The sequence below is a fragment of the Sinohyriopsis cumingii genome, unplaced genomic scaffold (genome assembly GCF_028554795.1).
Source record: "Sinohyriopsis cumingii isolate HCF-2022 unplaced genomic scaffold, ASM2855479v2 utg000837l, whole genome shotgun sequence".
Classification (NCBI taxonomy): Eukaryota; Metazoa; Mollusca; class Bivalvia; order Unionida; family Unionidae; genus Sinohyriopsis; species Sinohyriopsis cumingii.
In genome coordinates, this window is record NW_028315936.1 from 48,617 (window position 1) to 1,202,049 (window position 1,153,433).

A 1,153,433-nucleotide genomic window follows, 5' to 3' on the forward strand; every position below is an offset into this window, starting at 1 on the left:
GTAATTCTGCCTAGGCCAGAGCTAATTAGGGTCCCCAAACCATAATCCTCACTCTAAAACCAAACCCTAACCCTAACCATAACCCTAACCGCTTTTCTATCTGACAACAGTACTAAAAGTTAAATTCTAACAAAATGTCTGTATAAACATATATATGCTCTTAGTTTATTTCCATTTTTAAGTAAAGTTACATGTGCTTTTTCATTTGACTAGAATACTAAATAATACAATTCTGATAAAATATCATTAGCATTTAATACTTAAGTGCGGTTACTCTATTTTCACCGTATACACCGACGACAGAAGTAGATATATTTTTGTACCTTTAACAAATAATGTAAAATCCTTCGATATATCGATATACATGATAAATGGCGTCAGCTTGGTAAAAAAATTCCTCTGTCACATAATTCGAAATTGGAAAAATATAAATATAAAAATATTACTCCCTGCTACATTCCATACTTTGCATTGTCTTACTGAATCACTTTGTCTAAAGACCTTAACTTAAGTTTTATCAAAATTAATATTTAGATTCCATTTATTACAGTAAATTATCAAAGGTATTTTGTAAACACTCGATGTGTCCTGCAAATAAAACTAAATAGTCTGCAGGCATAGTCAAAAATAAAGACAACTCTTCTAACTTCAATAAATAATGAAAAAAAATATCGGTGGTGATAATACTTAACCTTGTATCAAACCTACTCCATACTCAAAACTGGCACTACTAATACCCCAATGTGAAACACGGGATTTAAGTACACTCTAGAAAGATGAACATTTAACATTTTGCCAGTTACATCTTGTCTAAATTACTTCAAACACAAACCATTTATACAAAAACACTATCAAATGTCCTTTTAAAATAAAACTAAATGCATAAAATCTTTCATTATGACTTAAATATATATTAATCAAACAATGTAAAACAAAAATAGCGTCAGTAGTTCCAACATCTTTCTTGAAACCAAGTTGTGCTTCCAATATTTTGTCATTTTTATCAACCCATTATAACAGTCTTTCATTTAAAATGCTGGTAGATTCCCTTTTAAATGCGGAATTAAAAGTAAAAAGTTAAATAATCCTCTATAATTTCCAGTACTACAAGCATCATCAAACTTGAATATAGGTCACCAGAGCCAATGTGAACATGACAACTATCACATACTGCATTAAATATATATGGTCGATGTATCTCCACCCCGTTTCTGAAATACTCATTCAAAATATCTTCCCAGCTATCTTGTTTCGAGACTTCGCATCGCTTTTATAATTTCATTTTCTGTTATTTGTTTTCCTAGTTCATCAAAGATTGTTTCTTTATCCTCCAGATTGTTTTCATATACATCTCGTATAACATAATTTGATTCTTTCTTATTTTCATATATCTCTCTCGTACAACATCATTTCATTCTTCATTCGAAAATGATTGCAAAGTACTGAAATGGAATTATTATTCAAGCGAAATAAACATAAGTAACATATCTGTTTCTTTTAAAATTTCTGATAGATTGATAATATGTCCACACAACGCTTATAACTACCCCCAGATGCTGCAATTAACCATACTTTATTCCATAACTCTAGCACAACTATACTTATGCTATCGTGAACAGAAATATGTTCTAGAGTTGTCACATTTTGACTGGTTACGGTCTAAATCTTAAAAAATGCAGCAGCATGTTGCGGATCCCATTTGCAATTAATTTTAATATATCTGGCGTTTACATAACGAGGAATACAAATGCTGAGTATAAAAGCAAACACTAATGGGGAATTGTCAAAATGGGTTGTTTTATTGTGGATATAAAAGCCAGAGAGTAATGGAGCAGTGCTATTGAAAGTAATATACCCGTTTCTTCATCAACTAATTGTAAGCAATCTCGATTTATGTACTCATCTTAACCTTTTTGTCATGTTTTGTTTATTGTTCATGATCAAAATGCCAATATGTCACTATATCACTAATTGCTCCAAGATATCACTAATTGTTCTCAGATATGAGTAATTGTTCGAAGTTATCACTAATTGCTAGCTCGACAGTCCCAATTCAATTGCTTAGTGCCTTATTGCTTAACCTAGTCTATTCAAGTTGTAATTATAAAATTAAAATGGCACACATTTATTTCAGATTCAGTGGTTAGAGCGTCCGTCTCGAATGCGGAGGTTGCCGGTTCGATCCCCGGCCGAGTCATACCAAAGACTTACAAAAATGGTACTTACAGCTGCCTCGCTTCTCGCTCAGCATTAAGATGTTAGTGATAGAACTGGTCGGCCTGGTGTCAGGATAATGTGTCTGGGTGGGACATAACGCTACATGTCTGCGGCATGACGCACCAGTGCCCCAGTGCTAGACATTACTATAAACTGCTACATTGCAGACATTGTAGCGATATGACTGAAAAATGCTTATACACAAACATTTAACATTTTGGATGTTTCGCATAATCACATTCTCTTACACAGGAACCCTCGGCTTCACAGACAAATTACATTACTGTTTATATGCAACCGTTTTTGTATTGTATAACAGCAGTGACATAGACAAACTGATTCCAGGACTGAACTCTCACGTCTCTCGAAACGCCACTGTCACTACAAGTTCATATCCGAAACAGTCCTGCCGAAACGCCCGCTGTGCTTTTTTCGTATTTGCCAAAGGAATAATGAGATATGAAACTTTCATTGTTTTGCTCACGTACGCCAGTATTGCTATTGTATACTTTTCATATTTATTTTGCGCCAAATTTCAATGTAGAAAATGACTGTAGTGACGACAAGAGGCCTTCTCCGTTTTCATCAGGTATGTACAAGCAGCGGCGTTGTTGGTGTCACATGAGAAGAATTTTATACAGATGCTCTACCACTTGAACTAAATAATCCGAGCTGTTCATTCGACAGACTCCACCTGAAAATTTGAAGACACTTACTAGAGTTTCCATTGTTCATTCCTCGCAGAACCACGTACTTGGTTTACAATTCTAACTCATGTACGGCAGGTTTTTAAATGAGTTATGGAGTTATCGTACATTGTGAGATTCGTGTGGTGGCAGTGTACACTTGTAATAACCTGTTTGATCACACACTATGTTGTAAAGATGTCAGATTTTTTTATATCCTTGATGCTGTAACAAATAGCTTCTGGTAGATGTTATGAAAGTTAGACTGTTAAAAGTCCAAGTTAAAAAGCAGATATTTCCAATCAAAGCCCAACACCTCAATGAGTATTTTCAGTGTCAAAAAAAGAACCCATTTATTCAGGTAAGAAGCTCTATTTTGTACTCCTCGTGAAATAAGCGGTAGCTAAAAGTAGCATAACCAAATCATTTTGTAAAATCAACAAGTTAATTCGCTAAGTTATTAAGGTTTAAAAGGAACTTACAGGACTGTGAATTAAATCCCAAATAATCCTAAAAGTTCTATTAGAAGTTTAATAGTATAGAGGTTCCAAATGACTTCAAATATTGAATGTGCTGATGTGCTAACACTCTTGACATTTTACACTGATAAAAACCAAATGCCTTTGAATGAATTCACAAAACTCCCAAAGACAGCATTAGTCCAATAAGTGAACACTTAAGAAATTCCAGTGCATAATTTAAATAATGATTCATCTCAAATTATATCTGAACAAAACTAAAAGTGATTCAACAGAGACTGATATTGCACTTTGGTGTCATTGGGAATTGACTAAGCCTACTAAATGTCACCTGGGGATCAATGGGAATTAAACATTGGTGACGTCATATGTTTATAGGGTCAAAACCTTTTATAGGGTGAAATGTATTTGTAGGGACAAAGGGTTGATAGGGATAAACATAGACATACAGAAAAAAAAACAAATACACATCCAAACACACAGAAAAGAGGACATAAATATTCTAAAGAAAGACTCACAGATAGAATAGACACTCGAAAAAGAAAAGTCTGTTGTATGGGTTCAAAACAGTTATTCAAGTATATACATGGGTTCTCTGGCCTGTGCTTTGGTCTAAGCAATATCCATTTAATACATAAACATTTGTACATAAAACAAACCTATTTACGAGTTGTTTAGTTATTAGTAGTGAAGTGGGGCTGTTTAGGCTCAATGGGAATTAGCATTAAAACACCCCTGGGCCTGTTTAGCCTCAATGGAAATTTAACATGGGAGAAACAGCTGGACCTGTTTAGCCTCAAGTGAATTTAACATTGGACAAAAATTTGGACCTGTTTAGCCTCAAGGGGAATTTAACATGGGAAAAAAAATAATATTGGGCCTGCTTAGCCTCAAGGGGAATTTAACATAGGGAATAAATCGTGGGACTGTCTAGGGACAAGGGAAATTAACATGGGAAATTGAAACAGGGAGGGGTCTCCATTTTAAAAAAAAAAATGGGGTAGGCAATTGAAAGCCTATTTCTTTTCGAGAGATTGGAGTGGCCCTGAAAAGGGCCTTTGGGTTTTATGTTAATATACCCTTAACATAAAGGGCACCGCATTGGTCTTCTTCTTGTCCTTACGCTGCGCCTGATTGCAGGACCGTAAATCAGGACTCTTTTGAGGCATCCTTGACGCTCCACATATACTCTTCGCATCCACAGACTGGTGTCTGTCCTGTAGACAACTGTCCACTTGGATCGGACATACATGTGTATGTCCGTCCTGAACATCATCGAAGATACAAGGGTTGAAGATTCAACGTCGGTCCACATGTTATGGCGCCGAGAACAGGTGAATCAATGCAGTGAACTGATCTTATTTATAGGTAGAGGAAGGATTGAAACGGATTGAGTTCATTGACCAATCCAAACACGCGTTACAAAATTCAGTCAGCCCGCATCCAATCCGAAGAGATCAGTCTGTGACGTCACTTAGTCTATATAGATTCGCTATCGCCTGTGCACAATCAATTCATGCGACAGTTATTCAACATGACGAAACTCAGAAAACGATCAATTTGGGTGCACCAGCAGTGGAGACCACCCAAGGGAACCCGGACTTACTTTCATAAGAGGTAAATTGGGATTTTGTGGATTTTCTTACCTCGCAAGAATTTGTTCCTGAACCTTCATCACCTTCTTCATTACCGCACGTGGAAAATTTTAGACAAAGACAGAAAGAAGAATTGGAGAAATTTTAGCGGAGTTAAGAAGTCTGAAACAAATGTATCAGACTTCTTGATCACGACCGAAGAGAATACGACCTTCCCGAGCTAAACACTCCAACCCTTTGACTAAGCCTACCGTACCACCCTTAGTGATTTCAACCAAATCATCATCATCATCAACAGTACGCTGTCCAGAAGTAGGCCTTGGCCGTGGCAAAGGCTTAAGGCAGTTAAAGTTGATTGCTTAAACTCACCCCTACACCAAGAAAAAGGCCTTTTTCAGAGCCACCCACGTCTCTCGAAAAGAGATAGACTTTCAATTGCCAAAAGCTAAAAAAAAACAAACAAAGATTTGACCCCTATAGTACGTCTCTATGAGTATGTGAGTGTACTTTCTTATTTTAAAATCAAAACTCACAAACACTTACCTTTTATACCTAATTTATTCTTTTATAAATATTTACAATCCAATTCACAATTCACAATTCTCAACAGAACACTTTAAAAAGTTCATACACCTCTTCTGTCTCATTGTTTAGTCTCTCTGTTTTTTAAATTTCTTCACCGTCACAGTATTTTCCTCCTCTTCCTCCTCACTTTCTTCCCTTCTTCTTTTCTTCTCCTGTTTCTTTATCTTTACCTGGCTGCTTTCTTCCTCTGAAGAATCCCTCTCTTCTTCTGAAGAATCCCTCTCTTTTTCTCGCTCCTCTTCTTTCTTTTTTGGGCAATCTGGAGACCAATGTCCTTTTTCTTGACAATAATAACAGGTATCTTGATTTTTGTCTTTTCTAACCCCTTTTTTCTGTTTTGACGGTCTGGACACTCTGAAGACCAATGCCCTTTCTTCTGACAGATATAGCAAGTATCTTCACTTTTATCTCGCAAGGAAGGAGAGTAGTCCGAAGGCTGGTCTGAAGAAAATTTTATAATGACCCCACGCAAAGCTCTGATGAAACGTTCGATTTGGGTAGTCTCTTCCATCGTTGTGCTCGGTTAGAGAGTGAATGAATAGTAAAAGGACAAGACACATACCCGTTATATACGCTGGTCTGCCATGACTATAAAGTAGCCCATGGTGTTTAAACTTTAGTCATTTGACGTCTTTCACTGAAGATGGAACGAATCATTTGCGAAGAAAGAAGAAGAAAGCAAGAGGCAGAAACGTGATCTATCGCCTCGTACCAGAGCTGAAATCTTGGCACAAATTCATGCCAGTGAATTTGAAGAGGACATGAGTGAACCAGAATCCAAACCCTCTAAACAAAGTTCATCACCCTTAGTCAACCCTGAAAAGTACTATCACATTCAAGAGACGGAAAAGCGCTCCTGTAGAAAATTTAGAACCACGGCTTACAAATACAGGGTGAAGTTTAAAGATTTCAAGTCCGACATACCATTGGAGAAAGCAGAAGGGTTCATCACCGAGATGTGGGATTCTTTGCTCACCACACTCAAGCGACAATGTCAACCCAAATAAGACGATCACTTGAGACTTTCCATACAACACGACGGCTTGAAATCCCCTGTTTGGATCGAGTTTAGTAGCCCTGCAGAATTGACCGCTTCCAAAGTCATGGACAAGATTCAACACGTGCAACAATCTAATGACCAGTTTGACATCACCGATGGAAAAGCCACACTGGACATGACCCACGTCTCTCCTCCTCAAGGGACCGGACAACGCAATAAGGTGTTATTGGTGATCGGTCTTCACAGCACCAAAAAGAGTCTCGTCCAAATTCACAATTCTCAAGACCAGATGTGTTTAGCCAGGGCCATCGTGGTGGGACGAACCTATGCCAACAAGAACGACACGGCAGAATGTAAAAGAGCCTGGAAAACTATTCGACAATCGGACAAAGCCAAACAACGAAAGGAAGCGGAACTCCTGTAACAAAAAGCAGGCTTGCCCAAAGACACACCCTGTGGCATTCCTGAAATGCAAACATTGCAAGATGTCCTAGCTCCACGCTACACCTTAAAAGCGCACCCTCAAGAAGTGCTGTTTCGAGGGAAAGACTTTAAGGATGGAAAATACATTCACCTCTATCATCACGATGAACATTTCGATACCATTGCCAGTATCACCCCATTCCTGGGATACATTTATTACTGTGAGAAATGTGACTATGGCTATAACAATCGAGAGCAACACAAGCATTACGGATCGAAATGCTCATGATGTTTGGCCTCTCCACCCTGTCTGAATGAAGGGCAAGAACTGGTGCATTGTGCAGCTTGTCTGCGCACGTTTGTCAGCCGTGCCTGTTACCAACAACATCTGAAGACGCAACGTTCACAGCAGAAATGTGCTTGTCAACTGCTGAGATTGTGCCCCACGTGTGGACAAGGCATACGTACCAATAATACCAAGGCACACGTATGTCGAGGAAAGAAACGATGTCACATTTGTCACAACATTGGGGACTTGGAACACCAATGCTACGTGCAAAAGTATCATCCCCAACCAGAGAAAGAGGATGGACACAAGAAGAAAGGCAATTTCATCTTTTTCGATTTTGAATGCATGCATGAGACCGGCATTCACATTCCTAATTTCTGCGTGGCTCATCGAGCGTGCGAGAAGTGCATTCAAGAATCTATTTTCAGTCATTGTCCTCACTGCAGTAAGATTCCTGGAGGGTGTAAAAAAAAATTTCGAGGACTGAACACGCTAGCCGATTTCGCCCGATGGGTTTTAGACCCCATCGACAAGACGTGGAGCCAAGAGGACATCGAACGTTACGGAGATTGTCATCGTGAAGCCACGGTGATGGCTCACAATTTCTCCGGATACGATGGACAGTTTCTTTTGAGATACTATACGGAACATGGCACCGAGCGCCCTAAAGTCACTTTGAACGGAACCATAATCATTTTCATGCAAGTGGGACAAGTGCATTTTAAAGATTCGATGAGTTACTTGGCCATGCCTTTGAGTCGAATGCCTAAAACGTTTGGAATGGCAGAAATGGCTAAAGGGTACTTTCCACACTTTTTCAATACGGAAGCCAGTCAACATGCCGTTCTACCCCATTTGCCTGAGGCTCACTATTACGACCCCGACAACATGCGTACCGAACAACGAGAAACTTTCTACTCTTGGTACCAGGCTCATGCCTCCGACCCTTTCGACTTTCAGGAAGAAATGTTAAAGTATTGTCGTTCCGACGTGGACATTTTACGACGTTGCTGTGGAACATTTCGAGAACTGTTCATGGAACACGGAGGAGTCGATCCTTTGAAAGAAGCTTGCACCATTGCCAAGGCGTGTTCCTTCGTGTACCGCCAACGATTCATGCCTGAAAACACCGTGGCTGTCATCAGTCCTCAAACGACCAACTATGTCAAACGTCAATACTCGGTCAAAGCCCTACGCTGGTTACATTTCTCGTGCGACAAGGAGGACAAATGGATTCAGCATGCCCGCAACGGAGGAGGCGAAAAGACCATCGGAACCAGGGCAAACTTGAATGAACTGGTTTGAACCAGATGTAACCGGTTTCATCGGATGGAACCGGTTTAAGCCGGTTCTAACCGGTCAAAACAAGTCTAAAGTGGACTAAAACCATAAATTCTACTTGAATAAAACCGGTTTGAACTGGTTTTGAAGCATGAAAAACTGGAATGAACTCGTTTGAACCAATTGGGACCGGTTGGAACCGGGTTAAACCGAAGCTAACCAGTCAAAACCGGTCTAAAGATTGCTAAAACCATGCAAACCGGTTCTAACCTGTTAAAACTAGACCATTTTATAATAAAACCATTAAATCGACTTGGATTAAACCGGTATGAACCGGGTTTGAACCCGGATAAACTGAAATAAACTGGTTTGAACCAGATGGAACCAGTTTGATCCGGATGGAACCGGTTTAAAGCGTTTGTAACCAGTCAAAACATATCCAAAGTGTATTAAAACCGTCATATCTACTTGGATTAAACTGGTTTGAACCGGCTTTTGAACCAGGATGAACTGAAACGAACTGTTTTCAACCAGATGGAACATGTTTGATCAGGATGGAACGGTGTAAACCGGTTGTAACATGTCACAACCAGTCCAAGGTGTACTAAAGCCATGAAATCGACTTGGATTAAACCGGTTTTAAAGATTTTTGAACCCTGATAAACTGGAATGATCTTTTTTCAATCAGATGGAACCGGTTTGATCCGGATGGAACCGGTTTAGACCGCTTGTAACCAGTCAAAACCAGTCCACATTATACTAAAACCATGAATTCGACTTGGATTAAACCGATTTGAACCGGTTTTGAACCATTATGAACCGGAATGAACTGGGTTCAACCAGATGAGGCCTGTTTGTTCTGGATGGAACCTGTTAAAATCGGTTGTAACCTGTCAAAACAGTCAAGAATGTAAAAAAAAACATGAAAGTGACAGGGATTAAACCGGTTTGAACGGGTTTTCAACCAGAATGAACTGGAATGCACTGGTTTCAAGAAGATTGAACCTGTTTGATCCGGATGGAACTGATTTAAATCGTTTCTAATCTGTCAAAACCAGTCAAAGGTGTATTTAAGCCATAAACTCGACTTATATTTATCCGGTTTGAAATGTTTTCGAAACATGATAACATTGAATGAACTGGTTTCAGCCGGTTTTAAACCATTATGAACTGGAATGAACTGGTTTCAACCAAATGGATCCTGCTTGATCCGGATGGAACCGTTATAACAGGTTGTAACCTATGAAAACCAGTCCAAAGTGTACAAGACTCATGAGATCGAATTGGATTAAACCTGGTTTGAACCCAGATGAACTGGACTCTACTGGTTTCAACCAGATGGAACCGGTCTGATCCACATGGAAAAGGTTTTAACCTGTTCTAACCGGTCAAAACTAGACCAATGTTTAATAAAACCATTAAATCGACTTGGATTAAACCGGTTTGAACCAGTTTTGAACTAGGATGAACTGGAAAGCAATGGTTTCAAGCAGACTGAACCTGTTTGATCCGGATTGAACCGGTTTAAACCGGTTCTAACCTGACAAAACCAGTAAAACCATGAAATCGACTTGGATTAAACTGGTTTGAGCCGGTTTTGAACCAGCATAAACTGGACTGAAATGGTTTGAACCAGTTGGAACCGGTTTGATCGGATGCAACCGGAAAAAATCGGTTGTAACCAGTCTAAACCAGTCCATAGTGGACTAAAACGATGACATCTATTTGAATTAATCCGGTTTGGACCGGTTTTGAACTTGGAATAAAGGGAATTTACTGGTTTGAACCATATGTAACCGGTTTGATCCTAATGAAGCCGGTTTAAGCACGTTCTAACTTGTCAAAACCATTCCAAAGTGGACTAAAACCATGAAATGTTCTTGGATTAATCCGGTTTGAACCTGTTTTGAACAAGAATATACTGGAATGAACTGATTTCAACCAAATGGAACAGGTTTATTTTGGATGGAACCGGCTTAAACCGGTTCAAACCTGTCAAAACTATTCCAAAGTGCACTAAAACCATGAAATCTACTTGGATTAAACCGGTTTGAACGGATTTTGAACCAGGATAATTTGGAATGAACTGGTTTGAACCATATGGAACCAGTTCTATCTGGATGGAACCAGTTTAAGCAGGTTCAAACTAGTCAAAACCAGTAAAATGTGGACTTAAACATTATAACTAACTTGGACTAAACCGGTTCGAACCGGTTTTAACCAAGATAAACTGGAATTAACTGGTTTGAACAGATGTAACCGGTTTAATCTGGATGTAACTGGATTACACCGGTTCTATCCAGTCAAAACCATTCCAAAGTGAACTAAAACCGTGAAATCTAGTAGGAAAAAAACCGGTTTGAATCGGGTTTTTACCGGGATATACTGGAATAAACAGGTTTGAACCAGATGCAACTGGTCTGATCTGGATGGAACCGGTTTAAGCCGGTTCTAACCGGTCAAAACCAGTCGAAAGTTGACTATAACCATGAAATCTACTTTTTTTAAAACCCGGTTTGCACCATACAATGGTAACAACGCATGAGCGTAGGAATTATTTAGCCACATTAATTTCGAACAAAACAATGCATCACTCATCGTAAACGATTTCATTGGCTAGACTTATTTTCTTACCGCGTTTACTTCGAATTAACTTCAGTAGCTCTTCACACATTGTCGAGATAGGTCGTTTCTCACTGCTAGGCGACTTATAAAATAATTAAAAGAAGCAAAACTAACGCAATAACAATCGTCCCATGGGCGATCCCACGATAATTGTGTCAGTTTTATAGTCAAATGCATCACTGCATATTTGGATGAACTATTCTGTGAAAACTTTACATCGACGTTATCAAACATGGAGGAATTGTTAGCTTCCATAATCTTCATTTCAATCTGGTGATATTTAATAATGGTGACTTTTTTATATGGCTGTGATTATCTAGGTGGAATGTATTTCTTTGAATCTTTCTTAAGGAAAATATACTGTAAAAACAAACGTTAAGTGTCGTGATATGTTCTACAGTAGGAATAACACTCTCTCTCCGTCATAGTAGTTTTGATTGAAATCCTAATGTTATCTGTGGCTGCTTGAAGATACCTCTCCAAAATTGTGATCAGTACTCACCATATTTCTGTGAACTGTTCCTTTGGTCATGTAATTTATTTTTGAAACACTAACATCCTTACAAATTGTAAATCAGTAAATCGTTGGATAAAAACATATCTTGAGTTGACGAGTTTGTACAATTCAGGTATCGTAGCTTTCTCTTTATTTTGGCACTGCAATGTGTCACGGAAAAATAATTCTAACATTAGATCTACCGTTTTTCAGGAAAGGAAACAAAGGCTTTTTCTAGAATGACGCGAGTGGCATTGTACTGTATAACCCTGCCTATTGTTAAGTCTGAATTTTAAAACCAAAACACACGTTCAGAAAATATGTAACATCATTCGACCTATTTTCTCTCAGTTTAGACTGTAAAGAGAACAAGGAGCGTTATGGTGCTGTTTTTTTTTCTCTCTTTCTTCTCCGCCCTTAGATTTGTGAAAAATTGTTTGTACCGCGTGCTGCGAAACACATGACATATCTTAAATCTGAGATATGTTAAGAAAATGCTAAACAGTCAGTCGACAATAAATATCACATTACCTTTTTATGAAATTGATGAATGAATGAAAACAAGGAACATATTTCACATAGACTGTATGGTTGTCTCAATAATCTTTGTCCTATAATACCGCAAGAATAATGGAACTAAAAATGGTGTCCTACGTTTGTTTTTTCTTTACCATTCTTTCTTTCTCTCTCCACTGTAATGTTAAGTCTATCTGTCCATTTCTCAAAACACTCCCGACTAAAGTACTGCCCGTTCTACTGTCACCCAATGCAGTAACACTTGTATGCGTGTGCGTGCGTGTGTGTTAGCTTTAGCTTACACACATATCGTTTGTACGAACATTTAATAACAAAGAATAGCAACCATTGACGTAAACCATTTAATGAAACCGAGTAGATGTATGTCATCGTTCTAAATTTTTCTACAAGTCACTTTTGGGTCTACTAGTTTGTAAAAAATAATCTTCGTGAGGTATCAAACAAATATATTTCTTCACCGGTCTTGTTGGTTCTGTATTCCTCCTGGATTTACCACTGTTGTTCTCTCAGTCTCTCGATTTCTTTGATTGATGCATTGTTTTTGTTTCTAAGGTAGTGTGGCAAAATAATGTCAACGCAAGAGCGTTGTTACCATTGCAGTGCAGACAGAATGGAGTGTAAATTTACAATCCCTTTGTTGCGTATTGTACCATTTCTTCTTGCCACATCAAATATTAAACGGCTACATTACAGTTCGCGTTTTGAAACTGACAAACATTTTTAATCTTACTCAAACATTTTGACAAGCACAATCACATCAATAGAGACAGAAGTGTAAAATATCGGTTAGCCAATGAAGTCACTTACAATGTGTAACACATTGTTTGGTTGTAAATTCAGGGCAGTAAATTATATTAAACGGATAGTAAATGTGAGTTTAGTTGTTTGCTTCTCAGCGTGTGTGGATAGTAGAATTTGGGTTTAATTTGGCTTCTTCCCGTGTGTGGATAGTAGATTATGGTTATAAGTTTGCTTCTTCGCGTGTGTGGATAGTAGATTATTGGGTTTTGTAAGCGCTCACGTACGTTTGTGTGGATAGTAGAGTGTCTGGTTATTTAACCTTCCATTCTGTGTGGATGGTAGATTTTGGGTTTGATTTGGCTTCTTCCCGTGTGTGGATAGTAGATTATTGGGTTTTGTAAGCGCTCGCGTTCGTTTGTGTGGATAGTAGATTATTGGGTTTTGTAAGCGCTCACGTACGTTTGTGTGGATAGTAGAGCGTGTGGTTATTTAACCTTCCCCTCTGTGTGGATGGTAGATTTTGCGCTTGATTTGGCTTCTTCGAGCGTGTCGATAGTATATTATCGTTATGATTTGGCTTCTCCGCGTTTCTGGATAGTATAATAAGGGTTCGGTTTTGCTTCCCCGAGTGTGTGGATAGTAGATTGTGACTATGTTTTGCTATGTTAGTAGATTGGTGTTTAGTTTTGGCTCCGTCGCGTGTGTGGATAGTAAATTATTGGGTTTGATATTTGGCTTCTTCGCGTGTGTTGATAGTAGATTATGGTTAGGTTTCTGCTTCTCCAGTGTGTGGATAGTATAGTTTGGGTTTGATTTGGCTTATTCGCGTGTGTGGATAGTAGATTTAGGGTTTGACTTGGCTTTCCCGCGTTTGTGGATAGTAGATGAGTGTTTAGTTTTGGCTCATTCGCGTGTGTGGATAGTATATAATGGGGTTTGTGGATAGTAAAGTAAGAGGTTTTTTTTGCTTCTTCATGTGTGTGGACAGTATATTGGTGGTTATGTTTTGGCTTTTTCGCGTGGGTGGATGGTAGATGAGTGTTTAGTTTTGGCTCATTCGCGTGTGTGGATAGTATATAACGGGGCTTGTGGATAGTAAAGTTAGAGTTTGTTTTGCTTCTTCGCGTGTGTGGATAGCATATTGGTGGTTATTTATTGACTTTGATCATGTTCTTGCTTCTCCGCGTGTGTGGATTGTAGATTATTGGGTTCGATTTTTGGCTTCTTCGTGTGTGTGAATAGTAGATTATGGTTATGTTATGGTTATGTTTCTGCTTCTCCAGTGTGTGAATAGTATAGTTTGGAGATTGATTTGGCTTCTCTGCGTGTGTGGATAATATATTTTGTTATGTTTTTCTTGTTGCTTTGCGTGTGTGGATAGTATATTTTGGGTTTAATATTGCGTCTTCGTGTGTGTGTGGATAGTAGAGAAAGGGTTAGTTTATCTCCATCCCGTGTGTGGATATTATATAATGTGGTTAGTTATTTGTCTCCTCATCACTGTGTGGATAGTAAATAATATATGAAGAGAAACGTAGGGGACGTTTTCCTTCACGTCCGTGCTTTGGATATAAAAGTCAAAGTGTTCATCATTCGCGCCATTCTACGGAATAAACAAGGAAGACGATGACAGGAGTAAGAGACTTGCTTAACCAGTTGAAGGACATTTGGTATTGGAATGGAGCCTATGTAGTGGAAAGGCTTGAACATGAATGGAGGTATCCAGTTACCAAGGATTTTGTCAGAAGGCAAGTAACTAGCTTGAAATTAGCTATGGATCTTGTGAAAGACATGATAGAGGAAGAAGTGAAGAGACTAAGAGGCTTTATTCACCCTGAGCATGTGAAAGTGGTTCATTTGAAGGAAGCCATAAATATTTTGTGATGAAAGTGAGGTGTTGTTTAGAAGATATGCTGAAATTGACAGAGTGGTCGTTTATAAAATGGGGGTTGGACCAGCTGAAGAAAGCCGAAGAACTAATGAGAAGTGTGCTGACCCAAGAAGTGAAAAAGATTAAAGAAAGGTGGTCAAATGAGAGAAAAGAAAGAGAAAACAACAAGAAAAAGAAAGAGTTTGAGAGGCTCGATAACAACTGAATCAAAGTCCAGGAGAAGTTCAGAGAATTGCTCCTTCCTGACTGGATGCCAGAAAATGAAGAAAAGAAAAAGAAGAAAGGAATATTAGGAAGAAGAAAAAAATATTATGAAAACTTAGAAGATGGTGGAACAACTGGAGAAAGTAGAAGAAGAAGCAGAAGAAAACAAAGGCCCTTTTCAGGGACACTCCAATACCTCGAAAAGAAATTGACTTTATTGCTTATCCCCTTCAAAAATTTTTACAAACCCAGTAATCCCCATTTTCCATTTCCCTTGACACTATACAGGCCCAGCGGGTATATTTAAAGTACTTGACGCTATTTAGGACCAATGGGTCTTGTAATGCTAATTCCCATTGACGCTATAAATTTTGACGCCACAGTGCCGAGACACCTTTTACACTGGATTTTCCCTTGACTCCAGGTTCCCCCACTACACTACTAATTAGAGTAAAATTTAGGTATAGCATGGACACGTCAGGCTTTCTAATTTACAAATGAAGTTGTATGGAAGTCTTTGGAAAGTTGGGGTAAACTTGTGAATTCTAGCGAGAATCGCGCCAGAGTTTGACAATCATTCGGTCAAGTAAGGATCCTTGGCTTGTAACAATCTATTTTTCCTCACGGATATTATCTAAATAAAACATTCAATAGTCTGCAGACCGGATGTTAAAACAAGAACACATAAAACTAAAAAAGCAAGAAATCTGCCGGGCCCTTTGCTACTACTACCTACCTGACAAATCGAACATTTCCAACATCGTGGATGAACTTGCATAATTTAACTTGTCCAGACAGCCGATTTGCAAGGCGAACGAGGCAACCGCCTTGGGCCCCGCACTTTTAGGGGCCCCTCGTATTGGTATGGAATCAACTCCACAATGATATGTTTTGCTTGGGGCCTCGCTCATCCTTTGTTACCTTGGGCCCCGCACATCCTAGGTCCAATGAGAATTAACTTAATTCTTCTAACATACCACCTGACCGACTTGTCCGATGGAAAAATGTTCCATTCTCGTAAACATAGTTACTAATTATTTTATTATGTATCTATCCACACAAATATAAGCATCTATTTATAGATCATATGCAATATTACTTTCTTTAATATCATAAAATAGAACCCATGCGCGTACGCCAAATCCAGTTATAGATAATCACAACAATTTACAGTTGTGAATACAAATTACTGAAAATGCACACAATCATGTACCAGGAGCTACACAAAATATGGATATCCATAACACACGAATAATCATACAGAATTATATAAAACTAAAGGGTTTCTCGTTGTTTGCTATATTAAACATACGTAATTGAAACAGATTAGTCAATTCATATGTCCAGAATGTTCATATGTAAAAGAAGCAATATGACTGTGACCTGAAATAGATATTCAATCTAACAGCATTATGCTGTGTGAAATTTGTCTTGCCTGATGAAACTTTACGGTAAATTAGAATTAAATAACGTAGCAAACACTATTTAAAAACATAGATGATTAAAAGAAATTATGTAGCATGATGTCCCACCCAGTCACATTATCCTGACACCAGGCCAACCAGTCCTAACACTAACCTCTTAATGCTGAGCGCCTAGCTAGGCAACTGTTATTGCCATTGTTATAAGTCTTTGGTATAACTCGGCCGGGGATCGAACACACGACCTTCCGCTTCCGAAGCAGACGCTCTAACCACTAGGCCACCTGAGCGGTGAGAAAGGTATATGTAACTATATAGAGTCACATCAGAACATCAGAGTTCTATAGTTTTATACGCTGTAACATGGCAGGGACCATGCACGAAATTTAAAAAAAAAGCACACAAAAAAACAATACTGCTTTGTAGTTTGCACGTGTGCTAGTTAGTCGGTTGACCAAAAGAGTGAAACTTAGGATACCTCAATCGTTTGTAAAAACTAAAAATACACCTTGGGTAATGATGTACACCGCAAGAGGTTCCATATTATATTTACCTTAACGTACAATACTTTTGCAAGTTTGTGAACATAATTCCTTAAGAAATCTACCGATGGCGCCGACTGCGCGAAAAGCAAATCTTAACAAGGGAATCAACAGTGGGAAGCAAGTGAAATGTATACATCCAAGACAGGTTTGTACTTGTACCATCCAATATGGATTTCGTGTCGTCCGTTTATCAATAAGTACACCTAACAAGCACCGAGACTAGGTCATACTATATTGTTCGTTTGAACCGTCAATAAAAAGTACAACTTGCTGGAAGTGGAAACGATAACTCCCCCTAACACGACACGCGGCATCTTATCTGAGAGTGATAGGTTCTATTAGAATAAGTGGTCATGCAATTCCAAGGCCACCAGAAATTAAACAGTTATCAATGTGTGTCGGATCATCTTACTGCAAAGCAGCTCTCGATCTTGACGACCATAACGGGCCATGCGCATGAGTCACATTCAAATACAATAATTAATTATAATGCAGTATGCAATTAAAAAAGTCATATGGTGTAAATGGTGTAAATTACTTGCTTATTCTTTTTCTCCCTCCATTCACCAACACGCCGCCCCACACCCTCTCTCTCTCTTGCCCACTCTCTCTCTCTCTCCACATCAGATTGTACAAATCTTAAAAGGTGTCAGCTGTATACATACATACACACGCACACACACAAAAAATACATACATACATACATACATACATACATACATACATACATACATACATACATACATACATACATATATACATACATACATATATACATACATGCATGCATGCATACAAGTGTTTGCGGAATTGGAACATTTGGCGATCGTGTTGCTGATTGAATGGTGTTAACGACACATCAACACATCAAAGGTTATAGCGTACAGAAAAAAGTAGAAGTAACATATCTTGCCCACGGATGCACCATGTCTACCAATCGGGAATGGTGTAAGCAGGATTGGAACTCATACGCTTCTGGTCGCGAGTCCATCACGCTAACTGCTAATCCACCTAAACTCCACTTGGCAATCCAGCTGTCTACAAAATTAAAATTCAACTGGAAGTCAAGATATGACGATGAATAAGAGCCATCGGTGAAAAATGACCACTGGTCACTTATATATGTTCCTCTATTAGTTTACATTTATCAGAGGCTAAAATAGTGTAGGTGATGTAAATGCATGGTATATCTCATCTTATAACATTTTGTAACAACGACGCAAAATGCCATTTTTTTTTTTGTTTGTTAGTTTTTAGAATTATGTTTGTGTGTCATGCCAGCAGTTCCCAGGCACTAAAGAACGCATACATTATGTAAACCTTAGCATGCTGGAAAAGGAAACAGCGCACACCCTTTTTCATAAAACCCTTAGCATCAGATTAAATTTTCAAACCTTTCCTACATGTGTAAAACTTACATCGAAAAATTATGTATAGTTTTTTAATAAAAAAAATTAATAACCAAACGAATTTCTAAATCCTTGTTTTCCTAAATCTTTCCCTCTCAGTTTTGGAGGTAGGTGTCGGATATCATGGTTTATGCATGATAATACGATAGAAAGACCTGTTCTATCGGATGAATAAAAAAAACTAGAACAAACCAATCAAAATGCAGCATTGAGATCAAAGTTATACATGTGGACAAAAGCTAAGTGACTGTTCTATACTTTCCAAATCAGGGACCTGAGAAACATCGATACATAGATGTAATTGTAGATAATTACTCAAACAGGATCAACAATATGTGGCTGTATTTAACTTACACAAGGCACATACTGCACTATACCGAAATAATTCAAAATTGTTTATGACAAGTCACACTCGTCTGACTATAATTGGTCGACAGACATGCTGAGAAAGTGATGAAGCCAACACCTTCAAATAATATGAGTGATCTTGAACAAAGTTTTTTTTTTTTTTATCGTACTAATACTAATATGAGTGATTTTGGACAGAGTTTGTTTTTATCTTAGTAATAATAATATGAGTGATTTTGGACAGAGCATATTTTCATGGTACTATTAATAATATCTGCGATTTTGAACAGTGTCTGTTTTCATCGTATTAAAACAAAATGAATGATTTTGCACAAAGTTTGTTTGCATCGTACTATTAAACATATGAGTGACCATGGACAGAGTTTGTTTTCATCGTACTAATAATAATATGTTCGATTTTGGACAGAGTTTGGTTTTTCATCGTGCTAATAATAATATGTGACTTTGGACATGCCATTTCAATTTTAATCTAGGTTGTGATTTAGTACACATGTATCTACGCTGTGTATTCTGTAAAGTGTCGAGTTTTGATAGTATTGATAGTATTCAGCCTTAACGTTTTAATTATGGCCTGTCGCTGTGAAGCGAGGGTGATGTTCTATCTGGTTAAGTCAGAATTTATGCAATGTGGATAGCTAGTACGCTTCTGAGTAGCGTAAGTGAGGGAATTTTATGTACGTGTAGAAAGTGGTACATATAGAGAGTTAGGGGTATTTTTTTTCCTTTAAGGAACAGCTTTCTGGGGAGAGATGGGACAGTCCGAAGACGGAAGTCGTAAAAAGAAGCAGTGACGAGTACAGAATAAGGGACTAAGAAGTCCAGAAAGGGATGAAACTTTAAGAATAGGAACAATCGATGAAATAGGAAGACTTGATAATGGTCAAGGGATGAAGGTGATGCAATCAGTCATGGACATTGCGCCCTTTTCACCACTCGTTATTATAATGAAATAAATCCAAATCAGTCACTACCATTAAATTATGTTAACAAAACTAAGATTGAATTGGAGTTACTATATTAATTATTATTGATTAAATGTTGTTATTTTTCTTGTCTAAGTGAGATCGTATTGCATTATTTCTTCCCAATAGTCTTGCTCAATTCTCTGTTGATATTCTATCTTTCCACTCCCACCGGGCTATAAAATCGAGGGAGGTCATTCCCTAGATAACGCCAGCCAAATCCAATTAACTACTCCTCTAACTAAGAGGGTGACTTTACATATCCCCTACATGTGTTTGTCAGTACGGACATTTCTGTGTCCAAATCCTACTAAATCGTAGGTTATCAATACGTGTTGAGATGCTGACCTGTATACAATACAGCGTACCATGTTTCAGCTGGGAATCGTCATCAAGGTCTGAGTACACATTGTGATCTGTCGCCAAAATACACAGACACAACTTCAGCAGAAAGTTCATATTCTTAAAAAATCAGTTTTCATTATATCTAAATCATATCAAGAATCGCCACCAAATAAGTGACAACAAAATACCTTTAAAACCCCGATTGGAGCTACATTATTAGGTAATGACCGGGAAATAGTAATTGTACTCTGTGTTTAATGTCCTGGAGGATATGCAATGTCCTGGCATGATTAACAAGTATAATTTCCATTCGAAAAGCTTACCACCAGGAAATTGCATTTGCTAAATGTTAATGTATATGCCCTCCGTTTGTATATGTGTTATTATTGTTTTTGCTTGCATCCATTATTACTAAATACAAAATAATTATTTTGTGCATTATCGGACTTCGTTGAAAGTATATTTGCACCATATAACATTAATTTCCGGCGGAAACCTAGCCATCAATCTAGCGTGGCAACCACAAACAAGCATAGACATCCTCAAGAAACCTACATTTACAAGGACACCCTCAAGGCTTCGCTGAAGAACCTAGGCATTGATCCTGACAGCTGGGAGAGTGTCGCTGCTAACAGATCTGCTTGGCGCAGTCAAGTCAACGCTGGTGCGGAAGTTTTGAGCAAAAAAGACTGGTGGACGCAGCTGAAAAACGTGATCTGCGCAAATCCAGGAACAGAAGTTTTGCAACTCCCGGTCAGCAACCTTCACACCCATGTCGTCACTGCAACATACTCTTCTGGGCCCGGATCGGACTGATCTGCATCTCTGGACCCACCCCCCAGTGAATTGATGACATTAAATGGTCCTCATTGACACCGATGGACCAACATCAGCATCACATTTTCATAGCTTTTATGAAATCGCTTATGATCTATCGCGAAGCTACGTTTTTATGGTTGTTTTTTTACAAATCGTTTATGACTTACAGCGAAGCTTTATTTTCAATTTGTAAAACAAAATCTTTAATGCTCCGTTTGAAATGTTCAACCATATTACAGGCAGTATATTATCTGCTACATTCATTTGATATAATATACCATATATGTTAGGCCATTATTGTGTCCAGCCAGTAGATTCTTCTTTGTCAAATAATTAATTTCGTCCGCTTTTAATGCGTTCATTACACACCAGTACCTGACATATAGTTGTGATTATATATGTAAGCAAGGAACACAACATTTTGTGTAGGTTCCACCAAAACTTTGTTGAACATTTCATCTGGCACATTATCGATCATGTCCTTATTTTCCCTTTCGAATATCTCCAGTAATATCGTGGTAGAATTTAAAACATGTTAAGAATAAAATTGTTTAAAGTCAATATTACCGATGGAAGAGAAAAATAGAAAAGCATATGTCACGGAATGGTATAAATCCTTTTATTTATGAAAAACATATACACGAGTTTTTTTTTTCTTGTTTATAATGATACCCGAGGGTGATTTATGTTTATTGTACAATATTTCGAAACAGTGAGTTCGGTTCATCCTATGCTGCACTTGGGAATAGGTTTCGATGGGAAAAACCAAATGCTTCTGGCGCACAGGTCATATATGGCTACATTTTCTTTGTATAAATGCCTCACCGTAAGACTAAATCTACACATTATGGAACGTCTTGCCAGTGAGCGGTCTACTTTAAGGACTTGCACATCTTCAGCTGTAGAGGTATGTGAGTTGTTTATTAATACTTTTGTATAGAAGTTATAACTAATGTACTACCACGTTTATTTTTGTATATTTTCTATATAGCTTCGGCTTATGTAGTATAATGCAAATGTTTCATATTTGTGTTTGTGACTTAGCAAGTGTTTTATATAAGCAATATAAAATTGCATTTTTAAGAAACTTTTAATACCGTAGGATTCTTATCTGGCACAGGTATATTCACTTCTGAACATGTGTATTGTTTTGTAACTATTTTGCCGATAATGTAATCTGTATAGCTTACCGTATATAACGTCATTACGTTTTATCGTATATGCCTGTGTCATACATAGTACACGGTGTTAGATGTATTCTCAGCTGATTGGAGTCGACGTGGTACCACTTGTAGAACTAACCATAGAAGTTGACCATAACAGCTGTAAAGCTGAACCATAGCAGCTGTAGAACCGAGTGAACAGTGTTGCTGGTCGAATAGTAGGTGATCGGGCGTTGCTTACCGATTGGTGGCGCTGATTACTTGATTAGCCAAGGAAGTAATTAAATGGTGGTCTGTGACTGCCTATAATACTGACTGCCTGATTGACCAGTGTGACTGGTAGCAAAGTGTGCTGGCGACGGAGTGTGTAACTTCATACATGTAATCGTTAGCCGTGGGCTAATTTTGGGGCTTTCTAATGACCAGTGTTTTTGGGATTTTAAAGATATTTTGTATATCTGTCACTTTGTTTTCATCATTTTACTACTTAAGTAACATACCTCATTTTTCACTATTTGAGTGAATACATTTAACTATATGATTAAAGTATCACATTTATCTACTATTTTAGTAAAACACATTATATTGGTCGCGTGAAATTACTGTGAATCATTCACCTTTGTCCTTGTACTGTGTAAGGTCATGTATTTGTTTTTTTTTTTTTGTTGCATTATTAGGTTCGTGAGGATTATATTATTTTGTCCAATATTTGGATCTTATACACGCACATATTAATCATAATTTAATTTCTCATTTAAGTCATTCATCATTAAACATTGTATTGGTATCAACATCGAAAGTGTTCTATTATAAATCCGAAATCCACCCCGGTTATTTGTTACAGCATCAAGGATATAAAAAAATCCACTACACTTAGTCATTTCATTCGTCAGTTTCTAATTTCTAGCCAGATTGTCCAAATTTATTTACATCATCATAGGCGCTGAACTACATCGCGTATGTTACCTGAAAACATTGAATCGTCCATGTAGATATGGCGCCCGTGTTACTAAAGAAACTACAGTTTGATTCGCAATGTCAAGTTTACAGTATTTGAAACGATTGACAACAATCAATCAGGTTAAAAATGATGAATTAATCAATGTACTAACGAACGTTTGCGAATTAATAATACCCCCACCCCATCCCATTTAACTCCTTGTGACTCCAAAGCTTCTCATTTGTGTATACGTAATTCTGTTTGGTATACAGGGACAACTCTTGCTCTTACGACGTGTCCGCTTTAACATTTCCTTCTAAATCTTCAATTTGATAAACACCAAATCACCAAATATTACTTGCCTGATTTTTTAAGGTAGACTTGCAAATATTTCTTGTATTTTGATATTTTGCGTGTTTTACCAATTTCGAAGTTTGGAGTTCACTATGGATAATTTTGTTACTTGATCCAACATATTCATTTACACATTTTGATCCGTTATTTTTTTCCTCTCTTGCTTCAAAGTAAGTAATGTTTATTGATATATGATGAGTGTTATTTTAACACTAATTTAGCTCTGGTAAATCGTCAGCCTATTTCCTGTTTCGGTTTGAATTAAATACTTCCACACTCGAGTTCTGTTAAACCTGTCAACTATTCATGCTTTTTAGGTTGAGAAGTACTTGATGTTTTCCTTGTTAAACAAACCCAATTACACTTTTACTGTAAATGTCTTTCGTCAGTTGTATTTTAAGTTTGATAATGTTGTCGTTATTGTTGTTGTAGAGTATTTTAGCATCCAAATGACTCAGACAGCGACCTCGAGAAAATTTAGAACGACAACTTACAACTACACGGTGAAATTTAAAGACTTTGCGTCTGATGTTCCAACCGATGAAGTATCAGGTTTCATTATGGATCTCTTGACTCACTGTTAGAGGAACTCAAATGTCATTGCCAAGTCAAAGATCTAGGTCGTTTGAGCCTATATATGTATCACGACAGTTTGAACTCGACTGTATGTCTCGGATTTAGCACACCTGCAGAAATAACGTCTTCCAAATTTGTGGGGGCTGTTGAAGACGTGCAGTCGATGAGAGAAAAATTTGACAGCACCGATGGAAAAGTGACTATTCATATGGCATATGTTGTACCTCCATGGGAAGAAGACGATGACTACTCTTGATCTGCTTACCGGCAAGTATACCTATTACATTGGATCTAACAGCAGATTCATGACTGAAAGGGAGTACGTGATGGGAAACATCTATGCTGGGACACAAGTGGTACGTGACCAGATTTTAAACAATGTGTGTGACGGATAGAGAGACAAACATGAATTTTCTCTTATCGGATTGTTTGTTACTTGTTTTGCTTTAGTTTTTTCTTATAAACGAACATTTAATGCAAATTCGTTGCATATGAAGTGATTTTAGAAAGGAGTGAACGTTAATTGTAAACATTAGTTTACTAGAGTCAATAACAGTAGTGAAGTGGGGCTGTTTAGGCTCAATGGGAATTAGCATTAAAAACACCCCTGGGCCTGTTTAGCCTCAGTGGAAATTTAACATGGGATAAACAGCTGGGCCTGTTTAGCCTCAAGGGAATTTAACATGGGAAAAATTTTGGGCCTGTTTAGCCTCAAGGGGAATTTAACATGGGAAAAAAAAAATAATCTTGGGCCTGTTTAGCCTCAAGGGGAATTTAACATAAGGAATATATCGTGGGACTGTCTAGGGACAAGGGGAAATTAACATGGGAAATTGAAACAGGGTCGGGACCCTATTTTAATAAGGTCCCGACCTTATGGGTCTATGGAAATGGAACAGGCAACAAAATTAAAACAGGGAGGGGTCTCTATTTTTTTAAAAATGAAAAAATATAAAAAGGGGTAGGCAATTGAAAGTAGATCTCTTTTCGAGAGATGTGGGTGGCCCTGAAAAGGGCCTTTGGGTTTCTTCTTCTTCTTTAACTAACTCCTTAACTTCTTTATCCATCCCTTTATTTTTTCCATCATTCCTTTCTTCTTCTTCTTCTTTTCTGTTTCCGGTATCCAGTCCGGGTGACCCATGGCTCGGAACTTCTGTTGGATGTTCATCCAGTTAGCGTTCAGGTTCTCTAGTTCTTCCTTTCTCTCTCTATTTTCTTCTTCTTTTCTATCTTTTGCCCACCTGTCCTTTTTTTTTTCTCCACTTATTCATCTATCACCTTTCTCATCTTTTCTTCCCCTTTTTTCAATTGTTCAACACTCCTTTTGACAAAGGGCCACTCTGATCTTTTTTCTATCTCTTCCAGAAACCTTCTTACTTCTTCTACCTTCTCCATAGCCTCTTTTAATGTCCCCACTCTGACATAAGGGGGATTTATTAGCCCTCTCAATCTCTTCACTTCTTCTTCAATTAATCCCTCTATCATCTCCCTGGCTAATTTTAGTTCGTTCACGTAGTGCACACTTGTTCTTAACTTCCAATCTCTTTCAATCCTTTCAACTCCATATTTACCATCCACCATCCAAAAATAGACATGCCATAAATCATTAAACAGTTGGGACACTTCCATCTTCTTTTTTATTCCTTAGAATGGTGCGAACGACGAACTTTGTGGGTTCTTATAGTTAAAGTGCGGACGTGAAGAAAATATCCCCCTAAGATATAAAATTGATATTACCTAGATCATTACTTAAAACGCGCGGACGTGAAGGAAAACATCCCCTACTTTTCTCATTTCATATTATCTACTATCCACATACGTGAAGCAGCAATAAACAAATCCCAAATCTACTATCCACACATACAAAGCATTAAAATGAAACCCAAATCTACTATCCACACACGCAAAGCATTAAAATTAAACCCAAATCTACTATCCACACAAACGAACGTGAGCGCTTGCAAACACACACACACACACACACACACACAAGAAAAAAGAGTCAGTGTTTATATTCACACTACTCAACATACACACATTGGCAAATCGATTACTATTTCTTTTCTAGAGTATTGGGTAGCCCTGAAAAGGGCTGTTTGTTTTAAACTCCATGACACCTGGTTAATGATGGCACCTTCCAGGCCTGGCACCACACACACATCTTCTTCCCCAGTCTCCTTTCACTCTTTTTAGGGGGAGAGCAGAGGCGGGATAAGTGGCTTCAGAATCCCAATCTTCTGTCTCTGGGATTCTGAAATTTCCTCTCTCTTTTTCTTCTTCTTCTTTGTTTCTTCTCTCCTCCTCTTCTTTGTTTCTTCTCTCCTCCTCTTTCATCCTTCCCTCTTCTACTATGGCCTCTGCAGCCAGCTCATTCACTATATGCCTGGCATATTCCAGGTGTACATGGTCAAGCAATTTTGCCAGTCTGGTGTTCATTCTCTTAAAGCGCGGACGTAAAGGAAAACATCCCCCTAAAACAAAATTGATATTACCTAGATCATGATCAAACAATGCGCGGACCTAAAAGAAACACTCACTCACTTTTTTATACTACCCATCACTATTCTAAAAAAATTTATTAAACCAATAATATACTATCCACATACGTAAAGCAGTTAAATGAAACTCAAATTTACTATTCCCACACTTCAAACAACAAAAAACATTATCACAACCTACTCTCCACACTAACGTACGTGAGCGCTTACAATCACACACACACACTTTCTAAGCAAGATAAACATTTCATGTGCTTATAACGCACTTTCTATTTTTTTAACTTATTATAGGCAACGATTGTTATTTCTTTTCTAGAGTATTGGGTAGCCCTGAAAAGGGCTGTTTTTGTGTGCGAAGTTGAAGCTAGGGCAATCTTTTAGTTTCTAAGAATGCGATGTCCTCTGACGAGAGACTTTCTGACGATAGGTCTGCTTCTTCGGAAAGAGAAGAAGAACTCTTTGGTGTCGATACGACAGTCGACAAAGCCTCTGTCAGGTTCAGGTTTCTGTTGCTGCTGTTGTTGCTGCTGTTGCTGCTCTCTCTGCTGTTTCTGAAGTCTGTACTTCTCTGTCCATTCTTCTTTCTCCCTGTTCACGTCTTCTCTGAAGAGCTCTTCTATCAGGTCTTCAGTGACCTTTAACATTCTCACATTCTCTGTCTCTTCAGGCTTCGGTATTAGACTGTGCCTGACCCTATGCAAATTCACGCAGGCTTCGTTTAGCTTAGCTAGTTTGGAGCACATCTTCGTAGGAGGATGAGTCGGCAATGGATGGTTAGACTGGAAACTGCCCCGGTTTTTTAAGTCAAAGCGCGGACGTGAAGGAAAACATGCCTACACGGTTTTAGAGTCGGAACGTTCAATGAGTGTCATGAGAGGGATAGTAAGAAGTCAAAGAGCATGAATCAAAATTCTTATAGCCAAACAAAAAGACAAAGGCATTTTTTTCAAAACAACATTTTTTATTCAAAATCACTTAACACTAACAAACAACTCTAACATTTTTTAACAATAATCCAACAAAATAACATCAAACATTTTTTCAAATGACAAATATTTTTTCCAACTAATACATTATTTTGGACAAGGCTGACAACGTTGTGAATGAAATTGTGATTTCCACTGTTGGAAGTCACTAGGCCATTGATGGACACTACATTTCCTAGCTTGAGACAAAAGGTAAGCATAATGGTCACAAAACCATTGATCTACTTTCACATCGTTTCTAGAAGAAGAACGAGGATCAAAATGAGTCACTAAATGTTCTAAGGAATAACCCAGGCTGCGATGACGCAGAAAATACACACAATATTGTCCACACACCAAGGAATCTGTGCCTTGTAATTTCACATCATTGAATCGGGTGGTCTGAGCATTACTTCTCATAAAGTCAATGATATCGTCTTCCAAAGGAGGCAATCCATACGAATCGAAATATTCCACACATCCTTCTTGAGGAAAGTAGACGGCTACCCAGTGGGTTCCTGGGAGATGACTGTCGTCCGTATTGATCACATAAGTTAGATGGTCTTGAGGTTTACGATGAGGGAGTTCATCTTTAGCACAGACGACAGGATTCCAAGAAGCCGTATAAGGACTGTGGTTCAAAAGGTAATAAAGTTCCCAGGTATCCATTGATTTGTGTGTTTTTTTCTTCACATATAATGATAAGTGATCAATTCGATCCTGACCTTTTGCTTGAAAATGTCTGACAAGTAAAAAGCGTTTAGCTCCGACTTCTTACTCTGGTCCAAGAGAGATTCGATGCGACGGCACTCCAGAGACGTTAATGGAGGAGAAGAATGTTTATCCAGGCCTTTATACCACTCGTTCAACACGAATTCTATTTCGATGTGATCCCAAGCTTTGTCCAGATATTCGTCCAACTTTTCTTCTTGACTCAACATCAGGCATTTATCGTGTTGAATTTGACTGGGATGATCGTTGTGACATCCATAGCACTCTTCCTTGATCAATTCTTTCATTATATCTGCCAGGAATGTAGCAAAACAGGAGACTAAATGGGCTTCTCGTTCTGGCCATCTTGACTTCATCATGATAACTTCTACGTCTTGAGATTCTTCTTCTTCCCCGGTCTCCTCACATTTCATGTCTAAAGTTTCTCCACTAGGTAAAGAGGGATAACAGTCTTCCATAGTTTCTAATAATCTAGAATGACTTCTCTTAAACTGTTGATTTCTATGGTATTGTCAAATTGTGCGTGTCAGGTAGAGGATTAGTAAACTGAAGTTCCACACGAATCTGACCCGATTTTATAGGGTGGAAATGTTCCTCGTCGCTGCCTTGGTCTGGAGTGAAATCAAACGCCCACAAACCGTAACCTCCTGTATAATCCTCGTACGATATGCCGTGACTGGTGTTGGTTCCTAACTGTCTGGTGGCTTCGTACAGGGACAAGTACGACCTCAAGTAATTCCTGTCACCAAACTTAGGCTCAAAGGGTCGGGTACACAGTGTCTTGCCATCGCGACCGACTTCAATCTTGGCTACGTTGTAATGATGAAACGGGAAAGGATTTTCGTTGTGGACTCCGTTGAAGGCTGAATTCTTGACGACACCAAGGATCAAACGTTTGGGTAACTGGCCTTGGAACAGATGATCTTCGATCATGGATCGCTGTCCAGCAGGAATATTGAACGTTTTTACTTCCACGCGTCGTATCGGATACTTGGCGGTCGTTCTGCTCAACGTTTGACTGATGTCGTTACCCACTTTAGGTAACACTTCCACGCGTCGCACGTAGAGCCTGGCTTCTTGGATGATGGTTTTGTACTTGTTAGGATGGGCCATCAAATGGAAAGCGGTACTGCTACGATTCAGTCTCAGACGGATATCCACTCCGTTGAGCAAATACTTTTCTTGTAACCACATGTCCAAGTGCAAACGATCCATCAATTCTAAACTACGTCCTTGCAGAATTTTATTTATACGTGTGTTAAATCCCACATTGTGATCATTGTCATCTGCTGTGAGGGCTGTATCGTTAAACGTGTTATCACCCGCTGTGTCAGGTTTCCATACCACGCAAACATCCAGATGAGTATTCTTGGCTTCTTTTCCGTACGTCAAGAGATTTTCCAGGTAGGCACGATACGGGTAAGTATTCATGCTGCTGCTGACCAGTTTGTTATTCAAGTACAAGTCCACTTCGCTGAACAAGGAATGCATGAAATTGTTGACAGGAGCTACTCTAGCATCGCCTCCTGGATTGGTGTTGTCCGTTTTGATTACTTTGACTTTCAAATACAGGTAACTGCTATTCAGATCGATGTAATCTTCGGGCTGACCTTTGATATCAAACTCAATGGGAGCTGAATCGGTCAAAGAGGAGACGGGATGAAATTCCACCCATTGGGATTCTTGCATCGTCATCATGGTGGGGGCATGGCAAACAGTTCCAGTTCTGACTTGGAACAAGCGCAAGAATCTCGGTGCATCATTTTTCTCTGTGTCTCAATAATCGAAAACGTCTAGGTCTCGAACGGTTCTTCTTTTCTTTGCCTTTCTAGCTTTAGACGTGTGAAGTCCGGTGAAAGGGTGTTTTCTTCGTCGTCTCTTTCTGCCTTGTCCTTGCTGAATGCCTGACTCGGTAGCATGCAGGGCATTTATAGGTGTTTCTCGTCGGCCCAAAAGGTCTTTACCTGTTTGCAGCAAGACATTTTTACCTGCCCTCAAGAAAGCTTCTTTCGGGTTTTGTTTGTCGATGATGACATTTTGGAGAAATTCTTTGCCGTGTGTCAATGCCGCATCTTTCAAGGCGTGCAATCCGGGTGTCACCATCTGTTTCAACTCAGGGGCCACCGAACGAAAGGCCGATTTCAACATATCTCCTAAACCGTGTCCTCACTGTCGAGCAACCCCTCGGTACACTGGATACATGACTTACAACTCGTGAGACAACCGTTTTCGAAAATGGAGTTTCACCGTGACTTTTCCTTTGGTGAATGGAATATTTTGTCCCAAATCTCCTTTTATAACAATGGTGGCCGTGTCCAAATACGACTTGCTGACAGGCAAATAGTGAGGATGTACAAATTCGCGGTGGACGTGATAAGTGTTTCCACCTTCCTCGTCAGCGAGCGTGGCAGAATCCACTTTGAAAGGAATGACACGCAGTAACGGTACGGAGGTGTGTCCCACCACGTTATACTCCACCACATCGGAGTACACAAAGATCAAATTCAGTCCTTGGTTCAATTCTACCGGGGTACCAAAGAACTTGCTGAAAGAATCGTTGTCGGAAATGACTGGCAATTCGTTTTTCCTGATCATGGCCATCCTCATTTCCATGTCTCCGCCCAACATGTCAAACAATTCAGGACAAAATAAGAAAGACATGATTTTACCACCCAGAGGAAATTTCATCAGAAAGCGAAGAGCTATTTTGTGGTACTCCAGGGTGACACTTTTTTTTGACACTCTCCAAAGCTTTCATAAACACGACATTAAACCTGGAATCTATGGTGCAGACCAAATGTTGACCACTAAAATAATAGCCTGGGGGAATGAACAAGTGATAGGTGGTCCACTTTTGATTTTTTGTGCCAGGGGTTTTCTTGTCATACTTGACATGTGTATCCAAGTACTGTTGCAATTGTTCGTCATGAACTTCCACCTCAAAAAAATATTGATTGGGAAGGACATTGAAGACTTTGGTCGGGTGAATGATTTCCACTAAAGCCACTTCCCACTGGGCTTCGTGGTCTAACTGCATAGGCTGAGGTAATTTGGCCGTGTAACAGCACAACGTGTTGTGGGGAAACACCTCCATGGAACTGTCACTGGGTAAGGTTAAGTAAAATTGGTTTTGGTAACTCATAATTCCAGAGTTCTGTGGCTGTCGGACGGGTTACTGGACGTCAGAGGAGTGTCTCCGCCCAAAATGGGGTTGTTATTGTTATTGGAGTGGTGACTGACACTGGCACTGGACACAAGGTTCCCGTTGTTCCCGTTCGAGGTGAATTTCAGGAAGGGATTGGGAAGCAGGTAACCGATGCAACTGCTCAATAAAATGGTCCACAATTGTTTGTCTCCTTGTTGCAAACTCAAATTGGCGATGGCTGCCCCGATGACACAATACACCACTAACATTTGGCAGAAAAAGACGATTTGCGTTTTAGGCACACGTTCTCCACACCACACCCACAAGGGTTGTTTCTGTAAATCTTGCAGAGAAGAACTGGGTGAAGGACTGGTCGACGTAGCTGCGTCTGTGTGAAAGGGCATGATGGTCACTTCTTTTTATAGTCGATGACTTGCGAAGCGTCGATCCAAGAATCAAAACTGGGTGGATATCCTTTCCAACGTACTTTGACTTCTTTGACACGTCGTTTACCCACTTTACGGGTTCTGCGTTCGAGAATGCTTTCGATGTCGTACACGTCGTCTTCTTTTTTGGTGACACGTTGTAACTCGGGCAAATAAAACGTTCCTTTGAGCACTTCTCCGTTCATGTCTTCCAATTTATAGACGGCAGGATGACGGCCATGCACTCGTCCAGTGACACGAAACAATTCGGTAGTCCAGTTAGGTAAGTAACCTTTGTCGAAAGTGAGTTTAGTTTTGCCAATGCGCACCCAATCTCCGACGGTCAACACTCCACTTTTCTTGGGGACAGCCCTCGTCGGGGACGTACCAAACAAGCGCTCAAACACCAACACTTCGTTCTCGGGAGTCACTTCTTGCGGGGCACGTCCGATGCTTCGATGGTAGGATTGGTTGTACGCTTGCACCAGGTGCGGTAAGATATCGTTGTACTTCAGAGTGTGGTGATGCGTAAAATATTTCCACATGCGTTCTTTCAAAATGCGTTGAAAACGTTCCACGATGCTGGCTTTGGTTTCAGGATTCTCCATGGTAAAAAAGTGAATGTCACGTTTCTTTAATTCTTTTTGGAAAGCTTGGTTCAGAAATTCGGTGCCTTTGTCCGTTTACCTTCGAAGAATGTGACGACCGCTTTGTTTCAACACCCGTTGCAGGTCTCGCACTAACTTGCTGCTCGATTTGGAAGTCAAGGGTACGACCCAGGCAAATTTGGAAAAGACGTCGATGACACAAAACAAATATTTGTAGCCATGATTGTAGCTGGCCAAATGAGAGACATCGGCTAAATCGGCTTGCCATTGATGATCGATACCTTCCACTCGGGTGTGACTTCTGGAAAACTTGCGTCGAATGGGTTTGTGTAAAGTGTAAGTAGCTTGTTCTTTAACCATCGTTGCACTTGCGGTAAACGGAGACTTTTCAGTCTAGTTTTGGCAGCACGATACAATTTTTGAACTCCTGCGTAACCTGCAGGATGCGAGGGATCGTAGTAAATGCTGGCTAAGACTTTTTCCATTTGTTGGTTTGCGTGTTAATAAGGCACCCACTCTTGGAAGATGCTACTCTTTTTCTCTTGGGTTATTTTCTTGGATTGTAATGCTTTGCGTGTGCGGCCGGCAATAGGTGTCGAGGAGGATGTCTGAACAGGGGATATCGGTCCTTGTTCCACTTCTGTCTTCACCTTCTTTTTCTCATCTGATGAAGAAGGGGTGGTCATCTTCTTTTTAATCCATCCAATTCTGGAGGTAGATGGTGTTGTTAACTTACGTACTTTTTCTGGTGGAGTTTCAAACCCTTCTTCTTCTTCTCCTTTTTCTGTCTTGGTCACTGGTAGTGGTGATGGTGCTGGACTTTTCATCAAGGTCTTAAAATCTTTCAGAGTGAGAAGAGCTGTTTCGTCTGAGGCTTTCTGGTGAAAGAGTTGCAGTCGTTGCAAGAGTTGACCGTACTTTTGCGATTTTTCTGTTTCGGACAAATCTTGGCGATCCATTAAGGACTGCAATTCGTTTTGTAACTGGGACATTTCGCTCAAATGGGGATTGGGAGGTAAATGCGGGGTGCGTTGTTCTTGCCAACGATGGTATTCCATCCATCATTTGTAAGGCACTAAAGCTAGTTTTCGTCCTTCCATGCGATGTCAGGGGTCAATTCTGAGATCTTGGGACTAAAGAGGGCCTTTTTATCTTGCTCACATCAGTCCTCCCAACATGGTTCCCAAGACTCCTTTCAGTAAGGGGCCCAACAAGAGGGGTAAAATTCCTCCACGTTGGACCAACATCTTCTTCTTTTGTCCGATGGGAATTTTCTTTTGAACCATTTGGCGAAGAACGTGACGATGTTTGCCTAAGCATTATTTCTGGTGTTTGGACAAAGGGATCGTGCCTTTCCAAACGTTCAAACAACATTCGCACACGGTATCGATGACCTCTTTGGAGGCTGATTGAATGAGTTTTTTTCGTAGGGGTGGAGAAGCTTTGGACAGGACAGATAACATGTCCCCATGTTTGACTAAACGAGGAGGCAGTCCTTTCCTTTTTTTTCCTTGGGGTTGTTTAGAAGAGGGATGTTTTCTGGAGGGTGACATCTTCAGGAGCACCAAAACACTGATGCCCTACTTGGTCACACACCTTTTTTTATACTGGAACGCGTCGCCACTGATTGTCTTTACGTCGTATTAACTTCAGGACAGGCATGACACGTCGTGCAGGGGTATGCAACGGACTAAATCGAGCCAGTTCTTGCTTGGACAAATCCAGCAAACTTTGTAACATGCCCGATCTTTCTTGAACTTTGATTTTGGGAGCAGGCACTTTGTGAGCAGCGGCCACTGCCACTAAATTGGAGGGTCCTGCCACTGGGGAAGTTCTTGGAGCTATCAACGGAGAAGTTCTTGGTGTGATCAACGTCTCCAAGTACTCTTCAGTTCTTGGTGACATCAACGGGGAAGTGAATGAACCTGAGGCTACCGGAGACGCGGTCACCGCCTTTGCAGGTCGTGCTTTGCGAGTGTAAGGTTGCGTCCTGGCCGAAGTGCCTCTCTTGCGACTAGTTTTCTGTGGACTTTTCTTTTTCTGGGGACTTTTTCTCTGCTTCTTTTTCTGCGGGCTTCTTTTCTTTTTCCGGGGTGGTGTCTGGTAAGAGGAGGGTCCCGCCACTGGAGAAGTTCTTGGAGACACGGGCCTCCTTGGGGACGTGGTCTTGACACTGTGGCTCTTTTTCTTCTTCTTGGAGCTTTTTTCTTGGGGAGAACGTTGGGGGCATTAGGATCCCATCTTAAGGGAGAGCGAATGATGACCCCTTCGAGAGTACCGCTCCCTCCAGGTTTCAAAATGATTTGTTTTTTGGTTTGAGTGTCAATGCGGGAATCGGCCAGTTGGGTCAAACCGACTTTGTTTCGATCAAAAAAGCGTTTGGTTTGATGAGGAATCTGAATGATCCCTTGCAGTAATTGACGTGCAGTCACCCTGAACCATGGTAAAACTTCTTTGAGACTAGCTTCTAAGACACGAGCTCGTGTTTGTGGATTTTTTTCTCGACTGATGCCATACAAGGCACGAATCAATTTGACGGGGAGATGTGATTGAAGGGACGTCATGTTGACGCTGTGTGAGACAGACGAAAAGTGTTTGAGGTTTTCATAGATTTTTTTTGTGCGGTTAAGTCGAGGACGGAGACGTGTACAGGACAGCCCCTCCGTCTTGGCCCCATTTGTGAAACAAGTGGGTACGAAATCGCAAATCATCGGGGGTCGTAGGTTTCAAATCGACGAGTAAATAGGCGTGTGGAGTTTGAGTGGCATCGTCGTACGCCTGAGTCAGCCAAGGCGTCCCTAACTATTTGGCTAAGACTCGCACTTGCGATTTATCCAGACGGCTTTTAAACAAGACAACGTAATGCGCATTGAGACTGATGGTGCGATGGGCTTTACTTTGTTGAAACAAATTTTGAGTGATGTAAACGACACTGGCATTACGATGATGCCCTTTGCGCGTGAACCACAGCTTAATTTCTTCTTCGTCTTCTCCTAACATATCGTCGAAAATGACCAAATGGGTTTGACAGAGTCAGAGACGATGCCGTCGTCTTCTTTAGGAATGCCTTCCACAAACACGATGGAATCGCCTTGACTTTCTCGCAAGAGGCTGTACGCCGATTGCCACCCTTTGTAACACCACACGATGCACTGAGGTGGTCGATCGATCAAATGATGTTTATGTTCGATCAAACGTTTGACGAATTCAGTTTTGCCTGAACCGCTAGGTCCAGCAATGAGCATGTTAAAGGGATGGCGAAGATACAAAGCCTCCCAACTGGCACGATCTAAGCGTTCGTCGATGACTTTGACAGTGGAGGAAGAGGGAGCAGAGACAGCAGAAGTAGCCATAGTGTCAGGAATGTCACTTGTGACACGAAAACAAACAAGACGAGAGTTTATATTCTTTGTTTCAGAACACGTTTATTGAATGTTTTAAACATGAATACGAAAGACAAAAATACATAAAAGCCAAAGGCTTAAGTACAACGATAAAAGGCACATGATAACCATCAACGTGGAATAAAAACAAGTGTCTGTACAACATGTTTTGGGTAAAGTTCTGACCAGTTCTATAGGGGGTAAAGTCACACAAGTGTCCTCCCGAAAGGGTCTTTCAGGTATGTTCACGGCAGTCCTGTCCTGGGTGACGGGTTCTTCTGGCACCGTCACTAACACAGGTTGAAAAGTGACTTTTTTTCTTGAACAACTCTCATGCATACTGGGTCACTTCTTGGGTCCAAGCCTCAAAACCCCTTTTTTCCAGTCTCGTACATCTGTCCAGTGGGGGTGTAAGTCACAACCTACACACACATCGTCATACACGTCTTCGGTAGCTAAAAGTTGACGAATCTTTTTTTCCGGTTGAGGTCTAGAAGTATCAAGATGAAAACGCAAGGCTTTGAGCAAAAGGAGTGTTTCGTGACCATTTAAGGACATTGCGGTGGTAAGTACTGTTCGTAAAGAGTCCACAAGGAATCGGCTGCTAAACGAAATCCCAGAAAACAAGTCACTAAGACACACACTATGCGTCGTCCCAAATTGATTGGATACAGATCTTGTAATAATTGATGGTAATGATCCACGGTTTGAATATGGTCATTCAGTTCCTTCCACAGAATCTGTTCAATCACATGTGATAAAAGTCGTGGCATGGATTCCTGTTTTTATAGTCTCTTTGTTTCTGAAGCAATACACGTACTTTCTGGCCAGAGATCTTCGTTCTCCAGTGGGGAATCTAAATCTTGCATACTGTAACCTAAACTTCAAAGTTTGTTTAGAAGTTTCCTCTTCCTCTAAGTAGATTCCACGTAAAATATGTTGGTAATCCTTTAACTTGTCTTCCTCAATGCGTTGCACTAGGTGAATCTCGAAGTAACCAAAATGATCAACGCGTGGATCATCGGTGGCCTGGAAGTATTGAACAAGATCTGACCACTAAAACAATTTCTGACGAATCAGTTCTTTTATACCATTCAGGTACCAGTGGTTAAAGATCTGGTGACGTAACGGATGCAGCTGTTCTTTACGTTTGACTTGTATTTTGACCAGCTCTCGGTAAATGCGTTCTCTCAACTCCACAGGCAAAGCACGAATGTTCTCTTGTAAAGTATCCATGAATAGGTCATACTAAATCCTCTTTCTGACACAAGAAATGTACCGTTTGCACAGACATGGTTTTACTTCAGTGCCGAATTTAAATCGTTTAATTACTAACTTGCACATTACAATTCGTTCAGAAGTTTCCTCTTTCACTAAGTTGACATTGTGTAAAAGATGTTGGTAATTCGTTAACTCTTCCTCTGGAATTCGATGCAGTAAGTTTACAATGTAGTAGATAGAATCATCAATAGCAAACCAATCCTTTTTAAAACTAGGGGGTCGTTGATCAATGTCTGTCCAATGGAACACTTTCAGCTGAATCAGTCCTTGTATAGCATTCAGGTATCAGTGGTTCAAACACCGGTGACGTAACGGATGCAACTGTTCTTTACGTTTGACTTGTATTTTGACCAGCTCTCGGTAAATGCGTTCTCTCAACTCCACAGGCAAAGCACGAATGTTCTCTTGTAAAGTATCCATGAATAGGTCAGTTCGTACAATTCACAATCTTCTCCTAGAGTAAAAGTAATCCACATAGTGAGTAATTTCTGACCACTGCCATTCAGGGTAACGTCCAAGAATCTCATTGAACTCTTTTGATGTAAACGGCCCAGAGTGATATAATATGATGAATGCACACTTGACCCAGAGAAATCTAACACATTGGTTGACTTTTTTCACTTTCCTCTTGTGAATTTCTTGGCACAAAAGTTCTACAGTTACCCATTGAGATTTCACTCTGGCAAGTCCCTGCCAAACTTCCTTGTAAATCTTTTCTTGCAGTTCTTTAGGTAATGATTCAATATCGTTTTTGAAATGGAGTTTAAATACTGGTCTCGGTGATGTCCAACATTTGATTCCTAACCAATCTGGTTTCTTCTTCAACGACATGGTAAGTTACTTCAATGTCTCGGTCCCACTAAGGGTAAGCAATGACAATTCGGTGACCATCGAGCATGTTCTACGTAGGCCGAATCTTGCGGTTCCCAGTGCTGAAGTGACACACCGCAACTGAAGCACTTGACTTTATCCCCTTCGCCCAAGTATAAAAATCCGGCTCTGGCTAATTCTTCGGGGGTCGGTCCTCCCAGATACTTAGGCCATTTTCCTTTGAACGATTGAAGACGATTTTCAAAGTCGCAGTATTCTGACAAACGTACAGGGAACGAATATTCGTCTTTCACAGGTTCGTTTCGATGAGGGCAGGGTGACATGGACAGAAGTTTGCTCAGGTCTGGATGACATCCGTAGGGGGGTAGACGTGAAGGTGGACATTCACCTTTAAAAAGAAACCCAGTAAAGTGTCCAAGAGGACGAGCGGCATCGCTTTCGCATCCCTCAGGTTTGACACACACAGCATCACTTTCCATGATAGCGGAAGTGAGAACAAAGTTCCCATGATGCTTTACGGCATCGCTAAGGTCACAGCGTACAGCATCGTTCCCATCGCAAGGCTCACAATCGCATTCCACTTCAGAAGCCCCAAACTTGAATTGTGCCTGTCTGAACTTGTTTTGTGTTTCTCTGAAAGTATTCATCTTGTTCGCTTGGTCTTGGTAGTCACAATGAACTATCGATCTTGCCTAGGGTTCCTTTTTATATACAGACAAATACCGACGTGTCCATAAGGTAAGGTGAAATGATTGGGAAGTTGCACTCGCTTCTGGTACACGATTTGATAGACTTTTTCCAAGGGTCGACTGACGATGTGGTGAGTGGGTAAAAGTACAATCTTGTTGGGTTGATAGGTGATCACTTTAAAGTGTTCATCTTTTCTAGACTGCATGGCTTCTTTCAATACCCCAAAGTTGACCACACGACTGGTACGATAATTCAGAGTCAGTCCTTTCACTTTACACGTCGTGTGCACTTCTCCTTGTTTGTCGCGGTATTCGTAGCCGTAATTGTTTGGACCACCACTGACGAAACTTAGAATCTTGTTGTCGGGATGCTCGTCTGTCCACGCTCCTAAACTGTCTCCTTCGATGTCATGGTGATGTTGACTCGGGTGATGGATGTAAATGTAACTGTCCGTGTCAAAGTACAGGACGCGTTCCCCTAACATTTCTAAAGCTTCGTACAATTTTAAGCGAGCATGAGCTGTCACGTAAGCCGCAATGATGACATTTCCAAAGGGGTCGTCTTGTACAAAGTCCAGATCTTCTTCGTAATTCACCAAGATCAAATTCTCGCAAACGACGTCCACGTGTTTCATGAATTTGGTTTTGTCGTGAATCATCTGGAAATAGCGGGAAGGTTCGGTCAAATATTCGGTCTTGGGTAAACACGGTAGTTGTGCCATTTTACCAAACAAGCAATTTAACATCACTTTGGCAAATGATCGCCTGCCTTCGTTTTTCTCGATGTGGTCTAAAGTGATGCCTTCTTGTGCCCTGTATTTCTCTTTGAATGTGTTTTGGTCTTCGGGAGTGTGACACCAGGACGAATAGCCACTGGCTTCTTGCTTCAGTTTCAAAAAGTCATCCACGTAGTCTGCGAAAATGCCTTTCTGTGTGGGGTCACCCTTGTGATATTGTTGTGTCTTGGGAAAGTGGCAAATTTCGTACACTTCTAACAGTTGGTATCCCATGTCCAGAGCTTTGAACAATTCTACGCTGACCCACGTCCCCGTCAAGGCCGGTTCTTCTTGGGTGTGCTGACAAGGTTGATCTTAGTTGCACGTTTCGGCACAAGTACGGCACAAAGGAAACATCAGTTTGCCTTGACAATGGTGAGGTAACACGGGATGGTACAAGTCCGTGGGAGGCAAAACTTTGCACTTGATCAAGCCTTCGTATTGTCGAATGTTTTTCAGGTCGATGTGTTCCGTGAACAATTGCGGGTGCCCTGCAGGAAAGCGACAACATTTGCACACGTAGGGATACAGCGAACACACGTCCAAGTATTTGATTTCTTCTCCTTTCTCTTCATCGGCTTGGTACAGCAAACAGGTGGCATTGGTCCTTCCTCCGTACAAACTTTCCCTCGGGTTCAGTGGGTCCATGAACTGGTAACTTTCCACGAGGCGTTTAAACTCGGGATCGGTTTTCAAACGGTGATGATATTCGTGTTCCCACATTTCCACCACTTGGTATCCTTCCTGTTCTAACTTTAGGCGTCGCTGACAAGTGGTCTAGTACAAGTCTTCCATGGTTCGTTGTAAAAACTGATTTTTATTGCCGCGGTCAGGGTAGCAGACGGGACATCCGTGAAATAAGCAACCGTTAAACTCGTACACGCTCTTGGGGTTTTCTAAGTCCCAGCCATCGACCGAATGCGTTCCGATGGTCTTTTCGCCTCCTCCGTTGCGGGCATGCTGAATCCATTTGTCTTCCTTGTCGCACGAGTAATGTAACCAGCGTAGGGCTTTGACCGAGTATTGACGTTTGACATAGTTGGTCGTTTGAGGACTGATGACAGCCACGGTGTTTTCAGGCATGAATCGTTGGCGGTAGACTAAGGAACACGCCTTGGCAATGGTGCAAGATTCTTTCAAAGGATCGACCCCTCCGTGTTCCATGAACAGTTCTCGAAATTTTCCACAGCAACGTCGTAAACTGTCCACGTCGGAACGACAATACTTTAACATTTCTTCCTGAAAGTCGAAAGGGTCGGAGGCATGAGCCTGGTACCAAGCGTAGAAAGCTTCTCGTTGTTCGGTACGCATGTTGTCGGGGTCGTAATAGTGAGCCTCAGGCAAATGGGGTAGAACGGCATGTTGATTGGCTTCCGTATTGAACAAGTGTGGAAAGTACCCTTTAGCCATTTCTGTCATTCCAAACGTTTTAGGCATTCGACTCAAAGGCATGGCCAAGTGACTCATCGAATCTTTAAACTGCACTTGTCCCACTTGCATGAAAATGACTTTGGCTCCGTTCAAAGTGACTTTAGGACGCTCGGTGCCATGTTCCGTATAGTATCCCAAAGAAACTGTCCATCGTATCCGGAGAAATTGTGAGCCATCACCGTGACATGACGATGACAATCTCCGTAACGTTCGATGTCCTTTGGCTCCACGTCTTGTCGATGGGATCTAAGACCCATCGGGCGAAATCGGCTAGCGTGTTCAGTCCTCGAAAGATTTTTTCACGCCCTCCAGGAATCTTACTGCAGTGAGGACAATGACTGAAAATAGGTTCTTGAATGCACTTCTTGCACGCTCGATGAGCCACATAGAAATTAGGAATGTGAATGCCGGTCTCGTGCATGCATTCAAAATCGAAAAAGATGAAATTGCCTTTCTTTTTGTCTCCATCCTCTTTCTCTGGTTGGGGATGGTACTTTTGCACGTAGCATTGGTGTTCCAAGTCCGCAATGTTGTGACAAATGTGACATCGTTTCTTTCCGCGACATACGTGTGCCTTGGTATTATTGGTACGTATGCCTTGTCCACACGTGGGGCACAATCTCAGCAGTTGACAAGCACATTTATGCTGTGAACCTTGCGTCTTCAGATGTTGTTGGTAACAGGCACGGCTGACAAACGTACGCAGACAAGCTGGACAATGCACCAGTTCTTGCCCTTCATTCAGACAGGGTGGAGAGGCCAAACATCCTGAGCATTTCGATCCGTAATGCTTCTGTTGCTCTCGATTGTTATAGCCATAGTCACATTTCTCACAGTAATAACTGTATCCCAGGAATGGGGTGATACTGGTAATGGTATCGAAATGTTCATCGTGATGATAGAGGTGAATGTATTTTCCACCCTTAAAGTCTTTCCCTAGAAGCAACATAGGTCCGCTCACTTCTTGAGGGTGCACTTTCAAGGTGTAGCGTGGAGCTAGGACATCTTGCAATGTTTGCATTTCAGGAATGCCACAGGGTGTGTCTTTGGGCAAGCCGGCTTGTTGTAACAGGAGTTCTGCTTCGTTTCGTTGTTTGGCTCTGCCCGATTGTCGAATAGTTTTCCAGGCTCTTTTCCATTCTGTAGTGTCAGTCTTGTTGGCATAGGTTCGTCCCATCACGATGGCCCTGGCTAAACAGGTCTGGTCTTGAGAATTGTGAATTTGGACGAGACTCTTTTTGGTGCTGCGAAGACCGATCACCAATAACACCCTATTGCGTTGTCCGGTCCCTTGAGGAGGAGAGACGTGGGTCATGTCCAGTGTGGCTTTTCCATCGGTGATGTCAAGCTGGTCATTAGATTGTTGCACGTGTTGAATCTTGTCCATGACTTTGGAAGCGGTCAATTCTACTAAATTCGATCCAAACAGGGGATTTCAAGCCGTCGTGTTGTATGGAAAGTCTCAAGCGATCGCCTTCTTTGGGTTGACATTGTCGCTTGAGTGTGGTGAGCAAAGAATCCCACATCTCGGTGATGAACCCTTCGGCTTTCTCCAGTGGTTCGTCGGACTTGAAATCTTTAAACTTCACCCTGTATTTGTAAGCCGTGGTTCTAAATTTTCTACAGGAGCGCTTTTCCGTCTCTTGAATGTGATAGTACTTTTCAGGGTTGACTAAGGGTGATGAACTTTGTTTAGAGGGTTTGGATTCTGGTTCACTCATGTCCTCTTCAAATTCACTGGCATGAATTTGTGCCAAAACTTCAGCTCTGGTACGAGGCGATAGATCACGTTTCTGCCTCTTACTTTCTTCTTCTTTCTTCTCAAATAAATTGGATCGTTTCATCTTGAGTGAAAAACGTCAAATGACTAAAGTTTAAACACCATGGGCTACTTTATAGTCATGGCAGACCAGCGTATATAAAGGGTATGTGTCTTGTCCTTTTACTATTCATTCACTCTCTAACCGAGCACAACGATGGAAGAGACTACCCAAATCGAACGTTTCATCAGAGTTTTGCGTGGGGTCATTAGAAAATTTTCTTCAGACCAGCCTTCGGACTACTCTCCTTCCTTGCGAGATAAAAGTCAAGATACTTGCTATATCTGTCAGAAGAAAGGGCATTGGTCTTCAGAGTGTCCAGACCGTCAAAAAAAAAAAGGGGGGGTTAGAAAAGACAAAAGTCAAGATACCTGTTATTATTGTCAAGAAAAAGGACATTGGTCTCCAGATTGCCCAAAAAAGAAAGAAGAGGAGCCAGAAGAAGAGAGGGATTCTTCAGAAGAAGAGAGGGATTCTTCAGAAGAAGAGAGGGATTCTTCAGAGGAAGAAAGCAGCCAGGTAAAGATAAAGAAACAGGAGAAGAAAAGAAGAAGGGAAGAAAGTGAGGAGGAAGAGGAGGAAAAGACTGTGACGGTGAAGAAATTTAAAAAACAGAGAGACTAAACAATGAGACAGAAGAAGTGTATGAACTTTTTAAAGTGTTCTGTTGAGAATTGTGAATTGTGAATTGGATTGTAAATATTTATAAAAGAATAAATTAGGTATAAAAGGTAAGTGTTTGTGAGTTTTGATTTTAAAATAAGAACGTAACACTCACACACTCATACACACGTACTATAGTGGTAAAATGTTTTTGGTTTTTTTTGAGTTATTGGCAACGGAAAGTCTCTTTTCGAGAGACGTGGGTGGCCCTGAAAAGGGCCTTTTTCGTGGTGTAGGGGTGAGTTTAAGCAATCAACTTTAACTGCCTTAAGCCTTTGCCACGGCCAAGGCCTACTTCTGGACTGCGTACTGTTGATGATGATGATGATTTGGTTGAAATAACTAAGGGTGGTACGGTAGGCTTAGTCACAGGGTTGGAGTGTTTAGCTCGGGAAGGTCGTATTCTCTTCGGTCGTGATAAAGAAGTCTGATACATTTGTTTCAGACTTCTGAACTCCGCTAAAATGTCTAACAGTACCGTGACCGTTTGATTTTCACCCTCTTGTTTCTTTGCTGCTTCTTCTTGTTGTTGTTTTTTCCTTACCTCTTCTTGCTGTAGGCGAAAAGCTTGTTCTGCTTCCTTTTGCTGCTGTATAAATTTCTCCAATTCTTCTTTCTGTCTCTGTCTAAAATTCTCTACTTGCGGTAATGAAGAAGGTAACGAAGGTTCCGGAACAAATTCTTGCGAGGAGAGAAAATCCACAAAATCCCAATTCACCTCTTCTGAAAGTAAGTCCGGGTTCCCTTGGGTGGTCTCCATTGCTGGTGCACCCCAATTGATCGTTTTCTGAGTTTCCGTCATGTTGAATAACTGTCGCATGAATTGAGTGTGCACAGGCGATAGCGAATCTATATAGACTAAGTGACGTCACAGACTGATCTCTTCGGATTGGATGCGGGCTGACTGAATTTTGTAACGCGTGTTTGGATTGGTCAATGAACTCAATCCGTTTCAATCCACCTCTACCTATAAATAAGATCAGTTCACTGCATTGATTCACCTGTTCTCGGCGCCATAACATGTGGACCGACGTTGAATCTTCAACCCTTGTATCTTCGATGATGTTCAGGACGGACATACAAATGTATGTCCGATCCAAGTGGACAGTTGTCCACAGGACAGACACCAGTCTGTGGATGCGAAGAGTATATGTGGAGCGTCAAGGATGCCTCAAAAGAGTCCTGATTTACGGTCCTGCAATCAGGCGCAGCCTAAGGACAAGAAGAAGACCAATGTGGTGCCCTTTATGTTAAGGGCATATTAACATATAACCAAAAGGCCCTTTTCAGGGCCACTCCAATCTCTCGAAAAGAGATAGGCTTTCAATTGCCTACCACATTTTTTATTTTTTTTTTTAAAAATAGAGACCCTCCCTGTTTCAATTTCCCATGTTAATTTCCCCTTGTCCCTAGACAGTCCCACGATTTATTCCCTATGTTAAATTCCCCTTGAGGCTAAACAGGCCCAAGATTATTTTTTTCCCATGTTAAATTCCCCTTGAGGCTAAACAGGCCCAATATTTTTTCCCATGTTAAATTCCCTTGAGGCTAAACAGGCCCAGCTGTTTCTCCCATGTTAAATTTCCATTGAGGCTTAACAGGCCCAGGGATGTTTCTAATGCTAATTCCCATTGAGCCTAAACAGCCCCACTTCACTACTAATAACTAAACAACTCGTAAATAGGTTTGTTTTATGTACAAATGTTTATGTATTAAACGGATAGTGCTTAGACCAAAGCACGGGCCAGAGAACCCATGTATATACTTGAATAACTGTTTTGAACCCATACAACAGACTTTTCTTTTTCGAGTCTCTATTCTATCTGTGATTCTTTTTTAAGAATATTTATGTCCTCTTTTCTGTGTGTTTGGATGTGTATTTGTTTTTTTCTCTGTATGTCTATGTTTGTCCCTATCAACCCTTTGTCCCTACAAATACATTTCACCCTATAAAAGGTTTTGACCCTATAAACATATGACGTCACCAATGTTTAATTCCCATTGATCCCCAGGTGACATTCCCATGTTCAATTCCAATTGACACCAAAGTGCAATATAAGTCTATGTTGAATCACTTTTAGTTTTGTGCAGATATAATTTGAGATGAATCATTATTTAAATTATGCACTGGAGTTACTCAAGTGTTCACTTACTGAACTAATGCTGTCATTGGGATTTTTGTGAATTCATTCAAAGGCATTGTGGTTTTTATCAGTGTAAAATGTCAAGAGTGTTAGCACATCAGCACATTCAATATTTGAAGTCATTTGGAACCTCTATACTATTAAACTTGTAATAGAACTTTTAGGATTATTTGGGATTTAATTCACAGTCCTGTAAGTTCCTTTTAAACCTGAATAACTTAGCGAATTAACTTGTTGATTTTACAAAATGATTTGGTTATGCTACTTTTAGCTACCGCTTATTTCACGAGGAGTACAAAATAGAGCTTCTTACCTGAATAAGTGGGTTCTTTTTTCGACACGGAAAATACTCATTGAGGTGTTGGGCTTTGATTGGAAACATCTGCTTTTTAACTTGGACTTTTAACAGTCTACCTTTCATAACATCTACCAGAAGCTATTTGTTTCAGCATCAAGGATATAAAAAAATCTGACGTCTTTACAGCATAGTGTGTGATCAAACAGGTTATTACAAGTGTACACTGCCACCACACGAATCTCACAATGTACGATAACTCCATAACTCATTTAAAAACCTGCCGTACATGAGTTAGAATTGTAAACCAAGTACGTGGTTCTGCGAGGAATGAACAATGGAAACTCTAGTAAGTGTCTTCAAATTTTCAGGTGGAGTCTGTCGAATGAACAGCTCGGATTATTTAGTTCAAGTGGTAGAGCATCTGTATAAAATTCTTCTCATGTGACACCAACAACGCTGCTGCTTGTACATACCTGATGAAAACGGAGAAGGCCTCTTGTCGTCACTACAGTCATTTTCTACATTGAAATTTGGCGCAAAATAAATATGAAAAGTATACAATAGCAATACTGGCGTACGTGAGCAAAACAATGAAAGTTTCATATTTCATTATTCCTTTGGCAAATACGAAAAAAGCACAGCGGGCGTTTCGGCAAGACTGTTTCGGATATGAACTTGCAGTGACAGTGGCGTTTCGAGAGACGCGAGAGTTCAACCCTGGAATCAGTTTGTCTATGTCACTGCTGTTATACAATACAAAAACAGTAATGCAATTTGTCTGTGAAGCCGAGGGTTCCTGTGTAAGAGAATGTGATTATGCGAAACATCCAAAATGTTAAATGTTTGTGTATAACCATTTTTCAGTCATATCGCTACAATGTCTGCAATGTAGCAGTTTATAGTGATGTCTAGCACTGGGGCACTGGGGCACTGGGGCATCATGCCGCAGACATGTAGCGTGATGTCCCACCCAGACACATTATCCTGACACCAGGCCGACCAGTTCTATCACTAACATCTTAATGCTGAGCGAGAAGCGAGGCAGCTGTAAGTACCATTTTTGTAAGTCTTTGGTATGACTCGGCCGGGGATCGAACCGGCAACCTCCCGCATCCGAGACGGACGCTCTAACCACTGAATCTGAAATAAATGTGTGCCATTTTAATTTTATAATTACAACTTGAATAGACTAGTTTAAGCAATAAGGCACTAAGCAATTGAATTGGGACTAACGAGCTAGCAATTAGTGATAACTTCGAACAATTACTCATATCTGAGAGCAATTAGTGATATCTTGAAGCAATTAGTGATATAGTGACATATTGGCATTTTGATCATGAACAATAAACAAAACATGACAAAAAATTTAAGATGAGTACATAAATCGAGTTTGCTTTCAATTAGTTGATGAAGAAACGGGTATTTTACTTTCAATAGCACTGCTCCATTACTCTCTGGCTTTTATATCCACAATAAAACAACCCATTTTGACAATTCCCCATTAGTATTTGCTTTTATATTCAGCATTTTGATTCCTCGTTATGTAAACGCCAGATATATTAAAATTAATTTCAAATGGGATCCGTAACATGCTGCTGCATTTTTTAAGGTTTAGACCGTAACCAGTCAAAATGTGACAACTCTAGAAAATATTTCTGTTCACGATAGCATAAGTATAGTTGTGCTAGAGTTATGGAATAAAGTATGGTTAATTGCAGCATCTGGGGGTAGTTATAAGCGTTGTGTGGACCAATTATCAATCTATCAGAAATTTTAAAAGAAACAGATATGTTACTTATGTTTTTTTCGCTTGAATAATAATTTAATTTCAGTACTTTGCAATCATTTTCGAATGAAGAATGAAATGATGTTGTACGAGAGAGATATATGAAAATAAGAAAGAATAAAATTATGTTATACGAGATGTATATGAAAACAATCTGGAGGATAAAGGAACAATCTTTGAGGAACTAGGAAAACAAATAACAGAAAATGAAATTATAAAAGCGATGCGAAGTCTCGAAACAAGATAGCTGGGAAGATATTTTGAATGAGTATTTTAGAAACGGGGTGGAGATACATCGACTATATATATTTAATGCAATATGTGATAGTTGTCATGTTCCTACACATTGGGTCTGGTGACCTATATTCAAGTCTGATGATGCTTGTAGTACTGGAAATTATAGAGGATTATTTAACTTTTTACTTTTAATTCCGCATTTAAAAGGGAATCTACCAGCATTTTAAATGAAAGACTGTTATAATGGGTTGATAAAAATGACAAAATATTGGAAGCACAACTTGGTTTCAAGAAAGATGTTGGAACTACTGACGCTAGTTTTGTTTTACATTGTTTGATTAATATATATTTAAGTCAAAATGAAAGATTTTATGCATTTAGTTTTATTTTAAAAGGACATTTGATAGTGTTTTTGTATAAATGGTTTGTGTTTGAAGTAATTTAGACAAGATGTAACTGGCAAAATGTTAAATGTTCATTTTCATATGTACAGTGTACTTAAATCCCGTGGTTCACATTGGGGTATTAGTAGTGCCAGTTTTGAGTATGGAGTAGGTTTGATCCAAGGTTAAGTATTATCACCACCGATATTTTTTTCATTATTTATTGAAGTTAGAAGAGTTGTCTTTATTTTTGACTATGCCTGCAGACTATTTAGTTTTATTTGCAGGACACATCGAGTGTTTACAAAATACCATTGATAATTTACTGTAATAAATGGAATCTAAATATTAATTTTGATAAAACTTAAGTTAAGGTCTTTAGACAAAGTGATTCAGTAAGACAATGCGAAGTATGGAATGTAGCAGGGAGTAATATTTTTATATTTATATTGTTCCAATTTCGAATTATGCGACAGAGGTATTTTTTTACCAAACTGACGCCATTGAATCGATATATCGAAGGATTTTACAATATTTGTTAAAGGTACAAAAATATATCTACTTCTGTCGTCGGTGTATACGGTGAACATAGAGTAACCCCACTTAAGTATTTAATGCTCATTAACTTAGTTTAAGATAGGTTTAGAATGAAAAATTCTGCAAATATTATGATCACTGCATGTAAGCAGTCATACATTAAAAATGAATCAATACTATCAATTGGGTTACATCCCTAAAGGATACTTGAAACAGATTTGGTGAAATCTGAATGATTCCTGATTCTGTAAATTGCTCTTAGTTTATTCCCATTTTAAAATAAAGTTACATGCGCTTTCTATCTGACTACAATACTAAAAGCTAAATTCTAACAAAATGTCTGTATAAACATATATATGCTCTTAGTTTATTTCCATTTTTAAATAAAGTTACATGTGCTTTTTCATTTGACTAGAATACTAAATAATACAATTCTAACAAAATATTAGTAAAAACAAATAAAAACATACTTAAGCCTCGAATATTATTTCAAATTCCTGTGTAACAATAAAGATCCATCAGCTTTGTCCGAGTGTCTTCCCTTAATCTGATACACAAAACTTGGAGATAACGAAGCAATATAATAGATAGGCTTGCAAGATGTTGTACGTTCTATGATAAGTATGATAATACAATGAATATCATTTTCATTTAGTATGTTCTATGATAAGTATGATAATAAAATGAATATCATTTTTATTTAGTATGTTCTATGATAAGTATGATAATAAAATGAATATCATTTTCATTTAGTATGTTCTGTGTATACCATCTTGCGCGTAAACCTAATTCAGATGTACTTCTGGAACCAACCATCCATTCACAAGTGACATGAATTGTAAACTTCTAATATTAAGATAATACTATGATCAATAGCTAATTTTGTTTATGAAGCATTTGAAACAAGAGATTATTATTTCTAGAGTAAATTATTGCTAAGACTGTACATTTGTTCCTTTCTAGATATTGACGATTACCGCTTTGAGTTTCTGTTTAAAGCTGTACATAGAGCATTTTGTAACCACACAATATTTGTAGTATGGACCCTATAAGCATGTAAATGTTTATGATAAGAAGCTATTGAATTTAAGTGAGTACTAAGAGATGGTTAGCATGTGTACATAAATTGTTTATTAGGATATGGTTAACATGTTTATCTGAGTACTAGACGATTAACATGATTAATTTACTACTAGGATATGGTTAACATGTTTAAATGAGTACTAGAGGATTAACATGATTTTTTGAGTATTTGGATATGGTTAACATGTTTAACTGAGTATGAGAGGATTTACTTGATCAATTGAGTATTAGGATATGGTTAACATGTTTAAATGAGTACTAGATGACTAATATGATTAACTGAGTATTAGGATATGGTTAGCATGTTTAACTGAGCACTAGTTGATTAACATGATTGATTGAGTATTAGGATATGGTTAACATGTTTAACTGGGTACTAGAGGATTAACACGATTAATTGAGTATTAGGATACGGTTAACATGTTTAACTGATTATTAGATGACTAACACGATTACTTGAGTATTAGGATATGGTTAATAAGTTTAACTAAGTACTAGGTGATTAACACGATTAATTGAGCACTAGGATATGGTTAACATGTTTAACTGAGTACTAGATGAGTAACATGATTAATTGAGTATTAGGATAAGGTTAACATGTTTAATTGAGTACTAGATGATTAACATTATTGATTGAGTATTCAGAGACGATAAACATGTTTAACTAAGTACTAGATGATTAACATGATTTATTGAGCATTAGGATATGGTTAACATGTTTAACTGAGTACTAGATGATTAACATGATTAGTTGAGTATTAGGACATGGTTAACATGTTTAACTGAGTACTAGATGATTAACATGATCAGTTGAGTATTAGGACATGGGTAACCTGTTTATCTGAGTACTAGATGATTAACATGACTGGTTGAGCATTAGGATATGGTTAACATGTTTAATTGAGTACTAGATGACTAACATGATTAGCTGAGTACTAGGACATGGTTAACATGTTTAACTGAGTACTAGATGATTAACATGATTAGTTGAGTATTAGGACATGGTTAACATGTTTAACTGAGTACTAGATGACTAACATTATTAGTTGAGTATTAGGATATGGATAACATGTTTAATTGACTACTAGATGATTAACATGGTTGAATGAGTATTAGGATATGGTTAACATGTTTAACTGAGTGCTAGATGATTAACATGATTAATTGAGTATTAAGATAAGATAAACATGTTTAACTGAGTGCTAGATGATTAGCATGATTGATTGAGTATTAGGATATGGTTAACATGTTTAATTGACTACTAGATGATTAACATGGTTGAATGAGTATTAGGATATGGTTAACATGTTTAACTGAGTACTAGATGATTAACATGATTGATTGAGCATTAGGATATGGTTAACATGTTTAACTGAGTACTAGATGACTAACATTATTAGTTGAGTATTAGGATATGGATAACATGTTTAATTGACTACTAGATGATTAACATGATTGATTGAGTATTAGGATATGGTTAACATGTTTAACTGGGTACTAGATGATTAACATGATTAATTGAGTATTAAGATAAGATAAACATGTTTAACTGAGTGCTAAATGATTAGCATGATTGATTGAGTATTAGGATATGGATAACATGTTTAATTGACTACTAGATGATTAACATGGTTGAATGAGTATTAGGATATGGTTAACATGTTTAACTGAGTACTAGATGATTAACATGATTGATTGAGCATTAGGATATGGTTAACATGTTTAACTGAGTACTAGATGACTAACATTATTAGTTGAGTATTAGGATATGGATAACATGTTTAATTGACTACTAGATGATTAACATGATTGATTGAGTATTAGGATATGGTTAACATGTTTAACTGGGTACTAGATGATTAACATGATTAATTGAGTATTAAGATAAGATAAACATGTTTAACTGAGTGCTAGATGATTAGCATGATTGATTGAGTATTAGGATATGGTTAACATGTTTAACTGAGTAATAGATGATTAGCATGATTAATTGAGTATTAGGATATGGTTAACATGTTTAATTGAGTACTAGATGATTTACATTATTGATTGAGTATTAGGTTATGATTAACATGTTTAACTGAGTACTGGATGACTGATGTGATTAACTGAGTATTAGGATATGGATAACATGTTTAACTGAGTACCAGATTATTCACATGATTGATTATTAGGATATGGTTAACATGTTTAATGGGGTACTATATGATTAACATGATTAATTATTAAGAGATGGTAAACATGTCTAACTGAGTACTAGATGATTAACATTATTACTTGAATATTAAGATATGGTTAACATGTTTAACTGAGTACTAGATGATTAACATGATTAATTGTTTATTAGGGTATGGTTAGCATGTTTAATTGAGTACTAGATGATTAACTTGATTCATTTAGAATTATGATATGGTTAACATGTTTAACTGAGTACTAGATGATTAACTTGATTTATTGAGTATAAGGTTATGGTTAACATGTTTACCTGCGTATTATATAATTAACATGATTGACTGAGTATTAGGATATGGTTAACACGTTTAATTGAGTACTAGATGATTAGCATGATTACTTGAGTATTAGAATATGGTTAACATGTTTACCTGAGTATTAGATAATTAACATGATTGATTGAGTATTAGGATATGGTTAACACGTTTAATTGAGTACTAGATAATTAACATGATTTCTTGAGTATTATGACATGGTTAACCTTTTTAACTGTGTACTAGATGATTAACATGATTAATTGAGTATTAGGATATGGTCAACATGTTTATCTGAGTACTATATGATTATCATGATTAATTGACCATTTGGATAAGGTTAAGATATTTAACTGCGTACTAGATGATTAACATGATTGATTGAGTATTGGGATATGGTTAACATGTTTAACTGAGTACTAGATGATTAACATGATTACTTGACCATTAGGACATGGTTAACATATTTAACTGAGTACTAGATGATTAACATGGTTAATTGAGTTTTAGGATATGGTTAACATGTTTAGTTTAACTGATTATTAAGAGTTTAATTGAGTACGTTAACAAGTTTGATTGTTGTTTAACGGCACATCAACACAGGAGAAGTAATATTTAGAGAATACGCTTCACAAACCACTCAGCTGAATTGGCCTTGGGCTGGACGGATTAGAACATGCATTCATCATGAGTCCAGCACTGTAGATGGTGAGCCGCCGTGTTGAATATATAGCAAATAAAAGTAGAATTTGTCTGGAACGAGAAGGGAAGAAGCAGTGCACATAGTCCGACGAGTTGATGATTGAATGTGGATAACTACGATTGCACTTATCTTTTTGCCATAGCAATACCGGCTGGAATGTTTTACGCAGCCTCTCCTTGCTGTTAAATTTGACCCAGATAAACAATTAAAGGAAAATAAGCCCTTCCAGGAAAAATTCGTGTCTCGTAAAAGCTAAATCTGTATAAAAGCCACAGCTGCCAGAGACGAAATTGTTTGAAGCACAGAGTCGAGTTATCAAGATGGCAACGAAGAATTTTGCAGTCTGCGTGGGACTGATCCTGTATTCTTTGTTGACTCTGGCAAAGTAAGTTGATCGTCTATCTCTCTGTCTGTACTCATGTCCCATATACATTTCATATGTACCTCCATCTGGGACTGGTCCTGTTCATATTATAGCACCTTAAGTTAAAGACCTATCTGTCTGTCTGTCTGTCTGTCCAGGTGGACACATTCTTCTCAAATTTGATTTCAACATTTTGAGACAGTTATAAGTTCTTTTATGCAACTTTAGAAACGTTTTGATGACGTACAACCAGAGAATATCTTCGACTGGGGGTATGTAGTTTATAAAGCTAATTTTGGCTCTATATTTTAAGTATTGTGTATTTTCTATATTTAATATTTTCTATTTTAAAACCATCTACAAAGTTTTAACATCTTTGCTTGTTGCTATTTATCTTTGCTTAAATTCATGTTTATTTTAATACAGAAGCGTCTATCTTTCTTACGTGTTACTCTTTGCAATATCACTGCATATTTAGAACCTACTCCGTATAGTCAGTAGTGAGCTTACGTGTTATATATTAAACTGACTACGAACAGTGCAAAAATAGCATCTAGCTAGCCTAAGCGCTTTCTTTTTTTTAAGGCAAATACAAAAAAACAGTTTAACAAGACAAACAAATAAAACAGACAAACCGTTGTCTTTGTGAAATTTTACATGACTATGACTTGTTGCGGATGCGGAAATATATTTTTATATTGACATAGAAATCGATGAGCCATAGCGTCAGCTGTTATTTTATGTAAATATATGTACGCGCAAAAAATATCCCGGATATTTCCTTGTATAGTTGTAATTATAGGTTATTGGGTGACTAATAAGCAAATTTATAGAATTATTGAAAAGAGAACATGTCGGCTGCAAAAAGATTATTTTATTTGTGAATATCTTCTTGTTCTAGTCTTCTTGGTTTAAACCGCTTGGTTTTAATGTTATAAGGCGGCGTAACTAGTAAAATTCCTTTCCTTTCCTGGTTTCGGAACTCCATTTGGGGTTGTGAGCAATTGATAAAAGTGTTATATCACTGAAAGTGTGGCCATGGGAGGAGAAGTGTTCTGCTACTGGGCTTCTGAACAGCTTCTTTGTCATCCAAGAAAAGGAATCTTACGGGATACGCCGCCTTAGAACATTGAAAATATATACCATCTTTGAATACCTGCCTGAATTTCACTTTTTCCGAGTCCTTCGAACTGTCTTCGGATTTTGACATTTTCACATATATGCTGGTATTTAACAAAAACGAGGTTTGGGAAAATTCATTTCGAAAAGATTATCTCCCAAGAATGAAAAAAATGCTTCATGTAGTACAATGCTGCATGAATGTTATTTGATGATTGTTGCTTATTGTCTCTAAACTGTATGAAGTGTTAATATTATCAAATAATATTCTTAAACTAATTTTGAAATTTATTTGAATATAGCGATTATTGATGTTTGTAAAGTCAGTAGTTATATATTAAAATTTATTTACGGTGTCAAGACTGTACAGCATCGTTTAGTTTGATTAATATGTGATATATATAGATTAACAATATATTTTTTAAATTCTAAGCAAAAATGGGGAGTGTGGGGGTATTATATATGTGCGTTAATAATAAGGTAATATAGGTCCACTTTTGCCATATGTTCACAAGTTGTAGATTTATGGAATATGCACACAGTAATAATGGACACAAGTTGTACATTGTGTGGAATATGCACACAACAATAACGGACACAATTTATAGATTCATGGATTATGCATACAGTGATAACTGACACAATTTGTAAATGTATGGAATATGAACACAGTAATAACGGACACAAGCTGTAGATTTATGGAAAATACACACAGTAATAACGGACATAACTTGTAGACTGGATGGAAAATGCACACAATAATAACGAACACAAGTTATAGATTTATGGAATATGCACACAACAAAAACGGACACAAGTTGTAGATTGCATGGCATATGCACACAGTAATAACGGACACAATTTGTAAATGTATGGAATATGAACACAGTAATAACGGACACAAGTTAAAGATTTGTTGAATATACACACAGTAATAATGGACAGAAGTTGTTGATTTATGGAATATGAACACAATAATAACGAACGCAAATGGTAGATTGTATGGAGTATGCACACATTAATATTGTACATAAGTTTTAGATTTATGGAATATGCACACAGTAATGTCGGATCTAAAGTGTAGACTTGATGGCAAGGAAATGCAACTTTCTCCAGAGCCCGGACCATTTAGTGATTTAGGAATTAACACCGTATAATGTCAATGTAAACGGATACAAACATGTCGCGGGTCAGATGACGTCACCGAGCTATAGTTGCACGTGCCTGTTGTATGGAATATGCACATAGTAATAATATACATAAAGTGTAGATTTGGTAGAATATGCACAAAAAATAACGGAAATAAGTCATATGAACAGCATTCTTTTCCATACCAGGGCCCAGCAACGTGACATGAATTGCCCACTGAACTTAGACACAAAGACTCAGTGATCCCATTCAAGAGTGCTCTCAAAACTCGCTTATTTCGACTGCAAGAACAAACTTAAAGACTTAATACTTTTTCCTACCTTAAATACTTTCAGCATGTTTTTTATGTTTTCTAATTTCATGGTGTTTGTTTTTGTAATCATATAGTTATATATGGTTTTTCTGTTATCTTATAGTTGTTGTCTAATGTTGTAAAGCGCTTAGAGCTTCTAAAGATTAGGCGAAATTTACATCTTTACATGAGCTCCCTCCCCAATTAAAATCAGGGATTTTTACTCTCCTAATTTCGGAGATCTAACCTGATTCATGTACACGTCCCTAGTATACTTAATCAGTCAACCCATACATTCTCGTTGCCCTCAATATACCGTACCTTGACTTGATACTGTTGCAGAAATAATGACCATCACATTAATCGTCCATTTGTTAACTTAGCGTGAGCTAAATAGGCGAGTGGTTGGTGGTCAGTTTCTTAAATAAATTTTCGTCCATACAGGAAACGTTGGAATTTGGATATCCCAATGATAATTATCAAGATTCTTACTCAGATGCTGAATAATTGCGTTCTGCAGTTGACAAATTCCTGGTACTGTATACAACTGGGAATAGGTTACAGTTTTGCTCTTGTAATAACACTGCCCCTTAACCTCTATAACAAGCGTAAGTAGTTAAGGCATAATCTCGTGTCAGATCAGGCAATTTCACTACTGCGTCTGATGTCAATCTGTCTTTAAACGACTGAAATGCTCGTTCACATGCGTCTGTCCAGGCCCATGAAAGATCGAACTTCCGTCTTAGTGGTTGGTAGTACTGCGTCCCTAAGTTAGTCGACCTTTGAACTATCTGGGGTTAACGTGTCTTCAATGAGGGTATGATCTAGGTAGGTTAGTTTCCTAAACCGTACATGGCACTTGTATGGTCGTACTGTTAGTCCCGTTTGTCGATGTCGCTCTAAAACGGTTTAAAGCAAAATGATATGATCGTCCAAACTAGCTGTCGCTAAGAGTTAATCGTCCATAAAGTCTGAAACTCCAGTACTCCTTAACGCTTCAAGTAATTTTCGCATCATAAGCGTGGAGACACTCAACGCATTCTGGACCCCCGAATGGCATGACTACCCACTGGTAGGTCCCATCTGCAGCTGCGAAGGCAAGTTTCGCTCTGTCTTCATTTCGGACTGGAATTTGCCAGTATCCCTTAGAAGATCGATTTTCGAAAAATAATTCGCGTCGATCACCCCGACAAACATGGACTCTAACAGTTCTACCTGGAATTCCGTGATTCTGTTCAACTTCCTGTAATTGACGCAAAATATGTGTGTACCGTCTTTCTTGTGTGACAGTACAACAGGAGAGCTATACGCCGACTCAGTTGGTTATATGACTCCCAAGTCTATCATAGCTTGCATTTCATTTCGAACAGTTTCTAATTTCGCATAGGGTAGCGGATAGCGGATATGGTTTCAAATTCACTGGCTTCTCATCCAGTAACTTCAGAGTGAACTCCTCCAACTCGTCTTGCCAGGTCATTCTGTCAAGACGTTTGAATAGTCCTGGAGTAAAGACTCCAGTTCCTAATGTTGGTCTGACGTTAACGTCTGTCAATGACAACGTCGGCGTAGGTTTCTTCCCTCGTCAAAGAACAACTAGGGAGTACTTCCGTCTCTCGTCCGTTGTCGTCGGGTTCTTCAGTCACAACTGTAACAACCCCATGAACTATGTGGGTGTCTCTCTTTCGTGGTAACATTTCGGGATATTTACGTGGTACAGCTTCTCCTTGATTCCTACCCGGATACGGTAGTTCTGCCCACCCTTCTTCTCCATTACCACGAATGGTCCCCTCCATGAGACTTGAAGTGTGTTCTGCTCTAACGGCAGTAACAACACCTTGTCACCCACATCAAAGTGACGTTCCTTCGTCCTGTTTATGCCGCCGACTTTATCGGACCTACTAGATCCATCGCCCCAAACGAGAAAGCTTTGTCAATCAGTGGGGTGGTTGCTAGTGGCACTGGGCGACGTGAGGTCTTAGGTGTCACCCTTTGACACGTGTCACACGACAAATAAAACCTCCGAACATCCTCGTACACACCTGGCCAGTAGAACTTCCTCACCAACCTATCTCTGGTCATCGCCACGCCCATGTGTCTTCCAAGTAGACCATCATGTGCCAGCCTAAGCACTTGTCCTTGCTTAGTTATGGGCACAACAACTTGTTTAAACGTAGCGACCTCTTTCCTGGCGTACCGGTACAAAATACCGCGTTTCGTCGCGAATTTCACCTCACCATTTGGCCATTTCCGTATGGACCCATCTTTTGCGTACCGGCGTACCGTGCGGAGAGACAAATCTACCTCTTGAAGTTTCTTCAACTCGCCAGATAGAAAATTGTCTATGGGCGAAGTCGTGGGTCTTCGCGGCATTGACCCTGACCTTCGCTTCATAGACCTCGTCTCAAAAGACCCCACGAGTACAGGTGTACACGTCATAAGGTTAGACTGTTGAAACACATACCTACACCCTACTATTACGTCATGAGACAGTCCCGACAAACACGCTTCGTTGAATTCTTCCCTTTACGTACGGCGAATCAAGATGAATGGTAAGGACCGGGAGAGAATCTTTCGTCCGGTTAGCATGCTGGACTTCAACCGTCTCGCCTGTGTAATCTCCAGGCTTGACATATATATTATCTACAGCTGGTATCAAACAGCATGGTTGCCATCTCAAAATTACCCTTAGCTACAGCTGTGTTAGCCAACTCCACTGTTTTCTGTTTCTTAACAGCATTCGGAGTTACCGAATAAATCGTTGTCGGACGATACTTTTACAATCCTTAACGACATGGCCTGGTCTTTTTTCAGCCGTTACACACTGGCTCACTTTTCCTCCCTGTGGTATCCTTCTCTGCCCCCTGAGTCCAGACCCACTGAAATGTTCTCGGCTGAGATTTCCGGCCCCTAGCCTCCCACCATTTTGACCATTTCGTCTTTGGGGTGATACCTCAGTGGTCTTTCTATGCTCACCGATGCCAGGTCGGTCCCTGCCATCCCAGGTGGTCGGACGCGAGTGCACGCTCTTATAACGCTCGGCCATCACGCTTATATCATCCAAGGTTGAGAATTCGCGCTCAGCTAAGAACACTTATAACTCTTTTCTGTATGTACTTAAGACGTACTCTTTCTAAATTTCCTCACGTATGCCTTCATACGTTAGCGCGGTACCAGACATGTTCATCCATTTATCACAAATTACGCGTACGCGGCTATGGAATTGCGAGTGCGTTTCGGTAGCTCTCTTCGACAATTCTCTGAAGAGTTTCCGAAACGTTTCCACCGACAGCGCATCGTGCCGTAGTAGCGTTTTCGTCAGAGCGTCGTAGTCGTGTGCCTCGTTCGGTGTCATATTATGGTAGACGTCTTTCGCGGATCCTTGTAAGAATGCCGAAACATTGATAGCCCACTGGTCTTTGGGCAGCTGATTGTTGTTGTTGTTGTTGGGTTTAACGCCATTTTTCAGCACAAGATAGGCTATACATTGCGGCCAGTATAACTGGTGGAGGAAGAACCCTGGAAAACCCCAAGGAGAACCACCGACCCACGATAAGCTACTGACAAGCTTTCTCACGTACCATCGTTAGCCGAGACTGAAACTCGAACCCACGCAGACAGCGGTGAGATGGCAGTGATCCGGAATGGTGAGCGCTTTAGAAAACTCGGCCACTCGGGGCCCCTTTTCAGTAGCTCATCAACCAGCAACAACTTGTTGAACTGCCTCAAAAAGTTGTCAATGAATTTTTTCTTGTCGTTGAACATAAACATGATGTTATATATTGGTCGTCTGTCTTCAGATCGCCTACTTATTGGTCCTGAGCGTTCATTCAGGTCTTCACCCCTTCTGGACTCTGCTTCGATCCTAAGCCTCTCCATGGCTAGCATATATTCGCGTTCTCGAGATTATTTTTCGGCCTGCAATCTGGCTATCTCGAGCTCTCGCTCAGCTACTTGCTCAGCTGTTTGTGTGCCTTTTTCTCGTTCCGCTGCTTGTCTGTCTTTCTCTCGTTCGCGCTCATCTGCGCATCTGTCTTTCTCTCGTTTTGTGGCTAGTTGTTCCATGTGTTGTCTAACACTTCGCTCAACAAATTCAGCTAACTGGGCTCCTTCATACCTAACTCGTCCTTACCAATCCACTTAAATTCTCTAATTGTCTGTCTGTCGCCATTCTGGTCTACTTATACGGTGACACAAGAAATAAGTCCTTTACCTACACTTAAGTTTTACTGCCCTACTCGAAAGTAGCCTCACACGCATTTATCCTACTTCTAGTATGGCCTTACTCAATTACAAAAGACTATCATTGTACCAACAACATAAACTGACAGTAGACAACTGCAATGTTCTCCCAAATTAAGCGTAACGCTTACACACTAAACAAGCCGTAAATACAACTGCGGGGTTGGCACAAATATCTCTTCTCCCAAGAGAATACAAAGATAATTCTTCACTTTACTTCCAAACTTTAGAATACGACCCGAACTGCAAGGAATTTGCCTCAGTCTCTTACAATATTGTCATCTCATTATGAAAAGAAATGGCAAGGAAATTGCATGCGCATAATAGAAAAGTAAATAAGCAGACAATGAATCGATTCACTCTGATAGCTATTTCTTGATAAGTACTATTACAAATTATCAATGTTTAGGTTATTATTATATTCTGTATTTGCTCAGACTCTTTACTCAAATAAAAATGTTCTGATGACTAGCGTCCACTTGTAGACCACCTTGTGGGAGCGGGTTAATTGGCGAATTGTACCTTCTTAAAAGATGTCCGCTTTATTCGGATTTCGTTATCTAGGAGATGGTCGCCCTCGGTGTTATTGTCCTGTTTGAGGCAGTTATATATAACAGAATGACACGAACCCCGGTATACGAAAACAGTAATTTAATCAATTACATAAACAATTGTGATAACACATTACACTAGGAAGATACACATCTTTTTTAAATAAACTTTTCACCGAATTTCAAGAACAAATATATTTATATAAATAGCCTATCTGTTTAAATGATAGAATTGGTTCATCATAGAATTGAGTGAACAATCGAAGCCATTAGTAGTTAAGGGGGATCTTATAGCGTCAATGGGAATTAGCATTACAGACCCCCTTGGGAACATATAGCGTCAAGGGAAATTTAACATGGAGAAAAATCGTGGGAACATATAGCGTCAAGGGAAATTAACATGGAGAAAAATCGTGGGACTGTTGAGCGTCAAGGGGATTTGAACATGGGAATAGGGGACTGTATAGCGTCAAAGGAATTTAAACAGGGTGGGACTGTATAGCGTCAAGGGAAATGGAACATGGGATTTTTTTTTTTAAAAAATAAAAAAGGGGTAGGCAATTCAAAGACTATCTCTTTTCGAGAAATATGGCTGGCCCTGAAAAGGGCCTTTGGGTTTTCTTCTTCTTCTTCTTCTAATTTCTTCTTTTCCTCCACCAAGTTCTTATTTTATCTCCTACACTCTTCTTCTCTTTCTTTTTTTTCTTCTCCTCCTCTTCTTTCTTCTTCTCTTCCTCCTCTTCTTTCTTCCTCTTTTCATTTTCTTCTTCTTTTTCAATTTTTTCATTCCATTCTCTCATCCTTATCCTTTCCTCTTCATCCTCCTTTTCCTCCTTTATTTCTTTTAACAGATCACTGATGATTACCTTCATTTTTCGTAAATTGTTTATCTCCATCTTCACTCTATGGGGACTATATGAGTAGTGATCCTCGTTTAGGTTAACCAACATTTGCTCAAACATTCCTAAATTGTCCATGACGTTTTGCAATTTTTCCATTTTGTTAAGGTGGTTTGAAGCCATCTTCTTTTTTATTCTTTGCAGAATGGTTTGAACCACGAATACTGTGGGTTCTTATACAAAAAGCGCGGACGTGATGGAAAACATCCCCTAAAACATAAAATGGATCTTACCTAGATCATAACCTAACAACGTGCGGACGTGAAGGAAAACATCCCCACTTTTCTCATTTCATATAATATAACCCAAACTGTACTCTCCACATACTCTAAGAAACAATAAAGAAACCCATAATCTAATATTCACACCAACCTAATTCATCATTTACAAACACAAACTCACAAACACATACACTTCCACTATTAATAAAGAGTTAGTGTTTATTTTCACACTACTCTACCTACTCACATTGGCAAATTAATAGTTATTTCTTTTCTAGACTATTGGGTAGCCCTGAAAAGGGCTGTTTTTTTTAAACTCCAGATGCACCTATCTAATGGTTGCACCTTCCTGGCCTGGCGCCGCACACGCATCTTCTTCCCCAGTCTTCTTTCACCTTTCTTCTGGGGAGCGCAGAGGGAGGATGATTCGCTTCAGCACCCCAATCCTCTGTTTCAGGAATATTAAACGACATCATCTCTTCTCTTTTCTTTTCCTCCTCTTCCCTCTGTCTTCTCTCCTCTTCTTCCTTCTTTATTCTTGCTTCTTCTACGATAGCCTCCGCTGATAGTTCGTTTACTATCCGCCTGGCATATTCCAGGTGCATCTGGAGTTCTAACAGTTTCACTATTCTGCTAGTCATTCTTCTGGCTGTGTTGATCAATCAACAAGGGTAGCTGGACTGCCGAACGAGTTTCAATTTATACTGAAAGCGCGTACGTGAAGGAAAACATCCCCCTAAAAACATAAAATTCATCTTACCTAGATCATGACCAAAAAAAACAACAACAACGCGCGGACCTAAAAGAAACACTTGCTCACTTTTTTATGCTACCCATCACTTCAATAGACTATCCACATACTCAAAGCAATCCAATCTAACCCCAAATATACACCTCAAGCAGCCCAAAAAAAAACAAACAAACATCATTTTAATCTACTATCCACACCAACCTACTTTATCACTTACAAACACAAACACACCAACACATACCCTCAAAATTTTTAAGAAAGAGTTAGTGTTTATTTTCACACTACTCTACCTACACACATTGGCAAATGGATCATTACTTCTTTTCTAGAGTATTGGGGTAGCCCTGAAAAGGGCTGTTTTTTGTTTTGCTATGGCATTCTTTTTTAGTTTCTAAGAATGCGATGTCCTCTGAGGATAGACTTTCTGGCAATAGGTCTGCTTCTTCGGAAAGAGAAGAAGAACTCTTTGGTGTCGATACGGCAATCGACAAAGCCTCTGTCAGGTTCAGGTTGCTGCTGCTGCTGCTGCTGCTGCTGCTGCTGTTCTTGTTGTTGCTGTTGCTGCTGTTTTTGAAGTCTGTACTTCTCTGTCCATTCTTCTTTTTCCCTGTTCACTTCTTCTCTGAAGAGCTCTTCTATTAGGTCTTCAGTGATTTTTAACATTCTCACATTCTCTATTTCTTCTGGCTTCGGTATCAGACTGTGTCTGACCCTATGCAAATTCACGTAGGCTTCGTTGAGCTTAGCTAGTTTGGAGCACATCTTCTTAGGAGGATGAGTCGACAATGGATGGTTAGACTGGAAACAACCCCGGTTATTATAGTGAAAGCGCGGACGTGAAGGAAAACATCCCCCACACGGTTTTTTCGAGCCGCAACGTTCATGAGAGGGATAGTAAGAAATGAAAGAGCATCAATTCAACATTCTTATAGCTAAACAAAAGACAAAGGCATTTTTTCAAAACACAACATTTTTTATTCAAAAATCACTTAACACTAAACAACAACTCTAACATTTTTTAACAATAATATAACACTATAACATCTAACATTTTTTTCTCAATTAACAATCTACTTAGAACAGGGCTGACAACGTTGTGAATGAAATTGTGATTTCCACTGTTGGAAATCATTAGGCCATTGATGGACACTACGTTTCCTAGCTTGAGACAAAAGATAAGCATAATGGTCACAAAACCATCGATCTACTTTCACATCGTTTCTAGCAGAAGAACGAGGATCGAAATGAGTCACTAAATGTTCTAAGGAATAGCCCAGGCTGCGATGATGCAGAAAATACACACAATATTGTCCACACACCAAGGAATCTGTGCCTTGTAATTTCACATTATTGAATCGGGTGGTTTGAGCATTTCTTCTCATAAAGTCAATGATATCGTCTTCCAAAGGGGGCAATCCGTACGAATCGAAATATTCCACACATCCTTCTTGAGGAAAGTAGACGGCTACCCAGTGGGTTCCTGGGAGATGACTGTCGTCCGTGTTGATCACGTAAGCTTGATGGTCTTTAGGTTTGCGATGAGGGAGTTCATCTTTAGCACAGACGACAGGATTCCAAGAAGCTGTATACGAACTGTGGTTCAAAAGGTAATAAAGTTCCCAGGTATCCATTGATTTCTGTGTTGTTTTTTTCTTCTTCTTCACAGGTAATAATAAGTTGTCAATTCGATCCTGACTTTTTGCTTGAAAATGTCTGACGAATAAACGGTTATTCGTTCTGTTTCCTCACTCTGATTTAGGAGAGCTTCGATACGATGGATCTCTTGAGTGGTTAATGGTGGACAAGAATGTTCACGCAAGTCTTTATACCACTGGTGCAACACGTCTTTGTTCGAGATGAGACTCCAAGCTTCGTCCAGATACTCGTCCAATTTTTCTTCTTGACTCAACATCAGGCATTTATCGTGTTGAATTTGACTGGGATGATCGTTTTGACATCCATAACAATTTTTCTTGATCAATTCCGTCATTTTGTCGACCAAGTGTTTGGCAAAACAGGAGACTAAATGGGCTTCTTGTTCTGGCCATCGGGACTTCATCATGATCACTTCTTCTTCTTTTTCCACGGTCTCCTTACATTCCATCTCCAAAGTTTCTCCACTAGGTAAAGAGGGATAACAGTCTTCCATGGTTTCTAGTAATCTAGAATGACTTCTCTCAAACTGTTGATTTCTATGGTATTATCGAATTCTGCATACAGGATGACGTTCACTGTCTGTTTCAGTGTTTCTGCAAACTGAAGTTCCACACGAATCTGGCCAGATTTTATAGGGTGGAAATGTCCTTCGTCGCTGCCTTGGTCTGGAGTGAAATCGAAAGCCCACAAAGCATAGCCTTTGTCATAATCTTCGTACTCAATGCCGTGACTGGTGTTGGTTCCTAACTGACCGGTGGCTTCGTACAGGGACAAGTACGATCTCAAGTAATTGTTGTTGGCAAAGTCAGGTTCGAAAGGTCGGGTACACAAGGTCTTGCCATCCCTACTGACTTCGATTTTCTTCACTAAAAAGTGTTGAAAGTTGAAAGGATTTTCTTTGATGGCTCCGTTGAAGGCTGAATTCGAGACCATACCAAGGATTAAACGCTTGGGTAGCTGTCCTTGAAACAGATGATCTTCGGTTATGGATTGCAGTCCAGCAGAAATGGTGAAGGTTTTCACTTCCACACGTCGGATCGGATACTTGGCGGTCGTTCTGCTCAACGTTTGACTGATGTCGTTACCTACTTTGGGTAACACTTCCACGCGTCGTACGTAGAGTTTGGCCTCCTGGATTATGCTTTTAGGAGCCTTAGCAGGATCAGCAGCCTGCAAATGGAAAGCGGCACTGCTGCGATTCAGTCTCAAGCGGACATTCACCCCGTTCAGCAAATATTTCTCTTGTAACCACATGTCCAAATGCAAACGATCCATCAGTTCTAAACTTTTCTTGTTTAAGATTTTTTCTTCTCTTGCCTCAAAGCCGGAATTGCTTCCATCTATTGTGTCGAACTTGCCCGCTACGTCAGGTACCCACAGCACGCAGGCATTGAGATGACTATCCTTGGCATCTGTTCCGTACGTCAAGAGATTTTCCAAGTAGGCACGGTAAGGGTATGTATCCATGCTGCTGCTGACTAGTTTGTTATTCAAGTACAAATCCACTGAGCTGAACAAGGAATGCATGAAATTGTTGACGGGAGCTATTTCGTCAGCGTCATCTACTCCACCATTATCTTTTTCTAGAACTTGGACTTTCAAGTACAAGTAACTGCTATTCAGATCGATGTAATCTTCGGGCTGTCCCTTGATTTCGAACTCGATGGGAGCGGAATCGGTCAGTGAGGAGACGGGATGAAATTCCACCCATTGAGATTCTTGCATCGTCATCATGGTGGGGGGCATGGCAAACAGATCCAGTTCCGTCTTGGAACAGGCGCAAGACTCTCGGTGCATCATTTTTTGTTGTTGCTGTGTCTCAATAATCGAAAACGTCTAAGTCTCGAACGGTTCTTCTTTTCTTGGCCTTTCTCGCTTGAAGTCTGGTGAAAGGGTGTTTTCTTCTTCGTCGTCTCTTTCTGCCTTGTCCTTGCTGAATGCTTGACTCGGTAGCGTGCAGGGCATTTATAGGTGTCTCTCGTCGGCCCAAAATGTCTTTGCCCGTTTGCAGCAAGACATTTTTGCCTGCCCTCATGAAGGCTTCTTTAGGGTTTTGTTTGTCGATGATGACATTTTGGAGAAATTCTTTGCCTTGTGTCAGTGCCGCATCTTTCAAGGCGTGCAATCCTCGTGTCACCATCGGTTTCAACACCGGGGCCACCGAACGAAAGGCCGATTTTAACATGTCTCCTAAACCGTGTCCTCGCTGTCGAGCCACCCCTTGGTACACTGGATACATGACTTACTTACGAGTCGTGAGAGAACCGTTTTCGAAAATGGAGTTTCACCGTGACTTTTCCTTTGGTGAATGGAATATTTTGTCCCAAATCTCCTTTTATAGTAATGTTGACCGTGTCCAAATACGACTTGCTGACAGGCAAATAGTGAGGATGGACAAATTCGCGGTGGACGTGATAAGTGTTTCCACCTTCCTCGTCAGCGTTTGTGGCAGAATCCACTTTGAAAGGAATGACACGCAGTAACGGCACGGAGGTGTGTCCCACCACGTTGTATTCCACCACATCGGAGTACACGAAGATCAAATTCAGTCCTTGGTTCAGTTCTACCGGGAAACGAAAATACTTGGCAAAAGAGTCGTTGTCATAAATGACTGGTAATTCGGGGCTTTTTTTTTGTTCTCCTATCTTCCTCATCTCCGTGTCACCACCCAATATGTCAAACAATTCAGGACAAAATATGAAAGACATGAATTTTTTGGACCCCTCAGAAAATTTCATCAGAAAGCGACGAGCTATTTTGTGGTATTCCAGGGTGACACTTTTTTGGACATTCCCCAAAGCTTTATGGAACACGCCATTAAACCTGGAGGCTATGGCGCTGACCAAATGATGACCACTGAAATAATAGCCTGGGAGAATGGACAAGTCGTAGGTCCACGTTTTAGTTTTGTCATCATAGGTTTTATTGGTATATGTGCCAATCTTATCCAACTCCTCTTGCAATGGTTTGTCATGAACTTCCACCTTAAACCAATTTTGCTGGGCAATGATATTTTGGACTTGGGTTGGGTGAATCATTTCCACTAAAGCCACTTCCCAATGGGCTTCGTGATCTAAGGGGATGGCTTGAGGTAATTTGGCCGTGTAACAGCACAACGTGTTGTTGGGAAACACCTCCATGGAACTGTCACTGGGTAAAGTTAAGTAAAATTGGTTTTGGTGACTCATAATTCCAGAGTTCTGTGGCTGTCCGAGGGGTTAGTGGACGTCAGAGGCGTGTCTCCGCCCAAAATGGGGTTCTGGTTGTGGTTGCTGGAGTGGTGACTGGCACTGACACTGGACACAACGTTCCCGTTCGAGGAGAATTTCAGGGAGGGATTAGGAAGCAGGTAACCGATGCAACTGCTCAATAAAATGGTCCACAATTGTTTGTCTCCTTGTTGCAAACTCAAATTGGCGATGGCTGCCCCGATGACACAATACACCACGAAGATTTGGCAGAAAAAGACGATTTGCGTTTTAGGCACACGTTCTCCACACCACACCCACAAGGGTTGTTTTTGTAAATCTTGCACAGAAGAACTAGGGGAAGAAGGACTGGTCGACGTAGCTGCGTCTGCTGTGTGAAAGGGCATGATGGTCACTTCTTCTTTTTATAGTCGATGACTTGCGAAGCGTCGATCCAAGAATCGAAACTGGGTGTATATCCTTTCCAACGTACTTTGACTTCTTTGACACGTCGTTTGCCCACTTTACGGGTTCTGCGTTCGAGAATGCTTTCGATGTCGTACACGTCGTCTTCTTTTTTGGTGACACGTTGTAACTCGGGCAAATAAAACGTTCCTTTGAGCACTTCTCCGTTCATGTCTTCCAATTTATAGACGGCAGGATGACGGCCATGCACTCGTCCAGTGACGCGAAACAATTCGGTCGTCCAGTTAGGTAAGTAACCTTTGTCGAAAGTGCGTTTGGTTTTGCCAATGCGCACCCAATCTCCTACGGCCAACTCTCCACTTTTCTTGGGGACAGCCCTCGTCGGGGACGTACCGAACAGGCGCTCGAACACCAGCACTTCGTTCTCGGGAGTCACGTCTTGCGGGGCACGTCCGATGCTTCGATGGTAAGATTGGTTGTACGCTTGCACCAGGTGCGGTAAGATGTCGATGTACTTCAGAGTGTGGTGATGCGTAAAATATTTCCACATGCGTTCTTTCAAAGTACGTTGAAAACGTTCCACGATGCTGGCTTTGGTTTCTGGATTCTCGGTGGTAAAAAAATGAATGTCACGTTTCTTTAATTCTTTTTGGAAAGCTTGGTTCAGAAATTCGGTGCCTTTGTCCGTTTGCCATCGAAGAGGGCGACGACCGCTTTGTTTCAACACCCGTTGCAGGGCTCGCACTAACTCGCTGCTCGATTTGGAAGTCAAGGGTACGACCCAGGCAAATTTGGAAAAGACGTCGATGACACAAAACAAATATTTGTAGCCGCGATTGTAGCTGGCCAAATGAGAGACATCGGCTAAATCGGCTTGCCATTGATGATCGATGCCTTCCACTCGGGTGCGACTTCTGGCAAACTTGCGTCGAATGGGTTTGTGTAAAGTGTAGGTAGCTTGTTCTTGTAACCATCGTTGCACTTGAGGTAAACGGAGACTTTTCAGTCGAGTTTTGGCAGAACGATACAATTTTTGAACTCCTGCGTAACCTGCAGGATGCGAGGGATCGTAGTAAATGCTGGCTAAGACTTTTTCCATTTTTTTTGTGTGTTTGTGTGTTAATAAGGCACCCACTCTTGGAAGAGGCTACTCTTTTTCTCTTGGGGTATTTTCTTGGATTGCAAGGCTTTGCGTGTGCGACCGGCAATAGGTGTCGAAGAGGAGGATGTCTGAGCAGGGGATATCGGTTCTTGTTTCACTTCTGTCTTCACTTTCTTTTTCTCTTGTGATGAAGAAGGGGTGGCCATCATCTTTTTAATCCATCCAATTCTGGAGGTAGGTGGTGTTGTTAACTTGCGTACTTTTTCTGGTGGAGTTTGAAACCCTTCTTCTTCTTCTTCTTTTCCTTTTTCTTTCTTGACCACTGGTACCGGTACTGGTACTGGTACTGGTGATGGTGCTGGACTTTTCATCAAGGTCTTAAAATCTTTTAGAGTGGGTAAAGCTGTTTCGTCTAAAGCTTTCTGGTGAAAGAGTTGCAGTCGTTGCAAGAGTTGACCGTACTTTTGCGATTTTTCTGTTTCGGACAAATCTTGGCGATCCATCAAGGACTGCAATTCGTGTTGTAACTGGGACATCTCGCTCAAATTGGGATTGGGAGGTAAATGCGGGGTGCGTTGTTCTTGCCACCGATGGTATTCCATCCATCGTTTGTAAGGCACTAAAGCTAGTTTTCGTCCTTCCATGGGGTTGTCAGGGGTCGATTCTGAGATCTTGGGACTTTCGAAGGCCTTTTTATCTTGCTCCCATCAGTCCTCCCAACATGGTTCCCAAGACTCCTTTCAGTATGGGGCCTAACAAGAGAGGCAAAATGCCTCCACGTTGAACCAACATCTTCTTTTTTTGACGAATGGGAATTTTCTTTTGAACCATTTGGCGAAGAACGTGACGATGTTTGCCTAAGCATTGTTTCTGGTGTTTGGACAAAGGGATCGTGCCTTTCAAAACGTTCAAACAACATTCGCAGACGGTATCGATGACCTCTTTGGAGGCCGTTTGAATGAGTTTTTTTCGTAGGGGTGGAGAAGCTTTGGACAGGACAGATAACAGGTCCCCATGTTTAGCTAAACGTGGTGGCAGTCCTTTCCTTTTCTTTCCTTGGGGTTTTCTGGAGGGTGACATTTTTGCTTGTGGGTTCCGGGACATTCACCGAACAGACACTAACGTCGATGACTTAACGCACACCCTTTTATCTTTTTTTGGGACTATCGCTTTGTCATAAAGGTGACAATGTTTTTCCCAAAATCGCCAAGGAATCCTCCCCTTTGTTGACGCCTCTTTTTCTTGGAACGACTGTGTCTTTTCTTAGGGTAATGTCGATGCTTGGCTAAGCGCTTTGTCGGATGACGCGTCTGCCTTTGTCTCTTTCTTTTGTGGCTTCTTGGAGGTGACATCTTTTACAAGTTCACTGATACCCCGACTTGGTCACAGGCTCTTTTTATACTGGAACGCGTCGCCATTGATTGTCTTTACGTTTTATCAGTTTGAGGACAGGCATGACACGTCGTGCAGGGGTACGCAACGGACTAAATCGAGCCAGTTCTTGCTTGGACAAATCCAGTAAACTTTGTAACATGCCCGATCTTTCTTGGACTTTGATTTTGGGAGAAGGTACTTTGTGAGCAGCAGCCACTGCCACTAAATTGGAGGGTCCTGCCACTGGGGAAGTTCTTTTGGGGGTCATCAGCGGAGATGTTCTTGGTGTGATCAACGTCTCCAAGTACTTTTCAGTTCTGGGTGTCATCAACGGAGAAGTGGATGAACGTGAGGATGCCGGAGACGCAGTCACTGCTGTGGCAGGTCGTGGTTTGCGAGTGTAAGGTTGCGTCCTGGCCGAAGTGCCTCTCTTGCGACTAGTTTTCTTCTGTGGACTTTTCTTTTTCTGGGGACTTTTTCTCTGTTTCTTTTTCTGGGGGCTTCTTTTCTTTTTTCGGGGTGGTGTCTGGTAAGAGGAGGGTCCCGCCACTGGAGAAGTTATTCTTCTTGGGGACCTGGTCTTTTTCTTTTTCTTCTTGAGGCTTCGTTGGACTTTTGTCTTGGGGATAACTTTGGGGGCATTAGGATCCCATCTTAAGAGTGAGCGAATGATGACCCCTCCTAGAGTACCGCTCCCTCCAGGTTTCAAAATGATTTGTTTTTTGGTTTGAGTGTCGATGCGGGGATCGGCCAGTTGGACCAAAGCGACTTTGTTTCGATCGAAAAAGCGTTGGGTTTGATGAGGAATCTGAATGATTCCTTGGAGTAATTGACGTGCCGTCACCGTGAACCATCGTAAGACTTCTTTGAGACTAGCTTCTAAGACACGAGCTCGTGTTTGTGGATCTTTTTCTCGACTGATGCCATACAAGGCACGAATCAATTTGACGGGAAGATGCGACTGAAGGGACGTCATGTTCGCACTGAGAGTGAGACAGACGAAAAAGGGTCTGAGGTTTTTATAGATTTTTTGATGGGGAGTGAAATGAAGTCGAGGACGGAGACGTGTACAGGACAGGCCCTCCGTCTTGGCACCAGTGGTGAAACAAGTGGGTACGAAATCGCAAATCCTCAGGAGTCGTAGGTTTCAAATCGACGAGTAAATAGGCGTGTGGCGTTTGAGTGGCATCGTCGTACGCCTGAGTCAGCCAAGGCGTTCCTAACTGTTTGGCTAAGACTTGCACTTGCGATTTATCTCGAGGGCTTTTAAACAAGACCACGTAATGCGCATTGAGACTGATGGTGCGATGGGCTTTACTTTGTTGAAACAAATTTTGGGTGATGTAAACGACACTGGCATTACGGTGATGCCCTTTGCGCGTGAACCACAATTTAATTTCTTCTTCGTCTTCTCCTAACATGTCGTCGAAAATGACCAAATGGGTTAGACGGGAGTCAGAGACGATGCCGTCGTCTTCTTTAGGAATGCCTTCCACAAACACGATGGAATCGCCTTGACTTTCTCGCAAGAGGCTGTACGCCGATTGCCACTCTTTGTAACACCACACGATCCGTTGAGGGGGCCGATCGATCAAATGATGTTTATGCTCGATCAAACGTTTGACGAATTCGGTTTTGCCTGAACCGCTAGGTCCAGCAATGAGCATGTTAAAGGGATGGCGAAGATACAAAGCCTCCCAACTGGCACGATCTAAGTGTTCGTCGATGACTTTGACAGTAGAGGAAGAGGGAGCAGAGACAGTAGAGGTAGCCATGGTGTCAGAAATGTCACTTGTGACACGAAAACAAACAAGACAAGAGTTTATATACTTTTTCAGAACACGTTTATTGAATGTTTTTTATCAAACATGAATACGAAAGACAAAAATACATAAAAGCCAAAGGCTTAAGTACAAGAATAAGAGGAACATGATAACGATGAACGTGGAATAAACACAAGTGTCTGTACAACAATCACATGTTTTGGGTAATGTTCTAACTAGTTCAACAAGGGGTAAAGTCACACAAGTGTCCTCCCGAAAAGGTCTTTCAGGTCTGTCCACGACAGTCCTGTCTTGGGTGACGGGTTCTTCTGGCACCGTCACTAACACGGGTTGAAAAGTAACTTTTTTCCTTGAACAACTCTCGTGCATACTGGGCCACTTCTTGGGTCCAAGCCTCAAAATCCCATTCTTTCCAGGCACGGACATCTGTCCAATGGGGATGTAAGTCACAAGCTACACACACATCGTCATACACGTCTTGGGTAGCTAAAAGTTGACGAATCTTTTTTTCCTGTTGAGGTCGAGAAGTATCCAGATGAAAACGCAAGGCTTTGAGCAAAAGGAGTTTTTCGTGACCATTTAAGGCCATGGAGGTGGTAAGTACTGATCGTAAAGAGTCCACAAAGAATCGGCTGGTAAACGAAATCCCAAAAAACAAGTCACTAAGACACACACCACTTGTCGTCCCAAATTGAATGGATACAGTTCTTGCAATAATCGATGGTAATGATCCACGGTTTGAATATGGTCATTGAGTTCCTTCCACGGAATCTGTTGGATGACATGTGACATAAGTCGTGGCATGGCAGCCTGTTTTTATAGTCTCTTTGTTTCGGAAACAATACACGTACTTTCTAGCCAGAGATCTTCGTTCTCCAGTAGGGAATCTAAATCTTGCATACTGTAACCGAAACTTCAGAGTTCGTTTAGAAGTTTCCTCTTCCTCTAAGTAGATTCCACGTAAAATATGTTGATAATCCTTTAACTTGTCTTCCTCAATGTATTGCTGTAGGTGAATCTCGAAGTAACCAAAATAATGAACATTTCGATCATTCACTAACTCAAAGTGTTGAACAAGGTCTGACCACTGAAACAATTTCTGACGAAACAGTTCTCTTATACCATTCAGGTACCAGTGGTTAAAGATCTGGTGACGTAACGGATGCAATTGTTCTTTACGTTTGACTTGTATTTTCACCAGCTCTCGGTAAATGCGTTCTCTCAACTCCACAGGCAAAACACGAATGTTCTCTAGCAAAGTATCCATGAATAGGTCATACTAAATCCTCTTTGGTCTGACACAAGAAATGTACTCTTTGCACAAACATGGTTTCACTTCAGTGTCGAATTTAAATCGTTGAGTCACTAATCTACACATTACAATTCGTTCAGAAGTTTCCTCTTTCACTAAGTTGACATTGCGTTCAAGATGTTGGTAATTCGTTAACTCTTCCTCTGGAATTCGATGCAGTACGTTTACAATGATGTAGGTAGAATCGTCCATAACAAACCAATCCTTTTGAAAACTAGAGGATCGTTGATCAATGTCTGTCCGATGGAACACTTTCAATTGAATCAGTCCTTGTATAGCCTTCAGGTACCAGTGGTTCAAACACCGGTGACGTGACGGATGCAATTGTTCTTTACGTTTCACTTGTATTTTGACCAGCTCTCGGTAAATGCGTTCTCTCAACTCCACAGGCAAAGCACGAATGTTCTCTTGTAAAGTATCCATGAACAGATTATTATGGTAAGAAGTTACTTCAATGTCTCGGTCCCACTAAAGGTAAGTAATGACAATTCGGTGACCATCGAGCATGTTCTACGTAGGCCGAATCTTGCGGTTCCCAGTGGTGAAGTGTCACATCGCAACTGAAGCACCTGACTTTATCTCCTTCGCCCAAGTAGAAAAATCCGGCTCTGGCTAATTCTTCGGGGGTCGGTCCTCCCAGATACTTTGGCCATTTTCCTTTGAACGATTGAAGACGATTTTCAAAGTCGCAGTATTCCGACAAACGCACAGGAAACGAATATTCGTTTTTCACAGGTTCGTTTCGATGAGGGTTGAGTGACATGGGTAGGAGTTTGCTCAAGGCTGGATGACATCCGTAGGGGGGTAGACGTGAAGGTGAACATTCCCCTTTAAAACGAAACCCAGTAAAATGTCCAAGAGGACGAGCGGCATCACTTTCGCATCCGACAGGTTTGACACGCACAGCATCACTTTCCATGATAGGGGTAGGGGCACTAAAGTTCCCATGATGCTTTACGGCATCGCTCAGGTCACAACGTACAGCATCGTATCCATCGCAAGGCTCACAATCGCACTCGTCTGCAAACTCCGTTACGCAATTACAATGGTAACCACATGGACAATCGCAGTTTCCTTCCGGACATTTTCCATCGCAATGCCTGGGTCTTATCCATCCAATATTAGTCACACTAGAAGAAGATACAACTTTTTTACAATCCCCAAACTGGAACGATGTCTCTTTCAAAGTATTCATCTTGTTTGCTCGGTCTTGGTAGTCACAATGAACTATCGATCTTGTCTAGGGTTCCTTTTTATATACAGACCAATACCGACGTGACCGTACGGTAAGGTGAAATGATTGGGAAGTCGAACTCGCTTCTGGTACACGATTTGATAGACTTTTTCCAAGGGTCGACTGACGATGTGGTGAGTGGGTAAACGTACAATCTTGTTCGGTTGATAGGTGGTCACTTTAAAGTTTCCATCCTCTTCCGATTTCAAGGCTTCTTTCAATACCCCAAAGTTGACCACTCGACTGGTACGATGATTCAGAGTCAGTCCTTTCACTTTGCACGTCGTGTGCACTTCTCCTTGTTTGTCCCGGTATTCGTAGCCGTAATTTTTGGGACCGCCACTGACGAAACTTAGAATCTTGTCGTCGGGATGCTCGTCTGTCCAGGCTCCTAAACGGTCTCCTTCGATGTCAGGGTGATGTTGAATCGGGTGATGGATGTAAATGCAACTGTCCGTGTCAAAGTACAGGACGCGTTCTTCTAACAGTTCTAAAGCTTCGTACAATTTTAAGCGAGCATGGGCTGTCACGTAAGCCGCAATGATGACATTTCCAAAGGGGTCGTCTTGTACAAAGTCCAGATCTTCTTCGTAATTGACTAAGATCAAATCCTCGCGAACGACGTCCACGTGTTTCATGAATTTGGTTTTGTCGTGAATCATCTGGAAGTAGCGGGAAGGTTCTGTCAAATATTCCGTCTTGGGTAAACACGGTCGTTGTGCCATTTTACCCCACAAGCAATTTAACATCACTTTGGCAAACGATCGCCTGCCTTCGTTTTTCTCGATGTGGTCTAAAGTGATGCCTTCTTGTTCGTAGTATTTCTCTTTGAATTGTATTTGGTCTTCGGGAGTGTGACACCAGGAAGGATAGCCACTGGCTTCTTGCTTCAGTTTCAAAAAGGCATCCACGTAGTCTGCGAAAATGCCTTTCTGAGTAGGGTCACCCTTGTGGTATTGTTGTGTCTTGGGAAAGTGGCAAATTTCGTACACTTCTAACAGCTGGTATCCCATGTCCAGAGCTTTGAACAATTCTACGCTGACCCAGGTTTCCGTCAAGGCCCGTTCTTCCTGGCTGTGATGGCAAGGTTGGTCTTGGTTGCACGTTTCGGCACAAGTACGGCACAAGGGAAACATCAATTTGCCTTGACAATGGTAAGGTAAGACGGGATGGTAGAGGTTCGTGGGAGGCAAAACTTTACACTTGATCAAGCCTTCGTATTGTCGAATGTTGACCAGGTCGATGTGTTCCGTCAGCAATTGCGGGTGCCCTACAGGAAAGCGACAATATTTGCACACGTAGGGATACAGCGAACACACGTCCAAGTATTTGATTTCTTCTCCTTTCTCTTCGTCGGCTTGGTACAGCAAACAGGTGGCATTGGTCCTTCCTCCGTACAAACTATCCCTCGGGTTCAGCGGGTCCATGAACTGGTAACTTTCCACGAGGCGTTTAAACTCGGGATCGGTTTTCAAACGGTGATCGTACTCGTGTTCCCACATTTCCACCACTTGGTATCCTTGCTGTTCTAACTTTAGGCGTCGCTGACAAGTGTCCTGGTACAAGTCTTCCATGGTTCGTTGTAAAAACTGATTTTTAGTGCCACGGTCAGGGTAACAAACGGGACATCCGTGAAATAAGCAACCGTTAAACTCGTACACGATCTTGGGGTTTTCTAAGTCCCAGCCATCGACCGAATACGTTCCGATGGTCTTTTCACCCCCTCCGTTGCGAGCATGCTGAATCCACTTGTCTTCCTTGTCGCACAAGTAATGTAACCAGCGTAGGGCTTTGACCGAGTATTGACGCTTGACAAAGTGGGTCGTTTGAGGACTGATGACAGCCACGGTGTTTTCAGGCATGAATCGTTGTCGATACACTAAGGAACACGCTTTGGCAATGGTGCAAGCTTCTTTCAAAGGATCGACCCCTCCGTGTTCCATGAACAGTTCTCGAAATTTTCCACAGCAACGCCGTAAAATGTCCACGTCGGAACGACAATACTTTAACATTTCTTCCTGAAAGTCGAAAGGGTCCGAGGCGTGAGCCTGGTACCAAGCGTAGAAAGCTTCTCGTTGTTCGGTACGCATGTTGTCGGGGTCGTAATAGTGAGCCTCGGGCAAATGGGGTAGAACGGCGTGTTGATTGGCTTCCGTATTGAAAAAGTGTGGAAAGTACCCTTTAGCCATTTCTGTCATTCCAAACGTTTTAGGCATTCGACTCAAAGGCATGGCCAAATAGCTCATCGAATCTTTAAACTGTACTTGTCCCACTTGCATGAAAATGATTTTGGCTCCGTTCAAAGTCACTTTAGGACGTTCGGTGCCTTGTTCCGCATAGTACCTCAAAAGAAACTGTCCATCGTATCCGGAGAAATTGTGAGCCATCACCGTGGCATGGCGATGACAATCTCCGTAAAGTTCGATGTCCTCTTGGCTCCACGTCTTGTCGACGGGGTCTAAGACCCATTGGGCAAAATCGGCTAACGTGTTTGGTCCCCGAAATATTTTTTCACGCCCTCCAGGAATCTTGCTGCAGTGAGGGCAATGACTGAAGATAGGTTCTTGAATGCACTTCTCGCACGCTCGATGAGCCACGCAGAAATTAGGAATGTGAATGCCAGTCTCTTGCATGCATTCGAAATCGAAAAAGATGAAATTGCCTTTCTTCTTGTGACCGTCCTGTTTCTCTGGTGGGGGTTGGTATTTTTGCACGTAACATTCGTGTTCCAAGTCCACGATGTGGTGACAAATGTGACATTTTTTCTTTCCTGAACATACGTGTGCCTTGGTATTATTGGTACGTATGACTTGTTCACACGTAGGGCACAATCTCAGGAGTTGACAAGCACATTTCTTCTGTGAACCTTGCGTTTTCAGATGTTGTTGGTAACAGGTAGGGCTGACAAACGTACGCAGACAAGTTGAACAAGGCACTGGTTCTTCGCTCAGACAGGGTTGAGCGGCCAAACATCCTGAGCATTTCCATCCACAATGCTTGTGTTGCTCTCGATTATTATAACCATGGTCACATTTCTCACAGTAATAACCGTATCCCAGGAATCCAGTGATACTGGTAATGGTATCGAAATGGTCATCGTGATGATAAACATGAATGTATTTTCCGTCCTTAAAATCTTGCCCTCGAAACAACATAGGCCCTCGCACTTCTTGAGGGTGCACTTTCAAGGTGTATCGTGGAGCTAGGGCATCTTGCAATTTTTGCATCTCAGGAATGCCACAGGGTGTGTCTTTGGACAGGCCAGCTTGTTGCAACAGGAGTTCTGCTTCGTTTCGTTGTTTGGCTCGGTCGGATTGTTGAATAGTTTTCCAGGTTCTTTTCCATTCTACCGTGTCGTTCTTGTTGGCATAGGTTCGTCCCACCACGATGGCACGGGCTAAACACATCTGGTCATGAGGGTTGTGAATTTGGACAAGGCTACGCTTAATGCTGCGAAGGTCGTTCACCAATAACATCTTTTTGCGTCCGGTCCCTTGAGGAGGAGAGACGTGGGTCATGTCCAATGTGGCTTTTCCATCGGTGATGTCAAACTGGTCATTAGATTGTTGCACGTGTTGAATCTTGTCCATGACTTTGGAAGCGGTCAATTCTGCAGGGGTGCTAAACTCGATCCAAACAGGGGATTTCAAACCGTCGTGTTGTATGGAAAGTCTCAAGCGATCGTCTTCTTTGGGTTGACATTGTTGCTTGAGTGAAGTGAGCAAAGAATCCCACACTCCGGTGATAAACACTTCTGCTTTCTCTAACGGCACTTCAGCCTTGAAATCTTTAAACTTCACTGTGTATTTGTAAGCCGTACTTCTAAATTTTCTAGAGGAGCGCTTTTCCGTCTCTCGAATGGAATAGTACTTTTCAGGGTTAACTAAGGGTGGTGAACTTGGTTTAGAGGGTTCTGATTCTGGTTCACTCATGTCCTCTTCAAAATCACTGGCATGAATTTGTGCCAAGATTTCAGCCCTGGTACGAGGCGATAGATCACGTTTCTGCCTCTTACTTCTTTCTTCTTCTTCTTTCTTCTCGAATGAATTAGATCGTTTCATCTTGAAAGCAAAAAGTCAAATGACTCAAGTTCAAACACCATGAGCTACTTTATAATCATAGCATACCAGCGTATATAAAAGGGTGTGTGTCTTGTCCTTTCACTATTCATTTCACTCTCAAGCCGAGCACAACGATGGAAGAGACTAACCAGATGGAACGTTTCGTCAGAGCTTTGCGAGGGGTCATTAGAAAATTCTCTTCAGACCAGCCTACGGACTACTCTCCTTCCTTTAGAGATAAAAGTCAAGATACTTGCTATATCTGTCAGAAGAAAGGGCATTGGTCTTCAGAGTGTCCAGACCGTCAAAAAAGAACAAAAACAGGGACTAAAAAAGACAAAAGTCAAGATACCTGTTATTATTGTAAAGAAAAAGGACATTGGTCTCCAGATTGCCCAAAAAAGAAACAAGAGGAGTCAGAAGAAAAGAAGGATTCTTCAGAAGAAGAGAGGGATTCTTCAGAAGAAGAGAGGAATTCTTCAGAGGAAGAAAGCAGACAGGTGAAGAAAAAGAAACAGGAGAAGAAAAGAAGAAGGGAAGAAAGTGAGGAGGAAGAAGAGGAAAAGAGTGTGACAGTGAAGAAATTCAAAAAACAGAGAGACTAAACAAGGAAAAAGAAGAAGTCAATGAACTTTAAATTAAAGTGTTATGATGTGAATTGTGAATTGGATTGTAAAAAATGGAGAAAAGAATAAATGAATGATATAAGGTAAGAGTCTTTGAGTTTTGATTTTAAAATAAGAAGCTACACTCACGCACTCATACAAAGACACGTACTATAGGGTAAAATGGGTGGGTTATTTTTTTTTTTTGAGTTATTGGCAAATTGAAATTGTATTTCTTTTCGAGATATGTGGGTGGCCCTGAAAAGGGCCTTTTTTCTTTATGATGTAGGGGTGAGTTTAAGCAATCAACTTTAACTGCCTTATGCCTTTGCCACGGCCAAGGCCTACATCTGGACTGCGTAATGTTGATGATGATGATAATGATTGGGTTGAAATCACTAAGGGTGGTACGGTAGGCTTAGTCACAGGGTTGACGTGTTTAGCTCGGGAAGGTCGTATTCTCTTCGGTCGTGATAAAGAAGTCTGATACATTTGTTTCAGACTTCTTAACTCCGCTAAAATGTCCAACAGTACCGTGACCGTTTGATTTTCACCCTCTTGTTTCTTTGCTGCTACTTCTTCTTGCTGTTGTTTTTTTCTTACCTCTTCTTCTTGTTGCTGTTGCTGTAGGAGAAAAGCCTGTTCCGCTTCCTTTTGTCGTTGTATAAATTTCTCCAATTCTTCTTTCTGTCTCTGTCTAAAATTCTCCACTTGCGGTAATGAAGAAGGTAACGAAGGTTCCGGAACAAATTCTTGCGAGGAGAGAAAATCGACAAAATCCCAATTCACCTCTTCTGAAAGTAAGTCCGGGTTCCCTTGGGCGGTCTCCCCTGCTGGTGCACCCCATTGGATCGTTTTCTGAGTTTCCGTCATGTTGAATCACTGTCGCATAGATTGACTGCACACAAGCGCTAGCGAATCTATATAGACTACGTGACGTCACAGACTGCTCTCTTCGGATTGGATGCGGGCTGACTGAATTCTGTAACGCGTGTTAGGATTGGTGAATGAACTCAATCCGTTTCAATCCTTTCTGTCCCTATAAATAAGCGCAGTTCACTGCATTGATTCACCTATTGTCGGAGCCTCAACATGTGGACAGACGTTGAATCTTCAACCCTTGTGTCAACAATGATGTTCAGGACGGACATGCTCATGTATGTCCGATCCAAGTGGACCGTTGTCCACAGGACCAGCAGCAGCCTGTGGATAAGAAGAGTCTATATAGAGAGACAAGGTTGCCTCAAGAGGACTCTGATGTATGGCCCTGCTGTAAGACGAAGTTTGAGGACAAGAAGATGTCGCAAATGCCCTTTATGTTAAGGGCATATTAACAGAAACCAAAGGCCCTTTTCAGGGCCAGCCATATTTCTCGAAAAGAGATAGTCTTTGAATTGCCTACCCCTTTTTTATTTTTAAAAAAAAAAAATCCCATGTTCCATTTCCCTTGACGCTATACAGTCCCACCCTGTTTAAATTCCTTTGACGCTATACAGTCCCCTATTCCCATGTTCAAATCCCCTTGACGCTCAACAGTCCCACGATTTTTCTCCATGTTAATTTCCCTTGACGCTATATGTTCCCACGATTTTTCTCCATGTTAAATTTCCCTTGACGCTATATGTTCCCAAGGGGGTCTGTAATGCTAATTCCCATTGACGCTATAAGATCCCCCTTAACTACTGCCATTGCCTTGTACAACTTCATAACCTGTGCATTCCGGTTCCCTCAAACGTCACGGTAGTTGTTCCTCTCGGTCCTTCCACTCTTTTGTTTTTCTCATCCAACCTCCATACTGTCTCGCCTCTTTCCGGCCCTCAAACGTGGTGTGCGTAGTTGGATACGTAAGCATGTAAATACGTGGCAGGCAGCCCCCACAACCTAAACAACATAAATCAATTACAGCAACGCCTGAACGCCATCGGCAAATGGGCAGACAACTGGCGATTTCAAATATCAGATACTTGTATCAGTAGGTATGTGGATATGTCAGTGGATACGTCACTGTATACGTCAGTGGAGCTTATTACCCCTTTTAAAACAAACAGAGAAGCAGCCTAAATTTCTGTCAGTTATTCTACTGGGAATCGATCGTTAATCCTCTTTCATTATGGTCAGATATCGTTCTATCGGAATTCAGACAGATACCAAGGCTATCTGGTAAGCTAAACATAACAGACCATAAACAAACCTAGGTTCATAAGATAAATGTGCTTCCTAGTGGCTATTCGATCCTGACTCACATCAACAGCACACGAGACATAACAGTTCCATTCTCGTCTTGATTACACCAATGAATGATTGATATTCATTACATGCCTTATCTACGCTATTTTCAGCGAATGCACACATTCAAGTCTTTATCATACGTGAAATCATATAAGATCGGTGAATACAAACGGAATATCATAACTCATATCAACTAAAGTAATGCATGAAATCGTAGAATGCCCAATTCCTATACAAACAAGACGACAACTTCAACAAATTCGTCAAACTTTTATAAAGAAGATGATTGTACGAATTCAGATGAACTCAAAGACAGTTGTGTTCATATCAAGAAAACTGATATATTAATTTAAACAAATAAATTCATGCAAGTTATAATATTGTGATCAACAAATTACATGAAACTGACGCAAATACCTCGTGCTTCAAGCTTTTTTCGCTTATACCGCCAGAATTGTGTGCGTTGACTTTCCAGACATCCGGCCCCTTTGATAAATATTTTACGAGAGCATTTCTTCAAAATTTTCTCTCGGGGTCTCTTACAATTTCACCCTTGCATGAAAAATGCAGACTAATTAGATTTTTCGATAGTGACAATATTTAAAGCCCACGGAATTTCGTGTGGGAAACACGCCCGTTATTTAGCGTAACCAATCAGGGTTAAATATTTTTACTGTCTTTTAGGCGCCAATATTGGGATCAGCCTGACCCCTACTTTCCTGAATAACTGTTCTGGAGAATTTCAATTCTGACAATTCCGATATGAAATAGACATTAACCGTCCCTTTTTATAGTCGTCTAATCCCAAGCTAATGGGCTTTTCATAGATCGACATAAATTTGCATCCTTACATCATCATTCCATTTTCTTCTTTAAATCCTTTTATTTAATATCACGTCATTTGGAATCGGAATTCTTCATTCCATTATTGGTTTAAATCAATTTAATTTATGCTATTTAAATTCAATTATACAAATCTTCATTTGGGATCAGAATTCATTATTCGGTTTTGTTGTTTCAATCATTTTAATTAATACCAGATCATTTGGAATTTAAATTAATGATTTAATTTGTTGAGTTAAATCATTTCATCTTAGACTGCAACAGTTTATTTATTACCACGTCATTTGATAGCAGATATCGTCATTTTGTTCTGTTCTTTAAATTGTATAATTCATACTAAATCATTTCATTGAATACCACGCCATTTGAAATCATCTGTTTTCATTATTTCATTTTTTGGGGTTCAATTATTTAATTTCATGCTACATCATTTCATATCACACAACATAACTGGTAACCTGAATTCATCATTCTATTTGTTGGGTTAAATCATTTCATTTCAAATTACATCATTTCATTTAAGACCACGTCATTTGGAATCTAGATTTATCATTCGGTTCTGTTCGTTAGATCATTTCATGTGACACCATATCATTTAGAATCTGGATTGATCGTTTCATTTGGTCGGTTAAATCATTTGCTTTCATACTACATCATTTGAGTAATATAATTTTGGCGGTGACGGCTGCCCATAGTGTAGGTGTGTAGGGTAGGCGGCAGCCACATTGGGGAATTAGCTGATAAAGCAAACAAACAAATGCCTAGGCCACATTTTTCTTAAATGGTTTCTTTTCATCGTACCAAATTCAAATTCAAAAGCTCTCTCACTGAACTGAACTGAAAAGAAATAAGGTCGCCTATGCATCTGGTGATTTCGCGACCGGTTAAGTCCTGAATTAGTACCATATGCAAAGCCATGGAAACAATGATCAACAACCAAGACACCACCTGGAACACAACCACCTACTCTCCGAAAACCAAAGTGGATGTAGAACCAAACGATCCACCATTTTCCAGCTAATTAGGCTTGAAGCCGGCATCAAACTTGCCTTACATTCCAAACGGAAAAGAAATAGGCACATAATAGCGACATTTCTAGACCTCGATAAAGCATTTGATATGGTCTGGACTAAAGGCCTAATCTTCAATTCAGCCAATACGGCATAACAGGACACATGCACCGATGCATTTCAAACTTCCTAACGGGGAGATAAATCAAAACCAGAGTAGGTGAAGCACTCTCCGAGACCTATACTCTGGACAACAGAACTCCCCAGGGAAGCATGATAAGTCCCACGCTATTCAATCTCATGATCAATAACCTCGGCAATAATATTACCAACAAAACAGTAGATCTGTCCCAATTTGCAGATGATAGCGGAATTTGCAAAGCAGGCAACCCCCACAACCTAAACAACATAAATCAATTACAGCAACGCCTGAACGCCATCGGCAAATGGGCAGACAACTGGCGATTTCAAATATCAGATACCAAAACCGAAGGAATGCTTTTCTCCCCACCGAATAAAAGACATACCACATACCTCAAACTTTACCCACAAAACACAGAAATCCAATTTGTTAAAGAAACATACTTCTTGGGAATGCTCCTGAACGAAACTCTCAACAGGAAACCACACATAACTCCCCTAATCAGAAAATGCCAACAAGACATCAACCATCTAAAAATCAGTAAGGAGACAACATGGGGATCGGATCAAATCATTAACCAGGGCTAAACTGGACTACGTATGCCAGGTGTATTCTTATGCAAACAATGCTGGGCTCCAAAAATTAAACAACATACAATATAAAGTACTCAGACTATGCACGGGGACTCTACCTATCACCTCGCGTGAGGAACTACAAATACTAACGGGAGATTTACCATTGCACCTGAGACGAGAATAAGAAATATTCAGATATGCCACTAGAAACTCAATACACAAAGACATCTGCTAAAATAACGATCAAAAAGTGCAACATGCCGTTCGGTCAAAAACTAGTTCCAAATCCCCCATCAAGTAAAAGAATACATACACTCTGTGAAGAAATTGAACTACCAGGGATTCAAGGTGAACAACACAAAATCAATGATCTTAATCCTTGAAGAAAAAAACACTCCCAAAATAAACCCGAAAGCCCATAATCTCCTCGGATCCAAAGCCACTTAAAACGTTAACAGAAATAAAAAATAGTAGGTAGAAAATGGGAACCAGTCTCGAAATGGGCGGAAAAATAGGAACCAGTCTGGGGTCGGACAATGGGAACCAGTCTGGAAACGGGTGGAAAATGGGAACCAGTCTGGAAATGGGTGGAAAAATGGAAAGCAGTCTGAGTGGAAAAATGGGAACCAGTCTGCTAATGGGTGGGAAAATGGGAACCAGTCTGGAAATGCGTGAAGATAAAATAAAGTATCTATGGGTTAGGCTGACCAGGATTGATTGAAAATGAAAAACATTTTGTAGAAAAGGAAACTTTTGAAAGCTTATCCTAGTTGTAACTGAAAAAAGAGACATTGTCTTATTGATGTAATTTCAATCCTTTATCAGTCGTGAGTTTGAATCACTTATTACTGAAATTAGCACCTAACTCTTTGATGCGGATTTGAAAGCAGATGTTTCAAACACCTGTATGTCTAGAAAATGCCGAGGCTCATATCTGGTTTCATCTATACTGATAAATATAGGTTTGATCATGATCACTCATAAATTTAAAGTTATTGAATTGTTAATATCATAGTGTTTGTATATGTTTACTTTGGGAACTAAATTAGTACCATGAGTCCTATGGAGACATATGATTAGAAAAGACACACAAACTGGCATAAAATGAACAATAACACCGTAGAATATGATCTGCTAAAAACCTTTGATAAAAGGCCAAAATAAATATTTCAGCACCGTGCAAACGGAGGCTAAGCAAAGATCTGATAAAGGAAGCAATACGAAAGGATACGTTGCAGCTAACCTCTTAAAATAGACATAAAAAGAAACTCTTCAACACTGGACGCTAATATTATTCTTTAACTGTTGTGAATTATTCAGATTCCTGGCGTGTAAGTACATTTCCGCTTTTGAAATTAATACTGAACATTTAATTTCTTTACTTTCAAGGAACTTTTCCAAGAGTTTTTGGATTCATTTCATAATACTCTTAGTTCCTCTCACGTTTTCATGTACAGCATTGATCATTAAACCGTTTGCTACGTTTTACAAAACGTGTTGGTTGTGCTTCGCTGTATTTCTTAGTTTATGACCATACAGTCCTAACAATATGGCATGCAACATGTTGGACAAATGCAGTTGTATGTGGCACGTATTATGTAGAGGCAATGCAGTGTATGTGGCACGCAGTGTGTTGAACAAACGCGGTGTATGTGGCACGTAGTATGCTGAAAAAATGCAGTGCATGTGGCACGTATTATGTTGGACAAATGCCGTGTATGTGGCATAAGGTATGTTGGCAAAATATAATAATTTAGTAGAAGGATCGGACTCCACAGATCCGAATGAATGACCAAGTTGTTGAAAATATAAGTCTGGTCGATGAACATTTTCTATTCACTAGTCACATTTTTAACGATATCGTCGGTATCGGAAATTGCCCTCAGTCTTTACTGGAATCCAGAACTAGGGCAGAAAAGGAGACATCTTTGATTCCAGGATCTAATTAAAATTTTACGTAAATGGGAAATCAAGAAATACCTACCACAGTGAAATTGTATACGTATTGACACGTAGTCCAATCGTTATTCACACATGGCATTATCGTTTGCTCCTCACTGTCCTTTTTCAGTTATAGTTGTCTATAAATAATTTCGTAAAATAGATGATGTTGTTGTTGTTATGGGTTTAACCCTATTTTCAGGACATGATAGGCTATACATAGCGGCCAGTATATCTGGCAGACTTTCTCATATACCCACGTAAGTAGTGAAGGGGGATACCCTAGCGACAATGGGAATTAGCATTACAGACCCCCCTGGGACAATCTGTCGACAATGGAAAATTAACATGGAGAAAAATCGTGGGACAATCTGGCGACAAGGGAAATTAACATGGAGAAAATTTGTGGGACTGTTGAGCGACAAGGGAAATTAACATGGAGAAAAATCGTGGGACTGTTTAGCGACAAGGGAAATTAACATGGGATTTTTTTTTTAAAAATAAAAAATAAAAAAGGGGTAGGCAATTGAAAAGTCATTCTCTTTTCGAGAAATATGTCTGGCCCTGAAAAGGGCCTTTGGTTTTTCTTCTTCTTCTGCTTCTAATTTCTTCTTTTTCTCAACCAACTTCTTATTTTCTCTCCTACACTATTTCTCTTCTTTTTTTTCTCCTCTTCTTTCTTCTCTTCCTCCTCTTCTTTCTTCTTCTCTTCCTCCTCTTCTTTCTTCCTCTTCTCATTTTCTTCTTCTTTTTCAAATTTGTTCGTTCCATTTGCGTATTCTTATCCTTTCCTCTTCATCCTCCTTCTCCTCCTTTATCTCTTTCATGACACCACTTATCATATCCTTTACCTTTCTTAAGTTATTAATTTCCATCTTTACACAATGGGGACTATAGGAATAGTGGTCTTCAACGAGTCTTATTAACATCTGCTCCATCATTCCTAAATTGTCCAAAACGTCTTGCAATCTTTGCATTTTGTCAATCTGGTTAGAAGCCATCTTCTTTGTAGAATGGTTTGAACGACGAATACTGTGGGTTCTTATAGTGAAAGCGCGTACGTGAAGGAAAACATCCCCCTAAAACATAAAATTGATCTTACCTAGATCATGACCCAACAACGCGCGGACGTGAAGGAAAACATCCCCTACTTTCTCATTTCATATAATACAAACCAAAACTATACTCTCCACATACGCTAAGAAACAATCAATAAACCCATAATCTACTATTCACACAAACATACCTGAGCTCTTACAATCACAAACACACAAACACATACCCTCACACAATTAAAAAAAGAGTTAGTGTTTATTTTGACACTACTATACCTACACACATTGGCAAATGGATCGTTATTTCTTTTCTAGAGTATTGGGTAGTCCTGAAAAGGGCTGTTTTTTTGGAACTTCATGGACACCTGGTTAATGGTGGCACCTTCCAGGCCTGGCGCCACATACACATCTTATCCCCCAGTTACTTTTTACCTTTTGGGGGGAGAGAGCAGAGGCAGGATATGTGGCTTCAGAATCCCAATTTTCGGTTTCTGGGATTCTGAAATTTCTTCTTCTCTCCTTTTCCTCCTCCTCCTCTTCTTTGTATCTTCTCTCCTCCTCTTTGTATCTTCTTTCCTCTTCTTCTTTATATCTTCTCTCCTCCTCTTCTTTGTTTCTTCTTTCCTCCTCCTCTCTTATCCTTCCCTCCTCCACAATGGCTTCCGCGGCCAGTTCATTTAATATGCGCCTGGCATATTCCAGATGCACATGAAGTTCCAACAGTTTCTCCAGTCTCGTGTTCATTTTTGGTGTTGATCAATCAACAAGGGTAGCTGGACTGCCGAACGAGTTTCAATTTATAGTGAAAGCGCGGACGTGAAGGAAAACATCCCCCTAAAAAACATAAAATTGATCTTACGCGCGGACCTAAAAGAAACACTCACTCACTTTTTATGCTACCCATTCCTATTCTAAATTTTTTTTATAAATCACTTCAATAGACTATCCACATACGCAAAGCAATCCAATCTAACCCAAATATACACCTCAAACACCAAAAAAGACATCATTTTAATCTACTATCCTTACCAACGTACTTGAGCACTTACTAACACAAACACACAATTACATACCCTCACATTTTTTAAGAAAGAGTTAGTGTTTATATTCACACTACTCTACCTATACACATTGGCAAATGGATCGTTATTTCTTTTCTAGAGTATTGGGTAGCCCTGAAAAGGGCTGTTTTTTTGTTTGCTATGGCATTCTTTTTTAGTTTCTAAGAATGCGATGTCCTCTGAGGATTGACTTTCTGACGATAGGTCTGCTTCTTCGGAAAGAGAAGAAGAACTCTTTGGTGTCGATACGACAATCGACAAAGCCTCTGTCATGTTCAGGTTGTTGCTGCTGTTGTTGCTGCTGTTGCTGCTGTTGTTGCTGTCTCTGAAGTCTGTACTTCTCTGTCCATTCTTCTTTCTCCCTGTTCACTTCTTCTCTGAAGAGCTCTTCTATCAGGTCTTCAGTGACTTTTAGCATTCTCACATTCTCTATTTCTTCTGGCTTCGGTATCAGACTGTGTCTGACCCTATGCAAATTCACGTAGGCTTCGTTGAGTTTAGCTAGTTTGGAGCACATCTTCGTAGGAGGATGAGTCGACAATGGATGGTTAGACTGGAAACAACCCGGTTCTTAAAGTCAAAGCGCGGACGTGAAGGAAAACATCCCCACACGGTTTTCGAGTTGCAATGTTCAGTGAGTGTCATGAGAGGGATAGTAAGAAATGAAAGAGCATGAATCCAGCATTCTTATAGCTAAACAAACCACAAAGGCATTTTTTTCAAAACACAACATTTTTTATTATAAAATCACTCAACACTAAACAACAACTCTAACATTTTTAACAATAATTCAACAATATAACAGCAAACATTTTTTTCAAATCACAAACATTTTTTTCTCAATTGACATTCTACTTTAAACAGGGCTGACAACGTTGTGAATGAAATTGTGATTTCCACTGTTGGAAATCATTAGGCCATTGATGGACACTACGTTTCCTAGTTTGAGACAAAAGATAAGCATAATGGTCACAAAACCATCGATCTACTTTCACATCATTTCTAGAAGAAGAACGAGGATCAAAATGAGTCACTAAATGTTCTAAGGAATAACCCATGCTGCGATGATGCAGAAAATACACACAGTACTGTCCACACACCAAGGAATCTGTACCTTGTAATTTCACATTATTGAATCGGGTGGTTTGAGCATTTCTTCTCATAAAGTCGATGATATCGTCTTCCAAAGGGGGCAATCCGTACGAATCGAAATATTCCACACATCCTTCTTGAGGAAAGTAGACGGCTACCCAGTGGGTTCCTGGGAGATGACTGTCGTCCGTGTTGATCACGTAAGCTTGATGGTCTTTAGGTTTGCGATGAGGGAGTTCATCTTTAGCACAGACGACAGGATTCCAAGAAGCCGTATACGAACTGTGGTTCAAAAGGTAATAAAGTTCCCAGGTATCCATTGATTTGTGTGTGCTTTTTTCTTCTTCTTCACAGGTAATAATAAGTCGTCAATTCGATCCTGACTTTTTGCTTGAAAATGTCTGACAAATAACCGTTTCTTCGTTTCGTCTCCTCACTTTGATTCAGGAGAGCTTCGATACGATGGATCTCTTGAGTGGTTGCAACACGTCTTTGTCCGAGATGAGACTCCAAGCTTCGTCCAGATACTCGTACAATTTTTCTTCTTGACTCAACATCAGGCATTTATCGTGCTGAATTTGACTGGGATGATCGTTTTGACATCCATAGCAATTTTTATTGATTAATTCCGTCATTTTTTCGACAAAGTGTTTGGCAAAACAGGAGACTAAATGGGCTTCTTGTTCTGGCCATCTTGACTTCATCATGACAACTTCTTCGTCTTTGTCTTGGGATTCTTCTTTTTCCACGGTCTCTTCACATTCCATCTCCAAAGTTTCTCCACTAGGTAAAGAGGGATAACAGTATTCCATGGCTTTTAGTAATCTAGAATGACTTCTCTCAAACTGTTAATTTCTATAGTATTGTCGAATTCTGCATACAGGATGACGTTCACTGTGTGCCCTGCTTCCAGTGCACTCGCAAACTGAATTTCCACACGAATTTGGCCGGACTTTATAGGGTGGAAATGTCCCTCGTCGCTGCCTTGGTCAGGAGTGAAATCGAAAGCCCACAAAGCATAGCCTCCTTCATAATCCTCGTACGTAATACCGTGACTGGTGTTGGTTCCTAACTGTCCGGTGGCTTCGTACAGGGACAAGTACGATCTCAAGTAATTCTTCTGGGCAAAGTTAGGCTCGAAAGGTCGGGTACACAAGGTCTTGCCATCGCGACTGACCTCGATCTTGGACACATTGTAATGCTTAAACTCAAAAGGATTTTCGTTGTAGGCTCCTTTGAAGGCTGAATTCTTAACGATACCAACAATCAAACGCTTGGGTAACTGTCCTTGGAACAGATGATCTTCGATCATGGATCGCTGTCCAGCAGGAATAGTGAAGGTTTTCACTTCCACGCGACGTATCGGATACTTGGCGGTCGTTCTGCTCAACGTCTGACTGACGTCGTTTCCCACTTTACGTAACACTTCCACACGACGCACGTAGAGTTTGGCTTCTTGGATGATGGTTTGTAAGTGGAACCATCAGCAGCCATCAAATGGAAAGCGGCAGTGCTACGATTCAGTCTCAGGCGGACATCCACCCCGTTCAGCAAATACTTTTCTTGTAACCACATGTCCAAATGCAAACGATCCATCAGTTCTAAACTTCGCCCTTGCAGAATTTTAGTTCTACGTGTGTTAAACCCCACAATGTGAGGATTGTCATCTTCTGTCAGGACTGTGTCGTTAAACTTGTCTACACCTGCCGTGTCAGGTATCCATACCACGCAAGCATCCAGATGAGTATTCTTGGCTTCTTTTCCATCCGCCAAGAGATTTTCCACGTAGGCGCGATAAGGGTAAGTATCCATGCTGCTGCTGACTAGTTTGTTATTCAAGTACAGGTCCACTTCGCTGAACAAGGAATGCATGAAATTGTTAACAGGAGCTACCCTATCATTGGCTCCAGGATTGCTGTTGTCCGTTTTGCTCACTTTGACTTTCAAATACAGGTAACTGCTATTCAGATCGATGTAATCTTCGGGCTGTCCTTTGATTTCGAACTCGATGGGAGCTGAATCGGTCAATGAGGAGACCGGGTGAAATTCCACCCACTGGGATTCTTGCATCGTCATCATGGTGGGGGGCAAGGGAAACAGATCCAGTTCCGTCTTGGAACAAGCGCAAGACTCTCGGTGCATCATTTTTCTCTGTGTTTCATTAATCGAAAACGTCTAAGTCTCGAACGGTTCTTCTTTTCTTGGCCTTTCTAGCTTGAAGTCTGGTGAAAGGGTGTTTTCTTCGTCGTCTCTTTCTGCCTTGTCCTTGCTGAATGCCTGACTCGGTAGCGTGCAGGGCATTTATAGGTGTGTCTCGTCTACCTAAAATGTCTTTGCCCGTTTGCAGCAGGACATTTTTGCCTGCCCTCATGAAGGCTTCTTTAGGGTTTTGTTTGTCGATGATGACATTTTGGAGAAATTCTTTGCCTTGCGTCAGTGCCGCATCTTTCAAGGCGTGCAATCCGCGTGTCACCATCGGTTTCAACACTGGGGCCACCGAACGAAAGGCCGATTTTAACTTGTCTCCTAAGCCGTGTCCTCGCTGTCGAGCAACCCCTCGGTACACTGGATACATGACTTACTTACGAGTCGTGAGAGAACCGTTTTCGAAAATGGAGTTTCACCGTGACTTTTCCTTTGGTGAATGGAATATTTTGTCCCAAATCTCCTTTTATAGTAATGTTGACCGTGACCAAATATGACTTGCTGACCGGCAAATAGTGAGGATGGACAAATTCGCGGTGGACGTGGTAAGTGTTTCCACCTTCTTCGTCAGCGTTCGTGGCAGAATCCACTTTGAAAGGAATGACACGCAGTAACGGCACGGAGGTGTGTCCCACCACGTTGTACTCCACCACATCGGAGTACACAAAGATCAAATTCAGTCCTTGGTTTAGTTCTACTGGGGTACGAAAATACTTGGCAAAAGTCTCGTTGTCGTAAATGTCTGATGATTCGGGGTGTCCTTTTTGTTCTGCTTTCTTCCTCAGCTCCATGTCTCCGCCCAACATGTCAAACAATTCAGGACAAAATGAAATGGACACGATTTTACTCCGCTCAAATTTCATCAAGAAGCGACGAGCTACTTTGTGGTACTCCATGGTGACACTTTTGTTGTTGACCTGCTCAAAAGCTTTCCCAAACACGCCATTAAACCTGGAGGCTATGGCGCTGACCAAATGATGACCACTAAAATAATAGCCTGCGGGAATGAACAAGTGGTAGGTCCACGTTTTAGTGCTTTCATCATAGGTTTTCTTGTCAGGTATGGTTCTCTTATTCAATTCCTGTTGCACTTGTGGGTCATGAACTTCCAACTTAAAAAAATTTTGATTGGGAAGGACATTGAGAACTTGGGCCGGGTGAATCATTTCTACTAAAGCCACTTCCCAATGGGCTTCGTGATCTAAGGGGATGGCCTGAGGTAATTTGGCCGTGTAACAGCACAACGTGTTGTTGGGAAACACCTCCATGGAACTGTCACTGGGTAAGGTTAAGTAAAATTGGTTTTGGTGACTCATGATTCCAGAGTTCTGTGGCTGTCTGAGGGGTTACTGGACGTCAGAGGCGTGTCTCCGCTCAAAATAGGGTTCTGGTTGTGGTTGGAGTGGTGACTGACACTGGCACTGGACACAAGGTTCCCGTTGGAAGAGAATTTCAGGGAGGGATTAGGAAGCAGGTAACCGATGCAACAGCTCAATAAAATGGTCCACAATTGTTTGTCTCCTTGTTGCAAACTCAAATTGGCGATGGCTGCCCCGATAACACAATACACCACGAAGATTTGGCAGAAAAAGACAATTTGCGTTTTAGGCACACGTTCTCCACACCACACCCACAAGGGTTGTTTTTGTAAATCTTGCACAGAAGAACTAGGTGAAGGAGGAGTGGTCGACGTAGCTGCGTCTGCTGTTTGAAAAGGCATGATGGTCACTTCTTTTTATAGTCGATGACTTGCGAAGCGTCGATCCAAGAATCAAAACTGGGTGGATATCCTTTCCAACGTACTTTGACTTCCTTGACACGTCGTTTGCCCACTTTACGGGTTCAGCGTTCGAGAATGCTTTCGATGTCGTACACGTCGTCTTATTTTTTGGTGACACGTTGTAACTCGGGCAAATAAAACGTTCCTTTGAGCACTTCTCCGTTCATGTCTTCCAATTTATAGACGGCAGGATGACGGCCATGCACTCGTCCAGTCACGCGAAACAGTTCGGTCGTCCAGTTAGGTAAGTAACCTTTGTCGAAAGTGTGTTTGGTTTTGCCAATGCGCACCCAATCTCCTACGGTCAACTCTCCACTTTTCTTGGGGACAGCCCTCGTCGGGGACATACCAAACAGGCGCTCAAACACCAGCACTTCGTTGTCGGGAGTCACGTCTTGCGGGGCACGTCCGATGCTTCGATGGTAAGATTGGTTGTACGCTTGCACCAGGTGCGGTAAGATGTCGATGTACTTCAGAGTGTGGTGATGCGTAAAATATTTCCACATGCGTTCTTTCAAAGTGCGTTGAAAACGTTCCACGATGCTGGCTTTGGTTTCGGGATTCTCGGTGGTAAAAAAATGAATGTCACGTTCCTTTAATTCTTTTTGGAAAGCTTGGTTCAGAAATTCGGTGCCTTTGTCCGTTTGCCATCGAAGAGGGTGACGACCGCTTTGTTTCAACACCCATTGCAGGGCTCGCACTAACTCGCTGCTGGATTTGGAAGTCAAGGGCACGACCCAGGCAAATTTGGAGAAGACGTCGATGACACAAAACAAATATTTGTAGCCACGATTGTAGCTGGCCAAATGAGAGACATCGGCTAAATCGGCTTGCCATTGATGATCGATGCCTTCCACTCGGGTGCGACTTCTGGCAAACTTGCGTCGAATGGGTTTGTGTAAAGTGTAGGTAGCTTGTTCTTGTAACCATCGTTGCACTTGAGGTAAACGGAGACTTTTCAGTCGCGTTTTGGCAGCACGATACAATTTTTGAACTCCTGCGTAACCTGATCGTAGTAAATGCTGGCTAAGACTTTTTCCATTTTTTTGTGTTGGTTGGTGAGTTAATAAGGCACCCACTCTTGGAGGATGCTACTCTTTTTCTCTTGGGGTATTTTCTTGGATTGCAATGCTTTGCGTGTGCGACCAGCAATAGGTGCTGAAGAGGAGGAGGATGTCTGAGCGGGGGATATCGGTTCTTGTTTCACTTCTGTCTTCACTTCTGTCTTCACTTTCTTTTTCTCTTGTGATGAAGAAGGGGTGGCCATCATCTTTTTAATCCATCCAATTCTGGAGGTAGGTGGTGTTGTTAACTTGCGTACTTTTTCTGGTTGAGTTTGAAACCCTTCTTCTTCTTCTTCTCCTTTTTCTGTTTTGGTCACTGGTACTGGTGGTATTGGTACTGGTGATGGTGCTGGACTTTTCATCAAGGTCTTAAAATCTTTTAGAGTGGGTAGAGCTGTTTCGTCTAAAGCTTTCTGGTGAAAGAGTTGCAGTCGTTGCAAGAGTTGACCGTACTTTTGCGATTTTTCTGTTTTGGACAAATCTTGGCGATCCATCAAGGACTGCAATTCGTGTTGTAACTGGGACATCTCGCTCAAATTGGGATTGGGAGGTAAATGCGGGGTGCGTTGTTCTTGCCACCGATGGTATTCCATCCATCGTTTGTAAGGCACTAAAGCTAGTTTTCGTCCTTCCATGGGGTTGTCAGCGGTCGATTCTGAGATCTTGGGACTTTCGAGGGCCTATTTATCTTGCTTCCACCAGTCCTCCCAACATGGTTCCCAAGACTCCTTTCAGTATGGGGCCTAACAAGAGAGGTAAAATACCTCCACGTTGCACTAACATCTTCTTTTTTTGACGAATGGGAATTTTCTTTTGAACCATTTTCCGATGAACGTGACGATGTTTGCCTAAGCATTGTTTCTGGTGTTTGGACAAAGGAATCGTGCCTTTCAAAACGTTCAAACAACATTCGCACACGGTATCGATGACCTCTTTGGAGGCCGATTGAATGAGTTTTTTTCGTAGGGGTGGAGAAGCTTTGGACAGGACAGATAACATGTCGCCATGTTTGACTAATCGTGGAGGCAATCCTTTCCTTTTCTTTCCTTGGGGTTTTCTGGAGGGTTACATCTTTGCTTGTGGGTTCCGGGACATTCACCAAACAGACACTAACGTCGACGACTTAACACACACCATTTTATCTTTTTTGGGACTATCGTTTTGTCATAAAGGTGACAATGTTTTTCCCAAAATCGCCAAGGAATCCTCCCCTTTGTTGACGCCTCTTTTTCTTGGAACGACTGCGTCTTTTCTTAGGGTAATGTCGATGCTTGGCTAAGCGCTTTGTCGGATGACGCGTCTGCCTTTGTCTCTTTCTTTTTTGGCTTCTTGGAGGTGACATCTTTTACAAGTTCACTGATGCCCCTACTTGGTCACAGGCCTTTTTTATACTGAAACGCGTCGCCACTGATTGTCTTTAAATCGTATTAGTTTGAGGACAGGCATGACACGTCGTGCAGGGGTACGTAACGGACTAAATCGAGCCAGTTCTTGCTTGGACAAATCCAGTAAACTTTGTAACATGCCCGATCTTTCATGGACTTTGATTTTGGGAGAAGGTACTTTGTGAGCAGCAGCCACTGCCGCTAAATTGGAGGGTCCTGCCACTGGGGAAGTTCTTTTGGGGGTCATCAACGGAGAAGTTCTTGGTGTGATCAACGTCTCCAAGTACTCTTCAGTTCTGGGTGTCATTAACGGAGAAGTGGACAAACGTGAGGCTGCCGGAGACGCAGTCACCGCTGTGGCAGGTCGTGGTTTGCGAGTGTAAGGTTGCGTCCTGGCCGAAGTGCCTCTCTTGCGACTAGTTTTCTTCTGTGGACTTTTCTTTTTCTGGGGACTTTTTTTCTGTTTCTTTTTCTGGTGGCTTCTTTTCTTTTTCCGGGGTGGTGGTGTCTGATCAGAGTAGGGTCCTGCCACTGGAGAAGTTCTCCTTGGGTACCTAGTCTTTTTCTTTTTCTTCTTGGAGCTTCGTTGGACTTTTGTCTTGGGGATACCTTTGGGGGCATTAGGATCCCATCTTAAGAGAGAACGAATGATGACCCCTCCTAGAGTACCGCTCCCTCAAGGTTTCAAAATGATTTGTTTTTTGGTTTGAGTGTCGATGCGGGGATCGGCCAGTTGGACCAAAGCGACTTTGTTTCGATCGAAAAAGCGTTTGGTTTGATGAGGAATCTGAATGATTCCTTGGAGTAATTGACGTGCCGTCACCGTGAACCATCGTAAGACTTCTTTGAGACTAGCTTCTAAGACACGAGCTCGTGTTTGTGGATTTTTTTCTCGACTGATGCCATACAAGGCACGAATCAATTTGACGGGAAGATGCGACTGAAGGGGCGTCATGTTCACACTGTGTGAGACAGACGAAAAAGGGTCTGAGGTTTTTATAGATTTTTTTTATGGGGAGTGAAATGAAGTCGAGGACGGAGACGTTTACAGGACAGGCCCTCCGTCTTGGCAGCAGTGGTGAAACAAGTGGGTACGAAATCGCAAATCCTCGGGGGTCGTAGGTTTCAAATCGACGAGTAAATAGGCGTGTGGAGTTTGAGTGGCATCGTCGTACGCCTGAGTCAGCCAAGGCGTTCCTAACTGTTTGGCTAAGACTTGCACTTGCGATTTATCTCGAGGGCTTTTAAACAAGACCACGTAATGCGCATTGAGACTGATGGTGCGATGGGCTTTACTTTGTTGAAACAAATTTTGGGTGATGTAAACGACACTGGCATTACGGTGATGCCCTTTGCGCGTGAACCACAATTTAATTTCTTCTTCGTCTTCTCCTAACATGTCGTCGAAAATGACCAAATGGGTTTGACGGGAGTCAGAGACGATGCTGTCGTCTTCTTTAGGAATGCCTTCCACAAACACGATGGAATCGCCTTGACTTTCTCGCAAGAGGTTGTACTCCGATTGCCACTCTTTGTAACACCACACGATCCGTTGAGCTGGCCGATCGATCAAATGATGTTTATGTTCGATCAAACGTTTAACGAATTCGGTTTTGCCTGAACCGCTAGATCCAGCAATGAGCATGTTAAAGGGATGGCGAAGATACAAAGCCTCCCAACTGGCACGATCTAAGTGTTCGTCGATGACTTTGACAGTAAAGGAAGAGGAAGCAGAGACAGCAGAGGTAGCCATTGTGTGACAAATGTCACTTGTGACACGAAAACAAAAAAGACGAGAGTTTATATACTTTTTCAGAACACGTTTATTGAATGTTTCAAATATGAACAACACGAAAGACAAAAATACATAAAACCCAAATAGTTATGTACAGGAATAATAAACACATCAAAACGATCAAAGTGGAATATAAACAAGTCTCTGTACAACATGTTTTGGGTAACCAAGATGTCCTAGGGACAGTGTGTAATGTTCTTACAGTCTCTACATGAGGTATTGTCACACAAGTGTCCTCCCGGAATGACCTTTCAGGAATGTCCATGACAGTCCTGTCCTGAAGCGAGTGGTTGTTCTCGGTGACGGGTTCTTCTGGCACCGTCACTAACACAGGTTGAAAAGTAACTTTTTTCCTTGAACAACTCTTGTGCATACTGGGCCACTTCTTGGGTCCAAGCCTCAAAACCCCCCTTTTTCCAGTCATGAACATCTGTCCAGTGAGGGTGTAAGTCACAAGCTACACACACATCGTCATACACGTCTTCGGTAGCTAAATGTTGACGAATCTTTTTTTCCTGTTGAGGTCGAGAAGTATCCAGATGAAAACGCAAGGCTTTGAGCAAAAGGAGTTTTTCGTGACCATTTAAGACCATTGAGGTGGTAAGTACAGATCGTAAAGAGTCCACAAAGAATCGGCTGGTAAACGAAATCCCAGAAAACAAGTCACTAAGACACACACCACTTGTCGTCCCAAATTGAATGGATACAGTTCTTGTAATAATCGATGGTAATGATCCACGGTTTGAATATGGACATTGAGTTCCTTCCACGGAATCTGTTCAATGATATGTGACATAATCCGTGGCATGGCAACTTGATTTTATAGTGTCTTTGTTTCGGAAGCAATAAAGGTAATTTCTAACCAAACATGCTCGTTCTCCAGTAGGGAATTTAAATGTTACATACTGTAACTGAAACGTCAGAGTTTGTCTAGATGTTTCGTCTTTTTCTAAGCAGATTCCATGTAACAAATGTTGGTAATCCTTTAACTCGTCTTCCTCAATACGTTGCAGTAAGTGAATCTCGAAGTAACCAAAATTACGAACGTCTGGTCCATCATCATTCACAAACTGAAAGTGTTCAACAAGGTCTGACCACTGAAAATATTTCTGACGAATCAGTCCTCTTATACCATTCAGGTACCAGTGGTTAAAGATCTGGTGACGTAACGGATGCAATTGTTCTTTACGTTTGACTTGTATTTTCACCAGCTCTCGGTAAATCCTTTCTCTCAACTCCTCAGGCAAGCCCAACATGTTCTCTTGTAAAGTATCCATAAGTATATACACTGTTTTTCGAATCGTTGGGTGGTGGCCAATAGCCTCGTTTAACTTTGTGCCTAATGTAATATCCACTCATAATCAGTCTTCTTGTACTTTGGAACAGAGCATAATTTAAAAACGGACGAATCACTTTGAGTTTGCGTTTCACTTGTATTTTGATCAGTTCTCAGTAAATGCGTTCTCTCAACTCCACAGGCAAAGCACGAATGTTCTCTAGCAAAGTATTCATGAATAGGTCATACTAAATCCTCTTTGGTCTGACACAAGAAATGTACTGTTTGCACAAACATGGTTTTACTTCAGTGTCGAATTTAAATCGTTTAGTCACTAATCTACACATTACAATTCGTTCAGAAGTTTCCTCTTTCACCAAGTTGACATTGTGTTCAAGATGTTGGTAATTCGTTAACTCTTCCTCTGGAATTCGATGCAGTACGTTTACAATGATGCAGGTAGAATCGTCCATACCAAACCAATCCTTTTTAAAACTAGAGGATCGTTGATCAATGTCTGTCCGATGAAACACTTTCAATTGAATCAATCCTTGTATAGCCTTCAGGTACCAGTGGTTCAAACACCGGTGACGTAACGGATGCAATTGTTCTTTACGTTTCACTTGTATTTTGACCAGCTCTCGGTAAATGCGTTCTCTCAACTCCACAGGCAAAGCACGAATGTTCTCTTGTAAAGTATCCATGAACAGATTATGGTAAGAAGTTACTTCAATGTCTCGATCCCACTAAGGGTAAGTAATGACAATTCGGTGACCATCGAGCATGTTCTACGTAGGCCGAATCTTGCGGTTCCCAGTGGTGAAGTGACACACCGCAACTGAAGCACTTGACTTTATCTCCTTCACCCAAGTAGAAAAATCCGGCTCTGGCTAATTCTTCGGGGGTCGGTCCTCCCAGATACTTAGGCCATCTTCCTTTGAACGATTGAAGACGATTTTCAAAGTCGCAGTATTTCGACAAACGCACAGGAAACGAATATTCGTCTTTCACAGGTTCGTTTCGATGAGGGTTGAGTGACATGGGCAGGAGTTTGCTCAGGGCTGGATGACATCCGTAGGGAGGTAGACGTGAAGGTGAACATTCCCCTTTGAAACGAAACTCAGTAAAATGTCCAAGAGGACGAGCGGCATCACTTTCGCATCCCTCAGGTTTGACACGCACAGCATCCCTTTCCATGATAGGGGTAGGGACACTAAAGTTCCCATGATGCTTTACGGCATCGCTCAGGTAACAAGGTACAGCATCGTACACATCGCAAGGCTCACAATCGCACTCGTCTGCAAACTCCGTTACGCAATTACAATGGTAACCACATGGACAATCGCAGTTTATTTCCGGACATTTTCCGTCGCAATGCCTGGGTCTTATCCATCCAGTATTAGTCACACTAGAGGAAGATACAACTTTTTTACAATCCCCAAACTGGAACGATGTCTCTTTCAAAGTATTCATCTTGTTCGCTCGGTCTTGGTAGTCACAATGAACTATCGATCTTGCCTAGAGTTCCTTTTTATATACAGACCAATACCGACGTGTCAATACGGTAAGGTGAAATGATTGGGAAGTCGCACTCGCTTCTGGTACAAGATTTGATAGACTTTTTCCAAGGGCCGACTGACGATGTTGTGAGTGGGTAAACGTACGATCTTGTTCGGTTGGTGAGTGGTCACTTTAAAGTGTCCATCCTCTCCCGATTGTAAGGCTTCTTTCAATACCCCAAAATTGACCACTCGACTGGTACGATAATTCAGAGTCAGTCCTTTCACTTTGCGCGTCGTGTGCACTTCTCCTTGTTTGTCACGGTATTCGTAGCCGTAATTTTTGGGACCGCCACTGACGAAACTTAGAATCTTGTCGTCGGGATGCTCGTCTGTCCGGGCTCCTAAACGGTCTCCTTCGATGTTAGGGTGATGTTGAATCGGGTGATGGATGTAAATGCAACTGTCCGTGTCAAAGTACAGGACGCGTTCTTCTAACAGTTCTAAAGCTTCGTACAATTTTAAGCGAGCATGAGCTGTCACGTAAGCCGCAATGATGACATTTTCAAAAGGGTCGTCTTGTACAAAGTCCAGATCTTCTTCGTAATTGACCAAGATCAAATCCTCGCGAACGACGTCCACGTGTTTCATGTACTTGGTTATGTCGTGAATCATCTGGAAGTAACAGGAAGGTTCTGTCAAATATTCCGTCTTGGGTAAACACGGTCGTTGTGCCATTTTACCCCACAAGCAATTTAACATCACTTTGGCAAACGATCGCCTGCCTTCGTTTTTCTCGATGTGGTCTAAAGAGATGCCTTCTTGTTCGTAGGATTTCTCTTTGAATTGTATTTGGTCTTCGGGAGTGTGACACCAGGAAGGATAGCCGCTGGCTTCTTGTTTCAGTTTCAAAAAGGCATCCACGTAGTCTGCGAAAATGCCTTTTTGAGTAGGGTCACTCTTGTGGTATTGTTGTGTCTTGGGAAAGTGGCAAATTTCGTACACTTCTAACAGTTGGTATCCCATGTCCAGAGCTTTGAAGAATTCTACGCTGACCCAGGTTCCCGTCAAGGCCCGTTCTTCCTGGGTTTGCTGACAAGGTTGGTCTTGGTTGCACGTTTCGGCACAAGTACGGCACAAGGGAAACATCAGTTTGCCTTGACAATGGTGAAGTAAGACGGGATGGTACAGGTTCGTGGGAGGCAAAACTTTACACTTGATCAAGCCTTCGTATTGTCGAATGCTTTTCAGGTCGATGTGTTCCGTCAGCAATTGCGGGTGACCTACAGGAAAGCGACAATATTTGCACACGTAGGGATACAGCGAACACACGTCCAAGTATTTGATTTCTTCTCCTTTCTCTTCGTCGGCTTGGTACAGCAAACAGGTGGCATTGGTCCTTCCTCCGTACAAACTATCCATCGGGTTCAGCGGGTCCATGAACTGGTAACTTTCCACGAGGCGTTTAAACTCGGGATCGGTTTTCATACGGTGATCGTACTCGTGTTCCCACATTTCCACCACTTGGTATCCTTGCTGTTCTAACTTTAGGCGCCGCTGACAAGTGTCCTGGTACAAGTCTTCCATGGTTCGTTGCAAAAACTGATTTTTAGTGCCACGGTTAGGGTAACAGACGGGACACCCGTGAAATAAGCAGCCGTTAAACTCGTACACGATCTTGGGGTTTTCTAAGTCCCAGCCATCGACCGAATACGTTCCGATGGTCTTTTCGCCCCCTCCGTTGCGGGCATGCTGAATCCACTTGTCTTCCTTGTCGCACAAGTAATGTAACCAACGTAGGGCTTTGACTGAGTATTGACGTTTGACAAAGTGGGTCGTTTGAGGACTGATGACAGCCACAGTGTTTTCAGGCATGAATCGTTGTCGATACACTAAGGAACACGCTTCGGCAATGGTGCAAGCTTCTTTCAAAGGATCGACCCCTCCGTGTTCCATGAACAGTTCTCGAAATTTTCCACAGCAACGCCGTAAGATGTCCACGTCGGAACGACAATACTTTAGCATTTCTTTCTGAAAGTCGAAAGGGTCCGAGGCGTGAGCCTGGTACCAAGCGTAGAAAGCTTCTCGTTGTTCGGTACGCATGTTGTCGGGGTCGTAATAGTGAGCCTCAGGTAAATGGGGTAGAACGGCGTGTTGATTGGCTTCCGTATTGAAAAAGTGTGGAAAGTACCCTTTAGCTATTTCTGTCATTCCAAACGTTTTAGGCGTTCGACTCAAAGGCATGGCCAAATAGCTCATCGAATCTTTAAACTGTACTTGTCTCACTTGCATGAAAATGATTTTGGCTCCGTTCAAAGTCACTTTAGGACGTTCGGTGCCTTGTTCTGTATAGTACCTCAAAAGAAACTGTCCATCGTATCCGGAGAAATTGTGAGCCATCACCGTGGCATGACGATGACAATCTCCGTAACGTTCGATGTCCTCTTGGCTCCACGTCTTGTCGACGGGGTCTAAGACCCATTGGGCAAAATCGGCTAACGTGTTCGGCCCCCGAAAGATTTTATCATGCCCTCCAGGAATCTTGCTACAGAGAGGGCAATGACTGAAGATAGGTTCTTGAATGCACTTCTCGCACGCTCGATGAGCCACGCAGAAATTAGGAATGTGAATGCCGGTCTCTTGCATGCATTCGAAATCGAAAAAGATGAAATTGCCTTTCTTCTTGTGACCGTCCTCTTTCTCTGGTGGGGGTTGGTATTTTTGCACGTAACATTGGTGTTCCAAGTCCACGATGTGGTGACAAATGTGACATTTTTTCTTTCCTGAACATACGTGTGCCTTGGTATTATTGGTACGTATGACTTGTTCACACGTAGGGAACAATCTCAGGAGTTGACAAGCACATTTCTTCTGTGAACCTTGCGTTTTCAAATGTTGTTGGTAACAGGTAGGGCTGACAAACGTGCGCAGACAAGTTGAACAAGGCACTGGTTCATCGCTCAGACAGGGTGAAGAGGCCAAACATCCTGATCATTTCAATCCACAATGCTTGTGTTGCTCTCGATTATTATAACCATGGTCACACTTCTCACAGTAATTACCGTATCCCAGGAATCCGGTGATACTGGTAATGGTATCGAAATGGTCATCGTGATAATAAACATGAATGTATTTTCCGTCCTTAAAATCTTGCCCTCGAAACAACAGAGGCCCGCGCATTTCTTGAGGGTGCACTTTCAAGGTGTATCGTGGAGCTAGGGCATCTTGCAATTTTTGCATCTCAGGAATGCCACAGGGTGTGTCTTTGGACAGGCCAGCTTGTTGAAACAGGAGTTCTGCTTCGTTTCGTTGTTTGGCTCGATCGCATCGTTGAATAGTTTTCCAGGTTCTTTTCCATTCTACCGTGTCGTTCTTGTTGGTATAGGTTCGTCCCACCACGAAGGCACGGGCTAAACACATCTGGTCTTGAGGGTTGTCCGTCTCTCGAATGGAATAGTATTTTTCAGGGTTGACTAAGGGTGGTGAACTTGGTTCAGAGGTTTCAAATTCTGGTTCACTCATGTCCTCTTCAAAATCACTGGCATGAATTTGTGCCAAGATTTCAGCCCTGGTACGAGGCGATAGATCACGTTTCTGCCTCTTACTTTTTTCTTCTTCTTCTTCTTTCTTCTCGAATGCATGGGATCCTTTCATCTTGAGTGCAAAACGTCAAATGACTCAAGTTTAAACACCATAGACTAATTTATAGTCATAGCAGACCAGCGTATATAAAAGGGTGTGTGTCTTGTCGTTTCACTATTCATTTCACTCTCAAGCCGAACACAACGATGGAAGAGACTAACCAAATCGAACGTTTCGTCAGAGCTTTGCGAGGGGTCATTAGAAAATTCTCTTCAGACCAGCCTACGGACTACTCTCCTTCCTTTCGAGATAAAAGTCAGGATACTTGCTATATCTGTCAGAAGAAAGGGCATTGGTCTTCAGAGTGTCCAGACCGTCAAAAAAGAACAAAAACAGGGGCTAAAAAAGACAAAAGTCAAGATACCTGTTATTATTGTAAAGAAAATGGACATTGGTCTCCAGATTGCCCAAAAAAGAAACAAGAGGAGTCAGAAGAAAAGAAAGATTTTTCAGAAGAAGAGAGGGATTCTTCAGAGGAAGAAGAGATGGATTCTTCAGAGGAAGAAGAGGAAGAAAGAAGACAATTCTATTTACAAGAGGCAAAGAAACAGGAGAAGAAAAGAAGAATGGAAGAAAATGAGGAAAAGACGGTGAAGAAATTTAAAAAACAGAGAGACTAAACAAGGAGAAAGAAGAAGTCAATGAACTTTTTTAAAATGTGTTATGTTGTGAATTGTGAATTGGATTGTAAAAAAAATGGAGAAAAGAATAAATTAATGATACAAGGTAAGTGTCTTTGAGTTATGATTTTAAAATAAGAACGTACACTCACGCACTCATACACAGACACGTACTATAAGGGTAAAATGGGCTGTTTAATATTTTTTGAGTTATTGGCAAATTGAAAGGCTATCTCTTTTCGAGAAATGTGGGTGGCCCTGAAAAGGGCCTTTTTTTCTTTATGGTGAAGGGGTGAGTTTAAGCAATCAACTTTAACTGCCTTAAGCCTTTGCCACGGCCAAGGCCTACATCTGGACTGCGTAATGTTGATGATGATTGGGTTGAAATCACTAAGGGTGGTACGGTAGGCTTAGTCACAGGGTTAACGTGTTCAGCTCGGGAAGGTCGTATTCTCTTCGGTCGTAATAAAGAAGTCTGATACATTTGTTTCAGACTTCTCAACTCCGCTAAAATGTCCAACAGTACCGTGACCGTTTGATTTTCACCCTCTTGTTTCTTTGCTGCTACTTCTTCTTGCTGTTGTTTTTTTCTTACCTCTTCTTCTTGCTGCTGTTGCTGTAGGAGAAAAGCTTGTTCCGCTTCCTTTTGTCGTTGTATAAATTTCTCCAATTCTTCTTTCTGTCTCTGTCTAAAATTCTCCACTTGCGGTAATGAAGAAGGTAACGAAGGTTCCGGAACAAATTCTTGCGAGGAGAGAAAATCCACAAAATCCCAATTCACCTCTTCTGAAAGTAAGTCCGGGTTCCCTTGGGCGGTCTCCCCTGTTTGGTGCACCCCAATGGATCGTTTTCTGAGTTTCCGTCATGTTGAATCACTGTCGCATAGATTGACTGCACACAAGCTCTAGCGAATCTATATAGACCACGTGACGTCACAGACTGCTCTCTTCAGATTGGATGCGAGCTGACTGAATTTTGTAACGCGTGCTCGGATTGGTGAATGAACTCAATCCGTTTCAATCCTTCCTCTACCTATAAATAAGCGCAGTTCACTGCATTGATTCACCTGTTCTCATCGCTTCAAGATGTGGACCACAGTTGAGTCATCCACCCTTGTGTCTTCCATGATGTTTAGGACGGACATGCTCATGCATGTCCGATCCAAGTGGACCGTTGTCCACAGGACAAACACCAGCCTGTGGATACGTAGGATCTACGTTGAAAGACAAGGATGCCTGAAAAGAGTGCTGATTTACGGACCAACAGTAAGACGCAGCCTAAGGACAAGAAGAAGACCAATGCGGTGCCCTTTATGTTAATGAATACATTAACATAAACCCAAAGGCCCTTTTCAGAGCCAGCCATATTTCTCGAAAAGAGAATGACTTTTCAATTGCCTACCCCTTTTTATTTTTTATTTAAAAAAAAAAAATCCCATGTTAATTTCCCTTGTCGCTAAACAGTCCCGCGATTTTTCTCCATGTTAATTTCCCTTGTCGCTCAACAGTCCCACAAATTTTCTCCATGTTAATTTTCCATTGTCGCCAGATTGTCCCGGGGGGTCTGTAATGCTAATTCCCATTGTCACTAGGGTATCCCCCTTCACTACTCACGTAGGCCGAGCCCGACATTCTAACCCACGTCGACGAAGATGAGATGTCAATGATCTCAAAAGGTGGGTTTCTTAGAAAACTCAGCCACCGTGAACCACTGTAAATAGATGTAAAACATTTAGTATAAGATGATGAATTCTTTATAATTGCGCAATTTATGTCTTAATTGTATCGTGTGTGTTTGTTTTTGTGTGTATCTGTGTGCTTTCGTAAGTCGTAGCTAATAACTTGATAGGTTGTTGTGTGCCGTATGACTTGTAATTAAATTAAAAAGCTTTTTTGTATTGATACAATCACCATACTCTTTGATCGTTGCGGAACCTGTGTCAGATTGTAGTACGATCTAATTGATTGACCCATATTAAAGAATAAATCACAGATAGCTCTTATTAGAGGGTAAATGTTTGTTTTGATCACCACTATGGCAGTCCAGCATTTACGTGTGTAACACATGTAATAATTAATAATAATAATAATAAAATGTTCACCCATTTTTATAATGTAAAGCATTGTCATTTTCACTTATTGTTTACAATGTTGACCTGTTATTACAACGTACAAACATTGTGTGCATATATAGATATATTAGACCATATATGTTTAATTTTTCTCAAGTCACTGTGCTAGAAAATGCTAGAAAATGTCCTGGTCTCTATCGTATGTGACTAGATAAAAATTAAGCATATATAGTCCAAACAAAACGTGCAAAACAGAGAATGTCATTTATCTGATACATGTAAGTTTTGTAGCATTCGGTATGTCGGATAAACTAAAAAGCTACACAAAAAGGATCAACCTTCATATATCTGATTGGATGACAAAGAAGCTGTACATAAGGCAGGTCGCAGAGCACTTTTCCTCCCCTGGTCACATCCCAGTGATGTAACACTTATTTCAATTACAACCCAACTGGAGTCCACAAACTAGGAAAGAAAAGGAATATTACTGGATACGCCGCCTTAGAACATTTAAACCAAGCGGTTTAAACCAAGAAGACTAGAAAAAGACATTCATACACAAATACAATTATCTTTTGCAGCCGACAAATTTTCTTTTAAATAATTCTCAAAATTTGCTTAAATAACCTATGACTACTATAACAACGAAATATCCGGGATATAATTTGCACTTACATAAATTTACATACAATAACAGATGTCGTTATTGCTCATCAATTTTTAGGTCAATACAAATATTTCCCAGTATCAGCAACAAGCTGAAATAAACTAGATGACACATAATATATTTAAAAGGTTCAATTCCTGTAAAAACAGTAATGCAAAGTTTCGCAAACATAACTTTTATCTGTTTTATTTGTTTGTCTTGTCTATGTTTTGTATTTGTCTTTGAAAAGGACTCATTAAAGAGTCGAAAGCGCGCAGACCATCCAGATACTAGTTACGCATTTTTTATTGTCAGTTTATTGCATTTATCTTAATCAATCCCTGACACACGTGATCCCTTGCTGGATCCAGTGCACCTGAACAGAGTGTTATTAGCACACACAAAGATACGCCATGGAGTTACACAAGCCTGATTTGTTGTTTATAATTTGTATCTATTAATTAATGCATTTTTGGGTTCTGTATGGATACAATCTCAACCTTTGATTGCAAAGTTAATCAGCAGATAGCATTGTAAAGACATTCTACGATGTTGACATGTTATTACACAATCATTGTGTGCATATATATATAAAACTTTTGCTCGAAAATAACTTTTTTCAATTTGGTAATACAAACTATCTCCAAAAAATGGGAACAGCAATGGGTAGTCCTATGGCACCTGCTTATGCATCTTTATTTATGGGAAAATTAGAAAATGATTTTCTAAATAAATGCCTCTTAAAACCGGATGTATGGTTAAGGTTTTTAGACGATATTTTTATGATTTGGAGTTATTCATTAGAAGACCTTTATTACTTTATAGACAGTTTAAACAAATTACATCCAACAATAAAATTTACATTCAATGTCTCTAAAACTAAAGTTTCATTCTTGGACGTTGATGTCATGAAAAATGAAAATAATGAAATTACTACCATGGTTCATGTTAAAAACACGAATATTCATCAATATGTTGAATATTCTTCATGCCATCCTAAATCATGTAAAAATGGGATACCATATAGTCAAGCAAAAAGATACAGAAGCATTATTTCGGATGATGCTGTTTTTAAATCATCTTTGACAGAGCTAGGTCAGCATTTTTTAAATAGAAATTACCCTATTGACATCATTAATACTGCTTTCCAAAAGGTATCTTCTCTTACACAGCTTGAATCTTTACAATATAAAATCAAAAATAGAAATGAAGATATCATTCATTTTGTTATTGAATATAATCCAAGTTTGCCTAATATAGGTAAGATTATCAATAAATATTGGGATTTATTAAACTTATCATGTAAACCAGGTGTTAAATCGCTACACGAAAGCAAACCCACACTTGCTTATAAAAGGACTAAAAATCTGAAAAATTTCCTAACTAATTCCAAATTAGAAAAACCATCATATAAAATAGGATCATCAACTAAATGTAATAGACCTAGATGTTCACACTGTTCATTTATTAATGAAAATACTTCTTTCAATAGTAATAATACGAAAGAAATTTTTAATATGCGTTGTGACATTAATTGTGCAACATCAAATGTTATTTATTTGATAACGTGCAAAAAATGTGGCATCCAATATGTTGGACAAACCAGTCAACACATATCTAAACGTATGAACCAACATAGATCAGATATAAAAAATTATATCGATCAATCATTTTCATCTCATGTTGCCGCACATTTTAACAAAAATTCCCATACATTGCAAGATTTCTCCTTCCAACCTATTGTTAAAGCTGATTCTGAAATGGAACGTCTACTAAAGGAAACCTATTGGATTCACCGTCTTAATACGGTATATCCAAAAGGTCTAAATTCAAAAACACTATATGACATTTAGTAATTTTTTATTAATTTTTAATTTTTTTTCTGAATTATGTCCCCTGTTTACAATTAGATATGAATATTTCATATTATTTTACTTTGCAGAAAATCTTAATTGGTAAAAGTATAATCTAATAACATAAAAATAAGTTTACTAACTCTTTAAAAATGAAATTGAATTTGTAATTAATTATCAATATAACTTGATTAATTATTTATAAAATACTTGATAGTAACCGTAATGCACACCATATTTTTATTATATTTGTATTAAATAAATTGAGTTCTGATAACCACTTTGACAGCTATAAATTATACGAGTATATATGTTGATTACATTTATCTTTGTAATTTTTTTTTTTTTTTTTGTAATTTATTTTCTTTTCTTCTAATAAGCGTGTATTATACATGTAGTAAAGTGGGGCACCCTAGCGACAATGGGAATTAGCATTACAGAGACCCCTGGGTCACTCTAGCGACAATGGAAATTTAACATGGAGAAAAATCGTGGGTCACTCTGGCGACAAGGGAAATTTAACATGGGGAATAGACTTTGGGCTTGTCTAGCGACAAGGGAAATTTAACATGGGATTTTTTGTTTGCTTTTTTTTTTTTTTTTAAAAAAAATTTTAAAAAAAATTTTAAAAAGGGTAGGCAATGGAAAGGCTATCTCTTTTCGAGATATATGGCTGGCCCTGAAAAGGGCCTTTGGGTTTTTCTTCTTCTTCTTTTAACTTCTTAACTTCTTCCACCATCCTCTTATTTTGTCCATCATTCCTTTCTTCTTTTTCTTTTCTGTTTCCGGCAGCCAGTCCGGGTGGCCCATAGCCCGGAACTTCTCTTGGATTTTCATCCAGTTTGTGTTCAGTTTTTCGAATTCATCCTTTTTTTTTTCTATTTTCTTCTTCTTTTCCTTCCTTTGACCACTTTTCTTTGATCTTCTTGACCTCTTCGGTCAGCACATTCCTCATTAGTTCTTCAGCTTTCTTAAGTTTTTCTAACCCCCACTTCGCGAAACACCAATCTGTCCATTCTACAATGTCTTCTAGAAAGCACCTTGCACTCGTCACATGATCTATCGCTTCTTTTAACTTACCCACTTTGACATACGGTGGGTTAATTAAACCTCTGATTCTCTTCTCCTCATCCTCTATCATTTCTTTTACAATATTTACGGATAAGTGGAGGCTGGTTACTTGTCTTGAGACGAAGTCTTTTGTCACTGCATACCTCCATTCCTGTTCAACCCTTTCTACTACACTCAATCCATCTACCATCCAATACCAACTTCCCATAAGATCGTTGTATAAAGCTGAAGCTGCTGGCATCTTCTTGTTTGCTTATTCCGTAGAATGGGTTCCAATGGCCAACACTGTTAGTTTTATACTGAAAGCGCGTACGTGAAGGAAAACATCCCCCTAAAACATAAAATTGATCTTACCTAGATCATGACCCAACAACGCGCGGACGTGAAGGAAAACATCCCCTACTTTCTCATTTCATATAATATAACCCTAACTATACTCTCTACATACGCTAAGAATCAATAAAGAAACCCATAATCTACTATTCTCACAAACATACCTTTACTCTTACAAACACACAAACACACAAACACATACTCTCACATTTTTTATAAAAGAGTTAGTGTTTATATACACACTACTCTACCTACACACATTGGCAAATCGATGGTTATTTCTTTTCTAGAGTATTGGGTAGCCCTGAAAAGGGCTGTTTTGTTTGGAACTTCATGGACACCTGGTTAATGGTGGCACCTTCCAGGCCTGGCGCCACATACACATCTTATCCCCCAATTACTTTTTACCTTTTGGGGGGAGAGAGCAGAGGCAGGATATGTCGCTTCAGAATCCCAATTTTCGCTCTCTGGGATTCTGAAATTTTTTCTTCTCTCCTTTTCCTCCTCCTCTTCTTTGTATCTTCTCTCCTCCTCTTTGTATCTTCTTTCCTCTTCTTCTTTATATCTTCTCTCCTCCTCTTCTTTGTTTCTTCTTTCCTCCTCTCTTATCCTTCCCTCCTCGACAATGGCTTCCGCGGCCAGTTCATTTAATATGCGCCTGGCATATTCCAGATGCACATGAAGTTCCAACAGTTTCTCCAGTCTCGTGTTCATTTTTGGTGTTGATCAATCAACAAGGGTAGCTGGACTGCCGAACGAGTTTCAATTTATAGTGAAAGCGCGGACGTGAAGGAAAACATCCCCCTAATAACATAAAATTGATCTTACCTAGATCATGACCAAAAACAACAACAACGCGAGGACCTAAAAGAAACACTCACTCACTTTTTATGCTCCCCATCACTATTTTAAAATTTTTTCATAAATCACTTCAATAGACTATCCACATACGCAAAGCAATCCAATCTAACCCCAAATATACACCTCAGACACCAAAAAAGACATCATTTTAATCTACTATCCACACCAACTTACGTGAGCTCTTACAAACACACAAACACACAAACACATACTCTCACATTTTTTATAAAAGAGTTAGTGTTTATATACACACTACTCTACCTACACACATTGGCAAATCGATGGTTATTTCTTTTCTAGAGTATTGGGTAGCCCTGAAAAGGGCTGTTTTTTTGTTTTGCTATGGCATTCTCTTTTTAGTTTCTAAGAATGCGATGTCCTCTGAGGATAGACTTTCTGGCGATAGGTCTGCTTCTTCGGAAAGAGAAGAAGAACTCTTTGGTGTCGATACGACAATCGACAAAGCCTCTGTCAGGTTCAGGTTGCTGCTGCTGCTGCTGCTGTTGCTGTTGTTGCTGTTGTTGCTGCTGTTTCTGAAGTCTGTACTTCTCTGTCCATTCTTCTTTTTCCCTGTTCATTTCTTCTCTGAAGAGCTCTTCTATCAGGTCTTCAGTGATTTTTAACATTCTCACATTCTCTATTTCTTCTGGCTTCGGTATCAGACTGTGTCTGACCCTATGCAAATTCACGTAGGCTTCGTTGAGCTTAGCTAGTTTGGAGCACATCTTCGTAGGAGGATGAGTCGACAATGGATGGTTAGACTGGAAACAACCCCGGTTCTTAAAGTCAAAGCGCGGACGTGAAGGAAAACATCCCCCACACGGTTTTCGAGTCGCAACGTTCAGTGAGTGTCATGAGAGGGATAGTAAGAAATGAAAGAGCATCAATCCAACATTCTTATAGCTAAACAAAAGACAAAGGCATTTTTTCAAAACACATCATTTTTTATTCAAAAATCACTTAACACTAACCAACAACAACTCTAACATTTTTTAACAATAATCCAACACTATAACATCAAACAATTTTTTTCAAATCACAAACATTTTTTTTCTCAATAGACAATCTACTTTGAACAGGGCTGACAACGTTGTGAATGAAATTGTGATTTCCACTGTTGGAAATCATTAGGCCATTGATGGACACTACGTTTCCTAGCTTGAGACAAAAGATAAGCATAATGGTCACAAAACCATCGATCTACTTTCACATCGTTTCTAGCAGAAGAACGAGGATCGAAATGAGTCACTAAATGTTCTAAGGAATAGCCGAGGCTGCGATGATGCAGAAAATACACACAGTACTGTCCACACACCAAGGAATCTGTGCCTTGTAATTTCACGTTATTGAATCGGGTGGTTTGAGCATTTCTTCTCATAAAGTCGATGATATCGTCTTCCAAAGGGGGCAATCCGTACGAATCGAAATATTCCACACATCCTTCTTGAGGAAAGTAGACGGCTACCCAGTGGGTTCCTGGGAGATGACTGTCGTCCGTGTTGATCACGTAAGCTTGATGGTCTTTAGGTTTGCGATGAGGGAGTTCATCTTTAGCACAGACGACAGGATTCCAAGAAGCCGTATACGAACTGTGGTTCAAAAGGTAATAAAGTTCCCAGGTATCCATTGATTTGTGTTTTTTTCTTCTTCACAGGTAATAATACGTCGTCAATTCGATCCTGACTTTTTGCTTGAAAATGTCTGACGAATAAACGGTTATTCGTTCTGTTTCCTCACTCTGATTCAGGAGAGTTTCGATACGATGGATCTCTTGAGTGGTTAATGGTGGACAAGAATGTTCACGCAAGTCTTTATACCACTGGTGCAACACGTCTTTGTTCGAGATGAGACTCCAAGCTTCGTCCAGATACTCGTCCAATTTTTCTTCTTGACTCAACATCAGGCATTTATCGTGTTGAATTTGACTGGGATGATCGTTTTGACATCCATAGCAATTTTTCTTAATCAGTTCTGTTATTTTGTCGACCAAGTGTTTGGCAAAACAGGAGACTAAATGGGCTTCTTGTTCTGGCCATCTCGACTTCATCATGATATCTTCTTCTCCTTCCACGGTCTCCTTACATTCCATCTCCAAAGTTTCTTCACTAGGTAAAGAGGGATAACAGTCTTCCATGGCTTTCTAATAATCTAGAATGACTTCTCTCAAACTGTTGATTTCTATGGTATTATCGAATTCTGCATACAGGATGACGTTCACTGTTGCTGGCAGAGGATTTGCAAACTGAAGTTCCACACGAATCTGGCCAGATTTTATAGGGTGGAAATGTCCCTCGTCGCTGCCTTGGTCTGGAGTGAAATCGAAAGCCCACAAAGCATAGCCTCCGTCATATTCGTTGTAATCAATGCCGTGACTGGTGTTGGTTCCTAACTGGCCGGTGGCTTCGTACAGGGACAAGTACGATCTCAAGTAATTGTTGTTGGCAAAATCAGGTTCGAAAGGTCGGGTACACAAGGTCTTGCCATCACGACTGACTTCGATTTTCTTCACGTTGAAGTGTTGAAAGTTGAAAGGATTTTCTTTGATGGCTCCGTTGAAGGCTGAATTCAGGACCATACCAAGGATTAAACGCTTGGCTAGCTGTCCTTGAAACAGATGATCTTCGATCATGGAATGCTGTCCAGCAGGAATGGTGAACGTTTTCACTTCCACGTCGTCGTATGGGATACTTGGCGGTCGTTCTGCTCAACGTTTGACTGATGTCGTTACCCACTTTGGGTAACACTTCTACGCGTCGTACGTAGAGTTTGGCTTCTTGGATTATGCTTTTAGGAGCCTTAGCAAGATCAGCAGCCTGCAAATGGAAAGTGGCACTGCTGTGATTCAGTCTCAAGCGAACATTGACCCCGTTCAGCAAATATTTCTCTTGCAACCACATGTCCAAATGCAAACGATCCATCAGTTCTAAACTTTTCTTGTTTAAGATTTTATTTTCTCTTGCCTCAAAGCCTTCATTGCTTGGATCTATTTCGTCGAACTTCCCCGCTGTGTCATCTACCCACAACACACAGGCATTGAGATGACTTGTCTTGGCATCTATTCCGTACGTCAAGAGATTTTCCAGGTAGGCACGGTAAGGGTAAGTATCCATGCTGCTGCTGACCAGTTTGTTATTCAAGTACAAATCCACTGAGCTGAACAAGGAATGCATGAAATTGTTGACGGGAGCTATATTATCATCGTCTTCTACTCCTTTATCATCTTTTTTTAGAACTTGGACTTTCAAGTACAAGTAACTGCTATTCAGATCGATGTAATCTTCGGGCTGTCCTTTGATTTCAAACTCGATGGGAGCGGAATCGGTCAATGAGGAGACGGGATGAAATTCCACCCATTGGGATTCTTGCATGGTCATCATGGTGGGGGGCATGGCAAACAGATCCAGTTCCGTCTTGGAACAAGCGCAAGACTCTGGGTGCATCATTTTGTTCTGTGTTTCAATAATCGAAAACGTCTAAGTCTCGAACGGTTCTTCTTTTCTTGGCCTTTCTCGCTTGAAGTCTGGTGAAAGGGTGTTTTCTTCTTCGTCGTCTCTTTCTGCCTTGTCCTTGCTGAATGCCTGACTCGGTAGCGTGCAGGGCATTTATAGGTGTGTCTCGTCGGCCTAAAATGTCTTTGCCCGTTTGCAGCAAGACATTTTTGCCTGCCCTCATGAAGGCTTCTTTAGGGTTTTGTTTGTCGATGATGACATTTTGGAGAAATTCTTTGCCTTGTGTCAGTGCCGCATCTTTCAAGGCGTGCAATCCGCGTGTCACCATCGGTTTCAACACCGGGGCCACCGAACGAAAGGCCGATTTTAACATGTCTCCTAAACCGTGTCCTCGCTGTCGAGCCACCCCTTGGTACACTGGATACATGACTTACTTACGAATCGTGAGAGAACCGTTTTCGAAAATGGAGTTTCACCGTGACTTTTCCTTTGGTGAATGGAATATTTTGTCCCAAATCTCCTTTTATAGTAATGTTGACCGTGTCCAAATATGAGTTGCTGACCGGCAAATAGTGAGGATGGACAAATTCGCGGTGGACGTGATAAGTGTTTCCACCTTCCTCGTCAGCGTTTGTGGCAGAATCCACTTTGAAAGGAATGACACGCAGTAACGGCACGGAGGTGTGTCCCACCACGTTGTATTCCACCACATCGGAGTACACGAAGATCAAATTCAGTCCCTGGTTCAGTTCTACAGGGAAACGTTAATACCTTGCAAAAGAGTCGTTGTCATGAATGACTGGTAATTCGGGGCTTTTTTTTGTTCTCCTATCTTCCTCAGCTCCGTGTCACCGCCCAATATGTCAAACAATTCAGGACAAAATAAGAAAGACATGAATTTTTTGGACCCCTCAGAAAATTTCATCAGAAAGCGACGAGCTATTTTGTGGTATTCCAGGGTGACACTTTTTTGGACATTCCCCAAAGCTTTATGGAACACGCCATTAAACTTGGAGGCTATGGCGCTGACCAAATGATGACCACTGAAATAATAGCCTGGGGGAATCAACAAGTTGTAGGTGGTCGTTTTAGTTTTCTCATCATAGGTTTTATTGGTATATGTGCCAATCTTATCCAACTCCTCTTGCAATTGTTTGTCATGAACTTCCACCTTAAACCAATTTTGCTGAGCAATGACATTGTGGACTTGGGTTGGGTGAATTATTTCTACTAAAGCCACTTCCCAATGGGCTTCGTGATCTAAGGGGATGGCTTGAGGTAATTTGGCTGTGTAACAGCACAACGTGTTGTGGGGAAACACCTCCATGGAACTGTCACTGGGTAAGGTTAAGTAAAATTGGTTTTGGTGACTCATAATTCCAGAGTTCTGTGGCTGTCCGAGGGGATATTACTGGATGTCAGAGGCGTGTCTCCGCCCAAAATGGGGTTCTGGTTGTGGTTGTTGGAGTGGTGACTGGCACTGGCACTGGACACAACGTTCCCGTTCGAGGAGAATTTCAGGGAGGGATTGGGAAGCAGGTAACCGATGCAACTGCTCAATAAAATGGTCCACAATTGTTTGTCTCCTTGTTGCAAATTCAAATTGGCGATGGCTGCCCCGATGACACAATACACCACGAAGATTTGGCAGAAAAAGACGATTTGCGTTTTAGGCACACGTTCTCCACACCACACCCACAAGGGTTGTTTTTGTAAATCTTGCACAGAAGAACTAGGGGAAGAAGGAGTGGTCGACGTAGCTGCGTCTGCTGCTGTGTGAAAGGGCATGATGGTCACTTCTTCTTTTTATAGTCGATGACTTGCGAAGCGTCGATCCAAGAATCGAAACCGGGTGGATATCCTTTCCAACGTACTTTGACTTCTTTGACACGTCGTTTGCCCACTTTACGGGTTCTGCGTTCGAGAATGCTTTCGATGTCGTACACGTCGTCTTCTTTTTTGGTGACACGTTGTAACTCGGGCAAATAAAACGTTCCTTTGAGTACTTCTCCGTTCATGTCTTCCAATTTATAAACGGCAGGATGACGGCCATGTACTCGTCCAGTGACGCGAAACAGTTCGGTCGTCCAATTAGGTAAGTAACCTTTGTCGAAAGTGCGTTTGGTTTTGCCAATGCGCACCCAATCTCCTACGGCCAACTCTCCACTTTTCTTGGGGACAGCCCTCGTCGGGGACGTACCAAACAGACGCTCGAACACCAGCACTTCGTTGTCGGGAGTCACGTCTTGCGGGGCACGTCCGATGCTTCGATGGTAAGATTGGTTGTACGCTTGCACCAGGTGCGATAAGATGTCGATGTACTTCAGAGTGTGGTGATGCGTAAAATATTTCCACATGCGTTCTTTCAAAGTGCGTTGAAAACGTTCCACGATGCTGGCTTTGGTTTCGGGATTCTCGGTGGTAAAAAAATGAATGTCACGTTTCTTTAATTCTTTTTGGAAAGCTTGGTTCAGAAATTCGGTGCCTTTGTCCGTTTGCCATCGAAGAGGGTGACGACCGCTTTGTTTCAACACCCGTTGCAGGGCTCGCACTAACTCGCTGCTCGATTTGAAAGTCAAAGGCACGACCCAGGCAAATTTGGAAAAGACGTCGATGACACAAAACAAATATTTGTAGCCACGATTGTAGCTGGCCAAATGAGAGACATCGGCTAAATCGGCTTGCCGTTGATGATCGATGCCTTCGACTCGGGTGCGACTTCTGGCAAACTTGCGTCGAATGGGTTTGTGTAAAGTGTAGGTAGCTTGTTCTTGTAACCATCGTTGCACTTGAGGTAAACGGAGACTTTTCAGTCGCGTTTTGGCAGCACGATACAATTTTTGAACTCCTGCGTAACCTGCAGGATGCGAGGGATCGTAGTAAATGCTAGCTAAGACTTTTTCCATTTTTTGTGTTGATTGGTGTCTTAATAAGGCACCCACTCTTGGAAGAGGCTACACTTTTTCTCTTGGGGTATTTTCTTGGATTGCAATGCTTTGCGTGTGCGGCCAGCAATAGGTGTTGAAGAGGAGGAGGAGGAGGATGTCTGAGCGGGGGATATCGGTTCTTGTTTCACTTCTGTCTTCACTTCTGTCTTCACTTTCTTTTTCTCATGTGAGGAAGAAGGGGTGGCCATCATCTTTTTAATCCATCCAATTCTGGAGGTAGGTGGTGTTGTTAACTTGCGTACTTTTTCTGGTGAAGTTTGAAACCCTTCTTCTTCTTCTTCTTTTCCTTTTTCTGTCTTGGTCACTGGTACTGGTGGTACTGGTACTGGTGATGGTGCTGGACTTTTCATCAAGGTCTTAAAATCTTTTAGAGTGGGTAAAGCTGTTTCGTCTAAAGCTTTCTGGTGAAAGAGTTGCAGTCTTTGCAAGAGTTGACCGTACTTTTGCGATTTTTCTGTTTCGGACAAATCTTGGCGATCCATCAAGGATTGCAATTCGTGTTGTAACTGGGACATCTCGCTCAAATTGGGATTGGGAGGTAAATGCGGGGTGCGTTGTTCTTGCCACCGATGGTATTCCATCCATCGTTTGTAAGGCACTAAAGCTAGTTTCCGTCCTTCCATGGGGTTGTCAGGGGTCGATTCTGAGATCTTGGGACTTCCGAGGGCCTTTTTATCTTGCTCCCACCAGTCCTCCCAACATGGTTCCCAAGACTCCTTTCAGTATGGGGCCTAACAAGAGAGGTAAAATACCTCCACGTTGGACTAACATCTTCTTTTTTTGACGAATGGGTATTTTCTTTTGAACCATTTTCCGAAGAACGTGACGATGTTTGCCTAAGCATTGTTTCTGGTGTTTGGACAAAGGGATCGTGCCTTTCAAAACGTTCAAACAACATTCGCACACGGTATCGATGACCTCTTTGGAGGCCGTTTGAAAGAGTTTTTTTCGTAGAGGTGGAGAAGCTTTGGACAGGACAGATAACAGGTCCCCATGTTTGGCTAAACGTGGTGGCAGTCCTTTCCTTTTCTTTCCTTGGGGTTTTCTGGAGGGTGACATCTTTGAGTCTTTAGGAGCACCAAAAAACACTGATACCCTACTCGGTCACAGGCCTTTTTTATACTGGAACGCGTCGCCATTGATTGTCTTTACGGCGTATCAGTTTGAGGACAGGCATGACACGTCGTGCAGGGGTACGTAACGGACTAAATCGAGCCAGTTCTTGCTTGGACAAATCCAGTAAACTTTGTAACATGCCCGATCTTTCATGGACTTTGATTTTGGGAGAAGGTACTTTGTGAGCAGCAGCCACTGCCGCTAAATGGGAGGGTCCTGCCACTGGGGAAGTTCTTTTGGGGGTCATCAACGGAGAAGTTCTTGGTGTGATCAACGTCTCCAAGTACTCTTCAGTTCCTGGTGACATCAACGGAGAAGTGGATAAACGTGAGGCTGCCGGAGACACAGTCACCGTTGTGGCAGGTCGTGGTTTGCGAGTGTAAGGTTGCGTCCTGGCCGAAGTGCCTCTCTTGCGACTAGTTTTCTTCTGTGGACTTTTCTTTTTCTGGGGACTTTTTCTCTGTTTCTTTTTCTGGGGGCTTCTTTTCTTTTTCCGGGGTGGTGTCTGGTAAGAGGAGGGTCCTGCCACTGGAGAAGTTATTCTTCTTGGGGACATGGTCTTTTTCTTTTTCTTCTTGGGGCTTCGTTGGACTTTTGTCTTGGGGTTAACTTTGGGGGCATTAGGATCCCATCTTAAGAGTGAGCGAATGATGACCCCTCCTAGAGTACCGCTCCCTCCAGGTTTCAAAATGATTTGTTTTTTGGTTTGAGTGTCGATGCGGGGATCGGCCAGTTGGACCAAAGCGACTTTGTTTCGATCGAAAAAGCGTTGGGTTTGATGAGGAATCTGAATGATTCCTTGGAGTATTTGACGTGCCGTCACCGTGAACCATCGTAAGACTTCTTTGAGACTAGCTTCTAAGACACGAGCTCGTGTTTGTGGATCTTTTTCTCGACTGATGCCATACAAGGCACGAATCAATTTGACGGGAAGATGCGACTGAAGGGACGTCATGTTCACACTGTGTGAGACAGACGAAAAAGGGTCTGAGGTTTTTATAGATTTTTTTCATGGGGAGTGAAATGAAGTCGAGGACGGAGACGTGTACAGGACAGGCCCTCCGTCTTGGCACCAGTGGTGAAAAAAGTGGGTACGAAATCGCAAATCCTCGGGGGTCGTAGGTTTCAAATCGACGAGTAAATAGGCGTGTGGCGTTTGAGTGGCATCGTCGTACGCCTGAGTCAGCCAAGGCGTTCCTAACTGTTTGGCTAAGACTTGCACTTGCGATTTATCTCGAGGGCTTTTAAACAAGACCACGTAATGCGCATTGAGACTGATGGTGCGATGGGCTTTACTTTGTTGAAACAAATTTTGGGTGATGTAAACGACACTGGCATTACGGTGATGCCCTTTGCGCGTGAACCACAGTTTAATTTCTTCTTCGTCTTCTCCTAACATGTCGTCGAAAATGACCAAATGGGTTAGACGGGAGTCAGAGACGATGCCATCGTCTTCTTTAGGAATGCCTTCCACAAACATGATGGAATCGCCTTGACTTTCTTGCAAGAGGCTGTACGCCGATTGCCACTCTTTGTAACACCACACGATCCGTTGAGGGGGTCGATCGATCAAATAATGTTTATGTTCGATCAAACGTTTGACGAATTCGGTTTTGCCTGAACCGCTAGGTCCAGCAATGAGCATGTTAAAGGGATGGCGAAGATACAAAGCCTCCCAACTGGCACGATCTAAGTGTTCGTCGATGACTTTGACAGTAGAGGAAGAGGGAGCAGAGACAGCAGAGGTAGCCATGGTGTGAGAAATGTCACTTGTGACACGAAAACAAACAAGACAAGAGTTTATATACTTTTTCAGAACACGTTTATTGAATGTTTTTTTATCAAACATGAATATGAAAGACAAAAATACATAAAAGCCAAAGGCTTAAGTACAAGAATAAGAGGCACATGATAACGATGAACGTGGAATAAACACAAGTGTCTGTACAACATGTTTTGGGTAATGTTCTAACCAGTTCTATAGTAGGGGGTAAGGTCACACAAGTGTCCTCCCGAAAGGGTCTTTCAGGTCTGTCCACGACAGTCCTGTCCTGAGTGACGGGTTCTTCTGGCACCGTCACTAACACGGGTTGAAAAGTAACTTTTTTCCTTGAACAACTCTCGTGCATACTGGGCCACTTCTTGGGTCCAAGCCTCAAAACCCCATTCTTTCCAGGCACGGACATCTGTCCAATGGGGATGTAAGTCACAAGCTACACACACATCGTCATACACGTCTTGGGTAGCTAAAAGTTGACGAATCTTTTTTTCCTGTTGAGGTCGAGAAGTATCCAGATGAAAACGCAAGGCTTTGAGCAAAAGAAGTTTTTCGTGACCATTTAAGGCCATGGAGGTGGTAAGTACTGATCGTAAAGAGTCCACAAAGAATCGGCTGGTAAACGAAATCCCAGAAAACAAGTCACTAAGACACACACCACTTGTCGTCCCAAATTGAACGGATACAGTTCTTGTAATAATTGATGGTAATGATCCACGGTTTGAATATGGTCATTGAGTTCCTTCCACGGAATCTGTTGGATGACATGTGACATAAACCGTGGCATGGCAGCCTGTTTTTATATTCTCTTTTTTTCGGATGCAATAGACGTACTTTCTAGCCAGAGATCTTCGTTCTCCAGTAGGGAATCTAAATCTTGCATACTGTAACCGAAACGTCAGAGTTCGTTTAGGTGTTTCCTCTTCCTCTAAGTAGATTCCACGTAACAAATGTTGGTAATCCTTTACCTTGTCTTCCTCAATGCGTTGCACTAGGTGAATCTCGAAGTAACCATAATCATGAACATGTCGATCATTAGCGACCTCAAAGTTTTGAACAATGTCTGACCATTGAAAGAATTTCTGACGAATCAGTTCTCTTATACCATTCAGGTACCAGTGGTTAAAGATCTGGTGGCGTATCGGATGCAATTGTTCTTTACGTTTGACTTGTATTTTGACCAGCTCTCGGTAAATGCATTCTCTCAATTCCACAGGCAATGCACGAATGTTCTCTAGCAAAGTATCCATGAATAGGTCATACTAAATCCTCTTTGGTCTGACACAAGAAATGTACTGTTTGCACAAACATGGTTTTAATTCATTGTCGAATCTAAATCGTTTCGCCACTAATCTACACGTTACAATTCGTTCAGAAGTTTCCTCTTTCACCAAGTTGACATTGCGTGAAAGATGTTGATAATTCGTTAACTCTTCCTCTGGAATTCGATGCAGTACGTTTACAATGTAGTAGATAGAATCGTCAATACCAAACCAATCCTTGTTATAACCAGGAGGTCGTTGATCAATGTCTGTCCAATGGAACAGTTTCAACTCAATCAGTCCTTGTATAGCATTCAGGTACCAGTGGTTCAAACACCGGTGACGTAACGGATGCAATTGTTCTTTACGTTTCACTTGTATTTTGACCAGCTCTCGGTAAATCCTTTCTCTCAACTCCACAGGCAAAGCACGAATGTTCTCTTGTAAAGTATTCATGAATAGGTCAGTCCGTACAATTCACAAAAGTAATCCACATAGTGAGTAATTTCTGACCACTGCCATTCAGGGTAACGTCCAAGAATGTCACTGAACTCTTTTGATGTAAACGGTCTAAAGCGATACAATAGGAGGAATGCACCCTTGACCCAAAGAAATCTAACACACTGGTTGACTTTTTTCACTTTCATCTTATGAATTTCTCGACACAAAAGTTCTACAGTGACCCATTGAGATTTCACTCTGGCAAACCCCTGCCAAACTTCTTTGTAAATCTTCTCTTGTAGTTCTTTAGGTAATGATTCAATATCGTTTTTGAAATGAAGTTTAAATACTGGTCTCGGTGATGTCCAACATTTGACTCCTAACCAATCTGGTTTCTTCTTCGTCAACGACATGGTAAGTTACTTCAATGTCTCGGTCCCACTAAGGGTAAGTAATGACAATTCGGTGACCATCGAGCATGTTCAACGTAGGCCGAATCTTGCGGTTCCCAGTGGTGAAGTGACACACCGCAACTGAAGCACTTGACTTTATCTCCTTCGCCCAAGTAGAAAAATCCGGCTCTGGCTAATTCTTCAGGGGTCGGTCCTCCCAGATACTTTGGCCATTTTCCTTTGAACGATTGAAGACGATTTTCAAAGTCGCAGTATTCCGACAAACGCACAGGAAACGAATATTCGTTTTTCACAGGTTCGTTTCGATGAGGGTTGGGTGACAGGAACAGGAGTTTCCTCAGGGCTGGATGACATCCGTAGGGGGGTAGACGTGAAGGTGAACATTCCCCTTTAAAACGAAACCCAGTAAAATGTCCAAGAGGACGAGCGGCATCGCTTTCGCATCCCACAGGTTTGACACGCACAGCATCACTTTCCATGATAGGGGTAGGGGCACTAAAGTTCCCATGATGCTTTACGGCATCGCTCAGGTCACAAGGTACAGCATCGTATCCATCGCAAGGCTCACAATCGCACTCGTCTGCAAACTCCGTTACGCAATTACAATGGTAACCACATGGACAATCGCAGTTTCCTTCCGGACATTTTCCGTCGCAATGCATGGGTCTTATCCATCCAGTATTAGTCACACTAGAGGAAGATACAACTTTTTTACAATCCCCAAACTGGAACGATGCCTCTTTCAAAGTATTCATCTTGTTCGCTCGGTCTTGGTAGTCACAATGAACTATCGATCTTCCCTAGGGTTCCTTTTTTATATACAGACCAATACCGACGTGACCGTACGGCAACGTAAAGTGATTGGGAAGTCGAACTCGTTTCTGGTATACAATTTGATAAACTTTTTCCAAGGGTCGACTGACGATGTGGTGAGTGGGTAAACGTACAATCTTGTTCGGTTGATAAGTGGTCACTTTAAAGTTTCCATCCTCTCCCGATTGCAAGGCTTCTTTCAATACCCCAAAGTTGACCACTCGACTGGTACGATGATTCAGAGTCAGTCCTTTCACTTTGCACGTTGTGTGCACTTCTCCTTGTTTGTCCCGGTATTCGTAGCCGTAATTTTTGGGACCGCCACTGACGAAACTTAGAATCTTGTCGTCGGGATGCTCGTCTGTCCAGGCTCCTAAACGGTCTCCTTCGATGTTAGGGTGATGTCGAATCGGGTGATGGATGTAAATGCAACTGTCCGTGTCAAAGTACAGGACGCGTTCTTCTAACAGTTCTAAAGCTTCGTACAATTTTAAGCGAGCATGAGCTGTCACGTAAGCCGCAATGATGACATTTCCAAAAGGGTCGTCTTGTACAAAGTCCAGATCTTCTTCGTAATTGACCAAGATCAAATCATCTCGAACGACGTCCACGTGTTTCATGTATTTAGTTTTGTCGTGAATCATCTGGAAGTAGCGGAAAGGTTCTGTCAAATATTCCGTCTTGGGTAAACACGGTCGTTGCGCCATTTTACCCCACAAGCAATTTAACATCACTTTGGCAAACGATCGCCTGCCTTCGTTTTTTTCGATGTGGTCTAAAGAGATGCCTTCTTGTTCATAGTATTTCTCTTTGAATTTTATTTGGTCTTCGGGAGTGTGACACCAGGAAGGATAGCCGCTGACTTCTTGCTTCAGTTTCAAAAAGGCATCCACGTAGTCGGCGAAAATGCCTTTCTGCGTGGGGTCACCCTTGTGGTATTGTTGTGTCTTGGGAAAGTGGCAAATTTCGTACACTTCTAACAGTTGGTATCCCATGTCCAGAGCTTTGAACAATTCTACGCTGACCCAGGTTCCCGTCAAGGCCCGTTCTTCCTGGGTGTGATGGCAAGGCTGGTCTTGGTTGCACGTTTCGGCACAAGGGAAACATCAGTTTGCCTTGACAATGGTGAGGTAAGACGGGATGGTATAGGTTCGTGGGAGGCAAAACTTTACACTTGATCAAGCCTTCGTATTGTCGAATTTTTTTCAGGTCGATGTGTTCCGTCAGCAATTGCGGGTGCCCTACGGGAAAGCGACAATATTTGCACACGTAGGGATACAGCGAACACACGTCCAAGTATTTGATTTCTTCTCCTTTCTCTTCGTCGGCTTGGTACAGCAAACAGGTGGCATTGGTCCTTCCTCCGTACAAACTATCCCTCGGGTTCAGCGGGTCCATGAACTGGTAACTTTCCACGAGGCGTTTAAACTCGGGATCGGTTTTCATACGGTGATCGTACTCGTGTTCCCACATTTCCACCACTTGGTATCCTTCCTGTTCTAACTTTAGGCGCCGCTGACAAGTGTCCTGGTACAAGTCTTCCATGGTCCGTTGTAAAAACTGATTTTTAGTGTCACGGTCAGGGTAACAGACGGGACATCCGTGAAATAAGCAGCCGTTAAACTCGTACACAATCTTGGGGTTTTCTAAGTCCCAGCCATCGACCGAATACGTTCCGATGGTCTTTTCACCCCCTCCGTTGCGGGCATGCTGAATCCATTTATCTTCCTTGTCGCACAAGTAATGTAACCAGCGTAGGGCTTTGACCGAGTATTGACGCTTGACATAGTGGGTCGTTTGAGGGCTGATGACAGCTACGGTGTTTTCAGGAATGAATCGTTGGCGGTACACTAAGGAACACGCTTTGGCAATGGTGCAAGCTTCTTTCAAAGGATCGACCCCTCCGTGTTCCATGAACAGTTCTCGAAATTTTCCACAGCAACGCCGTAAAATGTCCACGTCGGAACGACAATACTTTAGCATTTCTTCCTGAAAGTCGAAAGGGTCCGAGGCGTGAGCCTGGTACCAAGCGTAGAAAGCTTCTCGTTGTTCGGTACGCATGTTGTCGGGGTCGTAATAGTGAGCCTCAGGCAAATGGGGTAGAACGGCGTGTTGATTGGCTTCCGTATTGAAAAAGTGTGGAAAGTACCCTTTAGCTATTTCTGTCATTCCAAACGTTTTAGGCATTCGACTCAAAGGCATGGCCAAATAGCTCATCGAATCTTTAAACTGCACTTGTCCCACTTGCATGAAAATGATTTTGGCTCCGTTCAAAGCCACTTTAGGACGCTCGGTGCCTTGTTCCGTATAGTACCTCAAAAGAAACTGTCCATCGTATCCGGAGAAATTGTGAGCCATCACCGTGGCATGACGATGACAATCTCCGTAACGTTCGATGTCCTCTTGGCTCCACGTCTTGTCGACGGGGTCTAAGACCCATTGGGCAAAATCGGCTAACGTGTTTGGTCCCCGAAAGATATTTTCACGCCCTCCTGGAATCTTGCTGCAGTGAGGGCAATGACTGAAGATAGGTTCTTGAATGCACTTCTCGCACGCTCGATGAGCCACGCAGAAATTAGGAATGTGAATGCCAGTCTCTTGCATGCATTCGAAATCGAAAAAGATGAAATTGCTTTTCTTCTTGTGACCGTCCTCTTTCTCTGTTGGGGGTTGGTATTTTTGCACGTAGCATTGGTGTTCCAAGTCCACGATGTGGTGACAAATGTGACATTTTTTCTTTCCTCGACATACGTGTGCCTTGGCATTATTGGTAAGTATGCCTTGTCCACAGGTAGGGCACAATCTCAGGAGTTGACAAGCACATTTCTTCTGTGAATCTTGCGTCTTCAAATGTTGTTGGTAACAGGTAGGGCTGACAAACGTGCGCAGACAAGTTGAACAAGGCACTGGTTCTTCGCTCAGACAGGGTGGAGAGGCCAAACATCCTGGGCATTTCCATCCACAATGTTTGTGTTGCTCTCGATTATTATAACCATAGTCACATTTCTCACAATAATAAACATATCGCAGGAATCCAGTGATACTGGTAATGGTATCGAAATGTTCATCGTGATGATAAAGGTGAATGTATTTTCCGTCCTTAAAATGTTGGCCTCGAAACAACAGAGGCCCGCGCATTTCTTGAGGGTGCACTTTCAAGGTGTAGCGTGGAGCTAGGGCATCTTGCAATTTTTGCATCTCAGGAATGCCACAGGGTGTGTCTTTGGACAGGCCGGCTTGTTGCAACAGGAGTTCTGCTTCGTTTCGTTGTTTGGCTCGATCGGATCGTTGAATAGCTTTCCAGGTTCTTTTCCATTCTACCGTGTCGTTCTTGTTGGCATAGGTTCGTCCCACCACGATGGCTCGGGCTAAACACATCTGGTCTTGAGGGTTGTTAATTCGGACGAGACTTGTTTTGGTGTTGCGAAGGTCGTCCACCAATAACATCTTTTTGCGTCCTGTCCCTTGAGGACGAGAGACGTGGGCCATTTTCAGTGTGGCTTTACCATCGGTGATGTCAAACTGGTCATTAGATTGTTGTACGTGTTGAATCTTGTCCATGATTTTGGAAGGGGTTAGTTCTGCGGGTCTGCTAAACTCGATCCAAACAGGGGATTTCAAACCGTCGTGATCTATGGATAGTGTCAAGCGATCGTCTTCTTTGGGTTGACATTGTCGCTTGAGTGAGGTGAGCAAAGAATCCCACATCTCGGTGATGAACCCTTCTGCTTTCTCCAACGGTACGTCGGCCTTGAAATCTTTAAACTTCACCGTGTATTTGTAAGCCGTGGTTCTAAATTTTCTAGAGGAGCGCTTTTCCGTCTCTCGAATGGAATAGTACTTTTCAGGGTTGACTAAGGGTGGTGAACTTGGTTTAGAGGTTTCAAATTCTGGTTCACTCATGTCCTCTTCAAAATCACTGGCATGAATTTGTGCCAAGATTTCAGCTCTGGTACGAGGTGATAGATCACGTTTCTGCCTCTTGCTTTCTTCTTCTTTCTTCTCGAATGAATTAGATCGTTTCATCTTGAAAGAAAAAAGTCAAATGACTCAAGTTCAAACACCATGAGCTACTTTATAGTCATGGCAGACCAGCGTATATAAAAGGGTGTGTGTCTTGTCCTTTCACTATTCATTTCACTCTCAAGCCGAGCACAACGATGGAAGAGACTAACCAGATGGAGCGTTTCGTCAGAGCTTTGCGAGGGGTCATTAGAAAATTCTCTTCAGACCAGCCTACGGACTACTCTCCTTCCTTTCGAGATAAAAGTCAAGATACTTGCTATATCTGTCAGAAGAAAGGGCATTGGTCTTCAGAGTGTCCAGACCGTCAAAAAAGAACAAAAACAGGGACTAAAAAAGACAAAAGTCAAGATACCTGTTATTATTGTAAAGAAAAAGGACATCGGTCTCCAGATTGCCCAAAAGAGAAACAAGAGGAGTCAGAAGAAAAGAGGATTCTTCAGAAGAAGAGAGGGATTCTTCGGAAGAAGAGAGGAATTCTTCAGAGGAAGAAGAGGAAGAAAGAAGACAATTCTATTTACAAGAGGCAAAGAAACAGGAGAAGAAGAAAAGAAGAAGGGAAGATAATGAGGAAAAGACAGTGAAGAAATTTAAAAAACAGAGAGACTAAACAAGGAGAAAGAAGAAGTCAATGAACTTTTTATTAAAGTGTTGTGTTGTGAATTGTGAATTGGATTGTAAAAAATGGAGAAAAGAATAAATGAATGATATAAGGTAAGTGTCTTTGAGTTTTGATTTTAAAATAAGAACGTACACTCACGCACTCATACACAGACACGTACTATAAGGGTAAAATGGGTGGGGTTTTTTTGAGTTATTGGCAAATTGAAATTGTATTTCTTTTCGAGAAATGTGGGTGGCCCTGAAAAGGGCCTTTTTCTTCATGGTGAAGGGGTGAGTTTAAGCAATCAACTTTAACTGCCTTAAGCCTTTGCCACGGCCAAGGCCTACTTCTGGACTGCGTACTGTTGATGATGATGATAATGATTGGGTTGAAATCACTAAGGGTGGTACGGTAGGCTTAGTCACAGGGTTGACGTGTTTAGCTCGGGAAGGTCGTATTCTCTTCGGTCGTAATAAAGAAGTCTGATACATTTGTTTCAGACTTCTTAACTCCGCTAAAATGTCCAACAGTACCGTGACCGTTTGATTTTCACCCTCTTGTTTCTTTGCTGCTACTTCTTCTTGCTGTTGCTGCTGTTGTTTTTTTCTTACCTCTTCTTCTTGCTGTTGCTGTAGGAGAAAAGCTTGTTCCGCTTCCTTTTGTCGTTGTATAAATTTCTCCAATTCTTCTTTCTGTCTCTGTCTAAAATTCTCCACTTGCGGTAATAAAGAAGGTAACGAAGGTTCCGGAACAAATTCTTGCGAGGAGAGAAAATCCACAAAATCCCAATTCACCTCTTCTGAAAGTAAGTCCGGGTTCCCTTGGGCGGTCTCCCCTGCTGGTGCAGCCCAATGGATCGTTTTCTGAGTTTCCGTCATGTTGAATCACTGTCGCATAGATTGACTGCACACAAGCGCTAGCGAATCTATATAGGCCACGTGACGTCACAGACTGCTCTCTTCGGATTGGATGCGGGCTGACTGAATTTTGTAACGCGTGTTAGGATTGGTGAATGAACTCAATCCGTTTCAATCCTTTCTGTCCCTATAAATAAGCGCACTTCACTGCATTGATTCACCTGTTCTCGGAGCCTCAAGATGTGGACCGACGTTCAATCTTCAACCCTTGTGTCAACAATGATGTTCAGGACGGACATGCTCATGTATGTCCGGTCCAAGTGGACTGTTGTTGATAGGACAGATACTAGTCTATGGATGAGGAGAGTTTATATAGAAAGACAAGGATGTCTCAAGAGGGTACTTGTGTATGGACCGGCAGTTAGTAGGAGTTTAAGAAGAAGAAGATGTGACTGATGCCATCTATGTTAATATTAATATCAACATAAACCCAAAGGCCCTTTTCAGGGCCAGCCATATATCTCGAAAAGAGATAGCCTTTCCATTGCCTACCCTTTTTAAAATTTTTTTTAAAATTTTTTTTTTAAAAAAAAAAAAAAGCAAACAAAAAATCCCATGTTAAATTTCCCTTGTCGCTAGACAAGCCCAAAGTCTATTCCCATGTTAAATTTCCCTTGTCGCCAGAGTGACCCACGATTTTTCTCCATGTTAAATTTCCATTGTCGCTAGAGTGACCCAGGGGTCTCTGTAATGCTAATTCCCATTGTCCCTAGGGTGCCCCACTTTACTACTTATACATAATACTAATATTACTAAAACTGTTTATCTCTATTTGTTAATAAATCGTATATATATATATATATATATTCACTTGTTGCAGGCATGTGCAACCAAACGTCTGCGAATAAGTTTAATCCGATTATTTACATCATAGGTTGTGGTTTTGAAAATAACTTGTCCAAAATACGCCATGGAGGGAGTTACACACGCCTGATTTGTTGTTTATCATTTTGATATGTTATTACAATGTAAAGACATTGCTAAATTCACTTTTTCAGAACAAATCCTATTTCATTTCAGGGCAAATGAATATTACCTTGTAGCGGCCCCAAAGTATCTGAGATTTGGCGTGGTTGAAACATTGTCAGTGAGCTACCATGGAAATGGACAACTGTATATGAGGATTCTCCTTCGTAACTGGTTTAAAGAATTCTCAGATCGTTATGTTACCCTTCAACAAGGTGAATACATTATTATACTTCACTGTGTTACGGCATAGCAGGCCTGCCTTAAAAACATTGCATGTGTATAATCGTCAGTAAAAGAAACAAATTTGACCTTGATCTGCGGGGCATCGCGCAATTGCAAATCTACACTGCTTGTTATATCGTTTGCATGACACACACGAATACGTTACTAAATCTACCCCTTGAACTCTCTTTCAACTATTGGAGTTTGTTGTTAACGGTATTTTTGATGCCCATAACACACGAATACACGTTAGCTCTATCGAACATACTTCTTTGATAGTAGGTCAACATTAGCAGCAGAGGGGGCGAATCGGACATTTTGTCCAATCGTTATTTTGCTTAATTATTACTTTCTGCACTCAACGATCTAGTGTCGTCAGCGCCTGGTAAAAAAAAAACGACGACGTCGTTGTGGGATCGTCCAATCGTCATTTGGTTTAATTAACACCTTCTGCGCGTCGATCCCCAGCGTCGTCAGCGTCCGGTAAGCACATCGACGACCGCGTCGATGTCATCGCCCCCTCTGCTGCTATGATCTTACAAACAGAGTGATCACTAACTCCTCCTCTTGCAGATCAATTAGGTTATTTGACTGATCGGTAAGTCTGAAATTAATTCTCGTTAAAAACCGATCATGGCATCGCATATAGACCGGATTAATCGGACTCTCAATGATTAAAAATCCCGGAGGGGCTGTTGGTGAAAACGAATAAAGGATATACCCCTGTTGAGCTTGATTTGATTGCTTGGTATCCACCTGATAACTCCCTTCGATAACATCACACACTAGATTGATCGCTATCACTGATGCGATATTTACGTTGTATGCAGCAATATGCCTACCACCATCTCCGTTATCGTGTCTGAGGATAGTTGATGGGGGGGTGTCCGCGGGTGGATTCTCAGGCCATCCTAGTATGGTTCTTATTGAACTGTTATAAATATCAACCATATACCCCGGTGTGCTTATTTCAATCGTCGACGATAACGTCGGTTCATGAACCGTAATAGCGATTTTTGATTCCTTTCCTGTGATCGATTTTATCCTGCGTTGAAATTCTTTATTGATTTGCTCTATTTGGTATGACCCAGTTGGTATTGTAACCTCCTCCCAGTCTGGGGTCCCATCGGGTTTATTTGTCCGTGCAAAAACCAGCGAGTTATTAGGTTGTTGTCCGTTAAATGCGTCCGCTCGCATATTAGGCCAACTGTGATATACTCGCAATTTTGCCAGCGCTATTTCCTTTACTGGAACCGGTGATGGAAAGTTTACACTGAATTCGGGTTTCGTTGATGTTATCGATATCATATTTGTTTGTACCGGAGTGGTATTCTCCGCGATCCGCTGAAGTAATTGAGACCCTTCGGGGTTCAGCGACATTATTATTATTCGTTGTTTTTAGTGTCTAATTTTAACAACCAGGTGGTTTCGGCTTCCAGTTGAAAATCCTCAATTTTTGACATCGCGGAGCTATATAACTGGACCATCGTGGAGAATTCAACATCGGATACGAACAAATTATCAATCGATAACGAGATCAACCCGGATAATTTCGAGTATGCGTCGGATACTATTTGATGTTTTACTGTATACTCGTTGAGTTTTTTTCTGAAAACACGATGATATCTTCCTAGTGATTGCGTTGGCAACTCCAGCAACTGTTGTCATTGCGGAGACAGCGATTGGAACAGCGATCGGGGCTATCGTGGTCACCGTGGATAAAATAACACCGGCGCCAGCTACTATACCCGACACCGAGTACACGACCGCGTCGATGGCGGTTATTTTTCGGCGGTATTTTTTTATTTTTGCACGGTATTGTTCGGAAAGCGTTTTCAAGTTCGCGGAAAATTCTTTTGCGGTATCGAATCGATATTGATGTGACGTCGGTGATACCTCTGATTCAATTTCCTTGGTGGTCATTTTTATTTTAAAAGAGCTAGTGTTTTTAATTACTTAGATTCGCTGCAAATTCCACATACCATGTAATGTTTGCCCGGGCTAGATTTCTATCAACGGCATAAATTGTAAACTGTTCAGTTGCGTTCCTGTCTATAATTGTTGATATTGTATTGTTAAACCCGGATGAACTCGACGATAATATATTAAACTGCATCATTGAAACCAGTGTCAATCGATAAATACCCTTGACAGTTGCGGTAATATTTACTGTATTCTGTGTAGGAGTCCAATCGAATGATCCATGCCGAATTGTGTATACTGTGTTGATGATGTTCTCATGAGGGATTTTTATTTTTCGAATTGCTCTGCTACTCTCGGTAGTCCGTCTTTAATCGCTTCAACATCAGTTTTAATCGTTCCTATTTCCTGTATATGCGTGTCCACATCTTTTTTGTTCGCTGCAACCCTAGTAATGAGTGTATTTATTTCCTGTATATGCGTGTCTATACTTTTTTTGTTCGCTATAACATTAATTTTGAGTACTTCTATTTCCCCTTCATGCACGTCTATACTTTTTTTGCTCGCTATAGCATTAGTGTTAATTGTTTCTATTCTCTGTCCATGCGCGTCTACATTATTTATGATCGTTACAACATTAGTTTTGATTGTTTCTATTTCCCGTGTATTCTCGGTCATACTTTTTTTGTTCGCCGCAACATCAAGTTTGATTGTTTCTATTTCATATGTATGCACGTCTATACCTTTTTTGTTCGCTGCAACATCAGTTTTGATTAATCCTATTCCCCGCCAATACGCGTCTACATTTTTTTTGTTCGCTTCAATATCAATTTTGATTGTTCCTATTTCCTGTGTATGCGCGTCCACACTCTTTTTGTTCGCTTCAATATCAGTTTTGATTGTTACTATTTCCTGTGTATGTGCGTCCATATTATTTATGATCGTTGTAACATCAGTTTTGATTGTTTCTATTTTCCGTCCATGCGAGTCTACATTATTTATGATCGTTGCAACATTAGCGCCGATTGTTTCTATTTCCCGTTCATGCGAGTCTACACTCTTTTTGTTCGTTGCAACATTAGTTTTGATTGTTTCTATTTCCTGTCTATACGCAGTGATATCATTTATAGTTATTGTGATCTCACCCGGCTTGGTATTTTTTTTACCAAAGAATTTATCAAAGTTGTCATCGATCCTGTTAACATTTTTTCGTAACGAGGTAAATTGGCCCGGCAGCGTCATAAGATCCGAAATAGCATTTTTTATCATTACAAAATTCGGTTCGGTTGCCGTCGGGGGTCCCCGAAAAAAACTATTGATAATGTCTTGCACATCGGCGAAATGCGTTAGCGTCAACCTGAGCCGTTCTTCATGCAAGTTAATTTCACTACGTAAACCTTTTAACAAATTTGACATGGTTATATAATTGTCGCCAAGTGTACTTATTTTTCCATTTATCGTCAAGATGGATTCACCCGGTTTGAGTCGTCCGTCGCTGGTATACAGCGCGATAGTGTCCTCGGCGGCATCACGCTGTCGTATTAAAACGTCATTCAGTGACACATTACCGGATTTCAATTTACCCTGGCGGTCTTGAAATACAACTATTTCGCCCGGGTCAACACTTGTTAGATTCAACATATCAGCGATTTCATCCTCAAATAGTTTTTTTATGTCGGCGGCGGTCGTTTCCGTGGATTGTTTCAGCGCCGAAACCGGTCGCCCCCAGATATCAATCATTATTATTGTAAATGTTATTCTCTAAAATCCGTTGAGCTTCTACAACCCCACTAGTGTATTCGTTTACAACCACATGAGGTGGTTTCCGCGATGATGAAATCGCCGCGAGTACGTTCAATACCTCACGGCCACATATCGGTGGGTCACTTAATCGCTGTGTTGGCAGCGTGGAATAAAAAACCCGGGCTGAACACGCCGGGGCTGAACACGCCCGGACATACCGCATGAACTCTTTCGGCGGGGCTAACCCGTATGAATCAAAATAGACGATTGCACGCGGATCAATCGCGTACGCAACCCAATGAGTTCCCGCTCCGGAGGACCCATCGAGGTTAATTATGCCTGTTTCAGTATTCCTTGGGGCCGCCGGTAATTGATCCCTCATAAAAACACCTCTGAAGTTTTTTTATCGCTAGCGCGTTTGCGGCGTCTATTAAATCAAAATTAGACATGGGAGTCATTGACTCCTGCGTTAATAAACGGTTCCCGGTAGTCTTAGACCCTTTCCCGAGTACCATGAATACGGGGTTCCCGGTAGTCTTAGACCCTTTCCGGCCACGGGTCGTTTTTTTTTGTAGCCTTTCCCGGTTGCCTTCTTCAATGCCATCCCCGCCGCGGTACCAACGGCTCCTAACGCCGCCGCCTTAGCCACTGCTGGTGCGGCCGCGGCAATCAACGCTGGAATCGCAGCTAACAGCGGAAATATCCCACCGGTCTTTTCCATGTTTTTAATTGCTGCGGCTGAAAAATCTATTTGAACACCCTTTTTATTCTTCATCGCATCATTGAAATGTTTTATTTGACGCGCCGTCAACGATATCTTATGATTACCACCTGCCATCTGTGACGGCTTCAGCGTTATTGTGGTTCCGCATTGTTTAGCCGACTTTGATCGTAATTTCTTGACTTGACCATCAGTCAACTCTACACTGACGACACTATACGACATTTATTGTAAACGCGTTTTGTGCTTTCAATTACATGTTTTCCACTGGCGCATCAACGATTCTCATTCGTCCACCAACGCCTTCTAGCAGCATTGATTTATCGCTGAGAATGACAGCAACCGCTCTATAATTAATACCACCCGGGGCTATACGAGCTCGGAAGTGTATATCAACGACGGATTGTCTCGTTAAATCAAGATGTTCCAGCGAAAAATAATAAATCGGATACAGGTTTTTAAAATCAAGTTGTGATATTTGCAAACCAGTGTCGACGTTTTGATCACGACCCATATACGACAGCAATCGATGATACACACGTGCGATATGGTTGTCGCCGTAATTAAGCTGTATATCCTCGGATGGTTCCTGTTGTCCGTTTATTCTCAGCGAAACATCCCTGACTCCTAATTGATCAAATATCATATGGCTGCGTTCTTGACTGCCCAATCGTTCCCTATTCTGTAGCGCTATGAATATATGACGCGGGGCTGAAACACCCTGTTTTGACGCCAGGTGCCATGTAAACGTATCGGCGACGTTATCCTCTTTAGCATCAGTTGTTACCGCTAGCCAACTCAACAACGATTTCCCTCCCTGTTCCATAAATGCTAACAATCGTGCTTCCGTGGTAACTGATGGAGTCAGCACCGGCATCCACAATGCCATTTTAGTTAAAATGACTTTACCGGCAGCGACGCCAGCAGCACGCCATATTGCATTGTTATCATCGCCCCTTCGCGTCAGCGCGATTGTATGCTTAGCCCCATAGATAACCTTCCTGACATTTCTGCAGAATCCAAATATATGATGGAGTGGAATCGCGCATGAAAACTGTCGGCGTGGTCCTTGCAACATTCCTACTCGTGTTGCGAATCCCGTATTGTAATTATCGTTAAGACTTTTTATAATATTGAAATTAGCGCCCGGTCTTACCCTGCGGTCTGGATTGGCTGCTTCAGCCTGTGGGTCAGTTGCGGTATCTCTTTCCACCAGCACGTTGATGTACTGAAGATTATCAGCGTTATTAGTGGTGTCCTTTGCGAACATTATAGATGGGCCCGCCGATCTTGTATAATCATCCGAGTATCTCGCCAACCCAATTATCGTCGTTGCAACATCAACCTCGCGTTCTATTGATTCAATTTCTCGCCCGTCAATAAGATATCTGGCGCTCTCAAATAACGCCATGATACCGTTGTTGACGAAGCCAACTCGAACACGATGGTCATCTGCGTATGGTGCATTATCGGCGGCATTTGTCACGAGTTCTCCCTCAATTTCGATAAACGCTTCACACGGCAGAAAGTATTTACTGGTATCTTGGACTTGAAGTTCAATTCGCGATCGTAGGTCAGGTTGCGCTGCATAATAAGAATAAAATTGATAATCACGGACAGAATCATCCCTGCGCACTGGGGCGTCCATATCAAACGCGGGGTCAGCGGTTCGCGCAAACATTTTATTATTATTCATGTCGGTGTTTTCAATTGCGATTTTTTCGTCGTAGACCACTCCCCGCTATCTCGTTCATGAGCGCGTTGGTTGCCGCATCGGCTGATGGCGAAGTCGCCAACGACGGAGTCGTCGCCAACGACTGAGTCGTCGCCATCGACTCTAATTTTTCTTCCACGGCGTTATTTATTACTTTACTGACATTTGCAGGCATCACTGTCGTTGATGGCATTACCGGTGGTTTCTGTTTTCTTTTTGAAAATCTCTTGGATTTCACCAACGACATTAGTTTGTCCCGCGCGGCTGAAAGCGCCTTTCCGGCAACATCTCCAATAGCGCTGATTCCCTTATCACGAATAACATCAATAGCCTTCATTCCTAATTGTTTGGCTAACGGCGCTACTTTTGGAGCCATTCTTGTAAATAACCCCGCAATGGTGCTACCGAGACCATCTCCATAGTACGCACGGTAAACAGGCAATCGCGAGTTTACCACGTAGACGAGTACTGGTTTATCATGGTTGTAGTGTATGATCATCCTTATTAAAAACACCAGTTTTCCAATTAGTGATTAACCCCCCCCCCCACCGCCGTGTGGAAAACCGGAATAAATTTTATCAAAATTTCCTTGGGTTTTTGCCCTCGATAAAAATCCGGTTTTTTTTCTGTTTTTTTTTCTTGATTTCTAGTCATTTTTGGTCGTTTTTTGTTGCCTATAGTCGTTTTTTTTCGATTTTTCAGCAAAAACATCGATTTTCTCTAAATGATTTCCTTGGGTTTTTGCCCTCAAAAAATGGCAAAAAACAGTCAAAAAATGGCCAAAAACAGTCAAAAAACGGTCAAAAACAGTCAAAATTAACAAAAACGATAATTATAAAATTTTATAATTTTATAATTTTAATCATCCACTAACTCGTCTATGAGCGTTCGATATGCATTAATGTCCATAATACCGCCTGTAAATAACCGCTTGCAAATATCAGCGGCCTCATTGATTATTTCCGTAGAGTTATTTCCGGCTCGTTTTCCTCCGATTAGTACTTCCAGCCGTGATATATCACTGAGAACACTACCAGGACAGGTAACGCCGTAGGATTCTTTACCAACAGAGTATCCTTTTCCTTTTTTTGGTGTTATACTCTTAACTTCCTTGTGGAATGCGTCGTAATCGGATTTACTACGATGTGGTAATGCATCTTTATGTTTACTTGCTAAATACACTATTCTTGCCCAGTCCTTTAACGACTTTATATTTTTCTCGTAACCGCTATTGATATGCTTCTTATCTCGTATGCTCTTAGCAAAATTGTTGGCAGTAAAATTAATTAATTCTTCCCTGTTGCTGAAGCCTCTAATTTGATCTATTGTGCTCTTCTTGAGTACAATACGGGGTATATTCCCCTCTTTTTCTTCCGGTATTTCTTCTTCTGGTATTTCTTCTTCTGGTATTTCTTCTTCTGGTTCTTTCGCAGTAGCGCCTAGTTCTTCCTCGTCGGCCATTGTAACATAAGGTTCTTGTGGTTCGGTTATAGCGAGTGGTGGTGGCCTCCGTGTTGTAGCAGCCGCTACTTTTGCAGGGAGTGTTTCTAAAGACCTTTTTGTTTGTTTTGTCTCTGCCGCTATCTTTTCAAGCGCACCAAGAACGGGTACAGTTACCGCCGTAACATCCTTAGTCGCTTTAGTTACCGGGGCAAATAACTGTTCACTTCCAACAGCAAAATCAGTTTGCATTTGTTGTCGCGTTTGAAGTTTCTCTCTCACTCTGTCTCGTAACGGTATAAACTTTATAAGCGCTGCTAGCCGCTCTCTGGCTAGCCGAGTAGTAAGTGATTCACCTACCATTATTGTAAATTGATCTGCAATTTCAAATAAAATTTTCCGCCGGGTCTTTCCATGGTGGCAGAAATATATCGTGTCATTGTGTACATCACATATATATAATGTTACATTTGTATGCCGACTTCGTCACGCGACGTGGGCACAGGTAACTTCAAGCTGAGGCTCCCCACAGGGGTTTCGTCTATGATCCTCCTAATGTTTTTAATCTTACTAGAGATCTCGCGGCGTTTTTCATAAAGCTGCCCGAGTTTTTTTCGTATTGTTTCAACGGCAGTGAATAACCCAATGAATACGCTTACGTCATTGCCATATAGGTTCTCATTAATTGTATGTTGTAATCGTTTTATAAAAGAATACTCGCGGGCTAGCGTAAAACGCCCTCGCTTCGATTGTTCGTTTATAGCCTCATAATCGGATAATATTTCCTCGCTGTTGAGCCTATCAGATAATACAATTCCTTGATTTTTTAATTTTGAAATCTCAGTTAATATATTATTGATGTCTTGGGAATCCATATTCTTATAAACATCTTATTTCTAATATCAAAAATTTTATTAAAATTTAAGTTTAAAGTTTAATAAAATTATTGGGGGTCATTTTTGACCCCGTTTTTTGTATGGACAGTACAATGCCGTAAATCTCCACTCGAGTGTTGTGGCAGATTGCAGGCATATACATATACTTAATTATGGACAGTACAAACAATGACGGGGGCGTGGTTTGCACTCAACCGAACCAAAACGCAACCCATGAAAATCAATCATGGTTGCGTAGTTGGAAAAAACCAACCGCGCACACTATGAATGATAGTGTGGGCTGCGTTTTGGTTCGTTTTGAACTTCAACGAAGGGGGTTTTATCCCCTCCCCCCCAATTATATAGAAAAAAAAAACATCTGACCGTTTCCCGCCAGGCAATTGCCCGCTGCGAGGCGCGAACCCGTAAATTGTTGACTCGAGTTTCATAGTCAAACATGTTTGCATTGGACTACGGACCGCACCTAACAAATAACGAGTTTTTAAAAAATATAAGCACGTAATGCGTTCCAGGTGAACGCGCATAGGTAACTTATTTACATTGAAACAGACGACTATTTGCAAATCACGTGACAGCATAACTCTATCATGGTGACTTCGTCATACCCTCACGAGTTATCCCCCTTCAAATATGAAAATCGAATTCTATGTCCGTTTTTACTTGAGAAAGCTGTTTGATATACTCGTTCTGCAACAAATCGTACTGAGGCGCTACAAATGTCAAAATATTTTCCTGCCTCATTCATTGACTGAAATATTTTTTCCTCGTGCGTTGACGTATCAAATGATTTGACGCCCCTTGCTGCTTTTGAGTACTTACCAGTCTGGCCTTTTTTAATATTTTCACTCTGAGAGATAGCTTGCCGATTACACAGTCTGTTATTTTGATAATTAGAATCAATGTGTTCAATAACGAGACTATCTTTGATCAATCCGTGGAAACATTCATAGATGATTCTGTGACAGAGATATTTTTTCCCTCCAGCAGTAAACATTAAATACCCGTGATTGTTTTTCCATCCAACCGGCTTCTTCAGTCTGCGGTTTCTAACAATACCGTCGCGAGATGCCTCGTAATTGACGAGCAGGGGATGCGGCTGAAATTCTTGGTCCATTTATATAATAATACTACTTGTCTAATTTATTATTTGGTTTAATTATAAACCTTTCAATGTAGTCTTGGGGGGTTTTGATGACGAAGTCGGCGGTGGGGTCAATGACGGCGTTTTTTATTCGTTTATCGTAATAGCGTTTTAGTTCCCTGTATCGCTTTCCGCCACAATTAATACACAACTGCGATTTTCCTCTTACACCAACGTGACAAACCAAGCACGGGAGGGGGCCAAGAGAACCATTACGAACGCTTTGTAAATGATACCCGCAGAATTCACCTCTACATGATTTATTGCACGGGGTTATCGACCCAATCATCAACCATTTGCATTTATTCATTATACTATATTCTTTTATTTAAATACTTGTTTTAATTATATGGATGAGTTTGAGAGATTAGCAGTAATTAAGCCCTGGAAAAATATTAGGTTTAATCTCGATAGAGTCCTCAAGGACGTACCAAAAGCGTTAATAAACGATAAAACCCTGTTGAATAAAATACGCGATTGTATCAATGAATTCAAACGTGATGGTGCATCTCATAGTTGGTCAACATTTCGAATTGATGGTGTTGTTGATGCTACCATGAACGACAACCGCGCAGCAATGATAATATCACAACTTGACGGTAAAAGGTATTTCTTCAGAGTAAAATTTATTGTCCGGGTGGAATCAGGCGATTGGATCATGCGTGATAAATTTGAACCAGTTCTCAGCGACAAGAAAACAGTCACTGTCAGCCGCGACTCCAAGCCGGGGTTGTTAACCGGAATTGATAGACCATACTATGAACGAGCGTATCCTGAAACAGCAGTTGTTTATGGAATATACCCGTTAAATAAGAAACCTGATATCGGAAAACTGAAACCGATGAAACAGTCAACTGGGATAAATTGTGTAGCAGAACGAATAATAGAGCATTTTACAAATGCATGTCGAGGAAACAAATTGACTGATTTACGACGTAGCAAAATCAACCAGTGGGAACTAACCGTAAAAGAGCGTGGAGCGACCATCAGCGACATAGCGAGATTAGAAACATCGCTGAGATTTCCAATAACCGTTACAACGATCACCGGTGAAGTATTATATGAATCGAAGTATAAATCGAAGGGAGCCCCAATCAAAATTATTGATCATAACGAACACGCATGGACGCCCGCGATCACAATATTTCCACGGGATAGAACAGTAAAGTATATACCCGAAGAATTCCTGGGAGAACAATTCTCCAAGGACGGTTTTCTCGCGGAGAGGAAACTATTTGATGCTATTGCCTACTTGTGTAAAAACGACCCTGTATCAGTGTGGTTACTTCGCAGCGCTGAAAACGATGCGGATACCTTTGATCAGTTTGTAAGACCAAACGGCGAATTATATCGCACTGAAGCATTTCACAACAGGATGAAAAAAACCGCCATGGAATTTGAAGAGCATGATGAACAACTGCTAACAAATTGTTTTACGATTCCATCGGTTGTAGCTCATGTTGCAGCAAGGAAAAATGCGTGGAGACCAACGCGCAAGGAATTTCTGCCGGATGTACAATCCAGTTGTTTGGAATACTATCACGGTGGACTATGGAACACTGAATACAACCGCGACGCTATGATCTCGGTTGATATGGTTGCCTGTTATCCAGCGAGTTTTCTCGGGTATGGATCCGCCGCTGAGTACTTTAGACGATTTGGACACCCCAGTCATGAAATGACTCGTGTTGCTATTAATGGACCACTGCCTGATTTTGATTTAACCGGATTCGCTCGCATAGTATCATTTGAATTCGCGGCAGGACTCCATCGCTGTTGCTATATTTGGATCGGTAGACACATGGCTGAAAAGAAGTGGCTGCCAATAGCGCTGCTACGGTATATGATTGATTGTAGCATGCTAGTTTCGTTGATTGTCAGTGACGCGATTATATCATATCGGGCGCAGACTGAAGTCTGGTTACCAGAACCGGAGCGTCTAGATAGCATAATTGACGAGTCCAGAAAAAACATTGATGCCGACGAGGAATATATCATCGAATGGTCCAGGAGGATATTTAACCAACGAAACCGCGAGGCAAAAGATCTCGGTAGAAGAATAATTGGTAAGTTCACACAAGGTGGAAAAAACCACGACTACAAACGATATTGCTCACGGCTGATTATAGATGACGCAGAATATGATTTCGTAATCAAGGACGCAGTGGCAAAAAATAGATACGTGAACTGCAAAACAGCTTTCTTGTCCAATGGAACGAGGTTGGGTACAGTTGTTACCTACAGCGATGGAGACAGCCCGGCGTATCCACATTTGAGGGCGTCTATGCTGGGTTATGCCGCTATCAATTTATTCTCGATGATAAATAGATTCCCCGATACCGCGGTTAGAGTAGCCGTTGATTCATTTTATGTTGACGTAGCGTATAAGGAAAACGTAGCCGGGTTTACTAGTCCGGACGAGAGTTGGGGTACATGGAGAATTAAAAATGAAATACGACGCGATTATTCCCCGTCAGCAGATGTCACCTTTGAGAACAACTACTTACGCGGTGATAAATTGTCAGAATGGTCTAATGCACCATCGTGTTCTGATCCAATTTGTAGACACAAGACGGTTTATTTAAGCGGCTGTGGCGGGTCAGGAAAGACGACTCGGGCAATTGAATTATTTCGAACGCGGGCAAGTATAATCGTGCTTACACCGACCCATAGACTAGCGCGAGAGATAAAACAACGAAATGTTGACGCCGTTACTTATCACAGCTTTTTTCGATACAGCGGCGGTGAGTGGACTCCTGATCGAACGGGTGAAAAATTTATTCCCGACATTTTCATCTGGGATGAGATATGTACTGTTTCGTTAGATACCTTACAAATGTTTCTTGAGTGGTTGCTGCGCGCGAATACAGCGGTGATAATGTGTGGGGATCATGGCCAACCACCACCATTTGTCGGCGAGGGTCCACATGATTGGTTAAGGGGTTTTGTGGACTATTATGAAGAAACCGATACTGATTACCGAGCACTTGATGAACAACTGCGCGAGGTTAAAAAACTAATCAGATTACAGCCGGATAGAATTCAATGTGAAATAATTCGCGAGGTGATTCCGGAAACGCCGTTAAATGAATTCTGGGAAACATGGAGACCAAACGATTTGATTGTAGCGAGTAGAAAGATAGTCAGAGACACACTTCAGCGGAAGTTGTTTACGTTGCATAAGGAAAAGTTTCCAACGCGCCCAGTGCCGTTATGTTATAGACCCGCGGACACACGGCGGCAGAACATTGAAGCTGAAATTCCAGGCCGGACAGAAAAACAAATTCTCGTGCTGAATGATATCGTGCTCGTTGATATCGGTGTCGTCGAGGACGCGCTACGTGCTGATAAATCCCCGTGGACGCTAGGATACGCAACAACAATACATTCCTCGCAGGGACTAACCATCACGGACACAATTGTTTGGATAGTTGATAATCGCATCGAATGGTCGAATCTAGTCTATCTTGCAGTGTCCAGAGTACGAAGGATAAATCAGCTTCGAAGAATTGTTATTGACGAAGCCACCGACGAAGCCGGCGACAAAGTCACCATCGATGCAAGCGTCATTGATAGAAAACTCTCGGGTTACCGCCAACAGGATAAAAAAAAACAGCGGCGTTTTGATATTGATGCCGAATTAATAATCTCGCTACGACAACAACAGAATAATCACTGCGCGAGTTGCAATTGTATAATGAGTTGGCGTTATTCGGATAAAGACACTCGCCAATTTACCGTGGATAGGATCGATAACAGTCTCGGTCATGTCAAAAACAATGTGAGGTTGACCTGTCTTGAGTGCAATAGACGCAACGGCGCTAGTTAAGACCACGTGGGGGTAATTGAGTATCGTTAGGTATCACTTGTAGTTGCTCGCGTGTAAATCCGCGCTGAGAAGCAGTTGAATCCAGTCTATAGATCGGTGGTCTACCAGTTGATCGTGTTATCGTTGATATGTTATGTGTGGTAACACTCCAAATAGGATCGGTAGCCCTTTTTTTACCGCCTTCAAGCTCTCCTGGTTCATATAGATATCTAACAGTGACATCGCCAAGAATCGGCTTGGAAACGCTATTTATTTTTGATCTTTTGGGTATATACTCGTATTTAATCGCGTCGCTGGGCTTCATGTTGATTGCTCGGGTAATCTCGTTATTTAACGCTGCAATTACACCTGGCAACCTTTTAACCCATTCACGAGATCGTTTTTCTTGGATGAATTCCTTCGCGTATTGATATCCAAATAACCGTTCAGCGAGAGTCCGATTGAATCGTTCAACAATTGCCTGATCACGATGTAGCGCAGTATGACCTCGTCGTATCGCGACGCTATGATGTTTCAGCGTTGATAAAACAGCGCCGCGAAATTCACTACCGGGATCAACTTGTAATAGATTTGGCCAGCGCAGAGGGCCTCTTCGATAAATTCTTTCAAACGCAGCGGCTACTTCAGTTGCCGACTTTGTTTTTAACGGCTCCGCTTGTTTGTATCGACTCGCAACATCAACTACGGTTAGCGCGTATTTGTAACCGTTGTCATGCGGCAAAAATAGTATATCAGCCTGATGAACTTCATTAGGTACGCTGACATCAAAGCGCGAGAAGTTGATTTGTTTAGGCGGTGGTAGATAGATTTGCCATATAGCCTGTTTGGATAACCAATTAGCCGCAGTGGCCTTTGTTACCTTTGCAGCGCTTGCAAGCTTACCAATTGCGGCCTTCCCCTTCCAGTATCCTCTCGGAGAATAATAGATGGATTCCATGTTGTTATTATAAACGCTATCGTTTTCAATTACCAGCGCCAGAAGCTCCGCTTCCAATCATTAATTTACCTTTCATAGCCGATTTTACCAACCATGAGGCCAATTTTTCTTTGACGGATTTATCAGGAATAGCATTTAATGCGTAAATTAATTTTACATCCGCGATATGACGCTGTTGCAGATCGCTACTTTTGTAAGCAACATCATGAGCATGACACGCCTTATCGATAGCGTTTATTGGATACTCACCGGGTTTGGGCTGATTTTGATCATCGAGTCTAATATCTAATCGTGTTCCGGGGCCACAGTAGTTATATCCTGGGAGGTGTTTTTCTCCTGGATACTTTGCCCACGGTGTTCCGGGGAGTTTTGCCAATTTGGCTGCGATGTCACCTCCTCGCTTTTTTTTAAAACATCTCCGGGTCTAATAGAAATAAATCTAAATTTCTTTGTACCGCATTGTACACACTTACCAGTAAGGGCCGATCTGTTATTTCTTGTTGTAGCGGTTGTCATATCATTTGTGCCAGTACGTACTCTACACTTCACACAATATAGATCCATAATTTATGTATAGAGATATGAATATAATTGATTTTTCGGCGACTAAAACAAGAGAACCAGTTAAGCATGTTGCAGCGTTACCAAACTCGATCCGGATGATTATCATCGGACCATCTGGATCCGGCAAGACGCAATTGTTACTCAATTTAATAATGAGATGGATGAAGTGGGATAAGTTGTATTTGGTTGCTCCTAGCGTAGATGATCAACGATGCTACGAGGTGTTGAAAGATTTCAACGAGAATGCATCAGCGATCGCTAAAAAAAATGTTATTGAGTTTATTACGGATATCAATGATGCACCGGGTATTGATGATATTGATGGCGACGTTAACAATCTAGTCGTGTACGATGATGTTATGTTAGACAATCAAAAAAACCCAGCTAGGATATTTTCCAGAGGCAGGCATAAAAACACTGACGTGATATATGTCACTCAACGATACACTCAGATTCCAAAAGTAATTAGAGACAACTGTAATATTCTTGCTGTGTTCAACGGCGTTGATACACACACGCTACGAAATATTTGGCAGACATGGTGCGGCGGTGACATGGACTTTAATGTTTTTCGAAACTTTTTTAGTCATGCTCAGTCGACCCCACATGGATTCGTAACGATAAATTTACATGATCCTCGGACACGATATCGTATCGGACTTGACCAAATATTCGGTTAGTTGTAAATAATTTTCATTGTAAATAACTACTTAGCAGCAGAGGGGGCGATGACATCGACGCGGTCGTCGATGTGCTTACCGGACGCTGACGACGCTGGGGATCAGCGCGCAGAAGGTGTTAATTAAACCAAATGACGATTGGACGATCCCCCAACGACGTCGTCGTTTTTTTTTTACCAGGCGCTGACGACACTAGATCGTTGAGTGCAGAAAGTAATAATTAAGCAAAATAACGATTGGACAAAATGTCCGATTCGCCCCCTCTGCTGCTACATTTATAGTGTTGAAACACAACAGCAAAACAAAAAGAGCAGCACCAGCAGTAACAACAACACTAACGTAATAATAATAATAATAATACGAGACATAGCAAATTTGCTGTTTTCATTACTGTATGACATATTCACTGTCAACATTTATGTTAATGTTAACTTTTAGAAAGAATCTTGTGTTCGTGAAACTTGTATCGTCTTTTATTCGGAGACTTATTTATTTTTATACTTGCTTAAGCAATGTTACCGCTCGGGGTTACTAGATGGCAGATCAAAGTTCACACTCCTTTCCCAAGTGGGTCATATGTATGCATGCAGTCAAACTGAAATAAAGCCCTGTATATCGTGAAACCTATTTTATTTACACTGACTAATATTGGTGTGCAGTTGCATCTCCTCAAAAGTAACTCAGCCATATGAAAGGTAGATTGGTTTGACATTATTTTCACGTTACAGTGAAGTTTGTATTTTCAACTAAGAGTCTCTTACACCTCAGTAATACTGGAGCCCATTTCACCTCACTCGCTTGGAAGCATCTCATTAATACTGGAGCCCATTTCACCCCAGTCGCTTGGAGGCATCTCAGTAATACTGAAGCCCATTGCACCTCAGTCGCTTGGAATTATCTCAGTAATACTGAAGCCCATTGCACCTCAGTCGCTTGGAATTATCTCAGTAATACTGAAGCCCATTGCACCTCAGTCGCTTGGAATTATCTCAGTAATAGAAGTTCAAACATCATAAGAGAATGAGAATGTGGCCTACTTTTTATAACTGGGTGACTTTGGTAATTCCAGCTATTCTTTCATCATGCCATCACTCAGTTTTGGTTTCTACAGTCTAGAATATATATATATATATATATATATATATATATATATATATATATATATATCATACCCTTGAGAAATGGCGTTAAATCCAAAACTGTAACAATTAGTTTCTATTGCAACTTTTGCAACTTCTACAGTTTCCTTGTGTTGATCGAATTAAACTTACAAAAGCACAAATAGATGAGATGGTGCGTTCTTGTTTCTCAGTTGTTTGTAAAGCAAAAGCCAATTAGTTAAATGAACACGTGTTATGGCTATATTTTCATTTGTTGCCATACTGTTATATTTATCAAGAATGAAAGTTGTCTAATAGCGTGAAAACAGCTCAGCTAGGACATGTGTCCATCTATCTTCTCTCGCATTATCTGTGAATTTTACAACTTCCTGAGCGACCAGCAGACCAGACTATCTCTTCGTATAAAACTTCAGGGGTGCAAACGCCTTAAAATTGTATCCTCTGAAAGAAAAAGATAACACTATTAATAGAAATAATGTGCTTAAATTAATGCTTGGTTCATGACATCAAGGTGGAATTTGCCCCATTGTGCCCTTCTCCAACCACACTATGATATCCATTTACCCATCAAAAACATTCAATATGTTTCAACATGCGCTTTCAGGATTTGCCACTGGGGTAAGGCTTGGGGACAGAGGTGTCGGTGCGGCTTTTGCCAATGGAAGTATGAGTGTTTGAATGAGTCTTGACTTTATAATATTAATAATGTCAATAATAATGATAATAATAATAATAATAATAATAATAATAATAATAATAATAATCGAACAGTAGTGAATGGGGCCACCCTAGCGTCAATGGGACTTACCATGCACAAAACGGTCCATGCACTCTGGCGTCAAGGGGAATTTAAATTAGGGATCACATGATAACCACTATAGGGACAAGGGGAATTTAACATGGAAGTACAGGATATCCATTATGGGGACAATGGAAATTTAACATGGGGGTTTGTCTAGGGACAATGGAAATTTAACATGGGAAATTTTAACATGGATGAGATTGTATAGGGACAATGGAAATTGAACATGGGAGATGGATAGAACACAGACAATAGACAACATACTATTTTTACAAAACAAAATTTGGGGAGGCAAGAAAGTCAATTCTTTTCGAGGCCTATGAGTGACCCTTACTTTCAATTCACTTATTATATACTATCCACATACGGGAAGGTGCCATAACTAACCCCATTATACTCTCCACACGCTGAGAAGCTAAATCAAACTCAAAATGTATTATCCACACACGGGGAGAAGCCATAACAAATCCCATATTTTTCTAATTCCCTTATCTCTTTGTTCGCTCTGTGTCGCCATTTTTCCTCGTGCGTCTTGTGCTTGTAAAGATATTTCCATTGTATATGTTCAGTTTGTTTCTTCTCAATTTGTAAAGTTTTTCATCAATGTGATTCTTGACTCTTATATTGAAGCATTTGTGCAATGATTTGCAGTAGTGTCTTAAAGCAGTAGACCGTTCAACTTCAGCTTTCTCAGTTACAGCGAGCTTCAAGTAGCATGTTGATTTCCAAGTGAGAAAATAGGTCTAATATTGTTACATATTTTCTGAACGTGTGTTTTGGTTTTAAAATTCAGAGTTAACCTAGGCAGAGTTATATAGTGCAATCTTACTCGCGTCATTCTTGAAAAAGCCTTCTGTTTGTTTCCTTTCTTAAAAACGGTAGATCTAATGTTAGAATTTTTTCCGTGACACGTTGCAGTGCCAAAAAAAGAGAAAGCTACGTTCACTGAATTATACAAGCTCGTCAACTGAAGATTTTATTTCATCCATCTATTTACTGATTTACAATTTGTAAGGATGTATGTGTTTAAAAAAAATTACATGACAAACGGAACAGTTCACAGAAATAGGGTGACTACTGATCACAATTTTGGAGAGGTATCTTCAAACAGGCACATATGCTATTAGGATTTCAATCAAAACTATTATGACGGAGAGGGAGTGTTATTCCTACTGTAGAATATATCACGACCCTTACGTTTGTTTTTACAGTATATTTTCCTTAAGAAAGATTCAAAGTTACACATATTCCACTTAGCCATAGAAAAAATTCACCATTATTAAATATTACCAGAGTGAACTGAAGATTATTGAAACTAAAAATTCCTCCTTTTTTGATAACGTGGATGTAATGTTCTCACAGAATAGTTCATCCAAATATGCTGTGATGTATTTGACTATAAAACTGACTCAATTTATGTGGGATCGCCCAGGGTACGATTGTTCTTGCGTTAGTTTTACTTTTTTTAATTATTTTATAAATCGCCTAGCAGTGAGACACGACCTATCTCGACACTGTGCGAAAAGGTACTGAAGTCAATTCGTAGTAAACGCGGTCAGAAAATAAATCTAGTCAATGAAATCGTTTATGATGAGTGATGCATTGTTTTGTTAGAAAGTTAGTGTGGCAAAATAATGTCTACGCTCTTGCGTTGTTACCATTGCAGTGCAGACTGACTGGAGTGTGAACTTGCAATCCTGTGTTGTGTATTGTACCATTTCTTCTTACCACATCAACTACTGAAAGGTCACAGTACTGGTTTACGTTCTGAAACTGTCAATTTCTTTGTACCTCACTTAAATATTTTGACACACACACTCTCATCGGTAGAGTCAGAAGTGTTACAGTATTGAGTGGCATGGTTTTTCGTTTGTTTTTGTTTTTAAAAATTGTGACACTGGGATTTTTATGAAGTAAAGAAATTAAAGTACAGTGAACCTCAAAGATGATGACCCAAACTGACTGTCTATTGATTCGTGTATTTACTTAAGAAGAAATATGACCTCTGAAACCCAAAGATATACGGCAAGCATGATTAGAATGAACACATCGGCAGCTAACTATATTAACAAAGGGTGTGTTTTCCTTCCCGTCCGTGTAACTTCGAGTTTCAATCCTCTTTCAAGATAAACTTATATCCTTATGTAGGGCTTGAAATAAAAACTGAACAAACTTAAACACTTTGGTCTAGATATTTCCTTTTGCAGCAAAAGACTATATACAGCATAAATACTGTTACAACAATAGAAAGCCTTAAATCTTCTTGCATAAAAGAAATCTTCACTTTCACACATTGGCAAATTGAATACTGTTTCTTTTCTAGAGTTTTGGTTAGCCCATATGTTCTTATTCGACAACCAAGAGACACTTACGTTTTATGTCAGGTCTATTCTGATCCAATGAGAGTGAAATGAATAGTGGAAGGCAAGTCACAAACCCTTTATATACGCTGGTCTGCCATGGATATATGACCAATGATGTTTCACATGTAGTCATTTGACTTTTTGCAGTCAAGATGAAACGATCGAATCCACTCGTGAAGAAAGGAGAAGACAGTAAGAGGCAGAAACGTGATCTATCGCCTCGTGCCATCGCTGTGGTCTTGGCATAAATTCATGCCAGTGATTTTGAAGATGCCATGAGTAAACCAGAACCCAGACCCAGAGAGTCTACACCTAGGCAAAGTTCACCAGTAAACCCTGCAAAGTACTGTCACATTCGAGAGACGGAAAAGCGCTCCTCTAGAAAATTTAGAACCACGACTTACACATACACGGTGAAGCTTAAAGATTTCAAGTCCGACGTACCATTGGAGAAAGCAGAAGGCTTCATCACGGAGGTGTGGGATTCTTTGCTGACCACACTAAAGCGACAATGTCAACCCGAAGAACACGATCGCTTGAGACTTTCCATACAACACGACAGCTTGAAATCCCCTGTTTGGATCGAATTTAGCAGCCGAGCATTCATGAGATGCAAATATTGCAAGATGTTCTAACTCCACGCTACACCTTAAAGGTGCACCCTCAACAAGTGTGCGAGCCTCTGTTGTTTCGTGGCCGAGATTTTAAAGATGGAAAATACATTCACGTCTATCATCACATTTCGATACATTACCACCATCACCGGATTCCTGGGATACAGATATTACTGTGAGAAATGTGACTATGGCTATAACAATCGAGAGCAACACAGACATTGTGGAGCGACATGCTGAGGATGTTTGGCCTCTCAACCCTGTCTGGACGAAGGGCAAGAACGAGTACATTGTCCTGCTTGTCTGCGCACGTTTGTCAGCCCTGCCTGTTACCAACAACATATAAAGACGCAAGGTTCACAGAACAAATGTGCTTGCCATCTCCTGAGAGTGTGCCTTACGTGTGGACAAGGCATACGTACCAATAGTGCCAAGACACACGTATGTTCAGGAAAGAAAAAATGTCACATTTGTCATCAAATCGTGGACTTGGAACATCAATGCCACATGCAAAAGTACCAACCCCAACTAGAGGAGAACGAGGACCACAAGAAGAAGAAAGGCAATTTCATCTTTTTCGATTTCGAATGCATGCAAAAGACTGGCATTCACATTCATAATTTCTGCGTGGCTCATCGAGCGTGCAAAAAGTGCATTCAAGACCCCATCTTGAGTCATTGCCCTCACTGCAGCAAGATTCCAGGCGGACGTGACAAAATCTTTCCAGGACCGAACACGTTAGCTGAATTCGCCCGATGGGTCTTAGACCCCATCGACAAGACGTGGAGCCGAGAGGACATCGAACGTTACGGAGATTGTCATCGCCATGCCACAGTGATGGCTCACAATTTCTCAGGATACGATGAACAGTTTCGTCTCAGATACTATACGGAGCAAGGCACCGGACGTCCTAAAGTGACTTTGAACGGAACCAAAATCATTTCCATGCAAGTGGGACAAGTACAGTTTAAAGATTCAATGAGTTACTTGGCAATGCCTTTGAGTCGAATGCCTAAAACGTTTGGAATGACAGAAATGGCTAAAGGGTACTTTCCTCACTTTTTCAATACAGAAGCAAATCAACATGCTGTTCTACCCCATTTGTCTGAGGCTAAGGACTACGACCCCGACAACATGCGTACCGAACAACGAGAAGCTTTCTACGCTTGGTACCAGGCCCATGCATCTGACCCTTTCGACTTTCAGGAAGAAATGCTAAAGTATTTTCGTTCCGACGTGGACATTTTACGACGTTGCTGTGGAAAATTTCGAGAACTGTTCATGGAACACGGAGGGGTCGATCCTTTGAAAGAAGCTTGCACCATTGCCAAAGCGTGTTCTTTAGTGTACCGCCAACGATTCATGCCTGAAAATACCATAGCTGTCATCAGCCCTCAAACGATCAACTAACTATGTCAAACGTCAATACTCAGTCAAAGCCCTACGTTGGTTACAATACTTGTGCGACAAGGAAGACAAATGGATTCAGCATGCCCGCAACGGAGGGGGCGAAAAGACCATTGGAACGCATTCGGTGGATGACTGGGACTTAGAAAACCCCAAGAGTGTGTACGAGTTTAACGGTTGCTTATTTCACGGGTGTCCCGTCTGCTACCCTGATCGTAGCACTAAAAATCAGTTTTTATAATGAACCATGGAAGACTTGTACCAGGAAACTTGTCAGCGGCGCCTAAAGTTAGAACAGCAAGGATACCAAGTGGTGGAAATGTGGGAACACGAGTACGATCACCGTTTGAAAATCGATCCCGAGTTTAAACGTATCGTGGAAAGTTACCAGTGGGTGGACCCCCTGAAACCGAGGGATAGTTTGTACGGAGGAAGGACTAATGCCACCTGTTTGTTGTACCAAGCCGACGAAGAGAAAGGAGAAGAAATCAAATACTTGTTTTCGCTGTATCCTTATGTGTGCAAATATTGTCGCTTTCCTGCAGGGCACCCGCAATTGCTGACGCAACACATCGACCTAAAAACATTCGACAATACGAAGGCTTGATTAAATGTAAAGTCTTGCTTCCCGCGGACTTGTACCATCCTGTGTTACCTCACCATTGCCAAGGCAAGCTATGTTTCCCTAGTGCCGCACATGTGGCGAAACGTGCAACCAGGATGAACCTTATCAACACACCCAGGAAGAACGTGCCTTGACGGGGACATGGGTTAGCGTGGAATTGTTCAAAGCTCTGGACATGGGATACCAACTGTTAGAAGTGTACGAAATTTGTCACTTTCCCAAGACACAACAATACCACAAGGGTGACCCCACACAGAAAGGCATTTTCGCAGCCTACGTGTATGCCTTTTTGAAACTTAAGCAAGAGGCAAGTGGCTATCCTTCCTGGTGTCACACTCCCGAAGACCAAAATAAATTCAAAGAGAAATGCTGGGAGCATGAAGGCATCACTTTAGACCACATCGAAAAAAACGAAGGTAGGCGATCGTTTGCCAAAGTGATGTTAAATTGCTTGTGGGGTAAAATGGCACAACGACCGTGTTTACCCAAGACGGAGCATTTGACAGAACCTTCCATCTACTTCCAGATGATTCACGACAAAACCAAATACATTAAATGCATAGACGTCGTTCGTGAGGATTTGATCTTAGTCAATTACGAAGCAGATCTGGACTTTGTAGAAACCGACAAATTTGGAAATGTCATCATTGCGGCTTACGTGACAGCCCATGCTCGCGTAAAATTGTACTAAGCTTTAGAACTGTTAAGGGATCGTGTCCTGTACTTTGACACGGACAGTTGCATCTACATCGATGACCCGGGTCAACGTCATCCTGACATCGAATGAGACCGTTCAGGAGCCTGGACAGACGAACACCAAGACAACAAGATTCTAAGTTTCGCGTCTGGCGGTCCCAAACATTACGGCTACGAATACCGGGACAAACAAGGAGAAGTGTACACCGAATGTAAAGTGAAAGGACTGACTCTGAATTATCGTACCAGTCGAGTGGTCAACTTTGGGGTATTGAAAGAAGCCTTGCAGTCTGGAGAGGATGGAAACTTTAAAGTGACCACTCACCAACCGAACAAGATTGTATGTTTACCCACTCACCAAATCATCAGTCGACCTTTGGAAAAATCTGTATCAAATCGTTTACCATAAGCGAGTGCGACTTCCCAATTACTTCACTTTCCCGTATGGACATGTCGTATTGGTCAGCATATAAAAAGGGACCATGTGCAAGATCGATAGTGTATTGTGACTACTAAGACCAAGCGAACAAGATCAATCCTTTCAGAGAAACACAAAACAAGTTCAAACAGGCGCAATTCAAGTTTGGGGCCTCTGAAGTCGAGTGCAATGCTGAGCCTTGCGATGTGAGCGATGCTATACGTTGTGACATTAGTGATGCAGTAAAGCTTCGTGGGAACTTTAGATCACTACCCTCATCATGGAAAGTGACGCTGTACGTGCCAGAACTGATGGATGCGAAAGATATGTCACTGGTCGTCGTGGACACTTTACTGGATATCATTTTAAATGTGAATGTCAACTTTCACGTATACCACCCTACGGAAGTCATTCAGCCCTGAGCAAACTCCTGTCGATGTCACCCTACCATGATCGAGAACCTGTTAAAGACGAATATTCGTTCCCTGCGCATTCCTTTGCTTGAATACGGTAACTTTGAAAATCGTTTTCAATTGTTCAAAGGAAAATGGCCTAAATATCCGGGAGGACCAGCCCCCAAAGAATTAGCCAGAGCCGGATTTTTCTACTTGGGCGAAGGGGATAAAGTCAAGTGCTTCAGTTGCGGTGTGTCACTTCACCAATGGGAACCACACAATTCAGACTACCTGGAACATGCTTGATGGTCTCCCAGTTGTCACTATTTACCTTAAGTGGGACGATATCAGTAACCCTGAACGGATACTTTACAAGAGAACATTCGCTGTCATGGACATTCCTGAAAGACCCTTTCGGGAGGACACTTGTGTGACATTACCCCCTGTAGAACATGTCAGAGCATTAACCAAAACATGTACAAAAACTTGTTTCTATTCCACGTTGATCGTTTTCATATGCATTGTATCGTTATACATAAGCCTTTGGCTTTTATGTATTTTTGTCTTTCGTGTTCATTTTTTAAAATATCAATAAACGTGTCCTGAAAAAAGTATGAAAAAATCCTGTCTTGTCTGATTTCGTGTCACAAGTGACATTCCTGACACTATGGCTACCTCTGCTGTCTCTGCTCCCTCATCCTCCACTTTCAAAGTCATCGACGAACACTTAGATCGTGCCAGTTGGGAGGCTTTGTATCTTCGCCATCCCTTTAACATGCTCATTGCTGGACCTAGCGGTTCAGGCAAAACCGAATTTGTCAAACGTTTGATCGAACATAAACATCATTTGATCGATCGTCCACCTTAACGAATCGTGTGGTGTTACAAAAAGTGTCAATCAGCGTACAACCTCTTGCGAGAAAGTCAAGGCGATTACGTCGTGTTTGTGGAAAGCATTCCTAACGAAGACGATATAATCGTGTCTGACTCCTGTCAGACCCGTTTGGTCATTTTCGACGACATGTTAGGAGAAGACGAAGAGCAAATTAAACTGTGGTTTACGCGCAAAGGGCATCACCGTAATTCCAGTGTCATTTACATCACACAAGAGGTGACTCACGACAACGAAGTACTGGTGCGCATTGGCAAAACCAAACGCACTTTCGACAAAGGTTACTTACCTAACTGGACGACCGAATTGTTTCGTGTCACTGGACGCGTGAATGGTCGTCATCCTGCCGTCTATAAACTGGAAGACATGAACGGAGAAGTGTTAATAGGAACGTTTTATTTGCCCGAGTTACAACGTGTCACCAAAAAGGAAGAGGACGTGTACGACATCGAAAGCATTCTCGAACGCAGAACCCGTAAAGTGGGCAAACGACGTGTCAAAGAAGTCAAAGTACGTTGGAAAGGACATCCACACAGTTTTGATTCTTGGATCGACGCTTCGCAATTCATAGACTATTAAACAGAATTGACCATCATGCCCTTTCTCACAGACTCAGCTACTGTGACCACTCCTTCACCCAGTTCTTCTCTGCAAAATTTACAGAAACAACCTTTGTGGGTGTGGTGTGGAGAACGTGTGCCTAAAACGCAATTCGTCTTTTTCTGTCCAATCTTTGTGGTGTGTTGTGTCAACGGTGCATCCATTGCTAATTTGAGTTTGCAACAAGGAGACAAACAGTTGTGGACCATTTTATTGAGTAGTTGCATCGGTTACCTTCTTCCCAATCCCTCCCTGAAATTCACCTCGGGAACCTTGTGTCCAGTGCCAGTGTCAGTCACCACTCCAGCAACAACAACAAACCTATTTTGGGCAGAGACACTCCTCTGACTTCCAGTAACTCATCGGACAGTCACATAACTCTGGAATTATGAGTCAGCATAACCAATTTTACTTAACCTTACCCAGTAACAGTTCCATGGAGGTGTTTCCCAATAACACTTTGTGCTGTTACAAGGCCAAATTACCTCAGGCCATCCAATTAGATCACGAAGCCCATTGGGAAGTGGCTTTAGTGGAAATGATTTACCCAACACAAATCAAAAACATCACTGTAACTCAAAACACTTTTGACGTCGAAATTCTAGACGAAAAAGTGAAACAAAACATGATTACCACTAATCAACATAAATCACTTCCGAAGGACACAGTACCCCGAAGCAAAAGTGACATTTCTTCTCCATTGTACACTTATCACTTTATAATTAACCCAGGCCATTAGTTTAGTGGTCAACATCTGGTGGAGGCAATCGCTGACAAATTCCATGCAGCATTTGACAACGTTCTGACCACACTAAAACAACATGTCACCATCGAGTACCATAAAGTGTCTCATCGTCTACTGATCAAATTTGAATTTGAAGGAAAAAGTATGGTTATTACATATTGCCCTGAATTGTATGACATTTTGGGTGGAGACCTCAATATGGTCAGGGATAAGCAGACCAAAAGGAGTAACATAGCAGACATTGACAACAACGGGCACTTTGCGAAGTATTTTCGTTTACCGGTAGAACCAAGGACAGAATTTGATCTTTGTGTACTCCGATGTGGTGGAGTATAACGTGGTGGACACACCTCCCTACCGTTACTGCATGTCATTCCTTTCAAAGTGGATTCTGCTACGACCAATGACCAGGAAGGTGGAAACACTTATCACGTTCAGCGCGAATTTGTACATCCTCACTATTTGCCTCTCAGCAAGTCTTATTTGGACACTGTCAACATTGAGGAGATCTGGGACAAAATATTCTATTCACCAAAGGAAAGTCACGGTGAAACTCCATTTTCGAAAACAGTTCTCTAACGATTCGTAAGTCATGTATCCAGTGTACCGATGCGTTGCTCGACAGCGAGGACACGGTTTAGGAGATATGTTGAAATCAGCCTTTCGTTCGGTGGCCCCAGTGTTGAAACCGATGGTGACACGCGGATTGCATGCCTTGAAAGATGCCGCGTTGACGCACGGCAAAGAATTTCTTCAAAATGTCATCATTGACAAACAAAACCCCAAAGAAGCCTTCTTGAGAGCAGGCAATAATATCTTGCAGCAAACGGGAAAAGACCTTTTGGGCCGACGAGAAACGCGTATAAATGCCCTGAATGCTACCGAGTCAGGCATTCCTGCTTCCCTGAAGGCACAGCAAGGACAAGGCAGAAAGAGACGGCGAAGAAAACACCCCTTCACAAGACTTCACACTCCTAAAACTAGAAAGATCTGTTTGCCATCCCACCCACCATGATGACGATGCAAGAATCCCAATGGATCGAATTTCATCCCGTCTCCTCTTTAATGGATTCTTCTCCCATTGAGTTTGAAATCAAAGGACAGCCCGAAGAATACATCGATCTGAATAGCAGTTACTTGTACTTGAAAGTCAAAATTGTACATAAGGGAGGCGGTTACTTGTACTTGAACGTCAAAATTGTAGATAAGGTAGAAGCTAATATTGTAGACGAGAAAGTAGCTCCCGTCAACAATTTCTTGTTCAGCTCAGTGGTATTATAACAAACTGGTCAGCAGCATTATGGATACGTACATTTATCGTGCCTACCTGGAAAATCCCTTGACGTATGGAATAGACACCAAGAGCACCCATCTCAATGCTATGGGAACCTGGTGATGCGGGCGAGTTTAACGAAACCGAAACGGATTCAACCGCAAAACACGATGCGAAATTTGTAGAACGAAGAGAGAAAATATTAAATGGACAGAGTCTAGAACTGATGGATCGTTTGCATTTGGACATGTGGTTCAAGAGAAATATTTGCTGAACGGTGTAAATGTCCGCTTGAGACTGAATCGCAGCAGTACCGTTTTCCATTGGTTGGTTGATAGTGTTGCCGTCAATCCCAAAAGAAAAATCGAGGAGGCCAAACTCTACGTACGAAGCGTGGAAGTGTTACCTAAAGTTGGAAATGACATCAGTCACACGTTGAGCAGAACGACCGCCAAGTATCCAATACAACGAGTGTAAGTGAAAACGTTCACCATTCCCTGCTAGCCATCATTCCATGATCGAAGATCATCTGTTCCAAGGACAGTTACCCAAGCGTTTAATCCTTGGTATGGCCGAGATTCAGCCTTCAACGGAGCCTTCACTGAAAATCCTTTCAACCTTCAACACCTCAAGATGAAGAAAATCGAAGTCCGTCGCGATGGTAAGACCTTGTGTACCAGACCTTTCGAGCCTGACTCTGAAAAGATGAATTACTTGAGATCGCGCTTGTCCCTGTACAAAGCCACCGGACAGTTAGGAACCAACACCAGTCACGGTATTACATATGAAGATTATACTGGAGGCTATGCTTTGTGGGCTTTTGATTTCACTGCAGACCAAGGCAGTGACGAGAAACATTTCCACCCTATAAAATCCGGCCAGATTCGGGTGGAACTTCAGTTTGCAAAAGAGCTGCCAGAGAAGTAAACGTCATCCTGTATGCATAATTCGATAATACCATATAAATCAACAGTTTGAGAGAAGTCATTCTAGACCATTAGAAGCCATGGAAGACTGTTGTATCTCTTTACCTAGTAGAGAAAGTTTGGACATGGAATGTGAGGAGACTGTGGAAAGAGAATCCCAAGACAAAGACGAAAAGGACATCGTGATAAAGTCGACATGGCCAGAACAAGAACAGCAATTATTCTCCTGCTGTGCTACATACCTGGCAGAAACAATTACGGTATGGATGAATAAAGATTACTATGGATGTCAAAACATCAGTCAAGAAGAAAAATTGAACGAATATCTGGACGAAGTTTGGAGTCTCATGTTTGAAGAAGACGTGTTACATCGGTGGTATAAAGATTGTGTGACCATTCCTGTCCTCCATTAACGACTCAAGAGATTCATTACATCGAAGCCCTCTTGGATCAGAGTGAGAAGACAAAACGAGGAAACGGTTACTTGTCAGACAAATTCAAGGAGAAAGTCCGGATCGAATTGATCACCTTTTATCACCAAAAGAACATTTAGTGACTTATTTTGATCGTCATTCTTCTAGAAACGATGACAAAGTAGATCAATGGTTTTGTGACCATTATACTTATCTATTGTCTTTAAGCTAGGAAATGTAGTGTCCATCAATGACTCAATGACTTGCAACAGTGGAAATCTCAATTTCATTCATGTTGTTGTCAACCTTGTCCAAAATAGAGTGTTAGTTAAAAAAATGTTTGTTAGTTAAATTGAATGTGTTAATGTTGAAAAGAAATTTTGTTACTTGTTAGCGTTAAGTGATTGGAATAAATATGTGCTTTGAAAACAAATGCCTTTGTCGTTTGTTTTTGCCATGAGTATCATGAAGCATGCTCTTTGACTTCTCTCTATCCCTCACATCACACTAATTTAGTGTTCCGACTCGAAAACCGTGTAGGAATGTTCTCCTTTGCGTCCGCGCTTTGACCATAAAAACGGGATAGTCTGCAGTCTGACCATCCATTGTCGACGAGACATCAGTGAAGAATGAGTAGCATAATAAGCAAATTATTGGAACTCAAGATACACCTGGAATATGTTAGGCGCCTCCTGAATGAGCTGGCAGCGGATACCATTGTAGAAGAAGGAAGAATGAAACAGGAGAAGCAGAGAAGAAAGAAAGAAGAGGTCGAAAAGAAGAGAGGGATCAGGTTTCACCCTATGATGATACCTAGACAGCGGTATACAAAAAGAAGACGACAGAGGGAAGTTTTCATTATCCCAGAAACTGCAGATTTGGGTGCTGAGGCTACTCATCAAGCCTCTGCACACCCAACCACAAGGGTAAATTGGGAAGGGGATTGGAGCAGACGACGCGTGTGCGGTGCCAGACATGGGAGATGCCAGCATTAGCCAGGTGATTCTGAAGTTTAAAATAAGCCCTTTTCAGGGCTAACCAAAGCTCTAGAAAAATAAATATTATTCAAATTGACAATTGGTGTGATTGTGGAGTAGTGTGATTATAAACACTTACTCCTTTATTAATGTGATTATCTGTGTGTGTTTGTATGAGCTCATGTACGTTTATGTGGATAGTAGAGTGTGTGGATAGTTCACATTCCCTTCCGTGTGGATGGTAGATTGTGGTTATGTTTTTGCTGCTTAGCGTGTGTGGATGGTAGATTTTTGGGTTTGTTTCGGCTTCTTCCCGTGTCTGGATGGTAGATTATGGGTTTAAGTTTGCTGCTTAGCGTGTGTGAATGGTATATTTTGAGGTTTGATTTGACATCTCTGCGTGTGTGGATAGTAGATTATGGGTTTAAGTTTGCTGCTTAGCGTGTGTCAATGGTAGATTATGGGGTTTGATTTGATATCTCTTCGTGTGTGGATAGTAGATTTTGGGTTTACGTTTGCTGCTTAGCGTGTGTGGATGGTATATTTTGAGTTTGGTTTTGCTTCTCGGCGTGTGGATAGTATAATGGAGTTAGTTAGGGCACCTTTCCGTGTGTGGATAGTATATAATAAGTGAAGTGAATGTAAGGGTCACTCATAGGTCTCGAAAAGAATTGACTTTCTTGCCTCCCAAAATTTTGTTTTTATAAAAAATGTCTGTTGTCTATTGTCTGTGTTCTATCCATCTCCCATGTTCAATTTCCATTGTCCCTAGACAGACCCACCATGTTCAATTTCCATTGTCCCCATAGTGGATATCCTGTGCTCTCATGTCAAATTCCCTTTGTCCCTATATTGGATATCATGTACTCCCCATGTTAATTTACCCCTTGACGCCAGAGTACATGGACCGTCTTTTGCATGGTAAGTCCCATTGACGCTAGGGTGGGCCCATTCACTACTTCGAACCCCCCAAAAATGCTACCTTGTGCAACAATTAACATCAATTTTGTATGTATTCTAAAGCTGTTCAGGAAGGTTGTATGTATCCTAAAGCCGTCAGGAAAAGCTGTATTCTTCAGAAAGATCTTCAGAAAGGCTATATGCTTCCTAACGCTGTTCGGAAAGGCTGTATTGATCTAAAGCTCCTCATAGAGGTTGTATGTATCCTAAAGCGTCCAGAAAGGCTGAATTCATCCTAACGTTGTTTGGAAAGGCTGTATGGATCCAAAAAGACGTTAATAAAAGATGCAAACATTCTAAAGGTCATCGGTCCAAGTTCTCCATTTGGGGCAGGCAAAGTGAATAATAATTCTTACGAAGGAAACCCAAAGAAAGGAACAACAAACAAAAATACGTAACGGCTAACTTGTTTTGAAGACACTCTCCAGCGTAGACATCCACGAGAAATAAAGCTACATCATGGAGAATCGAAGCTAACTCTGGGTTCAAATGTTCAAAGGAGAATTAACGTTCTGGACGAGTTTTTAAAATATTGCTCAGAGGTGGACTGTCGTAGGATTTTCTTTTTCACAACGTTTCTCAGCAATATGAATTTACCGTAGAGGACATTTCTTTCCGTCTCTTTCTGTAAGCACGCTGCTTCTTCAATGTGAAAAAATACACACACTCTACCCTCCAAAATCAGCATTAGAATGGAGCCTAGTACAGCTTGAGAAAAGAAATATGTTTGGATATCAGATACAAATTAGATAATGGAAAACTTTTCCTTTTATACATGGACCAACAAAAATTGTGATTTTCATAAACTGCAGTCCAAATCTAACTTTGATTTTACAATGAAGTAAATATTTGCAACATGCTTGGTAGAAATATCGAAATTAACAAACAGGTGAAACCTGGCCTTGTATTCTTTTTTTGTTGTTGTTGTTGTTTACAACTGGTGCATATCATACGTTGCATGCTGATATACTGTTATTAACTGCTGATATTGCGAAAGTGTGTGTGTGTGTGTGTGTGTAATATAAAGTTTACAGTAGGAAATACACCCTTACCGAGCACTCGTTTGGAGTGTATTTCCACGGTAATTTTGACTGTATTCTACGGTAATTTTAGTGTATTTCGCGCTTTGTTTTAGCATCGTCGATGATTTAGTTATCCTTAGTGTCAAGCAGATGACTGTACTTTTCTTTTTACGCTTCAGTACTGTACCAGACACTGCTTCTGTGACTTAGGTTTTCAACCCAAAGCAGTCATGATGATTCTTCCTGAAGATTTGTTAAACCGTACAGAACAGTGCTGAGAAAATTTGTTATCATCATAAACTCCAATTCTGCCATATTTGAATGTTCGGTGGCAAATTCAATTAACTGTGTTGCCCTTGGGGTAACCATCGGCAGAAAGGGTGTTATCTTTGACTCCCTCCCCTATTTGAAGGGGTGAGAGTGGGGGCAAAGGTTAAATATAAAAATATTTCAATTGGAATGGCATTTTAAAATATGTTTGGGCAAAACTTTTCATATGCATTCATATATAATACAAATAATACTATCACACAGGTTTGATCATTTTTTTAAATTCTCTAACCAGTATGATAGTATTACTTGTATTAAATATTAATTCTGCCTAGTATTATCAAGCAATCTCAATGGATAGCACTTTTGACTCCCTAGGCCACTGTCTTGGAGTGAGGTTGTCGATTCTGCTCATTCACTGTCATCTTAGTATTCTGCAAATTGCAACACAAATTTATGTTTGCCTGAACTCTATATTTTCATGAGTCAGTATACAAATCAAATGTTTCCTTCGTATTTTATTTACGTTCTGGGCAAGCGACATACACATTAACGTGCTCAACAAATTTGTTCACTGATCTTGGACTGGTAGGTAACGGATATATTTAGTCTTGACAACATGAATCATTATATTCAACATGACCTATATGCATATGTTTTACTAACTTACACAAACACGGTATGACATCGATTTTAACTGTCCGGCAGCAACGGCGGCACAGGCGACGTCAACTAGGTTTAGATTTTGTGCTATATATTTTGCAAGTTGGATAGGTGGAGTACATCAACCCATGCACACAGGTAAGACATCAGGTGCACGAAGACACTATAAGACATCTCGTTCCACAAAACACACTTGATGTGAAAAGAACTGAGGGATAAATACAATCGGATTTTGAAGCTTAAATGCATATACTGGCATCGTTATTTTCATTTTGAATTAGAAAGCTCTTCAATCCATCTTTATTTTTAATTCCAGGAATCCCACAACTTGTGAATATGCAGGTCACAAGAGAAGACTTGGGACTGGATTATGAAAATACAATTAAACCCAGATTTGTTGACTTGGTGGTCAAATCACGACTTGCAAGGTCCAGTGGAGAGGACACGATCAAAATGTTGATCAGTTACAATACTGGATATCTCTTCATCCAGACGGACAAACCCATCTACTCGCCGGGATTTGACAGACCGACAAAAGGTCTGCCTTTACCAGTCTCGACTTTTTCTAAATTACTGTTGAGACACACTGTATGTTAATAATGTGTCCAAGACTACCATTATCATCCACTAAATTTTTAGATTATCTTATGGCCCTGCGTCTGTTGCTATTAAGTACATGCATGCTATTTATAATTTCAAAAGTTGTATCTGGACCAATAAATATAAACATGGCAGAGAGCACTCTGACATACAGTTAGTTTGTTTTCTAAAACATTTGAGGGTCCGTCATCAAACGAGAGTGTCAAAAATAGAATAATTAAAAATAAAGTAGCTATTAGCAACTTCATTAATGCCTCTCATGAAAATTTGACCTAATTTGAGCGAAATGATCAAAGGCCTTTCACCGCAGGTTGATGCCTCTTGGCTTGAGGTCTTGGTAAATGCAAGTTATGATACATAAATCTCTTCTACAACTCTGAAAATAACCTTTGTCTTTAAACAAGGTGATAGAAAAGTATCGCCCCAAATCAATTTTGCCAGCCTTATATAACATTTAAAAAAAAAAACACATTGCCGTTCATCTTCGCCGATGTTGAAAAAAAAATAACTCACAGTCAGGTTTCAGAGATAAGCATTCATGCTAGAATGCCCGCACAAAAGACATATGATAAGTGTCTTGCAGCTATAGATGTTGGAAACATAATCGCAGCAATGTAGTTAGATTCTTGAATGGCCTTTGATTTAGTAGGCCATACAATATTGATGACGAAACTCAAGGCAAACAAAATATATGATAATTGGCTCGTTTGGGTGTCTATGTCCAATATTAGATTATTTCAATACGTTGAAATTGGATTTCTTCAAGGCTTTATTATTGGTCCTTTGCTCTTCACCATATCGTCAGACCATTCAACAGACTTCTGCTTTCTATCCGCTTAATGCATCGTATCACACAGCCATATTAGCACAACTAGTCCCGCAGTTTGTTTTGCAGTTTTTAATGGATTATTGCGAATTTGGTGCATATTATAGTCACTTTGTTGATACATTTTTCTTTCTCGTGACTTTTAAAGGAGCTATTGCCCATTTTGACTTGCAGCTGGAAGCAGTGTATGATACAATTTTGTGAATTCAACTTCTGTTACAATTTGTACTTGATTGCTGTGAAACTAATTACATATTGTGGTCATCATGGACAGTAACACGTCAATGTAGTGACATTGTTTTCAAAAGAAATATGCGTTATATTTTATGGTAGATTCATGTCCAAATTGCTGAATGTACGGGAGTTTTGAGAGGGGGGGAGGTATATTTACGTACGTTCCCCATTATTCTAGCCTTTTGGGAGGGATGGGAAAATAAAGTGCTTTTTTGGGCGAAATTTTGACCCTTTTCAAAATTTAACTATTATTTATTTGGTGATATGTCAAAAGCAGTGGAATACATACATATAAGTGATTAGTATATCTGTAGCCTCATGATTCGTGGAGATAATGCGACTGCCTAATTTATTAATTTTCATTATTTAGTCCACATATTTAATGATAACAGTCTGACCGTGTACTTAGTCTTTGCCCCTCCCCCAATCTTGAGGTTAAACCGGCCCTTGTTGGATGATAAATTTAGAATTTTCTGGGACTGAGATCTTATTATCGGGAACATGCCTGGACCGATTAGTCCTTATTCAACCACAGTGGATAAAACAAATTATATCGAGTTGTCAATCAAGGTGTCATAGGACTCACGGTACTAATTCAGTTCACATAGTAAACCTATTAAAATTCAAAAACTGTGAATTTCAGATTGTTCATGTATCAGTACAGATGCATCCTGGATGACAGCATCTGTGTAGAGAAATGGATATAAGCCGCGGAATTTTCTGAACATTCATATGTTTAAAACGTGACTCCATTTCCACACCAAAGAGTCTGATGCTAATTTCAGTAATGAGTGCTCCGATTTCAAGACTATAAGAACTGAAATTCCATTAAAAAAAACAATGTATATATGTTACAGCTACAACTTGGAGGAGCTCTTAAAAGATGAATTTTATTTCAATCTATCTTTCATTATCAACCAATCCTGACCAGCCAAACCCATATATACTTTTATTTTGTTTTCACCCATTTCCAGACTTGTTCCTATTTTTCCATACCATTAGTAAATGTAAAAGGTGATTGGAATGCCAAGATAGCCGACGACGCTTGCATGAACTAGAAAGGAACATGTGTGCACTGCTGCAATGCACAGACAAATGAGACAAGACTGAGACTCCTGTAATTCGCTAGTTACAACGACATTATGCTGGCAAACACCTTCGGCCATCACAAAGTATCCAGAAGACGGACACGGCACAGCCCAAGCGGAGACCATCACAGTCAGATCGACTACATCATGGTAAAGAGGTGCATACAGTCAAGTATAAACATCGCCAAAACTAAAAGCTTTCCTGGAGCGGACATAGGAAGTGACCATGGTCTGGTGATGATTACTTTCAGGCTCTATCTAAAGAAGGTCAAGAAAGAGAACCACACCAGAATACAATTTTATCTCGAGAAATTGAAGGATCCCGAAGTAGCAAAAGCCTTCCAAGCAATGATTGGTGGGTAATTTGCCCCGTTCACTATCCTCGATGCTAACAATAGCGATATGGACAAGTTGATCACCACCTTCAATACAGCAACGACCAAGCCAGCCAGCGGTATGATCGGTAGACATCGCCCAGTCACCCTCGGTCCCAGCTGAGGTTATGAACCTGTGTGACAAGAGGAGGGAACTGAAGAAGAAAAAGAACGATAAAAAAGTGGCAGTGCAGTACAAGGCAGTCAACTGGGAAATCAAGAAACGCTTGAAAAAAGCAAAAAAGAACTGGATAGAAGAAATCTCCAAAGACATTGAGGGAAACTTAAAAAGGTACAACATCAAGAAAGCATACCAACTGGTCCATGTTCTAACAAGCACGAAACAAAGGCGGGTTACCAACTTACAGGACAAAGCCAGAAATTGCCTCACAGAAGGAAAATAATTTCTTAAAAGATGGACAGAGTACTGCGCAGAACTTTACAACCACCAAATCACAATAGATCCAGAGGTACTGAACATCCCTCCAGCAACTAACAACGACAACCACCCTATCATACGCGAAGAAGTAGAACCTGAAGTGAGATCACTGAAAAAGTGTAAGTCAGTAGGAGTGGACAACATCCCAGCAGAACTAATTCAAGCTGGGGGGAGAAGCAATGATTAGCGCCATCACAAACATCTGCAACAAGATCTGGCAAAACAGGAGTATTACCATCGCCATGGACCCAATCACTAATCATCACCCTCCCCAAGAAAGGCAACTTGCAACAGTGTCAAAAGCACCGTTCAACCAGTCTTATAAGCCATCCAAGCAAAGTCATGTTAAGGATACTGCTGGACAGACTAAATCTACAGGCTGAAAAGATCATTGCCGAGGAGCAGGCGGGGTTTATAGCAGGTCGAAGCACAAAAGAGCAGATCTTCACCCTCAGGATATTGTGTGAGAAGTACCTTCAAGATCAGTAACACGTCTTCGTGGATGTCAAGAAGGAATTTGACAAGGTAGGTCATGAAACCTTGTGGGCAATCATGAGACTGAACAAAATCAATGCTAACCTCACGACAGTAATAGAGCACCTATATGACAAGGCCACCAGTGCAGTATACTTCAACTGTAGCATAGGGGACTCGTTCATAACGACAGTCGGAGACAGACAAGGCTGTCTGCTCTCTCCCACACTATTCAACATCTTTCTGGGGAGAATCACGGCAGACGCGCTTGATACGCAAGTAGTGAAGGGGGATATTTTAGGGTCTATGGGACTTATCATTAAAAATACCCTTGGGACAATATAGGGTCTATGTAAATTTAACATGGAGGAAAATCGTGGGACAACATAGGGTCTATGGTAATTAACATGGACAAAAACCCTGGGACAATATAGGGTCTATGTAAATTTAACATGGTCAAAAACCCCTGGGACTGTATAGGGTCTATGTAAAATTGAAACAGGGAGGGTCTCTATTTTTTTTTTTTTTTTAAAAAAAATAAAAAACAAAATAAAAAAGGGGTAGGCAATGGAAAGGCTATCTCTTTTCGAGAAATATGGCTGGCCCTGAAAAGGGCCTTTGGGTCTTCTTCTTCTTCTAATTTCTTCTTTTCCTCCACCAAGTTCTTATTTTATCTCCTACACTCTTCTTCTCTTTCTTTTTTTCTTCTCCTCCTCTTCTTTCTTCTTCTCTTCCTCCTCTTCTTTCTTCCTCTTTTCATTTTCTTCTTCTTTTTCAATTTTTTCGTTCCATTTGCGTATTCTTATTCTTTCCTCTTCATCCTCCTTCTCCTCCTTTATCTCTTTCAATACACCACTAATCTTGTCCTTTGCTTTTCTTAAGTTATTAATTTCCATCTTTACACGATGGGGACTATAGGAATAATGGTCTTCAACCAGTCTTATTAGCATCTGTTCCATTATTCCTAAATTGTCTAAAACCTCTAGCAAGGTTTGCATCTTGTCCATTTGGTTACAAGCCATCTTCTTTGCAGAATGGTTCCAACGAAGAAAGTGGTGGGTTCTTATACTGAAAGCGCGGACGTGATGGAAAACATCTCCCTAAAAAAAACATAAAATTGATCTTACCTAGATCATGACCCAACAACGCGCGGACGTGAAGGAAAACATCCCCACTTTTCTCATTTTATATAATATAACCCAAACTATACTCTTCACATACGCTAAAAAACAATAAGGAAACCCATAATCTACTATTCACACTAACTTACTTTATTAGTTACAAACACAAACACACAATCACATACACTTCCACTATTAATAAAGAGTTAGTGTTTATATTCACACTACTCTACCTACACATTGGCTAATCGATCGTTATTTCTTTTCTAGAGTATTGGGTAGCCCTGAAAAGGGCTGTTTTTTGTTTGGAACTTCATGGACACCTGGTTAATGGTGGCACCTTCCAGGCCTGGCGCCACATACACATCTTATCCCCCAGTTACTTTTTACCTTTTGGGGGGAGAAAGCAGAGGCAGGATATGTCGCTTCAGAATCCCAATTTTCGCTCTCTGGGATTTTGAAATTTCTTCTCTCCCTTTCCTCCTCCTCTTCTTTGTTTCTTCTTTCCTCTTTATATCTTCTTTCTTCTTCTTCTTTATATCTTCTCTCCTCCTCTTCTTTGTTTCTTCTTTCCTCCTCTCTTATCCTTCCCTCCTCGACAATGGCTTCCGCGGCCAGTTCATTTAATATGCGCCTGGCATATTCCAGATGCACATGAAGCTCCAACAGTTTCTCAAGTCTCGTGTTCATTTTTTGGTGTTGATCAATCAACAAGGGTAGCTGGACTGCCGAACGAGTTTCAATTTATAGTGAAAGCGCGGACGTGAAGGAAAACATCCCCCTAATAACATAAAATTCATCTTACCTAGATCATGACCAAAAAAAACAACAACGCGCGGACCTAAAAGAAACACTCACTCAATTTTTTATGCTACCCATCACTATTTTAAAATTTTTTCATAAATCACTTCAATAGACTATCCACATACACAAATCAATCCAATCTAACCCCTAATATACACCTCAAACACTAAGAAAATATATCATTTTAATCTACTATCCACACCAATTTACTTTAGCTCTTACTAACACTAACACACCAATACATACCCTCACATTTTTAAAAGCAAGAGTTAGTGTTTATTTTCACACTACTCTACCTACACACATTGGCAAATCGATCGTTATTTCTTTTCTAGAGTATTGGGGTAGCCCTGAAAAGGGCTGTTTTTTTGTTTGCTATGGCATTCTTTTTTAGTTTCTAAGAATGCGATGTCCTCTGAGGATAGACTTTCTGGCGATAGGTCTGCTTCTTCGGAAAGAGAAGAAGAACTCTTTGGTGTCGATACGACAATCGACAAAGCCTCTGTCAGCTTCAGGTTGCTGCTTCTGTTGTTGCTGTTGTTGCTGCTGTTGCTGCTGTTGCTGCTGTCTCTGAAGTCTGTACTTCTCTGTCCATTCTTCTTTCTCCCTGTTCATTTCTTCTCTGAAGAGTTCTTCTATCAGGTCTTCAGTGATTTTTAACATTCTCACATTCTCTATTTCTTCTGGCTTTGGTATCAGACTGTGTCTGACCCTATGCAAATTCACGTAGGCTTCGTTGAGCTTAGCTAGTTTGGAGCACATCTTCGTAGGAGGATGAGGCGACAATGGATGGTTAGACTGGGAACAAACCGGTTCTTAAAGTCAAAGCGCGGACGTAAAGGAAAACATCCCCACACATTTTTTTTCGAGCCGCAACGTTCATGAGAGGGATAGTAAGAAATGAAAGAGCATCAATCCAACATTCTTATAGCTGAACAAAAGACAAAAGCATTTTTTCAAAACACAACATTTTTTTTATTCAAAAATCACTTAACACTAAACAACAACTCTAACATTTTTAACAATATAACATCAAACAATTTTTTTTCAAATCACAAACAATTTTTCTCAATTTACAACCTACTTTAAACAGGGCTGACAACGTTGTTAATGAAATTGTGATTTCCACTGTTGGAAATCATTAGGCCATTGATGGACACTACGTTTCCTAGCTTGAGACAAAAGATAAGCATAATGGTCACAAAACCATTGATCTACTTTCACATCATTTCTAGCAGAAGAACGAGGATCAAAATGAGTCACTAAATGTTCTAAGGAATAGCCCAGGCTGCGATGATGCAGAAAATACACACAGTACTGTCCACACACCAAGGAATCTGTGCCTTGTAATTTCACGTTATTGAATCGGGTGGTTTGAGCATTTCTTCTCATAAAGTCAATGATATCGTCTTCCAAAGGGGGCAATCCGTACGAATCGAAATATTCCACACATCCTTCTTGAGGAAAGTAGACGGCTACCCAGTGGGTTCCTGGGAGATGACTGTCGTCCGTGTTGATCACGTAAGCTTGATGGTCTTTAGGTTTGCGATGAGGGAGTTCATCTTTAGCATAGACGACGGGATTCCAAGAAGCCGTATACGAACTGTGGTTCAAAAGGTAATAAAGTTCCCAGGTATCCATTGTTTTGTGTTTTTTTCTTCACAGGTAATAATAAGTCGTCAATTCGATGCTGACTTTTTGCTTGAAAATGTCTGACGAATAAACGGTTATTCGTTCTGTTTCCTCACTCTGATTCAGGAGAGCTTCGATACGATAGATCTCTTGAGTGGTTAATGTTGGACAAGAATGTTCACGCAAGTCTTTATATCACTGGTGCAACACGTCTTTGTTCGAGATGAGACTCCAAGCTTCGTCCAGATACTCGTCCAATTTTTCTTCTTCACTTAACATTAGGCATTTATCGTGTTGAATTTGACTGGGATGATCGTTTTGACATCCATAACAATTTTTCTTGATTAATTCTGTTATTTTGTCGACCAAGTGTTTGGCAAAACAGGAGACTAAATGGGCTTCTTGTTCTGGCCATCTCGATTTCATCATGATTACTTCTTCTTTTTCCAGGGTCTCCTCACATTCCATGTCCAAAGTTTCTCCACTAGGTAAAGAGGGATAACAGTCTTCCATGGCTTCTAATAATCTAGAATGACTTCTCTCAAACTGTTGATTTCTATGGTATTATCGAATTCTGCATACAGGATGACGTTCACTGTCTCGTCCAGTGGCTTTGCAAACTGAAGTTCCACACGAATCTGGCCGGATTTTATAGGGTGGAAATGTCCTTCGTCGCTGCCTTGGTCTGGAGTGAAATCGAAAGCCCATAAAGCATAGCCTACGTCATAATCGTCGTACGTAATACCGTGACTGGTGTTGGTTCCTAACTGTCCGGTGGCTTCGTACAGGGACAAGTACGATCTCAAGTAATTCTTCTGTTTAAAGTCAGGTTCGAAAGGTCGGGTACACAAGGTTTTGCCATCGCGACTGACTTCGATTTTCTTCACGTTGAAGTGTTGAAAGTTGAAAGGACTTTTTTTGAATGCTCCGTTGAAGGCTTCATTCTCGACCATACCAAGGATTAAACGTTTGGGTAACTGTCCTTGAAACAGATGATCTTCGATCATGGAATGATGTTGAGCGGGAATGGTGAACGTTTTCACTTCCACGCGACGTATGGGATACTTGGCGGTAGTTCTGCTCAACGTTCGACTGATTTCGTTACCTACTTTAGGTAACACTTCCACGCGTCGTACGTAGAGTTTGGCCTCCTCGATTTTGCTTTTGGGATTGCCACCAGTAGTAGCATCACTATCAGCCAACAAATGGAAAGCGGTACTGCTACGATTCAGTCTCAAGCGAACATTGACCCCGTTCAGCAAATATTTCTCTTGCAACCACATGTCCAAATGCAAACGATCCATCAGTTCTAAACTCTTTCCACCTACGATTTTCTTTTGTCTTTCCCCGAAGACGTTATTGTCTTTATCTGGGTCGTCAAACTCCTTCGCTTCGTCAGGTTCCCACAGCACACAAGCATTGAGATGAGTATCCTTGGCATCTATTCCGTACGTCAAGAGATTTTCCAGGTAGGCACGGTAAGGGTAAGTATCCATGCTGCTGCTGACCAGTTTGTTATTCAAGTACAAGTCCACTGAGCTGAACAAGGAATGCATGAAATTGTTGACGGGAGCAACTGCTTCATCGTCTATAGCACCTCCAGTCTTATCTAGAATTTTGACTTTCAGGTACAAGTAACTGCTATTCAGATCGATGTACTCTTCGGGCTGTCCTTTGATTTCAAACTCGATGGGAGCGGAATCGGCCAATGAGGAGACGGGATGAAATTCCACCCACTGGGATTCTTGCATGGTGATCATCGTGGGGGGCATGGCAAACAGATCCAGTTCCGTCTTGGAACAAGCGCAAGACTCTCGGTGCATCATTTTTTGTTCTTTCTCAATAATCGAAAACGTCTAAGTCTCGAACGGTTCTTCTTTTCTTGGCCTTTCTGGCTTGAAGTCTGGTGAAAGGGTGTTTTCTTCGTCGTCATCTCTTTCTGCCTTGTCCTTGCTGAATGCCTGACTCGGTAGCGTGCAGGGCATTTATAGGTGTGTCTCGTCGGCCTAAAATGTCTTTGCCCGTTTGCAGCAAGACATTTTTGCCAGCCCTCATGAAGGCTTCTTTAGGGTTTTGTTTGTCGATGATGACATTTTGGAGAAATTCTTTGCCTTGCGTCAGTGCCGCATCTTTCAAGGCGTGCAATCCGCGTGTCACCATCGGTTTCAACACCGGGGCCACCGAACGAAAGGCCGATTTTAACATGTCTCCTAAACCGTGTCCTCGCTGTCGAGCAACCCCTCGGTACACTGGATACATGACTTACTTACGAGTCGTGAGAGAACCGTTTTCGAAAATGGAGTTTCACCGTGACTTTTCCTTTGGTGAATGGAATATTTTGTCCCAAATCTCCTTTTATAGTAATGTTGACCGTGTCCAAATACAACTTGCTGACAGGCAAATAGTGAGGATGGACAAATTCGCGGTGGACGTGGTAAGTGTTTCCACCTTCCTCGTTAGCGAGCGTGGCCGAATCCACTTTGAAAGGAATGACACGCAGTAACGGCACGGAGGTGTGTCCCACTACGTTATACTCCACCACATCGGAATACACAAAGATCAAATTCAGTCCTTGGTTCAGTTCTACCGGGGTACGAAAATACTTGGCAAAAGTCTCGTTGTCGAAAATGCCTGATAAATCGGGTTTTTGTTCTACTTTCTTCCTCAGCTCCATGTCACCGCCCAACATGTCAAACAATTCAGGACAAAATAAAATGGTCACGATTTTACTCTGCTCAAATTTCGTCAAGAAGCGACGAGCTACTTTGTGGTACTCCATGGTGACACTTTTGTTCTTGACCTGCTCAAAAGCTTTCCCAAACACGCCATTAAACCTGGAGGCTACGGCGCTGACCAAATGATGACCACTAAAATAATAGCCTGCGGGAATGAACAAGTGGTAGGTCCACGTTTTAGTGATGTCATTATAGATTTTCTTGTCAGGTATGGTTCTCTTATTCAATTCCTGTTGCAATGGCACGTCATGAACTTCCACCGTAAAAAAATTTTGATTGGGAAGGACATTGAGGACTTGGGTCGGGTGAATCATTTCCACTAAAGCCACTTCCCAATGGGCTTCGTGATCTAAGGAGATGGCCTGAGGTAATTTAGCCGTGTAACAGCACAACGTGTTGTTGGGAAACACCTCCATGGAACTGTCACTGGGTAAGGTTAAGTGAAATTGGTTTTCGTGACTCATAATTCCAGAGTTCTGTGGCTGTCCGAGGGGTTATTACTGGACGTCAGAGGCGTGTCTCCGCCCAAAATGGGGTTCTGGTTGTGGTTGGACTGGTGACTGACACTGGCACTGGACACAAGGTTCCCGGGGTTCCCGTTCGAGGAGAATTTCAGGGAAGGATTAGGAAGCAGGTAACCGATGCAACTGCTCAATAAAATGGTCCACAATTGTTTGTCTCCTTGTTGCAAACTCAAATTGGCAATGGCTACCCCGATGACACAATACACCACGAAGATTTGGCAGAAAAAGACGATTTGCGTTTTAGGCACACGTTCTCCACACCACACCCACAAGGGTTGTTTTTGTAAATCTTGCGCAGAAGAACTAGGTGAAGAAGGAGTGGTCGACGTAGCTGCGTCTGCTGAGTGAAAGGGCATGATGGTCACTTCTTCTTTTTATAGTCGATGACTTGCGAAGCGTCGATCCAAGAATCGAAACTGGGTGGATATCCTTTCCAACGTACTTTGACTTCTTTGACACGTCGTTTGCCCACTTTACGGGTTCTGCGTTCGAGAATGCTTTCGATGTCGTACACGTCGTCTTCTTTTTTGGTGACACGTTGTAACTCGGGCAAATAAAACGTTCCTTTGAGTACTTCTCCGTTCATGTCTTCCAATTTATAGACTGCAGGATGACGGCCATGCACTCGTCCAGTGACGCGAAACAATTCGGTCGTCCAGTTAGGTAAGTAACCTTTGTCAAAAGTGCATTTGGTTTTGCCAATGCGCACCCAATCTCCTACGGCCAACTCTCCACTTTTCTCGGGGACAGAGATGTCTGAGCGGGGGATATCGGTTCTTCTTTCACTTCTGTCTTCACTTCTGTCTTCACTTTCTTTTTCTTGTGATGAAGAAGGGGTGGCCATCATCTTTTTAATCCATCCAATTCTGGAGGTAGGTGGTGTTGTTAACTTGCGTACTTTTTCTGGTGGAGTTTGAAACCCTTCTTCTTCTTATTCTTCTCCTTTTTCTGTCTTGGTCACTGGTACTGGTACTGGTACTGGTGATGGTGCTGGACTTTTCATCAAGGTCTTAAAATCTTTCAGAGTGGGTAGAGCTGTTTCGTCTAAAGCTTTCTGGTGAAAGAGTTGCAGTCGTTGCAAGAGTTGACCGTACTTTTGCGATTTTTCTGTTTCGGACAAATCTTGGCGATCCATCAAGGATTGCAATTCGTTTTGTAACTGGGACATTTCGCTCAAATTGGGATTGGGAGGTAAATGCGGGGTGCGTTGTTCTTGCCACCGATGGTATTCCATCCATCGTTTGTAAGGCACTAAAGCTCGTTTTCGTCCTTCCATGGGGTTGTCAGGGGTCGATTCTGAGATCTTGGGACTTCCGAAGGCCTTTTTATCTTGCTCCCACCAGTCCTCCCAACATGGTTCCCAAGACTCCTTTCAGTATGGGGCCTAACAAGAGAGGCAAAATGCCTCCACGTTGGACCAACATCTTCTTTTTTTGACGAATGGGAATTTTCTTTTGAACCATTTGGCGAAGAACGTGACGATGTTTGCCTAAGCATTGTTTCTGGTGTTTGGACAAAAGGATCGTGCCTTTCAAAACGTTCAAACAACATTCGCACACGGTATCGATGACCTCTTTGGTGGCCGTTTGAATGAGTTTTTTTCGTAGGGGTGGAGAAGCTTTGGACAGGACAGATAACAGGTCCCCATGTTTGGCTAAACGTGGTGGCAGTCCTTTCCTTTTCTTTCCTTGGGGTTTTTTGGAGGGTGACATCTTTGAGTCTTTAGGAGCACCAAAAAACACTGATACCCTACTCGGTCACAGGCCTTTTTTATACTGGAACGCGTCGCCACTGATTGTCTTTACGGCGTATCAGTTTGAGGACAGGCATGACACGTCGTGCAGGGGTACGTAACGGACTAAATCGAGCCAGTTCTTGCTTGGACAAATCCAGTAAACTTTGTAGCATGCCCTATCTTTCATGGACTTTGATTTTGGGAGAAGGTAATTTGTGAGCAGCAGCCACTGCCGCTAAATTGGAAGGTCCTGCCACTGGGGAAGTTCTTTTGGGGGTCATCAACGGAGAAGTTCTTGGTGTGATCAACGTCTCCAAGTACTCTTCAGTTCCTGGTGACATCAACGGAGAAGTGGATAAACGTGAGGCTGCCGGAGACGCAGTCACCGCCGTGGCAGATCGTGGTTTGCGAGTGTAAGGTTGCGTCCTGGCCGAAGTGCCTCTTTTGCGACTAGTTTTCTTCTGTGGACTTTTCTTTTTCTGAGGACTCTTTCTCTGTTTCTTTTTCTGGGGGGCTTCTTTTCTTTTTTCGGGGTGGTGTCTGGTAAGAGGAGGGTCCTGCCACTGGAGAAGTTCTCCTTGGGGACCTGGTCTTTTTCTTTTTCTTCTTGGGGCTTCGTTGAACTTTTGTCTTGGGGATAACTTTGGGGGCATTAGGATCCCATCTTAAGAGTGAGCGAATGATGACCCCTCCTAGAGTACCGCTCCCTCCAGGTTTCAAAATGATTTGTTTTTTGGTTTGAGTGTCGATGCGGGGATCGGCCAGTTGGACCAAAGCGACTTTGTTTCGATCGAAAAAGCGTTTGGTTTGATGAGGAATCTGAATGATTCCTTGGAGTAATTGACGTGCTGTCACCGTGAACCATCGTAAGACTTCTTTGAGACTAGCTTCTAAGACACGAGCTCGTGTTTGTGGATCTTTTTCTCGACTGATGCCATACAAGGCACGAATCAATTTGACGGGAAGATGCGACTGAAGGGACGTCATGTTCACACTGTGTGAGACAGACGAAAAAGGGTCTGAGGTTTTTATAGATTTTTTGATGGGGAGTGAAATGAAGTCGAGGACGGAGACGTGTACAGGACAGGCCCTCCGTCTTGGCACCAGTGGTGAAACAAGTGGGTACGAAATCGCAAATCCTCAGGAGTCATAGGTTTCAAATCGACGAGTAAATAGGCGTGTGGCGTTTGAGTGGCGTCGTCGTACGCCTGAGTCAACCAAGGCGTTCCTAACTGTTTGGCTAAGACTTGCACTTGCGATTTATCTCGAGGGCTTTTAAACAAGACCACGTAATGTGCATTGAGACTGATGGTGCGATGGGCTTTACTTTGTTGAAACAAATTTTGGGTGATGTAAACGACACTGGCATTACGGTGATGCCCTTTGCGCGTGAACCACAATTTAATTTCTTCTTCGTCTTCTCCTAACATGTCGTCGAAAATGACCAAATGGGTTTGACGGGAGTCAGAGACGATGCCATCGTCTTCTTTAGGAATGCCTTCCACAAACACGATGGAATCGCCTTGACTTTCTCGCAAGAGGCTGTACGCCGGTTGCCACTCTTTGTAACACCACACGATCCGCTGAGGTGGTCGATCGATCAAATGACGTTTATGTTCGATCAAACGTTTGACGAATTCGGTTTTGCCTGAACCGCTAGGTCCGGCAATGAGCATGTTAAAGGGATGGCGAAGATACAAAGCCTCCCAACTGGCACGATCTAAGTGTTCGTCGATGACTTTGACAGTGGAGGAAGAGGGAGCAGAGACAGCAGAGGTAGTCATGGTGTGAGAAATGTCACTTGTGACACGAAAAAACAAACAAGACAAGAGTTTATATACTTTTTCAGAACACGTTTATTGAATGTTTTTTTCAAACATGAATACGAAAGACAAAAATACATAAAAGCCAAAGGCTTAAGTACAAGGATAAAAGGCACATGATAACTATGAACGTGGAATAAACACAAGTGTCTGTACAACAACATGTTTTGGGTAATGTTCTAACCAGTTATATAGTAGGTGGTAAGGTCACACAAGTGTCCTCCCGAAAGGGTCTTTCAGGTCTGTCCACGACAGTCCTGTCCTGGGTGACGGGTTCTTCTGGCACCGTCACTAACACGGGTTGAAAAGTAACTTTTTTCCTTGAACAACTCTCGTGCATATTGGGCCACTTCTTGGGTCCAAGCCTCAAAACCCCATTCTTTCCAGGCAGGGACATCTGCCCAATGGGGATGTAAGTCACAAGCTACACACACATCGTCATACACGTCTTGGGTAGCTAAAAGTTGACGAATCTTTTTTTCCTGTTGAGGTTGAGAAGTATCCAGATGAAACCGCAATGCTTTGAGCAAAAGGAGTTTTTCGTGACCATTTAAGGCCATTGAGGTGGTAAGTACTGATCGTAAAGAGTCCACAAAGAATCGGCTGGTAAACGAAATCCCAGAAAACAAGTCACTAAGACACAAACCACTTGTCGTCCCAAATTGAATGGATACAGTTCTTGTAATAATCGATGGTAATGATCCACAGTTTGAATATGGTCATTGAGTTCCTTCCACGGAATCTGTTGAATGACATGTGACATAAACCGTGGCATGGCAGCCTGTTTTTATATTCTCTTTTTTTCGGATGCAATACACGTATTTTCTAGCCAGAGATCTTCGTTCTCCAGTAGGGAATCTAAATCTTGCATACTGTAACCGAAACGTCAGAGTTCGTTTAGAAGTTTCTTCTTCCGCTAAGTAGATTCCACGTAACAAATGTTGGTAATCCTTTAACTTGTCTTCCTCAATACGTTGCACTAGGTGAATCTCGAAGTAACCATAATTATGAACATGTCGATCATTAGCGACCTCAAAGTTTTGAACAATGTCTGACCATTGAAAGAATTTCTGACGAATCAGTTCTCTTATACCATTCAGGTACCAGTGGTTAAAGATCTGGTGACGTATCGGATGCAATTGTTGTTTACGTTTCACTTGTATTTTGACCAGCTCTCGGTAAATCCTTTCTCTCAACTCCACAGGCAATGCACGAATGTTCTCTTGTAAAGTATTCATGAATAGGTCAGTCCGTACAATTCACAAAAGTAATCCACATAGTGAGTAATTTCTGACCACTGCCATTCAGGGTAACGTCCAAGAATGTCACTGAACTCTTTTGATGTAAACGGTCTAAAGCGATACAATAGGAGGAATGCACCCTTGACCCAAAGAAATCTAACACACTGGTTGACTTTTTTCACTTTCCTCTTATGAATTTCTCGACACAAAAGTTATACAGTGACCCATTGAGATTTCACTCTGGCAAACCCCTGCCAAACTTCCTTGAAAATCTTCTCTTGTAGTTCTTTAGGTAATGATTCAATATCGTTTTTGAAATGAAGTTTAAATACTGGTCTCGGTGATGTCCAACATTTGACTCTTAGCCAATCTGGTTTCTTCTTCGTCAACGACATGGTAAGAAGTTACTTCAATGTCTCGGTCCCACTAAGGGTAAGTAATGACAATTCGGTGACCATCGAGCATGTTCTCCGTAGGCCGAATTTTGCGGTTCCCAGTGGTGAAGTGACACACCGCAACTGAAGCACTTGACTTTATCTCCTTCGCCCAAGTAGAAAAATCCGGCTCTGGCTAATTCTTCGGGGGTCGGTCCTCCCAGATACTTAGGCCATTTTCCTTTGAACGATTGAAGACGATTTTCAAAGTCGCAGTATTCCGACAAACGCACAGGGAACGAATATTCGTCTTTCACAGGTTCGTTTCGATGAGGGTTGAGTGACATGGGTAGGAGTTTGCTCAGGGCTGGATGACATCCGTAGGGGGGTAAACGTGAAGGTCGACATTCCCCTTTAAACCCGGTAAAATGTCTAAGAGGACGAGCGGCATCGCTTTCGCATCCCTCAGGTTTGACACGCACAGCATCACTTTCCATGATAGGGGCAGTGAGAACAAAGTTCCCATGATGCTTTACGGCATCGCTCAGGTCACAAGGTACAGCATCGTATCCATCGCAAGGCTCACAATCGCACTCGTCTGCAAACTCCGTTACGCAATTACAATGGTAACCACATGGACAATCGCAGTTTCCTTCCGGACATTTTCCGTCGCAATGCATGGGTCTTATCCATCCAATATTAGTCACACTAGAGGAAGATACAACTTTTTTACAATCCCCAAACTGGAACGATGTCTCTTTCAAAGTATTCATCTTGTTCGCTCGGTCTTGGTAGTCACAATGAACTATCGATCTTGCCTAGTGTTCCTTTTTATATACAGACCAATACCGACGTGACCGTACGGTAAGGTGAAGTGATTGGGAAGTCGCACTCGCTTCTGGTATACAATTTGATAGACTTTTTCCAAGGGTCGACTGACGATGTGGTGAGTGGGTAAACGTACAATCTTGTTCGGTTGATAGGTGGTCACTTTAAAGTTTCCATCCTCTCCCGATTGCAAGGCTTCTTTCATTACCCCAAAGTTGACCACTCGACTGGTACGATAATTCAGAGTCAGTCCTTTCACTTTGCACGTCGTGTGCACTTCTCCTTGTTTGTCCCGGTATTCGTAGCCGTAATTTTTGGGACCGCCACTGACGAAACTTAGAATCTTGTCGTCGGGATGCTCGTCTGTCCAGGCTCCTAAACGGTCTCCTTCGATGTTAGGGTGATGTTGAATCGGGTGATGGATGTAAATGCAACTGTCAGTGTCAAAGTACAGGACGCGTTCTTCTAACAGTTCTAAAGCTTCGTACAATTTTAAGCGAGCAGGGCTGTCACGTAAGCCGCAATGATGACATTTCCAAAAGGGTCGTCTTGTACAAAGTCCAGATCTTCTTCGTAATTGACCAAGATCAAATTCTCTCGAACGACGTCCACGTGTTTCATGTATTTGGTTGTGTCGTGAATCATCTGGAAGTAGCGGGAAGGTTCTGTCAAATATTCCGTCTTGGGTAAACACGGTCGTTGTGCCATTTTACCCCACAAGCAATTTAACATCACTTTGGCAAACGATCGCCTGCCTTCGTTTTTCTCGATGTGGTCTAAAGAGATGCCTTCTTGTTCGTAGTATTTCTCTTTGAATTTTATTTGGTCTTCGGGAGTGTGACATCAGGAAGGATAGCCGCTGGCTTCTTGCTTCAGTTTCAAAAAGGCATCCACGTAGTCGGCGAAAATGCCTTTCTGAGTAGTGTCACCCTTGTGGTATTGTTGTGTCTTGGGAAAGTGGCAAATTTCGTGCACTTCTAACAGTTGGTATCCCATGTCCAGAGCTTTGAACAATTCTACGCTGACCCAGGTTCCCGTCAAGGCCCGTTCTTCTTGGCTGTGATGGCAAGGTTGGTCTTGGTTGCACGTTTCGGCACAAGTACGGCACAAGGGAAACATCAGTTTGCCTTGACAATGGTGAGGCAAGACGGGATGGTATAGGTTCGTGGGAGGCAAAACTTTGCACTTGATCAAGCCTTCGTATTGTCGAATGTTTTTCAGGTCGATGTGTTCCGTCAGCAATTGCGGATGCCCTACAGGAAAGCGACAATATTTGCACACGTAGGGATACAGCGAACACACGTTCAAGTATTTGATTTCTTCTCCTTTCTCTTCGTCGGCTTGGTACAACAAACAGGTGGCATTGGTCCTTCCTCCATACAAACTATCCCTCGGGTTCAGCGGGTCCATGAACTGGTAACTTTCCACGAGGCGTTTAAACTCGGGATCGGTTTTCATACGGTGATCGTACTCGTGTTCCCACATTTCCACCACTTGGTATCCTTGCTGTTCTAACTTTAGGCGCCGCTGACAAGTGTCCTGGTACAAGTCTTCCATGGTTCGTTGCAAAAACTGATTTTTAGTGCCACGGTCAGGGTAACAGACGGGACATCCGTGAAATAAGCAACCGTCAAACTCGTACACGATCTTGGGGTTTTCTAAGTCCCAGCCATCGACCGAATACGTTCCGATGGTCTTTTCGCCCCCTCCGTTGCGGGCATGTTGAATCCACTTGTCTTCCTTGTCGCACAAGTAATGTAACCAACGTAGGGCTTTGACCGAGTATTGACGCTTGACATAGTGGGTCGTTTGAGGACTGATGACAGCCACGGTCTTTTCAGGCATGAATCGTTGTCGATACACTAAGGAACACGCTTTGGCAATGGTGCAAGCTTCTTTCAAAGGATCGACCCCTCCGTGTTCCATGAACAGTTCTCGAAATTTTCCACAGCAACGTCGTAAAATGTCACGTCGGAACGACAATACTTTAGCATTTCTTCCTGAAAGTCGAAAGGGTCTGAGGCATGAGCCTAGTACCAAGCGTAGAAAGCTTCTCGTTGTTCGGTACGCATGTTGTCGGGGTCGTAATAGTGAGCCTCAGGTAAATGGGGTAGAACGGCGTGTTGATTGGCTTCCGTATTGAAAAAGTGTGGAAAGTACCCTTTAGCCATTTCTGTCATTCCAAACGTTTTAGGCATTCGACTCAAAGGCATGGCCAAGTAACTCATAGAATCTTTAAACTGTACTTGTCCCACTTGCATGAAAATGATTTTGGCTCCGTTCAAAGTCACTTTAGGGCGCTCGGTGCCTTGTTCCGTATAGTGCCTCAAAAGAAACTGTCCATCGTATCCGGAGAAATTGTGAGCCATCACTGTGGCATGGCGATGACAATCTCGGTAACGTTCGATGTCCTCTTGGCTCCACGTCTTGTCGACGGGGTCTAAGACCCATTGGGCAAAATCGGCTAACGTGTTCGGTCCTCGAAAGATTTTTTCACGCCCTCCGGGAATCTTGCTGCAGTGAGGGCAATGACTGAAGATAGGTTCTTGAATGCACTTCTCGCACGCTCGATGAGCCACGCAGAAATTAGGACTGTGAATGTCAGTCTCTTGCATGCATTCGAAATCGAAAAAGATGAAATTGCCTTTCTTCTTGTGACCGTCCTCTTTCTCTGGTGGGGGTTGGTATTTTTGCACGTAGCATTGGTGTTCCAAGTCCACGATGTGGTGACAAATGTGACATTTTTTCTTTCCTGAACATACGTGTGCCTTGGTATTATTGGTACGTATGACTTGTTCACACGTAGGGCACAATCTCAGCAGTTGACAAGCACATTTCTTCTGTGAACCTTGCGTTTTCAGATGTTGTTGGTAACAGGTAGGGCTGACAAACGTGCGCAGACAAGTCGAACAAGGCACTGGTTCTTCGCTCAGACAGGGTGAAGAGGCCAAACATCCTGAGCATTTCGATCCACAATGCTTGTGTTGCTCTCGATTATTATAACCATGGTCACATTTCTCACAGTAATAACCGTATCCCAGGAATCCGGTGATACTGGTAATGGTATCGAAATGGTCATCGTGATGATAAACATGAATGTATTTTCCGTCCTTAAAATCTTGCCCTCGAAACAACAGAGACCCGCGCACTTCTTGAGGGTGCACTTTCAAAGTGTATCGTGGAGCTAGGGCATCTTGCAATTTTTGCATCTCAGGAATGCCACAGGGTGTGTCTTTGGATATGCCAGTTTGTCGTAACAGGAGTTATGCTTCACTTCGTTGTTTGGCTCGGTCCGATTGTCGAATGTTCTACCAGTCTCTTTTCCATTCTGCCGTGTCGTTCTTGTTGGCATAGGTTCGTCCCACCACGATGGCACGGGCTAAACACATCTGGTCATGAGGATTGTGAATTTGGACAAGGCTACGCTTAATGCTGCGAAGGTCGTTCACCAATAACATCTTTTTGCGTCCGGTCCCTTGAGGAGGAGAGACGTGGGTCATGTCCAATGTGGCTTTTCCATCGGTGATATCAAACTGGTCATTAGATTGTTGCACGTGTTGAATCTTGTCCATGACTTTGGAAGCGGTCAATTCTGCAGGGGTGCTAAACTCGATCCAAACAGGGGATTTCAAACCGTCGTGTTGTATGGAAAGTCTCAAGCGATCGTCTTCTTTGGGTTGACATTTTCGCTTGAGTGCAGTGAGCAGAGAATCCCACACTCCGGTGGTGAACCCTTCTGCTTTCTCTAACGGTACTTCGGACTTGAAATCTTTAAACTTCACCGTGTATTTGTAAGCCGTGGTTCTAAATTTTCTAGAGGAACGCTTTTCCGTCTCTCGAATGGAATAGTATTTTTCAGGGTTGACTAAGGGTGGTGAAATTGGTTTAGAGGTTTCAAATTCTGGTTCACTCATGTCCTCTTCAAAATCACTGGCATGAATTTGTGCCAAGATTTCAGCCCTGGTTCGAGGCGATAGATCACGTTTCTGCCTCTTACTTTCTTCTTCTTTCTTCTCGAATGAATTAGATCGTTTCATCTTGAAAGCAAAAAGTCAAATGGCTCAAGTTCAAACACCATGAGCTTCTTTATAGTCATAGCAGACCAGCGTATATAAAAGGGTGTGTGTCTTATCCTTTCACTATTCATTTCACTCTCAAGCCGACCACAACGATGGAAGAGACTAACCAGATGGAACGTTTCGTCAGAGCTTTGCGAGGGGTCATTAGAAAATTCTCTTCAGACCAGCCTACGGACTACTCTCCTTCCTTTAGAGATAAAAGTCAAGATACTTGCTATATCTGTCAGAAGAAAGGGCATTGGTCTTCAGAGTGTCCAGACCGTCAAAAAAGAACAAAAACAGGGACTAAAAAAGACAAAAGTCAAGATACCTGTTATTATTGTAAAGAAAAAGGACATTGGTCTCCAGATTGCCCAAAAAAGAAACAAGAGGAGTCAGAAGAAAAGAGGGATTCTTCAGAAGAAGAGAGGGATTCTTCGAAAGAAGAGAGGGATTCTTCGAAAGAAGAGAGGGATTCTTTAGAGGAAGAAGAGGAAGAAAAAAGACAATTCTATTTACAAGAGGCAAAGAAACAGGAGAAGAAGAAAAGAAGAAGGGAAGAAAATGAGGAAAAGACGGTGAAGAAATTCAAAAAACAGAGAGACTAAACAAGGAGAAAGAAGAAGTCAATGAACTTTTTATTAAAGTGTTGTGAATTGTGAATTGGATTGTAAAAAATGGATAAAAGAATAAATTAATGATATAAGGTTAGTGTCTTTGAGTTGTGATTTTAAAATAAGAACGTACACTCACGCACTCATACACAGACACGTACTATAAGGTAAAATGGGTGGGGGTTTTTTTGAGTTATTGGCAAATTGAAATTGTATTTCTTTTCGAGAAATGTGGGCGGCCCTGAAAAGGGCCTTTTTCTCTTTATGATGTAGGGGTAAGTTTAAGCAATCAACTTTAACTGCCTTATGCCTTTGCCACGGCCAAGACCTACTTCTGGACTGCGTAATGTTGATGATGATAATGATTGGGTTGAAATCACTAAGGGTGGTACGGTAGGCTTAGTCACAGGGTTGACGTGTTTAGCTCGGGAAGGTCGTATTCTCTTCGGTCGTGATAAAGAAGACTGATACATTTGTTTCAGACTTCTTAACTCCGCTAAAATGTCCAACAGTACCGTGACCGTTTGATTCTCACCCTCTTGTTTCTTTGCTGCTACTTCTTCTTGCTGTTGCTGCTGTTGTTTTTTTCTTACCTCTTCTTCTTGTTGCTGTTGCTGTAGGAGAAAAGCCTGTTCCGCTTCCTTTTGTCGTTGTATAAATTTCTCCAATTCTTCTTTCTGTCTCTGTCTAAAATTCTCCACTTGCGGTAATGAAGAAGGTAACGAAGGTTCCGGAACAAATTCTTGCGAGGAGAGAAAATCCACAAAATCCCAATTCACCTCTTCTGAAAGTAAGTCCGGGTTCCCTTGGGCGGTCTCTGCTGCTGGTGCACCCCATTGGATCGCTTTCTGAGTTTCCGTCATGTTGAATCACTGTCGCATAGATTGACTGCACACAAGCGCTAGCAGATCTATATTGACTACGTGACGTCACAGACTGCTCTCTTCGGATTGGATGCGGCTGGCTGAATTTTGTAACGCGTGTTCGGATTGGTGAATGAACTCAATCCGTTTCAATCCTACCTGTACCTATAAATAAGCGCAGTTCAGTGCATTGATTCACCTGTTTCTAGTAGCCTCAAGATGTGGACCGACGTTCAATCTTCAACCCTTGTGTCAACAATGATGTTCAGGACGGACATGCTCATGTATGTCCGGTCCAAGTGGACTGTTGTTGATAGGACAGATACAAGTCTATGGATGAGGAGAGTTTATATAGAAAGACGAGGATGTCTCAAGAGGGTACTTGTGTATGGACCGGCAGTTAGAAAGAGTTTAAGAAGAAGAATAAGATGTAACAGATGCCATCTATGTTAATATTAATATTAACATAAACCCAAAGGCCCTTTTCAGGGCCAGCCATATTTCTCGAAAAGAGATAGCCTTTCCATTGCCTACCCCTTTTTTTATTTTGTTTTTTATTTTTTTTTTTTAAAAAAAAAAAATAGAGACCCTCCCTGTTTCAATTTTTCATAGACCCTATACAGTCCCAGGGGTTTTTGACCATGTTAAATTTACATAGACTCTATATTGTCCCAGGGTTTTTGTCCATGTTAATTACCATAGACCCTATATTGTCCCACGATTTTTCTCCATGTTAAATTTACATAGACCCTATATTGTCCCAAGGGTATTTTTAATGATAAGTCCCATAGACCCTATAATATCCCCCTTCACTACTTACGCATACAGGGGCGGTCAGTATCGGAGGCAGAACAATCATCAACTTACGTTTTGCTGATGACATTGGTGGACTAGCAGGAAATGAATAAGAATTAGCTAGCTTAGTAGAGAGCCTTGACAGAGCCTCTGCAGCATATGACATTCACATTAGTGCAGAGAAGACCACAATGATGACCAACAACATCAAGTGCATCAGCACTGACATCAGGGTCCAAGGTACAAAGCTAAAAACAGTCCGCAACTTCAAGTATTCGGGGCCAAGTGTAACAGATGAATGATCAAAGCCTGAAATACTCTCCAGGATTGCACAGACAACAGCAGCGCTGAAAAACTGAAGCCCATATGTAAGGACAAGAACTCAGCTCAAAAGTCAGACTGATTTACTTGCTGGTGATCTCCATATTTCTCTACGCCTGCGAATCAGGACCATAACAGTGGACTTTGAGAAAATGATACATTCTATAGAGATGAGATGTTTCCGAAAGATCCTCAGGGTCACATACAAAGACCATATCACCAGTGAAGAAATACGGCAAAGGATAAGACAAGCCAATGGGCCTCACAATGACCTCCTGATCATAGTGAAAAAATGGAAAATGCGGTGGTATGGTCATGTCTCACGATCATCAGGACTTGCCAAGACAACCCTACAATGCACTGTACAAGGCAAAGAAAGAGGTGGGAAGATAACATTCTAGAGTGGACAGGCTTGACACTAACCGACTCATTGAGAAAGATGGAAAATTTAGAGGAATGGAGGAGGCTAGTTGTTAGGTCTTGTGCGGAGTCCCAACAGTCTTCCAGAATACGGGTCTGATGATGATGATGATGATGATGATGATGATGATGATGATTAGTAACTTGAGTCCCCCCCCCCCCCTCCGGTTACGAATCTGACCAACAGAGTTCGATTCTGACACTGCTGTTTAAGAAAGGCCGCTTTCCAGGGACAGGGGACGGGGAGGTTTCTAAGTCGAAGCTTATATATATATATATATATATATATATATATATATATATATATATATATATATATATATATATATATATATATACTGTCGTTGTCCCTTACTGTATATTTGAATTTTCTTTACATTCACAGAACTGTAAAAGGCAATAGCATTTACATGAGGTCCAGAAAAGGTTGCATTGCTAATAACATCATGTATACACAATCTGGACCAACAGCAAAACATGCTCCGACTAGAACATCTGAAGTAGCCAGTTAAAACTATCAACCTTTTGCTCTCTGATTGTTGTAAGGGTCGTACTATGGGAATCAAATAGTTGCATAAACACCTTCTGATTATAAGTCTATACCAGGATTTACGCTTAAAGCAATTGGCAGACACCTTTGTTCAGTTGAGAGACTGTCAATTCAGATATTTAGTCGCCATTTTCAGGTGTACCTAATTTCTGTAGTGGATACTGAGTCAAATCAAACAGAACTGAATTACAATATTCAAGTCTTGAAAGTACCAAGGAAGACAGGTTTTATTGGCATCAACCGAAAATTGGCGATAGGAGCCTCAGTTTCAGATATGCATCCTTGCCTGTGTTCATTACATGTTTGTGTAAAAAGAGTGCACTCTCGAGAGCGACCTCTAGGTTTCGTACTGATTGTGTAAATTTAATGTTCGCATTTGTGCTATTTATTGTTGGAGGCGCTTGCATTACGACTTCGGATTCTCTTCAAGAGCATTAGCCTGGTTTCCGACCACTGTTTAGCTGTTGCCAATATGTATACGTTTGACTGGAGCCAGCCTAGATTGATATATGCATCATGACACTGCACCTTGTGAACAATTAGCTAATTGTGTCTCCAAAATATTGCACATTGCAAACATTTGCGTGGACGCACGAATGTATGGTTTGAAATGTATTAAGTCTTTTAGAGAGTACGCCATTCTGAGCCATATGTATGTCGATGTGGCCTTGTTGTTGTTGTGGGGTTTAACGCCATTTTTCAGCACACGATAGGCTATACATGGCGGCCAGTATTAATGGTGGAGGAAGAACCCGGGAAAACCCCGGAAAGAACCACCGACCCACGAGAAGCTACTGGCAAGCTTTCTCACATACCCACATTGGCTGACTCCGAGACTCGAACCCACGCAGACAGAGGTGAGATGGCAGTGATCCGTAACGGAGAGCGCTTTAGACAACTAGCCACTCGGGGCCCTCGATGTGGCCTTGTAAATAACCGTACAATATCTATGCAAATGTTAGAGGGTGGGGAGGGTTAGTCCGATAAATCAACCCCACATATCTGTGTTGATACTGATTGGACGAAATCATCACGGGTGAGGAGCTGATTTATCGGGCTAGAGGAGGTAACTGTCACCCCAAGCAACTTTTGAAAATTAACATTAGACCAGGTCTTTGTTTTTGTTTTCTATTGTTTGGATTTTTTTAGCACCATACATTTTACTCGCGTGATAACGTTTTGCATGGTATAATTGTTTTGTTTTTTTTTGTGTAAAGAAAAACCCTCAGTATTGTCTATCAGGCCTTATTATAAATTTAGCTCACATTTTAAGGTGAATAAAGTCTTGCAAAAATGCACCCATTCGTATTATTGAGGAGTGTTGTTAGGTATTATGTTGACTTTAATAAACTGCTCAATTTTCAGGTAAAAGGACACGTGCAATAGAAACAATTGATAATAATACACGTTTCAACCTTTTTTTCCTCACATTTATTCACCGTAATAAGAACAATCTGTTCTGCCCTCATTTCAAGACTTTGAAAGTTTTATAAAACAAGGGGCATCTTTCAAGTTAATATTGTTGACTACCCCCTATGACGGCCATTTCTGTGCATCGGGTAATTCTGCGCAGCGATATGTCATTTCTATAAACATTAGATCACATGTTTCTTTGGTCAAACATCCATTTTTTATCAAGAAAAAACTATCATAATTTGAAGTGTACAAGATCACTTAACTGGTTTGAAGCAGCTGTTCTGTTTTTGTGCCGTTTTTCATGATATATGTGTTAATTGCCTGTCTTCGTCTACTTTATTGTATTCTTCATGCATTGGATGTTTCTTCATCTCCTTGTTTTGGAAACGAGAGCAATTAGACTTTTTCTCAGCTGTCTTGCTCCACCGCTACAACTTTCTTTGTTGTTGAACAAACCGCCATCACGTGATACTCGCCAGTCAATCCGTTTATGCTATGATGTGCCCTCATTAATTGATTATTCTTGGAGATTTCAACTTTCACTTTGACTGTCTCGGAAACCCAAACACATAAAACCTCCTAGATTCCATTAATGTTTCCAACCTCAAACAGTCAGTTAACCAACCAGCCCATAAACAAGGTCACATGTTAGACTGGATTCTTTATAGACCTGATGATAATATTATACGTTCCTCCCTGGTATCCCACGAACTTGCATCAGATCACCTATGCATTATTTGCCATCTTGACGTATCAGTCCCTAACCCTCCACCATTACTTGCTACTATGAGAAACCTCCGTATGATAAATAGAACAAAACTAATGCATGACACCCAAGCAAACATATGAACTTGCCTACCTCCAACAGCAGAACAACTCGATAACTGCTGCTTTCATTGCTCGACAAACATACCCCCGCTACCAAGTGCGTTTTATTCAATTCACAAGTGTTCTCCATGGTATAGAAGTGTTAGGGACCAGATTTGCACTTCTAAAAGAGATCGCCGTAAAGCTGAGAGGCTTTGGCTTTCCACCAGACACAATATTCATAAACAAATATATGAAGCCGCTAAAAAAAGTCACATAGTCCATGCAGCAAAATCATCCCACTACAGTACTAAGATCGGGGCCCGAGTGGCCGAGTGGTCTAAAGCGCTCTATGTTACGGATCACTGCCATCTCACATCTGTCTGCGCCGGTTCGAGTCTCAGAGTCAGCCAATGTGGGTATGTGAGAAAGCTTTCAGTAGCTTCTCATGGGTCGGTGGTTCTTTCCGGGGTTTTCCGGGTTCATCCTCCACCATTATTATTTGACGCCATATATAGCCTATCGTGTGCTGAAAATGGCATTAAACCCCACAACAACAACAACAACAACAGTACTAAGATCATGGAAAGTTTCAGCTGCAAAGAGCTCTTCCAGATTACTAACAAGCTAATGTCAAGGAACAAATCTATACCACTTCCACCAACTACCTTCTCTCTAGTTGACATTCTAGACCTGTTTGCAAATTTCGTCTGTGACAAAGTACAAACCATTAGAGTTAAGCATAACAACACAATTTCAATTGGCTCGTCGTCACCATACAGTTGGGATACAAAATTTCAGCGGCAACCATTACGAACATTTGAACTTGTCTCTATTTAGTTAGTAAGTACAGTGTTGATGAAGAGTATATCAAAGTCATGTGAACTTGATCCAATTCCAACATCACTGCTGCTTGAGTGCTTAGATACAGTATTGCCTTCACTAACTGATGTTATTAATACCTCGCTCTCATCGAGGGAATTCACATCATTTTTCAAAACTGCCATTGTAAAGCCTCTGCTGAAGAAACCATCACTTGACTATACAATTTAAAGAACTACGGCCCAGTTTCTAATCTCCCATTCATATCAAAGAATCTTAAAAAAGGTTAATCTATCCCAACTTGTATCTCACCTGAATTTAAACAGTATTTTTAGCAATGTACAATCTGCATATCGCCCTTGCCACAGTACTGAAACTACTCTTCTAAAAGTAGTTAATGACATTCTCTCTGCTTTGGTTAGCGGAAAGATTACAGTCCTCACTCTCCTTGATTTGTCTGCAGCATTTGACAAAATATACCATGAAATTGCCCACTGAACTTATACATAAAGACACAGTGATCACATTCAAGAGGGCTCTCAAAACTCTCTTATTTCGACTGCAAGACCAAACACCCAAACATACAAATCTAGCCACTCAGCTGAAGTTGATGCTACCATCCAAGGTGTAGAGAGGTGTAGTTCTGATGTGAAATCTTGGATGACAAGTAACAAGCTACAGATGAATGATGATAAAACTGAGACCATTCTGGTCGCAACAAAAAGACTTTCTCAGTCACATCCTTTACCTCAAACAATAAATATGAATAACACCAACATTACATTCACACAGTCATAAAGAAACCTAGGTGTCACTCTCACGGTGCACCAACATGTCATAAACATATGTAAGGCTGCATATCTTGTGCTGAAATCAGCTCCATTCGTAAATATCTTTCAGTTGATGCCACTAAAACACTTGTATGTTCATTAGTACTTTCTTGACTGGTCTATTGTAACTCAGTTTTGTTTGGTTCATCTCAATATCTACTTCAAACTTTAAAAAGTTCAAAACACAGCTGCGCGGATCATATTCATAGTACCACGATAAGAGCACACCTCCCCACTGTTCTGTACCCTACAATGGATATCCATTCGATCCAGAATCAATCACAACATTTGCTATCTGTACTATGTTTCAATGACAGACTCCAGTCCAACATACCTCTCCCACCTCACCCATGTGTACACACCAGCAAGATACTTACGCTCCTCTTCTGACAATCGTATACTCATTATTCCCACTATGAAAACGAAGTCATACGGACAATGTTCTTTTGCATACCAGAGCCCAGCAACGTGGAATGAAGTGCCAACTGAACTTAGACACAAAGACACAATAATCCCATTCAAGAGTGCTCTTGAAACCAACTTATTTCGACTGCAAGAACAAACCTAAAGACCTAATAACTTTCCCTGCCTTAAATATTTACCTCATGTTTTTATGTTTTCTAATGTAATGGTGTTTGTTTTCTGTAATAATATCATTACATATGTGTTTCATGCTATAGGTGTTGTCTAATGTTTTAAAGCGCTTAGAGTTTCTAAAGATGAGGCGCTATACAAAGTCCTCATTATTATTATTATTATTATTATTATTATTATTACTATTATTATCAATAATACATATTATTTAATTAAGGAAAGTTATAGTCATAAAATGTACAAAAGTATCCCACATTTCAACTTGAAATGCATATCAAAATGTTTTTTTCTAAATGTCAACATGAATACCCACTCCATGACCTTCTTGAACCTGTAATACAGAAAATCATATTTACTATTTAAAAAAAAAATTACAATCAAACAAATATATACATTATATAAAAGATGGAAATGTACACCTTTAAACAATTCTGCATCTTAATCCGAATTTCAAATTTTGCAACAAGTTGTCCCGCACATACAAAATCGTCTGCTACCCAACGTGTCAACGGGATTCTCAAGACATTTTGAGGCATATAGTCTGTTTCTAAATTCTTTAGTGTGTTTTCCCCATAAACAAGACGTACACACGTTATATCCTATTCATTGATATTTCTCTTCCACATAATAGCTTATTTTTGTTATAAAATATTGAACCTTACTATATTTTGTTTCATAAGATCGGTCAAGTTTGCCTAAAATCTCTTTACATATACAGTATTGGAATTGTTACGTGGCATTTTGTAGAACTAGCTATAAACCTGACCTCATTACTCGACTGAGCAGCTGACAAAAACGTATTTCATGTATATTGCCTGATGAATAAATATTACATATTTTCAAAGCTGAGCGCAGCATAGGCTGATATAACGCGAAACATGAAAATACAGGGGTGATCCAAAATTAATATAATTTTGAGCAGAGTATTCTGGTGAAAATTGTCTCTTTGCAAATGACAAGCATTGCAATATTTTATTTTTGTAAATCGGTCAAATTCAGTGTGCGTTACACTTCAATATTGGAGACGGAAATCTTAGGTGCACGGAAATGCCCGACAGCATTGTAATTATGAATCCCCAGCTATCAGTCAGTCACTTATGCTAGCATTCAGTCAGTGGACAAGCCTAATTTGATTGGGGCTTTCCAGTAATGGTCAGAAAGGCCTTGATAGTTTTGGCTTGCTTACTTATTAAAATATGCTTTGTGGTTCTCTGCATATGTTTGTTGCAGGAACATAATGAAATCTGGCAACCAAAGGAACATCATTGCTTAAATATCTATTGTTCTGATTACGCATCTTTAATTGTATAATTTATATTTGTGTAAAAAGGCTCATGTTGCTTTTTCTAAATTTGTTAAATCTGCTATTTTCAGTTTTGTTCCGAGTTAGCAGTTATTCTTTCATGCATGTTCAACATCTATGAGATAATGTTTAGGTGTATATTTCACATTTGGGTACATTTGGCATGTATGCACCCATATATTTCAAATTCTGTCATTGTGACATGCGTGTCAACTTAGTTCATGAATATTAAGTAAATGCAGTCTCTTCCTTCTGTCCATGTTATGTTACTGAAGTAACAGTTTCGTTTCAGCAATTATCAATGTAATGAAATAATTGTATGACCCTCCATTTTCAGCTTACATCAGGGTAATGCCATTAGATGAGAATTTCAGACCTGCAGAAGGAAAAAATGTTACAGTGGAGATCATTGTGAGTACTGGTATCTGCAATAAATCTGTGATGTAGTGTGTTTGTGTGTATGCATTTGTGTGTGTCTTTGGTGTACTGTTTTGAAAGTTTTCTGAAACATCTTAAATACATCTAAGTCAAGTAGTCATCTTGGGGAAGGAGACTAATTGATTGATGTATACTGGCATATCAGCACAGGAAGGGCTATTGACTACAGAGACAGTAAAGAGATGTCCCTTACTCAGAGACACACCACAGCATTTGAATTGACATGATCTGGGATGGACTTGAACCAGTATCTCAGTGAGAGTCTGGCACACTTAAAACACTCAGTATCATACAAAAGACATAACTTCTGTACTTTCAAACTGTTGGATGCATTTAACATTATTTCTAAAATCGATAATAAGACCCTTTGGTGATGTTGCTGTGTAAAATTAACAGTTAATTGATGGGAGAACTAAACTTGGGCATGATTGACTCAATGTAAGCAATTTAAGCATTTTTGCCACAATGACAATTTGAAACTATTATATAAAATAATAGATGTAAGGTATTTATATTTTAGCCATTTTAAAAAACTCAGGGAAAGTATATAGAAAATGAAACTCCACTCAGAAGCTTTCCACTGCTCATGATTCCACCAACTTGTACCTAAGAAGTAGTTCATTTTTTGATACTGGTTAAACTTAATGAAATCTTTACTAATGCATAGCTGGAAATAAGGATTTCCCCTCCCCACTAACCTGAGTGATAACTAAAATAAGAATTTTACTGGTCCTGTCTAAATTTCAATGATCCTGCTAAACTCAAACAGAAACTAGTTCAGTTTCTAATTGGACATTTGCTATTCATTTACATCAGCTCAAAACAATAACAAATGTTATTTCACCGAGACTCATGAGAAGTTGAAAGTTCATTTAAATTATTTTGTATCTGATTCATCATCAGATATAGACGCCCAAATTTGGGGAACCAACTTATTTTATTTTCACCTATTCCTCTGCCATTATATATATAGGGAGCTTGAATTGTGTGATTCCAGGAATGGTTCATGAACATGCATATACCCATCAACGAATTAAATACACAGCACACTTTCCCATTTCTCATGATACTTGGAGCATTACGTTCACAACATCACAGCATTTCTTGGGTCACTCTGCAGCCATTTGTGTTCATTTTCCCAGCATTCTTGGTACTTTTATAGTCACTTCTTTAGATCATATTTACTTTCTCTTTCTGTGTCTGTCTCTCTTTTTGACATTTGATTTATTTCCATTTTGGTGGTGGCTGCACATCTTGCAAATACTTCCAATGCATTGAATGTTTATTGGCAACGAGATACATTTTCCAAGAGTACACCAGCTTAGTTCATGTGCATGAAGACTGTTGTGACAATAATCACACTAATTTACATGATTAGTGGATGGGTGGTTTAACACTTGCCCATCCAAGATTTTCAATCTAGCGTGTTGAATTTCTTTCATAAGCTAATACAAAAATAGTGAAGGTCCTTACGGAAAATGATTTTGTTTCCGAAAATACCCATTTGTTGAAATTACATAAGGGTTCGCACAATCTTGAAAAGTGCTTGAATTTTGGTGCATACTTTGAAAAGAGGTTGAATTAGTTTTGTTTACAATAGAAATGGAAATTGATATTGCCAAAACATGTGAAAGTGCTAGGAACTCTTATGACAAGAGTGAAAAGTACAAAATAATAAAATATAGATGAAAGAAATGAATTTAGAATACATTTTGCTTGAGCATGAGAAAGTTGAGATATCAGAAATTGGGACAAATTTCTTAGTACTGTACTGCAGTAAAACCTGTCTTGAGAGACCACTGCTATGAGAGACCGCCTGTCTTGAGAGACCAGGTTCTCCATGTACAGATTTAGAGATTATATAGTGTTATAACCTGTTATGAGAGACCACCTGTCATAAGAGACCATTATGTTTTGGCAGAAGGGGTGGTCTTTCAAGACAGGTTCCACTGTAGTTGGAACAAAATACTCAAATGAGGTCTAAAATTGTATGTTTAGTACGTGGCCCAGAATGCTTTACTGCTACCATTTCACCATAGTTACTATAGATTATTTTACAAAAATATGCGGTATGGCAGTGAATTTATTTAGGGCCAGGAATCATCAAATCACCTTTAAAAGTCTTATTTAGCTTTGACAACATTTGTGTCCATACTGCTTAGAAATAAAATATGCTTCATCCTGAACGTAATATTTATTAAATTGTCTTTAAATAAATATAGCAGCTGAAGCAAGCCATCATTAATGAAATATATGACTTTGTATATTCATGTATGTATGTGATGTTTATAGATGCTTACAATGACTAAATTGGTGTTACCTACCTTCATGCTTTGTCTTTATTGATACATGTATCATGCATTGAGTGTTGAATATCCATATGCATTAAGAGACCTTAAGAAGGCGTTTAAAATTTAAATAAATTGTCAAATTTTGAGAAATGACAATAGAAAATTCAAAATGGAAAGATACTGTATCATTGTGATCAAATTTATCTGTCATCAGAGCAAGTAAGATGTCTTAAGGATAAACGTAATCAGACCAAACTTGCTATTTTCTCATGCCTAATACTTTTTATAATGATCTTCTGATGTGAGTTGTGCAGAATGAAACTACTGTGCTGAGCAGTATGCTTATTATTCATTTTTAAGTATGGACTTGCCTTCCTCATGTGTGGAATATTGAAAATAGAATTTATTAAATGTATTGCTCTTAAAATTAGAATTTCCTATTATGATGACATACCAATTTTTAAAGCAATATCTAGATTAAACAGATATTCCATACTCATATAGCAAACTGATATAGCAAATGGCATTTATACACTTAGACAGTTACCACCTTTGCTGTCTGTGAGACAGTGTGATTGGGACTTATCAGAAAGTGTTATATTTCTTCCTCTTCATCTCTGGAACATCCATGTGTTCCAAGCAGGAGGCTACAGCACTGCTCAGTGTACAGAAGTTGCCTAGAGAGGTGTATTATAGTTACTTCAAACATTTGCACTAAAGGTGTGATCTCTGAGGAACTTCCCTGAGTAGGAATGTTGAAAGGTCCAGATAGTAAGCTCCTTCTGCCTGATGAAAGGGAAGTACAGTTATCATCTCCTGCTAGTAGACCTTGAATTAAAGCAAGATCCTTTTTGTCTGCATCAAGTTCCCAGAACATAGACTCTTATGTAAGGTATACATCATCTGACTCATTAGGTCAGGATGATCTGTCGCAGGAGACCAAACACAAGGGGCTGAGTACAGGGCAGGGATCACTGGGAAATGTATATAGTGACAGGCATATAAGGTCTGTAATCTGTCACTGGTCCTCATGTACTATAGGCAACATGTTACCAGGTATTGGAGACTTATCAGTGGCTGATGTTCCATGTGATATGCACTGTTCTTCTGTCTCCGGGAACTGTACAGTCAGCATTGGGAGTCACTGGGCACATGCTAACCTCTCTTACCGAGGGACCTCCAACAATGAAAATAATCCACTTAGACATAGAGAAAACCGCGGGGTGGAGTAGAGTAGGGTACTGGGTTGTTTAATAACTGAATCTTCATTTCACAATCACATCGATAATGTTTATTAATACTGCACTTTTTCTAATGAAATTGTTCATTATAAATAACATTTATTTTCAAAATGTTCAACATGTGAAAGATCATCCATATCAATACAATCAGTACACTTTGAGATGTGATTACTGTGGTGAGATCAGCACATAAATACAGGAACAGACAACCAATACAATGCCATCAGTTTGGTAGCTTTGGACACAAAGCCAAAACCAACACTAGATTTATGGAATAGGAAAATGTCAATGAGGCCATCTCAACTCCACGGAAAGGCTCTGTTCAGGAGGAGGACCAATATATCTATCAAGGATGAAACTGCACTTGTATGTTTGATTGCTAAATGGCTGAAAGCATTAGATCAGGGAGAAATCGTAGGCACTATTATGGTTGAGTTTTGTAAAGCTTTTGATCTTGTAGACCATTAAATTTTGCTTAAATAAACTAAAAATCTATCAATGCAGTGAAAAGTCCCGAAATTTGTTTACTTCTTATTTATCCGATAGAGTTGAAACAGTATCTTTAAATGGTCAACTTTCGGAAACTAAACATATTAATTGTGGAGTACCAGCGGGTTCTATTCTTGAACTTCTGTTATTCATTCTATTTATCAACAATTTGCCTCTCAAGATTGGAACTTCAATTTCTTCCACTACCTCTATACAGATGATACTACACTGTCTGAGATGGGCAAAACCAAAACGGTACTTGAAACTAACTTACAAGATGCTCTCAACAGGCTTCAAGTATTGTACAAGGAAAACAGTATGATCATAAATATAGAAAAAATGAAAGCCCTTCTATTTACAACACAACAAAAGAAAACAAGGCTAGATAGCGACAAACTCCAGGCTCTGTTTGACAATGTGACCTTAATATGACCTCTCAAGATAGAATTATTGGTGTCTTTGTAGATGACAAGCTTATTTAGTCTATTCGCATTAAAACTGTTTCAAAAAAGGTTAATTCTTATTTTTGGCTACTTAGAAAAACCAAAACTTACATTCCTCTTCAGAATAGGGTCATATTTTGTAATTTGGGGTAATACCTCTAATTCAAACATCACAACACTCCAAAAGAGGGCTTGCCGTTTAATTATAGATCAATGTATAGACAACATTCAGGGTGCAATGAATAATATAAAGTTTTAACAATTAATGATACAAGTTTTTTTAGAAAGACCAAATTGATATATAATGTATCCAGAAAAGCCATTCTTGTCTATCTAAGCAATATCTTTCACCAAAGAGATGATGGTACTCCAAATTTAAGGTCCATATGAAGTAAAAATTACATTATACCAAGGCCAAAGAAGGAAGTGTTTAAAAAAACAATGTTTTCAATACACTGGTCCACTTGAATGGAACAACATTCACAATGACACAGGGCAGGCTCCTAGCATTTCTTCTTTTCATAATCAATGTCTCAAATCGATGAAATCTTTAGAAACTTGAACAGTTCTAGTACAAAAAATACAGCCTGCTTTTCTGTAATTGTGCATCATTTTCAATGTTGAATTTTTCAATGCAGGATGATATTTTATGTTTCATATATGTTTATGTGTTCACAGATGCCTGAGCATGTATTCCAGGCTTGATAATTTGAATTTTAAAATTACTAAATTATGTAGTGTCATGTTGTATATACTGTATATACTGTAATAACAGATAGCAAACCTCAAGGTAGATTATTATTATATTATTATTATTATTATTATTATTATTATTCCAACTAGTTTCAGCAACCATCATGTAACATGAAAACATTATAAGTATTCTTTGTATTATGTCACTGCTTTTTGTTTTATTGATTAGTATGGTTCCCAGAGTGGTATTAAATAGTATGCTGCCAGGTCGGAGTCAAGGTGTGGGGGGACTATACTAACTGTTGATACACCTCCAAAGAAGATTCCTTTTATTTAAAAACTAGCAGCATTTATTTCGTAAGACAATTCTTTATGTCGAAACTCAATTTTGTATTGTTCACTTAGTACACGTATGATGTGATTTCATTGGAAGTAATAGTGAAACTTCTTAACATACTTGAGGATATCTCTAAGTGCCAGTTCAGGATTTCTCTGAAACTCTTTTGCCCATGATGGACCGTATCTGTGAAAGCAAGTTCTTTATTCGTGTTGCTCGGTTTCCTTGGTATCTTTGATCACAGTTATGAATGAGTCGGTTAATGTAAGGTAGTTTATGCTACATACACAATAGCATTTATAAGTGATTGATTGATCAACTGAAGTGAGTTCACCCGACATATGACCGGGGCCGCTAAATTTTAAGTATGTTGGATTTGCGTGCGTTTTAACTTTTCTTTTATAACGACCTCCTTTCTTTGATTCAAAAGACATAATGTGATTTTACAAAGGAAGCCAGCTTTTAATTCAGTGTAACAATACAAGAAACACTTCTGCAAATCAGATACCAAACAACGTGGTCGGAACCTAATTAGGTTCTCAGATAAACTCTTGCAGTCTGCCCATCAATAATTGCTTAGTACCATTCTGAAATTCATATTTTCAGTTTGATTTCAGTCAAACTTGAATTTGTATTGATATTATCAAAACATTGGATTAGCTGATAATGAATGAGATCCATGCATGTTAATGAGGTGATTAATTGATTAACCTTTTTAACACTCTGGAGAAAATATTTCTGATTCAATTTTGATAAAATGTGTAATATATGCTAACATAATTAGCTTCTCAGATGAGTCCGATAATAAATGAAATCCACACATACTAATTAGATGATCTTGCATCAGGTTGGCTGAATGTGTTACCCCATCTGGAAGCCATATTTCTAATCTAATTGTGATCAAAATTAAAATATGGGCTTATGTCATGGAAATCTTAGATGGGTGAGATTCAGACATATTAATGTGGTGATCTTGCATCTGATTGGCTGATCTTGCTGCCACTGTTGAGGCCAATATACAGTAGCAGTTTGCATATGAAAGCATTTTTTCTTTTGGAGGAGTGGGTGTAAACTAATTTTAATTATGTACTATTTAATTGCCATGACATAATTTTAATTATGTAATGTTTAATTGCTATTACATAATTTTAATTATGTAATATTTAATAGCTAGTATTGCCAATTCCATCCTTTGTCCTGATCTGATGTCGTTTCAATCTTGGTTAAATTTTACTAAGTCTAATGTAATGTTTTTGAGATACTATATCCCACTGCGGTGGTGTGAACAAATCTTTGAAACGTTACAGAAGTAAATTGGACATGTGTCATGATGAGACCTATGTATCACCACCTGACTACTTCATTGGAGCATAATATTTATTTGAACTCTTCTGACTTGTATCGTACCAGGCCTGAAAAGAGAGTCCAGTGTGTTTCTTTAATCTTATAGATCACTAAACTGCATGTAAAGTAAGCAAAATATACAATGGAGATTTTAGAATAAACTGAAATTTGTGAGCACAAGAAAACAATTGGAAATTATATGTGTCATTTGAACCAGTGAACATGTATTCAAGTTAATATTCATCTTCAAAATATATGACGTTTTGAGAAATATATTTGCTAGAGTACCTTTAACCATTGATAGGTCTGATAACTAATTGGGAACACCGGCTGTCATAACGGTAATAAAGTTTGGATGTTAGGTTTGATCATTTGCAAAGCATTTAGTACATAAATAGCTTGCAAGGAGGTTGAGTGCCAAGCAAAATGAAAGATATTACCAAAATGGAGCTACGTAAATATTTTGTAGTGGAAATAAACAATTATTAAGTAAAAGAGTTAATGTTAATGCATCAGCTTCTGATACAATACTGCATTTTGGCAATCAGTGTCTCTGAGAACTTGGCAATACATGTACAGTATATATCTTATCTTAACATTTTGGCAGTGTCTTAACCAAAATCTTAACAGTGAAAGTAAATATATAATGTATCTTTTTAGCAAATAAGAAAGAAATATATTATGCATTTTATCTTAACTTCGTTTACTGGTTTGCAACATCTGAGTTAATAATAATAATAATAATAATAATAATAATAATAATAATAATAATAATAATAATAAGAAGAAGAAGAAGAAGAAGAATGTATAGCGCCTAATCTTTAGAACTCTAATTGCTTTACAACATTAGACAGCACCTATAACATAAAAAACATACAATAATGATATGATTACAAAAAGAAACATCATAAAATTAGAAAACATTTTTAAAAAAAACATGATGAGAATATTTAAGGTAGGAAACATTATTAGGTCTTTAAGTTTGTTCTTGCAGTCGAAATAAGTGAGATTTGAGAGCTCTTTTGAATGTGTTTACTGTGTCTTTGTGTCTAAGTTCAGTGTGCAATTCATTTCACGTTGCTGGGCCCTGGTATGCAAAAGAACGCTGTCCATATGATTTTGTTTTCATAGTGGGAATAATGAGTATACGATTGTCAGAAGAGGAGCGTAAGTATATTGCTTGTGTGTACACATGGGTGAGGTAGGTATGTTGCACTAGAGTCCGACAGTGAAATGTAGCACAGAGAACAAATTTAGTGTTTTATTCTGGATTGAATGGATAGCCAGTGTAGGGTACAGAGCAGCAGTGAGCTGTGCTGTGATCGAGGTACTCTAAGTATGATCTGAGCAGCTGTGTTTTGAACTTTTTGAAGTTTCTGGAGCAGATATTGAGATGAACCAGACAGAATTGAGTTACAATAATCCATTTTTGAAAGGACTAATGAACACAAAAGTGTTTTAGTGGCATCAATTGAAAGATATTTGCGAATTGAGCTGATGCGTCTCAGCTCAAGATATACAGCCATGCATATGTTCATGACATGTTGGTGCAATGTGAGAGTACTGTCCAAAGTAACACCTAGGTTTCGTACTGATTGTGTAAATTTAATGTTGGTGTTGCTGATATGTATTGCTTGAGGTAAAGGATGTGAATGAGAAAGTCTTTGTCTTGTGATCAGAATGGCCTCAGTGTACATAATGAAGAGAACAGGTCCAACAACAGGCCCCTGTGGAACACCACAACATAGATCAACTGGGCTGGAGTGTAGTCCATTTGCAGATACAATTTGTGTCCTGTTGACCAAGTAGGACTTGAACCACAGTAAGGTTGTATCATAAATGCCAAATACATGCTGGAGACGGTGAAGTAATATATCATGGTATATTGTGTCAAATGCTGCAGACAAATCAAGGAGGGTTTGGAGTGTAATCTCTCCGCAATCCAACTCAGAGAGAATGTCATGAACTACTTTTAGAAGAGTAGTTTCAGTACTGTGGCAAGGGCGATATGCAGATTGTATATTGCTAAAAAGACTGTTTGAATTTAGATGAGATACAAGCTGGGATAGAACAACTTTTTCTAAGATTTTTTATATCAGTGGGAGATTAGAAACTTGGCGGAAGTTCTTTAAATCGTTATGGTCAAGTGTTGGTTTCTTCAGCAGAAGCCTTACAATGGCAGCTTTTAAAAATGATGGGAATTCCCCAGATGAGAGTGAGGTATTAATAACATCAGTTAATGAAGGCAATGCTGGATCTAAGCACTCAAGCAGCAGTGATGTTGGAATTGGATCAAGTTCACATAACGTTGATGTACTCTTCATCAAGACTGTTCGTACTAACTACATACAGACAGGTTCAAATGTTCGTAATGGTTGCCGCTGAAATTTTGTATCCCAACTGTATGGTGAAGACAAGTCAATTGAAATTGTGGTGTCAAGCTTATCTCTAATGGTTTGTACTTTGTCACAGAAGAAATTTGCAAACATATCCGGAAGGCCGACTGGAGAGAAGGTAGTTGGAAGTGGTGTAGATTTGTTCCTTGACATTAGCTTGTTAGTAATCTTCATGAGCTCTTTGCAGTTGCAACATTTCATGATCTTAGTAGTGTAGTGGGCTGATTTCACTGCATGGACTATATTTGTGATATTCTTCGTAGAGGCTTCATAGATTTGTTTATGAATAGTGAGTCAGGTGGAAAGCCAAAGCCTCTCAGCTTTACGGCGGTCTCTTTTAGCAGCGCGAAGCTGGTCCCTAAGGCTGCTATACCGTGGAGAACACTTTTGAATTGATACTCTGCACTTGGTAGCTGGTGCATGTTTGTCAAGCAATGAACGCAGGCAGTTATCGAGTTGTTCTGCGGTAGGAGGTAACCAAGTTGTTAAGTTAGCTTGGATGTCGTGCATTAGTTTGGTTCTATTTATCATACGTGGGTTTCTCTTGGTAGCAGATAATGGTGGAGGGTTAGGGACTGATACGTCAAGATGGCAGTATAATGCATAGGTGATCTGATGCAAGGTCATGGGATACCAGGGAGGTCCGTAGAATGTTATCATCATTTCTATGAAGAATCCAGTCTAAAATGTGACATGTTTATGGATGGGTTGGTTAACTGACTGTTTGAGGTTGAAAACATTAATGGAATCTATGAGTTTTGATGTATTTGGGTTTCCGGGACAGTCAAAGTGAAAGTTGAAATCTCCAAGAATAACCAGGTTGCCACCTATTGAATTTCCATAGTACAGGAGATTCGGAAACTGCTCCAAAAAGAGATAGTCACCCAGGTTATTTTTTTTTCTACTAGGAGGAGGCCTGTATAGGCAGAAAAGAATGGACTCACCTTGACTCCAGTGTGAGTGTGGTTTGGACTAGTTCAAACGATGTGTGGTCGAAATTGAATGTTGTTGTGTGGTTAAGACGTTTGATCATGGTGTTCTTTGTGATGACAGCAATTCCACCTCCGCGAGAATTACAGGGGAACGACTTGATGGAGTAACCAGTGGGTGTTAGATCCGCACACATTGCCTGATGTTTTTAGCCATGTTTCTGTCAGTGAAAAGACGTAAATATTCTGGTCGTTGATAAAATAAACTATTTCTGTGCGCTTTTCCGGTGGTCCTACTGACTGGGCATTGAATAGTGCAATACGCAGAGGTATCTCCTGGATAGTTGACACAAAGGTTGACGAATTAATAGGGATTTGATTAGGTTATCTAAATTAACGGTCGATTTTTTTAAATTGATGAGCCTAAATAAGGGAAATAACTGGAATTCTTCTTCCTGTTCTATGCCGGCCAGCTTTGAAACAACGTTTCTTTTATTGCTTCTATTTACATTTAGGTAATGATGAATGTAGTCCCAGTTCGTTTAGTCTAGAGCACAATGTAGTGTGGAGAGCCAAAGAGTGATCATTTAAAGCAATTAATGAGAGTCCATAGTAGCATAAACGGGTTGACTGGCGAGTATCACGTGATGGCGGTTTGTTCAAAAACAGTGGATCAAGACAGCTGAGAAAGAGTCTAATTACTCTCATTTCCAAAACAAGGAGATGAAGAAACACATACGAATTTGACAGTCAATACATAATGAACACAATAAAGTAGATGAAAACAGGCAACATGCACAAATATCATGAAAACGGCAATGAAAAAACGGAACAGCTGCTTCAAGCCGGTTAAGCGATAGCAGCCATCTTGTTTTCAATAAGATGGTTAATGTTGTCTGCGGTCTGTCATGCATCATTTGTCAGAGTTATGTCCCTTGAGTTGACACTAAGTGCAGGGTAGATGTAATTGCAATGACGAAATGTTATTAATTTTGTATTTTTGATTAGTATTGTAGACATTAAATATTTCTCACAAAACACTGTGCAGCCTAATTCGTTGAACTTACCACCTGCAAAAAGATTTAAATAAGAATCAACTATTTTGTGTTTATATACCAAGTTTATTTGGTTCCATTGTTACATAAATCACTGAAATGTAATGTTTTTAGGCAGTAGTTACTCATAAAGGCAACATGTAGATAAACCCTTAGCACTAGTTTCACATGTATTAAAATGAATGTGCCATTTTTGCAGGATCCACGTGAGGTGATAATGTCAAGGATATCTACCAAGTTTGACCATAATGACAAATTCATCAGAGACGATATGATTTTGGACAGTCTTGCAGCGAAAGGAATCTGGACTGTCAGGGCTAGGTTTGGAGATGAGGTGAGAATAATCTTGGAACTAAAATGAATCCAGATTGATTAGGCAAACAGAAAAAATCCCAAAGCCCCACGATAGCCATGGTTACTTTAACCTGTTCAACCCTATTTTTTTAATTTTTATTGCCGACAAATCATTGAAATGGTTTTAACTTGACCATGCCTGTTGGTCAAGTTTGCAAATTATACAGGATTAAATTTACGACAGCTAGTAACCAAATTATACAGGACGAAATTTGTGACAGCCAGTAACCAATATGTCTTGTATTTTGGTGAACTCAGGAGCTTAAGCTAATCTTGACTTTCCTCTGATTATTTCCAACTAACCTTTGTATCATTTGATTATTTAATCTTTGACTTCTGACCTAAAGAGATGAAACAATATGTTTTAACTGTTATGAATGAGAAGTTAATCATCTGGTTATTGATATCAGTATGATACCGTCTGATTCGGGGTCTTTTAATTTAGATATATCTTGTGTAAGATGACTACCGTGTGCCTCTAGCACATGATTTAAGCTAATTTCAGTATTTGGAATTTGCAGATGCATTCCAAAGTTAACTATCTTAATATCTAACACGGGGTGAGAAAGGTAAGAGAATACAACTCCAGAGAATGTGCTAGCCATCACATTTATTGAAAAAGAAGTTAAAATCAATTACTAATACAGAACAATTTTTTTATTACTGATGTATGATAAAATTGTGATATAACCAACTGATCATGCTTTGAACTTTTAATTTCTAAACAAGTCTTAGGTTTGGGCTGTTGGAATAGACTTGCATTGTATGCACTGCAATGAATGATGAAAGGGGACAATACAGATTGTATATGGGTTTGTTTTATATACCACTAGAAACCAAGTTTTGTAAAAATATTGAATGACGAAAGGGACAATGCAAATTGTATATAAGTTTGTTTTGTATACCACTAGAAACCAAGTTCTTGTACAAATATTGAATAATGAATAAGACAATAAAAATTGTATATGGGTTTGTTTTATATACGCTAGACCCAAGTTTTTGTAAAATATTGAATGATGAAAGGAACAATACAAATTTTATATGGGTTTGTTTTATATACCACTAGAAACCTAGATTTGTAAAAATATTGAATGATGAATAAGACAATTCAAATTGTATATGGGTTTGCTTTATATACTGCTAGAAACTAGGTTTTTGTGAAAATATTGAATGATGAAAGTGACAATACAAATTGTGTATGGGTTCGTTTTATATCCTGCTAGAAACCACGTTTTTGTGAAAATATTGAATGATCAAAGGGACAACACAAATTGTACATGCATTTGTTTTATATACTGCTAGAAACCAAGTTTTTGTGAAAATAATGCAGCTTAACAACATTAAGTTTCTCAGTCAATATTACAAGTCAAAACTTCTTTTTCCACAAACAACAAAAACATTATCATTCAGAAGTTATAGTTCTTTTGAAAAATCAGTGCTAAAACATAATATTGAAGCTCAATACCATCCCTGCTGGCCATTGTTAATAAGTGTATCCATTGACTTTCAGAGTAAAAATGTTACTCCTTGGCTGGTGCTTGAACATAGATTCACAAAAAGTGACGAAGAAAGTAATATTTTTCAAACAAATCAGCTTGGTTTAAGGCATGAACAAGCACTGAGAGCACGGTCTTGAATACGGTATAAATGACAATTTTGCAATTACAAACTTACAGTGTTTCTATTTTTAGGTATCTAAGGAAAACTCAGGTCAAACTGAATTTTCTGGAAAATATCAAATTCCTAGTAAACAAAATTACATTACATTGAAATGTAAAGAAAAAAAAGATTTGAAAAGCCACAAACAATCAAATCAAATCTAATACAACTTAAATCAAATAAAAATTAAATCAAATATATGTAACAAATATCTCCTTTGTTTTAACGCACTTATTTTGTGACAAGGCAAAATATTTTCATTCAGCAGTTTACTTTGAAACATTGAAGCGCGACATTGACTACTAGCCATTAGGAACTGCAAAATTCAAGTCATTGAAGATTCTAATCTATCTGCATATTATGCAAAGGTGTTGGGTGGAGTTGTAAGCTGAGAGTGGGATTATGCTAAGGTGTGGGGTGGGGTTGTAGGCTGGGAGTGGGGGTTTTCTAAGGTGTGAGTGGGGTTGTAAGCTGGGAGTGGGGTTATGTTAAAGTGTGGGGTGAGGTTGTAGGCTGAGAGTTGGGTTATGCTAAGGTGTGGGATGGGGTTGTAGGCAGGAGACAAAGAGAAACATACAGGATAGAATATAGCTTGAATAAATACACTTGTTCCAATTGTTAGAAATGAAAGAGAAAAGTCTGGATGTGCATCATTAACATTGTACTTTTTTCTAAATTGAAGTCAAACGCTAGAGTTCGGTTCTACACAACTTTGAGAACTTAACATCAAATGCATTTCTTGGTCCATTTTTGTTTTTTTACAAACTAATATAATTATAGTTCAAAGGTGTGTGGTGTTGCTATATTTTTATTCAGCAGTTAATGTTCAGTTTTGAACATCAAGCATGAAATTACACAGTAGTTGGTACATATATAAACTGTCCTGACTGACTGGAGATTCAAACCCAGGTAATTTTCTATATTCTATATACCTGATTTCTGTCTTAGGAATCCAGAATGACTGTACTTAGAATTGCTAAGTTAACATGCAGGCTTATCTGATGTGTCTGTTACACACATATGATCATACCACCAACTTTGCAGACTTATGTTTTGTCATTTGGTGATTTATGCATGGTCAAGATGGTATAGGGGTTGGTACATGCATCAAAGGTGATAGGTGCTGTTTACCCCTGGACCTAGATTGGAATTTGTATAGGATAAATGAAAATTCTGTAACTTGTATGATAATGTTATTTAATCATTCTGTCAATATTATCAACCATTTTCTTGTAGAATTCAGAGATAGCATTTCCAGTTCTGTTTGATGCATATTTGTAACTTTATATAATTAATTATATGTCTTGATTTCTGTCTTAGGAATCTGGAATCGCTGCATTTAGATGAAACTTAATTACTAGGTTGACAAGCAGGCGTGGCTGTTATGAATGAATGCCTACACTAGAGACTTTTTAGCATCATTTTTGGTGATGTGTGCATAGTTGAGATGGTATAGGGGTTGGTGTGTACAGGTAAGGCAATAGGTACCATTTATTTTTGGACCTGGGTTCAAATCTCTATAGAGTATGAATAAACATTTTCTACCCTGTATGATAATGTCATTTATCCTTGCTATTTCAAAGGCATAAAGCCATGTAGGGCAAATTTATTTTGGGGTGGCATTTGGGGTCAGGGCAAGTGGTTTGGCAGTGAAAATATGTACAGTAAATATGCTGTGTATTTTTTTCCAGCTAGAGACAGAAACCAGTGCTTTCTTTGAAGTGAAGGAATATGGTAAATATGCTAATTTTAGTGTATTAATACTATACCTGTGCATGATTCTCTCTACTCCATTGCTGCCAAATAAGTGTCTCTGCTGTCCAATTTTGAATATTTTCCCTAATCCAACCAACTTGGTGGACATGTAAGTGTCAAACAAAATAGTTCTTAACACTTCGCCCCATTACTTTGTATTGTTGTATTGACTTTCTAAGTTCAATCTAATATTTGTCTTCATTGTAATTTGAACTAAGTAAAATTCTTCATAAATTGTGCTAACATATGCTTTTGCAAAAATGTAACGTTGCCAATGCTGATTGGGGCACTATGGATGTCTTATCTTCAGTGTTGGATGTGAGTAGTTATTGCACAATCCCATAATGCCTAAATGGAAGTGATTGGTTTTTAAAATCTCCTGAACGTATGATGCTTTTTTCATAATTTATATTGAATAATTTGCTTGACATGACATGATGGTGATCCTGTATGTAGTACAGAAGAGTAATTTGCCTAATTCTGGTTGATTCGTTTGACACACCATCTTGTACTTATATCCGTGAACTGCACTGCCTTTAAATAAGTGACAGAATGAACTTTACAAAGAAATATTTATTTACAGATGAATACATTTTAATATGTTAAATACATGAGACAACAATTTGATGAAAACCGTGGACCCGAATTGTTACAGTCAACCTCATATGGTCATTTGAAGCTTGTAAAACCCATTGCTTAACAATTCAGATGTAGTTTCAAATATTAAAAGGCAAGTTTATTGAATTTTTTTGACCACATCAGTTAGATCAACCCCTTTATTGAATGTTTTAAGGAAATATACCTGATATATTTAAAGTGTGATTTTCATTGATTTCTTCATGTTATTATATCTTTGTAAAATCCTCTTTTTGTTGTATCTGATTACGGGAAATCTTTTTTTAAAATATACACCGGCAATTCATTCCTAACCCCCATATGTCACATGTAACCTTCATTGATATCGAGTCAGAATTGGCAGGTAATATTATAGGTTGGTAACTAGTCAAGTATGAGTCTTCTGGTTGGTTAGAAAGTCACGTTGTTCTCACAACAGGTATCATTAGGTGACGGCTAGTCGGATTAAGTTTGGAACCTTTCCCCCAAACTGCAGTAATTAGTATGTATTTTTCACATCGACATAGTGTTTGATGGGTAATTAGTGTGGGCTTTTTGTTCAAACATGGTGGGTGAGAGCTATCTGTAGTCTTACAATCACCAGAAGTGTGATGCGGTAGTCAACAAACTTGTGTTACGTTATGCATATATTTTTTTTATATGGCCAATCAAAAATCCCATTCCTTTTGGAAAGAGCCTTGTTGTAGCGCAATGTTGTTAGCTTTGCTGCACCCACCTTTACATTTCCAGATTGTTAATTGATGACACTAAATGGCAGCCTGCCATATACAATGCTGAATCAAAATTACTTCGCATTAATTGGATGATATTGTTTAGGGAAGAAGCATATATTAGTTTGGAAATAGTTGTTTATGAAAGAATCAAGTACTTTGTTTCATTTCTATGAGGAAACTTTGCAGATGGATTTGTTATTTTCACTTATATTTGAATCAACAGTTATTTTAACTCATTAACTCCTGAGCCAAACAGCTAGGCATTCCCCTACATCATACGTGCAGAGATATCACCTACAGCAGTGTTAATCTTACCAGTGTCTGTATCCCAGAGACTTGCTGTGAGAGTACTCGGCTTGCATATTTTTACAAATGGAGCTACTTGCAATAAATGATCTTTTAATTAAGCTAAAATGTGGCACAGCAGTTCTCAATAACACTGCTTACAAAACTGTATAAATATCATGCTGCATGCAGAAACAAAACTCATGCATAAAGATAAAATAAATGATTTTCGTACCAATTCGTTTCTCTTGCCAGGAACAATCCATTCAATCCATTATAGATTCAGACTTAATACACCACTCCTCAGATAACTTGCGCCCTGATAACTCGCGAAACCGCTTATAAAGTGGAGGCAGGCGTGGGTCATATTTTTTAAACCAGAAAATATCTCAAACATTGATCCCTATTTGTTAAACTTGAAGAAAATTGCGATCAAAATTAGTAACGGAAACTGTGATTTATCACTCGTTTTGAGGTTGAAAATGGTAGATAGGACCTGGAAAATTCAATCAACACAATGAAATATCAAATTTAAAAATAGTTCATTAAAATATGTACATTTTCTTTCCAAACGACATTCCTAGTACACCGCAATTAACAATATGTATATTAAATCAATGATAATGTCATTTATGCTGAGTGGAGGCAGTACTTTAATATAAAAAAATACAAATTTAATAATTATTTTATCAATTGAAATTTGTGTTCTAGTTCTGTCTTTTTGTTCCTTTTAAGTATGATCGTCATAAACGCTACGTTTCCTCTTGTAATTAAACGTAAAATGCGTCAATCTACCTTAACAGCTATGTCTGCGAGCGTTTCTCTGAGAACCTAATCAAGTGCCTACCGTGTTCTTATTACTGACTTCCAGAAGTATTGTTGTATTGTTGCACGGAATTAAAAGCTGGCCTCCTTTGTATTATCACATTAACTATGTATTTTGAATCAAATAAAGAAGGTTGAATAAAGGGAACGAAAATCCTACAAACTTAAAATCTAGCAGCCCCAGTCATATGTCAGGTGAACTCATTTCATTTGATCAATCGAACACTTATAAATGTTGTTGTGTATGTAACATAAACTATCTTAAATTAACCGCAAAGAGTTTGATTTTACAGACACGGACCATTGTGGGCAAGCATGTTGCAGGGAATTCTTGAACTGGCACTTAGAGATATCCTTAAGCATAGGATGATAAGTTTCTTTATTACTTCCAATTAAATCACAACATCAATATTGTACTAACTGAACAATACAAAAATTGAGTTTCGATGTTCACGATTGTCTCAAGAAATAAATGTCGCTTTTTTTTCAAAGAAAGGAATTTTGTTTATGTTGGACATTTTGATAAGAAATGTTATTTAAACAGAATCACAAACAACTTCATTAGAAAAAGCGCATTGTTAAAAATTATTATCCCTAATGCCTCCACCACCACCCCCCGTTTTCTCAATGACAAAGTGACTTTTTTCTTCAATTTTGGAGGTACCTCGGTAACTCGCGCCTTGCATATAGTGCAGTCTATGTTTGTGGACCCCGTTGTGCGTGAGTTATCGAGGGAGAGGTGTAATTAACACTATCAACACATGAAATTCATTCCATTTTATGTACACAGAAATCCCGCTTGTCATCTCTCTTGCAAACTTAACCTCATGTGAATACTCTGTCAGAGTCTGTTTAGTAAAAGTCTACTCCCAGTGGCTGATTCTCGTAATTTTTCATCATTTTCTAATCTAAATATTTCCACTATTTTTACCACTTTCGAAGCAAGTTTTTTTACTATTGTTCAGCAATGTTCACTCTAACTATGTAAGCAAAACTTGCATTGGTTGAAATGCCTGCATAATTGGAAATGGCTTGAAATCAACTAATGGTTTGTGTCGATTTAACTCGTCCTGCCGGATACAGGCTTAGACTAATACTGCCACTCAGATTCGGCGCTCGGGAAACAAGCTAGGTAAACTGCACCATGTTATTGTGGCACTCGGGAAGGTAAAGTATGATGAGTTATAGTGGTGGCAATGATTAATGAGTTAATCAAGTATTTTAGATGAAATTGCATAATTTAATCTAAGAAATTATGTGTACTGCAAACACCTGAACAATTTTGGACATAGATTACTCTCATATGTTTTGTGTATTGTAACAAATCAGCCCAGCATTTCAATACATTTTCTAAATATTTAGCAATACTTTGCTTTTATTTCTTAAATATTTAAAAGTGCAAGCCTTTAGAGTGCATTATTTCCCTTTGAAGTAATGCACTCTCTCTCTCTCTTTCTCGTGAAAATTAAACAGCCAATGAAGGAAATTGGTTGGTTGTCTTCCCAATCAGTAATTTTAGATGTCACTGCAGGCAAATAGGTCCCTTGTCCGGAATGCTTTGATTTAGCTCACATCGTGGGTATATTGTGATGCAGTAAGCATTTGACACTTGAATAAGAAAAGGTGTTAATTCATGCCTGAAATGACATGTGTCATGCCAAACTGTTTGCAAAAGGGTGAACATATCTTTCCTATAAATAAAGAATGTCAGAATGTGTGGATACACAACATGAAGCGTGGTGGAGCAGGATTTAAATGGTGGTCATCACCAAACAAATTGAGCTACATTTGCAAGCAACATTTTACTGAATGTGACAGCGAAACTGTAACCTATCAATCATGGTAGGTTTATTTATTTCTCTTTTAATGATAAAAAATTATTTTCATGGTATTTGCATTCTGACAACAGTTGTCATCATGAACATGAGAATAACAACAACACCAAAAGCAAAAAGCAAACATTAACATGTGTAGTTTTGACAACAATATTTAATTGCGATAATAATAATAATGATAATAATAATAATAGTGATAATTATGACGGTATTTGCCGGCCAAAAACGTTTAAACTTTTTTACCATAAAATCTTACTTTCATCTTATACTCTAAGTTAACTTATATATGGATTATATCATCCAAAATGCTGTATCATATTTTTCGTATGGAAAATAATTATCCAAGAGTACGCAAAATAATGTGTGAAAAATATTTCGTTTTGAAGAAGAGATTATGTATGAAAAAATATAGGATCCATCATTGAGTATTTTAAACATTTGCCGGCCTATAAGATGATAACTTTTGACTAGAAAATCTTAGTTTCATCTTGTACTCTAAATCAACTTATAAATGGATTATGTCATCAAATCGCTTTATCATATTTTTTGTATGGAAAATAATTATCCAAGATTACGAAAAATGATGTGAAAAATATTTTGTTTTGAAAAAGAGATCATGTATGAAAAAATATAGGATTCAATACTGAGTATTTTAAACAATTACACGATCATCCGTATTAAAAATGAATGTACATCAGATGTAATTGCTCTAATGCAGCATGCACTAGTACTATACACTGTTTAAATTTAATTACATATATGTGTGTTAGAATTTACAAGTTAGAAGATGAATAACCATGACAAAGACATATTCCATCACAATTTTCTTCTTGCACTTAATGATTAAATAAAACGTATGCCCCATTGAGTGAGGGAAGGAGGGAAGGAGATAGACAGTCATTGATGTCTTCATGATTGTAAATCTGTATTGTTCACTTACCTGATGACTGATTTTACTTGTGTACATGTGCAGTACCATATTTCCTTATCAATTAATACCACTAGATAAGTAATTCCCAATAATTTGTGTTGCCACTTCCATTATTAAACGAGTCGGTGGTTCTTCCCTGGGTTTTCCAGGGATCTTCCTCCACCAGTTATACTGGCCGCCATGTATAGTCTATCTTGTGCTGAAAAATGGCGTTAAGCCTAAGAGCAACAACAACAACAACAACAACCATTATTAAAAGAATCACATGGCTTTGTAGTGGTATTTACATACTAATTAAATATGCAAAGATCAGATTAACAAGGATACCAATAGGAAATGAGGCTACCCAAGGGTATTATGAATAATGTTCCATATAATGAAACGCAAATACCAGGTGGTTACTAGTGTGCATTTCTCAGCCAGCGACATTTTTTAACTTGCAAACGGAACTGTCAGCAATTTAAAGTAACTGATATCATAAACAAAAAAAATATTAAATGTTGCGGGGGGGGGGCAGGAATTTTCTCCACCTCTGTTGAATGTTTTCTTTGAACTTTCATTAATAACACAGACAAATGGCTGAATAAGATAGAGGATGGACAAAATGGACAGGTGGAAAATATATTCTGTCAGTGATTGGTAATGTGTGATGTTCACTCTGATAAAATAATGGTGGACTTTGATTCATACAGTGGATAAGGGAGATTGGTCTCTGATAAAATAATGGTGAACTTTGATTCATACAGTGGATGAGGGAGGTTGGTGTCTGATAAAATAATGGTGGACTTTGATTCATACAGTGCATGAGGGAGATTGGTGTCTGTTAAATAATGGTGGACTTTGATTCATACAGTGCATGAGGGAGATTGGTGTCTGAGATAAAACAGAAGCAGACTGGTTTATACTGATATAAGGATTTATTAGAGACAGAATGAATGATTTAACAAAATGATTCAAAAGGTTGGGTCATATGAATTTAACATAATATTAAATTTGGTGCAAGTTCAATAATTATGAGAAATTACATTTTTGGGGAAATGTTTCTTTTCAGAGCATATGTTATAGATTTCATGTGTGTTTATTTATAAAATAAGTGAAATCGATCAATTGGGAAAGACTTTTTCTTTAATAAACAGATTAAAACTGATCTAAAACAATTTGTTTTGTAACTTTCAGTAATTCCAACCTTTGAGGTCATGATAACCAATGTTAGTCGCCGGTACATATCTGAAAATGATGAACCGTTATGCATCAATGTTAAATCCATGTGAGTAATCTTGCCATCAGTGTTGAACATATGTGAGTATAATACTTGCCATCAATGTTGGAAAGATGATCAATTCTTGCCATCACTGTTAAATCCCTGTGGGTATAACTTGCCATTAATTTGAATCCATGTGAGTATACCTTGCCATCATTTTGAATCCATGTGAGTATACCTTGCCGTCAATGTTGGATCCATGTGAGTATACCTTGCCACCAACGTTGGATCCATGTGTGTATATCATGCCATCAATGTGGGATCCATGTGAGTATATCTTGCCATCAATGTTGAATCTACATTAATATATTTTGTCATCAATGTTGAAACATTGTGAGTATATCTTGCCATTAATGCTAAATTGATGTGAATATATCTTGCCATCAATATTCATCCACATTAAATTTAGTATATCTTGCCATCAATGTTGAATCCATGTGAATATATCTTGCCATCAATTGAATCCATGTGAGTATATCTTGTAATCAATGTTGGATCAGTTTGAATATTACTTGCCATCACTGTTAAATCCCTGTGAGTATAACTTGCCATCAATATTAAATCAACATTAGTATATCTTGCCATCAGTGTTGGATGCATGTGAGTATACCATGCCATCAATGTTAAATTGATGTGAGTATATCTTGCCATCAATGTGGGATCCATGTGCGTATACCTTGCCATCAATGTGGGATTCATGTGAGTATACATTGCCATCAATGTTGGATCCATGTGAATATACCTTGCCATCAATGTGGGATTCATGTGAGTATACCTTGCCATCAATGTTAGATCCATGTGAGTATACATTGCCATCAATGTTGGATCCATGTGAGTATATCTTGCCATCAGTGTTGGATCCATGTGAGTATACCATACCATCAATGCTGGATCCATGTGAGTATACCATGCCATCAATGTGGGATCCATGTGAGTATATCTTACCATCAGTGTTGGATCCATGTGAGTATGTTGTTATTGTTGTTGTTATAGGGTTTAACGCCATTTTTCAGCACAAGATAGGCTATACATGGCGGCCAGTATTAATGGTGGAGGAAGAACCGGGAAAACCCCGGAAAGGACCACCGACCCACGAGAAGCTACCGGCAAGCTTTCTCACATATCCACATTTGCCGAGCCCGAGACTCGAACCCACGCAGACAGAGGTGAGATGGCAGTGATCCGTGACGGACAGCGCTTTAGACCACTCGGCCACTCGGGGCCCCTCCATGTGAGTATACCATGCCATCAATGTTGGATCCATGTGAGTGTATCTTGCCATCAATGCTGGATTCATGTGAGTATAGCTTGCCATCAATGTGGGATCCATGTCAGTATATCATGCCAACAAAGTGGGATCCATGTGAGTATACCTTGCCATCAATGTGGGATCCATGTGAGTATACCTTGCCATCAATATGGGATCCACATTATTATATCAGTGTTGAATCCATGTGAGTATATCTTGCCATAAATTTTAAATCGATGTGAATATATCTTCCCATCAATATTAAATCAACATTAGTATATCTTGCCATCAGTGTTGGATCAGTTTGAGTATTACTTGCCATCAGTGTTAAATCCCTGTGAGTATAACTTGCCATCAATTTTGAATCCATGTGAGTATATCTTGCAATCAATATTAAATCAACATTATATCTTGCCATCAATGTTGAATCCATATGAGTATATCTTGCCATCAGTGTTGGATCAGTTTGAGCATTACTTGCCATCACTGTTAAATCCCTGTGAGTATAACTTGCCATCAATTTTGAATCCATGTAAGTATATCTTGCCATCAATATTAAATCCACACTAGTATATCTTGCCATCAGTTGAATCCATGTGAGTATATTTTGCAATCAATGTTGAATCCATGTGGTTGCTTTCTGTGAAAAAGATTTGTTCAGTTTCATTCACATTGGTTTATTTTTAAATTTTAAATAGTTATTACTACATTTTAAATAGTAGAAAATTCAGGTTGATACATTCAGTAAGTAAGCAGGCAACTGAAGAAATTAAGCTTTTGAGCATTTTAATGTAGCAGTAATGCAATACTGCTTGATTTTACTTGCTAACATTCTAACTTCTGTGCATGTAAACTACAACATGAATTTTCTTGTTAGTATTCAGAGTGTTTAACATATTGTACAGTTCTTGAAAAACTCATATTCATGTCAAAGTAGATAACTTTTTGCAACCAGTAAGAGATAGCAAATATATGTAGAAAATACATCTTATTAGTTGCAGAACGATACATACAGTCTAATTTTAATGACTCAAACATCTCACTTATTTCAGATACGTGTATGGTAAGCCAGTTAGAGGTACTTGTTCTCTCAGGCTGAAACTTAAAGATGAAGATGGAAATGAGACTGAATTGATGCCATATTTTAAACCTAAGGAGGTAAGAAAAATGGAACTGAACTGACTGAACCACAATTGAAAACAATAATGCGTTGTGGCATGTATCTTGCTGATGTCTCTTCAAATTCAATACCTTGATACCCATAATTAACTTCAAAATACACTGCAAATATTTGGCTTAAATAACTGACTTTGCATGATATCAAGCAGATGTTATTGAAGTAAGGTTTATCAGACATTTGTAAAGGGCCTATGTGTACATAAGCTGGTTCCTGATTTTCAGACATTCTTCTGCCATTGTACATATGGCCAAATCAAACAATTTCATATACAAGAAATTAATAGAAAATATGATAAATTATTTCTTGTTAATAGACAGTGAGATCCAAAATTAAGGTTTACATTGATAGTTTGAGAATTTTATATAGAATATCATACTATATGGCCATATTGATACTACAGCTATACCCAATCTGTTTATTTTCCAAGTAACAGTCAAGAATTAGAGCAACAGGTTCTCTGATCCAGATATGATTTAATTGATAGTACTATCTCAGTGCTTACTTAATTTATGTTGAAAATTAAACCTAAATTGACATTTAATAATTGCCAATGATTATTATTCATTTACTTTCTCATTGAAAATCATCAAACTTAAATTGACATCCTATAATTGCCAAAGACTAATAATTGACTTTCTTATCGAAAATCAAACCTAAATTGGACATTTTATAACTGTCACAAACTATTTATCACATTTTATGGTAAAGATGATCGCTTATGAAATGCTGAAGTATTTAGTTTGTTGTTTTAATTTTGGTATTTTTACACAACTAAGGGTCTAAGAAATTAACTATACAATGTATAGGCCTCTGTACGGTTCTTCTGCTGCGATGTATCTGTACACAAGACAGCTTAAAATCCTTTTAGTAAATGCCCCTTGAAATATAAAACAAACTACAAGGCTTGTAACTCTAGAAATCGCAGTTTTAATAGCAGCAATTACTTATCCTGCCACTATTGCATCATTAGCTAACATATTTTCATGCTGAAAACTCTCCATCCGTTCATTGTGAATACATTCTCCCACTGAGTGGAGAAAAATCAATATGACTTTTTGCACACAACTCTGTATGTTGCATGGTCATGCTGAGATGTTAGATATTACTTGTCATGTTTTTTACTGATGCCATACTGTGTAGACATCTGTCGAAACTATCACCAGAGAAATTATGCATGCAGCAACTTAACACAAATAATTAGTCTTCTTATGCAGTTTTTAATTAGTCTCAGTGTTACAACTGTCCTTTCCGTTTTATACGAAACTGGATAGTAGCTTTATCCCCTTTAGAACTTAGCTTTTTAAAAGGTTTCTGAGGCTACATTATGTTCCATATTTTAGGTGGACACATATTCCTTACATATATAAGAAACAATTGATATGGGTAAGTACTGTGTTCTAAAGAAACTAACAGTAGGCACTGCCTAACATCGAGACATTATTCCCTTTATCTTCGATTTCACATTGTATGCTTTTTATGTTTGCCCGTGTATTGTGTTGACACCGCATATGTATTTGAATGTTGCCTTAATAAACAAAGTACACAAGTGAATTATCTTAGTTTTCAATCACAGAAGCTACAGGTAATTTTCACAAAGTCAACACTATTGTTTATGTCATGCATTACAGTGTTCTTAGTGCATATACAGGTTTGTATGTGGTATGACACTGCACACAACCAAGTGTGTTTCACGGCAGCATCATACAGTGCTCTTAGTACATACACAGGAGTGCATGTGGTATGATACTGCATACAAACAGGTGAGTTGCAAGGCCATAGCAACTGATTTCAAATGACATTCATTCTTTCTTTATCACAGAATAATATCAGAACAGTCTGTGGGCAATGTGGTAACCAAAAGGGCCCTTCAGACACTCAACATACTGCATAAGTGCTCAAAATGCACAACAACAAAACATTGTTGCACTTTTTGCGAAATATTACCTTATATCAATGCCGGATGAATATTCCCTTCCCTGCTTCATCAGAATTGCCGGGAATCTCTTCTAGGTCTCACATACGGGGTCATACATCGTTGAAAGCCAGTGAATTCCATCCAGAAGGATGATCTAGAAGTTTCAGAAGTTCATCGACTTACCCTTACGACTTCTCACATCTTTAACAGCATGCATGCCTCGGGTAGCAGGTTGTTCCCTCGTCTTGGGGAAGTAGAGCACTGCGACAGTGAATTATGCCCTCCTGTTATTGAGGTAGAGCACCACATTAGCAGGTTTTGGCTTCCTGTTAGGTAGAGTGCTGCAATAGTGAGTTGCACCCTTCCTTGAAGGAAGTGGAGCATTGCAACCATGGGTTGCATCCTCCCTTTAGGGAGGTTGAGCACCACATCAGCAGGTTGCTCTCTCACATCAGGAACGTAGTGCACTGCAATACTATTTCTGCTTCAGGCAACAAGTTGCCTCCTCAAGGGCCGTCTGCAAAATGTTTCAAGGAGGAACAACTTCAGACCATATCCCAAGCTCCTGCTAGACCACCTCCCCACTTATCAGGTCCACGCTGCCTTGGTCGCTACAGATCCAAGAGCAAGATCTATAACACTCCTTCCTTTCCTACTGCATGAAGGTGGAAGGGGGACAGCCTTAGCAAAATATTTCCATCTCCTACTATGTATCCCCTTACAACACGTCCCAGTAGGTGCTTGCCAAGGCCTCCTATTATGGGTTTGGTCAAGCTCTTATGTATATATAATTTAATTGTTGTTTAGTTTAAAATTGCTTTTATTTCATTACATGATATTGTAATGTAACGTGATATACTGGACTTGACCTTGTCCAAAACTCATGTAATGGTTGTTACTGGTGGTGGTGTTGTGAGGTTGTACCTTCTTACAAGGTGTCAACTTTATTTGGCTATCATTATCAAGAGGGTGATCGCCCTCGGTGTTGTTGCCCGGATCGAGAATTGTTTTTTTAAAAAGCGTGAAATTATAGATGGAATGAATAGAGATCAGAGCAGATATAGAACAGAATGACACGAGCCCCGTACATGGAATAACAATATTTTTTTATCAATTACATCATCAACTGGGATAATACATTACATTAGGAAGATACACTTCGTTTTGAATAAATCATTCACCAAATTTCAAACACAAATATATTTATATAAATATAATCGAGTGAACGATCGAAGTCATTGCGTTGTACAACTTCGTAACCTGCTTGTTCCGGTCCACTCCAACTTAACTATGGTGGTTCCTCGTGGTCATTTTGCTTTTTCCTTTTTCCAACCTCCCTACTGTCTCGCCTTTTTTCGGCCCTCAGACTTTGTGTGAGCAGGTGGATATGGAAGTACGTAGATACTTGGATAAGTAGGTACGTGAATACTTCAGTGGATACATCCGTGAGCTATTTCCACTTTCAAAATAAACAGAGAAGCACACTAAATCTTCTGTCAGTTGTTCTACTGGGAACAGATCATTATCTCAGATATCGTTTTATCGGAATTCAAACAGACCAAAGGTTGTCTGGTCAAACTAAACGTGCCAAGCCAGAAACAAAACTAGTTTTACAAGATTAACATACTTCCTAATGGCTATAACAATTATGTTCTCGTCTCAATTACACAAATGAATGAATGAAATTCATTACATGACTTAATTACATTATTTTCAGCGAATACACACGTTCAAGTCTTTAGCAGACATAAAAGTATCTAAGATCGGTGAATTCAAATGAATTCTCATAACTCTTATCAACTAAAGTAATGCACGAAATTCTTTGATTCCTATAGCAATCAAGACGACACATTCAAACAATTCATCAAACTCATATAAAGAAGATCATTTTACGAATTTAGATAGATTAACTCAAGCACAGTTACACTCATTTCAAGAGAACTGATGAATAGATTTAAGCAAATAAATTATTGCAAATATAAACAATTAAATTCAAACAAATCATTATATTTGAAAAACGAACTGCATGAAATTGACCCAAATACTTTGTGCTTTCAAGCTTTGTTTGCTTCTACCGCCAAAATCTAATTATTTGTTCTCTGGCCCAAATTGATGTGCCCTTCAGAGATCGACAGAAATGTATATCCTTACAAATGAGCTAAGTTCTGCTTGACCTGATTGACTTTATTGTTTTAAATTTTTATGTCAACAACTAATCCATAGCTAAATTATTCTCTATGTTTATGGGCTTAATATCAGGATCTCTAGTAATAGAAGAAGTAAATATGTTGATTTGGGTCAGGGTTTTTGACTCTCCTAAGTGAATTTTACAGGTTATAGTTTTGATTTTGTAATGATCAGGATCAGTCTTGAAGGTTATTTTTTATTAGATAATGTTTTTTTTATATTATAGAAAATGCTAAGTGTGACCTGAGGTCAGGTAGAGAACTATTTAATCTTATAATTGTGTGGACTTGTAATTCTTGCTTTAACATCTAGCACTTTCAAGTTGTATCATGTTACCAGCTTGAGTTCAATCGTATTATCTTTAAATTATTGAATTAAAGTGGTTATCTTCTCTGGAAATACAAAAGTACTCTGATACAATTCTTGGATAAAGATGTTCACTGGAATTTATACTGAATTGAAACCTGGAAATATTTTTCTGTGATTCAACAAAAGACTGTTGACACATCAGCACTCCATAAACTATAGCATACATGTCATTGCCTTCAGTTTTGGATTTCTTCAGGTTTTATACTGAGTTTTATTCATGACTTTAAATTATTAGGACTTGTGTCTGTGTCTGTAATTCTTGGATTATTTTGGAATTTAATTTGCAATACCATAAGTTCTTTTTTTCTCATTTTCACTTTGTATTCTAAGGAAATCAATTATTTGTTAAATTTTACAAAGGATTTTTGTTCACTGTTTTTTGTTACTTATTTTAAGAGCATAGACTTTTAACAAAAAATTGGGCGCTTGACTGGGAAATGAATTTTTCTAAAATATTTCAGGAAACTTTGCTTTTGAAATGTAAATTTCCCTCGATTTGGAATTTTTAAAATCACAAGTATTATTTCACATTTTAGAAATCTTTAGTGATATCAACAAGCTTTTTACAATGTCATCTTATGTGCCGATCTTTACTTCAAATCCTACCCAAGAACACTTAGACTCCTTGTACAAGAATGAGTTGCTTCAGCTTGCAGAAGACATGATCTTTCCGAGACAAAAGGTTCTTTAACAAAACAAAAAACAAAAAATATTTTTGTCCAATATTTGGTGGAAAAGTGTGTTCGGATAAAAGTACTTTGGATTTAATTAGAAAGTCTTATCAGACTCTAATATAAAAGTAAAGGAATTAAAATACAAGATAAAATTATAGTGAAGACAGTTTGAGCTTTAGAAAGTGGAAAGAGAGAGGAAAATGCAATTTGAGAAAGAGGAGAAGCAAATCCAATTAGTTGAAGAGGAAACAGAGAGAGGAAAATGCAATTGGATAAAGAGGATAGAGAGAGACAAATGCAGTTGAAGAAAAAAGAAAAACAAAAGCAGTTGCAGTTAAAGAAAGAAGAAAAATAAATGCAGATACGATCAAAGAAAGAGGAAAGAGATAAACAAATGCAAATGCGGAGAGGAAGAGAAAAGGAAGAAAAGGAATATTGATTTAGATTACAAGAATTGAAAAGCAATCCTCCACTTCACATGCAAATTCAAGTTTTTATGTTACTAGGAATATTAGGTTAGTGCCCCCTTTTTGAGAAAAAGAAGTAGATAAATATTTTCCTCATTTTCAAAAAATTGCTGAAAATTTGAAGTGGCATAGAGAGCATTGGATTCTGTTATTAGGTTACACATTTTGGCAAAGCCTGAGACATCTCTGCTTCCTTGTCAGTACAGCAAAGTGCTGATTATGATCTGGTTAAGGAATGCATCTTAAAAGGTTATGCGTTAATCCCTGAAGCTTAGTGACAAAAATTCAGAAATTAAAGAAAAGAAGTTGGTCAAACACATGTCGAATTTGCTACAGAAAAGAAGCAGTTATGTTGATAGATGGTGCTTAGCCAAGAAAGCTGAACGAGATTATGAAAGTCTCAAACAACTTGTATTACTTGAAGAATGCATGAATTGCGTCCATTGTGATGTTAAGACTTATCTTGATGAGCATAAGGTTGAAACTTTAGAAAATGCTGCTTGTACTGCAGACGAGTATTCCTTAGCTCATAAAGTTTCTTTTTTTAGCAAGTCTTCACTCAGCAGTCTTTTAAAAAAATGTATTTCAGCCTAATACAAGTCCTTCCAAATCTCAGTCTGGCGCAACATTAAAAATCAAGTTTCTGTTAAGATTGATCAGAATGTCCTATGTGTACCTTTTGCAAGAAGAAACGACACGTTATTTCTGATTGCTACCAATTTTAAAATAAGCAACGGAATCAATACGGACCTATTATAAATGCTCTTATTTCTAAGAGGTCAACTTCACGGTCTTGTATTGAAAGCATGAACCCCTAATAAACCCGTGTCTGCTTTTATTATGGAGAATTATGAACTATTCATGTTGAAGGGTTATATACCACTCATGCGTGATTCAGCAAATCATATCCCTATTAAAATTTTAAGGGACACGGAAACTACTCATAGTCTTTTATTAATTGGTACTTCGCCACTTTCTGAGAAGGCTTCTTTAGATGAGACTGTCCTTATTCAGTAAGTAGAGTGCAGCTGTGTTAATGCTCCTCTCCATTGTGTAAAATTGTCATCAGACTTGGTCTCAGGACCCATAACAGTCAGAACAGTGTAGTCTTAACCATTGAGAGCATTCATTTATTACTAGGCAATGACCTAGCTGGAGATAAAGTTGTGTTTAATCCACTTGTAACTGACGAACCTTGTTTGGATCCTATTGAAAAAGAATATCCTGATTTAGACCCAGCTTGTGCAGATATTAGAGGTATGGCAACGAAAGCTCTTGTCAATCTGGAATGCTCTTCATCTGTTTGATTTGGTAGTTGCCATCGACCTTCAGGATGGTAACTTGCCTATCCTTATATTTTCCTCCAAACCACAAATATCACCACTTTTACCTAGACCAGAATGTTTTTCAATTTTGGGTTGTGCCATTTGGAATCTCCTCCACACCCATTCTTCCCCCAGATCATGGGAGTGTTAGTGACCTACCTCTGAATACTGGGAACATCGATTCTCCAATATTTCAACAACTGAGTTTAGTCCCTTCATCAGGATCTTACCCAACCTCGAGTAGTGAGAACTTGTTTCATCTTAGAACTTTGATCTGTTGTGGATGAACTACCTTACAAATCAACTTGATCTGATTTCTTCTGGAGGTGTAGATCAAATATTGGCTCACCTCAAGACACTACGAGCATAACCTTGTTGTCTGCTTTCATTTATCATTCCCTGTTCTGAACCTTGAACGTCACTGCTGATTGGTTTCTTAGGCTATATCCATATGCATTCCCTACAGTTCCACCTTCTTGCAAGGTTGAAACCACACAGAGATTCTCTATCAACCTGTATATTTCTAGGACCAAATTTTCACCACCTTTTGCTTTGGTGGATGAATCGAGACAAGATTCCTGATGGGAGTTCCCAAGCACGCACCTGATCCCCACACCTATTCGCTGATGTTTCAGTTTGCAGTTTGGGTGCTCATTTAGATCCAGAGGGCATAATGGACCACGGATTTTGGACTAGCATTGCAAGGGTTCTTCAACTGAATAAGGGGGCGGTGTATTGTGGTCTCCTTGGAAAACACATCCATTATAACATGTCTGTAATGTCATGGATGCAAACTTGCCCTTTCTCCTGTGCGGGGGTCTGGAGCCTCATCATCTCAGTGAATTTTGCAATCCGAGTTCACTACCTTCTGAGCAAGATGAATATATTAGCGGACAGCTGTTCCAGAATAGACTGTCAGTGAGCTGTCCTCACAGACTAGTCTCTTCGCCACTCAGTAACAGAGTCCCTGTTCTCCCTCTGGGGAAGACACCTTGTGGACCTGTTTGTCACCAGCTTCAACAACAAACTTACCATTTATGTGTCTCCTGTCCTGATTCAGAGAGCATGGGTTTTAGAGGCATTCAGCTTTCAGCGGGATCACCTATTTGCTGATGCCTTCCCACCTTTCCGACTGCTACCACAAGTTCTGCAAAATGTCAGAACTTCCACTGCTCAGATCATGCTCATCACCCTACTGCGATCCAATGATCATGGTTCAGTGATCTCCTAGACCTGTTGATTCATCGACCCAGGTCAATACCTAACAGGAGGGATCTCCTGTCTCTTCACTGGAGATCATTTCTTCACAACATTCCATACATTTTCCACCACTGGCTGTGCCCTTCAGTTATGGAGGTTGATCACCACAACAGCGGCTTTCTCCCTCCTATAAGGGAGTCCGAGCACTGCAACACATCTGATGTTTTTGTTTCTCTCTGTGGTCTTTTGTTATGCACAGTATGTGACTCAGATAGACATCGACCTTCTATAGATGGAATGATCCCTCTATTGTGAGTACAACTCAGTTTCTCTGTTTTTTTATCAGTTTGACAAGAACATCAGCCTACCCACATAACTGACAAATGACAGCTACTCAATAGTAGAAGGATAAGTAATTGCTGCTATTTAAATGTCTTTTTTTTGGAGGGGGTACAACTAATGTTAATTATGCATTACTTACCTGCTACTATTGCCGATACCTTTCTCCTACACTGCTTCGATGTCTTGTGTAAAGTCATCTGTGAAAAGATGACAAATAATATCTACTTTCTGCACATTACATGTGATATACAGAGTGGTGTGCAAAAGGTCATTATGACTTTTCTCCACCTTGTGGGAGGATGTATTCGCATCGAACGGACAGTGAGTTTTCAGCACGAAAATAGGTTAGCTATGCAAAAGTGGTAGGTAGCATTGCGTAATTAAAATTAGTTTACCACCCCAAAAAATCTACATTTTATACCTTGGACTCCATTTCTTAATGACCATTTTCTTTTACAGCAATACTTTTTAGTAGAAGTGTTGATTTTCAGTGAGCTATCACACGTGTATATGATTTGGATGTTGGGAATTAAGAGCATGAAAATATAAAGATTTTGTGAATTTTCATCTGGTCCAATAGTATTACATTTGCCACAGCTCATCTTTATTTTAAAGTCTCCAGATTTATTGATACATTTGCCATGCCAAAGGGAAGACATAATAAGGTATGTATGTGAGTATGTAATTACTTTTTACATGTAAAATTGTTCTAGTTTACATTTGATCGAAGATTTACAAGTGTTAATGCAATTGTCATGAACATTAAGTAATCCATTTAATGCGGACTTCATATCTAGAGAACCATTCAAAGGGACGATTCTTTATTCACAAAAATAGCTGGAAGTTTATTATAAAATAACTCCAATGAATTTAAGACCAATCAACTGTTGTATTGACATTATTTGCTTCATATATGGATTAAAGTGGTATGCCTTACGCGAAAGTTAGTGAGAATTAGTGGAGACAAATGAAATATTTCATTGGAATGTAAGTTAGTAACAGTTCCCTTGTGAAAAGTTGTTGTTGTTTTGGGTTTAATGTTTAATGTCATATTTTAGCAGACGTTAGGCTGTACATGGCAGCCAGTATAACTGGTGGAGGAAAATCCGTAAAACCCATGGGAATCGGCTGGCAAACTGTCTCACAAACATACATCGGACTAGTCCAAGTAATAATATACAGTGTCTTTGCTTTGGCGTGATGTTATATCAATAAAGTTGCAGTCTTGAAAATGAATTTGCCCAGAGTGAGCATAACACTGTGCAGACAATTTTCTTTTACAACATTGTGGCATTCTCTGGTCCTTAACTGATAACAGATTGAACTCATAACTTTAATGGACATTTTCTCCACATTAATATGATGCCTAGGGCACCAAATAACCATTAAGAAATGCAGGGACCATGTATTAAAAGTATTTTAAACTCATTCTCACTCAGAACATAATATTTGCATGTTAAGAACCCATCTTAGTAACATGTATACATCAAGCAAATGTGTTAAAACACGATGTTGGATGTTGGGGTCCTATGTGATGTAAATAGGCAGCATAGGGAAAGGAATCGATTACTGACATGCAATAGACGCTTTAGCAATGTTGCAATGAGGCGCTTGGTCAAATCCACACTCAGATTTATTCTTGAGGTGTAAATCCGTAATTAGCGTAATTATATTTATTGTTCCAAAGCAGACCATGTCCCAACTCAACACAAGAAATTCTTTTGGAGTTGGATGCCACGAAATTTTTGTTGTGCTATATGAGCCACAACAGATGATATTGTAAAACAGTTTTGAGTAATTCATCACTGTTGCGGTCGTGTTTTGCCGCAATCTGTTTCATTGCACATATGAGAGATTCCTTCCGATAAAATATACCAGATGGTAGCACAAATTCATACAGTGTTGGTTCATCTGTTGCATATTTATGTGCCACAGACAAATTTGTATCCTCACTGAAATAGCCAGACCTATACAGGGTTACGCTTGCAAATATTGTCAATATTCTCAAAAATATCGCCGTCATAAAGTCTAGTTGTTCTCTCACATGGAAATTTCAGTACTAATTCAGTCCAAGAGTGACTGTTATGAGAATAGATAATAATTATAGATAATCAGGTGCCTCTACTACAGTATTTGTCAGAACTATACAAAACCTTGGTGGTCCATGTGGCTCAGTAGCCTAAAGCACTCAACGTTATGGGTCTTTGCCATCTCACCTCTCTCTGTGTGGGTTTGAGTCTCGGGTTCGGCCAAAATGGGTTGTAAGAAAGTTGCCAGTAGCTTCTCATGGGTCAGTGGTTCCTTCTGGGGTTTTCCTGGGTTCTTCCTCCACTATTTATTCTCGCCGCCATATATAGTTTATCTTGTGCTGAAAAATGGCATTAAATCTAATAACAACAACAAAACCTTGTTGGTTATTGTTTTTACCATGATCGGAAATTTTAGTAGTTTTTCCAATACATCTATGTTATTTCTTTTTGCCTCGTTGACAAGAAATTCCCATTCATACATTTTTCATTTGTGATTTTGTTGATCCGTTTTCATGTCTCGAGTTAATAAAATGTTCTCTGACACATTGAGCCACACAAGTTAACATTCATGTGGCTGTGGCAGCGGCATTGATGCTTGCACCACACGGGGGGGGGGTAAGAGCACCAATTTGGCTTCTTTATATGATAAAGGACGTAAACAACAGACACTGGATACACGTTATTATATTATGGTTTCTCTATTCTGGCAAACATACCTGCTTTACAATTTTTGTCCACTGTGAAAACATTAATATGTTGCCGTGATTCCTTAACAGGCAAAGGTTTATCACAAATAATCCCAAGTTGGGCCATCCTAGGCACCATCATGTTGTACAATAAATTGTATTCTGAATATGTACTAGCTGTCATTTACAAGATTATTAATAATCAGTGTGGCTTGCTCATCATTCATTAAGTAATTGATGAAAATACCATCGTGATCTATCATGTTGAAAAAACATGAACAGCGCCATCTTGAACAAATTCATTTCTGGCAATTTTGATAAATTCGTGTAACTAACTCAATGTATTGTAGTTCGGTCTCGGCTAACCTCTCAAATTGGTTTGAAAAATGATTCCATCTAGTTACTTGAATTGTTATTTGCAATTTTCGACCTTGGAAAAGGTTTTCTTATACCACTTAGTTTAATGTACTGCTCTCTCAGCTGTTTTGTAACAGTCAAATTACGCATTGCTGTAGTATAAAATGTAATATCTTTAATATAATATAAATTTCCTCTAAGCTAGAAAATATAATAAACTCAAATTATGCCAATGGCAAAAAATAATTGTAAGTGGCTAGAGATTGGATCAGCAACTCCTTATGGAAAAACTGTCGCAGAAATTGTTCTTGTGTCCATATGATAAATGTCAGACTCAGCAATACAGGCCTGAAACCATGTCTGATATGTGGAGAAGGGGTAAAGGGGAAAACTGAACTATGTGTCCCTTATGGTGGATGAAAATATCTTGCCTTGAAAAGAGAATATGAAATAATAAACGCTGATGATAAAGTAAAAAAAAAGGACAAAAGAGATTACATCGAGATGTTTATTAAAATACAATAATTTCATTTTAGAGAAAATAAAATAATAAAACAAATCAAGTGGAAAAGGTTTCAATGAAATTGCAAAACAACCAATTTGCACAAGCTATGAGGCTAATTGAGCCAGGACCATCATAAATTGTTGTCTTAAAATGCTCTTGCTAATGTAGTTAATGTGGAGTACCTCACTATCGGTATTGGAATTCCAGGAAGGAAATCTGTTTTTCAAAATATCTTTCTCATAGATCTGTATGTGAGTGCTTTAATGGAATGATCAGTGATGGTATTGTTATTGATTATATCAACTCAAGTAGAGCAGATATTCAGCTGGAAAACTTGATAGCGATTACTTCTAGTAAAAATAACAAACGGGGAAAACTGGAAAACATAATTGCATACCACGACCAATAAAGTCAATTAATCAAGATACAGGTGAAATGAAAGATTTTCATCTGTTTCTGCCACGGGAAAATATTTCAATATTAATCCTGGAGCTTTACACTATGTAGCAAATTTCCTAACTAACTCGGCCACGTCAAAGCGACTTAACCAGAAATAAAGATTTCAGTATACACAGTAATGTAATTTATTATTTTTGCTCCCCCCCCCCCCGCTCACACACACTACAACACTAAGACCCCACAGTAATGAGTCGCTAAAATATTGCCAACAGGGCACTGATTGGCATTGGGTTTTAAAAAGAATCAACATTTTTAAGACCAAGATTACGAATTGATTGATTTATGTAGCAAATTATTTAATTACAGGTTACAAGTCAGTGGATGTATACAATTTCAGCATACACTTCAGGGTCAATCCCACATGACTGGCAGCATTATTGTCAGCATTAGTAAAAGAATGATTATAAGTGGGAGGGAAGGCCTCTGCCAAAAAAACAAATTGAAATATCATGAAATGGGTAATTGCAAAACGTAACCCAGGTGCACATGCCAGGCCCCCACCCAACTCAGATAAGGGTGTTCATTTTATAGCACCCGGGATTCACTTAGGGGATGTGTGCTTGATTACAGATTAACAAACTAAATTTCAGCCTTGACAGCTCTCTGAATCGCTAAAATTTAATTCTAAAATTTTGTTTTGCACCTATTGATTCACCGGGGTGTGTGTGTTCATTTAACATTATTACAAGGCCTGGATTGTAAAATGGGGCTTGATGGGGGGCCTCAAGGTCGAGGCCACTTTTTGGTTGGCTCTGCACTCCTCCTCCTGCTGTCTGGTTCCTGGACCATCAAAACTGACAGGAAAAGAATCCATCCAGATTGACATTCTGTGCAATCTGAATTTCAACAGGTGATGCAACCAAAAAGGTTCAGTGAGCATTCCTTTTTCAAGCCACCTCTTTAAACTCCATCCACATGATGAAGGGGGCAGCCCTAAAATCCTGCTTGCAACATATACCCTGATGTTGGTCCATATTGACACGGCTAGGACTTGTACCGGATTTTGAGAAATTCTAGCTCCTTCAGGATTTCATTTACATAGGAACAAACTTCCTCACCTACAAATGGAGACGTCATGTACCCCAGACATAATGCTAGCTCTTTTGAGATCTCTTTATGCCAAGAATTCATTGTTGACCTGACTTTACCTTTACTGGGGACCTTGAACTCCACAGCAGACCAGGTTTCTCCTTCTGGTGACATGGAAACAATGTAAGGATTTCCAAACTGAATTACTCTAAGGTCAGTTTTTAGTACCATCTGCTGAACTGATGGCCCAGTTGAGACAGGTACCTGAATGGACACTGACACACAATATTTGGGTGGGTCACTGTCTAGAACAGAAGGTATATCTCTGCAAGACCATAGGTTATCCAGACGTACACGACTTCCACTGCTCAACTCATCCTGAAATCCCCCACTGTGGATCATATTTTCATACCAAAAGAGAGTAATCTAACTCAGTTAATAGTGACAGGTAAGTATTAAATAAGAAACGTTTTACCCCAACCCCACCTTGACACATTATTTACAAGGGAGATATGTTTGAGATCAGTATTCTCCTATACTTCCTGTACACTATTGGCTATACCTTTGATGTCTTTAAATTAAAGCACTTTATAAATAATCAGGCTCTAAGTAAAAGTTTTTATCTATTTTTGGTCATACAACTTGTATGGAAATTATAGTGTTTTTGCTTGCTTGATCTAAATAATTAGACCTTTTCATACTGTATAAAAGTTCATCTCACTTAATCACCATGCAAGAAAATTTGAATTATGTCATTTCCATTTCATATCTTGTTTCACACAGCTTGATAGCAATGGACATATGGAGATTGTAATTGATGTCAAAAATGGCATTAGGCCTGTCCTGCTAGGATATGATATTGAGGGCAAGAGACTCGTTCTAGATGCAACAGTCCAGGAAACTACAACTGGGAATACCCGAACAGTCCGTGACCAGTCTGTGTTCTTTTCCAACAATCCTTATGTCTTGAAGTTTTTCAGGTCATCATCTTCATTCCAACCTGGTTATCCATATGAACTGCATGTAAGTCTTAAGTTTCAAATACTTAATGTACGTGTTAAGTGATAATGCTTGTGTGACATGAAAATTACATTGTATACAATATATTTTTCTGTGCCAAAAGAGTCATGAGCACAGCATTGGCCATTTTCACAATTAATAGTTGATGCATGCTTATAAGGACTACTCTGGACATTATTAGGCAAAATTTAGTAACACTAGACTGTTAATCACAATACATTTACTATCACAATGTGGATAAATGTTGCAAACTGCATGACAAAGAAGTTACAATATCTACAATGCCAGCCATTTGTCATGAACATTTAACAGTTTCAGAAAAAATGAAATTTCTTGTTTGTGTATGAAGATGTCATCTGATTTATTGGTGGTAAAGCCAAATAAAACTTATGGATATGTGTCTGTCATCTATCCATCCTTGAAATACAGGTTTATATTGTCTATATTTCAGATAAGTGTGAACATGCACATGAGCTATATATTTTTAAGATGGATCTTGCATCTGACTGGCTGAGCTTTTACCATTCTGGAGGCATTTTTGCTGGTGTGATTTTAATCATATTTTGAATATGTGCATGCATCAAAAGTATCTTGAATGAATTCAGTAATAAACACGGTCCAAGCATACTTATGACTTGAGCTTTCATCTGTTAAGCTGATCTTATTGCCACTCTTAAAGCTATATTTCTGGTCTGATTAGAGAATGAACTAATATGATCAAGATGTTCGATGAGTGTGATGAATTCACAATAATGAGGTGATCTTGCATCTGATTGGCTGAAATTGTTACCAGCCTAGAGACAAGTTCTAATCCAGTTGTGAGTAAGGCAAAATTGATTCGGTGCACTTCTGTCTGACTGGCTGAGTTTGTCAGCACTTTATTTATTATTTCTGGTCAGATTTTAATACTTACTAAATAAACCTATATCATGAAGATAAAGCAATGTGAGTAACACGTGGAACTATTGAGAGTAATAGATCTGGGGGTTTGCACAGTTTTAAGAAAAATACCTGATTTTGTTTTAAAAATAGACACAAATTATGGATATACAGTGCATGCATTTCAATAGAACAATTTATAACAATTAGTGAAATAATGCACCTTAGGGCATAAGATGAATAATCTGTAATGCATAACTGAAGAAAAATTATAAAATAGAATTTACATTTGAATTCAAATATAATTTCATAAGGGTTAAAGGTTTATGGAAATTTAGGAACAGTGTACTATTTGATGAAAATATATTGATGAAATCAATAATTACATGAAAATAATAAAATTGCAATTTGCCGATTATGAAGGAATTATTGCCAATGTATCAAATTCAAATTTAAGATTTGGTATGTCAGACTCATTTTTTTTCATATGCATTATCGATGGAAATTTGTGGAAAGACAATTTTGTATGTTTCATATAAAAGGAAGAGCAAATTAAAACAGGAAAATGAACTTGTACCACAAATACAGTCTTGAATGGTTTCATGGTACTTTATAATTTAGACATTTCGGACTCTAAAAATATTTTTTAGAAAGAGCTTGAAAGTATGAGAAGGAAAGACTTTGAGAAAGTAGTATTGGATCTATGGTAAATTGGGTAGAAGGGTGTGAGAAACTAGCAAGATACTTTTGCCAGCGAGAAAATAGGAACTCTGTTAATAAAATAACTGTAAATTAAAGATAAGAGTGAAATTATTTCTAGTCAGTTTGATATTCTAGGGGAAGTAAAAGAATATTACAATAATCTACATAATGAGGGGAAAAATGTAGAATATGTAGACTTAGAGATCCTTCTCAAAAACCATACAATTCCTTGGCTTAATCAGGAGCAATCTTTAAGATAAGAAGACAGAGCTACCTACATCAAAGTACTTAGTTATTAAAAAGTATGAAAATTATCAAAGCCCAGGATCAGATGGTTTCACAGCTGAATCTTTTTAAAGTCTTTTGGATTGACATTTGGAATTTGTAGTTAGAACAATTATTGAAACATGAAACTGGATCATTCTCAACTGTTTTGAGACAAGGCATTATAGCTTGCATATTCAAGGAGGATAAACTGAGACAGTACTTGAGGAACTGGTATCCAATTTCTCTACTTAAATTTGCATCAGGATATATTGCCAAAAGAATGAGGGCACTATTGAATAAAATCATATCTGACCATCAAATTGGTTTTGTAAAAGGAAAATATGTTGGTAACAATACAAGGATCATATATGACAGTATGCACATTACAAAAGAGTTAACAAATTCTGGGCATACTGTTATTATTTATTGAAAGAGCATTTCATTATTTTTAATGGAAATATATTCATGATGGTATATCTTTCTTCTTTCATTTTGGACTGAATATAGGGCACTGGGCTTTAAACTTTTATTGTAATATCTCATCAGCAATTTTACAAAATGGTTTTCTTTCAAGAGTTTTTCAAAATTTTCAGGGGTTGTAGACAAGGTGATACATTATGCCCATATCTCTTCATATCATGTGCAGACATACTGTCTGTGCTTTTAAAGACTAATAATATAAAAGGTATCAAGCTAAAGGAAACATAATATTTACTATCACAATTTGCAGATGATACTACTTTAATTCCTGATGGCTCTTGTATCTATGGAATCCTCTATTGAAATATTAAACTTGTTTGCAAAGATTTCAGGACTGAAACTTAACATTGCCAAAACAAGAGCAGTGGGTTTGGATAAACTGCTAAAGATGAGTTTTAAAAATAAAATTGAAATGGTAAAAAATTGTTTAAAACAAAAAGGAAAAGTGTTCTTTAACACGGATTGTTAAAATTACAGGTCAGAAAACTTTAATTATTTTAAAGTTTAATCATTTCATCTCGTTCCCAAATCCTCCACAACATTTTTATGGGAATTAAATGATTTTGTTTTCATTTTTATATGGCAGTCAGAACTGGACAAAGTTAAAAGACAGGTTATGCATACATTTTCTAAAGCTGGTTTGGCAATGAGAAATATTGATAAATTCATATCAACTTTAATAATAAAATGAATTTGTAAAGTCCATCTATCCAATATAAATTTCGTCAGTTTGTTTCAGTATGAAATCTGCGAGGTTAAATACCTGCTCCTATTAGAAGATGAAAATATGACATTTTCCAAAAAGACAAGAGTTGCATTTTCGCGTGATGTATTATTGGCTTGGTAACTGTTAATAGAGAAAAATATAACCGAGACTTGAGAAGATCTTATAAAAATAAATTTATGGATGAACTCATTTATAAGGATACACAAGGTACCAGTTTTCCATGAGAATTGGTTTGAACATAACGTAATCTATATTTACGTATCAGGGAATAGTTAATTGATTTTGATTGTTTTTAAGCTAAATATGGTCTCAACCTGAATTTCCTTACTTTTCAAGATATAATTCGGTGTGAAGACCTTTATAAACCTCTTTTGATAACAGAATTAAACCAACTAATATAAGGAAATTAAATGAAACTTTCATTTTGAATATGGATGTGTGTGGCCTAACATTTATATTTAAGTTTTACCATGACAAGAAAGTTAATGTTTTCAATTTTGTGTTACTCACAGAATTTTAACAATGAATTCATTTTTGTATAAAATAAAATTCATGCCAATAAATGTACCGTTTTAAAGAAAAATCCACAAAACAATGCTGCATTTGTTTTGGTAATGTAATATGATTAACAGGCTGTGGATTGATGGATTCAGAATAAAGTGAACATAAATACTGATTCAAGTTCAATTAATGTAATATTGGGTGATGCAAGTACAGAAGAAATATATGAGCAACCTTTGAATTCTAGCCATATATTACATTTATATATGCTAAATGAAAAAGGATGTGCCTGGATTAGCGGAGTTGAAAGATTTTCTGAAAGACTTCTGTAATTTGGAAAAATATATTGCAATCAAATCTGAAATGAAAGAAACGTTTTTAGTAACATGGGAATAGTGGGAGTCATTATTTTAATGGTACCTTTGAAAAGTAATTCAAATGCACATTTAATAACATGATATACATTATAGTGCATAATATGTTTGTAATAATTCATGCTTGAGCAGCTGATATGATCTGGAAACTGTTTTTTTTCTTTCTTTTCTTCATCTTACAGTAACAAAAAATTGTCTTGAACAATTGTACCAATATGTATTACATATATGTATCATCTATCTTGTGTATACAAAAAGAAGACAAAAAGAACATGTACCACCATGTCGGCAAATTACGCATACCTGGTAATTCTGCGCAATGATACATCATTTCTGTAAACACTGGAATACGTTTTATTTTGGATCACAAATCCATTTTGTATCATAAAATAACGATTGTACTTTAATTAAGGAAAAGGTTATTCATAAAGTGTACAAAAATATTACACATTTCGACTCGAAAGGAATATGAAAATGTGATTTCTAAATGTCAACATGAAAACCCACTCCATGAACTTCTTGAACCTGTAACCAAGAAAATCCTATTTACTATGTAGCAGTTAGAATCATAAAACAAATACATTATGTCAAAGATAGATATATTTACCTTTAAAAAAATCTGCATCTTAATCCAAGTTTCCAATTTTGCAAGACGTTGTCCCACACATACAAAATCGTCTGCTACCCAACATGTCATCTTGCTGCTATCACGTGATTGTCACGAAATTTCCCGGTGTAAAGTCTGTTTCTAAATTCTTTAGCAATTTTCCCCCATAAACAAGACTTTGTAAACACATTACACCCTATTCATTGTTGTTTCTCTTCCACATAATAGCTTACTTTTTATAAAATGTTGAAGTTTGCTAATTGTTTTTACAAGATCGGTTCAGTTGGCTTAATATCGCTTGGCATTTATTGGCATTGTCACATTGAGGTTTGTAAAACTGGCTATAAACCTGACCTAATTACTCAACTAAACTGCTGACAGAAACAGTCCAAAGTAGAGTATTTTATTTCTATAGCCCGATGGATAAACAATGTTTTCAAAGCTGTGCGCAGCATTGGCTGACATATTGTGATTCATGAAAACACGGGGGTGGTATAATGTGTGTCCCAGAATAATATTATTTTGAACAGAATAGTCTGGTAATAATTTCCTCGTTTCAAATGGTAATCACTGCAGTATTCGATTTTCGTCAATCAGTCCAATTAGGTATGCGTTTTGCTTCAACATTGGATACGGAAACATTAGGTGTGCAGAAATGCCAGACAGCATTGTATTTGACCCTCCTTATTTCCATAATTTCCATTTCATTTTATATAAAATTTCAAAATGCAGGGATATAAATGCAAGATTTTCTTCAGAAACAAAGTCTAGAGCTGTTTGCTGATTATATTAACCACTGAATATACGGGAGCTTAAGGGATACATTCCATGTTTTTAAATAAAAATGACAAGATAATGTTGAGTTCTAATGTGGTGTTCCACAGTAATGATGTCAAATGATATGGGTAGGTGGAGCATTGCACACTGGAACAAAGACATTTATATTAATCTGAAGAGAACAATTAGAAGAAAAAACTATCTACGCTTGCAGTATCATGCTTAGAACAACTGGGTCAGTCGATTGTAAAATAAGATTTTTTTTGCATCCTCCCCATCACCTTGATTTACTAAAAGTGAACCATACTTGCATGACTTAATTCTATTCCATTGAAAAAGACCTTGTCCATCAGTAACATGAAGATATTTGATATCTAGATGCGCATTCTCAGGATAATTAAAGAATTTGCATTTGTCTCCTATAATTTGCTGTAAGTTTTGGCCTGATTGCAGATAGGTTTTGCTCTTCAGTTATTAATTTCTTTTGAAAGACAGACATGTTTAAAGTGAAGTTGTGTGCGTTTGTAGGAGAAACGGTTTATAGAATGTTGCCATATCTGTAGTCTATTTTCATTCAATGTGATTTAAATTGCTTTATATGTGGTATTAGGTTAATAATACAATGCCTAAGTAAGATATCTGATACAATTGACTGCTCCCATGTGCCCCATAAATTAACTTGATCAAGTCAAAAGTAATTAATTTTACGAGTTATTAAAATAGGGAAAATGAATTGTACCAGAGTAGATAAAATTTACTTCTGAATATACAATAACTGAATGATAAAATAAAAAATGTTAAGAACAAATTTAAAAAGTTACTGTCTAGTTTACCTTCCAAGTTACCTCAAAAGTCTAAGGAGTGAAAATGACCAAGCAGAGCTAGAGGTCTTTACATAGATGCACCTCTAAAGTATGGTCAAGCTGTATACTATATTACCCAAATTGCATCCATCAGTCATTCACTAAAATTGAAGGAATTAAAAGTTATATTAACTTTGTGCAAATAATGGAACTGTAGAGCAGACCTTAATACAAGATCACACAAAGGTAGCCAGTATTAAATGTTTCTTTATTGCCTGTGTCCAGGATGTGCTGAAATATAATGGAAGAGATAGTAAGCATCTAAATGAGCATGGTGTCTAGTACTGCTACCTACGAATGAAAGGAAATCCAGATTGGTCACAAAATTTAGAAAATCAGGATTTAATTTTAAGTTTGTTTTTCTTGTAGTTGGAAAACATGCAGTGTTGACAGGCAAATATTGTCTTTTCCAGGAATCAGAAGCAAATCTTTTTTTATTTTTAGCCTTAAATAATTGTCTTTAAGGTGAGTTTGTAAAACCAAACTGTCAGCTACAGTCTCTGGAGACTATTATAATGTACATTCTGAGTGGATGAAGAGATTGTAATTACAAAAACATTGGATTGCATTCATGAGAAAATTGCATGTAAGCATAGACCATGTACGATGCCATAATTAAGGAACATCATTTCTTTAGAGAGTTATAGATAATTGTTTGTAAGTTATTGTGATATTTCTGATATTGACTTTGCTCTATAAGAAACGATTTCTTGAAAAACAAATGTCTAAGTTTATAAATTTATTTGCAGATAATTATTTCTAAATATTTAGCCTGTTTAAAACCCTTACATATTTAGAAGAACATTTTATACGTTTGGTAGAATGGATTGATAGTTTTGACAGTATTAAAGTGCCTGAAATGTTTGTCATTAGATCATATTACATGTTTTGTAAATTATTTTATGGCATTTCATATATTCAATGTCCTTATGCAAATTATTGGAAATTTATATTTGTACTGTTAGTTTTTAATAAAGCAAAATAAACCCAATATGTTTTTCTCCAGAAACACGTCCAGATTTAACAGCCGTAAGTTAAAAAAAATGTAGACTTAAAACAAACAAAAACTATCTGCAGATTATAATTTTAGCTTGTGCGAAAGACATGTAACTCTCTTGTCCACAACTTATAGCTTTGTCTGTTCATATAACTGTACATATCTTGTTTGAGTTTGATTACGTGCAAGAGTGCAATTATGTTTCTATCTTTGGAATACTTTTATGAGAGCATATAAATAAATAATTAAACATGATATGATATAAAGTTTGGGAAATCATTTACATAAGTTGTGTTCTTGTAATGCAACATTATCCTTCTTAGTAAAATGGCCATTTGTTGGGTTATGCAGGCCAGGGGAGTAATATCAGGTCCATTTTGGCCTCTTTTTTTGTGTGCTGTTGGAGGTTAGTTAATAGAAGCATCCTTTTGGTAAATCATTCTGACTAGCTTAAGATTTCCTTCTATTCTAAACAGACTGATGTTTTCCATCTTGCCGGTGATCCAGCAGCCAATATCAAACTGGAAGTGGAGATCAATTCAGTTAAAGCAATGATTACAGCAGATGAAAATGGTCATGCACTTTACAGACTGATTACAGACAAGACTGCATCACAGCTTCAATTCAAGGTATAGATATGGAAACTGTACTAATAATAATGATATGAATCGTTATTTGTTATATATACAATCCGTATTTCGTGTTATTTTTCGTATACGAAAAAATAATTATTAATTTTAGTGTACGAACAATTGTATGTAAAATAAATAATTATCATTTTGTGGTAATGACTGTGTACGAAAAATCATACCCGGACAAGGCCTGTGGAACATGCGACACTAGACAACCTAACATACAAAACTTGTGTACAAATCCGGTCTCATTCTGCTCTCAAATCAAAATATCTGGTCGTTGTTATGAGAGAGAGAGAGAGAGAGAGAGAGAGAGAGAGAGAGAGAGAGAGAGAGAGAATAGTATTTATTATTTAGTTACCTGTCAGTTGTTATTCCTTATGTAAACACTACAAGGGCATTATTATATTCCATTGCCAATTAAAACCTGAATAAATAAATCGTTTTGTTTGTAATTATGAGATCCATTGTCACTGTGCCACATGACTATGCAGAAGTAATATACATGCTAATTAAATGTGCTTGACCTGTTGCTTTTTCTTATCCAGTAAATACTGGATTGAAAACCAATTTCACCTCTACATATCAAATCAAGGAGGCTCTATGTATGGAAACGAGGCTGCCCATGGGGTACTGAACATATGTACGACAAGCCCATTAGCTCAAGAACAATATTAATATACTGATATTTGTTATGAAGCCAGTTGAAAAATAATGGCAAATGAATTTAAGAGAGAGAGAGAGAGAATACCAAAACAACATGTATATAAAATAATTTTGTATTATAAACACAACATATTATTTTCAAATATATAATTTGTGATCTAACGTTGGACGAATGCACAAAACAAATGCAAAAACATGACGCAATAAAACATTCATAATTTTCAAGAGTTTTACAAGTTTTCCATCTCAACATCCTCAAACCATTCACATTCTTCATCACTAGAAAGACTTTCCAATGGAGCTGCATTGTCATTCCTTATGTAGTTTCCTCTCTACCATTTATTACATTTTAAAGGAAAGTAACTTTGAAGTTACTGATTATCATGTCCTTTTGGTCATATTGCTTCTTTAATTCTTCACTGGCTTAAAAAATCCAGTCAATTATCAAACGATTTGAAGTAGCTGGAATTTTTTTCAGCTGCCTCCTCACTAGCTTCCCTGGTTGCAATATTTTTGAAAATCGGGTCCTTCATGAACGTTTACCATTTTTTCAGCAGCAGTCCCTTGAAAGGCTTATTTAGATATACATCGAGTTGCTGTAGTTTACCTGTGCATCCACCGGGGATTACTGTCATTGTTGTTCTGGATTTTTTCATGGATTCGTTTACTCCATCAGTCAAATGGCCACAGGATGAATCCAACACTAGGAGAGAAGGTGCGCGCTTCGTGTGTACTTTCCAAACTTTATCAATATAATCCAACAGTAGATGTTCATCCATCCATGCTTTATGTTGAACTTTCATTACAACTCCCTTTGGTATTTTTAGATTTTTTAAGTTTCTTTTTCCCCAAAAGATTATCATGGGTGGCAACATGTTACCAGATGCCAGGCATGTCAATACACAAGTTAAATGGCGATTGTCACTGCTGGTACCTCTAATACGCACCTTTCTAATTCCGACTTTATCAGTTATCTTCCATGGAACCAAGTGGAAATATACTGGCGTTTCGTCTATATTTGCAATTAAATGTTCTTCAAATTACTCATCCTCCCGCAGCCTTCTTATATATCTGGTCAAGCAGTTTATCTTTACCTCTAGGTATCGATGTAGTTTTGAGATATTAAAGTTCTACATGTCAGTGCAAGTCCATTTCACTTGAATAAACCATCAACCAGTCCTCTTGAGCCCTGAAACTTTAGATTTTCCTCCCGAATAACTGCAGTAGCATAATTTTGTAACATCTTGATTGTTACAGGCACGTGATGGTCCCGCATACAGAGTAACCATGATACAATTTCCTGCTCCTTCTCGTGTGAATACGCCAAGGGTCGGCCGGCACCTGGGATAGATGCTTACTTTGTCCTTTGAATATTGTTCGAAAAATCCATTTTCATCCAGCTTGATAAAGTACTTGGTGTAAGGTGGTACTTTGCAGCTATGGGCCTAATTCCACATAGTTTTGCCTCCTCAGCAATTCTTATTTTATCGTTAATGTCCCATTTCTTATACTTTCCTCTTACTGCTGACTTTGCGGTACCAGGAAACTGACTTATATCCCTCATATCTTTGCTGTAGTCCAGCTTGTCTACTGCAGGCTCAGTAAATTTTTCAGCAACAATGGGTACGTTTTCAATAGTATAGTTTCGTATGAATGCATTATCTGCTGCATCAATATTTGATTTGTGCAGTTCAGCATAATCTTGTACATTGGAGATCTCGGTAACAGAAATAACAGAGGTGATGGACTTCACCTTTATCTTTTCTGGGCCGCCTAGGTCCAATTGTCTACCTTTTGTTTGGTGGTTCAGTGCATTTAGGTGGAGGTGGGATAAAAGTCTCTCCCTTTGGCAGGGGTTTGAAGAAACTTAATAATGAAGACATGCCCAACCACGAACAGACCAAGATCTTTGAAGATATTAACTATATCTATATATATATATATATATATATATATATATATATATATATATATATATATATATATATATATATATATATATATATATATATATGGAACTCACGGAGTCTATGACTTTTGCATTTATGATTAAAACTAACTTGGTTTTTATAGTGGTTTTTTTTTGCTGCATTAATATATTGAAACAACAATATTAATTGCCCAATGGTCCATGGTCTTCATGTATTCCTGTACTGAGAGATTATTTTTTACTGGATAAATAAACTGAAATGGCTTCTGAACTGATTTTCAAATGCGCGCATATCCTTGTTACACAGAGGTAACCAAGAGCGCTCATTAACGACGTCATCCAGCTGTTAATGAATAGCGGTATATATTGCAATGACAACAACAGAACAAATATATCAATCATTATATTTTCTCGCCGATACAAAAGGCGAAGAAGGGCAATAAAATGAATGTAAATAGGTTCTCAATTAGCAAAATAGCTGCCCTTTCCGAGTAAGCTGAGCAAAGGGCTTTCCATACACTTATAATTGGTGAATATGACTTTATTTACTTTTTTTAAATTTAATTATTAGATTTCTAGGATACACATTTTCGCGAAGATAACAAATAAGTCGGGTTTATGTTTCATTGAGGAAACAACTATTTCTAGTTCTCATATGGGATTATATCAAATATACTTTGCAACGAATACATTGGTCGTTTTGCGCATCTAAGTGATACGTCAGTATTTTGTCTGATGCCGTTTGAAACATGATGCAAATAAAAACAAAAATATGTAGTGAAATACAATAATAAAAGAAATAAATTATCAATGACCTACATGCATGTTTATAAACGACGATTTTTATATTGCATGAATCTCCCATTTTACTATTTGTTGCCTCAGTTAAGAACATGCCCAAACTTAGTCACTACTCATAACTTGCTTAGCAAAAACCCTGGTCATTTGATGTACCTAAATCAAGCTTTGGTATATTTTTGAATCCGTTTGAAATGGGAACGTGTCTTCAATTTTAACAAAATGAAATACAAATAATAGATAAATAAAAAATGCAGCTAAAATAATGATTTATCTCTTATTCTTGGCTATACAATTTAAAGGGCCGTACTTTTTTATCACTTTGACAAAAGTAAATCTTCACAGTAGATCGCTTAATGTACGAAAAATAATAGGATGACAGAAACAATATTAAATTTTGTGTACGAAAAAAATATGATAGAATTAATTGATTATTATGTTATGGCTTGATGGTTTACGAAAAATTAAAGGGTATGAAAAATAACATGAAATACGGTATGTTTTCTCTGTGTTACATGTATTATGTAATGGGTCAGCTATCTACGTTATCTTGATAAATACTTATGTAGATATAGAAATAAACTGAAAAATTAGTAACAAAATATACGTTCTCTTTACTCTAGTATAGACATTTTATTTAAAGGACTGAAATTGTGGAATCCCAAGTTACATATTAATGTTGGATTTAGTTCTATATTCTTTACTTCTTCATTCAAATAGTTGATTTTAGAAAGGAATGGCTGTCTCATTTTGTTCATTTAAACTGAATAATAGGAAAGATACAGGAAACCCCACTATAACATGATGGTAGCTGTCCATAGAATGTCATCATGTTATGTAACATCTTGCATTATTGTCACATGTCATTTAATTGGAGAATGGTTGCATCTGTTTCCTGTGTTATAAAAGATTTGAAAGTGGGATTGTGTGTAAAACTACTGACTTCAGTAACACCATTATACCAACTTAAATCGAAAGTCTGGGCTAAGGTTTATGATCTTAATCGATATAGATTAATTATTAAATTTGTGTAAATCTTAGCACATTTGGTCTGCCAGTTTTATGATTAATCGACCTTTAATTGGACAGTGATCCAAAATAGTAGGTTCACCATTTTCGCATAAAGGGTACTGTATTTTTGACTGGTACTTCGGGTTAATGCCATGTTAGCTCTGTCAGGTCTGTTGAACTCAAGCAATCATCATGTATGTGCGCAAGGCTATACTAGCAGTGCAAGTGCAAGAAAGTGGGCTCACTGCATTTTCAGTTGCAAGTGATTTGATATGTAGTGTTATGAAATTGTTGTTGTATGGTTTAACGCCATTTTTTAGCACACGAGAGGCTTTACATGCGGCCAGTATTAATGATAGAGGAAGAACCCGTGAAAACCCCAGAAAGAACCACCGACCCACCAGAAGCTACTTTCAAGCTTTCTCGCATACCCACATTAGCCGAATCCTAGAATTGAACCCACGCAGACAGAGTTGATATGGCAGTGTTCCAAAACGGAGAGCGCTTTAGACCACTCGGCGACTCGGGGCCCCGTGTTATGAAATAAAAGCAATCCTGAATGAGCAGATATTATGCCAAAATTTTATGAACTTTATGATTCTAAACTTAATGTCTGTTATTTGATATGAGTGTTGTATAATGAGACAAGTTAACCGTATTAAGTTACATGATCTGTCGTTGATCAGTATCTTAAATGGGTTTGTGAAAGGTCTGAGGTGATAATAACATTAGATAGTAGTCCCCATCATTAAAATAAATAAATGAAATATAGTGTTAGTAGTATTTGCATATCATTCATGTACAAATGAACTAATCTATTTATCTTTGGTTAATAAATTGTGAGATTGGTCAGTGTGATATAATTGGAACAGAAAGAAAATTTAGTTTTTTCTCTCAGTACCTCAATGAAATCAACATGGTGTGATCGTTTGATGACTAAATTTCAGCCTTATCATGATTATCTGATTACCCACAACTTTGAAATTGGTACACATCCTAACATAGTGATGACAATTATAAAGGCAAGATTTTCACTTTGAATTGATAAATATTGGAACTAGTGAAAGCACTGTGTTTACTTGATTTATTTGATTTATTTTTTGTTTACCTTTACAGAGTAGGGGAGATTTATTGTACTACCCCTAACACACATATAACAGAGATGATTTTTCTCCGTTAAATTAGATGAATGTGTACGACTATATCAGTACAACACTTGTAATCCACATATATATCAATATTACATATATTCAGTTATTTTTAACAATATTTTTTTTCTTCATTATAACAAGATACCTGAGGCCATTGGATCTGCTGATAATGAAAGAAAGAAATATAGTGGGTAGTTATAATCTCTGCTGGTATAAACTATTCAAGAGCAAAGTTTTCAATAGTCCGATAAATCAGACGCCCAAACCTATGTTGATACTGATGGATGATATGTGGTTGTGATGTCGCCTATTCATAAAATCAAGGAATTCTCTGCAGACAGATCTGTCCAGAACATAACGCAGTACATTTTAGACACTTAATGGTACTTCTCTCATCTGTTGAGCTAACATCAGTGGAAGGGTCCTTTGTGTCCAGACTATTTCTTGATCAAATCCTATGTTTCACAACTTGTAAATCCATGTATGTTCAATGGGCATTTTGAATTTCGCTATCACCAAATACCAGTAAGTGTATAAATGGTATACTGAACGAAAGATTTGTAAAATTACACATTTTAATGAACAGGTGACATTATATTCACAAATCATCCATCAGTATCCAAAAAGTTATTTTCTTTTGTAGGGGAGAGTAATTAGACTAACTTCCTAAGTAAAGGAAGCTGATAATACTCCTGTACTGTACAAATATATAAATAACAAAAATGAACTTAAGTTTGTGTGTGATTTTGACTTTTTAACATAGTATTATTAAGGAGTTGAATAATTATTTATTTGGTTTGGAAATTTTATATTTTGCAGTACACATGCATCTCAGGTGTGGTGAGTTGCCCGGATTCCTGTGATGAAATAGTGACTAAATAGAAGGGAACAGTCATTGGATATCTTGTATATTAAAATATCTTATCTTACAGAGAAATCACAAACTTGAGATCGACCGCCCTTGTCGCCTTGTGGTTAGAGCATCCGCCTCGGATTCAGGAGGTTGTGGGTTTCATCCCCCGCCAAGTCATACCAAAGACTTGTAAAAATGGTACTAAAAACCGCTGGCGCTCAGCACTAAGAGGTTAGTGTTAGGACTGATCTGCTTGGTGTCAGGATAATGTGACTGGGTGGGACATCATACTACATGTCTGTGGCATGATGCCTCAGTACTAGACATCACTATAAACTGCCACACTGCAGACATCAGAGCGATATTACAGAACAATTGTTAAAGCTATGTTAAAAAGTCAAAATCACACACAAACTTGAGTTCATTTTTGTTATTTATATATTTGTACAGTACAGGAGTATTATATAATGATCTATAATGCATTTTTCGGGATTTGTAACAGAATTACTATAAAATTGCATCTTTCCTAGCTGTTAGAGCCACAGCTTTTAGACCTTTACATATCTTCTATTAAACGTACTCTTTTTTTGTGTAACTTTGGATGGGATGGATATGTGTCACTCACCAGCACTTAATCATTATGACCTACTATTAGTACAAAAGAAGTGGTGACAATTACTGCTTTGCTTATATTCCATTACCTCGTCAACTATTGCAATAAAAAGTATTATTGCACTTAGAATGTATATTCGAATAGATACATTTCACTTTAAAAAAGGGTCACTGTGACCTCTTTTGCAGGATTTTGAACACTACATAATGTTTTTGCATGTGCTAAAATTACGCCATCTTTACCGAACATGTATGTCAAGTGCATATGGGAAATAAGCTATGTCACATATCAAAACTGGGTTGTTGATACCTACTTTATTGTGTAAATTGGCTGCTCGCAAGATACTGACTTATATCACAGTAGTGAATGTTATCTTGTGAGTTCTGCTCACTAACCACACAAGTTTACTAGTCCAGTTCTAGTTTTTACTAGTAAGACAAGAAAATAGATGGCAAGATGGGTTAACAGGTGCATTCATGTACACAATGGATTTCACTCGACACAATTTGTAAAAAATAGACATTTTTTGACAGTTAATATTTTTAAAATGTCAAATCTCCATTGCTAACGCAATTATCACAAGTTTTTAATATTTAGTATTTTGATTTTAGAGTTGAAGAAAAAATAATTATTTTTTTCTTAAAATGCACTTTAAAAATTAAATCTTATTTTGTTTTAAAAAAACAGTCTAAATGGTGTTGTAACTCATGGAAACGACTTTTGTGCACATTTTTAAGTTAGATTTTACCCTGTCTCAAGCATATTTGATAATTATCAAGGAATGGAATTTAATAACTTATACATTTTTCAATTTCTAAAAGTGGTTGCATTTGTATGGGGGTAAGTCCAAGAAACTTATTTGAAATGGGCAGAGACTAAAAGGGAGTATTGTTTAATAATATCTGAATTGTGTTTGGTGTTCCTTTCAGCTCTGTTCACCAAAGGTTTTCCTAGCATTCCTCTTGGCATATATAGTAAAACTCTGATAAACTCTGGCTACCAGGTATTCATTTTACTTGACATAAACTGTTACAAATGACAAGTTTTATTTTGGAGACTCTTATCTTATGGTTGCAGATAATCATAATTTTTTTCTACTACCATATGCATCTTTCACAACAAAAATGAATCCCTTTGTTAGATTTTCGCACTATCTTCACTGCTAAAATTATAAAAACATGTTGAATATATGTTAGTGCCAGCCTTGACTCAATCCCTACAATCATATTATATATAGCTTATCCATATACTATTTATGGACACTTTTAGACTATAGTTCTCCTATACTGGATAAAATTTTGTGAACTATTTTACAGGAATGGGGAACCAAAACATGTCACAGACATTTTATTTCATGTTTGTTCCCAAATTTGTTTTTGATATATGTTTTAGCAATACAAAATAGTAATATTTTAAATTTTATTTTAGATCTATTTATACATTTTGCTTTGCATTTTTTAAAATTCAGTTCAAAATGTGATATTGTCTGTGTTCAATATAAGAAAGATAAAAATCACTTTTAAAGATGGTCAAACGTCATTGTGCATATGGATTTCTTCATCCAACATATATCATGCATAATAATGGCCATTTGATGAATCAACATGGCAACCTCTGGCACAAATGGCAGGCAGGTCTCTTGAGAGCATATATTGATGATTTCACATACCACTTGTTTACACTTATGTCAATCACGACTAATATATATGGAAACCACAGGTGCATATATAGTTTTATATAAAATTCAATAATATTATTAATATTTTTTTTTAAAAATGTTTTTAGTATGTGCTAACAAGAACTGGTAGCCTGACTGGTTTGTGTGATTTATATTATCTATAACGTTCTTGGCAACAGTTGAATCATTTTCTTTTACAGATTAAGCCTGATCAGTCCAGGGATTCCATAATGCATACAGTGAAGAAATATAATAGCAATCGATACTTGCAGCTAGAAATTATAGTAAGTGAATAGTTTTATCATCAAATACATTCATTGCATTTTACATCCAGCATTCCTTTTATCTATTCTTCAAATGTGGGACAGACAGGCTGTGATTTATTAATTTGTTTTGGGGGTTTTTATTTGCACTTTACAGGGAGCAAGTTTTTGAACCTCTCTCTCTTCAAGGGAAGCAAACATCTGTTCAGAGTAACACTCCCACCTGCTAAGACCCCCTATTTCCAACATCTATTGGTGCCAGATTAAGCCTTGTTTCAGAGACTTGGTCTGATCACTGGTATGACGCATGGATTCTGTCCATAATACAAAAGGATTACTGGCCTCACTTCTATGAACCTCCATCTCTTTGAAAAGCCCCTGTATTGCTAACTCCATGGGAAGAGGCGTATACCCTTCTCGGGAAGAATGCAGCAGAGAGAATGAAGAACATATACAGTCCAAGATTTTGTTTCTAGATCTTCTTAGGTTCATAGAGAGAGTGAAACTTTTGACTTATCATCGATCTATCCCATTTGAGCATATTTCTTCTGGAATTAAGGCTCTTTAAGGTTGAACTTTCTAACCAGTCAAATAACAGTCCATATTCCTTCCAACTTTGCTGCCTGCTTGTCTCAATATCTCTCTAAATAGGGACTCTGAACGTGGCAGTAAACTAAACTTCCCAGGAAAGGCTTCATATGTGATCACTCAAGATCTTGTTTTTTGAAATCTTGTGCTCAGATACAGTTAGGATCTAAGTTTCATCAAGTTTGTAGATAAAATAGGACAAATTTCTGAGTGGAGTTCCAGTTCATGCTTTGGAACACCACTCCTTTAACACCACATATACAGATTCAGGCTGGAATGTTTACCCACACCTTGAGTGATTAGTCCTTCAGGACGTAAAGTTTTGGGAAAAATCAACTATCTGGAAGTATGGGATGTTTTTCTAGCACTTTAAGGGTGTTTCCGTTGCACAAGTTATCACTGCATCATGGTTGCTTTTGACAAAATGTTGGTCATAGCATATCTGAAACATCAAGAGGGCCCTTGTACCCCTGGTCTCTGCTTGGAAGTCTTGAACCTCCTATTGGATAACTTCAGAGGAGATCCAAATCAGAGTCCTCCACATTCCAGGCAAAGGTATATCCTGACAAACAGATTGTCTATACAGAACTGAGCAGTCCTCTCAGAATGGTCTCTTCTCGGGTTGGTAGCATAGACACTTCTTCATCAGTGGGAAGGTTAGTGCAAGACGTGTTTGCAATGGAACAGAACAACAAGCTCCCACTTTGTTTCTTCATTGCCAAACCAGAGAGCAAGGGCAGTGAACATCTTAATTCTGAGGTGAGATCATATATATGTCTATACCCTACCACCTTTCAGGATGAGTCCTCATGTTCTTCAGAGAGACAAGACATTCAAGTCACAGCTCTTCCAGATAGCTTCCTTTATTGTCCCTAGTGATTGCAGTTCAGTGAACTTGACCGTTTGGTCACTATTCTAACGGAATTACTGTAGAGCAGGATCTTCTGTTGCAGTACCAAGGGTCCCTTATGTACAGTACTAATAAAATCCTCCACCTTCATGCCTTGTTCATATCAAATGAGCTGTCTTCCTGTTTTTAACTAAGTTCGCCAAATGCTTAAATCAGTCGACCGCCAAGGTTTACAATGTCAAGAGGAGAAGATTGAGTAGTTGGTGCGATAGAGAATGAATTGATCATATCTGCCATCTTTAACTGCTTTTGCAGATTTTCTCCCTTTTTTTGATGAAAAAGATTGCACAGAATTCAACATTAAGGGCAATGGATCAGCCCTCTCTAATACTGGAACTTAAGTTCTGTATGGATTCCACAGAAGAGTCAAATCTACATCTGTCATAACTAAGCAGGTTATTCTGGCTCCAGTGACCAGTTTTTTTACTAATTAATTCTGAGGTGGAACCTCTTGTCTGTTCTTTGGTCATTATCTAAACCTCCTTATGAACCTTGGAGTGAAGCTTCCTTAAAGAACCTTACCTTTAAAAGTTTTCCTCCTCTAGCATTAGTCAGGAATATGAGTGAGTTGCATGCTTTGTCAATGGAAAAAGATTGTTTATGTTTCATCAGTAACTATGGTTTGGCTGCTCTTCTTTACCAGCTAGGGTTTCTAAAAAAAGAGTTTTTTACCTACAGTAGCTGTTCTTCATATTGAAATTCCAAGTCTAAGTCAATTCTCTTCTGATGATGATCACGATATACTCCTATGTTCAATTTGATCATTACAATTATATCTATATCAACAGAGATAAGAATGGATTATAAAAATACATTCTTCTGTTAAAAAGTACTTTTTATATTATGGCAGTCACCATCTTGAGATGGATTGTTTAGACTATTAAGAAAGCTTGTAAATCCTGCTTAATGAAGATAAAAGCCCATGATGTCAGAGCTATTGCTGCTTATTTATTTTTTTTTAATCATTTATGTATGATCCATGAAAGCTACCTTCTGGTGATCTGACTCCACTGTCGCATCATTTTACTTTTGATAAATGTTGCACTAGATTATGGGTACAGTGTAACCCAACTATAACACGGTAGTTGGGGTCCATATAACCCGACCGTGTTATAGACCAAACTATGTTATTAACAACCTAGTAAGTGAGCTGAAGAAAACGATGTATTTACCTAAAATATGGCAGGCAGACGGGGGGTGGGTGGTAATAAAAGCGGACACAAAAATAAGTGCTTTTGATTAAATGAAGACATATTAGTCTGATAAAAGTCTGATTTGTCTTATAATGGAGCGTACTATAGCAGGGTCACACTGTATATATTGTTTGGCTTGAACTGTATCAGCCCAGCAAATTGTGTACTGATCCATTCTGTAGCAGAACATGCTATTATAGTAATGTTAAGTTCTCTTGACTATCTTCTGCCATTATCCTGCCACTGGGCTGGCACTTTTGGGAATTCAGTTATAGCAGGTAATGTATTGTTGCTATTAATATGTGCTTTTATTGATGGGTGGAGTGGGGTAAAACTAATTATAATTCTGTTTTAATTACTTGATATCATGGCACCATTGGTTCAAGTCAAAGAATGCTTAAATTCTGATTGTTGAATGTGGACTGAGGTATCCAACTAGGATTATGTTGTTTTTTATTATAGACCTGTAATTGCTAATTGGAGGACAGACTTATGTCCTTGGACTGGGGAGTGTCTGGGACTGGAGGAAAAGATAGAGAAATGTAATGATAGGAAGGAAGTATTATGTAACTAAAATTAGTTTTATCTCCAAAATCGCTACATTTTAGTTTATGTAAACATGAAGATCAAGAATAAATTTACCAACTATGACTAAGAAAAGTTGTATGAAAATATTGTGCAGAGAACAAAATTAGCATGTCCAAATCTTGAGTTGTTAGAAGTATGACTAGAATAAAGACAGTAGTACACAACATCTTATATTTATGCTAATTTCAAATAAAAAATTGGAAACCCATTGAAGGATTTCAGTCATTATCTTGCCAATGCTTATTTCATTTGAAACGATTATTTTTTTTTTTGTTGTAAAATCTTGTCAATCTGAATTATGATTATTGATCTTTAAAGCTTGATATAATAAATAATAATTACATTTCCCAGTCCATTCAATAATTAACACATCCCTCAATCCATTTAACAGTTAAAACATACCACAGGTTTACCTAACTCTCCCAAATGCTTTGACTCTTTTATTAACGTATTGTGTATTTTAGCAGCTTTTATATTCATGTTCTGAATTCCAATAGTTCTAGTCTTACTGTCACAATACTTTGTAAATTTTTTGTATTATTTGCCAGTGAATATTTTAATACTGTATCATGTATTTTCGTTTGTGGATGGCTTTAATCTTAATGTTGGTTTGAACAGCATTTTTAATACATCATTGGCTATATCATGTCCAAGAAATAGGACCTAATACATGTATGTGGTTCATCAATGATGCTAAAAGTGGCTGAAGTAAAGTTGTATGCTGTTAGGTTCCCTTGATCCTTCACCTTAATTAAATGGCCTCTATATAGCACATTTCCTTCTATAGCTTGGATGTGGTCATAGACCCTGTTTTCAGGATGACTAGATTCAATATTGAATCCAACCCAGTTTTATGTGAGCTTGATTACAGCATAATATATTTTTACGACCTCCCTGAGCTACGTTATTGCGAGGGACAACTGTAAATTGCTTGTCTCATAACTGTCCATCCTCTTGTTCTGCAACGGGACCTGAGAGTAATTTGAAGAAAATATTGATGTAAACATAAAAAACATTCATGGCCAGTTTGGCATTTCATGTAAATTATGGTTTAGATATTTATGATTTTTTTAGGAGTTGGTTATTGTTTTACTGTAACTAAGACCACATTATTTGCTATATCATTTTGAGAAAATTTGAGGTAAGTGACTTTCCAAATTACACACCAAGACAGACGTATCAGGCTGGCCTGGATTGGAATCAAACCTGCAAACCCTTCAGTTATGATACAAACTGTCTGGGATCTAAATTATCATGGCTTACTTCATGACATTGTATGCAATGTTTTGGGAAATTCTGAGCCTGTTTGCAATAATAGTAAATAACAGTAAGTACAGTGCTGCTTTATGTTGTTTTACAGATACAACATTGTCATTGCATTGTTTTGTTATGTTAATCCAATCTTTTCTTGGATACAGGACAAACAAAATTTGAAGCTTAAGGCACGAATAGATTCAGATTTATATGATGGAGTAGTTATATTGGTAAGTACAATTCATTTTAAAAAATGGATCCTAGTTTAAGTTATCCATTACATATAGAAGAATGGAGATTTTTTCCCAACAATGTCTTACATTTGTACATTTATACACTTCATGTACAATTTTTTGCAAATGTAATATTTTTGGTAATGAACATATTTAGCTTTTTACATATATTCACTTGATTTACTATGAAAAAACCTGTAGGTCACAAATGAGTCAGATTTATACCAGGTACAGTTAATAAATTATCCAGTAGCTTTGATGCGAGTAAAATTACAGTGAATAGCATTTGACTTAGTTCCAACTGCTGTTACAACCATGAATATGTTGGAGTTTGGATTACAAGGAAAGAAGTACCAAGTACAAACTTTAAACAACAGATAATATTGGAGTTGTCCATCCCTCAATTTCAAATGCATATGGATCTCTTCTCAAGAATGGCAAATTCAATTGTGAAAGGAAATATTAACTTTATTTTTCAGAAAATTTACTGCATAGTACTGAAATAAATTAAACAAACTTGTCATCATTGCAGAGGTTGCTGCTTTAAAGAGTAAGCCAGTATATGGAAACAAAACTCATGTGACATTTAGACCAGGGGAATCCATAACTTTTATGATTTGGTCAATTGCATCCTCCACTACTTACCCCATCAATACAGGGGAATTCTGCTAAAAGCATGCTTCATTAGAACATGACATGGGATATAACACCATCCTGTCATGGTTCCTAATTTTCTTAAACAAAATTTGATTGGATGACGTAGTTGCACCACTACTGCAAAACGTCCTGATTGCAACACAAATTTAAAACATTCTGATTGTACCACTTCTCGAAAAATCCTGAAAGCACTACTTCTGTATAACTTCCTGACTGCAACAATACTATAAAACTTCTAGATTGCACATATCTCTAAAACATTCTGATTGCACGACTCTAAACTTCCTGAATGAACCACTGCTTTAATGGGATCAATCTTCTCAGATCTTTAGAAGGTACATAACTTTCTTGACCGAAAAATACCTGTTGAATAGTTCTTATTACAATTTCAGTGAAACAAATTGTTTCCTGGATACAGTCTTGGTGACAGATATATCGATGCATCAATAATGTTTGTTGTAACGATACACATATTGATACACGATGGAGAATTCATACAAACCGATACATTGAGCATTAGAACTACCTCAGACTAGTTGAATGTCCTGCGTATGAAAATGTGATCCCTGAAATATACAATTTTTATTTAACTGTTCTTGTCGCAACATCTATTTACACATCTTGGTTCTTCAAGCATGACATGAATGGTTGGTAAACTTAATTTGATTGACACATTGTGCCCTAGAATAAACATTATGACATAGTTTGAACTTCCATAAAGGAAGTTTTATAAATGCATGTTTAAAATATGGGCTACTTAGAAAACCCAAAATGTTTGATTCCTGGCATGGTTCATTACGTTTGCGTTTGACAAATAAAGACTGGTGATAGTGATGCCGTTTTCATGGTTTTTTATCAATCAGTTTAGATGTGTGGATCATATACTACAAAACCATGAATCCATATCAGGGATAAAATAGACTCAATAACTAAAGTTTAAGAAGTAAAGATGTTTATTTGAATACCTCTGTCTGCACAAGCAGACTTTGGCATTAATGGACTAAAAACCCTGATACAGCATTATTATAGAAAAGATACGAAATCTGGCATGATAGTCAGTAAACTACTGATTGAAGAAAGTAAGATTATGTTAGTGAAAAATCCTATTTTGGAGCAAATGTATGCAAAGATAATATCTGTGAGCTCTGGAAAATTGTATATAATAGCCACACAGATCAGTTCCCCAACGTATTCAAGTTGACAAAGACAGCTATCCAAATGTCCCTTCAGAAGGAAGCACAGAAAAATGTTCATACACATATAAGGAAAAGAGTATGCCCAGAAATAATTAACAGATTAATTATTATACAACTTGAGGTAACATATTTTAAAGACTTTGATTTCAGTAGAGCTTTATAAAGGTGGAACAGGAAGAAAGACAAATATTGAAGTGTTAGGTAAATACTGAGCTATGACCTTTTCCTCCTCACCCTCCTACTTTTCTACTTTTCCCTTCGTTCGGTGACAAAGAGTGAAGCACCCTTTAAGATAAAATCCTTGCAGCATCTCTCCTTAAATTGTAGATGGGGAACAAATTTGCAATTCCATTTTTTATTCTGAGATGTTTAACCAGTGATTGAAGGTACTGATGGAATAAATAAAATTAATACATAATCAACAAGGGTGCAGATTTCCTAGTGTTCAATTTTATCACCTTGAGTAAAAAAAATACAAAACGTTATAGGATAGGACTGGGTGTTGTCAACAGTTTTCCTTTTTCACTAACATATACTAGTACCTGCGATTGCAGTGGTCTTTTGCATTTGCAGGAAGGACAATGTGGTTTTGTTGTGTATTTATCCTCATTCCTATGCCTAGATTTGTTCTAGATGACACTTCCTTTGCACGAGAAAATTACATTATATCGTCTGTTTTGAAGATAACATTATAACGTTTTCCAAGTTAAAATGAGACGTGACGTTGGTAATAAGATGTTTTCAAAGCATTTATGGTATGCAAAACAAAGGGTCTGGTGGCTTAAGTGAGTTAAATGTAGCCACCATTAAGTGGTCCAAATCGTTGAATAAAACTCGCTGACAGCCAACTTCAGGCTGTCTGTTTTGAAATTATTTTTGTTTTCTTGTCATCGATGAGAATTGTATATAAACTTATGATAACTTTATCTGTATCTGTAATATGCATGACTGAAGTACAATTAGTATGTCAACATACATAAAGGGGCACCATCTACCTTCGAAAGAGGGAAAGACCATCAAGTTCATATCTGTATCAATATGTATTGTATCACAGGATGTGTATCGCAATTCTTATCAATACGCTGCACGGGTGTATTAATTCACCCCTAGACAGAACCCAGCAAGTGCAGTTCAGCAGCACACTATAATGACCTGTTTCAAAAAATATGGCATTTTTCAGGGCTCAATCCTAGCATCTATCTTATTTCTGTTTTACATTAACGAATTTTTATTTTATATAGAGAACATAAAAACTGATATGCATGCAGATGCAGCAGAATTTCATATAGTTGGGTGATGACAGCAACACAATCCAAGAACCGCTGCAGTACAATCTTAATCGTATCAGTAAATGGTGTCAAGTCAATGAAATGTACCCAGTATATTGAAAGCCCACTGCAGTGCTTGTAGGAACATCAAACAGATTATCCGTGGAAAACCCCATTCAACTGTAAATGATGAATATATATTTAGTGTAGAATGAAGGCCATAAACTCCCAAATTTAATAATAAACTAGCTTGGAATCATCACATAGATCATATCTGTAACTTGATACGTTCCAGGCGTTACGTTACTGCCAACTTAAATACAGAAGAAAAGAAATATCGACCTATTCATGCAACACATTTATTTTACTAAACATGTATATATATTACCTATTATAGACTACATTTTCACAATATGGCATCCATGCACATACGTTTATAGTAATTGTATAATTAAATTTCAAAGTGGCAGAAATAATAACAGATCATCGGCTTACTTGTTTCAGTTTTGACATGTACTGACATTATTTTTGATAACATAATTTCATATCATAAATATATTTTGATTTATAAAGCTTTTAATAATATAACACCTTTGTACCTGGGTGATATAAAGGTCCAAAACAGCAATACCGTCTCTATGTAGTCTTTCTTCAGCATCACATCTATGTTTAAAACTGCAAAGCCAAGAATTAATGCATTTAAAAATTCATTTAAATATACTGGATCTACTGACTGGAATCAGCTGCCTTGAACTAAAGCAATATGACAATCTTGCTGTGTTCAGAACAGAGATATTTCAACTACCTAAACATCATATCTCTCACCAGAAATTCTCGCTAGTTTCTCTGGTGATATATGTACATTATACAAGTTTAAAGTGATTTATGTGTGTGACATGAACCTCCAAATTAGTACATTTTTGTCTCAATTGTGTGCACATGTATAGATTATTTTACACCCTGAGAGACTCGTGGGAGATTATCTTATATTTTGGTATAGAACAGTGTATTCCCTTGAGGGACTCGGGAGATTACCATATATTTTACTATAGATTATTGTATGCACTTGAGGGACTTGTGGGATATTACCTTATCTTTCACTAAAGAATATTGTAAACCCTTGAGGGACTCATGGAAAGTTACCATATATTTCACTATTGAATATTGTATGCCTTTGTGGGATTTGTGAGAGATTACCATGTATTTTGCTAAATGCATTGTATCCTCTTAAATAGTATTATTAATATTAGTAATAAATACTCTACAAACGATGCCCACTATCATATCATATATGCTTTTGACATGTATAAGTCGTAACTGGACCTTGAAAACACATATTTTTTATTCCAAACATAACTGTATGTATTTGTCTTCTTAAAGAATTGTGCCATCGTAACTGTTATTCATCAGCAACAGAAATTACATCCTGGGTATCATAGCCATAAAGTGCATTGAAGTTGCTTACATGTAGATTCGACACTTTTACATGCAGTTTAAAACAGCAAAACAAGATTGATTTTCATGTGTACTGTGTCACTGATTAGTCATGCAAGAACTTGAAGTAAAGTTTTTCAGAATCTTTTTTTCACATGCCGAGATGTACTATTGTTTTCTGCTGATTCGGGTTCTTGTTATAGGTTGCACTTGCCTAGATTAGTAGTTGATTTCTGCTGATTTGGGTTCTTGCTATCTAGTTGGTACGTCCCTTCATCTACTATTGATTTCTGCTGTTTGGGGTTCTTGCTATTTAGGTGACATATATCTAGATCTACTATTGATTTATATTGGATGGGGTTCTTGCTATTTAGGTGACATGTCTAGATCTACTATTGATTTCTTATAGGTGTAACGGTTATTGCTATTTAGGTGACACATGTCTAGATCTACTATTGATTTATACTGGTTGGGGATCTTGCTATCTAGGTGACACATGTCTAGATCGCCAGTACTATTGATTAATACTGGTTGGGGATCTTGGTATCTAGGTGGCAAATGCCTAGATCTATCTAGAGCTATGTTGATTTGGGTTCTTGCTATATATGTGGTACATCAGCAGTCAGTTGGTACATTCCTTCAAATTACTAAGAAAGAACAATTTTCAAAATTATCTGCTTTTGGTCAAATTATTAGTTCACAATCATTTACAAGATATTGTGGGCAAAATTCTCAATACAGATTTGGTTAAGCTGATATGTAATGCCTTTTCTCACTGCCTATCATGACATTTCGTCTTAGGTTAGAAACATTGTGTCATATAATTGATTCTGCATATATCAAGATGTAATTTCATGGACCCTGACCATTGTGTTGTAACAAGGCTTAACTACAGTAACTTGATATGGAAACCTTATAAGTGAGCTTTTGTTTTTAAAATGAATTAACTTTTCTCAAAATCATACCCCATAAATAAAATCCATAATTAATATGCAAAGATACACATATGCACTTTTAGGTTCATGTAGTAAAGGTTGTTTTAAAATAAATTTACTTTGTGATGTAAGCTTTCATATCATACTGGTAGTTTTATATACTGTTTTTTAAGGTATCTAATATTATTAGATTCAGTAACTGAAATTTTCCTTATTTCAGACAATGAGTCGAGGAAGATTATATGATTCAACCTTCTTTCCAAGTGGATCAATAAAAGTACATGACCTGAGTCGACTTAAACATCAGCTAACCCCGTCTGGCAGAAGTATTGCATACTTCATTCACCAGGATGGAGAAGTTGTTGCTGATCAAATAAAATATGATGTAAGGAGAACTTGCTTTAACCGAGAGGTAGGTACATTATCTACTAGCGTGATGCTGTTTATATTGTATTTTATTATCTCTGTAAAACATACACCTGTAAAACATACACCATCAAGAGCCGGATCTTCTGTTGCATTGTGTGATGGCAGTAATGGCAGTATTTGCTGTAATCATTCATATTTATAATTTCAAACTACCACTTTAGACCCTGCCCGTACGAAACTTTCCATATGGATTGGATATGGAATCCATACGTACATATGGACTTTATTATTCTGTAGCTGAACCACTCTTATGGATTTCAGTGTATCCATATGAAAATGTTATGGATTCCTTACGTACTCCGTATGGAAAATCCCATGGAATATGCAAATTAGTCCATGAGATCTGTAGGTTGTCTGTATGGAATACAATTTGGCAATAATCCATATGGAATTTGTGAATAGTCCATATGGAATTGGGAAATATACATAAGGAATTTGTAAATGGTCCATATGGAATTTGTAAATAGTTCATGTGGAATTTGGTAATAGTCCATCCTGTACTAAATTTTCCAGACGTACTTAAGTCGGATTTCAGATGTGTTTTTTAAGCACTTTCTGCCTTAACCATAACAAAATCTGCTTCAGATTTCTCTTAAACTGCCTGATGATTCTTACACATGTTTGGGAATCAATGATAAATATTCACAGTAATTTTTAAAATGGATCATACATTTTATTTCGACAGACATTATCAAATAAGATTTAGGTCTTTCTTGTCCTCATTTTCAATCTTTCATACAAAACCTAATACATGATAGCATCACTTAATTCTTTTTCATTTCACTGAAAAGTTTGGTGAGATTTCACAAACATTTTGACCAAAACATGCATTGAAATTGTGGTGAGATCTCACTAAAATTCCACTGAAATATTTTTGAGGTTTTAGAAACAATTTGACTAAATCTTTCGTGAGATTTCACTAAAATTTTGATCATTATATAATATTTTACTGAAGTAGTTTTTCAGACATTTAAGAAGGTTTCAAATAAATAATGCTATGAATTAATCAGGATTTTTTTAACCAAGGTGATATTTAAGTGTGCATGAAAAATATAAATATGTTGTAATTATATGACATCCAATGAAAGAGATATGGGGGTTAATAATAATAATAATAAAGACTTTATTCAGAGAGGGTAAGTCAATTAGCTACAGCATTAATCCACCTTGAGGCCTTCTATATGGTATGCACCAAATTTACAGTAAGTACAACATGATGTGAAGAATCTGGCTAGATACTAAATAATTAAGTGATTTTACAAATCAAAGTATCCAGCCTGGAACATATGCACAGGCATCTGTGAACACATAAACATATATAAAATATAAACTATTAATCTGCATTGAAATATTCAACTGTGAAAATGATTCACAATTGCAGAAAAGTATCCATTAGAGACATTGATTATGAAAAGAAGAAATGTTAGGAGCCTGCCTAATGGTACTGTTGTACTGCCGACTTGATTAAAGTACAAGCTATGATGCAGTTGTGGTCTCTTGAATTAGTCCTTGTTCCATAAGCAGCCATGACAAACGTTTATCATGCAATAATTACTCTTATAAAAAAGTTATTTACACTCTATTCTAACACACCTGTAATAGTTTGATAATATACACAATAATGCCTCATGATATTGAAAGATGACTCTACTTGTGGGCCAAGAAAATTCCACAGTGATATGATTATCTTTGATAGACATGGGTATCTGGAAACAATTCCCACCAGTGGTATATACGTCGTCCGTCCTTAAATTATGGAAGTTAATCAGTTTGGAGTTATACCACTTCATAATCATCCTGGTTCAATTCTTTGTCCTATTTAGCACTTTAGCTGCTATTGTAAAACTCTTTATGGCACAAAAAGCAAAATGCTAGTCCTGACGTTCAGTTTTCATACACAATGACCAATTACATTCCCATCGACATTGCTTTCAAGCTATTCTCATTGCCGCATATTTTTCACATGGTTATTCAATCTCGTATCCCGCTCGAAAATTTGAATCGCCATGTTTAGCAAACATTTTCATTTCCATCAGTTTCCGTAACGCGACGATTCATTGGGCAAGTAAAACATTTTGACCAATCAGAAAGCTCTTTACAGCGTTCATCTGTTAAATAATAAATGGAACAAATGCTTAATAGAAAGCTCGTTGCGGAATGGGACCAGATATAGCATTATTGAAAAACGTTTTAGAGACGATATTAAAAATCAATGTCGAGGAAAATCAGAGTCAGGTCAGGAGAAAAGCGAAATTCTGTTTTAAAATGGAAAATAAGAAAACTTGTTTGGGGGCCAGTAAATCCAATTGAAGTTCAACAAAAATGCAATAACAACCACAAGAACAAGAAAACAAAACAAGGAAAGATGTGGAAAGAAGTTATTGTGCCCAAAACAAACAATACAATTACAGCTATCAGAAACATAAAATACAAATGCTTCTGAAAATCATTAAAATTATATAAGAAACAACGAATACATTTTTATTATATCTTATGTATATTTTTATTGAGATGTCAGTGATATTACAATCACAAAATATCACTATATTTTCAGAAGTTTTGACAAACTCTCAGTGAAATTTCAATAACAAATTTGCACTGATATTTTCAGAAATGATGGTAAAATTTTCTAAAATACCATAATTTTAGTGAAAATGGACATTTCAATAAATGTCAAAAAAATTTCATTGTGATTTTGCTGAAATTTCAATCACATTTTCACTAAGGTGTGATTTTTGTAGAGCATATTTTAATAGAAAGCCAAAACAAATATTTTTCAAAGTAAACATCACATCAAGCCCAAAATTCACCTTGCACCAAAATTTCCAAGTCCAAAGATTCCTCTATACTTGTACTAACAGATATTATTATTCTGATCTTGTTTAAATTTTTTCTACTTCTTTGGTCATTTCTTTGTCTGTTGTAAAACATCTGTGGAAATAAATGTAAGAAAACTAATATGCATGTGTCGTCCTCAAATTTATGAGTATATATTCATCCTTCCACATCGGCTAGATTGACATATACATGTGCTCTAACTCCCACCAACATTTACATTTGAATCAGATAGTTTAGGTTATTAATTATTCAGAGAGTATTTTCCATGATACTATAACACATGAGCATAATTTCCATATGGAAAAAAGTGCTTATGGATTAAAGTTGCAACTTTATATCATATAGAAGTTTCACTTGCTGTGAAGTACTTATGTAATTAATCAGGAATACATACATGTTCTCGCTGTATGATACCTTTCTTATGCTAAGATTTTTGCTGGCAGTGTTGATTGTATCTGTAAAAGTGATTGACTTATGATGCAGAAATTTAAATTAGAACCAGATAAACATATGCTGTCAGTGAAGTATGGAAAACTGTAAAAATGTGTATATGTCCTTGAAGCATGTAAAAACGGTAAAAATGTGTACATGTAGTTAATGGGGATACCGTAGCGACAAGGGGAATTCCCTGTGTAGATAATGAGTTTGTACCCTGGCGACAATGGAAAATTTAACATTGGAAAATTGTTGGGATACCCTGGCGACAAGGGGAATTTAACATGGTGGGATGGGACTATATAGCGACAAGGGAAATTGAACATGGTGGGATGGGACTATATAACGACAAGGGAAAATGGAACAGGGGAAAGGCAGAGAACACAGACATTAGACATCTTTTTAAAAAAGAAACAAAAATGGAGGCATGAAAGGAATGTATTTTAGAGGCATTGGAGTGGTCCTGAAAAGGGCCTTTGGGTGTCTTCTTCTTCTTCTTCTAATGTATTATATTCCTCCACCAGCTTATTTTCTCTTCTACACTTTTTCTCTTCTTTTCTCTTTTCTTCCTCATTTTTCTTCTTTTCCTCCTCTTTCTGCTTCTCCTCCTCCTCTTTCTTCCTCTTCTCATTTTCTTCTTCTTTTTCAATTTTTGTCATTCCAAGCTCTCATCCTTATCCGTTCCTCTTCATCCTCCTTCTCCTCCTTTATTTCTTTCAGCAGATCACTGATTATTTCCTTTAGCGTTTTTATGTTGTTGATCTCCATCTTTATTCTATGTGGACTATAAGAAGATGATCCTCGTGCAGTTTTACTAGCATCTGCTCTATTATTCCTAAAATGTCCAAAACGTCTTGTAACTTCTTCATTTTATCAAGGTGGTTCGAAGCCATCTTCTTTTGTATTCTTTGTAGAATTGTGCGAACGACGAACGTTGTGGGTTCTTATATAAAAAGCGCGGACGTGAAGAAAAACATCCCCTACTTTTCTATTCTCATAATATCTACTATCCACACTAGCTTAATGAGACAGCAAAAACGTAACCATAATCTACTATCCCCACATACGTACTTCAGCGCTTACAATCACACACACACACATACACCCACACCAGGACAGGAGTGAGTGTTTATAATCACACTACTCCACATTCACACATTGACAAATTGATTACTATTTATTTTCTACAGTATTGGGTAGCCCTGAAAAGGGCTGTTTTTATTTAACTCCAGATGCTCCGATCTAATGCTGACACCTTCCTGGTCTGGCACCGCACACGCATCTCATACTCCAGTCTCCTTGCCAATTCACCCTTGTCACTGGGAGCGCACTATTTCAATCTTCTGTCTCTGGGATAGTGAAGACTTCCCTTCCTCTTCACATATTTCCAACTCTAGGATGAATTGGCATCCTTACCTCCTGTTGTGGTTGTGGCTGTGGTGCAGCTACAGGCTGTTTTACTGCTATTGCCTGTGGAGGCGCCCTTGCCTCAGTTGTCACCTTGCACACAGGGCTCATTAGTATGTGAGACCTGATCCCTCTCTTTTTCTTCCTCTTCTTTCTTCTTTCTCCCTTCCTCCTCCTCTTTTATCCTTCCCTCTTCCACAATAGGCTCCGCTGCCAGTTCATTAAGTAGGCGTCTGGCATATTCCAGGTGCATCTGGAGTCCAAAAAGGTTGCTTATTCTGGTATTCATTGTCTTGCTGTTAACAGGTCAACGATGGGTAGCCAGACTGCCGTCTAGTTTTGTATTGATATGAAAAGCGCGGACGTGAAGGAAAACAACCCCAAGACCTAAAACTTATATTGCCTAGATCATGACCAAAAAACGCGGACCTAAAAGAAACACTCACTCACTTTTTTATACTAACCATCACAATTCTAAAACAATTTGACAAGCCACTTAAAGAAAATACACACACACACACACACACTTTCTAAGCAAGATAAGGAATTCATGTGCTTATACATGCACTTCTATTTTTCTAACTTATCGTAGGCAGTGGAATGTTATTTCTTTTCGAGAGTATGGGGTAACCCTGAAAAGGGCTTCTTTTTTGTGCAAACTTGAAGCTATGGCAATCTTTTAGGATCTAAGATTACGGCCTCCTCTGACGACAGGCTTTCTCACAAGATAATGTCTGTTTCTTCGGAAAGAGAAGAATAACTCTTTGGTGTCGATACGACAGTCGACAAAGCCTCTGTCAGCTTCAGGTTGTTGCTGCTGCTGCTGCTGCTGCTGTTGTTGCTGCTGTTGCTGCTCTCTCTGTTCTCTCTGCTGTTTCTGAAGTCTGTACTTCTCTGTCCATTCTTCTTTCTCCCTGTTAATTTCTTCTCTGAATAGCTTTTATATCAGGTCTTCGGTGTCTTTTAACATTCTAACATTCTCTATCTCTTCAGGCTTTGGTATCAGACTGTGTCTGACCCTATGCAAATTCACGTAGGCTTCGTTTAGCTTAGCTAGTTTTGAGCACATCTTCGTAGGAGGATGAGTCGATGATGGATGGTTAGATTGGAGACTCCTCGGTTTTATGGTCAAATCGCGAACGTGAAGGAAAACATCCCTACACGGTTTTCGAGTCGGAACGTACAAACAGTGTCATGGGAGGGATATAGAGAAGTCAAAGAGCATGAATCAGGATACTCATAGTCGAACAAACCACAAAGGCATTTTTTTCTTCAAACACAACATTTTTATTCAAAACCATTTAACACTAACAAGTAACCATAACATTGTTTTAACAATAACTATCCAATATAACATTAAACATTTTTTTCAAATAACAAACCTTTTTTACAAGTCACAATCTATTTTGGACAGAGCTGACAACGTTGTGAATGAAATTGTGATTTCCACTGTTGGAAGTCATTAGGCCATTGATGGACACTACGTTTCCAAGCTTGAGAAGAAAGATAAGCATAATGGTCACAAAACCAACGATCTACTTTCACATCGTTTCTAGAAGAATGACGATCAAAATAAGTCACTAAATGTTCTAAAGAATAGCCCAGGCTGCGATGATGCAGAAAATACACACAATATTGGCCACACACCAATGAATATGTGCCTTGTAATTTCACATTATTGAATCGTGTGGTTTGAGCATTTCTTCTCATAAAGTCAATGATATCGTCTTCCAAAGGAGGCAATCCATACCAATCAAAATATTCCACACATCCTTCTTGAGGAAAGTAGACGGCTACCCTGTGGGTTCCTGGGAGATGACTGTCGTCCGTGTTGATCACATAAGCTTGATGGTCTTGAGGTTTACGATGAGGGAGTTCATCTTTAGCACATACGATAGGATTCCAAGAAGCAGTATACGAACTGTGGTTCAAAAGATAATAAAGTTCCATAACACTCTTCTTTGATCAATTCTTTCATTTTATCTGCTAGCACTGTAGCAAAGCAGGAGACTAAATGGGCTTCTTGTTCTAGCCATCGGGACTTCATCAATAACTTCTTCGTGTTTGACTTGGGGCTCTCCTTCCATGGTCTCTTCACATTCCATGTCCAGGGTTTCTCCACTAGGTAAAGAGGGATAACAGTCTTCCATGGCTTCTAATAATCTAGAATGACTTCTCTAAAACTGTTGATGTCTGTCGTATTGTCAAATTCTGCATACAGGAGGACGTTCACTGTGTCAGGTAGAGGATTAGTAAACTGAAGTTCCACTCGAATCTGGCCGGATTTTAGAGGATGGAAATGTCCCTCCTCGCTGCCTTGGTCTGGAGTGAAATCAAAAGCCCACAAGCCGTAGCCTCCTGCATAATCCTCGTACGATATGCCGTGACTGGTGTTGGTTCCTAACTGTCCGGTGGCTTCGTACATGGACAAGTACGACCTAAAGTAATTCCTGTCACCAAACGTAGGCTCAAAGGATCGGGTACACAGTGTCCTGCCATCGCGACTGACTTCGATCTTGGCTACGTTGTAATGATGAAACAGGAAAGGATTTTCGTTGTGGACTCCGTTGGAGGCTGAATTCTTTGACGATACCAATAATCAAACGCTTGGGTAACTGGCCTTGGAACAGATGATCTTCAATCATGGATCGCTGTGCAGCAGGAATAGTGTACGTTTTCACTTCCACGCGTCGTATCGGATACTTGGCGGTCGTTCTGCTCAACGTGTGACTGATGTCGTTTCCCACTTTGGGTAAGACTTCCACACGTCGCACGTAAAGCCTGGCTTCTTGGATGATGGTTTTGTACTCGATAGCATGAGCCATCAAATGGAAAGCGGTACTGCTACGATTCAGTCTCAGGCGAATATCCACCCCGTTCAGCAAATACTTTTCTTATAACCACATGTCCAAATGCAAACGATCCATCAGTTCTAAACTACGTCCTTGCAGAATTTTATTTCTACGTGTGTTAAACCCCACATTGTGAGGATCGTCATCAGCTGTTAGGGCTGTGTCGTTAGACGTGTTATCACCCTCTGTGTCAGCTTTCCATACCACGTAAGCATCCAGATGAGTGTTTTTGGTTTTTTTTCCATACGTCAAAAGATTTTCCAAGTAGGCACGATAACGGTAAGTATCCATGCTGATGCTGACCAGTTTGTTATTCAAGTACAAGTCCACTTCGCTGAACAAGGAATGCATCAAATTGTTGACAGGAGCTTCTCTAGCATCGCCTCCTGGATTGGTGTTGTCAGTTTTGATCACTTTGACTTTCAAATACAGGTAACTGCTGTTCAGATCGATGTAATCTTCGGGCTGACCTTTGATATCAAACTCGATGGGAGCTGAATCCGTCAAAGAGGAGACGGGATAAAATTCGACCCACTGGGATTCTTGCATCGTCATCATGATGGGATGCATGGCAAACAGATCCAGTTCCGACTTGGAACAGGCGCAAGACTCTCGGTGCATCATTTTTTCGGTTTCTCAATACTTTAATAATCGAAAACGTTTAAGTCTCCAACGGTTCTTCTTTTCTTTGTCTTTCATGGACTATATAGCGACAAGGGAAAATGGAACAGGAGAGAGGGAGAGAACACAGACAATAGACATTTTTTTAAAAAAGAATACAAATGAAGGCATGAAAGGGAATGTCTTTTCGATGCATTGGAGTGGCCCTGAAAATGGTCTTTGGGTTTATGTTAACTTACCATACTGTTAACATAGAAGGCGCCGCTTAGGGCTCCTCCTTTTCCTTAAACTCTGTCTCACTTCTGGACCGTAGATCATCACTCTCTTTAAACAACCTTGTCTTTCTATGTATATTCTTCTTTTCCACACACAGGTATCCGTCGTCCTGACAATGACCCACGAGGATCGGACGTACATGGATAAGTCAGTTCTAAACAGCATTGACGAGACGAGAGTATAGGATTCCACGTCGGTCCACGTCTTGGTGACGAGAACAGGTGAAGGAATGCAGCAAACTGCGATTATTTATAGGGAGAGGAAGGATTGAAACGGATTGAGTTGATTGACCAATCCAAACATGCGTTACGAAATTCAGTCACCATTCGTCCAATCGGAAAATAGCAGTCCGTGACGTCATATTCCTATATAGAGGCACTAGCGTTTGTTCGCAGTCAATCCATACAACACAGTTAGCATAAACTTTGCGCAAACTCAGAGGACAATGAATTGGGGTGCACCGACCGTAGAGACTACCCAAGTGAACCCGGACTTACTTCCAGAAGAGGTGAATTGGCATTTTGTGGATTTTCTTTCGCAAGAATTTGTTCCGAAACCAGTACCTGCGCCACCTTCTCCTTCTTTACCAAACGTGGGAATTTTAAACAGAGACAGAATAAAGAATTGGAGAAATTTATAAAACGGCAAAAGGAAGAGGAACAAGCTTTTCTCCTACAACAGCAAAAATAAGAGATAAGAAAGAAACAACAAGAAGAAGCAGCAAAGAAACAAGAGGGTGAAAGGCAAACGGCTACGATACTGTTAGACATTTTAGCGGAGTTAAGAAGTCTGAAACAAATGTATCAGGCTTCTTTATTACGACCGAAGAGAAAAAGACCTTCCCGAGCTAAACAACTCAACCCTGTGACAACACCTACCATACCACCCTTAATAATTTCTACCAAATCATCATCATCGACAGTACTCAGTCCAGAAGTAGGCCTTGGCCGTGGCAAAGGCTTAAGGCAGTTAAATATGATTGCTTCCTAAGTTTGATATTTAAAACCAACAAATACCTAAAGGCCCTTTTCAGGACCACCCATGTCTCTCGAAAAGAGATAGTATTTCAATGGCCAACATCAATTAAAGCTCAGAAACCCTTTTCTTTTACCACTATAGAACGTGTGAATGATTGAATGCTTGAGTGTGGATTTATTTTTCTAAAAATCAAAACCATGAGACACTTACGTTTTATAGACTGTTTCTTCTGGTACAAATTTTACAATTCAATTCACAACACATCATAGCACTTTAAAAGGTTCATGGGCTTTTCTTTGTCTGTCTTCACTCTCTCTTTTTTTAAATGTCGTCATTTTCACACCTTTTTCCTCCTCTTCATCCTCACTTTCTTCCTATCTCTTTTTCTCCTGTTTAATTTTCTCCACTTGTCTGCTTTCTTCCTCTTCTTCCTCTCCATAACTCCCCTCTTCTTCTTCTTCTTGCTCCTGTTGTTTCGTAGGGCAATCTGGAGACCAATGTCCTTTTTCTTGACAATGATAACAGGTATCTTGACTTTAGTCTCTTCTAACCCCTGTTTTTTGTTGTTTTTTTTGTTGACGGTCTGGACACTCTAAAGGCCAATGTCCTTTCTTCTAACAGATATAGTAAGTATCTTGACTTTTATCTCGAAAGGAGGGTGAGTAGTCCTTCGACTGGTCTGAAAAAAAATTTCTGATGACCCCTCGCAAAGCTCTGATAAAAAGTTCTATCTGTGTAGTCTCGTCCATCGTTCTGCTCAGTTTAAGAATGAAATGAATAGTGGAAGGAGAAGACGCACACCCTTTATATATTATGGTTTGTCATGGATATAAAGTGACCTATGCTGTTCAAACTCTAGTCATTTGAATTTTTACAGTCAAGATGAAACGATCCAATTCATTCGTGAAGAAAGGAGAAGAAGAAAGTAAGAGGCAGAAATGTGATTTATCGCCTCGTACCATTGCTGAAGTCTTGGCACAAATTCATGCCAGAGATTTTGAAGAGGACATGAGTTAACCAGAATCCAAACCCAGAGAGTCTTCCCCAGTTAACCCTGAAAAGTGCTATCACATTCTAAAGACGGAAAAGCGCTCCTATAGAAAATTTAGAACCACTGCTTACACTTACAGGGTGAAGTTTAAAGATTTCAAGGCCGACGTACCTTTGGAGAACTCAAAAGGGTTCATCACCGAGATGTGGGATTCTTTACTCACCACACTCAAGCGACAACGTCAACCCAAATAATACGATCGCTTGAGACTTTCCATAGAACAAGACGGTTTGAAATCCCCTGTCTGGATAGAGTTTAGCAGCCCTGCAGAATTGACCCCTTCCAAAGTCATGGTCAAGAGTCAAAATGTGCAATAATATAATGACCTGTTTGACATCACCGATGGAAAAGCAACACTGTCCATGACCCATGTCACTCCTCCTCATGGGACTGGACGCAAAAAGGTCTTATTGGTGAACGGCCTTCGCAACATTAAGCGTAGCCTCGTTCAAATTCACAATTTCCAAGACCAGATGTGTTTAGCCAGGGCTATCGTGGTGGGACGAACCTGTGTCAACAAGAACGACACGGCAGAATGGAAAAGAGCCTGGAAAACTATTCAAAAATCGGAACGAGCCAAACAACGAAATGAAGCAGAACTCCTGTTACAACAAGCCGGTCTGTCCAAAGACACACCCTGCGGCATTCCTGAAATGCAAAAATTACAAGATGCCCCAGCTGTACGCTACACCTTGAAAGTGCACCCTCAAGAAGTGCGCAGACCTCTGTTGTTTCGAGGTCAAGACTTTAAGGACGGAAAATACATTCATCTCTATCATCACGATGACCATTTTGATACCATTACCAATATCACTTCATTCCTGTGATACGGTTATTATTGTGAGAAATGTGACTTTGGTTACAACAATCGAGAGCAACACAAACATTGTGGATCGAAATGCTCAGGATGTTTGGCCTCTCCACCCTGTCAGGACGAAGGACAAGAACGAGTGCATTTTCCTGCTTGTCTGCGCACGTTTATCAGCCCTACCTGTTACTAGCAACATCTGAAGACACACTGTTCACAGCAGAAACATTCGTGTCAACTCCTGAGATTGTGCCCTACGTGTGAACAAGGCATACGTACCAACAGTACCAAGGCACACGTATGTCGAGGAATGAAAAGATGTCACATTTGTCACCAAATCGTGGACTTGAAACACCAATGCTACATGCAAAAATACCAACCCAAGAAGAGAAAGATGATGGTCACAAGAAGAATAAAGACAATTTCATCTTTTTCGATTTCGAATGCATGCAAGAGACTGGCATTCACATTCCTAATTTCTGCGTGGCTCATCGAACGTGTGAGAAGTGCATTCAAGAACCAATCTTTAGTCATTGCCCTCACTGCAGTAAGATTCCTGGAGGACGTGAACAAATATGTCGAGGACAAAACACGCAAGCCGATTTTGACCGATGGGTCTTAGATCCCATCGATAAGGCATGGAGCCAAGACGACATCGAACGTTACGAAGATTGTCATCGGCATGCCACGATGATGGCTCACAATTTTTCGGGACATGATGGAAAATATCTTCTCAGATACTATACGGAACATGGCACCGAACGTCCTAAAGTGACTTTGAACGGAGCCAAAATCATTTTCATGCAAATGGGACAAGTGCAGTTTAAGATTCGATGAGTTACTTGGCCATGCCTTTGAGTCGAATGCCTAAAACGTTTGGAATGACAGAAATGGCTAAAGGGTACTTTCCACACTTTTTCAATGCCGAAGCCAATCAACATGCCGTTCTACCCCATTTGCCTGAGGCTCACTATTACGACCCCGACAACATGCATGCCGAAAAACTAGAAGCTTTCTACCCTGGTACCAGGGATTTAGAAAACCCCAAGATCGTGTACGAGTTTAACGGTTGCTTATTTCACGGATGTCCCGTCTGTTACCCTGATCGTGGCACTAAAAATCAGTTTTTACATCGAACCATGGAAAACTTATATATGGACACTTGTCAGCGGCGCTTGAAGTTAGAACAGCAGGGATACCAAGTGGTGGAAATGTGGGAACACGAGTACGATCACCGTTTGAAAATCGATCCCGAGTTTAAACTCATCGTGGAAAGTTACCCCCTGAATCCGAGGGATAGTTTGTACGGAGGAAGAACCAATGCCACCTGTTCGCTGTACCAAGCCGACGAAGAGAAAGGAGAGGAAATTAAATATGTGGACGTGCGTTCGCTGTATCCCTACGTGTGCAAATATTGTCGCTTTCCTGCAGGGCACCCGCGATTGCTAACGGAACACATCGACCTGAAAAACATTCTACAATACGAATGTCTGATCAAGTGCAAAGTCTTGGCCCCCACGGACTTGTACCATCCCGTGTTACCTCACCAAGGCAGACTGATGTTTCCCTAGTGCGGTACTTGTGCCGAAACGTGCAACCAAGATCAGCCTTGTCAGCACACCCAGAAAGAATGTGCCTTCACGGGGACGTGGGTGAGCGTGGAATTGTTCAAAGCTCTGAACATGTGATACCAACTGTTAGAAGTGTACGAAATTTGTCACTTTCCCAAGACACAAGAATACCATAATGGTGACCAAACTCAGAAAGACATTTTCGCAGACTACGTGGATGCTTTTTTGAAACTGAAATAAGAAGCCAGCGGCTATCCTTCCTGGTGTCACACTCCTGAAGACCAAACGACATTCAAAGAGAAATACTGGGTACAAGAAGGCATTACTTTAGATCACATCTAGAAAAACGAAGACAGGCGATCGTTTGACAAAGTGATGTTACATTGCTTGTGGGGCAAAATGGCACAACGACCGTACTTACCCAAGAGGGAATATTTGACAGAACCTTCTTCCAACTTTCAGATGATTCACGACAAAACCAAATACATGAAACACGTGGACGTCGTTCGTGAGGATTTGATCTTAGTCAATTACGAAGACGATCTGGACTTTATACAAGCCGACGAATTTGGAAATGTCAGCATTGCGCCTTACGTGATAGCTCATGCTCGCTTAACATTTTACGAAGCTTTAGAACTGTTAGGGGAACGTGTCCTGTACTTTGACACGGACAGTTGTATCTACATCGAGCGCACGGGTCAACATCACCCTGACATCGAAGGAGACCGTTTAGGAGCCTTGACAGACGAGCACCCCGACGAGAAAATTTTAAGTTTCGTGAGTGGCGGTCCTAAAAATTACGGCTACGAATACCGGGACAAACAAAGAGAAGTGCACAAGGAGTGTAAAGTGAAAGGATTGACCCTGAATTATCGTACCAGTTGAGTGGTGAACTTTGGGGTATTGAAAGAAGCCTTGCAGTCTAGAGAAGATTAAAACTTGAAAGTGACTACCTACCAGCCAAACAAGATTGTACGTTTACCCACTCACCAAATTGTCAGTCGACCCGTGGAAAAAAGTCTATCAAATCGTATACAAGAAGCGAGTGCGTCTTCCCAATCACTTTACTTTACCTTCTGGACATGTTGGTATAAAACATTGGTTGTAAGAGGATAGCCACTCACCAGAAGAATGACTTCGCCACAGCAAGAATCGAGTGAGAAACCCAATGAAAACTCCGAGTTCACACCCTACCATTTTCCGGTCTTCTTGTCTGACTATTTTGATTGTGCCCGTCGATTGGAAACGTTTCAAAAATGGCACACGGATAGGGAAGGATTACCTACTTCGAATGTTTTAGCTAGAACAGAATTTGTCTACTTGGGACCTGAGACTGGATTGGGATACGAAGGACAGTGTTTCAGTTGTGGCCTGAAGTTATGAATGGATCCATGAATATATAAAGATTCAGCTATTCTGGAACATGCTCGATGGTCTCCACACTGTCCTTACATTTCTATGGCTTTTCCACCCATTACACTACGGTACAATTATGACGGTACCTTAGATACGGTACCTTCCAAAACAAGACATAAAAAGGACCGATGTACAAGCTTGAGACTTCACTGCGACTAGTATAAAAAGGAACCATCGGCAAGATCGATAGTTCATTGTGACTACCAAGACCGATCGAACAAGATGAATACTTTCAGAGAAACACAAAACAAGTTCAGACAGGCACAATTCAAGTTTGGGGCCTCTGAAGTGGAATGCGATTGATAGTCTTGCGATGGGAGCGATGCTGTACGCTGTGACCTTAGCACCATGGGAACTTTGTTCTCACTACCTCTATCATGGAAAGTGTTGCTGTACGTGTCAAACCTGATGGATGCGAAAGCGATGCCACTCGACCTCTCGGACACTTTACCGGGTTTCATGTTAAATGTGGATGTCAACCTTTACGTCTACCACCCTACGGATGTCATCCAGCCCTGAGCAAGCTCCTGTCGGTGTCACCCTGACCTCATCGAAACGAACCTGTGAAAGACGAATATTCGTTCCCTGTGCGTTTGTCTGAATACTGCACTTTTGAAAATCGTTTTCAATCGTTCAAAGGAAAATGGCCTACGTATCTGGGAGGACCAACCCCCGAAGAATTAGCCAGAGCCGGATTTTTCTACTTGGGTGAAGGGGATAAAGTCAAGTGTTTCAGTTGCGGTGTGTCACTTCAGCACTGGGAACCACAAGATTCAGCCTACCTGGAACATGCTCGATGATCTCCCAGTTGTCACTGTTTACCTTTAGTAGGACAATATATTTGAATGGATACTTTATAAGAGACCATTCGTGTTTTACCTGTGGAGTTGAGAGAACGCATTTACCGAGAACTGGTCAAAATACAAGTGAAACCTAAAGAACAATTGCATCCGTTACGTCACCTAATTTTAAATCAGTGGTACCTGAATGCTAAAAGGATTGATTCATGCGAAAGTGTTCCATTGGTCAGACCTTCATCAACTACCCCATGGTTTTAAAAAGGATTGGTTTGTTATTGATGATTCTATTTCTTACAATGTAAACTGACTGCATCGACTTCCAGAGGAAGAGTTAGCGAGTTACCAACATCTTTTACATAATGTCAACTTGATGAAACAGGAAACTTCTGAACGAATTGTGATGTGCAAATTAATGACTAAACCGTTTAGATTCGGCACTGAAGTAAAACCATGTCTGTGCAAACAGTACATTTCTTGTGTCAGACTAAAGAGGATTTAGTATGACCAATTCATGGATACTTTACAAGAGAAGATTCGTGGTTTACCTGTGGAATTGAGAGAAGGCATTTACCGAGAACTGGTCAAAATACAAGTCAAACGTAAAGAACAATTGCATCCGGTACGTCACCAGATGTTTAACCACTGGAACCTGAATTCTATAAGAGAACTGATTCGTCAGAAATTGTTTCAGTGGTCAGACCTTGTTCAATACTTTCAGGTCGCAAATGATCGACATGCTCATAATTTTGGTTACTTCGAGATTCACCTAGTGCAACGAATTGAGGAAGAAGAGTTGAAGTATTACCAACATATTTTACGTGGAATCTGCTTAGACAAAGAGCAGACTTCTAATAAACTCTGGACTGTAGGTTACAGTTTGGAGCATTTAGATTCCCAACTGGAGAACGACGATCTCTGGGTAGAAAGTAGATTTATTGCTTCCGAAAAAAAGAGAGAATAAAAACAGGCTGCCATGCCAAGGATTTTATCACATGTGATTGAACAGATTCCGTGGAAGGAACTCAGTGACCAGATTCAAACCTTGGATCATTACCATCAAGTATTATAAGAACTGTTTCAGTTCAATTTGGGTCGACAAGTGGTATGTGTCTTAGTGACATTTTTTCTGGGATTTCGTTTAGCAGCCGATTCCTTGTGGACTCTTTACGAACAGTACTTACCATCCAAATGGCCTTAAATGTTTACGAAAGACTCAAAGTCTTGCGTTTTCATCTGGATACTTCTCGACCTCTACGGGAAAAAAAGATTCGTCAACTTTTAGCTACCGAAGACGTCTATGATGATGAGTGTGTAGCTTGTGAATTACACCTCGATTGGACAGATGCGCGTGCCTGGAAAAAAGGGGGTTTTGAGGCTTGGACCCAAGAAGTGGCACAGGGTTGTTTTCCTTCCTTTCAACGTCCAAAGAAAAAAATTATTTTTCAACCTGTGTTATTGACAGTACCAGAAGAAGAACTCGTCACTCAGGACAGGACTGTCATGGACATTCCTGAAAAACCCTTTCGGGAGGACACTTGTGTGACCTTACCCCCTGTTGAACTGGTCAGAACATTACCCAAAACATGTTGTACATAAACTTGTTTCTATTTCATGTTGATGGTTTTCATGTGCCTTTTATCGTTGTACTTAAGCCTTTGGCTTTTATGTATTTTAGTCTTTCGTGTTCATTTTTAAAACATCAATACACGTGTCCTGGACAAAAAGTATAACAACTCTTGTCTTGTTTGTTTTCGTGTCACAAGTGACAATTCTGAGACTATGGTTACCTCTGCTGTCTCTGCTCCCTCTTCCTCCACTTTCAAAGTCATCGACGAACACTTAGATCGTGCCAGTTGTTAGGCTTTGTATCTTTGCCATCCCTTTAACATGCTCATTGCTGGACCTAGCGGTTCAGGCAAAACCGAATTTGTCAAACGTTTGATAGAAAATAAACATAATTTGATCGATCGTCCACCTCAACGCAACGTGTGGTGTTACAAAGAGTGGCAATCGTCGTACAATCCCTTGAGAGAAATTCAAGGCGATTCCATCTTGTTTGTGGAAGGCATTCATGAAGAAGACGACGGCATCGTCTCTGACTCCCGTCAAACCCGTTTGGTCATTTTCGACGACATGTTAGGAGAAGACGAAGAAGAAATTAAACTCTGGTTTACGCGCAAAGGGCATCATGGTAATGCCAGTGTCATTTACACCACTCAAAGTTTGTTTCAACAAAGTAAAGCCAATCGCACCATCAGTCTCAATGCTCATTACGTGGTCTTGTGTAAAAGCCCTCGAGATAAATCGAAAGTGCAAGACTTAGTCAAACAGTTAGGAACGCCTTGACTCACTCAGGCGTACGACGATACCACTCAAACTCCACACACCTATTTACCCGTCGATTTGAAACCCACTACCCCTGATTGTTTGCGATTTCGTACCCAATTGTTTCACCACTGGTGTCAAGACAGAGGGCCTGTCCTGTATAAGTCTCCGTCCTCGAATTAAGCCCCAAAAATCTATGAAAACCATTGACACTTTTCGTCTGTCTCACACAGTTTGAACATGACGTCCCTTCGTAGCATCTTTCCGTCAAATTGATTCGTGCCTTGTATGGCATCAGTCGCGAAAAAATCCACAAATACGTGCTTGTGTCTTAGAAGCCAGTCTCAGAGAAGTCTTACGATTTTTCACGGTGACAGCACGTCAATTACTGCAAGGCATCATTCAGATTCTTCATCAAACCAAACGCTTTTTTGATCGAAACAAAGTCGCTTTGACCCAACTGGCCGATCTTCGCATCGACACTCAAACCAAAAAAAAAAAAACAAATCATTTTGAAACCTGGAGGGAGCGGTACTCTAGAAGGTGTCATCATTCGCTGTCTCTTACGATGGGATCCTAACCCTCTCAAAGTTCTCACCAAGAAAAAAGCCAAACGAAGCCCAAAGAAGAAAAAGAGCCATGGTGTCAAGACCAGTTCCCCAAGGAGACCCGTGTCTCCAAGAACTTCTCCAGTGGCGGGACCCTCCTCTTTCCGGTCACCACTTCGGAAAAATAAAAGCCCCCAGAAAAAGAAACAGAGAAGTCCTAAGAAAAAGAAAAGCCCAAAGAAAACTAGTCGCAAGAGAGGCACTTCGGCCAGGACGCAACCTTACACTCGCAAACCACGACCTGCAACGGCGGTGACAGCGTCTCCTGTAGCCTCAAGTTCATCCACTTCTCCGTTGATAACACCAAGAACTGAGAAGTACTTGGAGATGTTGATAACACCAAGAACGTCTCCGTTGATGACACCAAGAATATCTCCAGTGGTTTGACCCTCCTCTTTAGTGGCAGTGGCAGCTGCTCACAAAGTACCTGCCCCAAAATCAAAGTCCAAGAGAGATCAGGCATGTTACAGAGTTTACTGGATTTGTCCAAGCAAGAATTGGCTCGATTTAGTCCGACAGGCACGACGTGTCATGCCTGTCCTCAAGTTGATACGACGCAAAGACCATCAGTGGCGACGCGTTCCAGTATAAAAAAGGCTGCGATAAAATTAGGGGTAATAGTGAACTCCAACAAGATGTCACCTCAAAGAAGTGCACACCGTCACAATCGTCCAAAAAGAAAGAGACAAAGACAGGCTCGTCATCTGACAAAGCGCTTAGCCATGCATCGACGTTACCCTAAGAAAAGACACAGTCGTTCAAAGAAAAAGAGGAGTCGCCAAAGGGGAGGATTCCTTGGCGATTTGGGAAAACACGTTACCTTTATGACAAAGCGATAGTCCAAAAGAAACAGATAAAAGCGCGTATGCTTAGACGTTAGTATATTTTTGGTGAATGTCACGGAACCCACAAGCAAAGATGTCAACCTCCAGAAAACATCCCTCTTCTAAACCCCAAGGAAAGAAAAGGAAAGGACTGCCTCCTCATTTAGTCAAACATGGGGACATGTTATCTGTCCTGTCCAAAGCTTCTCCACCCATGCGAAAAAAACTCATTCAAACAGCCTCGAAATAGGTCATCGATACCGTGTGCGAATGTTGTTTGAACGTTTTGAAAGGCACGATCCCTTCTTCCAAGCACCAAAAACAATGCTTAGGCAAACATCGTCACGTTCTTCGCCAAATGGTTCAAAAGAAAATCCCATTCGTCAAAAGAAGAAGATGTTGGTCCAACGTGGATGAATTTTACACCTCTTGTTTGGACCTTTGCTGAAAGGAGTCTTGGGAAACATGTTGGGAGGACTGGTGGGAGCAAGATAAAAAGGACCTCTGAAGTCCCAAGATCTCAGACGTAACCCTTGGCATTCAATGGAAGGACGAAAACTAGCTTTAGTGCCATACAAACGATGGATGGAATACCATCGTTGGCAAGAGCAACGGACCCCGCATTTACATCCCAATCCCAATTTGGGCGAGATGTCCCAGTTACAACACAAATGACAGTCTTTGATGGATCGCCAAGATTTGTCCGAAACAGAAAAATCGTAAAAGTACGGTCAAATCTTGCATCGACTGCGACTCTTTCACCAGAAAGCTTCAGACGAAACAGCTCTACCTACTCTGAAAGATTTTAAGACCTTGATGAAAAGTCCATCCCCCACACCACCAATACTTCTGCCCGTGACCAAGACAGAAAAAGGAGAAGAAGAAGAAGAAGAAGAAGAAGGGTTTCAAACTCCACCAGAAAGAGTACGCTAAAGAGTTAAAGTTAACAACACCATCTACCTCCAGAATTGGGTGGATTAAAAAGATGATGACCACCCCTTCTTCATCAGAAGAGAAAAAGAAGGTGAAGACAGAAGTGAAACAAGAACCGATATCCCCTGTTCAGACATTCTCCTCTTTGACACCGATTACTGGTCGCACACGCAAAGCATTATAAACCAAGAAAATACCCCAGGAGAAAAAGAGTATCAGCCTCCATGAGTGGGTGCCTTAGTAACAAAAAAAAAATGGAAAAGGTGTTAGCCAGCATTCACTACGATCCATCCCATCCTGTAGGTTACGGAGGAGTTCAAAAATTGTATCTTGCTGCCAAAACTCGACTGAAAAGTTTCCGTTTACCTCAAGTGCAACGATGGTTACAAGAACAATCTACCTGCACTTTATACAAACCCATTCGACGCAAGTTTTCCAGAAGTCGCACCCAAGTGGAAGGCATCGATCATCAGTGGCAAACAGACTTAGCTGATGTCTCTCATCTGGCCATTTACAATCGTGGCTACAAATATTTGTTTTGTGTCATCGACGTTTTTTCCAAATTTGCCTGGGTCGTACCATTGATTTCCAAATTGAGCCATGAGTTAGTGCGAGCCCTGCAACGGGTGTTGAAAGAAAGTGGTCGTCACCCTCTTCGATGGCAAATGGACAAAGGTACCGAATTTCTGAACCAAGCTTTCCAAAAAGAATTAAAGAAACGTGACATTCATTTCTTTACCATGGAGAATCCTGAAACCAAAGCCAGCATCGTGGAACGTTTTCAACGCATTTTGAAAGAACGCATGTGTAAATATTTTACGCATCACCACACTCTGAAGTACATCGATATCTTACCGCACCTGGTGCAAGCGTACAACCAATCTTACCATCGAAGCACTGGACGTGCTCCGCAAGAGGTGACTTCCGACAACGAAGTGCTGGTGTCTGATCGTCTCTTTGATACGTCCCCGACGGGGGCTGTCCCCAAGAAAAGTGGGGTGATGGCCGTAGGAGATTGGGTGCGCATTGGAAAAACCAAACGCACTTTCGAGAAAGGTTACTTACCTAACTGGACGATCGAACTGGACGATCGAACTGTTTCGTGTCACTGGACGAGTGCATGGCCGTCATCCTGCCGTCTATAAATTGGAAGACATGAACGGAGAAGTGTTAAAAGGAACGTTTTATTTGCCGAGTTACAACGTGTCACCAAAAACGAAGACGACGTGTACGACATCGAAAGCATTCTCGAACACAGAACTCGTAAAGTAGGTAAACGACTTGTCAAAGAAGTCAAAGTACGTTGGAAAGGATATCCACCCAGTTTCGATTCTTGGATCGACGCTTCGCAAGTCATCGACTATAAAAAGAAGTGACCATCATGTCCTTTCACACAGACTCAGCTACTGCGAACACTCCTTCACCCAGTTCTTCTCTGCAAGATTTACAGAAGCAACCCTTGTGAGTGTGATGTGGAGAACGTGTGCTTAAAACGCAAATCGTCTTTTTCTGCCAAATCTTTGTGGTTTATTGTGTCATCGGTACAGTCATTGCCAATATGAGTTTGCAACAAGGAGACAAACAATTGTGGACCATTTTACTGAGCAGTTGCATCGGTTACCTGTTTCCCAATCCCTCTCTAAAATTCTCCTCGAACGGGAACAACGGGAACCTTGTGTACAGTGCCAGTGTCAGTCACCACTGCAACAACAACAACTCCATTTTGGGCGGAGACACTCCTCTGACTTCCAGTAACCCCTCGGACAGCCACAGAACTCTGGAATTATGAGTCACACTAACCAATTTTACTTAACCTTACCAAGTGACAGTTTTATGGAGGTGTTTCCCAATAACACTTTGTGTTGTTACACGGCCAAATTACCTCAGGCCATCCAATTAGATAACGAAGCCCACTGGGAAGTGGATTTGGTAGAAATCATTCACCCGACCCAAGTCCTTAATGTCCTTCCCAATCAAAATTGTTTTCAGTGGAAGTTCATGACGAGCAAATGCAACAGCACTTGGATACCAATGTAAAATATGATAACAAAATACATAACTCATAAACTCAAAAGACGACCTATCGCTTGATCATTCCCTCAGGCTATTATTTTAGTGGTCAACATTTGGTGAGCACCATTGCCTCCTGGTTTAATGTCTTGTTTCTTAAAGTTTGGAGAGTGTGAAAAAAGTGTCACCCTGGAGTACCATAAAGTAGCTTGTCGCCTCCTGATGAAATTTCCTGAGGGGAACAAAATGTTGTCTTTTTCATTTTGTCCTGAATTGTTTGACATGTTGGGTGGAGACATGGAGATGAGGATGACCATGATCAAGAAAAATGAATTACCAGTCATTTCCGACTACGCTTCTTTTGCCACGTCCTTTCGTTCCCCGGTAGAATTGAACCAAGGACTGAATTTGATCTTTGTGTACTCCGATGTGGTGGAGTATAACGTGGTGGGACACACCTCCGTACCGTTACTGAGTGTCATTCCTTTCAAACTAGATTTTGCCATGGTCGATGACGAGGAATGTGGAAACACCTATCTTGTATACCGCGAATTTGTACTTCCTCACTATTTGCCTCTCAGGAAGTCTTATTTGGACACGGTCAACACTGCTATAAAAGGAGATCTGGGACAAAATATTCCATTTACCAAAGAAAAAGTCACGGTGAAACTCCATTTTCGAAAACGGTTCTCTTACGACTCGTAAGTCATGTATCCAGTGTACCGAGGCGTTGCTCGACAGCGAGGACACGGTTTAGGAGATATGTTAAAATCAGCCTTTCGTCCGGTGGTCCCCGTCTTGAAACCAATGGTGACACGCGGATTGCACGCCTTGAAAGATGCGGCAATGACGCAAGGCAAAGAATTTTTCCAAAATGTCATCATAGACAAACAAAACCTTAAAGAAGCTTCCTTGAGGGCAGGCAAAAATGTCTTGTTGCAAACAGGCAAAGACCTTTTAGGTCGACGAGAAACGCTTACAAATGCCCTGTGTATGTCCATGAAGTATGACAAACCATAAAATTGTTTGTAAAAATTTTGTATGTCCATGAAGTATGACAAACTGTAAAAATGTGTTTATGTACATGAAATATGGCAAGATTGAAAATGTGTGCATGAACATGAAATATAGCAAACTGTAAAAATGTGTGCATCTACATGAAATATGGCAAACTGTAAAAATGTGTGCATGTACATGAAATGTGGCAAGCTATAAAAATGTGTGCATCTACATGAAATATGGCAAACTGTAAAAATGCGTGCTTGTTCATGAAATATGGCAAACTGTAAAAATGTGTGCATGTACATGAAATATGGCAAACTGTAAAAATGTGTATATGTACATGAAGGATGGCAAACTGTAAAAATATGTGCATGTACATGAAATATGGCAAACATTGAAAAAGTTTGCATGTACATAAAATATGGCAAACTGTAAAAATGTGTGCATGTAAATGAAGTATGGCAAACTGTGAAAATATGTGCATGTACATGAAATATGGCAAACTGTATAAGTGTGTGCAAGTACATGAAAAATGCTGCTTTCTTGTGATGTATCACAGCAAAACATAATTTAGAGAATCTTGGACCATCAATCAGTCTCACCCCTTAAATTCTTGTTCTCACAATATGATAATTGTTTATGCTAAGATTTTACTTGGTCTTATTTGTTGTACTGTATCTGTTAAAGTGAAAGACTTGTTAGGCATAAATTTAATTGAAAACTAGATAAAACTATGTTGTTAGTGCATGTTTACCTAATTAACCTGTAGATGGTTCTAATTATCTGGTCACTGTTTATGCATATTCCATGCAATCTGCAACATACTGGCATGAAAGACTTTGTATTTTGCATTAGACACCATGGATGACCTAAAAAAAAAATCTACTCTGAGTATTTACACAGAATAGTGTTATTGTTAAATCTGACTGGTATTTTACAAATATACAATATTGTAATTTTGAGATTTAATAGTCTGGTATTCAGAAAATATAGAATATTGTAACTGTTAGATCAAGCAGACTGTTATTCTGATAATATTATAGAATATTGTAATTTTTGGATCTAACAAACTGATATTCTGAAAAATATCAGTGACTATTGTAATCATTTGATCTGACAGACTTATTTTGAAATATAAAGGCTGTTCCATTAAAATATACATGGGACCCAGGGAAGGCACATTTAAAATGGAGATCTCACCCATAGATGCAATTTAGAAATTTCTTATAATTTTAATATGAACTCTGTGAAATCAAAGTACACTGGCAAATATTTTTTTTAGAAACTGCCTTCCCTGGGTACCATATATGTTTAAATGGAACAGCACTAACTGAATTTTATCCTTTTTAGATCTAACAAACTGGTATTCCGAAAATAATATTGAATATTGCAATTGTCAGATCAAACAGTTATTCTGAAAGTATCATTATTTTGCACAGGGTTAACTTATTAAAGAAAAAGAATTTCCCAGGTGTTCCTCACTGTATATATTAGGTATTGTTAAAAGAACTTTTAATTTACTTTATTTTGGTGGTTGATTGATAGGTGTATTTGGGGTTATAGCATACAGCTTTGCCATTCTTCAGATGTGCATCTATAACTGATAGCCCATCTTGGTCTTTTTAACTTTCTGGACTTCAGAGGTAAATTATGTTTATAAAAATGGATAACCTTTACAATTTGATATATTTGGTAGTTCATTCATTGTACTTTCAGAACCTTGTACTGTCTAGTCTGGCAAAATTCATTTTCCCTATTTTAATATCAGCTGAAGATAGTGTATTTTACACAAATCAGGCTGATTTATTTGAGCACATCGGCACAGTCATTTTCATCAGCTGTGTGCTTAGATCATGCATGATTCCATAGGTACAATAGCAAATGAAATTTCAACAAAATTACATGAAAGTAAGATAGAGATATGCAAACATTCTCTCCACAGTGCATGTTGCAAATGCAGACAAGTTCACTATACACCTGGCTTTCTCTCAGAAGTCCATAACATCTGTAGAGCACCCAAATTGTAATTTTTAGATCTAACAGAATGGTCTTCTGAAGAAAAACAAATACTGAATATTGTAATTGTTAGATCAAATAGACTGGTGTTAGAAAATATCACAGAAATGCTGATCACCTACAATACCATTGTTGATGCTTAGATATTTAATTCATTATGATGCGTCATTATAGTTGGCCTTAATTTTCACTTTAATACCAATAATTTAATTATAAATGTATCTTTCTATTTGGCAGCTTACTGTCAAACTGACAAATGATCAAGTGGAACCAGGGCACAATATTGAGATGACTGTTACTGGAGTGGAAAACTCCACAGTGGGACTGCGGGTCATAGACAATGCTGTTCTTCTTGTCAGCAACAGATCTAACTTACTAGAACGAAGCCCGGTAAGTAAAATTATGCACTTATGAGACATAGATGGCAACTGGTTTATATATCTCACTCGAGGCTATGGTCAGAGAAGAACACATATATTTTTGTTGACAGGATGACATCAATGTTAGGAGTTACTTTATCAGTCTTATTTATCATGCGTAGTGAATTTTTGCTATTACCAGTTCTGCCATTTATAATGAATTTATAATATCAGGTTCCTTGAAGCATTAGCTGCATCATTCGAATCAAGAGGGTATAGACCCAAGTATTTAAAGTCATTGAAACCTTGATACCTCTAACCATCTAGGTGCCTCGTAAATCAGTGTGAAAAATTGATAGTTAAAGGTTAAATATTATGCCTTTCTGCCAGGCCATAAACACCGCTTAAAACATTCTTAGTTGTTTTAGCAAACCATGGTTGTTCTATGAAATTTTACTGTACTTTGACGAAACACAATTGTGACCATGTTAAATAATCATATGAAGATATGTATAATCTTTGTCATGTCCACATTAGTGGGAAAGGCATGCTTACACCAGTAGCAGCAACATCGATGGTGGCTGTATCAATAATTTTTTCATTTGCATATACTTTCTAAACCCGTTGATAGAGTTTCATCATAAGAAGCAAGAATGGTTATGAAGCAAATTCGTTTTGCTCTAAACTATCTTGTCTCTTTGACCATGGGGTTAATGTCACAGTAAGGAAATTTGCATTAAGATTTTGGTCAAAGTTTGTTTATTTGCTTATATTTCCTAAACCCCTTAATGGATTTTGTTCATACTTGGAATCAATCATTATGACGATAATTCTTTCTTTGATAAAGTTTTTCACCTTGAACCCTTATGGTCAAGGTCATAGTCAGAGAATTTGTGTTAAGGTTTTGGTTAAAGTTTTTTAATTTGCTTATATTTTCTAAGATCCCTGAATGGATTTTGTTCATTCTTATGCTGAATCATAATGAGGCTAACATAATGCATTATGCACCAAGCATTTTTATCCTTTTGGTCTTGGAGTCATGTTTGACAGCAAAATTTTGATCATGGGATTGACATTCAGGCCATGTCCTTCTGGTAAGTGCATTGGTGCAACAAGTACCCAAAAATACAATATTGTGTGATGTATATTTAATTAATATAGTGTACCTGATTGTTATCATGATTGTTATGTTTACTTAAATTTAAATTCAAGACCTGACCTTTATTTATGAGTTAGTGAATTTTCCCATTAGAAATTATTAGTTTTCCAGAACTTTCCATTGCATCCTTGATCTAGTGACTGTCTGTGTATATCCGTAATTTGGTAAACACTTATTAATTCCTGTTTCATATCAATCTTTGGGAATCAATGATTAGAGTTTATAGTGGAAATACAAAGTACTCGTTGACCTTTTGGACTAACACAGTACTTTTTGAATATTGTGAACACATTCAAGACTATTGGTACATCGGCACAGACAAGATTATTGGTACATCAGTACATTCAAAACTATTGTTATTTCAGGACATACGCGATTATTGAATTTCATTTAGAACATTCTATAATGTTGGACTTGTGATAGAACATTTAGGAATGTGTGATTTAATTTGCAATACTGTAATTTTCACTTTGTAGTTAAGACAATACATTATTTGTTAATTTTACTAACCTTTTTGGTTTTCCTTCTTTCTGTATCATAGTGTAAGACCTAGAGTTGTAACAGTTGAACTACGCTTTATACTTGATGATTCCACATTTATCTGTGATTTAAATATTTAAAATAGTACATATAGAATGATTGGAGGAAAGCTAAATAAGTAATGGTTTCCATTTTTGAAACTTATGGTTCCGTTAGCAGTGCACATCTGACACCCTAACAGTCCTTGGATTTTGGTGTTGTTTTGTTTCTCATTGTTCTGCCACTGGTGTTGTGAGTACCAATTTAAATGTATGCATGATACCTACTGGCAAGTGCATGTACCTCTTTGGTAGCTATGTAAAAAGGAATATTGTCTTTCATTGGTGTGGTTAAACTTACTCCAGGAAATTTGTTCTTTCTCTCTCTCGCACACAAACACACACAAACCTACACACACACACTAATTTTGTTGAAACTAAGATTGATAGAATGTGTTGTTATTTTAAAGAAATCAGAGTACTGAAATTTTGTCCACATTATGGTTATTATTAATTTCATCTGGCAGTTTAGTGGCACTTGATAAAATAGTCGGGTTCTGATTTTGTATTACCATGTTTATATTTGCTCATGACAAATATAGTATTAGTCAGTACCCAGTGTATCCAAACATCTCAGACTTCTTCATCTCAGACAAATGTTTGAATATCTTCATTTTGGTTTGAGAAAATAAATACAAAAGCAGATGTTAATGGTTAAACATTTTTAATAACCCAAAATTTAGCCTTATTTATCTCAGGGAAAATTTTAGGATTTCAGATCAAACTGAGAAAATTTATAAATTGCTCAATTCTTGATTTTAGTTATTTGGTTAATGGAAATGTAACATTAGTACAGACCAATATAGGCTAGGAAAGAAGGTCAGACTGTTATATAATTTTGAATTTAAATTAAGTCGCATTATATGGCTAAGTAAACGTTCCATTTTATTGAGTCTAAGTTGCCTTTTTTCTATTCAGATGTTTGACAAGATGGAAGCCCATGACCGAGGATGTACCAGTGGTGGTGGAGTGGATGCTGTCTCTGTATTTAGGGTGAGCAGGTCCCAGCCCACTCACACCCTCTTTTATGACATTATCAAAAGATCTCCTTTAAGTGCAGCTCCAAAGTTGGTGCCTTTTAATATGACTTTGATGGAATTTTGTTTCAAAATTAGGTACTACCAAATTTTGAAAATTATGATTATAATTGAAAGTTTAAAAAATAAAGTGGGAAAATGTACCAAGAAAAATACTAACACTTCTCTGTTTTAAAGGATTGGAATTATTAAGAAAGTTCAAAGTTAATGAGAATAGGTCTATTACACAACACCTTATGTCGATTTACTGATATTGCTAATGGAAATTTCAACACATTGTGTTAATTTACTGGTATTGCTGATGGAGAATTCAAATCATGTTGATTTACTGATAATGTTAATGGAGATTTCAACGCATTATATTGATTGACTGATATTGCTAATGGAGATTTCAACACAATGACGTTGATTTACTGATATTACTAATGGAGATTTCAAATGAACAATTGTTGTATTTAATTGAATCTTTGCATTAGGAGTGTACTAGAAGTGGATTAATTTCATACCATGTGTCTGCAGTAAGGTAGTGCACTCTAGTAAAGAAAAGGCAGTGCACTCTTGTGAATAAAGTCATACAATATAGCAAACCATTAGTTGAATAGTCCACAGTTATCAGTAATTAGTGAATTCAGAAGGAACGCTATTGTTTAGCACTACTGTTCATAGACCAGAATTCTTATATTATAGTTTGTTGGTCTGTAGACCTTCTGTCAGTCATCTATCTATTGTCTGCCCATTAAACATAAGCTTGGCATTGCCACTCCTCCTGAACTGCATTGAGTATTGCCATGAAATTTTTACACACAATCAATACAACGTCTTGATGGTCCTAATAAACAGAGTGCAACCTGAACATCCTACAGGATACACCTCTGTGGCCATTTTAAAATTTGTATTGCTATTGTTCTTACTGGATGGTCATTTCGATATAGGTTTTCACTGAAGACGAAGGTCATACACTATAGCAAACAATATAGTTTTTATAGTGGATAGTTATCAGTATTAAATAAATTCAGTGCCCAGTGGAAGGAGGCCTGTCAGTACTTCTACTGGTCATTGACCAGAATTGCTTATGCTATAGCCTGTTGCTCATAAATCTTTGTTCTTCTGTCCATCATCCGTTTATTGTCCACCCACTGACCGTTAGTTTGTTATTGCCACTCCTTCTGAACTGCTTAGAGGATTGCCATGAAATTTTCACACATGACCATCTCAGAATTTAGCTGGTCCAAAATATAAATAGTGTTACCTGGACGTCCTATGTGGCCATCTTTACAATTTTAGTGCTTCTGTTCATCAGTGGTATGTTTCACTATCCCACAAATATAAAACAAACTCTAATAAAAAAATGTCTCAGTGAAATTGATACCAAGAAAGCTACAGGACTTTATCAGATTGGTCCATGACTCATTAAATCTTCTGACTCTGCTATTTCAGATAGCATAACATTCATAATTAATTTAAGTATTGCAACGTCATTTGTCCCAAAATATGGAAAACTGCAAAAGTAATTCCTATTCACAAATCTGGTTCAAAGGATTATGCTGATAATTACCTGCCAATCTCAGTACTACCAAACTGGTCAACATTGATTGAATAAATATGTCCATGACTCATTCATATCATATTTAACCTAACACTTGCTGTTACACCCTAATCAATCAGGCTTTATACAGAAACATTCATATGAGATTGACTTGATCTTCCTAACTGATAAATGGTTTCAAGCACTTGATCAAAGTAGAATAATAGGATCTGTATTTGTAGATTTCAGGAATGCTTTAATCATGGTGGATCATGAAATCCTTTTGTAGAATAATATGATCTGTATTTGTAGATTTCCGGAAAGCTATCGACATGGTGGATCATTAAATCCTTTTGAAGAAACTGAAAATTTACCAATGTAATGAAACACAACATGTTTACATAAATAATGTTCTGTCTGAACCTGGAACAGTTAGATATGGAGTACCACCAGGCTCAATTCTAGGTCCATTGCTATTTATATTATTTATTAATGACCTACCAATTTTCCATTAGTGTGGTTAGTTCACAGAGATCTCCATATTGGTATCTTTTCTTGTGTGGAGGAAATGAAAACCAGTCTAGCATCACAATAAGCCAGCATTGTGGCCACTAGGGTAGCTTCCTAGCAAACATAAACGCTGTTACATCGAGTCGTACCTGCTTGAAATCAATACGGAAATGATTTATTTTCACAGAAATTGTGAACATTATTATGTCCTTAATCTGTTGACAGTTGAGATGAAACTAAAGTGTTGATGAAATTTTACCTGGCACTCTGTTTGCATTGCTAGTCACACAATTACACAAAACTCACAACTTACATACATGTTCATGACCCCATAGGTCCAGGGGTCATATTGTAACAAAACTCATCTATTTCAAATGTAAAAAGCAAATAGAAAAATTATTACAACGAAATCACATGATTCACGTAAACTTCAACAATTTTAACACAAATAATAATAAATAGTGTGGTTCAATGAAATATTATATGCTTTACTCAGTAAAATGTTGCGTTTCACTCAAATAGTGAAATGTATGACATGATATGCTTTACTCAAATAGTAAATTGTTGCATTTCACTCAGATAGTGAAAGGTATGTGTTTTCCATTCAAATAATGTAATGTTAAATATCTTCTCAATCCTAACGCTATACTGGGAGGTTGAGGAGCCACCATCAATGGTCCACCCCTCCTGGTCTGCCTAAAGATCAGTACAATCTATTTTTTCTCTTCAAACATGTTGGTCCAGAAGCTCTGGTTCTTCACCAATAAACAACCGTAATGTTCTTCCGGCCAGTGTCCTCTCAAATGCAGCACACTAGGTATAACATAACCGAATTTAGCACATGGCTAAACGACACCTACAATCCGATGCATATATGGAGATACAGCATATCACTCTGTCACTCTCCAAGCACAACACTTGACTACCAGTCAATCAACATGAGTAGATCGCTGGTCAGTCAGTCAGTGGTCAAACATTCCACCAGTCAATCAGCTGAAAATATATCCAAATTTGTGTACCACAAATGACAAGAGCATGTATAGTAACACGTAATGACATTATGGACTGTAAATTTTAGTTAATTATTTTATAGTCATTATTTTATCTGGACAACTATGCAAAGTGACAAGCAGGTTCAGAAGTGAACCTGTGTCCATGTTATTGTCACATACACCCAGTATGGCCTTGACTAAAACCAGTGATTACTTTACTCCGGGAAAAGCTTTTAACAAATTTTAAAAAATTGTTTACAAGAACCCTATACTAGTTTCTGAATCAAGATCAGAAACTAGGTCAGCATTAGTTACAAAGTCTCTATTATTGGGTTTACCAAAAACTGAACTGAATTTCCAGAACATGTCAAATCAATTAAATAAAATTATATTTTAATAGCATGCAATGGAATCGAAACAATTTAAAACTAACAGACAATTAAATTAAATCAAATATAAATTAAATCAAATATACATAACATAGGCAAAACTTTAAATAAAACTTAAATCTTTGCTAAATGAAACATCTGACCTTCACCAAAGAAATGTTGTAGATATGTCAAACTATGGATTACCAGATATAGCGTTTTGTGAAAAATGATGTCAAATAAAAGATGGTAAAAATTAAAGGTGAGCAAAATAGTGTATCACCATTCCATCTTTGTTATGACACTGATATCAGTTTGATTGAATGCCTTCACACATAAATTATATGAGATTCATAGAGTTCTTGCCCGATGATTATCGTGGTAATAAAGAAGATCCATTTTTTTCAACAGAATGCTGGAATGGTTGTTTTGACTAATGCCAGATTGATCATGGAGAGGAATACCAACCTGAACTGCCCAGCGAGCACAAATCAAAGACACAAACGCAGTACAGGTAACTCATCAGTTCTGATTTATGTGTGCTGCCTTGGGAACATTATGAGTACTGTAATTGTAATGTTGTAATTTTAGCTGTTACAATGGTCCCCTTCTTACAAAGTTGCTACGTCTGCATCAAAAGTGAAAAGGGGGCCTTTCATGAGGGAGAATAGCAGTCAATGTATATTATTTTATGTCTGACAAAGTGGCCATATAAAATGGTATTATTTTGATTGGCCTCTTAAGTGGGGTCCACTGAATCATTGTGTAGGTGTGAGCCCAATGCCAAACATCATTGAATAATGTAGATATAGGATTTGGAACGAGTGGTATTCTAAAATGCAAATTGATGTTGATGACATTTAAATGTGAGATTTCTGAATTAATTAAATGCTTTGATTTTATTCTTGATGACTATGTTGTCATTGTATCTTAATTGGGGTTAGCTTCATTGATATATATTTCTGATGCGCCACAGTGACATCGACAGCAAAATCAGAGTCATTGTCATATATGTGGCTGAAATACTGTACTGGGATCAGCGTTAATGGGACACGACTCCTACAGAAGCACTCAAAACTTGAGTAAGTGGAGCAGTTTTACATATTCAGGTGACATGTTCTGGATTCATTACATTGGTCCTCCTCTTGAAGTGCTATTGGCTCTTTACACTGCATCAGCCATTTTGTATTCAAAATTACTTCTCTTTGATGGCCAATCCATTAACAATGCCAGTAGCCAGCGTATTGGTACCAAAAAATTAATTTACCCTGATGAATTGACACTTATTAAGAGTTGAAAGAAGGAAATTTCACAACTAAGTTTAGATTTCTAAACTGAAAATGACATTCTTTACAACATGCCAGTAAAGTACTTTAATCTATAAAAAAGAGACTTGCTGTTAATCCAATTATCCTTACTGCTGTGTACTCCTTAGTTGTCAGATTTTGTCACTTTGATAATTATGGCTATTATTATATCATATTATTGTCACCATAACAGGATCTAACATCTAAGAAACATAGTATTGTTCAGCACAGGTCTGTTTGATAATGGATCAATAGGAGCACTCTCCTAGACCTTAACCAAGGCCAAGAAATTATGTTAATTAGCATGTACATATGCATATGTAGATAACCTGATCAGTTTACAGGCCAATGAAGAGATCTTTGTATATTTAGCTCTGTTGGTCGTAAACCTGATGTGCTTATGGGAGGGCATGTTGTCTGTAGTCTTCACACTTAACAGGTTCAAATAGTTCTCTGGTTCATATTTCCCGTTGGATAACGTTTCATTTTACAAAGCATGGAGAATATTCTCTCATTATCAGCATTAGAATATTGTTATGACAGGACATTCATACTCATTATACAAAGAAAACATCTTGAACAATACAATAAAAATTAAAAATACTTACCCTAGCATGTCTGCTATATTTTTTAATGATCGGTCTCTCCAGTTTATCGTCTCTCTACCAAATGTCGGCAGGTATTCCTTAGAGGCTCAGAAGACATCATGGCCCACCTTTTATTCCTTTATTACTTATAACACCTAAATAGTATTCTGCATTTGTCCTTAAACTCATTCAATATCATTCAATAAGCTATTAATTAACATATTTTTATGTATACATGTCAGCTCTTCTTTACAAATTCTAATCCTATTGCTGTTCTGCAATGCATCATAGCACCAGTCACTGTACTGTTAGAACATTTCTGGTCACAGTAGACTGGTTCTTTCTGATTTCTCTGCTGTGTTGATAGAATGCATACAAATACTGTGCATGTTTTTTGTGGGTTTTTTAACTGATTCAAAACAAATTCTTTTAGGTTTCAAAAGTGCTAGATTTCAGCTGTAAAATCTTATGTGCAGTAAACAGCCTTCAAAACAGCATTTATGGCTGGTAGAATAACATTATAGTGTTATGAGTCTATGCTCATAAAATAGGTACAATAAGAGTGAAAAGCAACAAGCTTTGTTAAAATGAACAAATAATTTGCTTCCCTGGAATACAAAGTGAAAATGAAAAAAGAGAACTTACTGTATTGCAAATTAAATCCCAAAATAATCATAGAATTACAGACACAAGTCCTAATAATGTAGTTCTAAACAACCTATAGCAGAAATCCAAATTAAGTCCAATGCTAAAGTTGTTGCTGTGCCTGTGGTGGCCTGTAATATGTTTTTGTATTAACAGTCTTTTGTTGAAATATAGTAATATAATAAATGATAAATCCCATTGATTGTATGTCCAAGAATCTTATTTTTTATGTTCACTCTGTATCTCCAGAGAAACTTATCACTGAATTAAATAATGTGAAGAAATAAATTTCAGCCCAAATAAACTACTGAAGACAAACATAATACAAAATGATTCTGCTAGAGTTTAAGCAGGAATGAAGGAGTGACAATAGTATATTGTCCCCTACTTGACCTCAGGTCACAACATTTTCTAAAAAGAAACTCATTTCCTAATGGAAAATAACCTTCTAGAAAGTTTTTAATGATTAGAAAATAAAAAGTTAGTTAATATTAGAAAGGACATTACTAATATTATAATATATAACCTGGACAATGTCAGGTACACCAGTTAAATTGTAGTGGAATACATGTGAATAACCTAGACCCAGGCCCAAATAAACATTTAATTCTATGAATAATGATGTTGATATTAAACCGTTACACATGGGGTTAGGGTTAGGGTTAGGGTTTAGCTATGTATTTTTAGCTGTTTACAGAATAAATGTTTTAAAAGATCACTAATTCAGGTCAAGTAGAAAATAAAACTGATTTTGGATAAGATTAAATCCAACATATAATACTACATTACAATAGCATATAATGAAATAAAAAATATAAATAAACAACAAACAATGCAAATTAAATATACATAACATATCGCCTTATAAAGAAAAATAAAGATTTATGTATCTGCTATTAAATTATATTTTCCCTTAACATGCCTAATGTCAATATTGTATTACTGCAACATCAAACTATACCTTAATAATCTCTGATTTTTGTTTTTCATCTTGCTGATGAAAGTAAAGGGGTTGTGATCACTAAACACAATAATCGGAGAAGGAGCTGAACTAATGTAAACTTCAGTGTTTTAATGCCAGTATCAGAGCTAAATATTTCTTCTCGATTGTGAAATAATTTCTCTGGTGCTTATTTCATTTCTTAGAAAAATAATAATAATAATAATAATAATAATGATAATAATGAGGACTTTTGTACAGCACCTAATCTTTAGAAGCTCTAAGTGCTTTACAACATTAGACAACACCTATAACATGTTGTTGTTGTTGTTGTAGGGTTTAACGCCATTTTTCAGCACAAGATAGGCTATACATGGCGGCCAGTATAATTGGTGGAGGAAGAACACTGGAAAACCCCGGGAAGAACCACCGACCCACGAGAAGCTACTGGTAGGCTTTCTCACGTACCCACGTTAGCCAAGCCTGAGACTCGAACTCACGCAGACAGAGGTGAGATGGCAGTGATCCGTAACCGTGAGCGCTTTAGACCACTCGGCCACTCGGGGGCTCCCACCTATAACATAAAAAACGTATATAATGATATTATTACAAAAACCAACACCATGAAATTAAACAACATAAAAAACATGCTGAAAATATTTAAGGTAGGGAACATTATTATGTCTTTAAAATAGCACACTGGATAATCAACACCATTTTTGTCTTCTTGAATCATTAATGCACCAACCGCCACATCATTTGCATCAACATATATTTTAAATGATTGTCTACAATTTGGAGCTGAAAGAACTAGCGCACTCTTACGTATGGTCTTTAACTTATCAAAAACCTCCTGACATTTTTCAGACACATGAAACTTGGTTTTCTTGCTGAACAAATTTGTCAAGGGTTCAGCAGTTATGGAAATATTATAACAAAATTTTCAATAGTATCCAGCCATACCCAACATCGCATCATTTGCTTTTTACTGACAGGCACAGAGAATTCAGAGATTGCCTTTACCTTAGCATCTATCGGTTTAACGTGTCCCTGTCCTACGATATGTCATAGAAATGTATGATAAGCAAGGCAAAACTCACTTTTGGATAAATTAGTTATTAATTTTGCATCAATGAATCTGTCCAAGAATTTCCGAATTGTCTCTAGGTGATCCTTCCAGGTTTCGTTGTAGATGATAACATCATCGATGGAAGCATCGCAATTATCTAGACCAGATATAATCATTTTCATTTAACATTTAAAAAGTACAAGCAAACCTTTCGTCCCAAACAACATCTATTTATATTGATAAAAGTCCATCTGGAATCACAAATGTCGAAATCTCTTTTGCCTTTTGCATTGCAATTCTTATCATTGAAGTCATTGATTCTTAGCAATATAACTGAATCTGATTGGTGTTTCCTACAGTGTGACAAGTGTGACAATATCTGTAGTATGTACAAAGTCCTGGAGATGCACAAGGAGGACAAACATAACTAGTGACTGTCTGAATGAGTTTCTGAGTTGCTGTCGATGTAAAGAAAGAAAAGACAACATCATTCTTCTAAATGTAGCAAAGATAACATTTACCAGCCATTCAGATCTGGCAGAAACATACCTAATTTTGGCCTCAAGTTATGCAACTATAATCGCTTCTATCAGATTCCAGTTTGGCAGTCAGCTAAAATTTTATATAGGCAAACTGTAACAGTTGAATATGGATTATCTAGATCACTGAAATGCTCGTAATGTGTAAATGTACACCTTTTGTGAAAACATAACTAAGCTCTTGAATCATAAAAGTAGTTGAATATTGAACGGTCAAAAATCATTGGGTTAGCACCCTCGTTCACCTTGTAAGTTCCAGAAATATATGAGAATGAATGGCCGATGAGAATAATTAATACCGTAAAAAGAACATGACCTTTGGAGCAGAAATTCCATATACGATATACAAGGCATTAAAATTGGATGATAACATTTTCTTGCAGTCTTTTCTCTATAGACTTTTAAAAGAAAATCATTTCTCATGGTTAGAAGATGCCTGAAGGAAGCACATTTAAAACAAAAATCACCTTAAATAAGTGAGGTGTAATGATTAAATTAAATTGTTGGATACAAAATTTTAAGTTTCGTTTTTCATATTTAATTCTGAATTTTTTAAGTGAATATTTATATAAGACATTAGTTGTTCTGGCATCTCTGCAAAGATATTGAAGAGTTTGCAATATGCATGGACAGGCATAGGTTTTGGAGATTCCCAAAGGGCGATAAAGAACAGGGAAAGATCAAGAGAATTGGTTATAAAGTTTATGTGTTGCCTCAACAACCTATTTGGTTACAGGATTGATGATGCTGATGATGGTGATGATGAGTATCCTGTTTGACAAAATGTCAATATTTCAAGCACACATTTAATTTTGCATGAAAAATCAATCTCCAAAGATGAAAGAAACATGAGCAAGATTTCCCTTCAACACAAAATCTATATTCCTAATTCCATTGTCAGCTTAACAACCCCCTTCAACATGGGTTGAGATACATTTGTTTTGATGGCACATCAACACATGAGGTGCTATATAATGCAGAGACAATTTCAATAGAGCTCCTTGCCCAGAGAGACACCATGGTGGCTATCAAGGCCTGGTCTGGGGTAGGATTTTAACCTACACCTTTCAATATTGTAAGTTAGGCAATGCTGATCACTGAGCCACTTTGGCTCACTGTAAGGTATTTTTTTCTCTTCACATTTCGGATTGTCTCACAACTTGGATGATGACCTTGAAACTGTTTAGTTCACAACTCCTCTTAAAGTTCAAAGTAAAAGAAATTTGACATTTTATCAAATTATATTAGTATTTTGGAGTTATTTGCGGTAACTGCATTTCCTGAATGAGTTTGCTTAATTACAATATTGAAATATCTATCTTTAGAAGAATGAACTTATAAGATAGATGGTCTGTTTTTTATTTTGTGAATCTTACCTATACCAACTAAGAAATAATGTGGCAGTGATTTTCCTTAAAGTACTTAATTTTGTATTTGTAATTTGTATCTGCATGCCTTCTTGCCTGTGCTTCAGTCATTTTATTTGGATCCTGTATGTATCTGTCATATTATTGCTTCTTTACCAGCTTTGTACAAAATGGAAATGAATTGATGGGTTGTCTTGTAATCTTGAATTTCTGCAAAAAGGTCGTTTTTTTCTTGAAAAGTATGATGTTTTCTAATACAATCCTTGAACTTTGCTATAAATTTATCAGCGGGAATAAAGAATTTTAAAACTGAAAAAAGTATGTTGGGTTTTTTAATTCAGAATTTTGTATTTACATGTTTTCCCCAAAATGATATATAAAGAAATACAATTGGGTAAAATTAAGTATTTTAGGGTGTAAAACTAATTTAATTATGCAATACTTACCTGACCCTATGGTGTAGCTAACCTATTTTCGTGCCTTAAACTCACCGTCTGCTTGATGTGAATATATCCTCCAACATAGTGGAGAAAAGTTGGAATGACCATTAGCACACACTCTATATGTTGCATGAAGATGCGCAGAAAGTAGATATTACCTGTCATCTTTTTCGCAGATGATGATTGTGCAATACATCAGAGCGGGTGGGAGTAAGGCATTTGGCAATATTGTCAGCTAAGTATTGCATAAATAAAATGAGTTTTACCCCCCACTAAAGTTTAATATAAGTAATTACTTATCCTGCCACTATTGTGTAGCTAATTTTGTCAGATAGGTGGGTAGGCTGATGCTTTTGTCAAACTGATCGACAAGAGAGACATTTAGTTGTACTCACCATAGAGGGAGAGGTCCACATATAAAAGGTCAACGGATTCTCTGAATCACAAAATGTGCCAGAACAATGGGTCCCAGGAAACAAATCATAAGATTGTTGCTGTGCTCTGCCTCCCTAACGGGAGGAAGCAACCCACTGTTGTGGTGATCAACCTCCACTACAGGCACAATCGGTGGTTGCAGTACTCCAATTCCCTAATGGGAGGGCATAACCTGCTGTCATAATGCTCTACCTCCCTAAGAGAAGGGTGCAACCTGCTATTGCCATACTCAACCTCTTCAATGAGAGGATGCAATCTGTAGGAAATCTGAGACAATCAATTGACAAGGCATGAATCTCACTTCTTCATCATGCAGAAGCTAGAGCAAGTAGAAGATAGTTTGAGAGTGAGGTTTGGAAAGGAATCTTCATTCAGTGGTTTACACAGGGCTTGGTTAATGACCATTAGACACAAGATTCCATCTGTGTATAAGAGGGTTGGAGACAGGATAAGCAAGAAGATGACAGCTTGATAGCACTTGATGGTGGATACTGAACATCTTTTAGTCTTAAAAAGGAACAAAGGAAATTAGCACTGGAAATTTCAGAGGGGCAGATAGGATCGCTGTATTCCTTCTGCACCAATCTCATAAGATTCTTCACCTGGCATCGTAGACCTTTAATGCAGAAGCTCTCTTAGCCTGAATGATACAACTGTCAACAAAGACGAAAAACTTGTTCTGGCAAAGAGATAGCTTGAAACAAGCCAGGCATTTAGGTTGTCATGGAGGAGGGATCCCCGGTGTTGTGACAGGACATTCTGGTTGATTGATAAAAAGGTCTGAGATCATTGCTGGGGTCACAGTGAGACCATGAGGATGATCTGGGCAGTGAAAGTTCTGTCTTTTTATAGGACTTGTGGTAGCAATTGGAAGGATGGAAAGGCATAACCAAACAGACGATCCCACTGGAGGCTGAATGCATCTACTGCCCATGCTATTCGAAGCAGGACAGGAGACACATAAAAGGGATGTTGTTGTTGAACCTGGTCACAAACAGATCCACATGGGGCATTCCCCAGAGGGAGAACAGTGACTCTGTTACTAGTGGTGAGGAGATCATTCTCTGAAGATGGATCACTCTGTTCTGGACAGGTTGTGGATTCGTTCATCTTGCCTGGAATGTGGCAAACTCAGATTGCAAAATTCACTGAGGCTGCCAAGGTGAAGGGGCATGAGTGCGTCATAGATATGTTCTGATGAATGTGTTGTATGATGAGGTGATAACACAGTAGCCCCATATTATGTCAATGCACTCTTTCAATGCTGGAAATACTGCTGTCATTTCTAGGGTGTTTAAGTAGAGGGTTAATTCAGCCTAAGTCGAAGAACCGTGAAGAATTAAGCTCTGACTGAGCACCCAAATTGAGCACCCCAACTGGACATTGTGAATCAGCCAGTTGTCAGAATACTGGAGAATTGATGTTCCCAGTATTCAGAAGTAGACTGCTACCTCTACCATGATCCTGGTAAAGACTTTGGGTGCAAAAGATATTCCAAATGGCAGAACCCAGAATTAAAAATCTTTCTGGTCTAGGCAAAAATGAAGATATTTGCGGTGTGGAGGAAAATATCGTGATGTGCAAGAAAGAATCCTGATGGTCCATCGAGATGGCCCAGTCACACGGATGAAGAGAATTCTGGATTAAGGATTCCTCCAAGATAAACTGGTTGATCGGGGAGAGATCAATATGATTACAAATTTCCCAAATTTCTTGGTGACCAGGATGATTGTGGAGTAGGAAAGAAACTGATCATTTAAGACCCTCTCAACTGCAACTTTATGCAAACGGTTGTGTATCTCTTCCCTCAGATTCACCAGACTGGACTGGGGAAAGAAAATGGGGGTCCTTGATAGTGGGGGTTGTTCATGAAACTGGAGTCAATAAACCTCATTACAATGGAGAAGATCCAGCCGTCATCCATGATGCTTGACCAAGACCCTGAGAAGAGGCCCTGGCGAGGATCCACTGGGACATATAGGAAGGGGGTGCTTGACAGGAGAGGGGTAAATTGCTCGGGCTGTCCCACCCTATGGTAGGAAAGGAAGGAGGGTTAGAGAACATCCTCTTAAATCTTTGGCAACTTGGGCACTGTGGATCTGATGAGTGAGGAATTGGTATAGCAGGATTATGGGGGTTTGACTGAGGTTGCACCTGCCTGAAAAATATTGCAGACTGTCCTTGAGGGTGATTTGCCTCTTCTCATTTTCTGGTCGATTGCGGTGGACCAGGAGTGGATATTAAAGATCACTATTAGTGATCCAGAAAATCTTGAGAAGGCGTGGAAACAATGAGGCGCCCAAAGAGGGTCTCAACTTCCAGATAAGCAGCCCTTAGCAGGTCTTTTTTGTAGTTACTGAGATGGAAGGCCGCACATCCCATTCATAGGTTTAGATGGGAACACAGGAACACCAATGTGGTCCCTGTCCATAGCTTGTGTCCTGTGTATGGACCCTCAAATCCAGCAATGGGTGGAATGGTAGAGGTGGGGAAAGAGGGAAGCTCTATCTTTGCCCTGTACCCCATACTATGAGGCCAATGAGTGATAGGTGGAACAAGCCTTATCTTCAACTGATTTATCACTCTGTGCATCATGGGTGCAGAGTTTAGCCTCCCTAACAGAAGGAGATAACACTTTGCCAGAAGCACGATATGTATTGTGATGATCTACCTCCCTGATTGGGAGTTAGCAACCTGCTGATATGGTGCTCAACCTCCATAAAGGAGGGCACAACACATGGGAGGATGCAATCTGCTATCATAGTACTCTAACTCCTTAACGGTAGTGCACAACCAACTATCGTGGTGCTCTATCTCCCAAATAGGAGGGCGCTACTCACTACTGCAGTGCTCTGTCTCCCTAACGGGGATGTGCAACACACTGTCACAGTGCTCTACCCCACCCATGGGATGGATCACATCGCTACCGGAGGGCGGGGGGGGGGAGTCAATTGCCTTCCAGAAAGAAGGGCTTCGCCAGCTGCCAAAGATATTTTCCCAACAAGTGAGACCCAGAAGAGATGCTATAAAAGTTTGAAGAAGGAGGGCAAGGAATGATCCTGCTGCCTTGATATAAGACATAATTTTTAAAAAGTGCAACAATATTTTTGTGTGTACTTTGAGCACTTATGCAGTCTGTAGGAGTATCCCAATGGCCCTTTTTGTGGCTACACTGGCCCACAGACTGTCTTGACATTATCCTGTAATAAAGAAATAATGTCATCTGAAATCACTTGTTGCCTTGAAACTCAACTGGTTGTATTCATTGTCATACGATGTACACCCCTGTGTATGCACTAAGAACATTGTTTGATGTTGCTGCAAAATTCACCTGGTTGTATGCAGTGTTGTACTGTGTACACACCTGTGAATGCACTAAGAACACTCGATGCATGAATTAAACAACAGAGTTGACCTCATGAAAATTGCCTGTAGTTTTTATGATTGAAAAATAAGATAATTTGTCTGTGAACTTTATCAAAGCAACATTCAAATGCATATGGAATCTTAATGCAAAGCATGGGCAAAAATTAAAAGTATACAATGTGAAACTGAAGGGAAACGAGGTCCACAATATTAGGTAGGGCATATTGTTATTTTCCTTTGAACACAAGGACTTACCTGTACGTCATTTTTTATATCTGTTAGAAACATGTGTCCACCCAAAAGCTGGAACAGGAAGTAATATCAGAAGCCTTTTAAAGAAATGAATCAGACATTTGCAACACTAAGATCAATTAATAACAGCAGAAGAAGACCATTTATTAACGGTAAGTTGCTACAGGCATAATTTCTCTGGTGATAATTTTGGCAGACGTCTACACAGTAAGGCGTACATGAAAAAGATGACAAGTAACATCTACCTTATGCACATGTCCATGCGACATAAAGAGCGGTGTGCAAAAGGTCATTTTGCTTTTTCTCCACTCTGGGGGAGGATATATTCACATAAAATGGATGGTTAGTTTTCGGCATGAAAAAAATGGTTTAGTTACAGAAATTAGTGGCAGGATAAGTAATCGCTGATTATAACTGGTCGCATGAAATGACATATTATGCTGATAGATGGATCTGAAAGCGAGTTAATAACGTTATCTGCTTTGTTATACTTTACACTGACTTATGTACTGATAAACAATCATAACATAGAGAAAGTTAAATTTTTGTTAGGAAAAATAATCCATTCATGTTATGGAATGTCCTTGAAAAGTCTTTGAAAAAACTGAGAGGTATCAATCATGTTTCTTTATTTTAGTTCTGTATTGCATTGAAGGACCTCAGAAGATTATTCCTCATTAACTTATTGCACAAAAATAATAATAATAATAATGATAATAATAATAATAATAATAATAATAATAATAATATTAATAATAATGATAATAATAACAAACCATTTTTATTATTATTAATATTACTGTTATACTTGATTGTTAGATTCTAGGCCATGTTCCTGTAATTTGGATGTTGTTTCTGTTTAATATATGTTACCATGTGAAGGATTTTATGGGGTGGAAACATCGTGATTCCATTTTGATTACATGATTGGATGCATTTAATTTTACCAGATATATTCCCTGAGGAACGATCAGATGGAGTAGATAATATAGTGCTTGATTTTGGTAAGGCAACCAAAGACCAGGGTACTTTGGCCGTCAGATCCAAATTTGAAGAATCATGGTTATTTGAAGAACATAACATTGGGTAAGTGAAGGGATATTTCTGGAATTCGAATTTATCTACTGACAGAAACCTTTATAAATACTTTAAATAAATTGCATGTCAAGTATTTTTGAGTTATTTCCCTTATAGTCTTATCATACAGGTATTCACTGAACATTGAGGAATGAATACCTTTGCAGACAGTCTACACAATTACTTCCCTTATTAGGGCCTCACATAAAATGATGGAGGCCTATAGTAATCACCTTATTAGCGTCCCACAAAAAAGCAGTTGTCCCAAAATAATCACCCTCTCTGTCTCTCTTTTAAGTCTTTGAGGTTTTCTGTTCACACTTCTTGTGACCATCAAAGCTTTGCAACTCACAACAAGACTTGGACGCTGTACAACAGTTAAATTACCTATTATATGTTGATGTACCATTTAAAGCTTTCTCTTTTCATGTACAGTGCTGTTGGAGTTATTGCCCTTTTGCCATCAATATCACATGGACACTAAGGTGGCGCTCTACAGTTTCATATTTTGCATAGGGTTCGAATTTTAAAGGAAAATAATTTCCATGGCTTTCCTCACTGGTTATATTGGCTATTTGAAAAAGACTTTGTATATGTAATATATAGTTCAAAAAAACTTTAATTCCCTTTATTTTGGTGTAAGATTGATAGGTGTAATATGGGTTATAGAGTATACAGCTTGGCCTTACTCCAGATGTGCACCTTTCAAAACAGTGCTAGCTCCACCAGCTATTTTTTTTTAACCTTGGCCCTCTTGTTAATCCCAATGACCTGTAAATGTGAATTCATGTATTTCTATGCCATTTTTGTTGTCTTGCGAAAAATTACATTTTTGAGAGCACTGACAATTTTGTGGATTTGAAAAGGTTTGATTATTTCAGTGAAAATTCAAATTTCATTTGGTCATTGAATTTGTGGTTCTTGAAAGCTATGCAATCAATGCATATTTGTACTCCATGAAATCTAATAAATTGGCAGTACTTGGAAGAAATGTCTGAAATAACAATTCTACAACAGGCTTCAGAACATCAAACCAGTTGTTGGAAAGTTGCATCCTTCATATAGAAAAGATTCACAGAAATGATGTTGTATTGTGTCACATATGTATAGGACACATCCTTACTTATGCCTGACTCTTGAATGGTAAACCTCATCCAGGATGCTTATGTTGTCAGTATCCACTAACAGATGTTCATTCAACAAATAGTTAAATGGAGGAGCACCAAAACATTTTCATTCCACTATATCTGCAGAGGGTAGAAACTACATTATTTCAGATGTATGTTTTACATGAAGCAATTACAACCCTACATATTATAAATGTGTATACCTGTGATATATTTGAGGCACCAGTCCATGAAGTTGAAGAAATATTCTGTAAAATTTAATAAATTTATGTGTGATTGTTTTTCATATACTTACACATGCATCAGAATCCTAATTATAGATGTACTCTTCTTTGCATTTACCTTCACCATAATAACTAATTCACTTTTGCCAGAATGAGTTACAGATTGCATTGCATAAGCATATATTAATTTTAATGAAATTACTGTTCTTATGACCTGTTTTTCATGGAAAGAAAAGGACGTTCATTTCTGTCTGTTTGTCCTACCATCTGTCCTTCCATCTGCCCATCACACTTTGGTTTCTGCAAAACAACTCATTAAATTATTGTTGGACTTAAATTTGGTATACAGTTAGATATTGCTGAGGCCATGGCAGAGTTTAGCTGTCATTAGTTTACAGCTTTGTATATTGGTAGAGTTAGGTAAGTCCCTGATTGTCAGACCCACCAATTTCATTTCTTAACTATTACTCCATAATTATTATTGGACTATTTTCAAATTTGATATTCAGTTTGATATTAATGAAAACTTGGATTTGGTTGAATATCAATTACATCATTTATTGGCAGAGCTATAGGACCTGATTTTCACACCCACCCACTTTCCAATACTATACAGTCCTTCATTATTATTTGATTTAACCAAATTGGGTATGCTGCTTGATATTGATGAGATGTTGGTTGAATTTAACTGTAGCGTCGTTGTTTAGCAGGGTAAATTCAGAGTTATCAAGCCTATATATGCAACATTACTACAGCAAACATATGAGATTACAGTAATTATGAAAATACATTAAAGCAATTTGTATAATAGGGATTGGAAACTCCACATCACTGCCAATTAATTAGCAAATGAGGTTTCCAGTGGTAGGTTTAATTCAATTAAATTCAGTTTTTGTCGTATATATATATATATATATATATATATATATATATATATATATATATATATATATATATATATATATATATATATATATATATATATATATATTAGCAAAGATATATGTAAAGTACACACACAAGATTATATAGGACAATGTAATTAAAAGAGGCAGCACAGAGTAGGTTGTGTAGTAAGCAAATTACAAGAGGTTCAAAAATTGCCATCTGGCAAGAAACATACCTGTACTTACCTGTGTGACAGGTTTAAGTTATTGTCACAGTGTTCTGATGGAAACCAACTGACATTTTCTTCCTTTTTTATTTTATATAAGATTTAATATTTTGCTTAGTACCACAAAACTATTTCCCTCTAATTTGGATATATATTTTTGAAATTATGTTATAGATAACGACAGAAATAATATAAATGAAATGATTCATTTTTTCTACTCTTGAGCCAATTTAAGGTATCAAAATAGGTGAATGAAATAAATGATGAGAAATGGGATAAATTTTGCATTCTATTATGTATCTTGTCTGTCTATATCACCATTGTCACCTACCCCTTTGCTCTACTTCTTTCCCCTGCTTTAGAATAAAAGTGGAGGACATAATTTCTCAGTTGTGCTTGTTACACATGTCATTTTAGCATTACTGATGCTGAAACATGTTATAAAAATACATCCATAACAGGGGATTAGAATTTGACTTCCGTTTATTTATTAAAAGTTCATCATTTTACAGCAATCATCCAAAAATTTTAGCAAGAAATTAATAAACTAACAGATCAATTTTCCAGAGGCAGATTACACTCACACACATAAAATCTTGGAAAATGTCCCAAATTCCTCAAGATTTTAACCTCAGTCTGTGAGATATCAAGGATATGCAAATTGTTAAAATTCATATTACACATGAATTAAGAAAATGCAGAGATCAATGTTTCCACTGTTAAAGATAATATAGGGAAATAAGATTTTGAAGACTCCCTTTTATTTTTGCAAGTAAGTGAATTAAAAGTATTTACAATAAACATCTTAACATCATATAGGTAATTCATTATAATAATAATAATACTAATAATGAGAACTTTGTATAGCGCCTAATGTTTAAAAGCTCTAAGTGCTTTACAACATTAGACAACACCTATAAGATAAAAAACATATAATGATATGATTATAAAAACAAACACCATGAAATTAGAAAACATTAAAAAACATGCTGAGAATATTTAAGGTAGGAAACATTATTAGGTCTTTAAGTTTGTTATTGCAGTCGAAACAAGTGAGTTTTGAGAGCCCTCTTAAGTGTGATCTCTGTGTCTTTGTGTCTGAGTTCAGTGGGCAATTCATTCCATGTTGATGGGCCCTGGTATGCAAAAGAACACTGTCCATATGACTTTGTTTTCATAGTGGGAATAATGAGTATATGATTGTCAGATGAGGAGCGTAAGTATCTTGCTGGTGTGTACACATGGTTGAGGTCAGATAGCTATGTTGGACTAGAGTTCGACAGTGAAACGTAGCAGAGAGAACACATTTTGTGTTTGATTCTGGATCGAATGGATAGCCAGTGTAGGGTACAGAGCGGCGGGGAGGTGTGCTCTGACCGTGGTAATCTAAATATGATCCATGCAGCTGTGTTTTGAACTTTTTGCGGTATCTGGAGCAGATATTGAGATGAACCAGACATAATTGAGTTACAATAGTCTAGTCTTGAATGTACTAATGAACACACAAGTGTTTTAGTGGCATCAACTGAAAGATGTTTGCAATTGAACTGATGCTTCTCAGCTCAAGTAATGCAGCCTTGCATATGTTCATGACATGTTGGTGCAAAGTGAGAGTACTGTCCAGAGTAACACCTAGGTTTCGTACTGATTGTGTGACTTTAATGTTGGTGTTGCTGATATTTATTGTTTCAGGTAAAGGATGTGAATGACAAAGTCTTTGTGTTGTGATCATCATTCATCTGCAGCTTGTTACATGTCATCCATGATTTCACATCAGAAATGCACCTCTCTACACCTTAGATGGTAGCATCAACTTCAGTTGGGTGGCTAGATTTGTATATTTGGGTGTCATCAGCGTACAATTGGTGAGACACTGGATGATGATCTATGATACTTGAGAGCGAATGAGTGTACAGAATGAAGAGAACAGGTATAAGTACAGACCCCTGTAGAACACCACAATATAGATCAACTGGGCTGGAGTGTATTCCATTTGCAGATACCATTTGTGTCCTGTTGACCAAGTAGGACTTGAACCACAGTAAGGCTGTATCATGAATGCCAAATACATGATGGAGATGGTGAAGTAATATATCATGGTCTATTGTGTCAAATGCTGCAGACAAATCAAGGAGGGTGAGGACTGTAATCTTTCCGCTATCCAACGCTGAGATAACGTCATTAACTACTTTTAGAAGAGTAGTTTCAATACTGTGGCAAGGGCGATATGCAGATTGTACATTGCTAAATAGACTGTTTGAATTTAGATGCGATACAAGCTGGGATAGAACAAACTTTTCTAAGATTTTTTATATAAATGGGAGATTAGAAACTGGGTGGTAGTTCTTTAAATCATTATGGTCTAGTGTTGGTCTCTTCAGCATAGGCTTTACAATGACAGTTTTGAAAACTGATGGAAATTCCCCGGATGAGAGAGAGGTATTAATAACATCAGTTAGTAAAGGCAATACTGGATCTAAGCACTCAAGCAGCAGTGATGTTGGAATTGAATCAAGTTCACATGACTTTGGTGCACTCTTCATCACGATTGTACGTACAAAATCCATAGAGACAGGTTCAAATGCTGCTAATGGTTGCCGCTCAAATTCTGTTTTCTAACTGTATGGTGACGAGGAGTCAATTGAAATTGTGATGTCAAGCTTATCTCTAATGGTTTGTACTTTTTGTCGCAGAAGAAATTTGCAAAAGATGTCCGGAAGGTCGACTGGAGAGAAGGTAGTTGGAAGTGGTGTAGATTTGTTCTTTGACATTAGCTTGTTAGTAATATCGAAGAGCTCTTTGCAGCTGGTACTTTCCTTGATCTTAGTAGTATAGTGGGCTGATTTCGCTGCATGGACTATTATCATAGATTTAAAAAAATATTTTTACTTACTTTTTGTACCTTAACTGTGCCTTTGGAATTATAGTTTGATCCCCATATTTTAGCCCTCCTAGTCATAGATGAGAAGAGCTTATTAGAGTTGTGTCAGTCCATCATTCATTTTCCATCTGTCATCGACCATTTTTTTTGGACAATTTTGTTTTTCCTACTTCTAAATTTATAAAATAATTGCCATGAAGCTGTACACGCACATTCATCCCATGGTCTAGTTGGTCCGAAATTTAGATGGTGGTGCTTGGATATCCATGATTGCCACCATAGTGGCCATTTTAAATCTTCTTGTCTCTACTCCTTGTGAATGGATGGGCATGTCAAAATGAGTTTTTTTATTTCTAAATGACTGAAATGAAAATAGTGCCAGTCTGACGTCCACTATGCTGAAAGTATGTTTCATATACTACTCCTTCCAAATGAATGGTCATATCAACATGGGGTTTTCACTAAAAGACTTCTTACTATCCCTAGTTCTTTCTGAATGAAAATCTTGCTGATCTGTTGTCCAGTGTGGCTGTCACAGTGATCATCTTGAAAGTATTTGTATTGCTATTCTATCTACATGGATGGTAAAGTATGAATACCACAGCAGCCCTATAGAAGCTCTTGTTATTGCTATTCATTCTAAATGGAAAGGCATAGTGTCATAGAATTTTTACCAGAAGAATTCTTATGATGTTTAGCTAGACTTGAATGAAAATGGTGCTGATCTGATGTTTATTATGATTGCCAGAGTGACCACTTTGAAAATTGTGTAGACACTACTAAGTCTGAATTAATGCTTACATTAAGATGGAGTTTTTACTAAAAGACTTCCTAAAATGTTTTGTCAATCGTAAATTAAATTGGTGCTGATCTGATGTTCATTATGTAGCTACCTGTAGAAGAGTTCTTGTGGTGATGAGTGGGTCCTTAATGAAAATGACTAACCACAATATAGTGACCATAGTAGCTATCGTGATAATATTGTTATTTCTACTCCTCTCAAACAAATAAACCGCTCCGGTGGCCTAGTGGTTAAAGCGTCCGCCTCGGATGCGGGAGGTCGTGGGTTCGATCCCCGGCCGAATCATACCAAAGACTTACAAAAATGGTACTAACAGCTGCCTCGCTTGGCGCCCAGCATTAAGAGGTTAGTGTTAGGACTGGTCGGCCCGGTGTCAGGATAATGTGACTGGGTGGGACATAATGCTACATGTCTGCGGCATGATGCCCCAGTGCTAGACATCACTATAAACTGCCACATTGCAGACATCATAGCGATATGACTGAAAAATTGTTAAAGCTACGTTAAAAATCCAAATCTCATCACATCTCGCTAATGATTTGTCTAAAAGTTGATTTGAAAACATTTAAATGATTATAATATATCTGATCGGACTTGCACTCACTTTCAAACTCTTTCTCAAAATATAAATGTTAAATAAATGTAGTTTAAGTTGAAGGGTTGGCAAAGATTATCAGAGTTCAAGTAGAAAATATATATTTCTTTAAAATCTATACATGAGATACTCTTGCTAATTAGAGAAACTTAATCTACTATCTTGTCTCGAATATCATCAGCATTTTGAAAATCAAAAACAAATTGTAAGTCCCGTAAATAATCATTTAATTAATCTGCATAAACACAAATGCCTGTCCTCACTTACATATACCAGAGAGCTAGACCTGTTAAACCAAATGAGTAATGTCCATAAGGCCATGGAGTGAGTGTGCTGTGAAGAATTTGCTTGTATTGTTTTGGAAGATGTGGATTCTATTCAACATGACGATGTAGAAGACTAGAAAATTGGAAAACAGTTAAATCATATAAAAAGTCCTTACTACAGATCCAAGTAGAGATGGAATATATAAACAACCTATTTATTTTTGCTTTCTTTTAGTCAAATGCTACATCTGTATGTAAAATGAAAGGGGATTTGCCTAGATTGGATGTGTTGAAAGGTTTTCTTAAAGACCACTATAATCTGGTAAAGTATACTACAATCAAATCTGAAAGGAAAGAAGAAGCATTTATGAAGATTTGGAAACGGTGAGAACCGTAATTCCACAGTAGCTAAGAATGTGTCTAAGTCAAATACATGTTTTAATAGCATCATGTTATAGTGTACAGTGTGTCACCTAGCTGCTATATATTTGTAATTGTCTACAAAGAGATTGTGAACTATATGAATGCGTGCATGTGCGTGTGTATTATTTTTTCCTACACTATATTTATTTTCCCTAGATTATGTCAGATATAAGGTGACCATGGCATGGTTCACCAACCCAATGGTCAACCTAGTATGGGGACCCAAAACGTTTTATAAAAAAATTGCTTATTATTACTATACTGTATAAGGTAAGTGTGTATTTTATTCGATGTATTTAACATGTATTATTTATGTATTTATTATTCATACACATGGTAAATTTTTATTGTTGCATGTAGTTATCTTTGATTACTTTCTTAGTATTCATGTACATAGTAAATGTGTTCATTTTTAATTGTAAGTGGTTATCCATTTTCTGATTGTTGGCTAAATGTTGGTAGCAATGCCACTGAAATAATTTTGGTTTTTTTCGCAACAGTTCCAGTGGGGTTTTGGACGTGAAACGATCTACACCACATTCAATAACTGAGTGGAGGGTACAGGCTATTGGGATGTCATCAGATTATGGTATTTGCATTGCTGAGCCAGTTACATTCAAAACATTGAAGAATTTCTTCCTACAAATTGATCTCCCTTATAAAGCAGTTCGTCTGGAGCAAATGAATATTAAAATAACCATCTTCAACTATGATGTTCAAGATCATTTGGTAAGTGAGCAATTTTATATAAAAAAAATAGTACACATACTTTTGGATCGTAAAAATTTGTTTTTAGCTCACATGGCCATAAGGACAATCAAACTTATGGTATGGTCCATGCTACCATACTTATGATCACAATCTGATCAAACATGGAATATGGGCATGCATCATCAAAATGTTTAATAAGTGAGATCCATACCAAATATTAGTGTGATCTTGCACCTGATTGGTTGAGCTTGTTACTACTCCGAAAACAATATTTTTTATTTGGTTTGATCACACTTCATAGACTTGTATGACAAACCTCTCACATGAAGATAAATGAGGTGTGATTAGCTGAACTTATTCCAGTTTTTCATAACATTTACTAAACAATCTTAAATCATCAGCATCTTGAATTAAGAGCAAGAGCCATCCTGAATAAGAGCCACAATACTTTTTCAGAATAACTTTGGAGTTTTTGAATGATTATGGTAAGTTGCAATTAACAGTATAAATATGTTTAGCTCTATTGGTCATTAGGGCTGTCATCGGGTACCCGGGTGAAGTTTTCCATGGTTTATGACAGCCCTATTGGTCATAGATCAGAAGAGCTTATGGGATGACCTGTTGTCCATTGTCCATAATGTGTCATCTGTTAACCAACCTCTTTTTTCAGGCAGTTGTCCATCCAAAAGTACCAGTTTGTTACTGTTGCTTCTCTTAAACTGCTTGGATGAATGCCATGAAATTTTACACCCACATTAATCCTATGGTCTAGTTAATCCTTAATGAAAATGTGCTGCTAAGATATCCAGTATGGCCACCACAGCAGACATCTTGAAATTCTTGTTATTATTACTCCTGAACAGAAAGTCATATTGAGATGAGATCTTCAACAGAAGACTAGTTGGTCCAGTATGAAAAATGGAGTCAATTTGACATCTAGTATGACTGCCACTGCAGTCTTCATGAAAATATTGTTATTGCTATCCCACCTGAATGGATGGTCACATCAGCATGATTTTTCCTCTTAAAGACTTCTTATGATGTCCGGTTAGCCCTAAACGATGCTGATGTGACATGTAGTGTGGCCGCTATGGTAACCATCTTTCTATTGCTACTTCTGATTAATGGAAACTGATGTTGACATGGGGCTTTCACCAGAAGACCTTTTATAATATCTGGTTGGTCCAAAATGAAAGTTGTGCTGATCTGATGTCCAATATGGTCACCATGGTAGCCGTCTTGAAAATCTTAGTATTGCTATTTCTCATGAATGGGAAGTTATATCAGCATGATGTCTGGCTGGTCCCAATTGAAAATGGTGCTTGAAAATCTTGAAAATCTTGTCATGGTTACTCCTCCAGAATGGATGGTCATATCTATAGAGTTTCATCAGAAGATTTCTTACAATGTTTATTTGATAGTACATGAAAATGGTCAGGATCTGATATCCAGTACGGCCAACATGGCTGCCATCTTGAAAATCTTGTTATTGCACCAACTCCTAAATGGAAAGTCATATTGTCATGGAATTCTTCCCAGAAGAATAATTATGATATATAGATGCTCCCGAATTAAAACAGTGTGAAAATGACCTCAAATATGGCTGTCAAAATGAACATATTAAAAATCTTGTCAGTAATTCTCCTGAATGGATGTTTTTTCAGCATGAGGTTTTCAGCATAAAGTCTTCTGATAGTGTCCAAAATGAAACTGGTGCCAATCTTACATCGAATATGATTGTCACAGTGCCAAATTTGAAAATTGTATCACTCAGGAATATCAGTTCCCTGCAAAAAGACTGAGTTTAACTTTGATTTCACCAATTCCCTACATAATTGTATTGTGTTACATGGATCTATACCCTTATGTTGTGGTGTTAAGGCAGAGTCATCCATGGAATGTGGACAAAGTAACATATGCAAAAAGTTCAGTTTGTGAAAATAAAAAGCTCCTGGGAAGCATCTGGAAGTCCTTTAAAAGGCCATTGTGAAAAGATTATACCTCTCCATTGTTGTACCAATCATGAGAGTTGCTGAAGATAAATGGGTGAATCTTGGTATGCTTGTATAGTCGCTAGAAGATATACTACTTTCCATGTTTGGTGTCCTATCTTCAACGCATTTTAAAGAGGTGAACTTGCACATCATGTGCTTAGCATGTTACCACTCTAGAGGCCACAGATTTGATATGTAAGCTTCATATATCATCAAGACCTCAGCTGAGTTATATTATTGTTTATATCACTTGCAAAATGTCAAGAGATTCAAGTCTAATAATTTCATATTGAAACCATGTATACACATGGTACAGTGCAATCAATCAGAGTGTGACCCTGCTGTAACACATTCCATTGTAACATGAATTTGGAGATAGCTTGACTGTTGCATGGCTCCTGAAATTTCACACACATTTATTTTTCTCATACTTAAAAAAAAAAAAAAAAATTTTAGAGAAGAAAAAGAAATATGTAACAAATATGTTATCATTTTGGGGAAGAGATCATTTATGAATTGTAACATAAGGCGATCGTGGTATAACTCCAGATATTTCATATATAGAATGATGTCGGTCATTTCTGCGCACCTAAGGTTTCCGTCACTAATATTGAAGCAAATCACATGCCGAATTCTACCAAATGACGAAAATAAATAAAATACTGCAATGCTTACCATGTGAAAAGAGGCAGCTGTCACCAGAATATTCTGTTCAAAATAATATTAATTTTGGATGCATGGAATACCACCCACGTGTTTTAATGACTCGCAAGTTGTTGGCCTATTCTGCGCACAGCTTTGAAAAGACATAGTCTTTATCCGTCGGGCTACATAAATGAAATGCATTACTTGGGACTGTTTCTGTCAGCAGTTCAGTCAAGTAATTAGGTCAGGTTTATAGCTAGTTTTACAAAATTCAATGTAACAATGCCAATAAAGTTCAACATTTTAGACAAAATAAGCTTTTATTATGTTGAAGAGAAACAACAATGAATATGATGTAATGTGTTTGCAATGTCTTGTTTATGTGGGACAAAATTAATAAAGAATTCAGAAACAACACAAATTAAATTTCCAATCTTTTCAAGCCATAAATATCTGGCTGTCAAGCTATTCTAACCCTGGTAGTGCTGTATTGTTTTGGAATGACCTTGAAACCAGTGCTGATTTGTATCTAACTGCCCTGTCTGTGTGTATGCTGAATTGTTTCAAAACAATACAGACTTTTGGGACCAAATCTATACAACAACTTCAAAACCAGTATTTATAATCAGATTGCTGTGTTATGGTACAAAGTGATGCATATATGCATGCAGAGTGCTAACACTAAAAATGTCAGTGAAAATGATGTGTGTTCATGGCTACCATAGCAACCAAATGGAGAAAAAGGGTGGAAAATTATTTTGTGACATAAATTCGAACATAATGTAAACATTTCCATCAAATATAGTTATTCTGAATGTGTACATTGACAGTTAAATTGTTCTACATGTCACATATCCTCAGTTTGTATCTTTTAGGCCTGTGCCAGATAATTAAAACTTTACTTTCAAACATGTCTCTACATTTCAGTATGTTGCAATATTTATTTGGATGATGCAGTATTTATGCAGTATTATTATTCAGAACATTTCTCCACTTAAAATATAATTATAGTCACTCATAGTTCATTGATATGGAAGCAACACTAATCATAATGAAAATGAACGATACATAATTATAGATTTGCTTTGGTTGTGTTTGAAAGGTTTAAAGACTTTTTAAAATAATATTGTTGGCAGTATCTTTTATCCTACTAAATACAGCATTCATTTTTCAAAGGTATCAATGTCATCGATATATTTTAATTAAGAAAGTATAACAATAATTGTCAAGATGTAGAAAGATTATGATGGTCATGTTTTAATGTGAAGATTATGACGGTCATGTTTTAATGTGAAGAATATACTGTTATGCAGTAGAGTCAAACTAATGGTAAACTTGTTTTCTCATTTGAAAATTGTTGGAAGGCAGATGTCTTTTAATACTGGTTTTTATGTAAACATATCTAGAAGCAATTATTGTTGTTTGCAATAATAAATTTAACACATACAAGTATCTTGATGCTTCTGACAACTGTCATAACTGACACAAAATCCAACTGCAGGTTTGTCAGAATACAAAATACGGATGAAAACATTAGGATTTCATTAATGGCACTTAGAGTTATTTCTAGAATTGTAATACATACAATTTTTGTTTGCCAGCTTCACTACTAAATCTTATTTATGTCTTAACTTTCCTTTACTATCTATTAACATGAAATCTGATTGCATATCAATAGTATGGGATACATTATGTCTTCGATTTCTTTAATAACTTTTACTGCCCGGTGGCCTAGTGGTTAGAGCCTCATATGCGGGAGGTCGCGGGTTCAATCCCTGGCAGAGTCATACCAAAGACTTATTAAAGTGGTGCTAACAGCTGCCTCGCTTGACGCTCAGCATTAAGAGTTTAGTGGTAGGATTGGTCGGCCTGGTGTCAGGATAATGTGACTGGGTGGGACATCAATCTACATGTCTGCGGCTTGATGCCCCTATGCTGGACATCGCTATAAACTGCCACACTGCAGACATTGTAGTGTTATGACTGAACAATTGTTAAAGCTACCTTAAAAATCTAAATCACACACACAAATCCAAATCCTTAATAGCTTTTAGAATTAATGCCTTCTTTAGTTTATGACAGCAGTTTTAATTTTAGAATATGTCACTCGTGATGATACAAATAAAAGATTATTTTAGAAATACAGGATTTGTAAATTTAAATAGAACAAATTATTAAAAAGTTTGTGTAATTCACATTGATTATAATTAGTAATTTGTAATATAAACTGAAAAAATGGAACGGTAATGTGACAGGTACTAATAATAATTAAGCTGATAATAATATAGTAATATGATTATATTTATAAGACTAGTCTGATGCACACTGATAAATGTATCTAAGCATCAGAATTTCTGCTTGTATTTTATTATCTTTGAGAAAAAGATTTTGCTTTGGGAAAAATATACTCCTACAAGCCATGCTAAAGTCAAGTTTATACATTTTTTCTCATAGAATTATTGCTAAAAACTCTACTTTATTTGAGCTTCATTATTTGAAGCAAGTTTGATATGTTTGGTTAAATAGGTTTTGACATCTGCTTGTATTGCCATATTAAAGTGCCAAAACATGTTCTTTATATGTTGTTACATGTATTATGTATTATTTTATGGCATCTTATAAATTTAATGCCAATTTGCATTCACAAGCTGACAGATACCAGCTACTCATGTGAGTAGAATCATGCTCACTTGAATCTCTTCTTTATAACAAGGATTACCATTGAGAAAAGGAAAACTCCAGAGTGTAATCTTCTTCTCTAACGCCCCATGAAATAGAGCCTTGACATTTTGGTCACTGTCCATGTCTGCCAAGTAAGTCTACATCATTATCACAAATGTCACAGATTTATCTTTTATATACTTTTAGTGACCTCACTATATTAGGTGGGGAGCAAAAATTTAATAAACTTGCTTGTTATGAAATATTTATTATAGGTCAATGTATATGTTGAGCCATGGGATACAACTATTTGTTCCTCAACAAAGATGGGCACGAAGTCTGAAGCAAAGCGAGTCCTGGTGAAGGCAAATGATGCACATACTGTTACCTACCCCATACTTCCCCTAAAGGCAGGGGACACTTTCCTAACAGTATATGGAGTGATTCCTGACCTGAACTATGATGCTGTAAAGAAAGTACTCCATATTGTTGTAAGTTTTTCTTGTAATTTGTATTATTGTATTAGTTGAATACAATTATTGCTATTGTAGTTATATTATTGTGAGTTTTGATCCTTTCGGGTCCATTGTTGCTAGGGTTATTGCTCTTTTAGTTAATTTTAAATCTTCACTATAATATATCGTTGTAACCAGCATAGATTAGGAAACATTCAACACATTCTGATAGACACATATGTGCATTTTATGGGTTCTGTCTTATGAACGATATTTTAAACAGAGTTATGGCCCATGAAAACAACATCATATCTTCACAAAGGATGTCGGATATGTAGTATCATTTATTTTCATTGGACTCAGTTTTCGTGGTTTTGTAAAATAAGGCATTTTCGTGGGTACTTAGATTTGTGGTTTTGCCTCTCAAAGTCTGCATATTAGTGAGTATTTAATTTCATATTTTAACCACTACAAATACACAAACTAAAGAATACAAAAGAATGAAACTATGCCGACGCAAACAGCTGTCACTTTAATATTTAAATCAATACTACCACCTGCAATTTCAATATTTACACCGTGTTTTCGACCAAGTGTATAACATCAGTTGAAGCCGATGCAGCCAACAACACTAAAACAATACTTCCATCTCTATAAGCACAAATAAAATACCTGTCAAGATTAATCCCATTTGCCATGTTTTCATTCGAATGCTTAACAGCAGAGGAAGCCGACGCATCCAACACTAGGCCAATCAGTTATTTAAGAAGAAATAAGGTCACACTTCCAAGAGTGGTATCCTAAACAGGTCATTGATGCCATTACAGAAAAAGATATTACTGGTGACGATCAGTGCACATTATTAGTAAACCTTGCAAACTTATTAATCAAGTAAATTCACGCTGATTGGATAATTGCAGCTCACGTGACAAGAGTGAAAGATCAGACCTAATTATGATTTGGTTTTGAGAAAGTTGGACTTGTTTAGTTAATCAGCAATTTGTTGATTAGTTACCTGAGAAGCATTTGTGAGTACCGTGAGACTTGATTGACAAGATGTTGATACAGTGGCTTTGTCCAAAAAGCTGTGAAGTGTGAGCTTTGATACTCTTTTACAATTAGTGCATATACATAGTGTTTAATTAATAATAGTGTTTCAAGAAATAGTTATAGTATTTTACAGGATTGTTGTTCTTTTGGATTAAAAATGCATGGATAAAATGAAATGTGTTTTCAGAAGGATTTAAATCTTTCAACAACAGCAGTACTCGAATGAAGGATCGATTTGAATAATTATTAAATTTAAGTTTCTTATATTGTTATTTTGTATTATTTTTTCTTTCATTTTCAGTATTACTATTGTTTGAATACATTATACTTTTTCTCTGTTTTCTCTCTATCCTTACTTATCTCACATATCGATTTAAGGCAGTGAGTGTTCAAGTACAGCTATCGGATACCTTATTGACATATAATGGTTTATAATTCTTGTTTCAAAAGGTTAAAATAAAAAATAAAACAAACACATGTAAAAGCTAATATTTAATTACCAGATTACAGTATTGACCTTGATTTATCAAATACTAGTAGCTGTGTTAATGTCTAGGAATAAAACACTGTAAGAAAATGGGTGGGGGTCATCCTCCTACATGGATCATTTTTCATTAGGGATTTAAATTTGTGGTTCGGGGCAACAACGAAAACCATGAAAATTGGTCCCTCATGAAAATTGATGATACGTCAGTAACCAGCGTAGCTTTGGAATCATTCAACATATTCTAATGCATTTGGTAGGACCTAGATTTGCCTTTATGTGCCATGTCAACTCCATTTTGGGAAGATTTGTAAACGATGACAGTTAACTTTATATTGTTACATGGGATGTTCCCTGTAATTGGCAAGAGTCTTTCGACATATTAAGATGCAGTTTGGTATTAATACTGTTTCTTAGAATTTCATGTGCCATGTATGGGTGTAATCTCATTGACTTCAATTTTGGACAGCGTTTTGCTTAATGTGAAATAAATTTTGTCTTCACATGGAAACTTGGAATGTTAGTTGCAGTCAACATATCTAAAGAACAATTGAACATATCTGATGGAATTTGGTCTGAATATTGTCTGTTAGACTTAAATTCGCATGTTATATTTATCGTCTTTTGTGTACATCATTTTGGACAGAGTTACAGACCTTGTCAAGTCACCTTCTTTTCTTTATACTGAATGTTGCTTGTAAACAGTATAGTTCAGGAACCACTGAAGATATTCTATGTAGTTTGATGTGAACATAAACACACGTTTCTTTGATGGATTGTAACTTTTGTCTTGTCTACTCCATTTTGGATTGAGTTATACCCTTGTTGATCAACTTTATATTTCTAAATGTAATGTTGCTAGTATTGAATGGACCTTGAATGAGTTGGATTTCAAGCATTTCAGATGCTCATTTGTGAGAGTAATGGCCCCTTCATGCCATTGATCTCCTAAATGGGATTCCCAGCACATTTTCTCATTTAAAAGCTAAGAGAACTGTGGTGCATGGGGCCCTTTGCAATATAGCTCTATTTAAGAGTTGGAAAAAAGTTAGGGTTTTAGTTATTTTGTATTGTCAATCTTTTTGAAAATTTTATATGTGGCCATCCTCATCTATGCATGTTATGGAGTAGCAAATGACTGAGCTCACTGAACATACAGTGCATTCAGGCATAGGTAAATACATTCTAGGACTTACTGTATTAAAGTGAAAGTGACTACTACATAACTATAGAAGTGGCTATTACTGTGAGGGTCTGACTGTCATATTTTTTCCATGGCTATATTATTAGATTTTTTATATAAATATTTGTTTTGAGATTTTATCTTAGATAACAAAAATTTCATTTTCAGGATATCAGCACTATAGGTGAAGCAATGGTATTGAAATTTAGACCAGATGTATTACATAACATTGTATCGGTATTTTACTAATGTTTTGCTGATAAATATGGCATCTGGAAAAGGAAATGCAGATAATGATATTGTATATCAAGTCTTAGAAATATTTAAAATGTAAATGGCTCAGCTCCATATTATCTTGAAAACTCTTTTTTTTTAAATGCCAAAATGATTATTTTCATTTTTTGTTCTGGTTTTAAACAATATTCTTTAAATTCTAAATTCCACAGCCTTGAAGAGTTACTTTGAAAATGAAGTTTTCAGTACTCAATACCATTATTTGGAACCTACCATTATTTGGAACCCTCCTTACATCAAATATAAAGTACAAAGCAACATTTTAGAAAAATCTTGAATACTTATAAATCTTTCACCATTAGCATCATATGCTCTTTATTTTTTCAGTGTGTGTATGTGTATTAAAAATGTGTATATACTTTGATATGTGGGTATGTGTATTAAAAATGTGTATATACTTTGATATGTGTGTAAGTGTATTAAAAATGTGTATATAGTTTGGTATGTGTAAGTATGTATGTGCTTATATGTTTTTTTAGTAGAACTGGTTACCATCACAAAATCTATACCACACTGTACTGTGGTATTTCTGAACTTACCATGATACATACCCCCAGTATACCACAATTATATTACAGACCAACAACTCATTGTTCTGTGGCAGGGGCTTGACACTTTTTGGTTTCATTTCTATCGACCAGTAGCTGGGGAAAAAAATTGGTCTGATTTATATCAAAATGACATAATATTACAGGCATATCTATTTTAATATTTGGAAAAAATATATTTAACTTGAGATAAAAGAAAATATGTCACCTCAAAAGAAAATATCCCCTCCCAATTAAATGGAAAGTAGCTTATAGCAGATTAATTGGCTGTATATATGTTGTTTGTTGATTAAGAATCTAAAAACTAAAACTAAAGTTGGACGATTCAGCTTACAGTATAGATGATGCTGAAAGACGTTGTGCCGACACTAAAGAGCCTTTTGATAAAAATGGGAAGTGAAGATACTAAAGCCTATAATTTTCTAGTTACAATATTGATATGATAGGCAGTGAAACTTTGAGAGGGATGTCAAAGCCAGAGCAAGATATTCAAGATGCTCCTTAAACTTGAATGATGATTTTTAAGTCTTGCAAAGGAATAAAGATACTTAACACATTCACATACACTAGTCCATAAGTAAGACATAGCATGTGGAATTTTCTATTTGTTTTCTTAATCTGAATATTTTAGGAAAGTGGGATTTGGCCAGAATATGTTTAATAACATTCCATTTGGCAAACATGCGCTTAAAGGATCATAAATATATTTGTAATATTGACCTTTAATTTGTGACAAATAAAAACATTTTGTTAAAAAGAGATTATTTTTTAACAGTTTTGTCATCAATTATGAAAACACGCTGTTAATAAATTAATCATAATAATATTCCTCTGGAATTTCTGTTCATTCCTTATTGATGGAAACTATCAGTGTACTTATATATTGAAACAGTACCGTGGTATTTTCCAGTGGAATAAATATGACAGTTAGCTGGTATACCTTTAATACTGTGCACATCTACTTTATAGCATGTTTGTGTTTATTGTCAAATGTCTTTATAAAAGATTATATAATATTTATTTTTGAAAGTATTTAGTTGTATTTGTATTTACTATAGTTTGTGGAGGGCCCAAGGGGAGAATAGGTGCATTGCTGAGTTAACCATCCTTGAAATAATAATAGTTAATAATAATAATAATAATAATGATAATAATATTATTAATATTGTGTAAAAGTTAGAGACCACTCTGTTCACTTGAAATATGAGTTAAAGCATAACAAAATAAAATGATTTCCACATTCGAACAAATGCTTTTATAAAGTCACAGATATGTTGCCGTGACTAAATAGAAATCTGCTGGTTTGGTTTGAAGCTCTAAAGAACAAAGGTCAAGTGCAAATGTTAACTGGTTGGTCTCTTAACGTTTCTGTGGTAACTTGAGTTTTCCTGCATACCATCAGCCAATTTCATGCATATGTTGCCTTGGAGGGAACAAAGAACAATTTAGGAGCAAAACTTGAAAGGTCAAAAGTTATTGTGACTCAAAGAAGACCAATGGCTTTCTGCCAGTGATATTATTTAAACATTCACTGTTATCATATAAAATACACCACTCAAACTATCCGACAGTCTTGTCTAATTTTGCTTCTCTTATTTTTAGAATGAAGGAATTGAAGAGAATGAGGAGATTCAGCTGTGCTTGGACCCAAAAGGTCAGGGCAAAGCTGTTTGCAGACCTAATAGCAGAGTAGTTGGTGAGTTTCTGAACTTCCTGAGAGTCATCATGGAAATTTTATTGTCACCTCAAATTAATCCCTTCTTAACCATGCAATCTGTATGCTTCAGACTCTGAAACATTTATGTACCCGTTTTGAAATACAAATAAAATTATAAAGCATGATGGATTCAAATTTAGGATCATTACCCCCACATTACCCTAGATGGGATTTAGGAACAGTGTGGGGGATACATATTGTCACTGTCATTTTAATTCACTTGAATAAATTTGGACTATCACAACATTATTTAGTTTATAATAATATAAAAAATGTTCTATGTTTTGACATGTTTGCAGATTCCCCATTGTTGATGAGAAAACTGCTGATCTTCAAATGTTACAAATTTTGACTACCTGCTGTTTTAGATGTTAAAGAACTATTGATCAGCTCCTTGCATAATATTTTAGGGTTATGTGGATGAAAACCATATTATGTAATAATGACAGCCTAGTTAATCCAGAAAAGGAAATATTTTGTCTTTAAAATGCATAATTCACAATACGATGAACATTGCTGGTAGCACTATTAAAACTTGTTTCCAACTAAGTTGGCTTTCAGAGTAAGCCTGATGATTGGAAAGCGACAGTGATATTTTTTATATGCACAATGCAAATAGAAAGTGTGCTTTGGATAATGTTGAGGAGATCAAGGCGTTTGAAAAGTAGCTGGATGAGAAGATTCAGGAGCTTAAAAATCCATATAAAGCAAATGTATAGGTCCTATAACAGGATATTGTACTGTAGCATACGGTGTATTGTGTTTTAACTGTGTACAAAACTGAAGACTTAAAGATGACATTGGCTAAATGTTTAAATTTATTTAATGGTTTATTTGCTCGGCAGTGTGCAGGAGGACATTTTAGTGGAAATTACTTAGCACTTGCAGCTATTTGTTTTTTTTTTTAAATTTATTTGTTGATTTTCATTTTATTCTCATTTTATTTAGAATGAAACTCAACAGCCTATTTTATCAAATTTGTAATAAATGTTATGCTAACCATGGAAACAGTCTTGTAATTGCTTTGTGTCTTAAACCTCAAAAAAATATTAAAACCTTGAAAAAAGCCTCAAATAAACCTCAAATTTTAAAATTTAATTTCACTTCTAACATTGATATAAAATAATGTGATAAAAATGGAAGAGCAGAGTGATTAGATAGGTCACAGCCATACATATTTTTTATCATGCTCTATTAGGATGCAGACCTGTCAACTCTTACGATTTTGCCGTAAGTCTTACAAAAATTGTTCCTAAAATACGGACTTTATGGCATAATAGCAAAAATTACGGGAAAATGATCGTTGCCAAAAAATCCGGATAATTGGTTCATCCTTGTTTTATTTGGATCCGGGTTTCATCTTAGAAATAATAAAATTAGTCAGGGAACCAGACTAACTTTACAGCAGCACCCGAGATGCTTTAAACTGCACATAGTTGTTCATGCGAAGTTTCTGTATGATCAAACTGTTGATTATAGAATTTTAAACAATGGCGTCCAGAAAGCAATTCATGTTTAAGACTAAGGGGGCAGGGGCCAGATTTTATGTACAAATTTAATGCTGCAAATATCGACCTAATATAAAAAGTCATAAAAAATCAAATACACAAGTGAGGTCAAAAAGGTCCATAATTTTAGATACCTGTATTAAAACAAAGCATAAGAATATTATTCATTTGACCAGAGAAGTCAATGGCAGTTCATAGCAGAAGAAGCTTATTCACCCCAACCCCTATTTTATACATGCATTTTTCACATCCAAAGGCCATTTTTGACAGCATTTGGTGTTCACAGTGCAAACACAAGCCCTTTCCCCGGATGAAAATTTTGAAAAACATTGTCTACTAAATAGTTTGATGCAATTCAGAATAGTTGTCATCCAAGCTGTTTTTTAGATATTCTACTTGCCTTGAACCCATGTGTCTATTGCTATGGGAAGCTAGCTCTTCTTCCTAGCCGACTATTGGTATTTCACTATGCACATACTTCAGAGCAACTATGGAAGATGTAAATGCCTGATATCAGTTTCAAGAACAACACAAGCCCGAAACACCTAGTTCACAAATATATCCATATCTATAAATAGTAAACAATAATAGCTGAAAAAGTCACACCATAGCCTTAAGTTAAGAAATTTGTCAGGGGCCAATTTACGAAACTGGACCCTGCCACCTGAAGGGAAAATAAGCTTCTAGAAAACTGTTAATAATCAACACAGTAGAATATAAAGGAGTAGTCAGATTCTTGTGAATAAAAGCTAGAAAGGACACAATTACATTTATTGTACATCACGTGCCAATTTGACTATGTCTCATGGCGGGAAATATGATTGCCATCGTCATGGGAAATGGAAAAGAATTTCCAAGAATTACGTCAAGTTGAAAGATAGCAACAAGCCATTGAGCTGCAGAGGTTTGAACTAGAGTTTGTGCAACTGTACTAGTGGTAAATAAAGTCGACTCATACTTTACAAGCTTTTTCAGTTGAACATGTTTATCGTCAATGCCTCAAACTGTTAATTACGTGTTCCAGCTTTACAGTAGCAGTTATTGATATTTTGCTACACCTTACTGTAAACTAGTCACTCTTACGGAAAATAATCAACTGCCTTACTGAGACCGATTCGTCAGGTTTGGGAGGTCTGAGGATGTTTGCAGTGGCATTTCTTGGCTCTATATTGAGGTTACAACATATTTTTTGTCAATTAATTGTTTATTTTTTTCTTCATGTAAATGTAAAATCCCTGCAGAATAAACACCATATTAGAGATAAATAACTTCATTCACAGTGTTGCACTTATGATTCTATGAGAAGGAACACTTCCCCCGCCCTCAGAATTAAGTGGTCAACATGCGATATTTCAAAGAGACAGAAAAATGCTAGATAGTACTGAATGCACTAATATAAGGAAATGAAAAACAAAGTAATATTGCTTTACAGGTTTTTCACTTTAACTTTGGCATCAGTACTCTTTGTCTTCTTTTATTTGCTCATTTACATTATTGTAATAAATGTTTCATCATGTGCTCAAAAGGAGGGAAATTGTTTTCAGATGCATCGATGCACCGAAAATTTTGACATTTCAATACACATATAAACTGGTGGAGAATCAATTCAAAGGATATTTACCTTTTAACAGTTATTTTTAAACTTCATCGGTCATAAATAATTTGTACTCATTTGCCTCTCTATTCTTTATGTGTATAAAAATCAGATTATAGGTTTTATATCATGAGTTGTATTCATACAGTGCCATAGGCATAACATTTCACATGTAGTGCTCAATTAATGTATACAATCATTACATGTAACTGAATACCTTGTTCATATGAAAAGAGCTGAACTATGAATTTTTTATTCAAGATCTTCTGTCAATTTCTTTTAGTCATCACTCACAGAGTTTATTATACAGAGATGCCCATCATCCTGAATTTGGCTTGAACAAGTCCCGAGTTGACAAGCCTGTGCACGAATCACACTGATGTACATAAAATCAAACTTTTCATAAAAAGTAAACCAAAAGAAAATTTAGCAGAAATTGAAGCCATATGCGAGTATTTTCAGTCCTTTCAATTCTTTTTGGGTAATTTGTAAGTCATATCATCAGTTTCCAGCATACAGCTAGAGTGTTTTCAGTCTTTTCCTCTCGTTATGGTAATTTGCGAGATAAGACCAGTTTCTGGCATATAATGTGTCATTATAATCAAAATTGTTCGTTTCATTCCTTTCCATTGTTTTCTGGTCACTATCATAATCAGTTTTGCACCATTATTTGGAATGCTTCATTTTGCTTGATTGTGTTTTCTTCATGATGACTGTATTATTTGTTTTTTTGTTTTGGTTTTTTTTCTTCTTCAAATTAGATTTCTGCAACATTTATGTTTAATTGCGGACTATAATCGGCGCTGTTTCTATAAACCTTTTATGTGTGCTTTGACTTTAAAAAGGGAGACAGTGATTTTAAGTGCATCCTGAAGGCTGCATATAATCAAATTTAATTAAATGAATCAATTTAAAGAAAGAAAAAAATGGACTTTGTGTTTTAATGATATAAAAAATCCGTCCCAAAAATTGAGAGAGCTGAGAAGGGAGCCATGCGATGGGATAAACAGTGATCCGACCTTCGCCATGTGGAAACGATTTTGGAAAAGGATCTTTTGGCAAAGCAGAAAAGAGTCAGTAACAGTCTGGAGGACAGTTAAAAGAACACACAGCTGTGTGCTGTAAATAGTGTTATATAACTGCACATATACATGTTCTGTAATGTTTTAAATGTGTTTTATAACTGCACATAAACATGTTTTGTAATGTTTTAAAATGATTTTATCATTCTTCTGGCTTCCATGTGGAGTTTTTATTTGCAATAGAATCGTGAGCTTTTACCCTTTTGTCCCTAATTTCCCTGGTTGGAAATGGGCTTCTCTGTATTATAATATTTCCCTTTTTAACAATAATTTATAATTCACTGATTCAATACCTAACTGTATTTTTTTATGTTTTTCATCCCAGAAATTGAGTCCATTTTATTTTGCATGTAACCTCCCTTATACGTTACACTAGTCATGGTCAGTGATGTGCACTATAAAAACCTTGAATATCTTGGTAGCCAAATATGATGTTTGAAATGGAAATTGTCATCTGAAAGTTGTTACTGCCTGTGGTGACTTTGGCTATTGATATATCGAATAAAATTGTGGACTGACTCGCACTTCTAAAAAATAGTAGTTGGATTTTTTATATATAAAAATTTCTCTGTTGTAAAAGCATGGTAATAGGGATGCATACAAGTAAAGATTTCAGGGAAATAGGATAAAAGATTAGGGGAACTTTATGATGCCATACTCAAGGCATAATATTTATTCAATACACATCAACTTTTACTTAATTATGAAAAGTTAACTCCTTGCATCAGACACAAATCTCCCTGTTTAATCTGAACACCCACCACCACCACCATAGTATAGAAATATATACATGCATTCCTCCATTTATTTAACATAATTGGAAAATAATGTTTAAGTTCGATTTGGTGTGCTCCTGACTTTATATGTTTAACTGGCAAAAATGTTAAGAGTATAGAACAATATTTTGTGGTAAATTTAGTTAGCGGTTGTGAGAAATACAGTTTTGTGCAGACAGAAATTAAAATAATATATCTATATTCCATCAAGTACAGAAGATTACCAAGTAATTTAAATAATAGTGTATTCCATTCATTTAATCTTTTCAGTGCAAAATGATCCTGCGAATGGACACCAGATATTTACAGTGGATTTAACAATGCCAGAAAATGCCATTGAAGGAACTGGCCAGTGTGTGATGTATTTACCAGGTACCAGACAGAATGAGGTAGAGATGGTGATTAGATAAATTTCAGTGTCCTTGAGGTTTAAAAGAACTTAATTTCTCATCTTTTTAGCTTCTACTAGTCATAGACTAGAATAGCTTATGTGGTGGCTTATGGTCTATCGCCTGTCTGTTAAAGCAAGTTTGTTATGCCTACACCTCCTAAACTATTAAATGGATTGACATCAAACTTTACACACATTCATCCCAATGAGCAGCAGAGGAGGTGAACAGACTATTTTATAGAAGGTCCATTTTTGAAAACTAAGGTTTCCTATGAAAAATTTAAAAAATCCTGACCAATTAGAGAAATTATCCTTCTTTTTCTCTAATTAAGTCACTTTATTTTTATCAAACTTTAATGAGTTTTTGTTTACCTGTTTGGATACTTTTTGAGGTCGCACCTCCTCTGCTGCTATAGTTAGATCATTATTATATATCAATAATATAGCACCAGGTGCTGAATCTTATACAGCTAGATTAGCTCGAGAAAGATTAGAAGCAATCAAACTGTTTTTGCCTGTTTGTGATTCTCTTAGACAAAAACTTCAGGCACGTCAAGAAGCACAAGTTGAACTCGCTGAAGATACAGAAAAAATATTTAAACCTGTTACAAAAGTTACTGAAAGAGTTGTAGAAGCTACTGAAGGTTTCGTCCAATGTTAAAACAGACTGCTAAAGATACTAAGAAAACAAAAAAGCTTTTACAAACACTTCCAATTGACATAGCTGCTGCTCAGCCACCCACCGCAAATGAAGAAATACTTGAAGGTATTAGTGAAATAATAAAGGTCTTCAGTCTAAACCTAAAGTAAGGAAAGAAAATATTGAATTGAATAAAAAATTTAGAGATGACTTTATTGAATAACTTGGAAATATTAAAGAGACAGATTTACCTCGTGTGACATTGGAAGCTATTTTTAAAATGTCTAAATATTTAAAACCTGATCATGATAGGGTAAGTGATGATAATGTCATCAAGTGGGTATATCGCATATATTATAACAAAAAGAAAGCTAGATATAATGATCTAAAATATAAAGGTTTTGTTAATGAAATAAAAAGACATAATGATAAGACACTGGAAAATTTTCTCAATAAATACCTTCCCCGCCGCTACCTCCTCAGCAAAAACTCCGCTGCAACAAATAGAACAACAGCAAAAACAGCAAAAACAACGTACTCAGATGATAGTGTGTATCTACCCTGAAATTTACGATTATGTAAGGATTCAAAATCAGAAATGATCTTTTTAGGATCAAGTTGAATATTTATGCCATCTTTTTTAATTTTTTTATTGCAGAAATAACCGTATTAATATTTTCAAAGTTCATCTGTAATATATACAACTTGTATATTTAAAATAAAAATAAAATATTTGGTCATTGACCGTTTCTGAGGACGAAACAAACCCCCCATGTGAACCTCCTAAGATGGCACAAGTCACCCTAGGATATTAGGAGGACATTTTGTTCAGTTTGTCAAATTAACGTTTGTTTAGTTAAATTTATTAGATGAGAATAAGTCAGGTTTGTCAGATGAGAATAGCTAAAGTGACTTTTGACCAGGAGAATAGCCAAATTGAGATTTGTCGATTAAGCTATCTAAGGACGGCACAAACACACGTAGAAGCGTATTTACAGCATTGTATATACTTAAGTCTAGGGACAGCACAAACATGTACGGGAGCTATTTTCAATGCTCAGCAGATTTCTGCACACACACCCTCCCCAATATCAAACCCCGGTGAGAGTGCAAAATGGCACTCACCACGTTGCCTGACGTGGTGAGGAGCTGTGTTTTTTTCTATTGAGTTTCGAGGTTGGGGTGGTGCAACGTAATCGAGCTAACACCCTTTGAGACTGAATTGGTATTTAAGATATAAAACATATACGAGTGACAATAAAAAGGATGTATTATTCTCACACTAATGATGAAGTAACATGACATCAAAATAATTACAAAGGTACATAATATGGATCCAGTGGAAAACTATGATGAACAGATATACTTATTTGAAATATTCAATAATTATAAAGTTGTCTCAGATAATTAAACACTACCATGCTTTTTGTCTTTATGGTCATTCAATATACTGACCTTTCCCTATATAGTCAAACACTAATGGCATTCTTATAGTCAAACACTATAGTCAAACACTATAATGACATTTCTCTTAGTCAAACAATATGACCTTCTTATAATCAAACACTATAATGAAATTCTTATAGTCAAACGCTATGACCTTTCTATAGTCAAACACTATAATGAAATTCTCTTATATGTCCAATGTTTATTTGACATTTCATATGCCCTTTGACCCGCTCCCCGGCTCGGCCACTTCAACCATCCAGACTTCTCGTGCATATATACGTTGGCACTTTCCTGGCGGTCTTTCATCACTATTACTGCGGCCTCTGGTTACACCTAGTCAGTCCGCACACAGCTATTCACACCTAGACACTCATGCCTAGTTATCCACAACTAGTAATCCACACCTAGTTGGCTGAATATGAAAAGAAACAACTTTCCAAATAGTCTGCTTTCTGTGTATCTAGATTAAAATATCTGAGCATTTCAAATGGAGTAATACTAACAAACCTGAAATATTCCTTATGTATGGCTATGACGTAAGAATGGCATACCAAAAAATAGAATTATGATATACTAAATCTCTAATACATACATAATACGTCTTCAATATTAGTTATAATAATAGCGACAAGATAACCTACCAACAGGAGTATTGCATACATGTTCAAATCCCTGTTAATAATCCGAATCGTACCATCTCTCTCTACCAAATTACATAAACGATACACTCTTGATGAATTAAACTACAAGTATGATAAAACAACGCAAACGTATAATACAACATTGAACATGTTTTTCAAAACTGAACATTAATTAAAAAGTGCGTTGATTAAAACTCATATAACTCACCCAACTCGTTGGCTCAAACTAAGAGATAATGGCGATCCCGCCCCAACAGCTAAGTACATAAAGAGCTTACCTCTAATGGCTGTGTCAGTCAAGATCCCTAAGTAATATATATAGTCGTGCGCGTTGACATATTACACACGTGCCGCGCAAGTAATGAAGGCGTCGCGCGATGCAAAGCAACAGTATATTTACAAGAAACTGTGGCGCACGAAACACGTCACATACTAGAATTTTTGGTAGTCTAAGCAAGCCATATCAGGTATTTCGTAACAGGTGGACCCCCGATTTATATATAAAAATCGTGAAATATGCGTAACCATCGACAATTGTCAGTCGTGGGACTCGATTGCCAGACCTCGAGTATCAGAATTCTATGCTTTAGCAATGAGCTACGAAAGCATCTGACATATATTCGTTTCATAAATTATTATAAAGTTACCTATGCTAATTTGCTACACACAATACAGTGTGGATTTATTTCTGTTTAAAAACTCGCTGCGTATATTTCTTGACAAAGTTAGATTTGAAATATATATTCTGTCTTGACAAAATTATGTTTAATTTCTATGTAACAGATCTATTGAACACTACCGCGTGTTCTTTCTGTCTTGGTTAGTTAGAAACCATAAATTTCCTTTACTAATTTGAACTATTATACAATTATGTTACTTCACTTATAATAATTATGACATAGATGGTTAATTAATCACCATTGACAAAACGAATATCTATTTACGGAAAAATAAACTACAGAATTATCTCTCCTCCCTTCGGGTCACTGACCTTAAGAAAGAGAGGTAACCGTTGAATTACTCTTTGTCAAGGAGAAGGGAGTTATCTCAGTTCAATAATACTGATTAATACATCAGAAAAATATAATTATATAGCTTACATGTTTTGTGCATGTTGTAATTGTATTTTTTAAAATATGTTTTGGAAAGTTTCAACAATGACAAGGACATATGACATGATGATCTTTTTTGTTAATAAAATATCAGAATCATGAAATGATCATTCTATCTTTGATACATTTCTCATGTGAAGATATATGTAACATGTATGTGGCAAAACTTTCTTTATTTTTATTTTTATATGTTTTGGAAACTTTTGCCAGTGACAAGGGCATAGAGGATTTTTTTTTTTTGTTAATAAAGGTTCAGAATAATGAAATGATCATTCTACAATTATTTTAACCATTATCATGATGATACAAAACAAAATAAATAAATAGTTACAAATAAAATCGAGGTAACTACTTAATTACTCTACCGTAGATAGCTTAGCCTGACAATTATTTGTAACGATATCGAAAAGTAATTTTTTGTTTGTAATATTTTGAAACCGCAGATTTGGTTATATTTTCTGTGACAAATTGTACTGAATTTGGGTGAATATTAAAATATTTAGCAGCTGAATTTATAGATCAAAATATTTTTTTTCTGTGTTTACAGACTTAATTGCTCTCTTTCAACTGTTTCACTTCTTCCAGTCCCACCACATACAGAATTCTGACTATGTGTGATAGCTCTCAAATTAGATAAATTATTATCGGTTTTTACACCGTTGATGTGATTCATCACATGACCTTTTTCGATCAATCCATTGAAACATTCAAATACGAACCTATGACAGAAATACTTTTTCTTTCCCCCAACAGAAAATTTGAGATAACCAGTATTAATGACAAAACCGACTGGATATTTAATTGAGAGTTCCTAATTATACCGCCACGATTTGCTTCATAATTTGTTATGATCGGGTGTCTCCTAAACGTATTTTACATTTTATATAATATAATTGTTTTAATGATAATTTGTCTAAATCATTACTTTGGGAATATCATCAGATAGTCTTCTACACTTTTTATAACCCTGTCACAGTCGTTACTTTTTTATCATAATATCTTTTAAGTTCTCTATATTTTTTACCACCACTTTGTGCAAACAACTGTGTTTTTTCATCTAACTCCAACACCACATTTCAAACACGATTAAGGTCCTAAACTTACATTACGAACACTTTGCAAATGATGTCCGCAGAATTCGTTTACGCAGGCTTTGTTACGAGTCAAGGAACCTATCAACCTATCCCTGGCTTTAGTCATTATATATGTAATATTTTCAGTTTATATGTTTGCCTTGATTATGATATGAGCGAATTTGAGAGATTATCTAAGACCAAGCCTTCTAAAGATAAATTTAATCTTGATAGAATATCCCCTGACTTACCAACAAAACTCTAGCTGATCTGAAGAATACAAGTTTAATTAATAAAATTCACGACGCCAAGAAGGAATATAACAAAGATGGCGCATCTCATGCCTGGTAAACGTTCGAAATTACCTATGGTGTTGTTGCAACAACGAACGACAAACGAGCGGCAACTATCATTAATTATCTCGATAATCTTAAAAATATTTTTAAAGTAAAATTTGTTGTTCTAGCAGAAACACATAATCAGATTATCCGTGACAAATATTATCCTCTCCTTCATAATGAAAAAATTGCTTTACTGAGAAAAAGTTTCAAACCAGGAATGTTGTCTGTATTGACAAACCATGTTATGAAAGAGCATATCCTGTAACAGCAGTTATTTATGGAATTTATCCGATAAATGAAAAACCCAGCGTTAATAATCTGAAACCGATGAAATTTTCAAGACTGAATTGTGTAGCCAAAAGAGTAACAGAACATTTTACCGTTTCGACTCGTGGATACGGTCAAATGGACAAATGACGTGAAATAACAAACGAGTGGGTAGAAATAGTTAAAGACACTGGGGCGACTATCAAAGATGTCGCTGAGTTAGGAAGAAAATTCCCAATAACCGTAAAAACGATAACCGAAGAGATTTTGTACGAATCAAAATATAAATCAAAAGGACCTTCGATTGAAATTATTGATCACAATGAGCATGCGTGGACTAATGCAGTAACTATATTTCCACAAAATCGAACTGTTAAATTTTATCAAGGAGATATTTTTGATTTTATTAACGAAATAAGTAAAAACGAGCCTGTGTCAATATGGTTATTTCAGAGTTCTGAAAATGACAATGAATTGATTAGATCAGATGGAAGTATTTGCACCGAGGAAAGAAGTAAGTTTGATCAGATTGTGTGACCTAATGGCGTTATTTACCGAACAGATTATCTTCATACCAAAATGAAAAATCTTGCACGGCGATAAACTGATGATAATGACGAGTTGCTGAGTAACAGTTTTACTGTTCCGTCAGTTGCGGCTCATTTTGCTAGAGAGAAAAATGCATGGAAACCAATTCGGTTTGATTTTATAAATGATATAATATCGAGTTGTGTCGAATATAGACACGGCGGATTGTGGAATACAAATAAGATCACAGAGATGTTATTTCGGTTGATATAGCTTTTTGTTATCCAGGAAGTTTTCTTAGTATGCGAGAATGTTATGTGTATTTTAAAAGATTCGGTCATCCGACGCAAGAAATGACCAGAGTATCGATAAATGAACCATTACCGGATTTTGACCTGACTGGATTAGATTGTATCGAGTTATTCGAGTTTGCTAAAGATCTTTATCCAATTTGTTATACTTGGTTTGGCAAACATTTTCAGAAAAAATGTGGGCACCAACAGTATTATTACGATACATGCTCGATGTAAAAATACTGATATTTCTGACAATAAGTGAAGCAATTATATCATATCATCCGCAGAAAAAAGTTTGGTTACCACAACAAAAGAAATATTCTGATGATGAAAATCCTGAAAACCGATTATGAAAATGCAATTGCGAAAGATCTCGGCAGAAAAATAATCGGTAAATTCACACAAGGAGAATCATATGATCATAAACGACAATGTACAAGACTGATTATAGACGATGCTGAGTTAGATTTTATAATCACTGATACAACGAAGAAAAATATGTGCATAAGTCGAGAAATAGATTTCTTGCCAAATGGAACTAAATTAGGTACAATTGTGAGCTATATGGACAGTGAGTCACCACAATTTACTCATTTAAGATCGTCAATGCTCGCATACGTTTTGATAATCTATTATCGATGATAAAAAGATTTCCTGATACCGCAGTCAGATTCGATACGGATTCGTTTTATATCAATAAAAATATTGAGGATTGTTGGAAAAATTAAATATTGACACTTGTGCATCATGGTGCGAATGGCGAATAAAACAGGAGAATATAGTCGATTATTCTGAATCCGCTGACGTTGAAATCAGAGATATGTATTGCAAAAAATATCAGACATGAAAATTATCATTTGCAACATCAGTATATGGCCCTGTCACGGAATGGTGTAAATGTTGTTAATTAAATACATGTACTCGGGTTTCGTTTCTTTTCTCTGTACAACGATACCCGAGGGTGATTATAATAGGGTCTATTGTATTTCGAAATCGTGAGTACGATTCGTCCTGTGCCACACGTGCAAGGTGCCTTTGATAAAGAATAACGAAAATTCTAAAGGTATAAATACGTTACTACATGTAAAGGACCTTAACAATACAAATGGTTTTGTCAGCAAGCGGCCTGTTTAAAGGATTCGCACAACTCCAGCTGTAGGGCTGAGTGAGTGAGTGAGTGAGTGAGTGTTTTGATGGTAGGAATATCCGGGGTGTCCGGTGTTGTCAGAGTGTAGAAACGTCCGTGTGTCCGGAGCGTTTAAGGTGCCGGAGCGTCTAAGGTCTAGCGTCCGGAGTGTCCAGAGGGACTAAGGTGACCCAGCTGTAGAGCCGTCAAAGGACCAGGGGGTCCGGAGGGTCTAATATTTCAAGTGTCCGGAGGGTCTAATGTTTCAAGTGATCATAGTATTCCGAGGGTCCGGAGTCTATATTGGTTGTGAAATTGATTCAGAGGAGCTGTGGAGCGGATATGGTGCACGGGTGACGGAGTGCATCTCCACACATGTATTTTTAGCTGTATGCTAATTTTGGGTTAGTAAGACCCAGTGTATTATTCAGGACTGGAAGGATAGATTGTATATCCGTTCTTGTTTAGTGACATAATTTCGCTACCTGAGCGAATACATTTTTTTTACTATGTGTAAACGCTTACATTGTTTACTATTTAAGTGAACTATATTCATCTTTCCATTATTGAATCATTTGTGAAATCATTTATCCTGTATTTTAGGGTTACTGAACTAAATTTATTTGTATATTTTTTTTCATCTTTGAAACTGTGCGTTTTTTGTTAAATAGATCCAATATTTGGATTATAAATACGCACACATCTTCATCATCCACTACTCATATAAATCGCCACATTAAACCATATATCTGTGTCGTCAAAACGTGTTCTGTTGTTAATCCGAAATATCCCACCGGTTATCTTGTTACAGGCCCCGTGACTAGACATAAAACAGTTTATCTCAATGGACCAGGGGGTCTGGTAAAACAACTCCTGTGATTGAACTATTTCGGCAGAGTTCAGATATGATCGTTTTAACCCTACACACAGACTTGCAAGAGAAATGAGAGAAAGAAATATTAAATCATGTACTTATCACAGTTTTTTTTTCGATCGAAGGGAGATAAATGGACTCCTGGTCGAATGGGCAAGAAGTACATTCCAAAGATTATCGTTTGGGGTGAAATAAGTACAGTGTCGTTAGAAACATTAAACACATTTATTGATTGGTTATTAACATAAAATACTGCTGTAATAATGTGCGGCGATCGTGGTCAACAACCACCTTTTGTTGGATTGTCTACACATAAATGGCTGAGGAATTGTGTTGATTATTTTGATGAAATAACTGATGATCATAGAGCACTTGATCCAGAATTATGTGAGTTTAAAAAGTTAATCAGACTGCAACCGAATAAAGATCAGTGTGAAATAATGCGTGAAGTAATTTCAGAAACCCCAATTAACAAGTTTTGGAATTTGTGGAGACCAAATGGTTTGATAGGTGCAAGTAGAAGATAGTTCGTGATATACTTCAACAGCAATTATTCATGTTACATAAAGAAAGGTTTCCAGAATTACCAGTGCCGCTGTTATCGATCAGCAGATACGGACGGCAGAATAACGACGTTGATATACCAGGACCTTTGACAGAGTCAATGAGGAAACTAAATCTCGTGTAAAATGATATTGTTTTGGTTCCTGTCAATGTTGTTGAAGATGCATTAAAAATAAACAAATCTCCATGGATGCTAGGACACGCGATGATGATTCATTCATCTCATGGATTAACTATTTCTGATACGCGAGTTTGGATCGTCGATGATCGTATCGAATGGTCAAATCTGGTTTATCTCGCAGTGTCTAGAGTTAGAAAAATATCTCATTTGCGGAGGGTTATTATAGATGTTACAGAAACCACTGGCGATGTCCTCTATAAATGTCAAGGTGATATAATAAGAACAAAATTAGCTGGTTATAAACAAAGTGAGAAAAAAAACAAAAAAACGCGACTTTGATCTAGATGTTGAATTTATAATTATGCTGAAACAACAACAGACTAATCATTGTGCGAGCTGTCATATTTCAATGTTGTGGCAATACCCGAGTAATGATCCAAGACAATTCACTATAGACAGAATTAATAATAAGTTTGGTCATACACGCGAAAATGTGATGCTGACCTGTCTTGAATGTAGTCGACGTAGAGGCGCTAGTTATGTGACTGTGGTGGTAATTGTGTGTCTTCAGGAATTACTTGTAATTGCTCGCGTACAATTCCACGCTGAGGAGCAGTTGAATCTAGTCTGTATAATGCAGGTCTACCCGTGGATCTTACCACGCTAGACATTTTATGTGTCGTTATACTCAAAATAGGATCAGTCGCTCATTTTTTTACCACCTTCAAGTTCACCGGGATCATATAAATATCTGACGGTCACATTACCTACTACAGGTTGTTTTGAAAAATCATTTCGTTTTATTGGTATGTGTTTTATTGTAATTGCATTAATAGGTTTCATGGAAGTTGCACGATTAATTTCATTATTTAACGCGGCTATCACACTTGATAATCTTGCAACCCGTTCGTGAGATCTCGTATCCTCAATTATTTTCTTCACATACTGATATCCAAATAACTGCTCAGCAAGTGTTCGATTAAACCGTTCAACAATTGCCTGATCACGATGAATTGCAGTATGTCCTCATCTAATTTCGATGTTATGTTTATCATCAGCGATGATACTGCACTAAGAAATTCCTTGCCAGGATCAGCCTGTAATAGTTGTAGCCATCGTAAGGGTCCTCGTTGATAAATTCGCTTAAAAGTAGATACAACTTCAGCAGTTGCTTTAGCTGATAGTGGCTCTGCTTCTGTATATCTGCTTGCAACATCAACGACGGTTAACGCGTATTTGTACGTTACTTGACATCTCCCAATTTTAATACTATCATGTGGTAAAAACAAAATATCTGCCTGATGAACTTCATTAGGAGTGCTGACATTAAAACTTGCATGCTGAATTTGCTTAGGCGGTGGTAGTTAAATGCGCCATATTGCCTGTCGTGCTAAACAATTTGCGGCGGCAGTACGTTTGACACCTGCTGCTTGAGCGACTTTACTAATTGCTGCTCTACCTCTCCAATATCCCCTTGGACTATGATAAATTGATTCCATTATTTAATAATTGATTAATTAATTACCACCCCCTAAAGCTAGTTTACCTTTCATCGCAGATCTTACCAACCAATTAGCTAATGATTCTCTGATATTTTTATTCTTTATGGAATTTAATGAATGAATTATATTTACATCTGCAATATGTATATCTTGCAGGTTTTTGCTTTTATACGCTACGTCATGAGCGTGACATGCTTTATCAATATCATTTATTGGAAATTCACCAGGTTTTGGTTGATCTTTGTTATCAAGTCGCATATCAATTCGGGTACCAGGACCGCAATAATTATATCCCGGAAGATGTTTTTCTTAAGGGCATTCAGCCCAAGGAGTTCCTGTAAATTTTGACATTAATGTAGCAATATCACCACCGTCTTTATGTTGAATTCTGGGTAAAAACAAAAAAGAAATTATGTTAGATATTGCACATCTTCCACCATATGCTATTCTTTCATTTTTTTGTTGTAACAGTAGATAAATCAGTAGTTGGAGTTTTAACTCTACAATGTAAACAATATAAATTCACATATATTTATAATATGGTGGTAATTGATTTCTCAGAGACACGAAAATAAGAGCCAGTAAAACATCATCCAGCACTACTGAATTCTGTCAGAATGATTATAATAGGCCCGTCTGGAAGTGGAAAGACACAGTTACTGCTTAATCTTATAATGCTGAAATGGAATAAACTGTATTTAGTTGCACCATCAGTTGATGATCAGAGATGCTATGATGTACTTAAATATTTTAATGAAAATGCAAAATTGTTAAATCAAGATGGCGACGATATCATTAATTATATAACCGATATGGATGAAGCGCCGTTGGTAGATGATTTAGATGGACTTGTCAATAATTTAGTTGTATACAATGATGTAATGCTGGACAGGCAGTCAAATCATGCCAGAATATTTTCTCGGGGTAGACATAAAAATACTGATGTAATTTGTGTCACTCAACGATATACACAAATACCTAAAGTGATCAGAGATAACTGTAATATTTTAGTTGTATTAAACGGAGTTGACACACATTCTCTGAGCAATATTCATCAAACGTGGTGCAGCGGAGATATGGATATAATTAGATTTAAACATTTTTTTCTCAAAAGTACAAGCTACCCCACATGGATTTATAACAATAAATTTACACAATCCCAGAACAAGATATCATGTGGGTCTTGATAAATTATCAGGTTAATAATTATAGCAGCAGAGGAGGTGCGACCTCAAATAAATGTCCAAATGGGTATTAAAGTTTGATAAAAATAAAGTGACTTAATTAGAGAAAAAGTGGGATAATATCTCTAATTGGTCAGGATTTTTTAAATTTTAATTTAAAAAATGTACCTTCTATAAAATGGTCTGTTCACTTCGTCTGCTGTTCAATGTCTCATTGGTCCATTATAGTTTAAAAGTCCTGCCTACTTTTATGGGATTGAAAACACAAAACTTTTTATCATATTCGGTTGGTGATAGATAAAAATGGTGTTGATCTGATATTAAGTATGGCCACCATGAAAATGTTCTTATTGCATCTCCAAAATTGACAGTTGTGTCAAGATAAGGTTTTCATTAGAAGATTTTATATGATATGTAGTTAGTGATGATATGACATGTAATATGAACACCACATAGGCCATCTTGAATTGTTATTGCTTCTTCTCTTGAACAGATGGTCACATCAGTGTTGGGTTATCACTGAAAGAACTTATTATAATGTCAGTGCTTATAGATGGAAATAGTGCTAATCTGACCTCCAACATGGTCACCATGCTGTACATCGTGAAAGTCTTGTTTATGCTACTTCTGAAAGGCTTGACATATCAATATTGGTTTTTCATCTGAAGACCGCTTATAAAATCAAGTTGGTCTTAAAGGAAAGTGGTGCCAATTCAGTATTTGCTGTGACTGCCATGGTGGCCACCTTGGAAGCTTTTTTATCGTTATCCCCTGAATGAATACTAGCATAGTAATTTCATTGAAAGACTTATTATGATATACAGTTGATCCTAATGAAAATGGTGCTGATATTGCAACCATAGCACTGATCATGAAAATCTTGTATATAAACTTTTCTGAAACTGACAATCAAGTATTTCTTAGTTGTTTCTACATTGACCTGGTGTATATCAGACTTCCAACAAGATGGCCCTACTCAGCCATCTTGTAAATCTTGTTATTACTACTACTCATATTAAAGGGGTGGTCATATTGGCTGGTGATTTTCATTAAAACACTTCCTTTGACATGTAATTGATCTGAAATGAATATGATGCTAATGTGACTTAAAATAATAGTTACTACTTGTAAATGAATGGCCATACATGAATTTAAAAGAAATAATATACTTCTTTCTTGCAGTATATAGTTGCTCCTGTATTAAATTTGTGCCCATCCATCCAAAATGGCTACCTTCTTGGCCATTTTGAAAACCATAATTATGGTTACTACTCCAGAATGGATGGTCAGATCGCTTAGTTTTTCCCCGACTGAAATGCTACAGCAGCATGTATGTGGTTCATAATGAAAATGGTGCTTATCTACCAACATGGCAATATTCTGTCCATCTTCTAAATCATATTATCACTCTATATTTTGCATGAATGATGTGATTGATTTGAAGTTTTCAGTAAAACTTCTTGGAACATGTAACTGGTTCTGGATGAAAATGGTACAGACCTGAGCCATAGCCTGTCTTTCCTTTTATGAAGGAATTTGACATTCAAACCTAAATGCCCATTCTGGTAAGACCAATGGTTATTTAATGCATTTTTGTATTTCACTGAGCTGATGAGCAGAGGAACCTCTTCATATACAAATGCATTTTGAACAGATGTTTTATTTAGCTGCATTACATTGAACAAGTTGATAGTCAGCACTCTGGCATTGATTTTAAGGTCAAAAGACCTGTCTGTTTTATTTTTATGAAATTGATATTATAAACTAAACTAGTATGTCTATCAAACCAAGAATATGAAAATATAAAACATATCTTGAATTATGCCAGTTCAATAACTCTATTGACTGCCATATTCCCTCCACCAGTTATTGCTTTAACCAGACTTAACATGTGTGCATATCAATGCTGTTCATTGATCTTCAGTAGATGGTATGAGGTTCAGGGTCAAAGGCAAACTCATTGACAGGGGTTGAGATTTTGTAACATTATGTGGATACATTTATCTATTCTTTTTCCTGCCAAGAAAAATAATAGTATTTTGTTTATTTCAAGTTGCAGGAAATAACATTATGGATGTTGTTGTGCAGAATACCATCAAAGATGTCAACAGATTATTCAGAACAGTTCATTCACATTCTGATAGAGAATCGTCAATGACAGCTCTTGCACTATCTGTTTATGCTATGATGTACCTAAACAAAACAAACCAACTGGTCGAAACCTCAGCTATGGGACGTGATGGTTGGAGCTTAATTATTAAAGGTAATAATTTTGTTGTTGGATCATTTCAAAATCAGCATGTAATTTACATGACCTGTCTATCGAAGAAAACATCTAATGAATTTGTCATTCTTTGAAAGATGTCTTGTATTCTGTCTTTCTGTACTTTGAATGTGGGCTTCAGTATTACTGGTATTGTTCAAGAATTGACACCTCAAGTTCGTCTGTCTGGCCTATCCTGGGTACCATCCCTCTTCAAAGAACCGAAATAGTAATCAGGAGAATTTGACAAATGCAGTAACAAGACTGTGCCTGGATTTATTTGATAAGGAAAGGGGCATCAGAGTAAATATAGTATGAATAACGCAGTTAGCAGGGCTCCAAGTTGTGAGTAAATTATAGGAAATTTCAAATAAAAGTTCTGATTGTAGAGTCAATTTGGTAGAACAGTTGCCGGCTGGTGGAGAAAAACACTCAAGCTCATTGATATCGATTTCAGAGATTTGTATCATTGCTGAATCAAGAATTTCCAGGATAGTATCAATAATATAATTATAACAATACGTAAAAGAATCTTTCTTAGAAATGCCAAATTTAAGTATAAAGTGACCAGAAAAGCCATTACTGGCCACTTAGCAATATCTCTCACCAAAGAGATGCTGATGGTACTACAAATTTAAGGCCTGTTAGAAGTAAAACAATGATACAAAAGTCAAGAAAGAATCATTTAAAAAGTTTTAAATATACTGGTCCACTTGGATGGAACAACCCAGTGACATAAGGCCGGCTCCTAGTATTTGTTATTTTCATAATCAGTGTCTCAAACAGATAACATATTAAGACATTGGAACATTTCTTGTAATATAAATAACTCCTTCCTTTCTGCACTTGTGGATCCATTTCACAGTTGAATGTTTCAATACAGGATGGTATTTTATATTTTGTGTCAAGTTTATATGTTCTAAAATGTCTAAGCATATGTTCCAGGCTTGACACCTTTGACGTTTAGAATCACATAATTCTTTGGCGTCAAGCCAAACTTATCACATCATTGTTATTGTTCGATAAATGTTGTATATTGCCTATTGACATGCACCACTCATTAGTGTGTGTGCGCTTGCATGCTATTTAATTTGTGCATTTAACTGCTATTACTAGAGCAAGCCGCAGAAAGTAAGTGTGCCCCAAGTGTTCCCCAACCATCTCATTGTGACCAAGGCTGTGACCATTCACACAAGCAGCAGAATTACATTTGTTGAAATTTATGTCGATTTACCAAATCTGTGCAGACTGCTTCCTAATGTCAATCATCTGAGAGTCACATCTGAGTTAAATATTCCTGAGGTGTGAATTTCCTGCCTTGTATTAGTTATTATTTTTCATGTATTGTGTTTTCCAAAAGGTTTTGCCGAGTCGTCTTGGCTTACAGCAACCTTTTCCTTATTGCAATCTCAGTGTGGGTGTTTCAGTGCTGTGAGTTTGCAAAAAGAACAGTGTCCTTTCAGGGCCAAACAAGTTTTAGTCTAAAGAGTACTTTCTTAGGTCCATAATGACAGCCCTATATAATAAGTATGTGGTGGTGAATTCTGGGTTGGGGTGTAGGTAGATGTGATGGTGTTGTGCTGTATGTAAGTTATAGATGTGTATGTACTAGGTGTGCTATTCTGACTGTGTGCTATAGATTAATGTGTTTCAGTTATGGTGAAAGAGGTAGGAGGGATATTCAGGTTTGGGCATCAGTGTTATTTTATTGGTGATGCCAGATTCTTTTCTATTCAGGTTTTGGGCGATTATTCGTAATGTTTAGTTTGGCAGTTCTTTTCTGTTTTCCTTCTTTTCCCTCTGTGTCAGCATCTTTCCCTATTCTTTAGTACTACATTTGTTGTTGTTGTTGTTGTTCAACTACATTGCCATTGTTTTCTTTCCTTTCCTGATCTTCATTATTTCTGCTACATTTCATCTTCTCCCTTTTTCCTGTGGCAATGTTGTCTTCTCTTTTTCTGATCTTCTTTATTACTGTTTCTTGTTTCTCATATATTCCCTTGACCTGTGTTGTTGTTGTAGTGTCCTGATCTTTATCACTGCTATTGTTCACCCTGCTGGTTCCTTGTTTGGTTTCCAGTTGCCACATTAGCCCTTACCTTATTGATCAGTGGTTAGGATAACTATGTATTCCCCTTTTATTATGTCCATATTTTGATATATTTTTAATGCATTGTTTTGTTATCTGAGCTTTCCTTATCAGGGATGTTGCTATCATTTTTCATTTCAGGCCTTAGCTCAAGTCCTACAGTGATCCTAATATTGACATTGTTATTGTGTATTGTGTTATTATTTGTTAATTTGTTGCTCTGTGTTGCTTGTCCCCAGCTACTGTTCTTGTCTGAGTCACTGCTATACAACTGGGTCATTTGACCTCTCTGACTGTGTGTGTTGTAATTGGGTGGTGGAATAACTGGTTTGATGAGTCTGGAGTTAATGTATATTGACTTTTATGTTAGCTTAGTTTTATTTGTCCCCAGCCACAGCTTTTGTTTGAGTTGTTGCTATACAGCTGTGTCTTCCGACTAGGGGTGAAACGATTCATCGATACTTTTGCCATTTAAATACAAATATTGATATGCAAGGCAAAGAATCGATACAAGCGACACTTACTTTAAGAAAGGTATACAAATATTCAGACATCAAGAATAATTGTTAGTCGTTTGGCTTTTCTTTATTAAATAAGGAGTTCATAAGGCCAAGCTGATCATAACATCATAACATTTCTTTTGTATACACAGGAAGTATTGTGTAAAGGATTTGGTTGTTAGTCATTTCCATTCCCGCACCCAAACCTGTTCCATTGTACAAGGAAAATGCTTTATTTCTTGTGTTTTAAAATAAAAAAAAATACAATAATATCTTTAAAATGTAATAAAAGACAAAAAACATTAATGAAGAAAAAATCTTTTCTTAAAACTATTAATGTAAGTTAAAATTATGTTCTCGTTCATCTGAGTAAACTAATAGTATGGGTTAGCAACTAGTGATAGAACTTAGATACAGCCTTAATCACTAAGACGTTTATGATGCTTTCATGCAATGCAATGCAAACTGCATATTAACCAAGATGAATCCAGCAGACGGTCAAATGGAGCAGATGCAAAAGGTCTAAAAGATTGAATTAGAGGTACCTACGATTAGAAGGTCATGTGCTTGAACTATTTTGTTTATTCTGTGGCGTATAAGAATGGAGTTAGAAAAGTAGACAAATCCAGGTGCTTTTGCAATCTCTGTTTTACACGTCTGCGGAATACTGGAAACATTATAGACATGTATACACACTTAAAACAGCACCACCCAGCGATTGAAATTCATTTTAAAGATGACATGATTCTAGCCCCTAATGCCACTGTTTCACCTACTCACGTGGAATAACCACCGGTCCACTCAGATTGACTGAAGTTTTGAAATCTCCATTAATTTCCTTTGCAAAGATCACATATTATCACTAAGCATATATTGACGTTTAATGCACATGATATGTGTCCTTTCTGAGTGGTTGATTTACCAAGCTTCAGAAATCTGATTCATGTAACCTTGCTACATCATCCCGTCAAGAACACACTTTGCAGAGAAGGTCATCCCTGACCTATGCCACCTCACATGACAAGAAGTGCAAAACACCATATCAGAAGCTGAATCAGTAGCCATTGCTACAGATGCTTGGACTTCAAGGGTTACAGAGAGTTACATAACAATCACTGCTCATTTGATTGACAAGGATTGGTGCCTTAAAAGCTTTGTTCGACAGACAAGACCTTGACATGAGTCACACACTGGTCAAAATAAAGGAGCAGTACTGGTTGATGCAATTTAATAGCAACTGGAATTACCTCACAATTTACTTCCTACTGTAACAGATGTTGCTGCCAATATTTATTTTGGTATTCAAGAGGCAAGGTTCACACCACATATCAAGTGCTTTGCACATACTATAAATCTAGCAACCCAGAGAGGGATGCAAGTTCACCAGATGTCACGGGGGATCTGGAATTTTTTTTAGCAGACAAGTGAAATTTTTCTGTAAGGGGTAGCTTGTCATCAGTGCATAGGATTTACACTTTAATTAAATGAAGACAAAATCAATTTGATATACACTTGTATATTGACAACTTACATTTGTATTAAACAATCCATAATGCATGAAGTACATACACTACTTGCATATGAAAAATACTCAAATTTGGGTGAAGGTCATAATTTAGAAAATTCCTGTATCAGTTACATCCTATAAGAAAATATATGGAGTGTATGCAAACAGAGTAATGCATATCTTAAGGTTATCTAATGCATTATCAAGACATAAAATTAAAACGAAATTAAAATTAAAATTAATTAAAATTGTATGTTTTTAGTAACCTGGGTGGGGATGGCAGATAACAATAGTAATGAATTGTAAGTAAGCTTATTCTGTTTCAGTCATCCTGACAGAGTGTTATGTTTAAGTGAAAATTTGTCACACACATCATTGCGAGATGCCCCACCTTCAATTTTTTTTTAACAGCCAGATAAAATTCATTTCAGGAGATTCTAAATTTAATTTGCTTTTTAATCCATCTTTGGTAGCCACCATTAGCATCATTAAAGTTACTTTTTTCCTGCAGAATACAAAACTTGCATGACACAAAGATTGCAATGCTTATATACGTTGCATTCATAAAAGACTGTAGCTGGCTTGTTTTGATAAAAGGTGCACATGCTCTTGAAGTTGCTGTGAAAAGTAACTTAGAGTAACAAACATATGTCCATTTGTTAATGCAACAGTGGTATTAACCAAGTTTATCCTTCCTGAATATGACTATGGTCTTAATACCTCATTCTATACTGAATATGCATGTGGTCGTAATATCCCATTTTATCCTGAATATGACTACGGTTGTATTCTACTATGCATGTGTGTAGTGTGTTTAGAAATACTAATAATAATAATAATAATAATAAGAAGAAGACGAATAATGAGGACTTTGTATAGCGCCTATCTTTAGAAGCTCTAAGTGCTTTACAACATTAGACAACACCTATAAGATAAAAAACATATAATAATATTATTACGAAAACAAACACCATGAAATTATAAAAATATTTAAGAAAAAGACACATGTGTCGCACATCACAAATATTTGTGTATTTCTTCACTATCACAGGAAAAGGTTAAAGCATGCATGCGCAGTGAAGTTAAAAAAAAAATTAGAAAAGAACTTGTTGGCTTGAAAATCGATAGATACAATGATAGACGACAACTCAGATGTAAACATGGATGTTGATAGCTAGGATTGCGACATTGAAGTTGATGATCTGAATGATTCTGATGATACTATTGACTTAATGATGGGTTCGAATTGAATCAAGTTGAGAGATGATGCATGGCTTCATGCACTTTTCGACAGTGATTCGGAAAATGAAGCTGACTTTGACGGCTTTCAATAGAAATGGGTCTGGGATTATTTTTCACTTCGGCAATGTGATGTATACATTTTTATTCACCATTAAAGTAATATTGTTCTTACTGATATAGTGATGAGTGGACTTCAAAATTTCGACAAAAATTGTACTGATTAATTACCTTTATCCTATTGATGATTTCTAGGATTAATTTGAGTCACGTTTTCTTGAGAAAATGTACGCAGAAGTACATGTTCTAGAATGTGAAGTAAACAAATTGTTCCAGTTAATTTGGTGTCCAATTTTAGTAAAATTAGTATAACTTTTGAACTAGCAGTGCTGGAAACTTCAAATTTGGACCAAAATATTAGAAATAGAATTATATTTATTTTATTCACATATTATTAGAGCATTTCATTCATCTTCTTGAACAAAAGATTCACTGAACATTATGGTAAGCTTTATATTTTTTATTTTTTATTTTTCTTAGTCATATTTTAAAATATGGTTGTTAGCGTATGACAAAACATATAACTGTGTTGCAAATTTTTATTAGCTTTTCAGAGATATACATCTTTTTATACTTTAAAAAAGAAATAACAATGTTCCAACATTTTTAGTAAAATGGTGAAGGTCATCCCTGCTGCTGCTATATGAAGCTCACTGTATTTAGGAATCAAGCACTGCAGTTGAAATTGGTAAACAGGATAAAATGGCTTAAAGCATGGCTGCTACAGCTTGTGGATATCAACAATAAGAAAACAAAGAATTTGTTCAGGTCTGTGTAACAGAATAGAAACCAAATGGGTTTTGGATTAAATGAATAATGCAAACACAATGTGATGGACGACGGAAATTTATAAATTGAATTAATACAAATGTATGTATATATATATATATATATATATATATATATATATATATATATATATATATATATATATATATATATATATATATATATATATATATATATATATATATATGTGTGTGTGTGTGTGTGTGTGTGTGTGTGTGTGTGTGTTATTAATACAATGATTCTCTCATGCTCGCAGCATTCCATTGATCCAATCACTCTACACAAACATTCACAAATTGAAAAACGATAATATGATTCATGTAATCTTACGCATGGAAAGTGAGATTCAAATAATCTCAAGGAATTCAAATGTGTTTCAAATACTTGTATGCAATGTAAGAGATTCACATAATATCACGTATGGAATAAGATTAAGATTCAAATAATCTTAAGGAATTAAAATAGGCTTCAAATAATATTGTGCACTATAAGTGAGATTCACATAATCTCCTGTATTATGCAATGTAAGCGAGATTTCACATAATCTCCTATAATACAAATAAGATTCAAAATGCAATTGAAAATGTGCTCAACTTAAACATTATTTGTACAGTCATGTGATTCATAAACTGATGCAACACACAGTTTCATGGAGTCCTTGGGTTGGCCCACACATCGGTCATTCACACACTTCACGTATCCACCACATGTACAGATATACATATAAACATACAAACAGACAGCATACATCACCCTTCTATTGGCTACGTCTACATTCGTGGCTCCACCACGTGTACAGACACACGTATACACATACGTTTAGACAGCACGCAGCACTAAACCGTTACTGTCGGCCCTACACACCTACTGTCAGCCCTAAACTGCCCTGAACAACTTCAGACAGCTCTACACAACCCTGAACATCTTCAGACATCTCTAAGCAGCCCTGAACACCTACAATAAAACCAAACTGGTCATAATAATATGTTCTGAATCAAAATCTTTAGATATATCCTAATACATTTAACTTTAATAGCAGCTTGCATTTCAAAATTCACAACGTTTCAAATCTGCATTGCAGTAAATGCATCATAGCACGATATGACATTAAAACCTGAATAAGCTTCACATATCAAATAATATAAATTTAACACTTACCCCTATGGCTGGAGAACACAATGGAGAACGCTTACTCCTTGACAAGATCCAAAACAACCAGTGTCGGTTAGAAATGGACTCTATCTTAAATCCATAGGAGAGTGAGTAATAGTCAGGGTAAAATACAAGTGCATATCGTTGTTTTATTGTCTCTCGTCGCAAGTAATTTTCGACAAGACATATGCTAGTACAGTCATTTACCTGGAGAAAACAATTATACACCCTATTTAACGTTGTACGCATGTACAACGAAAGATAGTCAAATCGTTCTAAGGCAAAACCAAGTTATGTCTTGCCTTATTGTGCGACATTCAGAACATATGGCTTCTTTCAACATATACCTTTTTATTTAAAATCTTGACATCAGCATAAGAATGACAAATTTGGGGATCGAAAGTAGTTGTAAAGATACATATCTAAATGCTCATAATGTCTTATTTATTGTGTTTTGTTTGTGAATTGAATCAACAACAAAAAGGAGTGACATAATACAAAATGTTTTTATGCACATGTGAAGGTTGTTGAAGGCAGTTGGAATAATGATCTTTCAGAGGTTGAGTTTCTTGAAAATAAAGGTAATTTATACAAAAAAGTGAACAACTTCATTAGAAAACACTTTATTGACAAGTATCCCCAACACATTTATAAACTGAGGATTTGGCCATTAAACAGATGTCAAATTTTGTTTGGAAATTTATACGGGTATCTGTTGCACCTAACAATCGGTTATCTGGGTAACCTATCAAAGGAAAATTGGCTTAACTGTGAACCTGAACTGCTTTGCAATACGCACACACATGCCGACCCCCAGGAGAGGTATAATCATAATTATTACTAATTTAAGTGACAAAAAGCATAATCTGAGCATAAAAAGGACAATCTATATATTACATGCCATAATTAAAGAAAACTCTATGAAAAACATACATTTATGATTGCTACTTACCTGGATCTTCAGCTAAATTTTTTTGTCACAGATTGGCTAAATCAATGTGGATTAGTAGCTAGTACAAAAGCAAAGACACAAAAGAAATTGGTAGAAGTAATCGACATTATCATCAGTAACTTTAGCAAATATTCATAAAGTCCACACATGATGACCGCTATATTATTTTACTTTTGAATTCTTGTTTCAAAATTGTTCAAGTGCTATTGATTTGCCCATTTCTGTATGCAGCTTAACAATATCCCTCTTCTCTTACATTTTTCAGTCATATAACATCCATCAGTTACAATGATAAAGCCCGTTTGTTACCTTTATTTGGCACCATTTATTTTCAATTTAGACTGGTCCGCTATATATGTGGGTATCAAATGGAATAAATTTGTAATAAGTGGTTTCACATTAAAGAAACCCATTTGTTTTCTTGGAACTGTTTCATGTAATACTATAAACAGAAAATCTGGAAATTTTCCTTTGGCCAATGAGAGGGCAGTATTCCCATCAGAGAGTTGCACTTGCACATTAAGCAAGTGCAATCATGGCAGTGTTGAGCGGTAGCATATGAAAATGGTCTGACATTCCTTAAAGGTATGATAGTAAGCCAAATTTTGGAAAGGCATACAAAGTCAAATGCCTGAACTAAGAATCAGTACCAAAATTATGATGCTATTTGAAATTTAGCATGAAATATCAGCACTGATTATTAAATAAGTCTCATGAGAAAAGAGAGAAGTGTCCTCCATTGTATTATTATACTATACATGTAAAACAAGTTAATTGTAAGCAATGATACAAGCCCCTGTGATGATGAATAAATGTGCACATGACATGAGCCTCATGTAATCTTTATTCTGTGCCTTGATTTGAACTTGGAAACATGGTTTGTTGGTTGCTTTTTTGGTTCTTTTTTTAAAGGGTTCCAGATTGCCAATTTTATTACCTGGGTTATCATGAATGAGTGGGTACTCGAGTATCCGGGTACTGTTTGGCATCTTTATTCCACATCACTAAAAGGACAAGAACTTTTTTACCATTCCACGCTACCCCTTAGTCTAGTGTAATGTAACTCAAAGGACAAGAACTTTACAATTGCACACCACCCTTCATCTCTTGTAACATGACTCAGTGATGGGAACTTTGTTACAATTCCACACCCATTAGTTAAGTGTAATGTAACTCAGGACAGGAAGTTTTTTGTTACAATTACACACACTCCTAAGTCTAGTTTAATGTAACTCAAAAGACAAGAACTTGTTTAACATTCCACACCATTCCTAAGTCTAGTGTAATGTAACTCAAAGTACAAGAACTTGTTTAACATTCCACACCATCCCTTAGTCTAGTGTAATGTAACTCAAAGGACAAGAACTTGTTTAACATTCCACACCATCCCTTAGTCTAGTGTAATGTAACTCAAAGGACAAGAACTTGTTTAACATTCCACACCATCCCTTAGTCTAGCATAATGTAACTCAAAGTACAAGAACTTGTTTAACATTCCACACCATCCCTTAGTCTAGCATAATGTAACTCATAGAACTAGGTCTTTTTCTACCATTCCACACCACCCTTTAATCTAGTGTAACCAGCATTGATTAAACCACTGCACGAGCTACTTTGCCGCTGCTGGGAGGAAGGAGTAGTCCCCCAAGACATGCGTGATGCCACAATTGTGACCCTTTACAAAAACAAGGGCGACCGCAGTGACTGTAATAATTACAGAGGGATCTCGCTCTTAAGTATTGTTGGTAAAGTGTACGCCCGCATCATACTCAACAGGCTGCAGTTGCTGGCAGACCGTGTGTACCCGGAATCACAGTGCGGCTTCAGAGCAGGCAGGTCGACGACAGACATGATCTTCTCCCTACGACAACTCCAAGAGAAGAGCAGAGAGCAAGGTCAACCACTCTACATGATGTTCATCGACCTCACCAAGGCCTTTGACTTGGTCAGCAGGAAGGGCCTTTTTGAACTTCTGAGTAAGATCGGTTGCCCCCCAAAACTCCTCAGCATGATAATCTCTTTCCATGCAGATATGAAGGGAACAGTCCTGTATGATGGATCATCCTCAACTTCCTTCCCAATTAACAGTGGTGTGAAGCAGGGCTGCGTGCTGGCACCAACACTTTTTGGGATCTTCTTCTCCCTGCTCCTGTCCTATGCCTTCGACACGTCCACGGATGGCATATATCTACACACCAGGTCTGATGGGAGCCTGTTCAACCTGGCACGACTGCGCTCAAAGACCAAAGTGAGAGCTGTGCTCATCAGGGAGATGCTTTTTGCAGATGACGCAGCTCTTGTGGCCCACACCGAGGAAGCCCTCCAGAGACTGGAGACCGTTTTGCTGTTGCCTGCAAGCACTTTGGTCTCACAATCAGCTTGGAAAAAACAAATGTCAGCGTGCAAGATACCACCATTGCCCCTTCAATCAAAATCAACGGTGTCACCCTGGAAGCAGTCAACAACTTTACCTACCTAGGGTCAACCATCAGCAACACTCTCTCGATTGATATGGAGCTGGACAGAAGGCTTGGAAAGGCAAACACCATCATGGCTCGATTAACAAAGAGGGTTTGGGAAAACAACGCGCTGACAGAGCACACCAAGGTCCGAGTCTACCAGGCCTGCGTTCTCAGCACCCTTCTATATGGAAGTGAGACGTGGAGTACCTACATGAGGCAAGAACGCTGGCTCAACTCCTTCCATATACGGTGCCTAAAACGCATCCTGAAAATCAGCTGGCAAGACCGTGTTCCACACAGCGAGATCCTGCAGCGTGCAAGTACCCCCAGCATGTACTCCCTGCTAATTAAACGCCGCCTTCGATGGCTGGGTCATGTCCGACGCATGGAGGATGGAAGGCTGCCAAAGGACATCTTATATGGACAGCTGGCCACTGGCATGAGAAGAGTCGGACGCCCCTCACTCCGTTTCAAAGATGTGTGCAAGAGGGACATGAAGGCATGCAACATTTCACCCGATGGCTGGGAAGAGCTGGCTGAGGACCGAGGCACCTGGAGACTGATGGTAAACAATGGCATATCAGTCGCTGATGCGAGGAGAGGCCAGTTGGTGGCAGAGAAACGTAAGAGAAAGAAGAACGCAACAGCAACCACAGTAATGCAAACTTCCCAGTATGTCTGCACCAACTGCAGTAGGGACTGTCACTCACGTATAGGCCTGCACAGCCACAGCAGACGTTGCCAACAGAGACAGGCAACACCCGAAGGGCGCTATTCGCATGGTCTTTCGAGACCGAGTCGCCAATGATGATGATGATGATGATGAATGTAACTCAAACAACAAGAACTTTATTACCATTCCCCACCCTTTAATCTAGTGTAATGTAACTCAAACAGCAAGAACTTTACTACCATTCCCCATTCTTTATTCTAGTGTAATGTAACTCAAACAACAAGAACTTTACTACAATTTCCCACCCTTTATTCTAGTGTAATGTAACTCAAACAACAAGAACTTTACTACCATTCCCTACCCTTTAATCTAGTGTAATGTAACTCTAACAACAAGAACTTTACTACCATTCCCCACCTTTTAATCTAGTGTAATTTAACTCAAACAACAAGAACTTTACTACCATTCCCCACCCTTTATTCTAGTGTAATATAACTCAAACAAGAACTTTACTACCATTCTCCATTCTTTAATCTAGTGTAATGTAACTCAAACAACAAGAACTTTACTACCATTCCCCACCCTTTAATCTAGTGTAATGTAACTCAAACAACAAGAACTTTACTACCATTCCCCATTCTTTAGTGTACCTTAAAGAGCACAACCTTTTTTTACCGTTCTGCACCACCTTTTACTCCAATGTAATGTAACTCCAAGGACATTTTCTTTTACCATTGCACACCACCCATTGGTCTAGTGCAATGTACTCAAAGGAAGAACTTTTTTACTATTCCACATCCCTTTGTCTAGACTCTAATGTAATGTAACTCCAAGGACATTTTCTTTTACCATTCCACACCACTCTTTAATCTAGTGTAGTGTAATTCAAAGAACAAGAACTTTACTACCATTCCCCACCCTTTAATATAGTGTAATGTAATTCAAAGAACAAGAACTTTACTACCATTTCCCACCCTTTAATCTAGTGTAATGTAACTCAAACAACAAGAACTTTACTAACATTCCCCATTCTTTAATCTAGTGTAATGTAACTCAAACAACAAGAACTTTACTACCATTCCCCATTCTTTAATCTAGTGTAATGTAACTCAAACAACAAGAACTTTACTACCATTCCCCATTCTTTAGTGTACCTTAAAGAGCACAACCTTTTTTTACCATTCTGCACCACCTTTTACTCCAATGTAATGTAACTCCAAGGACATTTTCTTTTACCATTGCACACCACTCATTGGTCTAGTGTAATGTACTCAAAGGAAGAACGTTTTTACTGTTCCACATTCCTTTGTCTAGACTCTAATGTAATGTAACTCCAAGGACATTTTCTTTCACCATTCCACACCACCCTTTAATCTAGTGTAGTGTAATTCAAAGAACAAGAACTTTACTACCATTCCCCACCCTTTAATCTAGTGTAATGTAATTCAAAGAACAAGAACCTTACTACCATTTCCCACCCTTTAATCTAGTGTAATGTAATTCAAAGAACAAGAACTGTACTACCATTTCCCACCCTTTAGTGTACCTCAAAGAGCACAACCTTTTTTTACCATTCTGCACCACCATTTACTCTAGTGTAATGCAAGTCCAAGGACATTTTCTTTTACCATTGCACATCACCCATTGGTCTATTGTAATATACTCAAAGGAAGAACTTTTTACTATTCCACATTCCTTTGTCTAGACTCTAATATAATTCAGAGGACATGAACTTTATTATCATTCCACACTCTTTAGTTTAGTGTAATTTAACTTGAAGGACAAGAACTTTTTTCCATTCAGCACCTTTTTGGCTAGTGTAATGTAACTCAAAGGACAAGAACATTTTTCCATTCCTCATTTTCTTCTATTCAATTACAGGAATTCAACAGGAAAAGAAGCATAAGAAAGCAAATGGATCATACTCTATTCGGTCTACTACAGCTGCCGCTACATGGTAAGTGGGCAGGAGGAAGGTTTGTGCCCCTGCTATATTCTTGGAGTTATATTTGGTATTACTGCCATATTGTTTGGAGGCATATATAGTATTACTTATGTCTATATGTGATGTCTACACAGAATTTAATTTTTATACAGTAACTTGAAGCATTTAATGGATATACACTAAATTTTGCACGAGCCTTATCATAAAGAAAATGAAGGTTAAGTTTCACTTTCATTGTTTTCTGTTGAGCTTTTACTGACTTATGTGACCGCTCTTGTGGCCTAGTGGTTTGAACATATGCCTTAGATGCGGGAGGCCATGGGTTCGAACCCCAGGCCAAGTCATACCAAAGACTGATAAAAATGGTACTAGCAGCTACCTTGCTTGGCGCTCAACATTAAGAGGTTATTGCTGGGACTGGTCGGCCTGGTGTCAGGACAATATGTTGGGTGGGACATGATGCTACATGTCTGCGATATGATTCCCCAATGTTAGACATCACTATAAACTGGCACACTGCAGACATCATAGCAATATGACTGAAAGTTTTTTAAAGCTACATTAAAAATCCAAATTACACACACATACTGATTTATAGTGGCTGATTGACTTGGCAGCTTCTAACCAAGAATACATTAGTAATACCATACTCGAAAGGGCATATGTTTCCTCTTGACACATTTTTTTTGTTGAATAGGAATTCTGGAAAAGAGCAAACCAGCTGTTCTTAAATTGTTAAATGCTATTTTGTCTTTATCAAAATATTTTCAGGGAGGGAGCCTAGCATTAGTGTTGTTCCAATTGTAACAATATAGAAAATCTGTTTTCTGCCACGTTTTCAGAAGAGTCAAGTCAGTTTGTTAGGATAAGCTTTTTCTTTGTGTTTTGTGGTGGGGAAATGTTTTCAACATCATCTCTTGAACAGCTGAGCTAATTTCTGTAAAATTTGTAGAACCCTGTTTGGCATTAAGGGTCAAAATGACTGTGGCTGATTGAAGAAAAATGGTTTCCAGATGTGAACAACATGCGGACCAGACTTTATGGATAGCATGAAACTGGGGTAAGGGAGAAGCAGATCAATTTTGGATTCAAAAGGTCAAAGGTCAACAACATTGACTGTAAGAAGAAAAACATTGTTTCTGAATGCAATACAATGTACATCTATGTGTAAATTTAATTAAATAAATGCCTCTGGTGCTATTTTTTAAAACCAAATTCCAGCTTAAATTAATGTAAGTTAGATATTCCAACATTACAGACTCTGTTACCGTCCTTAACTTGAACTCCAACATGTTTCTTGTGACATCAGTATAGAAAAGAACATCTGTGACTGTAGACGTGTATTGATGGAGCAGTAATTTCAAGTGAAAATACTCATTTTGTTGTCTCAATTTACAGTACAAAAACTGAAAAGGCATTTTTTCCAGGTTTGTTTCACAGAAATTATTGATTAAGCAATTAAAAAAGTGTGCTTATTCAGGAAGTAACAATATGACATCGGTGAGTAATACCCATTTAAAATTTAATTCCAGATGTATTTCATGTAATTAAATCTAAGTTTGAGAAGGAGTTAGACATAAATTTCAGCAACATCAGTGTCACCTTTACTCTGAGGAGATGTCAGGGAAAATAGAGAGTGCAACAATGTTAAATAAGTTGACGTCTTTTATATTGTACAGGAATTAAAATTGGAAACATATCTTTCTTCAATTCTTTATTGATTAAGAAGAAACAAATACAGCAACTTTGAAGCAAAACAGATTGAAGGATTATGTTAGGAGTCAAGAGGTAACATTTCAATAGGGTTTCCTTTATCTTAGTTAACAACAGTGTATTCTCAAAGGGTTAATGGCAATAATTGTCACTGTAAATGAATGTTTTGTATACATGCTTTTTCTTTGTGACATAAAATATAAATGTTAGAAAATAAATGTTCAGCCCTTACAAGTCATGATTGTACAAAATGTAAAGGAATGCACAATATTTTCATACTTCTTATTCCATCTATTATTTTTTGAAACCATTGATTTACCATATCAGCTTTCAGTGTAGCATAGGCTGCTTTAATTATTCAGTTTTCACCAGATCTTTGTTCATCCCATATCTTTATATTTGTACTTTAATCTCCATTAAGTTATACGTTTCCATATAGTGTGTGTATATATATATATATATATATATATATATATATATATATATATATATATATATATATATATATATATATATATATATATATATATATTAGAACAACAGAGATCCCTCCAGTGACCTAAATGGTTAGTGTCCACCTTGGATGCAGGGGTTGTGGGTTCAAACTCTTGCCCTGTCATACAAATGACTTATAAAAATGGTACTAGCAGCTGCCGTGCTTGGCACTCAGCATTAAGAGGTTAGTGTTAGAACTGGTCAGCCTGGTGTCAGGATAATGTGACTGGGTTGGACATGATGATGCGTCTGCAGCATGATGCCCCAATGCTAGATATCACAACAAACTGCCACACTGCAGACATCTTTGCAATATGACTGGAAAATTGTTAAAGCTATGTTAAAAATCCAAAACAAACACACCCACAGACACTCTCAGAAAAACAGAGAAAGACAAGAATAGAAAACATGTTTAACAATGAAGTTTGTTAAAATCCTCTTTGAGATAATGCAACCATGACCTTGCCAACCCCAACCTGAACAGGTAACCCCATTACAATCATAGTCTTGATCTTGGCAACTTTCCAATCCCAACCCCAGCCCCAACTTCAAGTGGCCCCATCTCAATCTTTACAACCTGGAGCTTGCAAAGTTCGCAACCCAAATTTCCAAGTGACCCCATCATGATCTTATAACCTTGATCTTGACAACTTCCCAACCCCTAGTGACCCCATCACAATCATGCAATCTTTCTCTTGACAACTTTCCAACTCCAGCCCAAAGTGAGCCCAGCCATCACAATCATACAACCTTGATATTACTAACTTCCCAACCCTAACCTCAGTGACCCCATCACAATCATACAGCCTTGATCTTGCTAACTTCCCAAACCCAATACCAAATGACCCCATCACAGTCATACAAACTTGATCTTGCTGACTTCCTAAACCCAGTATCAACTGACCTCATCAGAGTCATACAACTTGATCTTCCCAATCCCATCCCTAAACCCAACCCCAAGTAACCCCATTACAGATATACATCCTTGATAATTCACAGAATTAATTAACCATTCCAGGTCGACAGCTTTTGTACTGAAGGTGTTTTGTCAAGTGGATAAACTCAGTGATGTTTTAAAACAGGAAGATGATATCTGGCCAGGATTGGAATGGTTAGCACGCAGCAAACAGAATGCAGATGGCTCCTTTAAAGAGGAATTTCGTGTGTTCGATATAGAAATGCAGGTAAAAGTAAGTGTCCATACATTTTGTATCCCATGACTCCAGATTACAGTATTGATTCATGTCGATTAACTCTACAGGGAGGCTTATTTAAGTGCTAATTCAAGGTAATAATTTGAAATGATGAAACTTCACTTATGGGTAAATTACCTGGCTACTGACAGTTAGGGAATGCCCTGCAATTTAGTCATGAATAAATATGGATAACACTGAGCAGATCAAATGACTCAACAGAGGTAGTTACCAGATGGAATAACATTCTTTTGCTGTAATGGTGTGCTTACGATTTTTGCTTTTGTACCTTTTCATGTAAGTAAAGTAGGAAATGGAAAGTTCCATTTCAGTAAGAAAGAATATACCTCGAAAATATTCAGAAGTCTTTAGAACGTCTTTGAGAAACAACTCTTTGGGAATGTCTAAACTATGTTTTTGTCCATTAGCTTAATAGCACAGCGAGTCCCAGAAGTTTTTGATGAACTGTCATGAAACCTGATAAATAGAATTGTCCACACATAAAGATGATCACGTCAACAAATTACTTTGTTCATGCAATTTTTGTTAGTTATTGCCCCTTTTGTCTTGTATCTTAATGCAGTGCAACTGGACACCCCCCCCCCCACCGTTTTTTTATGGATTGCCATGACACTTTATCAATATTGGGCTCATAATATAAAGATGCACATGTTTACAATCTTGATGGGGCCCCGAGTGGCCGAGTGGTCTAAAGCGCTCTCCGTTATGGATCACTGCCATCTCACCTCTGTCTGCGTGGGTTCGAGTCCAAGGCTCGGCTAGCGTGGGTACGTGGGAAAGCCTGCCAGTAGCTTCTCGTGGGTCAGTGGTTCTTCCCTGGGTTTTTCAGGGTTCTTCCTCCACCATTAATACTGGCCGCCATGTATAGCCTATTGTGTGCTGAAAAATGGCGTTAAACCCTACAACAACAACAACAACAACAATCTTGGTGCTTCTCTGAGTCTTTTAAGAGTTATTGCCCATTTTTAATTGGACAGATAGATGCAGTGAATGACAATGTTTTAGTGCAACTGGTACCAGTTTTTGATGGATTGGCATGAAACTTGGTCATGTTTGTGGTCATAATGTAAAGATGCAAAAGCTTACAAAGATTTTGCTTCTCTGTGAATTCTTGCAATTTTTTACTTCCAGCAGTTGAATCTGGTTAGTGCAACTGCTCTTGCACTTGTAGTGGATCCTAGTATGTATTATGGCTATCATCAAAAAATGTTGACAGATCATTGTACTCACACTGTTACTGTAGATTCATCTCCATTGCAAGATACGTGTTGGATGCTGGAGAGGCAGGGTTTAATTTATATGTAAGCAAATAAGCTGATTGTTTGCTATTTCTCAGGCTATTATAAAGATGAAAATATGACTCTTTCTACTATTTATATTAAGAAACTAATTGAGAATGAAAGTCTAATAAATGTAGATTGCTGTATATACTTGGATATAAGCTCATTTGTGTACAAGCCACCACCCCCAACTGAATAAGAATAAACACTAAAAAGTGCATGACCGGTGTATAAGCTGACCCACAAGTTCAAAATGACATCACAAGAATGCGGCTAAGTTCTAAATAGATTTATTTAGGCTAACTTGTATTTGCAAAAAATACGTGTATACCTCTCTCGGGGTTGGCATGTATGATTTTTAAATAAAAATGGCACAAGTTCATAAATTTGTTAACACCACAGCATATAGCAGATCATTTGGGTGCATTTTTGCATACAGAGTGCCATAACTCTGTCAAATATGTGATAATGCTAATAGTCCATTTTGCCTGTGAACTTAAAGAGAGATGGTTTGGTATCAAATCTTGTTGAAAATCAACTCAGCATATGGACAATATTAACAAAGAAATGTTGACACCATCCTGTCCATCTGCTTACCTGTTCTACACTTGCCTTTATTCAGTTCATCTGGGTTGCAACCTTGTTAAATGCTACTCAGCTTAAAATACCTAAAGTAAAGTGTGAAGAACAAAATTATCGTTATGATGTGGTGTTCACATTTATTTTTTAATTAATTTGAATATATGTCACCTTCATTATAATGATATGCCATTCTTTGCTGTTAAAGATATTTTGTGTGTTTTAACAATTAGATCATTTTTATTCCTGGCTTTTTCCCATTTTTAGGGTACAGATATAGACCACCTCTCTCTGACAGCTTTTACCCTGATCACTTTGCAGGAATGTAGAACACCAGACATGGTAAGTGATTTTGATATCCAGACCATGGATTATAGGATTTGTAAGTGATTTTGATATCCAGACCATGGATTATAGGATTTGTAAGTGATTTTGATATCCAGACCATGGATTATAGGATTTGTAAGTGATTTTGATATCCACATCATGGATTATAGGATTTGTAAGTGATTTTGATATCCAGACCATGGGTAATTGCAGCCACAACGAGAGTACTCAGTTATTACAAGAATTTCTACAAACTGTGGAAATGAGTGCCAATGATAAAGTGTGGAAATGAGTGCCAATGGTAAAGTGTGGAAATGAGTGCCAATGGTAAAGTGTGGAAATTAGAGCCAATGGTAAAGTGTGGAAATTAGTGCCAATAGTAGACTGTGGAAGTGACTGTCATAAACATCATTTTTCATGTCAGAATACAATTACTGGTTTTCATCATGGCAGTCATACATTCTTTAAACCATTGCCTTCAGTACTGGTTATTCTGCTAGGCTTTGACTTTGGGTCACTTCGATGCCTGGCTTTACTTTTAGTTTTGATGTTTTTAAACCAGAAGAGCTTATGCAATAGCCTGGAATCTGTCTGTGAATGTTATCGCTACCCCTCTCAAACCATGGGGAGAGTTGCTATGAAACTTTACAAAATTATTCTTGGATCTAATTGGTCTTAAATAAAATATCTAATATGACCACCATGGTGGCCATTTTTTAAATCTTGTTATCAGAACTTTTCACTAATGGATAGGGATGAGGCTTTTACCCAAAGACTTCTCATGATATCAGGTTATCATTGCTTCTTGACATGGAGATTGTACTATAATAAGACTTCTCATGATGTCAGGTTATCATTGCTTCTTGACATGGAGATTGCACTATAATAAGACTTCTCATGTCAGGTTATCATTGCATCTTGACATGGAGATTGCACTATAATAAGACTTCTCATGATGTCAGGTTATCATTGCATCTTCTGAACAGATGATCATCTTGACATGGAGTTTGCTCTATAATAAGATATCTGACATATGTAATTGGTCTTAAAATAGTGCCAATCCAATCTGATTGAAATCAGGAAGTACTTATAAAATGTAGATCTGTCAATATTGAGTGGGAAAACTGTCTTAAAACTTGACATGCATATTCACATTAGGTCTGCTTGGTCCAAAGTGAAAATGGCCCCACCTCCCCACCCCTGTCCAACATCAAATATGGCTGCCAGGGCAATTTTTAAATTGTTGTCACTACTTCATAATGGGTAGTCACTTTGGCTTTGGGGTTTTAGGCAAAGGTCTTCTCATGATTTGTAGTTGATCCTAAATTAAAATGGTGCTGATCTGATCTCCCACTAGCAAATCCTGCCTAAATGTTTACAGATCAAGAGGATCTCATTCATTCAAACTTTAATTCCAAATGGACTTCTCCTTTAGGCCATCACCAACTGACCAATCATTCCCTGGTTAATGTTCACCAGTCACCTAGCAATGGTCACCAGGAAATGCATCAAAAAACAGTCACCAAGTGCTGGTCACTAAACACTGGGATTAGGCACTGGTCATTAGACTAGGCACTGGGTTTTGACCATTGGTGTAGGAAAGTGGATTAGGATGATACCCAACCGCATATTACTGTTCAGTCCCTATGGAGATTATGTTGACAACCCCTTCTCTATGTTCCTGTACAATACTTAAGGGGCTTGAGGACCTCACCACCAAATGGTGAGTTGACCATGTCTGCCTTTCCTCAAATGACTGCATAGATGACTTTCTCATAGCTATAGACCCATGCCATCCCTTCCATCCATGTTATCAAAGATAAAGTAGAGTTGTTTTCTCCTATGAGTGGAGACAGGATGACAGACTCATAATCATAAAGTCCTGTTGACCAGGATGGAGATAGGAGCAAAATGCCCCATTTCACCTTGAGATAGAAGACAGGTTCAATATGATTTAGTTGCACCAGTCACTTCACCTCATTTGGGTTCCTGATCTTTGTCCGACCCCTTAGAATAGGTTTTGGAGGAGGTGGAAGGTTTTCCTTTCGATCTTGAGTGAAACTTCCTTTGAAAAATTTACCCTTAAAATACACTTTCTTCCCTCCCTAGTGCCAGTGAGGAGGAGGAGTGAAATTCTTGACTTATCAGTCGTTGTTTATGATTTAGTATTAACTATGATTCAGTTCCTTTTCTTTGCCTACCTAAGTTTCTGGCAAAACAAACCTGATTCCATTGCAATCCCCCGGGTCAGTCTCATCTGTGTGGTAGATCAAGATAAGATCCTTTGTCTGGTAAGGGCCTTTCATTTTATTGGGCTGAAACTCAAAGGCAAAGAAGTGGTCAAAACCATTCCGTTCTCTCTTAAAGGTACCTCTGATATATCAGTGTGGGGTATTCCTGCTATAGAAAGAGCTTAATAATATCTCATTAAGAGAGATATTTACCTTCTGAGAATCAAATCCCAAGAGGTTTGTGATGTTACTGCTTCTGGGGTCTTTGTTAATCATTATTTCCTGGATGATGTTGTGAAAGCCTCCTTCTGGTGGTCTCACTACACATTATTTTCTCCTATTTGTTTTTTTTTTTTTTTTTTGGCGGGGGGAGTGAGTGAAGGGTTAGAACTAATTTTAATTATGTAATACTTACTTTATGTTATTGCATAATTTCCACCTCTGTCCCTACTCTCATGCCGTTGGTCTTGGTCCAGATCAGAAAAGGCCAAATTTTTATTTAATGGAAATAGGGAATCAATCTAATTGGGATCATGTTGTTTAAGTTACGATCCTCCAGTTAATAATTGTCAGAGGGAATAATGTCCTTGGACTGGTGACTAGCACTAGCAAAAGATAATTGCATTGCAATAATAGAGAGATAACTATTACATAACTGAAATTTTTTACACCCCCACCACCACCAATAACCCCTGCATTTTCATAAAAACACTGCTTATAACCTGTAGTTGTTTTAATGAAAAGTCAGCCTATTTGACATTCAATATGGCTACCACATTTGTCATATTTAAGTTCTTAATTGCTAGTCCTGTTATATTGACATGGTATTTCCACTTAAACAGTATGTCAATTGTTTTGAATGAAATATTATCTTACCTCTGGAACATATAGTCATATCAAAATGTGATTTTTACTACAAGACTGCTTTTGACATGTTGATGGTCCTGTATGAAAAATGTTGATATGACATCCAACATGACCACCATGATAGCCATCTTGAAAATATTGTTATCGCTACTCCTGCTACATGAATGGTCACTTTGACATTGAGTTCTACTAAAGATTTGTTAAGACCAGTACTGAATCAAATTAGTACCAGAATGGCCGCCATCTCAGAGATAATGCAATACTGTACTGCTTGCATATAAGACACATACAGATGGCCCATGAATACCTCCTTATGTGTGAGTGCTTGCAGATAAAACGCATACAGATGACCCTTGAATACCACCTTATGTGTGAGTGTTTGCATATAAGACACGTACAGATGACCCTTGAATACCACCTTATGTGTGAGTGCTTCCATATAAGACACATACATATGACCCTTGAATACCACCTTGTGTACGTCTTTGCATATAAGACACATACATATGACCCTTATGTGTGAGTGCTTGCATATAAGATGACCCTAGAATACCACCTTATGTGTGAGTGCTTGCATATGACACATACAGATGACCCTTGAATACCACCTTATGTGTGAGTGCTTGTTTATAAGACAGATACAGAGGACCCTTGAATACCTCCTTATGTGTGAGTGCTTGCATATAAGACACATACAGATGACACTTGAATACCTCCTTATGTGTGAGTGCTTGCATATAAGACACATACAGATGACCCTTGAATACCATCTTATGTGTGAGTGCTTGCATATAAGACACATACAGATGACCCTTGAATACCTCCTTATGTGTGAGTGCTTGCATATAAGACACATATAGATGACCCTTGAATACCACATTATGTGTGAGTGCTTGCATATAAGACACATACAGATGACCCTTGAATACCTCCTTATGTGTGAGTGCTTGCATATAAGACACATACAGATGACCCTTGTATACCATCTTATGTGTGAGTGCTTGCATATAAGACACATACAGATGACCCTTGAATACCTCCTTATGTGTGAGTGTTTGCATATAAGACACATACAGATGACCCTTGAATACCTCCTTATGTGTGAGTGCTTGCATATAAGACACATACAGATGACCATTGAATACCACCTTATGTGTGAGTGCTTCCATATAAGACACATACATATGACCCTTGAATACCACCTTGTGTACGTCTTTGCATATAAGACACATATATATGACCTTTATGTGTGAGTGCTTGCATATAAGATGACCCTAGAATACCACCTTATGTGTGAGTGCTTGCATATAAGACACATACAGATGACCCTTGAATACCACCTTATGTGTGAGTGCTTGTTTATAAGACAGATACAGAGGACCCTTGAATACCTCCTTATGTGTGAGTGCTTGCATATAAGACACATACAGATGACCCTTGAATACCATCTTATGTGTGAGTGCTTGCATATAAGACACATACAGATAACCCTTGAATACCTCCTTATGTGTGAGTGCTTGCATATAAGACACATATAGATGACCCTTGAATACCACATTATGTGTGAGTGCTTGCATATAAGACACATACAGATGACCCTTGAATACCTCCTTATGTGTGAGTGCTTGCATATAAGACACATACAGATGACCCTTGAATACCATCTTATGTGTGAGTGCTTGCATATAAGACACATACAGATGACCCTTGAATACCTCCTTATGTGTGAGTGTTTGCATATAAGACACATACAGATGACCCTTGAATACCTCCTTATGTGTGAGTGCTTGCATATAAGACACATACAGATGACCATTGAATACCATCTTATGTGTGAGTGCTTGCATATAAGACACATACAGATGACCCTTGAATACCACCTTATGTGTGAGTGCTTCCATATAAGACACATACATAAGACCCTTGAATACCACCTTGTGTACGTCTTTGCATATAAGACACATACATATGACCCTTATGTGTGAGTGCTTGCATATAAGATGACCCTAGAATACCACCTTATGTGTGAGTGCTTGCATATAAGACACATACAGATGACCCTTGAACACCACCTTATGTGTGAGTGCTTGTATATAAGACACGTACAGATGACCCTTGAATACCTCCTTATGTGTCAGTGCTTGCATGTAAGACACATACAGATGACCCTTGAATACCACCTTATGTGTGAGTGCTTGCATATAAGACACATACAGATGAACCTTGAATACGTCCTTATGTGTGAGTGTTTGCATATAAGACACATACAAAGGACCCTTGAATACCACCTTATGTGTGAGTGCATGCATATAAGACACATACAGATGACCCTTGAATACCACCTTATGTGTGAGTGCTTGCATATAAGACACATACAGATGACCCTTGAATACCTCCACATGTGGGAGTGTTTGCATATAAGACACATACAGATGACCCTTGAATGCCACCTTATGTGTGAGTGCTTGCATATAAGACACATACAGATGACCCTTGAATACATCCTTATGTGTGAGTGCTTGCATATAACACACACAGATGACCCTTGAATACCTCATTATGTGTGAGTGTTTGCATAAAAGACACATACAGATGACCCTTGAATACCACCTTATGTGTGAGTGCTTGCATATAAGACACATACATATGATCCTTATGTGTGAGTGTTTGCATATAAGATGACCCTAGAATACCACCTTATGTGTAAGTGCTTGCATACAGATGACCCTTGAATACCACCTTATGTGTGAGTGCTTGCATATAAGACACATACAGATGACCATTGAATACCACCTTATGTGTGAGTGCTTGCATATAAGACACATACAGATGACCCTTGAATACCTCCTTATGTGTGAGTGCTTGCATATAACACACACAGATGACCCTTGAATACCTCATTATGTGTGAGTGTTTGCATAAAAGACACATACAGATGACCCTTGAATACCACCTTATGTGTGAGTGCTTGCATATAAGACACATACAGAGGACCCTTGAATACCACCTTATGTGTGAGTGCTTGTTTATAAGACAGATACAGAGGACCCTTGAATACCTCCTTATGTGTGAGTGCTTGCATATAAGACACATACAGATGACCCTTGAATACCATCTTATGTGTGAGTGCTTGCATATAAGACACATACAGATGACCCTTGAATACCTCCTTATGTGTGAGTGCTTGCATATAAGACACATATAGATGACCCTTGAATACCACATTATGTGTGAGTGCTTGCATATAAGACACATACAGATGACCCTTGAATACCTCCTTATGTGTGAGTGCTTGCATATAAGACACATACAGATGACCCTTGAATACCATCTTATGTGTGAGTGCTTGCATATAAGACACATACAGATGACCCTTGAATACCTCCTTATGTGTGAGTGTTTGCATATAAGACACATACAGATGACCCTTGAATACCTCCTTATGTGTGAGTGCTTGCATATAAGACACATACAAATGACCATTGAATACCATCTTATGTGTGAGTGCTTGCATATAAGACACATACAGATGACCCTTGAATACCACCTTATGTGTGAGTGCTTCCATATAAGACACATACATATGACCCTTGAATACCACCTTGTGTACGTCTTTGCATATAAGACACATACATATGACCCTTATGTGTGAGTGCTTGCATATAAGATGACCCTAGAATACCACCTTATGTGTGAGTGCTTGCATATAAGACACATACAGATGACCCTTGAACACCACCTTATGTGTGAGTGCTTGTATATAAGACACATGCAGATGACCCTTGAATACCTCCTTATGTGTCAGTGCTTGCATGTAAGACACATACAGATGACCCTTGAATACCACCTTATGTGTGAGTGCTTGCATATAAGACACATACAGATGAACCTTGAATACGTCCTTATGTGTGAGTGTTTGCATATAAGACACATACAAAGGACCCTTGAATACCACCTTATGTGTGAGTGCATGCATATAAGACACATACAGATGACCCTTGAATACCACCTTATGTGTGAGTGCTTGCATATAAGACACATACAGATGACCCTTGAATACCTCCACATGCGGGAGTGTTTGCATATAAGACACATACAGATGACCCTTGAATGCCACCTTATGTGTGAGTGCTTGCATATAAGACACATACAGATGACCCTTGAATACATCCTTATGTGTGAGTGCTTGCATATAACACACACAGATGACCCTTGAATACCTCATTATGTGTGAGTGTTTGCATAAAAGACACATACAGATGACCCTTGAATACCACCTTATGTGTGAGTGCTTGCATATAAGACACATACATATGATCCTTATGTGTGAGTGTTTGCATATAAGATGACCCTAGAATACCACCTTATGTGTAAGTGCTTGCATACAGATGACCCTTGAATACCACCTTATGTGTGAGTGCTTGCATATAAGACACATACAGATGACCATTGAATACCACCTTATGTGTGAGTGCTTGCATATAAGACACATACAGATGACCCTTGAATACCTCCTTATGTGTGAGTGCTTGCATATAACACACACAGATGACCCTTGAATACCTCATTATGTGTGAGTGTTTGCATAAAAGACACATACAGATGACCCTTGAATACCACCTTATGTGTGAGTGCTTGCATATAAGACACATACAGAGGACCCTTGAATACCTCCTTATGTGTGAGTGCTTGCATATAAGACACATACAGATGACCCTTGAATATCTCCTTATGTGTGAGTGCTTGCATATAAGACACATACAGATGACCCTTGAATACCTCCTTATGTGTGAGTGATTGCATGTAAGACACATACAGATGACCCTTGAATACCATCTTATGTGTGAGACTCAGGTAGAGTGCAGACTTTGACGGTGTCCACAGGAACACATTCTTGTTGAGTGCATAGACTACCATCCACATAAGACAGGAATTTTTTTCATTTTCATGTGAAGTCAGTAAGTTTTAAGATAATATATTATCAGAGAAAATCTTGGACTTGTTAACAGAATGTGGCTTTATATATATATATATATATATATATATATATATATATATATATATATATATATATATATATATATATATATATATATATATATATATATATATATATATATATATGTATATAAATATTTGATCCTTTATTTCCTTTACCTTTGAGGAATACCATCAGTCACCATTTATCTTTTATCTTGTAGGACATCAGATTAACATTAATCAGAAAGGATTTATCTTCCTAACTTTTTTGCAATTTTTACTTGCTTTACAATTTTAGAATTAAAATTTCATTGGCACCATACAGCAGTTAATGTGCTTACATAGAATTAATCCTATAAAAACATACATGGAGTTTTCACCAAAACTCTTAGTATGATATGCAGTTGTTCATAAATGTAAACAGTGCCATTATGACCATCCAAATGGCCACAAGAGTTTTCAGTATGAATTTCTTGTTATGGATAACCCTTCTAAATGGATGACCTTTCTATGTATCATTTTCACCAAAACTCTTATTATGATATGCAGTTGTTCTTAAATGTAAACAGTGCCATTATGACCTTCCAAATGGCCACAAGAGTTTTCAGTATGAATTTCTTGTTATGGATAACCCTTCTAAATGAATGACCTTTCTATCTATCATTTTCACCAAAACTCTTATTATGATATGCAGTTGTTCTTAAATGTAAACAGTGCCATTATGACCTTCCAAATGGCCACAAGAGTTTTCAGTATGAATTTCTTGTTATGGATAACCCTTCTAAATGAATGACCCTTTCTATGTATCATTTTCACCAAAACTCTTATTATGATATGCAGTTGTTCTTAAATGTAAACAGTGCTATTATGACCTTCCAAATGGCCACAAGAGTTTTCAGTATGAATTTCTTGTTATGGATACCCCTTCTAAATGAATGACCTTTCTAAATGGATGCCCTTTCTAAATGGATGCCCTTTCTAAATGGATGCCCTTTCTAAATGAATGACCTTTCTAAATGAATGACCTTTCTATGTATCATTTTCACCAAAACACTTCTAGCAGTATGTTGTTCCTTTCATGTTAAAATTACGCTGATTTGACTGAAAAAATGGTTTATTGGATGGACATGAAAATCTTTGTATGGCTGCTAATTCTGAAGTAATGGTTTGTGTCACCATTGGCTTTCAACTAAACATTAGAACAATATGTAGTTGATTCTGAATGAAAATAGTTCTGATCTGACCTTCAACATGGGAACCATTTTAACAATAACCAACTTGACTGAACGGTGGCATTGGCACAGGGTCTTCACTAAAACATGTGTTCCAAAATTATTTGTAGATATGACCATAAATCATGACCACACTACTATGAATTAGTATAAAAGCCAGACCTACTTGACCGTGGGTTCAAGTCAGAGGTCATTGTATACATTTTTTTATTTCATTACTTTAACAAACACTGAGTTGTACAAATAGGAACTTTGACCAGTCTTTGTGTATAATTTTTGTTTCAATAAAGAAGTTGATAGTTTTCACTTTTTATGGTGATTTCAAGGTCAAAGGTCATGACTTTGGATTATATCTGTGATAGCTTGTGGGCATGATAGAACTAACAAATATGACTAGGTTTTTATCAAACCTAGTTTATACATACATCTGATGAATACCTTGAATGATGCCAACTTATAATAACTTATTTATTGACTCTACTGAACACAGAACAGAAGAGCCTTCTATATATCATCTGGGTTCCATCATCCATTGTCTTTTAGCACAACTTTGATACTACTACTCCTCCTAAGCTAAAGGGAGGATTACCATGACGCTTTACAAACAAATTCAAGCGAAGGTTCAATTTGGTTATAATTACAAATGGTGCCTGTTGGACATACAATATGTCAGCCATGGCAGCTATAATGAAAATCTTGTTACCACTATTTCGTTTGCTGATTTGGCTGTATCAGCATGGGGTTTTCAGAGAAAGATTTCTATGATGTTTAGTTGATTCTAAGTGTAAATAGTGTTATCTGATATCTAACATGACTACCTCAGAAATCATTTTGAAAATTTTGTTTTTGCCATTTCCCCAGAATGACTGTTGCTTTTACATTGGGTTTCTGCTCTATATTAAAAAAAACTTCTTACGGTGTATAATTGGCTTAAATGAAAACAGATCCACATATATCCAAAAGGCCTTCTGTTGTGGCCATCTTGAAAATAATCCTATTGTTACTACTCTTGAATGGATGGTCATATTGACATAGGGCTTTCACTATAAGACTTCCTATGCTGTCTAGTTGGTTGTAATTAAAAATGGTTATAATCTGGTATCCCATATGATTTGTGAAAGTCTTGTTAATGCTACTCCTTCTGAACAGAAGGACACATTGGCAATTGGTTTTCACTTAAAGACTTATTATGACCTATATTTGGTCCTAAATGAAGTTTGTGCCTGTAGGACAAGCAGCAGGGGGGGGCGAATCGGACATTTTGTCCAATCGTCATTTGGTTTAATTAATACTTTCTGCACTCAGCGGATCCGGTGTCGTCAGCGCCCGGTAAAAAAAAACGACGTCGTCGTCGGGGGTCGTCCAATCGTCATTTGGTTTAATTAATACTTTCTGCGCGCCGATCCCAGCGTCGTCAGCGTCCGGTAAAAAAGCGCGACGACCGCGTCGATGTCATCGCCCCCCCCCCCCCCCGCTGCTAAGAAGTTATTTACAATGAAAATTAGTTACAATTTAACCGAATATTTGGTCAAGTCCGATACGATATCGTGTCCGAGGATCGTGTAAATTTATCGTTACAAATCCATGTGGGGTCGACTGAGCATGACTAAAAAAGTTTCGAAAACCATTCAAGTCCATGTCACCGCCACACCAAGTTTGCCAGATATTTCGTAGCGTGTGTGTATCAACGCCGTTGAATACAGCAAGAATATTACAGTTGTCTCTGATTACTTTTGGAATCTGAGTGTATCGTTGAGTGACATATATCACGTCGATGTTTTTATGCCTGCCTCTGGAAAATATCCTAGCTGGGTTTTTTTGATTGTCTAACATAACATCATCGTACACGACTAGATTGTTAACGTCGCCATCAATATCATCAATACCTGGTGCATCACTGATATCTGTAATAAACTCAATAACATTTTTTTCAGCCATCGCTGATGCATTCTCGTTAAAATATTTTAACACCTCGTAGCATCGTTGATCATCCACGCTGGGGGCGATTAAATACAACTTATCCCACTTCATCCATCTCATTATTAAATTGAGTAACAATTGCGTCTTGCCGGATCCAGATGGTCGGATGATAATCATCCGGATCGAGTTTGGTAAAGCTGCAACATGCTTAACTGGTTCTCTTGTTTTAGTCGCCGAAAAATCAATTATATTCATATCTCTATACATAAATTATGGATTTATATTGTGTGAAGTGTAGAGTGCGTACTGGCACAAATGATATGACAACCGTTACAACAAGAAATAACAGATCGGCACTTACTGGTAAGTGTGTACAATGCGGTACAAAGAAATTTAGATTTATTTCTATTAGACCCGGGGGTGTTTTAAAAAAAAGCGAGGAGGTGATATTGCAGCCAAGTTATCAAAACTCCCCGGAACACCGTGGGCAAAGTATCCAGGAGAAAAGCACCTCCCAGGATATAGCTACTGTGGCCCCGGAACACGATTAGATATCAGACTCGATGATCAAAATCAGCCCAAACCCGGTGAGTATCCAATAAACGCTATCGATAAGGCGTGTCATGCTCATGATGTTGCTTACTACAAAAGTAGCGATCTGCAACAGCGTCATATCGCGGATGTAAAATTGATTCACGCGTTAAATACCATTCCTGATAAATCCCTCAAAGAAAAGTTGGCTTCATGGTTGGTAAAATCGGCTATGAAAGGTAAATTAATGATTGGAAGCGGAGCTTCTCGCGCTGGTAATTGAAAACGCTAGCGTTTATAATAACAACATGGAATCCATCTATTATTCTCCGAGAGGATACTGGAAGGGGAAGGCCGCAATTGGTAAACTCGCAAGCGCTGCAAAGGTAACAAAGGCCGTTGCGGCTAATTGGTTATCCAAACAGGCTATATGGCAAATTTATCTACCACCGCCTAAACAAATCAACTTTTCGCGCTTTGATGTCAGCGTACCTAATGAAGTTCATCAGGCTGATATACTATTTCTGCCGCATGACAACGGTTACAAATACGCGCTAACCGTAGTTGATGTTGCGAGTCGATACAAACAAGCGGAGCCGTTAAAAACAAAGTCAGCAACTGAAGTAGCCGATGCGTTTGAGCGGATTTACCGAAGGGGTCCTCTGCGCTGGCCAAATCTATTACAAGTTGATCCTGGTAGTGAATTTCGCGGCGCTGTTTTATCAACGCTGAAACATCATAGCGTCGCGATACGACGAGGTCATACTGCGCTACATCGTGATCAGGCAATTGTTGAACGATTCAATCGGACTCTTGCTGAACGGTTATTTGGGTATCAATACGCGAAGGAATTCATCCAAGAAAAACGATCTCGTGAATGGGTCAAAAGGTTGCCAGGCGTAATTGCAGCGTTAAATAACGAGATTAGCCGAGCAATCAACATGAAGCCCAGCGACGCGATTAAAAAAAAGTATATACCCGGAAGATCAAAAATAGATAACGTTTCCAAGCCGATTCTCGGCGATGTCACTGTTAGATATCTGTATGAACCAGGAGAGCTTGAAGGCGGTAAAAAAAGAGCTACTGATCCTATTTGGAGTGTTACCACACATAACATATCAACGATAACACGATCAACTGGTAGACCACCGATCTATAGACTGGATTCAACTGCCCCACAGCGGGGGTTTACACGCGAGCAACTACAAGTGATACCTGACGATACTCAATTGCCCCCGCGTGGTCTTAACTAGCACCGTTGCGTCTATTGCACTCAAGACAGGTCAACCTCACATTGTTTTTGACATGACCGAGACTGTTATCCATCCTGTCCACGGTAAATTGGCGAGCGTCTTTATCCGAATAACGCCAGCGCATTACACAATTGCAACTCGCGCAGTGATTATTCTGTTGTTGTCATAACGCAATTATTAATTCGGCATTAATATCAAAACGCCGATGTTTTTTTTATCCTGTTGGCGGTAACCCGAGAGCTTTCTATCAATGACGCTTGCATCGATGATGTCGTTGTCGGTGACTTTGTCGGTGACTTCGTCAATAACAATTCTTCGAAGCTGATTTATCCTCCGTACTCGGGACACTGCAAGATAGACTAGACTTGACCATTCGATGCGATTATCAACCATCCAAACAATTGTGTCCGTGATGGTTAATCCCTGCGAGGAATGTATTGTCGTTGCGTATCCTAGCGTCCACGGGGATTTATCAGCACGTAGCGCGTCCTCGACGACGCTGATATCAACGAGCACAATATCATTCAGCACAAGAATTTGTTTTTTTGTCCCTGACGCTGTCGGGCCCGGGATTTCAACTTCAATGTTCTGCCGCCGTGTGTCCGCGGGTCTATAACATAACGGCACTGGACGCGTTGGAAACTTTTCCTTATGCAACGTAAACAACTTTTGCTGAAGTGTGTCTCTATCTTTCTACTCGCTACAATCAAATCGTTTGGTCTCCATGTTTCCCAGAATTCATTTAACGGCGTTTCCGGAATCACCTCGCGGATTATTTCACATTGAACTCTATCCGGCTGTAATCTGATTAATTTTTTAACCTCGCGCAGTTGTTCATCAAGTGCTCGGTAATCAGTATCGGTTTCTTCATAATAGTCCACAAAACCCTTTAACCAATCATGTGGACCCTCGCCGACAAAGTGTGGTGGTTGGCCATGATCTCCGCACATTATCACCGCTGTATTCGCGCGCAGCAACCACTCAAGAAACATTTGTAAAACATCTAACGAAACAGTACATATCTCATCCCAGATGATAACCTCAGGAATAAATTTTTCACCCATTCGATCAGGAGTCCACTCACCGCCGCTGTATCGAAAAAAGCTGTGATAAGTAACGGCGTCAACATTTCGTTGTTTTATCTCTCGCGCTAATCTATGGGTCGGTGTAAGCACGATTATACTTGCCCGCGTTCGAAATAATTCAATTGCCCGAGTCGTTTTTCCCGACCCGCCACAGCCGCTTAAATAAACTGTTTTATATCTACAAATTGGATCAGAACACGGTGGTGCATTAGACCATTCTGATAGATTATCACCGCGTAAGTAATTATTTTCAACGGTGACATCTGCTGACGGGGAATAATCGCGTCGTATTTCTTTTTTAATTCTCCATGTACCCCAACTCTCGTCCGGACTAGTAAACTCGGCTATGTTTCCCTTATACTTTACGTCTATATAAAATGAATCAACGGCTACTCTAACCGCGGTGTCGGGAGATCTATTTATCATCGAGAATAAATTGATAGCGGCGTAACCCAGCATAGATGCCCTCAAATGTGGATATGCGGGGCTGTCTCCATCGCTGTAGGTAACAACTGTACCCAACCTTGTTCCATTGGACAAGAAAGCTGTTTTGCAGTTCACGTATCTATTTTTTGCCACTGCGTCCTTGATTACGAAATCATATTCGCAGTTTTTTCCACCTTGTGTGAACTTACCAATTATTCTTCTACCGAGATCTTTTGCCTCGCGGTTTCGTTGGTTGAATATCTTTTTGGACCATTCGATGATATATTCCTCGTCGACATCAATGTGTTTTCTGGACTCGTCAATTATGCTATCTAGACGCTCTGGTTCTGGTAACCAGACTTCAGTCTGCGCCCGGTATGATATAATCGCGTCACTGACAATCAACGATACAAGCATGCTACAATCAATCATAAACCGTAGCAGCGCTATTGGAAGCCATCTCTTTTCAGCCATGTGTCTACCGATCCAAATATAACAACAGCGATGAAGTCCTGCTGCGAATTCAAATGATACTATGCGAGCGAATCCGGTTAAATCAAAATCAGGCAGTGGTCCATTAATAGCAACACGAGTCATTTCATGTCTGGGGTGTCCAAATCGTTTAAAGTACTCAGCGGCGGATCCATACCCGAGAAAACTCGCTGGATAACAGGCAACCATATCAACGGAAATCATAGCGTCGCGGTTGTATTCAGTGTTCCATAGTCCACCGTGATAGTATTCCAAACAACTGGATTGTACATCCGGTAGAAATTCCTTGCGCGTTGGTCTCCACGCATTTTTCCTTGCTGCAGCATGAGCCGCAACCGATGGAATCGTAAAACAATTTGTTAGCAGTTGTTCATCATGCTCTTCAAATTCCATGGCGGTTTTTTTCATCTTGTTGTGAAACGCTTCAGTGCGATATAATTCACCGTTTGGTCTTACAAACTGATCAAAGGTATCCGCATCGTTTTCAGCGCTGCGAAGTAACCACACTGACACAGGGTCGTTTTTACACAAACAAACAATAGCATCAAATAGTTTCCTCTCCGCGAGAAAACCATCCTCTCCCAGGAATTCCCCCGGGATATACTTTACTGTTCTATCCCGTGGAAATATTGTGACCGCGGGCGTCCACGCGTGTTTGTTATGATCAATAATTTTGATTGGGGCTCCCTTTGATCTATACTTTGATTCGTATAATACTTCACCGGTTATCGTTGTAACGGTTATTGGAAATCTCAACGACGTTTCTAATCTCGCTATGTCGCTGATGGTTGCTCCTCGCTCGCGCACTGTCTCCTCCCATTGGTTGATTTTGCTACGTCGTAAATCGGTCAGTTTATTTCCTCGACACGCATTTGCAAAATGCTCTATTACTCGTTCTGCTACACAATTTATCCCCGATGACTGTTTCATCGGCGCTAGTTTTCCGATATCACGTTTCTTATTTAACGGGTATATTCCATAGACAACTGCTGTTTCAGGATACGCTCGTTCATAGTATGGTCTGTCAATTCCGGTTAACAGCCCTGGCTTGGAGTCGCGGCTAACAATGACTGATTTCTTGTCGCTGAGAACCGGTTCAAATTTATCACGTATGATCCAATTACCTGATTCCACCCGGACAATGAATTTTACTCTGAAAAAATACTTTTTACCGTCAAGTTGTGATATTATCGTTGCTGCGCGGTTGTCGTTCATGGTAGCATCAACAACACCATCAATTCGAAATGTTGACTAACTATGAGATGCACCATCACGCTTGAATTCATTGATACAATCGCGTATTTTATTCAACAGGGTTCTATCGTTTATTAACGCTTTTGGTGCGTCCTTGAGGGCTCTATCGAGATTGAACTTAATATTTTTCCAGGGCTTAATTGCTGCTAGTTTCTTGAACTCCTCCTCCATATAATTAAAACAAGTATTTAAATAAAAGAATATAGTATAATGAATCACTGCAAATGGTTGATGATTGGGTCGACAACCCCGTGCAATAAATCATGTAGAGGTGAATTCTGCGGGTATCATTTACAAAGCGTTCGTAATGGTTCAAATGGCCCCCCTCCCGTGCTTGGTTTGCCACGTTGGGGTGCGTGGTAAATCACAATTATGTATCAATTGTGGCGGCAAACGATACAGGGAACTAAAACGCTATTATGACAAGCGAATAAAAAACGCCGTCATTGACCCCACCGCTGACTCCGTCAAGGACAAAATCATCAAAACTCCTCAGGACTACATTGAAAGGTTTATAATTAAACCAAATAATGAATTAGACAAGTAGTATTATTATACAAATGAACCAAGAATTTCAGCCGCATCCTGTGCTAGTTAATTACGAGGCATCTCGCGACGGCGTTGTTAGAAACCGCAGACTGAAGAAGCCGGTTGGTACCGTAAATAATCAGGCGTATTTGATGTTTGGTGCCGGGAAAAAAAGCTATTACGTTCATAGAATAATCTATGAAGCGTTTAACGGATTGATCAACGACGGTCTTGTTATTGATCACATTGATGGATGTCCTCAAAATAACAGACTGTGTAATCTGCAAGCCATCTCTCAGAGTGAAAATAATAAAAAAGGCCAAACTGGTAAGTTTTCAAAGCAAGCAAGGGGGGTCAAATCGTTTGATACATCAACGCACGAGGAAAAAATATTTCAGTCGATGAATGAGGCAGGAAAATATTTCGATATTTGTAGAGTCTCAGTACGAAAAGTAGCAGAACGAGTATATCAAACAGCGATCTCAAAAAAGACGGGTCACAGAATTCGATTTTCATATATAACATCAAAGGGAGATAACTCGTTTTGTGATAGCGTCGCATGACAAGAGTTACGTCCCTTGAAGTCCAATTAATGTTACGATTAATTAATCATTTTACGATGAAAACTAATGAAATACACGCTGTTATCTAACAGCTGTATTCTTTTTTTTAATGTTTTATTCAAATATTTGGTTTCATTTAAATGCTGTGAAACACCATTAATAAGTATTCAAGGATTTAACGATTCAAGGGAATTCAAATTAACACACACCTTGTGACTGACGCGGTTGTATTAGTCACCTTATATATAAGACGACTCGTTATAAGCCTGGGGCTTTCGAAAGCCGATTCGATCAATCAAAACTAACCCACGCACTTGACCCGGGCGTGTGGTTGTCTTTTGTTCACAATCATGCAACCGGGTTAATTTAATTGGGTTGCTTTTGATTGGTAGAATCGCCCGTAGAGTTCCGCCCCGCCGTTTTATGTTTGTGCTGTCTTGTGCCGTCCCATCATTTCATTGTAAATATATCCGTACGTCCCCCCAAGCATATCTTCTGGGCGGTCTACGATGACGTTTGTCACCCTAGGCCTCCCTCCCGGAGATGTATGTTTCGGGGTTCCCTTGGGCTCAGATGAATGCGAAGGCACCCAAGGGGTTCCAAGATGTGAATGTCCTTAATTAAGTAACCGATGGGCCTCTCTGACGTCATAGGGCGCCAGCGGGGTTGCCAAACGGGTGTGCCGTCCAATCATAATACTCTCTGTTAACACGAAGATGCGGTGGCAACTTTATGTTATACGAGTCCATAATCACGCACATATTTCTCTAGGCAGTAAAGATGTTAACGTGCCTGGAGTTCATTTTTTTTTATTTAGAAATAAGATGTTATAAGAATATGAATATCGAAGACATCAATAATATATTAACCGAGATTTCAAAATTAAAAAATCAAGGAATTGAATTATCTGATGGTCTCAACAGCGAAAGAATATTATCCGATTATGAAATTATTAACGAACAATCGAAACGGGGGCGTTTTACCCTGGCCCGCGAATACGCTTTTATAAAACGATTACAACATACGATTAATGAAAACCTGTACCACAATGACGTAAATATATTCATTGGACTATTCACTGCCGTTGAGACAGTACGAAAAAATCTCGGACGTGTTTATGAACGACGGCGGGAGATTTCTAGTAAGATCAAAAACATTAGAAGGATTATAGACGAAAACTCCGTGGAGCCCCCAATTTAATGGCATACCTGTTCACGTAGCGTACGGAAGTGAATTTTTACATTGTGTACATTTCTTTTTTCCCCGATAGGTCGTGGTAACGTGCGTCTGACGCGACAGGTGTTCTGCCACAGGGAAATTAGAAATTACGGAGCAATTTGCAATAATGGTAGGCGAATCACTTACTACTAAGCTAGCCAGAGAGCGGCTAGCAGCGCTTAAAAAGTTCATACCGTTACGAGACAGGGTCCGAAAACAACTTCAACCGCGGAAACAACTACAAACTGATTTTGCTGTTGGAAGTGAACAACTCTTTGCTCCGATAACGAGTGCAACTGTTCCCGTCCTCGGTGCGCTTAAAAAGATAGCGGCTCAGACCGAGCAAACAAAAGAGTCTCTGGAAACACTTCCTGCGAAAATAGCGGTTGCTACAACAAACCAACGGAGGGAGAGGCCGCCACCACTCGCTATAACGGACCCACAAGAACCTTATGTTACAATGGCCGATGAAGAAGAACTAGGCGCCACCGCAAGAGAACCAGAAGAAGAAATACCGGAAGAAATACCGGAAGAAATAGAGAAAGAGGGGAATATACCCCGTAATGTACTTTAAAAGAGCACAATAGACACAATCAGAAATCTTGACGATGAAGAATTAGTTAATTTTACTGTTACAAATTTTGCTAAGGGCACACGAGATGAGCATATCATTAGCGGCTTCGAGAAAAATGTAAATTCGGTGGAAAAATGGACAAGAATAGTGTATTTAGCAAGTAGATATAAGGATATAATACCACGTGGTGATACCGATTACAAAGCATTCCTCGAGAATGTTAAAAGTAGGAAACCAAAAAAAGGAAAAGGATACTCTGTTGGTAAAGACGTTACTTGTCCTGGTAATGTTCTCAGTGATATATCACGGCTGGAGGTATTAATCGGAGGAAAACGAGCCGGAAATAGCTCTCCGGAAATAATCAATGAGGCCGCTGATATTTGCAGGCGGTTATTTGCCGGTGGTATCATGGACATTAATGTATATCGAACGCTCATAGACGAACTCGTGGACGGTTTTGATGACCACGGTCATTACAGCGATTGACCAATCACTAATTGGAAAACACTGGTGTTTTTATAATAAAGATGATTATACACTACAACCATGATAAACCAGTCACCGTCTACGTGTTAAACTCACGATTGCCTGTATACCGCGCGTGGTACGGAGACGGTCTCGGTAGCACCATTGCGGGGTTATTTACAAGAATGGCTCCAAAAGTGGCGCCGTTAGCCAAACAATTAGGAATGAAGGCTATTGATGTTATTCGTGATAGGGGTATTAGTGCTATTGGAGATGTTGCCGGAAGGGCGTTTTCTGCCGCACGAGATAAACTAGCATCGTTGGTGAGAAAAAGAAAACAGAAACCACCGGTGATGCCATCAACGACAGTGATGCCTGCAAATGTCAGTAAAGTAATAAATAACGCCGTGGAAGAAAAACTAGAGTCGTTGGCGGCTCAGCCATTGATGGCAAAGCCATCCACCGATGCAACAACCAACGCGCTCATGAACGCGATAGCGGGAAGTGGTCTTAAACAGGATTCAAAGAATTTACGACGAAAACGACGTTGATGAATTGCAATTGAAAACATCAACATGATAAATAATAAAATGTTTGCGCGAACCGCTGATCCCGCGTTTGATATGGACGCCCCAGTGCGCAGGGATGATTCTGTCCGTGATTATCAATTTTATTCCTATCAACCACCACAAGCCGACCTACGATCGCGAATTGAACTTCAAGTCCAAGATACCAGTAAATACTTTTTGCCGTGTGAAGCGTTTATCGAAATTGAGGGAGAACTTGTAACAAATGCTGCCGATAATGCACCATACGTAAATGACGGTCGTGTTCGAGTTGGTTTTGTCAACAACGGTATCATGGCGTTATTTGAGAGTGCCAGATATCTTATTGACGGGCGAGAAATTGAATCAATAGAACGCGAGGTTGATGTTGCAACGACGATAATTGGGCTAGCAAGATACTCAGATGATTATACAAGATCGGCGGGCCCATCTATGATGTTCGCAAAGGATACCACTAATAACGCTGATCATATTCAGTACATTAACGTGCTGACGGGAAGAGATAACGCAGTTGACCAGGCTGAAGCAGCTAACCCAGACCGCAGAGCAAAACCAGGCGCTGATTTCACTGTTATAAAAAGTACTAACGATAAGTTTAATCTAGGGTTTGCAACACGAGTAGCAACATTACAAGGACAACGCCGACAGTTTTCATGCGCGATTCCACTCCATCACATATTCGGATTTTGTAGAAATGTCAGAAAAGTTATCTATGGGGCTAAGCATACAATCGCGCTAACGCGAAGGGGCGATGATAACAATGCAATATGGCGTGCTGCTGGCGTCACTAACGGTAAAGTCGTTTTAACTAAAATAGCATTGTGGATGCCGGTGTTGACTCCATCAGTTACCACGGAAGCACGATTGTTATCATTTATGGAACAGGGAGGGAAATCGTTGTTGAGTTGGCTAGCGGTAACAACTGATGCTAAAGAGGATAATGTCGCTGATACATTTACATGGCACCTGGCATCAAAACAAGGCGTTTCAGCCCCGCGTCATATATTTATAGCGCTACAGAATAGGGATCGATTTGGTAATCAAGAACGCAGCCATATGATATTTGATCGATTAGGAGTCAGGGAGGTTTCGCTGAGAATAAACGGACAACAGGAACCATCCGAGGATATACAGCTTAATTACGACAACAACCATATTGCTCGCGTGTATCATCGGATGCTGTCATATATGGGTCGTGATCAAAACGTCGACACCGGTTTGCAAATATCACAACTTGATTTTAAAAACCTGTGTCCGATTTATTACTTTTCGTTGGAACATCTTGATTTAACGAGACAGTCCGTCGTTGATATACACTTACGAGCTCGTATATCCCCGGGTGGTGTTGATTATAGAGCGGTTGCTGTCATTCTCAGCGATAAATCAATGCTGTTGGAAGGTGTTGGTGGACGAATGAGAATCGTTGATGCACCAGTGGAAAACATGTAATTGAAAACATAAACGCGTTTACAATAAAAATGTCGTATAGTGTTGTCGGTGTAGAGTTGACCGATGGTCAAGTCAAGAAATTACGATCAAAGTCGGCTAAACAATGTGGAACCACAATAACGTTAAAGCCGTCACAGATGGCAGGTGGTAATCATAAGATATCGTTGACGGCGCGTCAAATAAAACATTTCAATGATGCGATGAGGAATAAAAAGGGTGTTCAAATAGATTTTTCGGCCGCAGCGATTAAAAACATGGAAAAGACCGGTGGGATATTTCCGCTGTTAGCTGCGATTCCAGCGTTGATTGCCGCGGCGGCCCCAGCAGTGGCGAAGGCGGCGGCGTTAGGAGCCGTTGGTACCGCGGCGGGAATGGCATTGAAGAAGGCAACCGGGAAAGGCTATAAAAAAAAAGAAACGAAGACGACCCGTAGCCGGAAAGGGTCTAAGACTACCGGGAACCCCGTATTCATGGTACTCGGGGAAGGGTCTAAGACTACCGGGAACCGTTTATTAACGCAAGAGTCTATGGTTGAGGAGTCAATGACTCCTATGTCTAATTTTGATTTAATAGATGCCGCAAACGCGTTAGCGATAAAAAACTTCAGAGGTGTTTTTATGAGGGATCAATTACCAACGAAACCAAGGAATATTGAAACCGGTATAATTAACCTCGATAAATCCTCCGGAGCGGGAACTCATTGGGTTGCATACGCAATTGATCCGCGTGCGATCGTCTATTTTGATTCATATGGGCTAGGCCCGCCGAACGAGTTCATGCGGTATATCCGGGCGTGTTCAGCCCCGGTTTTTTATTCCACGCTGCCAACACAACAATTAAGTGACCCACCGATATGCGGCCGTGAGGTATTGAACGTACTCGCGGCGATTTCATCATCGCGGAAACCACCTCATGTGGTTGTAAACGAATACACTAGTGGGGTCGTAGAGGCCCGGCGGGTTAATTAAAAACACTGTGTTTTTTTACAATAATAATGATTGATATCTGGGGACGACCGGTTTCGGCGCTGAAAGAATCCACGGAAACGCTCGCCACCGATGACATAAAAAAACTAATCGAGGGTGAAATCGCTGATACGTTAAATCTAACCAGTGTTGACCCGGGCGAAATAGTTGTATTTCAAGATCGTCAGGGTAAATTAAAATCCAGTAATGTGTCGCTGGATGACGTTTTAACACGGAAGAGCGATGTCGCTGAAAACAGTATAGCGCTGTATTCCAGCGATGGTAAATTGAAACCGGGTGAACTTGTATCCACGATCACAGACGCGATTGCCAAGCATGCTAGTGAGCTGGAAGAATATATACGAAAGTATAATAGTTTTCTCAGAAACATCGTTAATAAGTTTTTTGGAGACCCGGCCATTGTTGTTATGACCCTCGCTGAAATTAAAACGTTCATAAATGAACAAACATCCCAGATGGCCCCCTTCGTACATACATTAGGAGGGTCATAGAACTCCAAGCGTCCGTCGACAAACATAACCCCACCATCGACATCGCTGATAGGTTTTTTGGAAACCCGGCTATATCTACACCGACTCTTGCTGAAATTAAAACGTTCATTGACAGTCATAACCACAGCAACGGGTATATTAAAGACCTTGAACGGATTAATCTCAGAGACCTTTTTACTAACTTCTTTTATAACAACAAAAAAAGTAAATTGTTTACCCCCGCCGAGGTTAACGACATAGACCTTGAAAAAATTCAAGAGAGTCTTTCTTACTTAAAAGAGTTCATGGGCAAACAAAAAATCGCCAACGACGTTGTTGATAAATTCTTCGAGGGGGTTTTGAAACCCGGAGATACCATGAAATTTGCTAAAATCTACTTGCATATAACAGACCAACAGCGCCTTAAGGTTAATGAGATCATCGAGAATTTTTTTCCGGGTGTTGTCGACCCCAATACTTCCCGATGACTTATTATAGCATCCGCGATCATATTTTTGCTCAACAACGACTTAAGATTAACGAGCTTAGCGCGGATTTTTTTGGAAACCCGGCTACATCTAAACCGACCCTAGCTGAAATTAAAACATTCATGGATGAACAAAAATTATTTGGTGGAAGAAATATCACTGGACAGGAAATAGGAACAATCAAAAGTGATGTTGCAGCGATTAAGGGGGATATAGACGCGAATAAATGGAAAATAGTAACAATCAACGCTGATGTTGCAGCGATTAAGGACAAACTACCGGGAATGACAAAAATAAAAATCCCTCATGAGAACACCATCAACACAGTATACACGATTCGGCATGGATCATTCACTTGGACTCCTACACAGAATATAGTAAATATTACCGCAACTGTTAAGGGCATTTATCGATTGACACTGGTTTCAATGATGCAGTTTAATATATCATCGTCGAGTTCATTCGGGTTTAACAATACAATATCAACAATTATAGACAAGGACGCAACTGAACCGTTTACAATTAGAGCCGTTGATAGAAATTTAACCAGGGCAAACATTACATGGTATGTGGAATTTGTAGCGGATCTAAGTAATTAAAAACACTAGCTCTTTTAAAATAAAAATGACCACCAAGGTAATTGAATCAGAGGTATCACCGACGTCACATCAATATCGATTCGATACCGTAAAAGAATTCTCCTCGAACTTGAAAACGCTTTCCGAACAATACCGTGTAAAAATAAAAAAATACCGCCGAAAAATAACCGCCATCGACCTGACCGTGTACTCGGTGTCAGGTATAGTAGCTGGTACCGGTGTCATTTTATCCACGGTGACCGTGATGGCCCCGATCGCTGTTCCAATCGCTATCTCCGCGGCGACAACAATTGCTGGAGTCGCCAACGCAATCACTAGAAAGATATCATCGTGTTCTCAGAAAAAACTCAACGAGTATACAGTAAAACATCAAATAGTATCCGACGCGTACTCGAAATTATCCGGGTTGATCTCGTTGGCGATAGATAATTCGTTTATATCCGATGTTGAATTCTCCACGATGGTCCAGTTGTATGACTCCGCGATGTCAAAAATCGAGGATTTTCAACTGGAAGCTGGAAACCACGTCGCTGAAACCACTTCAATGGGCTTAAAACATTCTCCTGAAAACAAGCAGGTTGTTAATATTCGGTGTTGAAATTAAACACTAGAAACAGCGAATAATAATAATGTCGCTGAACCCCGAAGGGTTTCAATTACTTCAACGGATCGCGGAGAACACCACTCCGGTACAAACAAGTATGATATCGATAACATCAACGAAGCCAGAATTCAGTGTAAACTTCCCTTCTCCGATTCCTGTGAAGGAAATAGCGCTGGCAAAATTGCGAGTATATCACAGTTGGCCTAATATCCGAGCGGAAGCATTTAACGGACAACAACCTAATAACTCGCTGATTTTTGCATGGACAAATAAACCCGATGGGACCCCAAACTGGAAGGAGGTTACAATACCAACTGGGTCATACCAAGTAGAACAAATCAATAAAGAATTTCAACGCAGGATAAAATCGATCACAGGAAAAGAATCAAAAATCGCTATTACGGTTCATGAACCGACGTTATCGTCGACGATTGAAATAAGCACACCGGGGTATATGGTTGATATTTATAACAGTTCAATAAGAACCATGCTAGGTTGGCCCAAGAATCCACCTCATGAAATCCCCGCGGACTTGCACACAAATGCGCAATCGTATCATGAGATTTATCCCGGGTATCGAGATGATTTGTCTATTATAAAAAACACGTTATTACCCAGTAGGTTTATATTTCAAGACAGGAATACCATGCAATGGTATTTTCCGTATAAGGAAACTCCTGAATCGTCCGCCGTGGTCACAGTTGATTTAAATGATATCATTGGTGCTTTTACCGAGATTAATCGTAATTACCAATTGCAACTAGAACAACTACGGAAAACAAAAGCACGAAAACACGTTGAGGTGTTAAATCAACTTATATCAGACATGGAATATATTAATGAGCGAATCGTTAAAACAATATCCGCTAACAGCGATGATAATAAACAAAAATTCCTAACCGAGTATAATATCACAGAAGCCGATTTACCCGATTTAAAGTTTCCAGGATACAACGCGCCAAGCAGCGGGGGGGGGGGCGAATCGGACATTTTGTCCAATCGTCATTTGGTTTAATTAATACTTTCTGCACTCAGCGGATCCGGTGTCGTCAGCGCCCGGTAAAAAAAAACGACGTCGTCGTCGGGGGGGGGGTCGTCTAATCGTCATTTGGTTTAAATACTACTTTCTGCGCGCCGATCCCAGCGTCGTCAGCGTCCGGTAAAAAAGCGCGACGACCGCGTCGATGTCATTTCCCCCCTGCTGCTAAGAAGTTATTTACAATGAAAATTATTTACAACTAACCGAATATTTGGTCAACTCCGATACGATATCATGTCCGAGGATCATGTAAATTTATCGTTACAAATCCATGTGGTGTCGACTGAGCATGACTAAAAAAGTTTCGAAAACCATTCAAGTCCATGTCACCGCCGCACCATGTCTGCCAAATATTTCGTAGCGTGTGTGTATCAACGCCGTTGAATACAGCAAGAATATTACAGTTGACTCTGATTACTTTTGGAATCTGAGTGTATCGTTGAGTGACATATATCACGTCGGTGTTTTTATGCCTGCCTCTGGAAAACATCCTAGCTGGGTTTTTTTGATTGTCTAACATAACATCATCGTACACGACTAGATTGTTAACGTCGCCATCAATATCATCAATACCTGGTGCATCACTGATATCTGTAATAAACTCAATAACATTTTTTTCAGCGATCGCTGATGCATTCTCGTTAAAATATTTTAACACCTCGTAGCATCGTTGATCATCCACGCTGGGGGCGATTAAATACAACTTATCCCACTTCATCCATCTCATTATTAAATTGAGTAACAATTGCGTCTTGCCGGATCCATATGGTCCGATGATAATCATCCGGATCGAGTTTGGTAACGCTGCAACATGCTTAACTGGTTCTCTTGTTTTAGTCGCCGAAAAATCAATTATATTCATATCTCTATACATAAATTATGGATTTATATTGTGTGAAGTGTAGAGTGCGTACTGGCACAAATGATATGACAACCGTTACAACAAGAAATAACAGATCGGCACTTACTGGTAAGTGTGCACGATGCGGTACAAAGAAATTTAGATTTATTTCTATTAGACCCGGGGATGCTTTAAAAAAAAGCGAGGAGGTGATATTCCAGCCAAGTTATCAAAACTCCCCGGAACACCGTGGGCAAAGTATCCAGGAGAAAAGCACCTCCCAGGATATAGCTACTGTGGCCCCGGAACACGATTAGATATCAGACTCGATGATCAAAATCAGCCCAAACCCGGTGAGTATCCAATAAACGCTATCGATAAGGCGTGTCATGCTCATGATGTTGCTTACTACAAAAGTAGCGATCTGCAACAGCGTCATATCGCGGATGTAAAATTAATTCACGCGTTAAATGCTATTCCTGATAAATCATTCAAAGAAAAATTGGCTTCATGGTTGGTAAAATCGGCTATGAAAGGTAAATTAATGATTGGAAGCGGAGCTTCTCGCGCTGGTAATTGAAAACGCTAGCATTTATAATAACAACATGGAATCCATCTATTATTCTCCGAGAGGATACTGGAAGGGGAAGGCCGCAATTGGTAAACTCGCAAGCGCTGCAAAGGTAACAAAGGCCACTGCGGCTAATTGGTTATCCAAACAGGCTATATGGCAAATTTATCTACCACCGCCTAAACAAATCAACTTTTCGCGCTTTGATGTCAGCGTACCTAATGAAGTTCATCAGGCTGATATACTATTTCTGCCGCATGACAACGGTTACAAATACGCGCTAACCGTAGTTGATGTTGCGAGTCGATACAAACAAGCAGAGCCGTTAAAAACAAAGTCAGCAACTGAAGTAGCCGATGCGTTTGAGCGGATTTACCGAAGGGGTCCTCTGCACTGGCCAAATCTATTGCAAGTTGATCCTGGCAATGCATTTCGCGGCGCTGTTTTATCAACTCTGAAACATCATAGCGTCGCGATACGACGAGGTCATACTGCGCTACATCGTGATCAGGCAATTGTTGAACGATTCAATCGGACTCTTGCTGAACGGTTATTTGGATATCAATACGCGAAATAATTCATCCAGGAAAAACGATCTCGTGAATGGGTTAAAAGATTACCAGGCGTAATTGCAGCGTTAAATAACGAGATTACCCGAGCAATCAACATGAAGCACAGCGACGCGATTAAAAAAAAGTATATACCCGGAAGATCAAAAATAGATAGCGTTTCCAAGCCGATTCTCGGCGATGTCACTGTTAGATATCTGTATGAACCAGGAGAGCTTGAAGGCGGTAAAAAAAGAGCTACTGATCCTATTTGGAGTGTTACCACACATAACATATCAACGATAACACGATTAACTGGTAGACCACCGATCTATAGACTGGATTCAACTGCCCCACAGCGGGGGTTTACACGCGAGCAACTACAAGTGATACCTGACGATACTCAATTGCCCCCGCGTGGTCTTAACTAGCGCCGTTGCGTCTATTGCACTCAAGACAGGTCAACCTTACATTGTTTTTGACATGACCGAGACTGTTATCGATCCTGTCCACGGTAAATTGGCGAGCGTCTTTATCCGAATAACGCCAGCGCATTACACAATTGCAACTCGCGCAGTGATTATTCTGTTGTTGTCGTAACACAATTATTAATTCGGCATCAATATCAAAACCCCGCTATTTTTTTTTATCCTGTTGGCGGTAACCCGAGAGTTTTCTATCAATGACGCTAGCATCAATAATGTCATCGTTGTCACTGGCTTCGTCAATAACAATTCTTCGAAGCTGATTCATTCTCCGTACTCTGGACACTGCAAGATAGACTAGATTTGACCATTCGATGCGATTATCAACCATCCAAACAATTGTGTCCGTGATGGTTAATCCCTGCGAGGAATGTATTGTCGTTGCGTATCCTAGCGTCCACGGGGATTTATCAGCACGTAGCGCGTCCTCGACGACGCTGATATCAACGAGCACAATATCATTCAGCACAAGAATTTGTTTTTTTGTCCCTGACGCTGTCGGGCCCGGGATTTCAACTTCAATGTTCTGCCGCCGTGTGTCCGCGGGTCTATAACATAACGGCACTGGACGCGTTGGAAACTTTTCCTATGCAACGTAAACAACTTTTGCTGAAGTGTGTCTCTGACTATCTTTCTACTCGCTACAATCAAATCGTTTGGTCTCCATGTTTCCCAGAATTCATTTAACGGCGTTTCCGGAATCACCTCGCGGATTATTTCACATTGAACTCTATCCGGCTGTAATCTGATTAATTTTTTAACCTCGCGCAGTTGTTCATCAAGTGCTCGGTAATCAGTATCGGTTTCTTCATAATAGTCCACAAAACCCTTTAACCAATCATGTGGACCCTCGCCGACAAATGGTGGTGGTTGGCCATGATCTCCGCACATTATCACCGCTGTATTCGCGCGCAGCAACCACTCAAGAAACATTTGTAAAACATCTAACGAAACAGTACATATCTCATCCCAGATGATAACCTCAGGAATAAATTTTTCACCCATTCGATCAGGAGTCCACTCACCGCCGCTGTATCGAAAAAAGCTGTGATAAGTAACGGCGTCAACATTTCGTTGTTTTATCTCTCGCGCTAATCTATGGGTCGGTGTAAGCACGATTATACTTGCCCGCGTTCGAAATAATTCAATTGCCCGAGTCGTTTTTCCCGACCCGCCACAGCCGCTTAAATAAACTGTTTTATATCTACAAATTGGATCAGAACACGGTGGTGCATTAGACCATTCTGATAGATTATCACCGCGTAAGTAATTATTTTCAACGGTGACATCTGCTGACGGGGAATAATCGCGTCGTATTTCTTTTTTAATTCTCCATGTACCCCAACTCTCGTCCGGACTAGTAAACTCGGCTATGTTTCCCTTATACTTTACGTCTATATAAAATGAATCAACGGCTACTCTAACCGCGGTGTCGGGAGATCTATTTATCATCGAGAATAAATTGATAGTGGCGTGACCCAGCATAGATGCCCTCAAATGTGGATACGCGGGGCTGTCTCCATCGCTGTAGGTAACAACTGTACCCAACCTTGTTCCATTGGACAAGAAAGCTGTTTTGCAGTTCACGTATCTATTTTTTGCCACTGCGTCCTTGATTACGAAATCATATTCGCAGTTTTTTCCACCTTGTGTGAACTTACCAATTATTCTTCTACCGAGATCTTTTGCCTCGCGGTTTCGTTGGTTGAATATCTTTTTGGACCATTCGATGATATATTCCTCGTCGACATCAATGTGTTTTCTGGATTCGTCAATTATGCTATCTAGACGCTCTGGTTCTGGTAACCAGACTTCAGTCTGCGCCCGGTATGATATAATCGCGTCACTGACAATCAACGATACAAGCATGCTACAATCAATCATAAACCGTAGCAGCGCTATTGGAAGCCATCTCTTTTCAGCCATGTGTCTACCGATCCAAATATAACAACAGCGATGAAGTCCTGCTGCGAATTCAAATGATACTATGCGAGCGAATCCGGTTAAATCAAAATCAGGCAGTGGTCCATTAATAGCAACACGAGTCATTTCATGTCTGGGGTGTCCAAATCGTTTAAAGTACTCAGCGGCGGATCCATACCCGAGAAAACTCGCTGGATAACAGGCAACCATATCAACGGAAATCATAGCGTCGCGGTTGTATTCAGTGTTCCATAGTCCACCGTGATAGTATTCCAAACAACTGGATTGTACATCCGGTAGAAATTCCTTGCGCGTTGGTCTCCACGCATTTTTCCTTGCTGCAGCATGAGCCGCAACCGATGGAATCGTAAAACAATTTGTTAGCAGTTGTTCATCATGCTCTTCAAATTCCATGGCGGTTTTTTTCATCTTGTTGTGAAACGCTTCAGTGCGATATAATTCACCGTTTGGTCTTACAAACTGATCAAAGGTATCCGCATCGTTTTCAGCGCTGCGAAGTAACCACACTGACACAGGGTCGTTTTTACACAAACAAACAATAGCATCAAATAGTTTCCTCTCCGCGAGAAAACCATCCTCTCCCAGGAATTCCCCCGGGATATACTTTACTGTTCTATCCCGTGGAAATATTGTGACCGCGGGCGTCCACGCGTGTTTGTTATGATCAATAATTTTGATTGGGGCTCCCTTTGATCTATACTTTGATTCGTATAATACTTCACCGGTTATCGTTGTAACGGTTATTGGAAATCTCAACGACGTTTCTAATCTCGCTATGTCGCTGATGGTTGCTCCTCGCTCGCGCACTGTCTCCTCCCATTGGTTGATTTTGCTACGTCGTAAATCGGTCAGTTTATTTCCTCGACACGCATTTGCAAAATGCTCTATTACTCGTTCTGCTACACAATTTATCCCCGATGACTGTTTCATCGGCGCTAGTTTTCCGATATCACGTTTCTTATTTAACGGGTATATTCCATAGACAACTGCTGTTTCAGGATACGCTCGTTCATAGTATGGTCTGTCAATTCCGGTTAACAGCCCTGGCTTGGAGTCGCGGCTAACAATGACTGATTTCTTGTCGCTGAGAACCGGTTCAAATTTATCACGTATGATCCAATTACCTGATTCCACCCGGACAATGAATTTTACTCTGAAAAAATACTTTTTACCGTCAAGTTGTGATATTATCGTTGCTGCGCGGTTGTCGTTCATGGTAGCATCAACAACACCATCAATTCGAAATGTTGACTAACTATGAGATGCACCATCACGCTTGAATTCATTGATACAATCGCGTATTTTATTCAACAGGGTTCTATCGTTTATTAACGCTTTTGGTGCGTCCTTGAGGGCTCTATCGAGATTGAACTTAATATTTTTCCAGGGCTTAATTGCTGCTAGTTTCTTGAACTCCTCCTCCATATAATTAAAACAAGTATTTAAATAAAAGAATATAGTATAATGAATCACTGCAAATGGTTGATGATTGGGTCGACAACCCCGTGCAATAAATCATGTAGAGGTGAATTCTGCGGGTATCATTTACAAAGCGTTCGTAATGGTTCAAATGGCCCCCCTCCCGTGCTTGGTTTGCCACGTTGGGGTGCGTGGTAAATCACAATTATGTATCAATTGTGGCGGCAAACGATACAGGGAACTAAAACGCTATTATGACAAGCGAATAAAAAACGCCGTCATTGACCCCACCGCTGACTCCGTCAAGGACAAAATCATCAAAACTCCTCAGGACTACATTGAAAGGTTTATAATTAAACCAAATAATGAATTAGACAAGTAGTATTATTATACAAATGAACCAAGAATTTCAGCCGCATCCTGTGCTCGTTAATTACGAGGCATCTCGCGACGGCGTTGTTAGAAACCACAGACTGAAGAAGCCGGTTGGTACCGTAAATAATCAGGCGTATTTGATGTTTGGTTCCGGGAAAAAAAGCTATTACGTTCATAGAATAATCTATGAAGCGTTTAACGGATTGATCAACGACGGTCTTGTTATTGATCACATTGATGGATGTCCTCAAAATAACAGACTGTGTAATCTGCAAGCCATCTCTCAGAGTGAAAATAATAAAAAAGGCCAAACTGGTAAGTTTTCAAAGCAAGCAAGGGGGGTCAAATAGTTTGATACATCAACGCACGAGGAAAAAATATTTCAGTCGATGAATGAGGCAGGAAAATATTTCGATATTTGTAGAGTCTCAGTACGAAAAGTAGCAGAACGAGTATATCAAACAGCGATCTCAAAAAAGACGGGTCACAGAATTCGATTTTCATATATAACATCAAAGGGAGATAACTCGTTTTGTGATAGCGTCGCATGACAAGAGTTACGTCCCTTGAAGTCCAATTAATGTTACGATTAATTAATCATTTTACGATGAAAACTAATGAAATACACGCTGTTATCTAACAGCTGTATTCTTTTTTTTAATGTTTTATTCAAATATTTGGTTTCATTTAAATGCTGTGAAACACCATTAATAAGTATTCAAGGATTTAACGATTCAAGGGAATTCAAATTAACACACACCTTGTGACTGACGCGGTTGTATTAGTCACCTTATATATAAGACGACTCGTTATAAGCCTGGGGCTTTCGAAAGCCGATTCGATCAATCAAAACTAACCCACGCACTTGACCCGGGCGTGTGGTTGTCTTTTGTTCACAATCATGCAACCGGGTTAATTTAATTGGGTTGCTTTTGATTGGTAGAATCGCCCGTAGAGTTCCGCCCCGCCGTTTTATGTTTGTGCTGTCTTGTGCCGTCCCATCATTTCATTGTAAATATATCCGTACGTCCCCCCAAGCATATCTTCTGGGCGGTCTACGATGACGTTTGTCACCCTAGGCCTCCCTCCCGGAGATGTATGTTTCGGGGTTCCCTTGGGCTCAGATGAATGCGAAGGCACCCAAGGGGTTCCAAGATGTGAATGTCCTTAATTAAGTAACCGATGGGCCTCTCTGACGTCATAGGGCGCCAGCGGGGTTGCCAAACGGGTGTGCCGTCCAATCATAATACTCTCTGTTAACACGAAGATGCGGTGGCAACTTTATGTTATACGAGTCCATAATCACGCACATATTTCTCTAGGCAGTAAAGATGTTAACGTGCCTGGAGTTCATTTTTTTTTATTTAGAAATAAGATGTTATAAGAATATGAATATCGAAGACATCAATAATATATTAACCGAGATTTCAAAATTAAAAAATCAAGGAATTGAATTATCTGATGGTCTCAACAGCGAAAGAATATTATCCGATTATGAAATTATTAACGAACAATCGAAACGGGGGCGTTTTACCCTGGCCCGCGAATACGCTTTTATAAAACGATTACAACATACGATTAATGAAAACCTGTACCACAATGACGTAAATATATTCATTGGACTATTCACTGCCGTTGAGACAGTACGAAAAAATCTCGGACGTGTTTATGAACGACGGCGGGAGATTTCTAGTAAGATCAAAAACATTAGAAGGATTATAGACGAAAACTCCGTGGAGCCCCCAATTTAATGGCATACCTGTTCACGTAGCGTACGGAAGTGAATTTTTACATTGTATACATTTCTTTTTTCCCCGATAGGTCGTGGTAACGTGCGTCTGACGCGACAGGTGTTCTGCCACAGGGAAATTAGAAATTACGGAGCAATTTGCAATAATGGTAGGCGAATCACTTACTACTAAGCTAGCCAGAGAGCGGCTAGCAGCGCTTAAAAAGTTCATACCGTTACGAGACAGGGTCCGAAAACAACTTCAACCGCGGAAACAACTACAAACTGATTTTGCTGTTGGAAGTGAACAACTCTTTGCTCCGATAACGAGTGCAACTGTTCCCGTCCTCGGTGCGCTTAAAAAGATAGCGGCTCAGACCGAGCAAACAAAAGAGTCTCTGGAAACACTTCCTGCGAAAATAGCGGTTGCTACAACAAACCAACGGAGGGAGAGGCCGCCACCACTCGCTATAACGGACCCACAAGAACCTTATGTTACAATGGCCGATGAAGAAGAACTAGGCGCCACCGCAAGAGAACCAGAAGAAGAAATACCGGAAGAAATACCGGAAGAAATAGAGAAAGAGGGGAATATACCCCGTAATGTACTTTAAAAGAGCACAATAGACACAATCAGAAATCTTGACGATGAAGAATTAGTTAATTTTACTGTTACAAATTTTGCTAAGGGCACACGAGATGAGCATATCATTAGCGGCTTCGAGAAAAATGTAAATTCGGTGGAAAAATGGACAAGAATAGTGTATTTAGCAAGTAGATATAAGGATATAATACCACGTGGTGATACCGATTACAAAGCATTCCTCGAGAATGTTAAAAGTAGGAAACCAAAAAAAGGAAAAGGATACTCTGTTGGTAAAGACGTTACTTGTCCTGGTAATGTTCTCAGTGATATATCACGGCTGGAGGTATTAATCGGAGGAAAACGAGCCGGAAATAGCTCTCCGGAAATAATCAATGAGGCCGCTGATATTTGCAGGCGGTTATTTGCCGGTGGTATCATGGACATTAATGTATATCGAACGCTCATAGACGAACTCGTGGACGGTTTTGATGACCACGGTCATTACAGCGATTGACCAATCACTAATTGGAAAACACTGGTGTTTTTATAATAAAGATGATTATACACTACAACCATGATAAACCAGTCACCGTCTACGTGTTAAACTCACGATTGCCTGTATACCGCGCGTGGTACGGAGACGGTCTCGGTAGCACCATTGCGGGGTTATTTACAAGAATGGCTCCAAAAGTGGCGCCGTTAGCCAAACAATTAGGAATGAAGGCTATTGATGTTATTCGTGATAGGGGTATTAGTGCTATTGGAGATGTTGCCGGAAGGGCGTTTTCTGCCGCACGAGATAAACTAGCATCGTTGGTGAGAAAAAGAAAACAGAAACCACCGGTGATGCCATCAACGACAGTGATGCCTGCAAATGTCAGTAAAGTAATAAATAACGCCGTGGAAGAAAAACTAGAGTCGTTGGCGGCTCAGCCATTGATGGCAAAGCCATCCACCGATGCAACAACCAAGGCGCTCATGAACGCGATAGCGGGAAGTGGTCTTAAACAGGATTCAAAGAATTTACGACGAAAACGACGTTGATGAATTGCAATTGAAAACATCAACATGATAAATAATAAAATGTTTGCGCGAACCGCTGATCCCGCGTTTGATATGGACGCCCCAGTGCGCAGGGATGATTCTGTCCGTGATTATCAATTTTATTCCTATCAACCACCACAAGCCGACCTACGATCGCGAATTGAACTTCAAGTCCAAGATACCAGTAAATACTTTTTGCCGTGTGAAGCGTTTATCGAAATTGAGGGAGAACTTGTAACAAATGCTGCCGATAATGCACCATACGTAAATGACGGTCGTGTTCGAGTTGGTTTTGTCAACAACGGTATCATGGCGTTATTTGAGAGTGCCAGATATCTTATTGACGGGCGAGAAATTGAATCAATAGAACGCGAGGTTGATGTTGCAACGACGATAATTGGGCTAGCAAGATACTCAGATGATTATACAAGATCGGCGGGCCCATCTATGATGTTCGCAAAGGATACCACTAATAACTCTGATCATATTCAGTACATTAACGTGCTGACGGGAAGAGATAACGCAGTTGACCAGGCTGAAGCAGCTAACCCAGACCGCAGAGCAAAACCAGGCGCTGATTTCACTGTTATAAAAAGTACTAACGATAATTTTAATCTAGGGTTTGCAACACGAGTAGCAACATTGCAAGGACAACGCCGACAGTTTTCATGCGCGATTCCACTCCATCACATATTCGGATTTTGTAGAAATGTCAGAAAAGTTATCTATGGGGCTAAGCATACAATCGCGCTAAGGCGAATGGGGCGATGATAACAATGCAATATGGCGTGCTGCTGGCGTCACTAACGGTAAAGTCGTTTTAACTAAAATAGCATTGTGGATGCCGGTGTTGACTCCATCAGTTACCACGGAAGCACGATTGTTATCATTTATGGAACAGGGAGGGAAATCGTTGTTGAGTTGGCTAGCGGTAACAACTGATGCTAAAGAGGATAATGTCGCTGATACATTTACATGGCACCTGGCATCAAAACAAGGCGTTTCAGCCCCGCGTCATATATTTATAGCGCTACAGAATAGGGATCGATTTGGTAATCAAGAACGCAGCCATATGATATTTGATCGATTAGGAGTCAGGGAGGTTTCGCTGAGAATAAACGGACAACAGGAACCATCCGAGGATATACAGCTTAATTACGACAACAACCATATTGCTCGCGTGTATCATCGGATGCTGTCATATATGGGTCGTGATCAAAACGTCGACACCGGTTTGCAAATATCACAACTTGATTTTAAAAACCTGTGTCCGATTTATTACTTTTCGTTGGAACATCTTGATTTAACGAGACAGTCCGTCGTTGATATACACTTACGAGCTCGTATATCCCCGGGTGGTGTTGATTATAGAGCGGTTGCTGTCATTCTCAGCGATAAATCAATGCTGTTGGAAGGTGTTGGTGGACGAATGAGAATCGTTGATGCACCAGTGGAAAACATGTAATTGAAAACATAAACGCGTTTACAATAAAAATGTCGTATAGTGTTGTCGGTGTAGAGTTGACCGATGGTCAAGTCAAGAAATTACGATCAAAGTCGGCTAAACAATGTGGAACCACAATAACGTTAAAGCCGTCACAGATGGCAGGTGGTAATCATAAGATATCGTTGACGGCGCGTCAAATAAAACATTTCAATGATGCGATGAGGAATAAAAAGGGTGTTCAAATAGATTTTTCGGCCGCAGCGATTAAAAACATGGAAAAGACCGGTGGGATATTTCCGCTGTTAGCTGCGATTCCAGCGTTGATTGCCGCGGCGGCCCCAGCAGTGGCGAAGGCGGCGGCGTTAGGAGCCGTTGGTACCGCGGCGGGAATGGCATTGAAGAAGGCAACCGGGAAAGGCTATAAAAAAAAAGAAACGAAGACGACCCGTAGCCGGAAAGGGTCTAAGACTACCGGGAACCCCGTATTCATGGTACTCGGGGAAGGGTCTAAGACTACCGGGAACCGTTTATTAACGCAAGAGTCTATGGTTGAGGAGTCAATGACTCCTATGTCTAATTTTGATTTAATAGATGCCGCAAACGCGTTAGCGATAAAAAACTTCAGAGGTGTTTTTATGAGGGATCAATTACCAACGAAACCAAGGAATATTGAAACCGGTATAATTAACCTCGATAAATCCTCCGGAGCGGGAACTCATTGGGTTGCATACGCAATTGATCCGCGTGCGATCGTCTATTTTGATTCATATGGGCTAGGCCCGCCGAACGAGTTCATGCGGTATATCCGGGCGTGTTCAGCCCCGGTTTTTTATTCCACGCTGCCAACACAACAATTAAGTGACCCACCGATATGCGGCCGTGAGGTATTGAACGTACTCGCGGCGATTTCATCATCGCGGAAACCACCTCATGTGGTTGTAAACGAATACACTAGTGGGGTCGTAGAGGCCCGGCGGGTTAATTAAAAACACTGTGTTTTTTTACAATAATAATGATTGATATCTGGGGACGACCGGTTTCGGCGCTGAAAGAATCCACGGAAACGCTCGCCACCGATGACATAAAAAAACTAAACGAGGGTGAAATCGCTGATACGTTAAATCTAACCAGTGTTGACCCGGGCGAAATAGTTGTATTTCAAGATCGTCAGGGTAAATTAAAATCCAGTAATGTGTCGCTGGATGACGTTTTAACACGGAAGAGCGATGTCGCTGAAAACAGTATAGCGCTGTATTCCAGCGATGGTAAATTGAAGCCGGGTGAACTTGTATCCACGATCACAGACGCGATTGCCAAGCATGCTAGTGAGCTGGAAGAATATATACGAAAGTATAATAGTTTTCTCAGAAACATCGTTAATAAGTTTTTTGGAGACCCGGCCATTGTTGTTATGACCCTCGCTGAAATTAAAACGTTCATAAATGAACAAACATCCCCAGATGGCCCCCTTCGTACATACATTAGGAGGGTCATAGAACTCCAAGCGTCCGTCGACAAACATAACCCCACCATCGACATCGCTGATAGGTTTTTTGGAAACCCGGCTATATCTACACCGACTCTTGCTGAAATTAAAACGTTCATTGACAGTCATAACCACAGCAACGGGTATATTAAAGACCTTGAACGGATTAATCTCAGAGACCTTTTTACTAACTTCTTTTATAACAACAAAAAAAGTAAATTGTTTACCCCCGCCGAGGTTAACGACATAGACCTTGAAAAAATTCAAGAGAGTCTTTCTTACTTAAAAGAGTTCATGGGCAAACAAAAAATCGCCAACGACGTTGTTGATAAATTCTTCGAGGGGGTTTTGAAACCCGGAGATACCATGAAATTTGCTAAAATCTACTTGCATATAACAGACCAACAGCGCCTTAAGGTTAATGAGATCATCGAGAATTTTTTTCCGGGTGTTGTCGACCCCAATACTTCCCGATGACTTATTATAGCATCCGCGATCATATTTTTGCTCAACAACGACTTAAGATTAACGAGCTTAGCGCGGATTTTTTTGGAAACCCGGCTACATCTAAACCGACCCTAGCTGAAATTAAAACATTAATTGATGAACAAAAATTATTTGGTGGAAGAAATATCACTGGACAGGAAATAGGAACAATCAAAAGTGATGTTGCAGCGATTAAGGGGGATATAGACGCGAATAAATGGAAAATAGTAACAATCAACGCTGATGTTGCAGCGATTAAGGACAAACTACCGGGAATGACAAAAATAAAAATCCCTCATGAGAACACCATCAACACAGTATACACGATTCGGCATGGATCATTCACTTGGACTCCTACACAGAATATAGTAAATATTACCGCAACTGTTAAGGGCATTTATCGATTGACACTGGTTTCAATGATGCAGTTTAATATATCATCGTCGAGTTCATTCGGGTTTAACAATACAATATCAACAATTATAGACAAGGACGCAACTGAACCGTTTACAATTAGAGCCGTTGATAGAAATTTAACCAGGGCAAACATTACATGGTATGTGGAATTTGTAGCGGATCTAAGTAATTAAAAACACTTGCTCTTTTAAAATAAAAATGACCACCAAGGTAATTGAATCAGAGGTATCACCGACGTCACATCAATATCGATTCGATACCGTAAAAGAATTCTCCTCGAACTTGAAAACGCTTTCCGAACAATACCGTGTAAAAATAAAAAAATACCGCCGAAAAATAACCGCCATCGACCTGGCCGTGTACTCGGTGTCAGGTATAGTAGCTGGTACCGGTGTCATTTTATCCACGGTGACCGTGATGGCCCCGATCGCTGTTCCAATCGCTATCTCCGCGGCGACAACAATTGCTGGAGTCGCCAACGCAATCACTAGAAAGATATCATCGTGTTCTCAGAAAAAACTCAACGAGTATACAGTAAAACATCAAATAGTATCCGACGCGTACTCGAAATTATCCGGGTTGATCTCGTTGGCGATAGATAATTCGTTTATATCCGATGTTGAATTCTCCACGATGGTCCAGTTGTATGACTCCGCGATGTCAAAAATCGAGGATTTTCAACTGGAAGCTGGAAACCACGTCGCTGAAACCACTTCAATGGGCTTAAAACATTCTCCTGAAAACAAGCAGGTTGTTAATATTCGGTGTTGAAATTAAACACTAGAAACAGCGAATAATAATAATGTCGCTGAACCCCGAAGGGTTTCAATTACTTCAACGGATCGCGGAGAACACCACTCCGGTACAAACAAGTATGATATCGATAACATCAACGAAGCCAGAATTCAGTGTAAACTTCCCTTCTCCGATTGCTGTGAAGGAAATAGCGCTGGCAAAATTGCGAGTATATCACAGTTGGCCTAATATCCGAGCGGAAGCATTTAACGGACAACAACCTAATAACTCGCTGATTTTTGCATGGACAAATAAACCCGATGGGACCCCAAACTGGAAGGAGGTTACAATACCAACTGGGTCATACCAAGTAGAACAAATCAATAAAGAATTTCAACGCAGGATAAAATCGATCACAGGAAAAGAATCAAAAATCGCTATTACGGTTCATGAACCGACGTTATCGTCGACGATTGAAATAAGCACACCGGGGTATATGGTTGATATTTATAACAGTTCAATAAGAACCATGCTAGGTTGGCCCAAGAATCCACCTCATGAAATCCCCGCGGACTTGCACACAAATGCGCAATCGTATCATGAGATTTATCCCGGGTATCGAGATGATTTGTCTATTATAAAAAACACGTTATTACCCAGTAGGTTTATATTTCAAGACAGGAATACCATGCAATGGTATTTTCCGTATAAGGAAACTCCTGAATCGTCCGCCGTGGTCACAGTTGATTTAAATGATATCATTGGTGCTTTTACCGAGATTAATCGTAATTACCAATTGCAACTAGAACAACTACGGAAAACAAAAGCACGAAAACACGTTGAGGTGTTAAATCAACTTATATCAGACATGGAATATATTAATGAGCGAATCGTTAAAACAATATCCGCTAACAGCGATGATAATAAACAAAAATTCCTAACCGAGTATAATATCACAGAAGCCGATTTACCCGATTTAAAGTTTCCAGGATACAACGCGCCAAGCAGCGGGGGGGGGGGGGGCGAATCGGACATTTTGTCCAATCGTCATTTGGTTTAATTAATACTTTCTGCACTCAGCGGATCCGGTGTCGTCAGCGCCCGGTAAAAAAAAACGACGTCGTCGTCGGGGGGGGGGGGGGGGGTCGTCTAATCGTCATTTGGTTTAAATGATACTTTCTGCGCGCCGATCCCAGCGTCGTCAGCGTCCGGTAAAAAAGCGCGACGACCGCGTCGATGTCATTTCCCCCCTGCTGCTAAGAAGTTATTTACAATGAAAATTATTTACAACTAACCGAATATTTGGTCAACTCCGATACGATATCGTGTCCGAGGATCATGTAAATTTATCGTTACAAATCCATGTGGTGTCGACTGAGCATGACTAAAAAAGTTTCGAAAACCATTCAAGTCCATGTCACCGCCGCACCATGTCTGCCAAATATTTCGTAGCGTGTGTGTATCAACGCCGTTGAATACAGCAAGAATATTACAGTTGACTCTGATTACTTTTGGAATCTGAGTGTATCGTTGAGTGACATATATCACGTCGGTGTTTTTATGCCTGCCTCTGGAAAATATCCTAGCTGGGTTTTTTTGATTGTCTAACATAACATCATCGTACACGACTAGATTGTTAACGTCGCCATCAATATCATCAATACCTGGTGCATCACTGATATCTGTAATAAACTCAATAACATTTTTTTCAGCGATCGCTGATGCATTCTCGTTAAAATATTTTAACACCTCGTAGCATCGTTGATCATCCACGCTGGGGGCGATTAAATACAACTTATCCCACTTCATCCATCTCATTATTAAATTGAGTAACAATTGCGTCTTGCCGGATCCATATGGTCCGATGATAATCATCCGGATCGAGTTTGGTAACGCTGCAACATGCTTAACTGGTTCTCTTGTTTTAGTCGCCGAAAAATCAATTATATTCATATCTCTATACATAAATTATGGATTTATATTGTGTGAAGTGTAGAGTGCGTACTGGCACAAATGATATGACAACCGTTACAACAAGAAATAACAGATCGGCACTTACTGGTAAGTGTGCACGATGCGGTACAAAGAAATTTAGATTTATTTCTATTAGACCCGGGGATGCTTTAAAAAAAAGCGAGGAGGTGATATTCCAGCCAAGTTATCAAAACTCCCCGGAACACCGTGGGCAAAGTATCCAGGAGAAAAGCACCTCCCAGGATATAGCTACTGTGGCCCCGGAACACGATTAGATATCAGACTCGATGATCAAAATCAGCCCAAACCCGGTGAGTATCCAATAAACGCTATCGATAAGGCGTGTCATGCTCATGATGTTGCTTACTACAAAAGTAGCGATCTGCAACAGCGTCATATCGCGGATGTAAAATTAATTCACGCGTTAAATGCTATTCCTGATAAATCATTCAAAGAAAAATTGGCTTCATGGTTGGTAAAATCGGCTATGAAAGGTAAATTAATGATTGGAAGCGGAGCTTCTCGCGCTGGTAATTGAAAACGCTAGCATTTATAATAACAACATGGAATCCATCTATTATTCTCCGAGAGGATACTGGAAGGGGAAGGCCGCAATTGGTAAACTCGCAAGCGCTGCAAAGGTAACAAAGGCCACTGCGGCTAATTGGTTATCCAAACAGGCTATATGGCAAATTTATCTACCACCGCCTAAACAAATCAACTTTTCGCGCTTTGATGTCAGCGTACCTAATGAAGTTCATCAGGCTGATATACTATTTCTGCCGCATGACAACGGTTACAAATACGCGCTAACCGTAGTTGATGTTGCGAGTCGATACAAACAAGCGGAGCCGTTAAAAACAAAGTCAGCAACTGAAGTAGCCGATGCGTTTGAGCGGATTTACCGAAGGGGTCCTCTGCACTGGCCAAATCTATTGCAAGTTGATCCTGGCAATGCATTTCGCGGCGCTGTTTTATCAACGCTGAAACATCATAGCGTCGCGATACGACGAGGTCATACTGCGCTACATCGTGATCAGGCAATTGTTGAACGATTCAATCGGACTCTTGCTGAACGGTTATTTGGATATCAATACGCGAAATAATTCATCCAGGAAAAACGATCTCGTGAATGGGTTAAAAGATTACCAGGCGTAATTGCAGCGTTAAATAACGAGATTACCCGAGCAATCAACATGAAGCACAGCGACGCGATTAAAAAAAAGTATATACCCGGAAGATCAAAAATAGATAGCGTTTCCAAGCCGATTCTCGGCGATGTCACTGTTAGATATCTGTATGAACCAGGAGAGCTTGAAGGCGGTAAAAAAAGAGCTACTGATCAGATTTGGAGTGTTACCACACATAACATATCAACGATAACACGATTAACTGGTAGACCACCGATCTATAGACTGGATTCAACTGCCCCACAGCGGGGGTTTACACGCGAGCAACTACAAGTGATACCTGACGATACTCAATTGCCCCCGCGTGGTCTTAACTAGCGCCGTTGCGTCTATTGCACTCAAGACAGGTCAACCTTACATTGTTTTTGACATGACCGAGACTGTTATCGATCCTGTCCACGGTAAATTGGCGAGCGTCTTTATCCGAATAACGCCAGCGCATTACACAATTGCAACTCGCGCAGTGATTATTCTGTTGTTGTCGTAACACAATTATTAATTCGGCATCAATATCAAAACCCCGCTATTTTTTTTTATCCTGTTGGCGGTAACCCGAGAGTTTTCTATCAATGACGCTAGCATCAATAATGTCATCGTTGTCACTGGCTTCGTCAATAACAATTCTTCGAAGCTGATTCATTCTCCGTACTCTGGACACTGCAAGATAGACTAGATTTGACCATTCGATGCGATTATCAACCATCCAAACAATTGTGTCCGTGATGGTTAATCCCTGCGAGGAATGTATTGTCGTTGCGTATCCTAGCGTCCACGGGGATTTATCAGCACGTAGCGCGTCCTCGACGACGCTGATATCAACGAGCACAATATCATTCAGCACAAGAATTTGTTTTTTTGTCCCTGACGCTGTCGGGCCCGGGATTTCAACTTCAATGTTCTGCCGCCGTGTGTCCGCGGGTCTATAACATAACGGCACTGGACGCGTTGGAAACTTTTCCTTATGCAACGTAAACAACTTTTGCTGAAGTGTGTCTCTGACTATCTTTCTACTCGCTACAATCAAATCGTTTGGTCTCCATGTTTCCCAGAATTCATTTAACGGCGTTTCCGGAATCACCTCGCGGATTATTTCACATTGAACTCTATCCGGCTGTAATCTGATTAATTTTTTAACCTCGCGCAGTTGTTCATCAAGTGCTCGGTAATCAGTATCGGTTTCTTCATAATAGTCCACAAAACCCTTTAACCAATCATGTGGACCCTCGCCGACAAATGGTGGTGGTTGGCCATGATCTCCGCACATTATCACTGCTGTATTCGCGCGCAGCAACCACTCAAGAAACATTTGCAAAACATCTAACGAAACAGTACATATCTCATCCCAGATGATAACCTCAGGAATAAATTTTTCACCCATTCGATCAGGAGTCCACTCACCGCCGCTGTATCGAAAAAAGCTGTGATAAGTAACGGCGTCAACATTTCGTTGTTTTATCTCTCGCGCTAGTCTATGGGTCGGTGTAAGCACGATTATACTTGCCCGCGTTCGAAATAATTCAATTGCCCGAGTCGTCTTTCCTGACCCGCCACAGCCGCTTAAATAAACTGTTTTATATCTACAAATTGGATCAGAACACGGTGGTGCATTAGACCATTCTGATAGATTATCACCGCGTAAATAATTATTTTCAACGGTGACATCTGCTGACGGGGAATAATCGCGTCGTATTTCATTTTTAATTCTCCATATACCCCAACTCTCGTCCGGACTAGTAAACTCGGCTATGTTTCCCTTATACTTTACGTCTATGTAAAATGAATCAATCGCTACTCTAACCGCGGTGTCGGGAAATCTATTTATCATCGAGAATAAATTGATAGCGGCGTAACCCAGCATAGATGCCCTCAAATGTGGATACGCGGGGCTGTCTCCATCGCTGTAGGTAACAACTGTACCCAACTTTGTTCCATTGGACAGCAGAGCTGTTTTGCAGTTCACGTATCTATTTTTTGCCACTGCGTCCTTGATTACGAAATCATATTCTGCGTCATCTATAATCAGCCGTGAGCAATATCGTTTGTAGTCGCAGTTTTTTCCACCTTGTGTGAACTTACCAATTATTCTTCTACCGAGATCTTTTGCCTCGCGGTTTCGTTGGTTGAATATCTTTTTGGACCATTCGATGATATATTCCTCGTCGACATCAATGTGTTTTCTGGATTCGTCAATTATGCTATCTAGACGCTCTGGTTCTGGTAACCAGACTTCAGTCTGCGCCCGGTATGATATAATCGCGTCACTGACAATCAACGATACAAGCATGCTACAATCAATCATAAACCGTAGCAGCGCTATTGGAAGCCATCTCTTTTCAGCCATGTGTCTACCGATCCAAATATAACAACAGCGATGAAGTCCTGCTGCGAATTCAAATGATACTATGCGAGCGAATCCGGTTAAATCAAAATCAGGCAGTGGTCCATTAATAGCAACACGAGTCATTTCATGTCTGGGTTGTCCAAATCGTTTAAAGTACTCAGCGGCGGATCCATACCCGAGAAAACTCGCTGGATAACAGGCAACCATATCAACGGAAATCATAGCGTCGCGGTTGTATTCAGTGTTCCATAGTCCACCGTGATAGTATTCCAAACAACTAGATTGTACATCCGGTAGAAATTCCTTGCGCGTTGGTCTCCACGCATTTTTCCTTGCTGCAACATGAGCCGCAACCGATGGAATCGTAAAACAATTTGTTAGCAGTTGTTCATCATGCTCTTCAAATTCCATGGCGGTTTTTTTCATCTTGTTGTGAAACGCTTCAGTGCGATATAATTCACCGTTTGGTCTTACAAACTGATCAAAGGTATCCGCATCGTTTTCAGCGCTGCGAAGTAACCACACTGACACAGGGTCGTTTTTACACAAACAAACAATAGCATCAAATAGTTTCCTCTCCGCGAGAAAACCATCCTCTCCCAGGAATTCCCCCGGGATATACTTTACTGTTCTATCCCGTGGAAATATTGTGACCGCGGGCGTCCACGCGTGTTTGTTATGATCAATAATTTTGATTGGGGCTCCCTTTGATCTATACTTTGATTCGTATAATACTTCACCGGTTATCGTTGTAACGGTTATTGGAAATCTCAACGACGTTTCTAATCTCGCTATGTCGCTGATGGTTGCTCCTCGCTCGCGCACTGTCTCCTCCCATTGGTTGATTTTGCTACGTCGTAAATCGGTCAGTTTATTTCCTCGACACGCATTTGCAAAATGCTCTATTACTCGTTCTGCTACACAATTTATCCCCGATGACTGTTTCATCGGCGCTAGTTTTCCGATATCACGTTTCTTATTTAACGGGTATATTCCATAGACAACTGCTGTTTCAGGATACGCTCGTTCATAGTATGGTCTGTCAATTCCGGTTAACAGCCCTGGCTTGGAGTCGCGGCTAACAATGACTGATTTCTTGTCGCTGAGAACCGGTTCAAATTTATCACGTATGATCCAATTACCTGATTCCACCCGGACAATGAATTTTACTCTGAAAAAATACTTTTTACCGTCAAGTTGTGATATTATCGTTGCTGCGCGGTTGTCGTTCATGGTAGCATCAACAACACCATCAATTCGAAATGTTGACTAACTATGAGATGCACCATCACGCTTGAATTCATTGATACAATCGCGTATTTTATTCAACAGGGTTCTATCGTTTATTAACGCTTTTGGTGCGTCCTTGAGGGCTCTATCGAGATTGAACTTAATATTTTTCCAGGGCTTAATTGCTGCTAGTTTCTTGAACTCCTCCTCCATATAATTAAAACAAGTATTTAAATAAAAGAATATAGTATAATGAATCACTGCAAATGGTTGATGATTGGGTCGACAACCCCGTGCAATAAATCATGTAGAGGTGAATTCTGCGGGTATCATTTACAAAGCGTTCGTAATGGTTCAAATGGCCCCCCTCCCGTGCTTGGTTTGCCACGTTGGGGTGCGTGGTAAATCACAATTATGTATCAATTGTGGCGGCAAACGATACAGGGAACTAAAACGCTATTATGACAAGCGAATAAAAAACGCCGTCATTTTCCGCACCGCTGACTCCGTCAAGGACAAAATCATCAAAACTCCTCAGGACTACATTGAAAGGTTTATAATTAAACCAAATAATGAATTAGACAAGTAGTATTATTATACAAATGAACCAAGAATTTCAGCCGCATCCTGTGCTAGTTAATTACGAGGCATCTCGCGACGGCGTTGTTAGAAACCGCAGACTGAAGAAGCCGGTTGGTACCGTAAATAATCAGGCGTATTTGATGTTTGGTGCCGGGAAAAAAAGCTATTACGTTCATAGAATAATCTATGAAGCGTTTAACGGATTGATCAACGACGGTCTTGTTATTGATCACATTGATGGATGTCCTCAAAATAACAGACTGTGTAATCTGCAAGCCATCTCTCAGAGTGAAAATAATAAAAAAGGCCAAACTGGTAAGTTTTCAAAGCAAGCAAGGGGGGTCAAATCGTTTGATACATCAACGCACGAGGAAAAAATATTTCAGTCGATGAATGAGGCAGGAAAATATTTCGATATTTGTAGAGTCTCAGTACGAAAAGTAGCAGAACGAGTATATCAAACAGCGATCTCAAAAAAGACGGGTCACAGAATTCGATTTTCATATATAACATCAAAGGGAGATAACTCGTTTTGTGATAGCGTCGCATGACAAGAGTTACGTCCCTTGAAGTCCAATTAATGTTACGATTAATTAATCATTTTACGATGAAAACTAATGAAATACACGCTGTTATCTAACAGCTGTATTCTTTTTTTTAATGTTTTATTCAAATATTTGGTTTCATTTAAATGCTGTGAAACACCATTAATAAGTATTCAAGGATTTAACGATTCAAATTAACACACACCTTGTGACTGACGCGGTTGTATTAGTCACCTTATATATAAGACGACTCGCTATAAGCCTGGGGCTTTCGAAACCCGGGCGTGTGGTTGTCTTTTATTCACAATCATGCAACCGGGTTAATTTAATTGGGTTGCTTTTGATTGGTCGAATCGGCCGTAGAGTTCCGCCCCGCCGTTTTATGTTTGTGCTGTCTTGTGCCGTCCCATCATTTCATTGTAAATATATCCGTACGTCCCCCCAAGCATATCTTCTGGGCGGTCTACGATGACGTTTGTCACCCTAGGCCTCCCTCCCGGAGATGTATGTTTCGGGGTTCCCTTGGGCTCAGATGAATGCGAAGGCACCCAAGGGGTTCCAAGATGTGAATGTCCTTAATTAAGTAACCGATGGGCCTCTCTGACGTCATAGGGCGCCAGCGGGGTTGCCAAACGGGTGTGCCGTCCAATCATAATACTCTCTGTTAACACGAAGATGCGGTGGCAACTTTATGTTATACGAGTCCATAATCACGCACATATTTCTCTAGGCAGTAAAGATGTTAACGTGCCTGGAGTTCATTTTTTTTTATTTAGAAATAAGATGTTATAAGAATATGAATATCGAAGACATCAATAATATATTAACCGAGATTTCAAAATTAAAAAAATCAAGGAATTGAATTATCTGATGGTCTCAACAGCGAAAGAATATTATCCGATTATGAAATTATTAACGAACAATCGAAACGGGGGCGTTTTACCCTGGCCCGCGAATACGCTTTTATAAAACGATTACAACATACGATTAATGAAAACCTGTACCACAATGACGTAAATATATTCATTGGACTATTCACTGCCGTTGAGACAGTACGAAAAAATCTCGGACGTGTTTATGAACGACGGCGGGAGATTTCTAGTAAGATCAAAAACATTAGAAGGATTATAGACGAAAACTCCGTGGAGCCCCCAATTTAATGGCATACCTGTTCACGTAGCGTACGGAAGTGAATTTTTACATTGTATACATTTCTTTTTTCCCCGATAGGTCGTGGTAACGTGCGTCTGACGCGACAGGTGTTCTGCCACAGGGAAATTAGAAATTACGGAGCAATTTGCAATAATGGTAGGCGAATCACTTACTACTAAGCTAGCCAGAGAGCGGCTAGCAGCGCTTAAAAAGTTCATACCGTTACGAGACAGGGTCCGAAAACAACTTCAACCGCGGAAACAACTACAAACTGATTTTGCTGTTGGAAGTGAACAACTCTTTGCTCCGATAACGAGTGCAACTGTTCCCGTCCTCGGTGCGCTTAAAAAGATAGCGGCTCAGACCGAGCAAACAAAAGAGTCTCTGGAAACACTTCCTGCGAAAATAGCGGTTGCTACAACAAACCAACGGAGGGAGAGGCCGCCACCACTCGCTATAACGGACCCACAAGAACCTTATGTTACAATGGCCGATGAAGAAGAACTAGGCGCCACCGCAAGAGAACCAGAAGAAGAAATACCGGAAGAAATACCGGAAGAAATAGAGAAAGAGGGGAATATACCCCGTAATGTACTTTAAAAGAGCACAATAGACACAATCAGAAATCTTGACGATGAAGAATTAGTTAATTTTACTGTTACAAATTTTGCTAAGGGCACACGAGATGAGCATATCATTAGCGGCTTCGAGAAAAATGTAAATTCGGTGGAAAAATGGACAAGAATAGTGTATTTAGCAAGTAGATATAAGGATATAATACCACGTGGTGATACCGATTACAAAGCATTCCTCGAGAATGTTAAAAGTAGGAAACCAAAAAAAGGAAAAGGATACTCTGTTGGTAAAGACGTTACTTGTCCTGGTAATGTTCTCAGTGATATATCACGGCTGGAGGTATTAATCGGAGGAAAACGAGCCGGAAATAGCTCTCCGGAAATAATCAATGAGGCCGCTGATATTTGCAGGCGGTTATTTGCCGGTGGTATCATGGACATTAATGTATATCGAACGCTCATAGACGAACTCGTGGACGGTTTTGATGACCACGGTCATTACAGCGATTGACCAATCACTAATTGGAAAACACTGGTGTTTTTATAATAAAGATGATTATACACTACAACCATGATAAACCAGTCACCGTCTACGTGTTAAACTCACGATTGCCTGTATACCGCGCGTGGTACGGAGACGGTCTCGGTAGCACCATTGCGGGGTTATTTACAAGAATGGCTCCAAAAGTGGCGCCGTTAGCCAAACAATTAGGAATGAAGGCTATTGATGTTATTCGTGATAGGGGTATTAGTGCTATTGGAGATGTTGCCGGAAGGGCGTTTTCTGCCGCACGAGATAAACTAGCATCGTTGGTGAGAAAAAGAAAACAGAAACCACCGGTGATGCCATCAACGACAGTGATGCCTGCAAATGTCAGTAAAGTAATAAATAACGCCGTGGAAGAAAAACTAGAGTCGTTGGCGGCTCAGCCATTGATGGCAAAGCCATCCACCGATGCAACAACCAAGGCGCTCATGAACGCGATAGCGGGAAGTGGTCTTAAACAGGATTCAAAGAATTTACGACGAAAACGACGTTGATGAATTGCAATTGAAAACATCAACATGATAAATAATAAAATGTTTGCGCGAACCGCTGATCCCGCGTTTGATATGGACGCCCCAGTGCGCAGGGATGATTCTGTCCGTGATTATCAATTTTATTCCTATCAACCACCACAAGCCGACCTACGATCGCGAATTGAACTTCAAGTCCAAGATACCAGTAAATACTTTTTGCCGTGTGAAGCGTTTATCGAAATTGAGGGAGAACTTGTAACAAATGCTGCCGATAATGCACCATACGTAAATGACGGTCGTGTTCGAGTTGGTTTTGTCAACAACGGTATCATGGCGTTATTTGAGAGTGCCAGATATCTTATTGACGGGCGAGAAATTGAATCAATAGAACGCGAGGTTGATGTTGCAACGACGATAATTGGGCTAGCAAGATACTCAGATGATTATACAAGATCGGCGGGCCCATCTATGATGTTCGCAAAGGATACCACTAATAACTCTGATCATATTCAGTACATTAACGTGCTGACGGGAAGAGATAACGCAGTTGACCAGGCTGAAGCAGCTAACCCAGACCGCAGAGCAAAACCAGGCGCTGATTTCACTGTTATAAAAAGTACTAACGATAATTTTAATCTAGGGTTTGCAACACGAGTAGCAACATTGCAAGGACAACGCCGACAGTTTTCATGCGCGATTCCACTCCATCACATATTCGGATTTTGTAGAAATGTCAGAAAAGTTATCTATGGGGCTAAGCATACAATCGCGCTAAGGCGAATGGGGCGATGATAACAATGCAATATGGCGTGCTGCTGGCGTCACTAACGGTAAAGTCGTTTTAACTAAAATAGCATTGTGGATGCCGGTGTTGACTCCATCAGTTACCACGGAAGCACGATTGTTATCATTTATGGAACAGGGAGGGAAATCGTTGTTGAGTTGGCTAGCGGTAACAACTGATGCTAAAGAGGATAATGTCGCTGATACATTTACATGGCACCTGGCATCAAAACAAGGCGTTTCAGCCCCGCGTCATATATTTATAGCGCTACAGAATAGGGATCGATTTGGTAATCAAGAACGCAGCCATATGATATTTGATCGATTAGGAGTCAGGGAGGTTTCGCTGAGAATAAACGGACAACAGGAACCATCCGAGGATATACAGCTTAATTACGACAACAACCATATTGCTCGCGTGTATCATCGGATGCTGTCATATATGGGTCGTGATCAAAACGTCGACACCGGTTTGCAAATATCACAACTTGATTTTAAAAACCTGTGTCCGATTTATTACTTTTCGTTGGAACATCTTGATTTAACGAGACAGTCCGTCGTTGATATACACTTACGAGCTCGTATATCCCCGGGTGGTGTTGATTATAGAGCGGTTGCTGTCATTCTCAGCGATAAATCAATGCTGTTGGAAGGTGTTGGTGGACGAATGAGAATCGTTGATGCACCAGTGGAAAACATGTAATTGAAAACATAAACGCGTTTACAATAAAAATGTCGTATAGTGTTGTCGGTGTAGAGTTGACCGATGGTCAAGTCAAGAAATTACGATCAAAGTCGGCTAAACAATGTGGAACCACAATAACGTTAAAGCCGTCACAGATGGCAGGTGGTAATCATAAGATATCGTTGACGGCGCGTCAAATAAAACATTTCAATGATGCGATGAGGAATAAAAAGGGTGTTCAAATAGATTTTTCGGCCGCAGCGATTAAAAACATGGAAAAGACCGGTGGGATATTTCCGCTGTTAGCTGCGATTCCAGCGTTGATTGCCGCGGCGGCCCCAGCAGTGGCGAAGGCGGCGGCGTTAGGAGCCGTTGGTACCGCGGCGGGAATGGCATTGAAGAAGGCAACCGGGAAAGGCTATAAAAAAAAAGAAACGAAGACGACCCGTAGCCGGAAAGGGTCTAAGACTACCGGGAACCCCGTATTCATGGTACTCGGGGAAGGGTCTAAGACTACCGGGAACCGTTTATTAACGCAAGAGTCTATGGTTGAGGAGTCAATGACTCCTATGTCTAATTTTGATTTAATAGATGCCGCAAACGCGTTAGCGATAAAAAACTTCAGAGGTGTTTTTATGAGGGATCAATTACCAACGAAACCAAGGAATATTGAAACCGGTATAATTAACCTCGATAAATCCTCCGGAGCGGGAACTCATTGGGTTGCATACGCAATTGATCCGCGTGCGATCGTCTATTTTGATTCATATGGGCTAGGCCCGCCGAACGAGTTCATGCGGTATATCCGGGCGTGTTCAGCCCCGGTTTTTTATTCCACGCTGCCAACACAACAATTAAGTGACCCACCGATATGCGGCCGTGAGGTATTGAACGTACTCGCGGCGATTTCATCATCGCGGAAACCACCTCATGTGGTTGTAAACGAATACACTAGTGGGGTCGTAGAGGCCCGGCGGGTTAATTAAAAACACTGTGTTTTTTTACAATAATAATGATTGATATCTGGGGACGACCGGTTTCGGCGCTGAAAGAATCCACGGAAACGCTCGCCACCGATGACATAAAAAAACTAAACGAGGGTGAAATCGCTGATACGTTAAATCTAACCAGTGTTGACCCGGGCGAAATAGTTGTATTTCAAGATCGTCAGGGTAAATTAAAATCCAGTAATGTGTCGCTGGATGACGTTTTAACACGGAAGAGCGATGTCGCTGAAAACAGTATAGCGCTGTATTCCAGCGATGGTAAATTGAAGCCGGGTGAACTTGTATCCACGATCACAGACGCGATTGCCAAGCATGCTAGTGAGCTGGAAGAATATATACGAAAGTATAATAGTTTTCTCAGAAACATCGTTAATAAGTTTTTTGGAGACCCGGCCATTGTTGTTATGACCCTCGCTGAAATTAAAACGTTCATAAATGAACAAACATCCCCAGATGGCCCCCTTCGTACATACATTAGGAGGGTCATAGAACTCCAAGCGTCCGTCGACAAACATAACCCCACCATCGACATCGCTGATAGGTTTTTTGGAAACCCGGCTATATCTACACCGACTCTTGCTGAAATTAAAACGTTCATTGACAGTCATAACCACAGCAACGGGTATATTAAAGACCTTGAACGGATTAATCTCAGAGACCTTTTTACTAACTTCTTTTATAACAACAAAAAAAGTAAATTGTTTACCCCCGCCGAGGTTAACGACATAGACCTTGAAAAAATTCAAGAGAGTCTTTCTTACTTAAAAGAGTTCATGGGCAAACAAAAAATCGCCAACGACGTTGTTGATAAATTCTTCGAGGGGGTTTTGAAACCCGGAGATACCATGAAATTTGCTAAAATCTACTTGCATATAACAGACCAACAGCGCCTTAAGGTTAATGAGATCATCGAGAATTTTTTTCCGGGTGTTGTCGACCCCAATACTTCCCGATGACTTATTATAGCATCCGCGATCATATTTTTGCTCAACAACGACTTAAGATTAACGAGCTTAGCGCGGATTTTTTTGGAAACCCGGCTACATCTAAACCGACCCTAGCTGAAATTAAAACATTAATTGATGAACAAAAATTATTTGGTGGAAGAAATATCACTGGACAGGAAATAGGAACAATCAAAAGTGATGTTGCAGCGATTAAGGGGGATATAGACGCGAATAAATGGAAAATAGTAACAATCAACGCTGATGTTGCAGCGATTAAGGACAAACTACCGGGAATGACAAAAATAAAAATCCCTCATGAGAACACCATCAACACAGTATACACGATTCGGCATGGATCATTCACTTGGACTCCTACACAGAATATAGTAAATATTACCGCAACTGTTAAGGGCATTTATCGATTGACACTGGTTTCAATGATGCAGTTTAATATATCATCGTCGAGTTCATTCGGGTTTAACAATACAATATCAACAATTATAGACAAGGACGCAACTGAACCGTTTACAATTAGAGCCGTTGATAGAAATTTAACCAGGGCAAACATTACATGGTATGTGGAATTTGTAGCGGATCTAAGTAATTAAAAACACTTGCTCTTTTAAAATAAAAATGACCACCAAGGTAATTGAATCAGAGGTATCACCGACGTCACATCAATATCGATTCGATACCGTAAAAGAATTCTCCTCGAACTTGAAAACGCTTTCCGAACAATACCGTGTAAAAATAAAAAAATACCGCCGAAAAATAACCGCCATCGACCTGGCCGTGTACTCGGTGTCAGGTATAGTAGCTGGTACCGGTGTCATTTTATCCACGGTGACCGTGATGGCCCCGATCGCTGTTCCAATCGCTATCTCCGCGGCGACAACAATTGCTGGAGTCGCCAACGCAATCACTAGAAAGATATCATCGTGTTCTCAGAAAAAACTCAACGAGTATACAGTAAAACATCAAATAGTATCCGACGCGTACTCGAAATTATCCGGGTTGATCTCGTTGGCGATAGATAATTCGTTTATATCCGATGTTGAATTCTCCACGATGGTCCAGTTGTATGACTCCGCGATGTCAAAAATCGAGGATTTTCAACTGGAAGCTGGAAACCACGTCGCTGAAACCACTTCAATGGGCTTAAAACATTCTCCTGAAAACAAGCAGGTTGTTAATATTCGGTGTTGAAATTAAACACTAGAAACAGCGAATAATAATAATGTCGCTGAACCCCGAAGGGTTTCAATTACTTCAACGGATCGCGGAGAACACCACTCCGGTACAAACAAGTATGATATCGATAACATCAACGAAGCCAGAATTCAGTGTAAACTTCCCTTCTCCGATTCCTGTGAAGGAAATAGCGCTGGCAAAATTGCGAGTATATCACAGTTGGCCTAATATCCGAGCGGAAGCATTTAACGGACAACAACCTAATAACTCGCTGATTTTTGCATGGACAAATAAACCCGATGGGACCCCAAACTGGAAGGAGGTTACAATACCAACTGGGTCATACCAAGTAGAACAAATCAATAAAGAATTTCAACGCAGGATAAAATCGATCACAGGAAAAGAATCAAAAATCGCTATTACGGTTCATGAACCGACGTTATCGTCGACGATTGAAATAAGCACACCGGGGTATATGGTTGATATTTATAACAGTTCAATAAGAACCATGCTAGGTTGGCCCAAGAATCCACCTCATGAAATCCCCGCGGACTTGCACACAAATGCGCAATCGTATCATGAGATTTATCCCGGGTATCGAGATGATTTGTCTATTATAAAAAACACGTTATTACCCAGTAGGTTTATATTTCAAGACAGGAATACCATGCAATGGTATTTTTCGTATAAGGAAACTCCTGAATCGTCCGCCGTGGTCACAGTTGATTTAAATGATATCATTGGTGCTTTTACCGAGATTAATCGTAATTACCAATTGCAACTAGAACAACTACGGAAAACAAAAGCACGAAAACACGTTGAGGTGTTAAATCAACTTATATCAGACATGGAATATATTAATGAGCGAATCGTTAAAACAATATCCGCTAACAGCGATGATAATAAACAAAAATTCCTAACCGAGTATAATATCACAGAAGCCGATTTACCCGATTTAAAGTTTCCAGGATACAACGCGCCAAGCAGCGGGGGGGGGGGGGGGCGAATCGGACATTTTGTCCAATCGTCATTTGGTTTAATTAATACTTTCTGCACTCAGCGGATCCGGTGTCGTCAGCGCCCGGTAAAAAAAAACGACGTCGTCGTCGGGGGGGGGTCGTCTAATCGTCATTTGGTTTAAATGATACTTTCTGCGCGCCGATCCCAGCGTCGTCAGCGTCCGGTAAAAAAGCGCGACGACCGCGTCGATGTCATTTCCCCCCTGCTGCTAAGAAGTTATTTACAATGAAAATTATTTACAACTAACCGAATATTTGGTCAACTCCGATACGATATCGTGTCCGAGGATCATGTAAATTTATCGTTACAAATCCATGTGGTGTCGACTGAGCATGACTAAAAAAGTTTCGAAAACCATTCAAGTCCATGTCACCGCCGCACCATGTCTGCCAAATATTTCGTAGCGTGTGTGTATCAACGCCGTTGAATACAGCAAGAATATTACAGTTGACTCTGATTACTTTTGGAATCTGAGTGTATCGTTGAGTGACATATATCACGTCGGTGTTTTTATGCCTGCCTCTGGAAAATATCCTAGCTGGGTTTTTTTGATTGTCTAACATAACATCATCGTACACGACTAGATTGTTAACGTCGCCATCAATATCATCAATACCTGGTGCATCACTGATATCTGTAATAAACTCAATAACATTTTTTTCAGCGATCGCTGATGCATTCTCGTTAAAATATTTTAACACCTCGTAGCATCGTTGATCATCCACGCTGGGGGCGATTAAATACAACTTATCCCACTTCATCCATCTCATTATTAAATTGAGTAACAATTGCGTCTTGCCGGATCCATATGGTCCGATGATAATCATCCGGATCGAGTTTGGTAACGCTGCAACATGCTTAACTGGTTCTCTTGTTTTAGTCGCCGAAAAATCAATTATATTCATATCTCTATACATAAATTATGGATTTATATTGTGTGAAGTGTAGAGTGCGTACTGGCACAAATGATATGACAACCGTTACAACAAGAAATAACAGATCGGCACTTACTGGTAAGTGTGCACGATGCGGTACAAAGAAATTTAGATTTATTTCTATTAGACCCGGGGATGCTTTAAAAAAAAGCGAGGAGGTGATATTCCAGCCAAGTTATCAAAACTCCCCGGAACACCGTGGGCAAAGTATCCAGGAGAAAAGCACCTCCCAGGATATAGCTACTGTGGCCCCGGAACACGATTAGATATCAGACTCGATGATCAAAATCAGCCCAAACCCGGTGAGTATCCAATAAACGCTATCGATAAGGCGTGTCATGCTCATGATGTTGCTTACTACAAAAGTAGCGATCTGCAACAGCGTCATATCGCGGATGTAAAATTAATTCACGCGTTAAATGCTATTCCTGATAAATCATTCAAAGAAAAATTGGCTTCATGGTTGGTAAAATCGGCTATGAAAGGTAAATTAATGATTGGAAGCGGAGCTTCTCGCGCTGGTAATTGAAAACGCTAGCATTTATAATAACAACATGGAATCCATCTATTATTCTCCGAGAGGATACTGGAAGGGGAAGGCCGCAATTGGTAAACTCGCAAGCGCTGCAAAGGTAACAAAGGCCACTGCGGCTAATTGGTTATCCAAACAGGCTATATGGCAAATTTATCTACCACCGCCTAAACAAATCAACTTTTCGCGCTTTGATGTCAGCGTACCTAATGAAGTTCATCAGGCTGATATACTATTTCTGCCGCATGACAACGGTTACAAATACGCGCTAACCGTAGTTGATGTTGCGAGTCGATACAAACAAGCGGAGCCGTTAAAAACAAAGTCAGCAACTGAAGTAGCCGATGCGTTTGAGCGGATTTACCGAAGGGGTCCTCTGCACTGGCCAAATCTATTGCAAGTTGATCCTGGCAATGCATTTCGCGGCGCTGTTTTATCAACGCTGAAACATCATAGCGTCGCGATACGACGAGGTCATACTGCGCTACATCGTGATCAGGCAATTGTTGAACGATTCAATCGGACTCTTGCTGAACGGTTATTTGGATATCAATACGCGAAATAATTCATCCAGGAAAAACGATCTCGTGAATGGGTTAAAAGATTACCAGGCGTAATTGCAGCGTTAAATAACGAGATTACCCGAGCAATCAACATGAAGCACAGCGACGCGATTAAAAAAAAGTATATACCCGGAAGATCAAAAATAGATAGCGTTTCCAAGCCGATTCTCGGCGATGTCACTGTTAGATATCTGTATGAACCAGGAGAGCTTGAAGGCGGTAAAAAAAGAGCTACTGATCAGATTTGGAGTGTTACCACACATAACATATCAACGATAACACGATTAACTGGTAGACCACCGATCTATAGACTGGATTCAACTGCCCCACAGCGGGGGTTTACACGCGAGCAACTACAAGTGATACCTGACGATACTCAATTGCCCCCGCGTGGTCTTAACTAGCGCCGTTGCGTCTATTGCACTCAAGACAGGTCAACCTTACATTGTTTTTGACATGACCGAGACTGTTATCGATCCTGTCCACGGTAAATTGGCGAGCGTCTTTATCCGAATAACGCCAGCGCATTACACAATTGCAACTCGCGCAGTGATTATTCTGTTGTTGTCGTAACACAATTATTAATTCGGCATCAATATCAAAACCCCGCTATTTTTTTTTATCCTGTTGGCGGTAACCCGAGAGTTTTCTATCAATGACGCTAGCATCAATAATGTCATCGTTGTCACTGGCTTCGTCAATAACAATTCTTCGAAGCTGATTCATTCTCCGTACTCTGGACACTGCAAGATAGACTAGATTTGACCATTCGATGCGATTATCAACCATCCAAACAATTGTGTCCGTGATGGTTAATCCCTGCGAGGAATGTATTGTCGTTGCGTATCCTAGCGTCCACGGGGATTTATCAGCACGTAGCGCGTCCTCGACGACGCTGATATCAACGAGCACAATATCATTCAGCACAAGAATTTGTTTTTTTGTCCCTGACGCTGTCGGGCCCGGGATTTCAACTTCAATGTTCTGCCGCCGTGTGTCCGCGGGTCTATAACATAACGGCACTGGACGCGTTGGAAACTTTTCCTTATGCAACGTAAACAACTTTTGCTGAAGTGTGTCTCTGACTATCTTTCTACTCGCTACAATCAAATCGTTTGGTCTCCATGTTTCCCAGAATTCATTTAACGGCGTTTCCGGAATCACCTCGCGGATTATTTCACATTGAACTCTATCCGGCTGTAATCTGATTAATTTTTTAACCTCGCGCAGTTGTTCATCAAGTGCTCGGTAATCAGTATCGGTTTCTTCATAATAGTCCACAAAACCCTTTAACCAATCATGTGGACCCTCGCCGACAAATGGTGGTGGTTGGCCATGATCTCCGCACATTATCACTGCTGTATTCGCGCGCAGCAACCACTCAAGAAACATTTGTAAAACATCTAACGAAACAGTACATATCTCATCCCAGATGATAACCTCAGGAATAAATTTTTCACCCATTCGATCAGGAGTCCACTCACCGCCGCTGTATCGAAAAAAGCTGTGATAAGTAACGGCGTCAACATTTCGTTGTTTTATCTCTCGCGCTAGTCTATGGGTCGGTGTAAGCACGATTATACTTGCCCGCGTTCGAAATAATTCAATTGCCCGAGTCGTCTTTCCTGACCCGCCACAGCCGCTTAAATAAACTGTTTTATATCTACAAATTGGATCAGAACACGGTGGTGCATTAGACCATTCTGATAGATTATCACCGCGTAAATAATTATTTCAACGGTGGACATCTGCTGACGGGGAATAATCGCGTCGTATTTCATTTTTAATTCTCCATATACCCCAACTCTCGTCCGGACTAGTAAACTCGGCTATGTTTCCTTATACTTTACGTCTATGTAAAATGAATCAATCGCTACTCTAACCGCGGTGTCGGGAAATCTATTTATCATCGAGAATAAATTGATAGCGGCGTAACCCAGCATAGATGCCCTCAAATGTGGATACGCGGGGCTGTCTCCATCGCTGTAGGTAACAACTGTACCCAACTTTGTTCCATTGGACAGCAGAGCTGTTTTGCAGTTCACGTATCTATTTTTTGCCACTGCGTCCTTGATTACGAAATCATATTCTGCGTCATCTATAATCAGCCGTGAGCAATATCGTTTTGTAGTCGCAGTTTTTTCCACCTTGTGTGAACTTACCAATTATTCTTCTACCGAGATCTTTTGCCTCGCGGTTTCGTTGGTTGAATATCTTTTTGGACCATTCGATGATATATTCCTCGTCGACATCAATGTGTTTTCTGGATTCGTCAATTATGCTATCTAGACGCTCTGGTTCTGGTAACCAGACTTCAGTCTGCGCCCGGTATGATATAATCGCGTCACTGACAATCAACGATACAAGCATGCTACAATCAATCATAAACCGTAGCAGCGCTATTGGAAGCCATCTCTTTTCAGCCATGTGTCTACCGATCCAAATATAACAACAGCGATGAAGTCCTGCTGCGAATTCAAATGATACTATGCGAGGCGAATCCGGTTAAATCAAAATCAGGCAGTGGTCCATTAATAGCAACACGAGTCATTTCATGTCTGGGTTGTCCAAATCGTTTAAAGTACTCAGCGGCGGATCCATACCCGAGAAAACTCGCTGGATAACAGGCAACCATATCAACGGAAATCATAGCGTCGCGGTTGTATTCAGTGTTCCATAGTCCACCGTGATAGTATTCCAAACAACTAGATTGTACATCCGGTAGAAATTCCTTGCGCGTTGGTCTCCACGCATTTTTCCTTGCTGCAACATGAGCCGCAACCGATGGAATCGTAAAACAATTTGTTAGCAGTTGTTCATCATGCTCTTCAAATTCCATGGCGGTTTTTTTCATCTTGTTGTGAAACGCTTCAGTGCGATATAATTCACCGTTTGGTCTTACAAACTGATCAAAGGTATCCGCATCGTTTTCAGCGCTGCGAAGTAACCACACTGACACAGGGTCGTTTTTACACAAACAAACAATAGCATCAAATAGTTTCCTCTCCGCGAGAAAACCATCCTCTCCCAGGAATTCCCCCGGGATATACTTTACTGTTCTATCCCGTGGAAATATTGTGACCGCGGGCGTCCACGCGTGTTTGTTATGATCAATAATTTTGATTGGGGCTCCCTTTGATCTATACTTTGATTCGTATAATACTTCACCGGTTATCGTTGTAACGGTTATTGGAAATCTCAACGACGTTTCTAATCTCGCTATGTCGCTGATGGTTGCTCCTCGCTCGCGCACTGTCTCCTCCCATTGGTTGATTTTGCTACGTCGTAAATCGGTCAGTTTATTTCCTCGACACGCATTTGCAAAATGCTCTATTACTCGTTCTGCTACACAATTTATCCCCGATGACTGTTTCATCGGCGCTAGTTTTCCGATATCACGTTTCTTATTTAACGGGTATATTCCATAGACAACTGCTGTTTCAGGATACGCTCGTTCATAGTATGGTCTGTCAATTCCGGTTAACAGCCCTGGCTTGGAGTCGCGGCTAACAATGACTGATTTCTTGTCGCTGAGAACCGGTTCAAATTTATCACGTATGATCCAATTACCTGATTCCACCCGGACAATGAATTTTACTCTGAAAAAATACTTTTTACCGTCAAGTTGTGATATTATCGTTGCTGCGCGGTTGTCGTTCATGGTAGCATCAACAACACCATCAATTCGAAATGTTGACTAACTATGAGATGCACCATCACGCTTGAATTCATTGATACAATCGCGTATTTTATTCAACAGGGTTCTATCGTTTATTAACGCTTTTGGTGCGTCCTTGAGGGCTCTATCGAGATTGAACTTAATATTTTTCCAGGGCTTAATTGCTGCTAGTTTCTTGAACTCCTCCTCCATATAATTAAAACAAGTATTTAAATAAAAGAATATAGTATAATGAATCACTGCAAATGGTTGATGATTGGGTCGACAACCCCGTGCAATAAATCATGTAGAGGTGAATTCTGCGGGTATCATTTACAAAGCGTTCGTAATGGTTCAAATGGCCCCCCTCCCGTGCTTGGTTTGCCACGTTGGGGTGCGTGGTAAATCACAATTATGTATCAATTGTGGCGGCAAACGATACAGGGAACTAAAACGCTATTATGACAAGCGAATAAAAAACGCCGTCATTTTCCGCACCGCTGACTCCGTCAAGGACAAAATCATCAAAACTCCTCAGGACTACATTGAAAGGTTTATAATTAAACCAAATAATGAATTAGACAAGTAGTATTATTATACAAATGAACCAAGAATTTCAGCCGCATCCTGTGCTAGTTAATTACGAGGCATCTCGCGACGGCGTTGTTAGAAACCGCAGACTGAAGAAGCCGGTTGGTACCGTAAATAATCAGGCGTATTTGATGTTTGGTGCCGGGAAAAAAAGCTATTACGTTCATAGAATAATCTATGAAGCGTTTAACGGATTGATCAACGACGGTCTTGTTATTGATCACATTGATGGATGTCCTCAAAATAACAGACTGTGTAATCTGCAAGCCATCTCTCAGAGTGAAAATAATAAAAAAGGCCAAACTGGTAAGTTTTCAAAGCAAGCAAGGGGGGTCAAATCGTTTGATACATCAACGCACGAGGAAAAAATATTTCAGTCGATGAATGAGGCAGGAAAATATTTCGATATTTGTAGAGTCTCAGTACGAAAAGTAGCAGAACGAGTATATCAAACAGCGATCTCAAAAAAGACGGGTCACAGAATTCGATTTTCATATATAACATCAAAGGGAGATAACTCGTTTTGTGATAGCGTCGCATGACAAGAGTTACGTCCCTTGAAGTCCAATTAATGTTACGATTAATTAATCATTTTACGATGAAAACTAATGAAATACACGCTGTTATCTAACAGCTGTATTCTTTTTTTTAATGTTTTATTCAAATATTTGGTTTCATTTAAATGCTGTGAAACACCATTAATAAGTATTCAAGGATTTAACGATTCAAATTAACACACACCTTGTGACTGACGCGGTTGTATTAGTCACCTTATATATAAGACGACTCGCTATAAGCCTGGGGCTTTCGAAACCCGGGCGTGTGGTTGTCTTTTATTCACAATCATGCAACCGGGTTAATTTAATTGGGTTGCTTTTGATTGGTAGAATCGCCCGTAGAGTTCCGCCCCGCCGTTTTATGTTTGTGCTGTCCCATCATATATCCGTACGTCCCCCCCAAGCATATCTTCTGGGCGGTCTACGATGACGTTTGTCACCCTAGGCCTCCCTCCCGGAGATGTATGTTTCGGGGTTCCCTTGGGCTCAGATGGATGCGAAGGCACCCAAGGGGTTCCAAGATGTGAATGTAACCGATGGGCCTCTCTGATGTAATAGGGCGCCAGCGGGGTTGCCAAACGGGTGTGCCGTTCATTTTTTTTATATTAGAAATAAAGATGTTTATAAGAATATGAATATCGAAGATATCAATAACATTTTAACTGAAATTTCAAAATTAAAAAATCAAGGAATTGTATTATCTGATAAGCTTGATAACCAAAAAATATTGTCCGATTATGAAATTATTAACGAGCAATCAAAGAAAGGTCGATATACCTTGCCACGTGAGTATTCTTTTATAAAGCGATTACGATATACGATCAATGAAAACCTGTATGGCAATGACGTAAATGCATTTATTGGATTGTTTACTACCGTTGAAATAATACGAAAAAAACTCGGACGTGTTTATGAACGACGGCGGGAGATTTCTAGTAAGATCAAAAACATTAGAAGGATTATAGACGAAAACTCCGTGGAGCCCCCAATTTAATGGCATGTAGCGTACGGAAGTGAATTTTTACGTTGTATACATTTTTTTCCCCCCGATAGGTCGTGGTAACGTGCGTCTGACGCTGCCACAGGGAAATTAGAAATTACGGAGCAATTTGCAATAATGGTAGGCGAATCACTTACTACTCGGCTAGCCAGAGAGCGGCTAGCAGCGCTTAAAACGTTCATACCGTTACGAGACAGGGTCCGAAAACAACTTCAGACGCGGCAACAACTACAAACTGATTTTGCTGTTGGAAGTGAACAACTCTTTGCTCCGATAACGAGTGCAACTGTGCCCGTCCTCGGTGCGCTTGAAAAGATAGCGGCTCAGACCAAGCAAACAAAAGAGTCTCTGGAAACACTTCCTGCGAAAATAGCGGTTGCTACAACACACCAACGGAGGGAGAGGCCGCCACCACTCGCTATAACGGACCCACAAGAACCTTATGTTACAATGGCCGATGAAGAAGAACTAGGCGCCACCGCAAGAGAACCAGAAGAAGAAATACCGGAAGAAATACCGGAAGAAATACCGGAAGAAATAGAGAAAGAGGGGAATATACCCCGTAATGTACTTTAAAAGAGCACAATAGACACAATCAGAAATCTTGACGATGAAGAATTAGTTAATTTTACTGTTACAAATTTTGCTAAGGGCACACGAGATGAGCATATCAATAGCGGCTACGAGAAAAATGTAAATTCGGTGGAAAAATGGACAAGAATAGTGTATTTAGCAAGCAGATATAAGGACGAATTATCACGTCGTGGTGATCCCATTTACGACGCATTCCTCGAGAATGCTAAAAGTAGGAAACCAAAAAAAGGAAAAGGATACTCTGTTGGTAAAGACGTTACTTGTCCTGGTAATGTTCTCAGTGATATATCACGGCTGGAAGTACTAATCGGAGGAAAACGAGCCGGAAATAACTCTCCGGAAATAATCAATGAGGCCGCTGATATTTGCAGGCGGTTATTTGCCGGTGGTATCATGGACATTAATGTATATCGAACGCTCATAGACTAACTCGTGGACGGTTTTGATGACCACGGTCATTACAGCGATTGACCAATCACTAATTGGAAAACACTGGTGTTTTTATAATAAAGATGATTATACACTACAACCATGATAAACCAGTCAGCGTCTACGTGGTAAACTCACGATTGCCTGTATACCGCGCGTGGTACGGAGACGGTCTCGGTAGCACCATTGCGGGGTTATTTACAAGAATGGCTCCAAAAGTGGCGCCGTTAGCCAAACAATTAGGAATGAAGGCTATTGATGTTATTCGTGATAGGGGTATTAGTGCTATTGGATATGTTGCCGGAAGGGCGTTTTCTGCCGCACGAGATAAACTAGCATCGTTGGTGAGAAAAAGAAAACAGAAACCACCGGTGATGCCATCAACGACAGTGATGCCTGCAAATGTCAGTAAAGTAATAAATAACGCCGTGGAAGAAAAACTAGAGTCGTTGGCGGCTCAGTCGTTGGCGGCAAGGCCATCCACCGATGCAACAACCAACGCGCTCATGAACGCGATAGCGGGAAGTGGCCTTAAACAAAATTTAAAGAATTTACGACGAAAACGACGTTGATGAAAATCGTAGATTTTCCACTCAAAGAGTTTCGCAATTGAAAACATCAACATGATAAATAATAAAATGTTTGCGCGAACCGCTGATCCCGCGTTTGATATGGACGCCCCAGTGCGCAGGGATGATTCTGTCCGTGATTATCAATTTTATTCCTATCAACCACCACAAGCCAACCTACGATCGCGAATTGAACTTCAAGTCCAAGATACCAGTAAATAATTTTTGCCGTGTGAAGCGTTTATCGAAATTGAGGGAGAACTTGTAACAAATGTCGCCGCTAATACACCATACGCAGATGACACTCGTGTTCGAGTTGGCTTTGTCAACAACGGCATCATGGCGTTATTTGAGAGTGCTAGATATCTCATTGACGGGCGAGAAATTGAATCAATAGAAAACGATGTTGATGTTGCAACAACGATAATCGGGCTAGCAAGATATTCTGATGATTATACAAGATCGGCGGGCCCATCTATGATGTTCGCAAAGGATACCACTAATAACGCTGATCATATTCAGTACATTAACCTGCTGACACCACAAGATACTTCAGTTGCTAATCAAGCTGAAGCAGCCAATCCAGACCGCAGAGCAAGACCAGGCGCTGATTTTACTATTATAAAAAGTACTAACGATAATTTTAATCTAGGGTTTGCAACACGAGTAGCAACATTACAAGGACAACGCCGACAGTTTTCATGCGCGATTCCACTCCATCACATATTCGGATTTTGTAGAAATGTCAGAAAAGTTATCTATGGGGCTAAGCATACAATCGCTCTAACGCGAAGGAGCGATGATAACAATGCAATATGGCGTGCTGCTGGCGTCACTAAGGGTAAAGTCGTTTTAACTAAAATAGCATTGTGGATGCCGGTGTTGACTCCATCAGTTACCACGGAAGCACGATTGTTATCATTTATGGAACAGGGAGGAAAATCGTTGTTGAGTTGGCTAGCGGTAACAACTGATGCTAAAGAGGATAATGTCGCTGATACATTTACATGGCACCTGGCATCAAAACAAGGCGTTTCAGCCCCGCGTCATATATTTATAGCGCTACAGAATAGGGATCGATTGGGCAATCAAGAACGCAGCCATATGATATTTGATCAATTAGGAGTCAGGGATTTTTCGCTGAGAATAAACGGACAACAGGAACCATCCGAGGATATACAGCTTAATTACGGCGACAACCATGTCGCACGTGTGTACCATCGATTGCTGTCATATATGGGTCGTGATCAAAACGTCGACACCGGTTTGCAAATATCACAACTTGATTTTAAAAACCTGTATCCGATTTATTACTTTTCGTTGGAACATCTTGATTTAACGAGACAGTCCGTCGTTGATATACACTTCCGAGCTCGTATAGCCCCGGGTGGTGTTGATTATAGAGCGGTTGCTGTCATTCTCAGCGATAAATCAATGCTGTTGGAAGGTGTTGGTGGACGAATGAGAATCGTTGATGCACCAGTGGAAAACATGCAATTGAAAACATAAACGCGTTTACAATAAAAATGTCGTATAGTGTTGTCGGTGTAGAGTTGACCGATGGTCAAGTCAAGAAATTACGATCAAAGTCGGCTAAACAATGTGGAACCACAATAACGTTAAAGCCGTCACAGATGGCAGGTGGTAATCATAAGATATCGTTGACGGCGCGTCAAATAAAACATTTCAATGATGCGATGAGGAATAAAAAGGGTGTTCAAATAGATTTTTCGGCCGCAGCGATTAAAAACATGGAAAAGACCGGTGGGATATTTCCGCTGTTAGCTGCGATTCCAGCGTTGATTGCCGCGGCGGCCCCAGCAGTGGCGAAGGCGGCGGCGTTAGGAGCCGTTGGTACCGCGGCGGGAATGGCATTGAAGAAGGCAACCGTGAAAGGCTATACAAAAAAAGAAACGAGGACGACCCGTAGCCGGAAAGGGTCTAAGACTACCGGGAACCCCGTATTCATGGTACTCGGGGAAGGGTCTAAGACTACCGGGAACCGTTTATTAACGCAAGAGTCAATGACTCCTATGTCTAATTTTGATTTAATAGATGCCGCAAACGCGTTAGCGATAAAAAACTTCAGAGGTGTTTTTATGAGGGATCAATTACCGACAAAACCAAGGAATATTGAAACCGGTATAATTAACCTCGATAAATCCTCCGGAGCGGGAACTCATTGGGTTGCATACGCAATTGATCCGCGTGCGATCGTCTATTTTGATTCATACGGGCTAGCCCCGCCGAACGAGTTCATGCGGTATATCCGGGGTGTTCAGCCCCGGTTTTTTATTCCACGCTGCCAACACAACAATTAAGTGACCCACTGATATGCGACCGTGAGGTATTGAACGTACTCGCGGCGATTTCATCATCGCGGAAACCACCTCATGTGGTTGTAAACGAATACACTAGTGGGGTCGTAGAGGCCCGGCGGGTTAATTAAAAACACTGTGTTTTTTTACAATAATAATGATTGATATCTGGGGACGACCGGTTTCGGCGCTGAAAGAATCCACGGAAACGCTCGCCACCGATGACATAAAAAAAACTAATCGAGGATGAAATCGCTGATACGTTAAATCTAACCAGTGTTGACCCAGGTGAAATAGTTGTATTTCAAGACCGCCAGGGTAAATTGAAATCCAGTAATGTGTCGCTGGATGACGTTTTAATACGACAGCGTAATGCCGCCGAGAACACTATCGCGTTGTATAACGTCGACGGACGACTTAAATCAGGTGAATCCATCTTGACGATAAATGGAAAAATAAATACACTGGGCGACAATTATATATCCATGTCGAATTCGTTAAAAAATTTCGATGATAAATTTAACGCGCAAGCAAATCAGTTCGAGGGGATACAAAAGTCTGTCACCGGTATACAACTCACTACTGCTAGTTTTTTTGGGACCCCGACGGTGACCGAACCGAATCTTGAAAGGATAAAAAGTACTATTTCGGAGTTTACAACGCTGTCGGGCCAATTTTACACGTTACGAAAAAATGTTAACAGGATCGATGACAACTTTGATAAATTCTTTGGTAAAAAAAATACCAAGCTGGATGAAATTACAACAACTATAAATGATATCACTGCGTATGGACAGGAAATAAGAACAATCAAAACTGATGTTGCAACGATCATAAATAATGTAGACGCGCATGGACGGATAATAGAAACAATCGGCGCTAATGTTGCAACGATCATAAATAATGTAAACGTGCATAAACGGGAAATAGAAATAATCGGCGCTAATGTTGCAACGATCATAAATAATGTAGACGCGCATGGACGGATAATAGAAAGAATCAAAACTGATATTATAGATATCAAAGACAGACTACCGAGAATAATAGTGCAATTTGAAAAAATAAAAATCCCTCATGAGAACACCATCAACACAGTATACACGATTCGGCATGGATCATTCACTTGGACTCCTACACATAATATAGTAAATATTACCGCAACTGTTAAGGGCATTTATCGATTGACACTGGTTTCAATGATGCAGTTTAATATATTATCGTCGAGTTCATTCGGGTTTAACAATACAATGTCAACAATTATAGACAAGGACGCAACTGAACCGTTTACAATTAGAGCCGTTGATAGAAATTTAACCAGGGCAAACATTACATGGTATGTGGAATTTGTAGCGGATCTAAGTAATTAAAAACACTAGCTCTTTTAAAATAAAAATGACCACCAAGGTAATTGAATCAGAGGTATCACCGACGTCACATCAATATCGATTCAATACCGTAAAAGAATTCTCCGCGAATGTGAAAACGCTTTCCGAACAATACCGTGTAAAAATAAAAAAATACCTTCGAAAAATAACCGCCATCGACGCGGTCGTGTACTCGGTGTCAGGTATAGTAGCCGGTACCGGTGTTATTTTATCCACGGTGACCATGATGGCCCCGATCGCTGTTCCAATCGCTATCTCCGCGGCGACAACAATTGCTGGAGTCGCCAACGCAATCACTAGAAAGATATCATCGTGTTCTCAGAAAAAACTCAACGAGTATACAGTAAAACATCAAATAGTATCCGACGCGTACTCGAAATTATCCGGGTTGATATCGTTGGCGATAGATAATTCGTTTATATCCGATGTTGAATTCTCCACGATGATCCAGTTGTATGACTCCGCGATGTCAAAAATCGAGGAATTTCAACTGGAAGCTGAAAACCACGTCGCTAAAACCACTTCAATGGGCTCAAAACATTCTCCTGAAAACAAGCAGGTTGTTAATATTCGGTGTTGAAATTAAACACTAGAAACAGCGAATAATAATAATGTCGCTGAACCCCGAAGGGTTTCAATTACTTCAACGGATCGCGGAGAACACCACTCCGGTACAAACAAGTATGATATCGATAACATCAACGAAGCCAGAATTCAGTGTAAACTTCCCTTCTCCGATTCCAGTGAAGGAAATAGCGCTGACAAAATTGCGAGTATATCACAGTTGGCCTAATATCCGAGCGGAAGCATTTAACGGACAACAACCTAATAACTCGCTGGTTTTTGCATGGACAAATAAACCCAATGGGACCCCAGACTGGAAGGAGGTTACAATACCAACTGGGTCATACCAAGTAGAACAAATCAATAAAGAATTTCAACGCAGGATAAAATCGATCACAGGAAAAGAATCAAAAATCGCTATTACGGTTCATGAACCGACGTTATCGTCGACGATTGAAATAAGCACACCGGGGTATATGGTTGATATTTATAACAGTTCAATAAAAACCATACTAGGTTGGCCCGAGAATCCACCTCATGAAATCCCCGCGGACTTGCACACGAATGCGCAATCGTATCATGAAATTAATCCCAGTTATCAAGATGATTTGTCTATTATGAAAAACACGTTATTACCCAGCAGGTTTATATTTCAAGACAGGAATACCATGCAATGGTATTTTCCGTATAAGGAAACTCCTGAATCGTCCGCAGTGGTCACAGTTAATTTAAATGATATCGCTAGTGCTTTTATCGAGATTAATCAGGGTTACCAATTTCAACTAAAACAACTACGGAAAACAAAAGCACGAAAACACGTTGAGGTGTTAAATCAACTCATATCAGACATGGAATATATTAATGAGCGAATCGTTAAAACAATATCCGCTAACAGCGATGATAATAAACAAAAATTCCTAACCGAGTATAATATCACAGAAGCCGATTTACCCGATTTCAAGTTTCCAGGATACAACGCGCCAGAACTAAGAAAGTCTCTTAATGATTTTCTCGGTCCATCAACTATCCTCAAACACGATAACGGAGATGGTGGTAGGCATATTGCTCCATACAACGTAAATATCGCATCGGTGATAGCAATCAATCTAGTGTGCGATGTTATCGAAGGGAGTTACCAGGTAGATACCAAGCAATCAAATCAAGCTCAACAGGGGTATATCCTTTACTCATTTTCACCAACAGCCCCCCCCCCGATTCTTAATCGTTGAGAGCCCGATTAATCCGGTCTATATGCGATGCCATAATCGGTTTTTAACGAGAATTAATTTTAGACTTACCGATCAGTCAAATAACCTAATTGATCTACAAGAGGAGGAGTTAGTGATCACTCTGTTTGTAAGATCGTTGTAAATAACTTCTTAGCAGCGGGGGGGGGGCAATGACATCGACGCGGTCGTCGCGCTTTTTTACCGGACGCTGACGACGCTGGGATCGGCGCGCAGAAAGTATTAATTAAACCAAATGACGATTGGACGAACCCCCCCCCCCCGACGACGACGTCGTTTTTTTTTTTACCGGGCGCTGACGACACCGGATCCGCTGAGTGCAGAAAGTATTAATTAAACCAAATGACGATTGGACAAAATGTCCGATTCGCCCCCCCCCCCCCCCCCGCTGCTCGCCAGAACTAAGAAAGTCTCTTAATGATTTTCTCGGTCCATCAACTATCCTCAGACACGATAACGGAGAGGGTGGTAGGCATATTGCCCCATACATCGTAAATATCGCATCGGTGATAGCAATCAATCTAGAGTGTGATGTTATCGAAGGGAGTTACCAGGTAGATACCAAGCAATCAAATCAAGCTCAACAGGGGTATATCCTTTATTTATTTTCACCAACAGCCCCTCCCGGATTCTTAATCGTTGAGAGCCCGATTAATCCGGTCTATATGCGATGCCATAATCGGTTTTTAACAAGAATTAATTTCAGACTTACCGATCAGTCAAATAATCTAATTGATCTACAAGAGGAGGAGTTAGTGATCACTCTGTTTGTAAGATCATTGTAAATAACTTCTTAGCAGCAGGGGGGGCGATGACATCGACGCGGTCGTCGCGCTTTTTTACCGGACGCTGACGACGCTGGGATCGGCGCGCAGAAAGTATTAATTAAACCAAATGACGATTGGACGACCCCCCGACGACGACGTCGTTTTTTTTTACCGGGCGCTGACGACACCGGATCCGCTGAGTGCAGAAAGTATTAATTAAACCAAATGACGATTGGACAAAATGTCCGATTCGCCCCCCCCCCCCTGCTGCTGGACATGCCATCAGACATCCAATAAGGTTACCATGGTGGCCATCTTGAAACTCTTGTCACTATTCCTCCTCAAAAGATAAACATGAAATTTTGACCTTAAGATTGATCTCTGGTTGGTCTTCAATACAAATGGTTTCAACCTGACTTGCATTATAGCCACCATTAAATTTCAATTGCTGCTTCTTCAGAACGGAAGGTCATACTGATCTACGATTTTCACTGAAAGACTTCTAATGACTCCATCATGGTATTTTAATCATCTCAACTCCTCTTTCCCCCCAAAAGTGACCTTTACATGTGGTTTTCTCTGGAACACTTCTTGCAATATTTAATTGGTTTTGAAATGGTACAGATGTGGCCACCAACATATGGTACCTTTTTGAAGAATTTTTTTTTAAATCAGACAGATCGAGTTTAACTTGCGGTCAAGTCAAAGATCATGGCTTGCATTTTTGTACCTGACTGAGATTATAAATACAGTGACTTCTACTGATACAAGTGTATTTTGCCATGACTTTGTAATTGGTTGTATAACAATGAACACTTGATTGCTAGCACTTAAGGTTAAAGTTCTTTACTTGGCATTTTAGTAGTACTGGCTGTTAAGAATGATAATAAAGTCAAGTATGGATGGAGTTTTATCATTTTTCAGTCTGTGGATATATCTGAAGAAAGAATAGGATGGCCTTTATTTAACAATATTTTACTTATAGATTTAACCAAACTTATTATGGTTATATTGGACATTTTCTGAGACAAGTTTAGTGATATACTATCTATGATATCAGGTGTAAGGCGAGAGAGAATGTTAGAGAACTTTGTACTGTACTTTAAGGTTTCTTGTGAATATGTTAGTTCAAACAAAAGTATATAGTTTTGATACCTAATTTAGTTTGATTATTTGGCAGTTAAAGGAAAGAAATGGACTTACCTCAGATTTCTGAGAATTCTTCTTTGCCAGCAGAGCATGAGTCCCATAGGAGGACTCTTGGCTTTAAAAGGTGTTTTTTTAGCAGATCAAACTAAGTATGTGGCCATATTGTGGTGTTAGAGTTTCTAAAACAATACAGGAATCCAATGCTAAGCAATTAAAAATAAAAGAAGGGAAGACAAGGACTTTATGTGATTTCTTCAGAATTCTTTTTCAGCCAGGAAAATACTCAAGTCTCTTTGAGGGAATTGTCTTATTATTTATTTTTTTTTGCTCTTTATAAAGGTATCCCAGACAGTGAATGCTGGAATTGACAAGGCCATGAAATATGTGGAAGGAAATTATAAAAACATGAATGACATGTATGCCCTAGCAATTGCAGCCTATGCACTAGCCATATCGAAAAGTCCTCACATGACAGATGCCAACAACCAACTCAAAGAGCTGAGCAGAACAGAAGGACAAGGTAAGTTGATCAATGGTTTTATTTAGTGTTACAGGTTGCCAGGTTTATAATGATTCTAGTTCTCTCTTGGACCCTCAGCAACTTGTGTCCCACCCTTGATCTGACTTGATTAAAGTGCAGTATTGCTAAAATTTGCATGAAAATAATGTGAATTTTTCCTCCAGCCTTTTGCATCTCTATGGAAAACTATCATATCCATTTCCATTTCAAATGAACAGTTCGGTTAATTTTAATCCTTATACATCTTATTCCAACTTACATTGATGTCTGTTGATTGCAGTGAATCTAGGTAAACAAATTAGTCTCACGTGAGTGTAGAATCAAATTAATTCCCCATGTGTCCTTTGGTAAATGGGTCATTCTTATAGTAGTCACTCCATCTAAGAAATAGATTTATCCAATAACCAGCATGTATTTTCATAAAGTTGGTCAAGATTACAAAGAGGCTTTTGGGGTTCTAAATTCATGGCATGGGATTAACATTAGCCAAGCCATTTACTAATATTGGTCGGATTGTACTTTCATGCATAGACAATGTGTATACATCCCAGTGTACTTTCATTCATAGACAGTGTGTATACATCCCAGTGTACTTTCATTCATAGACAATGTATATACATCCCAGTGTACTTTCATGCATAGACAATGTGTATAGATCCCAGTGTACTTTCATGCATAGACAATGTGTATACATCCCAGTGTACTTTCATGCATAGAAAGTGTGTATACATCTCAGTGTTCTTTCATGCATAGACAATGTGCATACACCCCACTGTATATCAACCACTTTCACTCAGTTTTATTTGTGGGTGGTTTCGTGGAATCAAGACGTTTCTTTACCATATTTGACCTTGAACCTGATATCATGGATACAAGATCAATGAATGTGACTCCATTTCTTGGAATACAAATGGATATGAAATTATTTGCATGGAGTTGAAGGAGATTGGTTTAGAATAAATTACCTTCATGTTTAGATGTGTACATACTCAAGTGTATATGTACCACTTTCACCGAATTATCTGTGTTTTCATGTGGTATTGAAGTAAGACATACTAAAAAGAGACATCTATTTTAAATGATAGAATTTTACCATCTTAAACAAAGATTTTCCCATGGTTGATATTGCTTGGGTAAATGCTTGTGGTCCTGATAGGTAGAAGGACAGATGATTTTTGGGCCACAAATTAATTGAGACATTCATTGATGTGTGGTAGATAATAACTTATGCAGTATTTTTATATTAGGGGCATTTCAACTTTGAACATTTCGACAACATTAACACCAATATAACTTCAAAGCATCAGGGAAATACAACATTAAGTTTGTTTTAAAGCGTGCATATTAAGGAATAATCTAATTGACATGTGTGGAAATTAAATATGGAAATAAACAAATGACCTTTTAGCTCTTCAGAATTCCCCCTGAAACTTAACACATGAAGTTTGTGAAAGTGGGTGAAATTCCATGCATATTTGTAGCCCAATCGTTTGTTTGTTTAAGTGAGTGAAATTCAATGCACTGCCCAATCACAAGTTTAAGTGACTGAAATTCAATGTATTTTGGCGCCCTGCAGTCATGAATTTGTGTACATGAATGAAATTCCATGCATTTTGTTGCTCAAATATCAACAAATATTAGTCTGTTAAATGGGTGAAATTACTGGCATTTTGTAGCCCAATCATGAGTTTGTGTAAGTGTGTCAAATTTCATGCATTTTGTTGCTCAAATATCAGCAAATATTACTCTGTTAAATGGGTGAAATTACTGGCATTTTGTAGCCCAATTATGAGTTTGTGTAAGTGTGTGAAATTTCATGCATTTTATAGCCCAATCATCAGTAAATATTACTCTATCAGTTGGTGAAATTCCATAAATTTTGTAGCCCAATCATGAGTTTAAGAGGTTGGAAATTCCATGCATTTTGTAGCCCAATCACCAGCATATATTATTCTGTATTGGTTACAGGCAGATTGTAGTAGAAGCAAACAAGCTTATTTTGTATTTCAACCTGTTAATGTAGGAAGACAGGACTTGCACTTCGACAGATGTCACCTGACTACATCAGTAACCTATTTTTGAGGTTACTATCCTTTGCAGTAATAAAGTCGTATGGCAATTTTAATGTATCAAACAACAATTTTCATAAAGCTTAATCAGTATTTTAAAAAAATACTATTTGATTCAGAGCTGTAGCAAAATATGTTTTAAATCATTGTTATACACATTCTGAATTTTGATATTGTTCTTTACTCACTTCACCCCATTTCCCCACCACTTGACTTTAGTCAGATGGTGGTCGGGAAGGGTGTATGTGTTGTCTCAGCCCAATAAGCATAGAGCCTATTTAGGTAAAATTATCTATTTCGACATGCTCCACTTATGTGTTTTTGTAGGATGGCTGATGGTAGGTATTTGTATCACATATTAGATTATATAACCCAGAAATGAAATGGTTGTCCCCAGTGTGTTCCTGTTCAATCCTTGTGTGGTTTATTGTTTGCGATTCTTTGTGTTGTCCAAAAAAACATAGTTGTATATATGTGTAAAAAGAAAAATCAGACTCCATTTGTTACCAAGAAAAACAACTATTCAGCTGATATATGAAACTAGGGTCTTATTTAGCTTTACTGTCGTAGACCAGAAGAGCTAATGGATGGTTTGCTGTCCATTGTTCACTATTTGTCATCTGACGTCTTGTGTCCTTCTGTCCGTTAGCACAAGCTTGTTATTACTACTTATTGTAAACTACTTGGAGGATTGCCTTGAAATTTTACATGTAAATTCATCCCATGGTTTAGTTGGTTCTAAATGAAAATGGTGCTAATCTGACATCCATTAAGGCTGCCAGGGCAACCATCTTGAAAATCTTGTTATTGCTACTTTTCCTGAATGGATGATGATATTAACATGGTGTTTTCACTAAAAGACTTCTTATGATGTCTGCTTGCTAATAAATGAAAACGGTACTTATTTGACATCCATTATGGCCACCAGGGCAGCCATCTTGAAAGTCTTGTAGCTAATATTCCTGAATTAATGGTTTTATCAACATGAGCGTTCACTAAAAGACTTATGATCTCTAGGTTTTCCTAATAAAAATGGTGCTGACCGGACATCCAATATGGCCACTTTGGCAACCATGTTAAAAATCTAGTTACCAAAACTCAACTTGAACAGGTCATATTGATCAGAAGTCTTCTTATGATGTACAATTGGTCTTAAATGGAAATGGTGCCAATCTGATATCCAATATGGGCATAACTACAGTCATCTTGAAATCCCTGTTATTCCTGTTCTTCCTGAATGGAAAGGTATATCTTTGAAAAATATTATTATCTCAGCTTCTTTCCAGATGAATGGCTGTAGCAATATTGGGCTTTCATTAGTAGACTTTCTATGATAGATACAATTGTTGGGAATTTGTGATATAGATGTCACTCTTGCTGGCATGTTAACATTTTATGAGAGTGAAGTGTTTCCATAAAATCCTTGCAGTGGTTTCAGACTTGCCTATGGAGTATATCTTTGCTAAAGTTACCTAAAAAATAAATCTCCACCCTATTAAGACCCTATCAAGGAGACAATGGATACAGGATTCCTCAGTACACAAAAGCCAGCCAGAGATCTATCTGCCAGGATACATTTGCAAACATTGTTGCCAGTTATATTCAGGCTAGGTGTATGATGTAAATAGGAGAATCATTTGTGATTGGTGCAGTAGGAAATGCATTAATAAATCAATGCCTTTATGAGCACAGTGGCTGACTTTGTTCTGTTCCTCGTCAAAGAGAGAATGTTCAATTTCTGCCATTATGGGTTGTAGGGCAACCTTTTTGAATATGCTAAATTTCAGAAAAGCATGGTTAGCATGAAGGCATGTTTTCTTTGGGACCAGTACTTGTGGTACAAAATGTGGCCAAAGCTGATAACATCTTACAGTAGTGGACATTACTAATGCAAGGATGAGTATTTATCTTCAGTTTTTTCAGGCCATCAGCCTTCCTTAGCAATGCATTAGTAGCAGGTAATGTGTTACTGATATTAAAATCAAGCTTGCAGTTTTTAGTAGGGGCAGGATTAACTAATTTTGATGTTGTAATACTTACCTGTCACTATACTATATTCCCTCTTTATACCGTTTTGCGGTCCCACTAGTAGTCTGAGTCTGTTTTCTTCCTAGTTCATGACTTCTAGAACTTCCATCAAATGGGAAGCAAGAATTTTCTTATATGCAGAACAGCACATTTTTTGGCTTGGAAAGGTATGCAATGCAATGCACTAGCAATCTCAGTTAAGAGTATAGTTACCATGCACACAAAGATTCTGCTCGTGTTGTGCACCTGCAGTACTTCATAATGGCAAGGATGGAAAAAGTCATTACAAGGCCAAATTGTACTGGTAATAATGTTAATCAGCCAATATCATAAATGCATAATTTATCATTTGCATACATTCAGGACAATTATGTTAAAAGAAAAAAATATTTCTGACCTTTGCAGGAGCTGCATTGATAATAAACAGTGCTAAAACCAACATCCCAACAGTAGTTTATCCCTAGTCCTTGTTTCCTCTGACCCTTCCCACTCCAAATTGCGAATATAAGATCTGTTATGTCTTTGATCCACTGAGAGATGAGACTTAACTACAGCGTTGATGAAATTTGACCTGGTACTCACCATTGGCATGGTTTGTCACATGACGATGAAAATATTGCAGTCTACATGTCAATGCCATAAAGGTATAAAAGTTATATTATATCAACAATAAAAGCCCTTCCCAATGTTGTACAAATTTTAAAAATATTAAATGAAAGTCACAGTGTTTGTAAAATGAACTAAAGTGTACTTAATTCTCAACATATTTATTCCAAGAACTACAATCATAAACCTATCACAGCAAAATGGAGAATACCTAGTTCATAGAGGAGACAGCACATGTCACAGTGCATTAGTATTGTGTTGCTGTCATGTGCTCTATGCTTCATTAATCTGGCTCTCTCTAGGTGGCAAAGACTTCCAACTTTTCAAGAGCCAATATCCTCCGACCCCAGGGGGTCTCAACATAAATGTCAAAATATCTAAGATGGGGTAGGACGGGTCAGAGGAAACTCAGATAATACAATCCCATTCCAGTCACTAAATTAATCCACAGACAATTAACAACATTGGTTCAGAGTCCATTTTTATAGTAAATAATTAGGGTGTTTGCATGCACTGCATAAAATGTTCAGTTATAGTGGCTTAGTTCCAGTGAAAGCATTCAACTTCAGCATGGTTTGCAGATCACATGACTTGATGTCATCCATTCAATGAAAGCAGCAAAATCCATACCAAGCCAGTCCATTGGCAAAAAACATGGTTGCATGTTTTGAACAAAAAGAATAAAAGTATGCATTAACATCTATCAAGCAGAAATAGCGGTCCTATACTTTTACTGCTTCATACACCAGCAATTAGTCACACTATATAGCACCCGAAGAAAAGTCAGCTTATCTCTTTGATGGCTTCATGCAGATGCTTTGTTGGCAATGACACTTGATAAAACAGGCATCTATGCTCCCTTATGTGTTAAACTACAGAAGGAACCCAGTACTATGTTTCAGTAATTTTATAACAATGGAACTCCAGCCCTAACAAGCAAATTTTAAGGGATTAGGGAAGCAGAAGTACATCACATGTATATATCATTAATGCCACCTGAATCCATCAAAGAGATAAACTGAATCTGCTCATGCTGAGATGTTGTCAGTCATTGATCAAAGTCAGCATTTATATGGAACTACAGTTGCATGAAGAGAACAGATTTTGAAGATGGGACATTCGACTTTCAAGACTTTAAGATATTGACAGTTTTTCAGTTCATGGCTACTGACAGTCTCAATTTCTGTTATAGAGAAAATTTTCACCAGTAAAAACCAACATGTACTGATATAATGGAATTTCTCACACACACACACACATGCACACGCACACACACACACACACCGTATATTTTTAATCATAGCCATACCATTGCATACCATTGTTAACAAAGACAGTAGTTCACCACTTCTGTTTTTTTTGCATCTCATGACAATGGTTTTCATAGTCATGGAGAGATGTGAACTGATTTGTTTGTTTTTTACTTAGCTGCACTCTGTAAGTCATAAATGTGTTTATCATTTGTTTCAGTGTTTATTGATAGTATCTATTTCTTAAATGTATTTGTCATTTGTGTCAGTGTTTATTGATGGTACTTGCATTTGAATATTGCAAAAACAATGAAAATATGATTAGATTCATTTGTAGTTACATCAAACATAGTTAATTTCAGGTCAAGATGGATATTTTTATATGACAACTTACATATTCATCGACTTTCTTCGATGCACATATTGTATTTTGTTTTGTGACACATCATTTATGTATGTATGCATTAGAGTTGAATGCACACGCTGTTGTGAAGGAACTTACATGAATAGTGGGAGGGGGATCCCAACATATAGCAATAATTATTAAGGGCGTTTGTGTGAAAAAATCAATTCTTAACATAAGGTCATGTAGTAGGGTGGACAAAAAGCATCATTTTAATTAACATGTTGTTGTTATATGTTATTTCACCACTTTTATTTTAATAATTGTTATACCAGTTCAGTTAATAGTTGAATAATTATCATTATTACAATGCTCCCCTTTTATCACATCTGATATAGGATCAAGAAGTAGAATTACATACTTTCCATTACCCTGTGCAACTTATGTCACAAGATCAGCACCTAGGACAACATATTTCCCTTTTACCCTGTGCAACTTCTGTCACAGGATCAGCACCTAGGACAACATACTTTCCTTTTACTCTGTGCAACTTCTGTCACAGGATCAGCACCTAGGACAACATACTTCCCTTTTACCCTGTGCAACTTCTGTCACATGATCAAGAAGTATGATAGTCTTTTTAGTTATTCCCTTGCCTACAGACTTGCATGTGTAAGTAGTGAAGTGGGGCTATCTAGGGACAATGGGACTTACCATTAAAAACAGGGTCGCGGCCCTCTGGGGACTATGTAAATTTAACGTGGGGGATATTGTCGCGGCCCTCTGGGGAAAATGGGAATTTAACATGGGAATATAGTTTGGGCCTGTCTAGGGACAAGGGAAATTGAACAGGGTGGGTCTGTATAGCGTCAAGGGAAATGGAACAGGGGAGAGGGATATAACACACACACACAAACACAATATAGACAACAGACATTTTTTTAAACAAAAAGGGGTAGACAATGAAAGGTAATCTCTTTTCGAGGCATGGGAGTGGCCCTGAAAAGAGCCTTTGGTTTCATCATCATCATCATCTTCTTTTATTTCCTCCACTTCTTCCACCAAGTTCTCACTCTTTCCATCATTCCTTTCTTCTTCTTCTTCTCCTTCTCTGGCATCCAGTCTGGATGACCTATCGCTCTGAATTTCTCCTGTATTATGATCCAATTGTTGTTGAGTTTTTCAAAGGTCTTTTTTATTTTCTTTAAGTTTTCCTTATCCTTTTGTTCTTTATTCCATTTGTTTTTGATCGTCATGACTTCTTCCTCCATCACTTTTCTCATAAGTTCTTCCGATTTCTTAAGCTGGTCCAGGCCTTTCTTGACAAAGGACCACTCTGTCCATTCCATTACGTCTTCCAAAAAGCACCTTGCTTCTATCACATTATCCATGGCTTCCTTCAAGTGACCAATCTTTACATACGCTGGATTAATAAAGCCTCTTAGTCTTTTTACTTCTTCTTGTATCATCTCTTTCACCAGATCCATAGCTAAATTTAAGTTTGTCACTTGCCTTCTGACAAAATCCCTGGTAACTTCATGCTTCCATTCACGTTCAATCCTTTCCACAACATAGGCTCCATCCACCATCCAATACCAAATGTCCTTCAACTGGTTAAACAATTCTGTTACAGCCACTATCTTCCTTGTCTGTATTCCTTAGAATGGTGCAAATGACAAACACTGTGGGTTCTTATACGAAAAGCGCGGACGTGAAGGAAGGCCCAAATCTTATATTGCCTAGATCATCACTTAAAACGCGCGGACGTGAAGGAACACATCCCCTACTTTTCTCTTCTCATATTATCTACTATTCACACAGTAATGACTAGACAAATAACATAACCATAATCTACTATCCACACACACGCAAAACAGCCAAATCAAACCCAAACTATGCTATCCACACACGCCAAGCAGCAAAAACATAACCATAATCTATTATCCACACAAACTTACTATAACACTTACAAAATCCAATAATCTACTATCCCCACATACGTATGTGAGCTAATACAATCACACACACACACACACACACACTCACACACATAAATACATACAACCACACCAGGAAAGGAGTGAGTGTTTATTTTCACACTACGCCACATTCACACATTGGCAAATTGATTGCTATTTCTTTTCTAGAGTATTGGATAGCCCTGAAAAGGGCTGTTTGTTTGAATTCCAGACGCACCTATCTAATGCTGGCACCTTCCTGGTCTGGCACTGCACACACATCTCTGACTTCAGTCTCCTTGCCAATTCACCCTTTTCGCTGGAAGCACAGAGGCGGGTTGAGTGGCTTCACTATTCCAATCTTCGGTCTCTGGAATAGTGAAGACTTCTCTTTCTCTTCTTCTATTTCTAATTCTAGGATGAATTGGTTTCCTTACCTCCTGTTGTGGTTGTGACTGTGGTGCAGCTACAAGCTGGGGAGATGTCCTTGCCTCAGGTGTCACCTTGCACACAGGGTTCATCATAGGGTGACACCTGATCTCTCTCTCTTTTTTCTTCCTCTTCTTTCTTTCTTCTCTCTTCCTCCTCCTCTTTCATCCTGCCCTCTTCGACGATGGCCTCCGAGGCCAGTTCATTAAGTAAGCGCCTGGCATATTCCAGGTGCATCTGGAGTTCTAACAGTTTAGCTAGTCTGGTGTTCATTCTTTAGTATTGATCAATCAAGAAGGGTAGCTAGACTGCCGAGCGATTTTCAATTTTACGAAAAGCGCGGACGTGAAGGAAAACACCCCCCTAAGACCCAAAACTTATATTACCTAGATCATCACTTAAAACGCGAGGACGTGAAGGAAAACATCCTTCTAAGACAAAACTTATATTACCTAGATCATGACCAACAACACGCGGACCTAAAAGAAACACTCACTCACTTTTTTCTACTACCCATCACTATTCTAAAACATGTTGACAAGCCACTTAAGGAAAATACTTATACTCACACACACACACACACACACGCTTTCTAAGCAAGATAAAGAATTCATGTGCTTATACACGCACTTCTATTGTTTTAACTTATTATAGGCAATCGATTGTTATTTCGTTTCTAGTGGTTAGGGTAGCCCTGAAAAGGGCATTTATTTTTGCTTGTGAACTTGAAGCTATGGCAATCTTTTAGGTTCTAAGATTGCGGTCTCCTCTGACAATAGGCTTTCTCCCAGGATAAGGTCTGCTTCTTCGGAAAGAGAAGAAGAACTCTTTGGTATCGATACGACAGTCGACAAAGCCTCTGTCAGGTTCAAGTTGCTGCTGCTGCTGTTGTTGCTGTTGCTGTTCTCTCTGCTGTTTCTGAAGTCTGTACTTCTCTGTCCATTCTTCTTTCTCCCTGTTAATTTCTTCTCTGAAGAGCTCTTCTATTAGGTCTTCAGTGACTTTTAACATTCTCACATTCTCTATCTCTTCCGGCTTCGGTATCAGACTGTGTCTGCCCTATGCAAATTCACGTAGGCTTCGTTTAGCTTAGCTAGTCTGGAGCACATCTTCGTAGGAGGATGAGTCGACAATGGATGCTTAGACTGGAGACTGCCCCCGGATTTATAGTCAAAGCGCGGACGTGAAGGAAAACATCCCTACACGGTTTTCGAGTCGGAACGTTCAATGAGTGTCATGAGACTGATAGTAAGAAGTCAAAGAGTATGAATCAAGATTCCTATAGCAAATCAAATCACAAAGACATTTGTTTCTTCAAAACACAACATTTTTATTCAAAATCACTTAACAGTAACAAGTAACAAATATTTTAACATTAACCATTCAATATAACATTAAACATTTTTTTTCAAATCACAAACATTTGTTCTCAACTAACATATTATTTTGGACAGGGCTGACAACGTTGTGAATGAAATTGTGATTTCCACTGTTGGAAGTCATTAGGCCATTGATGGACACTACGTTTCTAGCTTGAGACAAAAGATAAGCACAATAGTCACAGAACCATCGATTTACTTTCACATCGTTTCTAGAAGAAGAACTAGGATCAAAATGAGTCACTAAATGTTCTAAGGAGTAGCCCAGGTTGCGATGATGCAGAAAATACACACAATATTGTCCACACAGCAAGGAATATGTGCCTTGTAATTTCACATTATTGAATCGGGTGGTCTGAGCATTTCTTCTCATAAAGTCAATGATATCGTCTTCCAAAGGAGGCAATCCATAGGAATCAAAATATTCCACACACCCTTCTTCAGGAAAGTAGACGGCTACCCTGTGGGTTCCTGGGAGATGACTGTCGTCCGTGTTGATCACATAAGCTTGATGGTCTTGAGGTTTGCAATGCGTGAGTTCATCTTTAGCACATATGACAGGATTCCAAGAAGCAGTGTACGAACTGCGGTTCAAAAGATAATAAAGTTCACAGGTATCTATTTATTTGTTTGATTTTTTCTTCACAGGTAATGATAAGTGAGCAATTCGATCCTGATTTTCTCTTGGAAAATGTCTGACAAGTAAAAGGCTTTTAGCTCGGACTTCGGACCCTGGTTCACGAGAGTTTCGATACGACGGATCTCCAGAGATGTTGATGGAGGACAATAATGTTTACGCATAACTTTATAACACTGATGCAACACAACTTCTTTCGAGATGATACCCCAAGCTTCGTCCAGATACTTGTCTAATTTTTCTTCTTGACTCAGCATCAGACATTTATCGTGTTGAATTTGACTGGGATGATCGTTTTGACATCCATAACACTCTTCCTTGATTAATTCCTTCATTTTTTCTGCCAGGACTGTAGCAAAACAGGAGACTAAATGGGCTTCTTGCTCTGGCCATCTTGACCTCATCATAACTTCGTCGTCTTTGTCTTGAGATTCTTCTTCCACGGTCTCCTCACATTCCATGTCCAAAGCTTCTCCACTAGGTAAAGAAGGATAACAGTCTTCCATAGCTTCTAATAATCTAGAATGACTTCTCTTAAACTGTTGATTTATATGGTATTGTCAAATTCTGCATACAGGAGGACGTTCAGTGTGTCAGGTAGAGGATTAGTAAACTGAAGTTCCACACGAATATGGCCGGATTGTATAGGGTGGAAATGTCCCTCATCGCTCCTCGTCGCTGCCTTGGTCTGGAGTGAAATCAAACGCACACAAACCGTAGCCTCCTCTATAATCCTCGTACAATATGCCGTGACTGGTGTTGGTTCCTAACTGCCCGGTTGCTTCGTACAGGGACAAGTACGACCTCAAGTAATTCCTGTCACCAAATTTAGGCTCAAACGGTCGGGTACACAATGTCTTGCCATCGCGACTGACTTCGATCTTGGCTACGTTGTAATGATGAAACAGGAAAGGATTTTCGTTGTGGACTCCGATGAAGGCTGGATTCTTGATGATACCAATGATCAAATGCTTGGGTAACTGGACTTGGAACAGATGATCTTCGATCATGGATTGCTGTCCAGCAGGAATAGTGAACGTTTTTACTTCCACGCATCGTATCGGATACTTGGCGGTCGTTCTGCTCAACGTTTTACTGATGTCGTTTCCCACTTTAGGTAACACTTCCACGCGTCGCACCTACAGCGTGGCTTCTTGGATGATGGTTTTGTACTCGTTAACATGGGCCATCAAATGGAAAGCGGTACTGCTACGATTCAGTCTCATATGAATATCCACCCCGTTCAGTAAATACTTTTCTTGTAACCACATATCCAAACGAAAAGGATCCATCAGTTCTAAACTACGTCCTTGCAGAATTTTATTTCTACTTGTGTTAAACCCCACATTGTGAGGATCGTCATCTGCTGTGAGGGCTGTATCGTTAAACGTGTTATCACCCACTGTGTCAGGTTTCCATACCACGCAAACATCCAGATGAGTATTCTTGGCTTCTTTTCCGAACGTCAAGAGATTTTCCAGGTAGGCACGATACGGGTAAGTATCCATGCTGCTGCTGACCAGTTTGTTATTCAAGTACAAGTCCACTTCGCTGTACAAGGAATGCATGAAATTGTTGACAGGAGCTACTCTAGCATCGCTTCCTGGATTGGTGTTGTCCATTTGATTACTTTGACTTTCAAATACAGGTAACTGCTATTCAGATCGATGTAATCATCGGGCTGACCTTTGATATCAAAGTCGGTGGGAGCTGAATCGGTCAAAGAGGAGACGGGATGAAATTCCACCCATTGGGATTCTTGCATGGTCATCATGGTGGGTGGCATGGCAAACAGATCCAGTTCCGACTTGGAACAGGCGCAAGACTCTCGGTGCATCATTTTTTTCTCTTTCTCAATAATCGAAAATGTCTAAGTCTCGAACGGTTTTTCTTTTCTTTGTCTTTCTAGCTTTAGACGTGTGACGTCTGGTGAAATGGTGTTTTCATCGTCGTCTTTTTCTGATTTATCCTTGCTGTGGCTTCAGGGAAGTTGGAATGCCTGACTCGGTAGCGTGTAGGGCATTTACAGGTGTTTCTCGTCGGCCTAAAAGGTCTTTACCTGTTTGCAGCAAGACATTTTTGCCTGCCCTTAAGAAAGCCTTTTGGGGTTTTGTTTGTCGATGATGACATTTTGGAGAAATTCTATGCCGTGTGTCAATGCCGCATCTTTCAAGGCATGCAATCCGCGTGTCACCATCGGTTCCAACACCGGGGCCATCGAACAAAAAGCCAATTTTCACATTTCGCCTAAACTGTGTCCTCGCTGTCAAGCAACCCCTCGGTACACTGGATACATGACTTACAACTCGTTAGAGAACCGTTTTCGAAAACGGAGTTTCACCGTGACTTTTCCTTTGGTAAATGGAATATTTTGTCCCAAATATCCTTTTATAGCAATATTGACCGTGTCCAAATACGACTTGATGACAGGCAAATAGTGAGGATGTACAAATTCATGGTGGACGTGGTAAGTGTTTCCACCTTCCTCGTCAGTGACCGTGGCAGAATCCACTTTGAAAGTAATGACACGCAGTAACGGTACGGAGGTGTGTCCCACCACATTATACTTCACCACATCGGAGTACACAAGAATCAAATTCAGTCCTTGGTTCAGTTCTACCGGGGAACGGAATAACTTGGTAAAAGAATCGTTGTCGGAAATGACTGGTAATTCGTTTTTTCTTGATCATGTCCATTATCCTGTCCATGTTCCCACCCAACATGTCAAACAATTCAGGACAAAATAAAATAGACATGATTTTACCCCCGTCAAATTTCATCAGGAAGCGACGAGCTGCTTTGTGGACTCCATGGTGACACTTTTTCTGACACTTTCCAAAGCTTTAAGAAACACGACATTAAGTCTGGACGTAATGGTGCTGAACAAATGTTGACCACTAAAATAATAACCTGGGGGAATGAACAAGTGGAAGGTCCACTTTTGAGTATTGTCATCATAGGTTTTATTGTCATATTTTGAACTATTCAAGTATTTGCATTTGCTCGTCATGAACTTACACCGTAAAAAAAATTGGATTGGGAAGGACATTGAGGACTTCGCTCGGGTGAATGATTTCTACCAGAGCCACTTCCCAATGGGCTTCGTGATCTAATTGCATGACCTGAGGTAATTTGGCCGTGTAACAGCACAAAGTGTTCTTGGGAAACACTTCCATGGAACTGTCACTGGGTAAGGTTAAGTAAAATTGGTTGTTATTGCTCATATTTCCAGAGTTATGTGGCCGTCTGAGGGGTTGCTAGAAGTAATAGGCGTGTCTCCGCTCAAAATGGGATTGTTGTTTTTGGAGTGGTGAGTGGCACTGACACTGGACACAAGGTTCCGGTTGTTCCCGTTCGAGGTGAATTTCAGGGAGGCATTGGGAAGCAGGTAACCGATGCAACTGCTTAATAAAATGGTCCACAATTGTTTGTCTCCTTGTTGCAAACTCAAATTGGCGATGGCTGCCCCGATGACACAATACACCACAAAGATTTGGCAGAAAAAGATGATTTGCATTTTAGGCACACGTTCTCCACACCACACCCACAAGGGCTGTTTTTGTAAATCTTGGAGAGAAGAACTGGGTGAAGGAGTGGTCGCAGTAGTTGCGTCTGTGTGAAAGGGCATGATGGTCACTTCTTTTTATAGTCGATGACTTGCGAAGCGTCGATCCAAGAATCGAAACTGGGTGGATAACCTTTTCAACGTACTTTGACTTCTTTGACACGTCGTTTGCCCACTTTACGGGTTCTGCGTTCGAGAATGCTTTCGATGTCGTACACATCGTCTTCTTTTTTGGTGACACGTTGTAACTCGGGCAAATAAAACCTTCCTTTGAGCACTTCTCCGTTCATGTCTTCCAATTTATAGACTGCAGGATGACGGCTATGCATTCGTCCAGTGATACGAAACAATTCGGTAGTCCAGTTAGGTAAGTAACCTTTGTCGAAAGTGGGTTTGGTTTTGCCAATGCGTACCCAATCTCCTACGGCCAACACTTCACTTTTCTTGGGGGACAGCTCTCGTCTGGCACGTACCTAACAGGCGATCAGACACCAGCACTTCGTTCTCGGGAGTCACCTCTTTTGGGGCACGTCCAATGCTTCGATGGTAAGATTGGTTGTACGCTTGCACCAGGTGCGGTAAGATGTCGATGTACTTCAGAGTGTGGTGATGCGTAAAATATTTCCACATGCGTTCTTTCAAAGTGCGTTGAAAACGTTCCGCGATGCTGGCTTTGCTTTCAGGATTCTCAGTGGTAAAAAAATGAATGTCACGTTTCTTTAATTCTTTTTGGAAAGCTTCGTTCAGAAATTCGATACCTTTGTCCGTTTGCCATCGAAGAGGGTGACGACTGCTTTGTTTCGACATCAGTTGCAGGGCTCGCACTAACTCGCTGCTCGATTTGGAAGTCAAGGGCACGACCCAGGCAAATTTGGAAAAGACGTCGATGACACAAAACAAATATCTGTAGCCACGATTGTAGCTGGCCAAATGAGAGACATCGGCTAAATCGGCTTGCCATTGATGATCGATGCCTTCCACTCGGGTGCGACTTCTGGAAAACTTTAGTCGAATGGGTTTGTGTAAAGTGTAAGTAACTTGTTCTTGTATCCATCGTTTCACTTGAGGGAAACGGAGACTTTTCAGTCGATTTTTGGCAGCACGATACAATTTTTGAACTCCTGCGTAACCTGCAGGATGGGAGGGATCGTAGTAAATGCTGGCTAACACCTTCTCCATTGTTTGTGTTAATAAGTCACCCACTCTTCGGTGATGCTACTTTGGGTGGGACGAAAGGGTGGTTTGGAACGGATTTACGTGTCCGATGGGCTACGGGAGTAGAAGTCGAAGGTAGTGGTGGAGGTGGCAATGGAATGGCTTTGGTCTGCTTTTCGTTTTTCACTTCTGGTTTCCCTTCTTTCTTTTTCACTTCTGTTGAAGGAGGAATGGACATCATCTTTTTAACCCAAGCTTTCAATGCTTACGTTGGGGTGTGGGGGACGGGGTCAACAAGGATACTGCAATCTTGCTAGACATGGGAGCTGCTGACGGTGTTTGAAACACTTTTCATATCTATTCTTCCTCAGGCCTTCGTGAGTAGCATCTCTGGTGACCCCTGGGGATGGTAGTAGTGGTGGTGTTGATGATGGTGTGGGGAATGGACTTTTCATCAAGGTCTTAAAATCTTTCAGAGTGGGTAGAGCTGTTTTGTCTAAAGATTTTTGTTGAAAGAGTTGCAGTCGTTGCAAGAGTTGACCGTACTTTTGCGATTTTTCTGTTTCGGACAAATCTTGGCGATCCATCAAGGACTGCATTTCATGTTGTAAATGGGACATCTCGCTCAAATTAGGATTGGGAGGTAAATGCGGGGTGCGTTGTTCTTGCCAACGATGGTATTCCATCTATCGTTTGTAAGGCACTAAAGCTAGTTTTCGTCCTTCCATGGGATGTCAGGCGTCAATTCTGAGATCATGGGACTCCAGAGGGCCTTTTTATCTTGCTCCCGCCAGTCCTCCCAACACGGTTCCCAAGACTCCTTTCAGTAATGGGCCTAACAAGAGGGGTAAAATTCCTTCAGGTTGGACCAACATCTTCTTCTTTTGTCCGATGGCGATTTTCTTTTGAACCATTTGGCGAAGAACGTGACGATGTTTGCCTAAGCATTGTTTCTGGTGTTTGGACAATGGGATCGTGCCTTTCAACACGTTCAAACAACATTCGCACACGGTATCGATGACCTCTTTGGAGGCCGTTTGAATGAGTTTTTTTCGCAGGGGTGGAGAAGCTTTGGACAGGACAGATAACATGTCCCCATGTTTGACTAAATGTGGAGGCAGTCCTTTCCTTTTTTCCTTGGGGTTTAGAAGAGGAATGTTTTCTGGAGGGTGACATCTTTGCTTGTGGGTTCCGGGACATTCACCAAACATACACTACGTCGATGACTTAACACACGCCCTTTTATCTTTTATTTTGCACTATCGCTTTGTCATAAAGGTGAGAATGTTTTTTCCAAAATCGCCAAGGCATCCTCCCCTATGTTGACGCCTTTTTTTCTTTGAACGAATGTGTCTTTTCTTAGGGTAACGTCGATGCTTGGCTAAGCGCTTTGTCGGATGATGGGTCTGCCTTTTTTCTTTTTGATGATAGTGACGGTGTGCACTTCTTGGAGGTGACATCTTTTGGAAGTTCACTGATACCCCTAATTTCTCGCAGGCCTTTTTCTAAACTGGAACGTGTCGCCACTGATTGTCTTTACGTCATATCAACTTAAGGATACGCATAACACGTCGTGCAGGGGTACGCAACGGACTAAATTGAGACAGTTCTTGCTTTGACAAATCCAGTAAACTTTGTAACATGCCAGATCTTTCTTGAACTTTGATTTTGGGAGCATGTACTTTGTGAGTAGCTGCCAATGCCGCTAAATTGGAGGGTCCTGCCACTGGAGAACTTCTTGGGGTCATCAACGGATAATTTCTTGGTGTGATCAACGTCTCCAAGTACTTTTCAGTTCTTGGGGTCATCAATGGATAAGTGGATGAACCTGAGGCTACCGGAGATGCGGTCACCGCCGTTGCAGGTCGTGGTTTGCGAGTGTAAGGTTGCGTCCTGGCCGAAGTGCCTCTCTTGCGACTAGTTTTCTGTGGGTTTTTCTTTTTCTGGGGACTGTTTCTCTGTTTCTTTTTCTGGGGGCTTTTCTTTTTCCGGGGTGGTGACTGGTAAGAGGAGGGTCCTGCCACTGGAAAAGTTCTTAGAGACACGGTTCTCCTTGGGGACCTGGTCTTGCCACCGTGGCTCTTTTTCTTCTTCTTGGAGCTTCGTTTGGCTTTTTTCTTGGGGAGAACTTTGGGAGCATTAGGATCCCATCTTAAGAGAGAGCGAATGATGACACCTCCTAGAGTACCGCTCCCTCCAGGTTTCAAAATGATTTGTTTTTTGGTTTGAGTGTCGATGCGGGGATTGGTCAGTTGGGGTCGAAGCGACTTTGTTTTGATCAAAAAAGCATTTGGTTTGATGAGGAATCTGAATGATTCCTTGGAGTAATTGACGTGCCGTCACCGTGAACCATCGTAAGACTTCTTTGAGACTAGCTTCTAAGACACGAGCCCTTATTTGTGGATTTTTTTCTCGACTGATGCCATACAAGGCACGAATCAATTTGACGGTAAGGTGCGACTGAAGGGACGTCATGTTCAAACCGTGTGAGACAGACGAAAAGTGTCTGAGGTTTTTATAGATTTTTTTGTAGGGATTAAGTCGAGGACGGAGACGTGTAAAGGACAGGCCCTCCCTCTTGGCACCAGTGGTGAAACAATTGGGCACGAAATTGCAAATCATCGGGGGTTGTAGGTTTCAAATCGATGAGTAAATAGGCGTGTAGAGTTTGAGTGGCATCGTCGTACACCTGAGTCAGCCAAGGCATTCCTAACTGTTTAGGTAAGACTTGCACTTGCGATTTATCTCGAGGGCTTTTAAACAAGACCACATAATGAACATTGAGACTGATGGTGCGATGGGCTTTACTTTGTTGAAACACATTTTGGGTGATGTAAACAACACTGGCATTACGATGATGCCCTTTGCGCGTGAACCAAAGTTTAATTTCTTCTTCGTCTTCTCCTAACATGTCGTCGAAAATAACCAAATGGGTTTGACCGGAGTCAGACATGATTCCGTCGTCTTCTTTAGGAATGCCTTCCACAAACACGATGGAATCGCCTTGACTTTCTCGCAAGAGGCTGTATGCCGATTGCCACTCTTTGTAACACCACACGATGCGATGAGGTGGACGATCGATCAAATGATGTTTATGTTCGATCAAACGTTTGATGAATTCGGTTTTGCCTGAACCGCTACGTCCAGCAATGCGCATGTTAAAGGGATGGCGAAGATACAAAGCCTCCCAACTGGCACGATCTAAGTGTTCGTCGATGACTTTGACAGTAGAGGAAGAGGGAGCAGAGACAGCAGAGGGAGCCATAGTGTCAGGAATGTCACTTGTGACACTAAAACAGACAGGATAAGAGTTTATATACTTTTTTCAGGACACCTTTATTGAATGTTTTAAACATGAACACGAAAGACAAAAATACATAAAAGCCAAAGGCTTAAGTACAACGATAAAAGGCACATGAAAACCATCAACGTGGAATAAAAGCAAGTTTCTGTACAACAGGTTTTGGGTAATGTTCTGACAAGTTATATAGGGGGTAAGGTCACACAAGTGTCCTCCCGAAAGGGTCTTTCAGGCATGTTCACGATAGTCCTATCCTGAGTGACGAGTTCTTCTTCTGGTACTGTCACTAACACGGGTTGAAAAGTGACTTTTTTCCTTGAACAACTCTCGTGCATACTGGACCACTTCTTGGGTCCAAGCCTCAAAACCCCTTTTTTCCAGGCACGTACATCTGTCCAGTGGGGATGTAAGTCACAAGCTACACACAAATCGTCATACACGTCTTCGGTAGCTAAAAGTTGACGAATCTTTTTTTCCTGTAGAGGTCGAGAAGTATCCAGATGAAAATGCAAGGCTTTGAGAAAAGGAGTCTTTCGTGACCATTTAAGGCCATTTGGTTGATAAGTACTGTTCGTAAAGAGTCCACAAGGAATCGGCTGGTAAACGAAATCCCAGAAAACAAGTCACTAAGACACACACCACTTGTCGACCCAAATTGAACGGGAACAGTTCTTGTAATAATTGATGCTAATGATCCACGGTTTGAATATGGTCATTGAGTTCCTTGCACGGGATCTGTTCAATCACATGTGATAAAAGTCGTGGCATGGATTCCTGTTGTTATAGTCACTTTGTTTTGGAAGCAATACACGTACTTTCTACCCAGAAATCTTCGTTCTCCAGTTGGAAATTTAAATGCTCCAAACTGTACCCTAACATTTCGATCATTCACTAACTCAAAGTGTTGAAGAAGGTCTGACCACTGAAACAATTTCTGATGAATCAGTTCTTTTATACCATTCAGGTACCAGTGATTAAACATCTGGTGATGTAACGGATGCAATTGTTCTTTACGTTTGACTTGTATTTTGACCAGTTCTCGGTAAATGCGTTCTTTCAACTCCACAGGCAAAGCACGAATGTTCTCTTGTAACGTTTCCATGACTAGGTCAGTCAATACAATTCACAATCTTCTCCTAGAGCAAAAGTAATCCACATAGTAAGTAATTTCTGACCACTGCCATTCAGGGTAACGTCCACGAATCTCATTGAACTCTTTTGATGTAAACTGTCTAGAGTGATATAATAGGATGAATGCACACTTGACCTAGAGAAATCTAACACACTGATTGACTTTTTTCACTTTCCTCTAGTGAATTTCTCGGCACAAAAGTTCTACAGTTACCCATTGAGATTTCACTCTGGCAAGTCCCTGCCAAACTTCCTTGTAAATTTTCTCTTGCAGTTCTTTAGGTTATGATTCAGTATCGTTTTTGAAATGGAGTTTAAGTACTGGTCTCGGTGATGTCCAAGATTTGACTCCTAACCAATCTGATTTCTTCTTCAAGGACATGGTAAGTTACTTCAATGTCTCGGTCCCTCTAAGGGTAAGTAATGACAATTCAGTGACCATCGAGCTTGTTCTAAGTAGGCCAAATCTTGTGGTTCCCAGTGGTGAAGTGGCACACCGCAACTGAAGCACTTGACTTTATCCCCTTCGCCCAAGTAGAAAAATCCGGCTCTGGCTAATTCTTCGGGGGGTGGTCCTCCCAGATACTTGGGCCATTTTCCTTTGAACGATTGAAGACGACTTTCAAAGTTGCAGTATTCAAACAAACGCACAGGGAACGAATATTCGTCTTTCACAGGTTCGTTTCGATGAGGGAAGGGTGACATGGACAGGAGTTTGCTCAGGGCTAGATGACATCCGTAGGGGGTAGACGTGAAGGTTGACATCCACATTTAAAATGAGACCCTGTAAAGTGTCCAAGAGGACGAGTGGCATCGCTTTCGCATTCCTCAGGTTTGACATGCACAGTATCACTTTCCATGATAGGGTAGTGACACTAAAGTTCCCATGATGCTTTACGGCATCGCTAAGGTCACAACGTACAGCATCGCTCCCATCTCAAGGTTCACAATCGCATTCTACTTCAGAGGCCCCAAACTTGAATTGTGCTTGTCTGAACTTGTTTTGTGTTTCCCTGAAAGTATTCATCTTGTTCGCTTGGTCTTCGTAGTCACAATGAACTATCGATCTTGCCTAGGGTTACTTTTTATATACAGACCAATACCGACGTGTCCATACGGTAAGGTGAAATGATTGGGACGTCGCACTCGCTTCTGGTACAGGATTTGATAGACTTTTTCCAAGGGTCGACTGACGATGTGGTGAGTGGGTAAACGTACAATCTTGTTGGGCTGATAGGTGGTCACTTTAAAGTGGTCATCTTTTCCAGACTGCAAGGCTTCTTTCAATACGCCAAAGTTCACCACTCGACTAGTACGATAATTCAGAGTCAATCCTTTCACTTTACACTTCGTGTGCACTTGTCCTTGTTTGTCCCGGTATTCGTAGCCGTAATTATTAGGACCGCCACTTGCGAAACTTAGAATCTTGTCGTCAGGGTGCTCGTCTGTCCAGGCTCCTAAACGGTCTCCTTCAATGTCGGGGTGCTGTTGACTCGGGTGATCGATGTAAATGCAGCTGTCCGTGTCAAAGTACAGGACGCGTTCCCCTAAAAGATCTGACGCTTCGTACAGTTTTAAGCGAGCATGAGCTGTCACGTAAACCGCAATGATGAAATTTCCAAAGGGGTTGGCTTCTACAAAGTCCAGATCTTCTTAGTAATTGACTAAGATCAAATCCTCATGAACGACGTCCAAGTGTTTCACAAATTTGGTTTTGTTGTGAATTATCTGAAAGTAGCGGGAAGGTTCTGTCAAATATTCCGTCTTGGGTAAACACGGTCGTTGTGCCATTTTACCCCACAAGCAATTTAACATCACTTTGGCAAACGATCGCCTGCCTTCGTTTTTCTCGATGTGATCTAAAGTAATGCCTCCTTGCGCCCAGTATTTCTCTTTGAATGTCTTTTGGTTTTCGGGAGTGTTACACCAGGACGGATAGCCACTGGCTTCTTGCTTTAGTTTCAAAAAGGCATCCACGTAGTCTGCGAAAATGCCTTTCTGAGTGGGGTCACCCTTGTGGTATTGTTGTATCTTGGGAAAGTGACAAATTTCATACACTTCTAACAGTTGGTATCCCATGTCCAGAGCTTTGAACAATTCTACGCTGACCCACGTCCCGGTGAAGGCACGTTCTTCCTGGGAGTGCTGACAAGGCTGGTCTTGGTTGCATGTTTCGGCACAAGTACGGCACAAAGGAAACATCAGTTTGTCTTGACAATGGTGAGGTAGCACGGGATGGTACAAGTCGGTGGGAGGCAAAACTTTACATTTGATGAAGCCTTCGTATTGTCAAATGTTTTTCAGTTCAATGTGTTCCGTTAACAATTGCTGGTGACAATATTTGCACACGTAGGGATACAGCGAACACACGTCCAAGTATCTGATTTCTTCTCCTTTCTCTTTGTCGGCATGGTACAGCAAACAGGTGGCATTGGTCCTTCCTCCGTACAAACTATCTCTCGGATTCAGGGGGTCCATGAACTGGTAGCTTTCCACGGTGCGTTTAAATTCGGGATTGGTTTTCAAACGCTGATGGTATTCGTGTTCCCACATTTTCACCACTTGGTATCCCTACTGTTCTAATTTTAGGCATCGCTGACAAGTGGCCTGGTACAAGTCTTCCATGGTCCGATGTAAAAACTGATTTTTAGTGCCATGGTCAATGTAATAGACGGGACATCCGTGAAATAAGCAACGATCTTGGGGTTTTCTAAGTCCCAGCCCTCGAACGAATGCGTTCCGATGGTCTTTTTGCCCCCTCCGTTGCGGGCATGCTGAATTCATTTGTCTTCCTTGTCGCACAAGTAATGTAACCAGCGTAGGGCTTTGACCGAGTATTGACGTTTGACATAGTTGGTCGATTGAGGACTGATGATAGCCACGGTGTTTTCAGGCATGAATCGTTGTCGGTACACTAAGGAACATGCTTTGGCAAAGGTGCAAGCTTAGCTTTTTTCAAAGGATCGACCCCTCCGTGTTCCATGAACAGTTCTCGAAATTTTCCACAGCAACGCCGTATAATGTCCATGTTGGAACGACAATACTTTAGCATTTCTTCCTGAAAGTCAAAAGTGTCCGAGGTATGGGGTTGGTACCAAGCGTAGAAAGCTTCTCGTTGTTCGGTACACATGTTGTCGGGGTCATAATAGTGAGCCTCAGGCAAATAGGGTAGAACGGCGTGTTGATTGGCTTCGGTATTGAAATAGTGTGGAAAATACCCTTTAGCCATTTCTGTCATTCCAAACATTTTAGGCATTTGACTCAAAGGCATGGCCAAGTAACTCGTCGAATCTTTAAACTGTACTTGTCCCACTTGCATGAAAATGAGATTGGCTCCGTTCAAAGCGACTTTAGGACGCTCGGTACCATGTTCCGTATAGTATCTGAGAAGAAACTGTCCATCGTATCCTGAGAAATTGTGAGCCATCACCGTGGCATGACGATGACAATCTCGGTAATGATCGACGTCCTCTTGGCTCCATGTCTTGTCGATGGGGTCTAAGACCCATTTGGCAAAATCGTCTAGCGTCTTTGGTCCTTGAAAGATTTTTCACGCCCACCAGGAATTTTGCTGCAGTGAGGGCAATAACTGAAGATAGGTTCTTGAATACACTTGTCGCATGCTCAATGAGCCACGCAGAAATTAGGAATGTGAATGCCAGTCTCTTGCATGCATTCTAAATCGAAAAAGATGAAATTGCCTTTCTTCTTCTTGTGACCGTCATCTTCCTCTTGATGGGGCTGGTATTTTTCCATAAAACATTGATGTTCATTGAAGTCCACGATGCGGTGATAAATGTGACATTTTTTCTTTCCTCGACAGACGTGTGCCTTGACATTATTGGTAAGTATGCCTTGTCCACAGGTAGGGCACAATCTCAAGAGTTGTCAAGCACATTTCTGCTGTGAACCTTGCGTTTTCAAATGTTGCTGGTAACGGGCAGGGCTAACAATCGTGCGCAGACAAGCAGGGCAAAGCACTCGTTCTTGTCCTTCGTCCAAACAGGGTTGAGAGGCCAAACATCCTAAACATTTCGATCCACATTGCTTGTGTTGTTCTCAATTGTTATAGCTATAGTCACATTTCTAACAGTAATAACTGTATCCCAGGAATGCGGTGATACTGGTAATGGTATCAAAATGTTCATCGTGATCATAGACATGAATGTATTTTCCATCCTTAAAGTCTTTCCCTCGAAACAACAGAGGCCCGCGCACTTCTTGAGGGTACACTTTCAAGGTGTAGCATGGAGCTAGGACATCTTGCAATTTTTGCATTTCAGGAATGCCACAGGATGTGTCTTTGGACAGGCCAACTTGTTGCAACAGGAGTTCTGCTTCACTTCGTTGTTTGGCTCGGTCCGATTTTCAAATGTTCTCCCAGGCTCTTTTCCATTCTACCGTGTCGTTCTTGTTGGCATAGGTTCGTCCCACCACGATAGCCCTGGCTAAACACATGTGGTCTTGAGAATTGTGAATTTGAACGAGGCTTGTTTTGGTGTTGCGAAGGACGTTCACCAATAAGACCTTTTTGCGCTGTCCGGTCCCTTGAGGAGGAGAGACGTGGGACATGTCCAGTGTAGCTTTTCCATCGGTGATGTCAAACTGGTCATTGGATTGTTGTACGTGTTGAATCTTGTCCGTGACTTTGGAAGTGGTCAGTTCTGTAGGGCTGCTAAACTCTATCCAAACAGGGGATTTCAAGCCGTCGTGTTGTATGGAAAGTCTCAAGCGATCGTCTTCTTTGGGTTGACATTGTCGCTTGAGTGTGGTGAGCAAAGAATCCCACATCTCGGTGATGAACCCTTCTGCTTTCTCTAACGGTACTTCGGACTTGAAATCTTTAAACTTCACCTTGTATTTGTAAGCCGTGGTTCTAAATTTTCTAGAGGGACTCTTTTCCGTCTCTTGAATGGAATAGTATTTTTCAGGATTGACTGGTGAACTGACTAGGTGCAGACTCTGTGGGTTTGGATTCTGGTTCACTCATGTCCACTTCAAAATCACTGGCATGAATTTGTGCCAAGACTTCAGCCCTGGTACGAAGCGATAGATCACATTTCTGCGTCTTACACTCTTCTTCTTTCTTCTCAAACGAATTGGATCGTTTCATCATGATAGCAAAAAGTCAAATGACTAAAGTTTAAACACCATGGACTAATTTATAGTCATGGCAGACCAGCGTATATAAAGGTATATGTCTTGTCCTTTCACTATTCATTTCACTCTCAAATCGAGCAGAACAATGGAAGAGACTACCCAGATCCCACGTTTCATCGGAGCTTTGTGAGGGGTCATTAGAAAATTTTCTTCAGACCAACCGTCGGACTACTCTCCTTCCTTTCGAGATAAAAGTCAAGATACTTGCTACATCTGTCAGAAGAAAGGGCATTGGTCTTCAGAGTGTTCAGACCGTCAAAAAAGCAAAACAGGGGCTAGAAGAGACAAAAGTCCAGATACCTGTTATTATTGTTAAGAAAAAGTACATTAGTCTCCAGATTGCCCTAAGAAACAAGAGGAGCTAGAAGAAGAGAGAGATTCTGGAGAGGACGAAGAAGAGGAAGAAAGCAGACAGGTGAAGAGAAAAAAAAGGAGAAGAAAACAAGAAGGGAAGAAAGTGAGGATGAAGAGGAGGAAAAGACTGACTGTGAAGAAATTCAGAAAACAGAGAGAGTAAGCAAAGAGACAGAAGAAGTCTATGAACTTTTAAAGTGCTGTGTTGTGAATTGTGAATTGGATTGTAAAAATTTATAAAAGAATAAATTAGGTATAAAAGGTAAGTGTCTTTGGGTTTTGATTTTAAAATAAGAACCTACACTCACGCACTCGTACACAGAAACGTACTATAGGGTAAAATGGGTTGGGTTTTTTTTGTTTGTTTTTCTTAGTTGGAATGGATGTTGGCAATTGAAAGACTATATCTTTTCGAGAGAAATGGGTGGCCCTGAAAAGGGCCTTTGGGTGTATGAGTGAGTTTAAACAATCAACTTTAACTGCCTTAAGCCTTTGCCACGGCCAAGGCCTACTTCCGGACTGCGTACTGTTGATGATGATGATTTGGTTGAAATCACTAAGGGTAGTACGATAGGCTTAGTGACAGAGTTGTAGTGTTTAGCACGGGAAGGTCGTATTCTCTTCGGTCGTAATAAAGAAGTGTGATACATTTGTTTCAGGCTTCTTAACTCCGCTAAAATGTCCAACAGTACCGTGACCGTTTGACTTTCACACCCTTGTTTCTTTGCTGCTGCTGCTTCTTCTTCTTCTTGTTTTCTTCTTACCTCTTCTTCTTGCTGATGTTGCTGTAGGAGAAAAGCTTGTTCCGCTTCCTTTTGCTGTTGTATAAATTTCTCCAATTCTTCTTTCTGTCTCTGTCTAAAATTCTCTATGTGCGATAACGAAGGAGAAGGTGACGAAGGTTCCGGAACAAATTCTTGCGAGGTAAGAAAATCCACAAAATCCCAATTCACCTCTTCTGAAAGTAAGTCCGGGTTCCCTTGTGTAGTCTCCATGGCTGGTGCACCCCAATTTATCGTTTTCTGAGTTTCTGTCATGTTGAAAAACTGTCACATGCATTGACTGCGCACAGGCGCTAGCGAATCTATATAGGACATGTGATGTCACAGACTGCTCTCTTCTGATTGGACGTGGGCTGACTGAATTTTGTAACGCGTGTTTGGATTGGTCAATGAACTCAATCCGTTTCAATCCTTCCTCTCCCTATAAATAAGCGCAGATCACTGCATTCCTTCACCGGTTCTCGGCACCCAAACATGTGGACAGACATGCAATCATCAACTCTTGTCTCTTCCATGATGTTCCGGACGGACATACCGATGTATGTCCGATCGAAGTAGACTACTGTTAGGATGACAGAAACAAGCCTGTGGATGAGAAGGATTTATGTGGAGAGGCAAAGAGGCCTAAAGATGGTTCTCATTTACGGTCCTGAAATCAGACATAGTTTGAGGACAAGACGAAGACCAATGCAGTGCCCTCTGTGTTACCAATAGAGTATGTTAACATAAACCCGAAGGCCCTTTTCAGGGCCACTCATAGGTCTCGAAAAGACATTACCTTTCATGCCTACCCCTTTTTATTTTAAAAAAAAATGTATGTTGTCTATATTGTGTATGTGTGTGTGTGTGTGTGTGTTATATCCCTCTCCCCTGTTCCATTTCCCTTGACGCAATACAGACCCACCCTGTTCAATTTCCCTTGTCCCTAAACAGGCCCAAACTATATTCCCATGTTCAATTTCCATTGTCCCTAGACAGACCCAAACTATATTCCCCTGTTCAATTCCCATTGTCCCTAGACAGGCCCAAACTATATTCCCATGTTAAATTCCCATTATCCCCAGAGGGCCGCGACAATATCCCCCATGTTAAATTTACATGGTCCCCAGAGGGCCGCGACCCTGTTTTTAATGGTAAGTCCCATTGTCCTAGATAGCCCCACTTCACTATTTGTGTAATTTTGCCATTTTATCACTATCCAAAGTGACCAATGATATCATGTAACTTGTACTTATTATTCAGTCGTCTCATAACTTGTTGTGAAGTAGTTGGCTCAGATGTATCATTACAGGTTTAGTTAATGCAACAATGTAACAAGAAATGTTTTATTATTGTAAAAACAGACCAGTACGAATACAGAGTTTTTGAACCAGCTTCCAGCTGCTAAAGAGAACACTTGTCATGTACAGTTTTCATGTGCTGTCATGATGTTTCAAAATGTCATGTACTTCCACTGAAATCAGTTCCACCAGTCCACCATCCTAAAGATCATCCACGCTTTACCAGGGTCTAGAAGAAATTCATTTGATGAAGGATTGCATTATTTCAGATAATTTGAATGTTAAAAACAAAGTATGATTTTTAGAAGAACATTATCAATAAAATATGCAAGGTAAATGGAATTTCTGGAGTCATGTCATACAATATTTCTGAAATGACTATTCCTCTCAGTGATAATAATAATTATAATAACAATAATAATAATAATAATAATAATAATAATAATAATAATAATAATAATAATAATTATGATAATAATAATAATAATAAAGGTGACCAAAAGATGGTGGACACTTCTCTCTGTGATGATATGGTGGGTGGAGTGGAGGTGGGTACAAATTTGATTGAACTTGAAATCTATAATAATAATAATAATAATAATAATAATAATAATAATAATAATAATAATAATAATAATAATAATTAAGACTTTATTGAAAGAAGGTAACTCATTTAGTTACAGAACTAATCTACCTTGATGCCTTCTATCTGTTATGTACAATATATACAGTATATACAACATGATGTGAAGATCTATGGCATAAGATGTATTTAAATTGAAGGTTATGTAAGTTTGGCAAGGGAAGTAGTGTGTGTGTGTGTGTGTGTGTATGTGAAATATTACAGATCTGAAATAGGTTAAAGGGTTGTTATGATCATGACATTATGTAATAAATAATAGAATTGTTACTTCTAGATTTTAGGTATTGGGGATTGGAAAGTGAAGCCAATAGTCTGCCCTCAGCCAAAACAGCCGAGACTACATGCTATGCTCTATTGACACAGCTAGAATTTGATGACCTTGAATATGCCCGTGGTATTGTCAATTGGCTAAATGCCAATATGAAGTCCCATGGCTCATTCAGATCAACACAGGTAAATAATACATCTGCATGACTATGATGCTGACAGACTGATAATACCATAGAATCAGATCAACACAGGTAAATTTATCTGCATGACTATGATGCTGATAGACTGATAATACCATAGAATCAGATCATACAACATTTTAAGACTTCATTGTTACACTTCTTTATTGTTTAATGATAATATTTTGTTACAGATTTGGGGCTTTAGACAGAAGTTGCAGAAACTATGTTCAGGAATGTGTATACATTTCTGAAGTACTCTGGAAAGATTGTGAGAATGAAAGCAATGGAACATTGATGCCAATTTTACAGATATTCTGTTTTGTAAATATTTGCATGTTGAACTTCAGTTATAGCAGACTTGGTAATGCAAGGCCAAGCAAGATAATGCTATGGCCCTGCATCCATTGTCCATTGTGTAACAGTTAAAGATTGTTTGTTACCACTCTGGAGGCCATATTTCTGATTTGAGTTTGATAGGACTTGGAATATCGGCTTATATCATCCAGGATCCTGTGACAAGTGATAATGAATGAGATCGATACATATTAACGAGTTTATCTTGGATCTGACTTTCTGAGCTTCTTACCAGTCTGAAAGACATATTTCTGATCCTGTTCTTAACATATTTGGAAATTGGACTTGTATCATCAAAATCTCACAATATTCTAATAATGTGTCAGATTCATACATAGTAATAAGGCAATCTTATGTCAGATTGGCTGGCTTGTTGCCGTTGTAGTTTCTCACACTATTCTAATAGTGTCAGATTCATACATAGTAATTAGGCAATCTTATATCAGATTGGCTGGCTTGTTGCCATTGTAGTTTCTCACACTATTCTAATAGTGTCAGATTCATACATAGTACTTAGGCAATCTTATATCAGATTGGCTGGCTTGTTGCCATTGTAGTTTCTCACAATATTCTAATAATGTGTCAGATTCATACATAGTAATAAGGCAATCTTATGTCAGATTGGCTGGCTTATTGCCATTGTAGTTTCTCACAATATTCTAATAGTGTCAGATTCATACATAGTAATTAGGCAATCTTATATCAGATTGGCTGGCTTGTTGCCATTGTAGTTTCTCACAATATTCTAATAATGTGTAAGATTCATACATAGTAATTGGGCAATCTTATATCAGATTGGCTGGCTTGTTGCCGTTGTAGTTTCTCACAATATTTTAATGTGTCCGATTCATACATAGTAATAAGGCAATCTTATATCAGATTGGCTGGCTTGTTGCCATTGTAGTTTTTTACAATATTCTAATAATGTGTCAGATTCATACATAGTAATAAGGCAATCTTATGTCAGATTGGCTGGCTTGTTGCCGTTGTAGTTTCTCACAATATTTTAATGTGTCTGAGTCATACATAGTAATAAAGCAATCCTATATCGGATTGGCTGGCTTGTTGCCATTGTAGTTTTTTACAATATTCTAATAATGTGTCAGATTCATACATAGTAACAAGGCAGTCTTAAATCAGATTGGCTGGCTTATTGCCATTGTAGTTTCTCACAATATTCTAATAGTGTAAAATTCATACATAGTAATAAGGCAATCTTATGTCAGATTGGCTGGCTTGTTGCCGTTGTAGTTTCTCACAATATTTTAATGTGTCCGATTCATACATAGTAATAAGGCGATCTTATATCAGATTGGCTGGCTTGTTGCCATTGTAGTTTTTTTACAATATTCTAATAATGTGTCAGATTCATACATAGTAATAAGGCAGTCTTATATCAGATTGGCTGGCTTATTGCCATTGTAGTTTCTCACAATATTCTAATAGTGTCAGATTCATACATAGTAATAAGGCAATCTTATATCAGATTGGCTGGCTTGTTGCCATTGTAGTTTCTCACAATATTCTGATAATGTGTCAGATTCATACATAGCAATAAGGCAATTTTATACATGTTTTTGATCAGGCTTGATAAATAGACCTACTTCATCATTATGTCCAGTAAGATTTGTTATGAGGGCAATTTGCAAATAATGATTAGGTGATCTTACATCTAATTGACTGAGCTTCTTACCTCCTGAGGAACTATATATCAGTTGATATGAAACTTGGTAAATAGACTTATATAATAAATATGTTCAGTACGATTTATTATGAGCAAGGTTTGCACATAATAATTAGAAGATCTTGCATCTAATTGACTGTTTTTTGTACCTCTCTACTGATTGTATTTCTTATAGGATTTGGGTCAAACTTGGTAAATAGGTTTGTATCATCAATGTATCCAATAAGATTTATTATCATCAGTATCTCAGATGAACGTGATCAAGATCCAGTAACTTTTTTTACTTGTTATATATTGCTACTCTGGCTAATTAATTTTCCTCATTTTAATCAACTAGAGTTTGTGTATTTTGCGTTAGTTCAAGCTAATTTTTCAAGGACGTAGGAGCAGCCATTTTAATCTGCTTATTTATATTTGATAGTGCATGATTTCGATAACTGCCACATGTGAAGAAATTTCAGTCAGAATACACCCGATTGCAAGAAAACAGCATTGAGTAATATGCCATCATTCTCTCCACTGTACATGTTGCAAATGAAAACATCTTTACTTTATATCTATCCTTCTTTCAAAAGTACATAATAACTGTAGAGTGGAACCCAGACTTTAATTCCTATGCCATTTGGATCATCAGTATCTTAGCTGTAGAGGGGAAACCAGATGTTAATTCATATGCCATTTGGACCATCAGTATCTTAGCTGTAGAGCAGAACCAGACTTTAATTACTATGCCATTTGGACCATCAGTATCTTAACTGTAGAGCGGAACCCCGACTTTACTTCCTATGCCATTTGGACCATCAGTATCTTAACTGTTGAGCAGAACCCCGACTTTAATTACTATGCCATTTGGACCATTAGTATCTTAACTGTAGAGCAGAACCCAGACTTTAATTCCTATGCCATTTGGACCATCGGTATCTTAACTGTTGAGCGGAACCCTAACTTTAATTCCTATGCCATTTGGACCATCAGTATCTTAAATGAATTACATTATGAGCAGGATCGTTGCACCCTATTTATGCCTTGATGTATAAAATAATTTTCTAATACAGACTAATTATACCATTATTTTGGGGAAAAAGATTTTCTCAGACTATAATAAAATAGGCAATATCGACAAGATTTAGAAGTTAGAAGATAGTTTACATTTGGTTTTCTCTTCAGAATACATAATATGCCTACTTAGTATAATGGTCAAATTTTGATGTAACCCGGATTTGTGATAACAAGCCAACTTAAATTTCTTGTCATTGGTTAATGTTCCTGTTTTGTATGTACTGTACTTTTGATGATAGTGGTATGTTTGGTGAAATTTACCTGTGACACTAATTATTAATCATTTATGCAAGAATTTGTACTAAACAAACCAAATTTGTGTTATTTTTTGGGGATTGTTTATTTATCATATCTGATAACTAAATATAAACTTGCTTTTAAATATAAATAAAGATATATATATATATTCTGTGAAAGCAGTAACATGACAAAACTAGTGCTAAATATGTAATCTTTGAGATTTTAGATTTTTATTGTATTTTTAATTTCAGTTGTAAAACATGGTTTAAAAAAATTAAGCAAAAACTACAAATAACAGTAAGATATAACCTGGACAAAAATACTAAAAGGAATCTCCATAACTTTGTGGACATAAGATAATGAGATAAGATAAAAATAGCAATATGGGGGCAAAGGTTGGTAAGACAGAGTATGACAATAAAAGAAACATGAAACCCAAATACACTACATATGTAAAACATATTTGTGTTAAAAGGTACAAGCATTACAACAACATATTAAGATACTGTTAAATATTACATATCAAACATACTGAAATAACACAATTATACGTACCACAGCTAAAATGATTTAAAACATAATAAGTAGACAAAACTAAAGTTTCTTGGTTCTAAGTTGGCAGAAAGGACACGTTTAAAACGGCTTTGGAACGTGCCAAGGCCTATAATACTAAGCCATATCAAATTCATTCTTTACCCCCAGACTTGGAAAAAGCACTTGTGTGGTTTTGTGTTTATTATGTTATTACGTATTTTGTCATTTGAAGATTTATGAATGATAATATACAACTTACTGCAAATCCCCATTAGACATGCATAATCCAGGCTAGCTCCTAATCAACTGTGCAGTTGTGTAACTTTGGATTTAAAAGACAGTTTGTATGGGACACATGAATAAATTTAAACTGCTGTCACATGCAAGTGGATATATCTCAAATGGAACATAGATGTTGGACTAGTAAGTAAACTTTTTTCTTGCACCCTACTTACTGGATAAGCACACTCCACTTCTATGCAAATTTCAGGGCAAATTTAAGAGACTAACAGTAATAGAATCAACATTCATTTTTATACTGAAACTCATTAATTTAAGATACTTTAAAATTCCGTATTTTTTAATTGCAAGAAACTATTAATATATTTGACTTTAAGGTGACAATCAAAGCATATTTTTTTATAAAAACAAAATGAAGATATAGTATCTTTCTTACATACCAACTAGATTTGTAATAATCATTTGGATAGTTGTGTAACAAGAAAATTCTAAATGATGTTGTTTTTTGTTTTTTGTTTTATATTGTACTTGAAAAGTCACAAGAATTTACCATGTAAACAAAGGTATAGTTCCCTGCTTGTAGCCGACTGATGAGAAAGTCTCAACAGCATTGTAACAAAATGTAATTGTTTTAAGTTTCAGAGCCCTTGGAGTCATTGTAACAAAATGTAATTATTTTAAGTTTCAGAGCCATTGGAGTCATTGTAACAAAATGTAATTATTTAAGTTTCAGAGCCATAGGAGTCATTGTAACAGAATTTAATTGTTTTAAGTTTCAGAGCCATTGGAGTCATTGTAACAAAATGTAATTATTCTAAGTTTCAGAGCCATTGGAGTCCGTGCTCTTTATGATATGTCATCCTTACGTTGCAAATGTTTATAAATTGTATTCTCAGAGTTACTCAATAAATTTGAATATGTAGTAATATTATTAGACAAGTTGAAAGTTTCTCCACTAATACTTGCACCACCACCACCCAAAAAATATTTTGAAAGTCTAAAGTTAAAAGGTTTTCTGGTTGAGTTGGTACTTTGTTGTTGTCTTGAACGGGTACATACTTAAGAAGTTTTTGTTTAAGTGCAGCTGGTGTATACATGAGTACCTCCTTGGCGGGAGGGTTTTTCTCCCGAGTTGAATAGAAAATTATTGTTGAAATCTTTTTCTTTCATTTTTTTTCACACCTTGCTTCCATTGTAGTATATTTATGGTAGTACTGTCTGTGATTATGTCACTATAGACTGGCTTAATCAGGGCAAGATGATTTAGTTAGTATATTTATGGTAGTACTGTCTGTGATTATATTACTATGTACTGGCTTAATCAGGGCAAGATAATTTAGTATATTTATGGTAGTACTGCCTGTGATTATGTCACTATGTACTGGCTTACTCAGGGCTAGATGATTTAGTTAGTATATTTATGGTAGTAATGCCTGTGATTATGTCACCATGTACTGGCTTAATCAGGGCAAGATGATTTAGTTAGTATATTTATGGTAGTACTGTCTGTGATTATGTCACTATGAACTGGCTTAATCAGGGCTAGATGATTAAGTTAGTATATTTATGGTAGTACTGTCTGTGATTATCTTACTATGTACTTGCTTAATCAGGGCAAGATGATTTAGTTAGTATATGTATGGTAGTACTGTCTGTGATTATGTCACCATGTACTGGCTTAATCAGGGCTAGATGATTTAGTTAGTATATATATGGTAGTACTGTCTGTGATTATGTCACCATGTACTGGCTTAATCAGGGCAAGATAATTTAGTTAGTATATTTATGGTAGTACAGTCTGTGATTATGTCACTATGTACTGGCTTAATCAGGGCAAGATGATTTAGTTAGTAATTCCAAGCAGCAGGGTTGGTTGGCTTCAATGCTTGAAGTTAGTTGACATGGATTATTCAATGTGTGATCTGAAGTGATTCCAAAGTGTTAAAGAGAGTGATTATAATGGATTAATGATGATCTCAATCAGTATAAACCAGGGCTTGATTGGTTTGACGTTTAAAGTTTTTCAAGATATCTAAACACGTTTTATCACCCAATGCTAGAATGCCAAAATCTAAGCAACTGAAACATCATTTTTTTTAAAATCATTGATAGATGCGAATGGAAATTTCAGTGGCTTAAACCAAGTTCAAAGAACATAAATATGCATTCAGCCTTTCCTGTAAGGCTGATTTGAAAATCTGCTATGGTGTTAAAAATGACTATACATGTCATGCAACATGTTAAAGCAATAAAAGTAGTGCCACTTGGGTGGGTTTATGATACAGAAGTTTAGGTCTGTGTAAAATGCCAGATAAGTAATGTAAGATTAAATGGGCGTATTATAAGCAATAAAATGGATCTTCTGGAGACTGTGCACATTCTTTCTTAAAATGTTTTGGTAGATTTTACATCTAGTTGTGGGGACATTCCATGCCCTAGACTCTAAAGCTTTCAAATAATGGCTGTGCTGTCTACCAACATATACAGTCAATTTTGAAACTTTGAATCTTAGGACTATCTTAAAGTTACTTTATTTAATTCTTAGTTTGTGGTTGTTGTCAGTTTAGAACCAATATTTTTTCAGCACGTGATAGATTACACATGGTAGCCAGTTTAAATGGTGGAGGAAGAACCCAGGGAAGAACTACTGACCCATGGAAAGCTACTGGCAAGCTTTCTTACATATCCACATTTGCTAAGCCTGAGACTTGAGCCCATGTGGACAGAGGTGAGATGGCATTGATTGGTAAAGGTGAACATTTCAAACCACTTGGTCATCCAGGGCCCCAATTCATATTTTTAATATCCTTGGTATTATGTATGCATCATTGGGTATTTAAATTCAATTTATTCTGTACATTTTTTACATACATTAATGGTTACTTTAGTTAAATTTATACTGCAAATGTATTATATCTATGTTACTGTGTGTACATAATGCTTTAGTGGTGGTTATGTTAATTCAATTTATACTGTTAATTTATTATATATATATATATATATATATATATATATATATATATATATATATATATGGGGTTTATTATATATGCATAAGATATTAGTGTTATGTTAATTCAATTTATACTGTAAATTTGTTGTATTCTGTTTGTAGAAACCAAGTTTTACTGTATACCTTATGATTTGTACAGGACACAGTGGTATGCCTACAGGCATTATCAAAATACTATATTCAGACATACAACCTTGCCCTTGATTTGGAAGTGACTGTTCATGCTGATGGGGGGTACAAAGAATATAGGCTTGTCAACCGCGAAGAAACCTTTGCAAAAGCAATAAGAAATGTAAGTATAGGTTAGATAACAACAACAAACAATGTAGGATGCTAAGATAAATGTATATACACAGTGACCAGGTCCGTAGAACCCGACCATGTGATAGAACGAACTGTGTTATAACCAACCAACTCTGTTAGCTGAAGAAAATGATGCATTCACCTAAAATATGGTAGGAGGACGGGAGATCAGTTTGTCTGAAAAACACTTGTACATTGACATTTATATAGTACAATGCATAATCCATTAAGTACTGTACTTGCATATAATAAATCCATGCATTCGAGTATAGATCACATGTTATAAACTTCATGTATGATTAACATCCCATTTGAAAATACAAATAACATGTTATATATAAAAATGGTAGTCCTCATTTTGATCTATATCCGATTGTCACTTAGAAATTCACTACAAGTGTTGCAAGTGGCACATGGCTATAGCTGTTTACATGATACATGTACATTTACTTAAATTGCCCTTGATTTTGGTCAGCTGGAGACAATATCATATTGCAGAGGATACACAGGGATGCGGCTATTGAGAGGGAAATGAAAACTTAACAAATTAAGAAGTTTATCAAACATCTTTGTGAGATACCCCATCTTCAGTTAACTTGATGGCCATATATTTATGGTTTCAAAAGATTGGAAATTTGTTTTTTAAGCCATTGTTGGTAGTGATTGTAAGCTTAACATTTTTTATGCAAAAATGAAACTTTCATGGCACAATAAACGTGTCCCAGTCACTTTGAAAAATGCAACAATCTATCAGATTAGATTGCTTTTATTTCAGTTTGGTGCTGACTTCCTTTGATGAAAAGTTATTTGCTTTTAATGAAGATTCTAGTCGACTTTCTTAGATGAAGGGTGCATGTGTTATTGAAGTCATCACTAACGGAAAGCCTTGGAGGAGCAAGTAGATGTATTTTTCTTATTGTGGCAGCAACATCAAATAATTGTAGAACATTATTTGAGACTGAGATTTTTTTTCATTTGCTTAGTATTTATACAGAATGATAATTGGTTCAAAGGTTATCAGTTTTCCTTGAAGTTTCAGCAAAACTACTTTTTTCTAGGTATATTTTAAAAGCCAAAGGAATCAGCCATCGTTTGGTCGATTGTAGCAGTTACTTTTCCTGCCTTCAAAAGTTGGTTGATTGTAGCTAGTCCTGGTAGCATATGTAGACCAACAGGTAGATCTCCATATTTATTTTTGTTTTTATGTTCTTTGGTTGGGGGGGGGGGTTGTGACATTCCTGGTGGCAAAGTGATGCTGCCTTCAACTCGTGTGTCAGAAATTTTAAGAAAAGAAAAGGCCAACTGATAATGAATAGACAGGTGTTCAGTTCTGTTCTGACAGGGATTACTATAGAAGATAATAGTGTTCTAAGGTCTTAATTATATGAGTGAAAAGAGGAATTTTACTAACTATCCACATAGAGAGGTCAGACAAAATAAATATATTAATCACTAGTGAACGATAATCCACTACTATTTCAGCTGAAAGATCCATTCTGATATAGTGCCTCATCCAGTTGATCTTTCATACCGGAAATGAAGAAAAGAAAACCCGTTGAGATCTCACATGACGCAGTACTTAGGTCAGAATAAGCGGATTATGATATAACAATGCTCTGTTACGGTGGTTTGCCAGTATGAGCAATGAATTTATTTATCTAACAATATATAAATTCCAGTGCATTTTAAATCAAGTTTACAGCTTCCTTTCATGTGTGCCTCTGAATTTCTTCACTCCAAACCCAAGTTGTATATACAAGTTTACACAGCCAACAATGTAAGGGCAAAAAATTACCAGATGATATATTTTGTTGCCAGTAAGGAAAATAAATCACAATTTGCGACAATGGCAAAGCCCAGTGTGATCCTTTAACAAACCCTTTACATGTTTTTTGTTGTTGTACTTTTAAGAAGAAAAACTTTTTTCATGTGCAAGATAATATATATATATGAAATTACAGGAGCCATGCCACAATGGTCTTATATTAGGATTCATACATAACCTCTACCCCAAAATTATAACAACATTTTTGCACATTACTTTTCCTACTTTTAAGATAGGAAAAATTTATTCATGTATTAGAAAAGTACATGTGTATGAAATTTCGGGAGCCACGCCACAATCGTGTCATATCCGAATTCGTGTTATAACAGAGCGGGCTATAGCGGGGTTACACTGTATGAAGTATATTGTGCATACAAACAATAAACAGTTTAGAAAACCTACATAGATATATTCATAGAAACAATAAACCATGTAGGATACAGATATAGGTACCACTCCGGTAGCCTAGTGGTTAGAGCAACCGCCTTGGATGTGGGAGGTCGTGGGTTCGATACCCGGCCGAGTCATGCCAAACACTTATGAAAATGGTACTAACAGCTGCCTCGCTTGGCGCTCAGCATTAAGAGGTTAGTGTTAGGGCTGGTCAGCCTGGTGCCAGGATAATGTGACTGGGTGGTACGTTATGCTACGTGTCTGCGGCATGATGCCCCAGTGCTAGACATCACTATCAAACTGCCACACTGCAGTCATTGTAGCGATATGACAGAAAAATTGTTAAAGCTATGTCAAAAAGGGAAATCACACATACAGACATAGGTATATACATACAAAAAATATACAGTGTAGAATGCTGACATATATACATACAAATAATAATGTGGGATGCTGACATAGATAAATACATACAGATAATAAACCATGCAGGATGCTGACATGTATAGATACATACAATGAAAAGTGTAGAATGCTGATATATATATATATATATATATATATATATATATATATATATATATATATACAAACAATAAGCAAAACAGAATGCTGACATAGATGTATATATAAAGTTTGTCTTTAATTGTATTCATGCACACATCTCTTTATTGCTGTAATTTTCGTGCATACTTGCCTGATATTTGCTTAATTCCATGCTGATTAAAGGCATGAGCCAATATGTACAACCATTTCCATTTTATTTTGTCTTTTCCGTGTTTAAGGCTGTCTAGAAAAGAACAATTAATAGAAATATTAAACAGACTCATGATGTTGCAGAGATTCCACATTTATGACATTTAAAATGTTGTATGTATATAAGTGTGTAACTTTATAGAATGTACAAAACATTTTAGCCTATTAAACAAATAACTCAGTGCAACTCTTATGGTTTGCGAAATGTTTTCTTGTGGCAGGGAATGTGATCACGCCTGTCTGTGCATAATGCTGTTGAATAACTCTTACACTGTTAAAGCTCGCCATATAAAACTTGAGTCAGTGATAGCCATGTGGGTGTAGATTATGTAATACTTTTGGAACATTGATATATTCTCTAAAGGTGGGGCAGCGGGTGGAAGGATGTAGTTACACACACATACACTGACACACTGAGCATGAAAAGAAAGATGATTATATAATTTATACATGCAACTGAAAATGGTCCTTTAGGGTCCTGTCCCTACCCACATGGACTTGGCTCTTGGGTCATAGCTTGGAAGCTATTGTATTGAGATTCCCACCCTATAAACACACACACACACACACACGCTTAATGAACATGAAAAGACAAATTTATACAGGCAGTTGACTTTGGCCCTGGGTTCCATCCTTATTCCCAAAGGAATAGCTCAGGTTAGTACTTGAAAACTGTTGAGATTCTCACCCTATTAATATATATACACTTACTAGGCACGAAAGACAAATATTGGTTTACAGTTGACATTGTCCCCAAGGTCTTTCTTTGCTTCAAGGAACTTATGAAAGACAAACTTGGGGGATGGGGTCAAAATGGGGGCAGAATACATGTATTTTATAAATACATAATTCTAGTGATGATGATGAGCTTGATATTAGAGTTGCCACTTGTTATGTACAGTCAAACCCGTTTATCGCAATTACATCAGGGGTGTAAAAAAATCTTTGACTTAACCAGATCCCGAAATATCAGGGTTTAGTTGAAAAATCAGCTGCAGAACAATGATTATGCATCATAAGTACCAAAACTGAGGAGCTTTGTTTCTAAGAGCAAATGGTATTTCTAATGCACAATAAAAATAATAACTAAATCATGCCAAATTACAAAAAAAAGATTGGAGATCATTTATATGAGATTAAGAAGTCGCACATTTTTACAACACTTAAGTTACATAACAATGTCAATGGTTTAAAGTTGTTTTTATTTTCCTATGAATAGCCTCATCTCTGCGGTAACCTCAGCAAAATAAGAATCTTCTCACGTTGACCAAACTCTAGGCCAATTTAAGTACATGTATGATTATACATTTTTAAAGTATTTTCTTTTGTTAGTGTTGACTAGTAGCAAAATGTAACTGACCATTATTGTGTGAAAATCAGTTGCTTTTGTTGATGATAATAGGTTCCGTTACACCGGTATATGCCAGTTTTTACCGATAAAGTTGGCCTCAGTACCAAAAAAAGATGAGGCTGTCAGTATCAACTTATTCTATTCATTTAGTCCCATATCCCTCTCAAATTTGATATGTGACTGCTGGCAACAACACATTGCCAGAAGGAGAGTTGGCTAATCTCTTTGATGGATATCAAGGTCTTTTATATTTGATTTAAGATAAAATAATACAAATGAAAGCACTCATCTTTCTGTTTCATAGACGTTGCACCTATTAGTCACTTTCTGCTTCATTCTCTTGTGTTGAAGAATCTGTAATCACAGTACAGCGATTGACAACTTCATTAAAAATATATATTTGGCTCTATGGATTTTTTAAACGTCACCATTGATGATTTATTTACTCTTGTTCAAAACAAATTAATAACCACGTGCTAGTGGGGAGGACCAGCTTAGTTTGGACTTTTGTGTGTTTCTATTTATAGATGATTGTAAGTCATGTGATCTAACCATGCTGAAGTTAAAGGCTTACAATTACACCAAGCATTGAAACACTTCAACTGTTTACTCTATAAATGAACTCTAAACCAAAGTTGTTAATTGTGTATGGATTAAGTTGGTTACTGACCGTGATGATATTGGAATAGAAACTGAGTTGTTCCATAAAGCATCATCAATTTTAGCCTGTCTGAAACTCTATAAATATTCGGGCCATTGTCATTATATATATTGAAAACTACTAAATTCATTTTAAATATGTTGTGTCAAACAAATTAGGTAGTTTTAGCTACATTTAATGATGGTGACCTGATATTTTTCTGAGTTTGACAGATAAGATCAAATTTGCGATGCTGTGTGGAATGAATTATATTGTCATTGTGTTGACATGTGATGATGTCCATTATGAATGCAGCTCATGTAAAGGTCAGAAATGCATTCATTCAATTGCCTTACTCTAAAGTATTGTTTACAACAGAATTTTCTCCACTCTATACAAGCAATAAGCCATGCATTTAAGAGATTGGTTAATTAGCACTTGTACCGATAAAATTTGGTCTTGTACCAGCTTTTTCCATCATTGCTGATACGAGGTACCAGAAGTAACAGGATCATTTCTTGTAAAGAGATGGACATTAAAAGTTGCATTTTGTTGAATTAATTGGATCCAAATGTTACTGCAGACTGAAACTTTTGTCTGACGTAACGGGATTATCAACTTAACAGGGGTCATGATATGGGGGGGTGATTAACATAACAAAGAGTTTATTTCGGGACTGGACGAAAACAACCGACTTACACGGGGTTCTCAAGATAACCCAACTCAAGATAAGTGGGTTTGACTTTATTTTAAAAAAACTTTCCAGATGGATTAATAAAATATAGTATTATAATATTTCAAATTCTTAGGGTCTCCCTTGTGTGTTCCAATTATTTTAGAGTTATTCTGATGGCAATTCTTCTTGCTATGTATACTCAATAAACTCTACACTTTGCAGAATTTGCTAATAGTACATTGCAGGTTCTCAGAAATCTTGAGACACATAGATTCATTAATATTTTGGCTTTCTAAAGGTACCTGTTGGGGAAAAGGTCATTGTCGATGTCAGAGGCAAGGGTACTGGTCGTATCTCTATAGACTTTCTGTACAACAGAGATAAGAGAGAAGATGAAGTTTGTAACTTTAAGATTGAAATAACCAATAACACAATGTCTCAGGAAGAGACTAGGAAAATAAGGCAAGTTTCTCTCTCTCTCTCTCTCTCTCTCTCTCTCTCTCTCTCTCTCTTTCTTTTGATCAAATTGTCCTATCTAACCCACCTCCATTTTCAAGCTAACCGCATATTTTGGTCCCAGTAAGGCATTATCATCTTATGAAATCTCTTTATACTATACTCCATGAAGAACCAAACGAACATGCTGTCTCAGTGTCAATGTTAGTGAAGATCTGAGAATGAGGAAAATTCTGTAATCACCTAGAATGGTATGGGAATTCACAAAACTTCTGAATGAATGGAAATTATTAAGTTTAATTGATTGATTCTGGAACCATATGTGCATTGTTTGAAGTGATGGATAAATTATTAACTCTAATAATGAAACAAATGAGAATTGGGAATTAACTATTTCATTATGCTTTGTAAGTAGTAAATGGGGTCACCCTAGCGACAATGGGAATTAGCATTACAGAGACCTCTGGGTCACTCTAGCGACAATGGAAATTTAATATGGGAAAAAATCGTGGGTCACTCTAGCGACAAGGGAAAATTAACATGGAGAAAAATCGTGGGACAATCTGGCGACAAGGGGAATTGAACACGGAGAAAAAGTCTTGGGTCACTCTAGCTTCAAGGGAAATTGAACATGGGATTTTTTTTTTTTTAAAATTTTTTTTTAAAAAAGGGGTAGGCAATTGAAAGGCTATCTCTTTTCGAGAAATATGGCTGGCCCTGAAAAGGGCCTTTGGGTTTTCTTCTTCTTCTGCCTCTAATTTCTTATTTTTCTCCACCAACTTCTTAGTTTATCTCCAACACTCTTTCTCTTCTTTTCTTTCTTTTTTTTCTCCTCCTCTTCTTTCTTCTTCTCTTCCTCCTCTTCTTTCTTCCTCTTTTCATTTTCTTCTTCTTTTTCATTTTTTTCATTCCATGCTCTCATCCTTATCCTTTCCTCTTCATCCTCCTTTATCTCTTTCATGACACCACTTATCTTGTCCTTTACCTTTCTCAAGTTATTAAATTCCATCTTTACACGATGGGGACTATAGGAATAGTGGTCTTCAACGAGTCTTATTAACATCTGCTCCATCATTCCTAAATTGTCTAAAACGTCTTGCAATGTTTGCATCTTGTCAATTTGGTTCGAAGCCATCTTCTTTGTAGAATGGTTTGAACGACGAATACTGTGGGTTCTTATAGTGAAAGCGCGGACGTGATGGAAAACATCCCCCTTAAAACATAAAATTGATATTACCTAGATCATGACCTAACATCGTACAGACGTGAAAGAAAACATCCCTACTTTTCTCATTTCATATAATATACTATCCACATAAGTGAAGCAACAATAAACAAACCCCAAATCTACTATTTACACACGCAAATCATTAAAACAAAATCCATAATCTACTATCCACACAATCGTATGTGAGCGCTTACAAAACCCAAACTATACTCTCCACATACGCTAAGAAACAATAAACAAAATCCATAATCTACTATCCACACAATCGTACGTGAGAGCTTACAAAACCCAAACTATACTCTTCACATATGCTAAGAAACAATAAACAAAATCCATAATCTACTATCCACACAATCGTACGTGAGCGCTTACAAAACCCAAACTATACTCTCCACATACGCTAAGAAACAATAAACAAAATCCATAATATACTATCCACACAATCGTACGTGAGAGCTTACAAAACCCAAACTATACTCTTCACATATGCTAAGAAACAATAAACAAAATCCATAATCTACTATCCACACAATCGTACGTGAGCGCTTACAAAACCCAAACTATACTCTCCACATACGCTAAGAAACAATAAACAAAATCCATAATCTACTATCCACACAATCGTACGTGAGCGCTTACAAAACCCAAACTATGCTCTCCACATACGCTAAGAAACAATAAACAAAATCTATAATCTACTATCCACACAATCGTACGTGAGCGCTTACAAAACCCTAACTATACTCTTCACCTACGCTAAGAAACAATAAAGAAACCCATAATCTACTATTCACACAAACATACCTTAGCTCTTACAAGCACCAACACACAAACACATACCCTCACACTATCTTAAAAAAGAGTTAGCGTTTATATTCACACTACTCTACATACACATTGGCAAATTGATGGTTATTTCTTTTCTAGAGTATTGGGTAGCCCTGAAAAGGGCTGTTTTTTGTTTGGAACTTCATGGACACCTGGTTAATGGTGGCACCTTCCAGGCCTGGCGCCGCATACACATCTTATCCCCCAGTTACGTTTTACCTTTTGGGGGGAGAGAGCAGAGGCAGGATATGTGGCTTCAGAATCCCAATTTTCGCTCTCTGGGATTCTGAAATTTCTTCTTCTTCTCTCCTTTTCCTCCTCCTCTTCTTTGTATCTTCTCTCCTCCTCTTTGTATCTTCTTTCCTCTTCTTCTTTATATCTTCTCTCCTCCTCTTCTTTGTTTCTTCTTTCCTCCTCCTCTCTTATCCTTCCCTCCTCCACAATGGCTTCCGCGGCCAGTTCATTTAATATGCGCCTGGCATATTCCAGATGCACATGAAGTTCCAACAGTTTCTCCAGTCTCGTGTTCATTTTTGGTGTTGATCAATCAACAAGGGTAGTTGGACTGCCGAACGAGTTTCAATTTATAGTGATAGCGCGGACATGAAGGAAAACATCCCCCTAAAAACATAAAATTGATCTTACCTACATCATGACCAAAAAAAAAATAACAACAACGCGCGGACCTAAAAGAAACACTCACTCACTTTTTTATTCTACCCATCACTATTTTAAAATTTTTTATAAATCACTTCAATTGACTATCCACATACTCAAAGCAATCCAATCTAACCCCGAAATCTACACCTCAAACACCAAATAAAGACACCATTTTAATCTACTATCCACACCAACGTACTTGATCACTTACAAACACACAAACTCACAAACACATACCCTCACATTTTTTTAAAAAGAGTTAGTGTTTATTTTCACACTACTCTACCCACACACATTGGCAAATGGATAGTTATTTCTTTTCTAGAGTATTGGGTAGCCCTGAAAAGGGCTGTTTTTTTTTTGTTTGCTATGGCAATCTTTTTTAGTTTCTAAGAATGCGATGTCCTCTGAGGATAGACTTTCTGGCGATAGGTCTGCTTCTTCGGAAAGAGAAGAAGAACTCTTTGGTGTCGATACGACAATCGACAAAGCCTCTGTCAGCTTCAGGTTCTTGTTGCTGCTGTTGTTGTTGTTGCTGCAGTTGCTGCTGTCTCTGAAGTCTGTACTTCTCTGTCCATTCTTCTTTTTCCCTGTTCATTTCTTCTCTGAAAAGCTCTTCTATCAGGTCTTCAGTGATTTTTAACATTCTCACATTCTCTATTTCTTCTGGCTTCGGTATCAGACTGTGTCTGACCCTATGCAAATTCACGTAGGCTTCGTTGAGCTTAGCTAGTTTGGAACACATCTTCTTAGGAGGATGAGCCGACAATGGATGGTTAGACTGGAAACAACCCTGTTCTTAAAGTCAAAGCGCGGACGTGAAGGAAAACATCCCCCACACGGTTTTTGAGTCGCAACGTTTAGTGAGTGTCATGAGAGGGATAGTAAGAAATGAAAGAGCATCAATCCAACATTCTTATAGCTAAACAAAAGACAAAGGCATTTTTTTCAAAACACAACATTTTTTATTCAAAAATCACTTAACACTAAACAACAACTCTAACATTTTTAACAATAATCCAACAATATAACATCAAACAATTTTTTCAAAACACAACATTTTTTATTCAAAAATCACTTAACACTAAACAACAACAACTCTAACATTTTTTAACAATAATCCAACACTAAAAGTTTCTCCACTAGGTAAAGAGGGATAACAGTCTTCCATGGTTTCTAGTAATCTAGGATGACTTCTCTCAAACTGTTGATTTCTATGGTATTATCGAATTCTGCATACAGGATGACGTTCACCGTTTCATCAGGGTCTCGGTCTTTAAACTGAATTTCCACACGAATCTGGCCGGATTTTATAGGGTGGAAATGTCCCTCATCGCTGCCTTGGTCTGGATTGAAATCGAAAGCCCACAAAGCGTAGCCTCCTGCATAATCCTCGTACGTAATACCGTGACTGGTATTGGTTCCTAACTGTCCGGTGGCTTCGTACAGGGACAAGTACGATCTCAAGTAATTCTTCTTGGTAAAGTCCGGTTCGAAAGGTCGGGTACACAAGGTCTTGCCATCGCGACTGACTTCGATTTTGGACACGCCAAAGTGTTGAAAGTAGAAAGGATTTTTTTCGGCAGCTCCGTTGAAGGCTGTATTCTCGACGATACCAACGATCAAACGTTTGGGTAACTGTCCTTGGAACAGATGATCTTCGATCATGGATCGCTGTCCCTTGGGAATGGTGAAGGTTTTCACTTCCACGCGTCGTATGGGATACTTGGCAGTCGTTCTGCTCAACGTCTGACTGATGTCGTTTCCCACTTTAGGTAACACTTCCACACGGCGTACGTAGAGTCTGGCTTCTAGGATTTTGGTTTTGTAACCGTCACTATCAGCCATCAAATGGAAAGCGGCACTGCTACGATTCAGTCGCAGGCGGACATCCACCCCGTTCAGCAAATACTTTTCTTGCAACCACATGTCCAAATGCAAACGATCCATCAGTTCTAAACTTGTGTCGGCTCCCGTGATTCTCTTTCTTCGTTTTAGAAATCCATCATTGTTGTCTTTCTTTTCATCAGTTTCCAATATTTCAAACTTGGTAGGTTCGTCAGCTTCCCATACCACACAGGCATTGAGATGAGTCTTCTTGGCATCTATTCCGTACGTCAAGAGATTTTCCAGGTAGGCACGATAAGGGTAAGTATCCATGCTGCTACTGACCAGTTTGTTATTCAAGTACAGGTCCACTCCACTGAACAAGGAATGCATGAAATTGTTGACGGGAGCTACTGCTTCATCGTCTATAGCACCTCCAGTCTTATCTAGAATTTTGACTTTCAGGTACAAGTAACTGCTATTCAGATCGATGTAATCTTCGGGCTGTCCTTTGATTTCAAACTCGATGGGAGCGGAATCGGTCAATGAGGAGACGGGGTGAAATTCCACCCACTGGGATTCTTGCATCGTCATCATCGTGAGGGGCATGGCAAACAGATCCAGTTCCATCTTGGAACAAGCGCAAGATTCTCGGTGCATCATTTTTTTGTCTCTTTTCTCAATAATCGAAAACGTCTAAGTCTCGAACGGTTCTTCTTTTCTTGGCCTTTCTCGATTGAAGTCTGGTGAAAGGGTGTTTTCTTCGTCGTCTCTTTCTGCCTTGTCCTTGCTGAATGCCTGACTCGGTAGCGTGCAGGGCATTTATAGGTGTTTCTCGGTGACCCAAAATGTCTTTGCCCGTTTGCAGCAAGACATTTTTGCCTGCCCTCATGAAGGCTTCTTTAGGGTTTTGTTTGTCGATGATGACATTTTGGAGAAATTCTTTGCCTTGCGTCAGTACCGCATCTTTCAAGGCGTGCAATCCGCGTGTCACCATCGGTTTCAACACCGGGGCCACCGAACGAAAGGCCGATTTTAACTTATCTCCTAAACCGTGTCCTCGCTGTCGAGCAACCCCTCGGTACACTGGATACATGACTTACGAATCGTGAGAAAACCGTTTTCTAAAATGGAGTTTCACCGTGACTTTTCCTTTGGTGAATGTAATATTTTGTCCCAAATCTTCTTTTATAGTAATGTTGACCGTGTCCAAATACGACTTACTGACAGGCAAATAGTGAGGATGTACAAATTCGCGGTGGACGTGGTAAGTGTTTCCACCTTCCTCGTCAGTGTACGTGGCAGAATCCACTTTGAAAGGAATGACACGCAGTAACGGTACGGAGGTGTGTCCCACCACGTTATACTCCACCACATCGGAGTACACAAACATCAAATTCAGTCCTTGGTTCAGTTCTACCGGGGCACGAAATAACTTGCTAAAAGACTCGTTGTCGTAAACGATGGGTAATTCGCTTTTCTTCATCATGCTCATTCTCAGGTTCATTTCTCCGCCCAACATGTCATACAATTCAGGACAAAATAAAATGGACAGGATTTTACTCCGTTCAAATTTCATCAAGAAGCGACGAGCTGTTTTGTGGTACTCCATGGTGACACTTTTGTTAACATGCTCCAAAGCTTTCAGAAACACGGCATTAAACCTGGAGGCTATGGTGCTGACCAAATGTTGACCACTAAAACAATAGCCTGGGGGAATGAACAAGTGATAGGTGGTGTACTTTTGATTTTGTGTACGGGTTTTCTTGTCATATTTGACATTGCTATCCATCCACTGTTGCAATTGTTCGTTATGAACTTCCACATCAAAAAAATTTTGATTGGGAAGGACATTGAGGACTTGGGTCGGGTGAATCATTTCTACTAAAGCCACTTCCCAATGGGCTTCGTGATCTAAGGGGATGGCTTGAGGTAATTTGGCCGTGTAACAGCACAACGTGTTCTCGGGAAACACCTCCATGGAACTGTCACTGGGTAAGGTTAAGTAAAATTGGTTTTGGTGACTCATAATTCCAGAGTACTGTGGCTGTCCGAGGGGTTAGTGGACGTCAGAGGCGTGTCTCCGCCCAAAATGGGGTTCTGGTTGTGGTTGGAGTGGTGACTGGCACTGGCACTGGACACAAGGTTCCCGTGGTTCCCGTTCGAGGTGAATTTCAGGGAGGGATTAGGAAGCAGGTAACCGATGCAACTGCTCAATAAAATGGTCCACAATTGTTTGTCTCCTTGTTGCAAACTCAAATTGGCGATGGCTGCCCCGATGACACAATACACCACGAAGATTTGGCAGAAAAAGACGATTTGCGTTTTATGCACACGTTCTCCACACCACACCCACAAGGGTTGTTTTTGTAAATCTTGCACAGAAGAACTGGGTGAAGGAGGAGTGGTCGACGTAGCTGCGTCTGTGTGAAAAGGCATGATGGTCACTTCTTTTTATAGTCGATGACTTGCGAAGCGTCGATCCAAGAATCAAAACTGGGTGGATATCCTTTCCAACGTACTTTGACTTCTTTGACACGTCGTTTGCCCACTTTACGGGTTCTGCGTTCGAGAATGCTTTCGATGTCGTACACGTCGTCTTCTTTTTTGGTGACACGTTGTAACTCGGGCAAATAAAACGTTCCTTTGAGCACTTCTCCGTTCATGTCTTCCAATTTATAGACGGCAGGATGACGGCCATGCACTCGTCCAGTGACGCGAAACAATTCGGTCGTCCAGTTAGGTAAGTACCCTTTGTCGAAAGTGCGTTTGGTTTTGCCAATGCGCACCCAATCTCCTACGGCCAACATTCCACTTTTCTCGGGGACAGCCCTCGTCGGGGACGTACCAAACAGACGCTCAAACATCAGCACTTCGTTCTCGGAAGTCACGTCTTGCGGGGCACGTCCGATGCTTCGATGGTAAGATTGGTTGTACGCTTGCACCAGGTGTGGTAAGATGTCGATGTACTTCAGAGTGTGGTAATGCGTAAAATATTTCCACATGCGTTCTTTCAAAGTGCGTTGAAAACGTTCCACGATGCTGGCTTTGGTTTCGGGATTCTCGGTGGTAAAAAAATGAATGTCACGTTTCTTTAATTCTTTTTGGAAAGCTTGGTTCAGAAATTCGGTGCCTTTGTCCGTTTGCCATCGAAGAGGGTGACGACCGCTTTGTTTCAACATCCGTTGCAGGGCTCGCACTAACTCGCTGCTCGATTTGGAAGTCAAGGGCACGACCCAGGCAAATTTGGAAAAGACGTCGATGACACAAAACAAATATTTGTAGCCACGATTGTAGCTGGCCAAATGAGAGACATCGGCTAAATCGGCTTGCCATTGATGATCGATGCCTTCCACTCGGGTGCGACTTCTGGCAAACTTCCGTCGAATGGGTTTGTGTAAAGTGTAGGTAGCTTGTTCTTGTAACCATCGTTGCACTTGAGGTAAACGGAGACTTTTCAGTCGAGTTTTGGCAGCACGATACAATTTTTGAACTCCTGCGTAACCTGCAGGATGGGAGGGATCGTAGTAAATGCTGGCTAAGACTTTTTCCATTTTTTGTGTTAGTTGGTGTGTTAATAAGACACCCACTCTTGGAGGATGCTACTCTTTTTCTCTTGGGGTACTTTCTTGGATTGCAATGCTTTGCGTGTGCGGCCGGCAATAGGTGTCGAAGAGAAGGATGTCTGAGCGGGGGATATCGGTTCTTGTTTCACTTCTGTCTTCACTTTCTTTTTCTCTTGTGAGGAAGAAGGGGTGGCCATCATCTTTTTAATCCATCCAATTCTGGAGGTAGGTGGTGTTGTTAACTTGCGTACTTTTTCTGGTGGAGTTTGAAACCCTTCTTCTTCTTCTTCTCCTTTTTCTGTCTTGGTCACTGGTACTGGTGGTACTGGTACTGGTACTGGTACTGGTGATGGTGCTGGACTTTTCATCAAGGTCTTAAAATCTTTCAGAGTGGGTAGAGCTGTTTCGTCTAAAGCTTTCTGGTGAAAGAGTTGCAGTCGTTGCAAGAGTTCACCGTACTTTTGCGATTTTTCTGTTTCGGACAAATCTTGGCGATCCATCAAGGACTGCAATTCGTGTTGTAACGGACATCTCGCTCAAATGGGGATTGGGAGGTAAATGCGGGGTGCGTTGTTCTTGCCACCGATGGTATTCCATCCATCGTTTGTAAGGCACTAAAGCTAGTTTTCGTCCTTCCATGGGGTTGTCAGGGGTCGATTCTGAGATCTTGGGACTTCCGAGGGCCTTTTTATCTTGCTCCCACCAGTCCTCCCAACATGGTTCCCAAGACTCCTTTCAGTATGGGGCCTAACAAGAGAGGTAAAATACCTCCACGTTGGACCAACATCTTCTTTTTTTGACGAATGGGAATTTTCTTTTGAACCATTTGGCGAAGAACGTGACGATGTTTGATTAAGCATTGTTTCTGGTGTTTGGACAAAGGGATCGTGCCTTTCAAAACGTTCAAACAACATTCACACACGGTGTCGATGACATCTTTGGAGGCTGTTTGAATGAGTTTTTTTCGCAGGGGTGGAGAAGCTTTGGACAGGACAGATAACATGTCCCCATGTTTGGCTAAACGTGGTGGCAGTCCTTTCCTTTTCTTTCCTTGGGGTTTTCTGGAGGGTGACATCTTTGAGTCTTCAGGAGCACCAAAAAAAACCACTGATACCCGACTTGGTCACAGGCCTTTTTTATACTGGAACGCGTCGCCACTGATTGTCTTGACGTCGTATCAGTTTGAGGACAGGCATGACACGTCGTGCAGGGGTACGTAACGGACTAAATCGAGCCAGTTCTTGCTTGGACAAATCCAGTAAACTTTGTAACATACCCGATCTTTCTTGAACTTTGATTTTGGGAGAAGGTACTTTGTGAGCAGCAGCCACTGCCACTAAATTGGAGGGTCCTGCCACTGGGGAAGTTCTTTTGGGGTCATCAGCGGAGAAGTTCTTGGTGTGATCAACGTCTCCAAGTACTCTTCAGTTCCTGGTGTCATCAACGGAGAAGTGGACAAACGTGAGGATGCCGGAGACGCAGTCACTGCCGTGGCAGATCGTGGTTTGCGAGTGTAAGGTTGCGTCCTGGCCGAAGTGCCTCTCTTGCGACTAGTTTTCTGTGGACTTTTCTTTTTCTGGGGACTTTTTCTCTGTTTCTTTTTCTGGGGGGCTTCTTTTCTTTTTCCGGGGTGGTGGTGTCTGGTCAGAGGAGGGTCCTGCCACTGGAGAAGTTCTCCGTGGGGACCTGGTCTTTTTCTTCTTGTGGCTTCGTTGGACTTTTGTCTTGGGTATAACTTTGGGGGCATTAGGATCCCATCTTAAGAGTGAGCGAATGATGACCCCTCCTAGAGTACCGCTCCCTCCAGGTTTCAAAATGATTTGTTTTTTGGTTTGAGTGTCGATGCGGGGATCGGCCAGTTGGACCAAAGCGACTTTGTTTCGATCGAAAAAGCGTTTGGTTTGATGAGGAATCTGAATGATTCCTTGGAGTAATTGACGTGCCGTCACCGTGAATCATCGTAAGACTTCTTTGAAACTAGCTTCTAAGACACGAGCTCGTGTTTGTGGATCTTTTTCTCGACTGATGCCATACAAGGCACGAATCATTTTGACGGGAAGATGCGACTTAAGGGACGTCATGATCGCACTGAGAGTGAGACAGACGAAAAAGGGTCTGAGGTTTTTATAGATTTTTTTATGGGGAGTGAAATGAAGTCGAGGACGGAGACGTGTACAGGACAGGCCCTCCATCTTGGCACCTGTGGTGAAACAAGTGGGTACGAAATCGCAAATCCTCGGAAGTCGTAGGTTTCAAATCGACGAGTAAATAGGCGTGTGGTGTTTGAGTGGCATCGTCGTACGCCTGAGTCAGACAATGCGTTCCTAACTGTTTGGCTAAGACTTGCACTTGCGATTTATCTCGAGGGCTTTTAAACAAGACCACGTAATGCGCATTGAGACTGATGGTGCGATGGGCTTTACTTTGTTGAAACAAATTTTGAGTGATGTAAACGACACTGGCATTACGGTGATGCCCTTTGCGCGTAAACCACAGTTTAATTTCTTCTTCGTCTTCTCCTAACATGTCGTCAAAAATGACCAAATGGGTTTGACGGGAGTCAGAGACGATGCCGTCGTCTTCTTTAGGAATGCCTTCCACAAACACGATGGAATCGCCTTGAGTTTCTCGCAAGAGGTTGTACGCCGATTGCCACTCTTTGTAACACCACACGATCCGTTGAGGTGGCCGATCGATCAAATGATGTTTATGTTCGATCAAACGTTTGACGAATTCGGTTTTGCCTGAACCGCTAGGTCCAGCAATGAGCATGTTAAAGGGATGGCGAAGATACAAAGCCTCCCAACTGGCACGATCTAAGTGTTCGTCGATGACTTTGACAGTAGAGGAAGAGGGAGCAGAGACAGCAGAGGTAGCCGTGGTGTGAGAAATGTCACTTGTGACACGAAAAAACAAACAAGACAAGAGTTTATATACTTTTTCAGAACACGTTTATTGAATGTTTTTTTTCAAACATGAATACGAAAGACAAAAATACATAAAAGCCAAAGGCTTAAGTACAAGAATAAAAGGCACATGATAACCATGAACGTGGAATAAACACAAGTGTCTGTACAACAACCACATGTTTTGGGTAAAGTTCTAACCAGTTCTATAGTAGGGGGTAAGGTCACACAAGTGTCCTCCCGAAAGGGTCTTTCAGGCCTGTCCACGACAGTCCCGTCCTGGGTGACGGGTTCTTCTGGCACCGTCACTAACACGGGTTGAAAAGTAACTTTTTTCCATGAATAACTCTCGTGCATACTGGGCCACCTCTTGTGTCCAAGCCTCAAAACCTTGGTCTCGGTGATGTCCAACATTTGACTCCTAACCAATCTGGTTTCTTCTTCGTCAACGACATGGTAAGTTACTTCAATGAACAATGAACTATCGATCTTGCCTAGGGTTCCTTTTCATATACAGACCAATACCGACGTGACCGTACGGCAACGTAAAGTGATTGGGAAGTCGCACTCGCTTCTGGTATACAATTTGATAGACTTTTTCCAAGGGTCGACTGACGATGTGGTGAGTAGGTAAACGTACAATCTTGTTCGGTTGATAGGTGGTCACTTTAAAGTTTCCATCCTCTCCCGATTGCAAGGCTTCTTTCAATACCCCAAAGTTGACCACTCGACTGGTACGATGATTCAGAGTCAGTCCTTTCACTTTGCACGTCGTGTGCACTTCTCCTTGTTTGTCCCGGTATTCGTAGCCGTAATTTTTTGGGGCCGCCACCGACGAAACTTAGAATCTTGTCGTCGGGATGCTCGTCTGTCCGTGTCAAAGTACAGGACGCGTTCTTCTAACAGTTCTAAAGCTTCGTACAATTTTAAGCGAGCATGAGCTGTCACGTAAGCCGCAATGATGACATTTCCAAAAGGGTCGTCTTGTACAAAGTCCAGAACTTCTTCGTAATTGACCAAGATCAAATCCTCTCGAACGACGTCCACGTGTTTCATGTATTTGGTTTTGTCGTGAATCATCTGGAAGTAGCGGGAAGGTTCTGTCAAATATTCCGTCTTGGGTAAACACGGTCGTTGTGCCATTTTACCCCACAAGCAATTTAACATCACTTTGGCAAACGATCGCCTGCCTTCGTTTTTTTCGATGTGGTCTAAAGAGATGCCTTCTTGTTCGTAGTATTTCTCTTTGAATTGTATTTGGTCTTCGGGAGTGTGACACCAGGAAGGATAGCCGCTGGCTTCTTGTTTCAGTTTCAAAAAGGCATCCACGTAGTCGGCGAAAATGCCTTTCTGAGTAGGGTCACCCTTGTGGTACTGTTGTGTCTTGGGAAAGTGGCAAATTTCGTACACTTCTAACAGTTGGTATCCCATGTCCAGAGCTTTGAACAATTCCACGCTGACCCAGGTTCCCGTCAAGGCACGTTCTTCCTGGCTGTGATGGCAAGGTTGGTCCTGGTTGCACGTTTCGGCACAAGTACGGCACAAGGGAAACATCAGTTTGCCTTGACAATGGTGAGGTAAGACGGGATGGTATAGGTTCGTGGGAGGCAAAACTTTGCACTTGATCAAGCCTTCGTATTGTCGAATGTTTTTCAGGTCGATGTGTTCCGTCAGCAATTGCAGGTGCCCTACAGGAAAGCGACAATATTTGCACACGTAGGGATACAGCGAACACACGTCCAAGTGTTTGATTTCTTCTCCTTTCTCTTCGTCGGCTTGGTACAGCAAACAGGTGGCATTGGTCCTTCCTCCGTACAAACTATCCCTCGGGTTCAGCGGGTCCATGAACTGGTAACTTTCCACGAGGCGTTTAAACTCGGGATCGGTTTTCATACGGTGATCGTAATCGTGTTCCCACATTTCCACCACTTGGTATCCTTGCTGTTCTAACTTTAGGCGCCGCTGACAAGTGTCCTGGTACAAGTCTTCCATGGTTCGTTGTAAAAACTGATTTTTAGTGTCACGGTCAGGGTAACAGACGGGACAACCGTGAAATAAGCAACCGTTGAACTCGTACACGATCTTGGGGTTTTCTAAGTCCCAGCCATCGACCGAATATGTTCCGATGGTCTTTTCGCCTCCTCCGTTGCGGGCATGCTGAATCCATTTGTCTTCCTTGTCGCACAAGTAATGTAACCAGCGTAGGGCTTTGACCGAGTATTGACGTTTGACAAAGTGGGTCGTTTGAGGACTGATGACAGCCACGGTGTTTTCAGGCATGAATCGTTGTCGATACACTAAGGAAAACGCTTTGGCAATGGTGCAAGCTTCTTTCAAAGGATCGACCCCTCCATGTTCCATGAACAGTTCTCGAAATTTTCCACAGCAACGTCGTAAAATGTCCACGTCGGAACGACAATACTTTAGCATTTCTTCCTGAAAGTCGAAAGGGTCCGAGGCGTGAGCCTGGTACCAAGCGTAGAAAGCTTCTCGTTGTTCGGTACACATGTTGTCGGGGTCGTAATAGTGAGCCTCAGGCAAATGGGGTAGAACGGCGTGTTGATTGGCTTCCATATTGAAAAAGTGTGGAAAGTACCCTTTAGCCATTTCTGTCATTCCAAACGCTTTAGGCATTCGGCTCAAAGGCATGGCCAAATAGCTCATCGAATCTTTAAACTGTACTTGTCCCACTTGCATGAAAATGATTTTGGCTGCGTTCAAAGTCACTTTAGGACGCTCGGTGCCTTGTTCCGTATAGTATCTCAAAAGAAACTGTCCATCGTATCCGGAGAAATTGTGAGCCATCACCGTGGCATGACGATGACAATCTCCGTAACGTTCGATGTCCTCTTGGCTCCACGTCTTGTCGATGGGGTCTAAGACCCATTTGGCAAAATCAGCTGACGTGTTCGGTCCCCGAAAGATTTTTTCACGCCCTCCAGGAATCTTGCTGCAGACAAGTTGAACAAGGCACTGGTTCTTCGCTCAGACAGGGTGGAGAGGCTAAACATCCTAGGCATTTCCATCCACAATGTTTGTGTTGTTCTCGATTGTTATAACCATAGTCACATTTCTCACAATAATAAACATATCCCAGGAATCCGGTGATACTGGTAATGGTATCGAAATGTTCATCGTGATGATAGACATGAATGTATTTTCCGTCCTTAAAATCTTGGCCTCGAAACAACAGAGACCCACGCATTTCTTGAGGGTGCACTTTCAAGGTGTAGCGTGGAGCTAGGGCATCTTGCAATTTTTGCATCTCAGGAATGCCACAGGGTGTGTCTTTGGACAGTCCGGCTTGTTGTAACAGGAGTTCTGCTTCATTTCGTTGTTTGGCTCGATCGGATAGTTGAATAGTTTTCCAGGTTCTTTTCCATTCTACCGTGTCGTTCTTGTTGGCATAGGTTCGTCCCACCACGATGGCACGGGCTAAACACATCTGGTCTTGAGGGTTGTGAATTCGGACGAGACTTGTTTTGGTGTTGCGAAGGTCGTCCACCAATAACATCTGTTTGCGTCCTGTCCCTTGAGGAAGAGAGACGTGGGCCATTTTCAGTGTGGCTTTACCATCGGTGATGTCAAACTGGTCATTAGATTGTTGTACGTGTTTAATCTTGTCCATGATTTTGGAAAGGGTTAGTTCTGCGGGTCTGCTAAACTCGATCCAAACAGGGGATTTCAAACCATCGTGATCTATGGATAGTGTCAAGCGATCGTCTTCTTTGGGTTGACATTGTCGCTTGAGTGCGGTGAGCAAAGAATCCCACATCTCGGTGATAAACCCTTCTGCTTTCTCCAAGGGTACGTCGGTCTTGAAATCTTTAAACTTCACCGTGTAGGTGTAAGCCGTGGTTCTAAATTTTCTAGGGGAGCGCTTTTCCGTCTCTCGAATGGAATAGTACTTTTCAGGGTTGACTAAGGGTGGTGAACTTGGTTTAGAGGGTTCGGATTCTGGTTCACTCATGTCCTCTTCAAAATCACTGGCATGAATTTGTGCCAAGATTTCAGCCCTGGTACGAGGCGATAGATCACGTTTCTGCCTCTTACTTTCTTCTTCTTCTTTCTTCTCGAATGAATAGGATCGTTTCATCTTGAGTGCAAAACGTCAAATGACTCAAGTTCAAACACCATAGACTAATTTATAGTCATGGCAAACCAGCGTATATAAAAAGGGTGTGTCTTGTCCTTTCACTATTCATTTCACTCTCAAACCGAGGAGAACGATGGAAGAGACCACCCAGATGGAACGTTTCGTCAGAGCTTTGCGAGGGGTCATTAGAAAATTCTCTTCAGACCAGCCGACGGACTACTCTCCTTCCTTTCGAGATAAAAGTCAAGATATTTGCTATATCTGTCAGAAGAAAGGGCATTGGTCTTCAGAGTGTCCAGACCGTCAAAAAAGAAAAAAAACAGGGGCTAAAAAAGACAAAAGTCAAGATACCTGTTATTATTGTAAAGAAAAAGGACATTGGTCTCCAGATTGCCCAAAAAGAAACAAGAGGAGTCAGAAGAAAAGAAGGATTCTTCAGAAGAAGAGAGGGATTCTTCGAAAGAAGAGAGGGATTCTTCAGAGGAAGAAGAGGAAGAAAGAAGACAATTCTATTTACAAGAGGCAAAGAAACAGGGGAAGAAAAGAAGAAGGGAAGAAAATGAGGAGAAAGAAGAGGAAAAGACGGTGCAGAAAATCAAAAAACAGAGAGACTAAATAAGGAGAAAGAAGAAGTCAATGAACTTTTTATTAAAGTGTTGTGTTGTGAATTGTGAATTGGATTGTAAAAAATGGAGAAAAGAATACATGAATGATATAAGGTAAGTGTCTTTGAGTTTTGATTTTAAAATAAGAAGTTACACTCACGCACTCATACACAGACACGTACTATAAGGGTAAAATGGGTAGGGTTTATTTTTGAGTTATTGGCAAATTGAAATTGTATTTCTTTTCGAGAAATGTGGGTGGCCCTGAAAAGGGCCTTTTTTGGTGTAGGGGTGAGTTTAACCAATCAACTTTAACTGCCTTAAGCCTTTGCCACGGCCAAGGCCTACTTCTGATGATTGGGTTGAAATCACTAAGGGTGGTACGATAGGCTTAGTCACAGGGTTGGCGTGTTTAGCTCGGGAAGGTCGTATTCTCTTCGGTCGTGATAAAGAAGTCTGATACAGTTGTTTCAGACTTCTTAACTCCGCTAAAATGTCCAACAGTACCGTAGCAGTTTGATTTTCACCCTCTTGTTTCTTTGCTGCTACTTCTTCTTGCTGTTGTTGCTGTTGTTTTTTTCTTACCTCTTCTTGTTGCTGTTGCTGTTGCTGTAGGAGAAAAGCTTGTTCCGCTTCCTTTTGTCGTTGTATAAATTTCTCCAATTCTTCTTTCTGTCTCTGTCTAAAATTCTCCACTTGCGGTAATGAAGAAGGTAACGAAGGTTCCGGAACAAATTCTTGCGAGGTAAGAAAATCCACATAATCCCAATGTACCTCTTCTGAAAGTAAGTCCGGGTTCCCTTGGGCAGTCTCCCCTGCTGGTGCACCCCAATGGATCGTTTTCTGAGTTTCCGTCATGTTGATTCACTGTCGCATAGATTGACTGCACACAAGCACTAACGAATCTATATAGACCACGTGACGTCACAGACTGCTCTCTTCGGATTGGATGCGAGCTGACTGAATTTTGTAACGCGTGTTCGGATTGGTGAATGAATTCAATCCGTTTCAATCCTTCCTGTACCTATAAATAAGCGCAGTTCACTGCATTGATTCACCTATTCTCGTCGCTTCAAGATGTGGACCACAGTTGAGTCATCCACCCTTGTGTCTTCCATGATGTTTAGGACGGACTTGCTCATGTATGTCAGGTCCAAGTGGACTGTTGTTGATAGGACAGATACTAGTCAATGGATGAGGAGAGTTTATATAGAAAGACAAGGATGTCTCAAGAGGGTACTTGTGTATGGACCGGCAGTTAGAAGGAGTTTAAGAAGAAGAAGAAGAAGATGTGACAGATGCCATCTATGTTAATATTAATATTAACATAAACCCAAAGGCCCTTTTCAGGACCAGCCATATTTCTCGAAAAGAGATAGCCTTTCAATTGCCTACCCCTTTTTTAAAAAAAAATTAAAAAAAATAAAAAATCCCATGTTCAATTTCCCTTGAGGCTAGAGTGACCCAAGACTTTTTCTCCATGTTCAATTCCCCTTGTCGCCAGATTGTCCCACGATTTTTCTCCATGTTAATTTTCCCTTGTCGCTAGAGTGACCCACGATTTTTTCCCATGTTAAATTTCCATTGTCGCTAGAGTGACCCAGGGGTCTCTGTAATGCTAATTCCCATTGTCGCTAGGGTGACCCCATTTACTACTTTTGTATTATTGGGCTTATAAAAATAAATTGAAATACCAAAAATGTATGCTACATGTTATGATGCTGGGTCATGTGTTACTTTTCATTATAAATTGAAAAGAACGAAATGGCAGCTTTCTGAGAAATGTGTCAACATTATTTTCAAAACACATTTAACACAAAATATATCTTATTACTAAAGAAAACAGTACACCCTAACAAGAAATATATTCTCAAAAAGTCTACAGTTTTCAAAATGTATAAAAGAGTGGAGCCAAGCAAGTCACTTAACAAAATCCTTTGCATGATTATCGAATTGCACGTGACAATTATGAATAGTTGTGTGATCTGAGATTTCTAAATTATATGGCCCCTAATTTAGTCCTGTCTGTCCATCCATACATTTGTCCAATTTTTAAAACTCTGCAAAAGACACTCAGTTAAAGGAATTTGGCAGGTGTACATCCTTACATGACCAGTTAGATTTAAGACAATTCAGCAATTTTTACATTCGTTAACAGTCTTTTTTCGACAAAGACTCAAAGGATTTGTTTTGGTCAAAACCATTGTTGGTATGGATAAGCAAAAAACCATTTGAGGTCAACAAAAGAAATGTGGTATTCATGTTTGTTTACATTTGTAGGTTGCCTGATTAGATTCTAGCAATGGCCATATATGCTCGCGTATAAACCAATTCGCGTATAAGCCGACCCCCAAATTGAACAGGTATAAACACTAAAAAGTGCATGACCCGCATATAAGCCTACCCACAGCTCTGAGAAATCTCAAGATGCACGAGGTACGTTCAAAATGCATTTATTTAGGCAATCTTATATTTTTTAAAATTATATGTATTCTTATCTCAAGGTTGGCGTGCATGATTATTAAAATGAAATTGTATAAAATTGTTTGAAAAGTAATTTATTTCATTTTGTTTTCCTATTGTTTCTGTCTAATTTAGATTTGTGTATAATTCAATCAAATGATGACAAAAATTTAGCAATCATGAGTTGTAACACTACCTTTCCCTTTTGTCTCGATTATTGTTTGTTTGTGCATTATTGCATTCGACATTTTATATTAGTGCACCGATAATTACATTTTTACTTTGCTTTGAAATTGTAAATACCTAACTCGTGAAAAGTTTGATTCAACACTAGCAATTAGGCTAGTGAATGTATTTACATAATGGTGCCACAGCATATACATTATGTACATTACGCGCTGAATTAAGTACATCCGTTGAAGTCAAATCATGGGCACCATTGCGCTAAAATTTAATGATATCTCCAAAATACAATAATGTGTGTGTGTGTGTTATTTTGATTTTTAACGTAGCTTTAACAATTTTTCAGTCATATCGCTACGATGTCTGCAATGTGGCAGTTTATAGTGATGTCTAGCACTGGGGCATCATGCCGCAGACATGTAGCATGATGTCCCACCCAGTCACATTATCCTGACACCAGGCCGACCAGTCCTAACACTAACCTCTTAATGCTGAGTGCCAAGCAAGGCAGCTGTTAGTACCATTTTTTAAGTCTCTGGTATGACTCGGCCGTGGATCGAAACCACGACCTCCCGCATCCGAGGTCGACGCTCTAACCAATAGGACACCGGAGCGGTCCAAAATACAATAATGAAGTTTCAGAAATAATGCTTTGAAAATTATGCTAATAGCATAAAAGCTGAGCTGTAGTTTGCTTTGATGTAAGCGACCTTACACCATACCTGTCAACTTTCACACCGGGAGGGAAAAATACTCCTGATTTCGGGGGTCACTCCACGCCTACTTCCCGATTTCATAATATCTTCTGATTTTTTCAGAGAACTCCCAATTATTAAATTAAGTCTTCGATTTTCATTTCTTCTAAGCAAGAAAAGTCCTACATGCTCTGTTGTATCACTTGTGAATTATTGTTGTGATGAAATAATTACTTTGCTAGAAAGAATTCGCTTCTTCACTAAATAGAATGTTAAGTTTAAACCTTATTCACATAAATTAATGATTTTTTTACCTCTACAAAAATAGAAAAATTAAAAAAAATTAACCAGAACTAAAAACAAACACCACAACAATAAAATCGTCCACAATTATTTTCAGTGCCAAAAATGATCACTATGAATGCTGTAACTCCATATGCTACAGCGCCATTCCCATGCAAGAAACTTAACATGAGTGAACACGTTATTTTTTATACCGTATATACCAATCTTAATTACCATCGTTAAATTAAAAGAAGGAATGAAAGTACGTACCATGCAGCAAATATGTCCTCAAAAAATTCATTCAGAATACAAGTTTTATAGTAAACACAACTAAATGCTTTACGAGTCTACAATAAGGGAATAAGGTCGGATATACAATGAGGGGAAAATAGTTGCCACATGTACAATACCATGAGGCTGCCTATTTAGGTACTTCAGTTTAACAAAATTGGGAATCCTTTATTTTTTGCCAATCAAATGCTGGTGCTTGCATGACACACAATAGTATAGAACATGGTTTCTTTGAATTACGACAAAGGGCCAGTCATTTTCACAAAATAGTTGCATTGATAATGATTAACTTTTAAATAGTCGCGCTGGCTTTCTAGCTTGTTTATTTAAGACTAATCTTCAGTCATTGTGCAGTTTGGCCAGACCAGCATATGAAAATAGGGTACGTCCTGAGGGAAAATAGGGCACATCACAGGGAGAAATGGCAAGTCTTTTTGTGAATTTCACACATATTGGACCAGGAAGATCAATCAATATTTAGTGAAAACGAAACTTTATAAATGCCACGAGAAACCTCCTGATTTTAGCTCCCAATCTCTGTTTTTTTATTCAGTCTCCCTGCTTGGCTTTTGAAAAGTTGATAGGTATGCCTTACACCCCGTTTTACGAAACTATGGTAATTTTGCTAATATTATGGAATAAAAGGCAATTACACATGAATGTACTGGTATAGTTGCCGGTCAAAATTCCCAGTTTCAGGTTTTTAATGACTAACTTGTCTGTACTGCTGTCGCAAAATGAAAGACAAATTCGCCGACTATCAACATAGGAGACGCCGAAACAAGCTTTCCATTGTGTGGAAAGTTATGTATGTTCAGCCAAAACACAAAACTAAAATTGTTTGATTTATTACCACTCTTCGTGAACATGTAAATTATGCTGGTTATGTGCCTTGTACAATTAAACATGGTACCTTTCTAAAAATATTATCTCAATTTGTAGAATCACTTATATCATTGAAAATGAGTAACCCGAGAGCGCTTGATTCAACATAAATGAAACAACTATTAAGGACTAGCTGAAATGTTATCTGGAAGAATGCAATTTGGTCGAAACAATGAATAAAGCAAATCTGCACCTAATATGTTTGGGAATAAATAAGGATTTAAATGATGCTATGCATGCTTTGCACTGTGTAAGCATTGTACATTATAGTTCAGCCTGGTCTCCCGGGTAACCTCAAACTGGCCCGCGAAATATGAAGTCTCTGTTTACCTTTATTTAATTTCCTGTTAAGAAACCATAAAATACGCACATGCAAAATAATAACAAAATTAATCATAGTACTTCATAACAGTTTAATAATTGTCGGGTCACCGAAAGTTATTTTTACATGCCTATGTCTTAGGACACCTACAGAAATTATCTTTTCCGTGTCCCAAGATTTACAAACATGACAGTAGTCAACAAAAAGAACTAAAAACTGTCAAGTTTAGACATTGGTACCACAGATAAGCTGAACCCCCTTCTTCCAGGACTTTAATTTTTCCCAAATTAGTTGGCTTATATGCGAGTATAAACAGTATTAAGTTCTTGAACTGTTTGGTTTGGAAGCATGCATGTTTTACAAACATTAATCTAGTGTGCAAGGTAATTCAAGAATCATACTTCTCCACATAATTATGACAGGGGTTTCAAAAATTATACAACTGTTACCAGACATTTTGCCCAAATGTCAACATATTTACTGGAAATGTTGATGAAATTTATTGTCAATAAATTTTAAGGTGTTGTTGGTTAAAATAAATATGAAATTAATGAAGTAATCCATTACTAGAGGTAATGGAAGAACTATTATTTTCCATTTCAGATTTGCTGTAGTTTCAGATTTAGTATTATTATTCCATTATTCACTTGTTACACTCTCGCCAGTTCGAATGTGTGTTTGTTACATTCTCAATATCTTCAATACTATTTTTTCTATGTTCATGAAACTTGGTCATAGCTACCAAGTGTCCGCTTTTTTCCATATTTGTCACGTATTTTTGATGGCTGTACATTCTTCCTGTTAAAAATCCATTTTTTTACTATAATTTTTTTAAAACAATTTCCTTGCAATTTTCATTTTGTAAAGGCCACCCGGTTCCATCTGAGAGCAAGTGTATTGCAGGGATATAAGGAATTCTAAAATGTGATAGGTTCATTCAAAATAAAGACTACCATGCTAGTATTTAACCACCATACTGGATTGCGCAAACAGTTGCCGATTCGCTGTGTCTCATCTTTGTAATATTCAACTTATAGTGATGTCAAAAACGAAAGCAGAAGATTCAGAATTTTCTCCGCACAGAAATGAAAACAGAACCGGAAGGACAGCTGTGCCATCCTGTTTAGATTTGTGAAACCATCTAGTAAAAGAGAAAACCTTATGTTTTGCAAATTGTGTAATTGTGATTTTGCTATTGGGCATGGAGGCGCCAATGACATAAAACAGCATGAAAAGCTAATCAACGTCAGCTTACTGTTTCATCAACAGCTCAGCCTGTACTTGCGATGTTTGTAAATGCCAGAAAGAACAATGATGCAATTTGATTGAAGTTCGGTTTACTTAATTTCTTTTAGAAATACACATTCCTCAGTTGCTAGTGTTGCTGGCGATTTATTTCACATACAGTAAAATTGCAAATTATTATTCATGTGCTAGAAGAAAAATAGTTTAGTAAAAAATCGCACAGAATTCAGATCATAAAAGAAAGATGGTACATTGGAATCGATAATGACTGAAAAAACACTGTGGAAAAAAGCTCCTATAAACAGCCTGTGTCAGAGTGTGTGTTGCATTCTTGCGTCTTCTGAATGGGCATTTGAATCAAACAGGGTGCCCATTCAGAAAGCACTTTTCCTTCAGTTTTACTCCATATTTGAAGTGAAAATAAAAAATTAGAGTAAGATGAATCAAAGTCTACCATTTTACCCTTGTATGGTACATTTTACCCTTGTATGATACATTTTACCCTTGTATAATACATTTTACCCTTGCATGATACATTTTACACTTGTATAATACACCCAGCTAGTAAGCACAGACCTTCAACAGCTTCTATGTCTCGTAGATCAGGGTCTATGCTGTTAGCTCATAAATTTTAGCAGAGCACATGATATAAACCTTGGACTATATATATTCCATTATTGCACTGGAAACAAGACTATTAAAGCCTTTCTGCCATATTGGTTTTTATGAGGAATTGCTTTTAAATTTGTTCCAGCTGAATTTTCCTGGATGCGGGAGGTCGTGGGTTCGATCCCTGGCTGAGTCATACCAAAGACTTACAAAAATGGTACTAACAGCTGCCTTGCTTGGCGCTCAGCATTAAGAGGTTAGTACTGGTCAGCCTGGTGTCAGGATAATGTGACTGGGTGGGACATCATGCTTCATGTCTGTGGCATGATGCCCCAGTGCTAGACATCACAATAAACTATAACACTGCAGTCATCGTAGTGATATCACTGAAAAATTGTTAAAGCTACGTTAAAAATTCAATTCACTTACACACACCAGCTAAATTTTCTTCCTTTGGGGACTTCTCTTAGAGGATAAATTTTTTAAAAAAGAGCTGTTGAATTTAGTTTTATTTGTTGTGAAAAAATTGTTTTCTCATTTTATTGAAAATTTAAAGTAGTGACGCAAGTTATTTCCTTTGAAGTAAATTGGAAATTGACCACTGTTGATACGTTATTCTCCATTGCTAGCCTTTTCCTAATCTTTTGAAAGCTTAGTGTATGATATATATGTAAACTTTATGATATAACAAATGAAACATTTTTGTATGCTTCCAATCAGAACAACATCTACAAAGATACATAAATGAGATACTGAGAGGTTAGCCGAATTGTCTGGTACAGACTAGCATACATCCAAGATCTGTTGGTGCATTATTAACAAACAATATAAAAGCTAGAGAAAACACATCCAGCCTTTCTGATTCTAAATGTTTGTTATATATGTTACAACTTATTTAATGTTTATTGGAGTTTCCTTTTCCGAATTAAAATAGTTTACTTTTTGTTTTAAAAAGAAACAAAACTAGACAGGCTCTTTTACGGAAAATGATCCACCCTTACTCAGAATCAAACCATGATGTTGAAGAAAAATAAGGATGGATCTGCCATTGTTTTGACACATGTTTAAAACAATGTATTTCAAATCAAACATTCCATAGTTATATGCCATACATACAAGCTTAAAAGTCAACTCCAACTGCAGACAACATCAACCCAGATCTGTCATTGCATCATGTCCTGGCAGAGTCCATCTTGTACATTTTACTGATTACTCATAACAAACTGCCAAGACACAGATCTGAATGTGTGTGGTTTACAGATGGAATTTTAAGTGAATACATATGGTACTGGTTATCAGTTACAGATGGAATTATAAGTGAATACATATGGCACTGGTTATCAGTTACAGATGGAATTATAAGTGAATACATATGGTACTGGTCATCCTCAAAGAAATTTTCTGTTTAACATAAACTGCATGGTGATAGTTATGTAATCATTTTTTATAGCTGCATATGCAACATACTCTGTTATATTTCAGAATTCCAGGGTGTGATCTTTGTGGTTTTTGTCCACAGGAGAACGAAGCAAACAGAGCACACAGCAGGTTTGGCCAGGCTGCCTCAAGCACTTTGTACTGCATTACTGTCAATATCAGGTACTGACACAAAACTTTCTCAGTAGATACTTTATAATACTTAATTATTATAAATGTTAGCCTACTCATTGTTGCTACCTTAATTATTATACTGTGAAAAATTAATATAATCCTAAATAGATAATGTAAGAAATACCAGAAGTTACTTCCCGTACTTGACACTTCTGTTAGAGTTGGTTACAACTCGCTATATTGCCCTGTGCAAGTATCATTGTCTTCTTTAAGAGTTTATATTATTGGCTTCAAAAAATACTTGAATTCAGATAGAAATAAATAATTCTTGCAAGCACCAGCCATATAAACACTTAGTATAATAATAAACGATGGTATTTTTAAAATGTTATATGGCTATGTTTGTGTTACGCTTGTTTTACTCCCCATAGCAGTTTCATTAGCCTACATATGCACATGATATGGCTCTATTCATGATCAAACAAAGCTTGAGGGGCTTGAATTAAATTAAAACCTTTTTTGCCCAATACATTTGCTGTATAGCCAGTATGCTTATTGGCATGGTCCTTTATTCATTCTTTGTTGTACATCATCCATTTAAAACTGATATTTTCAGCTTCTCAGAACCTGCTCAACAGAATTTGGGCAAATTTGAAAGCATTCTAGCATGAAACGTTTTGAAAAATATTTTCAGTGATGCTGATCTGCCAGTGTTACTAAGAAAAACTTGTATAAACTTTACAAAACCAAATTTGACCCAATTTTTAAGCAATTACCCAGGCCTGGATGTCTGTATACAAATGATACTAATCTGCAATCATATGTTGATTTAGTAAAAGCAAAAGTAATGGAAACTCTTTAAGGGACTTCTCTAAAGCCACTCAACAAAATTTGAATAATATTTGACAGAAAACATTCTGACAGAGATAGCTTTTTGAATCTGATACAAATGATGAAGATCTACCATCAAATATTGGCACTGTTACTAAAATAGAAAAACCTAAAATTGATTTCTTCCTAAACATCACTTAACACATTTTACAAAATTTTAAAGAGAGCATCCTGGCTTGAATATCTTGTAGATGTTTTTTAAATGCTACAGATCCTTGTAAAATAAGGCCACTATTGCTAAAAAATTGTAGATACTGATCCACTGTAAAATTAGGTCACTATTACTAAATATAATGGAGATACTAATACTGTAGATACTAATAATAAAAGATCACCATTACTAAAAATGTAAGACCACTATTACTAAATATAATGTAGATACTGATCAACTGTAAAATAAGGCCACAATTACTAAAAATAATGTAGATACTTATACAGTAGAAACTAATAATAAAAGGTCACTATTACTAAAATTATGAGATACTGATCCAGTGTAAAATAATGCCACTATTACTTAAAATAATGTAGGTACTGATCAACTGTAAAATAAGGCCACTATTGCTAAAAATAATGTAGATACTGAACCACTGTATAATAAGGCCACATTTACTAACAATAATGTAGGTGCTGATCCACTGTAAAATAAGGCCACTATTATTAAAAATAATGTAGGTGCTGATCCACTGTAAAATAAGGCCACATTTACTAAAAGTGATGTAGATACTGATCCACTGCAAAATAAGGCCACACTTACGAAGAAAATGTAGATACTGATCCACTGTAAAATAAGGCCACTATTACTAAAAATATAATGAAGATACTGATCCATTGTAAAATAAGGCCATTATTGCGTGAAATAATGTAGCTACTGCTCCATTGAAAAAAGAGGCCACAATTACGTGAAATAATGTAGGTACTAATCCACTGTAAAATAAGGCCACAGTAACTAAAAATAATGTAGATACTGATCCAAGGTAAAACAGGCCCACATTTACTACAAATAATGTAGATACCAGTCCACTGTAAAATAAGACCAATACTACTAAAAAATGTAGAAACTGATCCACTGTAAGACAAGACCACAATTACTAAAAATAATGAAGGTACTGCTCCACTGTAAAATAAGGTTTCTATTGCTAAAATAATGTAGATACTGATCCACTGTAAACTAAGGCCACTATTACAAAAAATGATGTAGATACTAATACTGTAGATATTAATAATAAAAGATCACCATTACTAAAAATGTAAGAGCACTATTACTAAATATAATGTAACTACTGATCAACTGTAAAATAAGGCCACAATTACTAAAAATAATGTAGATACTTATACAGTAGATACTAATAATTAAAGGTCACTATTACTAAAAATATGAGATACTGATCCACTGTAAAATAAGGCCACAATTACTAAAATAATGTAGATACTGGTCCACTGTAAAATAAGGCCACTATTACTTAAAATAATGTAGGTACTGATCAACTGTAAAATAACGCCACTATTGCTAAAAATAATGTAGATACTGATCCACTGTAAAATAAGGCCACTATAACTAAACATAATGTAGGTGCTGATATACTGTAAAATAAGGCCACATTTACTAAAACCAATGTAGGTGCTGATCCATTGTAAAATAAGGCCACATTTACTAAAAATGATGTAGATACTGATCCATTGTAAAATAAGGCCACAATTACTAAAAAATATATATACTGATCCACTGTAAAATAAGGCCACTATCACTAAAAAAATAATGTAGATACTGATCCACTGCAAAATAAGGCCACTATCACGTGAAATAATGTAGGTACTGCTCCACTGAAAAATAAGGCCACAATTACTTGAAATAATGTAGGTACTGATCCACTGTAAAATAAGGCCACAGTAACTAAAAATAATGTAGATACTGATCCACGGTAAATCAGGGGCACTTTTACTACAAATAATGTAGATACCAATCCACTGTAAAATAAGACCACTACTACTAAAAATAATGCAGAAACTGATCCACTGTAAGACAAGACCACAATTACAAAAATAATGAAGGTACTCTCCACTGTAAAATAAGGTTTATATTGCTAAAATAATGTAGACACTGATCCACTGTAAACTAAGGCCACTATTACTGAAAATAATGTAGATACCAATCCACTGTAAAATAAGGCCAGTATTACTAGGAAATAATATAGATACTGATCTACTGTAAAATAACACCACATTTGCTAAAAATAATGTAGATACTTATCCACTATAAAAAAATGGCCACCATTACTCAAAAATATATAGGTACTGATCCACTGTAAAATAAGGCCACAATTATTAAAACTAATGTAGATGCTGATCCACTGTAAAATAAGGCCACTATTACTAAAAAATAATGTAGATACTGATCCAGTGCAAAACAGGGTCACTATTACTACAAATAATGTAGATACTGATCCACTGTAAAAAGTGACCACTAATACTGAAAATAATGTAGATACTGATCCACTGTAAAACAGGGTCACTTTTACTGCTCATAATGTAGATACTGATCCACTGTAAAAAAATGACCACTACTACTAAGAAATGTAGATACTGATCCACTGTAAGATAAGAACACTATTACTAGAAATAATGTAGATACTGATCCACTGTAAAATAAGGCCACTATTTCTAAAAACAATGTAGGTACTGTTCCACTGTAAAATAAGGTGACCATTCCTAAAATAACGTAGATACTGTAAAATAAGGTGATTATTAATAAAAAATAATATAGATACTGATCCACTGTAAAATAAGGCCACATTTACTAAAAATCATGTAGATGCTGATCCACTATAACAAAATGGCCACCATTACTAAAAAATAATGTAGGTACTGATTCACTGTAAAATAAGGCCACAATTACTAAAAATAATGTAGATGCTGATCCACTGTAAGATAAGGCAACTATTACTAAAAATGACCACTACTACTAAAAATAGTGTGGATAGGATCCACTGTAAATCAGGGTCACTCTTACTACAAATAATGTAGATACTGATCTACTGTAAAATATGACCACTACTACTAAAAAATGTAGATACTGATCCACTGTAAACTAAGGCCACTATTGCTAAAATAATGTTGATGGTGATCCACTGTAAACTAAGGCCACTATTACTGAAAATAATGTAGATACTGATCCACTGTAAAATAAGGCCACTATTGCTGAAAATAATGTAGATACTGATCCACTGTAAAATAAGGCCACTATTATTAAAAAATAATGTAGATACTGATACATTGTAAAACAGGTTTACTTTTACTACAAATAATGTAGATACTGATCCACTGTAAAACGTGACCACTAATACTAAAATTAATGTAGATACTGATCCACTGTACAACAAGGTCACTTTTACTACAAATAATGTAGATACTGATCTACTGTAAAAAATGACCACTACTACTAAAAAATGTAGATACTGATCCACTGTTAACTAAGGCCACTATTGCTAAAATAATGTTGATGCTGATCCACTGTAAAATAGGGTGACTATTAATAAAAAATAATGTAGATACTGATCCACTGTAAACTAAGGCCATTATTACTGAAAATAATGTAGATACCACTCCAATGTAAAATAAGGACACTATTACTAAAAATAATGTAGATACTGGTCCACTGTAAAATCAGGCCACTCTGGCTAAAAATAATGTAGATACTGATCCACTGTAAGCTAAGGCCACTATTACTGAAAATAATGTAGATACTGATCCACTGTAAGATAAGACCACTATTATTAAAAATAATGTAGATACTGATCCATTGTAAAATAGGGTGACTATTAATAAAAAATAATGTAGATATTGATCCACTGTAAACTAAGGCCATTATTACTAAATATAATGTAGATACTGATATTCGGTGAAATAAGGCCACTATTACTACAGATAATGTAGGTACTGATCTGCTCTAAATTAGAGCCACTATTAATGAAAATAATGTAGATAGCAATCCACTGTAAAATAAGGCCACAATTACTTAAAATAATGTAGATACCAATCCACTGTAAATTACGGCCACTATTACTAAAAATAATGTTGTTACTGATCCACTGTTAAATAAGGCAACTATTGCTAAAATTAATGTACATACTGATCCACTGTAAAATAAGGCCACTATTACTAAAATAATGTAGATACTGATCCACTGTAAAAGAAAGCCACTATTACTTAAAATAATGTAGGTGCTGATATACTGTAAACTGAGGCCACATTTACTAAAAATAATGTAGGTGCTGATCCACTGTAAAACAAGGCCACTATTATTTAAAAAAATGTAGGTGCTGATCCATTGTAAGATAAGGCCACATTTACTAAAAATGATGTAGATACCGATCCACTGTAAAAGAAGGCCACAATTATTATTAAAAAAATGTAGATACTGATCCATGTAAAATAAGGCCACAGTAACTAAAAATAATGTAGATACTTATCCACTGTAAAACAGGGCCACTTTTACTACAAATAATTTAGATACCAATTAACTGTAAAATAAGACCACTACTACTAAAAATAATGTAGGCACTGATCCACTGTAAGACAAGACCACAATTGCTAAAAATAATGTAGATACTGGTCCACTGTAAAATAAGGCCACTATTACTAATAACAATGTAGGTACTGCTCCACTGTAAAATAAGGTTTATATTGCTATAATAATGTAGATACTGATCTACTGTAAAATCAGGTGACTATTAATAAAAAATAATGTAGATACTGATGCACTGTAAACTAAGGCCACTATTACTGAAAATAATGTAGATACGGACAGTAAAAAGAGGCCACTATTACTAGAAAATAATATAGATACTGATCCACTGTAAAATAAGGCCACATTTACTAAAAATAATGTAGATACTGATCCACTATAAAAAGATGGCCACCATTACTAAAAAATAATGTAGATACTGATCCACTGTAAAACAGGGTCATTTAGTAAAAATAATGCAGATACTGATCCACTATAAAAAAATGGCCACCATTACTAAAAGATAATGTAGGTACTGATCCACTGTAAAATAAGGTGACTATTACTAAAAATAATGTAGATATTGATTCACTGTAAAACAGGGTCATTTTTAATAAAAATAACTAAAAAATAATATAGGTACTGATCAACTGTAAAATAAGGCCACAATTACTAAAAATAATTTAGATGCTGATCCACTGTACAATAAGGCCACTATTACAAAAAAATAATGTAGATACTGATCCACTGTAAAACAGGTTCACTTTTACTACAAATAATGTAGATACTGATCCACTATAAACAAATGACCACTACTACTAAAATTAATGTAGATACTGTAGATACTGATCCACTGTAAAATAAGGTGACTATTACTAAAAATAATGTAGATACTGATCCACTGGATAATAAGGACACTATTACTAAAATAATCTACATACTGATCCACTGTAAAATAAGGCCACTATTACTGAAAATAATGTAGATACTGATCCACTGTGAAAGGAGGCCACTATTACTAAAAATAATGTATGTTCTGATCCACTGTAAAATAAGGACACATTTCCTAAAAATAATGTAGGTGCTGATCCATTGTAAAATAAGGCCACATTTACTAAAAATGATGTAGATACTGATCCACTGTAAAATAATATCACAATTACTAAAAAAAATGTAGATTCTGATCCATTGTAAAAGAAGGCCACTATTACTTGAAATAATGTAGATACTGCTCCAATGAAAAATAAGGCCACAATTACTTGAAATAATGTAAATACTGATCCACTGTAAAACAGGGCCACTTTTACTACAAATAATGTAGATACCAATCAACTGTAAAATAAGACCACTACTACTAAAAATAATGTAGGCACTGATCCACTGTAAGACACGACCACAATTACTAAAAATAATGTAGATACTGATAAACTGTAAAATAAGGCCACTGTTACAAAAACAATGTAGGTACTGCTCCGCTGTAAAATAAGGTTTCTATTGATAAAATAATGTAGATACTGATCTACTGTAAAATAAGGTGACTATTAATAAAAAATGATGTAGATACTGATGCACTGTAAACTAAGGTCACTATTACCGAAAATAATGTAGGTACCAATCCACTGTAAAATAAGGCCAGTATTACTAGGAAATCATATAGATACTGATCCACTGTAAAATAAGGCCACATTTACTAAAAATAATGCAGATACTTATAAAAAAATGGCCACCATTACTAAAAATTAATGTAGGTACTGATCCACTGTAAAATAAGGCCACTATTACTTTAAATAATATAGGTACTGACCCATTGTAAAATAAGGCCACTATTACAAAAAATAATGTAGATACTGATCCACTGTAAGATAAGACCACTATTACTAAAAATAATGTAGATACTGATCCTCTGTAAAATAAGGCCACTATTGCTAAAAAATAAAGTAGGTACTGATCTGATTTGAAATAAGGCCTTTATTGCTAAAAATAATATAGGTACTGATTCACTGTAAAATAAGTCCACTATTACTATAAAATAATGTAGATACTGATATTCTGTAAAATAAGGCCACTATTACTAAACAATAATGTAGATGCTGACTCACTGTAAAATAAGGCCACAATTACTAAAAATAAAGTAGGTACTGATCTGCTTTGAAATAAGGCCTTTATTGCTAAAACATAATGTAGATACTGATCCACAATATAGCCCCTTTTACTAAAAATAATGCAGATACTTATATTATGGAGAATAAGGCCACTATTTCTAAAAATAAAGTAGGTACTGATCTGCTGTAAAATAAGGCCACTATTACTAAAGATAGCACCGATACTGATCCACTGTACAATAAGGCCCCGTTTACTAAAAATAATGTAGATACTGATCCATTTTAAAATAAGGCCTATATTACTAAATATGATGTAGGTACTGATTCACTGTAAAATAAGGTCATTATTACCAAAAAGGAAAAAGCTTTTACATGACTTTATCTTAAAAATCAAATTAACAGAATTTGACTCAGTTCAAAGGTAAGCATCCTGGTATTAATGTCTTCAGAGTTTATTCAAATTATCCTGATTGAATGTACAATATAAACACCATTCCTAAAAGAAAATAGAATAACTTTTGAAATACATCTTCTAATTTTTTAATTACAGCTTCTCAAAAACTGCCTGTTAGAATTCAAACAAATTTAATTAAAAGCTTCCTGGCGTAAATGTCTTTCAAATTGGCTCATGTGATGCTGATCTCGTGTCAGATGTGCCACATTTGCTATTAAAAAAAATATTTAAATATCTTCATCTGGAAAAACGGTCATGACAATTTGACCACATTTGACTGAACGTATTACAGTATAGATGGCTTTTATTTTTTTTTCAAATGTGGCTGATCTGCCATCATATATGGCCTCTGTCATGAATTAGGATTACCCATTCTAAACTTTGATTTCTGATCCACTGTTTTATCTCATCTGCCATCGGAAATGGCCTGTGTCATCAAATAGGATTACCCATTCTAAACTTTGATTTCTGATGTACTGTTTTATCTCATCTGCCATCAGATATGGCCTCTCATTAAATAGGATTACCCATTCCAAACTTTGATTTCTGATCCACTGTTTTATCTCATTTGTCATCTGATATGGCCTTTGTCATCAAATAGGATTACCGATTCTAAACTTTGATTCCTGCGGCATAGCTTTACACATGATATCAGATTTCTACCAGATCGATTTGCATCATTTTATTAATGATATCTCCAATTTATTTGATTTTCTTATATAATTGACAGATCTGTGTACCATAACACATATTGAAAGGTTTCAGTACCACTAATCAGTGGAATTATTGCAGATATTTTCCAGCTATGATCATTGGAATGGGATTCATTTGATTTCAAGCAGATTTCATGGTAGCTTTAGCTTGCTGAGCTTTTTGCACAAGTTTGATCCCCAGCATTTAACTTCATTTTGTATAGTTATGGCCCATTAATGTTAAATACATATGGTCACCCCCTTTTTATAAAACAAATTCGTGTTTAAGGTCCTGTCAGTGTATTGATTGGGACATTTTGCAATGAATCCCTTGCTAATAATGCTTCTAAGCATCACTCGTACATTGAAATGTTAAGCCTAACATAATTATATGCACCCATTTTTTGCTTCATAACCATAATAAAAAGTAAATTGTTGATTAATAGATTGTGTTAAAAATATTAGAATGAGACTTTAATTATTTTTTAATTAAATCAGGAGAATATTTTCGTGATATATAATGATAAATATTATGTTTTCATTCCAAGTCTATATATCTAGAATTATCCCATTACATCACCTTTAATTATTTAATTAAAATTCAAAATTTTACAAAAGTCACAGCTTCGTGTGTTTGCCTTGGACAAACTGCAGAACGACGCTCCTTTTTGCACTGAGAAGTATGTGACTGTATCTTTGTTATTGTGTTATTATTATCATATTTAAAAATAATGGCATGTAAATGTTTGATGAGAATTAGGTCTAGGAAACTGGATTTATTATGTATCAAACAAAATAATTTGGTTCCAATAATATTGACTATTGACCTTTTGGCTCCCTGTGTCATTAGTGTGCTCTCTATTACGCATAGTCTATTTGTAAATGTGATCCATAAATTTGATGAGAAACAGCTGCCGAAATCTTGAAACATTGAGTGGAAGCCAAGGTCAAGATTTTTCCTCCAGCAAACTTCAACTTAGATCTTTTGACCTTCAGATCAGTATGAAGCAGCTCCTTTACAAATATGGCAAACTAGGTATGAAGGTTGATGAGAAATTAGTGCTTGGAACTTTATTATAAGGTAATGTTTTATGTGGCTCACTAATAGAATAATGTGGATTTCAGTTATTAAAGATTTGTTTTTAAATGCAAATGTTCAGGACACATAAAAATTAGTGTTACTCTGCATATTAGTGTTTACTGGTATAGACACAGCTGCAAACAGTATAAACTCACATTTGGCATTGCTTAGTGGAAAGGCAGATCACAGTCTGTAATTATTTACTTGAAATCATATCTGGAACAAGCAACTTTAGACTGTTTATCTGGAACTATATTTTGTGCAGTTTGGGTGCATTATACTGGAACAGTAATGATATAAACATTTGGTATAATAATAAAAGAGTTGTGGCCATTTTGAATAATGAATCATACAAATTGTCAAACCTGGAGGAGTGATTTTTCTTTCTAACACAAGGTCCACATGGTCATTAAAGGTCATTGAAAGTCATTGAATTTTAGAGATTTTATTTTGCATAATAATATAATATGAAGGAAAAAATTTCTTTTGAGTAATTTTTTTAATGTTCTGTAACAATCAGAAGTACAGTTTGATTTTCGATTATGTCTCAACTATTATCATATTCCACTGGAAGTAATCAGATATAATGAATAGTGCCCCTTTCATGTGACGTCATAAATGTATGCACACTCTTTCACTAAGTTTAATTAGCATATTGCGACCTGGAAAATTCATTCTGTCATAGTTTGAACCTTACATTAAAGAAGTTTCACAAATGTGTGTTTAAAATACAGGCCACCTAAAAATTAAAATTGGCTGAATCCCAGCATGGTTCATCTTTAGTTTCTGATTTCATTTGGCAAATACTGGCTGATGATTATGATGATATCAATTTATTTTTAAAACTATCAGGTATATTAGAATATTGAAGCTGGAAAAGTGTTTATGGAGATACCAGATTGTGAGTCTGAAAATGGTCCAGTCTACCAGCTGTATGGATACAAAATAAAAATCAACCCCTCTTTCAATGGCGTTTTGAAATTAATTGTAAAGAAGGCATAATAAAAACTGAATTAAAATACGTTCATTTTAAAAGTAAAGTGAAATTTTCATTTCTTTTCACATACAAGTTAGCCCTGTAGGATCTTGTGCTACAAAGCTCTTATTAGCTATGCACAGACAATGGGGGAAATAATGGAAATCAAAACAGGTATTTGTATTTCACCATACCCTGTGTTCACATGATAATGTCTTACACGGAATTATTGGTTTTTATGTAATGCAAAACACCCAAATCTTGAATATCTGGCCATTTTATAATTTTATCACACATTTTAAGGTGAGTAAAGCCATGACACAATGTTTAAATTTAATTTGATCCTCTTATTCAGCCAAATATGCACTCATAGCATACATTTTTTAGAAAGAGTAACATTTTTACCCTACGTGAAGATATTTTTGAGCATTTTAGCTGAAGATGCCTTGTCAACATGATGGAAGGTGTACATACAGTTAATGACATCATTCTGAAGGTTCAGAAATATGTTATACTGCAAATGTATGTCAACTTTTGATTAAAATATGCACCATATAACAAATTCATAACATTTTAAAGAGTTGTTGTTTTAATAGGTCTGATCACCAACTTAAGCGGTATAGACTTCTGGACTGTTCATTTGGTGGATGTTAGTGACAACCTTTAGACTTACAAACGTGGATTAACCCATTTAAATTCTGGAGGAGTGTTGTGAAGTCTTTGCTTTTAATTTACTGCTCAATTTTCAGGTATAAGAACACATGCAATTGAAACAATCAATAGTAACATGATTTATATCTTTAACTTCACCTGGAGTATGTTTTTATTTCAGAGAAAATCAATGCAAGGTGAATTCTAATATTCGATCAGGGATGATTTACTGCCAAATTATTCTTGATAGCAAAAAAAAAAAATGGGAATACACGTTTTCACTGTCTATTTAATTCACTTGAAGAAATGTAGCGATATGATAACATTTATTTAGTTTTAGGTACTGTGCAAGTTGTTTACATTTTTTACATATTTCTAAATTTCCTTCTGTTGACGAGAAAACTGCTCCATATTCCTAAAATTTTGACTACATGCTATATTTAAATTTCATTTTTTAATCAGTCCCTGGCATAATATCTTAGGGTTTTGGGGTGAAAAGAAACATGAATATGCAATAATGCGACCCAGTAAATCCAAAATATATTAAAAATGCATATTTCAAAATACCTTGAGCGTAGCTACATATTATTCCTATAAGAGTTCAGTTAAATGTAAGAAATAAGAATCTAAAAATGAAATTAGGTAGTAAAGATATTTATTTGATCAGAATACCTTCAACAAGCAGACTTTGGCATTGATGGACTTCAAATCCTAACACAGCATTATGGAACAGATAATAAATGTGGCAGAGTTGTCAGTAAACTTTAACAGAGCATACGGTAGTGAAAAATCTTATTTTCGATTAGAAGTATCCATATAGCAACACATATGAACTGTGGAAAGGTGCACATAACAACCATAAAGAACAGTTCTAAAATTTGTTCCAGCTGGCTTTACTAGATATGTATATGCCCTCTCAGACAGAAGACTGTGAAAGGGACATCTCAGCACAAAACAATATTCATTCACAGGTAAGAAACAGATTAAGCTTGTAAAAATATGACAGATTAATGCATATACAGCTAAACGTGACATCATTTAAAGATTCTGATTTCAATAGGACTCTGACAGATTGGATCTGGAAGGAGATGGATATTAAAGTGTTAGGTAAATATTGAAATGTGGCCATTTCCTCAACCCACTCTACTTCCTCCTTATTTTGGTGACAAGTGTGAGCTCCCCTCCCCCCTTAAATAAAATCCTGGAAGCATCTCTGAACTGAAAGCACTGGTGTTGCAACTGGAGGAGAAAAAGCTAGAAGCTTTAGAGCAGTGGTTAACATATGGGTCCAATTACAAAGACTTTTAAAAAAAATCCCTATCATATTGTATTACATTTATTTATTTCTGTATTGTGTTTGTATTTTTTGTTGTTTTATTGAAGTAGAATACTTGATGCAGTCAAACATTATTGAAAACTGAAAACTGGTCATTGAAAAGTCACTGAATTTCAGTTCTCCTGATTTGTATGTACTTTGTTTAAAGCCACTATTTTTTGAGGGGGCAATACATAAAGTTCACAACACTGAAGGGTAATGATTCTGCATCATTATATACTTCAATACAATCCTAATAATGTAACACTATTGCTTTGCATGTCATGTTCATTGTACAAGTTTCATCTTTCCTTTTCTGACATAATTATTGCCAGTTTCTATTCGTGTTGGATCTTCATAAAAGTCAGTTATACACAGTGTGCCAGAAGATCCAAAGTCTGTGCTGTGTGTTGAAAATCCTTAGTAGAAACAAAAAGGATGGAACCTGTTCTGCCAGCACATAATTTGATGGCAATTCTGATGCAGACATTTTGCACTTGGGTGTTATTAGTGCATATTTCATAAGTATACACAATTAAATTTCTGCTTTACAGCTATGTTCCGAAGGCAGAAGAAGGAAAAAATGCTGGAATGTCAATTGTGGACTTTGGCATACAGACAGGATTCAAACTGGCAAATGATCAGGATCTGATGGATGTGAGTTCACTAATTCCTATTCATCAGCATATTCATTAAGCTGATATTTTGATATTTTCAACAGATAACCACCTATCAGATGTGTAAAGTTTCACCTAAGACCTTGATGATCAGAATACAGTATGCACCCGGTTCTGAACAGAATAAACCCAAATGTAGCATAATGCCTCACCAGATCAGTTTCCATGCTTCAGGATTATTCAATCAAAATGAAGGAGCTTTACTCTGGGGATTCATAAGGGGTGGGCAATATTGGCATCTGCTCAGGGAAACATTTTGTTGAGTTCGCAGTATTTCTTTCCAAGTTGGGGGCACAAAAGGCAACACTCTTCTGATGCACTGTTTCATCCAGGGCAAACGTTCTGTCATTCAGTTCACAACTAACACAAACGTGTCTCCAACCTTTCCACATGTTTGGATACCATTTGGTAGGAAAATTGCCTATAACATGTAAATGTACCTTTCCAAGTTTTCATCTTTATTGATCCAATTTTTATGGATGTATTAACATTTTATGTCAGTCTAAACTCTGTGACAGCACATCCTTAGATGCAGCGTAGTTCAGGAACCACTCAACATATTCTGATGCAATATGGTATACACAATATCTCATAGACCTAGATACACTTTTTATAAGTAATGTCTTGTCAATTTCATTTTGAATATAATCATGTCCCTTGATTATTAGCTAAATATTATCAAATAACATCCAAGAAATGCCTATATTTCAACACTTTATAACAAAATAGGTAAATAGGTAAAAGATTGTATTAGATATCTTACAATAAATTGAACAAGATAAGTCACTATATTTGCAGCAGTGGTGGTTTATACCATGTAAGGCTTTGCTTGGGTTTTAATACCATTCACTTAAATGGTGGGGTGTTTACACCATTTAAGTCCTTGCTGCTAGGGTTTTAATACCATTCATAAAAAGTGGATGGTGGTTTACACCATATAAGGTTTTGCTAAAGGTTTTTATATCATTCACTTCAATGGGGGTATATTGGAATCGTTGCATCCATCCATACATCCTTCCATCCATCCCACAATCATGAATGCAATAAGCCTTTTGTGTTTTTAATGGATTGCAATGAAATTTGGTAAATATGAAGCTCATCACCGGAAGATGTGCAGGTAGATAAATCTCTTTGCTCCTGTAATTTTAAGCTCACCTGGTCATAAAGCGTGGTTTGAACCAGACTTTGAATACAAGCTTGTCATCAAATTCTGACAGATTTTGATCATGATAAAGATCAAAATATATTAATGATGTTATCTGGCATCTGACTGACTTTGTTATCATTCTGGATACAGTATTTCTTGGATTGATTTTGATTAAATGTGAAATATTTGCTTGCATTGTTAAGATTTCAGACAAGTTGAATAAGGACCAAGACTGATGCATATTACTAATTTGATCTTGCCTTTGATTGACTGAGTCTGTTAAAACTCTTGAGGACATATTTCCGTTAGAGGTTTTACCAAACTTGAAATAAATGATTATATTACTAAGATATTAGACAAATTGTTCCGTTCGAATGCTAGGTTGGTGGCAATTCCCCTAACCTCATGAGCCCAGATGCGTAATAGGTTCATTTGAGTCGTGGTTATTTCCCTGTATGTTGAGCAAATACTCCACTTGATCCAGGATGAGAGAGCCTGAGCTGTTATATTGTCTTGTCCTGACTTAAGAGGCAGAATAAGGCGTGATCTCTTTTGACACACTGGTCCTGTTCAATTAAAGTTCCACTTAAAAGATATGACTCGATCTTGTAAGTGGCCGTCAGTTGATGCATCCAGGAAAGACAGCTTTCAAGACAAAGGTCTGGTAACCCATGGAAGGGAGATGGCTCTTGGCAATGAACAAGGAAACTGTCATCTTGTCGGAACTGCAAATAAATGGGATCTGCAGACGGGACATGTATTTCACTAATTCTGCCAGATGTCTCTAAGGCCATGAGGAAGCAGGTCTTGTAGGATAGGTGTGCCAGAGATGCCCATGCATTTGGTTAAAAGGGGGTCTTGTTCAGCCAGGTTAACACCCAAGGTAGAGTCTACTTAGGGCAGAGGGTTAAAGTTGTAGGCCGAGTATACTAAAAAGATAGCGATTAAATCAGCTAAGTCCTTGAATTTCTTTACACCCATGATGACGAAATGTGTCAGCGATCATATAGCGGAAGCCTTTGATCATACTCAGAGTTAAATTTCTTTCTTCAAAGAGCCAGAGGAAGAAATTAGCTATCTGTAAGATCGATGTCTGGAGAGGTAAAATATGATTGGTTGTGCACCACTGGGTGTAGTTATTGAAGGATTTTTAAAAAATACAATTAAAAAGATTGTGTAATAGCAGACATTAATTCTCAATAGTTGGTGGTAAATGTCTCTGATATTACATGCAATTCTAATGCACATGATGTAGTATCTTTGTCATTACATATTACTGCCTCTTTGCCTATAAAGAATATTAACAATTACAAGCTTGTTTATTCATTAAAAGGTATTCATCACACACATTTATTAATGTACACTGAAGGGTCTATTCAGAAGTACATATTTGTATATTTCACTCCACCCCCACCCCCTGCCACGAAAATGACAGTTGGAATATGTGATCAATTCACTCCAGCATTGTTCTGTCCTGGCAGGAATTCAAATGCAGTGTTACAGAATATTGTGCGTGTAACTAGTTTGAGTTTTAAAATGAATGCCATCAGACTTATTAAATATACTGGTCATCATATGAAGATGTACATTTGACAAGTCACTGTGATTCTTAGATTTTTCTAAAATGAGTTATTTCTTTTTTGCTTGGAGCCATATATATGATGCTATTTGCAGTAGGATAAATATACTGTTTTATAACCATCTACCACTCCCATTGTTGTATGGTTGAAATCCACCACATTTAAAAAAATGAAAGATTTAAACAAATTTATTAAAACATTGAATTTTTTATGCACTCTCTCCCCCATTACAGAGATCAGTGGGAAGCAATGCCTAACAAATATGAGACTCATTGATATGAACTTTGTCTTCAAGGTGAACTTAGCATTTAGAGGACAGTCAACAGTGCTACAGCTCTAGGTCTTAAACTATGTAACAGAAAAAATTGAAACTAAATAGTTTAGTAAAATTGACAAGTTATTATTTTTGTTAAGTTACAAAGTGAAAACTTAAGAAACAAAAGTATTGTGAATTAAATCCCAAATAATCCTAAATGTCCTAAAGTATAGAATGTTCCAAATGAATTCCAATAGTCTTAAATGTCCTGATATACCGGTACTCTTGAATGTCCTAATATACCAGAATGATGCAATCGTAAATGTCTTTGAATGAGTTCACAATAATCCCAAAGCAATTTGTTAGTCCAAATGTCAATGAGCACTTTGTAATTCCCATGAATAATTTAAAATTTAAAGCCATAATTTGTCTCAAATTATATCTGGATACAATCACAACCGTAACTGATTCCACAGACTGACCTTATAACAGGAATTAACTATTAGCTTACCAAGTACCATATGTATGTATCTGTGTGTGTCTATGTGTGTGTGTATATATATATATATATATATATATATATATATATATATATATATATATATGCACACACACAAATATACCCCCCTTGACATACAATATAAGAGAATGTTCTGGATTCCCATGGATAATTCCACTAACTGATAAACGAGGTTTGAGGTTAGGCCTTGAACTCAAATTGAACTAAGCATCTTATTTACTACTTACAATCATGAAAAAAGTCAGGTATGAAAATCTCTATCCACAACCCTCAATCAAGGAATAATAAAACAAGTACACAATACATCCCAGTGACCTTAAAACTCAGTCACAGGATAACTTATGTTTGATCTTCTATGTAGAATGAGGAAGATTGTTTTCTCAAAATACCAAGTATAACATTTTCCATTACAATCAGATTCATTTTTGAAACTTGCAGTTTTATTATCATAGAAGGTGGATACATATTAAGTAAAACAATATTCAATTGTTTTCTTTACAGTCCCCTTAAGACACATAAAATTTATTTTGATAAACAAAATTCTAGAAGCTAATCACTTGATCAAAATTTGTATAGTAAACTAGTTTTATTTCCTGCTTCTGTCATGTTTGGGTGCCTAATGTGGTGCAAGATAGAAATGAACTCAGCTAGTCCCTGGCTTTCAGTTGATTGCCATAAAGCCCTGTACTTGTAATGGTCATCATCTAAACAAACATTTTTTATTGTGGAATCTTTGTTGAGAGTTATTGACCGTTTGTCTTGCATATGAATACAGTGTAATATTCATACTATTAAGTTTTGAAGTCTCTTGACTGTTTCTAGAGTTACTAAATTAAAAGGAGACTTGTAGTTGATGAACAGTTTAAAATGGAGGTCTTTTATCCATAGTGTACTCCTTTGGACTTATCTTGGCCATATTACATATTTACAATATATGTATATAAATTACATTGTTTATGTATGTTTCATGCTGTATATAAATTTGGCCTTCAAACTTTGAATGTTGTGGTAAGGTATTCTTTAGGTTGAAGAAATAAATGTTCCTAGTTAACACGGGTGGACACAGTTGACCCTTTGTCCAAGGTTTGCATCTGTGAATCACTTGTCACATTACAAAGATTCAATTAACCACCAATGAAACTGATCACTAGTTATGTGTGTATTGTTGCATAATCAAATGGAAGTGCATGATCTTTCCTGATTCAGTATAGCAAATAGAATTTTTTTTTAGTGTATAACATATAGTAATTCAGCTCATGGTAACTTCTACATTTTCCATCTTGTTTTCTATGAAACTTTCACAATAGATTTATGAGACATTTCTCAATCATTTGGAAATATTTAAAACAAAACAATACAGGTTTTAGACAAATATTATACAGGTTTTCGACAAATACTAAACAGGTTTTAGACAAAACAAAACAATACATTTTTTAGACAAGGAAAATATTTAGTAGGATAATTCATTCTCTGTATTTATGAGAAATAAAAAAAGTATTTTCTAAAGATATATGCTGTAACATAATGAAATCAGTCAAATCTGCTTGTTTAGATTCATACTCTTGCAGACATAGAAACTGAATATTATTCTACAACTGTTTATCTTGTCACTTTTATAGCATTCATTTTGGTCTGTTTCAGTTGCTAGAACAAGGAAAAATAAATCATTTTGAGAAACCAGGAGACACAAGAGAGTCAGTTATCTTGTATGTAGATGATGTGAGTACATCTGCCAAACTTGGTTTTTATTTATCAATTTATGACAGACATCCAAGAGCATAGACAGAAGTTACCAACATTTGGCAGTAGGGTACTTTGTTGACACTGCCATTTTATTCCTATGACACCATGGTCTACAAGATATTTTGTTGAATTATGAGTTCATTGACAAGATTGTCAACAAATGTTACATAGTTTAAAAAATACTTGTAACTGATTTTAATTTACATGCATTTATATAAAAAATAATGGAACAAGATTTTATACAGAAGCCTCCAGCATATAATTTATTAACTCAAACGTCTCAAACATCAGATTCGTCTGAGCATTATAGCAGTGTTTTGTAACTGTTTAACATTATTCACCAATCAGTTCAAGTGAAAATTCATATAATGGTGTTTGCCACTAGTATAAGGAGGGAGCCCTGATAGCCATGAATACGGATGAATGGTATATATAAAGTGTAAAGATGGAGACCCAATAGCTATGAATACGGATGAATGGTATATATAAAGTGTAAAGATGGAGACCCAATAGCTATGAATACGGATGAATGGTATATATAAAGTGTAAAGATGGAGACCCAATAGCTATGAATACGGATGAATGGTATATATAAAGTGTAAGGATGGAGACCCAATAGCTATGAATACGGATGAATGGTATACATAAAGTATAAGGATGGAGCCCCAATAGCCATGAAGATGGATGAATGGTATGTATAAAGTGTAAAGATGGAGACCCAATAGCAATATGAATGGTATATACGAAGTATAAGGATCGAGACCCAATAGCCATGAAAACTGATGAATGGTATGTATAAAGCATGAGGATGGAACTCCAATAGCCATAAAGACTGATGAATGGTATATATAAAGTATATGGATGGAGCTCCAATAGCCATGAAAACTGATGAATGGCATATATAAAGTGTGAGGATGGAACTCCAATAGCCACAAAGACTGGTGAATGGTATACATAAAGTATAAGGATGGAACTCCAATAGCCATGAAAACTGATTAATGGCATATATAAAGTATACAGATGGAGCTCCAATAGCCATGAAACTAACGAATGGCATATATAAAGTATAAGGATGTAACTCCAATAGCCATAAAGACTGATGAATCGCATATATAAAGCATACGGTTGGAACTCCAAAAGCCTTGAAAACTGATGAATGGCATATATAAAGTATAAGGATGGAACTCCAATAGCCATAAAGACTGATGAATCGCATATATAAAGCATACGGTTGGAACTCCAAAAGCCTTGAAAACTGATGAATGGCATATATAAAGTATAAGGATCGAGACTCCAATAGCCATGAAAACTGATGAATGGCATATATAAAGTATAAAGATGGAACTCCAATAGCCACAAACACTGATGAATCGCATATATAAAGCATACGGTTGGAACTCCAAAAGCCTTGAAAACTGATGAATGGCATATATAAAGTATAAGGATGGAACTCCAATAGCCACAAACACATGAATCGCATATATAAAGCATACGGTTGGAACTCCAAAAGCCTTGAAAACTGATGAATGGCATATATAAAGTATAAGGATGGAACTCCAATAGCCACAAAGACTGATGAATCGCATATATAAAGCATACGGTTGGAACTCCAAAAGCCTTGAAAACTGATGAATGGCATATATAAAGTATAAGGATGGAACTCCAATAGCCACAAAGACTGATGAATCGCATATATAAAGTATAGGGATGGAACTCCAATAGCCATGAAAACTGATGAAATGGTGTAAATAAAGTATAGGGATGGAACTCCAATAGCCTTGAAAACTGATGAATGGCATATATAAAGTATATGGATGGAGCCCCAATAGCCACAAAGACTGATGAATCGCATATATAAAGCATACGGTTCGAACTCCAATAGCCTTGAAAACTGATGAATGGCATATATAAAGTATATGGATGGAGCCCCAATAGCCACAAAGACTGATGAATCGCATATATAAAGCATACGGTTCGAACTCCAATAGCCTTGAAAACTGATGAATGATAGGCATGATTAGTTCTCAGACCCACTTGAGCATCTTGTTTATATATAGTTGCCATAACACAACGTGTCATGCTAAAAACACAATTTTATTTACTCCCAAACCTCACAAAATGGTTGTATTTTGAAAACAGTTATCTTAGAAACAAAATGTAAACCGGGCTTTTTCGTCCACCTTAATATCTGCCTGTAACATGTATGTATAAATAGTAGACAGTCCTGCTTTGAACTTATGTAAAACTATCCTGGGGAAGTGCATACAGTTAATTTCATACAGGCAAATAAAATGGAAGGTGGTCAGATATAAACAAATCACATTTCACAGACAACTTATTATAATTGGCAAACAATAGCATTGGTGATGTCATGTTAAATTCTTCTGAACACTGCAACAGGAGAACCCACTAGGTTAATTTGCATTGGTTAAGTACACTAAAGGAAATCACAGTTAGGTAAATCAAAGAGATGCATATTAAAGAATGTTGAAGAGCAATGTTGAAGAAGAAAAGTTATTTTATATCATTGTTGTGAATGTTTAAACCACTTTTATTAAAGATTATTGGCACGTTCGTGATCAGCAGCAACATTTCTTTTGGAATTTACTCTTTATATAAAATATAAAACAAAGCAATACATGAATGTAGAGATCAATCCAAAAAGTAATAACATGTTTCAACAATCATCAACAAACCCTGTCACTAGCACTGAAGTACTTTTCTGCAATTTTGTTGCAGAGAACAATCTGCTGTTTTCAGTTGCAGATCATTTTTTAGACCTGTGTTAGGAAATATTTCTGGATAGTGATATTGCTCTGTTGCAAAAGGAGAAAAACAGCCAGTATCATAAAAAAGAATCATGATTACAAAAACAGGATTATCCTGGAAAATCAGGAATGCATTTATTTTGACAGTATTAAGGAGGTGACTGTATACATGTCATCAGATGTAGCAAAATATAATGGGACTGAATGAATATGAATGTTGTGAACAGAAGGCTGCTATACGGAAGTTAACCTTAATAGAGTTGATTTAACAGATGTTTTAACTTTGATAGATTCCAGGGTATCCAGATGTTCTCACCTTCAAGTTTACTCTAACAAAAGAGATAGAGGTGGTTAATGAGATCCAACCTGCAGCTGTCACTGTCTACCAATATGATGACCCTGGTAAATACCTTGATCATGTGCACAAACACATAATTTATGAGACTCTATTTATAACCAGGGGTATTGACTACTATGATTAACTTGCATGCAGTGTTCTCCTGGATCAGACTGATGTATTTACCTGGACCAGGCTAATGTATTTGCCTAATCAGGCTAATGTACTTGCCTGGATCAGGCTAATATGTTTACCGGGATGAGGCTAATGTACTTGCCTGGATCACGCTAATATATTTATCAGGATGAGGCTAATGTATTTGCCTATATCAGGCTAATATATTTGCCTTACCAAGTTATTGTATTTATTGTACTTACCTAATCAGGCTAATGTATTTACTTAGATGAGGCTAATGTACTTGCCTGGATCAGGCTAATATATTTACCTGGATGAGGCTAATGTATTTGCCTAATCAAGCGAGTGTATTGCCTCATCAAGGTTAATGTATTTGCCTAATGCAGCTAATATATTAGCCTATATATTGTGTGCTTAACTTACCCAAGGAGAGTGTAAGAATTTTGTATCTCAGTTTAAGATGACAGCTTTATTTCTCTATCCTTCCTTTAATGTGTAGGGAGTCAGTTGGGGTTGGGATCATGAATTTTGATTCCAGACTTGGGCATTTTAAATAAAATAATGCCATCTTTTTGTACACCTGTTTGTCTATCCATTCTACACCTTTCTAAACAGCAGGAAGGAAATACATCAATTCTTATAGAATAACCATCAACAAGAGTAGTATAATGGAATCAAAGGTCAAATACATACACACAAATTAAAATAACATTTTAAAATGTTATGCCCCTACCAAATCTGTTTGAGAGGGTATATTGTGTTACCACTGTCTGTCCAGTTATTAAGTAACATTGAGGACAGCAAGGTCAATCATCAAGTAACATGAAGGGCAGCAAGGTCAATCATTAAGTGACATGGAGGGCAGCAAGGTCAATTATTAAGTGACATGGAGGGCAGCAAGGTCAATTATTAAGTGACATGGAGGGCAGCAAGGTCAATTATTAAGTGACATGGAGGGCAGCAAGGTCAATTATTAAGTGACATGGAGGACACGAGAGTAGTCATTAAGTAACATGGATGGCAGCAAGGTCAATCATTAAGTGAGATGGAGGCAGCTAGGGTAGTCATTAAGCAACATTGAGTGCAGCAAGGTCAATCATTTAATGACATTGAGGGAAGCTAGGCCAGTCATTAAATAGCAAGGAGGGCAGCTAGGCCATTCATTAAGTGACATAGAGGGCAGCTATGCCAGTTGTTATGTGACATGAAAGCATCAGGGTTGGTCATTAAGTATCCAGTCGTCTTCAGATATTTTTACACTCCTCTTACTGACACTAGAACAGATTGGGGAGCAGATTATACTTTATCACAGACAAATGAAATTTGCCTTTCAATGTACTACCAAACTCTCTCCTGATTGGTCAAATCTTGCACATGATGTGGTGTTTATAGGCCCAAATAATAAATCTTGGCGGCCCAGAAACCAAATTTCATTCCACCTTTTGTCATACAAATATTTCCTCACCTACCAGCAGCAAAATTTAGTCTTGTAAATATTATAATATTCTGTTTTCCCAAATTACCACCATGGTTATTAAAATCTCTCAAAGTAATATTTGATCTTTTAGATTCCAGAAGTCCTCTACATATTTTCTCAATTTCTCGAGTAAAGTCATGAAATCAGAGACACATATTATGGTTTTATGTCACCGTATATTATGGTTTAAAAGATGGAGACAGGGTTCGAGCTGTTGTTGCAAGAGTCCATGGCACCATTACAAACCACTTTCTGGATAAATCCTGTTGGCTGCCTTAATGTGACTAAGTCATAATGGTATTATAGGTAAAGAAAGGACCAATAAACCAGCCAGAACTTCTCAGCAGTTACCAATTTCAAATCAGCAGGTTCATCTTACTTGGCAAAATATGTGGAATGAAACTTTCACAAACTTCAGGACATGAAACGCATCAACGGAGATTGGCATCCCTCATGTAGAACAATCCCTCCCCTTACACACATGTACACTCCTTTCTGACACTTATACTTACTCCCCTCACACAACAGCACAGTCCCACTCTCAGACTAAAGCACACTCTTTACATTATACACCAGTACACTCAACCCCTCAGACACTAGTACTGACCTTCCCACAGACACCATTATTCCCCTCTCCACTGACTCTATTACACTACATCCTCAAACACCAGTACACTCCAATCAGATACAAGTTCACCCTCCTCTTACACACTAGTATACTCCACTTATATGACACAAATATACCTCACTCTTCCCCTCAGAAACCATTACTCTACTTACCTCATATTCTAGTACGCTACTCCCCTCAGACACCAGTATAATTCTTAACTCAAAAACTAGTAATCTTCCCCTTAGGAAACTAGTGCAGTTCTCTTCTCAGAAACCTGAAAAATCACACCTTTGCACACGTTATACACTTCTCCATGTTACAGCTGAAATGATTACCAAATATTGAATGCATTTGGATAGCGTTCATATATTTGTCAGTGTTAATAAGGCTGCCAAATTCATCTATTCTTTCTGGTCTACTTTGGTATTTACGAACACACGCACATGCACACACACACACACACACACAACTGCCAATCCACATTGAAAACATGGAACTCTGTGACCTAATTCTAGTTAAATGACATTTTAGATGTGTTGGTTTAATATTTGTTGGATTGAGACCAAACTTTGAATGAATGCAGTTGTTATTTTTATGGTTATCTTGAAACTTGGTATGACATAAAACATTCCTTTAGCCCTGAAGATAAACAATAGTTATTTAGTGTTTTTTCTGATTTTTGTGACATTTTTAACACATTATTGGCTATATCAAGCTGCAGAAATGGGAGCCTAAGTATTGTTCCCAAGGATATTCCAAAGCAGCCAACTCAGGTTGGCCAAGGCAACCTTTGGATCATGGGTTAGACATACTAACAATGAAACAACTATGCCTCTCTTTGTACAAAAGGTAACGAACGTCAGAAACTCTTGTTAATATGGTAGATAAAGTCTATGTTGACATTGATGTGACACCTATTCTGTACCATGTTGACACTGATAATGAAACAAATTCAATACCATGTTGACATTGATATAACCCCTATTCTGTACATGTTGTCATTGATATGACCTGTTATGTACCATGTTGACATTGATTGACCATCAATTTTATACAAAGTTGACATTGATATGACCCCTATTCTATACCATGTTGATATTGATATGACCTCTATTCAATACCATGTTGATCAATTTTATACAAAGTTGACATTGATATGATCCCTATTCTATACCATGTTGACATTGATTGACCATCTATTTTATACTATGTTGACATTGATTTGAACCCTATTCAATTCTTTTCAAATTGCCATATTACATGTTATTTTATCAAGAGCACCTGAGTGACAGTAAACATTCAGAGCAATTCTGTGAGTAATCCGACTATTTAGAATTTGGACAGGATTTACCCTTTGAGTGGTAGTTTGAATTTCAAGTGGCTTAGCACATGTGAAGTTATTACCTTGTAAAATAATTCAGCCTTACATAGTTTTCATTTTGCCTTGTTTGTTTTGTTTGTAAAATGCTTCCACATGTGCAGTGTAAAGAATCAAATATTTGCTAAGAATATTCAAAAGAAAGCATCCTGATTAAAATGTTTGGTTATTTGTTTTAGCTCCACTCCACTCCCTGTACTTAGAGATCCACAATTATGTTTTCCACAGTCTAGCCCTTTCCCTAGAAGCATTACTTACAGTTCCACTCCCTGTACACCATTATATTTTCAGTCTAGTCCTTTCCCTTGACACATTAATTACAGCTCCACTCCCTGTATTTAGAGATCTACCCTTATTATTTTCCACAGTCTAATCCTTTTTCTCTTGAAGTATTAATTACAGCTTTACTCTCTGTACTTAGAGACCTCTCCGGTGGACTAGTGGTTAGAGCGTCCGCCTCGGATGCGGGAGGTCGTGGGTTTGATCCCCGGCTGAGTCATACCAAAGACCTGCAAAAATGGTACTAACAGCTGCCTTGCTTGGCGCTCAGCGTTAAGAGGTTAGTGTTAGGACTGGTCGGCCCGGTGTCAGGATAATGTCACTGGGTGGGACATCATGCTACATGTCTGCGGCATGATGCCCCAGTGCTAGACATCACTATAAACTGCCACATTGCAGACATCATAGCGATATGACTGAAAAATTGTTAAAGCTACGTTAAAAATCCAAATCACATCACATCACTCTGTACTTAGAGATCAACCCTTATATTTTCCACTGTCTAGTCCTTTCCCTCGAAGTACTAATAATTACAGTTCCATTCCCTGTAGTTAGAGATCCACCCTTATATTTTCCACAGTATAGCCTTTCCTATGAAGCATTAATGGAAGACCTTACTGCAAAACTTAACAAATTTTAGAAGTCACCATTGGATTTTTTGATGAACGCAGTTGCAGTCAAAACAAAATTATTCAGGCCTTGAAATCATAAAACTTCTGAGACCAAGTTTGAGCCTGTGAATTTGACTGAGAGTGAAAAATCAATCTCAGACCCAAGCTTACTTTTATGACATCTGGGCCAGGTTTTAAAGAGAGTACATCTAGCAGTCCCATTTCTTTTTCTAACAGAGAGTACCTTTTGAAGTCCGATTTATTTTTATTAATGAGAGTAATTTTAGATATCCCATTTCTTTTACCAAGGTATGCAAACAAATAGGAAATTTAGTTTGTTTGCTTATTACTTATTTCAACATCAGAATTTGTTTTCCAGATAAAAGATGCACAGAGTTTTACAATCTCATGAGTGGGTCCAGTGGAGAAATTCGCAGATCATGCGAAGGAAGGATTTGTGAATGCCTTGAAGGTTAGCACAGCACATGTGAACTTAAACATTTATTTCAGGCAATAAGTCAGCACATGTGAACTTAAACATTTATTTCAGGCAATAAGTCAGCACATGTGAACTTAAACGTTTATTTCAGGCAAAAAGTCAGCACATGTGAACTTAAACGTTTATTTCAGGCAGTAAGTCAACACTGTGATTGATCACTTTAAATAAATTACTTTGTTTTAATGTTGAAACTTGACATTTAAGATAATGTACACATTGTTTAGGTTTTCCTATTCTGGATTGCACTTCGTATACGAAGACATTGACAAACAGTTGCCATCTTTGCTTCCCGCATGATATGTCGTATGGCAGATAACTCTCCCATATAATTCCAGGATGCAATGAATAATATAAAGATTTTAATAATACATGAAAGAATATTTCTTAGAAAGTCCAAATTGATGTATAAAGTATCCAGAAAAGCCATTCATGTCTATCTAAGCAATATCTTTCACCAAAGAGATGTTGATGGTACTCCAAATTTTTAGGTCCATAAGAAGTAAAAATAACATAATACCAAGGCCAAATAAGGAATTGTTTAAAAAAAGTTGTCAATATACTGGTCCATTGGTATGGAACAACATTCCCAGTGATATAAGGCGGCTCCTAACATTTCTTCTTTTCATAATCATTGTCTCAAATGGATGAAATCTTTAAGCAATTGAACAGTTCTAGTACAATAAATACTGCCTGCGTGTCGGTAATTTTGCATCATTTTCACAGTTGAAGTTTTCAATGCAGGATGATATTTTATATTTTATATATGTTTATGTGTTCACATATGCCTGTGCATGTAATTTTATTTTTAAAATCACTTAATTATTTAGTGTCAGGTCAGATTGTACACATCGTATTTATATACTGTATATATTGTACATAACAAATAGAAGGTCTCAATGTAGATTAGTTCTGTAAATAATTGAGTTAACTTCTCTAAATAAAGTCTTTATTGTTATTATTATTATTATTATTATTATTATTATTACAGTGTTCATGTCACATTTTTTTATGGAACATCACCTGTAGGTAGAGGCAGAGATGTATTATTTTTGGGCACTGTAGATCTAGGCATAAGATCGCTGAAGTCAAAGTGTGATTCTCTAGGCCACATCAAATGTCCAGTGTCCTCAGAAAATTTTCATCAAGTAAGTCAACTATACTTGGACAGGGGCAGCTCCCTACTGAAGGTCAAGCAGTGAAAGGCCAGGGTTGCTGGCACCAGCATTTCATTTTTGGTTATATGATGGTCAGAACATTTGTGATGGCCTGTTGTTGGTCATGCATCAGTTCATTAACATATGTTTGTTACTCTTCCTACACTATTTAGATTACCTTGAAACTTGATACACATTCATCCCAATGACTAGTTGGTCCTAAATGCAAATGGTACAGCTCAGATAGCCAATATTGCTATTACAGCAGCCATCTTGAAGATCTTGTTACTGAACAGATGGTCATATCAGCATGGGATATTCACTAAAAGATCCCTTGTGATGTTTATTTGGTCCTAAATTGTTGTTCTTGTTGTTGTTATAGGGTTTAATGCCATTTTTCAGCACAAGATAGGCTATACATGGCCGCCAGTATAATTGGTGGAGGAAGAACCCTGGAAAACACTAGGAAGAACCACCGACCCACGAGAAGCTACTGGCAGGCTTTCTCACGTACCAACGTCAGCCGAGGCTGAGACTCAGACTCACGCAGACAGAGGTGAGATGGCAGTGATTCATAACGGTGAGTGCTTTAGACCACTCGGCCACTCGGGATCCCCCTAAATTGTTGTCAATCTGACCATCATTATGACCACCATAACAACTATGTTGAAAATTTATGATCACAATTCCTCCTTGATGGATGGTCATGTGGGGAAAGAGTTTTCACCAAAAGATTTCTTGTGATGTCCAGTTGGTCCAAAATGAAAATGGCGCCAACCTGCCAACACTTATGGCCACCATGGCAGCCATCTTGAAAATGTTATTATCTCTCTTTCTAAAGAAAACTCATTGACACAAGGTTTTCAACCAGAGGACTACATATGGTATCTAGACAGTCAAAAATGAAAGTTATTGCTGATTCATTCACCACCGAAAAATATTGTTAATATTACTCCATCTCAATGGATGGTCATATTGGCATGAGGTTTTCATGAAAAGACTTCTTATGATATCTAATTGGTCCTAAACTGTAAATGGTACTGATCTGATGTTCATTCTTTTCACTAAAATGGCCTTCTTGAAAATTTTGTTATGGCTTCTCCTCCTAAATGAATGGTCATATTGACATGGACTTTTACCTGAAGACTTTGTCTCAATAGACGTTAAGATGATTCGGATGATGAGCTGATTTGGCTTGTATTTCTACGAGCTATTGCCCAAGTCTGACTTGAAATATTCATCTTACTGGCTTGTGAAAGCTATAGAATTTACACTTTTTGTTTGGTTTCAATTCAATTCACTGTGAAATTTCATCTCTACAAAAGCTCTGATGAGTTTTCTGATGACCAGACTTATGGCCCTTGGACAACTTAGAAAAGTCTTCTGAGATGTAAACACTCTAGGATTCACACTTTTGAGTATTTGATTTAAACCAAATTGGCTGTCTGGTTTCATTTTGTCAACTTCAGATGATTTTGATATAGGTCAGGTTTTGACTGTATTTTACAGTATTTTGACATTTAAACAACTTAGAACAGAAATCACACGTGTATGTGAACACTTTGAATTCTCCATTTTTCATTCATGTGAACCAAATTTACTGTGCAAGTTTCATCTCAACAAATTATAATATGACTGATGATAATCAGATTTTTACTATTTTACAGAGCTATGACTCTTACATTTGGGAATATGTATCCCTGTGGCATGTGAATACCATGGTAGTTACATTTATTGTTGGAATTCAACCACATTTGCAAATGATGCTCTTCTCAACAAGGTTACAGATGAGTGCAGTGATGGTCAGATTTTGTCAGTAGATTTTAGAGTTATCTCTTGACTTACTTGGAGTATCTGTTTTTTGAACACTTGAGCATTTACATTGTTTTGTTAGTTTCAGTCAGATTGTCAGGAAAGTTTTGTCTGCAAAAGATGTAAACAAATTTTGATGATCTGCAGGTTTTGAACATGTTTTTTCAACGTTCTGGCCCAGGGTAGACTTATAATAACTTAATATCTTTTGAAAACAAGCATTCACAGTTTTTCCTTTTAATCATGTTAGCTAGAAACTTCAAATTAGCAGGATCTTAGATGATATTGATTTCAACAACAAAAATTGGTTCATGTTTTACTGTTATTGTATTTGACTGAATATACCCAGTTCCCAACACACCAGCCAGTGGAAAGTGCCTATTAGTGACAACTTTTTGTAAAGAGGCAAACATGATATAATCAAATTAGAAAAGGGACCATAAGCATGTGTTCTTGGTATAGAGGGAGACAAAAGGGACCATAAACATTGTTCTTTATTGGCATGTGTTGTTGATATAGAAGGAGACAAAAGGGACCACACTCATTGTTCTTTATTGGTATGTGTTCTTGATATAGAGGGAGACAAAAGGGACCATAAACATTGTTCTTTATTGGTATGTGTTCTTGATATAGAGGAAGATAAAACGGAGCATAAACATTATTCTTTATTGGTATATGTTCTTGATCGAGAGGGAGACAAAAGGGACCATAAACATTGTTCTTTATTGGTATGTGTTATTGATATAGAGGAAGATAAAAGGGACCATAAACATTGTTCTTTAATGGTATGTGTTCTTGATAAAGAAGGAGACAAAAGGGACCATAAACATTGTAATTTATTGGCATGTATTCTTGATATAGAGGGACACAAAATGGACCATAAACATTATCCTTTATTGGCATGTGTTTTTGATATAGAGGGAGACAAAAATGACCTTAAACATTGCTCTTTATTGGTTCATGTTTTACTGTTATTGCATTTTACTGAATATACCCAGTTCTCAATACACCAACCAGTGGACAGTGCCTATTAGTGACAACTTTTTGTAAAGAGGCAAATATGATATAATAAAATTAGAAAAGGGACCATAAACATTTATCTTTATTGGTATGTGTTCTTGATAAAGATGGAGACAAAAAAAGGACCGTAAACATTATTCTTTATTGGTATGTGTTCTCGATATAGAAGTAGACAAAAGGGACCATAAACATTGTTATTTATTGGTATGTGTTCTTGATATAGATGGAGACAAAAGGGACCATAAATATTGTTCTTTATTGGTATGTGTTCTTGATATAGAGGAAGATAAAATGGACCATAAACATTGTTCTTTATTGGTATGTGTTCTTGATATAAAGAGGAAGACAAAAGGGACCATGAACATTGTTCTTTATTTGTATGTGTTCTTGATACAGAGGGAGACAAAAAAAGGACCGTAAACATTATTCTTTATTGGTATGTGTTCTCGATATAGAAGTAGACAAAAGGGACCATAAACATTGTTATTTATTGGTATGTGTTCTTGATATAGAGAGAGAAAAAAGGGACCATAAACATTGTTATTTATTGGTATGTGTTCTTGATATAGATGGAGACAAAAGGGACCATAAATATTGTTCTTTATTGGTATGTGTTCTTGATATAGAGGAAGATAAAATGGACCATAAACATTGTTCTTTATTGGTATGTGTTCTTGATATAAAGAGGAAGACAAAAGGGACCATGAACATTGTTCTTTATTTGTATGTGTTCTTGATACAGAGGGAGACAAAAGGGACCATAAACATTTTCCTTTATTGGTATGTGTTCTTGATATAGAAGGAAACAAAAGGGACCAAAAACATGGTTCTTTATTGGTATGTTTGCTTGATATAGAGGATGACAAAAGGGACCATAAACATTGTTTTTTTATTGGCGTATGTTCTTGATATCGAGGGAGACAGAGCTAGTTTCTGTTTAGACACAAGCACAACAACAAAATATCTTCATTGACCATCCAAGCTCCATTTGGGTTAGGCTAGGGTTAGGGTTAGGGTTAGGGTTTAGGGTTAGGGTTAGCCTATATATTGTGTGCTTAACTTACCCAAGGAGAGTGTAAGAATTTTGTATCTCAGTTTAAGATGACAGCTTTATTTCTCTATCCTTCCTTTAATGTGTAGGGAGTCAGTTGGGGTTGGGATCATGAATTTTGATTCCAGACTTGGGCATTTTAAATAAAATAATGCCATCTTTTTGTACACCTGTTTGTCTATCCATTCTACACCTTTCTAAACAGCAGGGAGGAAATACATCAATTCTTATAGAATAACCATCAACAAGAGTAGTATAATGGAATCAAAGGTCAAATACATACACACAAATTAAAATAACATTTTAAAATGTTATGCCCCTACCAAATCTGTTTGAGAGGGTATATTGTGTTACCACTGTCTGTCCAGTTATTAAGTAACATTGAGGACAGCAAGGTCAATCATCAAGTAACATGAAGGGCAGCAAGGTCAATCATTAAGTGACATGGAGGGCAGCAAGGTCAATTATTAAGTGACATGGAGGGCAGCAAGGTCAATTATTAAGTGACATGGAGGGCAGCAAGGTCAATTATTAAGTGACATGGAGGGCAGCAAGGTCAATTATTAAGTGACATGGAGGACACGAGAGTAGTCATTAAGTAACATGGATGGCAGCAAGGTCAATCATTAAGTGAGATGGAGGCAGCTAGGGTAGTCATTAAGCAACATTGAGTGCAGCAAGGTCAATCATTTAATGACATTGAGGGAAGCTAGGCCAGTCATTAAATAGCAAGGAGGGCAGCTAGGCCATTCATTAAGTGACATAGAGGGCAGCTATGCCAGTTGTTATGTGACATGAAAGCATCAGGGTTGGTCATTAAGTATCCAGTCGTCTTCAGATATTTTTACACTCCTCTTACTGACACTAGAACAGATTGGGGAGCAGATTATACTTTATCACAGACAAATGAAATTTGCCTTTCAATGTACTACCAAACTCTCTCCTGATTGGTCAAATCTTGCACATGATGTGGTGTTTATAGGCCCAAATAATAAATCTTGGCGGCCCAGAAACCAAATTTCATTCCACCTTTTGTCATACAAATATTTCCTCACCTACCAGCAGCAAAATTTAGTCTTGTAAATATTATAATATTCTGTTTTCCCAAATTACCACCATGGTTATTAAAATCTCTCAAAGTAATATTTGATCTTTTAGATTCCAGAAGTCCTCTACATATTTTCTCAATTTCTCGAGTAAAGTCATGAAATCAGAGACACATATTATGGTTTTATGTCACCGTATATTATGGTTTAAAAGATGGAGACAGGGTTCGAGCTGTTGTTGCAAGAGTCCATGGCACCATTACAAACCACTTTCTGGATAAATCCTGTTGGCTGCCTTAATGTGACTAAGTCATAATGGTATTATAGGTAAAGAAAGGACCAATAAACCAGCCAGAACTTCTCAGCAGTTACCAATTTCAAATCAGCAGGTTTATCTTACTTGGCAAAATATGTGGAATGAAACTTTCACAAACTTCAGGACATGAAACGCATCAACGGAGATTGGCATCCCTCATGTAGAACAATCTCTCCCCTTACACACATGTACACTCCTTTCTGACACTTATACTTACTCCCCTCACACAACAGCACAGTCCCACTCTCAGACTAAAGCACACTCTTTACATTATACACCAGTACACTCAACCCCTCAGACACTAGTACTGACCTTCCCACAGACACCATTATTCGCCTCTCCACTGACTCTATTACACTACATCCTCAAACACCAGTACACTCCAATCAGATACAAGTTCACCCTCCTCTTACACACTAGTATACTCCACTTATATGACACAAATATACCTCACTCTTCCCCTCAGAAACCATTACTCTACTTACCTCATATTCTAGTACGCTACTCCCCTCAGACACCAGTATAATTCTTAACTCAAAAACTAGTAATCTTCCCCTTAGGAAACTAGTGCAGTTCTCTTCTCAGAAACCTGAAAAATCACACCTTTGCACACGTTATACACTTCTCCATGTTACAGCTGAAATGATTACCAAATATTGAATGCATTTGGATAGCGTTCATATATTTGTCAGTGTTAATAAGGCTGCCAAATTCATCTATTCTTTCTGGTCTACTTTGGTATTTACGAACACACGCACATGCACACACACACACACACACAACTGCCAATCCACATTGAAAACATGGAACTCTGTGACCTAATTCTAGTTAAATGACATTTTAGATGTGTTGGTTTAATATTTGTTGGATTGAGACCAAACTTTGAATGAATGCAGTTGTTATTTTTATGGTTATCTTGAAACTTGGTATGACATAAAACATTCCTTTAGCCCTGAAGATGAACAATAGTTATTTAGTGTTTTTTCTGATTTTTGTGACATTTTTAACACATTATTGGCTATATCAAGCTGCAGAAATGGGAGCCTAAGTATTGTTCCCAAGGATATTCCAAAGCAGCCAACTCAGGTTGGCCAAGGCAACCTTTGGATCATGGGCTAGACATACTAACAATGAAACAACTATGCCTCTCTTTGTACAAAAGGTAACGAACGTCAGAAACTCTTGTTAATATGGTAGATAAAGTCTATGTTGACATTGATGTGACACCTATTCTGTACCATGTTGACACTGATAATGAAACAAATTCAATACCATGTTGACATTGATATAACCCCTATTCTGTACATGTTGTTATTGATATGACCTGTTATGTACCATGTTGACATTGATTGACCATCAATTTTATACAAAGTTGACATTGATATGACCCCTATTCTATACCATGTTGATATTGATATGACCTCTATTCAATACCATGTTGATCAATTTTATACAAAGTTGACATTGATATGATCCCTATTCTATACCATGTTGACATTGATTGACCATCTATTTTATACTATGTTGACATTGATTTGAACCCTATTCAATTCTTTTCAAATTGCCATATTACATGTTATTTTATCAAGAGCACCTGAGTGACAGTAAACATACAGAGCAATTCTGTGAGTAATCCGACTATTTAGAATTTGGACAGGATTTACCCTTTGAGTGGTAGTTTGAATTTCAAGTGGCTTAGCACATGTGAAGTTATTACCTTGTAAAATAATTCAGCCTTACATAGTTTTCATTTTGCCTTGTTTGTTTTGTTTGTAAAATGCTTCCACATGTGCAGTGTAAAGAATCAAATATTTGCTAAGAATATTCAAAAGAAAGCATCCTGATTAAAATGTTTGGTTATTTGTTTTAGCTCCACTCCACTCCCTGTACTTAGAGATCCACAATTATGTTTTCCACAGTCTAGCCCTTTCCCTAGAAGCATTACTTACAGTTCCACTCCCTGTACACCATTATATTTTCAGTCTAGTCCTTTCCCTTGACACATTAATTACAGCTCCACTCCCTGTATTTAGAGATCTACCCTTATTATTTTCCACAGTCTAATCCTTTTTCTCTTGAAGTATTAATTACAGCTTTACTCTCTGTACTTAGAGACCTCTCCGGTGGACTAGTGGTTAGAGCGTCCGCCTCGGATGCGGGAGGTCGTGGGTTTGATCCCCGGCTGAGTCATACCAAAGACCTGCAAAAATGGTACTAACAGCTGCCTTGCTTGGCGCTCAGCGTTAAGAGGTTAGTGTTAGGACTGGTCGGCCCGGTGTCAGGATAATGTCACTGGGTGGGACATCATGCTACATGTCTGCGGCATGATGCCCCAGTGCTAGACATCACTATAAACTGCCACATTGCAGACATCATAGCGATATGACTGAAAAATTGTTAAAGCTACGTTAAAAATCCAAATCACATCACATCACTCTGTACTTAGAGATCAACCCTTATATTTTCCACTGTCTAGTCCTTTCCCTCGAAGTACTAATAATTACAGTTCCATTCCCTGTAGTTAGAGATCCACCCTTATATTTTCCACAGTATAGCCTTTCCTATGAAGCATTAATGGAAGACCTTACTGCAAAACTTAACAAATTTTAGAAGTCACCATTGGATTTTTTGATGAACGCAGTTGCAGTCAAAACAAAATTATTCAGGCCTTGAAATCATAAAACTTCTGAGACCAAGTTTGAGCCTGTGAATTTGACTGAGAGTGAAAAATCAATCTCAGACCCAAGCTTACTTTTATGACATCTGGGCCAGGTTTTAAAGAGAGTACATCTAGCACCATTGGATTTTTTGATGAACGCAGTTGCAGTCAAAACAAAATTATTCAGGCCTTGAAATCATAAAACTTCTGAGACCAAGTTTGAGCCTGTGAATTTGACTGAGAGTGAAAAATCAATCTCAGACCCAAGCTTACTTTTATGACATCTGGGCCAGGTTTTAAAGAGAGTACATCTAGCAGTCCCATTTCTTTTTCTAACAGAGAGTACCTTTTGAAGTCCGATTTATTTTTATTAATGAGAGTAATTTTAGATATCCCATTTCTTTTACCAAGGTATGCAAACAAATAGGAAATTTAGTTTGTTTGCTTATTACTTATTTCAACATCAGAATTTGTTTTCCAGATAAAAGATGCACAGAGTTTTACAATCTCATGAGTGGGTCCAGTGGAGAAATTCGCAGATCATGCGAAGGAAGGATTTGTGAATGCCTTGAAGGTTAGCACAGCACATGTGAACTTAAACATTTATTTCAGGCAATAAGTCAGCACATGTGAACTTAAACATTTATTTCAGGCAATAAGTCAGCACATGTGAACTTAAACGTTTATTTCAGGCAAAAAGTCAGCACATGTGAACTTAAACGTTTATTTCAGGCAGTAAGTCAACACTGTGATTGATCACTTTAAATAAATTACTTTGTTTTAATGTTGAAACTTGACATTTAAGATAATGTACACATTGTTTAGGTTTTCCTATTCTGGATTGCACTTCGTATATGAAGACATTGACAAACAGTTGCCATCTTTGCTTCCCGCATGATATGTCGTATGGCAGATAACTCTCCCATATAATTCCAGGATGCAATGAATAATATAAAGATTTTAATAATACATGAAAGAATATTTCTTAGAAAGTCCAAATTGATGTATAAAGTATCCAGAAAAGCCATTCATGTCTATCTAAGCAATATCTTTCACCAAAGAGATGTTGATGGTACTCCAAATTTTTAGGTCCATAAGAAGTAAAAATAACATAATACCAAGGCCAAATAAGGAATTGTTTAAAAAAAGTTGTCAATATACTGGTCCATTGGTATGGAACAACATTCCCAGTGATATAAGGCGGCTCCTAACATTTCTTCTTTTCATAATCATTGTCTCAAATGGATGAAATCTTTAAGCAATTGAACAGTTCTAGTACAATAAATACTGCCTGCGTGTCGGTAATTTTGCATCATTTTCACAGTTGAAGTTTTCAATGCAGGATGATATTTTATATTTTATATATGTTTATGTGTTCACATATGCCTGTGCATGTAATTTTATTTTTAAAATCACTTAATTATTTAGTGTCAGGTCAGATTGTACACATCGTATTTATATACTGTATATATTGTACATAACAAATAGAAGGTCTCAATGTAGATTAGTTCTGTAAATAATTGAGTTAACTTCTCTAAATAAAGTCTTTATTGTTATTATTATTATTATTATTATTATTATTATTATTACAGTGTTCATGTCACATTTTTTATGGAACATCACCTGTAGGTAGAGGCAGAGATGTATTATTTTTGGGCACTGTAGATCTAGGCATAAGATCGCTGAAGTCAAAGTGTGATTCTCTAGGCCACATCAAATGTCCAGTGTCCTCAGAACATTTTCATCAAGTAAGTCAACTATACTTGGACAGGGGCAGCTCCCTACTGAAGGTCAAGCAGTGAAAGGCCAGGGTTGCTGGCACCAGCATTTCATTTTTGGTTATATGATGGTCAGAACATTTGTGATGGCCTGTTGTTGGTCATGCATCAGTTCATTAACATATGTTTGTTACTCTTCCTACACTATTTAGATTACCTTGAAACTTGATACACATTCATCCCAATGACTAGTTGGTCCTAAATGCAAATGGTACAGCTCAGATAGCCAATATTGCTATTACAGCAGCCATCTTGAAGATCTTGTTACTGAACAGATGGTCATATCAGCATGGGATATTCACTAAAAGATCCCTTGTGATGTTTATTTGGTCCTAAATTGTTGTTCTTGTTGTTGTTATAGGGTTTAATGCCATTTTTCAGCACAAGATAGGCTATACATGGCCGCCAGTATAATTGGTGGAGGAAGAACCCTGGAAAACACTAGGAAGAACCACCGACCCACGAGAAGCTACTGGCAGGCTTTCTCACGTACCAACGTCAGCCGAGGCTGAGACTCAGACTCACGCAGACAGAGGTGAGATGGCAGTGATTCATAACGGTGAGTGCTTTAGACCACTCGGCCACTCGGGATCCCCCTAAATTGTTGTCAATCTGACCATCATTATGACCACCATAACAACTATGTTGAAAATTTATGATCACAATTCCTCCTTGATGGATGGTCATGTGGGGAAAGAGTTTTCACCAAAAGATTTCTTGTGATGTCCAGTTGGTCCAAAATGAAAATGGCGCCAACCTGCCAACACTTATGGCCACCATGGCAGCCATCTTGAAAATGTTATTATCTCTCTTTCTAAAGAAAACTCATTGACACAAGGTTTTCAACCAGAAGACTACATATGGTATCTAGACAGTCAAAAATGAAAGTTATTGCTGATTCATTCACCACCGAAAAATATTGTTAATATTACTCCATCTCAATGGATGGTCATATTGGCATGAGGTTTTCATGAAAAGACTTCTTATGATATCTAATTGGTCCTAAACTGTAAATGGTGCTGATCTGATGTTCATTCTTTTCACTAAAATGGCCTTCTTGAAAATTTTGTTATGGCTTCTCCTCCTAAATGAATGGTCATATTGACATGGACTTTTACCTGAAGACTTTGTCTCAATAGACGTTAAGATGATTCGGATGATGAGCTGATTTGGCTTGTATTTCTACGAGCTATTGCCCAAGTCTGACTTGAAATATTCATCTTACTGGCTTGTGAAAGCTATAGAATTTACACTTTTTGTTTGGTTTCAATTCAATTCACTGTGAAATTTCATCTCTACAAAAGCTCTGATGAGTTTTCTGATGACCAGACTTATGGCCCTTGGACAACTTAGAAAAGTCTTCTGAGATGTAAACACTCTAGGATTCACACTTTTGAGTATTTGATTTAAACCAAATTGGCTGTCTGGTTTCATTTTGTCAACTTCAGATGATTTTGATATAGGTCAGGTTTTGACTGTATTTTACAGTATTTTGACTTTTAAACAACTTAGAACAGAAATCACACGTGTATGTGAACACTTTGAATTCTCCATTTTTCATTCATGTGAACCAAATTTACTGTGCAAGTTTCATCTCAACAAATTATAATATGACTGATGATAATCAGATTTTTACTATTTTACAGAGCTATGACTCTTACATTTGGGAATATGTATCCCTGTGGCATGTGAATACCATGGTAGTTACATTTATTGTTGGAATTCAACCACATTTGCAAATGATGCTCTTCTCAACAAGGTTACAGATGAGTGCAGTGATGGTCAGATTTTGTCAGTAGATTTTAGAGTTATCTCTTGACTTACTTGGAATATCTGTTTTTTTGAACACTTGAGCATTTACATTGTTTTGTTAGTTTCAGTCAGATTGTCAGGAAAGTTTTGTCTGCAAAAGATGTAAACAAATTTTGATGATCTGCAGGTTTTGAACATGTTTTTTCAACGTTCTGGCCCAGGGTAGACTTATAATAACTTAATATCTTTTGAAAACAAGCATTCACAGTTTTTCCTTTTAATCATGTTAGCTAGAAGCTTCAAATTAGCAGGATCTTAGATGATATTGATTTCAACAACAAAAATTGGTTCATGTTTTACTGTTATTGTATTTGACTGAATATACCCAGTTCCCAACACACCAGCCAGTGGAAAGTGCCTATTAGTGACAACTTTTTGTAAAGAGGCAAACATGATATAATCAAATTAGAAAAGGGACCATAAGCATGTGTTCTTGGTATAGAGGGAGACAAAAGGGACCATAAACATTGTTCTTTATTGGCATGTGTTGTTGATATAGAAGGAGACAAAAGGGACCACACTCATTGTTCTTTATTGGTATGTGTTCTTGATATAGAGGGAGACAAAAGGGACCATAAACATTGTTCTTTATTGGTATGTGTTCTTGATATAGAGGAAGATAAAACGGAGCATAAACATTATTCTTTATTGGTATATGTTCTTGATCGAGAGGGAGACAAAAGGGACCATAAACATTGTTCTTTATTGGTATGTGTTATTGATATAGAGGAAGATAAAAGGGACCATAAACATTGTTCTTTAATGGTATGTGTTCTTGATAAAGAAGGAGAGAAAAGGGACCATAAACATTTATCTTTATTGGCATGTGTTCTTGATAAAGATGGAGACAAAAAAAGGACCGTAAACATTATTCTTTATTGGTATGTGTTCTCGATATAGAAGTAGACAAAAGGGACCATAAACATTGTTATTTATTGGTATGTGTTCTTGATATAGAGGGAGAAAAAAGGGACCATAAACATTGTTATTTATTGGTATGTGTTCTTGATATAGATGGAGACAAAAGGGACCATAAATATTGTTCTTTATTGGTATGTGTTCTTGATATAGAGGAAGATAAAATGGACCATAAACATTGTTCTTTATTGGTATGTGTTCTTGATATAAAGAGGAAGACAAAAGGGACCATGAACATTGTTCTTTATTTGTATGTGTTCTTGATATAGAGGGAGACAAAAGGGACCATAAACATTTTCCTTTATTGGTATGTGTTCTTGATATAGAAGGAAACAAAAGGGACCATAAACATGGTTCTTTATTGGTATGTTTGCTTGATATAGAGGATGACAAAAGGGACCATAAACATTGTTTTTTTATTGGCGTATGTTCTTGATATCGAGGGAGACAGAGCTAGTTTCTGTTTAGACACAAGCACAACAACAAAATATCTTCATTGACCATCCAAGCTCCATTTGGGAAAAATTGCAAAATGTGTTTCTATGTGCAGAAAAAATTCAGGTCATTTAATATTTATGAATGAAGCTTACAAAACTGCAAAATAATAAGAATAAGAGTACTGTCTTTATTTCAAGAGGGCAACTCAATTAGTTAAGTACAACTTATCACCCTTGAGGCCCTCTACAATAATATATATATATATATATATATATATATATATATATATATATATATATATATATATATATATATATATATATATATATATATATATATATAGATAGATAGATAGATAGATAGATAGACAGATAGATAGATAAATAGAGAGATAGATCGAGATAGATATTTTTTATAACTATTTTTCTTCATACAGATTTTATTTATATGAACTATTTAAGTAAGCACAGTTATAAATACATACTAAAATGAATTATGAAAGTAGGAGAATTTAACTGCATATTATATAACAAAAATGTCATCTCTCCAATAACCATGTTTTGAAAATGACTTCATGTGTACATAGCAGTTAATAATTACATCTCATTAGGTATATCTTTTGCCTACTCTATAAAAATGTGGCATGCGGTAAAGTTTACATCATTATTGTACTTTCTCCTAAACAACATTAAAGACATTTTACCCTCTTTTATAAACATGCTGATATAAAAGATGCAAAATAAGCAAGTGGTAAGTTTGAAGAGTAGCACTGTCATAAATCCAGAAACTCAAACCTGAACTTATATTTTCAGGTTTGTTTGTTAATATGTAGGTTAGAAATAGTGAATGTACATTATTAAAGGATTTAACATAACAAGGCTCTAATGTTACTTTTTGTGTCATTTTAAAGATTTGATAACACATCACTGGCTTACATTTCATGTATCTGCTATCTCTATATTTCTCTTTCATATTCAGGGGCATGTCCCAAGTGTTACGAAGAGGAAAAAGGATCAATTAAAGGGATTTACAAAATACCTTTCGGTTATGTGATGGACAAGGCATGTGATCAATCCCAAGCTGATTACAGTAAGTACCCGTAAATGTTGCCAACATTAGATCCAATTGTGTTCAAATAGGTGATTACAGTAAATACCTGTAAATGTTGTCAACATTAGATCCAATTGTATTCAAATAGCCGATTACAGTAAGTACATGTAAATGTTGCCAACATTAGATCCAATTGTGTTCAAATAGGTGATTACAGTAAGTACCTGTAAATGTTGCCAACATCAGATCCAATTGTGTTCAAATAGATGATTACAATAAGTATCTGTAAATGTTGCCAACATTAGATCCAATTGTGTTTAAATAGATGGTCACAGTAAGTACCTGTAAATGTTGCTTGTATCAGATCCAACTGTGTTCAAATAGATGATTACAGTAAGTACCTGTAAATGTTGCCAACATTATATCCAATTGTGTTTAAATAGATGGTCACAGTAAGTACCTGTAAATGTTGCCTCTATCAGATCCAATTGTATTCAAATAAATGATTACAATTAGTACCTGTAAATGTTGCCAACATCAGATCCAATTGTATTCAAATAGATGATTACAGTAAGTACATGTAAATGTTGCCAACGTCAGATCGAGTCGTGTTCAAATACATCATTACAGTAAGTACCTGTAAATGTTGCCAACATCAGATCCAGTTGTATTCAAATAGATGGTCACAGTAAGTACCTGTAAATGTTGCCAACATTAGATCCAATTGTGTTCAAATGGATGATTACAGTAAGTACCTGTAAATGTTGCCAACATCAGATCCAGTTGTATTCAAATAGATGGTCACAGTAAGTACCTGTAAATATTGCCAACATCAAATCCAATTGTGTTCAAATAAATGGTCACAGTAAGTGCCTGTAAATGTTGCCAACATTAGATCCAATTGTGTTTAAATAGATGGTCACAGTAAGTACCTGTAAATGTTGCCTGTATCAGTTCCAATTGTATTCAAATAAATGATTACAGTAAGTACCTGTAAATGTTGCCAACATTAGATCCAATTGTGTTCAAATAAATGATTACAGTAAGTATCTGTAAATTTTGCCAACATCACATCCAATTGTGTTCAAATAGATGGCCACAGTATGTACCTGTAAATGTTGCCAACATTAGATTCAATTGTGTTCAAATAGATGGTCACAGTAAGTACCTGTAAATGTTGCCAACATCAGATCCAGTTGTATTCAAATGGATGATTACAGTAAGTACCTGTAAATGTTGCCAACATCAGATCCAGTTGTATTCAAATAGATGGTCACAGTAAGTACCTGTAAATGTTGCCAACATTAGATCCAATTGTGTTCAAATGGATGATTACAGTAAGTACCTGTAAATGTTGCCAACATCAGATCCAGTTGTGTTCAAATAGATGATTACAGTAAGTACCTGTAAATGTTACCAACATCAGATCCAATTCTGTTCAAATAGATCGTCACAGTAAGTACCTGTAAATATTGCCAACATCAAATCCAATTGTGTTCAAATAAATGGTCACAGTAAGTGCCTGTAAATGTTGCCAACATTAGATCCAATTGTGTTCAAATGGATGATTACAGTAAGTACCTGTAAATGTTGCCAACATTAGATCCAATTGTGTTCAAATGGATGATTACAGTAAGTACCTGTAAATGTTGCCAACATTAGATCCAATTGTGTTCAAATGGATGATTACAGTAAGTACCTGTAAATGTTGCCAACATCAGATCCAACTGTATTCAAATAGAGGATTACAGTAAGCACCTGTAAATGTTGCCAACATTAGATCCAGTTGTGTTCAAATAGATGATTACAGTAAGTACCTGTAAATGTTGCCAACATCAGATCCAATTCTGTTCAAATAGATCGTCACAGTAAGTACCTGTAAATATTGCCAACATCAAATCCAATTGTGTTCAAATAAATGGTCACAGTAAGTGCCTGTAAATGTTGCCAACATTAGATCCAATTGTGTTTAAATAGATGGTCACAGTAAGTACCTGTAAATGTTGCCTGTATCAGTTCCAATTGTATTCAAATAAATGATTACAGTAAGTACCTGTAAATGTTGCCAACATTAGATCCAATTGTGTTCAAATAGATGATTACAGTAAGTATCTGTAAATTTTGCCAACATCACATCCAATTGTGTTCAAATAGATGGCCACAGTATGTACCTGTAAATGTTGCCAACATTAGATTCAATTGTGTTCAAATAGATGGTCACAGTAAGTACCTGTAAATGTTGCCAACATTAGATCCAGTTGTATTCAAATGGATGATTACAGTAAGTACCTGTAAATGTTGCCAACATCAGGTCCAGTTGTATTCAAATAGATGGTCACAGTAAGTACCTGTAAATGTTGCCAACATCAGATCCAGTTGTGTTCAAATAGATGATTACAGTAAGTACCTGTAAATGTTGCCAACATCAGATCCAATTGTGTTCAAATAGATGGTCACAGTAAGTACCTGTAAATGTTGTCAACATCAGATCCAGTTGTATTCAAATGGATGATTACAGTAAGTACCTGTAAATGTTGCCAACATTAGATCCAGTTGTATTCAAATAGATGGTCACAGTAAGTACCTGTAAATGTTGCCAACATCAGATCCAGTTGTGTTCAAATAGATGATTACAGTAAGTACCTGTAAATGTTGCCAACATCAGATCCAATTGTGTTCAAATAGATGGTCACAGTAAGTACCTGTAAATGTTGCCAACATCAGATCCAACTGTATTCAAATAGAGGATTACAGTAAGCACCTGTAAATGTTGCCAACATTAGATCCAGTTGTGTTCAAATAGATGATTACAGTAAGTACCTGTAAATGTTGCCAACATCAGATCCAATTGTGTTCAAATAGATGGTCACAGTAAGTACCTGTAAATGTTGCCAACATCAGATCCAACTGTATTCAAATAGAGGATTACAGTAAGCACCTGTAAATGTTGCCAACATTAGATCCAGTTGTGTTCAAATAGATGATTACAGTAAGTACCTGTAAATGTTGCCAACATCAGATCCAATTGTATTCAAATAGATGATAGCAGTACGTACCTGTAAAATGTTGCCTACATCAGATCCAGTTGTGTTCAAATAGATGATTACAGTAAGTACCTATAAATGTTGCCAACATCAGATCCAGTTGTGTTCAAATAGATGATCACAGTAAGTACTTGTAAATGTTGCCTGTATCAGATCCAATTGTGTTCAAATGGATGATCACAGTAAATACCTGTAAATGTTGTTAACATTAGATCCAATTGTGTTCAGATACATGTTTGCAGTAAGTACCTGTAAATGTTGCCAACATCAGATCCAATTGTATTCAAATAGATTATTACAGTAAGTACCTGTAAATGTTGCCAACATTAGATCCAATTGTGTTCAAATAGATGATCACAGTAAGTACCTGTAAATGTTGCCAACATCATATCCAATTGTGTACAGATATGCGCCTCTCTCACATCTTCCACCATATGGCATGTCACACAAAAAGTATACTTTTGGACTTCCAAACCTATACACACTGAAGGCATTTCTGCAAAACAATTTCTCAAATTGCATTAGTGATGAAATGATTAGGGAGGGTACTTATTGTCCACCACTGCTACTATAATCTTCTCTCTTTCTAAAGACTGTATATTTCCCATCTGCTTTCCACTTCGAAACAGTTCTGGAGATTACTTATCCCTTTCACAGTGTATTACCAAGTTATGAAACAAGCTTGAATGGGACATTGTATCCATTAGAATGCAGAAAAGTTGTTGTTAAAGTTAGTCATTTATTATAAGAGAAAGATTGCAGCGGAGGTAAATGATGAAATTTTTATTAATTGTTCAAGAACAGAATTTGAAACTCTGACCTGGAATAGACGCATAGCAGACAAATCTGGAAATAATGTTTCTATTAAACCTTTGGTATTTTTCCTTCATTAAAATGCATTAAAATAAATATAATGGTCAGATGAATATTAACAAAATGTAATATGAATTATAAAGACAGAGTGTCATTATTAGAGTTCTAGCTATAACATAATCTGGCATGCAATAATAGCTTGTTTTTATTGACATTTCTTCCATGTAAGTATTGATCACCAAATTTGTCTTTTACCCTATTAGTCAGCAATTAATATGGATATATTGTAATTAGTCAGCAATTAATATGATTATATTGTAATTAGTCAGCAATTAATATGGATATATTGTAGTCAGCAATTAATATGGATACATTGTAATTAGTCAACAATTGATATGGATATATTGTAATTGATATGGATATATTGTAATTAGTCAGCAATTAATATGGATATATTGTTATTAGTCAGCAATTAATATGGATATATCGTAATTAATCAGCAATTAATATGGATATATTGTAATTAGTCAGCAATTAATATGGATATATTGTAATATAAAATTTCCGGAAAAATAATGGCATAGTTCAGGATATATAATTATCTTAGCTACACATTATGGTAAGTCAGTTAGCTGCATTATGTACAATTTAGTTCCTTCCACATGGGTCCATTTAGTCTCAGTCTCCCCTTCACCCCTCCTCATTAGCATCAGAAAAAGCACCTACCACTGTCAAGAAATATATCAGGTATAGTGTATGCATCTCCCTCTAATTAGTATTATAAGCTATATTCAAACCTACTTAAATTGTATCTATTTGATTTTAATTTATGCTGTGTACAATATCAGATTGTCACCTTTAGATTGGGTACTATTTGCAATTAGACGGCACTATAGGAAAAGACAGTAACAGAATAATGGCTAATGCTTTCTTTTGTCATCTTTGTAAGTAAATGGGTATACTTTGGTCATATTTATTTACTTGCTTTTCATGTACTTGGTGTCAAGTATTCTTACTTAAATTGATGACTGATGTTTTTATGACAGTTTAACAAAAACCACATTGTATGTATGTTTGAAGAACATCTAGATGACTTGACTTTACTATCCTGCAGTTATACAAATATTTAACAATTTTCTAAATTTGAAAATATTTTGGATTTGGTTTCTTGATCATCATGTCTACAATGGGGACATATATATTTTATAAACACATATCTAGTTGGCCCTAACATTTTGAATTTGATGTTTTTGATTGTAATTGCTGTGCCAGACATTTAAAACTTGGCTGTGTTCACAACAATATAAAATTCCCAGAATATTATAAGGATACTAGAATGCACAGGTACTTAGAGGGAACATTAAATCTAATCCTGCAGTTGTTAAGAATGGGGTTTCACAACGTTTAATTTTAGGGTTTGTTGTTTTTATATTATGTATGATTTGCTGTTAAGAATTGGGTTCCACAAGGTTTCATTCTATGGTCTATTTTTATATTTTATAGATGAATTCCTGTGGGGTTCCACAAGGATTAATTCTAGGGTCTATTGTTTTATATTATGTATGATTTGCTGTTAAGCAGTGGCTTCCACAAGATTTAATTCTAGGATCTATTGTTTTTATATTGTATATGATATGCTACTTCATATTAAGGAGGATTGGTCATAAAATGTGGTATCATTTAACTTTCTTAAAAATTGATATTGTTATATAGCTAAGTGTTCAAGCAATCCAAAATCACTTACAAATGTTGCTGTGCATTGTTGTGTGCTACACATGGCTGAGTATATATCCCCTAGTAAGGGTCATTATATAACAGAGTATGGAATAAAGTACCTTTTCACCAATTGTTCATAAAGATAATGCCTGAATGAGTATTTAAAAGTTTACTAACTTAGCACATACTAAAGATGACACATGCATTATAACTAGTACACAAATAAGTATGTTGGTATTTTGCTGAGTTACAATTTGTTGGGGGGGGGGGTATTGAAAATCTAAATTTGCAAAAATAAATAATATTTAAAAAATCCTTTATAGTTAGTAAAGAGACCGACATGATATTCTAATGATTACTTTTGTATGAATTTATTTTGTGTGTAATATTTAATGTTTAATATGTGTACTGGAAACTTCTAAAAGCTTCTTAGGGCTTAATTATATAATCATTGATTCCATTGATTTTTCCAGTATTCCATGTTAAAATTTTGAAAATCGATGACCAAGGCCGTCAAAACAAAGCAGAGGCAGAGATGATTACAGTTATCAAGAGAGGTAAGTTGGTGGAGTTAACAGAGTACATGTTAATGTATGTACAGTATTTGTGTATGTCTATTGTACACTGAACAGCCAACAGTTTAGATCCAAGATCTGCTGTTACATGGAAATCCCTCAGGTCAAGATCTACACTATATGTAGTTAATACACAGCTTTTATACTTTATACATGTAAAACCTATCATTGGTCGAAAGCTCAGATACCAAAATGTGTGGTACTCATTTAACTCGACTGTACTGCATGATGATAATAATAATAATAATAATAATAATAATAATAATAATAATAATAATAATAAAGACTTTATTTAGAGAAGGTAACTCAATTAGTTACAGAACTAATCTACCGGGAGGCCTTCTATCTGTTATGTAATAATAATAATAATGAGGACTTTGTATAGCGCCTAATCTTTAGAAGCTCTAAGTGCTTTACAGCATTAGACAACACCTATAAGATAAAAAACATAATAATATTATTACAAAAACAAACACCATGAAATTAGAAAAACATTAAAAAATAAAAAATATGTTGAGAATATTTCAAGTAGGAAACATTATTAGGTCTTTAAGTTTGTTCTTGCAGTCGAAATAAGTGAGTTTTTAGAGCCCTCTTGAATGTCATCGCTGTGTCTTTGTGTCTACGTTCAGTGGGCAATTCAATCCACGTTGCTGGGCCCTGGTATGCAAAATAATGCTTTCCATATGACTTTGTTTTCATAGTGGGAAAAATGAGTATACGATTGTCAGAAGAGGAGCGTAAGTATCTCGCTGTTGTATACACATGGGTGAGGTCGGATAGGTACGTTGGACTCGAGTCCGACAGTGAAACGTAGCACAGAGAACAAAGCTTGTGTTTGATTCTGGATCGAATGGATAGCCAGTGTAGGGTACAGAGCAGTGGAGAGGTGTGCTCTGATCGTGGTACTCTAAGTATGATCCGATTAGCTGTGTTTTGAACTTTTTGAAGTTTCTGGAGTAGATATTGAGATGAACCAGACAGAATTGAGTTACAATAGTCCAGTCTTGAACGTACTAATGAACACACAAGTGTTTTAGTGCATCAACTGAAAGATATTTGCGAATTGAGCTGATGCGTCTCAGCTCAAGATATGCAGCCTTGCATATGTTCATGACATGTTGGTGCAATGTGAGAGTACTGTCCAGAGAAACACCTAGGTTTCATACTGATTGTGTGAATTTAATGTTGGTATTGCTGATATTTATTGTTTGAGGTAAAGGATGTGAATGAGAAAGTCTTTGTGTTGTGATCAGAATGGCCTCAGTTTTATGATCATTCATCTGCAGCTTGTTACATGTCATCCCTGATTTCACATCAGAAATGCACCTCTCTACACCTTAGATGGTAGCATTAACTTCAGTTGGGTGGCTAGATTTGTATATTTGGGTGTCATCAGCGTACAATTGCTGAGACACTGCATGATGATCTATGACACTTGAGAGCGAATGAGTGTACAGAATGAAGAGAACATGTCCAACAACAGACCCCTGTGGAACACCACAACATAGATCAACTGGACTGGAGTGTATTCCATTTGCAGGTACAATCTGTGACCTGTTGACCAAGTAGGACTTGAACCACAGTAAGGATGTATCATGAATGCCAAATACATGCTGGAGACAGTGAAGTAATATATCATGGTGTATTGTGTCAAATGCTGCATACAAATTAAGGAGGGTGAGGAATGTAATCTTTCCGCTATCCAACACAGTGAGAATGTCATTAACTACTTTTAGAAGAGTAGTTTCAGTACTGTGGCAAGGGCAATATGCAGATTGTACATTGCTAAAAAGACTGTTTGAATTTAGATGAGATACAAGCTTGGATAAAACAACCTTTTCTAAGATATTTTATATGAATGGAGATTAGAAACTGGGCGGTAGTTCTTTAAATCGTCTTGGTCTAGTGTTGGTTTCTTCAGCAGAGGCTTTACAACGGCAGTTTTGAAAAATAATGGGATGTGATATGATTTGATTTTTTATTTTTAACATAGCTTTAACAATTTTTCAGTCCTATCGCTATGATGTCTGCAATGTGGCAGTTTATAGTGATGTCTAGCACTGGGGCATCATGCCGCAGACATGTAGCATGATGTCCCACCCAGTCACATTATCCTGACACTAGGCCGACCAGTCCTAACACTAACGTCTTAATGCTGAACGTCAAGAGAGGCAGCTGTTAGTACCATTTTTTAAGTCTCTGATATGACTCGATCGGGGATCGAACCCACGACCTCCCGCATCCGAGGCGGATGCTCTAACCACTAGGCCACCGGAGCGGAAAAATGATGGGAATTCCCAGGATGAGAGAGTGGTATTAATGACATCAGTTAGTGAAGGCAATACTGCATCTAAGCACTCAAGCAGCAGTGATGTTGGAATTGGATCAAGTTCACATGACTTTGGTGCACTCTTCATCACGATTGTATGTACAAAATCCATAGAGACAGGTTCAAATGCTGCTAACGGTTGCCGCTCAATGTCTGTATCCCAACTGTATGGTGACGACGAGTCAATTGAAATTGTGGTGTCAAGCTTATCTCTAATGGTTTGTACTTTGTCATGGAAGAAATTTGCATACATTTCCGGAAGGTCAACTGGAGAGAAGGTAGTTGAAGTGGTGTTGATTTGTTCCGTGACGTTAGCTTGTTAGTAATCTCGAAGAGCTCTTTTATACAATATATAATGTATATACAACATGATGTGAAGAGTCTGGCTTGACACTAAATAATTAAGTAATTTTAAAATTCAAAGTATCAAGCCTGGAACACATGCACAGGCATCTGTGAAAACATAAACATATATAAAACATAAAATATCATCCTGCATTGAAAAATTCAGCTATGAAAATGATGCAAAATTACAGAAAAGCAGGCGGTATTTTTTGTACTAGAACTATTCAATTTTCTAAAGATTTCATACATTTAAGACATTGATTGTGAAAAGATGAGATGCTAGGAGCCTGTCTTATTTCACTGGGAATGTTGTTCCATACCAGTGGACCAGTATATTAAAAACTTTTTTTTTAAACAATTCCTTGTTTGACCTTGGTATTATGTAATTTTTTATTCTCATGGACCTTGAATTTGGAGTACCATCAGCATCTCTTTGGTGAATGATATTGTTTAGATACATAGGACTGTCTTTTCTGGATACTTTATACATCAGTTTGGTCTTTCTAAGAAATATTCTTTCATGTATTAAAATCTTTATATTATTCATTGCATCCTGAAAATTGTCTATACTTTGATCTATAATTAAATGGCAAGCCCTCTTTTAGAGTCTTAAAAGTATTGTTATGTTTGCATTAGAGGTATTACCCCAAATTACATTACAGTAGTCCAGATATGGCTGAATATAACTTTTATAAAAGATGACTCTATACTGAAGAGGAATGTATGTTTTGATTTTCCTCAGTAGCCAAATATAAGAATTAATCGTTTTTGGAAATATGTTTAATGTGAATGGACCAAGTAAGATTGTTATCCACGAACACACCAAGAATTCTATCTTGAAAGGTCATATTGAGGGTCACGTTGTCAAATAGAACCTGGAGTTCATCGCTATCTAGGCTTGCTCATTTTTGTTGTGTTGTAACTAGTAGGGCTTTAGTTTTTTCTGTATTTATGATCATACTGTTTTCCTTGCATCATGCTTGAAGTCTTTTGAGAACATCTTGTACGTTATTTTCAAGTGACCTTTTGGTTTTACATATCTCATATAGTGTAGTATCATCTGCATACAGGTCAGTGGAATAAATTCCAATCTTAAGAGGTAAATCACTGATAAATAGAATGAATAACAGAGGTCCAAGGATAGAACCTTGTGGTACTCCACGATTAAGTTTTTTACTTGCAGAAAGTTGACCATTTAAAGATACTTTTTTGCACTGTATCGGTTAAGTATGAAGTAAACCAGTTTAGGGAGTTTTCACTGCATTGATAGATTTTTAATTTTTCAAGCAAAATTTCATGGTCCACAAAATTAAAAGCTTTACGAAAATCAACCATAATATTGCCTACCATTTCTCCTTGATCTAATGCTTTCAGCCATTTATCAATCAAAGATACAAGGAATTTAACAGTATCAAAGTTTTGAAAGGATCTATAAGTAATGGATTTATGGATAGCATTTTTTGTTGGTTTGCCATTGACTTTAAGTGTTAGAAAAATTGGAAAGTGGTGACTTAAGCCAATCTTTGGAACCATTACTTCCAAAACATTTTCTTTTGTATTGGTATAAATATGATCTATAAGTGTTTTAGAGGTAGATGTTACTCTGGTGGGTTCATTTACTAGTTGCTCCATACCTAATGAAGCAATAAAATTCATCCAATTCACTTTTATTTGATCATTAAGAAGGTCTCTATTTATATCGCCTAGAATGTAAAATTCTTTCTCTTCATTTGAAATTTTATCTACTTGAAGTTCAAACTATTCACACCAATCAGTATGCAATGATGGGGGTCTGTACACAAAACCTGCTAAATAGGGCTTAGCTTTTTCTGGAGTGATCTGTAGCCAAATGGATTCTATTTCCTGTATTTCTAGGTCTTTTCGTCTTTTACAAATAGTACCGGTTCTAACATACACAAGGAGTCCACCACCACCTGTTTTTCTATCCTTTCGACAAGGTTTGTTGTAACCATTGATATACAAGAAATTTTCACCCTGATTTTCTGTTAAAATTGTTTCAGAGAGTCCAAATAAATAAATATAATTATTTGGAGAGGTTAGCAGTAACTTCACTTGATCAATCTTTCCACAAAAATCCTGAATATTTAAATGACTTTTGTGTAAACCTTTGCTAAAAACTCCTAAATTCATGAGAATAATATCAATGCTATTAGAAGCACTCAGGGAGACATTAAAAGTATTAAAACTATGTTCACAATGATCATCATTACAACTATCATTACTATATACAAAATTAGTTTTTCCACAACTGCATTTTCTACTTTTATAATCATTGTATAAATCTGATCTATCAGTCATATTTGAATATGTACTAGTAGCTGGTAAGTTTCCACATTAAGAACGTGCATCAGCAAGGGCATCAAATCTGTTTTCACACAGGATGCCTGGTGTATATGACAGTCCTTGATAGATAGATTTGTCCTCCCGCTGAATAAAGTCTTCCTGTTTAGTTAAGATGGCCTCATTGCCCTTTTCCTATTCCATAAATCTAGTGTGAGTTTTGGCTTTGTGTCCAAAGCTACCACACTGATATCATTATATTCGTTGTCAGTGCCTGCATTCCTGTGCTGAATGTTTGATGTCACCACAGTAATCACATCCCAAAGTGTATTGACTGTATTGACATGGCTGACCATACTGCCTGATACTGTTTTGACCTACATTGGATTTTATATGGACAGATGAAATTTGTGATGTGGCTGTAAGACCAGACTACACGAATGCATTTATATTGTATGCCTGTTTTTCCACCCCTTTGGTAGACAGGTGGATATTATCTCTTTTTCCAAATAAATGTTGCATCACTTGCCCCTCTTCATCCACGAAACTATGTAACTGTAAACAATATCACACTTCCTTTCTAATATAGTAACATGCAAAATGAATAACTATACAGTACCAACTGGCCCATGAGTTCCCACTTAACCCACCCAAGACTCATTTTATAGCATTTGGTACTGATTGAAAGACTTGAACTCAAATTAAATATAAAAGTATGTTGATTATGGGATTATTTATTCAGTTTCAGAAAAGAATTTACATATTGATAGCAGGTGTGAATATTGGTTGTAAGACAGCATTTTTAGCAAGAAGCTATGGCGTGTTCTGTTGTCCTTTGTCCTTCAATGAACAGCATGTTATATTGACAAGAGAGGACATTTTGTGAAGTCTAGTTGGTTCTAAATAAAAACGGTGCTGATCTGATGTTTATTATTTTGGTAACATTGGCAATCTTTAATGTAATTTTATCATTACTTCTGAATTTGAAGGTCATACCAACTTAGAGTTTTCACTGAAAGTCTTCTTATGATGTCTGATTGATCCTAAATAACAGTGGAGATCATCTGATGTCAAGTATGGCTGCAACAATGTTGTCTTGAAAATCTTTTTTATTTGCTACCACTCCTGAATGAAAATAAATATTGCCATAAGGTTTTCACCAGCAGACTTATGAAGACTATTGGTTCAAAATGAAATTGATGTTGCTTTCCATATCCAATTTGACCACTGCAGTGGCCATCTTGAAAATCTTTCACTACTCCTCCTGAATTAATGTTAGTATTTGTATGGGTTTTTATTACTAAATGATGTCTTATGATGTCTAACTCGGGTTCTGAATTAAAATGGTGTTGCTCAGACAACCAAAAATGCCACTACAGTTGCCATCTTTAAAATCTTGTTATCAATACTCCTGAATGAATGGTCACATCAGTATGGGTCTTTCACTGACTTTTGATATCTAGTTGGTCCTAAATGAAAATGGTGAATGTATAGTATGATCCTGCATCTGGCATTCGTCATCCTTTAGGTTCAACCCTGCCAATTTTTAACTTCATTAATGCTTAATTGAGCAATTTAATCCCAATATACATGGTTTATAAATGCAAATGTAGCTATTTTGTTGACTCGGTGGCTTGTTAAAAAAAAAAAACTTTCCAGTAATTTTCATAATGATCTGTCAGGAGAGCCATGTCATCATCACTGACTGCAGTAATTTATGAGGAAAAATCTATTTAATTTTAATTTGTGTATGGCCACTATGTGGAACAGTTACAAGCACTCATTCTAAACAGGTGATTTTTATGGTACAGTAAATATTGCATTCATTTATGTGAAAAATGAGATCAATTAAAGTCTGCTTTAACATTCAGATCTTCAGAATATGTATTAAAAGCCAGTGGATTTGTAATATATATGAGAGTTAAATTTGATTTGATTAACTAGCGAGTTCTAATGCATTTTGAGTACTTACTTTCAGCTTTGTTCCATCCTTTTTGGGGGAGATGATTGTATGGCTAAGTGATTTAGACATTGATACATGAAGCAAGGTGATACAGGTATCGTTACTTACAGCATGGGTTTGAGTTCTGTTCAGATGGAATTATAACCTACCTGCTTGATCATGTATTATTGGTGTCATTCTTGACAGTGTTTCAGCCAGAATCTGATATGGGTAGCAAACATTTTAAACATTTTGAATTGTATCATGTAGTATTGGTGTCATTCTTGACAGTGTTGCAGCCAGAATCTGAGATGGGTACTTAATTATACATCACCAGTCTAGCAAAAACAAAAACATTTTAAATTAAACCATGTAGTTGATTTTATTAAAATTTTTAAAATTTTGTTCTTAAAAATATTTGTAGAAAGTTGCATCGGTGTTGGAGAAGAAAATGCCACACGAGGGTCAGAATTTTACATCATTCATGATGTTATATGGAGGGTTTGATTCAACATTTTCCTATCCTACACTGAAGTGAAGTGGCATATTGTGAATACTGCTGTAACTTTCAAATGGCAGAACACCCATTGAAAATTTCCTTACTCTAAAATAGACCATACGAAAATTGGACTAAATTTTCAGTAAAATTTGAACACATTTTAGCCTTAAAAAATTAGTTGTTAATAATAGTAATAATAATAATAATAATAACGACATTATTTAAAAAGGGTTACACAATTAGCTAAGAACTAATCTACCTTGAGGCTCTAATACAAAGGAATATATTTATTTTAGCTGCTTCTCTGAAGCCACTGGATATATTGGGTTTGGAAGAAGGAAATAGAGTGGGCATTTCTAATCTCATCTGGAATACTATTCCAGAGCAGAGTTCCAGAGTATTGGAAACGTTTTTTAAATAACTCCTTATTTGGTTTGGGAATTTTATACTGTTTGGTAGACATGGATCGCAGGTGGGGAGTATTACCAGGTAGCCTATACTGGAATAGTGATTGTAAATATTCAGGAGCACTATTATGAGATATCCTGTACATTAATTTGGCTTTTCTCAAACAGATTCGGTCTTTAATAGGTAACATTTTTAACTTACCAGCTAAATTTTCCTTGCTTTCTTTCTGGATTGATATTAGCCCTAATGTTCTTTTTTGAAGATGTGCCAGCTTTGCTATGTTTTTATCATTTGAATTACCCCATACTGTATTACAGTAGTCTAAATAGTGTTGTATGTAACTGTTATAAAATAGTTTTCTGTGCCTTTAAGGGAGAAAATCGTCTTATCCTACTGAGAAGCCATAAACTTGAATTAACTTTTTTACTGATATGTTTGATATGTTCAGTCCATGAAAGGTTATTATCTACCAGAACACCAAGTAGTCTATCATGAGAGACCATTTGCACATTTTTATCCTTCCATGTCAGATATACTTCATCACTATCAAGATTTGTCCTTTCTTGCCGTGTTGAGATAAATAATATTTTAGTTTTATCAGTAGTTAACAACATGCCATTGCATGTGCACCAGTTTTCCAGTTTGTTTAGGGCATTCTGTAAAGAAATTTCGAGTTCGTGCTTTGTGTTTTGGATGTCTGACAATGTTGTGTCATCTGTATAGAGATCTGTAGATGATATCGAGCCTCTAAGTAAAAGTGGTAGGTCATTAATAAATAAATTGAATTGTAATGGACCTAGAATTGAGCCTTGTGGTACTCCATATCTAATTGTTCCAGGTTTAGACAGAACATTATTTATGTAAACATGTTGTGTTCTCTCACGTAAGTAAGAAGTAAATCTAATTGTTCTTTTATCACACTAGTAAATTTTCAGTTTCTTCAAAAGGATTTTATGATCCACCATGTCAGAAGCTTTCCTGAAATCTACAAATACATATCCTATTATTCTATCTTGGTCAAGTGCTTGAAGCCATTTATCAGTTAGGGAGATCAAGGCAGTCTCACAGGAATGGTTCTGTCTAAGGCCTGATTGATTAGGGTGTAACAGCAAGTGTTTGGTTAAATATGACATGAATGAGTCACGGATATGTTTTTCAATCAATTTTGACAAGTTTGGTAGAAATGAGATTGGTCAGTAGTTATCAGTGTCATCCTTAGAACCAGATTTGCGAATAGGAGTTACTTTTGCAGTTTTCCATATTTTGGGGACAAATGAGGTTGCAATACTTAAAATGATTATGTTGTTTTTGTCATCCGTTAGTCTCGAGAGACGATGGAACTGCACCCATGAGAGATGTCCCGGTTGGTGGTTGTGCAGCGTCTGCTGTGGCTAAGTAGTCCAATGTGGGAGTAGCAGTCCCTGCTGCACTTGCTGCACTTGAAGGTTGTGTCAGGTGTTGGTTGAAGCTGCTTCTTCTTCCTCTGCGATCGTCTTTCATCAGCTAGCAAGCGTTGCTTGTCCTCTCCGGCTTTCAGACCAGTGATCAGAGCATGTCGCCAGCCGGATCTGTCTAGAGCGAGCTCTTCCCAGGTGTTGACATCAATATCAAGGGCTTTCATGTCATGCTTACAGACATCCTTGAACCGGAGATGTGGCCGTCTGATCGACCTTTTGCCAGAGGCGAGTTCCGAATAAAGAATGTCTTTGGGGATCCGTCCATCAATCATCCGATGTACATGGCCCAGCCATCTGATGCGGCGTTGACGCAGGAGTGTGATCATGCTGGGAATCTTGGCACGCTCGAGCACCTCATTGTTTGTTACTCGATTGCTCCAGGTGATCCCGAGTATGCATCAGAGGCATCGCATGTGAAAGGCGCTCAGTCTTTTCTCTTGTGAGGCGTACAGAGTCCAGGTTTCACTGGCATACATGAGAGTGCTTAGCACGCATGCACGGTACACGGTGATCTTAGTGTTCAGGGTCAGCATCCCGTTGTTCCACACTCTCTGCGACAACCTGGAGAGAGTTGTTGATGCCTTTCCGATCCGCTTGTTGAGCTCAGCATCGAGCAAGAGGTTGTTGGTGATGGTAGAGCCAAGATACATGATCGTAGTTGTTGATGAAGATGCTTGGGTGGTCCGTGTCCTGAACCATCACGTGTTTTTTCTTTAGGCTTATGTGTGGGTGGCTAGAGCAGCATCGTCTGCGAAGAGCATGTCCCTGATAGTTACTTCACGCACTTTGCTCTTTGCCTTCAGTCGTGCCGTCTGATCATGTGTGCAGGTAAATCCCTTCTGTGGACGTCCCAAAGGCGTGCTTGAGCAGGACTGCGAATAAGATGCCGAAGAGCGTGGGGGCAAGGACACAGCCCTGTTTAACTCCACTGCGGATGTCAAAGGGGGCGGATGTTGAGCCATCGTACTGCACTGTGCCTTTCATGTCATTGTGGAAGGATTGGATAATGCTTAGCAGCTTTGGAGGGCAACCAATTTTTGCCAGAATTGTGAAGAGTCCGTCTCTGCTGATCAGATCGAATGCCTTGGTGAGGTCTATAAAGGGCAGGAAGAGGGGTCTGTGTTGTTCCCTGCATTTTTCCTGCAGTTGCCTGACAGAGAAGATCATGTCAATTGTGGACCTCTCTGTGCGGAACCCGCACTGCCACTCTGGGTAAACTCTGTTAGCAAGCGTCTGCAGTCTGTTCAGGATGACGTGTGCGAAAACTTTGCCCACGATGCTGAGAAGTGATATGCCTCTGTAGTTGTTGCAGTCGCTTCTGTCGCCCTTGTTCTTGTACAGGGTTATGATGTTAGCATCTCTCATGTCCTGAGGCACTGCACCCTCGTCCCAGTACTGGCAGAGGAGGTCGTGCAGGTGTGTGTGCAGCACGCTATATCCACACTTGATGATTTCTGCTGTGATGCCATCCTTCTCTGGGGCTTTACCTAGGGGCAGTTTCTCTAAGGCCTTCTTTAATTCGTCTACAGTAGGTTTCTCATCCAGTTCGGCCATGAGAGGGAGGTTTTCAATGGTGTTGAGGTCCTCATTGGTCACATTTTTCTCTTTGGAGTACAGTTCGGAGTAGTATTCCACCCAACGCTCCATCTGCTTGCCCTTGTTGTGGATGGTATCACCTGTGGCAGACTTCAGTGGTGCTGTCAGTTTCTTCGTGGGACCCATTGCTTTCTTTATGCCATCGTATATGCCTCTGATGTTTCCAATATCTGCTGCTGACTGGACACTCTGACAGAGCTGAAGCCAGTATTCATTTGCACACTGCCGTGCTAATCTCTGCACTTTGCTTCTGGTAGACCTGTATGCCTGTAGTGTCTTCTGACAGGGGGATCGCTTGTATTGCAGGTGAGCACTGCGACGCTCTTCTATGGCTGGCATGAGTGTGGCAGAGTTAGCCTCTTTGGCACTGCTGTTGGGGGGTTCTGAGTCAAACGTCTTGGAAAGAGCATATTCCTCAACCTTGTCTGGATATGATGTCTTGCTCACATCAATGCGTGGTTGTCCCTCTTGCCTAGAGCGGTGGATCTTCTTTGGCTGAAGCTTCATTTTGCAGCACACCAGCGAGTGGTCGGTGTCGCAGTCAGCACTGTGGAAGGTACGGGTTAGAAGCACACCCTTCATGGCTGACCGTCTTGTAATGATCAAGTCCAGCTGGTGCCAGTGTTTAGACCGGGGATGCCTCCAAGACACTTTGTGCTGTGGCTTTGTCTGAAAGAATGAATTGGTGATGCTGAGTTCGTGGTACGAGCACATCTCTAGAAGGCGCTGCCCATTCCCATTCATCTTCCCAACGTTGAACTTGCCAAGACATGAGGGCCAAGAGTCATGATCGGCACCCACCCTAGCATTGAAGTCGCCCAGCAAAATCAAGTTCTCTTCCTTGGGAATTTTGTCGATGAGCGAGTTTAACTCATCATAAAACTCATCCTTGGTATCTGTGGCGGATCTTAGTGTGGGAGCGTAAACACTGATCAAGTTGACAGGCCCGTTTGTGATGTGGAGGCGGAGGAATAGCAGTTTTTCATTTCCTTGTTGGCAGGGTTCTATCATTCCCAGCAGAGTGTTCCTGACAGCGAATCCAACACCAAACACTTTGGCTTCATCTGCACTCTTTCCTTGCCAGAAGAATGTGTAATTCTTTTCTCTGAGGGACCCAGAATCTGGTAGTCGTGTCTCCTGTAGTGAGGCGATGTCGACCTGGAGCCTTGCAAGTTCGTCGTTGATGACTGAAGTCTTACGAACATCACTGATTGTCTGGAGATCATCTGAAAGCCCAGTCAGCATGGTCCGGACATTCCAGGTACCTAGCTTGAGGATTGAAGTCTTCTTTTTTATTTTTATTTTGTTATTTCTTGGTGCAGTAGTTGCAGTCCGCTTGTCAGGTACTCGCGTACCTTAAGCCTTACGCACCCAGCAAGGCAAGCGAACTGTGGCGGGACGGCGCCTTATTGGCGGGGGGCTGCCCAGGTTGAGGCGGGCGGTAGCTGTCCAGTGAAACATGTTGGTCTCTCCCACCATCAGAAGCAACCCCTGGTGTCTGGCTCTACGCCAATCGAGCGGTGACTTATAACCGGTAAACTGCTGCTTCCCGTGTTGTGTCGACGCTATGGAGCAAAGCTGGAGAATCAACTGTTGCCCATGCAGCTGATCCCACCTCTCCACGCAGCTGATGGATCCAAGGGAAAGGACAAGCCGATACGTCATGGCACCAGCTGCGTCGCAGGAGTTGCCGAGATGACACTGAAATCAATGCCAAGTCGCCTTAGGGACTCCGAATCCAGATTTTCTGTTGGGGTTTACTCCCTTAGCCTTCCCCTGAGAGGGTATAGTCGCAAGGAAGCAAAGGTTTGAAATCGGAGTTTACCTTCTCCTAGATGGGCGACCACCCAAGGTTAACGAGCCCCATCTGCCCAAAGCATCTGGTTTTGAGGCGCCAGAAGCTCACCTGTCATCCCTTCTCCAGTCAGTTTAAACAGGTTCCGCCACTCGTGAAGGTCTGGAGCTGGATTTGGTTGTCAGAGGCTCTAAAAGACGCAAGCCATTGGGAGATTTCCAAGGGAAGTGGGTGCTTATCTCCCACAACCGCCCCCGGCGATGACAACCCTTGAAACCCAAAATGATTATGATTGTTATGCTATCTACAATAGCAGAGGCAGAAGACTGAGTGAGTCGTGGACCAATCTGATCAATTCCAGTAGCTTTCTTGGTATTAAGTTCACTGAAGTTGTTGAAGCTACTATGGTAATGGTAATGTCTGAGCTGCAAATAATTTACACAGTGATACAAATGTGAACAGATAAAAAAATAAAGACCAGTTTTATCCAAAATATAAATCCCAAAAATAATGAAACTTCAATCTAGAATTGATTTATCCTTAAAAAGTCATAATGATAATATTAATTTTTAAAATTAACATTTATTGTAAAGTTAAGTGATGATTGAAGTTGGGTAGTTTTTGCTACTTTGTGTACACTAAACATGCAGTAAAAAGTCAAACCAGTCGACAAGGCAGGATAAAGGTCACATGGGAGTCGGGATAGAACTGTCCTGCACTAGTGTTCCACACTGAAAAACATGATCATACATATATAGGAATGTGAACAATCAGAGGGTCTGACTATCTCCTACATTATGTAACAGTTTACTCTGTAGATCTTCTCTGGACTGTGAAGAGTCAAAAGGTGTTCAGATATCAGAAGTAATTTTAATACAATGAGGCCTGGAAAATTTAGTCCCAGTCTGACATTAATCCAACAGTCTACATAGATTTTTAACTCCACTAATCACAGACCAGAATAGCTTATTGGCTGGCCTGTTGTATGTTATCAGTCTGCTAAAGTTTCATCCATCAGTTGGTACAAGTTTGTTATCATTACTTCTCACTATTTAAAGGATTGCCATGAAACTTTGCACATAAATTAATCCATTAGTCTAGTTGGTTCCATTTGGACATACAGTATTGCCAACACAGTGGCCATCCTAAAAAAATCTTTTTATCGCTATTTCTACAGAACTTCATATGCTGTTGCAGTGGTCTTTAATGAAAAGAATTCATATCTGACATGCGATATAACTGCCATGGCAGCCATTGCTAATCCCACTAAATGAAGAGCCATATTGACTTAGGGGTTTTCACCAGAACATTTCTTACATTTAGTTGGTCCTCAGTGAAAATGGTGCTGATTTGAATTCCAATATGCCTGCCTTGGCAATCATCTTGAAAATATGTTCACTCTTCCTGGATGGTTGTCATATCAACATGAGGTTTTCACCAGATGACTTCTTATAATGAAAATGGTGCTGATTTGAATTCCAATATGCCTGCCTTGGCAATCGTCTTGAAAATATGTTCACTCTTCCTGGATGGATGTCATATCAACATGAGGTTTTCACCAAAAGACTTCTTATAATGAATTCCAATATGCCTGCCTTGGCAACCGTCTTGAAAATATGTTCACTCTTCCTGGATGGATTGTCATATCAACAGGAGGTTTTCATCAAAAGACTTCTTATAATGAAAATGGTGCTGATTTGAATTCCAATCTGCCTGCCTTGACTGCCATTTTCATTGTTGCATCTAGTACATGCAATTGTGAAAATCTAAAAGAGTTTATAACATTTTGCATAATCTGAATCTGTGTGGGCATAAACTAAGAATTTGGAATTTTCATGTATTATGTGTGTTTTACTCCCCAGAAATACAAAATTTGGCATTTCCATGTATTATGTGTGTTTTACTCTCCAGAAATACAGTAAATGTGTTTTGTTCCTGTACAGTAAGACAGAGTTGCTATTGTGGACTGCTGAATTATGTCATTGGTTAATGTGTGTCACAAGTGGAAATTTGTCTGAGTATTACAGAGCTTAGAGTCTACTCGCTTGCTTCATTCATGCTTTACTGACCCTAAAGTCTTTCATTTTGATCAAGGTAAATCCAGTCTCAATCAAACAGTTGCATTTTTCAAGATCTGTTGACTGCCTTTTCATTTGGTCGAAGAATAATAGTAGCTGAGGAATGCCAAATTGTGCTGAACTAAAGTGTAAGTTTCTTTAATGAAACAAATCAAATATTTATATACACTCCTAGGTTGAGTTTATTTAAGGAAATAAATCAACCATATTAATTTACCCACCCTCCCCAGTTCAGCTGATTTCAGAATTCCTCATAATCATACTCAAAGCTGTGCAACAGTGTCAATATGGGCTGGCAACTATGTGAGATATTTGGCTTTTCATTCCCTGTCTATTATGTCAGAATGGAGCTACACAGCATTGATTGTTTTGGCAGTATCATGTAACACCCCCCACTCACATATGATACATCATGATCAACATCTTACATTGTTGATCTATAATTGATGTAAGACACTAATTATAGCTAATGTGGCTGTAACAAGATAACCAGGATGAGGTCGGATTTATAATGAAACACTATTGATACTTGATACAAATACATTGTTTATTGATAAATGACTAAAATGAAAAAAATAATTATGATTAATATGTGCATGTATAAGATCCAATTATTGGACAAATAAACACAATCTGCACGAAGCTAATAATTTAGCATTAATGTGAATACAACTAAATGACCTTACATAGTACAAGGACAAAGGTAATGATTCACAGTAATTTCACGCGACAAAAAGAATGATGTGTTTTACTCAAATAGTAAAACGATGTACTTTACTCATATTGTAAAAATGACATATTCATTCAAACAGTGAAAAAAGATGTATTTTACTCAGATAGTAAAATGATGTAAAATGGGACAGATATCATACGGTATATATTTACAGTCCCAAAACACTGTGTATAACAGACCCCAAAATTAGTCCATAGCTAAAAGAATACATGTATGGAGTTACACAAAACACTCGGTCACTAGAATACTTGAAATGAAAGTTATATAAGATTTTATATTGCCTTTCTACAATTTTGCAAAATAGTAATCAACTGCACTTTTTCAGGATTGCATTGCAGCTGTAATTGATTTATAATAAATGATGAAATGTCTGTATGTTAAAGCATTCATTCTTGCTTGGCTCAAATATTTATTTCCATTTTGATTTCCTATTTTGATGCCCCCCCCCCCTTTTGTTTCAACTTCAAGGGGACACTGTGCACAAATTTGCTAAATCCTAGAGTTTTCACCAGAAGACCTTTTATGGTGTCTAGCTGGTTCTAAAGGAAAACAGTGAATGCTGACCTGACATCTCCATGGCACTCATCTTCAAAATCCTGTTATGACTTATACTGCATGAATTGCCATATACACATGGATTTCTACCAAAACACTTCTTAAGATGTCTAATTTGTCCTGCACAAAGATGATGCCAATCTTATATTCTCTATGGTATCCTTGGTGTCATACTGCTTAAAGAATATCAGAAATGGTTTCATCAATCAGCAGTTACAGTGAAATAATGATCTTATCTTGGATTCCTGGAAATCGTTTTTGGCCTGTAGATTGCCAGTCCCTTCAGTAACACAGTACATAGAAAATCTGCTTATCCAAAAGAAGCAAGGATTATTGGATTTATGTTTGAAAGAAATTGCAAAAAAGTAGGTTTCTGTTAGCTTAATATGGAAGTTGTGATCAATATTGGAAAATATAATTTTGATACATTGAAAACAGTGGCTAACATATTACAAATTTGCATTCTTAACATGAAACTTGCAAATTTAAATGAGAAATCATATTTTGTAAGATTTATCATTATAAAAAATATTTTCTCCGTGCAAAACAAAGTATACAATAAAATGGCAGTGATAAATTTTACTAAAACATAAATAAATTTGTCTCTATTGTCATTTGATTGGGTTTTTTTTCAGTCTAGATATAGGATTTGCAGAGATTGCTATATGCCAGTTGTTACTACAGAAACCATGAAATTGTAGATTCCATCATTGTCATGTGTCAACTGTGTTTGTACCTACAACATAGAATTGTAAATTTCATTATTGCCACATGTTACTAATTTAAAAAACTGTATTGTCACAAATAAAAATGCTGTTTAGGAATTAATGTGTGCAAACATGGTGATCAGTTTTAGCTTCATTGGTTTATGAGTCTGATTCTTGCATTATGAAGATTTTTATTTCCATACAGTGGATGCTTCTGTTTTCTTGCCGAAAGGAATGCAACTTGGACTTTACTAATACACAAATCGTATTAAGCTGTTCATGCCAATATGATTTATATTAAACCTCAGCCATCAGTTCTTTAACTTGAAGTGAAGTCTTAAGGTCTAATAGCCATTGATATTAAAATCCACTATATAAGTATTTGTGTATGACAAAGGAGATTATAATTCTCATGTATCAACACAAGTTTCTAGTATATATATATATATATATATATATATATATATATATATATATATATATATATATATATATGAGGGAGAGAGAAGTTTGGCAAGCAAATTTTTCATTCCTGTTTTAATATCAGTCTTTCAGAATCTCTGATCAGCGTTTATAGTTATATAATTTGAGAGGAATTATTTATTTATATTATTCATTGGAGTTACAAATGTTCATTGGCGTTTTGGACTAAAGCACTACTTACAGATTATTGGGAACTCATTCAAAGACATCTTGTATTATTGGGAACTCATTCAAAGACATCTTGTAGTATTGAGAACTCATTGAAAGACATCTTGTATTACTGAGAACTCATTCAAAGACATCTTGTATTATTGGGAACTCATTCAAAGACATCTTGTATTACTGAGAACTCATTAAAATGCATCTTGTATTATTGAGAACTCATTCAAATACATCTTGTGTTATTGAGAACTCATTCAAAGACATCTTGTATTATTGGGAACTCATTCAAATACGTTATGGAATACTTTATAGTGGTAAATCAGGATATTCAGAACTATTGGAGTTAATTTGGAACATTCTTACTTTTGGACTTGTGATATGACATTTAGTATTATTTGGGATTTTTATCACAATACTGTAAGTGTCTCTTAAATTTTCACTTTGTAACTTAGAGGAATAAATTGTTTGTTGAACTTTACTTAAATTGTTGGTTTCACTTCTTTTCTGCTACATAATATAAGACCTAGAGTTGTAACATCCACAAATTTAGTCACAATTTCAAAATTTTAGCAAAACCACAAAAGGTATAGCAATTAAAATGAATGAAACTGGCAGCAAATTCACACTTTATGGGCAAAATTGAGAGTTGGTCATCAAAGGATACTGATGTCTTAATATATAGGTTTCATTCAGTTATATTAATTATAAATATGGAAGCAAAGTTTCATGCAAAGGGGAGAACTAATTGTTAGTATTCAGTTAACTCAAGCTTTATGTTCTTGCAGGAGCAATGATTCATGATCGTGGTGATACAATTTACTTTGTCTGGGACTCCATTTGTCAGTGCCCCAGAATCAAAGAAAATAAGGAATATGTAATCATCGCCAAGGATGGCCCCAATCATAAGGATGGCATGTAAGTTGATATTATGATCTTACATTTCACTGTTGCAGATTAAGTTTACCTCTTTACTTCCATAAATTACATAATTTACATTTGAAACAAAGGAACTGGTAACATCCCTAAGGTTTGATATATGATATTATGTCCCCAGAAATAGAGATATAATGAAATTTTGTGTGTCAACCACTGTCACTGGTTGTGAAGCCAGATGATCTTATGGTACTGCCCTCATAAGTCTGCATCTTGTTTGACTTCGGACAGATGATGGTTCATATTCTATCCAATCAGGCATGGAGTAACCATGCATTAAGACCTTTTAAGTTTGTATAATTATGTAAGCAAATGTTTTACCTTATTTCTTCAGAAAGACCATTCATCTGTTCAGTTTACCAAGTTTGAAGGCATGTTTGCATGAAGGCCATATATCAATTATGGCCCCTGTTGCTTAAAATAAAAATGAAATGCCACAACTAATTGCTTGTTATAAGTCTGGAGTCCATATTTCTGATTTAAATTTAGTAAAATGGAATATGGGATTATATCATCAACATGATTTCAATAATGAATGAGGATTATTGAGGTGATCCTGTGTCTGATGGCAGAACATGTTGGCACTCTGGAATCCATATTTCTGATCTGATATTGATCAAACTTGGAATATATGCTTCTGTAGTAACAACCTCCAAAGCTTTTAATAATGAGTGAGATATAATGAATACTAATTATGTAATCTTGCATCTGATTTGCTGAGCTTGTTACCAGTCTGGAGACTATTTGATTTGAATCCAACTTGAAATATATGTCGTATCATCATGTTGTTGGAAAAATTAGATAATGAGCGTGTTACCACTGGAAGCCATATTTCTAATCCAGTTTTTATAAAACTTGAAATATGGGCTTGTCTTATCAAAATCCTGGATATGTTTAATAATGAACTATATTTATAAATTAGATAATCTCATCTGATGTGCTGATATTTTTTCCACTAAGATCGGATTTCGATCAAATTTGGAATATCTCATAAAGATCTCAGAAGAGTTAAATTGAGTGAGATATCATGCGTACTAATGAGGTAATCTTGCATCAGATTTGCTGAACACGTTACCAGTCTGGGGGCTGTATTTTTGCTAAACTGCCCGCCTTCTCGCATCTGTTGTAGGTTAAACCATAGAGCATCATAATGGTTACCTGAGTGAGAGCTACCTGAGTTAGTGAACATGCTGTCTACATTTTCTGCATCAGTCTAGTCTCATGCAAACTGTAATTTAATGAAAACTGAAATTTTAAACATTCAGCTATGTTTATTCAGGAATTTGCATTATATTCCAATGACATGTACTCCCCAAAATGCCTTCATTTCTGGACACTGCTGGACACTGACCACTTCGGATCAGGCTTCTCACTACTTTGTTTATCGGCATATCTGTTCATTTCAGTTACCAATCATTGGAATATTTCTTCTGGAAAAATTGTTTTAAAACGAAATCTATCCCCCTTGCATTTTCATTTAAATGAAATGTTGGCTTGACTTTGCTGTGTGTTCCAACCATACAAAATTGTCACGCATTTTCAGTGGGAATTCCAACTTATAGAATGTAAAACTAATAAGAGAACACTTCCTTCATTTTATGTAAGGACTACTTTCATTATCTAAATATTGTTAACAAGACCAAATGTTTGTTCACACTGCAAAGCTATAATATGAAATGTTTATATGCATGGCCGGAAATGCATGTAAGAGTTAATAGGGACTGAGATAGTATTAATAACAACTTGTATCCGCATCTCAGGTATACAAGGCTACATTCAGCATTGCATATGCATTAGAACAGGGGTGGGCAAACTACGGCCCACGGGCCACGTGCTGCCTGCCAAGGGCTTTCATGCAGCCCGCCAAGGGTTTTCATGCGGCCTAGGAACAAGTTATCATTCGCACTGACTCTGTTTATGTTACTCTGTTTATCAAATAAATAAACAACAACTGAAAATTAATGAGATGTTATTTAGAAAAATCTTTTGTTTTTGCTAATTCAAATATGAATTATTTTACTTAATGAACTATGCGGCCCGCGACAAGGTGTAAATTTGTGTATGCGGCACTTGCAATGAAAAGTTTGCCCACCTCTGCGTTAGAAGATAAAGAGTTAAACATGCATGGTATCATTTTCTGTATAAATTATTACACCATTACCTTAATAAAGAACTCTTTTTGTGGGTTTCCTTTGTGGATGTTTACAAACAACTCTATACAGCATGTAACTGAAGATGTAAAACTATTTATCCTGCAGAGCTGAAGTGAATTCCAGATTATGCTGCTGCCTGTAGTTTATCAGTGTGGTTATATGCTGTATCCAGTTCCGTTTAAAGCATCATTACATTGGGCTTTCCCTAATTTTCAAAACAGATGGTTCTTGATAAAAAAAAGGTGGAGAGCAAGTTTGCTGAGGGATAACTAGGAATATGCTCTGCCCCTCAAAAAATTGAATTCAAAGATTCAAAATAGTGTAATTTGTTTTCTTGTGCAATATTCCCCTCAATAAATTATGTAGATTTTTTAACCAGCTATGTTTCATCTGTGTTAGTTGATTGTTCTTTACCAATGGGTTGCAAGCCAAAATGGGGTTGCCTTGCAGTTTTGAGAGGGTCGCTGATATCAACCTTAATAATTTAAAATTTCATACCCAAACATTTTTTAAAACATTTAATGGGTGATAAGGCTAACAACATAAACTTAATCTGGTTTTCTGCTAAACACTAATCTAGATGATGAAACAATGAGTGTCAGCATAATTGGCACAATATTTTGCTGTCTGCCAATGTTTGGCAAATCAACGTTTTCATGAAGCTCTTTTGTATTTGTACAAATCAAGAAAAACTTTAAAAATCTTTTGATTTTATTATTTTGGTCCCTGCTGCCAAGGAGGAAGAGTAACATAAAAACATTCATCTATGCTGAGAAATCTTTGCATGCATCTAGTCTTTCAACTTCAGGCAATAATATAAACAAACTCAAAGGTACACAGACGAAGATGACATTTCAGGTATTGTACCGTACCTAAGTTGCCTTTTCATATTTCATGACAGTAACTGTTCATTGTTAGCTAGGTAAATCATGTTTGTATGTATTCTGACATACCATGTCAGGTGTTCATATGACAATGGTAGATTTTGACATACCATATCAGGTGTTCATATAACAGTGATACATATTGACATAACATGTTGGGTGTTCATATAACAGTGGTACATTTTGATATACCATATCAGGTGTTCATATATCAATGGTGCATATTGACATACCATATTGTGTGTTCCTATGACAGTGGTACATTTTTATATACCTTGTCAGGTGTTCATATGCCACATGTACATTTTGATATGCCATATCAGGTGTTCATATGACAGTGGTGCATAGTTTCATACCATGTTGGGTGTTTATATGCCACATGTACATTTTGACATACCATATCAGGTGTTCATATAACAGTAGTGTATATTGACATACCATGTTGGGTGTTTATATGCCACATGTACATTTTGACATATATCAGGTGTTCATATGACAATGGTACATTTTGACATACCATGTCAGGTGTTCATATAACAGTGGTACATATTGACATACCATGTTCATATGACAGTTGTACATTTTGACATACCAGTTCAGGTGTTCATATGCCACAGCACATTTGACATGCCATATCAGGTGTTCATATAACAGTGGTGCATATTGACATACCTTGTTCAGTGTTCATATGACAGGGCTACATTTTGACATACATGTCAGGTGTTCATATGCCACATGTACATTTTGACATAGCATGAAAATATTGAATTTGAGTTCATTTGTTATTCATCATGTATAAAGTGTTCGATCCCATTGATAGTATTTACATGTTCAAGTGTAAATTATGCGATATAGAGCTTTATAAAAGATCATATTGTGATATAGTAATATATAATGGATCATATTGTGAAATAGTAATGTATAATGGATCATATTGTGAAACAGTAATGTATAATGGATCATATTTTGAAATAGTAATATATAATGATCAAATTGTGAAATAGTGATGTGTATATGATCATCTTGCAATATATAGTGCTATATGGATTATTGTGTTGCAATATGCATGAATACATATTGTGATATAGTACACAATACACCATATATACTCATCTATAAGCCCGTTCGTGATTAAGCTGACCCCACAAATCGAACAGGTATAAACACTAAAAATTGCACGTCCCACATATAAGCCGACCCACAACTTTGAGACATCACAAGATGCATGCAGTAAGTTCTAAATACATTTATTTAGGCAAGCTTATAAAAACAAAAAGTACAAAAGATAATGGCTGTAACAAGGATGGCATGAGTAATCAAAGTACTGCTAAACTGATGGGAAACAAAACTGAATTTGCTGTGGTGAGAATTTCAAAAATGTTCATTTCAGTAGGTTCTTAAGAAGATTTATGCTGACTAGGTTAACGATTAAATGCTGGTGCTCATGGTGGCTGTGTACTATATTGGCTATTAACAATGAAACAGGAGACAAGAGTTAAGTCATTTTTGCAAGCCAAGGCTCTAGTGTGTTAACCCTATCTACAAGTTTGTGGATCATACAGATATTTTAGAGCTTTGTCATACTGACATCATGAGTTGTCTCCCTTAGTATGTAATGCCAACTAACCAATAGTGTGTAACAGCGGTGCATTGTACATGAGCTGAAAATGGTAGAGGCAAATGACTTCAAAGGGACACTTTGTCAGTTTAACATCGAAGGTACGACAATATACCAGAGAGAAGCCATTACATGTGTATTTGAGGGAAAGTATGCATTTGTACAAACATGGACTGGCAATGGAAAATTGCTTATTTATGAATCCATTCCATTTGTGTGCACACTTATCTGGATCTTGTAGGAACAGTTTTCAAATTTTAATAACTTGCTTCTGATTGGATGCAGTGGCTTGCTGCTGCATCAGATGAAATTCACAGACCTGAATTATCAAAATGTCTTAATGATCTGCCAAGGTTTAGATAGGTAACACATTGGGACCTTGACTAGCCAATGTGTAGATAGGTAACATATTGGGACCTTGGCTAGCAAAGATGGAGTTTGGTGGATTTGACAATTGAATTAAATCCATCAGTTATGATGTACCTATATTCATTGTAAGCACCCAGAAGTGTTTGCAATTTTAGGGATATTTCAACATGTATGGAAGATTCTCAGTATCTCCAAAGGGAACTGAATTATAAAAATTAACTGGTGTATGTAAAAATTAAGGTGAACCTCGCAGAATGGTTGGATTAGTGATATTTAGTGATGAATGTCTGGTACTGGTTGGTCATTATAACAGAAAAAGTGTATTGAGAAAATGTGATGAATGCTACCTATCCCTGCCTGATTTATTATAAAGAACAATGAACAAAGTTTATTCATTTTTTTCATTTGCATAAAATTACAGACACCCATTTCCAATATGATGACTTTGTATCACACTGATTCAACACTATGGCCATCATGCTTTACATCTGTAGCTTACACAGCATATCATAATTATTGTAAGGAAAAATAACTATGCTTCTCTGTTTTACAGTTACCTTTTGAGAGATTCTGCAATTGTGTGGGATGATTCTGTACGACTGAAGAGACAAAAAGTCTAAAGTTTCTTGAGTGACATCTACAGAAAGAGAGGTTGTGGAGTTTAATGAAAACAAGTGCTTGAAAAGAATTCATTTTATGGAGTATTAAACTTATCCTGTATATTTAAATTTAAAGGAGTCTTATAAAATATTTCTTTTCATAATGCAAATAATATTTGTACTATTCTTTGTCTAGATTTGTGAGACAGATTTGCCTAAAACTGTAAGTGGATGAACATGGGTTTGAACAGTAGTTAGACAGTAATGAACGCCCGTGTGCTTCCAGAACGATATACACCTTATCAACATTACAGTCTTTGGCAATCACTTTTAATGGTTAAGAACTGGCATATACATACAGTTAGAAAGAGTGTAATTGTAAAACTGTATGTCAGTTACAATGCGCATGTGTATGATTTTGTTCCTATCCAGATGCTTTTCAGTTCAGTACTGCATACAGAGTTATTAAAATTGCATCAAGTTCAGACTATCAGTTCTTGTTTGAATGCACCCACTGCTTTATACTTTTCTTTATTTGCATAAGTCAGTCTGTACATCTGTACTTCTACATGACGGTCCATCTGTCCAAGGCAACCCATCTGTCCCTGTCAAGCTTGGTTAAGTTGTGGGAATATTACTATCCAAATTTAGATAATCTGTTTGGATTTTAAGTCCATTTGAATGATTTTTGTATTCTTTACAAGTTTTCTTTTATAGACATTTGTACTTTTATTAGAACAATAAAGCAGAAACTACAGAAATTAGTAAATGAAATACATTACCTGCTACTGTTGCTTTGTTTTCCTTTATTGGGACAATAAACTCCCAGTCCAAGCTAAATATTCCCTCCAAAATTGAAAAGAACATTATCCCAGTCTGATTCATTAGTTATAGCCTTCATACATAATGTCTTTTTCCATCAAATATATTGGAAATTCGTGCATGTAATGGTGCTCAATGAATTTCACCTTTGTTGCTGTATTATACCTTCCATTCCTTGAGACCTGTGCCCATGCGTTTGTGTGCAGAGGATACCAGCATTTTTCATATTATGGAGAGACTTTATGTGCCCCACACTTATTCAGATCTGCAACTCCCAGCCTCTGTGAGGGTTTGGAAGCTAGCACAGAAGTATTCAAGGCCAAGAAACTGCCAGAAAGCAAAAGGAGTGGTATGTCCCCTTTTTATATGCTTCACTCACTGGTTTCCATCTCAGGTTATCTGATCCATTCACTTGCTTGGCCCCTTAAATCCTCATCTCACCTCTTGGACTCTGCTGTTTCCAAAGTGTAGATAACAGCTGGGACCTGGACTCATCTCAGATTGGAATCATGGGAAACCGTTATGCTAAAGCCTCTCATGCTGATCTCTTTCTAGCTGTTTACTTCAGTCTATTGGAGAAGAAATCATTATTTTCACGGCTCTTCAGTGATTGCCGACTGTGTCAACGATATTGAGAATGCATTGTCCATGTCAGTGGTGCTTTCTGCTAATGTTATCCACCTCTGCAGGGATGCCAACATGGAAACATCAAAGGTCTTGCTTGACCACAGCAACAACCTGTTGAGGGTAGCACCACTTAATGTGGTGATGCTTTTCGTAGGTCTCGCACCCTCCAGAGCGTTGCAAAATATGAGTGACCGGAAACATTTCTCCCTGGCTGCAACTCATGGCTTGTTAACCAGCCATCCACAAAGAAGTACACTCACCCTGATTAGCTGATAAGACCTACTACTAAATATTTCAGGCAAGGTCAGCTTCAAAAGCCATAGAAACAGTCCCAAATTCAAAATCTCTCCTGCCCATCTTTGACTTGAAGAGATGGTCCCAGAGACCCAGGAAGGAAAGAGGGAGGCAGTTGGCCTTAGGCAGTCATGCCCTATTCTGCATCTTCTTCTTCCCATTTTCTCAGTAGGTACCCAACTTGCCCTCTTTCAGAGCCTTGGTTGGACATTATGGACAGTTGGTGGATCATTTCCACCTTTAATGAAAGTTACCAACTGTGTTACTGGGAACATCCCTCCCAATTGTGGACCCACATCTTGTTTCATCAGTTGAGAGAGTATCAAACAGCTAAACTCTAGGTGTCTGTTCCTGGATCTTATGGTGCTAAGAAAAGTTGGAAAGTTTCAACTTATAATTGAACTTTCTGCCTGAAACACATTCCTTTATCAAGACATGGAGACTAGTGCCTCAGTCAGAAATGCCATCATGCTGTAAAACTGGGCTGTCTCCATAGAACTAGAGAATGGATACCTTCACAATACCATAGTCCTGCCTTACAGGAAATACCTATGGTTTTGTCTTGATTATGAGACATTTCAATTTGAAGCTCTTTCATTTGGCTTTGATCCCACCACCAGAACCTTTCTGAGTTCTTTAGGGGTAACCCTCTTATAGTATTTTGATGACTGGTTGGTGCTCAGTATCCTCTCAGATAATCTCCTGAAATGCTTATCCCCGTCTATGTTGACGGTGACTTATCTGGATCTTATTCCCAGCCTAGAAAAGTTGGATCACATCTCCTAGGATTTCATGCATGTGCAGATGAATGTCCTCACAATCAAAGGAGAGTTTTTGTTCATCAGTCAGGATTGCTTAGATTTTGTGACCCATAATGAATGTTATGGCCAAGAATTCAATGTCAGCTCACATTTATTGTTCTGTCTCTTCAGAACTATGAACATGGCTGCTGAATTAGATTCCATAGGGAGATTGCACTTGTGCTCTATATAGTTGCTGCTTCAATCAAATTGGAAAACACACAGTGACCCACTACTGGCTCTAATTCCCCTAGGATCTGATTTTCATCACTGAGTTGGTCGCTAGATCGAGTCCATTTCCTGACTGGGATCCAAGTCCATTGTCCCAAATATAAATAACTGCACAATGCAACAATGTAGTGAATGCAACAAATTATGATCTTAACATGAAAGCAATAGTGTCATTCTGTACACAGATACATAAAAAATTCAGGATGGGATTCTTGCTGGAGACAAGGAGGGTGTAGTACTTAAGGAACTGTGGTCTTGGGAAGAAGAGACCATTTTCATCACCAACTGCATTGGTGGCTAAAGTTGGACTGCTTTCTCATTGGGATCCAATTTCATAGCCCAGATACCGCTCTATTTTGTATACAAATGCATCAGACTCAGGATGTGTTTCTTACCTGGAGCGGTGGAGGAGGGTGACATGTAGTACTTAAGAAACTGTGGACGAAGTTACCATTCATATCAACAACACAAAGATGTGGGCACTACTTGTATACCTGCAGGATTGTGTCGGCCTCATAAAGCATTTCTGCATTATAGTTGCTTTAGACAGCACATCATTGGCAATGTGCCTTAGGCATCAAAGAGGTACACATGTTTCTTCTCCTTTTGTGCATGTCTGGAATCATCACAAGTTGGCAGTCTTAGAGGAGGTCACAATCAGTCTGTATATTTTTGGCTAATGAGCATTTTGGCCGATGGCCCATCCAGACGGGACCATGTGGCTCTCACAGAATGGTGTATGCACTAGTCAGTAGCGGAGTCACTTTTTGATGGACCAGCAGTGGACTATTTGCTATAAAACTGAACAAGCTTCCTCTTAGATTCTCACCAGTACCTGATCACAGAACCTGAGCTGTGGACACTTTCTCTCTGAAGTGGGATTGTTAGCATATACTTACCCACCTTCCAAAATAATTCTCTAGGATCAGGATCTGTACATGTCGGCTGATCCTGATAGCCCCTCCTCATGGCCCAAATGGTCCTTGTTTATTGATTTACAGTTGGTAGACAAGCCTAGAAGCAAAGCAGGTTCTTCTACACAGTAATCCGCAGATTCTTCACCTTTATGCCTTTATGCTTGGCTCATCTCCGACAATGTATCTGATACAATCAGTTTTTGAGCGAGGTTTCCAACTGCATCAATATTACTTCCAAAGTTTACAACACAAAAGTGGATCCTGTGCAATTTGTGTTGTAGGAAACACATTCATCCTATCAGTCAACCTTTAACAGTTGCAGAGTGTCTTTTTTCCATTTCAAGAAAAGAGAATGTTCATTATCTACCTTTAAGGGCTATTGGTTAGTACTTTTAATACTCTTAAATAATCTTTGATTTCTGCCATTGGGGTAGATCCTAACCTTTTAGATTTTAGTGGTCATTTGAGCTTCCTAGACCAGTGTCTTGCTCCTTAATGCATAGATGGTTCTCTTCATTTCCTCACCTTTTAGAGTTCAGTGAAATAGTTTTGGGGCATTATCTAAATCTCCATAGGAACTTTGAGATGATGTTGTCTTCAAGAACCTTATCCTTACGACAGTATTCGAGAAGTGAAATCTATGCCTTGTCGATATAAAAGGGTTGTTTATGGTTCATTAGTAACTATGTTTCAGTTTCTCTTCTTCGCTAACTCAGTTGTCTAGCTAAAAATCAGTTGCCTTCAATAGCTCATGTATTTGTTAAGATTCAGTGTCTCAGTCATGTATTACTGGGAATGATTAAGATAGGTTCCTTTTCCCAGTTAATGCATTGAGGTTTTATTTGGTTTCCTCTAACAGGAGAAGGAAAAGTGTAAATTGTCTCCTCCTTCTCAAGGATTTCTCTGATAATTCAGCAGCCGCCTTAGTTAGCTGGATTATTGGTTCATCACTGAGAGGGTCCTTTCCTTAATGAGAATTAAAGCCGAGAAAGGTTATGGTTACTGCCGCATCATGGGCCTTATCGAATCACCCTTCTTCGGACGATGTCAGGCGCACAACCTTTTGGCAATCGCACTGTTGTTTCATCCTTTTGATTTTTATTCTTTGACACATCAGAAAGCCTTAGGTAGAATAAGAAAATGAGCATATAATTAGAAGGTTACTGCATTTGTATGGGAAAATATTAACTCGTTTTTCTCGGATGGATATACTGCACTCCCAAGGTCGTGCAGTATTTCCATCCAAAATACTCTTTCATATTTTCCCATACAAATGCAGTAACCTATAAATATTGAATTTATGAAGCAAGTTAAATAATGTCCAGCTTTTTCGAGCGTTGGCGAGTTTCATAAATTTAGTAATAAATCATTACCCATTTGAGAATCCTTTTATCACGTAGTTTTATTTCAGTAGAAATTATGTAGACAGAAAGAAGATTGAATAATTTCACTCATTTTGACAGATGTTTTACCTTTCATTTGTTGTGTGTAAAATAATGTCCCAAACAAAGTTGAAATAGTAAAAGTATATTATACATTTTTGCTAACTATCAATCAGTGGATAAGCGTCCATCCAAATATAACATTTTGCAAAAGACAAAACATTTGTCAACACAAAATGCCCAAAGGGTGTATGTCACATTCTTTGATACGGTGCACTGTACTGGTTTGAGTTGGCCTATACAACACAGTACCAATGTTTGCGTTGAAATTTAACATCACAACTACACATTACATTGTTGAGATATTCTTGTTAAAAAAGAGATTACTGGACGTAGAAATACACATACTTACTGTGATGTATTTGTGACTAGATATTTGCGGTATTTGATTTGGAACATTATATTGTTCAGAAGATGTAAACAAATCTCTTTTTGAGTTGGACTTGCATACCGTGTAAATATGCTGTGGTTGGAATAAGTTCTCTCAGTTGTTGAGACCTGTTTATGTCTACATTCTTCTGTGAACAAAGATGAGTTTATTTACTTCTGTAAGTTCACATTTAACTCAAGCTTGTATATAGGGTGGATTCCATACTACAGATATACTGCCCTTCCATCCCCACCCCCACCCTTGCTATCATCCGAGCAATACCCGTCATTTTACTTGCTGTTATTGTTCTTGTCTTGAGGGGTTTTGTATTTTTCATGTTATGATCTGTTATACACGACATAACAAAACCTGTGGGTATGAACTGGCAATATTGAAACAGATGAAACCATTGTTCCCCAATTCACTTTCACCCCAGTCAAAAAAATTAAATGGTGGCCAAAAATGTTCATTGAAAACAAGAAATTCCAGAAGGTAGGGTTAAAATGTTTTCCAACGATCATAGCTAGTCAGTAAAGAGAATACTATACAGTAATTTCATGGGCTTATTTGGACCAGTCAGAATCACATAAAGTGATGTGTTCACATGTTATAATATCAAATATATTAAACTCCGCACACTATAAGCAAAGTGTACCGCCTATGTGGTAAATATAGATATTTGTTGCTTCAGCGATAGTTCATGTGATAATGTAAAATATTATAATGCAATACGAAAAAATATACACTCCAGTGTTTTGGAAAAAATGCAAATTGACAGATTACTTTCAATGATGAAGAAACTGAAATAAGTAGCATCAACCCTTGTTGATTAAAACAGCCAGTGTTGGGAAAGAATAATTTACATTGTAGAAAAAACAATCTGACTTAACCTCTCTCTCCGGAGCAGTTTCTGAATCTCGTGGAGTATTGAAATTTGATAGGTGGCACCCTGATTATTCTTGGAGATTTCAACCTTCACTTTGACGTTCCTGGAAACCCATACACGTCAAAACTCCTAGATTCCATTCATGTTTTCAACCTCAAAAAGTCAGTTAACCAACCCACTCATAAATATGGTCTCATTTTAGACTGGATTCTTCATAGACCTGATGATAATATTCTAAAGTCCTCCCTGGTATACCACGAACTTACATCAGATCACCTCTGCATTATATGCCATCTTGACCTATCGATCCCTAACTCTCCATCTGTATTTGCTACTAAGAGAAACCTCCGTATGATAAATAGAACAAAACCAATGCATGACATCCAAGCAAACCTAACAACTTGCTTACCTCCTACAGCAGAACAACTCGATATCTGCCTGCGTTCATTGCTTGACAAATATGCCCCAGCAACCAAGCGCAGAATATCAATTCAAAAGTGTTCTCTGTGGTATATCAGTGTTAGGGACCAGCTTCGCACTGCTAAAATAGACCCCTGTAAAGCTGAGAGGCTTTGGCTTTCCACCAGACTCACTATTCATAAGCAAATCTACAAAGCCTCTAAGAAGAATGCCACAGATATAGTCCATGCTGCGAAATCAACCCACTACAGTACTAAGATCACATAAAGTTGCAGCTGCAAAAAGCTCTTAAAGATTACTAATAAGCTAATGTCAAGGAACAAAATGTACACCACTTAAAACTACCTTATCTCCTGTCAACCTTCCGGGTTTGTTTCCACATTCTTCCATGATAAAGTACAAACCATTAGAGATGAGCTTAACAACACAATTTCAATTGACTCGTTATCACCATACTGTTGTGATACAGAATTTCAGCAGCGACCTTAAGCAGCAGTTGAACCTGTCTCTATGGATTTAGTATGTACAATTGTGACGAAGAGTGCACCAAAGTCATGTGAACTTGATCTAATTCCAACGTCACTGCTGTTTGAGTGCTTAGATCCAATATTGCCTTCACTACTGATGTTATTAATATCTCTCTCTTATCCAGGAAATTCCCATCAATTTTTCAAAACTGCCATTGTAAAACCTATGATGAAGAGACCAACACTCGACCATACAGATTTAAAGGACTACTGCCCAGTTTCTAATCTCCCATTCATATAAAAAATCTTAGAAAAAGTTGTTTTATTTCCACTTGTATCTCATATGAATTCAAACAGTTTTTCAGCAATGTACAGTCTGCATATCGCCCTTGCAACAGCACTAAAACTACTCCTCTGAAAGTAGTTAATGACCTTCTCTCTGCTTTGGCTGGCAGAAAGATTACAGTTCTCATCCTCCTCGATTTGTCTGCAACATTTGACACGATAGACCATGATATATTACTTCACCATCTCCAGCATGTATTTGGCGTTCACGATACAGCCTTACTGTCGTTCAAGTCCTACTTGGTCAACAGGACACAAATTGTGTTCGCAAATGGAATACACTTCAGCCCAGTTGATCTATGTTGTGGTGTTCCACAGGAGTCTGTTCTTGGACCTGTTCTCTTCATTCTATACACTCAGCCACTCTCAAGTGTCATACCTGTATGAAAACTTCCGCCCTGACTTTATCCTGATGCCAGGTAGAATTTTAAAGCAGATTTCACCTAAAGCCTAGATTCCACTTATAAATCTTAGGTGGATTCAGGGCGGATTCAGGGTGGAATATAGCCCGAAATATGCAGATTACTCCGTCTATTATTAGGAGGAATGTTTATTCTGCCTGCTAGGCGGAATATGTTTATTCCGTCTACTAGGTGGAATCTGTTTAGTCCGTCTATGGCGGAATCTGTTTATTCCGCTTATTTAGCCTAGATTCCCCATATAATCACTTTTAGGCAGATTCAGGGTGGAATATAGCTCGAAATATGCAAATTACTCTATTACTAGGCGGAATTTTTACGTCTGCCTAATTAGATGGAAATGCCCGCAGAAACCCCATCCAATGATGAAAATGTCACGGCGGATTTCAAACGGGTTTTTAAGCGTTTTCTGCCTAAACCATAAAAAGTATGCTTCATATTTGTATTAAACTGCCTAGCGATTTTTAGAAATTATTGGGAATCAATGATAAATATTCGCAGTAATTTTTAAAATGGATCATTAATTTTATTTTGACAGATATTATCAAATAAGATTTAGGTTTTTCTTGTCCTCATTTTCTTTCTTGCATAGAAAACCTAATCCATGATGGCATCACTTAAGTCTTTTTCATTTCACTTTAAAGTTTGGTGAGATTTCACAAATATTTTGACCAAAACTTTCATTGAAATTATGGTCAGATCTCATTATATAGTATTTTACCAAAGTTTCAGTAGTGTTTCAGACATTTAAGAAGGTTTCAAAGAAATAATGGATATGAATTAAGCAGGACTTTATTAACCAAGGTGATATTTAAGTGTGCATGAAAACAAATATACTAATGCTGTAATTATATGAAATCCAAGGCAAGAGATATGGGAGTTAATAATAATAATAATAATAATAATAATAACAATAATAAAGATTTTATTTAAAGAAGGTAATTCAATTAGTTACAGAACTAATCTACCTCAGTCCTTCTCTCTGTGATGTAGAACATATACAGTATATACAACATGATGTGAAGAGTCTGGCTTGACTCTAAATAATTAAGTGATTTTAAAAATCAAAGTATCAAGCCTGGAACATATGCACAGGCATCTGTGAACACATAAACATATATAAAATATAAAATATTAATCTGCATTGAAAAAGTCAACTGCGAAAATAATGCAACATTACAGAAAAGCATCCATTTGTGACATTGATTATGAAAAGAAGAAAAACAAGGAGCCTGCCTTATGTCACTTGTACTGTAGACTTGATTTGTGATTGTACAAACTATGATGCTGTTGTGGTCTCTTGAATTAGTCTTTGTTCCATAAGCAGCCGTGACAAACATTTAACATGATATAATTACTCTTATGTTACACTGAATTTCGACACACCTCGAATATTTTGATAATATGCACAATAATGCCTCACGATATTGAAAGAAGATTCAACTTTTCGGCCAAGAAAATTTCGCAAAGATATGACTATCTTTGATAGACATGGGTATCTGGCAACAATTCCCACCAGTGATATATGCATTGTACCTCCTTAAATTCTGAAGTTAATCAGTTTGGAGTTGTATAACTTCGAAATCATCCCGATTCATGGTTCAATTCCTTGTCCTATTTAGCACGTTAGCCGCTACTGTAAAGCTCTTTATGGCACAAAAAGCAAAATGCTAGTCCTGGCATTCAGTTTTAATACGTACAGACCAATTACATTCCCGTCGACTTTGCATTCAAGCTATTCTTATTGCCGCACATTTTGCAAATGGTTATTCAGTCTCGGATCCCGCTCGAAAATTCAAATTGCATCGTTTAGCAAACATGCTCATTCCCATAGGTTTCTGTTACGCGATGATTCATTGGGCAAGTATAAAATTTTGACCGATCAGAAAGCTTTTTACAACGATGATCTGTTAAACAATAAACGGAACAAATACTTATTAGAATCTCGATGCGGAATGGGACCGGATAGAGTATTATTATAAAAAGAAAGTTTCGCAGACGATATTAAAAAATGGGTCCATATCGAGGAAATTCAGGTCAAGAGAAAAGCGAAATTTAAAACGGAAAATAAGATGAAAACTTGTTTGAGGGCAGTTAAATCCAACTGAAGTTAAACAAAAATACAACAACAACAACACATTTTGAAAAAGAAATTTAACAAGGAAAGATGTGGAAAGAAGTTATAAATTGTGCCCAAAATAAACAATAAAATTACAGCTATCAGAAACAGGAAATATAAATGCTGCTGAAAATGATTCAAATTGTACAAGAAACAATAAATTTTATTATATCTCATTGATATTTTTATTGAAATGTCAGTGATATTACAATAACAAAACATCACTATATTTTCAGTCATAAAACTTTACAGACACACAAAAGCCAAATCCTAATTCTGCCTTATTTAACTGATGTAAATGACTAAGTTCTTCATTCCGCCAAGATGTTAGTTAGAAAATAAACTAACTCCAGATTCCTCCTTTCATATAATAGATGTCAATGACCAAGTTCCTAATTCCACCTAGATGGTGGGTGGAAAATCAACCGTTTCCAAAATTATGCCCAAAGATGTATTATATAGCAGGAATTTTGACAAAAGTCCGTCTTAGAGTTATATCGACTCTAGATGGATTCATCTCTGACTTCTCCAATTTTCCATGTCCGCCTTTGTATTAGCCAGATTTTTAACATTTTAGGCAGATTCCGCCTGGAATCTGCTTAAGTTCCAGGTGGAATCCGCCTAATTATTTCGTACTGGTAGATCATCATCCAATGTCTGACCAATTGTACGCTGATAACACCCAAATATACAAATCTAGCCACCCAACTGAAGTTGATTCTACCATCAAAGGTGTAGAGAGGTGCATTTACAATGTGAAATCATGGATGACCTGTTCCAAGCTGCAGATGAGTGATGATAAAACTGAAGCCATTTTGATCACAATACAAAGACTTTCTCAATCACATCCTTTGTCTCAAATAATAAATATCAGCAATACCAACACTAAGTTCACACAGTCAGTACGAAACCTAGTTGTTACTCTTGACAGTACTTTCACATTGCACCAACGAATTATGAACATATGCAAGGCTGCATATTTTGAGCTGAGACGCATCAGCTCCAGTCGCAAATATCTTTCGGCTGATGCCAATAAAACACTTGTGTGTTCATTAGTACTTTCAAGACTGGACTATTGTCACTCAGTTCTGTCCATTTTGTCTCAATATCTACACCAGAAACTTCAAAAACGTCAAAACATAGCTTCTTGGATTATCTTTAGAGTACCACAATCAGAGCACACCTCCCACCTGTTCTGTACCTGGCTATCCATTCGATCCAGAATCAAACACAAAATGTGTTCTCCGTGCTAAGTTTCACTGACGGACTCCAGTCCAACATACCTATCTGACCTCACCCATGTGTACACACCAGCAAGATACTTATGCTCCTCTTCTGACAATCGTATACTATTTATTACCATTATGAAAATGAAGTCAGATGGACAATGTTCTTTTGCATCCCAAGGCCCAGCAACGTGGAATGAATTGACCACTGAACTTAGACACAAAGACACAGTGATCTCACTCAAGAGTGCTGTGTTGTTGTTGTAGTGTTTAACGCCATTTTTCAGCACACGATAGGCTATACATGGCGGCCAGTATTAATGGTGGAGGAAGAACCCGAGAAAACTCCGGAAAGAACCACCGACCCACGAGAAGCTACTGGCAAGCTTTCTCACATACCCACGTTAGCTGAATCTGAGACTCGAACCCACGCAGACAGAGGTGAGATGGCAGTGATCCGTAACGGAGAGCGCTTTAGACCACTCGGCCACTCGGGGCCCCTCAAGAGTGCTCTTAAATCTCACTTATTTTGACTGCAAGAACAAACTTAAGGACCTAATAATGTTTCCTACCTTAAATATTTTCAGCATGTTTTTATGTTTTCTAATTTCATGGTGTTTGGTTTTCTTTTGTAAATTAGGATCTATACTGTTTCGTGTTTAGGCTCGAATAAACAGTAACACAAGAAAGAGTGGAGTAAAAAACAAGCTTTGAAAAAATTAACAAATGATTTATTTCACTGGAAAAGTACTGTAAAAGTAAAAAGAATAAGAACTAAATGGTCTTAATAATCATACCCAAATATAATTGAAGAATAATCCACGAAAATGTTTTTTGAAGTCCTAATATTTAAATGTTCTGTGGAATTCAAGTTCGAGTCCCGATGAAGAATCCAAGATGGAAGGCAATGATATATGCTGTATCCTGTACTGTGCTGAAGTCTACATTTCTTTGTAGGAACACAAAAATTAATCCTGTGTTTGAAATAATAAAAATTCTTTGTTCAAGAATTCTGTATTAACACTCAAAATATTTCCAGATAAATTAATTAATCTTTTAGAATCCAAATGATTCCAATAAACATTAAAATGTAATTCCCAAAATGACACAACAAAAGAAATACCTTTATAAGTCACAGGGTTTAGAGGCCCAGCTGAAAGATCTCTAAGCAATGGTTTAAAACTTTAATGTTGCAAAAAACAGATGCCAGGGTAAGGGTCACGTGATCATTTTTATATCACGTACTCTCAGCATGGCCCTTACTCAAAGAATAAAACAAAAAAGTTGTTTACTTCACTTTTAAAATTTATTTACAAGTTAAGGGTTATGTATCCAACACATCCTCGATCTCAACCTTATTAATCCCACAATAAAAATAAATTAGCAAAACCTTAACGTGACTGTTACTCTTTTTGAATTAAGGTCAGGAACCAGGTCAGCCTTATCTGTTTAAAAAATTAAAAGTCAAGGTCAAGCTATTTTCTGCAGAAAGTATTGAGTTTCTAGTAAACAGAACTACATTCTTTTGATAAAAAATGAAATCACAAAATAAAAAGATTTTAAAACTCACAAACAATTAGATCAGATATATTAAATCAAATATACATAACAATAGTAAGCCCTCCTCCTCCTCCTCATTATTATTATTATTATTATTATTTAAGAACATACACAATTATTTTAATTTTGCAAAATTGACAATGCCACTTGAAAATGTCAAACTTTAAAAGGTCAATTTACAATGACCAAATAAAAACAAGAATATATTTTATAGAGGACAGAGTTAGATTTAAGACGGCATATAGTAACCCAAACTAGCTGCTGCACAGACTGTTTTGCAGAGTTTCTGTCATCATTCATAGAAATCAACATATTTGACATAATTCTGAAATTGTTCTTGCATTTGAAAGGATCACTGAAATATAAACAGTTAAAAATAAAAGCTTCTGTTATAGATTGGTGTCCTGTTGGGTTGTTGATAACACCTAAAGACAGTTTAACTATCTAGCATAATCAGTAATAATAATAATAAAGACTTTATTTAGAGAAGGTAACTCAATTAGTTACATAGCTAATCTACCTTGAGGCCTTGTATTTGTTATGTTGAATATATACAGTATACACAACATGGTGTGAAGAATCTGGCTTGACACTAAATAATTAAGTGATTTTGAAAGTCAAATTATCAAGCCTGGAACACAAGCACATGCATCTGTGAAAACATAAACATATATAAAACATAAAATATCATCCTGCATTGAAAAATTCAACTGTGAAAATGTAAAGTATTTCCTTTCTTTTCTTTATTTTGTTTTAAATGACTGACAAATATTAGTATATAATATACCCTTACTTTAATTGTGAAAGTGTAATTGCTTATACAAATATCACTTGATCGTGGCAACAAATTAAATGGAACAGAAATAAATAAAATACTATGAAATGAAAGAAGGACTAACTGAACAGTCAGCCTGAACATCGTATAAGCAATCTAAACAAAAGATTTTCTTGGAAAAGAGTTTTAGTCAGTCATGTGAATGATCAGTGACATGCATAGTTGATATACAGACATGAAAATTGCAACTACTTGGATAGAAAAGGCACCTGCTGTAGAAAGATTTAACAGAACCGTAAAGACTAGAATGTGGAAGTATTTTACCCAGAACAAATATAATAATGATTGTCACAGATCTACAGACATGACTGGTGAAAGCAAACAACAAGGAATTTTCAAATATGACAAGTTTAATAAAGGTAGTGTTGTTTAAACAAGAGTATCTCTAAAATAAACAAGACATAAAAGTTGAAAAGATTTTTACAGCAAACAGGTGAATAGCAAAATGTGTGTACTCATTTAATAAAAAGGATGTGATAAATTAACAGCTTGAGAACCAGCAGAAAATATACCATTAGTAAATGGTGTGTCAAAAGATACATCTCTCCAATGAAGGCAATGAATCAAAACTACACCTCAACTGAAGAATGCGGAAGCATGATACATAAAACAGCTGTATCAACAGCAGTTAGCTTCTGAAAGCCAATGGCTTTCATTGATTTGAAATCTAAAAACCAAAAATAAAAAACAAATACAAGCTAAAAGATAAGAAGCTAATCTATACATTTTTGGGGAAATTAAAATTGATGAAAGTTGCATAATTGTTTATGGAAGCATGTGTACATTTAAATTTCTCACATATTGTACTCAAAGAATGTATGAAGATTACATACTTAACTTTTCATTTTTCATTGACCAAATTTATCTTGTACAATTTTAGCACATTAAATCTATCAAACCCATAAACACAAAAAATAACACAAAACTGACCAAAGTCAGTTGACATTTAAAGTATTAAGTGATATTCGTGCATATTAATGAAAAAATCTATCATCTAATTAGTTAAGCATGTGAACACTGTAGAGTCCATATTTCTGATCGGATTTTGGTGAAATTTCCAATTTAAGTTTATATTGTAAAGATTTCAGATGAGTTTAGTTGTGAGTGAAATCCGAATATATTAATGAGGTGGTCTTGAATAAACATGTGAGCACTCTAGAGTATATTTTCCTCATTCAGTTTTGGTCATATTTGGTGTGTAACCTTATATCATTAAAACCTCAAACGAGTTTTGATTGATTATGATTAAGAACATTAGCGGTTCAAATATTATGAGTGCCATCCATGTATATTAAACATCCATTAATTATTATATGTAGATGGATTTCATAATCAAATTCATATGATAGCTGGATAATGCAAATTTCGATTGATCAAAATCTTAAGCAAATTTTATATATCAGACTATATCATGAATATTTCGGAAGTGTTTAAGTATGTACATCATCCACATGTGCTAATGAGTGAAGCTTGTACCTGACTGGATGATTTTGTGAGGACCATCAGATTTTGATTAGAATTATTTTATATCAACAAGAGTTTGGATGAGTTTCATTACGAGTGTCATCAATGCATATTAATGAAGTGATCTTTTATCTTATTAGTGGAGATTCTGAAGTTTTTAGGAGCATTTTACTGACAGATCTTGGTCAGATTTGGTATGTAAGCTTTCATTATCAAGACCTAAGTTGAGTTCAATTATAATATTCAAGGGGGATTTAAGCATTTGATTGGATGAAACTTAGAACATTCTAGAGGTCATACATCTAATCAAATGAGTACAAGAATGAGTGAATCCATGCAAATTATCAAGGAGATCTTGCAACTGATAAGCATATTTTATTAACACTCTAATGGTCATATTTCTGATTAGATTTTGATTCGGTGCATAAGCTCATTAGCGGTGTTCAGTTATTACTGACATATTGTATACCAATGTCAATGAAGTGATTTTGCATCTGATTGGCTGAGCTATTGAACAATCTAGATGCTATATTTGTGGTCAGTATTTTATCACACTGGGTATGCAAGCGTGAATCATCGCGATCTCTGATCCGTTTGATTATGACCGAGACCGATACGTACTATGGATGATCCAGCGGATCACATGGCTCAAATTGAAGCTTCCACACAATTTCTCATCAACATTAAATCTGCTTTGACTGCTTGCACCTTGCTTGTTTTCTATTAAGGTTTAGAACTCGCTCACCATTAAATAATGATATTTAAAAAGATTAAACTCACCCCATAAATGTTTTACTAAAGCAAATCATTACCACTAGATAAATAGTGTAACAGTTGAAAAACCAAAGTGTGTAACATCTTAAAGGAGAAGAAGTATCACAGGTTCAAAGGATAGTAACTATTCTATTTTGAAAATGAATGCAAAAATGTTGAAATTATTACCGAAGACTAGGCATTTCCAGAGAAATAACATATTAAACTTGTGAAACAGTGACACAATACAACAGTGCAACCAAAAACATTAAAGTTACTTATCACAATAAAAAACATTATGTTTCTTTAAAAAATGCCATACGTTCTCTGTCAATGGCTGATCCATACTAAACAATTCCAACTGATAATGGAATCAAGACTGCAAACTTTATACGAGATTAAAAATAATTTGGTCAGAGAGGCTGAACATTACAGCGGTATTCGAAAGAAATGCAAAGTAACATACAGTACAATGTTTTAAATTGAGTGGAAACAGTTTGCCAACAGCTGGATTTGGTGTTGGAGGAATATTTGTCATTTTGGCATTTTAATGCTAAAGCTTTTATGGAGAATTTTATTTATAACACAGTTTTAGAACCTGATGACATTCAGCTCTCATGATTGACCAAGATTACATCGTGTTGCTAATGACGTGGACAGCAAAGAATATGAGAAATGTGAACGACAGTGATGAATTATGCTCTGTAATGAAAAACTCGCCAAATTTCACATAAGTTTGAACAAGTGCATGTTTTAGAATGAACACTATTTGGTATATACCTTAATTATATTTCAGTAAGTTTTTCTTCATAATTTGATTGTTTTTAAATTAGTAGTGAAGTGGGGCAGATTAGGGACAATAGGACTTACCATTAAAAACAGGGTCCCGGCCCTTTGGGGACTATGTAAATTTAACATGGGGAAAACTGCCCCGGCCCTTTGGGGACAATGGGAATTAACATGGGAATCTATTTTGGGTTAGTCTAGGGACAAGGGAAATTTAACATGGGAGAAAAAAGCAATTCTAGGGACAAGGGGAATTTAACATGGGATTTGTTTTTTTGTTTTTTTTGTTTTGTTTTTTTAAAATGAAAAAAATAAAAATAGGGTTGGCAATTGAAAGTAGATCTCTTTTCGAGAAATTGGAGTGGCCCTGAAAAGGGCCTTTTGGGTTTCTTCTTCTTCTTCTAACTCCTCCACTTCTTCCACCAAGTTCTCACTTTTTTCATTATTCCTTTCTTCTTCCTCTTCTTCTCCTCCTCTGTTATCCAGTCAGGATGACCCATCTCTCTGAATTGCTGTTGGATCTTCATCCAGTTGTTATTTAATCTTTCAAACTCTAATTTCTTCTTCTTATTCTCTTCTTCCTTTCTCTCTTTGCTCCATTTTTCTTTTATCTTCTTCACTTCTACTTTCATTACCTCTCTAATTAGTTCTTCTGCTTTTATCAACTGGTTACAACCCCACTTTACGTACCACCAGTCAGTCCAATGAAAGCTATTTTCTAGGAAGCTCCTAACTTCTATGATATGATCCAAGGCTTCCTTTAAAGTACCTACTCTCACGTAAGGTGGGTCAATGAATCCTCTGATTCTTTCTACTTCTTCCTCAATCATTCCCCCTATTTGATCTTTTGCTACTCCAAGACTCTTCACATTGTTCAGGCTACCTTCAAATCTTCCTTACTTATTCAGTCTTTCTACTACATAATTCCCATCCATGATCCAAAAATAGCTATCTCTCAAATTGTTGAATAATTTTGTCACCGCCATCTTCTTTGTTTATTCCTTAGAACGGTGCGAACGACGAACTTTGTGGGTTCTTATAGTTAAAGTGCGGACGTGAAGGAAAACATCTCCCAAAGTCACAAAATTTATATTACCTAGATCATCACTTAAAACGCGCGGACGTGAAGGAAAACATTTCCTACTTTTCTCATTTCATATTATCTACTATCCACATACGTGAAGGAGCAATAAACAAACCCCTAATCTACTATTCACACACGCAAAGCATTAAAATTAAATCCTAATCTACCATCACACAAACCAACTTAAGCTCTTACATAACCCAATAATCTACTATCCACACAAACGTACCTGAACGCTTACAAACACACACACACACACACACACACACACACACACACACACACACAGACACACATAAAAAGAGTCAGTGTTTATATTCACACTACTCTACATACACATTGGCAAATCGATTACTATTTCTTTTCTAGAGTATTGGGTAGCCCTGAAAAGGGTTGTTTGTTTTTGAACTCCAGTGACACCTGGTTAATGATGGCACCTTCCAGGCCTGGCACCACACACACATCTTCTTTCCCAGTCTCCTTTCACTCTTTTTGGGGGGAGAGCAGAGGCGGGATAAGTGGCTTCAGAACCCTAGTCTTCTGTCTCTGGGATTCTGAAATTTCCTCTCTGCTTTTCTTCCTCCTCTTTGTTTCTTCTCTCCTCCTCTTCTTTGTTTCTTCTCTCCTCCTCTTTCATCCTTCCCTCTTCTGCCATGGCCTCTGCAGCCAGCTCATTCACTATACGCCTGGCATATTCCAGGTGTACATGAAGTTCAAGCAGTTTAGCTAGTCTGGTGTTCATTCTGGTGGTGTTGATCAATCAACAAGGGTAGCTAGACTGCCGAGCGATTATTAATTTATACTAAAAGCGCGGACATGAAGGAAAACATCCCCTAAAACAAAATTGATATTACCTAGATCATGACCAAACAATGCGCGGACTTAAAAGAAACACTCACTGACTTTTTTATACTGCCCATCACTATTCTAAAAAATTTCATTAAATCAATAATATACTATCCACAAACGCAAAGCAGTCAAATCAAACCCAAATATCTACTATCCACGCACGTCAAACAGCAAAAAACAACATCATAATCTACTATTCACATAAACGTACCTGAGCCCTTACAATCACTCACACATATAAACCTATACAATCACATCAGAAATGAGTGAGTGTTTATATTCACACTACTCTACATACACACATTGGCAAATCGATTGTTATTTCTTTTCTAGAGATTGGGGTAGCCCTGAAAAGGGCTTTTATTTTTATTTTTTTTTTTGCTTGCGTGAAGTTGAAGCTAGGGCGATCTTTTAGTTTCTAAGAATGCGACGTCCTCTGATGATAGACTTTCTGACGATAGGTCTGCTTCTTCGGAAAGAGAAGAAGAACTCTTTGGTGTCGATACGACAATCGACAAAGCCTCTCTCAGGTTCAGGTTGCTGCTGCTGCTGTTGTTGTTGCTGTTGCTGCTCTCTCTGCTGTTTCTGAAGTCTGTACTTCTCTGTCCATTCTTTTTTCTCCCTGTTCACTTCTTCTCTGAAGAGCTCTTCTATCAGGTCTTCAGTGACTTTTAACATTCTTACATTCTCTATCTCTTCAGGCTTCGGTATCAGACTTTGTCTTACCCTATGCAAATTCACGTAGGCTTCGTTTAGCTTAGCTAGTTTGGAGCACATCTTCGTACGAGGATGAGTCGACAATGGATGGTTAGACTGGAAACTACCCCGGTTCTTAAAGTCAAAGCGCGGACGTGAAGGAAAACATCCCTACACGTTTTCGAGCCGGAACGTTTAATGAGTGTCATGAGAGATAGAGAGAAGTCAAAGCACATGAATCAAAATTATTATAGCCAAACAAAAGACAAAGGCATTTTTTTCAAAAACACAACATTTTTATTCAAAATTACTTAACACTAACAAACAACTCTAACATTTTTAACAATAATCCAACAATATAACATCAAACATTTTTTCAAATACCAAACATTTTTTTTTCAATTTACACATTGTTTTGGACAGGGCTGACAACGTTGTGAATTAAATTGTGATTTCCACTGTTGGAAGTCATTAGGCCATTGATGGACACTACGTTTCCTAGCTTGAGACAAAAGATAAGCATAATGGTCACAGAACCATTGACCTACTTTCACATCGTTTCTAGAAGAAGAACGAGGATCAAAATGAGTCACTAAATGTTCTAAGGAATAGCCCAGGCTGCGATGATGCAGAAAATACACGCAATATTGTCCACACACCAAGGAATCTGTGCCTTGTAATTTCACATTATTGAATCGGGTGGTCTGAGCATTTCTTCTCATAAAGTCAATGATATCGTCTTCCAGAGGGGGCAATCCATAAGAATAGAAATATTCCACACATCCTTCTTGAGGAAAGTAGACGGCTACCCAGTGGGTTCCTGGGAGATGACTGTTGTCCGTGTTGATGACATAAGCTTGATGGCCTTGAGGTTTGCGATGATGGAGTTCATCTTTAGCACAGACGACAGTATTCCAAGAAGCCGTGTACGAACTGTGGTTCAAAAGATAATAAAGTTCCCAGGTATCCATTGATTTGTGTGGGTTTTTTTTCTTCACAGGTAATGATAAGTGATCAATTCGATGCTGACCTTTTGCTTGAAAATGTCTGACAAGCAAAAGGCGTTTAGCTCCGACTTCTTATTCTGGTCAAAGAGAGATTCGATGCTACGGCGCTCCAGAGACGTTAATGGAGGAGAAGAATGTTTATCCAAGCCTTTATACCACTCCTTCAACACGAAATCGATCTCGATGACACCCCAAGCTTTGTCCAAATATTCGTCCAATTTTTCTTCTTGGCTCAACATCAGACATTTGTCGTGTTGAATTTGACTGGGATGATCGTTGTGACATCCATAGCACTCTTCCTTGATCAATTATTTCATTACATCTGTCAGGAATGTAGCAAAACAGGAGACTAAATGGGTTTCTTGTTCTGGCCATCTTGACTTCATCATGATAACTTCTTCGTCTTGGGATTCTTCTTCTTCTTCTTCTTCTTCTTCTTCTTCGTCTTCTTCTTCTTCTTCTACTTCTTCTTCTTCTTCTTCTTCCATGGTCTCCTCACATTCCATCTTCAAAGTTTCTCCACTAGGTAAAGAGGGATAACAGTCTTCCATGGTTTCTAATAATCTTGAATGACTTCTCTTAAACTGTTGATTTCTAAGGTATTGTCAAATTCTGCATACAGGAGGACGTTCGCTGTGTTAGGTAGAGGAGTAGTAAACTGAAGTTCAACACGAATCTGGCCGGATTTTAGAGGGTGGAAATGTCCCTCGTCACTGCCTTGGTCGGGAGTGAAATCCAACGCCCACAAACCGTAGCCTCCTCTATAATCCTCGTACGATATGCCGTGACTGGTGTTGGTTCCTAACTGTCCGGTGGCTTCGTACAGGGACAAGTACGATCTCAAGTAATTCCTGTCACCAAACTTAGGCTCAAACGGTCGGGTACACAGTGTCTTGCCATCGCGACTGATTTCAATCTTGGACACATTGTAATGTTGAAACTGGAAAGGATTTTCATTGTAGGTTCCGCTGAAGACTGAATTCTTGACGATACCAACGATCAAACGCTTGGGTATCTGTCCTTGGAACAGATGATCTTCGATCATGGATCGCTGTCCAGCGGGAATGGTGAACGTTTTCACTTCCACTCGTCGGATCGGATACTTGCCGGTCGTTCTGCTCAGCGTCTGACTGATGTTGTTTCCTACTTTAGGCAACACTTCCACATGGCGCACGTAGAGTCTGGCTTCTTGAATGATAGTTTTGTAAGTGGCATCAGCAGCAGCCATCAAATGGAAAGAGACACTGCTACGGTTCAGTCTCAGGTGGATATCCACACCGTTCAGCAAATACTTCTCTTGTAGCCACATGTCTAGATGCAAGCGATCAATCAGTTCTAAAGTGCGACTTAGTGCAATTTTCATTCTTCGTTCTACAAATCCCGTTGAATTTGTAGCATCCCCAGCAAGTGTAATGCTGTCGAACTTAGTCGCTTTGTCAGGTTTCCATACCACGCAAGCATCCAGATGAGTGGTCTTGGCTTCTTTTCCGTACGTCAAGAGATTTTACAGGTAGGCCCGATAAGGGTATGTATCCATACTGCTGCTGACCAGTTTGTTATTCAAGTACAAATCCACTTCGCTGAACAAGGAATGCATGAAATTATTGACGGGAGCTACTACATCATCTGCGTCTAGGTTAGTGTTGGGTGGTTCGATCACTTTCACTTTCAAGTACAGATAACTGCTATTCAGATCGATGTAATCTTCGGGCTGTCCTTTGATTTCAAACTCGATGGGAGCAGAATCCGTCAAAGAGGAGACGGGGTGAAATTCCACCCATTGGGATTCTTGCATCGTCATCATGGTGGGTGGCATGGCAAACAGATCCAGTTCCGACTTGGAACAAGCGCATGACTCTCGGTGCATCATTTTTTTGTTCTTTCTCAATAATCGGAAACGTCTAGGTCTCGAACGGTTCTTCTTTTCTTAGTCTTTCTAGCTTAGAAGTGTGAAGTCTGGTGAACGGGTGTTTTCTTCGTCGTCTCTTTCTGCCTTGTCCTTGCTGAATGCTTGACTCAGTAGCGTGCAGGGCATTTATAGGTGTTTCTCGTCGGCATAAAATGTCTTTACCCGTTTGCAACAAGACATTTTTGTCTGCCCTCAAGAAGGCTTCTTTGGGGTTTTGTTTGTCAATGATGACATTTTGGAGAAATTCTTTACCGTGTGTCAGTGCCGCATCTTTCAAGGCGTGCAATCCGCGTGTCACCATCGGCTTCAACACGGGGGCCACCGAACGAAAAGCTGATTTTAACATATCTCCTAAACCGTGTCCTCGCTGTCGAGCAACCCCTCGGTACACTGGATACATGACTTACGAATCGTGAGAGAACCGTTTTCGAAAATGGAGTTTCACCGTGACTTTCATTTTGGTGAATGGAATATTTTGTCCCAGATCTCCTTTTATAGCAATGTTGACCGTGTCCAAATACGAATTGCTGACAGGCAAATAGTGAGGATGTATAAATTCGCGGTGGACGTGATAAGTGTTTCCACATTCCTCGTCAGTGACCGTGACAGAATCCACTTTGAAAGGAATGACACGCAGTAATGGTACGGAGGTGTGTCCCACCACGTTGTACTCCACGTTGTAATTCAGTCCTTGGTTCAATTCTACCGGGGTACGAAAATACTTGGCAAAAGAATCGTTGTCGGAAATGACAACTACTTGGTTTTCTTCTTGTTCTACTTTCTTCTTCATCTCCATATCCCCGCCCAACATGGCAAACAATTCAGGACAAAATAAGAAAGACATGATCTTACTGTCAGGAAATTTCATGAGGAAGCGACGAGCTACGTTGTGGTACTCCAGGGTGACACTTTTTTTGACACTCTCCATAGCTTTCCCAAACACAACATTAAACCTGTAAGCTATGGTGCTGACAAAATGATGACCACTAAAATAATAGCCTGCGGGAATGGACAAGAAATAGGTGATCCAATTTTGATTTTTCATGATGGGGCTTTTTTAAGTTATATTTGCTATGGGTATCCATGTACTGTTGTACTTGTTGGTCATGAACTTCCACATCAAAAAAGTTTTGATTGGGAAGGACATTGAGGACTTGGGTTGGGTGAATGATTTCTACTAAAGCCGCTTCCCAATGGGCTTCGTGATCTAATGGGATGGGTTGAGGTAATTTGGCTGTGTAACAGCACAACGTGCTATGGGGAAACACCTCCATAAAACTGTCGCTAGGTAAGGTTAAGTAAAGTTGGTTTTGGTGACTCATAATTCCAGAGTTCTGTGGCTGTCCAAGGGGTTACTAGACGTCAGAGGCGTGTCTCCGCCCAAAATAGGGTTGTTGTTGTTGTTGGAGTGGTGACTGGTACTGGCACTGGACACAAGGTTAACGTTGTTACCGTTCCAGGTGAATTTCAGGGAGGGATTAGGAAGCAGGTAACCGATGCAACTGCTCAATAAAATGGTCCACAATTGTTTGTCTCCTTGTTGCAAACTCAAATTGGCAATGGCTGCCCCGATGACACAATACACCACGAAGATTTGACAGAAAAAGACGATTTGCGTTTTAGGCACACGTTCTCCACACCACACCCACAAGGGTTGTTTTTGTAAATCTTGGAGAGAAGAACTGGGTGAAGGAGTGGTCGACGTAGCTGCGTCTGTGTGAAAGGTCCTGATGGTCACTTCTTTTTATAGTCGATGACTTGCGAAGCGTCGATCCAAGAATCAAAACTGGGTGGATATCCTTTCCAACGTACTTTGACTTCTTTGACACGTTGTTTGCCCACTTTACGGGTTCTGCGTTTGAGAATGCTTTCGATGTCGTACACGTCGTCTTCTTTTTTGGTGACACGTTGTAACTCGGGCAGATAAAACGTTCCTTTGAGTACTTCTCCGTTCATGTCTTCCAATTTATAGACGGCAGGATCACGACCATGCACTCGTCCAGTGACACGAAACAATTCGGTAGTCCAGTTAGGTAAGTAACCTTTGTCGAAAGTGCGTTTGGTTTTACCAATGCGCACCCAATCTCCTACGGTTAACACTCCACTTTTCTTGGCGACAGCCCTCATCGGGGACGTACCAAACAGGCGCTCAAACACTAGCACTTCGTTGTCGGGGGTCACCTCTTTCGGGGCACGTCGAATGCTTCGATGGTAAAATTGGTTGTAAGCTTGCACCAGGTGCGGTAAGATGTCGATGTACTTCAGAGTGTGGTGATGCGTAAAATATTTCCACATGCGTTCTTTCAAAGTACGTTGAAAACGTTCCACGATGCTGGCTTTGGTTTCAAGATTCTCGGTGGTAAAAAAAATGAATGTCACGTTTCTTTAATTCTTTTTGGAAAGCTTGGTTCAGAAATTCGGTGCCTTTGTCCGTTTGCCATCGAAGAGGGTGACGACCGCTTTGTTTCAACATCCGTTGCAGGGCTCGCACTAACTCGCTGCTCGATTTGGAAGTCAAGGGCACGACCCAGGCAAATTTGGAAAAGACGTCGATGACACAAAACAAATATTTGTAGCCACGATTGTAGCTGGCCAAATGAGAGACATCGGCTAAGTCGGCTTGCCATTTATGATCGATGCCTTCGACTCGGGTGCGACTTCTTTAAAACTTGCGTCGAATGGGTTTGTGTAAAGTGTAAGTAGCTTGTTCTTGTAACCATCGTTGCACTTGAGGTAAACGGAGACTTTTCAATCGAGTTTTGGCAGCACGATACAATTTTTGAACTCCTGCGTAACCTGCAGGATGGGAGGGATCGTAATAAATTATGGCTAAGACTTTTTCCATGTGTTGGTTTGTGTGTTAATAAGGCACCCACTCTTGGAAGATGCTACTCTTTTTCTCATGGGGTATTTTCTTGGATTGTAATGCTTTGCGTGTGCGACCGGCAATAGGTGTCGAGAAGGAGGAGGAGGATGCCTGAACAGGGGATATATTTTCTTGTTTCACTTCTGTCGTCACCTTCTTTTTCTCTTCTGATGAAGAAGGGGTGGTCATCATCTTTTTAATCCATCCAATTCTGGAGGTAGGTGGTGTTGTTAACTTGCATACTTTTTCTGGTGGAGTTTGAAACTCTTCCTCTTCTTCTTCTCCTTTTTCTGTCTTGGTCACTGGTAGTAGTAGTGGTGGTGGCGGTGATGGTGCTAGACTTTTCATCAAGGTCTTAAAATCTTTCAGAGTGGGAAGAGCTGTTTCGTCTATAGCTTTTTGTTGAAAGAGTTGCAGTCGTTGCAAGAGTTGACCGTACTTTTGCGATTTTTCTGTTTCGGACAAATCTTGACGATCCATTAAGGACTGCAATTCATGTTGTAACTGGGACATCTCGTTCAAATTGGGATTGGGAGGTAAATGCGGGGTGCGTTGTTCTTGCCAACGATGGTATTCCATCCATCGTTTGTAAGGCACTAAAGCTAGTTTTCGTCCTTCCATGGGATCTCAAGGGTCAATTCTGAGATCTTGGGACTCCAGAGGTCCTTTTTCTATTGCTCCCATCAGTCCTCCCAACACGGTTCCCAAGACTCCTTTCAGTAAGGGACCTAGCAAGAGGGGTAAAATTCCTCCAGGTTGGACCAACATCTTCTTTTGTCGGAGGGGGATTTTCTTTTGAACCATTTGGCACAGAACGTGACGATGTTTGCCTAAGCATTGTTTCTGGTGTTTGGACAATGGGATCGTGCCTTTCAACACGTTTAAACAACATTCGCACACGGTATCGGTGACCTCTTTGGAGGCCGTTTGAATGAGGTTTTTTTGTAGGGGTGGAGAAGCTTTGGACAGGACAGATAACATGTCCCCATGTTTGACTAAACGTGGAGGCAGTCCTTTCCTTTTCTTTCCTTGGGGTTTAGAAGAGGAATGTTGTCTGGAGGGGGACATCTTTGCTTGTGGGTTCCGGGACATTCACCAAATAGACCTAACATCAATGACTTAACACAAGCCCTTTTATCTTTATTTGGGGGGTGGGCTATAGCTTGGACATAAAGGTGACAACGTTTTTTCCAAAATCGCCAAGGAATCCTCCCCTTTGTTGACGCCTCTTTTTCTTGGAACGACTGTGTCTTTTCTTATGGTAACGTCGATGCTTGGCTAAGCGCTTTCTCGGATGACGAGTCTGCCTTTGCCTCTTTCGTTTTTGACTTCTTGGAGGTGACATCTTTTGGAAGTTCACTGATACCCCTACTTGGTCGCAGGCCTTTTTTATAACGGAACGCGTCGCCACTGATTGTCTTTACGTCGTATCAACTTGAGGACAGGCATGACACGTCGTGTAGGGGTACGCAACGGACTAAATCGAGCTAGTTCTTGCTTGGACAAATCCAGTAAACTTTGTGACATGCCCGATCTCTCTTGGACTTTGATTTTGGGAGCAGGTACTTTGTGAGCCGCGGCCACTGCCGCTAAACGGGAGGGTCCTGCCGCTGGGGAAGTTTTTGGGGTCATCAACGGAGACGTTTTTGGTGTGATCAACGTCTCCAAATACTCTTTGGTTCTTGGTGTCATCAACGGAGAAGTGACTGAACCTGAGGCTACCGGAGACGCGGTCACCGCCGTGGCAGGTCGTGGTTTGCGAGTGTAAGGTTGCGTCCTGGCTGAAGTGCCTCTCTTGCGACTAGTTTTCTTCTGTGGGCTTTTCTTTTTCTGGGGACTTTTTCTCTGTTTCTTTTTCTGGGGCTTTTCTCTTTCCGGGGTGGTGTCTGGTAAGAGGAAGGTCCCAACACTGGAGAAGATCCTGGAGACACGGGTCTCGTTGGGGACCTGGCCTTTTTCTTTTTCTTCTTGGAGCTTCGTTTGACTTATTTTTTCTTGGGGAGAACTTTGTGAGCATTAGGATCCCATCTTAAGAGAGAGCGAATGATGACACCTCCTAGAGTACGGCTCCATCCAGGTTTCAAAATGATTTGTTTTTTGGTTTGAGTGTCGATGCGGGGATCAGCCAGTTGGGTCAAAGCTACTTTGTTTCGATCAAAAAAGCGTTTGGTTTGATGAGGAATCTGAATGATCCCTTGGAGTAATTGACGTGCTGTCACCGTGAACCATCGTAAGACTTCTTTGAGGCTAGCTTCTAAGACACGAGCCCGTATTTGTGGATTTTATTGTCGACTGATGCCATACAAGGCACGAATCAATTTGACGGGAAGATGTGATTGAAGGGACTTCATGTTCACATTGTGTGAGACAGACGAAAAGTGCCTGAGGTTTTTATAGATTTTTTGGAGTGAAGTTAAGTCGAGGACGGAAAGGTGTACAAGACAGGCCCTCCGTCTTGGCACCAGTGGTGAAACAATTGGGTACGAAATCGTAAATCCTCGGGAGTGGTAGGTTTCAAATTGACGAGTAAATAGGCGTGTGGAGTTTGAGTGGCATCGTCGTACGCCTGAGTCAGCCAAGGCGTTCCTAACTGTTTGGCTAAGACTTGCACTTGAGATTTATCTCGAGGGCTTTTAAGCAAGACCACGTAATGCGCATTGAGACTGATGGTGCGATGGGCTTTACTTTGTTGAAACAAATTTTGAGTGATGTAAACGACACTGGCATTACGGTGATGCCCTTTGCGCGTGAACTACAGTTTAATTTCTTCTTCGTCTTCTCCTAACATGTCGTCAAAAATGACCAAATGGGTTTGACGGGAGTCAAAGAAGATGCCATCGTCTTCTTTAGGAATGCCTTCTACAAACACGATGGAATCGCCTTGACTTTCTCGCAAGAGGTTGTACGCCGATTGCCACTCTTTGTAACACCACACGATGCGTTGAGGTGGTCGATCGATCAAATGATGTTTATGTTCGATCAAACGTTTGACAAATTCGGTTTTGCCTGAACCGCTAGGTCCAGCAATGAGCATGTTAAAGGGATGGCAAAGATACAAAGCCTCCCAACTGGCACGATCTAAGTGTTCGTCGACGACTTTGACAGTAGAGGAAGAGGGAGCAGAGACAGCAGAGGTAGCCGTGGTGTGAGAAATGTCACTTGTGACACGAAAAAACAAACAAGACAAGAGTTTATATACTTTTTCAGAACACGTTTATTGAATGTTTTTTTTCAAACATGAATACGAAAGACAAAAATACATAAAAGCCAAAGGCTTAAGTACAAGAATAAAAGGCACATGATAACCATGAACGTGGAATAAACACAAGTGTCTGTACAACAACCACATGTTTTGGGTAAAGTTCTAACCAGTTCTATAGTAGGGGGTAAGGTCACACAAGGATCCCCCCGAAAGGGTCTTTCAGGTCTGTCCACGACAGTCCTGTCCTGGGTGACGGGTTCTTCTGGCACCGTCACTAACACGGGTTGAAAAGTAACTTTTTTCCTTGAACAACTCTCGTGAATACTGGGCCACGTCTTGGGTCCAAGCCTCACAACCCCATTCTTTCCAGGCACGGACATCTGTCCAATGGGGATTAAGTCACAAGCTACACACACATCGTCATACACGTCTTGGGTAGCTAAAAGTTGACGAATCTTTTTTTCCTGTTGAGGTCGAGAAGTATCCAGATGAAACCGCAAGGCTTTGAGCAAAAGGAGTTTTTCGTGACCATTTAAGGCCATTGAGGTGGTAAGTACTGATCGTAAAGAGTCCACAAGGAATCGGTTGGTAAACGAAATCCCAGAAAACAAGTCACTAAGACACACACCACTTGTCGACCTAAATTAAATGGATACAGTTCTTGTAATAATTGATGGTAATGATCCACGGCTTGAATATGGTCATTGAGTTCCTTCCACGGAATCTGTTCAATCACATGTGACATAAGCCGTGGCATGGATTCCTGATTTTATAGTCTCTTTATTTCGGAAGCAATAAAGGTACTTTCTAACTAGACATCTTCGTTCTTCAAATCTTGCATACTGTAACCTAAACTTCAGAGTTTGTTTAAATGTTTCCTCTTCCGCTAAGCAGATTCCACGTAAAATATGTTGGTAATCCTTTAACTTGTCTTCCTCGATGCGTTGCTCTAGGTGAATCTCGAAGTAACCAAAATAATGAACATTTCGTTCATTCACTAACTCAAAGTGTTGAACAAGGTCTGACCACTGAAACAATTTGTGACGAATCAGTTCTTTTATACCATTCAGGTACCAGTGGTTAAAGATCTGGTGACGTAACGGATGCAACTGTTCTTTACGTTTGACTTCTATTTTGACCAGCTCTCGGTAAATGCGTTCTCTCAATTCAACAGGCAAAGCACGAATGTTCTCTTGTAAAGTATCCATAAAAAGGTTAGTCCGTACAGTTCACAATCTTCTCCTAGAGCAAACGTAATCCACATAGTAAGTAATTTCTGACCACTGCCATTCTGGGTAACGTCCAAGAATCTCACTGAACTCTTTTGATGTAAACGGTCTAGAGTAATATAATAGGACGAATGCACACTTGACCCAGAGAAATCTAACACATTGATTAACTTTTTTCACTTTCCTCTTGTGAATTTCTTGGCATAAAAGTTCTACAGTTACCCATTGAGATCTCTCTCTGGCAAGTCCCTGCCAAACTTCCTTGTAAATCTTATCTTGCAGTTCTTTAGGTAATGATTCAATATCGTTTTTGAAATGGAGTTTAAATACTGGTCTCGGTGATGTCCAACATTTGATTCCTAACCAATCTGGTTTCTTCTTCTTCAACGACATGGTAAGTTACTTCAATGTCTCGGTCCCACTAAGGGTAAGTAATGACAATTCGGTGACCATCGAGCATGTTCTACGTAGGCTGAATCTTGTGGTTCCAAGTGGTGAAGTGACACACTGCAACTGAAGCACTTGTCTTTATCTCCTTCGCCCAAGTAGAACAATCCGGCTCTGGCTAATTCTTCGGGGTTCGGTCCTCCCAGATACTTAGGCCATTTTCCTTTAAACGATTGAAGACGATTTTCAAAGTCGCAGTATTCCGACAAACGCACAGGAAACGAATATTCGTCTTTCACAGGTTCGTTTCGATGAGGGTTGGGTGACATGGACAGGAGTTTGCTCAGGGCTGGATGACATCCGTAGGGGGGGGGGGGTAAACGTGAAGGTGAACATTCACCTTTAAAACGAATCCCAGTAAAGTGTCCAAGAGGACGAGTGGCATCGCTTTCGCATCCCTCAGGTTTGGCACGCACAGCATCACTTTCCATGATAGGGGTAGTGAAAACAAAGTTCCCCTGATGCTTTACGGCATCGCTAAGGTCACAGCGTACAGCATCGTTCCCATCGCAAGGCTCACAATCGCAGAAGCCCTACACTTAAAGTGTGCCTGTCTGAACTTGTTTTATGTTTCTCTGAAAGTATTCATCTTGTTCGCTTGGTCTTGGTAGTCACAATGAACTATCGATCTTGCCTAGTGTTCCTTTTTATACTAGTCGCAATGCAGTCTCAAGCTTGTACATCGTTCCTTTTTTATGTCTTGTTTTGGAAGGTACCGTCTCTAAGGTGCCGTCATCATTGTACCGTAGTGTCATGGGCAGAAAGGCCATAGAAAGGTAAGGGCAGTGCGGAGACCATCGAGTATGTTCCAGAATAGCTGAATCTTTATAGAAACATAGATCCATTCGTAATATCAGGCCACAACTGAAACACTGTACTTCGTATCCCAATCCCGTCTCAGGTCCCAAGTAGACAAATCCTGTTCTAGCTAAAACATTCGAAGTAGGTAATCCTTTCCTATCCGTAGGCCATGCTTGAAACGTGTCCAATCGACGGGCACAATCACAATAGTCCGGCAAAAAGACTGGAAAAGGGTGGGGTTTGAACTTGGAGTTTTCATCGGGTTTCTCACTCGATTCTTCTTTGGCGAAGTCATTCTTCTGGTGAGTGGCTATCCTCTTACAACCAATGTTTTATACCAACGTGTCCATACGGCAAAGTAAAGTGCTTGGGAAGTCGCACTCGCTTCTGGTACACGATTTGATAGACTTTTTCCAAGGGTCGACTGACGATGTGATGAGTGGGTAAACCTACAATCTTGTTGGGTTGATAGTTGGTCACTTTAAAGTGTTCATCTTCTCTAGACTGCAAGGCTTCTTTCAATACCCCAAAGTTCACCACTCGACTGGTACGATAATTCAGAGTCAATCCTTTCACTTTACACTTCGTGTGCACTTCTCCTTGTTTGTCCCGGTATTCGTAGCCGTAATTTTTAGGACCGCCACTGGCGAAACTTAGAATCTTGTCGTCAGGGTGCTCGTCTGTCCATGCTCCTAAACGGTCTCCTTCGTTGTCAGGGTGCTGTTGATTCGGGTGATCAATGTAAATGCAACTGTCCGTGTCAAAGTACAGGGCGCGTTCCCCTAACAGCTCTAAAGCGTCGTACAATTTTAAGCGAGCATGAGCTGTCACGTAAGCCGCAATGATGACATTTCCAAAGGGGTCGTCTTGTACAAAGTCCAGATCTTCTTCGTAATTGACCAAGATCAAATTCTCGCGAACGACGTCCACGTGTTTCATGAATTTGGTTTTGTCGTGAATCATCTGGAAGTAGCGGGAAGGTTCTGTCAAATATTCCGTCTTGGGTAAACACGGTCGTTGTGCCATTTTACCCCACAAGCAATTTAACATCACTTTGGCAAACGATCGCCTGGCTTCGTTTTTCTCGATGTGATCTAAAGTGATGCCTTCTTGTGCCCAGTATTTCTCTTTGAATGCCTTTTGGTCTTCGGGAGTGTGACACCAGGACGGATAGCCGCTGTCTTCTTGTTTCAGTTTCAGAAAGGCATCTACGTAGTCTGCGAAAATGCCTTTCTGCGTGGGGTCACCCTTGTGGTAATGTTGTGTCTTGGGAGAGTGACAAATTTCGTACACTTCTAACAGTTGGTATCCCATGTCCAGAGCTTTGAACAATTCTACGCTGACCCACGTTCACGTCAAGGCGCGTTCTTCATGGGTGTGCTGACAAGGCTGATCTTGGTTGCACGTTTCGGCACAAGTACGGCACAAAGGAAACATTGGTGAGGTAAGACGGGATGGTACAAGTCGATGGAAGGCAAAACTTTACACTTGAACAGACCTTCGTATTGTCGAATGTTTTTTTCGGGTCGATGTGTTACGTCAACAATTGTGGGTGCCCTGCAGGAAAGCGACGATATTTTCACACGTAGAGATACAGAGAACACACGTCCAAGTATTTGATTTCTTCTCCTTTCTCTTCGTCATCTTGGTACAGCAAACAGGTAGCATTGGTCCTTCCTCCGTACAAACTATCTCTAGGGTTCAGCGGGTCCATGAACTGGTAACTTTCCACGAGGCGTTTAAACTCGGGATCGGTTTTCAAACGGTGATCGTATTCGTGTTCCCACATTTCCACCACTTGGTATCCTTCCTGTTCTAACTTTAGACGTCGCTGACAAGTGGTCTGGTACAAGTCTTCCATGGTTCGTTGTAAAAAACTGATTTTTAGTGCCACGGTCAGGGTAACAGACGGGGCAACCGTGAAATAAGCAACCGTTAAACTCGTACACGATCTTGGGGTTTTCTAAGTCCCAGCCATCGACCGAATGCGTTCCGATGGTCTTTTCGCCTCCTCCGTTGCGAGCATGCTGAATCCATTTGTCTTCCTTGTCGCACAAGTAATGTAACCAGCGTAGGGCTTTGACCGAGTATTGACGTTTGACATAGTTGGTCGTTTGAGGACTGAATCGTTGTCGGTACACTAAGGAACACGCTTTGGCAATGGTGCAAGCTTCTTTCAAAGGATCGATCCCTCCGTGTTCCATGAACAGTTCTCGAAATTTTCCACAGCAACGCCGTAAAATGTCCACGTCGGAACGACAGTACTATAACATTTCTTCCAGAAAAGTCGAAAGGGTCGGAGGCATGGACCTGGTACCAAGCGTAGAAAGCTTCTCGTTGTTCGGTACGCATGTTGTCAGGGTCGTAATAGTGAGCCTCAGGTAAATGGGGTAGAACGGGGTGTTGATTGGCTTCCGTATTGAAAAAGTGTGGAAAATGCCCTTTAGCCATTTCTGTCATTCCAAATGTTTTAGGCATTCGACTCAAAGGCATGGCCAAGTAACTCATCGAATCTTTAAACTGTACTTGTCCCACTTGCAGGAAAATGATTTTGGCTCCGTTCAAAGTGACTTTAGGACGCTCGGTGCCTTGTTCCGTAGAGTATCTCAAAAGAAACTGTCCATCGTATCCGGAGAAATTGTGAGCCATCACCGTGGCATGACGATGACAATCTCCGTAACGTTCGATGTCCTCTTGGCTCCACGTCTTGTCGATGTGGTCTCAGACCCATTGGGCAAAATCGGCTAGCGTGTTCGGTCCCCGAAAGATTTTTTCACGCCCTCCAGGAATCTTACTGCAGTGAGGTCAATGACTGAAAATAGGTTCTTGAATGCACTTTTCGCACGCTCGATGAGCCACGCAGAAATTAGGAATGTGAATGCCGGTCTCTTGCATGCATTCGAAATCGAAAAAGATGAAATTGCCTTTCTTCTTGTGACCATCCTCTTTGTCTGGTGGTGGTTGGTATTTTTGCACGTAGCATTAGTGTTCCAAGTCCACGATGTGGTGACAAATTTGACATTTTTTTCTTTCCTCGACATAGGTGTGCCTTGGCATTATTGATAAGTATGCCTTGTCCACACGTAGGGCACAATCTCAGCAGTTGACAAGCACATTTCTTCTGTGAACCTTGCGTCTTCAAATGTTGTTGGTAACAGGCAGGGCTGACAAACGTGCACAGACAAGCAGAACAATGCCCTGGTTCTTGTCCTTCGTTCAGACAGGGTGGAGAGGCCAAACATCCTGAGCATTTCGATCCGCAATTCTTGTGTTGCTCTCGATTATTATAACCATAGTCACATTTCTCGCAATAATAAGCATATCCCAGGAATCCGGTGATAGTGGTAATGGAATCGAAATGGTTATCGTGATGATGGAGGTGAATGTATTTTCCATCCTTAAAGTCTTGGCCTCGAAACAGCAGAGGTCCGCGCATTTCTTGAGGGTGCACTTTCAAGGTGTAGCGTGGAGCTAGGACATCTTGCAATTTTTGCATCTCAGGAATACCGCAGGGTGTGTCTTTGGACAGGCCGGCTTGTTGTAACAGGAGTTCTGCTTCGTTTCGTTGTTTGGCTCGGTTCGATTTTCGAATGTTCTCAGAGGCTATTTTCCATTCTGCCGTGTCGTTTTTGTCGGCATAGGTTCGTCCCACCACGATAGCCCTGGCTAAGCACATCTGGTCTTGAGGGTTGTAAATTTGGACGAGGCTCTTTTTGGTGCTACGAAGGCCGTCCACCAATACCACCTTTCTGCGTTGTCCGGTCCCTTGAGGAGGTGAAACGTGGGTCATGTCCAGTGTGGCTTTTCCATCGGTGATGTCAAACTGGTCATTGGATTGTTGTACGTGTTGAATCTTGTCCATGACTTTGGAAGCGGTCAATTCTGCAGGGCTGCTAAACTCGATCCAAACAGGGGATTTCAAACCGTCTTGTTGTATGGAAAGTCTCAAGCGATCGTCTTCCATGGGTTGACATTGTCGCTTGAGTGTGGTGAATAAAGAATCCCACACCCCGGTGATGAACCCTTCTGCTTTCTCTAACGGTACTTCGGACTTGAAATCTTTAAGCTTCACTGTGTATTTGTAAGCCGTGGTTCTAAATTTTCTAGAGGATTGCTTTTCTGTCTCTCGAATGAAATAGTATTTGTCAGGGTTAACTAAGGGTGGTGAACTTTGTTTAGAGGGTTTGGATTCTGGTTCACTCATGTCCTCTTCAAAATCACTGGCATGAATTTGTGCCAAGACTTCAGCTCTGGTACGAGGTGATAGATCACGTTTCTGCCTCTTACTTTCTTCTTCTTCTTTCTTCTCATATGAATTGGATCGTTTCATCTTGAGTGTAAAAAGTCAAATGACTAAAGTTTAAACACCATGGGTTACTTTATAGTCATGGCAGACCAACGTATATAAAGGGTATGTGTCTTGTCCTTCCACTATTCATTTCACTCTCTAACCGAGTAGAACGATGGAAGAGACTATCCAGATCGAACGTTTCATCAAAGCTTTGCAAAGGGTCATTAGAAAATTTTCTTCAGACCAGCCGACGGACTGCTCTCCTTCCTTGCGAGATAAAAGTCAAGATACTTGCTATATCTGTCAGAAGAAAGGGCATTGGTCTTCAGAGTGTCCAGATCGTCAAAAATGAAAAAAGGGGATAGAAAAGACAAAAGTCAAGATACCTGTTATCATTGTCAAGAAAAAGGACATTGGTCTCCAGATTGCCCAAAAAAGAAACAAGAGGAGTCAGAAGAAGAGAGGGATTCTTCAGAGGAAGAAAAGGAAGAAAGAAGACAATTCTATTTACAAGAGGCAAAGAAAAAGAAACAGGAAAAGAAAAGAAGAAGGGAAGAAAGTGAGGAGGAAGAAGAGGAAAAGAATGTGAAGAAATTTAAAAAACAGAGAGAGTAAATAATGAGATAGAAGAAGTCTATGAACTTTTTTAGAGTGTTATGTTGTGAATTGTGAATTGAATTGTAAATATTAATAAAAGAATAAATCAATTATAAAAAGTAAGTGTCTTTGGGTTTTTGATTTTAAAATAAGAACCTATACTCACGCACTCATACACAAACACGTACTATAGGGCAAAAAATGGGGCTTTTTTGAGTTATTGGCAATTGAAAGTGTATCTCTTTTCGAGAGACGTGGGTGGCCCTGAAAAGGGCCTTTTTTTGGTGCAGGGGTGAGTTTAAGCAATCAACTTTAACTGCCTTAAGCCTTTGCCACGGCCGAGGCCTACTTCTGATGATGATAATGATGATAATTTGGTTGAAATCACTAAGGGTGGTACGGTAGGCTTAGTCACAGGGTTGGATTGTTTAGCTCGGGAAGGTCGTATTCTCTTCGGTCGTGATAAAGAAGTCAGATACATTTGTTTAAGACTTCTTAACTCCGCTAAAATGTCCAACAGTACCGTGACGGTTTGACTTTCACCCTCTTGTTTCTTTGCTGCTTCTTCTTCTTGCTGTTGTTTTCTTACCTCTTCTTCTTGCAGCTGTTGCTGTAGAAGAAAAGTTTGTTCTGCTTCCTTTTGCTGCTGCATAAATTTCTCCAATTCTTCTTTCTGTCTCTGTCTAAAATTCTCCACCTGTGTTAATGAAGGAGAAGGTGACGAAGGTTCTGGAACAAATTCTTGCGAGGTAAGAAAATCCACATAATCCCAATTCACCTCTTCTGAAAGTAAGTCCGGGTTCCCTTGTGTAGTCTCAACGGCAGGTGCACCCCAATTGATCGTTTTCTGAGTTTCCGTCATGTTCAAAAACTGTCGCATAGATTGACTGCACACAGGCGATAGCGAATCTATATAGTCTACGTGACGTCACAGACTGCTCTCTTCGGATTAGATGTGGGCTGACTGAATTTTGTAACGCGTGTTTGGATTGGTCAACGAACTCAATCCGTTTCAATCCTTTCTGTCCCTATAAATAAGCGCAGTTCACTGCATTGAATCACCTGTTCTCGGCGCCTCAAGATGTGGACCGACGTTCAATCTTCAACCCTTGTCTCTTCGATGATGTTCAGGACGGACATACCGATGTATGTCCGATCCAAGTGGATAGTTGTCCACAGAACAGACACCAGTCTGTGGATGCGAAGAGTCTATGTGGAGCGTCAAGGATGCCTCAAAGAGTCCTGATTTACGGTCCTGCAGTCAGGCGCAGCCTAAGGACAAGAAGAAGACCAATGCGGTGCCCTTTATGTTAATATATCTTAATATTAACATAAAACAAAAAGGCCCTTTTCAGGGCCACTCCAATTTCTCGAAAAGAGATCTACTTTCAATTGCTGACCCTATTTTTTATTTTTTTTATTAAAAAAAAAATCCCATGTTAAATTCCCCTTGTCCCTAGAATTGCTTTTTTCTCCCATGTTAAATTTCCGTTGTCCCTAGACTAACCCAAAATAGATTCCCATGTTAATTCACATTGTCCCCAAAGGGCCGGGCCAGTTTTCCCCATGTTAAATTTATATAGTCCCCAAAGGGCTGTGACCCTGTTTTTAATGGTAAGTCCTATTGTCCCTAATCCGCCGCACTTCACTGCTTATATTATTATCGTGTGTGTATATGTGTTTGTATCTCTCTCTCTTTCTCTCTCTCTCTCTCTCTCTCTCTCTCTCTCTCTCTCTCTCTCTCTCTCTCTCTCTCTCTCTCTCTCTCTCTATATATATATATATATATATATATATATATATATATATATATATCTGTTAACTAATATTAAACAGCATAGCACTTCTAAAGTGGGCCTGGAACTCCACTTGATATCAGACTTCACAACCAAGACCAACCAAAACCAGGTGAGGAACCAATAAACGCTATTGATAAAGCGTATCATGCTCATGATGTAGCTTATAAAAGTTAAAGTCTACAAGATAGGCATATCGCAGATGTAAAATTAATTAATGCACTAAATTCCATCACTGATAAATCTTTCAAGGAAAAGTTAGCTAGTTGGTTAATAAAATCCACAATGAAAGGTAAATTAGCGCTAGGTGCTGGTAATTTATAAATGGAATCGATTTATTATTCCCCAAAAGGATACTGGAAGGGTACCGCAGCGATTACTAAACTCGCCGAAGCAGCATAGGTTACGCGTGTTACTGCTAAAAAGTGGTTATCCAAACAGGCAATATGGCAAATGTATATACCACCACCTAAGCAAATTCACTTTGCCCATTTTGATGTTAGTGTTCCTAATGAAGTTCACCAGGCTGATATTTTATTTTTACCCCATGGTACTGTTAAAATACAAAGACGTCAAATAGCATACTAGTATGCGCTAACTGTAGTTGACGTTGCAAGTAGATATAAAGAAGCAAAACCGTTGTCAACAAAGACAGCAACTGAAGTAGCCGATGCGTTCAAACGAATTTATCAACGTGGACCTCTACAATGGCCACAGCTGTTACAATTTGATCCTGGCAAAGAATTTCAGAGTGCAGTATCATCGTTGATGAAGCAACATAACGTCACCATCAGACGAGGGCATACTGAGATTCATCATGATCAGGCAATTGTTGAACGATTTAATCAAATTATATCGTTGTCAGTGTCATCATCAATGATTTCTGACGAGTCCATAACGATTCTCCGCAACTGAGACATTTTTCTAACTCGAGACACTTCAAGATAAATTAAGTTCGACCATTCGATACGGTCATCAACAATCCAAACGACTGTATCAGTAATAGTAAGTACTTGAGATGAATTAATCGTCATTGCGTATCCTAGCGTCCACGGGGATTGGTCAGCGTGCAGCGCATCTTCAACAACACTGACATCAACTGCAACAATATATTCAACACAAGACTCTGTTTCCCTGACTGTCCTGGTATATCAATATTCTGTAACAGCGAATCAGCTGGTCTATAACACAACGGTACACGTAACGCTGGAATTTTTTTCTTGTGTAACTGAAATAACTGCTGTTGAAGTGTGTATCTGACTATCTTTCTACTTGCCACTATCAAATCGTCTGATTTCCACGTTTTCCAAAAGTCATGGATGGAAGTTTCTGAAATCACCTCGCGAATTATTTCACATTGAATTTGATTCAGTTGTAGTATGATTAATTTTTTTAATTCCTTTAATTCTGCATATAGAGATCTGTGATCATCAGTTATCTCCGAATAATAATCGACAAAATTCTTCAACCAATCGTGTGGAGATGGTCCAGCAAACGGAGGTGGTTGACCGTGATCGCCGCACATAACCACTGCAGCATTTTTTTGTTAATAGCCAATCAAGAAATGTTTTTAATGTTTCTAACGGCACTGTGCACACTTAATCCCAAATAATAACTTTTGGAATATATTTCTCTCCCATTCGGTCAGGAGTCCACACAGCACCGCTGTATTTGAAAAAGCTGTGATAAGTACAAGAATTGACTCCTCGTTGTTTCATCTCCCTGGCAAGTCTGTGTGTTGGGGTTAGCACAATCATATCTAAATTCTGTCGAAATAATTCGATCACTCGAGTTGTCTTACCAGAACATCCCGGCCCGTTCAAATAAACGGTTTTTTGTCTGGATACTGGATCATACACAGACGGCGACAACGACAATTCTGATAATTCTGATTTGCAATAACTATCTTTAACCGCAACACCAGCTGAATTCACAATAGCAATGTAACATTTCTTGTTTTATTCTCCACGAAATCCATGATTCATCATTGCTTGTAAACGAGCCAGTAATTCTGAATATCTGTTATCGATATAAAATGAATCCGTTGCAACTCTAACTGCAGTGTTAGGAAATATATTCGTCATCGATAGCAAATTTATAGAAACATAAGCAAGCATCGAAGATCTTAGATGTGTGTACTGAGGTGATTCTCCATTAGTGTAACTAACAACTGCTCTCAACCGTGTTCCGTCAGACAAGTAAGCATCTTCCCGATTACAAAATATATTTCTCGCAGCGGCGTCAGCAATTATAAAATCTAATTTAACATCATCCATAATCAATCTTGCGTGATGCCGTTTATGGTCATATGCACCACCCTGAGTAAATTTACCGATTATTCTTCTACCGAGATCCTTTGCTGTTTTTTCACTGTTGCTGAGGTTAATCTTAAGAATATTAGGAGCATCATTAACAATGACATCAACAGGAGTATTTTGAAAATTCCTGCTTGTATTCTCCGATGACCTCGTCTACGTTGATACGCTCTGGTGTTGTTAACCAAACCGAAGTCTGCGGCCGATATGATATAATTGCTTCACTGACAACCAACGATATCAATATTTTATTGTCGATCATATATCGTAATAACACTATTAGTGCCCAACGTTTCTCTGAGAAGTGTCTGCCAAACCAAACGTAACAGCAAGGATGAAGATTCATAGCGAATTCAAACGACACTACACGAGCAAATCCTGTCAGATCAAAATCGGGTAATGGACCAGTAATTGATAGTCTTACCATCTCATGGCAAGGATGACCAAATCTTTTAAAGTATTCGTTACACTCGCCCATCCCGAGAAAACTTCCCGGATAACATGCGACCATGTCTACGGAAATGACATCCTTGTGGTCATGACATCCTTGTGGTCATATTCGGTATTCCACAAACCGATATGTCCATACTCAATATAATTTAATTGAACATCTTCGAGAAACTCAGCGCGTGTTGGTCTCCATGAATTTCTTTCTCTCGCGATGTGAGCAGCAACTGACGAAACTGTAAAACAATTAGTTAATAATTGCTCTGTATTTTCTGAATATCTTTATGCGAGTTTTCTCATTTCTTCGTGTAGAGATTCTTTACGATATAAATCGCGGTCGGTCTTACAAATTGATCATACTCGCCATCTTTTGAACTTTTAAACAACCACACTGACACGGGATCGTTTTTACTTATCCGGTTAATAGTATCGAACATTCCACCCCAAGAGTTCTCTGACGAGTAATATCTCACAACACGATCTCATAGAAATATTGTTACTGCACTGGTCCAAACATGAACGTTATGGTCAATAACTTCAACTGGTGTCCCTCTCGACTTATTCGCTGATTCATATAAAACCTCCCCCGTTAACGGTTTTACTACCATTGGAAATTTTAATTTACCTGATACCTCAGCGACATCGTTTATTGACGCTCCTGTATCCTTGACCGATTCAGCCCACTTCGTTATTTTTTCACGTCGCAGATCAGTTAAACCATTTCCACGTTTCGCATTTGTAAAATATTCCATTAGTCGCTCGGCTACACAATTCAGCTTTGAAAATCTCATCGGGGCAAGATCATTAACGTTAAGTCTATCGTTTAGCTGATAAATTCCATAAACAACCGCGGTCACAGGATACGATCGAGCGTAATATGGTCTGTCAATCCCAGTTAACATTCCTGGTTTGGAATCTTTACTTAACACTGCGGTTTTTCCATTAGCAATGACAGGGTCGCGTTTGTCACGGATAATCCACGTATCGGAATCTGCTTGCACAATTAACTTTATTCTGAAAAGATATTTATGACTGATGTAATCGATGATCATTTTCGCTCGTGCATCGTTCATTGTATCATCAATGACAGAGTCGTGACGTATAATTTTAAATGTAGACCACACGTGAGATGCTCCGTCATCACGAAATTCTTTTTTGGCACCTCTGATAATATCAATCAGATCAGTCAGGGCTCGCCTCTGCGAGTCAGTGGTTAGTCTGTCAAGATCGAATCTAGAAGCCTTCCAAGGCTTGATTTTGGATAAACTCTCAAACTCATCCATATATAATTAAGACAAACATTTAAATAAACATATTATATATAATGAATCAATGTAAATGGTTTAAGATAGGATCTGTGACTCCGTGTGGCAAATCATGTGTAAAGGAATTCTGCGGGCAACATTCACCGTGTGTTCGTAATGGAGGCTTGGGACCAATACCATGTCTCCGATTTGGTGTCGGAGTTTGGAGAAAGATACAGTTGTGTGCTGGTTGTGGTGGTAAGCGAAACAGGGAACTCAAAAGATATTATGATAAAAAATAATGACCCTGACTCTGTCAGGCGCAGAGTTATAGCGTGCGAAGAGGATTATTTAAATAAGTTTTCAGATAAATTATGATTTAAACAAATTATATTATTATATAAAATGAATCAAGAATTTGTCAGACATCCCATCATCAAGGATTATGAAGCGTCTCGTAATGGAATAGTCAGACATTGTCTACTGAAGGAACCAGTTGGTACAGTTAATAATTCTGATTATCTCAGATTTACCGCTGGGGGTAAAAATTATTACTGTCATCGTTTTCTGTACGAGTGTTTCTTTGGAGAGATCAAAGACGGTCTTGTGATCGAATACATTGACGGAGATAAACTTAATAACTCTTTACAGAATATTCGGGCTATTACACAAAGGGAGAATTCTGTACGAGGGAATGCAAATCGGTTTAGGAGCACTGGGAAGAGAACGGTTCAATCTTTAAATATAGCGACCGGTGAAGAGAGAATTTTTCATTCGATGAACGCGGCTGGAGAGTATTTTGGTATTCACTCGCGTTCGGTCCAACGTGATGCAGATAAAATAATCAAATCATCGTTTTCATACCGGTTTGGAAGCTGGATTTAATTTCATTATACAGATAACGGAAATAACTCTGCAGAGATTGTGTAAAAGTCAATCATGCAATTACATCCCTGAGATTGCGCAATACTCCCTTGAGATTGTGCAACATGAATTATTACCTATTTTACAGTTAATCCAACGCGGCAGAACTGTATGCAGTTATTTTTATACAGCCATATAGTTTCGTGGCGTAACCGTCTTATTGTATACACACTGCACCAGTAAGGTTAACACTTCCCTGTTGATAAAATCAAGAATTGTGCACGTAGGCTTTTTAACGGGTAATGTTTACAATTAAAATCCAGTTCAGAAATAAAAGTCAGCTGCAAATTGTTAACTGTCTGTAAACGGTTAACTATATAATAATTTTCAAATCCTATATCAGTAGATTAGAGCCATTGGCACAAGTGGTAGAGCGGCTGATTTTCGTTCCTTGACGTTGTCAAGGGGTCGGCGTTTCGAGTCTCGTAACGGGCATATTGTCGACGGTACTGATTTATAGGGCTTTTCCTATATAATTGAGGCGCCAGCAGCTGCAGCAGCCTCATGAACACACCCCTCTCATCACGTCAAACCGTGGTAAGTACGTCTTTTGCACTTGCCCCGGGATTTAATCTTGGGGGGTGTACATGCACAGACAGACATTTCGTTTCGCTGGCGCCCCAAAATAAACAGTAGCGTGGATGCATAAGCTCTAAGTCACATGGGTACCCCAAAGAAAGAATATTTGGCTAAAAGAAACGGTCATGGGGGTCGAGAAGATCAAATAAAGAGAACTCAAACAAAGACAAAAGTCTCAAACAAAGGACTCACATGAAAGACACACAGGCCAGTACAGGGCCCATGACTGATAACCGCTCATCATATCTACTGTTTATTTTTGGTCCAAAATATTTTTCTTTTAAATATATAGTATTCAGAATAATGAATTACGAAAATATCAATGATATAATTGTTGCTATTAAAAAATTAGAACATGACGGTGTAAATTTATCCGATGAACTAAATCCTGAAAAAATCATTTCTGATTTTAAAACACTACAGCAAAGAAAAGAATACGGAGCATACACGCTGCCGGCTCAGTATGGATTTATAAAGAAAATTGAGTCGGAGTTATATCAATCACTGGCTGCAGTAGAAGAACAGCGACTGGATGAATTTGTCTCTCTTTCTCTCTCTGCCGTGCAATCGAAAAAATTAGATCAGCATTATCTCAAGAATACGAATGCAGGAAGGTAATTCATACTCGTGTAAGACAATTGAAAAAAAATTATGTCAGATTTTGAAACGATCGAAAACGAAAGTTAGACTCGTTGATTTCATTAAGGATTTTAATAACTTGGAAATGAAATCAAGTACGTGGAAATGAAATCGAAAGTAGCATGTCAGTGCACCTTGTTAATACAAGGGATGGATAATTTTTTTCCTTCGCCGTTGACAGATTTCAATATTTACTTTTTTTTTTTTGTTTTTCACTGACAATTGCTGGAGTTGCACGATTTTTACTAGTAAATACCCTATGAGAATTAGCAAATCAGTCGATGTGCACAAAATATATATAAATAAAATATTTTTACTGTGTCCCGTGCACAAAAATTATTATTATACTCGCCTGTGAAATCAGTCGATGCACACGATTTTGACTAGTTAAATACTTTCCGAATTAACAAACCAATCGATTTCCATGATTTTTACTAGTAAAATACCTTTCCGAATTAGCAAATCAGTCGATGCGTGTGATTTTGACTACCTAATCACCCTTCAGAATTAAAAATCCAGTCGATGTGCACGATTTTGACTACCTAAACGCCCTTCAGAATTATCAAAATCGTGCAGTAAGAAAATATAATATTTTTGTGCACCTGCAGATTTCAATATATATTTCTACTCTGATGAGTTAGATAATTTTGCTTAAGTCGACCAGATTTAATGCAAGAGTGCGCATAATTTAAAATCTGATATTTATCGCACGTGACCATAGAAATGTGTTCTCGCTGTAGTTTATCCAACTGCGATCGTGTCAACAAAAAATCTTCGTTACCGTATACATCAATAACCAGATCAACTGGACCGACTAGAAACTGTGTAAACACTTTTTGATGTAGTTTTCAAGTACTTGCTTGTCGTGTATGAAAACCTTCACGTGTTGGTACATTATATGATACTCGCTTGATTAATTTAGAAATCAAGGTCTGTCAGTAAAAAATAAATTTCTTGCAGATTTCAATTTGTTTTCTTTTTACTGAAAAATTCGCATGATTTTGACGACCTTATTACTTTCCGAATCGTGCAAATAACATTAGCCTGAGAAAATCTAAGATGAGGTCCTTAGGATCGCACAAGTAAATTGATATGTATAGTTTCGCCTCGAATATCCAATAAGTGGCCTGTTTGGTCTGTTAGCTTGAAATTTATTCTTGATAACAGTGGACTATGGCATCGTAGATAGACTGGATTGACCGGCTCTTGCACAATCAGATATCCAGGTGGTATATCTTTCGGGGTGAATGAATAAAGAACAAATCCTTGCTGGGCTTGATTTGATACGGTCGTGTCTGTGCTGTAGCTGCCATCAATTACATCACGCACAAGACTGACCTCGACCACTGAGGTTATATTTAAGATTTCCGGGGATACATGTCGTCCTTGCCCCGCTGGGCCGTTGTTGTGCCGGAGAATATTTGCCGGTGGCAACGTTTTCTCCATTCTGCGAGTACATCAGGAAAGAACTTATCAATGATACCACTGACTGATTTTTTTAGCTCGGCTGCGTTGTACCCGGGGAGTTTATAATTCGGTAAATCATCTTCTGTTAACGAATATGCAGTTAAAAATTTCTGTTTATCGTTGTCGTAGATGACGCCACCAATTATTGCTTAAATTAATCGCCGGTTAATATATTCCATGTCGGATACAAGCTGATTTAATATCTCAACGCGTGACGATGACAAATCAAAAAGATGCTCATGAAAACTCTGGCGTAGTTTTTCTCGTTGTGTTTTATGTTCTTGATTAATGATTTTAAAATATTCAACGATTTCACTTAAGTCAAATTGAAGGCCTCCTTCTCCTATGGGACCTTTCTCAGAAACAAAATGCCATTCCATACTGTCCTTGCTGAAGAATAAAAACCTATCAGTGAGCTTTGCATTTTTTATCCCAAGTAAGCGATCTTTGTATGATGGTTCAATTCCGTGGTATGAAGTCTTATCCGTGACATAATCAGTCTTTTTAGGTTCTGGTGGCATTTGTGGTGTTGGTGGTTGAATTTCAGGCCATCCTAATACCGCTCTGATCGATGATTGAAATATATCCAAGGCGTTGTCAGGAGAGTTTATCTGGATGACCGAAGACAGTGTTGGTTCATGAGCGGTTATTGCTATTTTGGATTCTTTTCCTGTGATATTTTTTATTCGACGTTGTAATTCCTCATTGATTTCTTCGATTTGATAGCTTCCGTATGGTATTCCAATGGGGTTCCAGTCGGGTTCGCCCGTTTTTGGCTCGTTCTTATTTGCAAACACAAACGAATTATTTGTTGGTAATCCGCCAAATGATTTTGATCTGATATTGGGCCAGCTGTAATATATTCTCAACTGTGCCAGCGCGATTTCATTCACTGCAATCACAGTTGGAAAATTAATACTGAATTCAGGTTTGGTTGAGCTTACTGTTATCATTGAGGTTTTTACGGAGCTTGTATTTGCGGCTATCTGCTTAAGTAATTCAGTCATTATTCATTTTCGTTGTTTTCAAATGGTGGACTTGTTTGTAGTCTTCGTATATCTTTGCCATGTTCGTGAATTCGGAATATGATATCGTTTCGTCGTTGAGGCTTGATGATATCAGTGACGATAATTTTGAGTATGCTGCTGTCGCTGTGTTTAATCGTGTAACCGCGTCGTGTAGTTTTGTGCTCGTGCACGTGGATATCTTTTTCGCGATTATATTATAAACACCAGCCGCGGACGCTGATGATGAAACGCATATTGTTACTGCGATTGCAGTTGTTATTGGCGTTAGCGCTGATAATATTACTCTAGTGGACGCAACTAACGCGGATACTGAGTATACTAACACATCCAGGATAATTACACGTTGCTGGTATTTTTTTTACTTTTGTTGTATACGTGTCGACGGTTATTTTTAAATCTGACTGCCATTCGCGCACTTGATCGTATCTATATTATTGCACATCTAATGTTGTTGTTGATGCTGTCATCGTTGACTTCGTCAGGGGGGCCATTTCTTATTTTACGCAGTAACCAATTGAGGTGTTTCAGCTACAAATTCCAAACACCACCAGTAAGATGTTGTGGTTAATTTCTTATCGGCTGCTTCTAGTATAAATGTTTCTTCGGTTCCCTTATTTAATATGATAGTCACAACCCCGAAAACTTGTCGGTGGAATGTCGCCAGGGATACGTTGTAAATATCTTAAATTTTGCAGCACTGAACACAGTCTGTACACGCCAGTGACTGTTGCGGTATATTTGATAGTATTATTTTGTTTAGACCATGTTGCAAATCCAGATGATACCTTGTGTACTATGTTGGTAATGTGCCCGGTAGTAACTCCAAGGGGGACTTTAATCAGATTAATTTTGTTAACAATCTCAGGAATTCCACTTACGACATCTTCGAGTGTTTTCTTGAATGTGTCGATAATCGTCTTGATATCAGAAAGTTTTGCGTCAACGGTCAATGGGGTACCAAAGAATTTATCTATGGCCTCATCTGTTTTTTGAAAATTTCTGCGAAGTCTTGCAAACGCGTTTACCTGAACGTCATACTCGAACCGCAACGTGGATAATTTATCTTCATCGGTGCAGTAGTTAACGTCAACATATTTTTTCGTCGCGGCATCTTCGTCGGATGTTGGGTCTCTTAAAACCACTATACTGTTCCCGTTTATGTTGAGTTCACCTGTCATTGTGTCACCGGCATTTTTTAGGCGATTAGCAACTCTCTGTATGATTTCATCTCTGATGGTTGTAAACGATATACTTGAATCCATGATTTTTCCGCTGTCAGTAAATACAGGGATTTTATCCGTGGAAGCACCGAGTACTCGTCTAACTATGTCATTCCATTTGATATTGCTGGCTTTTAGCTTACCATGTCGGTCATGCAAAAGAACAACCTCATCTGGGTCGATCCCGGATAACGATAAAAGATCGTCGATTTCATCTTTGGTCGCATATTTTGATAAATCTACATCGCCACGGATTTTTGTGTCTTTATTTCGATGAGAGATCTTCCTTAAATATCAACCATTATTCCTAATATTCGAAATAGATAATTCCACGTGGATCTAGCGCGTAAGCAACCCAGTGAGTTCCTGGACCATCGCTGTTATCGAGATTAATAATTCCAGTTTCTGGATTATTTAGTTGTCTAGGTAACTGATCTCTCATAAAAACACCTCTGAAATTTTTTATATTTAATTGTTTAGCGGCATCGAGCAAATCAAAATTTGACATCGGCGTCAACGGTGTTTGGGATACCATGAGGGCGGAATTCCTGGAAGTCTTAGACCCTTTCCGTACCATGAGGGCGGAGTTCCTGGAAGTCTTAGACACGCTCCTTTTTTGTATCCTTTTCCAGTTGTTTCTTTAATGCCATTCCAGCAGCGGTTTCAACAGCTCCTAATGCGGATGCTTTTGCGACAGCTGGGGCAGCAGCAGCTATTAACGCTGGTATTGCTGCAAGGAGTGGAAATATACCACCTGTTTTAATCATGTCGCTGATGGCTTTTGGAGCGAAACTAAGTTGAACTCCAGTTTTTGCTTTCTTTGCTTTGTTGAGGTGATTTAGTTGAGTTTTAGTCAACGATAACTTGTTTGGGTCACCATTAACAATTTGATCCCGCGTTAGTGGTATCGTTGTCCCACACGCGCTTGCGTTTTTCGATTGTTATCTTTTTACCTGACCGGTAGTCAGAGTGACATTAACGTGATTGTATGACATTTTTATAATTAACGTGATTGATCTAATTGTCAACATGTTTTCCACTGGTGCATCAACAACCCACATTCGACCACTAATGCCTTCAAGTAACATTGCCTTGTCACTGAGTATGACCGCAATTGTTCTGTAACCAGCGTCGGCACCACCAGCTGGCGGGTTAGTAACATGATCTCAGAAGTGTATATCAACGACAGATTGCTTGGATAAATCAAGATGCTCCGGCGGAAAGTAATAAATCGGGTACAAATTTGTAAAATCAAACTGTGATATTTGCGTCCGGGTATCTATATTTATATTACGCGCCAGAAACGTCAGCCAGCGATTATATGTATGCGCCACATGATTATGGTCGAAATTTAATGATATATCTTCGGATGGTTCTTGTTGTCCGTTTATTCTCTACGAAACATCGGTAACTTTGAAGTCGTCAAATATCATATGGGAACTTACCTGACTATTCAATCGGGCTTTATTTTGCAGAGCAATAAAAATATGTCGTGGCGCAGAAACACCCTACTGCGATGCTATATGCCAAGTAAATAAACCTTTGATGGAACTTTGGATGGCGTCTGTGGTTACTGTTAACCACGATAACAGTGATTTACCACCTTGATTCATAAAAGAGAGTAATCGCGGTTCTTCTGTGACCGATGGAGTTAATACCGGTATCCACAGTGACAGTTTTGTTATATTTACCATAACAGCATCGACGCCAGCTCCTCGCCAGATCGCATCATTATCATCACCTTTTCAATAAAGCACAACTGTGTGTCTAGCTCTAAAGATGACCTTTCTAACATCCCTGCAGAATCCAAAGATGTGAGACAGTGGAATCGCGCAGGAAAAATTGTTTTTATTTCCTTTCAACATTGCTCGGCGTGTTAAAAATTCCGAGTTGTAATTCTCGCTAATACCTTTTATAATATCAAAGGCATCACCTGGTCTAGCTTCGTATTCAGGGTCAGCTGGCTGTGTATTAGATGCAGTATCACGTGGTGTCCGTAACTTAATATACTGAATATGATCGGCGTTGTCGTAATATCTTTGGCAAACATCATCGATGGACCAGCTGATCTTGTGTAATCATCAGAATATCTTGCTAGGCCAATTATTGTTGTAGCAACATCAACATCATTCTGAATGGATTCGATATTTTTTCCATCAATCATATATGTGGAGCTACTAAACAGTGCCATAATCCCATTATTGACAAAATCAACTCGCGTATTGGGGTCGTAGTTATTATTATCCGCCTTTGCAAGTTCGCCTTCTACTTCAATAAACGCCTCGGCGGGCAAAAAATATATACTTGTGTCATGAACTTGAAGTTCGATACGCCCCCGTTGATGTGGTTTGATTGCATCATAGGGATAAAATTGATAATCATGCACTGAGTTATCTCGCTGGACCAGCTCATCTATGTTAAATGCTGGGTCGGATATGCGTTTGAACATTTTATACAATTGCCTATTTTCCAAATGGTGATTATCGTCGTCGCACACGAAGTCCACTTCCTGCTATCAAATTCGCTGTTATATTTCTTTCTGCGTCAACCCCTGGATCTATCAACGCTGTTAGTTTCTGATTTGCAGCTTGATTTATCACATTACTGACATCCGCGGACATAATTACAGTGCTTGCCAGTTTTACTGGTGGTGACTTTCGTCTTATTAATCGTGCTACTCTTTCTTTGATTGCCGAGAACGCCTTACCAGCAACGTTACCAATAAAGCCAGGAGCTTTTTCACCAACAACATTAATAGCTTTCATTGACAATTGTTTTGCAAGAGGACCCACTTTTGGCGCTAACCCCGCAAATAACCCCTGAACAACATCACCGAGTCCATCTCCGTAAGTTGCTCTATAGATTGGTCATCGTGAGTTTACTGCTCTGACCTGAACGGGAGTATAGTGTCTATTGTGTATGACCATGTTATGTTATTTGCTATTGTTTAGCTAATCGCTGTAATCATCAACGAATTCATCAATGAGTTCTCGGTATATACTAGTGTCCATGACACCGCGTGGAAATAATCACAGACAGATATAAGCGGCTTCGTTAATTATTTCCGGTGAGTCATTTCCAGCTCGTTTTCCTCCTATGAGAACTTCTAACCGCGAAACGTCTTTGAAAATATCAGGACAAATAAAAGTATCTCCCAAACCTTTGCCGGATTTTTCTTCTGTAGGTTGTTGTCGTCTAGCTTCGACATCTTTTAGAAATGTTGCAAACTCGGGATTTGATACTGTGTGAGCATTTTTTGTGTAGAAGCAGCATATACTAAACCATACCAGTATTTGGGTTGTTTTATTGCGAGGTAGGGAGGTTTCATATATTCAGGAGTAGGACCCTGTGCAGCAACATCGACTAATTCATCCCAGTCCATCTCACGAAGATTATTAAGACTTTTACCGGCAAGAACGGTTGCAGCGTGCATTGATAGGTAGGGATTATAGGCAGGTAGGGGTTGAGGTTCGGGTTGAGGTTGTTGTTCTGTTTATTGCAGAGGCGGAGGAAGTTGATAGGAGGGATCTTCCTGCCGTTTTTTCCCGCCTCGTCGTTGTTGTTTTTGTCGTTTTTCTTGCCCTCGTTGTTTCTTTTGTTCTTTTTGGTCTTCTTCTTTCTGTATCATTTCATCATGTTTGTATATTCCTGATAAATAGGCCTTGTAAGATTGTAATTGCTTGTTTATTCGACCAATATTTTGGTTTATTTTAAACACCCAATCAATCCATTCATCACGACCTGTAGTTTTAACATATTCGGGTTTAAAAAACTTTTTTTTGAATTATGACCAGCAGCAGTAAAAGTGCCAAACTCGACTATTTCATTGCATTTTAGTGGTTGAAATTTTTTTATTGCTGCTATGCCTCCTTCAGTAAATTTCTCCCTAAAATCGATTCCCTCTTTTCCCTTTTTTGTTTCTTCACCAAAGCACCTTCAGGTTGAGGTTGTGTGGCAGCTATTTTTTCAGCGGTTTGTTTTAATACTTGAATAAGACTCTCTTCCTTCTCACCCGGTTCCTTTTTAGGCCCCCTAATAGCAGTTAAAACCTCTCCATTAACCGCAGTGACGGGTTTAAATGAATGTTCCGTTTCCGCTGATTACTCAGCTTGTGCTTGCTGTTGCGACTGCAAGTTTTTCTGAACTCATCTCTTACGGGGATAAATTTTTTGATTGCTTCTAGTCGCTCTCTGGCTAGTCTAGCTGTGTAAGATTCCGGATGCACCATATTATTACATAACAATTGCTTTTAATTAATAGCAACAGGGAGGACGCGGCTCCAAATTGTCACCGACACAATCGCGTATTTTCCTTCGTGGTGTCGCAAAAAATAAAAAAAATCAGCGATAACCGGGTAAGCCAATTTGTCATCGACGGAGTTGTCCTACGGTGGATATCGCGTTTTTGTTTTGTATTTTTTGCTATCTCACAGGAAGGCTTAATTTGCGAAAATACGGGTGAACAAATTAGAGCCTGTTCGCCCTCCCTGCTGCTGTTAGCGAGTGTTTGGGCAAGAGTTATCAAGGGAGTGGTGTATTAAACTATTATTTCATTTTCTGCAGTCTTGTAGATATATAATAGATCTGTTGTGTGATGTGCCCTCCCACAAGTGAACTGAAGAAAGATTTTGTCTATAGTGACAATAATATTGTATCTATTTCACTAATCCAACTGATAACAAATGGGAAAGGTACTAATCATATTACCTTGGCACTGTGGAACCTTCTAGTGTTCCTGTGCCATAAGACACCAAACTAACACAATTTCAATACAAAGAAAAGATTTTGGTGTTGGTTTTTAGAATATTTCTAATGAACTCAAATACTGTATATTTTGTTACATGAACAAAGAGAATGAATGGCAAATGTTTCAACTACTGTATTTTAGAATGCCAAGATGGCACAATAACAAAGCCGTAGATGAAATGACTACAAATGCTGACAATAAACACCAATCAAAAGTTAAAATCACTCTGAGTAACACAACTCATAAACTTAAAACAATGTAAGTAAGAGCTGTCACAGTGCATATTACCAAGTATCATGCAAACTTGATAGGATTAAGTAGTATTACAACTCGATGTTCTTAAAATAAAGAACAGAAAGAAAGGATGAACAACAAATTTGTAACATTCAGCAAATAATTTATTTCTCTAAAATACAAAGTGAAAATTTAAGAGGAACTTGCAGTATTGCAAATTAAATCCCAAATAATGCTAAACGTTATATTACAAGTCAAAAACTATAGTGTTCTGAATGAATTCCAATCTTGAATGTATTAATGTCACAACAGTCTTGACGTATCACAAAGATATTATCCAGAATGTCTTTGAATGAATTCACAATAATCCCAAAATAGTGTTAATCTAGTCAGTGAGCATTTAGTTGCTGTTGAAGTTGTTGTTGTTGTTGTAGGGTTTAACACCATTTTCAGCACACGATAGGCTATACATGGCGGCCAGTATTAATGGTGGAGGAAGAACCCGGGAAATCCACGGAAAGAACCACCAACTCTGTGATCATTTAGTAATTTTAATGAATGATTTAAATAACTCCTCTAGAATTATGTCTGAACGTAAGATTAAATAACTCCACAAACTAATCTAAGATAGGAATAATATTTTTATTTAACAGAACCTTATATAAAACACAAGACACAATACAATGTCCATGATGTGGGACAAATATTCACATCAAGAACATTCTAAACTTTTTAATTAAGGCTAAACCTTGAACTCAAATATCAGCAAACAACTTATGTTTAACTTACAAGAATAGATAAATGTTAGCTATCTAAATATGTTGTTTATAAATGAGCATTAACTTAAATTACAACATTCAATCATGGATAAAAGTTCAGCATACAACATAGATAGACATAACAGAAAACAGTGATCTATACAGGCACCTACTAAATTTGCTATGGTTTGTGGGTTTTTGAAACTTTAAAATGTATACACTTACCTTAATCTGATAAATGGAAACAAACATTTCACTCGTAGCAAAATGGCCTCAGCACAGCTGAGCTATTCTACATTATTATTATCTTTGACAGTTAAAAAATTGATTTATATAGTGTTAATTGTCATTTTGACCAATTACAGAGCGATACATTTAGCAGATTGAACATAAGCATAAAAGATGAAGATTGAAACGTAATAGAGATTGGAAAGCATAACATAAGTTATAGCTTGTTGTCAAAAGGGGACTTATAAATAGTTGTTGTGAAACAAATGAAACTGAATTGACTGTTCCTGCCTCTATGCATTGTTTAACCTTGCAAAGATATATCAGGGGATAATAATAATAATAATAATAATAATAATAATAATAATAATAATAATAATAATAATAATAATAATACTTAATATTATTATCATCGTCATCATTATTTTTATCATTATTATTGTTATTATTATTATTATTATTATTATTGGCGTTTTCTATAATTTGATCTTTATACAATTCAGTTGAAAAATCTTTGAAAGTGAATTACAAGAATAAAGGACATGTTAATAATAAAACTAGTTTAACTATGAGAAATTTTAATACAGCAAACAAATTAACCATTTTGTCTTAAAAAGCTCCGCACCGCTTAGAACAATTCCGTGATTTTAGCTGACATTAAAAATGTTTTTCCCGTGTTAGAGCACAAACTACTTCATCATTAATTTACAGAAATGTTAGAAGGACTCAAGGGACTGAACTCGTTAAAAAGCTATAAGTTCACATGTACATTTTTACCACGCACTTAATAGAAGTGGTTAGTGAGAATAAGCTTAATAAAATTTGGGCAGGGGGTGGAGTCTATCAGAGTGCATACGTAACCGGAAAATTTCATACCCCGTGTTTCTACACGTTATTGTATTTTCTGTTATCATATGTTGAATTTAGTAGAAAAGAATTATTAATGTTTATGATGATGATTATTATCACTATTATTATTAGAAGTAGTATCTTTATTAGTATCAAAATGTAATAGGAGTCAAAGAACTATACAAAATAGAATAAGAAAAATATATAACAAGTCTAAACTGGATCGTAAAATAACAGTTTGTGTACATAATTATTATAGTCCATTAAATCAGGAAGAATAGGTTTATAAATAGTATTGAAGAGATTTAGAAATAGAACAGTGCATCCGTATATATTGATTGTTAGGCAGCGAGATAAGTATTTACAAAGTGATCAATCAGATTAATTTCTGCTTCATTATATTGATCAAAAGTTAATTAGCTTATTCATTTTCTCTAAATACAATATTTGCAATTTAAAAATAGGTATTGGTGAATGATATTATTATCTGTTACTCCGAAACTGGAGCAGCAGGGGGGGCGAATCGGACATTTTGTCCAATCGTCATTTGGCTTAATTAATACTTTCTGCACTCAGCGGATCCGGTGTCGTCAGCGCCCGGTAAAAAAAAAACGACGTCGTCGTCGGGGGGATCGTCCAATCGTCATTTGGTTTAATTAATACTTTCTGCGCGCCGATCCCAGCGTCGTCAGCGTCCGGTAAACACAGCGACGACCGCGTCGATGTCATTCCCCCCCCCCCCGCTGCTAAGGGGCTATTTACAATGAAAATTATTTACAACTAACCGAATATTTGGTCAAGTCCGATACGATATCGTGTCCGAGGATCATATAAATTTATCGTTACAAATCCATGTGGGGTCGACTGAGCATGACTAAAAAAGTTTCGAAAACCATTAAAGTCCATGTCACCGCCGCACCATGTCTGCCAAATATTTCGTAGCGTGTGTGTATCAACGCCGTTGAATACAGCAAGAATATTACAGTTGTCTCTGATTACTTTTGGAATCTGAGTGTATCGTTGAGTGACATATATCACGTCGGTGTTTTTATGCCTGCCTCTGGAAAATATCCTAGCTGGTTTTTTTTGATTGTCTAACATAACATCATCGTACACGACTAGATTGTTAACGTCGCCATCAATATCATCAATACCTGGTGCATCATTGATATCTGTAATAAACTCAATAACATTTTTTTCAGCGATCGCTGATGCATTCTCGTTAAAATCTTTCAACACCTCGTAGCATCGTTGATCATCCACGCTAGGGGCGATTAAATACAACTTATCCCACTTCATCCATCTCATTATTAAATTAAGTAATAATTGCGTCTTGCCGGATCCAGATGGTCCGATGATAATCATCCGGATCGACTTTGGTAACGCTGCAACATGCTTAACAGGTTCTCTCGTTTTAGTCGCCGAAAAATCAATTATATTCATATCTCTATACATAAATTATGGATTTATATTGTGTGAAGTGTAGAGTGCGTACTGGCACAAATGATATGACAACCGTTACAACAAGAAATAACAGATCGGCACTTACTGGTAAGTGTGTACAATGCGGTACAAAGAAATTTAGATTTATTTCTATTAGACCCGGGGATGCTTTAAAAAAAAGCGAGGAGGTGATATTGCAGCCAAGTTATCAAAATTCCCCGGAACACCGTGGGCAAAGTATCCAGGAGAAAAGCACCTCCCAGGATATAGCTACTGTGGCCCCGGAACACGATTAGATATCAGACTCGATGATCAAAATCAGCCCAAACTCGGTGAGTATCCAATAAACGCTATCGATAAGGCGTGTCATGCTCATGATGTTGCTTACTACAAAAGTAGCGATCTGCAACAGCGTCATATCGCGGATGTAAAATTAATTCACGCGTTAAATGCTATTCCTGATAAATCATTCAAAGAAAAATTGGCTTCATGGTTGGTAAAATCGGCTATGAAAGGTAAATTAATGATTGGAAGCGGAGGTTCTCGCGCTGGTAATTGAAAACGCTAGCGTTTATAATAACAACATGGAATCCATCTATTATTCTCCGAGAGGATACTGGAAGGGGAAGGCCGCAATTGGTAAACTCGCAAGCGCTGCAAAGGTAACAAAGGCCGTTGCGGCTAATTGGTTATCCAAACAGGCTATATGGCAAATCTATCTACCACCACCTAAACAAAACAACTTCTCGCGCTTTGATGTTACCGTACCCAATGAAGTTCATCAAGCTGATATACTATTTCTGCCGCATGACAACGGTTACAAATACGCGCTAACCGTAGTTGATGTTGCGAGTCGATACAAACAAGCGGAGCCGTTAAAAACAAAGTCAGCAACTGAAGTAGCCGATGCGTTTGAGCGGATTTACCGAAGGGGTCCTCTGCGCTGGCCAAATCTATTACAAGTTGATCCTGGCAATGAATTTCGCGGCGCTGTTTTATCAACGCTGAAACATCATAGCGTCGCGATACGACTAGGTCATACTGCGCTACATCGTGATCAGGCAATTGTTGAACGATTCAATCGGACTCTTGCTGAACGGTTATTTGGGTATCAATACGCGAAGGAATTCATCCAAGAAAAACGATCTCGTGAATGGGTCAAAAGGTTGCCAGGCGTAATTGCGGCGTTAAATAACGAGATTACCCGAGCAATCAACATGAAGCCCAGCGACGCGATTAAAAAAAAGTATATACCTGGAAAATCAAAAATAGATAGCGTTTCCAAGCCGATTCTCGGCGATGTCACTGTTAGATATCTGTATGAACCAGGAGAGCTTGAAGGCGGTAAAAAAAGAGCTACTGATCCTATTTGTAGTGTTACCACACATAACATATCAACGATAACACGATCAACTGGTAGACCACCGATCTATAGACTGGATTCAACTGCCCCACAGCGGGGGTTTACACGCGAGCAACTACAAGTGATACCTGACGATACTCAATTGCCCCCGCGTGGTCTTAACTAGCGCCGTTGCGTCTATTGCACTCAAGACAGGTCAACCTCACATTGTTTTTGACATGACCGAGACTGTTATCGATCCTGTCCACGGTAAATTGGCGAGCGTCTTTATCCGAATAACGCCAGCGCATTACACAATTGCAACTCGCGCAGTGATTATTCTGTTGTTGTCTTAACGCAATTATTAATTCGGCATCAATATCAAAACGCCGCTGTTTTTTTTATCCTGTTGGCGGTAACCCGAGAGTTTTCTATCAATGACGCTTGCATCGATAATGTCATCGTTGTCACTGGCTTCGTCAATAACAATTCTTCGAAGCTGATTTATCCTCCGTACTCGGGACACTGCAAGATAGACTAGATTTGACCATTCGATGCGATTATCAACCATCCAAACAATTGTGTCCGTGATGGTTAATCCCTGCGAGGAATGTATTGTCGTTGCGTATCCTAGCGTCCACGGGGATTTATCAGCACGTAGCGCGTCCTCGACGACGCTGATATCAACGAGCACGATATCATTCAGCACGAGAATTTGTTTGTTTGTCCCTGACGCTGTTGAGCCCGGGATTTCAACTTCAATGTTCTGCCGCCGTGTGGCAGCGGGTCTATAACACAACGGCACTGGACGCGTTGGAAACTTTTCCTTATGCAACGCAAACAACTTCCGCTGAAGTGTGTCTCTGACTATCTTTCTACTCGCTACAATCAAATCGTTTGGTTTCCATGTTTCCCAGAATTCATTTAACGGCGTTTCCGGAATCACCTCGCGGATTATTTCACATTGAACTCTATCCGGCTGTAATCTGATTAATTTTTTAACCTCGCGCAGTTGTTCATCAAGTGCTCGGTAATCAGTATCGGTTTCTTCATAATAGTCCACAAAACCCTTTAACCAATCATGTGGACCCTCGCCGACAAATGGTGGTGGTTGGCCATGATCTCCGCACATTATCACCGCTGTATTCGCGCGCAGCAACCACTCAAGAAACATTTGTAAAACATCTAACGAAACAGTACATATCTCATCCCAGATGATAACCTCAGGAATAAATTTTTCCCCCATTCGATCAGGAGTCCACTCACCGCCGCTGTATCGAAAAAAGCTGTGATAAGTAACGGCGTCAACATTTCGTTGTTTTATCTCTCGCGCTAGTCTATGGGTCGGTGTAAGCACGATTATACTTGCCCGCGTTCGAAATAATTCAATTGCCCGAGTCGTCTTTCCTGACCCGCCACAGCCGCTTAAATAAACTGTTTTATATCTACAAATTGGATCAGAACACGGTGGTGCATTAGACCATTCTGATAGATTATCACCGCGTAAGTAATTATTTTCAACGGTGACATCTGCTGACGGGGAATAATCGCGTCGTATTTCATTTTTAATTCTCCATATACCCCAACTCTCGTCCGGACTAGTAAACTCGGCTATGTTTCCCTTATACTTTACGTCTATGTAAAATGAATCAATCGCAACTCTAACCGCGGTGTCGGGAAATCTATTTATCATCGAGAATAAATTGATAGCGGCGTAACCCAGCATAGACGCCCTCAAATGTGGATATGCCGGGCTGTCTCCATCGCTGTAGGTAACAACTGTACCCAACTTTGTTCCATTGGACAAGAAAGCTGTTTTGCAGTTCACGTATCTATTTTTTGCCACTGCGTCCTTGATTACGAAATCATATTCTGCTTCATCTATAATCAGCCGTGAGCAATATCGTTTGTAGTCGCAGTTTTTTTCCACCTTGTGTGAACTTACCAATTATTCTTCTACCGAGATCTTTTGCCTCGCGGTTTCGTTGGTTGAATATCTTTTTGGACCATTCGATGATATATTCCTCGTTGGCATCAATGTGTTTTCTGGACTCGTCAATTATGCTATCTAGACGCTCTGGTTCTGGTAACCAGACTTCAGTCTGCGCCCGGTATGATATAATCGCGTCACTGACAATCAACGATACAAGCATGCTACAATCAATCATATACCGTAGCAGCGCTATTGGCAGCCACTTCTTTTTAGTCATGTGTCTACCGATCCAAATATAACAACAGCGATGAAGTCCTGCCGCGAATTCAAATGATACTATGCGAGCGAATCCGGTTAAATCAAAATCAGGCAGTGGTCCATTAATAGCAACACGAGTCATTTCATGTCTGGGGTGTCCAAATCGTTTAAAGTACTCAGCGGCGGATCCATACCCGAGGAAACTCGCTGGATAACAGGCAACCATATCAACGGAAATCATAGCGTCGCGGTTGTATTCAGTGTTCCATAGTCCACCGTGATAGTATTCCAAACAACTGGATTGTACATCCGGTAGAAATTCCTTGCGCGTTGGTCTCCACGCATTTTTCCTTGCTGCAACATGAGCCGCAACCGATGGAATCGTAAAACAATTTGTTAGCAGTTGTTCATCAGGCTCTTGAAATTCCATGGCGGTTTTTTTCATCTTGTTGTGAAACGCTTCAGTGCGATATAATTCACCGTTTGGTCTTACAAACTGATCAAAGGTATCCGCATCGTTTTCAGCGCTGCGAAGTAACCACACTGACACAGGGTCGTTTTTACACAAACAAGCAATAGCATCAAATAGTTTCCTCTCCGCGAGAAAACCATCCTCTCCCAGGAATTCCCCCGGGATATACTTTACTGTTCTATCCCGTGGAAATATTGTGACCGCGGGCGTCCACGCGTGTTCGTTATGATCAATAATTTTGATTGGGGCTCCCTTTGATTTATACTTTGATTCGTATAATACTTCGCCGGTTATTGTTGTAACGGTTATTGGAAATCTCAACGACGTTTCTAATTTCGCTATGTCGCTGATGGTTGCTCCTCGCTCGCGCACTGTCTCCTCCCATTGGTTTATTTTGCTACGTCGTAAATCGGTCAGTTTATTTCCTCGACACGCATTTGTAAAATGCTCTATTACTCGTTCTGCTACACAATTTATCCCCGTTGACTGTTTCATCGGCGCTAGTTTTCCGATATCAGGTTTCTTATTTAACGGGTATATTCCATAGACAACTGCTGTTTCAGGATACGCTCGTTCATAGTATGGTCTGTCAATTCCGGTTAACAGCCCTGGCTTGGAGTCGCGGCTAACAATGACTGATTTCTTGTCGCTGAGAACTGGTTCAAATTTATCACGTATGATCCAATTACCTGATTCCACCCGGACAATGAATTTTACTCTGAAAAAATACTTTTTACCGTCAAGTTGTGATATTATCGTTGCCGCGCGTTTGTCGTTCATGGTAGCATCAACAACGCCATCAGTTCGAAATGTTGACCAACTATGAGATGCACCATCACGCTTGAATTAATTGATACAATTGCGTATTTTATTCAACAGGGTTCTATCGTTTATTAACGCTTTTGGTGCGTCCTTGAGGACTCTATCGAGATTAAACCTAATATCTTTCCAGGGCTTAATTGCTGCTAATCTCTCGAACTCCTCCATATAATTAAAACAAGTATTTAAATGAAAGAATATAGTATAATGAATCACTGCAAATGGTTGATGATTGGATCGACAACCCCGTGCAATAAATCATGTAGAGGTGAATTCTGCGGGTATCATTTACAAAGCGTTCGTAATGGTTCTCTTGGCCCCCTACCGTGCTTGGTTTGCCACGTTGGGGTGCGTGATAAATCACAATTATGTATCAATTGTGGCGGCAAACGATACAGGGAACTAAAACGCTATTATGACAAGCGAATAAAAAACGTCGTCATTGACTCCGTCCTTGACTCCGTCCTTGACTCCGTCAAGGACAAAATCATCAAAACTCCTCTGGACTACATTGCAAGGTTTATAATTAAACCAAATAATGAATTAGACAAGTAGTATTATTATACAAATGAACCAAGAATTTCAGCCGCATCCTGTGCTCGTTAATTACGAGGCATCTCGCGACGGCGTTGTTCGAAACCGCAGACTGAAGAAGCCGGTTGGTACCGTAAATAATCAGGGGTATTTGATGTTTGGTGCCGGGAAAAAAAGCTATTACGTTCATAGAATAATCTATGAAGCGTTTAACGGATTGATCAACGACGGTCTTGTTATTGATCACATTGATGGATGTCCTCAAAATAACAGACTGTGTAATCTGCAAGCCATCTCTCAGAGTGAAAATAATAAAAAAGGCCAAACTGGTAAGTTTTCAAAGCAGGCAAGGGGGGTCAAATCGTTTGATACATCAACGCACGAGGAAAAAATATTTCAGTCGATGAATGAGGCAGGAAAATATTTCGATATTTGTAGAGCCTCAGTACGAAAAGTAGCAGAACGAGTATATCAAACAGCGATCTCAAAAAAGACGGGTCACAGAATTCGATTTTCATATATAACATCAAAGGGAGATAACTCGTTTTGTGATAGCGTCGCATGACAAGAGTTACGTCCCTTGAAGTCCAATTAATGTTACGATTAATTAATCATTTTACGATGAAAACTAATGAAATACACGCTGTTATCTAACAGCTGTATTCTTTTTTTTAATGTTTTATTCAAATATTTGGTTTCATTTAAATGCTGTGAAACACCATTAATACGTATTCAAGGATTTAACGATTCAAGGGAATTCAAATTAACACACACCTTGTGACTGACGCGGTTGTATTAGTCACCTTATATATAAGACGACTCGTTATAATCCTGGGGCTTTCGAAAGCCGATTCGATCAAACAAAACTAACCCACGCACTTGACCCGGGCGTGTGGTTGTCTTTTGTCACAATCATGCAACCGGGTTAATTTAATTGGGTTGCTTTTGATTGGTCGAATCGGCCGTAGAGTTCCGCCCCCGCCGTTTTATGTTTGTGCTGTCTTGTGCCGTCCCATCATATATATCCGTACGTGCCCCCCAAGCATATCTTCTGGGCGGTCTACGATGACGTTTGTCACCCTAGGCCTCCCTCCCGGAGATGTATGTTTCGGGGTTCCCTTGGGCTCAGATGGATGCGAAGGCACCCAAGGGGTTCCAAGATGTGAATGTAACCGATGGGCCTCTCTGACGTCATAGGGCGCCAAACGGGTGTGCCGTCCAATCATAATACTCTCTGTTAACACGAAGATGCGGTGGCAACTTCATGTTATACGAGTCCATAATCACGCACATATTTCTCTAGGCAGTAAAGATGTTAGCAGCACCTTTATGTGCCTCGAGTTCATTTTTTTTTTATATTAGAAATAAAGATGTTTATAAGAATATGAATATCGAAGACATCAATAACATTTTAACTGAAATTTCAAAATTAAAAAATCAAGGAATTGTATTATCTGATAAGCTTGATAACCAAAAAATATTGTCCGCTTATGAAATTATTAACGAGCAATCAAAGAAAGGTCGATATACCTTGCCACGAGCAGCAGAGAGGGTGAACAGACCACTTAGGGGAATGGTCACCCTTGTGTTTTACCAAAAAAAATAGTGACCACTCATAGAGGTCAATTACCACGTCTACGATTATTGTTTGTCCCAAACAGAATTGTAGACGCCCCTCTCTGCTGCTATCAATATTGGGAATCATCATCTGAATCATGGGAATCTTCATCTGTTTCATCTTCATCTGAATCTTCGGAATTTGTTCTATGTTTCAAGTAATATTCAAGTTCTGATGGTGGTTTTTCTATTTTTGGATTTATGTTCTTTCTTTTTCTGTAATAGTTCATCAAACTTCTGTATTCCTCTTTTGCTGATATTAATTAAATTATTATGTTATAATAAAAATGGTACATCCAGAATCTCATACTGCAAGAACAGCACGAGAACGATTAGAAACAATTAAAAAATTTCTTCCTGTCAGAGACTCATTTAGAAAAAATCTGCAAGCGCAGCAAGAATCAAAAGTTGAGTTTGAAGAAGACACTAAAAAACTATTTAAACCCGTCACTGCAGCTACTGAACAAGTTACAACTGTCATCAAAGAAGATCTTCTTCCGGTATCAAAACAAACTGTGGTACAGGCTGAAAAAATAGCAAGAAGAACCAAACAGACAAAGAAGATTTTACGAGACCTTCCAACTGACATAGCTGCAGCTCAACCTCCACCTGTTGGTGAGGAAATACTTGAAGGTATTGAAGAACTTCGTACTGAAGTCGCCGATGTGAGAAAAAAACTTGCATCTAAATCCAAACCAGCAGGAGAAAACGTAGAATTAATTGCAAAATTTAACGAAGGAGTTGTTGAGGAAATTAGAAAAATTGAAAGAGAGAGATCACCTGAAGCAATATTAAATAGTATATCTAATAAATCTAGTATTTTAAAACCCCGTTATGAAAAAACAAATGATGATAATTTCATTAAATGGATATATCGCGTATATTACAACAAAAAACAAGCTAGAGGTCTAGAATACGAAATACTTAAAGAAGAAGTAAAAAGACTTTATAGAGAGAGACGGGAACAACTAGAACAAGGAGAGTCCTCCCAGTATCAGCTTCCTCCACCTCTGCAACAAATAGAACAACAACAATCTTCTTCGCCACAGCAAAGGTTGATGTCGGAAATTAAAAAGGCTAAAGAGTCACTTAAATCACCCTCCTCGAAGAAAATTCCTGCACCGAAAATGACATTTACACCGACAGGTTCACCACATGGATTTCGAGAAGGTTCACCCCCGGACACCACTGAAGTACCTACTCTGGTAATGCAACCACCAGTATTTAAAACACCTCAAGATGAACCTAAAACAGGACGTGGTTTATGTCCTGATAATATCATCAATGACGTATCACGGTTAGAAGTTCTCATAGGAGGAAAACGTGCTGGAAATAATTCACCAGAAATAACCAATGAAGCAGCTGATATTTGTCGGCGACTATTTCAAGGTGGCATCATGGATATCGGCGTTTACCGAGAACTTATTGATGAGCTCGTTGATGACTAGTTGTTAGATAAATGGTAAATAAAATAAGATGATTGTGCATGATAATCATCGTAAACCCACACAGGTTAGAGCGGTAAACTCACGATTACCAATCTATAGTGTTATTTACGGAAATGGACTTGGTGATGTCATTCGAGGATTATTCACGAGGATAGCTCCAAAAGTAGCACCTGTTGCAAAACAATTATCGATGAAGGCTATTGATATTGTTCGTGATAAAGCTCCTGGTGCAATTGTCAATGTTGCTGGTAAGGCGTTCTCGGCGATCAAGGAAAGACTAGCACGATTATTGCGACGAAAACAAAAACCACCGGTGAAACTGGCAAGTACTGAGGTGATGCCCGCAGATGTCAGTAAAATAATAAATCAGGCTGCAAATCAAAAACTAGCGGCGATATCTGAAGAAGCAGAAAAAAATATAACAGCAAATTTAATAGCAGGAAGTGGTCTTCGTCGACGATGATCATCATTTGGAAAAATGGTAACTATAATAAAAATGTTCAGGCGCGAATCAGACCCAGCATTTGATATGGAGGCACCTGTCCTTAAGTACGAGTCAGTACGTGATTATCAATTTTATTCTTATGACGCAAGACTACCAAATCAGCGAGGGAGAATCGAATTACAGGTTCATGATACAAGTAGATGTTTCTTGCCCGCGGAGGCGTTTATTGAAGTAGAAGGTAGACTTGTAACGAATGTTGTAGCTAATACGGCATATGCTGCTAATTTGCGTGTTGGTTTTGTCAACAACGGGATCATGGCATTATTTAGTGGCGCCACATACATGATTGATGGAAAAAATATTGAATCAGTTCAGAACGATGTCGACGTTGCTACAACAATAATTGGTCTGGCGAGATATTCTGACGACTTTACAAGATCGGCTGGTCCAACAATGATGTTTGCCAAGGATATTACTGACAACGCTGATCATGTTCAGTATACTAAGTTACTGGCAATACGAAATACTGCAGCTGATCCACAAACGGCTGATTTTGAGCACGTAGACAGACCAGGTGCTGATTTTGATATTATAAAAAGCGTTAATGCGACTTACAACCTGGGATTTGCAACACGCCGAGCAGCGCTGTCAGGAAATGATAGAAATTTTTCGTGTGCAATTCCACTGTCTCACATCTTTGGATTCTGCAGAAATGTTAGAAAAGTCATCTTTGGAGCTAAACACACAATTGTGCTCGTAAGAAAAGGTGATGATAATGATGCAATCTGGCGAGGTGCTGGTGTTGCTGAGGGTAAAGTAAATATATCAAAACTTTCACTATGGATGCCAGTAATGACTCCATCTATTACTGAGGAACAAAAATTACTATCTTTTATGGATCAAGGCGGTAAATCATTGCTATCATGGTTAACAGTAACCACAGATGCTGCTCAAAGCAATATTAATGGTTTATTTACATGGCATATAGCATCACAACAGGGTGTTTCTGCACCACGACATATTTTTATTGCATTGCAAAATATTAACCGGATAAATGATCAAGAACGTTCACATATGATATTTGATAACCTTGGAGTTAATGAAGTTTCCTTACGGATAAATGGACATCAAGAACCATCCGAGGATATATTGTTAAATTTTGATCAAAATCATGTAGCGCGCGCATATCATCGTTTAATGTCATTCATGGGACGTGATCAAAATATAGATACAGGTTTGCAAATATCACAATTAGATTTTACAGGTCTATATCCGATTTATTATTTTTCACTAGAACATCTTGATTTATCCAAACAATCTGTTGTTGATATACACTTTCGAGCTCATGTTACTGCCCCGCCAGGTGCTGGTGCCTTTTACAGAGCGATCGCGGTCATACTTAGCGACAAGGCCATGTTACTTGAAGGTGGCAGTGGTCGAATGAGGATCGTTGATGCACCGGTGGAAAATCTTTAATCGTGTTATTTAGAAAAATATTATTTATATAAAAATGTCGTATAGTCATGTTAATGTTACTCTGACCCCGGGTCAGGTAAAAAAGCTTCAATCAAAAACCGCCAACAAATGCGGAACTAAAATATCACTAAAACGAGATCATATTAGTGGTGGTCCAAACAAATTATCGTTGACAAATAATCAGATTAAACATTTCAATAAAGCCCTAGAATCAAAAACTGGAGTTCAATTCCATCTCTCCCCGAGCGCCATCAAAGACATGGTTAAAACGGGTGGTATATTCCCACTACTTGCGGCCATTCCGGCATTAATAGCTGCAGCTGCTCCAGCCGTAGCAAAAGCGGCCGCGTTAGGTGCTGTTGGAACAGCCGCTGGAATGGCACTAAAGAAAGCAACAGGGCGGGGATACAAAAAAAAGGGACGCGGTCTAAGATTACCGGGATCTCGTTGGGGGAGAGGCCTGAGGCTTCCAGGGTCATTTCGTTAGACGTTCCAGCATCAAATTTTGATTTACTTGATGCTGCTAAAAAATTAAAAATATCCGCCTTTAGAGGTGTTTTTATGCGAGATCAATTACCGAAACAACCAAACAAACTAGAAACAGGTATTATTAATCTTGACAAACGTTCTGGACCTGGTACTCATTGGGTATCATACGCGATTGATCCGCGTGGAATTGTTTATTTTGATTCGTACGGGTTAGCTCCACCTGTTGAATTTATCAAGTATGTCGCACCACTCCACGCAACAACTAGCGGTTATAAAGTTTGGTATTCAACGCTACCCACACAAACAATGACAGATCCGCCAATATGCGGCCGTGAAGTAATTAATGTACTCGACGCTATATCAAAATCATCCAAGCCGCCACATAAAGTGGTGCACGATTATACAAGCAACCGATCTGTTGCGCGTAAGGCGTTTTAAACAACGGATCTTATTATAATGGTTGATATTTACGGAAGATCTTCTACTAGTAAGAAAATAAAATCCGACGTTGATCTGTCAAAGTATGCGACTAAAGATGACCTCGCTGATAGTATGAACCTGGCTGGAGTTGACCCAGATGAAGTTGTTATTTTTCAGGATCGATATGGTAAACTAAAAACCAGCAATATCAGATGGAATGATATAGTCCGGCGAGTACTCGGTGCAGTTGCAGATAATATTCCCGTGTTTACTGATAGCGGCAAAATTAGGGATTCAAGTATGTCACTTAAAACCATCAGAGATGAAATTGCAAAAAGTGTTGCTAATCGCGTGAGAAACACCGGTGACACAATGACAGGTGAACTTAACATGAACGGGAACAAAATAGTAGCTTTAAAAGATCCAACATCTGACGAAGACGCAGCAACAAAAAAATACGTCGATGTCAACTATGGCACCGTAGACGGTAAATTATCCACGTTACGGGCTGAGTATGACGTTCACGCAGGAGCTTTTGGAAGATTTCGAAGAAATTTTCAAAAAATCGATGATACCATAGATAAATTCTTCGGTACTCCACGCGCCATTGACATGAAACTCGTTGATATCAAAACTGACCTAGACTCGATCAAACAAAGACAGCAAAACATCGTAGCGGGAATTCCTGAGATTGTCAACAAAACAAATTTGATTAAAATTCCAGCTGCAATAACTCCCGGGCACATCACAAACATCGTATGCACGGTATCATTTGGATTTGCAACATGGTCGCAGCAAAATAATACTATCAAATATACCGCAACAGTCACTGACGTGTACAGGTTGTCTGTGTTCAGTGCTGCAAAATTTGAAATATTTACAACGTTTCCATGGCGTCATTCCACAGACAGGTTTTCCGGGGTTGTATCTGTTGTATTAAATAGCGGAACCGAAGAAATATTTATTCTGGAAGCAGATGATAAGAAATTAACCGCAACATCCTTCTGGTGGTGTTTGGAATTTGTAGCTGAAACACCTCAATTGGTTACTGTATAAAAATATATATGGACGGTACACAATACAGATACAATCAAGCACGTGAATGGCAGGCTGCGCTAAAAGATCAAGTCGATCAATATACAGTAAAAGTAAAAAAATATCGACGACGATTGGTTATCGTTGATGTGATTGTTTATTCAGTATCCGCTGTTGTTGCTGGAACCGGTGTAATATTATCAGCGTTGACAACGATGGCACCAGTAGCTGTAACTATCTGTATTTCAGCAGCAACAACTATTGCAGGTGTGCTTGGTATCATCACAAAAAAAATATGTACTTGTACGAACGAAAAATTATCCGATTACACAATAAAATTACATACAGCGACGGTAGCATACTCGAAATTATCCTCGTTGTTATCAGCGAGTCTCAGTGATGGAATTATATCTGATTTCGAATTTTCAATGATAACCAAAATATACGATGAAGGTATTAAAGATACAAGTATCAATAATGACAGAATTACTCCAGCAGATCGTGACCAACACAACTCCGCCAAAGATAACGATGATCTCGGTAAGTTCAATTAATCCTGAATTTAGTGTTAATTTTCCTACTGCAATTCCAGTAAAAGAAATAGCACTAGCACAATTACGAGTATATTACAGCTGGCCAAATATCAGATCAAAATCATTTAATGGTACACCAGCAAATAATTCGCTTGTATTTACTAACAACAACAAACCCGATGGAACACCTGACTGGGTTGTTGTTGGAATACCAACCGGCAGTTATGAGATCGAACAAATCAGTGAGGAATTTGCGCGTAGAATAAAATCAATAACGGGAAAAGAATCAAAAATATCAATAAACGTTCATGAGCCGACGTTGTCCTCGACGGTTGAAATAAACTCGCCTGATTATGCCGTTGATATTTATCAGTCCACGATAAGATCCGTACTAGGTTGGCCTGAAACATCACCACCGATAACACCGATACCACCAGAACCGAAAAAGTCTGATTATGTCACGGATAGACAATCATATCATGAAATTAATCCATCATACGGGAACAACTACGTATTATAAAAAATAAATCAATGTTTCACGATTTTACCTTCTTCGGTGAAATTGAGGCATGGTTTTTTAAAAATCCGGGAGAAACAGGACATTTTAGGGGTTTTTATCGAGAAACGATTATTGAATATTTTCAGGAAATCAATCAAGAGTGTAAAAAACAACTAGATCAACTAAATCAATATTTTAACGAACATATTTTTGACATATCAGCGTCATCGCGTGAAAAAATCATCACGCGTGTGGAAATATTAAATCAGCTTATATCAGATATGGAATATATTAATAACCGAATAGTTCAGGCGACGGTTAGTCTTTTAAAATCACCTGAAAATCCTGATGTATATAAATGGTTAGAAAAATATAAATTAACAGAAGCCGATGTACCAAATTATAAATTTCCCGGGTATAGTGTAACCGAGTTAAGAAAATCTATCAATGATGTCATTGATGAGTTTTTTCCTAAACTACTCGATGCATGGAGAAAATTAATTCCACCTCCAACTGTTCTTAGACATGATAATGATCCACACGGCGGCGGAAGACACGTATCCCCGCGGATCGTTAATATAACACCGACGGTCGCGGTCAATCTGGTTTGTGACGTAATCGATGGCAGCTATCAAATAGATCTCGGAAGATCAAATCAAGCTCAACAAGGATACATCCTGTACACGTTCACACCACAAGTTCCCCGTGGAAATTTAATCGTGCAAGAACCAACTAATCCTGTGTATTTGCGGTGTCACAATAATATGTTAACACGAATCAATTTTAAACTCACAGACCACCTTAATCGCTTAATTGACATACGTGAAGAAGAGCTTGTAATACATCTGTATGTAAAGTCGTAAAGACTTCCGTCTTAAGGATTTCTGTCCTAAGACTTTTGTCTTAAGGATTTCTGTCGTAAGACTTCCGTCTAAGGACTTTTGTCGTAGATCTTTATGTGGAGGGTTTTTACACGCGAGGATTTCTTAACAGTTAGAAGAACATTTGTAACAGAGATCAGACTCAAATTCGATCAACTTAAAAAAATATTTTATTATTACTGGCACAAATTTGTGTTTGGTACAAATTAATCGGCCCAGGCAACTAAAAAAGCTAGTCGATGAAAGTAAAATTAAAATTTCTATCACAAAAAAAAATAATATTTATTAATTTTCCTGATTTTCACTGAAATTGTACAAATTACTTGATTTTGACTACCAACTAACCCCTCAGAAACATAAAAATGCACGAACTACTTGATTTTGACTACCAACTACCCCGTCAGAAACATAAAAATGCACGAACTACTTGATTTTGACTACCAACTACCCCGTCAGAAATAAGAAAGTTCTAACCTTGTCAAATTGTTCCTAACAAATTTTATTTATTATAAATTAATTTTATTTATTAATAATATTATTTTTACTGAGATTTTTATTTTTTTTTTACTAAAATACAACGAAATTGCTCAATTTTCCTGATTTTGACTACCAACTACCCCGTCAGAAATCAAGTAGTTCGTGCATTTTTCTTTGATTTTGACTACCAACTACCCCGTCAGAATCAAGTAGTTCGTGCATTTTTCTTGATTTTAGTAAAAAAAAAAAAAATCCTCAGTAAAAATAATATTATTAATAAATAAAATTTATAATAAATAAAATTTATAATAAATAAAATTTATTAGGAACAATTTGACAAGGTTAGAACTTTCTTGATTTTGACTACCAATACACGTGGTCAGCGTTGACATGGACCCCAGTTACCAAAACTTTCATTTTCATTATCACCAGTAACGAGGTTACCTTGGATCGTTTCACCAGTAACGAAGTTACCTTGGATCGTTTCACCAGTAACGAGGTTACCTTGGATCGTTTCACCAGTAACGAAGTTACCTTGGATCGTTTCACCAGTAACGAAGTTACCTTGGATCGTTTCACCAGTAACGAAGTTACTCTCTGACATAATTTTTCTTAATAGTCTTATACGGGTACTAATCGTTTTCTTTGCCTCATACTCGTGGGATAATAACGACTTAATTCTTTCTACGGCGGTAGAAAGAGGAACGAACTCCTTCACATGATCATCTTCTACGGTAGCTAGCGACTGAAACATTGCCGATTGAATCCGTTTCATGAGCCTGTATTCAGATGATAGTGTGTGTGTCCCCATGGTTTTACGTTCTTGTAAAATCTCAAAGTCAGAAACTATTTTTTCAGGATTAAGTTCATCAGATATATTAATTCCATCTTTTTTCAATTTTTTAATAGCGACAATTACATCATTGATATTTTCATGGTTCATTATATAATATATAAATCTTTAAAATAAAAAAAAAATATCCCAGAACCCCTTCGAGTTCGTCGGGATGTTTCTGGGACAGCACAAACATATAACTTAATTAAGGTACGCTCAGCAAAAACCCACCCATAATAATTAATCCAGTGGGTGATACGAAAAATAGGTATCAACCACAAGTCAATATTGTGGGTGAATTTTGCTGAGCGGGTGGGTTCTTGCGGTTCCCCCCACTATTATAAAAATCGCAATTATGCGCACCACCGACAAATTGTCAGCCATGGGGGTTTGATCCTGGATCGCGAGCGCCACAGTCCAATACCATACTGATCGAGCTATCAAACATTGTTACGAACATATGTTTCGGAAGTTAATATATAGCTAGCTATATAGCTAAGGAACCAATATTTACACTAAACAGCGGTTTCTGAATCATAACAGTTTCTGTATTTATAACAGTTTCTGAATAATAACAGTTTCTGTATTTATAACAGTTTCTGAATAATAGTTTCTGTATTTGTAGCGGTTTCTGAATAATAACAGTTTCTGTATTTATAACAGTTTCTGAATAATAGTTTCTGTATTTGTAGCGGGTTTCCCAAGTAGACTGAGAATCAATAAACAACAGTTTCTGTATTTGTAGCGGGTTTCCTAAGTAGACTGAGAATCAATAATAACAGTGGCATTAATGCACCAGTCAAAGAACTTTCCAGAATGTAAGTTCAGTGAACACACAACTGCAGGTCGATTACAATCAGCAACGGTTTCTGTTTCACACACAGCTTCCTACGGATCAATAACATTATCATGTGTTGTATGATGGGAAAATATTTAAAAACCATAAATAATACTTATGAGTCTAATGAGTTAGGTTCGTCGGCACTATACGATGTAATTAGTTAAACTGACTAATTACGATCATAAAAAACCAACCATCTACGAAGAAAACTATATATTACAAAGTAATCTCCCTTATGTAATCAAAAATTCAGTAGTGTATGGAGGACCTACTGTGACATAAATTAAAAAATTAATTCAATGTGGTGATGATAGTTAATAATGTGGTGATGATAGTTAATAATGTGGTGATGATAGTTATTGATACTTAAAGATAATTTTCTGTTTATATTTTTTCGAGAAAGTAGATCTGGTTATATTATCTGCGACGTATTTTACCACACGCGAGTTAATATCAAAATATGTCGCAGCCGCGTTCATAGACTGAAACATAATTTCTTTACCGGTTTCTATGTTTGTAGAAATTACCGCCCTCTTTCCGATTGTCTTATATCTTCCTGTATTTCCACGTGTATTATTCTCGCTGTATGTGACAACACGAAGGTTGGATAAATTATTGTTTTGAGTGTCCCCGTCAATATGATCAATAACAAGACCATCATTGATCAAACCCTTGTGACACTCGTACGTAAATCTATGACATAGATAATGTTTCTTCCCCCCCTCGCATGTGAACCTTAGATAGCCAGTATTAGAAACAACGCCAACTGGTTTTTTTAACTTGCAGTGTCTGATGATACCATTAATATTTGATTCATAGTTTGTTATGACAGGATGTGGGACAAATATATTTTGCTCCATTATAATAATATTATATGTTTAAATCATTGTTTGTCTGAAATCTTGATATATAATCCCTCACGGATTTTATAGCGTTTTCACCGCTATTATTTTTTTTGTCATAATATCTTCTGAGCTCTCTGAACCGTTTCCCGCCGCACTTCCCACATAATTCTGTCTTTCCTCGCACTCCAATACCACACCGTAGACATGGTATTGGTCCTAGACTTCCTCGTCGTATGTTTTGTGAGTGCATCCAACAAAATTCCTTTCTACAGGATTTGTTGCATCGATTTACCGAGCCGATCATCAACCATCTGCATTGGGACATTGTATATATATATATATATAATTTTCTTTATTTAAATATTTGTTTTAATTATATGAACGAGTTTGAGAGATTATCCCAAACTAGGCCTGTTAAATATAAATTCAACCTTGACAGATTATCTTCTGACTTGCCAGTACGAGATCTGGTTGATCCGAAAAATAAAAGTTTGATCTCGAAAATTCACGACGCCAAGAAAGAATTTTACACGGATGGTGCATCTCATACATGGTCAACGTTCAAGATTATACGCAACGCTGTCACGGAAGCCACAATGAACGACAAGCGAGCGGCAACTATCATTAACTACATCGCTGAATACGAGGGCAATCAAAAATATTTCTTCAGAGTAAAATTTATTGTATTAACAGAAACAGGTAGTTGGATTATCCGTGACAAATATGATCCTGTCCTTGGTAATAATAAAACTATCATATTAAGTAAAAATTCCAGACCGGGTCTACTGACAGGTATTGATAAACCGTATTATGAGCGAGCATATCCTGTAACGGCGGTTATTTATGGAATTTATGAGATAAATAAAAAACCCAACGTTGATAAACTAGCGCCGATGAAATTTTCAAGGTTAAATTGTGTGGCTGAACGAGTAATAGAACACTTTACAAACGCGATGCGTGGAAATGGATTAACTGATTTAAGGCGTGAAAAAATAAACTCGTGGGCTGATTCAGTTAAGGATACCGGTGCTACAATAAAAGATGTTGCTGAGTTAGGAAAAATATTAAAATTTCCAATAACCGTAGCGACAATAACGGGAGAAGTACTGTACCAGTCGAAATATAAATCGAAAGGAGCTCCAATAAATATTATCGATCATAACGCGCACGCATGGACTAACGCGGTAACAATATTTCCACGTGATCGAACTGTTAGATTTTACTCCCCAGATAATTCTGGGGCAGATATGTTTGATTTTATCAACGAAATAAGTAAAACCGATCCTGTATCGGTATGGTTATTTAAAAGTAATGAGGAGGGTGAATTTGATCAGTTTGTCAAACCGAACGGTGAAATATATCGCACAGAATCCCTCCATGACGAGATGAAAAATCTTGCGACGTTTTTACAGTGCAAGCACGCGGAAAATACTAACAAATTACTAACTAATTGCTTTACCGTTCCATCTGTTGCGGCTCATTTCGCCAGAGAACGAAATTCATGGAAACCAACACGATTTGATTTACTCGAGGACGTACGCGCAAGTTGCGTCGAATATGGACATGGCGGATTATGGAATACCAAATACAATTACAATGATGTTATTTCGGTTGATATGGTTGCATGTTATCCAGGAAGTTTTCTGGGATACGGAGATTGTTCTGTGTACTTTGAAAGATTTGGTCACCGACCAAACGAGATGACGCGAGTGGCAATTAATGGACCATTACCTGATTTTGATCTGACTGGATTCGCCTGTATTGAATCATTCGAGCTCAACGAAAATCTTCACAAGATTTGTTATGTTTGGTTTGGCAGACATTTTTTTGAAAAACGTTGGGCACCTATAGTTTTGTTGCGATATATGCTAGATTGTGCGATACTGACATCGTTGGTGGTCAGTGAGGCAATTATATCATATCATGCACAGACCAAAGTTTGGTTGCCCATGTCAGATTCTGAAGTTATTAGCGAGTTTAAGGAAAAATATCCTGATATTTCCGAAGATGATATTCCTAATAAACTCAAAACCGCAAAAGATCTCGGTAGAAAAATTATAGGTAAATTTACTCAAGGTGGTGCATATGATTATAAAAGACATCACGCACGACTAATTTTAGATGATGCCGAGTACGATTTTATAATCGCTGATACAACGGCGAAAAATACATTTGTAAATCGAGAGAGTGTTTATTTATCCGACGGAACAAAATTAGGTACGATCGTTAGTTACATAAATGACGTATCCCCGCAATATACTCATCTAAGATCTTCCATGTTGGCTTATGTTTCTATAAATTTATTATCGATGATTAATAGATTTCCTGAGACCGCAGTCAGAGTCGCAACGGACTCGTTTTATATTTCAAGTAAATATTTAGAATCTGTTATGAAATTTACAAGTAATGATGAACGATGGGGTTCGTGGAGAATAAAAAAGGAACTATTACACAATTATACAGAATCAGCAGATGTTCCAGTGAGAGATTTTTATCGTGAGGGTAATAAAATATCAGAAATGTCAAAGGCACCATCGTTGAGTGATCCAATAACCAGATATAAGACAGTATATCTCAATGGACCTGGTGGATGCGGCAAAACAACTCGAACGATTAATGTTTTTAGAAATTCAGATATAATCGTGCTGACACCCACACATAGACTCGCACGTGAGATGAAACAGCGGCAAGTACAATCGTGTACGTATCATAGTTTCTTCCGATGGCGCGGAGATACATGGACTCCTGAGCGAATGGGAGAAAAATATATACCTAAAATAATTATTTGGGACGAGATATGCACGGTCTCATTGGATACATTAAAAATGTTTCTTGATTGGTTGTTGACGAAAAATACCGCTATAATAATGTATGGCGATCATGGTCAACCGCCGCCTTTTGTTGGACCATCTCCACATGATTGGTTAAAAAATTTCGTTGATTATTACGAAGAAATAGACGATGATCATAGAGCTCTTGATGCAAATTTGAAGGAGTTTAAAAAATTAATCAGATTACAATCAAACAAAATTCAGTGTGAAATAATACGTGGAGTGATCTCAGAGACATCAATGAGTGATTTTTTGAACTCATGGAGACCCACCGATTTGATCGTAGCAAGTAGAAAAATAATCAGAGACGCTTTACAACAACAGTTATTTCAACTACACAAAGAACAATATTCAGAACTACCCGTACCGTTGTGTTATAGACCATCAGATACACGAAAACAGAATATTAATGTCGATATTCCAGGACCCTTGACAGAGTCAAGGAAACAGAATCTCGTATTAAATGATATTGTCGCCGTTGATATCAGTGTGGTCGAAGATGCATTACGTGCTGACAAATCTCCATGGGTGTTGGGATACGCTATGACGATCCACTCGTCTCAGGGATTAACTATTTCTGATACACGAGTCTGGATTGTAGACGATCGCATCGAGTGGTCAAATTTAGTTTATTTGGCGGTATCGAGGGTCAGAAATATATCTCAATTACGTAGAATCATAATTCCTGAAATCGTTGATAAATTTAACATCATCGACGATGATATAATAAGAAAAAAATTAATCGGATACAAACAATCTGACAAAAAAAATAAACGTGACTTTGATCTTGATGTTGAATTTATTATTGAGTTAAAACAACAGCAGAACAATCATTGCGCATGTTGTAATTGTATAATGTTATGGCGGTATTCGAGTAATGATTCAAGACAATTTACCGTAGATAGAAAAGATAATAGTCGCGGTCATACACGAGAAAATACCATGTTAACCTGTCTTGAGTGTAATCGACGTCGGGGTGCAGGCACCCTTGGCGCTAGCGCCTTGAGTGCTGGCACTAGTGCTAGTTAAGTGATCGAAATCACCGAAGTGATCGCGGCGGTAGTTGTGTATCCGCGGGAATTATTTGTAGTTGTTCACGTGTAAATCCACGTTGAGGAGCAGCCGAATCTAATCTGTAGATTGCAGGTCTAGAAACGCCTACATTTCTTCCAGTGGATCTTGTCACGGTAGATATTTTGTGTGTGGTAACACTCCAAATAGGATCGGTCGCTCTCGCTTTACCACCTTCAAGTTCACCAGGCTCATATAAATATCTGACTGCGACATCACCTAATATTTTTTGTTTTCCAGCATCTTTTCGTTGTGTTGGTATATTTATTTTTGTGACCGCGCTAATGGGTTTCATGTTGGTTGTTCGTGTGATCTCATTATTTAATGCAGCTATCACGTTTGGTAATCTTGCAACCCATTCGCGAGATCTTTTATCCTGAATAAATTCCCTCGCGTATTGATATCCAAATAACCGTTCAGCAAGTGTTCGATTAAATCGCTCAACAATTGCCTGATCACGGTGAATTGCAGTATGACCTCGTCGTATTTTGGTATTATGTTGTTTCATCAACGATGATACTGGACCAAGAAATTCCTTACCAGGATCAACCTGTAGTAGCTGTGGCCATCGTAGACCACCTTGTGGTCCAAGTCCTCGTTGATAAATTCGTTCAAACGCATCGGCTACTTCAGATGATGTTTTCGCCGATAGCGGCTCTGCTTCTTTATATCTACTTGCAACATCAACTACGGTTAGCGCGTATTTGTACGTTTTTCCACGCACAGTATCATGCGGTAAAAACAGAATATCAGCTTGATGAACTTCATTAGGAACACTGACATCGAAATACGCGTACTGAATTTGTTTAGGACGTGGTAGATAAATTTGCCATATTGCCTGCCTGGACAACCACGCGCTAGCAGTAGAATGTTTAACCGATGCTGCATCAGCGAGTTTACCAATTGCTGCTTTGCCTCTCCAGTATCCTCTCGGTGAATAATAAATTGATTCCATTATTAATTACCAGCCCCAATCGCTAATTTACCTTTCATCGAGGATCTTACTAACCAATTAGCTAATGATTCTCTAATATTTTTATTTTTTATAGAATTTAATGAATGAATTAATTTTACATCTGCGATATGCCTATCTTGTAGATTTTTACTTTTATAAGCTACATCATGAGCATGACAAGCTCGATCGATAGCGTTTATTGGTTCCTCGCCTGGTTTTGGTTGATCTTGATTATCGAGCCTGATATCGAGTCGAGTACCAGGACCGCAATAATTATATCCTGGTAGATGTTTTTCTCCGCTGTATTTAGCCCATGGAGCACCTGGAAACTTTGACATCAAATTAGCAATATCACCAACGCGCTTATTAGGTAAAAATGAAAATTTCTTTCTACAGCATACAGAACATTTTCCACCGTACGCTATTTTTTTATTTTTTGTTGTAACCGTAGCTAAATCAATAGTTGGAGTTTTAACTCTACAGCGTAAACAATATAAATTCATGTTATAACATATATGGATATAATTGATTTCTCAGCAACTCGGCAGCGAGAGCCAGTTAAGCATCATCCTGCGCTACCGAACTCCATCAGAATGATTATCATAGGACCATCTGGATCGGGTAAGACGCAATTATTACTTAATCTGATAATGAGATGGTTGAAATGGGATAAGTTGTATTTAGTAGCACCATCCGTTGATGATCAACGATGTTATGATGTACTTAAAGATTTCAATGAAAACGCGCGATTACTGGATGAAGATAATGATGTTATAGAGTTTATAACCGATATTGATGAAGCACCATCCGTAGATTCCATAGACGGATTTATTAATAATTTAGTTGTATACGACGATGTGATGCTAGATAAACAATCAAATCCAGCCAGAATATTTTCCCGAGGTAGACATAAAAATACAGACGTGATCTATGTTACTCAACGATATACACAAATTCCGAAGGTGATCAGAGACAACTGCAACATTTTAGTTGTGTTTAATGGCGTAGACACACACACGTTGCGAAATATTCATCAAACCTGGTGTGGTGGTGACATGGATATAATTAAATTCAAAAATTTCTTCTCACGAGCGCAAGCTACCCCGCATGGATTTATAACAATAAATTTACATGATCCAAGAACAAGATATCGTGTGGGTATTGATAAAATATTTGGGTAACAGGGGTGATGATAAAATTAAATTGAATTAAACAGATATCATTAATATAATGAACAACTGTGCGTGGCTGCGTCAAGGAACAACAGATAAATGCAACAAAAGGTGCCGTGGAGAATATTGCAAGAAACATAATTATCTTATAAAGAAAAACCCTCATGCTGGTCCACGAAGATGTGTTGGATGTAACAACGGCGTTAGAGGATTATATCAGATTTGCAAAAATTGCGGTGGAGATCGATATCGAAGTTTGATGAACTATTACAGAAAAAGAAAGAACATAAATCCAAAAATAGAAAAACCACCATCAGAACTTGAATATTACTTGAAACATAGAACAAATTCCGAAGATTCAGATGAAGATGAAACAGATGAAGATTCCCATGATTCAGATGATGATTCCCAATATTGATAGCAGCAGAGAGGGGCGTCTACAATTCTGTTTGGGACAAACAATAATCGTAGACGTGGTAATTGACCTCTATGAGTGGTCACTATTTTTTTTGGTAAAACACAAGGGTGACCATTCCCCTAAGTGGTCTGTTCACCCTCTCTGCTGCTCCACGTGAGTATTCTTTTATAAAGCGATTACAATATGCGATCAATGAAAACCTGTATGGCAATGACGTAAATGCATTTATTGGATTGTTTACTACCGTTGAAAAAATACGACAAAAACTCGGACAGGCTTTTGAACGGCGTCGAGAAATCTCTAATAAAATTAAAAACATCAGGAAGATTCTAGACGAAGACGCTGTGGAGGAGAGAACTCTCAATTGAAATCACCGATTATACTCGTGTGTACAAGTAAAAAAAAATAAAACGTTAAAACAACATTTTTTTTCCATCAGCGAAGTCATATACGTATGCAGGTATATTTTCTCCTCCAAGAATTCTTATCAATCTGGATTTTCCTATACAACTATGTGCGTACTGAATGGTCGCGCGACACCGCCGTTGCTGTGGTGTTATCATCTAACCACTAGTTTAAAACCCTCCCCGTGATTTCCCGGATTGCGTCGTATAGTTTGACTTTGTCGTTGATGGATACTTTGACCTGGTAATTGCAATGACGTGTTGGGGTTTTGTATTATAAAATTAGAAGAATTTTATTTATAATAAATGGTAGGTGAATCACTTACAACGAGATTAGCACGTGAAAGACTAGCAGCGCTTAAAAAGTTTATACCGTTACGAGACAGAGTGAGAGAGAAACTTCAAACGCGGCAACAAATGCAAACTGATTTTGCTGTTGGAAGCGAACAGTTATTTGCCCCGGTAACTAAAGCGACCAAAGATGTTACGGCGGCAACTGTACCCGTTCTCGGTGCGCTTGAAAAGATAGCGGCTCAGACCGAACAAACAAAAAAGTCTTTAGAAACACTTCCCGTGGATATAGTAACCACCTCACGGCAACAACAACGAAAAGAACGAGTATTAAAAGAACTACAACAGCGCCAACCACGACCTATTGCACCGCCCCCCGATCCACAAGAACCTTATGTTACAATCGCCGATGAAGAAGAACTAGGCGCCACCGCAAGAGAACCAGAAGAAAAAATACCGGAAGAAATACCGGAAGAAATACAAGAACAGGAGGAGATAAAGGAGAATATACCCCGTAATGTACTTAAAAAGAGCACAATAGACACAATCAGAAATCTTGACGATGAAGAATTAGTTAATTTTACTGTTACAAATTTTGCTAAGGGCACACGAGATGAGCATATCAATAGCGGCTACGAGAAAAATGTAAATTCGGTGGAAAAATGGACAAGAATAGTGTATTTAGCAAGTAGATATAAGGATATAATACCACGTGGTGATACCGATTACAAAGCATTCCTCGATAAGGTTAAAAGTAGGAAACCAAAAAAAGGAAAAGGATACTCTGTTGGTAAAGACGTTACTTGTCCTGGCAATGTTCTCAGTGATATATCACGGCTGGAAGTACTAATCGGAGGAAAACGAGCCGGAAATAACTCTCCGGAAATAATCAATGAGGCCGCTGATATTTGCAGGCGGTTATTTGCCGGTGGTATCATGGACATTAATGTATATCGAACGCTCATAGACGAACTCGTGGACGGTTTTGATGACCACGGTCATTACAGCGATTGACCAATCACTAATTGGAAAACACTGGTGTTTTTATAATAAAGATGATTATACACTACAACCATGATAAACCAGTCAGCGTCTACGTGGTAAACTCACGATTGCCTGTATACCGCGCGTGGTACGGAGACGGTCTCGGTAGCACCATTGCGGGGTTATTTACAAGAATGGCTCCAAAAGTGGCGCCGTTAGCCAAACAATTAGGAATGAAGGCTATTGATGTTATTCGTGATAGGGGTATTAGTGCTATTGGAGATGTCGCCGGAAGGGCGTTTTCTGCCGCACGAGATAAACTAGCATCGTTGGTAAGAAAAAGAAAACAGAAACCACCGGTGATGCCATCAACAACAGTGATGCCTGCAAATGTCAGTAAAGTAATAAATAACGCCGTGGAAGAAAAACTAGAGTCGTTGGCGGCTCAGTCATTGATGGCAAAGCCATCCACCGATGCAACAACCAACGCGCTCATGAACGCGATAGCGGGAAGTGGCCTTAAACAAAATTTAAAGAATTTACGACGAAAACGACGTTGATGAAAATCGTAGATTTTCCACTCAAAGAGTTTCGCAATTGAAAACATCAACATGATAAATAATAAAATGTTTGCGCGAACCGCTGATCCCGCGTTTGATATGGACGCCCCAGTGCGCAGGGATGATTCTGTCCGTGATTATCAATTTTATTCCTATCAACCACCACAAGCCAACCTACGATCGCGAATTGAACTTCAAGTCCAAGATACCAGTAAATAATTTTTGCCGTGTGAAGCGTTTATCGAAATTGAGGGAGAACTTGTAACAAATGTCGCCGCTAATACACCATACGCAGATGACACTCGTGTTCGAGTTGGCTTTGTCAACAACGGCATCATGGCGTTATTTGAGAGTGCTAGATATCTCATTGACGGGCGAGAAATTGAATCAATAGAAAACGATGTTGATGTTGCAACAACGATAATCGGGCTAGCAAGATATTCTGATGATTATACAAGATCGGCGGGCCCATCTATGATGTTCGCAAAGGATACCACTAATAACGCTGATCATATTCAGTACATTAACGTGCTGACACCACAAGATACTTCAGTTGCTAATCAAGCTGAAGCAGCCAACCCAGACCGCAGGGCAAGACCAGGAGCTGATTTTACTATTATAAAAAGTACTAACAATAATTTTAATCTAGGCTTTGCAACACGAGTAGGGATGTTGCAAGGACAACGCCGACAGTTTTCATGCGCGATTCCACTCCATCACATATTTGGATTCTGTAGAAATGTCAGAAAAGTTATCTATGGGGCTAAGCATACAATTGCGCTAGCGCGAAGGAGCGATGATAACAATGCAATATGGCGTGCTGCTGGCGTCGATAACGGTAAAGTCATTTTAACTAAAATAGCATTGTGGATGCCGGTGTTAACTCCATCAGTTACCACGGAAGCACGATTGTTATCATTTATGGAACAGGGGGGAAAATCGTTGTTGAGTTGGCTAGCGGTAACAACTGATGTCAAAGAGGATAATGTCGGTGAGACATTTACATGGCACTTGGCATCCAAACAAGGCGTTTCAGCTCCACGTCATATATTTGTTGCGTTACAGGATATAAGACGATTGAATAATCAAGAACACAGTCATATGATATTTGATCGATTAGGAGTCAGGGAGGTTTCGCTTAGAATAAACGGACAACAGGAACCATCAGAGGATATACAGCTTAATTACGACAACAACCATGTCGCACGTGTGTACCATCGATTGCTGTCATACATGGGTCGTGATCAAAACGTTGACACCGGTTTGCAAATATCACAACTTGACTTTAAAAACCTGTATCCGATTTATTACTTTTCGCTGGAACATCTTGATTTAACGAGACAGTCCGTCGTTGATATACACTTCCGAGCTCGTATAGCCCCGGGTGATGTTAATTATAGAGCGGTTGCTGTCATTCTCAGCGATAAATCAATGCTGTTGGAAGGTGTTGGTGGACGAATGAGAATCGTTGATGCACCAGTGGAAAACATGTAATTGAAAACATAAACGCGTTTACAATAAAAATGTCGTATAGTGTTGTCGGTGTAGAGTTGACCGATGGTCAAGTCAAGAAATTACGATCAAAGTCGGCTAAACAATGTGGAACCACAATAACGTTAAAGCCGTCACAGATGGCAGGTGGTAATCATAAGATATCGTTGACGGCGCGTCAAATAAAACATTTCAATGATGCAATGAAGAATAAAAAGGGTGTTCAAATAGATTTTTCGGCCGTAGCGATTAAAAACATGGAAAAGACCGGTGGGATATTTCCGCTGTTAGCTGCGATTCCAGCGTTGATTGCCGCGGCGGCCCCAGCAGTGGCGAAGGCGGCGGCGTTAGGAGCCGTTGGTACCGCGGCGGGAATGGCATTGAAGAAGGCAACCGGGAAAGGCTATAAAATAAAGAAACGAGGACGACCCGTAGCCGGAAAGGGTCTAAGACTACCGGGAACCCCGTATTCATGGTACTCGGGGAAGGGTCTAAGACTACCGGGAACCGTTTATTAACGCAAGAGTCAATGACTCCTATGTCTAATTTTGATTTAATTGATGCCGCAAACGCGTTAGCGATAAAAAACTTCAGAGGTGTTTTTATGAGGGATCAATTACCGACAAAACCAAGGAATATTGAAACCGGTATAATTAACCTCGATAAATCCTCCGGAGCGGGAACTCATTGGGTTGCATACGCAATTGATCCGCGTGCGATCGTCTATTTTGATTCATACGGGTTAGCCCCGCCAAACGAGTTCATGCGGTATATCCGGGCGTGTTCAGCCCCGGTTTTTTATTCCACGCTGCCAACACAACAATTAAGTGGCCCACCGATATGCGGCCGTGAGGTATTGAACGTACTCGCGGCGATTTCATCATCGCGGAAACCACCTCATGTGGTTGTAAACGAATACACTAGTGGGGTCGTAGAGGCCCGGCGGGTTAATTAAAAACACTGTGTTTTTTTACAATAATAATGATTGATATCTGGGGACGACCGGTTTCAGCGCTGAAAGAATCCATAACGTCCACCACCGATGACATAAAAAAACTAATTGAGGATGAAATCGCTGATACGTTAAATCTAACCAGTGTTGACCCGGGCGAAATAGTTGTATTTCAAGATCGTCAGGGTAAATTAAAATCCAGTAATGTGTCGCTGGATGACGTTTTAATACGACAACGTAATGCCGCCGAGAACACTATCGCGTTGTATACCGGCGACGGACGACTTAAATCAGGTGAATCCATCTTGACGATAAATGGAAAAATGAATACACTGGGCGACAATTATATATCCATGTCGAATTCGTTAAAAAATTTCTATGATAAATTTAACGCGCAAGCAAATCAGTTCGAGGGGATACAAAAGTCTGTCACCGGTATACAACTCACTACTGCTAGTTTTTTTGGGACCCCGACGGTAACCGAACCAAATCTTGAAAGGATAAAAAGTACTATTTCGGAGTTTACAACGCTGTCGGGCCAATTTACCTCGTTACGAAAAAATGTTAACAGGATCGATGACAACTTTGATAAATTCTTTGGTAAAAAAAATACCAAGCTGGATGAGATTACAACAACTATAAATGATATCACTGCGTATGGACAGGAAATAAGAACAATCAAAACTGATGTTGCAACGAACAAAAGGAGTGTAGACGTGCATGAACGGGAAATAGAAATAATCGGCGCTAATGTTGCAACGATCATAAATAATGCAGACGAGCATGGACGAAGAATAGAAACAATCAAAACTGATGTTGCAACGATCATAAATAACGTAAACGCGCATACACAGGACATAGAAATAATCAAAACTGATATTGAAGCGAACAAAAGGAGTGTAGACGCGCATACACAGGAAATAGGAACAATCAAAACTGATATTGAAGCGAACAAAAAAAATATAGACGCGTATTGGCGGGGAATAGGAATAATAAAAACTGATGTTGCAGCGAACAAAAAAGGTATAGACGTGCATACATATGAAATAGGAACAATCAAACTTGATGTTGCAGCGAACAAAAAAAGTATGACCGAGAATACACAGGAAATAGAAACAATCAAAACTAATGTTGCAGCGATTAAGGGGAATATAGACGCGCATACACAGGAAATAGGAACAATCAGAGCTGATGTTACAGATATCAAAGACAGACTACCGGAAATGACAAAAATAAAAATCCCTCATGAGAACACCATCAACACAGTATACACAATTCGGCATGGATCATTCACTTGGACTCCTACACAGAATATAGTAAATATTACCGCAACTGTTAAGGGCATTTATCGATTGACACTGGTTTCAATGATGCAGTTTAATATATTATCGTCGAGTTCATCCGGGTTTAACAATACAATATCAACAATTATAGACAAGGACGCAACTGAACCGTTTACAATTTATGCCGTTGATAGAAATTTAACCAGGGCAAACATTACATGGTATGTGGAATTTGTAGCGGATCTAAGTAATTAAAAACACTAGCTCTTTTAAAATAAAAATGACCACCAAGGTAATTGAATTAGAGGTATCACCGACGTCACATCAATATCGATTCAATACCGTAAAAGAATTCTCCGCGAATTTGAAAACGCTTTCCGAACAATACCGTGTAAAAATAAAAAAATACCGTCGAAAAATAACCGCCATCGACGCGGTCGTGTACTCGGTGTCAGGTATAGTAGCTGGTACCGGTGTCATTTTATCCACGGTGACCATGATGGCCCCGATCGCTGTTCCAATCGCTATCTCCGCGGCGACAACAATTGCTGGAGTCGCCAACGCAATCACTAGAAAGCTATCATCGTGTTCTCAGAAAAAACACAACGAGTATACAGTAAAACATCAAATAGTATCCGACGCGTACTCGAAATTATCCGGGTTGATCTCGTTGGCGATAGATAATTCGTTTATATCCGATGTTGAATTCTCCACGATGGTTCAGTTGTATGACTCCGCGATGTCAAAAATCGAGGATTTTCAACTGGAAGCTGGAAACCACGTCGCTGAAACCACTTCAATGGGCTCAAAACATTCTCCTGAAAACAAGCAGGTTGTTAATATTCGGTGTTGAAATTAAACACTAGAAACAGCAAATAATAATAATGTCGCTGAACCCCGAAGGGTTTCAATTACTTCAACGGATCGCGGAGAACACCACTCCGGTACAAACAAGTATGATATCGATAACATCAACGAAGCCAGAATTCAGTGTAAACTTCCCTTCTCCGATTCCAGTGAAGGAAATAGCGCTGGCAAAATTGCGAATATATCACAGTTGGCCTAATATCCGAGCGGAAGCATTTAACGGACAACAACCTAATAACTCGCTGGTTTTTGCATGGACAAATAAACCCAACGGGACCCCAGACTGGAAGGAGGTTACAATACCACCTGGGTCATACCAAGTAGAACAAATCAATAAAGAATTTCAACGCAGGATAAAATCGATCACAGGAAAAGAATCAAAAATCGCTATTACGGTTCATGAACCGACGTTATCGTCGACGATTGAAATAAGCACACCGGGGTATATGGTTGATATTTATAACAGTTCAATAAGAACCATACTAGGTTGGCCTGAGAATCCACCTCATGAAAGTACGCGGGAATTTCACACGAATGCGCAATCGTATCATGAAATTAATCCCAGTTATCGAGATGATTTTTCTATTATAAAAAACACGTTATTACCCAGCGGGTTTATGTTTCAAGACAGGAATACCATTGAATGGTATTTTCCGTATATGAAAACTCCTGAATCGCTCGTCATATTAACAGTTAATTTAAATGATATAGATAGTTTTTTTATCGAGATTAATCGTAATTACCGATTGCAACTAGAACAACTACGGAAAACAAAAGCACAAAAACACGTTGAGGTGTTAAAAAAACTTATATCAGACATGGAATATATCAATGAACGAATCGTTAAAATAATATCCGATAGCAGCGATGATAATAAACAAAAATTCCTAACCGAGTATAATATCACAGAAGCTGATTTACCCGATTTCAAGTTTCCAGGATACAACGCGCCAGAACTAAAAAAGTCTCTTAATGATTTTTTCGGTCCATCAACTATCCTCAGACACGATAACGGAGATGGTGGTAGGCATATTGCTCCATACAACGTAAATATCGCATCGGTGATAGCAATCAATCTAGTGTGTGATGTTATCGAAGGGAGTTACCAGGTAGATACCAAGCAATCAAATCAAGCTCAACAGGGGTATATCCTTTATTCATTTTCACCAACAGCCCCTCCCGGATTCTTAATCGTTGAGAGCCCGATTAATCCGGTCTATATGCGATGCCATAATCGGTTTTTAACAAGAATTAATTTCAGACTTACCGATCAGTCAAATAACCTAATTGATCTACAAGAGGAGGAGTTAGTGATCACTCTGTTTGTAAGATCATTGTAAATAGCCCCTTAGCAGCGGGGGGGTGGGGGGCAATGACATCGACGCGGTCGTCGCTGTGTTTACCGGACGCTGACGACGCTGGGATCGGCGCGCAGAAAGTATTAATTAAACCAAATGACGATTGGACGACCCCCCCCCCGACGACGACGTCGTTTTTTTTTTTACCGGGCGCTGACGACACCGGATCCGCTGAGTGCAGAAAGTATTAATTAAGCCAAATGACTATTGGACAAAATGTCCGATTCGCCCCTCCCCCCTGCTGCTACTGGAGCTACATTCTATTTTTAGATATGAGGTAGCAATTGATGATATGAAACGAGGGTCATTGCTAAACAACCCTATTCAACATTTCGAACATCTTAAGGATAACAATATATATTAAAACGTGGAGATAACGTTAATAATAAATTAACATATATTGATCAGAACTGTACTGAAGGAGTTAGCAAAATTAATGAACATCACAATTAAATTATGAGAATGTGAAAAGACTTTAGCCGCGCATAATTGGCTTAATATGTATGTTTTGTTTTTTTTTTTTTGCTTGTTTTTTTGTTTTTTGTTTTCTGTTTTTTTTTTCTCTACAAGCCGTGCAAATAGTTGAGAAAGACAATGTAAGACACCTAGTATCCAACAATATATGCAACTGAGCACAGCGAAATAAATTGATGTGGAAAAGATAAATCTTTTGAATGCATGTATATCTTTACAATACAAAATATAATAGCCATCGATATATTTACTTAGCGAAACATAAAGAAAGTGAAAAGATAATTGATGATTTCAGCACAGGATTTACTGACTTGAACAACAAGATAACAATTAACACTATTACAATTTGATAGTTGCAGAAAAATTATTTAACAAAACGAAACTGAAGATAGCGAATACAAATGTGAATGGAAGAGCCATAAAAGTTCAGAAGCTAATTTTTGCACTCAAATAATCAAGTAAATACTTATTAGACAAAACTATTTTTAACATGCATTCTGTAGTAATCTAAACTATTGCTATTCATAAACAGAATTTCTTGCAGAACCATACCTTTTGTAATATATTGCATGATAAATGTAAAATGAATATTGTGCGTGCAAAATAATACTTTTGATCAACAGATAAATGGAAGCAGACGGAGTATTTACTAGAAGAGAAATAGACAAAGAAGTACCCTTTGCAGGAAGCAACTATCTGTTCAAATAATTGAGACTGGTAGATCTGCAAAAAAAATTAAAGAACATGAAAAAGCATCAAAAAATTACAGAGAAAAACTTCAGTACAATTAAAAATTAAGCAACGACACTGGGTTGCTTGAATAAAACTTGAGAGAAAAATGTTCAGTGTCTTAAACACCACCAATTTTAAACACAGAAAATAAGGTAAAATTTGAAAAACCAAGACACTAAAAAGTTAAAGATATCCCCAATGGTCCGTTGATCAAATAAAATAAGAGCACATATTCATTCTAATTGTGATACATGTTAGTGTGGATTTTGCTACAAGTTTCATTGAAGTTTCCTGCATACAACTTCGCCTGGGATGACGAATAAACCTAAGGAAATATTACAGATAACAATTCCAAAGCTAATACCAAATATATTCATCGCACCGGGTACAATCTTTGTGTTGTTTTACATGAAAGTAAAACGTGATGGTAACAATACATTGGTAATAATTTGAATATAATGCTTGTGAAATACTTCCTTATATCCTACGGAAGCGAAGATATATTTAAATTTAATGATTACATCATTTTCATATGAAGAGATATGTGGTTATATAAAAAAATATGATTGAAGAATTTGTTATGAATCATAAATGGAAAAGGTTGAGACTGGGGCAGGTAATACACAAAATGCTATCAAAGCTATACAGTTCGCGGCCTATGGTAACAAATTTAGATTACCTCAGGCTAACAGATTGTTAATCAACTCAATGTATCCTTGTGCCCTTCCAAAGAATTTCAGATTTGATAGAACAATTTCAAAAACCCATGAAGCCCGCGAAGTTGGTAATGGTTAGTACGCAAGTGTGTGAATTGAAATCTGGTAGTCTTCTGACTGGCACGATGACCAATTTAGAAATAATTGTTGAAGAAAATGTAATTCATTTCATTTCTGACCACATCAATAGCTAGATATTTAACAACATAGCAGCCAATAAAACTTAACATTTCTCACATTTGATTCTCCTAGAATAGGTTTTAAAGTGTTTTAAGAACGTGAGAAAATTGTGCAAAAAGGATGTAGAAATGAGTTACACTTCAAAAAAAGAAATAGTATCAGTGACCTTAAAAGATCTGATAAGTATAATCTATTCTCAAGATTTTAACTTGAGACTATTGTATGTAGAAGCTTTGTATTATTTCTTTGATGAACAAGAAACCTGTACAGAAATCAGTAACGTCATTGTTAACAGTTATTACACTGTTAGCCATCTCATCTGGCTTGATTTCAGAAATATATATAATAAATTGCATGCTACTGGTCATACGTTGCCTATTATATAACAATAGTCGCCTGCAAATCAACGGAAAAGAAATGCAGATGCTCACAAAATGTATTATTTATTGCGTTTCAGATGCTGACATAAACATTGAAACCAATAATTTAAAATCAGTTATGTTTTAGGCATCAATATATTTTTGAAAGAGTCCCATAACACGATATTATGACATCGTATTTGCATAAGGAAAATGTAAAATTACTGCAGTCTAAACGGATCAACAGCCCCTTTATGCATTCAAAAGAATCCAACATAGCTGTGCGTAACCTATCCATAATGAATTGGTATGCAGCAGTGGATAGACATCACTTCCATAAGAAAAAGGGCTTGAATGTATAGTAGAGCTAATTTTGAGAAATGACAATAAAAAATAAAATATTGTCACGTAAGGACAATTATTAAAATGCCTTAAGAGCAATAAAGAACTTTTTGCACAAATGTTTTTGATGTAAAATAATTATCCAAAAATAAAATCACACTCACAAGCAAGAAATATAAAATCATGCAAATCTTTGCATCTATCAAACAAAAATATAAACTATCAGCAAAAGATGCGACACAAATCAGTTTAATCTTCAAATCTAATGGATGAGAAAAACACATCTAAGTATTCAGGTCCTTTTTATGAGTACGTGCTGACCATAATGTAAAAAATGTTACTGTGGTCTGTGACAAATAACAAGAAAAAAATAAAACAACAAAGAGGAAGAAGAATTGGTAGGTTGTTTGCTTAATATTCTCGAATAAGTAAAGTTTTATCAGTTTTATGAACATAATTAAACTTACGGCTGGCTAATAAATGACATTACTTCAGGTGAGAAAAAAGTCACACTAAGAAATTTATTGTCTTGTCAATAATTAATTAACCAAATAAGAAACGTTACTCTTGCCCTAATGGGACCCCTCCACACGCCGTACACTGCATGTGTATATAGATTTCATAATGCATTTTGTCTGCGGCATAAATTCACATCTGTGAAATGACTAATGGAGGAAGGACAATGCTGGCACAAAAAAAAAATCAGGCAGACCTTAAATACAGGAACATGTTTTTACTACATCGCTATCTTCTGTTTAATTGTAATAATAAGCAAGATTTCAAACAAAAAGTTGTTATTAAAGAATGAAAATATATCTATGGTAGATGCCGAAGATAAATTAGTAAGTGATTATAATTACTGGATTATATCTATCGAGGCCCAAACATCTTTTTACGATTGATGCCTTTTGACGGTGAGAATAAAAAGAGCAACTAACCTAACCTAAACAAATTGGATATAACTGGAAGATAGTTTGAAATTTGGGTGATTGTTCAAAAATACACAGCTCTATCTTCCAAAAGGTTTGAGAGAATGATAAAAAATAAAGACAAATTAAATGGAGCTTGTGTTTGAAAAAAGCAATGTTCTTTTAGATCGAATAAAATGATGAACCGTAGAAAATGAGACATTAGTATCTCTTTGACTTATGATCATACCATAAGGAACATTTACCACGGGTTCGGACAGGGCTACTTTTTTCATTCTAAATTTATATATCTCTTGATTTTATTTCATAGGAATAATTTCATTTCCTGAAATTTTCCATGCGATTAAATAAGCTATCTTTGTACATTCAGATTTTTAAATTAATTTTGATCACAAATATTTTTATTCCTTTCAATCTTTCTTTTCGACATTGTGAATTAATATAGCTTTAAGCTCAAGCCACACAAAATCTTTAACTGTAACAAAATCTAAATTATCCCTGAAAAGAGCATGAAGTTTATTACAAATCTGTGGTAATCAAAATGTGCTATCACTTGGATAGTCACTAGTGTCATTGTACAAATTGTTGTCCCTATAACATTATTCGTTTGTCAGTGTACCGTATTAAAATTCTCATATTCGGGTCTATTTAAAAGTCCACCATTTGTCTGTCCATGACATTGCAATACAGCACATTGACTATTTTGTTATTTTTTATTTAGACTTATCTAATCTCCTACAAAATTGATGTACAACATGATTAAATATTTATTTACATGCTAGTCATATAGATCTCGAAGTGCTTTGCTATTAAAATAAATACTTCTTTACGTGGAATTAGTGTTTAAACAAAATCATTTAATACTATCCATTAATTCATATGAATTTATGTCATACCTAATATGACTCGATGATCTTTAAACAAGTTATAGGACAGAGTGAAAAGCAACATACCTGCTAAAATTCAACAAATAATTTATTTTTCTAGAATAAAAAGTGAAAATGTAAAAATGGAACTTACGGTATTGAGAATTAAATCCCAAATAACCCTAAAATTACAGACACAATTCCTAATCATTACAGTTCTGAATTAATCCATCGCTGGAAGTGTTGATGTGCTTATGGTGATCCGTGTTGTAGTGATGTACTATCAGTCCTTTTTCGATCACAATAATATAATCCTGGAATATATCCTTATTTACAATTTCAATATATTTCCAAGAGTGTTATTTGCATGAGCAATTTGTATTTCCAGTGAATGAATTATTTGAATAAATAAAATTCCAGCCCAAATGAACTACTGGACACATCAATGGTATAATTGATTATACTAAGATCTTAATGTACAAATGAATAATTTCTAGACAAACAAGATTATATAGTCTTCTATTTCATATCAGTTCACAATTCATATTTTCTGCTAAAAACTATCACCTAATAGAAAATACCAATCTTGAAGGTTCCTAATGTTTACAATATTAAATCTTAGTTGTATTTTCACTATGAAATCTGGTAAATACAATATCCTTGATTCAGGATAAAATAAAAATCCTAATAGATAACCCATACAAATGATGATATTATAGCAATGCATTAGTTGTTTGTGGTATTTAAAAAAAAAATCAATGATTCAGGTCAAGTAGAAAATGAATGTGATATTGAACAACATGCAGTCCAACAGGCAATGTTAAAACAACTAATAAACAATGCAAATTAAACATACATAACACCTCCCCTCACAAAGAAAATATAGAGCTATGCAATAAAGCTTTGTTTTAACTTTAGTCAGAGGTACACGCAACAAATATTTACATAAGATGCAATCTTATGACTGATATAAATTATACGTGAAACAATATAATATTTATATACACGTGAAAGTGCATCAAATATTACATTCTCTTGTCCTTTGACGTACTTAATGTTAATGTATTTCTACAACATCAAGCTCAACTTAAATAATCTCTGATTGTTGTTTTCATCTTGCCAATATAAATAAGGGGTTGTGATCACTAAACACAATTGTCGGAGAAGGAACTGAACTACTATACACTTCAAAGTGTTGTAAAAACAATATCAAAGCCTTAATTTATCTGGTTCTTATTGTAGTTTATTAGGAAAATAGCGTACCGGATGATCAACACCATTTCTGTTGCTTTTTTAATCAATACTGCACCAACAGCAACATCAATAGTACCAACAAACGTTTTAAATGAATGAATGAAATTTGGAACTGAAAGAACTGGTGCATTCTTAAGTATGGCCTTTAACTTATAAAAAGACTCCTAACATTTTTCAGACAAATGAAACGTCCGTTTCTTACTCAATAAATTTGGCAGGCGTTCAACAATTATGGAAAAATCGGAGCACAATTTTTGATAGTATCAAATCATAACCAAAAATCCACAACAGTTGCTTTCAAACGTTAGCTACAGGAACTTCAGAGACAGACTTGACTTTAGCATCTATATGCACGACAAAAATTACTTTTACATGAATTAATTGTCAAATTTAATTGTCAATAATTGTCAAATTTGCATCAGTCAGTCTGTCAAAGAATTCCCGAATTGTCTCTAGATGATCTTTCCAAGTGTCGTTGAAGATGATGACATCATCGATGTAATCATCACAATTATCTAGACCAGCTGTAATCATGTTCAATAAACGTTGAAAAGTACAAGGCGAGCATTTCATTCCAAACGCCACCACTTTACATTGGTAATGTCCATCTGGAGTCATGAATGCCGAAGTTTATTTAGCCATTTTCGTCAGTGGAATTTGCCAAACTCATTCAGAAGGTCAAATTTGATGATATATTTTGCATTTCCAATTTTATCAATGCAGTCATCGATTCTTGGCAATGAAAATGAATCTGTTTTCCCACAGTGTTCACCTTTTTAAAGTCTGTGCACATGCGGAACGTATTACCTGGTTTCGATACAAGAATACATGGTGAACTCCAATCACTTGTATTCGGTACGATGAAATCATTCTCCAGCAAATACTTAATTTCTTTTTTCAAACATTCCTGTTTGAAAGAATTCATCCTGTACGGATGCTTTTTCACGTGTGGAATCTATAATTTCAACGTCATGGTTGAGTTTATTTGTTCGTGTTGTAACATCTGGAAACAACTGCTCATATTCAAGTAATGATTAGTTTGGTTCATTCTTTTCTTGTTGCTGCAAATGTTACAGTTTCTGGTCCAGATGATTCATGATTTCTGAATTCCGAAGATTGGTTATTCCAAAGTCACTACAATTCATCTGCGTTCCATCGCTTAAATCCTCACTGTGTGGCACAGATACAACTAAACTGACTGCATGATTAACCTGGCTCTCTATTAGTATACTGGTATTCCACTGATATATTTATATCCCAGTAGTACTCATATTGGAATTTAACTCATTCATTTTATTCTTATCCTTACAAAGACCGTAATACCTAAATAGAAGTAAATTTTGAAGAACGAGCAAGAGAGACAAAACTCTATTTCCAGACTGAAAAGATTTTTCCCTTGTAGTTTTCTCGTACCTTAATTTCACTTTTGACTTGAATTGCTAGATGCCTAGTGCATAAATTGTTTGAAAATTCCAGACACAAAATTATACCCTCGATCAGATGTGACAGATTTGAGATGGCAAAATTGTGTTTAAAAATACTTTAGCGAAGCTTTTATAATTGTTTTAGTTTTAATATTCCCCAAAGGAACTGCCTCTGGGAATCTTGTAGATGCACACATTATGGTCAACAATTATCGGTTGCTTGACTTCGTCTTAGGTAAGGGACCGACAAGGTCTGTCATTATTCTGCTATATGGTTCGTCATACGCTGGACTAGGTTACAGATGAGTCTTATGCAACTTTTGATTGGGTTTTCCTGTATTAGACAAGTATGACAAGATCTACTGTATTTACAAACATCACTTTTAATTTTTTGGCCATAAACATGATTTAAGACCTTGTGTTACTTCTTATTGATCCGTAAATGATCAGCCAAAAGAGTTGCATGGGCCAGACTACGAATTTCCTCCTTGTACGATTTTGGAACTATATTTTGATAATTCACTGACCTCTACTCACCAGCAGGTACTTTAGGTGGACTCCATTTTCTCATAAGAATCCCATTTTTAACGAAATAACAAACAGGTACTTCTATGGCTTCAGTTTCACTAATGGCCCTTTGAAACAAACAGGAGATTTCAGGATCTTTTTCCTGTTCGACGACAAGTGATTGTTGTTTGTCACCCTGATTAGAATAAAGAGAATGAGTAGTTAAAAGAGGATTAGTGTGATCAATACCCATTGATTTTATCCAAGCAAAGATTGAAAGTGATCATATAATAAGCCTGAACAATGCATGTGTCAGCTAAAGGAATACTTACCTGATCGACATCATTCTCAAGAGCTTTCTTCGCCATAATTAACTGCACAAGCTGGGTATAAATCAGGGATTTTGTTTTCTCAATAGGATCGACTTTCTGATCCAAACGAGCCTTTTTATTAACAAGTGGATTAATCTTACCTCCAGCTAAGTCATTGCCTAGTTAAAAATGAATACACTTGATTGGTAAAGATGATAATGTTCCGACTGACACAGGTCCTGAGACTTAGTTTGATGGCACATTTACACAATGGAGAGGAACATTAACAAAGCCGCGCTCTACTACGTGAATAAGAACACTCTCATTAGAAAAAGACTTCTGAGAAAAATGAAAAGTACCTGATAATAAAAGACCCTGAGAAATTCCCGTGTCCCTTAAAATTGTATTAGGGACATAATTGGCTGAATCATGAGTGATATAGAACTATTCGACATGAATGGTTCATAATTCTCCATAATAAAATCAGACTGAGGTTTGTTGGACCAAATGTATTGCTTCAATATATGATGGTGACGTGCCCTTTCTTCTTGCAATACGTACTCGTAGGAAAAAATAAGTACCTCGCCCTTTGCATTCAGTGATACTAATGTACCCATTATAGAACACTATGCACAATTAAAATTCCAACTTCCAATGGTCATTTTAATTACCAGGCGATCCCTGGAATATTTCCTACTTATCAATTTCAACATCAAATAATATTTCGAGTCAGGCGCAAATAAATGTTGAAACCACGTTAGTGTTATTGTTGTTATTTTTATTGCCAAATCTGTTACGGAATTCCAAGCAATTCAGTATAAAGATTATGAACGTAAAGAATATAGAGGTGGGGGTGTTATCAAACACGCGTTCTTTATTAGCGGTTCATCTCAGTTAATTAATACAAATAACGCAACTAAATTGATCAACATATCATGCCCAGGGTTTCATGGCCAATAATTCTGATATTGTTAAATCATTCCAGCTTAGTTATCTAGGGAAGAGTCTGTCCTTTTGCCCAATTCTATTTTCCACGTGTCTACAAAGTGTAAATGCTGCTTCTCCCTCTCGTCTTGAATTACTGCGCCGCCTATACACATCCATTCTGTATCACCGTTGTATCATATCCTAGATAAAATATTCAGTTTTGAGTGGACATATGCACTCAAATTAAACATATTTCTTAAGAGCAAATAAATATAACTACTTTCGTAGACTAAATGTCGCCAAACCAAAATAAATTTTTTAAAGGCTTTATCCTTTATATTTTAATATTTTTTAATTATAGGACATGTCTTTCTTTCCAAATTGCGAATGAATAGTCTGTTCTATACGTAATAAAAAACAAATCACTTTCAACCCAATCACATATCCCTCGCTAGCCACCAGAACATTTCTGGTTACACGCACAGGGTTATTTACATGACCGAGTGGTTGTCAAATCCTGGCGCGATTCTCGCTAGAAGTCATAAGTTTACCCCAACTTTCCAAAGACTTCCATACAACTTCAGTTGTGAATTAGAAAGCCCGACGTGTCCAAATTTATTACATTACCCCATCCTTTAAAAGGATCACTCGGCCTCGAGTGACACAAACGTCACACTTCTGTGGTCTAATGAAAATTGAAGATTTTTCCCAAAATCAACCACCACCCCGATTAATGATTCCCAAAGATGATTAAAACAACATTCTGATTCGATGGACTTGTTCCTAATAGCACCTCTCTCCAGATCCATAACTAAACTTTTTTCTTCTCTTTCTGAATCACTGCATGCTTATAAGTAACCTAAATGTCAACAATAATCATAAATTAACCAAGCTGAATCCAACATGAAAATGTTTCACGAGTTATTCGGGTTTAAACTCTCTCAAAACAATCTTTGGAATTCTCAACAGGAAAGACTTTTCTACAAATAGGTCTCTGACAACAAGACAGAAAATGTAACACAGGACCATTCCTGTTTACCCCAAAAAACTCAGGTCTGGAGTTTGCGTTCCAACCAGGATACCAACCTCCAAATATACTTTAGTACACCTCTACACAATATATTTTTCGGCTTAGTCTGTGTCAGACGATCCTATCTTCTTACAACTCACTACTAATGGACCAATGCTACAGCGACCAAACACAGCCATAAGAAAACCTACTCCCAAAAACAAAAGTTTGGAACACCATCACATTAACGATTCAACTATACTTTGGTGTACAATACCATTACTTCATGCTGATAATTAATTGACATGTGTTACGAATTGTCCATCAAAACTTCCCAAATGGACACTTTTCCATCCAAGCAGACAATTCAAACTATATATGATGGAAACCACACTGAATCATTATGATTGTCAAGATGGTAGCTAACAATTTTTTAACACGCACTGTACGAAGCAATTTCAACTGGCAAGTCGCTAGCAGTTCAATAACAATAAAACACGGGAACCTTCATGTGTACAACGAGGTTAGAGAATGCGTTTTTCAGAGAATAACACGTCTCTTAAAAACTTCAAAAACAAGTCAACCATGACATCAACTCCCAAATGGCGCGACACATATTGTCATCCACAGAACGCTAAACTTGACATTGCTTTTCCTATCATCTATTCACCACTTGTACCGACTCTTGTACAGAGACATAAAAAACAGTCCACTAACCTCCAAACAATCATACATAAAATCATAATCTTCTCTTAACAATTTAGCTCTGCTTCACTCCAAGTACAACCCAAATAAACAGATCTAATTTACAAAACTATGGATTCAAGCAGCAAACAACATCTAAAACTAGTTGCTTTCCTATATACGACTGTTTAACGTCTTGTCTTTGGGAAACCCCGTTTACCGGAGTCTATTTGATGTAAGAATAGTTCAGAATCAAATTAGCTGAATTCGTTTGATCCCGATGGAACCGGTTTGAACCGGTTAAAACCCGTCAAAACCAGTCCAAAGTAGCCTTAAATCATAAATTTACTTAGATTAAACAAGTTTTAACCGGTTTTGAACCAGGATAAACTGGATTAATGGTTTGAAATAGGTGGAACAGGTTTTATCCTGTCAAAACCAATCCAAGGTTGCCTTAAACCGTAAAATCTACTTGGAAAAAATCGGTTCGAACCGGTTTTGAACCAGGATAAACCGGAATAAACTGGTATTAACCAGATGAAACCGGTTTGATCCGAATGCAACCAGTTCAAGCCGGTTAGAACTGGTCAAAACCAGTCGAAAGCAGACTTAAACCATAAAATCTTATTGCATTAAACTGGCTTGAATCGGTTTTGAACCATTATTAACTACTTTCAAACAGATGAATCTGGTTTGATGCGAATGGATCCGGTTTAAACAAACAGATGGATCCGGTTTGATGCGAATGGATCCGGTTTAAACAGGACAAAACCAGTCAAAAGTAGAATTAAACCATAAAATCTACTTGGATTATACCGGTTTTAACCGGTTTTGAACAAAGATGAACTAGAATGATCTTGTTTGAATCAGATGGAACCTGATTAATCCAATCGTAACCGGTTTAAACCGGCTAAAAAGGTCAAAAGCAGTACAAATTAGACTTAAATCATAAAATCTATCTGGATTCAACCAGTTTAAATCAATTTGGAACCAGCATAAACTGGAATAAACTGGTTTAAACCAGATGGAATCGGTTTCATCCGGATGGAACCGGTTTAAACTAGTCAAAGCCACTCAAAAGTAGCCTTAAATCATAACATCTATTTGCATTAAACCGGTTTCAACCGGAACTTTAACCTGGGAAAAGTGGAATTAACTGGTTTGAACCAGACTGAACAGGTTTGATCTCGATGGAAACGGTTTAAACCGGATAAACCGGTCAAAACCATTCAGGAACTGGCTTGATCCCGGTGCAGAGGGTTTAAACCGGTCAAAACCAGTCCAAAGTAGCCTTAAATCATCAAATCTACTTCAATCAAACCTGTTTGAACAGGTGCTGGACCAGAATAATCTGGAATCAATTTGATTGAACCAGACGGAATGTGTTTGTTCCTGATAGAACCGGTTTAAAGCGGTTAAAACCGGTCAAAACCAGTACAAGGATGCCTCAAACCATGAAATCTACTTGGAATAAATGGGTTTGGAAAGGTTTTGAACAAGGTAAAACTAGAATGAACCAGATGAAACCGTTTTCATCCGGATGTAAAGAGTTTAATCCGGTTAGAACCAATCAAAACCAGATCAAATTATACTAAAACATAAATTCTAATTGTATTAAACCAGTCTGATCCGGTTTGGAACCAGGATGAATTGGAAGGAACTGCTTTAAACCAAATTGATCCGGTTTGATCCGGATGAAAAAGGTTTAAACCAGTTAAAGAACGTCAGAACCAGTCCAAATTAGCCTTAAACCATAAACTCTACTTGGATTCAACCGGTTTCAACCGGTTTGGAACCAGGGTGAACCAGGGTGAACTGCAATGAACTGGTTTTAACCACACGGAACTGGTTTGGTTCTGATGTAACCGTTTTAAACCGGGTAAAGCCGGTCAAAACTGGTCCAAAGTAGACTTAAATCATAAAATCTACTTAGATCAAACCGGTTTGAACCAGTTTTGACCCAGGATAAACTGGAATGAATTGGTTTAAACCAGGTGGAGACGGCTTGATCCGGATGGATGTGGTTTAAACCGGTAAGAACCGGTAATGACCAGTGCAAAGTAGATTTAAACCAGAATATATAATTGGATTAAACCGGTTTGAACCGTTATTGAACCAGGATAACCTGGAATAAACAGATTTAAATCAGATGGATCCGGTTTGATCAGGACATAACCGGTTTAAACCGGTTCAAAAGGTCAAAACCCGTCCAAATGAGACTTAAACCATAAAATCAACTTGCATTCATCGAATTCCAACCGGTTTGGAACCAGGATAAACTGGAATGAACTGGTTTAAACATGATGAAACCGGTTTGATCTGCATGGAACAGGTTTAAACCGGTTAAAACTAGACAAAACCTGTCCAAAGTAGACTTATACCATAAATTCTAATTGGATTGATATGGAGTGAACCAGTTTTGAACCAAGCTTAACTGGAATGCGGTGGTTTAATCCAAATCGATACGGTTTGATCCCAAATGAACCGGTTTAAACCTGTTAAAAAACGTCAGAACCAGTCCGGATCAGACTTGAAGCACAAACTCTACTTGGATGCAACCGGTTTGAACCGGTTTGGAACCAGGATGAACTGGAATGAACGCTTTTGAACCAGACGGAACCGGTTTGATACGGATGGAACCGGTTAAAACCGGTAAAAACCAGTCTAATGTAGACTTAAACATAAAAATCTACTTGGATGAAACCGATTTGAACCGGTTTGGAAACATGATAAACTGGAATGAACTGGTTTGAATGCAGAAGGAACCGGTTTGATTCGGATGCAACCCGTTTAAACCGGCTAGAGCCGGTCAAGACCAGTCCAAAGTAGACTTAAACCATAAAATCTACTTGGAGTAATCCGGTTTGAACAGGCTTTGAACCAGAATAAACTGGAATTGATTTGTTTGAACCAAATGGAACCGGATTGATCCGGATGGAACCCATTTAAACCAGTTAAAACAGGTCAAAACCATCACAATGTAGACTTAAATCATAAAATCAAGTTGTATTCAACCGGTTTGAATCTCTTCTGAACCAGGAATGAACTGGTTTGAACTATACGGAACATGTTTGATCCGGATGGAACCGGTTTCAACCGGATGGAACCCGTCAAGACCAGTCCAAAGTAGACTTAATCTATACAATTTTATTGGATTAAATCAGTTTGAACCGGTTTTGGACCAGGATTAAATGGAATCAACTGGTTTAAACCAGATGGATACAGTTTGATACGGATGGAACCGGTTTAAATAAAGTAGCCTTAAACTATAAAATCAACTTGGATTAAACCAGTTTGAACCCGTTTTGAACATGGATCAACTAGAATAAACATGCTTGAACCAGATAGAACCGGTTTGATCCAGTCTTCACCGGAACAAACCGGTTAAAACCGGACAAAGCCAGTCCAAAATTAGAATTAAACCATAAAATCTCCATAAATTCAACCGGTTTGAACCGGTTTGGAACAAGGATAAACTCAAATGAACTGGTTTTAACCAGATGCAATTGCTTTGATCCGGATGGAACCGGTTCAAACAAGTAAAGAACAGCACAAAGTAGACTTTAACCATAAATTCTAATCGGGTTAAACCGGATTCAACCGGTTTTGAAAAAGGATAAACTGGAATGAACTGGTTTAAACCAGATGGAATCGCTTTGATCCGGATGGAACCGGTTCAAACAAGTGAAGAACAGTACCATAACCGGTTCTTAAAAAGGATAACATATAATGAACTGGTTTAAAGCAGACGGAACTGGTTTGATCCCGATTGGAAAGGTTGAATCCGGTTAAAACCGGTCAAAACCAGTCGAAAGTAGCCTTAAATCATAAAATCTACTTGGATTAAACCGGTTTTAACCGGTGTTGGACCAGAATAATCTGGAATAAATTAGATTGACCCAGACGGAACTGGTTTGATCCCGATGGAACCGGTTTCAAACGGTTAAAAGCGGATGTAAACCATAAAATCTTTTTAGATTGAACCGGTTTTGAATATGGATGAACTGACATCAACGGGTTTCAACCAGATGCATCCGGTTTCATGCGGCTGGAACCGGTTTAAACTGGTCAAAACCAGTCCAAAGTAGACTTAAACCATAACATTTACTTGGAGTGAACCGGTTTGAAAAGGTTTCGAACAAGGATGAACTAGAATGATCTGGTTTGAACCCGATGGAACCGGTTTGATTCCAGTCTTAACCGGTTTAAACCGGATAGAAAGGTCAAAACTAGTCCAGCTTGGACCTAAACCATAAAATCTCCCTGGATTCAACCGGTTTGAGCCGGTTAGAAACCAGCATACACTGGAATGAACTGGTTTAAACCAGATCGAACCGTTTTCATCCGGATTGAACGTGTTTAAACTAGTCAAAACCACTCCAAAGTAGCCTTCAATAATAAAATCTACTTGGATCAAACCGGTTTGAACCGGTCTTTTAACCACGATAAAATGGAATTAACTGGTTTGAACCAGACTGAACTGGATTAATCCCGATGGAAATGGATTAAACCGTATAAAACCGGTCAAAACCAGTCCAAAATTTGCCTAACATCATACAATTTACTGGGATTAAACGGGTTTTAGCCTGTTTTGAACCAGAAAATACTGGAATGAACTGCATCGAACTAGACGAAACTGGCTTATCCTGATGGAACCGGTTTAAAACAGTTAAAACCGGTCAAAACCATCCCAAAGTAGCCTTAAATCAAACAAACTGTTTGGATTAAACCGGTTTGAACCGGAGTTGGGCCTGAAGAAACTTAAATGAATTGGACTGAACCGAAAGGAACTAGTTTGATCCCAATGGAACAGACTTAAACCGGATAAAACCGGTCCATACCAGTCCAAGGTCGCCATAAACCATAAATTCTACTTGGAATAAATCGGTTTGAAAAGGTTTTGAAACAGGATAATCTGGAATGAACTAGTTCGAACCAGATGTAATCGGCTTAACGGCTTAAACCGGTTAGAACCGGTCATGACCAGTCTAAAGTGAACTTAAACCCTAATATCTAATTGGATTCAACAGGCTGGAACCGGTTTTGAAATAGTATAAACTGGATCGAACATGCTTAAACCAGATGAATCGAGTTTGAACCGGATGGAACCGGTTTAAACTGGTAAATGTCAAAACCAGTCCAAATAAGCCTTAAACCATAAAATCTACTTGGATTCTACCGGTTTGAACGAGTTTCGAACCTGGACAAACTGGAATGAACCGGTTTGAACCAAATGTAACTGGTCTGATCCGTCAGCACCCGGTCCAAACTGGTCAAATCAGTCCAAAGTAGTCTTAAACTATAAAATCTACTTGGATTAAACCGGTTTGAACCACTTTTGAACGAGGATAAATTAGAATGAACTGGTTTCAACCAGACGGAACTGGTTTGATCCGGATGGAACCGGTTTAAACTGGTTGAAATCGGTCAACACCAGTCCATGGTAGCCTTAAGTCAGAAAATCTACTTGGACAAAACAGGTTTGGACCGAGTATGAACCAGGATAAACTGGAACCGGTCTGATTCAGATGGAGCATGTTTGATCCATACGGAACCGGTTTCAAAAAGTTAAAACCGGTCAAAACCAGTCCAAAGTAGAGGTAAACCATAATATCTACTTGGATGAAACCGGTTTGAACCGGTTTTGAACCAGGATAAACTGGAATGAACTGGTCTGAACCAGATTGAACCGGTTTGATCCGGTTGGAACCGGAATAACCAGTTAAAATCGGTCAAAACCAGTCCAAAGTAGACTTAAACCATACTATTTACATGGATTAATCCGATTTCAACCGGCTTCGAACCCGTATAAACTGATATGAAATGGTTTGAACCAGAAGGAAGTGGTTATATCCAAAAGTAACCGGTTTAAACCGGTTAAAATCGACCAAAACCAGTCCAAAGTAGCCTTAAATCATAAAATCTACTTGGATTAAACTGGGATTTGAACAAAGACAAAATGGAATCAACATGTTTAAACCACATGGAACCGGTTTGATCCGAATGGAACTGGTCTAAACCGGGTTAAAAGGACAAAACTAGTTCAATGTAGCCTTAAATCATAATATCTACTTGAATTAAACCGGTTCGAACAGTTTTCGAACCATGATAAAATGGAATGAACTTGGTTTAACCAGATTGAACCAGTTTGAAACCGGTTGAAACCGGTTAAAAAGGTCTAAAGTAGCTATAAGCCATAAAATCTACTTGGACTAAACCGGTTTGAACCGGTTTTAAACCAGGATCAACTGGAACAAACCGGTTAGAACCAGATATAACCGTTTGATCCGGATAAAACCGGTCTACACCGGATAGAACCAGTCTAAACCAGTCTAAAGAAGATTTAGACCATAAAGTCTACTTGGATTAAACAGGTTTACGCCAGTTTGGAACATGGATAAACTTGATTGAAAATATAAACCGGTTTGATCCGGATAGAACCAATTTCAACCGGTCAAAACCAATTTAAAGTAGCCTTAAATCATAAAATATACTTGGATTAAACTGGTTTGAACCGATTTTAAACGATGATAAACTGGACTGAACCGGTTTGAACCGGATGGAACCGGTTTGATCCGTATGTGACTTTATAAATCGGTTGAAACCGGTCAAAATCAGTCCAAAGTAGCTTTAAACGATAAATTCTACTTGAATAAAACTAGTTTCATCCGTTTTATAACCAGGATCAACTGGATTGAGCCAGTTTGAACCGAGTGGAACAGGTGTCAAACGATTGAAACCAGTTATAACCCGTCAAAACTAGTCCAAATTAGCGTTAAACCACAAAATCTACTTAAATTAAACCAGTTTGAAACGGTTTTGAACCAGGAAAAACTGGATTCAATTAGTTTGAAACAAATGGTAGCGGTGTGATACTGGTAGAACCGGTTAAAACCAGTTAATACAGGTCAAAACCAGTACAAAATGTCTTCAGCCATAAATTCTACTTGGATTAAACCGGTTTGAAAAGGTTTTCAACGAGGATAAATTGGAAGGAAAGGATTGTAAACGAATGTAACCGGTTTGATTCGGATAGAACCGGATTAACCCGGATAAAACCGGTCAAAACCAGTTCAAGTTGACTTAAACAATAAAATCTACTTCGATTAAACCGGTTTGAATCAGTTTTGAAGCAGGATAAACTGGACTGAACAGAACTGAACCGAAAGGAAACGGTTTCCTCTGTTTACAACCTGTTAAAACAGGTTGAAACCGGTGAAATTAAGCCCAAAGTAACTTTAAACCATGACAGCTACTTGGATGAAACCGCTTTGATCCTGTTTTGAACCAGAAGATACTGCATTTAGCCGGTGTGAAACGGTTGGAACCGAATTGATCCGGAGAGAACCTGTATAAACCTGTTTAAAGCGGTTAAAACCCATAAAAACTAGTCCAAATTAGCCATAAGCCATACAATTTACTTGGATGAATCCGGTTTGAACCAGTTTTGAACAAGGATAAACTGAAATGAACCGGCTTGAACCGAAAGGAACCAGTTTAGTCACGGATAAAACCGATCTGAACCGCTAAAAACCAGTCAAGACCAGTGCAAAGTAGACTTACACAATAAAATCTACTTGTTTTAAACTGTTTTAACCGGGTTTTAACCAGGATAAACTGGTATGAACCGGCTTGAAACGGATGGAACCAGTTTGATCTGGAGGGAAACCGGTCAAATCCAGTTCAAAGTAGCTTTCAACTATAAAAACTACTTGGATAAACTAGATTGAACCTGTTTGAACAGAATGGAACAGGTGTGATCCGGATAGAACTGCTTTAGCCCGATTAAAACCGATCACAACCAGTCCAACGTAAATTTAAGCCATAAAATCTACTTGGATTAAAACGGTTTGCACCGGTTTAGACCAGGATAAACTGGAATGGACAGGTTTGATCCGGATAGAACAGGATAAAACCATTTATAACCAGTCAAAACAGTCCAAAATAGCCTTAAACCATAAAATCAACTTGAATTAAACCAGTTTGAACTAGTTTTTAACCGGAATAAACTGTATTGAACCGGTTTGAAACAGATGTAATCTGCTTTATCCGAATAAAACCGGTTTAAACCGGTTAAAGCCGGTCAAAACCGGTCCTGAACAGTCCAAAACCATAAAATTTACTTGGATTAAACGGTTTGAACCGGTTTTGAGCAAGGATAAACTAGAATGAAACCGTTTTTAACCAAACTGAACTGGTTTGATCTGGTTACAACCTGTTAAGTCCGGTTAAAACTGGTCAAATTAAGTCCCAATTATCATTAAATCATAAAATCTACTTGGATTAAACCAGGTTAAACTGCTTTTTGAACAGGATAAACTGGACTTAATTTGTTTCATCCGGATATAACCGGTTCGAAAAGGTTAAAACCCGTCAAAATCGGTCTAAAGTAGCCTTAAACCATACAATCTACTTGGATTAGAAGGTTATCAACCGTTTAGACCCAGGATAAACTGGTTTTAACTGGTTGGAACTGGATGAAACCGTTCTGGTCCTGATTGAACCAGTTTAAACCGTTTAAACCGGTCAAAAACTGTCCAAAGTAGCATTAAGCCATAAAATCTACGAGGATTAAACCGGTTTCAACCGGTTTTGAACCTGGATAAACTGGAATAAGCGGTTTGTTCTAGATAGAAGCGGCTTTAACCGGTTGAAACAGGTCAAAGCAAGTCCAAATTAGCCTTAAACCATAATATCTACTTGCGTTAAGACGGTTTAAACCGGTTTTGAATCAGGTGAACCGGATGGAACGGATTTCATCCAGATAGAACCTGTTAAAACCGGTCCAAAGTAGCCTTATACCGTAAAATCTACTTGGTTTTAAATCAATATAAACTGGATTGAACCGGTTGAAACGGGTGGAGCCTGTTTGATCCTCATTGAACTGTTTTAGACCGGTTGAAACCGGTCATGACAGTCGAATGTATCCTTAAACCATAAAAATCTACTTGGATTAAACCGGTTTTAGCCGGTTTTCAACCAGGATAAACTGGAATTAAACCGTTTTGAACAAACTTGAACCGGTTTGATTTGGGTATAAGCTGTTAAGTCCGGTCAAAACCGGTCAAATTAAGTCCAAATTATCATTAAATCATATAATTTACTTGGATTAAACCAGTTTGAACTGCTTTTGAACAGGATCAACTGGACCTAATCGTTTTTATCCGGATATAACCGGTCTGAACCGGTTATAACCCGTCAAAACCACTCCAAAGCAGCCTTTAAAACCACATAGTCTACCTGGATTAAACCGTTTTGAACCGTTTTGACCCAGAGGATAAACTGGTTTAATCGGTATGGAACCGGAGGAAAAATGTTTGGTCTTGATTCAACCAATTTAAACCATTAAAACCGGTCAAAAACTGTCCAAAGTAGCATTAAACCATAAAATCTACTAGGATTAAACCCGTTTCAACCGGTTTTCAACCAGGATAAACTGGAATAAACCAAGTTGGACCGAACGTAAGCGGGTTGTTCTAGACAGAAGCGGTTTTAACCGGTTGAAACAGGTCAAAGCAAGTCCAAATTAGCCTTAAACCATAATATCTACTTGGATTAAAAAGGTTTGAACCGGTTTTGAATCAGGAAAGCTTAGACTGAACCAGGTGAACCGGATGGAACGGATTTCATCCGGATAAACCCTGTTAAAATCGGTCCAAAGTAGCCTTATACCGTAACATCTACTTGATTTGAAACCAGTATAAACTGGATTGAACCCGTTTGAAACGGATGGAGCCGGTTTGATCCTTACATAACCGTTTCAGACCGGTTACAACCGGTTATAACAGTCGAATGTAGCATAAAATCATAAAAGGTTTTGAACCCCGATAAGCTGGACTGAACTGGTTTGACTTGATGGAACCGGTTTGATTCAGATAGAACCGATTAAAACCAGTCAAAGGCAGTCACAACCCATTCAAGTTAGCCGTAAACCATAAATCTGCATAGATTAAACCGGTTTGAACAGGTTTTGAACCAGGATAAGATGGACATAACGGTTTAAACCGGATAAAACAGATTTGATCCGGACAGAACCGGTTTAAACCAGTTTAAATCGGTTAAAACCGGTTTAACCGGTTTTGAAAGAGGATAAACTGGACTGAACTACCAGGTTTCATCCGGATAGAACCGGTTAAAACCGGTCAAACCCAGTACATAGTAGCCTTACACCATACAATATATTTGGATTAAACCGGTTTGAACCGGATTTGAACCAAGATAAACTGAAGTGAACCTGTTTGAACCGGATACAACTGGTTTGATCCGGTTAGAACCGGTCTAAACCTATTAAAACCGGTCAAAACCAGTCCAAATTAGCTTTAATTCATAGAATCTACTTAGATTACACCGGTTTGAACCGGTTTTGATTCGACAGTTTTAACGGATGGAACCGGTGTGGTCCGGATAGAACCAGTTTAAACCGTTAAAACAGATCAAAACCATTCCAAAGGAGACTTAAAGCATAAAATCTACTGGAGTTAAACCGGTTTGAAACTGTTTTGAACCATGATGAACTGGTCTGAACCGGAAGGAACCTGCTTGATCAGGAATTGTCTGGTTTGTACCGGATGAAACAGGTTATAACCTGTCCAATACAGCCTCGAAGCTTACAATCTGCTTCGAAAAAGCAGGTTTGGACCGGTTTTGAACCTGGATGAACTGGACTGAACCGGATATAATCGGATGGATCCGGTTTGATCCTGACTACACCAGTTTGTACCGTCAAAACCTGTCCAATACCGACCTAAGTCATAAAATCTAATTTGAATAAACCGGTTTGAATTCGTTTTGTACCACGATAATCTTGCTTGATCGGTTTCAAACAGATGGAACTGGTTTGAACCAGTTAATCCCGGAGAAAAAGTATCTAATAGAGCCTTAAACCATAAAATCTATTTGAACTAAACCGGTTTCAACTGATTTAGAACCAGAATAAACTAGCTTGGACCGGTAAAAACCGGAGAGAACTGGTTCCAGGCAGATTAAACGTGCGTTATCTAGTAACACCGGTCAAAACCTGTCCAATATAGCCTTAAACCCTTCAATATACATGAAATACAACGAATTAAATCCTTTTTGAACCAGTATAAACTGAACAGAACCAGTTTGAACCAGAAGGAACCGGATTAATCTGGACTGAACCGTTTTGTCCGGTTTATCCCGGACAAAGTCTGTCCAAAACATCATTCAGTCATAAAATCTATAAAATCTACATGAAAAAAACCTTATGAAACAACTTTGAACCAGGATAAACTGGTTTAAATCTGGTTGAATCGGATGAAACTGGTTTGATCCGGATTGAACCGGTTTCAACCTGTTTAATATGGTTAAAAATACCTGTCCAATAAAGAATTAAACCAAAGCATTTTCTTGGAATAAATCGGTTTGAACCAGGATACAATGGATTGCAACGGTTTAAACCGAACGAAACCGGTTTAATCCGGGTTTAACTGGTTTGTACCCGATAAACCAGGTAAAAACCTGTCCATTACATGCTTAAAACATACAATCGACTTGGAATAAACCGGTTTGAACCGGTTTTGAATCAAGGTAAACTGCCTTGAACCGGTTTGAACCGGTAGGAACCGGTTGATCCGGATTTACCGGTTTTAACCTGTTAAAGCCGGTCAAAACCTTTCTAATACAGTCTTTTACCATAAAATCTATTTTAGAAAGCACATTAGAACTGGTTATGAACCTTGATAAACTGGCTTGAACCGCTTTGAACCGGATGGGACCGGTTTTATTTGGATTGTATCTAAAAATGTATTGATCATCATATTCCGAGAAATTCTGAGCCATTACCTTGGCATGGTGATGACAATCTCCGTTACGGTCGATGTCCTCTTTTGCTCCATGTCTCGTCGAAGGGATCTATTGGAAGAAATCTGCCAACGTGTTCGGTCCCCGAATGATTTTTTCACGTCTTCAGGAATCTTGTTGCAGTGAGGGCGATGACTAAAGATAGGCGCTTGGATGCTCTTTTCGCACGCTTGGTAAGCCACACTGCAATTAGGAATGTGTATACTGGTCTCTTGCATGCATTCGAAATCGAAAAAGATCAAATTGCCTTCCTTCTTCTGGTCATCTTCCTCTTTATGCTTGGAATGGTATTTTTGTATGTGGCATTCTTGGTCCAAGTCCACGATTTGGCGACAAATGTGACTGTCACAAGAATGAAGCCGGGTTAGGGAAGACACCAAAAGCAACTGCGTTTACAAGATATTTATTTATAAACGCAATTTAAATATTAACAAATCTGACACTGTTATAAACAAAAAAGATAGGGAAAATTATAAAGTTCCTAACATGGAACTATCAACAACAATTAATTCAACGAGAAAAAACTCAAAACATGAATTTAACAAATGGAATTTCAAAACAAACGTGAATTCCTATCACCGATCAACAAAATAAAAGTGAGCTACACCCCAATATAAAGTCTTGAATGTATCGTTCATACAATGATTTAGAAAAGAATGTAAACTTGAATGTATCGTTTATAAAACGATATTCAAAAGCAGGTAAATTTGAATGTATCGTTCAAATAACGATTTTGAAATGCATGTAATTATGAACCTATCGATCGTTCATATAACGATAGGAATGAATGAAATTATGAACCTATCAATCGTTCATATAACGATAGGAATAGGAATGAATGAAATTACGAACCTATCGATCGTTCACACAACGATATAGCAATAGGAATGAATGAAATTACGAACCTATGGATCGTTCACATAACGATATAGCAATAGGAATAAATGAAATTATGAAATGCTATAGTGGAAATAACATGGAACACTATATATATAACTATATAAAGATGTAACTCCGGTTCCACGCGCTCTAGTCAATCGGCAGAGAAGCACCCAAGCATGGTCCGCTCCTCTCAGTCTGTTGAAGGATCCCTCGAGAGCCCTCACATCACAGACCCGACGGTCGCGAAGCCCTGATCCCTCGCATCGAGAAAACCAGTCCACTCTTCCGACCCAACGTCACCATAACACAGCGTATACGTCACACGAAACCACACAGTTCTGTGACTCCACATCAAACGATGTATAAGGCATGGCAGGCATGTATAAGGCAGCTCTACAGCTGGTGACTCCACATCAAACCATATACAAGGCATGGCATAAGGCAGCTAAAATTACAACAACTAAACCGTGTAGTACATATGACACGGATAAGTACTTCTGCATTGATATATGTTGCGCATGCGCGCACATGAATTCGTTGCCCATTACATTAATCGTTCAATACATGCAGCGTATGTTTAAATATCAATTTGTCTGTTCAGTTACAACAAATAGCTAACTCGAACCAGATTAAGGTATTTCTAATATGGAGTTGTATAACCTAGGTATTGACTCTCAGTAGAATTTAGAATGAATATATGTTTCCTGCTCGTTAGCTACTGCATTCAATGAATATGTTTGCAGATACAAGTCTTTTTTAAACATTAATTAAGGTTCTAAAACATCTAAAGTATGAAAACAATTCTGTCATATAAACGAATAGTAATAAAGAAAATTTCATTACCTCTACAACTGGAGATTTGCTTCCGTAAAGGGGTAAGCTTCCTGACAAGACTCGGCGTAATGTAACTTGGTTATAGAGAATTTGCTCTATATATACACTAGCTGTGACAGATATGAGCAGCTAGGTACTTAGGTTTCCCCGCTGCAGGCAATTTGCTCGTGCAGGGGTATGAGTTTCGCTCAGGATTTCGAAATAACTAGAGCCGAAAAAATATTCCACCCTCAGGTGACGCTGTACGCGGCAACGAAACCCGAGTACATTTTTAACAACATATACACATTGATATAACTCATACACAATTCCATGACAGTGACATCGTTTCGTTCCTCGACAAACATGTAACTAGGCAATATTGGTACGTATGTCTTTTCTACAAGTAGGGCGCAATCGCAGCAGCTGACAATCACTTTTCGTCTGTGAACCTTGCGCGTTCATATGTTGTTGGTAACAGGATGGACTGACAAAAGTGCGCTGACAAGCAGGGCAATGCACTCGTTAATGTCCTTAGTTTAGACAGGGTTTTGAAACCAGACATCGTGAGCATTTCGATTCACAGTGCTTGTGTTGCTCTCGATTTTTATAGCCATGATCACATTTCTCACAATAATGTCTGTGTCTCAGGAATCCAGTGATACTGATAATGGCATCGAAATTTTCATCGTGATAATAGAGGTGAATTTATTTTCCGTCTCTGTAATATTTGCCTCAAAACAACAGAGGTCAAGGTGAAGCGTGGACCCAAGACGTATTGCAATTTTCGCATTTCAGGAATGCCACAGGGTCTGTCTTTTGGATAGCCCAGCTAGCTCTAACAGAAGTTCTGCTTCTCTTCGTTGTTTGCCTCGGTCCTATGGTTGATTAGTTTTCCAGGTTCTTTTTCATTCTGCCGTGTCGTTCGTGTCGGCATACGTTCGTCCCACCACGATGGCACGGGCTAAACACATCTGGTCTTGAGGGTTGTTACTTCGGACGAGGCTCTTTTTGGTGCTGCGAAGGTCGTCCACCAACAACGCCTTTTTAAGTCGGGTCCCTTGGGGATGAGAAATGTGGATCATGAACAGTGATGTTTTCCCGTGGGTGATGTGAAACTTGTCGTTGGATTGTTGCATGTGTTGAATCTTGTCGATGACTTTGGAAGGTGTTTATTCTACTGAGCTACTTAACTCGATCCAAACCGGTTACTTTAAACTATCATGATGAATGGAAAGTCTCAAACGATCGTCTTCTTTGGCTTCACATTGCCGTTTCAGTGTGGTTAACAAAGAATCCCACACCTCAGTGATGAACCCCTCTGCTTTCTCCAACGATACTTCGGACTTTAAATCTTTAAACTTCACCGTATAAGTCAAGGCCGTAGTTCTAAATTTTCTACATAGCGCTTTTCCGTCTTTCGAATGTGAATATACTTTCCGAGGTTTACTGGTGAACTTTGGTTGGGTGTAGACTCTCTGGACCTGGATTCGGGCTTACTCATGTCATCTTCACAATCGCTGGCAGGCATTTGAGCCAAGCTTCATCTACTATGCGAGGCGATAAATCACGTTTCTGCCTCTTACTTTCTTCTCCTCTCTCCACGAAATGATGCGAGCGTTTCATCTTGACTGCAAAACGTCAAATGACTAAATTTTAAACGCTATGGGTTCCTATATCAGTGTCAGACCAGTGTCTTCCCAATATAAAGGGTCGGTGTCTTCCCTCAGTATTCATTTCACTCTCAAACTGACCAGAACGATGGAAGAACTTCTAATCAAAGCTTTATGAGGTGTGATTCAAACGGTTTCTTCAGACACGTCGACGGACTAATCCCCCTCCTTTCGAGATAATAGTCAAGATACTTGCTATATCTGTTAGAAGAAAGGGCATTGGGCCACAAAATGTCCAGACCATCAAAAAAGCAAGGCATCTGTCAGAAGAAACAAAAATCAAGATAATTGTTATCATTGTCATTAAAAAGAACATTTGTCTTCGGTCTGCCCCAGAAAACAACAGGAGAAAAAGAAGGAGAGGGGTTACAAACAGGAAAGGAAGAACCCCGACACGTCCAGAAAGAAAAAATAGAAGAAAAGAAAACGAGACGAAAGTGAGGAAAAAGAGGAGGAAAACCTGTGAAAGTGAAGAAATTCAAAAAACAGAGAGAGATTTAACAATGACAGAAAAGAAGTATACAACTTTTTACAGTGTTGTGTTGTGAATTGGATTGTAAAATTTGTAACAAAATAGACAAGAGAGAAAACGTAAGTGTATCTTGGTCTTGATTGTTTTCGAAAATGGAATTACACTCAAACACTCACTCACACACGTACATTATGGGCAAAAAAATTGTTTTGAGTTTTAATTGACTTTGGAAAAATGAATACTATCTCTTTTTGAAAGAGGTGGGTGGCCCTGAAAAGGACCGTTGGGTGTTTTTATTAATTTAAAAGCAAACAAACTAAGTACCGGGAAGCAATCAGCCCAGCTGTCTTCAGCCTTTGCCATGGCCAAGGCCTACTTCTGGTTCTTGCTCCTGTCGATAATGATTTGTTAGAAATCACTAGGACTGGTATCTCAGGCGCAGTAACAAGGTTGGGCTGTTTGACTCGGGAAGGTCTTTCTCTTGGGTCGCATTAAAAAGTCTGATACATTTGTTTCAGACTACTTAACTCTGCTAAAATGTATAAGAGTACCGTCACCGTTTGACTTTCACTGTCTTCCTTCTCTTCTAGACCTTGTTTCTTCTCTGCTACTGCTGCTTCTTCCTGTCGTTTCCTTCTTCTTGCCTCTTCTTCTCGCTGTTGCTGTTCTTATTGAAGAAGAAAAGCTTGTCTTGCTTCTTTCTGCTGTTGCAAAAAATTATCCAATTCTTCTTTTTGTATCTGTCTAAAATCTCTGACGTGTTTTAAAGAAGAAGGTGGCGAAGGTGCTGGTATCGGAACAAATTCTTGCGAAGAAGAGAGAAAATCCACTAAATTCCAATTGAAATCGGTCTCTTCTGGAAGTAGGACCACATTAACTTTGTTATCCGCTGTTATGCCATCTCTTCTCATATCCACAGCCGGTGCACCGCCATTCATCGTCTTTTTAGTTTCCGTCATGTTCGAAAACTTTGTTGCAGTGATTCACTGCGCACAGACACTAGCGCATGTATGTAGGGAAAGTGACGTCACAGGCAGCTCTCTTCAGATTGAAACACAGACTCCACACTGTGACCGAATTTTGTAACGCTTGTTAGGATTGGTGAAAAAGCGCATTCCGTTTCGATACACTCTTCTACTATAAATAACAACGGTTCACAACATTCCCTTCACCTGTTCTCGTCACAAGATGTGGACTAACGCTGACTCATCAGTCCTTGTATTGTCGATGATGTTCCGTACGGACTTTTCTATGTATGTCAGATCATCATGGACAATCGTCCGGATCAACGATACGAGCGTTTGGAAAAAAAAAGAATTTATGAGGAGAGACAAGGCTGTCTGAAGAGAGTCATCATCTACGGTCCAGAAGTCAGAAGAAGTTTGAGGAAGAGAAGGAGACCGCGGCGTTGTGCTCTATGTTAACGGAATGATGATAACATAGAAACCAAAGGCCCTTTTCATGGCCACTCCATTGCCTCGAAAGGATTTGCTTTCTTGCCTAAAACAATTTTTTTTAGTGTTATACATGTGCTTACCTATGAGATCACGTATTCAAGTAAACCACTTGGAATATTGTTGGCATTATTTCCCTAGTGCCCTGTACAATAACGTCACTGAAGAAATGTAGACCCGTGGTTTTCCATAGGAATTTCCACAAGCTGTAGCTATAAATAGATACTAGGGATTTCAAACAGGATCGTCACACAAGATGTGACCATAAATAAAATGTGGGTTTTTCCATAGGAATTTCCCACAAGTTATAACGTTTGTGTGGATAGTAGAGTGTGTTTGTGTGGACAGTAGAGTGTGTGTTTGTGTGGATAGTAGAGCGTGTGCTTGTATGCGTGCGCGTAGGTTTGTGTGGATAGTAGAGTGTTTTATTCCCTTTTCTTCTGTGTGGATAGTACAATGTGTGTTTGTGTGGATAGCATAGTGTGTGTTTGTATGTGTTCGCGTACGTTTGTATGGATAGTATAATCGAGGTATGGATGCATTCCATTTTTTCCTCTTCCCTTGTGTGGATAGTATATTCGGGGTTTGTTTTTTACTTCTCCCCTCTGTGTGGATAGTATATTTGTATTTGTTTCTTCTTCCCTCTCTGTGATGCGTGTGTGTGTGTGTTTGTATGCCTTTGATACGTTTGTATGGATAGTACATTTTGGGGTTTGTATACGTGCGCGCACGTTGTGTGGATAGTAGTGTGTATCTGCATGCGTGCGTGTACGTTTGTGTGGATAGTGGTGGTTTTTTTTCCTTTCCCTTCCCTTCACTGTGGATAGTAGATAATGGGTTTCTTTTTCTCGTCTTGCCGTGTGTAGATAGTAGATTTCGGGTTTGTTGTTTGCTCCTTCTCTCTGCGTGGATAGTATATTTGGGCTTGTTTTCTTCTTCTTCCCTCTGTGTGGTGCTTCCGTGTGTGCGTGTGTGTGTGGTGGGGTGATATATATAAATGTGAGGTTTATTAAAGCGATACCTGATTTTTTGGGCCGAAGATTACCACTGATGCAAAGCCACCCTTGCCAGTCATATAATATGTAATAATTCCCATTTTACCACACACTAACACATGAACACGCCCTATTACCCACATATGAGTGCACTCCCTACACGAGGATCACGATTTTTTTCACGTGCATCTTTATATTCACACAAAATGTGTAAAACCTTTAAAAACCCTGGAAAACACGCTCTATCAAAAATCGTTAGTAATCCAATCGAAACTTGCACGTACATACATACGAGAACGACCACACCTACGCGAAATAGCAGTGTCGCCCTGGTGGCTGATTATGCTACTCCATGGTTCATCTGTATCCCGAGGATAACTTACAGAAGATTGGTCGTCATCGTCACTCTAACACTTCTATCTGTAAAAAATAGACTGATATAAAAAGGTAGGATGCTCTTTTGACGTAAATTGTTAGATTATGCATTGTCACGCTTCCACGCCTTCATAAACTTTCTCCAACAAGACAGTTGTTGTATATTCTTTCTTTGTGAAATCTTCTCAAGTAATTGTTTTAAATCCGAATAGATAGTCATGTGCTTCCCTAGTATCTTAATCCACAATGTTTGAAAGTAGTTTCCTAGTTTACAAATTCCAGAAGAGTCCGTGATTTATTATCCATTCCATGATTTTACACATCACGTTCTTAGTACTGTGGGCAATAGTTGGATGGGTCAGAATAGTCCTTTCCTGGTTTGGGTTTTTATATCACTGTTGCATCTCGTCATGATGCCGGAAGTCACCGGTTTCCAAACTTATATTGAAATGTAATTTAGCATATTGAGATCTGGATCACATAGTTCTGAAATTGATGGTGGATAACATTAGAGCCTACTGAAGTATCAAAGGCTCAGCCAAGACAATCGCACAGCTCTCTTGGAGTAAAAGGTCTATTATAATCTTAACATTTCAAAGAACCATCCATTTCAGATTGTTCACAGTAGAAGTTTTCAGAAAAGTTCTCTGGTTAGAATGTTTTGGTCAGTGTGTTTGAAATTTATTATAGGGATGGTAACCAATTTATCTAATTTCTTCATGCGTTTTAGACAACTGTTGTTATTTTTGTCAGTGATTTTCCATACCATGTTCCATGCTGATTTAGTAGACAAGATTTAGGTAAATCTAGAGGCAGAATCCACGTGTTTTTTCTTCTCCTGCTTTCTGTAATGATAAGACAAGTGTTCTATAGATATTTACGCTATATATTCAGACTTTGGACTAACATGGAAATTTCTAACGACTTTGTTCCGTTTCATGATGGCATTGTTGCAAGCACCATCAAACAGTGATTTGTTGACACGTTTAGGAACTGCCAAAATGTGTTGTCACTTTATCCCTAACAACATCCGGGAGTATTCTAGTAAATAAGAATATGAAAAACGATCAACTGTAAAATTTGATTATCAGCGTGACTGAAACTTTTACGAGTATAGCTCTTTGTTGGAATGTGGTCAGTACCACACAGTTCAGTAACAAATTCCCAAAATAAGTATAGCAAAAGAAATGGAACAGAGATAAAAGGACATGGGGATTCTAAGATATAATGCAGACAAGACTTGTCATTAAAAAGATTACCATAAACGGACCAGTATAAGTTCTTCTTGTCTTTAATAGTCTTACGAATAGGTACTAGGAACACTGTTCGGAAGATTATTGTCCAACAGCTCTCATTGAGGTGGACTTGGGGTCAATGTACATGGTCTTTAACTAAACTTATTAGAATCACAGTGACCATGGCCTTTAAAATCTGGACACCAAAGCACCTAAGTGCAAGGCACCCAAAGTTCGGTCAAGGAATTTACTCAAGAACAACAAATATTTTGCATAAACCCATTTTTATTTCATGTCACAATCACCGTGTCTTTTGACCTCAAATGTAATTGGTCTCTTCCTTATCTTAGTGAAAGTCATCCACAAACTTGGCATGATAGGTGTTATAGAACCAAATTTTTTTATTGCAGAAAAACCAGTTTTCTTTTTCGGTTACCTTTGACCTTCTGACCATCAAATCAATAGGCTTCTTTCATGTCTGTGTTAGTCACCCTCCCATATTTTGGTGAATGTATATAGTTGAGATCTGCAGCTTGTGTACCAACCATCAGTTCAGCCACAGTGACCTTGAATTTTGCCCCCCCAAAAAAAACAAAATCAATATGCTTGTACCGTTATCCAAGTTGTGTAGAAATCATGTTGTCTTATTATAAACATAATGGCCTTGATCTTTGCCATTTTGACCCAAACTCAATATAGTTCTTCCTTTTCCCAAGTACAAACCATCAACAAAGTATGGTCCATGTGTAGGTTGCAGAACTACTGCTTTAGTACAGAAACGATTTTATGTTACCTTGACACCAAAATCTACAAACGTTTCATGCCCTAACTGCAAGCTATTCAATAACTTTTAACCAGGTTTAGAACTAATGCTATTTTGCTGAGAACATTTATCCGCTGTTATAGTTACTTTGACATTTGACCCCAAAACATAAGCTTCTTCCTTAACCCAAGTACAAGCAATCCACAAAGTTTGGTCCAGGTCTGTGACCCATCACATTCTGATTAGGAAATTGATAGGCTACTAATTCCTAACCCCCAAATGTAAGATATTGTCAAGTCTAGTATCAGTAAATGCTGGAGAACCGTAACTACTAAGCGGAAATGACATAGCGAGCAGAATGGTTTAGAGCTGGTAGAACATGATAGGCTCTGTCTTATGGTGGGCATATAGCATATAAAAATAGCAAAGTTTGTTTTCAAACGTATCCCGTTTTCTGAAGCAACTAAATTATGAAACAAGGGTTTAATTAACAATCTGTTCAAGAGCTGCAGTGGTAAAATATTTTTAAGAGAGCCATTGTGGTATTGTGGTGTACATAATGGATGCCTGAGGCCTGGGCATCCACAAGCTTTTTTTTCTGGGGGTGGTGGTGGCGGGTATCGATAGGGATGAAAGGCTTTAAGCTAAATATATATATATATATATATATATATATATATATATATATATATATATATATATATATATATATATATATATATATATATATATATATATATATATATATATATATATATATATATATATATATATATATATATTCCTTCTCCCTGTAACTGCCTGCTGGCCTAAGTGTTTGCAGCAGGTAGAGTTTGAACCCCTGGCAAGTCATACCAAAACCTTTTAAAAATTGTACTGGCAGCTGCTTTGCTTGGCACTTAGCATAAAGGTTAGTGTTATGATTGGTCGGGTTGGTACCACAATAATGTGACTGGGTGGGACATGATGCTAAATACACATAATCTCCCTGGAACACCCATGGCCTTAGGTGCACTAGTTTCATTTAGGATCAACACTCAAGTCTTGCAATATAAATGTGTGCCAAGTTTCATGACTTCCACCAAATAGTTTAAGAGTAAAGATATGCACATCTGGATAATGATAATTGTAGGAAGTTCCAGACGTGTTTTTAATTGTCAGGGACTTAATCTGTGGGAAGTATTATGGATAATAGGTATTGCAAAAAATGCTAAACACTACTGATTCAAACAGAAGAAATGTGATATTCTACAAAACCAATGTGTACCAAAGTCCAGAGATGTATCTTGAAAACAACTTTTGAGTTTACTGCAGAAACAAATGTGAATGATGGACAGATGGTGTTTTGGATTTAACTGCACATCAACGCAATAACCATTTCAAAGCTAGATTCTAAAACTGTAAATAATACAAATTGCCAAAAATGTTGAGAGATATACCATCTCAAAAAATATTTACTACAAGATAATAGATAACGATGTTAAACAAATAATTTAAAGTATGTAAAATAAAAGTTAAAGGTTAAAATTCTTAAAAATAAAGGGTCAAAAGTTTTAAAATTTGTCGGTCAAAAAATCCAAGATTTCTTAAATGAGTCCACTTCAAACAAGTCGAAGAACGATTGTTGTTAGTATTTTGTGGTGCAGCACACCAAATAGGTTATTTAGTGCCAAGGTGTTTGGAGTCGAGGTAACCGACTCAGGCTAATCCTCTGTTAGGATCTGAACATGCACCCTTTCAGTCGCAACTCCAGCATGCTCACCACTGCTCAACCATGCCACCAACTCACAGGCTGGACGAGAAAACAAAATTATAGAAACTAACGAATTTTTTGATTAGGACAAGACATCTCAACCACTTGACCAACAGATGTATCATGTTTTTCATTGTAATATTGTGAATAATATTCAAGTTAGGGACTTGAAAAGAGTGACAGCTGGATGTAACCCATTTCTACATTCCCTGCAAAATTTACTGGAAGGGATAATAGCAGTCTACATTTGCTGCCAAGCGTGTGCATGCATATCAATTTCTGTGACTGCAGAGAGCTGTGATGGCTCATTGAAGCAGCATAGAGGGTGAACAGACCTTTGGCTGAAACGCCATCTTTTAAAATAAAGCTTCCTACGAAAACAACTAAACAAAAATAAGGTCAATAACGTTAAACCAAAGCCTCTAACTTACCGAGAGTTTCTCTAATTGGGTTAGTTTTTTGTGTTATTTTATCTTTGTGGTTAGTGTTTTTTTAAACTTGTATGTGCGTTCGTTTACCCGCCGGACGTTTCAGTGAGGTCGCACCCTCTCTGCTGCTATAAATATATGAGTAATTAAATCATTATTATATCAATGCTATGGAGTCTTATACCGCTAGATTAGCAAGAGAAAGATTAGAAGCAATTGGAAAATTTATTCTTGTTCGTGATTCTGTCAAACAGAAGCTGCAACAACGTCAAGAATACCAAGTTGAATATGCAGAAGGTACAGAAAAATTATTTAAATCAATTTTCGAACAAACTAAGTAAATTGTTTCAGCAACTGAGGAGGCTCAAAACGCACGGGAGACATTGTCTGTTGATAATGCTGGCCGTCTTCAAGCAGCTCATCCCCATCCCCGCAACCTCCTCAACCACAACCTGAAGTTCAACCATTACCACTGCCAAGAGTCAAAACTAAAATTATAAATAAATTTACGCCTAAAGGTATTGACATTATCGAGGACCTAGTCAAATCAATTAATATTGCTGCATTTGGACATTACGATAAAGAGCAATAAGTAAAACCAGAATATGTTAAAACTGTAAAACCTGGTGATTAGGTTAGGAATGTATTTCGTGTCAATAATTGTAAAAAAATCAAATCAGATCTGTCGATGGTATTTATAATTTTAGCCTCTTTGAATAGGAAGTGAATGAGTATATTGAAAACGTAAAGCAAGAAAGGAGAAAAAAAAAGAAAATGAAATAAAAAATCAATTGGGAAAATCAAAACAGAAAAGTGAGGAAGAAGGAGCAACTAGAAAAACAATAAGTGAGGAAGAAGGAGCAACTGGAAGAACAACAAGTGAGGTAGAATTATATTATGATACAGATCGTGGTACCGTCTCCGCTGGAAGTGGTTTTCTACTCAAGGAAGTGATTTTCTTGCCTGTCCTGACAGTATTCTTTCTGAAGTAGATAGATTAGAAATTCTGGTCGGAGGAAAACGCACAGGAAATAATTTTCCAGAAATTATTAATGAAATATCTGATATTTGTCGAAGATTATTTACAGGAGGTGTTACGGATCGTAGCAAATTTCATTCTCTCATTAATGAAATTGTCGATGATCATTACAGCGACTACAAACAATTAATTAATCAACATGTAATTTTAAAAATGATTACACACAATGCTCAACGTGTGCATCTAATAGTTAGGGTAGTAAACTTACGATTGCCAACTTGCAAAGTGATTTATGAAGATCGGCTCAATGATGTTGTTCAAGGTTTCTTTAAAATAACGGCTCCAAAAGTAATAGCATTTATAAAAGAACAAGGAATGAAAGCTATTGACACTATTTGCGATAAAGGTATCAGTGATGTTGATAATGTTGCCGGTAAAGCATTTTCAGCAATCAAAGAAAGATTAGCCCGATTAATACGAAAAACTCCTCAGCCAGTAAATTTATCCACCACCGAAGTTATGCCTGCAAGTGTCTGTAAAATAATAAATCAAGCTGCAAAATCAAAAATTAGCAGAGCTGGCTAGTGCTGCTATATCAAAAAAATGAAAGGAAATATATAACTACTAGTCTAATGGCATAAAGTGGTATTCGTGTTAGACGATGATAATTATAATAAAATGTTCAAACGTGTATCCGATCCAGCGTTTGATATAGATGCACGGGTTCTTAAAAATGAATGCAAACGCGATTATCAGTTTTATTCTTATGACACACGTGTACCGAATTAGAAGTTCAAGATACAAGCATATATTTCTTACCTGCTGAAGCAACTATCGAAGTAGAAGGTAGACTTTTAAAAAAAGATGATACAGCACACCGACTTTTAGATCGGCCTGGTTGTGTTAACAGTGATTTTATGGCATTATTTAACAGTGCTATATACATGAATGACGAAAAGAATCTTGAATCTTGTCTCGAAAATGTTGTTACTGCAACGACGATATTGTGTTTGGCAAGATACAGTGATGATTACTCGAGGTCATATGGTCAGTCAATGATATTTGCAAAGGATACCTCTGATTACCCAGAGAGTAGCAATGTGAGTCTAAATGCAGCTGGAACTGAAGTTTTATCAATGAACGAAGATTACAACTCATGATTTGCAGCACGCAGACAAATGTTAACTGAGGAAGAAAATTTGTCATGCGTGATTCCATTATCGCATATATTTGGATCTCGTAGAAATGTTAGAAAGGTTATATTTGGCGCTAAACACATCGTGCTACTTGGAAGAAAAGTCACCGAAAATGATGAAATCTGGCGACCCAACGCAGTTGATGCTGATAAAGTAATAGTAACAAAACTGTCACTGTGGATGCCGGCAATGACTCCATCGCTTGCTAAAGACGATATATCTGTCGTTGATATATATTTTCGAGCCCGTGTAGCTAGACTACCTGCTGGCGGTTACAGAGCAATCTCTGTTATACTTAGCATAAAGCAATGTTACTTGAAGGTGTTGGTGGATGAATGAGTTGTTGAAGCTCAAGTAAAAAACATGCAATTAAAACACTTATGATACTTATAATGTCTTATAGTCACTTTAATTTCACTCTGACTTCCGGTCAAGTGGACAAATTACAATCAAAACTTGCAATAAGTGCGGAACAAAAATAACGTAAAAAAAAGATCAAATTTCTAGTGGTCGTCCAAACAAATTATCATTAGCTAAGACTCAGCTTAAACAGTTTAATAAAGCTCTAGAATCGTAAAACCTGAGTTCAACTTCATCTTTCTCCAAGTTCTATTGAAGAATCAATTAAACAGGCGGTATATGTCGACTTTTTGCAGCTTTACCAGCATTAATAGCCGCTGCAGCTCCAGCTACTGCAAAAACTGATGCAATTGGTGTCTTAATCGGTGCTGCCGGAGGTTTTGGTAAAATGGATGTTGTAAAAAGAAAAGGAAAAGGAACAAAAGTGAGGAAAAGGTCTAAGATGACCAGGAACCCCTTTTCGATATGGAAAATTCTGAGACTTCTAGGAACACTTTGTTAATCCATCCAATGTCAATATTTGGTTTACTTGATGCTGATAAAACTTAAATATCAAACATTTTAGATGTGTTTTATGCGTGATCATTTACCAAAACAACCAAATAATATTGAAACAGGTATCATTAAGCTTGGTAATAGTTCTGATCCTGGTACTCATTGGGGTGCATGCGCAATTGATCCGCGTGGAATTGTTTATTTTGATTCATGTGGCCTGGCTCCACCAAAACAATTTATGAATTACGTAAACACAATAAAACATCCAGTCTGGTATTCAACATTACCAACACAAATAATGACAGGTCCGCTAATAGGTGGTCGCGAAGTAATTTCTGTTCTTTATAATATTTCAAAATCTTCCGATGCACCTGATAAAGTCGTGCACGAGTATACAAGTAACCGCGTAGTTTTAAACAGATCTTAAAGTATAATGGTATATATTTACGAAAGATCTTCTCGCCTGAGTATAACTCTGTAAGGCAACTTATCTAAATATGTAACCCTTGATGAGGTCAAGGAAGAACACGCTAATTTTGTGAGACTTGCAAATGTAGACGAAAATGAAACCGTTGTTTCTCAGAATAAACATGGACGATTAGAAACGAGTCATATCCCGTTGACATATATCATTCTGCGGGTTCCAAATGCAACAGAAGAAGTTTTGTTTACTAAAAATGGTAAAATTTAAAGATCTGATGAATCAATTCTATCAATCATGGGAGAAAATGGTGGACGTATCAGACGAATTGGGGATATTATATACGGCGATCTCAATATGAGTAAAAATATAATTATTAATGTGAGATAACCAAAATCAGATGATGATGTGGTAAAAAAAAAAAAGACATGTAGACAGCAACCACAATATGATTAGAACTAAGATCAATGATCGTTTATTAACCGCAGGTGATACAATGACTGGTTAGCCCAATATGACTAATAATAAAATTACTGGTCTTGGAGAATCAGAATCAAGCCATGATGCAGAAATGAAGCAATATGTCGATGATAGCAACATTCCTATGATGAACTCGTTAAAAACAGTCAATGATGGAATGGCCATATTTAGATTTGAATACTTTAATCATGTACAAGCGTTTACAAATTTTCGCAGAACGATAAAGAGAGCCATTAATAAATATTTTGGAAGTCCATCAGTCATCGACATTAATCTCTCTGAAATAAAAGCAATAAAAATAAAAAACGGACCTCACCCATGTGTACACACCAGCAAGATACTTATGCTCCTGCTCTAACAATCGTATACTCATTATTCACACTAAGTCATACGGACAACGTTCTTTTGCATACCAGGACCCAGCAACGTGGAATGAATTGCCCACTGAACTTAGACACAAAAACAAAGTGATCCCATTCAGGAGTGCTCTTAAAACTCACTTATTTCGACTGCAAGAACAAACTTAAAGACCAAATAATTTTCCCTACCTTAAATATTTACAGCATGTTTTATGTTTTCTAATTTCATGGTGTGTGTTTTCTGTAATAATATCATTACATACGTTTTTTGTTATTGATGTTGTCTAATGTTGCAAAGCGCTTAAAGCGTCTAAAGATTAGGCGCTAAACAAAGTCCTCATTATATTATTATTATTATTATTATTATTATTATTATTATTATTATTATTATTATTATTATTATTGCTGTTGTTGTTGTTGTTGTTGTTATTATTATTATTATTATTATTATTATTATTATTATTATTATTATTATTATTATTATTATTATTATTATATTTCAGCTGCAACAATGATTGCTGGTATTCTTAATATCATTGCAAAAAATAATACAAATACACAATTGCATGATTATATAATAAAATTACATACAGCGACGGTACATATTCCAAATTATCCTCTTTATTATCAACAAGTCTTCGCGATGGAAATATATCAGATTTTGAGTTCACGGAGATGATTAAAATTTACAAGGAAGTAATGACTTTTATGGAATCCACTCCAGATTTAGAAAATCAGGATTTCAACAAGAATGTCAACTCCGAAGCAACTACTACAACAGATTGTCGTTAATGCAACTCGGTCAAAAGTTAAGATGACATCAGCGAGCTCAACTAATCCAGAATTTAATTTTTAACTTTCCAACTGTAATTCCAGTGAAAGAAATGGCGCTTGTACAATTACGAGTATATTATAGTTCGCCGAATATCAGATCAAAACCATTTGGTGGATTACATGCGAAAAATTCTCTTGTATTTGCAAACACAAAAATAAACCAGATGGAACACCAGATTGGCAGGTTGTCACTATTCTTAGAGGAAACTATAAATTAAACAAATTAATGATAAATTTCAGCGCAGAATTAAATCTGTAACTGGAAAAGAATCCAAAATAGCTATAACCGTGCACGAACCAACGTTATCAGCTGTAATTGAAATAAACGATCTAGATTATGTTGTAGCTATTTATCAGTCATCGATCAGAAGTGTGTTAGGATAGCAACTGTTTATCAAGGACCACCAGAACCTCAACGGGATGATTTCTCAATTAACGAAAAAAATTATAAATGAGCCAGAATATCAAAATATGTGGATATGGAATCCTGCTCCTCTTTGTTATCTTACTCTACACAAACGTGATCCAATAAATTCTAATAATTTTGTTGTTAATGAAAAATAAAGTAGATCACCGTCTAATATAATTAAAACTGAACATATAACCATATCCACGACATTAGTAAATTTATTTTAAAATTATATTTTGGAGTATCCTAATAGCGATCTAACAATGAAAATCATTGAAACGATACATTTAAATCAAATTGTATCAGATCTTGATTATGCTTGCTGAATTATTATTGGGCGTATAAATGTTGGTTCTGAGCCAATTAGTCATTAGGGGAAGAAAAAATATCATTACTAAAGAAAATATTTGCTAGATATCATAAAACAACCGAGGAAAAATTGACTAAGTTTTATATTACCAGGATTTAATACCGACGAATTAATAATACGGCTCAACGATCTTATTAATGAAAACATTCCAAAAGTCGTTGATTCATGGAGAAATATAACCTCATCATCAAATATTCTCAAACAAAATAATGATCAATACTGTGGCAGCAGACATTTCACCAGGAATTGTAAATATAACATCATCAATCGCAGTCAATCTTGCATGGGATGCAGCTGATGGCAGCTATCAAATCGATCTTGAACAATCTAATCCGGCTCAGCAAGGATATATTCTGTATACATTGAAACCTCAAGTACCTCCTGGATATTTGATTGTACAAGAGCCTATTAATCCGGTTTATCTACATTGTCTTAATCCGTTATTATCAAGGATACATTTCAAACTTACTGACCAATCTGGAGAGTTAATTGATTTACAAAATCAAATTTAGAAAAATATAAATTTATATGTAAGATCATAGATCTTCACCTTCGTGATTGATTCTTAATCAGGCGAAATAAAATATATTATAACACAATTTGGTTTTTTACTGATTTACTAAAATAATGAAAATTTAATAATTTGATGGGATATATGCTACTAAAAAGAATGAAAATCAGTCAGATTTTATAGCTGTATAATACTAATTTCATTAACAAATATATATTCGTGACAGAATTTATTTTTTATACTTAATTTTCGTTATTTGGATTGGGTAAATAGTACTAACATAATGAAAATCAGTTATATTTTATAATTCTGATGTGGTAAATAGTACTAAAATAATGCAAATCAGTTAGATTTTATAATTTTGATGGGGTAAATAGTATTAAAATAATGCAAATCAGTTGGATTTTATAATTATGATGTGTTAAATAGTACTGAAATAATGCAAATCAGTTCGATTTTAAAATTATGATGGGGTAAATAGTACTAAAATAATGCAAATGGGTTAGATTTTATAATTTTGATGGGTAAAATGTACTAAAAATAGTGGGAAAAAAATACCTATTAATCTTAGACCAAGCCAAAGCAAATAACAAGTAAACATATTTGAAACAGAACTTGTTTTTTTATTTATCTTGTAGAATAAAAGTCAGAGGATAATTGACTAAGACATTGCCGTAACTTTCATTTTTGTCAGTGACGTTGTCAATGCTTTTAAAATCCCCTTTACTATTTTCACTTTCGTCACTACTTTCACTATTAACTTTGTCACTGTTTTCGTTTTCACAATCTGTCATTATCTTTCTTAACTTTCTCAACGTTTTAATAATCTTTTTCGTTTTGTATTCGTGAGCTAAATCTGATCTAATTTTTTCGACAACGCCTGAGAGACATACGAATGTTTTAACTTCTGCATCTTTCACAGTAGCCATAGATTGGAACATAGCCTATTGGATAAGCTTTATAAATATGTAGCGTATATATATCTTACGAATTTGCAATGACTCAAAATAAAAAATAAATCTTTTTCAGGATCAAGTTGAAGTTTCTGCCGTCTTTTTAAAAAAAATTGCAAAACTAATATCATTAATATTTTCATAATTCAATGCATATAAAATATATATTTAACATAAAATCATTCAACGTTGGCTGTTTTTTAAGCCAACATCGATCGTTTTGTATTTTTGACTGCAAAACTCATATTGTAGCATATTTAAAGCATTGTATTAAGCTATTTACAACGTATATATAATCTTAATTCTAAGGACGGCACAACTCCGATGTAACCCCTTTGATTCCCAAACTCCATTCATGCGGGTTCAGAGGATAACTCTAAGTACGGCATAACATTAACTTAATTCTAAAGACGGTACAATACATATACGGAAGAGTGCAAAACATCACGTGTTGACATGGTGGGAGGGTGTGTTTTTATGTTGAAGTTCGAGCATAGGGTTGGCCCCCCCCCCCCCCCATTAATTAAAAATTGCGACATATCACCACCGACGACAATTGTCAGTCACAGGATTTGAACTAAAAACGTCCTTTATGAGAGTTATGCGCTTTCGCAAAGCGCTACGTTCCAATCTTATTACTATATGTTTCAGGAATTATATAAAGTTACCTATGCTGTATTTTCTATAGATGAGTATACAAACTGCAGCGTGGATTTATTTTGATTTTACAGAATACATTGTTTTAAAATAATTATATATATTTCTGCTTTGACACAGTCAGGGTTGAGATACATCACTTAAATTACAGACTTTTCCCCACTCGGGCATGCACGTCTGTAATTGTTGAAGTTCTGTATTTTTGTATATCAAATAGATCTAAAAGTAGCTAACGCAATGGGTGTGGTTTATTTATTGTTTGTTGCTCTTTATTGTTATCGCTTATAAAATCTAGATGAAACAAGAAACCTGACAGATTCAGAAAATAATGATAATGTTTCCAACAAATCAAGCAAAATAACATAAATGATAACAAAAATTAAAAATGTATAAGATTACAGGCTTTATCTTTATCTAACAGTCATTTCCCTTGACGCTGTCGAAGTTATAAAAGCATTAAATTACTGTTTTACGATAAAGTTATAACCTGAACATGATACCCTTGTTTGAATTTCTTCGAAAATACCGATTTGTTTTTTTTTATTTGCAATACGATGGGGAAAAAATTAACCAAAAAATAAAATTTTATTTATAAGCAAATATTATTATAAATTAAAAGCGAGGTTACTCTTTAATCGTCCTATATTTTACCTGACAGAGTTATTTCTCTTCATCTCTCTGTATCTAGCACAATCGGGACATACTGAAATATAATGTTTTGTTTATGCTTTCTTGAATACGCCGATATAGTAATATTATCTGCGAAAGATTGTACTGAAGGTACACAAATATTACAATATTTGCCAGCTGCATTCTTTGATTGAAATATTATTTCTTCACCAGTCTCTGGGTTTACGGACTTGACGACCCTAGGAAACGTAATATATTTGCCAGTACCATCGTATTTGTTATTCTGATTCTGTGTAATACCTCATAAATTACTCAAGGCATTATGGAGTTTACTGCTGTTGATATAAGCGATCAAAAGACAATTTTCGAGTAGCCCGAAAACATTCATAAACGAACCTGTGACATAAATAATGTTTCTTCCCCCATCAGAAAATTTGAGACAACCAGTATTAGTGACAGCACCGACTGTTTCTATTTTTGTCGACAGTGCCTGATTACACCGTCATTGGATGCTTTATAATCCTTGATGATAGGATGTCTCACAAATTCTTTTTGTTCCATTTATATATATTATTTGTTGAAATTATTATTTTGAAATCTAGCTAGATAATCTTTCACAATTCTTAGAACTTTATCATTACTATCAGTGTTTTTTATCATAATATCTTTTCAGTTCTCTGTATTTTTTACCACCACATTGCACACACAACTGCTTATCTCCTATAACTCTAACACCACACTTCAGACATGGTTTTAGTCCTAAACTCTCTCTCTCTCTCTCTCTCTCTCTCTCTCTCTCTCTCTCTCTCTCTACATACACTTTATAAATGATATCCGCAGAATTCGTTTACACAAGATTTGTCACAAGGAGTTGTAGAGCCTATCATAAACCATTTGCATTTATTCTTTGTAAGAATCATCATTATATATAATGATGTGGGATAATTTAAATATGTATTTGTTTTAATTATACTATGAACGAATTAACAGAGATTAAAACTGAGCCTTATAAAGATAAATTTAATCTTGACAGAATAATCTTGTCTTACTAATGCTAGCCCTGGTTGATCCTAAGAAATTGTTTTAATTAATACTATTCATGACACCGAAAAAGAATTTGAAAAAGATGGTGCTTCTTATGTGTGGTCGACGTTCATAATCTGATGATGTTGTTCATGCTACACTGAACGACCAACGAGCGGCAACGATTATAAATTATCTCGACGATCAAAGATATTTTTTCAGAGTAAATTGTATTGTATCAGCAGAAACAAACATCAATACTTGGATTATCAGTGACAAACGTGACCCTGTCCTTCATAATATTAAGCCAAAATTCCAGACCAGAGATGTTGATTGGTGTTTACAGACCGCATTATGAAAGAGCGTATCCCGTAACCGCGGTTATTTATGGAATTTATCCCATAAATGATAAACCCAACGTTAGTAATCTAAAACAGATGAAATTTTCAAAAATAAATTGTGTAGCCGAATGAGTAACGGAACATTTTACAAACGCGATGCGTGGAAATTGTTTAACGGATCAGCGACGTGAACAAATAAACAAATGGGCTGAATCAGTCAAGGATATCGGAGCTACAATAAACGACGTTGCTGAATTAGGAAAGAAATTAAAATTCTCAATAACAGTAAGACCGATAAATATAGCTTTTATCCGAATCAAAGTATAAATCGAAAGGGGCTTCAAGTGAAATCATTGATCATAATGCGCATGCGTGGACTAATGCAGTGACAATATTTCTACGAAATCGAATTGTTAAATTTTATAACGGGGATATATTTGATTTTATTAGATTAGTAAAAGTGATCATGTAACCGTGTGGCTGTATCGAAGCTCTGAAGATGAAAGTGATCTGATAAGGCCCGATGAAATTATCTGCATCGAAGAACAAAAACAGATTTTATCAGTTTGTAAGACCTAATGGTGAGATTTATCGAACCGAATTTCTTCATACAAAAATGAAACATCTTGCGTTAAAATATACCCATGACGATATCATGCATGAAAAGTTACTCAGTAATTGTTTTACGATTCCATCAATCGCAGCTCATTTTACTAGAGAGAAAATTGGTCGAAGCCTACAAGGTTTGATTTTCTGAATGATATAATATAAAGTTTTGTCGAATACGGACACGTTGGATTATGAGATACTAAATACGAGTATAGGGAGGTTATTTCGGTTGATATGGTTGCATGTTATACCGGAAGTTTTCTTGACCTGGGAGAGTGTTCTAAGTATTTTGAGCGATTTGGACATACCACACAGGAGATGACCAGAGTATCGATAAACAGACCATTACCAGATTTTGATTTGACTGGATTCGCGTGTATCGAGTCATTTAAGTTTGCTGAAAATCTTCATCCGATTTGTTATGTCTGGTTTGGCAAACTTTTTTCTGAACAAATAAGGGCACCAGCAGTATTTTTGCGATATACGCTTGATGTAAAAGTACTATTATTGTCAACAGCAAGTGAAGTAATTATATAATATCGTCCGCAGAAAGAAATTTGGTTACCAGAACAAAAGAAATATTCTGATGATGAAAATCCTGATATGACTGCTTTTGAGAATAAAATCGCAAATGATCTTGGTAGAAAAAATAATCGGTAAGTTCACTCAAGGAAGATGATATCATCATAAACGACATTGCACAAGATTGGTTATAGATGATGCTGAACTAGATTTTATAATTGTTGATGCAAAGAATAGAAACACATTTATAGGTCGAAGTAATGTTAATTTATCATATGGAACTATTTTAGGTACAACTGTAGTTACACTGATGGTGAGTCACCGCAGTTTACTCATTTAAGATCTTCAATGCTTGCGTACGTTTCCATTAACGTATTATCAATGATAAATAGAGTTTCTGAATTTGATGTCAGAGTCGCTACGGATTCATTTTATATCAATAAAATAATACAGGATTGCTAGAAACAACTACATATCGGCACTTATGCATCATGGGTTAAATGGAGAATAAAACAATAAAATATACTTAATTATTATGAATCCGCTGACGTTGAAATTAAGCATGTTTGTTACCAAAAAAAGCAAATATCAAAATTGTCATCTGCGCTATCTCTATTTGATCCTGTAGATAGACATAAAACAGTTTATCTCAGTAGGCCTGGATGTTCTGGTAAAACAACTCGTGTGATCGAATTATTCTTGAACAGTTGTTCATAATAGTTTTATTAACACCTACACACAGACTTGCAATAGAAATGAGAGAAAGAAATATTAAATCATGTGCTTATCATAAATTCTTTCGATGGAAGGGAGATAAATGGACTCCTACTAAACAAATGGGAGAGAACTATATTCCAAGGCTAATTGTTTGGGATGAAATATGCACTGTTTCATTAGAAACGTAAAAAATATTTATTGATTGGTTATTGGCAAAAATACTGCTATAATAATGTGTGGCGATCATGGTCAATCACCGCCCTTTGTTGGATTGTCTCCACATAAATGGCTGAGGAATTTTGTAGATTATTATGAAGAAATAACTAATGATAATAGAGCACTTGATCCAGAATTACGAGTTTTAAGAAATTAATCAGCCTACAACCGAATAAAATTCAATGTGAAACAATGCGTGAAATAATTTCAGAAACTCCTAGTAATAACTTTTGGAATTTATGGAGACTAAATGATTTGATAGTGGCAAGTAGAAAGATTGTTCGCGATACGCTTCAGCAACAATTATTTCAGCTACATAATGAAAAAATTTCAAACCTACCCGTACCATTGTGTTACCGACCGGTTGATACGCGACAACAGAATATCGACCTTGATATACCAAGATCATCAGAAAAACAAAATCTTGCATTAAATTATATTGTTTAGCTATTGTCAGTGTTGTTGAGAGGGCGTTAACTATGGACAAAACTCCATGGACAGTAGGATACGCAATGATGAATCATTCATCAAAAGGATTAACTATTTCCGACACAAATTTTTGGATCGTCGATGGTCGCATCGAATGGTCAAATTTAATGCATCTTAAAGTGTCTCGAGTCAGAAGAATATCTCAGCTGCGGAGAATTGTCATAGACTTCACAGAAAATGATAATCAAACTGCTGGCAATATCGATGATATAGTAAGAAGAAAATTTTTTTATGAACAATGTGACAAAAAATATAAGCACGACTTTGATCTTGACGCTGAATTTATCATGATATCAAAACAATAACAAAATAATCACTGTGCGAGCTGTAACAGTAATGTTGTGGCAGTATTCAAATAATAATCCAAGACAATTTACCATAGATAGAATTAATATTATTTTTTGTCATACACGCGAAAATGTAATGCTGACCTGTCTTGAATCTAATCGACGTGGATGTGTTAGTTTACAAAAGTGAATGCGGTGGTAATTGTGTGTCTTCATGAATTACTTGTAATTGCCCGCGTACAAAATCCACGTTGAGGAGCAGTTGAATCTAATCTGTAGAACGTGTAGATTTTACCACGCTAGAAATTGTATGTGTTGTAATATTCAAAATAGGATTAATAGCTCTTTTTTACCGCCTTTAAGTACACTGGGATCATATAAAAATCTTAGTCACATTACCTAATACTGGTTGTTTTGAAAATTCATGTCGTTGTTTTGGTATATGTGTTTTTGTATCGCATTAATGGGTTTCGTGGCAGTTGTTCGAGTAATTTCATTATTTAATGCATTGGCACACTTGGTAATCTTACAACCCACTCGCGAGATCTTGATTTTTTCTGAATTATTTCCTTCGCATATTGATATCCAAATAACCGCACAGCAAGTGTTCGATTAAATCGTTCAACACTTGCCTTATCACGATGAATTACGGTATATCCTTGTCTAACTTTTGACGTTATGTTTTTTCATCAGAGATGATACTGTACCAAGCAATTCCTTACCAGGATCAACCTGTAGCAATTGTGGCCATCGTAAGAGTCCTCGTTCATATATTCGTTCAAAAGCAGAAGAAATCTCAGTAACTATTTTAGTTGATGGTGGTTATGCTTCCTTATATCTATTGCAATATCAACGACAGTTAACGCGTATTTGTATGTACGTGATTGACGTCTATAAATTTTCATAGCTTCATGTGGTAAAAATAAAATATCTGCCTGATGAACTTCTTTACGAGTGCTGACATCAAAATGTGCATGGTGAATATTTGTAGGTGGTGGTAGGTAAATTTGCCATATTGCCTGTCGTGCTAAACATTTCTCAGCAACAGAACGTGTAACATTTGCTGCATCAGCGAGTTTACTAATTGCTCTTCTACGCCTCCGAAATCATTTTTGGCTGTAATAACTCGATTCCATTATTTTATAATTATCGGTTGATTAATTACCAGCTCGGGAAATTTTCAATTTCCTAATGCTAGTTTACCTTTCATTGCAGATCTTACTAACCAATTAGCTAATGATTCTTTGAAAGATTTATTTTTTATGGAATTTAATGCATGAATCAACTTCACATGTGTAATATGTCTTTGTTGCAGATCATTACTTTTATAAGCTACATCATGAATATGACATGCTTTATCAATATCGTTTATTGGTTGATTTCACTCATCAAGTTGAATATCAAGTCTAGCTCCAGGACCACAATAATGGTATCCTGGAAGATATTTTTCTCTTGGGTATTTAGCCCATGGAGTTCCTGGTAATTTTCCTAATCAGGCAATGATATCACCACCAAACACTTTGTGTCCAGAGATAAATTTATATTTTCTTGTACCACATTTTACAAATTTGCCTGTAAGTGCATGCTATTTATTTTTTGTTATTATTGTTGTTAATCCACTTTTGGCAGTGGATGCTCTACATCAAACACAATATATCCATATTATTTATTATATTTGTACAACATTGATGTTATTGATTTCTCGGTGACATGAAAGCAAAAGCCAGTAAAACATATTTCGGGATTACCAAATTCCATCAGAATGATATTAATAGGTCCATGTGGGTCCAGTAAAATGCAATTATTACTTAATTTAATAATGAGATGGTTCAAGTGGGACAAGTTATATTTAGTAGCTCCATAAGTTATGATCAAAGATGTGATGACATACTTTTATGTAAGTAGATTTTAATGAAAATGCAAAAATGTTGGACAAAAATGGCAATAATGTTAATTTTATCACTGATATTGATGAAACCACATATGTAGATGACATTGATGGATTTACTAATAATTTAGTTGTATACAATGATGTGATGCTGGACAAAACAATCAAATCCAGCTCGGATATTTTCTTGAGGCAGACAAAAAAATACTGATGTGATTTATGTTACTCAGCAACATGCACAAATACCTCCTTAACAGAGTTTATAAACATACTCTGTAAAATATTCATCAGACTTGGTGCAGCAGAGATAGTGACATAATCAGATTTAAAAACTTCTTTTCAAAATTACAATCTACTTCACACAGATTTATAACAATAAATTTGCATGATCCTCAATCATGATATCGTATAGGTCTTGATAAAATATTTGGATGAGAGATTAATATAATGCACAAATAAATTTTGAAAAAACAAACGACAAAGATAAAGTAAAAGTAACACAGTTAGAGAAACTTTATTGTCCTTAGTTTCTTCGTTTTCATGGGAAGCCTTATTTTTCAGCAGAAGGTCTGTTCACCCTCTCTGCTGCTATTGGTTTGCATGTTTTATATATGATCAGGAGGATATGGGTGAAAAGTATACCATTAGATTAACTACCATATTGTCCCTGGATAAGGCAATTACCTGTCACTAAAGACAATTCACATATAGTCATAAAACACAAAACCAAATCAGTATGAGAGTTTCTGCTAAACTGTGGAATACATCTTGTAAAAACAAAAACAACAACAAAAAACAACTGCAAATTTGAATATAAAATTAACATTGATAAATTATCATTTGCAATTGATGAAATTCACTGCAGGCAATGTATTGAAATTTGCCATGTTTGGAAGACATTCTGAAAATATTACTTCCAGGAGTTGGTACAGCTATATCCCAAAATTACCTGTAAACCCTGACTATACAAGTTAATTGGGTAGAAAAACATTGGGAACTGTCATAAAATATTACCAGTACAACCAATCCATAACTAAACTACCAGTCATGTCATGCAATTTTCTGCTACAAACATTCCAGCTTTCATCATCCATTAATCAGAATGGATGAAAAACCTTTCCTGATCTTACATAATCCTTTCATCAAAATGTGCAACACTTTTATGGCAAACAAAAAAAAAGTGAATAGCTTTGAGAAAAATAAAACAACATACATACCAGTAACATTGTTTTATTACAAATGGTGGACTTTACAGATAACAGTTAAATATAAAGCATCCATATGGGAATATCATCAACCTTTGTTTTGCACCACGATATTAAAACAACATAACTTTGCTCATTACTAAGGCCCCGTTGAAGGCTCCCGTCTGAGTGGACATTAGGTAAGATATTACAAAGTTTTACATTTGTCAAAATCATTCTTTTCTAGTAATGGGAACATTGATATCTACAGAAAAAATATTTCTAATCAGTAAAACACGCATATGCAATGCAGCTGAGATACTCAAATTGCTATAAAATCACTTTTACACAAATAATAATACAATGTTAATAAGTTATTCAGTGGCTTTTGTGCACTTTCACTGTAAGTTATGACTTTTTCAGCACGGATGAACCACAATGAAAAATATTTTGATATAAATATATAGTGTTTATAAACAATTCGCAAACAAGTTATATGTACAATTCATAATATCACCAATAGTGAGATAATGTTGGCAGGGACTTGCACTTGTTAAAATGAAAAACAATACAGACATGGGTCAGATAAATTTCAAAATCACATGGTGTCTTGGACCAACCATTACAACATCTAGTTGCCTAGCTCAAATTCAGTAGCCTGCTGAAAGCACAAAGAGATATGGATATTGCTTTCCCAAACAAAAATAGCAGTATCAAGACACAGGACTGTGTCTCTGAGCACACATTTCGTCAATCTCACTGAAGGATTTGTGACCATTTTTTTTATTTCACAGATTTTTAAACATGAAATTAAACTTGGTCATATGGAATACTTTGTTTTAATAAAATGTGTAACCTGATCAAGCCCATTATTATACTGCAAATTATTTATCCATGAGAATATGTTTTCATTACAAATTAAGACAGCACAAAACTGATATGATATGAAAAGTTTCAAAAGATCCAATATATTTTTCACATGCCAAATTTATTTTGAAGCCTTACATGCAACTCTTACATTGCCAAAATTATTTGATCTTCACCAAATAAAAAGTTATTGGTAATGAATTGTATTCAATGTAGCACAAAGAAAAAACTGGCAAAATTGTAAAATTTACAGGAATAATCACTTTGATTTCTTCACAATCAAACCACATTCATTTCATACCTGCACTTGTAGCCTTGTTAACAATAACATACATTTCCATGTTCAAATAAATGCTAACATTGCATGATGTTAAAATATATATCCTCTCATATAAACATGATACTGAGATTACATATTACCTGATACTTAATGATATAAACCCAAATTAAATTATGAAGTGCTCTGTAGGAAGATGGACAAACAGTACAAAATATTAGATTTAATTCAGGTTTTTCATGAAAGCTACAGGAGCTAACCTAAAAAGACATGCAACACATTTTCAAAGGTCAGTATTGACTAAGATCTACCTATATGTTGCTACATTTCTTAAATGAAAAACATGAAAGATGTATGTCTTTAACAAATCTAAAATACTTTTAGAAAGTACAGGATTTCATTTCCAAGAAAGAAAAAAATAACTACATGTATGAATGCTGAAACATCCACCCATGCATTTTAGTACAAATTGGGACCCTTTAGATACATGCAACATTAAATATCCATCCGTGCATTTTAGTACAGCATGGGACCCCTCAGAAACATATAGCATTAAATTAAGTTTTGTGACTTATATGCCTAACAAAATAGATTTGTTTATATTTATAAAATCTGGAAGTATATTCAAGCCCATACAGTTATTTCTTGTTACAATCTCCATTACTATTTCTCATCAAACAATGCCACTTCCAGTCCTTCCTTTCTTCCTGTATCTCAGCCAACTCTGGTTCATGTGTGGTAGGGTTTGATACTTTCTTTTCTAATTGGGCCACATAATTGAACAATCTGCAACAAAAGTAAGAAATATTATACTCCATACACTTAAAGTGTACATATGACATGTGATGCAACTTCAAAGTCAAATGTAAAACAGCCGATAAAAAAAAGGGTTGCAATTTCCCACAATCAATGCATTACCTTCTGGAAATGTTAAGCCAATTCTGTTGTTTTTTAGCCACGTTTTTAACTGTATTTTTAGTTGTCTGTTACTGATCTATTTTATACAAAAATGTTTATATCTTTGATTTAACACATTCATATCAAGTTCAGTACAAAAATCATTGTCATGGAATTCAAGAGATACAAGACTTGATTCCACATCAAAAGTCTGGTCAAGTCCATAATAATTCAAAAAGAGGGAAACCTGGCTATGTGTGGTTTTGTGTTTATTGGCACAGCAACGCATGATGTTTATACTGAGCTGAAGCGATTGGAGCAAAGTGCCTTGCCTAGTAAGATACAATGGTAATCTTACCTGGGTTGATTTGATGGTAGAATCTAAAACTGCACCTTGTGGTTAATTCTGTCATGCTATCAAATCACATCATTTACACCTTTTTATATGACCATATAGTAAGGAAAAGTCGTGATATAAATTTCAAGATGGCATTTTAAAGTAACAATAACTTGAACCTGGGGTGAATGCATCTGTAAAATTTCATGGCATTCCCTATTGTTGATTAGGAGTAGAGAAAACAAATGTGTAAGCTGATGGACAGATGCTGGACAACATGCCATAGAATAAGCCCTTCTGATTTTTGACCAGTGAAGCTAAATATATCCATAAATTCATTACACGTATATAGACATTTGTCAATATGTAGCAAGAAAAGGAATGCAAAAAGCAGCTTTCAAGGAAGCAATTAATAAACTTTTTAAGGCAACAACTAATGAATATTTCAAGGTAACAACTAATGAATATTTCAAGATAGCCACTAATGAAACTAAAAACCTTTAGGTACTGAGTATTTCAAATAAAAACAGAAATGAAGTTGTATGTAATCAGAATTGTAGAATTACTTTGTAACTGTAGTGTAGATAAAGATTACATCATGGCTTATCATCTACTATAGTGAAGACAAAGATTACTTCATAATGTATCATGTAACTGTAGTGTAGACAAAGATAACATCATGGCTTATTGTGTACTATAGGGAAGACAAAGATTACTTCATGGAGTATCATGTAACTGTAGTGTAGACAATGATTACCTCATGACCTTTCTCACTGACAAATGACCTTTTATGACACATTAGTCAAATGACAAATTCTATTATACTGCCTAGCATATTACTGAGAAATCTTTGTTAACTTTACACAATATCACAGACATGTAACCGATCTATTGTCATGTACTCACTTTTCTATTTCTGGAGCACAGTGGATATAGTCACGACTCCAGATCTTGAAGATGGGGTTCTTCATGAGCTCAATGGCTGTGATAAGCAGGCCCCATGGATAAATGTGATTAATAGTCATCCTCTCCAGTACTACTCTGTTAGGAAAGAATGGAGATATTATTGAACATCATGCAAATATGAATCAATGGAAACAATAACTTCACTATTTATATAACGATTTCATGTTAATATGTCACAAAATTAAATAACAGCCTTAACTTATGTGATAGGGTTATTCCCATCAGTCGGAAAATAACTCAATTTTGATATCACTGCCTTTAACTTTCATTGAAATATGTAATTGATTAATACAATATATTATAGCTATTTATGTTTAATAATTGTTGTTTTAGACTTAATCTCATTATTTTGTGGGGTTTCGCCAACAATAATAATTTTAAAAATTCATGAAATCATGTAAATGTTAAATTCAAGTAAGTTCAAATCACATAAGTCAGTGGATAACTGTACTGTATCTACCTGGCACATTTAAATGTTATAAATAATGTATGTAGTATATACATAAGCAAGACACACAAACAGGCATATCATTCATGTGGCTTCTATAATTTCACTGTTTCAATAACCAGACTTGTGTAAGCAGTATAAGAATTCAACTACATAAACTACATTTTTTTTGACATCCTGATATAGATTGTTTCTAAAGTTGAAGGCATAATATGGGTAATTGTACATGGTAAAGACCTCCATTAATATGCACTAAAGCATACATTCAGTTCAATCAAATATGGTGTCCAGAATGATAATAAGCTCAGCCAATCTGATGTATGTCAATCATTATCAAATATGCAAAATATATTCATAATATAAACATACCCTTGAAGTCTATCAAATCATATTACAATTTCCAGATCCATGGTGGTAATAAGGTCATCCAGTAATACATAAGATTATCTCATTAAAATATCAGTAGATCTTGGTCATTACTGTAATCATCCAAGATCTTGATGATACAAATTTATATTTCAGATCTGAAAAACAACTTGATCAGAAATGTCTCTTCCATAGGGACAGGAAGCCTGACCAATCATATACAAGATTGATTCATTAATATGTAGATCTCATTCATTATTGAACTTTTCTGAGAATTTGAGACTGGTATATATTCCAAGTCTGATGAAAGCCACAAATGAAATTCAGCCTCAGAGTGGTAACAAGCCTCTAATGACATAATAACCCCAGCCAACTGTACACAAGATTTGCCCATTGCTTAAATTGGTGACATAAAACCACACTGCAAATATGATCAAATTTGGATCAAAATTTATTTTTTCCAGTTGGGTAACATTAGTATCATTAGATCTCGCTCATTACTGAACTCAGTTGATATCATTCACATATTCCATACTGTATCAAAATGTGTGTGTGTGTGATTTGGATTTTTAACATAGCTTTAAAACATTTCAGTCATATCACTATGATGTAATCACAGTGTGGCTGTTTTTAGTGATGTCATGCTGCATACATGTAGCATGATGCCCCACCCAGTCACATTATCTTGACACTAGAAGGGGCCCCGAGTGGCCGAGTGGTCTAAAGCACTCTTCATTATGGATCACTGCTATCTCACCTCTATCTACATGGGTTCGAGTCTAGGATTCGGCCAAAGTGGGTATGTGAGAAAGCTTGCCAGTAGCTTCTTTTGGGTCAGTGGTTTTCCCAGGTCCTTCCTCCACCATTAATACTGGGCGCCATGCATAGCCTATCATGTGCTGAAAAATGGCATTAAACCCCATAACAACAAAAACTTGATGTCAGATTGACCAGTCCTAATGCTATCCTCTTAATGCTGAGTAACTAGCAAGGCAGCTGTTACTACCATTTGTGTAAGTCTTTGATATAACTTGGCCAGCGTTTGAACCCACAACCTCCCACTTCGGAGGCCGACGCTCTAAATACTAGGCTACCAGAGTGGTATATCAAAATGCAATCAGAAATATGGCCTCAGTAATGAACCCAATTACATACAAAGAAAATCCAATATGGATGGATTTTGGTCATTACTGAACTCATTTGAGATCTTTGACCATAATTAGATCAAAAATATGGTGTTTAGTGTTGGTAACAAATGAGATGCAAGATCACCTCAATAATATTCATGGATTGTGGTAATAACTAAATTCATGAGAGATTTTGAAGATATAAACCCATATTCCACATTTCATTTCAAATGAATCAGAAACAGAGACTCCAACAATAAATTATTGATGATGCTCACTTGATCAATCACTGAATTCAAGTCCATACCATAAGCTCCCTTTAGCTTTTTGGCCAGGTGAATTCAAAGATGAACATCTACAACTTTAATGCCATTACTTTTTTCTGTTTAAAAATGAAGCCAGTAGAAAAGACAAAGCCATGAAAATAAATGACCTCACTTGGAACTTTGTATTTTGGTGATGAAAACAAAATTAAAGCTTCAGCAGTCTGAAGCTATGTCTTATAAAAAAATATCTCCATCTTCCATGAATGCCATAAAATGCATGTCTGACTCATTGACCCTCCAACAAATTATTACGTCTTTCTGTCAACTTCTGAAAAAGATTGTATTTAGATTCAGTGATACAAGAAAAATGGCAGTAGCTGTTGGAGTACTTGCCTGGAAATTTGTTTATGGATTTCCTCTTTCCTGGTGGTATTAAACAAGTACTGCAGCAGGCAGCTGAAGTAGTGTGTGTGACTGTTTGGGTATGTCAGCTGATTTGAGATGGCAGTAAGGAACAAATAACAACCTGGGGAAAAAATTAATATTGTAAAGTAAATTCTAATCCACAGCTATAACTGAAAGCAAAGAATGAAGAAAAAGTAAATAGTAGCTGAGAAAACACAATATACATGTGAATTTGTTCCCTCTATTTAGGCACGACAACAAGACATTGTTTTATACATGAAATCATCACCAGGAAATTCTTCAATTTTAATCATTTTTGGTCTAACCCAGCTGAACTGTTCTAAATCATTAAGGACGAGTCCAAAATTTCTGAATCCAGGAAATTCTTATGCACACTAAGACTAGTGGATCAAAAGGTTCTTATGGCTGCATGTTTGCATGAAGAAAAAAAAGGAAGGCAATGGTATGCATGCTTTCAAATATAAGCAAACCATATACCAACAACTGTACAAAAAGTAGTTTCATATTCTCCCTGTGACAAAGCTTTCAAAGAACACCATCTTGTGTGTTAAGTACAATGTTTAAAATCATGTTACACCTATATATAAAAACAAAGACTGCTAGAAAATGTCAATTTCTTACTGTGTGCTTTCATTGGCAGAACATTAATGGCAATCACAGCAAGTATTAATTTAGCCAACCATTACGTACCCATTGTATCTAATTGAGATACAAGCTCATCAAAGAATTCCATGTAGTTGGAGTCAGCAATGGTGCTCATGCTGGGTGTCAGACCTTTGCTCTTGATGCTGTCGATGGCCTGAGTTCCCACATAAACAACAAGTGCATTGATCAGTGGAACATTGTACTTGAAAGGGCAGTAGAGTTCATTTGACTGAAATAAAAAAAAATAGCATTGTGAAAGAAATTTTCAAGACATCATTCTGATATGCAAACTGCACTATTATTTTCTTGTTGCCTGTTGTGCTATAATATACCATGGTGGAATACATGTGCCTGAGGTGAGGGCACTGTACGACCTGCAGGACAATACAACAGAAGTTTCCAAGGATGAAAACAATAACAAAATTCATACATGGCTGACCCATGATATGACAAACATATCTACTCATTGTCTGTAACTCACTAATGGCTGGACATGTCTGTGGTGCTGACTTATCATCAAGTCATGGGGAAAAAATCATACTGTAATACAAATCTATGTAGTTTGCTAATCGGAACTCGATTACCATGTGATGTATACTGTATAAATATTTTCACATGAAATCTTAATTTTGATGCATGTTCATAAAAAAGCACAAAACAAGCAAAGGCCTGCTCTTCTGTCCTACAGAAACTAAATTTTTTGATCCCAGAAATTATCTTAAAATGGGTTTCTTAAAACACATACAAAGACATTTTGTAACTGGTGGATTCAAGATAATGGAGTTGCAATAATGCTCACCTTAAGATTGTTCATGAGCTTAGAAAGGAAGACTACTGGAGATCCTCTTCTCAGATATGAATCCAAATCCTGTGAACAAGAACAGCATTTATTCAGTTCATTTATGCCACTGTTTTTCTACCTCCATTTTACAATATTTATTGGAATGTAGATGTCTGTGTAAAGTTAACAATCACACTTTTATATATGTGTGGACAATTTATAGAAAAATTATAGTCTGATTGTCCTCCCCATTTTTTTGCCCCCCTCCCAATGTAAAAGAGAAAAGCACAAATGAAATAAAACATGTACAAAATTTAGTCAGTTCACTCATTGATTTATAATTTCAGACCTGATTATGACCAGTGGAACCCAAACACCAATAGGGGGATACTACACATGTACATGTATTTACATAGAAGAAAAATATTACTTCATCAGCTTCCAATACCTACAATGTCGAATCAAGCAAAGGAAAAGAATAACAAAAACAAATTTACATTTCACGTGGATTTAACAAATGGTGTAACTTTTATATACCAACCTGCTGGAAATTAAAGAATAATCCAGCAGTTACCCAGTAGGATGAACTTTGGTGATATGTTAGTATGGAAATTCAGTTACGTCTGAAACGTGCATACCATGCCAGTGTTAGGGCCACTGTGGTCAGTCAGGTTATAAATTATAAATCAAGGAATGAAATGAAATGAAATTTCTGTGCACACTTTTATTATATAAACATTAAAGATTTTCATTATAGAAATCAGTAGGGGGTAGAAACAGAGACTTATACAAAAGTTATAACATTTTTTGTTATTAACTGAGTCAAACAAAAGTTTTTTTTTCACACAGTACAGATAATTCTCAAGAACACACAGGTTAAAAAAAATCATACAATGTGAAAAAGTTGCTGAAAAGTTGATGCATACAATTTGTTTTTTATGAAATATACAACATATTTCTCAAGGAGAAAGTCTAGCCTTGTTAGCTGTTGTAAATATACCATATTTTTATGTTACACATATCAGAAATATCTATAAACCAAAGAGAACTTTGAATAAAGATAGCTTACCTTCCTGAAATGTGCTGTCTGGATCATGTTTATAAAGCTTGTGCTAATGCGTGGAGGATGTGCTATTTCTGGTAGCATGTCAATCTTCAGGTCAGGTGCAAATGGATCTGGCACACATATCTTACGTGGAACAGTACTCAGCAAGAAGTTGCGAATTTCGATGCAGTATGGCGACATGGCATCACAGAATTCATAATGATGATCACACAGAAAGTCTGGGAAGTTACGTAGAAGGACTAGCAACATTGATAGTGTTGTCTGTAAAAAGATGATATTTAGTTATGTTATATCAACATAGTTTATTGACATCTAAATCAACTAACTTTTTAAATGGTTAAAAAATATGAACAGGATATTAAAATATTAAACCTGACGTAAATCTGGCATCCGGTTAAAAATGCGTTGAAAGGGATTATAGAGGATAACTTATCTCTGAGATCAATGTTTAAAGACCTCAAATAACATGATCTATATAACTATACTAATTTTCCAAAGAAAGAATTGTAACAGACCCATATCTGGCAATGCTTACCTTGTACATTGTTAGTATTGAATTTTCAAGACAGGCATTCCTGAGGAATGGAGAGAGGAACTTGAAGAGATCAATTAATAGCTTGGCATACATGTCCCAAATCTGAAAATGTAAATCAGATCCTATCCTAAGTAAGCATGAAAATCATTATATATTATTGAATCATGATTATCATAACACTTCTCAGATCAATAATTGCTGGAAAATGTCAAAGTGAAAACATTCTATTGAAACAATATTTGTGATAACATGGATGACATATCATTTATGCATTTTTTAGTATTTCACCTTTAAAAATCCATGCCAGGTCATTCTAATATGAGTTCACACATATCTCCTCTCAATATCTAGATCAATTTACCACAAATTAAAAAGAAATCCTTTACCCACATTTGGACAATTGTACTGGTCTTAAAGTCCGTGGTTTGCAAATTTTGGCTGAGAACAAAAAATAATTTTCAAAAAAGACCCCAAAATAACTCCAGTGCTTTTTAAAAAAATTATTTTGACCCATCCCGATAGTCTCTGTAAGTTGAGGAATCCTCAGTCTGATCATGTAGCCAATCAAATGTTTAATTCTAATTTGGAGATGGCAGAGATGTGAATTTGGAATGGATGGCTAGGTAGACCAAAGTCATTGCCATATCCCAGATGATTTGATAGGAAAAGGTTGTAATAAAAAAAATAACATTTTTATTTTGGATATATGGCGGTTTACTGAATCAACAACATTAGTAAGATTTCGAACTTAGTCCTCTTAACACAATATGAAAGGTCAAACATACTCTGAACAAACATTTTTGAGAAAATATGGGTAAAATGAGGCATACCTGCTGTTCTGATGTGTAAACAAGCATTCTGTCCATGAAGACCCTGTGTGACACAATCTCCAGCCAGGCTTTGGCAAATCCTGGAGCATTAGTAGGTTTCAAAACATGTAACAAGTTGCTGGAAAGAAAAAGGACGAAAAAATGTAAAGAAAGATCTACAGATCCTACAAATATAGGATGAAATTTCTTTTAAAAAATTAAATGAACTATCTTGCATATGAGTTCATCTCACTATCATATTGCATGAGTTTACAAGATCACCTCAATATCATCTTGCATAAATTTACAAGACATAGACAGTATTTCTATAAGTCTACACATAGACAGCATTTCTATAAGTCTACACATGTAGAGTATTTCTATAAGTCTACACATGTACAGTATTTCTATAAGTCTACACATAGACAGTATTTATCTATAAGTCTACACATAGACAGTATTTCTATACATCTACATATATACAGTATTTATATGTCTAGACATATCTGTAAAATTCATGGTACAGTAAGAATAAATGTGGTATATGCATAAAAATAGGCCTTGAGAGTGGTGACACATAATGGGTGGACCCATTGAAATGGTGTTTACATTAAAAAACAGGCCTTGAGAGTGATGACACATAATGGGCGAACCCATTGAAATGGTGTTAACATTAAAAAAACAGACCTTGTGAGTGGTGACACATAATGGGTGGACCCATTGAAATGGTGTTTACATTAAAAAACAGACATTGAGAGTGGTGACACATAATGGGTGGACCCATTGAAATGGTGTTTACATTAAAAACAGGCCTTGAGAGTACTGACATAATGGGTGGACCCATTGAAATGGTGTTTACATTAAAAAACAGACCTTGAGAGTGGTGACACATAATGGGTGGACCCACTGAAATGGTGTTTAAATTAAAAAAAGACCTTGAGATTGGTGACACATAATGGGTGGACCCATTGAAATGGTGTTTACATTAAAAAACAGGCCTTGAGAGTGATGACACATAATGGGTGGACCCACTGAAATGGTGTTTACATTAAAAAACAGGCCTTGAGAGTGGTGACACATAATGGGTGGACCCATTGAAATGGTGTTTAAATTAAAAAAAGACCTTGAGATTGGTGACAAATAATGGGTGGACCCATTGAAATGGTGTTTACATTAAAAAACAGGTCTTGAGAGTGCTGACATAATGGGTGGACCCAATGAAATGGTGTTTACATTAAAAAACAGACCTTGAGAGTGGTGACACATAATGGGTGGACCCACTGAAATGGGTGACACATGGCAATGGGTGACACATGGCAATGCCATAAGCTACATAGTCTTAATACCAAATGAGTTACAAATTAGTGTTTCTCACACATAAGTGAACAATATCATAATAACTGTACAACTGTAAATATTCTCCATATTGTCCATTATGAAAATATGGTTTTAATGTGGACATTCACATATTCAAAAAGGATCATTCTGTCTTACAATCTGAAGATGGTCTCGGTTATCAAAGTGTTGGCAGATACCAGACTTTCAGAGACATGAATCATTTAATGATGACAAAAAGAAAGATGCATGTTAATCACTGCAAAAGACCCAATGACATTGTATTTGCATTCATGTCATTCACATCAAAAGACCCAATGACATGACATTTGCATTCATGTCATTCCCATCAAAAGACCCACTGACATTGTATTTGCATTCATGTCATTCACATCAAAAGACCCACTGACATTGTATCTGCATTCATGTCATTCACATCAAAAGACCCACTGACATTGTATTTGCATTCATGTCATTCACATCAAAAGACCCACTGACATGGCATTTGTATTCATGTCATTCACATCAAAAGACCCAATGACATGGCATTTGCATTCATGTCATTCACATCAAAAGACCCACTGACATTGTATTTGCATTCATGTCATTCACATCAAAAGACCCAATAGCATGGCATTTGCATTGATGTAAATTACTTCATAAAGCCATTAACAAGACAGTGTTTGCACTGATGTCACTTCAAATTTCCCACTGAAATGATGGTATTTGCATTGATGGAATAAATGGTTAGACAGCTTGTTTATAGAGAATTAAATAATCTTCCTGAAATTAATGAAATGCAGCAATAAATACAAAGTGGAGAGAGAGAGAGTAAACATTGCATAGAATATATGCAAACTAAATGTACAGTTCTACAAGAATTAAAAAAGAAAACACATACCAGAAGGTATTAAGCACTTGGAAGTTGATGTCTTCAAGGATAGGCTCTGCAGCATTGAGTTCAATGAAAAGCCTAATGAAAATTCTGTGGTACGGCAGCTGGCGGAATGGTGTCTGCTTGACCTCATGATCTTGTAGTAACACTCCAGCTATAATACCTAGCACCTGGAAACCAGTTTCAAAACATAAATGCCTAGTTGGATAAAGTTTCACCACATACATCAACTCAGTAGCAACTGTGCCTGAATGGCTGATGACAAGTAAAGACAACTTCAATTACAAATTGTCCCTCTTGGAGGACTTAAATTGTAAATCAAAATCATGTAGAAATTAATTTGAAAATTGTACCAACTTGTCTAAAACATTACAATTACTTTTTTGATACTGATTGGAAGGTTAATGAAAGCACTGTCAGAAAACCTACCCTTCAAAGTTTACCAATGAAGATGACACCCTAGCAAATATTAAAACAATGGCATATTTCTTATGCAAAATCGTACCACTTTACAGCTGCTGCTTGCAGACATAGTCAGATATTTTTGGCCAAACTTAATATTTTATCAATATTGGGGAAATTGCATATCCTATCTAAATGAAACTATTTTCACCAGTTTGTGCATCAAGAGTCAGTTGATCAACTGCTTATTGCTCAAACCTTTAACTTTATGCTGAAAAAGTTTAAATTACCATGAGCAACTGCATTAACCTTGCAAAAGCAGCTTCTTTTCTTAAATAAATATATGAAAATTATTTTAAAAAATTACACAGATGAGTGCTGCATCATCCCTGAGACCAAAGTATGTTTAATTACCTTATTCAGCAGATTGACTTTGGTGACAGTGTTTGCAACACCTCCCGAGTGTTTGACCAGCAGAGCCAGCAAACGGGCATAATCATCCCATATGAAGCAACATTTAGTCCTGATGTTAATGGAGCTCACGAACTGTTGACATAGTGCCTCGTTGCAGAAGTCCACGCACATCTCTGTACACAGACGGACAAAGCGGGAAATAAGGTTATCTGTCTGTAGTATATCAAGTTGACGTGCCTGTAAATTGTACAAGTAAAAGATGGAAAATGAATTTGAATAAATGTGATAGTTAAATTTCCACAAGCAGGAAAACTAAGAGATTCAAAATCACTGAATTTCACAAAACATTCATTGTTCACCAAAGCATGGCTTCCATTTTAAAAATGAATTGCTAATGTCCAAAATATAGAATTAATATACCGCACCTGTCGCAAGAATGTTGCAAAAGCTAGGTGACTTTCTCTGGCAGGTAGTGTGTGGAGCATGTTGATCCATTCCAATAGCAGAAATTGTGCCTTTCCATACAGCCCAGGGGGGTCATCTATCCTGCGAGCCTGGAAAATACTGGATTGCATCATAGCAGTGGGGTCTCCATACAGTTCGTCCAGTCCATACAGTTCGTCCAGTATGCCAAAACTCCAATTACACTGGTACAGGTTTTCTATCAGTGATGTAAGGCTGCAAAGAGAGTAAATATATTTTCTTATTGGTGAGAAATGGGAATGTTTCCTGTTCTGAAATTAATGATGAAGACTGATTGAATGGTTCTTTCAAAATCAAATTAGTCAAAAAGTACTGCAGCAACATTTCCCATATTTTAAAAGGAATATTGTAATTTTAGCCATTGGCAAGACTTTTATTCATCAAGAATAATTAATGAAGCAAAATGAAAATATGGACACCAAAACATAATAGCTGCTGTCAGTTTACTTTTATTCAGAATGACTTCACCAATAAACTTAAAGAATGAATGCAACACCTGTAGCTTAGGCTGCATGCATGTATTTGAAAGTTCAGAAAATACTGGATTTGAAAGACTTTGCAATGTTCAAAAGTTCTTCCTCACCAATTGATAAAATACTCACATAAGCGTACCACAATTATATGCTACAGGTGATGCTCGATGTCATAGATGTACTCCTGAGTTTATAGTAAAAATGAAGAAAACGTTTCCCCATAAGAATACTTGTAAAGTGAAATTATACCTCAAAATTTTATTTATGTATAATTCTGAAGCTATGCCATAATGCTTATTCCCTGAAACACACTATGCCATAATGCTTATTCCTTGAAACACACTATGCCACAATGCTTATTCCTTGAAACACACTATGCCACAATGCTTATTCCTTGAAACACACTATGCAATAATGCTTATTCCCTGAAACACACTATGCCATAATGCCTATTCCCTGAAACACACTATGCCATAATGCCTATTCCCTGAAAAAAGCTATGCCATAATGCCTATTCCCTGAAACAAGCTATGCCATAATGCTTATTCCCTGAAACAAGTTATGCCATAATGCTTATTCCTTGAAACACACTATGCCACAATGCTTATTCCCTGAAACACACTATGCAATAATGCTTATTCCGAAACACACTATGCCATAATGCTTATTCCCTGAAACACACTATTCCATAATGCCTATTCCCTGAAACATTGTGCTAATCATAATCATGTCATGCTCATTGAGAATTCTGGGGTAAGAGAAGAGACAAGTTTTATCAAAATCATCACATCTGTTATGAAGAAATTTGAAATGATGTTTTCTATATGGTAGTTTTACAAGTCATGCCAATATTAGAATAATACCATAAGCTCACTGAATTTTATAATCAGATGAGCTAATATTACCAAAGAAGAAACCTCTGATGTTGGCATCCGAATAGTTTTATAAATAAAAGATTGTATAGTAGAAAATTAAGGAAGTAGACTTACCATTCTGGTGCCTTTCTTGGGTTTGCAGAAATCACTGTCAAGGCTTCAATAGTGGAACTTAAATCAGTCTGAAAATAAGACAAACAGATATCAGAGCATGTACTGACTTATTTTCAATTCAAAACATTAGTGGTTGGAAGTAAATTCTATGAATTATGTACATACATAAGGTGCTTAAATGATTTACCTTTCTGTATTATGATTAAGACTTTGCAGCTGTTCCAATTAGAAAGCAAAACTTATACCTCTAGATGAACCTACTTACAATAGTAACAAATTTAAATATAAATCATTTTCCAGGTTTTATTCCATGTATTTTATATCTATTCAGAAGCTTATTCACAATTTTGTATACCATTAGGAAAAAACAAATTTGGAATACATTTGAAGACTCTACATTCAGTAACTAACAAATTATAATATATTTTCATTGTATTTTATATCTATTCAGAAGCTTAATCACAATTTTGTATACCTTTAGGAAAAAACAAATTTGGAATACATTTGAAGACTCTACATTCAGTAACTAACAAATTATAATATATTTTCATTGTATTTTATATCTATTCAGAAGCTTATTCACAATTTTGTATACCATTAGGAAAAAACAAATTTGGAATACATTTGAAGACTCTACATTCAGTAACTAACAAATTATAATATATTTTCATTGTATTTTATATCTATTCAGAAGCTTATTCACAATTTTGTATACCATTAGGAAAAAACAAATTTGGAATACATTTGAAGACTCTACATTCAGTGACTAACAAATTATAATATATTTTCATTGTATTTTATATCTATTCAGAAGCTTAATCACAATTTTGTATACCATTAGGAAAAAACAAATTTGGAATACATTTGAAGACTCTACATTCAGTGACTAACAAATTATAATATATTTTCATTGTATTTTATATCTATTCAGAAGCTTATTCACAATTTTGTATACCATTAGGAAAAAACAAATTTGGAATACATTTGAAGACTCTACATTCAGTAACTAACAAATTATAATACATTTTCATTGTATTTTATATCTATTCAGAAGCTTAATCACAATTTTGTATACCATTAGGAAAAAACAAATTTGGAATACATTTGAAGACTCTACATTCAGTAACTAACAAATTATAATATATTTTCATTGTATTTTATATCTATTCAGAAGCTTAATCACAATTTTGTATACCATTAGGAAAAAAACAAATTTGGAATAAATTTGAAGACTCTACATTCAGTAACTAACAAATTATAATATATTTTCATTGTATTTTATATCTATTCAGAAGCTTAATCACAATTTTGTATACCATTAGGAAAAAACAAATTTGGAATACATTTGAAGACTCTACATTCAGTAACTAACAAATTATAATATATTTTCATTGTATTTTATATCTATTCAGAAGCTTAATCACAATTTTGTATACCATTAGGAAAAAAAAACAAATTTGGAATACATTTGAAGACTCTACATTCAGTGACTAACAAATTATAATATATTTTCATTGTATAGTAAATGTGAACCTTCTAATCTACTAGCTTACCACAGTGACAAGACTTTCGATCCCCCTATTGATACAGTAGCACTGTACAAGCTGCATGGCAAAAGTGACTGCCATGGGATTCTTGCCACCATCCATCAGCTCCACAAGACCCGTGGCATACTGTTCCAAATTAATCAGCTCAGAGCTGATCAGCACATCTATTATTTCAATGTTGTATTTTTTATCATCGTGATGCTGTATCACACATCTGTACAGAAAGACATAATAACTATCTTAGTATTCACATAATTCCCTTGTAGTTTGCACCGTTCTTCCAATTTTAAAAATAAATAGCCTCAATTTCCAATTTAATCATAATTTTCCGATGTCATAGTCTAAATGGAGCTTTCTATACTAGCATGGTATCCATACTTGTGGGGGGGGTCAGTCTATTTTGATTAATTTGTACATTATATTCCGATGTCATATACTATTCTATACTAGCATGGTATCCATATTTGTGGTGGTCAGTCCATTTTGATTAATTTGTACATTATAGCTACAATTTATTTAATGAATTACTGTGCACATTATCAAAATCCTTGTCTTAATTTTTACCCTTTTGGTTTTGGACAAATTATGATTGCTAATAATCAAAAATGCTTGTGTTTAACCTCACACATATATATATATATATATATATATATATATATATATATATATATATATATGCTGTCCACATTCTCTCTTCTCAACTAAGCTTTTCTAAAAACCAGAAAATAACTTGTGCTGGCTTGCATTTAGAATGTGAAGATAATCACAGTGTTAGATACCCCCTACTAACCATGTCTTACAGATTTTAAATTCTTCAAGGCACTTGTGTTTAAAATAATGCAGAAGGAGTGCAAACTGCCAAGGGTGCATTTGGCAAATGTTTAGTAGAATATAATTCAGACTGCAGTCCTGTTCTATGATGCATGAGTAAATAGTTATCTAAGCAAGGATGTCATTTCCAGGGATTTTTTTTATATCTCAAATATATATTACTACATAAAGCTGACATTTTAACCTCAAACAACTTTTGGCCTTAATGCCAGCATCAGAACCATGGGGTATGTGGTTTAGATTCATAAAACCTTAATGCCAGCATCAGAACCATGGGGTATGTGGTTTAGATTCATAAAACCTTAATGCCAGCATCAGAACCATGGGGTGTGTGGTTTAGATTCATAAAACCTTAATGCCAGCATCAGAACCATGGGGTATGTGGTTTAGATTCATGGGGTATGTGGTTTAGATTCATAAAACCTTAATGCCAGCATCAGAACCATGGGGTGTGTGGTTTGGATTCATAAAACCTTAATGCCAGCATTAGAACCATGGGGTGTGTGGTTTGGATTCATAAAACCTTAATGCCAGCATCTGAACCATGGGGGATGTGGTTTAGATTCATAAAACCTTAATGCCAGCATCAGAACCATGGGGTGTGTGGTTTAGATTCATAAAACCTTAATGCCAGCATCAGAACCATGGGGTGTGTGGTTTAGATTCATGGGGTATGTGGTTTAGATTCATGGGGTATGTGGTTTAGATTCATAAAGCCTTAATGCCAGCATCAGAACCATGGGGTGTGTGGTTTAGATTCATAAAACCTTAATGCCAGCATCAGAACCATGGGGTGTGTGGTTTAGATTCATAAAACCTGCTGGAATAAACAGCTTAGAAAGATTTACCTGAAGTCTGCTATTTATAAAAACATTTACTGCGCTTCCAGTTTTATAAAACATGAAATTAGTGAGGCTTTGAGCAATTTTGTACAGATGATTGGACTATTAAATCAAAGTATCTTTTTTTAAATTAGGGTTTTTATAGAAATCAATGTATGGTAGGTGGAAAGGCACACAAACCATACTATGTGGGTTATTGACAGTCTATTAGAAAGTTCTTATAAAACCAATAGATCTTTACAATTTAAAACTGATACATAGTTACATGTATACATTCTAACCCCTTCTTCACAGTTACATTTCTGGATGGTGCCTACAATATGGAATGCAGTTGTAACTATGACAACTAACCTTGTAACCTCGCTTCTAGTCCAATGAGGTCCATACATTTGCATGTCTTGCAGTCCCTTTGGCACCAGCAAGTGACAATCTCTGAACTGCATCAGCAATGAGACATCTGCCATCACATTGTTGCTGTCCAGAAACCCCTCCATTGCCTGGAATAAAAACAGCAATCATTCTTAATACATACAGGTTTCATCCCAAAATTTTAAAAAAAATTGACATAAATTAATTTTCAAGCACTGATTAAGTGGGAATTAATTGGGGATAATGTTGATATGTACAGTCAACACGATTTCACTGTACACTGGTCGATTTGGTTTAAAGTCTAATACATATAAACAGCCCAATGTGACCTTGACCTTTCAACATTCATAACAATAAATTATTGTATGCCCCATGACAAGCTTATTACTGGTGACAATTAATGGCAGCAGTAAATAGCACAATCAGATCCAAAAGACCGTCTGCTCAAGATGTAAAGAAACATTTCACCACAAAAGGTGACCTTTGACAGAAAGAAATGGAACATTGATCGCAGATGTATAAACATACTAAATACTTTTCCTTACCCATGCAAGGGATTGTGATAATGTACTTGTCTCAGAATATCTATCTCTCTTTGCTTGTCCCAATTTCCTAGTTAGAAGCATGAGTGACAACACAGTGCTACTCACGTAACCAACAACCGATGAGAATGATGGTTATTGCATGTAAACAAGAACAATCTTATTTGAATGAAAGTTAATTTGTATTATTCTTGAAATCAAAATTAATGAACTGGCGAGAACACTAATTAATATAGAGGACAGCAGATACTAACAGGGATAGATTATGTAAACCCTTGACTGTGCTTTACTTGTTTTGGTGACATTTATCACAAAGATTTTGTTGTAGTCAAGATGAACGCAAGAAAAAAGTAAGGGCAATATCCCATTCAATTTACTTCTCACCAAATCACTCAGAAAATATGTCCATATGATTATATATTTTTGATAGTAACATAGCAAAAAAAGCCACCACTCATGTTTTAAATTTTTGCAATAAAGAGTTTTAATACAATGGTTTTCTTAATTTTTAATGTTGATAAAAATTAATACAACTGGGAGATAAACTGACCAATACATCCTCTCAGATATCCTACACCAACTAGTGGTCATTATCTAACTTACAAAATCAAGCAATAATAATGTCTACATATTATAAGAAAAAAATATATTTCCCCATTGTTCTACATACTTTTTCAAGAAGTAAAATAACAAAGGCAACTTTGTCCTGAGCATTCCTAGCGAGTATGATGCCATTAAGTAGAGAGTTAAGCTGACTGGACATTTGGTCTGTTCCAGGGATATTCCCTATCTGCAGCATGCACTGCTTGATCTCCTCTGCAATTCGGTCAAAGATTAACATCATTGGCTGAAAAAAATATGATCTTTTAGTATTTAAAAAAATTTAAGGAAAGACATTTTTATTTAATGATGCAAGATATATCCCATAGTGGATGATAAAAAAAATAAAGGAATCTAAACAACTAGGTAATATATTCTGCAACTGCATATTAAACCCTAGATCAAAATATTAACAAGCATCTTATGTTCTCTCTGCTCTACACAAGGCACAAAAATTAGATTATGTTACCAGCTCTAAAAATTTGATAGCCCGATGCCCAGGTCTCTCTAATTTCAATTCCAATCCATCCAGTATTTTAAGTCAGGAACTCATCGGGCTTGTCATGAAAAAGCTTCATCAATCACACTGACGAAATGCATTCAATATGTTGACCTGCCATAACAGAGTGTGATGCTCAAAACATGCTTTTACTCCGAAAACCCTGATACACTTGTATTAATTGTAGAAAATAGAGCAAAAATGTAAACACTTCAATAAATACCCATTGCAAGAGGCATGTATAAACAGTTACAAAGGCAGTCATGATTGGAGCTGATATAAATTTATCCTATGGGCAGTTTAAATAAAATCAATTAACTAGTAAAAAGGTCAGACATAAATCAACATTGCATGGTTTACTTAACTGGCTCGCGTTTACTTTTTTTGAGCCTGGTGTGCTAATTTGCATAGGTAAAAAATATAAAGTGGAACAAACCAAACAGATGCTGAATGCATGTAGGCAAACAAAAGTTATTACTTATGATTGCCTTAATGATCTGTATCTTTTTTAACATGTAAGTACTTCAAATCTAGGCAATAATTGTATTGTATAAACATGTAGTTTCATCAAAATTAAATACTGATATCTCATTTCAAGTTTCCCTCTCTCCTGTTTAAAAACAGGCCAGTATATTTGTGATGTTTTATAAATCTTAAATATTCTAGGGGCCGGATTTTGTCCCAACTATTATTTTCCAGGGTGAGAGAAAGTTGTCCATAGGCGATTCTGTAACTCAACCATCCATCCAGGACTAACAAGCTTCCTGGAAGGTATGGACATTATCATCTCAATATCACGATGGCCAGGTGGATAAGGATTGATTCAGGTGCACGTCAACTAGATCACTTACCTGTTGAGGCCTCTCATTCCATGTAGTAGAAAGCGATATGTTACTGGAATAATCCTTGAATGCTTCGAATAAATCCATTGTACACTGCAGTTTGCTGAGGGGTCACGTCACCAACCTTAATAAATAAGAACATTTAAGTTCCAAGATAGTTAGCATGCAAGATGTTTCCAGTGATGTCTTAAATAAGGATATTTCTCAATGATATCCATTCCATATAAATAAGAAGCAACTTACATTACATACCTATTGCAAGTATTCTTGAGAAATATAATAATCTCAGCAAGAGTTGACAAACGTCAGTTTAGCATCGCTGTCCAGGTAACATTGGATCAAGACTAATTGGTGCCAGTTTTAATGGAAACTCTTGATTGCTCACGATAAGATAATAATGTTTTAAAATTATCAAATCGGGCTTTGTTCTATGATGTGTTACATGTGTCATCTATATCTGCTTTGTTCTATAAAATATTTATATTATACTTATGCAACATATACTTTCTTATGTATATTTCAATAATACAGTTATTTCCCAGTAACTAGTAAATAAACATTTATTAACAATTGAAGGCATATTTTGTTGCCATGATGCTAAATAAAGGGAAACAACATAGGGTGCATATATACCAATTTTGGTTTTAAAACAACATGAAAACAAGTTGGGTCTTTTTAAATGTTAAAAAATGTAATATTGGCAAAAAAAAATTAATATGTACAAATAAAAAAATAGGAACAGACATTGTATGACTTTGCAAGACTTTTTGCCTGACTTTGTGTGGTGTTTAGTAGGACCTTTAAGGTGCTGAGTATTCAACAATCAGGATTGAATTGATTTACATTATAATATATTAATATTAAATTGTATAACAAAAAATAATATCTAATTTAATCAGAGTAAATAAACCTACATAATCATGTTGACTTCTCTTTAATTACCTCAATAAACGCATGTCTTGTTTATTTGAATTGGCATGTGCTTATAGTCAATGATACAACAAAGGCAAACCATTTAATAACAGCTAGAGACAGGAGGCCTAAAGTGTTTACATTCATCAGTTAATGATTAAAATCTAGTCTCCAACAATATATTTAATGCGTGTATTTGAGTGTATGACTGAAATATGTGCCAAGCAAAGATAATGACAAATTAAATACAGATTACACCTTCCCATTAATTTATGTGTTGACCTTAATAATTTCAAAATGAGACTTATAACACAATTTTCTGCCCACAACAAAAATTTAAGACATAATAACCAAATGCTATAAATTATTATCTGAGTGGGTTTGATGTAATAAATATGACTAATCAATTCCAAATATTTTACTGACTTACTGACTTACATAAATTGCAAATGTTTAATTCTGGTCAACATTATTATTTCAATCAAGGTGAATAGCAAGGGGTCCCACTTATTTACATATACTTAAACCTTTTTCTACTTTAACAAAGCTCATTCGATCATTTAATGTTTTATTTTTCAATTTTAATCTTCAGATGAAGGTACGTGTTTCTTGTTTGATAAAAGGGCTTAAAATTATATAACGGTCATAAAACAAACTAACATATGACCATGAATCAAAATAATATATGGGACATGAAACAAATATGACAAATTTGGTTTTGGTTTTGTTTGTAATCTGGTTTGGATCATATTCAACTAATAACTTATCTAATGAAACAGTTATCTCACTATAACAGTTATAATCTATGCAGAAAACAACAAAAATGTAAAGTCAAAACACCTACCTTTCAGTATAAAGCCAATGATAAAACTTTCTTTCAAAATGCTAAAGTCAGCTGTTCCCTTTACCAGTAATGTTTGGTACTGACAAGATGTAAACTCTTTATATACCCCTGGTTTAATCATTAAATAAAAGAATAACTAAGGTATGCCATGTATGGCATTGAGTTGAGTGTTAGATGTGCCATATGAAGTTAATTACATCTTGTTTGAGAACTTATCTAAACACCTTGGGGCAAACATACAGGATGTCACTGAAACCCTCTTTCTGAGTACCCCAAGCTACAAATTTGACAGGCATTGTTGTTTGTTTTAATTGCAGCAAGGTGACTTGCTAAACAGGTACAAGATCAAACACTCTTACACAAAAGGTATTTTCAAATTAAATTATTTTAATCAAGATATTTGTGCCAGATGTTAGCTATACGTTATGGACATAAAAGATTTAAAAACTATATATATATATATATAACTAGGAAGTCTGAACTGTTTTTCTAAGGAATAATAATATCATCCCTTTAATGAGCACAAAGAATGAGTGATACGAGTAGTAATCACTAATACATTTATTTATATTTACAGTGCTCTGTATAAGAATTTACTAAATTGGGTTTTTACTCCAAAGATTAAAACTATCTGGGGATTTTAAAATTTAATGGTGTATTTTGTTATCATCTCAAAGCACAAACATATCATTGCAGACTGAGTCTTAATTATGGAGAGATTTATGCTAGCCCAATTTTAATAAAATGTTCCAATATTTTAAATAGATTTTAAAAGCTAAATAGCCAAACAAAACTCCTTGGGAAGGATTATATATTTACCAGTTTGGTTTTACCATTAGGAATAGAAGTTATATATACAAAAATAATAAGTCATTTACAAAAACTGGAAGCACCAAGGAAATTTAGAAATATAAAAGAACTTATATGTAAATTTAGGATGTTGATGAACCATGGGGAATTGAAATGTAGAAACTTATAATTGGATAAGGGAAAATTTAACCCTAAGAATAAAAAATAAAGTAGAAGAAAAAAATATCTCCGTTAATTGGGATAGAGTTTGGAGGCACTGGGCCAACATCGGCTCATCCAAGATTCAAAGTATATCATTCAAATACTTACATAACGCATGGTTAACTGGAGAAGTCGCACTACGAAGAAGAATGATTAGAACAATTGTTAAATGCCCCATGTGCAAAAAAGCAAATTTTACGAAATATCATGCCTTAGCAGAGTGCGAAGAAAGGAAAAATAAAATAATTCAGTTGATAATGAAAATCTATAAGAAGGAGAAACACCGAATAAATCAAATTATATATTTAGATGGCAACTTCGATACAAATTTAATAAGAAAGATTACGGATTATATAACTAAAACGATGATAGCATGTAGCCAAGTCAAACCAATTAAAAGTAATAAATTATAATAATGTTACACGCACACGGGTATTTACTTGACCGAGCGGTTGTCAAACCCTGGCACGATTCTCGCTAGAAGTCATAAGTTTCCCCGACTTTCCAAAGACTTCCATACAACCTCAGTTGTAAATCAGAAAGCCCGACGTGTCCATTCTATACCTAAATTTTCCTCTAATTAATGCAAGACCACAGATAAACCAAACTGCCAACTATCTATCAACCGTACATCTGCGTGTTTTGTCTTCATTATGTTTCCGTACCACCAACCGTTCACGCCTTAGAACATATATGAGTACTCCCTAACAATGGGAACTATTTTAACTCCGCCACCTTAGGCCAATCAATGTATGCTTTCAAGGCACATTTCGCCGATATAACTGCACCATATTCGCCCACATGGCGACATAAACGGTGTCTGTCAAGTCCCTTTTTATTTATTCCTTTGTGTAATTTACCGGTTTAATACCGTTAAGTACTGTCCTTGCAGTCACGCTACCAATGTATACCACTAGATTTTAATATGTACTATTTTACGACAGGGACATTCATTCGGTTTTGGTCGGAATTCACTACTAGTGAACCAGGACATCATGGAAAAACACTAACACTTCACTCCGTGACGTTTGCTCCTCTTAATTAGCTCATTAGTTCGGGCCAGGAATATTTCCATGGCGCCGAATTCCAACAATCAAAAAAGTAATCACACAAATCTAAGAACTGCTTAAAACGGGGCACTACAACCAAGTGCACATACTCTAAATTTACTACAATAACTAAATTAACATTAATTTAAAGACTTTTGGGGCTTATGGACTGGGGGTGAGGAGAAGGGGACTTGGGGGGGGGGGGGGCTTCGGAGGGCACCCCTTACAGATGTCACCTTGAAACGGACCGGAGATCCCACTCTCGCTCCCTGACTCTGAGGATCTCTGGGGAAGAGGCAACATGAATCTCTAGATGTGTTTTAAGATTATAATAAATGTAACAATTCTAAAAATAAATAAAACATTTAATTTAAACATAGACACTGTGTTTACCTTAAAATACTATCTTTTAGATTAGGGAAATTTTAAATACTATAAAAATAAAAACAGAGAGGGAGAGGGATTCTTAACGGGGAAAGTACGAGATAAGGACGTCATGGGGCTATGTCACATGGCGCCACGCGAAGTGAACATCCTATGAAAGTGTTTTGGAAAACTATCCCAGGTAGGAAAATTTACATGCATAACATAAAAACAAAGACTCTGGTGTAATTTTCTCTTCTATTTCTTTCCTTCAACTGTACAGCTCCCGTACTGTACAGTTAATCCCCTTGTGTGTGAAACTTAAACCCTCTTGGAACTTTGGCAATAATCCAATAAATAATTAGAGGCTGCCTAACTCGAATTGAGAGAAATACAAATGAATAAAGAATGTGTGGACCCCAACTCGAGCAGTCGACCTCAGTCAATAAAGCAATTATGCCAAGAACGACACAGATTAACACTCACATGAAACAATAGGGAACTTTTGTCTTTCTTCAATCAAACCAGTATTACACCGTTACTTCGCCGAAATTCAAATTTAAAATGAATTAATATGAAAGTAAAGTTTTGATCCAATTATCCTCTGGATCGCAAGACAAATGGGGATGATCTGACAATAACTGGCTATCCCTACACGAAAACTATATATATATATATATATATATATATATATATATATAGCACACATACAACATAGCATATACTCATGTAGCACACACGGGATATAGGCGACCTTTAGCCAAGGTCTACTTGGAATCTAGGGCAGGGATTTCGAGTTATTTGATAGAAACCCAGTCGGAAGAACAACCCTATAGATAATACGAGGGATTTTTAAAAAAATATCCCGTCCAAAATTTAATCTAAATAAATTTTGATCTAAATTCTATCTTAAAATAAAACGAACAACATATATGTGGGGGTAACACTTGCACATAAAACACCTTTTATTTTTGTGGGATGAGTGGGAGGGGGCATCTGTCTGACGCACCCCATCCCCAAAAAGTGAGATTTATGATGACTTTCTGAATCCAATAGTTTAATGATCAAGACTTTTGTAAAGTGTATGAAATTATATTTGAGTGAGTGTTCACACACTAATAAAGTGCTATCATTTAGATACATGCACAAACATCAGGAACAACTAGTTGTAGCATGGTTTATATTAATTGAACATGTAACCTGAAAACAAAGAACGTGCTTATGACAGGTGTGTGTGTGTGTGTGTGTGTGTGTGTGTGTGATTAGGATTTTTAACGTAGCTTTAACAATGTTTCAGTCATATCGCTACGATATATGCATTGTGACAAGTTTATAGTGATGTCTAGAACTGGGGCACCATGCCGCAGATATTTAGCATGATGTCCCGCCCCGTCACATTATACTGACACCAGGCCAACCAGTCCTAACACGAACCTCTTAATGTTGAGCGCAAACAAGGCAGCTGCTAATACTATTTTTATAAGTCTTTGGTACGACTTGTCCAGGGTTCGAACCTGCGACCTCCTATATCCGAGAAAGATAAAGATGCTCTAACCACTGGGCCACCAGAGCTACAGTATTTGTCTTCAGTTCAATTAACACATTAAAACAAGAAAACAGATAGTACAGTCCAAGAATAATGAAGATGAATGATTTATTGGAGCGCAACTGTAAATGTATATGACTGAAAACAAATATATATACATGTTGCAAAGAAAGGAAAAAAAAACAACTAATCATCTTTTTGAATTTAGTGAATCTGACCAGGTTATACAAAATGGATGGATGGTATTCTTCTGTTTGACAGAATACCATTTATACACAACAACAACAACAACAAAATTCTTTCTGAATTTACCCAAACTTCCTGTGATTTGAAATGAAACAAATTCTATGTGATCTTAACTGAAACAAAATGTGGGTGATCTGAAAATTAGGTGATCTGAGTTGAGATGAACAAAGGTCTAGTTGAGATAATGTGCAAAAATAATATCCTACGATGGAACGGAGGTATTAGTCCATATATACCGGTAGATCTGCCCTGACAACTCGAGCTCCTTGTCTTGCCTATGATTCATTGATGAGACAAATCTATCAAATATTTTAAATATCACTTTACTGACAGAAAATAATAAGGGATGTTCCAGTAAAACATACATGGGACTAGAACTTCACGGTATTACCAGCATACCTTGGTATTTTGGGCGTAGGGACAAAAGTCTCCTGACATGGGTGTGACAAAAGCTCCTTAGGAAAAATGCCACTCGAAGAATGGACAAAAGCCCCTTCCCAAATTTACATCTTTTAAAATAACAATTGTTTTATGATTTTCAATGTTTAAATTACTACTATGAATGACAGCAACTTTAAAATGCAACCACTGTGAGTGCTTGATTAAAATAAGAAAATATTTATAATTTTTTTTTAATAAGTAATATAACTGTTGAAATAAATTCGATTATATATGCTTCATATTCAATGTTAAAATATAATATTTTATTAATTGGGGTTTTTTAAAATGGGGGGGGGGGGCACCAGGCAGATCCCCCCCCCTTTGTCCAAAAAAAAAAAGGAAAGTGTTTATATGTATGTGTTTTCCCCCAGGTGTGTTGTATGTTTTTATTTAATAAAAGAATTCCGATCAAAAATTTATTTTACGATTATTTTTGACGGGGTATTTGTTGGATTTCCTAGTGTTTTCTACAGGGTGGTTCTTCTGAGTTGGTTTCAATCACCTTACTCGAAGTCCCATTCCTGATTTTCTAGTTGACCTTGGCTAGAAATCACCTATATCCCATGTTTGCTATGCGTATATTGCTATATGTATGTGTGCTATATATAGTTTTCCTTGTAGGGATAGCCAGTTATTTCAAATTTTATCCCAGTTGTCTTACAATCTTATATTTTATTAATGGTTATATTTATTTCGAATTTGGAATTTGGCGAAGAAACGGTGGACTATTGGTTTTGAAAGAAAAAAGAAGCTATTGTGTTATGTGTGTGTTGGTCAGTGTCATGCTTCGCTTAAATTAATATGATTAGGTCGGTTGGGCTCGAGCAGGGGAGCAGCAGGGAGGGCGAACAGACCTAGGGTTCACGACAAAAAATAAATCTTCCACAGAAAACTTTCCCGTAGAAAGGTTTAGATTACCGAATAGAGGCTTCCTGGAGAGTCTTATTCGTTATTGAACTCCGTTCCATCAACGAAACCTTAGTTCGAAGATCTAGCTGAAAAAAAAATACTCTACGTGAATTTTAATTTTTTTTGTTTCTATGTATACGACCAACCCTAGGTAGGCGCCCTCCCTGCTACTATGGTAATAAATCAGAAAATTACACTAATCAGCGTTAAAAGATTCTGTCTAGACCTATTCGATATCTTGATCTGGGGTCAGGTAAATTTACAGTCACAAATCCATGAGGCGTAGCTTGAGCTCGTGAAAAGAAATTTTTAAATTTATTTATATCCATATCGCCGCTACACTAGGTTTGATGAATATTTCTCAGTGTATGAGTGTCGACGCCGTTAAAAACAACTAAAACATTACAGTTGTCTCTTATCACCTTAGGTATCTGAGTATACCTCTGAGTTACATAAATAACGTCGGTGTTTTTATGCCTGCCACGAGAAAATATTCTGACAGGATTAGATTGTTTATCTAGCATTACGTCGTCGTAGACAACAAGATTATTAATTGACCCATCTATATCATCAGCTGATGGTGCTTCTTCGAAATCTGTTATAAAATCAATGATATTATTACCATCATTTAACAAAGCTGCATTCTCGTTAAACTCTTTCAGTACCTGATAACAACGCTGATCATCAACGGCTGGTACAACCAAATATAATTTATCCCATTTTAACCATCGCATTATCAAATTCAGCAGTAACTGAGTTTTACCACTCCCTGCTGGACCTATTATAATCATTCTGATTGAATTAGGTAACGCAGCATGAGGCTTAATCGGGATTGATTTTTTTGTAGCTGAAAAATCAATTACATTCATGATATAATTATAACATGGATTCATATTGTGTTAAGTGTAAATCACGAACACCAACGATAGATCTAACCACGGTTGTAACTCGCAATAACAGATCAGCCGTTACCGGTAAATGTGAAAAATGCGGCACAAAAAAGTTTAGATTTACTTCATCGGTTAAAAAAAAAGGAATCCACGGAGGTGATATCACCTCAAGATTATCATCTCTACCAGGATTCTTTTGGTCCAAATACTCCGGAGAAAAACATCTGCCAGGATACAATTACTGCGGACCAGGAACCAGACTAGATATCAGATTAAATAATCAAGATCAACCTAATCCAGGTGAGGAACCAGTAAATGCGATTGACCAAGCTTGTTTGGTTCATGATATTGCTTATCGAAATAAAGATATCCAACAGCGGCATATTGCTGATGTAAAATTGCTTAATGCAATAAACTCTATAAAAAATAAATGTATTAAGGAAACACTAGCCACATGGTTAATCAATACTGCTATGAAAGGTCAATTAGTTTTTGGTGCTGGTAATTAATATGGAATCTGTTTATTATTCTCCTGCTGGATTTTGGCGGGGTAAACCAGCTATCAAAAAACTAACAAAAACTGCTCGAGTAAAACCATCAGTAGTTGCTGCGTGGTTATCTAAACAAGCCATATGGCAAATTTATCTGCCACCACCCAAACGAATTGAACACGCGCATTTTGATGTTAGTGTACCAAATGAGGTTCACCAGGCTGATATAATGTTTCTGCCACACGATACCGTTGACGGTAAAACATACAAATACGTGTTAACAATAGTAGATATTGCAAGCAGATACAAAGAGGCTGAACCACTAACCGCTAAAACAGCTGCTGAGGTAGCTAGTGCATTTGAAAAAATATACCAATGAGGACCGCTGACTTGGACGAGTTTGCTTCAAGTTGATCCCGGATGAGAATTCCTTGGTGCGGTGACTTTATTAATGAAACAAAAAAACACAAAAATAAGACGCGGTAAGGTTAATATTCATAATGACCAAGCAATCGACGAAAGATTCAATAGAACACTAGCTGAGCGGCTATTTCGTTATCAGTACGCGATGGAGTTTATTCAGGATAAACGATCTAATGACTGGGTTACCAGATTACCAACTGTCATATAATCGCTAAATAACGAGACAACAAGAGCTATATCGATGAAACCAGCAATTGCAATTACAAAAGAATTTATACCGATAAAGCGACGTGATTTCTGAACTCGACCTGTTCACGGAGATGTTATCGTTAGATATCTATACAAACCAGGTGAGGCTGAGGGTGGCAGATAAAGAGCGACAGATCCAATTTGGAGCACAACAACACATAAAATAGTATCCGTAACAAGATCATCAGGTAGACCAGCAATTTATATACAGTAATACCTCGAACATTCGCGAGGTTAGGTTCCAGAACCAGCCGCGGATCAGGAGGAATCGCGAATGTTTGGTACGAGTCACTAAAAATGCTAATAAATGCTTATTTCTAGGGTTTAAACCCTAAATATGACCCAAATCATGCTCCTAAAGCACTTTAATTTCATTTAAAAGTTAGCTTAATACATTACCTTTAAAAAGAGAAATAAATGGTTGACGTAAAAATAGAGTACAGTATCGCCTAATGGGTATTTGCCACACTAGCGCATTTACAGTACTGTACATGTATACATGTACTAATATTACCCCTATACTAAGTCATTGGCTGCTGTTTTCCTTTGCACTCACAGTAAGGTAAAACCAAGTAACGAATGGGACTGTAAACTTAATGACTGACGTTTTCTTTGTCATTGTCAGGAAGGTAAACTAGGTAAACTTCATATGTCACAGAAGTCATATAACGAAGGTACAATTCAATAAAATAAAGAAAACATGTACGTAGAGGGTACCAATGAAAATTTCGCGAATCTGTGAATTCGCGAATCCAGAAACGCGAATGCACGAGGTATTACTGTACTTGATTCATTAGCGCCTCAACGTGGATTTACTCGTGAAGAATTACAAGCAATACCAGCTAATACTTAATTACCTCCTCAGTCACTTAGATAATCAACTCCACGCCTATTACACTCTAAACATGTCAGAGTAACGTTATTGCGAGTATGACCTAGTTGATTATTTATTCTGTCTACGGTAAACTGTCTTGAATCATTTTTTTTATAACTCCATGTCATTATGCAATTACAGCCAGCACAGTGATTTTTTTTTTGTTTTTTTCTCAGCGATAAAATGAATTTGACATCTAAATCAAATTCATGATTATTTTTTTTATCAGTCTGATTGTAATTGAATAATTTGTTTTAATCACATACTCGTCAGTTTCATCATCAATAATTATTTTATCTAAAACAATTCGCCCGAGTTGGTTTATTTTTCTGACTCTAGATACAGCTAGATAAACCAGGTTAGACCATTCTGTGTAATCATCAACAATCCAAACCTTAGTATCGGTTATGGTTAATCGTTGCGAAGAGTGGATAGTCATAGCGTAACCTAGCGTCCACGGAGATTTTGATGCGTTTAATGCGTCTTCGGCAAGATTAATATCAACAGTGACAATATCATTTAACACAAGATTCTGTTTTCCCTGTCCTGGTATATCTACGTCAATATTCTGCAATCTGGTATCAGCTGGTCTGTAGCATAATGGTACAGGTATTAACGGAAATTTTTCCTGATGCAATTTAAATAGTCTCTGCTGAAGTATTATTTTTCTGCTAGCTACAATCAGTTCACTTGGAGTCCACGCTGATAAGAAATTTTCCATTGATGTTTTTGGAATTATTTCGCGCATTACACTACACTGAATTTTATTCGATTGTAATCGAATTAATCTTTTAAATTCACTCAACCGACCATCAAGAGACCTATAATCTGTATTGACCTCTTCATAATAATCAACAACATTTTTTAGCCACTCGTGAGGTGATTCTCCATCAATAGGATTTGGTTGGCCGTGGTCGCCACACATAATTACAGCGGTATTCTTTGTTAATAACCAATCCAAGAACATTTTTTAATGTTTTAACAAAGACAGTGCAAATCTCATCCCATATAATTGTTCTGTTCTCGTATTTTTCTCCCATTCGAGACGGATTCCATGTACCGCCCTTATATCTGAAAAAGCTATGATACGTACATGAATTAACACCACGTTGTCTCATTTCTCGCGCTAATCGATGTGTTGGCGTCAACACAATCACATCAGAGTTCTTAAATAATTATATAATTCGTGTTGTCTTACCTGATCCACCTGGTCCGTTCACATAGACTGTCTTGTATCTTGACACAGGATCATACACTGATGGTGCGGTTGATATTTCTAAAATACTATCAGAGTAATATTTATCCTCAGCAGCTACATCTGCGTTTTCACAGTACCATAAAATAATATTCTCATCTTTTACTTGCCATGTACCCCATGAACCATCACCGGTTAATTTTTCTACCTCTGGCAGATGTTTTTCATCAATATAAAACGAGTCAGTAGCTACTCTGACAGCGTCATTGGGGAATCTGTTTATCATCGACAGCAGATTTATACTCGCATACGCCAACATCGATGATCTTAAATGAGTATACTGCGGTGATTCTCCTTCGAGATAACTAACTACAGTACCTAATTTTGTTCCATCTGATAAATAAATACTCTCTCTGTTACAAAATATACCCCTCTCAGCGGTATCAGCAATTATAAAATCCATCTCAGCTTCGTCCATGATTAATCTGCAATTATGTCGCTGATGATCACACGCGCCACCCTGAGTAAACTTACTAATTATTTTTATACCTAAATCTTTTGCATCATCATGTTCAGTTGGTAGCCAGACTGATGTCTGTTTTTTATATGATGTAATAGCCTCGCTGACCGTCAACGACGTTAATCTAACATAAATCTCAATAGTACTATTGGAACCCATCGCTGTTCTTAAAAATGCCTGCCAAACCAAACATAACATATCTTATGTAAACCATCAGCTAGCTTAAATGATACAACACGAGCGAATCCTGTTAATGGAAACTCTGGTAATGATCCATTAATTGATACACGAGTCATCTCGTCAGTGGGATGACCAAACTGAGTAAAATATTTATTGCACTCACCTAATCCTAAAAAACTACCAGGATAACATGCAATCATGTCAAACGACACCATTACAGCAAAATTATAAGTAGTATTCCACAATCCGCCGCGTCCATACTCGATGCAACTCTGTTGTATATCTTTAAGAAACTCACGTCGAGTTGGTTTCCATGAATTTTTTTCTCTCGCTGCGTGGGCAACAACAGATGGTATGGTGAAACAATTAACTAACGAGTCTTTATTCGCAGAGTGTTTTTCTGCAATCTCTATCATCGAATCGTGTAGAGATTCACTTCGAGATAAATCTCCGTTGGGTCTTACAAACTGATCATATTTTTCATTACCGGAAAACAGCCACACAGATACTGGATCAGCTTTACTTATTTTATGAATAAAATCGAACATGTATCCGCTGTAAAATTTAATAACACGATCTCGAGGAAAAATTGCTACCGCACTAGTCCATGAATGAGAATTGTGATCAATTATTTCAATAGGTGCTCCTCTGGATTTATAAGCGGATGAGTATAAAACCTCGCCCGATAGCGTTTTTACTGTGATAGGGAATTTTAATTCAACTGATAACGCAGCGACGTCATTAATTGATGTACCATCAATGACTGATTTAGCCCAGGTGTTTATTTTCTCTCGTCGTAAATCCGTTAAACCGTTTCCACGTTTTGCATTTGTAAAATGTTCTATCACTCGCTCAGCCACGCAATTTATTTTCACTGACATTTTCATCTTAGCAAGATTCTCAACAGCGGGTTTATTTAATCGATAAACACCATAAACAACCGCGGTAACAGGATACGATCGTACGTAGTACGGTTTATCTATTCCTGTTAGTAATCCTGGTTTAGATTTTTTACTTACTGTTGCAGATTTTTTCCCACTGATTACAGGATCGCGCTTGTCACGAGTAATCCACACGTCGTTTTCGTTGTAAACTATGAATTTTATTCTAAGTATATATTTATCATCGCCGAGCAAACTGATTATTTTTTTAGCTCGTGTATCATTCATCGTATTGTCTATGTCGTTTGTCCTCAACGTGGACCACACATGAGCAGCTCCATCATCGTAGAACTCTTTCTTTTCACGATTCACCTCAGGAATATCATATTCAATATCATCAAGATCAAATAAACTCATTATTATAATTTAGACAAATATCTAAATAAATAATGAATCAATGCAAATGGCAAATGGTTGGTTCGTCAACTTGCTGTAGCAGTTCATGCAGAAAAGAATACTGTGGAATACATTTAGCTTATATAAAACGAGGCGGAGTTGGGCCAACTAGATGTATCGGATGTAACGTTGGAATACGAGGGAAGACACGTATTTGTTCAGACTGCGGCGGAAAAAATACAGAGAGTTAAAACGGTATTATAATAAAAAATCACAAGATAGTGATATTGCTATCAGGTGCGAGGAGGATTATTTAGGTAGATTTTCAAACAAACTTTGATTTAGACAAATAAATAATTGTATAATGAATCCTGCATTTAGGAAGCATCCAATCGTTGATAACTACGATCAGACACTGCAGAACAAAAAGAATCTGCTGGTAATGTTGATAAATTAGGTTATCTCAGATTTAACGCCGGAGGTCATACAAGAAAAAATTATTATAACCATAGATTTGTTTACGAATGTTTTCATGGACCAATAAAAAACGGTCTTTTAGTTGACCATATTGATGGAGACATACTTAATAATTCTGTGAATAACCTTCAAGCGATAACACAACGTGAAAATCGCTGAAAGGTAACACTGGTTATGGTAATAAAACCTCCAAGGCAGTCAAATCAATTAACATGTAAACCAGCGAAGAGTTATATTTTCAGCCAATGACAGCTGCTGGTAAATATTTTGGTATTCATCAGGCTGCAGTGCGTTTTATTGCAGAGGGAATACAAAAATCTACCTTTTCATATCGATTTGGCTGCTGGGTTAAATTTAGTTACTATCCTCTGATATTAGACTCAGATGAATAAAATCTTTTATATTCAGAATGATTATTTTTTTACATTTAGAATCAAGCTAATATAAATAATGAATCAAGAAAATATTTATGAAATAATTAAATCCATTGAGGTGCTGAAGATCAAAGAGATTCCATTATCAGATGAATTAGACACTGATAAAATCACCATGGATTTTGAAACACTGATGCAGAACAAACAAGAAGGTCGATCCACTCTATCGTCCGAATACAGATTCATAAAAAAGATTCAGTCTGCGATGCATAAATCATTGATTAACATCGATGACACGCAGATATTAGATTTTACTCCGCTGGCACGTGCGTTGAAAGGATTAGATCAGCGCTGTCTGACGAATATGAATCTGAAAAAATGATTGATACTCGTGCGAGGCAGCTGAGAAAACTAATAAATGATGATCAGTAAAAAAAAAAATTATTTATTTTTATTTCTGAATTTATTTTTTTTGTTGTTGTTTTTGGTCGTTTTGGCTGTTTTGTTGATTTTTTACTGTTTTGGTCGTTTTTGTCAGCAAAAAAACATCAAATTGCAGACTTTTGTTAGGTCAAACCTCAAGCGGTTTTCTAATTGATTTATCGATAAAACGTGAAAAACTATCAAAATCAGCTTAAAACCATCATTTTTTCTCAAAAATTTATTAAAAAATCAGCAAGAATTACATTGATTTTGAGCTGATTTTGATTTTTTTTTATGTTTTATCGATAAATCAATTAGAGAATCGCTTGAGGTTTGACCTAACAAAATCAACAAAATTGCAAATTTTTCCCTGACAAAAACGACCAAAACGGTTGATTTTTTTTCACCAAAATGACGGATGTTTTCAAAAATGTTCAACAAAAAAAAATAAAATAAAATTAAATTATTATTTTTTTTCTGAATTAAGATCATATCAGCAGATTTATGTTTAAAGTTTCCCCGCGCATATATAACAGATTCCCGGACTGATCAGTCAGTGAAAAATTCACTCGCGATAACAGATTATTGTGACACCGCAAATAAACAGGATTAATTGGTTCTTGCACAAGTAAAAATCCAGGCGGATCTTTTGGTGAAAACGAATAAAGAACAAACCCCTGCTTGGCCTGGTCAGATACTGATGCATCAGCGCTGTAGCTGTTTTCGATGATATCACAATTAAGATTAACCGCGACGACGTTGGTTATATTTACTATATCAGGCGAAATGTGTCGTCCGGTACCATCTGGTGGTGCGTTGTTGTGTTTAAGAATGGATGGTGGTGGTAGATTTTTTCTCCATGCGGCGTGTAATTTAGAAAACAATTCATCAATGGTGTCAGTGACGGATTTTCTTAATTCATCTACGTTATACTTGGTAAATTTAAAATCTGCAAATGTCTCCTCAGTTAGCGTATATATATTTAAAAAAATTTGCTTGCCAGGCGATCTGTTTATTGCCTGAATTAATAATTCATGTAAACGTTCTGTATTAAATGCAAATTTATTTAATGCTCTTATATAATCAGCAATTTTATCACATGAACTTGATAAGTCAAAGATACACTCGTGAAAAACCTGCCGTAATAACTGCAAATTTTTTTTATGACCCTGATTAATTTCTTTGAACCATGCAACAACATCATGAAAATCAACAATCACAGGATCTGTTCCAAATGTTTCTTCGTCAACTGAATTACTAAAAATCCACATCATATCATTTTTTTCTGATAATAAAATCACTGCTCATGCTTGATCCTTTTCTTAATATCTTGTCTCTTTAGATTGGATCATATAATTTATCAAAGGTTCCACCATATACACGATAATCCTCTCTGTTAGGCTCAGCTGGTGCTGTTGGTGTTCGTGGTTGAACCTCAGGCCAACCTAGTACGGTTCTTATTGAACTCGCGTATATATCTACCATGTAATTCGAACTAACTTCGATGACTGATGATAACGTTGGTTCGTGCACAGATATTTTTATTCCAGGCTCTTTATCTTCGGTTATATTTTTTATTCTACATGCCAGCTCGTCATTAATCTGTTCAATCTCATAACTACCTGTTGGTAATCCAACTGCGGTCCAATCGGGTGTTCCATCGTTTTTTTTTGTTTTATTAGCAAAAACAGGAGAATTATTTGACTGTAAATTTCCAAATGATTTAGCTGTGATATTTGGCCAGCTGTAGTAGACTCGTAGTTGTGCTAGTGCGATCTCGCTGATAGAAATCGGAGTCGGAAAAATAATACTGAACTCGGGCTTAGTTGAGCTTGCCGAGATCATTATTGTCTTTTGCGGGACTGTGTTCGTTGCTGTCTGTTGCAGCAACTCTGTCATTATTTGTGCTGACATCTTTAATCGTTTGATTGTAAATTTTAGTAATTTTTTTGTTATTATACCAAACACACCAGACAACGTGGTGGTTACAGAAACAACAATAGTGACTGCCACTGGCGCCATCATCGTTAGCGCAGACAGTATTATTCCGGTACCAACAACAACAGGTGATACAGAATAAACAACAACATCAATTATAACTAACCTGCGCTGGTATTTTTTTATTTTTATTTGATATACATCGATTATATTTATTAAAGACTCCTGCCACGTACGCGCCTGATTGTATCTATATTTTGACGCACTCATTTTATATTTAATGTGTTTTTTTATTAAATGCGAGTGGCGAAGACCATTATTATGCGACTGCATAATAAAACTCAGATTACCGATCAAGGTTTCTGCGTCAGCGAGTCAAATGATGCTTGATTTAGCTCGGTAATAAACTCCATATACCATAATACAGGTACCGACGAAGGCATAACAAACTTGACTTTTTCTCTTTCAGGAACAAAAATTTCAAGTCGGAAAGTTTCTTCTGTGTTTTTATTCATTAATATAGTCAGCGTGCCAATGTATCTATCTGAAATATGTCTCCAGTTATAGTTTTTGCAGATGACTCTAAATCTTTCTGAGGAAAAAATACTCAATCTGTATACGCAAGTAACAGGCGTTGTATATTTGAAGGTTTGGCCTGTTTTATCTACCCAATTAAGTGTTCCTGTTGCGATCGTGAACGTTAAATTAACAACTGATGGTGATAGCGGGAGGGAATTTTGATGAGATTGTTTTTTACTGATGATTCCTGGAATTAATGCGTTGGTTCCTTCAAATAAGTCAATGATCAATTCTATATTATTGAGTTTTCCGTTAACGTCATCTCCGTCTGTGTTGTATTGTGTTGTATCAATCTTCTGACGCAGCGAGTTGTTCAAGGTATCAATATTTTTGATGATTTTTTTTAATGGCATCATCAATTGTTTAATAGAATCATTGATTTTTTCTGCGTCTTTTTGAATAGTATTAAAATCACCTACGTGAGTGTTATATTCGTCTCGTTTGATTATATCACCTATCTTAACGTTGCTTGTTTTTAGTTTTCCGTGATGATCCTGAAAAACAGCAACCTCATCAGGACCTACTCCTGCTATCGATAAAAGATTGTTCATGTAATCTTTTGTCACGTACTTAGATAAATCAACATCAACAGGAGATTTTTTTCATGCGCGACATCAGAGATCTGCCGTAAATGTCAACCATTATTTATATTTGATTGATCTAATTTACCTGACGTGTAATTGTGGATTGTTTTATGATACGGTTTATCAGATTTAGATATTGCGGCAAGAATAATAATTGCCTCGATGCCACATATCGGAGGATCGCTTAGTTTTTGTACTGGCAGCGTAGAATACCACATTGGTATATTTAACTGAGATACGTAATCTAAAAACTCACGAGGTGGAGCTAACCCGTACGAGTCAGCGTAAACCGCCTCACGTGGATTTATCGCATAAGCAACCCAGTGAGTACCTGGCCCGGTACTGGAATCAAGATTTATGATTCCTGTCTCGTATTTATTTGGATGCGCCGGTAATTGATCTCGCATAAATACGCCTCTGAAAAATTTTATTTTTAGTTTTTTAGCAGCATCAATCAGGTCAAAGTTGGACATCGGCGTTAATTTTTTTTCACGCTGTAACGAGCGCCATAGTATTGGTATCTTGACACCGCGTCCGTATGATGGAGGTCTCCCTAATCGAAGGCCTCGTCCTTTGTACTTTCCACCAACTATTTTATTTACAGCTAATCCTCCTAATGATCCAGCAGCACCTAACGCAGCAGCCTTTGCTAGAGTGGTGCGGCCGTGGCGGCTATCGCAGGCAACGCAGCAGCCTTTGCTGCAAGTAATGCTGGTATCGCAGCTAACAACTGGAAAAATCCACCTATCTTAGCCATATCTTTGATGGCACCTGCAGATAAATTAATCTGGACCCCTGTTTTGCCTGACTTAGCTTTGTTAAAATGTTTTAGCTGTGTTTTAGTTAGTGATAGCTTATTCGATCCGCCTTGAATCTGGTTGTTTTTCAGCGTTAATTTCACCCCGCAGGTTTTTGCGATGCTCGATTGTAATTTTTTTATCTGACCTGGAGTCAGAGTCACGCTAACCTGTTCGTACATATTTTATAATTGTATGATTGGTTTAAATTACATTTTTTCCACAAGGGCGTCGATGATCCTCATGCAACCACCAATACCTTCAAGAATCATAGTCCTATCGCTGAGTATAACAGCAATTACCCTGAATTGAACAGGAGGATTAGGATGAATCCCATTAACTATCCTAGCTTTAAAATGTATATCAACAACAGATTGTTTTATCAAATCAAGATGCTCCAGTGAAAAGTAATAGATCGGATAAAAATTTACAAAATCCAACTGAGATATCTGCAGGCCGGTATCCACATTTTGATCTCGTCCCATGAAGCTCCATAATCGATGATAACCACGCGCCACAGAATAATTATCATAATCCAATGAGATCTCTTCGATTGGTTCTTGATGTCCATTTATTCGCAGTGAGATCTCGCTGGCATTAAAACTATCAAAGATCATGTGAGTTTTATCCTGATGGCCTAATCGATCAGCTCGTTGAAGAGCCACAAAGATATGTCTTGGTGCAGAGACTCCTTTCTGTGATGCTATATGCCAGGTAAAATTACCGTTAATGTTACTTTGAATACTATCTGTGACTGTTGCCAGCCAAGACATCACTGATTTACCACCCTGATTCATAAATGATAGTAATTTTCCCTCCTCAATTGCTGATGGTGTCATTGATGGCATCCACAAGGTTAGTTTGGTTAATACAACCTTACCGTCGGCAGCGCCAGTTTCCCTCCAGATAGCATCGTTGCTGTCACCTTTTCGATAAAAGACAATCGTATGTTTGGCACCAAAAATAACCTTTCTAAACCATCTACAGAAACCAAAGATGTGAGATAATGGAATGGCACATGAAAACCTTTTTCGATCACCTTTCAACATAGCATTACGTGAGGATAAACCAAGATTAAAACCAGGAACAGGTTTTATCATTATAGGTTCTATGTTTTCAATATTTGTTGCATCAGCGGCGGTAGATTGTTTTGGTATTCTAATTTCAAACTGAGCAGAATTGGCGCTGTTTGAATTATCTTTGGTAAACATCATACTAGGACCAGCTGACCTGGTAAAATCGTCCGAGTATCTCGCTAGGCCAATAATTGTTGTTGCCACATCGACGTTATCGCTGATTGATTCGATCTCTCTTCCATCAATCATGTAAGCGGCGCTCTTGAATAATGCCATGATACAGTTGTTAACAAAACCAACAACATCACCTGCGTCATACGCGTTGTTGTCGAGCTTAATGATTTCACCAACAACCTCGATAAAAGCCTCACAGGGAAGAAAATAACGTGTCGTATCTTGTACTTGTAATTCAATTCGACTACTGCTATTTGGTGTCACCGCGTCGTATGAGTAAAACTGATAATCCTGAATAGAGTAATCTCTCTTCACTGGTTCATCCAAGTCAAAGGCTTCATTGGATGTTTGCGAAAACATTTTTTACAAAAAATATTCATCGTCTAAAACGAATATTACCTCCAAATGCGCTGGTACTAACTAAATCTTGCTGTGGTGCTAACATCAATGATTCTATCAGCGCTTCTTGTTGTGCCATCTCTGCTAGTTTTTGATTAGCTGCGTTATTTATTACTTTACTAACCTCGGCGGGCATCTCAGCGGTGATAGGTAATTTTGCCGCTGGTTTTTTTCGCTGCACTAATCTTAATATTCTGTCTTTGATGGCGTCAAAAGCTTTGCTAGCAGATGCACCAACAACATTAACAGCCTTATCACGAATAACGCCTATTGCCTTCATTGATAATTGCTTAGCAACAGGACCAACCTTAGGAGCGATTCGTGTAAAAAAAATCACCTAATCCTGATCCATAGTTGTATTTGTATACTGGTAACCGTGAATTAGCCATGCGAACCTACACAGGTCTTTGATGGTGCTTGTGAACAATCATCTTATTTTTATTTATCTAATTGTCTAATCGCTGTGGTAGTCAACGATCTCGTCGATAATATCACGATAGATAGATACGTCAATAATACCACCTTGAAATAACTTTCGACAAATATCAGTTGCTTCGTTGATTATTTCATGCGAATTGTTTCCAGCTCGTGCTCCTCCAATTAAAACCTCCAGCCGAGATACATCATTGACAACGCTGTCGGGGCAGATAGAATTATAACCGCTGCCTGTGGTCTCAGGTACATCCTGGAATTCTTCCTCTGGAGATTTTTGTTGCTGAGATTGTTTTTTTTTCTTTCTTTTACAAGTTTCCTAAATTTTATATATGATGAATCTTTCAGATTGAATTTTTCCCCCGTGGATGCAAAATATACCAGAAGTATCCAGTATTTCTCTGGTATTTTAGTTGACGTTTTATATTTTTCTTGTAAAAAACTATCGTTATCATTATAACCATACGCGGCAATCTGGATTAATTTATCTTCATCTTTGAAAGTATCAAGAGCATCAGGAGTAAATGAGTAACGGTTGATTCAGTTTTTTGTGAAGGAGATTTAGATGATTCAGGTTGAGGTTGTGGAGAAGGTCTAGATGATTCAGGTTGAGGAGGTTGAGGTTGTGGAAGAGATTTAGATTATAAAGGTTGAGGAGGTTGAGGTATCTGCGCTTGCAAATTTTCAACATATTTGTTTATTGCACCAACGTATCTGATGACTATTGGATCATCTTCTCTGGATTGGTTTGTATCATAATACACGTAGTATATCCATTTAATCCATGTTTTACTATCCACTGGTTTATCAACATACTTAGGTTTTATATTTTCATTCTGTCGCTTAAACGATTCCACAGCGAATCCAACAAGAAAATCAACATTTTTAAATGATCGTATTTCATTAATACGATACTCGGTAAATTTTTCAATAGCAGGAACTCTAACAGTAACTTGCTTTATAGCAGCTTCTTCTTTATCTGCTGCCTCTTCCTTAGGTCTAACAGGATCTTTTGTATCACCTAAAATAACCTTTTCGGTGGTCTCAGTCACTGGTTTAAGTAATAATTCGGTTGACTCAGTGAATCCTTCCTTCGCATCCTCAACTGCACGTATTTTTTGTTTAACCGACTCTTTTATTGGTATATATTTTTTCAGCGTTTCTTGTCGCTCTCGTGCTATTCTCGTTCTTAATGATTCTCCAACATCCATGATTATTAATCATTATCGTTGTAAACTTTAATGTATTTTTCTCTTAATAATTTTACTATAGCAGCAGGGAGGGCGCCTACCTAGGGTTGGTCGTATACATAGAAACAAAAAACAAAAAAAAATTCACGTAGAGTATTTTTTTTTTCAGCTAGATCTTCGAACTAAGGTTTCGTTGATGGAACGGAGTTCAATAACGAATAAGACTCTCCAGGAAGCCTCTATTCGGTAATCTAAACCTTTCTACGGGAAAGTTTTCTGTGGAAGATTTATTTTTTGTCGTGAACCCTAGGTCTGTTCGCCCTCCCTGCTGCTCAGGGGTCCACACTTTCTTTATTTACTGTATTTCTCCGTGCTCGAGTTAGTCCGCCTTTATTTATTTAAGATTATTTTCCCCCCAGAAAAACAAAAGGTGATCTTAATATTTATTTCCCGTTAAACGGGGATAGATACACAGTACGGGAGCTGTGTAACAGACAGAGTGAAATAGGTCGAGAGTATATACGAGTAGTTATTTCTTTGTGTTGTGCGACTGAGTTTCCCACCTGGAGATATTTCCATAACTCTTTCACGGGCCTGTTCACTTCGCGTAGCGCCATGTGACGTAGTCCCGTCACTTCATTATCTCGTACTTCCCCCATTAGGGATCCCCGTCCCTCCCTGTTTTTCTCATTTCCTATACCCATTGAGAATGAGAGGGGAAAAAATTCTTTAGGTTTAGGAAGTTATATGACTGGAAGATTTGAGAGTCATAATAACAATTTATGTGCGGGATATCTCTAAAAATATTTAGTTTTAAGAAATTATATGACTGGGAGATTTTTATATATACTTGTTAAATGTTTGAAATTTAAATTGCGATTGAAATTAAAAAATAGATTTTTTTAATTATTTAAATATTTTTATATATATATTTTTTTATATATTTTTTTATTTTTTATTTTCTTATCACTATGATCTGGCCACAGGCTTTCACTGTGTCTACAATATGGTCAGCTATTTTATATAGTGTTTCTTTGTCAAATCTTCCATCTAAGTATAGTAAGTTTTCTTTTCTATATATGTCGTTCTTACAAATTTTCTCTATAACTCTTAGTCTTTCTACTTTTCTTTTCTCGCACTGAGTGATAACATAATGTTTGCTAAAGAAAATAGTTTTTTTTTACACAGTGGACAATTTGGCGGTACTCGGACCATATTCCGTCGCACTGCAACCTCTTCCATCAACCATGCATCGTGCACGTGTATTTGAAGCAGAGACTTTGTATTTTAAGGGAGCCTAGTTTAACCCAGTGCCCCCATGCTCACTCCCAATTAATATATAGCTTATCTTCTTCTACTTTATTTTTTATACTTTTTTGTATTTGTTTCTCTTATTCATTTGTATGTAATTTTATCATCTAGTTCCCATAGCTATTTATTATCTCTATACATCTGATGTAGTTCTTTAATATATCTAAATCTTCTAGATACTTCTATGTTTTTTTTACAAGTTTATTGTTTTGATAGATGTCTCTTTTGTTTCTCATTAAATAAAAAAAAAACAATATATATCCCTTCCCACGGGTATTATGGCTATGTTTGTATTTTTCTAAATCTATTTAGAATATTAGCATGCTTAATTAACATTGGATTCGGTATTGCTAGTCCTCCTTTTTCCCTTGCTTTATATAAAGTTTCTTTTTTTACATAATGTGTTTTAAAATCCCAAATATAGTTCATGATGGGCTTATCAATTTTTTGCAGTGTTGTATTATTAATGTCGTTTGACTTTAGTATATAATTAATTAGTATATAATTAATATTTGTATATATGTATGTTTTGGTCACTTGAGGCAGAGTAGCGTAAGTGCCCAGAAGTTCACATGTTTGTCTATTTTTTCTCTCATTTCCTTACAGTTTGCTTGCTCTTCTCCTTTTTCGAAATATATACCTAGTACTTTGATTTTCTCCTTCATCTGGTGGGGGGGGGGGGGGGTAATACAGAGTGATTTCCTATCCAGTTTCCTATCTTTAGTATTTCTGTTTTTTCATGGTTGATTTTTGACCCCGAGGCGTTTTCAAATTTTTCAAATTCCTGTATCAAGTATTTATAGGAATTAGGGTCTTTTATGAAGTTTGTACAATCATCGGTGTGTTGTAACATCTTTATTTCGTCTTTTATGTTTGGAAATTTTATGTATTCAATCCTTGTATTTAGTCTTATTCTTATACTTAGTATTTCTATTGCTATTACATATAATAGCATAGATAGTGGGCATCCTTGCTGCACTGATCTTTGGATTTCAAATTACTCAGTACTAGCTCCGTTGACCTGCACTTTTGAAGTTATTTTGTTGTTCAGGATATTGGTTCATTTTTGGATGTAGTTATTCTCTAATCTGTCGAAAGTGTTTTCCTGGTCAAAAAGTACCATTGCACCTTTTTGACCACATTCATTTAAATAATCTATAGTTGTTCTTATACGTAAGATATTGTTTTGAATATCTCTACCTTTCTGTCCACAAGACTGATTTTTGTTAATTATTTTGTTCATCCCCTTTTTAAGTCTTTCTGCTAGTAGTTTCCTTTGTATTGTATAGTCAGTGTTTAGGAGAGAGATGGGTCTCCAATTTTGTAGGTCTTCTCTAGCTCCCTTCCCTTTATATATTAATTTGATTATTCCTTCCCTCATACTTTTTGTCATGGTTTCATTTCTTAGTAAATTGTTGTTGAACAACCATTCAAGAATTGGCGACAACTCACCGCTGAATTTTTGATAGAATTCTGCGGTGAGTCCATCTACACCTGGGGATTTCCTTTTGGTTAGCGTCTTGATTGTATTTAAAATTTCTTCCGTCGAGGTGAGTTCGTCACACAGGTCTTTGTGTTCTGACGATGTCACCTCGCATTCAATTTCTTGCAAATTATCATCAATTGATTTATCTTTTATTTCTTCTGTTTTGTATAAGCTAGCGTAGTAGTTTTTAATGACGTTCAAGATTTTACCTTTGTCTGTTGTTATCTCATTATTATTTATTTTCAAACTTTCAATACAATTTTCTCCCCCTCTTTTTAATTCTTCTCTTCTATAGAGTCCGTCTGCTTTTTTGTATACACTTGTAAATTTTCTGCTCTTATTCTTCCAGTATCTCATTTAATCTTTTTTGTAGTTTTTGTGGCACTTCTGCTGTGTTTGTTTTTCCTAGTGGTATATTTATTTCTTCTTTTTCCATTTTAATTTTCTGTTTCCTTATTTTTCCAAATCGTATTGCTTTCTTTTTAAGTATGTTTTTAAGTTGGTCCCATTCATTTAAAATATTATAATTTCCCCTTTCTATAAACTTTTTAATTTCTTCTCTTATCTCTTTAATAAAATCTACTTCTTCCAGTATTTTATTATTTAATTTCCAACTTCCTTTCCCCCATTGATTTCTGGATTTTACTTCTATATCTACGTATATTAATTTATGGTCAGATAATTTAACGTTCATGATGCCTGCCAGTAGTAAATGGGGATACCCTAGTCTCAATGGGAATTAGCATTACAGGACCCCCCTGGGACAATCTAGCCTCAATGGAAATTTAACATGGAGAAAAATCGTGGGACAATCTAGCCTCAAGGGGAATTGAACATGGGAAAAAGTCTTGGGTCACTCTAGCCTCAAGGGGAATTGAACATGGGAAAAAGTCTTGGGTCACTCTAGCCTCAAGGGGAATTAAACATGGGATTTTTTTTTTAAAATTTTTTTTAAATTTAAATTTAAATTTAAATTTAAAAAAGGGGTAGGCAATTGAAAATTCATTCTCTTTTCGAGAAATATGGCTGGCCCTGAAAAGAGCCTTTGGGTTTATGTTAATGTATCCATTAACATAAAGGGCACCGCATTGGTCTTCTTGTCCTTAGGCTGCGTCTCACTGTTGGTCCGTAAATCAGCACTCTTTTCAGGCATCCTTGTCTTTCAACGTAGATCCTACGTATCCACAGGCTGGTGTTTGTCCTGTGGACAAAGGTCCACTTGGATCGGACATACATGAGCATGTTCGTCCTAAACATCATGGAAGACGCAAGCGTAGAAGATTGCACATCGGTCCACATCTTGAAGCGACGAGAACAGGTGAATCAATGCAGTGAACTGCGCTTATTTATAGGTAGAGGTAGGATTGAAACGGATTGAGTTCATTCACCAATCCGAACACGCGTTACAAAATTCAGTCCGCCCGCATCCAATTCGAAGAGAGCAGTCTGTGACGTCACGTAGTCTATATAGATTCGCTAGCGCTTGTGTGCAGTCAATCTATGCGACAGTGATTCAACATGACGGAAACTCAGAAAATGATCCATTGGGGTGCACCAACAGGGGAGACTGCCCAAGGGAACCCGGACTTACTTTCAGAAGAGGTGAATTGGGATTTTGTGGATTTTCTCTCCTCGCAAGAATTTGTTCCGGAACCTTCGTTACCTTCTTCATTACCGCAAGTGGAGAATTTTAGACAGAGACAGAAAGAAGAATTGGAGAAATTTATACAACGACAAAATGAAGCGGAACAAGCTTTTCTCCTACAGCAACAGCAGCAAGAAGAAGAGGTAAGAAAAAAACAACAGCAAGAAGAAGTAGCAGCAAAGAAACAAGAGGGTGAAAATCAAACGGTCACGGTACTGTTGGACATTTTAGCGGAGTTAAGAAGTCTGAAACAAATGTATCAGACTTCTTTATTACGACCGAAGAGAATACGACCTTCCCCAGCTAAACACGTCAACTCTGTGACTAAGCCTACCGTACCACCCTTAGTGATTTCAACCCAATCATCATCAACATTACGCAGTCCAGAAGTAGGCCTTGGCCGTGGCAAAGGCTTAAGGCAGTTAAAGTTGATTGCTTAAACTCACCCCTACACCGAAATAAAAAGGCCCTTTTCAGGGCCACCCACATTTCTCGAAAAGAGGTAGCCCTTCAATTTTGCCAATAACTCAAAAAATAACCCACCCATTTTACCCTTATAGTACGTGTCTTTTTGTATGAGTGCGTGAGTGTACGTTCTTATTTTAAAATCAAAACTCAAAGACACTTACCTTATATCATTAATTTATTCTTTTCTCCATTGTTACAATCCAATTCACAATTCACAACAGAACACTTTAATAAAAAGTTCATTGACTTCTTCTTTCTCCTTGTTTAGTCTCTCTGTTTTTTAAATTTCTTCACCGTCTTTTCCTCATTTTCTTCCCTTCTTCTTTTCTTCTCCTGTTTCTTTGCCTCTTGTAAATAGAATTGTCTTCTTTCTTCCTCTTCTTCCTCTGAAGAATCCCTCTCTTCTTCTGAAGAATCCTTCTTTTCTTCTGACTCCTCTTGTTTCTTTTTTGGGCAATCTGGAGACCAATGTCCTTTTTCTTTACAATAATAACAGGTATCTTTACTTTTGTCTTTTTTAGCCCCTGTTTTTTTTTCTTTTTTGACGGTCTGGACACTCTGAAGACCAATACCCTTTCTTCTGACAGATATAGCAAGTATCCTGACTTTTATCTCGAAAGGAAGGAGAGTAGTCCGTAGGCTGGTCTGAAGAGAATTTTCTAATGACCCCTCGCAAAGCTCTGACGAAACGTTCGATTTGGTTAGTCTCTTCCATCGTTGTGCTCGGCTTGAGAGTGAAATGAATAGTGAAAGGACAAGACACTTTTATATACGCTGGTCTGCCATGACTATAAATTAGTCTATGGTGTTTAAACTTGAGTCATTTGACGTTTTCACTCAAGATGAAACGATCCTATTCATTCGAGAAGAAAGAAGAAGAAGAAGAAAGTAAGAGGCAGAAACGTGATCTATCGCCTCGAACCAGGGCTGAAATCTTGGCACAAATTCATGCCAGTGATTTTGAAGAGGACATGAGTGAACCAGAATTTGAAACCTCTAAACCAAGTTCACCACCCTTAGTCAACCCTGAAAAGTACTATTCCATTCGAGAGACGGAAAAGCGCTCCTCTAGAAAATTTAGAACCACGGCTTACACCTACACGGTGAAGTTTAAAGATTTCAAGGCCGACGTACCATTGGAGAAAGCAGAAGGGTTTATCACCGAGATGTGGGATTCTTTGCTCACCGTACTCAAGCGACAATGTCAACCCAAAGAAGACGATCGCTTGACACTATCCATAGATCACGACGGTTTGAAATCCCCTGTTTGGATCGAGTTTAGCAGACCCGCAGAACTAACCCCTTCCAAAGTCATGGACAAGATTCAACACGTACAACAATCTAATGACCAGTTTGACATCACCGATGGTAAAGCCACACTGAAAATGGCCCACGTCTCTCCTCCTCAAGGGACTGGACGCAAAAAGATGTTATTGGTGGACGACCTTCGCAACACCAAAACAAGTCTCGTCCGAATTAACAACCCTCAAGACCAGATGTGCTTAGCCCGAGCCATCGTGGTGGGACGAACCTATGCCAACAAGAACGACACGACAGAATGGAAAAGAACCTGGAAAACTATTCGACAATCGGACCGAGCCAAACAACGAAATGAAGCATAACTCCTGTTGCAACAAGCTGGTCTGTCCAAAGACACACCCTGTGGCATCCCTGAGATGCAAAAATTGCAAGATGCCCTAGCTCCACGCTACACCTTGAAAGTGCACCCTCAAGAAATGCGTGGGTCTCTGTTGTTTCGAGGCTAAGATTTTAAGGACGGAAAATACATTCATGTCTATTATCACGATGAATGTTTCGATACCATTACCAGTATCACTGGATTCCTGGGATACGGTTATTATTGTGAGAAATGTGATTATGGTTATAACAATCGAGAGCAACACAAGTCTTGTGGATGGAAATGCCCAGGATGTTTGGCCTCTCCACCCTGTCTGAGCGAAGAACCAGTGCCTTGTTCAACTTGTCTGCGCACGTTTGTCAGCCCTACCTGTTACCAGCAACATTTGAAAACACAAGGTTCACAAAAGAAATGTGCTTGTCAACTCCTGAGATTGTGCCCTACGTGTGGACAAGGCATACGTACCAATAGTACCAAGGCACACGTATGTCGAGGAAAGAAAAAATGTCACATTTGTCACCACATCGTGGACTTGGAACACGAATGTTACGTGCAAAAATACCAACCCCCACCAGAGGAAGAGGACGGTCACAAGAAGAAAGGCAATTTCATCTTTTTCGATTTCGAATGCATGCAAGAGACTGGCATTCACATTCCTAATTTCTGCGTGGCTCATCGAGCGTGCGAGAAGTGCATTCAAGAACCTATCTTCAGTCATTGCCATCACTGCAGCAAGATTCCCGGAGGGCGTGAAAAAATCTTTCGAGGACCGAACACGTTAGCCGATTTTGCCCAATGGGTCTTAGATCCTATCGACAAGACGTGGAGCCAAGAGGACATCGAACGTTACGGAGATTGTCATCGTCATGCCACGGTGATGGCTCACAATTTTTCCGGATACGATGGATAGTTTCTTCTCAGGTACTATACGGAACAAGGTACCGAGCGTCCTAAAGTCACTTTGAACGGAGCCAAAATCATTTTCATGCAAGTGGGACAAGTGCAGTTTAAAGATTCGATGAGTTACTTGGCCATGCCTTTGAGTCGAATGCCTAAAACGTTTGGAATGACAGAAATGGCTAAAGGGTACTTTCCACACTTTTTCAATACGGAAGCCAATCAACATGCCGTTCTACCCCATTTGCCTGAGGCTCACTATTACGACCCCGACAACATGCGTACCGAACAACGAGAAGCTTTCTACGCTTGGTACCAGGCTACGCCTCTGACCCCTTCGACTTTCAGGAAGAAATGCTAAAGTATTGTCGTTCCGACGTGGACATTTTACGGCGTTGCTGTGGAAAATTTCGAGAATTGTTCATGGAACACGGAGGGGTCGATCCTTTGAAAGAAGCTTGCACCATTGCCAAAGCGTGTTCCTTAGTGTATCGACAACGATTCATGCCAGAAAACACCGTAGCTGTCATCAGTCCTCAAACGACCCACTATGTCAAGCGTCAATACTCGGTCAAAGCCCTACGTTGGTTACATTACTTGTGCGACAAGGAAGACAAGTGGATTCAGCATGCCCGCAACGGAGGAGGCGAAAAGACCATCGGAACGTATTCGGTCGATGGCTGGGACTTAGAAAACCCCAAGATCGTGTACGAGTTTAACGGTTGCTTATTTCACGGATGTCCCGTCTGTTACCCTGACCGTGACACTAAAAATCAGTTTTTACAACGAACCATGGAAGACTTGTACCAGGACACTTGTCAGCGACGCCTAAAGTTGGAACAGCAAGGATACCAAGTGGTGGAAATGTGGGAACACGAGTACGATCACCGTATGAAAACCGATCCCGAGTTTAAACGCCTCGTGGAAGTTACCAGTTCATGGACCCGCTGAACCCGAGGGATAGTTTGTACGGAGGAAGGACCAATGCCACCTGTTTGCTGTACCAAGCCGACGAAGAGAAAGGAGAAGAAATCAAATACTTGGACGTGTGTTCGCTGTATCCCTACGTGTGCAAATATTGTCGCTTTCCTGTAGGGCACCCGCAATTGCTGACGGAACACATCGACCTGGTCAACATTCGACAATACGAAGGCTTGATCAAGTGTAAAGTTTTGCCTCCCACGAACCTATACCATCCCATCTTACCTCACCATTGTCAAGGTAAACTGATGTTTCCCTTGTGTCGTACTTGTGCCGACACGTGCAACCAAGACCAACCTTATCAGCACAGCCAGGAAGAACGTGCCTTGACGGGAACCTGGGTCAGCGTAGAATTGTTCAAAGCTCTGGACATGGGATACCAACTGTTAGAAGTGTACGAAATTTGCCACTTTCCCAAGACACAACAGTACCACAAGGGTGACCCTACTCAGAAAGGCATTTTCGCCGACTACGTGGATGCCTTTTTGAAACTGAAACAAGAAGCCAGCGCCTATCCGTCCTGGTGTCACACTCCCGAAGACCAAATACAATTCAAAGAGAAATACTACGCACAAGAAGGCATCTCTTTAGACCACATCGAAAAAAAACGAAGGCAGGCGATCGTTTGCCAAAGTGATGTTAAATTGTTTGTGGGGTAAAATGGCACAACGACCGTGTTTACCCAAGACGGAATATTTGACAGAACCTTCCCGCTACTTCCAGATGATTCACGACAAAACCAAATACATGAAACACGTGGACGTCGTTCGCGAGGATTTGATCTTGGTCAATTACGAAGAAGATCTGGACTTTGTACAAGACGACCCCTTTGGAAATGTCATCATTGCGGCTTACGTGACAGCCCATGCTCGCTTAAAATTGTACGAAGCTTTAGAACTGTTAGAAGAACGCGTCCTGTACTTTGACACGGACAGTTGCATTTACATCCATCACCCGAGTCAACAGCACCCTGACATTGAAGGAGACCGTTTAGGAGCCTGGACAGACGAGCATCCCGACGACAAGATTCTAAGTTTCGTCAGTGGCTGTCCCAAAAATTACGGCTACGAATACCGGGACCCACAAGGAGAAGTGCACACGACGTGCAACGTGAAAGGACTGACTCTGAATCATCGTACCAGTGGAGTGGTCAACTTTGGGGTATTGAAAGAAGCCTTGCAATCGGGAGAGGATGGAAACTTTAAAGTGACCACCTATCAACCGAACAAGATTGTACGTTTACCAACTCACCACATCGTCAGTCGACCCTTGGAAAAAGTCTATCAAATCGTGTACCAGAAGCGAGTGCGACTTCCCAATCATTTCACCTTACCGTATGGACACGTTGGTATCAAACATTGGTTGTAAGAGGATAGTCACCCACCAGAAAGATGACTTCGCCACAGCAAGAATCGAGTGAGAAACCCGATGAGAACTCCAAGTTCAAACCCTACCATTTTCCAGTCTTCTTACCTGACTATTGTGATTGTGCCCGTCGATTGGACACGTTTCAGAAATGGCCTACGGATAGGGAAGGATTACCTTCTTCGCATGTTTTAGCTAGAACAGGATTTGTCTACTTGAGTCAGGATTGGGATACGAGGTACAGTGTTTCGCTTGCGGACTGAAGTTACGAATGGATCTATGTATCTATAAAGATTCAGCTATTCTGGAACATACTCGATGGTCTCCGCACTGCCCTTACCTTTCTATGGCCTTTCCACCCATCACACTACGGTACAATGTTGACGGTACCTTAGAGACGGTACCTTCCAGAACAAGACATAAAAAACGTTAAAAAGGAAAGATGTACAAGCTGGAGACTGCATTGCGACTAGTATAAAAAGGGGGCTATGGTCAAGATCGATAGTTCATTGTGACTATCAAGACCGAGCGAACAAGATGAATACTTTCAGAGAAACACAGAACAAGTTGTTTAGAAAGGCACAATTCAAGTGTGAGGCTTCGGAAGTGGAATGCGATTGTGAGCCTTGCGATGGGTACGATGCTGTACGTTGTGACCTTAGCGATGCCGTAAAGCATCATGGGAACTTTAGTGTCACTATAACTATCATGGAAAGGGATGCTGTGCGTGTCAAACCTGAGGGATGCGAAAGTGATGCTGCTCGTCCTCTTGGACATTTTACTGGGTTTCGTTTTAAAGGGGAATGTTCACCTTCACGTTTACCCCACTACGAATGTCATCCAGCCCTGAGCAAACTCCTGTTCATGTCACCCAACCCTCATCGAAACGAACCTGTGAAAGACGAATATTTGTTTCCTGTGCGTTTGTCGGAATACTGCGACTTTGAAAATCGTCTTCAATCGTTCAAAGGAAAATGGCCTAAGTATCTGGGAGGACCGACCCCCGAAGAATTAGCCAGAGCCGGATTTTTCTACTTGGGCGAAGGAGATAAAGTCAAGTGCTTCAGCTGCGGTGTGTCACTTCACCACTGGGAACCGCAAGATTCGGCCTACGTAGAACATGCTCGATGGTCACCGAATTGTCATTACTTACCCTTAGTGGGACCGAGACATTGAAGTAACTTACCATAATTTGTTCATGGATACTTTACAAGAGAACATTCGTGCTTTGCCTGTGGAGTTGAGAGAACGCATTTACCGAGAGCTGGTGAAAATGCAAGTGAAACGTAAAGAACAATTGCATCCGTTACGTCACCAGATCTTTAAGCACTGGTACCTGAATGGTATAAGAGAACTGATTCGTCAGAAATTGTTTCAGTGGTCAGACCTTGTTCAATACTTCCAGGCCCCCGATGATCCACGTGTTGATCATTTTGGTTACTTCGAGATTCACCTAGTACAACACATTGAGGAAGACAAGGTAAAGGATTACAGACATATTTTACGTGGAATCTACTTAGCGGAAGAGGAAACTTCTAAACGAAGTCTGACGTTTCGGTTACAGTATGCAACATTTAGATTCCCTACTGGAGAACGAAGATGTCTGGCTAGAAAGTACGTGTATTGTTTCCGAAACAAAGAGACTATAAAAACAGGCTGCCATGCCACGACTTTTATCGCATGTAATCCAACAGATTCCGTGGAAGGAACTCAATGAGCATATTCAAACCGTGGATCATTACCATCGATTATTACAAGAACTGTATCCATTCAATTTGGGTCGACAAGTGGTGTGTGTCTTAGTGACTTGCTTTCTGGGATTTCGTTTACCAGCCGATTCTTTGTGGACTCTTTACGATCAGTACTTACCACCTCAATGGCCTTAAATGGTCACGAAAAACTCCTTTTGCTCAAAGCCTGGCGTTTTCATCTGGATACTTCTCGACCTCAACAGGAAAAAAAGATTCGTCAACTTTTAGCTACCCAAGACGTGTATGACGATGTGTGTGTAGCTTGCGACTTACATCCCCATTGGACAGATGTCCGTGCCTGGAAAGAATGGGGTTTTGAGGCTTGGACCCAAGAAGTGGCCCAGTATGCACGAGAGTTGTTCAAGGAAAAAAGTTACTTTTCAACCCGTGTTAGTGACGGTGCCAGAAGAACCCGTCACCCAGGACGGGACTGTCGTGGACAGGCCTGAAAGACCCTTTCGGGAGGACACTTGTGTGACCTTACCCCCTACTATAGAACTGGTTAGAACATTACCCAAAACATGTTGTTGTACAGACACTTGTGTTTATTCCACGTTAATGGTTATCATGTGCCTTTTATTCTTGTACTTAAGCCTTTGGCTTTTATGTATTTTTGTCTTTCGTATTCATGTTTGAAAAAAAAACATTCAATAAACGTGTTCTGAAAAAGTATATAAACTCTTGTCTTGTTTGTTTTCGTGTCACAAATGACATTTCACACACAATGGCTACCTCTGCTGTCTCTGCTCCCTCTTCCTCTACTGTCAAAGTCATCGACGAACACTTAGATCGCGCCAGTTGGGAGGCTTTGTATCTTCGCCATCCCTTTAACATGCTCATTGCCGGACCTAGCGGTTCAGGCAAAACCGAATTCGTCAAACGTTTGATCGAACATAAACATCATTTGATCGATCGTCCACCTCAGCGGATCGTGTGGTGTTACAAAGAGTGGCAATCGGCATACAGCCTCTTGCGAGAAAGTCAAGGCGATTCCATCGTGTTTGTGGAAGGCATTCCTAAAGAAGACGACGGCATCGTCTCTGACTCCCGTCAAACCCATTTGGTCATTTTCGACGACATGTTAGGAGAAGACGAAGAAGAAATTAAACTGTGGTTCACGCGCAAAGGGCATCACCGTAATGCCAGTGTCGTTTACATCACCCAAAATTTGTTTCAACAAAGTAAAGCCCATCGCACCATCAGTCTCAATGCGCATTACGTGGTCTTGTTTAAAAGCCCTCGAGATAAATCGCAAGTGCAAGTCTTAGCCAAACATTTAGGAACGCCTTGGTTGACTCAGGCGTACGACGATGCCACTCAAACGCCACACGCCTATTTACTCGTCGATTTGACACCAACGACCCCCGAGGATTTGCGATTTCGTACCCACTTGTTTCACCACTGGTGCCAAGACGGAGGGCCTGTCCTGTACACGTCTCCGTCCTCGACTTCATTTCACTCCACATCAAAAAATCTATAAATACCTCAGACCCTTTTTCGTCTGTCTCACACAGTGTGAACATGACGTCCCTTCAGTCGCATCTTCCCGTCAAATTGATTCGTGCCTTGTATGGCATCAGTCGAGAAAAAAATCCACAAACACGAGCTCGTGTCTTAGAAGCTAGTCTCAAAGAAGTCTTACGATGGTTCACGGTGACGGCACGTCAATTACTCCAAGGAATCATTCAGATTCCTCATCAAACCAAACGCTTTTTCGATCGAAACAAAGTCGCTTTGGTCCAACTGGCCGATCCCCGCATCGACACTCAAACCAAAAAACAAATCATTTTGAAACCTGGAGGGAGCGGTACTCTAGGAGGGGTCATCATTCGCTCACTCTTAAGATGGGATCCTAATGCCCCCAAAGTTATCCCCAAGAAAAAAGTCCAACGAAGCCCCAAGAAAAAGACCAGGTCCCCAAGGAGAACTTCTCCCGTGGCGGGACCCTCCTCTGACCAGACACCACCACCCCGGAAAAAGAAAAGAAGCCCCCAGAAAAAGAAACAGAGAAAAAGTCCCCAGAAAAAGAAAAGTCCACAGAAGAAAACTAGTCGCAAGAGAGGCACTTCGGCCAGGACGCAACCTTACACTCGCAAACCACGACCTGCCACGGCAGTGACTGTGTCTCCGGCATCCTCACGTTCATCCACTTCTCCGTTGATGACACCAAGAACTGAAGAGTACTTGGAGACGTTAATCACACCAAGAACTTCTCCGTTGATGACCCCCAAAAGAACTTCCCCAGTGGCAGGACCTTCCAATTTAGTGGCAGTGGCTGCTGCTCACAAAGTACCTTCTCCCAAAATCAAAGTTCAAGAAATATCGGGCATGTTACAAAGTTTACTGGATTTGTCCAAGCAAGAACTGGCTCGATTTAGTCCGTTACGTACCCCTGCACGACGTGTCATGCCTGTCCTCAAACTAATACGACGTCAAGACAATCAGTGGCGACGCGTTCCAGTATAAAAAAGGCCTGTGACCAAGTCGGGTATCAGTGTTTTTTTGGTGCTCCTGAAGACTCAAAGATGTCACCCTCCAGAAAACCCCAAGGAAAGAAAAGGAAAGGACTACCACCACGTTTAGCCAAACATGGGGACATGTTATCTGTCCTGACCAAAGCTTCTCCACCCCTACGAAAAAAACTCATTCAAACAGCCTCCAAAGAGGTCATCGATACCGTGTGCGAATGTTGTTTGAACGTTTTGAAAGGCACGATCCCTTTGTCCAAACACCAGAAACAATGCTTAGGCAAACATCGTCACGTTCTTCGCCAAATGGTTCAAAAGAAAATTCCCATTCGTCAAAAGAAGAAGATGTTGGTCCAACGTGGAGGCATTTTGCCTCTCTTGTTAGGCCCCTTACTGAAAGGAGTCTTGGCAACCATGTTGGGAGGACTGGTGGGAGCAAGATAAAAAGGCCTTCGGAAGTCCCAAGATCTCAGAATCGACCCCTGACAACCCCATGGAAGGACGAAAACTGGCTTTAGTGCCTTACAAACGATGGATGGAATACAATCGGTGGCAAGAACAACGTACCCCGCATTTACCTCCCAATCCCAATTTGAGCGAGATGTCCCAGTTACAACACGAATTGCAGTCCTTAATGGATCGCCAAGATTTGTCCGAAACAGAAAAATCGCAAAAGTACGGTCAACTCTTGCAACGACTGCAACTCTTTCACCAGAAAGCTTTAGACGAAACAGCACTACCCACTCTGAAAGATTTTAAGACCTTGATGAAAAGTCCAGCACCATCACCAGGACCAGTACCAGTACCAGTACCACCACTACCAGTGACCAAGACAGAATAAGGAGAAGAAGAAGAAGGGTTTCAAACTCCACCAGAAAAAGTACGCAACACCACCTACCTCCAGAATTGGATGGATTAAAAAGATGATGGCCACCCCTTCTTCCTCACAAGAGAAAAAGAAAGTGAAGACAGAAGTGAAGACAGAAGTGAAACAAGAACCGATATCCCCCGCTCAGACATCCTACTCTTCAACACCTATTGCCGGTCGCACACGCAAAGCATTGCAATCCAAGAAAATACCCCAAGAGAAAAAGAGTAGCATCCTCCAAGAGTGGGTGTCTTATTAACACACCAACCAACACAAAAAATGGAAAAAGTCTTAGCCAGCATTTACTACGACCCCTCCCATCCTGCAGGTTACGCAGGAGTTCAAAAATTGTATCGTGCTGCCAAAACTCGACTGAAAAGTCTCCCTTTACCTCAAGTGCAACGATAGTTACAAGAACAAGCTACCTACACTTTACACAAACCCATTCGACGCAAGTTTGCCAGAAGTCGCACCCGAGTGGAAGGCATCGATCATCAATGGCAAGCCGATTTAGCCGATGTCTCTCATTTGGCCAGCTACAATCGTGGCTACAAATATTTGTTTTGTGTCATCGACGTCTTTTCCAAATTTGCCCGGGTCGTGCCCTTGACTTCCAAATCGAGCAGCGAGTTAGTGCGAGCCCTGCAACGGGTGTTGAAACAAAGCGGTCGTCACCCTCTTCGATGGCAAACGGACAAAGGCACCGAATTTCTGAACCAAGCTTTCCAAAAAGAATTAAAGAAACGTGACATTCATTTTTTCACCACCGAGAATCCCGAAACCAAAGCCAGCATCGTGGAACGTTTTCAACGCACTTTGAAAGAACGCATGTGGAAATATTTTACGCATCACCACACTCTGAAGTACATCGACATCTTACCGCACCTGGTGCAAGCGTACAACCAATCTTACCATCGAAGCATCGGACGTGCCCCGCAAGACGTGACTCCCGACAACGAAGTGCTGGTGTTTGAGCGTCTGTTTGGTACGTCCCCGACGAGGGCTGTCCCCAAGAAAAGTGGAATGTTGGCCGTAGGAGATTGGGTGCGCATTGGCAAAACCAAACGCACTTTCGACAAAGGTTACTTACCTAACTGGACAACCGAATTGTTTCGCGTCACTGGACGAGTGCATGGCCGTCATTCTGCCGTCTATAAATTGGAAGACATCAACGGAGAAGTGCTCAAAGGAACGTTTTATTTGCCCGAGTTACGTGTCACCAAAAAAGAAGACGACGTGTACGACATCGAAAGCATTCTCGAACACAGAACCCGTAAAGTGGGCAAACGACGTGTCAAAGAAGTCAAAGTACGTTGGAAAGGATATCCACCCAGTTTTGATTCTTGGATCGACGCTTCGCAAGTCATCGACTATAAAAAGAAGTGACCATCATGCCCTTTCACACAGACGCAGCTACGTCGACCACTCCTCCTTCACCCAGTTCTTCTGTGCAAGATTTACAAAAACAACTCTTGTGGGTGTGGTGTGGAGAACGTGTGCCTAAAACGCAAATCGTCTTTTTCTGCCAAATCTTCGTGGTGTATTGTGTCATCGGGGCAGCCATTGCCAATTTGAGTTTGCAACAAGGAGACAAACAATTGTGGACCATTTTATTGAGCAGTTGCATCGGTTACCTGCTTCCGAATCCCTCTCTGAAATTCTCCTCGAACGGGAACCACGGGAACCTTGTGTCCAGTGCCAGTGCCAGTCACCACTCCAACCACAACCAGAACCCCATTTTGGGCGGAGACACGCCTCTGACGTCCAGTAACCCCTCGGACAGCCACAGAACTCTGGAATTATGAGTCACCAAAACCAGTTTTACTTAACCTTACCCAGTGACAGTTCCATGGAGGTGTTTCCCCACAACACGTTGTGCTGTTACACAGCCAAATTACCTCAGGCCATCCCCTTAGATCACTAAGCCCATTGGGAAGTGGCTTTAGTAGAAATCATTCACCCGACCCAAGTCCTCAATGTCCTTCCCAATCAATTTTTTTGATGTTGAAGTTCATGACGAGCAAATGCAACAGTGGATGGATAGCAATGTCAAATATGACAAGAAAACCCGTACACAAAAGTACACCACCTATCACTTGTTTATTCCCCCAGGCTATTATTTTAGTGGTCAACATTTGGTCAGCACCATAACCTCCAGGTTTAATGTCGTGTTTCTGAAAGCTTTGGAGCATGTCAACAAAAGTGTCACCATGGAGTACCACAAAGCAGCTCGTCGCTTCTCGATGAAATTTGAACGGAGTAAAATCATGTCCATTTTATTTTGTCCTGAATTGTTTGACATGTTGGGCGGAGACATGGACATGAGAATGGCCATGATGAAGAAAAACGAATTACCCATCGTTTACGACAACGAGTCTTTTAGCAAGTTATTTCGTACCCCGGTAGAACTGAACCAAGGACTGAATTTGATGTTTGTGTACTCCGATGTGGTGGAGTACAACGTGGTGGGACACACCTCCGTGCCGTTACTGCGTGTCATTCCTTTCAAAGTAGATTCTGCCACGAACGCTGACGAGGAAGGTGGAAACACTTACCACGTTCACCGCGAATTTGTCCATCCTCACTATTTGCCTGTCAGTAAGTCGTATTTGGACACGGTCAACATTGCTATAAAAGGAGATCTGGGACAAAATATTTCATTCACCAAAGGAAAAGTCACGGTGAAACTCCATTTTCGAAAACGGTTCTCTCACGACTCGTAAGTCATGTATCCAGTGTACCGAGGGGTTGCTCGACAGCGAGGACACGGTTTAGGAGATATGCTGAAATCGGCCTTTCGTTCGGTGGCCCCAGTGTTGAAACCGATGGTGACACGCGGATTGCACGCCTTGAAAGATGCGGCACTGACGCAAGGCAAAGAATTTCTCCAAAATGTCATCATCGACAAACAAAACCCTAAAGAAGCCTTCATGAGGGCAGGCAAAAATGTCTTGCTGCAAACGGGCAAAGACATTTTGGGTCACCGAGACACACCTATAAATGCCCTGCACGCTACCGAGTCAGGCATTCAGCAAGGAAAAGGCAGAAAGAGACGACGAAGAAAACACCCTTTCACCAGACTTCAAGCTAGAAAGGCCAAGAAAAGAAGAACCGTTCGAGACTTAGACGTTTTCGATTATTGAGAAAGAACAAAAAAATGATGCACCGAGAGTCTTGCGCTTGTTCCAAGTCGGAACTGGATCTGTTTGCCATGCCCCCTACCATGATGACCATGCAAGAATCCCAGTGGGTGGAATTTCACCCCGTCTCCTCTTTGACGGATTCCGCTCCCATCGAGTTTGAAATCAAAGGACAGCCCGAAGATTACATCGATCTGAATAGCAGTTACTTGTACCTGAAAGTCAAAATTCTAGATAAGACTGGAGGTGCTATAGACGATGAAGCAGTAGCTCCCGTCAACAATTTCATGCATTCCTTGTTCAGTGGAGTGGACTTGTACTTGAATAACAAACTGGTCAGTAGCAGCATGGATACTTACCCTTATCGTGCCTACCTGGAAAATCTCTTGACGTACGGAATAGATGCCACGAACACTCATCTCAGTGCCTGTGTGGTATGGGAAGCTGACGAACCTACCAAGTTTGAAATATTGGAAACTGATGAAAAGAAAGACAACAATGATGGATTTGTAGAACGAAGAAAGAGAATCACGGGAGTCGACACAAGTTTAGAACTGATGGATCGTTTGCATTTGGACATGTGGTTGCAAGAAAAGTATTTGCTGAACGGGGTGGATGTCCGCCTGAGACTGAATCGTAGCAGTACCGCTTTCCATTTATTGGCTGATAGTGACGGTTACAAAACCAAAATCCAAGAAGCCAGACTCTACGTACACCGTGTGGAAGTGTTACCTAAAGTGGGAAACGAAATCAGTCAGACGTTGAGCAGAACGACTGCCAAGTATCCCATACGACGCGTGGAATTGAAAACCTTCACCATTCCCAAGGGACAGCGATCCATGATCGAAGATCATCTGTTCCAAGGACAGTTACCCAAACGTTTGATCGTTGGTATCGTCGAGAATACAGCCTTCAACGGAGCTGCCGAAAAAAATCCTTTCTACTTTCAACACTTTGGCGTGTCCAAAATCGAAGTCAGTCGCGATGGCAAAACCTTGTGTACCCGACCGTTTGAAACTGACTTTACCAAGAAGAATTACTTGAGATCGTACTTGTCCCTGTACGAAGCCACCGGACAGTTAGGAAACAATACCAGTCACGGTATTACGTACGAGGATTATGCAGGAGGCTACGCTTTGTGGGCTTTTGATTTCACTCCAGACCAAGGCAGCGACGAGGGACATTTCCACCCTATAAAATCCGGCCAGATTCGTGTGGAATTTCAGTTTAAAGACCGAGACCCTGATGAAACGGTGAACGTCATCCTGTATGCAGAATTCGATAATACCATAGAAATCAACAGTTTGAGAAAAGTCATCCTAGATTACTAGAAACCATGGAAGACTGTTGTCCCTCTTTACCTAGTGGAGAAACGTTGGACATGAAATGTGAGGAGACTGTGGAAGAAGAAGTGATCATGATGAAGTCAAGATGGCCAGAACAAGAAGCCCATTTAGTCTGCTGTTTTGCCAAACACTTGGTCGAAAAAATGACGGAATTGATCAAGAAAAATTGCTATGGATGTCAAAACGATCATCCCAGTCAAATTCAACACGATAAATGCCTGATGTTGAGTCAAGAAGAAAAATTGGACGAGTATCTGGACGAAGCTTGGAGTCTCATCTCGGACAAAGACGTGTTGCACCAGTGGTATAAAGACTTGCGTGAACATTCTTGTCCACCATTAACCACTCAAGAGATCCATCGTATCGAAGCTCTCCTGAATCAGAGTGAGGAGACGAAACGAAGAAACGGTTATTTGTCAGACATTTTCAAGCAAAAAGTCAGGATCGAATTGACGACTTACCTGTGAAGAAGAAAACAAAAACACAAATGGATACCTGGGAACTTTATTACCTTTTGAACCACAGTTCGTATACTGCTTCTTGGAATCCTGTCGTCTGTGCTAAAGATGAACTCCCTCATCGCAAACCTAAAGACCATCAAGCTTACGTGATCAACACGGACGACAGTCATCTCCCAGGAACCCACTGGGTAGTCGTTTACTTTCCTCAAGAAGGATGTGTGGAATATTTCGATTCGTATGGATTGCCCCCTTTGGAAGACGATATCATCGACTTTATGAGAAGAAATGCTCAGACCACCCGATTTAATAACGTGAAATTACAAGGCACAGATTCCTTGGTGTGTGGACAATATTGTGTGTATTTTCAGCATCATCGCAGCCTGGGCTATTCCTTAGAACATTTAGTGACTCATTTTTATCCTCGTTCTTCTGCTAGAAACGATGTGAAAGTAGATCGATGGTTTTGTGACCATTATGCTTATCTTTTGTCTCAAGCTAGGAAACGTAGTGTCCATCAATGGCCTAATGATTTCCAACAGTGGAAATCACACTTTCATTCACAACGTTGTCAGCCCTGTTTAAAGTAGATTGTCAATTGAGAAAGAAAATGTTTGTGATTTGAAACAATTGTTTGATGTTATATTGTTGGATTATTGTTAAAAATGTTAGAGTTGTTGTTTAGTGTTAAGTGATTTTTGAATAAAAAATGTTGAGTTTTGAAAAAAATGCCTTTGTGGTTTGTTTACCTATAAGACTGTTGGATTGATGCTCTTTCATTTCTTACTATCCCTCTCATGACACTCACTGAACGTTGCGACTCGAAAACCGTGTGGGGGATGTTTTCCTTCACGTCCGCGCTTTGACTTTAAGAACCGGGGTTGTTTCCAGTCTAACCATCCATTGTCGACTCATCCTCCTACGAAGATGTGCTCCAAACTAGCTAAGCTCAACGAAGCCTACGTGAATTTGCATAGGGTCAGACACAGTCTGATACCGAAGCCAGAAGAAATAGAGAATGTGAGAATGTTAAAAGTCACTGAAGACCTGATAGAAGAGCTCTTCAGAGAAGAAATGAACAGAGAGAAAGAAGAATGGACAGAGAAGTACAGACTTCAGAGACAGCAGCAACAGCAGCAACAACAACAACAACAGCAGCAGCAACCTGAAGCTGACAGAGGCTTTGTCGATTGTCGTATCGACACCAAAGAGTTCTTCTTCTCTTTCCGAAGAAGCAGACCTATCGCCAGAAAGTCTATCCTCAGAGGACATCGCATTCTTAGAAACTAAAAAAGAATGCCATAGCAAACAAATAAAAAACAGCCCTTTTCAGGGCTACCCAATACTCTAGAAAAGAAATAACGAACGATTTGCCAATGTGTGTAGGTAGAGTAGTGTGAATATAAACACTAACTCTTTTGTAAAAATTGTGAGGGTATGTGTTTGTGTGTTTGTGTTTGTAAGTGCTTAAGTAAGTTGGTATGGATAGTAGATTAAAATGATGTCTTTTTGGTGTTTGAGGTGTAGATTTGGGGTTAGATTGGATTGATTTGCGTATGTAAATAGTCTATTGAAGTGATTTATAAAAAATTTTAAAATAGTGATGGGTAGCATAAAAAAGTGAGTGTTTCTTTTAGGTCCGCGCGTTGTTTTTATTTTTTTGGTCATGATCTAGGTAAGATCTATTTTATGTTTTTTAGGGGATGTTTTCCTTCACGTCCGCGCTTTCACTGTAAATTGAAACTCGTTCGGCAGTCTAGCTACCCTTGTTGATTGATCAACACCAAAAATGAACACGAGACTGTCTAAACTGTTGGAACTTCATGTGCATCTGGAATATGCCAGGCGCATATTAAATGAACTGGCCGCGGAAGCCATTGTGGAAGAGGGAAGGATAAAAGAGGAGGAGGAAAGAAGATACAAAGAGGAGGAGAGAAGATACAAAGAAGAGGAGGAAAAGGAGAGAAGAAAAAATTTCAGAATCCCAGAAACCGAAAATTGGGATTCTGAAGCCACATATCCTGCCTCTGCTCTCTCCCCCCAAAAGGTAAAAAGTAACTGGGGGACAAGATGTGTATGTGGCGCCAGGCCTGGAAGGTGTCACCATTAACCAGGTGTCCATGAAGTTAAAAAAAAAACCAGCCCTTTTCAGGGCTACCCAATACTCTAGAAAAGAAATAACGATCAATTTGCCAATGTGTGTAGGTAGAGTAGTGTGAATATAAACACTAACTCTTTTTTTATTGTGTGAGGGTATGTGTTTGTGTGTTTGTGCTTGTAAGAGCTCAGGTATGTTTGTGTGAATAATAGATTATGGGTTTATTTATTGTTTCTTAGCGTATGTGGAGAGTATAGTTTTGGTTTGATTATATGAAATGAGAAAGTAGGGGATGTTTTCCTTCACGTCCGCGCGTTGTTGGGTCATGATCTAGGTAAGATCAATTTTATGTTTTAGGGGGATGTTTTCCTTCACGTACGCGCTTTCACTATAAGAACCCACAGTATTCGTCGTTCAAACCATTCTACAAAGAAGATGGCTTCTAACCAAATTGACAAAATGCAAACATTGCAAGACGTTTTGGACAATTTAGGAATGATGGAGCAGATGTTAATAAGACTCGTTGAAGACCACTATTCCTATAGTCCCCATCGTGTAAAGATGGAAATTAATAACTTAAGAAAGGTAAAGGATATGATAAGTGGTGTCATGAAAGAGATAAAGGAGGAGAAGGAGGATGAAGAGGAAAGGATAAGAATACGCAAATGGAACGAAAAAATTGAAAAAGAAGAAGAAAATGAGAAGAGGAAGAAAGAAGAGGAGGAAGAGAAGAAGAAAGAAGAGGAGGAAGAGAAGAAAGAAGAGGAGAAAAAAAAGAAGAGAAAGAGTGTAGGAGAGAAAATAAGAAGTTGGTTGAGAAAAAGAAGAAATTAGAAGCAGAAGAAGAAAAACCAAAGGCCCTTTTCAGGGCCAGCCATATTTCTCGAAAAGAGAATGAATTTTCAATTGCCTACCCCTTTTTTAAATTTAAATTTAAATTTAAATTTAAAAAAAAATTTAAAAAAAAAAAATCCCATGTTTAATTCCCCTTGAGGCTAGAGTGACCCAAGACTTTTTCCCATGTTCAATTCCCCTTGAGGCTAGAGTGACCCAAGACTTTTTCCCATGTTCAATTCCCCTTGAGGCTAGATTGTCCCACGATTTTTCTCCATGTTAAATTTCCATTGAGGCTAGATTGTCCCAGGGGGGTCCTGTAATGCTAATTCCCATTGAGGCTAGGGTATCCCCATTTACTACTCCTGCCTCTTTGTATATTTTTTTATCATAATTTGTACATAGAAATTTGTCCAATATGCTACCCGTATCTGTTATATATTCATATGTAAAATCTCTTTTTAAAGTATTCAATCTTCTATATACATCTGTTCGTTTATGTCTTATGAAGAAATTTTCCATTTCGAGTTTAAATATTAGATCATTAGTTGTCAGTTTATCTGTTCTGTCTATATTGTCCCGCACTTAAATTAAAGTCGCTTCCTAATATTACATTTTCCATTGTATATTTTTCGAGATATTTTGAGAGTCTGTCTAAAAATTGTTGCTTTTGGCATTTATTAACTAGTAGGTATATATTAACAAAATGTATGTTCTTCATAACTATGTGTAGTAATCAAAAAATCCCCTTCATCCTTTCTGTCCCATTTAACACGTTTTTTATTTTTAATTATTGTTGCAACGCCCCCTCTTAAGTCTCTCCCTGTGTAATTATTTAGTATTGCTATTCCATTAAATTTTTCCTCACATAAATATATAAGCTCTTTGGTGAAGCCATTGTGATTTTCTTGTACAAATAAAATATCGTAAATTAAGTCGTTATTAAGTTTTAGTATTTTTTCTTTATTTATCCCATTAGCATTTATTGACAATAAACGGAAGTTTGTTCCTTCCATTTTTGTCATTTTGCCAGGTTGTCGCACGGTTGTTCTCACTGTTACATAATTTAATTTTAGAAAAACAAGTGCAATGTTTACTTTATATTTAGATTAGATTAGATTTATGGGTTTATTTGTGGGGGCACTGGGTCACTCTCTAGTGTAGTGTTAATTGGAGTTTCTGTTGTATTTTCATCAGTAGCATTGGTCTTGTCAGTTGTATTTTTCGTGCCTATTTCTGTTTCCATTGTATTTCCGGTCCTATGTGTATCGTCAGTGTCACTTTCGTATTCTGTCCCTGTCTCAAAATTCTCGTCGCTTTCGCTTCCCTGGTCATTTTCGTCTTCGTCTTCTTCTTCGTCTTCATCGTCTATTTCTTTCTTGTCCGTTATGTCCGTTATGTCCGTCTGTCCATTTGTTCTGTCCGCAGTTTCCGGTCCCCCCCCCCCCTTTTTTTTTTTGTCATGTTTTGTAATGTTTCAAATTCCTTTTTTATGTGCAGTTTCAGGAGTGTCGAATCTTTCTTCTTCTATTATTCCCTCCTGCGAGGAGCTTGACTCTGAGAAGGCTTTTCGTTTTTTATGTTCTTATTGGGTAGTGGAGTGATGTAAGGAGTACCAGACCAAAAGGTTCTGCTTGATCCCCTTCCATTTCCTCCTCTTCCTTTTCTTGTACTGATGTTTCTTCTTCTTGCAATGGTGCAAATTTGATACTGATTTTAATTTTAATTTTAACCGGTTCTGGGTGTGCGGTTTGCAAATTCCAGTTTTATTTGGGCTGAGAATTTTTGCCCATTCTGGCGTAATTTGAGATTGCTCCAAACTTTGGTTTATTTCCGGTATTGGCACCACTATCTCTGATTGCACCGTTTCACTGGTCAGTTTTTGGGATTGTATTTTGGTGTATTTGTGCAATTGAATTTTCTGCACGCACCTCGTCGTCTATTATTTGTGGGTCTAAGACTGTCGCCACCTTAGTTGCGTATGTAGGGGCTGATGGTTTATTTGAGCATTGTTGGGGGTCATGCCCGGTTTGCCCACATTTCGGACATTTTCTCCCCAACTCACATCTATTGTACCATGTTTTTGAGCATAAAGCCCATTACGTAGAAATGTGTTGGTATTTTTTTTATTTTTTTTTTGTATCTTCTTTCTTGACCAGTAAGATTCTTACTCCCGATTTAATTGGCCCGAACCCCCAAATGGTGGCCATCTTGTGCGCCTTGACTTGCTTTTTGAAATTTGATTTCTACTTTATGCACCAATTCGTGTGTGTCTATTTCAAGTGGTAGCCCAGACACAAATATTTCACTTGTTTTCCCTTCTATTTCCCTTATAAAGGGTGGTGTTTCTCTAACTTGTGCAGTTATCACCTTCACTTCTTATATTTTATTAAATGCTTGATATAATTATATACTTATTCATGTTTAAACAGTTAACTGTATACAACTGCAGCTATCCAAGAAGGAGTGCTAAAGTTATTTTGTGTGAGAAAAGGTGTAATGAAGTAGAATTGCACAATGAACAATGATGAACTGCAATTAAATGCCAGTGTTACAAAAGGTATTTTGTGAGAGTGCTTTTGTTCCAATAACACCTGTCAGTAGCATACTAGCATTATGTAATATAGTTTGATTCTTTTATCTATATCCATCTATATTTAGTGAAACCATCTGGTTTTGTTTTAATGACATAAAATTTAAGGAAATTATTTTGTAGGATTTGTGGGTTTAATTAAGTACAAAATACAGAAATAATTTTACAAATCTGCTTAGATATAACATGCATTTTGGATTATTCTGTATAGTAATAATTTGTTGCCTAGTGTGCGATACACAGATGAGTTCAATAAATTTGATTTATTTGTTTGATATTTACCAAAATATTACTGTATTGAATCAAAAGAAAAAAAATATATAAAATACATTTATTACAACGTGTCGTAGTCATTATACATTATATTACACACGATAAAAACTAAATATTGCAAAGAATACATTTGGTCATAGTAAATATAGTTACACTAAGTAAAAAAATTCTCAATCATATACATATAGACAGTTTTATAAAAATGAACATTGAAAATGCATAATACTGTAAACATGAACGATCAAGGGGCTTTTGTCACATCCCTGAATGGCTTTTGTCCTAGGAGCCATTTCTCCTACCCCAGTTAGAGGGTGTCAGTCCTTACGGGGAGTTTGTCCTGGAAATGGTCATTTTTGAGGTGGTATGTACCACTGTACTTTGTTTTACTACTGGTACGTCTGTGGTTTCTTTCAGTATGGAATGTACATAACTTCTTAGTTTTATATAATGTTGTTTACGTGAGAAATTATTCATCGATGCATTTAACGACTGACACAGAATCAGTCTTAATGTTGTGTTCAGTATTTCATCTGGGTGATATTATTTATTCAAATTATTATTCACTGGAAACAAAAAACAAAAATTGCTCAGCTATAATATTCTTGGAAAGGAACATTAATTTGGAATTATAGTGATTTCAGACAAGAACACTTTTGGATTATATTATTGTGATACATCAAAATTATGTTGGCACCTCATGACAATTCAGGCTATTGGCGCATTACCACATTCAAGATTACAGACATATCAGCACATTCAATCTTGGAATTGAATTGATTTCCACTGGAATTCAGCTGGAACTTTATATATTTGGATTAGTGATCAATCATTTTAGTACTATATCACTAGTTCATTAAACAGCAGTACTTGTCGAAAATCAGTTTGTTATTGCTCTATTAGTAAAATGCTGATGCAATGATTTCATTGCAAGTAATAGTGAAACTTCTTCTCATCCGTTTGGAAATCTCCGAGTGCGAGTTCAATAATTACAGATTAACTACTAACCCTGAAAATAGCACCTCATGAATTAAACGTATCAGTGAAAAATAATTTTATGTTATCTAGCATTCATTTCCCTTTGTTGTCTTGCTATCTTTCATCACATTTGTGAATGAGTACTATGCTAATATTTTTTTTTTTTTTGGGAGGGGGCACCAGACAGATCCCCCCACCTATCCAAAAAATAATGTGTTTTATGTGTTGTTCTTTCCGCCAGGTATTTGTTTGTTTATTTTGTTTAAAATAGAATTTTGATCAAAACAATTTTTTTTACCGACATTTATGTCCTAGTGTTATCAATAGGATTGTTCATCCAAGCTCGGTTTATATCACCTTACTCAAACCCCTCCCCTGAGTTCTTAGTTGACCTTGGTTAGAGGTCTGTTACGTTCCGTGTGTGATATGTGTATATATGCTATATCGTGTGTGCGCTATATAATTTTCGTGCAGGGACAGCACGACTTTTTCAATTCATCCCAGTTATCTTAACATATATTATTATTTTTGGATAACACAGATCCATTTGATAATTTTGATAAAATTTAGATATTTAAAATTTTAATTAATATTTTTGAATTCCGGCGAGTGAACGGTGTACTACAGGTTTGTCCTTAAAAAAAAATAAACCTTTTGTTTTAGATGCATGTTTCCATGTGTCGTTCCTGGCATTAGTTAAATTCTTGAATGAGGCCTGCTGTGCTCGAGTCAGGGTCCGCACTATCTTTATTTAAATGTATTTCTCTTTATTATTGAACCTATTAACCAAAAGATCCAAAAGGGTTCCCAAAAATTTCTATAGGAGGGAAAAGAACTATACAGTAAGGGAGCTGTATAGTTAGATAGGATAGGTGTAGAAGATTATTAGTTGCCATCTAGCCTATTCCCCTGTTTTTCTGTATGGTGTGCTAGTTTTCTATGTGGGGTGTTTTTCCTAGACTATTTCATGGGCCTGTTTACTTCACGTAGCGCCATGTGACATAGCCCAATGACGTCTTTGCCTCGTACTTTTCCCCACATAGATTCCCTGTCCCATCCATTGGTTTCTTTTTCTTAACCATAACAAAACTTAAGTACATTTTAAGTTAGGGATGGGGTGAGGTCTTTAGCCCGCACACTGGCGGAGGCACACCCCTAATGGGTAGCAAAGCGAAGCTCGCCTCCCATCCCCATCCCATTCTTTTTCTTTATTTCAGTAATCTTAAAATTTGAGATATTACCGACGGGATTTAAATTGGCTCTTAATTTGATCATTTAGATGCTTCAAGAGAGTGAGAACATGTCTGAGTTAAGAGATGAGGATGGGGCTCTGTCCCGCACACTGGCAGTAGCACACCCTTAATGGATAGCAAACCAAAGCTCCCTCTCCCACCCACCCCTCATGGTGTCTCACACCCCCTCTATAAAAGTTATAAATATATTAATTAAGCCTACTTGTGTATTTGTATTATTTGCCCACATGCCATCATGATCTCAATTATGTATTCAATGACCTTAAAAAATGTGCTTTTGTCAAAATCTCCATCTAGGAAGAATATGTTATTCCTTCCGTACCCGTCTCGTTTGCAGATCTCTATAATTAATTGTAGTATTTGGTCTTTCCTTTTTCGCATTGTGTGATTACATGGTTTTTAGTAAAATAAGCTCGTTTGCGCAAAGGGCAATTTGGTATTGATTTTATCATAGGTCTTCTTAATGCAAAATGCCCAATTAGCCATGCATTGTTAAGGTATTTAAAAAATTAGGCTTTGTAATTTTAGCGATTTGATTTGGGACCAGTACCTCCACACGCATGGCCAATTAACCACCCAGTTTACTTGTTCTATTTTACATCTAATGTTTTTAGTGATTTCCTCCCTTATCTAGTTATATGCTTCCTCTTTCTTTTCATTCCACAAATCCTTTTATTTTCTTCTCTAGATTTAATTATGAGATCTTTAATATTCTTAGATTATCTGGGTACTTCCAGTTTTTCATTAATTTATTATTTTTTGTATATATCGGGTCTGCATACTGGAGCATTTTAAACTCATGCCGTAAGTTGGGGATTTTGATCCCTTCAACTTCTTTCCTAATTTGTATCATATGGCTTAAGATTTCAATCGCTATTACATATAATAGCATCGACAGTGCACAGCCTTGCCTCACCGATCATTGTATGTCAAATTATTTCGTGATTGCGCCATTTACCTGTACTTTTGAGGTTATCTTTTTGTACGGGATTTCGGTCCACCTTTGAATATTTTTTCTTCCAAAACCAAATTTTTCTAAACCTTTTGTGTATAGTTGTGTTCTAATCTATCGAAAGCTTTTTCTTGTTCAAAAAGTGCCAAAGCACCATTCTGACCTGTATCATTTATGTAACACTGGTCAACAGTGAAATCATTACTGACTTGAAAAGGCCCTAATCTGTAGTATTTTGGTGTGCCGAACACGAATATAACCGTGAAAAATTTGTATTGGCTCTCGTTTTGAAGATATTCATATACCTCATTTTCTATGTTTCACTGTGTAAATTTCTCCAGTAGGACTGCAGCAACATCCGGAATAATGATGTAACATTGCATAATACCATCATGCTCACATCATCCACAGTTGATTGCATCATTTTCTGATGCAATGCAATACTAATGCCATGCGGCTGCTGAAGTAAGTTGACGTCAGCAGTGTACTATACATGTGTAGGCCTATTATACTAATGCCAGGCGGCTGCTGAAGCTGACGTAAGCAGTGTACTATATAAAGCCCAATCAGATAGGTTCAGCATTTAAAATATTTTACACGTTGTGCGAGACAGTTCAAGCTACTGTTACATAAAACTTATTATTTTATCCATTTACGTACAATAAAGAACAGTAATGCCTCGAAAGTGTGTTAATACCGCGGACAATTTTTGCTATATTTGTGGGGAAGTGACATTTGCCAACCAGAAGACAAGTATCAATTCTCAAGTGAAGAAGGCATATCATCTTTACTTCGGATGCAAGGTTGGTGACCAAGACAAGCCTTGGGCTCCGCATATATGCTGTGCTACATGTACAACACAGCTTTCACAGTGGTTGAATTGCAAAAGGTCATCAATGCCGTTTGCAGTCCCAATGGTGTGGAGAGAGCCAAGCAACCACCTAAATGACTGTTACTTCTGCTTGGTTCCTCCTCTTTCCGGCGGAATAACGAAGCGAAAGAAGTCGAGAATAGTCTACCCAAACATTCCGTCTGCATTGAGACCAGTTCCACATGGTGAGGGACTTCCTATTCCAGAACCTCCAGCAGAATATTCTCTTGATTCATCTGACGAAGACAAAGGTGAGTCGACCTGTTCTTCTCCTGGTCCATCAGCATGCAGTGATCCAGATTTTCACTGTGGTGCATCATCAACCCCACACAGAATAACACAGGAAGAACTAAATGACCTGATTCGTGATTTGGACTTATCAAAGAACAAAGCAGAATTGCTAGGATCAAGACTCCAACAATGGAATCTTCTAGAAGAAGATGTCACAATTACTGCATATCGAAAGCGCCACCAGCAATTGGAGCCTTTCTTCAGAAAGGAAAGTAATCTGATATTCTGTTCCGATATTGAGGGCCTCATGAATGCTTTAAAAATCACTCATGACCCACAAGAATGGAGACTATTTGTGGACTCTTCGAAACTGAGTCTCAAGGCTGTGCTTTTGCACAATGGAAACATTCTTCCATCTATTCCAGTAGCGTATGCTGTCCACATGAAAGAGACATACGATAACTTAAGGCAGCTACTGAATTCCATTGAGTATAACAAGTACAGCTGGCACCTCTGTGGTGATTTGAAGGTAGTTGCCCTTTTAATGGGACTGCAGCAAGGATATAGAAAATACATGTGTTTCTTATGCGAGTGGGATAGCCGAGCAAGGGAAATGCACTACATGAGGAAGGAATGGACTCACAGGCAGAATGTAGCCATTGGAGAGAAGAATATCCAACACCCAGCTCTGGTTGAGGCTCAGAAAATCTTGCTACCACCCCTTCACATCAAACTAGGTTTGATGAAGAACTTCGTGAAAGCCATTGACCGGACTTTGCCAGCATTCCGATACCTGCATGAAAAATTCCCTCGACTCAGCGAAGCAAAGATTAAAGAGGGAGTTTTTGTGGGTCCTCAGATTCGAGAGCTTTTCAAAGATGACCGGTTCAACAACTTGCTGGAAGGTGACACAAAACAAGCATGGAATGCTTTTCGCCTAGTTTCTACAAACTTCCTCGGAAATGTTAGGGCAGAAAACTATAAGGAACTAGTAGAAGACATGTTGATGAAGTATAAGAAACTTGGCTGCAATATGTCTCTAAAGATTCACTTCCTTCATTCCCATTTGGATTTCTTTCCTAGCAACTGTGGTATTGTTAGTGATGAACACGGCGAACGTTTTCATCAAGATATCGCAACAATGGAACAAAGATACCAGGGAAAATGGTCCACTACAATGCTGGCTGACTACTGCTGGACACTCCTCAGAGATGCTCCCGAACAGCTGTACAAGAGACAGGCGAAGAAATCTAAGATGTAGTCAATGACTTGATTTTTTATAGGTAGGCTATTACAGTTGACCTTTTACTATTGGAATGCATTTCGTTATGTAAACATTAATTTCTTGCAGATTACAAAAAAACTAGAGCCATTTTTGCAATTTGACTGTCATATTCGTGTTCAGCACATAAAAATTGATAAGAATTGACTAATTTTATTTCAGTAACATGACTTTTGTAAAAATTTGTTGTCCAGTGTAATCAATTACTGCTCTTATATTTAAAATGTTGTTTTGAATATATCTACCCTTTCCACCACAAGCTTAATTTATGTTTAAGATTTTCCCCATTCCCTTTTTTAAACTCGATTCGCTAAGATCCTCAGACAAAATGTTTAATCCAGAAGGAAGACGAGCCTCCAATTGTTAAGATATTTTTTGTCTCCCTTCCCTTTGTATATACTAGTTATAATACCTTCCATCATAGCTTTGTCATTGTATCATTTTTTAAAGAAAATATTGTTGTATAGTATTTCTTGGATCGGCGATAATTCACTGTGGAATCTTCAATATAATTTCGCAGTGAGTCCATCTCCACCTGGCGCTTTTCCTTTAACTAATTGTTTAATTGTTGTATTAATGTCTTCTGTTCAGATGAGATCGCCACATATGTCCCTGTGTTATGCTGATATCATCTCGCACTGTACTTCGTCTAGGTAACTACCGGTATATATGGTGTTGTTATCAATTTGTTACGTAGTGTATAGGTCTTTGTAATACTGTAGGACACACTCCATAATGTCATTCTTTTATGTTAGTTCTTTATTGTTATCTTTTATCTTTTCCAGTTTCTTCCCCCTCCCTCCTTTCCTTATTTCCTACCTTTGTATAATCCTTTAGCTTTTTTTTAAATATAATTGTGTGCATTTTCCTGCTGTAATGTTCCTTCCTTTATTTTCCTCTTCTATTTCTTTTAATCTTTTTCATTATTTCTGTTCTTTCCTCTCTATTAGTTTGTTGTAATTGTGATTTAATTATCTGTTTTTCCAAATTGATTAATTCGTTACTTCTTCTTGAATAGGCAGTTGCATTTTCTTTAATGTCATATTTGAATTTATCCCATTCTTCAAGTATGTGTACATGTTTGAATCTGAAATTTGTTATATCCCTCTTTGTCATTTCTATATATTCTCTTTCTTCTAGTATTTTATTGTTAATCTTCCATATCCCTTTCCCCCACTGACTCCTATTTTCAATTAATACTTCTAATATTATTATACTGTGATCCGATATTTTAAATTTTAATGTTTCCGCTTTTTGTATTTTTTTCCTCGTAATTTGTGACGAATTATGTATCTATTCTGCTTGCTTTGTCTCCATATACATATGTGTATTCTATTCTTAAAAGATTTAGTCTTCTATACAAATCTACTACTTTATTCTTAGATATTAAATTTTCCATCTGCTTTTTAATGTTTATGTTGTTTGGCGTAAACTCCCCCGTTCTATCTGTACGTTCCCCCACCCAGTTAAAGTCAACTCCTGTAATTGAATTATCCATAGAAAAGTTGTTTAAATATTTAAGTTTTCTATAAAATCTCTTCTTTCGTTCCTTTTCACAGGAACGTAAATATTTATTAGATTTGTTTTCTCAATCGATATATGTATCATCCTTCCTCTAAAATCTATACCTTCTTCCTTTCATTCCCACGTCCAGTTCCTTTTTTTTAAATTATAACTGCTAGCATCATTTTGTACAAAGTCATTAGTAATAACTATCGCATTTAGTTCTCCTTCTATCGTACTTTACATTTCTATGATTAGTTTATTAAGAGTTTCTTGTAAAACTGTTATATTGTATACAGTTAGATTGATCAAATTCTTAACTTTATCATCATTTATCCCATTTGTATTTACGGATGCTATACGGAAGTTGTACCCTCTATTTTTTCTTCCTTCCAATCAGGTTGCCGACTCGCTTTAACCTTTTTTTTTCCCTTCCCGTTTTGTTTATAGTTATATTCAAGAGCTATCTGTTAAGTCTGGGAGTACTGGCCCTCTGATTTATTTAACTTATCTGGTAGTTCATTTGTGGGTTTTGGTTCAGATCCCGACTCATATTCATAATTCTCAAATTTCACTATCCGATTCCTGTTACTGTTCTAAGTAATAAGGTGGGATACCCTACGTACAATGGGAATTAGCATTACAGGGACCCCTGGGACACTCTACGTACAATGGAAATTTAACATGGCGAAAAATCGTGGGACACTCTACGTACAAGGGGAATTTAACATGGCGAAAAATCGTGGGTCACTCTACGTACAAGGGGAATTTAACATGGGGGAATAGAGTTTGGGTTTGTTTAGGGACAAGGGGAATTGAACATGGGATTTTTTTTTTTTTTTTTTTAAATTTTTTTAAATTTAAATTTAAATTTAGGCAATTGAAAGGCTATCTCTTTTCGAGAAATATGGCTGGCCCTGAAAAGGGCCTTTGGGTTTATGTTAATGTATTCATTAACATAAAGGGTACCGCATTGGTCTTCTTCTTGTCCTTAGGCTACGTCTCACTGTTGGTCCGTAAATCAGCACTCTTTTCAGGCATCCTTGTCTTTCAACGTAGATCCTACGTATCCACAGGCTGGTGTTTGTCCTGTGGACAACGGTCCACTTGGATCGGACATACATGGGTATGTCCGTCCGGAACATCATGGAAGACACAAGCGTAGAAGATTGCACATCGGTCCACATCTTGAAGCGACGAGAACAAGTGAATCAATGCACTGAACTGCGCTTATTTATAGGTAGAGGTAGGATTGAAACGGATTGAGTTCATTCACCAATCCAAACACGCGTTACAAAATTCAGTCAGCCCGCATCCAATCCGAAGAGAGTAGTCTGTGACGTCAGTTGGTGTATATAGATTCGCTAGCGCTTGTGTGCAGTCAATCTATGCGACAGTGATTCAACATGACGGAAACTCAGAAAACGATCCGTTGGGGTGCACCAGCAGGGGAGACTGCCCAAGGGAACCCAGACTTACTTTCAGAAGAGGTACATTGGGATTTTGTGGATTTTCTTACCTCGCAAGAATTTGTTCCGGAACCTTCGTTACCTTCTTCATTACCGCAAGTGGAGAATTTTAGACAGAGACAGAAAGAAGAATTGGAGAAATTTATGCAACGACAAAAGGAAGCGGAACAAGCTTTTCTCCTACAGCAACAGCAACAGCAACAAGAAGAGGTAAGAAAAAACAACAGCAAGAACAGCAAGAAGAAGTAGCAGCAAAGAAACAAGAGGGTGAAAATCAAACGGCTACGGTACTGTTGGACATTTTAGCGGAGTTAAGAAGTCTGAAACAAATGTATCAGACTTCTTTATCACGACCGAAGAGAATACGACCTTCCCGAGCTAAACACGCCAACCCTGTGACTAAGCCTGTCGTACCACCCTTAGTGATTTCAACCCAATCATCAGAAGTAGGCCTTGGCCGTGGCAAAGGCTTAAGGCAGTTAAAGTTGATTGCTTAAACTCACCCCTACACCAAAAACCAAAGGCCCTTTTCAGGGCCACCCACATTTCTCGAAAAGAAATACAATTTCAATTTGCCAATAACTCAAAAAAAAAAAAAAAAAAAAAAAACCACCCATTTTACCCTTATAGTACGTGTCTGTGTATGAGTGCGTGAGTGTAGCTTCTTATTTTAAAATCAAAACTCAAAGACACTTACCTTATATCATTCATGTATTCTTTTATCCATTTTTTTACAATCCAATTCACAATTCACCACAGAACACTTTAATTAAAAGTTCATTGACTTCTTCTTTCTCCTTGTTTAGTCTCTCTGTTTTTTGAATTTCTCCACCGTTTTTTCCTCATTTTCTTCCCTTCTTCTTTTCTTCTCCTGTTTCTTTGCTTCTTTTAAATAGAATTGTCTTCTTTCTTCCTCTTCTTCCTCTGAAGAATCCCTCTCTTCTTCTGAAGAATCCTTCTTTTCTTCTGACTCCTCTTGTTTCTTTTTTGGGCAATCTGGAGACCAATGTCCTTTTTCTTTACAATAATAACAGGTATCTTGACTTTTGTCTTTTTTAGCCCCTGTTTTTTTTTCTTTTTTGACGGTCTGGACACTCTGAAGACCAATGCCCTTTCTTCTGACAGATATAGCAAGTATCCTGACTCTTATCTCGAAAGGAAGGAGAGTAGTCCGTCGGCTGGTCTGAAGAGAATTTTCTAATGACCCCTCGCAAATCTCTGACGAAACGGTCCATCTGGGTAGTCTCTTCCATCGTTCTCCTCGGTTTGAGAGTGAAATGAATAGTGAAAGGACAAGACACACCCTTATTATATACACTGGTTTGCCATGACTATAGATTAGTCTATGGTGTTTGAACTTGAGTCATTTGACGTTTTGCACTCAAGATGAACCGATCCTATTCATTCGAGAAGAAAGAAGAAGAAGAAAGTAAGAGGCAGAAACGTGATCTATCGCCTCGTACCAGGGCTGAAATCTTGGCACAAATTCATGCCAGTGATTTTGAAGAGGACATGAGTGAACCAGACTCCGAACCCTCTAAACCAAGTTCGTCACCCTTAGTCAACCCTGAAAAATACTATTCCATTCGAGAGACGGAAAAGCGCTCCTCTAGAAAATTTAGAACCACGGCTTACACCTACACGGTGAAGTTTAAAGATTTCAAGGCCGACGTACCCTTAGAGAAAGCAGAAGGGTTTATCACCGAGATGTGGGATTCTTTGCTCACTGCACTCAAGCGACAATGTCAACCCAAAGAAGACGATCGCTTGACACTATCCATAGATCACGACGGTTTGAAATCCCCTGTTTGGATCGAGTTTAGCAGACCCGCAGAACTGACCCCTTCCAAAGTCATGGACAAGATTCAACACGTACAACAATCTAATGACCAGTTTGACATCACCGATGGTAAAGCCACACTGAAAATGGCTCACGTCTCTCTTCCTCAAGGGACAGGACGCCAAAAGATGTTATTGGTGGACGACCTTCGCAACACCAAAACAAGTCTCGTCCGAATTAACAACCCTCAAGACCAGATGTGTTTAGCTCGAGCCATCGTGGTGGGACGAACCTATGCCAACAAGAACGACACGGTAGAATGGAAAAGAACCTGGAACACTATTCAACGTTCCTATCGAGCCAAACAACGAAACGAAGCAGAACTCCTGTTACAACAAGCCGGACTGTCCAAAGACACACCCTGTGGCATTCCTGAGACGCAAAAATTGCAAGATGCCCTAGCTCCACGCTACACCTTGAAAGTGCACCCTCAAGAAATGCGCGGGCCTCTGTTGTTTCGAGGCCAAGATTTTAAGGACGGAAAATACATTCATGTCTATCATCACGATGACCATTTCGATACCATTACCAGTATCACTGGATTCCTGGGATACGGTTATTATTGTGAGAAATGTGATTATGGTTATAACAATCGAGAGAAACACAAGCATTGTGGATTGAAATGCCCAGGATGTTTGGCCTCTCCACCCTGTCTGAGCGAAGAACCAGTGCCTTGTTCAACTTGTCTGCGCTCGTTTGTCAGCCCTGCCTGTTACCAGCAACATCTGAAGACGCAAGGTTCACAGCAGAAATGTGCTTGTCAACTCTTGAGATTGTGCCCTACCTGTGGACAAGGCATACTTACCAACAATGCCAAGGCACACGTATGTCGAGGAAAGAAAAAATGTCACATTTGTCACCACATCGTGGACTTGGAACACGAATGCTACGTGCAAAAATACCAACCCCCACCAGAGAAAGAGGACGGTCACAAGAAGAAAGGCAATTTCATCTTTTTCGATTTCGAATGCATGCAAGAGACCGGCATTCACATTCCTAATTTCTGCGTGGCTCATCGAGCGTGCGAGAAGTGCATTCAAGAACCTATCTTCAGTCATTGCCCTCACTGCAGCAAGATTCCTAGAGGACGTGAAAAAATCTTTCCGGGACCAAACACGTTAGCCGATTTTGCCCAATGGGTCTTAGACCCCATCGACAAGACGTGGAGCCAAGAGGACATCGAACGTTACGGAGATTGTCATCGTCATGCCACAGTGATGGCTCACAATTTCTCCGGATACGATGGACAGTTTCTTTTGAGGTACTATGCGGAACAAGGCACCGAACGTCCTAAAGTGACTTTGAACGGAGCCAAAATCATTTTCATGCAAGTGGGACAAGTACAGTTTAAAGATTCGATGAGTTACTTGGCCATGCCTTTGAGCCGAATGCCTAAAACGTTTGGAATGACAGAAATGGCTAAAGGGTACTTTCCACACTTTTTCAATACGGAAGCCAATCAACATGCTATTCTACCCCATTTGCCTGAGGCTCACTATTACGACCCCGACAACATGCGTACCGAACAACGAGAAGCTTTCTACGCTTGGTACCAAGCTCACGCCTCTGACACCTTCGACTTTCAGGAAGAAATGCTAAAGTATTGTCGTTCCGACGTGGACATTTTACGGCGTTGCTGTGGAAATTTCGAGAACTGTTCATGGAACACGGAGGGGTCGATTCTTTGAAAGAAGCTTGCACCATTGCCAAAGCGTGTTCTTTAGTGTACCGCCAACGATTCATGCCTGAAAACACCGTGGCTGTCATCAGTCCTCAAACGACCCACTATGTCAAGCGTCAATACTCGGTCAAAGCCCTACGTTGGTTACATTACTTGTGCGAAAAGGAAGACAAATGGATTCAGCATGCCCGCAACGGAGGAGGCGAAAAGACCATCGGAACGTATTCGGTCGATGGCTGGGACTTAGAAAACCCCAAGATCGTGTACGAGTTTAACGGTTGCTTATTTCACGGATGTCCCGTCTGCTACCCTGACCGTGACACTAAAAATCAGTTTTTACAACGGACCATGGAAGACCTGTACCAGGACACTTGTCAGCGACGCCTAAAGCTAGAACAGCAAGGATACCAAGTGGTGGAAATGTGGTAACACGAGTACGATCACCGTTTGAAAACCGATCCCGAGTTTAAACGCCTCGTGGAAAGTTACCAGTTCATGGACCCGTGGAACCCGAGGGATAGTTTGTACGGAGGAAGGACCAATGCCACCTGTTTGCTATACCAAGCCGACGAAGAGAAAGGAGAAGAAATCAAATACTTGGACGTGTGTTCGCTGTATCCCTACGTGTGCAAATATTGTCGCTTTCCTGTAGGGCACCCGCAATTGTTCACGGAACACATCGACCTGAAAAACATTCGACAATACGAAGGCTTGATCAAGTGTAAAGTTTTGCCTCCCACGAACCTATACCATCCCGTCTTACCTCACCATTGTCAAGGCAAACTGATGTTTCCCTTGTGCCGTACTTGTGCCGAAACGTGCAACCAGGACCAACCTTGCCATCACAGCCAGGAAGAACGTGCCTTGACGGGAACCTGGGTCAGCGTGGAATTTGTCAAAGCTCTGGACATGGGATACCAACTGTTAGAAGTGTACGAAATTTGCCACTTTCCCAAGACACAACAGTACCACAAGGGTGACCCTACTCAGAAAGGCATTTTCGCCGACTACGTGGATGCCTTTTTGAAACTGAAACAAGAAGCCAGCGGCTATCCTTCCTGGTGTCACACTCCCGAAGACCAAATACAATTCAAAGAGAAATACTACGCACAAGAAGGCATCTCTTTAGACCACATCGAAAAAAAACGAAGGCAGGCGATCGTTTGCCAAAGTGATGTTAAATTGCTTGTGGGGTAAAATGGCACAACGACCGTGTTTACCCAAGACGGAATATTTGACAGAACCTTCCCGCTACTTCCAGATGATTCACGACAAAACCAAATACATGAAACACGTGGACGTCGTTCGAGAGGATTTGATCTTGGTCAATTACGAAGAAGATCTGGACTTTGTACAAGACGACCCTTTTGGAAATGTCAACATTGCGGCTTACGTGACAGCTCATGCTCGCTTAAAATTGTACGAAGCTTTAGAACTGTTAGAAGAACGCGTCCTGTACTTTGACACGGACAGTTGCATTTACATCCATCACCCGATTCAACATCACACTGACATCGAAGGAGACCGTTTAGGAGCCTGGACAGACGAGCATCCCGACGACAAGATTCTAAGTTTCGTCAGTGGTGGTCCCAAAAATTACGGCTACGAATACCGGGACCCACAAGGAGAAGTGCACACGACGTGCAAAGTGAAAGGACTGACTCTGAATCATCGTACCAGTCGAGTGGTCAACTTTGGGGTATTGAAAGAAGCCTTGCAATCGGGAGAGGATGGAAACTTTAAAGTGACCACCTATCAACCGAACAAGATTGTACGTTTACCCACTCACCACATCGTCAGTCGACCCTTGGAAAAAGTCTATCAAATTGTATACCAGAAGCGAGTGCGACTTCCCAATCACTTCACCTTACCGTACGGTCACGTCGGTATTGGTCTGTATATAAAAAGTAACCCTAGGCAAGATCGATAGTTCATTGTTCATTGAAGCAACTTACCATGTCGTTGACGAAGAAGAAACCAGATTGGTTAGGAGTCAAATGTTGGACATCACCGAGACCAGGGTTTTGAGGCTTGGACACAAGAGGTGGCCTAGTATGCACGAGAGTTATTCAAGGAAAAAAGTTACTTTTCAACCTGTGTTAGTGACGGTGCCAGAAGAACCCATCACCCAGGACAGGACTGTCGTGGACAGGCCTGAAAGACCCTTTCGGGAGGACACTTGTGTGACCTTACCCCTACTATAGAACTGGTTAGAACTTTACCCAAAACATGTTGTACAGACACTTGTGTTTATTCCACGTTCATGGTTATCACGTGCCTTTTATTCTTGTACTTAAGCCTTTGGCTTTTATGTATTTTTTGTCTTTCGTATTCATGTTTGAAAAAAAACATTCAATAAACGTGTTCTGAAAAAGTATATAAACTCTTGTCTTGTTTGTTTTTCGTGTCACAAGTGACATTTCTCACACCATGGCTACCTCTGCTGTCTCTTCTCCCTCTTCCTCTACTGTCAAAGTCATCGACGAACACTTAGATCGTGCCAGTTGGGAGGCTTTGTATCTTCGCCATCCCTTTAACATGCTCATTGCTGGACCTAGCGGTTCAGGCAAAACCGAATTCGTCAAACGTTTGATCGAACATAAACATCATTTGATCGATCGACCCCCTCAACGAATCGTGCGGTGTTACAAAGAGTGGCAATCGGCATACAGCCTCTTGCGAGAAAGTCAAGGCGATTCCATCGTGTTTGTGGAAGGCATTCCTAAAGAAGACGATGGCATCGTCTCTGACTCCCGTCTAACCCATTTGGTCATTTTCGACGACATGTTAGGAGAAGACGAAGAAGAAATTAAACTGTGGTTCACGCGCAAAGGGCATCACCGTAATGCCAGTGTCGTTTACATCACCCAAAATTTGTTTCAACAAAGTAAAGCCCATCGCACCATCAGTCTCAATGCGCATTACGTGGTCTTGTTTAAAAGCCCTCGAGATAAATCGCAAGTGCAAGTCGTAGCCAAACAGTTAGGAACGCCTTGGTTGACTCAGGCGTACGACGATGCCACTCAAACTCCACACGCCTATTTACTCGTCGATTTGAAACCTACGACTCCCGAGGATTTGCGATTTCGTACCCACTTGTTTCACCACTGGTGCCAAGACGGAGGGCCTGTCCTGTACACGTCTCCGTCTTCGACTTCATTTCACTCCCCATAAAAAAATCTATAAAAACCTCAGACCCTTTTTCGTCTGTCTCACTCTCAGTGCGAACATGACGTCCCTTCAGTCGCATCTTCCCGTCAAATTGATTCGTGCCTTGTATGGCATCAGTCGAGAAAAAGATCCACAAGCACGAGCTCGTGTCTTAGAAGCTAGTCTCAAAGAAGTCTTACGATGGTTCACGGTGACGGCACGTCAATTACTCCAAGGAATCATTCAGATTCCTCATCAAACCAAACGCTTTTTCGATCGAAACAAAGTCGCTTTGGTCCAACTGGCCGATCCCCGCATCGACACTCAAACCAAACAACAAATCATTTTGAAACCTGGAGGGAGCGATACTCTAGGAGGGGTCATCATTCGCTCACTCTTAAGATGGGATCCTAATGCCCCCAAAGTTATACCCAAGACAAAAGTCCAACGAAGCCCCAAGAAGAAAAAGACCAGGTCCCCAAGGAGAACTTCTCCAGTGGCAGGACCCTCCTCTGACCAGACACCACCACCCCGGAAAAAGAAAAGAAGCCCCCAGAAAAAGAAAAGTCCACAGAAAACTATCCGCAAGAGAGGCACTTCGGCCAGGACGCAACCTTACACTCGCAAACCACGACCTGCCACGGCGGTGACTGCGTCTCCGGCAGCCTCACGTTTGTCCACTTCTCCGTTAATGACACCCAGAACTGAAGAGTACTTGGAGACGTTGATCACACCAAGAACTTCTCCGTTGATGACCCCCAAAAGAACTTCCCCAGTGGCAGGACCTTCCAATTTAGTGGCAGTGGCTGCTGCTCACAAAGTACCTTCTCCCAAAATCAAAGTTCAAGAAATATCGGGCATGTTACAAAGTTTACTGGATTTGTCCAAGCAAGAACTGGCTCGATTTAGTCCGTTACGTACCCCTGCACGACGTGTCATGCCTGTCCTCAAACTAATACGACGTCAAGACAATCAGTGGCGACGCGTTCCAGTATAAAAAAGGCCTGTGACCAAGTCGGGTATCAGTGTTTTTTTGGTGCTCCTGAAGACTCAAAGATGTCACCCTCCAGAAAACCCCAAGGAAAGAAAAGGAAAGGACTACCACCACGTTTAGCCAAACATGGGGACATGTTATCTGTCCTGACCAAAGCTTCTCCACCCCTACGAAAAAAACTCATTCAAACAGCCTCCAAAGAGGTCATCGATACCGTGTGCGAATGTTGTTTGAACGTTTTGAAAGGCACGATCCCTTTGTCCAAACACCAGAAACAATGCTTAGGCAAACATCGTCACGTTCTTCGCCAAATGGTTCAAAAGAAAATTCCCATTCGTCAAAAAAAGAAGATGTTAGTGCAACGTGGAGGTATTTTACCTCTCTTGTTAGGCCCCATACTGAAAGGAGTCTTGGGAACCATGTTGGGAGGACTGCTGGGAGCAAGATAAAAAGGCCTCGGAAGTTACAAGATCTCAGAATCGACCCCTGACAACCCAATGGAAGGACGAAAACAAGCTTTAGTGCCTTACAAACGATGGATGGAATACCATCGGTGGCAAGAACAACACACCCCGCATTTACCTCCCAATCCCAATTTGAGCGAGATGTCCCAGTTACAACACGAATTGCAATCCTTGATGGATCGCCAAGATTTGTCCGAAACAGAAAAATCACAAAAGTACGGTCAACTCTTGCAACGACTGCAACTCTTTCACCAGAAAGCTTTAGACGAAACAGCTCTACCCACTCTGAAAGATTTTAAGACCTTGATGAAAAGTCCAGCACCAGTACCAGTACCAGTACCACCAGTACCCGTGACCAAGACAGAAAAAGGAAAAGAAGAGGAAGGGTTTCAAACTCCACCAGAAAAAGTACGCAAGTTAACAACACCACCTACCTCCAGAATTGGATGGATTAAAAAGATGATGGCCACCCCTTCTTCCTCACAAGAGAAAAAGAAAGTGAAGACAGAAGTGAAGACAGAAGTGAAACAAGAACCGATATCCCCCGCTCAGACATCCTTCTCCTCTTCGACACCTATTGCTGGCCGCACACGCAAAGCATTGCAATCCAAGAAAGTACCCCAAGAGAAAAAGAGTAGCATCCTCCAAGAGTGGGTCTCTTATTAACACACCAACCAACACAAAAAAAATGGAAAAAGTCTTAGCCAGCATTTACTACGATCCCTCCCATCCTGCAGGTTACGCAGGAGTTCAAATATTGTATCGTGCTGCCAAAACGCGACTGAAAAGTCTCCGTTTACCTCAAGTGCAACGATGGTTACAAGAACAAGCTACCTACACTTTACACAAACCCATTCGACGCAAGTTTGCCAGAAGTCGCACCCGAGTCGCAAGCCGATTTAGCCGATGTCTCTCATTTGGCCAGCTACAATCGTGGCTACAAATATTTGTTTTGTGTCATCGACGTCTTTTCCAAATTTGCTTGGGTCGTACCCTTCACTTCCAAATCGAGCAGCGAGTTAGTGCGAGCCCTGCAACGGGTGTTGAAACAAAGCGGTCGTCACCCTCTTCGATGGCAAACGGACAAAGGCACCGAATTTCTGAACCAAGCTTTCCAAAAAGAATTAAAGAAACGTGACATTCATTTTTTTACCACCGAGAATCCCGAAACCAAAGCCAGCATCGTGGAACGTTTTCAACGCACTTTGAAAGAACACATGTGGAAATATTTTACGCATCACCACACTCTGAAGTACATCGACATCTTACCGCACCTGGTGCAAGCGTACAACCAATCTTACCATCGAAGCATCGGACGTGCCCCGCAAGACGTGACTCCCGACAACGAAGTGCTGGTGTTTGAGCGCCTGTTTGGTACGTCCCCGACGAGGGCTGTCCCCAAGAAAAGTGGAGTGTTGGCCGTAGGAGATTGGGTGCGCATTGGCAAAACCAAACGCACTTTCGACAAAGGTTACTTACCTAACTGGACGACCGAATTGTTTCGCGTCACTGGACGAGTGCATGGCCGTCATCCTGCCGTCTATAAATTGGAAGACATGAACGGAGAAGTGCTCAAAGGAACGTTTTATTTGCCCGAGTTACAACGTGTCACCAAAAGAAGTCAAAGTACGTTGGAAAGGATATCCACCCAGTTTTGATTCTTGGATCGACGCTTCGCAAGTCATCGACTATAAAAAGAAGTGACCATCATGCCCTTTCACACAGCAGACGCAGCTACGTCGACCACTCCTCCTTCACCTAGTTCTTCTGTGCAAGATTTACAAAAACAACCTTTGTGGGTGTGGTGTGGAGAACGTGTGCCTAAAACGCAAATCGTCTTTTTCTGCCAAATCTTCGTGGTGTATTGTGTCATCGGGGCAGCCATCGCCAATTTGAGTTTGCAACAAGGAGACAAACAATTGTGGACCATTTTATTGAGCAGTTGCATCGGTTACCTGCTTCCTAATCCTTCCCTGAAATTCACCTCGAACGGGAACCACGGGAACCTTGTGTCCAGTGCCAGTGCCAGTCACCACTTCAATCACAACCAGAACCCCATTTTAGACGGAGACACGCCTCTGACGTCCAGTAACCCCTCGGACAGCCACAGAACTCTGGAATTATGAGTCACCAAATCCAATTTTACTTAACCTTACCCAGTGACAGTTCCATGGAGGTGTTTCCCAAGAACACGTTGTGCGGTTACACGGCCAAATTACCTCAAGCCATCCAGTTAGATCACTAAGCCCATTGGGAAGTGGCTTTAGTAGAAATGATTCACCCGACCCAAGTCCTCAATGTCCTTCCCAATCAAAATTTTTTTGATGTGGAAGTTCATGACGAGCAAATGCAACAGTGGATGGATAGAAATGTCAAATATGACAAGAAAACCCGTACACAAAAGTACACCACCTATCACTTGTTCATTCCCCCAGGCTATTATTTTAGTGGTCAACATTTGGTCAGCACCATAACCTCCAGGTTTAATGTCGTGTTTCTGAAAGCTTTGGAGCATGTCAACAAAAATGTCACCATGGAGTACCACAAAGCAGCTCGTCGCTTCTTGATGAAATTTGAACGGAGTAAAATCCTGTCCATTTTATTTTGTCCTGAATTGTTTGACATGTTGCGCGGAGACATGGACATGAGAAAGACCATGATCAAGAAAAACGAATTACCCATCGTTTACGACAACGAGTCTTTTAGCAAGTTATTTCGTGCCCCGGTAGAACTGAACCAAGGAATGAATTTGATGTTCGTGTATTCCGATGTGGTGGAGTACAACGTGGTGGGACACACCTCCATACCGTTACTGCGTGTCATTCCTTTCAAAGTGGATTCTGCCACGAACACTGACGAGGAAGGTGGAAACACTTACCACGTCCACCGCGAATTTGTCCATCCTCACTATTTGCCTGTCAGTAAGTCGTATTTGGACACGGTCAACATTACTATAAAAGGAGATCTGGGACAAAATATTCCATTCACCAAAGGAAAAGTCACGGTGAAACTCCATTTTCGAAAACGGTTCTCTCACGACTCGTAAGTAAGTCATGTATCCAGTGTACCGAGGGGTTGCTCGACAGCGAGGACACGGCTTAGGAGATATGTTAAAATCGGCCTTTCGTTCGGTGGCCCCGGTGTTGAAACCGATGGTGACACGCGGATTGCACGCCTTGAAAGATGCGGCACTGACGCAAGGCAAAGAATTTCTCCAAAATGTCATCATCGACAAACAAAACCCTAAAGAAGCCTTCATGAGGGCAGGCAAAAATGTCTTGCTGCAAACGGGAAAGACATTTTAGGCCAACGAGAAACACCTATAAATGCCCTGCACGCTACCGAGTCAGGCATTCAGCAAGGACAAGGCAGAAAGAGACGACGTAGAAAACACCCTTTCACCAGACTTCAAGCGAGAAAGGCCAAGAAAAGAAGAACCGTTCGAGACTTAGACGTTTTCGATTATTGAGAAAAGAGACAAAAAATGATGCACCGAGAATCTTGCGCTTGTTCCAAGACGGAACTGGATCTGTTTGCCATGCCCCCCACCATGATGACCATGCAAGAATCCCAGTGGGTGGAATTTCACCCCGTCTCCTCACTGACCGATTCCGCGCCCATCGAGTTTGAAATCAAAGGACAGCCCGAAGATTACATCGATCTGAATAGCAGTTACTTGTACCTGAAAGTCAAAATTCTAGATAAGACTGGAGGTGCTATAGACGATGAAGCAGTAGCTCCCGTCAACAATTTCATGCATTCCTTGTTCAATGGAGTGGACTTGTACTTGAATAACAAACTGGTCAGTAGCAGCATGGATACTTACCCTTATCGTGCCTACCTGGAAAATCTCTTGACGTACGGAATAGATGCCAAGAACACTCTTCTCAATGCCTGTGTGGTATGGGAAGCTGACGAACCTACCAAGTTTGAAATATTGGAAACTGATGAAAAGAAAGACAACAATGATGGATTTCTAGAACGAAGAAAGAGAATCACGGGAGCCGACACAAGTTTAGAACTGATGGATCGTTTGCATTTGGACATGTGGTTGCAAGAAAAGTATTTGCTGAACGGGGTGGATGTCCGCCTGAGACTGAATCGTAGCAGTGCCGCTTTCCATTTGATGGCTGATAGTGACGGTTACAAAACCAAAATCCTAGAAGCCAGACTCTACGTACGCCGTGTGGAAGTGTTACCTAAAGTGGGAAACGAAATCAGTCAGACGTTGAGCAGAACGACCGCCAAGTATCCCATACGACGCGTGGAAGTGAAAACCTTCACCATTCCCAAGGGACAGCGATCCATGATCGAAGATCATCTGTTCCAAGGACAGTTACCCAAACGTTTGATCGTTGGTATCGTCGAGAATACAGCCTTCAACGGAGCTGCCGAAAAAAATCCTTTCTACTTTCAACACTTTGGCGTGTCCAAAATCGAAGTCAGTCGCGATGGCAAGACCTTGTGTACCCGACCTTTCGAACCTGACTTTACCAAGAAGAATTACTTGAGATCGTACTTGTCCCTGTACGAAGCCACCGGACAGTTAGGAACCAATACCAGTCACGGTATTACGTACGAGGATTATGCAGGAGGCTACGCTTTGTGGGCTTTTGATTTCACTCCAGACCAAGGCAGCGACGAGGGACATTTCCACCCTATAAAATCCGGCCAGATTCGTGTGGAAATTCAGTTTAAAGACCGAGACCCTGATGAAACGGTGAATGTCATCCTGTATGCAGAATTCGATAATACTATAGAAATCAACAGTTTGAGAGAAGTCATCCTAGATTACTAGAAACCATGGAAGACTGTTATCCCTCTTTACCTAGTGGAGAAACTTTAAAGATGGAATGTGATGAGACTGTGGAAAAAATGTTGTGTTTTGAAAAAAAGATTGTTTGATGTTATGATGTTGGATTATTGTTAAAAATGTTAGAGTTGTTGTTTAGTGTTAAGTGATTTTTGAATAAAAAATGTTGTGTTTTGAAAAAAATGCCTTTGTCTTTTGTTTAGCTATAAGAATGTTGGATTGATGCTCTTTCATATCTTACTATCCCTCTCATGACACTCACTAAACGTTGCGACTCAAAAACCGTGTGGGGGATGTTTTCCTTCACGTCCGCGCTTTGACTTTAAGAACCGGTTTGTTCCCAGTCTAACCATCCATTGTCGACTCATCCTCCTAAGAAGATGTGCTCCAAACTAGCTAAACTCAACGAAGCCTACGTGAATTTGCATAGGGTCAGACACAGTCTGATACCGAAGCCAGAAGAAATAGAGAATGTGATAATGTTAAAAGTCACTGAAGACCTGATAGAAGAGCTCTTCAGAGAAGAAATGAACAGGGAGAAAGAAGAATGGACAGAGAAGTACAGACTTCAGAGACAGCAGCAACAGCAGCAGCAACAACAACAACAACAACAACAGCAGCAGCAGCAACCTGAACCTGACAGAGGCTTTGTCGATTGCCGTATCGACACCAAAGAGTTCTTCTTTTCTTTCCGAAGAAGCAGACCTATCGCCAGAAAGTCTATCCTCAGAGGATATCGCATTCTTAGAAACTAAAAAAAGAATGCCATAGCAAACAAAAAAAAACAGCCCTTTTCAGGGCTACCCCAATACTCTAGAAAAGAAATAACGATCGATTTGCCAATGTGTGTAGGTAGAGTAGTGTGAAAATAAACACTAACTCTTTTTTAAAAAATGTGAGGGTATGTGTTTGTGTGTTAGTAAGTGCTTAAGTAAGTTGGTATGAATAGTAGATTAAAATCATGTTTTTTTTGGTGTTTGAGGTGTATATTTGGAGTTAGATTGGATTGCTTTGCGTATGTGGATAGTCTATTGAAGTGATTTATAAAAAATTTTAAAATAGTGATGGGTAGCATAAAAAAGTGAGTGAGTGTTTCTTTTAGGTCCGCGCGTTGATGGGTTATGATCCAGGTAAGATCAATTTTATGTTTTTAGGGGGATGTTTTCCATCACGTCCGCGCTTTCACTATAAATTGAAACTCGTTCGGCAGTCCAGCTACCCTTGTTGATTGATCAACACCAAAAATGAACACGAGACTGGAGAAACTGTTGAAACTTCATGTGCATCTGGAATATGCCAGGCGCATATTAAATGAACTGGCCGCGGAAGCCATTGTGGAGGAGGGAAGGATAAGAGAGGAGGAGGAAAGAAGAAACAAAGAAGAGGAGGAGAGAAGATATAAAGAAGAAGAGGAAAGAAGATACAAAGAGGAGGAGAGAAGATGCAAAGAAGAGGAGGAGGAGGAAAAGGAGAGAAGAAGAAGAAATTTCAGAATCCCAGAGAGCGAAAATTGGGATTCTGATGCTACATATCCTGCCTCTGCTCTCTCCCCCAAAAAGGTAAAAAGTAACTGGGGGACAAGATGTGTATGCGGCGCCAGGCCTGGAAGGTGCCACCATTAACCAGGTGTCCATGAAGTTCCAAACAAAAAAAACAGCCCTTTTCAGGGCTACCCAATACTCTAGAAAAGAAATAACCATCAATTTGCCAATGTGTAGGTAGAGTAGTGTGAATATAAACACTAACTCTTTTTTAAGATAGTGTGAGGGTATGTGTTTGTGTGTTGGTGCTTGTAAGAGCTAAGGTATGTTTGTGTGAATAGTAGATTATGGGTTTCTTTATTGTTTCTTAGCGTAGGTGAAGAGTATAGTTGGGGTTTTGTAAGCGCTCACGTACGATTGTGTGGATAGTAGATTATGGATTTTGTTTATTGTTTCTTAGCGTATGTGGAGAGTATAGTTTGGGTTTTTATTATATGAAATGAGAAAGTAGGGGGATGTTTTCCTTCACGTCCGCGCGTTGTTTGGTCATGATCTAGGTAAGATCAATTTTATGTTTTTTGGGGGGATGTTTTCCATCACGTACGCGCTTTCACTATAAAACTAACAGTGTTGGTCATTGGAGCCCATTCTACGGAATAAGCAAACAAGAAGATGTCAGCAGCTTCAGCTTTATACAACGATCTTATGGGAAGTTGGTATTGGATGGTAGATGGATTGAATGTAGCAGAAAGGGTTGAACAGGAATGGAGGTATGCAGTGACAAAAGACTTCGTCTCAAGACAAGTAACCAGCCTACACTTATCAGTAAATATTGTAAAGGAAATGATAGAGGATGAGGAGAAGAGAATCAGAGGTTTAATTAACCTACCGTATGTGAAAGTGGGTAAGTTAAAAGAAGCAATAGATCATGTGACGAGTGCAAGGTGCTTTCTAGAAGACATTGCAGAATGGACAGATTGGTGTTTCGCGAAGTGGGGGTTAGAAAAACTTAAGAAAGCTGAAGAACTAATGAGGAATGTTCTGACCGAAGAGGTCAAGAAGATCAAAGAAAAGTGGTCAAAGGAAAGACAAGAAGAAGAAAATAGAAAAAAAAGGAAGAACTAGAAAAACTGAACACAAATTGGATGAAAATCCAAGAGAAGTTCCGGGCCATGGGCCACCCGGACTGGATGCCGGAAACAGAAAAGAAGAAAAAGAAAGGAATGATGGACAAAATAAGAGGATGGTGGAAAAAGTTAAGAAGTTAAAAGAAGAAAAAACCCAAAGGCCCTTTTCAGGGCCAGCCATATTTCTCGAAAAGAGATAGCCTTTCAATTGCCTAAATTTAAATTTAAATTTAAAAAAATTTAAAAAAAAAAAAAAAAAAAATCCCATGTTCAATTCCCCTTGTCCCTAAACAAACCCAAACTCTATTCCCCCATGTTAAATTCCCCTTGTACGTAGAGTGACCCACGATTTTTCGCCATGTTAAATACCCCTTGTACGTAGAGTGTCCCACGATTTTTCGCCATGTTAAATTTCCATTGTACGTAGAGTGTCCCAGGGGTCCCTGTAATGCTAATTCCCATTGTACGTAGGGTATCCCACCTTACTACTGTTCTATTTCACTGTTCATTTCCGTTTCCGTGTCCGCTGTTTTATCCGTTCCAGTTTGTTCGATTTTCTTTACTTTCTTTTTAACAATCAGTATTTTTTTTCTTTCTCTGGTGTATTTTCAGTAGTGGAGATTTGGTCTCCTCCCAAAACTGAGTCTTCCTCAGCCAGGGAAGGAAAAGAGGTGGATTCTACATTTTTCCTCTTTTTGATCCTCAGTTTTAGGGATTGGTGTTCTGGTGAGGGGTTTCAGATTAACTGGTGTGGAAGTAAGGGGTTTCAGACCCATTATGTATATTTGTCCCTCATCTACTGGAGTTATTTATATATCTCCTGAATTGCTTTTTTCTTCTCCTGTTTTGTGTTGGAGGAGGAGGTAGTAAGGACTTTTTCTAGTAGATTTCTTTGAGTTTCATTTTGAGAATGTTCCGCCCTCCCCGTCTTATTTGGAGTGAGGAAGTTCTCCCATCCCATATTTTGTAATGAGGCATCTTCCCTCATTTCATTTTCTTGTACTCGTACAGTCTTATCATGTGTTTTCTGTATGTTTGTCTCTGTATAGTTTGTACCATTACTAATTGTTTGAGGTGGTTGGGGTGTTTGGGTTGTTTGAGGTGTTTCTTGTCATATGGTTGTTAGGAGATTTCCTATCTGTGTTTGTGGTTCTTCATTTTCTTCTACATTCAAGTTTGTTATTTTTTCCCTTGCAGTTGAAGCATAGGTTGTTGCTGCAGACTGATTAGTACAGTCTTTTGCCGCATGTCGAGTCTGTTGACATCGAGGGCATAACCTATCCATCTCACGGCTTCTGTACCAAGTCTTAAGGAGAAAACCTAAGACATAGAAATAGGCTGGGATTATTTTGGCGTCTTCTCTTAGAATTGTGATGACCCTCGTCTTTACATTCTGAAATCTCCAGACCGTAGCCATGTTTGATGACGTCACTTTTGTGTTTAGTTTGTTCTCTATCTTGTTTATTACTTCGTTTGTTTCTACTTCTAAAGGGAAGCCTGAGATACATAAATATGTCACCTTGGCCTCAACCTGTTTTGTTATTGGGTGAAGCATACAAATCATAGCCTTCACCCCTTTGACCTCTAGTTTATTGTCCTTCAGTATTGGCGTGTCATAATCTTTGGGGTCAATTATGTATTTATTTACTCCCCCATTTTGTAGACCATCAATGCAAATGATCTCTACTCCTTTAGTCTTCAGTGGCATCAGAATTTCTGTCTGCCTTGGACATTGGGTCAGTTCACCGAAGTCTAATAATTGCCATCCTTGAGGGTGGTAGGCAACAAGTCTTTGAGCTACCCCGCTCCCCTCAATTTCTGTCCTAAAAAGGGTACTTAGCTGAGTTCCACTAGGTTTCGTCACGTAAGTCATTCCTATTTTCTAGGTGAAAGTATTGAATATATCTCACGCTGTCCACTGATTATGCTAATATAAGGTAGTTTAACTATATTACGTTCACCCAAAAAAAAAATAAGTGTTCGATTGATCACGTGAAATTAGTTGACCCAATACTTGATGGGGTTTGCTAACGCTTATACAGGTTGGATTTGCACGCCTTTCAATATTTCGTTTATTCCATCCACTGTATTTGATGCAAAAGATTAATTAACGTGGTAATACAAGGTGAGCTTTCAATTAAGTGCAACAATACAACACTACTTAAGTATCAAAACACTGTCGGCACTTATTAGGTTCTCATAGAAATACTCGTAGACATAAACTTAAATAAAAGAGAACCTGCTCGAGATGGGAGACATACACAAAATAAAGAAAGTATAGACCCCACCTCAAGCACAGTTTAATCTTTCTCAATATGCGAGAGCGACATATAGTGCACACATATAAACCAATAGGGTTTTAAAGTTATACACAGTATAACGCTACTCGCAGAAAATTACAGATTAAAAGAACACTCCCGGTGTAATGTAAACACGGGAGAAAATAAGACAACTGGGAATAGATTTGACACAATATGCTGTCCCCACACGAAAACAAAAATAGCAATCATAACACATAGCACACTCATATTGCAAACATGGCCATAGGCGACCCTAGCAAGGTCGACAAAAAAAAAAATAGAAGGGAAGGAATAACGAGAGGGTAATGAAAATCACTCGGATGAACAACCCTATAGACACACTAGGGAAAATTTTGAAATACCCCTTTCGAAATTTCTAAATAATCTCTAAATCTAAATTTCCAAAAAAATACAAAACAACACACCTTCTGGGAAAACATACACACATAAACCGTTTACACCTTTTGGCTAGAATGGGGGCATCTATCTGGTGCCCAAAAAGAGTAGACATAGCTGTTACGGTAGATTGACATATTTCACGTTTGAATACAACAGGACACATTGTATTTATGATCTTTACACTAAAAGATATAACTAAAACATGCATTCCACTTGACAAAAAACTTGTCTAAATGGTATTTATTTATGATAGTGCTGCCTCAAGTAGGCTATAGTGATATTTTCATTCATATAAATTTTGTTGCACACTGTTGTTATTTACAGTGTACCAAGAATATTGTATGAAAAGAAAATTAAAATAATAATAATATATGACATCTTATTAAAAGTTGTTAATTTTATAATGCTGATTCAACCCTATGTACCTTAAGGTGGGGCGGGAGGTCAACATTTAGGGTTCTAACCCCTACAGAGTCATACCAAAGACTTATGAAAATGATACAAGCAGTCGCCTCGCTTGGCGCTCAGTATTAGGACAAGAAATTCAAGATGGCCACATATTAGAAATGAAATCAGTAACATGTCAATTTAGGATCAACACAACGTGATGATAAGTCTTTCAGTGCTAAGTACATTCATTCTGGAAAATTAGTGGTAACAAGATTTGCAAAATGGCCACTGTGGCAGTTATACTGGACCTCAAAACTACGCCAGCTAGACATAATGAGAAATCGTTTGGTGAGAACTCCATGTCAGTATCACATTTTGTTTAGAAGGAGAACGAATTACCTAATTTTCAAGACAATTGCTACCGTGGTGGGAATATTGAATGTCAAGTCAGAATCTAGGCCCTACTGGACATCATATGAAGTCTTTTAGTGAAAATCCCATGTTGATATGACAATCAAATTAGGTGAAATATTGATAACACGGTTTTGAAGATGGCCAATGGTTGCCAAATTAGATGAATTAACCCATAAAGTTTCACAAATGTGTACACAACAGTGGCATAAAACTTTAAGCGGAGTGCAAAAACTTAAAGCTGATGTCAATATTCAAAACTTGATCTCTTTATCTTACCTATGCTTAAACAGAAGAAAAAAAAAGGATTAAAAATGATTTAATAAAGGTATGCACGTGCTATTTAATATACTGAGCTGACATTTAGATGCACAAATCCTTCCTAAAGTAATAAGCAAAACCTTAATCACAGACTTTAACCTGTTGTCTATAAAAATATTTTCACACCGTCAAAATACTATTCAACGTAATAAAAAAAAATGTTTTATAGATGACTCACCCAGAGCGTGATCAATAATGCATTTTTGAAGTTGTTGGTTGTAATGTACATAAGTTCCTGGCAAGTGTACATGGCCAAACTTGCTGTCAGGCTCCAAACTATGTAATGTACATAAGTTCCTGGCACGTGTACATGGTCACGCTTGCTGTCAGGCTCCAAACTACGTAAGTAGTGAATGGGGTCACCCTACGTACAATGGGAATTAGCATTACAGGGACCCCTGGGTCACTCTACGTACAATGGAAATTTAACATGGCGAAAAATCGTGGGTCACTCTACGTACAAGGGAAATTTAACATGGCGAAAAATCGTGGGTCACTCTACGTACAAGGGGAATTTAACATGGGATTTTTTTTTAAAATTTAAAAAAAAATTTTTTTAAAAAAAGGGGTAGGCAATTCAAAGACTATCTCTTTTCGAGAAATATGGGGGCCCTGAAAAGGGCCTTTGGGTTTTTTTCTTCTTCTTTTAACTTCTTAACTTCTTCCACCATCCTCTTATTTTGTCCATCATTCCTTTCTTCTTTTTCTTTTCTGTTTCCGGCAACCAGTCCGGGTGACCCATGGCTCGGAACTTCTCTTGGATTTTCATCCAGTTTGCATTTAGTTTCTCTAGTTCTTCCTTTTTCTTTCTATTTTCTTCTTCTTTTCTTTCCTTTGACCACTTTTCTTTGATCTTCTTGACCTCTTCGGTCAGCACATTCCTCATTACTTCTTCCGCTTTCTTAAGCTTGTCTAAGCCCCACTTCACAAAAGACCAATCTGTCCATTCCACAATGTCTTCTAAAAAGCACCTTACACTTGTCACATAAACTATTGCTTCTTTCAACTTACCCACTTTCACATACGGTGGGTTAATTAAACCTCTGATTCTCTTCTCCTCATCCTCTATCATTTCTTTTACTATATCGATGGCTAAGTGGAGGCTGGTTACTTGTCTTGAGACGAAGTCTTTTGTCACTGCATGCCTCCATTCCTGTTCAAGCCTTTCTGCTACATTCAATCCATCCACTATCCAATACCAACTTCCCATAAGGTTATTGTACAAAGCTGAAGCTGCTGGCATCTTCTTGTTTGCTTATTCCGTAGAATGGGCTCCAATGGCAAACACTGTTAGTTTTATACTTAAAGCGCGAACGTGAAGGAAAACATCCCCCTAAAAACATAAAATTGATATTACCTAGATCATGACCTAACAAAGCGCGTACGTGAAGGAAAACATCCCCCTACTTTCTCATTTCATATAATAAAACCCTAACTTTACTCTTCACATACGCTAAGAAACCCATAATCTACTATTCACACAAACATACCTGAGCTCTTACAAACACACAAACACATACACTTCCACTATTAATAAAGAGTTAGTGTTTATATTCACACTACTCTACCTACACATTGGCAAATTGATGGTTATTTCTTTTCTTGAGCATTGGGTAGCCCTGAAAAGGGCTGTTTTTTTTTTAAACTTCAGAGACCCCTGGTTAATGGTGGCACCTTCCGGGTCTGGCACCACAGACACAACGTCTACTCCAATCATTAGTCCAATTCACATGACTTGTTTGAAGAGCAGACGGTGGGTGAGTGGCTTCACTATCCCACTCCTCCGTTTGCGGAATAGTGAACACTTCTTCTTCCCTCTGTCTTCTTTGTCTTTGTCTTTGTTGTGATTGTGGTTCAGCTCTCTTTCTTTCATTCTCTTCTTTCATTTTTCTCTCCTTCTCCTCCTGTTCTATTCTCACTTCTTCCACAAGGGCCTCCGCAGTCAGCTCGTTCAGTAGGTATCTGGCATACTCCAGATGCATCTGAAGTTCCATCAATTTAGTCAGTCTTCTGCTCATTTTTACTGTTGATCAATCAACATGGGTAGCTGGACTGCCGAACGAGTTTCAATTTATACTGAAAGCGCGGACGTGATGGAAAACATCCCCTAATAACATAAAATTGATCTTACCTAGATCATGAACAAAAAATAAAACAACAACGCGCGGACCTAAAAGAAATACTCACTCACTTTTTTATGCTACCCATCAATATTTTAAAATTTTTATAAATCACTTCAATAGACTATCCACATACGCAAAGCAATCCAATCTAACCCAAAATATATACCTCTAACAGCCAAAAAAACTAACATCATTTTAATCTACTATCCACACCAACCTATTTTATCACTTACAAACACAAACACACAAACTCATACCCTCACATTCTTTAAGAAATAGTTAGTGTTTATTTTCACACTACTCTACCTACACACATTGGCAAATTAATAGTTATTTCTTTTCTAGAGTATTGGGTAGCCCTGAAAAGGGCTGTTTTTTGTTTTGCTATGGCATTCTTTTTTAGTTTCTAAGAATGCGATGTCCTCTGAGGATAGACTTTCTGGCAATAGGTCTGCTTCTTCGGAAAGAGAAGAAGAACTCTTTGGTGTCGATACGACAATCGACAAAGCCTCTGTCAGCTTCAGGTTGCTGCTGCTGCTGTTGCTGTTGTTGCTGCTGCTGTTGCTGCTGTTGCTGCTGTCTCTGAAGTCTGTACTTCTCTGTCCATTCTTCTTTCTCCTTGTTCATTTCTTCTCTGAAGAGCTCTTCTATCAGGTCTTCAGTGATTTTTAACATTCTCACATTCTCTATTTCTTCTGGCTTCGGTATCAGACTGTGTCTGACCCTATGCAAATTCACGTAGGCTTCGTTGAGCTTAGCTAGTTTGGAGCACATCTTCTTAGGAGGATGAGTCGACAATGGATGGCTAGACTGGGAACAACCCGGTTCTTAAAGTGAAAGCGCGGACGTGAAGGAAAACATCCCCCACACGGTTTTCGAGCTGCAACGTTCATGAGAGGGATAGTAAGAAATGAAAGAGCATCAATTCAACATTCTTATAGCTAAACAAAAGACAAAGGCATTTTTTCAAAACACAACATTTTTTTATTCAAAAATCACTTAACACTAAACAACAACTCTAACATTTTTAACAATAATCCAACACTATAACATCAAATAATTTTTTCAAATCACAAACTTTTTTCTCAATGGACAATCTACTTTAAACAGGGCTGACAACGTTGTGAATGAAATTGTGATTTCCACTGTTGGAAATCATTAGGCCATTGATGGACACTACGTTTCCTAGCTTGAGACAAAAGATAAGCATAATGGTCACAAAACCATCGATCTACTTTCACATCGTTTCTAGCAGAAGAACGAGGATCAAAATGAGTCACTAAATGTTCTAAGGAATAGCCCAGGCTGCGATGATGCAGAAAATACACACAGTACTGTCCACACACCAAGGAATCTGTGCCTTGTAATTTCACGTTATTGAATCGGGTGGTTTGAGCATTTCTTCTCATAAAGTCGATGATATCGTCTTCCAAAGGGGGCAATCCGTACGAATCGAAATATTCCACACATCCTTCTTGAGGAAAGTAGACGGCTACCCAGTGGGTTCCTGGGAGATGACTTTCGTCCGTGTTGATCACGTAAGCTTGATGGTCTTTAGGTTTGCGATGAGGGAGTTCATCTTTAGCACAGACGACAGGATTCCAAGAAGCCGTATACGAACTATGGTTCAAAAGGTAATAAAGTTCCCAGGTATCCATTGATTTGTGTTTTTTTTTTTCTTCTTCACAGGTAATAATAAGTCGTCAATTCGATCCTGACTTTTTGCTTGAAAATGTCTGACGAATAAACGGTTATTCGTTCTGTTTCCTCACTCTGATTCAGGAGAGCTTCGATACGATGGATCTCTTGAGTGGTTAATGGTGGACAAGAATGTTCACGCAAGTCTTTATACCACTGGTGCAACACGTCTTTGTTTGAGATGAGACTCCAAGCTTCGTCCAGATACTCGTCCAATTTTTCTTCTTGACTCAACATCAGGCATTTATCGTGTTGAATTTGACTGGGATGATCGTTTTGACATCCATAACAATTTTTCTTGATCAATTCCGTCATTTTGTCGACCAAGTGTTTGGCAAAACAGGAGACTAAATGAGCTTCTTGTTCTGGCCATCTCGACTTCATCATGACAATTTCTTCGTCTTTGTCTTGGGATTCTCCTTCCACGGTCTCCTCACATTTCATGTCCAAAGTTTCTTCACTAGGTAAAGAGGGATAACAGTCTTCCATGGCTTTCTAGTAATCTAGAATGACTTCTCTCAAACTGTTGATTTCTATTGTATTGTCAAATTCTGCATACAGGATCACGTTCAACGTTGGATCAGCAGGGTCTCGATTTGCAAACTGAATTTCCACACGAATCTGGCCAGATTTTATAGGGTGGAAATGTCCCTCGTCGCTGCCTTGGTCTGGAGTGAAATCGAAAGCCCACAAAGCGTAGCCTCCTGCATAATCTTCGTACGTAATACCGTGACTGGTATTGGTTCCTAACTGTCCGGTGGCTTCGTACAGGGACAAGTACGATCTCAAGTAATTGTTCTGGGCAAAGTTAGGCTCAAAGGGTCGTGTACACAAGGTCTTGCCGTCACGACTGACTTCGATTTTGGACACGCTAGAGTGTCGAAACTCAAAAGGATTTTCGTTATGAAGTCCATTGAAAGCTGAATTCCTGACGATACCAACGATCAAACGCTTGGGTAACTGTCCTTGGAACAGATGATCTTCGATCATGGATCGCTGTCCAACAGGAATGGTGAACGTTTTCACTTCCACACGTCGTATGGGATACTTGGCGGTCGTTCTGCTCAACGTCTGACTGATGTCGTTTCCCACTTTAGGTAACACTTCCACACGTCGTACGTAAAGTCTGGCTTCTTGGATAACAGTTTTGTATTCGTTGGCATGAGCCATCAAATGGAAAGCGGCAGTGCTACGATTCAGTCTCAGGCGAATATCAACTCCGTTCAGTAAATACTTTTCTTGTAACCACATGTCCAAATGCAAACGATCCATCAGTTCTAAACTACGTCCTTGCAAAATTTTAGTTCTACGTGTGTTAAACCCCACATTGTGAGGATTGTCATCTTCTGTCAGGGCTGTGTCGCTAAACGTGCCTGCACCTGCCGTGTCAGGTTTCCATACCACGCAAGCATCCAGATGAGTATTCTTGGCTTCTTTTCCGTACGTCAAGAGATTTTCCAAGTAGGCACGATATGGGTAAGTATCCATGCTGCTGCTGACCAGTTTGTTATTCAAGTACAAGTCCACTTCGCTGAACAAGGAATGCATGAAATTGTTGACGGGCGCTACCCTATCATTGGCTCCAGGATTGGTGTTGTCAGTTTTGATCACTTTGACTTTCAAATACAGGTAACTGCTGTTCAGATCGATGTAATCTTCGGGTTGTCCTTTGATTTCGAACTCGATGGGAGCGGAATCCGTCAAAGAGGAGACGGGATGAAATTCCACCCACTGGGATTCTTGCATCGTCATCATGGTGGGGGGCATGGCAAACATATCCAGTTCCGTCTTGGAACAAGCACATGACTCTCGGTGCATCATTTTTTCTGTGTCTCAATAATCGAAAACGTCTAAGTCTCGAACGGTTCTTCTTTTCTTGGCTTTTCTAGCTTGAAGTCTGGTGAAAGGGTGTTTTCTTCGTCGTCTCTTTCTGCCTTGTCCTTGCTGAATGCCTGACTCGGTAGCGTGCAGGGCATTTATAGGTGTGTCTCGTCGGCCTAAAATGTCTTTACCCGTTTGCAGCAGGACATTTTTGCCTGCCCTCATGAAGGCTTCTTTAGGGTTTTGTTTGTCGATGATGACATTTTGGAGAAATTCTTTGCCTTGCGTCAGTGCCGCATCTTTCAAGGCGTGCAATCCGCGTGTCACCATCGGTTTCAACACCGGGGCCACCGAACGAAAGGCCGATTTTAACATATCTCCTAAACCGTGTCCTCGCTGTCGTGCAACCCCTTGGTACACTGGATACATGACTTGCTTACGAATCGTGAGAGAACCGTTTTCGAAAATGGAGTTTCACCGTGACTTTTCCTTTGGTGAATGGAATATTTTGTCCCAAATCTCCTTTTATAGTAATGTTGACCGTGTCCAAATACGACTTGCTGACCGGCAAATAATGAGGATGGACAAATTCGCGGTGGACGTGGTAAGTGTTTCCACCTTCCTCGTCAGCGTTCGCGGCAGAATCCACTTTGAAAGGAATGACACGCAGTAACGGTACGGAGGTGTGTCCCACCACGTTATACTCCACCACATCGGAGTACACAAACATCAAATTCAGTCCTTGGTTCAGTTCTACTGGGGTACGAAATAACTTGCTAAAAGACTCGTTGTCGTAAACGATGGGTAATTCATTGTTCTTGAGTATGGTCATTCTCAGGTTCATGTCTCCGCCCAACATGTCAAACAATTCAGGACAAAATAAAATGGACATGATTTTACTCCGCTCAAATTTCATCGAGAAGCGACGAGCTACTTTGTGGTACTCCATGGTGACACTTTTGTTGACATTCTCCAAAGCTTTCCCAAACACGCCATTAAACTTGGCAGCTATGACGTTGACCAAATGTTGACCACTGAAATAATAACCTGGGGGAATTAAAAAGTGGTAGGTCCATTTTTGAGTTTTCTCATTATAGATTTTATTGTCATACGTGACTTTCTTATTCAACTCCTGTTGCAATGACTCGTCATGAACTTCCACATTAAAAAAATTTTGATTGGGAATGACATTGAGGACTTGGGTCGGGTGAATGATTTCCACTAAAGCCACTTCCCAATGGGCTTCGTGATCTAAGGGGATGGCCTGAGGTAATTTGGCCGTGTAACAGCACAACGTGTTGTGGGGAAACACCTCCATGGAACTGTCACTGGGTAAGGTTAAGTAAAATTGGTTTTGGTGACTCATAATTCCAGAGTTCTGTGGCTGTCCGAGGGAATATTAGTGGATGTCAGAGGTGTGTCTCCGCCCAAAATGGGGTTCTGGTTGTGGTTGTTGGAGTGGTGACTGGCACTGGCACTGGACACAACGTTCCCGTTCGAGGAGAATTTCAGGGAGGGATTGGGAAGCAGGTAACCGATGCAACTGCTCAATAAAATGGTCCACAATTGTTTGTCTCCTTGTTGCAAACTCAAATTGGCGATGGCTGCCCCGATGACACAATACACCACGAAGATTTGGCAGAAAAAGACGATTTGCGTTTTAGGCACACGTTCTCCACACCACACCCACAAGGGTTGTTTTTGTAAATCTTGCACAGAAGAACTAGGGGAAGAAGGACTGGTCGACGTAGCTGCGTCTGCTGCTGTGTGAAAGGGCATGATGGTCACTTCTTCTTTTTATAGTCGATGACTTGCGAAGCGTCGATCCAAGAATCGAAACTGGGTGGATATCCTTTCCAACGTACTTTGACTTCTTTGACACGTCGTTTGCCCACTTTACGGGTTCTGCGTTCGAGAATGCTTTCGATGTCGTACACGTCGTCTTCTTTTTTGGTGACACGTTGTAACTCGGGCAAATAAAACGTTCCTTTGAGTACTTCTCCGTTCATGTCTTCCAATTTATAGACGGCAGGATGACGGCCATGTACTCGTCCAGTGACGCGAAACAGTTCGGTAGTCCAGTTAGGTAAGTAACCTTTGTCAAAAGTGCGTTTGGTTTTGCCAATGCGCACCCAATCTCCTACGGCCAACTCTCCACTTTTCTTGGGGACAGCCCTCGTCGGGGACGTACCAAACAGACGCTCGAACACCAGCACTTCGTTGTCGCGAGTCACGTCTTGCGGGGCACGTCCGATGCTTCGATGGTAAGATTGGTTGTACGCTTGCACCAGGTGCGGTAAGATGTCGATGTACTTCAGAGTGTGGTGATGCGTAAAATATTTCCACATGCGTTCTTTCAAAGTACGTTGAAAACGTTCCACGATACTGGCTTTGGTTTCGGGATTCTCGGTGGTAAAAAAATGAATGTCACGTTTCTTTAATTCTTTTTGGAAAGCTTGGTTCAGAAATTCGGTGCCTTTGTCCGTTTGCCATCGAAGAGGGCGACGACCGCTTTGTTTCAACACCCGTTGCAGGGCTCGCACTAACTCGCTGCTCGATTTGGAAGTCAAGGGCACGACCCAGGCAAATTTGGAAAAGACGTCGATGACACAAAACAAATATTTGTAGCCGCGATTGTAGCTGGCCAAATGAGAGACATCGGCTAAATCGGCTTGCCATTGATGATCGATGCCTTCCACTCGGGTGCGACTTCTGGCAAACTTGCGTCGAATGGGTTTGTGTAAAGTGTAGGTAGCTTGTTCTTGTAACCATCGTTGCACTTGAGGTAAACGGAGACTTTTCAGTCGAGTTTTGGCAGCACGATACAATTTTTGAACTCCTGCGTAACCTGCAGGATGGGAGGGATCGTAGTAAATGCTGGCTAAGACTTTTTCCATTTTTTGTGTTGGTTGATGTGTTAATAAGGCACCCACTCTTGGAAGAGGCTACTCTTTTTCTCTTGGGGTATTTTCTTGGATTGCAAGGCTTTGCGTGTGCGACCAGCAATAGGTGTCGAAGAGGAGGAGGATGTCTGTGCAGGGGATATCTGTTCTTGTTTCACTTCTGTCTTCACTTTCTTTTTCTCTTGTGAGGAAGAAGGGGTGGCCATCATCTTTTTAATCCATCCAATTCTGGAGGTAGGTGGTGTTGTTAACTTGCGTACTTTTTCTGGTGGAGTTAGAAACCCTTCCTCTTCTTCTTCTTTTCCTTTTTCTGTCTTGACCACTGGTACTGGTACTGGTACTGGTACTGGTGATGGTGCTGGACTTTTCATCAAGGTCTTAAAATCTTTCAGAGTGGGTAGAGCTGTTTCGTCTAAAGCTTTCTGGTGAAAGAGTTGCAATCGTTGCAAGAGTTGACCGTACTTTTGCGATTTTTCTGTTTCGGACAAATCTTGGCGATCCATCAAGGACTGCAATTCGTGTTGTAACTGGGACATTTCGCTCAAATTGGGATTGGGAGGTAAATGCGGGGTGCGTTGTTCTTGCCACCGATGGTATTCCATCCATCGTTTGTAAGGCACTAAAGCTAGTTTTCGTCCTTCCATGGGGTTGTCAGGGATGAATTCTGAGATCTTGGGACTTCCGAAGGCCTTTTTATCTTGCTCCCATCAGTCCTCCCAACATGGTTCCCAAGACTCCTTTTAGTATGGGGCCTAACAAGAGAGGTAAAATGCCTCCACGTTGGACCAACATCTTCTTTTTTTGACGAATGGGAATTTTCTTTTGAACCATTTTCCGAAGAACGTGACGATGTTTGCCTAAGCATTGTTTCTGGTGTTTGGACAAAGGGATCGTGCCTTTCAAAACGTTCAAACAACATTCGCACACGGTATCGATAACCTCTTTGGAGGCCGTTTGAATGAGTTTTTTTCGTAGGGGTGGAGAAGCTTTGGACAGGACAGATAACAGGTCCCCATGTTTGGCTAAACGTGGTGGCAGTCCTTTCCTTTTTTTTCCTTGGGGTTTTCTGGAGGGTGACATTTTTGCTTGTGGGTTCCGGGACATTCACCGAACAGACACTAACGTCGATGACTTAACGCACACCCTTTTATCTTTTTTTCTGGGACTATCGCTTTGTCATAAAGGTGACAATGTTTTTCCGAAAATCGCCAAGGAATCCTCCCCTTTGTTGACGCCTTTTTTTCTTGGAACGACTGTGTCTTTTTTAGGGTAACGTCGATGCTTGGCTAAGCGCTTTGTCGGATGACGCGTCTGCCTTTGTCTCTTTCTTTTGTGGCTTCTTGGAGGTGACATCTTTTACAAGTTCACTGATACCCCCGACTTGGTCACAGGCTCTTTTTATACTGGAACTCGTCGCCACTGATTGTCTTTACGTTTTATCAGTTTGAGGACAGGCATGACACGTCGTGCAGGGGTACGTAACGGACTAAATCGAGCCAGTTCTTGCTTGGACAAATCCAGTAAACTTTGTAACATGCCCGATCTTTCATGGACTTTGATTTTGGGAGAAGGTACTTTGTGAGCAGCAGCCACTGCCGCTAAATTGGAAGGCCCTGCCACTGGGGAAGTTCTTTTGGGGGTCATCAACGGAGAAGTTCTTGGTGTGATCAACGTCTCCAAGTACTCTTCAGTTCCTGGTGACATCAACGGAGAAGTGGACAAACGTGAGGCTGCCGGAGACGCTGTGGCAGGTCGTGGCTTGCGAGTGTAAGGTTGCGTCCTGGCCGAAGTGCCTCTCTTGCGACTAGTTTTCTTCTTCTTCTGTGGACTTTTCTTTTTCTGGGGACTTTTTCTCTGTTTCTTTTTCTGGGGGCTTCTTTTCTTTTTCCGGGGTGATGGTGGTGGTGTCTGGTAAGAGGAGGGTCCTGCCACTGGAGAAGTTATTCTTCTTGGGGACCTGGTCTTTTTCTTTTTCTTCTTGGGGCTTCGTTGGACTTTTGTCTTGGGGATAACTTTGGGGGCATTAGGATCCCATCTTAAGAGTGAGCGAATGATGACCCCTCCTAGAGTACCGCTCCCTCCAGGTTTCAAAATGATTTGTTTTTTGGTTTGAGTGTCGATGCGGGGATCGGCCAGTTGGACCAAAGCGACTTTGTTTCGATCGAAAAAGCGTTGGGTTTGATGAGGAATCTGAATGATTCCTTGGAGTAATTGACGTGCCGTCACCGTGAACCATCGTAAGACTTCTTTGAGACTAGCTTCTAAGACACGGGCTCGTGTTTGTGGATCTTTTTCTCGGCTGATGCCATACAAGGCACGAATCAATTTGACGGGAAGATGCGACTGAAGGGACGTCATGTTCACACTGTGTGAGACAGACGAAAAAGGGTCTGAGGTTTTTATAGATTTTTTTCATGGGGAGTGAAATGAAGTCGAGGACGGAGACGTGTACAGGACAGGCCCTCCGTCTTGGCACCAGTGGTGAAACAAGTGGGTACGAAATCGCAAATCCTCGGGAGTCGTAGGTTTCAAATCGACGAGTAAATAGGCGTGTGGCGTTTGAGTGGCATCGTCGTACGCCTGAGTCAGCCAAGGCGTTCCTAACTGTTTGGCTAAAACTTGCACTTGCGATTTATCTCGAGGGCTTTTAAACAAGACCACGTAATGCGCATTGAGACTGATGGTGCGATGGGCTTTACTTTGTTGAAACAAATTTTGGGTGATGTAAATGACACTGGCATTACGGTGATGCCCTTTGCGCGTGAACCACAGTTTAATTTCTTCTTCGTCTTCTCCTAACATGTCGTCGAAAATGACCAAATGGGTTAGACGGGAGTCAGAGACGATGCCATCGTCTTCTTTAGGAATGCCTTCCACAAACACGATGGAATCGCCTTGACTTTCTCGCAAGAGGTTGTACGCCGATTGCCACTCTTTGTAACACCACACGATCCGTTGAGGGGGCCGATCGATCAAATGATGTTTATGTTCGATCAAACGTTTGACGAATTCGGTTTTGCCTGAACCGCTAGGTCCAGCAATGAGCATGTTAAAGGGATGGCGAAGATACAAAGCCTCCCAACTGGCACGATCTAAGTGTTCGTCGATGACTTTGACAGTAGAGGAAGAGGGAGCAGAGACAGCAGAGGTAGCCATGGTGTGAGAAATGTCACTTGTGACACGAAAAAACAAACAAGACAAGAGTTTATATACTTTTTCAGAACACGTTTATTGAATGTTTCAAATATGAACACGAAAGACAAAAATACATACAACCCAAATAGTGATGTACAGGAATATAAAACACAGCAAAGCGATCAAAGTGGAATATAAACAAGTGTCTGTACAACATGTTTTGGTTAACCAAGATGTCCTAGGGACAGTGTGTAATGTTCTTACAGTCTCTACATGAGGTATTGTCACACAAGTGTCCTCCCGGAATGACCTTTCAGGCATGTCCATGACAGTCCTGTCCTGAAGCGAGTGGTTGTTCTCGGTGACGGGTTCTTCTGGCACCGTCACTAACACGGGTTGAAAAGTAACTTTTTTCCTTGAACAACTCTTGTGCATACTGGGCCACTTCTTGGGTCCAAGCCTCAAAACCCCCCTTTTTCCAATCACGAACATCTGTCCAATGAGGGTGTAAGTCACAAGCTACACACACATCGTCATACACGTCTTGGGTTGCTAAAAGTTGACGAATCTTTTTTTCCTGTTGAGGTCGAGAAGTATCCAGATGAAAACGCAAGGCTTTGAACAAAAGGAGTTTTTCGTGACCATTTAAGGCCATGGAGGTGGTAAGTACTGATCGTAAAGAGTCCACAAAGAATCGGCTGGTAAACGAAATCCCAAAAAACAAGTCACTAAGACACACACCACTTGTCGTCCAAAATTGAATGGATATAGTTCTTGTAATAATTGATGGTAATGATCCACGGTTTGAATATGGTCATTGAGTTCCTTCCACGGAATCTGTTGGATGACATGTGACATAAACCGTGGCATGGCAGCCTGTTTTTATATTCTCTTTTTTTCGGATGCAATAGACGTACTTTCTAGCCAGAGATCTTCGTTCTCCAGTAGGGAATCTAAATCTTGCATACTGTAACCGAAACGTCAGAGTTCGTTTAGGTGTTTCCTCTTCCTCTAAGTAGATTCCACGTAAAATATGTTTGTAATCCTTTAACTTGTCTTCCTCAATGCGTTGCACTAGGTGAATCTCGAAGTAACCATAATTATGAACATGTCGATCATTAGCGACCTCAAAGTGTTGAACAATGTCTGACCATTGAAAGAATTTCTGACGAATCAGTTCTCTTATACCATTCAGGTACCAGTGGTTAAAGATCTGGTGACGTAACGGATGCAATTGTTCTTTACGTTTCACTTGTATTTTCACCAGCTCTCGGTAAATGCGTTCTCTCAACTCCACAGGCAAAGCACGAATGTTCTCTAGCAAAGTATCCATGAATAGGTCATACTAAATCCTCTTTGGTCTGACACAAGAAATGTACTCTTTGCACAAACATGGTTTCACTTCAGTGTCGAATTTAAATCGTTGAGTCACTAATCTACACATGACAATTCGTTCAGAAGTTTCCTCTTTCACCAAGTTGACATTGCGTGAAAGATGTTGGTAATTCGTTAACTCTTCCTCTGGAATTCGATGCAGTACGTTTACAATGTAGTAGATAGAATCGTCAATACCAAACCATTCCTTTTTATAACCAGGAGGTCGTTGATCAATGTCTGTCCAATGGAACACTTTCAATTGAATCAGTCCTTGTATAGCCTTCAGGTACCAGTGGTTCAAACACCGGTGACGTATCGGATGCAATTGTTCTTTACGTTTCACTTGTATTTTGACCAGTTCTCGATAAATGCGTTCTCTCAACTCCACAGGCAAAGCACGAATGTTCTCTTGTAAAGTATCCATGAACAGATGATTATGGTAAGAAGTTACTTCAATGTCTCGGTCCCACTAAGGGTAAGTAATGACAATTCGGTGACCATCGAGCATGTTCTACGTAGGCCGAATCTTGCGGTTCCCAGTGGTGAAGTGACACACCGCAACTGAAGCACTTGACTTTATCTCCTTCGCCCAAGTAGAAAAATCCGGCTCTGGCTAATTCTTCGGGGGTCGGTCCTCCCAGATACTTTGGCCATTTTCCTTTGAACGATTGAAGACGATTTTCAAAGTCGCAGTATTCCGACAAACGCACAGGAAACGAATATTCGTCTTTCACAGGTTCGTTTCGATGAGGGTTGAGTGACATGGGTAGGAGTTTGCTCAGGGCTGGATGACATCCGTAAGGGGGTAGACGTGAAGGTGGACATTCCCCTTTAAAACGAAACCCAGTAAAATGTCCAAGAGGACGAGCAGCATCACTTTCGCATCCCACAGGTCTGACACGCACAGCATCACTTTCCATGATAGGGGTAGGGGTACTAAAGTTCCCATGATGCTTTACGGCATCGCTCAGGTCACAAGGTACAGCATCGGTCCCATCGCAAGGCTCACAATCGCACTCGTCTGCAAACTCCGTTACGCAATTACAATGGTAACCACATGGACAATCGCAGTTTCCTTCCGGACATTTTCCGTCGCAATGCATGGGTCTTATCCATCCAGTATTAGTCACACTAGAGGAAGATACAACTTTTTTACAATCCCCAAACTGAAACGATGTCTTTTTCAAAGTATTCATCTTGTTCGCTCGGTCTTGGTAGTCACAATGAACTATCGATCTTGACCATAGCCCCTTTTTTATACTAGTCTCAATGCAGTCTCCAACTTGTACATCTTTCCTTTTTTACGTTTTTTATGTCCTGTTCTGGAAGGTACCGTCTCTAAGGTACCGTCAACATTGTACCGTAGTGTGATGGGTGGAAAGGCCATAGAAAGGTAAGGGCAATTCGGAGACCATCGAGTATGCTCCAGAATAGCTGAATCTTTATAGATACATAGATCCATTCGTAACTTCAGTCCGCAAGCGAAACACTGTACCTCGTATCCCAATCCTGACTCAGGTCCCAAGTAGACAAATCCTGTTCTAGCTAAAACATGCGAAAAAGGTAATCCTTCCCTATCCGTAGGCCATTTCTGAAACGTGTCCAATCGACGGGCACAATCACAATAGTCAGGTAAGAAGACTGGAAAATGGTAGGGTTTGAACTTGGAGTTCTCATCGGGTTTCTCACTCGATTCTTGCTGTGGCGAAGTCATCTTTCTGGTGGGGTAACTATCCTCTTACAACCAATGTTTTATACCAACGTGTCCATACGGTAAGGTGAAATGATTGGGAAGTCGAACTCGCTTCTGGTACACGATTTGATAGACTTTTTCCAAGGGCCGACTGACGATGTGGTGAGTGGGTAAACGTACAATCTTGTTCGGTTGATAGGTGGTCACTTTAAAGTTTCCATCCTCTCCCGATTGCAAGGCTTCTTTCAATACCCCAAAATTGACCACTCGACTGGTACGATAATTCAGAGTCAGTCCTTTCACTTTGCACGTCGTGTGCACTTCTCCTTGTTTGTCCCGGTATTCGTAGCCGTAATTTTTGGGACCGCCACTGACGAAACTTAGAATCTTGTCGTCGGGATGCTCGTCTGTCCAGGCTCCTAAACGGTCTCCTTCGATGTTAGGGTGATGTTGAATCGGGTGATGGATGTAAATGCAACTGTCCGTGTCAAAGTACAGGACGCGTTCTTCTAACAGTTCTAAAGCTTCGTACAATTTTAAGCGAGCATGAGCTGTCACGTAAGCCGCAATGATGACATTTCCAAAAGGGTCGTCTTGTACAAAGTCCAGATCTTCTTCGTAATTGACCAAGATCAAATTCTCTCGAACGACGTCCACGTGTTTCATGTATTTGGTTTTGTCGTGAATCATCTGGAAGTAGCGGGAAGGTTCTGTCAAATATTCCGTCTTGGGTAAACACGGTCGTTGTGCCATTTTACCCCACAAGCAATTTAACATCACTTTGGCAAACGATCGCCTGCCTTCGTTTTTCTCGATGTGGTCTAAAGTGATACCTTCTTGTGCGTAATATTTCTCTTTGAATTGTATTTGGTCTTCGGGAGTGTGACACCAGGAAGGATAGCCGCTAGCTTCTTGCTTCAGTTTCAAAAAGGCATCCACGTAGTCTGCGAAAATGCCTTTCTGCGTGGGGTCACCCTTGCGGTACTGTTGTGTCTTGGGAAAGTGGCAAATTTCGTACACTTCTAACAGTTGGTATCCCATGTCCAGAGCTTTGAACAATTCCACGCTGACCCAGGTTCCCGTCAAGGCCCGTTCTTCCTGGCTGTGCTGACAAGGCTGGTCTTGGTTGCACGTTTCGGCACAAGTACGGCACAAGGGAAACATCAGTTTGCCTTGACAATGGTGAGGTAAGACGGGATGGTATAGGTTCGTGGGAGGCAAAACTTTGCACTTGATCAAGCCTTCGTATTGTCGAATGTTAACCAGGTCGATGTGTTCCGTCAGCAATTGCGGGTGCCCTACAGGAAAGCGACAATATTTGCACACGTAGGGATACAGCGAACACACGTCCAAGTATTTGATTTCTTCTCCTTTCTCTTCGTCGGCTTGGTACAGCAAACAGGTGGCATTGGTCCTTCCTCCGTACAAACTATCCCTCGGGTTCAGCGGGTCCATGAACTGGTAACTTTCCACGAGACGTTTAAACTCGGGATCGGTTTTCATACGGTGATCGTACTCTTGTTCCCACATTTCCACCACTTGGTATCCTTCCTGTTCTAACTTTAGGCGTCGCTGACAAGTGTCCTGGTACAAGTCTTCCATGGTTCGTTGCAAAAACTGATTTTTAGTACCACGGTCAGGGTAGCAGACGGGACATCCGTGAAATAAGCAACCGTTAAACTCGTACACGATCTTGGGGTTTTCTAAGTCCCAGCCATCGACCGAATATGTTCCGATGGTCTTTTCGCCCCCTCCGTTGCGGGCATGCTGAATCCACTTGTCTTCCTTGTCGCACAAGTAATGTAACCAACGTAGGGCTTTGACCGAGTATTGACGTTTGACAAAGTGGGTCGTTTGAGGACTGATGACAGCCACGGTGTTTTCAGGCATGAATCGTTGTCGATACACTAAGGAACACGCTTTGGCAATGGTGCAAGCTTCTTTCAAAGGATCGACCCCTCCGTGTTCCATGAACAGTTCTCGAAATTTTCCACAGCAACGCCGTAAAATGTCCACGTCGGAACGACAATACTTTAGCATTTCTTCCTGAAAGTCGAAAGGGTCCGAAGCGTGAGCCTGGTACCAAGCGTAGAAAGCTTCTCGTTGTTCGGTACGCATGTTGTCGGGGTCGTAATAGTGAGCCTCAGGTAAATGGGGTAGAACGGCGTGTTGATTGGCTTCCGTATTGAAAAAGTGTGGAAAGTACCCTTTAGCCATTTCTGTCATTCCAAACGTTTTAGGCATTCGACTCAAAGGCATGGCCAAATAGCTCATCGAATCTTTAAACTGTACTTGTCCCACTTGCATGAAAATGATTTTGGCTCCGTTCAAAGTCACTTTAGGACGCTCGGTGCCTTGTTCCGTATAGTACCTCAAAAGAAACTGTCCATCGTATCCGGAGAAATTGTGAGCCATCACCGTGGCATGACGATGACAATCTCCGTAACGTTCGATGTCCTCTTGGCTCCACGTCTTGTCGATGGGGTCTAAGACCCATTGTGCAAAATCGGCTAACGTGTTCGGTCCCCGAAAGATTTTTTCACGTCCTCCAGGAATCTTGCTGCAGTGAGGGCAATGACTGAAAATAGGTTCTTGAATGCACTTCTCGCACGCTCGATGAGCCACGCAAAAATTAGGAATGTGAATGCCGGTCTCTTGCATGCATTCGAAATCGAAAAAGATGAAATTGCCTTTCTTCTTGTGACCGTCCTCTTTCTCTGGTGGGGGTTGGTATTTTTGCACGTAACATTGGTGTTCCAAGTCCACGATGTGGTGACAAATGTGACATTTTTTCTTTCCTGAACATACGTGTGCCTTGACACTATTGGTACGTATGCCTTGTCCACACGCGGGGCACAATCTCAGCAGTTGACAAGCGCATTTCTTCTGTGAACCTTGCGTCTTCAAATGTTGTTGGTAACAGGTAGGGCTGACAAACGTGCGCAGACAAGTGGAACAAGGCACTGGTTCTTCGCTCAGACAGGGTGGAGAGGCCAAACATCCTGAGCATTTCCATCCACAATGTTTGTGTTGCTCTCGATTATTATAACCATAGTCACATTTCTCACAATAATAAACATATCTCAGGAATCCAGTGATACTGGTAATGGTATCGAAATGGTCATCGTGATGATAAAGGTGAATGTATTTTCCGTCCTTAAAATCTTGGCCTCGAAACAATAGAGGCCCGCGCATTTCTTGAGGGTGCACTTTCAAGGTGTATCGTGGAGCTAGGACATCTTGCAATTTTTGCATCTCGGGAATGCCACAGGGTGTGTCTTTGGGCAGTCCGGCTTGTTGTAACAGGAGTTCTGCTTCGTTTCGTTGTTTGGCTCGGTCGGAACGTTGAATAGTGTTCCAGGTTCTTTTCCATTCTACCGTGTCGTTCTTGTTGGCATAGGTTCGTCCCACCACGATGGCACGGGCTAAACACATCTGGTCATGAGGGTTGTTAATTCGGACGAGACTCGTTTTGGTGTTGCGAAGGTCGTCCACCAATAACATCTTTTTGCGTCCGGTCCCTTGAGGAGGAGAGACGTGGGTCATGTCCAATGTGGCTTTTCCATCGGTGATGTCAAACTGGTCATTAGATTGTTGCACGTGTTGAATCTTGTCCATGACTTTGGAAGCGGTCAATTCTGCAGGGGTGCTAAACTCGATCCAAACAGGGGATTTCAAACCGTCGTGTTGTATGGAAAGTCTCAAGCGGTCGTCTTCTTTGGGTTGACATTGTCGCTTGAGTGCAGTGAGCAGAGAATCCCACACTCCGGTGATGAACCCTTCTGCTTTCTCTAACGGTACTTCGGACTTGAAATCTTTAAACTTCACCGTGTATTTGTAAGCCGTGGTTCTAAATTTTCTAGAGGAGCGCTTTTCCGTCTCTCGAATGGAATAGTATTTTTCAGGGTTGACTAAGGGTGGTGAACTTGGTTTAGAGGTTTCAAATTCTGGTTCACTCATGTCCTCTTCAAAATCACTGGCATGAATTTGTGCCAAGATCTCAGCCCTGGTACGAGGCGATAGATCACGTTTCTGCCTCTTACTTTCTTCTTCTTTCTTCTCGAATGAATGGGATCGTTTCATCTTGAAAGCAAAAAGTCAAATGACTCAAGTTCAAACACCATAAACTACTTTATAGTCATAGCAGACCAGCGTATATAAAAGGGTGTGTGTCTTGTCCTTTCACTATTCATTTCACTCTCGAGCCGAGCACAACGATGGAAGAGACTGACCAGATGGAACGTTTCGTCAGAGCTTTGCGAGGGGTCATTAGAAAATTCTCTTCAGACCAGCCTACGGACTACTCTCCTTCCTTTAGAGATAAAAGTCAAGATACTTGCTATATCTGTCAGAAGAAAGGGCATTGGTCTTCAGAGTGTCCAGACCGTCAAAAAAGAAAAAAAAAACAGGGGATAAAAGAGACAAAAGTCAAGATACCTGTTATTATTGTAAAGAAAAAGGACATTGGTCTCCAGATTGCCCAAAAAAGAAACAAGAGGAGTCAGAAGAAAAGAGGAATTCTTCAGAAGAAGAGAGGGATTCTTCAGAGGAAGAGAGGGATTCTTCTGAGGAAGAGAGGGATTCTTCTGAGGAAGAAAGAAGACAGGTGAAGAAAAAGAAACAGGAGAAAAAAAGAAGAAGGGAAGAAAGCGAGGAGGAAGAAGAGGAAAAGAGTGTAACGGTGAAGAAATTCAAAAAACGGAGAGACTAAACAAGGAGAAAAGAAGAAATTAATGAACTTTTAATTAAAGTGTTGTGTTATAAATTGTGAATTGGATTGTAAAAAATGGAGAAAAGAATAAATGAATGATATAAGGTAAGTGTCTTTGAGTTGTGATTTTAAAATAAGAAGCTACACTCACGCACTCATACACAGACACGTATTAAAAGGGTAACATGGGTGAGTTTTTTTTTAGTTATTGGCAAATTGAAATTGTATTTCTTTTCGAGAAATGTGGGTGGCCCTGAAAAGGGCCTTTTTTCTTCATGGTGTAGGGGTGAGTTTAAGCAATCAATTTTAATTGCCTTAAGCCTTTGCCACGGCCAAGGCCTACTTCTGGACTGCGTAATGTTGATGATGATGATTGGGTTGAAATCACTAAGGGTGGTACGGTAGGCTTAGTCACAGGGTTGACATGTTTGGCTCGGGAAGGTCGTATTCTCTTCGGTCGTGATAAAGAAGTCTGATACATTTGTTTCAGACTTCTTAACTCCGCTAAAATGTCCAACAGTACCGTGACCGTTTGATTTTCACCCTCCTCTTTCTTTGCTGCTACTTCTTCTTGCTGTTGTTGCTGTTGTTTTTTTCTTACCTCTTCTTCTTGTTGCTGTTGCTGTAGGAGAAAAGTCTGTTCCGCTTCCTTTTGCCGTTGTATAAATTTCTCCAATTCTTCTTTCTGTCTCTGTCTAAAATTCTCCACTTGCGGTAATGAAGAAAGTAACGAAGGTTCCGGAACAAATTCTTGCGAGGAGAGAAAATCCACAAAATCCCAATTCACCTCTTCTGAAAGTAAGTCCGGGTTCCCTTGGGCAGTCTCCCCTGCTGGTGCACCCCACTGGATCGTTTTCTGAGTTTCCGTCATGTTGAATCACTGTCGCATAGATTGACTGCACACAAGCGCTAGCGAATCTATATTGACTACGTGACGTCACAGACTGCTCTCTTCGGATTGGATGCGAGCTGACTGAATTCTGTAACGCGTGTTCGGATTGGTAAATGAACTCAATCCGTTTCAATCCTTCCTCCGCCTATAAATAAGCGCCGTTCAATGCATTGATTCACCTGTTCTCGTCGCTTCAAGATGTGGACTACAGTTGAGTCATCCACCCTTGTGTCTTCCATGATGTTTCGGACAGACTTGCTCATGTATGTCCGATCGAAGTGGACCGTTGTCCACAGGACAAACACCAGCCTGTGGATACGTAGGATCTACGTAGAAAGACAAGGATGCCTGAAAAGAGTGCTGATGTACGGACCAACAGTAAGACGCAGCCTAAGGACAAGAAGAAGACCAATGCGGTGCCATTTATGTTAATGAATACATTAACATAAAACCCAAAGGCCCTTTTCAGGGCCCCCATATTTCTCGAAAAGAGATAGTCTTTGAATTGCCTACCCCTTTTTTTAAAAAATTTTTTTTTAAAATTTTAAAAAAAAATCCCATGTTAAATTCCCCTTGTACGTAGAGTGACCCACGATTTTTCGCCATGTTAAATTTCCCTTGTACGTAGAGTGACCCACGATTTTTCGCCATGTTAAATTTCCATTGTACGTAGAGTGACCCAGGGGTCCCTGTAATGCTAATTCCCATTGTACGTAGGGTGACCCCATTCACTACTTACGTAATGTACATATGTTCCTGGCAGGTGTACATGGCCAAACTTGTTGTCAGGCTCCAAGCTATGTAATGTATGTAAGTTCCTGGCAAGTGTACATGGCCAAGCTTGCTGTCAGGCTCCAAACTATGTAATGAACATAAGTTCCTGGCAAGTGTACATGGCCAAGCTTGCTGCCCGGCTCCAAACTACGTAATGTACATACGTTCCTGGCAAGTGTACATGGCCAAGCTTGCTGCCCGGCTCCAAACTACGTAATGCATATAAGTTCCTGGCAAGTGTACATGGCCAAGTTTGCTGTCAGGCTCCAAACTATGTAATTTACATAAGTTCCTGGCAAGTGTACATGGCCAAGCTTGCTGTCAGGCTCCAAACTATGTAATGTACCTAAGTTCCTGGCAAGTGTACATGGCCACGCTTGCTGTCAGGCTCCAAACTATGTAATGTACATATGTTCCTGGCAAGTACATGGCCAAGCTTGCTGTCAGGTTCCAAACTACGTAATGTACATAAGTTCCTGGCAAGTGTACATGGCCAAGCTTGCTGTCAGGCTCCACACTGCGTAATGTACATAAGTTCCTGGCAAGTGTACACGGCCAAGCTTGCTGTCAGGCTCCAAACTACGTTATGTACATAAGTTTCTGGCAAGTGTACACGACCAAGCTTGCTGTCAGGTTCCAAACTACGTAATGTACATCAGTTCCTAACAAGTGTACATGGCCAAGCTTGCTGTCAGGCTCCAAACTATGTAATATACATAATTTCCTGGCAAGTGTACATGGCCAAGCTTGCTGCCCGGCTCCAAACTACGTAATGTACATACGTTCCTGGCAAGTGTACATGGCCAAGCTTGCTCTCAGGCTCCAAACTACGTAATGCATATAAGTTCCTGGCAAGTGTACATGGCCAAGTTTGCTGTCAGGCTCCAAACTATGTAATTTACATAAGTTCCTGGCAAGTGTACATGGCCAAGCTTGCTGTCAGGCTCCAAACTATGTAATGTACCTAAGTTCCTGGCAAGTGTACATGGCCACGCTTGCTGTCAGGCTCCAAACTATGTAATGTACATATGTTCCTGGCAAGTACATGGCCAAGCTTGCTGTCAGGTTCCAAACTACGTAATGTACATAAGTTCCTGGCAAGTGTACATGGCCAAGCTTGCTGTCAGGCTCCAAACTATGTAATGTACCTAAGTTCCTGGCAAGTGTACATGGCCACGCTTGCTGTCAGGCTCCAAACTATGTAATGTACATATGTTCCTGGCAAGTACATGGCCAAGCTTGCTGTCAGGTTCCAAACTACGTAATGTACATAAGTTCCTGGCAAGTGTACACGGCCAAGCTTGCTGTCAGGCTCCAAACTATGTAATGTACCTAAGTTCCTGGCAAGTGTACATGGCCACGCTTGCTGTCAGGCTCCAAACTATGTAATGTACATATGTTCCTGGCAAGTACATGGCCAAGCTTGCTGTCAGGTTCCAAACTACGTAATGTACATAAGTTCCTGGCAAGTGTACATGGCCAAGCTTGCTGTCAGGCTCCAAACTATGTAATGTACCTAAGTTCCTGGCAAGTGTACATGGCCACGCTTGCTGTCAGGCTCCAAACTATGTAATGTACATATGTTCCTGGCAAGTACATGGCCAAGCTTGCTGTCAGGTTCCAAACTACGTAATGTACATAAGTTCCTGGCAAGTGTACATGGCCAAGCTTGCTGTCAGGCTCCAAATTATGTAATGTACATCAGTTCCTGGCAAGTGTACATGGCGAAGCTTGCTGTCAGGCACCAAACTACGTAATGTACATAAGTTCCTGGCAAGTGTACATGGCCAAGCTTGCTGTCAGGCTCCAAACTAGGTAATGCACATAAGTTCCTGGCAAGTGTACATGGCTAATACCAAAATAGTGTTTAGTCAAATGAGACATATGAGAATTTTGTAATTCTAATAAATAATTTAAATAAATAATCCTCCCAATTTAAATATAAAAGCGACCCAGCAATACTTCTGCACACTGAAAATAAAATAAGAAATGTAATAAAAATAAGAATAGGAATTAGTGTTCACTTTTCACCTTATAAACATCTCCATTACTGTATTACGACTTGATGTCGCAATTCATCCCTATGTGCCATATTTCGCGCTACAACCCTGCGTGGCATGCGACGAAATTCAAACTGTACACTGTTTTTTTTAAAATAGAATCGTCCCATGTAATAGTCAAAGAAACAACATATTTATAGTTCTCCTACAAAAGAGTCTACACTCATTGGCAAAATGAAGCTCTATAATGTCTTGTTAATATACGATCATTACAATTTACAGTCATGTATAAACACACAATATAGATATACATAACAATATACGCATGTATATTATGTGTGGATCGAACATTTTCCAGCAATAATCTACAGGCATAATAACTATGTGGGTAGGAAATTTATATTTAGAAGTTGGGAGCATGCACGCTGTACTCAACGGCTATTTGTTGAGCATAACTTTTACAGTCATGAAAAAGCCCCAGCGCATTATCATGTTAGGACCTCGTAAAACATTCTGAAATTTACTGCGGTGCAACGAAAAATTAAAGTACCGTGTATCATGTACGCGGACTTCGATTGTCTTAACATTCCCGTTTAAATTGTTCAGTCAAATATAACTCAAGTAGCTGAACAAGACCCTTGCGGTTTTATTATAATGAGTCAGAAGAGATGGGTAACTGAGCAACCAATCGTCAGTCGTGACAAGGACTCAATTGATGTGTTTCTTACATCGAGTTTACGGCGAAATTCACCAGGCAACAGTTCTCTTACACAGAGGCACATTCGCGAGTTTTCGGCAGAAACTCATGGATAGATCTACGATCGAACTTTTAGCTCAATTTATCCCATTACCGGAATGCATAGAAAAGCCGCACACAGCGCATGTAGTCTACAGTTGTAAATGTACCGAAACAAAACATAAATGCCTGTAGCTCATCATAACCAGCGTGCGTATAATGGTCATCTAATTATGCAAGGAGTTGTAGCAACATCAAAGGGTTCTATATTCGGAACACATGCGGAAAGTATTATCTGGTATAGGCAGAAGAATGCATGGTGAATTCAAGTTATTGTTCGTGTTAGAAAATCTGGAAATAAGTGTTCGTGCTTTCATTGTAGATCTTTTAGCTCAGTCTTTTCTTGTGGTTGTAGATGCTAAAGGTTTTGGTGCAGATTGTTCAGTACTTCTGAATTCCGAAGATTGTATACACCAACGTCGCAACCTTCAGATTGCATGCCATCGTTTCAAAAGTTCATTGAACGATTAAAAGGGCTATATATATCGACATACGCCTTTAACATATTCATACTGCAAATTTCTTTCTGTTTCAGCCTCCTAGGAGTGGTAATGACATAAAATTCAAGCATCTTACTTTCTTTTCAATTGTGTAAGGACCATACTTTTTAGCTCGAAGAGAATTGTGTAAGGACCATACTTTTTAGCTCGAAGAGAATTGTGTAAGGACCATACTTTTTAGCTCGAAGAGAATTGTGTAAGGACCATACTTTTTAGCTCGAAGAGAATTGTGTAAGGACCATACTTTTTAGCTCGAAGAGAATTGTGAGATAAGTGCTTGCTACTTCAGAAACTTTTGACAATTTATATTTGATCCAGAAATATAGTGGAGAAAGTTATTCTTGATATCTTCATTTCAATGTACTTTTTCTTTTGTTTTAATAGCTTCACTGGTCTTCAGACAAAATGCTCAAAAGCTCGTTCAAAAGACTAAACCTCAATGATTATTGAACTAATTCCCTAACAGCAACCAACACAAATTTAACACACCCATTTTTCTCTCTGCATTATAGCAATATTACCGAATCGTACTTTTCAAAGTTTGATTAAATCTTTACAAGCATTTTTCTTTGTACAATAATTGCTCATAGGGAGAGATAAGGTTTTATTATAAGTCTTATCAGATGTTTGAATCCTAACATTTGTGCCAGATCTAAATTTAGAAGTAATCGTATGAGAATGAAATGAATTTACACCAGTAAGAATCGATTGAGAGGAAGAGTTATTGGTAACTGAAAGTTTGTGAGTCAAGGAATAAACATCAGCTGTACGAGCAGTATTTTTCAAAGTTTCCACCTTTTCATCATCAAAGTATTCATTGAAGTCACTAAAGACACAATTTTTGGACTCTTCAATTAATATGATTTGTCTCAAATTTTTTTAATCTTTATCAGCTTTCTTGGAAGAGCACCACCTATCAAATAGTTGTTCTTCTTCGCTAGAAAATTCTATATGGGATTTTTTCAATTTCTTTTCTACAATTTCTTGACCTCTGTCGATATGCCCTATGTATTAACTTATAACCGTTTTAGACATATCCCTTAACGGCACGATCAGCATTAATCTGTAGTACTGACTGTAAAATGAAATGTTACGAGCTTTGCCAATAAGTGCATTTTGTAATAAAACTATATAGTGATGTCTTGGCAATTTTAAGTTTGTTGAGGTTTTGTTTCAAATCTGCGTGAAGTGATTATTAGGAGAATAATCCAAATTAGGCATTTGCTATTAACATCCTTATTACTGATCCAGGCTGTTTCACAGACAGAGAAAAATGTTATTTTTGGATCAAAATACAGTGTCAAGCGGTTATAGCTGTATGGAAATTTCAACTACAAGGTATATTACAATTAAAATGCCGGATATATATTTATGACCCGTGATTAGAAGGATCGAATGATGATAAAACATGGACTACGCTGTATACGGCACGTGGTGTTTTTATTGCCAATCTTAGCAATTTATACGTGATCCTGTATTAACCGCCAAAAAGTACTCGTATTTCCGGATTTATGTTGTCAAGGCAGGAGGGATTTGCTCAGGTTTGTCAATGCTTTAGATATACACACTTGACGATGTAATGTGGTTGTAATCTGTAAAGTCTATTGATCACCCGTCGATCAGAGTCGCAAAAGAGTTTTATAATTTATACTAAACCCCAAAACTGAGTTCGAAATTACTGACGTTGATTCGCTAAACCCAGAACATGCTGAGGCGGCAAGAGCAATAAAAACAACTAATGTAAGAAGCATGCGATTTAACTGAAGACAATGACGACTTTGCCAGAGTTTCAGAAATGATAGGCCCTCAACTGAGATACGCGATCGGAGACATTAAAATAATTAGCAAATACGTTCTTGTAAGTGATTGTGAGGAAAGACGATTAAAAGTTAAAAAATATTTGATAAATACACTGCTTGAACTAAATAAAGAAAATGTTTTGACAATTGATAAATCTAACATTGCGAAAGGAAAATATCATGATGGTAAGACACCAGACCAAGAGTGACTAAAGAGCTTGACAAACTAGCTATAACAAGGAAACACAAGTTTCATAAAATATCGTAACATCAAGGATACGTTTGCTAAACGTCTAGTGTTTCGTGTACTCAGTATAGACAATTATAATAAATAGACGCCGTTAGAAATTATAGATAATATTACGGACACTAACCTTCTAACAGCAGCATATCTAGTTCTGTTAGACTCTTTCACCGGCGTCAAAGACAAATATAACGTGTATCATCACATCAATGCTCCACCAAATGTAGTATGAGAAACTGAGCATAGAATAGAGTCATATGTTGATGTCGAATGAGATATATTTTAAGAAGAGCTTGACGATATTATAACTGTAAAACTTGGAATGGATGGAGAACTCACGAAGCGAAATACAGAAATATCAAAGAGATTATTGCTATGTACCTACATATACCTGTCATGGAGCAAGTAGATAATAGCGGTCTTTTAAGTTTTGCAACAGCATCTAGTACTTAACAATTTTAAGCTGGAACAGATATTTTATGTTGTTAGTTATAATGCTTAAACAGAAGATATTTATCGTGATAGAGTCGTTGGTATTACCGATATACCAACACATCTTAACCCTCCAATTTCATCCTCATTTTTAACAGATATCAGAGATGATGATATCTCATCTGGAGTATATGATAAGTACAAATACTTTCTTGCTGATTCTCTCAATAAAAAAAAATGTAGTGATCTGATCGATATGGCATCCGCCTAAAATAAGTTTCCTACGGAAATTGAAATACTTGCTAAAACAGTTTCATAATGACTAGAAAAGAAATACTCGACTTCAATCATTGTATCAGGTCTGTCAGACAATGATAGGGATGAGCTGATCAAATACTATAAATATTACCATGAAAGGCTTTACTGTGTCAAACGTACCAGGAAATATTACAGTAAAATAATAAGTATGCTAAATGATATTCATATGATATTAAGAACGAGTGGAATTATTTCAGTAGGAGGAATATTAAATCCATTATTGTAGATAATGCTACGGACATGTATTGTAAGTAGTAAGGTGGGGCACTAGAGCCTCAATGGGAATTAGCATTACAGAGACCCCTGGGCAAATATAGCCTCAATGGAAATTTAACATGGAGAAAAATCGTGGGCAAATATAGCCTCAAGGGGAATTTAACATGGGAAATAGTCTTGGGCCACTATAGCCTCAAGGGGAATTGAATATGGGAAAAAAGTCTGGGGCCACTATAGCCTCAAGGGAATTGAACATGGGATTTTTTTTTTTTTTTTTTTAAATTTTTTTAAATTTAAATTTAAATTCAAAAAAGGGGTAGGCAATTGAAAGGCTATCTCTTTTCGAGAAATATGGCTGGCCCTGAAAAGGGCCTTTGGGTTTTCTTCTTCTTCTTCTTCTTCTGCTTCTAATTTCTTCTTTTTCTCCACCAAGTTCTTATTTTATCTCCTACACTCTTTTTCTTCTTCTCTTTCTTTTTTTTCTCCTGCTCTTCTTTCTTCTTCTCTTCCTCCTCTTCTTTCTTCCTCTTCTCATTTTCTTCTTCTTTTTCAATTTTTTCGTTCCATTTGCTTATTCTTATTCTTTCCTCTTCATCCTCCTTCTCCTCCTTTATCTCTTTCATGACACCACTAATCTTGTCCTTTACCTTTTTTAAGTTATTAATTTCCATCTTTACACGATGGGGACTATAGGAATAATGGTCTTCAACGAGTCTTATTAACATCTGTTCCATCATTCCTAAGTTGTCTAAAACGTCTTGCAATGTTTGTATTTTGTCCATTTGGTTAGAAGCCATCTTCTTTGTAGAATGGTTGAACGACGAATACTGTGGGTTCTTATAGTGAAAGCGCGGACGTGAAGGAAAACATCCCCCTAAAACATAAAATTGATCTTACCTAGATCATGACCAAAGAAACAGCAACGCGCGGACGTGAAGGAAAACATCCCCCTACTTTTCTCATTTCATATAATAAAACCCAAACTATACTCTCCACCTACTCTAAGAAACCCATAATCTACTATTCACACAAACTTACGTGAACAGTTAATAACACAAACACACAAACACATACACTCCCACTATTAATAAAGAGTTAGTGTTTATATTCACACTACTCTACCTACACACATTGGCAAATCGATCGTTATTTCTTTTCTAGAGTATTGGGTAGCCCTGAAAAGGGCAGTTTTTTTTTGGAACTTCATGGACACCTGGTTAATGGTGACACCTTCCAGGCCTGGCGCCACATACACATCTTGTCCCCCAGTTACTTTTTACCTTTTTGGGGGAGAGAGCAGAGGCAGGATATGTCGCTTCAGAATCCCAATTTTCGCTCTCTGGGATTCTGAAATTTTTTCTTCTTCTCTCCATTTCCTCCTCCTCTTCTTTGTATCTTCTCTCCTCCTCTTTGTATCTTCTTTCCTCTTCTTCTTTATATCTTCTGTCCTCTTCTTTATTTCTTCTTTCCTCCTCCTCTCTCATCCTTCCGTCTTCCACAATGGCTTCCGCGGCCAGTTCATTCAACAGGCGCCTGGCATATTCCAGATGCACATGAAGTTCCAACAGTTTAGACAGTCTCGTGTTCATTTTTGGTGTTGATCAATCAACAAGGGTAGCTAGACTGCCCAGCGAGTTTCAATTTATAGTGAAAGCGCGGACGTGAAGGAAAACATCCCCCTAAGAAACATAAAATTGATCTTACCTAGATCATGACCAAAAGAAACAACGCGCGGACCTAAAAGAAACACTCACTCACTTTTTTATGCTACCCATCACTATTTTAAAATTTTTTATAAATCACTTCAATAGACTATTTACATACGCAAAGCAATCCAATCTAACCCCAAATCTACACCTCAAACACCAAAAAAAAGACATCATTTAAATCTACTATCCATACCAACTTACTTAAGCACTTACAAACACAAACACACAAACACATACCCTCACATTTTAAAAAAAAAGAGTTAGTGTTTATTTTCACACTACTCTACCTACACACATTGGCAAATCGATCGATATTTCTTTTCTAGAGTATTGGGGTAGCCCTGAAAAGGGCTGTTTTTGTTTTTGTTTGCTATGGCATTCTTTTTTTAGTTTCTAAGAATGCGATGTCCTCTGAGGATAGACTTTCTGGCGATAGGTCTGCTTCTTCGGAAAGAGAAGAAGAACTCTTTGGTGTCGATACGACAATCGACAAAGCCTCTGTCAGCTTCAGGTTGCTGCTGTTGTTGTTGTTGTTGTTGTTGTTGTTGCTGCTGTTGCTGCTGTCTCTGAAGTCTGTACTTCTCTGTCCATTCTTCTTTTTCCCTGTTCATTTCTTCTCTGAAGAGCTCTTCTATCAGGTCTTCAGTGACTTTTAACATTCTCACATTCTCTATTTCTTCTGGCTTCGGTATCAGACTGTGTCTGACCCTATGCAAATTCACGTAGGCTTCGTTGAGCTTAGCTAGTTTGGAGCACATCTTCGTAGGAGGATGAGTCGACAATGGATGGTTAGACTGGAAACAACCCCGGTTCTTAAAGTCAAAGCGCGGACGTGAAGGAAAACATCCCCCACACGGTTTTCGAGCCGCAACGTTCAGTGAGTGTCATGGGAGGGATAGTAAGAAATGAAAGAGCATCAATCCAGCATTCTTATAGCTAAACAAACCAAAAAGGCATTTTTTTTCAAAACACAACATTTTTTATTCAAAAATCACTTAACACTACACAACAACTCTAACATTTTTAACAATAATCTAACATGATAACATCAAAAAATTTTTTTCAAAACACAACATTTTTTCCACAGTCTAATCACATTCCATCTTTAAAGTTTCTCCACTAGGTAAAGAGGGATAACAGTCTTCCATGGTTTCTAGTAATCTAGGATGACTTCTCTCAAACTGTTGATTTCTATCGTATTATCGAATTCTGCATACAGGATGACGTTCACCGTTTCATCAGGGTCTCGGTCTTTAAACTGAATTTCCACACGAATCTGGCCGGATTTTATAGGGTGGAAATGTCCCTCGTCGCTGCCTTGGTCTGGAGTGAAATCAAAAGCCCACAAAGCGTAGCCTCCTGCATAATCCTCGTACGTAATACCGTGACTGGTATTGGTTCCTAACTGTCCGGTGGCTTCGTACAGGGACAAGTACGATCTCAAGTAATTCTTCTTGGTAAAGTCAGGTTCGAAAGGTCGGGTACACAAGGTCTTGCCATCGCGACTGACTTCGATTTTGGACACGCCAAAGTGTTGAAAGTAGAAAGGATTTTTTCGGCAGCTCCGTTGAAGGCTGTATTCTCGACGATACCAACGATCAAACGTTTGGGTAACTGTCCTTGGAACAGATGATCTTCGATCATGGATCGCTGTCCCTTGGGAATGGTGAAGGTTTTCACTTCCACGCGTCGTATGGGATACTTGGCGGTCGTTCTACTCAACGTCTGACTGATGTCGTTTCCCACTTTAGGTAACACTTCCACACGGCGTACGTAGAGTCTGGCTTCTTGGATTTTGGTTTTGTAACTGTCACTATCAGCCAATAAATGGAAAGCGGTACTGCTACGATTCAGTCTCAGGCGGACATCCACCCCGTTCAGCAAATACTTTTCTTGCAACCACATGTCCAAATGCAAATGATCCATCAGTTCTAAACTTGTGTTGACTCCCGTGATTCTCTTTCTTCGTTCTACAAATCCATCATTGTTGTCTTTCTTTTCATCAGTTTCCAATATTTCAAACTTGGTAGGTTCGTCAGCTTCCCATACCACACAGGCATTGAGAAGAGTGTTCTTGGCATCTATTCCGTACGTCAAGAGATTTTCCAGGTAGGCACGATAAGGGTAAGTATCCATGCTGTTACTGACCAGTTTGTTATTCAAGTACAAGTCCACTCCACTGAACAAGGAATGCATGAAATTGTTGACGGGAGCTACTGCTTCATCGTCTATAGCACCTCCAGTCTTATCTAGAATTTTGACTTTCAGGTACAAGTAACTGCTATTCAGATCGATGTAATCTTCGGGCTGTCCTTTGATTTCAAACTCGATGGGCGCGGAATCGGTCAGTGAGGAGACGGGGTGAAATTCCACCCACTGGGATTCTTGCATGGTCATCATGGTGGGGGGCATGGCAAACAGATCCAGTTCCGTCTTGGAACAAGCGCAAGATTCTCGGTGCATCATTTTTTGTCTCTTTTCTCAATAATCGAAAACGTCTAAGTCTCGAACGGTTCTTCTTTTCTTGGCCTTTCTCGCTTGAAGTCTGGTGAAAGGGTGTTTTCTTCGTCGTCTCTTTCTGCCTTGTCCTTGCTGAATGCCTGACTCGGTAGCGTGCAGGGCATTTACAGGTGTGTCTTGTCGGCCCAAAATGTCTTTGCCCGTTTGCAGCAAGACATTTTTGCCTGCCCTCATGAAGGCTTCTTTAGGGTTTTGTTTGTCGATGATGACATTTTGGAGAAATTCTTTGCCTTGCGTCAGTACCGCATCTTTCAAGGCGTGCATCGGTTTCAACACTGGGGCCACCGAACGAAAGGCCGATTTTAACATGTCTCCTAAACCGTGTCCTCGCTGTCGAGCAACCCCTCGGTACACTGGATACATGACTTACTTACGAGTCGTGAGAGAACCGTTTTCGAAAATGGAGTTTCTACCGTGACTTTTCCTTTGGTGAATGGAATATTTTGTCCCAAATCTCCTTTTATAGCAATGTTGACCGTGTCCAAATACGACTTGCTGACCGGCAAATAGTGAGGATGGACAAATTCGCGGTGGACGTGGTAAGTGTTTAAACCTTCCTCGTCAGCGTTCGTGACAGAATCTACTTTGAAAGGAATGACACGCAGTAACGGTACGGAGGTGTGTCCCACCACGTTGTACTCCACCACATCGGAATACACAAACATCAAATTCATTCCTTGGTTCAGTTCTACCGGGGCACGAAATAACTTTCTAAAAGACTCGTTGTCGTAAACGATGGGTAATTCCTTTTTTTTTGATCATGGTCTTTCTCATGTCCATGTCTCCGCCCAACATGTCATACAATTCAGGACAAAATAAAATGGACAGGATTTTACTCCGTTCAAATTTCATCAAGAAGCGACGAGCTGCTTTGTGGTACTCCATGGTGACATTTTTGTTGACATGCTCCAAAGCTTTCAGAAACACGACATTAAACCTGGAGGTTATGGTGCTGACCAAATCTTGACCACTAAAATAATAGCCTGGGGGAATGAACAAGTGATAGGTGGTGTACTTTTGATTTTGTGTACGGGTTTTCTTGTCATAGTTGACATTGCTATCCATCCACTGTTGCATTTGCTCGTCATGAACTTCCACATCAAAAAAATTTTGATTGGGAAGGACATTGAGGACTTGGGTCGGGTGAATCATTTCTACTAAAGCCACTTCCCAATGGGCTTCGTGATCTAACTGGATGGCTTGAGGTAATTTGGCCGTGTAACCGAACAACGTGTTCTTGGGAAACACCTCCATGGAACTGTCACTGGGTAAGGTTAAGTAAAATTGGTTTTGGTGACTCATAATTCCAGAGTTCTGTGGCTGTCCGAGGGGTTACTGGACGTCAGAGGCGTGTCTCCGCCCAAAATGGGGTTCTGGTTGTGGTTGGAGTGGTGACTGGCACTGGCACTGGACACAAGGTTCCCGTGGTTCCCGTTCGAGGTGAATTTCAGGGAGGGATTAGGAAGAAGGTAACCGATGCAACTGCTCAATAAAATGGTCCACAATTGTTTGTCTCCTTGTTGCAAACTCAAATTGGCGATGGCTGCCCCGATGACACAATACACCACGAAGATTTGGCAGAAAAAGACGATTTGCGTTTTAGGCACACGTTCTCCACACCACACCCACAAGGGTTGTTTTTGTAAATCTTGCACAGAAGAACTGGGTGAAGGAGGAGTGGTCGACGTAGCTGCGTCTGATGTGTGAAAGGGCATGATGGTCACTTCTTTTTATAGTCGATGACTTGCGAAGCGTCGATCCAAGAATCAAAACTGGGTGGATATCCTTTCCAACGTACTTTGACTTCTTTGACACGTCGTTTGCCCACTTTACGGGTTCTGCGTTCGAGAATGCTTTCGATGTCGTACACGTCGTCTTCTTTTTTCGTGACACGTTGTAACTCGGGCAAATAAAACGTTCCTTTGAGCACTTCTCCGTTCATGTCTTCCAATTTATAGACGGCAGGATGACGGCCATGCACTCGTCCAGTGACGCGAAACAGTTCGGTAGTCCAGTTAGGTAAGTAACCTTTGTCAAAAGTGCGTTTGGTTTTGCCAATGCGCACCCAATCTCCTACGGCCAACTCTCCACTTTTCTTGGGGACAGCCCTCGTCGGGGACGTACCAAACAGACGCTCGAACACCAGCACTTCGTTGTCGCGAGTCACGTCTTGCGGGGCACGTCCGATGCTTCGATGGTAAGATTGGTTGTACGCTTGCACCAGGTGCGGTAAGATGTCGATGTACTTCAGAGTGTGGTGATGCGTAAAATATTTCCACATGCGTTCTTTCAAAGTGCGTTGAAAACGTTCCACGATGCTGGCTTTGGTTTCGGGATTCTCGGTGGTAAAAAAATGAATGTCACGTTTCTTTAATTCTTTTTGGAAAGCTTGGTTCAGAAATTCGGTGCCTTTGTCCGTTTGCCATCGAAGAGGGCGACGACCGCTTTGTTTCAACACCCGTTGCAGGGCTCGCACTAACTCGCTGCTCGATTTGGAAGTCAAGGGCACGACCCAGGCAAATTTGGAAAAGACGTCGATGACACAAAACAAATATTTGTAGCCGCGATTGTAGCTGGCCAAATGTGAGACATCGGCTAAATCGGCTTGCCATTGATGATCGATGCCTTCCACTCGGGTGCGACTTCTGGCAAACTTGCGTCGAATGGGTTTGTGTAAAGTATAGGTAGCTTGTTCTTGTAACCATCGTTGCACTTGAGGTAAACGGAGACTTTTCAGTCGCGTTTTCGCAGCACGATACAATTTTTGAACTCCTGCGTAACCTGCAGGATGGGAGGGATCGTAGTAAATGCTGGCTAAGACTTTTTCCATTTTTTTGTGTTGATTGGTGTGTTAATAAGGCACCCACTCTTGGAAGAGGCTATTCTTTTTCTCTTGGGGTATTTTTTTGGATTGCAATGCTTTGCGTGTGCGACCGGCAATAGGTGTTGAAGAGGAGGAGGATGTCTGAGCGGGGGATATCGGTTCTTGTTTCACTTCTGTCTTCACTTCTGTCTTCACTTTCTTTTTCTCTTGTGAGGAAGAAGGGGTGGCCATCATCTTTTTAATCCATCCAATTCTGGAGGTAGGTGGTGTTGTTAACTTGCGTACTTTTTCTGGTGGAGTTTGAAACCCTTCTTCTTCTTCTTCTTTTTCTGTCTTGGTCACGGGTACTGGTGGTACTGGTACTGGTGATGGTGCTGGACTTTTCATTAAGGTCTTAAAATCTTTCAGAGTGGGTAGTGCTGTTTCGTCTAAAGCTTTCTGGTGAAAGAGTTGCAGTCGTTGCAAGAGTTGACCGTACTTTTGCGATTTTTCTGTTTCGGACAAATCTTGGCGATCCATTAAGGACTGCAATTCCTGTTGTAACTGGGACATCTCGCTCAAATGGGGATTGGGAGGTAAATGCGGGGTGCGTTGTTCTTGCCACCGATGGTATTCCATCCATCGTTTGTAAGGCACTAAAGCTAGTTTTCGGCCTTCCATGGGGTTGTCAGGGGTCGATTCTGAGATCTTGGGACTTCCGAAGGCCTTTTTATCTTGCTCCCACCAGTCCTCCCAACATGGTTGCCAAGACTCCTTTCAGTAAGGGGCCTAACAAGAGAGGCAAAATGCCTCCACGTTGGACCAACATCTTCTTCTTTTGACGAATGGGAATTTTCTTTTGAACCATTTGGCGAAGAACGTGACGATGTTTGCCTAAGCATTGTTTCTGGTGTTTGGACAAAGGGATCGTGCCTTTCAAAACGTTCAAACAACATTCGCACACGGTATCGATGACCTCTTTGGAGGCTGTTTGAATGAGTTTTTTTCGTAGGGGTGGAGAAGCTTTGGACAGGACAGATAACATGTCCCCATGTTTGACTAAACGAGGAGGCAGTCCTTTCCTTTTCTTTCCTTGGGGTTTTCTGGAGGGTGACATCTCTGAGTCTTCAGGAGCACCAAAACACTGATACCCCGACTTGGTCACAGGCCTTTTTTATACTGGAACGCGTCGCCACTGATTGTCTTTACGACGTATCAACTTCATGACAGGCATGACACGTCGTGCAGGGGTACGCAACGGACTAAATCGAGCCAGTTCTTGCTTGGACAAATCCAGTAAACTTTGTAACATGCCCGATCTTTCTTGAAGCTTGATTTTGGGAGAAGGTACTTTGTGAGCAGCAGCCACTGCCACTAAATTGGAGGGTCCTGCCACTGGGGAAGTTCTTTTGGGGGTCATCAACGGAGATGTTCTTGGTGTAATCAACGTCTCCAAGTACTCTTCAGTTCTGGGTGTCATTAACGGAGAAGTGGATGAACGTGAGGATGCCGGAGACGCAGTCACTGCCGTGGCAGATCGTGGTTTGCGAGTGTAAGGTTGCGTCCTGGCCGAAGTGCCTCTCTTGCGACTAGTTTTCTTCTGTGGACTTTTCTTTTTCTGGGGACTTTTTCTCTGTTTCTTTTTCTGGGGGCTTCTTTTCTTTTTCCGGGGTGGTGGTGTCTGGTCAGAGGAGGGTCCTGCCACTGGAGAAGTTCTTCTTCTTCTTGGGACTTCGTTGGACTTTTGTCTTGGGGATAACTTTGGGGGCATTAGGATCCCATCTTAAAAGTGAGCGAATGATGCCCCCCCCCCCCCAGAGTACCGCTCCCTCCAGGTTTCAAAATGATTTGTTTTTTGGTTTGAGTGTCGATGCGGGGATCGGCCAGTTGGACCAAAGCGACTTTGTTTCGATCGAAAAAGCGTTTGGTTTGATGAGGAATCTGAATGAGTCCTTGGAGTAATTGACGTGCCGTCACCGTGAACCATCGAAAGACTTCTTTGAGACTAGCTTCTAAGACACGAGCTCGTGTTTGTGGATTTTTTTCTCGACTGATGCCATACAAGGCACGAATCAATTTGACGGGAAGATGCGACTGAAGGGACGTCATGTTCACACTGTGTGAGACAGACGATAAAGGTCTGAGGTTTTTATAGATTTTTTTATGGGGAGTGAAATGAAGTCGAGGACGGAGACGTGTACAGGACAGGCCCTCCGTCTTGGCACCAGTGGTGAAACAAGTGGGTACGAAATCGCAAATCCTCGGGAGTCGTAGGTTTCAAATCGACGAGTAAATAGGCGTGTGGAGTTTGAGTGGCATCGTCGTACGCCTGAGTCAACCAAGGCGTTCCTAACTGTTTGGCTAAGACTTGCACTTGCGATTTATCTCGAGGGCTTTTAAACAAGACCACGTAATGCGCATTGAGACTGATGGTGCGATGGGCTTTACTTTGTTGAAACAAATTTTGGGTGATGTAAACGACACTGGCATTACGGTGATGCCCTTTGCGCGTGAACCACAGTTTAATTTCTTCTTCGTCTTCTCCTAACATGTCGTCGAAAATGACCAAATGGGTTTGACGGGAGTCAGAGACGATACCGTCGTCTTCTTTAGGAATGCCTTCCACAAACACGATGGAATTCACTTGACTTTCTCGCAAGAGGCTGTACGCCGATTGCCACTCTTTGTAACACCACACGATCCGTTGAGGTGGCCGATCGATCAAATGATGTTTATGTTCGATCAAACGTTTGACGAATTCGGTTTTGCCTGAACCGCTAGGTCCAGCAATGAGCATGTTAAAGGGATGGCGAAGATACAAAGCCTCCCAACTGGCACGATCTAAGTGTTCGTCGATGACTTTGACAGTAGAGGAAGAGGGAGCAGAGACAGCAGAGGTAGCCATTGTGTGAGAAATGTCACTTGTGACACGAAAACAAACAAGACAAGAGTTTATATACTTTTTCAGAACACGTTTATTGAATGTTTTTTTCAAACATGAATACGAAAGACAAAAATACATAAAAGCCAAAGGCTTAAGTACAAGGATAAAAGGCACATGATAACTATTAACGTGGAATAAACACAAGTGTCTGTACAACAACATGTTTTGGGTAATGTTCTAACCAGTTCTATAGTAGGGTGTAAGGTCACACAAGTGTCCTCCCGAAAGGGTCTTTCAGGCCTGTCCACGATAGTCCCGTCCTGGGTGACGGGTTCTTCTGGCGCCGTCACTAACACGGGTTGAAAAGTAACTTTTTTCCTTGAATAACTCTCGTGCATACTGGGCCACCTCTTGGGTCCAAGCCAAACCAATCTGGTTTCTTCTTCGTCAACGACATGGTAAGTTACTTCAATGAACAATGAACTATCGACCTTGCCTAGGATTCCTTTTTATATACAGACCAATACCGACGTGACCGTACGGCAACGTAAAGTGATTGGGAAGTCGCACTCGCTTCTGGTATACAATTTGATAGACTTTTTCCAAGGGTCGACTGACGATGTGGTGAGTGGGTAAGCGTACGATCTTGTTCGGTTGATAGGTGGTCACTTTAAAGTTTCCATCCTCTCCCGATTGCAAGGCTTCTTTCAATACCCCAAAGTTGACCACTCGACTGGTACGATGATTCAGAGTCAGTCCTTTCACTTTGCACGTCGTGTGCACTTCTCCTTGTTTGTCCCGGTATTCGTAGCCGTAATTTTTGGGACCGCCACTGACGAAACTTAGAATCTTGTCGTCGGGATGCTCGTCTGTCCAGGCTCCTAAACGGTCTCCTTCGATGTCAGGGTGATGTTGAATCGGGTGACTGATGTAAATGCAACTGTCCGTGTCAAAGTACAGGACGCGTTCCCCTAACAGTTCTAAAGCTTCGTACAATTTTAAGCGAGCATGGGCTGTCACGTAAGCCGCAATGATGACATTTCCAAAAGGGTCATCTTGTACAAAGTCCAGATCTTCTTCGTAATTGACCAAGATCAAATCCTCTCGAACGACGTCCACGTGTTTCATGTATTTGGTTTTGTCGTGAATCATCTGGAAGTAGCGGGAAGGTTCTGTCAAATATTCCGTCTTGGGTAAACACGGTCGTTGTGCCATTTTACCCCACAAGCAATTTAACATCACTTTGGCAAACGATCGCCTGCCTTCGTTTTTTTCGATGTGGTCTAAAGAGATGCCTTCTTGTGCGTAGTATTTCTCTTTGAATTGTATTTGGTCTTCGGGAGTGTGACACCAGGAAGGATAGCCGCTGGCTTCTTGTTTCAGTTTCAAAAAGGCATCCACGTAGTCGGCGAAAATACCTTTCTGAGTATGGTCACCCTTGTGGTACTGTTGTGTCTTGAGAAAGTGGCAAATTTCGTACACTTCTAACAGTTGGTATCCCATGTCCAGAGCTTTGAACAATTCCACGCTGACCCAGGTTCCCGTCAAGGCACGTTCTTCCTGGCTGTGATGGCAAGGTTGGTCCTGGTTGCACGTTTCGGCACAAGTACGGCACAAGGGAAACATCAGTTAGCCTTGACAATGGTGAGGTAAGACGGGATGGTATAGGTTCGTGGGAGGCAAAACTTTACACTTGATCAAGCCTTCGTATTGTCGAACGTTTTTCAGGTCGATGTGTTCCGTCAGCAATTGCGGGTGCCCTACGGGAAAGCGACAATATTTGCACACGTAGGGATACAGCGAACACACGTCCAAGTATTTGATTTCTTCTCCTTTCTCTTCGTCGGCTTGGTACAGCAAACAGGTGGCATTGGTCCTTCCTCCGTACAAACTATCCCTCGGGTTCCACGGGTCCATGAACTGGTAACTTTCCACGAGGCGTTTAAACTCGGGATCGGTTTTCAAACGGTGATCGTACTCGTGTTCCCACTTTCCACCACTTGGTATCCTTGCTGTTCTAACTTTAGGCGCCGCTGACAAGTGTCCTGGTACAAGTCTTCCATGGTTCGTTGTAAAAACTGATTTTTAGTGCTACGGTCAGGGTAACAGACGGGACATCCGTGAAATAAGCAGCCGTTAAACTCGTACACGATCTTGGGGTTTTCTAAGTCCCAGCCATCTACCGAATACGTTCCGATGGTCTTTCACCCCCTCCGTTGCGGGCATGCTGAATCCATTTGTCTTCCTTGTCGCACAAGTAATGTAACCAGCGTAGGGCTTTGACCGAGTATTGACGCTTGACATAGTGGGTCGTTTGAGGGCTGATGACAGCTACGGTGTTTTCTGGCATGAATCGTTGTCGGTACACTAAGGAACACGCTTTGGCAATGGTGCAAGCTTCTTTCAAAGGATCGACCTCTCCATGTTCCATGAACAGTTCTCGAAATTTTCCACAGCAACGTCGTAAAATGTCCACGTCGGAACGACAATACTTTAGCATTTCTTCCTGAAAGTCGAAAGGGTCCGAGGCGTGAGCCTGGTACCAAGCGTAGAAAGCTTCTCGTTGTTCGGTACGCATGTTGTCGGGGTCGTAATAGTGAGCCTCAGGCAAATGGGGTAGAACGGCGTGTTGATTGGCTTCCGTATTGAAAAAGTGTGGAAAGTACCCTTTAGCCATTTCTGTCATTCCAAACGTTTTAGGCATTCGACTCAAAGGCATGGCCAAATAGCTCATCGAATCTTTAAACTGCCCTTGTCCCACTTGCATGAAAATGATTTTGGCTCCGTTCAAAGTCACTTTAGGACGTTCGGTGCCTTGTTCCGTATAGTATCTGAGAAGAAACTGTCCATCGTATCCGGAGAAATTGTGAGCCATCACCGTGGCATGACGATGACAATCTCCGTAACGTTCGATGTCCTCTTGGCTCCACGTCTTGTCGATGGGATCTAAGACCCATTGGGCAAAATCGGCTAACGTGTTCGGTCCCCGAAAGATTTTTTCACGTCTTCCAGGAATCTTGCTGCAGTGATGGCAATGACTGAAGATAGGTTCTTGAATGCACTTCTCGCACGCTCGATGAGCCACGCAGAAATTTGGAATGTGAATGCCAGTCTCTTGCATGCATTCGAAATCGAAAAAGATGAAATTGCCTTTCTTCTTGTGACCGTCCTCTTTCTCTGGTGGGGGTTGGTATTTTTGCACGTAGCATTCGTGTTCCAAGTCCACGATGTGGTGACAAATGTGACATTTTTTCTTTCCTCGACATACGTGTGCCTTGGCATTATTGGTAAGTATGCCTTGTCCACACGTAGGGCACAATCTCAGCAGTTGACAAGCACATTTCTGCTGTGAACCTTGTGTTTTCAAATGTTGTTGGTAACAGGTAGGGCTGACAAACGTGCGCAGACAAGTCGAACAAGGCAATGGTCCTTCGCTCAGACAGGGTGGAGAGGCCAAACATCCTGGGCATTTCCATCCACAATGCTTGTGTTGCTCTCGATTATTATGGCCATAGTCACATTTCTCACAGTAATAACTGTATCCCAGGAATCCGGTGATACTGGTAAAGGTATCGAAATGGTCATCGTGATGATAGACATGAATGTATTTTCCGTCCTTAAAGTCTTGGCCTCGAAACAACAGAGGTCCGCGCACTTCTTGAGGGTGCACTTTCAAGGTGTAGCGTGGAGCTAGGGCATCTTGCAATTTTTGCATCTCAGGAATGCCACAGGGTGTGTCTTTGGACAGTCCGGCTTGTTGCAACAGGAGTTCTGCTTCGTTTCGTTGTTTGGCTCGGTCCGATTGTCGAATAGTTTTCCAGGCTCTTTTCCATTCTGCCGTGTCGTTCTTGTTGGCATAGGTTCGTCCCACCACGATGGCTCGAGCTAAACACATCTGGTCTTGAGGATTGTGAATTTGGACAAGGCTACGCTTAATGCTGCGAAGCTCGTTCACCAATAACATCTTTTTGCGTCCAGTCCCTTGAGGAAGAGAGACGTGAGCCATTTTCAGTGTGGCTTTACCATCGGTGATGTCAAACTGGTCATTAGATTGTTGTACGTGTTGAATCTTGTCCATGACTTTGGAAGGGGTTAGTTCTGCCGGTCTGCTAAACTCGATCCAAACAGGGGATTTCAAACCGTCGTGATCTATGGATAGTGTCAAGCGATCGTCTTCTTTGGGTTGACATTGTCGCTTGAGTGCGGTGAGCAAAGAATCCCACATCTCGGTGATAAACCCTTCTGCTTTCTCCAATGGTACGTCGGCCTTGAAATCTTTAAACTTCACCGTGTAGGTGTAAGCCGTGGTTCTAAATTTTCTAGAGGAGCGCTTTTCCGTCTCTCGAATGGAATAGTATTTTTCAGGGTTGACTAAGGGTGACGAACTTGGTTTAGAGGTTTCAAATTCTGGTTCACTCATGTCCTCTTCAAAATCACTGGCATGAATTTGTGCCAAGATTTCAGCTCTGGAACGAGGCGATAGATCACGTTTCTGCCTCTTACTTTCTTCTTCTTCTTTCTTCTCGAATGAATGGGATCGTTTCATCTTGAGTGCAAAACGTCAAATGACTCAAGTTCAAACACCATAGACTAATTTATAGTCATGGCAGACCAGCGTATATAAAAGGGTGTGTGTCTTGTCCTTTCACTATTCATTTCACTCTGAAGCCGAGCACAACGATGGAAGAGACTACCCAGATGGAACGTTTCGTCAGAGCTTTGCGAGGGGTCATTAGAAAATTCTCTTCAGACCAGCCGACGGACTACTCTCCTTCCTTTCGAGATAAAAGTCAAGATACTTGCTATATCTGTCAGAAGAAAGGGCATTGGTCTTCAGAGTGTCCAGACCGTCACAAAAGAAAAAAAACAGGGGCTAAAAAAGACAAAAGTCAAGATACCTGTTATTATTGTAAAGAAAAAGGACATTGGTCTCCAGATTGCCCAAAAAAGAAACAAGAGGAGTCAGAAGAAAAGAAGGATTCTTCAGAAGAAGAGAGAGATTCTTCGGAAGAAGAGAGGGATTCTTCGAAAGAAGAGAGGGATTCTTCAGAGGACGAAGAGGAAGAAAGAAGACAATTCTATTTAAAAGAAGCAAAGAAACAGGAGAAGAAAAGAAGAAGGGAAGAAAATGAGGAAAAAACGGTGAAGAAATTCAAAAAACAGAGAGACTAAACAAGGAGAAAGAAGAAGTCAATGAACTTTTAATTAAAGTGTTCTGTGGTGAATTGTGAATTGGATTGTAAAAAATGGATAAAAGAATACATGAATGATATAAGGTAAGTGTCTTTGAGTTTTTGATTTTAAAATAAGCTACACTCACGCACTCATACACAGACATGTACTATAAGGGTAAAATGGTTTGGGGTTTTTTTGTTGATTTTTGAGTTATTGGCAAATTGAAAGGCTATCTCTTTTCGAGAGAAGTGGGTGGCCGAGGCCTACTTCTGATGATTGGGTTGAAATCACTAAGGGTGGTACGATAGGCTTAGTCACAGCGTTGGCGTGTTTAGCTCGGGAAGGTCGTATTCTCTTCGGTCGTGATAAAGAAGTCTGATACATTTGTTTCAGACTTCTTAACTCCGCTAAAATGTCCAACAGTACCGTAGCCGTTTGATTTTCACCCTCTTGTTTCTTTGCTGCTACTTCTTCTTGCTGTTGTTGCTGTTGTTTTTTTTTTTTACCTCTTCTTGTTGCTGTTGCTGTTGCTGTAGGAGAAAAGCTTGTTCCGCTTCCTTTTGTCGTTGCATAAATTTCTCCAATTCTTCTTTCTGTCTCTGTCTAAAATTCTCCACTTGCTGTAATGAAGAAGGTAACGAAGGTTCCGGAACAAATTCTTGCGAGGTAAGAAAATCCACAAAATCCCAATGTACCTCTTCTGAAAGTAAGTCCGGGTTCCCTTGGGCAGTCTCCCCTGCTGGTGCACCCCAATGGATCGTTTTCTGAGTTTCCGTCATGTTGAATCACTGTCGCATAGATTGACTGCACATAAGCGCTAACGAATCTATATAGACCACGTGACGTTACAGACTGCTCTCTTCGGATTGGATGCGAGCTGACTGAATTTTGTAACGCGTGTTCGGATTGGTGAATGAATTGAATCCGTTTCAATCCTTCCTGTACCTATAAATAAACGCAGTTCACTGCATTGATTCACCTATTCTCGTCGCTTCAAGATGTGGACCACAGTTGAGTCATCCACCCTTGTGTCTTCCATGATGTTTAGGACGGACATGCTCATGTATGTCAGGTCCAAGTGGACTGTTGTTGATAGGACAGATACTAGTCAATGGATGAGGAGAGTTTACATAGAAAGACAAGGATGTCTCAAGAGGGTACTTGTGTATGGACCGGCAGTTAGAAGGAGTTTAAGAAGAAGAAGATGTGACAGATGCCATCTATGTTAATATTAATATTAACATAAACCCAAAGGCCCTTTTCAGGGCCAGCCATATTTCTAGAAAAGAGATAGCCTTTCAATTGCTTACCCCTTTTTTAAATTTAAATTTAAATTTTAAAAAATTTAAAAAAATAAAAAATAAAAAATCCCATGTTCAATTCCCTTGAGGCTATAGTGGCCCAAGACTTTTTTCCCATATTCAATTTCCCTTGAGGCTATAGTGGCCCAAGACTATTTCCCATGTTAAATTCCCCTTGAGGCTATATTTGCCCACGATTTTTCTCCATGTTAAATTTCCATTGAGGCTATATTTGCCCAGGGGTCTCTGTAATGCTAATTCCCATTGAGGCTCTAGTGCCCCACCTTACTACTATTGTATCATCAGCAATAAATTTTAAAAAAAAAACTGAAAAAGCCTTACGCCGATAAATCAATAGTCTAACTCGGAAATTTTATCAAAATGCTAGAACCTGGCTCTCTCATTGCTGGTAAGATTAATCTGTACTTGTTCAGCCAGGATGATGAAAGTTATATAATAACGAGAACTGAAATTTTAAAAATATCTCGGTAATTAGGTCTGTAAAAATAATCGTCCGAGCTTCCATTGTGAAATCATAAGATCGCTAATGACCTAAAATGTATACGAGACCATCCTTAGAGTGTGTATTGTGAAATATACAATTATTATTTTGTTTTTAAATTTCAGCGAGTTATTAATAGTGGATTGAAATTTTATGTGATTGTTAGTTATAGTAATTTTGTGTGAAATATAAATATAAATCGCTAACGATTTCAAGTATTAAAAAGCACATTAGTCAGCTTAAAGGGGGGCATATCTAAGCCAATCTTACTTTGTATGACGACAATGATGATTCAGTGATGGTTCCTTGACAATTAATCAATAATAGATAAGACGCTGTTGCCTCAACAAAGTTCTTTTCTTATTTTGTTTATATCAACATTTGGTGGAGGGGTAATCATGCTCTCGTCATAATACATACAAAAGGGGGTTTGGCATAGAAACCCCCTTTAACTAGCTACTTTATGAACTCTTTTTCTTGAAGTGGTGATACTAAAGTTATGTTTATGATACATCAAAATTTTGAAATTGTGGATAAAGGGGGAGGGGAGAATGTGTTTCTTTTTCATCTTTTTCTATCTGATTCACATTTTGGTCTTTTTGAATTGGTATTTTTTGAAGCAGTAAAAAAGGGCGAACAGACCTTTTGCTGAAACGTTATTTTGAAAACTAAGGCCTCATACGAAGATAAAAATTAAGGTCCCTAACGCTAAACCAAAGGCTCTAACTTTACCGAGAGTTTCTATCTAACTGGGTTAGTTTATTTTGTTACTTTATCGCTGTCGTTTGTGTTTTTATAAAAAGTATGTGTGTTATCGTTTACCCACCGGACGTTTCCTTAGGTGGCGCCCTCTCTGCTGCTCTGCTATAATTAGTTCAACCAGATATGCTATCAAGTCCTACATGATATCTTGTTCTAGGATCGTGCATATTTATCGCTATAAATCCGAGTGGAATAGAAAGTGCTTTTGAAAAGTAGTTTTTGAATTTAATCATATCCATATCCCCACTACACGAAGTCTGATGAATATTTGGCACATTATGCGTATGAACTCCATTAAACACAACTAAAATAGTACAGCTATCTCTGATCATTTTAGGCATTTGTGTATATCGTTGAGTAACTAACATAAATCACATCAGAATGTGTATGCCTACCTCGAGAAAATATTCTTGCTGGATTTGTTTGTTTGTCCAGCATAACTCGTCGTATACTACGAGATTATTAATAAATCCATCTAACTCATCTACGGACGGTGCTTCATCAATATCAGTTATAAAATTAATAATGTCGTCACCATCCTCATTTAACAATTTTGCTTTTTCTTTAAAATCTTCAAGTACATTGGAAAAGTAGAGCAGCAATTAGTAAACTAGCTGATACCGCAAATGTTACACGTTCTGCTGATGGAAAATGGTTAGCACGACATGTAATCTGGCAAAGTTATATACCACCACCTAAAAATATTCAGCATGCACATTTTGATATCAGCACTCCTAATGAAGTTCATCAGGCTGATATTTTATTTTTACCACAAGATACTATCAAAATTGGAAGGCGTCAATTGACATACAAATACGTGTTAACTGTCGTTGATGTTGCAAGTAGGTATAAAGAAGCAGAACCGTTATCAACTAAAACAGCTGTTGAAGTTATATCTGCTGTTGAACGAATTTATCAACGAGGACCCTTAAGATGACCACAATTATTACAGGTTAATCATGGCAAAGAATTTTTTGGTGTAGTATCATTTCTAATGAAAAAATATAATGTCGAAATCAGACAAGGACAAACCGCAATTCAAAGTGATCAGGCAATCGTTGAACGATTTAATCGAACACTTGCTGAGCGATTATTTAGATATCAATATGCAAAGGAAAGATACGAGGTCTCGTGAATGGGTTGCAAGATTACCAAGTGCCATAGATGCATTAAATAATGAAATTACTCGTGCAACTTCTATGAAACCCGTTAATGAGATTAGAAAAACACACATACCAATACAACGACATGACTTTTCAATGCAACCAGTATTAAGTAATTTTAATGCAAGATATTTATATGAACCTATTTGGTGCTTTACGACACAAATTTCCAGCGTGGTAAGTTCCACGGGTAGACCTGCAATCTACAGATTAGATTCAACTGCTCCTCAACGTGGATATGTACGCAAGCAATTACAAGTAATTCCTGAAGACACACAATTACCACCGCATTCACGTTTGTACACTAGCACCTCGACGATGATTATATTCAAGACAGGTCAGCATCACATTTTTATGTGTATGACCAAAATTACTATTAATTCTGTCAACATCAAATTGTCTTGGATTGTTATTTTGAATACTGACACAACATGACTGTTTAACAGCTCGCACAATGATTATTCTGTTGTTTTCATAATATCATGATAAATTCAGCATCAATATAAAAATCGCGCTTATTTTTTTTTGTTGTCAAACTGTTTATAACTAATTAAATTTTTTCTTACTCTATCATTGTCGATAACATATGAGATATTTGATTATTTTTGTAATAAATATCTTTGATTTCAAAGTCGGTGGATTCAGAAAATCAAGTATATTTTCTTGTTTTATTCATTATTCGCCCAATGATGCATAATTGCCGATATTTAATTTTTCCAACAATCCTGAATATTTTGTATTGATATAAAACTAATCCGTAGCGACTCCAACCGCAACAACAGGAAGTCTATTTATTATCGACAACAGATTTATCGAAACGTACGCGAGCATTGAAGATCTTAAAAAAGTAAACTGCGGTGACTCGCCATCAATATAAGCCACAATTGTACCTAAGTTAGTTCCATCCGATAAGTTAACATTGCTTCCTCTTATAAACGTATTTTTTTCGTTGCATCAGAAATTATAAAATCTAGTTCAGCATGATCTATAATCAATCTTGTACAATGTCGTTTATGATCGTATGATCCTAATTTGGTAAATGTATCGATTATTTTTCTGCCGAGATCTTTTGCAATTTTATTTTAGTAATCGGTTATATCAGGATTTTCATCATTATAATATTTCTTTTGTTGTGGTAACCAAACTTCTTTTTGCGGACGATATGATATAATTGCTTCACTTACTGTCAGAAATATCAATATTTTTACATTGAGCATAAACCGTAATAATACTGTTGGTACCCAATGTTTTTCTGAAAAATGTTTGCCAAACCAGACAAAACAAATCGGATGAAGATTTTCGGCAAACTTAAATGACTCGATACAGGCAAATCCAGTCAAATCAAACTCTGGCAATGGTACGTTCATTGATACTCTAGTCATTTCGTGTGTGGGATAACCAAATCTCTCAAAATACTTAGAACACTCTCCCATTCCTAGAAAACTTCCAGGATAGCTTGCAACCAGATCAACCGAAATAACATCCCTATTATCGTATTTACTATTCCATAATCCACCAAGTCCGTATTCGACACAACTCGATATTATATCATTGAGAAAATCGAACCGAGGTGGTTTCCACGAGTTTCTTTTTTTCTTCTAGCAAAATAAGCCGCAACTGACAGAATCGTAAAACAATCATAAAGTAACTGTTCAGCATCATCGGTATATTTTAAAAATAGAGCTTTCATTTCTTAATGTAGAATAAATATCTCCATTAGCCGTACAAACTGATCATAGTTTTCATCATAAAAACATTGAAATAACTATATTGATACAGGATTATTTTTACTTATTTCGTTAATAAAATCAAATTTATCATCATTATAAAATTTAACAGTTCGAGTTCGTGGAAATAGTGTTACTGCCTTAGTCCACGCATGCGCATTATGATCAATAATTTCAATCGAATCTCCTTTTGATTTATACTTTGATTCGTACAAAATCTATTCGGTTATCAGGCACTGTCGACTAAACAAACCAGTCGGAAATGCCATTAATACTGGTTATCTCATATTCAATACAGGAAAAAATAAAATGTATCATTGCCATAAATTTATATACGAGTGTTATTACGGATTAATCGAAGACGATTTTAGAATCGATATTATCAACAGAATAAAAATCGATAATAATTTATCTAATCTGAGAGCTATCAATAAAGCCAGAACAGTAGATTTGGAAATACTGGCAAACATTCAAAAATTGCAAGATCAGTTGTATCTATAAATGTAGAGACTGGCGAAGAAATAATATTTCCATCGATACATGCAGCTGGCAGATAATTTGATATTAACTCGCATTCCATAGATTCAGTCGCAAATAATATAAACAGATCAACATTTTCAAAAACAAATATGAACAAAAAATTTATATTTCGGTATTCTTGAAGGGAGCCTCTGTCTCTTTCGCAAAAGTTAATTAAATAGTTATCTCCATTATATTGTTAACTATTTATTTAATTTATCTAATGTTTTTGTCATCATTCAGTAATTAATTAATCATGATACAACTGTCAATTTATCATTTGAAACTGACTGATGACCGGTTGTTGGTATTACACTAAAACATCATGGGTTTGCAGGCGAAAATGAAGGTTGCTCGATGGAAAGTATGAAAATGCCCTCATAACTCTTTTTTGTATACTACTTCTCCCTTTCTTAAAGTCAATGACCTGAAGGAAGAGAGATAACTCTGTAGTATAAATTTGTCCGTAGATCGTAATTCATTTTTCATCGTGATTAATTTAATTAACTATGTCATAATTAATATAGTGAAGTAACCTATTTGTATAATAGTTCAAATTAGTAAAAGGATATTTACGGTTTCTAGCTTATAAACGAAATCAAGGCAGAAAAACACGCGGTACTGTACAATATAATATATCTGTTACGAAGAAATCTCTATTTTCCAAACTTGATTTTGTCAAGGCAGAAATATATATACAATTATTTTATAAAGTCTTGGAAAAAAGAAAATATTTACACACTGTTATTTTACTCAGTACTGTATGCATCAATCTTAATAATAATTTCTGAAACGTATATCTGTAAGATGTCTATATAACTCATTTCTAAAGCATAGAACTCTTATACTCGAGTTCTGGCGATCGATACCCGTGACTGACAACTGTTGACGGTTGCAATATTTCGCGATTTGGTCCACTCCAAGCTCGAACTTCAACAGAAAAAAACACACCCTTCCCAACATATCACCACGTGGTGGGTGATCTTTTGCACTCTCTCGGGGTTGATGATGGGGGTTGCAAAAAATTTTGAACGTAAAGAAGGCTCTCATATAGGTTGTGCCGTCCTTAGAATTAAGAATGTATATATCTAAAAAGTCAATTCGACGTCCTTAGAATTAAGTATCTAATCTGTAAATATGCCTATACAATGCCGTAAATGTATGCTTATATACAATGCGCTGTAAATATACTTCCTCAAAAACGGTCAACGATGACTTAATATATCTCTATACAATAATATGAAATTTGAAAATACTAATTCTATTATTATTACTTTTGCAATTAAAAAATTAAAACATGATGGCATAAAAATTCAAACTGATCCAGAGAAAATTATTTCTGATTTTGAATCATTGCAAAATCATAAATTTGAAGGTGGATATACCGGTTGATTAAAACCATTGATCAAATAATGTTGCAATCTTTGTCAACGATGAATAATATAGTAGTTGAAAAATTCATCCCTCTTTCGATCGGAATTTGAGAACATCAGATCAAAATTATCCAACGAATACGAAACAAAACAAATCAATACACACGTAAGAAAATTGAAATAGATCATATCAGATCGTGAAAACGAAAACGCTGTCACTTATGAAAGTGATTGTAGTATCAACCTCTCTAGGGAGAGTGATTAGCGAGAAATTTATGTTGATTTTCCGAGATTTTGGTGAAATCTGGTCAAAATTCATCGCTTTTGCATCGATTTTGGTCGATTTTTTCAGTACAAATTCAGTGAAATTGCAGATTTTTTAGGGTAAAAACCCCAGCGATTCTCTAAATGATTTATCGATAAATCGTTAAATTGTCATGAAACAGTGAAAAGTAATGTGTTTTTATTTGTACTGAAATTTATCTGATTTTGATTTTTTTAGCAGAAAAAAAGGAAAATTTACAGATTGGGGTTTTCACCCAATCAAAATATAAAATCAGACTGATTTATCTAAAATCTGAGCGAGAATCAGTAAAAAAAATGTTCTGTTATAATATATTTTGTAATTTATATTTATTTTTTAGAATATACCAAATTAGATTTTTTATTCAGCGTTAAACAATATCTTTTAAGCAGATAAAATTTAATACAGGAATGTGCGTAATTCATAATCTGATCTATATCACACGTGATCATAGAAATATGTTCTCGCAGCAGTTCATCTTATTGTTTCTGTTTCAACAAAAGGTATTCGTTGCCGTATTCGTCAATAACTATATTAACACTAAATTGTTCTGTGTTGACTGGAGACTGTGTCATTATTGTTCTGATGGCGTTTTCAAGTACATCCTCCATGTCGTGTAGGAACTCTCAGATGTTGGTACATTATATAATATAAAACACTCTGCAAAAATATCTCCATGATCAAATAATCTACGGACAATATTTTATTATAATAATTTCTTATTTTTGCAGAAATATTTCATTTTTTCTGAATTTTGTTAAAATTTCTTATTTTTTCATGAAAATTAGTCAAATTCATCTTGTTTTCAGCCATTTTAGTCATTTTAGTCAAGGAAAATATGTCAGATTTCGTAATGTTTGAGGTATAAAACTTCAGCGGTTCTCTAATTGGTTTTGACCATTTTTCGATAAATTCTCTTTTTTACTCGAACGTCTGTCAAATAACTGACCAAAAAAGCCACATGTAACGCGTTATTTTTAGGTGTCTTATACAAGAATTTATGGCAAAATTATCGATTTATCGATAAATCAATTAGAGAATCGTTTGGGTTATCACCCTCAAGAATTACGAAATCTGATAGTTTTTCTTCGACAATTGTATACAAAAAGATAATTTTGTCATCAATAAAATAAATCTGGCATCACGCTGAGGTTGAAAATCGTTAAGATCTTACGTCTTAAGTGTCCGAATTGGTTAATAAGTTTGCAATTTATTCTTGAAAATAGCGTATTATGACGTCGTTGATAAACATGATTATTAGATTCTGGTACAATCAAATATCCAGGAGGTAATTGTGGAGTAAATGTATAAAGAATATATTCTTCTTGAGCTTGATTTGACTTTGCAAGATCTATTTGATAGCTGTCATCAATTCCATCACCTACAAGATTGACTGCAATAGTTGAAGTTATATTAACGATTGCTGGTGAAATATGACGACCTTCACCATACGAAATATTGTTATGTCTTAGAAGAAATGCTGGTGGGGCTATTTTTCTCCATGACTCGAGTATTTTAGGAACGTTTTCTTTGGTAAGATCGTTGACTGATTTCTTTAGTTCGTCGATATTAAATCTGGAAAGTATAAATTTTAGTATATCTGCTTCAGTTATTTTGCAATGATCAATAAATAATTTTTAAGTAGTATCTGTTTTTCATATCTACGTCCTCTCTTGTCAATGAAGACGTCGTTCCTAACTATTTCATCAGCTTCGAGAATTAGTTTTTCAACAATAACTTTATTGACAAACTTGAAATCTGATTCAACCTGTTTTAAATGCTCTATTGTTTCAATGATCTGTTGAAGTACATCACTGATGTAATATTGTATGATGCCGGAAAGTAAATTTCGTAAATCTATAAGTGATTTAGAGTGTTCGGACTTAATTTGATTCGGAAAACTGTTAATAAATTCTTCCTCGATATATGGTTCTCCGCTGGGATATTGAATACTATATATAGTTCTTTCCATTATAGGAAGTGTTGTGTCGTCAGACGCTGTAAAATAAAAAATTTCACGTTTAGATTTTCATCCATATATGCCCACGGATATTGTTTCCGATATTCTGGAAGTTGTATAAATATGTTTCTGTCTGTATTAAAATTATCTTGTTTCGGTTCTAGTGGTCCATTATACTCTGGTGGAATTTCAGGCCAACCTAAAATAGATCTGATTGACGAATGATAAATATCTACAACGTAATCTTGCGAATTTATCTCAATCGCAGCCGGTAATGTTGGTTCGTGAACTGTTATAGCTATGTTTGCTTCTCTTCCAGTTATAGCTTTTAGTCTGCGTTGAAATTCATCATTGATTTGTTCGATCTGATAATTGCCTGTAGGAATAGAAACAACCTGCCAATCAGGTGTTCCATCATCTTTATTTTATCTGCAAATACAACCGAATTATTCGCCTGCAATCCAACAAATGAATTTAGTCTTATCTTTGGCCAGCTGTAATATACTCGTAATTGTGCTAGTGCGATTTCTTTCACTGGAATTGCAGTTTGAATGTTAACACTAAATTCTGGATTAGTTGAGCTCACTGATAGCGTTGTTGTTTATGAGTGAGTTGTGTTCGTTACGATTTGTTGAAGAAGCTCGCTTGGCGATGTCAGTGGAGTTGACATTGTTATTTAAATCCTGATTTTCTAAATCAATCACGGGCATTGCTTCTTTGTAGATTTTGATCATCTCCGTGAACTCACAATCTGATATTTTTCCATCACTAAGACTTGCCGATAATAACTAGGCTAATTTGAAGTATGCTAACGTCGTTGTGCGTAATTTTATTATATAATCATGTCATTTTGCATTTGTGCACGTGCATATTGTTTTTGCACCGATATTGAGAATACCGGCAATCGTTGTTGCAGTTGAAGCACAAATTGTTACAACTACTGATGTCATCATTGTTATTGTTGATAATAACACGTCGGTTCCGGCAATAACAGCAGACGCTGAATAAACAGTTATATCAACAATAACTACACGTCTGCGAGATTTCTTTATTTTGACTAAAATCTCGTCAACGATATTTTTCAAACTTTTTTCCATTCACGTACTTGATTATATTTATAACGTTGCGCTGCAACATCAAGTTGAACATTAATCGGAAGGCTCGTTATATTTTATTTAGTAATCAACTGAGGTGTTTCAGCCACAAATTCCAGACACTACCAGCAAGACGTTGCGGTTAATTTCTTATCAGATATTTCCAGAATAAATATTTCTTCGTCTCCGCTATTAAAAACAATAGACACAACTCCAGAAAAAAAAAAAAACATCGGTTGAATGACGCCAGGGATACGTAGTAAATATCTTCAATTTTGCAGCGCTGAACACGGACAGCGCTGAACACGGACAGCCTGTACACACCAGTGACTTCTGCGGTATGTTTGATAGTTGTTGTTGCTGTTCTAGGGTTTAACGCCATTTTTCAGCACAATATAGACTATACATGGCGGCCAGTATAAATGGTGGAGGAAGAACCCGGGAAAACCCAGGGAAGAACCATCGACCCACGAGAAGCTACTGGCAGGCTTTCCCAAGTACCCACGCTAGCCGAGCCTTGGACTCGAACCCACGCAGACAGAGGTGAGATGGCAGTGATCCGGAACGGTGAGCGCTTTAGACCACTCGGCCACTCGGGGCCCCTTATGTTTGATAGTGTTATTTTGCTGAGACAATGTTGAGAATCCTGATGACACTGTGTATACTTTTTAAAGATCTCAGGAATCCCACTTATAACATCTTCTAGTTTTTTCTAATCGTTTCAATATCTAATATAGCTGTTTTAATATCGCCAAGTTTTGTGTTAATATCACAGTTTTATGTCAACAGTCAACGGAGTGCCAAAGAAATAATCTGCGATTGCATTCAATTTTTAAACGTTTCTGCGAAGTCTTGTAAACGCACTTAAGTGAGAATCATACTCATCTCGTAGCGTGGATAATTTAGTATCTACTGTGTCTACATAACTTTTGTTGCAGCATTTTCATCATTGGATCTCTTAAAACGTCTATCTTATTTCTGTCCATGCTGAGTTCGTCCGTCATTATATCACCGGTGTTCTGCAAACGATTATCAGCTTTTCTTGCAATTTCGTTTATAATAGTGGAGAATGATATATTTGAGTCTCTGTGTTGCCGTCGGTAAATACTGGAATGTTATCCGTAGTAGCACCAAGAACTCTACGAACTATATCATTCCATTTGATGTTGCTCGTCTTAGAAATACCGTATTTATCCTGAACAATAACAACTTCATCTCGGTGAACTCCAGAGATGTTCATAATATCGGCAAGTTCATCTTTAGTCGCGTAATTTGATAAATAATAATAATAATAATAATAATAATAATAATAATGAAGACTTTGTATAGTGCCTAATCTTTAGAAGCTATACGCGCTTTGCAACATTAGACATCACCTATATGATAAAAAAACATAATTATATGATTACAAAAACAAACACCATGAAATTAGAAAACATAAAAACATGATGAGAATATTTAAGGTAGGAAACATTATTAGGTCTTTAAGTTTGTTCTTCCAGTCGAAATAAGTAAGTTTTGAGAGCCCTCTTGAATGTGATGACTGTGTCTTTCTGTCTAAGTTCAGTGGGAACTTCATTCCACGTTGCTGGGCCCTGGTATGCAAAAGAACGTTGTCCATATGACTGGTTTCATGCTTGGAATAATGAGTCTACGATTTTTAGAAGAGGAGCGTAAGTATCTTGCTGGTGTATACACATGGGTGAGGAAGGGTAGGTATGTTGGACTAGAGTCAGACAGTGAAAAGTAGCACAGAGAACAAATTTTGTGTTTGATTCTGGATCGAATGGATAGCCAGTGTAGGATACAAAGCAGCGGGGAGGTGTGCTCTTATCGTGGTACTCTTAGTATGATCTGAGCAGCTGTGTTTTTAACTTTTTGAAGTTTCTGGAGCAGATATTGAGATAAGCCAGACAGAATTGAGTTACAATAGTCGTCTTGAAAGTACTAATGAACACACAAGTGTTATAGTGGCATCAACTGAAAGATATTTGCGAATGGAGCTGATGCGTCTCAGCTCAAGATATGCAGCCTTGCATATGTTCATGACATGTTGGTGCAATGTGAGAGTACTGTCTAAAGTAACACTTAGGTTTCGTACTGATTGTGTGAATTTAATGTTGGTATTTCTGATATTTATTGTTTGAGGTAAAGGATGTGAATGAGAAAGATCATCTTTTTCCTTCTTGCCCTTAGTGGTACCACAAAGAGAAGATCTTCAGTAAATATCAACCCTCATACTTTAAGATCTGTTTAAAACGACGCGGTTACTTGTATAATCATGCACGACTTTATGAGGTGGTAATGTTGATTATGATATAGCATTGAGTACATTAATTACTTCATGACCACATATCGGTGGATCTGTTATTGTTTGCGTTGGTAATGTTGAATACCAGACTGGAATATTTTTTACTGTGTTTGTATATTTTAGAAATTCAATTGGTGGCGCTAGCCCATTCGAATCAAAATAAACAATTCCATGTGGATCAATCGCGTATGCAACCCAGTGAGTTCCTGGACCAGAACCTGTTGCTTTCTTTAATGCAATTCCAGCGGCTGTCCCAACAGTACCAAGTGCAGCTGTTTTTGCTACAGCTGAGGCTTTAGCGGCTAATAACGCTGGTATAGCTGCAAGAAGTGGAAATATATCACCTGTTTTAATTGAGTCTTTAATGGAACTCGGAGAAAGATGAAGTTGAACTCTGGTTTTTGATTCTAAAGCCATATTGAAATGTTTGAGTTGAGTCTTGGTAATGATAATTTGCTGAGACCATCACTAGAAACTTCATCTTTTTTAATAATATTTTTGTTCCGCATTTACTTGCAAGTTTTATTGTACTTTTTTTCACCTGATTTGAAATCATAATAACCTTAACGTGACTATACGACATTTTTATAATATGATAAGTGATTTAATTACATGTTTTCTACTGGTGCATCAACAACTCTCATTCTTCCACCAGCACAATCAAGTAAGATTGATTTATTTGAAAGAATAACTGCAATTGCTCTGTAATTACCACCAGCGTGTAATACGTTTACTCGAGCGCGAAAGTGAATATCAACGTCAGATTGTCTAGCTAAATCAAGATGTTCCAGTGAAAAGTAATAAATCGGATATAATGTTGTAAAATCTAGTTGTGATAATTGTAGGCCATTATCTATATTTTGATCACATCCCATAAATGTCATCAAACGATGATATGCACGTGCTACATAATTTTGATCAAACTTTAACAATATATCTTCAGTTGGTTGTTGCTGTCCATTTATTCTTAAAGAGACTTCACTAACTGCAAGTTTGTCAAATATCATGTGACAACGTGTTTGTGAATTTACTCGTGCAGTATCCTGGAAGGCAATAAATATATGCCATGGTGCAGAAACACCTTGCTGTGATGATATTTGTCATGTAAATAAACCATTAATAGCACCTTGAACACCATCTGTGGTCATCGTCGACCATGATTCTATCGATTTACCACCTTGATCCATAAAAGAAAGTAATTTTGTTCTTCGTTAATTGTTTGAGTCATTACTGGCATCCACAACGAAAGTTTTGTCAGTATTACTTTACCGGCATCATCGATAGAGCGCCAGAGCGCATCATCGTCAGTAACCTTTCTTACAAGTACAAGTATATGCATGGCTCCAAAAATAACCTTTCTAACATATCTGCAAAATCCAAAAATATGTGACAGTGAAATTGCGCATGAAAATCTTCGATGATTACCTTTCAACATTGATCGCGTGATAAAAATCCTAAGTTAAATTATGGTTTAGCATTATTAACCATCGGCCATATATCAGCGTCGGCGTTGTCGGCAACATTTATTGGTCGTCTTAAATCATAATGTCTTTTGTCAGGGTGGTCATGAGTGTCTTTTTTAAACATCATTGACGGAACGGCTGATCTTGTATAATCATCTGAATATCTTGCTAGACCTATTACTGTCGTGGCAACGTCGACGTCCTTCTGAATTGATTGAATATTTCTTCTGTCGATGATTTACGTGGCACTGTCAAACAACGCCATGATGCCGTTGTTGACAAAACCAATTCTAACATCAGCTGCGTATTAAGTATCATCTGCTTTTATAATTTCACTTTCAACCTCAATAAATGCTTCAGCGGGTAAGATATATCTGCTTGTATCTTGAGGTTGTAATTCGATTCGACCCCGTTGATTTGGTACACGTGTGTCATAAGAATAAAACTGATAATCGTGATACATTCATCTTTAAGACCCGCGTGTCTATGTCAAACGCTGGATTGGATACACGTTTGAACATTTTATTATAATCATTATCGTCTAACACGAATACCACTTTATGCTATCAGACTAGCAGCTATATATTTTTCCTGCTTCACCAGCCAACTCTGATAGTTTTTTATTTGTGGCTTGATTTATTATTTTACTGACATTTGCAGGCGTAACTTCAGTTCTGGGTAATTTTACTTGCTGCGGTTTTCGTCTAATTAACCGTGCTAGTTTATTTTTGATTGTCAAGAACCCTTTACCAGCAAGCTCATCAACAGCGCTAGGAATATTTTTCATGAACAGCCTCAATAGCCTTCATCCCTAATTGTTTTACAATCGGTATTGCTTTTGGGGCTATCCTTCTCAATAAACCATGAACAACATCACCGAGCCCATCTCCATAAATCGCTCTGTAAGTTGGTAATCGCGAATTTACTACTCTAACTATGGTTGGTCAACGTTGATCAGTATAATTATTGTATTTATTACTTATTTATCTAAATACTGTAGTATTCATCAACAATTGTATTAATGAGAGAATGATAAATGTTGTGATCCATAATACCGCCAGTAAATAATCTTCGACATGTATCAGATATTTCATTAATAATTTCCGGCGAATTATTTCCAGCAATTTTTTCTCCAATCACAATTTTTAATCTATCTACGTCAGAGAGAATATTGTTAGGACAAACAATACGACCGCTTCCTCCTGACGTAGCTGAGTAAAAACCACTTCCAGCAGCGTCTGACTTAGGTTCGTAAATTTCATCAGGGTCATTATATCGCTGTTTAACTTCTTCAACAGCCTTATTTGTTTCTTTAGCTAGTCTTTTGTATATATCCTCTCTAGGTCTCACTACACTACTTATGTTACATATTCCCTCTCTAGGTGTCATTACGTTTTGTTTAAAGTCAATAAAATCCTGACTAGTAGTATCTAAAGAATCTCGATATTTATGGGCGGCATTTACTGTAGCAATCCATTTTTCAGGTCCTATCTGTTCAAAAAAATCTTTATTTAAATAATTTTTTCTATCTCCAAAAAAAGCAGCAATAATACCTGCTGATGATGCTCGATTATTAAGTAATGAATGACTTCCAATTTTAAATATGTTTCTATGAGAACTAGGTTCTTGCTCAGGAGGTTGTGGTTCTGATTGTTTCAGTGCCTCACTATAAAGTCTTTTTATTTCACTAACAAAACTTTTATATTTTAGATCACTATCTCTAGCTTGTTTTTTTGTTGTAATATATGCGAGATACCCACTTCACGAAATTATCATTTACAGCATCATAACCAGGTTTTAAAATTTTAGACTTATTAAAAATACCCGTTAATGGCACACGAGGTAAATCTTTTTCTTTATAATTTTTAAGTTCCTCAATAAAATCATCTCTTAATTTTTTAATCAATTCAATATTTTATTTTGGTTTGGGTGCAAGATCTTTTTTTATTTCGCTAATACCTTCAAGTATTTATTCACCTACAAGAAGATGTTGAGCAGCAGCTAGATCAGTTGGAAGATCTCTTAAAATCTTTTTTGTTTGTTTAATTCTTTTTGCTATCTTTTCAGTCTGCTCAGCAGTTTGTTTAAATGTTGGAAGAAGACCTTCAGTAGCCTCTGCGACTCTTTCTGTAACCTTTGTAATATGTTTAAATAATTTTTCTGTACCTTCTGCGTATTAACTTGAGATTCTTGATGTTATTGAAGTTTTTGCCTAAGTGAATCACGAACAGACAAAAACTTTTTGATTGCTTTCAATCTTTCTGTAGCTAATCTATTTGTATAAGATTCCGTACCTGGTGTCATTGTTGATATATAAATAATGATCTTATTATAGCAGCAGAGAGGGCCTGACCTCGGTGAAACGTCCGGTGGGTAACCACTAACGACAACGATAAGGTAACAAAATAAACTAACCTAGTTAGAGAAACTATCGGTAAAAATAGAGGCTTTAGTTTAGCGTTAGTGACCTTATTTTTATTTTTTTTCGTATGTGGTCTTGGTTTTCAAAATAACGTTTCAGCAAAAGGTCTGTTCGCCCTCTCTGCTGCACTCGAACTTACTTTTATCTCTGTTTCTCCCTTTTCTCTCTCTGCAGTTATAATTTTCTCCACTTTTCGTCTTTCTGAATTTGTCTTTCCAACATTTCTTTCTGAAACTTTCTTAACTCCAAATCCATCTGTTTTATTTAAAATTACAATTCTTTTAATTTCCTACGAATAATAAAGTCCTTACTAAAATCTAGTCGGGTACATTGGTAGCGTGACTGCAGTATCAATATTTACGGTAGGAAACCGGTATATTACACAATAGAACCAATAAGAAGGGAGTCGGCTGGTACCGGTTATGTCGACATGGTGGCAAATGTGACGCAGTTGTAGTAGCGCAATTTACCTGGAAGCCACAGTTTGACTGGCCTAAGGTGGCATAGTTCCATTTGTTAAGGGACAGTCGTATAGTTTCTATGGCGTGAACTGCTTGCGGTACGGAAACTTAACGAAGAGAAACCACGCTGAGGTGCGGTTGATATATATTGCATAGGTTGTGAGATCTGTGGTCTTGTATTGATTAGAGTAAAATTGAAGTATAGAACGGACACGTCGGGCTTTCTAATTTACAACTGAAGTTGTATGGAAGTCTTAGGAAATTTGGGGTAAACTTATGATATCTGGCGGGAATCGCGCCAGGGTTTGACACTGCTCGGTCGAGTAAAGACCACTGGCTTGTAAAAATCCATACTAACTAATCAAACACAAGGCACTTTTATTTTTTAAAAAAAATTCGTTTCCACCAAATATTGAATCAAAACATTTTCTATCTCTTGCTGCGTTAAAAAAGCCAATCGCTAGAAATATATCAGAATGTCTGATAAGCTCAAACAACTAGTCCTTTTTCAATGACTTTAAGCTCAAGCAACTAGTCCTTTTTCAAGGACTTAAATAGTTAAAGCGTCGGATTGAAAACAAATTTTGCCACTTTAAATGACATTGTGAGAATGCGTTGGTTTCACTAACGATTTCTCAAATATGTAAAATCAAAATATTTACCACGGACAATGAAAATTCCAAAATAAAGTCATTTTAAATTTCGAAGGCAACTTTAATTTCTCTGAAATATTTATATATAAACACACACACACACACACACACACACACACACACACACACACAACCCGCAGATGTTGGACGACCCATAATTTCTGATACGACTAAATGGTATTAAACTGATTAACAGAAAAGCAAAAATAAGAAATTTAGTATCATTTAACAAATAATTAATTCCCCTAATATACAAAAGTGAAAAATTGACATGGAAATTACAGTATTGTGAATAAAACATCCCCCATAATTATCAAAGTTCCACAACAAGTCGAATTCCAGTACTGAATGTGCAGATGTGCCAACAGTCTTGTATGAACTGAGGTACCAACAGTCTTGATGTATATAATGAAGTAATTCAGAATGTCTTTAAATGAATTCAGCATAATCCCAGATTAGAGGTTTAGTCTAATATAACAATGAGCACTTTGTATTTCAAATGAAGAATTCATTTGAAAGATTGCTCTCATATGGCTTTACAGAACAACTAACAACCATTTAAGAAATTTAACTTAAAGTACGAATAAAGAATTGTGTTTACTTCAGAACCTTTTATAAATACGTATAAGGCGCAATAAAATCGCTGAAATGGATTATTGAATGGGGGCCCCGAGTGGCCGAGTGGTCTAAAGCGTTCTCCGTTACGGATCACTGCCTTCTCGTGGGTCGGTGGTTCTTCCCGGGGTTTTCCAGATTTCTTCCTCCACCATTAATACTGGCCGCCATGCATTGCCTATCGTGTGCTGAAAAAAGGCGTTAAACCCTACAACAACAACAATATTGAACGTTTAACATAATTCGTTACAATATTTAATGCAAATGGGTAATTTCAAAGAAAGAACGAGCAGCAGATAGGAAAAAGCAGACATTTCGATTTCTTATATATTTATCTGAATAATTATTTTATCAACAGTAAATAATTGGCTGAGTTGTGCATTTACATTTACGTTTCAGGATCGTCTTTGTCCGTCTTGGGCGTCGTTGCAAGTTTAAGTAGAACCGGTTGTTGCACAAGCGAACATCAGGAGGCTAGCTGATGCAACGTGCCTGTAAGCAGCAGTGTTAAATATATTTTCGCATGCAGTCATTTTATAATTATGCAAAATTACTTCCATTTTCAAGAGGCATTCGATACAATAGGGCCATGGTGAGAACGGTCAATCTTTGGTCAGGTATGTTTCATAAAATATCCGATGTTAATTAAATGATAATCACAGTACAGTAGAGTATTCGCGTTTGCTTGTCCCCCTCCCACAAACCGATTTTAAATATGAAAAGCATCAAAGAAATGCACACAACTAGGTTATACTATTTGTTAGTTTACAATTTCTAACCTAATATCGCCAAAAGAAACGAAAGCTCTCGATGTAAACAAGCTGACAGACTGCTCACTACTTTTTTTGGTGTCTATAGATCATTTTCAGATACTATTTTTAGCTGGCCAAACCCATCCCATAGCCGCATCCGGTACGGTCATGCGCATTTGACGTAGGGCAACTCTTAGAGACCTACACTTCATACATGAATAGAACATTTGTTATTTCAGCTGGCCGTAGATAGTAGTAAGCAATAATATGCCAGCCCACAATTATAAGAGTTGAACTGTACGTTTTCATCAAGTATTTTTAACAATAAATGAGTATATGTTTCTTTATGTTACTGCATCGTGACTCTCATCTTAACCCCCCCCCAACCCCCCTCTTATGACTGCATGGTAATGAATAATCCGAAAATGAACAAGTTAACATGTCTAATTAGCAGCAAATAATGAGCACCAAAGGCGGCACATCATGTATTAGGCAGATTTCTCAAAGATTTGCCAGGGCCCCGAGTGGCCGAGTGGTCTAAAGCGCTGTCTGTTACGGATCACTGCCATCTCACCCCTGTCTGCGTGGGTTCGAGTCTCGGATTCAGCCAATGTAGGTATGTGAGAAAGCTTGCCAGTAGCTTCTCGATGGTTGGTGGTTCTTTCCGGGGATTTCCTGGGTTCTTCCTCCACCATTAATACTGGCTGCCATGTATAGCCTAACGTGTGCTGAAAAATGGCATTAAACCCTACTACAACAAAGATTTGCCATTAAGTTAATAAATTAAATGGGAATGAATGAATCACAGAACTGCTTGTGAGACATTGGATTGGCTAAGGAATTTACTCTCTCCCCTTAGTTTGCTAACTCCTTGAACAAATATGGATAATAATGATGAGTTAACTCATCCTGTGATACATTGGTAACGGCCAGTTGCTACAGTACTATCAGCTATGTGTAACTCGTGTGGCTTCTCGGATTGTGCTTGGGATCTGATTACATTGGCATTGATAATGCTGTGTTCACCTGTATGCATCCATCCACTGAAATTAATTATATGCAACAAAGAGATATGTTAGTCCTTATGTTTTCACAAGTATATAGTCTTGAAGAGTCATCTAAATACACATAGATTTGTACAATTTGTAATTCTGGTTGCAGGAAAATCGTCCACCCACCCCTTTCAGAAATGGATCATCCAACTTTGTAAGTCCTATCCAGGACCGCGGACAGGGTAGAACAAATTCCGGGGGACCACAACGGTCAGGGGGTCCACCATTGTTTCAGTTTGTGATTCATTGGGGCCTACTGGATAATATTTCATATGGCCCACAAATTCTGTCAGCAGTTCTGGTCCTCTCTGATACTTCTTGAATCTTATGCTCATATCTACTTTTATTTTTTAGGCAGATTACTGAGCTATTCACTCACGATTTTTAAACACACTATTCCTGTGAAGGGTGTACAGATGTCAAACCTTTATAAATTTGTTTGAAACTTTCTTCATGAACATACACTATGTTAATGACTAGTGCATGCGTTAAATATTGGAGTGGAAAAACCCAAATTCAACTTCCCGAAAAAGGTCTATAAAGATAGTCACATGGGTCATGTATATACATTTAGTAATGTAAGTTTAAAAACTAATTTTAGATTTAAAATTTAAGCATAATAAAGTTAAAACAAAGTTTATTCATTCATGAATTTTTAGTGATCGGCACATTAATTGTCGTAACAAAATCTCCTGTATGGATGTTCAGCTATGAATGGGATAAAGGAGTTATGTACAATGTAATTTATTCATAATTTATACATATGACATTTCTTCAAAATGATAATTTAGCATGATGTCAAATTTAACTAAAAATAAATCTGAATTTACATTCTTGTTTCTACTGTTTTTATGTGTATGAAAGAACATATTTATATGGGAAAAATAGGTATTATGTACGAATTGACATAAAAGAAATGACATAACATACAGAAGATATATAAAAAGTTACATAATTGCCTCCAATTCATTTGTCTTGTGTACCATTTTTTTACCCTGCCAGTGTTTTCCAGGGCACAGTTTATAAATGATGACATTATCATATCTCTGTTTATGTTTGTAGTACTACTTCTTCCCAACTGCAGGCACATTCCCTCTTGCATCATAGCGCGTGACAAAAACCATCTTAAATGGAACCACCCCTCTTGCTTGACTGTACCTAAAAATGTTGCAGGACATTAGCACAGAATTTGCCTGTTGCATTATTCAAGGAATTTATACAGTAATCTTCTTTGGAATTTTGATGGACAAGGCGTGAAAGAAAGTGAATAAATGTCATTTAAATGTATGTGTAATCCAGATTCTCCAAAATGACACCTATAGCTACAAATATCTGTACTCTGATTATTTGCACTTTGTGAGAAGTAAGTTTGGAAGTTAGGAAGGATGCAAAACAGGTTTAAATTTCCAAAAACAGTACATGTACATTCAAGGATTAAGGTTCTGCATGTTCACACTGCCATTTAAGTTTTAAAAAAAGCAGGTCATACACTAAATCTGATTTGTGCAGTAAACAATTAAACAGTTTTGTGACAATACCATGATGATTTTGTCCATTTTTATTCAGCTTTTAAGACGAAGTCTGTCCTAAAACCAAAACTGATAAATGTAAGAAAATCTTTAGGAATGCTTACTAAGTTTCTTGATTTGAATTTTTTCTTATAAACTTGAGTTATCTATGTGCTATTGTTCTTTCTTTGCAGTGAAATAGTTTTACTGGAGCATATGTACATAAGTGACATAATACACAAACTTTATGACAAGTGGTTGTTTGGTTGAAAGCATGCCAGTAGGGCTATGATGGATGCTTTACTAAAAGAACTAATGTCTCAAATTAAATGACAAGTATTACTATGAAAGGAGTATACTTCTGGAAAGGTGAAAGTAAATACTTAACTGCATCAGTACTAATGACTTGAGGATAAACTTCATCACCATAATATAGGAATGCTACATGATTTACAAAAAAAAAAAATCAACATGCGTAAGCTATATATTATGTTAAAGTCATTCATCGGTAATTTTCAGAAATGCCTTTCTTTGTAATTTATTTTTAAAGGAAAAAAGGTATTTTGAAGCTTTGAGCCTTTTTCAGATGTTAATTTATATTAACCAATCAGATTGTATTTGCTTACCATTCCATTTGTTTTTACTGGCAACCAAATTTTAGAAAGTAGAAACATCATGGAAGAAAAAAAAAATACACAGAACTTGGTCATTTCATTAATCAATTATCAAGTTCTGTCCAGTCTGATTTAAATCAGATCTCCACAGTCCTACTTTGAGATTAGATGGGCACCAATAAAATGTTCTGTTGATATTTGGGTTCACCTTTCAAATCAAAACTTTAAAATTTTTTAAAGTGATGCACATCATATGGAATATAACATTATCAGTGATAATTCTCCCTAACAAATTTGCAATGCTTTATCTGGTAGTTTACTAAAAAAATAGTCCCAGACTCTAAACTTTTTGGTATTTCAAGATGAACAACATTTTTCTTTAGTACACGACATATTTACATGGGCATATCTTTGTTTTCAGGCAACAAATGTCATGTAGTTCACCATTTTTGTTATACAAGTGTCCCTGCCTTCTGTTTTTTAAAGTTTTTGGGAAATGTTATAACTTGACATTGCAAATATTATATGCCAACAGGCTTGACTGAAATGGACTGTGTTAGAAACCAGAAAATGACAGTGAGCAGCCTGTCTGTCTGTTTACAATATTTGCCAGGCATTAAATCTATACTTGTTGGGCTTAATGTTATATAACTTTTCCTATGTAAAACATATTTTTCCCCAAAGTATGAAAATGATGTGTAAACGATAAAAAAAAAGTTTGGAAAAGAGATCATATATGAAAAAATATAACACCCGACATTGAGAAGGATCTTAAAATCATAACATGATCGTCAGCGGTATATTCACATACATCAGATGTAATTGGGCTAAAGCAGAATGCAATAGTAATATATTTTGTTTAACTTTGATTAGATATATGTGTAGTAGAAAAGACAAGTTAGAAAATGAATAGCTATGACAAAGACCTAAATATTCTATCACATTTTTAACTTGCACCTCATGATGAAAGTCAAATATACCCTGATATGAGAGAGAGAGCTAGCTAATTTTCATGTAGATTGTTATCTATATTTTTAAGTTACCTGATGATTGGTATCTTACTCATGTACAAGGGTAGTACTATATTCCAATGTCAATTAATATCTCCAAATAAACACTTCCTTCTAATTGTAATTACAAATCCATTGTCAAAGATCTAAGTGGCTTGGCAGTGTTATTTACATGCTAGCTAAATATGCAACAGCTCTGACCAGATCATTCCAGCTGTTTGAAGGCAAGAATTTGGAGATCAGAGGTTTCAGTTAGTGAGGTTACTGATTGCAAATTGATGCTACAGATATTTTGAATATGGTACTGTGTAATAATAAGAAATGCCAAGTGCTTACTTGTGTAACTTTCCCAAACAATGACACCTTTTGTTTTCGCTGACAGAAATATCAGAGCAATTCAGGGTAACAACTAGCATGAGCAAAGATCAAACCAAATGCCACCTAACTACTTACTGATTTAAAGTAATCTAATCTTGATTGTTGCAAATGGAGAATTCTTTTGTACTTGTAAAGAAAATAACAGCATGCTAAATGTATATTTTTAAGATCTAACCTTTATGGAGTCAGTATGTTTATATATGTTGTGAATATTTAAATATAAGTTATATATCTCTGAAACTGAAGGAACAAAATATGTATATTAATTTTGTCCATTTTCCTATTTTTTCGGATTCTTTCTTTGACAAAAGCTTCAGTTAAACAGGGTCAATAAGGTTGAAAGAAGGACAGAAATCTCCCTCATTTCGGGACATATTTAATTTTGATCATGAGGTGCAATACGATAAATGAAATGTGATACCCATATCTGTCTCTCTCTCTGTCTGTCTCTCTTTAAAAAGAAGACTATGGAAAAAGAATGTTGGCATCAGTGATTCAATAACTGGCAATTTGGAACAACATACAGTCATACATATAATATTCATTTAACCAGAAGTTACTAGTGAAAAAGATGAAGCCAAGGTATTTATCTGGCCTTGTCTTATTCTCCTCATCGACGTGTATATGGATGAAGAATGGAAAGTTTACAAAATTAAAGATTTTGACTGCATCAGCTTATTGGTCAGCAATACAGTACATTGAATACTTTCATTTGGTTTGAAAAGCCAGTGTTAAATGCAGGGACCTTCTGGTAACAATCAGGTTAGAAATCATAAATCGATGATTGAAATTACTAAGTATTATTCATTTTTTTAAATTGGGGTGGGGTATAAACAGACTGGAGGGTAAGCGAATATTATAGTTGGATAAGGACGTGAATAATGAAATATAAGCTTTTCCCACTGAACCAGGCTGTTTTTCCATGGAGAATTATAAAAAAATAAAGTCTGAACTGTTTTTACATCCTACTTTAACTGAAATAAGTGGTATGTGCAATTCCAGAAATATATTTTATCATTTTTCAGAAAAACATGGTCCCAGATAATTTCATGGAAATTAATTGGGTCCAAAACTCTATCTGTGGAAAATTAGGCAAAAAATGAAAGATTTAGTAAGCCACATTTATTGTCTGACATTGGAAGAATACAAATACACATTGCCCTACTCCATGTTCATTTTCATGATATCTAGCAGTAATTTTAGACCTTCATTAAAACTGTTTCATGTCTTTTTGAACTAATTTCTACAGAGTCTATCCATGTTTATGTTTCACTAAACTCCATAAATAAATTGAAAAGAAATATATTTGTAGAGTCACCATAATAAGGTGGAGATAACTCAATGGACCTTTCTATTACCAATGATTTAATAAAATAAAAATAATGGCAAATATAGCTAAACGGTCTTTCTAAACTTGTCCACACTTCACACAATCTCATAGACTATTTTGTAACACAAAGTAGAACATACCTAAACCACCTTGTACTAAATGTAATAGTGTGTGTATGTATGTGTATATATATATATATATACACACACACACACACACAAGCACTGTATGTGTGTGGTGTATATTGCAGCTATTATGTCATGACATGCTAATGTGAAACATTTCTGATACCGAGTTTAAAGAGAGGCTCTGATCATGTTCTGCAATGAAATTTAGTTGAATATATTCAGAGAAAACCTGCACTGAAAAGATAATAAAATCTTATATGTCAGTATCTGGGTCTATTAGATCTTATCTTATTCAACATATTTATTCTAATATTAATCGTTTAAATCCAATGTGCTTAAACAGTTGTTTGATACCCAGATGTACAGCCATTACTATTGTTATGTACTTGTAATAGAATGCCATGCAACAAAATGCATATTTAGTTCTGAAATAAAAAGATAAGAAAAGATTGTTGAATACTTAATATTTTTGTGGGAAAAACTGTTTTTTCAAGAACTTTCTGTCACATGACATGTCAGTTGCACTTTCCTTGTATTAAAAGTGGTACCATCAGATTAAAATAAATATTGAATTGATCAGTTGGATTTGTGTTTGTTGACATCTAATTCTAAAAGGAAGGCATTTTTTAGATCATTCAATAATTTTGAATAGAGGAGTAATTTCATAAAGGTATAATCTTGCCATACCACCATTTCAGTTAAACAAATTGAATTCATTAATTTCCAGAGAAGAAACCTGTCCAGTATTTCTTTATTTTCAAGAAAATCAGCATGTAAAATCTTGGTGGAAATTAGCTTACTAAATCCAGTGTCACACAATAACTGACAATGTCCAAAATATTTAAGGGATTGCTTGGCCTATGCACCAGTTATTTCCATTTACCTGAAATGACAAAGTAGGACTAATTAATTGAGGCATCATATGGTAAATGGAAGTACTCAGAAAGAAGAAACAAGCATTAATAAATTCTAATATGTTTGCAGCTTAAGACCTGCTTTGTTTATGATTACCTCCACTTTATATGTAGAAAAAGAAAATTGTGAAATTTTCAGTTGTACTAAAAATTATTTTTTATACCACAACAAAATAAACTTCCATGCAGTAGGCTGTGGTATAAAAAATAATTTCTCTTGCTGCCGTGAAAAGAGGTCTGCTTTGACAGTATAGTTTCATACAACATTGATATAATTGAGTGCAGAAACAGGTGAGTTAGAAATGTAGCTTCCATTGCAAAGCATAGCGCTTTTTTAATGAATCAACACTTAACCAGTGTTTTATCTACAAATGGCTTTATGTAAGTCATTTGACTCATCAAGGCAAAACAACAGAAATAATCCAAACCTATGAGCCTTATTCAAGCCAATGATCAGTTTTCAGTAGTTTTTAAAAAAAATAATCATATTGTTTAGATACACAATGAAAATATTAGTTATATAATGTGACTAAAGCCAATAAGGCAATTTCCTTGCCAGAAGCATCTGAACATTCTATATTTGTTAAAAACATTGTTGATGGTTTCATGTCATCAGAAATAATCTGAGCATATGTGACAAGGCATTTATTGTTGGCTGTGTCAATCTGCCATTGCTGACACAAATGACGAACTTTGCAGGTTACATATAAGACTATCCTCAACGTTTGATAGGCACTCCAGTAACTCTGAACAGGTAGTAGCACAGTCATACTGATTAGCAGAATTCTTCAAAATGACATTATGGCATCAATTTCTTCAGCCGCTAAGTCGTGTATTAAATTAAGAAGAGATTTGTATTTTATAAAAAGGGATGTCTTCTACACTCAGCCAATACACACATTTAAGTTATACTTTCTTTGCTATGTCTTATTTGGAAGAATGTTTTTGCAAACCAGCATTCAAATCTGCCTGATGTTGTGGACCTTCAATCAGCAATTTGTGTTCTGGCAACCCAGCATGCCTTGCCAGTATCCTGTTTTGAAAGTTATTGTTTTTTGCACATTTGTTGATGGGGTTTGTTTTAGCCTCTGTACATATAAGTAAAAAAAATAGGTGTCTTCGCTGTCATGTGCTTCACTTCTTTTTTTAAAACGTAGCCAGCTGTGTTTTCAACCATTGCTGCACAAAATACTTTTTATCTTACAAGTAACCATTACCTCATCTTTGGATGATGAAGGTATGACTGGTTCAATAACAATACTGTTATCATTGGTCAGTTATAAATGTGGTCCAAAAAATAATTTTGTTTGTTTTGGATCTATTTTAATTTTTTTGCCGTGGACACCATTTTCAGTTGAATGCAGACAGTATCTTGGAACAACACAATGTGTACAATTGAGCGAATGGAAATTGTTGCTTCGATGCATGACAAAGGTGTGCATAAAATAATAGTTTCTCGTGAGAATCACTTTAAATCATATGTTTCTTTTCCGCCTCTTTGTTGGGTATGGGGTGGTTCTAACATCCTGTTGCTACAAATGATGTGACAGTTACAGGTCACATAAGGTCAGCTCCAGGCTCCACAATCAGTTGTAACTTGTAACCCTATGTATTATGATAGCATTCGTGTAAGAAACTGACATGCGTGTGTTTTCTGTTTGGGAGAGTTGTAATCTAGCCATTAAAATAGTTAGACCAAACCTTAATTTTGTGTTAAATCAGCAAAACATAATATTGGGGTGCATCAATTTATGTACTGGTGATGACTTTTATACCTTTGTTTTTTGTTCATCAGCAAAAGATAATATTGGGGTGCATCAATTTATGTACCAACGACAACTTTTAGACCAAACCTTTTTTGTTGTTTTTTTTTGTTCATCAGCAAAACATAATATTGGGGTGCATCAATTTCTGTACCGGCAATGATTTTTGTGCGTCAAATTGGAACAGTTGGTGTATCTGATGCATGACGCATGGGTAGATGAAACACTGCTTAACTTAATACTGGCATATATGTCTCATATTTTAAATGATAGCGTTTTTTATGAATGTGGTTTCAGCTGCACAGAGAATAAAAAATGTGCACAACATGAACTAGTTCTGGATAGTTTTTGTAGTATGGTTGGATATAATTTGGTATAATTGGGTATAAACAAATGTCCAGATGACAAGCATTTTTCTACCCAAGTTTCTTTGTAGCTGGATGGTAGATATGTACCCTTACATTCAGGGAAATCAGTGCATGTGCCTATACCAATTGTTGCAAAGAAAAATGTCCAGTGTGCATCGAATGAAGCATGGCCCAAGAAGGAAGCCAACAGATTCAGGATTAAAAAAAAAACAAAAAGAGACTATTGATTGAAAAAGAACATGATTTATATAGGTGATTGTTATGATACCTGGACCAAGCTGAAGGCCTTTCCTAAGTGCTAGCTAATGCCAAAGTGGCCAAAATTCTGTTGGACCAATAATATATATGTTTACATTTTTCTTCAACCATTCCAGTGGCCTAGTGGTTAGAGTGTCTGCCTCAGATGCAGGAGGTCTTGAGTTCGAAAACTGGTTTCATATTACCAAAGACTTATAAAAAATTGGTCTAACAGCTACCTTGCTTGGCGCTCAGCATTATGAGGCTAGTGTTAGGACTGGTCGGCCTGGTGTCAGGATAATGTTACATGGTGTGATATCATGCAACATGTTTACATATGATGCCCCAGTACTAGACATCACTATCAATAGCCAAACTGCTGACAGCATGCCCTATGACTGATTTTTTTTTTTTTAAAGCTATGTTAAAAATCCATATCACACACACACACACACACATATTCTTTTTCTTCTATATTTCCAAGAATAAAATTTTCTTAGAAGGCATTGGTGCTAATTACATGAAGGTATAATTTATTATAAATTTTTTTTAAAGAAGTTAACGAGATGTGCAAGAAAACAAATGTATCTTCTAAAAATGTGTAAAAACAATTTAAAAAATTGAGTTCCCCCTGCCAAGGGTAGTATATTTTTCATAATTGACAAAATGGTTACTATTTTTGTTTCTATTTTAATTATTATTGTTTTATTTCAGAAGTATAACTTGTGGTGAATCTGTCTTTCATTTCTCTTTTTTTTCTTTGTGTATTAAATTTTTCTTTAGTTTCTTTTTACTGACAGTGTCAATTAGCATTATTTATAGTCCTATAGAAGTATCTGATGTAACTTGATGTAATGGATCTAATACTGACAACACCAACTAACATTATTTATAGTCCTATAGAAGTATCTGATGTGACTAGATGTAATGGATCTAATACTGACAACACCAACTAACATTATTTATAGTCCTATAGAAGTATCTGATGTGACTAGATGTAATGGATCTAATACTGACAACACCAACTAACATTATTTATAGTCCTATAGAAGTATCTGATGTGACTTGATGTAATGGATCTAATACTGACAACACCAACTAACATTATTTATAGTCCTATAGAAGTATCTGATGTAACTAGATGTAATGGATCTAATACTGACAACACCAACTAACATTATTTATAGTCCTATAGAAGTATCTGATGTAACTAGATGTAATGGATCTAATACTGACAACACCAACTAACATTATTTATAGTCCTATAGAAGTATCTGATGTAACTAGATGTAATGGATCTAATACTGACAACACCAACTAACATTATTTATAGTCCTATAGAAGTATCTGATGTAACTAGACGTAATGGATCTAATATTCCATCTACTGCTTAAGTCATAAAATAAAATTTTAGATGTGAAGTATTTTTCCATGTACTGGAAACCATCTTATTGTCTGTGCAAAAAAATAATCTTTTTCTTTCATGAAATGTTAGATCTGGTATGCTTCAGGTTCATTAGTAGCAGCCAGCAATTGATTTATGTGAACAGAGTTTACATCCAAATTATTGTACAAATACCATATTGGTTGTTTTCATCGATAATATAGCTTGTTTGTTTAAATGCCATGTTGTAAATTTTCTTACGAAAAAGCCAACTATGCTTTCCAAAGATAAATTGTCTTAAGTAAAATGTATTAAAGAAAGGCTATATAACTGAATAAAATTGTAAGTTGATTAGCTCTAAAACTTACTATTTGCACTGTATTTTGGTTAACAGAAACCAATAATTTGAAATACTCTGCGTGAAACTAAAAATCGTATAGCACACTGAGCTAACGATAGTTGTCCCACATGGAGCTCCCATTTATAAGTTTTCATAATTTAGACAATTTCTAAAGTAAATTAATGATATAGTGGTGATAAAATAATGTTTTTTTGTAAGGTTTAATATGTAAAGGAAATCCCATTTTTACACCAAATAATATTTGAAATTGTTTTAGGACAATGAACTACAATTATTTGTGGTTACCGAGCTGCATCCATTATTGGTTATCTGGGTCATCATCATTCAAGTTTGCACAGTCTTCAGAATTCCTGTCAGAGTTTCATAAGGCACCATTGCCACCAACAAACTCACTGGGGAGGTGAACATTTTGTTTGAAAACCAACAAGTTTTGTAAAATTCAACAAATAATTTATTTCTGTAGAATACAAAGTGAAAATTTAAAAACAACTTACAGTAATGTGAATTAAATCCTAACATAGTCCAAAATGTTCTATAACCAGTCTTAGTGAATAAAGATCTAATTCAATCCCAATGGTGTTCAAAATAAGATCCAGTGCTGAAGCTGTTGATGGGCCTGTAGTCTTGACTGTACCCATGGCCTGTAGACTTAAATGTACCCATGGCCTGTAGACTTGAATGTACCCATGGCCTTTAGACTAAAATGTACCCATGGCCTGAAGTGTGATGATGTGCTAAGTCTTCCAATTAATCACAGTAATATAATCAAAGATGTCCTTGTTTGAATTCCCTTAATTTTCAGTTGTCTCTTGCCCAAGAATATTATTCATGAGCACTTTGTATTTCTAGAGAAAAATAGTAATTTGAATCAACAACTCCAGCAAAATCAGACACTGAAAACAATACAAATGATTTTTCTTCAAGATCTTACTGCACAAATGAATAATTTCTAGATAAATAAGATTATAAAGCCCTCTACTATATACATTATAAAATAGAATGTGGTAAATATCAGGTGGACTAGGTATTTTTATGGGAGGATTTCCAATAACCTAGACCCAGACCCAGATCCAAATATTTGTTACCTCAGTTGATACTGATCTTAATATTTAACCAACAAAAAACAAAAAACATTAGTGTCTCTAGTCAGGAACAACATAAACTTGATTTTGGACAAGGTCAAGTCCAAAATAAGTTACAGATAACACATAATGATAGGAATAACCTAACAAAATAAAACAAATTAAATATAACAGTTTCCGCATACTCCAGCCAGTTGTTCAGTTTTGGATATCTAGGGCTAATTCTTTCATGAGAATGAAGATAGGAGCAATTTGCTCAGCTTGCAGAAATCCCGGTCATTATACAACAGAAGCAAACAGATGATAAAACAAGATGGCAGTTAAAAATAACATTATAATCTTATTACCAGTATAGTAAATGCAAAACATAATATAGTACCAGTACTTATTATTATCGTCATGCAGAATTGTTGTAGTGTTTAACGCCATTTTTCAGCACAAGATAGGCTTTACAGAAGTAAACATGATAAAACAATATGGCAATTAAAATTAATATTATAATCTCACCACCAGTTTAGTAAATGCAGAACATAATATAGTAACTGTGTCTGACATGGAAGGATAAAACTTTGCAAATACTGTAGTCTGTCGGTGTCATGTTTACCCCGACCCAGAGTAGTCCCAGTCTGAAACATGTATAATCAAGGTAATTCTGACAAGCCTCGGAATCGTGTTCGGGATATCACGGTTCGAGCGGTACTTATACGGGCGGAAGTTCATATTGGAGACCGACCACCAACCACTCGCGTATCTTGCGCAGGCGAAATTGTCGAATGGACGATTGATGCAATGGTCGCTGTTCTTACAGCAGTACCAGATGCAGATCAGATACGTGAAAGGAACTGAGAACGTAGGCGCTGATTTCATGAGCAGGAGCGCTTTAATGGTATAGATCGTTGTGTATATATATATATTCATGTTCGTACTCAGTGTGTAGTGTCGCAGTAATTTTGTTCTTTATTTCCTGTATTAATGCCTTTGCATTTGAAGTAATTTTGAGGGAATAAAATCCCGATTTTATTCTGAAGCGTGGGGGTGTGTCATGTTTACCCCAACCCAGAGTAACCCCAGTTTGAAACATGTATAATCAAGGTAATTCTGACAAGCCATTGTTTGATGTTAAACATTGCCGAAGGCTAGCACTAATCCGTTACATAAGATTGCCGTAGTTAGAAGTGGAGAGCAGGACATAGGAGTTGCGAAGCCACAGATAGCCAATTATCACCTAGGTGTGGAAATGTTGTCCAAGATCAAAAGAAGTTACCTGAAGAAGTGGGAGTGTCTTAACTTCTTTTCCCTGCAAACAGACAGACAGGTTGAACTGGCCGCTAAGACGATTGGACAGGGTCACAGCGCCACCCAATCAGAATCGAGATAGGGGAGAGACCTTGATTTGGGTAGAATGATATCTCCGCATCTTCCGGCAAGAGTTAGTTCGCTGAGAGAAATTACCCAGAGAAGAGGTTAGCGTAACTCCGAATAGCCATTCGTTATTGGCGGGAAAATCTTAGAGCAGGAAATTCTAGGTAGAGAGCTTCAAATAAGGAAGCTTTGAGGGACAGACCAGTTACAGTTTGGTCCCGTAGTCTCAGATAGAGAGATGGAGGAAAGGAGAAGAAAGGAGAGAAGTCAGGAGAAGTTGAAGTCTGGGAGCGAAATTGGAGGAGGAGATAGTAGAGGGGGAAAGGAGAAGAAAGGAGAAGTTGAAGTCTGGAAGCGAAATTGGAGGAGGAGATAGAGGGGGAAATGGAGACGAAGGAGGAGTTAGAGGAACGGAAAGAAGGAAGGAATTAGCGGGAAAGAAAGAGATGAGTAGATGCAAGGACAGGGGGAAAATCGAACTCACACTGTAAATCACGGGATGAATTAGGCTGTCACTTGGTCGAGGGAAAGACGAGTGATTGGAAGTTATTGTTTTTAAATTATCACATTAAATTGTTATTGATTGAATTTCATCTTCGTGTTCTCTATAATTTAACCATCGGCATTGCTGACTGGGGGCTCAGAGCTGTAAATCTACCTCGTCACTAATTTAACTTTCTAACCTCACAAGCCAGGGTGGAACTTTCATCATAATTTAATTAAATTATGTTGGAAGAACCCACCCCAATACGTGCAAACGTCACAGTCATGATAGACTACTTGGTGTTCTGGTTGATAATAACCTATCATGGACTGAACATATCAAACATATCAGTAAAAAAGTCAATTCAAGTTTATGGCTTCTCAGTAGGATAGGACAATTTTCTCCCTTAAAGGCACAGAAAACTATTTTATAACAGTTACATACAACCCTATTTAGACTACTGTAATACAGTATGGGGTAATTCAAATGGTAAAAACAGCAAAGCTGGCACATCTTCAAAAAAGAGCATTAGGGCTAATATCAGTCCAAAAAGAAAGCAAGGAAAATTTAGCTGGTAAGTTAAAAATATTACCTATTAAAGACCAAATCTGTTTGAGAATAGCCAAATTCACTCTTGGCATCCGTCCGTCTACGAGAGACGATGGCATAGCTCCAAAGTACGCTTTTGCTTATCCTTCTTTTTAGCTCTCTTTTCAGCTTGCTTTATTCTTCTCTTTTCCTCTGCGTTTTGAACTCCCTGCCTGACAGCTAGACGCCAGCTGGAACGGTTGTTTGCACAGCTCTCCCAGTCGTTGACATTGATGTTTGCTGTCTTCATATCCTTCTTGCAAACATCTTTGTAGCGCAGATGTGGTCGTCCAGTTGGTCATGCACCTTCTGCTAACTCCCCATATAACAGGTCCTTGGGAATGCGACCTGGGTCCATTCTCTTGACATGGCCGAGCCAGCGAAGGCGCCTCTCGCTGAGTATGGAGAACATGCTGTTCATGTTGGCGCGTTCTAGAACCTCTGTGTTGGGTACTTTGTCCTGCCACTGGATGTGCAGAATGCGCTGCAGACATCTCAGGTGGAAGCTGTTGAGTTTCCTCTCGTGTCTTGCATAGGTGGTCCATGTTTCGCTGCTGTAGAGAAGTGAGCTGAGCATGCACGCTTGGTAGACACGCAGTTTGGTCTTCTCTGTGAGGTTGGGGTTGTTCCAGACCCTCTGGTTAAGTCTGGCCATCACTGCTGCTGCCTTGGCAATCCTGCCGCCCACCTCAGAATCAATGGAGAGTGAGCTGGAGATGTTAGACCCGAGGTATGTGAAGTTCTCGACAACTTCCAAATTGTACCCATTGATGGAGACAGAGGGAGGGGAGTCTGTGTCCTGTGCCATGACATTTGTTTTCTTCAAACTGATGATCAGTCCAAATTCCTTACATGCATGGGAGAGGCAGCATACCAGCTGCTGAAGTCCATCTTCAGTGTGTGATGTCAAGGCTGTATCGTCGGCAAAGAGCAATTCACGGATGAGTACCTCTGTGACTTTAGTCTTAGCACGGAGACGGGCGATGTTGAACAGCTTGCCGTCAGCCCTGGTATGGATGTACACTCCCTCGCTGCAGTCCTTGAATGCGTACCGGAGAAGCATGGAGAAGAAGATGGCAAAGAGCGTCGGTGCAAGGACACAGCCTTGTTTGACTCCGCTAACGACTGGGAATGCTTCAGATGTTGCGCCATTGAAGCACACTGTGCTGTGCATGTTCTCGTGGAACGACATAATGACAGCAAGCAGACGTGGGGGGCAGCCGATCTTCTGCAGGAGTCTGAAGAGTCCACTCCGACTAACCATGTCAAACGCCTTCGTCAGGTCTATGAAGGCAATGTAGAGGGGCATCCGCTGCTCGCGACACTTCTCCTGCAGCTGACGTAGTGAGAAGATCATGTCTACAGTTGACCTGCCGGCTCGAAATCCACACTGGGATTCTGGGTAGACACGGGAGGTTAGGATCTGCAAGCGTGCCAAGGCAACACGGGCGAAGGCCTTTCCGATGATGCTGAGGAGGGAGATGCCCCGATAGTTGTTGCAGTCGCTACGGTCTCCTTTGTTTTTGTACAAAGTGACGATGTTGGCATCACACATGTCCTGTGGGATGTATCCCTGTTCCCAGCAAAGGCAGAGGAGTGTGTGTAGGGGCTGGAGCAGTGCTGGTTTTCCGCTCTTGAGGACTTCAGGTGGGATGCCGTCGCTTCCAGGAGCCTTCCCACAGGCAAGGCAATCAATGGCTTTTCCGAGCTCTTCCAGGGTGGGCTGTGTGTCTAGCTCCTCCATGACAGGCAGGTCTGGAATGGCGTCCAGGGCAGTTCCAGTGACATTGTTTTGGGTTGCATATAGCTCGAGATAGTGCTCAACCCATCGCTGCAGTTGTTTCCCCTGGTCTGTGATGACTTCGCCTGTCTTGGACTTGAGGGGGGCGGTCTTGTAGCTGGGGGGGCCTGTCGCTTTTTTGATACCCTCATACATTCCTCTTGTATCCCCGGTGTCAGCAGCTGTCTGTATACTGTTGCAAAGGTTCAGCCAGTAGGTGTTGGCACAGCGGCGGGCGGTCTTCTGGGCGTTATTCCTTGCAATCCTGAGGGCTTATAGTGTTCTGGGGCTAGGTGCAGCCTTGTATGCCAGGAGGGCTTTCCTCTTTGCCTCAGTCACGGGCTCCATCTCCTCCCAGTTTGCCTCATACCAGTCGACATTCTTTCGCTCCCTCTTCCCGTAAGCTGTGATGGCTGAATTGTACACAGAGTCACGGATATTGGACCACTTGGAATCAATGGTGTCATCAGGTGTCACTTTGGTGATGGCTTCCTTCAGTTTGCTGATGAACTGCTGTGTTTTCTCTGGGTTGCTTGCACAGCAGGTGTTGATACGTGGGTGACCCTTCTTCTTGGCGTGGTGCAGCTTCTTGGGTAATATTCGCACCTTGCTGGCCACGAGGGAATGGTCCGTGTCACAATCGGCACTGTGGTAGCTGCGGGTAAGGAGGACACTGGCCAGTTCTGCACGCCTGGTGATGACGAGGTCTAGCTGGTGCCAGTGGCGTGAACGTGGGTGTCTCCACGACACCTGGTGGATCTCCTTGCATTTGAAGAAAGTGTTTGTCACACATAGGCTGTGGGAGCAGCACATCTCCAGCAGTCGCTGACCATTCTCGTTGATCTTGCCCCTTCCGTAAAAGCCGAGACAGGTGGACCAGGCCTCATGGTCAGCTCCCACTCTAGCATTGAAGTCTCCTAGTAAGTAAAGGCTTTCATTGTTGGGGATACTGGATATTGCCTGATCCAGAGCCTCATAAAACTTGTCTTTCTCCTCGTAGGTGGAGTAGAGGGTTGGGGCGTACACACTGAAGATGTTGACCGGGCCTAAGGATGTTGACAGCCGGAGGGCAAGGATTCTCTCAGTAACTGATGATGGAGGTTCAATGAAGGCGATTAGCATGTTCTTGACGGCAAAGCCTACACCATGCTGCCTAGGTTCATCCAAGGGCTTCCCCTGCCAAAAGAATGTGTAATTGGCTTCCCTGATGGTGCCGCTGTCAGCCAGTCGGGTCTCCTGGAGGCAGGCAATGTCGATGTTCAGTCGGGAGAGTTCTCTGTCAATGACGGCAGTCTTCCGTGCATCGTCGATCTGCTGTAGGTCAGTGGTCAATCCAGGACACATGGTCCTGATGTTCCAGGTTGCAAAACGAAGAGTTGGAGTCTTTTTATTTCTTCTTTTAGTCTTTCCTGGTGCAGAGTTTTGTGGCCCACTTGTCGAGATGGTTCTCTAAGCTCCACGCACCCAGTGAAGCAGGCAGGCCATGGCGGGCAGCACCTTACTGACTGGGGGCTGCCCAGCTTGAGGCGGGCGGTAGCTGTCCAGTGAGACCTGATGATCTCTCCCACCGTCAGAAGTAACCCCTGGCGCCAAGCTCTACGCCAATTGAGCTTTGACTTAGAACCGGTAAACTGCTACTTCTCGTGTTGTGCCGACGTCGTACGACGACGCTGGAGTGTCCTCTCCAGTGGAGCTATGGAGCCTGGGCAGGGTGGTATGGAGAATCAGCTGTTGCCCGTGCAGCAGATCCCCCTCTCCACGCAGCTGGTGTGCCCAAGGGAACGACGAATGCCGATACAGCTTGGCACCAACGGCGTCGCAGGAGTTGCCGGAATGACGTTGAAGTCAATGTCATACCGCCTTAGGGACTCCATCTCCGGATTTTCTGTCGGGGTTTACTCCCTTAGCCTTTCCCATGAGTGGGTATAGCCACAAGGCAGCAGAGGTTTGGAATCGGAGTTTTCCTTCTCCTAGATGAGCTACCATCCAAGGTTTACGAGTCCCATCTACCCGAAGCAACTGGTTTTAAGGCACCAGTGGGCCGCTTTCACCCCTTCTCCTGTTAGTAGAAAACATGGTCTGCCGGGCTTCAAATCTAAGCCACTCGCGAAGGCCAGGAGCTGGATTTTAGTTGACAGAGGCAGTAAGAGACGCAGGCCGTATGGGGCATTTTGGAGGATTGGGGCGCTTGTCTCCCACTCCCACCCCGGGCAGTGTCAACCTTAGACCACAATAGCCAAATTAATGTATAGGATATCCCATAATAGTGCTTGTGATTATTTACAATCACTATTCCAGTATAGGCTACCTGGTAATACTCCACCTGCGATCCATATCTACCAAACAGTATAAAATTCCCAAACCAAATAAGGAGTTATTTAAAAATAAGTTTCCGTTATTCTGGAACTCTGCTCTGGAATAGTATTCCAGTTGAGATTAGAAATGCCCACAATATTTCCTTCTTCCAAACCCAATATATCCAGTGGCTTCAGAGAGGCAGCTATAATAAATAAATTCCCTTGTATCAGGGCCTCAAGGTAGATTAGTTCTTAGCTAATTGTGTTACCCTCTTTAAATAAGGTATTATTATTATACATGGCGGCCAGTATAAACAGTGGAGGAAGAACCCGGAAAACCCCCAGAAAGAACCACCAACCCACGAGAAGCTACTGGTAAGCTTTCTCACATTATCCACATTGGCTGAAACCACGACTGGAACCCACACAGACAGAGTTGAGATGGCAGTGATTCGTAACAGTGGGCACTTTAGACCACTCGGCCACTCGGGTTCCCTCATGCAGAATTGAGATAATATACAAAAAATAACATAAGATAAAAGAAGCAAAGAATTATTAATTAAAATAATTATTAATACTATTAATGCAGTCAAAATAAAAATATAGTAAATAAAAATAGAGAACTTACCATTACCTTCCGGCAGAACTTATATATGCTTGTTTGATGAATATATGCAGTGTTCAAGCCAAGTCCCTGCAATTTTTGCCACATGGCATTCCCATAAAGGGGTAAGGACATTTGTAGATCAGAATTCCAGGGTACACATGTTGGACAGCCCAGCACATAACCATGGTAACAATAATAATAAGGTACCAACCTGTTTAAAAGTGCAACAATCTCAGTGACCACCAGGGGTAAGGGGATGAGATGCTTTATCACTTTGAACACCTAATTAAAAAAAAAGGAATGATGATCCTGGGATACAAAAATATAGCCATTATATTATGAAAATATTTATTTCCTTTGACAGTGACAGAGTATCACAATTCTGGCATGGATAGATCACCACCAGTATGTTTAAGCTGATGTTTCATGCTAAAGGATACAAAAAATACAACAAATATTATGCTTCGATGACAACATTAATTCTAATCGATACTACTACTATTGTTAACCACGATTGTGCAACTATATCCATATGTTTCTGTGATCTTTGGACTAGATGTCTTTGAACCATCAGCAATAATCTCAAAGGCTGGAAGCTGTATGTGTCTGACTTCACATGGAAGCAGCACCTCCTTTATGGTTTTGGCTGTGTGAGTTTTATGCCATTTTTCAGCATAGGATACGAAGAGCCTGGTAAACCCCAGAGAAGAACCACCAACACATGGCAAACTACTGGTGAACTTATTCACATACATTGACTGAGCTGAGACTCAAACCCACACAGATGTGAGTTGTGTGATCTTTAACGTCAGTCACCATAGACCACTTACTGAAGGCCCCTCCTGTATGGACCTAATATATAGTTGTAGCAACATTGAAAGAAAATAAAGGTCTTTTAGAAAAGTTATCATGAAATCTACAGTTTAGGATAATCTGTGATTTGGAATGAAGCCTCGATGTTTAAAGAGTTTGTCTCTTGTGTATCTATGGTTGTGAACAAGATGTCACACCTGAGATCTGGTGGCAAGCTGGGAAAATAAAAAAAGCATAATTAACATAATTACCTGACATTATTGACGAATTACACAATAATATATAGTTAGAAATAGTAAAATAAATTGAGAGCCCCTGAATAATATACTCACTGGGCTGAAAAATTGCTGCACGGCATGTCAGTCATGTGGTGATGCTGACACCAACCTTGTTTGCCTCATCTGGATGATTAATGGCCTGGTTACATTGTGTGTTTCATCAGCAGTCAGTTGTATACGCTCAGCTGTGGGCAGAGTATCATCAACATTTTCATCTAATGACATCAGAAGTGGAGGAGGCAGTATAAAATTTTGCAATGACATTCGTTCAGTACCTCATCCCTGCAACATAACTGCTGATACAGCATTTGGAATATGTCTACAAAGAAAATAATGATAATAACGATTAGAATAATAGTCATAATATAGAGAATTATGAGTCCCACATATGCCGTGTTGCCACCTTTTGCATGCATGACACGGAGTGCCTGTTGACATGGTCATATGATATGAACCACAAAGCTGTCCATTCTTCTTTTTGGCAAGTTTGCTGAATTTTATGGCATTTTATAGATTGAATCCCATAGGTTGCTCAGGCTTGACAGCTGGTTGACCACTGGAGTGCTTCCTTTTATGAATTCAGCACATTAGTCAAAATGAAAATATATTAAGATGGAGCTCAGCTGCAGATAACTGGTTGTAAAACATTTGCTTACCACAGTTCCATACTGTCAGTGATAATTGCTCATGACCGATGTGTATCTCTGAATAACTGAATTAATAATTTCCAAATTCTTTACAATTAGCAACATGTACTTCACAGTGATTGAAGTTTGTCTTCCAGCCCACTTATGCAAGTGAGATAATAGTAACTAAGCAGTCTAATGAAATAATATATACTAATGTAGTTTAATATATATATATATATATATATATATATATATATATATATATATATATATATATACATCTTTTAAAATTGCACTGGATAAAAGAATTGTCGGTCATGAGAAAAACAGACTTTTTGAAACAAAACTGATGAACATCAGCATACAACTGGTGTGAACCAATGCAAACCTAGATTTAAATGTAGCAAAATTACTAATGTTTTAAGATTTCTAAATTATGTCACAAAATAAAAACTTAAGCATTTAAATGTTTTTTATGACATTTATCATTTATATGGGGAGATTCAAGATTTAAATTACATCGGGGGAAAAAAAAATACAAGACTGAAGTTTATGTCTGGGTAAAGACACAGGACTGAAGTTAAATGGGGTAAAGACACAGGACTGGAGTTAAATGGGGTAAAAACACAGGACTGAAGTTAAATGGGGTGAAGACACAGGACTGAAGTTAAATGGGGTATAGACACAGGACTGAAGTTAAATGGGGTAAAGACACAGGACTGAAGTTAAATGGGGTAAAGACACAGGACTGGAGTTAAATGGGGTAAAGACACAGGACTGGAGTTAAATACGGTAAAAACACAGGACTGAAGTTAAATGGGGTAAAGACAGGACTGAAGTTAAATGGGGTATAGACACAGGACTGAAGTTAAATGGGGTAAAGACACAGGACTGAAGTTAAATGGGGTAAAGACACAGGACTGGAGTTAAATGGGGTAAAGACACAGGACTGGAGTTAAATACGGTAAAAACACAGGACTGAAGTTAAATGGGGTAAAGACACAGGACTGAAGTTAAATGGGGTGAAGAGACAGGACTAGAGTTAAATGGGGTTTGGGGATGCATGCTAATCAGACTCTAGCATGCATTCTTTCTGACTGGATGAATATTGTTTCTTTTGTTGTTTTCTTTTTCTTTTTGTTCTACTGGGATTTTGTTCTGATATGATTTTGTTCTTATGGGATTTTGTTTTGATATGATTTTGTTCTAATGGGATTTTGTTTTGATACAATTTTGTTCTAATGTGACCATAACATTGCATCTTACATGGATAAGCTGTCTACATTGTGTTGTGATCTCAACTGTTATTGCCTTCCATTACAGTAAGAGCAGCACATCAAATTTGCTGTGGTTTAATCCAGTTGTTGTCCACTTTTCATATCTAAAATGAAAAAAAAAAAACTCCCACTAAGCAGTACGAGTCCTTCAGCTAATGAGTATGAAATGTCTTTGCTTTGGGTACAAAATGACGTGTGGGTAACAAACCATTTGGATATTTAATGTTTAGGGTACATTTGATGTGTGGGTAACACACCATTTGGATATTTAATGTTTAGGGTACAAAATGACGTGTGGGTAACACCATTTGGATATTTAATGTTTTGGGTACAAATGACGTGTGGGTAACACCATTTGGATATTTAATGTTTAGGGTACAAACTGACGTGTGGGTAACACCATTTGGATATTTAATGTTTTGGGTACAAAATGACGTGTGGGTAACAAACCATTTGGATATTTAATGTTTTGGGTACAAAATGACATGTGGTTAACAAACCATTTGGATATTTAATGTTTTGGGTACATTTGATGACTGGGGGTAACACACCATTTGGATATTTAATGTTTAGGGTGCAATATGACATGTGGGTAACAGTCCATTTGGATATTTAATGTTTTGGGTGCAAATATTATACTTGAAAATGTTACCACAGGCCATACAATGTAAAATGTTCACCACGATATTTATGTTATTGAGAGTGACCCAAACTACTTAAACATTGGGACATCTGTCTTACATTGTAGAATTACATTAACAAAGGAAGTCTACAGTACCAGCATCTCTGAGAGACTTTTGTTGTGTACATATCAGAATTGATGCATATTTAAATGCGATTTGGGTGACAATGATATCATTCTAATAATTCTACGCAGAAATCTAACATTTAATCTGAGACTGAAGCCTTGAACTTGACTTATATTAAAGGGAGTTTTCTGTGATGATTCAGAATGGATCTGGGGCCTGTTTTTTATGGTCCAGATGATTTGGCATTAGTGCACTGGTTGAGAGAGGTATTCAGCAGTGATGAGAGATTTCTTTTGCAGCATATTTGTCGGTTTCTGCATACACATTATTTCATTTGTTGTTAAGTCTATAATGGTAACTCTCACAAAGTTAGACTTCCGAAACTTATCAATTATAGATCGTTCTGCTATATATTTTTCGACAGTATCTCTACTTTCAGAATCATGGATATTACATTCTTGTGTTCAAAGATTTAAAAATTTCAAGGTATATTATTATCCCTAATTACCATATAGAGGAAAACCAGTATATTGACACAGGTTCTCCATTGGAATGGGGGCTGTTCAAAATTCTTTAACTTTTAAGTTACATGGCCCACACTTAGATTTATAATTGTCACTGGAAAATCTAGTTGCTTGAGCAACATCTTTTCTCATTGGTCTCTATGTTGGCTCTGTTATGGGGCAATCAAGCTGCAGGAGTAGGTATTAACAGACTGGCAGCTTTCCCCTCCAACGTTTAGATTTCATTTCATTCGTCACATGCACACACACTATATACTTAGTATCATGTGATCATTCTAGAACATTTATGCATAGATGGACAACTCGCTCTTTCTTGTCCGCCTTATGACAATAAAGCTGTGTCTCTTACTGTCATGCGTTAATTCATCATTAAACAAAGATGGAAAGCTGTACTGTTGGTGTGGAGTTTGGTGTACTGTTGGTGTGGAGTTTTGGAAGTTCATGTTTGGCAGTCAGAGCAGGTTGATCTGGGTTCGCAGAACACCATTTTGCAATGAACTGTATTGTGTAATGAACTGTACTGTGCTATAGGCAAGCAAGGCAAGTTCTGAAGAAAATACTCCTTGTGTGTCATTTGTGCTATTTAAAATTTGGGGTGGGTGGTCATACACAACTCTGCATGCCCATTCAGAAGTTGAGAGGTCAGAGCCAGTTTGAGAGTTTGAGACCCCTAGGCCCTGGTTTTATTGCAGTTTGGAAGAAATGAAACTGTTATTACATATTGAACAATTATTTTTTTTTTTTGCAGAGAAATCATTCATTGGTACTACATGTACTAATGTATACGAATGTATACAAAAATCATCAGCTTGTGCTTAAATGTAATATTTACTCACCAGGCAACAGCTGATCTGTCTGTATGAATAAATAATTCCACTCCCTACTCCTTTGGTCTAAAGATCTATAATTTATATATCAATATTCAGTATATTTATAGCTATATAAACATCAACTGGTATTTATCTCAAGAATGATTATTTAGAAGGTTGTAAATTCTCTGCAAGTCGTCTCCATTTCAACCATTGACTGTCAATACGTGCATATACAATTCCTAGCTTTAAAACAGCCTTTGATCTGTATTTGCTATGTGACATAAGTTCAAGGAAATGGCTTCTTTCGATTTTGTTCCATAACGTGTACCTTCAAAATACCTGGTATTACATTATACCGTACATAACTCAATGAAATACAATCGGTAAATGAAACGAACGTTCAAAACATGATCCAAATAGCACATGTAAGAAAAGAAGACTAATTCAGAATAAATATACAGGGGTTACCATATTTGAACTTTCCAGAAGAAGGACACACCGGGGAGTAGGTTTATCAGTATCATTGTTTTCGGAGATTTAACAACCGAATAGAATGACATTTACGGGAAAAAGCTGACAGATAGCAACACTAAAATAGGCTAATTTGTAAGCGGTGTTTTCCTTGATAGTTGGGCAAACGAATCGAGGTGAGATTTCGGTAACATATACGACAGTTCACTGCTCTTTGAAATTATGTCAATGTAGTACGATCTGGCAGAATATCCGAGGGGATACACACGTAGTACACACAGTCTCTAGGTAGATAGTCATATGATAATAACGGTATTGTGTTTTTGTTACTGATCTGTCAGCCTTTTTTTTAAATCTGCCATAAGACTTTCTTTGCGAACACAAGTTAAGCAAATATGACGCACGCAACCATGCTAGTGGATAATAATTGTGGTATAGAAGATGTGAACATAGACTAGCTACAGGTGCTCGACGCGAGCTTGATGTTGAGAAGAAAAACAATAATCTGAAGGAAAAGAAAATCATACATAGTGACAAAAGTAGCTTAGATTCTATCATAATAGATAAGAGATATTGATATATTATGATAGAGAGGGTCCTATGTCAGAACGGGTCATGGTGGTAATCTAAGGTATTTTTGTCACTTTGTATGTTTTTTTCTCCTTTAGATGATTGGTTTTTTTTTCTTAACATCAAACTCGCGTCGAGCACCTGTGCTTACTAGTCGGTCCAGCAAATTTTAACGATCTTTCATCGAGATATGTCTGCATGAAATCTATAGGAATATGATTTATTTTCTCAAAAATCGCCAGCATTGCATTCATATCTTTAATTCGCTGACAGACGAGGCGAAAGTACGTCGTTGCAGAAGTTTGACCTGGATCTGGCCATTCGCATTCCGAGATACATGACTTTACAAATCTCGCAACCTACATGTCAGTGACATCAGAGGTCATATAGTCACGTGCTACCAACAATAAACAAATCCAAAGTTGTTGTACAGAGAATTTGGACATATTTGATATGTCACATAAAGGCACAATAGTGCAGCTGAGGGTGAATTTTCTTGCAAAAATGTTGGGACATTTATGTATATCAACTGATTAAATATTATTTAAAAGGCATTTCTGGGGTAATATCAAGTACGTAGGGGTTCTCGTTATGAAATACGAGCTCTCTGAAATCTTCGTACGTAGAGTAACGAATCTATCGTCTCCATGTTGAAATCCCGCTCGGCAGTGATCGGCAGATACCGAATGAATAACACACATAATTCCGGTGACCGAAATTTGCATAATTATAGGGCACATTGTAAACACTGAAGATGATGACGTAAAACACAACCACGCTACAAGACCGCTCAAAATGTCAACAACGGTGAGTACGATCTTCCTCTGATCTCGTTCTTTTCTTCTTATCCTTTTCCTTTCTAATTTTAATTTTGAGAGGAAACAATGAAATGTATGTAGAACTACTTTTATAGTTATATTTCAAAGTTTTTGTGGTACGAGAATAATTTAAATCGACGTGCTCTGTACAGTATTGCAAAAACCCACAGGTACTCACTCTATTTCTTGCCCAGTAGAATTCGTACTCCCTCACGTCCCCACCACTCAATTTTATATATGAAAAGCATCGGGGATATTTAAAAATGCTCAGAATTGAGTAATTTGATTAATTAATTTATAAATTCTAACCAGATTGTCACCAGTGGACCCCTAACACCCATCTTTCTGACGTTTCAAACAAAGCGGAAAAGAATTTGTGTGCTTCTCCAAGTTAATACTTTACATACACAAGGTTTTAAATAAGCTTTTTTTTTTTGAATCTGCGACTAGAATATGGAATCCAGGTTCAAAACTCGGGGCCAGATCATAAAAAGTACACACACACAAACGTACAGTCACTTGTCAGCTGAAGTTTGACCACAGCTTTATTCTTGCACATGTTTATTGGGTATTGTGCACACTGAGTAAATAGACACATAGACTTTGCTTTGGTGCCCATTCGAGGAAAGTAGGGGCCCTTTTTAAATTTGGATCCCCACCCCATCCAACACTTGACCTGATCCAGCCCAAAAAAACTTCCATCAAATCACAACCTCTCATGTATTAATTTCTGATCCAAAGTTAGCACTATATTCCTATAAGTTTGATAAGTAATCATGAATATATTAGTTGTCAAATTATGAAATGCATTTACATATTAAAATTCATTAGATAGACTTAAATCAGCTCACTTTCAAGCTCAATTCTAGAGCGATCTTTAAGAGGAAGAGGGAGAGGAAGGATGAGGCATGGAGCAAGAAGTTGAAAAACCAGATGGGGGAGAGGAGGAAGACATGCTGTGCAGCCTAAAAACTGAGCTGACCAAGCTCTACACATAGTTCAGACAAGGCAGACAAGAATGAGGGTAATTGTTTATTTATATCTTGCAAAACAAGTATTGATAGATATTGAAAAATGTTTGGTACTAAGTAACTTGACAAAGACTCTAATATCTATGTCAGTAGTGTTTTGCACAACTTAGAAAATACATACTTGTATTAAAGGATTAGTTATTTTACCAAACAATGTATGTTTAAACTGCTTTACTTTTTCTTGCTACTCAACACCCTACCCCAATATGATTTGATAAAGGAAGACTATGCACAGATACCATAGAAAATACAGAGGCCACCTCATTTATATGGCCACCTTATATAATACCAAAATGGTAAAAGTATTATGGAGACAGTCTCATAGAGTACCCCATTGCATGATGAAATACATATGATTGATATGAAACTAAATACAAAAGGTTTTAACATGGGTCACTTAAATGTACAAGGTATAGTGGAAAAAATAGAACAGATTAAGTTAAAGTTGTCTTCCAAGGAAAATAATATGCATGTTTTAGGACTCACTGAAACCAAATTAAATGCTAGCCACAATGATAATCTATTTCACTGTCAAGGCTACAATAAACCATTATGCAGGGACAGCGAGACAGCAGGGGGTATCTTGTATACATTACAAGATGTAAATGCAGAAGGGCAACCTGACTTGGGGTCACATGAAATTGAGAGTATTTGGGTGGAAATTTCTCAAAATAATGCAGAATCATTCCTAGTTGGTGTCATTTATAGGTCACCTTCCTCCAAAGCAATTTGGAATGATAACTCTTTGAAACAAATAGAAAATGTTCATGCACAGGAGAAAGAAACATATATACTCAGCAGTATAAATAAGGACCTTCTCAATACTCAAATAAGGAGTAACTGGATGGAATTTATTGAGTCATTAGGCCTAGTCCAGCTAGTAAATGAGCCCGCAAGTGTAACAGAAATATCAAGCACTCTTATTGACCACATTTATACCAACCTACCAAATAATGTGGCTTATGTTAATGTACCAGATGTTGGTCTTAGTGACCACTATCCTACTTTTTTGACAACAAAGGTTAAATGCAACAGAAATAGGAAAAATACACACAAAACTATCACTTACAGATCTTTCCAAAATTGGAAGTAAATAACAATTTCAAGATGACCTATATAAAGTTCCATGGAATATTATCCAAGATTTTGATGACACATGTGAAGCTCTAAAAGTGTGGACTGATTTATGAATGTAGTCTCTAAGCATGCACCACTAAAGTACATTGAGTAAAGTATGAAATCCAACCTAACTGATTTACTACTGAAATTCTAGATACTATGAAGACACGAGACCAATTGAAGGCTATGGGAAACCATGCACAATATCAAGTATGGGGAAATAACATAGCAAGTATGATTGAAAAGGCTATAAAAAAACTTTTTATCAATCACTGCTTGAAAACACAAAGAGCGACACAGACTCCATTTGGAAAGTCTTCAGTGAAATCATTGGGATAACACACAAAGATAAGACAAATAAAATTCACTCACTTCTGGTAAATGACGCAAAAGTCACTGATGACACTGACATTGCAAATGTTTTGAGTGATTTTTTTTTCACTAACGTTACCACTAAGTTAAAAGAACCAGTGATAGAAAACAACTATAATGAACTGAAAAATCCCTAAGGAGGTATGTTTCTCTATCCCACAGGTACAAAAAAAACTGCTAAAAAAATGTCTCAGTAAACTTGATATCAAGAAAGCTACAGGACTTATCAGATTGGTCCACCACTCATTAAAACTTCTGCCTCAGCTATTTCAGATAGCATAACATTCATAATCAATTTAAATATTGCAACCTCATCTGTCCCCAAAATATGGAAAACTGCAAAAGTAATGCCTATGCACAAGTCTGGTTCTAAGAATGATGCTGATAACTACCAGCCAATTTCAATACAACCAAAACTTGTCAAAATTGATTGAAAAGCATGTCCATGACTCGTTCATGTCATATTTAACGAAACAGTTGCTGTTACACCCTATTCAATCAGGCTTTAGACAGAAACATTCACGTGAGACTGACTTGATCTCTCTAACTGATAAATGGCTTCAGTCACTTGATCAAAGTTGAATAATAGGATCTCTATTTGTAGATTTCAGGAAAGTTTATGGGTTGGTGTACATGAAATTATTTTAAGAAACTGAAAATCAACCAATGTGACGAAAGCACAAATTAGATAGTTTACTTCAAACTTAAGTGAGAGAACACAACATGTTTATATAAATAATGTTCTGTCAGAACCTGGAACAATTAGATATGGAGTACCACAAGGTTCAATTGGTAACAAAAAGTCTATGCAATCTTACTTTGGAGTTCAGCAATTAGACCTGACTAGATTGCAGTTTTTTTTTAAAATTAGACATGTACAGAATTCATATAGCCATTTATGTTTTGTGAAATAAATACTACACTTTTATTCTTCTGTTTTAAATATGATGCATGCCTTAATGTGTATTTCTAAAGCCCAAAATATGTTAAGATAATACTATATATGCAGTATCATGATAAGGACTTAATAATCCTAAATTGTTTTATTTATCCAGAATTTAGACTGACATTAAGGCTTGCAAGAAACTTTTTTTTTTCATATCCGATCTAACATTTTTGGGTAAGAATTTTAATTGCCCAGTCTGCTTGGCATTCAATGTTTCCACCTTTGAACTGGTGATTACTGCAAATGATTTTTGTATAACAAATTTACTCGATTCAATGGCAATTTTGAAATTTCTTTAATTCTTTCATAACTTTTACATGTTCCTTGAGCGTGTTATTGCCAAAGCTTAAAATTTTTATGTACAAAATGTATATCACAAAAGGTATGAATAACTTGACAGGTATGTTGGCTACATTACAGAAAACCTCCTTCTGTATACAGGATATGTGTAGCACATGCCTATGTACAACTTGCACTTTGTACCAATAAAATCAAAATACTGCATCAATTTACAAAGAGAATTAAAACTTTGATAGTTACTCTTACAATACAACATTTACAATGAATTCCATTTCCAAGGTGGACTCTCAAAGATTGATAATTGATGTACATACATGATTGTTGTAAATGTTATTTCTTTGCAACCACTGTGAAAGAATTTTAAAATTGTAAGCCATCCAAAAACAGACATGCATACATATGCAAATGATAAGGACTTTGTTTTAGTTTACAATTGATACTCAGTAGATTCTTTTCATTACCTGATTTCAATGTGGGTACCTCACTATACTAAACAAATCTAAGCTGCAAACAGCCATTCCTATTTGATCCCAATGCAGGAGTCTCTGACTTCTAGAAATGCTCCCCAAAAACTTTGAGCTGTCCATCTTAACATAAACTATCAGTTCTAGTTGTGATGGAACTCTCAGTGTTCATGTCAAAATAAAAACCATGTGCAGTTTTGATCCACATGTATTTCACAGTGGAATTTGCTGATCGAAGATGAAAAACATTTGAATAAGCGCATATTCCTATTAGTTCTTAAAATATATTTTTTTACATTTTAGAAATAGCATATTACAATCGGAATAATTTTTCAGATTTTTCACGATCTATACCTTGATGAGGCTGTACTTGCCTTGTCCAGGATGTACAGACGAAATGTTTTTGTCCTCAACAATAAAGTTGACTTGATGAGTGCCAACAGTCATGCTACCTATAGGCAGTTCATACTACGTCATCATGGAAGGCTGGGGTCTGGACAGAGACATGTAATTCCCTCTTGCTGTTTCTGGCAGATACATGACAATTATCCAGATGGACAATACACTGGCTTCATCCCCTCTAGGCTTGCATGAATTTAAACACTTTCTTACATGTATGAGTTTGTATATATATGAATACAATTGATTTTATTCATTGTTTTCTTATAAATGCACATAATATTGCATCAAACAATAATGCTTTCAGATTTTTTTTTAACACCAGTCTATTTCTGCCTATAAACAGTGTGGGCACAAAGATCATAAATAATCAATATAAAAAGTTTTCAGCAACTGCAGATACAATATTATACATTATTTTATTCTCAACTACTGATATTTCAGGATATTATATAAAGTGTAACCTGCCTTAGATGACACGTCCATATATTAGACACTGTTTCATATTTTACATAACTAAAATTGAGAGATCTCCTTCACCACACCAAAACTAGAGTTGATGGTGGTTCTTGAGGTGCCAGGTTTCTACAAATTCTCCTGGGATCATCCTTTAGTTCTCTTCTCCTCTGCATACCCTGCTTTCCCTCAAGTTGACAAATGAGGGCTTTCTTTATAAGCTCCCTGATGTGGGGATGTTTTCTTTTCCTTGCAAGGGTAGACGGACCATCTGCTGCTTTTTTTGTTGTAACATTGATGCCTGTTTTAAAGAAAATTTTATTTTCTTAACATGTGTGACAAGCATCCCCCATGCTAACCCATATTAACTTTTTACCCAGTATTAGAGCCTCATGATCATTTCCCAAGAAGGAGTTGTTGAGGGGGGTTTTTGTTCTATCCACAAAATACTATGTGAGACAGGATGCATTTTTGCCCATTCCTTCAGAAAGCAACATGTTTTCATGAACAGGTATTAGCTAGCAATCATCATGATGATAGCATCTACCCCAAACGTCCTGAGGATATTCCAGAAACCCCATATATCCTTAATAAAGTGTGTCAGTCCCCTGGGAAAGTGCTGTACATATCACTGGATCTAATTATTAGACTTGCATTGCTCAAATCAAAATAAATATCCACTAGAATGATAACAATACTAATTACAAGATCTGTATGCATGAAAATATTAAGATTCCTTACCACAAATATAAATGTGTGCCAATTGTTGCAAAATGACTTGTATCTAATACAAAGTTTTCATGACTTGTACATATGAATAATACTCCATTCGTCTGATCTCCAGGCAGGGATCATAATGCACAATCAATATATAAAATTATTTATAATGTCCTGTAGTGAAACAAGCTTACACTACCTCAGCCACTATGGATATTGTGATCCAAAGCAGCTAGCTCATTCCTAATCCTGTACACAGGAGGGATGTACGAAAATCTCTTGGCACTGTACATCATGATCTACTAATGAAAAACTTCAAGCTCAGCAGTGCTTCTGCAATTATCAAAAACACATATCCTGTAACATGTGTTATTTGTAATCTGCTAACAGATTAATACAGTTATTAAATAATCATTACTGTTGGTAATTTTTGCATAATAAAATCTTTGAGTGTCATGGAATTGTTTATACCTGATGTGCATGTATTATACCTGAAATTACCAAAGACTTGAGAAGGAGAGTCACTATACATGTATCATGTGCACACAGCTTATGAATTCTAACTTATTCAGATCTTCAAATGGTAAATATATACAGTAAATTATTATTTAGTTGAGAATAAAAAATATTTAAAGTGGTCTTCACATTTTTCTTTTAAATACCATGCAATTGTTGCAGTCCTGAAATGGAATACATGAAATTTAAGTAATACTCCACTGTTTTGGAACCTTTGGTCCAAGAGCACCTGTGCCAAGGTTTTCAGCACTTTGGCTTCCTTCTTGGGATCATCTTCATCAAGCCAAGGCTTTGTCAGCTCTTCATTCTCCAGGTAAGGTTCATGAAGACATTTATGAATGCCTTGGCCATGTGAGAGGATCTACTCATGTGTATTGGTGATGTGATTTAGGACACTCCTCAAGATACTCTGAAAGAATGCCACAATCATTATCTTAGCACCTAAAGCTGGTCTCTTTTGTCATGGTGACCCCATATTGATAAGACAACGTGATTTATATCATAAAGCAAAAGCTACATTGTAGAACTGGCTAATAGTTAGCGTAGCAGGATTCAAATTTTCCTCAGATCATTGTTCCTTCAATATTCCACATTACTCTGACATTTCAAATAAATTACTTTTAATAAACTACATACCTAGAAGATTTGGTGATGAATATATATGGATAAAAAATACATTAAAAGAAATCAGAAGATAAGGATTATGCACTGTAATTTTGATAATTTTTATTTCATACAAAAGTATACAATAGCAAATGTTTACATATATGTTTCAAATAAAAGGACTGAAAACTCACAAAAAATTGTCCACAGCTGCTAGCAGTCTTGCATGAAAACCAAAACTGGTTCATGTCTTGGGACCATTGTAATAAAGCCATATTATCCCTTTGTTTGGCAACCTTGAAAAGTAGGTAGATAAAATAAAGTTAAAAATGCATGAAGAGCAATCATCAAAACAGTAACAGCTTTTCAATTCCAAAAGTTCTATAACAGTAAAGAGTGAAAACCAACAAGTCATTTAATTCCCAAGAATAAAAATTTAAATTAAAAATGAACTTACACTATTGTAAATAGTTATATCACCAGTCCTAATGAATAAAGTTCTAATGAACTGCCAGTGGTTTCCAAAATCAAACTTCAACCGTTATCTCACTATTTTGTTTTTAAATTAAATATGTCTTATGTGCATTCATCATGAGCTAAGTGGATAGATAAGAAGAAGGTGTTAGCAAGAACTGCATGTGGGACATAGATAATGTACAAATGGGAAACGGCATAAAAAAAGCATATGAGGCATGTAGACACAATTTCAATATACAATCACTGGTCCTCTAAGTATTGAGTGGGGAAAAAAAACAGCTGTGATTATTGGGTTAGCCAGCACAGTATACTGGAACTTTTTTGCATAACCAAAACAATGACAGTTCAAATTATGCTTTTTTCTATGCATGAAGTGGCACAGTTGAAATACCCAACCCCACTTCTGAGAAAGCGAAATTCAAGTTTTTTTTTCAAACTCAAACTAAGAAAAGCATGAAGTGGGAACTCAACCTGCTGGCAGTTATAATAATGTCCTTTATCTGCATTGCATTTGTTACATCATTGTTTTCAGCAGAATGACAATTGTAAGACAACCCCACCTACACACAAAAAAATCTGCAAGAAATTTGTCATTTTTACCTTCCTGATTCAGTAGCAAATACTATAGATACTGAAGGTGTCTTCATTCTCTCAGTATGTTGCAAAAGCACTTGGCCAGATGTTGATGTGAAGCATGAAAATGTACTGGCCATCAGTTCTGTATACTTGGGTTCATCTTTTGCTATATTCTTTGTAACTTAAAATATGAATTAAATATTCATTTGTATTATAAGTTATGTTTTAAATCTGTTTCTTTGTGTACTGTGTTAAACACTTAGAACTGAAATACTTCATTTAAGCAAGAATACATAATAATAAATCTATAAAAAAAAAGTTCACATCACTAAAACTAACTTGACTGCAGCTCAAAACTTTAACTGATAACAATCTGCCAGCCATATATTCTGGTAGCACTACAACATCCTTTCCTATCATGACTAGAGATCCTTTTGTAATTGTAGTCAATACAGTGCTTTATAACAGATTTACTAGTAGTTGAAAGATGTACAATAAAATCTTATTATTTGTTCCATCGCGTTTACATGATAAGGTTATTAATCTTTTATGCAATTAATGTGCATGTCACATTAACCTAAGGGGTGTGTGTGTGAGGGGGGGGTAGATATGATATAAATAATGATAACGCTTGTAAATGTATCTAAGTTCCCTCGCCGAATTCGAAAACACCTGTCTGACGAAGATAATTGACAGGTGTACAAAATGACCTTTATGAGCACGCTGTTATAAAAAAATAAATAATATATTCCACCCCAACATACAAGACACACAATGCAGTCACCGAGTGAAATACTGATCAGCCGATCACATCTATTTTGGGCATATTACAAAGCAAGTCCTTGTGCAAACATTGTATTAATAAAACTGTGCTTTCAAACATACAGTAGGAACAAGATATTGAAAAATGGAGAACACTTATACACAGACAACACAGTCACTTGATTCTAGGGAAACTAATGTGTATCACCATGTAACACACATTGGCTTACCTGTCCAACAACAACTTCGCCATTTCAGTGTCTGATGCCAGTCCGAACTCTTACATCAATGCTCTCCATTGAACAAACTGGTCCCCAAGACAAGTCCTTGATAAGTCCCGTTCGGTTTCTCAGACAGTTTTTCGACGTTTCTTCTCGGAAAGCGACAAGCACGGGCAACCTTTTCGTTTTTGACTCTCACGTGTGTCCGCCATTTTTGTTTATAGTAGATATTTAAATTACTACCACGTGACTCATAACCCGCCCACTGGACGAAGATGACGTATACGTTTTTGTGGTCACGTGAGGCTTCCGTAACATTTCGTGACCTACAAGTTTCAATTAAAGCTGGCCCCCACAAAAAATCATTTTCTCTCGTTTATTTATCAATTGCCCAATTTAATCTTCTCAAACTCTAGGTTATTTTGAATTATTTCAGCTTATAAGTCGACACATTTCACTAGTTACATGATCTGTAACATTCACAAAATTACAGACACTCTGCACTATTTTGCCTTTAATGTTTGTAAGTAATTATAATGCACACTTAATTCTCAATATATTTATTCTGAGAACAACAACCAGAAACTTGTCGGTATCGCAGCAGGGCTGAGAAACGTGTTTTAAAGAAGTACCGAGCTCGTGTCAGCGATGTTTTTGTTTGTATCAGTGACTACCACATTGACATGCTCTCTGCGCAGTGAATCTGGTTTTCTTCAAACTGCTTCAACATTTACAGATTTTCGGTCATTGTTTTTTCTGTTTTTTTCTTTTAATTTTTACATGAAATTACGTGACTTTCATTTATATATTCGATTTGTTTTCCTACAGCAATCTAGAAATGGTTTATTCTTGATATCACGTGACTGTATGACCTCTGATGTCATCGACATGTAGGTTGCGAGAGTTGTGTTGTCATTTGACTAGGAATACAAATGGCCAAATCCAGGTAAAATTTTTGCAACGATTTACTGTCTCATCCTTCAGCGGATTAAAGACATAACGAATGCTATGATTGCAATTTCTGAGAAAATAGATCATATTCCTATCGATTTCATGCAAGTATATCTCGATGAAAGGTTGTTCAAGTTTGTTGGGCCAACTAGTAAGTGACTACCATATGTCGACACCAGATGAATGGACTCTGACCCTACACCCCAACATAAATGTCAAAATATCAAAAATGGGACGGCAAGGGTCAGAGGAAACTCGGGCTATTAAGTAACCAACAAAACCACAGTTATAATACGATTCATGCTTCAGAGATTACCCTTATATGACAAATAGAATACACAAGTGTAAGTGTAAACAGACCACATACACAACGGATAAGTACAGATATATACGCACATACAGCACGGATTGCATACATGACAACTGTCATGATTTAAAAGCAACCTCTGCTGTTGGAAATATAGTATATACACCGATAGGGCACAGTATAATTGGTACATCAACCATGCGCACCATAATATATGGTAGCAACAGGGGATGCCGCTAGAGGGCACTGGCGATCAAGATTAATGTTTTCTCAAAATGTCAACCTCATTACACCCTGTGTTTTCTCCGCTTTAATATGTTAAAATACACAATATATTTCATAGCTGAGCTATTTGCTTTTTTTAATTTTTGTATACCCAGAAGATAATTTTAGGTCTGTTTTATAATCTTTTCCAGACTTTCAGTCCACAATTGATAAAGCCTGTGAGAGTCTGATGAGGGGACACATAATAGCTGTGCCTACAGACACTATTTATGGTGTAGCAGGATTAGCTCAGAACAGTGATGCAGCCAGAAGGATATACGACATCAAGAGCAGGGATCTGTCAAAACCCATTGCTATCAGTGTTGCCGATATAGAGGATCTCTATAAGTAAATGACTATGTTTCTTACAGGCAAAACAATATGATCCAGAGTGTTGCACCAAGGATACCATGTCCACCATGTCTTCTAAATCTGGGGGACACACAAGATTTGAAAGGGACAAAGAAAAATTATTAAATAATATTTAAGGTATTGTTATGAGTCTGTGTTCTTAAAATAAGTAACAGTAAAGAGTCAATACAGCAAGCTTTGTAAAATTTAACAAATAATTTATTTCCCTAGAATACAAAGTGAATAATGAGATAAAAAGAACTTAGGGCATTGCAAATTAAATCCAAAAATATTCAAGAATTAAAGACACTAGTCGTAGTAATAAAAAGTCCTCATTAAACTCAGTTCAAGTCCCAAAGAGATCCCATATTGAATGTGATGATGTTTCTCTTATAGCCTGCAAAGTGCTGATGTATCAACAGTCTCTTGTTGAATCACAGAAATATTATTCCAGGTTTGTATTCAGTATAAATTCCAATGAATGTCTTTATCAAAGAATTTTATCAGAGCGATTTTGTATTTCCAGAGAAAATAATCACTTGAATTCAATAATTTGGAGAAAATAACATTCAGCCCAAACTGGTCACAACATAATATAACCTAGAGTGCTAGATATTGAAGCATGACTGGTAAAATCCTTACAATTACAAGATAATATAGTTCTCTGCTTGACCTCAGGTCACAATTAGCATTTTCTAAAAACAACGATAGCCTAATGAAAATAAGCCTTGTTTATTTACAACACAGTAGCCTTCAAAATTCACTTAGGAATCTCCCAAACCCTGACCCAGATCAACATATTTATGCCTTCTTCTTTACCTGAATAGTAATCCTGCTAATAAGCTCATACGCATAGAGAATAATGAAGCTATTATTAGTTGTTTACATAAATGAAATAAAATAGTCAACCAGGTCAAGCAAAATTGAACTCAATTTTAGACACTGTCAAGTCCAGCAAATAATGTTACATTATAATAACATGTAATGAAATAAAAAAATTAAAACTAGCAGACAAACAATTAAATTAAATACACATAACAGTATTCTTAGTAATAGGAAATGAGATAATCTTGTGTGCTTTGGGCTAAAAGTACAAAATCTTTAGTTTGCCATAACCCAACTAATTCACTACACCCTAGCCCATATTTGGTCACAATTTAGCCCCATTTTGTTGATTTTTGCACACAAAAAATGCAGAATGCATATTTATTATGTAATCTGCACTTTAAACAGCTTGATCTTGATTATATAAGAACTGTATTTAATAATAACTAACTAAAGCAAAGTAAAATGTCTAATCAAGATGGATCATCCAATGAATCATTCTTCTCGGTGTTGGCTGAGCATTCATTTAGTCGGGTGACATTTTTGGTCAATCTGATGAAGTGGAAAAAGAAAAATGGAAAATGTTTTTAAATAAATATAATTAGAAGGATTACAAAATTGGACTGATTTGTTCGATCTTGTATAGAATTTGTATCCTAAAAACAAAAAACGCCAGAACGTGCTGTTGAGCATTTTCAAAAGATCACAAAAATTGGAGTTGCAGCTTTGGCATCAAGGGAAAAGAGTTCTTTCCTTGATTCAGAGGACAAGATAGAAACAGTAGTAGTCCTCAACCCTACCCTGAAATATGTCTGCCATAGTCACACTGAGTAGTTGGATTACTAATTTACAACTTAAATAATTGACATGAATGACCTCAGCTGTTACTATGACAGCACATCTGGTCAAGAAGGCCAAGAAAGTTCAAGAGTGTTCTGCTTTATGAAGATTCTATCTGTAAATGAAAGAAAATAATAAAAATGTCCTTTTAAATAAATACTTTAGAGTTAATTGTGACATTTATGCTGTCTTTTACAGACCATAATTTAGTACTTGGAAAAAAAACAAGTGTAATTAGTGCTTTATATTCTAGAACATATTCTGAAGGTGTGACATTCTGGTCAGTAATATTACAGAGTGATTCTGAAGGTGTGACATTCTGATTAGTAATATTACACAGTGATTCTGAAGGTGTGACATTCTGGTTAGTAATATTACACAGTAATTATGAAGGTGGGACATTCTGGTCAGTAATATTACACAGTGATTATGAAGGTGTGACATTCTGGCTAGTAATATTACACAGTGATTATGAAGGTGTGACATTTTGGCTAGTAATATTACACAGTGATTATGAAGGTGTGACATTCTGGCTGGTAATATTACACAGTGATTATGTTGGTGTGACATTCTGGTCAGTAATATTACACAGTGATTATGAAGGTGTGACATTCTGGTCAGTAATATTACACAGTGATTATGAAGGTGTGACATTCTGGTCAGTAATATTACACAGTGATTATGAAGGTGTGACATTCTGGCTAGTAATATTACACAGTGATTATGAAGGTGTGACATTCTGGCTAGTAATATTACACAGTGATTATGAAGGTGTGACATTCTGGTCAGTAATATTACACAGTGATTCTAAGGTGTGACATTCTGGTCAGTAATATTACACGGTGATTATAAAGGTGTGACATTCTGGTCAGTAATATTACACTGATGCTGAAGGTGTGACATTCTGGTTAGTAATATTACACAGTGATATTAGTTTTCTGAAGGTGTGACATTCTGGTTAGTTATATTTCACAATGATTCTGAAGGTGTGACATTCTGGTTAGTAATATTACACAGTGAAATATGTTGGTATTCTGAAGGTGTGACATTCTGGTTAGTAATATTACACAGTGAAATATGTTATTATTCTGAAGGTGTGACATTCTGGTTAGTAATATTACACAGTGATATATGTTGGTATTCTGAAGGTGTGACATTCTGGTTAATAATATTACACAGTGATATATGTTGGTATTCTGAAGGTTTGACATTCTGGTTAGTAATATTACACAGTGATATATCAATGTGTGACATTCTGATTAGTAATATTACACAGTGATTCTGAATCTGTGACATTCTGGTCAGTAATATTACACAGTGATTATGAAGGTGTGACATTCTGGTTAGTAAAATTACACAGTGATTCTGAATCTGTGACATTCTGGTCAGGAATATTACACAGTGATTATGAAGGTGTGACATTCTGGTTAGTAAAATTACACAGTGATTGTGAAGGTGTGACATTCTGGTTAGTAATATTACACAGTGATTATGAAGGTGTGACATTCTGGTTAGTAAAATTACACAGTGATTCTGAATCTGTGACATTCTGGTCAGGAATATTACACAGTGATTATGAAGGTGTGACATTCTGGTTAGTAAAATTACACAGTGATTATGAAGGTGTGACATTCTGGTTAGTAATATTACACAGTGATTATGAAGGTGTGACATTCTGGTCAGTAATATCACACAGTGATTATGAAGGTATGACATTCTGGTTAGTAATATTACACAGTGATTATGAAGGTGTGACATTCTGGTTAGTAATATTACACAGTGATACATGTTGGTATTCTGAAATTTTCATGTAAGTAATTGCATAATCCTGAAAAGTGAAAAAAGTAACATATTTTGAAGGTTATATGTTCTGATCAGTTTTGTGATTTTTAAAGTCGTTTTTATTTTAAATAAAATACATATAAGTGAGCCATTGTGGTTGAATTTTTGGTTTACTTCTCTGTTGGACTATTTGACGACTGTGCCTCATTGTTTCCATACATACATTAAATTGTTTTGATAAGAAAACTTTGAAGAAATGTCTGACATTGAAATTAGAAATATTAATAACAGTCAAATTATTTTGTCTAGCGCCATTAAAGCTTCCTTTAACTTCATTACACCTTAGGACTCTATACAGCTAAAGCTTTGGACTCTATACAGCTACAGCTTAGGACTCTATACAGCTACAGCTTTGGACTCTATACAGCTACTGAATACTGGGTAGCCAGTACTACAGAACAGATACATGTACATATAGATGTGATTAGATGTCTGATATTCAGTTTTCTGGCAAATGACACTGAGTTTATGTTAGCACTTCTATTTTATTTAGAACTTGGCCTTTCACTTTTGTTGCAACTTACTTTTGAAGGACTGAATCATTGAAATAAAATTTAGCATGAAGGCTTTAGTGTAATTTTTACCTTCATTTGGAAGATGTGTACCCCCTTTGATTCAGAACTACACCCTGCAATTTGCACATGATAACATTTGAAGGAGTTCCTGGATTGAAACCAATTTTTATATCAGGCTTTATATTTACTGGTAATAGCAGCTATGTCAACATTTTGTCTTTTACATTTTCTGCTTAGTTATTATGGAATTATGACTAAGTCTGACTTAAAACATTACCATGTCATTGCATATTTCTTGATGAGAGCACATATGATTTATGAACACATTTCTTGTTAAGTCAGTACTTTAATTTGTTGATTAAATGCCATATTATGTATTTCTACAGCTTTCTTCCTTTTGAAACTGAATCTTTTTAGTCATGTTTTCAGCCATGAAAACAGGTTTCATCGTTGGACATTGCTGACTTATCACTGAATCTCAACATACAACTGAACTGAGCATAAATATATCCATTGACAAATATTATTTTAATTGAAATTAATTGTCTTTGAAATTTTGCCTTTTAGGCTTTAGCGATTGTTTGGGCAATTGCTGCTGCCAAACATAAGGGCTGAAGTTGATATGAACAACTTATTTACTTGCATTCATATCACAGTTCCAAAAAACACTGCTACAAGATTTTTCTTCCATTTTTTTTTTCTCCTTAGAGTATATCAGCATACATTTTGACAAAAAAGAACACCCAGCAGTGTTTCAGCTAATATGCACCTTTGTGGTATCACCACAAAATAAAGACACACAGTGCTGAAAAGAGCGATTCAATATGCTAGAAGTGGTGAAGGATAAATGAAAAGCATTTTTGCTATCAACATGAATCAAATAAAAGCCAAGCAAGCAATAAATGTCAAAATGGCTCAATTTTTATTTTCATGCACATGTACAAAATCTATAATTTGATCTTTTTCAATTGTTCTGGTTGCTATGGTTCTACATTTATCCACATTTCTCGTAATCCCAGATATCCCAAAGCTCAGGATTCTTGAGAAATACATGTAGTTGTATGCTCTATATATCTGATAATATGTCTGGGTTGCAAAGTTAAGAAAAACATTGGCATGTGGCTGGCTTGCTATAGACTTGCTGAAAAAATTTGCAAAGACTCGGGTAACATATTGATGTAACTTTTTTAATCCTGTTTTTTTATCAAAAAGAAATACAGAGTCTCTGCAATTCTTGTAAAGATGGTTTGTATCACCATTTATCATTTGTAAGCTCTGCACAGTTTTGCTAAGAAGTAGATATGGAATGATGGATAAATGATTTCTTAATGATGTCCAGCATCACACTCAGATTTTGAAAGTGATTGCTACAGATATGATGGCTCTAATGGTAAAAACCACAAATACTAAGATGGAGTCAAACAAAAGGTGAAACTTATAATAAAATATTGGATTCTACATTGATGTAATAAAAAAAAAAATCATTATCATGCCTGCAATAAACTGACCGAAAGTTGAAACTTTTGAAAGACTAATGACTATAATGTTAGAGGAGCATGCCATTGTACACTTTGGTTTCTCCCATGTCCACACTTTAAGAAACAATATCTAGATTAGCCAGTAGCTCATCTTCCTGAGATCAAAAGATAGTCGGCTTATGTTTGAAGCCTTTGATGAATATGAAATCAAGAAAAGCTGTATGTGGCTTTTTTTTGTGACTCATGAACTGAAACTTTACCTGCCTTTGCAGACAAAAATTTAAATATTGAATGACCCCAGTCTACCAATGAAAAGGGATGTAACTCATATTTTTTGTCCAAGATGAGCATTTTTCTTCAGAGATGTCTCCAATTTAGAGGCAAATAGATGAAGATATGTAACTATAGCTAGCAAACTTTCACGAAAGGTGACTTCCATTTCTACTGTGTTAACACAGCTACTATTCCCACGATCCAGATAACAAATTGCTTCAGTCTTCTATCATCCTAATACAAAATGCCTTATATTCACATTGGACACCTTTGAATTACAGATGCAATAAGAACTGTTCACATGGTATTCATTTATCTAAACATTGCTTTCCTCAGTATTTGAAAAATGCTGTTGTAAATGATCTCATTAGTTTATTAGTTTCAATTTTATGTCACTCTTGTGTCCTAAAGCCTTGCAAAATGTGTATTACTACTTCAACAAGGATTGCTTGAACTGGTCTTTAAGACTCAGCATAAGGTTATACTGATTATTTCTAACAAACTGTCTAGACGTAGATGGCAGATCTGGGTCTGTGCAGTTTGCAGTTGGATTTGATTTGAAGGACAGATGCAACGAAGTTGACACTTTTAATCATAGCATCTTTTATATGTAGTATGTGGTATGTTTATTGATAGAATTGTGTGGCATTTACATTTTCTTTCTAATCAATTAGCCAATCAAATTATGACTTAATGATACATTATTAATATGCACAGGCCATCACAAAGCATAAATAGATACATCCAGGGACATAAGCAGTATATCAAAGAGAGTAAAATAATATTTTCTATGAAAAATTTAGAAAATATATATCCAGCTGAAAAAAAGTTTGATTGGTTCTAAACTGACTATTGGTCTTTAATATTCCTCATATTCCTAATGCTAATTAAAAAAATTCAAGCAAAATAAGTGAAAATTTGGAGAAAAAAGTGAGAAAAGGGAAGGCTTTATGTCAGGATTGAACAAATAATTTGTATGATGTTTGAATTATGGAATTTGCTTGAGTGAATGATGTTTAAGTTATGGAAGTTGTGCTTTATCATCTCGTATGAGGAAATTCATGTGTACCATTATTTACAGTGAAGTTGGAAGTTGTTTGAGAAACAGAAAAGCATTCTGTCCACATTAGACAGTTGTCTTTTATGTAGTGGGCTTTTTTTTAGATTTTCATTAAAGTATCTCATAAAGACAAGTATTTTTAATATAAATATATCCTCATAGACAGGCTTCACTTTATGCATTTTCATTTTTAGGTGGGGTAAAATTCATGTCCCTAACAAACTCCTTTGTGATTTACTTCCTGGACCTGTCACTGTGGTGGTAGAGAGAAGCGATGACCTAAATCCAGACCTCAATCCTGACACATCTTTGGTTGGAATCCGCATTCCAGACCATACCTTTATACGTGAGCTGGCCAGAGTTTGTCGGGGACCACTAGCTCTAACAAGTGCAAATATCAGTGGAACTTTAAGTCCTCTAAACATTAAGGTGAATATCACAATCTGTTGCAAACTTGGTAGCTTCCCATATGATTTACTTTTCTCCCTCCCTCTCTCTCAGCAAATTGGGTGGTTTATGCCTTTGCTGCTCATTTTTTTTATTGTTCTCGCTGCAGTTATTGCAGCATGGGTATCTCATCTTGCCTGTTCGTCTGTCCATATTATGCTAGCTCTTTGACACAATTACACAAAAAAATTTGATGCAAATGATCTTTTAAATTTTCATTCCATTAGTTTGTTATTTTTTTATATAGCTTTTAAAACTTTTGAAAAAACTGTAAGTACCTTATGACGTTTAGACCCAGACAAATTTAATTTAGCATGCACAGTGACTGGTTCAATATTTTTTGTGTCTTTAATATACTGAAGTCATTTTTTACCATTTGGACTTGGCTCCATTTTTGAAACACACATAATGATTTAATCAAAGCTCTGATTGCTTGTTTCACCTGATCTTATAGTAAAAAAATATGTCACAGGATTTGATGTAATAAATATTAAAGTCATACCAGTGAGGAATTTTTTTGATGTTGAAACCTGGAATGTCACCTCTGAATTATAAACTGTTATCTTTCATATTACTGTAACCAATTGAACAATTGCCAGATCTCAGATAAGCTCACTTAACTCATTAGCATCGCACATCATATAAAATCAAGATAATTTAGTGTTTAAGTTGCACAATTAAATACTGTATATACTCACTTATAAGTCAAGTCAAATTGCAAACAACAATGATCTGAATCTGCCATTATAATGCGCCTGTGGATCAGGGTCTTTGCTGTTTGTTCTAATGATTACTCCTAGCAAACTGCACAGACTCAGAGCTGCTAGTGCAGATCTGGGTCTGTGCAGTTTGCAGTTGGACTCAACTTATAAGCGAGTACATACGGTATATGATTTTTATAATGGCAGTCAGACAGGTGATGGATATTAGACCAGAAAATCTAACAACCTGGCAGTGTGCCAGTAAATCATGTTATGCTTTGACAGTAGTAGTACTGGTTAGTGGTCTGTAGTACTGGTTAGTGGTCTGTTGGTTTTAGTACTGAAGTATCATTTATTTTCATTGGGCTTAATTTTCATGGTTTTGTATTAAAAAAAGGTCATTTTGGTGGGTACTTAATTTTCGTGGTTTTGTATTTAAAAAAATCATGTTGGTGGGTACTTAATTTTTGTGGTTTTGTATTAAAAAAAAGTCATTTTGGTGGGTACTTAATTTTGTAGTTTGCCTCTCAATGTTTTCATAATAGTAGGTATTTAATTTCATGGTTTAACCTCTACAAATATAACAAAAAATGAATACAAAAGAATAAAACTATGCCAACGCAAATGCTGGTCACTTTAATGTTTAAAGCAATACTATCAGATGTATGAGCACAAATCAAAGACCTGGCATGTTCAGTACTGACACGGAGTTTATGACCAAGTGAATAACATCAATCGAAGACGACGCAGCCAAGAACACTAAAACAATTCTTCCATCTCTGTGAGCACAACTAAAACACCTGTCAAGATTAATCACTTTCGCTATGTTTATGTTTGAGTGCACAACATCAAGGGAAGCCAACGCAGCCATCAACCCTAGGCCAATCGGTTATTAAAGAAGAATTAAAGTCACACTTCCACGAGTAGTATTCTAAACAGGTCATGGACGCCATTACAGAAAAAGATGTCTAATCAAGCCAATTCACGCTGAATTGATAATTGCAGCTCATGTGACGGTGCGTGAAAGATCAGACCTAATTATCAGTGGTTTTTAGAAAGCTGGACTTGTTTAATTAGCAATTTGGGGATTATTTACCCGAGAAGCTTTTGTGAGTACCATAAGATTTGATTGACACAATGTCGATATAGTGGTTTTGTCCAAACATCTTTGAAGTGTGAGCTTTAATACTCTGCTGTAATTAGTGTATATGCATAGTGTATCAAGAAATACTTATAGTATTTACAGGATTGTTGTTCTTTTAGATTAAAAATGCATGGATAAAATAAAATGTGCTTTCAGAAGATTTAAATGTTTGAACAACAGTTGTACTCAAATGAAGGTTTGAATTGAATAAGTATTAAATTTAATTTTCATATACTGTTATTTTGTATTATTTTTTGTTTCATTTTCAGTATGATTATTGTTTGAATACCTTATACTTTTTCTGTATTTTCTCTCTATCCTTACTTAACCTCGCATATCAATCTAAGGCATGAGTGTAAAATTACAGCTATCATGCCTTATCGAACATGTGCATTGAAACATTATTAAATGATTTATAATTCTTGTTTCAAAAGGTTAGAATAAAAAATAAAACAAACACATGTAAAGCTAATATTTAATTACCAGATTACAGTCTTGACCATGATTTATCAAATACTAGTAGCTGTGTTATTCTCTAGGAATGAAACACTGTAAGAAAACGGGGAGGGGTCATCATCCTATTTGTTCATTTTTCGTTAGGGATTTAAATTTGTGGTTCAGGGCAACAAAGAAAACTATGATAATTTGTCCCCTGTGACAATTGATGATACTGCAGTACATCTTAGAGTTTGGGTGACATATGATGAGATTGTAATTATTTGTACTCCATCAATCACATGGTGTGGACATTACCTTTTTTAATTGAATACTTCTCTCAGTTGCATCTGTTGATTACTATTTGAACTATGTTCAGTAGGGATAGTGTTTGGGAAAAATCATGCTAGAGGAGAAAACATAAATTTGTCTAACCTTCTTTCATGCTCAGTGCATGAAAGAAGGTTAGACAAATTTATGTTTTCTCCTCTAGCATGATTTTTGAACATATTTTAGCAAATGTTCCACACTGTGGACAAAAGTTCACTGCAAGTTGAATTTTGCTGATTTTAACCCATCTTTTTAATAAATTTACAAATATTTCTTGTCCTTTTTAATGTGTTTTTAATCAGTAACATAAATGGGTCAAAATTTATATCATTAAATAAACTGTGCAGCTAGGTGCTTCAAGCGCCTATTTATGTCTTAGTAATAGTAAGTGAAACAAATGTTGCAAGCATGTCAAAATGGCTGACTTGATTATTAGCTTTTGTCACCTATTTGTAAGGACCATTTATGAATTGCAGAGGTATTGGATGGTTTTTGTTGTAAAAATGTTGGCAGTTGGGGTAATTGAGGGTAATTATAGGTGATTTATCCTGACATGTCCAATTAATATGGGTCATGGAGTCCTTGATAAAATACCTTCTCCCTCACCCCATCCCCTTTTAATTTTGGGATAGCCAATAGTTGTATATAAAATAGTGTGACATGGGGAACATTCCTTTGGTCATCGTTAATAAAATTAAAATTATGTGATAAAATTTGAAAAATCAATGCAACATGCAGTATATACATGTACACCCTAATTATGATTGCTTTTGATCTAAATGCAGGAATTTGAGAATATCTGGCACAAGCTAGATTTGATCTGTGATGGTGGTCCCCTGGGAAACACAACCAGTGCACGGCAGGGATCAACTGTGGTGGACCTATCCATCCAAGGAGAATACAAGATTATTAGAGAGGGAAGGTGGGTGATAATGTGTAGGTTCAAAATTGTGTGCATAAACACATCAGCATAATCCTGGATACATAGCGCAGGCAGGCTTCAAGCTGGTTATACATTTATTCATCCTAGGTCATATGCCTAGTGTATGGGTCATGGAGTCCTTGATAAAATACCTTCTCCCTCATATACCAGTAAAAAAGTCAATTCAAGTTTATGGCTTCTCAGTAGGATAAGACATTTTCTCCCTGAAAGGCACAGGAAACTATTTTATAACAGTTACATACAACCCTATTTGGACTACTGTAGTACAGTATGGGGTAATTCAAATGATAAAAACATAGCAAAGCTGGCACATCTTCAAAAAAGAGCATTTGGTCTAATATCAATCCAGAAAGAAAGCAAGGAAAGTTTAGCTGGTAGGTTAAAAATATTACCTATTAAAGACCGAATCTGTTTGAGAAAAGCCAAATTAATGTACAGGATATCTCAGAATAGTGCTCCTGAATATTTACAATCACTATTCCAGTATAGGCTACCTGGTAATACTCCCCACCTGCGATCCATGTCTACCAAACAGTATAAAATTCCCAAACCAAATAAGGAGTTATTTAAAAAAAGTTTCCAATACTCTGGAACTCTGCTCTGGAATAGTATTCCAGCTGAGATTAGAAATGCCCACTCTATTTCCTTCTTCCAAACCCAATATATTCAGTGGCTTCAGAGATGCAGCTTAAATAAATAAATTCCTTTGTATGAGGGCCTCAAGGTAGATTAGTTTTTAGCTAATTGTGTTACCCTCTTTAAATAAGGTCATTATTATTATTATTATTATTATTATTATGCAACATTTTGGAGTGGGTTTTATAGCACCTGCCTCCATGAGTTGGGGGGGCTACATTTTGGAGTGGGTTTTATAGCACCTGTCTCCAGGAGTGGGGAGGCTACATTTTGGAGTGGGTTTTATAGCACCTGTCTCCAGGAGTGGGGAGGCTACATTTTGGAGTGGGTTTTATAGCACCTGTCTCCAGGAGTTGGGGAACTACATTTTGGAGTGGGCTTATAGCACCTGCCTCCAGGAGTGGGGAGGCTACATTTTGGAGTGGGTTTTATAGCACCTATCTCCAGGAGTTGTTGGCTACATTTTGGAGTGGGTTTTATAGCACCTGCCTCCAGGAGTTGGTGGGGGGGCTACATTTTGGAGTGGGTTTTATAGCACCTGCCTCCAGGAGTTGGGGGGGCTACATTTTGGAGTGTGTATTATAACACCTGCCTCCATTAGTTGTTGGGCTACATTTTGGAGTGGTTTTTATAGCACCTGCCTCCAGGAGTTGCGGAGCTACATTTTGGAGTGGGCTTTATAGCACCTGCCTCCAGGAGTGGGGAGGCTACATTTTGGAGTGGGTTTTATAGCACCTATCTCCAGGAGTTGTTGGGCTACATTTTGGAGTGGGTTTTGTAGCACCTGCCTACAGGAGTTGGGGAGCTACATTTTGGAGTGGGGGGCTATATATATATATATATATATATTACTTGTATATTCTTTGTTAAATATTTGTGCTTTGCTCAGATTTTTGTGCACTCTATTTATACTGTTAACCTGGAGTTCTGCAACTTGGTGAGGGGATGCATCTTGAGTACTCATCCTCATAACAAACCTGTGTCATACTTTCATGACAGAGGGTATATTTTGTGTTTTCAGTTTATTTTTTCAAGCCCAGTTCATGCTAGAATCATCAAACTAGATGATTGTCTGCGTCTATTAATCCCCCACACTTCACAAGAAATTGACTTAAATTTTATATTTTACTGGCTTAGGTTGAGTTTTTAAATTAGCTCATGACCAAATTGGCTTTTTTGCACCCTGTATATAGTGTTATATGCAGATCATGATGGGGCTCTGGCTTGCTGAGTGGTCACCTTTGCAGATCATGGATATCTCACCTCAGTTTGTGTGGGTTTGAGTCTTGGCTTAACCAATTTGGATATGCATGAAAGCATGCCAGTAGCTTCCTATGGATCATTGGTTCTTCACACGGTTTTTCTGCATTCTTCTTCAACCAAATATCCTGGCTGCCATGCCTTTAGATCCCACAAAAACAAACCATTCATTACATTATTTAGAGCAATTGTTTTACATTTCTTTGTTCTTTAACAGTTAGTCATATTTAGTTTGGTTCTTTTTCAATAGGTTAATTCTTATTAACTTCCCATAGACTATGATGTTAAAATTTGTGTAACATAACTATACAGTAAATGGTAGGACCAGGAGAATACATGCCTATTCAAGAAAAAGTTCAAAATTATGAGTGATGTGATGTGTGCCTCATTTTTAAGACAAATTTTCTCAAAGAGACTACTATGAAAATTGGGTCATATAGAGATCATTCTATTTAAATCCATTAAAACTTTTTAAGCAGCAGTGATAAATAAAAACAAATGGTTTGGTTTGAAGCCGTACTGCTGGCATACAATTTACCCATATGCAGGCTTACGTTAATTTTTTCCGGTAATTATTTTCAGCTAATCAGTAAATACTGTTAATATTACACCACACATGGGCTGGTTCAGAGTATTATTAATAATACACCACACATAGGCTGGTTCACAGTATTATTAATATTACACCACACATAGGCTGGTTCACAGTATTATTAATATTACACCACACATAGGCTGGTTCACAGTATTATTAATATTACACCACACATAGGCTGGTTCACAATATTATTAATATTACACCAAACATAGGCTGGTTCACATTATTATTAATATTACACCACACATAGGCTGGTACACCACACATAGGCTGGTTCAGAGTATTATTAATAATACACCACACATAGGCTGGTTCACAGTGTTATTAATATTATACCACACATAGGCTCATTCAGTGTTATTAATATTATACCACACATAGGCTGGTTCACAGTATTATTAAAATTACACCACACATAGGCTGGTTTACAGTATTATTAATAATACACCACACATAGGATGGTTCACAGTATTATTAACAATACACCACACATAGAATGGTTCACAGTGTTATTAATATTACACCACACGTAGGCTGGTTTGCAGTATTATTAATATTACACCACACATAGGCTGTTTCACAGTATTATTAATAATACACCACACATAGGCAGGTTCACAGTGTTAATAATACACCACACATGGGATGGTTCACAGTGTTATTAATATTACATCACACATAGGCTGGTTCACAATATTATTAATATTACACCACACATAGGCTGGTTCACAATATTATTAATATTACACCACACATAGGCTGGTTCACTATATTATTAATATTACACCACACATAGGCTGGTTCACTATATTATTAATATTACACCACACATAGGCTGGTTCAAAGTATTATTAATAATACACCACACATAGGCTGGTTCACAGTATTATTAATATTACACCACACATAGGCTGGTTCACTATATTATTATTACACCACACCAAGTTATCAACGACCAAAAGAAGAAAACTGACCAGCTGCTAACTTTTCATGTTAAACAGTTGACATACAGTGATACTCTTTACATTTTCCCAGTTGTTTAAACAGAATATACTGACATAGCATAAGGCAACAGAGGTGTGAGAACTCATCTCCATGACTTATCAGAATGATAGAATTGAGTGATTGACCCCAGGAACAGTAAGCCTACAGTACTACAAGTCCCTCACACTATGTAATACATAATTATTGTGTGGCAGATGTCAGACCTTTACAGCAACATAAATCTAGACTATGCTATACATGAAACACATGACTTTTTGTTATCAACAACAATACTAACCTCTGACATCATCCTTCCTTACCTGTTTGGGGACCTAATCAAATAGAACTTTGCTCTCAGACTAATTTGGATAGAAGAAAAGAAATTGTTGATATCAGTGGCAATATTTATTTCAATCCAAGGCATCATCCAATGTGTATGACTGTGCATGCATGCATATATATATATATATATATATATATATATATATATATATGCATGCCACCTGTTTGTACAGCTGACTTTGAAATTTGCCACTGGATATTGCATACATCAGTTTTTAATCACATTTATTCAAATATGTACAAGTTCATGAAATGATGGAAGAGATGATAAAAATAACAAGGAAATGCTGCAATGGTAATTTTCATTTAATCAGATGTTCTTGTTTTTCACATGAAGTGTCTTGAAACAGAATGCATTGACCAATCAAGCTTTAATTGCCCTGTTGTGAATGGAACGGTTTAGGTGGATATACATGTGATGTTGGACAGCTTCATGTAAAAATTCAACAGTAATCATTTTTGGTCACCATGGATTAGCTGTTAGTATTGTTAAGGAAATTGATAGCAAATTACCTTTAATCCTAGAGTGTTATTGACTAGGATTTTTTTAATTACACTGTTTACTGATGGAATAGAGCAGTGTGTATCTTGTACAGGCCAAACTTATTTTCTTTAATTTTAATTTCTTTTTTTATTCATAATTAGTATACAAATACTTTCAAAAGTCTTTATTTTTTTCAGTGCATTGAAGTCAACAGTGGATATCCTACAGACCAAATACAAACTGAAAGAGAGGATTTAGTAATCACAAAATACAACTCGCATAATTTAGTATTTATATTTTATTCAATATGTTTTAACAAGTTTTTTTTTCTTTACAGGAATATTCAAGTTGTTTGTAACATTTGTATTTCTTTTGAGTCTAAACATGTGACAAAATATTCCTTTGGTCTCTAAATGACATGTATTACTATTGGGATTCAGATGGTCTCTGAATGACGTGTATTACTATTGGGATTCAGATGGTCTCTGAATGACGTGTATTACTATTGGGATTCAGATGGTCTCTGAATGACATATTACTGTTGGGATTCAGATGGTCTCTGAATGACATGTATTACTATTGAGATTCAGATGGTCTCTGAATGACATGTATTACTACTGGGATTCAGATGGTCTCTGACGTGTATTACTATTGAGATTCAGATGATCTCTAAATGACATGTATTACTGTTGGGATTCATATGGTCTCTGAATGATGTGTATTACTATTGGGATTCAGATGGTCTCTGAATGACGTTTATTGCTATTGAGATTCAGATGGTCTCTGAATGACATGTATAACTAGATTCAGATGGTCTCTGAATGACATGTAATACTATTGAGATTCAGATGGTCTCTGAATGACATGTATTACTATTGAGATTCAGATGGTCTCTGAATGATGTGTATTACTATTGAGATTCAGATGGTCTCTGAATGACGTGCATTACTATTGAGATTCAGATGGTCTCTGAATGATGTGTATTACTGTTGAGATTCAGATGGTCTCTGAATGACATGTATTACTAGATTCAGATGGTCTCTGAATGACATGCATTACTATTGAGATTCAGATGGTCTCTGAATGACATGCATTACTATTGAGATTCAGATGGTCTCTGAATGATGTGTATTACTGTTGAGATTCAGATGGTCTCTGAATGACATGTATTACTAGATTCAGATGGTCTCTGAATGACATGTATTACTATTGAGATTCAGATGGTCTCTGAATGACATGTATTACTATTGAGATTCAGATGGTCTCTGAATGATGTGTATTACTATAGACATGTATTACTATTGACATGTATTACTATAGACATGTATTATTGACATGTACTACCACTGAGATTCAGATTGAGCATAACATTTTGCTTACTCAGTCACTAATGTATTGCTACAACATTGTGTTTGTACAACAGTATGTTCATCAGTTGTTCAACAACTCCAGATTTGTACCATATATACATCACTCCTTCAGTAATGCTTGCACATTTGGGTCCAAAAACAAAGACTGCAGCTTAAGAAAGGGCCCAAGTTACCAGTTACCTTGAGGAGAAAGATGGGTGGAGGAAATGGTTGAAAACTAGTTTTATAATTGCATTGGAAATAATTCTCATTCAGTAGCTTTTCTAATGACGTAGTTTACATTGCTGTATAAATTACCTTTATTTTCAAGAGAACAGTCTCTGAAAAGTAAAAAAAAACATTACCTCAAGAGGTTTCAACATATTTATAACATTGTATATTACATTACTGGTTTTGAATATGAATGTAGATATGTTCTAGAATTATTGGTGACTCAGAACAAGTTGTTTATTTTTATTGATTAACAAGGTGTTCATTTATTTTGAGCAGTGACATAAAAACTCATCAATACTGTAATAAAATATTGAGACTTTTGATTATTCTTGCTCGCATAACTTGCAAACCTATTTATGACATAAGAGCAGGTGTGGATCCATATCATGAATTTCTTAACTTGTAATAAGAAGTCCTTGATTTTGTTTGGGCTGTTTCATTTTAACATACATGTTACCCAGGGAAGGCAGCTTTAAAAAACAATATATGCCAGGATAGTTCAGTTTCACAGAGTTCATATTAAAATGACAATTCAAAATTGCATCTATTGGTGAGTACCCCACTTTATAAATGCCTTCCCTTAGTCCCATGTATGCTTTAATGGAACAGCCCGTATGTTTTGATGGAACAGTCCATACATTTTAGTCTCAAAAGATTCTCAGTACACAGAACATAACAATTTTTTATAAAATTTTGATTAGTGGAAATGTCATTAATGCCTACTTGTATTGTTGGACTCTGTTGTGCCCAAGTTATCGAGATGTATTGTAATTGCATTGCTAGTAATAGTTAAATATCTGATAATGCCTTTGCAAGACTTTGATTGCCAATTTTGGAATTTCAGGTTTACCACAAACTGTGGAATCTTCATAATTTGATAATGAACCCTGTTCAGTAATACAAGCCTTTCATGTATTTTTGCCATTCTTGATCACATTTGTGAATGAGTTAGATAAACCACTGATTAATATTACATACGTTAATTATGTTACTTGCATATTTAATATTTAATACAACATTTGATTGGTAGCATAATAACACAAAGCAGATCTAATTTTGATCGATTGTAGAAATGTAACAAACACTTCCAAAAGTTGCAGATCAAAACTCTGTAGGCACTTAATTAGGTTCTCATGGAAATGCATGTTATCAGTTGTGACCTTTCATATTTGAGTACAAGAGGGCATACCACATTTATGATGATTACAGTGAAAATTAATTTTGCTTGCCAGGACTCATTTTAATTGGTATTTATTTCTTAAAGTGTTGCCAACAATACATATTGCTGATGTTTTAATTGCTTTATATTTCATCTTATGTTGTTAGTGTACTGAGAATATTTTTGAATAGAAAATTTAACAAACTATACAACTTAAGATTGAATGTTGTGAATTTTATTATATTGATTTAGATTTCTATGTTAACTGCCATAAGTAATATATTTTTATCTTGTATTGAATTTTTTTTAAAAATATGGTCTTATATGATCATGATAACCAGACGAGTTTGATAATATGAGGTCAATGCATATTCATGAGGCAATCTTGCATCTGATTGGCTGTGAGAATTTTATACTTAAGACAATATTTCTCTTATTGATTTTGATATTGCTTGGATGATTGCAAGCTTAGCAAAACATATTAGCCTTTATCTTTTGGAAATATTTTTGGGGGGCTTTAGTAATATAAGGAATAAGGACATGATGCATATGTTGGTTGATGGTTTATGCAGGGTTGTGTTCTAACTGTTACATAATGCTACTTTGTTAAGTGCAGTCAACTGTTCACTTATATAAGCCAGGCGATACTTCACTTATATGAGCCAAGCGATACTGGGCCTCTTGTTTATTGACATTGTCATTCACGTATGGACTGTTATACTGACAGAGAGTTTTTGTTGATTTTGTAAGAGTGTTTTCCTCCCTGTATACTTGACTGACTCATCATTAGGAAGATATTCTGTCTTTGTAAATTTCTGTAATTTTCCTCAGAATAATGTTCGTAGATTTGATACTGCCAATATAAATGCATGTGTGGTCTGTTGTTTGTGATGAAATAGTTAATTTTCCTGTAGGAGTTTTATAGTGGTAACATTTTTTAAAACCATTTTGTTCAAAAGTTTATGTTAGACTCCTTGATATGAAGAGAGTATTTTCTTTCATCAAATATTTAATGGTGTCTTTTGCATTCATTTATGTGACAAAATGTAAAAACGATCTTGGTTACTCCTACTTACATTGACCAGGAAGAAATATGATTTCATTCAATGTTATTTTCATTTTAATTTTCTGTATATGATCAGTCTATTTTGAAAATTTTAGCTGAATTTATTTTTAATAGAATAATGTGCAAAAATTGATTTTTAATTTCAGTCACAAGAAAATCTGCCACTAAGATGTTTGCCAAACTCTTGATCATTTTGTTTCATTCTGGCGATGAGAATTGCATATTTGATATACGATTGCAATTATAGCGTGAACTATTTCATCAGCATCTTTGATAAGAACAGATTTTTTCCTGGTAATTGGTGCACCGAGGATCATGTTTTGATATTTATTTATTTGTTCCACATTATTTATTATTATTCATATGCATACATATTGTAGTCAATAAAGATAACTAATTTCTTAGCTTTTCTTTTTTCAGTATTTGAAGGCATAATTTGTCTTTTCATTTTAAATTAATCCTTCATTCAGTTTAAACTGTTTTATACAATTTGATTAAATTATCCTAGACATACATTACATGAAAATCAGACAGACACCCAGTGGAGGTCATTTACTTGTGATCTTATGAGCCAGTATACAGGTTTTGGGATTCTGAATGTAAGATCAGCCATATAGCAGGTGTTATCATTACACGTAAAGAAAGCCATATAGCAGGTGTTATCATTAAACATAAAGAAAGCCATATAGCAGGTGTTATCATTACACATAAAGAAAGCCATATGGCAGGTGTTATCATTACACATAAAGAAAGCCATATAGCAGGTGTTATCATTACACATAAAGAAAGCCATATAGCAGGTGTTATCATTACACATAAAGAAAGCCATATAGCAGGTGTTATCATTACACATAAAGAAAGCCATATAGCAGGTGTTATCATTAAACATAAAGAAAGCCATATAGCAGGTGTTATCATTAAACATAAAGAAAGCCATATAGCAGGTGTTATCATTAAACATAAAGAAAGCCATATAGCAGGTGTTATCATTACACATAAAGAAAGCCATATAGCAAGTGTTATCATTAAACATAAAGAAAGTCATATAGCAGGTGTTGTCATTACACATAAAGAAAGCCATATAGCAGGTGTTATCATTAAACATAAAGAAAGCCATATAGCAGGTGTTATCATTACACATAAAGAAAGCCATATAGCAGGTGTTATCATTAAACATAAAGAAAGTCAGATTCTATTTGCAGAAAACTATCTGATTGATAAATAAATATATACATAGCAGAAATTTGATAGGATGGGCCCTAATGAGTGTTTTGTTTCATTGTTGCATATAATATTACAGCAGAAACTTTCTTATTCAGATGGTGACTAGGACATTGTCAGTAGTGTCATTGAAAATGTCGGGTTTATTTTTGTGACAACAGTGAATCTTAAGTGGATAACCAAAAGAATTTGTAAAACTGATGTAACAAAATAGCTTCACAATTGTCATACTGTTGGGTTTTGGGCACAGTGGAAATAGTACAAGTGGGTTTGATTGGTGGATCTTTCCTCAGACTGCAACAGGGTTCTTACGGTCTTTGACAGTTTTGGAAAAATGAGAAAGCATTTTCAAGGCCTTGAAAGTTTGGGAACATCGAGCAGACTACCCTGAGGTCTTTAAAAGTCTTTGAAAATTGAAATAAACCCAAACTATTTAATTTCTTTAAATAATCACAAAGTTGTTAGAATTGGATGTAATCAGGTTTTCCAGGTTTCTTTCTTTCGATTAATTATAGTTTGAATTTCATCATTAAACAATATTGTAGTATTTTGCATTTGTTGTTTTCTCATATAGCATAAATTGTATCCAAAATGTTAGCGAAAATTGGTGTTGGAAATCTGTTTGTGGTCTTTGAAAGTTTGGGAAATGTCTTTAAATTTATAATTCAGAGTGTGAAGCAAGTGCAATTACTAAAATGAATCTCAAACAATTTTCATCAAGATATATCCTTCAAAATAAACTTTAAATACTATAGTCTGACTATGCCTCCCCTTTATTTGCAACCCCCCTACTGCTTTCAATAATGGAAATCTTTAATGTGATAAAAAGTGGACAGAACTTAGTGAATTTATTCACTGAATTATAATTTCTAACCTGAATATAACCAGAGAGGCTCTAATACTGGCATTCTCTGCACCTTTCATTCTTGACAGACTTTCCATGTTAACAGAGTGCCATGTGTAATCATGGGCAAGTTGATTTCCTCAGACAACATTGTGACATACTTCATCCTATTCAGTAATTGCTGGATAATTCCATAAATTACCATAATGTTGAGAGCTTATATCCTTTGCACACATGTACATAGAAATTAACCACATATTATATCCACATGAAAGGTAAATTACTAATTGTTACTTTTTCCTTTAATTGATTTGACATTATAAATATTGGAAGCAGACAACATAGTATTTTTCTTCTACATATATATGTGTAGTCATGCATATACCCCTTGGCTGAAAACAGACTTGTCCAGGAACTGGAAATGACTGTTGAACAGGTTGTCTTTTACACTGAAAAATGTATGTTTGGAATGTAACAGGCAGACGATAATGATGATAGGGTCCCATCTTGGCATAATCGGGTTTGAAATTGTAAATCAATAAATGAACTAAGTTCTGTGCATCTTTTATCGAACTTGTACTTTTCGTCTCTTAAATTGGTATGGGGGTGCAAACAAACGGGGAGGTATATTCAGACTATAACAAGATAAAAGACTGAAGATAAATACGTTAAAATGCTGTGAAAGGTTAGTATATAACATTTACATCAAGGCCACCTTTGAGTAACCAGTCCAGGGATTTACTTTGAGCACCAAAAAACATGTTTTCATTGGTTCTCTTTTTTTAATTGTGCTTGCTGTACCAACTTGAGCTTATGATGGAAGACAAATATGATGGCAGGTCAACATTTGTCATGTTATGCCATCTTTGTTCTTGCCTTTAAACAATATTGTAGGATTTTGCATTCATTGTTTTCTCATATAACATAACTTGTATACTAAACATTAGCGAAAATAGGTCTTGGAAATCTATATTTGTAGTCTTTGAAAGTTTGGGAAAAGTCTGAATTTATCATTCAGAATTCTGTATCAACCCTGTCCAATGAAGAAGAAACTTCGGTTCGAGATGTTGGGGCTAAACATAAGAAAGAAATATGGGCTAGAATTAAAATTTATATGGTAAAACATGACTTCAGTCCTCTTGATAAGCTGCATACCAATTTCTTTCCTCCCAAATCATTGAGACCATCACAGGATTTCAAGCATAAAATAAATCGGTGAGCATGAATTAGACCAGCAAATCAAACAAGGGTGATAACCCAATATTTTGTTGCAAAATGGAGAATTTCTTCTAAAGGTATCAAGTATAAATAAAGTTTCTGATGCAAGGGCAAACATTTTCTTAAAATGGTGCAGTAGCTGTTAAATTTAAATGGAAAAAGGTTTAAACTGAATAAAACTTGACTGAGATTGTACTTCAATTTAGTTTCATGCCAGATATGATCTTAGTCCATGAAGCCCTTAAAAAATTCTCTATGGAAACAAAATTGGTGATGTAAGAGAAAATGGCAAAGTCAAACAGGTGCCATCACTATGTTTAATTTTGATGCAAAAGTGTTAAAAGTTAGAACCAGATGCAAGCTGTACAGATTCAGCCCAACATCAAATATTGTTCTAAGCTATAAAATCCTTTAGTAGTTACTAAGCAGAAGCAAAACTTTGATGTATATTACACAGGCAAGCATGGGTATAACCTGATAAGAATCGCCTGTCAGTATGATATTTCAGTGGAATTTTCAAGAGGTTCTGGTCCAATCACAAAATCCACTCTACCATTTTCTCCAGTGGCCATGGCCCTACTATCTCAAAGTGTAAAAAATCAGTTACAAAACACTACCAACATTTTGAGTTAATCTTTGTCAGGGGAAGAAACAACTTACAAAAACAAAAAGCCAGGAGAAAAAACTAGTTCTATGTTCAATATTTATCAAAGCTTTTAAAACCCTGAATGATGCCACTCATGGCCATTTGATTTGATCAAATGTCTATTTGCAAAACCCCCACCAGACATTCATCATACAGCATCTTGATTGATTAATTAGTACTATTCTGGTCATTATATCAAATACCTGTTTTAAAACAACGCAACATAAAATGAGCTAGTGGCAGATCAGCATTAAAACTTGATTTCTGTGCAGAAAATTTGTGGTAAGGGTACTTAGAAGGAGGTACAGTTATGATAGGGATTTGTCTCAAACTGTCTCAAGGTCCAAACAACAGATGTGATTGAAATGAAATGTGTTGGCCACCACCTTTCTATTGTTGTGTTTGGATGCCACATAACCCATCTTGGCAATAAGCCACTATGAATGCATTTTTAATTCCCTTCACATGCATTTGAAGAAAATGAGCAACCTTCATATCAGCTCAGGGATCCTGGCTGAAAATTACAGATGATTTTGAGTAGAGTCCTGTTGAAGTTCACCATGTACAACAAGGACTCGACATATTTGCTGCAATTAACAGATATCTTTATCTCACTAATGCATATGATGTAGACAGTCTGAGTTGGGTATGGAGAATATGACAAGCACCTTGTATTAGAGTACTGGCAACCTACAAGTTTCTTTTTCTTACCTAATTCCTGAATAAAACGTTTGGACCCTAATGGAATGAAATGAATTTCTCAAGGCAGCAAACAACAGTGACCAGTACAATGGAATGGAGTTCAAATGAGCTTTATATGATGGCATATTGGAAGAGAAAGCTGTTAAGTGTACCAAAATTCTCTGACAATACTAAGGGAAGATTTCCTAACAGACTCTTTGACAGAGTTCATAAAGCCACAGAATGTGTTTATTTAAGGACTTTACAAAGAGCATTCAAAAACCTCCACAAGCTTCCAAGGTATGGCAATAAGAGGGATTTCTGATCATTTTGGACATGGGGAGGTATGACAATCATAAAGATTTACAAATCTTTTGGGCATGAGGAGCATGACAACCATAAATTTGACACGAGACTTGGTCACTAATGGTTTTAAGTAAAAGGATACTTTCAATCCACCTGTTCATAGTGATCAAGTTTGGAAAAAGTCATCAATCATCCAAAATAAATTAGTCTTGAAGATCGCAATCCAATGATGGAAAGCAAGATGGCAGTGTCAATTGAGCAGAAGCATCATGGGCTTGAATGTTTTTTTAAAACTGAGAAATATTAATTCAGATATTTGTGATTAGAACTGTAGATGAGGTTGACATGAACTCTGAAAAGTGTACATAAAGTTCACTGGAGTTTAAAAAAAATTAAAACAGACAAATGAAATGAGCATGAAATTAATTTATTCATGTAATAAAGAGGTTTTTTAAAGTAGAACTTTAAAAAAGACAAGTCTAAGGCATCCTCTGAATATTGATACTCTTAACCATTTAATGATGATCATACATAATCCTTAGATGACAGTGCAATCAAAATATGACAATTCAAAGAAGGAAAGGCACTGAGCACATTTTACATTTCAAAGCTAATAAACATTAATAAGCCAGAATGATCTAAATACCTTAAGATTAGGACTTCAATGAGGTGGGGTGAATATTGAACTGTTAGAATGTGCAAAGATTTCAATGTATTTTGAATGAAAATAAACAAGAAGAAATAATATAAAATGAAACTTATTGCACCATTTATGTGAAACAGAATATGCTCATGCACCTGGTGACTGGTGCATTGTATCTGAGGTTCACATGATGACATTTTGGAAGAGAAAGTTGTTGTGTGCCATAATTCTCTATTACAATACTGAAGGAAGACATGTTTTATCTCTTTCTGTTTGTATTTCTTCTTGCAAATTTAAGTCTTTGGATGTAGACCTATTTATATTTTTATTTAATTTTGGTGGTGACCACAGTAATATGTTTTAAAATTTCATTTTGGATGAGACCTATATCGTGCCATCACATTTGTGTATAGAAACAAAACATTCATTAAGACAGTCATGCAATAGATGTGGGTGGATGTTTTCCATTGTCTAAGGCTCTCTCTTCACATCCTATAACCACAGCTCTCCACAGCCCATAACCATCACTGAACATTTTTTTTTACTTCTGCTGCATCACCGCTTTGTTGTTGTGCTTTTTCTGATTTTCAATGAAATTTTCCACATCAGCTGGATTTATGCTTAGATCTCATGCCTCCACCTTTATTTCTTCCTCAAATGGTTAAATAAAAAATAAAAAACTCTTCTGGTCTTGACTTTAGCAATACATTGGAAACGTAAAAAATTCTGGATGCAGGCAGCGTTCCTTTATATTTTGATGTAGACAGAAGTAGTTCTTCGAATGCGTGCATGTAATTACCATGTAAGAAAGCAGTTATTAATTTTATTTAACTCTATTCAATACCAATGGGTATTGACCCATATCAACAATGTTAAACTAATGGGACTATTTTTTAAATGTATAACTGATTACATGTAATTAGATTCAAATTGACAAATACAGTGGACATACATTTGTTCCTCTTACACTAAACTGAATATTGGCATTGGTGCAAGCAAAATGAGATAAGCATGAAAATCAAAGTTTGAAATCTAGTAGATGTCTTTTATTCTTTCTTCCACACACTAAATAATCACTTAGTTGAAGGACAGGAATCTACAATATGATGGGTTACCTCCCTTGCTAATTCTAACCTGTCTGCTTGGAAACCCAGAAATTTTGTATACCCCATTTTACATATTAAAATCCATCATTTACAGAGTTTCTCTCTCTCTCTCTCTCTCTCTCTCTCTCCCTCTCTATATATATATATATATATGCTATCAAAGTTCTTCATGCTGTGTCACAGTGGACTGGTTTTCTTCATGGACTCTCAGGATTATTTTTCCTGTATTTGTGTTGGATTCCATTAATCTATGAGCCTCTGCTATTTCGTCAAAAGGCAATACCCTATCTATGGTAAGTTTCAGTTCACCCCTCTCAAACAGTGGCAAAATTCGTTCTGTGAAAGAGTTTATCAACTTCTTTTTGTACTGAAAAAAATACAGAACTATGAATCATACAAGAGTTTTAAAATTCTTCTGTAAACAAATTTGATGCAAACAAATACTTAAACAATTGTTAAAATTTATCATTAATTTTCTCGAAGATAAATCTTGAATGATTTCTTCACAGGTATGGTTAATGAAAAACAACTCCACAATGAAATGAACTAGAAACTGGAATCACACATCTTTGTAATGCCTCAAGTCTGACTGATTTTGGAAGATGATTCCAGTATGGGTGTGTGTGTGTCTAATTTAAAACATTTATTTCACCTCGAAAAAAGTGCTAGAATCAATAGTTAATCAGATTTACTTTTTTTTCAAGAATTTCAATCTTTCAATGAGTGAGACATTTCAATTAAAATCTTTAAATGTGGACCCAAACTGAAGTAAATGTTGCTTCATTTTGAAAAGGTGGATACCTTAGATTGTAAGTATTTTAACAATTAGTTTGATTTAGTACTCCATCATGACAATAACTCACCTCTCTTGATCGTGACCTGAGTAATGTAGCTAGCAGAGAAACTCTTTTTCTAAGTAATTTGCTGAAAATGTCTGCATTGATGCTGCCTCCACCTGCAATTAGACATGCACAGTATTGATGAATACATTATTATAATAAATTCAGATGCAAGAACAGCAGTGTTCTTTCTAAGTAATGGAATGCACAAACTAGCATCAACAATACCTATACTCTCAAACACAGAAAAACAAATATATTTCCCTGGGTTTATATATAAACATTCAAACAGCAAGTTGATATTAGTGCCTGTTCAACTTGATCCAGTTCAGAAGCAACTGTTATTGGCTGTTCCTCTTTGATGGAGTACTGACACAGAAATTAGACTGAAGATTTAGGAGCAAGAAAATCTAAACACAAAACACTGACCTTTGACCATTTCTTTTTTGGATGCTCACTGTTAGTGTTATCGTCGATGATGATATAAAATTTTATAGGATTCCAGATTGCTCATAATCATAAGTTTCTGGCACAAGGGAAATTATGATTTTGAATTTAGTTGCCTGTTAGAAACTAAACAAACGAGTGAGTCAAGCTTTGTAATAAAGCTAGCAAAAATCATGTTTTCATTTTAGAAATCCTATGCAGCTTTTACATATTTACAAAAGGTAATTAACTCCAATAAACTTTCTCTTCATGCCGTAGTTGTGGCAAGTGCTAAGAAATGGTTGAGGAACTTAGCTGACTTTGAAATTTATGTCATGGTTCTGTCTGTTGTCTTATTGTTTCAAGTGCAACTAAATACGAAAAGTCTGGTCAAAATCCATTTGTATGTGTTGAATTCCCATGATGATTTTTCATTTATTACCAATTTCAGGTTGTATTGAATCTTTAATGAAAATTACAGGATGATAAGCTCTTCATAATGAGTAACATATATGTATAAAAATATTTTAAAGATGGCTAGACAACCAAGTATTTCATTTAAAACATGCAATGTCCTAGAGGAAGTGTTTAAATAACACCTCATCACCATAACCATTAATTCAGGACCATTAACTGATAAGATGATTTCCATGAGAACCATGTTCAAGGTCAGACTGGCATCAGTCTGATTTAACTAACTACTTAGAAATCTTTTAGTAAAAAAAGAAAATAAAAATTTTAGATAACCACCATGGGAGCCATATTGGAAATAATTTAGAAGAAACAAAACATCCAGATTTTCAAAACTGTAACAATGGTGATCAGAATTTCATTATTTTCGCTAACAACCAACTAAAAAAATAATGTTTTAATGAATGTCAATATTTTTGGCATAATTTTGCACATATGCCATTATAGACACAAACCTTTTAATTGAAGTCAATAATATAATTATGACTATGAATTAATGTCATTTGTCACAGATGACACATTCTGGATGTGTCTCAACAGCTGATTTTTTGTTATATTAGTATAAATCAGAAAGCCACAAGGAAGAAAAGTCTATACTAACTTTGTTACCCTCAATAAAAAAAGTGTTAATTATTATTATTATTATTATTTTTATTATTATTATTGATATCCATTCTGGATGACTAGCTTTAACAAGATTTCAAGAAGGCCACCATGGCAGCCATGTTGAAGGACAGATTGACACCAATTTCATTAAGGACAAACTATATGTCACTAAAAGTTTTTTTTTTAAAACCTCATGTTGATGTGACTCTAGTAAGTAATAGGATAACAAGATTGTCAAAATGGACATGGTGATGACCATGTTGGAGTTCATATCAGTATAATTTACATTTAGAACCAACTACGTATTATATGAAATGCTTTAGCAATAACAATTTTTTGAGTCTTCAATAATACTAACCTAATCATAATATAGTGCACGTTGAACAAAAATTACCTAAAAAATTCAGCATCTCAAGCTAGAAAAAGATGTTAACAATTTTGGGGCTTCTTCAGAATTATAACTGCTTAACATTAATATACAGAGATCTTGTTTTAAATATAATAAAGTTCATTGGATAGCCTAATTTCTAAATTTGATAAAATCTTTTCAGAAATAGTCACTAAAATGTTGACAAGCTCAGCCAATCAAATGTTAGATCACCTCACATGTTGTGTTTGATTATAATATTTGCTCTCTAAGAAGTTCAGTCTCTAAGATGCAGACTACCTCCTTAACATGGATGTAATTGGGTGAGATCTTGATCATTTAAGCACATATTCCAAGCTTGATCAAAAGTTGGGTCAGAAATTTAGCATTCAGAGTGGTAACAAGCCTAGTCAATCAGATAAAACATTGTCTCATTAATATGCATGACTCTTGCTCATTAGCAATCTTGTCCAAGAATTTAATAATATAACCATATGTTTCGAGTCTAATCAAAAGTTGAATCAGAAATATGGCCACCAGTGCCGTAACATGCTCAGCCAATCAGATTCATTCTTATTATAACCCCATTCTTATAATTATGTGGATCTCGTTTATTATCAACTGTAACCTGAGATCTTGATGATGTAAGTATATATTCCAAGTTTTATTAAAATCAGAAATAAAAATACAGACTCAAGAATAATTGCAAGCAGGACAAATCGCATGCGAAATCCCCTTATTAAAGTATGCATATATCTCAATTATTATCAAACTTGCCTGTGATCTTGACGATATCAGTATTTTATTCAAAGTCTTATCCAAACTGGATCAAAAATACAGACCTCTGACCTGGCAACTATATAGTAATGCAGTCTATATTTTTTTGTAAGTTTACTGTGTTTCAGTATGAAGTAACTAAATACTTTTGATTTGAAAAACATGCATTTGAAAAGTACACTTCATCCTTAACAGTTTATAGTTCACTTGCAGAAACTGCAACTCCCATGGAGTTTAATGGCTTTTTGCTAGGCCTGAACCCTTAACATAATCTTTGGGGTTTTTTTTATTCATTTAGCAAGAACAATCATCTCTCCTGCTCTGAGCAATACTGAGCCCGACAAGACATTATGTCCAATAATTGAGATTGAGACTGCATTATCTCCAATAACTGAGAATGACACAACATTAGGCTCAATAACTGAGACTGATAAGACATTAAGACCAATAACTGACCAATAATTGAGACTGATAAGACATTATGTCCAGTAAATGAGATTGATAAGGCATTGTGTCCAATAACTGAGATTGACAAGACATTAAGTCTAACAATTGAGACTGATAATACACTGTGTCCAATAACTGAGACTGATATGACATTATGCCCAATAATTGAATCAGATAGGACATTACATCCAATAATTGAGACTGATAAGACATCATGTCCAATAATATATATTATGTTCAAAAATTGAGACTGACAAGACATTAAATCCATTAATTGAGACTGATAGGACATTGTGTCCAATAATTGAGACTGATAAGACATTGTGTCCAATAATTGAGACTGATAAGCCATTGTGTCCAATAACTGTAATTGTCACCTTTCCTGCTGTTTTCAAAGCATGGCCTAGTATCTGAATAATGTCTTTTATACATCTGACCCTTTAAGAAGATGATAGCTGAATTTGCCTACAGGTGTTATCTTGTGAAGGATGGCATTTCCAGACTATGCAAAACTTGATAGTACAGGAGTTTATGCATTTGTCTGATTTCCAGAAAACTCCACCGAGTCTAAAACCAAGTTCCAGACCACAAATGGGCAAACACATCTGGATATGATCAAATCAGTCATATTTTGAAATTCTTAATTTCTGCTATTGCTGCGTGTAATTAATTTAAGGATCACTTCAGCAACCATGACAGTTAAATCATGGCAGGTCTGAGTCTCCAGAGTGGCACAAATGTTAGCCAATCAGATCTAAGATCACCTCATTAATATCTATCTCACTGCTGAACTCTGAGATATTATTGATACAGGCACATACTCCAAGTTAGGCACATATTCCAAGTTTGATCAAATTCAATTCAGAATATGTCCATCAGAGTGGTTAATAAGTTCAGCCAATCAGATGGAAGATCACGTCATATATATATATATATATATATATATATATATATATATATATATATATATATATATATGTATGTATATGAATCGTGCTCATTACTGACATTAATCATGATTCTGATGACATGGCACATATTCCAGGTCTGATTAAAACTAAATCAGAAATATTTAAATCCAGAGAGGTAATGGATGACACAAAAGATGCATGTCCATACAATAAGCTCACAGTCATATAGCCAGAGGTCACTTAAAATGGAATGTCAAGGACCAGAAGCAGGCAAATAGCAGTGTGACCGATAATGGATCAAATAAGCAATTCCAGATTTTGATCAGCAAAACTAAACATGCAAAACAAGAATAAATTGCAAATAATAGTCATTAAACTCATAGTCACTCTTTAGAATTTCTAAATAAAAGTCATCATTTTTAATTTCTTTTGATGGGGACCTTTTATGTTTTTTTATGATGTGCAAAATCACTTCTTACCCAGTAGACCATAAAGAACCCATCGCCCATCAGTGGCAATAATATCGATATTTTGTTCATAAAAAGAGGCACCAACACAGTCCAATATTACATCCACTCCTCGACCTGAAATATACATACAAAGAATGTAATTTGTGTTCTGATTTATAGTTTCTAAAATGGTTTTCTCTCAGTTTTAGATGCATAAATTTTATCACAGTATCAATGATGCATATTCTTCTAATGAATGATTTTCTCATAAAAACTTTTAAGCTCCTTCATCTCAGCATAAACACAGATCTATTTGATGTAAATAATGATGCTCAAGTATGATCAAGGTGACTTCCATCATCACAGGGTACATCTATATGAACTTATGAATTGGTAAGAAATATGTCATAGACCAGCTCTTCTTGCAATTTTCTCACCTAGCAATTTTTCCCATTTATGCAACACCTATACATTTTCACAATTTCAAGAAAGAGACAGATTATTATAGTTAAAATGATTTGCATATTAAGTATAGTTGTCTCTATCTTTTATGAATCACACACACATAAACGTCAGAAGCATCATACACGAAATGTCTATCTTAAACTTTAAAAACAAGAAAACTTAACCAAGCTTTGACCGATGGATGGACAGACAAATGGACAGAAAAGTTTAACACTGCTGTGTTAGAATATATAAAAGTTTGGAACATAATCATTAATTCAATATTTGTTGTGGGGTACCAAATAAACTTCATAGATTTTGCAGGTGATACGTACTATGAATTTAAAAACCCAATGAACAATGATCCTTCTGCAGGAATATTAGGTCCCTTCCTCAATCCAAACATTTATGTACCAATCAAAATGCCACTTTTTCTACCAAACCATGCATATAGATTTGCACAAAAAAACACAGAATCTGCTTAACAGCAAATTACCATTTGTTGCTTCAAGAACAGCTTTGCTGAAGTCCCCTTCTTTATAGTTAAACCCTTTGGAAGCTCCGAGGTCTAAAGCTGTTTGGATCTTGGCACTGGAGCCAGCAGTGATAAGTGGTGTGGCACCTGCATGACGAGTCAACTGAATGGCAGCTGTACCCACCCCACTGGCACCAGCATGAATAAGAACAATGTCACCTGGTTGGACATTGCCTGGTCAAAAATAGACATGTATTCAATCAATTAGTCCAGAAAAAAAGCAATTAAAATTTGATATTAAGTAGGTACAGCATGGATAGTGCAATAAAGTTCTTATAAAACTAAACAAACATCTCTCTACTGGCCATTGGTAAAAAATCTGTTTCCAGTTTAAGGAACTTTCAATATACAGTAAAGATTGCTTATTACATTCCTGGATTCAATGTTTTCTTTGTTATCACTTCAGAGTTTAAATTCTCTGGATACATTTCTAACTTATATGTATTACAAAGACTTTGTTATAACATTCCACTACTACAGTGTTTAATTGATTATAGCATTTGACTTGTGTGGTCTGCCGGAGAAAATTGGCTCAATTATAAATTTTTTTATAAACATCTGCAGTCACTGTTCAAACATTCTGACAGCCCAATGTCCAGGGCCCCTCTAATTTCAGATCAAAGTGCCCATTGGGTTTAATGAAGTAAAAAAACTTTGCCTGAGAAAAGTCTGATTGCGCTGATGAAATGTGGCATTTTATTTTCAAGTTGTTGAAAGACTGGCAAATTATTAAAATGTATCCCCATTTATGCAGCTGACCCTAATTACTATACTTCAATCAAAAGCTGTAAACTTTGTGTTCAAAAAGCCAAGCATGTGACATATTTCCTGGGTTACCTATAATTAGTGTTCACTCGGCTTTGACTTACATAAACTCTACTACACATGGGACAAAAACACCATTTTTAGGATGTCTACTGCACCTATTTTTATAGATGAAATCTACTGCTTTTGAAAATTAACAGATATTTAAAACAAAATTTACAAAATAATGTTATTTTCATATGTTCTATCCATACATTACAGAAACCAGCTAATGGAACTTTTCCCACAGTTGTTGCACCGGTGGAATGATGCGTGGCTGAGTAATTGGATTAAGGCTAATAAGTGTGTACAACAAGTTGTTAACTGATTACCTTCTTTTTGTAATCAGGAGGGTTTAGGCTAAATGCAGGTTGGTTATTTGAGGTCTTATAAATAATCAAAAATGGTCCATGATGGTTTTTGAGTCTTTCATTAGAAATCTGCCATTCTTTGGAATAGTTGAGATAAAAAGGAGTGACCAGTACAAAATTATTTTGGCAGAAACACTTGAGTAAGTATTTGAAGAATAACAGAAAGCAGATGCCTACTGACAATTTGTTTCCATCCAGATTTACTGCTCATTATGTTATTTAACAAAGACATTTTCAAATAAAAGTGATTGTTATGATTCGCCGGTTGACATAATTATGTAAATGTATTCTGGTACTTTCTTCAGAAGGCAAAACATACTGATTTATCATTTTTATTTTCTTCAATATAACGTGTATTTATACAAATGTATGTTGGTTTCTGAAAATTGATTAACCATTACATAAGAATTCTGACACTAATCGTGCCAGTGTAAATTGTGTACTACATGTATGCCGAACATCATCAACATGGACAAGTACATAAACATTTTTAAAAAAATGAATTTGGTTATAACATTCTAAAATCCCAGTCACCTCTGAAGTGTTATAAAAAATCTTTACTGAAAAGTTATTTGAATTTAACAATAGTGTCCATTCATTATCTTACCATCAATTATTCAATATCAATCAACCTCACATGTGATAACTGCTGTCTAAAAACAGATTTTTGCATTCTTTCCTTTCAATGTTTTACTTCCGTTCCTGCCCATTGTCAATATTAAGTTTTTCATTTGAATGCAACAGACCCTGTTTTTGTCAAAACTGCTTTATATAGCTAGAAAATAGAAAAATAGATTCAACACTGAACTAGATCTAAAACTGTAACATTCACCTTAATCTATGACATGGACAGACATACAGACAGATGGAAGTACAGATATACACACAACTTGGGGCCATAATGATCACCATGTCAAGCTTCTGAAAAAGGGTGCTGTACAAAATTAGCTTATTTAACAATAATTGCAATTGCTATATATCCCACTGTCAATCTACCAATTACACATTATATTGTCTTGAATGTATCCCACTGTCAATCCACCAGGTCTAAACTAATGTCATCAATGTATCCCACTGTCAATCCACCAGGTCTAAACTAATGTCATCAATGTATACCAATGTCAATCAACCAGGTCTAAACTACAATAATGGCACCAATGTATCCCACTATCAATTCACCAGGTTTAAATGTCATGAATGAATCTCACTGTCAATTAACCAGGTATAAATGTCATGAATGTATCCCACTGTCAATTCACCAGGCATAAATGTCATGAATGAATCCCACTGTCAATTAACCAGGTATAAATTGGAATAATGTCATGAATGTATCCCACTGTTAATTCACCAGGTATAAATGTCATGAATGAATCTGACTGTCAATTAACCAGGTATAAATTGGAATAATGTCACACATGTATCCCACTGTCAAGCACAAGAAAATTTCAGTCTCACAGAGGACAAATAACATAACATCAAGACTGGGATTTTCTTGTCCCCATACCAACCACAAGACAGATTCAATTATTCTCAGATAGCTATACATTTTATGAAAAAATGGTTACATACCAACAAAGAAAAGGAGCTGATATGCAGTGAGCCACACCTCAGGAATTCCTCCTGCTTCAGTCATATTTAGATTGCTTGGAACATGCAATAATAAATCCTCATGGACAGTTACATATTCTGCATAACCTCCCCCTGAAATGGAAAACATCATTAGTTCTTTTAGTCTCCTTAAATATACAATTTATGTGGTCACTTATTAGAGTAAATTTGTAATGGATGGGGTCATATGCATACAGATCTCACTATTCCATCATGGTGGGGATGTAGATCCTCCCTCTGGAGCAAACCTAAAAATATGATTGGACATTAATATACTATACTGTGTGGTGGTCTGTCCTGGCTGGCTGCATATAGTTCTCTTTCTGACCCCTGAAGTGATTGTTTGCTGTTAAACATGAATTTTTCATGAACTTCTTTGCAGGGGTCATCTGTCCAATTATGACCAAAGTTGACTTAAATGCTGGAACATAATTATCTCTAGTTTTGAACTGAGCTACCTATAAGCAAAAGTTTATAGTGGACATAACAAAAAACAAACAAACAAAAAAGACGCCTCTGGTGGCCTAATTGGTTAGAGCATCTGCCTTGGATGTGGAAGTTATGGGTTTGAACCCCAGCAGAATCATACCAAAGACTTAAAGAAATGGTACTAGCTGCTGCCTTGCTTGGTGCTCTACATTAAGAGGGGCCCCGAGTGGCCGAGTGGTCTAAAGTGCTCTCCGTCACGGATCACTGTCATCTCACCTCTGTCTGCATAGGTTTGAGTCTTGGGCTCAGTCAATGTGGATATGTGAGAAAGCTTGCCAGTAGCTTCTCGTGGGTCGGTGGTTCTTTCCAGGGTTTTCCCGGGTTCTTCCTCCACCATTAATACTGGCCGCCATGTATAGCCTATCTTGTGCTGAAAAATGGCGTTAAACCCTAAAACAACAACAACAACAACTACATTAAGAGGTTAGTGTTAGGACTGGTCAGCCCAGTGTCAGGATAATGTGACTGGGTGGGACAATAATAATAATAATAATGCTTTATTTATAGAGGATGACTCATTAGTCAAGGACTCTTCTCCCTTGAGGCCCTCCTAAGGAGAGTATAACATGATGCTACATGTCTGAAGCACAATGCCCCAGTGCTAGACATCACTATGAACTGCCACACTGCTTGGTACTCTACATTAAGAGGTTAATGTTAGGAATGGTTGGCCTGGTGTCAAGATAATGTGACTGGGTGGGACATGATGCTACATGTCTGAAGTACAAAGCCCCTGTGCTAAACATCACTATAAACTGTCACACTGCAGACATCGTAGCGATATGACTGAAAAACTGTTAAAGCTACATTAAAAATCCAACACACACACACACACACACACACACACACACACACACACACAGAAAATCACCAAACTTTGATTCTAGAGCCAAACACCAGCCCATTTTAATAGATTAAAGCCAAGCTAGTTTTAAAAGCAACAAAACTCTTAAAGACAGGGTTAGGGTTAGGGTAAACCCTAACCCTAACCCATAATATGAAGAGGACAAGAGTACTAATCTGATCACATCAATGTTAGGAAAGAAATTCCTCTCTAATGTAGAAATTACAAAATAATCAAAAATGTAGTCTTTTCTGTCTATATAATAGAGAAAGGGAAGAATCTCTTACCCATTATCTATCCTGACTTAGTTTTACTTCAAGTTATTCATCAACAAGGATGCAGCCAATGCACCTACTGAATTCAATTCATGTCTCTGTGAAACTAAACCATATGGATATACGATTGAGAAGGCTGACTGCCAGCCAATGGCTTCTATTATGTCTCAGATCAAAATATTCCATTCAAATGCATGACTATGATTTATTACTTTATCTTCATGAAGGATATCTGATCTAAGAGTTCACCAAATATATCACCCACATAAGCCATGATGCAAGGATTTGTGTAGTTATATTCTCTTTCCCTGTCTTCACCAGAAAAAGGAAAAAGGACATCTGTCAAGTCCGATGGCACTTCTCCATTTGCTTTAAGTAGTGTTTGTCCTGCCTATCTAAACTTATTGACAGAGGTCATTGTAGGAATGCCTGCTAAAACTATGTGGTGTCATTAGGACCAGAGGACCATCTAATCAGGACTGGAGTTTGGGTTCACTGAAAGGGCATGCAACTCACCCTGTATGCTGAAGTGATAGCTATCTGAGAAAACATGTTTTACCTGATAGCAGCTTTAATGAGGTTCTCGCTGAAGGTTCAAAATTATGTGAACTGAGCAATGTTATTACCCATAACAGATTCCATAAAGGAAACTGGGAAAGATTCTGGCATATTTTTCAAGTCATAATTGGTTAATAGGTCATCTGTTAAATCCTTACCATGATCAATATTAGCTCTACCATGATGCCTGAGTATGTCTGAGATCATGGATGCAGTGCTCAAATAATTTGATAGTCCAATGCCCAGGGCCCCTCTAATTTTAGATCAGGCCCGTCTTGTATCAAAATGAGGTGCCCATTGGGCTTGTCAACAAAAATATAATTTGCCTGAGGAAACTTTGATCATGCAGATGAAATGTGCAAATGTATTTTCAAGATGTTGACATACATGTCATAACACGGCACAATCTAAATAAGATCACTACTGTCCTACGTGAAACGGAGATCTGATTTAAATCAGATCGATGAATGCTCTTGAAATGCTAAAAATACAACTTTGTACACCCAAGCAGCCTGATATGGTCTTGTTTCAAGAAAACACAATTTTCAGAAATCTTCAAAATAAAGAACAACACTTTCATTATAAGCCCGTTTCATGCAGCATGTATAAACAGTAAATAGTCATGACTGGAGATGATGAAAAACTATCCCTTGAGCAATTGAAATAGCACCAATTAAAGGAAATGAGGTCAGGTATATACCACTTTTTCTCATATTAATTGACTTACAATAGCTAGTGATATGTTTAAAAGTTGTAGTGGGTGAGCCCATTGTGTTAATTTGCATAGGAAGGATCAGGAAGTGGAACAACCCATTATAGGCAAATCAGAGATATGATAGATGCGTTTACAAGAACAAAATTTTTTACGTACAATTGAACGAGAATATTTAACCCTTTACTTCCCATATAAAATTCTAACCCTCTTACCTGTGCGTCCCATATGACGTTCGCGACGTCATACTCTTGCTCCCCATAAAAAAAACCCACATAAACCGTAAATCAACGTCATCTTAAAAAAAAATTATTCTCGCATTCCTGGAATAGCCTCAAAATAACCTAAGTCATTTCTACCGAAAGTCTGCATTTGTTATTAATGCCTGATTACTGTAAGTTATTATTTGTCATCATTTCGTGATAAAAACAACTATCGAAGCACAACTTGTTTTGTTTTAATCACTGCAACTTGTGCTTCGAATCTTTAAACATTAATATGTAAATACAAACATGTATTTAATCAGCATACTTGGTGAAATTATTGTTGAAAATATTTAACTAAAATATTTCACTGCCGTGTTCGCACTATATTCTTCGTAATATCAGTTAGAAGTCACAAGTGAATCTGAGAAGAGGCAGAAACGTAATAATGGTGGACATCGCATTATCTAGGCAGTGCCTGTTCATTAGACAGACTGTAATTATAATTCATTTGGCATATACATTAAGGAATATATAAAATTCATAAGAAACATGATATAAACATTCACTGATTAAATATTTAGCTCTTTAAAAAATAATAGTCTGAAATATATTACACAATGCGACGTTGGATAAATCAATGTGGTATAGAAGGTCAAGGTTATCTTTTCATATCACTCATTTTGTAATGATAATAACATAACACAGCCAAGAAAATCATATCTAACAAATAGAAAATAATATTACCAGTACATACTAATTATTCCAACCTATAATTATCAATAGTTTTTTTAAAACATAATTAAAAATGTGAGAGGTCATATTAAGAAAATCCTCGTTTCTAAAAATAGATGCACCCACATGGCATGCGTGGCGCCATTTTACTCTTGGTCGTAATGTGATTCAGTCGGATATAGGAATATATTTCATGCAAGGATGTACTTTAATGATTCATTTCATCATCGATGAAAAACTCAGGTACTGTTTTGTCGGAAACAATGAACTTCAGCATCACATTTTTGATTTTATTACATCTTTGGAGCTTGAAATTATTCGTACTTTAAGTGTGACTAATATTTTAGATTTTTTTCAACGTCCTTCACAGAAAAATGTTTTATAAAGTTTATCATTGACTTGGCCTGCTTTCCATACATGGCCTTATTAAAGGTTATTAAAAATATTTCATAGTGAGTTCTTGTTATTTGTCATTAGTGATGTGGTCAAGGAAATGTAATTATATCTGCTGTGAGAGGAGGAAAAAAACTTAATTAGCTATTATTTCATTTCATTAAAGAGATGATTTAAAATATAAATATGAACTATTTAGCAAATCACTTGTTCTCAGACTTTCACGTTGATGAACAAAACAAACATGAGAATAAGAAAAAACTATAATTGTATTGGAGCACATCACAGCTACTCCTCTACCATGGCCATACTTTGATGAAACAGGCTGTGACATTCTAAAAAGCATAGATAGACGTTGCAAACGACACAGCCAAATTTGGTTTCTTTACGTCTTTTTTCTCCATGCTTGGTACAGTATTTGCAGGTAGATTTTTTTCCTTTTAAGTGTCTGCAGTCTGTGTGTCTCAATATTGGCCTGTGTCCTTCACAGAAAAATTAAAGAAAATCCCTAATTGACTCAAATGGTATGCAAGGTTGTTTTAACTATTACCAAAAATAAACTTGTGCCTCTGGAAGATGTAAGATGTGCAAAAGTCACTGCTGACAAGGATGACTGCAAGAGCGATGATACAACACATCTGATAACTTGATGAATGCCAATAAGCTGATATTGAGACTGAATTGGAGAGTGTTTGGCATACAGTTCCTGAGAATATGAACCGAAGGAACTTGTGTGAAGATGTGTATATAGAAAGGTCTAAACTAACTGCAAATTTATCCATGTATGAAAGGCTGACTTGCCGTCTCTGTTTTAAATATGTGGTGATGTACTTGTTGAACTTGCAGTTGTCTGTTTGACTTGAGATTTCCATTGGCCTTGAGCACTAGAAACAGCCTGGGGTAAATCCCTATCGAGTTTGATTTGTAAACTATCCCCACCACCTACTCTTGTGAGCAACATTCTGATATTTTTCTGGAAAAGTCCATCATGGAAAGGGAAGTCAAATAGGGAGGGGGTGGATAACTGAAGACTGAAGACCTCTGAAACAACTTGGATCAGGCATTTATTTTCAGAAAAGAGGTTGATCCTTGGGGCCTAAAAATGATGGAATCTCATGCAAACCTGCAAGATGTTATTGGGTGTTGGGAGCAGGAAGACAATCATAACATTAGATAGGCATGGGGAAGGAGAAACCTTGGGATGAAAACAAAACAAGTGCATCAAATGCCACTATATGTATACTTTACATACTATAATAAACAACAACTTTTGAATCAGATTCACATTCCGATGGAAAATGTTAGAATTATTATTAATTAATATAATTCAGTATACTAACAATTCAAGGAAAAAGGAACAGTTGTATATATTTTGGTTCTGTGGAAATTTTATATATTTTTTACTAGTTTTTTCATAAAATCCACAACCATTTCATAAAATCCACAACCATTTCATAAAATCCTCACCATTTCAGACCACAGTCTGGTGACCACTGATGACATTCATTTTGATTATTAACCTTCACACTTAACTGGCTCTATAGAGTTTTCTGGTCCAGAATTTCTCTAAATATAAAACAAAAATAAAATTTAAATTTAAAATGGTAGTTGCTTGTGCCTATGTTGTGGCTGGAATACCAAGAAATATGCTGAACTCTCTGATCATTCACACTGACTGGAACATTCAACATTTTATCATTCCTTCATCATTTGATTCATCAATCATGACATTAAATGTCTAACTACTGCACATATCTTTCACTTTTCTGTCCCAGTTGGGGTCTGGGGTCTGAGTGACAATGTGTGTTGTATTTGTATGCGGGCACGAAACTTATTGTCAAATCTCAGTCTGAAAACATTACTTCCACCAGTTTAGTAAATTGATCTGCTATGAGAAATGCTATAAAATTTGCAAACAGTGTCTCTGCAAGTGCCACCTGATCTACTTTTGATCCAGTCTCAGATAAAGCCTTCAAAGTAGGTGTATTTTTATAAGCAATCATTGCTCTTATTTCATGTTACCTGCATATGCCAGATGATATCATTTATTCCGCCATCACTATCTTAGAATCCATACTGCATGAAACAAAATGCAAAATGATGACCTTTGCAACTTGCTTGCACACTCCTAAACTCTGATATCCAGGCATTGTCGAACTTGTAATACTTTTAGTTACTGGAATCTTAGCATTCTGACATGAATTTAAAAACAAAAAGTATAAGAGCTGCAAAATTTTTGGGCTTTTCCTGGTCAGTAACAACTCTATTTTCTTTCTCCTGACCTTTTCCTGAATTTTATGGTAGCTTGAGAACTTTGCTCTCTCTCTCTCTCTCTCTCTCTCTCTCTCTCTCTCTCTCTCTCTATATATATATATATATATATATATATGCCTGAATCAGTTTCAGTAATACCAACCCCAAGTATGACAATTAGTTACCTAAATATGTAACTAAGCCAAATCACTTGGACTGATTCATAAATATAATTAGTGAAAATCATTACTTATAATGCTTCAATAAATATGAAGACTGAATGAATACATCCAATAAGAAGTTATCAACAGAAAATCTGCACTGAATAAAAGTAGACAACAAATGCGTTTGAAAATCATGTGACAGATATGTTGACCACTTTACCACAATAAATATTACGCCAGTTTAGTTTACTGGTAAAGGAGAAGAAAAATAAAAATAAGCAACACACATGTTGAAACACTTTATATAACACAAGTTTATCGCTTAAGTTTATTACTGGGAATGTAAATCATTACTTCTAGTCCTCAGATATATCACAATGAGTTGCTGTCTATTTACAACACCTTCAGCTAATCCACAAAATATCATGGATAGTGAAAGTGGTTTCATAGTCTGATGTTGTTTTTTAATTAGTGGTCAAACATTTCTTTGTTTAAGTTATAGTTTGAATTGTTTCATGTTTTTTTCAACTTTAAAAAACATGCTTGGTGTCTGGAATTTCTTTGTACTATTGTAGCTTATAGCAAATTTAGAAAATGTGGCACCCATAAAATTGGAAGGTTTCGATGTTTAGGTAAATGATACTATTTTCTCAAAGGCAATGAAACATTCATTGATTAGTGGCCAGCCTGATCAATTAGTCTTGTCAATTATTGCTCTTTTTGAGATATATGTTCATACCTGCAAGAAGGGCCATTACTCTATCTCCTTTCTTCCACCTGTCTGAGCAGTTTGGTCCCATTTGGTCCACAACTCCAGCAGCTTCTAGACCCAGGATCTCGCTCTCCCCTGGCGGAGGGGAATACAAACCCTTCCTCTGGAGGTAAATAATAAAAATAAATAATAAAATTGGGTATGGGTATTTTCAATTTGTAGTGGTCTGCCTGATGTAGTACTTTTGATAATAGATCAGTACATGCATGTACAATTGACTGTTTATTGTTCCATTTTTCAAATGCTGCAGTAATGTATGCAATTCTATTTAAAAAATTTAAACTTGTGTAAGAAATAGATTTCAATGCAAAATAACTGCATTTAACTTTATTTCTGCAAATAAGTTCTGGACTTTCACAAATTTTAAATTGTTTTTTGGCAAATGAAAATATTCTTCGAAAAATGACAAAGTATCTAAATTATAACATTGATTTTGGAAGATAAAATAGAGTTGTTTAGCTACAAGTGAATGTGCACGCATATATAGGTGTGTATGTTCCCATTAGTCACAACCCAAAACACCAAGAACAAATCTATTTTTGACACAACCTTTTATCTTTTTCTTTTCATTTTTAAAAGAGACATGTGATTACCAAACAAAATTGACAAAAGTTTGGCTTGTACTGGAAATTTGTTAATGAGAACCTAGAGTTGCATATGCATGTGTGTTACTACGTACTTTTATTTTTAACTATCCTGAGTGGGTGTAGAACATTTTGATGTATAAAGTACTGAACAGTGTACAGCATAATATTTATTATTTCCCTGAGCAATTTGAAGGGCAATAAACCCTTCAATGGGCACTATGTTCCCTTTTCTGCACTTTATTTCCTGCTGCCCTCAGTTAACCTGAATAAGACTTTCCCTTGGTCATTCTTCTTTTCCATCATATAATGGTGACTAGTATCCTGTTTCATGATTTTTACTGCTTCAAAATATGTGATCTCTAAAATAAAGACAGCACTATCTGCATGCTCTGTCAAAGATTCTGCCCTGCCCTTTTCCATATGTGCCCTGCCCCCACCATAGTATGGGAAAATTGCCAACACGAGTTATCAAATTGCAAACCCAATGTGATAAATCGCAATATTTCTGCTTCATTTATTTTACTGCAATTAGAAATGCATCATGTCTGCTTCATTTATTTTACTGCAATTAGAAATACATCATGTCTGCTTCATTTATTTTACTGCAATTAGGAATTCATCATGTCTGCATCATAAATTTTGCTAAAATTAATGACCAATAAAAGTAAAAACTATATTTAGCTGACATCCAAGGGACTGAGATATATTTTTATAAAAATAAGTGTCAACTCATTCATGAATAGTTGCATGACTTTGGAATAAACTGTCCAAGAATGTGACCAAAATGCAAATTTTAATGTAATCACTTCAGCATGAATGATAGGTCACTGTAAGCTCCTTTTGCCTGTGATCAGCAGCACACTCCAAGATGAATGAGCCCATCAAATTTCATGACTGTACATACAACATTGTCAGGGAAACAAAGCTAAATGCAAAACTTGACATACAAACAATGAAAACACTATGATAAAAATAATAATTTGTTTTACATATGCTTGTCAAGGAGAGAAGAGGCAGAACAATGAAAATATGTATGTTATGGGCAGTTGTCCATCCTTAAAAGGTGTCAATTTTTTACAAGTTTTGCTGTATGTATTTAAACTTGTATGAAAGTATCTATTTCAACAAAATAGTTTCTATCAAACCATTTCATCATTAATTTGGAAGCAAAAAAACGATTTTGTTCCAAACCTCAATTGAGTTACCAAAATGAAAATGCAAGATTGCTGAGAGCACCTGTAATGTATCAGCCCTGTTGACTGCTGTTGAGAAGACTTTCATAAGCACATGTTTATCCTTTAGGATTGTTGGCAGTTCTTGTGATCGGATCTCCAGTTTTTCAGGGCCTCCAGGTTCAAAGTAGGCGTATCGATACATTGTCTGAAATATAGATGATGGTACAAAAATACAATATTTATGTAACAAAAGATTTGTGTAAACATTCAATTGTTGAAGTTATGGAACTAAAAGAAACAGCTAATTGTAAGGGCATTTTTATTGATGAATGCCAAATTTAATGCAGTTATTGTTGGAAGATGATATGGCAAACCTAGCTGACATCATTTTAAATCTTTAGAAACAGATACAGGAATTAGAGAAAATTTATAATAAATACAGCTCTGGCTTTGTGCAGTTTGCAGTTGGACTTAAGTAGTGCACAGTTATGTATGGTATAAAATACTGGCTGCATATTTTGCTGATGCATAGCAATAGATATCCTGACAGAAAAAATCATGGGATACTATTAGCATAAATCTCTGATGTATGTATGGATTTCATTAAGTGCAATTTTATCAAAATATAGATAACAAAGGGTTTCTTTATTTATTACAAGAATAAATATATATGTACTCAAACTGGTGTTCTTCCATCATATCAGCTTCTATGCTTTCTCTTTACTGGACAGTTAAAACTTTAATAGAACCACAAAAATTGATATTTATTAACAATAAATAACTGAGAATAGCTTTTATTAAGTTAAAATTAATCATCTGGAGACTGATAAAGGGGAGTAAACACTCTACACAATGAAGTACATACTTTGCACAATGAAGTACATACTTTGCACAATGTAGTACATACTTTGCACAATGTAGTACCCACTTTGATCAATGTAGTACATACTTTGCACAATGTAGTACATACTTTTCACAATGTAGTACATTCTTTGCACTATATATTACATACTTTGCACAATGTAGTACATACTTTTCACAATGTAGTACATACTTTGCATAGCACATACTTTGCACAATGTAGTACATACTTTGCACAATGTAGTACACTTTACACAATGAAGTACATACTTTGCACAATGTAGTACATACTTTGCACAATGTAGTACATACTTTGCACAATGTAGTACATACTTTGCACAATGTAGTACATTCTTTGCACTATGTAGTACATACTTTGCACAATGTAGTACATTCTTTGCACAATGTAGTATATACTTTGCACAATGTAGTACATACTTTGCACAATGTAGTACATACTTTGCACAATGCAGTACATACTTTGCACAATGAAGTACATACTTTGCACAATGCAGTACACTTTAAACAATCAAGTACATACTTTGCACAATGAAGTAGATACTTTGCACAATGTAGTACATACTTTGCACAATGTAGTACATACTTGCACAATGTACTACATACTTTTCACAATGTAGTACATACTTTGCATTGTACAAATATTTGCACAATGTAGTACATACTTTGCGCAATGTAGTACATATTTTTCACAATGTAGTACATACTTTGCACAATGTAGTACATACTTTGCATTGTACAAATATTTGCACAATGTAGTACATACTTTGCACAATGTAGTACATATTTTTCACAATGTAGTACATACTTTGCACAATGTAGTACATACTTTGCACAGTGTAGTACACACTTTGCACAATGTAGCACATACTTTGCACAATGTACTACACACTTTGCACAATGTAGTACACACTTTGCACAATGTAGGACATACTTTTCACAATGTATTACACACTTTGTACAGTGTAGTACATACTTTGCACAATGTAGTACACACTTTGCACAATGTAGTACATACTTTTCACAATGTAGTACACACTTTGCCCACAATGTAGTACACACTTTGCCCACAATGTAGTACACACTTTGACAATGTAGTACACACTTTGCACAATGTAGTACATACTTTGCACAATGTACTACACACTTTGCACAATGTAGTACATACTTTGCACAATGTAGTACACACTTTGCACAATATAGTACACACTTTGCACAATGTAGTACATACTTTACACAATGTAGTACACACTTTGCACAATATAGTACATACTTTGCAGTGTAGTAGTACACACTTTGCACAATGTAGTACATACTTTGCACAATGTAGTACACACTTTGCACAATGTAGTACATACTTTGCACAATGTAGTACACACTTTGCACAATGTAGTACACACTTTGCAAATGTAGTACACACTTTGCACAATGTAGTGCATACTTTCCACAAAGAAAAGGCAGAATATGCATATTCTTTAAATGTACTTTTAAGAGAATGGTATAACTTTCAACTATAAGCAGATACAAAGCAAATGTTTTAAAGATGCAAAAACTGCAAATATCAATCTATTACCAACAGGCAGAGTACTCTGTTCTAAGTAAATTGTTGATTAAGATTTGATTGTAATATGGGCCAAAGACCTCAAATACTTTGAAAAATCAATCAATCAATCAATCAAACTTAAAATAACATTGTGCAATAAAGATTTTACATTATAATGATAATGTATGATATAAACAAAATAATCACAATACAAAAAAAAATTATTTATGAAATGGAATGGTTTGATATGACAAATGATAAGGCTGAATATCAAATGAGAGTATATAAATTAAGGTAATACAATATAAATAGCTAATTTAATTTCATTATAAACTGTGCATACAAATTTATGTAAATTTTTCACATTTTATGCTTGGTAAAAGTTTCCATGTTTTAAAACAAAATCCGACCATACTGAACAATACCAGTTACAAGATTTAATCTTTGACTTTAATTTACCTGAGTCTGACTCCAATGTACTTAGAGCGTTACAAAGTAGCATCAGTCAAACTGAGATCCCCCAAGTCTCTCTTACAAGAAAACACAAACAGTTCCTTACAGTTCAAGGCATTCAACAACATACAGTATTATGATATTTAGGATTTCTACTTATTTAGGGAAAATCCAGTACATTATCTAGTGATAAATGGATGCATGCTATAAAGCAAAATCTTCTAAAGTAACAATGATAAGCTGTATGGTTAAAAAAACAGTATGAATAAAAGTCCTAAGACATACATATACTGGGCACAATAAACAATAATGTTAAAAAATATTATCTAATGTCTAGTTTTACAGAATACATTTACAAGCTGATCTGGACCATGTGAAATTGTAGAAGAAAAGAATGGAACACACATACCTATTTGTTTTAGTAGATTTTACTGCTTTTACAAACATCATAAGAAAATGACTGATTTTCAGCTCTTACGTTTAGTTCTTCATAAATTTCCTGCTTTAATCAGAACAAGTTACACATGAGCTATCATATTTAGAATTTGTTAATACCCCAAATATCTTAATGTTTACAATAAAGGAAACAAAAAATTATTATTTCAATGATATCTTTGAAACATGTTTTGAAACGTTTAATAAATCGGATCATTATGGCCAACTTTCAACAGTATGAAACAGCAAAGTATATAAACTAAACCATGGCTTTTTTATGCAAACTGTGTTGGCTTTGTATTATATTTGCCAAGTAAATATTGTGTAAGGAGTTATTTATCAACAACACAATATTAAAATGTACTGTTGTAAGTAACTCCTTAAACTAGTAAACCTACTTAAATATTTAACTTTCATTCTAACCTTTGAAAACATTCCAAATATTATTGAATTTAAATATTTCATTAAAAAACACATATTACATTTATTAATGCTTATTAATGCTTTATTTCTGAATAGAGATAGTATTATATTAACACACATATATATCACATATATATTATTATATTAACATACATATCAAACATATATATTATATTATCATATTAACACACATATCATAGTGATTCCATGTAACTCAAAATTACAAAGCATTTAAAATAATCATTATTTGTCAAGTTCTTGATTAGTATCAAATTAAGTAAATTGGAAATTGATAACAAAAGTAATTTCATTGATCCATAGGTTTTGCAAATTGATAGATGTTACTATTGTTGCAATTAAATAAATGACATTCTAACCAAACAAATTATTGAACAGAAGGTGATAATATGATGTTTAATTATACCTGCATCAATCAATTCAGTGCTAGCAATTTGCAAACAACGATACATTATGAATTGAAGTTAAAAATAACCTACATTTCTTTTCACAAAGATTAGTAAAATACATTTCATCTTTCTAAATAGATAACACCAACATTTTTATTACATTATTTTCTGCATCATAATTATAATGAGGTCTATAAGATTAGTAGAATAAAATTATATTGTATTGATCTGACAAGACCATGGGTTTGAGGTGTCTGGAAGTAATAGTTTTAGTGGTGCCCCTACTTTGCAACAGAGAACAAATTTAGTGTCAGTTGCCACTCTCTACCCCCCCCCCATAAGTTTTGTGAAGAACTTCCCTGGTTCAATAAAGCAAAGGTGAAACACTAAGAAAATTTAACTGCAAAAAAACACCCAAAAAACAAACACTCCAGACAGCACCCCTTCACCTGGCACCTAGGGGCAACAACCCTCTCACACTGCCATGGAACCCAACTTCCATATTTAGCACTCAAGTTTATATATTACCATATATATATATATATATATATATATATATATATATATATATATATATATATATACACACACACATACACACACACACACTGTGGTGCAATATTTAGCATAAAGATAAATTCTGCATCAATTTTTATTTAACAAAAGCCTTAACATAAATAGACAAGAATATACTGATTAACAAATACTGTTAACTGCATGTGCTCCTTACATGATCATTTTTTAGTGTTAGTAATTTGCAAAAAATCTTAAATAATACAATATAAATTCAGAGTAATCAAATAACCTATGGTGTCTTAAACAAAAATAAGTAAAATATATTTAATCCTTCTGAAGAGAAAGCAGCCATTTTGATTACATTATCATTTTCTTTATTATACTTAGCATAATATTCACAAGAATAGCAGCATATGCATATAATACTGACAGCTGATACTGTATTAAATTAGATCATAAACTTTACAGCAATCAAGTTTCATTGTTAGTATTTATAGGTTACCGGCCATTTGCATGGGAAAATATGAACAAGTTTTTCAGATGATATACTGAACGACCTTGGAAGTGCATTATATCCATCAAACAAAATTAGTTTATATTTTCCAATACATATGCAGTAATCTTTTTATTATATGCTCATTTCTTATTCTACCTAAGGCTTATTTATACAAACAAAAATACACTACAAGTAATAAAGTAATAGAATGTATGCCATATTTCAAAACTAAATACACAAGCGCAGATTTATCATTACACAACAACAATATTAATGCACACATAACTCTGCCCAGATAAATCTGAACTTAGTTGCACGTTAAACATAACTTTCAAAAGAAAATGGTGTTTTGCTCTACTTAAAATTGAAATTTGGAGTTATAATGTGAATGCGCACTGCAACAACTTTTCCATTTGATCTGGAATGAACTAAGATTTTGGTATATTTGTTGATTCTACGAAATTTCATGATTATGGACTGGATTTATCTGTGCCAATTCTAAATGAAGTACATCAGATTTCAACAGTGTGTTGACATCTGCAAGTGTGTTTCTGTTCTGTTACTGAATATTTGAAATCATAATGTGGGTAAAATATGAAGTCTTTCAGTTGCAATAATCAAAAAGATGCTATGGAATATAATGTTTATTTCATTTTGAATGCAGTAAGGAGGACGTAATTGCATTTGGAATATAGTCAAAATTACAGTGCAATTTTGAAATGTGTAATCAAGCTTGAGATTCCACGACACAGCCCATGTAATTTGGATTTGCAGAACTAAGGACATTTTGAGTAAATTCAGGATGTTGAACTAAGTATACTCTCTGTCATTCATATTACCAGCTAAAGAAGACAGTTTATGCCTTGTCACTTGCAATATGTTATTTGTAAGGACCCTGTCTGGCATCTATAGCTAGCCTAAATCCTAAACATTGTATGAGAAAAGTTAATGCCAAATGTGGAAAAGCAACACATTTGTGGCAGTCCATGAAACATCTGCTTTAGTTCATTCAGTTGGTTTACTTCATCCACAGACAAATAAAATTAAAAAAGCTGGCATCTGTGTCCATTGTTTGTTTACAATCGAAAGTAGTTCCTTTATTTACGTGAGTTCAATATCATAAAATACTGAATGATTCTGACAATGTAAAGTTAACGGAGAAAAAAATGAGAATAAAATAAGTACGTTTTATTTAACACTATTAGTATATAGTATATGATAAAGATAAATTGCACATAAATCAATCCAATGCACTAACAAAGACCAATATATAAAGACAATTTTTTAAAACTGTATTGGCCCTGTTTTCAGTTCTTTTCAGTGTTGTTAACTGTTACATGTATTTCTCAATTTTGCACAATGTTTAATGAGCAGATCATTAAAATTATTTCACTATTAAGTTGGAAATGCAATATGAACTATTTTACATTGTTTCATTTTATATGTTTACATAACAATGGTTTTTTGTTGGTTTTTTTTTTTTTTTTTGCTTACACACAGTTTTGAACTATTCAAAGTATCTGAGAATAATGAGAAATGTGGTATTTGAAATATTTGCAACTGTTACATTTAAATCTCGAACGAAAACTAATAAAACTTCACTTGGTTCGATTCAGCCAGTAAATTCGTAATAGGGTCCGAATCAGCCAGTAAATCAGCCAGTAAATTCGTAATAGGGTCCGAATCAGCTAGTAAATTCGTAATAGGGTCCGAATCAGCCTGGCTTTTTGTCCGAATCAACCAGCAAGAGATGCGTATTGTTTATATGAGACTGCATATACCATACATATAAATTCAAATATAAAAATGGTCGGAATTATGGAATAAGCCGGATCCGAATCCTACAATGGGGTGATACGTCAACGTCTTCATGTAGGTCAATCGTCAAGCTCTTATAATTGTATAAAAAATATCGCTTGCTCTCCTCAGTCTGTAGTCCTACATGTAGGACCTAGACGCTGATACTAAAACAAAACCAAAATGTGCTATGTCTTACATTGTAGGACTACTCAGTTTGTAGTACTAATATTAGTATACCTACTCCTACCTCAAATCAAGTTGAGGCTACAACATCGTAGCTACTCAGTCTGGGGTTCAGAAAATAACTGGATATTGCTTTTACATTTGATAAAGTTGTAACAATTCCATACTTGTGTACCATTGTCTATGTCATACACACCCTGATTGTCACGGCCTGATTCAAATTATATACAAGAGATAAGACTCGAATTAAAACCGGTACTCTCATCCGCGTTTATATTAGAATATTCTGTTCACGTGTTGAAAGTGGGGAGACTTCCGTTATTAATATGGACTCTGCATGTCACTCATGTGTTTTACAGTTCTGTAGAAGGTTTGTTACACAAAGTGTCAAAAATGCAAGCAGAAGAATATAAAGATGTGATTTCTTACAATTTGTCGCTTCTCACGGAAGTTTGAATTGAAATAAAACCATACAGTATACACGCCATACACATTTGTGACTGTTATCAGTTTTCGTGGTTTAGTAAAAAGATCGCATTTACCAGCATGGTATTACTGATAGTAGTGTGTATACTGAAACCATTAGTAAGAATTCATTTACGTTTTATTTGGGTGTTGGTTTGCGTGGACTTCATATCACTTGAAAGGTCTAAGGGTGGTTTAGATCGTATTGTGTTGATCACATATCGTATTACCAGGTATGCTCAAGTTGTTCCCTGCGGCAGCCAGACGGCCTAGTCCTACAATGTAAGACATAGCACATGTTTTTGAAAGGCTTATATGCAGCTTAACTGGAGTAGCCAAATCGCATATTACCCATATCACACTATGGGGAGTTCATCTGAACGTTTCAACCAAACCATGTTAAAAATGCTTGGTATACTGGAAGCTGACCAGAAATTAGACTGGAATCGTACATAAGACAATCGCCCAGGCCTCAGAGGTCTCGCTAGGATTTTAAAACTAGGAGTCCAGGACTCCCATTTTCGTAAAAATAGAAGTCCCACCATCAAAAGTTGCAGTCCGTTCTTTCCTACAGAATCAACACAGACGTGAGTGCATCTATTTTTAGATGGAGAGGTTTTCGTAATGTAATCACTCACTTTAATATAGCTTCATTACAACAATCCATTGACAGGATTGCAAATTTATGGTTTATTTATTTGTCTACGTCCTTGTTGTAATTTTAGGCAATGGTTAAATTGTATCTTACTTGCTGTTTTTTCCCATATTTTTGCAAATATGTGTCAGGTCGGAAAACAGATTAGACCTTAAAGCGCATCTCGCGAATTCCACGACATAGTATTGTCCCATACGTTTCTGACCTACATAATTTGCATTTTAAAGTTAAATCTTTAATAAAATAATACCTTGGTTTTGCTTTCAATGATCTGTATATTGTTCTGAAAATATTTGCCCGATGATTTACGAAAACAGACAATCTAATAAACTGGTACATCCCAGACTTAGCAAAGTCAGTGCCATTATTTCCCATTAGGCCTACTGGTTCACTTAGAGTTTCAAACTAATTTTATGATGAAATAGTGTACAGGAGGAAGTTAATAATCACCGATTCTGTTCTTAAAACACATGTTTGTATATTTTATCATTAAAGGGTATCATGCAGGAAATGGATAGTTGCTACCTTACTCGGAATAGGGTTAATGGTCAGTCAGCTATCAAAATATATGCTTGTGAATGGGCAAGAGTTTGTTTATCAACATAATTGATATCAAAACTAGGCCTAGCTACTGATGTCTTGATGAATACACTTTGCTACAACACTAGAAATAACCGGGCTAAGGCAAGCTGCATTTTAAAAAAAGTATGGTCAGTCAACGTACATCTTAAATAGCTCTTGTTCGTCCATCAGAGTGATACTGAATTTTTTCAATCCAAGTCAGGACTTATTCCAAATACTAAGCTAGGCATCACACACTTTCTTACACTTAGCTACTGTCCTATCCAAATTATCAATTCTAGCAGCTTAACACTCTTCTGAATCTTGTTACAATCTTCGTAAGTTTGCCATTTAACCCCAAAATACTTATCCAAATTTATGAATGGCATTTTGTCCAAGTCTCAACATGTCTTGATTCTCGTGCACTACTTATTCTGATACATTCAGAAATGAACATAATAACAAAAGCTAAAGTTGTTTATTTGATGTACTTTTATAAATGACCACATGTACATCTCTGGGTCTTTCTGACTCTGAATTCAATCACTGTAAATATCAGTACATTTTCGCATCTGGCCAGTCAAAGCCTTTGATCTGCCACCCAGCTATTGCATCATGTTCTTTTTGATGTACTCTTATAATGGCAACATGTATGTACATTAAAGGGTCTTTCAGTCACTGAATTCTGTCATTGTAAATATCAGCACAGCTAATTGATCAACACATTTTCCCACAAAGCAGGTGGCTGAACCAGGACTGGCAAGTCTTTGAAATTTGCTGCACACCTATAACATGCATTTGGAGGACTCCCGCCTCAGGGATTTTCTGCATCCCAGATCAAAAACTGGCATCCAGATTCACGTAATTAAGCGTTTCCAAGATCTCTGGGCCTACAATGCCACCAAATATGATGCCACTGGATATTCCCCCCATTTTTTAATGCTGGCATCCCAGGCTGTCTGTCGATGCCTTATTTGGATACCCATCCTGGAAATGATGTTGCCAAAGATCTGGCCGGTTACTTGCAGTATGCTTACAGATTGCTGCTGAAGAGGCCAGGAAACAGGCTGCACATAACAGTGATGTTGACAACCGAGAGGTTTGAGCTGCCATTCCAGGGAAAGCATAAGCTGACCAACCGCTGGGAACACCACCCTTACATAGTCAAGCAGATTCCCTGGTTTTTGAACCCTGACATACCAGCCTACATTGTACAGAGAGAAGATGTAAAGGAAACTAGAAAACTCTTCATAGGAACCTCTTGCTCCCTTTTAACTTCCTTCCATCTTTCCCTAGCTCTCCTGGTCCAAAAAAGTCCCAGAACATTGAACCCCAATCAGTCCTAGCAGGCCCCAGATCCCCAGTCCAGAACACTCAGATTCTGAGTCGGAAATGTATACCAGTTTCCTACCCATGCCTGATTATTGACCTAATCCCAAGCCCCAGGTTATCAGATTTAGAAACCCCCAGTCAGTTCCCACAGAGATAGTTAGTTCACCTTAACAGGAAACCAATTCAGCCCCTGACCAGCAGAACATTTGTCATACATAGGAATGTATCACCTGTCTCATGCCAGCATGAAATGTTGCATGATCACACACAACTTTGAAAAATTGTCACCCAAGAAAGGAACTGTTGATCATGATGGATATCAAAGCTAAGGATATAAACTGGAATCCAGTCATTCCAAATGTTGACAAGGCGGATAAAACTCTAGTTAACCGCAGTTTGATGGGTTGAAATCAGAATTGTTGTTACTGTTTGATATTTGACTATTAAAGTTTTGTACCATGTTAAATTCTACTAAATATTAGCTGCTGACACTTTTTGTACTACTATTAGAGCTAAGTATTTACATTTGTGGCCTTAGAAAACCATTAGTTACAGTTTTGTGTAATATTCAAGGTACATATTATAGTTGATATTAATACTTTCCTAATTTCATTTTCAATTGTTAAAAATGATTTTGGTTAAGAAGCTTTATTACATAGTATTAATTGAAATTTGTGCTTATTTTTAATGAATGCATTAATAACTTCATCTTATGGATGACCCCTAACATCTTTATCACCATAACGATTGAATTGGAATCACCAAAGTTACTGTTCTTAGTTAACTGCTTTGGTGGCCTAGTGGTTAGGGCATCCACCTCGGAAGCAGGAGGTCGTGGGTTCGATCCTGGAACGAGTCATACCAAAGACTTACAAAAATGGTACTAACAGCTGCCTCGCTAGGCACACAGCATTAAGAGGTTTGTGTTAGGACTTATCAGCCTGGTGCCAGGATAATGTGACTGGGTGGGACATGATGCTACATGTCTGTGGCATGATGCATCAGTGCTAGACATCACTACAAACTGCCACACTTCAGACATTGTAGCGATATGACTGAAAATGTTTTAAAGCTACGTTAAAAATCCTAATAACACACACACACACTGTTCTTAGTTAAAGTTATTAGATTAATTAAATGTTAATGTTATCATGATTTACCAGCTGACCATAATGTTATAGTTTATATGTGCATGAAATATCAGTCAAAATTATAACTATTTTCTCTCCTTTTTGTTAACTTTGTTTGCAGAGTACTGTAGATTTTGGCTGATTTGGCTTATTTCATGGACCTTTACAAATGGGCCTTGTCACCTGATAGTCGAAAGATGTTCACATGACATCATTCCTCAGTAAAGGTTTGCAGATGAGTCAGAGACTAAGGACAAGCTGAGAAATGTGATGCAGCAAAGGTATATATTCCATTTAATATATCAAGGATATCTGTAGTAGGTATCAGTGTCATTCTAGAATAATATGATCCTGACTTTGACTATCCCATACACTGCTTGACTATCCCATACACTGTTGACTATCCCATACACTGCTTGACTATCCCATACACTGCTTGACTATTCCATACACTGTTGACTATCCCATACTGTTGACTATTTCATACACTGCTTGACTATCCCATACACTGCTTGACTATCCCATACACTGCTTGACTATTCCATACACTGTTGACTATCCCATACACAGTTGACTATCCCATACACTGTTCGACTATTTCATACACTGTTGACTATCCCATACACTGCTTGACTATTCCATACACTGTTGACTATCCCATACACTGTTGACTATCCCGTACACTGCTTGACTATTCCATACACTGCTTGACTATCCCATACACTGCTTGACTATCCCATACACAGCTTGACTATCCCATACACAGCTTGACTATCCCATACACTGCTTGACTATCCAATACTCTGCTTGACTAGCCCATACACTGTTGACTATTCCATACACTACTTGACTATTCCATACACTGCTTGACTATCCCATACAATTTTGACTATTCCATACACTGCTGGACTATCCCATACACTGCTTGACTATCCCATACACTACTTGACTATCCCATACACTGCTTGACTATCCCATACACTGCTTCTCTGTCCCATAATCTACTTGACTATCCCATACACTGTTGACTATCCCATACTCTGCTTGACTATTCCATATACTGCTTGACTATCCCATACACTGCTTGACTAGCCCATACATTGTTTGACTATCCCATACACTGCTGACTATCCCATACACTGTTGACTATCCCATACACTATTGACTATCCCATACACTGCTTGACTATCCCATACTCTGTTGACTATCCCATACATTGTTGACTATCCCATACACTGTTGACTATTCCACACTGTTTGACTATCCCATACACTGCTTGACTATCCCATACACTGCTTGACTATCCCATACACTGCTTGACTAACCCATACACTGCTTGACTATCCCATACACTGCTTGACTATCCCATACACTGCTTCACTATCCCATACTCTGTTTGACTATCCCATACACTGCTTCACTATCCCATACTCTGCTTGACTATCCCATACACTGTTGACTATCCCATACTCTGCTTGACTATCCCATACTCTACTTGACTATCACATACTCTGCTTGAGACAAAAGAAAGCTATCTGAAGTTGTCTGCCATATGTCTTAACATATATGCTATACATTGATGTTTGTAAGGGGAAATATTGTTCATTTTGTAATAGAATGAGAAAATTTAATTTGTCATAAAGAAAGGTAAATTTTCTTTTCCTTAAGCTATGGATGTGCATCTTTTACTTGTATATTATTTTGTAACATTAACAAGAGAAATGCAATATCTTTGTGATTGCTCCATTTTACAATACACTCAATCATTTAACCCCCAGTGAGCCAGTTATTAGTTTTTCCTTTAAACACTACATGCAACAAGTGCAGTGTTTCATGATTAAATGCATTAATTCAGGTAATATGTCCTAGATGTTTCAGTTTAAATTGTTTGCATGTCAATATAAGTTATTGCAGACATATTTTATTATTAAGCGCAGTAATAATTTTATTTTTTATTTTTTATTATTCATAGCGATGATTTAATATCATTTCATTTTCAGCTTTACATACTGGTTATGCAAATGAGTTTGAATGTTTATGATCTGCTGATTTTTTTACAGCTGCAGTTCTAGTGTATTGATGGCCTTTTTATAACAGTTACAACAAACTTTAATGTCTTATCTAAAGTTGGGAGTGAAAGCAAGTTTACTTTGTTGGTAATAAATACATAGAGAGTTCACAGACTCTGGCCAAACAGGGAAGCAACTTACTATGATGTACACTGTTAACTACACTATGATGTACTCTCTAAACTACACTGTGATGTATACTGTAAACAACACTATGATGTATGCTGTAAACTACACTATGATGTAGCTTCTTTGAAAATTTTATACTGTACAATTTTAAAGTATCACAGAAGTTTACAGTCTAGCAAAGAATCTGCAAAAATATGCAAGTATACATTAATTTTGCCAGAGGCTGGGAACTCTCCAGTCCTATATCTGGCTAGTTTTCAAATATTAGGCAAAAAGAAGAAAATAAAGAAAGAAGAAAAAATAAAATAAATGAGAAACAGTATGGAAAAATTTGGTAATGCTAGTTCTGATCGCTTGTTCCAGATATGATCCATTGTTCAGATATCATTTTAAAAGACCTAATTTGCGATATTTCTCTGCAAGCGTATTTTCCAGAAGCAGAATTTCAAAATAAAATTGAAAGAAAGTTCTCTAACAATGGTTGTGAAAAAGTAAATGAAAATAAATCCCAGGTCTGAATAATTTGAACTTAGTGGTATGTTGCAAACTGTAAAAAAAAAATATTTGCACATAGATTCATGTCAGCATAATATGTACACGTTGTTGCTTCATATGTTTAGAGTGGTTCTCTAACTTATTTCGACCACACTGAGCTTGGATATATTGATTCTTCCAGAATATTTACTACGTAATGCATACATATACTGTGTTTTGATTGTATTTCCACAAAATAACTGTGGAAGTAAATTTATGATTAAAGAGACACTTGAAGGCAGTGACACATATGGGTTACCTATCAGGTACTCAAACAAATTACATTTATGTGTATTTTTTTATTTATTTCCATGGCATGTTTTTATTCTAATCCATATCTCTGCCTGTATCAAAATTGTATGGTTCAGTATGTATGTACAATAACATCAGAAATGTATAGAAAGCATTATGCTAAGGGTGAGCAAGAAATTTTACATAGATATCCCTCATCCATAATACTGATGCAACAAACGAACTTAATAAATCAGGCTAACAGTTATGTGGAGATTTAATACAGAATTGGAAAATTAATTATATATTTAACTGTTAATGCACAGTTATTTTTTTATATTTACACAAAACTATCGCAAGCCTTTAGGGTAAGAACCCTTCTTTGGGGATTTATTTTGACAGAAGCTCAAGTTTCAGTGCCAATTTATGTGCAGAAAAACCCAATGAAATTATAAACAAACTTGATTAGAGGGTCAATAAAAACATAGAACAGTCCAATGTAGATGCACACACACACACACATATGCTTAAAACTTGGGGAAAATTCTGAAGTTAATGCTGTCTATATCGTAGATAGATTGGCAATGAAGTGTACAGGTTGTGTGTAACAGCTGACCTTTGTATTCCATTCCATGTGATTTCAAATCTCCAAAACTTAGAAATAGACAATATTGGGGTATGTCTTAGATGAAATCAAAGCACACAGTACTGTGACAATACAATTTTGATTTAGAAAGGTGCCTTTTCACTGACTGCATTACTGACAACTTACAGACAGCTGTCCCAAAGCGACACTGCTATAAAGAGTAAATAAAATTCCTCCAGTCAATAAACAAACAATATGATTACGCCGTTGAGCCAGTAGGAGGGATTTATGTATTAAGAAGAAAAGGACTAATTTCTGAGTACTGACTTCAAGTGAACTCTGATATAAATAGTGGTTACCTATTATTTCTAATAGTTACAAATAGGCCTGATACCTCTGATGCATTTAAATGTGGCATTTGCTTTTGTCAGTGAAGTAAATTGTGTGAGATGGGTATGTTTTGATTCCTTTTTGTTTCAACCAATGGGATGCAAGGTGTGCAGACATCTAATGGAATACATTTCTTCTTTTGTTTGTTCAGTGGTCCATTAAAGGCAGTGGGCATTTTCAGAAGGATTACATCATCAAAGGCCAAGAGAAATGCTGTGCTACTAGAGTACAGTTTATTTTTTGGGTAAGTTAATCAGAATGATGAAGGTTCATATGGATGTTAAGTTTCTGTGTTTCCTTAACATACTGGATATTGCACACTTTCACTGCAGTCATTCAGGTTCAGTTCAATGGATAACACTCCAATGTATTTGAATGCAGTTAAAGCAAGTTTTGGTCTGAATTTAGATTATGCAGGTTAGAGGTATTGTCTCTTCCAATAGCAATGTAATGAGCATTGTTGACAGCGCTTTGATTTTAGTTTACTTTTTTAACATCAATTTGTATAGTTTAAATTGTTGATAAAAATTAAGTCCACTTTATGAAGTGATAGTGTTCAATTTTGCTTTATTACAAGGTATATATTTAATGGAGGCTGTTTGTATCTCTGTATAACATAATTGAAAAATCAAACTAAGATATGAAAAATCTACCTTTCTCTGCAATTTAGAGAGAAAAATGGGAGTGGTTCTGAGTAATGGATGATCTATTCTAAACATAAACACAGAAAATTTTTACGATTACTGGTATTTCATCTGTTTCATTTTTTATCAAGAGTACTATAAACTAGTGCTGCTTGACTTTAACAGCTTTAATAACTATAATAGATTTAACTTGATATGGCAAACTGTTTATGCTGATTAAAAATGAGTTACCTAGCTGAATTACAGTCAATGAAATTACCATAATGCTTCCATGATCTTACACACAAATGTCAGTATTATTGTTACTATATGAATTACTTTCTACAAATTAAAGAAAGATATATTTGAGTATTTTTCATATACTTTATGTTAGTATTTGGCAGCATAAAACTGATTTTACAATACTCTTTGACGTAGTTCACTTAGCTCTATAACTGTTCTTAATTTCACCAAAATGTCTCCAAAAGTGAAAAACGTGCTGCAGTTATACTGCAGAACGAAAATATTCACCATTGCCTATCTTGATGAGAGCCACACAAAATTTATTAACATTTCATCTTAAATGCCATAACTATTTCGTTTACTATTATATGTTTAAAAGGTATACTGTTCTTGAATGATCTGAGAAAGATTCCTTTGTAGAAATTCAAAGACAAGAAATTTATGTTCTGGTTGCTAAATAAAATCTTTCTTAAATCATTGCCATTATTTTCACCCGTCCATTCCTCCTTTCTGGGAAAGACATTATTTTGTCTTATTCCATCTGTCCAGTTGTCACACTTACCTATCCAGGCCATAGCTCCAAAATGCTTCAATGGTCTTCAACATAATTTGTTATGGATATTCATCTCAAAGTCATAGTGTCAACTACCTTTCTTTCCTTGATGACACAGAGAAGGTCACAAGTAAAAAGAAGACACTTTTCTCATGGGTTTGCAATAATATTTGATGGAATTATTTGTATCAGCATGGTGGTATGTCACATTCAATTCTGAGCTTTGGATATCCAAGTCCCATTATGTGAAAGGTCAAATCAAGCTTGCCACAGGTGTGTCCAAGCGGTAACGTTTCAATGAGGTGTGGGTTTTCAAAAATATTTTGTGGCATTATTCACATGAATAAGGTCATGGGTTGCATAGACTCCCATCCAGAAACCCTGAAGGTCATTGTCACAGCTGCTTTTCAGAGTGGCTTAATGCAGTATTATCCAGGCTGTAACTTTTGAATAACTTGTACGTTTTGAAAACTGTTTGTTGGAATTACTTATGTGAACATGTTCAAGATCACACATTTCCATGGTCCGAATTGACCTCATTATGCCTTGTTAGTCCCGATTGAACTGTTACAGCCTTACACATGATCTCAGTACCTACTACAAAAGTGGCTGGGGAGAGATATGTTTTATGAAGACCAATTTCTAGTTTTTAGGACTTAAATATGGGAAACAGAATTTAAATATATTGTTTGGTTTTAAGTCATGTCCAACTGTAAGGGGGGTGGGGGGCAATGAAATATCTTCCATGGAAGTGTCCACAAGGAAATCCATTATTTTTTGTAGGGAAGTATAACATATTGGAAATTATTGCTTTGATTTCTTTCAGTTGGTTTAGAATAGGTCAGATATTCAGCTGGGATTTAGAAATTTATTTGAAGAAAAGCAGTTCCAAGGATAAAATTTACTGTTGACTTGCTCAGATTTCTGCTGTTGTAAGTAAATACACAGATATCATTATTTTTTAGAAGACAAAAAACATACAAAGTCACAGACTGGCAGCTTGACATTAAGTTGCAATTAATGTCATGTGTTGACTTTTATGGTGTTAATGATCTTTCAGATATTTAAAGATGAAAATGTTCCGTCATCATAGAAAGCAAAAACAATTAACTTTACTCCTGTTGACACTTTTGGGGGTTAAAAATTCATAATTTACATGGAGCTGATACCATCTAGTTTCCAAAGCTCCACAGCAGATGATTAAATCAAATTTTTTCCCCCCAACCAGACATATGCAAACCCAGAAGGTCTTTGCAGGTAGTATTGGTCTGCATGCTGTTTTCAGTGTTTCAAAAGTTTCTGTCAAATTTGAACCCGAAATGTAAGAAATAATATTAAGAAGAAACATTAACCATTTCATTAAACAAATTTTTCTTGTCAAATTTCATTCTCACTTATACCTCTTTGACATGATGCTGACAGTTGGGAGAAAAACCAAGAAGTAATTGGTTAATCAGAACAGCATAATACAATCCTTCAAAATGGAGTTTTAGGTTGGGAACCACAGATTTGTATGATTGTAGATCTTTTTAGTAACTTTAGTAAATTGAAGAGAAATTCTGTAATAAATCAGTTTTTCCTTTTAGTTAATTCCTGACTGAAAGTGTTTTTAATATCTTTCAGATCCAGTATGGAATTTCATCATCTGATTGAGAGGAACAAGGTTATGCTCCATTGATAGCTATGTACCTGCTACAGATTGCAGATTTACACAGAGAATGTTACTTCCACAAAGCCTTCAGAGCACAAGCAAAATTCTGCAGTCCTGAACAGCATTAATTTTCAAGAATCACCAATTATTAGTACTAGACATGTTATTTGTATTGCTAATTCATTACACAGTAATAGTGAAAGGAGTGTACATTTCTGATCATGCTTGCTGTTGTTTCCATGCTTTCACTTTTAACAAAGCAGTACTGGTTTACTAATGTTATAATGTTACTTTATTGTACGAGTAATTATCAGAGCTCCATTTATCATTCTAGTTTATCTTGTGTAGCAACAGCATCTGCTACAACCATATTTTATGTGACTGTTATTGAGTAATTGTTAATACACCACTCCCTCGATAACTTGCGCACATCGGGGTCCAGAAACATCGACCGCACTATAAGTGAGGCATGAGTTATCGAGGGACCTATAAAATAAGCCCAAAACCAATAAAGTGATTGATGACATAACGGAGAAATAAGGGGGAGGTAGGCAGATTATACTGTTGAATACTCACTTTATAATCATTCTGAGATTAAATGTTAATAAATATCTCTTCATAACGGTGTACTTTATTATTTCCTCGTAGGACAACATTAATTTCAGGGTAAATTACAGTATATTGAGGCGATCATCGAAAACATTATTCCACGTGGTTTCCGTTCGCTTAACATGTGTACCACTTCACACATTGTGTACTACGTCACTAATTTTTATGTTGAATTGGATACATTCTAGTTTTATTGTTTGATCCAAATTAGACGTTTTTTTATATACAAAAGATCGACTCTTTTCGAGAAACAGTGTCGATCGAACGATAGAGAGATAAATATTTTTGAATGTGATAGAAGTAAAATGAAAAACAAAAAAAACAAGGGTTAATCAGTACAGACATATTTAACTGGTCTACAAATTTAAAACAGCGTAAATTAGAACAAGTTAATACTTGCCGTTTGTGCCACACTTGACAAATATCAATTCACTTTTTGAAAAAATCAGTTATTTTTTTGTGTGTGTGTTACTCCTTGGTTTCTCTGCCACCGAGCAAAATCCCTCAGATTTCTCAACTGCATGAGCTTTACGTAGTCAACATTTTGGGTCTCCAGCCACCGTATGGCAATATCAAAATATCTGATTGCTTCCTGTGCAGAGGGGTGGGGGGTGCAACATCTGCGTCTGCATCACTTGCAACACTTGTGTTACTCCACTTAGAATCGTCTTCTGCTGCAAATTTGTTCGCTGTAGAAATAATTGTAGTTTCATCTGACATGTATTCGGCTGTGGGGCAATCATTGTCAGCACAAATCCACTCCTCCATATCATCAAGAGAAACGCCCATCTCAGGACCATGAGTCTGTATGAATTTCTCCCAAACAGCCTCGGCATTAATGACATCAGTTTCACTGAAACATTCAAAGACACTATCATTGTCGTTGTCTCTGTTACTGTTTTGCTTTACGTCAAAGGCAGCTCCAAGACCCTTAATCCAGCACCCGAGGTCTCTTGTAATTGATTTTTTTTTTAATGCAACAAACACTTCCCCAAGTTGTTGATCAAAACAAAGCCAGTATGTACATGTAATTAGGTTCTCACAGAAGTACTCACGGGTTTCGATATAATGGTCGATTGACTCTTTTCATGTTTTCAATGAACAGAATATGTTGTGATTATAATGTTTACACTGAAACGGAATTAAAGGAATAGAACGTGACTTTCACACAGGAGGACGTTTAATTGGTGTTTATTTCATTCTCTGTTGCCACCTGTTAGCATTTACCAGAAGTTTTCATTGATCGCTATTTCACCAGACTGTTTATTGACAGTATACTGACAACTATTTATCATAAAAACTTACATAATATATGATATCTTTAAACAGAGGTCTCGCTAGGATTTTAAAACTGGGTCTTTCTGCCTCTGAAGTCAATTACTAAATGTCAGTACATTTTCTCACTCGGCCGCTAGTCAAAGCCTTTGAACTAGCCGCCTAGCCATTGCATCATGTTTTTAATGTACTCTTATGAAATGGCAACAGTACATCAAAGAGTCTTTCAGTCACTGAATTCTGTCATTGTAAATATCAGCACAGTTAACTGATCAACACATTTTCCCACAAAGCAGGTGGCTGAAACAGGACCGGCAAATCTTTGAATTTTCCCGCGCACCTATTACATGCGTATGGAGAACTCCTGCCTCAGTGATTTTCTGCGTCCCAGATCAGAAATTGGCATCCAAATACGCGTAATTAAGTGTTTTCGAGATCTCTGAAATTAATTCTTCTTTAGAACTTGCAAATTTCAAAATATGGATTATATTTTTACAGGCATTAATCACCATTTTCGATGATAAAACGAGCAATGTATCAAGGTTTAATTTATCAATTCTTATCGTAATTTTTTCATGTCCAGCATATTTTAAAGATATTTTAAATACATTGTCTCTGGAAAAAATCGGGAGCCAAGACGGACACCAAGTTATAAGCAGGATCGCGGGTTATCCGGGTGCGAGTTATCGAGGGAGCGGTGTATGTTGCTTAATTATGTCAGCTTTTATAAAAAAGGAAATGTGAAAAGCATAATAATACAGATGTTTTCTGATTGCTGATTAAATTTCAGTGATGGCAGCCAGATTAAAAGCAAAGCATACAAATATGGAATGTATAATGAATAAACTCAATTTGATAGGATCTTGTAGAAAGAGTTCCACTGTTTAAAAAATTAGATTATCATATGTGCATGCTTTGTATGTTGTACTTGTGTCAGTAATTTGCTTAAAGCACTAAATCTGTATGTTGATAAATATATGAAACATGAACAGGCATCCAAGAATGGACAATAATTGTTGTCCAAAGAATACTCACATAAAATATGTTGGTGGCTTGCTGGGTAGCAAATAGGTAGCTGTGGGCAGAAAACATAGGGTATTGGATGTGTTCCTCGTACCAAGTAACAAAGTGAACAATATGTACAGGCATGTCAGAATGTTGCCTTTGCAACTGTAAACCACTTCTGGAAACCATAAATTTTATGTATTGATTTTCTAGAAAAAATGCCATCAAAATGACACTTTTCATGGTTTAGTGAAAATTAAGTCTGATGAATTTCGAGAAAAATTATTTATTTGGCAAGAAATATCCATTGTGTAAAAAAAAATTACTGTAGTTTCATGACTTAACTGGTTTAACATGTTTTGAAATGCATATATTTTCAATATTCAGCCTAAACATTGCCTTTGAGATTTTCTAACCATGGCTGCAGGCCATTTTGCAATTGCAAATTTGACTGCTCCTTAATGTAAGAGTACAATATGTGTTAAGTGTTTCACCTGAACTTTTTAAATAATGGTGCAAGGCACCCATGATAAAAACTATGTGGGTGCACATTATAAATATTGCGATACATTCCTTGTAGGTGTAAACAAATTTTCAGTATGTATACAGTATTTAGCTTCAAATTGCTTTATAGACTTTGATTCTGTACACAGTAATGTAGTGAAAGTTACATTAATTGAATGTTTGCAAAAGAATATTTGAGAAATTAAGCTTAACAATTTAGACCAACAAATGCAGTAACTGTATTCCAATTTTATCATTAGAAATACTCAGGTATGGCTTTTTGTCACAGCCACCAGAACATGGCTTTGCAGCACACCCTGTAAAAGGCTTTGTCCCAGCCTACAGTTGCATACCATATTTGTCCTTTGGGTTGGCATGGTGATTTAAATGAATGGCATGTTTACCGTGTTCTCCATAATGTGCCACCATTTTATTCAGTATGTGCTTAATAATGTTTTAACTGTGAGGTATCCCATTTCAAATAGATAAGATACAGTCCACAAAAGTTGTCCTGATTTTCAAGAATTATTTACCAATCCCCCACCTCCATTACCCCCATAGTGCCCCAAAGTTTTTTCAAGACTTTTTCACCACCACTCCATCCTACACACCTGGACAGCCTCTGATGAGTGTATGATTTATATTGTGATTTGTAAACACCATTAATTTCAATGTAACCATAATTAAAATTTATATACTAAGAAATTGCATTTTTGGTGCTTGAAGTTGTACATTTAAATTAAGACTTATTTTGCATGTTAATAGGTCTTGTATGTATTAAGGAAAAAGTGAAATATAGCTAATAGTAATGGCTGTCATAGTTATATTAGAAATCGTTTTCATCGCTTGGTTTCAAATTCAGTTGTATTCAGATATTGTGGTATTTTACTGTTTCTGTTTAATACAAAAATCAATAAAACATTTAACATTATCCATTATTTCTTTTAGTACTTCCATGTACAAAGGACCATATTTGTAGGCCAGACATTGTCATCATTCTAATCCTCCAAGACATATGTTTCTTAAAATAGTGAAATAAAATTGAACCAGAAGAAATTATTTTCTTTTAATTATCAGTTTCCAATCATAATTTTATCTCTACTATCTTCCCAGAAGTATAAAAAGTAGGTGTATCATCAAAATTAAGATCCATATTAGTCACTATATGTAGAGTGCACAACAGTCTTAGTAGACATAAAATTAATAATGGAAAATGATAATTAAAACAAAATAATTTGTTGTTGTTAAATTATTTCCCATTTCAAGAGGTTTGTGTGTGTGTCTGTGTGTATACATACAGACATACAATACATATATACACACAATGCTATTGGGCATTTCTGCCCAGGTAAGGTTTCTGTCTCCAATATGGAAGCAAAACGCATACCAAATTTGACAGATGGACGAAAATAAAATACTGCAATGCTTACCATTTGAAAAGAGGCAATTGTCACCAGAATATTCTGTTCAAAATAATATTAATTTTGGAAACACAGGATACCAACTCCGTGTTTTCATGACTTGTGATATGTCAGCCTATTCTGTTCAGCTTTGAAAAGATGTAATGCTTATCCTTCGGGCTATAGAAATGAAATACATTACACCTCTCCCTCGATAACTCACGCACAATGGGGACCTCCAAAAATTGAAAAAAATCGCTTTGACATCGAGAAAACCATGTGAGGTGGGGACGGTGTTTGGGAATTGGTCTGTTTAATTACAGAATTCTCATGTTACAATCACGTCAATAATACTATTTTAATAACGTGCTTTTTCTGATGAAGTTGTTCGTTATTTAGTTTAAATGTATTTTCAAGATGTCCTACATATGAAAGATCGTTCCAACTGGTTTCAATAACCATCATGTGTACGTGAAAAATCTGCTTTTTGTTTTCTTTATGAGTCTGGTTTCTGTAGTGGTGTTTGATAGCCAGATCGGAAGTCCCCAAAGCAAGGAACTAGACTAACTGTTGATACCCCACCAAACAAGATTCCTTTTTTCAAAAACATTTATTTCGTGAGAAAAACGTCTATGTGAAAACTCAATTTTTTTATTGTTCAGTTAGTACAATATTGATGTCGTAATTTCATTGGAAGTAATAATGAAACTTCTTATCACCCTTGAGGATATCTCTAAGTGCCAGTTCAAGAATTCTCTGAAACTTGCTTGCCTACAATGGAACGTATCTGTGAAATTAAGCTCTTTGTGTTATGAAGTATTCATTTTGCTTGACTGCCTTGTTATCTTTTATCACAGTTATGAAAGAGTCTGTTAATTTAAGGTAGTTTATGTTGCATACACAATAACATTTTTAACAGTGTTCGATAGAGGAAATGAAGTGAGTTCACCCGACATGCGACTGTGGCCGCTAGATTTTAAGTTTGTCGGATTTTCATGCCTCTTAACTTTTCTTTTATTCCACCTCCTTGATTTGATTCAAAAGACAATTAACGTGATAATACAAAGGAGGCCAGCTTTCAATTCAGTGTGACAATACAGCAAATAATTCTGCAAGTCAGTTATCAAAATATGGTTGGTACTTAATTAGGTTCTCAGAGAAATGCTCGCGGACATAGCTGTTGCGGTAGATTAACAAATTTTATATTTAATTACAAGACACATTGCCATTATGACGATTGCACTTAAAAAGATAGAACTATAACACAAATTTCAATTGATACAATTTTTTATTTAATTTATATTTATTTATTAAATTACTGCCTACATTCAGCGTAAGTGACACTTTCATTTATTTAAATTTCCTTACATATCGTTAATTGCAGTGTACTAGGAATGTTGTTTGGAAGGAAAATTTTAAAAATATTTATGATATATTCTTCAATTTGATATTTCAAAATAAGATTTAAAATTTCCAGCGATATATCAAAGTTGCTGTTACCAATTTTGAATGCAATAAGTTCAACAAATAGGGATCAATTTTTCTGGTATTTTCTGGTTTTAAAAATGGGATCCACACCTGACCCCACTTTATAAGCAGGTTCGCGAGTTATCAGGGCACGAGTTATCAAGGGAGTGTACTTTGGACTGTTTCTATCAGCAGTTCATTCGAGTAATTAGGTCAGGTTTATATCTAGTTTTAAAAAATTCAATGTAACAATGCCAATAAATGGCAAGAGATATTAAGCAAACTAAGCCGATCTTGTACAAAAATTAGTAAAGTTCAGTATTTTATAAAATATAAGCTATTATGTGGAAGAGAAACAACAATTAATGTTGTTGTTTACAACAGCTTGTTTATGGGGAAAACTTTCAAGAATTTAGAAACAGACTATACGTCTGGGAATTTCTATAGAATTCTGTTGAGACGTTGCAGACGAATTTGTATGTGTGGGACAACTTCTTTCAAAATTAGAAACTTGGATTAAGATGCACATTTTTTTAAGTAATACATTTCCATTTTTTAAACAATGTATTTATTTGTATGAGTCTAAAAGATACATAGTAAACAGGATTCTGGGTTACAGGGTCAAGAAGTTCATAGAGTGGGTCTTCATGTTGACATTTAGAAATCACATTTCCATTTTTTTGTACACTTTATGACTATCACTTTTCTTAATTAAAGTACCATCATTCTTTCTTGATATAAAATGGATTTTTGACTCAAAACAACACATGATCCATTGTTTACAGAAATGACATATCACTGTGCAGAATTACCTGACTCACAGGATTGGCCAACATGGTGGTATATATATATTGCAAGACTACTATTTTCTCAGATGCTATGATGGCCTGGTTGCCCGGTGTCAGGATAATGTAATTGAGTGGGATATCATTCCATATTCTGCATATTGATGCTATAGTGTTAGATACCACTATAAGCAGGCCACCAGTGTCCAAATGGCTAAATTATAATAATTAAAACTGGCCTAAAGATAGCCTGGGCTACTTAGTTTCTTGGCAGCACATGTATACTACTTTGTATGAAACAGATTGTCTTGCTAACCAGAATCATAACCTATAAACACATTAAAAGCTTTCTTTATTTCCACCATCGACAATATTCTTCAGAACTCTGACATATTGAATTTCTAAAAGATGTACTCCTTGGTTTACTATTATGTACCACTTATCACTTATAGAAGACTAGCTTGAAGCATTTTGTTTTTAAGATCTCAAGATGATAAGTGTGATTAGTGTCATGCAAGTCTCTTGTTATTCTAGTTGTAAAAAGTGAGCACACTTCATCCCACTCCTGCTTTTTAATACAGAATTTCCTGTATGCATCTGTGAAAGTTCTTTTGTCATATGATGTAAGTTCCATTTTCAGAATGTCCACACTGGTCAATGTTCCAAATCATACAAAACCATTGAGTTTTTTTGGGGAAGGGTGGGTGGGGAGGGGGTTAAAGCGGCTGGAAAGCATTTAGTAGGAATAAAATTAATGCTTAGGGATACATCATTTTAAAAGTATGATTTACTATTGAGCAAGCTACAAGTTTATAGACAGTATTCAATTCACTTGAGGCTTCTCAGATGTTTTGCTGAATCACAATGTTAATCTTCACTACATAATTCTGCACCCTCTACAGAACCCGAATAACTTGGACAGAGACCCAAATAATTTGGTAGTTATATTCGATTGCTATTCAATTCCTACATTTGCATCATAGGAATGATCGCGATTAAAGGGCTCTGAATTATTGGAGTGAGAACCATGACTGATTTCTATACATCTATATGTATCATTCTACTATTAATTTCTCTATTCCCCCCCCCCCCCCCCCGCTTCACAGAAAGTCTTTTTATAAAAAAATTGTTGCACTATGTTGGCTTGGTAATTGTCAGTCAGGATGATTGGAATTTTGCCCATGCTAAATTCACAGACTATCTATGAATTTATGTTTTTTTCCTCTCTAATTCAGTAATTAAAAAAGTAGAAATGGCTAAAAGAACTACACACTCCTTTCACCCCCAACTTGCAACTTCAAACCTTAACTGCCTACTTCTCCCAACTGTGGGTCCTGTATGCAGGAAAATGTTTTTTCTATTTCAGCAGCTTTATACGATGTATATATGCTGACTTACTTTCATGGTGAGAACAGGAGAATGACTGAAACATAAAAGGCAATCAACATATAAAAGCAGTGCATGCTAACAGATTTACGACTGAAAATATTATTTGTTGACTAAGTGAATTAAAATGACATTAGTATCACTTTTATAGAACAAGCATTGCGGTTTACTTGTTAACTGAGAGAATCTTGAGGATTTATGGAAGAAACTAAATGTATATGTATATTGTAGTAAATCCTAAATTTTATGTTCATCTCTATGTGGGTTTTAATTGATGCAATACATCTAATGGGAAAAAGTTGCCAATCACATCCACATGTTTCAGCAAAGACAGATGGTTGAGGAATTCTTATGGCATCTGCTTAAAACATTAATATTTAACTAGGACACATGCAGTCAAAGTTCAGTTCCATCAGTGTTTGAATTGACTTAAATAAAAAGACCCACATCTCTCCCTAAAAATACTTAATACAATGCATGGTGAGCTACCACTCCACAAATAATGATGTCAGTGGTTAAATGGAGAAGTTTTGAAGGGTACAGAAATCAATTTCCTATAATGAAAAGCTCTTTTAATCTAAAGTGAAATGTAACAGAAACTAGATGACAATCACTTTCATTAAAATGTTAAATAAAAACAAAAACAATACATTTATGTACAAAATAAGACTACATGTACGGGACACATGCAGTGAAAGCAGAAATGTATGCACAAGTAATAATTCTACTACATATACTAACAATAGAAATCCAAGTATTATGATCATAATCTTGATAAATGGCAAATACTGAGACAAAATGCTTAGGAAATAAATACGGGTGAAAAATAGCACAAGTCAGTCCACTGCAGAAAAGGTGAGTTTCTGAGCTTTTTTGACAGATGTCATTTTCACTATTTATTAAGTTTCAGAGGCTGATATTCCAGAGAGTTGGGCCCTGATAGCAAAAGAATGTTCCCCAAAGCATTTTAATCTATGATTTGGAGGAATGATGGTATGAATATCGGGAGATGAGTGCAAGCACCTGGAAAGAGTGTATACAATATGAACCAAACAATGTATTTAGTGTTTGGCATATGGAAAGAGTGTATACACTATGAACCCAACAATGTATTTAGGGTTTGGCATATGGAAAGAATGTATACACTATGAACCCAACAATGTATTTAGGGTTTGGCATATGGAAAGAGTGTATACACTATGAACCCAGCAATGTATTTAGGGTTTGATGCATGGAAAGAGTTTAAATACTATGAACCCAACAATGTATTTAGGGTTTGATGTATGGAAAGAGTGTATACACTATGAACCCAACAATGTATTTAGGGTTTGATGTATGGAAAGAGTGTATACACTATGAACCCAACAATGTATTTAGGGTTTGACGTGTGGAAAGAGTTGTAAAACAGAGCAGATACTTTGTATATGGAAGTAACCAGAAGCCTGTGAAGGGTACCATGCATAGATGATGAGTACTCACTGATAAGAATTCATTGACAAATTAAGAAGGAGCAGTTTGCACCTTTTCTAGTTTTTTGCAGTATGTACTGAGGTAAAAATGAGAGACTGGAATTGTAATAAACAAGTCTGGAAATTAAAATGTAGACATGCATCTTGAGGAGATGAATCCGACGATACCTTGTTAGTGAAAACTGGTTGAGGTATTTGTGAGGACATTTTATTCTTGTGACTTAGGGTTCGGGTTACAGTTTTCTGATATTAATGTACGAAAGGTTAGTGTGATTTAAATGCCTTTTTCACTGCTATACGTATGTCATGGTACCAGATAAAGAGCTTTCATTCATGAAAATTGGTCAAATGGTTTGGGAGAACATTAGGTTCTTGTTAGGGTTAAGGTTTTCTGGTAATAAGGTACAAACTGACAGGGCAATTTGATGCGTTTTTCACTACAATATGTGGTTCATGGATCTCAAAGGATAGATATTTCGTTCATGAAAGTCGGTAAAGTGGTTTGGGAGAAAACTTCGTTCTTGTGATTTCCCACAGGTTTATCATATGTTGGGGTTAGGGTTTTCTGTTAATAATGCATGAATGGAGAGTGTGCTTTAGATGCCGCATTCACTGCAATACGTTATTGTGGAGTCCAATAGATAGGTATTTCATTCATGAAAATTAGTCAAGTGGTTTGGAAAAAATTGAATTCTTGTGATTTCCCATATATTTGTCGTGGGGTTTAGGGTTATGGTTTTCTGGTAATAATGTACAAACAGATGGGTAGATTTTAGTACAATTTTGGATGCCATTTGCACTGAAATGCATGGCTCTTGGAGGTCGATAGATAGGTACCTTTTTCATGACAGTTGGCAAAATCGTTTGGGTTGAAAACTGGATTTTTCTGATTTCCCACAGGATTATCATGGGTTAGGGTTTTCTGGTAATAACATACAAACGGATAGTGTGATTTACATGCCGCTTTCACTGCAATATGTCTATTGTAAAGCCCAACAGATAGGTATTTTCTTCATGAAAATCGATCAAGCGGTATGGAAAAAATTGAATTCTTTTGATTTCCCATAAGTTTATTAGATGTTAGGGTTAGAGTTATGGTTTTCTGGTAATAACTTACTAACAGACAGGACAGTTATAGTTCAGCTTAGATACTGTTTTCCCTGCAATAAGTGACTTTTGGAGTCCGATAGATAGATATTTCATTCATGAAAGTCGGTATAGTAGTTTGTGAGAAAAATGTTTTGTTGTGTTTTCCCATATGTGACGGTTAGAGTTAGGGTTTTCTGGTAATAATGTATGAATGGATAGTGTGATTTGGATGCCATTTTCACTGTAATACGTAACTCGTGCAACCTGTTTTATAGGTATTTATCGATGAAAATCAATCAAGTGGTTTGGGAGAAAATTGAATTTTTGTGATTTCCCTTATGTATCTCATCAATTAGGGTTAGGGTTAGGGTTTTCTGGTAACAAATGAATGGACATTTTGATCCACTTTTCACTGCAATACGTGTCCCGATAGGAATTTCGTTCATAAAGTCGGTAAAGTGGTTAGGAGAAAAATTTGGATTCTTGTGATTTCTCAATGGTTTATCATAGGTTAGGGTTATGGTTTTCTGGTAATAACATACAAACAGACAGGGTGGTTTTGATGCTCTTTCCATTTCAATAGGTGTCTTATGGAGCTCGGTGGATAGTAGACCAGCAAGTTGTTCTCCACCTTTTTTTGTTTGACTGTCTGCCAGTTAAACAAACAAAAAAAAAAGGTGGAGAACAACTTGTTTGTCTACGTAGATAGGTACTTGTTTCATGAAAATCGGTAGAGGTGTTGTGTTAGGGTTTTGGTTTAGGGTTAGCCATGAAGTAACTATTTGTCCACGATCTTGGTAACACCTGGGAATTGTTTTCATACCATTTAAATAAAGGTGGTACGTATATTTTTATGTGACCCGAAGCCTCCTACAATGTGAAATGAGTGTTTGTTATTGTCGTGAGCAGACAGATGATTGGAGTTTTCTGATACATCTGCACTGTGTCTTGAGAAGAAAAGTCTATTGATATGTTGTTGAGATAGCTTGATTTTTGTCAAGTTGTAGCGTTTCGAGTGAAAGTTGGATTTTGTAGTAGAAGATTATATGTTTGTCCACATCTTGTGACGTGAACAGGTGAAGGGAATGCAGTGAACGGCAGTTATTTATATTAGAAGTGCGGATCGAAACGGATTGAGCCAATCCAAACATGCGTTACAAAATTCAGTCACAACACGGAGTAGGTCTTCTAATCCGAAGAAAGCGGACATTGACGTCACATTCCCTATATAGATTAGCTAGCGTCTGTGCGCAATCAATCCATGCGACACAGTTTTCAAACATGACGGAAACTAAGAAGACAATGATTTGGGGTGCACCGGCCGTCCTTCAACAGTAACAGCGAGAAGAAGAAGAGGCAAAAAAGAAACGACACGAAGAAGAAGCAGCAAAGAAGAAACAATGTCTAGGAGACAAAGAGAATATTGAAAGGAAAACGGTATCGGTACTCTTAGACATTTTAGCAGAGTTAAGGAGCCTGAAACAAATGTATCAGACTTCTGTATTATGACCCCAGAGAAATAGATTTTCCCGAGCCGAACAACCCATCACTGTTACTACGCCAGCGATATCACCCCTAGTGGTTTCTACCAATTCATCATCGACAGGAGCCGGTCCAGAAATAGGCCTTGGCTGTGGCAAAAGCTTAAGGCAGTTAAAGATGATTACGTCCCATTCCTGAGTTTGTTGTTTAAACAAATACCCAACGGTTCTTTTCATGGCCACCCACTTCTCTCGAAAAGAGCATACGTCACACCTTGAGCAAAACGATTGCCAAATATCCGATACGACGCGTGAAAGTGAAAGCCTTCACCGTTTCAGTTGCACAGTGATCCATGGTCAAAGATCATCCATGATCAAAGATCATCTGTTCCAAGGACAGTTACCCAGACGTCTAATCCTTGGTATGGTCGAGAATTCAGCCTTCAACGAAACCTACGAGGAAACTCCTTTCGAGTTTCATCACTTCCATGTGTCCAAAATCGAAGTCCGTCGAGATGGCAAGACTCTGTGTACCAGACCCTTTGAACCTGACTTTGGCAAGAACAGTTACTTGAGGTCGTACTTTTCCCTGTACGAAGCCACCGGATACCTAGGGACCAACACCAGTCACGGCATTTCGTACAAGGATTATGAAGGAGGTTACGCATTGTGGGCTTTTGATTTTCACTCCAGACCAAGGCAGCGATGAGGGACATGTCCACCTTATAAAATCTGGCCAGATTCGTGTAGAACTTTAGTTTAAAGGTCAACTGAAGGAGACAGTGAACGTAATCCTGTAAGTAGTTAAGTGGGATACTATACGTACAATGGGAATTAGCATTACGGAGACCCCTGGGACAATATACGTACAATGGAAATTTAACATGGCGAAAAATCGTGGGTCAATATACGTACAAGGGGATTTAACATGGAGAAAAATCGTGGGACAATATACGTACAATGGAAATTTAACATGGAGAAAAACGCTGGGCCACTTTAGGGACAATGGGAATTTAACATAGAGTTTGGGTCTGTCTAGGGACAAGGGAAATTAACATGGGAATAGAGTTTGGGCTTGTCTAGGGACAAGGGGAATTTAACATGGGAATAAATCGTGGGACTGTCTAGCGTCAAGGGGAATTGAATATGGAGAAAAATCGTGGGACTGTCTAGCGTCAAGGGAAATTGAACATGGTGGGATTGTCTAGGGACAATGATGGTAGAGGGGTTTGTGTTATTTCCCTTCTGTATTGATAGTATATTTGGGGTTTGTTTTTTCCTCTTCCCTCTGTGTGTGTGTGTGTATTGGTCTCTGTTTGTCCCTATAAAAACTCACTTTATCCCTATCAGATACACTCTACCTACCTACCTGCAGTAGCGTGTATTCAGGTCAGCCACTTGCAACACTGTTGACATTTATCCCCTAGTGTTCAGTACAGTGACGTCACTGACGCTGGAAATTTTGAGACTATAAATATCGACTTGGGGATTTCCACATTTTGTAGCTATACATATATACTAGAATTCATAAACAGGAACGTCACTCAAGCTGAGGCTATAAAAAGATAGTGGGATTTTCCAAAGGAAAAACCCACAAGTTGGAGCTATAAATAGATAGTGGGATTTCATAGGAATTTCAGCTGATTATAGATAGATAGGTATTTATTCACGATCGTCACAGAAGTTGATATTGTAAGTAGTTACTAATTTTATCCATTTTAGTCTAAACCATTGTAACTTAATTTTCGGGGATATGTTTATTTTCCTTTAAATTCTGGGACAATTTCGTCATTTTAGCGTTACTTTTAGTCACATCCATTTTGTCGTTGAGCATTTCCTTGATTATAGCTATTTATAGCATCATTACAATTATGCAAATTTTTGAACACCCCAGCAAGATTTCAGGTCTTGGTAACGCTTTATATATAAATCTCACGCTTGTACTAGTGTATGTATGTCTCTGTCTCTGTTGTGTTTGACCCTCTACCATCATTGTCCCTAGACAATCCCACCATGTTCAATTTCCCTTGACGCTAGACAGTCCCACGATTTTTCTCCATATTCAATTCCCCTTGACGCTAGACAGTCCCACGATTTATTCCCATGTTAAATTCCCCTTGTCCCTAGACAAGCCCAAACTCTATTCCCATGTTAATTTCCCTTGTCCCTAGACAGACCCAAACTCTATGTTAAATTCCCATTGTCCCTAAAGTGGCCCAGCGTTTTTCTCCATGTTAAATTTCCATTGTACGTATATTGTCCCACGATTTTTCTCCATGTTAAATCCCCTTGTACGTATATTGACCCACGATTTTTCGCCATGTTAAATTTCCATTGTACGTATATTGTCCCAGGGGTCTCCGTAATGCTAATTCCAATTGTACGTATAGTATCCCACTTAACTACTCCTGTATGCTAAATTTGATAATACGATAGAAATCAATAGTTTGAGAGAAGTCATTCTAGACTATTAGAAACTATGGAAGTCTGTAATCCCTCTTTGAATAGTGAATACTCAGTGGAACTGGAATGGAAGGTTAGCGTGGAAGCAGAACCCCAAGACAAAGACGAAAAGGACATAGTGATGAAGTCCAGATGGCCAGAGCAAGAATGAAATTTAGTCTCTTGTTTTGCCAAACACATGGCAGAAACAATTACAGAATTGATCAAGAAATATTGCTATGGATGTCAAAACGATCATCCCAGTCAAATTCAACACGATAAATATCTGATGCTGAGTCAAGAAGAAAAATATTGGACGAGTATATAGACGAAGCCTGGAGTCTCATCTCGGAAGAAACCGTGTTGCATCAGTGGCATGAAGACTTGCGTGATCATTCCTCTCTTTCACTGATTACTCCAGAAATCCATCACATCGAAGCTCTTTTGGCTCAAAGTGCAGAGATGAAGCGACGAAATGGTTACTTGTAAAACATTCTCAAGCCAAAGGTCAGGATTGAATTTATCATTACCTGCGAAGAAACAAAAAAACCAGAAAAACAAACCAACACAAAAAGGAATACTAGGGAACTGTATTATCCTTTGAACCACAGTTCGTACACGGCTTTTTGGAATCATGTCGTGTGTGGTAAAGATGAACTCCCTCATGGTAAACATCAAGACCATCAAGCTTATGTCATCAACAAGGATGACATTCATCTCCCAGGAACCCACTGGATAGCCCTATACTTTCCTAAAGAACGTTGTGTGAAGTATTTTGATTCGTATAGATTGCCACCTTTGGAAGACGATATCATCGACTTTATGAGAAGAAATGCCCATACGACACGATTAAATAATGTGAAATTACAGGGTACAGACTCCATGGTATGCGGGCAGTATTGTGTGTATTTTCTTCATCAACGCAGTCTTGAATATTCTTTAGAACATTTAGCGACTTATTTTGATCGTCACTCTTCTATAAACGATGACAAAGTAGATCGATGGTTTTGTGACCATTTTGGTTTTCTTTTGTCTTTAGCTAGGAAACGTAGTGCAAGTCAATGGCCCAATGAACTTCCAACAGTGGAAGTCTAGCTTCACTTCATAACATTGTCAACCTTGTCCAAAATAGTTTGTTATTTGAAAAATGTTTGTTGATTTATTGTTAATTGTAAATTGTTGGTTGTTAGTTATTTGAATACAAAATTTTGTGTTTTGAAAAAAGGCGTCTGTCGTTTGTTTCTCATTTTTATGATGAACCATGCTCTTTGACTTCTCTCTATCCCTCACCCTCAAATCAACTGTCCTTGGATATTTTTTTATCGCGTCGGCGCTTGACCTATATAAAACGATGTAGTCTTCAGTCTGACTATCCATTGTTGACTCATCCTCCTATGAAGATGTGCTCAAGACCAGCCAAGTTGAACGAAGCTTACGTGAATTTACATCGTGTCGGGCAAAAAGCCTGATAAATAAACATGAAGAGATAGAGAATGTCAGAATGTTGAAAGTGACTGAAGATCTGATATAACTCTTCATATAGGATCTCAAGAAAGAAAGGGAAGAATGAACGGAAAAATACAGACATGAGAAGCAGAGAGAGAGAGAGAGAGAGAGAGAGAGAGAGAGAGAGAGAGAGAGAGAGCAAAGAGAACAGCAGCAACAGCAACAGAAGCAGGAACCAGACAGAGGTTTTGTTTACTGCCGTGTAGACACCAAAGAGTTCTCCTTCTCTTTCCGAAGAAGCAGACCCTGTCATGTAGGAAAGCCTATTACCAAACGGGGACGCGATCTTAGACAATAAGAGATTGCCATAACTCATTGTCTTCAACAACAGCCCTTTTCAGGGCTACCCAATACTCTAGAATCTTACAACGCAAATGAAATCCTTGTGCAAAGATAGTAATAATAAAACAGTGATTTCAAAGATAGGGACAAGATATTGAAAATTGGAGACATTGTATTCAAAGACATCGGCCTACCTGGCCAACAACAACTTCACCATTTCATTGTCTGATTATAGTCCTTACTCTTTCATCAATGCTCTCCATCGAACAAACTGGACACCAACACGAATCCTTGATATGTTCTCTGACAGTTTTTGACGTTTCTTCTCGGAAAGCTAGAAGCGAGGGCGGCCTTTACGTTGTTGACTATCACGTGCGTCCGCCATCTTTATTTATATTAGCTTTTTAAATTAAAACCACGTCACTCATAACCCACCCACTGGACGAAGATGATGTGTCCGTTTTTGTGGTCACGTGGGGTTTCCGTATGCGTGACCTACACGTTTCACTTAAAGTGAGGACCCCGCAAAAAATATTTTCTCTGGTTTATTTATCAATTATATGCTCATTTTATTCTTTTTCTCCGTTAACTTTACATTGTCAGAATCGTTAAGTATTTTACGAGATTGCACACTTTCATATTGCACTTACGCGCAGGACACGTATGCCCAATAGTGTATTTATAGGTTACTGCATTTGTATGGGAAAATATGAGTTTTTCGAATGGAAATACTGCACGACCTTGGGAGTGAAGTATATCCATCCGACAAAACGAGTTCATATTTTCCCATAGAAATGCAATAACCTTTTAACTCTATACTATATTATTTTAATTCTACCTAATGCTTAATTATATTAACAAAATACACTACACGAAACAAGTAGCTGAATGTGTGCCGCATTCCAAACTAAATACACAAGCACATATTCATCATTACACAACAACAACATTATTACTGCGCACATAACTCCGCCTAGATAAGTTTGAACTTAATCACGCGCTCGAAAGAACTTTTGAAAGAAAATGGCGTGTCTAGTTAAAATTGAAATTTGGAGTGATATTGTGAATGAATGTGCATTGCGACAACGTTTCCATTTGATCTGGAATGAATAGATTTTGGTATTTTTTCGATTCTACAAAATTTTGTGATTATGGACTGGATTTGAATGCGACAATTCCACATGAAATACAAGGGATTGAAGAAGCTAGGAAGAAGCGTGCTAGCATCTGCAAATGTGTTTCTGTTTTTGTCATTGAATGTTTGAAATCATAATGTGGGGAAAATATGAAGTTTTTCAATTGCAGTTATCAAAAAGACGCTATGGAATTTAATGCTTATTTCATTTTGAGTGCAGTAAGGAGGATGTAATTGCACTTATAATAGAAATTACAATACAATTTCGAAATGTGTAATCAAGATTGAGAACCTATGACATGGCTCATGTAATTCCGATTTGCAGAACTAAGAAAGTACATTTTGAGGAAATTCAGGATGTAAAACTGTAAGTATATTTTTTTGGTCATTCTTATTATCAGTTAAAGAAGACAGTATATGACTTGTCACTTGTATGTTATTTGTAAGGACCCTTTCTTGCGTCTGTTGTATACTGGAGCTAGCCTAAATCCGAAACAGTGTATCAACGCGGAATGTGCCAAAGCAGCTGGTATGTGGCAGTCCACAAAACATCTGTTTTAGTTCATTCAGAAACAAATTTAAACAACCACAACATAAAACGCCTCTTACGCGAGTGTACATGACATGTTTACAAATCAAAAGTGCTGGCGTCTACGTCCATTGTTTGTTTACAATAGAAAGTAGTAACTTTATGCACGTGAATACTATATGTGTATTGGCGCACGTGTTCAGTATCGGGTAATATTCCACGATTCTGACAATGCAAAGTTAACGGGGGAAAAAATGAGCATATAATAATTATAGGTTACTGCATTTGTATGGGAAAATATGAACGAGTTTTTTGGATGGAATACTGGACGACCTTGGGAGTGCAGTATATCCGTCCGACAAAACGAGTTCATATTTTCCCATAAAACATGCAGCAACCTTTTCATTATATGCTCATTTTCTTATTCTACCTAAGGCTTAATTATAGAAACAAAGTACACTACAAGAAACAACGTAAATGAATGTAAGTAGTGAAAGGGGATACCGTAGCCTCAATGGGAATTAACATTACAGACCCCCCCCCCGGACACTATAGCCTCAATGGAAAGTTAACATGGAGAAAAATCGTGGGACGCTATAGCCTCAATGGAAATTTAACATGGAGAAAAATCGTGGGACCATATAGCCTCAAGGGAATTTAACATGGAGAAAAATTGTGGGACCATATAGCCTCAAGGGAATTTAACATGGAGAAAAAGGGGACTGTATAGCGTCAAAAGGAATTTAAACAGGGTGGGACTGTATACCGTCAAGGGAAATTGAACATAGGATTTTTTTTTTTTAATTTTTTTTAAAAAAAGGGGTAGGCAATCGAAAGTCATTCTCTTTTCGAGAAATGTGGGTGGCCCTGAAAAGGGCCTTTGGTTTTCTTCTGCTTCTAATTTCTTCTTTTTCTCCACCAACGTCTTATTTTCTCTCCTACACTCTTTCTCTTCTTTTCTTTCTTTTTTTTCTCCTCCTATTCTTTCTTCTTCTCCTCCTCTTCTTTCTTCCTCTTCTCATTTTCTTCTTCTTTTTCAATTTTTTTATTCCATTCTCTTATCCTTATCCTTTCCTCTTCATCCTCCTTCTCCTCTTTTATTTCTTTCATCACACCACTTATCATGTCCTTTGCTTTTCTTAAGTTATTAATCTCCATCTTTACTCGATGGGGACTATAGGAATAGTGGTCTTCATTTAGTCTCACTAGCATTTGTTCCATCATGCCCAAATTGTCTAGGACGTCTTGCAATGTTTGCATTTTATCCAGGTGGTTTGAAGCCATCTTCTCTGTAGAATGGTTTGAACGACGAATACTGTGGGTTCTTATACGAAAAGGGCGGACGTGATGGAAAGCATCCCCCTAAGACATACAATTGATCTTACCTAGATCATGACCAAACAACGCGCGGACGTGAAGGAAAACATCCCCTACTTTTCTCATTTCATATGATCTACTATCCACATACGTGAACCATCAATAAAGAAACCCCAAATCTACTATTTACACACGCAAATCATTATAACTAAATCCATAATCTACTATCCACACAATCGTACGTGAGCGTTTACAAAACCCGAACTATACTCTCCACATACGCTAAGAAACAATAAACAAACCCATAATCTACTATTCACACAAACGTACGTGAGTGCTTACAAACACAAACACACAAACACATACCCTCACACAAAAAAGAGTCAGTGTTTATATTCGCACTACTCTACCTACACACACTGGCAAATTGATGGTTATTTCTTTTCTAGAGTATTGGGTAGCCCTTAAAAGGGCTGTTTGTTTTTGAACTCCAGATGCACCTATCTAATGTTGGCACCTACCTGGCCTGGCACCACACACGCATCTTCTACTCCAATCTTTCCAGTTGACTCGTTTGACTGGGAGCGCAGAGGGAGGATGATTAGCTTCATCACCCCAATCCTCTATCTCTGGTATCTTGTAAGCCATCCTCTCTCCTATTTTCTTTTCCTCCTCTTCCCTCTGTCTTCTCTCCTCCTCTTCCTTCTTTATTCTTTCCTCTTCTACTATAGCCTCCGCGGCCAGTTCATTTAACAGGCGCCTGACATATTCCAGATGTATCTGGAGTTCAAGAAGTTTGCTTATTCTGGTATTCATTCTGGTGTTGATCAATCAACAAGGGTAGCTAGACTGCCCAGCGAGTTTCAATTTATAGTGAAAGCGCGGACGTGAAGGAAAACATCCCCCTAAAACATAAAATTGATCTTACCTAGATCATGACCAAACAACGCGCGGACCTAAAAGAAACACTCATTCACTTTTTTATACTACCCATTCCTATTCTAAAAGATTTTTCATTAAGCACTTCAATATACTATTCACATACGCAAAGCAATCCAATCAAACCCCCAAATCTACTCTCCCCACACATCTAACAACAAAAAAGACATGATCTTAATCTACTATCCACACCAACGTACGTTAGCACTTACAAACACACAATCTTATACACAAACACATACACTCACACTATGAAAAAAAGAGTCAGTGTTTATATTCACACTACTCTACCTACACACATTGGCAAATTGATGGCTATTTCTTTTCTAGAGTATTGGGTAGCCCTGAAAAGGGCTGTTTTTTGTTTGCTATGGCAATCGTTTAGTTTCTAAGAATGCGTCGTCCTCTGAGGATAGACTTTCTGACGATAGGTCTGCTTCTTCGGAAAGAGAAGAAGAACTCTTTGGTGTCGATACGACAATCGACAAAGCCTCTGTCAGGTTCAGGTTCATGCTGATGCTGCTGTTGTTGTTGTTGTTGCTGTTGCTGCTGTCTCTGAAGTCTGTATTTCTCTGTCCATTCTTCTTTCTCCCTGTTCACTTCTTCTCTGAAGAGCTCTTCTATCAGGTCTTCAGTGACTTTTAGCATTCTCACATTCTCTATCTCTTCAGCTTTCGGTATCAGACTGTGTCTGACCCTATGCAAATTCACGTAGGCTTCGTTGAGTTTAGCTAGTTTGGAAAACATCTTCTTAGGAGGATGAGTCGACAATGGATGGTTAGACTGGAAAACTGCCCCGGTTCTTAAAGACAAAGCGCGGACGTGAAGGAAAACATCCCTCCACGGTTTTCGAGCCGGAACGTTCAATGAGTGACATGAGAGAGATAGAGAGAAGTCAAAGAGCATGAATCAACATTCTTATAGCCAAACAAAAGACAAAGACATTTTTTCAAAACACAACATTTTTTTATTCAAAATCACTTAACACTAACCAACAACAACTCTAACATTTTTAACAATAATCCAACATTATAACATCAAACATTTTTTTCAAATGACAAACATTTTTTCAATTTACAGTCTACTTTAAACAGGACTGACAACGTTGTGAATGAAATTGTGATTTCCACTGTTGGAAGTCATTAGGCCATTGATGGACACTACGTTTCCTAGCTTGAGACAAAAGATAAGCATAATGGTCACAAAACCATCGATCTACTTTCACATCGTTTCTAGAAGAAGAACGAGGATCAAAATGAGTCACTAAATGTTCTAAGGAATAGCCCAGGCTGCGATGATGCAGAAAATACACACAATATTGTCCACACACCAAGGAATCTGTGCCTTGTAATTTCACATTATTGAATCGGGTGGTCTGAGCATTTCTTCTCATAAAGTCGATGATATCGTCTTCCAAAGGGGGCAATCCATACGAATCAAAATATTCCACACATCCTTCTTGAGGAAAGTAGACGGCTACCCATTGGGTTCCTGGGAGATGACTGTCGTCCGTGTTGATCACATAAGCTAGATGGTTTTGAGGTTTGCGATGAGGGAGTTCATCTTTAGCACAGACGACAGGATTCCAAGAAGACGTATACGAACTGTGGTTCAAAAGGTAATAAAGTTCCCAGGTATCCATTGATTTGTGTGTGCTTTTTTTTTCTTCTTCTTCTTCACAGGTAATAATAAGTCGTCAATTCGATCCTGACTTTTTGCTTGAAAATGTCTGACGAATAAACGGTTATTCGTTCTGTTTCCTCACTCTGATTCAGGAGAGCTTCGATACGATGGATCTCTTGAGTGGTTAATGGTGGACAAGAATGTTCACGCAAGTCTTTATACCACTGGTGCAACACGTCTTCGTCCGAGATGAGACTCCAAGCCTCGTCCAGATACTCGTCCAATTTTTCTTCTTGACTCAACATCAGGCATTTATCGTGTTGAATTTGACTGGGATGATCGTTTTGACATCCATAGCAATTTTTCTTGATCAATTCCGTCATTTTTTCGACCAAGTGTTTGGCAAAACAGGAGACTAAATGGGCTTCTTGTTCTGGCCATCTTGACTTCATCATGATCACTTCTTCCACAGTCTCCTCACATTTCATCTCTAAAGTTTCTCCACTAGGTAAAGAGGGATAACAGTCTTCCATGGCTTCTAATAGTCTAGAATGACTTCTCCAAACTGTTGATTTCTATCGTATTGTCAAATTCTGCATACAGGATGACGTTCACCGTCTCAGTTAGAGCTTCTGCAAACTGAAGTTCCACACGAATCTGACCAGATTTTATAGGGTGGAAATGTCCCTCGTCGCTGCCTTGGTCTGGAGTGAAATCAAAAGCCCACAAAGCATAGCCTCCTGCATAATCCTCGTACGTAATACCGTGAGTGGTGTTGGTTCCTAACTGCCCCGTGGCTTCGTACAGGGACAAGTACGACCTCAAGTAATTCTTCTTCTCAAAGTCAGGTTCGAAAGGTCGGGTACACAAGGTTTTGCCATCGCGACTGACTTCAATCTTGGACACTTTGTAATGTTTGAACTCAAAAGGATTTTGATCGTGGACTCCGTTGAAGGCTCTATTCTCGACCATACCAAGGATTAAACGTTTAGGTAACTGCCCTTGGAACAGATGATCTTCGATCATGGATCGCTGTCCAGCAGGAATGGTGAAGGTTTTCACTTCCACGCGACGTATGGGATACTTGGCGGTCGTTCTGCTCAACGTCTGACTAATGTCGTTTCCCACTTTAGGTAACACTCCCACACGTCGTATGTAGAGTCTGGCTTCTTGGATGATGGTTTTGTAATTGTCACTAGCAGCCACTAAATGAAAAGCGACGCTGCTACGATTCAGTCTCAGGCGAACATTCACCCCATTCAGCAAATACTTTTCTTGTAACCACATGTCCAAATGCAAACGATCCATCAGTTCTAAACTCTGTCCATTTATGATTTTGTCTCTTCGTTCTACAAAGCCCTCATTGTGGTCTTTTTTTGCATCAATTTCGGTTTGGTCCAACTTGTCTGCATCGTCAGCTTCCCATACCACACAAGCATTGAGATGAGTGTTCTTGGCGTCTATTCCGTACGTCAAGACATTTTCCAGGTACGCTCGATAAGGGTAAGTATCCATGCTGCTACTGACCAGTTTGTTATTCAAGTACAAATCCACTCCGCTAAACAAGGAATGCATGAAATTGTTGACGGGAGCTACTGGCTCGTCATCTATAACACCTCCTGTTCTATCAAGAACTTTGACTTTCAGGTACAAGTAACTGCTATTCAAATCGATGTAATCTTCGGGCTGTCCTTTGATTTCAAACTCGATGGGAGCGGAATCCGTCAAAGAGGAGACAGGGCGAAATTCCACCCATTGGGATTCTTGCATGGTCATCATAATGGGTGGCATGGCAAACAGATCCAGTTCCGACTTGGAACAGGCGCAAGACTCTAGGTGCATCATTTTTTTGTGTCTCAATAATCGAAAACGTCTAAGTCTCGAACGTTTTTTTTTTCCTTGCCTTTCTAGCTTTAGACGTGTGAAGTCTGGTGAAAAGGTGTTTTCTTCGTCGTCTCTTTCTGCCTTGTCCTTGCTGAATGCTTGACTCGGTAGCGTGCAGGGCATTTATAGGTGTTTCTCGTCGGCTCAAATGGTCTTTGCCGGTTTGCAACAAGACATTTTTGCCTGCCCTCAAGAAGGCTTCTTTGGGGTTTTGTTTGTCGATGATGACATTTTGGAGAAATTCTTTGCCGTGTGTCAATGCCGCATCTTTCAAGGCGTGCAATCCGCGTGTCACCATCGGTTTCAAGACTGGGGCCACCGAACGAAAGGCTGATTTTAACATATCTCCTAAACCGTGTCCTCGCTGTCGAGCAACGCCTCGGTATACTGGATACATGACATACGAGTCGTGAGAGAATCGTTTTCGAAAATGGAGTTTCACTGTGACTTTCCCTTTGGTGAATGGAATATTTTGTCCCAGATCTCCTTTTATAGCAATGATGACCGTGTCCAAATAAGATTTGCTGACGGGCAAATAGTGAGGATGTACAAATTCGCGGTGGACGTGATAAGTGTTTCAACCTTCCTCGTCAGCGAGCGTGGCAGAATCCACTTTGAAAGGAATGACACGCAGTAACGGCACGGAGGTGTGTCCTACCACGTTGTACTCCACCACATCGGAGTACACAAACGTCAAATTCAGTCCTTGTTTCAGTTCTACTGGGGTACGAAAGAACTTGCTAAAAGAATCGTTGTCGGAAATGACTGGCAATTCGTTTTTCTTCATCATGGCCATCCTCATGTCCATGTCCCCGCGCAACATGTCAACCAATTCAGGACAAAATAAAATGGACAACATTTTGTGCCCCTCAGGAAATTTCATCAGGAAGCGACGAACTACTTTGTGGTACTCCAGGGTGACACTTTTTCTGACACTCTCCAAAGCTTTCAGAAACACGACATTAAACCTAGAGCTTATAGTACTGACCAAATGTTGACCACTAAAATAATAGCCTGGGGGAATGATCAAGCGATAGGTCGTCTTTTGAGTTTCTGGGTTATATATTTTGTGATCATATTTGACGTGGGTATTCAAGTACTGTTGCATTTGCTCGTCATGAACTTCCACTGAAAAAAAAATTTGATTGGGAAGGACATTGAGGACTTGAGTGAATGATTTCTACCAAAGCCACTTCCCAATGGGCTTCGTGATCTAATGGGATGGCCTGAGGTAATTTGGCCGTGTAACAGCACAACGTGTTCTTGGGAAACACCTCCATGGAACTGTCACTGGGTAAGGTTAAGTAAAATTGGTTAGTGTGACTCATAATTCCAGAGTTCTGTGGCTCTCCGAGGGGTTACTTGACGTCAGAGGCGTGTCTCCGCCCAAAATGGGGTTCTGGTTGTGGTTGTTGTTGGAATGGTGACTGGCACTGGCACTGGACACAAGGTTCCCGTGGTTCCCGTTCGAGGAGAATTTCAGGGAGGGATTAGGAAGCAGGTAACCGATGCAACTGCTCAATAAAATGGTCCACAATTGTTTGTCTCCTTGTTGCAAACTCAAATTGGCAATGGCTGCCCCGATGACACAATACACCACGAAGATTTGGCAGAAAAAGACGATTTGCGTTTTAGGCACACGTTCTCCACACCACACCCACAAGGGTTGTTTTTGTAAATCTTGCAGAGAAGAACTAGGTGAAGGAGTGGTCGACGTAGCTGCGTCTGTGTGAAAGGGCATGATGGTCACTTCTTTTTATAGTCGATGACTTGCGAAGCGTCGATCCAAGAATCAAAACTGGGTGGATATCCTTTCCAACGTACTTTGACTTCTTTGACACGTCGTTTGCCCACTTTACGGGTTCTGCGTTCGAGAATGCTTTCGATGTCGTAAACGTCGTCTTCTTTTTTGGTGACACGTTGTAACTCGGGCAAATAAAACGTTCCTTTGAGTACTTCTCCGTTCATGTCTTCCAATTTATAGACGGCAGGATGACGGCCATGCACTCGTCCAGTGACACGAAACAATTCGGTCGTCCAGTTAGGTAAGTAACCTTTGTCGAAAGTGCGTTTGGTTTTGCCAATGCGCACCCAATCTCCTACGGTCAACTCTCCACTTTTCTTGGGGACAGCCCTCGTCGGGGACGTACCAAACAGGCGCTCAAACACCAGTACTTCGTTGTCGGGAGTCACTTCTTGCGGGGCACGTCCGATGCTTTGATGGTAAGATTGGTTGTACGCTTGCACCAGGTACGGTAAGATGTCGATGTACTTCAGAGTGTGGTGATGCGTAAAATATTTCCACATGCGTTCTTTCAAAGTGCGTTGAAAACGTTCCACGATGCTGGCTTTGGTTTCGGGATTCTCGGTGGTAAAAAAATGAATGTCACGTTTCTTTAATTCTTTTTGGAAAGCTTGGTTCAGAAATTCGGTGCCTTTGTCCTTTTGCCATCGAAGAGGGTGACGACCGCTTTGTTTCAACACTCGTTGCAGGGCTCGCACTAACTCGCTGCTCGATTTGGAAGTCAAGGGTACGACCCAGGCAAATTTGGAAAAGACGTCGATGACACAAAACAAATATTTGTAGCCACGATTGTAGCTGGCCAAATGAGAGACATCGGCTAAATCGGCTTGCCATTGATGATCGATGCCTTCCACTCGGGTGCGACTTCTGGCAAACTTGCGTCGAATGGGTTTGCGTAAAGTGTAGGTAGCTTGTTCTTGTAACCATCGTTGCACTTGAGGTAAACGGAGACTTTTCAGTCGAGTTTTGGCAGCACGTTACAATTTTTGAACTCCTGCGTAACCTGCAGGATGGGAGGGCTCGTAGTAAATGCTGGTTAAGTCTTTTTCCATTTTTTGTGTTTGTGTGTTAATAAGGCATCCACTCTTGGAAGATGCTACTCTTTTTCTCTTGGGGTATTTTTTTGGATTGTAATGCTTTGCGTGTGCGACCGGCAATAGGTGTCGAGGAGGAGGAGGGTGTGGGAACAGGGGATATCGGTTCTTGTTTCACTTCTGTCTTCACTTCTGTCTTCACTTTCTTTTTCTCTTGTGATGAAGAAGGGGTGGCCATCATCTTTTTAATCCATCCAATTCTGGAGGTAGGTGGTGTTGTTAACTTGCGTACTTTTTCTGGTGGAGTTTGAAACCCTTCTTCTTCTTCTTTTCCTTTTTCTGTCTTGGTCACTGGTACTGGTACTGGTACTGGTACTGGTGATGTTGCTGGACTTTTCATCAAGGTCTTAAAATCTTTCAGAGTTGGTAGAGCTGTTTCGTCTAAAGCTTTCTGGTGAAAGAGTTGCAGTCGTTGCAAGAGTTGACCGTACTTTTGCGATTTTTCTCTTTCGGACAAATCTTTGCGATCCATCAAGGACTGCAATTCGTGTCGTAACTGGGACATCTCGCTCAAATGGGGATTGGGAGGTAAATGCGGGGTGCGTTTTTCTTGCCAACGATGGTATTCCATCCATCGTTTGTAAGGCACTAAAGCCAGTTTTCGTCCTTCCATGGGGTTGTCAGGGGTCGATTCTGAGATCTTGGGACTTCCGAGGGTCTTTTTATCTTGCTCCCACCAGTCCTCCCAACATGGTTCCCAAGATTCCTTTCAGTAAGGGCCCTAACAAGAGGGGTAAAATGCCTCCACGTTGAACCAACATATTCTTCTTTTGACGAAGGGGAATTTTCTTTTGAACCATTTGGCGAAGAACGTGACGATGTTTGCCTAAGCATTGTTTCTGGTGTTTGGACAAAGGGATCGTGCCTTTCAAGACGTTCAAACAACATTCGCACACGGTATCGATGACCTCTTTGGAGGCCGATTGAATGAGTTTTTTTCATAGAGGTGGAGAAGCTTTGGACAGGACAGATAACATGTCCGCATGTTTGACTAAACGAGGAGGTAGTCCTTTTCTTTTCTTTCCTTGGGGCTGTTTAGAAGAGGGATGTTTTCTGGAGGGTGACATCTTTGAGTCTTCAGGAGCACCAAAAACACTGATACCCCGACGTGGTCACAGGCCTTTTTATACTGGAACGCGTCGCCACTGATTGTCTTTACGTCGTATCAGTTTGAGGACAGGCATGACACGTCGTGCAGGGGTACGCAACGGACTAAATTGAGCCAGTTCTTGCTTGGACAAATCCAGTAAACTTTGTAACATGCCCGATCTTTCTTGAACTTTGATTTTGGGAGAAGGTACTTTGTGAGCAGCAGCCACTGCCACTAAATTGGAGGGTCCTGCCACTGGGGAAGTTCTTTTGGGGGTCATCAACGGAGAAGTTCTTGGTGTGATCAACGTCTCCAAGTACTCTTCAGTTCTTGGTGTCATCAACGGAGAAGTGGATGAACGTGAGGCTGCTGGAGACGCAGTCACCGCCGTGGCAGGTGGTGGTTTGCGAGTGTAAGGTTGCGTCCTGGCCGAAGTGCCTCTCTTGCGACTAGTTTTCTTCTGTGGACTTTTCTTTTTCTGGGGACTTTTTCTCTGTTTCTTTTTCTGGGGGCTTCTTTTCTTTTTCCGGGGTGGTGTCTGGTAAGAGGAGGGTCCCGCCACTGGAGAAGTTCTCCTTGGGGACCTGGTCTTTTTCTTCTTCTTGGGGCTTCGTTTGACTTTTTTCTTGGGGAGAAGTTTGGGGGCATTAGGATCCCATCTTAAGAGTGAGCGAATGATGACCCCTCCTAGAGTACCGCTCCCTCCAGGTTTCAAAATGATTTGTTTTTTGGTTTAAGTGTCCATGCGGGGATCAGCTAGTTCGGTCAAAGCGACTTTGTTTCGATCAAAAAAGCGTTTGGTTTGATGAGGAATCTGAATGATCCCTTGTAGTAATTGACGTGCCGTCACCGTGAACCATCGTAAGACTTCTTTGAGACTAGCTTCTAAGACACGAGCTCGTGTTTGTGGATTTTTTTCTCGACTGATGCCATACAAGGCACGAATCAATTTGACGGGAAGATGTGATTGAAGGGACGTCATGTTCACACTGTGTGAGACAGACGAAAAGGGTCTGAGGTTTTTATAGATTTTTTTGGTGCGGTTAAGTCGAGGACGAAGACGTGTACAGGACAGGCCCTCCGTCTTGACCCCAGTGGTGAAACAAGTGGGTACGAAATCGCAAATCCTCGGGGGTCGTAGGTTTCAAATCGACGAGTAAATAGGCGTGTGGAGTTTGAGTGGCATCGTCGTACGCCTGAGTCAGCCAAGGCGTTCCTAACTGTTTGGCTAAGACTTGCACTTGCGATTTATCTCGAGGGCTTTTAAACTAGACCACGTAATGCGCATTGAGACTAATGGTGCGATGGGCTTTACTTTGTTGAAACAAATTTTGGGTGATGTAAACGACACTGGCATTACGGTGATGCCCTTTGCGCGTGAACCACAGTTTAATTTCTTCTTCGTCTTCTCCTAACATGTCGTCGAAAATGACCAAATGGGTTTGACGGGAGTCAGAGACGATGCCGTCGTCTTCTTTAAGAATGCCTTCCACAAACACGATGGAATCGCCTTGACTTTCTCGCAAGAGGCTGTACGCCGATTGCCACTCTTTGTAACACCACACGATCCGCTGAGGTGGTCGATCGATCAAATGATGTTTATGTTCGATCAAACGTTTGACGAATTCGGTTTTGCCTGAACCGCTAGGTCCAGCAATGAGCATGTTAAAGGGATGGCGAAGATACAAAGCCTCCCAACTGGCACGATCTAAGTGTTCGTCGATGACTTTGACAGTGGAGGAAGAGGGAGCAGAGACAGCAGAGGTAGCCATAGTGTCAGAAATGTCACTTGTGACACGAAAACAAACAAGACAAGAGTTTATATACTTTTTTCAGAACACGTTTATTGAATGTTTTAAACATAAATACGCAAGACAAAAATACATAAAAAGCCAAAGGCTTAAGTACAATGATAAAAGGCACATGATAACCATTAACGTGGAATAAACACAAGTGTCTGTACAACATGTTTTGGGTAAAGTTCTGACCAGTTCTATAGTAGGGGGTAAGGTCACACAAGTGTCCTCCCGAAAGGGTCTTTCAGGCCTGTCCACGACAGTCCTGTCCTGGTTGACGGGTTCTTCTGGCACCATCACTAAACACAGGTTGAAAAGTAACTTTTTTCCTTGAACAACTCTCGTGCATACTGGGCCACTTCTTGGGTCCAAGCCTCAAAATCCCATTCTTTCCAGGCACGGACATCTGTCCAATGGGGGTGTAAGTCACACGCTACACACACATCGTCATACACGTCTTGGGTAGCTAAAAGTTGACGAATCTTTTTTTCCTGTTGAGGTCGAGAAGTATCCAGATGAAACCGTAAGGCTTTGAGCAAAAGGAGTTTTTCGTGACCATTTAAGGCCATGGGGGTGTGGTAAGTACTTTCTAGCCAGAGATCTTCGTTTTCCATTGGGGAATTTAAATGTTGCATACTGTAACCGAAATGTCAGAGATCGTTTAGAAGTTTTCTCTTCCACTAAGTAGATTCCAGGTAAAACATGTCGGTAATCCTTTACCTTGTCTTCCTCAATGTATTGCTGTAGGTGAATCTCGAAGTAACCAAAATAATCAACACGTGGATCATCGGGGTCATGGAAGCATTGAACAAGGTCTGACCACTGAAACAATTTCTGACGAATCAGTTCTCTTATACCATTCAGGTACCAGTGGTTAAAGATCTGGTGACGTAACGGATGCAACTCTTCTTTACGTTTGACTTGTATTTTGACCAGCTCTCGGTAAATGCGTTCTCTCAACTCCACAGGTAAAGCACGAATGTTCTCTAGCAAAGTATCCATGAATAGGTCATACTAAATCCTCTTTTGTCTGACACAAGAAATGTACTGTTTGCACAGATATAGTTTTAATTCATTGTCGAATCGAAATCGTTTAGTCACTAATTTACACATTACAATTCGTTCAGAAGTTTCCTCTTTCACTAAGTTGATATTGTGTAAAAGATGTCGGTAATTCGTTAACTCTTCCTCTGGAATTCGATGCAGTACGTTTACATTGTAGAAGATAGAATCATCAATAGCAAACCAATCCTTTTTAAAACCGGGGGTTGTTGATCAATGTCTGTCCAATGGAACACTTTCAACTGAATCAGTCCTTTTATAGCATTCAGGTACCAGTGGTTCAAACACCGGTGACGTAACGGATGCAATTGTTCGTTACGTTTGACTTGTATTTTGACCAGCTCTCGCTAAATGAGTTCTCTCAACTCCATAGGCAAAGCACGAATGTTCTCGTATAAAGTATCCATGAACAGATTATGGTAAGTTACTTCAGTGTCTCGGTCCCACTAAGGGTAAGTAATGACAATTCGGTGACCATCGAGCATGTTCTACGTAGGCCGAATCTTGCGGTTCCCAGTGGTGAAGTGACACACCGCAACTGAAGCACTTGACTTTATCTCCTTCGCCCAAGTAGAACAATCCGGCTCTGGCTAATTCTTCGGGGGTCGGTCCTCCCAGATACTTAGGCCATTTTCCTTTGAACGATTGAAGACGATTTTCAAAGTCGCAGTATTCCGACAAACGCACAGGAAACGAATATTCGTCTCTCACAGGTTCGTTTCCATGAGGGTTGGGTGACATGAACAGGAGTTTGTTCAGGGCTGGATGACATCCGTAGGGGGGTAAACGTGAAGGTCGACATTCCCCTTTAAAACGAAACCCAGTAAAATGTCCAAGAGGACGAGTGGCATCACTTTCGCACCCCTCAGGTTTGACACGCACAGCATCACTTTCCATGATAAGGGTAGTGAGAACAAAGTTCCCATGATGCTTTACGGCATCGCTAAGGTCACAACGTACAGCATCGTACCCATCGCAAGGCTCACAATCGCACTCGTCTGCAAACTCCGTTACGCAATTACAATGGTAACCACATGGACAATCGCAGTTTCCTTCCGGACATTTTCCGTCGCAATGCCTGGGTCTTATCCATCCAGTATTAGTCACACTAGAGGAAGATACAACTTTTTTACAATCCCCAAACTGGAACGATGTCTCTTTCAAAGTATTCATCTTGTTCGCTCGGTCTTGGTAGTCACAATGAACTATCGATCTTGCCTAGAGTTCCTTTTTATATACAGACCAATACCGACGTGTCCATACGGTAAAGTTAAATGATTGGGAAGTCTCACTCGCTTCTGGTACACGATTTGATAGATTTTTTCCAGGGGTCGACTGACGATGTGGTGAGTGGGTAAACGTACAATCTTGTTGGGTTGGTGAGTGGTTACTTTAAAGTTTCCATCCTCTCCCGATTGCAAGGCTTCTTTCAATACCCCAAAGTTGACCACTCGACTGGTACGATAATTCAGAGTCAATCCTTTCACTTTGCACGTCGTGTGCACTTCTCCTTGTTTGTCCCGGTATTCGTAGCCGTAATTTTTGGGACCACCACTGACGAAACATAGAATCTTGTCGTCGGGATGCTCGTCTGTCCAGGCTCCTAAACGGTCTCCTTCGATGTCAGGGTGCTGTTGACTCGGGTGATGGATGTAAATGCAACTGTCCGTGTCAAAGTACAGGACGCGTTCCCCTAACAGTTCTAAGGCTTCGTACAATTTTAAGCGAGCATGAGCTGTCACGTAAGCCGCAATGATGACATTTCCAAAAGGGTCGTCTTGTACAAAGTCCAGATCTTCTTCGTAATTAACCAAGATCAAATCCTCGCGAACGACGTCCACGTGTTTCATGTATTTGGTTTTGTCGTGAATCATCTGGAAGTAGCGGGAAGGTTCTGTCAAATATTCCGTCTTGGGTAAACACGGACGTTGTGCCATTTTACCCCACAAGCAATTTAACATCACTTTGGCAAACGATCGCCTGCCTTCGTTTTTCTCGATGTGGTCTAAAGAGATGCCTTCTTGTTCATAGTATTTCTCTTTGAATTTTATTTGGTCTTCGGGAGTGTGACACCAGGAAGGATAGCCGCTGGCTTCTTGCTTCAGTTCAAAAAGGCATCCACGTAGTCAGCGAAAATGCCTTTCTGACTGGGGTCACCCTTGTGGTATTGTTGTGTCTTGGGAAAGTGACAAATTTCGTACACTTCTAACAGTTGGTATCCCATGTCCAGAGCTTTGAACAATTCTACGCTGACCCAGGTTCCCGTCAAGGCCCGTTCTTCCTGGCTGTGCTGACAAGGTTGGTCTTGGTTGCACGTTTCGGCGCAAGTACGACACAAAGGAAACATCATTTTGCCTTGGCAATGGTGAGGTAAGACGGGATGGTATAGGTTCGTGGGAGGCAAAACTTTGCACTTGATCAAGCCTTCGTATTGTCGAATGTTTTCCAGGTCGATGTGTTCCGTCAACAATTGTGGGTGCCCTGCAGGAAAGCGACAATATTTGCACACGTAGGGATACAGCGAACACACGTCCAAGTATTTGATTTCTTCTCCTTTCTCTTCGTCGGCTTGGTACAGCAAACGGGTGGCATTGGTTTACATAGAAAGACAAGGATGTCTCAAGAGGGTACTTGTGTTCAAACTATCCCTCGGGTTCAGCGGGTCCATGAACTGGTAACTTTCCACGAGGTGTTTAAATTCGGGATCGGTTTTCAAACGGTGATTGTACTCGTGTTCCCACATTTCCACCACTTGGTATCCTTCCTGTTCTAACTTTAGGCGTCGCTGACAAGTAGCCTGGTACAAGTCTTCCATGGTTCGTTGTAAAAACTGATTTTTAGTGCCACGGTCAGGGTAACAGACGGGACATCCGTGAAATAAACAACCGTTAAACTCGTACACGATCTTGGGGTTTTCTAAGTCCCAGCCATCGACCGAATGCGTTCCGATGGTCTTCTCGCCCCCTCCGTTGCGGGCATGCTGAATCCATTTGTCTTCCTTGTCGCACAAGTAATGTAACCAACGTAGGGCTTTGACCGAGTATTGACGTTTGACATAGTGGGTCGTTTGAGGACTGATGACAGCCACGGTCTTTTCCGGCATGAATCGTTGTCGATACACTAAGGAATACGCTTTGGCAATGGTGCAAGCTTCTTTCAAAGGATCGACCCCTCCGTGTTCCATGAACAGTTCTCGAAACTTTCCACAGCAACGTCGTAAAATGTCCACGTCGGAACGACAATACTTTAACATTTCTTCCTGAAAGTCGAAAGGGTCGAAGGCGTGAGCCTGGTACCAAGCGTAGAAAGCTTCTCGTTGTTCGGTACGCATGTTGTCGGGGTCGTAATAGTGAGCCTTAGGTAAATGGGGTAGAACGGCGTGTTGATTGGCTTCCGTATTGAAAAAGTGTGGAAAGTACCCTTTAGCCATTTCTGTCATTCCAAACGTTTTAGGCATTCGGCTCAAAGGCATGGCCAAGTAACTCATCGAATCTTTAAACTGTACTTGTCCCACTTGCATGAAAATGATTTTAGCTCCGTTCAAAGTCACTTTAGGACGCTCGGTGCCTTGTTCCGTGTAGTACCTCAAAAGAAACTGTCCATCGTATCCGGAGAAATTGTGAGCCATCACCGTGGCATGACAATGACAATCTCCGTAACGTTCGATGTCCTCTTGGCTCCACGTCTTGTCGATGGGGTCTAAAACCCATTTGGCAAAATCGGCTAACGTGTTCGGTCCTCGAAAGATTTTTTCACGCCCTCCGGGAATCTTACTGCAGTGAGGGCAATGACTGAAGATAGGTTCTTGAATGCACTTCTCGCACGCTCGATGAGCCACGCAGAAATTAGGAATGTGAATGCCGGTCTCTTGCATGCATTCGAAATCAAAAAAGATGAAATGGCCTTTCTTCTTGTGACCGTCCTCTTTCTCTGGTGGAGGTTGGTATTTTTGCACGTAGCATTGGTGTTCCAAGTCCACGATGTGGTGACAAATGTGACATTTTTTCTCTCCTGAACATACGTGTGCCTTTACATTATTGGTACGTAGGCCTTGTCCACACGTAGGGCACAATCTCAGCAGCTGACAAGCACATTTCTGCTGTGAACCTTGCGTCTTCAAATGTTGTTGGTAACAGGTAGGGCTGACAAACGTGCGCAGACAAGTTGAACAAGGCACTGGTCCTTCGCTCAGACAGGGTGAAGAGGCCAAACATTCTGAGCATTTCAATCCGCAATGTTTGTGTTGGTCTCGATTATTATAACCATGGTCACATTTCTCACAGTAATAACCGTATCCCAGGAATGAAGTGATACCGGTAATGTTATCGAAATGGTCATCGTGATAATAGACATGAATGTTTTTTCCGTCCTTAAAGTCTTTCCCTCGAAACAACAGAGGCCCACGCATTTCTTGAGGGTACACTTTCAAGGTGTATCGTGGAGCTAGGACATCTTGCAATTTTTGCATTTCAGGAATGCCACAAGGTTTGTCTTTGGGCAAGTCGGCTTGTTGCAACAGGAGTTCTGCTTCGTTTCGTTGTTTGGCTCGGTCCGATTGTCGAATAGTTTTCCAGGCTCTTTTCCATTCTGTCGTGTCGTTCTTGTTGGCATAGGTTCGTCCCACCACGATGGCTCGGGCTAAACACATCTGGTCTTGAGGGTTGTGAATTTCGACGAGGCTACGCTTAATGCTGCGAAGCTCGTTCACCAATAACATCTTTTTGCGTCCAGTACCTTGAGGAAGAGAGACGTGGGTCATGTCCAGTGTGGCTTTTCCATCGGTGATGTCAAACTGGTCATTAGATTGTTGCACGTGTTGAATTTTGTCCATGACTTTGGAAGTGGTCAATTCTGCAGGGGTGCTAAACTCGATCCAAACAGGGGATTTCAAACCGTCGTGTTGTATGGAAAGTCTCAAGCGATCGTCTTCTTTGGGTTGACATTGTCGCTTGAGTGTGGTGAGCAAAGAATCCTACACCCCAGTGATGAACCCTTCTGCTTTCTATAACGGAACTTCAGCCTTGAAATCTTTAAACTTCACCGTGTATTTGTAAGCCGTGGTTCTAAATTTTCTAGAGGAGCGCTTTTCCGTCTCTCGAATGGAATAGTATTTTTCAGGGTTGACTAAGGGTGGCGAACTTGGTTTAGAGGGTTTGAATTCTGGTTCACTCATGTCCTCTTCAAAATCACTGGCATGAATTTGTGCCAAGACTTCAGCCCTGGTACGAGGCGACAGATCACGTTTCTGCCTCTTACTTTCTTCTTCTTCTTTCTTCTCGAATGAATAGGATCGTTTCATCTTGAGTAAAAAACGTCAAATGACTCAAGTTTAAACACCATGGACTAATTTATAGTCATGGCAGACCAGCGTATATAAAAGGGTGCGTGTCTTGTCCTTTCACTATTCATTTCACTCTCTAACCGAGCACAACGATGGAAGAGACTAGCCAAATCGAACGTTTCATCAGAGCTTTGCGAGGGGTCATTAGAAAATTCTCTTCAGACCAGCCCACGGACTACTCTCCTTCCTTTCGAGATAAAAGTCAAGATATTAGCTATATCTGTCAGAAGAAAGGGCATTGGTCTTCAGAGTGTCCAGACCGTCAAAAAAGAAAGAAAGGGGCTAGAAAAGACAAAAGTCAAGATACCTGTTATTATTGTCAAGAAAAAAGACATTGGTCTCCAGATTGCCCAAAAAAGAAACAAGAGGAGTCAGAAGAAAAGAGGGATTCTTCAGAAGAAGAGAGGGATTCTTCAGAGGAAGAAAGCAGACAGGTGAAGAAAAAGAAAGAGGAGAAGAAAAGAAGAAGGGAAGAAAGTGAAGAGGAAGAGGAGGAAAAGACTGTGACGGTGAAGAAATTGAAAAAACAGAGAGACTAAACAAGGAGAGAGAAGAAGTCTATGAACTTTTTAAAGTGTTCTGTTGTGAATTGTGAATTGGATTGCAACTATGGATAAAAGAATAAATTAATTATATAAGGTAAGTGTCTTTGAGTTATGATTTTAAAATAAGAAGCTACACTCACGCACTCATCTAAACGTACTATAGGGGTAAAATGTTTTTTTTTTGTTCTTTTTTTTGGAGTTATTGGCAATTGAAATTGTATTTCTTTTCGAGAGACGTGGGTGGCCCTGAAAAGGGCCTTTGGTTTTTTTGGTGTAGGGGTGAGTTTAAGCAATCAACTTTAACTGCCTTAAGCCTTTGCCACGGCCAAGGCCTGCTTCTGGACTGCGTAATGTTGATGATGATGATGATTTGGTTGAAATCACTAAGGGTGGTAAGACAGGCTTAGTCACAGGGTTGACGTGTTTAGCTCGGGAAGGTCGTATTCTCTTCGGTCGTGATAAAGAAGTCTGATACATTTGTTTCAGACTTCTTAACTCCGCTAAAATGTCTAACAGTATCGTGACCGTTTGATTTTCACCCTCTTGTTTCTTTGCTGCTACTTCTTCTTCTTCTTGTTTTTTTTCTTACCTCTTCTTCTTGCTGCTGTTGTTGTTGCTGTAGGAGAAAAGCTTGTTCCGCTTCCTTTTGTCATTGTATAAATTTCTCCAATTCTTCTTTCTGTCTCTGTCTAAAATTCTCCACTTGCGGTAATGAAGAAGGTGACGAAGGTTCCGGAACAAATTCTTGCGAGGTAAGAAAATACACAAAATCCCAATTTACCTCTTCTGAAAGTAAGTCCGAGTTCCCTTGGGCGGTCTCCACTGCTGGTGCACCCCAATGGATCGTTTTCTGAGTTTCCGTCATGTTGAATCACTGTCGCATAGATTGACTGCACACAGGCGCTAGCGAATCTATATAGACCACGTGACGTCACAGACTGCTCTCTTCGGATTGGATGCGGGCTGACTAAATTTTGTCACGCGTGTTCGGATTGGTGAATGAACTCAATCCGTTTCAATCCTTCCTCTACCTATAAATAAGCGCAGTTCACTGCATTGATTCACCTGTTCTCGTCGCCTCAAGATGTGGACCACAGTCGAATCATCCACCCTTGTGTCTTCAGTGATGTTTAGGACGGACATGATCATGTATGTCCGGTCCAAGTGGACTGTTGTTGATAGGACAGATACTAGTCTATGGATGAGAAGAGTTTACATAGAAAGACAAGGATGTCTCAAGAGGGTACTTGTGTATGGACCTGCAGTTAGAAGGAGTTTAAGAAGAAGAAGAAGATGTGACAAATGCCATCTATGTTAATATTAATATTAACATAAACCCAAAGGCCCTTTTCAGGGCCACCCACATTTCTCGAAAAGAGAATGACTTTCGATTGCCTACCCCTTTTTTAAAAATTTTTTTATTAATTTTTTTAAAAAAAATCCCATGTTCAATTTCCCTTGACGCTATACAGTCCCACCCTGTTTAAATTCCTTTTGACGCTATACAGTCCCCTTTTTCTCCATGTTAAATTCCCTTGAGGCTATATGGTCCCACAATTTTTGTCCATGTTAAATTCCCTTGAGGCTATATGGTCCCACGATTTTTCTCCATGTCAAATTTCCATTGAGGCTATAGTGTCCCACGATTTTTCTCCATGTTAAATTTCCATTGAGGCTATAGTGTCCCGGGGGGGGGGTCTGTAATGTTAATTCCCATTGAGGCTACGGTATCCCCTTTCACTACTAATGTATACCTAATTCCAAACTAAATATATAAGCGTTCTATGAGTTTTTCGGTTTTTAATGTATTTCTGTATTTCTAGTAACCGTCACATACATTTAACCCTTATTCTTGTGACAACAACAGCAGCAGGGGGGGGGGGGGAAACGGCATTTTGTCCAAACGTCATTTGGCTTAATTAATACTTTCTGCACTCAGCGGATCCGGTGTAGTCAGCGCTGGTAAAAAAAAAGACGACGTCGTCGTCGGGGGATCGTCCAATCGTCATTTGGTTTAATTAACACCTTCTGCGCGTCGATCCCCAGCGTCGTCAGCGTCCGGTAAGCACATCGACGACCGCGTCGATGTCATCGCCCCCCCTGCTGCTTACAATTTAACCGAATATTTGGTCAAGTCCGATACGATATCGTGTCCGAGGGTCATGTAAATTTATCGTTACAAATCCATGTGGGGTCGACTGAGCATGACTAAAAAAGTTTCGAAAACCATTAAAGTCCATGTCAGCGCCGCACCATGTCTGCCAAATATTTCGTAGCGTGTGTGTATCAACACCGTTAAATACAGCAAGAATATTACAGTTGTCTCTGATTACTTTTGGAATCTGAGTGTATCGTTGAGTGACATATATCACGTCGGTGTTTTTATGCCTGCCTCTGGAAAATATCCTAGCTGGGTTCTTTTGATTGTCTAACATAACATCATCGTACACGACTAGATTGTTAACGTCGCCATCAATATCATCGATACCTGGTGCATCATTGATATCTGTAATAAACTCGATGACATTTTTTTTAGCGATCGCTGATGCATTCTCGTTGAAATCTTTCAACACCTCGTAGCATCGTTGATCATCTACGCTAGGAGCAACCAAATACAACTTATCCCACTTCATCCATCTCATTATTAAATTAAGTAACAATTGCGTCTTGCCGGATCCAGATGGTCCGATGATAATCATCCGGATCGAGTTTGGTAACGCTGCAACATGCTTAACTGGTTCTCTTGTTTTAGTCGCCGAAAAATCAATTATATTCATGTCTCTATACATAAATTATGGATCTATATTGTGTAAAGTGTAGAGTGCGTACTGGCACAAATGATATGACAACCGTTACAACAAGAAATTACAGATCGGCCCTTACTGGTAAGTGTGTACAATGCTGTACAAAGAAATTTAGATTTATTTCTATTAAACCCGGGGATGTTTTAAAAAAAAGCGAGGAGGTGACATCGCAGCCAAGTTATCAAAACTCCCCGGAACCCCGTGGGCAAAGTATCCAGGAGAAAAACACCTCCCAGGATATAGCTACTGTGGCCCCGGAACACGATTAGATATCAGACTCGATGATCAAAATCAGCCCAAACCCGGTGAGTATCCAATAAACGCTATCGATAAGGCGTGTCATGCTCATGATGTTGCTTACAAAAGTAGCGATCTGCAACAGCGTCATATCGCGGACGTAAAATTAATTCACGCGTTAAATGCTATTCCTGATAAATCCGTCAAAGAAAAATTGGCCTCATGGTTGGTAAAATCGGCTATGAAAGGTAAATTAATGATGGGCGCTGGTAATTAATAACAACATGGAATCCATCTATTATTCTCCGAGAGGATACTGGAAGGGGAAGGCCGCAATTGGTAAGCTTGCAAGCGCTGCAAAGGTAACAAAGGCCACTGCGGCTAATTGGTTATCCAAACAGGCTATATGGCAAATCTATCTACCACCGCCTAAACAAATCAACTTCTCGCGCTTTGATGTCAGCGTACCTAATGAAGTTCATCAGGCTGATATACTATTTCTGCCGCATGACAACGGCTACAAATACGCGCTAACCGTAGTTGATGTTGCGAGTCGATACAAACAAGCGGAGCCGTTAAAAACAAAGTCAGCAACTGAAGTAGCCGCTGCGTTTGAAAGAATTTATCGAAGAGGTCCTCTGCGCTGGCCAAATCTATTACAAGTTGATCCTGGTAGTGAATTTCGCGGCGCTGTTTTATCAACGCTAAAACATCATAGCGTCGCAGTACGACGAGGTCATACTGCGCTACATCGTGATCAGGCAATTGTTGAACGATTCAATCGGACTCTCGCTGAACGGTTATTTGGATATCAGTACGCGAAGGAATTCATCCAAGAAAAACGATCTCGTGAATGGGTCAAAAGGTTGCCAGGCGTAATTGCAGCGTTAAATAACGAGATTACCCGAGCAATCAACATGAAGCCCAGCGACGCGATTAAATACGAGTATATACCCGGAAGATCAAAAATAGATAGCGTTTCCAAGCCGATTCTCGGCGATGTCACTGTTAGATATCTGTATGAACCAGGAGAGCTTGAAGGCGGTAAAAAAAGAGCTACTGATCCTATTTGGAGTGTTACCACGCATAACATATCAACGATAACACGATCAACTGGTAGACCACCGATCTATAGACTGGATTCAACTGCTCCTCAGCGCGGATTTACACGCGAGCAACTACAAGTGATACCTGACGATACTCAATTACCCCCGCGTGGTCTTAACTAGCGCCGTTGCGTCTATTGCACTCAAGACAGGTCAACCTTACATTGTTTTTGACATGACCGAGACTGTTATCGATCCTGTCCACGGTAAATTGGCGAGCGTCTTTATCCGAATAACGCCAGCGCATTACACAATTACAACTCGCGCAGTGATTATTCTGTTGTTGTCGTAACGCAATTATTAATTCGGCATCAATATCAAAACGCCGCTGTTTTTTTTTTATCCTGTTGGCGGTAACCCGAGAGTTTTCTATCAATGACGCTTGCATCGATGATGTCGTTGTCGTTGGTGACTTCGTCAGTGACTCCGTCAACAACAATTCTTCGAAGCTGATTTATCCTCCGTACTCCGGACACCGCAAGATAGACTAGATTTGACCATTCGATGCGATTATCAACTATCCAAACAATTGTATCCGTGATGGTTAATCCCTGCGAGGAATGTATTGTTGTTGCGTATCCTAGCGTCCACGGGGATTTATCAGCACGTAGCGCGTCCTCGACGACGCTGATATCAACGAGCACGATATCATTCAGCACGAGAATTTGTTTTTTTTGTCCCCGACGCTGTCGGGGCCGGAATTTCAACTTCAATGTTCTGCCGCCGTGTATCCGCGGGTCTATAACATAACGGCACTGGACGCGTTGGAAACTTTTCCTTATGCAACGTAAACAACCTCCGCTGAAGTGTGTCCCTGACTATCTTTCTACTCGCTACAATCAAATCGTTTGGTCTCCATGTTTCCCAGAATTCATTTAACGGCGTTTCCGGAATCACCTCGCGAATTATTTCACATTGAATTCTATCCGGCTGTAATCTGATTAATTTCTTAACCCCGCGCAGTTGTTCATCAAGTGCTCGGTAATCAGTATCGGTTTCTTCATAATAGTCCACAAAACCCTTTAACCAATCATGTGGACCCTCGCCGACAAATGGTGGTGGTTGGCCATGATCCCCACACATGATTACCGCTGTATTCGCGAGCAGCAACCAATCAAGAAACATTCGTAAAGTATCTAACGAAACAGTACATATCTCATCCCAAATGATAACCCCAGGAATAAATTTTTCACCCATTCGATCAGGAGTCCACTCGCCGCCGCTGTATCGAAAAAAGCTGTGATAAGTAACGGCGTCAACATTTCGTTGTTTTATCTCTCGCGCTAGTCTATGGGTCGGTGTAAGCACGATTACACTTGCCCGCGTTCGAAATAATTCAATTGCCCGAGTCGTCTTTCCTGACCCGCCACAGCCGCTTAAATAAACTGTTTTGTGTCTACAAATTGGATCAGAACACGGTGGTGCATTAGACCATTCCGATAATTTATCACCGCGTAAGTAGTTGTTCTCAACGGTGACATCTGCTGACGGGGAATAATCGCGTCGTATTTCATTTTGAATTCTCCATGTACCCCAACTCTCGTCCGGACTAGTAAATCCGGCTACGTTTTCCTTGTACGCTACGTCTATATAAAATGAATCAACGGCTACTCTAACCGCGGTGTCGGGGAATCTATTTATCATCGAGAATAAATTGATAGCGGTGTAACCCAGCATAGACGCCCTCAAATGCGGGTATGCCGGGCTGTCTCCATCGCTGTAGGTAACAACTGTACCCAACTTTGTTCCATTGGACAAGAAAGCTGTTTCGCAGTTCACGTATCTATTTTTCGCCACTGCGTCCTTGATTACGAAATCATATTCTGCGTCATCTATAATCAGCCGTGAGCAATATCGTTTGTAATCGCAGTTTTTTCCACCTTGTGTGAACTTACCGATTATTCTTCTACCGAGATCTTTTGCCTCGTGGTTTCGTTGGTTGAATATCCTCCTGGACCATTCGATGATATATTCCTCGTCGGCATCAATGTTTTTTCTGGACTCGTCAATTATGCTATCTAGACGCTCCGGTTCTGGTAACCAGACTTCAGTCTGCGCCCGGTATGATATAATCGCGTCACTGACAATCAACGATACAAGCATGCTACAATCAATCATATACCGTAGCAGCGCTATTGGCAGCCACTTTTTTTCAGTCATGTGTCTACCGATCCAAATATAGCAACAGCGATGAAGTCCTGCCGCGAACTCAAATGATACTATGCGAGCGAATCCGGTTAAATCAAAATCAGGCAGTGGTCCATTAATAGCAACACGAGTCATTTCATGTCTGGGGTGTCCAAATCGTTTGAAATACTCAGCGGCGGATCCATACCCGAGAAAACTCGCTGGATAACAGGCAACCATATCAACGGAAATCATAGCGTCGCGGTTGTATTCAGTGTTCCATAGTCCACCGTGATAGTATTCCAAACAACTGGATTGTACATCCGGCAGAAATTCCTTGCGCGTTGGGCTCCACGAATTTTTCCTCGCTGCAACATGAGCCGCAACCGATGGAATCGTAAAACAATTTGTTAGCAGTTGTTCATCATGCTCCTCAAATTTTATGGCGGTTTTTTTCATCATGTTGTGAAATGCTTCAGTGCGATATAATTCACCGTTTGGTCTTACAAACTGATCAAAGGTATCAGCGCTGCGAAGTAACCACACTGATACAGGGTCGTTTTTACACAAATAAGCGATAGCATCAAATAGTTTCCTCTCCACGAGAAACCCGTTCTCTTCCAGGAATTCCCCCGGGATATACTTTACCGTTCTATCCCGTGGAAACACTGTGATCGCGGGCGTCCATGCGTGTTCGTTATGATCAATAATTTTGATTGGGGCCCCATTTGATTTGTACTTTGATTCGTATAATACTTCACCGGTTATCGTTGTAACGGTTATTGGAAATCTCAACGACGTCTCTAATCTCGCTATGTCGCTGATGGTTGCTCCACGCTCTTTTACGGTTAGTTCCCACTGGTTGATTTTGCTACGTCGTAAATCAGTCAATTTGTTTCCTCGACACGCATTTGTAAAATGCTCTATTACTCGTTCTGCTACACAATTTATCCCCGTTGACTGTTTCATTGGTTTCAGTTTTCCGATATCAGGTTTCTTATTTAACGGGTATATTCCATAAACAACTGCTGTTTCAGGATACGCTCGTTCATAGTATGGTCTGTCAATTCCGGTTAACAACCCCGGCTTGGAGTCGCGGCTAACAATGACTGTTTTCTTGTCGCTGAGAACTGGTTCAAATTTATCACGTATGATCCAATTACCTGATTCCACCCGGACAATGAATTTTACTCTGAAGAAATACCTTTTACCGTCAAGTTGTGATATTATCGTTGCTGCGCGGTTGTCGTTCATGGTAGCATCAACAACGCCATCAATTCGAAATGTTGACCAACTATGAGATGCGCCATCACGCTTGAATTCATCGATACAATCGCGTATTTTACTCAACAGGGTTCTATCGTTTATTAACGCTTTTGGTGCGTTCTTGAGGACTCTATCGAGATTGAACTTAATATTTTTCCAGGGCTTAATTACTGCTAATCTCTCGAACTCATCCATATAATTAAAACAAGTATTTAAATGAAAGAATATAGTATAATGAATCACTGCAAATGGTTGATGATTGGGTCGACAACCCCGTGCAATAAATCATGTAGAGGTGAATTCTGCGAGTATCATTTACAAAGCGTTCGTAATGGTTCTCTTGGCCCCCTCCCGTGCTTGGTTTGTCACGTCGGTGTAAGAGGAAAATCGCAGTTGTGTATCAATTGTGGCGGAAAGCGATACAGGGAACTAAAACGCTATTATGACAAGCGAATTAAAAACGCCGTCATTGACCCCACCGCCGACTTCGTCATCAAAACCCCCCAAGACTACGTTGAAAGATTTATAATTAAACCAAATAATGAATTAGACAAGTAGTATTATTATACAAATGAACCAAGAATTTCAGCCGCATCCTGTGCTCGTTAATTACGAGGAATCTCGCGATGGCGTTGTTAGAAACCGCAAACTGAAGAAACCAGTTGGCACCGTAAATAATCACGGATATTTGGTGTCTGGTGCCGGAAAGACGAAGTATTATGTTCACAGGATTGTATTTGAAGCATTCAAATCGAAAATGGGCTTGTGATTCATCATATTAATAATAATAAGACTGATAATTCTCTTATAAACTTGCAAGCTATCTCGCAAAGTCAGAATACCAAAAAAGGCCAAACTGGTAAGTTTTCAAAAAAAGCAAAAAGCGTAAAGTCATTTGATACAATAACGCACGAAGAAAAAATATTTCAGTCGATGAATGAGGCAGGAAAATATTTCGATATTTGTAGAGCCTCAATACGATTTGTTGCAGAACGAGTATATCAAACAGCGATCTCAAAAAAGACCGGACACAAAATTCGATTTTCGTATATAAATATCAGCGAGTGACAAGGTCACCGTGACGAATTGTCTGTTTAATACTTAACACACCTTCGGGATTGATACACGGGGTTTCATTTTTTTTATTTAAAAACAAGATGTTTTATAAGAATAATGAATATCGAAGACATCAATAATATATTAGCCGAGATTTCAAAATTAAAAAATCAAGGAATTGAATTATCTGATGGTCTCGACAGTGAAAAAATATTATCCGATTATGAGATTATTAACGAACAATCGAAACGGGGGCGTTTTACCCTGGCCCGCGAGTACTTTTTTATAAAACGATTACAACATACGATCAATGAAAACTTGTACCACAATGACGCAAATGCATTCATTGGACTATTCACTGCCGTTGAAATAATACGAAAAAAACTCGGACGTGTTTATGAACGACGCCGGGAGATTTCTAGTAAGATCAAAAACATTAGAAGGATTATAGACGAAAACTCCGGCGAGAAATTAGAAATTGCTTCGCAATTGCAATAATGGTAGGCGAATCACTCACTACTCGGCTAGCCAGAGAGCGGCTAGCAGCGCTTAGAAAGTTCATACCGTTACGAGACAGGGTCCGAGAACAACTTCAAACGCGGCAGCAACTACAAACCGATTTTACTGTTGGAAGCGAACAACTCTTTGCCCCGGTAACTAAAGCGACCAAAGATGTTACGACGGCAACTGTACCCGTCCTCGATGCGCTTGAAAAGATAGCGGCTCAGACCGAACAAACAAAAAGGTCTTTAGAAACACTAGCGACTGCCACAACACGGAGGCCACCACCACTCGCTATAACCGAACCACAAGAACCTTATGTTACAATGGCCGACGAAGAAGAACTAGGTGCTACCGCAAGAGAACCAGAAGAAGAAATACCGGAAGAAACATCGGAAGAAATACCGGAAGAAAAAGAGAAAAAGGGGAATATACTCAAGAAGAGCACAATAGATCAAATCAGGGCCTTCAGCGATGAAGAATTAATTGATTTTGCCGCCAACAATTTTGCTAAGAATTTACGAGATAGGCATATCAATAGCGGCTACGAGAAAAATATTAAGTCGTTAAGGGATTGGACAAGAATGGTGTATTTAGCGAGTAAATATGAAAAAGTATTACCACGTGGTGGTGGTCCCGATTACGACGCATTCCACAATAAAGTAAAAAGTAGAATACCAAAAAAAGGAAAAGGATACTCTGTTGGTAAAGAATCCTACGGCGTTACCTGTCCTAACAGTGTTCTCAGTGATATATCACGGCTAGAGGTACTAATCGGAGGAAAACGAGCCGGAAATAACTCTCCGGAAATAATCAATGAGGCCGCTGATATTTGCAAGCGGTTATTTACGGGCGGTATCATGGACGTTAGTGCGTATCGAACGCTCATAGACGAACTCGTGGATGATTAAAAAAATTATCGTTTTTGTTAATTCTGGCCGTTTTTGACCGTTTTTTGCCATTTTTTGACCGTTTTTGGTCGTTTTTGGTCGTTTTTTGACCGTTTTTGGTTGGTTTTTGAGGGCAAAAACCCCAGGAAATCATTTAGAGAAAATCGATGTTTTTGCTGAAAAATCGAAAAAAAAACGACTATAGGCAACAAAAAATGACCAAAAATGACTAGAAATCAGGAAAAAACCGAAAAAAAACGGATTTTTATCGAGGGCAAAAACCCCAGGAAATTTTGATAAAATTTATTCCGGTTTTCCACACGGCGGTGGGAAGGTGGTGGTGATCACAATCACTAATTGAAAAACCGGTGTTTTTATAATAAAGATGATCACACACTACAACCACGATAAACCAGAACTCGTCTACGTGGTAAACTCGCGATTGCCTGTTTACCGCGCGTACTATGGAGATGGTCTCGGTAGCACCATTGCGGGGTTATTTACAAGAATGGCTCCAAAAGTAGCGCCGTTAGCCAAACAATTAGGAATGAAGGCTATTGATGTTATTCGTGATAAGGGTATTGATGTTGCCGGAAAGGCGCTTTCTGCAGCAAAGGACAAACTAATGTCGTTGGTGAGAAGAAAAAAACAGATGCCATCAACGACAGTAATGCCTGCAAATGTCAGTAAAGTAATAAATAACGCCGTGGAAGAAAAACTAGAGTCGTTGGCGGCTGAGTCATCCACTAACGCGCTCATGAACGCGATAGCGGGAAGTGGTCTACGACGAAAAAATCGCAATTGAAAATATCAACATGATAAATAATAGAAATGTTTGCGCGAACCGCTGATCCCGCGTTTGATATGGATGCCCCAGTGCGCAGGGATGATTCTGTCCGTGATTATCAATATTATTCTTATTATGCAACGCAACCGAATCTACGATCGCGAATTGAACTTCAAGTCCAAGATACCAGTAAATACTTTCTACCGTGTGAAGCGTTTATCGAAATTGAGGGGGAACTCGTGACAAATGCTGCCGATAATGCACCATACGACAACAACCCGGCTATCCGAGTTGGTTTTGTCAACAACGGCGTAATGGCGTTATTTGAGAGCGCAAAATATCTCATTGACGGGCGAGAAATTGAATCAATAGAACGCGATGTTGATGTTGCAACGACGATAATCGGGCTAGCGAGATACTCAGATGATTATACAAGGTCGGCTGGTCCGTCTATGATGTTTGCGAAGGATACTACCGATAACGCTGAACACAATCAGTTTTCTAGGGTAAAGGCAACACATGCCACCGCGGTTGATCCAGCACCGGCCGGGTATGTAAGACCAGCTGGGAGCTTCGATGTCATAAATGTTATTACTAATTACAATCTAGGGTTTGCAACACGAGTAGGGATGTTGCAAGGACAACGCCGACAGTTTTCATGCGCGATTCCACTGCATCATATATTCGGATTCTGCAGAAACGTCAGAAAAGTCATCTATGGGGCTAAGCATACAGTAGTACTCGTGCGAAAGGGCAATGATAATGATGCAATCTGGCATGATGCTGGTGTTGCCGACGGTAAGGTCAATATAAAGAATATAGTATTGTGGATGCCAGTAATGACCCCATCAATCACCGCAGAACAGCGATTACTCTCATTCATGGAGACAGGTGGTAAATCACTGTTGAGTTGGCTCACAGTAACCACTGATGCTAAAGAGGATAATATGGATGGTATATTTACATGGCACCTGGCATCCAAACAGGGTGTTTCAGCCCCGCGTCATATATTTGTAGCGCTACAGAATAAGGCGCGATTAGGCTCCCAAGAACGCAGCCATATGATATTTGATCAAATCGGTGTCAATGAGGTCTCGTTGAGAATAAACGGACAGCAGGAACCATCCGAGGATATACAACTCAATTACGGTGACAACCATATCGCACGTGTGTATCATCGATTGCTGTCATATATGGGTCGTGATCAAAACGTCGACACTGGTTTGCAAATATCACAACTTGATTTTAAAAACCTGTATCCGATTTATTATTTTTCGTTGGAACATCTTGATTTAACGAGACAATCCGTCGTTGATATACACTTCCGAGCTCGTGTGCAACGTCCTGGTGGTATTGCCGAATATAGAGCGGTTGCTGTCATTCTCAGCGATAAATCAATGCTGTTGGAAGGTGTTGGTGGACGAATGAGAATCATTGATGCACCAGTGGAAAACATGTAATTGAAAGCACAAACGCGTTTACAATAAAATGTCGTATAGTGTCGTCAGTGTAGAGTTGACTGATGGTCAAGTCAAGAAATTACGATCAAAGTCGGCTAAACAATGCGGGACCACAATAACGCTGAAGCCGTCACAGATGGCAGGTGGTAATCATAAGATATCGTTGACGGCGCGTCAAATAAAACATTTCAATAATGCGATGAAGAATAAAAAGGGTGTTCAAATAGATTTTTCAGCCGCAGCGATTAAAAACATGGAAAAGACCGGTGGGATATTTCCGCTGTTAGCCGCGATTCCGGCATTGCTTGCCGCGGCGGCCCCAGCAGTGGCTAAGGCGGCTGCGTTAGGGGCCGTTGGTACCGCGGCGGGGATGGCATTGAAGAAGGCAACCGGGAAAGACTATAAAAAAAAACGATCCGTGGCCGGAAAGGGTCTAAGACTACCGGGAACTCCGTATTCATGGTACTCGGGAAAGGGTCTAAGACTACCGGGAACCGTTTATTGACTCAGGAGTCTATGACTCCCATGTCTAATTTTGATTTAATAGACGCCGCAGACGCGTTAGCGATAAAAAACTTCAGAGGTGTTTTTATGAGGGATCAATTACCGGCGGCCCCAAGGAATACTGAAACAGGCATAATTAACCTCGATGGGTCCTCCGGAGCGGGAACTCATTGGGTTGCGTACGCGATTGATCCGCGTGCGATCGTCTATTTTGATTCATACGGGTTAGCTCCGCCGAAAGAGTTTATGCGGTATATCCGGACGTGTTCAGCCCGGGTTTTTTATTCCACGCTGCCAACACAGCAGTTAAGCGACCCGCCGATATGCGGCCGTGAAGTATTGAACGTACTCGCGGCGATTTCATCATCGCGAAAACCACCTCATGTGGTTGTAAACGAATACACTAGTGGGGTCGTAGAGGCCCGGCGGGTTAATTAGAAACGCTGTTTTTTTTTACAATAACGATGATTGATATTTGGGGACGACCTATTTCGGCGCTGAAAGGATCCACGGAAACGCCCGCCACCGATGACATAAAAAAACTAATCGAGGATGAAATCGCTGATACGTTGAATTTAACAAGTGTTGACCCAGGCGAAATAGTTGTATTTCAAGACCGCCAGGGTAAATTGAAATCCAGTAATGTGTCGCTGGATGACGTTTTAACACGACGGTGTGATGCCGCCGAGGACACTATCGCGCTGTATACCAGCGACGGACGACTCAAGCCGGGTGAACATCTGTCGACGATAACATTAGTCAAAGACGGTTTTATAAGGTTGAATAGATCGGTGACCGAACTTGACGCGCAGGTGAAAAAATCTGTCACCGAGGTGAAAAAATCTGTCACCGATATACAACTCACTACCGCTAGTTTTTTCGGGACCCCGACGGTAACCGAACCGAATCTTGCAACAATAAAAAATACTATTTCGGAGTTTACAACGCTGTCGGGCCAATTTTACACGTTACGAAAAAATGTTAACAGGATCGATGACAACTTTGATAAATTCTTTGGTAAAAAAAATACCAAGCTGGATGAAATCACAACAACTATAAATGATATCACTGCGTATGGACAGGAAATAAAAACAATCAAAACTGATGTTGCAGCGAACAAAGGGAGTGTAGACGTGCATGAACGGGAAATAGAAATAATCGGCGCTAATGTTGCAACGATCATAAATAATGTAGACTCGCATACAGGGGAAATAGGAACGATCAAAACTGATATTGTAGCGAACAAAAGGAATATAGACGCGCATACACAGGACATAATGACAATCAGAGCTGATATTGAAGCGAACAAAAAGGGTGTAGACGTGTATAGAGGGGAAATAGGAACGATCAAAACTGATGTTGCAACGAGCAAAAGAAATATAGACGTGTATGGACAGGAAATAAAAACAATCAAAACTGATGTTGCAGCGAACAAAAGGAATATAGACGCGCATACAGGGGAAATAGAAACAATCGAACTTGATGTTGCAGCGAACAAAAGAAATATAGACGCGCATACAGGGGAAATAGAAACAATCAAAACTGATATTGTAGCGAATAAAAAAGGTATAGATGTGCATGAACAGAGAAGAGGAACGATCAAAACTGATATTGTGGCGAACAAGAATAATATAGACGCGCATGAATGGAGAATAGAAACAGTCAAAACTGATGTTGCAGCGAACAAAAAAGATGTGGACGCGCATACACGGGAAATAGATACACTCATTACTAAGGTTGCAGCGAACAAAAAAGATGTGGACGCGCATACACGGGAAATAGATACACTCATTACTAAGGTTGCAGCGAACAAAAAAGATGTGGACGCGCATACACGGGAAATAGATACACTCATTACTAAGGTTGCAGCGAACAAAAAAAATGTGGACGCTCATATACAGGAAATAGATATACTCATTACTAGGGTTGCAGCGAACAAGAATAATATAGACGCGAATTTGCGGAGAATAGAAATAATCGGAACTGATGTTGAAGCGATTAAAGACGGACTACCGAGAGTAGCAGAGCAATTCGAAAAAATAAAAATCCCTCATGAGAACATCATCAACACAGTATACACAATTCGGCATGGATCATTCGATTGGACTCCTACACAGAATACAGTAAATACTACCGCAACTGTTAAGGGCATTTATTGATTGACACTGGTTTCAATGATGCAGTTTAATATATTATCGTCGAGTTCATCCGGGTTTAACAATACAATATCAACAATTATAGACAAGAACGCAACTGAACAGTTTACAATTTATGCCGTTGATGGAAATTTAGCCCGGGCAAACATCACATGGTATGTGGAATTTGTAGCGAATCTAAGTAATTAAAAACACTAGCTCTTTTAAAATAAAAATGACCACCAGGGTAATTGAATCAGAGGTATCACCGACGTCACATTAATATCGATTCGATACCGCAAAAGAGTTCTCCGCGAACTTGAAAACGCTTTCCGAACAATACCGTGCAAAAATAAAAAAATACCGCAGAAAAATAACCGCCATCGACGCGGTCGTGTACTCGGTGTCGGGTATAGTAGCCGGTACCGGTGTTATTTTATCCACGGTGACCACGATAGCCCCGATCGCTGTTCCAATCGCTATCTCCGCGATGACAACAATTGCGATAGTCGCCAACGCAATCACTAAAAAGATATCATCGTGTTTTCAGAAAAAACTCGACGAGTATACAGTAAAACATCAAATAGTATCCGACGCGTACTCGAAATTATCCGGGTTGATCTCGTTATCGATTGATAATTTGTTCATATCCGATGTTGAATTCTCCACGATGGTTCAGTTGTATAGCTCCGCGATGTCAAAAATCGAGGATTTTCAACTGGAAGCCGGAACCACCTGGTTGTTGAAATTAGACACTAAAAACAACGAATAATAATAATGTCGCTGAACCCCGAAGGGTTTCAATTACTTCAGCGGATCGCGGAGAACACCACTCCGGTACAAACAAATATGATATCGATAACGTCAACGAAGCCAGAATTCAGTGTGAACTTCCCGTCGCCGGTTCCAGTGAAGGAAATAGCGCTGGCAAAATTGCGAGTATATCACAGTTGGCCTAATATCCGAGCGGACGCATTTAACGGACAACAACCTAATAACTCGCTGGTTTTTGCATGGACAAATAAGCCCGATGGGACCCCAGACTGGAATGAGGTTACAATACCAACTGGGTCATACCAAATAGAACAAATCAATAAGGAATTTCAACGCAGGATAAAATCGATCACAGGAAAGGAATCAAAAATCGCTATTACGGTTCATGAACCGACGTTATCGTCGACGATTGAAATAAGCACACCGGGGTATATGGTTGATATTTATAACAGTTCAATAAGAACCATACTAGGATGGCCTAAGAATCCACCCGCGGACACCCCCCCATCAACTATCCTCAGACACGATAACGGAGATGGTGGTAGGCATATTGCTCCATACAACGTAAATATTGCATCGGTGATAGCGATTAATCTAGTGTGTGATGTTATCGAAGGGAGTTACCAGGTGAATACCAAGCAATCAAATCAAGCTCAACAGGGGTATATCCTTTATTCATTTTCACCAACAGCCCCTCCGGGATTTTTGATCATTGAGAGTCCGATTAATCCGGTCTATATGCGATGCCATAATCGGTTTTTAACGAGAATTAATTTTAGAATTACCGATCAGTCAAATAACCTAATTGACCTACAAGAGGAGGAGTTAGTGATCACTCTGTTTGTAAGATCATAGCAGCAGGGGGGGCGATGACATCGACGCGGTTGTCAATGTGCTTACCGGACGCTGACGACGCTAGGATCGGCGCGCAGAAGGTATTAATTAAACCAAATGACGTCCGGACGATCCCCTCGACGACGACGTCGTTTTTTTTTTACCAGCGCTGACTACACCGGATCCGCTGAGTGCAGAAAGTATTAATTAAGCCAAATGACGTTTGGACAAAATGTCGGATTCGCCCCCCCTGCTGCTACAACAACTCCATCTATTTAAAAAAGCAGTCATAGATGAGCAGATATAATCATTTACTTCGTTTTTCTGCTTGGTGAATCATTCAGTTGACGTTTAATGCACTGCGGAAGTACAAGTCATACAGGTCACGAAGGCATTCAGTACCGACCATTTCAGTAGTGGGTGTCATTTTTCTTAGAATGTGATTTGGCCTATACATACCTTAAAATAGAAATTATTAAATATGTTGTGGAAAATCCCCATGTGTCATATTTTCTGTGATAATTGGCCTTTCAACCACGAATACATTTGGATGTGGAACTATCGGATTTTTATGTATGAACGCGGAGAAAATATCAAGTGTAATAAGGTTGTATTTTGAGAAAATTGTGATGATCATGAATGCTATTAAAATCAGATCTCCGCTGTCCTACGTAAAGTAGGACAGTGCCGGTGTAGTGTTAAATTTTGACCCTGGTTGAATTCTGACCCGTCGGGTCATTTTTCAACGACCGTGATCAAAATTTCACGTTAAAATCTGACCCTTTTTTAAATGTCCTGTTAAATAACGACCCAGATGTAGTATCACATTTTGACCCTCGTTGAATTCTGACCCGGTCGGTAATTTTTCAACGTGATTATATATATATATATATATATATATATATATATATATATATATATATATATATATATATATATATATATATATATATATATATATATATATATATATATATATATATATATATATATATATATATATATATATATATATATATATATATATATAAGTTGGTTCCCTATTTTTAAATCTGGGTAGCCTCTATCTATTTGTCCTGATTCCTATTTATGTTGTTTATTATTATGATGTTTTTATTTTTAGGTATTAATATGTGTTTTCCCTATTTGTGGTTAATTGGTCAGATTACTTTTAGTCCCAGATAGTTATCCTTGTCGATTACTCGAACCTTCTAAGAGGGATCAAGGACATCTGATCTGGTTGGTCCCTATTGCGTTTTCTTTATTTTATTTTGTATTGTTATGTCAATGGATATGAATAGTTATTAATTTATTTATATAGTATTTTTATAGTATTTTTGTATGATAAAATTGTTTTTTTTTTATTTAAAAAAAATAGGTTTTGATATATAGTTTAATTGTGCCCTATGGGAAGTTAATTGATCAGAATTATTTTAGTCCCAGATAGATATCCTTGTCGATTACTCGAACCTTCTAAGAGGGTTCAAGGACATCTAATCTGGTTGGTCCCTATTGAGTTTTCCTTATTTTACTGATATTGATATATCGATGATTGGCTATTATATTTTATTTATCTAAACCTGTTTTACGTAAGTAGGCTATTATATTTGCATAGGTACTATTCAGGTTAGGGTTGGATTTGTTTAGGATTTCTGGGAAGGTAACTGGGGATCCTATTTTATTTTGATCTGTTTTGTATATCTTCTTTCTTTTTTAAATTTAAGGCATACATTGAATATGTGCGGTAGGTCCTCAGGCACCCGGCAATAATAGCAATTAGGATTGTGTGGGAATGGTCCTATGTGCTTGTCATAACTGGTAGCCAGTTTGGTTTGACCTGCATCTATTCTATTAACTATCTTTTGATCTTTACTTTGGAGTACGGGTGGTTTACTGTTTCTTTTGACTTCATTAATGATCTTGTAAAGTTTCCTACCTTGGGTACTGTCATTCCATTTTTTTGCTGATATTTTTTTTGTTGTCATTAATGATGTTGTTAGGCTGTATATTTCGCTAACACTGTAGTCTAATTGGACGTGGCTAGGTTCGTTAAGTTTTTGTTTAGCTATTGAATCTGCTATGTCATTGCCTGGTATATTTATATGGACTGGAATCCATAGGAATTCTATGTGCTGTTTATTGTTGTTTAAGCTTTTTAGCGTTAAGTTGGTTTGTTTCAGAACATTTTCTCCGTATCTGGTATTGTTGTTAAGTATTGAGGAGATGACGCTAAGTGAGTCGCTTATAATTACTGTCATCGGAGTGTTGTTAGTCTCGACCCATTTAAGTGCTTCCTTTATGGCCCAGAATTCTGCCGTATATATTGAGCAGTGGTCGGGTAGTCTATGTCCTACTTTGATGTTTAATTCAGGGATGACAAATGCGGCTGCCGTTTTGTCTGGTCCTTTAGGTTTTGATCCATCAGTGTATATCTTAAGGAAATTTGCGTAGGTGGTGTTAATTTCTTCTGTTGCCATGGTGTGTAATTGATGTTATTGATCCTTTTTATTGTCATATTTGGTGAGGGAGATATTGATTTTTGGCTCTTCGTTGGTCCAAGGTTCGGTTCCGAAGTGCTTGTTTGTTTTATGTTTGAGGTTTCCAATGTAGAGTTGTTCTATAAGTTCGTTCACTAATTTCCCTGTAGGGGTTAGGTGTTGCAGTTTATTGAAAAATGGTTTGTCACATTGTTCTATCGCTATTCTAGTGGAGTGGGAATTTGAGTGGGATGTTAATCTGGCTGCGTATCTTAGAATCAGTTCTTGTCGTCAGAGACAGAGCGGGAGTTCTCCGGTTAGTACTAGGAGTTCTGCTAGAGATGTTGATGGTAGCGCGCCAGTGATTGTATTGAGGGCTTTTCTTTGTATATTGTCTAGTTTTTAAAGATGCTGTTTAGGTGCTGAGTTGTATATTTGGCATCCGTAGTCTAGTTTGGATCTAATCAGTGCCCTGTATAGGGTTAGCAGTGTTTCTTGATTGGATCCCCAGTCGGTCCCTTTAAGGTTTTTGAGGAGGTTGAGGTCCCTATTACATCTTTTAATTAATTCTTTGATGTGGTGTCCCCAGCTTAAGTGCTCATCGTAATACATTCCCAGGAATCGTGCAAATATTTCGTACTTAATTTCATGATTTTGTATTGTCAGTGTAGGGAGATGTTTGTTTATTTTACGTTTTAGGGTAAATATTACGGCTATAGTTTTTTTCGTGTGCTAGTTTGAAACCCCGTTTGTCAGCCCACTTTCCTATGTTGTTTAAGCTATCTTGTAAGTCTTTAATTATATTGTGGTTGAAGAGGTTTCCCGCTCTCCATATTCCACTATCGTCCGCAAATTGCGATATTTCAGTTAGGTCAGATGCCAAGTTCTTATCTAGGTCATTGATCATGAGGTTGAACAGAGTGGGATTGAGTACACTCCCTTGTGGAGTTCCGTTTTCTAAGGGTTGTAAATCAGAGTGAGTGTCACCGACTCTGGTTATTATCTTGCGGTTCGTTAGGAAGTATTCGATGAAGTTGTACATTCGTTCTGTTATGGCGTAGTGATTTATTTTCGCTAATAAGCATTTAGTCCACACTAGGTCGAATGCCTTTTCAATGTCTATGAATACCGCTATGAGGTTCCTGTCTGATTTCCTTTTGGAATGTTGAATAAGTAATTATTAGTAGAAAAAAAACTGAGTGTTTCTTTTAGGTCCGAGCGTTTTTTTTTTTTTTGTTTTTTTTTGTTGTTTTTTTTTTGTAATCATATAGGTAACGTAAGATTTGGGTCTTAGGGTATGTTTTCCTTCATGTCCGTGCTTCAAGTATATACGGAAACACTCGTCAGTCTGGCTACCCATTGTCGACGAGACATCAGTGGAGAATGAGTAGCAGAATAAGCAAACTGTTGGAACTCCAGATGCACCTGTAATATGCCAGGCACCTCCTGAATGAGCTGGCAGCGGAGGCCATTGTAGAAGAAGGAAGAATGAAAGAGGACGAGGAGCAGAGAAGAAAGAAAGAAGAGGAGGAAAAGAAGAGAGGGATCAGGTCTCACCTTATGATGAGACCTAAGTGTGAGGTGAAACCTGAGGCGAGGACGCCTCCACAAACAACAGTAACAGTACCACAACGTCAACCACAGCCACAGACTCTTCCACCAGTAGTACAATTACCTGTGGTTCGCCCATCTGAAAGCTGGGAAGAAGAAATAAGGAGGCCACAACATCCTAGACTGCGACATAGAAGAAGAGAGAGGGAAGTTGATATTATCCCAGAGACAGAAGATTAGGATGCTGAGGCTAATCATCAAGTCTCTGCACTCCCATCTACTACAGTCAACTTGGATAATTACTGGAGCAGAAGATGTGTTTGTGGAGCAGGACCTGGAAAGTGCCATCACTAACAGGTGTTTGTGGAGTTCCAAAAAACAGCCCTTTTCAGGGCTAACCAAAAACTCTAGAAAAACAACATTATTCAATCTTCCAACTGATATAGCTGCAGCTCAACCTCCACCTGTCGGTGAAGAAATACTTGAAGGTATTGGAAAACTTCGTACTGAAGTCGCCGATGTGAGAAAAAAACATGCATCTGAATCCAAACCAGTAGGAGAAAACTTAGAATTGATTGCAAGATTTAACGAAGGGGTTGTTGAAGATATTAGAAATACTGAAAGAGAAAAATTACCTGGAATGATATTATTTGGTATATTTAATAAATCTGGTATTTTAAAAACCAGTCATGGAAAAGTAAATGATGATAATTTTATTAAATGGATATATCGCGTATATTACAACAAAAAAACAAGCTAGAGGTCCAGAATACGAAAGTCTTCATGAAGAAGTAAAAAGACTTTATAAAGAGAGAATGAAACAACTAGAACAAGAACAACTCTCTCAGTATCAACAGTAGTTAAGTGGGCCACTTTACCGTCAATGGGAATTAGCATTACAAGACCCCTTGGGCAACTCTAGCGTCAAGGGAAATTTAACATGGAGAAAAATCGTGGGCAACTCTAGGGACAATGGGAATTTAACATAGAGTTTGGGTCTGTCTAGGGACAAGGGAAATTAACATGGGGAATAGAGTTTGGGCTTTTGGGATTTTTTTTTTTTTTTTTTTTTAAAAAGTTTTTTAAAATTTAAATTTAAATTTAAATTTAAAAAAAGGGGTAGGCAATGAAAAGGCTATCTCTTTTCGAGAAGTATGGCTGGCCCTGAAAAGGGCCTTTGGGTTTATGTTAATGTATTCATTAACATAAATGGTACCGCATTGGTCTTCTTCTTGCCCTTTGGCTACGTCTCACTGTTGGTCCGTAAATCAGCACTCTTTTCAGGCATCCTTGTCTTTCTACGTAGATCCTACGTATCCACAGGCTGGTGTTTGTCCTGTGGACAACGGCCCACTTGGATCGGACATACATGGGTATGTCCGTCCGGAACATCATGGAAGACACAAGCGTAGAAGATTGCACATCGGTCCACATCTTGAAGCGACGAGAACAGGTGAATCAATGCACTGAACTGCGCTTATTTATAGGTAGAGGCAGGATTGAAATGGATTGAGTTCATTCACCAATCCAAACACGCGTTACAAAATTCAGTCAGTCCACATCCAATCGGAAGAGAGTAGTCTGTGACGTCAGTTGGTCTATATAGATTCGCTAGCACTTGTGTGCAGTCAATCTATGCGACAGTGATTCAACATGACGGAAACTCAGAAAACGATCCATTGGGGTGCACCAGCAGGGGAGACTGCCCAAGGGAACCCGGACTTACTTTCAGAAGAGGTACATTGGGATTTTGTGGATTTTCTTACCTCGCGAGAATTTGTTACGGAACCTTCGTTACCTTCTTCATTACCGCAAGTGGAGAATTTTAGACAGAGACAGAAAGAAGAATTGGAGAAATTTATGCAACGACAAAAGGAAGCGGAACAAGCTTTTCTCCTACAGCAACAGCAACAGCAACAAGAAGAGGTAAGAAAAAAACAACAGCAACAACAGCAAGAAGAAGTAGCAGCAAAGAAACAAGAGGGTGAAAATCAAACGGCTACGGTACTGTTGGACATTTTAGCGGAGTTAAGAAGTCTGAAACAAATGTATCAGACTTCTTTATCACGACCGAAGAGAATACGACCTTCCCGAGCTAAACACGCCAACCCTGTGACTAAGCCTGTCGTACCACCCTTAGTGATTTCAACCCAATCAACAGAAGTAGGCCTTGGCCGTGGCAAAGGCTTAAGGCAATTAAAGTTGATTGGTTAAAGTCACTCCTACACCATAAAGAAAAAGGCCCTTTTCAGGGCCAGCCATATTTCTCGAAAAGAAATACAATTTCAATTTGCCAATAACTCAAAAATAAACCCCACCCATTTTACCCTTATGGTACGTGTCTGTGTATAAGTGCGTGAGTGTAGCTTCTTATTTTAAAATCAAAACTCAAAGACACTTACCTTATATCATTCATGTATTCTTTTATCCATTTTTTTACAATCCAATTCACAATTCACCACAGAACACTTTAAAAAGTTCGTACACTTCTTCTTTCTCCTTGTTTAGTCTCTCTGTTTTTTGAATTTCTTCACCGTTTTTTCCTCATTTTCTTCCCTTCTTCTTTTCTTCTCCTGTTTCTTTGCCTCTTTTAAATAGAATTGTCTTCTTTCTTCCTCTTCTTCCTCTGAAGAATCCCTCTCTTCTTCCGAAGAATCCCTCTCTTCTTTTGAAGAATCCTTCTTTTCTTCTGACTCCTCTTGTTTCTTTTTTGGGCAATCTGGAGACCAATGTCCTTTTTCTTTACAATAATAACAGGTATCTTGACTTTTGTCTTTTCTAGCCCCTGTTTTTTTTTCTTTTTTGACGGTCTGGACACTCTGAAGACCAATCCCTTTCTTCTGACAGATATAGCAAGTATCTTGACTTTTATCTCGAAAGGAAGGAGAGTAGTCTGTCGGCTGGTCTGAAGAGAATTTTCTAATGACCCCTCGCAAAGCTCTGACGAAACGTTCCATCTGGGTAGTCTCTTCCATCGTTGTGCTCAGCTTGAGAGTGAAATGAATAGTGAAAGGACAAGACACACACCCTTTTTATATACGCTGGTTTGCCAAGACTATAAATTAGTCTATGGTGTTTAAACTTGAGTCATTTGACGTTTTGCACTCAAGATGAAACGATCCCATTCATTCGAGAAGAAAGAAGAAGAAGAAGAAAGTAAGAGGCAGAAACGTGATCTATCGCCTCGTACCAGGGCTGAAATCTTGGCACAAATTCATGCCAGTGATTTTGAAGAGGACATGAGTGAACCAGAATCCGAACCCTCTAAACCAAGTTCACCACCCTTAGTCAACCCTGAAAAGTACTATTCCATTCGAGAGACGGAAAAGAGCTCCTCTAGAAAATTTAGAACCACGGCTTACACCTACACGGTGAAATTTAAAGATTTCAAGTCCGATGTACCCTTGGAGAAAGCAGAAGGGTTTATCACCGAGATGTGGGATTCTTTGCTCACCGCACTCAAGCGACAATGTCAAGCCAAAGAAGACGATCGCTTGACACTATCCATAGATCACGACGGTTTGAAATCCCCTGTTTGGATCGAGTTTAGCAGACCCGCAGAACTGACCCCTTCCAAAGTCATGGACAAGATACAACACGTACAACAATCTAATGACCAGTTTGACATCACCGATGGTAAAGCCACACTGAAAATGGCCCACGTTTCTCCTCCTCAAGGGACAGGACGCAAAAAGATGTTATTGGTGGACGACCTTCGCAACACCAAAAAGAGTCTCGTCCGAATTAACAACCCTCAAGACCAGATGTGTTTAGCCAGGGCCATCGTGGTGGGACGAACCTATGCCAACAAGAACGACACGGTAGAATGGAAAAGAACCTGGAACACTATTCAACAATCCGACCGAGCCAAACAACGAAACGAAGCAGAACTCCTGTTGCAACAAGCTGGCCTGTCCAAAGACACACCCTGTGGCATTCCTGAGATGCAAAAATTGCAAGATGCCCTAGCTCCACGCTACACCTTGAAAGTGCACCCTCAAGAAATGCGCGGGTCTCTGTTGTTTCGAGGCCAAGACTTTAAGGACGGAAAATACATTCATGTTTATCATCACGATGACCATTTCGATACCATTACCAGTATCACCGGATTCCTGGGATATAGATATTACTGTGAGAAATGTGACTATGGTTATAATAATCGAGAGCAACACAAGCATTGTGGATGGAAATGCCCAGGATGTTTGGCCTCTCCACCCTGTCTGAGCGAAGAACCAGTGCCTTGTTCGACTTGTCTGCGCACGTTTGTCAGCCCTACCTGTTACCAACAACATTTGAAAACACAAGGTTCACAGAAGAAATGTGCTTGTCAACTCCTGAGATTGTGCCCTACGTGTAGACAAGGCATACGTACCAACAATGCCAAGGCACACGTATGTCGAGGAAAGAAAAAATGTCACATTTGTCACCACATCGTGGACTTGGAACACCAATGCTACGTGCAAAAATACCAACCCCCACCAGAGAAAGAGGACGGTCACAAGAAGAAAGGCAATTTCATCTTTTTCGATTTCGAATGCATGCAAGAGACTGGCATTCACATTCCTAATTTCTGCGTGGCTCATCGAGCGTGCGAGAAGTGCATTCAAGAACCTATCTTCAGTCATTGCCCTCACTGCAGCAAGATTCCTGGAGGACGTGAAAAAATCTTTCGGGGACCAAACACGTTAGCCGATTTTGCCCAATGGGTCTTAGACCCCATCGACAAGACGTGGAGCCAAGAGGACATCGAACGTTACGGAGATTGTCATTGTCATGCCACGGTGATGGCTCACAATTTCTCCGGATACGATGGACAGTTTCTTTTGAGGTACTATACGGAACATGGCACCGAACGTCCTAAAGTGATTTTGAAGGGAGCCAAAATCATTTTCATGCAAGTGGGACAAGTACAGTTTAAAGATTCGATGAGTTACTTGGCCATGCCTTTGAGCCGAATGCCTAAAACGTTTGGAATGACAGAAATGGATAAAGGGTACTTTCCACACTTTTTCAATACGGAAGCCAATCAACATGCTGTTCTACCCCATTTGCCTGAGGCTCACTATTACGACCCCGACAACATGCGTACCGAACAACGAGAAGCTTTCTACGCTTGGCACCAAGCTCACGCCTCGGACCCTTTCGACTTTCAGGAAGAAATGTTAAAGTATTGTCGTTCCGACGTGGACATTTTACGGCGTTGCTGTGGAAAATTTCGAGAACTGTTCATGGAACACGGAGGGGTCGATCCTTTGAAAGAAGCTTGCACCATTGCCAAAGCGTGTTCCTTAGTGTACCGCGAACGATTCATACCTGAAAACACCGTGGCTGTCATCAGTCCTCAAACGACCCACTATGTCAAGCGTCAATACTCGGTCAAAGCCCTACGTTGGTTACATTACTTGTGCGACAAGGAAGACAAATGGATTCAGCATGCCCGCAACGGAGGAGGCGAAAAGACCATCGGAACGTATTCGGTAGATGGCTGGGACTTAGAAAACCCCAAGATCGTGTACGAGTTTAACGGTTGCTTATTTCACGGATGTCCCGTCTGTTACCCTGACCGTGACACTAAAAATCAGTTTTTGCAACGAACCATGGAAGACTTGTACCAGGACACTTGTCAGCGACGCCTAAAGTTAGAACAGCAAGGATACCAAGTGGTGGAAATGTGGGAACACGAGTACGATCACCGTTTGAAAACCGATCCCGAGTTTAAACGCCTCGTGGAAAGTTACCAGTTCATGGACCCGCTGAACCCGAGGGATAGTTTGTACGGAGGAAGGACCAATGCCACCTGTTTGCTGTACCAAGCCGACGAAGAGAAAGGAGAAGAAATCAAATACTTGGACGTGTGTTCGCTGTATCCCTACGTGTGCAAATATTGTCGCTTTCCTGTAGGGCACCCGCAATTGTTCACGGAACACATCGACCTGAAAAACATTCGACAATACGAAGGCTTGATAAAGTGTAAAGTTTTACCTCCCACGAACATCTTACCTCACCATTGTCAAGGCAAACTGATGTTTCCCTTGTGCCGTACTTGTGCCGAAACGTGCAACCAGGACCAACCTTGCCATCACAGCCAGGAAGGACGTGCCTTGACGGGAACCTGGGTCAGCGTGGAATTGTTCAAAGCTCTGGACATGGGATACCAACTGTTAGAAGTGTACGAAATTTGCCACTTTCCCAAGACACAACAATACCACAAGGGTGACCCTACTCAGAAAGGCATTTTCGCCGACTACGTGGATGCCTTTTTGAAACTGAAACAAGAAGCCAGCGGCTATCCTTCCTGGTGTCACACTCCCGAAGACCAAATACAATTCAAAGAGAAATACTACGCACAAGAAGGCATCTCTTTAGACCACATCGAAAAAAACGAAGGCAGGCGATCGTTTGCCAAAGTGATGTTAAATTGCTTGTAGGGTAAAATGGCACAACGACCGTGTTTACCCAAGACGGAATATTTGACAGAACCTTCCCGCTACTTCCAGATGATTCACGACAAAACCAAATACATGAAACACGTGGACGTCGTTCGAGAGGATTTGATCTTGGTCAATTACGAAGAAGATCTGGACTTTGTACAAGACGACCCTTTTGGAAATGTCATCATTGCGGCTTACGTGACAGCTCATGCTCGCTTAAAATTGTACGAAGCTTTAGAACTGTTAGAAGAACGCGTCCTGTACTTTGACACGGACAGTTGCATTTACATCCATCACCCGATTCAACAGCACCTTGACATCGAAGGAGACCGTTTAGGAGCCTGGACAGACGAGCATCCCGACGACAAGATTCTAAGTTTCGTCAGTGGTGGTCCCAAAAATTACGGCTACGAATACCGGGACAAACAAGGAGAAGTGCACACGACGTGCAAAGTGAACGACTGACTCTGAATCATCGTACCAGTCGAGTGGTCAACTTTGGGGTATTGAAAGAAGCCTTGCAATCGGGAGAGGATGGAAACTTTAAAGTGACCACCTATCAACCGAACAAGATTGTACGTTTACCCACTCACCACATCGTCAGTCGACCCTTGGAAAAAAGTCTATCAAATTGTATACCAGAAGCGAGTGCGACTTCCCAATCACTTCACCTTGCCGTACGGTCACGTCGGTATTGGTCTGTATATGAAAAGGAACCCTAGGCAAGATCGATAGTTCATTGTTCATTGAAGTAACTTACCATGTCGTTGACGAAGAAGAAACCAGATTGGTTAGGAGTCAAATGTTGGACATCACCGAGACCAGGGTTTTGAGGCTTGGACACAAGAGGTGGCCCAGTATGCACGAGAGTTATTCAAGGAAAAAAGTTACTTTTCAACCTGTGTTAGTGACGGTGCCAGAAGAACCCGTCACCCAGGACAGGACTGTCGTGGACAGGCCTGAAAGACCCTTTCGGGAGGACACTTGTGTGACCTTATCCCTACTATAGAACTGGTTAGAACTTTACCCAAAACATGTTGTACAGACACTTGTGTTTATTCCACGTTCATGGTTATCATGTGCCTTTTATTCTTGTACTTAAGCCTTTGGCTTTTATGCATTTTTGTCTTTCGTATTCATGTTTGAAACATTCAATAAACGTGTTCTGAAAAAGTATATAAACTCTTGTGTTGTTTGTTTTTTCGTGTCACAAGTGACATTTCTCACACCATGGCTACCTCTGCTGTCTCTGCTCCCTCTTCCTCTACTGTCAAAGTCATCGACGAACACTTAGATCGTGCCAGTTGGGAGGCTTTTTATCTTCGCCATCCCTTTAACATACTCATTGCTGGACCTAGCGGTTCAGGCAAAACCGAATTCGTCAAACGTTTGATCGAACATAAACATCATTTGATCGATCGACCCCCTCAACGAATCGTGTGGTGTTACAAAGAGTGGCAATCGGCGTACAGCCTCTTGCGAGAAAGTCAAGGCGATTCCATCGTGTTTGTGGAAGGCATTCCTAAAGAAGACGACGGCATCGTCTCTGACTCCCGTCTAACCCATTTGCTCATTTTCGACGACATGTTAGGAGAAGACGAAGAAGAAATTAAACTGTGGTTCACGCGCAAAGGGCATCACCGTAATGCCAGTGTCGTTTACATCACCCAAAATTTGTTTCAACAAAGTAAAGCCGATCGCACCATCAGTCTCAATGCGCATTACGTGGTCTTGTTTAAAAGCCCTCGAGATAAATCGCAAGTGCAAGTCTTAGCCAAACAGTTAGGAACGCCTTGGCTGACTCAGGCGTACGACGATGCCACTCAAACTCCACACGCCTATTTACTCGTCGATTTCAAACCTACGACTCCCGAGGATTTGCGATTTCGTACCCACTTGTTTCACCACTGGTGCCAAGACGGAGGGCCTGTCCTGTACACGTCTCCGTCCTCGACTTCATTTCACTCCCCATAAAAAATCTATAAAAACCTCAGACCCTTTTTCGTCTGTCTCACTCTCAGTGCGAATATGACGTCCCTTCAATCGCATCTTCCCGTCAAATTGATTCGTGCCTTGTATGGCATCAGTCGAGAAAAAGATCCACAAACACGAGCTCGTGTCTTAGAAGCTAGTCTCAAAGAAGTCTTACGATGGTTCACGGTGACGGCACGTCAATTACTACAAGGGATCATTCAGATTCCTCATCAAACCAAACGCTTTTTTGATCGAAACAAAGTCGCTTTGACCGAACTAGCTGATCCCCGCATGGACACTTAAACCAAAAAACAAACCATTTTGAAACCTGGAGGGAGCGGTACTCTAGGAGGGGTCATCATTCGCTCACTCTTAAGATGGGATCCTAATGCCCCCAAACTTCTCCCCAAGAAAAAAGTCAAACGAAGCCCCAAGAAGAAAAAGACCAGGTCCCCAAGGAGAACTTCTCCAGAGGCAGGACCCTCATCTGACCAGACACCACCCCGGAAAAAGAAAAGAAGCCCCCAGAAAAAGAAAAGTCCACAGAAAACTAGTCGCAAGAGAGGCACTTCGGCCAGGACGCAACCTTACACTCGCAAACCACGACCTGCCACAGCGGTGACTGCGTCTCCGGCAGCTTCACGTTTGTCCACTTCTCCGTTAATGACACCCAGAACTGAAGAGTACTTGGAGACGTTGATCACACCAAGAACTTCTCCGTTGATGACCCCCAAAAGAACTTCCCCAGTGGCAGGACCTTCCAATTTAGTGGCAGTGGCTGCTGCTCACAAAGTACCTTCTCCCAAAATCAAAGTTCAAGAAAGATCGGGCATGTTACAAAGTTTACTGGATTTGTCCAAGCGAGAACTGGCTCGATTTAGTCCGTTGCGTACCCCTGCACGACGTGTCATGCCTGTCCTCAAACTGATACGACGTAAAGACAATCAGTGGCGACGCGTTCCAGTATAAAAAAGGCCTGTGACCAAGTCGGGTATCAGTGTTTTTTCGGTGCTCCTGAAGACTCAAAGATGTCACCCTCCAGAAAACCCCAAGGAAAGAAAAGGAAAGGACTGCCACCACGTTTAGCCAAACATGGGGACATGTTATCTGTCCTGTCCAAACCTTCTCCACCCCTACGAAAAAAACTCATTCAAACGGCCTCCAAAGAGGTCATCGATACCGTGTGCGAATGTTGTTTGAACGTTTTGAAAGGCACGATCCCTTTGTCCAAACACCAGAAACAATGCTTAAGCAAACATCGTCACGTTCTTCGCCAAATGGTTCGAAAGAAAATTCCCATTCGTCAAAAAAAGAAGATGTTAGTGCAACGTGGAGGTATTTTACCTCTCTTGTTAGGCCCCATACTGAAAGGAGTCTTGGGAACCATGTTGGGAGGACTGGTGGGAGCAAGATAAAAAGGCCTTCGGAAGTCCCAAGATCTCAGAATCGACCCCTGACAACCCCATGGAAGCACGAAAACTAGCTTTAGTACCTTACAAACGATGGATGGAATACCATCGGTGGCAAGAACAACGCACCCCGCATTTACCTCCCAATCCCCATTTGAGCGAGATGTCCCAGTTACAACACGAATTGCAGTCCTTGATGGATCGCCAAGATTTGTCCGAAACAGAAAAATCGCAAAAGTACGGTCAACTCTTGCAACGACTGCAACTCTTTCACCAGAAAGCTTTAGACGAAACAGCTCTACCCACTCTGAAAGATTTTAAGACCTTGATGAAAAGTCCAGCACCATCACCAGTACCAGTACCAGTACCAGTACCACCAGTACCCGTGACCAAGACAGAAAAAGGAGAAGAAGGGGAAGGGTTTCAAACTCCACCAGAAAAAGTACGCAAGTTAACAACACCACCTACCTCCAGAATTGGATGGATTAAAAAGATGATGGCCACCCCTTCTTCATCACAAGAGAAAAAGAAAGTGAAGACAGAAGTGAAGACAGAAGTGAAACAAGAACCGATATCCCCCGCTCAGACATCCTTCTCCTCTTCGACGCCTATTGCTGGCCGCACACGCAAAGGATTGCAATCCAAGAAAATACCCCAAGAGAAAAAGAGTAGCATCCTCCAAGAGTGGGTGTCTTATTAACACACCAACCAACACAAAAAAATGGAAAAATTCTTAGCCAGCATTTACTACGATCCCTCGCATCCTGCAGGTTACGCAGGAGTTCAAAAATTGTATCGTGCTGCCAAAACTCGACTGAAAAGTCTCCGTTTACCTCAAGTGCAACGATGGTTACAAGAACAAGCTACCTACACTTTACACAAACCCATTCGACGCAAGTTTGCCAGAAGTCGCACCCGAGTGGAAGGCATCGATCATCAATGGCAAGCCGATTTAGCCGATGTCTCTCATTTGGCCAGCTACAATCGTGGCTACAGATATTTGTTTTGTGTCATAGACGTCTTTTCCAAATTTGCCTGGGTCGTGCCCTTGACTTCCAAATCGAGCAGCGAGTTAGTGCAAGCCATGCAACGAGTGTTGAAACAAAGCGGTCGTCACCCTCTTCGATGGCAAACGGACAAAGGTACCGAATTTCTGAACCAAGCTTTCCAAAAAGAATTAAAGAAACGTGACATTCATTTTTTTACCACCGAGAATCCCGAAACCAAAGCCAGCATCGTGGAACGTTTTCAACGCACTTTGAAAGAACGCATGTGGAAATATTTTACGCATCACCACACTCTGAAGTACATCGACATCTTACCGCACCTGGTGCAAGCGTACAACCAATCTTACCATCGAAGCATCGGACGTGCCCCGCAAGACGTGACTCCCGAGAACGAAGTGTTGGTGTTTGAGCGCCTGTTTGGTACGTCCCCGACGAGGGCTGTCCCCAAGAAAAGTGGAGAGTTGGCCGTAGGAGATTGGGTGCGCATTGGCAAAACCAAATGCACTTTCGACAAAGGTTACTTACCTAACTGGACGACCGAATTGTTTCGCGTCACTGGACGAGTGCATGGCCGTCATCCTGCCGTCTATAAATTGGAAGACATGAACGGAGAAGTGCTCAAAGGAACGTTTTATTTGCCCGAGTTACAACGTGTCACCAAAAAAGAAGACGACGTGTACGACATCGAAAGCATTCTCGAACGCAGAACCCGTAAAGTGGGCAAACGACGTGTCAAAGAAGTCAAAGTACGTTGGAAAGGATATCCGCCCAGTTTTGATTCTTGGATCGACGCTTCGCAAGTCATCGACTAGAAAAAGAAGTGACCATCATGCCTTTTCACACAGCAGACGCAGCTACGTCGACCACTCCTCCTTCCCCTAGTTCTTCTATGCAAGATTTACAAAAACAACCCTTGTGGGTGTGGTGTGGAGAACGTGTGCCTAAAACGCAAATCGTCTTTTTCTGCCAAATCTTCGTGGTGTATTGTGTCATCGGGGCAGCCATCGCCAATTTGATTTTGCAACAAGGAGACAAACAATTGTGGACCATTTTATTGAGCAGTTGATTCGGTTACCTGCTTCCTAATCCCTCCCTGAAATTCACCTCGAACGGGAACCCCGGGAACCTTGTGTCCAGTGCCAGTGCCAGTCACCACTTCAACCACAACCAGAACCCCATTTTAGACGGAGACACGCCTCTGACGTCCAGTAACCCTTCGGACAGCCACAGAACTCTGGAATTATGAGTCACCAAAACCAATTTTACTTAACCTTACCCAGTGATAGTTCCATGGAGGTATTTCCCAAGAACACGTTGTGCTGTTACACGGCCAAATTACCTCAAGCCATCCAGTTATATCACGAAGCCCATTGGGAAGTGGCTTTAGTAGAAATGATTCACCCGACCCAAGTCCTCAATGTCCTTCCCAATCAAAATTTTTTTGATGTGGAAGTTCATGACGAGCAAATGCAACAGTGGATGGATAGCAATGTCAAATATGACAAGAAAACCCGTACACAAAATCAAAAGTACACCACCTATCACTTGTTCATTCCTCCAGGCTATTATTTTAGTGGTCAACATTTGGTCAGCACCATAACCTCCAGGTTTAATGTCGTGTTTCTGAAAGCTTTGGAGCATGTCAACAAAAGTGTCACCATGGAGTACCACAAAACAGCTCGTCGCTTCTTGATGAAATTTGAACGGAGTAAAATCATGTCCATTTTATTTTGTCCTGAATTGTTTGACATGTTGGGCGGAGACATAGACATGAGAAAGACCATGCTCAAGAAAAACGAATTACCCATCGTTTACGACAACGAGTCTTTTAGCAAGTTATTTCGTGCCCCGGTAGAACTGAACCAAGGACTGAATTTGATGTTCGTGTATTCCGATGTGGTGGAGTACAACGTGGTGGGACACACCTCCGTACCGTTACTACGTGTCATTCCTTTCAAAGTAGATTCTGTCACGAACGCTGACGAGGAAGGTGGAAACACTTACCACGTCCACCGCGAATTTGTCCATCCTCACTATTTGCCTGTCAGTAAGTCGTATTTCGACACGGTCAACATTGCTATAAAAGGAGATCTGGGACAAAATATTCCATTCACCAAAGGAAAAGTCACGGTGAAACTCCATTTTCGAAAACGGTTCTCTCACGACTCGTAAGTAAGTCATGTATCCAGTGTACCGAGGGGTTGTTCGACAGCGAGGACACGGTTTAGGAGACATGTTAAAATCGGCCTTTCGTTCGGTGGCCCCAGTGTTGAAACCGATGGTGACACGCGGATTGCACGCCTTGAAAGATGCGGCACTGACACAAGGCAAAGAATTTCTCCAAAATGTCATCATCGACAAACAAAACCCTAAAGAAGCCTTCATGAGGGCAGGCAAAACTATCTTGCTGCAAACGGGCAAAGACATTTTAGGCCAACGAGAAACACCTATAAATGCCCTGCACGCTACCGAGTCAGGCATTCAGCAAGGACAAGGCAGAAAGAGACGACGAAGAAAACACCCTTTCACCAGATTTCAAGCGAGAAAGGCCAAGAAAAGAAGAACCGTTCGAGACTTAGACGTTTTCGATTATTGAGAAAAAAGAGACAAAAAAATGATGCACCGAGAATCTTGCGCTTGTTCCAAGACGGAACTGGATCTGTTTGCCATGCCCCCCACGATGATGACGATGCAAGAATCCCAGTGGGTGGAATTTCACCCCGTCTCCTCACTAACCGATTCCGCTCCCATCGATTTTGAAATCAAAGGACAGCCCGAAGATTACATCGATCTGAATAGCAGTTACTTGTACCTGAAAGTCAAAATTCTAGATAAGACTGGAGGTCCTATAGACGATGAAGCAGTAGCTCCCGTCAACAATTTCATGCATTCCTTGTTCAGTGGAGTGGACTTGTACTTGAATAACAAACTGGTCAGTAGCTGCACCCTTATCGTGCCTACCTGGAAAATCTCTTGACGTACGGAATAGATGCCAAGAACACTCATCTCAATGCCTGTGTGGTATGGGAAGCTGACGAACCTACCAAGTTTGAAATATTGGAAACTGATGAAAAGAAAGACAACAATGATGGATTTGTAGAACGAAGAAAGAGAATCACGGGAGCCGACACAAGTTTAGAACTGATGGATCGTTTGCATTTGGACATGTGGTTGCAAGAAAAGTATTTGCTGAACGGGGTGGATGTCCGCCTGAGACTGAATCGTAGCAGTGCCGCTTTCCATTTGATGGCTGATAGTGACGGTTACAAAACCAAAATCCTAGAAGCCAGACTCTACGTACGCCGTGTGGAAGTGTTACCTAAAGTGGGAAACGACATCAGTCAGACGTTGAGCAGAACGACTGCCAAGTATCCCATACGACGCGTGGAAGTGAAAACCTTCACCATTCCCAAGGGACAGCGATCCATGATCGAAGATCATCTGTTCCAAGGACAGTTACCCAAACGTTTGATCATTGGTATCGTCGAGAATACAGCCTTCAACGGAGCTGCCGAAAAAAATCCTTTCTACTTTCAACACTTTGGCGTGTCCAAAATCGAAGTCAGTCGCGATGGCAAGACCTTGTGTACCCGACCTTTCGAACCTGACTTTACCAAGAAGAATTACTTGAGATCGTACTTGTCCCTGTACGAAGCCACCGGACAGTTAGGAACCAATACCAGTCACGGTATTACGTACGAGGATTATGCAGGAGGCTACGCTTTGTGGGCTTTCGATTTCACTCCAGACCAAGGCAGCGACGAGGGACATTTCCACCCTATAAAATCCGGCCAGATTCGTGTGGAAATTCAGTTTAAAGACCGAGACCCTGATGAAACGGTGAACGTCATCCTGTATGCAGAATTCGATAATACCATAGAAATCAACAGTTTGAGAGAAGTCATCCTAGATTACTAGAAACCATGGAAGACTGTTATCCCTCTTTACCTAGTGGAGAAACTTTTAGTGTTGGATTATTGTTAAAAAATGTTAGAGTTCTTGTTGTTTAGTGTTAAGTGATTTTTGAATAAAAAATGTTGTGTTTTGAAAAAAATTGTTTGATGTTATATTGTTGGATTATTGTTAAAAATGTTAGAGTTGTTGTTTAGTGTTAAGTGATTTTTGAATAAAAAATGTTGTGTTTTGAAAAAAATGCCTTTGTCTTTTGTTTAGCTATAAGAATGTTGGATTGATGCTCTTTCATTTCTTACTATCCCTCTCATGACACTCACTAAACGTTGCGACTCAAAAACCGTGTGGGGGATGTTTTCCTTCACGTCCGCGCTTTGACTTTAAGAACCGGGTTGTTTCCAGTCTAACCATCCATTGTCGACTCATCCTCCTAAGAAGATGTGCTCCAAACTAGCTAAACTCAACGAAGCCTACGTGAATTTGCATAGGGTCAGACACAGTCTGATACCGAAGCCAGAAGAAATAGAGAATGTGAGAATGTTAAAAATCACTGAAGACCTGATAGAAGAGCTCTTCAGAGAAGAAATGAACAGGGAAAAAGAAGAATGGACAGAGAAGTACAGACTTCAGAGACAGCAGCAACAACAACAACAACAAGAGCAGCAGCAGCAGCAACCTGAACCTGACAGAGGCTTTGTCGATTGCCGTATCGACACCAAAGAGTTCTTCTTTTCTTTCCGAAGAAGCAGACCTATCGCCAGAAAGTATATCCTCAGAGGACATCGTATTCTTAGAAACTAAAAAAAGAATGCCAGAGCAAACAAAAAAAACCAGCCCTTTTCAGGGCTACCCCAATACTCTAGAAAAGATATAACGATCGATTTGCCAATGTGTGTAGGTAGAGTAGTGTGAAAATAAACACTCTTTTTTAAAAAATGTGAGGGTATGTGTTTGTGTGTTAGTAAGTAAGTTGGTATGAATAGTAGATTAAAATCATGGTTTTTTTGGTGTTTGAGGTGTATATTTGGAGTTAGATTGGATTGCTTTGCGTATGTGGATAGTCTAATGAAGTGATTTATAAAAAATTTTAAAATAGTGATGGGTAGCATAAAAAAGTGAGTGAGTGTTTCTTTTAGGTCCGCGCGTTGTTGTTTTTTGTCATGATGTAGGTAACATCAATTTTATGTTTTTTAGGGGGATGTTTTCCTTCACGTCCGCGCTTTCACTATAAATTGAAACTCGCTTGGCAGTCTAGCTACCCTTGTTGATTGATCAACACCAAAAATGAACACGAGACTGTCTAAACTGTTGGAACTTCATGTGCATCTGGAATATGCCAGGCGCCTGTTGAATGAACTGGCCGCGGAAGCCATTGTGGAGGAGGGAAGGATAAGAGAGGAGGAGGAAAGAAGAAAAAAAGAAGAGGAGGAGAGAAGATATAAAGAAGAAGAAGAAGAGGAAATAATATACAAAGAGGAGGAGAGAAGAAACAAAGAAGAGGAGGAGGAGAAGGAAAAGAAGAGAAGAAGAATAAATTTCAGAATCCCAGAGAGCGAAAATTGGGATTCTGAAGCGACATATCCTGCCTCTGCTCTCTCCCCCAAAAATGTAAAAAGTAACTGGGGGATAAGATGTGTATGTGGCGCCAGGCCTGGAAGGTGCCACCGTTAACCAGGTGTCCATGAAGTTCCAAAAAAACAGCCCTTTTCAGGGCTACCCAATACTCTAGAAAAGAAATAACCATCAATTTGCCAATGTGTAGGTAGAGTAGTGTGAATATAAACACTAACTCTTTTCTAAGATAGTGTGAGGGTATGTGTTTGTGTGTTGGTGCTTGTAAGAGCTAAGGTATGTTTGTGTGAATAGTAGATTATGGGTTTCTTTATTGTTTCTTAGCGTATGTGAAGAGTATAGTTTGGGTTTTGTAACCGCTCACGTACGATTGTGTGGATAGTAGATTATGGATTTTGTTTATTGTTTCTTAGCGTATGTGGAGAGTATAGTTTGGGTTTTGTAACCGCTCACGTACGATTGTGTGGATAGTAGATTATGGATTTGTTTATTGTTTCTTAGCGTATGTGAAGAGTATAGTTTGGGTTTTGTAAGCGCTCACGTACGATTGTGAGGATAGTAGATTATGGATTTTGTTTATTGTTTCTTAGCGTATGTGTTTGTGTGTTTGTGTTTGTGTGTTTGTGTTTGTACCCGCTCACGTACGATTGTGTGGATAGTAGATTATGGATTTGTTTATTGTTTCTTAGCGTATGTGGAGAGTATAGTTTGGGTTTTATTATATGAAATGAAAAAGTAGGGGATGTTTTCCTTCACGTCCGCGCGTTGTTTGGTCATGATCTAGGTAAGATCAATTTTACGTTTTAGGGGGATGTTTTCCTTCACGTACGCGCTTTAAGTATAAGAACCCACAGTATTCGTCGTTCAAACCATTCTGCAAAGAATAAAAAAAGAAGATGACTTCTAACCAAATGGACAAAATACAAACATTACAAGACGTTTGAGACAACTTAGGAATGATGGAGCAGATGTTGATAAGACTGGTTGAAGACCATTATTCCTATAGTCCCCATCGTGTAAAGATGGAAATTAATAACTTAAAAAAGGTAAAGGACAAGATTAGTGGTGTCATGAAAGAGATAAAGGAGGAGAAGGAGGATGAAGAGGAAAGAATAAGAATAAGCAAATGGAACGAAAAGATTGAAAAAGAAGAAGAAAATGAGAAGAGGAAGAAAGAAGAGGAGGAAGAGAAGAAGAAAGAAGAGCAGGAGAAAAAAAAGAAAGAAAAGAAGAGAAAGAGTGTTGGAAATAAAATAAGAACTTGGTGGAGAAAAAGAAGAAACTAGAAGCAGAAGAAAACCCAAAGGCCCTTTTCAGGGCCAGCCATATTTCTCGAAAAGAGATAGCCTTTCCATTGCCTACCCCTTTTTTTAAATTTAAATTTAAATTTAAATTTAAAAAAACTTTTTAAAAAAAAAAAAAAAAATCCCAAAAGCCCAAACTCTATTCCCCATGTTAATTTCCCTTGTCCCTAGACAGACCCAAACTCTATGTTAAATTCCCATTGTCCCTAGAGTTGCCCACGATTTTTCTCCATGTTAAATTTCCCTTGACGCTAGAGTTGCCCAAGGGGTCTTGTAATGCTAATTCCCATTGACGGTAAAGTGGCCCACTTAACTACTATCAACTTCCTCCACCTCTGCAACAGATAGAGCAACAACAGTCTTCTTCACCGCAGGAAGAGATGATGTTGGAATCACCTATGGAGAAAATAAAAAAGGTGGCGAGAGAAGTAAAGCAAAGAATAAAGAAAGGATTCAGAAAAAAAACTAAACAGAGGGGGGAATTACGTTCACTGAGTGAAGAAAGAGATCCTGACGATGATCCTACTGGCGCTGTAGGAAGTGGTTTTTTGACTGCATCAGGAGAAAATAATTTTGTTTGTCCTGATAATATCCTCAATGACGTGTCACGGTTAGAAGTTCTTATAGGGGGAAAACGTGCAGGAAATAACTCAACAGAAATAACCAATGAAGCAGCTGATATTTGCCGACGACTATTTCAAGGTGATATCTTGGATATCGGCGTTTACCGAGAACTTATTGATGAGCTCGTTGATGATTAGTCACCGCGATTAGATAAATGGTAAATAAAATAAGATGATCGTACATAATAATCATCGTAAATCCGTATCGGTCAGAGCGGTAAACTGACGATTACCAATCTATAGGGTTATTTACGGAGATGGACTTGGTGATGTCATTCAGGGATTATTTACAAGGTTAGCCCCAAAAGCAGCGCCTATTGCAAAACAATTATCGATGAAAGCTATTGATATTGTTCGTGAAAAAGCTCCTGGTGCAATTGTCAATGTTGCTGGTAAGGCGTTCTCGGCGATCAAAGATAGACTAGCACGATTATTGCGACGAAAACGACAACCACCAGTGAAACTGGCAAGTACTGATATTATGCCCGCAGACGTAAGTAAAATAATAAATCAAGCTGCAAATCAAAAACTAGCAACGTTAGCAGATCAGGGACTCGGTGAATCGGGAAATAATGTCTCAAGTTTGATATCCGGAAGTGGAACTTCCCGAAGTGGAATTTTCCGAACGCGGTAATCAACGTGTTAGACGAAATAATTATAACAAAATGTTCAAGCGCGTATCCGACACAGCATTTGACATGGAAGCACCTGTCCTTAAGGATGAATCGGTACGTGATTATCAGTTTTATTCTTATGAAGCACGAGTACCAGATCAACGTGGAAGAACTGAACTACAAGTTCATGACACAAGTAGATACTTTTTACCCGCTGAGGCGTTTATTGAGGTAGAAGGTACAATTATAAAAACGGATGATACTAATTACGCAGGTGCAGTAAAAGTTGGTTTTGTCAACAACGGGATCATGGCATTATTTGATAGTGCCACGTATATGATTGATGGAAAAAATATTGAATCGATTGAGAAAGATGTAGACGTTGCTACAACAATAATTGGTCTAGCAAGATATTCTGATGATTATACAAGATCAGCAGGTCCTACAATGATGTTTGTGAAAGATAACTCCAATAACCCTGAAAGCGATCCGTATAATATAAGACGACCAAGAAACGATACCGATACCGCTGATGCTCCTGTGTGGCCGGTGGTTCATGGTGCTAACCCAAATTTCAACTTGGGATTTGCAACGCGTAGAAATATGTTGTCAGGAGACAACAGAAGTTTTTCATGTACAATTCCACTATCGCACATTTTTGGATTTTGTAGGAATGTTAAAAGGGTTATTTTTGGAGCCAGACACACGGTTGCTCTTGTAAGAAAAGTTAATGATAACGACGCTCTGTGGAGACCTGTTGGTGATGCTGGTAAAGTAATATTATCGAAACTTTCACTGTGGATGCCGGTAATGACTCCAACGATCGCAGAAGAACAAAAATTGATTTCTTTCATGGACACAGGTGGTAAATCCTTGTTGTCATGGTTGATAACAAGCACAGATAGTATGCAAACTAACGTTAACGGTCAGTTTACATGGCATATAGCATCACAACAAGGTGTTTCTGCACCACGGCATATTTTTATTGCGTTTCAGGAAACTAATCGTTTAAACTCACAAACTCACTCTCATATGATATTTAACCAACTAGGTCTCACAAATATTTCCTTGCGGATAAACGGACAACAAGAACCAACAGAGAATATACAACTAAATTATGAACAAAATCGTATAGGACGTGCATATCATCGTTTGATGTCATTCATGGGACATGATCAAAATGTAGATACTGGGTTGCAAATATCACAATATGATTTCAGGACGTTGTATCCGATTTATTATTTTTCACTGGAGCATCTTGATCTATCAAAACAATCTGTCGTTGATATACATCTTAAAGCAACATTAAATACAGGTGGTGTTGATTACAGAGCAATCGCGGTTATACTTAGCGATAAAGCCATGTTACTTGAAGGTGGTAGTGGTCGAATGAGAGTCGTTGATGCACCAGTGGAAAATCTTTAATCGTGTTATATAAAAACACGAGTATTATCATAAAATGCCATATCAACACGTTAGTGTCAGTCTGACTCACGGTCAGATTAAAAACCTTCAATCAAATTCAGCAAAAAACTGCGGAATGAAAATATCACTAAAGCGAGATCAGATCACGGGTGGTCAAAATAAACTATCATTATCAGAACACCAGCTTAAACATTTCAACGACGCTAAACAATCAAAAACAGGCGTCAAACTCAATCTCTCTGCGGGTGCGGTTAAAGACTCAATTAAAACAGGCGGTATATTTCCACTTCTTGCGGCTATTCCAGCGTTAATAGCTGCTGCCGCGCCAGCCGTAGCAAAGGCAGCCGAATTAGGTGCTGTTGGAACAGCTGCTGGAATGACTCTAAAGAAAGCAACAGGGCAAGGATACAAAAAAAAGGGACGCGTCTTAAGATTGCCAGGATCTCGTTGGGGAAGAGGTCTAAGGCTTCCACGTTAGACGTTCCAGCATCAAATTTTGATTTACTTGATGCCGCTAAACGATTAAAAATAAAAGCCTTTAGAGGTGTTTTCATGCGAGATCAATTACCAAAACAACCAAACAAACTCGAAACAGGTATTATTAATCTCGAGGAACGTTCCGGACCTGGTACTCATTGGGTATCATACGCGGTTGATCCACGTGGAATCGTTTATTTTGATTCATGCGGGTTAGCTCCGCCTGTTGAATTTATCAAGTATGTTGCACCACTTCACGCAAGAACCTCTGGTTCCAAAGTTTGGTATTCAACGCTATCCACACAAACAATGACAGATCCGCCAATATGCGGCCGTGAAGTAATTAATGTACTCGACGCTATATCAAAATCATCCAGGCCACCACATAAAGTCGTGCATGATTATACAAGCAACCGATTCGTTTTAAACAACAGGTCTTATTATAATGGTTGATATTTACGGAAGATCTTCCTCACGTGTTAAGAAAAAGCCCGGCGACGTTGATCTATCGAAGTACGCGACTAAGGATGATCTCGCTGATATTATGAACCTGGCTGGAGTTGACCCAGATGAGGTTGTTATTTTTCAGGATCGACATGGTAAACTAAAAATCAGCAATATCAAATGGAATGATATAATTCGACGAGTACTTGGTGCAGTTACGGATAATATACCCGTGTTTACTGACAGCGGCAGAATCAGGGATTCAAGTATATCGTTTACAACCATCAGAAATCAAATTACGGCAGCTGCTGCTAATCGCGTAAAAAATACCGGTGACACAATGACAGGTGAACTTAGCATGAACGGACGAATCCATAGATAAATTCTTCGGTACTCCGCACGCCGTTGACATGAAACTCGTTGATATCAAAACTAACCTAGACACGATCAAACAAACACAGCAAAACATCGTAGCGGGAATTCCTGAAATCGTTAATAAAACCAGTCTGATTAAAATCCCAGCCGGAATAACTTCCGGGCATATTACCAACATCGTATGCACGGTATCATCGGGATTTGCAACATGGTCGCAGCAAAATAATACTATCAAATATACTGCAACAGTCACTGGCGTGTACAGGCTGTCTGTGTTTAGTGCTGCAAAATTTGAAATATTTACAACGTTTCCATGGCGTCATTCAACCGATAGGTTTTCCGGGGTTGTATCTGTTATATTAAATAGCGGAACCGAAGAAATATTTATTCTGGAAGCAGCTGATAAGAAATTAACCGCAACATCCTTCTGGTGGTGTTTGGAATTTGTAGCTGAAACACCTCAATTGGTTACGGCATAAAATATAATGAGTGCTATCGACGTTCAAGGATTTAGGTACAATCAAGCGCGTGAATGGCAGGCAGCGTTGAAAGATCGAGTCGAACAATATACAGTAAAAATAAAAAAGTATCAACGACGATTAGTTATCATCGACGTTGTTGTTTATTCGGTATCCGCTGTTGTTGCCGGAAGCGGAATAATATTATCCGCGGTAACAATGATGGCACCAGTAGCTGTGACTATTTGTGTTTGTGCAACTACGACAATTGCAGGTGTGCTTAATATCGTTGCAAAAAAGATATGTACTTGCACGAACGAAAAATTATCCGATTACAAGATAAAATTACACATAGCAACTGTCGCATACACGAGGTTATCCTCGTTGTTATCAGCGAGTCTCAATGATGGAATTATATCCGATTTTGAGTTTTCAATGATGATCAGCGTATACAATTGCGCTGGTATTAAAGGTACGAGTATCAATAATGACGGAATTAATGCAGCAGATCGTGACGAACACAACCCCGCACAAGACCACGATGATCTCGCTAAGCTCGATTAATCCTGAATTTAACATCAATTTTCCAACAGCAATTCGCGCGAATGAAATTGCACTAGCACAATTACGAGTATATTACAGCTGGCCAAACATCAGATCGAGATCATTTAATGGTACACCAGCAAATAATTCGCTTGTATTTGCTAACAAGAACAAACCCGATGGAACACCTGACTGGGTTGTTGTTGGAATACCAACTGGTGGTTATGAGGTCGAACAAATCAATGATGAATTTGCTCGTAGAATAAAATCAATAACAGGAAAAGAAGCAAAAATATCAATTAATGTTCATGAGCCGACCCTGTCCTCGACGATTGAAATAAACTCGCCTGATTACGTCGTTGATATTTATCAATCTTCAATCAGATCCGTGCTAGGCTGGCCTGAAATAACACCACAAATACCTGCACAGATACCAGAACCAACTCGGGCTGATTTTACATCGACGAAGAGTTTTCATCATAATATTAAAATGAATTACACAAGTTTTTGGTGGAACATAGAAAAACGGGTATGGGATAAACGTGATCAATTTCGTGTCGAGCGAACTGGTGAATACTATTGGCTTTTACACAACGCTGATGACGGTAATAACCTGTATAATTCATTTTACGATATAAATATCAATAACGTCATTGATATCATAAATTCAGACCATAAAGAACAACTAGATAATTTACGTGTTCTTTTTCATGAATATTTGTCTGATTTGACATCTACGCGTGAAGAAATTATTAAACGAATAGAAATTTTAACTCATATAGCTGATACCATTGAATATTTTCATAACAGAATCATAAACCTGGTTTTTGAATCATCAGGCGATTATAGAAGGTTTTTCGCAACCAAATACAAAATATCCGAAGCTGACATTGTAACGTTTAAGTTCCCTAATTATAATCCAAATGGATTAAGAAAATCTGCCAATGATGTCATTGATGAGTTCTTTCCTAAAATACTTGATGCATGGACAAAAATAGCCCCACCAGCAACTGTTCTCAGACATAATAATGATCCACTCGGCGGCGGTAGACACATATCTCCGGGAATCGTTAATATAACGTCGACGATCGCGGTTAACCTAGTTTGTGAAGTAATCGAAGGCAGTTATCAAATAGATCTTGGAAAATCAAATCAGGCTCAACAAGGATACATCCTATACACGTTCACACCACAAGTCCCCCCTAGCGATTTGATCGTGCAAGTACCAACCAATCCTGTTTATCTACGCACACATAATCAGTATTTGTCACGAATAAATTTCAAACTCACAGACCACCTTAATCGCTTAATTGACCTACGTGGAGAAGAGCTTGTAATAAATCTGTATGTGAAATCGTAGAAAGATCCAGCACGTGAGGGTTTTTATACACTTGAAAACGCGCGTTTTCACAAAACATAGAACAATTTAGCCACGGAAACGAGGATTTCTTATTAACACAATGAACTCCGTCGAGAGAGATCATTTGTAGCAGAGATCAGGCACATTCCTGCATTAAAGTCGATCAACTTAAAAAAATAATATTCCAGAATGAACAAAATAAGGAGTGGATTAAGAAATATTTTATTTTATTTTATTTCATCAGAAATATTTTATTTTATCAGAAATATTTTTTTTTCTGAATTTCAGTGAAAAATCAACAAATTTCGTGTTTTTGATGGGTATTTTAGTCGATTTGTCAGGGAAAATTTGTCAAATTACAGTTTTTCGTCAGGTCAAACCTCAGGCGGTTCTCTAATTGATTTATCGATAAATCGTCAAAAACCCTCATTTTCTTCGAAAACTACCAGAAAAATTAACAAAAATCGCATGAAAAATCTCATTTTTTGAGCTAATTTTACTGATTTTTGACGATTTATCGATAAATCAATTAGAGAACCGCTTGAGGTTTGACCCGAATGATAATGGAAAATTCATCAATTTTCACTGACAAATGTTGAAATATTTTATTTTTTTTTCTGAAAATTTGATCATTTTACATAAATCTGAGTACCAACTAACCCATCAATTTCAGAAATAAATAATAATTCAGAATAAATAATAATAATTCAGAATAAATAATAATAATTCAGAATAAATAAAATAATTCAGACATAATAAATAATAAATCTGACTACCAACTAACCCATCAAAATTACAAAATTGATTGGTTTGCATGATTCAGAGTATTAACTAACCCATCTAAATTACAAAATTGATTGGTTTGCATGATTCAGAGTACCAACCCATCAATTTCAGAAATAAATAATAATTCAGAATAAATAAAATAATAATTCAGAATAAATAAAATAATAATTCAGAAATAAAATAATAATAATTCAGAAAAAATAAATAAAATAATAAATCTGAGTACCAACTCACCCATCAAAATTGCATAAATCTAAGTACCAACTCACCCATCAAAATTGCATAAATCTAAGTACCAACTCACCCATCAAAATTGCATAAATCTAAGTACCAACTCACCCATCAAAATTGCATAAATCTAAGTACCAACTAACCCATCAAAGATCTCAGTCATCTTCATCGGAATTACTACTTTGGACGGGGTTACTCGCTAACATAATTTTTCTTAATAGTCTTATGCGAGTACTAATTGTTTTCTTTTCCTCGTACTCGTGGGATAACAGCGATTTAATTTTTTCCACTGCGGCAGAGAGAGGAACGAATTCCTTCACCTGATTATCTTCTACGGTAGCTAGCGACTGAAACATAGCTGCCTGAATCAGCTTTATGAACTTATATTGAGATGATAGAACGTACTTATTGTCATTCTTAAGCTCTTCTAACGTTTCAAAATCAGATATTATTTTTTCAGGATTTAGTTCATCAGATATATTAATTCTGTTTTCTTCTAGTTTTTTGATAGCAGAAATAATGTCTTCGATATTTTCATGGTTCATTATATAACATATAAATCTTTAAAATAAAAAAAAAATTATCCCTAGAACCCCTATCGAGTCTTTAGCGAGTTCGTCGGGATGTTTCAAGGACAGTACAGCCAAGAACTCGTAGATTGCCATCGCTTTCTACCAAGTTCACCAGGCACACAGAATGAAGAGCCCCTATCGAGTCTTTAGCGAGCTCAGATTATGCATGGACGACACAAACATATATTATGAAATGGAACCTCTATTCGAGTCTTTTAGCAGGTTTAAGTATGTAATGAAATGAAATATAGATAATGAGATGTAATGAATGAAATATATGTAATGAATGAATGAATGTAATGAATGAATGAATGTAATGAATAAATGAAATGAATGAGGCCATTTTCTCCGCTCAACAGAACCACCTACTCCAATAATCAACCCGTAGGTAATACAAAACATGTATTAACCACCGGTGATATGTGGTTTGGATGGTTTTGAGAGCAAAGAGAGGCTGGCGGTGCCCCAATTAATTATTAAAATCGCTAATATGCGTAACCACCGACCAATTGTCAGTCATGGGATTCGATCCTGGACCGCGAGCGTCACAGTCCAATACGATACGGATTGAGCTATCGAATTCATCTAACACTATATGTTTCGGAAGTTAATATATAGCTACAGCATTTCTGAATTAAAACGGCGGAATAGTTTCTACATTTAAATAACTGTTTCTACATTAAAATGACGGTTTCTGAATATATCTGTATTATAACAACGGTTTCTGAATATAACAGCGTTTTTCGTAACAGACTGCAAATATAAACCTGCGTGCGGTATGAATCAACTGCATATCGATTTGTGCATAACAACGGTTTGTAAATGCAGCATATACAGCTACTTGCGGATCAATAACAACGGTCAAGTTACCTCAGTTTCTCGCTATGTTGTATGATGGGAAATTTCTATTTTGTAAGTTAGAAACCATAAATATACTTCTACGAGTAATTAATTAAAGACGTAAATGGTTAATCTGACCATAAAAATCGGAAATTTACGAAGAAAACTATATATTACAAAGTAATCTCCCTTTTACATAATTAAAAATTCAGTAGTATAAGGGGGACATACAGCGACTAATATAATTCAATGTGGTGATGATACTGAAAGGTGATTTTCTGCTTATATTTCTTTGAGAAAGTAGATTTGGTTATATTTTCTGCGACGTATTTCACCACACGCGAGTTAATATCAAAATATTTCGCAGCCGCGTTCATAGACTGAAATATAATTTCTTTGCCAGCTTCTGTGTTTGTAGCCTTGATCACCCTTCTAGAAACTGTCTTACATCTTCCAGTATTACCACGCGCAGAGTTCACGCTTTGCGTGACAACACGAAGGTTGGATAAGGAGTTGTTCTGAGGATTCCCGTCAATATGATCAATAACAAAACCATCTTCGATCAATCCGTTATGACACTCATACGTAAATCTATGACACAGATAATGTTTCTTTCCAGCAGTAAACATTAGATAACCAGTATTAATGACAAAACCAACCGGTCTTTTAAGCATACAATTTCTGATCATACCATAAATATTTGATTCGTAGTTTGTCACGACAGGATGTGGGATAAATATATTTTGCTCCATATATGATAATATTATTTGTTTAAATCATTGTTTGTCTGAAAACTTAGTTAGATAATCCTCCACGGATTTTATAGCATTTTCACTATTATTACTTTTTTTGTCATAATATCTTTTAAGCTCTCTGTATCGTTTACCACCGCACTTTCCACATAATTCTGTTTTTCCTCGCACTCCAGTACCACATCGCAGACATGGTATTGGTCCTAAGCTTCCACGGTTAAAGCACTGCATGTGTTGTCCGCAGAATTCCTTTTTACAGGATTTATTACAACGAGTCAATGAACCCACCATGAGCCATCTGCATTGAGACATTGTATACATAATATTTTAATTTAAATACTTGTCTGAAATATAGTATGAACGAATTCGATAGATTATCCCGAATAAAGCCCTGGAGCGTGGATAAATTCAACCTCGACAGAATATCTCCAGACTTACCAGTACGAGATCTGGTTGATCCGAAAAATAAAAGTTTGATTAATAAAATTCACGACGCCAAGAAAGAATTTCACACAGATGGTGCATCTCATGTCTGGTCAACGTTCAAGATTATACGCAACGGCACCATTAACGCTATGATGAACGACAAACGAGCAGCAATTATCATTAACTATCTTGATAATCGCAAGTATCTTTTCAGAATAAAATTCGTCGTGTTGACAGAAACAAATGATTGGATTATCCGTGACAAATATGATCCTGTCCACGGTAATAAAAAAACTGTCGTACTAAGTAAAGATTCCAAACCAGGTCTATTGACAGGTATTGACAAACCGTATTATGAACGAGCATATCCTGTGACCGCGGTTATTTATGGAATCTATGTGATGAATGAAAAACCTAGCGTTGATAAACTAGCGCCGATGAAATTTTCAAAAATAAATTGTGTAGCTGAACGAGTAACAGAACATTTTACCGTTTCGACTCGTGGAAACGGTCTAACGGATAAGAGACGTAAAATAATAAACACGTGGAAAGAAATGGTTAAAGATACTGGTGCGTCTATTAAAGATGTCGCTGAGTTAGGAAAAAAATTAAAATTTCCAATAACCGTAGCGATGATAACTGGAGAAATTTTGTATGAATCAAAATATAGATCAAAAGGAGCTTCGATCGAAATTATTGATCATAACTCACACGCGTGGACTAACGCAGTAACAATATTTCCACGAGATCGAACTGTTAAATGTTATCCCCGGAGGCATGTTTGATTTTATTAACGAAGTAAGTAAAAACGATCCTGTGTCAGTATGGTTATTTCATTCTTGCGTGGAAGAAAATAATCAATTTGATCAGTTTGTGTGGCCAAATGGTGTTATTTATCGAACAAATCATCTTCACGAGAAAATGAAAAATCTTGCACTGCAATATACTGATGACACTGACGAATTATTGAGCAACTGCTTTACTGTTCCGTCAGTTGCGGCTCATTTTGCTAGAAAGAAAAATTCGTGGAAACCAACTCGGTTTGATTTTCTCAATGACATAGTATCCAGTTGTGTCGAATATGGACACGGCGGACTATGGAATACTAAATACGATCATAGAGATGTTATTTCAGTTGATATGGTTGCGTGTTATCCGGGAAGTTTTCTTGGATACGGAGATTGTTCTGTGTATTTTGAGCGATTCGGTCATCCCACGCACGAAATGACGCGAGTATCGATAAATGGACCATTACCGGATTTTTACCTGACTGGATTTGCTCGTATCGAGTCATTCGAAATGTCTAAAGGACTCCATGCAATTTGTTATGTTTGGTTTGGAAAACATTTTTCAGAAAAAATGTGGACACCAATAGTACTATTACGGTATATGCTTGATTGCACGATGTTAATATCGCTGACGATCAGCGAAGCAATTATATCATATCGAAAACAAACCTAAGTTTGGTTACCACATTCGGATGAAACCGATTCGAAGGATCTTGGTAGAAAAATAATTGGCAAATTTACCCAAGGAGCAGCATATGATCACAGACAACATTGTACAAGATTGATCATGGACGACGCTGAGTTAGATTTTATAATCGCTGATACAACGAACAAGAACACGTTTGTAAGTCGAGAAACAGCTTTCTTGTCAAATGGAAATAAACTAGGTACCATTGTGAACTACATGGACGGTGAGTCACCTCAGTATACTCATTTAAGATCATCGATGCTCGCGTATGTTTCAATAAATCTATTATCGATGATAAATAAGGTTTCTACGCATGCCGTCAGAGTTGCTACTGACTCGTTTTATATAAGTAAAAAACATTCAATGCTGTTAGAAAAATTAAACATAGGCACTTATGCATCGTGGGGTTCGTGGAGAATAAAAAAGGAATATATGCTCGATTATTCCGAATCCGCTGATGTTGCGGTTAAAGATATTTACTGTAAAAAATATCAAACGTTGACAACTTCGTTGTTACCATCGGTATACGATCCAATAACTAGACACAAAACGGTTTATCTAAACGGACCTGGCGGCAGTGGTAAAACCACTCGAGCTATCGAACTATTTCAGAACTCGGATATGATCGTGCTAACACCCACACATAGACTCGCGCGAGAGATGAAACAACGCGGTGTTAATTCCTGTACTTATCACAGCTTTTTTCGATGGAAGGGTGATACATGGACATTTTTAAGGATGGGCGAGAAATACATTCCAAGGATTATAATATGGGATGAAATATGCACTGTACCGCTAGAAACATTAAAAACATTTCTTGATTGGTTGTTAACAAGAAATACTGCTGTGATAATGTGCGGCGATCACGGTCAACCACCACCTGTAGCTGGACCATCTCCACATGATTGGCTGAAAAGTTTCGTTGATCACGGTGAAGAAATAACTGATGATCATAGAGCACTTGATGCAGCGTTGAAGGAATTTAAAAAATTAATCAGACTACAACCGAATAAAATTCAATGTGAAATAATGCGCGAGATAATTTCAGAAACACCCATGAAAGACTTTATGCAAACGTGGCGACCAAACGATTTGATAGTTGCAAGTAGAAAGATAGTTCGTGATACACTTCAGCGGGAGTTGTTTCAGTTACAACGAGAAAAGTTTCCAACGTTGTCAGTTCCACTATGTTATCGACCAGCAGATACGCGACGGCAAAATATCGACGTTGATATACCAGGAGAGTCAAAGAGGAAACAGAATCTTGTATTGAATGATATTGTTGCCGTCGACGTTGATGTTGTTGAAGATGCTCTACGTGCTGATAAATCCCCGTGGACGCTCGGATACGCGATGACGATTCATTCATCTCAGGGATTAACTATTACTGATACAGTTGTTTGGATCGTTGATGATCACATCGATTGGTCGAACTTGGTTTATCTTGCAGTGTCTCGAGTTAGAAAAATATCTCAATTGAGACGGATCGTCATGGACTCGTCAGTGATTAGTGATGATGATGTTGACGGTGATATAATAAGAAAAAAATTATCTGGTTATAAACAGTGTGATAAAAAAAATAAACGCAATTTTGATCTTGATGTTGATTTTATTAATGCGCTAAAACAACAACAGAATAATCATTGTGCAAGTTGTAATTGTATAATGTTATGGCGGTATCTGAAAAATGATCCAAGACAATTTACCATAGATAGAAAAAATAACAATCTTGGTCATACACGAGAAAATATTATGTTGACCTGTCTTGAATGTAATCGACGTCGTGGTGCTAGTACCAGTGCTAGTTAAGTGATTTTGGTGGTAATTGTGTATCCGTGGGGATTACTTGTAATTGTTCACGTACAAATCCGCTTTGAGGAGCAGCCGAATCTAGTCTGTAGATTGCGGGTCTACCTGGCGATCTAGTTACGGCGGATATCTTATGCGTGGTAACACTCCAAATAGGATCAGTCGCTCTTTTTTTACCGCCTTCAAGTTCGCCGGGCTCATATAAATATCTAACTGTAACATCACCCAATATTTTTTGTTTTTCAATATCTTTTCGTTGTGTTGGTATATTTTTTTTTGTAATTGCATTAATGGGTTTCATGTTGGTTGTTCGTGTAATCTCATTATTTAATGCAGCTATCACGCTTGGTAATCTTGCCACCCATTCACGAGATCTTTTATCCTGAATCAATTCCTTCGCGTATTGATATCCAAATAACCGCTCAGCGAGTGTTCGATTAAATCGCTCAACAATTGCCTGATCACGATGAATTGCAGTATGTCCTCGTCGTATTTTGGTATTATGTTGTTTCATCAACGATGATACTGGACCAAGAAATTCCTTGCCAGGATCAACCTGTAGCAGCTGTGGCCATCGCAGACCACCTTGTGGTCCGGGTCCTCGTTGATAAATTCGTTTAAATGCGTCGGCTACTTCAGCAACTGTTTTAGTCGTTAACGGTTCTGCTTCTTTATATCTACTTGCAACATCAACAACAGTTAGCGCGTATTTGTACGTTTTTCTACGTACATTATCATATGGTAAAAATAAAATATCAGCTTGATGAACTTCATTAGGAACACTGACACCGAAATACGCGTACTGAATTTGTTTAGGACGTGGTAGATAAATTTGCCATATTGCCTGCCTGGACAACCACGTTTTAGCGGCAGAATGTTTAACCGCTGCTGCATCAGCGAGTTTACTAATTGCTGATTTACCCTTCCAGTATCCTCTTGTTGAATAATAAATTGATTCCATTATATATTACCAGCCCCTAGCGCTAATTTACTTTTCATCGCAGATCTTACTAACCAATTAGCTAATGATTCTCTGATATTTTTATTTTTTACAGAATTTAATGCATGAATTAATTTCACATCTGCAATATGCCTATCTTGTAGATTTTTACTCTTATAAGCTACATCATGAACATGACACGCTCGATCAATGGCGTTTACTGGTTCCTCGCCTGGTTTTGGTTGATCCTGATTATCAAGCCTGATATCGAGTCGAGTACCAGGACCGCAATAATTATATCCTGGTAGATGTTTTTCTCCGCTGTATTTAGCCCATGGAGCACCTGGAAACTTTGACATCAAATTAGCAATATCACCACCGCGCCTATTAGGTAAAAACGAAAATTTCTTTCTACCGCATACAGAACATTTTCCACCATACGCTATTTTTTTATTTTTTGTTATAACCGTAGCTAAATCAGTGGTTGGAGTTTTAACTTTACAGCGTAAACAATATAAATTCATGTTATAATATATATGGATATAATTGATTTCTCAGCAACTCGGCACCGAGAGCCAGTTAAGCACCATCCTGCACTACCGAATTCCATCAGAATGATTATCATGGGACCATCTGGCTCGGGTAAGACGCAATTATTACTTAATCTGATAATGAGATGGTTGAAATGGGATAAGTTGTATTTGGTAACACCATCCGCTGATGATCAACGATGTTATGAAGTACTTAAAGATTTTAACGAAAACGCGCGATTACTGGACGAAAATAATGATGTTATAGAGTTTATAACAGATATTGATGAAGCACCGTCCGTTGATGTTTTAAACGGATTTATTAATAATTTAGTTGTGTATGATGATGTGATGCTAGATAAACAGTCAAATCCAGCTAGGATTTTTTCCCGTGGTAGACATAAAAATACCGATGTTATTTATGTTACTCAACGATACACACAAATACCAAAAGTGATCAGAGATAACTGTAATATTTTAGTTGTGTTTAATGGCGTAGACACACACACGTTGCGAAATATTCATCAAACCTGGTGCAGCGGTGACATGGATATAATTAAATTCAGAAACTTCTTTTCACGAGCGCAAACTACTCCGCACGGGTTTATAACAATAAATTTGCACGATCCTAGAACAAGATATCTTATTGGACTTGATAAAATATTTGGATAACGGGGGGTAATGATAAAATTAAACTGATATCATTAATATAATGAACAATTGTGCGTGGCTGCGTCAAGGAACCACTAACAAATGTGATAAAAAATGTCGTGGAGAATATTGCAAAAAACATAATTATCTTATAAAGAAAAACCCTCATGCTGGTCCACGAAGATGTGTTGGATGTAACAACGGCGTTAGAGGATTATATCAGATTTGCAAAAATTGCGGTGGAGATCGATACAGAAGTTTGATGATATATTACAGAAAAAGAAAAAACATAAATCCAAAAATAGAAAAACCACCATCAGAATTTGAATATTACTTGAAACATAAAACAAATTCCCAGGATTCAGATGAAGATTCCCCAGATTATTCAGAATAACATAGCAGCAGAGGGGCCTTGTCTATAATTATGTTGGGGACAAACAATAATCGTAGACGTGGTATTGACCTCTATGAAGGGTCACTATTTTTTTTTGTATAACAAGGGTGACCCTTCCCTAAAGTGGTCTGTTCACCCCCTCTGCTGCTATTAATATTAGTACCCTTACTCGTACCTCGTGGACAGGGTACTAACATGAGCATATACGTGTTAATGGAGCAAGCCGGGTGTGAATCACACCCGGCGCTCTTTTAGCCTAATAATAACACTTTAATCATATTCCTTGCATATAATCCACTAAATAGAGTAGTCCTCTTATTTAATACCGGAAGTATCGAAAATCATTGTAGAAATAGTTGTAAAATCTCGTTTACTTTTTTCAGCCGATATTTTCGTTTAGATCGTCTGCCATGTTATTTCAAATAATGATTACTTCCGTTCTCAGCCTCGCTTGTTTGTGTGCCATATTAGGACATTGACGCCTTATTTGGAAATGTAAACAAATCGTAGTAAAAATTTGGCACCGTTTGGGTCAGAAAATCTGCGCATTAAAAGTAAATACGGTTTATCGGCAACTTTGAAATTCAACCAAGAAGCGATTATTCGCACTTGATTGATAATAATATAGCGTAGAATATCCAAAATATGTTCTGGCAAGCCTTACGTAGAAAAGGGGTCACGGCGAGAGTCTCGCGTTGTCTGTCATGGTGGACAGGATAAGGTTAGAGTAACCATACCAATTTATTTTATCGTGTAAGGGCTTAATAAAGTCAAAATAAGCCAAACTTCTTTCACAACGTGATTATACTTATGTAGTTGATTTCTACACTGTTTGTTTTTCTGACTTTAGTGATGATTTTTTTTTTGCTCCATTACATGATATGGGATCAGTTCGTAGCCTCAACCACAACAAATCAAGTTGAGTCTACCTGTTTCTAATACCGGCTAGATGTTACTCTTGAGATAAAGCAGGAATATGGTTTCAAACCCAGTCACAGGACAAATAATTTGTAGCCAAATTTTCCAAAGAAAATTACTTTGGAATTTATGGTAATAAAAATTCGCCAGATCAGCATATCTGGCTAAAATTTAAATGCACACTTTAAATATTAACCAGATTATAAATTATTTTTCATCGGGAAAATCGACTGAAATTATTTTTCAAAATATAGGCTATATTTAGACTCTTGCCGTGTTGGATAAATTCTCGATATTAATTTTTTCACGTGTCATTTAGGAGAACACGTGGGTAGATTCATACTTTATGCATTTATGCATGCGCATATTTATTCCATGGTGTCATGAATCATGACAGGAAGAGAAAGGCCAGTGGAGACAATCAGTTTGTTTCTTATACATTTTTTTATTATACAAATGATAACAAATGACTAGCAGAAAGGTTGTACAAAATATATTTACCATATATTCAAATGTATTCACAACAAAACAAAAAAGTGTGTGTGTGTGTGTGTGTGTGTGTGTGTGTGATTTGGATTTTTAACGTAGCTTTAACAATTGTTCAGTCATATCGCTACGATGTCTGCAGTGTGGCAGTTTTTAGTGATGTCTAGCAGTGGGGCATCATGCCGCAGACATGTGGCATGATGTCCCACCCAGTCACATTATCCTGACACCGGGCTGACCAGTCCTAACACTAACCTCTTAATGCTGAGCGCCAAGCGAGGCAGCTGTTAGTACCATTTATGTAAGTCTTTGGTATGACTCGGCTGGGGATCGAACCCACGACCTCCCGCATCCGAGGCGGCAAAAAAGTAGAGGTAACATATATTCTATTATACCAATGATACATCTATATGTGCTTAGTTCAAAAGGCAATTTCTTTTTAATAAATTGAAATGCATATAAATCAGTTACTGATTATGACCTGAGTTTGCATGAATTGCGTTTTGTAAGGTACTATGTCGATTGTTATATGGATGTATACGGTATTTAGTACCAGCCAGAGCCAGGAAATGTCACCTTACCATGTATAGAAACTATAAATTCCCGGGCGTGTCATAAGAATGAGTCTCATCTAAATATAGCATTGCTATTAATACCTTGAGGGAAATTACAATAGCAGTTTTTATTTTAAATAAGGGAGTAAACCAGACAAGACTGAGGAAATATGTTCACTGTAAGTATGTATCTAAAATATGTTTTCAGCTTTGCTTATCATTGCTAGCAACTGTTCCGAGATGTTAAACTATCTTCACCTTTGCGGGTCGATTTGAGTGCTTCGGGTCTGTGACTTTCATTGGATGCGGCTGCAAGCAGCAACATCCAATCAAAATCAAGTTGTTCAAATTTGAACAATCTTCGGACATAATCGAGACAAGGGGAACACAGGATTGAAATGGACCCTTAAATAAGCAATTTTCCACTGGCGATCCGTGTTTACACAAGCACATACTTTCCATCCAATACACCTGTAATGATTTCTCTCTGGTACGTGGTCATACGTTCCATGTTAAACTTAAAGTATCCTTTTGAAGCCAACTGCCTCCACCATTTTCGGCCGATGTACAATTCATGGCTGTTACACGATATCGGTTAGTTGGCATTACGTGCTAATGGAGGCAACTCATGAAATCCAATAGATGTCGGACAAAGCGCTGAAATATGTGATCGATACGCCAGGGTGTAGATGGGTTAACATATCGGCACCATGGCTTGCGAAGCTGACTTACCATTAAACAGAAGAGCTTTTTAGATTGTCTTTTGTCCGTCCTTTCGTTAGCACAAGTTTGGTATCGCTATTCCTACTAAACTGCTTTGAGGAATGCCGTGAACCGTCACTCATAGCAAATGTTGCCGCATTCGGAACTATTTTGTCTATTTCTGCAAGACAATAATACGACTCGAATGTATGTTACCGCAGTAGTTTACAGAAAAATCATATATTCGCATCTTCGCTATTTCTATAACTGGATTGACTGTAGAATTGTCCAAGAGATTAAGAATAAAGAAAAAAATGTTAGTAATCGGCATACATTTGTGGTATGCTCCATAGACTTGACTTCGAGGTTGTAGGGTGTGACGAAGCAAAGTGTCTTGGTAGAGAAATCATTGGTACTTCAGCGCGTTGTCTATGTTAATAATGCTTCAGTTCCTTATCCTACAGTGTAACTGCTGTCACACGAAAGAATATTATGTAACTGATATTTTGCATGATAGTCTGCATTCCAGTTTTTTGTGAAGAGTCTCTCTCTCTCTCTCTCTCTCTCTCCGTCATTTATTTTGCACGTTTGTGGACCGCTTTGATGACTGTACAGAAAGAAACAACGTATATAGTCGTAGAGCAATGCTAATGAAGCTATATGGGCATTTTCGCGTTCATTCATGTTTGTCTTGTCGTAGTTTTGTTGTTTTAGTTGAGTGTTCATACGCATATATATATATATATATATATATATATATATATATATATATATATATATATATATATATATATATATTCTCGATTATTGGTCAATTAGTTTGCACTTGTTGACACAAAATCACTAAACTTGTATTTATGAGTATAGTTGACATTTGATATCCATGAAATTAAAATTATTCTAGAGTTTCTTGACCTTTACTATACTCTATTGCCAATCCCGGTTGAACTATTAATGGACACAAAACAGGAAATACAAATATACATCATTCTTATTTTGGTTGCTTAACTAGTAACAATGAATTATTCCCTGAACACCAAGGACGAAAATAAAGTCAAATCATATCTTGATTTATTCTCAGAACAATTTGCTGTATATCTGTCGAAAATTTTAGGTTTTCCTCAATTTTAGATAATTATTTAACTTTATTTCAAGATTACAGAGATGCTAAAGACTACTGCTATTTTCATCTCTTGTTTCGTTTCTTATTCAGATAAAAATACCTATACCGTCAGAAGTGTCCCCATGTAAATTCTCAGTTTTGTGAAAAAGCTTAGACCAAGGGTTTTACTTCAGATTGTTATGTTATAGCAATTTCTGTAATTCTTTAGGAACATAACCACAACGATGCTTGATTAATATGAACACTTTCAATAGCAAATGTCATATCCAGATTATATATCATTGAAATATGTTTTTTCTTTAAAAAAAACAAACAAAACGAACCAAAAAAAAGGACAAATCAATACAAGAAAAAATAAATTATAAAAAAATAAAGCGAACAGCAGCAACAGTTAGTACAACATATTAATCCAGTGTGCAACTGATTCAGTACAGCAACTGTTCAATACATTTTGGCTCAGAACATGTTATCGCATTGTGCTCATTGACTATAACGTTTTGCACTATACATTATGCCGAAAAGAGGTCATGCCAAATTATGACTCGTTTATAAATATCAAGTCAGAATCATGTTATTTAATGTACGTTTTTTATGCCGTAGAAATTTGATTCTGTTCAAAGAGATCTTTATAACATGTACTGATAATGAAGAGGGGGTGGGGAATGGGGAGCAGCAGAGAAGGTGAACAGACCACTTAGGGGAATGGTCACCCTTGTGTTTTACCAAAAAAAATAGTGACCACTCATAGAGGTCAATTACCACGTCTACGATTATTGTTTGTCCCAAACAGAATTGTAAACGAGCCCTCTCTGCTGCTATCAATATTGGGAATCATCATCTGAATCATGGGAATCTTCATCTGTTTCATCTTCATCTGAATCTTCGGAATTTGTTCTATGTTTCAAGTAATATTCAAGTTCTGATGGTGGTTTTTCTATTTTTGGATTTATGTTCTTTCTGTGTTTATAATATATCATCAAACTTCTGTATTCCTCTTCTGCTGATATTAATTAAATTGTTATGTTATAATAAAATGGTACATCCAGAATCTCATACTGCAAGAACAGCTCGAGAACGATTAGAAACAATTAAAAAATTTCTTCCTGTCAGAGACTCATTTAGAAAAAATCTGCAAGCGCAGCAAGAAGCAAAAGTTGAGTTTGAAGAAGACACTAAAAAACTGTTTAAGCCCGTCACTGCGGCTACTGAACAAGTTACAACTGTCATCAAAGAAGATCTTCTTCCGGTATCAAAACAAACTGCGGCGCAGGCTGAAAAAATAGCAAGAAGAACTAAACAGGCAAAGAAGATTTTACGAGACCTTCCAACTGGCATAGCCGGGGAAATAGCTGCAGCTCAACCTCCACCTGTTGGTGAGGAAATACTTGAAGGTATTGGAGAACTTCGTGCTGAAGTCGCCGATGTGAGAAAAAAACTTGCATCTGAACCCAAATCAGCAGAAGAAAGCTTAAGATTAATTGCAAGATTTAACGAAGGAGTTGTTGAGGAAATTAGAAATATTGAAAGAGAGAGATTACCTGAGATGATATCAAAAAATATATCTAATAAATCTAGTATTTTAAAACCCGGTCATGAAAAAACAAATGATGATAATTTCATTAAATGGATATATCGCGTATATTACAATAAAAAACAAGCTAGAGGTCAAGAATTTAAAAGACTTAAAGAAGAAGTAAAAAGACTTTATAGAGAGAGACGGGAACAACCAAAACAAGGAGAGTCCTTCCAGTATCAGCTTCCTCCACCTCTGCAACAAATAGAACAACAACAACAATCTTCTTCGCCACAGCAAAGGTTGATGTCGGAAATTAAAAAGGCTAAAGAGTCACTTAAATCACCCTCCTCGAAGAAAATTCCTTCACCTTTACGTAAAATTTCTGCACCGAAAATGACATTTACACCGACAGATTCACCATCTGGATCACCCCCGGACACCACTGAAGTGCCTACTCCGGTAATGCAACCACCACCCCAAGATGAACCTAAAACAGGACGTGGTTTATGTCCTGATAATATCATCAATGACGTATCACGGTTAGAAGTTCTCATAGGAGGAAAACGAGCTGGAAATAATTCACCAGAAATAACCAATGAAGCAGCTGATATTTGTCGGCGACTATTTCAAGGTGGTATCATGGATATCGGCGTTTACCGAGAACTTATTGATGAGCTCGTTGATGATTAGTTGTTAGATAAATGGTAAATAAAATAAGATGATTGTGCATGATAATCATCGTAAACCCACACAGGTTAGAGCGGTAAACTCACGATTACCAATCTATAGTGTTATTTACGGAAATGGACTTGGTGATGTCATTCGGGGATTATTCACGAGGATAGCTCCAAAAGTAGCACCTGTTGCAAAACAATTATCAATGAAGGCTATTGATATTGTTCGTGATAAAGCTCCTGGTGCAATTGTCAATGTTGCTGGTAAGGCGTTCTCGGCGATCAAAGAAAGATTATCACGATTATTGCGACGAAAACAACAACCACCGGTGAAACTGGCAAGTACTGAGGTGATGCCCGCAGACGTAAGTAAAATAATAAATCAGGCTGCAAATCAAAAACTAGCGGCGATATCTGAAGAAGCAGAAAAAAATATAACAGCAAATTTAATAGCAGGAAGTGGTCTTCGTCGACGATGATCATCATTTGGAAAAATGGTAACTATAATAAAAATGTTCAGGCGCGAATCAGACCCAGCATTTGATATGGAGGCACCTGTCCTTAAGTACGAGTCGGTACGTGATTATCAATTTTATTCTTATGACGCAAGACTACCAAATCAGCGGGGGAGAATCGAATTACAGGTTCATGATACAAGTAGATATTTCTTGCCCGCTGAAGCGTTTATTGAAGTAGAAGGTAGACTTGTAACGAATGTTGTAGCTAATACGCCATATGCTGCTAATTTGCGTGTTGGTTTTGTCAACAACGGGATCATGGCATTATTTAGTGGCGCCACATATATGATTGATGGAAAAAATATTGAATCAGTTCAGAATGATGTCGACGTTGCTACAACAATAATTGGTCTGGCGAGATATTCTGACGACTTTACAAGATCAGCTGGTCCAACAATGATGTTTGCTAAGGATATTACCAACAACGCTGATCATGTTCAGTATATTAAGTTACGAGCAGAACAAAATACTGCATCTAATCCACAACCGGTTGATTTTGAACACGAAGACAGACCGGGTGCTGCTTTTGATATTATAAAAAGTGTTAGTGCGACTTACAACCTAGGATTTGCAACACGCCGATCAGCTCTGTCGGGAGATAATAGAAATTTTTCGTGTGCAATTCCATTATCTCACATCTTTGGATTTTGCAGAAATGTTAGAAAAGTCATCTTTGGAGCTAAACACACAATTGTGCTCGTAAGAAAAGGTGATGATAATGATGCAATCTGGCGAGGTGCTGGTGTTGGTGAAGGTAATGTAAATATATCAAAACTTTCATTGTGGATGCCAGTAATGACTCCATCTATTACTGAAGAACAAAAATTACTATCTTTTATGGATCAAGGCGGTAAATCATTGCTATCATGGTTAACAGTAACCACAGATGCTGCTCAAAGCAATATTAATGGTTTATTTACATGGCATATAGCATCACAACAGGGTGTTTCTGCACCACGACATATTTTTATTGCACTACAAGATAATGCTCGGACGAATAATCAAGAACGTTCACATATGATATTTGACAACCTTGGAGTTAATGAAGTTTCCTTACGGATAAATGGACATCAAGAACCAGCCGAGGATATACAACTAAATTTTGATCAAAATCATGTAGCGCGCGCATATCATCGTTTAATGTCATTCATGGGACGTGATCAAAATATAGATACCGGGTTGCAAATATCACAACTAGATTTTACAGGTCTATATCCGATTTATTATTTTTCACTAGAACATCTTGATTTATCCAAACAATCTGTTGTTGATATACACTTTCGAGCTCATGTTACTAACCCTCCTCCTGATATACCCGGTCCACCAATTGTTCCCGGCTTCTACAGAGCGATCGCGGTCATACTTAGCGACAAGGCCATGTTACTTGAAGGTGGCAGTGGTCGAATGAGGGTCGTTGATGCACCGGTGGAAAATATTTAATCGTGTTATTTAGAAAAATATTATTTATATAAAAATGTCGTATAGTCATGTTAATGTTACTCTGACCCCGGGTCAGGTAAAAAAGCTTCAATCAAAAACCGCCAACAAATGCGGAACTAAAATATCACTAAAACGAGATCATATTAGTGGTGGTCCAAACAAATTATCGTTGACAAATAATCAGATTAAACATTTCAATAAAGCCCTAGAATCAAAAACTGGAGTTCAATTCCATCTCTCCCCGAGCGCCATCAAAGACATGGTTAAAACGGGTGGTATATTTCCACTACTTGCGGCCATTACGGCATTAATAGCTGCAGCTGCTCCAGCCGTAGCAAAAGCAGCCGCGTTAGGTGCTGTTGGAACAGCCGCTGGAATGGCACTAAAGAAAGCAACAGGGCAAGGATACAAAAAAAGGGACGCGGTCTAAGATTACCGGGATCTCGTTGAGGGAGAGGCCTAAGGCTTCCAGGATCATTTCGTTAGACGTTCCAGCATCAAATTTTGATTTACTTGATGCTGCTAAAAAATTAAAAATATCTGCTTTTAGAGGTGTTTTTATGCGAGATCAATTACCGAAACAACCAAACAAACTAGAAACAGGTATTATTAATCTTGACAAACGTTCCGGACCCGGTACTCATTGGGTATCATACGCGGTTGACCCGCGTGGAATTGTTTATTTTGATTCGTACGGGTTAGCTCCACCTGTTGAATTTATCAAGTATGTCGCACCACTCCACGCAACAACCTCTGGTTACAAAGTTTGGTATTCAACGCTACCCACACAAACAATGACAGATCCGCCAATATGCGGCCGTGAAGTAATTAATGTACTCGACGCTATATCAAAATCATCCAAGCCGCCACATAAAGTCGTGCACGATTATACAAGCAACCGATTTGTTGCGCGTAAAGCATTTTAAACAACGGATCTTATTATAATGGTTGACATCTACGGAAGATCTTCTACTAGTAAGAAAATAAAATCCGACGTTGATCTGTCAAAGTATGCGACTAAAGATGACCTCGCTGATATCATGAACCTTGCTGGAGTTGATCCAGATGAGGTTGTTATTTTTCAAGATCGATATGGTAAACTAAAAACCAGCAATATCAAATGGAATGATATAGTCCGGCGAGTACTTGGTGCAGTTACAGATAATATTCCCGTGTTTACTGATAGCGGCAAAATCAGAGATTCAAGTATGTCACTTAAAACCATCAGAGATGAAATTGCAAAAAGTGTTGCTAATCGCGTGAGAAACACCGGTGACACAATGATGGGTGAACTTAGCATCAACGGGAACAAAATAGTAGTTTTAAAAGATCCAACATCTGACGAAGACGCAGCAACAAAAAAATACGTCGATGTCAACTATGGCACCGTAGACGGTAAATTATCCACGTTACGGGCTGAGTATGACGTTCACGCAGGAGCTTTTGGAAGATTTCGAAGAAATTTTCAGAAAATCGATGATACCATAGATAAATTCTTCGGTACTCCACGCGCCATTGACATGAAACTCGCTGATATCAAAACTGACCTAGACACGATCAAACAAAGACAGCAAAACATCGTAGCGGGAATTCCTGAGATTGTCAGCAAAACCAATTTGATTAAAATTCCAGCTGGAATAACTCCCGGGCATATTACAAACATCGTATGCACGGTATCATCGGGATTTGCAACATGGTCGCAGCAAAATAATACTATCAAATATACCGCAACAGTCACTGGCGTGTACAGGTTGTCTGTGTTCAGTGCTGCAAAATTTGAAATATTTACAACGTTTCCATGGCGTCATTCCACAGACAGGTTTTCCGGGGTTGTATCTGTTGTATTAAATAGCGGAACCGAAGAAATATTTATTCTGGAAGCAGATGATAAGAAATTAACCGCAACATCCTTCTGGTGGTGTTTGGAATTTGTAGCTGAAACACCTCAATTGGTTACTGTATAAAAATATATATGGACAGTGCACAATACAGGTACAATCAAGCACGTGAATGGCAGGCGGCGCTAAAAGATCAAGTCGATCAATATACAGTAAAAGTAAAGAAATATCGACGACGATTGGTTATCGTTGATGTGATTGTTTATTCAGTATCCGCTGTTGTTGCTGGAACCGGTGTCATATTATCAGCGTTGACAACGATGGCACCAGTAGCTGTAACTATCTGTATTTCAGCAGCAACAACTATTGCAGGTGTGCTTGGTATCATCACAAAAAAAATATGTACTTGTACGAACGAAAAGTTATCCGATTACAAAATAAAATTACATACAGCGACGGTAGCATACTCGAAATTATCCTCGTTGTTATCAGCGAGTCTCAGTGATGGAATTATATCTGATTTCGAATTTTCAATGATAACCAAAATATACGACGAAGGTATTAAAGATACAAGTATCAATAATGACAGAATTACTCCAGCAGATCGTGACCAACACAACTCCGCCAAAGATAACGATGATCTCGGTAAGTTCAACTAATCCTGAATTTAGTGTTAATTTTCCTACTGCAATTCCAGTAAAAGAAATAGCACTAGCACAATTACGAGTATATTACAGCTGGCCAAATATCAGATCAAAATCATTTAATGGTACACCAGCAAATAATTCGCTCGTATTTACTAACAACAACAAACCCGATGGAACACCTGACTGGGTTGTTGTTGGAATACCAACTGGCAGTTACGAGATTGAAGAGATCAGTGAGGAATTTGCGCGTAGAATAAAATCAATAACGGGAAAAGAATCAAAAATATCAATTAATGTTCATGAGCCGACGTTGTCCTCGAAGATTGAAATAAACTCGCCTGATTATGCCGTTGATATTTATCAATCCACGATAAGATCCGTACTAGGTTGGCCTGAAATATCACCACCGATAACACCGATACCACCAGAACCGAAAAAGTCTGATTATGTCACGGATAGACAATCATATCATGAAATTAATCCATCATACGGGGAAACACTACGTATTATAAAAAATAAATCAATGCTTCACAATTTTTCCTTCTTCGGTGAAATTGAGGCATGGTTTTTTAAAAATCCGGGAGAAACAGGACATTTTAGGGGTTTTTATCGAGATACGATTATTAAATATTTTCAGGAAATCAATCAAGAATGTAAAAAAACAACTAGATCAACTAAATCAATATTTTAACGAACATATTTTTGACATATCAGCGTCATCGCGTGAAAAAATCATCACGCGTGTGGAAATATTAAATCAGCTTATATCAGATATGGAATATATTAATAACCGAATAGTTCAGGCGATGGTTAGTCTTTTAGAATCACCTGAAAATCCTGATGTATATAAATGGTTAGAAAAATATAAATTAACAGAAGCCGATGTACCAGATTATAAATTTCCCGGGTATAGTGTAACCGGGTTAAGAAAATCTATCAATGATGTCATTGATGAGTTTTTTCCTAAACTACTCGATGCATGGAGAAAATTAATTCCGCCTCCAACCGTTCTTAGACATGATAATGATCCACATGGCGGCGGAAGACACGTATCCCCGCGGATCGTTAATATAACACCGACGGTCGCGGTCAATCTGGTTTGTGACGTAATCGATGGCAGCTATCAAATAGATCTCGGAAGATCAAATCAAGCTCAACAAGGATACATCCTGTACACGTTCACACCACAAGTTCCCCCTGGAAATTTAATCGTGCAAGAACCAACTAATCCTGTGTATCTGCGGTGTCACAATAATATGTTAACGCGAATCAATTTTAAACTCACAGACCACCTTAATCGCTTAATTGACATACGTGAAGAAGAGCTTGCAATAAATCTGTATGTAAAGTCGTAAGACTTTTGTCTTAAGGACTTCCGTCGTAAGACTTTATCGTAGATCTTCATGTAATGGAGGGTTTTTACACGCGAGGATTTCTTAACAGTTAGAAGAACATTTGTAACAGAGATCAGAATCAAATTCGATCAACTTAAAAAAATATTTTATTATTACTGGCACAAATTTATGTTTGGTACAAATTAATCGGCCCAGGCAACTAAAAAAGCTAGTCGATGAAAGTAAAATTAAAATTTCTATCACAAAAAAAAATAATATTTATTAATTTTCCTGATTTTTACTGAAATTGTACAAATTACTTGATTTTGACTACCAACTACCCCCTCAGAAACATAAAAATGCACGAACTACTTGATTTTGACTACCAACTACCCCCTCAGAAACATAAAAATGCACGAACTACTTGATTTTGACTACCAACTACCCCGTCAAAATCAAGAACGTTCTAACCTTGTCAAATTGTTCCTAATAAATTTTATTTATTATAAATTAATTTTATTTATTAATAATATTATTTTTACTGAGATTTTTATTTTTTTTACTAAAATACAACGAAATTGCTCAATTTTCCTGATTTTGACTACCAACTACCCCGTCAGAAATCAAGTAATTCGTGCATTTTTCTTTGATTTTGACTACCAACTACCCCATCAGAATCAAGTAATTCGTGCATTTTTCTTGATTTTAGTAAAAAAAAAAAAATCCTCAGTAAAAATAATATTATTAATAAATAAAATTTATAATAAATAAAATTTATTAGGAACAATTTGACAAGGTTAGAACTTTCTTGATTTTGACTACCAATACACGTGGTCAGCGTTGACATGGACCCCAGTTACCAAAACTTTCATTTTCATTATCACCAGTAACGAGGTTACTTTGGATCGTTTCACCAGTAACGAAGTTACCTTGGATCGTTTCACGATCTAACATTATTTTTCTTAATAGTCTTATGCGAGTACTAATCGTTTTCTTTGCCTCATACTCGTGGGATAATAACGACTTAATTCTTTCTACGGCGGTAGAAAGAGGAACGAACTCCTTCACATGATCATCTTCTACGGTAGCTAGCGACTGAAACATTGCCGATTGAATCCGTTTCATGAGCCTGTATTCAGATGATAGTGTGTGTGTCCCCATGGTTTTACGTTCTTGTAAAATCTCAAAGTCAGAAACTATTTTTTCAGGATTAAGTTCATCAGATATATTAATTCCATCTTTTTTCAATTTTTTAATAGCAACAATTACATCATTGATATTTTCATGGTTCATTATATAATATATAAATCTTTAAAATAAAAAAAATATCCCTAGAACACCTATCGAGTGTATTAGCGAGTTCGTCGGGATGTTTCAGGGACAGCACAACCAAGAACTCGTAGCTTGCCACCGCAATCTACCAAGTTCATTAGGCAAATATTCCCTCTACGAGAGACCCTAACCCGCCAAACAACGGTCTAGAGGCCCAAGAGGGAGGACAGCACAATCCTCATTAAACTCGTAGCTTGCCACCGCAATCTACCAAGTTTATAGGATATACACATAACATATAACTAACTAAGGACGGCACAAGGACAGCACAATCCTCATTAAACTCGTAGCTTGCCAACGCAATCTACCAAGTTTATCGGATATACATATAACATATAACTAACTAAGAACAGCACAGTCCTCATTAAACTCGTAGCTTGCCACCGCAATCTACCAAGTTTAGAGGATATACATATAACTAACTAAGGACGGCATAGCACAATCCTCATTAAACTCGTAGCTTGCCACCGCAATCTACCAAGTTTAGAGGATATACATATAACTAACTAAGGACGGCACAAGGACAGCACAATCCTCATTAAACTCGTAGCTTGCCACCGCAATCTACCAAGTTTATCGGATATACATATAACATATAACTAACTAAGGACAGCACAAGGACAGCACAGTCCTCATTAAACTCGTAGCTTGCCACCGCAATCTACCAAGTTTAGAGGATATACATATAACATATATACAATGAAATGGTTATATACAATGAATGAAGAGCCCCTATCGAGTGTATTAGCGAGCTCAGATTATGAATGAAACGGCACTAACTAAGGACAGTACAAACATGTACACTCAGCAAAATCCCACCCACAATAATTAATCCAGTGGGTGATACGAAAATATGTATCAACCACAAGTCAATATTGTGGTTGGGAATTTTGCTGAGCTGGGGGGTTTTTGCGGTTCCCCCCACTATTATAAAAATCGCAATTATGCGTACACCACCGACAAATTGTCAGCCATGGGGATTCGATCCTGGACCGCGAGCGTCACAGTCCAATACCATACTGATCGAGCTATCAAACATTGTTACGAACATATGTTTCGGAAGTTAATATATAGCTAGCTATATAGCTAAGGAACCAATATTTACACTAAACAGCGGTTTCTGAATAATAACAGTTTCTGTATTTAACAGTTTCTGTATTTGTAGCGGTTTCTGAATAATAACAGTTTCTGTATTTGTAGCGGTTTCTGAATAATAACAGTTTCTGTATTTGTAGCGGTTTCTGAATAATAACAGTTTCTGTATTTATAACAGTTTCTGAATAATAGTTTCTGTATTTGTAGCGGGTTTCCCAAGTAGACTGAGAATCAATAACAACAGTTTCTGTATTTGTAGCGGGTTTCCTAAGCAGACTGAGAATCAATAATAACAGTGGCATGAACACACAACTGCAGGTCGATTACAATGACAAACGGTTTCTGTTTCACACACAGCTTCCTACGGATCAATAACATTATCATGATCTCTCGTAATGTTGTATGATGGGGAAATATTTAAAAAACATAAATAATACTTCTACGAGTAATTAGTTACGATGTAATTAGTTAAACTGACTAATTACGATCATAAAAAACCAACCATCTACGAAGAAAACTATATATTACAAAGTAATCTCCCCTTATATAATCAAAAATTCAGTAGTGTATGGAGGACCTACTGTGACATAAATTAAAAAAATTAATTCAATGTGGTGATGATAGTTAATAATGTGGTGATGATAGTTAATAATGTGGTGATGATAGTTATTGATACTTAAAGATAATTTTCTGCTTATATTTTTTCGAGAAAGTGGTTTTATACATATTTTCTGCTACTTTTTGTACTGAATGCGGGTGAATATCAAAATATTTCGCAGCAGAAGATATTGAACGAAACATAATTTCTTTGCCAGTTTCTATGTTTGAGGAAATTACCGCCCTCTTTCCGATTGTCTTACATCTTCCTGTATTACCGCGTGTATTATTCTCGCTCTGAGAGATAGCTTGTAAATTGGATAAATTATTGTTTTGAGTGTCCCCGTCAATATGATCAATAACAAGACCATCATTGATCACTCCGAAGAAACATTCATACGTAAATCTATGACACAGATAATGTTTCTTTTCCCCCCCGCATGTGAACATTAGATAACCAACATTAGTAATATAACCAACTTGTTTCTTCAACTTGCAGTGTCTGATGATACCATTAATATTTGATTCATAGTTTGTTATGACAGGATGTGGGACAAATATATTTTGCTCCATTATAATAATATTATATGTTTAAATCATTGTTTGTCTGAAATCTTGATATATAATCCCTCACGGATTTTATAGCGTTTTCACCGCTATTATTTTTTTTGTCATAATATCTTTTAAGCTCTCTGAACCGTTTTCCGCCGCACTTCCCACATAATTCTGTCTTTCCTCGCACTCCAATACCACACCGTAGACATGGTATTGGTCCTAGACTTCCTCGTCGTATGTTTTGTGAGTGCATCCAACAAAATTCCTTTCTACAGGATTTGTTGCATCGATTTACCGAGCCGATCATCAACCATCTACATTGAGACATTGTATATATATATATATATATATATATATATATATATATATATATATATATATATATATATATATATATATGTATATATATATATATATATATATATATATATATATATATATATATATATATATATATATATATATATATAATTTTCTTTATTTAAATATTTGTTTTAATTATATGAACGAGTTTGAGAGATTATCCCAAACTAGGCCTGTTAAATATAAATTCAACCTTGACAGATTATCTTCTGACTTGCCAGTACGAGATCTGGTTGATCCGAAAAATAAAAGTTTGATCTCGAAAATTCACGACGCCAAGAAAGAATTTTACACGGATGGTGCATCTCATACATGGTCAACGTTCAAGATCATACGCAACACTGTCAAGGACGCTACAATGAATGACAAACGAGCGGCAACTATCATTAACTACATCGCTGAATACGAGGGCAATCAAAAATATTTCTTCAGAGTAAAATTTATTGTATTAACAGAAACAGGTAGTTGGATTATCCGTGACAAATATGATCCTGTCCTTGGTAATAATAAAACTATCATATTAAGTAAAAATTCCAGACCGGGTCTACTGACAGGTATTGACAAACCGTATTATGAGCGAGCATATCCTGTAACGGCGGTTATTTATGGAATCTATGAGATAAATAAAAAACCTAACGTTGATAAACTAGCGCCGATGAAATTTTCAAGGTTAAATTGTGTGGCTGAACGAGTAATAGAACACTTTACAAACGCGATGCGTGGAAATAGATTAACTGATTTAAGGCGTGAAAAAATAAACTCGTGGGCTGATTCAGTTAAGGATACCGGTGCTACAATAAAAGATGTTGCTGAGTTAGGAAAAATATTAAAATTTCCAATAACCGTAGCGACAATAACGGGAGAAGTACTGTACCAGTCGAAATATAAATCGAAGGGAGCTCCAATAAATATTATCGATCATAACGCGCACGCATGGACTAACGCGGTAACAATATTTCCACGTGATCGAACTGTTAGATTTTACCCCACAGATAGTATGTTTGATTTTATTAAAGAAATAAGTAAAACCGATCCTGTATCGGTATGGTTATTTAAAAGTAATGAGGAGGGTGAATTTGATCAGTTTGTCAAACCGAACGGTGAAATATATCGCACAGAATCCCTCCATGACGAGATGAAAAATCTTGCGACGTTTTTACAGTGCAAGCACGCGGAAAATACTGACAAATTACTAACTAATTGTTTTACCGTTCCATCTGTTGCGGCTCATTTCGCCAGAGAACGAAATTCATGGAAACCAACACGATTTGATTTACTCGAGGACGTACGCGCAAGTTGCGTCGAATATGGACATGGCGGGTTATGGAATACCAAATACAATTACAATGATGTTATTTCGGTTGATATGGTTGCATGTTATCCAGGAAGTTTTCTGGGATACGGAGATTGTTCTACGTACTTTGAAAGATTTGGTCACCCTACAAACGAGATGACGCGAGTGGCAATTAATGGACCATTACCTGATTTTGATCTGACTGGATTCGCCTGTATTGAGTCGTTCGAGTTTAACGAAAATCTTCACAAGATTTGTTATGTTTGGTTTGGCAGACATTTTTGTGAAAAACGTTGGGCACCTATAGTTTTGTTACGATATATGCTGGATTGTATGATACTGACATCGTTGGTGGTCAGTGAGGCAATTATATCATATCATGCACAGACCAAAGTTTGGTTGCCCATGTCAGATTCTGAAGTTATCAGCGAGTTTAAGGAAAAATATCCTGATATTTCCGAAGATGATATTCCTAATAAACTCAAAACCGCAAAAGATCTCGGTAGAAAAATTATAGGTAAATTTACTCAAGGTGGTGCATATGATTATAAAAGACATCACGCACGATTAATTTTAGATGATGCCGAGTACGATTTTATAATCGCTGATACAACGGCGAAAAATACGTTTGTAAATCGAGAGAGTGTTTATTTATCCGACGGAACAAAATTAGATACGATCGTTAGTTACATAAATGACGTATCCCCGCAATATACTCATCTAAGATCTTCCATGTTGGCTTATGTTTCTATAAATTTATTATCGATGATTAATAGATTTCCTGAGACCGCAGTCAGAGTCGCAACAGATTCGTTTTATATTTCAAGTAAATATTTAGAATCTGTTATGAAATTTACAAGTAATGATGAACGATGGGGTTCGTGGAGAATAAAAAAGGAACTATTACACAATTATGTAGAATCAGCAGATGTTCCAGTGAGAGATTTTTATCGTGAGGGTAATAAAATATCAGAAATGTCGAAGGCACCATCGTTGAGTGATCCAATAACCAGATATAAGACAGTATATCTCAATGGACCTGGTGGATGCGGCAAAACAACTCGAACGATTAATGTTTTTAGAAATTCAGATATAATCGTGCTGACACCCACACATAGACTTGCACGTGAGATGAAACAGCGGCAAGTACAATCGTGTACGTATCATAGTTTCTTCCGATGGCGCGGAGATACATGGACTCCTGAACGGATGGGAGAAAAATATATACCTAAAATAATTATTTGGGATGAGATATGCACGGTCTCATTGGATACATTAAAAATGTTTCTTGATTGGTTGTTGACGAAAAATACCGCCATAATAATGTGTGGCGATCATGGTCAACCGCCGCCTTTTGTTGGACCATCTCCACATGATTGGTTAAAAAATTTCGTTGATTATTACGAAGAAATAGATGATGATCATAGAGCTCTTGATGCAGATTTGAAGGAGTTTAAAAAATTAATCAGATTACAATCAAACAAAATTCAGTGTGAAATAATACGTGGAGTGATCTCAGAGACATCAATGAGTGATTTTTTGAACTCATGGAGACCCAACGATTTGATCGTAGCAAGTAGAAAAATAATCAGAGACGCTTTACAACAACAGTTATTTCAACTACATAAAGAACAATATTCAGAATTACCCGTACCGTTGTGTTATAGACCATCAGATACACGAAAACAGAATATTAATGTTGATATTCCAGGACCCTTGACAGAGTCAAGGAAACAGAATCTCGTATTAAATGATATTGTCGCCGTTGATATCAGTGTGGTTGAAGATGCAATACACGCTGACAAATCTCCATGGGTGTTGGGATACGCTATGACGATCCACTCGTCTCAGGGATTAACTATTTCTGATACACGAGTCTGGATTGTAGACGATCGCATCGAGTGTCAAATTTAGTTTATTTGGCGGTATCGAGGGTCAGAAATATATCTCAATTACGTAGAATCATAATTCCTGAAATCGTTGATAAATTTAACATCATCGATGATGATATAATAAGAAAAAAATTAATCGGATACAAACAATCTGACAAAAAAAATAAACGTGACTTTGATCTTAATGTTGAATTTATTATTGAGTTAAAACAGCAGCAGAACAATCATTGCACCAGTTGTAATTGTATAATGTTATGGCGATATTCGAGTAATGATTCAAGACAATTTACCGTAGATAGAAAAGATAATAGTCGCGGTCATACACGAGAAAATACCATGTTAACCTGTCTTGAGTGTAATCGACGTAGAGGCGCTAGTGCTAGTTAAGTGATCGAAATCACCGGAGTGATCGCGGCGGTAGTTGTGTATCCGCGGGAATTATTTGTAGTTGTTCACGTGTAAATCCACGTTGAGGAGCGGCCAAATCTAATCTGTAGATTGCAGGTCTGGAAACGCCTACATTTCTTCCAGTGGATCTTGTCACGGTAGATATTTTGTGTGTGGTAACACTCCAAATAGGATCAGTTGCTCTCGCTTTACCACCTTCAAGTTCACCAGGCTCATATAAATATCTGACTGTAACATCACCTAATATTTTTTGTTTTCCAACATCTTTTCGTTGTGTTGGTATATTTTTTTTTGTGACCGAGCTAATGGGTTTCATGTTGGTTGTTCGTGTGATTTCATTATTTAATGCAGCTATCACGCCTGGTAATCTTGCCACCCATTCGCGAGATCTTTTATCCTGAATAAATTCCCTCGCGTATTGATATCCAAATAACCGTTCAGCAAGTGTTCGATTAAATCGCTCAACAATTGCTTGATCACGGTGAATTGCAGTATGACCTCGTCGTATTTTGGTATTATGTTGTTTCATCAGCGATGATACTGGACCAAGAAATTCCTTACCAGGATCAACCTGTAGTAGCTGCGGCCATCGTAGACCACCTTGTGGTCCGAGTCCTCGTTGATAAATTCGTTCAAACGCATCGGCTACTTCAGATGATGTTTTCGCTGATAGCGGCTCTGCTTCTTTATATCTACTTGCAACATCAACTACGGTTAGCGCGTATTTGTACGTTTTTCCACGCACAGTATCATGCGGTAAAAACAGAATATCAGCTTGATGAACTTCATTAGGAACACTGACATCGAAATACGAGTACTGAATTTGTTTAGGACGTGGTAGATAAATTTGCCATATTGCTTGTTTAGATAACCACGTTTTAGCAGTAGAATGTTTAACCGCCGCTGCATCAGCGAGTTTACCAATTGCTGCTTTGCCTCTCCAGTATCCTCTCGGTGAATAATAAATTGATTCCATTATTAATTACCAGCCCCAATCGCTAATTTACCTTTCATCGAGGATCTTACTAACCAATTAGCTAATGATTCTCTAATATTTTTATTTTTTATAGAATTTAATGAATGAATTAATTTTACATCTGCAATATGCCTATCTTGTAGATTTTGACTTTTATAAGCTACATCATGAGCATGACAAGCTCGATCAATAGCATTTATTGGTTCCTCGCCTGGTTTTGGTTGATCTTGATTATCGAGCCTGATATCGAGTCGAGTACCAGGACCGCAATAATTATATCCTGGTAGATGTTTTTCTCCGCTGTATTTAGCCCATGGAGCACCTGGAAACTTTGACATCAAATTAGCAATATCACCACCGCGCTTATTAGGTAAAAATGAAAATTTCTTTCTACCGCATATAGAACATTTTCCACCGTATGCTATTTTTTTATTTTTTGTTGTAACCGTGGCTAAATCAACGGTTGGAGTTTTAACTCTACAGCGTAAACAATATAAATTCATGTTATAATATATATGGATATAATTGATTTCTCAGCAACTCGGCAGCGAGAGCCAGTTAAGCATCATCCTGCGCTACCGAACTCCATCAGAATGATTATCATAGGACCATCTGGATCGGGTAAGACGCAATTATTACTTAATCTGATAATGAGATGGTTGAAATGGGATAAGTTGTATTTAGTAGCACCATCCGTTGATGATCAGCGATGTTATGATGTACTTAAAGATTTCAATGAAAACGCACGATTACTGGATGAAGATAATGATGTTATAGAGTTTATAACCGATATTGATGAAGCACCATCCGTAGATTCCATAGACGAATTTATTAATAATTTAGTTGTATACGACGATGTGATGCTAGATAAACAATCAAATCCAGCCAGAATATTTTCCCGAGGGAGACACAAAAATACAGACGTGATCTATGTTACTCAACGATATACACAAATTCCGAAGGTGATCAGAGACAACTGCAACATTTTAGTTGTGTTTAATGGCGTAGACACACACACGTTGCGAAATATTCATCAAACGTGGTGTGGTGGTGACATGGATATAATTAAATTCAAAAATTTCTTCTCACGAGCGCAAGCTACCCCGCATGGATTTATAACAATAAATTTACATGATCCAAGAACAAGATATCGTGTGGGTATTGATAAAATATTTGGGTAACAGGGGTGATGATAAAATTAAATTGAATTAAACAGATATCATTAATATAATGAACAACTGTGCGTGGTTACGTCAAGGAACCACTAACAATTGTAATAAAAAATGCCGTGGAGAATATTGCAAGAAACATAATTATCTTATAAAGAAAAATCCTCATGCTGGTCCACGAGGTTGTGTTGGTTGTAACAACGGTGTTAGAGGATTATATCAGATTTGTAAAAATTGCGGTGGAGATCGATACAGAAGTTTGATGATATATTATAAACACAGAAAGAACATAAATCCAAAAATAGAAAAACCACCATCAGAACTTGAATATTACTTGAAACATAGAACAAATTCCGAAGATTCAGATGAAGATGAAACAGATGAAGATTCCCATGATTCAGATGATGATTCCCAATATTGATAGCAGCAGAGAGGGCTCGTCTACAATTCTGTTTGGGACAAACAATAATCGTAGACGTGGTAATTGACCTCTATGAGTGTTCACTATTTTTTTTTGGTAAAACACAAGGGTGACCATTCCCCTAAGTGGTCTGTTCACCCTCTCTGCTGCTTGGGGTGTGGCACATATCTACCACAGCTTTAGATCATCAAGTTCTTCCTGCACTTTGTACACAATGCCACATTTGTTACTATGTCGTCAGCTTGACGTTCTCACTTTACGGTACAAAAAAAAACCTGTCAAACATCTCCGACTGGGGATTTTCAAATCTAATTTTAGAAGACGATGAAGTCATGGTCACAATAATTGTTATTTCATGCATAATCATGAGGTATGTTCGATTATGTTGTTCCTTAAAAATGTGACTATGATATGCAGTTGTTTTGGATTACTTGGTAACATACACACACACACACACAACATCCTTGTAAAACCTACGAAATGAGGACATAAGATTTTTTTCTACATCATAATAGGGACATCTTTATCTTAATAAATTTTTGGAGAGAAGATCGGTTTTTCTTTGTTTTGGATATATGTTCTTTGCAATCGATCTGTAGTCGATTTCCAAAATCTACTGATTTGAACATTTACCTTTAGAAAACACACACACACACACACACATATATATAAATGCATTGTAATGAATTGCATTATCTCCTTAAATGTAGTTATATCTGAGAAAAAGGAAAGCAGCTACGACCCAAACATTTTTTAGTCATTGAATAGCTGAGTTCTGAGAATTTTGTTTGAAAGGAAAACTGTCTGCAATTATTTATATTATTTTAATAAAAAATTCATTAATTTCTACCAATCTTTACTTCATGTAAATGGTGTTGGTTCTTTTTCTAAGCTCATTTCCTTGAATCGAATGGACCATGCATCAGTATGCCCAGGTACTTGATTTGGTTTACTAGGTCGCTTTGCAGTTGTTACCGAGGTGGCAGGGACATTCCAAGTTGGGTAATGCTGGAATGGTATTACCCCAACAAGTTTATATGCATTTTTCATTCAGTCTTAACGTGCATTCCTTATCTTCGAAATGCTCCCAAAAATTTGAAACCCATATTTTGTTTTCTCGTAATTTTGCACACATCCTATGTTGTTGTTATGGGTACTTTGCATTTTGTCATGTATGTATGTATGCATGCACGCACGCACGCACGTACGCACGTATGTATGTAGTTGTTGTTGTTCAAGGGTTTAACGACATTTTTCAGCACAAGATAGGCTATACATGACGGCCAGTATAACTGGTGAAGGAAGAACCCGGGAAAACCCAGGGAAGAACCACCGACCCACGAGATGCTACTGGCATACATATGTATGTATGCATGTACTTACGTACGCACGCACGCACCCACGCACGCGTGCATGTATGTATGTATGTATGTATGTATTCTCAAGATTTAGCAGAAGTGACTTTTCATTATCAAAAAGTATATTTTATTCCATCATTTGCAGAAAATCTAAAGTAAGGATTTACGTATGCAAACAAACTGCATGGGAAATTCTACAAACATACAGCTTAAATCTAGTTCAATGCAATATGTTATTAAGTGAGAGGTCAAATTATGTGAACATGATACAGTTGAATAGCAGTAAATTATTATGCTTCATGCTGACTCAAGCACCTATAAATCTTAAAGTAAGAGCAAACTAAACATTTTACAATTTTATTTTTAACAGATAGACGTATTCAAAGGCATAAGAGGTTTTAGATCAATTGACATTTTACGATTCCAGTAAAGACTGGTATTTTTCAGGACGTTTATATAACGTACTGGTAATGAGTGCTTATCCTGCAACATCCTTGTTCTAAGTGGTCGAAAATACACTCATGTTAAGAAAAATGAAAAGTATAATTAATGTAAGTAGTTGTATAACTTCTCAAAGAGCTGTTACTATTGAGAGAAAGAAAAAGATATGCGTTTGATACTAAAATGTCCATCGGATATTTGAAGAAAAAAAAGTGAAAAACTTTCATTTTTACTTACAATACAACTATTTTGCTATCATTGTTTACAGTGACTATGTATCTAACTATTTATCTGTCTGTCTTTTGATACTCAGTCAATTTGAAACGTGTATTTTGTGTTTTTATGTTATGTTCCACTTTATTCATGCAACAATAATATGTACATATTGCTTTCTTCGAACTTCTGTCATTTAACTGTTTTCTTGACGAGTCAAACCTTGCTGCTCCGTGTCTCTTAATGTAGGTTGTTTTCAAGAGTGAAAGATTTCAGCAACGTAGCACCTGATGCAGATTGCATAGACATGTCAAGCCTTTTAATATAGAAAATATAGGTCTTGGGATTTCATGTGTTCATATTTTGCGATGTATTTCTTTTCGAAACGCAAATGACTCACACGTAACTAACTAGGTGAATGATGAATCTCGTGATCATCGTAATTTTCCGATGAATATCTGCATACATAATATTTATTTATTTGAAAAAGTGGCGCAAAACCATCTATTCAGCTTTCATTTATTCCCGATCTGTCTAATTGGCGAAAGTGAGTTACGAACAGTGGGTTATCCGTTAATAATCGATCTTCTTTCCTGTGTTCAAACGAAAATAGATAATACATATTTATCCACGCTAACATGCCTGATTTAATTCACATTAGGTCTTGTAGATGCCATTTTAATAAGTAATTTGGTAGCGAAGTACGGGATAAAGCAGGGGAGCTGACCATTGAGAATTTTAACGCGTAACTAGGACTCCGTTTTTCAACTGATATACATAATGTTTAAAGTCGAGTGGGACTTGTACATATGTCAGTGTGGTATGATGGGAAAAAATATCAGCCACACGTGGACATACTCAAATACGCTTATTTCAATGTTTATATTATTAAGTCAGTGCAATCTACCTCTGCCACTGTTATAAACGGGTACGTCCCTGTTTCGAGGTGTGTCCCAATATGTTGCTTTGTATTCTCACCTGTGTACCCGTTTGACACCTTTTACAAGCGTGCGCGCGCACACAAACATGCATGCACAGAGAAGGAATACAAACCATATAATTTCTATTAGGGTCTAATACTTCTGAGAAAAATGCCCAGTTGAATGTAATGAATACCATGTTAATGTAATACAATTAAAATTGTGGCAATGTACACAGTGTATACTATAACCGTATAGTACAGAGACAAAACAGCATATCCGTCTGGAAGGAAAGTTCTGCATACATGATGATATAAAAGAACAAATTAAAATTGAAAACAGAAACTTTGAAACATGGTAGGTGCTGTGTGACTCAAGGAATATATAGGCTTTCTTTAAATATATCTCTATAGGCTAGAGTCTGTATGATAATATTTCAGATCAGTGGGCAAGTTCCCCCCCCCCCAAAAAAAAACTTGCATGATGAGTGAGTATTTTTTTTATTGATGATGAGACTGTTTAAGATCAATTATTTCTTCATCACTTAGAAAGCGTAGGCTCAAGTCAGTAATCTAACTTCCAGATATTGAATTAGAGTTCTGCTAAGCTCAACGCTTCGCCAGTTAACAAGACACTTGCAAGGGCACTTTGATATTCCCTTTCGATCCATTTTTACTTTTTACTTTTGTCGAGCATTGATTTTGTTATGCAGGTTTTAACAGTGTGTGTGTGTGTGTTACACAGATTTTCCTTAGACCTTTCCCATCCTGTTTCACATGTTTAATTATTCAGAGAGCATTCTCATCTAAAAATGGAATTCGCAGAAACCAAGTGGTAGCTTTAAATTGGAATACTAAATTTAAAGGACATTATCTCGAGCCTACAAACCTGATCTTGACAAGAAGGATATTATCTTCCCATGCAACTTATTTCTCCTTTTTATAAAGCCGGCGTATGAGCCAAAATTGTATTGTTTTGCAAACTGGTCATTTTATTTTTGCCATTCTGACACGCATAGTTATGCGATCCAAATCGTGACCAGACGGCACATGACAAAAACAATCGCGTGATAAGAAGAACCTATGTAACGTGACTAAGCAATGCTGCATTGAATAGACAGTTTAAAAAAAATGGATAGCTGCCAGGTTATTAAAGTTACAAATTGTATTGTGTATTAATTGTTATCTCTGATATAAAAAAATCTTATCAAGATCACGTGGATTGGGTTTGATAAAATGTATGTATGTATGTATGTTGTGTGTGTGTGTAGGTAGATAGGTAGGTAGGTAATAATAATAATAATGTGCTTGCGTAATTTACATCCTTAATAAGTGATTGAAAGCTCATTACTCATAAATCATGGTATGTGAGCGGACGCATGTATGTGTGCGTGTTTTTGTTTATGAAAGGATCACAATGTATCAGACTCAGAAGGCGTTTGGATGTCTCTGTTATGGTCTTATTTATTTATATTCTCCATGTCTGTTTGTCTCTTTTTGTCAGTTGATACAAAGTCAAGGAACGACAGTCTGGCAGCTCTGGATTTGAAATAAACAACAAAAATCGTTTATGCCGATAGTAGTATAGGGGGTGAGATGGGGTCCCATTGGGGAGCTCGAAATTATGGTTAGTATGGGGTCCAATGGATGTGACAATCAGGTCCTTTGGAAATTTAACAGTGGAGTTGGCCCGTGGTAAATTAAATGTTACGGATGACACAAAGTGAGACTAAAGGAATATAACATATTGGTTAACTTTGGGGTCCTTCGGAAATTTAACATTTTTATGTTTTCTACGTAAACTTTAACATGACGGGGCACTATGGGACCTTAGGTAATTTAGGAATATATTTAACACATTGTGGCTAATGGAAATTTAAACATTATGTGAAAGTCTGGAAATTATGGGAATTTTACATTAATGGTGATAAGAGTGGAATTACGGAGATTTAACAATATGGATTGTTATGGGACAATTATACAAATTTAACATTACAGATGACATTGTGGGCGTGATGGAAAATTTAACATTGGGGTTGGTGATTTTAACATTATGAAAAACTATATCCTTCTATCTGAATTTAACATAGAAAGTATGACTGCCTTGGGATGTTCGGAGATTTTGACATTTGGAAAGGAGCCATTATATCCGTCTAAGGGAATATGATAAGAGCAGACAAATGCACAACCTAATGACAGACATCCACTCATTGTTTTACCACAAAAGCCATAAATACAAACTAATGTACAGTATGTTGATTAACAATCATCTTGACGATGCAGTAAATGTCATTTCAATCTAACACACACCCATACAATTTAATACCGTTTTCCTACAGTCCAACACTCGTCCTTGCAATCCAGCTTGTAAAAATGGCTTTATGAAATCTTTCTTGAAATTAAAGAGACAATAGCCTTATATAAATTATCTTTGGTAAAGCATACGAGTGGAAAGCATGTATCCCAAGAATCCAAACAACCAGTGGCGACTGAAACAAGAACAACATCAATAACATCAACGACGGCATCGGCGGTTGGAATTAGACGAGGGTAGAATGATGTAATTACAGCTATTAATGGAAAATTGACGAGTTTTTTTCTTTCTTTCTTTTTTGATCATTATTTTTGGACTATTTTCAAAATACATTTTCAAGGCCATCTATATATTTCAGAAAAAAGATAATAATTATTCTGTGTATATATCTGAAAGAGAAATAAAGAAATGTATGGATATCAATTTTTGCTTTCCTTTCATGCACGCACATACACATTTTTGTTTCTTGTTTGCTTATATTTTGATTTGAAATACATGATTAGGGTATCTTTTCTGAGACACATGGTAGGCCCTGAAAAGTGTCTTTTGAAAATGGCATAACAAAAACAAATATAGAAAAGAAGCACAATTCATAACATTTCCATCAATAACTGTAACTGCCTTATGCCTTTTTCTTGCTTGAATTCAACCGCTGATGCCGTCTTTGTTGTCCTTGTTGCTTTCGTTACTCCTGTGGTTGCCGCTCTCAACTTAATTGATATAACTGTGTTTTGTGTTGAAGTTCATAAATTTAAAATGTGTTTTGGATGCTCTTAAAATGATGACTATACAGAATGTTTTATTTTTTAACCAAAAGACTTCTAGTTGGTCTTGAATGGAAAAGATGTTAATCTGACATCCAATATGGCCGCAACGGTAGATATCATGGAAATCATGTTATAGATACTCTCTTAAAAGTCCTAATAACATACGTTCTTTACTAAAAGACGTTTCTTACGATATGCAGGTGATCCTAATAACAATGTTGCTGATCAAAGTCCAACATGATGACCTCTAGAAAATGTTATCACTAGTCCTCATAAAGGGATGGTCATATTGACGCGAGAATGTGACTAAAACACGTTTCTCAGTATATAGTTTGTCTTAAATGAATGCCAGTGTGACTGCCCAATATGTGACAAGTCATGTAAATGCTACTTCTCCAAAAGGGAATTCCAAGCTGATATCTTTAACTACTTATTTCGTGGTGTAAGTAGTCGTTTCTGTATTAAGTGGATCAGCAGCAGAGAGGGTGAACAGACCATAGAATTCCGACAAAACAAATAAAACAAACAAATAAATCATCTCGTAGAAAGGTCAAGATTTTACAAATGAACTTTCCTTGAGATGTTTATTTCTGCAATGACCGATTGTACTAATAAAACCTCAGTTCGAAATAGTATCTGAAAAAATAAAGTACTCTACGTGTTTATTTATTTCTTGTTTATTTTTTTGACGACCAACGTTGGTAGGCACCCTCTCTGCTGCTCCCCCTGTTACCCAAATATTTTATCAATACCCACACGATATCTTGTTCTTGGATCATGTAAATTTATTGTCATAAATCCATGCGGGGTAGCTTGCGCTCGTGAGAAGAAATTTTTGAATTTAATTATATCCATGTCACCACCACACCAAGTTTGATGAATATTTCGCAACGTGTGTGTGTCTACGCCATTAAACACAACTAAAATGTTGCAGTTGTCTCTGATCACCTTCGGAATTTGTGTATATCGTTGAGTAACATAGATCACGTCTGTATTTTTATGTCTCCCTCGGGAAAATATTCTGGCTGGATTTGATTGTTTATCTAGCATCACATCGTCGTATACAACTAAATTATTAATAAATCCGTCTATGGAATCTACGGATGGTGCTTCATCAATATCGGATATAAACTCTATAACATCATTATCCTCATCCAGTAATCGCGCGTTTTCATTGAAATCTTTAAGTACATCATAACATCGCTGATCATCAACGGATGGTGCTACTAAATATAATTTATCCCATTTCAACCATCTCATTATCAGATTAAGTAATAATTGCGTCTTACCCGATCCAGATGGTCCTATGATAATCATTCTGATGGAGTTCGGTAGCGCAGGATGATGCTTAACTGGCTCTCGCTGCCGAGTTGCTGAGAAATCAATTATATCCATATATATTATAACATGAATTTATATTGTTTACGCTGTAGAGTTAAAACTCCAACCGTTGATTTAGCCACGGTTACAACAAAAAATAAAAAAATAGCATACGGTGGAAAATGTTCTATATGCGGTAGAAAGAAATTTTCATTTTTACCTAATAAGCGCGGTGGTGATATTGCTAATTTGATGTCAAAGTTTCCAGGTGCTCCATGGGCTAAATACAGCGGAGAAAAACATCTACCAGGATATAATTATTGCGGTCCTGGTACTCGACTCGATATCAGGCTCGATAATCAAGATCAACCAAAACCAGGCGAGGAACCAATAAATGCTATTGATCGAGCTTGTCATGCTCATGATGTAGCTTATAAAAGTCAAAATCTACAAGATAGGCATATTGCAGATGTAAAATTAATTCATTCATTAAATTCTATAAAAAATAAAAATATTAGAGAATCATTAGCTAATTGGTTAGTAAGATCCTCGATGAAAGGTAAATTAGCGATTGGGGCTGGTAATTAATAATGGAATCAATTTATTATTCACCGAGAGGATACTGGAGAGGCAAAGCAGCAATTGGTAAACTTGCTGATGCAGCGGCGGTTAAACATTCTACTGCTAGCGCGTGGTTGTCCAGGCAGGCAATATGGCAAATTTATCTACCACGTCCTAAACAAATTCAGTACTCGTATTTCGATGTCAGTGTTCCTAATGAAGTTCATCAAGCTGATATTCTGTTTTTACCGCATGATACTGTGCGTGGAAAAACGTACAAATACGCGCTAACCGTAGTTGATGTTGCAAGTAGATATAAAGAAGCAGAGCCGCTATCAGCAAAAACATCATCTGAAGTAGCCGATGCGTTTGAACGAATTTATCAACGAGGTGGTGGACCACGAGGTGGTCTGCGATGGCCACAGCTACTACAGGTTGATCCTGGCAAGGAATTTCTTGGTCCAGTATCATCGTTGATGAAACAACATAATACCAAAATACGACGAGGTCATACTGCAATTCATCGTGATCAAGCAATTGTTGAGCGATTTAATCGAACACTTGCTGAGCGGTTATTTGGATATCAATACGCGAGGGAATTTATTCAGGATAAAAGATCTCGCGAATGGGTTGCAAGATTACCAAACGTGATAGCTGCATTAAATAATGAGATCACACGAACAACCAACATGAAACCCATTAGCGCGGTCACAAAAAAAATATACCAACACAACGAAAAGATGCTGGAAAACAAAAAATATTAGGTGATGTCACAGTCAGATATTTATATGAGCCTGGTGAACTTGAAGGTGGTAAAGCGAGAGCAACTGATCCTATTTGGAGTGTTACCACACACAAAATATCTACCGTGACAAGATCCACTGGAAGAAATGTAGGCGTTTCCAGACCCGCAATCTACAGATTAGATTCGGCCGCTCCTCAACGTGGATTTACACGTGAACAACTACAAATAATTCCCGCGGATACACAACTACCACCGCGATCACTTCGGTGATTTCGATCACTTAACTAGCACCCAAGGTGCCAGCGCCAAGTGTGCCTGCACCCAAGGTGCCAGCGCCTCTACGTCGATTACACTCAAGACAGGTTAACATGGTATTTTCTCGTGTATGACCGCGACTATTATCTTTTCTATCTACGGTAAATTGTCTTGAATCATTACTCGAATACCGCCATAACATTATACAATTACAACATGCGCAATGATTGTTCTGCTGCTGTTTTAACTCAATAATAAATTCAACATCAAGATCAAAGTCACGTTTATTTTTTTTGTCAGATTGTTTGTATCCGATTAATTTTTTTCTTATTATATCATCATCGATGATGTTAAATTTATCAACGATTTCAGGAATTATAATTCTACGTAATTGAGATATATTTCTGACCCTCGATACCGCCAAATAAACTAAATTTGACCACTCGATGCGATCGTCTACAATCCAGACTCGTGTATCAGAAATAGTTAATCCCTGAAACGAGTGGATTGTCATAGCGTATCCCAACACCCATGGAGATTTGTCAGCGTGTATTGCATCTTCGACCACACTGATATCAACGGCGACAATATCATTTAATACGAGATTCTGTTTCCTTGACTCTGTCAAGGGTCCTGGAATATCAACATTAATATTCTGTTTTCGTGTATCTGATGGTCTATAACACAACGGTACGGGTAGTTCTAAATATTGTTCTTTATGTAGTTGAAATAATTGTTGTTGTAAAGCGTCTCTGATTATTTTTCTACTTGCTACGATCAAATCGGTGGGTCTCCATGAGTTCAAAAAATCACTCATTGATGTCTCTGAGATCACTCCACGTATTATTTCACACTGAATTTTGTTTGATTGTAATCTGATTAATTTTTTAAACTCCTTCAAATTTGCATCAAGAGCTCTATGATCATCATCTATTTCTTCGTAATAATCAACGAAATTTTTTAACCAATCATGTGGAGATGGTCCAACAAAGGGCGGCGGTTGACCATGATCGCCACACATTATTATGGCGGTATTTTTCGTCAGCAACCAATCAAGAAACATTTTTAATGTATCCAATGAGACCGTGCATATCTCATCCCAAATAATTATTTTAGGTATATATTTTTCTCCCATCCGTTCAGGAGTCCATGTATCTCCGCGCCACCGAAAGAAACTATGATACGTGCACGATTGTACTTGCCGCTGTTTCATCTCACGTGCAAGTCTATGTGTGGGTGTCAGCACGATTATATCTGAATTTCAAAAACATTAATCGTTCGAGTTGTTTTGCCGCATCCACCAGGTCCATTGAGATATACTGTCTTATATCTAGTTATTGGATCACTCAACGATGGTGCCTTCGACATTTCTGATATTTTATTACCCTCACGATAAAAATCTCTCACTGGAACATCTGCTGATTCTACATAATTGTGTAATAGTTCCTTTTTTATTCTCCACGAACCCCATCGTTCATCATTACTTGTAAATTTCATAACAGATTCTAAATATTTACTTGAAATATAAAACGAATCTGTTGCGACTCTGACTGCGGTCTCAGGAAATCTATTAATCATCGATAATAAATTTATAGAAACATAAGCCAACATGGAAGATCTTAGATGAGTATATTGCGGGGATACGTCATTTATGTAACTAACGATCGTACCCAATTTTGTTCCGTCGGATAAATAAACACTCTCTCGATTTACAAACGTATTTTTCGCCGTTGTATCAACGATTATAAAATCGTACTCGGCATCATCTAGAATTAATCGTGCGTGATGTCTTTTATAATCATATGCACCACCTTAAGTAAATTTACCTATAATTTTTCTACCGAGATCTTTTGCGGTTTTGAGTTTATTAGGAATATCATCTTCGGAAATATCAGGATATTTTTCCTTAAACTCGCTGATAACTTCAGAATCTGACATGGGCAACCAAACTTTGGTCTGTGCATGATATGATATAATTGCTTCACTGACCACCAACGATGTCAGTGTCATACAATCCAGCATATATCGTAACAAAACTATAGGTGCCCAACGTTTTTCACAAAAATGTCTGCCAAACCAAACATAACAAATCTTGTGAAGATTTTCGTTAAACTCGAACGACTCAATACAGGCGAATCCAGTCAGATCAAAATCAGGTAATGGTCCATTAATTGCCACTCGCGTCATCTCGTTTGTAGGGTGACCAAATCTTTCAAAGTACGTAGAACAATCTCCGTATCCCAGAAAACTTCCTGGATAACATGCAACCATATCAACCGAAATAACATCATTGTAATTGTATTTGGTATTCCATAACCCGCCATGTCCATATTCGACGCAACTTGCGCGTACGTCCTCGAGTAAATCAAATCGTGTTGGTTTCCATGAATTTCGTTCTCTGGCGAAATGAGCCGCAACAGATGGAACGGTAAAACAATTAGTTAGTAATTTGTCAGTATTTTCCGCGTGCTTGCACTGTAAAAACGTCGCAAGATTTTTCATCTCGTCATGGAGGGATTATGTGCGATATATTTCACCGTTCGGTTTGACAAACTGATCAAATTCACCCTCCTCATTACTTTTAAATAACCATACTGATACAGGATCGGTTTTACTTATTTCGTTGATAAAATCAAACATACTATCTGCCCCAGAATTATCTGCCACAGAATTATCTGTGTGATAAAATCTAACAGTTCGATCACGTGGAAATATTGTTACCGCGTTAGTCCATGCGTGCGCGTTATGATCGATAATATTTATTGGAGCTCCCTTCGATTTATATTTCGACTGGTACAGTACTTCTCCCGTTATTGTCGCCACAGTTATTGGAAATTTTAATATTTTTCCTAACTCAGCAACATCTTTTATTGTAGCACCGGTATCCTTAACTGAATCAGCCCACGAGTTTATTTTTTCACGCCTTAAATCAGTTAATCCATTTCCACGCATCGCGTTTGTAAAGTGTTCTATTACTCGTTCAGCCACACAATTTAACCTTGAAAATTTCATCGGCGCTAGTTTATCAACGTTGGGTTTTTTATTTATCTCATAGATTCCATAAATAACTGCTGTTACAGGATATGCTCGCTCATAATACGGTTTGTCAATACCTGTCAGTAGACCCGGTCTGGAATTTTTACTTAATATGATAGTTTTATTATTGCCAAGGACAGGATCATATTTGTCACGGATAATCCAACTACCTGTTTCTGTTAATACAATAAATTTTACTCTGAAGAAATATTTTTGATTGCCCTCGTATTCAGCGATGTAGTTAATGATAGTTGCCGCTCGTTTGTCGTTCATTGTAGCGTCCTTGACAGTGTTGCGTATGATCTTGAACGTTGACCATGTATGAGATGCACCATCCGTGTAAAATTCTTTCTTGGCGTCGTGAATTTTCGAGATCAAACTTTTATTTTTCGGATCAACCAAATCTCGTACTGGCAAGTCAGAAGATAATCTGTCAAGGTTGAATTTATATTTAACAGGCCTAGTTTGGGATAATCTCTCAAACTCGTTCATATAATTAAAACAAATATTTAAATAAAGAAAATTATATATATATATATATATATATATATATATATATATATATATATATATATATATATATATATATATATATATATATATACAATGTCTCAATGTAGATGGTTGATGATCGGCTCGGTAAATCGATGCAACAAATCCTGTAGAAGGGAATTTTGTTGGATGCACTCACAAAACATACGACGAGGAAGTCTAGGACCAATACCATGTCTACGGTGTGGTATTGGAGTGCGAGGAAAGACAGAATTATGTGGGAAGTGCGGCGGAAAACGGTTCAGAGAACTCAAAAGATATTATGACAAAAAAAATAATAGCGGTGAAAACGCTATAAAATCCGTGAGGGATTATATATCAAGATTTCAGACAAACAATGATTTAAACATATAATATTAGTATAATGAAGCAAAATATATTTGTCCCACATCCTGTCATAACAAACTATGAATCAAATATTAATGGTATCATCAGACACTGCAAGTTAAAAAAACCAGTTGGTTATGTTAATAATTTTGGTTATCTCACATTTACTGTTGGGAAGAAACATTATCGCTGTCATAGATTTAAGTACGAGTGTCACAAGGGTTTGATCAAAGACGGTCTTGTTATTGATCATATTGACGGGGACACTCAACACAATAATTTATCCAACCTTCGTGTTGTCACACAAAGCATGAACTCTGCATGTGGAAATACAGGAAGATGTAAGACAGTTTCTAGAAGGGTAGTAATTTCCACAAACATGGAAACTGGTGAAGAAATTATGTTTCGTTCGATGTGCGCTGCTGCGAAATATTTTGATATTCACCCGCATTCAGTACAAAAAGTCGCAGAAAATATATATAAAACCACTTTCTCGAAAAAATATAAGCAGAAAATTATCTTTAAGTATCAATAACTATCATCACCACATTATTAACTATCATCACCACATTATTAACTATCATCACCACATTGAATTAATTTTTTTAATTTATGTCACAGTAGGTCCTCCATACACTACTGAATTTTTTATTATATAAGGGGAGATTACTTTGTGATATATAGGTTTCTTCGTAGATGGTTGGTCTTTTATGATCGTAATTAGTCAGTTTAACTAATTACATCGTAACTAATTACTCGTAGAAGTATTATTTATGTTTTTTTAAATATTTCCCCATCATACAACATTACGAGAGATCATGATAATGTTATTGATCCGTAGGAAGCTGTGTGTGAAACAGAAACCGTTTGTCATTGTAATCGACCTGCAGTTGTGTGTTCAGGCCACTGTTATTATTGATTCTCAGTCTGCTTAGGAAACCCGCTACAAATACAGAAACTGTTGTCATTGATTCTCAGTCTACTTGGGAAACCCGCTACAAATACAGAAACTATTATTCAGAAACTGTTATAAATTCAGAAACTGTTATTATTCAGAAACCGCTACAAATACAGAAACTGTTATTATTCAGAAACTGTTATAAATACAGAAACTGTTATTATTCAGAAACCGCTACAAATACAGAAACTGTTATAAATACAGAAACTGTTATTATTCAGAAACCGCTACAAATACAGAAACTGTTATAAATACAGAAACTGTTATTATTCAGAAACCGCTGTTTAGTGTAAATATTGGTTCCTTAGCTATATAGCTAGCTATATATTAACTTCCGAAACATATGTTCGTAACAATGTTTGATAGCTCGATCAGTATGGTATTGGACTGTGACGCTCGCGGTCCAAGATCGAATCCCCATGGCTGACAATTTGTCGGTGGTGTACGCATAATTGCGATTTTTATAATAGTGGGGGGAACCGCAAACCCCCCCCCCGCTCAGCAAAATTCCCAACCACAATATTGACTTGTGGTTGATACATATTTTCGTATCACCCACTGGATTAATTATTGTGGGTGGGATTTTGCTGAGCGTACATGTTTGTACTGTCCTTAGTTAGTGCCGTTTCATTCATAATCTGAGCTCGCTAATACACTCGATAGGGGCTCTTCATTCATTGTATATAACCATTTCATTGTATATATGTTATATGTATATCCTCTAAACTTGGTAGATTGCGGTGGCAAGCTAAGAGTTTAATGAGGATTGTGCTGTCCTTGTGCCGTCCTTAGTTAGTTATATGTATATCCGATAAACTTGGTAGATTGCGGTGGCAAGCTACGAGTTTAATGAGGATTGTGCTGTCCTTAGTTAGTTATATGTATATCCTCTAAACTTGGTAGATTGCGGTGGCAAGCTACGAGTTTATGCCGTCCTTAGTTAGTTATATGTATATCCGATAAACTTTGTAGATTGCGGTGGCAAGCTACGAGTTTAATGAGGACTGTGCCGTCCTTAGTTAGTTATATGTTATATGTATATCCTCTAAACTTGGTAGATTGCGGTGGCAAGCTACGAGTTTAATGAGGATTGTGCTGTCCTCCCTCTTGGGCCTCTAGACCGTTGTTTGGCGGGTTAGGGTCTCTCGTAGAGGGAATATTTGCCTAATGAACTTGGTAGATTGCGGTGGCAAGCTACGAGTTCTTGGTTGTGCTGTCCCTGAAACATCCCGACGAACTCGCTAATACACTCGATAGGTGTTCTAGGGATATTTTTTTTTATTTTAAAGATTTATATATTATATAATGAACCATGAAAATATCAATGATGTAATTGTTGCTATTAAAAAATTGAAAAAAGATGGAATTAATATATCTGATGAACTTAATCCTGAAAAAATAGTTTCTCACTTTGAGATTTTACAAGAACGTAAAACCATGGGGACACACACACTATCATCTGAATACAGGCTCATGAAACGGATTCAATCGGCAATGTTTCAGTCGCTAGCTACCGTAGAAGATGATCATGTGAAGGAGTTCGTTCCTCTTTCTACCGCCGTAGAAAGAATTAAGTCGTTATTATCCCACGAGTATGAGGCAAAGAAAACGATTAGTACTCGCATAAGACTATTAAGAAAAATAATGTCCGAAGGTAACTTCGTTACTGGTGAAACGATCCAGAGTAACCTCGTTACTGGTGAAACGATCCAGAGTAACCTCGTTACTGGTGAAACGATCCAGAGTAACCTCATCACTGGTGATAATGAAAATGAAAGTTTTGGTAACTGGGGTCCATGTCAACGCTGACCACGTGTATTGGTAGTCAAAATCAAGAAAGTTCTAACCTTGTCAAAATGTTCCTAATAAATTTTATTTATTATAAATTTTATTTATTAATAATATTATTTTTACTGAGGATTTATTTTTTTTATACTAAAATCAAGAAAAATGCACGATTTACTTGATTCTGACGGGGTAGTTGGTAGTCAAAATGAAAGAAAAATGCACGAATTACTTGATTTCTGACGGGGTAGTTGGTAGTCAAAATCAGGAAAATTGAGCAATTTCGTTGTATTTTAGTAAAAAAAAAATAAAAATCTCAGTAAAAATAATATTATTAATAAATAAAATTAATTTATAATAAATAAAATTTGTTAGGAACAATTTGACAAGGTTAGAATTTCTTATTTCTGACGGGGTAGTTGGTAGTCAAAATCAAGTAATTCGTGCATTTTTATGTTTCTGAGGGGGTAGTTGGTAGTCAAAATCAAGTAATTCGTGCATTTTTATGTTTCTGAGGGGGTAGTTGGTAGTCAAAATCAAGTAATTTGTACAATTTCAGTAAAAATCAGGAAAATTAATAAATATTTTTTTTTTTTTGATAGAAATTTTAATTTTACTTTCATCGACTAGCTTTTTTAGTTGCCTGGGCCGATTAATTTGTACCAAACACAAATTTGTGCCAGTAATAATAAAATATTTTTTTAAGTTGATCGAATTTGAGTCTGATCTCTGTTACAAATGTTCTTCTAACTGTTAAGAAATCCTCGCGTGTAAAACCCTCCATTACATGAAGATCTACGACAAAAGTCCTTAGACAGAAATCCTTACGACGGAAGTCCTTAGACAGAAATCCTTACGACGGAAGTCTTACGACTTTACATACAGATTTATTACAAGCTCTTCTTCACGTATGTCAATTAAGCGATTAAGGTGGTCTGTGAGTTTAAAATTGATTCGTGTTAACATATTATTGTGACACCGTAAATACACAGGATTAGTTGGTTCTTGCACGATTAAACTTCCAGGGGGAACTTGTGGTGTGAACGTGTACAGGATGTATCCTTGTTGAGCTTGATTTGATCTTCCGAGATCTATTTGATAGCTGCCATCGATTACGTCACAAACCAGATTGACCGCGACCGTCGGTGTTATATTAACGATCCGCGGGGATACGTGTCTTCCGCCGCCATGTGGATCATTATCATATCTGAGAACAGTTGGAGGTGGTGCTAGTTTTTTCTACGCATCGAGTATTTTAGGAAAGTTTTCGTTGATAAGATCGTTTAATAATTTTACTAGTTCTCCAGCATCAATCCCCGGTATTTCAAATGTTGGTAATTGTTGTTCAGTTATTTTATAATGATTGAGAAACCATGGTTTAGCTTTATAATTATCAATATTTTCATCACCGTATTTAACCATGTTCACAATGATAGTTTTATTAACGTATCTAATATCTGATATGACCTGATTTAGATGTTTTATCGTCTCAATGATTTTTTGTTTTACGTCATCGCTGTAGCTATCAGTAAAGAAATTTCGTAGTTTGTTGATTGATTGTTTAAATTCAAAAATAACAGGATCAGAATATGATTTAATAAATTCTTCATCAACGAGTGGTTTTGCTAGAGCACCTGAACGAGCATTACGTACATTATTTATTATTTTAGGAATGTTTTCACCATCAGGAGCACTTGTAAAAATGGAAATATTGCCGCTCTCCTCCCATCTCCACGGATATTTACCTCTATATTCAGGAACTGTCATAAATTTTCTTTCATCTGTGATAAAATCAGCCCGAGTTGGTTCTGGTGGTATCGGTGTTATCGGTGGTGATATTTCAGGCCATCCTAGCACTGATCTGATTGAAGATTGATAAATATCAACGGCATAATCAGGCGAGTTTATTTCAGCCGTCGAGGACAGGGTGGGTTCATGAACATTAATTGATATTTTTGATTCTTTTCCTGTTATTGATTTTATTCTACGCGCAAATTCCTCACTGATCTCTTCAATCTCATAACTGCCAGTTGGTATTCCAACAACAACCCAGTCAGGTGTTCCATCGGGTTTGTTCTTGTTAGCAAATACAAGCGAATTATTTGCTGGTGTACCATTAAATGATTTTGATCTGATATTTGGCCAGCTGTAATATACCCGTAATTGAGCTAGTGCTATTTCTTTTACTGGAATTGCAGTAGGAAAATTAACACTAAATTCAGGATTAGTTGAACTTACCGAGATCATCGTTATCTTTGGCGGAGTTGTGTTGGTCACGATCTGCTGGAGTAATTCTGTCATTATTGATACTTGTATCTTTAATACCGATACCTTCGTCGTATATTTTGGTTATCATTGAAAATTCGAAATCAGATATAATTCCATCACTGAGACTCGCTGATAACAACGAGGATAATTTCGAGTGTGCTACCGTCGCTGTATGTAATTTTATTGTGTAATCGGATAATTTTTCGTTCGTACAAGTACATATTTTTTTTGTGATGATACCAAGCACACCTGCAATAGTTGTTGCTGCTGAAATACAAATAGTTACAGCTACTGGTGCCCTCGTTGTCAACGCTGATAATATGACACCGGTTCCAGCAACAACAGCGGATACTGAATAAACAATCACATCAACGATAACCAATCGTCGTCGATATTTTGTTACTTTTACTGTATATTGATCAACTTGATCTTTTAGCGCCGCCTGCCATTCACGCGCTTGATTGTATCTGTATTGTGCACCGTCCATATATATTTTTGTACAGTAACCAATTGATGTGCTTCAGCTACAAATTCCAAACACCACCAGTAAGATGTTGCGGTTAATGTCCTATCAGCTGCTTCCAGAATAAATATTTCCTCGGCTCCGATATTTAATATAACAGATACAACCCCGGAAAACCTGTCGGTGGAATGACGCCATGGAAACGTTGTAAATATTTCAAATTTTGCAGCACTAAACACAGATAGCCTGTACACGCCAGTGCTTGTTGCGGTATATTTGATGGTATTATTTTGTTTTGACCATGTTGCAAATCCCGATGATACCGTGCATACGATGTTTGTGATATGCCCGGGAGTTATTTCAGCTGGAATTTTAATCAAATTGGTTTTATTGATAATCTCAGGAATTCCCGCTATGATGTCTAGCTGTGTTCGTTTGATCGTGTCTAGGGTCAGTTTTGATATCAGAAAGTTTTATATCGATGACGGAAGGATTTCCAAAGAACTTATTTATGGCATCATCGGTTTTCTGAAAATTTCTTCGAAGCCTTGTAAAACCGGTTACGTGAACATCATATTCGGCCCGTAGCGTGGATAGTTTTCCATCCACGTCGTCGACGTATAGTTTGTTTGCGACGTCGTTGTCAGATTTTGGAGCTGTTACAGCTACTATTTTGTTCCCGTTCATGCTAAGTTCACCTGTCATTGTGTCACCGGTGTTTCTCACGCGATTAGCAACACTTTTTGCAATTTCATCTCTGATGGTTTTAAGTGACATACTTGAATCTCTGATTCTACCACCGTCAGTAAACACGGGAATATTATCCGTAACTGCACCGAGTACTAGCCGGACTATATCATTCCATCTGATATTGCTAGTTTTTAGTTTACCATATCGATCTTGAAAAATAACAACTTCATCTGGGTCAACTTCAGCAAGGTTCATAATATCAGCGAGGTCATCTTTAGTCGCATACTTTGACAGATCAACGTCGGATTTTATTTTCTTACTAGTAGAAGATCTTCCGTAAATGTCAACCATTATAATAAGATCCGTTGTTTAAAATGCTTTACGCGCAACAAATCGGTTGCTTGTATAATCGTGCACGACTTTATGTGGCGGCCTGGATGATTTTGATATAGCGTCGAGTACATTAATTACTTCACGGCCACATATTGGCGGATCTGTCATTGTTTGTGTGGGTAGCGTTGAATACCAAACTTTGGAACCTCTAGTTGTTGCGTGGAGTGGTGCGACATACTTGATAAATTCAACAGGTGGAGCTAACCCGTACGAATCAAAATAAACAATTCCACGCGGGTCAACCGCGTATGATACCCAATGAGTACCGGGTCCGGAACGTTTGTCAAGATTAATAATACCTGTTTCAAGTTTGTTTGGTTGTTTAGCAGCAGGGGGGGCGAATCCGACATTTTGTCCAATCGTTATTTGGCTTAATTAATACTTTCTGCACTCAACGATCTAGTGTCGTCAGCGCCTGGTAAAAAAAAAACGACGACGTCGTTGGGGGATCGTCCAATCGTCATTTGGTTTAATTAACACCTTCTGCGCGTCGATCCCCATCGTCGTCAGCGTCCGGTAAGCACATCGACGACCGCGTCGATGTCATTGCCCCCCCCCCCCTGCTGCTATGATCTTACAAACAGAGTGATCACTAACTCCTCCTCTTGTAGGTCAATTAGGTTATTTGACTGATCGGTAACTCTAAAATTAATTCTCGTTAAAAACCGATCATGGCATCGCATATAGACCGGATTAATCGGACTCTCAACGATTAAGAATCCCGGAGGGGCTGTTGGTGAAAATGAATAAAGGATGTACCCCTGTTGAGCCTGATTTGATCGCTTGGTATCTACCTGATAACTCCCTTCGATAACATCACACACTAGATTAATCGCTATCTCCGATGCAATATTTACGTTGTATGGAGCAATATGCCTACCACCATCTCCGTTATCGTGTCTGAGGATAGTTGATGGGGGGTGTCCGCGGGTGGATTCTTAGGCCATCCTAGTATGGTTCTTATTGAACTGTTATAGATATCAACCATATACCCCGGTGTGCTTATTTCAATCGTCGACGATAACGTCGGTTCATGAACCGTAATAGCGATTTTTGATTCTTTTCCTGTGATCGATTTTATCCTGCGTTGAAATTCTTTATTGATTTGCTCTATTTGGTATGACCCAGTTGGTATTGTAACCTCCTCCCAGTTTGGGGTCCAATCGGGTTTATTTGTCCGTGCAAAAACCAGCGAGTTATTAGGTTGTTGTCCGTTAAATGCGTCCGCTCGGATATTAGGCCAACTGTGATATATTCGCAATTTTGCCAGCGCTATTTCCTTCACTGGAACCGGTGATGGAAAGTTCACACTGAATTCGGGTTTCGTTGACGTTATTGATATCATATTTGTTTGTACCGGAGTGGTGTTCTCCGCGATCCGTTGAAGCAACTGAAACCCTTCGGGGTTCAGCGACATTATTATTATTCGTTGTCTTTAGTGTCTAATTTCAACAACCAGAGCCCGTTGAAGTGGTTCCGGCTTCCAGTTGAAAATCCTCGATTTTTGACATCGCGGAGCTATACAACTGGACCATCGTGGAGAATTCAACATCGGATACGAACAAATTATCAATCGACAACGAGATCAACCCGGATAATTTCGAGTACGCGTCGGATACTATTTGATGTTTTACTGTATACTCGTTGAGTTTTTTCTGAAAACACGATGATATCTTCCTAGTGATTGCGTTGGCGACTCCAGCAATTGTTGTCATCGCGGAGACAGCGATTGGAACAGCGATCGGGGCTATCGTGGTCACCGTGGATAAAATAACACCGGTACCGGCTACTATACCCGACACCGAGTACACGACCGCGTCGATGGCGGTTATTTTTCGGCGGTATTTTTTTATTTTTGCACGGTATTGTTCGGAAAGCGTTTTCAAGTTCGCGGAGAATTCTTTTGCGGTATCGAATCGATATTGATGTGACGTCGGTGATACCTCTGATTCAATTACCCTGGTGGTCATTTCTATTCTAAAAGAGCTAGTGTTTTCAATTACTCACTTAGATTCGCTACAAATTCCACATACCATGTAATGTTTGCCCCGGCTAGATTTCTATCAACGGCATAAATTGTAAACAGTTCAGTTGCGTTCCTGTCTATAATTGTTGATATTGCATTGTTAAACCCGGATGAACTCGACGATAATATATTAAACTGCATCATTGAAACCAGTGTCAATCGATAAATGCCCTTAACAGTTGCGGTAATATTTACTGTATTCTGTGTAGGAGTCCAATCGAATGATCCATGCTGAATTGTGTATACTGTGTTGATGATGTTCTCATGAGGGATTTTTATTTTTTCGAATTGCTCTGCTACTCTCGGTAGTCCGTCTTTAATCGCTGTAACATCAGTTTTGATCGTTCCTATTTCCTGTGTATTCTCGGTTATACTTTTTTTGTTCGCTGCAACCTTAGTAATGAGTGTACTTATTTCCCCTCCATACGCGTCTACATTTTTTTGTTCGCTGCAACCTTAGTAATGAGTGTACTTATTTCCTCTCCATACGCGTCTACATTTTTTTTGTTCGCTGCAACCTTAGTAATGAGTGTATTTATTTCCTGTGTATTCTCGGTTATACTTTTTTTGTTCGCTGTAACCTTAGTAATGAGTGTATTTATTTCCTGTGTATGCGCGTCCACACCCTTTTTGTTCGCTTCAGTATCAGTTTTGATTGTTCCTATTTCCTGTGTATGCGCGTCCATATTATTTATGATCGTTGTAACATCAGTTTTGATTGTTTCTATTTTCCGTCCATGCGAGTCTACATTATTTATGATCGTTGCAACATTAGCGCCGATTATTTCTATTTCCCGTTCATGCGCGTCTACACTCCTTTTGTTCGTTGCAACATCAGTTTTGATTGTTTCTATTTTCTGTCCATACGCAGTGATATCATTTATAGTTATTGTGATTTCATCCGGTTTGGTATTTTTTTTACCAAGGAATTTATCAAAGTTGTCATCGATCCTGTTAACATTTTTTCGTAACGAGGTAAATTGGCCCGACAGCGTTGTAAACTCCGAAATAGTATTTTTTATTGTTGCAAGATTTGGTTCGGTTACCGCCGGGATCCCAAAAAAATTATCGGTAGATTTTTTCACCTGCGTGTAGAGTTCGTTCATAAATTCATTCGACCTTATAAGATCGTCTTGGACTAATTTTATCATATCCTCTATCTCCAATATATGTTTACCCGGTCTGAGTCGTCCGTCGCTGGTATATAACGCGATAGTGTCCTCGTTGGCATTACGCTGTCGTATTAAAACGTCATTCAGTGACACATTACCGGATTTCAATTTACCCTGGCGGTCTTGAAATACAACTATTTCGCCCGGGTCAACACTTGTTAGATTCAACATATCAGCGATTTCATCCTCAATTAGTTTTTTTATGTCGGCGGCGGCCGTTTCCGTGGATTCTTTCAGCGCCGAAACCGGTCGCCCCCAGGTATCAATCATTATTATTGTAAATGTTATTCTCTAAAATCCGTTGAGCTTCTACGACCCCACTAGTGTATTCGTTTACAACCACATGAGGTGGTTTCCGCGATGATGAAATAGCCGCGAGTACGTTCAATACCTCATGGCCGCATATCGGTGGGTCACTTAACTGCTGTGTTGGCAGCGTGGAATAAAAAACCGGGGCTGAACACGCCCGGGCTGAACACGCCCGGACATACCGCATGAACTCTTTCGGCGGAGCTAACCCGTATGAATCAAAATAGACGATCGCACGCGGATCAATCGCGTACGCAACCCAATGAGTTCCCGCTCCGGAGGACCCATCGAGGTTAATTATGCCGGTTTCAATATTCCTTGGGGTCGCCGGTAATTGATCCCTCATAAAAACACTTCTGAAGTTTTTTTATCGCTAGCGCGTTTGCGGCGTCTATTAAATCAAAATTAGACATTGGAGTCATAGACTCTTGCGTTAATAAACGGTTCCCGGTAGTCTTAGACCCTTTCCCGAGTACCATGAATACGGGGTCCCCGGTAGTCTTAGACCCTTTCCGGCCACGGGTCGTTTTTTTTTGTAGCCTTTCCCGGTTGCCTTCTTTAATGCCATCCCCGCCGCGGTACCAACGGCCCCCAACGCCGCCACCTTGGCCACTGCTGGTGCGGCCGCGGCAATCAACGCCGGAATCGCAGCTAACAGCGGAAATATCCCACCGGTCTTTTCCATGTTTTTAATTGCTGCGGCTGAAAAATCTATTTGAACACCCTTTTTATTCTCCATCGCATTATTGAAATGTTTTATTTGACGCGCCGTCAACGATATCTTATGATTACCACCTGCCATCTGTGACGGCTTCAGCGTTATTGTGGTTCCGCATTGTTTAGCCGACTTTGATCGTAATTTCTTAACTTGACCATCAGTTAGTGTAACGCCGACAACACTATACGACATTTATTGTAAACGCGTTTTGTGCTTTCAATTACATGTTTTCCACTGGCGCATCAACGATTCTCATTCGTCCACCAACACCTTCTAGCAGCATTGATTTATCGCTGAGAATGACAGCAACCGCTCTGTAATTAACACCAACCGGGGCTATACGAGCTCGGAAGTGTATATCAACGACGGATTGTCTCGTTAAATCAAGATGTTCCAGCGAAAAATAATAAATCGGATACAGGTTTTTAAAATCAAGTTGTGATATTTGTAAACCAGTGTCGACGTTTTGATCACGACCCATATATGACAGCAATCGATGATACACACGTGCGATATGGTTGTCGCCGTAATTAAGCTGTATGTCCTCGGATGGTTCCTGTTGTCCGTTTATTCTCAGCGAAACATCCCTGACTCCTAATTGATCAAATATCATATGGCTGTGTTCTTGACTGCCCAATCGTTCCCTATTCTGTAGCGCTATGAATATATGACGTGGGGCTGAAACACCCTGTTTTGACGCCAAGTGCCATGTAAACGTATCGGCGACGTTATCCTCTTTAGCATCAGTTGTTACCGCTAGCCAACTCAACAACGATTTCCCCCCCTGTTCCATAAATGTTAACAATCGTGCTTCCGTGGTAACTGATGGAGTTAACACCGGCATCCACAATGCCATTTTAGTTAAAATGACTTTACCGGCAGCGACGCCAGCAGCATGCCATATTGCATTGTTATCATCGCCCCTTCGCGTCAGCGCGATTGTATGCTTAGCCCCATAGATAACCTTCCTGACATTTCTGCAGAATCCGAATATGTGATGGAGTGGAATCGCGCATGAAAACTTTCGGCGTGGTCCTTGCAAGATTCCTACTCGTGTTGCGAACCCTAGATTAAAATTATCGTTAGTACTTTTTATAACAGTGAAATCAGCGTCCGGTTTTACTCTGCGGTCTGGATTGGTTGCTTCAACCTGGTCAACTGCGGTATCTTTTTTCGCCAGCACGTTAACGTACTGAAGATGATCAGCGCTATTAGCGGTGTCCTTCGCAAACATTATAGATGGGCCCGCCGATCTTGTATAATCATCCGAGTATCTCGCCAACCCAATTATCGTCGTTGCAACATCAACCTCGCGTTCTATTGATTCAATTTCTCGCCCGTCAATAAGATATCTGGCGCTCTCAAATAACGCCATGATACCGTTGTTGACGAAGCCAACTCGAACACGATGGTCATCTGCGTATGGTGCATTATCGGCGGCATTTGTCACAAGTTCTCCCTCGATTTCGATAAACGCTTCACACAGCAGAAAGTATTTACTGGTATCTTGGACCTGAAGTTCAATTCGCGATCGTAGGTCAGGTTGCGCTGCATAATAAGAATAAAATTGATAATCACGGACAGAATCATCCCTGCGCACTGGGGCGTCCATATCAAACGCGGGATCAGCGGTACGCGCAAACATTTTATTATTATTCATGTCGGTGTTTTCAATTGAAATCCATCAACGTCGTTTTCGTCGTAGACCACTTCCCGCTATCGCGTTCATGAGCGCGTTGGTTGCCGCATCGGCGGATGGCGGAGTCGCCACTGGCAGAGTCGTCGCCAACGACTGAGCCGCCAACGACTCTAGTTTTTCTTCCACGGCGTTATTTATTACTTTACTGACATTCGCAGGCATCACTGTCGTTGATGGCATCACCGGTGGTTTCTGTTTTTTTCTCCTCACCAACGACATTAGTTTGTTCCGCGCGGCTGAAAGCGCCTTTCCGGCAACATCTCCAATAGCATTAATACCCCTATCACGAATAACATCAATAGCCTTCATTCCTAATTGTTTGGCTAACGGCGCTACTTTTGGAGCCATTCTTGTGAATAACCCCGCAATGGTGCTACCAAGACCATCTCCATAGTACGCGCGGTAAACAGGCAATCGCGAGTTTACCACGTAGACGAGTACTGGTTTATCATGGTTGTAATGTATGATCATCCTTATTATAAAAACACCAGTTTTCCAATTAGTGATTGACCCCCTCCCCACCGCCGTGTGGAAAACCGGAATAAATTTTATCAAAATTTCCTTGGGTTTTTGCCCTCGATAAAAATCCGGTTTTTTTCTGGTTTTTTCTTGATTTCTAGTCATTTTTGGTCGTTTTTTGTTGCCTATAGTCGTTTTTTTTTCGATTTTTCAGCAAAAACATCGATTTTCTCTAAATGATTTCCTTGGGTTTTTGCCCTCAAAAAATGGCAAAAAATGGCAAAAAACAGTCACAAAATGGCCAAAAACAGTCAAAAAACGGTCAAAAACAGTCAAAAAACGGTCAAAAACAGTCAAAAAACGGTCAAAAACAGTCAAAAATTAACAAAAACGATAATTATAAAATTTTATAATTTTATAATTTTATAATTTTAATCATCCACTAACTCGTCTATGAGCGTTCGATATGCATTAATGTCCATAATACCGCCTGTAAATAACCGCTTGCAAATATCAGCGGCCTCATTGATTATTTCCGTAGAGTTATTTCCGGCTCGTTTTCCTCCGATTAGTACTTCCAGCCGTGATATATCACTGAGAACACTATTAGGGCAGGTAACGCCGTAGGATTCTTTACGAACAGAGTATCCTTTTCCTTTTTTTGGTGTTCTATCCTTAACTTCCTTGTGGAATGCGTCGTAATCGGATTTACTACGATGTGGTAATGCATCTTTATGTTTACTTGCTAAATACACTATTCTTGCCCAGTCCTTTAACGACTTTATATTTTTCTCGTAACCGCTATTGATATGCTTCTTATCTCGTGTTTTCTTAGCAAAATTGTTGGCAGCAAAATTAATTAATTCTTCCCTGCTGCTGAAGTCTCTAATTTGATCTATTGTGCTCTTCTTGAGTATAACACGGGGTATATTCTCCTCTTTTTCTTCCGGTTCTCTTGCGGTGGCGCCTAGTTCTTCTTCTGGTATTTCTTCTTCCGGTTCTCTTGCGGTGGCGCCTAGTTCTTCTTCTGGTTCTCTTGCGGTGGCGCCTAGTCGGCCATTGTAACATAAGGGTCTTGTGGTTCCGTTATAGCGAGTGGTGGTGGCCTCCGTGTTGTAGCAGCCGCTATTTTTGCAGGGAGTGTTTCTAAAGACCTTTTTGTTTGTTTTGTCTCTGCCGCTATCTTTTCAAGCGCACCAAGAACGGGTACAGTTGCCGCCGTAACATCCTTAGTCGCTTTAGTTACCGGGGTAAATAACTGTTCACTTCCAACAGCAAAATCAGTTTGCATTTGTTGTCGCGTTTGAAGTTTCTCTCTCACTCTGTCTCGTAACGGTATAAACTTTCTAAGCGCTGCTAGCCGCTCTCTGGCTAGCCGAGTAGTAAGTGATTCACCTACCATTATTGTAAATTGATCCGCAATTTCAAATAAAATTTTCCGCCGGGTCTTTCCATGGTGGCAGAAATATATCGTGTCATTGTACATCACATGTATATAATGTTACATTTGTATGCCGACTTCGTCACGCGACGTGGGTACAGGTAACTTCAAGCTGAGGCTCCCCACAGGGGTTTCGTCTATGATCCTCCTAATGTTTTTAATCTTACTAGAGATCTCGCGGCGTTTTTCATAAAGCTGCCCGAGTTTTTTTCGTATTGTTTCAACGGCAGTGAATAACCCAATGAATACGCTTACGTCATTGCCATACAGGTTCTCATTAATTGTATGTTGTAATCGTTTTATAAAAGAATACTCGCGGGCTAGCGTAAAACGCCCTCGCTTCGATTGTTCGTTTATAGCCTCATAATCGGATAATATTTCCTCGCTGTTGAGCCTATCAGATAATACAATTCCTTGATTTTTTAATTTTGAAATCTCAGTTAATATATTATTGATGTCTTGGGAATCCATATTCTTATAAACATCTTATTTCTAATATCAAAAATTTTAATAAAATTTAAGTTTAAAGTTTAATAAAATTATTGGGGGTCATTTTTGACCCCGTTTTTTGTATGGACAGTACACTCGAGTGTTGTGGCAGATTGCAGGCATACATGGACAATGCCGTAAATCTCCACTCGAGTGTTGTGGCAGATTGCAGGCATACATGGACAGTACAATGCCGTAAATCTCCACTCGAGTGTTGTGGCAGATTGCAGGCATACATGGACAGTACAATGCCATAAATCTCCACTCGAGTGTTGTGGCAGATTACAGGCATATACATATACTTAATTAAGGACATTCACATCTTGGAACCCCTTGGGTGCCTTCGCATCCATCTGAGCCCAAGGGAACCCCAAAACATACATCTCCGGGAGGGAGGCCTAGGGTGACAAACGTCATCGTAGACCGCCCAGAAGATATGCTTGGGGGGACATCACTACATGTACTTAATTAAGGATGAATATATTTACAATGAAATGATTGATGGATGATGGGACGGCACAAGACAGCACAAACATAAAACGGCGGGGCGGAACTCTACGGCCAATTCAACCAATCAAAAGCAACCCAATTAAATTAACCCGGTTGCATGATTGTGAACAAAAGACAACCACACGCGCGGGTCAAGAGCGTGGGTTAGTTTTGATTAGTTGAATTGGCTTTCGAAAGCCCCAGGCTTATAACGAGTCATCTTATATATAAAGTGACTAATACAGCGGCGTCAGTCACAAGGTGTGTGTTAATTTGAATTCCCTTGAATCGTTAAACCCTTAAATACTTATTAATGGTGTTTCACGGCATTTAAATGAAACCAAATACTCAAATAAAACATTAAAAAAAAGAATACAGCTGTTAGATAACAGCGTGTATTTCATTAGTTTTCATCGTAAAATGATTAATTAATCGCAACATTAATTGGACTTCAAGGGACGTAACTCTTGTCATGCGACGCTATCACAAAACGAGTTATCTCCCTTTGATGTTATATATGAAAATCGAATTCTGTGACCCGTCTTTTTTGAGATCGCTGTTTTAGTTATATTCTCCGCAACATCTCGAACTGATTTACTACAAATATCGAAGTATTTACCAGCCGCATTCATAGAGCGAAATATTTTTTCTTCGTGCGTTATTGTATCAAATGACTTTACGGGTTTTGCCTTTCTCATCCCTCCCGTTTTTCCAAATTTGGAATTTTGACTCGGTGTAACAGCTCTTAGATTACACAGTCTGTTATTTTGAGGACATCCATCAATGTGATCAATAACGAGACCGTCGTTGATCAGTCCGTTAAACGCTTCATACACCATCCTGTGAATAAGACAGATTTTTTTCCCAGCATTAAATCGCAAGTATCCGTGATTATTTACGGTACCAACCGGCTTCTTCAGTCTACAATTTCTAACAACGCCGTCGCGAGACGCCTCGTAATTAACAAACACAGGGTGAGGTCTGAACTCTTGGTCCATTTGTATAATAATACTACTTGTCTAATTCATTATTTGGTTTAATTATAAACCTTTCAATGTAGTCTTGAGGAGTTTTGATGACGGAGTCGGCGGTGGGGTCGATGACGGCGTTTTTTATTCGTTTATCGTAATAACGCTTTAACTCTCTGTATCGCTTTCCGCAACAATTGATACACAACTGCGATTTTCCTCTTACACCAACGCGGCAAACCAAGCACGGGAGGGGGCCAAGAGAACCATTACGAACGCTTTGTAAATGATACCCGCAGAATTCACCTCTGCATGATTTATTGCACGGGGTTGTCGACCCAATCATCAACCATTTGCATTTATTCATTATACTATATTCTTTTATTTAAATACTTGTTTTAATTATATGGATGAGTTTGAGAGATTAGCAGCAATTAAGCCCTGGAAAAATATTAAATTCAATCTCGATAGAGTCCTCAAGGACACACCAAAAGCGTTAATAAACGATAGAACCCTGTTGAATAAAATACGCGATTGTATCGATGAATTCAAGCGTGATGGTGCATCTCATAGTTGGTCAACATTTCGAATTGATGGCGTTGTTGATGCTACCATGAACGACAACCGCGCAGCAATGATAATATCACAACTTGACGGTAAAAAGTATTTCTTCAGAGTAAAATTCATTGTCCGGGTGGAATCAGGTGATTGGATCATACGTGATAAATTTGAACCAGTTCTCAGCGACAAGAAAACAGTCACTGTCAGCCGCGACTCCAAGCCGGGGTTGTTAACCGGAATTGATAGACCATACTATGAACGAGCGTATCCTGAAACAGCAGTTGTTTATGGAATATACCCGTTAAATAAGAAACCTGATATCGGAAAACTGAAACCAATGAAACAGTCAACTGGGATAAATTGTGTAGCAGAACGAACAATAGAGCATTTTACAAATGCATGTCGAGGAAACAAATTGACTGATTTACGACGTAGCAAAATCAACCAGTGGGAACTAACCGTAAAAGAGCGTGGAGCAACCATCAGCGACATAGCGAGATTAGAAACATCGCTGAGATTTCCAATAACCGTTACAACGATAACCGGTGAAGTATTATACGAATCAAAGTACAAATCAAATGGAGCCCCAATCAAAATTATTGATCATAACGAACACGCATGGACGCCCGCAATCACAATATTTCCACGGGATAGAACAGTAAAGTATATACCCGAAGAATTCTCCCGGGATGGTTTTCTCGCGGAGAGGAAACTATTTGATGCTATTGCCTACTTGTGTAAAAACGACCCTGTATCAGTGTGGTTACTTCGCAGCGCTGAAAACGATGCGGATACCTTTGATCAGTTTGTAAGACCAAACGGCGAATTATATCGCACTGAAGCATTTCACAACAGGATGAAAAAAACCGCCATGGAATTTGAAGAGCATGATGAACAACTGCTAACAAATTGTTTTACGATTCCATCGGTTGTAGCTCATGTTGCAGCAAGGAAAAATGCGTGGAGACCAACGCGCAAGGAATTTCTGCCGGACGTACAATCCAGTTGTTTGGAATACTATCACGGTGGACTATGGAACACTGAATACAACCGCGACGCTATGATCTCGGTTGATATGGTTGCCTGTTATCCAGCGAGTTTTCTCGGGTATGGATCCGCCGCTGAGTACTTTAAACGATTTGGACACCCCAGTCATGAAATGACTCGTGTTGCTATTAATGGACCACTGCCTGATTTTGATTTAACCGGATTCGCTCGCATAGTATCATTTGAATTCGCGGCAGGACTCCATCGCTGTTGCTATATTTGGATCGGTAGACACATGGCTGAAAAGAAGTGGCTACCAATAGCGCTACTACGGTATATGATTGATTGTAGCATGCTAGTTTCGTTGATTGTCAGTGACGCGATTATATCATACCGGGCACAGACTGAAGTCTGGTTACCAGAACCGGAGCGTCTAGATAGCATAATTGACGAGTCCAGAAAACACGTTGATGCCGACGAGGAATATATCATCGAATGGTCCAGGAGGATATTCAACCAACGAAACCGCGAGGCAAAAGATCTCGGTAGAAGAATAATTGGTAAGTTCACACAAGGTGGAAAAAACCACGACTACAAACGATATTGCTCACGGCTGATTATAGATGACGCAGAATATGATTTTGTAATCAAGGACGCAGTGGCAAAAAATAGATACGTGAACTGCAAAACAGCTTTCTTGTCCAATGGAACAAGGTTGGGTACAGTTGTTACCTACAGCGATGGAGACAGCCCGGCATACCCGCATTTGAGGGCGTCTATGCTGGGTTATGCTTGCATAAATTTATTCTCGATGATAAATAAATTTCCCGACACCGCGGTTAGAGTAGCCGTTGATTCGTTTTATGTTGACGTAAAGTACAAGGAAAACGTAGCCGAGTTTACTAGTCCGGACGAGAGTTGGGGTACATGGAGAATTAAAAATGAAATACGACGCGATTATTCCCCGTCAGCAGATGTCACCGTTGAGAACAACTACTTACGCGGTGATAAATTGTCAGAATGGTCTAATGCACCATCGTGTTCTGATCCAATTTGTAGACATAAAACAGTTTATTTAAGCGGCTGTGGCGGGTCAGGAAAGACGACTCGGGCAATTGAATTATTTCGAACGCGGGCAAGTATAATCGTGCTTACACCGACCCATAGACTAGCGCGAGAGATAAAACAACGAAATGTTGACGCCGTTACTTATCACAGCTTTTTTCGATACAGCGGCGGTGAGTGGACTCCTGATCGAAAGGGTGAAAAATTTATTCCTGAGGTTATCATCTGGGATGAGATATGTACTGTTTCGTTAGACGTTTTACAAATGTTTCTTGAGTGGTTGCTGCGCGCGAATACAGCGGTAATCATGTGTGGGGATCATGGCCAACCAGCACCATTTGTCGGCGAGGGTCCACATGATTGGTTGAGCGGGTTTGTGGACTATTATGAAGAAACCGATACTGATTACCGAGCACTTGATGAACAACTGCGCGAGGTTAAAAAATTAATCAGATTACAGCCGGATAGAATTCAATGTGAAATAATCCGCGAGGTGATTCCGGAAACGCCGTTAAATGAATTTTGGGAAACATGGAAACCAAATGATTTGATTGTAGCGAGTAGAAAGATAGTCAGAGACACACTTCAGCGGAGGTTGTTTACGTTGCATAAGGAAAAGTTTCCAACGCGTCCAGTGCCGTTATGTTATAGACCCGCGGACACACGGCGGCAGAACATTGAAGTTGAAATTCCAGGCCGGACAGAAAAACAAATTCTCGTGCTGAATGATATTGTGCTCGCTGATATCAGCGTCGTCGAGGACGCGCTACGTGCTAATAAATCCCCGTGGACGCTAGGATACGCAACAACAATACATTCCTCGCAGGGACAAACCATCACGGACACAGTTGTTTGGATGGTTGATAATCGCATCGAATGGTCGAATCTAGTCTATCTTGCAGTGTCCCGAGTACGAAGGATAAATCAGCTTCGAAGAATTGTTATTGACGAAGCCAGTGACGAAGCCGGCGACAAAGTCACCATCGATGCAAGCGTCATTGATAGAAAACTCTCGGGTTACCGCCAACAGGATAAAAAAAAACAGCGGCGTTTTGATATTGATGCCGAATTAATAATTGCGTTACGACAACAACAAAATAATCACTGCGCGAGTTGCAATTGTATAATGAGTTGGCGTTATTCGGATAAAGACGCTCGCCAATTTACCGTGGACAGAATCGATAACAGTCTCGGTCATGTTAAAAACAATGTGAGGTTGACCTGTCTTGAGTGCAATAGACGCAACGGCGCTAGTTAAGACCACGCGGGGGTAATTGACTATCGTCAGGTATCACTTGTAGTTGCTCGCGTGTAAATCCGCGCTGAGGAGCAGTTGAATCCAGTCTGTAGATCGGTGGTCTACCAGTTGATCGTGTTATCGTTGATATGTTATGTGTGGTAACACTCCAAATAGGATCGGTAGCCCTTTTTTTTACCGCCTTCAAGCTCTCCTGGTTCATACAGATATCTCACGGTAACATCGCCGAAAATCGGCTTGGAAACGCTATCTATTTTTGATCTTCCGGGTATATACTCGTATTTAATCGCGTCGCTGGGCTTCATGTTGATTGCTCGGGTAATCTCGTTATTTAACGCTGCAATTACGCCTGGCAACCTTTTGACCCATTCATGAGATCGTTTTTCTTGGATGAATTCCTTCGCGTATTGATATCCAAATAACCGTTCAGCAAGAGTCCGATTGAATCGTTCAACAATTGCCTGATCACGATGTAGCGCAGTATGACCTCGTCGTATCGCGACGCTATGATGTTTCAGCGCTGATAAAACAGAGCCGCGAAATTCACTACCGGGATCAACTTGTAGTAGATTTGGCCAGCGCAGCACCTCTTCGATAAATTCTTTCAAACGCAGCGGCTACTTCAGTTGCTGACTTTGTTTTTAACGGCTCCGCTTGTTTGTATCGACTCGCAACATCAACTACGGTTAGCGCGTATTTGTAACCGTTGTCATGCGGCAGAAATAGTATATCAGCCTGATGAACTTCATTAGGTACGCTGACATCAAAGCGCGAGAAGTTGATTTGTTTAGGCGGTGGTAGATAGATTTGCCATATAGCCTGTTTGGATAACCAATTAGCCGCAGTGGCCTTTGTTACCTTTGCAGCGCTTGCAAGCTTACCAATTGCGGCCTTCCCCTTCCAGTATCCTCTCGGAGAATAATAGATGGATTCCATGTTGTTATTATAAACGCTAGCGTTTTCAATTACCAGCACCCATCATTAATTTACCTTTCATAGCCGATTTTACCAACCATGAGGCCAATTTTTCTTTGACGGATTTATCAGGAATAGCATTTAACGCGTGAATTAATTTTACGTCCGCGATATGACGCTGTTGCAGATCGCTACTTTTGTAAGCAACATCATGAGCATGACACGCCTTATCGATAGCGTTTATTGGATACTCACCGGGTTTGGGCTGATTTTGATCATCGAGTCTGATATCTAATCGTGTTCCGGGGCCACAGTAGCTATATCCTGGGAGGTGCTTTTCTCCTGGATACTTTGCCCACGGTGTTCCGGGGAGTTTTGATAACCTGGCTGCAATATCACCTCCTCGCTTTTTTTTAAAACATCCCCGGGTTTAATAGAAATAAATCTAAATTTCTTTGTACCGCATTGTGCACACTTACCAGTAAGGGCCAATCTGTTATTTCTTGTTGTAGCGGTTGTCATATCATTTGTGCCAGTACGTACTCTACACTTCACACAATATAGATCCATAATTTATGTATAGAGATATGAATATAATTGATTTTTCGGCGACTAAAACAAGAGAACCAGTTAAGCATGTTGCAGCGTTACCAAACTCGATCCGGATGATTATCATCGGACCATCTGGATCCGGCAAGACGCAATTGTTACTCAATTTAATAATGAGATGGATGAAGTGGGACAGGTTGTATTTGGTTGCTCCTAGCGTAGATGATCAACGATGCTACGAGGTGTTGAAAGATTTCAACGAGAATGCATCAGCGATCGCTAAAAAAAAATGTTATTGAGTTTATTACGGATATCAATGATGCACCGGGCATTGACGATATTGATGGCGACGTTAACAATCTAGTCGTGTATGATGATGTTATGCTAGACAATCAAAAAAACCCAGCTAGGATATTTTCCAGAGGCAGGCATAAAAACACCGACGTGATATATGTCACTCAACGATACACTCAGATTCCAAAAGTAATCAGAGACAACTGTAATATTCTTGCCGTATTCAACGGCGTTGATACACACACGCTACGAAATATTTGGCAGACATGGTGCGGCGGTGACATGGACTTTAATGTTTTTCGAAACTTTTTTAGTCATGCTCAGTCGACCCCACATGGATTCGTAACAATAAATTTACATGATCCTCGGACACGATATCGTATCGGACTTGACCAAATATTCGGTTAGTTGTAAGTAGCCACTTAGCAGCAGGGGGGGGCGATGACATCGACGCGGTCGTCGATGTGCTTACCGGACGCTGACGACGCTGGGGATCGACGCGCAGAAGGTGTTAATTGAACCAAATGACGATTGGACGATCCCCCAACGACGTCGTCGTTTTTTTTTTACCATGCGCTAACGACACTAGATCGTTGAGTGCAGAAAGTATTAATTAAGCCAAATAACGATTGGACAAAATGTCGGATTCGCCCCCCCCCCCCTGCTGCTTGTTTCGGTAATTGATCTCGCATAAAAACACCTCTAAAGGCAGATATTTTTAATTTTTTAGCGGCATCAAGTAAATCAAAATTTGATGCTGGAACGTCTAACGAAATGACCCTGGAAGCCTTAGGCCTCTCCCCCAACGAGATCCTGGCAATCTTAAGCCGCGCCCCTTTTTTTGTATCCTCGCCCTGTTGCCTTCTTTAGTGCCATTCCAGCGGCTGTTCCAACAGCACCTAACGCGGCCGCTTTTGCTACGGCTGGAGCAGCCGCAGCTATTAATGCCGGAATGGCCGCAAGTAGTGGGAATATACCACCCGGTTTAACCACGTCTTTGATGGCGCTCGGGGAGAGATGGAATTGAACTCCAGTTTTTGATTCTAGGGCTTTATTGAAATGTTTAATCTGATTATTTGTCAACGATAATTTGTTTGGACCACCACTAATATGATCTCGTTTTAGTGATATTTTAGTTCCGCATTTGTTGGCGGTTTTTGATTGAAGCTTTTTTACCTGACCCGGGGTCAGAGTAACATTAACATGACTATACGACATTTTTATATAAAATATATTTTTCTAAATAACACGATTAAATATTTTCCACCGGTGCATCAACAACCCTCATTCGACCACTACCACCTTCAAGTAACATGGCCTTGTCGCTAAGTATGACCGCGATCGCTCTGTAATCAACACCAGCAGTATTTAATGTTGCTTTGAGATGTATATCAACGACAGATTGTTTTGATAGATCAAGATGTTCTAATGAAAAATAATAAATCGGATATAAAGTTCTGAAATCATGTTGTGATATTTGCAACCCAGTATCAACATTTTGATCACGTCCCATAAATGACATCAAACGATGATATGCACGTCCTATCCGATTCTGTTCATAATTTAGTTGTATGCTCTCTGTTGGTTCTTGTTGCCCGTTTATCCGTAAGGAAATATCTGTGACACCTAGTTTATCAAATATCATGTGAGTACGTTCTTGATTACCTAAACGATCGATAGCCTGAAACGCAATAAAAATATGTCGTGGTGCAGAAACACCCTGTTGTGATGCTATATGCCATGTAAACTGACCGTTAACGTTAGTTTGCATACTGTCTGTGCTTGTTGTTAACCATGACAACAAGGATTTACCACCTGCATCCATGAAAGAAATTAATCGCTGTTCTTCTGCGATCGTTGGAGTCATTACCGGCATCCACAGTGAAAGTTTCGATAATACTACTTTACCAGCATCACCAGCAGGTCTCCACAGAGCATCATTATCATCACCCTTTCTCACAAGAACAACAGTGTGTCTAGCTCCAAAAATAACCTTTTTAACATTCCTGCAAAATCCAAAAATATGCGATAATGGAATTGTACATGAAAATCTTCTATCGGCTCCTAGCAACATATTTTTACGCGCTGCAAATCCCAAGTTGAAATTTTCATTAGAACCATGAACCACTGGCCACACGTCAGCATCACCCGTTTCGGCAAAATTTCTTGGTCGTCTTATATTGTACGGATTACTTTCAGGGTGACCGGTATTATCTTTCGCAAACATCATTGTAGGACCTGCTGATCTTGTATAATCATCAGAATATCTTGCTAATCCTATTATTGTTGTAGCAACGTCTATATCTTTCTGAATTGATTCAATATTTTTTCCATCAATCATGTAAGTGGCGCTATCAAACAGCGCCATGATCCCGTTGTTGACAAAACTAACTTTTATCGCATCTGCGTAATTAGCATTAGTTGTTCTTACAATTGTACCTTCTACCTCAAGAAAAGCATCAGCGGGTAAAAAGTATCTACTTGTGTCATGAACTTGTAGTTCAATTCTTCCACGTTGATCTGGTACTCGTGCGTCATAAGAATAAAACTGATAATCACGTACCGATTCATCCTTAAGGACGGGTGCTTCCATGTCAAATGCTGTGTCGGACACGCGCTTGAACATTTTATTATAATTATTTTTCGTCTAACACGTTGATCACCGCCTTCGGGAAATTCCACCTCGGAAAGTTCCACTTCCTGATATCAAACTTGAGATATTATTTCCAGATTCACCGAGTCCTTGATCTGCTAACGCCGCTAGTTTTTGATTTGCAGCCTGATTTATTATTTTACTTACGTCTGCGGGCATCACCTCAGTACTTGCCAGTTTCACCGGTGGTTGTTGTTTTCGTCGCAATAATCGTGCTAGTCTTTCTTTGATCGCCGAGAACGCCTTACCAGCAACATTGACAATTGCTCCAGGAGCTTTATCACGAACAATATCAATAGCCTTCATCGATAATTGTTTCGCAACAGGTGCTACTTTGGGAGCTATCCTCGTGAATAATCCCCGAATAACATCACCAAGTCCATTTCCGTAAATAACACTATAGATTGGTAATCGTGAGTTTACCGCTCTAACCTGTGTGGGTTTACGATGATTATCATGCACAATCATCTTATTTTATTTACCATTTATCTAACAACTAATCATCAACGAGCTCATCAATAAGTTCTCGGTAAACGCCAATATCCATGATACCACCTTGAAATAGTCGCCGACAAATATCAGCTGCTTCATTGGTTATTTCTGGTGAATTATTTCCAGCTCGTTTTCCTCCTATAAGAACTTCTAACCGTGACACGTCATTGATGATATTATCAGGACATAAACCATGTCCTGTTTTAGGTTCATCTTGAGGTGTTTTAAATACTGGTGGTTGCATTACCGGAGTAAGTACTTCAGTGGTGGCCGGGGGTGAGTCACCTTCTCGAAATCCATGTGGTGAATCTGTCGGTGTAAATGTTACAACCGGTGCAGAAATTTTCTTCGAGGGGAGTAATTTAATTAGCTCTTTAGTCCTTTTAATTTCCGACTTCAACCTTTGCTGTGGCGAAGAAGATTGCTGTTGTTCTATTTGTTGCAGAGGTGGAGGAAGCTGATACTGGGAGAATTCTTCTTGTTCTAGTTGTTTCAGTCTCTCTCTATAAAGTCTTTTTACCTCTCTATCAAGACTTTTGTATTCTGGACCTCTAGCTTGTTTTTTATTGTAATATACGCGATATATCCATTTAATGAAATTATCATCATTTGTTTTTTCATGACCGGGTTTTAAAATACTAGATTTATTAGATATATTATCTAATATCATCTCAGGTAATTTTTCTCTTTCAATATTTCTAATTTCCTCAACAACTCCTTCGTTAAATTTTGCAATTAATTCTACGTTTTCTCCTGCTGGTTTGGGTTTGGATGCAAGTTTTTTTCTCACATCGGCGACTTCAGTACGAAGTTCTCCAATACCCTCAAGTATTTCCTCACCAACAGGTGGAGGTTGAGCCGCAGCTATTTCCCCGGCTATGCCAGTTGGAAGATCTCGTAAAATCTTCTTTGTCTGTTTAGTTCTTCTTGCTATTTTTTCAGCCTGCGCCGCAGTTTGTTTTGATACCGGAAGAAGATCTTCTTTGATGACAGTTGTAACTTGTTCAGTAGCTGCAGTGACGGGTTTAAACAGTTTTTTAGTGTCTTCTTCAAACTCAACTTTTGCTTCTTGCTGCGCTTGCAGATTTTTTCTAAATGAGTCTCTGACAGGAAGAAATTTTTTAATTGTTTCTAATCGTTCTCGTGCTGTTCTTGCAGTATGAGATTCTGGATGTACCATTTTATTATAACATAATAATTTAATTAATATCAGCAGAAGAGGAGCAGCAGAGAGGGTACCTACCAACGTTGGTCGTCAAAAAAATAAACAAGAAATAAATAAACACGTAGAGCACTTTATTTTTTCAGCTACTATTTCGAACTGAGGTTTTATTAGTACAATCGGTCATTGCAAAAATAAAACATCTCAAGGAAAAGTTCATTTGTAAAATCTTGACCTTTCTACGAGATGTTTTATTTGTTTGTTTTATTTGTTTTGTCGGAATTCTATGGTCTGTTCACCCTCTCTGCTGCTGGATCTGATACAACCGCTAGAATATCAGCCTTAATTGCCATTCTGAAAATAAAATCTGTATGTGGTTACTTCTTCTGAATGGACTTTTGTATAGACACGTAGTGTTCACTAAAACGTTATAGCAATAGGTAGCTAGTTCTAATGAAAAGTGTGCTCACCTGACTTTAAACAAGCTCCATACTGGCTATTTCTAAACATGTAGTATCACTGCACGTCTGGTATGCATGGTGACATTAACAAGGGATTTTCATTAAAACGTGTATCGCAGTATTTAACTGGTTCTTAATGAAAATGGTCCATATCGTACCAACAATATTTTCATATTTTCGTTAATGAGTTTTCAGACGAGATCTGTTTGACCTTAGGACCGAATCATTAGCCATTGCTTGTATTTTTATACATATACAAGTGGTTTGGGATAGACTTTGTATTTAGCTGCATTCCAACACATTGATAGTTAGCAATCAGACAGTGGTTTCAATTTCAAAGGTCTTGAGTAATGTTTTTGGATCGAAGTCTTATGAATTCCGTGATGGGTGTTCCGTGAGTTTCATCTTTAAAATTTCCAAGCACTGTTTTTATTGTCATCACTGCGGAAGGGATGGTCTCGTGGATAATCGCTGAGATCGAATAGTTCACAGTGTTGATACATGTCCGCGTAGACGTCGTCGGCGTGAATCTCGAATACGAGCAAGTCAGTATCAGTCATCATGAGGAGCGTGGCTTTGTCACCCTTGTAACGTTTGATGAAGTCGTAATGAAACTCGAGCATGATCTTCTTGGAGAGATCAATAACAGCTGTACCGACGTAGATAGGTTTGTACAACAAGAGATTCGTTTTCTGGATTCGATCGCGACGGGTTCAACGTCAAAAATTTTCATGCTGACAATGGCACCGTTGGCCAAGAGCATACCTTGACGTCGTTCGATATTGAAGATTTCGATTTTCTTTAGATGTCTAATGTTTTCCATGGTTTTTCCCAACACGCTGTTGTTCATGAGTTTGAAGAGTCTTTTTCGAAGTCGGTGTTGGCTCTGGCGCCTTGTGCTGTACTGAAGTCGATGTAGGGTTTCATCCACGGAAATTGACGAAACTTGAGAGCCCGATGAACTGTGTCTAGAACGAGTCTGTGCTGTATAAGAGCTTGTTCGAGAAGTCTATGCATTTTGTTGTGTGTTTTGTTGGTGAGATTGGGTCATAGTTTTTTCACCTTGGCGTCTCGGTGTCCGAACTGTCTCTTTTGTTGCAGTTGCTCCAGAGAGAGCATCGAGTGGGTGAGCAGAATTTGTTCAGCACATAATGGATAGTCGTTATGAGCGTAGCGAAGATATCGCGGATATCTGTGATCAGCATCCACGAAGTATCCACGGTTGTCCTGATATCCCTCTTGTCTTTCCTTGAGGAACTGCTCTTCGTGGATCCAGTGAAAATCGCCTACGGGAAGAGGTTGTGACATCGCTTGGCCATATAGATTATTTATGCAAGGGGTAGGAGATGTACACGGGCGTTTTTGTGGGGTCCTAGTTTTTCATCTATTTCTGGTTAGCGACGGTGAATTGTTTGCTACTTACGAGTTCGTCCTTCTTAAAACACTCAAAGGTATTGTACTCAGCCATGGTCAGAATAGGATCCACCTTCCCATGGTTTTCATAAATGATCACGTACCATAAGGCTTCTATGGTTTTAGGAGGTTTCAGCACCTCATCGTCAGAAGTACCACTGTCAGCAGATCGTTTGTTGAGAGACATTACCGCCATGATCGTGTCCACATCCTCGTACTTTAACCATACGTGCTGGAAAATTTCATTTGTCAACAGCCTCGCACCGTTTTCGTTTGTCACCACATTGTCCATTCACTCTTGATCTTGTGTGACTCGTCGCCTACCTTGCGACCAAATCGTCGTCATTTGACGTTGCCGGTTCTCACAATCGCGTCCAGTAGGCTCGGATGCAAATCGTTAATGATATCGTGGACGATGCCTTCGATGATGTTGACCATCCTCGCCGACTCTCTGTCGTTACAAAACCCGAGCATGGCAAAATACTGATCGATGGCTTCTCTGAGCTGCTCCTGTCACCTGTGTCTTACGGACATATGACCGTTTCTCGTCGTGGTTCTTCCACTGCTCGTGAGCCTCTTCCCAGGATAATGTACCGGCTTTTCTCACCTCGTTGATCTATGAGTTCACTCCCATAGTCTGCTTGAGTACATGCTAGTCGTGGGAAGCATATGACACATCCTTTCTGTAAGTAGTATCGAACAGCAACTAGTACAACTCCGTAGTGACTCGAACGATCTCAGCCATGATCTATACACAATCGTCGAGAGTAAAATTATGAAAAAGTAAATATCCAGGATGATCACCGACAACGGACACACCTCCGCGAACATGAAAATCGAACCCAATTATTCGACGCTGAGAACTTGAATCACCCTCTTGCGAGGGTATGGCTTAGGACAGACAAGCCAAGCAGGCTCTTCAGAAAACTGGGACAGTTATCAGCAAAAGATCAGAAAGAATTTTACAGGATCTGGAGAGAAAGGTACAAAGAATTCCATATGTTGGGGTCATCATGTACGGTTATGGGTTAAAAAGATTTTTGTTAAAAGTTATAATATACCTTTTAATAGCAGTGTGTTTTAATGACATATTATAACATCATGTACTCAAGGTTTTCTCCTGACTACCGGTGTCTGAACATTGATACTTCTGTGGATGACTCCACCACAGAGTACTAGTACCATGAGTAACAGGACACGATCATCACCAATCTCAACGCAAGCACCCATCGAAAAATAGAAACGCGTGGCGAAGATGTGTACCTGCTTCCACAAAAGGCCTTTCTGGAAGTCCGCAGAAAATACAAACTACAGCGGGAAGAAACTATGCAGACAATACACAAGTCATATTGCAAAATAATGGGTGGACGTTATTTAAGTCAACGCAATACATTGAAATCAATGGCTACTTACCACAAGCCAGCATGATCCTGAATTGGATCATGTTCAGTGATGATTACATGCGATCATGTGTGACAACATGTGGTGGTTCAGAGACACAAACTTGGGAGAGGCGATCTGTACCCAGTTCTTTATCGCTGCAGACATGCTTTCTTTCTCTGCTTTGAGCAATGCAGATTCGGTCAATCAACAGGGCTAATTTTAGGGTTAAATTTAAAATTGTACATCAAGCTACTTACAATGTCAGATTTGCAGCCTGATGTGCTCTCACCGATAGCAGCCACGTGGTCTGCATGATGCTTCCCCTAATCAGCATCTTCATCGTGTGCCAAGATATTTGTACCCTCTTCAGAGGCATCAAGCACACGCTGATACTGAAAAGAGATTCTGCCATGCAGTACATGCACAGAGCACCAGGAATTAGTGATGCACAATTCAGCATGATGTGATTGTCGATGTGGATGCCCCAAATCACACTCTTGACGACGTATATGGTCAACCTGGAATCATCTCTGGCTAGGTTTACCAATAAACTGTACTGCGAGCAGCTTCACATTTACATGCAACAATTTGCAGTGGCTCATGTCACCACGTCATGGACAGTCGCCACAAATCCAGGCAGCGAACTTCCCAGACACATCTTTGAGGCATTTCAGTTGATGGACCATCGCGTAAGTCAAACTGGAAACAAGCACATGTTTAAATGTCTCACTTTGTCTCTCATTCACATTCTCATAAACTCCAGACAATATCCTGAGTGAGAACTCAAATGCAACTTCGGCAACTACTGGAGTTATCCAAACAACGGTCATGGGCAGCAGAGTTCATCAAAAACTCACCATCATCACTAGCTGAATTACGAAAGATCAAAAGAAAACAAAAACAAAAATAGCATTTCATATAACACCATCTTGTACATTCCAGTAGAGGTCACGCTGTCACCGCAGAAAAAGAAAGCATCACTGTGGCAAACATGCATAAAAGACTTGTCTCTGTTAGGCTAAAGGCATCAGCACATGTGGGACCCAATCGGATCATGCAGTCGCATCATCAGTCTACTACCATGGTAAAACATAAGGCTGCACAAAAAACGATCGTTCTGAACCTGTCAGCGTCACAGCATCACACTGTCCAAACAAGCAGGATTCCTTGGATCTCTGTTTGCAGGGATTGCTGGATCCTTACCTCTAGGATTGTTCTGAATCAGAATTTTTTTTTTGTAAGCAACATCAACCTCAAACACCTCCTAGGATGCAGGATTTAGCATTTCTAAAGATCAACTTCTAGAAATCATCATGCCTGATGAAAGCTGCGTCATCAACCTTCAAAATTATTATGACAGACATGGCACTCACTGGGTCGCCATCGTGAATGATCCCTGTTACAGCGACGTCGAGTATTTCGATTCATTTTGTTTATCTTCTCCCGATGAAGTCATGCATTATCTCCACACAGCATACAAAGAAGCTGTGTACAACTCATTGCAACTTCAGGATGTACTCCTCACCCAAACTCTTCCCAGATACTGTCTTACATTTTGCCACAAGCTTGTGAAGACCCATCTTCTCAATGATAGACTTAAACACATATTCAGATTTTATGAATTTCACAAGACCTACCAACTGAACTTGAGTAACCTTATTCAACCGCAATAATAAAACTGATCTCGCTGTGGATCTGACAAATGAAAATGCTTCAGCCTAATTTTGATGTAATACTGCTAATTGTACCTCTCCACATGACACTGATGACTGTGGCTATGCTTCCCCCATTCCTCATTCTCCTCTTCTTCACTCTCTTCACAATAAATCACCTCAGGCACAAAAGGAAAATCCTTATTTGCGTACGCTGTTAACTCCTTGGCACACTTCAGCCACTCCCGAGACTCCTTCCCACTTAATTCAGGCACTGTATTTTTGTTTTCCTCACTCAATCTCAATCAATCCATGCTCCAAGGATAACACAGAAGAGATATCTTCGCTATATTAGAAAACACACCTTTAATAAAGTGAGCCATTTTTCTGGGCTGGAGTAATCCAGAACCCTCATAACACAGTAGTATATACACATCGGGGCAGCACTCTTTTACCCCATAGTTATAAAAGTGGTTCAGAATCCCAATTTTCATGTACTACTTATATCTGTCCATCAGTGCATCAAAATGTTAGCAGCTGATCTTTCAACTTCGTGAAAAATAGATACATTAAACCTTCAAACAAGAATGCTTTCTTTCAGTGGTTTTACCAACAGTTAAATTCCATCTTGAGATGTGTCCTGAAACTTCAATGAGGAGAGCAAACACACGTGCCTGTTATGGTCTTTCAGTTTTCTTGAGACTATAAAATATATACAATTTTCTCTTAGATCTTGAAATTCAAGTCAACAATATATTGACTAAATAAGCTGATGATATACTGCACCTGAATTCTGTATTATCTTTCATGTAAAGAACAGAACGACCACATGTAAATTACTTCAATAGATTTTCATTTTTCATTTCCATTACAGAAATTTATAAACATCAGAATTTGCATCTTGAGCACGTTGATTTATTACCCTTTTCGTCCAGTTTGAAATGGTTTTTAGCAAGATTGTACACAAACCAATAAAGATAAATGAGATTTGGCTTGCATATTTGCATGGATAATTTTTGACAGATTTAGGCAAATGTCACCTGAGGTACACATATATAAATTATAGTGGCAGATTTGTATTTATGTGTAGATGATATAATTAGATTTTCAAACCATTACAACAATGTTTTAATTTGTTACACATTTTAAAACTTTTTGACAGAAGCCTAACAATAATATAATGATTTATAAACTACTTTATGCAGACAAATATCCACAATCATATTTATTTATATGTAAATGATCCTAATATATTTTCAGCCTATTACAAGCAAAGCAGGCTACTCAAAAGAAGTTTGGTCTGTATGTTTCTGTACATATGTAAATAAGCTGGTTAGATTTTCTTATGATCAGAACAATATTCGAATTTGTCTAAACTGTTTGAATTTCATTGCACATAGACTGTTTAAGCTGCATACATGCAGTTGTTGTATGCATAGAAGGATGAGTCTAGTTCAATTTCTTTTAAGCGTCACATTTGTGGGAAAACTAGATAAAGTAATCACTTGTCCAGTGATGTCTTTGTCATCAGCATTTTGTTAAGGATTTGGCAATTGCATTTGCTTAAAATTCCTAAAATCGTTGATAGATTCACATCATAATTTTATAGGATTCAATTTAAAACTAGGAAATTTTATTCAACATCAAGCACTTTGTGGTCAATGGCATAGTCACAGAAAATGTGTGGAAAGATTTTTGCTAATGTTTCTTCATCTTTTTTTCAATTGTATGTTTCCTAAACCCCATGTTGGGTTTTGTGGAATGGATCATTATGATAGACAATTTCATTCTGTAACAGGTACTACTATCCTTTTGAATCTGAAGTCAGGGTCACACATGTAGCAGGCATGCTTTGATAATGGACTCCACATGCAGGTTATCACATTCTTCACACGTTTTGGAACATTTAGGATTTGATAGCACACCTAAAAGCAACAATCACTTTAGTAGACAAATTAGATTTGGCAAGCATATTTTGTGTTCATATGTAAATGACCTGATTAGATTTTCTGATCTTTTCAGAACTTCTGTAATTCTTATACCTTTTATTTCATGCAGCCCGATGTTTCCTAAGCTATACAAAGTGATTACTTTCAAGTCAGTGAGCATGTTTGTCATTACGTCCATCCATCCAAAACCCTTGATTTACATCACATGACCGCATCATCACTTAACTTGGTATATGGATACATTTTGATGTGTACAACAACAATTTACCCAATGTTTGATGGCACATTCTACATGCAAGCCATACCCAGGTTCTTGTTTTGAACATTTTGGATACAAATCTTGCCAGCACATCTGAGCAAAAACTGCATGAAGTAGAGAAATAAATCAAGTAGAGAAATAAAGTTCATAATACATATTTGTATGAATATGTGGATGACCTGATTAGAGTTTCATGCAACTATCAATACAGTAGCATCTATTTAAAATTGTCTAAATGTTTGATTTTTTTTTTCTTCTCAATTGGACATTGTAGTCTGCAGTGTGGGCACACATGTTTCACAAACACAAATTTAGTTGCTTTATTTTTCTCCCACTGTGATGGCAGAATGATCCATTTTTTGTTGCTGTTGCCTGTCCAATTCTGTGCCAAATCAATTTTAATATGATTATGTAGAAAGCACTTAACATAGGCACTATATCTGTCATTTTGGGGTAATTATAAGTAAACTTAGCCAACCTGATTAATTTGCCATGCTATTAAAGTGATTCATCTTGGCCCATGTGACTTTAAGGTCAGGTGATCACATGGTATGGTATTTTGTTCATCGCACTCTGAGTCAGGATTTTACCTCTTTGAGAGAAATTATCCTGGAATGAATGTCTTTTTAGTTTGCAAAAGTATTCTGAAATGCCATCAAATATGGCCACCATTACAATAAACAGAATGAAAGCTTTAAGATGACTTTTCAGAAATTCCTCAGGATCATTTGACCAATTTTCAATTTAACATTCAGACTCTAAAATTGTTTAGATCAGTCATTGCATAGTTAACTGTTTGGCCATCAGATATAACCAACATTATTCATATTTTAATGTCCTTACAATAATTGCACAACATAACTTAATCAAATTTGAAAAAAGACTGCATAAATAATGTAATTCTGCCTTCATATGTCGCTGCTTAAGAACTTTAATAACTGCTTGTAAAAACTGATGAACAAAATTTTACCATATTTACCAGGACACATTCTAGCTTGAAGGCTTTTCGATCATCAAATGGGACTTTAGTTATTAAAATGACAAAGACTTTTATAAAAGTTTATTTTCAGAAAGTGCTAAACAAAATTTGACAAATTTTGACATAGTGGCCTAGCACTGATGCCTTTGAATATTGCTGATATAATTCTTGTGTGCCATCTAATCTTGATGAAGATATTAAAACTAGAGAAGTCTTAAAATATTGTTTTCATAACATGTATAATCAACAACAATGGAATACATTTTTACAGCTATCATCTACTGACCTAGATTTCTTGGTCAGTAGCTCTTTCATTGGCTACTTGGCAGATGGCAGCTAGGTGACCAATCTCATTTCCATATTTGTCTCTTGTTAGCACACTTGTCCATAATATAAGTTTTTGATATGGCTGTGAATCTGTCTTGTGTTGTCCATAATCATTTGGTGTTTTCAACTTCTTCCAAAGACCAGTTTGACCCTTTTCAGCCAACTTTGGTACAAAGCATCTTGGCATGGAGTGTTTTCACTTATCCTCTTTCTTCAAAGCAGCTCTATAGAAATGTGACCAAATTTGACAGAAAGCATCCTTGCATATGTCTTTCAAAGAAGGTCCCTGTTACAACTATAGAACAGCTTTTAAATTTTTTTAATTAAATTTCACATGGGCAAATTAGACCAAATTTTGCTGTGAAACATCCTGGAATCAATAGATTTTGATTTGTTACAATTATTGCCGACCCTCCCTCAGATAGAATCACTGTGGCTTAAGGTGGAACAACAAGACAAAAAAGAAATTTCTACATTTTCTCAAGTTCACTAAACAGAATTTAGCAACATTTGACAGAATATGTCTAAGCTTGATGGACTTCTAAGTTTACACAAATGATGCTGATCTAATACGGCCACTGTTACTAAAACAAAAATGTTTTTAAAGAATTTATTCTAAACCTCCTCCAGATTCCATACAGCAATACTTGACAGTAATCCTTGGTTAAAGTCATTTTTGATGTATGTGAATGATAGCAGTCTGCTAAAAAAGTATGACCAGAGTTGTTAAATATTTATTATATATCTTAATTTTTTCTATTAAAAATGACTAACATAATTTAGCTAAATTTTAAAAAGCACACTAGAATTTAGACATTTCAATATCTGATCAATTTTATAGATGTGGAAGATGATAGGTAAAGTAGACATTCATACATACCTACGTACACACACACACACACACACACACACACATACATACATACACACTGTAAAATCAGAAATATTTGCAGAGGATTTGATTTTACTTTTTAATGGATAACAAATATTTATGAAACTGAATCCACACCAAGATTGTATTATTGTTGCATTGGGTGTAAAGGTAAACAGAATAACCTCAAGAAAGTTTATCTAAACAGAATCATTTTATTACTCTCAAAACAATAAATCCTGTCCCCATGAATACATACAATAATCCTTCCATCAATACATGAATGCATCTTTTAAATGGAACATATTTTTGTACTGATATGTACAAACCTTCATTTTCAAGGTTAATGTGACTTATTACCAATTCCCTAATGGCCACTGGGACAGCAGAGAGAATGGCATCTGACACAGAATAAACATAATCTACAATACATCAGTTGGCTCAAAGTTGGACTTGCACTGTATAATTTTAAGATGGTCCTTCATTCATTTATAGATGTCAGTTTGATACCCAGCAAACCAGTGCAGAATATCTACCACAGACCAACCATACCTCAGCCTAAATGTAGACAACATATGGTAAGAGCAACTTACAATGATCCATATCACATGAATGACAATGGTGACCAACGTTCACATCTCTTGCCATATTAGAGGGTAGAATTTAATTTTGTAATGTGAATGTCTCATATTCCTTTTCATGAGTGTGTTTGAAGTACTGCTACACATTCCAAACTATTTATTTTATTTCTCTCACTATGCATTTACAGGAGACCTACATATGTAGATTTGTATGCCCTATTCAACAACCACAGCAAGTGCAGTGATGACCATTTATATTTTAACACTGTCTTTACTCCTTCCAAAATTCAAGTGATTATTCGTATGATATCTTAAATTTTTATTGTTGATGGCTCCATAATTACTATTTTAGCTAACACAAACCTGTTAGAAAACATTTTAGATGCCCCCCATGCCCCTAGAATAATTAGTATAAATCTTGTTTGGGATATTTCAAATGACAAATTTGACCTACATTGAGTTTCAAGTTTCCTTCTTTGCAAGCATTTTGGCTTCCATAGCATCAAAAAGCCAGAAATATTTTGCACTATAAAACATCTGACCAGTTGCAATGTCAATTGAGTTAAGACTCATTTGAGCTGGACAAGTCATTTCATATCAGCTAATACTAAAGGTCATAGTCATAGATGATGTTAGGATTTGGTTAAAATGTTTAAATTTGTTTATATTTCCTAAATGTTTTGATACTTTTGCTCATATTTGGAATGCATGATTATGAACCTAAAGCAGATCATTCTGCAAAACCATTGCTTGCCCCATTGACTTTTGAGTCAAGATCACCATCACTGAATATGTGCATTTAGATTATTGCTGAATATTTTTTAATTGCTAATATTTTTAAAAAATCCTTTATGCATTTTGTTCATACTTAGGATGAACTATTATGAAGTTAGGACAATAAATTCTGTCAGCTATTTGACCTTGAGGTCAAGGTTACATCAGTGTATGCTCAAGATGCAAGCAATGGCCCCATTAAATTACTTACAGTCCATTTTCTTAGCATCTGAACCTTGTGCCAGTGTGATTTTCCGGTAACCTGTGTGCCTCCAAGTTGTATGTGTTCCTGAAATTACCTTATTTTGGTACTCTGCATGGCTGATTTGTTGTTTCATTTCTCACAAATGTCATTAAGACGAAAAATTCATAAAGATTAACGAGTGGAAAGAGAATCCACTGCTTATTCTCTTCATATTGAAACTGGTTGATGGCAGATGTTACCTTGAGGATGCTACATTTTGCCCTTTGTGTGTAAAACAATCAAGATGTAAAACATTTTTTGTGCTTTTGTTAAAAGTATGAAGACAGGAGAAAAATATTATTTCACAATTTAAGCGAATCAGATATGACATTGACAATGACATAGATGAGTTATTTTATCCTTTATTCAGCATGTTTGATTAAGATATGACACACTTGATTATTAATTATGTACATTAAATTTCTGGTAAAAGGCAGAGTTTAGTAGGAGTGAAGTAAACATGTGAGGATAATCAGTTACCCAGGAAACTTGCTAGCAACTCTCTGTGAAATTTTATTTTATTTTAATAAATTAGTTTAATTACTTTGAAATGTTTTAATAATTGAAGCTCAATACTGTAAGTGTCTCATAAATGTTTACTTTGTAACTAAGAAATATAATTTATTGCATCATTTAATAACATATCATGATGTCATACAACATGTCATCATGTGTGACAAAATGTTTTTCTGAGACATCCGAATGTATTTCGCCTTTATTCAACATGTAATAAGCAGAATTTTTCATTTGTGATTATCGTAAACAAAATTTGACTATTTAGTCATACTTACCAAGCAAAAGATAGAAAGTATTAACTTAGAAAGGAATGCACTTGTAAATGAATCTCTATATCTCACAAACAGATATGGATGTTTTTAATTGTTATGCATAACCTTACAGGATTATAATTGGAGGTACTTTCATTGGTATTCATACATAATAAATAAAATCTCACATCTATCTAGCAACTAATCCTCTGCAAGTATGGTACTTTAAACAATCCTTCCACACTATCTTCATTGTAACAGTGTAACAGAACTATTAGATTTTAAGACTGATATCTACTCTGAATTGTTTTCCTTATTACACAAGAAGCTTGAACTGTTAATGTCGGCAACACTTAATTGGTGGTGTTCATTAGAGATAGGCTCAGTTTGACTTCACATGACTGTCAGTAGTCTTTGATGTCATTAACTGTGATTTTTATGAAGAACACTTTAACAAAGAGCATGTAATTGTTTGACCAAATAGCAACTCTATTAACAACAATGTATTTCTTGTGAACTACCCATCTTTTTCAAAAAGATTTGTCTGATAAATATTACCAAACACTTCATGAAAAAGTTCTCACTTTTCATTGCCAACATGTGAAAGAATGTCAAAATTAATGTGATTTTTTTAATTAAAAATGTTGTTTTGATGAGTCCTTATTCTTCATGACAATGTCACCAATCACCATTTTCATCAAGATTGTTGCATTTTGCCCATTTTTCATAAAGATTTAACTTTTTCCAAGAAAAATGTCTATTTTGTGAAAAATTTGCATCAATAAGGAATTTTTTTATGACATTGTTCAATAAAATGACTCTTCACGTGAAGCAAAGTTATTTTTTTATTGATAACTTGCATTAACTTTTAAATGCACATTTTTATTTAGAAAGTGACATTCTTCATGAGAATTAAGTAATGTTTTTTGTGAGACCTTGCATGAATTCTTTTTGAAGTTTGGTGAGACCTTTTCATGAGAAAATTAACTTCCTTCATGAAAATTTTGCATTAATATCATTACTGGCACATTTTTTCAGAAGGCAGTTATAATTTTCATGAGGGTTGGACTGTTTCACAGAAAAGTAAATTTTTCATGACAAATTTTACTTTGTATTTTCTACATATAACAAGTCTTCATGTAAGTTTTCCTTTCTTTGCAAACTTTTTATAATTGATCTACAAAATACTGCTTTCTACAAGAATAGTATTTAATGTAGATTGTCTAACTAGCCATTCATCATATTAAATGTGCCAACACATTGAAGGAACCTGTCTGATTTAATAAAGTGACAATAAGGCATTGTTTACCATACCAATAATTAGGTAATTAAAAAAAAGTAGTCTTTTAATGCCCTATATAATATCTCTATCTGCCAAAAGACACAAATGAAATGCATAGTTTATTTGCATTTCTTGACTTTATTGACTGTCTTCATGTGCATGCTGTATACATGAACCAGTGGGAAGCCATATTTGGCACTACTTATCTAGTTATTGTATGGTAATATTGTATCTGCAGGAGTGGGCAAATAATGCATAAAGAAGGTTACATTTTTAGCTTTTAAAAAATGTGTGGTGATCATGGAAAATCTAACTGTCTTGACAAAAATGTGCTTGAACTATATGTCAATGCTAACCTTACTGGATCAAGTTACTCTTTCAGGATAAACTTACTTTATTCAGGACAATGGGTATTTTAATTATGACTAACATGTTGATGGAATTTTTACATACAAAAAGTTAGAATTAATATTAAACAAGTACAATCATTGTTAAAAGGTGTGATTCTTTTCAGGAGACAAAAACAACATCTGTGTAAATTTATGATTTCATTTGTGAAAAAGAAGACTTCTCTGAACAAGGCTGTTTATACATGTTCATTTATTTTTTACATATCCAGCAAGGATGTGTACTGGTTATGCAAAAACAGTGACCACTTTAGGCATTATAGGGTAACTATAGCTACAATAATATTTTTGTGCATCATTATCAAGAAAAGACAAATTTATTGAAACTTATTTTAAGTTTCCAAGTTTTTTCTGGGAAAGATGCTAATGTTTTTAAATTCCAGCCCTGTGAAATGATGCTGATAATTCATCAATATGTAAGCTCTGAAGATGAATACATGAAATTTCATATTGTTTTACAGCCTTTTTAATTTATTCCTTCAGGTTATTATGGAGGCTAAAATTTCATCCCAGTCAGATTACAGAGGCATATAATTTGAAGAATCAGATGATGATGAAGATAAACTGGATTCTGCTGTAATCCTTGAGGAGTCATCATCTCCAGTTGATAAATCTATGAATGTGGCATAAAAATTAAAACACGAATTTGAGGTGCTGAATAATGGCCATGATAGGAGATACATTGCTTGTTACAAGGAAATAAGGGAACTGGTAGAATCCACACACAGTTTGCAGATAGGAGAGCACACATTTATAGCTCATTAGCATCAGAAGACTTATCTATGCCAACACGAGAGTTCACCATACCGACATCATGCTATCATTATAGATGTTTGCTTCATATCAAATGATCAAGCAGCAGTTTGTAATGATTTCATCAAAGACACCAAAAACATAGAGATCAAGATCATTCAAGAGAATAGCATACTGGATTTAATATATAACAAAATTTTTGTGGGTGAATACTTTTATCCCAAATCACTTAAAATCATTCTTCAAACAGTGGATTCCAGTGTGAGAATTTATGCTGAGTGCAATTTTGTTAAATGGTATGGTCTCAAAATAAACAACTGTGAGCACTTTACAACATGGTGTCTAGTTGGAAAAAATGATAAGTTCCAAGGTCAGTCCCTCATTCCCAATTTAAAGAATACATTGCCAAATATGCCCAGAGAAGTCAGCCAAGCATCAATATCATTACCTTGGAAAGATTCTGTTCTAAGAGAAAGTGTTGAATGTAATTTCTCTAAAAGGTATTATCACCTCATAAACTTCTGTCATCTTTGTAATACAGTTTCTAGTTGGAAAGGATGAGAGGTTCTGAGCTCAATCCCTACTTGCCAATTTAATGAGTACATTGCCAAACGTGCCTAGAGCAGGTAGTCTAGCATCATTATCATTAGTAAAGATATTGCTTTATTTCTTTTATGCGATAGCTGTAGGTCAAGGAGTATGAAACTAATGAAGGAATATGGCTTTTTTTTAATAGCTACCAGTAGTTTACTTCTTTCTAGATTGAGGCTATTTAAAAAATCTGCCACAGCATTTTCAAAGTTGAGTTTAGTCCATTTAAAAAGAGGAGTAAATGGCAGATTCTTATTTCAATAGCAAAGCAAACTTGTTCTTTAATCCTGTTTGTAAAAGATGATAATTGTGATGTAAATAATCAAGATTCAGTACTTAATGAACCTTGTTCTGATAATGTAACTGATGACAGATATCAAAATAACACACAATCATCAGCATTTACTGATTCATTTTCATACAAACCTTCAAGTACTAACACTTTAAAATCTGAAGAATGATTTAATAAACAGATTCATAGCAATGAGTAATATGAAATATTTTGGCAAAAACAATTAAATTTAGCAGTAAGGATGACAACATCCGTCTGCATAAAATCCTTCTGGCATATACTGATCTCAGTACACTGCTTTTAGTACTGGCAAATATGATATACAAATTCACATCTTCTTTCATGTAAGAAAACTTTTGTCTCAGTATAAGATGCCATTACCTGGTGATCAATATTTTAGTTCAAGGAGCAACAGTATAGATCTAAAACACTTTAAGACAATATGCAACAATTTTAATATACAGCTGTATTGCAATTGGATGTAGCTAAAAGGGAAGAAGTGAACATGTATTATTTGTACAAGAACTTATTGCAAAATAGAGATAGAAATGACTAATGATGGGTTAAAGCGGACAGGACAGAAGGTGACAAGTGGTGGATTAGATAATGTTGGATATTATAAAATCCTGAACATTGCAACTCTCAAACAACATTGGAAGACTTAACAGTATAGACTTATTGTTTTGACAACATAGCAGAAGGAATATCTAAATTAAGTCAAAGTATTAGGTCTTAAACAATAGCAAGCAGTGTACCTTTCATGTCATGGAACCCAGTTTTATTCTGTTTTTTAATATCTAAAATCCATTTACTTAATAAACCCAAAGAAATTAATATTCTATTTTATAAAAAATATTGCATAATATGAGTTTAGGTAAGGGCTAGAAAATACTAAATGGGGGATGTGGAGAGAGCCTCTCAATTCAGCCCTGGACCCCTTTCTCTCAGGTATATATATATATGTATAATTAGCAGGAAAATGAAAAATAAATACTTAATTTGACTTTCAGCTCACTTTAAAAGGGAAATTGAGCTTCTACGGAGAGCCAGGCCTGGGGCCATGATCCATTTGGAGAAATGGACCTATCTTACTTAAACATCCATTGCCTATAGACTTACAATAGCTTGCATTGTAGATAAGTATGGCACTGTTAGTTTATTTCATCCATACAAGAATCCAATTTATCAAATCTGTCGCATATCACTGCAAACAATCTTTGTCAAACTTGAACAGACACAGTGAGACTTGTCAAACTGTCAAGTATCATGAGTACTTCATTGTCAGTTTGAATTTAAATAACAAGAAACATTAATTAATTAGCCATATTTTAGCAGCTATAAATAATAAAATAACAATCAACTTTAACAATCATACACAAACATATATATATATATTATCATATTTGATAGATAGATAGATGCAAACTAATTTAATTATGATTGTTAGTCAAATACTTGTATACATTTTATGCTATAAATAGCAACTTTTGTTTTTCAAAAAAGCTGTAGTATTTAAATATGATGTTTAGAACTTGCAACTGGTATTCAAACATGAGTGTTTTTTGAAAAGTAAAAAAGCAATGATGCAGTTGTCATATGTCTATTAGCTTAAGCTTTAATTTGGTTTAAAGTGGTTTAGTTAGTTAGAATCATGAGTCATGTTTTTTTTTTCTTAAAAAAAACATTGTGTGTTGGTCATTACTTAGTAAAATGGCTGTTTTTCCATAAAATATAAAAGAAGGAATATTTTCAAGGACTGAAAGTAATTTTCCTCAGTTGAAGAACATATGTAGCTATGCAAAAAGCAGTAATTAGATGCTTGTAAAGATAAAGAAAGTTACATATTTGCATCTTAGCGATAAATGGCTAATATTTCATGTATTATTTTGCAGGTGCTTTATTAATCTTAGTCCATTTCATGCTATATGGTTATTCAAGTCTTTGTGAATTTCAGATTGGATAATAACTGGAGATTCCTTAATGAAGTGTGCACTGAACCAGATCTGTCAGGATTATGTATTGGTATGTAGCATTTCTTTTCTAATTTATTCATGCAATGAGAAACTGGTTATGAATGGGATACACTTGGTTTGTCAGACTGTTCATATGTGAGTGGGTATATGTGTGTATCTATCTACCCATCCATTATCTTTGTCTGAACATTTTTTTTAATGCCTACAGAGACCAAACTTGCTGTTAGCATGCATTTTTGGAGATGTGTCAGAAAACAAATGCCTTTTAACTATTGCATCTTTAGATCAAATGTGGGTTTATGTTGGGATGAACATGTCTTGAATATGAAAACTAAATTGCTTTGACGTATTTTTGAGGGTTTGTTTAACTGTGCATGAGCAAAACATCGAATATTATTACATTCTAGCTTTTGCTCTTGATTTTCAGTTTAAAAAACTGGTTACAGAGTTTACTATATGCTTGATGCACAGTTCTTGCAGAAACTTTGTCTGGGACTTCAGTCTTCAAACCACACAGAGAGGTACCTTGACTGGTCATCAGTTGATGCTAGTCATTCATTGATGGTTGATTAATAGTTTATTAATAGTTCCAGTCACAATGTCCAGCCTTAAGTTTAAAACATCTAAAAGTGACCAATGCTAGGTCATCTTTACTAATTGAAACAACACTGTGTATCAAAGTTCTATTTTCACTAACTTGGTACCACTAAAGATGGAATGTGCTAGGTGTGAAGGTCATGGGTGGGCTACAAAGACACTGCTTAGCAAACAGATCATGGCCTTTTTTCTATTATTATGAGATCACTCTGGTGGCCTAAATGGATAGAGCATCCACCTTGGATGTGGGAAGTTACATGTTCAAACCCCAGTCAAGTGATATCAAAAACTTTTAAAAATGGCACTAACTGCTGCCTCACTAGTTGCTCAGCATTATGAGGCTAGTATTAGGACTGATCGGCAGCTATCAGAATAATGGGACTGGGTAGAACATCATGCTACATGTCTTTGGCAATATGCCCCTGTGCTAGACATCACTAAAAGCTGCTACACTGCAGACATCATAGCAATATGACTGAAAAATTGTTAAAGCTTAAATTTAAAAATCTAAATCACCCACTCACTCTATTATCACCTTTCACTCATGCAGTGGGGAGTATGTTGTGAGATATTGCTCACCAAATCTTTCTTGACTTTTGTGAAGTAGTGATGTAAGTGACTTATGTAAAAGTTGAACTGGGGTGAGGGATGAGAGTAGGAGTGCTATTTCAGATGAAGGAGTTTGTTGGATTTTAAGGCCACTTTAAACACATTATTGGCTTTATCATCCCCAGGTAATATGAGCTGAGTATCTTTTCCATGGACACAATCATCCTGGGCTGGTATCCAACCTGAGACATTTGCTTGTCAGATGGAGTTTGAGTTCTATCTATATAACGATTTCTTTGGCTGAGTTAACACTGGATACATTTCCTGTCAGCATAATACTGATGAATTAGATTAGGATGGTGTTCACTATGAACATAGAAATCATCTCAAGATACAGAATTTCTGAATAGTCCCACAATTGAAAAGAATGATTGAAGAAAATAAGGGTTCTGTTTTTGGCAGACAGTTTGCATAGATGTTAATAAATTTGCTAAGTAAATATGCTATATAAAATATCATTGAATTTTATCTGTGTATGATTACTGAGAAAATATTACTGTAATGTTCAATTTAAAGTGTAAGGGTATTGATATGTGAACATCGATATGTGAACATCTGGTATTTGAAAGTGCTGATAGAAAACTGAAAGAATTATCATTACTAAAATTGGAAACCCTGGCTTTAACGCACAGGGTGTAAATGATAAATGTGTCTAAAATGTAATATCTTCATTATTCAATAAAGCTTATGACTGGTCATTTCATTCCTGTGGGTAAAGACAAAGGCTTTTGAATGATAAGTAATTCCATCATTATATCAGCACTAGAAAAGGAGTGTATATGAAGATGGTTCTTGAAGAACAGTTAGCTAGGAGGATGCTAACATCAGACTCTGAAATCATATGGTATCACTGCCTCTAAAGACTCAAATGCTCATAAATCCTCATGTGGCAGAAGGTTATTAGCAGCCCCGTGTACCATTTATATATTGTACTCAGCTAATTTACTGGATCACATCTAGTCATAATACTGCCATAATTATTATAGTAAAACTCATGAATACACCATTATTTATCAAGTTTTCTCTTACATGAAAGTACTGTTTTCAATTCCACTACCACTGGAGGTAATCCATTTCATATATCTACATCTCTAAAGCAGGACACATCTTTCCTGACATTCAACTTTATTCAAAGTTGTATAACTTTAAATTCTGTCCTCCTTTTGTGGATTTTTCTTGTACCTGGTTTCTGTGGTTAGATTTCTTTCAATCATGTTATTCCTAACTCTTCTGTATCAATGTGTGAGCAAGTTAAGTATCTCTAACATGTTTTGATAAGACAACTCAGAGATGTCATAAACTTGGTGGTTTGCTTCTGCGTATATTCTGTCATGATGGCAATTTCTTGAAGAGCATAAAGGGAAAATCAAATGGTGAACACACTTGCTTATATAGTTAGGCACACTAGTTACATTAGGAAATACTAATTTTATGCATGCAGATGGAATAAGACATTTATTCATTTGATGTTAAATAATATTGCTGTAATGACAAAAATTTCCCAATGATTCTTTTTAAAGGTGAAAAGTATCAGATTTAGACAAGATTTTGTTCTTACAAATGCATCAACTATACACAGTAATTGATATCAAACTTTAGTTTGGATGCAAACTAAACTTTATTACATTTGTTACCCTAACATGGTTTCTTCATCCTTGGGATACTGTTACATTGTGAGTAGACTTGTGATATGGTTCTGCTGGAATGATTGACCATGGTAATTGTTTTGACACTGGTACCATAAGGAATAATGCTTATCTGTCTTTAAAAAAATTATAAACTCATAAATATCTTGATCATTTTATACTGGAAACAATTTGTGATGATGCATATTGTGATAATCAAGTCTATTGTGAAAAATATAAAACATTTTGGGATCTTTAAATATCCCATCCTAACATTTGCTATTTTCAACAGTTTAATTGTATTCTTTCAATAGTAAATCAACCTAACCATATGCTTATGACATTCTTTTCATTTCTTTGTGTTGATGCAAGTATTGAGGCAACTAAATCTCTGTGCAGTTTTGTATTTTTGGGAGTGACCCATAGATCTTAAATCTCATTTTTCTCCCTTGGTGCACACACATGATGTAAATATTCTACAGTATCTCCTATGTCTTTTATTCAGAAATCTGAAGTCCTGTTTTAAATATATTGGGGGCAATGTATTTCCAAAGCATTAAATGAGGTGACAGTTTTGGCCCAAAAAGTGACTTTTTTATTTTCATTTTAATAAATTTAAATATAAAAAATGTACAAAAATTTAAGAAATTGTTTATTACAAATACAAAAATACTATTTGTAGAAATGTATTGTGACTAGCTCAAACATAAAAACTTCCATCTTTTATATGCCTGCTATCTGGTAGAACATATCATGTTATAATGTTGTCGATTAGTCCATTGATGCATCTTTACACGCTTGTCATCTTTAAAGTAAATGTATTGCTGACATACATCCCTATGTACGTTTCTAAAGAAGCTGCCATTGCAACACTCTAAGGCACAACCTTGAGCAGTTTACTGGATTTGATCTCCAGTCTGGATGTGAATATTTTGCCTGCAACAAGCACATATTAAAAGCCCTATCCATATTACCTAGGCCACATTGGTATACATGTCATGCATTTGTATGAAATCTTCTTGCCGTTGTTTTCATGAATTTATTTTGTCTCACATTTTTCATGATGTCTGTATTATTTTTACATTTATTCAAGAATACCAGTATTCCATTTGCTTACCTGGCTTCACCTTGGTTATATCTGAGAAAATTACACCTGCTGAGTGGATGTTTGTCAAAGTCTATGTAACATGTGCTTAGACAGCAGTGGTAGAGAGTCTGGATGTGGATAAGATTGTAAAGTGTGTGCCTTATTTACATTTCTTAATTTTATTTTTTCTTTCACTGCCTAATGCAAAGCAGAATCAAACTGTGTTTGTTGTTGCTCATGTTTTCAGAGTCAGAACAGGATTATCACCTGCAGTACATTGCCAAAGTCCTAAATGAGCAAAATTCCATGAGAGACAATGTTGCTGACAAGGATCAGGCAGTAATCCCTCCTCAGGGAGAGAGAATTTGTAAGAGTCATGAAGTGGCTTATGTTTTTGTTGAAGACAAGGATACAGAAGTTCTTTATTGCTATTCCCCTCAGCAAAATTTTGGCAAAGTTGCTTGTCAGCAAGAAGAATCCCCATCAGTGTTAGTTCAGTGGATGAACACCATGGGTGTGTTAAAATTGTTGGAAGAAGATGCTGCTAAATTAAAACAAGAGACACGCACAATCTCACCACTGACAACATGGGACTTTGCAGGCCAGTTTGCATTTTATGCAGCACACCAGACATTCTTGACAAGACAATCCATATACCTCTTGATTTCAGATGCCATTGAACAGGTTGACCATCTAGCTGATGAGTATTATTTTAATAGTGACAAGATAATGGATCAATGCAAAGTTATTGGTGAGTTCTAATCTACTACTGCTGTGCCTAAATAAAATAATAAACTCATTATTCTTAGTTAATTTACATAATAATATACATTCAGTCAGCAATGTGTGTTTTGCATGTGTTTACAAAAATATTAAAACTTGGTAGATGCTACAATGTCCTATAAAAATACAAATTTGGGAGCATTGTCACATCTTGGAGCTTGGTAAAACTTGGCTATCCAAATATGTGATGTATCTAAACTTTTCTAAAAGTGATTTGTTGAAATACATCTTTACCACCAATGGAGTATTTTCAAATCTTTGACAAACCATGTTATATTTACTTGAATGATATATTCAGCCCTAACTTCTGTTAAATCATCTATCATGTATATGATTTATGCACAACGGGTTACTTTTCAAAACTTTGCTGAATTTGCAGTCATAACAATTATGAAGAATGTTTGAAAAGTTGCTATAAGATATCACTACTAACTGAGTTGATTGGCTGGTCTTTCATCCTGTTCAAAGACATAAAAATAATGACTATTGATTCTCAGATTGTTCCTGGAGATTGCTAAGTCATGAAGAAAGTTATATACATTAAATAGCATTCAAACCAAATCACAGAACCCTGAGTTCAACTTCTTGGTTTCTGTTGAGGAAGACCAACAAAACAGGTATCATTGAAAGGTTACAGGTACTACAAGTTCCAGTCATTTCATAAAAATGCATAACATAACATTAATCATAAACCATACTTATTTGTTTTATATGTCAATTTCAAGGCAGTGCAAAATGTAAATAAGACAGCATTTGAACTTATAACTAATATACTGAATTTCAACAAAATGTAGATCAATGAAGGAAATCATTGCATATAAAGAATATCACATGTAATTAGTATAATGATGCCTTGAAGAATAAAATCCATTGGTGAACACACTTGTTTATATAACTAAGCATTCTAGTTACATTAGGAGATTATTATTTTATGCATTTAAATAAAATAAGACATATATTTAGTGCATTTTTGAAGATTATTGCAAAGCTGAAGAATTTGTTTTTTTCTTCACATTTATTCATTTTAAAGGTGAAATGTATCAGATGTAGACAAGATTTCTTTCTTACAAATGCAGCAACATTACACAGTAATTTATACCAAACTTTATTTTGGATGCAAACTTAACTTTATTGCATGGTTGTTACTCTTACTTGATTCCTTCATCCTTGGGGTACTGTTACATTGTGAGTAGACTTATGATGTGCTTCTGCCAGTATGTTTTTACCATGGTAATTTTTCTAGGCACTGGCACCATAAGGAATTATACTTAGTCTGTCTTTATAAAAAAAGATAAACTCGCTCATATATATATATATATATATATATATATATATATATATATATATATATATATATATATATATATATATCTTGATTGCTTTATATTGAAAACAGTTTGGTGATGATGTATATTGTTATAACCAAGCATGCATTGGAGTCAAGTGTGGTCTTTTCTGAAAAATATAAAAACATTTTGGGATCTTTAGATATACCATTCTAACATTTGCTATTTTCAACAGTTTAAGTGTATTCTGTCAATTTTAAATCAACCTAACCATATGCTTATGACACTCTTTTCATTTCTTTGTGTTGAGGCAACTAATCTCTGTGTAGTTTTGTATTTCTGGAAGTGACCCATGGATCTTAAATCTTCTCATTTTTCACCCTAGCTGTACACAGATAGTGTACATACATGTTCTATGGTATCTCCTGTCTTTCATTCAGAAATCTGAAGTCCTGTTTTACATATATTGGGGGCAATGCTTTTTCATAGCATTAAATGGGGTGAAATATTTAGCCCAAAAAGTGACTTTTTTAATTTCATTTTAATAAATTTAAATATTAAACACATATAAACAAATTTAAGAAAATGGTTATTACAAATAAAAAAAGACTGTAGAAATGTATTGTAACTAGCTCAAACATAAGGAAGTCTTATCTTTTAAATGCCTGCTATATGGCAGAACATATCATATTATAAAATTGTTTTTATTGTTCGTCCATGCATTTTCTAATTTGTCATCTTTGAAGTAACTGAATGAAATCAGTCTTTTATTGTTGACAAGGAACACGTTTTTCATAATGTGTTTGAATTTTTTTACCCACATTAAAAGTCTTGTAAAACCTTTATTTTGACAACCGTCTGAATCTTACATATTACACAGTGTGATTTGCTCATGCAATCTGGAAAAACTGCTCTGTGCTATTAGCTTCCTAGACACTTTGGTATCATGAGCAATGAGGGGAATTAACCCAAACTGCCCTTGATTCCTCCATATCTGAATGGAAGGTTACATAAGCTAAATTCAAATACTTGTACTACATTCAAACCTGTCATAATAGTCACCTTTAATCAGCAGCAACCTGTTCACACTGGCCATTCCTATATGCCACTGGTAAATTTCCTAGATAAATTCTCTGCATATAATGGTCACCTACCTTTTGCCATCAGGAAGCATATTTTTCCAACCCAACATTGGTTCCTCAGCCTTTAAACAGCCACTGGCCTTTATTTACAGTGCTGTTCAAGCTATGCAAACAACTAAATTTTGCTTCAAGAAGAGGGTATTGTATAGATAAAAGAATATCATGTGTTACATGTTTACTCTCTTACAAAAGTAACAAGAAAAGAGTGAAAACAACAAGCTTTGTAAAATTTAACAAATAATTTATTTCCCTAGAAAAACAAGGTAAAAATGAGTAAAAAAACTTATGGTTCTATGAATCAAATCCAAAAATAATCCAAGAATTAAAAAATAGAAGTCCTAATAATAAAATGTTCTAATGAAACTGAGTTCAAATCCCAATGCAATTCAAAATGGAAGGTAATGACATGCTGTGGTCAACGTCATACTGATGTGTAAACAGTTCTTTGTTGAATCAGAGAAAATAATATTCCAATTTGAATTCTGTATAAATTTCTATAACTGTCCTTGTCCAAGAATTAATATAAAGCACTAGTATTTCCAGGGAAAACAAACTTGAAATCCAAATAAATTGAAGAAAACACAATAGTTAGCCCAAAACTGGTCACAACATAAAGCACTTTAACTTTTCAAGTGTTAAGCCAAGACTAATTGTTATTTCTCAAAACATCAGTAATAAATCTAGCTACAACACAAAACTGATACCCGGATGTGGGTCAATCCTCTGGAAATTTGCCTCATACTCCTAGTTCCTGACCTTGATTCAGAACCAGTGATAGTTTGCAGTAAACAACTTTTTAAAAAAATTCTTTTTCAGAGTTTGCAGTAAACAACTTTTTAAAAAAATTCTTTCTCAGAGTAAGATTCATAAAGTGGCATCGAGGCAATACTTGGTCAGCATTAGATACAATGTTTCTACAAAGTTGTTTATGTCAAAAATATTTTAAAAAATCAGTAAGAACTGAACTTGATTCCAGTATAAATTTACATTAAAATAGCAAAATAATGGAATTAAAAAATGTAAAACTTACAAGCATACAATTAAATTAAATCAAATATAAATTAAATTAAATATACATAACACATGTAAATTGATACACAAACTTTCCTAATCTTGCTTGTACTCTATGCTACAGTCCTGTTGACTGGGTAACTCAAAATGGTGTCAATATGTCAATTCAAAAAGCTTTTATTATTAGGGTAATCATCCAAGTAATTAATTTTGCTGGATGATGGTAAAACCAGATGTGTTATTGTAGTAGAAATGGAATTTGTGCTAGTATGAAAGGTATAGTTCCAAATCTTCATCTATTCACCTGTGAATCAAAACTATCTAAAACTATTAATCTTGAGAAGAGCTACATGTTACATCCATTTTCATTTAAGTTAAAACTCATTCAGCATTTAAAATTTGTATGTAAAGACAGTGTTACATATATTTAATTTGCATTGTTTGTTAGTTTTTTTATTCAATATATGATCTGGATAATTGTATGTTAGACTTGACCGTGTCCAAAATCAAGTTCTTTTTCTACCTGACCCAAATCATTGATTTTGGTTTTGTAAACTACATGTTTATTGCAATTCGAGTCCAGAACATTGGAAATTCACCATGAAATGCTCGGTCTACCTGTTGTGTACCACATTTTCAATTATAATTTTAGTAATAGACCTTCTAATTATAACCTAGATGTTATCTTGTAATCATTTAGTAGCCTGTGATAAATAAGAAGTCAAAAGAAGCTGCATGTGGCTATTTCTTGTGACTCATGAACCAAAACTTTGCCAATTCTTACAAATCTATGGTTTTAAACAAAGTAACAGAAAAAAGCAAAAAAAAGCAAAAACCAATACGCTTTGTAGAAGTCTATGAATTTTTTTATTTCACCTAAATTACAGAGTGAAAATTGAAAATAGAACTTATGGTATTGTGGTTAATCCTAAATAATCCTTGAATTTTGAACAGTCATAATGATAAAAGTTCTGAACAAACTTTAGTGGTATTCTAATATAAATCCAATGCTGGAAGTCTTAATGTGCTTGTGGTGACATGTGTCATAGTGATGTGCCAACAGTCTTTTGTTGACTCACAATAATACAATTCAAGAATATATTCTTATTTGAAATTTCACTATAAATTCAACTGCCTATTTCCATAAATGTTGTTTTTGAGCACTTTGTATTTCCAGAGAAAAATACTTGAAGTAAATAATTTAAATAAATTCCAGCCCAATGAAAGACTGTAAAACAACAATAATAAAACTGATTCTGCTCAGATCGTACAGCATACATAAATAACTTTTCCCATAAACAAGATTTTATGCTCCACTACCTGACCTTAGGCATGATTATCGTTTTCTAAAATAACTGTTATCTAATGGAAGTTTCTTTCTAGAAGGTTCCAAACATTTACAAAATAAAATTTTAGTTATGGTTAAATGGTCTGTTACTAAAATTATGATAAAGAACATTGTAAACGCAATATCCTTGACTCAGACCAAGGTAACAATATTTGCTTTTATTAATAATGTTCCTAATATTAAACCTATACTCATGGGGAAAATATTACTATGTATTAGTTGTTTGCAGAATAAGAAAAATCTATGACTTTGACGATGAACTTGACAAAATACAACTTACAAAACCCACAACATATGAAAATAAAAAAGTAATAAACCCTAACAATGCAAATTATATATACATAACAATAGTGTAGTAATAATGTACTGGCATGTCTTTCAACCATTTACATACTATATTTTACTATCCATCTATTCATCTTTCAGTTTGTACTTATGTAATCTCTTCCATAGGCTATTTCTGCAGAATAAATGAGTTCTCCATAATGTGTCATTGCTTATTTTGTGAATGGCTGACATTTGGACCATGGAAGAAGCCTTTAGCTTTGAGTGTCAAGTGGTCTAAGGTCAAGGTTGCTGTGACTTAGGAATAAAATGAAAATGGTTTCTGCACAATAGTTCTAGATCATAATTCTAGACCACACTTTGAGCATGGCACTGATAAATTTAAATAATGTAAAAGGTGTCAGAGGTATAAGTCATTTAAACAATTTTACAAAACAAATCTGTTTTATTGGTATTATCATTGACTGTGGCACTGATAAATCATTTTCTTAGCCAACTTGGGTTCCTTTCATGTTATCACAATCTTGCACAAGTGTATCAGACTGTTTAGGAATGTTAATCAGCTATTTTGTTTTGGTGGCTGTTAAAAAGCTGTATCTCCTAAACCAGTAAATGGATGTGCATCAGGTCTATGCAGTGCATTTAAAATATTAAACAAATTTAAATTCCCATTTAGAGTGTATGGCATTAAGGTCTAATGTTAATATATTTGATCCAGTTTCACCTGTTCTCATGAAAATTGGTACACGAGTTCAATTCATGTCAAGTAACTCCTTCATACCAAAAATTTGGTAACTCTGACTTAATTGGCATACTTTGAGTGACTTTACATATTAATTGTTTGTTTGTTACACTTTCTATATAGTGGACCCTATTTCCTCTACATTCATGAAAATTGGAATATGGATGCATCTCAATAAGACTGTACTTAAAGTAGATTGCAGCAACTTTATTTTCAGAACCTAATGATTTCTGTATTTTTAGCAATTTCACATCTATTCAATTATATTCGACCCTGTTCACCTACACTAATGACAATTGGTATGTAGTTGAATTTCTATGAGAGTAGCTCAGTCAGTACCAAGACCTGGCCACTGTGGCCTAAATTTTATGCTTGATTTATGTTTTAAATTCAAAATTTTGTTCATTATTTGTTTTGTGTATTTAACCTTTTTACATTTGGACTAACTGAGCTTTCTTTCAGTCCTACAGTAATGAAACTTTGTATGCAGATGCATCCTGATAAGTAGTATGTTGCAGTAATATGACTTCCTTGACATGCTGACTTTTCATTAGATTAAAGTCACAACCAACATGCAACAGTTCTGCATTCTGTTCAGGTCTGCTTGAATCAGCTATTATGGCACAGTTTGCAAAGCTTCTATTACTCCCATTGTCTTGACATAATTTTTTTAGATTAGTCTCTTCACTGATATTAACTCCAAATCTTCTCTCACTAGAGTGATTTGTGTTTATGTGTAAACAAGCTTGTTTTTAAATGAGCTAGCCTCCATATATTAGTGCACTGTAAAGTCACCTTACTGACAAATCAAACCAAAAGTATTTCTTGTTTCCAGCGAATATACTAGAAGGGGCTGAATGCAGATTTGAAGTTGAGTAACTAAAGGACACAGATGAAATTTACCCAAAATCCTGGGCAAAGGTACTGCTCTGAATATTTTAATTTACTGTGAAAGTGTTTTAAATTTTGTTTGAGCTGTTAAATTAAGGGACATTATTTTGTTCACCTCATAAGATGCACATGGCCATTCTTTTTGAGGAGGTCACATTTTTTCATCACTTATATAATCTTCATTAAAGACATCTGTTTGAAAAGGACATTTTCAGGAATCATTTTATCTAATGGCCACCTTATAACTGGATACATGTTGACACCTATTTTCAGGAAATTCACAATAGACGAATTCTGCAGTCATGTATCAATGCCGTAATTGCTTGTCATGAAAGCCTTTCATCTCAGTCATCAGAAAGGTAAGTTCTTTTTTTTCTTCCACTTGTATATGCCCACCTTTATATGCCCACCAAAGCAACAACAGAAGAGAGAATACTGTATTCCTGCTGTCTGTCCATTTGTCTGTATGAAAGTATGTCCTTCAGGAATATCAATTAACACATTTACACAGAAATCACTTGATGTAGACAATTGAAAGTATGTCAGTAGTGAATAGGGATGATATAGCCTCAAAGGGACTTTAATGTTAAAATATGTGGTTTGCCTTATAGCCTCAATGGAAATTTAACATGGAGAAACTTTGGAGGCCTTAGCCTCAATGGAAATTTAACATGGAGAAATTTTGGATGCCTTATAGCCTCAAGGGAAATTTAACATGGGAGTATGGGACTGTATAGCCTCAAGGAACATTTAACATGGGAGGAAATGTTACTTTGTACTGTGGCCTCAAGGGAAATTGAACATGGTGGGACTATACAGCCTCAAGGGAAATTGAACATGGTGGGACTGTATAGCGTCAAGGGAAATTGAACATTTTTAAAAAAATAAAAAAAAAAAATTTAGGCATGAAAGTGAATTTCTTTTCGAGGCATAGGATTGGCCCTGAAAAGGGCCTTTGGTTTTCTTCTTCTAACTTATCATAGGCAATGGAATGTTATTTCTTTTCTAGAGTATGGGGTAGCCCTGAAAAGGGTTGTTTTTTGTGTGTGAACTTGAAGCTATGGCGATCTTTTAGGGTCTAACATGGCAGCCTCCTCTGATGACAGGCTTTCTCACAGGATAAGGTCTGCTTCTTCGAAAAGAGAAGAAGAACTCTTTGGTGTCAATACGACAGTCAACAAAGCCTCTGTCAGGTTCAGGTTGCTGCTGCTGTTGTTGTTGTTGCTGCTCTCTCTGTTCTCTCTGCTGTCTCTAAAGTCTGTACTTCTCCGTCCATTCTTCTTTCTCCCTGTTAATTTCTTCTCTGAAGAGCTCTTCTATCAGGTCTTCAGTGACTTTTAACATTCTAACATTCTCTATCTCTTCCGGCTTTGGTATCAGAATGTGTCTGACCCTATGCAAATTCACGCAGGCTTCGTTGAGCTTAGCTAGTCTTGAGCACATCTTAATAGGAGGATGAGTCGACAATGGATGGTCATACTAATTGATTAATTAGTTGGATTAAAGTGGTGTGCACTTGCATTGAGCATGTACCACTGGTTTATGATGCCACAGGCACCTTTTTGATTACTCCTGGGGGAAGGAATGGTGCCACTTCCTCCAGGCTTTAATGTGTTCACAGAACACTATGGTCAGACTTACTTACTTAGTTGGATTAAAGTGATTTTCGCTCCAATGGAGCATGTATCACTGTTTAATGCACGCACAGCGTGCTATTTAATTACTCCTGGGGAAGGAAGGAGAGCCACATCCCCCAGGCTTTTATGTGTTCATGGAACACTTATTAATTAGGCCGTCAAGTCGAGGTACTATTTACTTCCTAGCGATCTTGATGTATAGCCGAGGTGAGTGGGATTGGACCCAGCATGCACTCATTGCTAAGGTTGCATTGCTTTGTTGAATGAGACGAGTGGGATTGGACCTAACGCGCACTCGTGTATTTGGCTATGGGGTCGTGCACTGCACGCGTGATGTTTGATGTCCGGTCGTGGTAGAGGAGGAGGAGGCTTATGGATCGGGAGGCGGTTCGTGGCACAGTTTTGGCGTTTCTAAGTTCCAGGGTATAGTTCTAAAAGTGTCGTCCTGCATAGTTTGGAGGATAACTCTGTGCTGTTTTAGAGTAGGTTAAAGATAGATAGCCATGGGTTTTGATGTTGCCACCTTGTGTAGCAGGCCCTGATGGTCTTGGCTTTTTGGGACCACCTTGATTAGTATTAGTTTTTAGGGTCTTAGTATTCTAATTTGTGCTATTTTCATTGCAGCTTTGTGCTGCTGGATCTGATGGTCGTTGGATTTTAGACCACCTTATACATGTTAATTTGGGGTTATACTTCCTTATGCAGAGAGCTTTTTTATTTTGCAGCCTTGTGCTGCAGGATCTGACAGTCTTTGGAGTTTAGACCACCTTATATATTGATAATTTGGGGTCGTTTTGTTCCTAATCTGTTTTAGTGTGGACGATCCTGTTGGTCTGGATTCAAGACCACCTTATACAATCTGGTTTTGGGTCCTGTCGGTAAATCTATGTATTTGTTGATGGCTGTCACCATGTGTTTGTGTGAGTGAGTTCGTAGAGGTGTTAATTTTCATTCCAGATGTTGTTTAAGAGACAAGGAGACAGTTAAGAGTAGATCAGGAAGGCAGTATAGAAATACAATAATTTTTATTTATTTTATTTTTTTTTATTATTTTGAATTTCTTATTTATTTTGATTCCTTATCTTATTGGTTTGGAGTGAAAACTTGTTTTATGGTTGTTTATATGTTATTATGTAGTCCTGTTTTAATTAATTCCTATTTTCCTATTTAAGTTTTTTGTGGCCTTAATTTGTTTTTATTATTTGGGTTATGAACGTCTGTGTCAGTCTGTGAACCCACGAGACCTAGCAGGCCGTTATAATTCCCAAACAGTGATTTTGTAATATTCGTCCTTAATTGGTTTTTATTATTCGGGCTATGGACGTCTGTGTCAGTCTGTGAACCCATGAGACCTAGCAGGCCGTCATAATTCCCAAACAGTGATTTGTAATATTTTTGACTGGTTTTTGATTTATTTTCTTAGATTTTTTTTATTAGATTGGATTCATGTATAAAACTTATGATATTTTCGAATGTTAGATTAATATTGTGGTTTGTGTTCATCAAGAATTCTGGGTATGTTGCAGGGGATCCGATATTATGCTGTTTAACTTTATGCTTAGCCCTTTCTTTTTCAAGTGTGTGGCAGTTGTTAAAAATATGCTCTATGTCTTCTGGGATGCTGCAGTGGTAGCAGTTTGGGTTATGTGGTTGTGATCCTATGTACTGTCCGAAGCTGTTAGCCAGCTTGGTTTTGCCCATGAGTATTCTATTTATGAATTTTTGTTCATTGCCTTTTGTTTTGGGTGGTTTCCTATTTCTACAGATTTTGTTTAGTTTCTTGCCTTGAATGCTTATGTTCCATAATTCCTGCCATTTATTGTCAATGAGGGTTTTAGATATGCTATTGAGTTCGCATATGCTATAATCTAGGTTGATGTGAGTGGTTTCATTTAGTTTTTGTTAAGCTGTTATATCTGCCATATCATTACCTGGTATGTTAATATGGGATGGTATCCACATAAATTCTACTTGTAAGTTATTATTGTTCAGTTTTTTTAACAATAACTTGGTTTGCCTAAGATAGTTTTCTCTTGATTTGGTGTTGTTATTAAGTATTGAGTTTGTGACGCTTAGCGAGTCACTTATTATTACCGCTTGGGGTATTTTGTTCTCTTTGATCCATTTGAGTGCTTCAAGTATGGCCCAGAATTCAGCTGTGTATATGGAGCAGAGGTTAGGTAGTCTTCTTCCTACTTTAATGTTAAGTTCTGGGATTACGTAAGCTGCTGCTGTTCTGGGTGGTTCTGTTATTTTGGATCCATCAATGTAAATCTTAATGTAGTTGCAATATTTTGAGTTGATGTCTTCTGTACTGATTGTGTTTAGTTTCAGTTCCTGTTCGTTTTTATTAAACGTTTGGGTAACTGTCCTTGGAACAGATGATCTTGGATCTTGGATCGTAGTACAGCAGCAATGGTGAAGGTTTTCACTTCCAAGCGTCATATCGGATACTTGGCGGTTGTTCTGCTCAACGTGTGACTGATGTCATTTCCAACTTTAGGTAACACTTCCACGCGTCGCACGTAGAGTCTGGCTTCTTAGATAATGGTTCTGTAATCGGCAGTTGCAGCCATCAAATCAAAAGAGGCACTGCTACGATTCAGTCTCAAGCGGACATCCACGCTGTTCAGCAAATACTTTTATTGCAACCACATGTCCAAATGCAAGCGATCCATTAGTTCTAAACTACAACTTTCAGCAATTTTCTCTTGACGTCCAATAAATCCCTTATTGTCATCATCTGTTTCATTGAATTGGCCTGCCATGTCAGGTTTCCATACCACGCAAGCATCCAGATGAGTGTTTTTGGCTTCTTTCCGTACGTCAAGAGATTTTCCAGGTACGCTTGATAAGGGTAAGTATCCATGCTGCTCCTGACCAGTTTGTTTTTCAAGTACAAGTCCACTTCGCTGAACAAGGAATGCATGAAGTTGTTAACGGGAGCTACTACGTCACCGGCCTTTAGCTTAGGACCATCTAATGATGTGTCTTCCACTTTGACTTTCAGGTACAAGTAACTACTGTTCAGATCAATGTAATCTTCGGGCTGTCCTTTGATTTTAAACTCGATGGAAACTGAGGCTGTCAAAGAGGAGATGGGATGAAATTCCACCCATTGGGATTCTTGCATGGTCATCATAGTGGGTAGCATGGCAAACAGATCCAGTTCCAACTTGGAACAAGCGCAAGATTCTCAGTGCATCATTTTTCTGTTTCTCAATAATTTAATAATCCAAAACGTCTAAGTCTCAAACGGTTCTTCTTTTCTTTGTCTTTCTAGCTTTACCAGTGTGAAGTCTGGTGAAAGGGTGTTTTCTTCGTCGTCTCTTTCTACCTTGTCCTTGCTGTGGCTTCAGGGAAGTGGGAATGCCTGACGCGGTAGCGTGCAGGGCATTTATAGGTGTTTCTCGTCGACCCAAAAGGTCTTTGCCCGTTTGCAGCAAGACATTTTTGCCTGCTCTCAAGAAGGCTTCTTTAACGTTTTGTTTGTCGATGATGACATTTTGGAGAAATTCTTTACCGTGTGTCAATGCTGCATCTTTCAAGGCATGCAATCCTCGTGTCTCCATCGATTTCAACACTAGAGCCACCAAACAAAAGGCTAATTTTAACATATCTCCTAAACCGTGTCCTCGCTGTCGAGCAATGCCTCGGTACACTGGATACATGACTTACGAGTCGTTAGAGAACCGTTTTCAAAAATGGAGTTTCACCATGACAGTAGTAAATGGGGATACCCTAGCGACAATGGGAATTAGCATTACAAACACCCCTGGGACAATCTGGCGACAAGGGAAAATTAACATGGAGAAAAATCGTGGGACAATCTGGCGACAAGGGAAATTAACATGGGAATAAATCGTGGGTCACTCTGGCGACAAGGGGAATTTAACATGGAACTATAGTGTGGGTCTGTCTAGCGACAAGGGGAAATTAACATGGGAATAGAGTTTGGGTTTGTCTAGGGACAAGGCGAATTGAATATGGGATTTTTTTTTTAAATTTAAATTTAAATTTAAATTAAAAAAAGGGGTAGGCAATGGAAAGGCTATCTCTTTTCGAGAAATATGGCTGGCCCTGAAAAGGGCCTTTGGGTTTTCTTCTTCTTCTGCTTCTAATTTCTTCTTTTTCTCCACCAAGTTCTTATTTTATCTCCAACACTCTTTCTCTTCTTCTCTTTCTTTTTCTCCTGCTCTTCTTTCTTCTTCTTCTCTTCCTCCTCTTCTTTCTTCCTCTTCTCATTTTCTTCTTCTTTTTCAATCTTTTCGTTCCATTTGCTTATTCTTATTCTTTCCTCTTCATCCTCCTTCTCCTCCTTTATCTCTTTCATGACACCACTAATCTTGTCCTTTACCTTTTTTAAGTTATTAATTTCCATCTTTACACGATGGGGACTATAGGAATAATGGTCTTCAACCAGTCTTATTAACATCTGCTCCATCATTCCTAAGTTGTCTAAAACGTCTTGTAATGTTTGTATTTTGTCCATTTGGTTAGAAGCCATCTTCTTTTTTTATTCTTTGCAGAATGGTTTGAACGACGAATACTGTGGGTTCTTATACTTAAAGCGCGTACGTGAAGGAAAACATCCCCCTAAAACGTAAAATTGATCTTACCTAGATCATGACCAAACAACGCGCGAACGTGAAGGAAAACATCCCCTACTTTTTCATTTCGTATAATAAAACCCAAACTATACTTTCTCATTTCATATAATAAAAACCCAAACTATACTCTCCACATACGCTAAGAAACAATAAACAAAATCCATAATCTACTATCCACACAATCTTACGTGAGCGCTTACAAAACCCAAACTGTACTCTTCACATACGCTAAGAACAATAAACAAATCCATAATCTACTATTCACACAATCGTACGTGAGCGGGTACAAACACAAACACAAACACACAAACACAAACACACAAACACATACGCTAAGAAACAATAAACAAATCCATAATCTACTATCCACACAATCGTACGTGAGCGGTTACAAAACCCAAACTATACTCTCCACATACGTTCAGAACAATAAACTAATACATAATCTACTATCCACACAATCGTACGTGAGCGCTTACAGAACCCTAACTATACTCTTCACCTACGCTAAGAAACAATAAAGAAACCCATAATCTACTATTCCCACAAACATACGTTAGCTCTTACAAGCACCAACACACAAACACATACCCTCACACTATCTTAAAAAAGAGTTAGTGTTTATAATCACACTACTCTACCTACACACATTGGCAAATCGATCGTTATTTCTTTTCTAGAGTATTGGGTAGCCCTGAAAAGGGCTGTTTTTTTTTTAACTTCATGGACACCTGGTTAATGGTGGCACCTTCCAGGCCTGGCGCCACATACACATCTTGTCCCCCAGTTACTTTTTACCTTTTTGGGGGAGAGAGCAGAGGCAGGATATGTCGCTTCAGAATCCCAATTTTCGCTCTCTGGGATTCTGAAATTTCTTCTTCTTCTCTCCTTTTCCTCCTCCTCCTCTTCTTTGTATCTTCTCTCCTCCTCTTTGTATCTTCTTTCCTCTTCTTCTTTATATCTTCTCTCCTCCTCTTCTTTGTTTCTTCTTTCCTCCTCCTCTCTTATCCTTCCCTCCTCCACAATGGCTTC

General features: G+C 38.3%; 5 protein-coding genes and 1 long non-coding RNA gene across 16 annotated transcripts; 3 read left to right on the top strand and 3 right to left on the bottom strand.

Moving 5' to 3' along the window:
* Positions 1-53,123: 53,123 nt before the first annotated feature.
* LOC149773176 (complement C3-like) lies at positions 53,124-572,521 on the top strand. The gene is made up of 39 exons (XM_089946681.1): positions 53,124-53,241; positions 130,016-130,176; positions 163,270-163,491; positions 193,536-193,609; positions 205,054-205,188; positions 208,559-208,601; positions 215,024-215,114; positions 217,410-217,515; positions 231,866-232,105; positions 239,753-239,905; positions 248,809-248,892; positions 253,569-253,634; positions 259,348-259,539; positions 284,565-284,717; positions 287,342-287,416; positions 291,267-291,369; positions 302,753-302,888; positions 310,812-311,040; positions 316,598-316,813; positions 321,939-322,032; positions 327,284-327,385; positions 341,176-341,385; positions 354,690-354,765; positions 357,980-358,151; positions 360,302-360,376; positions 433,734-433,914; positions 462,259-462,437; positions 469,700-469,852; positions 475,803-475,966; positions 500,137-500,253; positions 513,423-513,525; positions 518,690-518,767; positions 521,850-521,961; positions 526,766-526,858; positions 536,425-536,517; positions 541,868-541,978; positions 547,986-548,069; positions 566,266-566,395; positions 571,991-572,521. Exons 1-39 carry the CDS (start codon positions 53,177-53,179, stop codon positions 572,055-572,057), a joined length of 4,938 nt encoding a protein of 1,645 aa, XP_089802807.1. The 5' UTR covers positions 53,124-53,176; the 3' UTR covers positions 572,058-572,521.
* Positions 572,522-710,642: 138,121 nt separating this feature from the next.
* Positions 710,643-750,257, bottom strand: LOC149773177 (CCR4-NOT transcription complex subunit 1-like). Its single transcript, XM_089946682.1, has 19 exons — positions 749,978-750,257; positions 741,183-741,302; positions 733,789-733,861; positions 729,746-729,839; positions 728,466-728,642; positions 727,236-727,381; positions 725,218-725,425; positions 723,665-723,732; positions 722,145-722,397; positions 721,720-721,956; positions 720,910-721,073; positions 718,695-718,812; positions 717,865-717,966; positions 717,333-717,590; positions 716,282-716,350; positions 715,528-715,711; positions 714,805-714,937; positions 712,145-712,279; positions 710,643-710,790 (listed from the first exon to the last, which is right to left on the bottom strand). Exons 1-19 carry the CDS (start codon positions 750,255-750,257, stop codon positions 710,643-710,645), a joined length of 2,967 nt encoding a protein of 988 aa, XP_089802808.1.
* A 116,455-nt stretch (positions 750,258-866,712) lies between these two features.
* On the top strand, positions 866,713-923,401 carry LOC149773178 (threonylcarbamoyl-AMP synthase-like). 5 transcript variants are annotated; one of them, XM_089946676.1, is made up of 6 exons: positions 892,838-893,209; positions 894,090-894,244; positions 903,854-904,049; positions 911,080-911,314; positions 914,728-914,864; positions 919,387-923,401. In XM_089946676.1, exons 3-6 carry the CDS (start codon positions 903,892-903,894, stop codon positions 919,445-919,447), a joined length of 591 nt encoding a protein of 196 aa, XP_089802802.1. In that variant the 5' UTR covers positions 892,838-893,209; positions 894,090-894,244; positions 903,854-903,891; the 3' UTR covers positions 919,448-923,401. The 5 variants fall into 5 exon arrangements, with proteins under 5 accessions (XP_089802798.1, XP_089802801.1, XP_089802802.1 ...); XM_089946672.1 differs by lacking the exons at positions 892,838-893,209; positions 894,090-894,244 and adding an exon at positions 866,713-866,897; XM_089946675.1 differs by lacking the exons at positions 892,838-893,209; positions 894,090-894,244 and adding an exon at positions 866,717-866,774.
* On the bottom strand, positions 872,074-891,635 carry LOC149773179 (protein CFDP2-like). 5 transcript variants are annotated; one of them, XM_089946671.1, is made up of 4 exons: positions 891,386-891,633; positions 889,266-889,380; positions 887,425-887,689; positions 883,649-887,307 (listed from the first exon to the last, which is right to left on the bottom strand). In XM_089946671.1, the coding sequence occupies exon 4, from the start codon at positions 884,717-884,719 to the stop codon at positions 883,649-883,651; it is 1,071 nt and encodes a 356-aa protein (XP_089802797.1). In that variant the 5' UTR covers positions 884,720-887,307; positions 887,425-887,689; positions 889,266-889,380; positions 891,386-891,633. The 5 variants fall into 5 exon arrangements, 2 of the variants coding, with proteins under 2 accessions (XP_089802797.1, XP_089802795.1); XR_016417445.1 differs by lacking the exons at positions 883,649-887,307; positions 889,266-889,380 and adding an exon at positions 872,074-873,935; XR_016417446.1 differs by lacking the exons at positions 883,649-887,307; positions 889,266-889,380 and adding an exon at positions 877,720-878,924 and having other exon boundaries at positions 891,386-891,635.
* Positions 923,402-928,324: 4,923 nt separating the features above from the next.
* LOC149773180 (quinone oxidoreductase PIG3-like) lies at positions 928,325-955,335 on the bottom strand. Of its 3 annotated transcripts, none has more exons than XM_089946688.1 (8): positions 955,209-955,335; positions 947,939-948,082; positions 946,083-946,218; positions 938,679-938,810; positions 935,896-936,108; positions 934,986-935,090; positions 930,526-930,617; positions 928,325-930,029 (listed from the first exon to the last, which is right to left on the bottom strand). In XM_089946688.1, the coding sequence occupies exons 1-8, from the start codon at positions 955,275-955,277 to the stop codon at positions 929,820-929,822; spliced, it is 1,101 nt and encodes a 366-aa protein (XP_089802814.1). In that variant the 5' UTR covers positions 955,278-955,335; the 3' UTR covers positions 928,325-929,819. The 3 variants fall into 3 exon arrangements, with proteins under 3 accessions (XP_089802814.1, XP_089802815.1, XP_089802816.1); XM_089946689.1 differs by having other exon boundaries at positions 955,077-955,284; XM_089946690.1 differs by having other exon boundaries at positions 955,067-955,284.
* LOC149773181 (uncharacterized) lies at positions 955,269-970,488 on the top strand. Its single transcript, XR_016417449.1, has 4 exons — positions 955,269-955,382; positions 959,277-959,436; positions 963,246-963,338; positions 966,137-970,488. It is a non-coding gene; the product is annotated as an uncharacterized LOC149773181 (long non-coding RNA).
* The last annotated feature ends 182,945 nt before the right edge of the window (positions 970,489-1,153,433 follow it).

Excerpts from the sequence above, each read along its gene's own strand:
- LOC149773176 (XM_089946681.1), top strand. The coding sequence starts at position 53,177 with ATGGCAACGAAGAATTTTGCAGTCTGCGTGGGACTGATCCTGTATTCT. Across the intron at positions 215,115-217,409 it reads TGCATCAATGTTAAATCCAT|ATACGTGTATGGTAAGCCAG; the intron begins GTGAGTAATCTT and ends CACTTATTTCAG. Across the intron at positions 327,386-341,175 it reads GTGTGTGATGTATTTACCAG|TTGCAGGAAATAACATTATG; the intron begins GTACCAGACAGA and ends GTTTATTTCAAG.
- LOC149773177 (XM_089946682.1), bottom strand. The coding sequence starts at position 750,257 with ATGAAGGCAATAGGCGTTATTCGTGATAAGGCTGTTAATGTTGTTGGT. Across the intron at positions 727,382-728,465 it reads TTATTTTACTTCTTGAAAAA|GCAATGGAGGGGTTTCTGGA; the intron begins GTATGTAGAACA and ends TTTTTATTCCAG. Across the intron at positions 718,813-720,909 it reads CAAGTGCTTAATACCTTCTG|CAACTTGTTACATGTTTTGA; the intron begins GTATGTGTTTTC and ends TTTTCTTTCCAG.
- LOC149773178 (XM_089946672.1), top strand. The coding sequence starts at position 866,804 with ATGCAGTCATTTTATAATTATGCAAAATTACTTCCATTTTCAAGAGGC. Across the intron at positions 866,898-903,853 it reads AACGGTCAATCTTTGGTCAG|ACTTTCAGTCCACAATTGAT; the intron begins GTATGTTTCATA and ends AATCTTTTCCAG. Across the intron at positions 911,315-914,727 it reads TAAGTCCTCTAAACATTAAG|GAATTTGAGAATATCTGGCA; the intron begins GTGAATATCACA and ends ATCTAAATGCAG.
- LOC149773179 (XM_089946671.1), bottom strand. The coding sequence starts at position 884,719 with ATGTGTCCTGGATTGACCACTGACCTACAGCAGATCGACGATGCACGG.
- LOC149773180 (XM_089946688.1), bottom strand. The coding sequence starts at position 955,277 with ATGAGAGTACCGGTTTTAATTCGAGTCTTATCTCTTGTATATAATTTG. Across the intron at positions 936,109-938,678 it reads TCAGCTCCTTTTCTTTGTTG|GCAATGTCCAACCAGGTGAC; the intron begins GTATGTAACCAT and ends ATTTTTGACCAG. Across the intron at positions 935,091-935,895 it reads TGTTCTTGAAGCAACAAATG|GTCGAGGAGTGGATGTAATA; the intron begins GTAATTTGCTGT and ends TGTATATTTCAG.